This window comes from Melopsittacus undulatus, chromosome 4 (assembly GCF_012275295.1).
Source record: "Melopsittacus undulatus isolate bMelUnd1 chromosome 4, bMelUnd1.mat.Z, whole genome shotgun sequence".
NCBI lineage: Eukaryota > Metazoa > Chordata > Aves > Psittaciformes > Psittaculidae > Melopsittacus > Melopsittacus undulatus.
This window is the reverse complement of record NC_047530.1, coordinates 46,732,609-47,813,851: the sequence shown is the minus strand read 5'-3', so window position 1 is coordinate 47,813,851 and position 1,081,243 is coordinate 46,732,609. Positions and strand designations below refer to the sequence as shown.

The 1,081,243-nt window shown below is 41.6% G+C and overlaps 18 protein-coding genes and 1 long non-coding RNA gene across 33 annotated transcripts; 9 read left to right on the top strand and 10 right to left on the bottom strand.

The window, feature by feature from the left end:
* Positions 1–18,684: 18,684 nt before the first annotated feature.
* Positions 18,685–32,026, bottom strand: EXD2 (exonuclease 3'-5' domain containing 2). Of its 3 annotated transcripts, none has more exons than XM_005149244.3 (9): positions 31,949–32,026; positions 30,213–30,620; positions 29,055–29,311; positions 27,905–28,028; positions 26,786–27,111; positions 23,789–23,895; positions 23,444–23,579; positions 22,344–22,700; positions 18,685–21,196 (listed from the first exon to the last, which is right to left on the bottom strand). In XM_005149244.3, the coding sequence occupies exons 2-9, from the start codon at positions 30,549–30,551 to the stop codon at positions 20,980–20,982; spliced, it is 1,863 nt and encodes a 620-aa protein (XP_005149301.1). In that variant the 5' UTR covers positions 30,552–30,620; positions 31,949–32,026; the 3' UTR covers positions 18,685–20,979. The 3 variants fall into 3 exon arrangements, with proteins under 3 accessions (XP_005149301.1, XP_030904981.1, XP_030904982.1); XM_031049121.2 differs by having other exon boundaries at positions 22,494–22,700; XM_031049122.2 differs by lacking the exon at positions 31,949–32,026 and having other exon boundaries at positions 30,380–30,437.
* A 9,476-nt stretch (positions 32,027–41,502) lies between these two features.
* DCAF5 (DDB1 and CUL4 associated factor 5) lies at positions 41,503–115,215 on the top strand. The gene is made up of 9 exons (XM_005149246.3): positions 41,503–41,716; positions 51,872–52,015; positions 55,891–55,927; positions 57,493–57,632; positions 61,294–61,423; positions 81,492–81,705; positions 95,501–95,567; positions 106,538–106,665; positions 113,161–115,215. Exons 1-9 carry the CDS (start codon positions 41,503–41,505, stop codon positions 114,961–114,963), a joined length of 2,877 nt encoding a protein of 958 aa, XP_005149303.2. The 3' UTR covers positions 114,964–115,215.
* A 32,966-nt stretch (positions 115,216–148,181) lies between these two features.
* ACTN1 (actinin alpha 1) lies at positions 148,182–235,075 on the top strand. Of its 3 annotated transcripts, XM_005149248.4 has the most exons (22): positions 148,182–148,415; positions 189,467–189,581; positions 194,592–194,711; positions 202,014–202,100; positions 202,617–202,704; positions 203,643–203,721; positions 208,698–208,779; positions 210,410–210,495; positions 217,162–217,254; positions 218,447–218,677; positions 219,193–219,340; positions 219,909–220,059; positions 222,494–222,602; positions 223,086–223,226; positions 225,062–225,244; positions 225,833–225,967; positions 226,784–226,963; positions 227,879–228,025; positions 230,010–230,090; positions 230,637–230,702; positions 232,192–232,350; positions 234,186–235,075. In XM_005149248.4, exons 1-22 carry the CDS (start codon positions 148,311–148,313, stop codon positions 234,342–234,344), a joined length of 2,745 nt encoding a protein of 914 aa, XP_005149305.1. In that variant the 5' UTR covers positions 148,182–148,310; the 3' UTR covers positions 234,345–235,075. The 3 variants fall into 3 exon arrangements, with proteins under 3 accessions (XP_005149305.1, XP_005149306.1, XP_005149307.1); XM_005149249.4 differs by lacking the exon at positions 230,637–230,702 and having other exon boundaries at positions 148,183–148,415; positions 234,186–234,951; XM_005149250.4 differs by lacking the exon at positions 230,010–230,090 and having other exon boundaries at positions 148,280–148,415; positions 234,186–234,951.
* Positions 235,076–241,217: 6,142 nt separating this feature from the next.
* Positions 241,218–257,713, top strand: LOC101874357 (serine/arginine-rich splicing factor 5-like). The gene is made up of 8 exons (XM_005149252.3): positions 241,218–241,364; positions 243,616–243,754; positions 246,992–247,062; positions 247,830–247,916; positions 250,144–250,216; positions 253,867–253,940; positions 254,891–255,001; positions 256,181–257,713. The coding sequence occupies exons 2-8, from the start codon at positions 243,629–243,631 to the stop codon at positions 256,470–256,472; spliced, it is 834 nt and encodes a 277-aa protein (XP_005149309.1). The 5' UTR covers positions 241,218–241,364; positions 243,616–243,628; the 3' UTR covers positions 256,473–257,713.
* A 28,194-nt stretch (positions 257,714–285,907) lies between these two features.
* Positions 285,908–288,429, bottom strand: LOC117436037 (uncharacterized). The gene is made up of 2 exons (XR_004549537.1): positions 287,809–288,429; positions 285,908–286,801 (listed from the first exon to the last, which is right to left on the bottom strand). It is a non-coding gene; the product is annotated as an uncharacterized lncRNA (long non-coding RNA).
* On the top strand, positions 287,940–291,424 carry ZFP36L1 (ZFP36 ring finger protein like 1). The gene is made up of 2 exons (XM_005149253.4): positions 287,940–288,159; positions 288,861–291,424. Exons 1-2 carry the CDS (start codon positions 288,103–288,105, stop codon positions 289,809–289,811), a joined length of 1,008 nt encoding a protein of 335 aa, XP_005149310.1. The 5' UTR covers positions 287,940–288,102; the 3' UTR covers positions 289,812–291,424.
* A 10,790-nt stretch (positions 291,425–302,214) lies between these two features.
* Positions 302,215–768,717, bottom strand: RAD51B (RAD51 paralog B). 6 transcript variants are annotated; one of them, XR_004080584.2, is made up of 17 exons: positions 768,620–768,717; positions 727,389–727,482; positions 726,426–726,539; positions 723,109–723,225; positions 716,364–716,500; positions 711,746–711,865; positions 710,522–710,705; positions 558,950–559,046; positions 499,625–499,743; positions 473,066–473,144; positions 355,604–355,645; positions 344,114–345,228; positions 322,700–322,767; positions 322,114–322,317; positions 319,570–319,756; positions 316,253–316,469; positions 302,215–302,399 (listed from the first exon to the last, which is right to left on the bottom strand). XR_004080584.2 is itself a non-coding variant. In XM_031049033.2 (12 exons), the coding sequence occupies exons 2-12, from the start codon at positions 727,470–727,472 to the stop codon at positions 345,077–345,079; spliced, it is 1,245 nt and encodes a 414-aa protein (XP_030904893.1). In that variant the 5' UTR covers positions 727,473–727,482; positions 729,087–729,342; the 3' UTR covers positions 343,975–345,076. The 6 variants fall into 6 exon arrangements, 1 of the variants encoding a protein (XP_030904893.1); XR_004080583.2 differs by lacking the exon at positions 768,620–768,717 and adding an exon at positions 729,087–729,342; XR_004080585.2 differs by lacking the exons at positions 355,604–355,645; positions 768,620–768,717 and adding an exon at positions 729,087–729,342 and having other exon boundaries at positions 302,216–302,399.
* TMEM229B (transmembrane protein 229B) lies at positions 745,622–768,784 on the bottom strand. 2 transcript variants are annotated; one of them, XM_031049034.2, is made up of 3 exons: positions 768,620–768,640; positions 756,291–756,402; positions 745,622–749,313 (listed from the first exon to the last, which is right to left on the bottom strand). In XM_031049034.2, exon 3 carries the CDS (start codon positions 749,285–749,287, stop codon positions 748,784–748,786), a length of 504 nt encoding a protein of 167 aa, XP_030904894.1. In that variant the 5' UTR covers positions 749,288–749,313; positions 756,291–756,402; positions 768,620–768,640; the 3' UTR covers positions 745,622–748,783. The 2 variants fall into 2 exon arrangements, with proteins under 2 accessions (XP_030904894.1, XP_005149311.1); XM_005149254.3 differs by lacking the exon at positions 756,291–756,402 and having other exon boundaries at positions 768,620–768,784.
* Positions 768,785–810,051: 41,267 nt separating this feature from the next.
* On the top strand, positions 810,052–856,115 carry PLEKHH1 (pleckstrin homology, MyTH4 and FERM domain containing H1). Its single transcript, XM_031049062.2, has 28 exons — positions 810,052–810,192; positions 815,814–815,876; positions 819,199–819,348; positions 822,567–822,650; positions 824,352–824,433; positions 827,045–828,054; positions 829,875–829,953; positions 830,265–830,353; positions 830,899–831,049; positions 832,066–832,205; positions 832,968–833,078; positions 834,630–834,716; positions 836,475–836,636; positions 837,572–837,652; positions 837,993–838,172; positions 838,297–838,405; positions 839,307–839,419; positions 840,093–840,269; positions 840,977–841,074; positions 843,569–843,746; positions 844,157–844,312; positions 846,988–847,088; positions 849,473–849,614; positions 850,534–850,676; positions 851,762–851,891; positions 853,469–853,555; positions 854,097–854,243; positions 854,556–856,115. Exons 1-28 carry the CDS (start codon positions 810,052–810,054, stop codon positions 854,730–854,732), a joined length of 4,368 nt encoding a protein of 1,455 aa, XP_030904922.1. The 3' UTR covers positions 854,733–856,115.
* On the bottom strand, positions 856,069–864,920 carry PIGH (phosphatidylinositol glycan anchor biosynthesis class H). 2 transcript variants are annotated; one of them, XM_034061850.1, is made up of 4 exons: positions 864,548–864,920; positions 862,416–862,544; positions 861,702–861,785; positions 856,069–859,601 (listed from the first exon to the last, which is right to left on the bottom strand). In XM_034061850.1, exons 1-4 carry the CDS (start codon positions 864,722–864,724, stop codon positions 859,500–859,502), a joined length of 492 nt encoding a protein of 163 aa, XP_033917741.1. In that variant the 5' UTR covers positions 864,725–864,920; the 3' UTR covers positions 856,069–859,499. The 2 variants fall into 2 exon arrangements, with proteins under 2 accessions (XP_033917741.1, XP_033917740.1); XM_034061849.1 differs by having other exon boundaries at positions 862,416–862,625; positions 864,548–864,917.
* A 2,332-nt stretch (positions 864,921–867,252) lies between these two features.
* On the top strand, positions 867,253–890,379 carry ARG2 (arginase 2). The gene is made up of 8 exons (XM_005149258.3): positions 867,253–867,423; positions 867,556–867,628; positions 881,157–881,334; positions 882,215–882,374; positions 887,056–887,150; positions 887,271–887,375; positions 888,866–889,002; positions 889,952–890,379. Exons 1-8 carry the CDS (start codon positions 867,307–867,309, stop codon positions 890,155–890,157), a joined length of 1,071 nt encoding a protein of 356 aa, XP_005149315.1. The 5' UTR covers positions 867,253–867,306; the 3' UTR covers positions 890,158–890,379.
* On the bottom strand, positions 890,284–900,678 carry VTI1B (vesicle transport through interaction with t-SNAREs 1B). Of its 2 annotated transcripts, none has more exons than XM_034061436.1 (6): positions 900,302–900,678; positions 895,447–895,505; positions 894,044–894,235; positions 892,604–892,777; positions 891,702–891,763; positions 890,284–890,514 (listed from the first exon to the last, which is right to left on the bottom strand). In XM_034061436.1, the coding sequence occupies exons 1-6, from the start codon at positions 900,414–900,416 to the stop codon at positions 890,478–890,480; spliced, it is 639 nt and encodes a 212-aa protein (XP_033917327.1). In that variant the 5' UTR covers positions 900,417–900,678; the 3' UTR covers positions 890,284–890,477. The 2 variants fall into 2 exon arrangements, with proteins under 2 accessions (XP_033917327.1, XP_005149314.1); XM_005149257.2 differs by having other exon boundaries at positions 890,284–890,647; positions 900,302–900,676.
* A 1,026-nt stretch (positions 900,679–901,704) lies between these two features.
* On the top strand, positions 901,705–908,741 carry LOC101875550 (retinol dehydrogenase 12). Its single transcript, XM_005149259.3, has 7 exons — positions 901,705–901,825; positions 902,537–902,655; positions 903,467–903,622; positions 903,911–904,015; positions 904,421–904,630; positions 905,070–905,259; positions 907,159–908,741. The coding sequence occupies exons 1-7, from the start codon at positions 901,728–901,730 to the stop codon at positions 907,259–907,261; spliced, it is 981 nt and encodes a 326-aa protein (XP_005149316.1). The 5' UTR covers positions 901,705–901,727; the 3' UTR covers positions 907,262–908,741.
* Positions 908,742–909,502: 761 nt separating this feature from the next.
* On the bottom strand, positions 909,503–959,615 carry ZFYVE26 (zinc finger FYVE-type containing 26). Its single transcript, XM_031049012.2, has 42 exons — positions 959,515–959,615; positions 958,852–959,064; positions 957,363–957,441; positions 956,465–956,554; positions 954,018–954,570; positions 952,603–952,730; positions 951,585–951,749; positions 950,416–950,504; positions 949,965–950,138; positions 945,479–945,636; positions 944,234–944,887; positions 942,719–942,808; positions 941,908–941,976; positions 941,139–941,290; positions 939,444–939,642; positions 938,857–939,120; positions 938,555–938,674; positions 938,124–938,288; positions 937,482–937,709; positions 935,974–936,079; positions 934,450–935,189; positions 933,679–933,875; positions 932,853–932,957; positions 932,169–932,291; positions 931,283–931,459; positions 929,881–930,127; positions 928,716–928,814; positions 926,687–926,844; positions 925,646–925,798; positions 922,178–922,190; positions 921,879–922,012; positions 921,571–921,791; positions 920,777–920,924; positions 919,525–919,740; positions 918,509–918,724; positions 916,829–917,026; positions 916,318–916,520; positions 915,294–915,435; positions 914,689–914,748; positions 913,178–913,360; positions 912,749–912,793; positions 909,503–911,868 (listed from the first exon to the last, which is right to left on the bottom strand). The coding sequence occupies exons 2-42, from the start codon at positions 959,040–959,042 to the stop codon at positions 911,659–911,661; spliced, it is 7,662 nt and encodes a 2,553-aa protein (XP_030904872.2). The 5' UTR covers positions 959,043–959,064; positions 959,515–959,615; the 3' UTR covers positions 909,503–911,658.
* An 821-nt stretch (positions 959,616–960,436) lies between these two features.
* Positions 960,437–965,505, top strand: LOC101875723 (galectin-related protein A-like). The gene is made up of 4 exons (XM_005149260.4): positions 960,437–960,768; positions 963,167–963,255; positions 964,023–964,197; positions 964,538–965,505. The coding sequence occupies exons 1-4, from the start codon at positions 960,745–960,747 to the stop codon at positions 964,679–964,681; spliced, it is 432 nt and encodes a 143-aa protein (XP_005149317.1). The 5' UTR covers positions 960,437–960,744; the 3' UTR covers positions 964,682–965,505.
* PLEK2 (pleckstrin 2) lies at positions 964,377–977,613 on the bottom strand. Of its 2 annotated transcripts, XM_031049099.2 has the most exons (10): positions 977,404–977,613; positions 973,666–973,830; positions 972,320–972,501; positions 971,488–971,579; positions 970,969–971,156; positions 970,361–970,462; positions 969,264–969,347; positions 968,037–968,115; positions 966,831–967,003; positions 964,377–964,676 (listed from the first exon to the last, which is right to left on the bottom strand). In XM_031049099.2, exons 1-9 carry the CDS (start codon positions 977,521–977,523, stop codon positions 966,876–966,878), a joined length of 1,140 nt encoding a protein of 379 aa, XP_030904959.1. In that variant the 5' UTR covers positions 977,524–977,613; the 3' UTR covers positions 964,377–964,676; positions 966,831–966,875. The 2 variants fall into 2 exon arrangements, with proteins under 2 accessions (XP_030904959.1, XP_005149318.2); XM_005149261.3 differs by lacking the exon at positions 964,377–964,676 and having other exon boundaries at positions 965,782–967,003.
* A 5,617-nt stretch (positions 977,614–983,230) lies between these two features.
* Positions 983,231–994,300, bottom strand: EIF2S1 (eukaryotic translation initiation factor 2 subunit alpha). 2 transcript variants are annotated; one of them, XM_031049138.2, is made up of 9 exons: positions 994,150–994,275; positions 993,362–993,447; positions 991,084–991,325; positions 989,839–989,918; positions 989,217–989,368; positions 986,709–986,815; positions 985,467–985,564; positions 984,342–984,485; positions 983,526–984,054 (listed from the first exon to the last, which is right to left on the bottom strand). In XM_031049138.2, exons 3-9 carry the CDS (start codon positions 991,322–991,324, stop codon positions 983,929–983,931), a joined length of 948 nt encoding a protein of 315 aa, XP_030904998.1. In that variant the 5' UTR covers position 991,325; positions 993,362–993,447; positions 994,150–994,275; the 3' UTR covers positions 983,526–983,928. The 2 variants fall into 2 exon arrangements, with proteins under 2 accessions (XP_005149319.1, XP_030904998.1); XM_005149262.4 differs by lacking the exon at positions 993,362–993,447 and having other exon boundaries at positions 983,231–984,054; positions 994,150–994,300.
* Positions 994,301–994,538: 238 nt separating this feature from the next.
* Positions 994,539–1,003,614, top strand: ATP6V1D (ATPase H+ transporting V1 subunit D). The gene is made up of 9 exons (XM_005149263.3): positions 994,539–994,690; positions 997,220–997,337; positions 997,530–997,609; positions 998,884–998,951; positions 999,638–999,682; positions 1,000,148–1,000,251; positions 1,000,573–1,000,639; positions 1,002,159–1,002,237; positions 1,002,834–1,003,614. The coding sequence occupies exons 1-9, from the start codon at positions 994,650–994,652 to the stop codon at positions 1,002,973–1,002,975; spliced, it is 744 nt and encodes a 247-aa protein (XP_005149320.1). The 5' UTR covers positions 994,539–994,649; the 3' UTR covers positions 1,002,976–1,003,614.
* A 772-nt stretch (positions 1,003,615–1,004,386) lies between these two features.
* Positions 1,004,387–1,061,143, bottom strand: PALS1 (protein associated with LIN7 1, MAGUK p55 family member). Its single transcript, XM_034062278.1, has 15 exons — positions 1,061,002–1,061,143; positions 1,036,285–1,036,386; positions 1,029,620–1,030,125; positions 1,024,057–1,024,265; positions 1,017,754–1,017,831; positions 1,016,884–1,017,030; positions 1,016,034–1,016,195; positions 1,015,473–1,015,550; positions 1,013,467–1,013,650; positions 1,012,367–1,012,438; positions 1,011,844–1,011,915; positions 1,010,967–1,011,134; positions 1,010,047–1,010,249; positions 1,008,544–1,008,654; positions 1,004,387–1,007,493 (listed from the first exon to the last, which is right to left on the bottom strand). The coding sequence occupies exons 3-15, from the start codon at positions 1,029,984–1,029,986 to the stop codon at positions 1,007,317–1,007,319; spliced, it is 2,028 nt and encodes a 675-aa protein (XP_033918169.1). The 5' UTR covers positions 1,029,987–1,030,125; positions 1,036,285–1,036,386; positions 1,061,002–1,061,143; the 3' UTR covers positions 1,004,387–1,007,316.
* Positions 1,061,144–1,081,243: the final 20,100 nt, after the last annotated feature.

The following is a 1,081,243-nucleotide window of genomic DNA, read 5'->3' as shown; positions in this document are numbered from 1 at the left end:
TCTTCCTTGGCTGCCCTCCTGCTAATGCACCCTACAAGCTGCCATGCTGTCACCATTGCCTCCCTACCCCACACTTCATCACTTTCAATCATTCTGGTGGTGACGTTCACCCCACAAGTATCTCAGCTTCAGCCAAGTCTCTAACAGCTGAGAAGTCCCCTGCAAGGTGATCCCAGCATCAGCAGCTCAGCAGAAACCCAGCTCCTCAGATTTGCCAGGTACAGTGAAAGGGACTTTTCCCTTTCCACAGCAGACACCACCTTCAGGGCAGACACCTCACACTTTATTCCCTATGCAGGACAAGGGCTGGAGGAGCCCTCTATTTTCACAGCATCACCACTCCAGTTTTGCAAGCGCAGTCTAACATGTGCCATCTGCTAGTAAATCCCAGCATTTGCTACCACTACAGTACAGGCTCATACTCTTAGGGCCGACCCCAAGCCTCTGCTTGCCTGGAGCAGCCATCAACCCCAAAGCTAAGTGGGTGCAAAGCACTGCCATGTGAGCAAGGGAGCAGAGTGATCTGGTCCCGCTGTGCTTCAGAGCTGCAGTCACTGCCCAGGGGAACGTGTCAGCAGAGAGATGGGGTTGTGTTGCGCTTGACCTACACACGTGCAGGGAGCTGTACATGGCAGAGCTCAGCAGGCAGATACCTGCCCCAGCTGGCCCTCATTCCTGGAAGCACCTTACACTCAAACTTCGAAAGCTGACTGCATACTGGTGGGTGCTCTGTCATTAATGTGCTCATGGTCCTGGGGAAGAGGCTCCCAAGCTCTCAGCAGCACTTTCTTATGCCTGCAAAACATACTGCCAAAGCCCTTTTTGCTATTCTGTCCCCATCACATCCTGTTATTCCCAGAGGATTGCCAGTAGTTCAGAAAACAGCACAGAAAAAAAAAAAGAAAAAACCCACCAAAACTGAGTTTACTTGTACTACCTGGGTAATGTGGGCTGCTGACAGCTTAGGCAAGTGACAGGAACCTCCTTGTGCAGAATCACTGCTTTCCTTCAGTAACACAAGTCATTAATAACAAGAAAAATACAGCTGAGATCATTTAACCCTCTCATTTGAAGACCCCAAGTCCCTTTCAAGGGATGGCCTATGGGTGTCAGAAACAAGTGCAGAACTCTGCAGGCAAGCCTCAGCAGAGCCCCAAACAGAAGTCAGCTCTGATGTAGGAAGGACAAGCTGAAGTTCAAGGAGTCTTTCTCATAGGAGAAAGTTGCTGTTACTCTCTGCTCTTCCATGTTTCTGCATGCATTGTTCCTGCAGAAACACAGCCAGAGCAAGGGATGGTGAAGCTCAGGTGAAGCAGAGGCTCTAGTCGAGGACCCCAGTGAAGGGCACAGCAAAAGCACCGAGTTACTGACACTCAGAGCTGTTGACACAGCAGCTCACACTTGCCCACAGGTTCCCAGTTCAGCACAGGGAAGACACATTTGCAGAGACTCATTATTTATATTGCCTAAGCTTTGGGACCTGTTTGAGCTGGAAAGGGACAGGGAGTGCTGACGAAGCTCTAGCTGATCAGAAGGCGGCAGGACCTTCAGCACATCCACAGCAGGAAAGACAAGTATTTTGCAGCACTAAGCTTCCACATGCTTTGAAAGTGTCTCTACAGTGATGTTCCACCTTCAGGATCCAAATATCTCACCAGAAGATGACTAGCTCACAGGTCCAAACTATTGGTACCCAAGATCCCATGTTCTGCAGCTAGAATTTGCAATTATTTCACTTCTGACCACAGAGCTTTGCTCCAGAATCTCATCTTTCTTTTTAAAATATGATACACTTCTAGCCTTATGGTTTCTACAGGAATCTCTGACAATATAAATTGTTCAAGTACAGCTATACTGTAAGCTGTGATGTTGCGTACAGATATTAGAGCCAGACCCATTACAGGTAACAAAGAGTACCAGAAGCAGTCTGTCATGGACATCTCTACTCAACACAAACTGCAATGTAGACACACAATGAATATTAAGAGTGATATTACTTCACTGCTGACCTTTCCAAAAGCATCAGATAATTCCATAAATGCCCTAAGTGACCTGAGAACCATAATAAAATAAACTGGACAAATCAAGATCATACAAACCTCACAGCAGAATTATGGGGTCTTACCATCACCACCACACTTGCTCTGTGTTCAGTTTCCTTTACAGCTGTTCCATGTTAGAGCTACTAAGTATTTTCTTATTCTGTGATAAGCTTTGTACAGTGGAATAATATAAGGGACCCCTTGACAATCCAGGCAGCTGATTCTTTAACAGAAGCATAGGCTTAGTATTTGGTGAGTAATCTAGATATGGAATGGGGAGGGAGAAATATGGCTGGCTACATGGATGAAGTTTATGTAGGGTTTGAGAACCTTGTTTAATTCATAATCACTAAGGCCCTAGTCAGCATCACCTCCAAAGGAAAGAGATCTCCTGGGGCCATGAATATTGAACAGTGCTCTCGAGAAGCCATTTTAGTGTCTTTGGCTGAGAGCCTTGATAACAACATCTAGGATAACAGGTCTGGTGTCCAAAATTCCCCAGATAAAATTGAGACCATCTTTGTTTCAGGGGAAAAGACAAGCATCATCCAGACTTGTCATCAGAAAAAGTGAAGTGTGGCTGCTTTGCAGTTATGGTGAGACAGTGACTGTTTCTGCAGTCATCTGACAGAAAATGTAACTGAGCTTTCAACTATGAAACATCTGGAGAACACCAAAAAGTTTTTCTTAGCACTACTCTGATCTGAGAAATCAGGTCTGCTATATTTGTAGCCTCAAGGCACGGAAGTGCCATCTGAAACAGCAACATAAGATCTGTCTAGACCCTGGAAACAGTCTGAATGAAGTCATCCAGAGTTCAGCTAAGAACACTTAAAGAAAATAGCATTAGGATTCAGGGGCTGGAGCAGGTCATGCTTCAGAGAGAAATGAGAGTGGCACATTATCCTGCTGGGATGAGAGGACTTGCTCTTCTTGCCCACCGCCATTCTGAGCTCCACCTTGCATAAAGCACTGTGCACCCAGCTGGGCTTCTGCCTATTTTCTGCAAGTGCTACAGACAGAAGATCAAGAAAGTCATGTATTTTGAAGCCAAAAGGAACAAGGACATGAACACAGCTTAGCTCCCCATAGTCCTCCAGCCACAGAAGTGCCCTGTTTTAATGCTCACCCCAAAGCCTATCCACACACACACAGCTGAGACAGCTCTGTTACTTTTCTTAGCTAAGCTTCTGTGGTGGCTCCTAGGCAAGGTGTGCAAGGGAAGAGCAGCCTTGGTTCAGGCATATTCCACAAGAGACCACTCCTCAGGGAGCTCTTTCTGCATAGGCAGAGCAGGGTGCCTGGGAGAAGGTGAGACATTTCAGGGTGGTTTGCTCTGAACCAAGTGGCACCTTCCTCCTCCTCTGGGTCATCCCTGGTCTGGACACACCCTCCCTGGTGAAGCTCCTGGTCTTTTCCCAAGTAGTATCAATGATCTGCTTCCCGATCAGGAGTGGTGAGTAGGACTCAGTGAAAGCAATTTGCCTGTTGAAGGGAAAGGACTCAGAGCTCATCCATTATTTCAATTCAGGAAAACTCCAGGAAAATGAGGGAGAAGAGAAAATGTTTATCCGAATAGGCAGAAAGAGTTGAAGTCTTTTGCCCATAACAGATGAAAGGCCACTCTGGTGGTCTGGTCATAACACCTCACAATGTTCTTTATACAGACCCAAATCATACTCCTCTAGACCTCTGACACATACCATAATGCCGAGATGGCATTGGCATTCCCAAGGTGGGTCATGTCATCATCCTCCACCACATGGCTGTGGTAAGAAAAAGAAGCATTTTCTGCATTACTCATCTTCATGGTCCAAATTCCTAAGCTGCCTGAAATACTCCTTGGCTGAAGAAACTTTCTCATGCTGGTCAGAGGGCATGGGCATGTGTGTGGACTCCTGAAAATCCATGTGGCTGTGCCTCAGGTCATATATCACCCTCCACATCTTTGGCCTCAGTCACGACAGGGAAACTACAAGGTACACCAGAAGCCCAACAGCTTCTGTTGATCATGCTCTGCCTAGAGCTTGATACTGTACAGGTAATCTACAGCCCTTCACCACCAATGCCATAGCCACAGGCACTGTAGAAAGGCCAGACAGACAAATCCCTCCCCTGAGAGCAGCTCCATCCTTAACTTATCCTTGTGCCCAATCGGAATAGGCCAGTGTGTGAACACTGAAGTGGTGCAGGGGAGGAACTCAGGGGCAAGTTAAGGAAAACAGCTCATGGTGAACTGGGAACCAGGATTCTAGCTGCTTTTGGCTGTATAGTTAAACAACTTTGTCTTAAGTGCTGCTTAAGGTCACTGTAACCTTAACGTTATCTTCATGAGCATGTTTCTTAATGAAAATGAGAGCATAGAGAAGAATTCCCAATAAGCTGTAATTAACAGTTCCACACTGCACTCGTGCTCTTCAAGTACAAAGAAAAAAACATCTGCTGAAAGGCTAACAGTGCAAGATGAATCTCCTTTGATAGTGCAGAGGAGCCAGGAAAATCTTCAGAGATGGCTAGCAGGAATTCAGGACATCCCTTCTTCCCTCTGGGAGATGGTGCCATTAACCATCTCTGAGCCAGGTAACCTGCCTGTCTGTCACTGCAAGACCAGATGAAGGAGTGGCGTTATGGCAGAATCAGGCAGGAGCTATCAACAACACAGAAACAATTCATGGACCCAGTGTGCAATCTTTTAAAAACTCAGAAACAGAATAAATATTTAAGTAGCAATAATTGCATATTAATACAATTTCTTAACTAGAATATCCACTTATAATCAGCCTGATATAATTTTTCACTCTCTTTCCTACCACTTTTCTTACCTCCATTTGTCACCCCAAATCATTTGCTTCTCTTCCTTACTGCATCCTTTCCAGGACAAGGATTTATTTCCCATCTTTGTGGTAAAGCACGCAGCACTTTTTCTGGTGTTCAGAATTAATTAACAATAAAATCTTTTTATTATAATCTGACAACAATTTGCTCTCCTTTACTGGCAGCCCATCATAGCTCTGACTGTGACCTGAACTGCAATTTAATCCTCATAGAAATTCAAAGCTTTTACAGCTCAGTGTAGCTACCAGGTTAATGCTCATAACAGTCCTGTTGGCTGCAAAGCAGAAGCAGCTTGAAATGCTCATCCGGCAAATGATGAAAATCCTGTCTTTCACTACAGAGGAATTGCACATGAAAACATGCCAATCTGGAAAATAACCTGTGAAAAATATCCTACCCAGTTTCTCACACATCCCATAAAAGGGGCTTGCACCCTACAACAGGCTGCGTTTGAGCTGAGCACAATGAAAAACACTCAACTTTCCTAAAAGTCACAGCAATGTACTTTTTTTTGAAGCTTTAATGCTCAAAATAGCCTAGACAATTAATGGAAAACTTTCCAAAACATTCCAGCCCTGGCACTAAGTGTGAGAAACTCCAGGCTGAGGGGAGGCCAGAAATAGGAGCCATGAATCAGTCAACTCCAGAGGCACTGCAGTGCTCATGCAGCAGTCCTGATCCTAGAACCTCTGCCTGCAGGGATTGAGATCCATCTCCAGGTGGAAACTGAGGAATATAAAAAAAAACAGGGAAAAGACTAGAGTCCAGAGGACATCAGGCATCACCGTAACATTAGGTGCAAGATCCAGGCAGATGAACACTGTATTAAAGATTCATTAGTTTCTGCCTTTTCCATCTGCTTTATATTGGAACATCTTTACTCCAAGGGATGTGGGTGAAGGGGCTTCAAGGATGGCAAGAGTATTTATTGAATTTATAGCCCCAGGGGAACTGCAACCAATAGAAACTGCTGACCTGCAGCAGACCAGCAAGTGGTTATGTCAGTCTGGAAGACACCAGGGCACTCCATGGGGCAGCACACAGACAACTCCATCAATACAACACCATTTCAGATTGAAGAATAGGGTACACAGTATGAGCTGGCAGCATCCCTTTCAATTTCCTTCCCACTACTTCAACAATAATCCAGGTATCGCTAAGCTTCCACAAACATGCCACTTATTTTGAAGCTCTGTAGAAACAGAACTAGTGTCCTCTCATGATGTTATAAAGTCATCCACCATAGAAACCCCTTGCACTGGAATCATACAGGTCTGGTCATTTTGGATGAGAAACCCTCAGCAGTAACAGCTCTGCCTGGCAAGAGTTGGTGATTAAATCCCTGCACACCTCCAGTCCCCAGCCTCTGATAGCAGTGAGTCAGTCAGCTGCCTGTGTGTGACATCCCAACCCCTCTTTGCTCAGCCCATCTAATTTGTTTTGTTGGGGTTTCAGTATTAGCATTCAGTGTTTCTCTCCCACACTGGGGTTAAGTCTCGAGGCAGTGCAGGAGGACAGGAAAGCCAGGCTAACCCATGCCATATCACAACCCAGAATTAATGAAGCACAAAAAGTACACTGACAGTGAGGATGGCAAGAGAAGTGCTGGCAGAAACCACCTCCCTGAAGGCAGCTGGCATCTCAGCACAGGTACACATGGCTTGACTTTGATGCTGTAAGGTGTTGTGAGCACTTGGCTCCAGCTGAAGGTGACGACTGTTTGAGGACATTACTTTAGGGAACTGAGTTCACATTATCCCTGTTTGGTATCTCCACTCTTGCAGACCCTTTCCAGCCCTGAGTCCTGCAAGCAGGCACATGGGGATCCCTGATCTCCAGATTGGGTCCCACAGAATGGAAGGAGATTTGGAGATGCAAACCTGAGGACAGAGTTTTCCTCCAAATCTCACCAGTGCTCATGCTCAAGCTGACAGCCTCACCATGAGCACATCCAATACCAGTATGTTTTTTGACAGATAGCCAGTGAAGGACTGCCAGAAAATGTCATCTTCTTAACCTCTTAGTAGAGTCTTTTGCCACCAGCAAGGTCCAACATTTCACTACACATTGTGCAACAACACTATCTTTAATACGTTGTAAAAGAACCTTCTACTTGTGTCACCAGGTGCATTCTGGTCCTCCGACAGTGGTATTTGGTGCATGGCACTTCACCCATTCATCCATCCTCTATCCACTGACTCCATGATTTTTGCCCTATCAACCAGCCTTATCTTCCCCAAATGGAGACTTTTTGTCTCCCCTTGAAAAGCAAGGTACTTCCTCATTAGGAAGACATCTTTCTAACATGCACTGTATAATAAAAGAATGTAACAGAGTACATTTGTAATAATAATAGCGAAGGTCAGATTCATATTCTTCAAACATCCACATTTTAGGGCAAACATTTTTTTCTCCCTAAAGGTGAATGCTTTGGAAGGGCTGAACAAAGTTAATTCCAGCTCTATTGCATAGGAGTGGGATAGGAAATGTGAAGTAAGAAAAATCATGATTTAAAAAGTAACTCCTCATAATTGTCTCCAGTACCTGAATATAGGGCTTGGCAGTGAGGAGCTCCCACTGTGGGAGCACAGCATCCAGAAAAAGGAATGAGAAATGGCAGAAACTCCTTAAGCCACTGTGAGTAGAAGTGGTACTCCTTCATTTGAATGCTTGCATGCCTGCAGAGATGCTCAGCACATCACTGCAGCATTTTCAGATGCAGAGATATATCATCACATGCATGCACATGTGTTTCACAGTTTTAGATCCATTTCAAGTTTGCAGCAGACGCTCCATTCTCTGGTGCTGTCTGAAGAAGAGGAAAATACCTCTCACAGGATTTAAAAGCCATTGCAAGCTTGACCATTTCTGTGTGAAGGTCACAGGAAGATCAAAGAAATGTACTGTCTCTAACAAATATATAGCTGCTCACCCTTGTAATTCCTCTACAAATGCATCTGCTGCAATGTACCTTTCCTCACAGAAAGAAGGGATGAAAAAGGCTCTATGCAGCAATTATAATCATATTGCTGAAGTCTACTTACAGGTCGTTTTAGCACAGTAAACTCCATGTAGACAAAAATAACCATATCAATAGGGCCAAGTTTTAAAGCCCCATGTACAGCTGTGCACAATCTCAGCCTGCAGACAGTTATGCATCAAGATGATACTAGTCTTCCCTGCTCTGTAACCTGGCTTGTTCCTGCTACTAAGCAGCCCACTAGCCAGTTTCTGTCCCAGCTCCAGCACAGAGCAAGCCCAGGCCCCACCATCACAGCACCTCAAACATCCACTGGGCTCTTGCATGCCACATTCCTGCCCAGGCTGGGTAGCAACACCCACTATATCCTTGTCTTCAGGGATGTGGAAGCAGCTTTTCCCTACCTTATTCCTAACAGGGCAGCTGAGGGCAGCAGGCACGGAGGAAAAAAAACACCAGCTTTCCTTTATCATCAGACACAAGGAGGAGCTCAATAGGAGGACAGCTGTGTCTCATAGGGCCATTTGGTCCCTGCCAAGCTTTAAAGGAGATATTTGGTTTGACAGGTTTCCAGCCCTCAGGGACTTCTGCAACCTTCCCAGGATAATCCAGGACAAAACACATTTCAAGTAGATATTATCTATTTTATATTTTATGTTATCTCTCCTGCCTTCCAAACATCACATTCTCATTTGTCTCTGAAGGCTGTCATACAAGCAGTGTTTGGGATTTGCCCTGTTCGAAGATGGTGGCTGTGCCCTCCCAGCTCTGACCCACCCGAAGTCACTATTGTCACCCTTGTGAAATTCAGCTTTGAAGCCTAACTTAAAAATCCATCTCCCACGTCTAGCCTTTACAGAATCTCCCAGGGCATTTCTTTCCCTTCCAGCCTTCACAGTGTGACCAAGATCCAGATTTAAGATGGCTTATTGTTCAAGAGCAAAGATCCAATTTTATTAGATTGCACTCTAAGCAGGGGTGCCAAGGAGAAGAGCCACATTCCATACCTCTCAGATGAGACAGAGCTTGCTGCAGCTAATTATTTTCAAGGAATGGCCTGAGATTAAGCTCTTCTGGTATGTGCAAGGAAAATCCTACTTCTCATTCTTACAGCATATAAATAGCAATGCTTGTCAAACAGGAAAAATTTGTAAGACATGGAGAAAAGTGGAGTGAAAATTTCCAGTGGAGGCTCATTCTGTTTCTCACAAACTAACCTTGTAAATTGTCATTTTTGAGGTGCTTTACAACAAAAGCATCCGTAAATCAGAAAGCCAGTTACTCTCCCCTCCTTTACCAGCTCTTCTTTTTCTTGCAGAGCAGCTAATACACTAAAGCCAGGCCTGCCAGGTACAGACTTACTGTGGTGGTTTGGATTTGGGACTGGAGAGGGTAGGGTTTCACTCAATATAGAAGCAGGGTCAGATGTGAAGGCAAAACTGAGATTTCAGAGACAAAGTTTCCTCTGTGTGAGGGATGAGGAGAGATATGGTCAAAACCGAGGTGCTGGCATCATTGAGGACTCTGGTTTGGGAGTGTACCTACACCCTTCCCATGGACTTTAACTTACTGGAAAGGAGAAGCTTAGTCTGCTGTAGCCAGGGATACCTAGGCAGACCTATCCCTATATTTTAGCCCATTCAATACATCCCATACGCAAGTTCATTGTGAACCCTCCCAGGCCTGGGTCTGTATGTACCCAAATGGATGGAAAATGCTTGCACAATGACAAATCAGGGAAGGACTGTGATTACTTCAGTATAACACACAAAAGAGCTTGAAAACATATGCTTCATCCCTGGCCAGCCTCAGCCTCTCTTTTCACTGAGAGAAATCAGACCTCAAATAGGCAAGCATGCCTTAATGGCTTGTAAATAAGTAAAAGGACACTGCCAACCACTGGCAGGTGAAAGCTATCCAGTTAACACAGGCAGGCCCCTGAGAGCAGCCCAGGGGTTCTGCCACCACCACCTGGTGCTCTCCCCTCCATCAGAGGAAACCACGTCCCCAGGGTGGAGCAGGATGAGCCCAGGGCACAGAGCAGAGGGTCACTGTGAAGGACAAGGGTAGCAGTTCTCCCCCTGGCCTGGACCAGGATCCTTTCTCAGCAGCTCCCAGCCAGATTCATTTGCCAGGAGCATCCTCAAGTATTTTTCATGTGCTCCAGCGGCACTTCAGGAGGTGGCCCCTGCATGGTGCCCTGTCTTTAGCTGCCTTTGAGGACACATCACTGTAAATGGTGCACCAAGAGGAAAACCAGAGCTGGTGGGACACTGCAGGCAGCCTGGTGACAGCCGCCAGATGCCCCTTGTGCACAGCCAGTGACTTGGTCCAGCGTGGACGTGTCAGCTCCTGTGTGTCTGACTTTGCTCCTCCAGACCTGGCCTGAATGCCATTTTTATCACAGCAGCTTAAAGGGTAATTTAAATGAGTTCAAGCCTCTTGCTTTGAGCTGTGTCTTAAATTGATTTGAAAGCATCAGATAAGACCAGCTTAAAGGCTGCCTCATGACTGAAACGAGTACAGATTTGTGCAGCCATGATCTCACCATGGCCCTTGCAGCCTTCCCATTCACCTGAACCTGGAGGAGGTGTCCCTCATCAGCCTGTGACCAGCTCACACGTGGTAAAGTGCAGAATTATGTGATAGCTATGGGACAAATCCATCTGTGCATCCCCCTACAGAGCAGACTTGAGACATTGTCAGAAACACATGGGTTTTCTTCAGCAGGTTGTATGTGCACCAGAGCTAGGAGAGCAGTGAGGAGGAAGTGCAACACAGCAAGGGAAGATGGACTGAGTTAAAAAGAAACAGATGGAGAAGGATGGAGATTTACAGAAGATGGGGAACAATCACCACAGTCAGGAAAGGAAAAAACCACAATCCCTAATGGGCAAGGAGAAGCAAATGCTCCGTTTATTTCTATCTCCTCCCTTCTCCTGCCTTCTCTTCCTTCATAGGGCCTGGATCAAAAAAAAACAGAGCTAAGAAAAAGCAGAGTGTAATCAACAGTGAAGGAAGAGAAGCGTTTTCTACTCACTGGCAGAAAACTAGCCCTGTCATTAAATAACACAGGTTGACAACCTTCTATGATGTGAGGAAGTGGGAAATGAAAGGTCTGAATCAGTAAAGCTGAGAATGGCAAATGGGAATTACAATGAAATATGTCTGATGGATCTGGAAATTAAAGTCCAAACTCCCAGAGTCTCAGAGGGAGCCACAACAAGAGACTGCTCATCGGATGACTAATTTGGGGGAAAGCCAGGAATTCCTCAGCCAAGTGACCTATGCATTGTAAGGAAAAGCTGGGAGGATGTTCTTCTCATGGGCACACTCAACCCTGCCCTGGCTGCTTCAGACAAGCCTCCTGGGAAGAGAAAGAAGTCAAGTTACCAGGGCAAGTGAACACTAGGTGTATGGTAGGGAAGAAGGGGGAGAAGAGAAGATGGATTGCTGTTACTGAAGATGAGGCAGGACAAAACTGAGGGTTGGTGAATCTGGGCTACCAGGGGAGAGGAATAAGGATGATAGAAGATCTGGCTATTATCTGGTGTGCAACTAGCACCATATCCATCTAAATCTGAAGCTGTCTTAAATCATGTGCAACAGAAAAGATTTGTAATGGTATCAGACTGTTAAGACATTGCCCATTCATCATGAACTGGGGCACACCCAAATTTCCCTGCACAGTTAGGCCACCAGCCACTACAGTATAAATTACAAAACTTGCAGTTCATTTTTGGCTCAGATGCATTTCTTTCACTAATAAAACACTGGAACCAGTGACCTCATATTGCCTTCTATGAGCTGAATGGAGGCAGACTGTGCACTTTCATCCAGGTGCCCATTTTTTTGCTCTCAGACTGAGCAGAAGTCAATAAATGAGCTACAAGCAGCACACCAAGATTTGGAAGGGTTTGCAGGTACTTCTGATTTTGTGCTCCCACTGATATTGCCATTTCTTGACCTCAGCCCACGCATCATGCCTTGCTGTGGATTTATTGAAGTCAGGGCTTCACAGCTTTGAGTGAGACTCAGAATACAGTTTATGCATGCCAGGGAGGTCAGAAATGAAGAAGTGGGAAAGGCAGACATAACTTAAGGGAAGCATTTTCTTTCTCTATCTGGAAACCAACCAGCTGCGGCTCTGAAAATCCTGTGCAGCAGCTTGATCTCCTTAAACTGCCCCAAACTCTGTTTCTGTGCATTCCTTCTCCTCTTGCTGCATTTGGGAACTACCTTTTCTAGCAGTGTTACACCGTTTCTAGCTACACTGTTCTGGAGGTGCACTGCCCTGCCACTACCTCAGCTGCTGAAGCATGCACCTACTGGGACACCCGCAGCTACTTCTAGGGACTGGAGGTTTTAGAAATGACAAGAACAGTCTTCCCCATGGGAGCTGTCTGAGGGAGGAGCAGTGAGCCATTTACATTCATTGTGTATGTTTTGGGTCTCCTTGATGTGAAATGTACAGGAACAGAAGCACAAGGTGCAACTGTAAGGTCTGTAATGACTGCAGTGAGAAGCAAAGGAGCTCCATTCCCCAGGACCACCACTTACTCCTTTGCTCCCGAGGCAGGCTGGTCCCCTGTGCTGTGACAACCTCCCACATCAGTTCAGTGATGTTCCAGTGCCCAGTTCCTCAGCAGGCTCCTTTGTACAAGTCTGCTGGGTCACAGAGGGGTCCAGACTGCCAGCAGTACATAAATGCCCCTAACCAGGAGCCTGAGGCTGAGACGCGCAGATTTAATGCCTTTTATTCTCTGTTGCTAGAAAATATGTCATTTGCTCACTACATTTTCTCACTGTTAAAAGAAAGAGCGGCTTGTTGATTCACAACACTGCTTAAATACACTGACAGCATTAAATCAGTGCAGGTCCCTTAGGATGGACCAGCTGCCAGATCAGAGGTGTTTACAGCACTGCATTGCCAGGGGAATGAGCTATAACCACACAACAGGCCTCCGCACCTCCCTTGACAGCAGCAGATCAAATTCAATTAGATAAACAAAAGGACCATCAAAAAATCCACCACCAACCAAAATAATAATTAACACCATCTAAGTGAGGTCTAAATTTCCAGCTATCATGACAGAGACAGATGCATCCAGAGGGCAGAGGGACCTCTTCAGGCAGTCTGTAATAGCTTAGAAAACAGTTCACCTGATGCATCTCTGTGGGCATGCATTGGCATAGCTAGTAAGGACCACTGACATTTAAGTACCTCACTGTTGAAGGCACAGCATGGTGTTCTTCAAGCCTGAACAGATGATATCTGCTCCTCTGTCTTCTTGCCACTATTTTCCATCTCCCCAACTGGATCATCATGAAGTTCTCTTACAAACCAGCACACATAGAGCATAGAAGCCTTTAGGGTTAAAACACGCAAAATAGCTTGTGTAGCTTACCACCAAATCTGCCTGAACACCAGTGCTTCATTCCATAGACTCCCATTACTACCTTCACCATTAACTACCTGCATCTCTCATCCTTAAGAGAAATAAAGAGTCAGCTAGAGAACAGAGTACTTTGAAGATCAATCCACATGAAGACTTTGAAGTTTTTCCTTGTAAAATGCTGTTAACTGACAGGAGCCTTTCTGAAGCTAGCTGAAGTGGTGTTGTCTCAATCAGGGTCTTTTTCCTCCCTCTTCAACCCCTAAATGCACTTTGGGAATTCGTGTTGGTAGGAACATGTGTGGCCACTTTGACATTTTTCAGGCAGCCAACTCATTGAAAGTTTACTCACTGGCAGGTATTTAGAGAAAGGAAGGTGAAGTTAAATCCTGCTGACCACAGAGCTCATCCCCAGCAAGGCAGGCACATCTTGCTGATAGGATACTTGCTAGTAAAATTCTGCCTAGCTCTCCTCAAACTACCATAAGAAATATCAACCAGTTTTCACCCTGAAAATATGAAGTGTGAAAAACAAGCTATTGAGGGAGAATCATGCTCTCACTACTGACCACTAAAGTCAGAGAAATTGTCTTGAACTAGACTTTGCATTCAGTCCACTACAGCAACTGTTACATCCCCATCCTTGTCCTCGTGGACCATTTAGGGTATTTTTTTTGCAGTGTGCCTAAGACACAGCACCCCATAGCTTTTGAAATCACCTTCAAGTTGATTGCATTTTCCAGGCTTCCCCCTTCATCTTTGTTCAGGATAGAAGTATAGGAAGGACAGAAGTGAGATCATGCTGGTTTTACTGGCATGCATTTCCCATCTTAATTCCAGCACCATTTGTTTCTTTGTACAGCAGTTCCACTTCCTAGGAAAAAGAAATAACAACCAACCAAACAAAAAATTCTCCCCAGCAAACTCACAGGGATTTATAGAAAAAGAAGGCTGGTGAGGGTACTGACTCCATTGTCTCCTCTAAGTGAAGAATCCCCTCAGATTTTAAAACAATGAGTGTTTAACCAGCTAGAGAAAGTTTGTTCAGGTTGGGAGATCTGGTTTTGTATTTCTTCTTGAGGGAGCAGGGAATTTTGGAAAGCTACTAAGATACATTTTCCAAGAAAAAACTCATTTGGCTCATGTGTCCTTTTTTGAAACATTTGACAGGAAGAGCAAAGGGTGGCACGAACACATCGTGCGAGGAGCGAAGGGGGGGGAACACACGCCAAGGTCACCTCCCCAGCAGTAGCAATGGCAGCCTTCACAGCAGTGATATAAAACCTCCCTCTGATAATTGATACCACTCACAGCTACTTTTTAAGAGCTATAAAAATCGAGAGCAGGCACACACTAATTAAAGCAGTTCAGAGAGAAGCACTGCCTGTCAGTCTTGGCAGCAGGTGACTGAAGGGCACATAGCGCATATGGGAGCAGAATGTCCATGGACAGAGTTAGCTAAAATATTTCAGGTTTATCACCTTCAGGTTTGTCAGTGGGCAGCACAGATGGTTTGCGGCTGAGGAGCACAGCCACTGTGCTTGTAAGGAAGCGATGTGACCTGTGTCATGAAGCAGTGTATACCATAAGGAAGTGTTTCTTCATGACTAGCCCAAATCTCCTTTGTTGAGCTTTAAGTCCATAACCCCCTGTCATAGCTAGATTAGAAAACAGTCCACAAAAATCTCCCCCTCTTCATCACAATAGTTTTCTTATTTATCTCCTTGTCCCTCAGTTCTTTGTTTCCCCTGATCCAGACAAACTCAGTTCTTCTGGCCTCTACTCATGAGCCACATTTCCATGCTGGTGTTCTCAGCAGAGCACAGGACTCAGCTTCCACAGTGGCAGGTCCTGAGCAAAATAGGCAGCAAAGAGGATAAGGACCTACCTAGGCTTCCCCCAGGTCTTTTCCCTCCAGGCCTATGGCAGGGCAGGCTGAGAGACGGTTGAGGTTGTTACCCAAGTGCAAACCTGTAGCTATGGCAATTACTTTTTTTTGTCCCCTACTGCAACCCGTCATAAGAAAACAGCTTTTGCTATGAACCCACTGACTAGCTACAGCTGGCAGTGAAACATATCCAACTAAAAGGTGATAGCATAATCACCAGTTAAATCCAGAAGGACTTCCTGCTAGCCAAGTAGGTGAAATAAAGATAACCCACCTTATTTAGCCCTTATATTTATCTACCTGTATTTACCCCACCTCTTGGCTTCTTCATGCAAAGTTGGAGGAGGGGGGCTTCCACACCCCTGTAGCAAGAGCACCCTCTAATATTTCACTGTTACACCAGTAACATTCAGAGCAGAGCTGAAGGCACAGAGCTAGTGGAGAGTGGCATTAAGAGTCCTAACGCCCATTTATAAGGCAAAGGGAAAAAAATACTTGTGTATTCTTGAGGGTCTAATACTCAGCACCACTTCTGGCTGTCATGCACAGAACATGCACTTGAAGGCAGTTTTCCCTCCTGTAACCAATGTGTCAAGAGACAAGTAGTCTGGTCTGATTTTCCCACGGTTCCGTAAGTATTTCTTCTGTTCCAGTTTTACTGCTTGGACCAACTGTTCTTCTAATGTGGGGTAAATATCTGTAAAATAGAGCTGGTCTTTTAAGACATCAGCACAGTGCTTTGAGATGTGCAGCTGAACAACATCTAGCATCACTACCCATATTTCACTGGAGAAACAGAAGGGGACAGAAGACTGTGTAATGTTTTTAAAACATATGGAAAACATTATTCAAATAGCAAAAATCTGACATAAAATTATACACACCATACTTACAGCTCAGATTTGGACTCTGTAGCCTTTGCTAGAGAAGTAGGGATAAATATTTCTTTATTCATAGTGCATTGACAGGGGTTCCACTCTCCTTCACATGCCACCAGCTATCAGTCTCTCTGCTTTTATTTATGGCTAAAAGTCCTGGACAGGGCACAGAGGAAAAAGGGAAGAGCAACTGGCAGATCTCAGCTGTTGCAAAGTACTATTTGTCATTTTTCAAAGGACAATCAATTGTAAAAGACTTGCTGTTAATCAGTGTGAAAGAGATACATGCCAGATAGCCACAGAGCATACTACAGGGTGAAACAGCTCCTTAGAGCAGCAAGTTTTTGTGGAGGGAGTTTGGACAGGCAGTTTTTCTCTTAAGCCTGCATTTCTGAGAGCTGCCTAGTATCTTTTTCCCAGACTTGCCACATTTGTGCTGAGATATATAAATGTCTTATCTTTTTTGCTCCTTAGCCACTGCACAATCTTTCCTTTTTTTAAGCAAAGAAAGATAGAAGACATATTTTACATCATCTATAGCTGAAGCTGGAGTTTTTCCCTGCACAAGGAAATGGTTTCTTGTTATCTGAAGACAACACCTCTATTTTACAGTAAAAGTTTCCATCCATTCTTTTTTTTTCCCCAGTTCTCTTTACTCCCCCCATCTCAGAAACTGAACTTATCCAATAGCTTGCAAAGGAAAATAAGGGAAATGTGGTTTTGCTCTGTTTCCTGGCGACTAACACCGCTGAGACTCCGGCTAGTATCATGCTGGCTAATTCAAGACAGAAACAAGCACTGTGATAGTTCAGTGGGAAGATGCATCACTAACCTTGGATCAGAAAATCTCCGCCACAGGTGCCTGCTCTTCATGATGGAATTCACAGTGATAATCTGTTTTGAATATGTGAAATTATGTTCCTGCACATCTGTTTGGCTTTCTCTTGTTTTGGTTTGGGGTATTTTCCCCTTAATTAAGCTTAACCATGGTGGTTCTCTTGTATTACCTTCTCTATCTGTAAAAGCATTCAACAAAACTCCCTTGATGCTGGGCTAATACAAGAGGGCACACTGTGACTCCCTTGAAAGCTCACAGAGAAAGCTAGGATATGTTGCTTGCACTTAACTCAAACTGCCTCTCCCTTCCTCTAGAACAATGTACCCCTGAAGGTAGGGAAAGCCCTTATGTCACTAACACAGCACTATGCAGAAATGAGAGAAAGGCCTTGAAAATGGCCCTTATTCCCAGAGAACATTGAGGGGATGAGTTTGTGTCAGATTGTGGGAATGAAGTATATATACTGTGGAGTTCTGAAAGGAGATCAAGAAGCAGTGATGGGAACTGACCTACTGGTTCAGATTGGAGGTGCCCCTAAATCAGTACAAAACACTGAACACTGGCAATGGCTCCTGCTGATTCCTTATTTCAGAGGCTCCCTCTGCACATGCAAAAGGCCCAGCTCCTCAAAGCCATTTAGGCACAGGGCTGAGGCAATGAGGTACCCACTCAAGGCTAACCACATTGTCTTCACTGAAAAAAGACACCAAAACCATGTTACAGATAGTGTGGAGTTCAGATATTTCCTAGGAAGCCAGAGCAATTGAAATGCAACAGGAAGATAGCTGCCATTAGTGCATACCAAACAGTGAAAATGCAAGAAGCCCACAGGGGTATGTTGTCTTCAGTCCCATCAGTCATAGATGTGACAGCAGGGACCTTTAAAGACTGTCAAAGGAGGAAACCAAGGCACTCCAAATGCCAAGTCTGTCAGCAGCATAATTAACATGTCATAGATGGTCTGCTCAGAAATGCAGCACCAGCTTACTGCACCTCCAACTGCCAGACTATCAAAAATGCTGCTCAGCTGGTAATTCCTGCACCATCCAATAATATCAAAGTTACTACAAAGCAAAAAACAAAAAGGCAAACCACAGTGTTGGGAAGGCAGAAACCAAGTTTGTAGGCCATGGGGGAAGGCAAGCTAACCTACTACAGTACATCTTGGTAGTCCCACTACAAAGGAGTGCCTCTGGAAATACATACCCAGCCATATTCTTAGAAAAGCACATGTTTCACATGGGCAAAACACTGGGAAAAAAAAAAGGATAGAGGTAAGTGCTGCAGGGAATTCCTAATTTGGGCAAACTTAGATAAGTAACAGAAAGAAAAACTCCATGTTGTGAAAGCTAGTCCACACAAAGAGCCATGGCACTTCTCTCCCTCCGCAGACAGATGTGCATGGTTTAGGGCAGGAGGTAAGATAGCTGGGGCAACCTATGATTCTATTCTGTGAATGCTCAGGCTGAGCAAAATCTAAGTTTTTTATTTCAAAATTGTAGATCTGTAGTCATCATGACTGACCAGCATGACCAGGCCAGGCCAGCACCTGAATCCACTGAAAGCCTCAGAAACACAATTGAAACATATCTGAGCAAACTTGTTATCACATTGCTTAGAAGTACAGTATTGTTGTCAGCATGGGCTCTTCCACAGCTGACCTCTGACAGGCAGATCAGGGAAGGCACTGGAAAGAGAAACCCAGAGGGTGAAATCCAGGTGTTACTGTACGAAACAACGGACTCATAAGGACAGGGTGAGACACAGGAAAAGACGGGTATGTGAAGAAGAAAAAAAGAGCTTCAACCGTGGTAAGTCTGGTTAAAAGAACAAATTTTTACTGAATGCAATAATTAGTGATGAAGACATACAAGAAAGTTTTATCTATAGACCAGCAGAAAATTTTAAATCACAATCATATAAAAATAATCTATTCCTGCACAATAAATGTATCACTTCACCTCCTCTTCCAGGTTGACTTAAAATGATGCAAATTTAAGGATACCTTACAAAAAAAAAATAAACTTAGTTAACAAAATATTTATAAAGGAAGTTTTCCTTGCAAATTTCTATTAATTTCTAATTCTGAACAAGTGACTTGGAAAAAATAAACCACAAAACCCTAGAATGATACCACTGATTCCTTTAAATTTAGAGGACCTCTATTCCAATAATTGTCTCAACAAACAGAAAAAACAGCAGCCCTGTGGTCAGCCCATCACTTCCATTAAACAAGGACAGCTTTATCAGAAGTTTCGGCATTGGAGCAAAAAGAGAAAAACCAAGCAGAATGAAAAAGTGAGATGGACACTTTGTACCCTTGATTGTTGAAAAGGAGTTCTTCTGAGCCATGCAACAAGCTCCTACCACTGAAATGGCACTGAAGACAGGAGATAGCACTATCTGAACACTTCTCAAATTGCATTGGAGAGAAATAGTTTTATTCAAGCTGCTGTTGTAGACAGGAGGCTCTTGCTGAGATTATAATCAGCTGTCTGAATGAGCACAGAGACAGAACACATTCAGTTAGATCAGTTTTCGTTAAGAACTGCCAGTGGTACAGGAAAGGAATAAAATTGCCCTTATAATGAAAATGGTCTTATTTGCAGCTCTGTGATAAGTAGTACTTATCATGAATCTTTGATTCCTTGTGCTCAGGCTGCTACTGCAGCTCCTCTGGGATGGCATTAATGTACCGTTTCTTTACAGCTCCTACTTATCTCAAAAGGTCTCTGTTACAAACAGGTTTTTCACCTTGGCCTGTAAAATTTCTTGAATTATCTGATAAGGGAGAGTTTCAGCTACAATCACTGCAAGTCCAGGATTCTGCTCAAAATTATACTAAAATATGGATCAACTGTGCTATATGCAGTAGCATCAAGAATGACATGGGTTTTCCTGAAACTTCTTTAAAGAGACCTATAAAAGTTGAGCATAGCTTCATCAGTCAGGGAAGAACACTCACTGCATGCAATCAAAATCATCACAGAAAAGTGTATGTATTTTTTAAAAGTTATATATAATTAAAGTCTAGTACTATTTAAAAAACATGAGTATTTAAGAAAGTCAGACAACAGCACATTTTAAAAATTACAGTAATAATTAGCACACACTAGCTTATATTTTCAAAGCATTTTATAAAAACATTAACTCCTTAAGCCCCACAACAATCTTGTGAGATTGGTAAGTATTACTAGTCCCATTTTAGAGACAGGGAATCAGGCATGGAGAGCAGATGACTTGCTCACCACCACACACAGCAAACCCAGGAACAGAACACCAGATTCTCGAGTTTTCTGCCACACACGGTCTGACCTCTTAAAAGATGCTGGTATTTAAATGAAATTTGTTTCCTCACATCCTTTTTAAGACCCTTGACTTCAGTCTGATACGAAAAGGTACCCATCAAGACCCATTTGTGATAGACAAGTGGAATTAGGAAAGAACATTTTTTCTATACATTGTGTGTTGCTGGAAGCTATTTAAGAAAACACTTGATATGCGTGGTCGGAATGTCTCTTCTCATCAGGCACCTGTCACCACGAAACTCACTGAGGCCTATATCTGCAGTTCTGATACAGCTCAGAATGTGCAAAAAAAGGTAAAGTTTCTTTGCCACTTCCAAACAGGAACCTCTCTATGGCAGGTAGTCTCCTCCAATAACTCCTCATATGAGTACAACTGCACTGAAAGCAAAGAGAGGCTTTTAAATCAGGAGACTCTCAAGGTCTCAAGGGCTTCAAGGGAGCAGATATACCTGTCAGAAAACCTGGGAAATGTTCATATATTGTGTTCTGTGTCAGGAGAAATGGTCTGGAGGCATCAGATATCCTGGGGGCTAGAAAATAACTCTCCATAGTAACTTTGAGAAGACAAGTTCCCTTAAGCATATCATTCTTGCACTGAACTAGTCAGTGACAGACCAGGATTAAAAAAATCTCAGCCAGCTGAAAATTCAAGTCAATGGATTTAACTCTATAAGATATCAAATCTGGCAGGCATACTGCTGCCAGTTTGCAAACCCAGGCCCAGATGTTAGTGGAGACATAGAAATAAAAACAGTTCTTCCACCTTCAGTTACATATGTCCATTAGATACTATCTAGAGTCCATGAAGTTAGATTCATGACAGCTCAATCTGAAGATCCTCCCCATACTTTCGGATCAGCTTCATGTGGTTATGGTCCACTGACCACTGCTCTGGGAGGTGCTTGGGCTGCATGTTGTCCAAGAAGTGTTGCCGCCAGCGTCTCTCCAACTGGATAAGGGAGCGCAGGCCTCCTTTAGCAAAACACTGCACCACCTTCAGTCCATGTGGCATGTAGCTCTCATTGCAGATCCTGCCAGGACACAAGCAGAGTTTATTTTCATACAAAGCCCACTGTCAGACTCTAGACCTGTCTCCAGTGAACAGCAAGACACTGAAGATACTTTCAGCTGTGGAGTTTAATTACAGACACATGGTAAGCAAACCAAGGGGGAGAGTTTCAAGCTTTGCTTCAATGCCAGACTGCTTTCTGGAACACTGTTACATTGGGAAGCTGGCTTCTTTGAACTGAGAAAGCGTTCCTCTTTTATAGCAAAACTAAACAAAGCTCTTTAGGTCCATTACAAACTCCTCAGGAGACGGACTGCAAATTTCTCAAGTGAAGAACCATATGACACTCCAGAGCCCTGATTCCACCACTGAATTCCCTGACTGGATAGGTTCTGAGTTGCAACATTGGCACATTAAAAACAACAGTGAGCATAATGAAGAGAAAACACAGACTTCATGCAGAGACAAGGTACTAGTTAAGAAAACATATTTGGAGAGGCTTTGAGAAAGAGAGACTTCTCATATGACTGTCTTTCAGTTTCCCTCCCTGGTACCTGTGCTTCAGAAGAAGTAGAAACAGTGGAAGGGAAGATGGAGAGCAAGAATGCAAGGAGATAGCTGGAAGAGAAGGGGAAAGAGGAGAATAAACAAGAGCTGCAGTTCACAGACCATTGTTGGGTTGAGGAGAGAAGGGGGGAAAACAAATATATAGTAAGAAATGCAAAATGTTCTTGTTTGCTTAGAGCCTTAGGCTACAGCACAATTACCTTTTTCTTATCCTTGCTTTCTAGTTAAATGTATCAAAGTACTATAAATCCAGAAATAAAGTTATGCTTTTAAAGGTTCGTTTTTCATGTGCAGATAAAACTCCTACTAGTCTCAAATTCAGACACTCTATAAGCCGACACCATTATTTTAGGGAAGATATCCCAATACCAATATCCCAAGCAGACCAGCACTGGGTTTTATCCTGTTTTCATTAAAAAGCCTGGGGGAGAGGAAGGAAGTCAGCATGTGTGATCCTCAGCTCTGCACATCCTGCTGAATTTTCTTTTGTTTTGCTGCTAAGTAATATTTACCCAAGGCTCTGTATGTAGATAACTTCTTGTTGAACCTACATGCCAACATAAATGACTAATGTGTTACTTCTACTGATGGGCTTCTTGTACCTGGTTTCCAGACCGGCTGCTTCCTGGAGCATCTCTGGGGTGACTCTCTCTGTGTTAAAGAAGTCCTTGATGGTCTGCAAAAGTTCTGCCCTTCGGGGGTCAGGCAAGCTATCTGCATTCAGCAGGGCTCGGGCCCCGGAGCGTACTTGCCTGCGCAGAGGGTCCTCCATCAGACGCACACCTTCCTCAGAGCCAATGGGTGCACCAAACTCCTCAGCTAGCTGCTGCTTGAGATGGTTATCATAGTAATTGGAGATGGCATGGCAGGATGTGCAGAGAAGGAGCACGTCATGGGAGTTGTGGTCCTTCATCTGGATAGGGAAGTGTCTTCTGTATTCGTGAGGAACAATGTTCTTCCTAGGGAAGACAAACCAGCCAGTTCATCACATTTGCTTGGACCTGTTACTTCCCATCCTGGCCCACAACAGGTCAACTAATACTAGAAGTCTGGAAAACTAAGATCATCAGGGCCAGGACCCTCAGTGCAGCTCTGCAACTTCTTTTGATCTGCACTTTTCTCTACAAGTTTTCTGCACTTCTCTTTCTTTTTTGTTCCTCCAAAAATTCACCATTTTCAATTTTTTAAAAGATTCATACTGTAAAAAAATAAAATAAAGCAATGTTCTATAAGAAGCATACCTCCCACCTAAACAGCAGTAGCTGCAAAGACAAAATGTCACCCTTTGTGACCTCATGGGCTTCAGGTTCACCTAAACCTTTCAAAAGTTAAGGATTAAGTAGTGGAAGGAATACTACAGCTATTTTCAGAAGGGGATGCCATCAAAACAGTGGGTGTTGGCATACTGCTGCCCTCTATCATTCAGACTGCAGCATGTATATGTTCCATATACTCTGCTCTGTCCTGATACTGGAGAAGGACTGATACTTCCTGCCTCCATAAGAGGAAAGGTTGGCTTGTTCACCATCAAACTTACCCGGACACATACAACTAGAGAGCATTCAAGTAGCGATAGCCTATCCAGGATGTGTACAAGCATGATGTTTCAGGTGCTAATCAAGGTTCTGGGTGCCAAATGAGGTACAGACCTCAGTCCTGCTTTAAAAGATGCATTTTTTTCCTTTCCCACTAAACAACTCACCGGATATAGGATTCTCTCTTGCCGCATACAACACACAGGTTCTCTTTCACTGTCAGATAATAATCAACTTGAGACTCAGGACGCCCCGAAGGCTCAAACCGCAGCTTCACAATAAATGGGTCTGTGCTAACTAGCTCTGAAAGGGTAAAGGCAAACGTAGAATATTCAGACAAATTCATACTTAAGAGCTAAAATAAAGATGCTAAAACATAAGAGTCATCCTAGTGAATCCCCAGCAGTATTTCCAATAAGAAAGGATATAAAAAAATTATGCCCAGTTACCTAAGAAACAACAACAAGAAGCAGCTGTATTTCAAATACCAATGGGAAAACTGGTATGCCCACCTCCAATCCCCTTGTTCAGATACCACTGAGCCTTCTTGCGATCACAAGTGCAGAGGGGCTGTCCATCTGGTGCATGCAAGAAACAGTTGTCATACAGTGGAGATTTCCTATGAAACAAAAGCAGCATTACAGCAACTATAATAGCATGCCAAAAAAAACCACAGCTCTCTATAGCCATGTGTTCCACACTGCAATTCCTGCAGGTTTCTCCAAATCACAGGAGTGCCCCTAAACACACACTCAAGGCTGTTGAGCACCACACAGGTATGGCAGTATCCTCCCCACCAACCCATAACCATCAGTAGGAGATGTGGTGGCTGCATCCAGCTTATCCAGGACACTGGGAGATGGATGGCAACATGGTAGCCAAAGGCTGTCTGGATCAGTCACCCAGACCTCTTGCTGGTATGCAAATAAAGTCAATCCTCTTACTTTATAGTGGACAGCCCAGGGGCCTGGCAGCAGGCTGCACAACACCATCTCCCCTTGAGTAGGGATGCCCCTCAAGGTTACTCCCTGAGGTTGAGAGATTCCTTGCACCAGCAGATTCTCAGTAAGTGATGAATAGCATACTAAACTTGGAATTTTAGCTGTGATATAAAGGATTGATTGAACATGCATATCTTTTAGATGCAACCATGGATCAAGTCTGGGACTAGGACTGGATGCAGCCATCACATCTACATTCCTCTCTGAAAAAGAGTTTAGAAAGTAAAGGGATCCTTTTCAAACCTCATCACTCAATGAGGGCCTTGTTGCAGTTTTGTCTGACCCTGTCCTCTCTGCCAGAAATAATCAAGTGTACCTTGACGTTGAAACTTGTTAAATCACTGTTGCATTTACCACCGACCTTTGTTAGCTGTTTTATATCAATAATTGCTGCTTCTCTCTTTTGAGTCCAAAGCAGGACTCCATCCATGATAACAGGCTGCTGGTGAGGGAAGCAGAACACCTAAAAACTTACCTGGGGTTCACCAAATGACTGTGAGCTGCCTTTGCTCTCCTGCTAACAACAGAATTGCAACTCTGAATCCCAGTTTTCAAGAGCTGCCCTTAATAATGACAGCATTTAAAAGAAAAAAAAGGCAAAAAAACCCAACCAATCAACCAAAAAAAAGTACATTAGAAAACAAAACAGAATTGAAGTCAAGAAGGACAGTGACCTAACAGTGAGCTCAAACTATGTCAAATTATAGGCAAGGCAGTTTCAAGGATCAGCTGCCTTAGCCCATATTTAAATATTTCATTAAGATGACTTTTCCAAAACTTAGTGTGAACAGCAATTACTTCATCCAGGAGAAATGCTCCAAAAAGGCTCTTGCAGCACTGGAAACTCAAACACACATGTCCTTGCTAACAACTAAGCTGAGCTGAGGCCCTCTGAAACACATACGCCTATCGTTAGTGGTGAAAAGCCCTGCTTGGGCAGCCTCTGGTGATTTGTGGCAGTGTGTGGAAGGGTTACATTTTGCAGAAAGTATTTCCTTACTCTAGCAACCTCTTTCAAACAAAAATGGAATAGCGAGCTGGCTGGGCTCCGGGACCCCTGGGCGGAACTGTCCAGGGATACAGACAGGTCACAGCACACTGTGGAAGTTTCCTTTCTTCTCTTCAGCAACACTGTAGAAGTAACTACTCAGCAGTGCACCACCAGCTAAAAGGCTTGATTCACAAGCTATGTAATGAGACAAAAGGATTTCTTCTGAGGTCCATGGGGATAAAAAACCCAACAAAACAACAGTACAGGACATCTCCTTCCACTGAACATCAATCAGCTCAATCACCATGATAACTTAAGTATTTCCCAACTCAAAATGAAACATCATTAAAACTGAACAGGATTATAGACAGGAAGAGTGGAAAAGGACTTTTGAAATCACATCCAGTTGTACTACAGACCAGAGCCACACTGGTGGAGATGCTATAAAAACCAGTGAGTCTACAGATCTCTCATGAAGTCAAGCATGGTTAAAAACAATCAACAAGTAAACATGAGGAGATCTCAGTGCAGGCTGGAATGCAATTTTGTTTAAATTTTAATCCTCCCATGAAGTGCAGTCCTTCTGTTCTGTTTGACACAGGCTCCAACTTAAAAAATAAATAAATCTGGACAGACTTGCTGTATATAACACAATACCATTAATGACTGCTAATGAAAGCAATATTATTGACTGCATCAAAATGTCTCCATTGACAATCCAATAAACTGGAAAAGGAGAAAACAAATACTAAAATGATTGGTTTTCTTTCCAAATGGTAATTACAATTTTAGTTCCCACATCCAGTGATAAATTTTATTACAGACTGTATCCAAACAAAACCAAACATGGTAGCTCTCTGCATCTTCCACTACATTGAGCTTAAAGAGACTTCTCCAACTTGTTTTAATTTAATAGTGACTGAACTCATTACCAAAAGGCCATAAAAATTTAGGATTCGTTCCACAAAATTGCCTGCAGGCCAGGGATGCTGAATCCAGCAACAGCTGCCTCTGCAAGGCCAAAGTAATAGCTTTCCCTTCTCCATCTTCTTGGCCAACACAGCAATGCAATGGTTTTATATTGCCACAGACTGTTCCTTCCTGGGCCCCCTAGCACCTCAAGTAATGTGTCTCACTCCTCTTAACCTTAGCTTTCTCCCTGAAGGAGACAAGGTACAACTGTTTGGGCAGTAATTGCCACCCAGACTGCCAACCACCTCCTGCTGAGACTCTGCTCTCCAGCTACTGCCTCCATAGCAGAAGAAAGGGCAAAAGCTGAAGACAATCCTTCAACCTGCTCCTGATCTAGTACAGATCGAAGTCCTGCCTCCACCTTCAATACCACCTCTAGAGGGAAATGAGAAAAACAGAAACAGGATCTGGGTCCCATAACTGTTAGGTCCCGTGTTTGCTTTCCTAGCTGCTATTATCCACTTCTGTTTAACTAATAGAGCATGATACATCATTCAAAGTTTTCCATCTGCAGTGCAAAGAGTAAAATGAGGTCACACACTTACCGTGCAGAATATCCCACACCCAGAGGCTTTCTTTTCTGCCTTCGTGGATCTCTCACTTGCTGACTGCCAGCAGGTTGGCCATTCACAGCAGACTTCCGATTCTTTGTTTTCTGAGGGGAACATCCCTCTCCATTCTTCTCCTCTCCTGTGCTGACACTCTTTCTTCCTCTAAAAGGAATATCCACCAAGCCCCGGCATTTACTCACTGCTTTTTCCCAAGCAGCAAGACAGTTTTCACCTTGAGATATAGCAGGGAGGCTGGCAAATCCCAGCAAATGGAGGAACAGAGCCACTGAGATCTGAGCATCTCTAGCAGCATAGAGAACCTGCAGGAAAGTGTAGATATTAAGATACTGACTAACACCGAATGCTCCAAAACATTACCAGTCTTTAGCACTTAGTACAGAAAATCCAGAAGCTGGATTTATTTTCACACAAGTTCTAGCAGTTGAGTGACACTTTCATAACATCACCACAACCCACATTTTTAGGGTCAGTCAGACTTGAAGTACTCATGGGTGGCTCAAGAAACTGCAAAGGACTAATAAAAGTTAAGGTCAGCCACGCCTTATACACTCTCCCACTCCATCAAGCCCTTTCTAAAGAATAAAAAGCTCCCTTTTGACTTGCTGTCTAAGAATCATCAGTGTGGTTATTTATCCTGTCACTCCCTCTACCGGTCACTGATTTTGTACACATCTGCAACTTGACTGCAAAGAAAACTGGCGATCAGGGAAAGCATAACGGACTAGAAATGGTAAACAAGGTTTCCAGTCTCTGATATTGCACTGACTCCTATAGATCAAAGGAAAGAAAATAATAAAAAGGTGAGGTTTTGGGTGCTTGAACACTTCTTCAAGGGATCTTCCCTTATAGATCTTTCAGGACTAAAGGAAAACAAGGGTCAAGAATCACAAAACAGCAGAAAATTATCTTAATGGAAAAGGAGGAAAATGCAAAATGCAAGGCATAGTCTGGAATTTAACTTCAGACCATAGCCACACATAAGGTTTTGAGGCAGAACTTAAAGAAGGCTTGGATCTTCCCGTTGTAATGCCTCTTTTCTACTAAGAAGGTTGCTTTTTCTCCCAGAACACTCAGTTGAACTGGAAGACACACCTGATCTTGTGTCAGTTCTTCTGCCTCCCAGTTGCTGCAACGTACATGAGGAGACTTGTCAAGTGGACAGTTCAGGACTTCTTCAGCTAAAGACTTTAGGCTAAGGCAGTGAGGTAGATCCTTCCTTGAGTTTAACAAAGAAAGTGAAACACACATATTAAAACCAAAAATATACATCCATGCAAATGCACATTGCCTCATACACCCTCAACCTGCCAGAACACAATGCACATAACGCATGACTCCCACTGAAACAGCACACAGCTGGCTGTAAGATCCACAGGCCCTCTCTCTCCCCTCCATCCTTTCCTTTAGTAATTATCTACTGCTTGCTACATGCAAAATGGGCAAGGCTGGGAGTTAGTTGGTAACATTTAAGGCTGAAGTAGTTGTCTTTCAACTACCCACTTCTGAACTAAGGAGGTCTGATGTAGAGTGATGGACCACCTGCCCCAAGGATTCATAAGGAATGTAACTGCCAAGAAAAATTCAGAGGAATCCTGGCTGCTAGAGAAAGTCCATCCTCAGTGCTAAAAAGGCACCATCAGGTCAGCAAACCATGCCCCAGCACACCCAGGCATACATATACTGTATGTGAAGAATATTCCCAACTAAAATATTTTATTTAAGAAAGAATAAAGGATGAGAAAATGGCATCCTTATTATAATCTAGCAATGGAGACATTGTTACTAAGAGAAAATTTGAGCTGGTTTATTTAGCTATTTTTCAAGAAATCCTGTAATTGAGCAGTTACACCTACGTGCCCTGGCACATCTACCCCATACTTCCAGGCCATGTATTCAAACATTTGTTGACATGGTGATGACTCTCACTGTGCTACATCACTGCATCTGGTCTTCTTAAAAGCTGAAGCATGATACTCAGAAAGCCCATAAGGATATTCAATGAGAAGACTAACAGACACAATGAACATAAGAAATCTTTGTGAAGATTTCATTTCCATTAATACCATAGAACAGAACCATGACATGTTCTTGGGCTGCAGCTGTCAGTGTCCACTCTCTAAAACCACTCTGAGAACTCCAGACCTACCTGCCTGCTATCATCCAGCATACGCACATTTATTTACAAATATTTCCAACTCAGATGATGGCTCAAGAGGAGCTGCTTCTGTTTTCATTCACTCACCACTGTCTCATGGCTAAATAACGGAGATCCACGCTCCCTTTGACTGGAAGACCATAATCATGAAGTAACTTGCAAGCATCTTCCCAGCATCCTACTCCAACTTTCAACACAGCACTATCTGCCATGATGTCCAACAGGGTCTTTGGGATAGTCTGTCCACTGGCAACAAGCCTGGGCAATCGAACAAGAATGCAGAGGCCGCTGGAAGAAGCCATCTGCAGGAGGGATACAGGATTTGCTTTTCCCTCCACAGATACCTGAAATAAAGACGAAAATCAGGGTCTGGGCTACAGTATGATTAGCAATGTTGGAGCTGGAACAAATTGCAAAACAGGCCACTGAAGATGGGCAATACCTATCAGTTTATAGTCACGTGTTGTTACACACCTCTAAAATTTTACTGCAAATTATGTGATCTGTTTCACAGTATTATTGCTATCAAGGTACTTCTTGCCACACTCCTACAAAAGAAACTTTCCAACTTTCACCCTTCCCCCTCATAGCTGAGCTGGTAGGAGACATCAGACACATTTCTTAATCCACATCAGCACAAAGGCACCCACTACATAAATGTTTAATGGCAAACACATTGTTTAGCTGTGGCTTATACTTAATGACTGTGGGGTGAATAAATTTCCAGCCAAAATAATGGCAAAGTCAGGATTATAAATGACTGAGAGCCTGTTTTGAGAGTTCACACAGGCAAATGTACACGCAGAAGAGGAACTTTGCCTTCTGGCAGTCCCAGTGAGTTATACCTACATTTCAATATTATCCTCCTTTTTGGATTTATTACTCTTTAGAAATTGTTTCTTAAGTATATAGCTGAATTTAAAATAGTGTAAACCCAAGTCTCTCTAAAGAGATCTTATATAAAACACATAATGCCATACAATTATCACTATGTTTAGTAGTTAATTTATCACAGGAGCGCAGGAAAAGAATACAACTAGTGAATCAATAAATTGCAGCCAGCACACCTGAACGTAAGAACAATCAAAATCAGCAGCTACTTCACTGCTGTCATGATAGATCATCCCACAGGCAATTTCAACAGTTAGTCCTGCTGTATCCATTTAAGGAAAGGAATCACTCCACCCTCAATGATTTCCCATTGCAATTTGCAATCCAAAGGAGAGGCGATTCTTGATCACTCACCCACTCACAATCAATTCCAAGCACTGGCCACTTCTCCAGCTCCTTCTTCAGCAAAGGTTCAGCATGATCCCACTCCTCCTGCTCTGAAACTATCATTACGTCTGCACCAAGGATCCTCTCTACCCAGGAAAATGTGGAAGATCTGAAGAAGGAAAGCACCTCCTTACCCTCTGTCTTAATCAGTTTCTTGTCTCCTGAGTTTATAAATGCTTCCTCTCGCTGACTACTACAGCATGCTTTTCCTTTTCGACGCTGGGCTGCTTTCCACAAAACCAGCCCCCCCACAGCAACACCCAGCAGGGTTGCCAAAGTAATTGTCACTGCTGTTTGCTGGGGCATTTTCTTTAACCTCCTTTTGTCCCCTTCAGTTCAGCTACTCAAAGCGGCATTGTAGGATTTTATCACAGCCTGCAAAGAAAAATGAGAGAGGTGGAAATTAAAAACAACGTAATGTGTTTAGAGATACTAAACACACCTGCTGGTATCATAACGTTCTAGCCACAACTTGCAATCCTGACAGGAAAAGGACCTGGCCCCACATTGATAGACTGGGGGTAAGGAGACAGACTGCTGTGGCACTGGGTTGAGCAGTACCATGAGACTGAATGCTGCTGTTGATCACAGCTCCAACAACCTTCATAGGAATCTACTGATTTATACTGGTGCAACTGGATGCTTCCACAGATTGACATTCTGAAACTAAGCTAGCCAGAGATTTATCAACGTCTTTTAGCTCTGTTTGAGACCAGATCAACCTAAACATAAACCTGGCAAAATTACTGCAGCATAAGCATGTCCATTCATGCATTAGTAATAATAGGCATTGTCCATTGCATTCACATCCATACTAAGGTCAAATGGCTCTTCAGACATTGAAAAGCCCTCAAGAAGCAGCATCTATTTATAACATAGCTTTCCCTCTATCATACAGAAGCTTAGTTCCCCTTCAGTAAACTGGAATCAGTCCTGCCCCTGCATCCCCACCTTCCCAACCCACCACGTTATTTCTAAAGGTCTGCCCTTGCGTGCTGTTCGACAGAAACAGAAGCTGCGGTAACGATACTACTACAGCCCTGCACAACCACCATCAGCTTTCAGAGCATGGGCACAGACACCTGCCTGAATGCTCGCGAAGTGATGGGTAATTTACTCACTTCTCAAAGCGAGTGAAAAGACCGAAAGTAATGAAGCCCACCCGCACCTATGGCCGGCCTCCCCCTCCGCAGGTTCAACAACAGCTACTTCTTGGGAAAGGGGGGGAATGCAGGTGTAGACCGCGGCCCTACGACCGCCCGCTTACGCGGATCCCCCAGCCCGTCTCGCCAGGTGAAGCCTCTATATAACAACCCACTGGTTCCTGAGCCCCTGCGTGGGGTGCAGGCCGGGCTCAGGCCGCCAGCTGTGGGGATGGAGGGACGCGGCTCCGGAACCAGCGGCGTGCCGAGTACGAGATGCGGGGGACAGCCGGGGAGCAGGGCCGGAGCGCCCCCGGAACGAGCAAAGGGCTCCTCTGGTTGCGGGCAGGTGCGGGCGGGCCACAATTGCCCTCAGCACCGGGGCGAAGACACCCCCGTTCCAGCCGTAGCCGGGGCTTTACAGGAGAGAGGCCTCGGTGCGCTGCAAGCCGGCGGTAAGCCCTCCGGCCTGCTCGGCAGGGGCACCTGCCGGCACGACGCGCCCTCGGGATGCGCACAGCACCCTCTCCCCTCTCCGCCCGGCACCCGTCCGCCCGGTACCTGCGTGTGTGCGGAACGGCCGTCTCCGGCAGCAGGAACCTTTCGCGGGGCAGTCGCCGCGCCCACCGGGAGGCTTAGAGAAGCGGAAGCTTCCTCTTTCCCCGCGGTGCCACTGGGTATGGGCGCCGCCATGCTGTACGGCAACTGCGGGCCGGGTGGCGGAGGCGGGGCGGGGTACCTGTGCCGGCACGGTTCCGGTGCGGCGTGTCCCGCAGCACCAGAGCACCCCCCGGTGCCGAGCGGGCTGCAGCCTCGGTCACTGAGGGCCCGCGCTCACACCCGCGGGTTGAGGAGCTCTGTGAGCCACCAAGGCCCAGGGAGCACCGTCAGATAGATGGGCGAAGCGAAAGCTGCGGCGCCGGCGGGGGGCTGTCTGCCGCTGGAACCAGCACTGACCCCCCCAGGAGCGGGTCCGCAGTGCAGCCAGAGCCGGGAAGCACAGCCTGAGCCAGGGAAAAGGCAGCGAAGAACAAAGGCAGAGCAGAAAATGAAAAGCAAATCATATCCGTCTCTGAAGCAGCAAACTAGAAGGGAAAAAAAAGGGGGGGGGGGGAATCAAGTGGGAAAAACTAAGAGTTTAACAGAGGAATAAGAGTGGCAAAGCTCGTGTCGGGGTGGAAGAACCACGACACCACAACACATGGACCACGGGTATACAGCCAGCTGCCATCTTCAGGGTTATCATCACCAAGTCTTGGGGTCAAGATTGTTGTAAACCAAACAATTTCCATCCCAAATTCCATTGCAACTGAAAAGGATCTGAGCACCTAATTTCTTTCCAATTCCCATTATTTCCCAATGTTTGTGCTGTTAGAATCCTAGCTGGATGCATCTGATGAGACACTGAAACCACATGAAATACTGTTTTAAATTACTTTGACAATTCGACTGTCAGCATCAAATCTCATTTTGTTTTAACTTCACTGCTTGGAAGTAATCATCTCCCTAGCAGAGACTTGGCATTTAGCAGACAGATTGTCCAAGGGGTGCAACAAAGCAGCTAATGGCTGTCTTCAGGGAAAATCACTACAGCAGCAGTATTTTTTTTCTGTCTGTAGGTGAATGCTTTCTCTCCTCCCCCACCCTCTTTTTTTTTTTCTAAAAATCTGAGGAATGAGGTAGGGACGAATTGGTACCAAATAAGGAACACGGCTGGTTTTCAGAAAACTTAAGTTTTCTGGAATAAGAAAATAATACCTTCTCCCTGTCATAAATAAATTGACCAGGCCATTAAAGCTTAAACAGCTCCTTATTCTAAGGACCTGGTCTAAACCAGGTCTCACTGGTGGTGGGGAAAGCTTGTTTTCCATTGACTTGTGTGTGTACTTTGAATGTATAAGTGCTTTATACCTGAAAGTTACAGCTTTCAGGTAGTAAGTCTTTTTGCAAAGACCCTCAATCTTGCTGTACAATAAAGAAATTATTATCCATTTGTTTTATTTATCCCCTGGGGGTTATAAAGCATTACAATCTCACACAGTGCAGTAATCACATATCTCTGGTTCGTTCTCCGCAGGGGAGGTCTGCGTCTGCCTTATGGTCACAACTTGGCCACAGCATCTCCATCCATTCTCTAGATCCAATCCACCACAGACAGCTGATTAGCCGAAATGGACATCACTGAGCAGAAGCCAGTGCTACACCAAAGCTCATCACATGGCTCATGCTCTGAAGAAAAGTTTTTCACCTTCATTATCAGGAGAAAAAGCTGGAGGGGTCTGGCTATAAAATGAGTTCCCACAGTCAGATTGACATGTTCTTCCTTTCTTCCGTTCACCACTTCCCAACATATAATTCTTTGTTCTACAAGGTCATTGTAACCTAGCATAAGCCTGGATGGCCACTTGGAAGGGTAGTCCCATGTTTCTTGTTCAACCTGACTGACCACTCCCTGCTCTTTTGTTCCAGCATTTCTGTAATGACAGGGCCAGAGAATCAGGGAACTGATGCAGTTTACAACTAGTTTACAAACTGATGCAGCTGTAAACTAGTTCAAGGGGGGAAAAAATCAACATCCGTGGATATAACAGACATATTTCAAGGCCCAGGTGACTGGAAGCAGACCCAGGAAGCCAATATGACTGGGCCCCAGGATCCAGCTGCCATGTTCAGGGGTAGGCAAGACATTCTTACAAGAACTCTTATCAGAGCTCAAGATGAGCTCAGAATAGCAACCAAATCCAAACAAACCTGCAAAGTTTGTTCATAGCTGGATCCATTTGTAATAAACTGGCACCCACCAAGAAAAACAGGCCAGTGTTCCCTTTTACAACTTGTTTATTTTAGTTTCTAAGGTAATAGGAGCTTAAGTGTAAGGTTACAAGAGAGGAAAACAGTTAAATACTTAAGCATTTATTGCACAGTGAAAGTTTGATAGAGAAGATGCTATATAATGGAACCCCCAAGTTTAGCTTTTCTACAATAACAGGATTGCATACTTGGCTGCTTTAAACCCTTTATTTTTCATGGCATCACTGACAGAGTCCTTTGAACCACAAGTCTCTTTAACAGCTTGTCTTAGTACCTACATAGCAATTTATTCAAGTATAAAGGTTATATTAAAAATAAATTAAAGCAACTGATGTATGAGTGTACCCAAAGCCTCATGAGGACATTGCTAAAGATGAGAAGATAACCAAGTGAGTAAACAATAACTGGTGGTATAGCCTGACTTATGAGAAATCTGCTGCAGCAGGTTACTGGAAACCTTGATGTGGTAAACAGCAAGAATTACTTTTATTTCTGCCTCTGTAGCTTGATCTGAGATCTCTGCAGAGGCCTCTGTCAAAAGACTCATTTTTAGCCTGATTTCCCAAGGAAAAGCTTTTGCAATTATACTGTCTTTGTTGATGTTTCTGCCTGTGGGTCCCCTTTCTTCCCTTTCCTTGCCAAAAAAAAGCATGTTTAAGCCGTTGCCTAATTCCATCTAAATTTGTACAAAGGTAACTTCTGTGAAATGCAAAGCCAAATTGATGAAACAGATCCTAATAAAGCTGTCACAGATAAAGTGGCAAGCATGTGCAGACGCTGCTTAATATACATATGAGAATCTACACAGCAGTGCCACATCGGGACAAGTCCGTAGGAAACCAGGATTCACTTATTCTGCTGATCACAGAAAAGAAAAAAAAATATGTATAATCGCATTAGCTCATCCTTTAACAGGGAGAAGACCAGGGTAAATGACTTAGTGTTCAAAGGAAAATCAATGATCATAGAATATCAAAGGAAAGAGACTCCAGTCAAGACTCAAATTGCTGTTAGCAGACAATGAGCAGAGAGCTGCATGTAGTCCCTACTAGCTCATTAATAACCTTCTATTTGGGGCCCCATCCCAAGCTACAGAAGAAAGCCAAACTCACATTTCGAGTCCTAATGCGATTTATCATTCTTGTGTCTGCGCTAGGAACCCCATGACTACATATTCAAGCAAGTCATTCTGAGCAGGGTTTGTTTCAGCAGGGCTGATACCAGCAAGACAGTAGGACTGCTTCTTTCATCAAAAAGTCAGAATGAGATCAGTTTCAATCCACTGTGAAGCCACATCCTAAAGGTGGAATTTCATACTGCAACAAGGCAGATAGAAGATTCAACTCCCATTGAAAAGGCCATTCTGCTTCCTCCTTCTACCTGTAGGCGTTTTCCTACTGCCTTACTTCTGCAAACACTGGTGCCAGTTTGATTCAGGGAATTAAGCAAGCAGAAATCTAGCACAGCAAATAAATGGAGGCTTTTTTTTTATTATTATTTTAACTCCTTGAACTAGATCTCAGCGAAACTACATTCTAAACCAAAAGATGAATCAGCAGTAACTCATTGCGGGGACCTGCCAGAGTTTGCAGGTTTTGCAAAGAATCTGAAAAAACTGCTCAGAGGTTTGAGCTGCCAGACTGATCCCATGAAGATGAGTTGTATTAATACTGACCATCATCAACGTATTTCTTCATTAATTGACAACTCTTTCATTGGTGATGCTGGAATAGAGAGGGATTTCACAATTCCACTTCTTGAAAAGCTGCTTAATTTACCCTAGTGGTTCAGTTCCAAAATGCACACTAAGTAAGCCTCACAGTTCCTGGGCAGCTAAGAAGGTATATCCCCATTTCCCAAAACTCCACTCCCAGCTGGGCACTCCTGACTAGTCTGTGCTGATTTTGGCACTTGCTGGGACATTTCCATGAGCCAAATGAACTCAGAAAACCAGCAGACAAGCAAGTCCAAAGAATAGCAACTTCAGCACAAAGAAAGGGACAGAACAAGTAGCCACAAAGATAAAGCCACCCTTCAGTGCCCACAAGTCATTAGATGGGCTCAGCTGCATGTTAAAGCAACATCTTTGGCTGACCAGCTCCAAGGGAGGGCATTTGAGAGACCATTGCTTGTTCTTCTGCCACTTTCTGGTCCCTAAAAGTAGTAAGCAAAAAGAAGTAAGATCAGAAGCCATCTAATTTCCACTAGAGGCAAAAAATTCCACAAGAAAAATTCTTTTTAAAAAATTATATGGCTAAAATATGACAGTTTGTTGTGGTTTAAACCCAGCCAGTAACTCAGAACCACGTAGCCGCTCACTCGCTCCCCCACTTCCTCCTCCCATGCTCCCGGAGGGATGGGGTGATGGGGAGGAGAATCAAAAGACTGTAACTCCCACAGATTGAGATAAGAACAGTCCAGTAACTAAGGTATAACACAAACCACTACTGCTACCATCAATAATAATAATGATAAGGAAAATAACAAGGGACGAGAATACAAGCGCTCACCACCCGCTGACTGAAACCCAGCCCAACCCGAGCAGTGATCTAACACTTCCAGGTAACTGCCCCCAGTTTATATACTGGGCATGATGTGCTGTGGCATGGAATACCTCTTTGGTTAGTTTGGGTCAGGTGTCCTGTCTCTGTTTCCTCCTGGCTTCCCCTCCTCCCTGGCAGAGCATGAGACTCAGAAAGTCCTTGGTCAGAGTAAACATTACTGAGCAGCAACTAAAAACATCGGTGTTACCAGTGCTGTTCCCAGGCCGAAAGTCAAAACCACAGCACTGCACCAGCTACTAAGAAGGAGAAAAAATGACTGCTACTGCTGAACCCAGGATACAGTTGTCTTGGTTTACCCTGTTTACCCTCATTTTGTCTCCACTTCCTCTCAAAAAAAAAAAATAAATAAATGAATACCAGCCTTGACTCAGCCCCACTTTCCTAATAACTGTGCTCACTTTATCTTTCCTGGATTCACCCCACAGACATCAAACTATCAGTATCCAAACTTTCCCACTTCCACTACAGATTAACCAAAGCTATTCAGTGGTTCAACAGAGCTCCTCTCTGACCTAAGACAATCAACCATGCTTCACTTGATACCTTTTCTTTTTACTTATTTAAACCTTCCTTCCAAGTATTCTTTGACAAATTCTCAGAGGGCTGTATCCTTAGTCTTCTTTTATCCTCCCACATTATCTCTGAGTTATCTCATCTGAAATACAAATACAACTAACATCTCTGCAGATGATTTACAGATCTGTCTTTCCCCAGAGCTATCTCTGTCTATCCAAACTCAAATCACAGCCTTTTTCTCTCTTCTGTGGTTGATTAGCAGGAAGTTAAAGCTCAACAAAACTAGAACATGGTTCCTTCTCTTCCCTGAAAGCCCTCTTATTATCTGTTTTTTGTGTATCATCACCAGTCTACTTACCACTCAACCTTGTATGTCAACTGCCAGCTCTCACTGAAACCCCATTGTAGATCCTAGCACCCAGGGTACACCTAAATTTTAGGCTTCTTCTACATAGCTCTACATTTGTCTAAGACAAAGTACTTTGATCCATCCATGCAACTAAAACACCTTTACTTTGATCTCCTGCTTGCATACTTAGACTGCCCCAGTATCTCTCCCTCCATCATTAACCAACACAGCTTGTAACAAAACAGCCATCAACTACTGTAAATGCCATGATCTGACAACAGAGCAAGGTTGACTGTGGGCCTCCTACTAATGATCAAATACACCACAGCCATCCAATGGAAGCCACTAATGCAATTTAACTCATTCTGCCAATTCAAATTTGTTCAGAAAAAAATGTTGAAGGGATAATTTTTTACCCCAGCAGACATTAAAACCAGATCAGGTACTGTTAGTCCTTCCAGAGGCAAAACAACTCTGTACAGTGGGCAGAGGCTAATGTGAGAGCAATGTGACACCATGGCCATACCTGATCAAAATCAATTTAGTACTGCGGGGTGACTGGGCTATGCACAGCCTGAGAATTAGCAACTTATTTGGCAACTAGGAACCACAAGCCAAAATTGGTTACTCTGACCACATCACTTCTCTGTTTGAAGCATTCTGCTAGTTTCCTCTTCTGTGTTGCATCAAACATTATTTACTTAGCCTCTTTTCCAAGAGCATCTATAGAAAGTCACCACCCTGTTCATTATCTCCCATTTCCTTTATGGCTGACTTCTCTGCCCTACTGCCCACTTGTTAAAACTCCAGACAAAATATGTTTGTGCTTCTAAGCATCCTACAGAATTAAGCTGCTCAAGCAGTCCAAACAGACCCCAACTTCCTCTGCCCATTAAGTCTGGCCAGGCTCAATTCAATTTGGTTTGTGACATTCAGTCTCACTCCGGCACCCCATGTGCTATGTCAAACAGAACATAACTTGATGAAGTCCAACCTGTTTGGCTAAGTACTGTCTACACCTCAAGTCCACTCCAAGCTGCAGAAGGTTCCTATTAAAAACAGAAAAAGATACTCCACTGGTACTACTTCAGCATGACTCCGGCCAAGTGTGTGTGTTTTGAAGAGATTACAGCACTCTGGCATTATTAACACAGCAACACATCCTTTTCAAAGGAAAATGTTATCAGTATAGGTCATTATACTAATTTTCTTATATTCAAAATTAATTGAAACAAAAGAATCAGACACTGAAAAGAATAATTACCAACACTTTTAAAAAAAAAAAAAAAACAACCTGTATGGTCATGTGAGAAAATACTGCATTTAGCAGAACAGATTGGCAGCCTTCTATTATTTTTCCTTCAAATTCTGACAACATATCATCTTCTTTCTGACTGCTTACAAATGTGATTTTAAAAAACCCTCAGCTAAATCCTTCCAGAAAAAAAACCTAAGACTGGGGGTTTAGGAAATATTTTTATTTCTATTTGTCCACGTAAGTACACAGCTTTCCTAGAGATCGGATCTGGGACGTGGAAAAAAAGCACCAAAGATTTTATTGTGCTGCATTTCAAACGGAAGGCTCCTACACCTGTTTATTTCAACACAGAAACCAAAGTTCTCCAATATGAACAATACTTTAGGAAGGAAGAAAAAAAAAAAAAGAACCACATGTAATAAAAGTGACAGCCACAGTGTTCAAGGCCAGGTTGGATGGGGCTGTGAGCAACCTGGTCTAGTGGAAGGAGGAAGAGGGATTGGAACTAGATGATCTTTGAGGTTCTTCCCAACCCAAACCATTCTATGATTTTACAACTCTTAACGTATTTCTGGACAGTTCTTAAATCACATATGGTGATGTGTGCTGCATGAAAATGAAAGAAGAAAATGGAATGCAAAATTGATGGAGACAGTTCAGAGTCTACAGGTAGAAAAAGCAATGCCACTTACCTATGCTGGGAATTCAGAAGTGAGCAACAGTTTCAGTTATAATTGTAATGGTGCAGAATTTCATGGTATGAAAGCAGAAGAGCTATGTGATTTTATACCAATGCAATTTACCTGTGTCTGAAGCTAGGGTAATAAACACAAATCACGATGGACAGGGTCTTTGCCTCTCTATACTGAAGCTTGCTAGACGTGTTACATTGCAATATTTGGCCATCAGCAACTGCAACTAGAAAAAGAACATCATATAGCTCAGACACAGAAGAGATTTAACTGCTCTTTGTTTTCACTTTATTTAACATTGTTAATTATCATTCTAATAGAAAAGTTAATAGAGTGTGTCTGGATATTCCTCTCAAATTATTAGTATACCTGTAATTAAGTTCTGATATTTATACCTGTTAATATCACATAGAAAAGAGTTATATAAAAAATTTAAATGTAACAAGTGTTCTGTTTTTTTCCAATTTTCAATTGGAATTTAAATTAATGCAATTTTAATTGGAAAAGTTTATCATTTGTTGTTATTACATGCTGAAAGTTAGCATTGTAAACTAAAAAGCACGGTTTATAGGATTCCACTTTCGTTCTATAATCTTAACCAAGAAAAATCCCAAAGCACTTAACTGATTCTCTATAATGCAATGCCAATTTCTACTGAAAAACTGCCACTGGAACATGGCAACGGTCTAACAGTACTCAGTCATGTTGCTGCACCATGGTTCATGTCAGGGAGGTTTTTCTGCTTGTTTATTTTAAAGTTTGGAGATTCCTAATTCCCAGCAGGTGCAGTTTCACACACAGGTCAGGACTGTCAGGCTATTCCTCACTTTCCAAAAACTGTCTTCCCCAGGTACTGGTGCCAGTGGGGAAATACAGGCCTGAAAGTTTCAAGCTGCAGGTCGGGGACAATTCACCTTGTGTGCAGGGAGTATGCAGTTGGGCACTGCAAGGACTGCGGGCTCCAGGCTGCACCTAATGGATGCCACTCTTTGAGTGGCACTACATTTGTCTTTACATGGCATCTGATGTTACCTGTGAGGGACAGTGTCCTGTGAAAGACAAGAGACGATTTTCCACAGACACAGGTTATGGTGTGTTAAAGCAGTGAAGGACAACACAGATCAGTTCCACCTGTTTAGACGATTGCCTTTTCGGGTTTTGTGGATACTGCAGGGTAAGAGAGTAAAACTCATCTGTATTTCCAACAGTCTCCTGAAGCTGCAGAGAAGGGGCAGCTCCCCTGTTTTCAGTGTTAGTCGGGTGGGCGCAGACGAGAACAAGTAATAAAACCTTCACGAAAACTATCTTAAAAAGAAAAAAGAAAACATCTAAAGACCTAATTTTCGGAAGCCCCACACAAACCTCTCAGCATTTATGGCGGACAAACCACACGCACTTGAGGTGTTTCCCGTCCTCCCTCCGGTGAGCAGTGCGCAGGGCCCGTGGGAACCCCGCACTCCCGGCGGGCCGGCAGCGGCTCTGCAGAGTTCTGATCCCCTCCACCGGGGACGCCGCCCGCGGCAGCACCTGCCCTCCGGCCGCAGGGCCGTTAACGGCGGCGGGCCCCTCAGCCGGGGCACCCCCCCCCCCCAGGCAGGGGCGGTGGGAAGGGTCCTCCCGCGGGTCCTCGGGGCAGCAAATGTACCCGTCCCCCCCCGCGCCAACACAGGGGCGAGTTAAAAAGCGGCGGCGCCACGTTAGAGCCGGGCTAGCAGGCGCGGGCTGCAGCTGAGGATCAGCTGCTGAGGGGAGCGGGGAGGAGCCAGCGGGATCAGGAAGCGGCGGAGTGTCTAACACCTCTCTGCCATGGCTGGCTAAAGAAAAATCATCATAACCATAACAAGGGGGGAAGCGGGGGAGGGGAGGCGGCGGCAGGGGAAGGGGCGGCGGGGGAAGGAGCGGCGGGGAGCGGCGCAGGCGGCAGCATGAAGAGGAGAGGCGGCCGGGGGGGCAGCATGCGGTCGGTGGTGGGGTTCCTGTCCCAGCGGGGCTTGGAGGGGGACCCCCTGCTCACCCAGGACTTCCAGCGGAGACGCCTGCGGGGCTGCAGGAACCTCTACAAGAAGGACCTCCTGGGCCACTTCGGCTGTGTCAATGCCATTGAATTCTCCAACAATGGAGGCCAGTGGCTGGTCTCAGGTAAAGCGAACGCTTCCCGTCCTTCGCCCCCTCCCGCCATCCCTTCCCCAGAAAGAATCTTCCTCCTCTGCCGCCCCCCCGCTGCCCGGGGGGAGGGGAGCCGAGCCGCGGCGCAGCTCAGAGTCGTTCCTCAACCCCACCGGTGCCCGGGAATAGTATTTCCCAAGTAGGGATCTAAAATGGTTGACAGGTTTTAAATTCTACTGTTATTGGGAAGCCCTGGACAAAGTTTTTAGGAGAGTGTGTACAGGGCGCCAGGGGCGGGAGCCGGGGGTGCCCTTTTATTTGACGGCTCGCGTGTTTTGCCCCTTAGAAGGGAATTTTGTTATTCTGGGGGATACGACACAGCGACCGAAGGGATCAGCTCCGCGGCGGGCACTGTCGGTGGCGGGTGACATTTGTCCGCGCCGTGCCCCGGGCCTGCGCACCGGGGACTGGGAGGGTCAGCAGCGGCTGCCGGGGGGCGGGCGGCGGGACGGAGTTCACCCGGGGGAATGAGGGGGGGAAGGAAGGTGGGCTGCGGTCCCTCTCGGCGTCGGGCAGGGAACCGGATCCGGTTAACTGAGGGCCTGGTCACTTTGGGACCATCCCTGCGTCTTGTTCTGCGGGAGGGGAATAGGGGTTTGTTTTGTTCCTCCTTCCTTCCCTCGCAGGGCGCATTTGGAGAGGGGGGTACTTCCGTAGAGATGGTTTTGGGGTTCAGGTTCTCCCTGTTGCCTGCCCGGGGCTGAGGGAGTCATGGCAGGGGGATGCTGTCAGGTAGGAGGGAGGCGAGGGCTTGACATCAGCAGCGACACTGAAGACGGGGAAAGGCTCAGCATCCCTTCCAGCCGGGGAGGGGCTGTGGGGCCCGGTGGCCGGCTGCCTGCCTCCCCCCAGCCCGGCAGCGCTTGGCGCAGGTGCCTCTTCCTCCTTCCCCGCCTCCGGGCTTGGAGGGGTGGTGGGGGAAGGAGGCAACTTCAGGCCGCGGCCTGGCCGGGCGCTGCAGGCCGCGCTCTCCTCGGGCGGCTCTTAGCGACAGGCCGGGGAATCGAGGGCCTATCCCGCCCGCGGCGGGGCACAGCGCGGCGCCCCGGGCCCCGAGGGGCCGCGGCACTCCGCTCCCGCCCAGCTTGGGATCCCCGCGCTGCGCTGTGAGGGGCCTGAGCCCTTCGGGGCGGTGGGCAGGGGGCTGGCAGCCCGAGAGGGGCTGCCCCTGCCTAGCCGCCCCGGGGACTGCCAGGCCGCGGCGAGCCGTGCCCATTGCAGGCCGCGGGCGTGGGGGTCGCGTCCCTGCCGCCCCAGGCCCTCGGGGGAAGCGGGGTGGAGGGAACGGCCGCCTTTCCGCGGGCTGTCCCACGGGGCCGGGCTGCCGCGGAGCCGGCCCCCTCCGTGTCGGGTGGGCCCTCGGGGAAATCCAGAGCTCGTGGCAATAAGGCAGTGGCAGCTTTGTTGAGAGTGCTCTCTCCGCGTGCAGGAGGGTAATGACCTGCTTAGCAGCCAGGGCGTGGAGAGGGGCCGAGAGGGTCTCGAGTTTGCTTGGCCACCCTCTGTTGGGCTGTAAATAGCGACTGGGGCTACTGAGGAGATGATAGGGTACGGCTGAGTGGGTTGCTTATTTCTTTGCCATGGTGTCTGGGCAGAGGCGGGCTCTGTTGCACAAAACTATCTATTGTAACTCCAGAAATAATGGAATTCAATAAAAAGTTATTAAGGGTGTTTGATTGCCTTTAAGCAGGGGCAGAATAAAAACACCACATAAACATAGAGTGGAAGCTGATACACTGAGACCTTCCTAAATTTAACTTTCTTACCTGAAGAAGCATGAAAGTGTAAGTCCAGTGATTTCTAGAGTGTGTCCATGAGGGATCTTGGTATTACTGTCAGGGATTCTTTATATACACATGCAACTTTTGAGATGCACATCCATTTATCTTGTGAATGTACATATACATGCATATACACGTGTGTGGAAGAGAACACTGATTCATGTCTTCTAAAGTTCTCAGTTGTGCTAATGTTGGCATGCTGGTTTGTGCTGGTCCTTCTCCAGTAGTAAGCAGAGCTATATATTTCCACTTAAAAACTGCTACAGAGAGCTCAAGTACATCTGCTGTTGCTTTTTTATTTTCCATAAGTAATGGAAAAGCCATCAGTATTTTCTGTTCTTCTTGCTCAGGAATGCTCAGGAGACACTCCAGGCTTTGTTGTATCATTGACGGACTTATGTTGATGTCCATTCTATAGGTAGAAGCATCAGAAGTTGAGGGCTGGAACAGACTTTTAAGAATTAATTCTGTCCAGTCTGCCTGAGTCAGGTAGGTGCGGGAAATGGAGGCAGATGCCCCATCAAGTGCACATCTGAAGAAGCGTAGGTAAAAGGAAAGTTTTTCAACTATGTCCAGTTTTCAATTTAGTAACTTCTCATAAAGCTATAGAATGTTTAGGGGGTAAGCTTTTTTTCCCACATGTAGGAGATATGTGGTTCTAGAGTTCTATCGTCCTAAATGTTGTGAAATTATTAGGGAGCAAGTAAAAAAGAAAACAACGCAGCAGTGGGATAAGGATGCTTAAGTTACATGTGTTAACAGTGCACAAATTTGGGATAATTAAGAGCAAACTATCTTAAGTCTGACCTTGTGCTGATGCTGTTAGAAAAGGAAGAGCTGTAATTATGGTAACTGTTCTTAACAATGTTTTACATTATCTGTGACCATAAGATCTAGAATGCTTTCTGTGATAGCAGTAGCAGGCAGGTGCTTATTCAGTCAAGAATAAGAAAATGTGAAATGTTTATGGATGCTCTGTTAAATTTAATGTCATTATAAGCCTAGGTTTCATTAAATTACACTCCAACAACTTTTTTTTTTAGGTCATTCTTAATCCTGAAACTTTGAGAAATAGTAAAAGCAGGAAAAAAAACAGTGAAAAGGAGAGCTCAGGTGAAAGATACAGCAAGGGTCTAAATTGCTTCTAATCCGAAGTTTCCCGAAGAGTTGCTTCAGACTCTTCCAAATGCAGATAAAGCCTTAGAATAGATGGCATGTGGGTCTCTCCTCCCTCAAAATAGTCAGTGTGCTGAGGTAAGGATGAGATGTTAGATGCTTCCATCTGCGCTTGTAGCAGCTAAGCAAGTTAACAGGGATATTGGAGTGTGTGAAAAGGGAGAGTGCAAGCAGTCTTTCTCAGTTGTTCAGTCTTAAGTAATATGTATATTCTTAACCTAGAGAAGTCTGCTTCAGCTAATTGACTTGTTAACAACTTAGACCTTGTTAGAGCTCTTTTAAATACAGCTGATGCAGTGCATTTGGAGTGGCTATACTGATGCTGTTTAAATGCTAGCCTGCATTTCAACGTGCTAGTGCTGTTTTCATCAGTATTGGCAGAATGCTTTCCTTAGGTATGTGTCCCACTTTTTTTTTTTTTGGATGTGTCTTCCAGAAGCAGGTCTGTAAGACTAATGATTACTGTTTCAGTAAACATTTCAAACTGCTTAAACAGGGTTTATATTACAGTTCCAGATAGTCTTCCTGTTAGGATTTTGGAAAGCATTTCAGTATAGACAAGCCTCAGCAGGCCTTTTGAAATCATGTTTGAAACTTTTTACTATCTTCTTTAAATCTTGTATTGGAGAGCACACATTTAAGAGAGAGTCATTTTGCTTCTGACCATGTTTTCAAGTAAAAAGTTGAGGTCAATAGGTTGGGGGCCAGTTTGTAGACCAGTGTGGAACTCAGCAGTGTCACTTTGGAGAGGGGAGAAGAGACAGACAATATTTTGGGGCAGGAGTGCTGGAAGAAGGAACAGGAATATGGACAAGAATTAAAGAAAATTGAGAGAAATTAAAGGAGGAGGTGGGTACTTGGGAGAAGATGCAATGTGAGAAGCAGAGAAGACCAATCTATAGAATTGACACAGGGAAAGAGGAAAGCTTAACATACAAGAAATATGTAAGTGGGCTGAAATTAGTGAAAACCAGCTTCTGGATGGAGTTGAAAGATTTTGTTGTTTTTGTAGCACTGTATACTAGGTGATGCTATTTTCCTGTTAACAGTTTGAGAAACATGTGACTTTTCCTGACTGGAAATTAAATTCACCATGCAATGATATGCAACTGACTTCTTCCCTCAGATATGCCAAGCATCTCCTTTTGCAATTTAAATTCTTAAAAATCATCATTACTTAGTCTGTGTAACAGGCTTTCTCCCATCCTCAAGTTTGGTAGGTATGTTTTCCTATTTGTTTATCTGACTGTCACTGTTCATGCCTGCTATCTCTTACAAACATAAGTATCTTTATCAGAACCTCCCACTTTTTTTCCCCTACTTTAAACTGCGCTTTCAAGATAACTTCTGGGAAGTACCGTAATCTGAGACTTACTTAATCCATGCATATGTTTTTTCCCTCACCAGATAATGCCAAAATTAATAGCTCTTCTATGATCATAAATTTGTAGGGATGCAGCAAAGTACTGGAAATTCATCTGCCATTTGGTTGCCATGTAAATCTGAAGGAGTATGAGCTTAAAACAGGGGAATTTAGCAAAGGTGGTGGAATACTTACTTCTAAAGTAAAGGGATTGTGTATCAAGTGTTTTAAAGAGGGGCAGTCTTGATTTTGGTCTTTTTGTAGCAAGCAGAATTCTGTGTGAGGAGGGATCTTGGGTCCAGTTATTACACAATGTTTTCATTAGTGCCTGAGGAAATTATAATATCTAAAGGTGATACCAGGGTTTAAAGTTAACTAAGAAACATTATTTGGAAAAAAAAGTCATGTGATTTGCTAGGAACAAGTGCAAACTACAGCACATGAGTGAAAGTGGACGACTCTACACTTACACTATGGAGACTAGAGACCATAGTCATGTAGAAGAGTATTCAAATGTGATAGTAGATCACAATGTAAGTATCATCCAGTGTGATAAAATCTGGTTTATTTGGTGCTGTCAGGGCCTCAGATGGGGCATTGTGCTTGATTTTGGTCACTTTGAGAAAGATGTGGCCAAACTTGAGGAAGTTCAGAAGAGGGTATGATGGAATAGGGAGGGAGAGGTCCTTTGACAGTTGATTTTCTGTCAGGTCAGCTTCAACCTACTTGCCCGCTGGCTGCTTCACCACTGAATTCAGTGGGAGGAGAAGTAGCAGGAGCACATGGCAAGGGGGAGTGGGATTATATATAACATCAAACTGCACCTTCAGGCTACGTATTAGGCTAATCTGCCTATTGGAAAGGATAACAAAGCACTGAAATAGGCTGCCTAAGGAGAGTGTAGTGATTTCCTTTTTTAAAGAAGAACAGCTAGATACATACCTACTGGGAATAATTTGGCCACGGTGTGGCCTTTAGCCCGTGTCAGCTAAGTGATCAACATGTTGAAATACTGTCCAATCCCACTTTCTGTATTCTGTGCAACTTCTTGAAAAGATACAAGCAGCAAGATTAATCTTTTATGATACGATGTAGAAGTGTTGGCCACTTGCCATGTAGGTTCTTCAGTGACTGGGCCTCATATATGGGAGACAAAGAAGAGTAGTGGTCTTAGCATTTTCCATGATCAGCAAGGTTAATGCACTTTAAAACTGAGGTTTTAAAGTCCTGACTGGTATGACATTGAAGTGCTTCTGTTAGCACATAAGAGCTCAAGTGCATTTTGTGAGCTATGCAGACACTGTTTAGACTAGATTTGGTTTTGCAAGGGTATGTTCTGGCCCCCTTTGAATCATTTTAGGACTAATAAGGACAGTTCTTAACTACAGGTAGGGCACTGTTACTGTGAGGTAGACTCTTCTTCCAAATTAAATTGTTTGTAAATTTAGTAGTTACCTGTTTAGAAGGTACGCAGATCAGGAAACTTTTGTTGTTGTTTGTTTGTTTTTTGAAGAACTCATCCAAAACTGGGCAAAACTAGAATGCTTTAGTTCAGGAACTGTGGAGGCAGTGAACTATTTGTGCTGAAATATGCTATGCTGAGTCATTTGGGACCTTTTCAGTTTTCTAGAACAGGCACGTTCTACCTATAGTGTTTGTCTACACTCCTTTAAAACAAACAAAACCCCAAACAAAACAAAAGAAAGTATGGGGGGGGCAGCCTCCCCTTTTTTTTAACACGCTCTCCCCTTCCCACCCATGTTGGGGTATGCACAAACCATTCTGAAGTGGGCAAACCGTAAAGAAGATGAGGCATTTTATTTCTTCTGGGAGATCCACTTTGCGACCACGGGAGCTAGAAGGTTGTCAAGGGTGAACACAAAGTGTTTGTCTACTTAAGAATCTGTTTCAGGATAGCTATCCCAAGATTTGAAATGCAGGTTTTCTTTTTAGCTGTTATATATCTTCTGTGTAGAATTCCTTAATCTTCCTCTGTCTCTCATCAAAATTAGGCAGAAGACCCAAAGCATTAACAAAGTATTCCAGTAACATGGGGAAGGGAAGAAATGTATTTTTAAGTAATTTTGTCCATGTGCGCTTGTGAAAAAAAAAAAAACAAAAAAAAACCCCAAAAACAAGACCAAATCAAACAACAACCAAACCAAACAAAAAAACCCTCAAGCAAACAAAACCCAAACCAAACAAAACTCCCTACAAAATCAAACAGAGAATTGGAATAGTGCTCTTCTGTACGTACACCAAGAGCCACATGGGATTGTGATGGTGATAAAATTTCCAGCCTCTCTGACCACAGATACTTCTTTGGCCTAACTTCTTTTCCTGTCTAACTTTGATTTTGAACATAAAAGCAGGTTTGACCTGTAATGAGCACTGAAGTACTTGACTAATCTTATATAAAGTGTGGTTCTCTTCTGAAAAGTAACCAGAGAATGGCATTGTGTGATTCTTAGATGAGTCACACAAACTTTTGCTTTTCAAATTGTCAGAATCGGCAAAATTAGATGGAATGAAGCTGTTTCCACTTTGTAGATGTCAAATCTATTACTTCTGACACCATGAACTGCAAAATTACAAATTTAAGACTTTGTGGGGCTTCAATTTCTAGAAAACCCACATATGGAGCCTTGGTGGCTGAGGTATTTTCATATGAGGCCATAATTCTAGGTTTACCAGATGCATAGTAAACCTGTTGCTGTAAGTATATACTCTATCATGTCAGGAACATACCCTTACCGTACACAGTTATTCTCTTTTCAGGAGCATTGTGAAGTCATCACAAGTTTGTGCAGTGGGTATAGTGCTTTTTGAAAAGTATCAATTAGTTTCAGCTTCACATGTTGTAGCACAATAAATCCAGCATAAATTCAAAGCATCTTAAACTATGTTCACTGATCATCTGTACAAAACAAATACAAATAGGCCTAGAGTTTCCTATAATTCTCAGACTTGTAACTTACATTGCATAATGCGCATGCTCTTTGTGTCTGATGAGTCATGGTACCTTTTTACAGAGTGTAAAACCTCTGTATATTCACATTTTCGTTGCTGTCTCCCTGTGTACCTGTCCATACATGTCTGCCTCCTTTCTTTCTTCCTTCTTACTCCAAGAGTCAGGTTTTGGTAGGGGAAGGTGCATTTGCCTTTTTGCACCTCTCCTGGTTTCAATCACATAAGACTTGCCTTTTCTTAGGTATTATTTGCCTGTGACTTAACACTTCTTGTTCTCTTGTGTGAGGATGTAGAAGTGGTAGATTGTTTCCACCACAAATCCTCCTTTGTGACTGGACTCATTGGTAAGACTTCTTATTTCTTATGGATCTGGCCCTTAAGTCAAATATTTCTGGAGAAGCTGAATTGGAGTTAGAAGGGGACACACTACCATCCCTGTTAACATTAGAGTTTTATTAAACTTCTCTGTCTCAGTGGAGTATAAGAAGAAAACTAAGGCATGAAATGGGGGTGTAGAAGTTCCCAAAGACAAGTATGTGCGAGACAATACATAGATTGAGAAGGACAGAATTGTATAAGTGTGGGGAGCATTTAAAAGACCTAAAAAGGCAAGCATACTTCTCAGACTTCTGTAGTGTTGGGTATGCAATAGTGGGGCCCTTTCTACCAAAGTCTTATGGAGATCTACATGTCTGGGAAGAGAGGGACATATAGATTCAGCAGGAAGAGTTGCAAAACTTGATGCTATCAAAGGCTTTTCTGGACAGGTGGCAATTTGTCTTGTTCCTACCATACTGTATGTGTTCTGGAAGTTACAGTAATGTTTGTTGTCTTTGGATATCTTCATTATTTTTGTTCATATCTGGACTAGGTGGGTAGTGGAAGTGAGTAAGTTTGCTGTCAAAGTCAGACACCTAAATGGCTGTGCTATCAGGTAGGAGGTTGTGTAGACTTACTACATTGGTTTTGCAGATTGGTTTGATATGGTAATAAGTAACAACAGTATAATACTATGTTTTGCCCCGAAGTGTCTTTTACAGAAGTCTTGAAGAACAATAAATGTAGCCTGTAGCTGCATTGTTGGTGTTTGCCAGCCTTGAATGTTGCTTAAGTTGTTTGCCAGGTAATGGTAACTTTAAGACGTGGCTATTGACGGCTTTAGAAAGAAACTGCTTTAAGCATGACAATCCTTTCTTGATTTTAGCATGACAAACATGGCCGTATGTTTCAGCAGTCATGCATTTCCATGTCTTATTACTGCATTGCTGTGGTGCAAATACAGCTTCCCTGTTTCTGGACAGAAAGGAATCAAAGCTCCCATCAGTTTAATTGACTATAAATTACTGTGTGTTTTTCTGGATCCATCGCATTTGACTCTTAGTCCCAGCAGTTATCAAATGCATCACAAATCTTCTTATCATGTACTCTTGTTTGCTCTGTAAAGCACAAAATCAGGAGGAGGAATACACAATTTCATGGAGCATGGGTAGGCATAGCATGCAGCTGTACTGGCTATCAAAGTGATTGTCATAAAATCTGTTAGGAGACTTAAAGGCTGGGAAACTGTTAACTTTAAGGGTGTTTGACATAACTCAGTTCTATGGGAAAACTTCTTCATAGCATCACATGATGTGAAAAGTTTTAAGAAATCTGATTAACAGTAATTTTTTTTTTCTTTCTTATGCATTTACCTCTTCTTGAAGTAAACCTCAGAGCAATTAATTTCAGGTTCTTTTTGTCTCTGTTTCATGTCTCTTTTCCTTCTTGATAGCAGCTCGGAAGGTGCCGAGTTTATGCTTTCAGTTTTGCATAGAGCCAGTAAAATGTTTTCACTGAAATCAGTATGTTTCTAGTGACTCTTTCAACTTCTGATGCCACTCTCTTTAGTTTCTAATTAAACACAGATACAAAAAATATTTTGAGTCTGGCTTGAAGAAGCTTTACTCAGATTTTTATAGGCATCCAAATTGATGTTGAATGCTGTCCAGTACAATAGTATCTTGGTTTTTGTCTTTATAATAAAAAGTGCTTAATACAATTGAAGCATGAACAGAGTCTAATATTTATTTTATATCTGATTGTTTACCAGACATAATGAGGCATTTAAATATATTTGTGCATAGAGCTCTGAACTGAGAACTGTGCCTAGGCAAGCAACTAGAAGTAGTACAGCAAGTTGTAAAGCAAGAGAGAACTGAACTTCTTTTCAGTTATTTGCTTTGTTGGGAGTTCACCTCAGAAATGTCTGCCTTAACCTTTACAGATCTGGAAGTATGACAACTGCACACTGACAACTTCTGAATGCTTAAGTAAAATCTTTTTATGGCCACATGTCAGTCATGTAGCCAACATATGCTATGACGGCTTTGTAGATTGCTAGAGGAAATACAGTTGTCAGTGAGAGGGGGAGAAAAAGTTCCTGTTTTATGAGTAACATAGGAAATGCTGGCTACAACGATTTGGTGTAGAAGCATTTTGCCAACATGCATATGTTAATTTGGCGTGTAATTCATGTACAGCTTGCCACAGAATTGTACAGACCAGTAAAATATCCAGGTTGCTACAGGTTATCACTCTGTGTTGGCAAAAATGGCAACTGTTTAATCCAGACTTGGCCTGGCGATTCCTCTGTTTTGGTTAATATTAATTGAATACCTGACTGCATGGCACCTTGATGTAAATGCCCATCTGAATGCTCAAACCCTTGTGAGATGTAAATTTTTTAAATGCTAAGTAGGGTTTCAGCAAAGCCTTTTATGAATAATGGCAAAGTAGCTTGTCTGTCATCAATTTACACATGGTTCAGGCGGTAATGTGCATTTCCTTTCTTTCTTCTAGGAGGGGATGACCGCCGAGTCTTACTTTGGCATATGGAAGAAGCCATCCACTCAAGAGTCAAGCCAGTCCAGCTGAAAGGGGAGCATCACTCTAACATCTTCTGCCTGGCTTTCAACAGTGGCAATACAAAAGTGTTCTCTGGAGGTAAGGAAGAAAGAGCACCCTGATTTCAAAAGTGTTTGCATTTTGAATGCCCTAGAGTATAAGCTGTGAGCGAGATCCTGTCTCATGTGAAAGGTCCATAGTCCCCTAAGGATCTGGAAGGTGTCCTTAATCAGCAGCTGAAGGCTCTTTGGGAACAGAGAATTCTTTAGCTAGCACATTTGCAACTTTGTCATGCTTCCCTTTCCCAAACCCTGATGTAAGTGCCTCATGTCTTGAGTTATCATGAGAATATTGGGTCCAGTCTGCTCTTACTTGTGCTACAGACTGTGAAACATTGTCTTGAATATTCTGTCTTAGCTGTGCTGAGAACAGACCCTTGCATCCTTTCTGGCAATCAGGCATGATGCTTAAAAATCTCTGCTGCTTTAGCTGATTTTAATGCACCCATAGATGGCTAATGAAGGGCTGTTGCCATCTATTAGTAGATCGTTTTTTCTCAGACCTCATTTCAGTCCTCACTAGATAAGTGTCTGTCTTTTAGAACTTTTGGCACATTGAGCTGTGATTGGCCTTGTTATTTATCTTTTTAAATATAAACCCACTTTTTACCAGAAAACCTTATTCAGTTCATTTTGTTGCTTGATTTTCAGTGTTGTGTTAAAACTGTAACATCCCTTCGAAAAAAAGGCATGACAGCTTAAGATGGTGTCAGATTTTAAGGATTAAATGATAGAGATGCACTTCTCAAGTGGAGAAAACCCCAAAAATGTAAAATAGTGATGCCTATCATCTGATTTTACGGGTTGCTGTTCCTTTTATGAGAAAGACGGCAATCCACAGTTCTTCAGAATGAATGTATCTGCATGGGTGATTCCAATGAAATTTTGGCCTGGAGTCTGTTTTACTTTAGTTTGAATTCAGACAAATGGAACCTTACATGAATATTCAGAGAATGAACTGTGCCAAGTTTTGCTGCACCCACTGTAATGGTATTTTCTTATTTCTAACTTAACCCTCTAATATTGGGCTCTGCTATCAGTGGCTACTGTTTTCACAGGGAGGGCAGTAGTGTGGTTTGATTGTACCTTGCCACTGCAGTGAAAGATGTACATCATTGATTATGGTGGATTTTTGCTAACATGCCAGGTTAGATGAGCTGTGACAGCTGATGCACAGACAGACTGGCCGTTCTCATCTCTTCTTCCTCCTCCAGTCTGCATAAATACACTATGCCTCTGCCAGAAATTATTTCCACTGGAGGAGTCAGGAACTCTTTCAGCTGCTCCACCAAGATTCACAGAGCTCATCTACAAGGGCTGTGAGTCTGACTCTTGGATCCCATGTAAAGAGTCATTTTGCTGCATGGCCTAGATGTACCATCTGTTTTATCTCTGTCAGTAAAATGGGACTAACTATATTTATTCACTCAGCGGTGTTCTGGGAGATTCTTAAAAGGTCTGAAAGAATTGTGGGTCCTAAGATCTGCTGGTTGTCACTGCCACTCTGTATTGAAATTTGAGTTGTATTCGAATCATGGAAGTTAGAATACTTTAAAAAATCCCTGAGTGTTAAGAGTATGGAAAGTAGCACAAGGCAAACAGAACTCAATTAATTCTTTAAATAAAGCTGCCAACAACTAATGACAGGATCTGATGACCTTTCCCTAAAGCAGCTCTTGATAGCAGAGGAGAGAGGATTTTCCACTTCAGTACATATTGGATTGCATCCAAGGAATTTCAAAGCTCTTTGATTTGAAGGAACACATGTGTAGCATGTACCACATGTAGCCATTATGGAAACGAAAGGTACTGAGTGGATAATGCGTGTAATTTCTGGAGAAAAACCTGTCTCAAGATACCAAAGGACTTACCGTTCCTGAAGAACAGTGTTGCCCTTCTCTGTCTACACACAACTTACAGAGTAGGGCAGCATTTGAAATGAAAGATCTCTTCTATCCCCTCTTAGTAAACTTCATGGACTTTGTTCTTGTTTTTGCATTTAATGTTAAGTGTATGAAAAGCTGAAAGAAACCTACAGGGGACTGACTGTGTTTCTGTGGAGGCCTGATGAGACAGATAGAGGGTTTAGGCCACCTTAACTGTGTTCCTCTCCCTATGTTCTGTAGTATTTCATCCTCACAGATATAATAGAAGGGAATGACAGATAATTGTTCTTTCTGGTCATTGAAACTGCAGTTACAAAAACAAGAGAGATTATAAATGGAGTCACATGTACAATTACAGTTATTCTCAGTGAAGAATGCTCTCTCCTATGTTAAACACTGTTAAGTGGGAACCCTACTATGCTGAGGAGCAGTGACATTTTCTGCAAGGATAAATCCTTACCAGAAGCAACCAAGCAGTTTGTGGTTAGGTTTTTGCCACCACCTTCTCCCACACACAAAACAGAGAGAAGCAGTGGTTATTCCACACACCCCCTCCTTTCATTCTTTCTTTTCCATTTTGGAGGTTGCAATAGAAGGGAAGGTTGATCCCATGATGATGAGAGCCCTGAAGCCAGCCGTCAAGAATGATTCTTGTGTTCATACTGTATAGACAGTGAGGAACAGGAGTTCTTCACTCTCTATACAGTTTCCTCAGCTGGAGGAAATTTTGTCACTGAAGAAACTAGACTACATTTTTCCCTGGTGAAATATGTAGGCACTAGAGTAGTTTTACTAGGTATAAGCCTTGTCTGTAATGCATAATTGGCAGTTCCCATTGCAATTAATGATGAAAAGACACTTGCACATAAGTGACTTGTTTATTGCACCATGGAAAAGATGAGCTACTGCAGAAATATAAGGCTGACACAATTTAATTAGGACCCTGTGCAAAGAGCAAGTGTATGTAGAAGAATCTCACATCTCATTAGTCAAAGACAAACTTTCTCATGTTTTTTCTGTTGGGACAGAATATGGTTGAAATGTGTATGATATGCATGAAAACTGTGTCAACTGAGCACTTAAGAATCATAACATGAAATCTTGCTCTTTTTGAACCTCTGGTTTTGGTGTATGTTAAGGCTTCACGACTTGATATCACAACTACAAAGACATACTGAACATAAAAATACGATTTTGTGGCTTTCTGGTTTGTTTTTCTTTTTTTCCCTTCCGATTTAAATATAAATGTGTGTCTCCTTAAATATTTCTAAAGAGGAGGTGCCAAATCAGATAAATTAATATTCAGCACAGAGACTAAAAAAATATTGCTAAAGTTTGAAAAACACTGCATGAGCCAATAAAATTACTTTGTAGCTGTGACCTTCTTAGTCTACATGCATGTGGTTAATTTCCATTGAATTCAATGGATGTGATCAAAGAAAAGTGACATGATTGTCTAGTTACTTGGCTCGTTTTTTTGTTAGTATAAAAGAAATTATGTTGGCAGTCACGTTCGTGCCTTCTTAATGGTTGCAAAACCCTGAATGCTGACAGTGTGTATTGGTGGCATTTGCGCTTGGGAACCCAGTGCATTTTTCTTATTGCATCTCTTTTTGCCATTATCTTTTCATGGAGCATCCTCTGAGCAGGAAGAAAGATGTATTCACATGAAAGTTAAAGGTGTTCTGCTGCTTGATATGATACTCTATTTACTGTAAATGTCCCAAACCTCAAGCTCAAGCTGAACAAAGAATGGTCAGTAACACAGTTAAGCAGAATTATTTGTTGAGTAGTAGCAGATGTAATGAATTGGTGCATTTGATCATGACTGGAAGTGTCACATGGAGCCTTTCACATAACCGAGCAAAGGGGCTGACAGCTTGGCAAGTGAACTGGTCTTCTCTCTGCTTCAGTTTTGTTTTTTGAAATAGAAAATAACAAAAAGTATGCATTGTGTTTGTTTTGTTTTTAACTGTAATGCTTTTAACCATTGAAACATGATGTTAAGTGTTTATATTTCTGTTTTTAGGCAACGATGAGCAAGTTATACTCCATGATGTTGAAAGGTAAATACACAGTTTATATTTCCACTGCTTCAAGTGCTCTCTTAATGTCAACTCATTGGAGGCACTTCTTAAATTAATGTTCTGGGAGAGGAGCAGTGTTTTAATCCTGAAACATGCTTTTTATTTATCTGAATTTATATCTGGAATGAACTATTCCCTCTCACCCCTTTGTTGGTTTGGGTTTTTTTGTCAGCATTTGGTTTCTGCTTCATTTTGACCTCTGTATAGAGAATGGTTATTAAATACATATGCTCTCCTACAGGCATCATAGTAGCTTCTGAGTAGATACAGAGCCAAATTATTCTGGCACATGTGCAAGTATTGTGGCACATACGGGTTTTTTATTTTGTTTTTCAAAACACTCACATGACTTGTATTTAAGATTTGTATTGTTGGAGAAAATGATTTAGCCTGTGTAACTTTTAAAAGCTGCCTGATTCTCCATGCTATTGTGAAGCATATTTATTTTGATACTTTTTACTGAAACTAAAAAGCAGTTGGGAATTAGGCTTTGTGGTGCTACATCAAAATTAGGCTTTTAGTCAAAATGTAATTAATACAGTAGTGGTAATGTACTAGACTGGAGTTCTCTGGATATCATGTGTTTTGTGCTTACTGCTTTCGAAGTGGAAAAACTATAAAAAAATTTTGCTCTGTATTAGTAACTTCAACGTATTTAAGCAATGACCATTTAAATAACATGAACTCAACAAAATCCAGGATAAAGAAAAAGCGTGAAAGATGGAGGAAGAGCTATATGTAAGAACAGAGAAATATAAAGCCTGAGGTGTTTCTGAGTGGCCTGAATAATTACTTAACATAATTTAGATTAATTTATTGTTAAATTTGTGCAAAGCCTTTTGCATGGAATTGTGCGTACAGCGTACCATATGCCTTCCATCATAGCTTATATCTACTTGTATAAAGTGTACACGAAAGCTGAGAAAAGTAACTTCGTCTTAATCTTCTAATGCTTTCTTAGGAATATTATGTTTGGTTACTGCTGTGTCTTGCTTAGATGTTTTAACAAGTCTTTTTTATTTGTATGTATTTTTAATGTGCTTTTGTTATCAGGGTGGGGGGTTTTTTCAGTTGTGTTAAGTCCAGTTGTAATGCATACAGAATTCATTCCTCTAAGGCTCTATGTGTGATCTTCTGAAAGAAACCTTACTAGTCTGACATGCTGAATTCTGATTAATTTCTATGGAAGAAAGTTACTCTGAATTCTTGAATGATAACACTTGGTAAAGGAACTGGTTTTTCATACTTTTTAATGACTTTTTCTGTTAACTGCTTTTTTGGCCTTTCTGTTAGTTGGTCCATGAGACAGAAGTAGGTTTGTCACTAAGTACATCAGTTGCTGAATGAGGAAAACACTGATTTTAGGTAGAATGTCTTTGTAGAGTTTCCATGAGAAATTCTATACAAGATGTATTCTCAAGAAATAAAGCAATCCCAGAATCATCTGTCTTGGTATTACTGGGTAAATACAACTGTAAATACTTTGCTTTTTAAAACAACAGCAAAAGAAGGAAGAATTACAATATTGTGTGTCTCTTCTCCAGCACTGAGACCTTGGATGTGTTCGCCCATGAAGATGCAGTGTATGGTCTTTCAGTAAGCCCAGTAAATGATAACATCTTTGCTAGTTCATCAGATGATGGCCGGGTTCTTATCTGGGACATCCGAGAGTCTTCCCATGGAGGTGAGATATCTAGATGGAAAATATTACTGATTTAGGAAGAATTTGGGCAAAGGGAAAAGTTGATATTTTTCTGGGACAATCGAGATGGGGAGTGTTGGAGAAGAGTGAAAGTGAGGCATAATTCTTGTGGCCAGCTGTAAGCAAGCCCTGGTTTTTACAGTTTTGTGTTAAATGCGTTAACTGACTTCATGAAGTACCAGCATAGAACTAGCAGGCTAGCATAGAACTTGGTATAAATAAGTTTTAATTTGAATAAAGATGCAGTAGAGGATATGTTTCTTCAGAAAAAAAACATCTTGCTAACCTTGAATTATGAATGTGTATTTTTTTGTTTGTTTTGGCTATATATAGCTTGGGATAAAAAATTTTGGATGTTTAAAAAGAAGTTATTTTGATCTGAATAATTTTCCAAGGCTATTTATATACTTCCCTGTGACACTGAAATTGTTCTTATGTATGATTGGTTGTATGGAACTTGGAGCCCTTAGGTGATAACAGGGAAGTTGAATTATTTCTTCAATCTTTGTTTTCTAAACCAGAATAGAATACTGTTGATTTATATAACAAACCTGCAGCTTCTCAAAACACTGCAATCTGTTTTTACAGCTGCAGTTTTAAGGTTGAATAATCTTTATTTAGAATTGTAACTACATAAATTTGGACAGGAATACTTCTGTAATTGAATTTTAGTATATGAATACTTCAGTAACAGTTCAGAAAATGAAGTAGTGAGTTTACCCCATCCTAAAGAACACAAAGCTGAGAATTTAAAACTGAGCACTCTGCAGGAGTACAGAATTTGTTACCCTCATAGGTAAAATATTTCTGTTTGCTTGGGATTTTTGTTGTTGGGTTTTTTTTTTCCTTCTAAACTGATTAAATGCAATTGCCTCAACTCATAGTTTCTACTGGTCTTACAAGAAAATTGTTTACAGCACTGAAATCCAGTTTATGTATATTGTGGTAATTTGTACACATTTGTTGTTGGGTCAGAGTTGCTGTTTAACTGAATTAGCTTTTTCCATACCTCGTGAATTTCATAACTTTTCTAGGCTGTGATTCTTTCCCTTTTTGATTAGGAAATGAAAGCTGAAACAAGACATACTTTATAGTCTCACAAGAGTCTTTTAGACCCACTTGTATCATGAGGGCTTTATTGAATGTGAGTAACCAGAATTAGGTCTTTCTTGATAAGCCCCACCAGAATACTCTGGTAGATTGTTTACTGATGCCCTTCCTACACCAGGCATATTGCCTTTGTAAAACTAAAAATGAAATGCACTACCACTGCATTCAGTTTTCAGTAGTCTGGTTCTTAATCTGAGTCTGATTTTCTTGTGCAATTGTGATATCTCTTTCCTATCTGATAATTTTGTTAAATTTTGTTTCACAGTGTTGAAACATTCTGAAAAATAATGCGTATAGTACGTGTATATCACAGATTTTAATAAAAATATCTATAATGTCTCTTCCTTTGAGAAACTCATTAATAACCCCCTTCTTGCTCGGAAGTCACTAGCACAGTAAACTGTCATCTTCCCTTTGGCCAGTTTCTTACCCATGCAACTCTCTTTGCTAATCCCAACTGCTTGTAGCTAAACTTGATACTACACCAGATATGAATTTAGTCATCATTTGAATTACTACTTTTCCTCTGTATAAAAGGTTGGTTACTTTATCAGAGAATGTAGGGGTCCTGTGTCAGCATTTATATGTGAGCTCTGCCAGTGTTTACGACAGGGTAATGCTATCACTGGGGTAATCCTGTAGCCTGCAATGGTATTTTCATGGGAATAGGCATTATGCCTACTTGTGTGAGTATAGTTAGTTACCCTGACTGGCCAGCTCGTTAAAATCTTGCAAATAACCTCCTAGTTACTTTCAAAATAGTGCATTAAAAGAAGCTGGAAAAGGGAGGTTCTGTTCCCCTTCTGTTTCTCCCTGGCTTTCATTGCTGATTGGTTCTATGCAGTAATTTTTGTAAACTCATTTTTAATTTCTACTAGAGATGGTGTTGAGCTTCTCCATTGATAAACATTTTCATACTCTATAGAGCTATAATTGTGAATGAGCATAAAGAGCAATAAAAAAGTAATCCCAGTATCTTTCATTAAAGTGTCTGAGTGCCTCATTAGTTTAGCTCCTGTAATCTGTGTTTGACAAGCTGAATGGCAACTTTTGATATCTTAGAGGAAAACTGTGGTACCAGACCAGGCTATTTATACTAAAAGTGTGAAGGAAAACAGCGGTAATTAGTGACATTGATTTAACTAAACATAAATACACAAATTAAGTTTGTTTTAAAAACTAACTCCTTTATTTGGGATTCTGATGCTTGTCTTTCCACTCAGCTAATGCAGGCCATTGCTTCTCAGTGGGGGCTGCCATTTTAATAACACAGCCTTTAATGTACCAGCAGAGATTTGATTTGATGATGCAAATGTAGGTCAGTTTTGGTGCTAAACTCAATTTGGAACTGCTGGCAAACCAACAACGATCTTGAAGCCTTTGGCCAGGCTGGCAGAACAAAAGTTTACTCCTGTATTTTCTTGTACCTTTGCTTCCCGTGACAATTGAGAGCACAAGGGACCTTCAGCCCTGGTCAGACAACCTTTGTTTTGATCACTGTCAAATGAACACTAAAAAGCAAAAGTCCCTGTGTCAAAAAGCTGGTAATAGAGCATGAGAGGAGAGTACAGATAGGGCAGGACAAGTGAATGTTAATTCTGTCTCAGTTGCTTGATGGGCATAGTTTCAGAAGGGAATCTGTGAGGGTTGTCTGTTTTAATCATATTTATGTTTTAATAAGGGATACAAGGAAAGAAAATGAAGTACTAATGGAAGTGTTTGTGGGGCCAAAGGTGCCTGGGCACAGTGGCTCAAATAAGGGCAGTAAGAGTCTCCCAAACACTTGAGCAACACAGTGGTTGCATCAAAGCAAACTGAATTGAAAAGTCTGACCTAATCCCTGGCTCAAAGTAGGCATCAATTCTGGTTTCTTAGTTGAGTGAAAGGTAGTAGCACACCAAACGATATATACATAGCAAAGAGAATTAGACTGTGTCTAAAGCCTTAAAAATAGCAGAAAGATACAGAGAAGGATGATGGATTTGAGGCTTTTTTCCATTCTTTATGGAGTGTTTAAGAGGTGGCAGGCCTCTTTTACCCCAAGGTTAGCAGCTTGCTCTGAGCTGAGTTCCATACAAACTTGCTTACCTTTTTGTAAAACTTTTCTCCCATATAAGTGATTGCTGTTACATTTACAGTTTGGGTGATCATCGATGGCTGTGGAAGCTTCCAGACATACATATATTGCTAGGAAGCTGTCAAAACCCCCCATGTGCATAGTCCTTATTAGATGATCCTTAGTCATGAACCTTAAGAAGATTCAAATACTTAGTCTTTGAGTGGTTAGGTTTAAAATGGTTCTTGAAATACAGTGTATGTCCTTTTCTGTATTTAGACAAAGTTAATGTATGCAGGTGGATTTTAAAACCTCAGGTTTTATATTGCTTTGGATGTGTCAGCTTGAGAAATGGTTTGAACATGTCTCCATATCTTCAGATCTCATTACACTGTTTCCATATTAAGCTGCCAAACTCATTACATTGAACAGTTGTATCTATTCTTCATATGTATGAAATCTCAATTTTTTCAACAGAGCCCTTCTGCTTGGCACACTACCCGTCAGCGTTTCACAGTGTGATGTTTAATCCAGTAGAACCCAGATTACTGGCTACTGCAAACTCTAAGGAAGGTGTAGGACTCTGGGATATTCGTAAACCACAGAGGTATGATCTGGCTGTCTTTGTCTTATGCTGTTCTATTTCTTTCCCATGAGAGGTGATAGCATACTACTCTCTGTCTCTTTCTCTCTTTCTCTTTTTTATTTTTTTTTCTCCTTAAAGTCAGAACATGTGATGGTAAGAAAAGATGCAGACCAAAGTTAGCAGCAATGTTAGTAGAGCTGAATTGAATTACTTTGCATAATTAAGACTCTTTTTCATACATAAGCCCTAATTTCATTTAAAATGGGACTAGGTCTTCAATGTTAAGGTAAGTGAGTTTTTGGAAGCCTACCTGGCCTCACCACTCCAGATTAACTTGGATTGTTGTGTCAAGTTCTCATCATTATATTTAGCCGTGGCTTGCTGATACTGGAATAAACTGTGATGGGCACTGCCTGGTTTACAGTCTGTTTTTTTTTCTACCCAGCTCTGTTTTCAGTGGCTGATTTGAGATTGTGGTCAAGGCAGTTTTTTACTCAGTGCTTAAGGGTTTTATATGACTTCATATAACCTAGAAAATCAGTACAGCTGCATAATGTGCTTCCAGATTTGCACAGGTTTTTAAACAAATAAAAAGAAGAAAATAAGTTTGCTCGTGAAGTGTGATTTGACTGGGTCTAAAGTGGAAGTGTGCAATTTCTGATACCGGAGTTTGGCATGCATGAGAGATTGAGCTTCTGCTGAAGTATTTTTAGTCTCTCAGATTTTGGAAGTAATTTCGTTTTTTTTATTGTAATAATCAGAAAAAACAAATAGAGCACTTCAAGTAAATGTTCTGCCCCTGTCCCATCTCTCTGTCCTGTCCCCCTCCATTTGTGTTTATAAGTTTCTGGTTACAAGTCTAAGCATAGAAAGGATAATTTCAAAAAACTTAAGGGAAGATAGGTAGTACTTGTTTTACACTGCAGTAGCCTCTGCGATGTAAAAATCTTCCATAGCATAAGAAGCAGAGGAAACTGCTTCAGGTTGCACCAAGAGAGCTTGAGATTGGATATTAGAAAAGATTTCTTCACCAAAAAGATTGTCAAGCATTGGAATGGGCTGTCCAGGGAAGTGGTTGAATCACCATCCCCGGAGGTATTTCAGAGGTGTAAATGTGGTGCTTAGGGACATGCTTTAGTGGTGGGCTTGGCAATGCTCTGTTGAAGGTTGGATTCAATGATCTTAAGAGACTTTTCCAACCTAAACAATTCTATTATTCTATTCTAAGTATCACTAAGGATACAAGCATTAACACTGATAAATACAGGAGCAGATTACTTGACTAAGGAATTCTCCCCTTAAATTTTAACACAAGCTTTCTAATAGCATTTGCACCTTTTTTTAGTCCTTAAGACTTTGATCTCCAAAACTTTTACAGTTTATATGTAAAAACATTGATGAGCTATTGCTTGGGGTGGCAGGGTCATGGAAACTCAGAAGATCTCCAGCCTAAATGATATCCTGCCTTCTTCCCGAGTCTTAACCACATGGCAGAGTGCTTCCTGTGAGCTTGTTGAGCTGCTGCTATATGTGTATGGGATAATTGTGCTCACACGCTGAAGGACGCGCATTTTTAGCTGTATTGTGGAATTGTTTTTTCTAATGCCAAATACAAAATAGTTAGAACAGAATTGTAATGCCTCTTGGTAAGTAATTCATATTTCTCCAGGTTTAACACCAGTATGAAAGACATAGATTTAGATTAGATACTAGGAAACAATTCTTAACCATGAGGGTGGTGAGACAGCAGCACAGGTTGCCCAGAGAAGCTGTGCTTCCCCATCCCTGGCAGTGTTCAAGGCCAGGTTGGACAGGTCTTTGAGCAACCTGAACTAGTGGAAGATGTTGGATGGGGTTGGAACTGCATGACCTTTAAGGTCCCTTCCAACTGAAACAAATTTTTTTTTTTTTGGCTGGTGAGAGGAACAAGGGTTCCTTATGTTATAACCTCTGGGTTGTCTTGAAGGCCTTGAATAAATTAAATTGGTGGAAGCTTGTATACTTAGATCTGATGGACAAGTGTTACCTTTTTCGTGTCAAAGTAAATCTTTCCAGTTAAAAGGCTCAATGGCCATAGTCAAATACCATACCTTGCAACTATAGTGCTGAAATCCTAAGGGGGATAGGTCACACCCCTTTTCTCTGCTTAGGGGAGTGTGTGCAACACCCTTATTGTGCAGCTGGACTAACATGCAGCTATTCCCATAAGCACTGAATTTAAAGCATTTGCACCTACTAGGTGTGGTGCATTTCATAAAATAGGCACATGCTTCCTGCCTGCAGCCTGATTCTTCCAGAGCACTCAGAAAGAGGAAAGTGAATAGGAAGAGATAGGCTGCTCCTTGAGGAGTAAATGCTGTTGGCTGATGCTTGCAGCCTCAGATTTCGGCTGAGCAAGCTGTGACTTAAATGAATGCAGGTAGTAAGTCTAATTTCAGCTGCCATTTTTCTGGATTAGTCATCAGCTTTCCTTCTTTGCTTGATGAGAGAAGTGCCCAAAAACATGGTGAGAAGGGGGTGTTTGGCTGAGGGAAAGAAAATAGCTTGAAGTACTCTGCTGCCACTGCGGTTTGTTCCCAGGAAACAATCAGGGAAGAATGAGCTATGTCCTGCTAGTGAGCTGCCAAAGCCAGAGTCCCTCATATTTAAGTAAACTAGACTGGATTTTTAGTCTTTAATAAAGTAACAGGGCATTTGCCAAAACTGTTACTGGTCTCTGCAGATCTGGTTTGCTAATCTAGAAATACAGAACTTGATTTGTTAATGTATTTTGGGTGATTCACTTTGTCTTATGAGGAAACAATTTTATGAATTTGTAGATCAGTTAAAGTACAATCCTCACTGCAGTGAGGAACTGCAAGCCAGAATTTAGATTTTCATTTGTGGGTTTCAGTTTGTTAAAGTCTCTTCTGGGGAAAATGCAGTATGAACTTAGTTATCAGGGGAAGGAAGGGGGGAAGTGGGAGTTTTTTTAAGGATGAAGTAATCCACACGATGCTGAAGTAGTTGTGATAGACTTCACTTAGAACTGAAGTTGGTATGTGAGGGAGTTTGTGCATATTTTCTGTATCCTTATTAAAGGACACGAAGTGTAGTTGCAGGTAAGATGTGTGTCAAAACCATTTTGGCTGATCAATTTTATAGGCAGAATGGGATAAACAGCCTTGAAGCTCTCTATAGTCTTGGGATAAACAGGAAGCTGCCGGTGTAACTTGTGTGTCAGAACTGCTGTCACAGCAAAGAAGGGCTACTTCATCAGCTCTTTCCTCACTGTCAAAAACGTCTGCTAATGGTGGAAATCCTTCCTTCTCTACAGGTTTGTAGCTCTCTCTTATACTCTCATCAGTATCCAAGAAAATGTAACAGTACATGAGTTGTAGGAAGGATGAGGGGATCATAGAATCATAGAATATTTAGGGTTAGAAAGGACCTGACTATCATCTAGTTCCAACCCCTTGCCATGGGCAGGGACACCTCACACTAAAGCATGCCACACAAGGCTTAGTCCAACCTGGCCTTGAACACTGCCAGGGATGGAGCATTCACAACCTCCCTGGGCAACCCATTCCAGTGCCTCACTACCCTAACAGTAAAGAACTTCTTCCTTATATCCAATCTAAACCTCCCCTGTTTAAGTTTTAACCCGTTACCCCTTGTCCTGTCACTACAGTCCCTAATGAAGAGTCCCTCCCCAGCATCCCTGTAGGCCCCCTTCAGATACTGGAAGGCTGCTATGAGGTCTCCATGCAGCCTTCTCTTCTCCAGGCTGAACAGCTACAACTTTCTCACCCTCTCTTCATATGGGAGGTGCTCCAGTCCCTTGATCATCCTCGTGGCCCTTCTCTGGACTTGTTGTAACAGTTCCATGTCCCTCTTATGTTGAGGACACCAGAACTGCACACAATACTCCAATTGAGGTCTCACAATAGCAGAGTAGAGGGGCAGGATCACCACCTTTGAGCTGCTGGTCATGCTTCTTTTGTTGCAGCCCAGAATACAGTTGGCTTTCTGGGCTGCAAGTGCACACTGAAGCTGGCTCATGTTCATTTTCTCAGCAACCAACACCCCCAAGTCCTTCTCCACAGGGCTGCTCTGAATCTCTTCTCTGCCCAACCTGTAGCTGTGCCTGGGATTGCTCTGACCCAGGTGTAGGACCTTGCACTTGGCATGGTTAAACTTCATGAGTTTGGCATTAATCCACCTCACAAGCATGTCAAGGTCCCTCTGGATGGCATTCCTTCCCTCCAGCATATCAACCGAACCACACAGCTTAGTGTCATCGGCAAACTTGCTGAGGGCACACTCAATCCCACTGTCCATGTCATTGACAAAGATGTTGAACAAGACTGGTACCAACACCGATCCCTGAGGGACACCACTCGTTACTGGTCTCCAGCTGGACATTGAGCCATTGACCACAACTCTTTGCATGTGGCCATCCAGCCAGGTCTTTACCACCAAGTGGTCCACCTATCAAATTGATGTCTCTCCAATTTAGAGACAAGGATGTCATGTGGGACAGTGTTGAATGCTTTGCACAAGTCCGGTAGATTACATCAGCTGCTCCACCCCGTCTATCAGTTCCGCAGCCCCATCGTAGAAGGCCACCAAATTGGTCAGGCAGGATTTCCCCTTAGTGAAGCCATGCTGGCTGTCACCAAGCACCTTGTTGTTTTTCATGTGCCCTAGCATGCCTTCCAGGAGAATCTGCTCCCAGATTTTGCCAGGCACAGAGGTGAGACTGACTGGTCTGTAATTCCCTGGGTCATCCATTTTCCCCTTCTTGAAAATGGGGCTTGTATTTCTCTTTTTCCAGTTATTGGGAACTTCACCTGTCTGCCATGATTTTTCAAATACGATGGCCAGTGGCTTTACAACTTCATTTGCTTCTCCTTCAGGACCCATGAATGGATTTCATCAGGTCCCATGGACTTGTGCATGTTCAGGTTTTTAAGATGGTCTCGAACCAGATCCTTTCCTACAGTGGGCCCAAGGTCTAGATTTTCACAGTCCCTGCGTCTGCCTTCCAAGACTTGAGTGCTGCAGTCAGAGCCTTTGTCAATGAAGACTGAGGCAAATAAGTCATTCAGAACCTCAGACTTCTCCAAATCCTGTGTAGCCAGTTCTCCCGATAGCTTCCGGAGGTGGCCTGAGTTGTCCCTGCTCTGTTTTTTAGCCGCTACGTACCTATAGAATCCCTTCCTGTTATCCTTAATATCCCTAGCCAAGTTTAATTCTAACTGGGCCATAGCTTTCCTAACCTGGTCCCTAGATTCACAGACAACATCCCTGTATTCATCCCAGGCCACCTGTCCTTGCTTCCACCTTTTATAAGTCTCTTTTTTCCCCTCTAAGTTTTCTCAGCAGCTCCTTATCCATCTACACAGAGGCTTTTTGAGGTGATGGCATGAAGTACTAACTTGCTGGGATTGTTGAATAACACAATATGTAGTTATAGTGTAAAATTGCTGGTTCTGTCTGTTCCTTCCCTAATCTACTTTTTTTTTCCATTGCTGTACATTAATTTCACTTTTGAGGGACTTTATTTTATGCCATAAGCTGTCAAGAGACATTCCTCCTTTCCTTCAGTATTATATAATCCTTCACAATATTGTGGGCATCGTGGAAGTTTTTCACTTGTATCATTCCACCTGTGGTGCTAGCAGAAATTACTAGATCAGGTTAAATTTAGCTATTCCATCATGATGTGTGGTAGCAGAGTTTTGATGAGAGATTGAATGTCCATGAAAGAAGAATATGTGAATATTCTTCTATATGTGAATATATGAGAAGGAGAATAGATGCTTTTAGATGTTCGCTGTGGATCGCCAGAACAATAACTTCCAGTGGGTTAAGCACACTAAAGGGGTACAACACTCTTCCAATACGGGAAAGGTGAAATGGTTATATATAGTTAATACTTTGTGGCTAGTATAACACTTTATGTAAAACTCGTTCCAACTGTCCTGTTCTCTGTCAGCTCTCAGTGGAAGCAGAGTTAAACTGATGCAGCCATTACTTGGATTACTTCATAACTGGAGACTGTTCTGGTGAATCCTGCTGCTGCTTCCCTGCAAAATCCAGAAAGCAAATGAAAAGCCTGGAATTCTGAAGACTAGCCCAACAGCAGTAGTGTAGCTAGCAGTGCCTTCACATAACTTGTATTCTGGCCAGCAGCACTGGTACAGTATTTACAGCTGTATCTGTAAATAGTTTGATAGTTTGATAAGCCCCCAGTGTTGAGCTGGCTTTTATTCATTTGAAGGGCATCAGGCTTGATGCTGAATTCCTGGTTTTAATCAGTAGAGGTTCCTCAGGTGAGGTACAGTTTAACTTTGTTCAGCTTGGTGATGCGTTGTTAGAAAGTGGGTGATCTGCTGTTAACTTCTAAACTTGTCTAGCAGTGGAACATGGCTAACTGTGCAGTTTTAAAATAATTTCTCTAAATTTCCAAAATCTTGACTGGAGTTGTGATATCCTTGTGGATTAGGGAATTCAGATATAGATTTCATTGCTGGTGAGAAACAAATGAGCTGCATCTACTTACCTGGAAAATTTGAGGATTTTTACATGAGTGTTTTTTCTCCAAAATATATGGCTCTCCTCCAGTTGAGCCATAGGAGAATTTGTCTTTCAGCTTGCAGTTACGCACCTCCAGCCAGGAAAGTTGCTTTTATCTGCTGCTTTAGTCAGGCAACACTAAACACCTCTACAAATTAAAAATAAAATATTTCTAGGGTTTAAAAAAGGAGCCCTGATTATGAGTGAGTTTTATTCATATACTGTGAAATTGGTTAACTTTCTGATGGGAACCTGGGAGTGCTTTATGCTTGGCTACTACAGTGAAAAAGATAATTGAGAAAAACAGTGTTTCTTGGCATGCATGGGGAAATTTAGACACAGTTGCACAGTTCTGAATTGTGAAAAGTTTAGCTCACTTCAAATAGTCATAATTTGATTAGTCTTGCTGACTGAGTCAGGATACAGAGGCGGATTCATTTTGCTTTTCCCCAGAGTTCATTCACAGCTTGATATCTTTTCTGTCTCAGACTTGGTTCAGCAAAATTCCCTCGTTCTCCCCCAATGTACTAGTAAGATCTGAATATGGTATGTTGGGTCCTCTAAAATAGCATATGAAGCAGTGTTAAAATAGAACCAAGAAGTTGAGCATGACTGCAAGTTAACTAGTGATTTTGGAAGTCTTATTTTCGTTTTTTAGAACGTATGACTATTGCCATTCTTTCAGGTGGAAGTTAAACTGAAACCAACTGTATTGTTTCTTTTTGAAAACTGAATCGAAAAGCTTAAGTGTGGTCTTGATTAGTGAGGCTGTTGTAAGGCACTCACACCACTAGATGGGGCCTGGAAGCTGTGCCTATCTAAAGAAAATCAAGGCAAGTCTGTTCATCTTAAACTGTTTCAACAAAATATCTACTGTTAGGGAATTGCTGGGGGCAACTCAGCGGGTCGGTTTACACACATATTTCAAGCAACGACTGTATAACTCAAGCTATTTTTAGGAAGTCATGTTTTCCCTTTTCCACACAGCCCCATGCCAGTCTCCTTCTTTTTACTGAGATCAAAAGGCAACTTTTCCCTCTAAGAAAATAGGATAATTGTTCCCTTAATTATTTCTTTCTCTATGTTCTCCCTCTCTCACTCCACCTCCCTCCCCCTTCCACCCCTTTCATCAACTAATCTGGAAGCTTTTGAGATCAAAATGATTATTGGTTATTGGTCTGTCCTACTAATGACCATCACTGGTCATTTAAACTGCTTTTCACACTACTAATGAGCTGTTCACATAAGTGTTTTCTGCTTGCATGGGAGTACTGGGCCTGAGCTTTTTACATGATGGGATCCATTTGTGCATCCAGTTCAGCGGTTGAAATGCCAAGTCTTGGGTCAGTATCAGAAATGCATATCTCAGGCATTTTTGTGAGTCTGTGAGGACTTATCTAAAAGCTCCCAGGCCCTCATTCCTGCTGTGTCCATTGCACTAACTCTGTGATTGACCTGTTTTTTTGTGCCAACTCATGCTCAGAAGTTAGAAAACTAACCTAGAAAAGCTTTGTAGCTTTCTTACGGCCTAGCAAGCTGAACTGTGTTCATGGAGGATCCAGTGAATAATATAGGTGATGGAGAAGAGAGAGGGAGGACTATAATAAGACTGAGAATAGGAGATAAGGAGATGAGAAGGAAGCAAGTGAACTATTAGGTATGTTCAGATGTTTGTGTCATTACTGTTTTACTTGCTTCAGTTTTTTTTGCTACATTAACTTTTCCCTTTTTTGTGTTATCAGCATGTTCCTTACAAGCATTCCTGATAGGTTTTTATAAAGTAGAAGAGATGAAACATAACCAAAGTTGGGAGTGATTTACCTTCTAAGGCTGCCTGTCACATGAGAATAAATTATAAGCAGAGGGTGTTTCTACTTGACACTTGACTTTTTATGTTTCTGCAGTACAACACACTGTTCTAGGACACCAGTCTTGAGTGTTGAGTTCTGGGAGCACTTTTGTCCCCAGAATTCAAGGACTGCATTCAAGCTCTGAGTGAGGTAGAAATACTTATGTGCAATAGACCTTTTTAAGGGTCTGAAAGTTCAGGTGGCCTGAGCTGTCTGCATAGTCACAGGTCAGTGTACTCAAAAAGTCCAATGATGAATTAAAAACCAATACTTGACTACCCAGGCAAACCTGGTATCTCTTGGTGACCATAAACTTCATGGCATATTTTTAAAGCTAACTTGACCATACAAGTCATAAGCCCAAGCTGAAGGAGTGTTAATTTCAGTGTTTTCCATCAACATATTACGGACAAAGCCAAACAAGAACATTAATTCAACTTTTATGTCTTTATTTGTCTCGGCTGAGGAGTAACTGCAGTTCAGAGCCTTTTCAAGCAAACTTCTTTAGCTTACATTAAATGAATATTTGTTTCTCAAAAAAAACACCCATCAAGAAATTTGCCTCCTGCACTGAGAATTCAGGAAGCAAACTCCCAAGCTGTGGATGAGGAATACCTGTTGTTAGGTAGGTATCAGTGAATCACTAGTGAGTAGCTCATTAAATAATAAGCAAAATACAGAGATGGAAATTTTTTCCTTGTAACAGACTAATTAGATTCATGAGGATCTTGAGGGAGGACTTTTCAGTGCTTGTGAATGTCAGGGTAAGTTGATCTTGCTGGTATATGGAGGGCTTTGAAGGATGTGGCTGTACTGTGCTGCTGGCCTCCAGCTGGCTGTTCTCTAAAGTATTTGTCTTGAACAGAGCTTTTTCTGCCAAGTGCTAATTACTAGGTGTTCTGCTTAGTCATGTGCTGCAAGAAAACACAATCTAACTCTTAAAACAATGTACTGAATGCAAAACTTCTGGTCCAAATCTATTGGAAATCACAGTTACTTAGTGCTTCTGAAAATGCAGTTCTTGGCTCCTGATTGCCTTGCTTTATAGCTTCACTTATATCACTTAGTTTACAGCCTTTTAAAGAAAGACCTGTAAAGAAGCTAATACTTTGAGTATTACCTTCTTGTTTGTGGATCAGTGGTCTCTGATCGAAAGAGGAAAACACTTGTATGTATTACGTGGTTTACATGACTTCTTTCTATGGAGGGGTATGGAATATCTGTACTCAAAATAATCTAAGGATGTAGAAGTCTTACAGGGGCCTTATGTTAGATTGACATGATGATATGTAGCCGGAAAACCTAGGTTTCAGGTTCACAAGTCCTTTGTCGGTTTTGAGATAGAAGTGGTAGCTGTCACTACTACAGGCAATTTGAGAACAGCTCTTCACAGTTTAGTTAGTTAAAAGTTAAATTGACCACCTTTGCAAGAAAGGGCTAAGTATTACCTGTAAATAGAGGCAGGGTTTATTTTGTTTGGTTTGTTTTTTTTTTTTTTTTTTGTTACTGATTGATGAGAGTGCAAGAGAAAGGGAGGAAAGGAAGATGATGAGTATTTGCAGCTCTGTCTGTACCACAGGTGATATTTATAGCCTGTTGCATAGAGAGGACTTTAGAAAACCTGTGAAGTGATGCATAAGGTATTCTAAAGTCATAAAACCAGCATTATAACTAATGCCACAGATTTAAGTCTCCAGCTGTTACCGATTTTAGTTTCCCAGCTTGAATCTTCAAGGTATTTAATCCTTAAAGATCATACCAGAAGAACAGAGACAACATTTATTTTCTGAGAAATGCTCATGCACATGCTGAGTTTTATTCTTTCTAGCTTACCTTCCTGAGCTTCCTCTAAAAAGTAGTTGGCTGAAATACTGTGAAATACTGAGCTTCTGGAAGCACAACTGTGGGATCCAGTATTGATGATTGTTAGCAGGGGATATGAACTGGGGGGGATAACTACGCAGTTTGCTTCTTGACAGTGAGTTTAGTGAGGTTCAGAGCTCCTTAGAGGGTAGAACAGGTGCACTGGAAATTTTCTTCAAGTAGCATCTTTGGTTGTAATTGTCTTTTTATTTACGGGTTTTTAGTAAGATGTTATGTGATGGTGACAGGAGTGGGATGGAAGGAATAGTTTGTGGAGATTTAAGGTTTTTCTTCGACTGTTTTGCATTTTGACACTGCATGTAAAAGAAATAACCTTGTGATTCTAACCACTTCTAATGCTTGTGCTTTGAGGTTGCCAAAGCCCTTGCAAATGGAAGAGTCCTCTACATCACTGAATTAGCAACCAACTGTTCAAATTATTTCAGTGCAATAAAAGTATGCTGCCCTGCTCTGAGCAGAGCACTGTATTAATGAGCTCAGGAAAAATGTGTATCTTGGCAACCACTTTTTCATTGTCAAGCTTATCAGTTTGTTTTCTTTCCCTTCCCTTCCCAGTTGAACTGTTTGTTGTGAATTTTTACTAACTTTGTGCTCATTAAAGCAACTCATTTAGTTAGGTTAAAATATAACAAATTTTTAAGTGCTGTTTAGGCACTCACCAGTATGGGTCAGCCACACCACCTGAAATAGTCTATATAACTATTTGTCTTCTCTTGCGATTCAGGAAATACAACTCATCCCACACACGTACCATCCTCATCAGTTTTGCTTCCATGCTATTGAGGCAGCTCAACTGATCTGTGTCTCAACCTAGAATTTGAACCTTTCCTGACCTAGTCCAACTTGGCTTATTTGCCACAAATAACACAGAACCCAAACTTAGATATTCCCTCCCCACCACCACCGTTTGTTTCCCATTATTTTTTTGAAGTTCCCTTTAATGTCATAAAAAGGGAGCTTATTGTTGCTTGACTTACTCTTTTTTGGAAATCTTTGGGTTGTGTTGAAGGAACTTTTGAATGCTAATGGCATCTGGATGAGTGACAGTATTTTTTTTGTTTTCCTCATTGTAACCATAAATAAATCTCTAAACTGTTTGACACAGATTGAGCCAAAATCAAATTACTTTTTCAGTGTTAGAAACATCTGAGCCTAGTCCCCTCTGTGTCTCTAGTAGGGGGCCACTGAAGAAAAAAGGATGCATTCACAAAAAAACCTTTTTTACTTTGGGCAAAGAGAGATGGTGACAGTCATTAAGCCTTCAGTTATGCTGATGGCTTAAGTGTTACTTCTGCTGGGAAGAGCACTTTGCTGCATATGGCCTCCTTTTTTGTGGTTGCCACTTTGAACCAGTTGATGCTTTTTGCTTTTTTTTTTTCCTTTTTCCCTTGGAAAGACAGAAATGTTGTACCAAAGTTGCAAAAGATGTAAATCAGTGAATTAATTGCTAGATACTTTTTACTTTGAAGCAAGTGCTCTTTTCTGTTGCTGGTGTGAATACTAAGTGTGCAAGTCTGCTGAATACTACTTGGTATTAAGTGTGTGAAACAGGTGCTGTAGTCTCTTTTTCCCACCTTTATGTCTTATTACAGAATTAACTAAGATGGTATTGTAGGATGGGCATTCTCACTTCTCTTCTGTTTTAGATTTACACATTCCTTATCTCGTTTGCAGTCCTGCTTTATGCCTAACCTTTTCAGCCTCTCTTGGGATAGAGGGTTTAATTTAGCCTTTTTTATGCTTATGCCGGTATCCTTCCTGTAGGTAGAGTGTATTCAGGTTAATCTGGTGATGTGCAAACTAAAGATCTTTGAAATTGGGGTTTTTTTTTTTCAATGACAGAATGGAAGATTTTTTTTTTGTCTTTACTGCAGCATCCACAGATTTGTTGATCAGACACACAAATGAAATCTGGATTATTGAGGTTCAAGTTGTATAATGAAAATGGGTATTGTTAGCAGTTTAGCTTCTCATTCTTTTTTGTCCTCAAATAGGGCTATAGCGACTCTTCTGTTCAGCTTTTCCTGTCTTGATTTACTAATTTTCTCAGACCACTAGAAAAAAAATCACATTATCCATTGCAGATAGCCCTCCATCATATGCATGGGGACTTTCTGATTAGAAGATTAAACTTTTTCACACTTACCATCATGCCCAAACTAGCCTGGTTTGGTTCTGGACAGGCACTTTAAGCTAGGTACTGTCTCTTTGCTCTGTGGGATCTAGCTTGCTCCCAGAAGCAGCAGTGCTGTTCAGGTTTGCAGTTTTCAAGAACATAAGTAGCTTCATTTGCTACTGTCTAATTGCTGTAATGGCAGAAAAGCCTTAAATCATAGAAGGATAAAAATAATAGAGATGAGGGGAAGAGTTCAGTTTTTATGCCTTTGCTCTTGTGATGTTCTTCAAAATGCTGAAATTCTGTACTTTTTTTCCGCATGAATGAAGGCCTGGTTTTGTTTCACAGTGTTGGGTAGATCTATTGATTGACCTCTCTTGCCCTCATTTTTTTCCTGTATCAAGGAATGGGGTTACTTCCTACTTCAAAAGCCGTATGATGCTTAATCTTTTTGTTAGTTTTGAACTTCTTGAACACAGCAGTCTTTCTAAAGCAAGAATATGAAATGTAAAGTATTGGCCTTGCAGTGCAGATTTTATAAGTATCAAATATTAATCTGTCATTCAAAAGAAGCTCTGATTTAAGGTTTTTTGGTAGCCTGCTTTTCTGAGGAAATAGGCATGTGATCATACAAGCCTTATACAAATCACTTTTATGCTTCATTTCAATGAGAGGGGAATTAAAATGATAATTAAGAGAAGCCATTTTTTTCTTTTAAAAAGTAAAATAAATTATTGGTGACTGAATACAAGGGAGGCATCCTTTTAGTGTGTTTATGAGAGAACATGTGAAGTGTTACTTCAAGCGTTTTGTAAGACAAAGGAATTAGACTTTGAAACATCAGTCCATGGGAAACTGATGGAACCAACTTGATGAGACCAAAGTTGTGTGTACAGTTCCATTCAGTTAGCTTTATGTAATAATTTTTATTCATCTTGTACCTGTTAGAGGCAAAAACTTTATAGATTCAAGACTGGACTGTGCTTCTGCAGGAGCATCTTGGATCTTGCCACTTTCCCTGTCAAAAGAAAGGCCTACTTTCTTGTTGCTGCTCTTTAATTTCAGCCTTTATAGCTTTGTTAAATTAAAATTCTGTGCAGCTTTGCTGGGGGAGGGAAGGGTGGTGAGTGCATATATATTATTGAATGAAAGAACAAACCTGTGTCTGCCGTTACTCAGCTTTCCTAATGCAGTAGAAGAATCTCAACACAGAAGTGTGTGTAGGAGAAAATGCTTCATAGGATTGCAGTATTGATATGTAGCTGCTTTTGCAGAGACACTAAGGTGTGAATATAGATATACCTTTCAGGAGGAATTACCAACTTTCACACTCAGATTATTTTATTGAGGTAAGGTTCTCTGGTATCTTTGGTCTTTGTGCTTCGTTTTGGAAACAATTTCTGTTCCTTCAGTTGACGTAAAGGTCATCTTCTCATGCCATGTTTGGCTGTATTTGCATCTTCTCTGCTTATCTGATGGATGGAAGCTACTCCTTTGTGTTTTGCTGGATTCATCTGTGCAGTGTTCTATCACAGTCTGTACTCCATCCTACAAGGTACTATTTCTGAACAGGCTGAATAATGGGCTCCAGCTATAGAATTCAGATTAGAAAAGGAGGAAAATGATCAGGTGATTTTGCTAGGTTATTTGTGGTTGTTGGACAGTTGCTTTTTACTTCATATTCTCTACTTTTATTTTTTTCAACCTGGCTATTTTTTTTTCTTTTCCTGCAAAATTACTGTCTACAAGATCTCATTTATTACTCAGGTTACAGTAACACCTGGATGATTCAATCAGAGAGTGAGAACAGGACACTTGTGCCTGCTGACTCACAGATCTATAGTGAGGGCAAGCCTAGAACAGTGAGAATGTTTGGGAACAGGTCTGTAATAAGACCAAAACAAATGTTAAGACAGATCTGGAGGAGGATTTGAAACGTTCAAACAAATAAGGTGGTGTGTTTGTTGTCATTTGCTACTGTCTAATTGGTATAATGGTGGAAAAGCCTTAAGTCATAGAAGGATAGAAGTAATAGAGATGAGGGGGAGAATTTAGTTTACTTTATGTCTTTGCTCTTGTCATGTTCTTCAAAATGCTGAAATTCTGTACTTTTTTTCCCCATGAATGAAGGCAAAATAAAGGAAAATACAATGCTTTCTGGAGAGCTGCCTGAGATCAGTGGTGAAGCAACATTAGCATTCAGTGATTTAATTAGACCATAAGGGCCAAACCACGCAAGCCTTTGCTGTTACGTGGTCTGACTTCTCTGGGTACATAAATCTGGTGAAGTCTGACGTTCTTAAGGCACCAGATTCTGAAGTTATCAGATAAGAATCTTTCTTATAAAAAAAAAATAATAAATTATTGCCCTCCTGGTTTGGAGGGGAAAGTGAAGCTTCTGTTCACCTTAGAGCTTGCCATGCATGAAAATGTATTAATGATGGGGGATTCCTTTTTATACTAAGTTACATAGTCCTGACCCTAGCAGGAAAGAGCAGAAGGAATGACATCTAGATCATGCAGAACTTCACCCCATATTCCCTACTTTCCCAGTTTTGGTGCATGCAGTTGATTCTACTTGTATGTCCTCTTTGAAGGAAAGTTAAGGTGTTCAGTTAGGCTAACAATGCACAGCCTTTATTTTATTTTGTTATTCTTTGAAGTCCAGGCAAATATCCCCTACTTCCTGTTAAGGATTCTGGGGGATGTAGTTCTTGAATAGGTAGTGAAATGATCAGAAATACTGATGATATAATTGAAAATGAGCATGCTACTGAGAAATAAGAAAATCCTGAGCATGGTTTCTGTACCTTTTCAATCTTAAGAACACTGATGGACTTCCTTCGCATTTGTTAACACTTCTGAATATATATAGAGAAACTTCATACACTTTGACAGGATTTAGTTTCTTTGAAAAGCAGGTATCTTGAGATTTCTGTGAGAGTTGTAACCTACTTTTAAAAAACCCTCAAAACCAAAACCTTCCATGTTGATTTGATCCTGTGCTTGCTTGGTTAGTTTGTTAGTTGGTTATTTGGCTCTTTCTAAGTGTCTGCTCCAGACTAAGTAAGAATTGTGGGTTTTTTTTACACACAGAGATTACCTTTATTCCAAATAAAACCCAAACCTTTCTGCAGTTTTCTAGGCCAAGATTCTGTTTGCCAAGTTTCATTCCAGTTCTTTTTGCATAGTTTGAAGTTCCTCAATTTTGTGGTTACAGAAATGCTGACAAAAACAGTTGTATGCAATGATGTGTATTAGTTACAAACATTAAATTAATTTTTTCCTTTCAAGTTCATTCTTTCTTTAAGTTAGTTTCACACACTGCTATTTGATGCTAACACTTTCTCCCTTCCTTCCTTCCTTCTCCCTCTTAAATGGCACTCATATCCCAGGGACAGTTTCTGTGCTGCTTTTCGTTGTCAGATTTGTAGCTTATCAAGAGAAGCTATTCAATGGTTTTATTTAGTGGTTCTGTTTTATGCTGTCATTCATGCTGCTTTTATTTTATTTCTACCAAGACACTGATCTCGTGGTTTTAATGGCCACTGTCTGTTGCCAAGTTAACTTTTGAATAGCCTGGGTTACATTTGTGTTTACCAGTCAGGCAGTCAACTTTTCAAAAAAGGATGAAAAAGCTTTTTTGTTCAGAAAAGGGAAGAAAGGAGGAGAGAGAAACGCTTGTTTCAGGTATAGACTTTTCGTGCACATTCTGAGTGCAACAAGACTTACTTCTTCTCTCACCCCACTAGCTGCCAGTAGAAATGTGTTTATTTACATTAGTGGGGCTACTCTTGGATTCAAAGCCTTCCATTGTTTGCCTGAGCTGGTATTTAGTTAACACTTGAGTGCTGCCTGCTTGCAGCATATTCAACTACAGAAATGACCATAATGCACATAACTGCCCTTTCCCTCCCTCCTCAGCCTCCCTTCAGCTCCAGCATGTTTGGTTGGATTTTACTGTTCCTTCTCTGGACTTAATATTTCTCTTAATCATCCAAGATGACCTTTTTAAAAACTCAGAAGTGCACGTATCTCTCTGTATTGCCTCCAGAGCTAGTAGGCAATACCAGCATTCCACAGCTGGCTGGATGAGCCAAATTTGGAAGCAGACTAAATCCCAGAGTAATCTGGGTCTGGATTTTGGCAGGAGGGGCATCCATCTTGTTCATAGTTGTTCTTTTAAGATGGTCTTCAGATTTCTCACTAGCTGTCATGTCCTATGTCTTTGAGAGGAGAGTATTGCTCTTAGTCAGATGTATCAGTAAACTTTTTAGTAACTGCAAGAAGGTGTTGCCTCTGAAATTCCTTTGCTATAGCATGCAATAAGGAGCCGTTAGAAGCAACATGAGCAATGTATCCAAGCATGTCTACACTGTCCCACGTAATCCTGTGTGGAAAAAAATCCAAAGGTAGCACTGACTAAAGAAAGGTATAGAGCAGCACCATGATGCAACCAAGAAAGTGGAGGTAGTCATTTGAACATTGAACATGCTTAAACACAGCCCTCCCCTTCCTCTTCCCTCCCCACCCCCAAAAAAGGAAAAAGAGCAAAACTGGTTCTGATTTGTTTGCAGATCTTTAGAGCTTATTGATTCAGACATTCTCTTTAGTTCTAATGAGTAGTAGTACTGGTATACTACTGTACAAAGAATAACATCACTTCCCCCAGCTTCTTTCTTGGAGACAGCTGACTGCTTATGTCCGCTGTGAACTAAGTTCCCAGCTTTTCCACCAAGATGGAGCCATGAGCTGCACTCCCTCCTCTGCACTCCCTCCTCTAGGTCAGGAAATAAACTGGTGTCAGTTTGTCTCTCCTCACCCCCACCTGAGTACCTGCTGCCTCTTTCCATAGCTTGTTAAACACTGTGCAGTTAATTTAATAAACCCTTTCAAAGAGGCACCGAAGAAGCAAGCAGGACACAGCATGGTGGGGAAAACCACTCTCTTCTGATTTAGTGCAGCATTTTGCTGTACTTGTAGCTACAGAGTCTGATGAATGAGGAATGGCTATTTTAGTATTTCCTTTTCTAATACCCAAACTTAGCCCACTGCCTTTTTTTATTAGTTTGAGATTTGTTTGTCTCAGGATTTTTGTTTGGGTTTTTCCATTTGTTTGGTTAATTTGGTTTATTTCTTTTTCCTTTGTGCCAAATATTCAAGGAACTGTAGCATAAACTATATATTTCCATTACATGTGGGGCTGAGTCGTGTGAAGTGAGGGTATGAGGTAAGCAAAGCTGTTGGTCTTTTGAGGGGTCATAACTATGCAGCTCCTTAATTCTAGGCTTTTCATGTGTGTGTATGATCATAATTTCTGAAGTTTGAGCCTTCATTTAATTTCTGAAATAAAATATTCTTTTAAAGCTTTGCATTAAAGTTACTGAAACACGATATAGCATTCAACTCCAAGAGGTGTTTTCTTTGATAGCTTTGACTGGTACAGGAGTTGAATGAAAACATCTGTAAGCAGCATGGAAACTAGTTTGATACTACACCATTATTATTGCAAAATATAACCTCAGAATATTTCAGGCAGGGCATAGTAATAGTAACCATAGAAACTTTGCCTGAGGAGTGGAAAAGATGGGGCATCTGGTAGGCTCACTCACTTGTAGGAAGAAAAGAATTCTAGGTTGTGGTTTACATTGAGGAGGTGAACTGATACTAAGGAAAAGGGCTTTAATCTTGCTGCAGCAGTGACTGCACCTTAACATTAATTCTAGTTGATGCATATATGTTAAGGTATTCTTATTCATGATGGAAAACTTTTATATTTTTATATTAAAAAATTACCTTTCTTTTCTGCCTGTTTTTTTGGGGGGGGGGATTTTGGTTGGTTTGGGGGTTTGGGTTGGATTTTTTTGTTTATTTTTTATGTGGCTTTGGTTTGGGGTGGGCTGGGGGGAGGTGGTTTGATTTTTGTTTGGGTTTGGACTTTTTAATTTTTTGGGGTTTTTTTTGTTTGTTTGTTTGTTTTTTGGTGCCTGACTGTTTTGAGATGTCTTGAGTCCTTCCTGGATCTTGATTAACAGAAACTAGGGCTGATGAGGGGATCCTAAATCCTTGTCTCTAAGGCTACAGATTCTAGTATTAAATTTTCTCAGGGTTTTATTAAAAGCTGTGAGCACTATTAAGACGCTCAGCAGCTTTGCCTGGAAAAATGCACACACGGGTGAGAGACCAGGACTCTTCATAATGATAAGGCATTCATAAGTTGTGGTGCCCATCTCAAAGCTCTTACTAGATGGTTTTGTAGCTGTGACTTCTGATTTCTTTGCAGCACCTTGGCTTTGATTGATCAGGTCACAAAGTGTGTGTGTGTGAGAGCAGTGTATTTCTAGTGTGCTTGTTATGCAGAGTTTTCTATTTTATTTTTGGGTTTGTTTAACTCTGGCTTAGGAACAATAGTTTTTAACTTTACAGTATCGCATGCAGTGGATTCATGCTTCAACCTGCATGGAATGTGGCTTTACATCCATGCTGAGTGACTCATTTCTCACAAATGTTGGGACAGAGGGCTACATCAGAAAGTATAATGCATTAAAGTCCATGAATGAATGTATGTCCCTGTAGGATCTGCAAATTTTTGTGCCTTTCCTGATCCAGAAGGTGCATAAAAATCACAGCACTTAACAATATTTGATGTGGTTTGCTCAAAACCTGTTAACAAAAGGTCAAGCTCTGGTACTGCTCAAGGAGGTTTTATTGATTTTTCCCAACAAAAAAAGGGATAAAATGTCTTCTTCCTTCATTGTCTCCCTTTCCATACACACAGTTATTTCAGAATTAAGTCTTTGAAAAAAAACAGCCCACACAATGCAAGTTGAATTTCAGATATGCTTTGATTACCTTTAGGTACCTGGATGGAACAAATTCCATACTCTTTTATAGTTTTAAAGAGAAAGCCTGGAAATTTGTGACCCGTTGGTTTTGTCTTGTATATGTCAATAAGAGCTGATACAAATACTCTAGCTCTGATCATACAGCCTTATTCAAGCAAACTCAACTATGAGGGTTTTAGGTGTCAAATAGTCACATTGTCTTACTTACTTGGCAATATTTTTGATGAAGCAAGTTTGAGATTAGCTGGGTGACTTGGTTTAGCATTTCTTGCAATAACTTGTTAGCAAGATGGCCTTTTATTTGCAGCACCTGGAACTGATTGTAGAACTCAGACATCCTCTTATGCCTGTAGAAATGCAAATAGAAGCAGAAGTGATACAATGGTCAGAGTATCTGCAATCAGAGAAAATGCCATCTGGTGCCAGAGCAGGGGAAAAAAAGTTTGGGCTGGCTGGATTCAGGCACCAGATGGGTGCTGGTAGGGTCAGTCTCAAATGCAGACATCCCAGAAGTACAGGAACAGTCTTTTTAAGGCTAAGGTTACTCTGCAAAACTTTGCCCCTATGTGGGAAATGTAGTTGTTACTAACAGAACTACTCACAGTCTTTATATTTACTCTTCTGAAGACCTTATAGTGTTACTTTAGTGTTTTGATAGTTTGCAATTCAGGTTTTGAATAAACTTTGTTTGGGAATTGATGCCTTGAAGCAGAAATTAAATGCACACAAAGTAAGATTATAGTTTACTGGGCTTGTTTGAAATGACACAGTAAGGTTGGAGAGATTCTTTTGTCTTTAATGCCACCTCACTTGTTTCTGCTGTCTTTTCCCAGTTCACTGCTCCGCTACGGTGGAAACCTCTCCCTTCAGAGTGCCATGAGTGTCCGGTTCAACAGCAATGGAACCCAGCTGCTGGCACTGCGTCGGCGCCTTCCCCCAGTCCTCTACGACATTCACTGTCGGCTGCCTGTCTTCCAGTTTGACAACCAAGGGTACTTCAACTCATGTACTATGAAGAGCTGCTGTTTTGCAGGTGATCGTGATCAGGTAATAATCAAACAATGCTGTTCTCAGTCTCCAGAGTTTCCATTAGTGTTTGAAAACACCTGTAAGTTGCTTGGGAGATGAAACAGAAGGCAAGATACGTGTAGGCTTACCTCAGAACTGTTTGGCAATGTAGGCTCTGAAAGAAGGAAAACATACACCATAGCACGAGATAAATTTTACTTCTATTTGACATGATCCAGTACTTTCTTGGAAGGTGATGATCACAAGAAAAATATTTGCAGAGACTTTTTAGGTCAGATTAATGTGATTTTAGAAGGATGGGTAGACAATATTATCTACATACAACAAGCAAGCATCTTCCTTGCGTTTCATTACTGCTTAGTGCAGTAGAGGCAATCCCACAAAACATAGCTATTGTGGATTTATAGAGTTATTGATTCTTATTTCAAATTGTTAAATTTCTCTTTTAATACGATATTACTTGATCAGGTTACAGATCTTTATAGTTCAGTGTTTTGTAAGTGGTGATGGCAGGTGGTTAGGAAGGAATAGTTTGTTACTTGACTGAAGTGGGACTCTGTCTCTGCTACTTATCAGAAGTAAATAGGTCACATAAAGGGACTTAACAGCCTTCAGTATGATTCTAGAACTGGATATTGTCTTTGGACAGCTGTATTTAATAACAACTAAGTCTGTGTAAGGACAAAACAAAATATTTTTAAGCCATGATAGTATAGTTAAGATCTGAAAATTTATTAGCTGTTATCAGTAAAGTTTCTGCATTAGAATTTGGTCATTAATTCCATTGCTGCTGCTGCAGGAGGCAGAGTTGAGCTTCTTTCAGTTTGCAAGTAGGAAATATATTTACGTCACTGAACTTGAGAAGAGTTTCAGAGTTTTACATAGTTTTTGGCAGGAGGAATGTGAAAATGTAATAATAAAACTATCTTTAAAAAATAGAATGATTTACTATAAAGAATAGGCAAACACATGTCTTGTTTAAGAAGAAAGCTGCTGATGATTTGTGGTCCATTATTTAGCCTAAAGATGATACGCTTCTTTTGGAAGTCAGAGTAGGCCCCTTTACATTCTGACACATAGTTTAGCTTCTTATCTGTTGCTGAAGGTCAAGATAAAAGTGTCTGTTGTTGTGCTTTCTAGGCCATTTTCTTATGAGTATGGTGTTTTTTAATAGGAAGATTATGGCTGTTCTCTATTAGGTCGCTGTAGTGCTTCAGAAGACTGCATTTTTTTAAAATCCCCTTGATACTCTTTTGGCTTGATGGACTTTCTGTTTGGATAAGTATCAACACATAATGCTACTAGGCAGTTGGAGATCGGAAGAAAAGGCAAGCATTTATAAACCCTTATAAATGCTGTAAGAAGCTAATATGGAAGGTGAAGTTTAATACAGAATATTAGACATGATGGAAGTTGTCATTTAGATACTTGCTTGTACCTGTCATCTAACTCGAAAGGAAAAAGATAATGAAATAACAGAAAATGCCAACATGTGGCCCAGCTGTCTGCATCTGTAACTGTGCAGTGACACTCAAATTCAGCTAAGATTGTCAACACTGGGGATAGTAATTAGGGACTGTCTTTTACAGAGAATCAATTCCAGGTGTATCTAGAAAAGAAGGTTAGAGTTGGAACCTGCCGTAAGATACAGAAGATAAGTAAAAAAACCCTCAAAATATTATTTGAGTTGTACCCCTCTACACAACTAGAATACTTTTGCTTTTCGGTGAGTTTTGTGAGTGTGAAATAATGTATACAAGACTCCCCCTGCAAATCAGAATTCACCAGAAAAAGAAATAAATCTGGTTCCAATTTAATCTGGTTCTAGCCCCCTTTTACATTTAATAGTGCTGTCCTTTGCCTTAATAAAGAATATCTTTCATTTGAGATCCATGCAAGGTAAGTTTCATAGAATTCCTTGCTTGTATTTCCTTATAGGATCAAAACTTTGTGTGGGCTAAGGCTCATTTGGAGGGATCTAAAGATAAGGAAATTGTGTTCAGATTATGAGTGGCACTTGTGGTAGGAAGGCTTCTTCAGAAATTTTCCCTCGCTGTACCTCTGATTTTCTTCTGTCTTCAATTTTTCTTTTAATCTATATTAAAATGATGTCTCAGTGGTTTGTTTTTTTTCCCCTTTTAAACTGTCTTAAATAGTTAGGTTTTAATACTTCATACGGAGTATAGTAATTTAAAAGTGTGACTCTCTTGTGTTCAAAACCTATTATGTGTGGTATCACTGGTAGTTCATCTGATGAAGTTGGTTTCTATTCTATGTTTTAACCCTAACAAAAAAGGGATGTCCTTAATTTATCAATGCTTAGAAATCCTTAACTCATCAGTGCCTCAGAATGTAGTTGCATTGAGGAAGAATGTAGTTGCATTGAGGAAAAAAGTGAACTGCTGAAAGGGGGAGGCATTTCTCACTCATTAGAGGTGATGCAAGACCTTTCACTGATTCAACTTTCCAGCCTTGCAGAAGTATTTACTTCTTTTTCTGGTTTAATGACTTATATGATACTCAGAGGGTTCTCTCAAGTGTCTGAATGCAATAGAAGGAAGAGATCAGAGGGTGGGTGAGAGATCAAGAGATGGCTTTTCATTGCTGTGAGACTCAGCTCCTCACAACAACAGCCTTTGCTAATCTTTCCACAAAGTTTGTACAAGGAAAATGGTTTACTCACATGAAGTTTTCTGGTAAATCAAGACCATCAGGGTTTAAAAAACAATAGCCGTTAGTGTTTTAGTACTTGACTTTGGAAGTTTGCTGTAACATAGTGGTGAAAATTTACATAGAAGGTAAGTAACACCATGTTCCATATGGAGCTGCTGGATTTTCATATGGCAAAAACTAACAGATCACAAGCTGCAAGCACACAGCCTATGAGTTTTCTCACCCTCATATTTTAAGGAATTAAATATGTAAGTTCCCATAATGATCAGATGTGTTATTCTTACTTTGACAAAAGTATGTGTGTTAAATTAATACAATTTCTTTGCACAAATAAAACACAGACTACTAGTTGCAGAACACTTTGATTGGTTTGTCTGTGGATGGCAGTTAGGCTCCGTATACTAACGTTTTCTCAGTATTGTCTTTTTAGCACCCACGAATTGTGATAGGTACTCAACAGGATGTGTATCCAGAACTCCTCACTCTAGAGGGGAGCTTGCTACTTGCAGGTATGCAGTAATCTGCATAGCAGGTCATCTTATTGGAGTGTCTGTGATGCAAGTAGATTGAAACCTCTTAAGGAAAAATGAAATACCATTAATGCTTTAAGGAATAAAACTCAGAAAGATTCACCTGTTAAATTAAATTATTTTAACTTTTTTAAGTTTAAAAGAACACATTCTGAAATGCTTAGGTGGTTTGGAGTTGTTGCAGGTATTTTGGATGTGAGGGGTTGTAGCACAAGCTAAGTGACAGAAATATTGCAGGGATGAACACCTGCTATTATTTTCCTCTAGAACCATTATTGCCCTAGTCTGTGTGAAGCTGATATCAGTGAATAGTACATGCAAGAAATTTTCCTAGGAATGCCACAGTCAGACTTTTGCTGATTCTTAAAACTATTAAAGCTTGAGAGGCAATGTTTGGGTTTTCGTGTATTTGCGCCCATTTATGGTTACCTCCATTTGCTCCTCTCTTTTGCACATAGCTTGAGTTTAATGACCTCATTCACATGACACTGATTTTTCTTTTCTCTTAAAGAGAGCTCTGGTACTGGTGGATAAACATACTCAAAATTGTTTGCATTGTGCATTATCCAGGAGTTCACTTGAGTTATACAGCTGTGGAAGGGAAGGAAGGGTGAGATAGGTTAGATGAATCAAGCGTGACTCTCAGCTGCCCACTCCCTCCCTGTTGGCTGTAGAGGTTTATTTGAGAGCGTATTTTACCCATCCTTCTGGTACAAGGATCCAGGCCCAGAATTTTAAAGGCAGTTTATTTACACATCTGACTCCCACTGCCTTTACCCTTGTGTGCAAAAATGTTTGTTTACATACAAATCAAAATGTGTGAAAATCTTTAGTTGTGTCAGGGGACTGGGGGAGTTTCCATTCTTTTTGTCAGTGTTAGAATTTGGGAAATGTTATTTACATACTAAGGATTTTTAATTGCTAGACTTTTATGGAAAAATATCTTCTTGGATCTGAGGATACAGGAAGTATTGAAGGACCTCAGGTACCCACATGCATTTTTAAGTGTAGGAGCCTCAGAGGCCATGGTGATGGGCAGCAGCAAAAAAAAAACCCGCAAAAACCAACCACACCCCCCCCAAACTAAAATAGACCAAACGCTTTTCTTGCTGAAGAATTGTTGCCTGTGTTATGATGATGAATGTTAACAACTCATTCCTGTTTTTCACTGTGCAGATAATGTGAAGCTCTATAACTACTGTTGTAGCTGTAAAATCAACTTCCCATTGCCTCCTTGAAAAAAGGTGGGGGTGGGGAGAAATAACTTGTACCCTGTGAATCAAACAAAAAGTCTCTTGACTCTGGCATGCCCTCAGACATTACATCACCACTCAGCCTTTTCTGTTGACATTATGCTGGTATAGGAATGCACCGCTCTGCAGACTGCTCCATCTCCCTATAAAGTTACAGCCTTCATTATGTTGAAGTCTGTGTGCTAAATAGCCCCAGTTAGGGACAACCCAGTTTTTAGCGCGACAGACTTACTACATGAATGTAACCCTTCCCGCAACAGAATTAGCTGTGTAGGTACCAGGAGTTTTAAATGATTGTGATTGCATTTGTAAAGAAATGAAACTTCTGTGTTCTTAGGTTTTTGTCATCTAACTTAAAGGCCATTTATCTCAGTAAGCCGTACATATCCATGTCTAGCTTTAAAAACTAAACAGAAAAAAGTAAATTAGTCTTCTAAAGAATATATGGTGAGTTGCCTGTGCACAGAGAAGACTTTATGAATAGTAGCTTACTGCAGTCAGCATTTCTTAATAGATGAAAAGCACTTAGAGTAAAAATTTGTTGCTCTGCTTGGATAAAAAGGAAATCAATGTCTTACTTTGTCTTAAATTGGCTTCTTCTAAGAATTACTGATGAGGTTGTATTTTGCTTTTTTACTTTATCTAAATTGCACTTTAAATCCCAGCTATATGCATAACATTACATAGATCTAAAATATACATTCATGAGTAATTTCCCTGGCTATGAAATTTATTTATTTATTTATTTATTTATTCCCCATTACTTTTGTTAATTGGCATGGGAGGGTCATACTGAAAATGTCTCTTTGAAGTCAGGGTCTTGACAGAAGGGGCTGGGAGTTTTCTTTAACCCTTCTTAATTCTGGTTGCCTCTGCCCCCATTCCCTGGGACATCCTGCCAGCCCCATTTCCTGTCTCTTCTGCATTCCTGTAAGCCCTTGGGGGATGTTTTTAGACCTCTGGACAGTAATGCATTAGCCTGAAGGGTCCTATACTGCAGCTGAATTCTGCTGGAGTGAAACCCTGACTAAAAAGACTGAAGCTTGCAGGCTTTATGTTCCTCATAGTGTATCACAGGAGGTCTGCAGTTCAGTAGCATCCCTTGCACAACTGGGGAGAGGGAAGAGTGAGCAGGAATGCACTGCTGAAGATGACACACAAAGGTTCTGCACTTGACAGTGCTTCTTGTTGAGGTGTTAAAACTAGGCCTTGCCTAGATACTGAAAAAGGGCCTGAATTCTGAGGCATTTTAACTAAGGGAATATTTGATTTAATGTGTGTTTAAAAAAGTAAAATAACTTCTGGCTGAAGAAGACAAAAGAGAGCAATTGGGGTACATGAAGTTTCAGCCATGTACAGAAAAGTCTCCTTCATGCACTCAGCTAAACTTGTTGCTTTGTTTGGAACATAACAGGAATATTTTTCCTGCCATAGAAATCTGCAGTAATGGTTTCTAAGTTGCTTTTGTTCATGAATAAAGTTGCTGTTATGGCCTTTCTGACTGGCAATAAGGCAGCTGTAAAAATGTTGATGGATTGTTCCCGATGATGCTTCTGTAAGCATTTAAAACTGCCCCACACAGAGTTGGCTGCTTATGAGATTAGGGATTTAGGGAGTGGGAATACAGATTTTTGGCTTTGAATTTTATGTACTACAAGCAATTAGCATTTTTCCAGTCTGCTGTGTCACAGCTTTTCCCAGTTCATGAGATAGGCATGCTACTTAGTGAGGAGCAAAGTTTCTGTTATAAAAAGCTTTTGGACATACCTGCTTTATTCTCAGGCTGAGAAGGAAAACTTTTAAGTTCTTTTTTTATGCCAGTTTCAATCTCCCTGAATAACAGTCTCGAACAGTACAGGTCGCAAGCTGCTGTCCTGGCTAATATGAAAAAAGACATCTGTTTTCAAAGCAAACATTTTTTTTAATGCCACAGTGCTATGATCTCTAGTTGTAGATTATTCTTTGAATATGTTGAATACTGTACAAAACACACAATTTACAACCCAGAATTTATTAGAAAGCAGAGGATAAAAGAATATATAAGTATCCTTTCTTGTAGGCAAATGATTTTGTTAACCGTAAATTTTCCAAAACACATTTCAGAATTGGCTTTCTTGAGCTGTACTGGCACCCACCAGACTCCTATAGAAGGTGAAAGGTTGAAATACATAAACGAGAAGAAATATATTTAATGTCTGATTGCAGTTTGTATGGTATTTTACTGTTCTAGCTGCTGAACCAGACTGCCACTGTGTTTGTTTGCTTGTTGCTTTTTGAATAGGAAGAAGTCTTTACCTCCTCAACAGATGTGTCCTTACCTCATTTCACCTCTGGTCAGTGGTTCGACTTAACAATAGAAATTTGGTTTGGAAACAAATCTGTGGGGTTTCTACCTGTAGCCTTAACACTAAATTCTCATCAAATGGTAAATGAAATATTGGTCATTTTTAAAAATTGAGACTATAGCAAGGGAAATCTCATTTATAAGGAAGATGTGAAGATGTGTAGGGCGATTTTGGCATCACAAAAGGCTCAGAAGCAACTATAAAAAAAATATGGTTGTGTTCCATCAGACATTTTTCATGCAAAATATGTAATGTAAAGCAAGACCCTTGTTCACAATTGTAATATCATATACACACAAAGCATATATGTGTGTATGAGGTGGCCTTTCTTTTTGTTTTTATTTATTTATAGTTTCCTTTCTTATCCCCTTTGAAATAGCGTTATGAGAAGCAGATTGTGGTGATGCCATTGGGATTTTGTTGGATTCAAGGATGCCCAACAAAGTCCCAGTTGGGTTTCCTGGTATTTAGTAGGGGGTTGAAATAATAGTACTGCTTTGGTCTCAGTGCCTACTTACCAGGGTCTCTCTCTCTCCTCTGCATGGCTGCCTTTTGTAAAATTAGTATTTCTAGACAGCCTATAATTCTGGAACCCTCGGGTCCTCTATCAGATTTGAAATTGGCCCTTAGGCTTGAAAGTTCTGGGAGACAAATGCCACGAAGAACAGAATAGCATAAGCCCTGTTTCCTTAGGAAACCTTTCCTCTTTGGAAAAATGTTCAGTTTTTACATTCTTTGTGTAAATGGATTACTTCTCCAAAGTGCTGATTACTATGAATTTCAGTGTCCTTTGCACAAATAATCGATGTTTTCAGATTTCCTCGGTGCTTCAAGTCAAACTGTGGTTTCCTCAGTGCATATCCCACTACAGAGATGTGCAAGGCAGCTCTTCTCATGAGCTCAAGAGGAGCTAAGATTTCAACCTAGCACACTGCCACCAATCCAGATTCTTTATCTGTTGTCATAGAAAAAAGTAAAATCCTGCACCCCACCATTGAGCTACATTATATTACAAGCAATATATGGAGGGACTGTACATCCTGTCTCTTTAAGAAGCTGTGCAAAGTACCAGCAGAACTGTTCCAAAGTTAGATGCCTTTGAGCTTCTTCCCCAGCATATGGATTTTGCTTTACTTCAAGAAGCTAAGAGACAGCTTGCTAAAAGCCTGAGAAAGATTCTGTCTACTCTGATCTTTCTGCCCCAACTTTCATTGGCCCCTCTGAGGAAAGAACAGACATGCTCAAGTGAGTGGGAACTGAGATTTAGGTGTAGTCTCCTTCAGAGCTGACTTGTTAGTGAAGTGGTAAGCAGCATTGTGGAATTTGAGTCTCATTGTCCTGCTAGTAGCTTAGCAGCAATCAGTTTTCAAATGGTTATACCACCTCTGTACTGTTACCCTTGTCTCATTCATACATTTGTAATTATATGGTGATAAAACTTTTATGTTTCAGCTTTTAAGACAAATTCTCCTACATTCTTCTTCTCTCCTAAATTAGTAGGGCCGTTCAGAAGACTTTTGGAAAAATGATCCATATCTCCTGGTCCATTGTTTAGGGCCAAAAGCTTGAAAGGTCTCTGATATAGGTCATACACAAGAAGAAATTTTATGGAAACAGGAATTGTGGATGTTGGAAACTGTAAAATAAGGTTTGATTTGGATAGAATTTTATTGAAATACTCCATATTTAGTAGCATCTGAGGGAATACACCTTGTGAGATTTTGAAAGCTTTCAAACTAGTACTGGTAAGAACAAAAATAAAATCCCCAGTGGTAGTACTCTACAAAACACAATGCTAATGCTACTGTTACAAGCCTATAGCTGCAACAGATTAATCTCCATTTATTTATATCAACTGTTATAATTTCCTTGGTGAGAGAGAAATTGAGAAGAGTGGGGAGCAAAGTAAATCTGCCAGATTCCTGATGATAGTTCATTTTAAGCATTTTATGCGTACTTGAAGCTCAGACTGAATTTGTGTTTTCTCCAGCAGCAGACTAACCACGCCTGAGAGTTTTCTTCCTTCTAAGGCAAACTTCTGAATCAGCAGCTTGGAGTCATCTGGAAGCCTTTTCCTGTCATTGTTGCTAACAGCTAGACATAGAAGCTGATTTTTCCCTTCTAAAAATACTCCAATATTAATTATTTGCAACTGTTTTTCTGTCTAATCTGATGTTCATGTGAATATTATGAATGTTCATTTCCGAAGTTGTGGTCAGATACAGCAGCAAAAAATGCAGACAATGAAACAGGTGGTTTCAATATTGGTCTCTCTCCCCCTGGACATCTGAGCTCCTCACGCAGTGTCTGGCTTGATTTAGAGTTCAGCACTGTACTGGTTCTTGAGGTTATGTTCTGCTTGGGGTTTGTCTTTTGAGGGGGAGGGCAGGAGGAATGGAAGTACACACTGTCTTATCCATTTACTTGTCTCTCTGAATGTGCATGGTTTTGCCTCTTACTGGCTTGTCTCTGATTTCATTATCTGGGCTTTTGTTCTGAAAGTGAAATTCGTAGAAGGTATTCTTCTAGGAATTACATTTTTCACATCCAGTCAGGTCCAAAAATCCTTGGCCACAATTGGAGTGGAGTCTGAGCATAGGCAGTGTGACATTATTTCATTTGCCCTACCTGAACCCCTTCTTTTTTCTTTCCTTTCTGTTCCTTCCTTTTAAAAAGTCTACTTCACTACCTCAGGAATTCAGCCCTATTAACTAGGGTTTGGTGCACTTCATAACAATTACTTCTTTAAAATGTCCAGTAGTAAGGACTGACTTTTGTGTTTTCTTAATCCTTATTCTCCAGTTTCCAACTAATGTGGAAAACTGTTGGCTATTGTTATAGTAATAATACATCAAAGAAAAATTTAACAGATGGTCATGTAAATGTCCTAGTAATGTCAGTCCAGCTGTGCTCTCCAGAGGCCTTGGGTTCCCATTGTCTTGTGCAAAGAATACTAATTGGAATTGAGTTTCTTTTTCCAATGTCATGGAAGAGATGTTCCTGACTTCAGCAGTTTGGGTGTCTGCTCTTGAAGGTTCAGTGGGCACATTTTTTCTTGCAGTAGTTGCAGCCATGGAGTTGTGTTTCTGGCAGTCTCTTGGTCTGTCTGAAGAGCCATGTTCTACTTCTTAGACCCTATCACCTGATCTTACAGAAAAGGATCAAAGAAATGCATTTGGGGATTCAGTTCTTTATTGTGAGAACAGTAGCAAAATATGTACCCTAGGGGTATCCTGACAGGGAAAGAGTGGAACACAACTCTACTACAACAACAATAGTGGAATGGCAGGGTTACCAAATAGTGGATATTTTGTGCAGTGTGATCTATTTCTGATAATTATTGGCAGAGCTAACTATCAAAATAAAATTTAAATATATATTAAAAGTTTGCAGCTTGCAGCCCATTGCTTACAATATCAAACTTGTGTAGATGATTTTTATCAACTAATATTTGGTAAGTGCTTTTGGCACTTAGTGGTGGCTGTCTCAGTTACAAGATTAAACCCATAAGTACTTCTTCAGAACAGTTCAGATCCTGCACTGAGCTTGATTCCTTGACTAGACATAAATTGCAGTGTGGATGCTTTATTCATCGCTACTTACTTTCTCTTAATTCACTCCAGAATACATTGGCAGTGTATTTGATTGGTGCAGATGTCATTAGGCTAGAAAATGGTAATAAAGCAAAAGGACTTCATGGTGCTTTTAAGTAAGTAACAGCTCTCTCAATTTGAGATAGTTGGATTGAGTATCTCCACTATGGGAGATGTCAAAAAGTCATCTGGACATGGTGCTGGGCAGTTGGCTGTAGGTGACCCTGCTTGAGCAGGGTGGCTGAACCAGGTGACCTTTGGAGGTCCCTTCCAGGCTCAGCCATTCTATGATTCTGTGAACTACTTTAGGATACTTTGCTGATTTATTTCTTCAAATCACCCACATGTGACAACCTGAATTTAAGCAAGTCCATGTACTGAACTGCAGCTTATGCCTCTGTTTATGTGGCCTACGTCTGTCTTCCCATTGTAGTCTTCACGAAGCTCTGATGGGTGATGGAGTGTAAAGGTTTCGGATGGGTCTTTTCCTGACTCTTCCCACCTCTTCCTGTCCTGCCCCCCAGCCCCCAAAACAACCCCAATCCACGAAGACAATTATTTCCCTCTTTATTTTTATAATCTTTGGAAAAAATGTATCAGAAGAGAGATCTGTGCTCAGAGCACAGTGTCCTCAAAGTTCAGATCAGATTGCTTAGGGAATTGCCCAGGTGAATTTTGGATTTGTAATGGTGGATATTCCACCACCTTTCTGGGTCTAAGTTGCAGTGTTTGTTAATGCTTCTCCTGAACATGCTGTTCCTTTGTGTTCAGCTGGAATTTCCCTTGCTGTGACTTGTGACTTCCTGAGCATCCACTGCATGCTACTGACAAGAGTCTGTCCCAAGCTGCTCTGTATTCCTTCAGGCAGTAGAAGACTCTCGAGGTCTGTCCCTTGACTTTCTCTCTGGCTAAATAAGACCAGTTCCCTTAGCTTTTCCTCACAGGTCACATGCCTTCAGCCCAGCGGCTCTCCTCCACTCTCTCTTTGATTTATTAGTGTCTAGTTTATCAGGGGACCTAAACTGGAAACAGTATTCCTGATGTGGCCACAAAAAGCACCAGGTAAGGGGCATAACCACTTACCTTGACCCCCTGGTTGCGCTCTTGATAATACAGTCAAATTGCCATTAGTCCAGATCACTGTGATCTCCAAAGCAAGACAGAGTATACTCAGGTCAGTGGTCTTTGCAGGTATTATGTTCTAGTTCCATGGGCAGTGATATGCCAGGTTTCCTAGAGAATTGGCCATTGATTCTTTCAGGACACATTGTTTTTCTGCAGATGAGTCTGGAAGCTTGCAGACACTTTATTCCCTGCATGTACATAATGTGCTTTTTCTGTGTTCATGCCTGGTGCAGGATATCTGAAATCTGTTGCTTTAGGGCCTGTCATTGTTGGTAGGTTTGCTTGATTCATAATGTAAAGTGCTAAATGACTCATATCGAGGAGCTGTTAGAACTTTGTTAAAAAAGAGTGTTACGGGTATAATTCTAGATACTGAGCTTTTTAGGTAGTTTAGGAGTCTCCATTTTTTTCCCACATGTCCTAGGCAAATTAATTGCTGCTTCAGCCACACAATTTGGTAATAAATACTAACAATTAGCAACATCTGTATGGCTTTAAACAAGACCTTTTTCCATGTAACACTTCTTCTGTAACAAAACGTATTAGAGGTACGTTCTTTCTGATTGCTGGGAGGTTGCCTATATGAGCTTAAACCACGACAGAGCCCTAATCTGTGTAGTTTTGGCACAGGGGCTCAGCCTGCAGTGGACTAACTCTTATGAGCAGTAAAATGAAAAGGAAGCAGATATTCCTGGCACTGCCAGGTCAGTTTGGCAGAGGTAAATTGCCTGAGTGCTTGAACACGTTGGCTTGTAGAAATTACTTTCTGGCTGGAAAGGATGGGTCTGTGAGTGGTGCAGAGCTAGTGTGCACAAGTTTTTAAAGGAACTTTTGTTTGATCAGTGCTTCTTATCTGTCAGAAAATGAGCAGGAGTACATTCATAAGTGCTTGCTCATATCCTACATCCTTAAAAAAAAGAGAAAAAAGAATGGTTGGATTGTGATAGTAGGAAACCAGGGAAGCTATTTTAATGGTTGATTATTGCATTTTTGTGGCTGGAAAAATCCAAAACTACTGCAGTAATGTAATTAGCATTGCAAACAGAATATATGCAAATTTATAGCAATTTCCTCTGTGTTAGTGTATATTATTTTGTTTGCTTGCTTCTCAGTCCTGTATTATTCCAAGAATTGGCTCCTCACTGCTTTATGTTACTTTGCCTGATGAGTTTATGTATCCCCAGAGAATGAAAGACAGAAACCAGTTATATTTGAGCCAAACAAAAAAAAATCTGTCTCATATCAAAGGTTAGAAAGGAGCAAACTTGCTCTATTTATTTTTTTTCTTCTTCTCCCTTTCATCTACCCTAGTAATAAAATTATTGATTAAGCATAAACCTTAAGTCAGTTGAGGGCTAGAGATTTACACTATCTATAATTGGAATATAATTGGAATTGAAATCTGCCCTTGGTTCTGTAATGTATCATTTAATCTCTGATTTGAGAAAGAAATAAATGCCAGGGAGTAGAGTTTATTGGAGAAGAGATATTTGGAGACAAGGCGCAGTGTGTTTGTGTTGTAACTGAGAAGCGTAAACTTATGTCAAATGTCACCTGTCATTCTAGTGCATGTTTGTAGCATACTGGGCTACTTCAAATTGCATATTGCCTGAACTTCTGTACAGTAGATTGCTTATCATTCATGCACAGTTGAAAAAGGGCAGCCTTCCATCTTGGAAGAGTAACCATAACCAGGAAAAAAATGAATAGTATGATAAATGTGGGGTTTTTTTAAACCACTCGAGACTTGCTGCCAGTGAATGTTTAACTTTGGTTTTGTTCAGTGTTCAAGATTATCCTCAGTTACTGACTTCTGATGGACTTAGTAGACTGATGAACCAGATGTGCTTGTGCTTTTATAAATGGACATGGTAACTCCTAGGTATGTGTTTGATGGAGTTTTACTTGGTAGCTCAGGAGATGATAAAAAAGGATGAAGGACATCTACATTAAAAAAAGAGCGGAGTTGAAGGCTGCAAGATAGGAGAGTTTGATTTAGGCATGCTTGTATTAAAGCCAGCCAAAATCCATAGCCTTATTTAGCAAAGAGAACATTCACTTGGGGAAGTAGGCATTAAATACATGAAACATGCTTTTAAATTTTGGTCTGTTTGTATGAATGCAATGTTTTTGTGCTCATATGTCACCCCTACTTAAAGGGTAAGTTGTTCAGAAAGGTGCAAAGAATGTACAAATCATTTTCTTTTTCTCATTTTTGGTTTGGAGAAACTCAATCAGCAGTATGATCCAGGTGATGCTTTGTGGTAAACTGCTTTTATTTTTGTTCCTAACAGTATATCCTTTCGGGCTCTGATGACTTCAATTTGTATATGTGGAGGATTCCTCCAGATCCAGAAGCAGGTATGTTTTGTTGGTTTGGAATTTGGGGGAGATGGGGCAGGTGTCTGACAAATACTGGTTTGCTTTTTTGAAAAATACCTGGTTTTAGCTTCTGAATGCAGGGTAATTCTGAGGAAAAGTGGATGAAGAGTTTACAAATGTCTAATCCAGTCTCTGGATAACAGTGGCTGATGCCATTTGAATATTTTATTGTACTGATTATATTTCTTGTCTCATTAATGATCATTTAAGTCTTCTAGATGAGCTGATGAAGGGCAAGAGCTGTGGCTGGAGCAGGGTGTGTCTTTCTTACCTCATCTACCAGCTCTGCTGCTTCTAAGCTCATCTAAGCTAGTTCATCAAGGAACTTAGGACCTGTTGCTAAGAAATTTCATCTCATAATGAAGCTTGCAATGTAAAATGGTGCTGGTTTCACAGGTGAGCAACCTGTGAAACCTGCCTCTCTTCCCCTCTTTCTCTCCTCTTACACCAAACCTCTCCCACTGATTTCTAATGCAGAGCAGTTTTGCTATTTCTCTCTCTGGGTTGAAGAACACTATCAGCTGGTGGAAATCACCACTTTTGACTTCCAGCCCTTTCCAGTGCTGGGGCAGACATGCTAAGGAAATAGCACTAGCTCAGCTCTGTGTGAAACTGTAGGAGAGGATTGTTAAATAAAAGCACCAATGTGTGTGGGGTGTAATAGTAGTGTTGTAGATGGCACAGCTGGTCAGTGCCTAATTTTATATAGTTTAGTATTGTGTAGGTTTTGGCAGTATGACACTCCAAGCCACACAATGTCAGCAGATCTTTTCTGTTGAAACAAACCGCTGGGCTTTTTAGAAGGGAGTTGAATCTTGATTGAAAGACTTAAGACTTCAGGAAATGTACTACCGATTCTATTTTTAATGGCTCTGACAGTTTAAACTGTACATTTTAGAGGTATTAAGTACAGTTGAGTGCTATCCTGTGGTCTCAGGTGCTTTAGCAATAGTGAGAGCAAATTACAAGTTGTGTTAGAGGTAAAATGAAAATATTTTGTTTCATTTTCAAAGGCTGTTAATCATAGCTGTGTAATCCACAGCTGAGAGGATGACTGGCCTCTGAAAGGTTTGGTTAGTGGCAGGGTTTTGAGGAAAATGCCGTTATAATTTTGGATTGCTTATTTAACCAATATTTGATGTTACAGTCCAGAAGTCCTGGAGATGGTCATGCTAAGTATACCAGTACCTTGGCTTTTATTTTTGCATAGGGTCTACAGAGACTTCTCCCTGCTTCCCTTTTGAATTTGTATGATTCTCTTTTACAGTTGACACTGGTTTACTGCTACTTATGGATTTTCCTCTTAGTTAAAACAAAGGTTACAATACATTTAAATCAGTTATTTATGTTTAAGATTTTATGTGTGGACTGTGGGGTTATATTTTATGCATGTCTCTGTACTTGTCCTGACTCCATTTGTAAATTATGGATTTGAGATTTTGTGTTTATCTGGCTGTGGGGCACGTGAAAACTTGTTCCCCAGGCAGCTGCAGGTGACAAACTCTTTTATCTGGGACCCTCTCACAAAGAGTGGTAGCTAGAATTACCACAAAACAACATCATATGTGGTTTGGTCAGCTTTCTTGTTTCTGGTTCTGGTAACTTGAGGAAGGGTGTCAGCAAACTTGCAACATCTCAGTTACAAAACGAGTTACTTTTTGTCAAGTGCTCTCAGTGGTTGCTTAATGAGAGCAGAAGATCCTGTAGTAGGAACCTGTATGTCTTAGTCTCTTGTAATTTGACCAGTTCTCTTACTGAAACATTGTAGTGAAACTTAGCAAGATTTGTTTTGATAAACCTGAAGATTCAGCAAGTAACTCATTGGCCATCCAAGTCACCTGTGATAGGCTTATTGGAGCTCTTCTTCATTCACTTCTTGAAGGGTTGTGCCTGTTTTGGATGTGATGAAACTTACTTTCTTAAATCTCATCCTGTGGATCAGAATAGTTGTTCAGCTAGAGAGGTTGCTGTGCTTCCTTCTTGGAAAGTGTTTTTCTGTAGGGATGTGAAGACCTTGAAAAGCTTATGCTTCAATGGAACACTCCTTGTTCTCATGTTCCTGCTTAAAATAGGAGTGTCTTTGGGTATGTGATCCAAGGGGGTGGAATGTGGTCTTTCATTTAAAATACTGTACAAACTAGAGAGGATGATGTAATGTCCCGTACTGTTGGTTTGCATCTGAAGTAAAAATATCTGATTTTTACCTTCCAGTTGAATTCAGACATTTTGTTGCTATAAATATTTAAATTACATCAGCTGTTTGTAAATAGCAAATTTTTGCAAGCCTAAATCTCTTCACAGAGCTGCATCCTTAAAAATAACTCTGAACATAGTTTGCTTAAGTACAGGTACAGTAAGTACCTAGCTATCTAGTGGTAAGTAACATTACTACACAAAAGGTAAGTAAAGTGGGAAGAAACACCAGTCAGGCAATTGCAAACATCTTTCAAGCTGGAGGAATGTGGTTACTTACGTTGGTATTTTGGCAAGAAAACTAAAAAATCTGCCGGATTTTGGCAGGGATTTTTTGTGGGTTGGGTTTTTTTTTGTTTTGGTGGGGGTTTTGTTGGTGGTTTTGGGTTGGTTTGGTTTTGTTTTGTTTTTATGTTTTGGGTTTGGGGTTTTTTTCCCCCCTAAATAATATAGTAGAGGTGTCCTCCCAGTAGGTTGCCTTGAGTCACTCCTCTGCAGTTGGAAACTCTGCCAGTGTTATGGTTCAGTCCAGTTATTAAACAGGGTTTACTTCAGGAAGGTCTATGAAAAAGGGTATTTCCTAGATTGCTTAGGAAGCTATTCTGTTGAAGAGTTTCATTAGCTGTCTCCCTCCACAATCTTAGATTATTCTAAATAGGCCAGGATTTCCTATGCCAGAAGGATGGTTGCTCTTTTACCACCTTTTGTCTTTTTTTGAAGATGGAATAGTTTGATCATTTTTTCCACTTTCTTCTCCATCCAAGTACTACTACTCAATTTTCCACTGTGCTGCAGAAGTAATTACCAGTTGTTTGGTGAATTTGTTAGCCAGTTTCCTCTTTAAAGTGTATACATATACACACACAAAAATACGTATTTTTCTTCAGGGTTAGAATTTCTAGAAAAATTAATACATTATTCTGGCAGAGGCAGTCCTGAGTTTCCCCAGCTTTTACTTGACTCCAAGGAAAGCAAGAAGTGAGAAGAGAAATCAGCCCTACATGACCTGCCCAGCAAGACTGTTAATAATAAGCACTTCAGGTAGTATTTAAACCTAACTCCTATAAACAGAGTCTCTTAGCTGGTAAAGAATCCCTGTTCAAGACAGAACCTAACATGTCTTGTGGGGTAATAGAGGGCTTAGTAGGCCAAATGTTTTGCAAAATGGAATTTACATTCCTCACCCACAACTCTGAATCATCTTTGCAACTCAGAGCTTGACTCTTGCTTTTGAAATATTGCTCAAAGATGCTATGTGAGGGGTATGATACTTATTTGTGATTGAGAAGACAGTTGGGAATCCTTCAGTTTACGTTAGCAGGCTGTCGCCAAACTTAAGGAAAACTGCACGAAATCAGAACAGCAAAGTGCATTTCAGAGTCTCTTTAATTCTGGCTGTGACTATAGCTGCTAGCAAGAAAGGGCCTGTCATTGTGGTCTGGTTACTAAACTAATTGCACCAATTTTCAGCAGAACTGATGAAATTCTTCTTCCCTTTTTTAATTCTCATTGGTCATTGTAAATGTAGACACCTCTTTAGGCCTGAAGAATTCAGCAGCGGATTTTTTCATGACTTTTGAACAGGGTTATCTTACTGGAGGCAGCTGGTGGTTTAAGTTCTCAAAGTTCCAGACTGAGAGGTGAAGATGAATAATAGATGATTAAGTGTTTCTTAATGCCTTTAGCTATTTCTGAGGTTTTTATGTGTGGGCAGACATGTATATATATACATACCATTTAGGCTAGGGCAGGGAAGCCATCTGACTGAATGGAGAGCATTCTCTGGAAGGCTTGTATTTCTAAAAAAATTGATTTTTTTTCTGAGGTATGGACTTGGGATCTAAACTGGTTTACTTTCAGGACTGCAGTTTGTCTTTTCCTTCAGGTCAATGTAGTGTGCTATGAACAGTTGTTTGATTATCACAGCAAGTAAGTCATGGGACAGTGTAAAAGAGGTTTTTGTATTCAGTGGAATTCAGACTGGTTTCCATGCCATGTGGATTGAAATACCAGAATCCTGTGGAAATGTCCCAGCTAGATGGCGTCTGTTGGAAAACAAGTCAGTGTTGGGTGCTTTGAAGTGCTGTAGCCACATGGAAGCCACATTCAGCATCCAGGAGTTTCTCTCACTGCCTTAGTGTATTTAATATCTAATCTAGCTCTAGAAAGCTGAAGATAACACTGAGCACTGAGAGTGGCTGGAGAAGCCTTAGTCCCCAGCAACTAGCCACCTGATTGTACCAAAGCTCTTTTCTCTTATTGAACATGTTTGCAGCTACCAGTACAAAATAAATGCGCAGGCAAGTAATTTTCACACCTCCCTTAAAAAAATAAAAATTCTATCAGTTGTGTAGTAATTTCACATATTTATTCCCTTTCTGTTCAGAAAGCATAGCTGTTGGTGGTAATTTGCGTGGTTCCAATAACTATGTAGAAATCATTGTGACCTATACAATTAAACACAGTAGAAAAGTGATCTGTTCAGACCAGAAAAGAGGACAAAGAGGAAAGGGTGTGCCAAAGTTTATTTCTATAGTAATTTGTCTTAGCTTTTATATTGTTGTTCAGCTCTACTGCTGATAACAACAGTGGGAGAGTTGGTATAGATAAGTTGTAGATGGATATGGCAGATACTTAGCAGCAACAAAATAAGGGAGAAAATATACATCCAAAAATAGCTACTACCACTACAGCTTTCTGCATATTCTTTTGATGAGAATTTTTACTTTGGCTTTTGGAACCTGTTCAGAGGTATGAGACCACCACAGGGCTGCTTCTGGGCATAGTCTAGACGAAGTGGGTGATTGCCTGGAAAGGCAGGTTGCCTGAAGCAAATGCCAGCCCATTGCTCCCTATACTTTTGCTAAAGCTCTGCAGGGCCACACTGATGCTTTACCTTACCTGGGAGGTGGAAGGTGGGTTTGAAGGTGACAAAGGAAGCAGTCTGCAGGTGAGTTGGAGCTGCTTTCTTGTGGGGAGACACTACCTTTTTGCTTTCTCATGTAATAGAAGTACTAGGCTGGAGTCCCCTGCTGCCGCCTCCAAACTGTCTCCCCTTAGCATAGAATCATAGAATAGCTAGGATTGGAAAGGACCTTAGAAAAAATGTTGGCCAGCCCCTGTTGTTCTTGCTCCATATATGATGGAACCAAAGTCCGTTTTGCCTGTGCTGCTGAGAAGACCTGAAGTTGCTTTGACTGCTGCCAGAGCTGGAGTCAGATTTCTGATGTCACTAGAAGGGATGCTGCAGGGCTCTGGGCTCTCAGGCAAAAGTGCTTGTGTTTAAATCTAGTTTCTCTGCATATGGGTCTCTGAGGAGCAAAGCATCTGTATTGTACAAAACAAATACAGGTCTGTGAGTGACCAGAAAGAGACTTTTTAGGGAGTCTAAACATAATCTATTGCACTGAAAGCAGAGGTCCTATGTCCTGTGCATATTTGTTGCATTGTGTTGTGCATTTGCTTTCCAAAATATGGTACCTCTCTTCCGTTAGTGCGTCTTGACCTCATAGGATTCAAATGCAGGGCAATTGTCTACAGTCTAAATATGCCCTGGATTATTATTAATGAAAACCAAATTAATTCTAAATGAGCTTTCTACTGTAGTGCCAAGTACTACACTGGAATGGTATGCCATGGCACACTGGCAGCTGGTTCTTCTCAGGAGTTTTCAGCACTTTGACTAATTCACAAGGCTTGTGTGAAGTTATGCTTTAGTCTGTTGACCGTCTTTCTACCTTATATGAACAACCAGTGAGGCTTCTTCTTTTTCAGTGTCCTACTTAGAAAGGACTTCTTCTTAATGAGGTCATTTAATTCCTCTGTTACAGAGCCAGTAGAGGATTGTTCCTTATCCCAGCAGGTTCTCCAGTGCTTTGACAGTTTTTTAAATGTTTGGAATAATACTGCTTCTATTAGTTTGGAGACTGTTCTATATTCTCACAGGATTTTGCCTCTAAGGCTCTTTTCCTAATAATATATCACCTCCCTTTTTACCTTATCCTTCAAATAATTCATTCTTCTGGGTTTTTTTTAACACTACTACATGTTGTGGAGCTTGGGCACGGAAGTCAGATTGCTGTCCAAGGATCTCACTCTCCTTCGTTATGATTTACTAGTGTTTTATTAAAATGTATTGGTATGTACCATCCAGAATGTTCACAGTATGTGAAATGTCAAGTCATTTGCATAAATATTTACAAAACCATATAAGTAACAAGGGTTTCATTAGCATAATATTTAAAACATAAAGTAATAAAGCCAACTGAGAAGTAATCACTTTGACAACTTAGTGGGCATCTACTTTTGCTTCAAAGCATTGTATTATTTCTCCCTTCTGTTTGTGTTGGAGCCTGTATATAGGCCTCATGTTACCATGGTATTCTTGTCAAACACATGTAGGGGAGGTCTGTTTAAAAATGTACACTTCAGATTTAGGCTTTCATAAGTTATTTCTTCCATCTGGTCAGATATTGGAATACAATTTTATTTAAAGAAATTTTTGAGACTTTGTATTGCCCTCTTTGGAGCACTTATTGCAGGATGTAGAGGAAGAAGGATTTTCTTGACATGTCACTTTGTGTATCAAATAAAAGCAGACCAAACAAACTCTGATCAGCACAGCTGGAACACTAAACCACTACTTAGAACTGCCTCAAAGCACAGCAATTTTTGGAATGTATTGCAAAACCACCTAGTATACCTCCATTCCTTTGCTCCAGTAGTTAGAGGTTAGACAGACAAAACCCTTTTAAAATCAGCATAATCAGCCTCTGAAAACTTTAAGACTTAAAAAAGATATATATTATTAATAACATATATGTAAGCTAATGGCTTCTGTATAAACACTGCTTATACACATGGTAACTGTGTTAAGAACATAAAAGCTGCCAACTGAAACAGTTGTAGGACCTGTGCATGCCACTAAATTCAAAGGCAAACAAACAACACCCCCTCCCCATTCCCTAAATAAACCCTCCCAAACCTCAATAGCAAAATTTGAGTGTTGTTGGGATAGCAGGGGTCAATTCTGCTGAAACAATAGAAGAAAAATACCAGTTTAAGTGAAGACAGCAAAAAAGAAATAGAAATTATTGCATGCAGAAAAAGGAAGATGGCTTCAGGAATTTGAGCAGTTTATGGCCAACCTTCATTTAAGGTACAGATGCACTTTTTTTTGCCAGCAGACGTGAGGGAATTTAACTCACACTGTGAGATGGCTAGAAGCTCTATGGCTGCAACTAAGCCTCTGCTGAGAGACCAGGGGGATTCCAGACAAGTCTGGACACAGGCATATGTCTGCCATGCAGATACTCATATAATACTATTAATACCGACTTTGCTGGGCTACTATAAAATGAAGGGACCGCTGTCAGGATAATGATGTAGAAGGGTCTCTGTTAAGCACTTACTAGAGACACTGCTTAAGATCACAGGAGTTGGTAGACTAAAATTGAATCAGACAAGGGATTGTCCAAAAATGAGGTTCTGGGGCAGTCTATTATATTTGACACAAAGATTATCAGAGTATTGATGGAGTCAATACTCTTTGGCTTAAATGATTAAAACCTCACGTACTACTAGAAAAAGCTGACTGCTAAGATTTGTAATTTCAGTAATCTGCTTCTTAATTCTTTTCTTAATTGGGCAGTTAGATGTTTTAAGGGGCTTTGTAGGGAGGTTCAGCTTCACTCTAAGAAGAGAAGTATGTTCTACTACTATGCTCCCTCTGATTTTATTGTTAATAGCTTAAAAGGAATTTAGGGAACTTCAGTGTTAAAGTAGAAAGTTTTGGAGTTCCTCTATAGAATCAGAACAGTTAGGGTTGGAAGAGACCTTAAAGATCTTTGAGTCCACCACCCCTGTGAATTGCAGGGACACCTTCCACTAGATGAGGTTGCTGAAAGGGCCATCTAGCTTGGCCTTGAGCACTGTCAGGGATGAGGCATCAACAGTTTCTCTGGGCAACCCATTCCAGTGTCTCACCACTATTCCTTATATCCAGTATAAATCTGATATTTCAGCTTAAAACTGTTGGCCCCTTCTCCTCTCACTACAGGCTGTTGTAAAAGTCTCTCTGTGTATTTCTTACCATTTTCTTCTTTATTAAAAAGCTGTAGTAAGGTCTCCCTGGAGCCCTGTCTTCTGCAGGCTGAACAACCCCAATTCTCTCAGCCTTTCCTTGTAGGAGAGATGTTCCAGCCCTCTGATCATTCTTTTTGTGGCCCTCCTATGGACACTCTCCAATGGGTCCATGTCTTTCCGATCCTGGGGACTCCAAAGCTGTACTGCAGTACTGCAGGTGGGGTCTCACTAGAGCACAGCAGACGGGCAGAATCACCTCCCTTGACCTGCTGGCCAGGCTAGTTTGGATGCAGCCCAGGATTTGATTGGCTTTCTGGGCTTCAGACTCTGGCTGAATTTGACTGCATTCTAGGGACAGCTGCATTCTAGACATGGCATGCTCTGCACATTTTATCCAGTGCTCTTAGTGTATCAATAAATGCTTCAAGTTTAATGCCAGAAGACAGTTCTGGTATTAAATAACTGTTTTCATTGTTTTACTAGGTAAATGACCATGGGTTCATTCACCCTGGTAGCAGTACCACAAGAAGTCAATGACTGACTTGGAAATGCAGCCCAAGATATTGGTGCCCTAAATTTGTATTTAATTTTCCTTATAACTGTTTTTTTGCTCAGTGTCTAATTTCTGTCTCTTTTGTGTCTTGTACATAGGGCATATTTCTTGTTTTGTATTGGCAGCTAGAGTCCATGGACAGCTAAAACTTGGTTTAGGCATAACTTACAGACTTGGAAACATTCTCTAAGCAAATTGTCTTGTCATTCCTGAGGCCGTCTTTCCTGGAGCATTTGTCTGCTAGGTCAAGATAAATGTGTTGAGAGCTGGCCTTGATGTAACCGTCTACTGCTGACTTGGTAGATGCAATGAGATTGACAGCTGTGATTTGGCTGGAAGGAATGTTGTGGGAGTAAGGCAACTTGCCATCAGCCATAAATGTGGTCATGTATGTCTAGCAGGGTGAGCAGAATGAAAGGACATGAAGAGTTTCATAAAATGGAAATCAAAAGAGCCCAATTGACATATAATGATGTTGCTTTCCAGTCAGTACTTCTCGGTCTCAGCCAGTTCTTGGTCAAGTTTGCTTACACTGGTGAAATCTTGCTCCAGTTGTAGAACTTACCTCTGAACCTTTACAGAAAATACAAGTCTACCCAAGTAAGAGAGCTGTTCCAAGTAGCTCAGACACAGTGCAGCTTTGATGCACATATTTAGAACTTAACTGGAGTGATATTCTTCAAGTTTTCTTAATTTTAAATGAGACTTCATTCTGTATACGAAGTCTTTACAGTGGCCATGTTTTTGGTCTTTGGAGTTATTCACTGTCTCTTTTCTCTTCAGGCATGTTATCTTTCTGTCCCAAAGTGCCATGAGAGTGCAGTTTGGTCTGCAGAAATTGATTTGTGCAAACAGAACACTTTCCAGAAGCAGTAAGAATATCTGTCTGAGGCTTTTTAGGAGCTGGATGACTGACTTCTCATTTCTAAATGTTAATTGTGGCTTATACACCACATTACACTTCAGTCTGGTCTTCAGAGTGTACCTATAATGAGTGGAAGGGATAGAGTGCTTTTTCCTTTTTAAAGAGGTGAGGGGCTGAACACATGCTCACTAGTTGCCTAGAGAACATAAAGTGTACTTGTTTAGTGTTAAGATAATTGTAAGTAGCACAGAAGCTAATGAAATTATTTTAACTTTCTGTAAGGTGTGCTTATGACCTTTGAAGTTGTAAATAGAAATATTGTTTTTCTCTGAAGTGCTTTTCAGTTTTTACTTCCCCTGTTTTAAAAGTTTTGTGTTCTTTCACCAAAGATGTTAATTGTAACATCTTGAGTGACCCTTGTTCATTCAGATGCACAGGTGTGCTTTCTGGTGGTTTTAATAGTGAATCTATGAGTATAAAAAATTACTGTGGGAGTTTCTTGCTTTGGCAAGACCTAGTGAGAGTCAGTGACCAAGCAGAAGAGTTGTCTGGCTTGTTTTGGGTTTTACCATTAACACAAAAGCATTCCACTTCAGCTAATTCCCTGCCTTGTGAATGCTATAACCCTCTGGTCAGATATGTTGTTTCATGTCCCTCTCTAAGCTTGATTCACAGAAATAAGAGTCATTGTAGATCCTAGTCTAGGGAATGCTATGCTAAGTGTAGCTGTAATGTAGTGACTCGTGTTAGTAGCCTCGAAGATTGCCATCTTTAGATACCTACCTGCCAGACCAGAGTCAACTGTGACAGTAATGAATTGCAGATTAAAAAAAAAACCAAAAACCTAAACAAAAAAGGGTATAACTATTTTTAAAAGTCAAGCTCTTTATTTGTCTCTGCTTCAAATTTACAAATTGAGTAGTGTCATGCCTTAGGCACTATGGTTTCACTGGTGATTTCATTAAGTATGTATGTTGTTCTTATTCACATACTTGTCATATTAGGTCAAAAAACTTCATTGTTTGTTTAGATAGTTGAATCAAAGCTAGCCTCCAACCCGTAATTTGCAGGAAGGATGCTTTTCATAGAAGCATTGCTCATAAAATTGGAATTTTGCAGCCAGCACAGTCCTTAAAATATTGCAAAATAAAGCTGGAGTGCATTGTTAAATATAATATGGCTTTAAATGATTGTGAATGAAAGCAATATGAAGACTTAATAATTCGTTCCAATGTGTGCTTGTTTTTCCCCTAGGTGGCATTGGCAGGGTCGTCAATGGTGCTTTTATGGTATTGAAAGGTCATCGGTCAATTGTAAACCAAGTCCGGTTTAATCCTCACACTTACATGATCTGTTCTTCTGGTGTTGAAAAGATTATAAAGGTAAGATAAATTATGAGGAAATGTGTTCTTTTAGTATTTCAGGAAGAAATGCTTTGTTTTGCTCATCATCGTTCTTTTCCACATCCATCCTGTCTTCTCATCTTATCCTTTTGTCAAGTCTCACTTGATGGCTAAACTGATAAAAATTTTTAATTGAGCATTTCAACTTCAAACTCCATTTCAGGTTTAAGAGTTTTATAGCTAAGGATACCGTTAGAATTTCCTGGGTTTGTATTTTGAAAAATGAACTATTTTTATAATGTTTCATTCTGCACATAACTGAAGTATCATGTGAACAGTCTTTCTCAAGAGAGTTTGGTCACAGCTGTAACATGATCTCCTAAAACTTCTGGTACTTTGAGCTGAAATTTAATAAAAATCTCTCCAAAGAGTATTGTTGAGCCTTAGCCTAGCCTGACCTAGCTGAATTTAGCCTAATACTGCCTCAGAAGCCCTTCTAAAATTTTTATACATGCTTCTGCATTGAATCAATTCAACATACTTCTATGTGGCTTCCAGAGGAAACAGGACTCTTCATACCTTCCACAGTGTCTCATTTGTGGATCCTTTAACAATGTACTGTATTTCTAGAAAGTGTGTGCTTTCTTATGTGGAATGTAAAGAGATAACAAATGTGATTAGGTTCTGAAACTTTCTTTCCTTAAAGACAGCCAATATTGTGGAAGCAAGGCAAAAACTTTATTGTCATTTCTAATCACAAAGGTTGAGGATGGGGAGGGAGAGGATTATACTACTCTAATGCTCTTTGTATTCTGCTGCCATAGAAATTTTGCTATAATGTATGTCTATAAAAAAGTTGAAAGAAACCAGAACCATTTAATTTTTCAGTAGGATAATGAGAACCGATGCTGCATCTATTTTTTGAATGACTTCATAAAAATCTTACCTGCATGTGGCTATAAATAAGGTTATTTGAATATTAGTAAATGCTTCAGTTAGCTACAAGTTGACTGAATTAACTGGTTCTGCAAAGAACTATTTATTAGTCTGCAACTTACAGTCCAGCATTGGCCTAAAACTCTTGGACCATGGCCCAGTGACGTGCTGAATCACCTGCATTACAGCTGCTATCAGCATTTGGGTTCTGGCTGTAGCTGGGCTTTCCTTATCTTCTATGTTCTGGTGGTCCTTTAGTTTACTTTTCTACTTTTTTTTTCATCTGTGTCCCTCTTGACAGGTTTGAACAGAAGTGTACTGAGCAGTGTTAGCAGCTCACTGATTTTCTAATTTCCAAGCACTCAAACTGACACTGTTTAACAACAGTTTTGCCAGAGGCTATTTTTTTTTTCTTTGGGAACTTGGTTCACACAGCCTGAATTCTGCCTTTTGGATTTTAGATCTGCTGACCCTTCACCCTAAGAATCCTTCCTGCATGAGTGTGCTTAGACTGTTGGATTAGCATTGGTATAAACATCCCCTGTGTTGCTTTTGTGTACTTCTACTGGGATTTTGCTGGGGGTTTTTTTGCCTAGTGATTAAAAGGTTAGTTCGATTAAGGCTTCAGTCCCAGGTTGTGTAACTCTTCCAAAGACACCTCTGCTTGAGTGCTTCCTTAGAAGAGAATTCCTGTTGTGTCGCAGTATGTGCAATGGAACTTGTGTAGCTGCTTTGAAGGAACTGGATTCCACAAACATTGCAAACTAGAAATAAATTAACGGAAAGGTGCTTAATATATTAAATTTGTTAGCAAGCAAGAACTTCCTACCCTTTTGTGTTGTATGTCATTTTGCCTCAGCTTTTAATGTGCCTTCTTTGGGGATCAGGTTGTTTTAAGGCTCATACCTTGTCTGAACTTCATGACTTTGCTCTTTAAAGGTATTGTCTGAGTGAACAGTGGTTTGTGAGTGACCATACAATGGTGGTTTCTTCTTCATTCCAGCTACTCCTACAGATAAGCTGGGGGCTAGTAACTGCCACCAGCAGAAGGGCAAAACAGGAAACACAGCATCAGCCATTCTTAGGGACTATTTAACACATTAAAACCAGCTGGGAACACAAGTCATTCCCTTGCATGGCTACCTTTCTTTCCCCCATACTAATGCTTAATATGCTTGCTTGGAGAAGTGGAGATGACAAGAGGAAGAGGCATAAATAAAAAATATACTTAGGCTCTTCTATGATTTCCAGTTTTTGTTGAGTTTTGTTTGTTTTAATTAGTTCCTTAAGCAGTGGCCTTCCTTTTACTGTCCTTCAAGTGTCTCCAAAAAATCTTTCTGGAATTAAATCACCGAAGATGACTTCACTGTGGCTGGCTGGTATATTCCATTCCTTCAATCACAGAAACTCTGTGATGAATTAAAAATGTGGATGCTAGTAACTGTTTGTCTGAGCCTTGAATTTTTAGACTAACTGGCCTAAATTTAGTACTTCCAGAAGTGAAGAACTGATAGCACCAGCATCAAAGCATGATACAGACAAGCCATTCAGTATTTCCACGTGCTTCTGCCAACACACTTTCTATTTTAATGCTGATTGCAAATGAGATACAAATTCATCTCAGGCCTAGCCCTGCTGAAATGAATAGTGTTGACAAAAATTATTTTGACCTTTGTGGTTATGATTTCTTTTGCTTTAGTTTTATTTTGTTGTAAAGAACCTGCAGAAACATAATTCAGTAACTCAGTGGTTTAGGGTTTGATTTCTGCTAAGACTAAGAATACAGTGGATAAGATGAGGGTGTGTACATGAATATTCAAGTGAGGAGGTTTCAGAAACCTAAAGTAAGACTCAACAAGCTCATTAATAAAGAATACTCGAAGCCTTGACTCCAGATAGTGTGTGATGCAACCCACATGAATTGCTCATTGCCCTGCATTTCAGAAACCTGAACTTCAGTAAAACAGAAAAGCACAGCTGTGAACTAAAATTATCATTTGCAGTAAGCATTCACCATGAGGGCTAAAGCTATGTAAAACAGAAAAATAGCACTTTCCCCTCAGTTAACTGTGTGAGACATTGGGATGCGCTGGCAGGAAAACTAATTGCAGAAAAAATAAATGAGGCATTCCCTCTGATGTGTGGGGCTTACAGGAGGACCATGGAGAATTATGGAGTTAGAGGAAAGTTCCAGAAGAGATAGAGAAAAGTGCATAAGGATTTTCAGAAAGAAATAGTGATTTTAATTGGCAATGGAATACTGTGTATCTAGGCACCACTGTTGAAGGTCCTATTTGTTCAGAAACCATCATTGTATCAAAGACAGCAAAGTCTATTTGCCAGTGTTGCTATGGTGACAGATTAATGTCATTGTGGCTAACTGCCTCTTCCGAATCAGATCATCTAATATAGCTGGGTTTAATTATTCTCATGCTACAGGCATAACTACTTTTTTTGTTTTAAATTCTGGGGGGTTGCTACCATGGAATACAAGCAATTCAAGACACACTCTCTGAAGCGTCTCTGCTGAAGCAGAGAACCAGTTTTGTACTCCTCTGGTTTTGTTCCTACTTTTATATCCATATCCAGGGCATCAGTGAGTGATACCTAGCTCCTTAATCCTCTGACAGAGAAAGAACTTCTTGATAGTTTGTTGCTTCAGTGGGATGATTTGCCAACTTATTTTCTCCAGTTTGCTTGCATTCTTCCCCAACATGGTATCAGTCAGAGGATGATAAAAAGGTCAAGTCATTCCATTTACAAAGAAGCACCTTTCAGATGCTACAGTGTGCTGGACCAGCTACTGCCAGTTTAAAGGCAAGGACAGATTTTTAGCCTGATTTCTTTCTGGCAGGCCCTTGTACTCCTTCATAGCAAAATGTCTAAGAAGTAGGAATATCAATCTCCAGAGACATCTAATACTATACAAACTGAGTCATCCTGAATTCCCTTGACTTCTCTATTATTTACTCCTTCTCTGTGAACAAATCTGTCTTGGAAGGGAGAAGCCTCACTATGGACTCTTTGTAGCTATCTTCAAAATATAAAACACAGCTGTATTTTCTCTGATGCTTGCAGAGTGAGAAGATCTGGTAGGCTAGTAAGCATGTGGAATTTCTCTGTGCATACTTTATGTACCTTTGTAGATGACATTTCATTGAAAACCAGGCCTTTCTCAGAGGGACTTCAGAGCAGACTACCTCTCCTCCATTTATGTTGGCTTATACAGAATCTAAGAGTTTTCTAAGTCTCTTGCTTAAAATGAAAGTAGTTTTAAAACTTAATGAATCGATCTGATACTCCTGAGGCTCTTTGAGAAAGGGGCATGCCAGCCTGCTTGTCCAGGCATGCAGTATGAAGCATTTACAAAAAAGTATATGCTGCTTAAATGCAAAAAGATCTGATCCACTTGTTGACTGCTCAGTAGTGGAACAAAGAGGAGAAAAGAGCAAACATTTTGGGAGAAGGTACTGAACGTTTGCTAGTAAAATTGGCAAGAAAGCTGCAAGGCAGAATAGTCTGTTGGGCAAATAGAGTTCTTGTTTTTTCATTTAAAAACGTGGTATATTCCCAGATCAACAATCTCATGCATCCACTGAGAGAGGACTCTTTCCTATGTTGTCCTTAGGAAGTGGAGCATGGGAAATAATTAGAGAATAAGAAGAGATTCTTTCTGTTCTCTTGAATAATTCAAAAAAGTTAAGTATGGTTGATGAAACTATATATAGTGGGCTTAGGTTGGGTTTTGTTATCTTTATCTAAACTTTGTGCTTATCCCTTGAGCTATGTGTCTAGTAAGTGCAGTACTTAAACAAAGCAACAGAGACAGTCTGGTTTCAAGTATTAGATTAATGAACTCTACTAGAAGAAAATTTGCATGAGTATTGCAAATAAAAATAGCAATTAAGTACAAATAGCCAATATGCCGTGACATTAAAGCATGCTCCTAGGAGCAGACTAATGTACTGTAACACAATGTAAAATACTTTTGCCTTTGCTCTGAAAGGCAGCTTGATGGTTGCCATACAAGGATATATCTGCAGCCCACTTTAATTTTGGAATAGTGTCTCTTTTATCTACATAGCCAGATCATACACAGAAGCTCTGTTCACCATAAATTACAGAGGATGTAAAATAAAGGCATTCAAGTTTGGGAGAATTCCAGAATAAAGGTTACCTGTATATCTTAAATTTGGCTGTACTGAACATGTAGCTGCAAGACAATTTATTACATTTTACTTCCGATATTAAAGGTGTAAGATCTTACTGTACACTGCTGAAAATGTCTGTGAATTCAGAATTACTGTCATTCTCTTGAGTTCTTTTTATAGTGCTTGTCATGGTAGTATCAGATTATGCTGCATGTGTTAACTATGCATCTGTGAAATGAGTGCTGATTATGCCATTTACACAGGCAAAACACTTTTTGTTAGTGGTTTTGTCTACTTGGAACAAAATTTGACTAATTTATGTTGGGAAAAGAATTAGATGTTTTTGCCAAAGTCTATCCAAAAAGGCCAACCTGTTATAGACAGCTGGCATAGAGGTTTTTTTCCCTGAGCTTGTTAGCATGGTAAAACCAAAGCATGATTGAAATCAGATACTTTATAAGCAGAACACTAGGGAACTATGGTGGATAAGCTACATACTAGCTCTGCTTACATTAAGTGGTGTGCATCACATTAACCACCAAATAAAGAATAACATGGTAGTGGTTGTCCAGTGAATGCCTTAATTTTACTGCCCCCAAATCTGCGTGTAAAACTGAGAAGGGTAAGTAGATCCAACTGTTATATTTGCTATGGATTACCAGTTTCTTTGTGATATTGGTGTATCTTCTTTGGGCTTTTTTTATTTCCTTTTCCCTCCCACACCATTAAAAAGGAGGGAAGGCTAAATGGACAGCATGGTCAAGGCTGTTGCTATTGGCGAAATTGTTACACTTTGCAATGTTACTAACCTCTCTCTGCTTCAAAAGTAGCTTTCAGTAAAGCTCTTCTCTTTCACCTAAAATTGCTGCTGTATCCTGAGAGCAAGTTGGGTGCTTTCTTTCCTTCACAACTGTTCCCTAAAGGGAGTACTGCAGCGCTGCTTTTCACCTCCATACACCCAGCTCCCTGTGGGCTGATCAGGTGTGACTGATAATGAAGCTGGATGAAATGTTACTCTACATCACTGGCACAAGCAACTGTAGTTTCCTGGGAAACAAGTGCCTTCATTAGTGCCAAGACTGTATTGTAGGCAACAAACTATTCTTACTGTTAGTGAGTAAGCATGTCCTATTATATAAAAATAGAGCCCTGCAATTTCAGAGAAATTGCTACACAATGAAATATTGATGGATAATCTGCCGTGTGAGAGCTTTTAAATTCTGGATGTGTGAAGTAGATTCAGGAAAAACACATTTGTAAAAGTGGAATAAAAAAACCCACATCTCTGGAATACTTCGAAGTGTTGGTCTGAGGGGTTAAAAATAATAATAAAAACAATCTGCAACTTGCAGTTGTTTTGGATATTTATGCTTCTGTTCTATTTCAAGTGCTTATAATAGTTTATGAATTCAACATCACATGATTTTTCTTCTTCTTTCTGTTACAGATCTGGAGCCCTTACAAGCAGCCTGATTGCACAGGGGATCTGGATGGTAGAATTGAGGATGATTCACGTTGCCTCTACACTCATGAAGAGTATATCAGTCTTGTGTTGAACAGTGGTAGTGGTTTGTCCCATGATTATGCCAACCAGTCAGTCCAGGAAGATCCACGGATGATGGCCTTTTTTGACTCCCTGGTGCGCCGGGAGATTGAGGGCTGGAGTTCTGACTCAGACAGCGACCTCAGTGAGAGCACAATCCTGCAGCTCCATGCAGGAGTAAGTGAACGCTCTGCTTACAGTGAGTCGGAGTCCTCCGCCTCTTTGCATCACTCCCCACCACATGTGGCTGAAGAGTCTGATGAAACTGCCTATAACTTAAGGGCCTTAAGATCAACTGCATCCCCCTCAGCCAGAGAAGACATGGCTTCCCGTCAGCAGAGGCTCTCTGCACTAAGAAAGTATCAAGATAAACGTCTCCTGGCCCTTTCCAATGAGTCTGACTCTGATGACAACGGCTGTGAGGCAGAACTAGATACAGACCTTTTCCCACGGCCACGGTCCCCAAGTCCTGAGGAGAATGAATCCAGCAGTTCCAGCAGCAGCAGCAGTACAGAAGAGGAAGAGGAACTGAATGAACGACGTACATCTATGAGGCAACGTAATGCACTGAGGCGCCGACAGAAGGTGCAAAAGGAGGAAAGGACTAGCACTAACACAGAGAATGTGACCCCCTGTATAGGTGAGGACATCTATGATTACCCCCAGATCAAAGTAGATGATCTTTCTTCTTCCCCAGCTTCTTCACCAGAAAGGAGTTCAGCCAACAAAGAAGTTCTCAAAGAAAGGACATCACCTTGTTCAGACAGTGAGTCAGTAGAGAGAAAAATTTATAAAGCTTACAAATGGCTTCATTATTCTTATATATCATATTCAGCTAATAAAGATGGTGAATCCTCCCGAGGAGATGGAGAGAATGACGAAGGGAAACCAGGAACTAGTGGAAGGCACAGTGCAGCACACTTGCTAAGTAAGGAAGATGCTAGGAACTTGAGTTCGGTAGTTCCTCAGGGTTCCCCAGCTCTTTCTACTGGAAGCCACAACAGAGAAACTTTGAAAGAATGTGGCTTAATAGAAAACTCTAGTAATGGTCAAGCTCATGAACGCGACAATCAGCGATGGATGGAGGGTCAAGAAAACGCATCTGAAGACATAAGCAGTGGAGGTATAGAGCATACTTTTGAGACTAAAAAGCTCAATGGAAAAGCTAAATGTAAAGGGCTAAACAGTTGTACTGAAGAAATTCAGGCTGCAGGACTTGCAGAACAGAAAAATAGTCAGAACTGTCAACCAGCATCAAGCCATCACTCAGTGGTCCCTCCGTTCTCTGCTGTTGCCATCTGTAGTATGTCAGGTCACTGCCCCAGAAACCAGACTGATGACCATGAGGAGAGGAGCCTCGACACCTCCTGTGTTAACCACAGTAATGGCCACTTGCATCTTCACCCTTCATGCTTCAGCAATGGACAAAGTTTCGGAGAGCAGGAGGCTGTGACGCAAGGACTACAGGTGCACTCGAATGCTGATAATGGCAACCTTGTACAAGTAGGTGGGACCTTGCTCAAAGACTGCTGCCTGTCTGAAATGGACTCCAACAGCTACAGTGTGAGCACAAGAGAGGATACTGCTGACTTGCATCCTACAGGCAGTGAGAGCACTGAATCTCTCGGAGGACTGAAAAGACACAGAGCAGAGTTGGAAGATGCAGATTCAGAAAGTTCATCCTTAGAAAAGAAGTTAAAAACATGATAAATGCAAATGTCTGTCGTAGTGTGCACTCTCAAAAAAAAAAAAGGAAAAAGAAAGTATTAAAGGCACATAGAGCTTGGGTCTGAAACATTGCGTTTGATTCTCCATTCCATTCTGCAGTGGGTCTGTTTTAGATTGCCAGTGGTTCATGCTGTATAAAATTCCAACTTACTCCTTAATGAGACTGAGTCTAGTGTACCCATACAAGGTTCTGTTTAAAGTAAATTCTTATTAAGACGGTTGACTGACTTATTCTTGTGTGAACATGTGTCGTTTGTTCAGCCAGCCAACCAGGATGACTGCTTTAAGGTTTAAGTGTTCTTCTAAGAAGGAATTTTTCCTTAAGTACTGACACTTACTTCACATTTCAGGCTCAAGAGTGATTGAATTAAATCACACTGGTGGTAGCTGGAGTTGTGTTTCTCGTTGAGGAAAACAGGGAGGAAACTTTTCTGGGCCCTTTATTCTGCTTCAGAAACTAAAGAAATGCAGCCATTAGAGAGGATGTTTTCAGAACTGACTGGTGTCTTTAGAGATGATACTTCATGAAGTGCTTGCTTCTGATACAGCTCGGTGACATTATTTCTATGCCAACAGAAAAGCTGTAGGAAGTAAGCCTCTTTCCAAAAATCACCTTTAGACTGTTCCCATGGTGACATTCAGTTTTGTAGGTTTTTTGGTTTTTTAAGGAAAAGAGCTGAATAACACAGTGCCATCATGATATTAAAATGTGATTGTTTGATGAGAGGAAGGTATTATGCTGTAGGCCTCACTCTAACCATGGGCTGTTAAAAATCAGGCATTGAAACATGCCTTTCTGTGAACTTAATACATCATTACTGTTATCAGGAATATGGCTCTGAGTGTTGGGATCTTGACTGTGCCTTCCCCTTCCCCTGTGTGCTTACTTGGAGGAGGCAGGAGGCCAAATCGAAAAGAGCGGAAAGATGGATAATGTAACTGATGCATGTTAACAGCAACACTTGGTAAAGTCTGAAAATTGCTTTTTTAATGGTTTTCTTAGCCCAAAGCTCAAAAGCCTGTCATTGGAGACAGGATTGCTTTTACACCACTGCTGCAAATACTTAAAACTGCAGATGGGTAGGTAGATGGATTCTATAGAGTTGTGTGTGTAAGGGAGAGCTTCAGAGAAACATCCCCATGTGTTAGGACACCAGGACTCTCAAGTCTGGCAGTCAGAACCTAGCAAGAGTGTAACTCTGGCTGCCAGCTACTATGAACTGACATACTGTTCAGGTGGACAGAGTCCTTTCTGTCCTGGGCCCTGTTTTTTGTGGAGTATCTAGTGAGCCCTCAGAAGTGGTGGAATTGTACTTGCTTCCCTAGGAACAAGGTAAGAGGAATCTGTGCAAAGGGAAAAGAAACCACCTATAAAGGACACAAAACCTGTGTGTGCCTTGCAGTGCTGACAAGAGGCTTCTTTTGGCCCTAGTGATTGTCACAGGCTTTCAAGCACAGTGCTGAGGAAGGGCTAGATTGTTTTAAGGAACAGGAGATTCTTGCTTTCTATATGACTCTAGCAGTACACTGCTGTACAGCATTGATCTCAGAATAATAATTTCATGTGCTCATCTACCTGGTACCTGGGGAAGAAGGAAGATGCTCTGTTAAGACATGATGAAAGTAAGGAAGGGCTTCAGAAGGGATTCATGGGAAGGGGAATGAAGAACATAAGCTCAAAAATTTCCTTACAGCTGCTGTGTGCCATAGGCTCTTTGCTCATGCCTGGTCAGCCTTGCTATGTGAGAACTTGGGGTAAGCACATGACAGAGTATTTAAGAAGCAAATAAGATGGCTAAAAGGAAAAGGGATGTTTTCAAACAGGTGAAAGTGGCAGTAACAACAAGCTGATACATTGTTACCTTACTGAGAAGATTGTTCTGTACTGATTTTATTTTAGATCACTGCAATCAAGATCACTATGGAAGAGTTCTCCTTGGTTGTATAATCACCTTACTGTGAATGCTCATTTAGCCAAAAAATTGAGGTTGCCAAGTCAAAATACTTTCATTATCATTATTATTTGTTAAAGTTCTTTACATTGTGAAATATTCCCAGCTGTCACATCTGCCCTGCTCTGAAGAATGCCCAGATTGCAGGTGAGTGGCCATCTCCACTCTCCTGTGACACACTCATCTTTTCTCAGTTTTTCCTCAAGTGTCTTGTGGTCTCACTTTCTGGTTCTTCTTTTATTTTCAAAAGCAGAATAACAGCTCCTAGGTTTGGAGTTAATGCTCCTCTACAGGCTCTGGGCATAAAGGTTTGCCATGGTTTTCCCAGTGGCAGCCTCCCGTGCTGCCTGCGTGCTTGTTATATCAAGCAGGAGGAGGAAGGTTGGTTGTGATCTTAACCTTTCGTTCACAGGAAATTTCAGTGCACACAAGAACTGTAGCTTCCAAATCAGTGGTTTCACCTTCTCACATAAGTAACTTTTAGCAGCAGTAGGAAGCTGCATTATCTGGTAAAGACCAGGAAAAAAAGGCAAGCAAGCAGCAGCATGTCTGCTGCAGGTAGACAGCCATGAGAAGAGCCATGCTTTGTAGACTGCTCTGCTTCACTGTTGATCCTGTACATCTGCTTTCTTTTGTTAGCTGTGCTATGTGCTGGCAGCTTCCTTGGCTGCCAGATCTGAGTGTTGCTGTATGCTTGGGATTGTCACCCCTTGTTTCAGGGAAAGGAAATCATCTCTTCAGTGGGAAGTCTTACAAGTTTATATGACGAGATTTCCCCTTTCCTAATAATCTTTGCCATGTACTTAGATATGAAAAGGTTGTGTAAATACTCAACTACCTTGTTCATTAGCCTCTATTTACGTTTTCAGCTTGTTACAGCAGGAAATTTGCTAGGCCAGGTTGTACAGTGTATCTCCAGAAAACCATCAGTGGGAAAGGAAAATTCTGCCTTAACATGTCATCCTAACACTTCGGACAGAGAAAGATTGATCTTCAAAGACACTATTATATTCCTGCAAGCTCACAAGCTGTGTATTTGCTTATTTCAGCTGTCCCTGTGTAAAGCATTAATGTTAAACCAGCCTGAGTTTGTGAGATAGTCAAAGCTGACTCTTCACTGAAGCAGGGCAGAGTGAGGCTTTTCTGAGCCTGGGGTATTAACTGCTTTCAAATGTGCAGGAGGACATGAGATCTACCAGCCAAGGTTCTACTGTTTTCCTTCTAGCTTTCAAGTGATCCTCTTGCCAAAGCTGGTGAGTCTTCTCCAGGGTGAGTGGCTCAATGGTGATCATGCTTTGCTCTTGAAGAGCAGCTTGCTCTTGCAGGCAGAGCACATGCAGAAAGATTTAGCTGCCTTGAGAAGGAAAGAGCACAGAGCTTTGACCTTGGAAATACCAGTTGATTGACAGAAATCCAGCCTGTATTCTGGGCTGCAACAAAAGAAGCATGACCAGCAGGTCAAAGGAGGTGATCCTGCCCTTCTGCTCTACTCTCGTGAGACCTCACTTGGAGTATTGTGTGCAGTTCTGGTGTCCTCAACATAAGAGGGACATGGAACTGTTGGAACAAGTCCAGAGGAGGGCCACGAGGATGATCAGGGGACTGGAGCACCTCCTGTATGAAGACAGGCTGAGAAAGTTGGGGCTGTTCAGCCTGGAGAAGAGAAGGCTGCGTGGAGACCTCATAGCAGCCTTCCAGTATCTGCAGGGGGCCTATAGGGATGCTGGGAAGGGACTCTTCATTAGGGACTGTAGTGACAGGACAAGGGGTAACGGGTTAAAACTTAAACAGGGGAGGTTTAGATTGGCTATAAGGAAGAAATTCTTCACTGTTAGGGTGGTGAGGCACTGGAATGGGTTGCCCAGGGAGGTTGTGAATGCTCCATCCCTGGCAGTGTTCAAGGCCAGGTTGGATGAAGCCTTGGGTGATATGGTTTAGTGTGAGGTGTCCCTGCCCATGGCAGGGGGGTTGGAACTAGATGATCTTCAGGTCCTTTCCAATCCTAACTATTCTATGGTTCAAAGGACAACTTATTTTAGAACCTTTTCTTCAAAAGTGGATTGCAGTGGATTTTTTCCCCCATAAGTTTAATAGTAGAATAAGTGATTGAAACCTGTTCCTGTTTTAAGCCACGTCACTTGGTATGTAGAAAATGACTTCCTCAAATATTTAAATATCTGTTCAGTTAGGTCTGCTTCTGAGGTCTTGTACTTTCCTGTCTTAGCCCAGTGAACAGATGGAGGTCTCTTCCTCACTGTGGCCTTCAGAAGCTGATGTGGCTTGGGATGCTTTCATTTGTAGTTACAATTTATTTTGCTATTTGTGGACAAGAGCAGTATTTTTGTTACTGCTTTGTTGAATTAAAATGCCCCATGTTAGTGAGTCTTGATCTCTTTTTACAGTCACTGCTACTGAGAGAGGTACCTTATGCATCCAATGCTTTCTCTCATTTTCACCCACTCAGATTCTCCAAGTATCTACCAGACCTGGGAAACTCAGTGTGGTGCTGCTGCAGCATCTGCAGAGTACTAAAGAGTAATGCAAATAGCTGCAAGAACTGAATTGCTATGTGCATATGCACATAGTTCCTCAGGAATTCTTTAATCAGCTAATTCTAACACATACATAATTCATAAACCATAGTGCACTCCTGCAGCTGTGCTGGGGTGCGCTACTGAGCCTACCTAGTGCTCTGCTAATATGAACATGAGCTCTTTCAGACACCTACTGACAAAATGTCAGTTCTTGGTGGGGGGAAACACACCAAAACCTCAATGAAAAACAACCCCACTGGCTATGGCAGGTTCTAGGTTTGCCAAAGTTTACTTCAGTGGTTGTGCAGATCAAAAGCAGTGAAAGCTCAAGAGAGATGTCAGTGTTGTAGGAAATAAGCAATCTGAATTTGATGTTCATATTCTGCCTGACTCAAGCCAAGGATGTACAGTGAGCTGTCTGTTCTGGGATGTGACTGGCAGGCTCAGCTTTTGTCTCTCATGAGTCTTTTTCTGTTCAGATGTGGTCTCGAGTATTGGGAAGCAACTCTGGAGTTGCTGCACAGATGTAGGTTGGCATTGTCACTGCTTTTGGAGCTGATCAGAGCTGCCCCTTTGCTGAAGCTGCCGTTTGCACACTGGCTGTTTGGAAGTAGGTGGTGTGAATGAGTAAAAACATTTTATATGTTCCTAGAAACAGGCAAAACACTGCCTGAAGTTGAACTTTTGGTGAGGGACCAGGTACTTCGCAGCCAGATGATGCCTATGGCTATAGATGTAGTGCTCTTATGACCAGATGCTACAGGAATTCCTCATTCCCCTCCAGGACCACATTGCTATGAGCCAGTGGTCTGCAGCAGTTTACTCCACAAACCACAGCTGAAACCACCAGCTCCTACATACTTGCAGGGTTTGCAGTCTGGTCGTTTCAAAGAGGTCAAACTATGTGCTCTGTGTGAAAGTCTCATGTCTAAGTGTTCTGCTTCCAGAACAGACTACAAAAACTTGCTTCAAGGAAAACCTGATGCATATTTTCATTTTTTAGCTTGCCATTTAAGGTTAAATAATTGTGAGGTACATTTTGAACTCTTGAGAATGTGGATGTACGGCAGAAAGAGAAACAGTTGGAGCTTCAGAACTGAATTCTGTCAGGGAAGGGGAAAGGAGCTGAAACAAACCTTCCATACCCTACACACCAATTAGGTTCATCACCAGCTTCTAAATGTGGCCCCTAAAAGCCTAATCACTGAGTTAGTGACTTACCACACTGTAGCTTGGGCAGGGAAGGTCACTGATTTGTAAAGCCGAGAAATCCCTGGTCTCACAGCATGCTATGAACAGCCCAACCATGGATGTGTTACCCGTCAGGGATCACTTCTTCATCTGCAGCCTGCAGGGAACAACATAAAGGGCTGTCAGCAGCAAGATTGTCCCTGACTCCAACCAGCTGGTTCTTCCTTTTCTTTTGTACAGCTGTCTGGTTTAGCTTCATACTGTCTGTGATTGCTGAAGAAAGATCCCTAGAGGAAGGCATTTTGGTTTTAGTTCATGTTTGCCTTTGGACCTTGGAGGGAGGCTTTGGGGGTATGTTTCAGGGTGATCTTTATGCAGCCTATTAAAATGAGGAAAGAAAATGAATGGATCCTTGCAGGAGGAACAGAGCAGTACAAGGCAGGAGCCTCCTCGAACTCACTCCTCCTCTTTCTGAGGTTTCTAGGTCTCCTTGAGAAGCCCTGTACATTTTTCTACTCTCTAGGACCTAGAGAGACTTGCAGTATTGGGTGGCTAGAAAGCAACCATGAAACTGTCCCTAGCTGAGGGTGTCACAATGCTCCTTGCTTTAGTGACATTGCCAGTATGTGACGGCCAGATCTGGTGTTTCCTGGCTTGGATTATATCCTGAAATACAGTTTTCTCCAAAAGATGAGGAACATCTGCTTCTCACTTACCTAAGCTTTGGAGGGAGAGAAAGGAAAGACAATCTAGGCTTCAACAGTCTTGGAATGAGAGGAAGTATATGCTTCAAGCTGTTCATAAGTGCTCTTTAAACCCTCAGTACTCCCAGGTTTGCCTTTCACACACGCTAGCACTGCCATGCAATGCTCGCCTAAGAACAGGGATGGCAACAGCACCAGTCCCGATTTTCCTGTAACTTGGGGTGAGAACTGAGGTGATTCAGTATGTCCGATGAGGCAGATCTCTAGTTTTTCCATCAAGAGGCTTTTTTTAGCACATACATGTTTCTGATGATGTGGAAAACTTATTTTTAAGCTGGGAATGTCTGTAGCAATGTTTTGAATTCCTAAATGGCTGACCAGCTAGGATAATCTGAGGAACACTGGAGGCAATTTACAGCCTTAGATGGAGATTTTTATTTACTTACACATACTTTTAAAGTCAAAACTTTTGCCGTTTGTCATCCAACACCAGGGCTCCTTCACCTTTCATCTCCCCTCTACTTGGCCAGGCTGGGTCTACTTTCTCATTCCCTCCACTAATGATATAGATGCTAAAGATACAGATCTTTTGTACTCTGACATCCCAGCAGTTAATGAACATGTTGGGACAGTAGATCACCTTGCTAGAGACACACAAATTGCAGCAGACAGCAGGAGTAATGGCCCATTAATCACTTCCCTATGCTCTTAAATTGAAATTCTGCACAAACATTGGGAGTTTCAACCTGAGTGACACATCTTGAAGTCTCCTGCTGCCGAGCCTGAAATACCTTTGATGTTTCTACAGTTTTACACTGTAGTTTCCAAAGTCAGTGCTTGTTTCCAGCCCCAGGGCAAGTCTGCTTTACTTTTCCTCTTGCCAGATGAAAATTATTACAGAACTTGGAGTACTGCTTAGCTGATTACAGTTGTGAAGATTAAACCCAGTGAAATCCTCAGCTGATCATGCTAGACAACAATCATACTGCCCAAAAGGACGTGTTTCATCTGTGTGCAGGTGGGCGAAGAAATCCAAAGCAACATTTCCAACTGCAAACTCTGAGTAAGAAGGATGCTGATGGTTTCATGAGCAGCTGAGATCTGCGAGCATCAAACTGCTGCTTCAGGGAAACCTCTTGCCTGGGATGGAGGCAGGCAGTCCACACTGCTGGGAACTGGTTCAATTTCCAAAGCTGATGGAATGCTGTCAAGTTTCTCGTGGGTTAGTGTGCTTGTTCACTCACAAGGAGCAGCAGAGTGTGTGGTGGGAGCCAGGCTGGAACGGGGGTGCTCTGTCTCCTGTTATCTGGGGAAGTGGGGAGGCTCTTCCCGAACAGCGTTGCCTTATGGAGGAGTGGTTCCTTGAGGGGGGGAGTGGAAGGGAGCCAAGAGGACTCCATTTCCTTCCCTCACTGATACTGCTTGGTACGGCAGCCTTGCTTTTGGTTTCAGGATGTGAAAACCCCATTTCACTGCTGCTGGCAGCGGCATAATAATGCAGCTGTCAGGGCAGCTGTGGCTTCTTTCCCTCCAGCCCTGACTTGAAGTGATTTAAGGTACTTTCCTAGAAAGTCCAAAAGCCACACCAAGAGAGCTGGGTACTGGTGGTTTGTAAATGAGCTTGGGTTCAGGGATAGTAAATGCAGTAGTATAAGACATATTTATTGTTAGCAAACAGTGAAAAGGGGAAGTTCACTGCAATAGATACGAATTAGAAATGAGGAAATGTGGACAAATAATGAGCGGGTGAAAAAAGGTCTTAAGGAAAAACTTGCAGTGAAGGGAAGGAGAGGTGTTCAGTTAACCCAGGCCAGAAGGAACCTGTTGTTTGCCTAGGACGAAGTGGAAGTGGCGTTTGCAGTAACATTGCAAAAGGGTGGGCAGCAGAGCGCAGGGTCCCTCAGTGAGGTGCCCCCGCCACAGGGAAGCCGGCAGGCAGCAGCTGCCCTTGCTGTGTGTGGTTCGTTTTCAGCTAACCACATAGAGAGGTCTCTGAACTGCTAATACAGTGTGCGTGCAGGGGGAGGGATGTTATTAATAAGCCTTGGAGCTCAGAGGAGCTCTAGGGGACTGGGAAGTAGTTGTGGAAATGGGATGACCTAATTCTGGTCCCATTGGCTTGCTTTCAGCACTGGCAAAATGATAAAAGGCTTAATAGGGGACAAGAGCTAAAAAAGAAGCAGGAAAATATTATAATGGCTAATAGTGTGAACTGATAGGGAATGGCAAAAAATGGACTGTGTTGAGCTAAGCATATTGTACGAAATTTCAAGTTTGGCTGATAAATGTAGAGGTCACAGTCGTGCCTGGACTCCTGGAGAGTTTTTTAAGTGTTGAAAGGGCCAAGCATTATCTACTAAACTAGAGCAAACTAGTCTGTTCAGTGGATGCAGTATTAGCCAACATTAACCTCAAGCAGGGAATCATTAGAGACACTTTTAGTGGATAGCGGAGCCTGAAAGGGGTACTGATGTATCTGTTAATATCTTTATTAATAGGGAACACACACAAGCATAGCTATATCCTTTGCAGCCTGTAGCACAAGCAGGAAAGATACACAGTGAGGACAGGGCTCTGCAGCCTCTGTTGCATGGGTCACCCCAGCCCATCTTGACATGCATGGGTCTATATGAGAACTTGACAAAAGACCTGGGCATCTCTACATACTGCTTGGGCACAGATGTTAACAGCCCAAGAGCATCACGTGGGGTGGTGAACCAGTGCTGAACACCCAGAGATGCCATCAGCAACCAGGCTCAGCCTTGCAAAGCTTTGGTCTCATTAGTCCCAACCCTCAAGTGAAGCCACCACCACACATAGATCTCATGGTACCCCACAAGGCTGCCGGGGTGCCCCCTCCACCATCGTCCTCATGTCCAGGCTAGGTTTCAGGTCACTGCCAGGGCGCTGGGCTGGATGCTGAGAGCAGGGTGCAGGGACCAACTGTGCTTGAGGCATTGTGCCAGGAGTTGTGTCCTTGCTGAGGTCCTCCAGGACCATGCCTGTTTTGAGGGAACTGAAGACAATACAGGCTTCAGCTCTCTGGAAAGCAGGCACAAGTGGAAAGCCATTTTACTGGATTGGGGTGTTTTCATCTGCCTGTACATGTGTATATCTATGCAAATGTATAGTTGTATGTTTCCACACACATGCCACTCCGTTTAAACGCACTTACTGTGGCAGCATTGGTTAAAGCCCAAAGCTGCTGCCTGCTTACAGTGACAAGAACAGAGGTGTCTTCGCACTCGAAACTAAAGTGTATGGAAAAGCTTTATTGCTGTGCTTGCATGTTGTCCCATGGGATGCAGGAACCTGTATCTTTATATCCTAGACATGATAAAAGGAGCTGGTATTTGGAAGAACTTGGCCTGTCAAAGATTAAACAGCTGATTTATACAACATGGCAGTGACTCTTGAGGCAGCACAAACGGGAGCAGCCTCTTGGTGGATTGGGCAGGATGGAGGAAGGGAAGGCAGGGCTGATGCTGGTGAAGGAAAGTGTCTTTGGTGATGAAGAATCTGGATATTGTTTGTTACCAAGGACCACATAAGTGCTCATTTAGGCCAAACCTATGCCTATTTCTTAGGAAAAAGAATAGCAGTAGAGTAAAAGACAAATCACAAGGTTTTATGTCTTTGTGCTCACTTGTCTCTTGTGCTGGCTTCTTAACCAAGCCCTGGGATGGCCCTGGCTGCTGGGAACTGCTCATGGGAGCACCACACCTCAATTCAGCCCATTAAGACACGGGGGTTTCTCACACAGAGCAAAGTCAGCTTGTAGTGCTGTGGCTGAGTGGCTGCATGATGCTGACTCCCCTGTGGGTGTACCACAGAGACATTAGCAGTACAGGCATTCATCCCTGTACATCTTGTATTAAACAGCTCCATTTCCTGCTGCAGGTTAATGGTGCAGTGTATAATGCTCTGCAGAGGTGAGCCTCCCCGTGCCTGATGTACTGGAGAGGCAAGCAGAGGAGGAACTCCTGAAAAAGCATTTCAAATGTCATGTCAGGTAACTAGGCTGAGTGCATTCATCAGAAGCTACATTAAGTCCACAAAGCACCATTCCTAATGCACTGCAGCTGGCTGGTCCAGTTACCTGCTTTTTAGGTTACTGTGAAAGCCGCATTTACCTAGTGTACAAAGACAAAAGCTCCTTTCAGTGCATTTTCTCACTAAGGCAGGCTGTGATACTTCCTCTTTTACAGTTTCTTTTATGGTTTCCTTCACCCCTTGTGCTGTTCAGCCCATGCTCTGTGGGCAGCTGAGCCAGGTGGCAACAGGAGTTTCACCGGTGCTAAATGATGACCAGACAAGGAGGTAGGAAAGAACTGAGTAACAGTGTGAATTTGGTCGTAACATCATTGAAACCTGTCTCTGAGGGGCACTGCACTGAACCCATGCTGTTTCTTGTTAGTCCAGTCTTCAACTGGTGTTTTCAGATCTATGAACACAGACAGTTCCCTGGAGAACAACCCATGCTGGTGTCCGGTTCTACATGGTGGCAGACTAAGGAAGGATGGGATATGCAGGTATTTTGACTGTTCTGTTTTATACTTCCACTATAGCACTCAAACTCTTTGAGAAATAGTAAACTAATTCACTAAACTGTTCTGGTAATGTTTGCTAAGTTTGTTATGCACTGTTATGTGTTCATCTCTGAAATGCAGCAGCTTAAGGGTTTTCCTCCAAAAATGCGGATTTTGTTTAAGGTGGTGCTTGATTACCTGCTGCAAACCGAAGTGATTTAAGTCCCCTTCTCATGAAAATGAGATGGGGGAGTTGATTTAATCGCTCAGAGTTTCCAGTGTTGCATAAACAGAAGAACAGGCTGAATTAGCGTTAGTGAGAGATCTACAAATGTTCCTGGAGAAATGTTATTGCTTTAACTCCAAGAGCTGACTCTGGGGCTCGGCTTTTCCTCCTTTTCTCTGTAACATTTCCCAGCGGAGCTCTCTATGATGAATAATACCTCAGTTCTTATTTTCTTAAGTAAATCTAATTATTTTTTCCATGCAGGAAATGGAATCAAATTATAGGTATCATTCATTCATCCTTTTATAACTCATGTAATATTAACAAGACAATGACCTGCTGGTGCATGGCCCTGGGCAGTCAGTAGAAGAAGATGGCAGTGTCTGATGAAATTACTCAGCTTCCTGAAGAAATCTGTTTCAGATGATGATGATAATTGCACACTCTTTGCCTTGTTCTGTGCAGGTTGTTCCTAACCATGGAAAATCACAGTGGTGGTGAAGTGATGCTGAAAGGAAGGTGGGATATGGTTAGTGCTGAGGCAGTGAGCTGGGATAACCTGTCAAAGTAAATACTTGGTAATCTCATACATATCTTGGATTCTTCCAGAGGGCTTGAAGCATGTCATCACGTACATCTTAAATTATATATGAATAGCTGATTGGACACAGCATATCTGTGTAACCACAGTGTTATCCATCCTCCCAAGAGCTGTCAGCTCCACCAGATGGGAAATGTCTGCTCCTGCACAGCCCATCTGCAGTCTGTGTCTTCCTCCTGTGTCAGAGAGCCCAGTTGCTGCCAAACTGGGGTGGCCTCCATCCCAGCAGAGGAATTGGCCCTGCTGAAGGAGGAGGAAAAGCCTGGGTATGAGCATCCCACAGGGACAAAGGGCTCCTGTCCCTCCCATCTGCTCTGGCCAGCCTCCCCGTGTGTTCAGTAACACACTGGCCTTGGGGCAGGCATGCTCCCCAGAGCAGCAGGGAGCTGTGCCAGTGGGAACCACCAGAGATCTCCTCTACCTTTATTCTCTGTGAAAAGCTGCAGGTCCATGGGGTGCACATGCAGGACTAGGGCTGCCCAACCTACCTGTGGGCTGGTGCCCTCAGCCTTGAAGACCAACCCCAGCTCCACGTGGGGTGAGGCAGAGCACATTGCCAGCAGAGGAGCTCAGCACCCCTTCCCAAGCAGGGAGCTCTTCCTTTGTAGTGCCCAGCCCTTGGGAACTGATCCAGCCTGACCCCAGCTCTCTGTTCATTTCAGGTTTTATAGCTTTAGAATGATTCCTATCTAGATCTACTTCCACCCTACTGCTGTGTAGTAACATTCCACCAGCACTAAGCAGTATTTCATACAGAGACCAAACCTCCTGTCTGCGTTCAGAAGCTCCTCACCATTGTGGGTACAGTTATCTCAAAACCTCTCTCAAATACCTGTCTTCTGCTTTGTGTCCAAAAAATTTCATGGTATGGACTTGTTGGCACTAGAGAAGTGTGAAAGCCACTGCCTGTTTCCCTGGCCCTGTTTTCCATAGGGCACTAATCCCATTTCCCTGGCAGCTCTGGATAGTCTGAATGATGGTGATGAGATGACAGTGCTGAGGCTTTGTGAGTAAAGACATGCATGGAAACCAGCTAAAGGTAGCTCTACACATCTGCTAAGAAAAGGGAGGGAACTGAGCCCTGATGTGCTCTGGAGCCAGTTCCTGTGGTTGTTCCCATCTCCGACTGGTTATGGAGGTACTTCAGAGTTTCACCTCAGCCTCTGCTGGACATGTGTCTACTGGTCTGGGTTTTAGGAAGGATCTTGCCTGCAATGCGAGGGGAAAGAATGACAAGTCTGGGACTGGTAACCCTGGCAGGAAGGCTGAACACAACATAAGTCATGGTAGGTTGAGCTTCAGTGTTTGTGAGGCCAAAAGGCCAAGACTGACTTATTGGTACATGACAGTCCCATGATTGCCAGATCATACAGTTCTCCACTTCCCTCTGAACTGCCTTGCTGGGGCTGCTCCAGACAAGGTAGACCTCAGCTTCAATCAGCATGGCAATTCCCCTATCCCTTCTGCTAATTGTTTCCCACAGCCTCCTACCTCCCTGGCTGTCAGCCTCATCACAGAGGACAGGCTGGATAGGCTGCAAGAGCAGAGCTTTCCCTGGCTGCTGGTCTTGCCCACCTTTGGCTCCTCGGTGGGCTGATACAAATGAAGTCTGAACTTGGGCAGTTTCCCAGCTAAAGGGAAAATGCCTTTCTCCACAGCCAGCTCTGATATCTCTTGTCAGCAGCAATTCCAAATTCACCAGATTACAGCAAAAATCCCCCCCTCTCCTGAACTACATCCCTGTTTCATCTGCTCTGGTGCAGGGGTGCACCCCTGGGCATGGACCTGCTGCTGGGGTGGGTGCTGCTCCTGCAGGAATGCAGGCAGCCACATCCACTGTGCTGCCCCTGCCCCGGCCATGGGTGAGCTGCCAGCTGCTTCCTCCATCTCCTGCTGTGGGAAGGGAGCAAGGAAACCACAGAGGCTGTCTGTGACCTCTGCCTGAAAGAGTTTTCCCTATCTGATGTTGCCTCTAATAGGATTTGGCTGTTCGATACCAGCTGGTGTGCATGGGGTTAGAGCACTTTTAAATGGGTGTTGAAAACTCTTTTGTGGAGAATTCCCAGCCTGCTTATTGCTCCAGGTGGGAGAAGCCTGGAAGAGAGCCACATGCATGCAGCAGTCTAGACATGTTTGATTTCTTCTTGGAATTAAAGAACAGAAGTCTCATAATACCCTTTTCTTTTTTTTCCCCCCCAGCATTCATACAAGTAGCCAATATAAACAATTCTCTCACTGCCCTGAAATTTGGAGCTGTTCACAGGATGAAGCACTGACCTACTGAACCCCTGGGAAGAGTAACATTAGCCTATGTCTGGTCTGCTGCCTTCTTGGCTTGGGTCTGAGGACTGCAGCCCCTCTGTCCCAAGGACCAATGTGGGTGCTCTGGTGTAGTGAGTCTCCGGGGTGCTGCTGGGGCTGCTGCTCCCATAAAGGGACAGGAGATGCGCAGTGAGATCACTGAAGTCAAGGACCTCCCAGTGCATTTGGGCACCTCACAACCTGGTTCCCCAGCTCCTCTTCTGTCCACCCGGAGGACAAATCTACTGAGGACTAATCCTGGGATCTGTGACTGGCATTAGACCCAATGAAAACATTGACCACAGAGAACAGTCTTCCATCACACCCAAGAAATGTTGCTCAAGATGTATTTCAAAGTGCCTACAGACACATGTTCATGACAGCAAGCCTCCAGGCTGACTTGCAGGCAGGTGACTGAACCAAGGTCACTTCTGAGGTTGCCAGCACCCTCACTGCAGACTGATTTTCATGCACGAGTGATGCACTTTTCTGTCACACAATGGAATATTAAGATAAGTGTCAAGGAGGACAGACAAGTAATGCACTTGCTTTCAGGTGAGGATGGGGGCTGCTGATTCTTCTTGCACTGGTGCTGCTGCTCATTCAGACTTCCCTAAGCCTTCTGGCCACCACACCTGGGGTACTGCCTCTGTCAGTTTTCCAGCTTGCTTTGTACAATTGGATTTTTCTTTTCTGGGTTTTCTGTGCCTTAAGCCCTGGTGCTGTCTGCACACTGAGCCATGGTTGGGAGTGCATTGAAGAGGCACCCAACAAAGAACGACACGGACCAGCTGCCCCATGTCCTCTTGGTTTCAAGTGCAGTGGAGATGATTGCTGCCCAGGTTGGACTCCTGAGCATGGAAACGACTCCAAAAAGGCCAACAAACATATTGAGTGAAAAGATGTAGTCAGGAGTCAGCCTCCCTGACAGCACAGGGAGGAAGGCTGGAGGAAGGCTGAATACTGCTGGTTGTATAAGCAGTATAAGCCACACCATGCAATTAGGGGGCTTGTTCTTTATGATCAATTTCAACAACAAAGCATGAATTATCCATATCTTCCCTACAGTGGTAGAACAATTGTGGGGGATGTAAGGAACTCCTAAATGGAGTGAAAGGACTGTAGCTTTTCAGCTAACCTCTTGTCCTTGCCTCTTAGGACTTCAAGATAAAGAACAGGCCTTTGGATCTAATCAGAACTTAGAGAAGCAGCCAGGCTGATAACATGTTTCAAGGCTTTCAAACCCTCTAGATTCATTTTGGTCTAATGGTTGTGTAGTTAATTTTACTTTCCAAAGCCCTTTTGCAGGCTGTGTTGGAGGCTCTGTTCTTCCTCGTGTCCCAACTCAGGCATGCGTGGTGCTGGTGGGTAACCTTGCAGAGATGCTGCATCCCAGCACAAGCACCTGAGTCAATCGACTCCCCCATGTTCCATGGTCTCAGGAACTTAACTTGGAGTCCCCTGGCCCAAAAGTGCAACCCCAAAATGAGCAGTTACTGCTGTTATCATGGCTGAAAATTCCTCGGGTATCTCTAACTGAACTTCATTTCCTGCCTTGCTCTGGCAAAGCTCCTGGTTTCCATGGTGATGATTTATTCCTTTAAATAGTTCCCATTCAAGAACAATATCATGGGTCCTTCTCTGTTGTTGCCTTTATTAAAAATATCCTACTCTCCTCCTGACCTCTGTCTCAGCTGAAGCAGTTGGAGTCAGAGACTTGCCTACAGCCTCTCAAGTCCACCTTCATTCCCACACAAAGATGACCCCCTTGCCTCCCTACCACTTGGTGAAACCCTCAAGGTCTGTCCTTGGCCTACAGCCCCTACTGAGAAACCTACATGAGAAACATGGGTGGATCTGGAAGGAAAACACAGAGAGGAGGAAAGGAGGGACTGGCTGAGCTCTTGCAGAACAGCACCACATCCATCCAGCAGTGGAAGGGGAACCAGCTGCCCTCTGCGGCTCTGCCCTTGAGCTTTCCTTGTGATGAGTGGGGAGGCTTGTGAGAAATAGGAAACCTCGTGAGAACAGCATGGCCCATGATGAAACAGTCTACAGTGCCTCACTCATTGTTGCAGCCCGGATGTTCAAATAAGCTGCAAAGAGGGTGTCATTTCCCTCCTCCCCAGCCCTTGGCTTCCAAACACAGGTATTTTTAATTATGAGAGTCCATTTTATTGCATAGAAGCCTGAACAGGCAGCCTGCTCTACACACAACATAGACTGTTCTGTATTTCTTGGGAGACTTACTTCTTTCTTTGCATAAAGAGGGAGACAGAGCATCTGGTTTCTCTGCTTCATTTTAAATGCCAATGATTGTTTTGTTAATACACTTACATTCCAATTTTCTTCACACATAGTAAAGAAGGAACACTTTGGGGTTCTTCTAGATAGAAGCACATTAGTGTGCCTGGTCTTCAGGCACCAGTAGCAGACATGCGTTCAGAGCCTGGAATTCAAACATCACTGAGGAGAGCAGGCTTTGGGGAAAGTGAATTCCCATCTATGAAACAAATTCCCAATTCACTACAGAAATTTCCTGACGTGCTGCATAAACTGCTGCCAGCACTGGCTTCGGCTGGAAGAGGAACAAAAATCTACTTACAAGAAATAGAAGTATATGATATAGCCTTCCAAATGCTTTTTGCTCAGGCTCACAAAGCAGCATCCGAGGAATGCCAGGTTGCTGGCTAATCCCGAAGGGCGGATACCAGGTGTGTTTCCTTCTGCAATACTTGTGAAATCTTCTAAAGCACTTGCAGCACTTTTTGAATGAGCAGTGAAACTCGTCCTTATAAGGTGGGAGAGCTCCATGTTCTGCTGTTAGAGGGCTGGAATGTGAGCACAGCAAGGATTGCTTCACGTGAGCCCCTTATCTGTGAGACTGGCGATAAAACTGAGGTTCATGTGACGCAAGAAGGATTTCTCCCTTATCGGAAGGAAGCCGGAGATGTGCAAGGCAGCGGTACAACACACAGGATGAGTTATGAGGAGGAAATGGTGTAGAGGGGCCAGACAGTTTGGAAATCTGCCTGCTTGCTTGAGTGGGTCCTATTTGTGCTTTGGAGGATTGTATTGACATCAATACAACATCAATTTTAGGAGCACTTGACTGGAAGCTTGAATCTGCCGACTGGAGAACAAAGCAACACAATCCAAAGTCTTAAGGAATCTCAAAGTGTTCCAGCCCTATTTTTGACCTCTGTTTGACATTGAACTGGGAGATAACGAGGGAGGATTTTGACATAAGCCTTTCAATCTATCAGTTACTTAGCATTTCCCTCAGGCATTTTTCCCTGAAAGTATCAGCCTCCATGCCTCCTAAAATATAGTGGTGGAAGACACTGTGCTATTAAAATGGTTCTTACCAGACACCCACAAAATATGCCCAGAAGAGATTTTTCAATCATTAAAACCTTTGTTTTAAGATGGCTTATTTCCTTTACAAGCAAAGAGGAAAATGCTGCTTCTTGGTATAGAATACAGGTATACCTAGTATTAAATTCCAGCTACTTCCTCCAAACCCATTTCAAAGCCTGGCTAGAAACATCTTGCACAGTTGTAAGAAACCTGTATGGTCATCAGCTTCTCTTGGCATGTCACTTTAGGCAGTATCTCTCTGCATGTTTGCATGCTCTGAATGCTCCATGGTTATCCTTCCCATCAAAACTTTCCTGCTTCCATTCCTTGTACCACTGCGTCTGTGTATTTCTCATTTTACCTCTTTACCATGGTGCAATTGCCAGCCCCTTTCTCTGCCCAATCCACCAGCAGGACACATGGCCAGCAGTCTTGCACCAGTGGGAGATGTTGTCCACCTTTTGGGCATTCAGGGGAGAGACCCTGATCTTATCTGTGACACTGAGAGCAAGAAACTTCCCTTCAAAGCAGCAGATGTTTTCCACATAATCATAAGTTTCCATGGAGAAGGCAAGACTGGATTCCTAAAACCAGACAGACCCAAACACCACGAAGTTTCCTATTGGGTGCATGTGACCTGATGGCCCCAGTATGTTCTTCCTCCTTCCCTGTCTCTGGTTCTTTGCAGCTTCTCTTTCTCCACACATTCCCTTTTGCCTGGTTTCAGTGCTTGGCCCAGATGCTGTTAAACCTCACCCACCACTGCATGTTGGAAAGCCAGGCATCAGCTTCCCTTGCTCTGTCCATGGATTCCAGCAAAAGCAGCTACAATACACAGGACTCCTGGCAAAACCAGAGGGCTGTGATGGAGGACCTTGTCCCCAGGCAGCACAGACCAAGCACAGTCTGTGGACAGGAGATCCCCAAGACAAAGATCCACTCACTGGCAAGAAGATGTCCCAGGTACCACAAGCAGAAGTCACCAGCAATATTTTAGCTGTGGTGCTATGAGGCCATGCTATGTCTGATACTGTCTTTCAGATACAGTTTTTTGTCCAGTGACCTCGTCCTTCATGAGGAGCTCAGAGCATGTTTTTTAAAGAACAGCCCTGGGTTATTTTTATCAAAGACAATGTGGCCACTAGAAGTAGTATAATGGGGATCAGCACGACTTGCCTTTTCCCAGAACAATGACCATTGTGCTGCTGGAGCTGAGGATGGTTTGGGCTCTTACCAATTGCCAGTTTTATATAAACCAGGGGGAAAAATAAACTGGAACGTGTCTCTTTAACTGGGCAGAGTTGCAGTGGTTTCTGCTTTGCTGGCATGACTGAAATGTGGTAAAAACACCATCCAATCTCTCAAGACAGCAGATAGGATGAATAAGAAAGTGTTACTGGAATCACGCTTTTTTTGGCCTGAGTAACCTGATAAAAATTGGCCCTGCTCTGAGCTGCTTAGAGATGTCCCCTGGGGTCCCTTCCAACCTGGATTAACCTGTGCTACTCAAGAAGGACAGACTCCTACTGGTCTGCAGAAAAACTTGCCTGAACTTTCACAGATGGTAAACCAGAATGAGATTCAAGCTCCTTTTTCCATTGTAAGCCCGGGACTTGATGTGGTTTTCTGGGTCTGTTTCTAAGCAAAGCACGGGGAAGCACTCAGGGCCTCCCCTGGTGCACAGCTCCCCACCAGCCACCCCTCCCGGCCTTGCGGCTCAGCCAGTTCCTCCCACCCGCTGCCCGTGTATGTGCACATCCTCCCTGAGGGCAGCACCCTGCACTGGTAGCTCTTTACAAGCCTTCCTACTGGAGCTGGAAGGATGTGTCTCTAGCGCGGGATTGAAATGCAAGACCCGATTTTTTCCCAGCAGGAACAAGTGTGGAGTGAATGCTGCTCCTGCTCTTCCAGGGAAGGTGGAAGGCAGATACTGGCCTTGTTCCTTCTTCAGGGCATCCATCCCAGGCTTACCTGAAAATAGAGACCTATGCTAGGACCAGGTTGTTTGGAATGCTATCTTGTGCCTAATAAAAGGGGTGGTGCTAGCAAATGTGCATGGGGCTGTGCTCAGGGGACACCACAGTCCTTGTCTTGAAACATCCACATCTGTGATGGCCACTGAGCTATGGGGGTCTCTGGGGTGCTTGTGCAGGCTCATACCAGAGGGAAACAGACCTGCTGACTGGAGGAGTGAGTTTACTGCAAGGAAGTTGGTGCTTCTGCCAAAGCAGGCTGGGGAACAGTGGCAAGGATTTCTTAGCCATTTGCACCCTTCTTTAATTTCTCCCACCAACGCTCTGGCAGAGCTTAAGTCTATTGATGTTTAAGGAGCTCTTGGAGCTGGTTTCTTCTCTCAGGGTGTTCTAGAGGTATGCAGTATGCTGTGGCTATGCTCCCAGAAACCTGTTGGATGGGCTGAATTTTGTAAATACAAATGCTAAGTCACAGATAAGTGAACAAAGCAGATAAGCAGGTACAAGAGAAAATGCTATTGTAAATCCAAGGTGTGCCTCTTCTACAGCTTTACTTGGAAATCAGAAAGACGCCAGGGCTCAGTCCTGTTCAAGGTAATGGTAGGTTTGGTGCTGGGCACACACAGTTTGGACTGTGCCCAGACCCTCTTTCTCCTTCTCTCTTTGTTTAATTGCTCTCTTCATAATTACCACTATTGTTGTGTGCAGGCTTTTTTCCCTTGTGAATGTTTTCATTACTTGGGTGCAAACGCTGTGTTGCAAACGGGAGTCACTCCCAGAGAGTGCCCAAGGGCTGGGGTGCAGCTGCCCTGAGATAGGTTGTGCTGAGGAGGGTCAGGGGCCTCGTGGCAGACCAGCTGGCATCAGCAGGGGTAGTGTGCCATGGCTGCGCTGCAAAAGAAGCACTGCCACTGTCAGCCTTGGTCATAGAGAAGGTGGGCTGGGACTCGCCTCTCCTCTGTGGTGCTCATACAGAAGGGCTTGGGCTTTCTGTCCCTGGAGCTGTTTGAAGGATCTGGGCAAACAAGGAAACTGTCCCTGGAGAGGAAGCGCAGTAATTGCGCAGTGCTGACAAATGTCCAGAGACAACAAACCACAGAAGCATGGAGAAAACAGGGAGCCTTGTGTTCTCTGCTTTGTATTTCACTTGCAGGCATCTCAGGTGTCTGGAAAAAGAGACCAGACACCTGCAGACAACCCCATGACATTTACATTTAATTTTTAGGTAAAGCAATGTAACTTGTGGTGAATTTGCTGGTTTAAGAAAACAGGATCAGAGAAAGAGTGAGGTTATTTATACATTTCAGCAAGACCCACACAAGCCTGTTGCAGCAGCTTTACCCCAGCCTAAGCCCCTGCATGGAGGAGGTGTGCATGTAGATGCCACCACACTGGGAGCTGCGCTCAGCTCTACTATTAGCAGATGCTATTTAAGCATCGTATAAGTGATATTGCAATAACCTTAAGCCCATGTATTCTCTGCTTTCCTCTCAAGTCAAGCAGTGGTGCTGAACTGAACTTGGGACAAGGGGGACCTGGGTACATTTCAATATCCAAAATGGAGTCTGGCTTAGCTCAAGTCATAGGGAAGTATTTATATTTATTTTCTACCATGTCAAATGTGTACTTTTTTGCATTGTCTGTCATTCAAAGAAAGGCAATTGAGGAATCAAGGGGGATGGAGAGGAAGGTTTGGTTACTTTTTTGCCTTAGCAGAAAATCGTCCTTGAATAAAGAGTCTGGAAACATGATTAATCCCAAAGCTGTATGTTTCAGAAAGTATGAGTGTATGGCACAGAGTCTGTGCACAGAACTCTGATGGAAATTGTTTCCCAGTTTTGCCTGCTACGAATCACGGGGTGCCCCAACAAAATGCTGTCAGGACAGAACCTGAACAGAACTTTCCAGCAAAAACCCTTCACCAACCAAGTCCATATCTGGGCAGTGCTAAGGCTGCCTCTGGCACTGCTTTGCCAGCAGTTTGCAAATGGATAATTTGCATGTAAGATCCCTTAGGTTCATAGTCAAATATTCTCACTTTTTTGGGGTTTTGATTTCCATTATTCTTCAGAGTAGCAGGTACTTGAGGTACACTTACGGTACACTTGTGTCCAAAAGAAACAGAGGGAGGGCTTAAAATAGGGTTAATCCGCTGCGAGTGGAGGTCTATCAGCAGAGGATTAGAATTGTTTCTCAGAGAGCATATTTCTGGCTCTATATCTGGGATGTCTGTGAGCACTAGGAAGCACAGAACTGTGCACACTAGTAGTTGTAATGGCTTGTGGTAGAAAATAATATATTTCACTGTATTTCACAAACAAATATTGTCAATTAACTTTACACAACAGGCAGCCCTCTGGATTTTTTCACATTTTCCCCTTCAGAAACTACTTACCATTCAAAAGGAAAGGATTGTCTTTACAATCAGACAGGCAGACTATGCCACAAGGGTTTTTCTTTTATGTGGGTGTTACTATGGAGAAAGACAGATTATAATCTAGGGCTGTTGCCTGTGGTGTATCTTCAGAACCATCTAAATTCATCTACGATAGTGGAGGATCTGGAATGGGACCTCATAAGAAACAATCGGGATATTTCACAAAATCTCAGTATCTTGTCATTTCCAGTTCCTCTCTGCCAGACTGCGGCACTCTGAACAGTGTGTCCAGAGACATTGGGTGTCGGAAGAGTGTTCGGAAGAACAGGGTAGTGCCATAAACTCAGCCCCAGAGATGTTGAGTCTTACAGTAAGACCAGGTCACTTTTGTTTTGTGTTTCCAGGTACCTGCAAGCTGAGTTATCACAGGAATTACTGCAGTACAGATACACTGTGAAATGAGGTAATTAAAAAAAGAAAAGCTGGAGATGAGTGATAAGGAGAAAGAGGTCAGCACACTGACCTTGTGGCTCATTCTCTTCTTTCTCTTTTCCCTGGACTGGGGATGTCCTCACTTCTTGTCCAATGACTTTGAGTCAGTGGTGCCTGCTTGGGGTTAGCTTCTCAGAGCTGTGGGATAAGCAAGACATACCAGGCTGCATATTGCCAAAATGCTAAGATGGAGGAGGAGACCTTGGTAACAAGCATCTTGGCTGGAGAACTGACATAGAGCAGAAAAGCACTGTGGTCAAGCATCAGGATACACAACAGCCACAAGTCCATCTCTACATGTGAGGCTGGCTCTCTTCCAAATGGCAGGCGGCTGCCACATCTCTCTCTGTGAGGTTCATTCATAGAATCACAGACTGGTTTGTGTTGGAAGGGACCTCAGAGATCACCCAGCCCCCTGCCATGGGCAGGGACATTTTCAACTAGGCCCCATCCACCTTGGCCTTCCTTCATCTGGAAGACAGGATTCCCATGAGGCAGCACATTGCTGCTTGGGGGTAGGGAGATGACACTTTATCCTTTAGCCATTAGCCTTTCTCTAACAATTTTCATGGAAAAGGATTCCAGCTCTACTCTGGAGACTGAAGGAAGGCAAGTGTTTGCCACCCAGTGTGGGCTTGTATAGGCCAGATGAAATGGGGCCAGTGATTCAGTGACAGAGGAGATGTGCTAAGTATGTGCCAAGGCTGCAACAACCTCTTCCCAAGGCCCTCCCTTGCTCAGGGCGAGGCAGAAGTGGGTCTCACTGCATCAGCCCCAAGGCCTGAACCCTTCTACCTATGATGGGGCTCCCACTGCACCCCCAAAGCTGCCAAGCTCTCTTATAGCATGGCTCTCACTAAATATATAGGGTCAGAGACATGCTGCATTTGAACTCTGGCACACAGACAATAGAAGCCTGAGGTGCATTTCTTATGCTTAAAACCCTCTATTTCATAGTTATAACAGCATGAATGGCTATGAGTTTGCTGATGGCCATGGCAGGATTGTTTTTCCTCTCAAATGCTTATGTGCCTTCTGCTTCCCAGAGCCAGTGCTGTGACCCCAACAGGCTTCTTCCAGTCCATTGAAAGTGCAATTGTTGAAACCCCATTCATTTCTGCCCTGTGAAGAGAATAGGGTAGGGACGCTAGGGGTATTTTTGGCCAGGAATAGTTACGATGAGTTTGCTGTTGGCTATAACCCAAGAGAAAACCACATCTTCCTTTATATTAGCAAATAGCTCTCCCTTTTCAGCAGGGGAAGACTGAGGGGATCTGTAAGGACAACTTTGTATTTCCAGAGCGGAAAGCACCACCACTTTCTGCCTGTATGCTAGAGGGCACACAAAGCAGCACATCTTTACGTGGACAGTTACTTAAACAGCGCAGATGTCTGCAGCGGTCAGTCCACCCCGAGCTCCCCACTCAGTACTTCTTTCTCTTGCCCCCGGTTTTCGTTTAGCCCTCAGTTTCTCAGCTCTGGTCCTAGCAGCCTCCAGCGCTGCTCTGCTGCCCCCACACTCCATACAAGGCTGGAAGGTTTCCACCTTTCCTTCCCCCCTGCGGCCGTGCTGCGGGGGGGCCGGCCCGCGGGTGCCTGCCTTACCGTAGATGGCTGTGAACACAAACCTTCGGGCTGCCGGCCAGGAGCCCTGGGGCCAGGCTCAGCCCAGGGTGGGGAAACCCGGGGTAGGCAGGTAGCACGGCCCTCCAGGATGAGCAGGGGCATTTGGCTCTTGCCCCTATAGCAAGTACTGGCCATCATTGGAGCCAGGGAGAGAGGGAGTGGGTAACTGTGAGTTAATTACGTGGATCACGGGTAATACAGTGATCCAGCCTGTGTGCATCACTTATGCAGGGGGAACACAGTCAGGTCACTAGCTGCTCGGCTGGACAGCAATTGCACTAAGCCCCCATTTAAAGCTTCAAATGAAGTCATGTGAAAGCCTACAGTTTGATCCCCCTGCATCCCTCATGGGAGCACATCTGTCCTTCCCATGGCAGGAGCACAACTGCAGGGAAGGCCGCCAAAAAAAGGAAAAAGCCAAAGCAGCATTTTCTAGATTTTTCTACTCATCTCCTAAAGGTCAGGAAGGAAACGTGCCCATGGGGGTTGTGGTTGGCCCAACAAAAGAAATAGGAGAGTGTTGTCTTGACAGATGAACCTCAGGCTTAACGTGAGGTCTGCTCTACCACTTCATGTTATTTATGAGTTCTCAGCCCCTTCATCTCCCTCTCTGCTATTGGGGAAATAGCTGGAGCTTTCTCAGGGAGAAAAATAAAGAAGCAGAATATATAAATGGGGAGCAGGATGCCCTGGGATGAGCTTTTGGGGACAGGGAAGGACCTGCTCATGGGCTAAGCTCTCTAAACAGTGAAGAGACTTCTGAGCCCTGGCCACGACTCCTGGGCTGCAGCCACAAAGAGCGCAGGTGGGGTGTGCCTACAGTCAGCAGCTGGGATTCTCCTTGTCTTGGTCTGAAAGTGCCACTGTTTGCATTTCATAATCCTCTTTACTTGTGATATTTCAAAGCCGGTTTTATAGTAGGCTTAGGAGGGAAGGCACAATGAGTAGTTATAGTTCAGAAAAGCCAACAGAGGCACAAGACTACCAGAAAGCCTACAGCTTGCAATGCTGATTTAGAGGCTCCTCTTATGAGCAAAATCACAGGTGTACATTATGTGAGAAGATGGGGAGAAGGGGGAAATCCCACAAAAGAAGACATCAAAGGAAGCTGGGGAGAGCAGCTTATCTAGTTTGCTTTTCTGAGTGACTATCCCTGCTGTGTGCTGTTGGTGTGGCTCATTGGCATTTTGCTTGCTGTGCATCTTCTCCAAACACCATTTTACAGTCCTGGTTATATTGCTCCATAAATGTGACCTTCTGATGGTAGAGCAGCTGCAAAGTATAAAGGTATAAGGTTTGCTGCTGCTTCCCAAATAAGAAGTGTTCTGGTGTAGGAGGTAACTTTGCACTGTGTGTGGTTTGATTTGAGGTAGTTGTGCACAGTTGCTCCCACTGTATAGAGAAGAAACAGCAAGGAGAATGAGAGAGTTAGGAGACAAGCATAATGAGCATAAGATGATTTTGTGTGCAAAAGTATACATGACCCCTACCCATTGCTGTGCAGCAGTTTTTGCTTGTGGAGCACAGGAGCTTAACCTGCTCTCTGGATGCTAACAACCACCAGCTGCTCCCTGCACCCTTCAGAGAAGTGGAATGAAGGGGTTTCTTTAAGGGAAGCCCTCAGCCATCTGTCCTTGTACCATGGACAGCTTTAAGCTCTAGCAAGCTTACTTTGGGAAGGCAAGTGAATGGAGCTACAGCTTCAGGCTCAACGTGTGGGTCCTGCTCAGCTTCTGAGACAAGAGTGAATTTGGATCCCAGCTTTACTGACTCAGCATCATATTCACCACTCACTGATGGGCCACTATATGCTGGGAAAAATCTGGCATACCTCAAAGGCTGTTGGTGTGGTTTTCAGCCATAGCAACTACTATTCCGAAAGAAGTGAGCTCTTTCTCTGCAGCACACTATGCTGAGCTGTGCTACCTCTGCTGCTGGTGAAGGTGGGTGGCTTGGTGTGGTACAGCAGACACCAAAAACCTGCAGCTCAGCTGTTTCTCCCAGTGCAGCCTTCGGAGCACCAGATGATATTGCAGGAGCTTCGATTCATATCCTGACGACCACAGCTAACAGGTAAAAACTAACCCTAATTTTAAGAACACTCATATTCTGTTGGTGCACTAATGATGATAGTCAACCTCCCTTCAGCCACATGGATCTGTGTTTCCTTAGCCCTTCATGAACTCTGTGTCACTGTGGCCTCATATCCATGCATGGATCGTGAATATAGTTTACAGTCTCATGTCACTGTGACCTGTTTTGCTACTGATGTAAACAATCAATGCTAAAAGTGTGAGGACATGGAGAAGCCATGAGAGGCACATTTCAATGCTAAAACTAGGAGTGAAGCATCTCTTCTCAGCATTTGGAGTACTGATGGTGAATTTAGCTGGTAGTTGTAACACAAAAGAGAACTGCCACTTCTTTTATGAGAAAGCTGCAAGTGGATTTAAAGCAGTTTTTGTCCATGCAAGTGTACATAAAAGCATGGTTGTATTTTTTTCACACATTCCCTTTCACCATAGTCACCTCTCAGCTGAGTTAAGTTCCTGATGCAGTCAGGCTGCAATGTGCTTTGCACATGGGCATCTGATGGGACTGTCTAGGTCAGGTTCCATATGTCTGATTTTACATTTTTACATCCCTGAAGCTGTAAACTATTTTCTTCCATCTTTATTCTCTTTGCAATTGTGATTTTGCTTTGTAGTACTGTCTTACCCTCTGAAGCTGTGTTGCAAGGCTATGAAGCAGAGCTGGAGGGGATCCCAACTCTTCAGGGCTCAGGGTGGAATTAGTTGTCCTTGAAGTTTACCCTTTCTGATGCCTGTTCTGCTTGTTCTTTAAAGTCTCAAGCAGTGGAGATTCAGCAGCTTCTTTTGGTGGCCTCCTCAAGTGCTTTGCTATACTGGCTGTTCTCACATTCTCCGGTGGCTATGGCAAATGGCTGTACGGTCTTCTGCTTTACAGTACACTTTAACATACTTGAGGTCTGCTACTGTGTCTCACTTCAGTTTTTGCTCCACTAGACTAAACAAGCCTGCTTCTTTCAGTCTCCCCTCTAAGGTCAGGTTTGCTAGATCTCTGAGCCTTATTAGTTCTCCTTTGGACTCCAGCTGATGTGTATCTTTCTTAAAACCTGGCACACAGAGCCAGGCACAGAACTCTATCCATGGCCTTACAAATCCTGAGGGGAACAGAAGGCTTCATTCTCATGTCCTACAAATGACACCACTGTGTATGTGCACCTCTGGGCATGGATTTCCAGGGGAAGGCCTGAGAGCTGCAGCCCTGGCATTACATCAGCCTGCATAGCACATATCCCTTGCCATGCTGCAGCAGTCACACAGCGTTCCCTGGCCACTCACAGTACAGCCTGCTCTAGATCTTGATATCTGTTCCTTCTGTGTTTGCTCTGCCACATATAACTAACATAGCCTTAAAAGCAAAGCAATACAAACTTACACCATCTCACACCATGAACTCCTCCACCTAAATCAAAGACGGCAGTACCTGCCTGCTCTGCTCGTAACACATTTTGCTTTGTACCAGATTTCTACCACCCTTCGTCCTCTGTGGTTCCCCCTGTGGGATCATCCTGGGCCTACACGAAGGGGCAAATATTGCAAGTAAAGGAACTTCATGCACCACGAGGACTCACAGCAGCTCTCTGTATTCTCTGCATGCATACACAGCCTGCCAGGGGTGGAGAGGCTGTGTGACCCCAGCACTGAGCCCTCTGGTAATCCATTTCTGTGGTGTTATCCTTGGCAGGCCCAGTGTACAATGCAGCAGACCCATGGTTATTTCCCACAATCTGCAAATCTCCAACTAGGGATGCTTCTCTTGTGCAAAACTTGTACAATTATGGAGAGCATCAAAGTGAAGGGAAGGGGTTTTCAGTGAAGTTTTAAAGCTAAATAGTGACATGTATGAGAGTTCAGCAACTCTCTCAGAAAAGATTTTCTGTGAGTGCAAGGGTGGAGCTGGAAAGAGACCAACCCCTGTGCTTGCTTTCCTGCTACCATCTTGCTGCTGTTCCCTTTCCAGAAAGACTTCACAATACTTGCCTCCAAAGCTTGTCACACTTCCTCCATGGCCAGTCTTGGTGCCTGGGAAGTTTAATTTGAGGTAGCTATGCAAGAAGCGAGAGAAGCAACAAATGCTGTCTCTTGCTTCTGCAAGCCATAGGCACATTATCCAACAAGCTCTGCTCAGACAGAGAGTGAGAACAAGAGACTCAAATCTGAGCTTCCCCCTTGGTGGCACCAGGAATGAGCCAGCCTGGATTTCATCCACAGTCTCCAGAAAAAAAAAAAAAAAACAGGTTCTTCTGCTTTCTGTCACAGCTGCCTTGGCCATGTGGAAAGGCACAGGTTGGCTCTGCTCTGCAGAGCTCTGCTTGTGGAGGTGGGCACTGCTGCATCATGGCTTTCCCTGTGCCTCAGGGCAGCCCCTTCCCCTTCAGTTGCTTCCACAGAAGAATCTGCATTGAGCATGGCCTAGATTAAGCCTTTGTTTAGTACATGGATATATCAGTTGTCAGAGATTTGTGTGCTTATGGTCTCTGATTTGAAGTGTACCCTCTTCGGCCCTTTAATCCATTCCCTCTTTCTTGTACGAACATGCAAAATGCTGCTGGTTTTAGCATTACTGATCCCCAAGCCTCCTTATTGTTTGGGCCAGACAGAGGCTGACTATTTCACAGTGCCAGGGCTGTGAAATGGGGTGCCTTTTAAAGACAGACACAGGAAACTGAAAGGGATGAGAAAGCAAGCCCATAGAGACCTACCCATCAGTACAGGGCAACTAGTAGGCAAAACATGAAAATGAGAAGCCCTAACCATGGGTGACTGAAGGTATCTGTGCTCATGCCATAGAACAAGGATGTTAACCCCACTGAGACAGTAATTTCACTGTACAGTGTGTCTCATGGGCATCTAATGTGACAGTGTAGGTTAATAAAACCACTGGATGATTTTACCCTCTATGTGTATCTGCAGAATCAGCTCAGCAGCTGCCCAAGTTGAGCCTGCTTCACTTGCACATGATGCTCTTGTGCACTTCTGAGCAGCAAACACCTTGACCTTCAGGAGTGAAGGAGAAGCAAAGGGAAGTACATGGGCAATGTTGGTCAAGTGTTCAATTTGCCTTGCGGGATGAAAATAGGTACAATGGGTACGTGATAACAGGAATCTGGAACTGGAGGTATAACTCCAGATTTTATTGTTCAAGTGTTCAAGGGACAATGTTAAAGCAAAGGGAGCAATCTAGTCTGCTAGAAAAGTAAAATCAAGGTTTTTACAGGAGGAAAAAAAATACCTTTTTCTCAGAATGACACACTTCAAACAACATTAGCAAATGCTTACTGTGTTGCACCTTAAAACCTGTGCTCTGAACAAGCACAGCTGACCCCAGACAGCAGGAGGAGGAAATACCTTCTTTAGGTACTTGTGCAGTCCCAGAAGTTGTGTTACTGCCAGGGTGCAGGGCTGGGGAGTCACCTTTGGCAGTTCAGGTAAATGGGAGAGGAAATTAAGGGAAAGAGAAGTTAGGATGGTGAAGACACAGCAGAAGAGGGACACAGCTTAGGTGAAGAGGCTCTGAAAGAGAAATATATTTTGTAAGTGGGAGCTTCATTCAGGCCCCTTTCTCCTTTCCTCCAAACACAGCATCCCTGATTTGGTTGTTCCCTTTTTTGCCTCATTTTCAGCTACCCCTGGCGCCACTTAAAACCACAAGTTTTACCCAATCTCTGGGCATGAGCTGCTCCCCTCCCTAGTTTCCCATGAAGCATGGAATATACCCCATTGAACTCCACCAAAGTAACATCTGCACTTCAGAGGAACTGAGTTTTTACTGGTAATGTGTCCTGGACTGGGGAAATAAAAGCTATGAGAAAGACAGCAACTTGTTGAATTTTTTACAGTAGTAGCCCAACATACAGTTCAATACCAAGTGCTAAAGCTCAGAGCTACAAAGTTTTTGTGTATCTGCAGAATAGAAGTGCTGAAACTTGGCTGTGAGGCTTCCCAAAATAAAAGTCAAGGGCCACTTCAACACAGCCTTGTTCATTGTTGTACAATGACTGAACTCACCTGCTGGGCTTCATTACAGAAGCTTATGGATGTTCTTGGCAAGAAAACAGATATCTCCCCAGGGAACCTCATGACCTGTAGCTAATATGCTAAGCACAAAGAGAAAAAGCAGCAAACAGTAACCAGAAATATCCCAATGCCCTTGGGGTCCTTCCTCTTTTCATCTGTTACAGGCTGAAGAAGTAGGATGTACATCCAACTGTTCCCACAGTAATCTGCCCACTGCCCTAGAAAAAGCCCACTCTCCCTTCACTGGATTGGGAAGAACATACTAGCAACCCATGTGGTCCAGCAAGGTTTGACTAACAGCCCAAGGAAATCAGCAGTGATCTTGTACAGAGGAGAACTCTGGGAGACTAAATAAGGAAAACCAGAGTACTGCTATGGTTGTTCCTTTTTATCCTCATTTCCTGTTATCCCTAGATGAGCACGGGCATCTCTCATCAGCAGCATTGTCTTCTGTAGCTCCTGTCACTGCTGTGCCTCCTTCTTCTCCCATTGTGAGCTTGTCTTTTCCCCTTCATGGTACTGGTACAGTTCTTTGCAAGGGCAATGGTCAAGTGGATCCAGGAACTATCCCAAGTTTAGAAACAATTTTCCCACTGTTTGTCCCTCCACTATTGCCCATGAGTTCATGAAACTCTGGCCAAGGACAATCTCTCACTTTTGTAAAGGAGTCGATGGAAAGCTAAGAGCTGGGGTGGTGTTTGAAGAGAAAAACTAAGATATTTCCTAGAAATTTGGTCAGAATTTTGAGAAGCGGGAATCATGATGTTAAAAAGATAAATGTCAAGGACAATTAGGAGAGAGGCTCTAACACACTAGAAACCTCCCAGTTGTTCTTGATCTCATTGTGTTTTATTGCACTGATGTTGTACATTAAATCACCTAATCCATCCTCTGCTCTGTGCAGGAAGAAATACATCAATTAATGGGATATTGGCAATTAACAACATTATTATAGTACCGCCAGGCTCTGTTAAGAGAGATCACTAGATGTATTTTACGCAGCTAAAAATAATAACATTATAACTATGGGAACAGTTACTTCATAACTCAACTCCAAGGAACTAAATAGGCAGGGTCCTGAAGGTTCAGCCTCACAGAAGCCCACCCTATGTCTCAGGGCTTGGATCTCCATGGTGCTGAGCATCTCCTGGAAAATGCTGAAAATCCTCCCTTGCTGAGTGGCAGCTGAGACCTCTCCCCACATCTGCGGAGTTGTGAAAAGTGGCTTTCAACAGTGGGTTCTCAAAGTACAAGACTGGGGAAGCAGTAGGACCCCCTGCCTTAAAATACAAAGCTCAGGACTTCTGTCAGGGAATGTGTTTACTTCCTCCCTCCCTCTTTCCCCAGATCTTGCCAATTATTTTAGTCTTCTAGATTCCTCCAGCTGGAAGTGCCTTGATAAATAAGAAAAACTGGAAGATAGATAATAATTTTTTTAGATACATTTGTTGTCTCTGAGCTGTTACACGATCAGGCTGTAGCTGTTCGTCCATAATTTCTGTAACTGGGTGCTCATCAAATGATTGCAAGAAAGAAAATTGTCTGTTTCTCTTCAAACCCTAATGATTTACATGATTCCTTAATGTAAAGTCCTCCACTGTCCTTCTCAAAAAGCACCATCATCCACCCCTCTCTGCAGTGCAGAACAGTGGAAGAAGTTTCTTTAAAGTCCATTACAACCTCTCCAGAGTGACAGGACTATTGTATATTCCCCAACACTTCCTTATGAATGGCATCCAGGAGGATTTCCAAGGTGCCTGGTAGTCCTGGATTCCTTGCATCTGGCTGCCCTGAGCTGGGATGTCCTGAGCTGCCTGGTTTCCCAGATGATCTCAAAATGGAGACATCTTGCATTGCTTTTGAAAATCATGGCTATTACCGTACTTACATATCTAAATAATATTTCTACCCCAAGTGATGCATGGCAGGGTAAGTACAAGTCTCTGAAAGGTGCAGAACAACTCTGACAATTGTATTTGTGTTTATGATGTCTCAAAGTGTAGACAAGGAGCAGCATATGACACATTAAGACAGTACCATACAGAGCATCTGCCCATTATGGTCTGTGCAGTTATTTATGCCACAAAGTGAAAGAATACGTCCAATTTCACCTCCAGTGTTTGTACCAAGCAGGAAACAAACTCCTCTCTTTTGGAAGAGGAGCTCACTGGTGTAATTTGGGTCTAAATCCTGCCTCATGCTGAGCATTTCTGCACAACTTAACCCAATGCTTTGCAGCATTTTCCCACATTCATGGGCCACAGACTGTTTCCTCTGAATCTGGATGAACTGGGACACGAGCTCACTCTGCCCTGGATGGTGTTGTGGAGAGGCATTCCTTTGGGTTTCCCCTCACTTTTATAACTGATACAATCCTTCTTGTCTGTGAGACTGCAGGGGTAAACTAATAATGCCACTGGTAATCTTTTCAATCCCTTTACTCGCTTTAACTGACAGAAACCCATGTGAAGCAGTCGTGCATCTGTACACTCCTTCACGGTTTGTCTCTCCTGGGAGCCACCAGATGAGCCAACTTCACTGTCGTTTGACGTTCTCTTGTTAAACAGGGTCTCCTTGGGCAGAATGCACAGGCGGGCCTGGTCCAGGGAGGGTCTCATTGGGTGCCTGTGGCACTGCAGGGCTGTTGACTCCGGGTGTGAAGTCTCGGCTGGCAGTGCTGGCAATCCTGACTTTGACCCTCAGTTACCCGTCAAGAACAAGAGAAAGTAAGTTCATTTTTGGCACCCTAGGTGCGATCACACCCGTATGACCCTACGAGCAAGCTGTCTTCCGAGTGGGGTGGCTGCAGGACGGGAAGGCTGAGACCGAGAGGACGGGCCACCAGCTGCGCCACGTGAAAGCATCCTCACAGGGACACAATGCAGCCCTGACCAGCGCTGCTCAGCCGAAAGCGGCACTGAGGTTCCCGGCCCCGCCCGGCCCATCCCGGGGCCACGGCCCCACATCACTCAGCATCACCATCACTCAGCCTCAGCCACGGCTGCCGCCGCCGCGGCAGAGGTGTGGGGCGGGGCTGGAGGCGAGACGCAGCGAGCGCAGCCCGCCTATCACGAAGGCTGGGTGCCGTGACGGACGTCCTCGGTCACCAATCAGAGAGGCTCTGTGCCTGGGAGATGCAGCCGCTGTCGCGGGTGTCCTGCCAATGGGAGGCGCGGGGGCAAGGCCGCGGGCGGGGCTGTGCGTCCCGCCCCCGCCGTGCTGCGCGCGGCTGAGGCTGAGAGGTGGGAGCGGGCGCCGCCGCCGCCTGCTCGGGCTGAGCGGCCGCGGGGCCGGGCACAGAGGGCAGGCAGCGGGGCTGACGGACGGGACAGAGACGGGCCGCAGCATCAGCAGCCATGGATCACTACGACCCGCAGCAGACCAACGACTACATGCAGCCGGAGGAGGACTGGGACCGGGACCTGCTCCTCGACCCGGCCTGGGAGAAGCAGCAGAGGAAGGTGAGCGCGCCGCTCTCCTTTTCCTCACACACACGCACCGCAGGGCCGCCGGAACCCGGCCTCGCCACCCCCACCGGCTGCGGCGGGGCCGGTGCGCTCCTGGCCGAGGCTGGCGCTGCGGGGCGGGTGGGGTGGGCAAGGTGATGGCAGGGAGCGGAGCGGAGGGGAGGGAGGTGCGGCGGCCGGGCTCCCCGCAGCAACAGATGTCCGCCCTGTCACCGGCAGCAGGGCCCGCAGGTGCGCACGGGTGGTGCGGGGACCCTGGGGGTAGCGGGGAGCGGTGGCTGCCCCCCCCCCGCACCCCCTCCGTAGCCCTGTCGGCCGCCCGCTGCCCGCGCCCCGGCCCCGCCGTCCCGGCAGCGGGATGGTGACTGGCTTCTCGTTTGAATGGTGTGGTTTGGGGCAGGGCTTGCGAGGACTCATGTCCAAAAATGGTAACATTCGGCCCTTTTTTTGTAAGCCGAAAGGGTGGCGGCGGGGAGGGGAGCTCAGGAGCAGCGCCAGCCTCGCCGCTCGCTAGTTAGGTATTCTTTTTTCCCTCCCCCTTTAGACCCAAAAGCATCCTGTATTAGATCACTCGGGAATCCTAATCCCCGGAACATTTCCGTTTTAGTCACTTCATCGAGCAACAATAAGGCAGAATTTGAAGCAAACACTCATGCTAACATGGCAGGGGCACCTCGGAGTGCAGCGTCTCCCACTGCTTTCCCAGCCAGGCACTTGTTTGTTCTGGGCTCACGTTTTGGATCGTGCCTGGCTCTGCCTGAGCTGCGAGCAAGCAGGAGGATCCTCAAAGCTTCCGTGCTAGAGGGGAGGCTGTTGCTTATTTGTGCTTAGATGATACATTAGTATTTATAATGTAGCCCATGGTGTGGGGCTTCCTGTAAGAAGCTGGGAGTGACTGAGAAGGAGGGCACACCAGTGAGAAGACTCCTTTTCACCCCATCTCCTTTCCCACCTCCTCTACTTCCAGATGCAGGGTTTCGAGGTTCTCCTGTTTGCAACTCCCTGAAATGGTGCTGCTGAGAAGTCTTTGCCCTGGAGTCTGATGAGTTAGTTGAAGGCGGTAGCTATACAGCCACTCTCAGTGGTTTACTGTCTTTGAGGGACTTTGGTGGTGAGAGTAGACAGCAGGAGAATTAAAGCACACAAACCAGGGCATTTAATGGAGAAAGAGGTGATGGTGTGTGAGCTAACATTTCAACAAAGGAGAAAGAGAGGAATACAGTCTTGGTCTGGGGTGTGAGTACTTCATGGCTTATCAGAAAACTGGGTTCTACTCCTTTGAGGAGGGAAGTTTCCTCCTCTTCAGAAGATCTATTTGGCTGAGATCTGTATCTCCAGTTGCACGCCTGTATCTGGACCATACATCTAGAAACAGCCAGAGGGGCTCAGAGTGAGATGGGCAGTATTGCTCACAGGCTGTCAGGGAAAATGATTGTCATGCTGTGGGGGCGCAGGGTGAGGCAAATATTTTATATGTAGTGGGACACTGACTTGGTTGTCAGAAGGAGCTAAACCTTTGGATTAATAAGTAGTCTGAAGCACCGAGTTGTGGTATGTGCTGTAAAGGGCATATTTTAATATTCTTTTAATATTACCTCCTTCCAGGAGATTTTAAGTCCTCTTGGGCCTATCACAAGAGGGGGACAGAGAGCTACTCTGTTAACTTGGGTTACTTGTGCAGAGGAGGGGAGAATCTAAGAGGAAGTTTTAAGGAATTCACGTATCTACTTCAAAATAATCAAGCCAATTTCTTTTGATGGTCAACCAGCTGATTTGATGTGCTGGGTGTCTCTCTCCAGCTTGCTGGACAGGATGGCTCTACATAGTTTAAGTGTCCTTTGGTGGTGGGGTCACTTGGTTGTTTCTCTTCCTGCTGATGGACAGCTGAATCTGCTACCTTCTGCAGTGGGTGCAAGCTCATAGTTCTACGGTGATGCACCCCTCTGTTGTCTGTAGGTAGGAAGATCAGGTCTGGGAGAGATGGCTCTTCCCAGTTGAGCCTGTCAGGCTAATGTCCCCTCAGAGGGATCGATGTGGGCAGGCTCTGCAGGTATTGAGGGAGAATCTTGTTCCCCTCCTTGCAGCTGAATGTGTCCAAAAGCCCTGTTGGGGTCTTGGGCTTGCTTCCTTTGGAGGTGGGGAGATAAGTGTATCCACCAAGCATAAACCTCAGATGTGCAGTGTAGTAAAGCTGTCACCCCTTCTTACCTGTGAAATGAAATCATTATGATAGTATAAATATTCGTTACTGTACATATTAGTTAATAGCCTGCTGAGGTGAACAGGAAACATTTGTGCCTCCCAAATATTGCTGTAGACTCTCTTCAGGCTTAATCTTTCCTGGTTGACTCACATGTTTTAGGTTTTTCTTCACCTAAGGAACACCTAGAGAATTTCTGACAAAGAAAATCTGTCTGATTTAGTACTAAATCTGATTTAAGTACTACTGAATTATTGCCATTATTATTTATGGCGCTGAAGCCAGCCAGAGAGGCTGACTTGAAACTTCCATGCTCAGGCCCCCTCTAGGAGGGGAGACAGCATGTCTAAAGCAGTGGCGTGGCTGGTGAATTCACTCAACAAATGTCAGGGTGAGAAGTGGCCATGTCCTGCTGGCTGTTTCCAACCCAGCCCCTCGTGTTGTAGCTCAGTAAGGCCCTGCGGGCTAGCAATAGCTGTGCCTCAGTGCTGTCCTGTGCAGCTTTGTGCAGCTGGGAGTAATTGAGGCTTGGGAAGAAACAGTCTGGAGATGTTGCTCAAAGATGAATTGAATCCAGCTCCCCTTCTCCTGTCTGCACGGGCTCAGCAGAGCTCATGGCAGGCATCAGAAGCAGGAAGATCTGCCGGTTTTTTAGTAGTAGGCTCAACAGATGCACTGTAAGGGTAAGAAGCTTGCTGAGTTTTCAGGGGGTGGTTCACAGTTTTCCTACCTGTGCTGAGGCACAGATACACACAGCCTTTGCTGTCTTGCATGGTGCTTGAGATATGATCCCATGAGCTGCTTTCAGGTGGGTAAATAGGTGAGCTGCAGAGTGGAAACTCATATTTGGAGAGTGAAGCTTAGCCTCTTTTAGCATGATACAGAGAAGAGACACTGGTCTCGTGCCTCTTCCCACCTGCCCCTTCCTGGGAAGTTACTGTTTTAGAATGCAAGGATAAAGTGACAGTTCCTGGGAGGAAAGTGGCTTTCCATGGGAAGCCTACTTTTCATGTCTATCAAAAGAGATTATAAGAGGTTTTAAAGGACTTGTCATAGCATAGCTATTCATAAGTAGTAAAAAAAGACAGTGTGCAGAACAAGTTCATCTGCTTCTCACTTGATATAAGCCTGTGCACAGCCTTTTGTGTAGGAGCAGGGGGTCTCTTCTTGAGATTAAAAGACTTTCCCTTTTGCACTGCTGAATTCATCTCACTAATTTATTCTAATAGCAGTTTTTTTCCTCTCCCTTCTCTCTTCTTTTCTGTCTGGCGTCAGGAGAAGAATGCTGAAAGCCACTGCAACAGTCTGACCTAGCTTTTGAGATAGCTTGCCATGTAAAAAGCATGTACCTAGGCATTTACTGGCCAAGAGGTTGTTACTTGTGCCCACAAGGACATTCCTTCCTTCTGATGACAAATGGCCAGCTGCAGTGTTCAAACTTTTCCTGAGTCACCTGGGGGCTTTTGGTGAAGGAGCCAGATTTGGCATTGAGGGACTGGGGCGGGGGGGGGGGGGGGGGGGGGGGGGGGGGCTTGGCACTCAGCACACCTGACTCATCTTCACAGTTGAGAGGAAGAGTAATGGTGAGAAGGAAAACTTTCTGCCATGGCCTGCTGGGTGTGCCAGGGAGGACAAGAATGACGCTGTGGGGAAGCTGGTGCTGTTTGGGGTGTAGGTGTGTCCTCAGGCCCTGCCTGCAGCAGGATCTCCTCTTGGCCACTCTAGTTTCCTGAGCTGGTTGCTTAAGGTGCACCTCGTTCAGGGTTTGTTTTACAATCTGACCTGGAGCAGCTTGTCCCAGCTGTTGAGCTGGGGGGGTTGGAACTTTAAGTGCTGAATTGCTTTCTGACCTGACAGCTGCCATCTTGGCAATGTCATTAGGAAGCAGTGTTCCTTTGCAGCATGTAGAAGACAGCCACATACAAATTAAATGATGTAAGGATTTTTCTTTAAAACGTTTTTTCTTTAAAAACGTTTTTCTTTAAATAAAATAGTAATAATTAAAAAATCAAATCATTGAACTAAATGTGCCTTGTCTTTATCCAGTGCTGCTCTGCTTCACCAGATTGGCATTTCTGTGGCAATGTGGCAGTAAATGATATCACTGGCTGAGAGAATTTACAGTGCTGCTGAAGCAGTGATAATGCAGACTTTGGGAACACCTTTTCTGCCCTAAACAAGTACTTACAAAGTACAGTTATTCATGAACTTACAGAAATTCCCTGTTAGAAATGGCAGTCTCCTGTATCTGCTCTCATCACTCTGTGCCATGCCCTGCAAGTGAAGATACACATAAACACAGTGACCTAAAAAGCCATGTGTCTCATGGCTCTGCTATGTCTGCATCCAACAGATCTTGCTGCTCTCGTTTAGGATTTGAATTTTGTTGCTAAATGAAGCCCAGGTCCCTTATGGAAACACCCCACCTCCAAGCCTGCTTGGTAGCATGCTCGAATGGGGGGGGGGGGGGGGGGGGGGGGGGGGTATGAGTGTGACTAGCATCTCTGACAGTCACAGCTTCCTTTTCTCTCGGATTGAGTGTCCTCTTATCCAGACGGAGTCTATTTTGAGAAGGGTATCTAGATTTCCAGAAGGCTGAAGTGAACACATGCACAGGTGTGATACCACACCTAATCTGTAGTTTGCTAAAGTTTCTTTCAGTACCATCATAGATTCAGCAATGAGGTAAATGAACGTGTGTTGGTGAATGTATAGCATCATACTGGGTTCCTTTGCTCCCACTGTGAGTGGCACTGTGTAGTACTTGACTGGCCATAGAGAGGGATAGTCCTTGTGTGTCTTATTTTGCACCAACCAGTATCAATACAGAAGCAGAATGGTGAAATTTCATAAGACTGCTTGCTCAGCTGTTTTATTACAGTCAGGCAGGCAATATAGATCACCAGATATCTCTTTATCTTTCAGATCAAGCTTTTGTTGTTCAACATACGTAGCTTATTGCCAGATACTTGCTCTTCCAAACGTTAAACTCAAAACTTCAGAGCTGGGGCTCTGGAAATAACTGGCTTTGTAGATCAGTTATTTATCCTTGAATTTGGGAGCTACCTCATGCTCTCCTATGATCAGGTTTTGTCAGGAAGTGTGTGCTTGTGGGTTCTTGGCAAGAACATTATCATTCATTGTAACTTCTTGGTGATGAATGAAGCATGTGCGCTTTGCAGTGACATATCCAGCATCTTATTTAAGGGGGGAAACTAAGGAGAAAGCAGGCCTGGATTAAAAAGGAGAGTGCACATTTTTTGGTTTGGGTAGGGGGCTCTATAACAGACCCCAAGGATCAACTCAACAAGGGAAGAACATGATACTTACCAAACCATATTGAGCCGTTCCTTCTCCTAATCCTCTGGGGGAGGATGAAACACCTCAAAGGCATCCAGCTACAAGCCCAGCGATGTAAAGTGTGTCTGTCTGGGGAATTTCTTGTGGACTGCTTCAGGCAACCAGTCTAAATTCTTGTGCATGTGATTTGGTAATGACATTTTTTTTCTGTGCATAAGTGCAAAGGCTGGAGAGGATAATGTTGTTTTCCTCCCTGACTGCTTGCAGTGTTCTGTGCTATAGCTTGGGGTGTCTGGCATGCTATGTAGGGCATCTTTAAGCAGAAGCTCTTTGGAAGCTTCAGTTTTCTTGGCTGTCTGATGAGAACTTGTCCCTTTAGAAGGAAGCACATGCTTTTGTATGAGATGATGTTGTCTGGCTATGAAATTCAAGTGTAACTGGATAGTAGCTGTGAGAATGTAGGCTGGTAAACCTGTTCAGTAAAAGTGTTCATGAACTCAGGGATCACATTTTTAGAAGCCGTGTGTGTTACAGTGAAGACCCAGTGAATAGTACTTGCTCTTCCCAGCACTGAGGTGATCACCATGAATGGTAGTAGTATGTTTCCAGCTGCTCTTGCTGCAGGCTCTTCTCATGTGTGCTGTGTGAGCAGTGCAGATCTCATGCATTTTTAACTGGAGGAGAAGCAGGGTTCAGTTGGCCTCCCCAGACAGGTTATGACTGTGTGCTTTTCTGTGCTGTCTCAGTTAAGCTTTCAAGGTTGGCACAAGAAGCAGTGACAGAGGTGGTGAAAACTTGCATGGATGTGCTGGGAGGGACTGAGAGCATTTCCAGGTGCCTGTGGATTATCACTGTTGTGCCTGATGCTCAGGTTGCTCTCTGGGGTGCATGTACACTAGCACATGGCTGTGCTCTCTCTACAATGAGGTGCAGAAAGCAGTCACTGTAGAAAAGAGGCTGGAGAAGCTATCTGGGGAAACCTTGTGAAGCTGCTAAAATATGACACATACAGTGGACTGGTCTCACCTTAATGTGTTGTGTCTGCCCCAGGGGCTTGCTGGATGTATTACTGTGATTTTGTGCAGTCTAAGCAATAATGTTTGAGGATGGGGGATACATAAGAACCTGAAACTGTTTTGTTGACACTTGTGACTATTGGAAGTATGGTTACCCTAAGGAATGTTCTTACCGTGACTTCTACAAGTCTTGTGTAGCTGTGTAAAACCCTCTCATTCCCCAAAAGCCATCGGCGAACTCTGTGTGTAGGGGGAAAAACAAGTGGAGCATGCTTGGCAACTTAGTTGGGAGAAACGTGACATTATCAAGAAAGGCAGAGTCACAATTTCGTCATAGAGGCGTAAGATTTGCTCTGACCCTGGGACACTGGGGCTGAAGTATGTTACACAGAGCTTGGATCTGGTATAGAGTGGTGAGATAGGCTTGTCAGCAACAGGGCCTTCTGTCTGGTGCCAGTCATAGAATCATAGAGCTGTTAGGGTTGGAAAGGACCTTTAGATCATCTAGTTTCACCCCTCTGCCCTCCCCCCCCTCCCCCCCCCCCCACCTCTGTTTTATTGAGCTACCCACCACTTTGCTTTGTCCCTGGCACGTGAGACTGATGTACAGGTCTTCAGTCGAGTCACTGAGATCCCTGAGACTGAACTGAGGACTTCTTGGGCCAACCCGAAAGACACCTAAGTGAGCAAAACCAGTAGCATTAATATGATTAACCAGAAAAGCTTGCTTCCTGTTCCCCTCCCACTGTTGCATTCCCTGCTCTCATTCCCCCACTGCATGAGAGCAGAACTTGGTCATAGGATGTCTGTGGTGTGGCCTGGGGCCAGTTCAACCTCTTGGCTCCCTATTAGGTAGGAAAGCAGAACCGTTTTTTTCCTCATGTGGATTTCCTGTCGTTGTATCTTTCCCATTTAGCTGGCAATGTGTGTGTCTTATTTGGTAAGGGCTGGGTCAGGGTTTTGCAAGCCAACCCTTGTACCAGTACTGCAGCTGGCTCACCTTAGACTTTTACTTGCAGTTGTCCTTCCTTGTCCTTCCAAATTCATTGCTGCTTTTGGAGCATTACAACATGAACAAGGCTTTGCAGAGACATTCTCCATGCTCAGTGCACTGAAACAGCTCCCATTGGCAGGGGTGGGATATGCATGAATAAGTAGGGGCTTTTGGTGTCTCATCCAGATTGAATCTTTGATTTGTCGTTCCACTTATGTAGACCAAAAGTCTCCTGGAAATGTACTTGTCCCTGTGGTGTGGGAAAAGGCAGCAAAACTGGCCTTTCCATTGTATTGGAGCCAAGATGGAAGTGCTGGCAGGTGAAAAGGCTGTCTTGGCTATTAACACTCACAACTGCAGACACCACTTATATGGTTCTCCATATATCACCTGTCTGTGATAGATTGGAGTGGTTTCAAGTAGGTCTCTGAATACCATCAACCCAGGCTTCTGGGCAATCTTGCAGAAACACACCATTGGGGATAGCTGATAGGCAGACTTCTTAAGAAACAACTATTTCCACTTCTGCTTAGATGGCTTATGTGGTCATGGAGAGGCAGGGGTGACTTGATGCGTCAGCTGGTTGCTTCTTTAGCAGTCTGCTTGACTTTGCAGTGACCATGCATTACTGTAGTGTAGGGTGTGCCCTTCAGGATAGGACATGTGGGCTCTGCTCATACATCTTGGTGTGTGCTCCTCATTTGCAGAGTAACCCTTGTGACACTTTGCGTCTCTGTGCCACACAGCACAGTGTGGATGGGCAGCCTGCTTGCTCTGCGCCTTCTGTGAGCAGAGTGCAGGAGGCTGGAGAGGTTTCATGCAGAATTCAGTTCTTCCTTTCATGAGTCTGAGGACAACTCTCCCATCCTACACAGGTGCTGAACCAAGGCCAGTTGGCAGCAGAGGAAGGACTTGTGTTTTCCATAGCCTTTGGATCAGGCAGCCAGGGCACTTGCGATTCCTTGCTGCAGCATATGATGCTAAGCACATGAACTTCACTGCTGCTGTAAATGGAAGTTGTGCTGTTACATCTTTGCTCCAGCAGCTAGCCCATAAAGGCTTCTGAGAGATGAGGGAGAGCGAGAGAACCATGTATGGTCTCTGTATCTCAGCTGAGTGCTCTTTTCTTCATCATGGAAAGTGATGTGTACATCCCAGAACCCTGTTTCCTGGCCAGATTCCGTGGGTCCATAGCAGCTGAGTTTCTCTTGCTACCCAATGTGATTCCCTGAGTTTATTTAAATCTATCCTTCAGAGGATGAGTTAGTTCTGCTCTTAAATGTATTATCCACAAGAAAATGTTAAAATTTGGTTCCACAGATGAAGAAAAAAAAAAAGCCAAACCCAAAAAGGAGCAAGTTAACTTCTTAACTGCTAAACAATATCAAAGAAAGAACACTTTGTTTAAAGCTGTTTAGACTGTGTCTATGCCAGGGGTTATCACAACGGAAAATACTTAATTTCCTAAGGAAAACTTTGATTGCAGCCAAAAGCAGTTCCAGCTTTTTAACGTATTTATGCTTCCAGGTGAGTTTCTTACATGTCTCTTCTGGTTTGGGAGATGTGGAGATCTCCCACCCATGAGGGAGGGGAGGGCAGTAGCTCAGGTTCAAGGGTGTGGTGGGAAGAGGAGCATGGGGCTACCTTTGTTCAAGCCTCTGCTTCCCTGTAGCTGTGCTCCCGGTGCAGCTGTACAGGAGGAGCACATCCAGAGGAAGCGTCTATCTTGGCCACACCTGGCTCCACACACAAAGCAAGTCCTTGCACTTCATCAGCGCTTGCTCATCGAGCACCTCTTGGCAGTGGCACTTGCAGGCGGGCTGGGCTGTGCAGAGGAGGTTGGTAGGGGCGGTACATCCATGAGCACAGTCTTTCAAAATGGCTAACACGTGGAAACTTGCCGTTTCCCAAGGGTTTTGTTGGGCCGTTGGGGAACTCTGGCCAGGGATGAGACTATTTCCAGCTGTGGTGAGCCAAGTGTGAGCTCACTCTGGGCAAGGTGCCCAGCTCCATGGTTCTCTCCTGCCAGAAATCCTCACCCTCCAGCCAGCGATACCAAACTCAGTTTCTGCCAGCCGTCATCTGAAGCCCTCTGAAAGGAGAGGGGCACAAGGAGACCAAACACAGCAAGATGCTGCTGAGGAGTGAGGGGATTAATTGAAGAGCTTGTGCAGTAGGCACAATGGGTGTCACCACCAAGGTGTGGTGGTTGTGGGTGGTGGGGCGCAAGGGGCTGGCTTTCCTTGGTTGGGCACGGCTACCAACCCACAAGGGTGTACTGCTGGCAGTGCCATCAGGGTTGTCATCAGAGAATGAGTATTGTTCCCTTCATTGTGGTTTCAACACACTAGGGATTTCTTCTGTAAAACAGGACAGTCTTTTTCTTCTTTTGTGGAAGCTGCTGTGGGGCAGAAGATGCCCTTCATGGGAAGAAAGGCTGTGCCTCTGAGAGCTATTGCCCTCCAGAAAAGGCATGGCCACAAAACATTTCATCTTCCATAGCTGACAGTTTTTCTTGTTGCTGTTTTAGTGCATTAGGATAAGACTTTGTGCAGGGTTCCATCGGTCCACCTGATTTTCTCCAAAGATGGCTCTGCAGTCGGATGCAGAGGAAGGATAAGATGTGTGAGGATCCAGGACTCTCCCTGCATGTTCCTTTATGGACTTTTAGTAACTGGAAGGACTAAGGGATTAGAGCCAGAGACTGTGGTCCTTCCAGTGCTGGCACCAATTGGCAGTGAAAAGAAACTTCTGGCTTTCTGGTGAGCACCTTTGGCTCCTGATGCTGTGGGTGTTCGCATTTGACGGTTTGGTGGAGCTAGCAGGTCTGTTAAAATGTTTCTAAAACTCTTGTAGTTACACCTCCTTGCATGCTGAAACAAAGTCTCACAGCACCATACTGTTGTAGGTACCTTAGCATGCACACACCCGTCTGCAGCACAACTTCTGAGTCCAGTCATGCAGAGGTGTTGGAGCTGACAGAGCGGGCGTGTGAACACGGGATCTTCTGTTCCTGCAAGCACACCTCCTCCACCACTGATGATTTTAGTGTGCCAGCATATAATTTAGTGACACATTACACTGCTACTTGCAGCCTGTTGCAAACAGTCTGACCCAGCCAGCTATTGACAGCCTCCTACAGGGTGGACTGCTGAAAGCTGTTTCCATCCTAGACCCAAAGGAGTATTTCCCACCCCCTCCTATGATGTCTTGTTTCTTTAAAGCTGTTAACTGGCCATAATCCAATCATTACTACTGTAATTAGTGAACTGCTTACAGTTAACTGAAACACTTGAAGCATAATGTCCTCTGTTTTTGCAGAGCTTGGAACAGCTTTTGCTTGCAGTCCTGTGAGAGTTAATTGCTGCTGATGGTCTAGGGGTATGTATAGGGGATACAGGGCAAGGCTGGCACAGGCCATGCTGTCTCTCATGCCAAGCCCTGGCTGGTGCTACTTGGCCCTCCCACAGCCTGGAGAAGCTCAGAAGCCCATGGAGGTGAGCTCATGTGCCCAGGTTATGGTGATCTGCTGCCCCTTTTTCAGAAAGAAGCCTTCTTTTTTGCAAGCGGTGGTCGGAAGACACCAGTGTTGTGTGGAACTTGTAAGGCAGCTGATGGTATGAAGGTGTGATGTAGTAGCACTTGACATCTGTTTTATTACATGTCTCCTCTTGCTGTCAGAGTACCCTCTTGTCACTATGCACAATGTCTGTGCTGTCCTCCCACCAGCCAAATTACTAACTTTGTAGGCAAGGGTGAGAGATTTCAGCTCCAGATTAATTCTGCAGGACTAGGGGTTTCCAAATAGATGCATCCCTCTGCTGCATTCTTCTGCCACTTCTTTTGGGAGCAGATGAGGCTGCTTTCCTGACAGGAGGGCAGTATCAACGTGCTTTTTCTCCAGCCATTGTTCTGCTTCCTCATTTTTACCTCTTTATATGAAGCTTATTGTAACTCAGGCTCTTCCTTCTTGAGAAGGAAGAAGACAGTGGTGAGGAACAAGTATGAATACTTTTAAAGTGGAGAGATGTTCTCACCCCTCTGAATCTTGTGCGTGCTGTCAGCCTTTGCCACTGCTGTCTGTAACCTTGTTGCCCCAGAAATCTACTGCTATCACTGATTTGCATGAAAGATTGAAAATGCACTTGTTGCCATGTAGGTCAGAGTGGTCAGTAAGGTGAGGAAGTCTTAAGAGTTCCAGTGGCCAGAGACAGATGTGGTGGGCCTTGTGACATGCTACGTTCTCTGCCTGCTGTCCTGAGCAGAGTCTGCCTAGTGCCATGCACTCTGTCCTAGCAACTATTTGCATTTTCCTGTAGTCTCTTACAGTGCTCTGTGTATCACTCACATCCTGCAGGGTCACTGGGGCAAGGGACAGTGTTTCTGGCCTGTGTTTGTACACTGCCCTGCACCACAGAACTCTGATCTGTGAGCATGGCTCCCAGGTGGTGTAAAGCCACAAGCACTGAAGAGATGGTAGCATAAACAGTTATATTTAAAATCGGTTATCTTAAGACAAGTTATGCTGATTATAGCATGCAAAAGTTGCTTCCCTGTTTGTGGTACTTTCAGTCCACTTGACTCGATGAAAGTGTTTTCAATTCTGTATTCTGCATTAGCACCATGCATTTGATCTGCTGCTGGTTTCAGGTGCTGGCACAGCCACTATTGGCTCACCCTGCTTGAGTGCTTCCCAGTCTGTTCTCAGGATGAGATTTAGTAATAGACCACTTCAGAGTGGTGCTTCTATATTTCTGGCATCTTTAGCTTCAGATGTCTGCTTTCAGACTTCTTGCTACAAACTTGCAGGTACAGAGGACCCTTTCTTCACACCCTTCCAACTCTGTCAGTGTAATACAGCAGTATTTGATAGTAAGTTTCTGATGTGGGTGTAAACAAAGGGAATAAAATCATCAGCATGCTATTTTTTGTTAAATTTTGCTTTGAGTTGGAAGTCTCCCATGCTACTCCTTGATATCTTTTTCTCCTTACAGTTTCCTATCTGAAATTCTCCTTCCTCTCCTTCTCATCTTCCTTTCCTTGTCTCACCTTCATTAACAGGAACTAAGAAGGGAAATATGCGTTCTCATCTTACTCTGCCATTGAGTTCAGTGATCTTACATGCTTTGAAGATTGCTGTTTTGCTGAGGTGATTTACTGGCTTTCATGGTCTGATACATCAACAAAATGATGTGGTGCTGGAAAACGTGGTGCTTTTGAAACTTTTTGTTAGTAAGTTTTTAATAATTATCTTTAATCTCTTTCGTGTAGAGACTGCTTTGGTTGTGTTAATTGTGCCAGAACAAAACCCTCCTTTCCAATCTTGGTGGAAGAGAATAGAAATGCCTACTTCTATCTAACTGAGGCTTAATTTACCCTCCATTTGCTACTTGCTTTGCCTTCCCAGGAGGATATGAGTAGGTAAAATATTTTTACATATGTATACTGTAGGATAGCACACTCCAGAGCTCTTGATATAGTTTGCATAGCACTTGGCTGCTTTTTGAGTAGTGAACTTTGGTACTTCTGCAGCTATACTAAAGGGGTGAATAAATGTATTGTTTAATTGTAGTCTGTAAAGTGTATTCTAGACAGTTTGCCAGAGGGTGAGATAAAGCATATCCAAACTGGCAGTCCCTAATAATTCCAATGACCTGCCAAAATCTTGGGTTTTGCACCTAATTTATTTAACTTTTGCTTATGCAAGTGCCGAGTGTTCTCTCTTCATCCGTTTACTTGGGGCAAGACTCATTCCAGATGCAGTTTCACAAACTTCAGTCCAGTTTGACTGCACTTATCTGACACTCGTTCTCAGCTGGATGCACCTATGATCAGCAAAATGAGTTTTCAATCAGACAGCAGAATTGATCCTGCTGAGCCTAAGGTTAAGAGAAGGAGATGGCAGGGTGAGAGAAGTTGAAGGGTGAGTGCGGAGTGGGACTGCCCACTTTAACGGCAGCTTGTCAATAAAGTGGTCAACACCAGCTCTTAAGCTAGCCCCTCAGCAATATGGGTTTTGGAGCTGCTGCAAATGCAGACAGGATCTGGCTCCGGCAGCCAAAAGGAGCTTGAGGTTTGTGCTATGTTCCAGGCTTCTGAATACCTTTTATTAGGTTGGAAAGCAAAGCAATGCTTTCTCACTTTAAGTCCTGCCCAAATTCCTTGAATTTTTGCAGCTTGGACCAGGTGATAGTTCTAGTCTGCATGTGAAAAGAATAAACTGTCCGCCAACTCTCCATAGGTAGGAACAAAGCTCAAAACCACCTCTAGCCATGCAAGACATTTGAGATTATGGGGGAAGGGATTTGGAGTGGGAGAATGGAAATCTTCCTGCCACAAGTAAGTAATGTTGAAAGCAGCAAGACTATGTTTATGGCTTGATAAAGAGGGCTGCACTAGCAGTAGCTGCCTGAGAAGTAAGTATTCTCAGTGGCTCCTTCCCTCCCTTGCAAGGCACAGCCTCTGTATTGCTCCAACATAACTGCTTGTGGACATGAACTGTGAGTTATATGAAAGAACTGAATCGGGTTAAAATTAATGTACCAAAACTGTAAGAGGGAGAAGAGTTGGACATAGATAGTTCTGCACAGTGAGGGAGCAGCAAGAGAATGTGAAAGAGCTGGAGAGAGTCTAAGTTAAAAAAAAAACCCACATCTGAACTGTTTTTGCAGTGGAAATAAATATAGGTGGATCTGTGTTCTGAACATTGCATTGACTGGTTCCCCAGGCGCTGGCCCTGGACTTGGATCTGGCATCTGTCTCATTTTCAAGTCCAATGCAGTCTCCCGCCTTCTGGAAGTGAGTGCTTAATAGCTGGTCAAAGAACTGCTGTGCAGCAGCTGCTGAGCTGGGAAAGAAGCTGCTTCTGTTGCCTATGCAGGAACATTAGCCCCCTCCTCTTAGGTCCTGCAGAGATTGCCAGAACTCAGGGCAGTTCACACGAACCTAGTTACTGAAGCTTTGAGGAAACAAAGCTGCTCAGTAAGTGCAGTCTTTATCCCTCCAAGTCTGAAAGATCAAAACCTGAGGACTTTGCCATGCTGCTTTGCAGAATACCAGGCTTCTTCCATGAACAGGTACCAGTAGTCTGATCCCCATCTTTGAAGAGCAGCAAGGCTGCTGTAGGGAGTTTGGAGAGCAAAAGGCTGTGCTGTGGGTTGCCCCCTCACACGTGGGAGCTGGTGCTTCCCTGTTGGGATAATGTTGGGGGACTGGCTTCTGCTACAGTGAGCTGAGCAGGAATCCCCTGTCAGCAGGGAGATGCTCTGCTGCAGTGGTTCCACTGATGGGTGCCTGGCTCTTTATTCCCTGACAATGCATAGTGCTCTGGTCTGCTTTTGCTGCCTGGTCACTGTTGATATGGACCTGTGATTACTCTGCCAACTGTTGCTCAAGTGTACTTCAAAGTTTATAGCATGAACATATCAGGGCTCTGTGCTGAGTCTTCTTGGGTAGAGCTTAGCCTACAGCAGCCCTGAATAGAGAGAAACCACACAGAGCTGGAGACAGGCTCTAAATTATTAGGGCTGGGTTCTTAAGCATCAGGAAGTCAGGAGGAAAAAAAGTCCTAGAGAATAGCCTGCTCAGTAGTGCAAGAGGCTTAGTTGTTTTGGCAGCTGAGGAGGGAAGAAATAAATTCTAATTCACTTAACAATACTTTACCTGCATGCAGAAATGGGTTGGCTGGCTCATGGCATGGGAGGCTGTCTAACATGGAAATGACTAACTTCCTCTGGCAGCTGCCAGTGCAGTGCATAGGATGTAGGAGGTAGGATGTGTGGAGGTACTAGGCCACTAATAAGTGTAGCTAGGCTTGCTAAGTACCAGGTTGAACTTAACGCTGTGGAAAATCTACTTTTGGAGTTGGATTGCCTGATTTGTGCAGGAAGAAAACGTTTCCCTTACAAGCACAGTACTCTGTGGCCATCTGATGGCGCAAGAGGAAGGAAGAGTTCTGCAAAGGTTAGATCCTACATGCCTTGATGATAGGATATGTGATCCCATGGGAGGGAAGAGGATCCCATGGGAAAGAGGGGCTGTAATTCCTCTTCCCAAGCTGTGGTGGGTACTGGTGCAGGGTTGCGTGGTCATAACTGCACAACATTTGTGGCAGCAGTTAGAGTGGGAGCACAGCGTGTGAATGCCCTGTACTGGATGCTTGTGCAGCAGTTTCGGTGTCTCTGGGTGATGGCCAATACCTACTGTAGTTTGTAACAATCATGTGATTGCTTGCTGAGGAAAGGGTTGGGACAACTGTGCCCTTGCTCTTCAAGGCCACCCGCTGGTTATTCAGTGTGTTGGGAGTGGGATTATTTCTTTCTGGCCCACAGACAAGATTACTTTGAGCCTCCCACTGTGGGATCTTAATTACCCATACCCTTTTCTCTGTGAAGCTGCACATAGACTAGTGGTGTTGCTGGATGTAGCTGTTGCTGGTGCCTAGCCATATGCTTGGGTCAGAGTAGGGTAGATCACTGAATAAAGCAGACTTCCAGGGGACTGGTTATGGTGGAAATTGCATTCATCTTTCTTCAGCCTTCCATTGTGTGGTCATGGTTTTCCAGAGGAAGACAGCAGCAAGCACCAAGCTGAAGACAAAAGGCCAGTCAGCCTGTGGAGACACTGTTTTGCTGTTCCCATTGCAACTTTGTGCTGACATCCAGCTGCCAGCAGGAAGAGGGTTAAGCACACATATCACATGGCACAGTTCTGTTTACTTCTCATAATCGGGGCTGGCATCCAAATCCGGAAGAAGATTAGTACTTAACCAGAGACCCTGAAACAATGTGTTTCATGTTGGTATTCTCTTAAAGCTATGCAGTCTGCCATAAGCTCACTTGCAGAGACCTGCTCATCCCTGCAGCCCTCGGAGAGCTGTTGGGAGAACATAAAATACGCAGTTTTAGGAACAAAGACTGAATTTGGCTGAACTACACTTATTGTTGGCCTAAGTTTGAAGCCAGGGAAGTTTTGTCAGGAATTAATTTATTCCATAATAACTTGATCCCTACCAAAGTATGTCCTGGCTGAATGCTGGTTTGAGATTAGTGCATGAAGCTGTTCAGGCTCGATAGTAGCCAGTCTACAAAGTAGGACTATGCCCCTTGGCATGAGGGTTTGGATGGGTGTCACTCAGCAATTTGCCTGGTACTGAATGCAAGCAGTTGCGGTGCTGGACAGCCAAGTATAGTATTCAAATTAGATTTTGAGGTGTGGTTTTGGACAAGAGGGAAGGTGTAGTTTTGCAGCATGGTATATAGCTTACCATTGCTATCAGCGTGGGAGTAACTGTAGCAAGCTTCCAAGGGGCCAAAAGGCAGGGTGTGATTTACCTTCCTTCCACTCATCCTGTACAAGGCAGCTTCCTCTGTTTTTTCTCTCTAAAAAACTAATTTCTGCCCATATATACACATAGACACCATGGGCTTTTCCACTTCAGTACAGTACCAGTTCATTTGGGAAGACCTGCCTTGTCCTTAAAGCTTCAGCACGTGGTAGCAACCTGCATTGCTGCCTATTTCCAAAGCACTTTCTGAAGGCTCCTATTATCTTAGAAAGCTCTTGGTCTGAAGGGGAATAGGACAAGCACAAGTTTGAAATAAGCTTGTCCATCTGTCTTATTACTAATGTCAGAAGGACCCTCCTTTTTTTCTCAACAAAGTTGACTTTTGTTTACTCTTTCATACTTCAGCAGGAAAGGAGATGAGTTCCTGCTTCCTATTCTGCTGACTGCTATCTGTGACTGCAAACCTATGGTAGTTCCTTAGCCACACATATTATATACATTTCAGTTTGAATCTGTCTTGAATTAACCTTTTTATATTGGTCTTGCACTAAACAGAGTTGTTATAAGAAAAATGGAAAGCTAGTTGAACTTCCAGAAATTATCTCAGATTCCTTTAGTTAGAAGACTTGTGGTAGATGTCTTAAGGTGCTAGCAAGGTATTGGTTTCAGTAGATATTGACAGGTCTTGTATGGACATTGCTGGAATGAGGCTTTGGGGACTTCTGAAACAAGTGGCAATATATATTCCTTGTCTGTTTTGTACCAGCATAATTTGCCTTCTGCGTGGTAACCAACATTATCTATCATCTGAGTGTACCTTGCCTACTGAAACAAGTGGTAATAAATGTTCCCTGGCTGTTTCTGCCAGGGGTAATTTGACTTTTATGTGGTAACTAACACTGCTATCTGTCATCTGCACGCACCTTGCTTCACTTAGATCATTCCTTAGTAGAGAAAATGGATGATAAACAACACCGCAATAAGGACTTATAGACTGCATGCAAACTGCATGTCCTGCTGTTTGGGTTATGTTTCTTGTCAGTGATGGGGCTTTGGGGTTGGACTTTGTTTGTTTGGGTTTTGGGTTGTTTTGGGGTTTTTTTTCCCCTAAGGTATTATGATGCAGAAGCTGGAATCTGCTAATTTTATTATTCCTATTGTATCCATAGTGCATATATTGCAGTAGAAATGATTCAGGCATTCCTTAAGTAAAGAGTAAAATACCCTGAGATCACAAATCTGAAAAAAACCACAACCCAGGGTATGTCAAAGCATGAACTCAACAGCCATGCATGCTACTGTGTAACCACTAGGAACCACTTATCTGTTGTGATAAGTTGAATTGCAAATGTTTTGCTTAGCAACTGTTGCAAAGGAAAATTGTCAGGCAACACCAAATTGGGAATGGTGAGTATGAAAGGCATTGCTTAAGAGATGAGCTGTACTCTGACGTATTATCTGTGACTAAATGATTTGGCATTTTCTTACACAAACATGTAAGAATAGGAGCATTTATGAATATGCATTAGCACAAGTTCAATCTACTTCCCTAGCTTCACAAATGCTCTTGCTGGCTGGCTGTGTGCAGCAGTATCTCTAGGCAGCTTCCCAGGGCAGGGCAGCATGGTCAAAGAGGTTGATGTGATAGCAGCTTCTACAGCTAGTCCTTGAACAACCATGGTAACTCAAGAATGGTGGCTGGCTTAGTCATTCTTGGTCATGAAACCAGCCCCTTGCCCATAAAATGAATCATGTACCTGAGAGGACTGTGACTGGTACTGTGAGATTTTCCTCCTGTAGAACTGCAGCAAGGTTAGGTGTGGTGTAGCATGGGTGTGAATGAGGTACTGATGTGTCTGCTCTTAAGTACATAGGGAGAAAGGGCAAAATGAGTGACGATAGGTGAAGGGGGCTAATTCAGTGGGTATTGGGCCTGAAGTCTGAAATGAGAAGTTGATAATAAACTAAATGACTGCTTTAAGTGCTTATGTTAGGCAGTGTCAGCTTCCACATATCTCCCACCCTTGCTACTGTAACCTTAACAAGGAACTGTTGTAGGATAGGCATGTGAGTAGCAGGTGGGTATCAGAATACAAACACTGTCAGGGCAAGAGCACTTTCATTAGGTGTTACTTATTCATGGGAGAAATCATTAAATGCAAAAGAAACCTACCTTGAACTGGTACATGAGATGTACTTCAGAGTGTGCGGGAGCCTTTCTGTTGGGTTATCTGTAAGAGGGTGCTTAACTCATGTCTTAAGCACTTATTTTTAGTTGATTATTAAATTCTGTGGGAAAAAAATTGTTAGAAAGTAAGGGTCGGGGTACAGCTTAGTAGTGGTCTGCCCAGGCTTCTTGCCCAGTGTTGGAGTGAAGATTTTGGTTTTCCCTGTATTCCACCACCGCAGTGAGAGTTTACAGTGCTTTCATTGCTCTTCCACACCAGAGCTTAGCTGGTCCCAGGGCACTGTCTCCTAATTACAACCTTTTTTCCTTGTCTGTCCCAAATACATAGCATGTGGCAGGTGGGAATCAGTGTTTTGCTAGGATGACAACATAGCTCAAGTGGAAGCTCTCAGAGACGAGAGCCTCCATGTTTGAGCCAGAAGGGCCTGGCAAGAAAACCTTATCAGAAAGGTGTTATCTCTTTCTAAAACTGTCTTCCACCTGAGTCTGAGACATTTCTTCAAGTCCTGCCCCTTGCAGTGGAAGAACAGGAGAGGACATTCCTCACTGTGATGGGTCACAGCAGCTCTGGTATGAGCACTGGTATCACTTGCTGTGCTTTAGACTTGCAGTTCTGTCATTCTGGCTGCCCTGTATGGGTTTTGTGTCATTCTTTAGCAGGAATCCTCTTTGTTGCATGCCACATTAGCATGTAGTGTTCTAGCTCTTGTACTCTATCCCTTCTGCTTTTATAGTGTGCTGATGAGCACACTGAAATAGGCCCTGGGGATCCTCCACAGCTGCTGCAGGAGGCAGGTGCTGCTGGCAGATACCGGGGAAGCCTGGGCTGGTTTTATTGACTTGCTCTTCCTTGCAATTAATAGAGAAAAACTGTTAAAAAAAAAAAAGAAATGCTCTTTATATTCACCTTCTTTTCCAAAGGCTACATGGTTAGTGGAAAGTAAATGGTGTCTCCTGTCTTTCTTTCAGCTCTGGTCTGTGTGCTTGCCTGTTAGCCCAGCACAGGGTGCCCTTCTCAAGTGGGGTGTCCATCTTGGTCCCACTGCCCCAGTGGGGCAGTGCTGGGTGTTGGTCTGTCTGGAAGATTTGGGGATGGCCATGCTGCTGCTTTCCCTGTCAAGGAGAAGGCACTCTGCCTGGCTAGCAAGCCAGTCATGCCTGTACCCTGTGAATATATGGGCTTCCTCAGCCTAGCTTTGTCTCTGTCCACCGAGCTGGGAAACTTGGCAGGTATATCTGCTAATACAAGAAATCAGCTGATTTGTGTCAGGAAGCAGGGGCAAGAGTTGAGAGACCAGCTCTGGTAACTAAGGCATCCTTCTGTGTGTGCTTCAGGGGGGGCACTGAGTGACCACAGCTCACTCTGTGCTTGCTCAGAAACAGAAACAGTGCCTGAGTGTGCAGATACAGAGAGCACAACTTTGTGCTCTCTCATTTGTCATATCACACCAGTAAATTACTAAGGGTCCTTAAAGTGATTTTTCCAGGATTGGGAAAAATCACATGTAGCCTAAACTGAGGTTCTAGTTAAGGGTTTAAAAGCTTGTGGGATGATAGAAACCTGGAATGGTGCTCTGGTTCTGTGGGAACTCCTTTCCTATTGCTGATCTTGGGGAGCGTCTCTATGAGTTTAGCCTCAGTCTGTCGGTCCATTGCTTGGGGTCTATAGGCTTTTCCAAAATTGCCATAGGAAGCTCAACTGTCTGGAATTCTACCATGCTCCTGGGCTGAATAAGTCCTGTTCCATGTGCTAAAGAGACTGTCCCAGGGTAAAAAAAGTATTGTGCTGTGCTAGGGTCCCAGGGTGGGGACTTTTGTGGTAACTTGTGACCACTGCTGTAGAGCACCTCTGCATTCTTTTAATGGATGCCCCCTATTTTGAAAACCATAAAGTGCACAGGTTTATTGGCCACTAAGTTGTATAGCAGAGTGCTTCATGCAGCACAGAAAACAGGATGAGCCCATGTCCTGGGGAGTTTCAAGGTAAAATTAGTGGTTCCAGCTACCTGTGTGCAAGTATAAAACAATGGGCATATTTGTACTTTGTTCTTCCCGACAGACTAGACCACAGATTGTTTCCTGTGGTCAGGAGGCACATCTGAGAGTTTCAAGAGCAACACAAGCAAGTTGGGGATCTTGTAGCTAAAATAACATACATTTCAGGTGAGGTCAGAGCTTACGAGAAAGTATTAAATAGAAAAGCTAAGACGGATATGGGTTAGAGATATGGCTGTGTGCATACTCAGTTTAGGCAAATAATGTGTTGTGGTAGTTCACAGGTTTTTCAATGTTCTGTATTGTAGGGGGTGTTGAAGCATGGCTTTCTGAAGCAGCCCAGTTCTGTTATTCACCCAAAATTACAATATTTGTAAGACTTTCAAAACTTACAATACACAAGTTAAAAAGCATGCTATCCTTCAAATGGTTAAACTTCTGCCTATGAGAGAAGGACACCTCCCCATGCTACCCATAGAGCTGCTGTAGTCAGTGGCATTTTTCACTGGTAGTTAATATGCAACTACAACGTCCACAGAAAGTCTAGATTTGAACAATTATTTCTGTGCGTTGACAATGTCTTTTTCAGGAGTGGCAAGGGAGGGGCAGGAAATAGATTTACTTTGTATTGCCTTAAAGAAGCTTAAACAAACCAACTGTCAGCCACAGAGTATTGATTTGACCTTTACTGAAGTCAAACTCTACCTAAAATCTGCTGTAGATGTATGGAGCCATTGCTGCATAATTATGTTCTGCTTTTTCCTACAGAACTGTAAAGCAGAAGTAAATGGAACATCTCTGATGATTTAAAGTGTTTGCTTACAGAAACACTCTCTTGTTGTGCAGGACCCCACTGTGCTCTGCAGGCAGGCGTAGCACAGAGCACTGTGCTGGTATTGTAATGTCTGTAATTGTCCACCCTATTCATTCCTCACCTGTACCTGCAGTCTCATTTCTAGGGTATGGCTGTGCATTAAGCAGATGAGTTGGTGGGCAGTTCAGGGCTCTTTCCTGATTCCAATACAACTGAATCCTTGAGAATTTATCACCAGTGGCTTTTATTTGTCATTATGTTATTCACTTGCCTTTGACTAAATCTAGTTATTTGCAGCTAAGCTTTATAAACCAAAATATGATTTCAGCTTATTGATCATCTTATTTTTCTCTCATCACAAATAATTATATCAGGTAGTATTTGTGCTACACAACTAGATGTGTAGCTCTCCCCACCCACCACCAATCCCCTCTAAGTGCTCTCCATGGTAGAAACTGGCCACTTTTTGCTTTCATTTTCCATTGTCTAGGTAAGTTTGTATTCCAAAGGAGAACAACCCTCTTGCCTAATGACTGTTTACCTTTGAAGGGTCAGTGATGTTATAATAACAACAAAGTTAGAGAAGTCAGGCAATGAAGAAGAAAGGTGCAAACTGCATGCTCTTCTCTGGAGGTGTGGCAGGATGGGACAAGGCAAATAAGTTTGTTCTTTATTAGACACCAGTGAACACACACTGTGGCAGTGTAGGAAGCTGGCCTTAATTAGTACTGCTGCTTACTGAATGGCTTGTTACCGAATAATAACTAGGTTAATATTTCACTCTGGGGGCAAGGCATTGATTTGCAAGAAAAGCCAAAACCAATCAGGAATTTAATACAACAGTACGTAGGAAGGGGTGCACTACCATTATCTTGCATCTTTCAATGATGGCACATTGCCTGTTACATTACTTATGATTTGCTTGATCACCTGGTGTTTAGTGGTGCTAGGAGGCTAAGGCACCTTCCTGGAAATAAAGCCCTACTGATAACCAAAGCAGCTGTGGGCTTTGGTAGCCCAGGAAAGGGAAGGGAGGATGGAGACAAAGCCCCAGTGATGTTTGAACTTGATGCTGTTTTAATGGTTAGCCATGATCACTTAAAGCTTTCATTAGGAAAATGGTGTTGACTTAATGCTTGTGGCAGGTGCAGTCAGTTCAGCTGTATTATGGCAGCCAACCCGTTTGAGTATGATGGTGGTAATGAAGGTGGAGCCTGTTGTCTGGAGGGGCTGTACGCCTACGGTGTTGGCCTCAGCTGCCCTTTGTCATGAGATCTGTATGGCCTTGAGTAATGGATTTCCATTACTCTGCCTGGGAAGTGAGGCCTGTGATGGGATACTTATATGAAAATGCCACCTGGCACAGAAGGCTAGTGGATTGCCCTTGGCACCACAATTAAACTAACTTTGTGTTGATCAGGTCTAGTACAATTTTTGACAGTGAAGTGCAATTCTTTGTCATACATGAGGTGGGAATTCAGTTTCTGTGTCGAGTCTGCCACATCTCTCTTCAGGGGATAAAGAATTTGAACATGATATACTTCAAGGATTGAGAAACTTTTCTGGGGCTTATATCTGTTTTGAAAGAAGACTTTGGACCTAGAGGTGGAGCAGCTGTGGTTCAGGCACATGTTTCTCCTTGCTGCATCTCTTAGTGGACTAGCAACGTTCAGCAGTAGGGCAGGGTAGAATTGTCTTTGAAGCTGTGGCTGAGGTTTTTTAGAGACTACCCTCTTGTTAAGGATGGAAAAACAGCTTTTGGGAACATTGTTATCCAGTGTGCAATTATGCTGCTGCTTATGTGCTTATGCTGCACTGGATGGTGTGCAATTAGTCCTGTGTACTGCAGTGTTCAACAGCCCATCACATGTCAGCTTGCCTTTAATTCTTTTGCTCTTGTGGCTTAAGTCTGAGCCCAGGAATCCTCACATAAATTTAGATGTAGCCATGGCACAATGCCGAAATGTAATGATGTGTCCCCTTGTGGGAAGCATCTACTACAATATGACACACAACTTCCAAAGTGTATCTTGCATGGCATCTTTCCATTCTTTTGTCAGCTTGGAAGAGCCTGGGTGAATGGATGGCACTGCATTAATCCATTAGCATTTATGTGGCCAGAGCAACAAGCAGTGCTTTCATGCAATGATTTCACCTGCAAAATTCCCTTCATGCCCAGGTGAATGGGCAGAGGAGCTGTGAGGGCTCCTGGCACAGTAGTTAGAAAGCCAGCTCTCACTCACACTTCAAAACCATGTATTTTCTGGGGTGGTCGCTGTGCATGGAGGGCTGCCGAGGTCTCTGTTAAATTCAGACAAGGGGGATAGAGATGAATAGTGGCACACAGGCCCTTTAAGAACGAGTTGGCAAAAAAAGAGCTCAGTATTTAAATTTAGTGCAGACGAAGAGGGAAAAAAATTCCCCACAGCATCTGGTTTATATTACTGCTCTGCTTCAGTAGAGGGTGTGTTTACAGTGAAGCTCTCCAGTGTGTAGCAAGGGGGGTGCTCAAGCTGTTCATTTCTGGGGGACTCTGAGCTCAGGGTATGCCTTGCAGCTACCCCCATGTTCTCCCTTTGGCCTCTTTAACTAATCCTGTCTTGGCTGTTGAACCAGATGTGCTAGGAGGGTTACTCTGTTGGGCCTGAGGTGTCTGAGCACAGCACTTCATCTTCCAGGGCTACCCAAAGCTTGCTGTCCTGGCTGCTTTCCATTTTGCTCAACCTAGAAAAGGAGGCAAATAGTCCCCTGATTGTCAGTTTATGCAGACTTATGACCAGTGGCTACCTACAAAGACTATAGAACTGTTGATACATCTGTGTCCTGGCTGCTTTAATGCTTTGAACAGGGCTGGTCACTTCTGACTGGTTCTAAATGCAAGGTTGAAGCTCAGCGTGGGAGGTGGAAAGAGCAGAGGGATGGCTGAGTTTTAGTTGTGGTAGAATTTCTCTTCTCTGTGTGTGTGTTTTGTCTATTAAAGTGTGGTTTGTGGTCTCTGAGCAGTTTCTTCAGAGCCAAGCACCAAAAGGAAACCTGAACATAGTAGTATTAGTGGAGCAAGCTACTTGTCAGAAAGTAGTAGACCTTTGCACAAGTCTGTCGTAACCCATGCAAATACTCCCTTCCACCAGTACCTTGTGAATCTTGTAGTGTATTTCCTCGAGGACTGACTCTACCTCCAGTCACATATGCTGCAAAAGTTCAGTCGTTGGACTCTGCAGCAAGCTCCTGCGTTCTGTTTGGCAGGGAGGTTAAAAATTCTCCTGAGTTCAGTAATAATACAGTTGTATTGCAGGCTTTCTTCATGTTCAGGGATAAAATACAAAGTTTTTAGACACAGAGCTATGAAAAAATAATTCCTAGCCCACAGGGCTGGTGATTGTTTCAGTGTCTGCTGTTTGAAACTTCTGGGAATAGATGCCATATGCTTCCAGGCAGAAGGAAGAGGAATGGAAAATTCTGGATTTATGTTCATGTATAATACAGATTTTTCATATGGTCATTCTCTCCAGCTGCTGCTGGACCAAAGCCTGTTGCCACCACTGCCAGACTGAGATTAAAGTTCACAACACAAATAAGCTCTTCCCTAGCTATTTTTGCGATTTCCCTCATCCAAAAAAAAACCCACAGAATTCATCCCCACTTCCCCTTTTTTCTCCCTGTCCCAGAACAAGTCAGAAGTAATTCTCATCTTGCAATTTTCATCATCCCTTCTCTTTAGACAGCAGCAAAGGCAAATAATCATTAATCTTTGCCTGATCCCATTCAGATCAGTCCCCTCAACTACCAGTCGTCCTTTAGAGCTGAGTACATCTCCCTACAGATGAATTAAAAGTTAAACCCTACCCTTGCCTCTCTGCCATCCTCTTCCAACCAGCCATGGTCTATTGGATTGCTGTATTGAACAACTCTTTTCCCAGGGACTGCCCTCCTAGGGACAGCTTGCTAGCAGGGGGGGGAGAAAACACCTTTCCTACACTTGGGAACTGCAGGGTTGATGGCAAAACTGACAGCATGGTATGTATGCCTTGTTCTCTTGGTGATGCTTTGGGAGACACTGGTACCAAGGGGGGTGATGTTCAGCAATTACTGCAAAGGCCAGTCCTTCGCAAACTGTTAGAAAAGTTCTCTGGCTAAAAATGCGTATGATCTTAACTGTAGTATTACAGTGGGTTGAAAAGTGTGTTTTCCAAGGGGAAAAAGCAATACTGGGGTGATCTTGGTTTTGCTTTTTTGTGTGTTTAATTTTTTGGTGGTGGTTGTTTAGTTTTTTTTTATTATCATTATTATTATTTGGTGTTTTTTTGTTTAACAAAAAGTTCCAGATACTGGGAATGCAGAGATCCCAACATTTTGGCCAATTTCCTTTCCCTTGTGCAAAATATGTTTGGGTATGTGGCTGTAGTTCAGTTGTATCTGTGGTGTGGTTTCCAAAGGGAATGGCATCTTCCAGGATTTGCACCTGTCAGATTCCTGTGAAGTACCATTCCACTTGGTAGCTTATTGTGGTAGATGCCTTTAAATAAGTTCCTGCACAGAAGAAGAAAATGGGAGCATGAGGTATCTGAGCTACACTTGCTGAAAGACTCCACTGCTGAAGAAAAATCCTGCAACCCTTGACAAAGTACTTCTTATATATGCTCTTGCTGAAAGCAGGCCCTTTTCTATAGAGCAGAAAAAAAAGATGTCTGATTCACCCTATTCAACACCTCAGATTTCAAAGCTATCCTGAAATGTGCTCACTTTTCTAAAAACGGTGAAATTGCAACTATTGGTTGGACACACTATTCAATAAGCATGTAGTTGGGAATTTGGTTAGGGTTGAAATGGAGCTACAGAAAGGGAAAATCCTAATGACTTTAACGTAGAAATGTCTAAAAAAATTAACTTTGTTTCTGGTGGGATTTTACTGTTATTTCATCTTCTCTCTTTCCCAAAATAATATTTGCATTAATGCGTTGCATCTTGGGACATCTGGCATGACAAATGAGAAGTGTCCCAATGCTCTTTCTTCCATCATAATCTGCTAAAAAAAAAGGCAAAGGCTGGATAACTAGCTCTTTTTATTCAAAACAGCTAAGACACCATTAACCCAGAGGTGTACTCATTTTACTTGATGAAAATACATGATTTTTCATCTTGAATCTGTCTTCTAGTCCTCTGCTCAGCAAAGCTCCTGCTTAGATAGGGAAAACACTGGGGTATTTTTTCTCTCATCCCTTAACTGGGAGTGCTGAGCTTTGGAAACACTACTAACATTTTTATAACCAGTGTGATGCCTCCTCCTCTGGCCCACTGAAGAATACACCTTTTATACCAATGGCCTTTCCTATAAATGGAAAGGCTCTGGGTATGTGCAGAGTACAGTGAAAAAAAACCCAACCCTAGTGCTGGCACTCGCCATCCGGTTTACATCATCCATCCTCTCTTGTGGTGAGGTCTTTGACCTCATCTCCTAGAAATAAGCAACAGCAGGAATGTGAACGTGTCTGTGGGTAGGGCTTAAATCACACTCTGTCCTCAGCCGCTGGAGCTGCTACAGCTCCTGCCTTCAGATTATTCATACACTCACCACACATGCCAAGTTAATTCCCCAGCCAGATACAGTAGCATGGTGTTACGAATCTAGGTTACATCTGGGCTTGTCACGTCTTTCCAGAGGAGTAGAGTGTGACTTTTACAGGAGGTGATCCTGGGCTGGTCCCCAAGTCCTCCTCGCCAGTCAATGGGGATATCTGTTTGCACAGGGCATCGATGCTGGACTTGCTTCCCTGCCACTCTCTCATGCTCTGTTTCTCAGAGAACATTGTTTGAAGCCTCCAGCTCTTTGAGGTGGAAAAGTAGAAACAGCAAACACTTCCTGATGGGCTGAACTGGTTGGTAGTTGTGTTTTCCTTCCAGTTCTTTCTGCAGTGTTTCCCCTTATGTTCCCATAGGCTTTCCTGTCATCAGGATGGTGGAAATCTTGCTGCTAGGTTTAAAAAGAGATCAAATTTTTCCCATTAGTATCTGGCAAAGTGTTCTGTGTGTCTGCTTTTAAATAACCCAGCAGCTCTTTACGGCTCCTTTGGACTTGGTTGGAGTCACCAGACATTTTCTGTTGTTCTGCCACTGTCCCCTGCAGTGCAGGGTCTGATCCCAGCCCCCTGCAGTCAGTGGAAACGTTCTCCTTGGTAGCTCTTGGGTCAAGTCCAGAAAGTTTTCTGACTGTGTTTCCCAGGCTTTACCTAGAACAGCTATTCTAAGAGGCTCAATCCCCTCCCAGAGTATTGCAGTTCCCTAGTACACGTGTCTTTAACCCTCACTTCCTTTTTCCCTTTTCATAAAAGTTTTGGAAAATTAAAGTGTAAAATCATAGCACAAGCTTTTTAAATGATAAATGATACTAACAAACACTAGCTCAGAGCTACTGTGCTCCTTAGAACTGAAACTGCCTTTGCTAATGGTTCAAGTTGAATAAAAGATCAAAGGAAGAAAAAAAACCCACAAGCTTGAATGTTTCCCTTTCCTTTTTAATCCTTGATAATCAGTCCCACATCTGACTTATTTTAGGGTATCTTAGTTTGGTAGACTGCATAAACAGTTTCAAGACAAATAATTAAGGTGAAACCAGGTAAATATCTGAGGGTTTGGTAATGAGATCAAGGAAGTCCTTAAAGGCTGCATCCCCTTAAAGTTCGGCTGCATTCTGCTTAGATTACCAGTCTGGAGTCTCTGTGGTCATGGGCAGGGTAGAGTAGCATGAATTTGAAGCAAAGACAGCAAACTGGGGAAACAGAGAAGTGTTGTGCATAACCAGGTGTTATGTTGGGTGAGCCAGCATTGCCTCCATGTCAATGCAGTTGTTCTGTTGGAGTGCCTGAAACACTGAACCACAGCAGTCTGGAGCAAAGCTCCTGCTGTAATTACCCCTTATCATAATTTTTAATCTTCAACTGCATTTTTTAACTTGCTTTAAGATCTCCATCATGCTCAGAACAGATGCTGGCAAGACCTGACCTCCTCTGCTTCTTTGCTCCACTGCAGTACTGAGCCTCAGTTCCTACACTTGCTGTGTACTAATCTCTACTAATACCCTTCACCTCTGGTATGGCTCCTACATCAGATAACCCTTGCCAGGCTGTTCTTTCCTGCCAGTGCTCTTTCTGGTACCTTGGCTCAGGTACTCAGACACCTCTACTCTGGTTTTCACTGTCCTGTCCAGGTATACCCACAGACTTGGCACAGATCTGTCAAAGCCCACCTCAGGAGCAGTCATGGCTATATATGCTGCATGAAGGTATGAGATCCCACCACTTGCAGGGCATGTGGTGGTAAGGTAGTGTTAAACTTGCAGTGGCATGCAGATGCCTTAGGGCCCATGAGGATGCTCACTAATTAGACCACTCCTTGGGCTGTGATGCACACTGAGAAATAGCTTGCTACATAGTGCTAGTGTAGACAGTTTGAATCCTGTTTCATCCTAGCCCTGAGATGACACATTCATGCCTCTGCAAAGAATATGTCTTAAGATCCCAGAAAAGACCACCTTCATAATTGCACCACCCACAGTAGCTTTAGCACTTTTGGTACACAATTAAAAATAAGTCACAATAAATACCTTTCCCCACAACCACAGGACACACAGACACTGAGATATATATATATATTCATATATATTTATATTTATATATCTCATATATTCATATGTATGTATGAATTTGTATTGCTCTTGGATGTTTCATGTGCTGGGTATTTAAACTGTAAGTGAAAACTATTGAATCTATAGCTGTGCAAATGTGTCTGCCCACCTTAAAGTTGCAACCTGGGAGGAGAGATGCTTGTGGTCAGTTCCCAGTAATTCACTGAGGACCTGATCATCCTGACACTGCTTCTTTCTGCACTGCTGGAAGCCTGCCCATGCAATGGGACAGGTAGTGGATACATTGGCAAGTTTGTGCCAAAGTAGGGACCTACTTCATGCCTGAGAAGGTGCAGATCTCAGCACCATCCCAATTATCTGTGTTGGCTTCACAGAGGTGACAGCAGTAAAAAGTGACTACAACTGCTGCTCTGCTTGTGTAAGTGAAAGGAATATATCTTAGGAGCAGAGAAGTGGATCTACCTTTTCACTGTCTCACTGTTGGTCTGCATTGTAGGGGTAGAGGTGGAAGGGAGAAGGGGCACCATGGTGATCCCTGTTCAGTGTTCTCAAGGCTCAGTTCCATATTTTGCCTTCTAGAAGATGTTTACTGCTCATGTGGGTTACCGATGGGACATTTTTTTGCAGTGCCTTTATGTAAGCATTCAATATCTTGCCTATACCCAGCTCAGTTCAGTCCTTTCACCCAACAATAGATGTGACATTCCCTGCTCTGATCTGACATTTTGTTTCCCTCTAGAATGGCTGATGGATCTCCTATCCAGCTCCCACATGGGCTCTTAATTATCTTATGTCTGAATAGCAGCAACATCTTGTTTTTTCTGACTTCCATGAAGCAATCCAATCACACTCATCCAAACAGCTGCAGCAATAATTTTTGTCACCCATCCCTTACAAACATGCCCTTCAGTTCATGTCTCTCCAGTAGCACCCCTTTCTTCACCTTGTTAAATATAAGATACCTGCCTTTGTGTTCAAGGCCATATTTTGCCTCTCCCATTTTTGTTATCTCTGCAGTGTGATGTCAGCTCTCACCTCTACCAGCCCCTGATGCCAACTGGCTGTTCGTTACATTTTCAGACAAATGTTTTCTTGCTCTTGTTTGTACTGCCTCTTGCTTAGGAGTAATCTGCTGTAGACAACCACAGTTCTGTTGTTTTACCTCCAATTAGGCTGCCAGCACCAAATGCATGGATCAAGCTACAGCAAACTGCATCGTGGCAGCGTGATGTATCTTTTGGGAGCAAGGTGATGTCACCAAACACTGGAGAGCACAAGAGGATTGTTCCTGTGGTCTTGCATGGGAGGCTCCTGTTCAGAAGCAGCTATGTAGCTTGTGGGGATCATGAACTGTTTGTTGCTTGTTGCTTTGTTCAGGCAGGGCCAGTCTTTCTTTGGATGAAATCCTTCTTTAGTTAACTATGATCTTGGTAAAGAATGTGACAACAGGTAGGTTGTGGGTGTGCTGAGACCACTGCCAAGCAACCAGACTAACCCTGCCTTGTTCTGGAATGCAGTGTCTCCACTCTCGCCTCTTGAGTCTCATATTGAAAGTGCTTCAGAGCACAGAGCAGCTTTCCACCCTGTCTGTGTAGTCCCTAATACAGTAAGATCCCTACCCATCTTCAAGGGCCCTTATTTCTTTGGTACTACACACGCATCACATTCATCTTGTTCCAGGAGCTGTTCTCTTACTTTTGGAGAATCCAGTATCAAGTGAATGGTCTTAATAATTGCAGGCCTTGTTTACAAAGTGAAACTCTGGAGCTGGGAGTGATGCATTTCACAGCTGCAAATAAGCTTGAGGGCTCTGAGCACTGACAACATATGGAGTCAGAGACAGTGATAATGGCCAAGGGGACAAATGTATTCAAAAGTCTTATTTTCTTCCTGTGAATTATAGCTAAGAGCTTGTGTCACCAGTGATGGGAGTGAAGCCCAAATGTGTAGCACATGCGTGCCATGTAGCCTTCAGAAACCACTGGATACAGGTGCCTTTGTTCTTTGCTGGGGGCTTCATGCCAAGCACTGCTTTGGAGTCCCTTTCTCACTTGAAATGCATCTATAGGTTCTTTTAGCCAGGACACTTGCCAACATCCTTTAGAAAACCAGGTTATTTCAAGTTTTTTCTGCCTTCTAGTCCTGCAGCCTGAGAAGCCCAGAGCAACGCTTTATGCTGATCTTGTAGCATCATACAGAGCAGTGGGCAAATACATTAAGTTGTCTCAATTATCCAACCTGTTTATTTACCTCTGTATTTAGAAAGCTTTGATAAATTAAGGTGTAACTTCCTCTTCCTCCCTTCCTCTTCATCAACAAACTAAACAGCCAAAGAGCCACAGAAAAAGCAACACCTGTGAATCCTCCCAGGAAGCTGAAGGAAGCAGCCCCTTAGGACAGCATTATGCAAGATGGACACAAAGGCTTCTGGTAGTCCCAAATGTCTCTGAACCTATACAGCAAAAGGGCTTTCAGCCAGATCAGCTCCTGCGCTGCTGGCTTTGCGGACTTAGGATAGACTGATAGCCCCCTTCCCTCCGCCCTGCCCCTTGAGAGCAGAAGCACAAGACATCTTCAGCAGAGGAGTTGTGTTAATGCCTGCCTGTGAAGCAGTGTGAATCTGCTGGAGGGATGGCACTTCCCTGACCTGGTTCTGGTTGAAAGAAGTCCTGTGCTCTCAGATAAGCTAAGGCTGGAGCAGATCCACATGTCCTGGCCTGTGTTGCAGTTCCAGGTGTTCACTGTCTTCCCCTCCAACCTTTTCCTGGGACCCAGTGGGTGACACCTTACCATGAAATCAGTACCAGTCTGGATAAACCCTCTGAGAGTTTGACTGGGTGGTGAGAAGGAGCATACAGGCTTGCCATCAGGGGCATAAGGCTGCTCATGAAGATTTTCATCCTGGTGTCCTGGCCCAATCCTGCACAGAGCAGTTGGAGCTCAGCCTCCATGAATTGAACCACTTTCAGTGGTTTGCCACTTTACAGTCCATAAATACTTGTGTTCTAGTGCTCAGCAAAATTATTTCTTCCAGTATATCTTCAAATGCTATAAAGCATTTGGGAAGCTCAGCATATAAAGTGCAGACACAAGCTCTGTTTAATTTTTGTTATGAGAGAGCTTGAAGTAAGTTGACATTTATGAGCTGATTTCATAGGATAGAGAAGAGCATAATGAAGAGTCTCACTAGTCTGAGCTGCACAATGAGCTCTGAAAGACTATACTTCTAGCTGGTTAATCTACTTGTACAGGGTTTTTCTGCATGCTTTTTGCATGTCTGAAGACTTCTTGTAAGTTCCTAGCTATTAGTGCTCCCTGGTAACTGGGATAAAGAGAGCTTGCACTTTGCTGATCTGAAATGCCAGTTGACTCATTGATTTTATAGTCAATAGCTTTCAAATGCCAGAAGCAGATTCTTCCTGAAATGGTGCGGCTCTGTAGCAGAAATGGAGTTAAAGGCTCCAGAGGCACAAATGCAAAGAACAAATATTTACCATGTGTTGGACAGGAAGTATGCTGGATTGAGATTTCTGCCCTCACCACTTTAGCCCGTTGTTAGCTAATAAAAGAGATTGTTCTGACTCCAAAGCAGATATTACCACACCAGTGGAAAGCCAATGTGGAAGGGATTCTGGCTTTTTCTTTTCTGTCCTGTCTTCCAGGAGAGAAAAACTAAAAAGTGTGCAAGACAGTAAGAACTGTGTTCTACTGAACAAAAATGAAAACTCCTACACTGAATTTAGTTGTGATTCTTGTAAGTGATGTGCTGATTCACCGCTGTCATCTAAAAGGATGCATTGATTCTTAGGAGGATTTATTTTCCTTATGCAGCGGTTTCTAATTCCTGTGGACAAGGAGAGGCTTTGGAGGTGAACTTCGAATTCCCACTGGGATCCAGCCTGGATTATGCAGTTGCAACTAGGTGTGGGGCTGTTACTGCTATGGTGTTCTCATCCTCAACTGCAGAGATGGGTCATGGGAAGCGGTAAAGAAGCAGTGAGTGAGCTCTGTGTTTACAGGTTACAGGGGCTGTGCTCTGGAGTTGTGAAATGCAAGTAAACTTACAATTTTCCTTTTCACCTTCAGTAATTCCTTACACAGACACCAAATGGTTCTTTAGGTGGATGCTGATAACATGTAGTACAGTGTAATGATACCTCCCATTTTCAGGCTGCAGTGCTTCAGAAGCAGCGTGGGATATATTTTGTCTTTCAGCCATGCTTGGAACTCAACATCTGCAATTAAAACTAGAACAAGACATTAACACTGATGCTAGTGGTGCTAAGCTCCTTTTGTGCAGCTGGTGGAATAGTGCTGCTGTAAGTGTTTGTAACGATTCCTTCTGAATATCTGTTTAACTCCTTGGCCTTTCTAAGAGAACTGGACAACTCCATTAGAAATCAAAGCTTTTCATTCTGCAGCGCTGGTCTTGTTGACCATCACACCTGTAAATCTTTAGAGGTCAGCTGCTGACAGTATAACTTAAACACAGACCAAGTTCTTTGCACCACCCCCATGTCCTGGAGAATGGGCTTGGAGAGTAAATGCTGAGATGCTTTTCTTCTTTTCAAAATTGTTAGGTGGCCTCAAGTGCAAAGCAATGTGCAATTGAGGTATTTCAGGTCAGAAGATGAATTTGGAGGTTATGGCAAATGGTGGCTGATCTCTTAATTCACATTCAAACAAAAGACACTTTGGGTGGCTCCCTGGACTTGTGATGAGGACTGAGTAGAGGAACTCCAATCCCTAGAGTTCCTCTGTGGTGAAAGGACAGCTGTTTGTGAGGATTTTGGGGCATCCTAGCAGACATCCAAGTACACCAAGGAGTAATCCGAGAGGTGTAGTCTACAGAGGTGAGGGCTGTAGGGCTGCACTTCCCCCATCACAGCTGAAAACCACTAATATGTATGTGTATAAAGCTTCTGTCACTTGCAGCCTGTGGGCACAGAAACTATTCACTGGGCCAGGAGACCATGTTTTGGCTTATCTCATCACAATTGCACTTCATGAAGGGCCTTTTCAGCACCCTGCTTTCTTTCACTAGACTTGGTGTAATCTGTCTTGTCCAGCCATGGCCTTTCTTGTGCCAAGATGTTGACAGGATCCAGGATTACTTTGTAATTACTCCCTAATTAACTGAGAACCTCCTTGTCAGCTTCTAGCACAGCCTTGGACAGGAAAAGAAACTGCAGCCAAGCCTGTCTTTTGAGTCTGTGTTGAGTGTGGGGAGGGTGATGAGCAGCCTCCCAGGAGACCTCTGCAGTTCTTCCAAGTGCTTTAAGGTGTGAAAGGAAGATTTGGAGAAGGGGTGCCACAGAAACTGTCACCAGGAGGGGGAAAATCACATGAAATGCTGGGTTTTAGTGCTGGTAATGAATTAGTGCTGAGTGCAGGGAAACTTGGACTGGATGGTTGAGACTTGTTTCATGGCTTTCAGTCCAAAAACTTCTGATTAATAAACTAATGATGGCCTAGTCTGTTCAAGGAGCAAGAGAGGTTTGTGGTGGCTGTGGGTTAGCATCCTCCTTATTTGATACAGTATATTCAGCTCCCAGACTACTAAAGTGGAAAGGATCCCTCTTTGGGGCAGCTAGAACTGCTTTATTAGTAGTTCTGTTGCTTGAAAAAAGCCATGTGTGCAGCAGTTTTCTGTCTGCTCTTAATAAATTATTAGTTATTAGCTGAGTGCCTCAGTCGTTGTTCCAGATAATTTCATGTCAATAAAATCCCCTGCAGTATGGAATCGGGGGTAGAACTCAGGACTGTCTCAGCAGTCTTGTAATGTATGGCGATGTAGCAAGGAGGCGCTGCGGGGAGTTTGCTGTTGGCCATGCGGGGAGCTCAGCCTGGCCATGCAGTCGGAATGCCCAGGTGCAAGCCTCTGAACACACAGAAGAGCAGCACTTGCAGCTGGAAAAACTGATTTTGTTTTCCACCTGTGCATGATGTATTGTTTGAATATCCTGCTTTCTTTTCTGGTGGCTGGAAAGGGAGTCTTCCTGTCAGCTCCCCTACAACACTAGAAGAAGGCCTGGGCTGGCACCCATAGCTTTCAGCCTGTTCAAGACCTCACTTTACAGAGCACATGTGCAAACAACATAAAACTATGCTACTGGTCTGAGATTTGTGTGCTAGCAGCACCACCCCCTTCTTAGCAGGAGCCAGACCTTTGTGGACAGATCTGAACAGCAGAGCTGTGTTGAAATACTTGCTCAAAATTCATCTTTCACACAAGCAAGGAGAGTGCCTTGGTTGCTGTGGACACTGCCTCCCTTTGAGTGCCGTGGTGGTGGTTTGGACAGGCAGTGCTTCAGTAATTGTTTGGTTGCTTAAGCGCAAAGCTTTCTGCTCTCAGGAGGTAAGCAGAACTGCACTCTGTTACAGCTTCTTCAGGGCTGTTACACAAATATACCAGTCTTTTGGCTTGTGTCAGAAAGTTTGTACTCACCCATTGAAAGCAGGGCTGCATGGAAGAGTGATTTAGCAAGGAGGGAAGAGCATCTGGAAAGGTCGGATAAAGCAGAAATGTCACTGTCACAGCCACAAAGAGATAAAACTGCCCACCACCACCCCCTCTTTTATTTTTAATATCTGTCATTTATGTGGTTGTGGTAGCTTTGACATTTGCATTGCTAAAATTGCTCAGCAGCTGAAGTGTGTTATGACTGTTTTCATGAGGCAAAGAGCTCCCTAGACCCACCCTGAGTGGTGTTATGGCATTGCTGCTTTCCAGGCAGAAGCATTCTTTGAACTTAAAAATGTTGATGTATTATCTTGCTTCCCCAGGTTTCAGGAACATCGCCTGAGCCATTTTGGTACTAGCAGAAAGGTACTGAATTTGGAAAGGGCAGTGTGAAGGGGAAGGGTTATTGGCTTTCCGGAACAAAAGCAAAAGTCTGAAGAAGCAGGGGCTCCCCATGTCATGTCAGAGAAAGGGATGTGCATGCTAGTTAGAGTAGGTGTGCACGTAGGCTTGTAGAGGTTACCCCAGCAGTGAACCTGCCACATGCTGAGGCCACAGGACATTTAATCATATTTACTTGCTTTTAGTAATGTTTGTTACTCTTTTTCTCTGGCAGGTTATATTGTGGCATAATATGAAGGTCTACTGTTTGTACAGCAGCAGCACACAAATAGCAAGTGCTCATCTCAGTGCCAGGGATCTTGCTGATGAAGCTGGGGTGTAATAAAAAGAAGCTACAAATCATAGCAGGGGGTGCAGAGAGCAATTATGAGAAAGGTGTGCCTGTACACACAACTGCACACACACTCCTGCATTGTCATCCTCCATTGTGAGCACTGAATAAGAGGCAGACCTGCAGGGGTGTCCTGGCAGTCTGTTGTGTCCAAAAATGAAATTAAGTCTACAGTATATGGAAAGATACAGGGCCAAGAAACATTGCTCCATTTGCACCTGTTGTGAAGTTGCCATAGAAAATTTATGGTGTGAGACCTGTGTGAAGAAAATCCAGTTGATGGTATGATTTTGTGCTATTATTTAACAGTAAGTAGTTTTCCAGCTCTGTGAAATTTCCATAAGCCTCAAGATTAACAGAGCATTTGTTTCCTCCACTGTGGGACAGGGAGTTAGAGGTAAGCAGGGAAGTAATCTCTAGGCTTCTGTGTCTGCAGGCAGCAAGGAGCACATCTGCTGCCTCAGAGGAGTGGGTTGAGCTCATCGCTGAGTAGACAGTGCTTCCCACCTGGCAGTGCATTTGTGCCTTCCACATTGGGGTGCTCCTTACCCTCACCCCAGCAAATACAGGTGATTTGGTTTGGGTTTGGTTTTTCTTCGACCGCTCCAGGACCAGGCCTGCACCAGAAAGCCGGCAGCCCTCTTCACTTCCGAAAGCTTGTTTGCTGGTGACAGGCAGCACAGCACCCCAAGCCGACTGCCATTGCTAGCAGTGACTCAGGGCGTGGGGAGGAGCAGCTGTGTTGCCCAGAAGGTGGATGGGGCGAGTGGGTGGTTTCAGTAGGTTTCCTAGAATAACAAAAAGGATCCTGTGCAGATGCTGAAGCCAAGGCGGTAAAAATGGTTCTAAACAAGACTGCCAGCAGTGCAAGCCCAGCGGACAGCAAAAATTTAGCTCCCCCTTCTTCTGTTGATCCCCCTAACTTTTCTGCTGCACTTCTCCAGCATTCCCCAGTCTGTCTGTCAAATCTCCTTCTGATTTAGCACTTTGAAGTAAGAAGATAGTTTACTCCTGTGCAGTGTATGCAGCTAATGCGACATAAATATATTTTCTGATTATTACATTTTGATGGATGTTGTTCTGGATTGGTCTGTGAAGCATATAGCTTATGAATCCCACCACAGTTATTAAAAGCATTCATAATCCTGCTCTCTTGCATCCGCACTGGGTTGCTAGTTGTTGCTGTCCCCCTATGCTGTTGTGCTACTTAAGGTATTATGCTTATTGGAATTTATGTAGGACCTGAAGGGTGCCTTGAGAAAATTACTGCACACTGGGGAGTTGTCCAGTGGGAACAACATGTACTCTATGACTTAGCCCTTCATGGTCTTGAAGGAAGAGTCCTTGAGGAATCCTATTCTTGAGGAGCTGAGGTGTCAGCTCTGCCAATGGTGGTTAGTGGCAGTGTTTTGCAAAGTCATCTCACTTCAGCATGTCTGAGGCTGTCATGTGGTGAAGATGGCTTCAGCAGAGAAGTTGGAATGCTGGCTCTGGGACTTACTTTTCCACCAAGTCCTAGGTGACTCTTTTGGCAATAAGAGCCTGACTGATCTGGTTGTTCTGCCAGGCTTTATAATAATGCAGAGTTTAGAAGTTTGTGGTTAGCTTTTAATTTCATCTGTGTTTCTTAGAAATGTAGACCCAGTTGACCACTTCAACCCACAAAATGTGCAAAGAGATGCCGAGTTGAGCTGTATCAGCATTATTGATGATTTAAAGGAGAACTTCCTGATCTGTTTTGGGTTGATAAAATGTAAAACTGAAATGGCTTCAAAGAAGTTATACAAGAAATAAAAGTGAAGCCCATTGGCTTTTTTTCCTCAATTCAACACAGATTTCGTAATGTCACTCAGGGCCTGTCACTAGCTCTAGATCTCCTGCTTTGTCTGCTTTCCAAATATGAGAGGTTCATGGGCATTCACCACCTTCCTGACATAACTTGCTCTCATGCTTTGGTGTTTGCTGATGTAGCATTTGAAAGCATCTCTGCTCTCATATGGTACTCTGGAGGAGTGAAGGAGCCTGGCTGCAGAAAGAAGCCAAATAAGTGAACCTTTTCGCATATAGTACAGCACAGGCAGTGAAATGAAGAGAAGGATGTACTTCAGGATACAGGATGCAGTTTCCAATAAAACTGCTCTTTTTTGGAGGAAAAAAAAACCCAAAGCACAACCAAAAAAACATACCACTTTTATTTCTCAGGGGAATAACAATAAAAAGCAATAAATGGTGCTTAATGACTTACTCTTTTTTTAAAGCTTCCAAATCTGGAAGGAAACGGGGCCATCTTGAAAAAAGAGATCCCAGACTTTCACAATACATGTATCTGTCCAAAGAGCCATTGCCATGAAAGTGTTTACAGCTGCACTGTTATCCTGCTCCATCCCACAGCCCCAGTGGAGAGCGAGGCCAGAGCACAGCAGTGGGAAGCTCAGCAGCTGTTTAGCAGTGCTTTTTCCAAGGAAGGATTCTGCTACGCTATTTGTAGTCACGTAAGCACGAATGTGAGCAGGTTAATGGAAGCAGCCCAGTTTCCAGGCAAATAAGAAAAAGCCCTGATGCTCTTTGCCATTTGGGATGATCTCTTTTGGAATTCTGTGCATGGTGTAAGCAGTGGTGAAACATTTCTAAATTTATGGCATGTCATCCCTCAGTATCAGCTGAGTCCTTTGTGCTGTGGCTTTTAACAGCCCAAAATGGCATGGGTGCTGTGGTCTACTCCACCCTCCTGCTTAGCCCATGTATGCCAAATTCTCTTTTGCAGAGGCTTGTTAGACACTGCTGAACTGCCTCCATGCACTGCTGAGCAGAAGACTAACCTTATACAAAGAAAGTAAACAGTTCTTTGTTGGGTCAATGAGTTGAATTGGCTCTGGGAGCACAGCTGGGAGAGGAAAAAAGACCTCCTTTCCTTGTGGTAGCACTGAGCTTTTGAAGCTGCTCATTACTTGAGTAACCTCACCCTTCTACTGAAGAGTGATTGAGGGGTTATCAGTTTGTACAAAGAAAAGGGTTCACTTGGTATCCTGTTCAAACATTGTGAAACACATTCATTAGCACTTGGACAAACTTGTCTGCCTTAAAAGAACTATCTGCTACCATTTACCCTTCAAACAGTACTTTTGTGTCAAAGAGCTTCTGCGTCTCTAGGTTGGACTGATTCACGTGTTTAAGACCATGTCATGCAGTGCCATTTGCTTCTTGTATTTTGACTGTCGAGTGGTAGCATTTATTTTTCTCTTTCATACCTGTTCATGTGGTGCTCTTTTGAGACAATCCCTACTATCACATCTCTTGGATGAGATAGTCCCTTCCCTGTCAGTGCCCCACAATGACCATGGTTCTTAACATGGGCTGATGGAGTGCAACCACAAAAAATGTGTCTTGTCATCAGTTGTGATGAAATTAATTTCTCTTATATGAGAGATCCTCTTATCCTGACCACTTGAGGTCAGAGGGCGGTTCCAGAAAGAGTTTTGTTTGGCCTGAATGCCTCTGGCTGTATTGTAGTTTGAGCATCAGTCCCTCCTGCACTTCAGACTCATGTTATTATTGTGGTGGTGGTGCATAATATTGCTAATTACAGAGTGGCTGTGATTTCTGTTATTGAAGTGGCTGCCATGATTTTTTTGCCAGAGGCTCTCAAACAGTAGGAGTTTGGGACTGTACAGAGTGTAGTATCGCTAAGTAATGGTTTACTTACATGCTTTCTAGGACCTGGATTTCTGCTAAGATAGGTGATAGCACTGTTATCCAGAAAACATGAACTTCTCTACATGATGGGCACAGTCACAAAGGGAAAGAAGGTCTGCTTAGAAGTGAGTCAGTGAGAACAGAGGCTGCAGGACAGACCTTACTTGGGATGTAGTTTATGTGACTGAAGAGCTTGGTGCTCTGTCTCTCCGTGTCTAAGGGCTGCAGTGTTTGCTGGGGATGAAGTAGACCAGAGATGGCTGATCATAGAAGAATGGTCCTTTTTTGTTCAAGCACCCATCTAGGGATGAGTTCTGAGATGCTCTTTTCCTTTCTCCTTCATATTATGTTAATATGCATCATTTAGCACCACTGGAGTCCCTAGCAATCTGAGCACTTAGCATGCCTTAAAATCGGTTTCAAGGTATTCTAAACAAAACACAAAATGTAGGGACCTCTCCAGAAAATCAGACATGCTGGAGCCATGAAGTGACTGTGTCTCTCAGATTCCATCTGTCACAGGAGCACTCTGCAACTTCTTGGGATATTTAGGTACTAACACTTGTGCCCTACAAGGACAAGGGCTGGAAAGGTGACAACTGAGCGAGCATTTGAATCTGTGTCATGGTGCCTAGCAGCACTGCTTTGGTTGTGAACTGTTGTTTGGCTTCTGGGAAGATTACTGACTGCTTTTTTTTTTTGCCTCTTTCCTGTGTTTCAGACGTTTACAGCATGGTGTAATTCTCACCTCCGCAAGGCTGGGACACAGATTGAGAACATAGAGGAAGATTTCAGGGATGGTCTTAAACTCATGTTACTTCTGGAAGTCATTTCAGGTGAGAGAGGTTCTGTGTGGTGCTCCCAAGTGTCCTGAGCATCTCCATTCTGAAATCTGTCCTCCCTCTTTCCCGCAGAATGGGGACAGCAAGAGCTGTAATGGTGCAGGTTTCACTGGAATATAAAAACAGCTGCTTCCTGATTCAGAACAAATTTCTCCCTAACGAATATCTTGTCTCCAGCAGTGACCGTTAGTGTGCTTTTGGAATGTACTCCAAACCTCATGGCCTGTGCCAGCTGCCCACGGCATTCCTGCTCCTGCCTCTCGTCTTTCCTCTGCCCGTCAGGAATGCACAGCCTCCTGTGAAGGCTCAGGCAACGGCTCTTACTGCTTGGCAGGGCTGACAAAGCAACTCTGGGAAGTGTGGGAATGTTGCACTGGCAAATCATACCAAAGCCACATGACAGTGGGAACAGGATAGAAGTTATTGGAAGAGGAGAGTCAAACCAGTAAATCTTCTGTGTCATTCATTTCAGCTGTGACTCAAGTCTTCCTATTCTAGTTTCTGAGCTCAGTGCTCAAGCCTTCAGGGAAAAAAAATCCCAAAGAAAAGCACAATCCCACAAAACCCAGTCTGTAATAAAAACAAGGGCATGAATAAGTTAGGTCACATTTATTTTCACTTCCTATCACGAATGTCCCACTACTTGACAAATAGCTACAGGGATTATTTCATATAAGCAGTAATCCTTACTGATGTGACAATGAAATAAAGCGGGATGCCTCCGAGTTGGGAGGCATCGAGGGGGGATAAGAATGTATATATGAAACAGGGGTTGTGTGCTCACAGATCTCCTTTTGCTGGTTTTTGAGCTGGTAATGGCAACCCAGTAACTTGCATGCCTGACCTTCTTGGTACATTTTCCAATAACATTGCCATGATAGAAGCACTCAGACTGCCTTCCCTCTGCCCCTCCTTTCCTTTCATTCTCTTCCCTTTCCCTTTGCCAGCTCCTGCAATGATGCAGTCATTATATGTGTTTTTCAGAATTTGTGAACACAGGATAAAACCTCTGGGGGTTGCCCATACTGGTAGTTTGGAGGGATCAGAATTCAAAATGGTATCGGGGCTTTGCAGCACACGCACTGCATCTGCAGTGCTTGTGAGAAACAAGGTGCCAGAGTCCCAGTTCATTTCCTTGGCTTGGTCCTAAAGCAGGGGGTCTCGTATTTCACACTGCTTGATTTCCTTGCCTCATTTCCCACTTTTCCTCTCATATTGTCCATTTATGAGCCCACTGGCAGGGATTGCCCAGACCCCTCTCAGTCTGGGCAGAAGCTGATGGCTTCCAAGTTCACTGGTGGTGTGGACACAGCGTTCCCCCATCTGCTGCAGAGTGGCTCTATGCCTGCAGCCAGCAAACAGATGATCAGGGGGCAAAGGCATGGGAGCATTTGTGGGCTGCATCCCACCTGAGGCCATGGTCCTTCATGCACTAAGGGCTGAGCATCCTTTCCTTAGAGCCAGCAGAAACTAGAACCATAATTCTCCTTAGGTACAGTGGTGAAAGAGGAGAAATATTGCATAGTTGCTTTTTCTGCATTTCATATCCATAATTGGTCATTCCATTTCCACTTGTGAGCCCTGCTGCTCTTATGGATCCTTTTTCCAGCTGCTGGCCCTGTTAGTAGCCCTTTTGGCCATAACTGGGGAAGCAGCAGCCCAGTCTGGGAGCAGCATGGGGCTAAGGAGTCTCTTGTTGGTTGGCAAGGGCTCGCCTGTATGTTACTACTGTTCACCTGCCAAAAGGGTGATGTTAGTCCTCCAGTTCCAGCTTGTGGCCTTTCCTTTTAGCTCTTGGAAGCTCCACACCTTCCTCTTCCTGTATGCTAGGGGACTGCAGAGCTCCTTATGGGAATTTGGCATGTACAGGATTGGTCTATAGCAGGCTGATCCTTTCCTCTAGCAGAGAGGGTGATGGCCATAAGAGTCTTCAGCAGTGAAAGCACTGGGCCCGGCTAGCCGAGAGCCATGCCTGGCTCCTCCTCTTGGCTACTGGGGTGTGTGGGACTGAGGGAGTGCTGTCCTCCTCTGCCCCTCTCCAGCAGTGGCTGCTGCTGGAGGAAGGATGGAGCCTGCCCCAGGGGAGCTGCTGCAGACCCTGGGGTGTGAGATGGACTATGCCCTGAAACAGGTCTCCTACAGCCGCACATGTCCTTGGGGGCACATTGCTGCCAGGCAGCTAAGGCAGGTAGGAAGATGTTTTCCCCATCTGGTGTGACTTCCCTAAGTACAGGAAGCACCTATGTCCTGCAAGAGGAGAGTGCCTCAGTTTTACTCAGCTTGGCACCTTCCTGTGGTGAGCTGTGCTGCTGATGGCTCCCCTTCCAGCCCAGCCAGAGCCCCTCAGTCCCCCAGATGCTGTGTAGTGGAAAAAGCTCCTCAGACAGTCCTGGGACTTCCTCATTCCAAGACCACTCCTGTTGGCCTCCATGGTGGGAAGTAACAGGTGGGCCTCCCCTTAGAAACTGCCCTTTCATTTATTACCACGTGTTTCCTTCCCCTGACAGAGACATTTTAAAAATAATGTACAAGACATAAAAAGGCTAAGCCCATGTTTAGTCCTTCCAAAAGAAAGTTACAAGGCCCCCACCTCTCCCCCAAACAGAAGGAATGACTGATTGAAATTTTTCCTAAACAAATTAGCAGTAAACAACTTCTATGCCAATGTGTCCTTACATTGTTTGGCTTTTAAAGTGTAGCCTTGGGCTAGTACATGAGAACTGGATAATGGGAGTAGACCATTCTCATTGTCTTAGCTGGGAGAAGTACTAAGAAATGAAGCAATGATGCAAATAGCTGAAAATAGAACATGTTTCTAGCAGGCTTCCCTTTTAATAGCCTACATCATTAATAATGTATGGCATGGAAAATGATGATTTTTTTCTTTGGAAGTCTACATTTGTAACAAAGTCCAAGCCTGAAGGAAATAGCCACTGGGTTTTGGGACTGAGTTCTTCCAAAAAATACTCTAGAACAAATATCCTATTGTGGTTTTTGAGAGAAGGAGACTGCAGTTTTGCAATCACCATCAATTGCTCGAGGATTGCATTTGTCAGAGGGAGCAATCCTGCTCTCTTCAGCCCCAGGGAGAGCAGTTAGATGCTCTCCCTTCTGTTGGCCACGCGCATGTGGCCACAAGGTGAATTGAATCAGCTTGATGTTCCAGCCGAAACCTAATCTCTTGTCTTTTTCTTTTTACAAGGCTAGTTACAGTCACATGAGCTGAAGTAAATGGTTATTTTTTAGCTGGTTTGGCCCATTTGTTGATGTTTGGCAGCATAGTTCTGCTTACATCTATTGTGAAGCTGCATGTAAAGATGTCGTTATGACACTGTCACAGAAAATGCTTCCACTTTTATGTGGAATGACTAGCGTTATCCAAATGGAAGAAGAAAGCAATGTGCCATGACGTGTACTGGAGGCTCCATTAAAGCAAAGGAGATTTTTTTTAATCCTGGGGTGCTACTCGAGGTAGTACCATAAATAAATCTTTCTACTTAAATTGTCAGACATTAGTGTTTAATTTTGAAAGTGAATCTGGTTTTATCCTTAAGCTTGAGAGCTAATGACACCAGCCTACTCTGAAACACTTCGAAAGGATTTTCATTTCCAGACTTTTTTGTTTTGTTGGGGCATGGCTATGGAAATTATCTGGTTTTCTCCCCTTTACCTTTTCCTCACTCCTTTGTTGGAAAAAAACCATGTGATTTTAGTATGAAAAAGAGTTCTTTGAAAAGTACTTTTCTTTCTCACTCTTCGACCTCAAATAAAGGTTTTGAGTCAGGCCACACTGACTTAAATATTCAGGTTTGAGATAAAGCAGGAGACTTTTAGAACTGAATAGGTCAGGTGAGTAATTGCTTGCCTGGACTTGCCCATTTGATCTCTTTTTAATTATCTCATAACTTCTTTTCAAAGTGCAAAACCTGCTTGCATTTTGTGCTGGTCTTTTTGTATTGTGGAGCTTGTGAGCTGAAAGCAGCTGTTCTGTTCATATTTTGGTGTTGTGTCACACACAGGTGGTTCCTGATGTCCCCTCTGATTAGTTTCTAGTAGAGGTTCCTTTGAAAAGTCCATTTGTATGCCCAGGCTTTAATTTGCTTACTCTGCATATTTGTTTAGCATTAGTAAAAGCAGGTTGTGAGCATAATTGCTGGCAGCCTATTAGGAGGGGCACGACTATACTGAATGCAACTCTTTCCAATGAATAAGGTTAAGAAAGCTCTTTTCCAAATTGTCCAGCTTTGTTCATGTCAGGAGCTGGCATTTGCCCCAAGACTTATTTCTATCGGAGATTTACCTCAGAGCTAGGCTGCTTCCTTCTCTGCCTCATAAACATTTAAAATGCATACCACTGTGTAAGAGACCATTGCACAGAGTTAGAAATACATCAGATGTAATCGAAAGGAGTTGAGATGACAGCCCTTACAGTTATAAAGCCACTTGGCAAAGAAGTGATTTTATTTCCTGGTACAGGCAGTTGTGGCTATTTAGGGAAGAAACTGGAGGGAAGGGAGGTCTGTATCCTGGCTGGGAAAAAGAAGGAGCAAGATACAAGATCACTCTCATATTTATAGGGAGTTCCAAGGAGGGATTTGCTTTGTAAAATGCTGAGGGGAGCTCCTAATCTGTCTTTGGGGGGAGGGAAGTTTGTGTCTTTTCCAGTCACCTTATCTGTGGCTGATCATATGGAGGTTAGTTCCACTGTCTAGCTTAGTGTGGTTTTGAAGGACCTTTTCACCTCTGCTATAAACCTGGTGTGGAGAGGACTCAATACCAACAGTTCCTCTGTTATTAAGTTATCTGGGATGCAACAAAAAGATACTTTTCTGTCTGATTCTTTCTGGGGCTACTTAACAGTGAGGGCTGTCCTGCATCCACTGTTGGAGAAGGGTGCAGGGAGATCTGCCCTCTGCGTGGCTGACAGCAGGAGCTACCAGCATGGGGAAACAGGGAAGAAAGGATTTAGAATTGTTTTCTAATTTATATTTTTCCTCTTACTAGGTGAACGTTTGGCTAAGCCAGAAAGAGGCAAAATGCGAGTGCACAAAATATCCAATGTGAACAAGGCCTTGGATTTCATTGCCAGCAAAGGAGTCAAACTAGTATCCATTGGAGCAGAAGGTAAAGAAACCAGCTGATTTGTCTAGGCTCAAGCTGTGCTGAACTATTGCCTTTCTCTCACACCTGCATGTCATTTCCCTTTGCACCTCTCTAGCTTTACCACGTCCTTGTAGAATATGCTACAGAGGGAAATGTGGGATATATTATGCCTTTACTCTGAATTTAAACCTCACCTTCACACCAAACTGCCAAACCTGATTCCCACATGGGCTTGGTCAGGTCCTCCTGATTTTCTTCTGGTTTTCATGAGTTAAGGAAAACATTGAGCAGTGGCAGAAACAAATTGAGTGGTTTCTTTCTCAAATCAAGAAAAGTCTCATCTGAAGCATAGCACCTGCTTGTAGTCAGAGTGTTGGAGAGCTGTTGGGAAAGATCCCCTATTGTGGTAGGATATCCCATGGGTCAAAGCTAAGTGCAATCCCCAGCACAATTCAGGGTCTCCAGAGGCTTCAGTTTTCAGTGCTTCCAGGCTTCTTGTGCACCCCAGAAAGGTGGGTACTCTGTCTGGAAGCCTGGGTATCGTTGTGTAGAGACCACTGTGGGCAGCACCAGGGGTGCCCCCGAGGTGAACTTGTGGATCATGCAGACAGCAGGGAGTTGTGTAGGATTTTTGTCTTCTTAGCAAAGATGGTGTGTGTTTTGCAGATATGTCACCCAAAATCCAGAAAGGCTTGCAGGTTACTAAGATAGTTTGCTCTTTTATAAACCTTTACAACTTGTCATCTTATCTGGTTTGTGTTTTCATGACACTTGTTTTCCTCTGCTCTGGACCTGTGTGTGAGTCCTGCCTATGGATTCCTGTTGTCACTGTTGCTGTGGAGACACTCTGCTTCTGTGGTATTTCTAGGTTTGTCTTTACAGTGACCACAGAAAATGAGGGAGGTTTGTTATCTCCTTCTTACAGATGGAATTACGTGGTTTCTCCAGGGAAACTCATGTCAGAGCTAGTAAATAAGCCCATGATGCAGTTCTGGATGGGTACTTCTCCTCTGGGAGAGTCATGGGGCTGCAGGGCTGAGCTCTGCCTGTTCTTACCCCAGGAGGTCAGAGCAGTGTTGACTGTCCCTAGTTTTGGCCTTTCAGGCATGCTTTTGCAGACATCTCCAAGACATGTGCCCATTCTGTGATCCACTTGTTCTGTGTCAGATCAGGCAGAATACCTCAGTCACTGCAGGTGCTTATGTTTGCCTTACCAAGACCTTTACCTCAGCATACTGAGACATGGGAACAATTTCAAACTAGTGTGCAGGGATATTGCAGATGCGACTTTATTTGGTATTAAGAGCAAAATGCGAGAGGTGAGTGGCTCAATGATATTGACATTTTGCATGCAAAACTTTTCTTCAGTTTTCTCAGCTTTTCCCACAGGAGCAACCTGAGGGTGTTCCTGGCTTTGAATACTGTTTATGTAGCAAAAATGCACATCTAAGGTCATTTTGTGCCCTTACAGAAAAGACTGATGCAGTGTCTGATACTGTAGTCCCTATCTATATGGGACCCTTTTCAAATTGGATCTGTAGCCAGAGGCCTTCCGCTTTAGGAAAATTCCTGCTGTCATTTGGATCTTGGGCAGACATTTGGATTTTTCTGGGAGCCTAGAGCATGTGTAAGGTCTCTCTTGCCTGCTCTATTCCCTTTTTTATTTTCTGATTCTGCTCTCCCTGGCACTAATTTGCCTTTTCCTCTCCTTCCACTGGATTTTTGTTTTTTGCTCTCTGCTCCTGAATCAGCTGTGACTGTATCCTCACAGCACTTGGAAACCATTTACAAGTAAAATGGTTTGTGATCAAAGATCTCCCAGGCCCAGTTGTTCAGTATGTATTCATGGCAGTTACCCTGTTCAGAAAGAGGCTGAGGTGCCCTTTTGTGACAGAAACCATGATTTTTATCAGTCCAAAGAGTGAGCCCAATCTCCTCTGCCAAATGTTCCTGTCTTTCCTATGTCATTGTGCCCATGCAGCTACATAGTGAACTCAATGTGGGTTTCTTTATACTAGCAAAGGCAGTACAGCACTGAAGTTTGAACCAAGGTTAGCTTTGATTTTTATGCTGAGGCTATGCTGCGATGACAGCTCAGGCCATGTAGGTGTGATCACAGTAAGGGCTCCCCAACTCCAGCTTCTGCCTGTGCACCCAGACCAAGCCCAGGCCACTCTGGTTGTCACCAGGAAGCATAACATGCTGCAGAGGCTTCTGCCTGGTCCACCAAGGTGCTTAGTGTACAGTAAGCTACACGTCACCCATAAAAATGGAATTTTACTTTGGAGAGCACAGCAGTAACTCTGTCCATGGAGGGGATTATAAACTTCCTGGAGCATGAATTTTAAGAGCTTACTTTCAGACTGTAAGAAGACATCATGCAGCAGCAAAGTAGAAGATAAGAGCAAATGAGGCAGACATACACTGAGACACCAAGAAAATGAGCTGTAAATGTCTCAAGCATGTTGGACTGATCTAGGAGGTTTTCCAGGTGGCTTTTCCGCCAGGGAATAAAACCACCATCCAGCAGCAGTGTTTGTACTGGCTAAGGCAGCACACTCCTCGCCTCGAAGTGGCTTTCTCCATGCCTGGGTATCTGCTGGGAAGCAGGGTTCTGTGTGAAGGGTCTGCAGCTCAGTTGTAGTTCTCTGTGTGCGCTCCACAAGTGGCATTGGCCATCAATGTCCTGGGTTGTTTGGTTGGGATTTTTGTTAAAAAATTAGCTCCAGAAAGCATCCCAAGGAGACTCTCAGATTAGCTTAAGCCTTGTGCAACCTTGTGTTTAATCAGAGCTAAAGCCAGCAAAAAACTTTTCATGGCATTTATCTTGCATTTCATCAAATAAAAATCCTTCTCAGCTGTTTACAAGCCGAGCTCTTCAGATGTGTCCCAGTAAAAGAGAACCAGAGTTGAAAAGGACTCCCTACACACAGCATGAGTTCAGGACAAATTCCATGTCCACATTCAATGAAGGATGAACTAAGCAGACAGAATAAGAGCTGCTTTTACAGCCATCTTTGACTGTTAACAATTCAAGATGATTCTAAACATCTTTGTTAGCCAGAGTCCATAGGATCAAAGCAGTTGTGGCATACAGCAGATCTGTGTAAATCTGAATCAAGGAAGTCTCTTGGCTGTTGAGGCTTCCAAAACATTTTTCATATGCTTTTAAATCTCACTGTCATCTGACACCTCAGAAGGCTTCTTTTGCTGTAATAGATTCCATACTATGGTGTCAAAAGCTCCTGGGATTTAACAGATTGAATAGGTCAAGCATGTGACCCTAAGACTGTTTTATTTGCACCTCTAATTTACATAGAAGTTGTGGCTTTCTTAGACAGATGTGACTCAGTTCAGTATAAAGATAACTTTGAATTAACTGATCCCTATTTTCATCTTCACAAGTGAAAAGGAGGAATAAAGCTTAGAGATTTCAACAGTTACAGAAGTCCCATTTGAGCAAAGCATCTACTGAAGCACCAGGCAGAGCAAGCATACATTTATTTGACAGTGGAAAGAGGGGAAAATAAGGTCTCTCCATGTCAGTGAGTGAAGCGTAGCATGTTTGTCCCTATTGCCTGCCTGCTCACAATTAGGGAGCCAAGATGTACACTCCCATCAACAATGCCAGCCATCTGTCCTAAATCTGGTTGGACCATCATTACTGACAATGCTTTCTAAAGACAGGGGCTTATGGCCTATCCTATTTTATTTGGCTTTTGTTAAGATAAACAAAATGCAGACCAGCCTTTATTTTGTGTCTCCACTGTTGCTCTGTATCTTCGGTTCCCAGATCATAATGCTGTCCTGCCAGTTGACCATGGGGTAACCAGAGACTGTGCTCCCATGGGCAACTCAGAAGTTCGTAGGGAGAAAATAGTTTCCGTGGCACAATCAAGCAAGCTGGGTGGAAGCATGTTCACTGTAGCAAAAAATATCCTTCCAGTGGATGCAGATCCCTCATTAGCTTTAGCCAGCAAGTGATCCACCCCCAGGCTGAATGTAAATCACATTAATAACATGTACTTGCTGCTGCTGTTCAGCGAACAGCTGCTGGTGGTGGAGTAAGTGCAGACAAGACTTGCAGAGGTCCTGCCTAGAAAGATCATTTGGAAGGCACAGTTAGCCAGAAGATACTGTCTGAATATTAGCCTTTTAATATTTTAATTGCTCTCACATTATTGAGCCTTACTTATATCAGCAGGGAACAAACACAGTATCTTTAATTAAGCATTAGGTTCTTCTAGCTTTGCAGTGTTATGTTCAACTTTTTAGCAAGTCCTGTGGAGTCACTTTCTGTTCATCACCGGGAAGCAGAAAGCTTTATGCAAACCTGTTTTGTTACCATGTTCTTCACTTTTCCTTCTTGGCCATATTCCACTATATTAGAAAGAGACTGGCAGCAGCTGAAGGAATCCTGAAGGAAAATGAGGTTGGCTTTTCAGGGGTGGAAAACCGAGTGAGGGCCAAAGAACATATGTCCTTTCTGATCAGGCTGGCTGCCTTTGTAACTGGGTTGACAGAAGTTTTTTAGCTCTAGAAATGAAAAATGCTTACTCACTTCTAACAGATAACAACAGTTTCGTTAGCTATTTAAAAAGGGGGAAAAAAAGTAAGAAAAGGACTGGGGATGGTATGGCTCATTAAGTGTGCATCCTAGGATGGATCACTCACCAACCTCACTCACATCAGTATCTGCTGGGTAGGTGGTGGGTTTTCTCTATGTCAAGAAAAAATAAAATGGTATGTAGAAGTGAAGTGGTAGAAATATTCTGGGCTTCTTCCATAGCAGCTTTGCTTTGGTTCACTGCTAAGGAAGAATAAGAAATGGAAGCAGGGAGCACACATCTTCCTCTTTAAATGAATAATGTAGTGAAGAGGGCTGGGGGAGATGAGGTGCTTTCCACGTTAACTCCACCAGCTAACTTTATAAAACTTGAATTTGAGAACTTGAGCTGAGCACAGTGCTGAGTTCTAATGCCACATTAGCAACTTAACGCCATCTGTTTTTAAGTAAGCATCTTGACCTTTATTTCCAATTAAAATCTGTGGAACAGGAACATTAATTACCTGTTCCAGCTCAATGATTGATTTACTAGTGTTCATAAAGCACATTTCAACATTAAAGTATTGCCATCAGATCTTAATCTAGTCCATTAAAATAAAGAGCTCCATTTAGTTGTGGATCTTAAATACATCCTAGGGTCCTCCTGCCAATTGCTCTGGTTTTTACAAGCACTGGGGGTTTTTGCTTTTCTGAAATCCCCACAAAGGTATATCATGAACAGAGCAAACAAGCTGAAAATATGGATGCTTTCTTTTGTATTTTAGCTGCAGCATCTTGGGTATTTCTAACAATAGTTATAATTTTCCTGTAAGTTGATTACGGTGCTTTATTGAAGGGGTGAAGAATGACAAAAAGTGCAGAACCAAATATACTTGCCATCACATTATATTTTCTTGCATCAGCCTAGCAGATAACCCCAAAATACCTGTAAAAAATAATTTGTGAGAAAAACTGTCAACAGACAAGCACATTTTTTTCATGCCAGCAAAAATAGCTGTAGTTCTTTTGTACTGCAGTGAAAAGTTCTTGGCTATTTAATTCTGGGCAAACTGATGCCCCACGAAGATAAGTACAAGTGTGTACTCTTTAAGTGCTGAGTGGAGTGGACACAGCGGTTTACTGCAGTAGAGCAAGGTGGCATGTCTTATTTTCTGCCTTTTAAATCTGTAAATCCCTAATGCAAATGTATGTCAAAGCACAGCAGAGATTATCCTTCTAATCTACACTGGAAGTTACACCATATGTGTCACTAAATCAGAGGCTTTCTGGAGTTTGGACCAGATGGACACAGTTTCTGAACTGTTGTCTTTGGGGTGTGTGCTGCTTGTTGGCTTGAATACACCGGGGTTCACATCTTGAAAATTTTTAATAATACAAGAACCTTTTATTTCATGGATGAAAAGGTAGACTTTAAATATTGCTGCTTTTGTGACAGGATTCAGACAGGTGGCAGTTGCCTATACAGCAAATTTCTGCTTGCCCCCCAGCATGGTGCATTCCCGCTGGGCAGCTTTATGGAAGCAGCAGCACAGAGGTGTCTACAGGAGTACAAAAATGGCTTCTGGTAGCCTTGTTAGGACTTGAATTATTCTACCTCCAAACAGTAGGTTAACTCAAACCCTTTTCTTACTGAAAATACCCTAGTAACTTGTCAAGTTGTTTGTGAGAGATCCGTCTGCCATGCAGAAACCTGCCAGAGAATGAGTAGGAGAAGGCAGCTCAGCTAGTTTCATTACCCAGAAAAGTTAAGGTTGTAGATTCTGTAATGTGTATATATAGTCTGTGTGGAAGTTTTGTACATGCTGAGGATCAGCACTTGAGGCACAGCTGCTCCCTGTTTGGACTGCTTGGTGCTAATCCACACATGGTAGAAGCCCCTTCTGGGCCAGCATCTTCCCAACACCTCCCCTCAGAACCCTGATCCCTCATCTTAAACAGAGCGTCATCTCACACATGCAAGTGGTTGCTTTCTAAAGGCTATGAGTTGTTGACTCTTGCCTATTTACATTGCAGAGCCTACTGAGCAATAAAGCACAATCTGCTTAACATCTTAGTTTATGTTAACGGTCTGCTCAGGCGAGCCAGCATGGGTCTTTGCTTCCTTTCTAAGCAGGAAGCATGTATTTTGAGGAATGCTCTGTTGTGTCTTTCGGTAATTATATGACTGAAAGAATACAGGCAGTCTGGCATATGTTTGAAACAACATTTTGAAATCAAAATGTTGATGTTTCTTGTGGTTTTTGGTGATATCTTCTTCGCAGGACAGCATCAGCTGTCAGAGCTCATCTGCAGTGGGGAGTCTCAGTGGTTCTTCTGGGGCTCTTACATAGGTGACTTAGAGTAGGCATATCAGGGTAAGAGAGGAAGACTTTTCTTTTTCTGTTTGGCTTCTATGGCTTCAAAGTGATTGGAATTAAACCTGAACAAGGTGGTTTTAAGCCTCTGTAGGGAATTACACTAATCAAAGTTGGTCCTTATTCTTGGTCTTTTAGATCAACAGTGTCTGTTTTATGCTGGTATTATACAGCAAGAGAACCAGTCTGCTTACTGGGTACTGCTGGGCAAGACTGCTGTATCAGCAGAGCATCTAGGGAGGCAGGGAAGAATTGGAATTCAAGTTTTCAGCTGGAATTCCAGTTCTTCCATCTACAAAAGAGATGGAAAAAAAAAGCTTCCCAATATTCCTATTTCACTAGGATTTGCACTTGAAACTTGATGCCTTTTATTTATTCTCTTTCTACTTTTTTTTCCCATAGAAATCGTGGATGGCAATGTTAAAATGACTCTTGGAATGATTTGGACCATCATCCTTCGTTTTGCCATTCAGGATATCTCAGTTGAAGGTAAATCTTAGTTCTTTCCAGCCACTGTTCAACAGTGAATAACTGAGGTCACTAAATGGCTTTACCACTTAAAAGGCCTGGAATGTGCTCTTAGTTGAATCACTGGAAGATCCTAAGCAAGCTGCCCTGTCATTTCACTGGCATTTCTGGACAGGTTCAGGTATACCAGGAAGTTTTTCACATCCTCTTCTTGTAAGAGATTTGAAGAGCAGCTCAAAATTATGGCTAACCTCAGAGCCAACACTGATATTGGAATCTATCTCATTTCTTGCAGGTGGATTCAGGGACTACTACTGAAAATAGATGTATCTCTTACAAGTCCTACAAAACTCTCCTCTCTCATCCCAAAAAGTTGTCTGCTTACTACAGAACCTCATTAAGAAAGTAATAAAACTGTCCTAGTAGACTGTTCCAAACAAGGCATTGAGCTGGTCATGTTTTTCTAGCATATGCTCCAGGGAGTCCTGCTTTCTAAGAAAAAAATAGTTAATTGGTGCGTTTTACTTCTTTCTGCAGAGACATCTGCTAAAGAAGGACTTTTGTTATGGTGTCAGAGGAAGACAGCCCCCTACAAAAATGTAAACATCCAGAACTTCCATATCAGGTGAGTTACAAACAGGAACTTAGCTGTACAATTTGTGTTGTTTTCATATGCCTCTTGGTACATGACAATGTGTGCATAGCAATGTTCCTGACAGACTTCCCTAGGCAATGCAGACGGTCAGTAATTGTGTAGTTCAGAGAAACACCTAGGAAATCGAAGACTGAGGTTATAACCCAGAGAACTGACATGCCAGTTCCTCAATTCTGGTTACAATTGCTGCTTTCATAAAGTTCTTCAGAGCATGAAGTCCTCTGAAAGCAGCATATGTGCTACAGGTTAAGTAAGACAGCTTTTGCTCTATGAAAACATTTCAGGAGCAGTGAAATAAGGGCTCCACCAGAAACTATGTACTATGGCAGAGCTGGAAAGGGATGAGAGGTTTTCTTGCTCTGCTCTTGGTATTTTTGAATTGGCAGATGTTCTGGTGAAGGTTCTGCACAATACTGCTTTTTCCATCACAGCTTCGAGAGCTGTATGAACCATATAAATATAAAGTGCTTTTTCTGAGAGCTGAAGTGCCATCAACTCTAGTCAGTACTGTAGTGGAGCTAGCTATGAGGGTCTGCCTTATCCCTAAGGAATGAACTTGTTCCTCTTTTATGGTTTGTATCTACACCTTTTTTTCAACCCTGAACTCTACACTTGTCCTTCCATGGTCCACAGGACATGCACAAAGTTCAGCACAGAGAACTGGCAAAAAGGAGATGACAGTGCAAAGGGCATGTTCTAATCACAGTGGATTTTTGTAGGGATTGAAAGGAATTTTTATTGCAGTCTTATGCAGGTAGAAGACACTTACAGAGGCACTGTTATCTAGAAACTAAACCAGAATTAGTCTTCCTGCTATCTTGGTGCCTTCCCTCATGCTTATACCTGTTACTGTCTGTCTCCCTGGCTGAGCACACTGTTAATTGTCCTCTCTTCCATCTCTGTTGTAGTTGGAAGGATGGCCTTGGTTTCTGTGCTTTAATTCATAGACACCGTCCAGAGCTCATCGACTACGGGAAGCTACGAAAGGTATGCTCAATTTGTTTGTCAGACTGGATGCTTGGGTCCTTGAAAGTAAAGAGGGAGAAGAATTAGCTTGATAAACATCACTGGAGAACTTCAGCACGAGCTGAATTGGGAAGCAGGATTGGGGGAAGGAAGAAGGGATGAATCAGTACATTCAGGCTTCTTAGTGAAGCGTGAACTTAATGAGCTTCCTGCCTGACTTTCCCTGCTTTCAGGCTGCCTTATATGAGACACACATGCCCCAATCCCAGCTGATGAGCAAAAGCTGGCAAATTCAGTAATACCAAATGTGGGACTAGTTCTGTGCTAATGTCACAGACTAGTGAGTCAAATCAGACTTAACATTCCTGTGGAGAGTTGGGTAGAAATCAGATACCTTGTGTTCAAGTGCAAAAGCTCTTTGAGGGGCCTGTGTGCCCTCACTGGACACTTGTCGCATGCTTCCAGTTTAGCACTGAGCCACTTGCAGTACTGAGCTTCTCATAGCATGTAGGTATCATGCCAGAAAAGCATTTGCCATAACACACGATTTTACTTTTTGAAGTTGCCACTTGATACCATGATATCTAGCTGCTCCAAAGTTTGCTTCCTGCATGTCTTGAAAACAAGATTGCAAAGTGGATGATGCAAATAAGCTATTTGTGGTTTGTGCTGCCAGCAGTGTCTTGACCTAGCAGGAAGACCAAAGTGGGTTCTCATCCTGCTGGCATTCCTGCAGTTTGCTGAGATCTGGTTTCACTGTATCTGTGCACATTTGGAGTGAAATGTCACCAAGAGCATCATTCACGTGTTGTTACTGGGGGCATGAACATAAAAGCCCATCATTAATAGACTTGGCTTCTTGAACCATTGCGCAAATAGTATGTAAATGAGTTAATCGGATTATCTGCATCCTTGAAGCAATGAATTGTACAATGCCTGATCTGCTTTTCAGTAACCTTTTAGATCTTTACTGTCTTGCAGAGCAGTCAATTATATTATCTGATCAGTTTTAGTGTCTGGAGTCAGCATAAGATGGATATGCCTTTCAAAGGTAGCCAGTGTAGCATGTCTTCTTCCCAAAAGTTAGCAACTTCTTTTGTCAGCATGGTTTTGTCTTGAGTTTATGTTCCTAGTCTGGCTGTATTAGTGGAGCAAGTACAATTCTTTTCTGCCTACATGCATTGTCTAGCTGAAGTTGCTTGTACAGTCCAGGCCCCAGAATAAAAGGTGCAAGTCTACCCAGCTTAGTATTAGTGATTCCCTGACACCACAGCTACTTACTTGTTTAGATGGTTTCTGTTCACTGCAGATCTGTCTGCTATTGTTCAGCTCACTGTAGATAAGAGCTTAAGATTATTAGATCATAGTCTGCATGTGAGGGATATGCAGAAGATGGGGTTTCCCCTTCTCCTTTTACCCCAACTGTAGCTCAGCTGTGAGCCACATCTAAGATCTTCTTATCAAGTGCAATGGTTGACTGAACCACACCTCCTCATATACCGCAGTCCATACAGAAACATGGTCTGTGTGCTGCCATGTTGGGTGCATTTATTCCAGATATTCCTGAAAGTATGAATCTTGGATTTCTTTCCTAATGTCTTCAGCTCTGGCAGATACAGTAAGTGCTTGCTTTCTCTTGACTTTCCTCCCCCTCCATCTCCTTTCCTGATTGCTAGTTAATAGAAGGTATTTTTTATGTTAGAGTGCAATAATTGCCATGGCAACCTTGTGTGCTGCTAGGATTTGGGAATAGCTGGAGGAGTAGAGAAGATTCCCCATGTGAGTTAGGGTTGTGGTGAAAGAGGAGGAGCCACAGCAGTCTTTAGTCAGCAAAAGTGGAGAATGTGCCTGGTGGGCATCTGTTGAGGGCAGGTTTGCTCTCTGCCACCATTAAAACAATGTAATTCCTCCATGGATAGCTTTCCTTGCAGGTGGCCCAGCTGGATCGTGGCAAGTTACTGCTCCTTTTCATGTCTCTGCTGGTTCTATGTTCATATGAGCAGAGGGGGAACTGAGGCACCTCTGCAGAATGTCATCTGGGTCAGCACTCTTTTGGGATGTGTGTTTTAGCCTTGAAAGGAATCAGGGCACAGGTGATTTGGCTTTTGTTTGCTCTGCAGCCTTTGGGTTCCTAAAGCATGCCTGCAGCCATGGTGCTGCAGTGCAGCACTGCGAGACTTGTAGCTGCCAGACCAGTCTCTACTACTTTATCCCTTGTCATGGGAATTAACTGAAGCTGGTGACTTGAAATAATGATTAGCTGGTGTACGATGGGATGGAACTGAAAGTGATGGAGTTTGGAGGAATTTCACAGGGCTCAAGAAGCTGTTGTGATTTTGGACAAGACCCCAAGGAAACCACATCTTTTATACAAAGAAGCATCACCTTTGTGATGAGCAGTTTCACCGCCCATGAGGGGTGAAGCTTTTCCCACAGGGAACAGGTTTGGGTTTAGCTGTCTGCTCATCTCAGCTAGTCTAGGGCTGAGGTAGCTTGTTTTTAGTAGCACTGTGTTTAGCTTCATTCCCCAGGAGACTGTGTGATCACACATCTGTCTTACACATGAACTGGAAGTCTGCTGGCTTCATCTAGATGACTCTCCAGTTTCCTGCATGTTAAGACTTCCAGCCCTTCCTTTGGGAGTGCCCAAGCCCAGTAAGTTTTCCCATCAGGAAACCTCTCCCACCCTGCAGCTTAAAATTTCTTTTTAACCTTTGGCAACATTGCTCCTGGTGTTACTTGCAAACTGATAGGAAAGCTATCTGCAAGGAGTTTGCTCCTCCCTTTCCTTCAGGAGAGGCTGACAGATCATCAGGCAGCTCATTCACATGGGTCTGTGCTCAGGAAGGGCTTGTGTTAACACTATCCACTCTGCCAGGGCATTAGCAATGCCACGGTGTTCGTGGTCAGCATAGGTTGAAATTTGGTATGCAGTGGTGACGTTTCCACAGAAGTAGAAAGTGACACATGGGCTAGGGGAGGACTGGCAAGGGAGCTGCTACTTGAGGGAAAGAACAGGCACTTTCTTTCCTAAAGGGAGCTATGTCCCTGTTGATGCATTGTGAACAAGGTATGTTATGTAGCAGCTAGTCTCACCTCCTCAGATAAGGCTTTTTGGTTACACTTTGGATTCATAGAGGTTTCTCCACAGCAGGCACAGGACACAAGTCAGCTGAAGCTGAAATGGTATCAGCCTCTAGTTCCATGGCGTAAGGTAGTTCCTTGTGCCTGGAGGATAATAAAAATCCCCTGCCTGCACTGCTGCTAAATTCTGAAGAGGTGGATATAGATATACCTGATGCAGTTAGCATTGAAAGTGTATTATATAGGAATAAAGTACTATTTGACATTGAAATGGGTATCTGTTACCATCTGTGACAGCTGCTGGTTTCATCACAGTGTGCCAATGCAGCATTTCTTTGCTTAATATTGACTTGTCCCAGTGGACTAAATATGGATCACTGGTCATGACTGTTTTGATGGCAACTGCACGTGGTTTACTTTGGTAGGTGAAATATTAATGACTGCTAGGTACATTCAGCCAAAAGAATACGATGCTAATATGTGATGTCAACATAATGCATCCATTAATTCCTAGGGAAATGCTGCAGGAAATTACTTTTCAGAATAGCTCAGTTTCCTAGTTTCATGAAGGCTGTAATCCAAGGGCTACATAATGACCAGTACCAGAAAGGAACTTTTCTGCATGCCCATACCCTGGCTGCCCAAGCCTGCCTAGCTTCATCTTTCATGCTGGGTAGGCTCAAAGGAAACTGCATGTTGATTAGAGTTCAGGAACAGCTTAATCTTCCAAGCCAGTGCAATAAGCAAAAGCACATGATCTCAAAGAGAAAAGAAACAGAACATAGATGCCACTCTGGAAAGGAAGTGAAATAATTATACTCATTTTTTCCTAATTTTTAAGGTGGGTCCCAGTGTGAATAGCACAAGTGACAGTATGGAGTGCCACCCCAATCCTTCCTGTCTCCCAAAAGATATTTAGCAAACAGGGTGACTCAACACTAGCAGTTTATTCACAACCTTTCCTCCAGCACTTATCTCAACAGCAGGAATTGATAGTGCATATGTCATTTGTCATCCATGAAGTGGGTATACAGGAATACAGGAATCAGGCTTGTATAAGGGTCTCATACTAGTTGGTAGGTGTCTTGCTGCTGACCATTATGCTTGAATGCTGGAAGCAATTTGCAGAGGTCTTTCATTTCCAGGGACATCTGCATTTCATATTCTCTTGTATGGCTCTTTAAAATCTAGCTACCTTTATGATGTGACTCATGATGATAAGTCATATTTGACTTCAGTTAGGATTTGATTATTGTGTATTGATGTCTGTATGTGAAGTGCATTCTGTCACAGCAGAAGGTTTATACAGATAATAGATGTATACTAAGGAAATTACAAGTCCTGTGCAGTGCCTAGGAGGAAAAGCAATACTCAAGACAAAATGGGTACTTTTATATATATTTGTTTTTTAGAGATTTATTAAAACAGTTCTCTTACTCCTACTCAACTGGTGTTCAACAAACTGTACACTAGCTAAGGACAGCACCCACTGCAGATGTTGTTACTATTTTAGTGTTGCTTAGATGTTCTAACAGATCCACTGCTCTGCAGTTCTTTACAATGGAAGTTGCAAACCTAATATAAGCATGACATGTAAATGTGAGATATGGTCGTTTACTATCAGTATGACATGAAGCTAATTTTACTTTAAACTAGGTTCAAGACAAAAATGTATTATTCCTTCTTGTTGCAAGTGCATAGATTATACGTTAATTATCGTATCATGAGTCTCCAGGCTCTGCTTTCAAAGCGAAGCTAATTGTTTCATTCTGCTACGTGAGGATTCACACTTAGTTTTGTCTGGACTGCACAGTTACCTGAACCAAACCAAGAACAATAGCTCTGTTTTGAGAGAAATGCTGTGTACTTTGTTACAAGTTGATGCTGATACTCTGGCTCTGTCTCTTTCCCAGGATGATCCTCTCACTAATCTAAACACAGCTTTTGATGTGGCTGAGAAATATCTGGATATTCCCAAGATGCTGGATGCAGAAGGTAAAGTAGAACCCAGTGGGGTTTAAGTTGCTTTTTTCTCAAGAAATTTCCCACTTTTTCTAGGTGGACATGTACTGTACAAGAGTTCAGTAACCTCCAAATGCTGCCTCCATCACCACATAATAAATATGTAGGGGAAAAATTACAATGGAATAATAGATCACATGTTCGGCTCTCCTCTTCTTTCTGTGCCACCCAGCCTTCTGGATCTGGTGTGGAGATCTTAACCTGGGGTTAGAGCGCTAGGCAGAGATGGGTAACATCTGGCTATGTCCACTGCTGGCGGAAGTGTTCCCTTTCAGGTATCAGGCTTAATACTGAATTAAAATACGGTGTAGGACTGTGTTCTGTTTGCTCCAGAATTATTTATTCCTAGCTCTTTCTGACATTGCTGGCAATCTTCCTTCTGGGGGCATGACAGTAATATAAGCTGCTGCTTCTTGACTGTTCAGAAGTGTTGGGCATGAAGACCCTTCTCTGATGGAGTCTGGAGCCCAAGGCAGAGATCCAGGTTGTTCAAAGGTGCTTTTGCTACTGACTGACAGTGACTGCTTCTCTGAGGCCACTGGGACAGCAAGGATTACTTTTCAGAACCTTGTCAGGACCAGCTTGGCAATAGACTTTGAAGACTAACTCTGGAATACAAACAACAGCCTGATATAGTTGTTGGCTGTTTGCCTGAAGCCAGCTGTTTTCAATGGTAGAAGCTGTATTTCAGGCTTGGTTTGGACAACAGAAGCAGTTATAGGCTTTTGTTATATAAGGAAGTGAGGGGAACAAGGGGGAAAGGTGGAGACAGGACAGCTGAAACCAGTGAACCTGTTTTGGGGTAACTAAGATATTCATGTCCCTAGGTAGTATTTCCCATCCACAGGGATGAATCTTGCTTTCCCTGCCTTCATCATGCTGAAGTCACAAAAAATAATGAGGTTTCTGCAGTAGATGCAAATGCTTCCTGCCATTCTGTAGGAAATAAAGCCACCTCCAAATAAGCGGGTCTAGCTTCAGATCTCATCAAAGCTAGCAGTGATGAAGAGGGCCTGTTGCAGATGCTCCCATTGCTTTTTCCTGATCATTCTCCTCCCTCATGGAGTGGAGCTAATGTGCATTCCTCCACACCATCAATTCTGATTTCTGGAGATATTGAGTTACCCCTGAAACTAATGAAAGGGCCTTTTGGAATTCAAGCCATCATTGTGTGGAAATGGAGGATGAGGACATAGAAAGGAAGGCAGAAAGGATCTTTCCTGAAGAACTGCGTGGAGGGATTGCAGTATAATACATCTATAAAAGCCATGTCAACCTGCTACCAGTACGGACTGATTCAACCCACCATTCACAGTAATGTTCTCAGTATGGGGAGGTGCTGTGACATGAGACATGCTGACATACAGCTGCATTAGGCTGGCCAGTCCATGGAAGCAATATTGTCCTGAGGGAGGGAACCAGGAGGGTGATCCTGGCTTCTGAGAGAGACACATCTTCAGGGGAATGCTGGGAAGCTCCGTGGAATTGCTGTGACAAGCATATACCCCAGCAGGCCTCCTGGACAGTTGCGGTTCTCCCTCTCTCTCCTTTGCTTTCCTCCCATCAGTTGATTATGCTCTTAACGTGAGGTTTTTTTTGACAGACATTGTTGGAACTGCCCGTCCTGATGAGAAAGCCATCATGACCTATGTTTCTAGCTTCTACCACGCCTTCTCAGGAGCCCAGAAGGTATCGCAGGATCCCAAGCTCCCTCCACAGAGCACACCTGGTGCCGTTGCTAATGTCCAAACCTTTTTTTCTTTCTCTCTCTCCTCTCTAGCTACGAGCATCTTTATTATTATGTTCTTGGTAGAGTTGGCTGTTGGTTCAAAGTGGTGCCCCAGACATAATACCTGGGGCAAGGGAGCCAGGAGTCCATGTAGTCAGTGGTGCTTCCAGTGGCACCTACATATACCTGCACCTTGGCACACACAAATCTGAGGGACTAGGGAGCTCTGCCTTCTCCAGACTGCTGCCCTGACAGCTGAGGACCTGCACCCTCGGGTTCCTGGGAAGTCTGAGCTAGGATGCTTGGTCTCACAAAGGTGGAGGCCACCACATAGGTGCTCTGCTCATCAGGACACTGCATCCTGCTCCCACTGGAAACCATGGTGATTCCTATTCTTTTTCAAAGACAGGGAAGCAGAGCTGACTTAGTGGTTTTATGAAGGGTTCAATGAATGCCCAGAGCTTTATCTTTTACCTTACATATGCTGCAGGTTTCCACACCCTTGCTTTAAGGCTTGAACCTGCTGCTTTCTCAAGTTGAGCCACAAATTCAGCCCCAGCCACCCGGGGCTTACAAAGCATGTCTAACAAGTACATCCGTAATGATTTGGCACAGTGCATTGCTTATCATGTCTGAGAATGCCTGGTTTTGTTCATTTGGGTTTTTAATTCTTTTTTCTCACTCACCATGCTGGAAATGGGGCAGTTGAGTCCTTGCTGTGTCTGGCTTAGCCATTTTCCTGTTGGTAATGGAGTCATGTAAGGAAAACATTGTAAACATCTCTCTTCAAACCCAAGCAGCCGCCTGTCCTCCAGTGCTGTAGGAACAGGCGGTGTGTGTTGCAGCAGAGCAGATACTGTGTAGGAAGCACACTGTGTAGGAAGGCTCTGATCTCTGGCTCCTTGGCGTACAGAAAGGCCTTGAGCACAGGCGTTCAAACCTCCAAACAGCCCATTTGCATCCTTGGGCCAGGCCCCCAGAGCGCAGCTGTGCAGGTACAGAGCCCGGACTCGGGGGGTGGGTGGGAGGGGTGCCGCTTTGAGCCACAAGCCAACGCTGCTAGCCACCTTCTGATCCGAATTCCCAGCTCTCCGCATGGAAATCTGTTTGGCCTGTCCTGCAATGCATGATGGGAAGTTTTCTCCCCCTCTCTCACGCCACCCATGATTGTTTTGTTTTATCCTATGTGCTGCTTCTTACTTTATCCTTTCAACCTCTTTTCCTTCTCTGCACAGATATTATAGGCACGCTAAGGCCGGATGAGAAGGCCATAATGACCTATGTCTCATGTTACTACCACGCCTTCTCAGGGGCGCAGAAGGTGAGACTTTACCACTAACAACTCCCTCCCCTCTCCCTGCCCTGCCCACCACTCCTCTCCACTGAGGAATGGACCAGAGCCCCCATCTGCCCCAGGGCATTTGCAGGGAAGCCCAGTGCATCTAGTGATGTGCTTGGATGTGCCATCTGTAATCTTGCTGGAGAAGTGATGTAAATGTCCTTCTGACAGACTTGAGCTGCTCCTTCCTTCCAGTTCCACACCCCAGCAGTGGAGAAAACATTTGGTAAACGCAGCATCAAAAGATGAATGAGTACTTGCTCTGACAGTCAGTTCCATTTCACTGACCAGTGGGCCATCCTGGCCAGGCAATGCACCCAGTATTATCACAATCAGATCAGCCTACTCCAGGAAATCAGCCTGTCCTCCTTGAGCTGCCACCCTGCCTTCCACACTCAGCCCCCACTACATCAGTGGTCTTTTCCTAGGCTGAATCATCCGTGAGCTGGTCACATAGCACTTTTGTGCTCCAGCCACAAAATCCATTCCCGCCAGGCTTGAGCTTTCCCAGATTCACACACTTCTCCATTCCTTGTTTCTCACTGGTGTCCTGCAGTAGCAGTCATTTTTCTCCTTCTCAGCAGTTGGTGCTGGACATGTGGTAATTCCCTTCTGTTTTCCAGACTCCCTATATGTTTTAATTCTCTTTCCTCTGCTTTGACCATTCCCATAATTTCAGTCTTTCCTCTGCTTCCTCTTGACTCCAAAGTCTCTTTGCTGGCATCGGGACATTTGTCCTCAGAGGAACCAAAGTTACAGTTCACCTTTGGGCAAACTTTCTCCAAAACAGCAATGACCCTGCAATCCAAAGGTTCCTCTTTTCCTCCCATACCATAGCCTGGCTGGGCTGCAGCCTTTCTGTAAGATCACTGCTAATTTCAGGTTGTAGGCTTTGGAATAATAAAATCTGAAGTTCAGGACTTCATTCTTCGAGTTATGAACAGATGTAAAATCTCCCTGTTCTCCCAGCTACAACTTGTTTGTCTCACTAGGCCTTTTCTATTTGAGAGGCAGTCCACGTGTTGCCCAGCTTGAGAGCTAACTCAACCTCAGGAAGAGTCCATCTCTCTTGTACAAAACAGTGCTGATGGTTGCAGCCTTGAAGAAGATACTGTGCTGATGCCAGCTTTCAGAGGGCAAACGCAGGCAGGAGGTTCCAGGGAGCAGCCCTTTAGTTCAAGCTTTTTGTTCTCTGCCCTGTTCCATATAAATTACATGATACTGTCTTGTTTCCAAGGAACTGGGAACGTGTCCCACAGCAGTGCAGTAGACTTGCCTGTTTGTCATCATTTGTGTAGTCATGACTTTTCCACTAAGATCCTGCTTTGTGAATAGTTTGAAACCCTTCAGACCAGGCTGCAAGCTCCAGCCAGCTGATACTTGCTCAGGAAGACCGTTGTCTCAGAACTCATGCCAGCCTGGTGATAAGATCGGCTGTTTGCCAGGTGCCCCTGAGGGACTGCTCTATGATGTCTGCTTAATTTGAAGAACTCCAGATTGAGGAAATGGCCAACTACAGTACAAGGAGGGTTGTGGCCTGCTGCAGGAACAGCCCTCGCCAATCCCTTCCTCTTCTCTCTGCACCCATTCCATGACTTGGAAACCAGCTTAGCAGGTCACAAACTTTCATCAGCAGTTTAGGTGGATGCTAGGTTTCCTGGAATAACTGAAAACAACCTTTTACTGCCTCAGCACCTGAACCAAGTAGCTGGGGCAAGAACTAGAGACGGAGCTTCTTTGTCATGAAAGCTTCAATCCCACGTAGTCTAACTGGCTTACAGGGACAATTAAAGATTTAATAGTTTGTTCATTTTTTAGCAGTCCTGCTGGATCAGCAACTCAACTGTGCCCTGGCAGGAGGGGCACAGCTCCTTATTGGAGCTGCCCTGGCCATATGTTAGCCAGCTGCTGAGTGACACAGACTCAAATACCCAGGCACATGCAGTGATTACTGAGTACAAGCACCAGTCAGATTATAATGTATTGCTTCCTTGTGCATGGTTAGGTGACTTACTCTGATATCGCTCCATTTTTCATTCAGATTTTTCATTACTGCCACCAGTCCTGAAGGGGAAGTCCCATGAGCCGCTTTCTGCTTCTTTCACTCTCTTATACTGAGCCTTTGAAGGTACAGGGTCCCCAGCCTGACATGTGTGTGTAGATCGCTGCTTTTTCTTTATGCTATTTATATATATATATTTGTAGGTATACTTGCTTTGGTTGGTTTGCTTGTTTTCTAACCGCTTCTGACTTTCACACTAAATGCATGCAACTACTGGTTGGCTTGTCATTTTGTAAACTTTGATTTCTGGGTTGAAAATTTCTAACTAATGTTTTACCATTTTATTAAGAGATTGTTTGGCATACAGTATTCTGGAGTATAGCCTTCTGAGGCTAGAGGACAACAACTGGCTGGCATCTTCTTATGCAGCACACTGTGGGAATGCCTTTCCGCGTGATCCTTCTCATCAAAGAGACCTGAATCCATAAGCCAGAGAGACAGCTAATTCCACTTCCATCCTAAGCAGTCCAAGTCAGGCTTAAGAAGTACAGAAAAGACAAAAGGCAGAGAAATTACCATTACTTTGGCTATTCAGCTTTCCATTTTGAATACAACAAACAGCACATGCATATCACAGAGCAGTGTGGTAGCGAGCAGAGTGCCCTGGGCTTGCCCTCCTCTCAGTCTCAGTGCAAGCTGTATAATGTGCCAGCATAATGCTGCACTGAAGCTGATCAGCTCACACAGGTTCGCTGAGAATACAGGTATGCAGCTTCCAAACCCTGGGATGGTGCATCTTCTCTGTGCTCTTCATGCCTTGTGGGCAGCCTGGCTTTTTTGGAGCCAGCATGAGCATCCTAAATGTATTGTTGCCTTTAGCAGTGTGGGGAAGCCGAAATGACTTTTTCCACTCTACTAATGAAGGCGTGGGGGAGCTGCCTTGGCCTCATGTAAACATCTTCAGAGTGCTACTCTTCTTTTACCTGAAAGTGTTTCACTGAGGTTGCCATCACCACAGATCAGCTCATTAGCAGCAGTGTAAGAGGTATTTGTGGAGCTTACCTTGAAACCACGCGGATCCTTTTGTCCTACCTTCCTCAGATCAAGTCAATGTAACATGTTACTCATGACATTGAATATGCAGCAGCAGCATACTTGCATACAGCAGTCTGGTGTAGACAAGAACTGTCAGGAAGCAAGTATTGGTAGGGAGAGAAAGCCTCTACACTTCAGCCATTAGGTTAATACAAATAATGTCGTAATGCTGACATTCAGAGGCTTTTGTGTTTGGACAGATGTTCAACACGTATATACGCACACGCACACTTAAAAACTTGGGCAGCAGGAGGAAATCTGTTGTTGGATACATATAAAAATGCCTCCGTGAAATGGGGTCCCTCCTGCACAGCTGCCTGCAGTGAGCTCCTGGGGTGTAAAAAGAAGAAAGTTAAGGGTGTACAGGGAGCTCCTCTCCTGGGATGACTGAAATAAGCATTTGGTACTGTCAGTTCTCTCCAGTCACTAAACATATCATGGTGGGGCTCCAGCAGTGTCTTTTTGACATACTATTTGGTCCAATGTCTATAAAGTTTTCTCTGGATATCAAAAAGTGCTCCATTAAAGTACAAACTGTGGTTAAGAACAGAACAAGGTACAAGCTTTCTTAAATGTGAAATTTGTTTAGGCAAAATTGCTCTTTTCTCCTCTACAGATCCCTCTGATGTGTTTTACATTAGTTAATACCTGTGCATCTGCTAGCTGGCCCACTTTAGTGAAGGGACAGATGACTGAATATATGTTCTTACAGCTTCTTACAAATGAATAAGATTGCCAGATCCCCTGGGACCTTAGCAATCCATACATCACTGTATAGCCTATGATTTTATTGCTATTCTTGCTGTCTTGCATCAGCTGCAAAAATTAGAGGATTTTTCTTAAATGGCCTTGAGATTGAATAAGCAGATAATAAAAGGTCTTTTAAAAATAGAAAAAGGTTGAAACTTGCCAGCTATAAGCTCAGCAAAACTTCTTTTGGCATCAGTCCCACATGTAGTTTAAAGGCAGGACACAACATTCACAATTGGTCTGTTGTAGTGTTGGCATGTACCCTCTCCTCTTCATTTCCACTTAGCATCTGTAAGAAGGATTACTCCATAGGGGTCCTGTGGGTAGCACTAGCACCTTCCCCAGGCACCAGGGCCATAGCGGTACTGTGGCAGGACGGTGCTGAGCAATGCCCTGACATCCATCACAGGGACACATCCTCCGAGGATTTGTGGCATGGCACCCACCATGATAATGATAAAAGGAGTTGATATCCATAGATATATGCTGTACAAAGACCAGTCTGCTGTATGTTCCCCATGCCAAACACATGCGTGGCACTCGAGGGCAGAGTGTCTGCTCCTGAGTTCATAGCTGGGATTTTTCTGATCCTTACTTTGTTCCAAATTCATGTTTTAACATGTTCAGCTCCCTGCAGAGAACAAGGCTTAAGTTCCACAACAGAACAAAAAACCCCAACTAAATAGTAACAACAGGCTCTTTTTAGTGAGACTTGTTTTGGAAGAGTAAGCAGAAAGATTACACAGAAAGAGGAAAAGAAAATCCTCTTCTCAGCTGGATCATGAGACCCTGAATACGTTGTAGGTGTCATGCAGCAAGATCCTGGAGGAGGTAGCCCTGTAATGAGTGCCAGAAATACAGGGAAAGCTGGAAGGCAAGCTGGGCAGAATTTAAGGTTAAGAAGAGCATCTGCCACTGCATCTTCCATTAGAATTATGACACTTCCAAAGTCCAGTTTATGGATTAACTCTGCTTAGGTAGTTCTTTTGTCAGGTAAAAACATGTATGAAGTCTCACCAAGCCTGACACCACTCTGTTACTGGTGTTGCAGCTCTGAATGCTGTTGAGGGGAGTGGAGGGGGTGGCAGAAACCCCTTATCTTTGTAAAGAGGCAGCCAGGTTCCTTCCGGTAGGCTCTCTCCTAGAAGCAGCTTCAGCAAAGGCATAGAAATGTGGTTGTTCTCTAACACACAGGATGGGCTCAGAAGAGCTCAGTATCTCTGAAGGAATGTATTCACCTGAGAAGGGTAAGATAAATCAGGTCAGATGGAAAGCAAAGCGGTCAGAACAGATGTTTTGAAGCATGGACAGGTTGCTAGAGCCAAGGGTAGGAGGCTTTACCCACAGGTATGTAGCAAGAAGCTAAGCCACAAGCTTTGGTTTCATTTATTTTACTTTTTTCACACTTTTCCCTTCTTCTGTTTTATTTCCCTCCACCAGGCGGAGACGGCAGCAAATCGTATCTGTAAGGTGCTGGCAGTCAACCAAGAAAATGAACAGCTCATGGAAGACTACGAAAAACTGGCCAGTGATGTAGGTGTTGGTTTCTGGGCGGTGCTGTGTGGAAAGGAATGTCATTTAACCCTGATAACTAATCCCGGGGAATGCTACTGGCTGGTGTTTCCCTGGAAAATTGTTTTCCTCCTCTTCTAGCTTGAGAAAAAGTAAAGATTTAACTTACCTTAAAGGCAAGGGCAATCTACTTGAAAGCAGAAAGCCCCCATTGAGCAGCTTTGAGATTCTCGTTTTATTAAGAGCAGCCACAGAAATGCTAAAATTAAAGAAAAAAATCAAGCTGGTTTAACTTGCATTCCTCAGGACTATAAAACTTCATAACATCTTTCATGCAAATTGTATGCTAATACACTGCAAAAGTCAGAAACTGGATCGGAGAGAATGGAAGTTAGAGATAATTGAGAAAAGAAATGTGCATTTGCTGATAGTAGGAAAAAAATCTGTGTAAGTTACAAGCTAGAGAGGCTGCTTTGGTTAAATGACAAAGACAGCTGACAGACTGACAGCCATGGAGCTACAGAAGTGACCAACCATGGACTGGACTATGTTTATGGAAAGTAAGTAGGGAGAAGAAGATGGAGAGCAGAAAGGCAAGTGTAGCCCATGAGCCTGGTTTCAGCCTGGTCTGAAAAGCATAGGGCATTACTCCATTCCCACTATAGACTGCTCATTGCACTAGCATTTTGTCAGCTCCCCATGTAGCTTTGCTAAGGAGGGCTATTGAAATAGCAACACTGATTTCAAGGAATCTAGAGTGGGAAAAGCACAACTGGAGGCAAGAGTTACAGCATCCTTCAGTTATTCAACAGTCCAGCAAAAATCTAAGGCTTTAGTGTAAGCTGAGGACATGGGTGATATGGTTTAGTGTGAGGTGTCCCTGCCCATGGCAGGCGGGTTGGAACTAGATGATCTTAAGGTCCTTTCCAACCCTAACTATTCTGTGATTCTGTGACATAGCTTGGTCCTGATTGTGCAAAAGTTATGCCTTAAGCATGTTGGATTGGCAGTGCTGCAACAAACAGTACTATTTAGTGTGGTAGGGAATGGGCTGCTCATTAAAAAAGCTGGCAAACTTTTCTTTACAAGCCCTGCTGGTGGCAGAATCTTTCTGACAGCAAACAAAAGTAAATGGTCCCTAATGAGATCAAAGCAACACCTGTGGTTTAAACACAGTTTTTAGTTCAAGGCTTTTTGTTGTTGCTCTTTCCAGCTGCTGGAGTGGATCCGTCGCACCATCCCCTGGCTGGAGAACCGGGCCCCAGAGAACACCATGCAAGCCATGCAGCAGAAACTGGAGGACTTCCGGGACTACCGCCGCCTGCACAAGCCCCCCAAGGTCCAAGAGAAGTGCCAACTTGAGATCAACTTCAACACCTTGCAGACCAAGCTGCGGCTCAGCAACAGGCCAGCCTTCATGCCTTCAGAAGGGAAAATGGTCTCGGTGAGTGGGGGTAACCACTCATATATACCCCAGTTATGCTTAAAAATGGGAGTCCTTTTCTGCCTTTGGATGGGCAGAGCATGCCCACCTTCAGGGTGAGCTACTCTGCAGCAGGAACCCTGAAGAATACAGCTCACTGAGACCAGAATGAGAGATGATTGAGCAGTCATTGATTCCCTGTTCTAAACCAGACTCTGAGGCCCTTCACAAGCTGCATGCCTTGATGAGGAGATGTCTGGGTGTCTCTTATTCTTTCTGATTCATAAATGGTTGGGTTTTATTAAAGTTTCACATGTGTTCAGAGAGGGACTTCTGTGCAGACAGGTCCTGACACTGCTAGGCCTGTCTCTTAAATTGGCCTTTGTCTTCCTGGCCTGTCTGCACAACACTGTGAGATCAAAAGCCCACACTCACTCCCTCCAACCAATTGGAGGTAGCTCACTGAAGCTAGTGCTGATGAATACCTTCCCCCCCATCTTCTAACCTGCCTTTTCTTCTTATACCCCTGTCTCTAGGATATAAACAATGCCTGGGGTGGCCTAGAGCAGGCTGAGAAGGGCTATGAGGAGTGGCTGTTGAATGAGATCCGGAGGCTAGAGAGGCTGGATCACCTGGCAGAGAAGTTCCGGCAGAAGGCATCCATTCATGAGTCCTGGACAGATGGTAATGCCAACCAACACGCTTCCTATTGCCTGACATAGTGCTGTACCTCATGTAGGGAGGAAGAGATGGATTGTGCATGAGGTTTTCCTCTTGAGAAGGCTAGGTTTATTTATTTTATTGGAAAATAATGTATGAAAATTGGCTTGATCTCTGTTCTCCTACACAATGCACCCATGTCGGCATTCACTAACTGTGGCAAAGTGGGAACTTTGAGTAGAAGAGAGCTGCAGAGGAAAAGTTACTGTACAGTAATGCTACAGGTGGCCTTTACAGGACGAGCATAGCCCAGTTTGCCCACACAGGCCTATGAGACAAGACCAGTATAAACCCTGAGAGCACTGACTTGAGCTGCACTAGTGCCCTTCTCTGTTGTTAATGGCAAACTTGCACGCCGTGGTTTTAAAGTGAGGATTGTGCATCTCTAGGCCAGCACAAGTGAGGGCAAGCCTTGGGCAGGGTGTCTGGAGTAAGGCAAATGCTCTTTTGAGGGCTCCTGGGGCTGACTCGGTGGCAAGGAGCTGGTTTTAGGGCTGTTCTTTATTCTCCTGTCCTTTGGCTCCCTCCGCAGGTAAGGAAGCAATGCTGCAGCAGAAGGATTATGAAACTGCCACCCTCTCGGAGATAAAGGCCCTGCTGAAGAAACACGAGGCTTTTGAGAGTGACCTGGCTGCACACCAGGACCGCGTGGAACAGATTGCTGCTATTGCACAAGAGCTCAAGTACGGCACCCTAGCGCACATCCCATCCTTGGGGCCAGGCAGGCTTAATCAGCTTTGCCCTCTGCCCTCTGGAGAGCCATAAATCCATCCCCATACAAAAATGTTGGGAAGTCACAGTATTTCCAAACAGTATCTAGGATACTGCTCTCCAGTATCCGGATGCACCAGAAGAGCAGGCCAGAAAATGGATGAGTCGTGGGTGCTGATGAGGGGTCGGCATAATTACATTCCCAAGCCAAGTTTCCATCCTCTTCCAGCTTGTTATGTTGTTGTGAACCCTTTCCTAAAGAGTCTGACCTGCCACTGGCGCCTGTTAGGTTTCAGTTATAGCACTGTCGTACTTTTCCAGGAACAGAAGGAAATAGCAGAGGATAGCAGGTTCGCAGCTTGTTCTTTTTTATCCAAAAAAGTCCTCCTTATTCTAGCAGGAAAATATCTGCTGATGCTTGAGCCCATCACAGCCTCTGCTGCCACATCAGATACCCCAGGGATACTGTCCCAAATGCACTCTGGCTGGCACTTGCTCCAGGGCATCCTCATAGCAGCTCAGCTCCCTCTCTGCTTCTCCTGAGCTTGGAAACCTTCATCTCCACTCCTTTTCCTAGGGTGAGGACTGATGCAAGTTACCAGGAAAAGTGGAATCTCATCAGGGCAGGAGGTTGATGGCTAGGGGCAGCAGGCAGGTAAAAGCTGGCCTCTGCAGCACAGGGAGAGAGACTCTGAAACCCTGTGTGTTTCTTGGCAAAAGCAGCCTGAACAGCTTGGCTTTGACTGTGTTTCCTATTTTTAAAATAGTTATATATCATACTGGCCTGTCTCAAGTTAGTGTCTGGGCCAAGGTCACTGCTCTTGTCTGAAGGACTGTTTTCCTCTAAAAAATCAAGGTTATTGGATCAAGATCATTATCTCCTTTAACAGCAGAGATTTACAGAATTGCTCCCTTGTCCACTGGAGGATTGACCTTGGAACAGGAGGAGGGTTCAAGGCAATCCTCCATGTCAGTAAGATTAAAACCAAGGCTGGCTAGTCAGCAAGCATTAGCTGACCTGCCACTTCCAAAGCACATACTGCATGCCAGCCAGAGTAGCTACAGTTCTAAGAACAACAGGGAAGGCTGGGCCCTAAGCTGGGGGAGAGGTGATTTCTTCCAAAGTCTGAGAACAGAGAGCTCTGCCATCCTTCCAAAAGCCATCTTCCATCTCAGTGAAGAAGCCATGCCCTGAAAAACATGTCTGAGCTCTTTTTTCCCCCACAGACAGACTGCCAAGGAGAGGGAGAAAGTGTGGAGGAAGCTGCTGCAGCTGCCCATGCCAGCCATTTTTGGGAGCACAGCACGTTCCCTTCCTAGCAGCAGCGGTCCAGCATTGGTGCATTACAGGCCAAGCTTTCAGAAGCAGTTCTTTCATCTGCAATGCTGGCTCTGCAGCAAAGTAGATCAAGGAACTGATCTGGATTAAAGACCCAGCAAATAAGTTATTTTTAGCCCAAATCAGTTTCCTGACTAGGTTGTCATAAGGCTCCATCAACAGTTGTGACCACATGCCTCAGGAGGGCAATACAATAATGGGAAGAAACAGGGCTAGGGAAAGCAAGAGGAAACTGTTAAACCTACATTACTCTATAGAGAAATGCACATCAGATGGCCCATGGTCACTCAGTAGCTCAGTGAATTATTCTGCTTTCTCTTTTGACGCTCACACATCCCAGTTTGGCTGGTCTCCCTCTGCCTTCAGGTTTCTTCCTCTTTGACCATGAGCAAAACCAAGTGCACAAAACAATACAAGACCACAATTTTCATCCACCCGTGCTCTTCTTTCCCTAGCCATACTCTTACCAGCCTGCCTTCAATGAGTGCCAGCAAAACACTTCCTGTCAGGCATATAGGAGAGAAACCTACACTAATTCTGAATTGTCCTAAATAAATGAATGGCTTGTGTGATTTAGTTATTCTCTTGCTGCCGGTACTATACAACCCTCAGAACGATCTTAAACATTTCTTTGCAGTCATAATAAAATCTTTGCTGCCCATTCTGATGTACAAGGTGCAAGCAGTTAGGCTGCATGATGTTCTTAAGCAGAATACAGGGGCATATTGGTCTGCTCATAATCTGCTTATTCCCAGCTTGAAGAAGTCTGTACTCCCTTCCCCCAGTGCCCAAGTTATTCCCACCAGGCAGTCAGCACCAGTGTTTGTTGAGGCCTTGGGTGGTGGTTGTTTTTCTTCCTGTTCTGTGCTGTTTGATGTATCATAACATACAAGTGTCTCCAAAACAAGATACTGCTGCCTTCCTGGCTCGTTGTACTTGCAGAGACCATGAGCTCTTTGTTTGAGTCTGTCCTCAAAGCTGATAAAGATTTCTAATGGGTTTCTCATTCTTCCCCAAAATTTTCTTTATTTGATCTTTTGTCCTTTTTTCCCCTCCACCCTTTATAGTGAGCTGGACTATTACGACTCTCCCAGTGTCAATGCCAGGTGCCAGAAGATCTGTGATCAGTGGGATAATCTGGGTGCCCTAACCCAGAAACGCAGAGAAGCCTTGGAGGTAAGACATACTACAAATTAGACCTTTGGAATTACATGGGTGGGTCACTTCTGGGAAGCAAGCTGCAGTGGGCACAAGCAACTGATTTCAGTTCTTTTGTGCACTCCTAAAACATCCTTGACTGTAAAGGAGGGCAGCATTTAAGCATATTTAGCCTGCTTTTCCCTTTCCAGCCCAATTATGCTGCCATTTATTTCCTTGGACTATTGATTTTTTCTACTTTTGTGGTTTGTGATATTGTTCTGCTTGAACAGACTGTCCGTCTTTTGTTTTATTTCAAAGGACCTCAATTTTTTCCCTCAAAGGAAGAAATGCATCTTGTGCTTAATCTCTTAGCAGTAGAGAGACTTGTACTGTCGCACTGACCTGGGAGCACCAAGGAGATCTGAAAGGAAGGAGCAGCTCAGACAACCCATGTTTCCCTGTGATCATTCTTCTCTAACCATCTTTCCTGATTTTCTTTCTTTTTTTGTGCATGCCCAGAGGACAGAGAAGCTACTGGAAACGATTGACCAGCTGTACCTTGAATATGCCAAACGAGCTGCCCCTTTCAATAACTGGATGGAAGGGGCCATGGAGGACCTGCAGGACACATTCATTGTTCACACCATTGAGGAAATCCAGGTACAGAGCAGTCATTTGCATCAGTTAGTGTTAGAAAGAGAGAAGTCAGAGGTCTCCTAATTCTCCTAATTCCTAGCAGTGCCAAATTTCTAAGTCATATTTTGGTGCTTCTGCTCTAGTGAATGAAGGGTAGTAAAAAAAAAATAGGAGTATGTTTCCCCTTGATTTCCTCCAAAATCCTGGATCTGAGTAGTTATAAAGCATGCTCACACCATCATATCTGGACACAGAAGTCTGAAAGTGGATTTTTTCAGTGTAATTTGAAAATTGAATTAATGAAAACCTGAAAATGGAGAGAATCTTTCAGGGCCTTGTGTTGTTTTTTTTTAACCCACATGAGCAAAGCTTAGTGCTGCTCATGGGTTCTGCAGATCAGCTGTTCCATGTAGGACCAAATGGCCTGGACATGACATTGCACGATAGGATGTGCCATGAGGGCAGTTGTTGAGCTGCCAGCTGGGTTTCAGTGCTGCGCCAAAAAGAAAAAAGTCAGAATTGTCTGCTTTGGTGCTGGGTTACCATTTGAAGCAAAAGTCAACTTTCCTTGGTAGGGCAGATAGCAAGTATCTCAGTTTTGTCCCTTCTGAAAGGGTGTGTTACAAAAGCAGCTTTATAGGTGATTGTTCAGACCTCTGAGATGGGTAGTGCAGTAGCCCTAGCCTGGTATCAGCTCTGTTACTAAGCTGCTGTTTTTTTCTTCCACCCTTCCCTCTTGAAGAAAGGGGTTTATTAAGTCTTTCATAATGCAGAACAAATCTGAACAGCATTTAAACACTTCCCTGGTCCCTTTGTGACTGGAGTATCTTTCCCAGCCCCCAGACTTGCATTGTATTTCTATGGCCACTGCAGCAGCTGCAAAGTAATGAGTCACCATGTAAGGAAGCAATTTTGCAAAAGTAGTTAGAGTGTGTGAGTTGTAAGAGAGTGGTTCAATCATGTGGTTTACATTTTTCATTCCCTTTTCTATCCACACTGTTCCTTCAATTATCCCTGCACATGCCTCTCTGTCCCCCATTCTTTTTGCTGTCTCTTTCCCTGTGTTTGGTTCCCTAGTCTTGGTCTTCCAGGCTTCTGGGATGAAGTACCATAAAGGCCTGTAGAAGCAGTGCGAGATGAGCCAGGACCAGCTGGCTTGTCAGCTGTCCACAAACAACCAGCAAGCACGCCCCACCATCTGTCCTTGGAGCACTGTCTGGGCACTGCAGCAAGATGGGAGCAGAAAGGGCCTGTTGTGTTCATGTTCAGGGGGAAGGAGCTGGTTTTCCACAGCAGGCGCATATCCTGCCTGTGCAAGTTTGCTGCTGGCTGGAAGACCTTCACCTAGTTCTAACTGAATGTGGTCAGATTGAATCTGACTCTTATTATTCATCTGGAGTTATGCTAAGTGTGCAACTAGTGCATACCTAATGGGAGAACAAAAATACATTGCATTTACACTATTGAGACATGACTGCTTTATAGTAATGCTTGTAGTCAGATCACTTCCCAAAGGGGCTGACAGGCAGTCACTGAGCAGTGTTGGAGAAATAGTTCCCCCTAAATTATAAGCCAAAATTATTCCACCATTTTTCAGGGATGTGATCTCTGTCACTGGGCAACATGAGACAGAGGGACTCATACTGAACTTGGGGAAAATGAGAGTTCACATCATTTAACTACTTAAAATAGCCTCTTTAGTGATGCTGAGAGAACCTGGAAAGTGTGTTAGAGTAGCCTGCTTTGTGTCCTGGGAATACGTAAGCTTTTACAGTCACCTCTGCAGGAAATATTTGCTCAAGTGGCTACTCAGTAACTTATGTTCTCACCCTGTCTTTGCTGCCACCTTCTTTCTGCAGGGATTGACCACAGCTCATGAACAGTTCAAAGCCACTTTACCAGATGCCGACAAGGAGCGACAGGCCATCCTGGGAATCCACAATGAAGTTTCAAAGATTGTCCAGACGTACCATGTCAACATGGCAGGAACAAATCCTTACACTACGATCACTCCACACGAGATCAATGGCAAATGGGAACATGTGAGTTCTTTCCAGCCTTTCAAGTTAGTGTGGGAGGATGCTGCTGCTCAGTCACTGGGGGCCCCAGGAAGTGGATTATTTACTCTTCAGCTACCCTCGCATGCTCACTGCCGAGCTTTATTGATTTTTTTTTTGTCCTATGTTTTCAGCTCATTTGCCATACATCTGGAAAGTAGAAAAGATCTTTCTGATAGATGCCTATGGGGTGTCGGATCCATTTTACTTTATATTTTTATAATGAAAGATGCTACTCTCCATACCAGCTGTGGTGATGGTTCTTACTATCAAACAAGATAACCAGAATGATACCTGAACAGGGTCCTGCAATTCAGTTAATGTTAGCCACCAAAAACCTAAGTAGTGAATGGAAGCTTCTTCTGGTCTTCCACAGCCTGCGATGTGTTTGCATCACACACCCTACAGCAGATAGGATTCACATTCCATGAGCCTGCCCACTGTGTGCTAAACCATATAACTGCTTGTTTTTCATGCAAGCACCCACTCCTCCCTTCCTTCCAGCAATATCTACGTTTACTATTACGTGTGTCTTTATGTGTAAGCTGCACACTTTGTTACTCTTTGCTGTAGGTGCGGCAACTGGTTCCCAGAAGAGATCAAGCCCTGATGGAAGAACATGCTCGTCAGCAGCAAAATGAACGACTTCGTAAACAGTTTGGTGCACAGGCCAATGTCATTGGACCCTGGATCCAGACTAAGATGGAGGTAGTGCTTTGCTCCTTTTGAAACTCTCCGTTTTCCTCTTCAGTAATATTCTTATCCTTGGTCTTTCTTCACAACTGCCGTGGTCATTCTTCCTTCAGGTTGCAGCAAGAGACACTTACGTAGAAAATACAGAGAATCTCAAGTTGGATAACAGTTACTGAAGTGCTTGTACTTTTCTTCCCCTAACTCTTTAGTACAGAGATAAAAAACATGCCTGGCATTTTAATAGAGTTGTGTTTATATGCAGGAAGTTAAAACCCCTAGATCAGAGGCATGGTTTGTGTAACTTTTCACAGCAGTGGTCTTGATACACATAACAAAATAAATACAGCTAGCACATCAAACATCAGCAGAAGAGATGTATTTTTAAAGGAGATCTTCTCTCTTTAATTAAGGTTTGACTTAAAGTAATTGGAGCTGATGAAATGGAAAAATATGAAGCTATTACTGATGACAGGGGATGTAAAGAAGGAGCCATTACAGAAATACGTCTGTGTGAACGGACTAAGTTAGTGGATGACAGTACATCAGAAAAAGATTTGGCTTGGCACATTACTAGCTTATGGTCTGCAGTTTCCTTTTCTTTTGTATCCTTGTATTAGACACATCTCCTGTGACTCACCTCACTTGGAAAGTGTTCAGGGCTCTGCTAATGTTTTTGCTGACAATGTCTCGGCTCATTTAAAGTAACTGCTCCATGAGGTATTTTTTTTGAATCACCATCCTGTGTGAGTGTGAAATGGCTGCAATAAATGCAAAGCATGTTGAGGCTTGTCCTTCCAATGAGGTCTAACTCCTTTGGCTTTGCTAATGCAGGAGATTGGCCGCATTTCAATAGAGATGCATGGGACCCTGGAGGACCAGCTCAACCACTTGCGGCAATATGAGAAAAGCATTGTGAATTACAAACCAAAGATTGACCAGCTGGAAGGAGACCATCAACAGATCCAGGAAGCTCTTATCTTCGACAACAAGCACACCAACTACACCATGGAGGTAAACATTTTGGCAGCAGATCAGCCAGCCTCATCTGCTGTGGCCAGTTAGCATCAGCCACATCTAGCTCTGGCAATGTTTTGTGGTTCTCAGGAAAATGGAGAGATTGACAATGTGGCCAAGCATGCAACAACGTGTTGCTGAATTTCTTTTTTGCCTTGCTGTACTTCATGCCAACCTATCCCAATGTACTTCCAAATACAAACAATAGAAATAACCTGAATGAGATCAACAGCATTGCTTGAAAAATTGGCTGGTTTCATTTCTCCTGCCACCTGATTTTGGCAGCCTATTAGCTGCGATTAGAAAGACCAGGGGAGCACTGGTGATTTTGAGCTGCCACAGCCTGGCAGAAGAAAAAAAACTCAAACAAATGCTTTTTAAAATTGGAGTCTGGCTTTCTGTTACCAACGTGAGGTTTCTTGGAGGCAATCTGAGCTTGATATGAGTCCAGCAGAACACACGGAGGCTTTGAAACTTGTCATCTGGTTTCTGGCCAGCTCTCTATTAAGCAACAGAGGCAGTGGAGCACCAGTGTCTTCCAGAGACTATGGTTTGTTTATTTATTTTCTTGGTAAGGAAAGTTTTCTGCCCAACTAAGTCCTACAATCACTGGGTTTGATTCTCATTTGTGTTGAAGGCCCCCAGTATGTTGCTCTGACATGGCAAAGGACCTTTACAGTAGGACCAAGACTTTCTTCACATCACAAGTTGGCCTCTTCAGTTTCTTTTTTCAGTCAAAATTCAGATTTTAAACATCTGGTTGGCTCACACTCAGGTTTTCTGGGCAAATGACTTCACCTGCCTTGTCCACCAGCATTACTTAATTTGCAGCAAGTAGCACATTCCATCCACTGGCCTCAGAGGCAGGAAAGCTACTTTTTAATTTAAAAATCGTCCTGTCCTCTTTTCCAGCATATCCGAGTGGGCTGGGAGCAGTTACTAACAACAATTGCTAGAACCATCAATGAAGTGGAAAACCAGATTCTGACCCGCGACGCCAAAGGAATCAGCCAGGAACAGATGAATGAGTTCCGGGCTTCTTTCAACCATTTTGACAGGGTAAGTCAGTGCTGACTGCAGCTTGGTAAGCAGTGAGCTTCCATGTACACTGCATAGTGCAATAAAAAACAAAGATAAGTTTTATCACTAAGACAAAACTAGACCAGTGGAAGAGATTTCGTTCTTAATAATGCCACTCCTGTGGAACAGTCATTCCTGTGAGGACTCCTAAGTGTTCATTAGTCTGGGAGAAATATATCTTGAAAGGAAACTGCTACATTTCCTGATACAACTAAAGTATGAAAAATTTGAAGGCTTGTTTAGAAAATGAGACTTTCACCCCACCTTCTCCTGAAAGCAGGTTATCATCTTAATGCATAAATTTCTTTGGAGCAGCTGTCCTTCTCTCTGACATAGCATAGATCTGTATTAAAGAAACCAGTATTGCTCTTGTGTGGAGCAAACAGGAGAATCTATATGCACCAGGCATTGCATGACACAGATAAACCCTGATGTAAAACCTGCCATGCCTTACCATGGAAATACATGCCACCCACTAGTGGGTGCAGTCAGTAAGGAATTCCTCAAAGGAAATTCTCTTGCCCTCAATTTGCCAGCTTGTCTGCAGCTCTTCCTTCTACAACCCAAATCACAAAGGTGTCATGCAGGGAAGCAGAGACAGCAGCCAAAGCCTGAAAACAGCTCCATTATCAACCCCTTCCTTCAATGTTGTCTGGAAAACCAAGAGCAGCCTGCAAACATACTAAGTCAGTGATGCAAATAGAGGTTGCTCTCCACCACTTGCTGCACCAGCCAGGCTGTTAGAAAGGTCTTCAGAGAACAACGCTGAAGCTTGCCCTCAGAGATTGGCAACACTTTGAGACTGCTGAACGCTGGCTATTTCAGCCCTTCTCTAACTGCCAAAGAAAAACAAAACCATGGCTTCTTTTCTTAGAGAGGGACCCATAAAAGCCTTGTAGATTTTATACGTTATTGCCTGCCCTGCCTCCACAATAGCCTGACTGATCATGTAAAAAAAACATTGGTTTCCCATATTCAACTGTGTATTTAATTTATGGAGGCTTAATGCTGACTTTAAAAGCTGATTTTTTGAAGAAAATCACTTGGAACTAGCTCTGCCAACCTGTTTGCCTGTTTGTAGCTTCCTTGACCTGGCCAGAGATGGTGGTGGCACACAAGGACTTTTCAGTGCTTGAGAGCTGTCCTGAGCTAAAATCCTGCAGGGTGGATGGTGATTCTCAGCTCCTGTGGTAGCTTGTGTATAGTTTGATGGGGACATCCAAGCACAGGGAGAGTGTGGGATGAGCAAAGGGAGGAGCAGCTGCCAAGCCATGTTGTGCTGCACTGTACAGCAGTGCTGTTTGCAGAGCTGAGCACTTGAAATAGCTTTGTCAGTCAAAGCTCCACCTCACATGCAGGCCGCATAAATACAGCCGTAACACTGCTCCCCTAAGCTTCAGCTGGTTTTCCTTGGCTGTTCCTGGGATGCCCTGACAGCTAAGCTTCCTTGGGTGTGTTCCAAACATACTTGCCCTCACCTACTCCTTTAGTGGGACATGTGACTAGAAGATTAAGGCAATGCTTCCCCACTGCCTCTGCCTGCTTACCTGCACTCTGGGTTACTAGTGAAACACAGGGCTTCTGACACTATGGATAATGAGCAGTGATGCAAGTAACTCACTTGGGAGATGGAGATCTTGAGGCTTCTGAGCAACAACTGTTTTTGTCATTCAAATGCTCTCAAGATGTGATGAGCTCTCTGAGAAGGAGCTGTTCCAAGAGCATTTTTAGCGCATCCTGAAATGTCATTGTGATATCTAATGTTGTGCACTTTTTATTTTTCTTCCCTGTCTTTCTATCTGCATGTCATTCTTCCTCTCCCTCTCTCCTCACCCACTGCATGGTGCACCTCTTTGTTGTCCTTCCATCTCCCTTTGATTTCCTCTGTGTCTCCTTCCTTCTGCTCCACACCGTCACCGCACTGGCACTGCATGTCCTCCTGCCTGGCACACCGCATAACCAGGACCACTCCGGCACACTTGGCCCTGAGGAATTCAAAGCCTGTCTCATCAGCTTGGGTTACGATATTGGAAACGATGCACAGGTACTGAAAGCTAGTGGTGAACACAACCAGATATTAAACTGTGAAAAAATAACAGGTTTTTTCCTTTCTTTTCTTGTTTGTCTTAATCCATCTGTCATTGCTATTCTTGTGTCTGACTATATACACATCACTTCTCTGTACTGCTTCCTCTCTAACTGTGCTTTGGTATCTTTGCCTTCTTAATTCTCTAATTGTTTGTCTTGGGAGAATCCTTTCATGTCTTGTAACTATTCCATTTATTTGTGTCACTTAACATTCCTTTCCTTGTCTACCCCTCAATCTGTCTTGTTTTCTATTTTTATTCCTTTTTTTATCATCAATATGTTCCCTGTGTGTAAATATTCCATGTCCAAAACCACCTTTTTGCTTCTTCATGGTTCACAAACTACTTTTTCTCTGTTTTTTTTATTGTCCTGTAAATCCTTCTTTTCCATCTCCTCCCCCCTGAAACTCATTCTTTGTAATGTCTCATGTGGGTTCATTTCTCCCTGGACTGGTCTCCCTTTTCTTTCTCGGCTTTCTCCATCTTTGCATCATTCCCTGTAGAAGAAGACTGGTATGATGGATTGTGAAGATTTTCGAGCCTGCCTTATCTCCATGGGTTACAATATGGTAATGTAGAGCCCTCTGTCACTCCTGTTCAAAGTGATTCCTATAGGCACCTTCAAAAATAGAGAATGTGCAGTGAATCTAGGTAAATATACAGCTTTATCTTGCAGAACTATCAGCGATGTTGTATCTAGTATTAGTGATACATGTAAAATTCTTGTCTCAAAGCTGCAGCTGAAGTTAAAAAGATTAAAATCATTGTCTAGTTCCTGTGTATTTCAAATAATAATTATATTTATCAACCTGTGTAGCTACAAGTGGAAGAAACAATAAACTTCCTCGTATTGGTACCTGCACTCTGCACAGCACACACAACCTCCCCAGCATTAAGTATCAGTTGAACTCATCTGGAAGTACACATGACCTGATTTCTGAATACACTCAAATGCTGCTCCACCATTCATTCCTACCATTTATTTCACATCTCCCTATACATGTAAGTTCCAGTTCCAACCATCCTCCCTGTACCTTTTCCCTCACCAGAGTACCTGCATATTCAGGACAGTAACATGTGGCACCTTGAGGGTCACAATAACTAATACAAATAAGAAGAGTGATGCTCATCAAGGGGCAGAAGATCGTAGTGCAGAAATATTCACCTGTGCTCTTAGTGTCTTTGACCCTGATGTCAGGGTCAAAGTAAGATGTTTATACATCTTACTCATCAGCCCAGTAAAAATACACACCCTTCAATGTAGCATGCCAACTCACAGTAAGATTTGATTAGATACTGCAATTATTCTTGAAAGTATACAGTTCTAGATGTGTTAGAAGAGCCTGTTCCCAGAAGACTCAGCTCTGCTTTCCCCTTCTCCTTACATGAGGAAGGAGTCCCAGAGATAAGAACAGATAATATTTTGTTTATATGCAAAAAAAAAAGCCTCAAACTACACTGCAAGGTAATAGCTTCTGTAGCAAACATCTCTGTAGGAACTTTCCTATAATGGCCACTTCCCTGGGCCACTCCAGATAAGCAAGTCCTTCTTTCCAAAGCCTGTCTAGTTAATATGAATCAGATACTATTAAAGACCCCAGAGATGTGTTTTCTGATGGTTTCTGTTCTGGCAGATGAAGAGAACTGTAACAGTTATTTTAGCAATTGAAAGTAAAAGGATTTGAGGAATGCAAGTTCTTTCAATATTGCTACAGACATCTAGCATGACGTGTTACAGGGAAATTCGTGTCTTCCCTGAAGTCCGTGTGATTTTGATCCCTGATTAATAAGCATTGTCCTTGAGCAAGATGGAGCCTGGATGTTATCCTAGGGCATAGCTGAGAATATTTCATCCAAAGGACAAAATGAGTGGCAAGCAGCTGCACACAACAGCAAGTTAAAAAATAATATCCTGATAAAAAGAAGAACAAAACCTAAAAATCATTTCTGTTAGGTTTTGTTTCTCTAGCTGTGAAATGTGCTGCTGAACAGTTTCTGCCCACTTTCATAGCACTGCTGCCCAAATGTCCTGGCTTACATGAATGTGTTGTTCTTCAGGGGGAGGCAGAGTTTGCCCGCATCATGAGCATCGTCGACCCTAACCGTCTGGGTGTAGTGACGTTCCAGGCCTTCATCGACTTCATGTCACGGGAAACAGCAGATACAGACACTGCTGACCAGGTTATGGCTTCCTTCAAGATCCTGGCTGGAGATAAGGTCAGCCTCCACACCTTCCTTTCCTGCATCTGCATTGTTCCTGCTTCCCTTTTTCTCTCTTGTCACAGAGAGAAAGTGTCAAAGGAAGCACTGTGTAGCATGGAGGGTATTTTCACAGGAACACTGTGCAGTGCTGGAGGAGTGCAAGGCTAAGGTGTGGGTTAACCAGCAGCCTGCCAAAGCACTTGAAAGTCCTGTTCAGCTGTCAGTCAGAACTTTGCTGCCCACTCTTGCTTTATTTAATTGTTTGGTTGTGATTTGTTATTTTAAAATGTATGAACAAATCCAGCAAATGGGTCTTGATTAGTCTTGAAAAACTATTAATTACTGACAGTTGCAAACTTGAGATGACCTTTCTCAGATATACAGGTGTCACTACCAGTTGTTATACAAGCAGTAGTAGATTTTCACTGAAGAATTGCTGTATCTGCAAGAGCATCTTTTAATCATAGAAATAGGTCAAAAGCAAGAAAACTTACAGAATGATACTAAAGGTGTTAATTTCCTGAATTCGCATCATCAAATGGACCGAACCAATTGATAGAAAAATTATGTAACCTTTTTTTCTTATATAACAATCCCTACTTATTTTTTTATGTAATTGAACAATTAATATGTACATATGCTATTGACATATCTCTATATTTACTAATGATTTTATTCATCTCACTTAAAATGTCAGATAGCATTTCTCAGACAGTAACGAGTTACCCTTAAATCCAGTACTGGTTTCTATTTTCAATAATAACCTTTCATAATCTATAATGTTGAAACCCGTAATGACTGTCCTTTAGGCACCTACATGACTGAAGCCAGTCCTCTCCTCTTTCAAGACCTGAAAAATCCATATTATTCAGATAAGCAAATCACTGAATGTGTGGGTGCTTTTGGATAAAAAATATTAACTCCTTTACTCTGTACAGTATGTTAAATATACTTGTCAGTGTATGCTCTAGTGACTATAACATGAATCAGACAGTATTTTGTTATGAAGAAAAATACCTCTTACTCCAGTCATTAAGCTGAAAGGTGGGGGCTGGGGGGAAGGGGGCAGAATAAAGAGTTGCAAGAAAGAGAGATGGTGTGAAACCTGAACCACTGTTCAGACCCGCTGCAAATGCCCGTAAGTCAGTTAGCTGAAGACAATGTACTGGTTAGCAAACACGCAGCTACTGCTACCTACTGCATGGAGAGAAGCCAAGCTGCCTCACCTCAGTGAGTCTCCAGAAGCTGAATTTATAGTAGTTTCTCTTGCTTATTAAAAATGTCTGCTGTGAAAGGCAAGCATTGTTGAGGGAACTGTGGAAGCAATACAAAGTGTTCGCTTGTCTGCTGCCTGCATTGGTGCCACCAGCCAGAGCTAGTGGGGATGGCTCCTTTCCTTGCTCTCAAGAGAGGTAATGGCAACTCCAAAGCAACACAAGCAGCTGCTACCTCCTGCCAGCGAGGGACAAGATCCAAATGAAATTTCTGCTTCCTCCCATTTGCTTTCAGCAGGACCTCCACTGTCAGCAGGAAGCCACAGTCTTACACAGACAATTACCTTCCTTACCTCTAGGTCTTTTCCGTAGGTGTGCTGATACCGCTCCTGCAAAAGCGATCTTTCTCTCTGTTGTAAAAACCATTTTCTTGTCCAAACAGCAGGGAAGAACTGCACTTCCCCCCAGGGTGTACGTGCAGAGAGCTCCCTGCGTGGGTGTACAGTAGTAGTCTAGTTGTTGGGGCCCTGTCCATGACTGCTGTCTGCTGCCATGGTGGGGCAGGGGGTGGTTGTCCCTCTGAGAAAGGTCAGTTTTCTGAAGTAACCGTCTCCTTATCATTTGTCCTCACTGCAGAACTACATCACTGTGGAAGAACTACGTCGGGAACTGCCTCCTGATCAGGCTGAATACTGCATTGCTAGAATGGCACCCTACAATGGCCGTGATGCTGTACCCGGTGCCCTGGACTACATGTCCTTCTCCACAGCGCTCTACGGCGAAAGTGACCTTTAACTTTTTTCTGCCCCACCACACGCTCCCTCCCCCTCTCCCATCCAACACGCCCTTCTTTCTCTTTGCAAAGCAGCCTCTGCTCCGCTCTTTTTGTGTTTCCCTGTTTTGCTTCAGATAACAGATCACATTTTTAAGTGGGGGGGGAGGACATTGACATGGCGCAGCCTACCTTGCCCTTGAAATGACAGTTTACAAAATTATTTTGTGCAAAAAAAGTTACATTTTAAAAAGAACAGACATATTTTATTATAGAAAAAGGTATTTTTCTCCACCAGATTGAAACTTAAAAAGAAAATGTTAAAATATTGCACCAAATATTTTTTGTTGTGACATAGAAAGTCAAGCACAATGTTACATTCCATCCTTTCCAAAAAGAACCAACCAACAACAAAACACCACTTGTTCTGTTAACTTCTACATTTACGTATGTCTCTCTTATCACGTTTATCTTGGGAGGGGGGAAGGCACACAAGTGCATGTGTTTGCTGGTTCACTCATTTCATGAAAATATTTTATGATAAACTTTTGAAATTGCTGTGTTTTCTAGGGAAAAAATAATGTACACAGCTCGTTTTCATATTTAATTAAAAATACAATATGCCTCCTATGTTTATCAGTGCACAACTTTTTTTGTTGCTGAGAGTTGTCTGGTTTCAGAACATGAAGCTTGAGAGTTGGTAACTTTGATATTGCTTGTCACAAACCATATTAAAATTTTCTTGTGATAACAATTCTAGACTTTATTCATTTGTATAGTAAAATTGTTCATTCCTATTTAGTTAAAACAACAAACATGATGAAGAGAATCCAAAATGAATGGGTTTTTTTTTAAATAGAAATTACAATTCCTCCCTCCCTTTTATTCTCGTTGAGTGATGTTGGAATTTTCTGAGCTTTATGACCACTTTAAACTAGCATCTTTTATATATTTTTTAACTCTCCCTGATAGACCCACATCTCTAGGAACAATATTCTTGTTATTCCTTAAAAACAGCACAGAATTAGTTACTAGACCTGTGCAAACAAACAACTGCTGTGTCTTAAACCATTTACGAAAGATTCATCCTCTGTTCCATGCTCAGCATTAAATATTTCACTGCTTTTGATATCACATCTTTGACATTATAAATTCTTCCAGAGACCTCAAGATCATCTTTGTATTGACATTCTAAAGAAACCAGTCTTCAGAACAACTCCTTTGGGACCTCTAATGAGTCATGAAGTATATACACAGGCATGCATGCCTGGGAACCAGCTAATTCCTTCCCAGCCCTTGCAGGTACTACAGGTGCATTTCCTGCCCTCCCACAATATTTTTTAGGAAACATAGAGTTAGCAGAAAAAAACATCACTACTGCTTCATGATATGTTGCAAGTGTTTTTTTACCTATAACCACATACTGCTGTCTCTAGTTCTAAAGGCAGTTTTCACTTCGACGAAATGACTGCAGGAGTGGAGAATTCATGCACAGGTTCACATGGAGCTCCTGCAACTTGCAGTAGTGTTATCCTCTGTTCTCCAGTGCAGAGCTAAGTCCTGAGGAAGGCACTGTACATGGTGGGTTGGGGTTTGGCACAGACCTTGAGCAGGCCAATAAAAATCACAGCAGTGTGTTGTGATGTATCCCAACCTGGCAGTATCTCCATATTATATTTGCTTTAATAACCCTGTGTCCTCTTCCACAGTAGTTGCCCTGTCCTTGGTTTGCTGGATGTGGAAAAGGGCACTTGCACTGTCAAACAAATGGTTCTCTGTGGTTGTACTCATTCTTAAGAAAATGTAATTATACACTTTTTTATGCTTTTATTTTATTTAAACAGTAATACCATGGGTGAGGAGAATATCTGTTGGGGTATTAAATGACCACTCTCCGGAGAAAAAAAACATGTTATTTCACAATAGGGCTGGTAAAGGAGCAGAGGTGCACCCTAGCCATCATCTTGGCCCTAGGTCTGCTACACTCTGAGCATGGAGACAAATGAGTTTAAATGATCCTAGTGACAGTACTCTGCAAGTCCCTGTTTGGAGACTCCAGTGGTCTTTACAAAACTCTTTTACTGAGCTGTGGTAGTGTGCGCTCTATGACCAGGTTCCACACAAAACTTTTAGCTGGATGTAAGCATTCCTGGGTTTATGAGACAGAAAACAAGTGGCTTGTCCCTGCTCACACCACATACTGGTAGCAGTGTGTGGGCTCCAGCATTGCAAACACTGCTGTACTGGTGGTACTTATGCTTAGGTGGCATGGCCTTTGACGAACTGGCTAGAGCCTCCCTGACCTGGCCTTTCCCCCTAGGCTGTAGGTAAAACCTTCCCATTCTCACCCCACCTGAGGAGGAGGAGCACTAGGACCATATTTGCCTTCCTCATATGCAGCACAAGATGCATCTTGGGCTAATAGTCTCTGGTACTTAGGATGCTAAAATTTGAAAACAGCCTTTTGTCTCAGGCTTGTGTTTTTGCAGCTAACATGCTGTTCCTTAGCCAAGTCCTGACATCAGCCTTTGTAAAATTTGTCTCTGGAAGCAGCTGTTTGCAGTTCACTGACTGTTCCTTCCTCTGCCAAGAACAGAAGCAGAGAATCCACTTCAAGCTCACATCTCTTACTCAGGGGCAAACTGTTTTTGTCAGCCCACCATACTCACTGTTTCCAGGCACAGAAGTTGAAATAATGCTTTCCCAATATATTAACCATTTTCCTTTCATGGCTGCTGCTATCTTTGGCTGCTGAGATCTCGGTACCAGCCCCAGCCATGACTGACAATATAGGGGCAAAAAACACATCAGTGCTCAGACCGCATGGGTCTGTCTTGTCTGCCAGAATGTCAGCCACATTTCCGAAAGCCTCTCGAGTCTATCTTGTGACTGTTGCATGTCTTCAGTGCTGCCAGAATCTGGTTTTGGAGGGGAGGAGCAGAGGCAGGAGTCTCAGAAGACAATGAAAGGAAACTAGTCTGCAACCTTGAATGAACTTGGTTTCAAAGAAGTATTCATACATCTGTGGAGGATCTATCCAGATGAATCGGACTGGCTATATCAGGGAAATAATGGAAAGGGTGAGGACTAAAGAGAGGATGACTGTAACAGCTGGAGAAAAGGAACAGCTCAAACTGAAACTACTCATTAAGATATTGGAATGCAGGCATGATTTTCAGACCATAACAAGATTATTTGTATGAGATTACTTCCACTACAGCTGCTGGGGTAGGACAGATTTTTCTCCACCCTCTGGTAGCCAAATACTAAGAAAGCTTAATCCTGTTGAAATAATCAAAGTGCCAAGGTGACTGAAAGTGACTGACTACTGAAAGCTGCTACTGTGTAAACCCTTAAAATGCACTGCATCAGCTCTAAGCTGCTGGAAAGTCTCTGCATAATAAACCTAGATTAACAAAGTCTAGGGCACATCCTGAGACAAACAGGTAACTAGAACACTCCCCAGCACACACCAACAAAATGTGTTCAGTGCTACAGTCAGTAAGAAGTCAGCCATTGTGAAGGATAGAGCTGGATGATTAGATCTTGCACAGGGAAGGATGCTTATGAACCCAGATCCTCATGGTTTGGGAAATCAGTTTGCAGAAAGAATCCTGTCTTTCAGGTCCCCAACAGAAGCAGGTTTTAGGTATTTTCTATTAAACAAAGGGTAAAATACAGAACAAAGCTTTAGGGTGGGAAACAGGACCTAGAATGCCTCTCCCAGGAGCACAACTGCTAGGTCTGCCCTGATACTTGCTCTCCCTCAGTTGTCTGCTCCACAGTGGCACAGCTTGAGTAAGAGGAGCCTTCCTCCTCCACCACCACAGCCTCACACTGTGGTTAGAGCACTCTGTGGCAGATGGGAGCCTGAATCTTCACTGAGGAATACAGTGGACACATGACTCAAGAGCGACACATGTTTTAAACACCAGGCCATTTTATACAACATAGCTGTTGGTCTCAACATGTCTTCTGGCAGCTAAAGAAAAGAACAAGTCCTAGCTAGTCCTCACTAGAAACAGATGTTGGCACTTTTCTGTGAGCTGTGGATCCCAAATGGAACAAGGCTCTGGTTTCCCAGCCACAGGCAGGTGCATTCAGACTGAGCACAGGCAGAGCATTAAGACCTATGTCTCCCACCACTTCCTCCTAGCAGTTCCTCACTCACTCACTAGCACATGGGCATTTTTGGTCCCAAAATGTCTACCTTCCCCTGCATCCTGTCCGAATTCTGGCTTTAGGTCCTGGATTCCATCTGTGGTGCTGCAGTGAAGGCAACCAGTGGCAGAGCAGTGAACTGAGCCCAGCTCTGTCACATTCCAGTCTTAAGTGCCACAGTCATCCTGCAACTATCTCAAACCTCTTTCCAGACCCTGCCGGTTCCTCACTTGCTGCCATGGCTTTTAGTATGAACCCTGTAGCTTTTGTTGTACAGATTTGTAAACACAAGAATTACTTTAAACTGCGGAGCTAAGACAGCATTTAATGCCTTCTTTATTATTAAGCACATTTAAACAATAACACCATCACTTTAAAGAAGAATTTCTCTCCTGCTACTTCTCACTTGAATAGGGCACAATTTCTAACCTGTGGCACTGAATCATAGCATCCTGCTTTCTGCTATGGAGAAAATACGATATTTTCTTTGGGAAAGCAAGAAAGCAGTTCATTTACCCCAGCAATCAACATATTGCGTTTTTTCAGTATCCTGATTCCAGCTAAGTATTCATTTACATTTGTAGGTGTGCAGTCAGGATGCTAATAGTTCCCAGTGGGCTGTCAGATGGTCTTCTGAGGGACCAATCTTTCTGTGCAACCAAAATAATGAGCAAATTAAGCCACAGCTCTATTACAAAAGTTGATTTTGCACATGATAGCTTCCAGAAACACAACCCACATGCTAGAGGCAATGCTGCAGATTCTTCTAATGATATATTTCATGCCTTTTACCACCCATGCAGATTGTCCACAACCAAGAAAGGGAAAAAGGGACTCCAGCCCAGTTCAGGCACTGCCAGAGCAGCCGGAGCCACATTCCAGATGCACAACCGCATTCTTCCCCACTGACACCACCCCAGAGGCTGCAGAGATGCAGGATAAAACCAAAAAAGCTTTAATTTGGCTTCCAGCATGACTTATCTTCATTACTGCAAATAAATCCCTATTTCACCAATACCATTCCAAGACTGCCACCTAAAGAGTTTTCTTTTCTCCTTCTGAGCTTCTTGCACAGCAATTCAAGCATACAGTGACTCCAGTGCTACTCCTTCAGGAGTCCAGCTCTGCTTCTATGCAGAATTTGCACAGTAAGTCACAGGGTTGCCATTTTGAGCACCATGGATTCATTTTGAGCATTTTTATCTTTACAAATAAAGTAGTAAAACAATAGAACATTGTATTCTAAATGGTAAAACATGCTTGTTACAGCTGCCCACTTTCTTGCTTTTAACGACAGCTTTGTTAAGCTGTCACATCACTTCATTTTCTTACCCAAGTTGCCTCGCAGCCAAAGCAACAGAATGCTGGGCTGCGTAAGTTGTAAGGCTGCTGTGAGGCCAAGGCAGGTGACCCTGCCCCCCCAACACTGGTGAGGTCGTGCCTGAAACCTTGTGTCCTCCATTGGCCTCCCTGTATGAAAGAGCTATGGACTTACTGGAGCCAGGCCAGCACAGGGCCACAAAGATGGCTGTGGGACTGGAGCATCTCATAAAGGAGAGATGGTGGGACTGCTCAGCCTTTAGAAAGCTAAATGTGTGTAAATACCTGATGGAATGGAATGGAGAGGAGAAAGCCCGACTCTTCTCAGTATCATCCACTGACAATTAAACCCCATGAAATTTCATCTGAACACTTGTTTTTACTGTAAGGGTGGTAACACACTGGATTGGGCTGTCCAGAGAGGTTGTGGAGCTTCCATCTATGGATGTATTAAAAAGCTGACTGGACATGGTACTGGGCAACACTGGGGCTTGAACCAGAGGATCTCAAGGGGTCCCTTTCAACCTAAATGATTCCATTTATTATGGATACTGAATGTATAAGTTATCTCCATCCTGAAGAATAATCAGACAACAAGAAATTTTAATGATACAATGCTATAAACGTAACTTAGATTTTTGCTCCAAGTTAAATCAGGAAATCCAGACATAATGCTATCAGGTGAGGGGGGAAGTGGGCAAACAAACCTCAGCTGTATGTTAGGAATCTGGATGGTGAAATTTAACAAGCTATGCCATACTGAAGAGACAGCAATTTTAATCCTAATCATCATACAGTGAACTCTCTTGAACTACACTGTCAGAATTCCATGAGTCCATCTCGGGCACTGACAACCCATGGTAGTGTGCTGCCTGTATGTGCATGAAAAAACTGCTTCTGCCTAGTACTGCATACAGGCCTCTATGATCACTGTTCGCTTTTCCCCACCGAAGGTTTCCCCCTGGTGTCAGTCATAGCAGCAGTATTGCGGGTTTATCCAAAGGCCCGTAGTCCTGTGCTAAAGACATGAAGGTGGCAGGGACTTGTAGGTAGGTTAGGGGCTGGCCACAGCGAACTACAGTTGGCAGAACTGTGGTTGCTGAGCTACCGCGCACCACCGCGCTGGAACTCTCTGGCAGTGTCTTTGCTCCTCTACTTATTAACCAGCACAGACGGCCGAATTTTCCGCCATGTCTCGGTCAGAAGCCACGGGCAGTTGAGGACGCAGCACAATGGCCGGGGGATGGCAGGGATATTCCAGCAGGAACGGAGCGCAATCTACCTCAGGATGCCCCCCGCCAGCCGCTGCCCCGAGGCGCTGCCCACTCCCGCAGCCAGCTCACCCTGACATGGCCGAAGCCCCCCTCCTCCGCCCAGGGCGGGGGGCGGGAGCGGTGCCGCCGCGCTGCATGCTGGGAGTTGGAGTCGGGCGTTGGCAGTTGCGCACATCAGCCGGGGGCGCGCGGCTGGGCTGGTCTCTCTGAGGAGCACGGCAGCCATTGCGGCCTCGGCCCGAAGCGATCGGTTTCTTTCCGGCCCTCAGGACTCAGCGCTCGGCGACGGTGAATGTCCGCTTCTGCTTGGCTCGCTCGGTGGCGGGAGGGTCGGGGGACGGCTGGAAGCTAGGTTGCGAGCAGGGTTCTTGCAGCCGGACCCTATTGCGGGGCGGGGATGGGCCTAGCCTTCCTTGTGGAGGGAAGCTGTTCTCGAAGGCCTCGCTGGCGCCGCGCAGCGCCGCTAGGCCGCTGCCCGTTGGGCAACCGGGGCGCGGAGGCAGCGGGCCGCGGAGGACGGCGCGCTTCATCGCCGCGGAGGGGGAGGGCTGAGCCTGATGGTTTAGGTCGGAGGGATGGCTGGGAGCCTTCGGGGCTTGGAGGTTAGTGTAAAAGCTTTCGTGTCCGCCGGAGGGGCGATCGTCACGGGGAGGGCGGACGCTTCTGTGCGGGTGAACACAGGGAGGGTTTTTTCCGCCTTTGGAGGCGGCTGGGCCTGCACTATTAAAAAAGACGAGCGAGCAGCTGGTCTTTCGGTGCGGGCCCGTGTGCTTTTCTGCCCCTATGTGATATCTTGTGAGCCAGTGAGCAAACGCGGTTTCATTGTGTTAGGAGCAACGCGTGAGACTCTGCACCTTTCTTGTATCGGTACAGATCTCGAGATCTCGCATCCATTGTGCTCCCTGATGTTCGAGTGAATAATACATGAACAGATCGTTTGCACATTTTATACTGTATCTGTGACAATTTCTCAGGCAATTCCGTCCACCCCGTGTTTATTTCTTTCTGCGATTCTTGTTTTGCTAGAATTGACAGCTAAAAGTACTGAACAGCAGTTATGCAGTCATTTTATAATCTGTCAAACCTATATCGTTCCCAAAATGAGTGCATATTGATAAAGTGACTCTTCACACCGTGTTTTAAAGCACGTAGTTACGTAAGTCTGTCCTTCCTCTGCAAAGGCTTGTCCTGCCCTTAATACCCACTGCTAGTCTTGCCAGTGTTTGTGTGGTCAGGGTGCATCAGGGAAACAATATGTCGGAAGACTAGCTACTCTGTGAGGGAGCTGAATTAATCCTTTGAGTTGGTTTTCCATGTGGGCATAAAAATGCAAGTGAGCACAAAGGAATGGTTACAAAGGGCAGCATAGGCTTTTCTAATGCAAGAACAAAACTTCTCACCTGAAAACAGTTAAATAGCTATCACCTCAGGACGTGATTTGGGGACAGTTGCTACTCTAGGAGCTTGCTGACACACATTTACCCCTTGCCCTATAAGAAGGCCAGTACCATGTCTTCCAAAGTTCTGGCACATCTCTGATGGCACAGTAAACCCAAGTAAAGAATCTAATCGATAGAAGCCCAATGGGTGTTAACACGGAAGGGAAATCATACTAATTCAAAATACTGCATCCATATTGTCTTGAACTATTTTAACAGCTAACGTGACATGTCTGTTCACTCTGTCTGCTTTACAGCCCAGTATTATAATATAAGGTCATGCTGTATTTTTGCTCCTTAGGGCTTGGATTCTTTGTATGACAGCAAGCTCAGTGAGTGAGCCAAATTATTAATATTTTCCAGTTACAGAAACTAAAAAAAAAAAAAAAAAACAAAAAAAACCCCAAACAAAAAACCCTAAATCACATAAACTGAAAAAGTGACATACTCAAGGTAGACAGTGGAGCTTCCATAAAGCATCTCAAATTACGTATTCTGCATTGATAGATAGTTTTCATAATCTTAACATCCAAAACAGCCTTTGGCTTTATCGTTGTTGAAATCTTGTAATAATAAAATGTTTGTTATTCATAATTTGTTAAAGTAAGTTATTTTATGGTTAATGCAAATCAAAATAGTTTGATGGCTGCCTTTTATCTTTTGAATATATAACTTTAATTGCAGCAGTTCTTTCAGGTGAAAGCAAAAGTTTGGGAATGTTATACTAATCACTGTTAACTGCTGCTAGCCCTGTATGCTCATTGTGGAGCTTATTGAGTGGGGGGTTTTCATGCTCTGTAATACAAAAGTTTTATTAGTCTAAGAACAAACAAAACCATTATTTCAGCTACAAAAACCCTTAAATTTATATGACTAGAAAGGACAAAACAGAGTTCTGCATAGATTCTGCTAGAAGTCAGTAAGACAGGATTTTATGACTTCCCTGGCTATAGAGAACAGGGGATTTAATATATATACCTGGAGAACAATAAGGTTGAATCCTACTTAACTGAGATTTCTGAGATGTAAAGCATGATGTTAATCAACCTATTTTAAGTTTGTTAATCTGATAAACAGTACTGGGTGGTTTTTTTTTTTAGCATCAGCCTAAAGATGAGTGGCTGCCGTGTCTTTGTTGGACACTTAAGCTCACGTGCTCGCGAACGGGATGTGGAGAAATTCTTTAAAGGATATGGACGCATAAGAGAAATCCATCTAAAAAATGGATTTGGATTTGTGGTAAGTAATGCCTTGGTTTCCTTTCTCTTACTTGCAGGTACTAGCCTTGCTAGGTTCATGTCAAAGAAGAGAAGATGCTTAAGAGAATAGTATTTCCTGTGGGAAATGGAAGATATTAATACACATTTCAGGCTGCTTTTCAGATATTAGGATTACAGTTTTGCCTGATTCTGGCTGTTTTTTTTCTCAAAATTTTGGTAGTATTCTAGCTACATTAAGTACATTGTCTGATCATAATCTTCCATGGATTTTAATTTTACCTTTTATTTCAGAAGACAGTATAAATGTCCTGTTACGGCATTACAAAATTCAGCGAAGTCTTGACCCAGAGAAAAGTTTATACAGAATCACTTGTGTTCCTCTCTCTGTTCTAGTCTGCTTGGTTTTATCTCTAAGTAATGACCTGACAAAAGCAAGGTAGCTGGCTAAGGCAACAGGTGAACAGCTGTAATAGGTGCTTGCTGTTGGGTTTAACCAGCACAGCTTTTAACTCTTGTGTAGCTGAAGTAAGGCATATTCACCACCAGTACATGTTCACAGGGCATATGTGTCTGTCAAACTGTTAAATGATATACACAGTTCATTGGATCTTAGTTTCCTACCACTGCTTTCTAGAGCTTTATGCTTCTAAACTGTTGTCCAAATTTTTATAGCTTTACAGATTCCAGAGTTGACTCAGGCTCAGCCAGTTCCTTAACTATTGGCTCCTGAGAGCAGAGAATTAGTTGTTCTGCAGCACTGAGTTCTAACTGGAAGTGCAGCTACTGCCCTCACACTATGGCAAGCTTATATGCTGTTTGTTCTGCTGTGATCAGTCCCTTGGGTGAAGCTGTTGGGAAAGAATGAAACAGCAGGTTTTGCCTACTTCAGTGTCATGCAGGTATTGCTTCTTGTGCTGGTTCCTGATTGCCTTGCAGTATGAGCTGCTACTTGTTGACTGCCAATAGTGAAGTCCAGAGATAAAAGGCTGATCTAGATGTGAGCCTGAGTTTATTTAGAGTGTCATTTCCCATTGCTACTATTTCTTAATCACCTTCACTTGAGCATTCCTCTTTTCTTCTTGGGCAGGACTGTTGACTCATTCAGGGTGATCAGAACCTTCCTGACCTTTACGTATCATACTGTCACTGTGCATCCAGCTGAGTAAAGCCCTTCTATCACCTCTGTAACTGTGGTTTTGGAAGACTGAGTGGATCCCCTTTTAGCTGCCTTTTCTTCAGGCTGAACAAACACAGCCCTCTCAACCAGCCTTTCCTTGTTCTCAAATCTTGTGATCGGTTACAGTAGCCTAGCCCTCTGCTGGTCCTGCTCCAGTCTTTCTTGAGCTGGAGGGACCAGAACTGGCCACTGTTCCAGGTGTGGCATAAAAGTTGCCAAGGTGGAATAATCACATCCCTTGGTCTGCTGGCTGATGCAGCCCAGGCAGGACATAGTATGCTTTAGTTGCGGCAAAGCCACATTGCTGACTCGTGCTGAGCTGACTCTCCACAAGGAGAGTCTGGCTCTTCATGTCCTTAACAGCAGAGCTACACTCCAGCCACTTAGATCCTGGCCTGATTGTTCTCTTCCAGGTGCAGGACTTCACTGTTGTAATGTTTCGTTAAAACTTGCAGTTCTTATTGGCCTAATCTTTCAGCCTATCAGGTTGTCTCTGTGTAGTGTTTTTTCCTTCTGTTTTGTCTATTTCTCCTCCCACTGTAGTGTCAGCTGCAAAATTGGTGAGGGTGCACTAGATCTCATCATGTAGATCATTTATAAATACATTGAATAACATTATCCTTTGCAGTACCTCACTTATCATGGGCTGTCAGTTCATCTTTAGGTTTGGTTATTTAAAATGTGTATTCATAAAACCTCTTAAAAACCCAGGGATCTTAACATTTTGGTAGTGATAAAAGCATGTTTTGTTGTGCTTAGTTGAAATAATTGCTTGATCTTTGTAACCAATTACATTTACTCAGATTTTGTAAATATCAGCACAGAATGTTTTCAAACTTCAAACCATAAAACTAGTATGTGAAGCGAGATAGAATTGCAGACACTTGGTTTGTTAGAAACTAGCTGAAAAAATGGGAGTAGTAGGTGCTAGCTATTGATACTTTTAAATACTGGGCCTACATTAATTTTCTCAATATAATCTTTGCATCATCATGCAAGGATGCGTGATGTTTCACTTGGTAGTGAAGCAGATTCCACTGCAGAAGGGGAAAGATTGCTTAAGCCGGTATTGCTTCTGAAAGGCTGTTAATAGTTACGCAAATGCTTTCTTCAACTTGAGAAGCTGCTTCTCTGTGGTTTGTTGCTCTTATGCTGTGCTTCCATAATTTTCTTTCTCCATCCACATTTCTGGTTCAAACAGCTGCTTGTTCTCACTGCTTTTTCTTTCCTTTCTTCCTTTGCCTCACATGGAATTACCCCTGTTGTTCAGCCACATAACAAACCTACCTGGGAAGCTGATCTAGTAGAAAAATAACAGTCTTTTCCACCCCACCTACTGCACAAAGTGTGCTGTTTTTCATCTGGATAGGTTTCTTGACCTAGTTTCCTGCATAGCTGTACAAACAGCTTTGCCAAGAACCAGTGGGCTGAATAGTGGGCAGAGGCTACTCATGCTGACTAAAGTAGCATTGCTGCCAAAAGTGAAGTGACAGATTCCATTGCAGCAGTATATGGAATTGCATATTCTAGCTGATCCAGAGCCATAGGTGGCAAGTGCTGAAGAGGGGCTTATGTTTCTTATTCTTCTTGTGCAGACTAGTGAGCTGAATTAGCTCAGAGAAAAATCAGAAGGGTGTGTTTGATTGTTTGGGGGTTTGGTTTTTCTTTTCTGATTTACTCTGTCAATTCAGTAAGAATTGAATCAGCCTCAGAACTCTTCAGAAGATTTTGGGAGTGCATCAGTTCATGCCATTATATAGGATTTCCCTTGTATATAGGGCTTTGTTTTAAACTGTATGCCTTAAAGTAATCCCACACACACCTTTCTCCCAAAAAGTATTTTGGGTATTTTTGTAATAAGCCTGGTCATTTGATTAATTTATTTTGTATAGGTCCTGCAAGTAGCTATACTGAAACAGCTGAGGGAGGCAAAGGGCTTTGTGGGGTGGAGGGAGAAGAAATGGTCATGAATGGGAGCATCTTGGTTTTCAGTCATAAATATACTAAGTATCTGCTTCTTTTTTCAAAGTTCTGGCTGATACTATGCAGGGGAAAAAAATTATTCCTTATTTTTTCTAGGAATTTGAAGACCACAGGGATGCTGATGATGCAATTTATGAACTTAATGGTAAAGAGCTGTGTGATGAAAGGTAAGTGTGATACTATAATTCCCCTTTAGAACAGCAAAAGTGCTTTGCATACAAATACAGTGCATTAGCTTGTGCTCTGACACCAATTTCTTGTGGCTCTGTGGTGGGATACACCTTCCATAACTTCATCTAAAGAGATTCATTGGGATCCTGGCTATATATTGTCTTACATAAAGCAAAGATAGTTTGGGACTGGAGGAGAGATGGTTTGGAGTATGGCTGACTGTTTTCTCCACTTGTTTCTCCTGAAAAGCTAACTCAGGGTGTCGTCACTAGAAATATAAGTAAAAGTGAATTCCGTTTTTTGTTTAGCTGCCTGTTGATATCAGAAGATAAGTTGATAGCCTCTCATTTGAAATGTTGCTCTTCAGTTTGCAACGATGTGGGTTATAGTCATTGTTTGTTACAGTAATTTTAAGTTTGATTGTGGAAGCTGGGTTTAGGTCACTATGTTGCTATTGCTTCTTTTGGTACTCTGATTTTGGTACTCTGTGGTTACCCTTCAGCTCCATTTGAGCAAATTAAATTTTCAGTCTGAATTACAGACCTGTGACAATTTTCATGGAAATTAGAGGGAGATGAATAAGACAAGAGAATACTATTCTGGCTCTTTAAGAAACATCAGCGACTGTGTTATAAATCATTGCTTGCAAGGGCAAGATAATTCTTGCTTGTGCACATGTGCACAGTGTGCTTGTGAAAGATTTAAGTCAGTGTCCAATACCTAAAGTTTGTGTTTTGTTTGCTTGTTTTATTCCTCTCATAAGGGTTACAATTGAGCATGCTCGAGCCCGAAGAGGGAGGGGCAGATTCCCACAACGGTTCAGTTATTACCAGTCGCAGAGTGGATCTAGGTAGGTGGTCTGGACTCTGTTACCTACTAACACAGTAACTTAAGACCTGTACTGAAATACTGTTTCCTTCCTGTGGTTGGAGTTACAGATCAAACTCTATTTCCTTGTATAGCTTCACAAGAGGAGTTTCATGTTCTCAAATGTTGGAGGTCCGTTACTATTATTTACCTCCTCTGGCTGAGTAGAATCTGGATTTTAAAGCAACTTAACTGTCAGATTCACAAACCCAGTATGAAGTGTTCCCTCTCTATGTTGTAGGCAATACAATGGTCTTGTTTCCTGCTGTTGTGTAAATGATGTGAAGGAATAATGCTGCAGTTGGATTGGCTGTCCTTAACATGGAATCAAGAAAAATGCCAGAGCTTCTCTTTTGAGGCTTTTGTCGTTAAACTGAGCTTACAGGCTAAGTAGAGTAATTGTAGAGCAGTAGTTCAGGGTATTTACTGCCTAACCAAACGTTCATATTTCCACCTGTATGGTTATCAAAATGCTTACTTCAGCACAGCATACAAAAGGAACTGTATTTGAGAACGAGTGCTAGGACACAAGATGCCAGCATGCACAGAAGTGTTTGAATACCAGATGACTTAACTTTTCTGACTGAGCAGGTGCCTTGTGGAAGGAAAGTCTCTGTCGAGCAACGGAATCTGAAAATCAGGATGTAGCTCATATCTAGAATACCTGTAGTGGACATGTAGTAGTTGTCGAGTTACTCACATTTAGTGATTTGAGCCAGTGGTGAACTTTTCACTAGCTTGCAGCAGAGTTGGTGAAAGTCCTGCGGATTTGCATATATATTCCACCAAACAAGTACACGATACATCTCCGTACTTTATCTGTGAAGTAAATACATATGGAATGCTTTACTCTGTAGAAGCATTTCTAGCTGTGGCCTATGCAGAGTAGAGCTTGGAAGGAAGATGGAGACTTAACTGACATAAACCTCTGTTTGTTTCAAAGTGAGAATTGCTGCCAGTTACAAAGCAGTGTCTGGAGCATCTAATTTGCATATGCAAGTGTGCTAATTAGAATATTTTTTCTTTAGTGGCAGTAACCTTGATGCGGTATAATTGGTCTGAGGTCCAGGCTAAAAGTGGACTTTTAAAGTAGGAAGTGTGATTGGAGGTCCTGGGCATCTGACGTTGTAGTCATGTTCATGATGTCAGACTGCCAGTGCCAGACAGGAAGAGACTGCGGTTTGCAATAATGGAAAAATGAAACTCAACCTGCCAGTTTTGAGACTCTGGGACCTCTGTTTAAATGCCTGGAAGATCTGGATGTTCTGAAAAAAACTGAGACACTTTGAGGTATGCCCTGAAATGAAATTGCCTGTGCTTCAGTGTACAAATCAATACGCACAATTCAGGATTATGTTTCTATGGGAGGAAAAGGTGAGAATAATTTTCTCTCAGGTCAGTGTTCTTGATTCTTGATTTTTTTGGTAGTAATACAAAGTAGTGTCATTGTTAGAATCCCGCATTACTTATCAAAAGGCCGGCATACCTTTTCCCATAGTTCTCAGATTCCTTTGGATTCAGAATTATTAGGATTGGGAACAGAAATGACCTGCAAGGGCAGTATTTTTTCCAGGTGCCTTACTCTTCTGTATGAAATTTTCAAGACACATTTTTATTGTTGAGAGCATCTTTAATTTTTGGTTAAGTGAAAAACATGGGCTTTAATTTAGGAACTGAAAACTGCTACTGTTGTTTCAGGGCAACCAGCTCTCATTTTACTCAAATAACAATATTTCTGTCCACAGAAATACCTAATATAGGTCATGATAGCATTTATAAATATTAACAAGAATTCAGAAGCACGAGCTAACATGTGTTTAAATAGTGCCTCCATTCTCTCTGACGTGAAGCAGAATTAATCCTACCAACTAAAAAAAAAAAGATTAAAAATGGGCCAGATTAAGCTAATTCTCTCTACATTGTTTACATTCTACTAGGCACTTTACTTCAGTGTATGTAGAAAAAATGGTGGCTATATTGACTACGTTGGTATAAAGTTCTTCATTAAAATGCTCTTCAATCACTTTGTAGCATCTCTCGTAGTGGACTCTTAATTATATTCTTTACTAGGCAGAATCAGATCTGCAGTCCAGCAACAAGGAAAATAATTAAATCTCTTAACAAACTATAGAAGACATCAGACTTCCTAAGTTCTAAATTTGTTACACTGGAGACTTTTTCCTTTTTTGTTTCCCTCTGAACTCTTGCAGCCGGTATGGACCTCCTGTTCGTACTGAACACAGGATCATAGTTGAAAACCTTTCATCCCGTATCAGCTGGCAGGTGAGTTAACATGTTATCTTCTTTTTTTACACCTTATTTTCTTACCCTGTAAATAGACTGTTCTCAGCCCAATTTCTTAATAAAGCCATCATAAATATTTAACCTGAATTTTAAAATGTGCAAAAAAGCTCCAGTGATTGCTAAAAATTAGCATTTAAAACACTTTAAAAAGTCTTTTGTTTTACAGCTGTGCAGGTAGTTCTGTAATTATATTTTGTACTTGGGAACCAATTCTTGCTTACTTGTGTTTGCCAACTGATAAAACCTTTCCAAGACTCTAGATTGTTTCTAAACTATTGAAGCATAGCATCCATTCAAACTATGTCACCCTTTTGTACTGTTACACCTGGAAGTGCATGCCTTTGTTTTTGAGTGAAACTTACTGTCTTTTCTTATGCTTTGCAAAATATTTTGGTGATGTGATGCATGATTGAGAATCTGGTAATAATCAGTTCCTTTAGTTATGTTCTGAGTAGTATACAGTCTATAGAAAGCTTACTTTTTAAAGGCACAGCAACAGATGCTATTGACAGAAGGTGAATGAATAGTGGATATTAGTCTCATTCATTAACCTTTATATTCTTTGACTAAAAAGAGTTCAATTAGGTTACTGGAAGATGCAGTAGAACATGTTGAATGTTCAAAGCCTTGGTCTTGCAGCTACATCCACATGAGGAGGCTGTTTGGCTTGCCTGGAGCTTCACTGATGTGTTTCGTAAGAGCTTGGGTACAGTCCATGCAGATAAACGGTTGAACTAGGTTTGTTTATCTTCTGCATGACAGGTTCAAAAGGTTCATAATTGTACAGTTGGGTTAATTATTGAATAACTGGAGGAAAAAAAACCAACTTCTGAGTTTTGGTGTGATGAGCACTTTTGGTGTGGTGAGCAAGTGGATTTAATCTATGTACCTTCTGGGTGTGCTATACAGTGAAGTATATGAAGAGATTGTTATAAAACACAGGACTTGGAAACAACAGTAGGGACCGGAGAAGTAAGCCAGAATGGAGTGTTAAGGAGAACAAATCCTATAATGCTGTTTTGTGTTAAATTCATAACTTGGGGTGGGGGGAAATTAACATTTCTGTAACTTTCTTATGAATATTTATAATGGCTTTATGTGTACTTACTATTTTAGACTGAAGCCCACCCAATTCAGATTTCATACTGATGAATCTTTAGGATCCTAATGAAATGTTTTAATGACTCTTAAATATATGATCAGTTAGCATAAGAGACTTGACTTCTTGATACCTGCCTAAATAGAAATCATCTGAAGCTAACATCCATATGCAAATCGCACTTAGTTTTGAAGCTGCACTGCTTTGATACTGACTATAGTACTTTAACTTTTGTAACTATGCTACTGACACAACAGATTAAAATAGCTAACACATTAACAGTAGTGGCACTGTTCTTCCTTTCTAATTGCTGAGCTTCTAGCAAGCACAGTCGATACAGAATCTTGCTTAAAAACTTACAAGCATATTTCATCTTTGGTTCTCCCCATTCTTTGAGAACTTCTCTCTTTAAAGGTTATTGTGTTGGGATATTTAACAAACAAACCACAAACGAAATTTATATCCAGATTCATCAAATTGCTGTGTGTATTGTTATCAGATACTCTTACATCTGATTAGCAGACAAACTGTCAGAATTCTCCTTATTTTAGCAAACATACATTTCTGCATGTTTGGAGTTTTCCAACCACCCTCATTGGTTCTTCAGTATTTGTGAGTTTTCAAGCAGTTGGGAAAAGTAGACCTGTGTTACATCAAGATGTAATTTTTAATACGTGTTTCTTCTACTTATGGTTGTCCTACACCTTATTTTCCTTTGCTGCTAAGGACAGCAGCACATTCTGTGCTGTTTAAGGTGAACCACAACAGTAAACTTAGGATAAAAGTTGACTGTTCCCCTATTTAAGTAAAACTAGGTAACTTTCAAACATTCCTCTAATAATAGCAAAGAGTATGAGCTTTTATAGCACATGCAAACTTACTCTTTTTTGAGCAGTAATGTTGGTGTCTTAATCATGTTGACATTATTACTACAGGTGCTATTTCATTACTATGATCCTTAGGATTCAGTGTATAGTCTGGCAAGTCTGGGGAGGGCCCTCATTTTTAAAGCCTATTTATTGAATTAGGAAAAAATTACGTAGATTAACATTTTCTAAATTCCTTTTGACTTATCAGTCCTGGTCCAGTGAAGCTCTTGTTGACTTGAGCAGAGCCAAAATTTTGTTCTTCTTCTCTAAACAAATATATCAAGGTTGAAGTAATACTTTCAATGTTATTGTAGGGCCTATTTTCCATTTACTATTAAGGTTTCTTTTTGTTAAGCACATGTGAAACAAAGTATCTGCTAGTTTGCATATGCCAGTTTTTAAAATACATCTATTGAATTTTCATTTAAAAGAGTAGATAAAATTAAGTTTTCTTATATTCTGTAGCAAATGTTCTAAAGTTTTTCTTGGCTTTTTGTTTTGTAGTCTTCCTTAAGCATATTTCTAACCAAGTGCATTTTGAACCTCTTCTAACAACCTTGATTTGGTTAACCCTCAGTTTTCTGGTGTGGAGGAAAAAGAACCAAAGATTTGGGGGTTTTCTAGTCACTGAAATTCTAGGGTTTCGCCTGTTCTGAATTTTCCTTTTGGTTCCTATGACACTCCTGTTTTTTGGCGATCTAGATCTTGGTTTGCCTGGGTTTGATCTCGATTGGCTAGCACAGATCATCCTCGGGTTCTTTAGCCACTTCTGGAGACTATGTCCAGTGCTTTCAGGGCCTCTGGTACCTCCGTGAAGCGTATTGCTATGAGCCAGCACTCTGCCTTTCTCATGTAAGAGAGTTCCTCTTGGCCAGCTAGGTATTGGACAAGCAGCTCTTTGCTTAAGGTACCTTCTTATATCATCTGCCACTTGTGGTGTGTTGCGGTGAGTAGTCTGGGATTATAAAATACCAGATACTGTTTGGTAAAAGTACTGCTTTAATTTATACAAATGTTTAGCTTTTTAGTGACCTTTTACATTATTTGTTTGTACTTTATCCTATTGCTGAGCAAGTAATTTTACAGTGTCTGTGTGTTTAGCCTCTATTAATTTAAATACAAGGGTGTCTATTGACATAGTACTGTAGTGTGACCCATATTCAAGTGAAACATAAGAAAAATCCCCATTGGAAAATTATTAATTATATAGTAAGTAACTACACCTTTTTGCTTTGAATTTTTCTGTGATGTTGGGGGAGGTGACCATATAGAATTGAGTTTGTCTACATATGCTGGATTGTCCTTTAACTGGGGCGTTAGTAACAAAAAATCTGCATTTAATACTCATTTTTCCATCCAGTAGTTCTGATTTCAGTGCATATGTTGGTATTTTAAGTATTACGTGTTCAGAACAGCTGGTTGGGGATGTAGGACAATTTTAAAAGCAATGTTTTATTCACTGTATCTGTAAAAATAAGGGGTCCTTTTATGCAGCTGCTATTACATAGGTTGTTTCAAAAACTTCTAAATTATGCGTGTATTTGCATATATAATATAAGCACTAAGCTGGTTTAGAAGGGAAAGTTTTAGGGAGGTATTACTTGCTGCTAGCTGACTCGTTTGTGTCTTGTTTATGGCTAAAAAGTTAACTTTTGCTGCAGGACTTGAAAGATGTCATGAGAAAGGCAGGGGAGGTCACCTATGTGGATGCTCACAGAAACAACAGGAATGAAGGGTAAGTTCATTTTGTGTCTAAATCTGCATAACCAAAACTGTTAAAGGCAAGATTATTCTTGTAATATAAAAGGAACAAAACTTACATCTGTGATGTGGCTTAGATGCTGAAATTTCTCCCAGTTTAGAAATAAAGCATAGTCAGTAAATAGGAGTTCAGAAGTGGTATGGAACTCAGTCTCTACTCTACCATGAACACTGTGTCAAAGCAGAAAGGGAAATAATACAATTTCAGCAGCTGAGTTCTGCTGTCTTTAAGTTAGGGTTATTTATGTATAATTATTTATGATCTAACTCCTGAGGCTAAAGTACCTCCTGTGTGTGGCCACTTTGCACTGTTTCAGCAAAGTCATGGCAAATTAGTGTAACCAGTCTCTATACAGAATACCTACCTCCCTGCTCTCCATTCTTAGTTCTGCAGATTAAAGGTCCTGCATGACAAAGCAGGAAGGAGGAGGGAATTACAAGAGTGTTTGTGCTGGAAGAACAGTGCTCTAGAGCTACTACAAGCAAGTGCTACTTAGTTTTTGTTTGGGTTTTTGGTTGCTTGGTTGTTTTTTTTAAAACAAAAAGATTAAGGTATTTTTCTATTCACTGTTAAAAACCTGAAGAGGGCAGGAGAACCTGCAAGTGTATTTTGATTCTTGGACAGCTCTAGAGTGCAGTTTAGTGGAGGATTGAAAGGTATTTCATCAGCTGGTGCAGGTATGTGGAGCTTTCTGGATTTTCTCCCACCTCATTGCAGATGAGGGTTCTGGTAATGTTTAAGAAGATGTGAAAGGTATGGATGGCTAAGACTGGATCATATTTTCTTGTTAACCACATTAAAAATTACCTTTCAGAAGATAAAACATCAAGCTGTGAATCAACAGATTGAAAAAAGCCCAAACTTGTTCTTTCGGCTTTTTCAGTTTCTCTGAAACATCTTGTTTTTCTCTTGATGATATACAGGGTTGTGGAATTTGCATCTTACAGTGATATGAAGAGTGCACTGGAAAAACTGGATGGCACTGAGCTGAATGGACGCAGGATTAAATTGACTGAAGATCACAGAAGGCACAGGTATGTCGCCTGACCTGATAAAATTCTGCTGAGGACATGGATTTGGGAAGTACTAATGCCAGAGTTTTATAATCTTTCTGTGGCCCCAAACTAAATACCACTGCACAGGAGCACTTCCTAGCACTGTAAACAGGTTTAAATAAGAACAGATCTGCTGAAAACAGGATAAAGAGAATAGAGTTTGTTTTGTTTTTGTTTGTGGGGGTTTTTCGTTATTGTTTTGGGTTTTGGTTTGTTTTGGGTTGGTTTTGTTTTTTTTTTAGAGTCATGAAGTTGTAGAATGCTAGGGTTGGAAAGGACCTTAAGATCATCTAGTTCCAGCCCTCCCACCATGGGCAGGAACACCACCCAATAAACCATGTCACCCAAGACTGTCCAACCTGGCCTTGAACACTGGGAGGGATGGAGCATTCACAGCTTCCTCAGACAAGATTTTTAGATAAAACCTGGTATTTAAATGAAAAGAAAAGGTATTCAAAAGCCTTTTAATGGAAGCTGCTTCACAGTCCTGTGAAACATCTCTCAAAATTGTGAAAGCCAGCTTTCTCATGAGAGTAAAAGTGTGGTGAGCTTGCTTGCATTATTACCAAACTACTTCTGCCATTTAGTCGTTAAAAATCCATGTTAGCTGCAGCTCTTTCATTGTTTTAATTAAACATAAATTGATTTCTTCTGATGGAAAAAGGGATGCATAGCTAGAAGAGGTGTTAAACTCCCAGGCCTCAGTGTGCTGGTGTTCCATGCTTTAGAGACTTTTTTAGCATCTTGAAAGAAACCCTTACTAATTTACATGGGTGTTTCTACAGAGAACAAATACCATAGATTTGAATTTTCATTTTTGAGCTTTTCTTGACAAATGGCTAGAAGTTGCTCCCCTAGGGGTGATGGAAGGCATCTTTTATTAGGCAGTTCATACTTTGCCAAGCTAGCAGAGAATGTCAAGGCTAGCAGCTCCTGATAGCAGAGAATGTTAAGGCCAGCCTTGGTCTAAGAAGACACTAAGTTGTGATGGAGCATAACAGAAATCTAGCAGCACATTGAAATAACTGAACACTGTGCTTAGTGTGTTCAGATGCTCAGACGGATGTGCTGTGCATACAAAGTAGTTTGGAATTTAAACATAGAGTATTTTAAATTTAGTAGGAAGTGAGACTACAGCTTTCAATTGTGTTTCTTCAGAAGTAGATCACGATCAAGGAGTTACTCAAGATCTCGCAGCAGGTCCAGGTCTACAGGATCTTCTAGATCGGACAGCCGGTCCAGGTCCAGGTCAAGGTCCAGGTCCAGGTCCAGGTCTCGCTCTCGATCCCGGTCCCGATCTCGATCCCGGTCTCGTTCTCGCAGCCGTACACCTAAAAAGAGTTACTCCCAGAAAAGCCACCGCTCCAGCTTGCTAGCTTCTTCCCCATCTCCCTCTGCTTCTAAGAGAAAATCTCGTTCTAGGTCGAGCTCTGCTCATAGCCGTAGTTAACCTGCTTTTAGAGATGTCTTAATGCATTTAATTTGATTCAAGTTTCTTGAAGACTTGAGGCAAATTGTACATGAGAACTGGGAGGGGAAGAGTTAACATGATGAAAGGGTAACCTCCTCTTAACATTGCCAAAGTGCCTGTCATCAAATAGGCCATCTCTGTGAGGAGGGGCTCTCAGCTTTCTCCTTTCAGTGAAGTCTGGAGTGGGAAGTCGCCTTTATTTTTTTTTCCCTGCTATTAGTAAACATTTCTATCATAGATATATTACATACACATAATGCTGAGGTAATGGGATGAGACAATATGCTGCTTTCTCCCTTTCTTGTTCTCCACTTCCCCCCTCCACCTCCAAGGCCTTTGACTTCCAAAATATTATGTTAGCTTTTGTCCTTGGTATTAAGTCCGAGAACAGGAAGTATAGATTTTATTCCTTTAAGGTTCTGTGGCTACTTTTCTGTGTGAGAATGAATGGACCAGCTGAATTTAGTTTAGAGTTCACTTTTTTTCCCCTGTTGCTTGGCTTAACAGGCTGTTTAAGTTCCAACTTTTAAATGACCTTGATAATATGTTTAATTTGACAAAGACGTTCAGGAATACACATTGGTTAGTTGAATGTTGCTCATTTGGATAGTGAATCAATACAATGTTAAGCAGGAATGAAAGCTGGAATTTCCCATTAAAATGAGACATACCATCTGGATGTCAGGACTATTGGGAATCCATTATAATAATTTTCCAGTAATTCAGTAGTATGTGGTATTGTATGTAGAGGCCTTATTTGACAGGTGACTCCATAAAACTGCACAGAAATGTCAATATGCATGTCCATGTTTTTGATGTTTATAAAAGTGACATAGCTTTCATACCCAAAAGTATGATACTGAATAATGTGTGTATGACCAGCATTAGTCTTGATGGAAAGGAAGATTCCGTTAGTAATGACAGCAGCAAAAAAATCCCAGGAAAATTGTAGTCAGTTGTGACAGAAAAAGTGAATCGTGTTAAAGCATAAAGAGGGTCATTTCTTTACATCTCCTGAATGCAGAGTTCTGATTAATAGGAATTTCCACTGCAAATACTGTTTGTTCTTATAATTTGGAATTAGATAATTTTTTTTTTAGCTTCTGTATTGTTAAAGAAGGGAAACATTTTTGGAAAACTATGTAAATTAATCCCAAAGTCTTACGTGTGTTTAAATGTACCATTCCTAATAAAATAAAACCTTTTTCTGGCTTACTCTATTTTGTTCAGTAATGTTACTGTGGCTGTTGTTCACTTCATAAAATCTTGCAAGAATGTTGAGAAGAAAATTTATTTGAAAGTGTAGCCATGTGACAGCAAGCAAAATATAAACTAGAAACCAGTTATGACACAGAACAGATGCTGCCTAATAGGAGGACAGGATGGGATTTTACTGTCATGGCCGTCAGTGGCTGTTTGAATGGATGGCAAATTGTAGCCTTTCTGCACTCATTACAGACAGTTTTGTGCAATACCTTCTTGTTTACCAGTTCAGCAGAAGAGCCAACAGCTGGATGGCCATAGTTGTTGGAGTCTTTCTATAGGTAAAATCATTTGTCACTTTTGAAATATGGTTCCTGAGGTTCTTATCTTGCCCAAACTACTTCTGTTCATCCCTTTCTAGAGTAAATTAATGCTAATAATGTTCTTTCATGTTTGGTTTGATGGATCTAAATAGGCCAGCAATTCAGAAAGTACAGAAGGAATAGAACTCACTTTGCAGAGGACACTTGCTAGATATGACTGCTGGGAAAGCTGGCATATGCTCAGCTCTGTTAAATATCAGTGTTGCTTGCTTCGATATTTGTTACGTTATCAGAAAATCACAGAATGTCCACTGCCTCACCTAGTACCTTTGAGATTGGCAAAGGCACTATCAGAGACCTTGAATGCATTTGTCCACAGCATGCTTACCTTGCAACTTGTTTAAACACAGACCTAACGCAGATCTTGTGAACTGTATTTTTGATTCTTTCTTGTACAATGTCATTTCTCTTCCATAATTTTCTGTTGATTTAGTCAGCAGTAAGATGTATACCAAAGAACCAGCCTTCCCTTCCCCCCCATGTACCTTGAGGTTATAAGAAAGTTTATAATTGTTGTGATTGCAACTATAAATACAGCTTATTTCTGAACCTAAAGCCTGTTCTACCCATAGAGTTGTGTTGCTATTAATACTGGTTAGAAGTACAGGGGAGTAATTTATTTTAAATTGTATGATTGAACTGACAGTGGTTTAGTGTAGAAACACCCATTTTATTGTTTCTTATCTGTGCTGGTTTAGTAGTGGTTTAAATGTCTTTACCAGCACAGCTGCATCTAAGTTAACTGTAGTACTGATTTCTAAATGTAGTAACAGGTAACTAAGGACTGCAGATTGCAGGGTGGTGTTACCAACACAACACAATGGAAATAAGACTTCTCACACTTTTACAAGTTTTTCAAGGTGGCAAGCAGTGGCTCTTTGTTCTCCTAAGATACACAAAGGAGTTTAGGTGAGGAAAAGGTGAGCTATTCAAGTACTAAGAATATTTAATCTGATCTTTCTCTGCAGAAAGATTTGTTTATGATAGATGTGAACTTGGCAGCTTTCTCAATGTTCATTTGAAGGGCAAGGATAGGAACCTTTAAGAGCTAAACAGTTTTCTTAGAGGTTGAGTCTCTGGTTTCTAAGCTCTGAGTTGTTTGTTTTGGTATATTAATTTTGGTGCCAGGACAAGTAATGACTTCAAAGCCCAAATTTTTACTTATCGTGAACATGACTTGGTTTTGGTTTGGTGTTTTCTTTACCCCTGTGGCTTTTTCCATGTCAAAGAACCTTAAGTCTTTAAAATGTACTTGGGGGAGAAGGTGGAAGAGTGGTATCCCCTGCTCCCTGTTTCCTGCTGTGCCTCCACTCTCTTTTTCCTATGTTCTTCAAGAGGACAGACTGTCAATAGCAGGTTGGATTTTTTTTGCCTTTAGGAAAAAAAAACCCAAACAAAAACCCACAACAAAAACCTCAAGCCTAAACCTCAGGACTATCATACCAGGAATTCTTAACAATTTTGCTCAGTCTTCAGAGCAGCACAGCCCTGTTAACACACAGTAGAGATAGAAATGGAAACTACTGTTTTTATATGAGTTCAATGTTTTGACCTCACCTAATGTGCAAAATGAGCTACAACTGTGTACACTTAATTGCTTTGATGAAGGACAGCTCATGCCACTCTAAAGTTGGTCATGTCTGACTTCAGCTTGGATCAAACCCAGTCCAGATTTTGTAGTTTTAGGTCATTGTGAATTGGTGCAAGGAGGTTCAAAGGACGGTTCAGCAGCATGGATAAAATACTTGCTTGGTGGTCAGCAAGTGTAGAAAAGTCTTGAGAGGGAAGGAGAGGGACTGGGGCAAACAGAAGCTGTGAAGGGCAACAAAAAGGCCAAGAGGAGGGAGTCTGAGTTTTGACAGGTGTCAGTTTAAATGTCAAGGCTGGGACAGATAGACCACAGAAGGGAATACAGCCTTTATGCTCACAACAACAGTTGAAATCTAGAGCTTTCTTCCAGCACTTATCTTGAGATATACAAATGTGGGAGCACATGTACTTGCTTGTTTTCCTTAAGAGTGTTTGGTGTTCTGCTGAAGAGCAAAAGGTCTAAAGAAATCTAAAGCGTTCCTGTGAGAAAATGGCATCTACAAGTCTGGTAGGTGTCTGGCGTAGCAGATGTAGACTTGCTTGGTAGACTCTTCAGGGAGCATATTATCACTGAAATTTAGCTGAACTACTGTCATGGTTTAACTCCAGCCAGCAACAAAACACCACACAGCCACTTGCTCGTTCCCCTCCATGGGATGGGGAAGAGGATCAGAAGAGTAAAAGTGAGAAAACTTGTGAGTTGAAATAAAGACAGATTAATGGCACAGAAAAGGAAGAAAACAGAAAAATTAGCATATACATAACAAGCGATGCACTCACTGACTGATGCCCAGCAAGTTCCTGAGCAGCAGCAGCCTCCGGCCAGCTTTCCCCAGTTTGTAACAGTGAGCATGGCATCACAGTATGGAATATCCATGTGGCCAGCTGGAGTCAGCTGACATGCCTGAGTCCTTTTGCAGCTTCTTGTGCAGCTCCAGCTTTCTGGTAGGTCATGCAGAGCTGAAAGACTAAGGACTGTATAAACATTACTTAAAAACTCCTGAAACCATGGGTGTTACCAACATTATTGTCATACTAAATGCAGAATACAGCTCTGTACCAGCTAGTAGGAAGAAAATGAATTCTGTCTCAGCCAAAAGCAGGACAGCTACTAACGTTATTTCAGAAATCAGATTATTTTAGTAATAGAACACTTTTAGATTGCAGTGGAACAAATTATCTGTATCAGGTGCTTTAGTTCCAACTCTACCGAGCACAGGAATGCAAGTGCCTCTTTAAAATAACCATAAATAGACTTCTTTAATGTATTAAAGTCACATTTTTTACAGGCAGCATGTTCCAACATCTGACACTTCCCATGAGAAAGCTAGGAATCATCCTTTCCAACTGGCAGAAAGCTGCTGCTTCCAGCCCTGCAAAGCTGAAAGGAACAAAGCTCTGAAGTAATGATACATCTACAAGTAAATCTGTCATTACTCCCACCTTTGTTCTGCTAACTTGATCCTTGAAAAACAGTTCTCACAAGTTTCTCCTCAGCAAATGGAGGTGGCATAAGACAACACAAATGTCAAATTTATATGAGATTCAAAGGTTCCACTTGTACCTTAGGGGTGCAGTTGGGCAACATGGATGATAGAGCTGCTGTAGAGCAGCTCGCTGCTGGCAAGACAGGCTGCTATCTCTATGCCTGCCCCTTGTCTTGTGCTCATCCTGTCCTCCAGAAGCCAAATCAATTACATCGCAAAACTGGGTACTCTGGGTCCCTTACAATACTGCTTTTTCCAGTCCTCCCTGGGAGGGAGAAGCTGGAATTAGGACCTGGGGTATAACTCCCCTGTGATCCTTCTGTTCGCCTCCCTCAGAAACAGTGGGAATGCTGGTTTTCCTGACTTTATCCCCATTCTGTTCTCCAAGCAGTCAGTGAGTGGGGGATTATTTGCTGCGGGTGCAGAACGCACGTGAGTGCGGCAGGATGTGTCCGCACGGTCCCCACCGGCCAGGCCCGCGCCGTCTATCGGCTGTCGTTGCTGCCGCAGGTTGTGCAGCCACGAAACGTGCCCAGCCCGGGTTTGCTCCCGCTCAGGAGCAAAATAAAAGGTGTCTTCTGAAACTGAGGCGAGGCTGCAGCACGGTCCCGAAGAGGAAACAATGCCTCAGGAATCTGTACCCGCGGCGCCCTGCCACTGCTCTAGCAGAGGGTCCAGGACGGTGAGTTCTGAGGAGGGAAGCTCTCTGCTCTGCCCGCTCCTCCTGCTGCACCCCGATCTTAGAGCCGAGTGCTGTACAGTTTGGGAAGCGTGTAATTGCCAGTCTGTTCCTTCATTCCCCCTCCTTAGCCGTTTCTCGCAGTGATCTGTGCGTACAGTACCTGAGGGCACGTTTCCCATGCTGCCAGCCCTGCAGTCGGTTGACCTTCAACCCCCTCTCTTTGCAAACCTACAAGACAGTCGTTAGCACTCCCCCCTGGGGGTGATTTACTGGGACAAAAACGTTGATTAGCTGACAGTTACGCCTGAAGGAGGGATAAAGGTGGGGGAGCGGCACAAGCCGAGTGCTCTGTGTCTGTCCCCTTAAAGCGGGGGACAAGAAACGCTGACTTCACATAAGGGAGCCATTCAGGCCTTGGGTAGAGCCAGAACCAAGAGGAAAGTGCAAGGGTTAACAGGCTGGGGGGCTGGGTTAGAAACAAGGCCAAATTACAAGCTGTAGTGAAATACTAGCTAAAGGTAATTCTGTATGTCTGGGTAGGCTCAAGATGTTCAAAGGACAATCAGTGCTATTGATTTGCTGGGCCTAGGACCATGAGGGTGTGATGAGGGAAAGAAGAGTGCATGGTAAAACCTGCTCTTCAAGATTAACGAAGGGCTTAAAATAAAAGACAGAGTTTCATTGGTAATGAATGATACTTTTGTGTTGTGTGATGGCTTTTTCTTGTAACCAAGGATGAATGTCTTCTGCCGCTGCTCTCTCCTTTTCCACTCTAGAAAACCCTTGTGTTGTGTGGCCATTTAGCAGTGGTAGGTTGACCTGGAAAGGCACGGATGAAGATGCCTTAGAGTAGATGTTTCAGTTCTGACCAAGAATTGTGTGTATGTAGGTGTGATACATCACTGGACACCCCAACATCAGGTTCATCAGGACCCTAAGTGCACACTGAATGTGTTTAACCCAACAACCAGCTCTCTGGTGTCCTAAGGCAACTGATTTTTCCTTGTCTATCAAAGACCCACGGGTATTACTTTGTGGTTCATAGAAGTAAGATGTATCAGGACACTCTTAACAGAAGTGAGCACCCATTAGTAAAGCTAAAGAGCATTCACTTAAAAAGTGAAATGCTCCCACTGTAGAGCCTTGAAAGCAGAGGTATCCCAAACTGCAGATAAATTCGGGCCAGATTTTAGTTGATGGGTAGGGCAGCGGTGATGCAGTGTATGCTGGCTCTGCAATGCCTGGAAACAGATGTAAAGAAAAGATACACAGTGAAAGAAAGGAAACTGGGTGAAATCTTTGCATTTCACATCTACAACTGAAAGAATTATTCCTCAAACTCAGTGAGGCCCCACTCACCACTGTAACTTCTGGTTGGGATATCTCTAAGTGCCTCAGGATATGGGGAGTCCAGGCCAGCAGCATTCCAGAGGCCAGACAGAGCTCCCTGAAGCAGGCTGTGCCATGGCCTAGGCTTAGGCCATGGGCAGTCTGCCCTTCTGCTGGGGCTGACCACCAGAGAATCGGTATCTGGCTTCTCTAGGCAGCCTTGCCCTTCCATGCCTCTGGCCAAAGGTGGAATTTACCATAGCTGGAGTTAAGCACACCTAATGCTTCAGCCTGAAGTGCTAGTTTTGATTGCACTTGGCTTTGTTCCTTCTCTTTTTCCCAGTAAACTTTCAGATCACACTGGCTATTTAACAAAAAGTATAAGCAAGCAGCTCTGCAGTTTCTTAGACACACGGCCATTACCATGTTCTCTGCATCGCTGCCAGTTCCTGTAAATGCCTAACTGAAAAGCCTTGTGCTCAAAAATACAAGTTTTCTTCTTGCTTAAAAAGCTTCTGCGTTCTTTTCTTTCAAATTGTCACAGCCCATTTCTCGCACTGTGCAAGAACCACTACTGATCATACAGACAGCTCTTCCAGGTTTGCCAAAATGCTGGCTGCAAGCTTTCTGCCCACACCTGCCCTCCATTTTGTTTCAGTTTGCTTCACCTTTTCCCCGTTATGGCACTTGTATGGCCTAAAATCCACATTTTCTGCTCATTGTGCCTACTCTCCTGAAGTTCTTTTAGTCCAGTAGCTTGTACCTCTTATTCTCAGGCACCAAAATGATCAGACTGCAGTATTTCCCAGCCAGAGCGGATGATACTCAGGAACAAGAGATCCTCACAAACTATGAGCGAGCTGCTCAGCAGACCTCGCAACTCTGCACTGTGCACTTTCCTGCCCTACATTTGTCTATACTACCTGGTATGCGGAAAAGAGCGTGGTTGAGTGTTGTTTATGCTTGTACTCACGGCAAAGACGTTGTGATGTTACGTGGCAGCTGGTGCTGCATCCAGGGTGGGTCTAAAGCTGCCCCATGTGCTTCTTTACCCTGACAGTGCAGTTTACTAACAATGTGGTTAGTCCAGCCCATGAGCAAGTAGATCTGAGGGCACCTGCAGTGTGTCCCAGAGAGAAGTTTTATCGCCCTTTATTATCAGATGTTTCCCATGCAGCAAACGGGGCACTCACAGCATGGCTGCGTGCTCTGCTCTCACACCGTACACAGCCCTCCGAGAGCTCTTGCCCAGAGCCGCTCCGCCGTGAGCACGGGCGCAGCCGCCACCTCTGCTGCCTTGGCCGTGCCGCCCTCAGGGGGCGGGCACAGCCGCAGCAGGGTCCCGGCAGGGCTCGTCCCCGCCCTGCGGCCGCGCTGCCCCTGACGGCCGCCATTTGCGGCAGGGCTGCCGCCGCCATGGCGCAGGTGGGCAGGGCCAGCAGGTGGCGCTGTGGCACTGCCTCACGGACATGACCGCCAGTTCTAGAAGCAGCTTGCCACATCCGTTCTAAAATAGCCCCTTGTGATCCGAGCCATCGCAGGGGTGGAAACAAAGCGCGCACACACACACACACACACACAAAACCATAACACCACCCTGACTAGAGCACGGGAAACTCCGTCTTGCCTCCCTCGTGTGGTTTCTGCACGCTCATCTGCCAGGGGAGCGAAAGGAAAAGGGTGGTGAGGGGAGCTCAACAATCAAGTCGGGCTGAGGCACGTGCAGCTCTCTCAAAGGACCATGCAGGTACCGTGTATCCCATCCCTCCGACTCCCTGGCACTGCCTCAGGCCTCTGGAAGTCCCGCTGTCATGAGGGTCACCATGAGGACTGACCTGAAGGGCTGTGGACCAGCCACAGCCTCGGGGTAGCTCCCCAGATCCCACGACAGCTTCTGAAGGACCCAGAGGTACAGCTTCACCAAGGGCCAAAGCTGCTCACCGTTGTGAGTCTGGCGGAGTGAGAGAGGCAGATGGACAGGTTGAATTAAGATCCAGATACTAAACTGCAACGGTAAAAACCACAAACCAACCACCTAAGAAACCTACACAGACTGGTCTTGAGAGGAGAGTGGTTAGCAAGGCTTAGCAAGAACTTACAAATGCGCCTCTTCCCCACCAGACTGAGAAGTGTAAAACTGTGTGCTGAGGTGCCATGAACCCCTCCATCCTCCTCACCACACTTGTGTAGCCACAGGAACTGCCCAGGACTGGGCCTGCACCCTTCTCCTACCAGGGCCCTGTTTCTGGCACCAATGTTGCCACTCCCCCAAAGGAGTCTGGTAACAAAGTGGCTGCAGGAAATAGCTTTTGGCTTGGTCTGGAGAAAATTTCTTGCCATCTAGGTGTGACTTCAGAGCAGAATGTTTTTCTGCTGTGTTTTACCACCCAGAGCCCCGAAGCAACCTAACAGGGCTGTTATTCCCTGGAACCTGTCCTGGGGGCTGGCTGGGGGCTCTTCCCCCAGGTGTGCCTTTCCCTCGTTCACTTCAGAGAGGTCTGGCCTTTACCAAGCCAAACCCCCAAGGCAGCTTCTCCACTCTCCAGCCTTCTGCCAAACTCAGGGCTCCATCAAGGCTACCCCAGGACAGCATCCCCCAGCCCAGTGAAGGGTCCCAGGCTTTCCTCTGCAGCAGTCCTTTTACAGCAAGGGTGTTCAGCTGGCTTTCTTGGATCACCCCTGTTACCTGGGAGTAGAATCAGGTTCTGTGAAGTGTTTCTCATTTAAGATAAGATTCCTCTGCTTGAGAGCTTGAGGCTAGAAGAGCCAGACTCCAAACTCCTGGAGGAGCTCCCAGATTGCCTGGACCCCTGTAGTGTGGCAACAAGGTGGTGAGTTACTTAATTGTCTGTGGTCCAGAGAAGGCAGCAAATCTCTGGCCTTGGATTTCCCTGATCCAAGGGAAATTTCAAGAAATCCAGCATGTGCTGCCTTGTCCTCCTAGTACCTGCTGGACTGAAAAGCAGGGAATACAGAAGTGCTAATGAACTCCCAGTCAGCCCAAAATCCCAGGGGCATTACTTTCCCAGGGTTTGAAAAGCCTTGGGCAAACAGCAGAGAGTGTTTTCAACAGTCTCCATTTCATCTGGGTTAACAGACTGTTGGTTTCTCCTCAGTTTAACAGTGATGGTCACCCATTCTGAGCTCTCTTCTCATGGACATCACTGGCAGAACTGGCAGTGCTCTTTCTCCTCCTACAGTTCATTGCTAACACACCTCCATCATCTGACATCCACACTGGCCGGCTAACAGCCATCTCCCTGGCTCCAGGGGCAAAGGCATCTAAGCCTCAGACTACTCAGAAGAGTTCTCATTTGCATCCTCTCCTCTGCATTCTGGGTTCATTTGCTTTCTTTTTTCCTCAAGAAGCAGGTCCAGGCCATTTTCAGCTCCAAGTTTTCCAAGAATAAGCATGAAAATTGAAAGGTAGTGTTTGGGAATTTTCAGGGTATTCAGACAAACACTTCCCACAATTTAATTTACTGAGAAAACAGTCCACTGTAGAAAGCTTTTCTGGTCTTCAGTATCTCTGAGACTTCTAGTGTCTTCTGGCTTCTAGTGTCTTCTCAGGCCGAGCCCGTCAATGGGGGCCTGCCCCACTTCTCATTTGTGACTGAAGCACACGTAAAGAGGGCAGGGGAAGTGGCCACTTACACTGGGGTGGGAGGGAGCTGCCTGCACTTCAAAGCTCCTGAGGTTGTCCACAGCAGGAAGGGCTGCCCTGTGATGCTGGGGCGTGAGGCAAGCCCTCCACAAGGAAACAGTGAGGCCAATGGGATGTGAAAGCTGCGAGTGTGTCAAACGCAGGACGGAAGTGTTGTAGGGGGCAGCCCTATTTTTAGCCACTTCTTGCAGAACTTTGCTAGTACTTGCTGGAGTCAGTGGCTGCTTCCCCTTTCCTTGATGTAAGCAGCACTGACTGGGTTCAGATCTGTTTTTATTTAGCCACTCACACAACAGTATTGACTGAAAGGTCACTCCAGCTCCTTGGACTCAAAAACACCCATGGTTAGAGAGTCCTAGGTAAGGAGAACAGAAAGCATCTGACACTTCCCTGTCGCCATTTCAGGGCTGTGAGAGGTAGAAACTGAAGCTGAGGCTGCAGAGCGTGACTCTTAGTCACATCAATGGGGGATTTTGCAATACAGCTGGTGCAGGGCACAGGGCAGGCAGTGTGCAAGCAAAACTGAAGTGCTTTGCAAGGGCATTTGATTGGGGTTCTCCAGCTGCAAGGCCAGAGTATCACTGTGCAACCCTCACTTGTCTGCTCCACTTCAGCTTGCGCAGCTGCCTGAGGTGTGTGGATGTGGAAGGGACAGCAGTAGGTTGCCATGAATGTCCTCTGCATGGCTCCTTTTAACATTTGTCAGTATTAAATCACTCCTGCACCTGCCGTAGGGAAATGCATGGGGAAAGGCCATTCCTGAACCAGACTAGAGAGTTCAGGCAGCAAGGCAGAAGAGCAGCCGCTGGGATGGAGTGTGTGAGCTGAGGTATGACTCTCCTGTACAGGCTGTAACCACCAAGACAAGTTCCAGACTGGTTCCAGTTGTCAGGATTTTGGATCAGTTTGACTTGCAGTATTCAGTTCAGACAGGTTGGGAAGGACAGTGTCCAGGCCTTGGTAGCCAGAGCTTGCTGCTGGTCTCAGCAGACCTGGTCCCACTGCTTATTGGCAGAGAGGAATGAGATTGTTGCAGGGATGAGAGAAAAGCGCATTTGGAGCCAAAACAGATACAGTTCTAGGGCATAACCAGAGCAAACTCCTCCCAAGCCTGGCAGCTGTGTGAGCAGTAGCAATGGGATAAGCCTCTGAAAGTCATGCTCACTGTGGCTATAGAGCTTGACGTGACTAAAGAAGGCAATACAGAGCCCTGTCCCATACTCAAGTCTTCCTGCTATAACTCCTTCAAACCCAAACATTTAGTACCACTCCCAGAAGCCTAGAGCTCCCCAAAGGCCCTCAGATATCTCTGCAAGGCTCTGCTTTGTATCTCATGTTTCATACTGTCCTTCAGCCCTATGGTGGGCACATTCATTATATAGCCTGTTCTTAAGCTGGATTGTTTAAGGCAGAATACACAATTCTTGAATGAGAGATGTTGATTCAGGAATGAGAAATTCTTCACAAAGGGGTAATAAGGATAACAGGTTATTGCCAGTGCCATTGCTGTCCAAGGGAATGGGCTGGAAAGTCACTGTGGCCTCTAGGTGGCAGCGCTATTGCTCATGCACGACAGTGCTGAAAAATACAGAAATGCCTTACTTTTGAAAATGGAGCGTAAGTGTGAAACAGGCCTCACACTTCAATAGTTCAGACAAAACATATGGGCAGGTAATACTGACTTGAAACAAACTAGATTTGTTTGGGTTTGTTTGTTTGGGTTTTTTTTTCCCCTTTTTGTTTAAAATGAGGACTATGGATTTGATCCTCTCTGGACATTGCCTGTAATGGACCAGCAATTGTTTCCTGGGAGCTGACCCTGACATTTGTGAAGTTACATGGAAGTCAAAGCCAAGATGCCGTAGCTCCTTTAGGCCTCACACTTGCGCACATTTGGTGTGTGCTTTGCCTGATGTGCCAGCAGCTCTCTTGGGGTGAGAGCCAGCCCCTCCTCAGTGCTCAGAAGAGTCAAAGGCTTTGCTGCCATACTTGACTTTCTGGGATACAGGGCTGTAAACTTCGACAGAACCTAAACCCTACTTTGCCAAAGCTATTTGTACAGTAAATTGCTCTATTGTTTCGATAAAAAAAATGCAGCCAGGCATTTAATGACTCCCATTCATAGCCACTCTGTGTGATAGACTTTCCACTTTAAGCTTTGAATGCTTAGCTCCTTTTTTAAACATGGGGATAAAAAGGGAGAGTTAATATCCTTAATGTTGATAGCTATATCTCCATGCTCTTTCTATTTTAAATGAGATAAACTAGCCTTTTAAGGGAGAAGAGTCATAAATATTTATTTGTGAGAATGGAGATGCTGGCAGTGGGAATCATGGGAATCTATCAAAGCTGGTTATTAGCAGAAAGTGTTAATAGATTGTCTTTCTAACTGACTTAAAAGTTACTTAGTTGATCCCATTTCTGTATTTCCTGAGAACTCGGGCATTATTTCTTCCATCCTTGCAACACATTGAGAGCTAAGTAAGTGTCATAGTCTAAGAGGGAGCTCAGGCTGTCTACCAGACTTTAAAGTTGTTTGGTATCTAGGGATGGGAATAGTTACATGTCCAACCTGCACTGAAATCAAGTGGTGGCAGGAGGAATGCCCTTTTGTAATCCAATTAGGCACTCTGCCGGCATCTTAAAGTGCCTCGATACTTGTAATTCTCCTCCCTAGACAACTTGTGGGAAGTGTGTGTCACAACCCAGCATTAACAAAGTGCACACATAAATTAGATGACATCCACAGGGTACAGAAATGTGACATTTTTAAATTGATATTTGTGGAAATGACAATAAGATAGGAAGAACATTCCCTCCGTGTGTAAGTCTGTTATGCCAGTGCCCAGTACGAGTGATAAGCCTTGAAGTGGAGCAGAGCTGAGCTGGTTGTTGCTCAGGGCCAGCAAAATTGGAGTGCTCAGTAATGCACTTCCCATGTTACGGGCAGTTGTCAGATCATGGTCTTCTCAGAGGTGGGTTATAGTCTTCCCAGTGCCAGGAAGGAGCAGAAAGAATAAATATATGAGAAAAAAGGGAAACAATCTTAAACATATAGGGGTTTAGGTTGTGGGTTTATTTTTTTTCCCCCCTACTTTAATAAAGCAGAAGAAAATTTGCAATAAATTTATGGTCTGATTTGAATCCTACTAATGCTCATGGAAATCCCTTTAGTGAATTCTGGGCCAGGTCCAGGAAAAGCAGGTTATTATTCCCTTTACTTTTATTCATCCATAACTGTGCCCTTCTGCATTCAGTCTTGTTGTTTAGATCTTGCCAGTAGATTTAATGTGAACCTCATCAGCAGTGGACCCAAACAAGACACTCGGGTTAGCTCCTCTTAACTCTGAGGCAGTCTTCCCAGAATGGTGGTGGTAAAGGAGGATGCCCCTAACACAGCAGGTAGCTGTAGCCTTGGCCAGCGCATCCCAGTAGGATCTCCTATGCTAAGATCCAACTAATAGGTATGTGAGTTCTGTCTTGTAGTAAAGTGCTCTGCCAGATGGGTGAATTTAGCACAGCAAAATCAGAACAGCTCAATAAAATGTTTTCTGCGTGAACAGATCAATGAAAATATCTGTTTGGTTGTGATCAAAAATACAAATTAAAACCCCTTTGGGATAGACAGAGAATGGACCAGAAAATGGCCTTCTGGACCAGAACAAAGGACCAGAACAAAGCCAGACACCTGGAAGCAATCTCTCTCACAACCTGGGAGCCTGGAGATGAGAGGAAACAGGTTCCAGTTCTGGCTCTGCCAAAGAGTTTCTGGGTGCTTGTTTTAACGTTCTGTTCCTAAATCTGTGCATCTGCCACAGAAGAAGTCAATGAGAAAATTCGGCTCTTGTTTCAGCTCCCTAGGGACAGGGGAATGCGTTTGGGGAATTTTGCACTTGCATCACTCCACATCTGTGCTATCTTCGGTAAAAGGTTTTGGGTTTGCAAAGCCAAGAGTACTTGTGCTGCTGGTAAGGACAGAGTTTCTATATGGACCAGGCTCTTCTCTGCTGTTTGCAGAGCAGAACTGTGGTGTGAATACTTAGTGAGATCGGGCTTGAAGCTAAGCCTGAATCCTGAGTTACCTATATATAATCTATCAGTACTTGGGAATTCACATTGAAGGTTATACCTAAAATACATCCACCCATATTAAAAGCCTGGAAATACGATTTTGGGATAACTTGCTAGTCTTCCTTTCTTTCCCTGTCCTGCCTCTCTGCTCTGCAGCTACAACTAGGATATCCCAGGGTGTGTGGGCTCAGCCTAGACTGAATACATCCTTGGGGACGTAGTTCAGGGTTTTGAGTCACAGGGTACTTACAGCTGCTCCTGGTCAGGTGGAATTACCACTCACATAGGCCACCAGCTGGTTGTTGTTCTGTGATGTTGATGTGCTGTACAATGTATAGAGTGGGAGCTTGTGATGCATGAACACAGAGTTCCCATTGAGGCAAAAGGAAAGGAAGGTTGTGGTGTGCCCCAAGAAAAGGAAAGAGAAGTTGCACCTTCAGTCCTCTTGTGATATGAACAAAACCACGTCTCAGGTCCCAGGAAACTGAAAGCTGCTCCAGATCCACCCTTATGTGAAAGAAAAACACACCCTATGCCTCTGCCTGCGTGTGGCTGCAGGTTCCTTGCCGCAGCCTAAGCCAGCCCTGCCTGATGATGTGGCCCTTGGGTGGTGTGACACCATGCTTCTGGAAACAGTGCTGTCTGGGCTGGTGCTGGAGTGGGCTTCCTCAGCTTCCTTTTCTGCTGTGTGCTACCCCTGTGAAACAGCCTCCAGCCATCTGGAAATTCAGCATGGCTCTTCATCTGTTACACAGTTTTATATTTCTAATGATTACACAGCTCTGTTGTAAGCTTCCCAATACCTGCCTCAAGCAGATCATCTGGGTTATTCCTCCCATGCTAATCTCTGTGATCTGTGGCATGCATACAACATCGACACGGACGGGACCTCCCCTCTGCTGCACTGTATTTGCCAGAACAAGCATAACTCAAGATAACTGGATTTGAAACAATCAGAGCAGGAAGCAGCAATAACTGGCCTGGAGGGAAGGCAGGGAGTTGCCCATAGACAGTTTTTTAGGAGGATGCCCAGTTGGTGATATCTGATCTCTTTCCACTCTCCTTTAGCCTCATATACAAAGGCTTGTAGGATCATCCCTCACCTCCCTGGCTTGAGTGCTTGAGTTTAGATCTGCACCATCGTCTTTTTAGTTGCAGTGCTTTGTGTGTGGTGACACATATATTGACCTACATGTGCATGTGATGAAGACCTTTAGAGCTGCAGCTGATGCTGACACTGGTGTCATTGCCACTGATGCTACTTTGTGAGGATGGATAAGGTGGTGGATGTCCACGTTATTTTTATTCTGGAACACATGGACCCCAGGGATGGCTCTGGCACAGCTGATGCTTCCCATGACCTGTACCCCACAGTCTGTATACAGTGAACACGGTATCCGGCTGCCCAGTCAGGACTCTGTTGTGGGGGTCAGGACAGGCCAAGGCAGGCCTGCAAGCGCCCTTGCTGATGAGCGGATGGCTTAGTCACCAGAGCTCTCCACAGAGCCATGTAAACACTACCCACAGTTCCCTGCCTCAGCCCTTGCCACCGGGCTCTGCTGGAGCCCCGTCCTTGTGCTCCCTGTGCCAAGGGTCACGAGCTGGGACCAGCAGCTGGGTGCCAAATGCAGGCTGTAGCTTTGTGCAGCTGGTCTGCTAGAGGTCGTCACACGCCTCCTTAAGCAAACAGGGATCCACGCCAGTTGATAAATCATTTACGAGGAGAAGTCAGAAGCAAAGAACTAGATTAACCAGGTCACTGGGTGTCCTGGGGGAATGACGTGTCAGTGGAGCTGAAACAGCAGATCCCACAGTTGCAATCTCTTGCCTTCTTCTGTCCTGACAGCAATTCATGGAAATCCCTGGAACTAGACACCAGAGATGGAAAAACCCATTAGCTCATCCCAGTCAGCTCGCTAGTTAAAGCAGTCACTCCCATTGTACATTTTCTGGCAAAGTTAAAAATGTCTCAGGAGAGGGGATTTCCACCAGTTTCTCCTCAAGGGGAAACTATTCCACCTATCAGGAAGGCTGCCTCAAGCAGTGCTATTTTTGCAAACCAGAAGTAACTCCAGAACCTGAAAGAAAACCAAAAATGATTCTGTTGCAGGAACTGGGGCAATGATGTTTTTCTGCCTGAACAGATATTTGCCACGCAGGGCACAGCTCCAAATGGAAGCTCCATGTAGACACATGTGTTTACACACAGCCATGGAGGTGTGCTCATGTGTGCATATATACACCTGTGTCCTCTCTCTCCGTCCCAAGGATGGGATGACCTTGTGTCTTCAGGACAACCAATGCGTTATAGTGTGAGCTCACGCCTAGCCTGCACTTGTGTAATTCCACCAACATCAAGGCAAAGCACACTGCTGTGAGGTGGGAAGACACACATGGAAGATGGGAGGAATCAGCTGGTGGTGTTGCTCCAGCACCCACTTCCCCTATCAGCAGGGAGAAGTCACTTCTTGGTGTGCCTCCTCATGTCTCCTTGGCTGTGTTGGGGGGGAGAACTGCAACACCACCACTGCAGGGGGCTCTGTGGCTGAGCAGATTGATGGTTGAAAGCCCCTGGGGCCTGCACAAATAGGAAAGATGATGCAATACATAGAGCTGCGTCTCTGAGGTTGTCAGCAGAGGCTATGGAGATCTTGGCAGCTAAGCTTTTCAGCACCTGGGAAGCACTTTGGGAGAGCTGGGAAATAAATTAGCTATGTGATGGCATTTAAAACCTTATCATTTGTTTCAGAGTTAATTCTGCATTTAGATGAATGGGTGTAGCACACATCACAGAGCTGGAACCTGTAGAGATAGCAAGGATTGTTCCCTGTTCCAATTTAGAGAGCTTTTGGCCAGCAAAATAGTAACTTGCAGTGTTGTTGGCTTAGGTGTGAGAGCAGATACCTGTGACTAGGGTAAGCACAGTGGCAATCCCAGCAGCAAACAAGCCCCCAGGACTCTGATTACTAATGCCACAGGTGTTGGCTATACACCTCTTACGAGAAGAAGGCGGGGTGTTGCCTGGGCGTCTGCCCTGAATTTGTGACTCCTCCACTAGTTGTTTTATTTGTCTGTCACAGCTGGCACACTGTCTTCCCTGCTGGGGACTCGTGAAATTGAGGCACTGGGTTTTGCACTGTTCTAAGGATTTGACTTTCACTTCCCAGCCACGGATGCCAAGGCTGCCCTCACAAGCACCCTGTGCACCCCTGCATTGCTGCAGGACAGCTGATGAAGCCTGTACTGAACGTATCTAGCTTCAGCCTGGGCTTTCTTCTCTGCAGGGTTTTTACTTTGTTCTGTTTATCACAAAACACATTGAAGCATGCAAAAGGGCTATAAAAAAAATGACACGACTGTGGAAAAGGATCTAACCAAGGAGGCACAGGTCAAATTATCGGCCTTGACTGGGTCCCGTTAGCTGCTGTTAGCAGCTGCCAGTTGACCTACTGAGCCCATTGCCCCTTGCACTGTGGAAGGATAAGAGCAGGTAGAGCCCAGTAATATTTTAACTATGAGATTAACTCTCTGCCAGTTCAACAACAGGGGCTCTTCTGTTTGTGTGGATGAAAGGTGCTGACTCGAGGCTCTTCTACACAGCAGCCCATGCTCTCCTGCCACCCGTCACAGCACTGGCCACCCTGCCTTCCTTCACATCCTGAAAACTTCAGTCCTCAGTAAGGAAAGGAAATCTCAACTCCAGAGGCAATTGTCCAGAAAGGTGTCATGACTCTTTACAAGCCAGCACTGTTTGGCTGGCACTTAATCCCTTAAGGAGGGCCAGAGGAAGAAGAGCAAGCCATCCTCCTTCTAGATGCTCAAGAGATTCTTCTGCCTCTCCATTTCCCTACAACTGTAGAGTCCCAGCACACCCCAAAACCACTCACCATGGTAGAAGATATGTAGGGAGGCCTCTGAACAGTACAGGTACTCAAATGCATTCTCTTCCCACTCCAAAGTCCTTCGGAGACCCTAATCTCTGACACCTTGAAATTAGTGGGTGTTTTGCTGTTTCTCTCAAGAGGTGCAGTAGCAGCTCCTGAGAGATGAGTCCAAAGCTCACAGAAATCAAGGAGAATCTCTCTGCAAACTTCATTGTGGTGGTGGAAACAAGTTTTGCATGTGACAAGGCAAAAAGCAACACCAGCTTAATTGGAATGACATGTTACAAAAGTGATATTTAACAGAAGGAAATACCAAGCGATTTATTTAAAAATAAAAAGATTTGCACAGGGAAATCTAACCTCCCCTCTTGTAACGTGAGGTTGGTTGTGGCAGCATCCTGCAGGGCCTGAGCAGCAGACAGACAGACAGACCCATCTCAGAAAGTGGAACTGACTAATCTGAGTCATCTGGGATGAGCTGGACATGAGTGAAATCATGCCCCACGTAAACAGTGGGAAAAGCAAACAAAGATGACAAGGAGTGGGATATTTTTATTGTTTTTGTTCTTGATTCCATCTGAGAGAGTATCTTAAATAGCAAAATGGAGCAAACAGTGGCAGCATGTAGGCCTGGATGTTCGGCTGTGATGAGACACTGAAGGCTCGATTTCGTGAGTGCTTGTATTGAACCACCTTCAGGAGGAGGCTTAGTTTCCAGTAAGTGCTCAGCACTCAAAGACAACCATCCTCACTGGAGAACTGGGACCGTGATCTTTATTTACTGACCATATGCTTTGAGAGTGATTTCCACTGGAGAGGCAAACATTTTCCTTCCACTGCCTCACAGAGCCATCTTTCCTACTTCAGCTGTTTGCACCAGGACTGCATAGGGCAGAAATCAACCCAGGTTCCAACAAAGAAGGTGGGGAGCCCCTGCCCAGCATACAGATCATTTGCAGATCTTTGCAGTGTGGTGGGATCAACCAACACCCTGGTTTAGGGTGTGTGTGTGTTTGATGTGGTTGGAGAGCACATGGTCGCTCATTTCCAACTGCCTACCTCTGTTCTGCGTGTGTCCTTGCGTTAGTTTCAGGCATAATCACATCATGATATCATAATAATATATCGCACTGTGATGACACCATTGCATGGAGTAGGCCACAGCAATCTGATCTCATTCTGCAAACGTAAAGATGAGCATTAATGCTTCACAGGACAAGTGGGTGGCAGGTAGATGGAGCTGACACTACCTATATTGTCAGCCCTGGGTGGGAACGTGACCTTCTGGGTTAAATTAGGTGGCTAGGAGCTTAACACCTCAGCTCTAGATCTGCCTCAGTGGTTGTGGATGAGTCACCAAACCTATCTGCATTCACTTCTTCCATCTGTGAAATGGTGACAATAATATTTCCTCACCTGATGGGGGAAGTGAAGGGAGTGTGTGTGCAAGAATGAATAAATGTTTACAAAGCACCTTGTGAGCAGTGCACAGGCCAGCTCTGGCTGTGCTTAGGAGGAACCCACGTTGTTCCCTCTGCTCCAGGTTGCACCATACTGTGAGCACGTCATGAGCTGTAAACACTCCACTCAGAGTCAACAGTTTCAAATAAGAGCAAATGAGATAATTCCTCAGGAGAGAAACAGAGAGTTAAGACTTAATACGTTACTAGTTATTTCAATAAATTCCATTCAAGGCAAAGCAAAGTAACTTTTTAAAATGAAAGAAAGAATAAAGTAGAAAAACAAATGAGCTGTGACCATTTTTTTTTAGTGGTACTGTGATCTTAGGTTTCACTTCCCAAATGGGAAACAGAACAGAGAAGTGAATCCCCTTGAAATAAAAGTGAAGTGAATAATGGGACGCCTTTAGCTGCTTGCCACATCCTGTGTATGCTGATCATTCTGTTTATAGCTGGCAGGAGCCCTTCTAGACTCTTCTTCACCCACACTGACTCTTTGCTGAGCCAAACTGTGTTGTATAAGCAGTCAGGAAAAAGCTTTCTTGCATCTCCCCTCCAGCCGCGTGTGCTGTCCTGTACTGATGCTCACCTCCCCTCCCTTGCGCAGTGGTGCTTGTGTGCACACCACTGCTCCTCAGCCCTCCTGCCAGCACAGACCCACACTCCCCATGGGTGGCATAAGTGAGCACTCGCGCAGCCCTACGCACCCTTGTGTAACCTGCACCCATACCAGCACACACCATTTGTGCTGTAGCCTGGGATGCTCACATGCAGCTGCATGATGGCCACTCAGGTTCTTGTTCACATATTCACTAGCACTTGTTCTCATGCACACACACAATTCCTTAAGTGAGCACAAACATGCACGATCTCCCTAGCTTAGTACATGCACTCACCAATGCACACATCCACACAAACACCTATTTTTGCTTTTTCTGGTGTCAAAGAGATATGGAAAAGCATGCACTTCACATATGCAAACTGGTCATAACTACCAACAGCTCAGCTATGAAGTAGAGTTACCCCCCCCTCCATAACAATGTTATTGCAACAGTCTTTCCTCCTGGGAAGAGCTTTGTGGCTGAGGGTTCAACTGCTTCAGGAAACATGGTTTAGATTGGCATATTCATTCACCAGCACAGCTATCTTTATTGGCCTGGTTTAGCCTGGACCCAGCTTTTGGTGCATTACTGGCTTTTGCTACTGCTGTTTTATACTGCTGGAGGTGACCATGGGACCCTCCCTTCTCCAGCAGACTTGTTCTTTTCAACAGTTTCACCAAAGGAGCCTTTGCCATCCACCTCCTGCTCCCAGTTGGTCTTCATGAGTTCACTGGCACTTAGAAGTTCTGGTTTGTGTTTTGGAATAGCTGTATTTGCAATTCTATCGTATCTGCCACAGTCTGAATCTGTGGGGTTTTGATCCATCAACAAAGATGACTGGTCATCTTTGAGCTATGCATCTTGAACACATCTGGTAGGTCAGCCAAGTGCAGACATCAGTAACATCTAAACCTATAGGTCTGTGGCAGTTCTCACTCTCTTGTTTCTCTGCAAAGCTTTCTGTATGCAGGAAAAGTTGGAAACTCGGAAAGCAGCCTTCTGCTCTCAGCCTGACTGCCTTCCTGCATGGAGGGGTTGGATGCCTTTCCTCTGTGTCACCTCTCAGCCTCTGGTCCCCAAACTCCAGTCTCAGAACCCACGTGGTTCTTTACTGACTTCATAAAAATAAACAAAGGCCTGGTAGCATTTAGGTCATACTAGTAAATTATTTACACACACACACACCCCTTCTTACTGCACAGGTCTTAGTGTCACCACACCCTGCCCGAGACCACATTCGTGCCCACCGTGTGGTCCCCACTCCATGACAGGCAGACACTGATGCTGAGCAGGCTTTCAGTGCACAGGCTGGGCTTCGCCAGCTGCTGCCCAAGGCTGGATGCTGCCCACAAGGAGTTGCATCCAACCCCTGCAAAAAGGGGGTCTCAGCAATCCAGCCAGAGCAGGTACACTGCTACGGGTGGCTTGGCATGCAGAGCTGAGCTCAGGCCAGGTAGGAGCTTATCAGCAGATCACCACGTCCAGCGGGGAACAGTACCAGGAGGCAGACCATTGGCAAAGCACAAACTTCCCTTGCAACTATTTTTAAAAGCACCTTTATGTCTTTCTTTTCAACTAGCACAGCACAAATAAACCAAAAGCATTGGGTGGTTGTTACTTAAGGGAATGATTGTTTTGTAGCCCTCTGCTTCCCTGGTGCAAATGAAATAGTATTGTACTCCTCAACCCCCACTCATGAAAAAGAGTCCCCCACCCAGCTCTGCCTTTGATGTTGTTTCTATTCTTCCATGCTGCCTTTGGTGGACTTTTGATCTTGACTCAGCATGGTTCATCTTACAATGTTTCTTTAGGTCCTGCTTCAAAGTGGGCAAGCGGACATGGAGTGTGATGTGTGTGACCAGGTTATAGGATGACATATTTTTCATGCCGATCCTCAGTGCAGATCTTTCACATGCAATGCCTCAGTTGTTATTGCCTTGCCCACCACTGACCCCTACAAGCCAGCTTCTAATTCAGAGCAAGAGGTTTGCTCAATTTCTTCTGAAATGGCTTGCTTTGGCGTTTGTGTGCACTGAACTTTCTCCGTTATTGTGGTTTGGTTTCTGAGTTTAGTTAGAAGCTTCTGGAGTTCCTCCCAGCCCTGCTGAGCCTTGCTTGCAGTTAAAATACATAGTTCTGTCTTGGCAGCAAATGCTGGTGCCTTGTTATCCTTCCTCCATTTCTGTTTTTTGAAACAGTGCTCAGAGGGCCACTTTTGTCTCCTCCAAGCGTGGCCCCCCCTGCCCCTCTCCCACCTCAGTCAGCTTTTCTTCCCCTTCTAGAACAGTGGCCATTTACTTTTAATGGATTTTTCCTCCTTCTATCAGTTCTGACTTAATTTTCAATCCATAATGGTACTTTTTATCTGATGGCTGCCAAGTTTGTTTCATTCTTGGAAGGGGCTTTATCAAAAGACCTTTTGTAAGCATGTATTTACTATAGTCCCTATTAGTTCCTGATCAGATTTTTGAAAGCTCACAGAAGTCAGCTGACTAGTGGGGCATGATTTAACTTTGCAAAAAGGCACTCCATCAGTGCTCAGTATTCCGTCAGTGCTTCCTGCACTGGGTGCTGGTCTGTCAGTGCATGGCCCCCATTTTCCTAGAAGACTTGTGTTGTGCCCAGTCAGCCTTTTTGGCAAATGCAGCTGCTCCCTGGCATGGAGTTCCAGGGAGGACACTGCAGCTCTGCCCTTTGCGCTGTGAGGAGCAGCAGCAGGGCTGGTGATGGAGATGAGGGGTGCTGACTGTGGCTGTTCCACAATGCATTGTGTTTTTTCATTCAAAGCGTTGGTCCAGGTGCCACACAGAGCAAATCCATGGTACTGGCAGCTGTGCCGGGTATTGAGGAAGCTGCAGTGGGCGCCATCATCCATCCCTGTGTTTGGAGGCAGAGGCCAGCAGGAAACACCTCAGACTGGTGTGGGGCTGCCCAGGTCTTCCTGGGGAAAGCAAAGCACTGCAGTTGAAATGCCAGTTCCCCATGGACTGACCACATGGGAAAGCCATCCAAAAGCCCCTGGAGAAGCCCCCATGGTCCTTCCTCACCACCAGCTGAGCCTGGCTCTTCTCCTTTGATGTCCTGAGTCCTGGTGGCACGCCCTTGCCATGTCGGTTGGCATTGCTGCACAACACCACTGATGTCTTCCCAGGGCAGGGACACCCAAGTTTAAGCCCATGGGCAAGTATGAGCATGAGGCCGGGGAGCTGATGGGCACCTCCAGGACATCCTGTCCTCTGGCCTTTGCTGCTTTCCCCTGAGATAACACTGGAATAATGTGTGTAAAGAGACACATCCAGAAGCAGGACACGGAGCAGGAGGCTCAGAAGTGAAGGGGCTGGGGCACCTCAGGAATCAAGGCAGCCGGTGGGGCTGGTGCAATGCCTGAGCTAAGTGCCAGGTCCCACACATTTGGATCCAGATCTCAGATTACCAGTAGCTTAGCTTCCCAGTCTATCTGTGAAATGCTTCAGAGGGTGCTGAGAGTGTCTGCAAAGGGTGGTGGGAGCAACAGTGCCTGCTGAAGCTGGCAGAGAAGCTCCTGTGCTGCTGGGGCAGGCTGCAGTGGGAATTTTACCACTGATTCCCAGAGGAGCAGAGCTAGGCAAGTGCACAAAGCCTTCCCAATCCAAGCTCAAATGTATGAATTTACTATATCTAACGCCTCCCTGAAATTCAAACAGACTCGATTACATTCTCTCTCCGTAATGAATCAGTAATTATATTGAAGAACACTATTATTTGTTTGGCATGACCTATATAAACCCGACTTGGGGAGTGCATATTTGGTGCAGTGCCAGTGCTCTGTGCCCTGCGTATTATTGCCTTATAAACACAACCATTGTTTGAATTTCAGATCAAAACAAAATGAGCCACATCGCTTGTCAGTTATTAGATATCTTTTTCCCAAATGCTCACCCAGACCATATTACAATAACAATAATTATTATTACATACTTCCTTATTATATGTTTGTGCCGAGGTAGCACTTTTGCCTTTTTCCCACACGTTAGTAGCTTCTTCTGACTCTTATGATTCACTCCTGCTTGTTTCCCAATGTCCATGAGCTCTTTTTGTGTTCCTGGCTGCATTTCATCAAGACCTGCAGACTGGTGTAGGCACCCACAGTGCTGTACTGCACCAGTCCGCAAAGGGTTGCAACCGGCACGGGGGCTTCGCTCCTTGAGGGAACATACAGACACAAGAAAGACATGGACCCTGCCCCATGTGCTTTATAAATATTTAACCTAGTCTGATAATGTGATAAGGACTGATAATGTGATTTGGACAGACTAAGACCCAGCCTTGTTTGGGGAGGCCTGGAAGCAGACCTTCTGATGAAACGGGGGGACAGGCCCCAAGCTAGGGCATGGTAGTGCTGCTGCCACAGCCACTGCCACAGCTGGGGGTAGGATTCACCTTCGTAACCTGGGACATGTAAAGTTTAGTTGTCAAATCCTCAAGTTGTTGATCTACCTTTACAGTCACAGAAGAGAAGCTGTGCTTGGCTGTGGAGTGAGTCAGCCCTTCTCAAGATAAATGTGCAAGATAGGCGAGATGAATCACACACTGGAGGTGCCTATTTGTCTCCATTGACTATGCAAGAAGCCTGTCCAACTAAATAGGTTTAGACACCTAACTTTTAGGCACCTAAAGTCAGGTGAGAGGAATACCACCCTCATTGTTCTTCATTCTTCATTAGCACCTTGACAAAGGAGGCAGTGGGAGAGGCTTCCTGAAAATGCCCTCCCAGATTTGGACCTGGCTAAACCCCTCCATCCTCTGTGCATGGGAATCTGCAAAACCTCGCCTCCGTTCCTCCCCACACAGCTCCTACGAGCATGGGGCACTCCAGCTATGCCCAGCTGGCAGAGATTAAAATGTGTTCCCTGCTGTGGTCTGAATGAGACAACGGTCTTGTGGGAAAAGATAAAACAGTGGAACTGAAGTTGGACTGAAGTCTGTATCAGAATGTATTCAGAGATTCAGAGCAGGTGGGGGGGGAGGAGGGGGGGAAATAGAAAATAAGACTTGACCTTGGCTTCTTGCCTGGTCCTAAACATATGTTTTGATGGAATGGCATAGGCAGGAAAGCAATCTGTCTCCCCGATGCAAATATCTTGTGGAGACGTAAGATGTGTGGAGTGCAACCTCTGTGTTTGGAAATGGTGTTTTTTTTACAGAGGGTTATAGCCAGGCCTGTCAGAGGTGAGCTGCCACTAGCACAGCAAGCAGCACCTTTCTCACACCAGCACTGCCTCTCGTGTCAGACAAATGGCACAACCTGAGAGGCTCCCAAGTAGTTTTAGATGTTCTCTTTAAAATAAAGGAAAGAAAAGGAAAAGAAAGGAAAAAAAAGAGAAAAGATAAAATAAAAGAGAAAAAAAAAAAGAAGAAATAAAAGGAAAGAAAAAGAAAGGAAAAAAATAAAAGAGAAAAGGTGAAAGCATTTTAGTTGTAGCACATTCTCTCAGAGCATGTGGAAATCATGGAAACATTCCACTGGTTGACGTCTGAAGAATAAATCAGCAGCTAGGGCTGCTCTGGCTGGAAACATGCAGAGGCCAACAGAAATCACTGCTGCATTATCACCCTCCTGTGTACAGGCCTGGGAGCATGGAAGTTAAGATTTGGAAAAAAAAAGTGGTGTTTGTGCTGGGATCTGTTCCTTGCCATGTCCCCAGTCACTTCTGTGCCATGCACTAACCCCCCTAGTGATGCAAGGTCATTTGCTGTTTCGATGTGCAGCTTGCTTGTTTGTTTGTTTTTTTTTTTCTGGAAACTGCCAATAGTCTCTTTAAAGCTTCCCTTAAACTGAATGACGATTTATTTAGGTGAGAGATACCAGACTTTTCTCTGCCCTGGGAGGCACAGAGCCCTGTGCAGATCAGGCCAGGTTAAAGGTACCTATCTGAAGCTCTACTCTTGCTGTACACCATCATCAGCCCCTGAGTTTGGGCCCAGCAGGAATGCTGGGGACCTTGGGACCATCATGAGCCTGGCTGTGATCTGGAGAAAGAGCGTGCCAGCACCCAGCTGTGCAGGCTGTCCCATGCAGGTGGGCTTCCTGCGAAGAGAGGGACAGGGTACTGGGGACCCCCCGCAGGATGGCACACTGGTCTCCCTAGCAGCTGCTTCATGGCTCTCCTCTGCCAGTGGTGCACAACCTCTTGCTCCATCCCTCACCTTGCTGTAGCCAGGCTGGGGTGCTTTCTTGGCTCCCATTGCTACACCAGCAGGATGGAAATAATTTCTCCAGCTTCACGCAGTTGAGGTGTGCTCAGGGAGGAGAGATCAGATGAGATTTGCTCCTTGCCCTAAAGGGTTTGCAACTTCACTGAGAACAGGCAAACCCTGGTAAGAAGAGTGAGGTTTCTCTGCAGGAGGCAGTGAGCAGCAGGGAGCTCTGTCGTGCTATGGGAGGGAGCTGCTGGGCTTTCCACAACCATGCAGCAGCCAGTCCTGGTGATGCTCTTTTCCTCCAGCCCCTTGAACCTATTATTTTCTGCACTGGCTTGTGTCTCAGCTCAGCTCCCATCCCAACACAGGCTGCACATGTCTGGGTGCAGGTGGATGGATGCTGGGATGTGGCTGGGCCAGCTGCCTGACAAACACTAAACACTAGCATGGGCTTGTTGTCCTGTTGTGTGGAAATAGATTAATTGCATTAGTATTTCCACTGGAAATTATAACTTGGATACATTAAGTTCAGCCAATTTCCTTATCCTGCGTCTGCTGAAAGGATACCTCTGCTTTTTCCACTGCAGTATCTTGTCTGTGCCACCAGTGCCAAATCCATGACAGGCTAGTCACGCCCATGTGACACTTTCAGAAAAGGCCACATAATACCCCTACCTCCTGTCTCCTTCTCCCCTCAGTTTCCCCAGAGATATCCCCACATCTAAGAAACAGAAAACCCTCTTTATGAACAACCACATCAAATCCCAAACCCCATTACTAATTAGTAACGAGGTTCCATAATTTAGATCACCTTGAATGGTCTTTAGGTCGTTCACAGGTGCAAAGTCAGGAGGATTAAGGGCTTATAATATTTGTCTGGCAGTGTAACTACCAATTCCAGCAAAAATAATGGAGCTAGCTTCTTGGGTTTCCTGCCACCACAAAGTACACACATGCACACACTCTCTATTTTATGAATATTTACATACCCGAGCTGCCAGGAATCTTACTCCCGTTGCTTCCCACCACCTTAACACACTTTCCTGTATCTCTGCGAGTCTGTTTCCTCACCAAGCAGCCGGTAATATCCCTTTCGCTGGGGAGCAGGCGGAGGCCGGGCTTACCTCCGGTGCCAGAAAAGCCTGGCAGAGGGCGCACCTACAAGCTGTGGTTTCCATCCCGAGCCCTTCACACCTCCCAGTGGCTACCCAGAGATGTTCCATGGACGGAGCGCAAGGTCCAAATAAAAGGAAGGATTAAAAAGTTAGGGACAAGGCGGGGAATAGCCACATTGACATCCGCCTACCACCCCTGAAGGGACACAGCGTCTGAGGAGGTGCCTGGGTCGGAGGAAACTTCTACACCCGCTTGTGGAGACGAGCAGAAAGGCACTTCCATACCTCCACCTCCAGAGGCACAGCCAACAAAAATAGCACTGGACCCAAAGGATATAAATAGAATAGCGGCTGCAGAAAGCTTCGACTCACTTTACACTGCCAGCAGAAATAAAGGCAGGAGGTTTGTCCTTCCTCCAGCCCCAGCCCCTGTGCATCAGAATACCACTGCAGAAAAGGCATGTCTATTTATCTGAAGATTCCCATGGGAGCAGGGCAGCAAAATGCCTAACTCATCCGAAACTCACAGGAAAAAACGTTGCTCGTGGCAAAAGCACTTCCCTTTCCTAACTTGAAACTTTGGGAACTGGGTGGTAGGAAAGGGAACAAACCAAACCACCACCCTCCACCTTGTTTTCAACAACTGAGGCTTTTTTGCTCTCGTGTTCTTTGTTCAGTAACTCTGACACAAGCCTATTGCCGAACTGCTCCAGTCCAGGTGAAGACAAGTGGAGGTGTCTTAAGATAATAATCTCCTTCTGTTGCTATGGCAGCTTTAACATCACCAAATATATTTGTGGCGAGCTGGCACTTGGGTTCAGTTTATACCCTCTTCTCAAAGTAATCTTTTATTACCCTGACAGGGAGTTAAACTGCAGCCACCCCATGAGACTGCCTTTAGCAGAAGGCAGTGTGTGTGAACCCGTGCCCAGTGGGTAAGGGATGAGATGATGCTGATTTGTACTTCCCATCACTGACTTCCTCCTGCCTGGCCCAAACAATCTGATGTTGCACAGCTATTCCCAAACCAAATCTGTGAGGTGCACTTCCAAGCCCATCAGGGTTAGATGGAGTATAAAGCACAAAAGTAGACCCTAACTACGTAAAAATAACTGAACTGGGTCAGATCAAAGGTCTGTTGTGGCCTTCCTCTTACCTCCAAGAGCAGCTAATGCTTAAGAGTTAAAAACAGGGGAATGAGTGATACTTTTGCTGTGCATTGTCCAGCAACGTGCTGCGGAGGTCTGCCTTTGCCTTTAGTAAACCTCCAGGGACTTTTCCTCCATAAATTTGTTGAATTGCTTTTTTGACCCTGTTTATACTTTTGACCTCCACAGCATCATGTGCCAATGAGCCCACAGCTTTTATACACACACACAACTGGAAAAAATACTCCTGCCTTTATCATTTCATTAGCTGCCCCCTGGTTCTTCCCTGTTTTCCGGCCATTCCAGCCCACTGCAGCTCTCTTTTGGGAAAGTGGTTCTTAATTCCTCTGTTAAATGTGTGCACAGGTCTGATGAAGGATCTTACTCCCCTGTATTTTGACACAAGTTTAGCATCTGCTTGCACTGGAATCAGGGAAAAGAATGCTTCAGAAGCTGCTCCTGCACTGAGGACAGATTTGGGAAGGGCTTGGAAAGCCCCAGACACTTATTCCAGCTGTAGTATCCCAACTGAAATGTGCTGGGCCTGGACAGATTGACCCAAACGAGAAAACTAATGAGCATGGCACTACATTCATTCACGTTTTCAGTAATCTTCTTTAAGAATTTACTTTCATTTTATTCATTTATGTATCTTTGTTCAGTTGCATCTTTCAAAGTGTTGGCATGTCTCTGGCGGAAGGTGCAAGGCCCCGATTTTTTCATTCCTCTGCTCAGTGTGAATTCATGCCCACACAAATTCCCACTCTGGCCCGGAGGGCTCTGACTTTTAGCCACGAGGTGGGGCGAGTAGCTAAATTCCTGATCTGAGCATGTGCGCAGCCAATGCAAAGCAGACCACCATGGAGTCGGGGTTTGCCAAGCTAAATCACTGGAAAAAAATTCCTTCTCGGCTTCAGCTTTCGCTGCTTGATCCGTGGAAATGCGCAACTTTAAACCCCAAGTTTCCAAAACAAAGGCACACGGGAAAGCAAATAATGCAAAAGCGGTGGGGACTGTCCCGCACAGAGCCCTCTGCTCAGCCTTGCACCTTGATCGGCCAATGGAGAGGGACCGAGTTGAAAACCAGGCTGGGAGCGACTAAGGAGAGAAATAGTTATCTCAGCTGGCTTTCTCGGTAACTCTTGGAAAGTCCCTGAAATGACGTTTCTAACCTAACAATTAAAATGGGTTTAATTATAGAGAGGCTCGGAGCCCTGGGAACAAGCACCATCTACAGAATGAGTAAACAACTGCAGAAAATAATAGGCTGGTCTCTCTCCTGGTTACTTCTGGCCAAGCCAAGGAAAATAAAAGAAGAAACTAGAAAGAGAAGGAAATTCGAGGAACCTGCTTGCTCCTTAAAGTAAATAATAATATATCTATTAAAAAAAGTCAGAAATCTGGAATAGCTGGAGCCTGTGGGCGTTCCTCTCGGTTATTTTGGCTGTTCTTGAAGACCGAAGGAGGGGAAAAAGATCAGCCGCCAGCTCAAAGTCCAGGTCCTGCGACTCTAAAGCAAACATAAGAGGAAATGGATCATTTGTTTGAAGTTTTTCAGAGCGATGGCCGCTCGGGCCGGCATTGCGCTGCCCAAGGCAGGGGGCTCTTCCCTGCCGGCCAAGCCGTGCGTTGGGCCGGCAGAGCAGTGTGTGGTGCCGGGCAGCGGCAGGGCCCCCCTTCAAGCTGGCTGGGCGGGGAGGGAGAGGGCTGGGATGCCATTGCTCGGCCCTGGGTGAAACACTCTCTGAAGTTATGGTTAGGGCGAGCCTTGCTCGGCTGGGTGGGTTTGGGGGAAGCGGGTTTCACGCTGAGGCACTCTAGCACCGAGAAGCCTCCGGGCGCTTTGTTGTTTTAATGTTTTAACTTATTTTTACACACAAACTGCCGCCATGCTCCCCACTCCTCCCCGCCGTATCGATATACGCATGAATCATACTTTGCCTACTAAAATCTGGAACAGATTACTTGCTCAGAGACGCTATTTTGTTTCTTTTCTCTCAGTTTTACAATTCTGAGTTCTGGGGGCTGGAAGAGAACTATGCAGGGGAAAAAAAAGGCAGAACTCCTCAGACACCCTTTTGAAGTGCAAACCCGTATTTTAACTATTTAAACTAACGTGGACGGCAGCTATGTCCCCTCGCAGCGCTCCCAGCTCCCAATAAAACCTGGGAAAGAGGAGTACCCCCCCGTGTGTATGCACACAAAGCAGCCCTGAGCAGATCCACTCCAACCCCCGCCGCCCCCCTCCCCCGCCAACCGCCGTCGGTGCTCGCAGGGGCTCATGCGTACCGGACGAGCGCGAGGCCGCTTCGCGAACCGGCCCCCCCCGCGCGCCTGCCCCCGCCCTCCCCGCGCACACAACGGCCTCCTGAGGGGGGCGGGCAGCGCGGCGGCGGCGGGCGGGTTTTCCCCGCTCCTCTGCCTTCTTTTTAGTTCTTTTTAGTTCTTTTTCCCTTCCCCCCCTTTTTTCTCTTATTTTTTTCCTCCCCTCTCCCTCCCTGCCCCCTCCTTCCTCACCAAAGTTCCTCCGGCCCCGCCCGCCGGGGTGATTCAGTCGCGGTGTCAATCACCCTGCCCTTCTCCCCCCTCCTCCCCTTTCCTCCCGTCGCCGGCTCCTCCTCCCGGGGGTAAGTCCGAAACTTTATAAGTTGAGCTTTCCACCGAGCCCGCTGGAAGCGGCGGCGGGCTGGGAGCGGCGGTGGGGGGAGGCAGGCTGCGCGCCGGGCGCCCGAGGCTCTGCCTTACCCACGCCGCGACTCCTCGTGTCCGTGTGCCGCGGCCGCACCCGCGTCCCCCCCTCGCTGTCCGAAGATGTCCACAGCCCTGGTGTCGCCCACCATCTTCGACCTGAGCGAAGTTTTATGCAAGGTAAGCGCGCCGTCGGGAGCGGCTCCGGCGCTCTTCAGGTTCGAGTTTGGGCTTACCTCCCCCCCCCCCGGTTTTCTGGCCGGTACCGAGCTCGGCGTAGAACGGGGGCCGAGGAACCGGCTGTAGATCACCCGCTGCTGCTGCCCGCGCTTCCCTCCTCGGTCCCGCCGGCGGAGGGGAGGGGGTGGGCACCGCCCTGCGCTCCTTGGGGCTCAGTCGGGGGCCGGGTTGTTCCCCTGCCCCTGGGGCCGTCGCGCTGGAACACGCCCGGGCGGGCTCGCTCCCCGCGGGGCTCTGCCGCCCCTGTCCGGCCACGCCGCAGGGGGAGCGGGGCGGGGGGGAGGGGGTGTTGTTGGGGCGGGAGCCAGCGCTGCGCGCTGCCCTTCCCGCTCGCCGCCGTCCCCTGGGAGGCTCTCCCAGCAAAGAGCTCCGGCCTCAGCTCTCTCGCATGCAGCCAGCGGCTCCCCCGCGTCTGGCGCTTGGCTCGCTTCCTTACTTAGCTCTGCCAGGGCTTCGCGGGGGGACGGGGCGGGGCGGCTCTCGGGGGCTGGAGCAGATGTTGGCGAGGAGGGCTCCCCTGCTTGCCCGGCGGCCAGAGCCGGGGGCCGGCGGGGCGCCGTTCCGTGCCGCTGAGACTCGGGGCTGCGTGGGGACGCCGGAGGAGGCGGTGACAGTGACCGGCTATTGCTTTCTCCCCGCAGAGCAACAAGATGTTGAATTACAGTCCCTCGAGTGTCAGCGGGTGCCTGCTGGACAGGAAGGCGGTGGGCACCCCGGCCGGCGGGGGCTTCCCTAGGAGGCACTCTGTCACCCTGCCCAACTCCAAGTTCCACCAGAACCAGCTCCTTACCAGCCTGAAAGGGGAGCCGGCTCCCATGCTGGGCCCCCGGGAAAGCCGCTTCCGGGACCGCTCCTTCTCCGAGGGCGGCGAGCGCCTGCTGCAGCAGAAGCAGCCCGGGGGACAGGTCAACTCCAGCCGCTACAAGACGGAGCTGTGCCGCCCCTTCGAGGAGAACGGAGCCTGCAAGTACGGCGACAAGTGCCAGTTCGCCCACGGCATCCACGAGCTGCGGAGCCTCACCCGCCACCCCAAGTACAAGACCGAGCTCTGCCGCACTTTCCACACCATCGGCTTCTGCCCCTACGGGCCGCGCTGCCACTTCATTCACAACGCGGAGGAGCGCCGCGCTGTGGCGGGGAGCCGGGAGCCCGCCGTCACCGACAGACCCCGCCTGCAGCACAGCTTCAGCTTCGCCGGCTTCCCCAGCACTGCTGCCAGCGGGCTGCTGGACAGCCCCACTTCCATCACCCCGCCGCCCATGCTGAGCGCCGACGACCTACTGGGCTCCCCCACCCTGCCTGACTGCGCCAGCAACCCCTTCACCTTCTCCAGCCAGGAGCTGGTCAGTCTCTTTGCCCCCAGCATGGGGGTGCAGGTGCCCAGCGGGAACTCCCCCACCACCTTCTTGTTCAGGCCCATGTCCGAGTCCCCCAACATGTTTGACTCGCCGCCCAGTCCTCAGGACTCCCTCTCTGACCAGGAGGGCTATCTGAGCAGCTCCAGCAGCAGCCACAGCGGCTCAGATTCCCCTATCCTGGACACCTCAAGACGTCTTCCCATCTTCAGCAGACTCTCCATCTCTGACGACTAATCTGGGGTATCCTCTTGCTCCCCCTCCCCACCCCCCCACCTCTATTACAATGTTAAGCTGAACTCCCACCCCCATCCCCAGTAGTCTGAGCTGGATGTTAACATGTCCCCCTGCCTGCTGTAGACCCACTGGCTTAAACCTTAAGTGCCAAATTACGATGAAAAGCAATAACGTTTACAAAATTAGTGCCTTTTAACACTTTCACTGTGACTATTACCTCTCCAGCTGCAGAGGGCACCAGCAGCTCTGTGCACTTCCAGATGTGCAGGAAATGTCCGGATCCAGCTCCCTCCACTGGCCATGTACTGCATAACCCTCTCCCAGTCCCTTCCTGACTGGCCAGTTTCCGCTAGGCTGCAGGCATGCGGGCAAGTGTTAACATCCAGTCTTCTTTCTCACCTCCCCTTAAAGACTAGTCTTGCCTGGATCCGCTCAGGTCTGCGGGAAGAAAAAGCTGAGAACGGACAAAGATTGTAACAAGAGTGGGACTTTGACTGGGAGGAAGAAAACAAAACAACAACAGCAAAAAAGAAAACAAAAAGCAGATGGACTTAACGAGAGACTTGATTTTGGTGCTAAAAAGTTCCCCGTGTATTCATGTGACATCTTAAACAAATACAGAAATAGAGGGGGTGGGGCCAACAGAAGTCATTCCACACACACACACAAGTTCGTGTAAGCAAAGTTCCAGTAGACATAGCTTTAATGGTTTTGCTCTAGAGTACTTTAGACCTATCTTAGAGCACTCACGCCAAGCTTTCTATTTTTTTTTCTGGGTTTTTAATTTTGTATAACTTCAGAAATTGGAGAGCAGATTTTGCTTGTCACTGCACAACAATATAAAAAAGCTTATTTAACTTATCAAAACGTATTTATTGCCGAAACCTATGCTTTTTTTTGTTAATTTTGTTCATATTTATCGGGATGATGAATCCATAGAATATATTCTTTTATGTTTAAATTATGATCTTCCATATTAATCTTAAGATTGTGAAGTGTCTTTTTCCTTTTTTTCCCCACAGTTTAATATATTATACTACAATGACATTTTTTGTAACTTTACACTTTTTTGGTTATTTTATTTTAAAAAATGAAAAATTAATTTAAAAAAATGCAAAAAACTGTGTTTGGATTATTTATTTTAGAATTTCCCCTCTTTTTTGTTTTTGTGTTGGACTGCAAATTGAGTTAATGTGCTTCTTTGCCTTTCTTCTCCTCCTCTTCCCCTCCCCTGGGTCTTAACTACCTAGGGCTTTAGAATGTACATACCTGAGCTCTGTTGTGAGACAGTGTGGAAGGAAGACCTTAGTCTTCCTCTTTCTGTATAGATTCTTCAAGGAGAAAAGCCTTGGGCTCAAAGTGCCTATCTGAAGACATTCCAAATGCAGTTTGTCTTTGTGTTTCTGTATTCCAAGTTTGGAGTTTTCCTTGCCAAGGTGAATGGGACTGGCACAAAGAGAATGAATGTAATTAAACACCCCCTCTCCCCCCCCCCGTTACTGTTCACTACATTGCTTTTTCCTCCTCTTTGTGTGAGTTTTATTTAAAAGAGAATCTCTTTTGTAATGACTGTTTGCAGTTTAAATCAATAAACCCCAAGTTTTTTCAAGAAACTGACAGTGGAGCTGGTTTTCCTTGCACAGATTGAGGGTTTGGTTTATAGGCAGCCACTCAAATGCAGGTAGTTCCCTCTTGACCTAGAATACCCACCCTGTGCTTGGGCATCCCTCTGTTATTTGGCATGGATTCAGTGGGTCAGCCATACAAACCTGTGGATCAGAGATCAATGGCAGCAAATAACCAGTGTGACCTATCAGTGGCCTCTCACCCTCTCTCTCTTAGGGTGTCCTCCCATCTTGAGTCATTCAGTCTTCTCTAAACTTCTTTCTGATCAATGTACCTTAAACCTTAGATTGGCTTTTGTTCCTCTTGTGGCTTATGTTCCTATGCAGCTCCTTCCCCCTCATGAGAAGCCTATACATATTTTGAGCAAGGCTGAAGCGGGATGTTGAAGTGGCATGGATTTCCCAAGCCTCAGGCCTGGCTTCTTGTTGGTACTACTCCCTTTTGGTACAGAGTGGTGTTTTGTGTGGGAGAGGAACATGGACCCTCATAGAAGTCTTCACCCTGGTATTGCATTGAAGCCTGCATGCCCCTTTAAGTATCAGTTGGCAACCCCAGAAACTTCTGAACCCAGTGGTTTTATTCAGGGTTGCTTCTTTGTCAGTGCTGGTCATGGTGTAAATCTTGTGTTTCCACCTTTGAGCTCTGTGGAACAAGCTTGGCACTCCATCTGAAACTACCAGCTCTCTCCCAAATCCAGGGTGTAATATTGTTGCTGAAGCACCAATCTGTCATCTGTCTTGACATGCCTCACTGTTCAGAAGAAATGTTTCCTAATTCATGTTGGAAAAGTTCCTGGCAAACAAAACCTATAGGATACCTCAAGGCTTACACCAGCGTACCTTTGGTGGTGTTGGCTTTGAGTAACATGCTTGCTTGTGTGGTCTGACAATAAAGGTGAGCTAGGTGGAGGAAAGATGGTGGAAGAGGAGTGTGGCTGCTAGCAGCTGGTTCCCATGAACAGTGCAGAAGCTGTGTGGGGAGTTTGCCTGGGCGATGCTGATGTAACTAGCATGCTGTGCAGTCTGTGCTGATGCCTGAGAGAGGAGCCTCGGGCACAGCCCCAGTGCTGCTCAACAGGCCTCCAGAAACCTGCTGACCACAGCCTTGCCTCTGGGTGTGAAGGTGATGGGGCCCACATGAGAGATGGACTCCTTCCTGGAAAGCCTCCTGTGCCCAGGTGCAGCAAGCATCCAGGCCTGCCTCCTTGCTGACTGCTGGAAGCCATGCCATCGGCCCCTGCACAGCAAGCTGTATCTGATCTGGAGAGGATCCCAAGTTTATCTCAAGGTGTGCATATGGGGCTTGAAACTGCTCACCTCCTCCCTGGACTTTCTGTGCAGCTCTTCAAGCAAACAGTCTGCCCAATTAATAATTGATGAACAAAATAGCTGTATTGGTTGCATGGTGCTATTGATATGACAAACTACTGGGAAGTTGTGCTAAAACTAGGTCTTCTTTCCTGGTAGTTCTGTACTTCCCTCATCCTAGTGCACTGGTTCTGGGAAGCCAGCACTATTTTTCTCCTGTGGATTTGTTAATGAAAAATGCTTTATCGCTGGGTGTTTTGCTTTTTGAAACTAGCCTTGAGCTAGGTCACACAGGGCAGAGAGAAGAGCAGAACAGGCAGCATCAGAAGTTTACTTTCTGTAACCGTTTGTGAGAGAGTGAGGCAAGAGCCTCCAGCAACACAGGGATTTCCCTGATTTGATACCATTAGCATTCATTGTGACTTGGGTGTATGGCAGCAGCTAGTCTGGAGGGACTTCCCCTCCCTTGGGTTTACCGTGGGCGAGTTGTCCGTGCTGTTTCTTGTAGGGTTAGCATCTGTGTCCCCTAGCAGTTTGCCTTGGCTGGTAATAGCCTAGCCACGGCTCAGAAAGGTAAATAGCCTTTCCTGGCATGATGGTTTTGAGACATTCATTTGTTTTGGGGGCTCCTTCATGCTCTGGCTCACTGATTCTCATAGGAGTGTCACAGGACTCTCAAGAGTGGCCAAGAAGAAAGAGCTGGCTTGTGTATTGGCACGGTTACTTTTCTGATGTGCCTGGTGTGCCTGGGCAGAGAGAAGTACCCTCAAGAACAAGATACCTGTCGTCCCATGTGAGGTGGCATGGCAGAGTATGCCTTGGTGCACTTACAGCTCTTACTGTGGGGCAGGGGGACACCTATGGTGACTCTTACTGTTCCTCACATATTTTTGTTAGTCATGGGTATTTGCAGTGTGGGCTTCTTGTAAGAAGACTGGGTCCATGTCTGTGGGCTGCAGGTACTAGGTGTCACTTATTTTTCGGCTTCTAAGTCAGATGGTTAGTGCTGTCCACATCCAACATGCCTGGTTGTCTCTGGAAATTACAGCCAGTCTGTACTGCTGGCTGCGCCAGTTGCCCCTTGGTAAGGAGTAGCAGGACTGACTTTGATTTGCAGAGCTCCAGGTGGCTCAGATCCCACTCCAGTAGCTGCCTCCCTCTTTCCTAATCCCTACAATAGCTGTAAGTGTCCCCAGGACTGTACTGGCTACTCCCTTACTAAGGGCTAAATGTGGCTTTTGTACAGAAGCACCTTCAGTTCTGCAATCGGGGGCTGTAGAAACACAGGCCACCTCATTTCCTGAACTTCTCAGTAGATGAGGGCTGCAAAGTCAAATAGGGCTTCTTTGTTGTTGTTGCTGTTGTTGTTTTTAAAGGCAGTTGGGAACTTCACTACCTAGTTTTGGCTAACCTTTGTTTAGCATCACTTGAATTTAGGCATGGTGTGCCAGATTGCAAGTAACAAAAAATGCAATTTAAAAAGAAGTCTGAAATGCTCCAAGTTCCTGACAGAATGTGCCTCATCAGCATAGCCATGAAGTTTGGATGCAGAGTAGAAAGAAACTTGGAGAACCGGACAACAGTCGATACATGCCTGGAGGGGAGCATACAAGGGAGTTTTTGGGGAGGCGCAGGGAGGGCAGTGGTCTGCAAGTGGGACTTGGAGCTGCTGTTGCAAATCATGTGGGAAGACCAGGCTCTTGCACGGCAAAGGAGAGGTGGCAGCGGGGCAGGAAATGTTGGGTCACCATTAAAGATTGGGAACAAAGCAAGAGATAGAGATCAAGTTCACACAGCATGGGGGATAGCAGAGGTGAGAGAGAATCCATGCTGGTTTGAGTCTAAAGACTTCTTAACTAACAGTGTTTGGATGCATGAAGGCTAATGAACTGGTCTCCAGCAAGGCTCAGGAGCATCAGCATGGAGGGGAAGGTCTGGATAGTGTAGCCTGCTGGATACTATCTGATGACTATGCACAAGGATATGAATGAGTATGAAGATGCAGTAATACTCATGGGCAGCATGCCCTATACACTTGCTAATTGCTGCAATTTGTGTGGCCTGCACTGGGGAAAGCGAGCATGTTCTTGAGCCTGGAGAAAGAGGCTCTGGGAGAAGGTGCAGCGGTCAGTGTGTGTGAGCAAAGAGGCTCCTGGCTCCAGTACTGGATGTGTTGCATGGGCTGGAGGCTGCAGACATGCCCAGGGGTGGCAATGACACAAAAGAACAGCCCCAGTACCTTGCCCAGGAGGGAGTGAGGGGCTTGTGCTTGAGGGAGACTCCTCATGCCCTAGGAAACAACAGGCAAACATGAAGATGTATGGTCTTGTACCCAGCAGTGGGGCTGGGAAGGCAGTTTTGCTGTGGGGAGCTGGTGTGGGGAGTGACCAGGTGCTCTGGTGACAGCCTAAAGTGTGGGGAGTGCAGTGAAAAGAGGCAAAAAAAAAAGAAATGTGAAGAAGGGTGTCTTCATTACCAGGGCTGCACAGAGGAGGGGTCAGGAGGAGCCCATAGCAGAAGCAGTTTGAGGGGTATGAACCAGCTATAAACAAGAAGCAAACAGTAAAACTAGTGTTGGGAAGGAGTTCAGCTGGGAGGAAGGGGTGAAACCTGTCACAGAGGGTATCTCTGGGTCTGGGAATGCTGGGAGGTATGTCGAGACTGGCTCAGCAGGGATGCTGCAAGTGTCTGCTGGCAACTCACGGAACAGCCCTCGAGCTCTAGGCCGATTTAAGCCCAAAATGTTAGAAGATGATGTAAAATGTCCTTTGTTTGGAGACATTCTCACCCATTAAGCAATGCCTGTGCCTCACAAAGCCGGCACTTATTCCCTAGAATACTTCCAGCAAAAAGAGAAAAAAACAAGTTTCTCTAAGACACCCTAAACCAATACCTGCTGTGACTAAGCCCTGTGGGCAGCTCCACAGCTGATTTATATCCTCCTCCTCTTCCAAACCGAAGGGGTTAGAGTGGAAACAGACGCTGCGTTAAACATAGCCGAGGGCAGCGAGCAAGACAGCCCTACACTGAGGCGGGGAGGAAGCGGGGCTGCGGGGCGGCTGCTGCCAGGCGTGACGCCGGTTCGGGTTTCCTCGTAGGCAGAACAGAGCTCCTTTTGGCTGGTGCAGCTTTATGGGCTCGCCTGGGTTTATTACACTGCAAATGTTTTGAATTCCACGTCTTAATTTCCAGAGAGGCTTTGCTTCACGTTTGCTGCTTTTTTTATTTCACTACCACTGCCTTAACCTCTTCTTTTTGACCGGGTTTTGGTCAAAGCAGCCGTTTTCTGAGCAAACAGAGGACCAGAGTTCTCCCTGCCTGGGCTCCAGCTGCAAATTAATCTCTTTTCATAGCTTCATTTTATGTACGCCCACTATCCCCACACATTAACTTAGTCAACACATGGAAGTGAAATTTTTCCATGCAGGATCCTGCGGGCTGTAAGGCTGTGTGGAGCATGTGACTGCCAGCTACAGTTTTCTTGCACCTCTGGGTGGAAGGAAGTTTCCTCCTCATCCGCCCCCCAACACGTGAGCGGTTGTCGGTGCGATGTGAAAAGTTTTAACAACTGGAGTTGGTGTAAACATGTCAGGTTTCAGCATTTCTGTGTGTGTTTAAGGTCTACCACACCAGCTGGGCGGAGGCAAAGCCATAGGTATGGTATGTCTGCAGTACCTCTGGTCCTAGCAGACCACCGGTCAGCAAAAGAGCCGATGGAAGGTTTGTCAGTGGAGTCATTCTGTTTCTCTGGGGTTTATCTCCCACAGAGAGGACAGAAAGAGCAAGAGATGCTAATGCTGACAAAGATGGCTGGAGTCTGCTTGGCCTATGTAGCGATGCACTTTGTACTTCATTATGATGCCTTTCACCCATGGGCCTGGGAGAACTTTACAGGTATTTTGGGCACTTGGCAAATGTAACTGTACCTATTCCTTAGGTTTTAGAACCCTGTTAGATACATGACTGTTAAGTGTCTGGCAGTGGCACAGTATCACAGAAAGAGCTGCAAAAATAATTTAGGACTCCTGATACTTTTTCTCCTGTCTTAGTCTCCAGGCAACAGCAAATATTTCTCCTGAATACTCTGGATGAGCAGATGCCAATGTTGATTCACAGGAAAAGGATGTAGCCACGCAAGCCATAGAAATGTTGTTTGGGATGGTAGCCACAGCCCCTAAGGAGACATTAAGCAATATGGAACAAATGCCAATGAAGTTATTTCTTGAAGCTCTTGCTTTGTTTGCTATAAAGAAATTTCTTGAGCAGTCTTACGTGGAAGCCATCGTGATTACCTTGATTATAGCTACGCAAAGAGAATATGCTGTGTTTCCCAGCTCTGGAGATGGTGCAAGGGCTTTTGGACACTGGTATAGTCTGGGTTTACTAGGAAGTTACAGTCACAAGAAATGAGGAAAGGTTTTGTTGAAGGCCAACATCAGAGTGTAAAAGGTGCACTTTTGCCTGGAAAGAGGACAGGGCTGAAAATATACAAAGAGGCTCCTTGTTTATTTTCTCTCAGCCTCAGATCTTCTGTGCTGTGTTTACAAACAACCCCATTTTCCGCAGGATTAGACTTACAAGCTTATCATAGGATTGAAAACTGACAACAAACTTAATTCACCCCTTCTTGATGGTGCCCAGCCAAAAGAGCTAGGGGAGCTGCAGAAAATCATTTTCCTCTCAGTTTAGGTAATGTGGCTTTAGATTCACAGACTGAATCTGCTGACCGAGATATTTTCCTTCTCCTGGCACCCTTCTGACCAGAAAAACACTCTCAGCCTGGATGAAAACAGAACTGGAGATGTTTTCCAAACATCTGGCAGTTTGTTTGAAAAGCCAGCAAGAACTTGAGGGCAGGCAGCTGGGGGGAGGCCAGCGGTGTCACGGTGGAGACCAGAGACAGCGGCCCATGGGGTTATCAGTGTATCATCCAGGTTGGCAGGGACTTGTAGTGAGTCATCCAGACCTTCACTCTTAACTGTGGCAGGGCTGATCTCATTATCCACAAACCACCTCTCCTGCACGATGCTGTCTAGCAATAGCCAGAAACAAAGGTCTCCGGCACCGATGCGTCCATGGCATTCCCTTGTCAGGGAGTTTCAATGCTCAGGCTATTTTAACCTCTCAATATGTAGCCTAATACTTAACCTGAATGTCTCCTGTGGAGGTTTGTGGCCATTAACTTTGCATCCCATCCCCTTCAGTCCCTGCAGAATGGCATGTGTGGTTTCACCTTTCAGCTATCCTGCCAGTTATGCCCTTTCCCAGTCTGTTCCCAGAGGATTTGCTTTCCCAAACCTTTTTATTTCTCTCTTCCTATGCCTGCTCAAAAATAGGATGTCCTAAACCCATCCTGAACTTTAATTTTCAGTCTGGTTCTGCTCTCATTGTTGCTGTCCTGTCTCTGGTTCTTGTGGAGGCAAATTCAACCTTCCTGGCTTAATCTGTGATGAGGACAGGAAAAAAACACTATATCAAATTATATTGTTTCTGTTAGGAATACAATGGGATACAGAGTTTGACCTCTTGTCACAGTATTGTGCTGCCAAACAGGGCCCTGCCCTGTTACTCAGGGTTGTCCTGGCTCCCTTCACACAGACCAACAGTGATGGGTGTCTGGATCTTGGGACTTTATCCCCATTGGGTTGTATGTATGAATACGTATGTGTGCATAGTATCTAGCTCTGCTATTAGCCCTGTGCTTCATGGCACCCAGGACCCTTGGGAGCCTGCCAGTGTGCTCTGAGGACGCTTTGCTTCTGCCCTACAGTTTTCCTTCCTGAAGGAGAGACACTCATCCCTGTCCCTGGGGAACATAAGCTTTGAAACATGAGTTGATTTGTTTCTACTTACCATTATCTCGGTTTACATAAATTACAGTGCTTAACAGTGCTCATAAAATTATCCAGCCTTAAAAAAAAATCAACTGTTGAAATTGGCTCTGTGACCTCCCTGATCAGCTCATTTCCAATGGGCAAACATGCAGTGGGAAAAGAAACAGTCCTTTCTTGTTCATCACAAATGTTCATCTCCCTTTTGTATCAGCAGCCAGCTTCCCTGGTTTCCTAGTGTTGGTCGGTATAGAAAAGTACATCAAGCCTTTCACTGTATGCTGCTTCACCATTCTGAATAACTCTGACAAGTTATGTAACTCAACTAAATCATCCAGCATCCCCCATGAGCAGCCAACACATCTCTAATATTTGACAGTCAGGTTCTGCCCTGAAAAGGGGTTTTCTTGACAAAGCAGTGATAATTCTCTGTCAGGGATATTGGATCACCTCTGGGTGCACTGCAAGTGAAATATTTTCTCCAACATGTCTCATCTGGAAGCTGAAAGGCAGCCTGGCTGGTTTCATTAATTGCTCTTGACCTGTGTTAGGATTTAGGCATCGAATCTGTGCTCTGTTTGAAGAAAAAAAAAGCAATAAAATCTTATTTTAGTTGCTAATCAGAGAAACTATTAATCTAAATTCTCATAAGGAGTAGATGAGCTGAACAACCAGCAGTATCAGATAAACACTTTTCCATCAATGGTACCTGCACTGTATTTTTGCGAGCAAGTTGGACAGGATGGCACAGGTCCTTGGGTCCTTTTTACTCCTGACTCCAGGAGGGAGGGGTAACCTGTAACACTGTTGCCTATCATGTCTTTGTGTCTACTTTATTGTCCATAAAAAAACTTTGCTCTTTGGGTTATGCTATTTATTTCCTCTAACAGTTTTTATAAGAGGCCTTATCAAAATTGGTGTAAAAAGATGGCTGACCCACAGCATGTTTATTGGGTCTTTATCTGCTCTTCCCCTGTTTTTTTCCTTACTTGGTGTGTGCCTCTGTCATGACAATTATCAGTCAGAACCTCTGATAAGACCATAGTCCTGTGTCCCACAAGCAATTTAGCCCTGAGCACCCCAGGAAAGTCAGCAGACGGGTGCACGAGGTTTAGGTGGGCAAAGTCAGAGGGTGCGAGACAGCAGTTTTGGTTCTATTCAGATACCAAGTCCACTCAATGGTTTCTCTGAGCACTACAGGGAACAGGGAGCTTAAGAGGGCTTCAAAAGGTGAGACAGGCAGCAAGCAACCTGTCTGGAATGGGTTTGAGCTCTGGATTGCACAGTGCCTGTTGTGTGGGGCTGGCCCTTGGCCATTGGCTTCATGGGGTAGAGGAAAGGCTCTTTGCCCCTGCAGTGCCCATCACAATTCTGGCTGAGGAGAGCAGCCCACCATGGCCAACCTGCCACCAAGGGGGCTCTGGAAGTGGAGGTGACAGGGGCAGCCAGGGCAGAGTGAATGACCCCGTTCCCCCAGACAAGCCTAAGCAGTGTGTGGCATGAGCAGGCTGGTGGCAAATGGCAATCAGGTGCTCATTTCACTTCCTTGTGCTTCTTCCTCCTGCCTGCAGCCCTGCTCTCCACCCACCATGCTTAGCACCTGCTCTCTGAGCCGAGGGCTCTAACATTCTGCTCACTGTCTGGGGGTACCTCTGCCTGCACCTTCCTCCAAGAAGACGGGGGCAGCAGGATGTGTGCTGTCTCTCCCAGGGGCTAGACCAAAGGATTTAAACTTCCCCAATGTGTAGGCAAGTCACTTGCCTCCTGGCCCTGTAGGTTACCAGATCTACCAAGAAGCAGAAACCAGCAGGACCATGCCACAAGCTGGAAGACCACCAAGTTCCTGCAGTAGGCTGAAATGAGCTTTGCTGCTGCAGGGTGTCCTCTGGTTTTGCCTCACTTGTCCTTTGCAGGGCTAGGACCTCCTGTCCTTCATGTCCTAAAAAGCTTGTAATGAGCTACTCTCTAAAAGTCCTGAAGAAGTTCAAAGGGTGTGCTGAGTTCATCTCCTCTGGGGGATGGAAAAAACCCAACACCCATGCATTGCTGTAAGTACCAACCTACCCAACCTCGTCTCACTGCTAAGGCTGCAATAGGTCTCACACACAGCACAGATCATGCCTTTGCCAGGTCAGGTTTTTGCTGCTACAATAACACACAGGCACTGAACTTCCCCACTGGGTTCTAGAGGGTTTATTTAGGTAGTGAAATGGGCTCACTCGTCATTAAAAGCTGGTGGGCAGTGTGGTTCAAGATGGTAATTTGTATAATTAGGATTTTTTTAAAAGTACATTGTGCACCTTTTTCTGGTACATAGGGACTGACTGTGAAAAGGCCAGATGGTGGAAGTGTGGATTACTTCAATTTTTACATGTCTATTCTGTGTGGTCCCATTGGTAGGATTAGGACTGCCATGACTCTCCAATGGCTGCCAGCAAGGGGTGACTGGGAATCCAGCTTATTCCTCTGCTCCATCAAAGTGAAATACAAAAAGTAAACAAGGAACAGGAATGCAAAAAAGTAAAATCCAGTCTAACTCCTGCTAAAGGCAATGTACAAATTCCTTTTTAGTGGTCTTTGAGACACATAACTGGTCCTGAACTGTTATCATTTGGTCTGCTAGTAAAACAGATCATAATATTCAATATCAAGTAAACTAGGAAAAGAGGAAGAAGCCGCAATTCAGGACTGAGCATCTCAACAGTGTGGAAACAAGTTCTGGCAGGGGCTGGAGCCTTCAACTCCAGCCAAAGGCCCCTACCTTGAAGGCTGTGCTGGATTTCAGGTGCTTCCCCAGTGCAATGGGGGAGTACTAGGTGAGGAACTAGGAAAAAAAACTGATCCAAAAACTGGCTATACTTTGTCCAGCTCTGAACAGCTGTTTTGGGTCCTGCTCTACTCACTTTGTAAAAAGTTAAATTGAAAAGAAAGGTGAGGTGAGAGTGAAATTGAAATCAGGAAAAGAAACAAGAAGTCCCAAACATGTTTTTGATAGAGGAACTGGATTTTTGAACCGTGGCACTGTTCGGCCTTTCAGGTTGTCCTCAATCTGTTGCGTGCTGAACATTGAGGACAGCATGGTGGAAATACCTGTGAAGCAGCAAGAGCCTTATCAAGGCACTGTACCAGGAAATGCACCACTCTCTTGGCTACCTCATGCACGATACTATGGTTAAACCCAACAGCATGCCTCATCATAACATGTGCCTTATCGACCTCACTATCTGATGACAACAGCAGCCCTCAGGAGACCAGACTGACATCATCCAAAACCTCAGTAGTTGAGAGCAAAGGCTGAATTCTGTAGCTAGGCTACAAGCTGTGCTTGGCTCTGTTGATCTGTTTGTACTGAACTTGAAGGCACTTTGCTAGAGGAAGAAGAACATAAAAATCAAGTTCAAACAGCTGTTTCAGAATGTTTCTCACAGGCTACCATGCTATTTAGCAAATGAATGCAGCAAGAAGAGGAGGTTTATGTCCTAGGCAAGTGCAAAAGGTCTGCTCCACAGCTTTCTGTAGCTTTGAGAGGGGTGAAAAAAAGCCCAAACCAAAACACTGCCTGAAGGAGAGAAACTGCCACTGGTGATTTGGTGCAGAGTCCCATTCCCAGCTGACCCTGATGTAGTTGTGATTTTTGTTTATCCCATATCAGAAATGGGCCAGTTGTTGATCCCGCTGATCTTTGAATTTCCAGTTCCTAAGCTTTGTGTTAGCTGGTTCACAGTCACATTGCCAGTCTCCTTGTTTGGTTTCTGCTGGCTCACAGTGGCAAAGCATGCTGGCACTGGCCTCCTGGCCTCATTGCGCCCATTTGAGGGGAATTTCTGCAATCACAAGAACAAGAAACAGAAAATAGAGTAGGCTTTTCTTGTGTAATATTCACCAGGCTGCTCTGATTTAATTTGCTCTCTGTCCTGGGTTCTTCAAAACACCTTCTGTCATTTACGTCAGCATGGATTTACCACACCCCACTTATTTCAGACCTGGATAGCACCATGGAAAAAGTTTACCAGTCTTACGGAAATGCCACTTTATGTCTTGGACAAAAGACAACCACATGGGTCCATATTCATTCAGGAACTGCCTTTTTATTTGTACTGCACCCAGCACAAGTGAGCCTATTCCTGCTTGGAGTTTGCTGTACTACAAAACTGTTCTTAAAAAATCTGCTTTTAGTGTTTGGATTTTTTTCTAGTTGCAAAGCAAGCTTTCAGAGGTAAATGAAGCCGGATTTAAATGCTGAATGCATGCATAGCAACAAGAGGAAGGCCATCCAGCACATGGATGCTAAGTGTCCTTTTACAGCCCTCATTCAGACCCCAGTACCCACCTCCCCGGGGCTATGCATGGCATGGTGGGACACACTGCCCTGCTGTGACCCCAGGCAGGGGGATGACGCCTTCCCCACTTCCCGCTGTGCTGTGGCGCATTGTGAGATGTCTGCCAGTGTGGCATGGATTTGGGGAATGTGCATCCCTATTCATTAGGGACTGTAATGACACAACAAGGGTAACGGGTTAAAACTTAAACAGGGGAGGTTTAGATTGGATATAAGGAAGAAACTCTTTACTGTTTAGGGTGGTGAGGTGCTGGAATGGGTTGCCCAGGGAGGTTGTGAATGCTCCATCGCTGGCAGTGTTCAAGGCCAGGTTGGACAGAGCCTTGGGTGACATGTTTTATTGTGAGGTGTCCCTGCCCATGGCAGGGGGTTGGAACTAGAGGATCGTGAGGCCCTTTCCAACCCAAACTATTCTGTGATTCTAAAAGGCAAGCTGTAAAGGGGTGGTGGAAGTCTGGAGGTACCACAAAGGCCAAGTTCTCTGCTGATGACAAATCCCCTCTTCCAGCATGGGAAAGTGAGGTGGCACAGCAACTTTGGCCAACAGGACCTGCAGTGTACCCTCAGGTCCTCTCTCTATGTATCTGCCAGAACAAAGTGAATTCCCTGAGACAACAGCTGAGGAAACTGGTTCAAGCTGATGTGTTTAGTGGACTCTGGTTTGATATCCTGTCCAAGTGCTCAGATGGGACAGGTTCCTCAGGAGGCAGGACTGGTGCTGGTCTGAAGAGCTGCCCTGCCTGGGAGCCTCATGGGAGCTGGCTTACAAAAGAAGCCTCCGCCTTCCAGGACAGTACTTGGATCCTCACCATGCTCCCATAAACGGATGGTTTCTTACCCTCCCGTAACGCTTGCCTATCTCCAGCAGTGGTGGGGACAGGATGACTAACGAGCCAAACTATGAGTGTGAGCTGCTTCAGCAGTGTGTAAAGGTTTTGCTGTTGTCACAGTATGCAGTGTGCTGAGGCTACGTGCGTGTGCATGGGAATTACCTGCCATATGTCTGCTTTTTGTGTTCCTGATAAAAGTTTAAAAGACGTCTCCTAGCTCTCCCAAAAAGCAAAGCGGGAACTTTAAAGAAGAGATGCTGAATATTTGGCCCTTTAAACTGCTACAAACCTTTGCTGCTGCCAGAGGATTGAAAACTACCCAAAAAAAAGAAAAAAACCCAATCTTTTTACTAACTCAGTGAAGGCCTGGCTCAAGGGAAGGGCCTCTTGGAAAAGAGGTCTGGTGGAAATAAGGCTTGCCCCTTCAGATAGAGCATTAGATAAACCCAGCTCTGTTGTGGGACTGTGGGAAGCCTCCCGGAACAAGTGTAGAGAGCCTGAAGTGTTTTTTGAGGCATGCTGTTATTGTTTTGTTGAACATATTTCTTGGTCCTTAGGAACTTTAAGGAGCACAGAGAACACAGTGTGGCAGAGAGCGAAGGATTACAGAAAGTCTTCATTAGTAGATAGGAATAATTTGAAATGTCTGCTCCTACAATGCTTTTCTAAATACTCCTCTGAAGCACACTTGTTTTTCTCTTCCTGCTGTATACATCCCTGACCCCTACCTGGCCCTGCTATGTTATTCAGTTAGCAGTTTGGTTGATTTATTATTGCTGAAAATATTACCAAATACAGCTCTTAAATAAGCAACACAACAGAAGGTGGTTGAGATAGGGGGTTGGTAAGAAATAAAGAGGGAGTTTTTCAGGTTTAGAGTTTCTGGTCCTGCTTTCCTGAAAAGGAAGGGCCTTTGAATGGCTCTTGTGAAATATGCTGATGGCCCTGAGTACCCACATCACCACCTCCCCATGACAATTGCCACCAATCGACCACTTGCGGGCTGTCTCTGCAGCAGCCCAGGAATGGATGAGTCATGGAAACTGAATTCCCCTTCACCCTGGCCAAGGAGCTGCATTGACAACAGAGAAGGAAAGTCAGCCCTGCTTCTTTTCACGCTGTGAAGCATTGATCAAACAAAGCTCTTCTGCTCCCATGTACGTCAAAGCAGCGTTTTTCATGAGTGTTACCTGAATAATGTTGTACTAAGAAAACAACCTCAAGTAGTGCTGGGCACATTATTTTGTGCAGATAATTGATTCTGTGCTACTTCAGGCCAGCAAAACTGTATCACATTTGCAAATAGCTTTAGCAGAAGATGCTCAAAACCACTGCCATGCTTAAACACAGTGTCTAAATGCTGGGTTTCTTTTTAGAATGATTTTTTGAATTCTAGTTTGGTTACATTTTAATAATTTCTAAAGAAAACAACTCACTTGGGGAGAAATTAGCACCGGGTACTTTCCTGAATGGATAATTACTCGATCTGGGGGGAGGTGGGGGGTGGGAAGCAGGTTCCATTCATTGAAGAAACTCAATTCTTTTTATTTGAGATCTGCCTGGAACATTAATCAATTATTCACACAGCTCTGCTCCTGCAGCTCAGATATAAAACAGGATATGCGGCTCCCAAACAGGGAGGTATTCAGAATTTCCCTTGAGGTGTTCTCAAATGAAAAAAAAAAAAAAAAAAGGACTAAAAAACCCCCAAACCTGTTAGAAAGTGTGAGTTTAAAAGGTTTAAAGGATTTTTTTCTCAACACCAGTTGCATACTGGGAGGGAGAAGCACGAGTCCTGCATGAACACTGGCCCTTTCCCTTGAAAGGAGCTTTTCTGCTGTTGTTAGCTCTGCCCACGGGAGACAGCACATGTGGCCGTAAGTGCAGCTCTTCTGGCACAGGCAGCCTGGTAGCTGTGTGGGATCCACAGTGGTGAGTCACAGCTGCCCACAGCACCTGCTTCCTTCCCACCCTCCATGTCTTTCCCTGCCCATACCATCCATGCGTACCAGGGATCTTCCCTCTGAGATACTTGCCAGGATGTTTTCTGCAAAACATCCCTGTTGCTCAGAGTCACAATGGGTGGACATGGCTCCGACTGGGTGTAGTGCTCCAGTGCTGGAATTTGTCCCAGCTTTTGTGCTGTGACAGGATCTGGTGGTACCAGGAGCTGAAGTGCTGAGTTGTTGCTGGGCTGCTGCCTGTGACTCAGCACCAATTTGAGGTTTTTGGCTCCCATGCCTGTGATGTGAGGTTGCATTGGTACACTTAAATTAAACAAAGGGGCACAGAGAGATGCAATAGGAATTGTACCTTGCAGCAAAGCAGTAAGAGTTTGTTGGGAGCCCTCTGCACAGATACCTCCACTTCATCTCGGTCTGGTCCCGCTTTTAGGATGTCATGGCCTCTGCCAGTTTTCCCTTGTGGAAAACAAATTCCTAACCTGTATGATGGAGATCATTTTAGCTGCAGGTACTGGGAGAAGTGCCACCATAGCAGTGCCATGCGTACACCTGTCCGTAATGGGAGGGACTGGTGACACCTCAGTCATCACCCTGCGCTTGGGTTCTGGGAGCTGTGCCACTCCGTGCCCTGGAGCACAAGAAGTGCCTTTGCAAGCCCATCTTTCCTGACAGAGGTGTTGCAGATGGCTGGAAGCCACCGAGGTGGTGGCAGCCCCCTGGGACACCCCGAGAACAGAGTTGGGAAGGGAGAGGAGCATACTGTGCTGGGCCCAGCACCCAGTCACCCATCAGCAGCAGGAGGGCGGCTGGATGAGCTGGCTGTGTCTGTCAGGATGCTGCTCCTTGCATCAGTGGCAGGTGGTGCTGGCAGCAGGGGCAGGACACCCGCCTGCAGCAGCACGTCACCTCCCCACAGCCTGCACTCCCCATCCTGCCCCAGCGCCAGCCGGGCGGTCGGGAACACGGTGTCCTGGGTGTTCTCAACCACACTTCCTCTCACACTGCTGATTTTGTCTTGGTGCTGCAGCGAGGCTGTGGCTGCCGGGTGGGGAGGTGTTGCGGCACTGCTGGGGACACTGTGTCTTTTGGCTGGGTGAGAAGGCTGTGCTGCCTCAGCATCATGCACCCTCTGCCTTTCCGTTCCATTTCAAGCCAATGCTACCTGGGAGGAAAGTGGGGCTTCTGCCCCAGGTGGAGCCAAGGATGTACTGGATTAGGCCAAAAGGCCATCTAACCTGGGAATCCCTATCTGCCAGTGGCCAAGCGTGGGTGCTTCCCAAGAATGCTTTAAGACTCCCTGGAGGTGTGCAATGTTATCTCATGGAGAATGCTGGGAAAGCAGTGACTTAACCTAGGAGAGTGCAAGGAACAGTGATGCAAAGGTCTAGCAAATGATGCCGTGGGAAACTTTCTGATGGAAAGGGTTGTGCGATGCCATGGTTTTGCAATGCTGCCATTTGACAGGGTGTTATCCACAATTCCCAACCTGGCAGTTTCAGACTGCTGCAATGCTCCTTCCTGAGGTCACATCTTAAATCCTCTTGGAGATGGCAGCTACTGCAGAAGCACAACTATGCATTTGTTCAAGGGGTCATCTCCTTGGGAGCCCATCTCCATGACACCCATGACCCCCAGGATGTATTCTGATGGCTTACAAGTGCCTATAAAAATCTGAATGGCCCACAGCTGGCTTTAACGGGCATCTGACTCTCCCTCTCTGTACTGTCACAGCAGCTTGCAGCAGGAGCTGCCCTGGAGCCCCCTCGCTAGAAAACAGTTACTGTAGGGGCACCAGGACATGCTGGGATGCTGGAAACCCTTGCCTCTGCTAGGACTGGCTGGAATTTGCTGGTTTTCGAGGGTTACTCCTGAAGCCAAATTTTGGAGAGACTGAAGTTTTATGGGAGAAATGAGTCTGTTCCCCAGGGCTAGAGAAGCACTGAAAGGGATTTCTGACAGTGCCACCTGACTGGTGCTTTACTGAACTCAGTATTTTCTTATTGCAGAAATTGAAAGGATTTGATAATTGCATTTTGGGTTATCCAGAGCCTTGGGTGGGTTTTTCTTTACTCAAGAAAAAGTAAATAAATACAGTTCCTTTGCAGCATTGCCTATCTAAGCTGAGCTGAGTAAAGTTCCTAAGAATGTTGCTGTGAGCTGGTGATTACTGTAAGGGAGATGGGTTAAAGCCAGACTCTGCTCTACGCAATGGTGGGGACCAGTCCAAAATATGGATCAAATAATACCCAGCTCCTTAAAGCACTTTGGAAGCATGTTGTGGTTTTTAATGGGTCTGTAGCTCCCTGTGTGAGCCAACCTCACAGATAAACTTTAGAAACTGAAGGAGTATCTTTGAAGGCTACAAGAAAGTATTTTAGTACAAAATGGTACTCAAGTTCAAATGGGATCAAATTCTTGTTTTGTTGTAGGAATCATTAAAATTATGGAAGAAAAAAACCCCAAAACACAAAGAAAATAACCCTGTGACAGTAGTTTAAAAAATCCCAGAAGTAACAGAAAATGCTCTATTATATGTTATGAAAAAAAGCTCAGTTTTATTTCCAGATATCTAGATAAGAATTTATGAACACAGCTATTAACTCATGGGTAGATTTGTAACCTCTGCTGACAGTAACCACATTAACTGCACTTAAAGTAAACTGCAGAGCACCAGACCAGAGATGATGCACCACTTATTACGCCCTATCTATGCTTTATTTCAAGTGCAAGTGGTACTTGGCTAGTGGGTTGACCTTGGCGGCTGGACAGCAGAGGTGCAAATCTGCTTGCTGCACTGTTTTGCATTCAGCAGTTTGGAAGGCATTGAAGCTGATTAGAGCTGTCTGGCCTGCATGTGTGTAAGATGCCTGTTTGATGAGAGTACACATCTTGTTAAGATAGGCTAAAACTGAAAGCGTGTGGGGAAAATGAATTCGAGAGGGTTCCTGGCAGTGTTTCTGTGGCTGTTTGAATCAGCAGCTTGCGATGTTTAACGTAAACAAATTGCAAAATGCTCTTGACAAACATCATTGCTTTAAGGATTGAACAGGATACCTCAGGTAGGATGAAATGTTCAATAGCCTCCCATGTTGCACTGTATTTCTAGACTGACTTAGGCGACTGGGACAAAACATTGGTGCAAGTAGCCTGCACAGAGCATGTGCTTCATTTGGCATCTGCCACAACCAAGTGGCAGCACAGCCCTCATCTGCACCCAGAGCATCCCCTACAGCACTGATCTTTGCCCGCCTTGTCTCCACACCAGGAGAGGTCTCCTTTGCCTTCAGTACCCTGCTCTACTTGAGGCTGGAACCACAGAGCAGTGGTACAGGTCGTGGGAACCTTCCTGGCTCCAGAGTGTTCAAGTCCTGCCTCAGACCCATTCAGAAACTGTTAATCATCCTGAACAACTTACTGGTTTTGTGATCTTAAACAGGGCTTGAACTCGGCTTTCTAGAGGTGAAAGCACAATGTCTTACAGTAACTCATTTTACCAACCAATGCTATCCTGAACCTAACAATATTTTAATCACAAAATCCAACCTCAAAACCCACAGCATTTTCAGTTACTGTATTTCATCACCACACAGCTGAAAACAACTTATTTTTTCAACCACCCTTGTTTTTCTAAAGTGAATCACAAACCATGGAACTTAACAGACGGAAAAGACGCAGAGATGAATTCTCTCTCACTAACCCTGCTGTATATAAGGAATAATGTAATTACTGTAAAAAGCATTTCTCTACAGTCACAGTGGTATAACAGTTACTGAAGTCAGCTTCCCCTTTGCTAAGCCAGAAAGTCCATTTTAAGTCAAAAAGCACCATTGTCTACAAAATATTGGTGGTGGTGCCTATCAGCTAGTCCTTTTTTTTCAATTAGCCTATGGAATGGAGCTCTTACCTTTCCCACAGGAGGCAGTTTGACACTGTCATTGATTTTACCATTATGCTTTATGTCCTAGTAAGTAGTCTGCTGCTCACTCTGTGGCCATTCTTAGCTGTTCCCCCTTAAATCACACCAGGGAATAATTACCAATAAGGTAACTCTGGCTCTCAATGGGTTTGCCCACTAGAAAACTGTTAACCATCAAGAGTGCTCTGTGCAGCACCCATGAAGGGTGATCACCTCTTCCTGGAACAGCTGGTCTATATTAGTCATTCAGGTTCATTGGTGAGAAAACTGGGACATTTGCATTTAAAATCCCGTAGAAAGGCTACAGGATGGCCATGGGAGAAAGCCTGATCTTCAGGCTGTCATTCCCAAGCTATAGCCACCTTTCTTCCCATGGTGTTTACAGTCAGGAGAATCAATGGGCATTTCACAACCTGACAAGGTGTTTACAGTTCCCAGCCTCTGCCTACAGATGTGCTGGGATAATGGCTCCTGGTACGTGTTTGGTACTTGTGCTGATGAAGGGACTGGAAGGAAACCCTCAGGGCTGGGGGGCCTGATGTCAATGACCAAGTCTCACTGACAACAAAATCAATCTGAATTACTCCAGATTTAAAGTCATCTATCGAACAGCAGAAGTGTGGCCCTCAAGACCAGCCAGTGCCCAGGTAAACACGAGCATAAGTGCAGATGTGTCAGATCTGTATAAAAACTTGATCAGGGAAGTGCTGGAAAACATCCCAGGTGATCAGCAGCACCCAAGGTGAGGTCATGTATGGGTTGGCCCTTGCATTAGGCATTTCCCAAGGCTGGTACCAGAGCTTGTGGTGGCAGTGCCTGGGGCTACCCTGGTGGGGCCAATACAGAGCTTTCCCACCACCCTCTCTGGGGTCCCTGGAGGGCAGGACAGATCCAGCACAGGGCAAGTGGTGCAATAAGGCTTTCAATGGGAGCTGATTACCCTCCATCATGTCTGGAAGGGAGAGACAGCTTTGTGTCTTGATCAACTTCATGCATCTTCCTATATGGGGGGTTGCAAAATTAGAGTTCATAACCCCCCCCCACCCCCCGGCCCCTTTCCTGAAAGCTACACCCACATTTTTCTCATGGATGACTCACTGTTAAAACCAAATGTTTCTCCAGCTAGAGTTTTTCTGTGCTATATATTAGAAACAGCTGAACAACTGCCCTAATATCAGGCTTCTTGGGTGATGGTGAGAGCATTCCTGAGCATGCTGGTGTACATGAACTCGCATATGTGTACATATGGTTTGTCTATTTTTGAGTTTCTCTTTTGCCCTTTCCACTCCTTTTCTTCTCAGTTTCTTGTATTTGATTTTATATTTTATTTGACCCTCTCCCTCTGCATGTGTAAAATGTAGATCCAAAACCACTTGCATTCATCTTTCAAAATGATGTTATGAAGAGTAATATAGAATGACCTCAGCCATTCCTTCACGGATTAAGAGAAGACGATGATGGAGTTCTTTCATATGACACAAGAAAAAAGGAGTTAAACCAGATCAGTTTAAATTAAGCAAAGGAAAACATTAGATGAAATAACAGGAAAAGCATCCTCAGCCTGTCAGATTGAGGAATAATTCATTTCTCAAGGGCAGTGGCCGAACAGGGCAGTTTGCACATGATTTTTTTGGGAGCGATAATGTTGCTCTGTCCCCAGAGTGAGGTGTGTCTTCATCACTTTGATGTGTGCAACTCTAAAATCAGCAACACGGGAAGCCACGGGGGCAGAGATGTCAGAAATGGCAAGAGGTTTCCTGAGGTGATACAAGGCCACCTGTGAGGTTGTTGTGAAGGAAAATTCCAGTGACTGTGTGCAATATTTGGAAGAAACAAGCAAGAGAGTTGAGGTTAAGACACGTTCACACGTGAAGGTTGCTCACCTTTGGGTTGGCCCGCACTGGAGGGCCCTCTGTAGATCTGAGACATTAGTCCTCTTCTCAAGAATTACACTTTGGGGTTAAAATGAAGGACACAGAAGTGGGAAACAGTGCATGTATTTAGGCAAGTGTCCTGCAAGGAAAGCCAGATAGGTTGGGGAAGTGGTAAAGGTAAGGAGATCTGCTCTGGGGAGCTAACCCACAGCACAGCAGCTGTTTAGCCTGAAGGAACATGGCACTGGCCTTGCAACACAATGCTAAGGTGGCTCACATCTCCCTTCAACCCCTGCCATCCCCTGCCACTTGGGAAGGCAAGGCTTGGTGGGAACAGGGTGTACCGGACACTGCATCCCAGCCCCGACTGCCCAGCCACCGCTGCCCTGCTCTCCTGTATGCATCAGGGTGGGAAAACAGACATAACCAGCTCGCTGCGGCTGGGAGCGCTCCGGCTGCGGGCTGAGCAGGGCAGGAGCAGCCCTTCTGCAACTCCTGCTCAGCCGCCAGCAGCCACTGAGGGCGATTAACAACTCAACAGGCTGAACAGGTAGGGCGAGCGTGGTGGCAGAGCAAGTTCCCCTCACACTCCACCACCCACAGCACCCAGGCTGAAGTCTCTACTTGAATGAAAGTGTAAATGTTAGGTGTGGTGAATGAGTTATGCATGAAAAGTTTAATGCGTTCAAGGGTACAGCCTCAGCTAGTAGCTAACAGCAATGAATGAGCCTTCGGGCGAGCCCAAGCCAGCTTCCACTCATGTCAATAGAAGTATGGTCTTTTGGCTTCAGTGGGAACAGGATGAGGTCCTTCATGGCCAGCCAAGGACAGATTAGTCTAATGATGTAATGGTGCTTGTAACTGCCTGTTCAGCCTTAATTCAGCTCTTTTGTGAGCATGCATCATGGCACAGTCTATAATTATGTGATCACATACTACTTGCTCTGCAAGGCGCCTGCCTCATTCGAAGTGCAGGGTGGGAGTAAGGACAGAAGGGCTCTCTCCAGCCCCCAGGCATTGTCCTGCATCCCGGGGCTCCACTCTGCAACAGGCTTCCTGTGGGGTCTTGTGCAAGAAAGTGCTGCAACATGTGCATGGACTGAGTTAAGGTTTCACCAGCAACGTAAGCCTGGCTTTTTCTAAATATAGGAGCTTGGTTTTGCAATCTTACTGAGCTCTGAGCATAGCTTTATGTAACGGGTAGTCAACAGCAATGGTGGCTTTAGGTTTAAACTGCCTGTACAGCCTATCTGGATCCTCGCTGCAGGAGGTATGAAAATCCCTTGGCTTGCCTGCTGAGGCATGGTGGCACACCTATCTGCTGGCAGCAGTAGACCGGATTGCTGTTGGCAGCAGTATCAGTTGAAACAAAAGGTTTTATCTCCTTGATCTGACACCACAGACTTGCTCTGCTTCTGGCCATCTTTCCAATCTCACCTTCTACTTCATTTTATGTGCTCCAGAAACTGTGCCGGTCTGGCTTCCAGCATCCCCTAAACTGGTAGCTGAAAGGCTGGCTGAAGTTGCATTGCCTACTGACAAACGGGAGACTTGAGCGGATAAAGAGTATGGGAGGAAATTCTGAAACAGTGAAAAATGGAAGGTACGAGAACAGAGTGAGCTTAGAAGTAAAAGGACATGTGTGACCTTACTAGTGGCAGGAAGCACAGGGGGAGAGGCAAGGGAGTAAAGCAGCTGCAAAGGATCTAGGAGGTCATAAGGAAACAAAACATCCAGAGCAGAAAGAAAAGCTTAGGGCATGAGCATAACAAGCAGGAAAAACAGATGAAAGAAAACAAAACAAAGAAAACAAAACAAGACAAAAAATAGCACAATTAGGAGGCAAAAGCAAGAAAGACCGTACAACATAACACCAACAAGAAAGGCTTCGGATGCATTCCTCCTGTTCCATCTCCTGGGAGCTATATCCTGCTTATCTCTGGATCCCAGAAAGTCACCTCTGCTGGGTCTTGCCACTGTCCTGGGGACACTGACCAGGAAGGGACAAGGTGCGATGGCCGCATGGTGCTGCAGCCTGGGCTCCCGGCTGGGCTCCCTCGCTTCTCTGGCACCTCTTCTAACCCCAGCAGCTCTTAATCCAGTGCACTTGCACCAGTGTTTGTGTTACTTAGGTAGATCAGGCATTGTAACTCAGTCACTTGTTGACTGGGATCTCTTAGTAAGAGACACGGTAAACACACACACTGAGGGGCAGGTATTCTGGCTCGGTGCTGAGAGCTCCCAAAAGACATGTGGATGCATGTTTGATGTATAAAATGAATGAACATGTAGCAAAACCTTAGTTTGGTCTCCTGCAGTGGTGGCTGGGATAGGAAATGTGTCAAAAAAGCATCTTCCTCTGCACTGAATCTTCTTTGGGCCTGAGTGTTTTCTCATGCAGGGATGGAGTAATCCCACTGACGTCACTGTGCTGACGCCAGTGCAGAACTGGTGTGTGTGACTGGTGAAATAGGTCAGAGCTGTGCACTTGGAGGTGCAGCTGCTGAGTTCACTGAGAAAAAGGAGCTTTTGCAGCTACTTCCTCCCTTGAGCCCTGCAGAGCTCCCCAGCGTGCAGGGGGTGAGCTGTGCCCTGCTCCAGACACACTCGGGGCCGGGGCCGGTTTCCCTTAGCACCCCTCTCTGTCCTGTCCCATCCCAGCAAGCAGTTTCCATGGGTCTTGACACAAAAATGTCAGTTTGTTGACTTTCCACATTTCCTGTGGGTAAATACAAGATGAAGCACTGTGTTCCTGGTGCTATCAGGCCTGCATCAAAATAGTTTGTTGAATGGAATACAGCAGCTGAGGACTCAGTGTGGCAATAAACGTGACCACTGATCAGCAGCTTGATTTTACACCTGATTTTTTTATACTGAAGTGCAAAAGATCATTATTATTATTCCAGTCCCATGTGGGCACTTGATCTTTTACAAAAGCTTTCCATCAGAGAGGTGAAGTGCTGCTCTCAGAGCCACACTGATGCCCAAAGCTGGGTCTGCTCTGCCACTATGCAGAGGGTAATTCTGCGCAGTCATCATGCTGTTGGTGTCCAGCACGTTGCTTTGGGATTCCTGGAGTCATCCAAGCTGCTAATAAACAACCCATGTCTTTCCTACAGATGGATCCCTTTCCTTCACCCAGAGCAGTGCCGGTGCAATCCACCCCACACCCATCACACCTAATCCCTTCTTGGAAGAAATACTGAAAGAGAAAAAACATCAACCCCAACACAACCCATGAAATGAGGAAGAAAGAAAAGTGACGCCCAAGGAACTTGGCAGAGCCTCGCATCCCCCATGTGAGGAATCAGGCAGCTCACTTCCAGCATCCCAGGTGATGTAATGTTAGTTTAACGGCCGTACACACCTCTGTGTGCTGATGAGCTGAACAGGCAGGGGCAAGTAGCCGCACAGGCAGCTCTGAAAGCCTCTAGCAAAAAATGCACCTCGATGTGTGTGTGAAGCGATCGCCACACGCTCTCCATGCCCCTTTGATGCTGGGAAGGAATGCTCTGCTTTCTGAACCAAAAGCACTCCGGTTTGCCTGTGGGCTATGCGGAAATGGGAGAAGATGGAAGCAAGAAGCAGCTTGTTCTGCCAGGGAGAAAAAGCAGTCTGAAGTTCGCAGCTGTTATACTGCATGGTATAGCTTTTAAACAAGGTGGCCTGAGTGCTTGCAATGTTAAACCCCAACTTTCTCTCTGCAGGGTTGTTCATTGCCCTGGTGTGCTGGCCCATAGCAGTTAGATATTTTGCCTCCATCTGTTGTAGCAGATTGATGTGAGATATTTGGGCTCTTGTCTAAAATCCCATTTGTGAGGTAATGTGTTTCTCTCCAGCGTTCTCTCCAAGGCATGACCACGGAGGCTGTTCCTGTTTGTGTGTGTGTGACGGATGTAGCAGCCACTTTTACTGCACGTGAGGTGTAGGGTTTTATGTTCCTTCTTTCTCCAACACTTTCTGGGTAATGTTTTCCGTATTTGGTCTCAACCCACAGTCTTCTCAGAAAACAGAGTCACCCCAGCTATATTTCCGTGGGTGTGTGTGTGTTTATACACACATGTATGAGTTAAAAATATCCTGCCTTAATTCAGGTACTATTAGAATATTCCATTACCTGGGTATTAGTTTAGTTAAGCCAAGCAGCAGTTTAAAATGAGTCTTAATCATCTATGCATATGCCATCTGGAAGGGGCTTTTGTCCAGCTCTGGCTGGCAGGTCCTGGTGGTTTGGGGGGAACCAACCAAATGCATTCCCTCCAGAGGCACGGTGAGATGGCTGCTGCTGCTGCCTGCAGGTGGAGGAGATGCTGGCCCTCAGTGAGGGACCCTGAGACAGAGAGGACATTGACAACTGATTACTGCTCCGGGAGACAAATTTACACATAAAAGCAGAACGTGAGAGATAACCAAGAGATAAGCCTGCCCATTTTCCAGGTGCTGGAAAGCCTGCCTGCCTTCTTTATACAAACACAGGTTTAAATACTACTCACCTCGGGGGTGTGGATGAGTTTATCTTGGTTGGGAATCTGTGGAAATGACTTTTAACCCCTAGCATTGCAATAGGTTGCCCAATGCATCTGTACAAATATGATGCATATTTATAGTGTAATGGTCCCTAGGGTTCATTAAATACCATAACAAGGCCTTTTGGAAAGCAGCCTGCTCCTCCAAGCTATATTAAGAAAGGCTAAACTGTTAACAGCAAAATATTTTAAAGTTGTTATTTTGTTATTTATTTATTTTTAACTAACCTTGAATCATTCAGCATGTTCTCTAGGGGATTATTGTTTCATGTCCCTTCTCAGCATTTAAGATCTGAAGAGTTCCATGAAGCAGTCTCTGCAGGCAGCAGCCAGTTAACCCTTCTGTGTTTCCACTGGGGACCTGCAGCTCTGGAGCACTTCCTCCCTTCCCAGGCATCAGAACGTTGCAGGCAGTAGCAGATTTCAAGCACAGGTCTTTACAGCACTGAAAAACAATCACATACAAACACATATGGCAAGGTCCTGCAAAATTTAAGAGGGTGAAATCAACAGTGGGCCACACAAATTTAACTGAAGTCCATAGAGATTAACTCTGGAAAGCAGCACGCCTGAATGAAAAATAAAATACGCAAGTTTCATGAAGCTACAAGACACTCTATATGGCCTATGGTGTGTTAGCAAGGTTAGGGTTGAATCAGTATGCAGTAAAAACAAAGATAGAAATCACTTCTGGTGCTCAAGAAAGAAGAGATTGTGCAGTTAATTTGCATGGCTTGTCTGGGTTGGTGCTGCAGGGCTAAGAGAAATAAAAAGTAATAAAATCTGACTTTGTCTCTAATACCAGGAGATCCAAAGCTAAATATGCAAAGGCATGGCTCTGTTTTGTAAGATAGTACCGTTTTTTCATGGCTTTACTTGAAGAAAACCCTCTTTCAGACCGAGGCATGGGATTTCACAGTTCCTTTCTCGTGGCATTTGTTCCAGGAAAGTTCTCGGTGATTACAGTACATCTCTCGCCAGCAGCAGAGGTGGAGAAGAGCTATTTAGTCATCTAACCCTTCCCGGGCTAGTAACATGCTGTACCCTGCATTGCATCTCCTGGTGCTCAACACGGGACACGGCACATCCCAGGGGAGCGGCAGGGACCATGAACCCCCTCGCCTGCTCCATCCTCCTGCAACAATCCCACCACCATGGCCTTGCTGCCTGCTCCAGGCACCCCACATCAGGAGGGTGGAAACACATGTGGTGCCTCTATCTCCTTGGGACACAGCAGGCATTGGCATAGGCTGGGGATCCTGAACGGTGGGATGGCATTTCTTGTGTTTGATGGAAAATGAAGCTTTTGGGTTCCAGTTTGTCTCCCCTGGGGAGGTTTTGCTGGTCTGGGAAGGTGCTCTCTGCAGGAGGGTTTACAGGATTTGCTGAGTGAAATGGGGAACAGATCAGCACTGGAGACCAACTCAGCAGCCACACCACAGTGGGGCATCCCCTGTGGCCAGGCTTCCCCTTTTCTGTCTTCCTGGGACATAAGCAGGACCCCATCCCAGCTGCCTTACTGGAGCACATGCCAGGAAATGCCTGTTTGGTTTGGATAGGCCACCAAGCTGCAGGTTGTTAAAAACTCACCCAGTCTGGGTAAGCTTTATGGATTAGAGAAATGGGCTGGAGAATAGCTGTTGGTAATCATAATCATATATGGCTGTCATCAGATCTGGTGCTTCCTGCTGGGGCCAGAAACACCAGCCACCCTGCCCTGCTCGAGGGAATTTCAGCAGTTTCACTTCCATGCCCAGCCCAGGGCAAAACGTCCGTAAGCAGCAACCCCAAAAAATAACGGTTAAATACAGTGAGGAAGGAGACACACGCTGCAAGTATTTCATCATTCAGAAAAGATTTACCAGCAGAGGCCATGGCTGACTGAAAACAGACAGGCTCTGACCAGGGCTTGGTGTGAAGGGAGCCTGTGGCCTGGTGTTCAGGGGTACGGTCAGTAAAGGTGGGCTGCAGGAGGTTGCCAAGGATTGAAGGGGACAGGCTTGCCCATGTTTCATTGCAAACCCCTGGAGGGTCCAGCCTTTCTCCCTGCATGGGAGCCCTGCTTCTGCACGTGCACATCCCTTTATGAATGCAGCATCTGGACCTGATGCACAGGTCCCAGCCATCTGAGAGTGCTGCACACTAGGCAGGGTCAGCCGTGATTTGACTTCAGTTCGACCTGCATCAGACTTTGACTGCTGTCAGGCTTTCCCCATCCATACAAACTCCATACGTACACAAAGTCTTATTAGGATAGGATCGGTCTGAATGTTGACATGTTTTGGGGGAGGGAGACTTTCTTTTAGCTGAGCTCCTTCATCCACCTCTAGTGCCTCTTCTATCCCAAAGAAAGGGCCGTTCTCTTTCACTTCTTTCATTGCAGTTAATTAGTAAGTCCGAGCCAGCCCGTCCTCTGGAGCTGGTAGTTCCCTTAATCTCTGTGTTGCTAGGGCATGCCGACATGCTCCACTGGTACCAGTTCCAGCGTGATGTGGGGGATTGTGGAAAAAAAGGGGAAAGGGCTGATCAAACAGAGCCTGAGTTAAAGGAAAAGAAGTTGAAAAAAAGGGAAGAAAAGAAGCTCTTTTTGATGAGGCTGAGAAGTTCACAATGGGGGAAAGCACAGGGTGAACAATAAGGCTCCTTTAGGAGCTCATTAAATCGAAGCAAGCTGAGAAGAGTTGTCTTATTTCACTCACTTTTTCCTGCCACCCCCGTGATGGAGAGCTCTTTTATCAAAGTAGCGGTGGCAGCGTCGCTTCCTTGCAAAATGTTTGGTAGAAATAAATGTACAACTGTTTTCCTGAGAGTTTGTGTAAAACAGCCCTTTAAATATTTGTAAAGCAAGCTGGAGCCTCAGCCAAGGCTGCTACTTGGAAGTGAAGGCTGCAGGTGAGAGAGGTCCCATAGCCCATTACTGTGTCCTCTCAGCTCATCCAGCCTCTTGAGGAGTAGCAAGATAAAAGTTAAGTAAGACTCATGGACCTCGGGGACAATAGAGGTCAAATCTGAATGCAAACATGGAATGTTTGCCTTGGAAACGGTGTTGCTTACTTTGTTTGATCTGCACCAGCCTTTACAAAACCAGACCGAGCATATGATTCAGAGAGGTTCATGCATTGAAACAAAGTGCTGCCGAGCAAAACCTCACGCAGTTCTGTCCTTGGGATCCCTGGCAAGTGCCTTTCCTCTGACTGTGGCCAGCATTTGCTGCCTCAGGAGAGCAAGGAGACCCACCACAGCATGTCTCTGTGAGCACAGAAGAGCTAGAAGAAGACGAGAGGCTGCAGGTTGATAGGGAAGCCTCTCAGAAGGTCTGTGTTCAGCAGAAGAAACCAGCACAGGGTTTAATTCCTCATTGGCAACAAGGACAATGGCAGAGAGCAGAAACTGACAGTGCGTTCTCTCCTTCAATCTGAGAATTAGCCAGGTTGCTTGTCAGAGCTGTATTTTGAGAGTCTATATGAGTGATGGATCACAGACCAGAAGTGAGAGCCTGCCCCACACATCCTCTTGCTCATGAGAGCCATGAGATGAGCACTCACCTCAATATGAAGCTTTTCTTCTTGCGGGGCAGAGGGGGTGGACAGCTGTGCTCCTGCTGACCAGCACTGCTCTGGGCTGGGGAGGGGGCAGTGGTGGCAAACAGCACGTTTTCCCTGCAGAACTCTGACAGCCTCAGCTAGAACACAGATTCTTGCTGGTTTCACTTGATAGTTTCTTCCACAGCCCCTAAAGGAGACCATTTGGTTTTGGAAAGCCACCCCTCAGCTCTTATTAAACAGCAATCCATTATTGTAAATAATTATGTTAGCCTTCCTTGCCTGGAGGTCTTTCTCCCCACCTTAATACCTCCCTCTGGCCAAAATTCCCCTCTTGCTGTGCAGGTGAGGCCCATGAACTGCTCAGTTCTACTGCAAGGGATGAAGTTAGCTATTTCCAAAGATAAGGTCAGCCTTTAAATGTGCAAATATGTTTTTGTTAATCTCTCCCCCTACTTCTAGTCATATCCCCTCCCCTCCAGCTATAGGAGCTTATAGGGACCCTTGCTGCATGGAGAGTGATGGATTTTCCACATGGCAGCTCAGCCTGAGTGCAGCTTTATTGTTCTAATCTCTTTCAGGTATCAGCCCATCCTTCTGCAGGCTGTTGTAAGACAATGCTTTTCTTGTGGAGGGATTCCCTCTGAAGAGGAATCAGGTGTTTGGCATCTGGCACATCCTCCACTCTCATTTCTCCTTCCTCCAATCTTTCTATCACAGCTTTTGCCAGCAGGACTGTAGCCAAAGATATGTGATAAGGTGGGGTGGGGGGATGTCACAGTTGCCCCTTACTTTGCCTGGCTGAGCCATGCTAGCAAACACACTTGTTTTGCTAATATAACCTGAATCAGTAGATGCATTCCTTACATAAATATAGCTTTAGATAGTGGGATGTACTCTTAGGGAGAAACTTCAGATCATCCATTACCCTACACCACAATCTGGTTTAATGTAATATTGTACCCATTTTGTACCCATTTTACCACTGTATTAACAGTGGTAAAGTGCAGGACAGTCAAGAACTTGTCTGTTGTTTCACTGTTTGATGCCCCCTCCATCTCTTTCCCAGCTTAACAAGACATAACTCTCCCTTTTTCCAAGCACAGTGGGTTTTTTTAATTCTTTCTTGCCAAGTATTCTCCAATGATTCCTTATCAAAGCTGGAAATGTTCTTGCTCCTTTACTTTTTAAATGTGATACATTTTGTGCTTCTGTGCCATCAGGCTCCTTACACATGGGTCACACATGATTTATGCATGTTGACATGGGGAAGAAGTAAAAGACAAAACAAGATTCAGTGGCTGAAAGCACAACAAATTCAGACCAGAAGGCACGTGAAGAGTGGCTGATCAGGGGGTACTGTGCCATTGGTGCAATTTGTCCAGGCTGAGAAACAGAAGTATTTTTTCTACCATGGAAAATTGCCATGTTAAGGTTGGACAACGACTCTGTTAGAGGAGGCCAACACAGGCATTATGGTTTGCTCCTTCTAGTGTTAACCTCTAACAATCCATAAATACTGTGTAAGTTCCTATATACCACAGTTTATCAGCTGCATATTCTGTTACTTGATTTATGATTTTGGTCATTGCTTTGGTTTAACAGCAGCTAGCAGTAGTGAACATGTCCCAGCCTAGGGTCTAGGAGGGGCCTGGGATCTCACACTTAGCTAAAGCCCATGCAAGGCTGTCTTCTCCTGTCTGACAACTGGCTGACACTGCAAAACGCACAGGAACCCTAAAAACAAAAGCAGCAGAATGGGAAGGAAGGCGACTCACAGCTAGGCAAGGGGCCAGCTTTCTCTGCCTTTTCCTTTGTGCCTGTGCTTCTGGAAGTCCCTGCTTGTATGGCCTTACTATCAACTGATGTTTTAGCTGTTCATTTATGGTGAATCATAATTAAAGGGAACTGAAGCACTATCTGAAATTCACTTCCTCTTGGGCAACAGAAAGACTGCCTGAACTCCTTCCCCTTTTGGCTGCCTATGCTGCTCTTTTGAAAGAGCACCATTATAGCAGTGTAACAGTGCTGTATTTACAGCATTGCTGCTTCAGCTTCCTCAAGCAGCGAGCTCCTGAGTTACTGATGAGAAGGGTATGTGACGACAGAAGGTAAGCTGGAGTTTCTGTACAGGGAGGAGTTTAGGAGGATTACGTGACTAGTGAATTTTGAGTTTTTCATGCGTACACAAACACAAACATGTTCCCCACTTCCTCAGCCCGCTCTGGTCTGCCCTCATCATCAGCTGAGAGGGAAGCCACCAAAAAAAGTACCCAAATGAGAAACGGTGTATTTCTGATGAGCAGCTGAGGTGGATGCAAACATTTCCAACATTTGGGACTGTGTAAAGTTCAGGTCTGGGTCAGAACACGTTGTGATTTGCACCCATCTCTTACAATAAGGACACAAGGTTAAACCAAACTGACCAGCAGACACTGAATGATCCCAGGCACAGCCTTAAAGTTGGTAAGAGGTGGAAACAAAGGTCAGTCTTCTGACCCTTCGTGGACCAAGGTAAATTACAGTGATTCCATTAAAGCCACTTACTTGGTAATTAAAGGCATATCATTCTGACCCTTGGGCTAGGGAGAAGTTTTAATCATGTAGAAAGCACCTTGGAGAGAACAGCAACAAGCATCGGCTATCCAAAACCCAGAATCTTCATGGCAGATATGAGAGTAAATCAACTTGGGGAAATCATCAGCTCTTCTTTGGTCTCAGCCTCAGGGAAAAAAGCACGCAGAAGCTGGGCTAGATAAGTGAGGACAAAATCACAAAGGTCAAGCAGCAAAATGGAATCCAATTAGCCAGAAACTTTAAAATAACAAGTAGTTTTCCTATCACTACTTTAGGAGCAAGAGGGGGATCCAGGTAACTCCAGTGGGGAAGAAAGGCTATTGACAGGTCAGGGTTAAAGTCCCAGTGTGCTTCATACCTTTTGTGCATGTTATTGCTTCAGACAAATACTGCAATCAGTGTCAGTGACAGGGGGGTGAGATCACAAAACTATAACAAAGACTAGATCAGAAGATCCTTCAGATAGTGTTCAAGTCAGTTGGGCCAGATGAATCTAACCATAGGGTAATTGCTCCAGCCAGTTATTTAACCACAAAAGCTCTAGGCGTCACCTTACCTGGCTTCTGGGATGTTACAGAGCCCAGAAATCATACTTGGAAGTCTGGAAAAGTGCAGACGTAGTTCCTGATTTTAAAAGGGAAAAAAAAGGAGGAGCCAGGGATTACAGATTGTTCAGTTTAACTTCAATTCCCGGAAAAATACTGGAACAAACAATCAAACTTTGGTAAGCACCTAAAACAAAACAAAGAGATGAATAATGGCCAGCAGAGATTTGTCAAAAACAAATTGTGGAAAACGGGTCAAATTTCCTTTCATGACAGAATAAAAACAACTCCTTGATAAGGCAGAAGCAATAGTAGTGCTGTATTTTGACGGTGGTGAAGCTTTCGTCACAGTGCAACATGATACTCCTCAGCAAATTAAGGGAACCTGTAGTAGATGGAGCTGGTCTAGGCTGATGCAATACTGATTGGAGAACCACACAGAGAACAGCTATTTGTTATCCTAAAAAAGGGAAAGATGGATCAAGAAAAGGTGCTTGGGAGTCTACACTGCTTGGGTCAGTCTGATTTAAGGGGGTTACGACCAGCTTGTACAATTGAATAGAGAATATCATAATATGATCTTAAGGTCCCTTCCAACCCAAACCATTCTATGATTCTGTATCTGAAAATAGACTGATGCCATGAAAACCACTCCTTCCTTACTTATTTAACAGACTATGTCCACAGAGAATGAGGAACATAGGGTTACTGCTGTCAAATATGTGAAAGGTGGCCAGGAACAAAAGGGGATAATTGTTCTTATCCATGATGGAGAAGACAAGTAATGAGCTTAAATTACAAAAAAGGAGGCTGAGGTTGGGTGTTAGAAGGCAGCAAGCACTAAAGACAATGAGACACAGAAGTATCTGAGGAGGGTGTGGAATCACCATCCTATGTTTAGGAAGAGGTTAGACAATCATTTGCCAAGAGTGATGTAAGTATGAAGATGCTGCCTTGGGACATGAGTCCAGGCTAAGTGATCTTTTGAGACCCTTTTCAGCCATAAAAATCCCTGATTCTCTCCTGGCTGCTGGAGGAAGCAAGACCGATGTTGTGGGGCATTGCAGGTGCTCCATGTCTGTGGTTTATAATGCTCTCATTTGCGAGGGAGAGCCAAGAGCACTCCTGCAGGAGCTGTGTGCGCTGCTTTCTGGTTCCGAGGAACAAAGTTGCAGTAAAGTAACTGAAGACTGGGACATCCTAGGATTATGAGATTATAGTCCTGCGTGTGTTATCTTGCATTTAAATGTAGTCCTTACGTGAGGATGATATGTGACACTAACCTTGAAAGCATTGATCAGGATAAGACAGTCTGTGATACTGAAACTCTGTCACTATGACTATTGTGAGGATTGCCTGCTGATCGCAGCCTCCTACAGAGCCAAGGATGGAGCTGGATGTCCTCCTCTATATAATTTGAAACATCTTGCTTCCATTTTGGTGGGAAGCAGAGGCCAGCTCGGCCCGCAGCCCTGGCACCCGTGACACAGGCTGGCACTAGCAGCCCTAAAGCTGCCACAGTCGCTCACACGCTGGGGAACAGAAATGCGAGCAATTGTTTTTTATCTGGAGTCCCCATGGGCCATTAGGGACAGAGCTTGCTAAAGAGCATTTGCTGCAAGCACTTCCAAAAATGTGTGTTTCTCTAGGAATTCAGTGGAAGATAAGTGGAAAAGCATACAGGCAGGAAGGACAGAAATACTCTTTTCTCTTAGCTTTTTCAGTTTCTAAAGGCAGCTTTTACACATCAGTATATAAATAGGAAAAAAAAGAAGATATTTTAAAGAGGTGTCTAACCCTATGTCCCTTGGAAAAAAAAGCCATAGCAGAGAGCAAACACTGAAGGCCTTTAACTCTGTGTCACAATTTATAGCAGGCTTCCAATTGTGAAATCTCTCAGCAATGTGGGACAGAGGAAAATAAACAGACAACGGGATGGGAAATGCAGACAAGATGAAATGACACCGTGTTGTAATCCTCATGGGAAATCTCTATACACTTTATCAAAATCCTGTGCTGGTGAGCAGCTAGGGAGCCAGAAGAGCTATATAAACCGAGCCACTAGAGGTCTGTAACCATTCCATGCAGTTTCCATAGTGAGCATTAGCTTTGGGAGAGGACTGTTTCTGTCCACCATCTTCTAAATGATCCCTTTAATATTCTGTCCAGAGTTGTTTGCGTAAGAAATGCACACAAATGGAGTTTTTCCAGTGCTTGTTCCTGTTCCTATGGCAGTACATCAAAGGCAATAACAGTACAGAGTTAATTAATTTAGGAGAAGGAATTCCCATTTGCAGCAGTCTTAAACCAGCAGTAGAGGGAAGGTGTCAATCGTAAGAGCAAAGGTGCCCGAAGTGGCATGGATCTGTGGGTTGTTGGGCTTTTTTTCCCCTGCTAAGTTGTTCAGAAGGGGGGTTAAACCGTAAATGTCACCTGAGCTTCAGAAACCATAGGGGTTTATATATAACCAACAATTTATAAGTGTGCATGAACCATCCAGCTGCAAGAAACCTGAGCAAAAACTAGTCCTACAGCCCTGTGAAAAACAACCTCTCTGACAGAATCGTATTTCCCATCCAGGTCAAGGTTGTAGAACACCCGTTTCAGCCCTTCTCTGGGCGCCCACCCCCACAAAGACCAGCAATGTCCTCAAAGGCAGCAAAACCTGCCAAAGGAGAAGCTGGGGAGGATCTTGCCTCCACCTGCAGCCTTCCAGCTTTCTGTACATCACAGGAGCAGAGGGGACAAAGTGATTGGGAAGAACCAAGAATTACTGACTTACACATAGCGGAGTGCAGGCAAAAATCCTTGGACAGAGCTAACAAATAAAAGAGGCAAGGCCTTTTGGGAGCCAGCAAGGGGCTGGGCACCAGAGCACCTGGGCTTTCTAGAATGCCTTAAAGACCAGAAGGAAAGAAAAGAGAGGAAGCTGTTGATTTTGCTTGAGCTAGAAATCACTATGATAGTCAGTCTAGAATGGGAGATCTTAGAGAGGCCAGTGGAGAATAAAAAAGTACACTACTTGCCCATCAAAAAATGTATCATCCTTGAGTGGGAATAGAAAAAGAGAAAAGATGACACCTGAAGAGAAATATGATGGAATTCTGCTGAATCAGAAATTAAATGAACCGATTTTTTCAGATAATGTCTTCAAAAATACATTTTTTCCTCATACAAATATTTTAAAATAATGTTTCACTCATATCAATGGCAAAGCTCCTGATGCTGTCTCCTTCAACAACTGCAGAATATTAAAGGTGAAGTTATATTAAGCATCTGTTATGCTTTTTTCCAGTATGCCCTCAGTTTCTGTTTCATACACAGCTTCCCTAGCCTGGCCTGCATTTCTTTATCAACATGGGGGAACTGACCCACATGATCCTCTGTATAATTCCTGCAGGCATGCTCCCAACAGACAGCTCTGAGACAGCAGAGCTCTGCTGAAGCTGATCATAACATGTTGGACCCTGTGGCCAGTATGTCGTTCAATGTAAAGCGCCAGATACTTCCAGGGTTGAATCTGCCTACCTGAAACTGCAGTGAAGACATTTTTGCCTTGGACAAAACAGGGACATGGGGCTCATGCCCATCTAGGGCAAGGTGTTGGTTTGTTTACCGCTCTGTAAAATAGGCATTGATTAGAAAATCAGATGAAAAAAAGGACTCACTCCGATCTGAAGGCCTTGCCTGCTGCATCTGAATCGTATTCACAGAAATCCACTGCCCAAATTGGTTTAGAAATTGCTTCCTACCTGCAGCCTCTCTCATCTTTGAACTCCAGGTGACACCATCCCAACGGCACAGAACTTTAAGGCTCTGACACATGAGAAGGGATCTTTACATTATGACATCTTAGAGCCAGTCTTGTGGGTTTTAGCTGGAATCATGCATGCGCTTCCCAGCACCGCACATGGTAAACATTCTTACCTACACAGAGACCTCTGTGTGTCCATTTATTCAGACACACCATCTGTGCCCACACTGGGGCTCACACCAGCCCACGTGTGTGTGCATGTGGTTTCTCATCATATATGTTTTCACTGAAAGAGGAAGGTGAGGAAGAATAGGCCTTTTCATTTCTAGGAAGGCCCTGAACCATCATGTTGCATATAGATCTGGAAAACGGAAGTGCTGCCAGTTGGAGAACAGTTTAGGGGCTCTGAAAAGGGTGGCCTCCTCATCCTGGCATAATCCAATGTCTCTGTTTACTGGATACTGCCCCATTAAATCACTTGCAGCATGGCAAAAGACAAGCTATGTAAGGCCTAATTGCACTCCCTTATGAAACTTGGTAGGAAAACCCTTGACACCTTCAGACTTGTGTTTTGGGTTTCGTCATGGTCACACTAGAGCCAGTCTGTCACACAAAGCCAGCACGTGAGAGATCAGCACTAAAGCCATGATCAGGTAGGACCCGTGTGCTGTAACGGAGGGAATGGGGTAAGTCTCAGCACCAAGGCGCTTCCAGAAGGAGGTGAACTGATGCCTGCTGGGGACATTGCTTTTGAGCTAAGAGATCTTTAAATCTGTTACTTAAAAAGCTTAATTTTTAGTATCTTGTAGTCAGCATATTCTTTTGGCACAGCTGCCCCCCATCATTGCACTTCTGACGTTATCTGAGTTTGTCATTACAGTTCTAGGGAGAGTCTTTGGGCTATTTGCTTCATAGCTGGAGCTTAGAGCCAAAATACTTACCGTAACCTGAGCTTTAAAGGTTCTGCATGTTATTAAGAAAGCAAGCTGCAGCCTGCCCTCTTCCCTTCTTTCTTCAGGGTGGCTAAAGTACTGAAAACACAACACATGCACGCTGCCTTATAGCTGGCTTCACAAAAATGTATCTACAGTAGTGCAATTCCTACGTTAGTAACACACTTGAAAGAATGTGTGAAGCCTAGGAAAGTATGCAAAGACTCATAGTAGCTCTGCGTTTAATGATACTTGGATACAAGGCTGGCACACCACACAAGTGGTGTGCAACTTCTGGCTTTCCAAGCCAGCCTTTAAGAAAAGTGAAGAGCATTTGCCTTCTGTGTGCCATTTGTCTTGTCAGGAATGTGCTAAAACAATTCACTCGTATACTCATACTGAGGGCTGGAGTTGGCCCAGTCCCCATGTGAGCAAGATTAAGGCATTCTGCTTTTTGTGGTCCCTGATAAGGTGGAACTGTCTGTTATGGATGGTTGGGATTTTTCTCAGGGCATCACTGGAAAGGGCAGGCTGGTATCTACACTGTAAACTTCCATACCTTAAAACATCAGGAATTCTTTTGGTTTACCTTAAATTTGAGTTTTCTGGGGAGGAAAATGATCCTGATATATCGGATTTTATTTTTAATGCATAAGTACAGTGTTCCCAGAAATATTTTTACCTGTAAGACAGCAGTTGGCACTCTTGGGTAGATCCTCAACTTAGAGTATCTTTTCATCAGTGCTTTTCCTCTACCCTTACCATCCTCCTTTGCAACCCCAGAAAAGCTCAGGGTGGTACATTCCTGATGGCTGCTATAAAACAGTCATCCAGCAGTGGCCAGCTTATCTCAGCTGCATTAATGAACACCTCTAAACCACCAGTGCAGTGCAGTAGGTGCTTGTGTGAGCAATATTCAGCCATGTGTTTGTGCTCCAGATACTGGGTTGATTGTGAAGCAGGCAAGTCTCCAAAGCTGGTATAGCATTCCTGTTACCACTTTCCCATGCCAGCTGTCTCAAGGAGGTGTTACAAGAGGTGGCAATCAGGTGCTTGAGGAGAGCTTTTGCTCCCTGTTTCCCCTCACGACGCTCTGCACGTCTCTTCAAGTGAGGAAAACATTATTAGAGTATCAGACCATCTCGGTGCTTCCTTAACCTCCCCTTTCCTTGACCAATCCTCCAGCAGCTTGCTAGGCTGATTCCCAGGTCCCAGTGCACTGGGGTTACGGCTAAGTGTACAAAATAAAAGCAGAGAAATGAGTGGCTATATTGCAAAAGTGCATTCTGTTGACTGGACATTTTGTTTCGCAAGGCTGATGAGACAATCTGAATCATACTGTTCCTCCCACACAGAAATCCCCTTTTGCTATAGTTATGCTTTGCATACCTAATAGCTTAGTAATCAGCACAAAGCAACTTCTCTGCAAAGCTGGGGAAAACCGTATGTCCCAAGTGGCAGAAAGTGGCCAAATGCCACCCTTTTCAGCTCTGGCCCTATACTGACATCTCAGATACTGACACTGGATAATCATTATGAGAAGTGCCAATGGAAAATTATTGGATACAGAAAGTGCAGTTACCTCCCCCTTAGACAGCCAAGAATAACTGGAACATCCTGATAATATTTTGGTTACTCCACAGGCTTTCACAAGAACCTTGCTGTGAGGGTGGCAGGGACAGAGCAAAAGCAGAAGAGGTTGTGGGAACATTTAAACCCACCTGCTGCTCTCACAGGCTGGTTTGATCAGAAGGGCTGGAGAGGGAATCACCTTCATCTCTACTGTGGCTCATGCCTCATGTTCACATCTATCTTAGAAGGGGAGTGAGGGCTTTCTGAAGCAGCCCAGGCACTGGCAGGCTCACTGTCCTCATGCACTGCAGGGGTTCAAGGCATACAAAGCAAGCACAGTTTTGTTTACCACCTGATGGAGCCTTTCCAGTGTCCACCCACCATGGTCACACGTGAAACCCAGCCATGGGTCACCACTTTGCAAACAGGTGGATGGGAGTGGGACAGCAGGAGCTGAGGAGGAGGAGGTGGTATCTGATAGACAGGTGGCCAGGGGTTGCCAGCCAGTTTATCCGGCAGCTCCTAGCATGTGTTGCAGTGTGCAGCAGAAGTTTTGGATGCTGATCAGCAGTGCAATACTGGAAAAAGAAGAAAATTTCAGCAGCATGTGGGAGAAATTCAGGCTGTGAGGAGGTGGGAAGAGCTGTCTCGGGAAGATCTTATGTGTGCAAGTTACTACAGTGGGAACCTGCCACCCTTTCTCTTGAGTGTCTGGGAATATAGGGGCTGCAAGTCCTGTGGTTGAAGCTTACAGGTTTAAGTAACTGAATTCAGTGCATTTTCATAGGGTGAGTGTAGTCCAGCAACTTCCAGGGTAGTTTACCAGTGCTCAAAACACTCCTGCAGAACAGGAGTATTTCCAACAGCTTCCTGAAGGCAGGTAAAGAAGTGAAGCTGATGTGACCATGCTGGGGCTGTGTGGGGACTGGTGGGAAGGGTGGCTGGGGGGGGCACACCAGATAGGTCTGTTGGGGCTCTACAAATCTGCCTTGCCTTGCCCTGGTACTGGTTCTGTTGCACCATCACCACATCAGCCCACTCCTCCTGAGCTCCCAGCCAGGCCGGGCACCCACCAGCCCCGCTGCTTTCCCATCCTCATCCCACCATGAGAATACACATGCAGCACCCACCTCCCTGGTGCCCACCATTCCCAACAGCAGCCACATCCTTTATTTTGGAGCCCTGCACTAATCCCCTCTGCCCTCACACCCCTCAGTTTACAGAATCACGGCAGCTTTCAGCTTGCCATAGAGGAGTGGCCGCCGGGTGACCCTGCCTTAGTGTAAATATTTTGCTTTTGCTGGAAGGAAACGTGACATACATTTGGGGTGGAAGTTATGCAGAGGCTGCAGCCTTGGAGACAAAACACTGGGAAGCCATGGTGGTCTCAAGGTACAGTGCTGTCAAACACGTTGGACTTACCTCCCACTGTGCTCCAGTAGGTCTTCAAACTGGTTTGCCTCTCAGTGACAGAGGAAGTGCAGCTGGGGGTCAGTGCCCCAGCAGTGAGGAGCAAGGGTGCCCACACTTCCCAGGCACAGTGTGGCTCACGCGCCCTGGCACCCTCCTCATGGGTGGCTGAGCACTAGCTCAACAGCAGGTCTTAGTGGAGAGAGATGAGCACAGGCACTTTCCAAACTCCCATGTGATTCTGGAGCAAACGTGCATCAGAAAAAACCACTGCACAGTTATGTCTGTTTCTGAAGCCACATGTCTGTGTTAGCAGCTATGGGCAAGGCAGGCACTGCTGAGCTCCTGCTAACGGGCCTCACCTTCCACCAGGACCAGGCCAGCTCAAAGCCTGGATGGGTTTTAAAAGCTGGCCTCCAGCTGAAGGGTGTTTGCTGATGATGACACTTGGAATCACCTGCCTCAGTCTGCTTGTCTGTAGTGTGTGCTTAAAAAGGAATAGTGACACAACACTTAAGGCATGCTATGCAAAGTAGATAGCGTTGCATTTTATATCTGATAAATATTAATTAATGGTATTTCAAAGTACAAAAGGTGCTGGGATTTCATGCTCTTGCTGGAGAGAAATAGAATCTCCCAGATTTAACCATTATTTTGCTGAATTATGGATTTGACTTGGCAAGACTGGTTACCCTGGAGTGGTGTCTGCTCATTTGGCATTCCTCCCTCATGCACTGAGGTGCTGCAGCAGAGCCCAGCAACTTCCCCAGGGCTCAAAGAGCCAGATTATCCAGAACAGGCAAGCTGCACCAAGTAGAAGGTTTGCTTAAGGTAACTATCCAGAAATGAAAGCACTAACTGGTTGAGGTTTTAGGCCATGCCTAGGCCCCGTCCTGATAAACTGCTGTGAGCTTAATTATCAACCTTTGTTTCTCCAGACAGTCAAATTTGTTATGGAGAAGATGCATGTGTGTTGGATTCACTTGTGAAAGGCTCGTCAGTAGACAATTTAAAATCAAATTACAGTGACACAATCTGCCATTAAGCCAAAACCAGAAGGTTCTCTTTCACAGGACAATGCTCCCCATGCACTGAAATAAAAGCTGAACTGACTGTGCAGTGATGCTCAGCCAGTCCACAGAACTGTAGGGAGGCAAACTGACTTTTTAGGAAGATCCCCAGTGAATGTTAAACAAGCCCTGATGTTCTTAATGCCGCTGCCCGGAATCGCTGCTTTGCTCCCTGGTACGTGTGGAGACATTTAAACAGCTCTTGCAGCAGCCGCTGACACCATCATAGTGAATCCTGCCTGGAAGACCATAGAAATGACTCACGCGGAGGGTAATTAACCCGTTACTCGGAGCATGCTGCCAGGGCGCAGGCAAACGCAGCAGAAAAGGCAGGCAATGAAGTAAAAATCCACCAAATTGGAAATTTTCACTGGGGAAAGATGTCTCTGTTTAAAAATAGAAACATACACCTGCATATACGCATACAAACGTATACACACATGTGTACATGCACACCCTCTGTGGGCAGAGGAAGAAACAGTAAGCTGTTGCAATCAAAGCATGTGTCACACAGTCCTAAACGGGACGTTCTGTTCACAGAGGAACATAATGTAGGAAAAGAGATTAGGTAGGAGACTTCAGAAAACCCCGACGCCCTGAGCACACCATGGTGCTCCAGTGCCTGTAATCCCTCCCTGCTAGTACTGGTGTCTACATCTGATTCAGAGAAGGGAGGAATGGCTCTTGATGAGAGCTGTCCTGCTGCGTCCATCCAAGGTCTTCACCATACACAACCTTCTGGGCTGCCCACACAGAGCACTAATTCCCTACCTTTTGCTTTGTTCAAACTTGTGTAACCACATTTTGCTAAATAGAGCACTTCTCGTTTCCTACAGCCTATAGACCTATTTTTACTGCTGACCTCCCAGCCTGCCGCAGCTGTTTCAGGATGTTGTGTTCTCTCAGCTAGCAGGACTATGGGCTACTCACTGTTTCTAGCTGATATGCAGAGCTGCACTGTCATGCTGAGCAGTGAGGCTGTGGAAAGCATATCTGCGGGCAGTCATGGGGGCCCCACACCTTAGTATGGGGCAGGCTGCTCTGAGGTGTATATACTCAGACTTGTAAGTGGAAGTCTTGCTGAAGCTCTTGCTTCAGAACTGAAGCTGAGCTCCTAATTCTTTGAAATCACTACCAGCAGCAGGTTGCCCACTGCCAGTGCCCTGCGAGGCACCTCCATGCTGGTCTGAAGCACCTGGCACAGGAAAGTTATGGAGAGAGATTCTGTCCATGGCAGCCTTTGGCTGAGAGATGGCCAGTGCTGGGCCAGCAAGTTGTGTGAGCTCACTGCTGCCAGGGATATGAAGTGCTGGGAAAGGGCAAAGGAGCTCCCAGCCATTACAGACAGGCTCAGCTCCCTGCCCTGACGATGACAGACCTGTCTCCCACCACAGACTCTGTTTAACAACAGATTAACCAAATTCTTTAGAGCTTTTCTTGTGCTGAAAGGACATTGCCCAAAGCAGCTGAAAGGGCAGCCCACGCATCCAATACTAGCAGCTCTTTTTGATCTGCTTTTCCTTTGACGTTGTCTGGGGTGCCCTCCCCCCTTCAATGTAAATTCACTCCTTTTTAATGCAGTTGGTTTGGATTTGAGAGGAGGGTAAAGTGCCAGCCACCTAAAAGGCCATCCTGAAGAGTTGCCATCTAAAAGACCAGCCGGTGGAGGGGTGATTTTAACTGACAAAAGGAGGTGTTGAGAATAGTTTGATTATTTGGGGATGGTGTTAGTGTTGGCACAAACCAAGAGCTCTGGAAGCAGCAGAAACAGCTAATTTGGCCGAGTACCAAAACTGTTGCCAGCTCCAGATAAACTTTGCTGCTCTTCTTGCAGATTTCATCCAGACTTGTCCCAGTCAGCACCAGGAACTGCCGCCGGGCGCACCTCAGAAGTAAAAACACTCCCGGAGAGACTTGTGATGTGTTTGCTTCTAAGAAGGACGTATCTCACACCCCGAGTCCAGCTTTGCTGTGCCAGTTCCAAAACTTGGCTTGGGGTTTACACTGTCTTAAAGGAGAGCTGGGGCAGCAGTTGGAAGCCTCTCCCTTGTTCACAAGTGTTCATGTCTGGGGTTTGGGCTCTGAAAACTACAGATGGGGGGTGTGTGCTTGTGCGTGTGTGAATTGCAGCTCTGGATGCAGCTTTCAGTGGTCAGAGCCATCGCTATGTAAATACCTATGATGAAACACATGCTCGACTTTCTAAGCACAAAGCTCTCCTGTACCAAGATCTGCATTTCAAGAAGTAGTGAAGGGGAGATACATATGGCATGTGTTTCTGAGGTAGAAAACATGAAAAGTTAGGAACAGTGAGGAAGTATGGCACATTTACTGAGAGGATAGCTGGGAAAACTCTCTGCTTTCAATCTCTGTCTGTCAGCAGAAGAGATGCTTGAAGATTGCACCCATCATTTTCTTTTGCAGAATAATAAGTGAATAGGTTTTAGTCTGTTGCCTGCAGGGAAATGGTTTTGTAATGGAAGGAGCACCCTGCACTAAATCAACAAACAAGAGAATGGCTGTGTTTGTTTTTCCATGCACGGGAGGTGAAGGTGCAATCACACTGGGGTTTCTTTCACATCCTCTCCACTTGACACGGGGCAGGGGACAGGCACAGACACACACAGAGCTGCACATCTCCGTGGAGGGAGCCTGTAACTGGACAACAAAAGCTTCGGTCTCTGCCTGTTCCCCACCGGCACCGTGCCCCCCTGTCACTGCAGTGGGAGACACAGGACCCCTGGCACGCCTGGTGCTCCCCCTCACGCTGTGCTTTCAGGAATGCTTTAAGCCAGCACTTGCCACCACAGGGAGCTGCTGTGTTGTCTCATTGCCTGGGTACTTGCTTCTACCCCTCAGCTCTTGTGCAATCACACCGGAGTGCATTGCTGAAGGCAGCTGGACTGCAACCAACCGACGATTACAAAAAAGGAAGCTTCTTTTTAAGCCCAGCTCTGTTCCCTGCTCCAGTTCACTCTCTTGCACTGGGAGTGATCCTCATGTGCTTCTTTTGGCAGAGATGCCGGCTTACTCGGACAAAGTGTTCATGGCCCTCAGGCCTGGGGCAAGGGATGGCCTGGAGGCAGGGAGAGGGCCTACGGCGTGACCCTAGGACATCCCTGCCTCTCTGTGTGGGGGCCAGGAGGGGAGAGCAGCAAGCACAGCTGAATTAATCAATCAGGAACACTGATGCTGGTGGAGGTATCTAGTTTACATGCATTTATATACTCACAGAAATGAATATATTAAAAAAAGTGTGTACTTTTGCTTATTGGTTGCAAATACAGACCTACCAGTAAAATGTTTGTCTATGCTACATATGCTTTGGGGTGTGTCTCAAGGAGTGTGCTCAGCACAGGCACAGACTTGGCGCTGATTTGGAAAAGAAGAGTTATCTAGCCAGACAGACATAGCTTTTCCTCACTTCAGTTGCATTCCAGAGACAGTTGATTATTTGGAAGTATCTTGTGTGCTTAGTGCTCATGGAGCATTTGCAAAAGCAAGGGCAGGAAAGAGTTTATGTTTTAATCCTGTCTTATATATAAATATTCCACTTATCTACATACTCCTAGCATTTGAACCATTAGGTCAAAACCAAACCTGTGGCAGGAATGAATACTTTAAGAGGGCATACGCTACAGACAGGTATCCCTCTCCAAGGTGAGGACAGCTGATGCACAGGTGAACACCCATATGGGCTTATGTTTTTCATATATATCTTCTCTTGGCCCTCTTTGCTCCTAGGAGCTAAAGAGGGAGGTATTTATGTGTGCATCTGTGTGTGTTCATGTATGTGTCAGGACAGGTACTCCTGTGCCTATACAAGTACTTGTAGACACATGCAGATGTATATGTGCCCATACAGACCCACGTTGCTAGTCACGTTTACATCTATCTATATACATGCCTATCCTGCCATGCAATCAACATACACACAAGTTTGCTGCAACAAGCCAATTGTGTTTTTTTTTCCTCTCCTGAATTGCCAAATGCTGGAAGCCGCAGGCTAGCTATTGTGGTTACCCTGATTCCCAGGTTTCTTCTCCAGTTGGCGCGTAAGTGGTGCTGCAAGTTTCCTAACAACTGGGATGGAGTTTTGTGTAAATCACCTTCTAGGCATTAGACTTTTCCCAGCAAAGGAGGGGGGCGGGTGTTTAGAGGAGGGAGAGTTGCTCTCTTTGATGTGGGGATTAGTTCACATGTCAGTGTTATCCCCCCCCTTTTTTTTTAATATGCTGTGATTTATAGAAGGGTGGCTATGAGAGATAGCCAAGGGGGCACCCACGTGGGGCTTACTGACAGACACCACCTCCCACAGGATACCTAAGCAGCTGGCATCAACAGAAAGGCTCCAATTGAGGAAGGAAAAAAGGAAAGCATCACAAAAAACTCCCTGTTTTGCCTAACAAATGCTTTCTAAAAATTAGGATGTGCTTTAATGCTTATGGAGCAGGAGCTGATTTTCCCAGAAGCAGAGGGGGAGTCCTTTTGCACATCCATAATAAAGAAATTATAAATGCCTTTTTCCTGTAAAAAGGTGTTTGGTCTGTATTTTCCCCTTAGAGCACATATCACTAGTGAGAACAAGTGTAGCTACAAAAATGATTATGCTTGCTTGAAACATACTTAGCAATGCAACTGCTCCAGTCAGAGTTTGCATGCTCTCCTGCATGAAACTTTTATCAGTGCTTTAGAAAAACTTCACTTTTTGGTCAAAAGTTACGTGATTGTTCTGCAATCCAATCTTATGTCTGTTAGTGTTGGAGGAAACGTTCCTGATGCTTTTCATGGGAACTGGATAAGGCTCTGACTTATTAGGCTAGAAGCCATATTCAGAATAGCTTTGCTTAGCATATCTGAATTGTTTAGGCTTATTGCTTTGTGGAGTGGACGGCTGAGGGGCTGGCAAAGAAGACAGTGATGGATACAGTAAGAAAGATCTAACTAGCTTTTACTCTAAAACCATCTGTTTATCTGTTTTGGCCCTGGTCAGTTCCTCATATCTGCATTTGTCCAGTTCTCTCTGAATGCAGCTTTGAGACATTCTAGTAAAGCAAACCTGCTCTTTTTTTGTAAAAAACCCAGTTTAATTTCCAGTGAGATCAGCTCTTTGAGCTGATTTCTTCAGTGGCTGCACTGGTGTTGAAGGCAGTGGGGTGACAAGACTGTGGCAGCCAACTTCAGAGTGACCTGCTGTAAAACTCAGCACCTTAATATGCACTTTTATGATGTTGCTAGCACAGAGGCAGCATGGGGTCTTCCTTGGGTGTTTTCCCTAATTCTTCTCCCATCCAGATACCCAAACTCCCACATTCACCTTCGCTGCCACGGCACCTTACCTTGAGGGACATACAAAAGCCCAACCACTTCTTCGCTGCTACGTTTCCAGTGGCCTCCCGCAATTCCCCCGCTATTCTGCTACACATAAAGGGGTTATTGTGTCACCCCCAGGAACCCATGACTGCCACTGACAACCGAAGCGTGACGCACGACGGGACGCGCCCCACACAAGTAGGCTTTGTGCGCGGGGCAGTGCAGTGAAGTGGCCATATTCAAGTGTGGCCTCGCAGTGTGACTTCTCCCACCCCAGCCGGGGCTGCTCCATGTGCTCTGACCCAAATGCTAATCGCCCTTCTTAAACCCACCAGGAGAGCACAGACAAAAGCTCCTCTGGCATCTCCTCAAGCCGTGTGGCGCCCTGGCCCAGGGCTCCTCCGAAGGTACTTGTCGGCAGCACGCTAGCACAGCTGGGCATGGCTCTGCAGAGCAGGGCAGAGAGGAGCGTGGGTTTGGCTCTTACGTGCCTGCATAGCACTGCCTTGACTTGCTGCTTCTCTTTTGTGCCACTGTGACATGACTGCAAATACAATACTTCTCAGAAACATGCACAACATAATGTGTTAGGTGCACATGCATCCTCTCCCCTCTGACAGGTAACAGCAGAGCAATTCAGAATGTTATTTCCTTTCACCCCAGCTAGATGCAGGGCTGGGGATGGTGAGGTGTGTGTGCAGAGAGAGAAGGATGACTTAGTGGACTGGAAATGATAACCCTTTCCAGAGCTTGAGAAACATGCCACATATGTTTCTGGCAAGGAAGGGTATTTCAGATACATGGCACATGCTGCACTACTTACTCTTCTTCACAGATGGCTGACCAGGGTCAAAAATCAAAACCATTTTCTGCTTGTTTGTTCAAATGGTCAAAATATTTGAGTGAATGTCAAGCAGAATCCTGAAGACAGTACTTCATAGAAGGAAAGCCAATTCTGTGATCATCGGTCTCCCCCATTTCACTGCGCTTCAGAAATGGAAAATCCTTCTTGCATGTCTCCTGGCTGTCATGTGGCAGGGTGGGCAATGCCAGCTGATCACAGGCACAGACATCACTAACTTGTACTTCCTTCTACAAGCATGTTACAGTTTGTGTACTTAGACCCACCTCCATTCTCATAGGTAGTCTGAATCCCTCCTGAAGGGTTAAATCAGATTTTCCTTTAAGTAAACAGGCAGTACTGGCTGATTAAACCCCAGTATTTACACATGTGTTTTGTTAATGCTTTTCAGTGAGAAAAGTCATTGCTGTATTATTCAGGTATGCTCTCGTCTGGGAGAAGCAGGATTTCTCAAGTCTCCTGTTTGGAATGAGCTGGAAATACCCTATTTAAGCAAAGTACATTAAATGCCATATATACTTAAGAATTAGAAATGCCACTTTTCAGTAGTTACAGTTGAGTGTAGAGACTGACACTAGAACTCAGATTTTAAGATTTTGGAGGCTTACAAGTAAGAATTAAACGATGCAATAAAATACAAAGCAACAATTAGGCAGCCAGTCAGGCAGAACAGGCTTACACTTCTGAATGCTTGAGAAGAGAGAATTTGAAAAAGACTGCCAATTTTATTTAATTTTCAAAGTTATGTTGGTAATGATGGCACTGAAACCAGCACGGTATAAATGAACTTTCACTTAAACCCACAAAGATGCCTGTATAAGTTGGAGTTCATAACTGGCCTGCCCCCTCCCCTCCAAAAAAAAAAAGAACCAAAACTGAAACCAAATGCTCAGTTTGATTATCCAACTGTTTGGCTCAAAGGTGCAATTGGCACATCTTTCTGTGGGCCATGTGAAACCCAGATGAGCACTGGGCCCTGACAGCAGACACAACTCCCAGGCTCTCCAAAGCTGCAATTCATGACTCACACACTGTCACACACATGAAATCCTGTGTGGTGTCATCAGGTCAAGAACAAGAACTTTCTGCAGGAGATACCTACACTCCCTCATGTTGCAGTGATAGGCAAGGAAACGACTGTCACTGGCTATTAGAAACAGCTTTTGAACATTTCTGCTTTTCATCTGTATTTAATAAAAAATCACTTTCATTTGAGATTCTCCAAAAGCATGTGTTTTCCCTGATGTCTCACAGGTAGGAAGGATAATATCTTGTCACTTTCATTATTTGTGTGACGTATTAAATATCTGCACTGTCATTTAGAGTCTGGTGATAGAAGGCTCTAGGGAAAATACCTGTTTTCTTTCTGATTCCCTAGTAACAAACATATTGGCAATGTCCAGTGAAGGTTAAAATTATAATGGATTATAGCTGTGTGCCCTGAATATAGGCTTTAAGAGGTGAATTCCATACCCTGCTGAAGCAAGTAACCTTTAGTACGGTTGCTGGGCCAGAGAAACTGGGGCAATAGCAACACGCATTTGGTTGGAAAGCAGCAGTTCTTTTTTTTTCTTCAGGTCTAAATGGCAGCTTTGTCAGACCTTCACCTGGCTCCACTGCTTGTATTTACAGCTTAGGAGAAAGCTCAAATACTCTGGAAATGCTGCAGCTAAATAGCCACCTTTTTAGCACCCTGCCCAGTGCAAAGCTTTCCTGACACCTGATTAGGAAAACACTGCAGGGGATTCACGGGAAGAGGGGCTGGGGTCAAGAGAAAGCATTAAACCTTTGTATGTAACTTTTCATGTGACCAAGCTGGGGGTCCAGGGACCACGGGTTCCATTGGCAGGCAGTGGCTTGTGGAGACCTGGGAATTATTATATGGGATTGGGAGAGAATGCCAGCAATGCATACAGGGTTTGGGGGGAGGATGAAAGGCAAATGCCACTCAATGAATGAATTCAGAAATACTCATGCAATTTGTGAATGACTCCCTTTGCTGAACCTTCTCAAGAGTTCCTGCAGTCACCAGTGAAAGCCTTGTGATAGAGTCCCAAAGGTCGGTGCCGATTCCTTGGCTCTGCCAGCCCACCCCAGCTCCCACCGCCGCACGGCACAGGCCCCACGGTGTTCCAGGTGAAAGATGCTACCAGCAGCAAAGAGGAGCACTGTTCTGGCATGCTGTGCACGCAGCTCCTTGCCAAGGCACCAGTGAGCCTCCTAACTGCAGCTACCCCTGGGAGGAGACTGAGGTGTAGCTCTTCTGAATGCGGCAGCTCTCACTGGTGGTGGCAATGCCGTGGGGCCATACGCACCCATGGCTGAATGCAAGGGGGGAAAATTAAGGGATGGCTGATTTGGCAATCTGGACTAAGCAGTGCCAGAACAGACCACCTCAATTGCTGTCACAGTGGTGGGGGGGCTCACTTGCCTGGTGGCTGCCCTCTAAGGTGCCTGCTGCCATCAGAGGGGGGTGCGTGGGCACGTGCTTCAAAAGCACATGCAGGAGAGAAACTTGCTGGCTGCCCACGGCAAGTAATTTTGGAAAGACGGGAGCATTCACCAGCTAGAAATGGTGTCCCTGCAGCTCCTCACTTGGCACGGTAGAACCATCTTTTATTATCCTTCGGGGCTATGGCTGCAAACAAAAAATGCTTTCATTTCACTTTGGCGGCAGCTCAGGTTGTGTGTGCTCTGGCTGCTTCCTTAATTACAGTGGTTGTTGACAACTTCTTCTGATAGAGACCCTCTCTTTGAGCAGCCTTCTCACTCCCCCACTTTTTTTTGCAGTCTGAACACATAACAAACCAGGACAGCTTTCTGTAGAAATAAGCTCACTGTAATGCAGTGATTCCCGCACCACAGTTATGCTGTGTTCCTCTCTTCTGTCCTCTCAGTTTGTGCTGCTGCTGTTTATTTCCTCTTTCTGGCTGTAAGGCGTTTTATTTATTAGTGCTGGATTTCCTGTTGCCTGCAGCTGCCTGTACTTTACCAGCTCACTTTGCCATTGGAGTCAGCCCGTAGGTTTGTTACTCCAGTGACTCGAGGCGCTCTCAGCAAGTTTGGTTGGTGGTTCTATTAACACTTGACAGAGAGGGGAACTTGCACGGCAGCCTAGGCATACAAAAACCCTAAACAAACCAAAAGCTGATATGGGCAGCGTTCACAGGCATAGGAGGGGTCCTTTTTTTATGACTTACTGATGAAGAGATTATGCTTGTTTGTATGGCAGGAACACCTCTGGTTTTGTTTGCAAGCACTGCATCACAAGAGGAAGTCAGCTCTTCGAACTGCACATGATCTGCAGGTCTGACAGACAGGGGCTTAAAGGTTTGCAATTATTTATATTTCAGACTGTGGGCCACACCGTGGTAGAAACATCGTGCGGACTTTCCACACATGAAGTTCATGAATGACTTCCCTAACCTTTTGTGGACGTTCAGCATCCTCGTAGTAAACACAAAGATTGCTTACATGGAAAGTGAGATCATGAAGGTGAAAAAATGTTTTGCTGCTTTGAACATGATTTCTTTGCTGGAAGGAGGGAGCAGGCACAAACTCTTAATGCTCTGTGTATTTTACTGGCAAAGCCAGTTGGAAAAGCTCAGTCATCTGCACTGGGGAGAGAAGTGCTTCATCTAATTCTCTGTTGTCCAATACCAAATTGGTACTATTTTAAGTGGCAAAGAATGAGGTTAAAGCAGCACCTAATGGTAATATTCTCTCTCTTGTGTTTTATCTGTGATGGGCTGCCCTAATTATACCATCTTTTCTTTCTGTTAGGTGGGGATTTGGGGCCTCAAAACTGAGTAATGAGAGTTAAGGGTGAAGTGAATCTCAAGGCATGAAAGCAGCTGTGGCATGTTTTACTGTGATGCATCCGTAGTCCTGTCAGGATGTGATCCTTTCAGATGCTGTTCGTGGTGGGCATTTGCTGGTGGAGAAGCACTGCAGGTGCAGCACCATTAGACACTTTTTCCTTTGTGTCAGAAGTTCGAGAGCTGCCCAGGAACGTTAAATAGGGAACAGTTTTCTGACATCTTCCAGGTAAGATGGAAATGGGAGATCCTGAGCGTTTGAATGCTGAAAGATCCCAGTGTGTTACCTGCAAGTCAGTGTTTTAACACCAACATTCTGGCCAATTTCCAGCTCTGCTAATTACATCCTGCCTATGTGAAAATTCCCCTGCGTTTGTACACCACTTTCTTCCCTGCTTGTTCTCAGCAGCTGCATGGAGTTGCCAGGTGCGGCGAAGCGCTTGCCATGTTCCACCTCAGGCCTGGCTGCCTTTCAGCAGGGAATGAAATGAGCACTGTGCACAGCATTTGAAGTGAGTCTGGATCCTCTGCAGGGAAGGGTGCTATAGAAGAAGAACACACAAGGACCAGAGCTGGGGTCTTGTCATAGAAGGTAATGGCACAAAGAGGCCAAAGGCACCAATGTTGGGATACACCACAGGGGCATAGGAGAGACAAGACAGGGCTGCTGCACTATGATCTGATTTTTCTCTCAGCATCTCTCCCCTACAAGGGCTGGAATTGCTGGTATACACTGATCTGGTTTTGGCTGACTGACCTCAGGTCTGTTTGCACAGTGGGAGAAGCTCTCAGTCCCGCTTACGCCAGCCACTGCCAATACATTTCCAGCTTTTGCACATCTCGTTCTCAATTGCTGTGGACAAGGTAAGCTAAGGGAAAAGAAATAATTCAAAACCTTTAAATCTATAGATCAGTTTCCTTCTCTTCCACTTCATGACTCATGTGCACACTGGTTTTTGCACAGCCCTGTTGGGAACAACTCTTTTCAACTGACCATTAATCCCCCTAGAAAAAAACTGACTCATACCACTGGAGAGAAACTGGCTGATGGATTATCCCTCCCTTCTGAAGAGGTGAAAGAGATGGCTGCAGCAGTAGTTATAGGACTCTGATAAAAAGCAGCAGTAAGAAATGCAGGTTACGTACAAAAGGATAATGAAATCACATATATTCACTACAGGAGTGACTTACTGGCTCACCTGTCCAATTTCTTGTTGGCCAAGCTCTCTCTTTGATTATGGCATTTTTACCACAGTCCTGCCTGAATATTATATGGAAGCACATTCTGCCTGAATGTTATACGGAAGCATATTCTGCTTGAATATTATATGGAAGCACGTACAAAAATGTTTGAGGTTGCTCCTGATAGTACACTAACTTCACTGGCAGCAGTGGAGGTAGAACATGCCCAAAGGCAGACAGAGCTGTGACTTGCTTCTTCCCCATTCCCCTCACATCCCTCTCTGATCTTTTCAACATCTTAATCCCACGGGACAGCAGCTGTGAGTAGTCTCTCTGTTCCTAGGGGAAAAAACAAGGTTATCTCAAGGTGTGATGCCAGCATGTTTTCACTATATCCCAGAAGGGGAAGTACAGCAAGCCCTGAAGAGGGACAGAATGTGTGTTTGTGGTGTAAGGTCGAAAGCTTGGACGCAAAGACCCGGGCCCTTTTGCCACACTTTCTGTGTGACTTCAGGCAAGGCACAACCTTCCTAGTTTATTAGCCCTGTCTTTAAACTGTAATTAGTACTTGCTTCACAGGGTTGAGAAGAAGGGGATTAAGCTTTAATTCATTAATGTTTATAAAACATTTTAAAACTTGGATGGAAATTTCCCAGGTATGCAGAGAGCATTAAAAAGCTTATCTCCCTCTCCATCTGCAAATGGTCCTCCAATGTGAGAGAAATGAGTGAAAACAGTGCTTGCATTTTGGTATTTATGATATTAAAAAAACCCCTACCCTCCAGCTTCTCCTCTCTATCCTTGCATGTTTTTTAAAAAAGGGAGAGGCAGCAATGAGAAATTTTAGTCTAAACAGCGTGCAGTTGCTCCCTGGAGACTCAAATGCATCTCCGTGGAATTTTCCCTGCCTTTAGCCTTTTGTGCTTCTTAAAGTTCCTGGAACCAGGCATGTGACTCTAAGAGCAAGAAACACTTCTGTGTCTGAGTGCTCTACCAAATATTTACAAGATATCCACATAAAATAGCTACAAGCAAGTTCAGCAGGGTTTGACTGAATGGCCAGTAGGGCAGCACTGCCAAGAATAAAATCTAAACTTTAGTTAAAACAAAATTAAAATTATTTTTTTACAAAGGTCTCTTCAAAGCACAGAACTGGTAACACTGAAGCTGGAGAACTGCTCTTCCCCAAAGGTGAAATGTATTACCTTCTAAAAGTAGCTTATTGAAATGGAGTAGCTTCCTTGTTGTGATGGAAACTTTCTTGTTACAGGAGAGCCTGAAGCTGCATGAGCAGCCATGTAAGTAGGTAACTGCAGAGCAGCCTGCTCCATGCCATCCTGTTTGGTGGCTAGGAGTGACATGACATCAGCTGCTATATCCCATCAGCTTCTCAGCCTCTTGCACTGCCACAGTAATAGTATGCAGTACTTTTCAATAGGGGCCACGTGCTCCCCAGGAACTCTCTCATCACTCAAAGGCTGCCTACAGAACAGCAGATTGCAACCTGCTCACCTCACTGCTACAGGTGGACCCACTGCAACTGATTTTCTTGCTGGATTACCTCCATCCACTTCAGCAGTTCTCCAGACCTCCCATATTTCTGTACAGGTTACTCTGCTTTTCAAGAGTTTGCTCTGGGAGGCTTTCCCTGTGATTGCAGAGGACAGAACAAACCTCTCAGACCAATGTCAACTGTACACTGGCAGTCAGCACTAACTGAACCCATGGCTTTCCCTTAGGTGTGTGAGGCTTGAGAGCCTGGAACAACCTGAACCTGATCACAGCACAGCCAGTGATGCCTTCAGCAGCCTCGAGAGAGTCATATTCTCTAAGTCTGTAAGATGAGTAAATAGTTCTGTGGTTTGCTGTCATGTTGTGAATACATTAAAAGCACTTTGAAGACAGAGGAAGCTGAGCAGCTGCACTACACACCAATCTTCCTACCATTTGGATTGCTACCTGTTCTCCTTCCATTCTAAACTGTTAGAGCCTAGCTATTAGCAGGTCTGTTACATCATCTCTGATGATTTTCAAGTGAGTTACAGGAATAAGACCTCACTGAACTACTGCTTGTCAGTCAAGCCAGTGAGTGGGTTTATAATTTCTCTTGAAAAGCAGAAGCAAATATTTCACTATGTTATGGGCTGTGGACACCAAGCACTCTTATGTTTGACTGTTGGTTCCTCCAAATCGGTGAGGTAATGGGGTAAATTAGGAAGGCTCGTGTGGCCTATGCTTCTTCAGTAGCATGTGTGTTGTTCAGAGGCTTTTATTACCATGTCACTTAAATAAACTTGAACAAAATACAGGATTTTCCTAAGTTCAGAGTTAAGCATGGCCCCACACATACAAAGAACAGCACGTGCTTTTAACTAAGTCTTTAAAGAGACAAAAGAAGAATGTTTACTATATGCTTCACTGTATTTTTGAAAACCAATGTTGTCACTCATTCATTTCTTAATGAAGTTGTCCTTTCTATAGACAGGATGTATTGCTTGGAGTCTCACCAGTAGTGCTGGGTAAAGCAGCATCAAGAAAAGTATCTTTCAAGGTGGTGTTCCTCACTCGTATGGTCTGCAGGGCAGGATTGGTTCCTTCCCAGGTTAGATTTGTTTGATCCTTTCCATCTGAAACACAATACAGAAACCTCAATGCCGATGTGTCAGAATGATATTACAAAGTTACCGTTTCCTCCAGTGAACCACCACTTGGAAATCCTTTTAATCCACAAAACAAATCAAGGTAATTACTTCAGTATGAACTAATTCCACAGACTAGCTGAAAATGGATTGACTTACATGCAATGATCCTCTTTCTGGATATCCTTCTAGTTACCAATGTCCAGACTCTCCCCATTCTGGCTGGCAAAGTATCTGATGCCACTCTCGTGCTCTGGAGCCAAACCTTAGACCAGTCCAGGTCTCTCTACCATTCTATGGCAGAACTTTCCAAAGGCCATGATATAATTGCTGAGACCTTTGTATCACCCTAATTTTCCAGTAAAACTTTTTTTTCTAGTCGGTGCCTACTAACAGAGAATGGGATGTGCAAGAGGACTGATAGTCTCTTATTAGCTTATTTTCTACAGTTCAAATACATTTCCTAGAGTTAAGCAGGGACATCTTATACCTGTATATTTTCCAACTATTACCAAATAATTTGTATTCGTAGAAAAGACTGTGGTTCTACCCTATATGCTTTACTAATACCTAGGCTGAGAGCAGAGCCTGCTTCCTAACCAGTATGAGCTGCTCCTCTTCTAATGTTAGTCCCATCAGTGCCAGGTGTGTAAAGTGCTTTGGAATAACGTTTTCTATGTAAATAGAGGATATTATATAATTGTGATTGGACCCCTTATGTAGAAAATTGACTGTTATTTGTGAGGGAAGATAATAAAAAACAAAATTAAAGCCTTCCTGATCAGCCTGCAAGGTGATGAAAAGAACACAGACTGAAGAAATACGCAGTTATCAGGACTAAAATATCCAGGGTACCAGTGAATCATCTGTCAGATCATGTCATGTCCTTATGTTTGCTACTATTAGCTGCACTGCAAGGTGTCCCACGCCTATACAAATATGTAATTCTCCTTCTATCTCTACAGCTGACTCATTGAGACCAGCTCCATTATAACATAGGGAAACCGCAGCTGCCTGAAGGACTCTGCAAAGGAGCCAGTTCGTTCCTGGCATGATTCCTATTGTTCTCTACCAAAGCTTTGAAGAAAGTCAATAAAGCTGAAAGGAGAAGGGTGAAAGGCAGTTGCATTCCACTGCAACAGGCCATGACATTATTAATATTAACAGAGGTGATACTGTAGAAGAAACACAAGGCTTACACAGGTTGTCAAGGGAAGCTGCATCTCAGTTTTCCTCTCTAGCTCTATTTGTTAACTATATGAAAAGCAACTACACTAGAAAAGAGTTGCTCATACAGCTGTCCTGGTACCTATACTGACAACGATGATAACCCTAATGTAGGTAGAACAAACCCCACTTTTGCCAGTGTGCCTTTGATGAATTCCTCAAGGGAAATACGCTATACTGACAAAAGCACTTCTAAGACTGTTTAAAACAGATTCGGAATGTACTGCCAACTATAGTTAATTCTAGTGTAAAGTTGGCTTGACAATGCAGAAAATGTACAGGAAATCCTTTTTTTGAATTTTCTGGGAGAGCCTAAAGAATCAGTGCAGTTGTCTATGACCTGTCTAGTTTTGTGAGAGGGTTGGCAGAAAATGTGTATGAGAACTTGTTTCAATAGAAAGCTAGGAAAGGGAGTTGGTGAGCAAATTCTTTCCAAGGAAACAGCTCTTAGCAAGCCTTTGGAAACTTTATATTCCTATCCTACTGAAACAAGCAAACAAAACCCCCAAACTCCAAAAGCCCACTCTCTCTGCAAGGGAAAAGAAAATGTATGTCTTCAGGAAGAATTTAGGCATTCTGTAGTCATGATGTACTAGGTTTATAAACATTGTCATTCTTAGTGCATTAAAGATACTGTAAAAGGTTTTTGTAATGTCACGTTTCTGAGCCTGAGATAACCCAGTAAATATGCATTTTCAATATGCTATCCCTTTCTTGCTTGCTTATTTTCTTTTTATTAAATCATGATGTTTAAAAAAATCACAGGAACTTTGGAAGTCTGTTTAACACCACTGCTTTTTAAACAGCATCACTCAGGAATTCAGGCCATTTGAACCTCAGATTTTGTAAAGAAGCTGGCCATAGGTTTCAGTTACAAGATACTACAGCTTTTTTCTGGTTTTCACTAGGTCCATTTTCCACCGAACAGGGTTTGTATAAGGAAGCTTAGTTGAAACTGGTGGAACTGGCCTAAATGATCAAAGGCAAACACATATAACCTTTTCATGGGGCTAAAAGCCACTGCAAAGTTATTTGTAGTGTACATATGCAAATCAACTTCAGTTTGAGATAGTCTTGGAGAAGTTTGAGGGGGATTTCCCTGCTTTATGTAATCTATTGTTGCTTCTTAGCTTCCTCTCTTCACATGGCCAGGATGCATAACCATGACACTGCTGGTAATTTCTCAAACTCAATCTGAAAGCACAGACAGTGTGCTTAGTGATCTACAGCAGTCTTGCAGCTTTTGGCTCAATGATATCTGGAATAAAGCAGGCCTGAAAGAGCAGTGGGGGGAATAACACAGCTGGCAAGGGTTTCACTTACTGATATACTTAGAACATGGTCAGCAGCCAGGAAGATCTATGTGCTGTCCCTCAGATACAGTTCTAGCCTACACAGAGTTTTAATGTCACATTTCTCAATCCATGCAGAGTCTGGACCTCGCACACAATGGGTGGCTGTCAGTTCAGTATCTGATCAGTGCGGGGCAGTTACGAGACACCTGTGATCAGACTGCAAGCATATTGCTCTGGCTGCCTTCCCTGGTCATTCCCCTGGGGAGCAGAGGAACTAAATTTGTCTTACCATGTGCTCAGGTGGATCTAGTCCCAGTAAAGATATCCACCGAAATGAGAAGTTGGACAGGCAGAAGCTTTAGGGCAGGTAGGAGAAACCACCTGCCTGCTAGCAGCCCATGGAGGCCAGACTACTTCTGATACCCAGGTGAGCCTGTTCAGTGCTTGATCCCTCTCTCTTACCAAGTGCATCCTGTTGTACAGATTGCGGTGTGATTGTTCCAGATTGGAAGATTTATAATTCAGCAACTATCCAGATTCTCAGAAACACACTTACAAAAAACCACAGCTAAGGGAAATACGACAGGTGAAGCAAGCATGGTGGCACTGAGGAGGAAGGAAATCTCCCTGCAATGCACTGATAAGAATGTGCTAGATATAAATTGTGTTCAATCTGGACAATCTGCAACCAGGAAAACACATGCTTGCTGAAGGAAATTCAGCTTGGAGGCCCTAGGGACTGAATCAGTCTTCTAAAATGTTTTGTTGGTTTTATTTATCACTACTTAATTAGGATGCCTAACCAACACATCAGAAAGATAGTAACTTAAATATTCAACAAGCTGACCCTTCAGTTACAGTATGACAATGCTGAATAAAGCTCATGGAAAGCTTGTTCTTCCTAAGGACTCCAACAAAGCCAAGGGGAACTGACTGGGCCGAAAAGAAAAGAAGGAGTTAAAAAATAAAAGTAGGGCACTGTTATGGAGATCTGGTTAAAAATCCAAGTATTGCCATGTGCACATTGAATGATCCTGGGCAAGTTGTTTCCTGCCCTCATGCTTCATCTTTTCCCATCTGTAAAAAGAGTACAACAATGTTGACCTTCCTTGTAAACAGCTGAGATGAATGGCTAGAAAAGCAGTAATACATTATTAATTACTTATTATTATTTCTGAGGAAGAAAAAGCAAAGAGAAGAAGCCACCATCAATCTTTCAAGGTTTTCTTGACCCTCATGAAAAATAAAAAAGCATCACGTAATGTGGATTTCACACAACAGAACGTTTTGGTGAGCTGCCTTTAAGAAGAAATAGTGGGTAAACAATTAGAAGAAAGTTAAAAGCAGGCAGACACTCAGGAAAATGCTCCAGATGGTGGAACAAGTTAGGCTGCAGAGCAGGCTCCCACAGGAAGTGGTGAAACCCCCATTGTTTGAGACATTTGAAACGGAATACTTCAAAGTGCAGGTATATTTAATACAAGGAACCGCTGTGTGCTGCCTCGAAAGGCAGTGGCGCTGGGAGGACCTGTGAGAGCCACACCTGCCAGTTCTACGATCTTAAGATGATTCTTGTTGCTCTGACTGTGAAGAACTGTAGACTCTTTTTATCAATACAGCATCTGAGAAACATCTGCCGGGGAGCAACTACATTGTGTTTTTGTAGGAGATAGATCCAGCAACCCTCAACAGATCTTTCTCATTCTTCTGAACTTGGTACGTCCAAGATGGGAAAAAAGGCCCCTGTTCTCTGCTTAAGAATTATAGTGTGCATCCTACAGACAGACTGTTTATTTCCTGTATTACAATCTAATGAAAAACTGGGTGGCTTGATTTTTACAAGCAATGGTTTGCAGAAGAAATACCATGATTTTAATGGGAACCAAATGAGCGGTCATTATGTAAACAGCATTATGAGACACAGAACTGATGTTGAAATGTTAAATGCTCTGGGTCAAACTCACCAAAATGGGAACTGGCAGTGGCATGCTGGAACATTGGGGTTTCTCCACACTCAAATACTACTGCAAACATTTTCTGCCACTGCTAATGCTGGTTTAGCTCCTCTGGAGGTAGCTGTGGAGGGAGTCTGACTGCTTCTGTTGTTACTGGCATCTAAAATCTTAAGACCTTCTCTGAAACCCAAATTCAGAGCTTTGGGCCAATTTTATTGATAAAACTTGGTTTACTGGTTGGAGCAGGCAGAGGAAGAAAAGGTTTTAAAAGGAGCTTAGAATCACAGTTTCAATACCTTCACTTCCTCTTGGTCGCATAGCTGTTGATATACTAAAAAGATGCAAATTGTTTCAAATGGCATATGTGCACTAGTGACCCTGTCTTATTTATTCACTTGGCCATGGGGTGCTCCTGATCCCCTCTGGCAGGAGCACTGGGGCCAGGAGCAGTGAAACTGTGGACCCCAGCAGCCTCTTCTGCTGCTTCTGCACAGGCTGGCAGTGCCTGCACGCTGCCCCCGTCCCTGACCAGCCATGCAGCAATTTCCTCAGGAATGAAACATGAACAAAAAACCAAACAAGAGCTATTTAAGTTTTCTTCTCCCTCCCTGCAACTGTCCTGTCCAGTATCATATTCCTTACAGTTTATTCTTCAAGAATTTAGTCATCTAAGTTTTCAGTGACTCATGTGATGAACCTTCTACCCATTTCCTGGAAAGAGTCCTGCGCGGTCCTCTACACCTCCCTGCCATTTTCCTCGAGGGTCTCATTCTTGCTACACTTTCATATCATTCAGCTTTCCTCCATTTTTGGGGTGGAGGCAGGAGGAAAAAATATCTTGAGTACACCCACATTTGCAGTGTAACTGGAAAGCAGCGTGGCAAAAGAAACATCTGGAAAACAAAGACGGGCACTGAACCAGAGAGCCTTTTCTGGAAGTAGCTGCCTCTCTGGCTGAACACTGGTTAGAAGAAAAGCCGCTGCTGTAGGAAGGGCTGTGTGGTACAATACAGTAATGAATTTACTGGGCTGTACCCTGTAAAATGAAAAAGAGTTGAGAGCTTTCTCAGATGATTGCCTGGGTGGGTGTGACTCACCCTGGGCAAATGCCACTGGTGACAAGTACCCTGACACAAACTATTGAATGAATTGGGTTGGATGTGACCCAAAATAACCATTTTACATACTTGGGCCAATCTGAAAGACACATCTATGCAGAAAACAACTGCTTCCTTTTCCTGATTAAAAAGAAAGTTCAAAAGCAGCTCACAGGCAGCTTGAAGGATACTTCAGCAAACTGATCTAAGTGGGGTTGTACTATGCCCACAGCAGACAGCTGCCTGGACATCGGCAATGCCCAGACCATACTGAAGCACTACCTGTGCGTATTTATGTTACAGTTAAAATGTGGGCTGTCTAGTGTTATTCTTCAAATACTTAGAAATGTTTGTGAGTGTGAGCCCATCAACATAATTGCAGGAGTGTGAAATAGCTTAGCGACAGTGCCAGTGAATGCTTATAGACCTGTGCCTCCCATGCCTAAGTCAGCAGACTAAGCATCCTGGCTTATGCTAACTTTCAGTAGGCCTAGTTAAGGAATTTGCAGATCTGTCTGCTGGAGACAGGGCCGACATATCCAGCGTTCTTAGAGGATGATTTCAGTGCTCAGTTATACTGGTATAGCTGTCATGTATCCTGTTATGACACTCACACACATGCACACATACATATATACATGTCAGTATATCTATACCGACATGCACCACAACCCTGTTCCCTTTAAAGGGATATGGTGTCAGGTCAAAGTTGACCAAACATTCTTCTTACTAAAAACAAAACCAAAAAACCCCAACTTCTACAAACCCTGATTCCAACAGAAATGTTTCCAGGATTTATTTTAAGAAGGGAACATTCCCCCGCAGTGCTCACCGCAACCCAAACATTGCAGCACTGTGCAAGAGCATGAGAATCAGGGAGGAAACTGAAGAATCTATTTTCACTGCTCCAGAGGAGAAATAAAAAAGTAAACAAACAGCAAAGGCAGTGACAAATAAGTTTTATTTCAGTGGTGGCTGAAGTGTTATCTATAGTACGGCTAAGGAGAGGAGACTTGAACCATGCATGCTTTTCTAGTGATTTCTACAAGACGTGTGACTAAGTGTGAGATAGGGACTCTTGGGAGCCATCTACACTTCAAGGAAGAGATTTATTTTTCTTTGGTTGATCCTTCCTGCTCCTCACACCTTGCCATTCAGATTTGAGAAACTGAACCACAGATTAGAACAAATTGCCTTGCTGTTCTCAAAGCCTGAAAATAATCTGAAGCTTGGGCAAGCTATTCAAGGAACAAATTCCTTGTTTGTGGGAGAGCTCTTAATAGCTTGAAAGTAAAGGGAAGAGTCTTTTTCCTAAATATCTGGAGCCCTCTGTTCTACAGAAAGGGGAAAGTGCCTTCAGTGCTACTGCTTGTTTCATTGTCCAAGCAGCAAGCATTAGAAGCAAAAAAAGGGCATATGGAGACATAAAGAATACTGAGGAAGCACATACTTTCCTGCTGCAACTACTGACTGCATGCACACACAACACACAGATCCTTGCGCTGAAATGTCTGTGTACTGAAGAGAGAGGAAAAGAAGTCAGTGAAGCCTGCCCAAAAGGGACTGTAAGATTGATCTTGTGGCAGATCAGTGATTTCACCAGAAAGTTTTTGGAAGCCATAAACAGGAAATGGTTAAGTAAAAGCAGGTGGAGCATGCTGACTGCAGGAACAACGCAGGAAATAGCTGAGCGTCTGAATGGATGCAAAAAAAATGCTCTTCTGCTCCGTCCTTGGCAATCACAATACATTCACTCCTCCTCCTCGTCCTCCTTCACTACGCTTATCTCCCCAAGCTACAAAGTCTCGCAGTCTGCAAACACCTTTTGCTTGAGTAATCTGCTCTCCTTGAACCAGCATGGGAGAGCTGGGAGGTTCTGCCTGGGAGGCAACGGACAAGAGAGATTCACCTCCTGTGCAAAGGATGAGTCAGAAACACCCAGCAATACCCACTGCCTGCCAGGGGCTTCAGGTCTGAGAAGCAAGAACAGCATCACTGACTACTGCCTCAGGTGGTGCAGTCCCAAGTGTATTTAGCAAAAGTCAGAGAAACATTATTCCTATTGCCCCTTTCATTCTAGAGGGCTCCCAAAGCACTTAGTAGTAGGAATCATTCTCCATCTCTACTGAAACACAGTCCCTTCTGGGGCAGAGCACTGCAGCTGTTTAACAGCTCACAGCAACATCACACAAGCAGATGGAAAAGAAAGCGAAATGTGTAAGAAGTGTTCTTTCCACTTTCCTTATAACCCTTCCTTTCTCTCCTCTTTGTCTGCAGCAATTTGTGCCAGTTCCAGCCAACTCCAGATGTGTGTCTTTCCCACCAGTATCTGTAGAGACTTGGCTCTGGAGACTGGGATCTCCTTGCCAACATACTGCCTCTGGGTGCATTCAGCCCCAGGGGTCGAGTTTCCACTGCCACACTCATCCCTGGCTGTGCTGCCAGACATGCTGCAGGACGGAGGGCATACGTACTCGTAAGGAGCAATTCTGCTTTCTTCTAGATGAGTATAATGTTGATGTAAAATCATTTAACATAGACAAGACACTCTTGCCTTAAAGTATATGAAACAGTCGCATTAAAGCCCCGAGGAAAGTTAAGAAAGGAGCACATAGATTAGTTTGAATTATTTTGACTTTGCCTGCATTTTAAGTATTAGACAGTGAAGCTGTGTTGGCAAACTCTACTCTTAGGTATTTCTCTTCCTCTCCTAGATACAAATAATAATAAAAGCAAGCAAGCAAACAAACAAACAAAAAAACCCAAACCCCCCCACAAACCCAACCTGTTTTTTTCTTATATTCTGATAAAAGAAAACACTAATGGCAAATGGGCTTCTATGGAGTTACAACTGCACAAACAAAAAGGTTTTTTTCTGGTAGAGAAATCTTGGGAAGAAATCTTCCTCTTTTTTAACATTGTTACTTTGGCAAAACTACCAGGTGTTACTGGGAGCTCAAACTTACACTGCCTTTTCTACATCTTTTAAAGCAGAGAGTTACTATATGCAACTATATGTATATGTAACTGTATAGTTACTACTATAACACATTTAAAGTTCAAACTCTTAAATCCTGGTCTACACAGGGCCTTTGGGAGTAAGGCTCAAACTCACCCTGCCCAACCTCCAATATTGCACACTTTTGCCCCGGCCATACCTTCTCAAGGGTGTCCTGGGAACAGTTGTGATTGGGGTCCCCCACCCCACACCGCTGCTCCTATGGGAGGAGGGAGAGGGCACAGCCAGAGTATAGGTTGGTTTGGCATCTTCTGCAAGCACTCATCTAAGATGCCATGGGGCATAAGTGAACAGAGAGGATGTATCCTATCAGCTTCAGGTGAATGGCAGAACAGCTTCAGGGAGTTAAACCTTGGCACTGACCTTTAGGAAAAAAATAGTGTGCAATTCATATGAATCTAAGAAACTGAGAGAAAATAATTGGAATGAGCTGAGCAAAAATAAACAGGTATCTTTTCCCTGCTTCTTTCACAGTTTCTGCTTCCCTGCACCCTCACCCACATCTTTTTTTTGCACTTAAGTTGTTGAGAAAAATGGCAGGAATGAGGTTCCTGGTATAATTACAGTTTACTGAGAAAATCACAGCCTGCAGCAGTAATTCCTTTAGTGCTAGAGACAGATGCTGCTAAGGTCTAATCACAGTCTTCCCACTAACCAGGCCCTGAGTCTAATCTGTCATCAGCTGAGAGGCCACTGGCTCCCACTGCGTGTGTGAACCCAAGCTGCTTGGCTTGTTCCTCTCCCCTCATCCAGAGCCAGGCAGTGCCAGAGGGAGGGTATGTTTCCATGCACTCTTTGCCCTCAGCTACAGCGATACTACAACTTTAATGTGCTGCTTATCTCCCCTCCGTGCCTAGTATCAGGGCCACTCAAAGCCTCTCTGGAAAGGGCTCAAGTGGTTGTTTTCAACTTACAATGCCGCATAGTGACTGCAGTTCAAAAATACAATTTAAACTGATTTAAGTTGAAAGAGAGGCTTAATGAGAATGGCCTGTGGCTAATTCCTCCTTCCCGAATGTATGGTATTTTCTACTTATTAAGAGGACAAGGCTGCACTCAGTGAGGGATCATATAACATCCATATGTTAACAACAGTGACAAAACCCAAAAGAGTATGAGTGCGGATGAGCACAGAAGCAGGAAGAAGATGGAATAGCAGAACTGGGTATATTAAAAAAAGGACCTGGGAGAAAGCACACATGTAAGGAGAAACTGAACAAATCTACGTGTTACACACAGCTGCCATTGCCATCGAATGTTTTGTATCTGACATTCAAAGAGCATAAGGCCATCTTTGAACTCTGTGCCAGTGAAAGAAGCTCGAAAAACATCAGACCTCACCAGCTCAGGAGTGCCCCTGTGCATGCAAAAGTCACCATGCTACTGGACTAACATCTTTAGATTGGATTATGGCAATAGCAGGAAACTGGATGAAGAAGTCTATTTCAAAGGCATGTTACTGTAGCATGAGTGACCCAGTGAGAAAGTCCTTAAGTTGGTACCCACTTTACACCATTTGTAGAGTTAACAGGTGCCATGAAGTAGGGGGGGAGATGCTAGGCTTGAGAAAGTAGACTAAATGGCTGTGTTTTGCATAAGTAGCTCTTAAGAAAAGCGTAAAGGAACAGAGTAGGTCATCATTTCTGGTCAGAGGCAAAAGCATATTAAACTAGATGACTTTCTGTAGAAGCCTGTGGCCAGCTCAGTTTCTTTGTGTTCAGCTTTTTCCGAATCTGCAAATGGCAGTGGGGCACACACGATGATACTCACCAGATCTTTGCAGTAAAGGCGTGCACAGCAGCTTCTGACAGACTGAAGGGAACAGAAAGTATAGTACAGTGTCTCAGTGAGGGGGAAGGAGTGACTCATACAGGAAGAAAAACAAAGCAAAGATGAACTTTGAGCATAAGAGAAGAGGCAGCCTGCTAGCTGTAAATCAGTTTTCTCGCACTCAGAAGGGTGGGTATTATGGTGAGAGGAGTTGTACTTGACATTAATGGCAGTCCATGGAAGTCTGATTAAGTAGCAGCCACCGGCCAACATAGAAAAGAGGCTTTAAGGCAAAAATCAAAGACAGGAAATGACTAAGTAGGTCAGAAGCTGTGGGTAGTGAGCTGGACAGATTAAGTGGGACTTGGAGCAAGTAAGTTAGCTCTGCTAATGACAAGTGATAACAGTGTCACCAAGTGTAAAAAATCTGACTCTGAAATCATCTTCAAGACTTTGCTAGCAAATCAGAGATTGCTGAGTTCTAACAGTATCTACGCCAGAACAGATACTATATGCTTTAACTGAAGATTGGGTTTACAGCCACTTCTTGACCCTGCCAAGCTTCCCATAAATAGTGTGCTGTTTTGTCTGAACAGGATTTCTTTTTAAAGAGCCAGGAAAAATGAACTGACTAATAGAAACTGTGAGACTCTAAGAAGGGCCACTGCTGCAGGTTGAAAAGACAGATGCCATGGAGAAACTTCTTTCCACCACTAAATTCAATAAGTCTTTGATTCAACAGCTTTGTTCACATCCAGGGCAGCCGGAAGAGAACAGTCACCTTGTATTTTTGTACCTGATGAGAAAACCCCAGATTGTATGTGTGCACTGGGACAGTTCAATGTGTGTCTACTGCAACTTCAAAGAGGCTTTCAATGCTCTTTCAGATGCAGGGTGTGAGGAAGGGTGAGAACTGCTAAAGCTAGCCCCATCCTCATTAAATCTTTGCCCTCCCTGGAGCAAGCATGCAAGTGGAGAGAATAGAAGATATGCATGAGCAACTGAGCATCTGTGATCTCATGACCTTTGACTGTTGTATTATGGGAAATGTATTCTCTGGTTGCTATGCTTTTCCAATTCATTTGTATTTTCCTTCAGTGTGTCCCTTGTATTTGGTGCTCCTGTGTAATGGTTTCAAGGAATCACAGATATCTCCAACTTAAGCATGCATACAATAGCTATAATTAAATGTCTGTGAGTATCCCACAGTAATGCAAGGAAAAGGGAAAGCAAACAATTTTGTGCTCACTTGCACCTATCCTTTCTGAGCCCTAGCCTGGGTGGAGGCATCTTCACCACTGCCCTTTAAGTCCATTTCTAACCCTTTGTGAATGAAGACCATTGGGTTCTGCTGCCCTGCATGTAAGCTCTTCAGGTATTTCATTCCCATTAAAAAAGCTACAGATCACCTGTGAGAGGTAACTCTGAAACCTTACAGGCTAGGCTAGAAGAAATAACAAATCAATTAGGGTAGACATTTTTTACTCCACTTTGAAAAATTGGAGAATAAGGTTAAGGGTAAAAATACTCTCAACCATTTCTTAAAATACACTAAGATGCTACAGGGAGAGCAGCACAAAAGCAAAGGTTTTCTTCAATATTCTGAAGTTAATCTTTTCTGTTCTCTTTGCCATTGGCACAATCTCAGTCTTGGTGCTACCTATTTATTACTTTTAAAAATGGGGATCTTTGCTTCTTTTACAAGTAGTTAAGTACATCATTTAAATGTACAGAAGCTGAAGAAGACCTTTGTTTTCATTTCAGAGATTTAAAATACGTGAGGGAAATGAAATTTGGAAGGGGAACTTTCATCACGCAAAGATGGAGGAATAAGAAACAGGATGCAAAGGTCATCAGTTCTTTAAGTAAAACACAAGACAGCACAGAGAGTAGTGAGTTTATTTAGAGGAAGAATGTTTCCTGTATGACATGGCAGAGTTAGCAGTATCTGCAAGGATAACCATAAGGCCTAATAGTTGCCAATCCATCCAATACTTCCCAGTGACTCTCAGAGATAACATACATCAGAAAAGAATAACTGTAGGACTGGAAAGAAAAAACAAAGGCCAGTTTGATGAAAGAATAAAGAAACCATGCTTCTAACTTTGATCCTGGCTATTTCCCTGTGCTGAGACCAGAGGCATTGCCAGTTTTTACAGTATTACGTGCTGGATTTGGGCAGAGGTTGCGCTGAGCAGGGGCCTCGCTTTGCTGGAGCTTGAGCTCCTGTGACTTTCAGGAGGGAACAGAAAGCATGGGTTGTTTCCCTCACGTAGCTAGGCACAAATGACAGCAAGGTTGTCTGAAAAGACTGAGAACTGCTGACACTAGTAACAGGAAATGGCAGCTGTGAAGGAGAGTAGGAGTGGGATGAAAAGCAGCCTTACAAAGTGAAGGAGGAAAGGACAAGGCCGTGGAAGATCTAAAATTGGGAGCAGCTAACAAATGCTGACGGGGACTTCTTCTTTCCTCAAGGGCCTGATCCTGACCACATTTGGGACAACATAAAACCTCCCACAGGGATTTTTGAGATACTTGTAATGAGGATTTCTACTACTTGTCCCTCTCTTAATCTGCTGTCTGCATTTCCACTACATCTTCACATGATGATTCTTAAAAATACACCTCATTTTGGTGATGGCTGAGAGTCACAGAGGTATGTGAAGAGCTTGCATCTACATTTTACCCTCCTCCTCCACCTTTGGCATGTCTGCCTGATGCCTGCATTCCAGCTCATCAGTTTGGATGGTTCACTACAGCGGCTGTAGCATGGATACAGTGCAATGGTGCACAGAGGGCAAACAGCCCAGGCTTTTTCAGGTTTCCTGCTCTGATTATGGAGAGGTTCTATTTTTGTTCTTTGTTTTTTTGAATTATTTACTCAAGCTACCCTGAGTGCTCTACTCCATATAAACGAGAACTGGCATATACTCATGTTTGTAAGCTCAACGGCTCCATCAGTTTCATTGTTATTCACTGTCTCAGACTATTCAGAATGTCATTTATATTCTTTTGCTTAGGACTATTTGGACCTCACTTGTCAGTCTTCTAAATGAAATTATTAGCATATTGACCATCTTTGTTGCTTCTCTTTCTCCAACTAAACTGCAGTTGTGAAACCATGGCCTCAAAACCCAAGTTACCCTTTTGCTTCCCATCCTGTCTGGTACTCCATGAACTATTTTTGTCCTTCTCTAGTAGTGACAGCTGATTTGCATTACCAAGGCTAAGGCCAGGGAAATTGATGTCCAACTTTCTCCCAGGACGAGGTTTTATGGATGACAGTTAGTTAACTATTTTCACTATACAGGTACCAAAAATACCCAGCCCATCTCTGTGGCACTTAAGGCCCATGGGGATGATGGTGCAGTAATATTAGGCCTTTGGCCACCATAAGTGCATTTAGACTTCTCTGGCTTTTCATGTTCCACTTCCCTTTAATATGTCATAACTTCTTTTATTCTCCAAATACATAACGGGCTTGAAGCTAAAGCTCAAAGTTCAGTGCAACCCCTTGACCCTGGGACATAACAAGTGCAATTTACCATAAAATGTCCATATCCCAACTTTCCCTCAGCCCCCCATTTTTCTGCTTCCTTGGGATATGGAAGGAAAGTGAGAAAACAGTGATTAGTGATTTCTTTACAACATATTTTTACTAACTAGTTCTAAAGTGTGTGTGTGGGGTTGTTTGCTTGTTTGTTTTTAAAAAAATGTCCCATTCCTGACAGAAAAGCAGCCCCAAGCATAGCAGAGCTATCTGTGCACTGCAGCTGGAATGCTCATGCTGCCTGTCACCCTGTTGAGTCCCCAAACAGACTAGGAAATAAGAAGACAGAAAGGTTGAAAAATGAGAGTGTAAATGCTCTGTAGGGAGCTGGAAAGACAGCAAAGTCATGATGGTGGAAAGGAGAATGTCAAAAGTTAAACTCAGGCATAATATCTCGGAGGCCAGTTGCAAGTTGTAAGAGGTGTTGTTCATTTAATATGAACAATGTATTTATATTTCGCTCTCCCTCAGTGAACTTTAAGGTAGACCTTAGTCAGTGAATGCTGCATTCTCTGTGAATGCTTTGCCTGGCCTGTTGTTGCCTTTCCAAGTTTCTTCTTCAATAGCACATTTTTTCCTTGCTTTTAAATGCTTGCTGGAGTCTTAAGAGGAGGAGTTTTTAACCTAACAATAAAACACCTGCATTTTATTAAGACCTGGGAATTAAGTTTCACCTCCCTCAATTTTACTGAAGCGTTGCCATTACTCAGGTTAACCCTTTCATAGTCAGTTTTGCTCTGAAAGTGAAGTTGTATCTCTGCTGCCTAATTCCAGAGTCCTACACAGTATGTGAAGGAAAGGAAAACCGGCTCTAAGAAAGACCCAGAGGGCTCTGTCCAGTGCGGATTGGCAAGGGGTGCAGCAACCCTAAACCAGAACAGCAACATCTACACCCTCCCTAGCACAGCATCCCTGCATCAATATGTCCACTGGCAACATCAAATTTAAAACTATAATGTTCTTACCAGCCACTGTTGGTTTAAGAGTGAGATTTCTAATTTGTATCATAGAAATTTCATTCAACTAAATAGGAAAATTTATTATTCTCCTTGATCCTTCCCTTTACTATTCCATTTTCTTGTATGAGAAGTGGAGCAGCACTGTATGGTAATTTTTGTGTCTGGAACTCTGTGTGTGTTATTGTCCCTAAACTGGGGAAATGGCAGCTTGTGGTCATGAAGTAATTGCCCAAATACAGGCAGCAGTTTAGTAGAAGGGCTGGTACATTCATTTGTCAATGTACTAAACAACTGCCCTGTTCCCTACTTAATTTACCTTTTTATAAGCAATTATTTGCTGAGCCCTCTTCACGCACATTATAGAAGCATTGCACATCACAGAGCAACAATTGCTAGCTATTTTACCAAATATGATCAGTTCACTGAAGACAAGAGAGACTAACTTAATGTTCCCAGCCAGTGATTGAGGATCTGTACACCATGAGTTTTCTGATTCCATCTCTGTTGCTATCTATGTGTTTATGGACACGTAACTTTAGATCTTTATGACTCAGCTTCCCATCTATGCAAGAGATAAATTCTTCACAGCCACCAGATGAATCAAGAGGTCATAGACTTCTGAGGTTATTCTGGCTTAGTCATTCTCACCTTAGGACTTCAGTGGCACACCTAAACAGGGATAATTGTACTAATAGGCATCAGATCTGTGTGCAGAGAATAGGCACATCAAAGGTTCGAGGTTTGGAGACACTCAGATACCATGTCTACAGAACCATACAAATTCCTAGGATAACCAGGTAGGTAAATAGAGAAATACCAATTGCTACCCAAACACTTGTCAGGTATAATTCATTCTATCGGTGGTTATTATTTACTACACAGCCTGATGTATTTGATACTAGTGCGATTTATATTAATACATCCCTACAACACTAGTATAGGAAATATTATCATATACTGTGGTACTCATAAAAGGAAATGCGCGAAGTTTATCTTGTTCTTGTAAACAAATAATTTCCATTCAGTCATACATATCAGTATATGATTTTAAAAGTATGTAGATATCAATAACCATTAGAAATGGCCTTTATAATCCCACATCATGACTATTGCTATTGCACAGAATGTCGTATGATGTGGAGAACCAGTAGACTGGGACATGTAGAAGTGAAAGTCATCTGCTGTGAGAGTAACAGACAGTCCCTATGACTTAGTGCTAGCTCTGACCACAAACCAGGGAGCGTACACTTGTGTGCCTGTTGAGGAGCACACCTTGCCTCACCTGACATTTGGAAAGACAAAGGATGAACATAGCTTATAAAGATAAACTGAAGCAGAATTTTTCATACTTGAGTCATGACTCACAAGATTCTTACTTTTCATTCGATGTAAATATGCATAAACAATCATTTTGCATTACTTTAAAAAAATACATATAAAAAGCTTTTCAAAGTCTCTCTTAAACAAATTAGGGTAAATCTCATGTTGTTTGAGTTTACACCTTTTAACTAGCTTTAGGAAGCTGTGATTTACATTGCTGTGTAAATCACATCTGCTCATAAGCTGTGGTTTGAAAACATTGCACATCTGTGGTATCAAATGTGTGCAAATTAGAGAATTATATGACATTACCAGCTTCTATTGTATGACATTTTTATTATATGACATTACCATGCAAATGTAAGCTTTAATTTTGTGCAGGATTTGAAGTCATATTATTGTATAGCATAAACTACAATCATCTGCTCTCTACTTAGGTAGCGATCCAAACAGGGATTTGCAATCCCTTTGCAATCATTTTCACAGAGCCATATAGTCAGGTACCGAGTCAGGAATGTAAGTTACAAACTGTTATGTGCCCTGAAGCATGCCTAAGGCCATTCTTTATAGGTGGCCTGGTCACCACACTCCTTACTTTGAGTAAATAAAAGGTGGGAGGTTGTATTTTGGAGTTGTGTTTGTTGATGAAAGAGGTATATTTTTGCAGCAATCTGCAAAAACAGAGGTTTTTCAGCTTTACTTTCATCATGTATCTGTGGCTTCCTTTTGAAGTTGGTACCAGATTGACCAGAGCCAGCATCTTGCAATGCAAGATCTAGAAGCAGGGAGGTGGTATAGTCAATCACTCACATGGTCTCTTCCAACATTACAACAGGGATTCTTCCCTCTGACAGGTTTGCTGTATTTTTATTCAGCTGAGTGTCTCAAGAGAGAGTATCATCAAGATTTTCCTTCTTATATTTCATAGTCTTCCTTCAATTTTCACCTCTTTGTATACAAGTTCTTTTAAAATCTATTAATAAAAAGTTCTGCTTTAAATTACCAGGGTTTTTTTTTTCCAGTCTTGACAGTATTTTCCTTTAGACAAATACTTCCACAAAGCTTTCATCAGAAGACCAACCATTATTTATAGTCACCATTAATGAACCCTGACAAAACAATTATGCAGAAGCTATTACCATCTTTACTTTTTATAATAAATTGCAGATAAATTAATACATGACTCCATCAAGGTTGTGCAGTGAATTAATGGTAGCAGATGGAAGCATAGCCTAGAAACTTTGACACCCACACTCCTGCTGAAATTATATGCCCTGAAAACACCAGCACTGTCTCAGACCCACTCTGCACTACCAACATTCCTCTCATATGACTGAAGTGTTTTTAGGCTATGAAAATTAAAGAAAAGGAAAAATAATGTAAATCACTGTCTGATTCTGCATTGCTTCCCCCTCTGAGGCTAAAAGATTTTTTTTTCTTGTTTTAATTTTTCCTTACAGTAGATACTGGCAGACTGAAAGTTGAAATGAAATAGGAAAAAATAACAAGAATATTTTGAGTGATTACTCAACTGGGGTCCTTTGTGACAGGAAATGCAGCTGCGTGACTAATGGGCCTGACTTTCTCTTGGCTTCCTTCCCCCTTCAAAGATCTTGTTTACTGCCCCAGCCAAGTTTTGTTTTTTTTTTTTTTTTTTTTTTTTTAAATTGCTAGAAGCTAGCAATTTTCCAGGAAAAAAAAAATCTTTGCAAGAAGCAAAGGCAGTAAATCTTACAAAGATCAAGGGCTGCAGAGCTCCCCCCCATCTATTCCTTTTAGCCTTCCAGGCTCTTGAGTCACGTCATACCTTCCCCCGCTCTGCTCTGAACATGTGTCTAGCAGATCTTTCTGCTTTGGTGAGGGGAGGGAGTATGTGAATCGCATTTACAGCATCTAACCCTGGAATTCATAAAGGAAGGACTAATTCCATTAAGGAAATCCAGGGGCCTCCTAAACCTCTTGCATTTTGTCTTTTTTATTATTTTTCCTTGCTGTCTGTTTTTTTAACAGCAGTTGTGTGCCCATACTCCATAATGACATGGCTGTTAAGTGTGAGCTATTGAGATTTGACACAGCATAGTCACATTAGTAAGGGGCCATGGAGCTTTAAATGTTGTTTGCATTTGCCTGCTTTGTAAGTCTGCTTTGTTGAGCTTCCTAGGTAACAGCAGATAGGCCAGAACCTGAACCTCCCCTGAACTGGAAGAGAACAGAAACCAAGATTCAAGGCAGGTCCTTGTCTTTACAATTCAGTGCAATGAAACCTTGAGTCCCCTCTCAGTAAAGGGGGGTGTTGGGAATATGCTTGGATGGAGTCCCTAAACAAGCAGGGTCTTGTCATCCTTTGGAAGGTGTCAACACGAGATACAATACCCTGAAGGACAGTGGTACTTAGCCCTGAGGAGGGGCATAGCGGGCTGATGGAGGTGTCTGAGATCTGAAGGGACCTCAAGACTATGTCCTCTATAAAGCAAACATGACGTTTACTGGCCTGAAGGTGGAGACTGGTGCAGGAGTATGGGTGCTGTTAGCAGCTGTGCCACCACCAGCCACGCTACACGGGAAACAGGTAAAACTCAGGACTAATAGTGGTGGGTTTATTCCTGCAAGGGGCTTACAAACTCAGCCAGAGAGGTAAACAATAACCTCGAAAATCATAATCTAAGAGAAGTGGGGAGCCATTCTGCAGCCAGGCCCTTCTCTTTGGAAGGCTGGGGGATCAAGTCATCGAAAAAGGGTTTGAGGGCTGCTCAACATCTACAATGCTGGCATGGTTCCCTGTACCCTGTAGCAGAGGCTAAAAAAGGAGGTGAATATATTCATTACCATAAACTGCACAGAGTAACCATCAGAATGGGTATGCTAAAAAAAGAGATGAAACCTTTGCTTATGAGTAGACCTAAAAGAATTGAATACATGTGTACGGAGGGATCATTTTCCACTACCTATAAGAGGAAAAATCTCTGGGGAAGTGGCTGATGCCAAATATTTTCTTACGCTTCATGTGTCAGCAGGGTCTGGCAGAAACCCTTAGAAAACAGAGCACGCATTTTGTGCAAATTGAGAATCACAATTTCTGGTGATTTGGATTGCTTCACCAAACTTGAGACATTTCTCCAAAAATACAGCAGATGTCTGATGGTGTACCAAGTTTTCAGCGTTTACACAGATCAGATGATGTTAGATCAGCAGAAAAAAAAAAAAAAAAACCAACAGAATAACACAGTAAAAGGCTTCAGAACTGTCCTGAAAGAAAACCCAAACCCTAAGCCGGGCTAGACAAAAATGTTAACTTCCCACAACAGCTATACAGTGCTGGGGAGACACATTGACATAGCAAAGATCACAAAGGAGCTGAACTGGGTGCTGAAGTGGTGGGCAGAAGTCAGTGGAATGGGAGCTCTGTGTACACATTACCTGGCTGCATGACCTGCCAGCCCCAGGGCACTGCTATAAAAAGACTTTAACTACAAAACTTAACAATTCCAGAGACTGAAGAAGGCTGTTAAAGGGGATGTGGCCCTGTGATATCTTAACACTACACATGAGACAGTGCTGTCCCCAGAATCATCTTGCAGCTAGCTATACAGTCAAAACTGGAGTTCAGTAAATTCTGTGCAATGAATACTGACAAAAGCTGAGTGTCAGCGCATTCAGTTAGAGAGGAAGGATTTGGCGCTTGTCCATGAATGCAGCAAGTTCCCTATCTTTTTGTTTGTTCTTTTTGTTTGTTTGTTTGGGGTTTTTTTTGTAATGAGAAGCCTGCATTAGAAAACTGACCATAACCCACTTACTGCCATAGCCAAAATGGCCTGGCAAAACCCCCTTGCCTCATGAATACCAGGGTTTGGGATTGTTTGGTCAGTTATGAATTTCTGATTTGAAGACTGGGAGGGATTTGATAGGTTCAAACTTAATCCCTAGAGCATTTGATGAAAAAGCAATGATGTAAAGTCCAGAGCTAGACTTTGTATGTGATGATTTGCTTAAAAATTTTGCTTATCATGGGGATAAGACCCAGGACAAAGTCTATGAGCCCATCACTGAGAATATTCTTGTTGCTGACTTCAGGGGAAGTATGGATAGTATATCCTGTCTAGGAAAAATGATACAACCTTTCTTGTAATTTCTACTTCCCTGAGGTAAGTTTACTTGAGGTAGTACAGCTAAACAGGTGACAGGGTATATCAAGCTTATCATTACTACACATCCAGTACCTGCTAAGGTAAACAAGGTCTGACAGTGCAGCAGGAATAAGTGTAAGATGTCTTCAGTAAAATACTGCTCTACCACTCTAATCAACAGGTTGTTAGGAAATAATGCCAAAACAGATTGGTTGCTACTCAGAAAAAGTGTGAAATTGGGGTATGATCTCGTTTTACACCTGTTATTTCCAGGTGGAATCCACAAATGAAGTGAACTACTGACATTCGCTTGACAAAAAAAAAAAGAATAATTTTAATTCTTGCAGTCTTTCAATTCCCTGCCACCTTCAAGGGTGTCATCAGAATTATGGGGGCCTTCAAGAAGTCTAATGAAACAGAGTCAAGACATGGAAACCTCAGAATAACATGACCTGCTACCAGAGCAAGCGTGGTTGTGATGTTCCAGAGACATAAGCAACACTGTCCCGTTCTCAGGATTCACTGAGCACAGTTTATGTGATGTTGGTTCTGATCATCTGCAATCGTGTATTAGCGCAATTTTCCTTGATTTTGTCTTGGAAAGTTCAGTGACTTTAGGATGTCTGGCATTAACAACTGCCCTTTCCAATATGAGAATCTGAACGAGGTACTGCACAGTTCTCATTTTATTATGAACAGCTGGATGAGAACAGATGCATAATAAAGCAAATCTTTCAAAAGCAGCCTAAGCACTGGATGCACAATGAAGACAACTGCATTTCAGCCCAAAGGTGGCTGCATTTGAGCCACATAGAAGCCATTTATAAAGAAACCACTCAAGCACTTTGAGATGAAAACACTATACAGAATCTGCTTAATTCACTCATGTGACAAACTCTCATTTCATATTGTTTGCCTGGTTTTGCTATGCCAGTCACACTGCAATTCCAAATGTCCTCGTTCTGTGCTGGAACAGCAGCTCACCACATTCAATAAAGCCAGCAGAATAAAAACACTTGTGATGGAAATAGTTCTCGTGTGTGCAGCCTGCCCATGCTCAGAGACTGTTCATGTTCCATTTCTCTCTGTCTCATTAACAAATGGCTACCAGGAATCTGATGTCATTACTGTGGGTTTGAATTCTGGGTGTACTTTACTCATTAGTAGCATGTCCTAGGCTCTGTGTTCTGTTGCATGACGGTTGCCTTGCATTCAGGCTCCTGGCTGCCTTGGTTGTTTTGACCTTGTTCCACTCCAAAGAAGCCCTGCAATTCTTCCATCCTCTGCTGTTGAAAGAGAGCTCTTCTCTTGCAGTTTTTATATTAACTAACTAAATTTTACAAGGCAGTTTCATGGGCTAACCTCCCTTACAGCTTTTTGCAGTTACAGAGTGGGGGAAGATGGACATTTAGACAGCAAATAACAACTTTGCAAACAAGTAACAACTTTGCAAATGAAAGTGAAGGGAATTGCCCACCAAAGTTTTCCATATATAACTCTCCCTGCCCGTGTTCTCAAGATCAGCTCTGTTTGTGACAGCTCCCCTTTCACACTGTGTATAGTACAGAACAGCTCACATTCATAAAGTATCAGCAGGCATGAAAAGCACACACACACAAACATTAGGTGCCCAAGGTCATTCACTTTCCTGCTCTGCAGCAATGATTCAGTTTGGTGATGGCATTGTGACCTTGAGGCAGGAGGACTGAGATATTCCTTGAGGAGCAAGGACTCACAATGAGGGCAAGGTACATCATCAGACAGTGCTCTGCATCTAGGGGGCCTGTGGGAAGCTGGGGAGCCTCACTGGCTGCTGCAGCCAAAACTGGAGTCTGAGCTTTGCTGGAGGTGTGAGCTTGTCACACGCTCTGTCCTTCATCTGTCCCTTTGAAAGTTATGCTTAGCCTACACATTATAGCTGCTTGGAGAGACAGTGGTCCCCTTCAACATACTAGCTCTCAGATAGAACTGAGATTATTGCAGTGGTTTGGAGAAGAAAGAAATTATATATCGCCAGGCTGGATAAAATCTTAAGGTTGATGCAGGTAGAGCTCCTGCCAGATGAAGCATTTGCACCTGGAAATCCACAGGGCAGATGATTGGCGCTGAAGCATTTGTGTTGCCATCAGCAGGGCAGCAGCTTGCCCGCACGTACTCAGACTCCCAAGAGGCCAGGGCTCCAGGCTCCTCAAGAGGTCAGTTTTTTATATAGTAAAGCAAACAGTTTAGCTAATCAAGGATTTTTTTTTCCTTTTCTTTTCTGAGGCTCTTGGCACCCAGCCCTGTTACTTGCAATCTTTAATTTGTACTGCGGCTTCCTTTTCCCTGCTGCCTTCTCACTCACTCCAATTTTCCCACACACTTATTTCCTAACTCTACCTCTTACAGAGGTCTTCATTTATTTCAGACCCAAATTTATCTCAATCTTACACAAAGCTGCTGTTACCTCACCATTTATTCCTGTAAGTGACTGTCATCAGAAATTCACAAGCTTAAAAAGTTTGGGAAAAAAAGGTGCTATTTTTTGTGTTGTAGAAAATAGGTGGTGATAACTCACGTACATACAAAGTCACTTTATTCATATGTGCTTGTGGAAATTGACTGTGGATTCACTTAGACCTTCTTTTTGGTTATATAGCTGCCTGGGCATCATCAGGGTTTTAACTGTGTGTTTTTAAAGGATCTGTGTATGTCTTTGGTAGGGGTGGGCTGCAAGCTACACACACTACGCAGAAGCTGGCCATGAAAAAGCCTTTTATCATACAAGTTCCACTATCAGGGAGCAGATTCTGATGAAACAAAGTCACATTTTGCCAGATTCTCCTTCCCACTTCCATGCTGCTAAGAAAAAATGGAAGAGAGAAAGGCATTTTTTTCTGGTGAGCACAACTACACAGTCCATTGTACTTACTCTGTGTAATATGTGTAGAGAAACCAATGAAGGCAACATGCAAACAAACATCTCGATTAAAACCACAGCAAAAGCCCAGTAAAAATATACAGGTACCTATTTACCACTTGCCAATGCTGCAGAGGCTGGCTTGCTCAAAGGCTGATAAGAACATGGGCGGGAAGTGACCCACCTGGTCACCAGGTTCTGTCTCATGAAATCACTTTTAAATGGTCTTTTCTGAAAAGCTGCACAAAACACGAAGTGTTCCTTCAGTCTGCATGTGTTGTAGGTGCCACAAAACACCACCATCCTGTAACATATGCACAGCCTCCACTGCACATGTAGATCCACCTGATCTCATCTCATTTCAGGTAAATACTTCTCCTCCTTCCCCGTGGTTATTTCTAAGCCCATTTCTACAAAACTCCTCTGCCTCTGAATGGAGCCCAAGTTGGCAGGGCAGCACTTTCCAAACCACAAAGCAATCTGTGAACAGCTAACAAAGCCTGACATACATTCCACATATTTTCATACGAGGAACTATTCCTCATAGCCACTTAGATGGAGGCCCAGAAGGGTTTTAACTAATTGCAGTGAGAAGGGAGCTAAAAGCATGGTGACACACTCAGCTAGCAGGCAGTGGGTGGCCCGTGTGAAGGCCTTCTGCAAGGTGGCAGATCACAGCCCAGGTCCAGCACACAGGACGCAACAGGCTGCCACAAAGAAATCCCTCAGATTGAACAGAAGTGGATTTAACAGGATGACCAGAACCTTAGGAAATGGGTCCCGCCAAGACACGTGCTGTACAAGCTCTGTGAGGCAGTCAGTCCACTATTTCCCATTAATTTCAGAATACACCACTGAAGAAAACACAGCTCTTTATAGGGTGGGACATGTTTTAAAAGAACAGTTGGTGCAGATTCAACTGGTATAAAGCTGCATAGCTCTAGTAAATACCAGGGGGTGTTGCTGATTTATACCAGCTGAGAAGTTGGCTAATATTCTTCTGGAGTCACCACCTCTCCCATTTGTAATTGCCAGTAGAAATGCTGGGAAAGGCAAGAAGCAATGAAAAATGGAGCACATTCATGCGAAAAAGCTTCGATGCGAAACAAATGTCTGCTCACTGCGCAAAAGCTGAAATAATACAGCCGTTATTGGAACTGTGCTACAACAGAACAAGCTGGATGAGTCAACCAGCAGTGCATCTAATCTCCACTGGCTGCCTTTCCGGTCCCCAAGCTCCCCATCTATTTTTATCTTTTCTTTTTTTAATATACTTTTAGGTTTACAAGCAGTAAATCTACAGCTCTTTGGTCCCCTGTGTGCACTCTTGCCGGCAAGCCAATCAGCATGTAGGATGTTACCCAGACAGTTTTGGCTATTAGGCCACAGAACATGGAGGCTAGGATACAGATTTAAGAGACTGTGGCCCAGAGAGCCCAGCAGAGGCTACTGAGAGCACATGATGCAACAAGTTGTCTGGACTGAAGGCAAGTAGGCACCACACAGGAACTGTCTGGTGCACTCAGCAGGTGGCCAGAGACTAGGTGTGAAAGTTAACAAGCTCTGGGGCCCCTAAGACAAGAGGGATGTGGACCTGTCTGAGCAAGTCCAGAGGAGGGCTGTGAAGATGATCAGAAGACTGGAGCACCTTTCCTATTGAGGCAGGCTGAAAGAGTTGGGCTTGTTCAGCCTGGAGAAGAAAAGGCTCAGAGGAAATCTTTTAACAGTCTTCTGATATGTAAACAGGGCCTACAGGAAACCTATAAAGGGTCTTTTTATAAGGGTATGTAGTGACAGGACAAGGGAGAATGGCTTTAAGCTGACAGGGGAGATTTAGAATAGACATTTGGAAAAAATTGTTTGCTGTGAGGGTGGTGAGGCACTGGCACAGGTTGTCCAGAGAAGCTGTGGATGCCACATCCCTGGCAGTGCTCAAAGCCAGGTTGGACAGGGCTTGGAAAAAGCTGGCCTAGTGTGAGGTGTCCTGGTCAATGGCAGGGTGTTGGACTAGACAGTCTTTAAGATCCCTTCCAACCCAAACCATTCTATGATTCTATGAAGTGGGGCAAGGGCTGCAGCTGCAAGACTGTGGGATAACCGAGGGAGCCCAGCCATGCCATTGCCATTTGCTGGGATTCAGCAAAACATGCCTGATGTGCATCACAGCAGGTGTCTGAGGAACTCTGGGATGGGCTTGCTTCCGAACGTGAGGTAACACACAGTTGTGGGCAAATGCTCTGTCCAAGCTCCATGCTGCAGAGTAGGACAAATGCAAAGAAAATAATGTCTGATGAGCCTACTGGTCATGCAATAACTAGTGGAAGAGCTAACACTAAAATGGCACTGGCAGTCAGAATCTGCTGCTGTGCCTATACAAAAACAACGCCATTCCTTTTCTCCATGGGCAGGGAGATCTTTAATTAAGCTAAATGCATTTGGTTCACCTTAGGACCTTATATGTTACCCATTACAGACTGCAATATTTGGAAAGTGAGAAAGAGACAACCTGGATTTCAGAATCACTGGGCAGGTGATGGGAACGGCTTTCATGGTGCGAGGCTTCACCACTGTTTGTTGGCTGGGTGTGGTAGCACTCTCTTGAGAAAAGTGTGGGTGAAATTTCAAACTCACAGTACTCCTGCTTCATTTTTCTCTGGTAACCAAATTAAGATCCTAGCAATGGAGCCATTATTTTTCTAATTTCTCTCTGTTCTCTTTAATGGTTTCATCACAACCGCATACAACCAGTCACCTCGCGCTCATACATGCCGGGAAACATCTGTTAATTGAATATTAAGATAGCCAGAGTGCTGTAATGGATAGAAACTACTGGGATACGATGCTAGCCCACAGCCTTCCCTTTCATTCCAAGAGTACGTGCTTCAGGGAGTAAGGGAGAAGAGTGTATGAGTTTAATTTCAGACATTCACTTTTTAGGTGCCCCTCAGGGACGTACCCATTTCCTATATAAGGTTTGGTCTGTTTGCAATTAAGCTCTCTTCTTTGCATATTTCCGGATAGATTAAAAATAGCAAAATCAGCTTATTCTTGGACTTCTGGAGATAAACAAAGCCATTGCTTCCAGCGGTTTTAAAGCACTGATCAAGCTTACAGATCTTGAAGGCAGAATCTGTCCATGAACTTTTTATGCTGGATAAACAAGAATTTCTAAAGATAAGAGGAAAGGTAGGAGCACGTTTCTAAACACTGGAGACCTTCTAAAGCAACTAACTTTCACAGCCTTCATTTTAAAATAAAACTAAACATTGATAAGAAGTTGAATGCTCATTACACAGAAATCTCAAGACCACTTCAAACTTCTCCCACCCTTCTCACAACCAATGGATCAGTTCCAAAACTGAGGCTTACTAAGATCCCATCACAATTCTCCTCGTATTCTTCTGTTGGGATTACCATCATCAATCCATATAATCCAAAATGTAAAGCTGCTTTTTGTGATGCAGCCATCCATTCTCAAGGACCTTAACAGAAACAGCACATTTGTAATGATGCCTAAATTGCTATCAGATGGGAATGATTCCCATACAACCCTAACAGCCTGAGTTTGGGGACACGGTAGAGATCTGCACCTGATCATTTCTTCCCTGCTGTTGAGGTTTCTACTAGTTTGCAGAAATTACCTGGAGCAGGGGCCATTTTCCAAAGGACTGCCTGATCACTATGTTGTTAATGTAAGTCTCCCAACAGTGTTTTTGCTGTTTTCATTTATCTTTAGCAGACTGCTTAGAAGTCAGTAGACCCTGATGGATCCATGGACAACGGGATGGAAATAACTGATATAGTGGTTTTAAAGTTATTCACACTCTCTTATGCTGAAAGAAGAACGGTGATTTAACCAAATATAACAAAAATTATTAGTTAGTTTTCCTAAACTCCAGAAAACCTTTAAAACTACATTCAGCTCAGCAGTGGAAAGAATTCCCACTAGCTCCCTAGGGATTATGCTAATTTCTCCTAGATCTCAATTTTACTAGTAGGCGAGATTAAGGACTCAGATCAGCATTGAACTCTTAATCTTGAAAATTCAACCATGGCATACAAGTACCTCATGATTTCTAATTCTGGTTGTGTTTGAGATTCCTTATAAAAAAATCCAATAATCTGATTGCTTAACTATACGGAATCTTCATGCACTTTTAGTGCTTTTTACTTTGAGAACAGACATGGGTAAAAACCATGGGTTTTTTTGTAGTCCTAACTTTCAGCCCATTTAGCTCCCTGAACTATGCTATTCCAGGGTCAGATACACACACGCTACTGCTTGTGTTGAGGAAACACAGAAGCATGGCTGGGCAATAGCAGCCCTGATTTAGGTTGGCTGGAATGGATGTGGATCTGTGCTCTACCTACAACTATCTGCAGGCAATGTTTGTTAAAAAACATATGGGGATGACTTACAAAAAGCTGCTTTGAGCATCAGTTCTTTAAAGACTCAATTTCCAAAGTGGAAGTTCCAAACCAGTAATCAGTACAAGTCATTGTGAAATTTGTATTTATGGGCATTTTTAGAGCCTCAGGTAAGGGGTTGACTGATGAAAGATTTGACAGTCTGGCACAGCAAATTGCATGGATATTCTGGCAGACTTTTAGGGCTAGAAACAAGGACTAGGCTCCAGAAGATTCAGGAGAGAGTGCGGACTGGGTACCAGCTTGACAGAACACAAGAACTGGAATAAAAACTGCAAGCTGGGACCAGTGTGCATTAATAGTAGAGCTGAAGAACCCCAGACTTCTAGAAGAGTAAGACTACCTAGGTCTGAGATGAACTGGTGGAATTACACTGTGAATGCTACATAGAGCCTGTCCATACAATGTCTGGCTCTTACATGCCTGCTGGCCCTCTTTTTCAGAGTGCTGCATTGCCCCAACAAAAACGTAGAATGATCCTGAAACTGATGATTCAGGAGGGAGAGAAGATTACATCACCACAATATCCATGCGAACAAGTGGACACATTTACTGTTGAGTAGTACATCCCTTGGAAAATCAACAGGGACAACAGTAGAGGGGAGGAAAAATATACAGTTAAGCAAGATACAAATGCAGGGACGTACACCACCAGGCTGCACTTTGTCCCTCTGCTGTGCAGAACACTATAATGGCATAAGACAGACTGGTGGCCCATTCCGTATCACCTGTGACAGCAGGAGGATTCTTCCTCACTATGCTTGATTCATAGGGCTGTACAAGGAGCAGCACCCAATGCCGTAAGCCTTACAGATGCAAGTAGCTTTGAAGAAGTCAACAGGACTGTTCAGCAGGGCTCTTTGTAAGAGCTCAAAACCAGCCTCTTATTTTGGTAGAGAAGCATAGTAACAAGTCCTACTGCTGCAGCAATACATACACTATTGCTGAGGACCTGATAAAGGATACATTGTGCGATAGGAGTTGTAAACAGATCTCAAAAAATAATAACGACTTTTGTAAAAGCAGGATAAAAAAGTGTGAAGCTTGGTTTGCTTTTTTTAAAAAAATATTCTTTGAACTGAAAGTGCTCTTGGTTCTCTTTGGCTCTCAGCAATGTGATGGACACAGGAATTTTTCTGGCACCATGGTCTCTGAAGAGTCAGCTCTCTGAGCTCCAAAGTGTGCTCCTGCACATTTACAGGGCATTTGCTGGGAAAAAAAAACCAAACCCAAACAGCAGAATAACCTCCTGTCCATCAAACAAGATTTCACAACTACAGTACCAGGCACAGAGAACTCTGCCTGCCTGGCCCACAGCCACACCACGGGCGGCAAACTTTCTAGCTCTCACAAACTAATCAGGTTCAGGTCAGGTATGTGACTGAGAAAACTCCAGCGAGGGGGGAGGGTGAAGCAGGAAGTGGTACTGGTGATTCAACCAGGGAACATCTTTAAAGCATTTCTTAAGTTGTTCCTTTAGAAAGAAGTTCTGGATGTCAAGAGAAGTTAACTTATTCCTAAGAGTACAGAAAGGGTAGAAAAATAACAGTGGAAAAGACTCATTATTTACAAAGTAGAAAAGCAACTTATTCATTCATCACAGATTTTATGATGACAGTTTATAGTGTCTAACAGTGGAGTGGGACAGGTGACAAGAAAGCAAAACCTCTTCCAGTTGCTATTATCGCCCCTCAAGACAATCTTTCTTTCTAGTAAGAAACTACAGCTGCAAGAGAAATAATTCTGAAGTTTCAGCACAGCTTCCTGCACACAAAAAGACAGCACCAGGGTGACTTCTATCAATGTCTGCACATGCAATCACAGGAATGAGAAAGACTCATTCATTGCTGGGTTTTGTATTAGATACTGCAAACAGTTAGTAGTACACCCCTAGGGCTACACAGTGGTGTTTGTGCCACTCTGTACTGTAAGGAGCAACTAGAATTTAACACCTTTCCCCCAAAGCCATAAAATTACAAGCTAAGGTTCACAGCAGCCACAAGCAGTATGAGTTCTGTCCCATCCCAACACTGCTTCCAGCTCCTCAGAAAGGTTGCTGCCAAATTAAAGTAACATAATGCCAAAGTACTCTCATAGTCTCCATTTCTTGGTATCTTCAAATCACAGCTTCATGGGGATTCCTTTATAGCCACAAGTAAGGCTTTATTCCTAAGGCAGCATGACCAGAGAAGAGCCTGTGGTCAGTGTCATACAGATCATCCTTGGTTCTGTAGCGGGTCTTTTGGATAATGTGACTCTACAGTCAGCAGATGCAAAAAATGGCCAAGTGAGCAAGCTACTATTTGGATAGCACTCATCAGCTTTCAGATCCAGCTTTCAGTTGCCTGTTCCACAGCTCTGTTTGCTATGTGACACGTAGCTGTAATGTAGAAGCAACAACAGAAGCAACATGGCAGAGCTGTGACGGTGAGAGACAGATGTGAACTTCAGGGGATCAGGTATGTCTCATTACACCTGTGTGTCTTTCAGATATGTCAGTATAAGTGTGTAGGATCTCCTGTTTAGGTTTGCATTGAACATTGGGAAAAAGCTTTTCATTGTGAGAGTAGTACAGTACTGGAATGGGTTACCTAGAGAGGTTGTGCAATCTCCATCCTTGAATGTTTTCACAACTTGGCTAGACAAAGTCACAGCTGACCTGTTAAGTGCTGGCAACAGCTCTGCTTTGAGCAGGATGTTGGACTAGAGACCTCCAGAGGTCCCTTCTGAACAGTATTTCTATGTTGCTATGTGTCTCTCAGATCCCAGAGTTGAGCTGACAAGCCATGTTTTGGAAGGGCTCTGTAGGGCGAGAAGATATTGCTGGTAACACCTACCAAGCCTGGAATGGTTGGAATGGTTTATGCTTAGCAAACTAAGCATGTGAGTGAGGACTCCCACACATAGGTAACACCTTCTCTTGAATGGCAGAGATACTGCAAAATACTGCTTATAAGGTAGCAGTATTTATGGAATGCTGATGCTGCTCTATCCCCTCATGCAACCATGGCTTCAGCAAAGAAAAGGTGTTAGCTTCCTGCAGGGCTCTGTGACACTCTTTTGTAGCAGTGGTGAGAGCAACAGCATTAGTGTCTGTTACCAGCATGCTGAAGCATCGATTAGAGGGCAGGCTCATGGCTGAGTTACAGGCTGGCATATAACTTAACATTTTGTTTCTTGGTTTTAAGACAATTATATTTAGCTGCTTCCTACATTTAAAGGCCCAGAAGGATTGCATTTTTACCACCATAGAGAGAAACAGATTTCTGACTGGACTGTTCTGGCTGCAGGAACATGCTGGAGTCATGCAAAAGCTGATAGTTCAGTGGGGACAATTCTATTGAGGCTGACAGACACAGCAGAAGTATGCACAGAACAGACAAAATCCTTTCTACAGAAACACCCTTTGCACAGTTCTGCCACACTTCATTCATCCATAGCTCTTTGTTGGTTCATTCCTGGCACATCTGTTTCTCACCCCCATATGGAGCCAGCCTGCACACTGCCATAACACACTCATGTCTGCTATTCTTTTAATCACTCTCATAACCCCAGTATGTTCCCCTCTTTCAGTACAGAGATGTCAAGCAGAGATGATGGTACCCGAGACACGTATGTTAGTGCACTAGTTAGACACAGAGAGAGCTAGGAGAGTGCTGGCCTCAGGTGAGAACTCCTTCATTAGCAAATGCAAGATAAGATGTGAACATGTATTTGAAGAAATCATGTTCTCTAGAAACTGTCAGGAATATGACACAGTGAACAAATGGAGCTCAAGGTTATAACCACAGTTTATCACTTGGAGCTACCAATGTGCTATAGAAAATCTTTTCCTTCAACAGAGCCCTAACCATGGCGTACGGCAGTGTGACCTGTACTGATATGGACTTCCAAATGACTACAAACAACATTTCAGAGATTATTTACTCTTGTTTATTAGCTTGAATAAATACTGAGCAGCTGAGAATGCTTTGGTGAGAGTCTGAATCTTAACATGATACCTTACATGGCACAGAAAAATATGAAAAGAATGAGATAATTTTGGAAAATGCTGTGCTGCTTTTAACAGGAGCTGTTTCTCAGGAACTTTTTGCTGACAAAAACCTAGTACCAGGACTACCAACGCTTCCTGGGACCCCCATGAAATGTGAACCAACTTCACCATGCCCTAAGCTGTCAAGGATTTTTAAGAGTATTTAGGGTAGTAGATCTTGTGCTCAGCTATACACAAACATATGTCTGATAACCATAAATGCATTAATCTTCACATTCTCCATAGAGAAGCCTACATTTATTAGAGCAATAAGCAACGAAAGTATGATGGCAGTTAAATCGTAACCACACAAACCAGCAGGACCTATGCTCAAAAGGATTCTTCATGTCGACTCAACAGAGTAAAAGCTTCTCACAGCCTACAAATACAAATAAAGATCTTTATCTACTTCCTAATGACATTAGGATAAACTCTGTCCAGTCTTGCATATATGTGTGTAAGAAACCTTATCTTGATACAGCTCCTATGCAAGGGACTAGTTTCAGCTACTGTCTTATGCACTCCTGTTTTGCTTCATCCAAAATTGTCCATTCCATATTAATGCCTGGCTGCCAAATCACATTAATTCCATAGTTGTATCCCTGTCATAAGTCATTAGTTCCACACTCTTGCCACACATAATACATACATTCCACATTCTTTTCCTTAATATGCAAATCTTTCCAACCATGGTCCCCTTTGTTTCGGTGCCTCTCAACCCACCAGCATATGCAGGAGGGCTCACAAACTGATCCTCTGGGATATACTCAAATATGACCAATATGTTCTTTGTGATTTGTATGTGACGATAGGCGAGATTTTGAGGTTCCCTCCCAAGCCTCAGACTGCTTAAGTAGTGCTCAGATTCCTGATCCCTTTCATCTGTACCAGGTGGTTTACACTGATCATTATGAACTTCCTTTCAAGGCTCCTAAACAAGAACTGACTTTGTTTACAGTGAAAACTTTTCCACTGGCCCAAAGAAGTATTCTGAAACAACAGAGAGGCTTAGGTGAACAACCACATCACTGCCACCGTCTCCTGCTGTCAGAATCTCATCAGGATCTTACTGGACTCATGGCTATGCCTTGCATTCAATCAGCAGCAACAGCTAGAAATACTTGTCCTAGAAAGAGCATCACCTTCTTTGACAGTTGTCAGGTTCCTGACAACAATGGTTCCTGCCATCCTTTCTTTAAATCATTTCCCTTCAAAATCAGCAGCTGCAACCTACTTCACAGTTATTTGGATATTTTATTTGGTCTAAAATGTAGCAGAACAGATGAAGTGACATTGTGCCCCCACAAAGTCACTTGCTCCAGAAAAAAGCCTCTTATTATGAGGTTGTGGTACTCAAGACCCATACTCTGATTCATTGATACAACTGTAGTCTAATAGACAGCTGGGAGCAGCTCTTGTGCATTTCTGAAAGGCAGACTACAGTCGAGCGGCTGGAGCTGTAATTCTCCACCCTGATCTCTCCCGGTCCCAACTACCGTGCCTCCCCCGTGCCCCGACATTCTTTGCTGCTTTGTTTATGCTGTCGAAAACATCTGTGAGGGTATACGGCCAAGGTGAAAGATTCTGGCAAACAGTTATTTTTCATAGCTCAGCTTAAAGGGAAAATATGAAGACTGCCCCTCCTCCTCCTCACAGAAAGGGAAGGGTGGGGTTGAGAAATGAGATCCGACTGCAGCCTGGCCAAATAGCAGGCTGGCTGTCCCACTACCCCCTTTAAAGGAAAAGGGAGTTATTTTTTCAGTAGAATGAACCATGTTGTGGAAGAGAAAAGGTCTGACTGAGAGAAACTGGATCAATTTTTAGAGGAACCATTTAGATAACTGTATCAGGAAAACCTTCAAGATGTTGGAATGTGTTAAGCTGAGCATAGTATTTCAAGAGAATGCATAAATCATGCTGCAGAGATTGTTTTAAACCAGGCTGACATAACAATAAAAATCTGTAATAAGAGAACACCCCCACACTACTAAGACATGGACTCAATTACACTGCAGGTCTTTTTCAATGTTTAACTTCTATGACTCCTTATAGAATTGGGGCCCTGTAAGGGGAAGGAGAAAAACGTTGGCTTGTTACCTTTGTTGATTAACAGAGTGACTTTCTCTAGCATTAAAATACTTTATAGGCCTACAAAGTATAGGCCATAGGTAGGGAACTGCAGATTTCCCTGAGAAGCTGTAGTTTATTACTGGTGTTCTGCAGAGGAGCAGAGAAGCTGATGGCAGCACATGCCACTCACAGCTGCCTTCCTCAGATCAGCTCTGGAAGAAAGGGGAGATGAAAATTCCTGATGGGATGTGAATGTCAAGGAGATTCCAGATTTGCTTTAAAGACCTGCAAACAGGCAGGGACCACTTCATTCCTCCCTGAATTGCAGCCGGCCCTACGTGAAACAGCAAAACTATTTACAAAACACAGGGAAGCTTAGGATAGGAGGTGAGGAATGGTGTGCTATTGTTTAACAGGAAATTGGAACAAAAAAGTCAGGAATCACTCAGAAGTACTGTGCTGCAAAGATAAATGAGAAGGTCTGCCCGGAACTGAAAGCCAGCTCAGTTCGCAGTTGCACTCGGGACCTTCCCCTTCCTTGCCTTGAAGCCAGTCGCTGCTCACATACAAGGAAGCCCAGCTACTGCCAGAGACACCCCCCTGGGATGTAGCAGCTACATAACCCCCAGGTTGGAAACAAACAAAGCTATTGTAAAGCTCTGAGCTGAGCAAAGACACAGGCTGAGTACGCAGGATCCATCTATGATCTGTCATGATCAGTTGCATATAGCTGACCAGCGAAAGAGGGCACTGCTGGCAGGGGCACACAACTGCCTTTTCCACCCTCCTTCCCCTGTGTCTGCCCTTCACCTAGATCTAGATAGGCTTCAAATTAATTTTACTACCTGGAATGCTGCTAACATGTTCAAATTATGAAAGAAAAGCTCATTGTGAGAGAAAGCAAAAATCAGCTCCCTTCTCTGTCTCACAGCTGTCCCTTCCTCCTCACCATGTGTTCCCAAAACCTGGGGCTGTTCCAAGTGCTAAATGCACTGGAAAGCATATCCTTGGGCCAGCTGTGATCTGATCATGGCACACTGGCTGCGGGTGAATCAGAAACCAACCGATAGCCCCAAGAACAATGTGGCCCCTTGTTACGCCCCAAGAATGGTCACTTCCTTCACCCCCCCGCCCCTTCCCTACTCAGCCTTCAGGAGAGGAGGATGCCAGGAGAACTTCTGTAACATGCCCTGCGTGATCCTTTCCCGCTAACCCTGTGCTGAACTACAGCTATTTTCTGTTTTGAATGACTCGCTCCTTGTATTGCAAGAGACTCTGGGTGGGGGTTGCTGCAGCCTCTTTGGAAGTGAATGCACAGAAAGCCATGGGCTGATACTAACATTTACGTACAAGCTGCTATGGGGCAGCTCTGGCAGCACCGCCTGGGACCATAGTCCCTCTGGAATATCAAGGGCTGGAAACCTCCCGGGAAGCTGCTTCTCATCAGCCCCACAGAATACTCTGTGCATTGCACAGATCTGTCCCAGAACCAGATTTTATCCGGCCTCACAACTTTGCTGATGTTCTGTAGGCTTTGTAGGTTTATGACTTTAAGTAAGCATTATGGAAATTAAGTAATGGCACAGAGCCAGAGTCCTCTGTTTTTTCCATCTCATCTCACAGCCTGCTAGGCTGCTGCAATTCTCAGGAGCAGATGCTGCAGGAAAGGGGTTAGTGGTGGGACAGGGCTTGGTCTTCTCCCAGGCAATATTCTGAAGAGGAACAGTGCTGTCCAGAGGGAGAAGAGGCCATGGCCAACACAGATTTGAAGCAGTTTACAAAAGATTGCAGAGAAATTTAATCCTGGTGCATTAACCAAGTCTAAAACCTAATAGTTCTTTGAATTTGTATTAAAATAATGTGCCAGAGCCCCAATCAGGATTACCCACTGTGTTTGGCAGTACAGCCCCATCTTCAGGGTAAATATGTTCTGCCAATCAATTACCACTGCAGTTTTGATTAAACACAATATTTTCCTTGCTTCCTGCCCTAAACAGCTGCCACACTGTACCACAGCTGCATTTCAGTAGTGGGTAAAGGGTCCAAATACATTGGTTCTCGCAAATTTCAGCATAAACATGGATCTTAAATTGGGATCCTTCCTATTAAAAAATACTGCACTGGTGTGAGGCACTGCTAATTGTTGATAAATGAAAACTACAGATTTGTTCTGTGCCTTTTGCTAGTCCAAATTGCTTTATAAGCTAGGGATATTACATACACCTATAAAGGAACTGCTTGATCCTTACCAAAATAGTCACTTGCCTGGTGGGCAGCTCTTATGAGGATACCAGCACCAGCTCACAAAAAAAAATGGAGCAGAAAGTTAATTTTCCTGAAAATTAGTGTTGATTCTGATAGCTGTAGTAAGTTTCTAATCATGTTCAAACTGACTCTGCAGCTGTGGCTCAAACATGTATATACTTTTCTGCTATACTGTCTTTTGCTGTGGGACTTCCACATTTTGAGCTAAAACATCCTTGAAGCTGGCCTAACATTCCAGTGTACTCCAGTGGGACTAGAAATGAAATTTACCTGGCTAGATCAGGCTGTAAAACCTGAGATCTAAATAGCTAAAACACGCTGTGAGATGTGTGCAGAGATGAAAGCTTTTACAGAATATTTAAGTCAGCAAGAACCATATATTGGGCCCTCACAACAATGAATACAGGGTACAGTAATTGAGCACAAAGCTGGCAAACATTTAACATAAGTAAGTTTTAGTAAAACTTACTCTCCATTCTACGAAGAGAACTATCAAGATTTTCTTGACACACTGAACTCAATAAATTTGCGTTGAATAGTTGTATGTGTGTGACAGAGAGAGAGAGAATTAGGCAGGAATGCTATAAGGATGTAAGCCAAGCTCTCAGCATCTGGAAAGCAGAAAGCAGAACTATATTTAGTGCACAATGACTTGCAATAATTCGCGGAGGGGGAGGGGGGAAAGAAAGGAACAAAAAAGAGGGAAAAAATGAACAAAACTTAACTTGCCAGTGTTAGGCAATGAAGTGAATTATAAAGAAAAAAGAACAAGCAGGCTGCGAGAAGGATAAATGAAACCCTGGGCTATATGTTATTATAAGAGCTTCTATAAGCAGAAATGCTGTGTAGAGTTAGCACACACATATATAAACAGGGTACAGATAATGCATAGTTCAGTATAAATACCACTTCAAAGAATTTCTGGCACAGAACAGTTAGGGCACTGACCTTTTTCTGTACATTAATTTCCTTTATGTGGCTGAAATGGACTAAATATGTTCCTTCGTTAGCATGGAAAACTTTTTCCCTAAGGCAACTTGCATCTGCAAGGGTACTCCCTGGTGTAACTGTACTCAGTTATGAATGTGTTACAAATTCTTTGCAAAGCATTGTAGGTTACCATGTGTTCTCCTACACCTACGTGTAAACAGAACAAGCACCAAGTAAGTCTACCTTTTATAGATGCAGTAGATTCAAAATGAAAATGGTGTAACACTTTCTATATTCCTCACTACAGTCATAAAAGCAGGGTGTTGAACAATCAAGTTCCCTTTCCATCACTTACACACACAGTTTTTGTTCTGCCCTTCATTTGATATAAACATTTCATCAGCTCTTCAGTGTCACTCTTGTTTCCAGGCAGTTTCTCAGATCTAAGATCCCACAATCCCAGAGCCTCCATCTTCATCACTTTGAAGGACATCTCAAATAACAAACAAAACCTATTTTCATTAAAGCTGATGCTCTGAACTCAGGCACACTGAGGCTATTTAAAGGATAACTGAGATGAAAGTAAATACTATCACTGACAAAACAGCAGAAAGATAGTCAGATCCACAAATGCCAAAGTATTTCCTGGTATTCAAATTAATCTAGCTTGCAGCTTCTAGGCAGTGGTTTGCTGCCAAGAGAAAAAAAAACTGAGCAGAAAGCATTACCTATGCACAGGCACCAAGTCCTTAAACTTGGTGAAAAATAGCAGAGACCTGGGGGCTGTGAGGTGGGAGGAGAAGCTGGGTCCTGCCTGCAGTGCCAGGTGAAAAGCAGCCCATCGCCTTCAAAGCACAGACCAGAGCAGCAGCCATTTTGAAAAGCAGGGAGTTCTCAGATTTGGCTGCTTTAGCCGTCAGTCTTTACTATGCTTGTATTTACAAATAACAGACCAAAAAAAAGGGACATCTTTCTGAAACAGGTCGTTTGGGAGGAAGTTAAAAACAAACATCCATTTTTGATCCAGCTTCAAGATCAGCTAAGAATTGTAGGGACCTGTATGTCCTTTTATTTATAAACTTCAAGTTGTGGCTCTCGAAATTAGTGCTGTCATGTGCCTTGTGCACAGGTAAAGGCTGCTTTTGAGATAGATTCAAAAGCAGCCTTTCTATGTAATTAGACAGCTGCATTACTCATATGTACTACATGCCTGTCCCTAAGGGCGAAAGGAGAGATCTTGTTCCTTGTTGTATTAAATACATAGTTTCTAGGCTAGACTCTGCCAAGTAATGTACCAGCGTTTGTGATATACATGTATATGAACTGGAGCAAGACCAAACCTACTCACAGAAGCTGCAAAAGTACCTATTTTGCAGTATGCTCACATGCTCTTCACCAGTATTAGAATAAATGTGCATGATTTAAAACAATGAATGGTTTTTCAATGCAGAACGAGGAATGACAGAAGCATTTTATCTCTTTTTAGAGCCATACCTATCCAGCAACAGAAAGGATAGGAAGGAGGTACCTTTGCTACCCTGAGAGCTGAGCAGAAAGAAGGCAACATACGGGATTCAAACAACAGTGAGATGAAGATGCCAACAAAATGAGGCAGAGATTGACATAAGAGCTATAGAGACTTAACAAACAATGACAAAACTTTAGCAATGCCTATGCTGCAGTGTGCAAGGGCAAAGTTAGAAACAGTCATGTAAATCATTGTATCAATACTTAGGCTGATATAAGGATTAGGAAAACAAGGACACTTATTAAACAAAGTACAGAGGCTTGAGCAGAGCTGTGTGGCAGGATCTGACTTGGTGAGATCGAAGTGCCAAAGACAAAAGACAAGATGATGTTGCTCTCACTAACGGTGACATAGAGCTTTTTCTTCCTCACACTCCCCTCAAGCAGAGCACTCACACATGTCCTGTTTTTGAGGAAAAATTTATCGGTTTGAGGTACTATAAATGAAAGCTGTTACAACTGAGTGGATTTAGATACGTATTTTACATTCTTCGCTCTCTGAGGTTCGAATCAGAACTGCTGACTGCAAACACCCTCCTGAAGTCTGCAGAAGATGAGGGTTTACTGTAATCACTACAGCACTGGGCAGTGAGGTAGGCTCGTTCCTGAACTGTTTCCTAAGAGATATTAACAGCCTCAGCTGGGTGCTCTTTGTAGTTCTGGCAGAGGTCAGCTCTGTCTCTAAGCACAAATCAGAAAAGTAAATCTAGTCTAAACAATTCTTTGTACTGTTCCAGAAGCAATTAAAGGCACTTGGCTTTGTGTATTTCCCCCAGGTGTGAGCAGACATTTCCCACAGACAGTATGCACAGAAGAGCTCAGAAAGCAGAGGAAAAGGCAAAAAACCTGTTGCTTTGGGCATGTAAGATTGAACTGGCCAAAACACTGCAGGGTCAGCTTATCCAGGCATTGACTACAACCTGTACTTAGAGAAAAACAGAGGTAAAACATTTCCAGTTTAACTCATCTAACTCCATCAGGTGCTTTATTAGCAAGTTAATACCAACAGATTACATATCACTTTAGATTAAATATTATTTAGCTAGGAATAAAAACTTAATGTGCTCCATCAACATGTCACCTAAATTCCTGACAGAGATATTGGCATGCAGGAAGCTGAAAGCATCCCTCATACATGAGCAGTACCTTTGTAAACCAGTGATGATATGAAAAGATAGAGAGACTAAGAAGTGAACTCTCACACATTTTAAAACAATTACCTTTGTTAAAGAGCATTTGATTGTTTCCTTGTTCATAGTTCTCCAAAAATGGAATAATAAATACCATTACTTACAAGTATTCCTATAATATTAGGTATACTTCCTATACCTGAAAACTCCCACTGGTTTTGCTAAGAGGCAGCAAAAGTCCTGGGAATTCAGCACATGTCCATGGATCTCCAGTGTATTAGTACTGGCATGTTATTAATCTTTTTAAGCCAGAAATCTACCTTTGCAACTAGCACTGATGACAGAGGGGATGAAATGTGACTAGCTCAGAAAATGAAGACTTTTTACATTTGTTCTTCTATATGGCCTTTTTCTGGATCAAAATCGACACATTCCTTCATAGTGCACCTCCCTACCCTTGGTTGTAGCACAACTTCTTACACAGCTGTTGCACTAGCTGAATAAAGGAAACAAACTGATTTAGGGATAGTCTGGTTGGACAAAAACCATCCAAAACCTTAATATTCCCTGTTGTGGTTCACTTCACAATGACAGATGTATGGTCACAGCTTACATATCAACATGCACAGGCAGAGGAATAAGCAGGACAACAATAACTTCCCACTGTTGAAAATATATCCTGGCCTTAGTGTGTGGCTACAAATTGTAGTCCCTGGCTTTATTGACATGCTTTATTTTATTCTAACTGCAAGATATTCCCAGAAACAAACTCCCAAAGCATCTACTTTTCAATATAGTATTGATAATGACTAGCAGAAAAGCAGGACTGGACTGCCCTTCCTTGGCACAGCCAAGACCTTCTGCACGCTAGGAAGCATACCCACTATTGCCATAGGATGCCAATAGCACATCCTACTGCCAGACATGATTTTGCTGCAGCCTTGCAGCTTTCTGTGCCTGGTTTCTGAGTAGTGCCAATCACAGCTTGTCCCAGTCTGCCCTTGAACGGAAAGCCTTTTCACCAGAGGCTTATCTACACCCATTTTTACTCTCCATCAGTAGCAGCCAGCAATTTTCCTAATACGGAGAAGGTGTGGATGCATAAAAAAAAAGATGGCATTTTTATGTTTGCAGAGGTAAGACATTTTTTTACAGTACTGTGACTCCAATGGTCATTACCAGCCCCAAAGAGCCCTGTTTCATAGAATCATAGAGTGGTTTGGGTTGCAAGGGACCCTGAAGATCATGCAGTTCCAACCCCCCTGCCTCGAGCAGGAACACCTTGCACTAGACGAGGTTTTTCCGAGCCCCATCCAACCTGGCCTTGAACACTGCCAGGGATGGGGCATCCACAGCTTCTCTGGACAATCTGACAGTGGATCACAACTTACAGCAAAAAGGAGAAACAGATTTTCACATGTTGTTGCACCAAGCAGTTTGCATGAATCACTCCACCTTTTGAGTAAATCCCCACATAAATATCTATCACAATGCATAGGAAGAGGCAAAGCACAGTCAGGGGTCTGGACTTGGTGAGGCTGCGGAGGAGCTCTGACTGCAGGTTATATTCAGAAAGCTGGAGATACCAATCTAGAATGCTTCTAAAAAGCAAACCAGAACTTTCTTCCTCTATCTCTGTTCCCTATGTAAACACCAGATGACCCTCACCTCCACCATCATGTGGGTTTATTATTTACCATTAGACTACCTTTATTTAGCATGGGAAACTGAGTGCACACACGTTTTTACTCTGTGCAAACAATCTGCTCTGGGCAGACTGGAACCTGGAAGAAAGGTGTCACCCTGAGTGCTATGCAAGGAATTTTTGGCACATGAATCCAGACAGTGATCAGATTCTGTAAAACAGAATCCATCCTACAGCCCAAATTCCTCCCTGTGGATTTAAGGCTGAGAGAACGGGTTTTTCAGCCTAGAGAAAAGAAGGCTCAGGGGAGACCTTATCACCATGTTCCAGTATTTAAAGGGTGGCTACAAAGAAGACAGAGATCCCCTTTTTACAGTCACATGGAAAAGACGAGGGATAATGGGCTCAAGTTATTCTTGCAGAGATTCTGACTTGACACAAGGAAGATTTTTCACAATGAGAACAAGCATGCACCAGAATAATCTCCTCAGGGAAGTGGTGGATTTCCCCAATGTTGGATACTTTAAAGATTCGACTGGACAAAGTGCTAGGACATCTAGTCTAGGACATGCTTGTCTAGAAAGGTTGGGCCAGATGATCAGTGTAGTCCCTTCTTCACTGGTATTCTAAGATTCTGTGATGATTATATCAGTGAAGAAGGGGGTTCCAAGATTTCTATGATAGCATAAAATCAGCTTCTGGGTCTGGGTGAACCCAGCATGAGCTCTGTGCTAACGCAAATGATTCAAACTTTTTTAATACTGTAAAAATTGTTTCTCTGCTCTCTGACAGCATCTTGCAGAAGAGGTTAGGGCACGGGGAGAAGCTAGTTGCAAATATTTGGCGCTGAGATGCCAAGCTCTCATTTGTAACAGGACTACCCTGAAGAATCAATTCAGCAGAAGATAGAGAACACTGAGATTTATTTAAAATTGTTTTCTTATACGTATCTACAAGGGAGGGAATTGGAAGCTGGTTGTTCTCATCAATGAAATGCTAAGCAGGAGGAATTCTCTACTGGGTGGCTGACTGCTCTAAGGCCATTTTATGCTTTCACATAGCTTAACAGAACAGAGAATCAGAATTGTTGGGGTTTATTCAGCTAACAAATATTAAGTATTCTGATTTCATTAATAGTATCCTTTTGAACCTCTGAAGAGTCATTTAATGACTTACATATTCACTTATGTCCAAGATCCCAGCTGAAAGTCAAAAAGATCATGCCAGCCTTCAGCTGCTATCATAAAATCATTACAGAACATTGTATAATTAAGCCCTATTTGCAGCTGCATTTTAAAACACATCCTGGCCTGGCTGCTCTTGACTGAACTTGAGATGATTTGGCAGCATTGTGCGGGAATACACACTGAAATTAGCCAAACGTGTGCAGGCCAGGCTGGAGGTGCTTTGGTTTTGCTATTCAGGATCAAATGTGCAGGCCAGGAGCCATGGCTTTGTTGTGAAATAGCAGGAACAGAGCTGTGAGAAGGAAGTTTGCAGAGTACCTGGGTGTGCTGTGGCTGCTTAGAGCTGGCACTCCCAGTCTTTTACTTTCCTGCCCACCAGACTATGTCTACATATCTTGAGAAAAACAAGAAGCAAAACAATAGGTGACTATAGTGTGAATAATAAAAGCCTGGCTTCCCTCTTGGAACCTGACTGCTGCTCTTAAACTGACCCAGCTGCGCTCTCACGGTCCAGGATGTCAGCACAACTGCTCCAGTGAATTAATACCTTGTGTTCACCCTGGGGACGTCTACAGCACCCTTTTATAGACTGTATTGTAAGACTGGGGTGGGCTTCTGGATCAGAAATCAGCATTACCTTTCTACTCCAGAAAGGCAGATTCTGTATAATGCTATTCCAGCAACAGCAAAAACAAACAAAAAGGTTGACAATAATGCCATGTGTGGGATGTACTGAGTTGCCAGCAGTACAGTGCTTTGTTCCTAGCAGGAACAGGTACAGCAGACATTAAAAATACTCACTGACAGATCCTGAGGGATCTCTGGTAGAGCAAAAAGTCTTCAAAATACATAACAGACTGTGTGACTGTACAAGCTGACTCGAAGGCAAGGGCCAAATTAGTCCTGACTGAAACTCCATGGATATTAGGCAGCTCCCTATAAAGAATCTGTCCTACAACAGAGTGCAGTTATTCTTTCAACACTGGAAGCCCTCATGTGTCCAAATCATTCCAAGCCAGTATCGGACTTTGCTTACTGTGTGTTTTGATTCTTCAGCATTACCGAAAGAAGATGAAAAAAGATATACAACCATCTTAAGCAGTCCTTTTTCATAAGTGCAGTCAATTCTTCAAAGGCTGGTGTGCTGTCCTGCTGCCAAGTACAACAGCACTGTCTTTCCCTTACTCCTCAGTGACAGAAGAGCAAACCATAAGCCAGGCCTGCTCCAGACTGTGTCTCAGTGGGTACCAGCCATCTGAAAAGGAATGTCCTTCCCTCCATGTCAGAGCAGCCTGCATTCCCATGGTTTCTACTCATCTTGGTTTTAGAATAGAAGAGTGAAATCATCAGGGCTGTCACACCACTACTTTTCATCAAGTTCAAATCTTGATGCCTTAAAATGGGCACAAAAGGGGAAAAATATATACTTATTACTGATTTATCTATCTATTAATACTGGAGAGCAGTTGTATCACTTATGTTTTGGAGAAGGATCAGACACGTTCATAGCCAAACAGCACCATCCAACATATGGCAGTAGATGAAGGTGGCCTTTTGCCTCTCACATTCACTCTGAATCCTTCTAAACCATCCCTGCCAACACAATATGATCTTTGAGGATTATTAACATTTGTCAGAAGAGTGAATCTCTCACTTATGTAATAGGTTAGGTTGCACCAAACAGCAAGTATTATAAGTTCCCTGGGGGAAGACACCTGCAGAGTCTGTTCCTTGACCTTCAGCTTTGCTGCTCCTACAGATGGATGCTGTTTGACTCAGCACAGCATTAGCAGTACACAGGCAGAGTATGTCTCAGGAACAAAACATTAGCTCTTCTGAAAAAGAGCAGCCTTATAGGTTCATTTGCCAAGTGATGTTTACTTCCAGTTGATCAATTGAAAGGCATCCCTGTTTAACATAAGAAACAATTGAATGCATTCCCCACTTACTCTTTTAGTGAATATTTACACCTCAGAGAGCAAAACATTTAAACAGAGATTGCTGTTGGAAGAGTTATACTGTTAAGAGCCCCTCAAACCACTAAAACACATGTTAAATATTCTACTAATGAGCTGAGGTCCCCTTAGTGCAGCCTGGAGCACACTGTAACTCACATGTCACTGGTAGAGGTAAAACTCTGTTTCTTCTGACTGCAGCAGGTAATCTAACTCAATGTATTCCATCTAAATGTAAATTGATTCAATACAAAACTTCCACCAACATTCTTACACCTAAATTTCTCTCTGATTTTCCAAGCAAATACAGACAGGATTTCCCATGGAAGAATATCCAGATGGACTTCTCCATCTATAGATATGGGGATTTAGTTGTTCTTTAAACACAAGTAAAAAGGTAGAAGCGGATGAAGAGTTCTAGTATTTATCAGGTCAAATGTTTACATGCTACAGAAGGAAAAAGTATGCTATTGATCCCAGTATAGTAGCTTTCCTCACATCCTTCAAGGCTCATCTGCTCAGTGTATCAGACACTACTGTTATCCTGGGAGATAGTGGCTGACTTGCCAACAAAGTGGAGAAAGGCCACTTGAAATCTTTTTCTTCCACAGGGTTGTATGGTCATACTCTCAGTCAAAACACATCTTCACACAGTACATCTTACTAACACCACCCACATACTAGCAAGCATTTATTTTACACTGGAAAAAAGGAAAGGATCTTGCCACTTCAAATGGTCATGTGAATTTTTTCTTCTGCAGGCAGCTAGGGCTCTTGGTTGGGATTGCACTGAAGTGCCCTTCCATTACATGAACATATTGGGAATCTTTGATTAATTTGCTCTTTCTCCAATCCAGAGTTCAACTTCCACGACTTTATAAAAGATCTGCACTCCCTTGGTGTTTGGAGAAAAGGCAAAAGAAAGCCTGGCTGTGCTCATGCTATGTAATGACTGATTTACGTGGGAAGTCATGGAACTGAAGAATTGGTCCCAAAGATTTGGTAGTTCACAGGAAAGCCAAAGAAACTAAGTGCCAGAAAGTTTGGAAGCTGAGATATGTAGTTACAAGAGCATCTGCCACTGTGACAGATAAAGTTTGAAAGCAAAGAGGGAGGGTATGGTTTGGAAGGAAGCAGATGACACTACACAATCAGCATGGTGCTGGACAGATACAGCTGGATTTCATCTGGATGGCATCCTCCTGAGAATGGCAACAAGAAGCTGCAGACACAACCAAATCAGAGAGGAAAGGAAATCTACATGACATTTAACCTGCCTGACAGAAAATGGAACCTGCACATTTGCTGTGGGACACAAGAGAACAGAGTCCTCACTAGCAGTAAAAAGAGAACTTCTGCATGAAGTGATCACCCCTTGCTCAGCTCAAATCACCATGAATCACAAATCCTTCTTGACCTTCCTGGTTGCTCTGGGCTGCACACTTCATTGCTAAACTCCCTACTCTTGAGTTAAGATCCAGAAGTACTTTGTGAGTGAGCAAATCTATTTAATTTCTCCCAAATGTTTAACCTCAAAGTAATGGCATAATACCTGGCTCATTCTTTCAGCTCCACTAAACAATGCCAGGAAAACAGCTTACAATTACTTTAGTCATTCCTAACAAAATATAGTTAGCTCTTTAGCACTTCTCTTTACTCAGGCTAACTCCTTTTTTTTTTTTTGGTGCACATCTTTTTAGATACCCTTGGTTTATGCCTGCCCCTGGAGAGCAACTTGCTTTTTATGAGAAACAAATCATTTTATGTGTGGTGCATTTTACAGCTGGAGCATTTCCTGAGCCCTTTCACTTCTGACTCTACCGTTTTTCCTGGCAGTCTGCACTAAAGGACACAGGCACCCACCTGCAAGGCAAGGTATTGGTCGTAGCTGTGTCTCTCAAAAGGCTGACTTTCTGTAATCTCTTCTGGTGACTGATAAAGCTGGAAGAGCAATGTGCTAGGATGGTTGAAGGTGCCATGTAAGTACACTTAAAACCACCAAACAACAGTAAATGAGAGTTCTTACGTTCCCCCCAGAATCACGGATCCCTCTGCTAGAGCACCGCTATGCAAATAGCTAGGTGAGCACCAACTGTAGTCAAAGGGTTTGAAGCAGGAGGCTGAGAGGAAGCAGTTAGTGGTATGTAAAGGTGGGGAAAGAAGATTCTTTTTTCAGGATTTTCCAGAAAATCCTGAAAAATTAATCTGTTGCATAAAGGAAGAGATTTCTCTAGTGTCAGTCCCTTTTGGAACTCTTGCTCATTCATGTGTGGTGAACTAAGCAAAACCAACAAGACACCCATAGACCACCTCTGCAGGGTGACATTGAAGATGCAGGGCAAGCAAAAGAAGCAGGAATCTCTTGTATCATAAAAAGGTTAACTGATTCCCCTTTGGGAAAATACTAGTCATTAAACTGGCTTTCACCAGACTCTGGGAGAACATTAAAAATGCCCCATGGTATTTTCTTCTTTTTTAAAAGGGACCTGTGCACTGTTCATAGACCCTGTTACAGTGTTAAAAAGTGAGATACCCACTTGCTGGTCACTCTAATGGGACAGGGTCTTGTTTGTGAACTTTCCTGGGATTCTGTATGTGACGGGAGGTACTATACAAAATGAGAGCCAATAGTTTAATGAATAAGGCATTGAAAAGGATCATACAACATATGATTTCAATTTCTGACTCTGGTACAAACTTCTATACAACACTAAAAGAGTCCCTTCAACTCTTTCTCTATATCCTTTCTGAGTAAAATGACAGTAACACCTCCTCACCATGTATTAATACTTCACCACAGAGGAATTCATGGCTATTTGTACTCAGTCCTGTTCTAGGCAAGCAAACACAGCAAAGACAAGAGTGCCTGCACTTGCATAACCTAAGCAGCTACTGTAAGTCCCCTGAAGGATTTTGACATACAATCAATTATACAATGTATACATTGAATGCGATTATTTAAGTCAAAGAGCTTTAGTGGCAAATACGGCCTTGCGCAAGTTTCTGCAGTGCTGTAAATCTTGGTTTCAATGATTTTAGCTTTCATGGATTTTAAATGATTAAGCAAAAGTGTTACAATGCACCTTCAAGTGGCCATTAATAAATGGGTTTTACTTTAGAAAGGGTTTCTGACTGAGTCTACCAAGAAATATTTGCATGTGAAATGAAGAAATTTGAAAGAAAACAGGTTTGTTTATTTTAGAAGGCACTGCAGCCACCCACTACCCGACTGAGTTTCCAGCACACCAATACTGGATGCCAAGGAGCTTCAGGAAGGGAAACATAAACCAGAATTGGTAACTGAGCAGCTTAGCTTCTTTTCACATTAATCATCAAAAGTGGGCAGCACCATTGAAATAAAATTGCATAAAATCTTCTCTTAATTCAGAAAGCTCTACTGCTTATTTCCTGCCACAGTGTCTACATACAGAAGTCCCAGAACATTGCAGGAAACAACAGCAATTGTGTTTATCTAGAAAAACAGAAGTATTCTTCATGAACAGAATTAGTAGCTTTAGGGCCATGAAGAAGATGTCATATTATTATTATACATCTTCAGGTACTCAAGCCACAGTTTTTTCCTGGAATAAAAAAACATCTCTTCTGCAGAATGAGCGTAAGCATAGCAGGTGAGGCAAAACCACGTAAGTGCCGTGTATAGAAAGCTAGAACATCACCTTTCTAACTAAAATATAGGTAGAAGTCATATGAAAAAGAATCCTTGACAAACAGAAGGAGATGAGCCCCTGGTTTAGCAACTCATCTGAGAGAGGCTGAGATGTACTCTGCTGTGTTAATATCCTTCCAGGGAAGTACTTTAATTTCAAATCTAGAAGGAACATCACCATCTCCTGAGTCATAAGCATCATTTCCTGCCTTTCTGTGTACATGTTCCTAGGAAATCTTTCATCTGATTTTTTTCAAAGCTCAATCCCACTTGGCTAGCAAGCTCAGGCAAGATCCAGCCAACAACAGTATAGGCACAACAAGTTTCAACAAAAATATTTGTTGCAAGAACACTCTTTGATTCATTTGCCCTTCCTTGGCTGAACCTTGACTACACCCATCCTGATGTACACTTGTGGAGTGCCGTTGCCACGTCAGGATCCAAATTCAATTTCTGCTCTCCCAAGTTACTCCTTTTGGCTTTGAACATTATCCAGGTGGCTGCACAAGGGGCTACAGAAATTACAGGGAGATGGCAGAGCTGGTGAGAGGACCTGCCTGAGAAGCAAAGAAAGAGGAGATACCCACACTCTGCCAGCCCATCCCCATCTGATCTGCCCACAATGTGCTGTTGTAAAGAGTTTGCAGTGAAGCTGGGGATTTGGCACTGACATGGTGTGGAACAGTCATCAGATATTTAAAACAGAGCTGAGAGAACAAAGAAGGGCTTTGTAGTACAAGGCAGCACTGAAAACCCTGAGCCTCTGCCAGCCAGCTTGCATGGAGTGTTTGCTAATGTACACTATGGAGTGCATTCCTCTCATTTGATTACATGACAATTTTATATACCAGGTATACGCAGAGGGTTTTTCTTAACCCTTTCAGTCCTCTGCCATTCATAAATCTTACAGTGGTTTCATTTCTGCCATCTTGTACATGCATGCAACTTCAGTCATGAAAGGCTAAGTGAGCATGTGCTGTGGGCAAGTAGATGTGGAAGTGTATGTTAAAAGTGCTCTTAAATATGTTGTTAGAAACACCAGAAGTGATTACACACAAAAGAATTAGAAAACCTTCCCTCCTTACTCATGTACAGTTTTCTGCATCTCTTGAATTAAGCAGAGAGTATAAGAGGCTAGTTTAAAGGACCACTATCATTTGCAATCTGTATTGTAAAATAAAGGATGTGAAGACTGTCATTACAGCTCCCACTTGTCAGACTGGGCGGAAGGGAGCCAGGAACCACTGGGTAGCTAATGCCATATTCTACCATATACTGTATTACACGGTTTCTAATGTCAGATTATGATAGTCCTACATGCCTTTCTTGGTGAAGTTCTTTGAGATCTGTGGCTAAAACCTGATGTCTGTAACCAGGCAATGCTCTATGCATTCATGCAAAAGAATCTTTCATTTGTACGATGTGAGGCACACAAACGGACTAAGGCTGAAATTGCAAGGGTTTGGGTGCTTTAGGGCCAAATAGTTGAGAAGGGCAAAGTATACTTATTTTCCTGTTCTGCTAATACACAAAGTAAATTTTTTCAGCTGTAATTATAATAATACACAGTTACATTTTTTCCAGAAGATCTGCTGTGGTGTCTTTCATAAACTCTAAGCTGTAAAACTATTAAGTTATAAAGTTAGAAGATAAACTCCTGTTAATTAAGTTAAAAGAATAAAAGAGACTGAAAGAGATGTTTGTGGTTGAATGCCTCAGCACCCATACTGTGCCTGTATTTTTAATGCTGGTAGCTCACAGACCAACATCTAATTAAGCTCACAGAACCTCTGCAAAGCATTTAACTAGGTAGGAATTATCTTCCTACTTAGCCACCCAGGGAAACAATCAGGAGATGAAAGTTAGTGTCTTGCCCAACATTTGGGTGTCAGAGGTAGCATTACAATTCATGAGGTTCCTACTCCCATACTTAAAAGTACTTAACAAAGCAGGGTTTGCCTTGTAGACAGAGAGGAAGTATTTGGGGCTGGTGTCTTGAATCAGATTGACAGAGAGAAACAAGGTAAAGGAAGTGGAAGGGTATAGCAACAGAGTACACATAGGCAAAGAAAGCTGGTGCAAGATGTGTGAGTGCCACAATAAAGGCAAACCAAGCCACCAACTTAAGCCTCTGTAAGTCACTCAAGAAGTTCTTACCACAATGAGAGTGATTTCAAAATTGATCCCAAAACATATGGGTGTACATAAAGGACTTAGGAGAACAGCAATGGGAGTACTTCTGCATTTTTGTACACATGAGCAGGTAGACACTTGCTGGAATATTTGTATGGGCTTGAGCTTGTAAAGAAGGAGAATAATTTCCCAAACCAGAAATTGCATGATTAGATACCACAAGCAGGTTAACCAAAAGACACAGACAAGAAGCAGCAGATGTCCGGTTTCTGAGCTAACAGTATTTTCAGTAAAGAATGACAGAAAACGTGACATATTGGCAGAACTAACTTACAAAAGGAAAGCACTTTTTGAAGTTTCCACTTAAACACTGCAAGGTGTTTAAAACAATTATTAGCAGTGAGATCCTTCTTTGGATGATAAGAAACTGTTACATTTCTAATGGTATAAAAGAACTAGAAGCACCACAGAAGTTCTTACAGGAAAGTCAGATGTTTCATAAAGATGATACATTTGGACAAGTACCTGCATCCTGTTTTTTGGAACTGTGTTTTATTCTTAATTACTTTTTCCTACTGTTAGATTGTATAACTTGGAAATAATGTGACACTTCTGAAAGAGAAATATTTTCTATTTGGGAAATTTATTTTGTACTATGAGGAAAAGGTCAGGAAGTACTCAGATAACATTTCTCAACAGGCTTTAGCTCTAATGATCTCAAAATGCTGCTGCCTCAATTTAACATTCTGTTCTATGTGAATGTAAAAGACCAAGACTCATCTCACATTACCCTAAGGGGTCATGATAGACAGAGATGCTTCTGCAACTACAGAGACCCACATTATTGCTATCTTCCCCATACCATTAGACATGTATAAAGTGTGAGACAGAGCACCCTTGAATGCCAGGAGAGCATTTATGACGCCTAATTATATACTGCCTTCAGTTCACAAACTGATAGCACTGTTTCCTGACCATTTGAATTCCTCAGTTCAAATAAAAGCCAAAGAAAAACCCTGCTGCTTAGTCAAACACAGAAAAAAATTGAAGGGATGCTGGCAGAGGAGGAGAAATTTAAGATATGCTAGAAATTATACTGAATTGAAAGAATACAACTGCTGTCACAGTGGCAGAGCATTAAGGTTTGCCTGTCTCCCTGATGTAGGATACACAAACAACTATGACAGCCAAAAAAAGCTGATCTAGATGGTGACTCTTAAGGAACACAGCACCATTGTGATGTCCAAGGCCAGGGACACATGAGCATCCAACTGTGAGGACTAGGATCATACTGTGATGTGCATCTTTATGGCATCAAGCTTTACTTTCACTAGTTGCTGCACTTGGGATAATTTGAAGAGGTTTGAGTTCACTTTCCATGAAGTGTCTTCCTTCCTAAATAACAAGCAACGTCCCCCAGCACAAGTGACTGCACAAATTACATTGTTCAGTTTAGGGCCTTCAGATCTTTTCAGGGAGATAAATATAAGAATTTTGACATGTGAAAGGGGTGAATCTTCAGAACTCTGTTAGAAAAAGGGCTAACAGTGGCCATAAATTTCAGTGTCTTCAGGAAACTCCTTTGTAATCCTGTACAGTGTTTTTTAAACAATAATTAACCTTGAAAACAGGGAGCTGTACACACTGTTATCTCAAAGGAGAAAACAGAAATTTGAATGAGAAATCAAGCTGATTGTTAAAACAATCAGTGTGCTTTATAGTGAGGCCAGAAAGACAGATAAAACAGAGAAAAATGACACTTGTTTAACATAATGTTACTTTATCAAGTTCACAAGACCTTAACAAGGGAATATAGTGATTTCTCAAACAAGCAAATATTAAATCTCCACACCCATCCTGTGAATGGCTGCAATTAACATATATAGCAGCTTTCCCTTAACATAATGTGGCTTACACAACATTGAATCCTGCCAAAACATCCCTGGTTGAGCATCAATAAAGTAATGAATGCACAGCTCTGGGAATGGTATTGGTTAAGCTCTACATGGGAATCAGTAGGGGGAACACGTAACACTGTGGCTTTTTTGAGTTCTACGAAATAATGGAAATGGCATTTCTCCCCCGCCTTCCCCCCCAGTGGAGTAATGGAACAGTAGATAAACTGTGCAAAACCACAGCTAAATATTTAGAACCCACAAGGAAAAAGTCCTTTGAACAAATCAAGCCATTTCATTTACAGGCTGGGAAGGAAAAGAGAGACAGAGGGTTTGTTATTGTTATTTCTATTTTTAAATACATATGAGATGGTCAGATACTATGCTCATAGGGGTTACATAAGCACTGAAAGAAAGAAGGTTAGGATTTTTTCCATGAGATTTTTACTCCTTTATAGTGGTGATCTGGGCTTCAAACTTTAGCAGCACCTTTTCTAATCAAGACATCTGGAAATGTCTCAAAACTATTTTAAAAAACAATAGAAATACTGCAATATAAAACACAGCCTTCAGGCCATCTGGAGATACAATGGGTATTTGGAATTTCCAAAGATTTCCTCCAAAATTACCACGTTCCCTGTCTGCTCCTTGCCCACCATCACACAGTTAATGTTTTTCAGTTAAAGAATGCTCAAAGAAGTACAAAATACAGGCTGACAAGGAAAGGTACTTAAAAGTTCGGAGATGTTTTAAAATTCATTAAATAATTACATTATTTAATACTTTGTGCCACAGTTTTCCCACATATAAAAGATTTTATTGTTAAAAGACATTTACTTACCTAGAAAGATTACTATAAGGCTAATGAATTTTTTAAAAATATTTGAAGAAGGATGAAGAAAATTGTGACTTGAAACACAAATTAAAAGGGAAAATGGAAAACATACAGGGAAGGAATTGAAGGTTATCTCCACATAACAGGACAGAGGCTGACAATGTAGGATATACACAGATCTTGGATCCTCACACTTCTATTCTTCATCCTGCTCTTAAATAAAACCCACACAGACTGAGTGCACCTATGGTGAGAATGAGCGCTTTAATTTCCCTCTTGATTTCATGCTGATCAAATCAATTCTGTAAGAAATTTAGTGTCCAACTCCCAAGAAAAAGAGAAAATGTGTTTCTTAAAGTTCCCAGGAGTTAAAGCAGTGATCCAAATCACAGAAAAAGAATGAAAAAAAAGCCCTTAGAAAGAAGCAAAGAGAAATGAACTCAGACATAAACCAAGATAGATTTTCCCATTTCAGAGACTATGAGGACTTGACAGGTGTCTTCATGCCTCAACCACTACTAGTCTGTCAACCACTGAACTTGGGTTTGCAGCTGAAAAATCATAAAATATTTTCTAAATATTAATTCAATTACATTTCACAGTCTACCAATAGGATGTAACCAGTACGTTCTGCACAAGAACTTGCATTGCTGACTACCCCTAGTCACATCTCGCTGCTAATGCCTATGTGATGAGGCAAGGCACCTTGAACTGGAAGTCTTAATTCATTTTGGATCCAACTTACTGTCCAGAACATATGTTACATTTCTGCAAAAGATGAAGAACAGAAATAAAAAAAAATGAAGCACATTTTCAAGGTACCTGCTGCTGCATCTGAAGGCAGCTTTGCTTGGAAATCGAGTCTGAGACAGTCCCACCACTTTGCATTTCAGTGTCTTTAACTGCAAGATCTTTTTTACTCACATCAACTAACTGAGCTTTTAAACAACATTTGGGATTGTATCTCTGATCCTGTTTCATGCCCAGATACATTCAGACAGAATGTACACCAAGTTAATTGATTTTTTTAGGTTACATAAATCACCACAGAGTGAAGCCATCATTCAGTGATCCGGGGCTAGCTTAGCTTGTCTGGCCCAGTAATAATGAAAGGAAGAAAGGATTTTTCACGAGGAATTTGGAGTATTTTTTCATTATAGCCAACCAGCATGACCAGGAAGAGAGCCCTGATGCAACTCATGGGCCTAGTTCTCATTCCCCTGCTAGCAGGGCAGGAAAAGGCTGCTGGGGCCATAGGCTCCACTCCTCTGGGAGAGGGGAAGGAGAACATGCAAGACCAGATCCTGTCCATCAGGTCTGGTATCCTGCCCTCAGCATGGCCCAGAGCTTCACGGTTCAGGGAAAAACAAACAAACAAAATCTCCCCCCTGCTTCCCCCTTCCAGCACCAGTGGCCTTGTCCCATTACCTGCAACCAACCTTTCAAGCAGATGAGAACGGGACAAGGATAGACTCCAGCAAAAATCCCACCTCCAAGCTTGCTGCTTGGGCCAAAACCAGAAAATAGGGCAGGATGGGCATGATTTGCTTACAGAGACAGAGACGGGACCCTCCAGGCTAGAAACAGGGCAGCTGAGTGTGCTGTGGGGGGAAGATGGCAGCCTGGGGGAGGTTAGTGCACGGAGGGTTAATGTGTTTTTCCACTGCGCTTCAGCAGGGTGCCCCAGGTATTGATTACTGCCCTCCACAAAAGCAAGTCATCAGAAGGGGTTTTCTTCTTTCCTCTCACAGTCACTCTTGACACTAAAGCAGCAGCCGAGGGGCCTTCTCCTGGAGAAGGCACAGCAGGAATAATCCCACAAGGTCAGGAGGAGAGGGCAGAGGCCGAAGGGCAGGGAAGGTCAGTGCTAGGCAGGCACGATGGTGAGCTCCAGAGCAGGCAGAAGGTCTGCTTCTGGGTCCTCCAAGCCCTCCTGCCAGAAACTTAAGATGCACTTTGGGAGACCCAGGGACGGGGCTCACGGTAACCTGGAGGAATGGACAGCTGACGGCTGCCCACAGAGTGGGGGGAGCAGAGGGCTCCCTGCTTCACACCAGCTGATGCGACAGCGTTGTTCTGCTTGCAGCAGCGCGGCCTCCACGTGCTTGTGGTTTCTTGTGCAAGGAGAAGCTGAGCTCGGAGAGGAGACGCCAGCTGAAGCAGTGCAAGGGAAGTGAAACCACTGACAAGATGTTTTGCTTGCTGCAACACGTGTGCACCTTTTCCAGTACAAATGAAAGAAACATTGCAAAGACACAGCACAGTTGTGCCAGACTATCAGAAGTCCTCAGCTGTGTGCTCTGCTCCACCACAGACTTATGCAGTTTAATTCCTCTTTCACACATAATCACAAGTCAGAGTGGATCTTCTACAAGTAATGGGGTTGCACCCCTATACAACAGTCACAAGAAACAACCAGACCCAGCACGTGATTCCAGGTTTTGGTCTTGCTGTTGCTGTAGTGTGGATAAAGACTACCACATATGTCTGCTTAGGCTGAAGTGGGCATACGTGGTGGCAATCCTTCAGGCTTGCTGTGACTCTGAGAAGGTGCTGGTGAAGGCTGGGGGACAGAGGGGTTCATAACACCCCATACACATACCAAGGCCTCAGATAGGAGTCACCTACATATTCCTTTCAATTCCAGTCTGATTATGTGAGTTTTCACAGGCCAAACACATAGTAGGTTCATTCTCCCTCTCCTCTGCCATCTACTCCTTCCATCAGGTCGTTGTTTGGCCTTGTTGTATACCCTGTCACACAGTCTGCTTTCTACAACTGCATGAGACTTTGGCCATGCTGAGACTCAAGGCCTTCCTAGCAGCTCCTATGCAAGCTCCTACATTGCTAGCAACTGAGCAAAAGACAGCAAAGACAAGCAGCATTTTACCTGAAAGCTATGTCTGATCTGCTCAGAAGAGGCCAGGCAGATGGGAACACAGACTTTTCATACCAGACCATGGCAGTACCCTGCTTCCAGCAAAAGTCAACTCTTTTGGAAGAAAGCAGATATTAGTGTACCTAGCCAGTTGTAAAGTGGGAGTAGGTAGAAATATTCCTCTCTTTCATTCCTTGACAAGGCAGCCACAGATACACTGTTACACTGAGAAATTTTCTGCCATAAATTCAGGCCTCCTTTTTTCCCCGTCTGATCTCATTTATCTCACCATGGTTTCTGGCTAGCAGCAGGGAAACAATTTAATTTAGATATGATGTTTGGATCTGGAAGCAAGCTTTCTTAGAACACAGGGATGTTTGGTTTTGTGTGTGTTTTGATTTAACCCATTATTATGCTACTTGAACCCAGTTAAAAATCTGAATACGTATCTGACTGTCCCAAAAGAGCTCTGAATCTGTTGTTTCATCTTTTGCAGAAAGAGAAACAGAAACAAAATAACAACAAGAAGAAGGGAATAAAAAAAGGAAATTTACAGAAGACCTTTCCGAGGGCAGCTGCTAAATTTCACAAGAATATGCTATCCACAGTTTTGGAGTATCACCTCTCCACTTAAGATATTACAGGTCCTGGTTATGAAAGTGCTGATATCCAGGATGCAAAGCTGGCACACAACAATTTCACTCCCAATACAGCCAAACACACTGTGATTTTTCCTTATCATTTTTATCATCCAGAGACAGAGAACTTCTCTTTTTCCCTGAAATTAACCCTTTGCCTCTGATGAGGAAGTCCAAAGAAGCAAGTTGGCTGCACAGCACTTGGAGGCTGCACAAGGTGAAAGAAGAAAACATGAAGCACTACCTTTTTCTCCAAATGTGCACAGGCACTGCTTATTTTGGGCACAAGTGACAGGATTTGAAGATATTTGCTGGCATGTATTTAATTGCCATGCTTTTTAATTACTTCTGCACATGATGGATGAGTTTTTTGTCAAAATGAGGTTACAGTGTTTTACCTTTTCTTCCCATGCTGGGACTATTTGCTCTGTCAATTTGTGTAGCTTATAAAAATATATGCACATCCTCTGGGCTGGGACCTGGCATCATAAAGCAAGCCAATTTTGGATCCATCCTCTTGGCAGTTAGTGAAATTTGGGAGTCTTTGAGTGCAGGCTGTGATGGTGCACAGAGTACCCTCTGCCATGATGGGAGGAATCACTGCAGGCACCTCTCCCCAGCCACAGGGGACATGGGGCAACTTCACTTTGAAACTATACAAGGTAATGACATGCCACACCGGGACCCATCTCCCCATCCTTGCATAGCCACCCTACATGGAGGGTAAGAGGGATTCTGGGCTCATCTCTCCTATGCAATTGCAGGGAGAGATAAGGGTTCTGGCCCTCTGCTCTTTGGCAGCACCATGTGACAAGCCTACCACCCTTGTCATTTCTGTCATTCCAGCCACACCCTGTGGAGTAGCCCTGGATGTGTACTCAAAGCTGGACTTCTTGACCTCCTCTTTCTTTTCAGGTCTCCTCATCCTCTGCACAAGTAACTCAATTCTTTTAATAGCAGTTCACATAAAACTAAGAATTTCAAGAGAGGGAGGACACTGTTGATATGTACCCAGCCCAAAAAGTATATGCCAAGCTCAAGAGCCTTAAGCTAATTGACCTGGGCTAGGTGGAGAGGGAAAGAGTGCTATGCCAATGCACTGCCCAAATCTGATTTGAGAGAAAAAAAGCCTTTAACGTGATACACACAGGACACTACCTCCCATTTCCACACAACCAATGTCTCTGCCCAGCTTTGATCACTGCCTCTGCTGGAATGTGCAAGGTTCAGTGCATGGTCAGACTTCAGTCAATCAGACCTGGAAGAAAAGGGAAAATCAGACACATCCATTTGCTGCTTTCCTCAGTCTGATCGAGACAACCATTCATGTCCTTCCCCAAAGATGGTCTGCTCTCTTGTCCCTGACTTTGCTGTAAATTCCAGCATTATTGTTTCCTCCATTACAACCTCCTGAGTCTGATCTGTTGCCCTCTGAAGCCTGGTGCTGGCTAAGAATGCACCAAGCACCACTGAGTGAGGGTTATATGCCAGAGACCCAAAACTCATCAAGCCTCTTAAAGCCAGGACAAGGTATGGAGACAAGCAGGACTGCTGCAGTAACAACACTGTTCAGAGCCCTAACCTCTATGGCTCCACAGTATCAATATGGTGAAGACATCTGACAAAAAAAGTGTGGCTTTGGTAAAATATCTCCTGTCCTTGCCAAGCATTAATCTCAGTCCCTTTGGAAGGCTCTCCCTGAAGTCCATAGTCATACAATGTTATGCAGGGTATTCCACAGAGTGGGCTCTCTGTGCCTGTGCCCCAGCCCAGGGAATTAAAGCCTGGAGAGGTCAGAAGCTCCAATCACACCAAATGAAGCCATTGCAGGCATCCTAAATTATTAATGTCTTCAAATACTAAGTGCACTCAGGAAACAATACAGCCTGCAGCACACAGGCTGTGCATCAACAGGGTCCCAAAGGGGTTGCAGAAAAAATTTCACTAAGGATTGTGAAGTAGTAATTCTGTTTGCACGGACATATTTGTCTCTCCCATGGACACAACATACACATGGTCACGAATCACTGCATCTGTCAGCGTATCAACTCTTCCTGTTTCAGTCACTCGTCGTCCCTGGGAGAGACATAGCTCTCCAAACAAACAGCTCCATTTTATTCACATCTAAGAAGGCAATCTTGCAACCCTGGAGAAGACTGACACTTTTCAGTCATATGTCAAGAGCATCAAAACTCCACACCTACAATCTGACTTCAGTCCGATTCTGTCACTGCAATTCATTAACATAGCCCTGCTATGCACACTTTGATATTTATCTCTAACCACATCCCTTTAAAACTAACCTTACTGACAGCTTACTTCTGTAAGCTTCCATTTTGCTATACATTCAGTTTTATCCCCCTATTATTGCGGTAGCTCCTACCTCTGGCTCATCACCATTGGCACAACTGGCCTGCAGATAACAACTCTGACTTGCATGCTGTGTGAACAATTTGCTGGTTTCAAGCAGGTTTAATTTTGTTTCAAGAGGAACTGATGCTGATTTTTGCTCCTGTTTCAACATTTGGCAGAAGCATGAAATTCCTCTTCCCTGTAGGAAACAGGAAGAAAGTTTTAACTTCATCTTTTTAGGATGTACATGCACAAACAACATACTCGAAGTGCAAACTCCTCCTGTTTATCTCCTCCACACCTCAGATTTTCTGGTCTCTTTCTCTGCTCTTCTGGGAATATATTTCTTTCACTTCTGCTCATCTCCCTCCCACATGCATAGGCATGCACTGATTTGTTATTGCTAGGTCACTTGTGATTACAGGTCTGGTTATGCTCGTTTATTGCAGGGGTGTCCCTGGCTTGATAGGCTGTTTGCTGTTATGTTATTACAGTGCTTAAGCCTCATTCTTCCAGTTTGCTCTCTTTTACACACACACACAAACCACCACAACATATTTATTTTGGAATAGCAAATGCAAAAACCGATTTGGGCTTTGCAAACAATTTGAAAGGGAATAAGGGAAATTATGGGGCCTGGAAATGCCAACCTCCCTGCCCCACCTGGCTTCACTGAGTGTGTGCCATTTTTCTGTGGTTCTGGAATATAAAGCTTCAAGTGCCACAAAAGCTGCATGTCTGTTTGCTTTGCTTGGCTCCAGAAGCCCAGGCACAGCATATTCATCTGGGAAGCTGCTAGCTGGGGTCGGGGAAAACCGCTGGTCCTTTTTGGCTGTACAGACACTGGCAATAGCTGTTACAAGTTAGATTTGGCTCCCCAGAGCAACAGGCAACAAATGGGAAGAAATGAAAACCTCTAAAAACTACAAGTGATATATTTACACTTATCAAATATAACAGCAACCCCACCCCCTGAAACATGTTTCAGGCCCCTTCCAAAAAGAGAAGGGTTTCAAACACAAACCTATACCTATCCTCACAGCAGACAGAATTTCCTTTTTATTTTGAAAAGTCCTGTGTGTACCCCCACTGCATTCCTCCTCTTCCCATCCCACCAAAAAAACAAAAAAGGCAAACTTCTGGGCATAGCTTAAAAGCCACAGAACTTCCTGCATGTGTGTATTCTCCAGCTCCACTGCAGATATTTGGAGTTACATAAAACTGGGCAGTTAGTGATTCTGGCAGCTGAGAAATTACAAAGTTCAGGGGCTGTGGAGGGCGTGGGCCAAGCTGAAGTTTTCCAGTGCGCTGTACCAGATAGATCTGAGGAAAAACACTTCTCTCTCGAGGCTCAGGAAGTGGAGTTAGAAGCTCTGAACCTGAAACAGACTTCAGAAAATGTTCTCCATTCCCTGTTCCCTGTGAGCATGGGTATTGGCAGTGCTGGTTATCAAGGATGGTTTGGATCCTAAAAGAAATGAATGTGCCGTCCTGTATGCAGCAATGCAATGATTTTACAGTGACATGGCAGAGACTGACATGCTCGAATTACCCATTAGTCAGAGCTGTGTGAGCTCCCTTATGAACCAGCAGTTTCCATTTCCATCTGGATGGTTGATGCATAAGGATGAGATCAAAGTGCATCATGTAATAAACTAGCCTAGCTACCAAACTTGCTCCAAGTCAGCACATTCACACTAGAAGGTGGTTTTGTGTTAGAACATCTGTTTACTGGGATGATGCTGAATTTAACTGTTACATTTAAAATTATGTCTGAAAGCAGCTAACTCCTAAGATCCAGACTTAAAACCGTCTAGGTAGGAACAGTCACCCTTCTTACCTATTCTGAGTGCCCTACAGCATTTAGTTAGCACATGTTGCAAGATGCTGGAATTTTTCAGTGTAAGTCCCAAGTGGCTAGTCGAGCTTAATTTTCTAGCTCTGGCTTTCAATTGTGACTAGCTGTGATCACACTAAAGGACCAAGTAGCCTTTAGCCATGTGTTACTTAACAAATACTGGAATATTGTATATGGTCTTACTGCACACAGTGCAAGAAAGACATTGGCAATCTGAAGTGAAGTCCAGTGAAAGGAGACTAAAATGGTTAGGGGTAGGAGCAAGCAGCACATGAAGAGAGGCTGGGAGAACATAAATTCTTCAGCCTAGAGAATGTTAAGGCAGGAGACTTTGTACAAGAAGACAGAATACTTGTGTTTGATTACTTAAATGAAAATGCTGATAAAGAAGCCAAATCTAGAGGATTTACAGAAGATTATTTGTCCATGAGGATCTGTTATAACTCACTGCACATGAGCGAAAACCAACCATTTGATTTTTGATTCTCATCACTATCTGAAATGGAAACAGTCCCCAATGACCTAGAGAGGAGACACTATGTATCACAGTACAAACTACTACAAGCAACTGATACACTTAGTATTGTATTAAGAATGGAAATTTGCTTTAAAGACTGAATTTTATGCATTGTGTCATCAGTTCTCAATCAAATAGGCAGAGCAAGGTTGACTTTGTTTACCTATTTATTTTGAACACACAATAGGCAAACTTTTGTAACTCAGTACGGAATCAGTCATCTAACTAAATAAAGTAACTGCTTATGCCCTATGTGGTCTTGGTCAAGTCACTCAAAAGCTTACCACTTGAGATTATGGTTCTGCAGCAGTCTAAATTAAACTAACAGTTGGCTTATGCGGTCCAGCTCTAGCTATGCATTCCCATTCCTCCCTTACTCCCAACACTTTGCTTATTACACCATTCACCAAGCTGTTTCCCCAGTCTAGGTCACCTAACATTAAGCAACATATATTTTTTACAAACCAGGATCACAGTAATAGCTAAAGCTATAGGTAAGAAGTAAAATGTAACTTCACTTTCTATTTTATTTTAGATAGCTGCAACTTTCCTCAGGTTTGGGGGTCCTTTTTGGTTTCTTCTCTTTTATTTTTTTGAGAGGGGAAAGGAAAGTTTTGGAAAATTCAATAAAGTGCTTATTCTCATATGCAAAATATAATGTCAACATGCTTTTTCTGTACTGTCAGCTCACATACCTCAGGAAAAAGATGAAGTGAAAATTAATGAAATCCAGTGAATGCTTGCTGGAAAATGTTTGCTTTATAATGAAAACATAGGCATGCCTTGACAACAGTTAGAATGGAAGGCAGAAAGCATTTCAGATACTTTTTGTATCTTAAAGAACATTATGCAATTTGTTACTTAGATCTCATTAAGCTATATTAAAAAAAAAAAAAGGACCAGACATACCAAATAAAGATTATGAAAATGACCCTTTTTTCCCCTGTAGTACAGCCTGTAGGATCCAGGGTTCTGACCCCAGTAACACCCTCAGCCTGGCAAGCAACTCTGGGACATGAGGTTGGAAGCTCCAGCTGCCCCAAAGCTCTCTCCCTCTGTGCCGGAGCCCCCTTGCACACTGCCCTGATCTGCACAAACCACTTTTCTTTTTTCTCTGTCTGGGATCTGGCAATGACCTCCTGCAACCTAACTGCTCCTCGCAGCAGCCTTTTCTCCAGGCTCTGTGTTGACCTGGCAAATGCTTCTAGCTGTAAGGAGATTAAAAGAAGGTAAGGAAAAAATGGGGGGGGAGGGGGGGAAGGGAAACAAGCCCTGCAGATGAAAGTCTGAGGCAGTGTTTTCCTTTCCAAAGTGCTGCTACATTCCCATAAGCTTGTGGTTTCCTGCATTCTTCTGGAGGGCTTTTTTTCTTTCTTTTTTTTTTTTTAAATCCTTCTGGTGATATCTGAAGAGGGAAAATGTCCAGCACTAACAGGAGGCCTTTTGTTCTATTCGTTTCTAAGTGGACTTTAACCCAGTTACTACAGACTGAGTCACTGTAGAAACAAATAAAATAAAAGCTCTCTGTTTTGTCCCTCTGGACAGGTCAGGGACATGTTAAGTTCTGTTCTCCCTCTCCTGCTTTCTGGAAGCAGTACTAGACCTAGTATTAAATTGCAATAATAATTAACATAGTTTATGGCTGTTCTTTTTTATATGTCCTGGCAACCCCTACAGAGTTGATATTCCAATAGAGACGGCATTTCATTAACAAAATAAATGCACAAGGGGCGTATCTTTGGGTAATGAGATGAAATTAAACTGGAGAAAGGCTGGCTACCAGGGACCAGTAAGATGTGGGTAAGTGTGACACATATAGGTGCACGTCTGAGCTATTTTGGTACCTTCTCAGATATCAGATATTTTAATGACTCACAGCAAACAGTTTGTCTCTGAATATGACCGTAAGATTCCCTTGATCTCAGGCTGAATTTTAGGCTGAATCTGAGGGTTGAATTTCGGTCATTTCTTGCAGCTCTGTTTGCTATGACAAGCTATAACTCATCACCATACATCAATTTTAGTGTAAATCATATGTATTTAGACCCCAAACATCTAAATTAAACTGGAATTAAAATAAAAGCATCCTATGCATGGGCCTGTGGTTCCCTGGGGCTTACTGATCTCTGGAGGCTCTGGAAAGTCTGTGCACAAGAGGATTGCTCCTCCTCTCTGCCCCCCTTCTCTCAGCAGTCCAACTTCCCTGAAAACCTTTTTAACTCTTTAGTGCTCCTTTACTTCTGAGCTCTCAGCACTGGTGAAACAGCTGTCTGTTTTGGCTGGTCCCCCTTTTGTACCCTCCCCTAGAGCTGGTTACTTGCTTGCTTGCCTAAAGCCATTATGTTGCTATCCCACAGTCATCTTCCTGGTCCAAGGTACTCCAGCTCATTTTTTAAGTGGGGAAGTTCTATATTGGGAAGAAATTAGTAGTAGGTGGGCCAGAAATACAGTTTTCAGCTGGCGAGTGGGCATGCATGTGACACTAGAACAGTGATAGTGACACTTAGCAGTGAGGATTTTGCACAAGAACATGACCATGCTGTGCTGCATGGAGAACTAAACACAGGCAAAGCCAAGACTGTTCCAGGCCATGAGTGTGAGTCAGAAGGAGTTTCACATGTGTTTGGTATTGTGCTAGGCATGAGAGGGCAGAAAGCATAGAGCCAGAACTATACCAATGCCAGAGCTGGTGTGCAGAGTCAAGACTGAGCTTAGCACCATGCCAGGCCTCCTGCTACTCCCTCTTCTTTCTCCTATTTCCTAGCAAAATTGGCATGTACTCACACACCTGCTCTGAAATCTGTGGAAAGACTGTCCGAGCTACTAAGGTTTGCTGGAGAACAGAAGTACTTTGGCTGTGCCTTCTTCTCCCAGTTCAGTTTCTTCTGCCAGTCTTGGTATTCCTCAACAACAAAACAGTCCAGAAACAGCTGGTTGACCCTTTTTGCTCTTTCAGAACATCTAAAGACTAAAGGGCTTGCACAGCAATTGAAAAGTGAATACAAACTGTTACTCTATTGATTTCTTAACACTCTGTATTCTGTCTGCAGGAGCCTCTCAGTCCATACAAGCTGCAGCATGAGTTATTAAAAAGCACATCAACTAGTCAGCAAAGGCTCTGTGATCTTGGTGCTACCTAGAATCGTTATTCTTGCCATTTTCTTATGGCAACAGCCATAAGAGACCAAAATATGGTCCAGGTTTAGCGTAATTTGGGAGTGTAGATGGCTTCATTACTCTTTCCTGGTTATAGTAGCAGCAAGGGACATACAAACAGCCTCTTCCCTTACCTTATTCCTTGTTATTACAGTATCAGGGTTTCACTTGGATGGTCCTCACATCACTTGGGCCAATAGAAAAAATTAAAAAGAAATTCCACCCCAACTAGAGATCTGGATGAGTTTCAGAGCCTGTCAAGAGCAAGTAAAGCTGCAAAACATCCTGAAGTTCAGATGTCAGATTCTTTGGGACAGTTTCCAAGCAAATTTATGTTCATTTTTTGGCTGAATCCAATTTTAACAGAAATTAGAATGGTGAACATGGCGAGAAGTTTGTGACCGGCAGAAGCAAAACATCTGTTTTTTCACCAGAGACAACTGAACTCCAGATGTTGTCAACATCATATAATTCTAAAAGTGCCAATTTCTTTGCGGGTTGCCCTGAGAAAGGTCATGTCACTGAACTCTTGGTGACTGAATGGCTTTTGCACTGGAAAATCCAATCCCAGATGTGCAGTGTATGATGGAGTTTGTTGCAATTACTTTGCTATCAGATTAGGCAGAGGGGAGCACAAGGAGATATTCTGCTTCATGAGAGCAAGCTGGTCTTACAGATCCTGTATGAGTTGTGCTCATGCTCATTCCTCTTGAAACCCACTGAACATGTTTGCTGCTGCAGGATGCTGCCTGAAGCTATCAAGATAATCCAGTACCTTTACCTCAGCCTTGTTAGTTTATAGGAATGGCACTCATCAATATAGACATGGTTTACAGATCAGAATCAATGCCAACACTGACTTTATGTTCTTCTAGAGGACATCATACAAATTTCTCTGGAAGACATCATGCTCATGAGAGAACTACTTATTTAAGTTCATGCTAGAGCACTCCATGCCAGCAAACAGTGTAGACAGAAGGAAAACATTTGCATCTCCTTTCAGTACAGGCTTCTTTCTCAGTTTTGGACAGTAACAACTGGGCTCCTTACCTCCAATACCAATTCTTTTGCCTTTTAACCTTTGAGTCCCTCACACCAATAAAATGCTGACCATGAGTTTTAGAAACACTATAACCCTCACATCATGTGTCATCTATTTCCCTTCTCTGTTTCACACATAGAGCCTGTAGGCTGTGTTTGTGCACGTAACAAGAGGCAGAGGAAATAGATGACACATGATCTGAGGGATACGGGTGAGACTACGTGCATCTACATAGGGGCATAATGGCATGGCACAAACAACTGCAGTGTGTTTGCATGACATGGAGGCACATGACTGTGCATACCACTGGGCAGCTCTGTGAAGATGTCAGTGGAACTGATTTTCTGTGGTAAAAGCTGTTTTCCCTGCCAGAATTTGGGGGTTTTTTTTTGGTCACAACTCTACTATTACTTTGCAACATGAAAGGATTCTCAGTGAAATCGTTGTTTTGATACTGTAGATACTAGGAAAGCTTAAGAATTTACTGTGTACCATCTGATGTGGGTCAAAGTGTGCAGCAGTGATATGCAGTACACATTAGATATGAAATTTATGAGAAAATGGGTTTAAGCAATAGAATAATATAACTTGCGTCCATTTGCCATTCAAGAAGGGATGCACAAAAGACTGTCATTTAATTCAGTAGGGTGATCACTGGCTCTGCCTGGCAACCCACTTACTGACAAAAGGGCACATGGCTTTAAAGCTTGCTGGAGTGAAGCAGGCTTAAGTATGAGTGTGCATATGAATTGTTCTACTTCGTAAGTTGAAAGTTGCTCTTTCTGATATGCTCCACCCTCCAGTAACTCTTTGCTCAGAAATTAACCTAATAAACACACAAACTGAGCTTCTCTGCTTCATCGTTATCACCAACGTCTGTTTTCTGCTTATTTGGACCAAACACAGAACTTCAGTTACTTTTATATTTTTATAACTACTCAAGTCAGTTTATGATGAGCCTTACCAATTGCTTACATCAGGCTGCACTGCCTACATTTAATACATGGTACAGTGAGGTACAAAGTCTAAAAAGATTTTGCGTTAACAAACAAACGCTATAAAAATCCAGAAAGCAATTTGAGCAGAGGGCTGAATTTCTTCTAAGACCTTTGACAGTAAATTCATTGGCTTCCAGCTGATCAGACAGACTTTCAGCTTTTTGCTGGCTTTATTCTCGTGTGATCTGAAGGCATTTGGATAGTGCGTTTTAAACCGATTGGTTGTTTTCTCAGAGTCTACATAGGAGTCGGGGGAGAAAGGGGAGTATCTTTCTTGCTAATGTTAGCCAGACAATGGCAGCTTAACTGTAAAGCCCCCTAAAAGAGAATAAGCCTATTGTGTCCCCAGTGTGTTTCCCACATTTCAAAGGCCTCTAAGTAGCACCAGCATCTTTGCCTCTGGGTTACTGAGAAGACAGAGCCTTATGCTTATTAAATGACGGCTTTCCCTAATGATTTGAAACAAAAAAGGCACACACGTACAAAGCCAGAGATGTGCACATTTAAGGCTTCTCCTGCCACAAGGTCAAACACATGAAAAGGCACAACAAAAAGTTTGGCCCCAAGATACCAGAGTAGACCCACTTGCCCATCTCTCCCACACTGGTCCTTACTCGCTTTTCTACTGCGAGAGCCTCCGATTCCTGCACAATTAAGCGCGGCACCAATGGCATTTCTGCCGCGGCTCCTTCCACTTGGCTTCACCGCTGAGAAAGGAGCTTGTTCGGCGGGGAGGCGGGCACTGCTGCCTGAATAGTCTCTGAAGCATTCATTATCTCCCGCCTAATTACATGGCCGGCATACTGTTGTTGTGGGAACATTGCATCACATTAATCAGCAAGGGGATGTGCCAAGATGAAAGGGGCCCCTTGTGTCTGCTCTCTGCTGTGGAAAATGGGCAGGAGGGTGGGGGAAGGAGCGGGGTATTTATCAAGTGTCGAGGGAGGGAGGGCACAGCGGGTGCACCCGAGTGCAGCCTGGCCAAGGCGCCATCTTCCCAGGCAGAAGCAAACACGCGTTGCAAACACACTTTCCAGTGTTCAGGCATGCTGATGGACTGACAGCTCGAGTCTGAAACCCTTTACCACAGCACAGGTATGAGCAAGAGCGGTGAGGCAAAACACCATTCAGCTACTTCTCCATAGCCTAACCTGCCCTCAGCCCTCTTTGATCAGAACTGGGACCACCTCTTTGAACAGGGTGGGGCTTAGCTGCAACCTGGACACCAGGCTTCACAGAAAGTCATTGTCCCTCAAAACACTCTCCAAACATGCTCTCCTACAACAGTCTCCGAGTCAGATGTTGAATAGTAGCTGTAATGGGCCTCCTGGATGTAAAGCTAGTACCCAAAAGCGTAAGTTTAATTTCCTAAACCCTGCAAAGAGAGAATCCCAGTTCATCCACACCATACAATTTTTAAATGGACTCTTGAAATCTGAGAAGAGATCTCATTTTCTCCTATCTTTGTCCCAGTTGCAGGGTGTTTGAAAGGCTTTGTAAGACTGCATAGATGCTTCTCTGTGTTAGGGTTGGGAGGAGGGTTGAGGCATCTACACTGTGGCTGTTTGGCACCCTGCAAGGTCAGACTGGAATACCAAATGCCAGTCCTTGGCTGAGCTGCTTATTGCTGTGAGATGCAATAGCAGCGCTGAAGAGAGAATAAGGAAAGGTAATGGTAAAATGAAAACATTACAAATGCAGGTCTCTGTATCAGTTAGGCTCTCCCAATCACTTTTGATTCAATAAATTCAGATCAGGCCCCTTTAAAACCCTCCAGGGACTGGCAGCAGCTCATGCTCAACTGGCTTCCCGTTTCTGTGCATCAGTTTTCCTGCACTTGAGCTGTGCTGGAGGTTGACTTCACTGAAGTGCCTTGCCTCTGAACCTCACTGTTTTGCAATGCCTGTGGCTTCTTAATGCAGCCTATTAAAGCCACTTTGAAAGCAGATTTACTGAGATCAGATAAGTTTATCTGCCACGTTCCTCCTGCAGTGATTGGTACCAAGTACTCCCACTGTCATCCCATGTTGTTTTGTGGACAATTGGGGCAGTCTGCTTGTTTGTGTGCCACCTGTTGTGCTGGAGTCACCCTGACCCAGTGCCACCTCTCTATTCAAATACTATAGGAGTCAGGTGGTATTCTTTGGGTTTCAACACACAGGGAGCATTCCTTTTACTTATGTGGCGCTGGATGGTTCTGTACAAATTGATTTGAATTCATTGCCCTCTGGTGAGAGGAGTATATACAACAAGGCCTCTCAAAGTTTTCTTTTTTGGTGATGAGAGACCGAATGGAATGTGCCAAGGTTACAAGTGGCATCCAAACTGAGGAAGGACAAGCTTCCAGTTAACCTTGCTGCATATGACATAAACTAACTGTATAGAGGAGGAGGGAACATTTAATACAAGCTTAACTCCAGATATCATCTCTTCATGCTGCCTTGAACACAGACCCCTTGGTACTTGATTGACCTTTCCCTCAAACCATCAGGAACAACAGCGGTGATCTACCCATCTCCATCCCAACAGAGGCCCAGGAGTTCCATAAGATGGAGAACACTTTGCCTGGCCCACACTCACTAAAGACTGGGAAAAGCTCATGGGACTGGAATACGAACCCAAAGACAAAGCAAGGTTTTATGCCCAGGGGTATTAAGGTTACTATCTGAACAATAACTAGCTGTGCTTTTCATCTCACACTTGCCCAACAAAAGGAAGGTACCAACCTTGTATGACTGCAATATATTCTGTGCTAAAACTGGCCAGTTTACATTGGAGGAAAAAAGCTTGAGAGATAACATAGTGAAAAAACTCACTAACCTACCAGATTGATAAAAAGCCAGAAGCATGAGGAAGACATTCTATAGCATGATGCACGGGAGATAATGACAGGGAAATGTGTCAGACTTCCTAATTATTGCTAATGAGGTTAATCTAAGGGCAACTAATCCTGTGGGAGAATACGGTGGCTCTGTGATCAAGGCCTTTTCTGAAATACAGGAGTATTTTTGCAGCCCTCAATCCCTAATGCCTCTCCCCTTCTGGGTCATTCACTGCCCCCCAGCACAGGAATGTCTCCTTTTCTCACAGAGCCACCCCAGCAGAGTGAAGTCGGACATTCCTACACTCACAAAGGCAGTGGCTTATCTGCTGGCAGCCTGCATCCCAAGCAAAGGACAGGTTTGCCTCCTGCTTGTACTAGGTCCTCACCCCAGGGGCACAAGCTTGCATTGCGCACTGCAGTTTGTTTTGGAAAGTACCTTTTGAATTGTGTTTTACCACCACTGCCAGTTATTCCATGACTTGAGCTTCATTTTGGCTCATAAGTCAAGTCATTGGGAGGACGAAATACAGATGTGGAAAATGAAGAGCTCTAGGAAAAAGCCTAGAGTAGAAATCAGTTCAGTTCCCATCTCCTCTTTATCATGTGCCCCTCTCACTGCCACAGTTATGGCGGCTATGCAAGACACTCCTGCAGCAACCTTTGTCTAGTAAACACTGTGCAAATCATAGTTTTTGGGAATATTACTTTGAAAACATTTCTTTTTTTCCTCAGAGACTGCAGAAATGCGATGGTACAAAACAATAATGGGAATTTCTTGGGTTTGTGCAGAATTTCATTGCTCCTAAAGAGGAAAAACATTGCAAACTTTCCTCTTCCCAGTAGAAGGAAGGAGAATGGGGCAAGTGGCTCCACCTAAAGGCCTCCAGCCCTGAAATGGAAGCATCTCCAAAGGTCTGTGTGCTGCGGAGGCACATCTGCAAAGCCCACAACAAATCCCAAGCACAGATAGGTTCTCTTTCAGAGTTTCACCCTCACTCTTCATGTGACAGCTTTCTTTAAAATCCCACAGTATCTCCTTCTCACTTGGAACATCATCTCTGTTTTTTCTTTCTCCTTGTCTTGGTCTCTGCTTTCCAAAGGACTCTTAACTTGAGGACCTCTTTTCCCTCTTGTCTCTACGCTTCTGTTAACCCTGCTTTACATGTGCTATTATGAAAAATAAAATAAAACTTCAACTGCAAGAAGAAAGGACTCAAGCCATTTGACAGCACCTGCAGCATTCGTGCCTCTCTCTCACTGGTGCCAAAGGTGAGAGGAATTTTAGTAATTCAATAGACAGATAAGATATGGGAGGTTACTGGATTTAGTATTTGGCTGTACCATGTTTCTGAAATACAGTGCAGCTAAAAAAATTGCTAAAGGTCACATGATATGCTTTCGGTAAATGAAATAACTTTTTCTGAAGTGATATGCTCATTCCAGGTGCAATTACCATATTTTTAACTCTTTACTGTAAGTCCTCCTTTAAAGGAAACTTATGCAAAAGCCCAGTGACAATTTTTAAGTAAGTCATTTCCCACCCTCCACAGCCCCACACTAACACCAACAGGGCTCACAGGGAAATCCCAACAGGCAGACTGTTATTCAGTCCATTTCTGCATTTCTAAGGCTCATCGACCTTTCTTTTGTCAGATAAAAGCTCCCCATCTCTTTAAGCCCTTCATTCTTGCAATAGTCCCACAGAAAAGTTGACATCCTTGGCAAGGAGAGTGAAAAGCAGTTTGTCCACCCTTCCCAATAGGCAAGGCTGGGGTTGCTTTAGCCTGTTTAAATCTCTCCCCTATTTATATGCTAATGTTCTGCTATCAGCAGAAAAGTATAAACAGTGTTGTTTACAGCTCCCTATAGTCTCTGAGCACCAAGCTGCCAGGAGAATACTGTGTTCTGGGCAAAGAGATGTATTTATTGACAATAAAAATAGCCACTTCTAAGACTGTAAGAAACAAAACTGAACTGTAGAAATGCAGTGTCAGACAACAGTATACCATATAAAACAGGGCTGGCAAAAAGCCATTAGCCAGGGGATCAGTCATGGGCCCTGGGGAGTGACAAGATTTTGTATTTAACAGGGAGAGATCTGGGGAGACCTTCAGCACAGAGACCTCTGAGAAAAGTGAGCATCAAGTTCCTTGGCAAGGCAGCTTACATGCTCCATTTGCTATTATTGCAGATTTTTGTTAGTGAATAATGGTTCATAGCTTGGCTCTTAGCTCTCCTGGATCCCGAAATGAATTAAACTCTCCTAAGAAAAACAGCACAGTCTAATGGAGCAAGCACAGGAATTCATGAGTTCAGATCTCTGCTCTCCATCTTGTTATGTGACTCTCTTCACCAGTAAAGCATTAGGTTTTAAAAATAACAGTAACAGCAAGACCAGGCAGCAGTGAGGATGTTCATCAAAGATGTTTGTGCAGTGTCAAACTCTCTGAAGATATTAGGGCACAGAGCCCTAGTCTCTGTCTTTACATAAGTCAACAAAATGTTGACAACTGCAATGGCACTCCCTGTTCAAAACGGGAAATACCTGCTCACATCAGTAATGCCTTATCTTCCAGTAAATAAATACTGAAAAGCCTTAAAGAATCCCTGTCTACCATAGTGCCTACTATATGCACTTCTCTCACAAATGCAGGTACTGGCAAAAGATGCTGGACCAGCTGACCAAGCAATCCTTATAGTATGGTTTTCTACTCTAAGACAGAAAAAGGCTAGGACAATTAAAATTTAATTGATACTCTCCTACTGTATATATGTTTCAGCTTTCATTATGTGAGATTCATCACACTACTTCCACGATGGAAAGTACAGGGGACTTCAGTGGGGGCTGAACCCTCTTGTGAGTCCAGGCCACCCAGGCCAGCTGAGCCACATCCCGTGCCTGCACTGACAATACCACACTCTGCTCTCTCTGGAGCGGGACTCCAGTGGCCAGATGACCAGTCCAGTTTGTCCTCAGTGATCCAAAGCCACATCACACCCACCAGTACTGCTGCACTCTTGCTCGACAGTCTCAGATAAGATGCCAAGAAAGGACTCTTTCCCTAGCCCTCACAGCCTTGCAAAACCAGTGCAGAGGCACCTGGGTAGAACAATGTGAACTTGCTTGGCTGTTACTGGAGAACTATACATATACTGTAAATAAAAGGAACTAATCTACACAGTAACTTTATATCAGCACTAAATTCATGAAAGGGTAAAATGCCAAGAAGACCACTTGCAATAACACTGTGCCTTGTCAGAGCAGCACAGTCACGAAAAGAGTTTGAGGTGGTGAACAATGAGAGCATTATATTGGCAAAGATGTGCTTTTCTTCCAGTGGGAATTCAGTTGCTAAGTGCATCAAGAGGCTTTACAGCAACCCTTTGCTGCAGTGACTAGACATAGGCCTGCATGAAAATCCCACATTTGGCTGTGGCACACTGGCTAAGACTACTCTGTTTCCCTCTAGTAGTGCGTTCCCAAAGAAGGAAACAGCTTATTTCTGCTATTACAGTACGTCTGAAATCAAGTAATAGTGGTCCAGGGGTGCCATGCCAAATTTTCCAATGCAGAAAGTTTCTCTGTCTCCCGAGTTAAACTAATCTGCATGTGGTCTTGCTCTTACTATTTACATCATCTTTTTTAAGAAACTTAATCTAGCTAGTTTTGACCTTTGAGTTTTTGCTGTACAGTGTAAAGGGTTAAGTCTACCCAGGCTGCACCAGGTGCCCTGCACACATTACACCACGTATTTTGTGGGATTACAAGTGCTTATCAGCAGTGCAAATAAACCAGCCCAGTGCTTTTATTCTACTCAAGACTGTCTGAAACTTGTTCCTTTCTAATAACTGTCAGCTAAACCACTAAGCCAGGTGGAGATGATGCTTGTTGGAGCCGTTTTGAACTCTAGCAGCAGTTTCTAAATCTCCTTCCATTACTTATTATTAATTACTATTTGTTAAGCACCAGAAGTAAGAGGCAGCAGCTCTGTAGCAAAGAGTTAACCTTTAAGCAGAAGGCATATTGATTAAGACCACACCATGAACAGTGAGACACATGTTGAATCTGAAGCCAGGAGCTGGGATTCTATTGTTTGTATGTATCTGCAAGAGAGTGAAAAGACAAATTTTTTTAAGGGTAGGTGGGTGTCTTGGTCAAAGAAAAAGCCAGCACACCTAAAACTATGAGAGAGAGATGTAGATGTATTTCTTAGAGATGCATCCACAGAAACATTAATAAAGAAAAGGCTAGAATGTAGTCTTACATAATTCATTGCTGCTGGGACACAGGCCGGGAGGGAAGAATGGAAAAAACAGTCCATAAAGATGCCAATAGTTTCTAAGCAGAAACATCTGTTGAAGTCTTAAAAACGGTCAGGCCTGCAGCAAGCTCAGCAACAGGAAAGCCTGCAGTTGATCACTCCTACCCTCATCAGCCCCATGAGTTCTTACCCCTGGGACTCGCGTGGAGCTTGGAAGATAACTGACACCATGAATCAAACACAGCTCCTTTCTTAAAGGGGAAAAGGGGAGGAACAGAGAGCCAGGATAAGTGTCTGGAGAAGACAAATCATTATTTGGAATGGAGGTATTCAGGAAGAGTTACAAAAGAGTAAGGGAACATGCAAAGGGAGACCCAGTGGCTTATCCACTTTGTCCCAAGGGAGCCCATATGCTGAATTTCCATTGCACAGTCCAGTCTAATTTTAAATGTCTCAAGCAAAAGGCCTTGCTCCCCTCGGGAGGCTATTGCAAAATCTCACAAATCATCTTTGCCTTTTACATGACTGTCTCTTCCTTTGTGATACTTCATTTAATTTTGTTTTCTCTTGATATTCAGCAGTGCCCCTAGACACATCAGTTCCAAACAGCAATTTCTTTTTCCTGAAAGCATTTGTTTCCCTCTGCTGTCTTCTCCCAGTGAAGGAGTTTCCTTAAAAATATCTGTGGAAGTTTTGTTTTGTTCATCTCTGCAGGATCTGCTTCTGTCAGCAGGAAGAGAGCACGGTTCTGCTGGATCTTACAAGGATCAATGACTGCTGGGGGCCTCAGTATAAAGAAGTATAAATTGTCAAAAGTCCCTCTAAAGCAGGGCTTGGAACTTTCCCTTCCCCATCTCCAATGCTTTCAAGTGCCAATTTTGACTAATTGTTCATGTTAAAGTTTCTTAAGTATGTAGACCTTTATCCACCAAGAAAGCCAAACTTCAATCAATGACAATAAAAATTCTAACTACTAGTCCATGGGTGGAGATTCCATTTTTGTTTCAAATCCAGAACTTTAGCAGCCTGCATTATCCATGGGAATGGGCAGCAACCTAGCACTGAATTTCTTGGTTTATGAAGGATTCTATTTTAGAGTTAGTGGTGACTGAAATACTATGATACTGTATTTAATTTTTCAAAAAGGGTAATATTTGAGTGCTTGGGACTTAAAAAGTATTTACTCTGCACTTTAGAAAATCTTGAAAAGCAAAATCCTGCCCCTCCCTTAAACTAATCACTAACATTTTCCTAGCAATAGTTCTTCTATATAAAGTTAGACTTAAGGGTCAACATATGGCTGATATTGGAACTCTTGCTGTGAAATTATCCATGCAGTCCACAACCAGCACCTTTGTAACAATAACAGAAGTGAGCAGACTAGTGGTTAAAGTGATCAGATGTTCAAAAACAAACACTGCAGTTTTGAGTATTCATCAGTTTTCAGATTCTGACCTGCTCTAGGTCTGCACTCCAAAATGGCATGTAGTGATTTGCTTCCTAGTGCAAATGCTCTCCCAGTCCTCAGCACTGAACATCAAAGAAAGCTTGCTGCTTGAGTGGATCTCTTCTAGCCTGCCCGGCTCCCTGCTCTTCTTCCCCATCTCTTCCTTTTTTTCATTATATGAATGACTTTGAACAGGAAACTATGGCACTATCTGAAGCTCCAAAGAACCATTTATCAATCTTTGTGAGATCTTTTCCACCTTCACATTTGATTTCTGGCCACCTCTATAAACACTGTAGCAGGGAAGGACACTTTGATAGTGAACTTGTTCATGTGGGGAGCCTTATAACAGCCTTCCAGTACCTGGAAGGGGGTCTACAAGATAGATGGAGATGGACTTTATACAAGAGCATGTAGTGATAAGACAAGGGGTAATTGCTTTTAGCTGAAAGAGGAGAGATTTAGATGAGATAATAGGAAAAAACTCTACTACAAGTGTGGTGAGGCACTGGCACAGGCTGTGGATGCCCTATCTCTGGCGGTTTTCAAGGCTGGACGGGCTTTGAGCAAGCTAGCATAGTGGAAGGCATCCCTGCCTGTGGCAGGGGGTTGGAACTGGATGATCTTCCAACCCAAACACAAGTCTATGTTTCTAGCTGTAGAATCAGCTGTCCTTTCTTAACATTGATAGTGGAACAAATATCATTACTAGAAGTAGTGGTACTAGACTTAGCTTTTTCATGTCATGCAGTGCAAAATGACTGACCAAAAGGCCTTATCAGTAGCTTGGTTTTCCTTTCAGGTGTGGAGCAAAGTTTTCACATCACATGTGAGACACTGGATGACTTCAAAGACTGAGAAACACAGAAAGGCTTAGGAAGCTTCTTGCATCCCACTATTCCTCCTGCAGATTTCTAACCAATCTCAACCAGCTGCCTATATATACAATCTGGGCTCAAGAAGCCCCAGTTCCCTGCATGTCCTCCAGCAGCACACAAGAAGGGAATGGTCTCCAACAATGCAGGAGTAAAGGGAACTTTTACTCAATGTTAAGCCTCTTAAAAAATGAGCTCAGGTTCCTCTGAGATTTCATTAAATCTGCCAGTCTGTGAAATACTGTCCTGTGGATCAAAGACACAATGCACCCTTTCTTAGCTTGTGTTGAGCTCTTCATGGATCTCCAAAGGGGTGTAGGGCCACAGTATCTCGTTAGGTCAGTCGTTAAATAGAAGGAACCCAAAACCTCACCAGGGACCAAGAGTCAGGTTGGGACTCTGCCACCCCTTCAGGAGCACAAAATCTGACCTTTCTAATTCATCGTCACTCCCTTCTCCCCCCAGTACCCTGAGAACCACTCACTGCTGCCGATGTATAAAACCCTGCCGCAACAACTACTAAAAAGGGCAGCTCCATGCTGGCATTGATCCTGCCTTCATCTCACTGCAGTCATTGTCTAAGAGAACAGAGGCAGGATTAGAAGGGGGTTTAGAGTGCAACCAGGCAGTAAGATTAATAACTGCTTTTAGCTTCATTCATGATCAATTGAGTGTGTGTGAATCTGCAGAGGACCTTCTCCAAACAATCAGTAGGGATAGTAGTGGCAGTTGTGGAACCAGAAATCCAGCAAAACAAACTTCAGTTACACAGCATTTCTTGTAGAGAAAAAGTAAATGTTTTGCTATCTCCTAATGAGCAAATATCACTCTGCTTGCGTAGATCTGCTAGTACTCACCCCCAAATCCTATCTTACTCCCTAGAAAGTCTGCTGACTCCAGCGGGTACTCAGACAAGCCTTATATGAAGGAAATTTTGCTATCAGGAATGCTTTCAGTTGCACACTTGAAATGTGTCAGCTACTTTTTAAACAAATCAAACATCTTGAAGCCTACAGGATGTGTTTCACCGGATTTATCCCAACTTTATCTCCACATGTAAATGTAGATAAATCACACGGTCTGGCTCCTTCTTCCTGCAGGTGTAGCACTTCCTTTATCAATTCCTGGATATGTGAATACAAGATATAGTATGCATAGAGGTTACAGAGGTGAACATCAAATGGGTTTGCTATTGACCAGCATGTTTGTAAGATCTGACTGGCCAAAATTCAGTAGTTGCCAGTGTAAAAGTGAAAAATGCAGACGCATGTGGATGAAAACTGGCCATGTTTTACATTCATCACCCAATTCTGCCAATGTCACAAACCAAAGTATTTTTGTAGCCCTTTGGTTACTCACAAAGACATGCAATACAAGGAGTGATTTCAGTGGGCATGCGCACTTTTGGAACACCATTTTGGTGGGAGCAAAACCATGTAGGAAAGGCACATGCTGGGTTTTGACTTCAGACTACAGAACATCAGATGATGTTAATTTCCAGAGATGCCCCTATTTTGCATCTGCACCTCACTTTTTATTCTAGAAGATATAAAAGTAAAGAAGGAAAGTACACAAAGTAATGCCTACATCTATGACTGAAATGGAGCCAGGGGCAGCAGCTGGCCACCCTGGACAGTATTACACAACAGCTTAGCAAAAAGGTGAAGAAGTTTCCCTTTATATTGGTCAACAGCACCTTGCAGGCACATCTGTACAGCCTTGGAATGCCTAGAGCCAGGCTTCAAAAATGTGGAGCCCTCCAGGCATTTTGCTTGGCCTGACAAAGGACAGGAGAAAGGGCATGTGGTTGCTTTGGCATTATCACACTCCCTAACTGTGTCCTGTAACATGTCCTGCAGGACCAGAATTCTTACTTCAGCTCATGGAGTGTTACCTGAAAAGTAGTGGCACAGATTGTGCACAGCAGCTGGCTGTATTTGCAAGCATTTAGAAACTGGCCATCCCTATTTAATTGAAACAGCAGGAGAACTTATGGAAGCAAAATTGAATTCCCCTGATAATTGAAAGATTAACTTCTGGAGGGAATGCCTTGAGATTTATAATGATCACACACAATCAGGACTGTGGTTTAATAACTATGTAATACTGACTAAAACAATGGTTATGGTAGAAAAAAGAAGAAAAAGGGAAAAAAAAGAAAATATGGGCTTCTGCCATCTGAAATATGGTGTAAAGAGGTTGCTACAGCAGCCCCACAAATCTGACTGCTTGAGGAATTTCTTATTGATGAACAATTCATACTGGCATCAGTGAGAAAGAGTCCAGGAAAAACAGAGCTGCTCCAGTGTGTTTTAAGACAAAATAAAACAAAATATCCCACAAAATTCCCACAAGCTCTTATTTTCATTAAGCCAAGTACCACTGGCTTCTGCAAACCTCAGCCAAGACTGTTAATGGTCGAACTTGGGCTACCTTTATGGGACCACCATATGAGACTCACATTCACTCTTCACAGCAATTTAAAACTCTGTTTCCAATTCATACTAACCTCCTCATTCCCCAAAAGCATTCATGAAAAATAAACACTGGCATTAAAGGGAGACTACAGTCCTTCACATCCAACATGATATACTGGGGCAAGGGATGAAGGAAACTTAAAAGTGAGCAGTGCAGTGAGGCACCGCTTCTGCGCATTCCCCTGTGCAATCCAAAGGCCCAAGGTAGCTCTGTAAATTCAAAGTGTTGGTTTTTCATGACAGGGCTGTATGACTTGACTGGATTATTTTGAATTAGACCTTGTTAAATGATGCCCTTTTGCCAGTTTTGGTATTTTTGGTATTAAAGGACTTTGCTTTACGATTGAGGCACAATAAAAGCAATAAGGAGAAGATGGAGCAAGCAGCAAAACATCAGTCTTCAAGGCTGTCATATCAACATTAACTTAAAATAACAACTGAGAGACAGACAGTAAGGTATCTAAGAATGCTGATACTTCTGAGAAGGGGAGCAAGACACGGGTCATTTGTAAAAATAGCAGAAATCCTGTCTGTAACTTCAGCAACGTTCAATTTCTGTATTTAAAAGGGTCCTCCGAGGCTGCAGCTTTCATGCACATAGCCCGGCTTTCACCGGGAGCATGGGAAAATAAGCTCATTGTGTCGGAAGGCCTTGAAAGGGAAAGGAGGCTTGCAGCAGGACAGGAGGAGGGGAAGAGCTACAGCCCAGCTTGAAAACGCATGGGGAGAAATTGAAAACAAACACGTACCTACCTACCCCCAACGTGCACATACACACATGCAAGCCCTAAACTCTGACTGAACTCCAAAATCAGAGACAGAGCAGGGTTGGGAGCCACTGCTCACTTCTTTTTTATTCCTATTTTTAAGTTTGCTGTTTTGTTTTCAGTTACCTCCTCCTTTATAAGAAAGCAAAGAAAATCAGCAGTCATGTGTGTACACGTGTGTGTGCGTGTGCATGTGTGTGTGTGTGTCTCCAGGCAGCTCGGGAAGGGCGAGTTGTAAAAAACCCAGCCCCACATATGGCTTTCTTGTTTCTGGTGAGGATTTTACAAATATTTGGGAGGCTGCATGGGGCAGGGGGTGGGAGGGATGCAGGAGGGAGGCTAGATAACTTTTGGGCCCACACAGCGCAGGAGTCTTGAAAATCTGCTTTTCATTAGCATTGCCTAGCAACGAACTCATCTGCTGCAAATCTCATCACGCCCCAGCAAAGCATCCACGGCATGCTAATCTTTTCATTTAATAGAAAAGCTGCTGTAATCTTTCTTCCTTTTCCTTTCTAAAAGAGCAGACAATAATAATAATAACGATAAAAAAAGAATCCAGCTCTGCTCCTCCTGCAGCTCTGCACATCCCCTGCCCCCCTCCCCCAGTCCTCTTGTTGATCCAGCACTTTGCCGAGTTCCCATGGATGACCTACATGTGTGTGTTCTGGCTGATAAGTCCCAGCTGCAAAGGCAAGCTTGGGTTGGTTTTTGCTTTTTGTGCTGTGCGTGCTGGAAAGGGAGGGAGGCGAGGGGGAGGATTTTTCTGGCTGCATGCTGGGAGAGGAAGGAGGCAGGCAGGGCTACAGGGCTCAGAGCCCGAATGGCTTAAACGAAACCTCTGGCTTCAGAGATTGCAACTGAAGCCTCCCCAGCAGACAGGAGAGAACTGGTTTGTTCTGGTGTTTGTGCATGCATGCATGTGCATGTTTCTGTGTGTGTGTGCACAAGTCCAAGCTCTTGCTGTATCTGCAAGAGAAGAGCGAGTCTTGCTTTGTTGCTGATGAATTCCATGTCCAGCCAGCTGCAAAACAAGCTGTGCTCTGGAATCTCCCCAGGCTTTGCCCATCCTTTCACTCTGAAAATATCACGCCTAAGGGTAGGGGAAGTGGTTTGGACAAAATAAGACTTGACCGGAGCATCTGCCCACAACTGAAACCAAATGTCTGTCTCCCTGATTTTTTTGGCTTTTGATAAAGCTCAGATAATTTCTCTTGCCACCTGCCCATCTTCAAGCATGTCTGCACTTTAAAGTTCCACATGGAAACACTAATCTATCATGAAACAGGCCATGCATGCAGCTCCCGAGCTGGTAAGAAACAGGAATCTGAAAACCTGCAGAAAAGCACATTTTCAGATATCCAGCCCCATTTTTACAGACATCCATCCCAATGAGCAAAGTCTGCGCTACCTTCCCTTTGCTCTTTCCTCAGACTCCTTCCCTTCTTTCTAGTCCCTATGTTTCTTCTGCCTTTTTCATACTTTTTAAGTTCTACTGAGGATGTCTTCTCCTCCCCACTCAAAAAGAAGTCAAATCCTCCAAAGCACAATCCTGGGGGCTTTCACATTCTGCAAAACACCCTATCCTATTTCCTGCTCCTTGAACCTGTGAACCTTGAACACAGCACACCTCACTCCTACCCACACGTGATGATTAAAAGCAGACTCTTTTACAAAGATGTTTCCTTTCCCCTCTCCAGCATAATGCTGGAAGCATTCCCAGTAGTGAGGTGCTATAAAGATGACTGCAAGATCACAAGGCCATAAAGCAATGTTATCATACCTAAGGAAATGACAATGGGGCCATTGTGTAACAGATCAGGTAGAGATATGATTTTCCTAAAAAAATCTAGATTAAAACTGGAGCAGTATGAAGCCTGGGAAGCACTAAATGCTATGTAAAGTTGGAAAGGATACTGCGATTGTAGGAGATGTTTCAATGCCACACTGCTTTGCAATATCATGGTCAAGAATTAATTTTCAGGCTTACCCCTACAAAGTCCTAGTGGATAGCCCTGATAACAACACTTTTGACAGCCCAGCTGAAGGAATGGCTATAGGGCCAGGGAAAAGGACTCCAAGGAAGTTCAACCAATCTCAGCTACATCCTCTGGCAACCACTTCAAAAGGTTTCATGGAGCAGAGTACCCACAAGCAGACGAAATGAGATTCTTCATGCGCCATTTACTTCACTTGACAGGGAAGAATTGCCAGGTTTTGAAAAACACATCCACCTCCTCTCTCTTCTAAACAGCTTCAGTGCCACCAGCTTCAGTACTCTGTGCTGCAAAAGCTTTCAGAGTCATCAATCAGGTGAAAACCCTATTCCCCATGCACACACTGGGCTTGAAACCATTATGGGCTGGCTCTGCTCCCATAGCCAGCTGGAGACAGAGGTGCTTCAAATGCATTCAACGGGAAAGGAAATACAAACCCCACCTTTGCTGGTTTTTAATTAAAAAAAAAATCTCAAGCCTCATTGGTTCTCAGGCAAACATAGAATTGGCTCATGTTTAAAGTGAGAGTGTGGAAATAAAATTAGTATTTTAACAAATTCCCTTCCCTATGTTGCTGAGAGCTCTAACAAAAGGGCTGTTCACCATGAAAATAAGACTTTCTGGTCCCTGGAAGGCAGGTATTTTGGACTCAGAAGAAGACTGAATTCAGCTATGATCTGCCCCCTCTTGCAAGGAACTTGCACCTATCTTTTCACAAACCTGCATTTCTTTGAGATCAGTTTTAGGGCATTCCAGGGACAGTCAGCTCTGTTAGGCTGGATAAGAAGTAACAGACAGCAAAGCTATTGCGCCAGATGGCAGAGACCAGCAAGCGAGGAACTGAATACCACTTACCCACATGGCAGATCATTTGCTGTGAACTACCATCACTGTAGAGATAGAAAGGATATATCCTCGTGAGGGGAAAATAAACTGGAATGGAGACATGATTCCTTAGTTGGAGTGCAAACTGTGATTATCATAATTTTCCTGTAGTGTCCCAGTGAATAGGAATTAAATACATGATAAATCTCAGTCCTCTGTAGTCCTTGGTGAACTCCTATGCAGGTTTCAAATACCCTAGCTAAATTGCATTCTCATTAGCAGAATGAGCTGAGAAGCCAAAACCTGAATGAACACCCCTGAGGCCTTCAGAAAAGGGGAAAAGACTTTCCCATCTTTAAGGCTGTAAAACATACCGCTTTTCACTTTTGCCAACATAAAGGTACTGAAACATAACTGCAAGCTCCTCTTGTTAACATCGAATTCAAGTCTATGGATAAAGGTTCCTCACAGCCTCTACTGGTGAAAAAATTCTTAATCAAAGAGCAGTACCTAATTATCTGTAATGATCCATGCCTGGGAAAGGCTCAGGGCTAAGCAAACAATGGATCCTTACAGGCATTAAACTTTTTCCCCCTAGCAAGCTGTAACAGCTTCCCTGTAAGATTTATTCTTGTTTGATAGTTTTCAAGTTCTTATAGTATTAGTAAAATGGCAGCTCTCAGTGAACAACGTGTAGAAGACATTCACAGTACTGGACAAGGCTGAGAAATGCCAGCTTTCATGATGTTCTGCAGTTCAAAGAGAGGAAAGTTTGCCACATTGGCAGAATATTAGCTGAGGGAAAGAAAAATGTGTGAAAGCAGTTAAATAAGGTTACACAGGTGCTGCTACTTCAGACTGTGGAAAAAAATAAATTATAATACATGTGAAAGAAAATAATCTTTGTAACATTTGAGTCTTCTTACTGCAAGGATAAAACCACAAGCCTGCTTTAGGAGTGCTGCCCTCCTTTAACCAGCCAAACATCACACTGACATTCTTTAGTCACTTGTGGTTTGGAGAGACAGCCATATGCAAACCTCAGGTCTACGCACTTCTTAGAACTAGAAAATATTTGTGTATGTTCTGGTAAACTCTGAGATGTAATCAAGTAAAAAAAAAAATAAAAGTTACATGCCAATAGATCTCCATCTCGTGATAAATTCTGTAGTCTCCTAAGATGATTTTATCATTTTAGGCCACTCTCTAACCCTCACAAATAGAGTTAATTCCCAGTTTTAGGGGAAAGATGAGAAAGATTTAAATGCTGCCAGTATCAAACCAGAACATTTCAGAATAGGCAGCATTTGAAGCAAATTCTGTGATTGCTAGAGACAGTGAAACTCAAAGGACACACGAGTACTCCAAAAGTTTAAAGAAATTTAAAGAAAGAAATAAATATAGTTATTACCAAAGCAAAAAGATGTCCTTACCATGAATTCATGTACTGAAAAAGTAGATTGTACCAACGGATCTTTAAAATTAAGTTGTTATGTAGGTAGAATTCTTGTCTTACAATTCACCGAAGTCCCTCTTTCTCTGGATTGAACTACTGAACTGCTTTTGCAGAGGATTCATAAATGAGATGCCCTTAATGTTTCCACAGAATGGGCCCATGGAAAACCCTACAGTCAAAATGACAGGTTTTGGTTCAGAGTTGTCAAAACTCTATAAATTTAAAATGACAAACTGCATTACCCCCAACATTCCATCACAGAAAAATGCTGGTATTTTTAGGGTTTCAATGGCTTTAGATCTAAGATGTAAACTTTTAACTTCTAGCACAAATAGGAGCCATGCTGCTCTTTCTGAAGGCAAGAAGGGAATGAAGCAAATATCTTGTCAGCCAATTGCTACATAACAGTAAAATAGTGAGGGTCAAAAACCTCAGCATACGTTTAAGGCCTGGAGATGAGTCCCTTTAAGCTATATGTTCCTATGGAGATCTCCTCATCCCACCCCAATCTTAAAGCTTATTGTGGCTGTCATGCCCACATTCTTCTGCTTCAGCAGTTCCCCAGCCCATCACTGTTGTGGTTCTACTTGCTACTTCCCATTCCTGTTCCTTCAAGATGCCTAGAGGAGTACTGTGAACCAAGGCACATGCAACTTAACTTTCCATTCCCTATTACTGCTTTCCAGTGATCCGAGAGTTCCTAAAGGTTAGAAAAAGGAATCTAAAAAGAAAATAGACTCAACTTTGTGCTGAAGCATGCTCACAGTATCACTGTCTGCATAAACTTCCATGTGAAAAGAAAAGTCCTTCCCCTTTTTTTCTCCTAACATCCCATTCATCCATCAGTCACGTGCAATTTGTACTCAAAAATGGAAGCTGTAGAGCTTCTTAACTAAAGAGCTGCTTTCAATCACTGGCAAGACAAACACTTTTTTCCTAACTCAATACAAGCTTTTGGAAGAAACTTTCCACTAAAACCACTCAGCAGTCCCTTATATAAGCATTTTTGACTCAAATGCAGTGGTAAATTGTAATTAGATGAAACCAAGATTTTATAATGGAAAGTATAAGACAACTGCTGACTAGCTCTGCCTGTCCATCAGCAATAACTTGACAGCAATTCCAAATGCCTAAATGACCAAACACATCCAAAAGAACCTTAAAGTCCCTAACAGATGAGTTAGCTCACTTCAATGTACCCAGATGCTCCCTGCTCCCTGGTTAACAGGGGCAATTATCTGCACTGGTCTTAACCTGTCAGCTTCCTCTGGAAATCACTGCCTGGGCTTTCATGTGCCTAAATGCCATAGTTGTAGATGCTTTCTGGTACTGCAGGTGTAGTAGTGATACATGCTTTTGTGCTTACAAACAGAGCCACCCACTAACTCCTTATCACCCTCCTTTTGCCAGGGATTACTCAAAAACAAACCAAGATTGCCTGATCAAAGCTCTCTCATTCTGTTTTGCCTGCAAATCAGATTAGTGTTGCTAAAAAGCCCTAAGGATGCTCGGATCAGGAGCTCTCTAACTAAAAAAACCACACATGACTGATGAGCAGCAGTACAAGCTTCCCCACCATTTGCCAGTGCACAGCCACTGAATCAGGCAGAGGAAGGCTAAGGAGAGGGATGCTGTAGGGACTATGACCATTCAGTTTGGGACCTCTCTGCTGACACCAGTGACAAAGCTTTCAGGCCTGACAGTGGTTTTTCCCAATCAACCCCAAGGAGGACCACTGAGTCTTACCAGAAAGACTAAAGATGAGAAGCAGGAGTAAAGTTCTAAGGTCTCCTCTTGTATGTCAACATGGAGTGAGGATCCTTCATGGAGAAGCAATCAAGGCAACCAACAGCTCTCTGCTGGGAGGGGAAAGAAATGGACTACAGGAAACAGAGCTCTAAACCCTGCTCTTGCAATACATTCCTGAAAGGTAAATGCCTTCAGATTTTTAGTTTACTGTTACTAACTGCTGGAGACAAAGTAGCCCAGTCTTACAGAGCAAAATACCTAATACAAGCCTGAAAGCTTGTACTATCCCACTGAAATTGAACTGCTCACTGATGTTAAACAGCCTATTTAGCAATTAACTTAGGACACTCGTTAGAGTGCTATTAAAAATGTATACTGCTTTACCTGTACAGAAGGTTCTAGCTGCATAGAGAACTGCATTTGTGAGTTAGCTATGAAACACAGGCCACTGAATTCAGAAACTGTCCTGGAAACAGCATCAGCCAGCATCCCCTTATGTAACGGGAAAGCTTAGAGGAACCAATGGACGATTATCTGAAGATGCGGTTCCATGGCACCTTCACCCACTCTCAGCTGAGCGGCCTAAAAAAAATCCCCCAGGGTTGTTTTTCAGCCAGTTTGAGCCAGTTCATGCAACTACTGAGGTCAGGAAGGTGCCAGTGCAAGAGAAGGAGCAGGGAACACACAGCTGGGAGCTGAATGAGTAGAAGCACAGCAGACTGAGCAATTTAAACTGCTATGGAGCATTTCCCTGGGGAAATGCAGAAAGAAACTATTTAATCCACTTTTCAGTTCCTACTGAATGCAGCCCATAAGCAGGTTTGCTCCTTCATGCTAAAGTGCTTTTTCAGATATTCATAAAATAACTTCCCTGGTCAAGACAAAGGCGAGTGGATGCTGCCCCACTTCCATGAAGGCAATGGAATGAAAACAGGCTGGTTTTGGTCAGCAGTGACAAAGTAAAACAAAACAAAGACTGAAACTGAAAGGTAGCTGTGCAAAGGCATTCCAGTTAGAATTATAGACAGTAAACCACTCTGAAGAGAAATTTCAAGTGGAGACCCTTGGTATTGGGAACTGAAACCTGCTCTCTTGAATATTCTGCACTAACTGGGAAATGGAAATGATTTACAGTATACAAATCTCATGACCTGTGACAGATTAATACTGGCACAGTAGGGGATAGAAGTTGACGCACCTTGACTTGTAAATGAAATGAATTCTGAATTCTTTAGTAAGAGGTGAAGTGTGAATAAACTGGTTGAAGGGAACCTAGCATGTGTTCAAGTTAAGCAATGGGCAGATGCTCACTCTGCAACAGCTGTCCTAGTCTGAGATACTGCTGCCCTCCAGCTGCCCCCAACTGCCACCCTGCTCAGGGCTGCTGTCTGCCCTGCAAAGCTGCCACTGTAAGTACTCCCTAAGACACTTCAGGCAGGACTTGTCACATCAGTTTAAACGAGTGGTTTGAACTAATGTGCCTTTACCATCCACCACGAAACATATTCAGGAGTGCACACACAAACCCCATCCATGCCTGAGTGGTTGGAAGTGGCTGACAGGACTGTGTAAGTAACTGAGCTCAGTGACGCCTTCCAGCTGGGTCCAGAGGAAGGGGGTTGTCCATAGATTTTTACTTTGTTTATGTAGGAAAATTGCACTGATTTAAGTAGATGTACAGTTTATACCTAATTTACTTAAACTGTTGCAAACCCTTATGTAAGCACTTACTAAAATATAGCTTAAACAGAGTAGGAACACGGGTGTGGCATGAGTTTCAGTAAATCTGTTAAACTCATTTAAATTAAACTGGTGGGATTTCCGTGTGTTAACAAATCCTTTGCAACTTCATAAGGGCAAATTCTCCCATTATGTCCATACTGATGCAGGAGTAAACATGTACACAGTAGGACTAAATCACTTCAAAATTTGGCTCTGCACTAAGCCCAGACCAAATTTTTAACTGTAACTCATCCAAAGCAGCAAATCACAGCAAACCTTATATTCCTTTACTATTACTCCCAGGGCAAACACACCACCTGAAATGCAAGGAATTTGAAGCTTTCCACACTCATGAGCCTTGTACCTATTTTCCTCAGGCTTTAGAAAGAAATGTGAAAGAACCATGGTCTCCCAGTACTTCAAAGGGTAGACGTCTTGTAAATCTCAATATCCTGCCCGTCCCAAAGAATGAAGCAGAGCTGGCTTTGGTTATGGGGGAGGAGAAAGGAAGCCTGAATACAACCAGCACATACAGTAGGTCTAATTCTTGTCCTATCAGCCTTGACGCAATGTGTCCTTTTCCTTCAACTACTTTAGATAAACAGGAAAGGAAAAAAAAAAAATCAGTGCTGGAAAAAATACAAGCGAGTTCGGAAAGAAAACGTTATTGTCAAGTGTTCTAATGGCGATTTCAAACAATAGTGAGTACAGTATGTCATATGAAAACCAGGGCTAGATAGACGGTCATACCCCAACTAGAAAAAAAAGAGACTTAAATAAAAATCATACTACAATAAGAATAGCTAGTGTTTCAGAGCATTAATTCTTTGCAAACAACTTATGAGTAACAAAGCATGCAAAGTGGTAGTATTCTTGCACCAATTTTTCTGACAGGGAAGGTACTTTATAGATAGTTAAAGTGGTTTGCCCTGGTTTGCAAACAGTCCCTGAATGTACCTAAGCTACTGCCTAGCATAGTCTTGAATTGTATTACCTTCCTCTAACCATGAAACCATTCCAAGAAGTATTCTTTCATTAATGGCTTTGTACACAAAAGCAGGTGAAAACTGGTTACACAGTAGGAGTAATCTGTTTTGGCATTCAATAGCACTTGCAGAAGCCAAGTAAACTTTCTGGTGTGAATGTAGGAGAGTTAATACCACTGAAAAGGCTCATTCTGCAACTGAAGACTATAAAATACACCCTTTCAAAATTATATTTGTACCTCTGATAAAGAAATCCCTAGTGAAAATAGACAAAGGTTATGACAGCAAACTCTCAGCTGATAAATTTAGTACTTATAAATTTTGTTTATAAATCAGTTGGACATAGGAAGCCAATGAAGGGCATAGCTTCATATAAATCAGTGCAACTTAGTGATACGATGAGAAAATTTTATTCAATCAATTCAATCTTTTACATGTGGGCTTTTACCATTTGTAGCATGGACATGAGGGGATCTGGAGGCACATTCCTCTGTTTAGTTAATTTAACAGATCACTTTTACACCATGCAGTATGATGCACTATCACAAATTAGCAGAAATATAGAAACTGATATCTTCCAAACATTTTTCAGATGCTAATTGTCCCACACATTTTCACAAAGTACTTCAATATTATTATCCAGTAGCTGAAAGTGTTTCCCCATGTTATCCACTGTCACTCAAGTCCAGAGCTGAGTGAGCATTAGAACAAAGGAACTCCTAGTTTCCAACCAGTATCATCTACCCATTAGAATGTGCTGCTCGTTCTCATTGTAGGGGAGTTAACTGTGAGTAGGAATAGATTACTATTTTAATCTGAGTTACCCATTAAAACCTCCTTTATTCAGTGAACTGTACTGAATGGGCTTTCATTCAAATTCTTAGAGAAATACTCTCCTTTGACCCCATTCTAGTTCTTCTACAGAAGGGACTGTAACTCATTATTGAAGCAAGGAGAAGAAAGATCCTCTGGGAGACATCCTGGAGGATGTAGACTTGCTGATGCAGAGTATGGCCTGGTCAGGTGATGTGGTCCCAGTTCTCTACTCACACAGTCCCTCTACTCCCAGTGCTGCTGTACTTGCCTCATCATGCTCTGCCATTGCCTGGGGTTTGTTGGTTATCTGTCTGTTCAAAAATCAAGAGTCAATCAACACTTTCACCTTTATGCTCCACAGACAGTAGGACTTTTGCTTGACTTCATGGCTCTCTCCATATAGTAGGGCATGCTAGTTGAATTTCTCTACTTGCTGCCTCCTGCTGACATTTTTCTCTTGTACCTGTCCCCCGCTCCTGCTTTCTTTCCCTTTCTTTCCTTAAACCAGGTTGACAGCACTACCATTTTGGGCAGTGGTTTTTGGCTGCAAAAGGTAGTGGACCCCGTTCCCAAGAGGAAGCCTCATGCCCTAAAATGCAGGTCAAGTAAGTTAGCACTTCTGTGAACTAAGTATTCTCTTTTTAAGAAAGAGAACTTGTTCACCAAAGAACAAAAGACCAGAAAGGTTTATAACTCTTAACAGAAAACATCTGCTTGAACATAAAGCTGGGAATGTATTGGTATTTTCAATTCAGGCTCAGGAGAGCCAAGAGCCAGAATACCAGCCTGCAGGCTGTTGCTCAGACTTATCTTTCTGTTAATGAAACAGTTTTTGCAAGAGAAGTGTTATCACATCATTAAAAAAACCAATAAAATACTCCCAGAAAACCCCAGTATACTCTTTTATGAAGCTGAACATTTCCCTCTCCCACTCCAGACACAGCAAAATGATAGGCTGCAACTCCACACAAAATATTGCTTGCCATTATAAATCAACCAGAGGGAAGGGCAGTGAAGAACTGATTCTGTAGTTGTTCTTTATTAATAATTTTAAACTGAAGCTATATATTAAAATATCCAACACTGATTTTCTGAAACAAAACCCCACCAAACCCCAAACCTGTGAATTTTGACCATTATGGGATTTTTTTGCTTCTCTCTTGAAAATAACATGACCCATGGCCCATTTTTCAAGCCAGATTTCAATCCTCTCCAGCCAGCTGTCAGGAAACCACAGAAGGTGCTTGAAAGAGCACAAGAAATGGCTGGTTCTAATCTGAAGGGAAAAAAAAAAGCTGAGGAACAAGGCAGCTACTTGTGGCAGAATGTTATTTTTTCTTCAGTCTCTGCCTGCATATTTTCACAACATGTGTACTCTGTTACCCTGTCACTTCCCTCTTTGCCTTGGGTAAATATCTCTGCTTTGGAATAAAAGAAGGCCCAGGGGTGCTACTTGTAAGGACTGCACTCGCCTTGATATGTTGTTTTTGAACTGAGCACATACAATGAACACATTTCAAACTTGGGCCTTTGCCATCATAGATGTTGCTTTTAGCTTAACCTTCTCAGATGATGGGGGAAGGCTGGAGGTAAGGAAGAGGCTGGGCGTGGGGTCATACACTCTATCCTTTACCAGATGTGGGATCTCATGGGAGCCGAGTGTGATGGCCCACACAAACCCCTCTAAGCACACAACATAATGGAGAGACAGAATACAAACTGACCCTCTCAAAGTCACGAGTGTTTGCAAAATCAAATATAAACCCCAGGGAGAAACAATGACTAGGCCACAGCTTTGCCATCAAGCTGCTTAGATGAAAAAAGGTGGCATGATTAATACTTCATTTTTTAGAGAAATAATCTGTTTACAAGTTTTTTTGTGATCAAGGGAACCAATTGACAGATTTTTTCCCCATCTCTGCCCTGTAAATTGCATGCCCTGTTAAATGTACAGTTTTGTTTATGTTGCCATTTGCAACCTAAAAGATGGACTAGACTAGGTTAAACATTTGTTTTATGGAAGAATTAGATACAGAACTGGACCTATGAAATTCTGGATTAAACTGGTTCAAATACTAACCCATGCTAAGGACACTGTAAAATATGCTTGCCAATGTCATTCTCATGCATCAAATGGCAATACAGCAACAGATAGGGAAAGGACAAAAGCTGGCAATGGGCTCACCCTCTGAAGTTATGTGTCAGGTTACGTCCAAGTGACATGTGAATAAAGCCTGAAGTCCTGAAAACTGCCATGTGTACCAAGCAACTCAGAGCTGGGAAGAGCTGCCAGTGGGGCAGAGGGTAATACTTAAGTAAAATAAATTTGGGACTAAAACAAAGTACTGAGCACTTCCTGAAAGGTTCTAGGGAGGTCAGGAAGAGTTGAGAATTCTCTGAACTACACAGGATTGAGGCCAGCTCAGCGAAGTGTTTTTGAACACATATTTTACCTGCATATGCTTGCTTAAATTGATAATATATCCAGCCTCATTTGATCTCAAACCTGGCAACAAATCACCTCCACAGTCATACTTAAAAACTTGGTCCTTACTAACTATCTCTTCCTCCCTGATCTTCCTGATTACCCTAATCCAATTCACTTCTCCTTTTTCCAAAAATAATACAGATACTAAGGTATTACCTTCCCCATCATTACACTGTAGTTTTTTTTTTCCAGAATGTCCCCTTTTTATTTATTCTTTTCTCCTTAATATGCCTTACACCCTTCTCTAGCCCCACACATCTTTGCCCTCCCTCCTTATTCACCTACCATGGGGCTATCCTGTCCTCAGCTCTACAGCTCTGAGGAGTTAACCAACCACTTGCACAGAGCACAGCTAAATTACAAACCTTATGGCTGCACACATGAGTATCCTTCCCTTTCTCCTGGCAAATCCCACCCAAAGGACCATTTCTCCCTCAAAACCAGCAAATAATTTACCAGCACAAAATGGACAAAATTGGGCATATGATACTTAATTACCTATTTACATCTTACAGGTGTGCTTCCTTAATAACCTTAGTATTAGATAGCTGTAACTTTGATAATCACTAGAGCTCCTTGAAAACTATGTTGTCACACTGTGATGCTCATGTCACACGTTATGCTCCTTTTCCCAACAGCGTACCTCATCTAGAATGATAGACAGTCAAGGGAGAAGGTGCTGTTAAAGAAATGCTATAAATGGGCATATACTGGAGCAACCACTTAGCATGTTACATGTACAGAGATTGAGCTGGTCCCTTCGATGCTTCTGAGACAAGGGGAATTAAAATCATCTTTATCATTCACTTTTTGCTGTGTAGAGGGATTTAGCAGACATATTCTAAATCTAGTTTTTGTGTATCAAAACAGATGTAAAAATAGAAAACTCCGTCACTTTCAGTTGTTCCAGAAAGCAGTGTTTTTCTTGCTGCTCTCTCAGAAAAGATACAGTAATGAAAATAGCCTGTAGTTGGGAACCTATCAAGCTCTAGGACATTTCACAGCCCAGAACCCTGGAAGTCCCAAATAGCTCCTCAATAGACCATATTTTCCAGAAGTTGTGGATTCATTTAGGCACATAGACCTATCTGTGAAAACTCAAAAAATGGTCCAGGAATACAATAAACTTAAATTTCTGTGGCTCCTTGACTGACTGAACTAACTATATTATTGAGGTTGGTGTAAGGTTGATACCTGCTACTAAGGTGTGAATAGCTCTGGAGTAAAACACAGCAGTACTTTGTAGGAGTCAATGTGCTGTGCAGTGCTGCAATGTGCTGCAGTACTACGCAGTGGCAAAAAACACATAAAAAATCTAGTAACATGACAGGAGGAGAATTTAGGTGCCATGTAAGGTAAATGAACATTAGATATACTTTTTTTACAGGGTTTTCACCTATGTGCTATGTTCCCACGTACCCAGTGCTACAGGAGCCAGCTGTGTGCTGTGATATATGGATTCTTTTCTCAGTCTAGTGCAGAAGTCCTCTGCACTAGAGTTCCACTGGGTACTCTCACAAAAAGAAAAGAGCTGCTATGGGAAGGCACAGAAAGCCACCCGGAGTCAGTACCCCTGGCACAGTTGGCATTCTCCGGCACACGCAGGACAACTTATCAGGTGAAGTGATAGCAAGACCAAGGCTGCATTTCAGATGCTGCTGCCACTCAGCACAGAAGCTGGGTAGCAGACCTTTCACCGGGCTAACTCTGCAGTAGGAAACTTCACTTAAGAGGATATGTAAGAAATCAAAAGGTGTAAGACCTGTCAAATCATAAAACCTTGTAACAGGATACTAGCAATGGCATGTGTGCAAGAAAACACAGCAACAGCACAGACAGCTAAAAAATACTGTTGCCATGACCTGATAATTTTAGATAAAACAACACAGGCCTTGCTGCTGCATGGCCCCATGTAGAAAAAGGGGGCTCATATATGCAACTCTTCACTACCTCCTTTCTGTCTTTTTCAGTGTCTCAATTTCAACTTGAGTAATAACACCCTGTAAAGTAGCAGAACTCCAGCGTCATCTAAGGAACCTCTGAAATCCACTGCTGCTTACCAGGAGGCCAACGTTTCAACAATAAAAGACAAAATAATTCCCAGCAGGCCTCGTACAAACATTTTAATGTGCCTGTACCAAGCGGTATTTTCACACCATTCCCTTCCTCTCTCCTTTGACTGCATAAAGAACTAAAAGGAAAAAAAGTACCTATGAATACCGATGTGCAGGGAACCCTCATAAATTCACTTCCCGTCAGTCCAACAAATGAGCCCCTCCTGGGAAACCGTGAGAGAGAGCCTTCTCACAACAGCTTGATTATCAAAAGTCTGTTCTCTTGTGAAATACTCTAACCTCACAGGGATAAGTATCTTAGTAATATGAAAGTATCATGATAGCTTGAGCACTGTAAATTACTTTTGTAACCTGGGACGTGTGGGGCACATTTCCAGCAGGCCCATTCCCAGTGATGCTGTTTCCATCTCTGTATTACTTGAGAATTACCCTGAGCCTGAAAGACTTGTGCTATACAAATTCAATTTCTGAATAGAAATGTGATTCTCTAGACATCAGATTTCAGGCACTTGCTGAATCACCATAATTTTAACAAACTGTTTTTATCACTGCCCTACTCTCCTCAGAAATACAATGCGTGTTACCTGCTACAGTCCTACCCACTATTTCTAAAATTTTCTAGAAATAAGCTGCTCATTGATTTTTTGTTTTTTTCCTTGTTCAGGGATTGCTGTAAGTCCCCTAAGTTCTTCAGTACTGATGGCATTTCTGTTAAATTCCAGATTTGCCTTTCACAGTTCTCTGTCCTGGATCTTTTCCATTTTTGCAGTTTTCAGAAACATCCACATTTTGCAGCTATCCTTTTCTGAAGGCATCCTCCATAATAATCTGAGGAGGCACCTCCTCTCCTGCTCATGTTTTATTTCTTTCCAGTCTCACTAGAGTTTCTGGGCAGCCTTTTTGCACGTCAGTACACAAAGCTAACCTCACATTTATCTCTCTCCTAACCCTAAAAAAGAAATGGCCATTAAAACCATGTCTCATTTCAGCTGTATCTTTAAAACCCCAAACTCAGTGAAACTAGAATGAACTAGTGTAAATCAAACAGTGCTTTTACCACTTAGACCCGCCCTGCAACCCTTTCCAATCAGGGAATCTAAAATTACCATATTTACAGCATCTGCAGCAGAGCCAAGTACAAAACAAGATGAATAGCTGTGACGCACAAGGCAGAGTGTGGAAGTATGCAGCTGGGCCTGCAAACAATATAAGCACTCGGCGCTGAAGTCCATCTAATGCTTTTCACAGACCAGAGTGACTAAAAGGGGAAGGGGGGAGGGAGGGAGAAGAGAAATTCCAGGAAGATGAGTGAAAACACAGCAGAAATCCCAGGCTGCTTCACTAATGGGTAATTGAAATGACTCACAAAAGGTCTAGTAGGGAATTCAATTAATTAGGGACGTGACTGTGCAGAGAGGAGGAGGGAAAGAAAAGAATGCCGGCGATACAGGAAAATCACTCTGCTCCATTCACTTAAAAAGGGTCTAGAAGAAAACCTCAAGGGAAGAAAAAGCCAAGTTTTTCAAGGCAGGGCCTCTACCCCTTCTTATGCACAGAAAAAGGCCACAGTTGAACCACTCTGGCTTCATGGGACATGAAAAGGACAAATCAGCATATCCATATTGCCTCTTCTCTTTCTCCCAGCTTTCTAATGAAAAGGAAGGAAAAGAATAAAATTTGATATATTAAGCATGTCACCGTTAAGGCAACTGGTAACAAACCATGAGGACAAGGCTGAGGAATGATGAAGAAGAGATTAATACAATGCTGCTAATGGCATCCCCCTCTTCATAACACTGCTGCTTGTTCCATGTGACAAGGAGGGAAGGGCAATAGGAAGCAGCAGGAAGGTGAATAAATGAAAAAACTGTAGGGACCAAAGAAGGGAAAAACGTAATGCAAGAAAGGGAGAGTAGCAGGAATGGGGACATGCAGGAGGACTGGAACTGATAATAGGAGGGGGAAAAAATTGAAAAAGGAGTGGATGGAGAGAAGGTGAAGGGAAATGGGGAAGGGAATGGGTGAGAGAAATGGGAGGGGGAAAAGCTGAAAAGGAGAAGGGCAGAAGGGGGAATGGTCAGGGAGAGAACAAGAAGTTTCACAATCAGTCAGCAGTTAGAACTTGCTGTGATGGGTACATGGGAACTGCAGTGTTGATTCAGCAACCATCTATTGACAAATACTGCTTCTGAAGAAGCCCCAGAGTCTACATTTGCACTAGTGCTAGCTTAGAAATCTCAAAGAATATGCGACCTAAACTTGTAGGCCCACAGCTGGTCACTCCTGGTAGTGGAAAAGCAAGGAGAGATACAACGACCAGGGGCAAGTACTCACTCATGGGATGGAAAATGGGATCTGCAGCCTTTCAGGATAAAGGTACTGCAGCTTGAAATGTAGCTCTTGTTAATTCTGACTGGGAGCTGTTATTGCCAGGCTGGCTGTTCAATTGCTTTACACAAAAGAAAGCCACAGTTGTTGTTTACCTTGGTGAATCATGATGAGACCTAACAAAAAGTACTTCTTAGGCCCTATCAGATTCAGCACTGAATGCCCTCTGAAGGCTTAGATATGCTCTCACACTTAAGGATCAAGATACTATCGCTGTGAAAGGTTGGCAAAGTTTGCAATATGCTGTATGTTTGGGCAATTAGCTGAGTATTTCTGTTCCCAGAGCTGTCGATCTGACACTGTAGCAAGAAAACATATAAATCAAACCATATTCCTCTGCCAATAAACTGACCATTAATGTCAGCTCCACTGTCAAATGACTTTCAGAAGAGCAAAAGATTTTTTATAAGATTTATATTTACTGTAAAAGGGTAAAGAACCCATACTGCCCAAGAGAACAATTCTTTGGTAGTTGAGACACACTGTATGAGAAGGAAAAATACAATATTTAGACAACAAGAACCAGTATGATACAAATATCTTTATATTAGTGTAAATACACTAGCATTTAGACACAGAAATTACACTACCATAACTACATCTAGGCTTTCATAAAGTTTTAACTTAAATTCATGCAAAAACGAGTATACAGAAATCCACGGCTAATTCTGAATGGACTTTCCAATACAACCTTAAGGAGCGCTTATGCTGCTGCAGGAGTAATTTTTCAGAAGAGGTATGAAGTTGACAACCAAATTCCTATGGGCTGGTTTTAGAAAACAGCCCCTACAAATTTTGCAAGGACATTATTGTTGGTGGTCTGGATAAACGGAAATGTATTTTAGTTTCAACCAGCTAGGCTGGCAGTTTCTATGGACATGAGCCACAGACTGTGGCCATTCAGTGCCCAGGTACCTATGTAACAACGTGATTGTTGTACAACAATTACAATACTTCTATAAAACATCAGTTAAGTTAGGCAGCCCCAATAGCAAATTCAAGCTGGGCAGCCAAAGCACCACTTGACACAGTACTTTATTCACTTCAAAGCTTCATTCTTTTCAAATTCTCTAACATGTCTAATGAAACAGACAGTGCAATGTGCTCAAAGGTCATCAGTTTCTAACCGGAGTGCCTCCAAAATTTAACAGGGCCTTGTTTTCATTGCCAGTATAATTTTGTCTTTTTTACTGGGTCTTCATCAAGTTATACTCATGAGAACTGCAGGCTAGGTCGGCATGTACCTCTAAGCTATCTGGATTCTGTTAAGCCAGGCTCACACTTTTTGTCCTGACCCTCCTCTCTCCCTCTTACAAAACAGCAGAAAATAAAAAAGAAATCCCTGTCTTCTACAAAATCAAAATAATTAAAATAAATTCCTTTTATCTCTCTAATTAAGTACCATCCTGTATTTAGCCAGTCGACAGCACCAAAGAATGATTTTTCTGTATTCCACAATGTCATCCCTCCTCCCTGGGCCTATTCAAAGCTTCTTGTACATATTTAATCACTCCTAGCCAGGCCTGGCTAATGACATGCAGGGCCCTGCCCTGCCCTGACCTTGCTATTTCTATTTTGGCTCAGCACATCCTCTGCTAGCTGGTTAAAAAAAAAAAAAAAAGAAAGAAAAAGTTGTTTCTCTGTCTCTCTCTTGGACTTAAAGGTCCTGTTGCTGGCAGGGGGTATGGTCAAGGACACTGCTGAATACAGAATGAATGCCTGTGAACATTGCTTTGCAAAACTACTGTGAGTCCAACAAGGATCATAGCAACTGAAGTGCAAAGTTCTTTTTCCCCCTTTTCTCTTTGGCTGGCAAAGACTGGTGGGCACTCTTCATCTACTGGGAACAGCTCATGGCTGGCAATTCTGTAAGAAAAATGGACTGCTCAGATTGTGTGCAGCACTCTTTCACAGAGCACTGGTATTTGTTCTATGGTTTTAGGCACTTACTTTAACCAAGTATATTGCTCTTGGTTTTCCCTATCTGTTCTTCCTGTTTGCCAACAGAGCAATTTGAAAATGCATTTTCCCTTTCTGAGAGTTCGTAAATAACTGTGATCCCATTTATGAACACTTAGGAAACACTGGATGTCGGGTTAGCCCTTTTGTCATATGACATTGGTTATAGGAGTTTATCAACATGCCAATCAGAAATCAGAAATGTTTTGAGTGTACAACAGGACAACATTTACATGGTGATCCATATGGTCCTTTTAAGCTGAGTTTGTTTCCAAATGGTTTATGATTTTGTTGCCCAGGAGTTTTGATGTTCAGTTTGACATACTGAGTTGCTGTATGAAGCATAAACCATATCTGAAGTCAGCAAGGGCAAGGGACATCTTTTTATTCTTTGTGTGTACATAGTGCCTTATATTGTGGAGCTCTGCATACTGAATAGGGGTCACAGATGTTATTGCAAAAAAACCAGCAACAGTACAAGAACCTTTAGGTACTCAGACTGTCAGAAAAATTAGGCTAACCAGCTCAATTCACCATTGTTCACCCAATTATCTCTCAATGGAGGCATACCAGAGAAAATGGTGCTGAATAAGATAAAGATGCCTTCAGCTAGTGGCCCAAAACTAACATCCTACATCCCATGGAGCACTGTGATCTTGAAAAGCTGACTAAGGACCCATGATACAGACCATATTTCTAACAGCCAGAATCAGTTTACCAGGTCCTTATTAGCTCTTCTGCATGAGCTGGAACTCACACAAAAGGAATCAGATCAGCATTTATGAGTCCAGTCTTTTCTCAGCTCAACTAAAACAAGGAGGTTCAAGTTGTAACATTCTGTTGAACAAAAGCAGTAGGACATTAGACATTGCTTGGAAGAAGAAATTATAAAATTGTGTTTGCAATCACTGAAGTTCAAAAATACAGTTGTGTCATTTTCCTTCTAATACTGTTTATTGGATTCTTTTTAGTCTGTTTTTTTGTTTTTTTTTTTTTTTTACACAGACAACACTTTTGCAATCACATTCTGTATCTCAATGTATAACTTTTTCAACCAAGTCTGACAAAGGTAGAGGTACTCAAACATATGTGCGGTTACAGAAATTCAGTGAGACAACCAAGTAGAGCAGAGAGCTCCCCTAAATGTCCCTGGTTGGCTTGCGAAGCTACCCATGAAGACTAAGTATGGCAATTGCAGGAAAAACTTGTAGGTACAGTGAACAAACCACAAGGTACAGATCTGTACCAAACCACATTTTATTAGTTTACTACACTCACAGGTTTGTCAGAGCTTCAAGAAAACCCACCTGAAGTTGTTTGTTTCATAGGAAAAAGTGGAAACACACAACTTTTGTTCATATTGTGCTAGCAGTCTTTTCCACCACTGTAACCCTGGTGGCTGAGGGCATGGTACCCTGAAACAAGTAGCTTCACTGCCTCACATGGTTTGACATTGGACACAAGTGGCTGTAACTGTGCATGACTAGCAAAATCATGGTCCTTTGCTGTCCTCTACTTCTCTTTCATTCAGCCCTGCCTATTCCCTTGTGCTCATCTTACTCCACAAGCCATCAATTCAGGAAGTGAAAGTGGCAAAAAGCTAACCCATGAGTACTAAGTGAATGGATTTCTGAGGAGTTTGATGAGCACCAGAACTGATGCAGAAGATGGCCTTTGGTTTGCCACCTGCTGGTGACTGTGATTTGAGAGATGAGTGTTTCTACAGCCTGAACCGTGGCTATGGTCTTACGTGGCCAGAGTCAAACATCTGCACCTTGTGATCCTCACCCAGCAGAATGGCTCCTAGGGAAGACACATCATGCAGCACCATTTAGGCCCACTCCCAGTGAGTAACTAGCCTCATGAAACCAGACAAAGGCAATATTCATTCATTCTCCAAGCAGGTCTCTGATCCACCTTGAGCCTCAGCCTCACGGCAGTTGTACATAATGGAGCCAAACGCATGGCATGCTTCTGTGGAACAAGCACACTCACACTAACTGCCTTTGTCCTTTGTGTTGCTGTCTGCTGCAGACATTTTTGTCATGATTTTACACTACAGACATCAAGACCATTGAGTGCTGAATCTTCCTTGTTTACGCTGTTCCTGGTGTTTGGCAGAGCTGGAGAATGCTACCTCAGGGTGCTCCTTCCCTGGGAATTCTGGCGGGATGCTGCACTTCAGCCACATCCACACAGATAAAACCACAGAATTTAAAAACAGCTGTGAAATCCAACTGGATCTGATCTGCTCCGGTGTTTGGCTGGCCTCTGTGGGGCCAAATTCTTTTGACTCAAAGTAAAAATATGATTTAGCACAATTCACCAGACCGGGCAAAAGCATTTCTGGAAGGTTTTTTCCAACCCACTTGTAACAAACAAATTTGGGCCACCACCTATACAAGCCAGAAAAAATGTTTATCTTGCTTAGCCAGAATTGAGCAAAATAGATTTTCTGGCAGCCTGGACAAAGCTTTAGGCTTGTCTCTTTTTTTTTTAAGGTCCCCTCTTAATTCCAGTTTTCCATTTCCACCCTTCAGAGCTTCTCAGATGATTCCCTTTCCCCAGCGGCTTTTAAGTTTGGGTACTGTCCTTCAATTTTTTTTTTTTCACCCTTATGGTTCTTTTCTTTCCTATAGTCTTTTTGCACTGGCTTTCTTTCTATCATGTCTCATGGAAACCTATTAAAAGACCTCCTATCTCTACTATTCCTACCATTCATTTGCCAAAATATTTTCCCTTGGCCAAAGGTATTATTTGATACCCTTAGATTAAACTTCCAATGTATTAAATGAGTGGGAAACCTGTTAAGATTCCTGATCTTAACAGCCACCTAAGATCACTATTCCAAAACATGCAAGGATTTCTTTTTATTTACATGTGTCATACTCATATATATATAGATATGGACTGATAATGTACCCTAATACTCTTGCCAATTCCTCAAAATTAGCACAGACAAGATACAGATAAGGAGAAATGCACCAAAGTGGAACTTTTGAGCAAGACAACTTCAGAAAGAGAGAAAAACAGACAAATTCAATAGCTGAACAGGGAAAATTGGAGTCTATGATTTCCAGACACATTAGTTTTCCTTCTGATACTACAGACTTCCTATGTTTCCAATGCAATGGGCTCAAAACTCCTATTCATTTAGCATTAACAGCATGAAGCATTTATAAGACAGCTCACGGTCTAAAAAGTCAACAGGCAAATTTCCAGGTTCCAGCTCAAATTTTCTGAAATTTTATTTGAATTGTTTAAATTCAAAGTCAGACTGAGTCTCACACTGTTCACAGTAAACACTGTACATTTTGGTGTGCATTTCCAAGGCCAATTAGACTAACCTATGTAAAGGCCTGTGCGCAATTTATTTTCTGCTGAATATGTTTCTTAAAAATTGTCTCACTATCTCCTGAGATTTTAAATCATAGTGGTAACCAGTTGTCTGGGGGATGACAAGAAGCAATTCTGCACAGGCAGTTGTTCAAGAGAGCCTCCCCATTGAATTATTCTGAGAGTTCATATCAGCATGTTTTAAAAACAGCCTCCAACCATTGCCTCAGACTCACTTTTCGGAATATATGAGCACTTGAAATTGGTTCATGATAAACTTGTCAAGGGCTCATTTTATCACTTTTTAATTGAAAGCAGGTCACTAAAAAATTTGTCCATGTTGAGAATGCAAAAGCATTTGGGAGGGATATGACACACCATTCAAGCAACACTGAGTGTTCAAATGACGCTTAACAGCTCAATACATAATGCTGCCCAGGAGAAACTCTGCTTAGGCAACCTCACAGTCAGATCCCAAATACAAACTATGTGCATATACCATGCCAGTAACTGATCAATGGCTATTGTTACACATCCCAGGCTTAGAAAAAATAATGAAAAGCTAGATTACATCTAAAATCTGTGAACTATCGTGGTAAATTTATCAACAATCAAAGAAAGAAGGTTTTGTTTTGTTGTCCCATTGGAAACACTGATGCCATCTTTAGCAAATGCATCACTATTGCTCTGACGTGTTCCCATAGTGGCTCTCAGCAGGTTCAGACAAGAAATGAGAAGGCTGAGATCACTTTCTCGAGTTATAAGTTACTGTGAGATCCAAGTCCTTGCTGGGTCAGAAATCACATGGTGTATTAAGGGCTTAAGATTAATTCCGGAAATTTAAACTCCTGTTTTAACCATAAACCATGATGGAAATGGGCTACAGAAAAAATAAATTTGACGAACCTGGGCCATGGAGTAATAGAAGTTCATAATCAAGGCAAAAAGAGTGAGTTAATTGAAGTGATATATGTGCTTTTAGCATCCTGCCAAGCAGCTTGCACCACTACGTTGTTTTGAGACTCCAATGAGAAATGACAACATTAGGTATTTTATATTAGAGGAGAGTTTTTGCAGGGTTCCATGTAACTCCATTCATGTTATTTAATTTTTATGTTAAAAGGCAAGGAATAACCTGCTCCACTGAACAATGGAATGAAATCCAGTCTTCAGGCTGGTTAGCAAAGACCCTTTTTCTTCTTTCTGATATAGCCCAGATTTAAATGTAAACTGACTATTAGGCGGAACTCTGTTGTCCATTACCAATTCCTGAAAACTTCAACATGGTTTCATCTCCTTATAGCCAACACCAACATGTTTTCCTACTGGGGATAAAAAGTAGTAAAAGCAAAAGTAATATTCAAGCCAATCCCCTGCCTTCAGAAGCCTACACAACATGAAGATGACATCTTATACTCAGGTGATATATTTCACAAGATGATAGATGAAGAAAGATTTCATATGATACGTAGGGATGTAATATTAACATCAAATACATTCCAACTCCCTTATCTAATCTAATGAGCCATTTACCAGTTGATCTATCAGGTCAAGTCTTTGAATCAGTTGTGTGCCATAGGAGTAAAAGACGCCTAATATTTAAATAATAATCTTTTTGACAAAGGTGAACTTGATCAGTAATAAAGATTGTTTCCAATCAGTGATCTTCAAAAGGTCTCTTCTGTTTCTTTCCAGATGACTACACAAAACATCACAGTACATAAAATACCTCAGTCTAATCCACTGCCACTTACTTTCCTCTTTGGTATTATTTCTTGACCTTTATGATGTACTTTTGTAACTGTTGTAGGCCTAGAGAAGGTATGCTTTTGCTTGCATATGGAAACTGTAAGCACTTTCATCCTTCCACTGTCAGAACACACACACACAAACTGGCACATTCTTCTAATCACAAAAGTAAAAAAAAAAAAAAGGGAAAAAAACCCCCACAGCTGCAGTATTAATAGCAAATATATTCTGGTTCATGTCTGGTTACACTCAGGTGAACACTGATAAGTCATGTGTGAGGTTCTCATACACAGTTCTGCCTCTGCAACACCAATCCTAACATGCCTCTGCCTCTTTTTAACACTGATGCAGCTCAGTCCTGTACAGCTTCTTGCTGATCCACCCCTCTCCAGTATTACTAATAGACATGATTTATTATAGTTTGCCATATCTGGTAGTTGTGTTTTACAGAAAACTAAATATATGGGCCTTCAACTATCCTCCCCTCCCTCCCCCAAATCTGAGACTTCAGTAAAGATAGGCAAGTATGCTAAATTTTGCAGTAATGGTTCCTCCAAATGATAACTCTAAAATGTCATTTCTGGATATTTGCAAAACACATGATGAAAAAAATCTGTCCTAGTTAAGCTGTTTTGTGTGTCTTTCTAAATCATGCACAAGTGGTTCCAACAATATATATGAAAAGTTGCATTAAAGTATCGTATTAAACAAAACTGTCTTCATTGTGCAACTGTGCCCCAAATTAAAGTATATGCCCTGTAAGGACCATCTTGGCCATCTTAGGAGGTACATACCCTACCTCATTTTTGGCTGATCTGTATTGCATTTACAGCATGGGGAAACTGGAAGCAACTCAAGCACTATTTTTCAAGAACAAACTAAGGTTAGACCTTAAAGCAAGAATGCTGAGGCAAATCACAATACCTTCCCTCCCAGCAGTCCCAGTATGGCAGTTCTTCACTACTTGCTACACTCAGGCAGTGTTTATGGAAAGTCACTAAGAACCTTAAAGAAGTAAGTCTCTGACTTACCCACAGCATTTGCCTCCAAGTGCAGAGTTTTCCTAGCACAAAATTAAACACTAGAGACTAGCATGCCATGGCATTCACAGCAGGGCTTCACAGCACGCTCAGTTATGATATGTTGAACACAACAACATACTGAAAACAAAACACTTCAGCAAGAAAACTGAGCAAATGGCATGGTATCTTTGGGCCATCACCAAAGCACCAGGTCTTCATAAAATAATGTCATATGCAAAAATAAAGCTTAACATAAATAGTAGGAATAGGAAAGCGTTGCTAGACATTAAAGAAATGCTAACTTTCCTAGCTTGGGAAAATTCATTCATCACCACAAAGTCATTGCTTCGCAGCTTGATTCAACAGCATAGAAGGATGCATAAAGAATTCCTTATAGGTAGTTAAGAATTTTATATGTTCTTTATTAAAAGAAAATTAAATTTTAAACATACCAGATTCAAATCTAATATGCAATCCTACGAATGTCTAATCCGTTTTGCTTTCTTCCTCTTCCCACTTTCAAATTCTGGTCTCCTACACAGCCACATAGCAGCAGAAGAAATTTCCAGGAGTTCTGGACATTTCTGCAATTACTTAACTTGTTTTAGATGATCTTTTGAGGTCCCTTCCAATCCTTGGGATTCTGTGATTCTGTGAAATGACTTTATGACAGTAGGTGTTATTATGTGTAATAATCAGCTACAGGGAAAACGCTTTGACCTAAATGATCAATATTCTTTCAAAAATAACAATGAAGATTGCTGCCTCAAAATGCCATCACTGCACAGATCTGTTTCAACTTTCCCCTCTGTAGCTTGGAACAGACTACTGGAGATAAAGGGTCACAGCAGAGTGAAGCTGTGCTCTGAGCTCTTGTTCTTCCTTTGGTGTAATTAGGCTGCACCATGGTCTGTAATTGAATTTCTGCACTCACAGCTTACAAGAGAAATGCTCAAAAGACAGCAGTGGGAACATTATGCTATGCAACTCCTGATTTGTAAGTCAAATTGAATTATATAGATTGAATTGCAAACACTCAAGAGCCCCCCTAACCTGGGGTTTGCTCTTCTGGCAGTACCACATCAATGTCTTTAAGGAAAGCAGCTGCCTTTCCACATGCCACTGTAGGGATAAGATGTGTGTCCCAGTGTGAGCAACCAGACTGCAGGACTTCGCTGCTGTTCCAGGCCCCTTTAATGTGAGCAAGCTAAAGGGGATGGTGCACCACGCTGGATGCTGCACTCGAAATGCCAGGCCTCTCCTTCTGGCACAGAGAACCCTACTGTTCCTTTTTAAAAATCCCCTGCTCTTAGCAAGGTTTGTTTTCCTAACTGGTTCCCAGAAACCTCTTGGGGGTTCCAAGCCCAGAAAAGTAATTGCTGCGTTACTTTGGCCACAGACACAATATCAACCTTGTTAGACTTGGCATGTGGAGACAGCCAAACACCTGCTGCTGCAACATTTATTTGATAAGCTTCATGGTTCGCTGACATAAACCTGATCCCGCTGACCTGCAGGAGGATGAAAAGTTGCTGGGGGGAAAGGGTGGAGCAGGTAGGCAACCTCATGGCCCTCTGGCCACCAGCTTACAGCCCTCTCTCCCAGCAAGCTCCCATTTCTCTTTGCTTTCTTGTTCCCTGGTGAGAGCTTCAGAGAACTGGTTTTCCCCCTGCAGTTATGCAGGCAGATGTGGAAGGGGCTAGGATTCCCATGCCTTATGACAGATTAACTGACAAGTGCGGGATCAATACGGGAATTGTTCTAGCTCTGGCTGCATCTGTAGCCTTCCAAAGCAGACAGAATAGCTGCACACACTCTCATTGGCATGGTGGTGTGTGCACTGAAAGGCTGGCTTAATACCAAAGTCCATTAGTTAACAGCAAGGGGGGAAGGAAGAGCTGCAAATCAGTCAAATCAACAGATAAAAGGTTGGGAGGAAAGCAGATGTAGAAATAGAAACTTGATTTTTTTTTTATTCCTCAAACAATGCAGTTTTCTTGTCTAGTGTCAAAAAAAAAGAAAAAAAGAAAAGAAAATAGGGTAAAGGGAAATAAATAAGGTTTTGTCCCAAACAGGACAGTGATACTGCCAAGCAGTATTTGTGGAAAAAACAGAGGTGCCAGGGGACTTAGCAGGAAGGAAAAAATCATCTTCCCAACTATGGTGCTCAGCATCAGGGAACAAACTTCTGACAGGCAAGCTTGCATTCTTCTCAGCCTCACCTTTTTCTAGACAGGGGGAATCAAAACTGGACTATCCAGAAAACCAGGAAAGGATCTGTCCATGTATCTGCTACCTGTCACTTACATGGAAAGGGCTTGATCTCAGGACAGTACGTTTTCAAGTGTACCTATCCCTATGTATGTTGACAGTGCATCTTGGAGATATACAGCCTGATTCACCCACTTGGGAGACAGTGAGAAGCAGATGAATCACTTTGGATGACATCAGAGCCAGACCAAACTTGTATGTAAAACTTGGCAAACATCTGAAGACTAAACCTCTGAACGTGTATGAAATTGTCTACATGAGCATCTTCTACCTTATTTCACTTTCTTCTGCTGGCTCAGAACCTCAGGATCTTTAATTCCTGAAGGAGAACAAGCTGCAAAAATTCAAATAACACACCACAGGACATTTTCCAGATAGATCCAACCCAAATCAAAGCAAAAACCTCAAAAGAAAACTTCTCTTGTGGAATCTCAAGCCCAGTTCTGCAGGTATGTGAAATCCAGATTATGAATGATAAACATCTGAAATTTTGGACTAGTATCAACATTCTACTTTTGTATTCAACCCTTCAACGTACAGGACTCACAGCATCAAAGTGAAACACTAAGTACACTCAGAAAACCAGCAGGACTGGATTCTCAGAGCTCTACTAACACAATCAACTGTTCTTCAATTTCTGCCTTTATTGAGTAGCCTGATTCTCTCCGAACGGTACGAGACAGATTTGTTAGAACTAGTAATTAAGAAAGAGAAACAAATAACCCAATACTGTTAGCAGACTCTTGTGGAAAATGCTGCAAGCAAAAAGAGAGTGTAAGTGGATTTGACGCACACTGGAAAGCCTATACTGCTTGGAAGCCTGTGAGTACAAAAGAAAAATGATGTCCAGCTCGCAGAAAGCACACCAGACTGAGCCATCGTAGTTTCCTTGAAAACTGCTGATGACTGAAGCCAGTAACTTCATTCTTCCTCCACCATTTTGCTTCAGGCTCTACGCCTGTGTTCACTGACAGGCTAAAAGCAAAATAACTCCACAGGCATTACTTACACACCAGGCAGTGGAGATAAGGAAGAACTCATGGCCTGTTCCCCTACGGTTGCTAGAGAGACCAGCAGCAAAACTCCCAGGCTAAGGACAATTTTCCTGCTTGGAGGTTTCTAAATAATAATGCCATTTCATTAAGTATTAAGCACCATTACAAAGTGACTATAAAGATCCTCCTAACGGGATTTCTGTAAAAAACCCTATCATATTATAGGGTGCTTGTCTGTATTATTCTGTCTTTTATTCTTAAACCTAGTTTCAGACTGTGAACAAATGTACACCTTGTACAGCAGCTTCCACCCATAATTTCCCCAGAGCATCATACATGCAGAAGCTCCCTGGAGGATATATGTTTCATGGTAAAATACTGTTAAGACTGTTACTCTAGTAGGAATAGTTTGAAATAAATTTCAACAGCCAGGGTGAACTACCGCTGATTACCATCTGAGAAGTGGCACCCAAGCAGCTTGGGCTAACAGATCAGCAGAGCACTCTGAAACCACACTAGGTTTGGAGCACAGCAAGGCAAATGAGAAGCAATGATGGCCATACAGCTCACTCACAGCATCCCCAAGAGAGCAGTCGTATGCTGACAATGAACACTGCAGCCGAAACAAACCAAAATTGTACAACAGCTACTTAAAATAAATCCTCCCAACAGGCCTTGCTTCCTGTTCTGTTAACAGTCACCAGACCAGAGGAGTGGAACTTACTCTGAGTCACGTAAATGCATGTGTGCTCAAAAGCACTAAGCTCTGGGTGCCTAGGCATGTGTGGCTGCATACACCTTTGTGTGGCCAGCTACAGGATGACAAGAATAACACAAATGCAGAAAGTCTCCCTCTCCATTTTCTTGCTCTCTGCAGAGAACTTTATGTATTAGAAATTGAAAAATTGTGAGGTTCTTTTTGTGTCTCCAGGTAAAATATGAGCAAGTGTTGCAGGCACATGGATAACTAGAGCTCAGCCAGGTACAGGTACTCAGAGGTAACACATCACCTCCACTGTACCACACCCCTGGGAATCTCCAGGACCAAGACCTTACTGCTACACCATTTTGCATGACAGGAAAGGATCAAATTGGACAGGTTAAGGGTAGAACATCAAGATAAAAGATTTTTTTTTCACAGCAACTGAATAGTGTGCCTTCAAATCTTTCCTTTTCAAAAACGTATTTCTAACCTTGTAGTACTGAAGAACAACTTTTACTTTGTGAACCGAGTAAGCAATATAGTAATTTGCCCAAGTCTGCAGACACACTAAACCAGGTTTCTCAAAAATAACTTCCACGTCATAGCTTGATGCCTTAAAATGACTGTCTGAAGCCCATCCTTCTCCCCAGAGTTTTTTGTTTGAACATATCTAGTATTCTTCAGGTTCGAATCAATGGAAGAAAAAGACTGCAGTTTTTTTGTCATGTCTTGGGTTAAAATCTATCAAAACTGGTAGATCTAACACTACATTGCCTTTCAAACTAAATAAGGCTACAGTTAAATTCCTCTTTGTTTAGTAATTGCTAAAACCAAAAGACTGCAAAAAAGCCAACACAGGCTGCACAGTGTCTGAACCTCACAAGACAAACAGAATCATGGGAACAGGTTCCCCAGATGTGGAGATTAAGGCAATGAGTAGCACAGCTCTGCTCCTAAAAGTTATTCATTCCTAACTGGGGATGAATATGGTATCTTTGTCAACATATGAAACAGATCCTGACATGTGAGTTTTCCTATAGCCAATACTAAGTACTTAAATTTTACTGCATCAAACTAATGTAATTATTTCTTCGACATTTTGCTAGCTGTCACTCAACATGCGTGGAATAGTAAAAGCATAAAACTGTCTATTTTGAGTGTGTGTATGTGTAAAGAATACCAAGAACAGGTTTCCTCTTAAAGGAAGCCATCTAAAGCCAACCAAAATAAATTTACTCTCTCAGAATGCTGACATTACTTTGAGCCTTAAAATAAATCTCTAAAATCCATCAAGCAGGTGAAAAGTGCTTCAGTTTCATCCTTTAGCCACACCTTATCCTTAGCCAAGTTGTAGATGGCTAATCACCTCCAGTTATTTCTGAACAAAGTTTTAACTACCTCTGTTGGAGTCGAGAGTACCTAACATAGGTTGGGGAGAGAGGAGGAAGTGATCTGTCTGAGCGTTAGACAAACGATAGACTTGCTGACAGAATAAAAGCAAAAGAACAAAATAAAGCAACTGAAAAGGACAAAAGACCTATTCACTCATAGCAGCATCTGAGGAAGGCCTAGGAGAAAGTGGGACACCTAACAATATCTAAAAGCCTTTGGGTCTCTTTATTTCAGCTGTATCAGGCCCTAAGTTTTGGCAAGAAGAAATACGGGCAGGAAATGCCAAGAAGATTTCCAGCCCTTCACCTTGATATCCAGATAATCTTTCTCACAGCACCAGTCTGTCAAATCAAACTTCATTTTTCCTTTAAAAAACCCCAGTCTAATTCCCAAAAGCTCTACAGCATCTCTGGCCTGTTTTCAGAGCACTGTGGCACACAGGAGGTGGACTGGGTACTGAGGGGGAGGTACAGCATGCGTTCAGGAGGAGGAAATGCTACATGAAAATCCCTCGGAAAAACCATGTCCTGCTCAACCTACTCTCCAGAGAACCTGTTATAAAATGTGAGAAATTACTTTAATCAAGCAAAGTGTAAGAGATTACATGTGTACATTTGCCTGAATTGACTCATAAAGTTGGCAGGCCATGAAAATGCAAAACTCACTTTGAAAAAATATGACCAGAGAAGGATATATAAAGCTTTCTAGGTGACTGTGCAATACCTGGCTTATCTGTGTATGTATATATGGCCTTTAACACAGTAGGAATGGAGTATCCTATGCATAATGATGAAAAAGATTAAAAACCAGGACATGGATAAATTCTTTTGTCCACTATCACACAAAACTGGCAAAAATTAGCATCTGAACTCAGATATCTTCAGATCTTATTCTTAAAAACCATATTTCATTTGATACTATTCATTCCTCGGGCACATTTAAAAGAACAGTGAACCGCTGGTGCTGATTGTTGTGGTTCATTAGCCAGTCAGCAAAAGATATGCGTCCTGCACATACTCACTTACCGTAACAAATATTTGCACATGGGATTGAAGCACTGGGAAACCATACACCCACAGATATTGTCTCAGTCAACCCTTCCTTTCACAGCTTGGTTCCACTCCCTCCTCCATCTCAGTCCCTCCACTAATCTCCCCATTTGCCTTTTAGTTTTGCTTAGACTGCAAGTCATCGTCACTAAGTACATGAAAACTGTAACCAAAGACTGTCTTTGCCTAACATAATCTCTCAAATAATTTCCAGTTAATGATTTACTGTTTGTTTCACTTCTCCACCCACTGTCTGGCTTTTTTAGGGCAAAGACATTATTTCTTGCATGTTGCTAGAAGACTACATGTACCACTGGGGCTAGGATTGCAATAAAAAAGATTTAATGACAAAGTGGATGAATAGAACATTTGAATATTTTCCCTTCATCAGAAAACAGTATGTTGCTACTTCAGTGGCAAAGGCTTTTATGCCAGAAGTAGCTAAGAAATGCCTTCTGAGAGTGCCACACCAGTGGAAGTACTTTTGGCTCAACATGTCCAAGTGTCTGCTGATCTGATTCATCAATGAGACAATTCACTGCCTGTTTCTGGGGAGAGAATGAATGGAGGAGTTAGATCAATTATCTGAGAGTCTTCAGGATACACTCTGACAGATGATGAAAGGACTCTAATATGTAATTGAAATACCCTGTACCAAAATACTCACATTAAACCTCGGCTGATTACACACAGGTCTGAGCTATCTCAGACCTTCAGAACAGGAATTGAGTTGTTTATCAGTGAAAGCCAAACTTCTAAAAAGCTGGCTGCCCACTACAGAGCCTTTGTGTTGGGTAAATTAGCTTCAGGAAGAGAATCAAAATGAATTAAAACCACATGGAGATCCTCTCCCTTTACCCCCCTTTTCCCCCTTCCTTTTGCTATATGAATCCCCTCACCAGGAGAGAGAGGCCAGTTCAGTCTAATTTAGTCCAGTGTTTTTGTTTCCTAAAGTCTCAGTCTTGGGCTGAGTCCATTAATAGGCTGCAGCTGATTTTAATCTAGATGAACTCAAGACTTCTCTCTTCTTTGGTTTTAAAAAGATTACAATTTGTGTGTTATATAAATAGAGGGAAAAGGGGAAAAAAGAACCAGAACGAGTAAAAAATCTGCTCTCCATTAGCTGACCTGCTGAACAAGCCTGTGATTCAAATAAAGATGAGAAATGGGAGTTGTGGGGGGAAAAATACACAGCTAAAAGCTCTTGTGATACTGCATCCAGACACACTGGTAAGAGGAGATGCAGTAATGTCTGATAGCTACCATTACCATCGTAATGACAGAGAAGAGATATTAAGGAGACTCCAAAAGTGGCAAACCAGGTGCCTCAAAGACTGTTCGGCTAGTTTGCAGCACCCTTTCCCGGTTAAACTTAAAACTACTTTGATTAGCAACTATGAACTTTTTGTATCTCATGTCTGTCTGGTAGCTAAAGTGGAGTAAGTTGGTCTTAGACTAGCTCCTTGTAGATACTTGTGAACATAAAATAATACTTCGATATCCACATGGACTGATTAGAGTTTGATCTCAAAAAAGGGGGGCTGAACCTACGAAGAGTTGCCTTAGATCAGTGCTGATGTACCTTGGGAGAACAAGTCATAAAGAAGGTGTATGGGTATGTTGTCCTCCAGCTCTGGGTTCCTCAGGGGAAGTGAAAGAAGAAACAAAGCTCATGTCAATCTAATGAAAAAGTATTTCTCCTTTTGTTTGGAAAAACTATTCTAGATTACCTCTAAAAGTACAAAAAAGTATAAAACTGGTCTGCCACAAAAGGTAAATGGGAGCATTATTTTTGGCATGATACAAGAGCTCAGCAGCTCTAACACAAGTCTTCTTGCCATGGTAAAAGATGACAGAAGAAAATCACTTCCACGTAGTGTTGTTTCTTGTGATCACAGTTGTAGATGACTGTCAACAAGGCTGTCAGTACTCACATATACCAGTATTAACATGAGTATGGTCAAAACACTTGTCTTACTGGTATCAAACCACTCTGTGGAGATATCTTTGTTTCTTCTCTTGTCACACAGAAGGAAGGAGAGCTGAATAGTGTAACCCTCCTCCATCTCAGAAAGGGCAGTCTCTTCATCAACTTGCTGAACTATCTAGACACTTCTTAGCACAGCATGTTTTAGTGTACTGTATCCTAAACTAACGCTATGTGTGCTCTCTGACCCAGATCTTCTAGCATCAGTTTTCTCTATTAATTTCCCTGTGTGCTGATTTTTCACAGTAACACATTAAAAATCTTAAAGAATGCTATCAGACGATACATCCAAGGATCTGCAAATTGTGAATGCCAGTGCTAAACTATTTTAATTTTGAATGGGAAGGGACTGGGTGCTGCCTTTTTTTTTTAATACCAGCTTGAATTCTCTGGCTGCTTTACGTCACTCTGGAACTCTGTACACAGAGGACACGGGATGGCTCAAGACTGGATGGATATATTGCTTTTAAAAGTAATCGCAATAAGCTGCAAATGTCACACTCATTCTTCTTGATGCTCAACCTCAGTGCTGATAGAATCATAGAATAGTTAGGGTTGGAAAGGACCTCAAGATCATCTAATTCCGACCCCCCTGCCATGGGCAGGGACACCTCACACTAAACCATGCCACCCAAGGCTCTGTCCAACCTGGCCTTGAACACCACCAGGGATGAAGCACTCACAACTTGCCTGGGCAACCCGTTCCAGTACCTCACCACCTTTACAGTAAAGAACTTGTTCCTTATATCCAATCTAAACTTCCCCTGTTTAATGCACCCCTGATGCATTAGAAGTTTCCCTTTAGAGGAATCTCCTCAACAGCTCATACATGTCTGCTCTATTTAAAAATAGCTGCTGCTGCCACCAAGGAGCAAAGCTGAACATGAAGGGACTATGAACGCAAATGAGTACAGCATAGCACCCTGCAGAGTACTACTCGTAGCAACCTGCAGTCAAAATTCTAGTGGAGAGCAGCAGAATGGCAGACATTTGGAAGAATGAGAGTTTTGTTCTTTGACTCCAGGTGAAAAATACAGATAAAACACTGCTTTCAATCCACAAGGAAAACAAGGTTTTTAATAACCTATGAGCAAGATTTTAAGTGAGCTGTACTCACAAACAAAAGATCCCAAGAAGCTGGAGTCCTGATGTCATTATGACTTAAAAAACTCAAAATAGCATTTGGCTCCTCAGAGAATCCATTTCCAAAGTCCAGAAATGTTTTTCTCTACTTGCTAATGCTGTCATTTTGGGAATTAAACGTCTGTTTTACACAAGAGGGTAAATACCTGCATCAAGTAAAAATCATATCTTTGCCATAAGAAGGAAATCCAACAGACGAAGTAACAGTGCTAGTAATCAATAATAAACAGTAGATACTCAGAGAAACAGATGGACAGGCAGACATGAGTAAGAGGAATTACACAATCCTATCAGCTTTACCTGAATACAGTCCCTTGTAGTGTCAACTGCAATGATAAACATGCCTGGATTAAATCCAGGAATTTTTCATTCCTTGCTAATGGGGCAAATGTAACTTGGAAGGGGTCTGTATGCAATCACTGGAGGTTTTATTTGTATAACTTTCCTGGAGTTTGACCATGACTATATTTGATTGCATTGTGGGTGGCTGTGGGATGGGCGGACAGCTGGGTGAAAAGCTATGACAAAAGGAATCTTGTCCCATTTCCTGCCTGCGCTTCGTTCACTAATGAGCGCTGCTCTGGGTCATTCTCAAGATTTCTTCATCTGTTGTTGTCTCGTCTGCAAAAGGGGCACCCCAGCAGTGGAGCTGTTGTCAGCTTGTCTTGAGAGTTTACTCTGCTGCCTCTCACCCTTGGCAGCTGTGTGGAACTGTAAGTGCCTGGCTGTAAACAACTCCGTATTTTGTGCTTCTCTTTGGATGATTTGAAGACCAGTCTGAGGCCAGATGTGTTTGCTGGTGTAATCTGTTTCCCATTTCTTGTTATAAATGTGTATCTCAACAACTAATATTAAAGTGAAATCAGGATTTATCTGTTGTCTTCTTCAGTGTGATTTGTGCTGGAAAGAGAATGTTAATAAAAAAGTCCTCAGTCTCTTCTTTCTTCCCGGAGTGCTTGAAATGTGCGGTGAATGCACCCTTACAAGGAAACAGCCAGGCTGGTGAACCTGATGGCTCTAGACTCCTGCTGTAGCAACCAATATCCCTCTTGCTAGCTTGTGAAAACAGTTATTTTGCTTTTCTAAGAAATACTGTTTTGCAGTAACACTGACCCATTTATTCTTTTGTCAAATCGCTTGAAAAAGTTTTCTCCTGGTAACAGGTTTCACCTTTTTGCTAGTATTCTTTTATAAAAGGCTTTGACCTTCTGCAGGCAGGTTCCAGCTATCTCCCACAGCAAATTATTCTGTTATCAAGTCCAGTCCCTTGATTAGAAACCCCACTACACAAAGACTGCATCCGTCTCCCTGTGCCCAGGGTAGCTCTCTGTCAGTTCCAGTAAGCCTCTATTCATGGAAAAGGGGTAAATCACACCCAGTTTCATTATATCAAAGAGATTACTTTTGATGTGTATTGTAAAATGGTATTGAAATAGCTTTACCCTTCCAAGCAGACAGAAAGGTGAGGCAGTGAGAAGAGGAAAGCTGCTAATGGCCCACAAGACATGTGCTGCTGTAGTGCAACACACAGGTGTGCTCCCCGATTCTCCTTCCCCTCTTTCCAGTTATGGCCATGCCCCACCACAGAGAGAGATATGCTCATAGAAACACCTTCCATAAAGAAAATAATAATGTTGTCATTTCCCCAAGAAGCCTTTCAGAGAAATGCTCTAAAGTTTCATCCCAGTGGAAGTTTTTGCAAAACCCTCTAGCACTGGGAGGGAAAGGAAATTCCTTCCACAGTGCCAGGCAGCTCTAATCACAGATGCACCAAATCAGCACCTATTTAAGATCATTGTCCCCTGGCAGTAGTCAGAAGCTCATCTATTGTCTTCAATTGCAGTAATGAATGTTAGTTACTCAGGCAACCTTGCTAGTTCTGTTCAACAAATAGGCCACAAAACCCCTAAGTAAATTGTATTTCTTCTGTGCCCCTTCAGTTTTAACACCCAAATACAAAAACTGCAACTGCATACATAAACCCCCATGACTGGCATAGACAGACATAGTTGAAGACAACTGTTTAGCTGGCACAAAAGATTCAATTTATTCCATTAAAACCACTCATGACAATATGTGAGAAGGAAAGAAGCCCTTTTAGCTTTTAGGAAACAAATAATTTCTGGGGTTAGCAATTAGGAAAACATAGCAAACCCAAAACATTTGTATTTGTAAACTGAGTACACTTGCACTTGCTGTGGCTTGACTAAAATGTGCTAAGCCCAGTGTTGGATCTTTTTTCTTTGAAGAATCACCACACTTTAAGATGCTAATAATGTAAAAAACCTAAGCATGGGCAGAGTTATTCCCCCCCCTTCCATCCATGTTTTCAGCATTTTACTCTGCTTTCGCATCTACTACGTGAAGTAAAGATCTATCTGCTTCCGGAAGGCTACTTTGGTGGGTGGTCAGAGTTCCTTCTATTTCTTAATTTTATTTTCCAGTACAGTCAGATTTTTCTTTCCATTTACTGTGTTGAGCTTAATGGTTTTACAGAGCCAAAGTACTGATAACATAATATGAAGTATTTGCTTTATTTCATGCTCTATCCAGCATGGTTTCACACACAAGCTGATCACCTCCAGAACCACAAGAAGCATATCTAATTTGAACTTGGCCCTAATTCTCCTGCCTTCATCAGTTTTGTATACAGTTTATATACAATGAACCCTTGAAGAAAATTCCTTACGCTTAACCCTTTCAGTAGTTTCATGGGATTGTCCCCATTTTTTTTGTATTCTTATCAAATGGTTTCACTCTATCAAATCAACATGCCCTCAGAACAATTGCGTTAAACAAAACAAGGCTGTTTTCTCTAATTAAAGTCCTTACTCTGCCTATAGTAATGTCAGTAGAGCCTTCACAAAACATGCAATCTATGAAGCCACTGTATTATAAAATGTTTGCAAGCAGTCTTTTGAAACTTGTGTTTTACTCGCTTTCTGAGCTAACCAGTAAAGTTGTGACCACAACTTTTCAGAGTCTGGAATTATGGAAATAGACTCTGCCACAAATGTGTGAAAGTGCACATCATGCACCATGGTAACCTGAGTTAACAAGAAATCAATACAGGGTGCACCTTGAATGTGCAGACAAAACTGCTAAGTATTTGTGAGCTGCTTCCATTTTGTATCCAGAAATTTCAAAGCATTATATACAAGGAATGAACTCTTTATATCAGAATCAAAACATGCACAAACTTTTTTCAAACTCCCCAGTAACACAGCATTGTCTCTAACAGGGTATAAATCCATTTCTCCAGTGGTTCTTGATACATAGAGATGGCATATGGACTAGGCAAAGATAGAGTAAGACTAAAGCATAGGCAGGCTAAGCAAATTTTCGTGATTGAAAGGAGTATCTTTAAATCATAACCCAAGCTTAGCTGATGACACAACCATTGTCTGAGTCATCTGAAAATCTGAAACAACGGCTCTGAGCATGGTAAACTTTGTCATTAATCCGATAGTGTGTCAGCCTCATGACTTGACGGACAGGGAGAGGGGGAGCAGGGATTCTGCCACTTCAGCAGACAGCTCTATGGGTGGAGCAGGAGCAGAAAAGTACAGTAAGCCTGACTCAGTCTCCAGCAGATACATTCCTGATGCTTCAGCAACATAACTGAACTTTACACTCAGGACACCCAGTGCCTGTCACACTCAATAAGGAAATGGCATCTCTCACTGTTGCTGATGGTGAGCAACAATGCAGAGGAGGAATTACATGGCAAAGAAGAAGCAAAGCAGAGGAACCAGAGTTTAAAACCTCACATGACCTAAATAAATACTAGCACTGACATACCTAATTTGGGGCTGTCATGCAAGGGAAGCCTAGTCTTTAGATAAACAGAGTGTCCGCCCTTAAACGTCCTGAACTATCAATTTTCTGCGTCTAATACTGCAGAAAGGTTACGCTGCAGTGCCCTGTGCTTCCTCACATTTAAAGTTAGGGTAGCCAAGGGCAACAAAGACTCCTTCCTCTCTAGTCTGATAGCAGAGTTCTTCCTTCCTTTTGTTCACATGAAGAACAATCACTGAGTTGAACAATAACAGTGGATGCTTCATTATGATGCCCTTCTGGGCACCCAGCCCTCGTTAGCATTATCTTACCACTTGGTTTTGTTTTGAAGGAAACCATGAATGGTCCTTTCAATTGCTGGTGTTTCAAGATCAACATAACCTCTACTTCCTCTGTTTTAAAGTCTCCTTATTTTACTAACAATATGTGCACTATTAAAAAAAAATATGACACAGAACCAATGAACTGAGAAAACTGCCAGTCTAAGAGGCATGCAGGAACAGAAGGCCATTTAAAGTAGCTTTCTCTGAACCAGTTGAGCTATTGATTCCGAGCATCAGAGTTAAAAAAACCCAAACAAACCACAAAACCAAAGAAAGCCAAAACAACTTAATCTTCAGCAACTATTGAAGGAAGTGCACAGGAGGAACACAGTTAAAACTCAGAATATAGTTAATTTGAAAACATCAAGGGATCTGATCACACTTCCTGACATCACCATCAGCAGCAGATCCCTCCCTGTCTCATCTCCCTCCTACTTTATGGACAAAAAGGCCTTTAGTCATTCAACAAAATCCACACCCTCTGATACGTAACAGCCAGGTGGCAAATGCAGTTACCACAAACTTATCACTTGTGCACTCCTGCAGTTTTACTCTTCTTGGCCAAGTAATTGTTTTGGACAAGTCACTAAACTACCACTCACTTTTCACACTATGGGAAGGACAGGTGAACAAATTTAATGACAGTTGTGCAGTCCTCTCTGCACTACGAAACCAGGCACAGACAAGAAGCTACACTGAAAACAGCTGTTGGTGGATGCAGCTGTTACAGTGGTGACTGAGAAGGGGAACAAACATAGGCAGACAGCTTCATCCTCAGTCAAGGTACCTTTTCTGCAAAGACCCGTCCACAAAAGACACATTCTTGAGCTGACTGTGAGGTGAGCTGGCCTCAGTCAGTGCCACACAGCCCTCAGGTGGGCCAGCTCATTTACTCCTCTGCCAGAAGAGGACCATGAGTTTGTATATTCAGTCTGTGTGCTGAAGTTTCCTGTGCCCTTGAGTGATGCAGCAGTATGCAGTGTCCTTCCTGAGCCCAGATAGCTGGGACCAGTGAGGGGGATGCCTTTCTCTCCTCATGTTCAGATGTGACAGTGGAATTTAGTTCATTCTACACTGGAGAAATCTGGACTTGCTTTGACTTTTGGCCACTGCTTAGGAACCTTTGTTAGGGCATGACAGATCTTCCATATGAAAATCAAACATTGCTTTGGGTGGCTGCTTGCCCTTGCTGCTGCTACAGTAGGTGGGAAGTTATGGGTCAGTTATGTGACCACTCACTCCCTAGTTCAGCCTAATGCACATTCAAGAGAAAAAGGGGGAGCAAACCTGTTTCTCATGGAAAAGCAAGTATTCTGGATGAATAAAAGTCGGCCCTGTTAAACTCCAAGAGTCCAATTCAGTATTACTCAATTGGAAGGACTGTAATGATGAAGCAAGGCCACAAAGCTGTAGGGGAAGGAGGGCTGAAAGGCAAAGAAGAAACAACATACCTTTAAGCTCTAGTGTGCACAGCATGAGGCCCTGCCTCTGTATCAAATATGAAGGTGGCTGGGATCACATTACAGAACTATCAGAGTTACACTTTAACCATCCTAATTTGGTGGTTTTGGCTTTTGCTTGCAGATTAGGATACATTGGCTTGATTTTCAAAGGTAACAAGCACCTACAGCTCCCACTGACTTTGGTGACAGCTGCAGCTCTAAAAATCAATTTAACATAGTTTGCATATTGAGAAGAACTGAGGGAAAATAAAAAGCCTATTATGTGGATACGAAGAGTTTAAACAGTGCTGATGGGTGGTATATGAGTCCCTTCCCTTTTCAAATGAATTTCACTTCATGTTTTGTTTGGTTTTCCTGTTGATGCATCCTGCACCCTCCAGTGCTAGGCTGGTGGGATCCCACATACTTTTCCTGGCATGTGGTGTTTAAAATAAGAGACCTCAGCAATCGGATATCCTCACATTTCCAGCTATTGAACACAATTCATGAGTACTGTGATCCAATTTCAGAGCAGAAAAGAAAAGACACATAGGAATATTCTCCTGGTGCTGATACAGGGCAGACAAAGAAAACTGAGCAAACAGGATGTTCTGCCCCTCTGTGAACTTCAGCAAATGGCCATAGCAGACAGGATACAGTCTGCAAACTCACAGCTGCAATGTATGTGCCTGGCTACCCAATACCTTGTTCTGAGTAATTCACTTGTAGCACAAACAGGGCATGAAGAAAGTATAAGATCTAGAATGCAGCTCCCACCTGATACGCCTCAAGACTGAAGTCCTTCATCAAACACACACTGCCTGAAGGAGGAATGTGATGTTTTCTGCATGCTAGTAAGCAAAAGTCTCACTCTAAACTCACTCAGAACATCTTCATGAGTACAATGCTTGCTGTTCATGACCCAGGACATCAGCCTGCCTATCTAAAATAATTAACTGAGTAGTAAGGCACATTCCAGCTTAAGTCTCCACAAGAACACACAGCACTGAGAAATCACACTATTGCAGACTGCTTCATAGCACTCTAATAGTCCCACAACATTTTCCAGGAACTTTTCAAGTCTCTGCTGCTGCTTCTGGAGATCACACCTTCACAGGACTTTGGACTATATGGGAAATTGTTCTGTAATGGAAAAGCTAGGAAGTTTAAATAAAAATGAGATTCAGCAGACAGTAAAATCTTTTCAACAATCTTTGTTGAAAATCTTTTGTTGAACTTCAATCTTCAAAAATCTTTTGTTGAACTGTTAATTGTAGCATCATCTGCCTGTGCTTCCTCTTCATCCATGCAGCCATGCATGTACTGCTTTGCCTCAGTTAAGCCCTAAAGCGGACCCTCTAGGGTTTTTCAGGTGGAAAACCAGGGAATAGCCAGGGCCGATACACCATGCTCTAACAAACTGCTGACTCCACTTGATGCCTCTCTCGGTAACTCCTGGCTAACTCAATCTGGCCCTGAAATTTAGTATCACAAAGTTTTCAGGAGTCTTCACAGAAATGAATGACAGAGGACCAGACTCTGGTTTCACTACAACAGAAATTATGAGAAGAGCTGCAACAATCATTAATACCATGTTAAAAGTTCAAATGAACATACAGAAAATACCGTAACAGCCCCATGTTATTAGTTTTAAGGAATGACTGTAATGAGAAAAACCTTTTGAAGTAAAACCCTGTTGGGAGGGTTCATCACATGTGTGTCTGTTTCTATGAAGGTGCTATATATTCCTGTTCCATCTTATCAAGCCAGATTTAAGCTTATAGGATAAGATCATTTAAATTTGTGGTTAGTCTAGCTTTAAAGACAGGGCAAGTCTACACATCAGATGCTGAAATACCTGAGGTTATTCTAGGTGTGTTAACTCTGGAAACATAGAGAAAGTTTCAAAGAAAAAAAGTACTGGGGCCAAAGCAGCAGGAAGCCCATTTGCAAGGCGTTACCCCTGTGCTAGTAATCCCCTGCTCAGGCAAAGTTTTCTAGTTTAGATGAAGTGCTATTCCAATGTGCCTATCTACACAGGATTACGCTCTGGAGACTTCCACGTTTAGACTGCAGCTAACTTCTGGATCTCCACACCATTCTCCCCTCCCCAGAACAGGGAACAATAAAGTGTCCAGCATTTCCCTTTGGCAACCAGGATGTATGCTCAGAGATTTTACAAGATTTTAACATGGAGAATACATAAAGTCCTACTGCTAAAGAAAAGTGGTGTGTACTACCAAGATTAATCACTTGGGTCACAGTCCTCTATTGCTATCATTTTATAAAAGAAAATCACAGCAGTAATGGCTTCATCAAGCATCAAACTTTCAGGACAGCAAAAGAAATGTAGTTGTGCCTACGTGAGAAAGGGATAAATCACAGTGAGACTTAACTGCCTTTTACTTTCACTATGGCTGAAAACATGGGTTTGGACAGACTTTCTTTGGTTTTCTAAAGCCAAAATGAACTCATGACTGCGTTCACTTAAGAATCTAAGTCCATTTTAGGTACATTTTACCTTATCTTACAAATGTGTGGCCTGAATGATGTAGTATCTTCTACATTAAATCCAGGCAATTACTAGTAAGACTCTTGATCTTCTCCTACAACATTCAGTTCCCAGAACAATATACTGTCACAAATCACAGATACTACCTCTAATCAACAGACAGCTTCACTCCATATGTTAAAAGCCTTTTGGAAAAAAAGGCCATTTGCTTTAGCACTGTGCTGAAAACATAGGGGAGCAGCTTACTTTGATCAGGAATTCATTACAGAGAGACTGGTAAGGAAGAGATTTCTCTGAAGTAAGACCATTTTGTCCCAGGAAGCCTATGCCAGGCTTGAAAAGAGGGGGATGTCTTTGCAAATACAGACTCAAACTCTTCAGCTCATTGTTTCAACAACAGCGGATTAAAATAATTTGGACTCATACTCATGTAAATGAGAACAGATTTGGCATACTGTTTGTACTAACATTTTTTTTTCATATTACATTTAGTAAAACTTAAATGTTGGCACTTCAGTTGCCATTTAGCAAAGCATTTGGGGGCAAGTTTGGCTTCAAGGCAAGAAAGCAATACTGTATCATCAGTATCTTTACATATGTGTTCAGAAATAAGTAAGTAATTAAATACTTCATGCTAAACTGGATTTATCCAGCATAATATCATCCCAAAAGTTAAGCTCACAGAAAAAAAGTATGTTGAGAAACCTTACAGAGCTGTTGTCTATCTACTCTTTCACTAGAAAGATCATGTTCACAGACAGAAACATTTAATCTTATCGCAATGACAGAATTTAGATACCGTTTCTACCGTATTTAAACCCAAGATGCCTCTAGTCTTCCTTCGCAATTAAAATATGTTCCCCCCACCTCTCTTCATTACCACTTTTAGCTGGTTTCGCATCTGTGCTTTGTTCCTCTGGACTTCTTCATTTGACAGCCATGGAATTCAGCTACTCCAGTGAGGCTTTGTGGACACTACTGCAGAGCAGTAGAGCATTTTCCACAAAGCCACCTAGTGAGGACATCCTCACCCGAGCAAATGCCATTTCTGGATCAGGTTTAGTAAGCCATTCCCCAGAATGGCATGAACCAGCCAAAGGAAAGGACATTTACATTGAAGTCAGCTACATCTGTAGGAGTGATTTTGCTGGCATTGGGATGATGGGAGTCTTAATTTTTTTACATTCCTTACTGCCAGGATAAACCTAGCCTACTAACCAATCGTGGTCTTGTTTTCTCTCATTGTTACAAACCTGTTAGAAATAGCACAAGATTTCGGTGTCCTGGGGAGAATACACCCCACCGAGACCCTAACAATCCCCAGATCATCTTTATCCCTCCAATAGGACAGGAAATCACCAGTGGCACTGCAAATCTGTTACCATCTCAATAGCAATGCACAACTTTATTCCCATTAATCTGTCTTCCATCCATTCACACATCAAGTACAACCCTGCTACATTTTACAGATTATATCCATGTTACTCCAGACAAAGGTCACTTTATAGTTACAGTTCTTTAATTGAATAGAAGCTTTTGATGCAGTAAATCATTGTCTCTCGCTGTTCAAACTCACACAATACAATACAAATAATGCTGCCCTTTCTTTCAGAATTTCCTTTCTACCTCACTACTCTTTTCTTTACAAAATAAAATGAGGCACTTTTCACTTGCTTCAGCCATATAAATTAGTTATAGCATTTGGAGACAGTTTGCCACACTGCACTACAAACCCAGACCCTATGCTATTTTGAGATCAAAATGAGTCTCCTTCCTTACATTAGTGACAAATGCAAAACAATGTACCAAGGTTTCCCCAGATGTAGCTGTTCCCAGATCTCTCCCCTCTTAGTACTGTGAAACTTAAAACCTAAGACACTCTCTTCCAAGTGCCACATATTTTTTGTTCCTACTTATGAGAAGTTACCTGCTTCAATAAGCCATTACAGGCAAGGTGAGCATGGCTGTGTGCACATAGACACATGAGCAGTGGAAAAGAGGGCAGGAAAAAGGGTGGATTAATCAACTAATTATCCAGTCCTCATGACACAAGATGCTAACTCTTCCCTTTAGCAATGCTAAGTATTCTGTCTTTACTTTGAGTAGTGATGGGAGCCGGTGAGCATGAGACACAGATGTTTTGAGGTTAAGTTTCCTGGTAGTTGTAGCTTTCTTTCAAAAGAAAGAATAAAAGAGGATAAATCTTAATGTCAAGTACACTCATGCAAAATGGCAACCATTTCACAGCAACAGTGCTTTACTTAGCACTGAAGGTCATGACAAGAACTGAGGCCAAAATCTGAGGCAGACAAATTCTAATCTGAAATACAGAACAAGTATTTAGCAGCAAGGTAGCTAAAACCTGATAGCACTGTCAAGACAAACCAGGAACTTGTATTTCTTGATGTCTTCAAATAAAAGTGAATGCCTTTCTAGAAGACATGATTCAGTGTAACAAGACATCACATATCTGAAGGAAACATGCATGATATATGGGAGGTCAGTTTGGATGAACAGCTGATTCCACCCATCTTTAAACCCTATGAAACTGAAAAGAAATCATTACTCAAAAGCAAGCCCTAGCTCACTAGCATTATTTGCCTTACATTTTTGGTGCCTCTGAGCTCTTTCAGTGAAGAGCAATGTTAATCAGTTGGTTAAAGCATTTAGCGAAAAGACTTTCCAGCTGGCAATCAGCCACCATGTTCCCTGTCCTCTTTTGCAGCACCATCCTCTTGGTAACAGAGGGCATTTACTTAGGTGAGATGGAATGAGACTTATGTCCACAAACAGCCAAGCTATCAGTTGCTAATAGCTAGGCTCTGTTGTTTGCTATTTATATCCTAGAATGCTGCTGTTTCTAAAGTTAGACTCGGATGATTGCCCACCAAACACAGCTTAAAACTGACGTCAGTTTAGTCAGCCTATCTTCTTTTTTGCATATGTGCTTGCATGGCTAAGTGGCATCTTCAAATTCAGCTGCCCTAACCCAGTATGTGTGACATACAGCATCAATGAAACTACAAGGGGAGAACAGACCAGAATCTGTTCTGACGGATACACCAGAAACAGAATAACCAGCTAGTGATTTCCAATCCAGACCACAAATTATATCACTGCCAATGAGAAAAATCATCTTGGTGACTTGCACCCTTAATCAGTCAGGTCTGGAGCTTTTTGGCTGTTATTCTTTTTAACAGCATCATTTAATTTACTTTACCTAGTGTACTGAATTAGGGAAGCAACAGCAAGTCCTTAAACAGAACACACAAGCAGACAGCAAAACTTCCAATATTTTGAAGTGCTCAGGTCCATGCTCCTGCCTTCCTGTTTATGATCTCTAAAAAACAGATTTTGCATTCTCAATTCAGGCTCATACAGAGTCACACTGTACAGCATGCAGTACATTACATGACATTGTATTGCAATATAAGGCAATTAAGACTTTTTTTTGGTTTGCACTCCACCCCCTCCACAGCACAGTGCATACTGCAGCAATGAAAGCAGGATAATGAAGGCTGACTTCCCTTGCTAAATCTCTGACTAGCCAATCTTGCTTTCCAACCATCAAATTTCATTTCTCTAGTCTGCAAATGGGAATAAAAGAATGAGTGAATAAATGGATTCTTTTCATCCTTAAACACTTCAAGTTTATAAAAGCAAAGAAGTTTTCTCTGTGGCACCCTTGGGCAACCTGGAGCAATCCTCTGACAATAAAAGAGAAGCAGTTCTGCCTTCACTAGGGTCTCCTCCAAACACTCTGTTCTTGCACTGAGGCCATGAGATGCAAAGATACCAGGGAAACAGAGCAGCGATTTACATTGACAAAGAGGATTTTGATACACTCCTCCAAATGGGGCAGCATTACCATCTTAATAGCCTTTTGCTCTCAGCCCTCTTCCTGAGGACGCTGGAGATTTTTGCGAATGGAGAACAGTTCCGCTTCCCATTTTAAGTGCAACAATAGCAGAAGGGCTCCTTAAACTGCATCAAATAGCAGCCTGTGAAATCCCTAACTAGCTGCACTGCCTCTCCTGCCGTTTTATTATCCTCCAGCCCACAGAACAAAAAGGGGGGGAGCTCCTCCTCATTTTTAGCCTATTCCACAGATCCTAATCCCTCAGAGGTGACAATGGAAATTGCTTATGGAACTGTTAAATCACACGTTCACTTTGTCTTTCATTCCCCATTCACCCTCTCTAATCAAGGAGCTTCCAGCCACATTTTCCGATATCAGTTTGTTTATGGCCTGTTGGAAAATGGTCCCAGGATGGGACCCCCTGAGTAAAAAGAAGGAATCCTGGGCACTTCAGCCAGCTGCTGTTTCTCACCAGTTCCCACACCCATCCACTTGTTCTCATCAGCCACCCTGAATGTGATCACCTCCTGACACCAACTGAATTCAACAACAAAGCCTGAATGGGAAAGCTGCCTTTGCAATCAGTCTACGGAACAGATTCCACTTGTTAGCGCAATCCAGTGTCCCTCAAGCAGCAACGCAGGGACACTCCCTCACTGGCTGACCCATGGCCAGTCAACTTATTGATATCTTACCTTGTGTCCAGCTTCCCTTTGGAAAGAAGCACCAGCTACAACTCTCATAAAAAACCCAGCCACTCTTGCATGAAGCAGCCCTGTGCCCGTTTCTTCGTCTTATCTGAAATAGCCATTTCCAGGTGATTTGCTCACTTACCTTTCCATAGAAATAATGATCATTGAAATGTGGGATGAGAACATGCAATATTTACTCTGAAAAACTCAGATGGCTTGTGTGTAAGTGCTTGCAAATCTCCGTAAAATAGTCTGGGACAGACTATCAGGGGAACCATGCCTGTCCTTAATACCGATCATGGAGAAAAATATCTAAACTGGAAACATAATGGTGTAGAAAAGAGGAGCTTCAAGCTGCCTTCCAAAATGTACAAAGAATGCTTGATATAGAGACAGCATTTACTTTGAGAAATACAAAATGGTATCTCCCCTGATTTTAGAAAAACAGTGAATGATGGTTTAAATGTGCAGCCCAGAAACATGGATACAGGTAAGAGAGCAATACTCATACTCCTAATATAGTGCTACAATTCTATCAGAGTCCTGCTTCACCATCATTATGTGTTACCAGGCCCATTTGTTTGTTAAAGGTAAGGTTCAGTCCTTGGAAAGCTATAGTCCTGTCTCACAGAAAAGAACTGAAACAAAGATCCTCTCTGAACAAATGCTTCCCATTTCTGAAATTGGAAATCTTTCTTTCCCAAAGTTTCACTTACATCAGTGCCTGAGGACAGAGAAGGAAATTGTAGGCCTTTTTATAATGATAAGAAACATCTCTGTAACTCAGAAAATATTCAACATAGAAAAGTAGCTTGTCTTCTGCCCTATACTGAACCAAAATACATCTAGACCAACTCTAGCAAGCCATCTCAGTTTAAAGTAATAAAAATTGTTTGTAGTTCCTGTAGCCTTTTTAAAATTACTGGTAACAAATAAACCAGATCAAATTCCCAAAATGCCATCTAAGAATACACTGGGTATAGTACCTAAATTCTTAGGAAACACTGGATGGACAACCCCCCCCCCCCCCATTATCATTATGTAGATGTATCAAATGGAAGCAAAAATGCAGCATAAAAATATTTTTGATTCTTCTGTTTTCCTATGTTATGTATCACCAGAGATGTAAGCATATTTAGTCACTAGTAAAAGTAAACATGTTGCTGGTCTGGTACAGCCTGTTTGAAGGTGAGAAATGGGCAATCAGAAGGAACTGTCTGCATAACTTAAAAATGTTTGAAGTGCTTTATGGGATCAGTGACCTCAGAAACAGCAATACTCACTTTTTTTTAATGCCATGGCTGCATATCAGGGCATATCCTTGGAACAAAACGTGACAGACTAGTTTTATTTAGTCTGTTGAACTGATGCAGCGATCAGGAGCCAGGCTGCATATCAACAGACAGCAACTCAACAAAACTAATCTATGAATGTCTATCAAAAAGTAGGGGCATTAAAGGGAGACTTATTGGGACAGATGGGTTAAAAAGGGGAAGGGCTGAACTTCCCTTTTGCTGTGGTCTAAAAGTACATGGCTTAGGACATGGCCACATGGAACCCTAGTTCCCTGACATCATGGTAGTAATATACAGCTTTTCAGTACACTAGCTCATATCCCAGAGAATCTGAGCCATGGGGTATTAGCATTAAAATGCTAATCACAAAAACAGAGAACAAATATTAATTTCCTGTATTTTTACTGATGTCCAGCCATTTGCTAAAGAATAACCATTTATTAGAGCAGGTTATTAATGGTAGATAGGTATGTTTCTCCTGGAGAAATCTATCCAATGGCAATGTTGCCAGAACCATTCTACTTTACCTTGCAGGAAAACAGTGAGCCTTGAATAATAATTTCAGGGCCCATTCTTACATCCACCGGAATATGGAACAACTGATTTAGTATAATCCAAGACAAAACAGTGAGTGTATCAGAGGGCTGCCCTTGTTAGCCAGACTGTTAAATGTGGGAGTTTTTAATCAGGTATAAACAGCTCCATTTTCAGCCATAGGTGCTGTTACCTACATTTCAGCCTGCTTAAAATACTAACTGAAAAGGCAAAACAATCAATGCTCTGGTCTTACCTTGAAGAACCAAGCCCGATTTCTCAATGGTGTAGAAAAATGCAGAGAATGGAGCAACAGGAGATTTAGCAACCAGGAGCTGCAAAGCAAACAAGTAATATATAAGTACATATCTTTGTAACATAATGATCAGAGCTCAAGTCTGTTGAATAATCTCACTGGATTTAACTTTCCGAAGTAGTAAAGCATACTGCAGAAACAACAAGGTAGTCATTGATCTAGCCCTGTCACTTCTAAGTAATTGAGGTCTTCTTACATGTATGTACAGACCATGCCGTGATTTTAAAAGGATTCACAGGTCCTAGAAAACCACCATCAAAAAAGCAGCACATTTTGCCTGTCTTACTGGCATCCTGTTAAGCTTAATCATTCCTGCTGGTTCAAGTAGTTGTACTCGGACGCAAATTTGAGCAAAACTGCAACTGCCCTTGGGGAACACTATGTAACACTAATTGTCCTCAGCTGTTCTACTGATGCGCCCCTCACCTTCTCCATGAACTCCACCTGGAACTGAAGAACAAGAACTCCTCCTGCCCCTGGAAGCAGCATGGACCACCTGTGGGTCATCACACCAGGGACAGCAAATATCTGGATGTTCTCTTTTGCAAAAGGGGTAATGACTAAGTCAAGCTTTATTCAAGGATCTTAACCTTTGTGTATCAAAACAGGAATTGGAATACCCTTGGGGTGTACAGCACAATTGAATTTAGCTCAGCTTTTGTGTGTGTTGATCCTTCATGGTCAGGCCAGAAACATCCCAAGCTCTCTGGCTCCTATGGAGTGTGAAAGATGAGCTGCAGCAGAGCTCTGGAGACAAAGAAATGGGTTTGCTGGCAGGGCAGGCGATGTGGAACTTGCAGTGGCAAACTCACACAAACGTGCTAGGCTTTATTGCTTGGCTGTTTGATTTTTGCTCATTGCTGAGCACTGCTCCCTCACAGCTTGCCTAAAATACCCCCCATTCTGTCACCTGCATGAAAGTCACATTTTAATGAAAAATTTAATAAGCTCTGCCCACAGCGTGATCAGCATAAACACTGATCTAATAGTCCCCATGTGGGCCTGCAGAAGACATGGACAACAGTGGCTGAAGCAGACAGCATGCTGCTCCTCTGCCTTTGGCACAGAGCTGCTCATGAAAGCTGAAGCACGTTTCTCTGCTCACCTTTTCAACAGATAGAAGAAAAGGCCAGGAACTGAAACCAGCACTCCTAGCCACGCCTGTGCACCCTGGAAAAGCCTTCCCACCTTCCTGGCCCCTGAGGACATGGTTTGGGCAGGCAGCTCCTCCTCAGCCCATGCTGATCCCCTGCAGGGATCTGCTCTGAGTAGAACAGTATTGCAGAGCCCAAGCCACGACTGCTTGGGGCTCAGAGTAGGCCTGATGACTTCTCCTTCAGTGCACTGGTTTCATGTAACCCATCCATGAGGCCTGCCCAGCTGCATGTTGTGGAACCTTCATACTCTTCTGGGCTTACTTTTCCAAAGCCCCGTCAGATATTACACCCTCTCAGCCCAAGAGAGGCAGCCGTCTCCCAGATACATCCAAGTACAGACTTCCTAGAACTACAGACTGGAGCAATCTAATTTTTAGAGGTGCGGGACGCAACAGGTCCTGATTTCAAATGGAGTAGCCCTCTCCCCCCAGTTATTTCCAATGGTCATGCCCTAATTCTGCAAAGCATTCAAGCACTTGTAAGGGTCACTGCGTACGAATTTCAGTTGGTGGTGCCTAATGACCAGCAGGGAAACAGTGAACAGGTTTTATAAAAGCCAAGAGAGACTACATAAAAGCAAGAAAGTTCATGCTCACCAAAACTGCTCACATTTCACTGGAAAGTCAGCCAGTATTGAACCACTTCACAGATATACAGGACTAGGCCATTTACTTATAAGTGTAAGATTAACAATATCAAGCACCAGAAGTTTGAGCTCTGCAGAGTCCTTACGTAACCATGGGATTTGATAGCAAATTCCACAGCAGAATCAAGGCTTGTGTCTGTTCTGTAGCACTTTAAATGCAAAGGGTGTCTGTATAGTAGGCTGGTTTCATTTGTCTGCAGACATGACTATGCTTAGATGTCTTGCAATTTTTTCTCATTTGATTCTGACAGAGGCTGAAGAAATGAAATCCTCAGATATCTGGTTCTTCAAATCTAACCATTATTACCCACAGCTAGCAAACTTTTCTATGGTTTTCAGAATTTAAACCAAACATAGCTTACTTTCTTCTTCAGACAGTAAAAAAGGCAGGCACATAAAGACCACAGTACAGCCAGAGAACATCAGACCAGTCCAAATGTCAATGTTTTCTTTTCAGTCACATGAAGCTGGCAAAGCCACCTCAGGATGCAATACAACCTTTGTGAACTACTCCAAGTAGGAAAACTGCTGTGGTAGCACTTTCCCCTCTTCCACGTTAATTATCGTTCTCTCTGGAGTGAACTTCTGGAGGAAGGAGGGGCATGTTACACCCCTTGTCCCTGGCGCACCTTGACAAAACCCAGGCTTCCCTGCCTGCCATTATCTCCAGAGCCAGCACTGATGCCCCAAGAGGGGACTCTGCCAGGAGGACAGCAGAGTGCTTCCTGGTACTTCACACACCCCTCAGCACTGAGAACATGAGGAAGAGGATGGGGTGGAAAACCTGTGCAAATGCTCAGCTACAGGGTCTCCCACAGCAGCTGGACGTTTAATCAGAAAGGCCCAAAGTGAAACGGTTACAAATCTTATGCTAAGGTCAACCTTTTGGCATTCTGTGCTGGTCTATGCACATAAATACTAACCTATATATGCACGTGCACTAGGCACAGTTGTACGTGCAAACGGACAGACATTCAAATAACCTTATGTACATTCTGTTACTGCATTTTTATGCAGTTACAGTGTGTGTATAACTAAGTATAGCAATGAAAAAAATATAATAAATCACATCCTTTCAGCAGCACATCAACTGGGCCCCTCTGAAGGGCTGTTGCTTCTTCTGAGTTACATCTCAGGCTCAGAATTAGCTTCCTTCCTAGTGAAACGAGAACAGCTCAGAACTTTCAAAGGTATTGCTTTATTTTGAATGTTTGCTTACTGAGAAAAATAATCTTTAAAGTTATGAATGCTCCATCCCTGGCAGTGTTCAAGGCCAGGATGGACAGAGCCTTGGGTGACATGGTTTAGTGTGAGGTGTCCCTGCCCATGGCAGGGGGGTTGGAACTTGATGATCTTAAGGTGTTTTCCAACCCTATTCTATGATTCTATGATTGCATATTTCACAACCAGATAGAGCATATGGAATTCTTTCTTATAACACCATTATCTGCATTAACCTAACTGAAAAAAAAGTAAATACGTACTTAGATTTCTGTTTCAACCAAAGAGAAAAAAAACCCAACAAAGGTAAAAGGTCATTGCAAACCATCCTCTGGTTAGAATAGCCAACACAGAGTAGGTTCTTATGTATACAGAAAGAAGTTATCAAACATACAAGGAAATACATACAAAAAACCAAAAAAATTATGTCTTGGAGGCCAAAAAATGGAAGTATAAAAAACTCCCAAAAAATAAAGGTAATGTTGACCCTGCAAAAATTATTAAGAGTACCAAAAATGAAATAAAAATTGGAGGTATAATGAAAAGATATTGGCATAGTGATAACAGTGATAATTATATTCTAGATATGAGTGAAGAAATAATCAGTCTTCTACAAGCAGGACAATGCTGAAAAAGAGTAAAAAGCAGATAATGGGAATTACCTGTATCATATAAATATAGAAATAACAACTGAGTGGGAAGAAAACTCCAGGAGTTTAGTGCATTCAGTAAAACAGAGATAATCTCTATTGAAAAAACACTGTAAGAGTCAGCATGTGAAATTCGGTCTGATAAATAGCGTTTGTCATACATCTATGAAATTGAAGCTGATGCAACATAACCGAGAAGCAACAAACAGTCCACAGAGGGAAGATTAAAAATAAAGGTAAACTGGTGAGCTGAGGCCTGCAATGTGATTTCATTATCATGCAGAAATTTTGAAAAGAAGAATAAGTAAAGACTTGGAAAATAGGATAAAACAAAACACGGATGTCATTCCAGACATACCTGACATCCTCCTTTGAACTTTTTAGGAATCTGAAATAAATTAGACCTTATCTATTTGGATCTCTGTAAAGCTTTTAACACTGCTAAATGGGAACTGAAAATGAAGAAAGCAAGGACAAGCACAGAAGCTGTGAGGCAAAAGGGAAAACAGTTATTGAAAAGAAAACACTTTCCAGTTATATTAGTACCTCACAAGATCACTGACCCATAAGGTGATGTAACCAGGACAACAGCAGATCCCATCATACAGTGCACCAACATATACACCTAGCAAACCCAGGGATATCTTGGTGTTTCTTTACAAGCCATTATCAAGGTTTAATCTGGAATACCATGTACAGCACAGGCCACCCATGAACTCGAACTGCAAGGGATGGGCTATATGCTGGTGAGGAGAATGGAGCACCCATCTGAGAGGCCACTAGAAAAAAATAGTTCAGTGGATCTAGCATTAATGAAGGCTGACTGTTGTCTATGTGTGTAAGTGAATGGGGAGAGGGGAAATGAGAACGGAGCAGGAAGAAAGAGAAGAACTTCTGAAACTGACAACCCTGGCACAAGAACAAATGAAACCATTTTGGCTGAAGATCTTAAAATTTATAGCCATTAGCAAAGTTTGATTCTGGAAGAGCCTTCAACTGGAAGAAGCAATTATATATATAAAAAAATCTTTGTTTTTAGGATTCAGATTAAAATTTTATTAAAGGGATACAAAGCAGTGCCTGGGATGCACTCCATGACCTACGAATTCTCTTCAAGTCCTATGGGCATCCTGAGAAGCCCCGAAGCCCTGCCAACTCATTTTTTATGCTGATAGAACTGACAGAGTTGGAACAATACATTCTAACAATGTCCCTTGATGTTTCATATGCAAGTAAGGATCTTTGTGGTCAATAAACCAAGAAAGAGTTGCTCATTTTCAAATACAGAATTTATAATTTAAAGTCTTCTCATATATATCTTCTGGTGAACATCTGCTCCTCTCCCTGAGACTCTAATCAGCCACGTGAGGATGTAGAGAAGACAAGGGGTCTTCCAGGATAACTCAGAAGCAGACAGGTCAAGGAGAACAGGAATATCTATAATTCATTTACATTTAACTTTATCTCTTGTTCCAATTCTAAATCAGTCCTGGCTAAAAACTGGAGAGAGTACAGAAAGGTTTATTATCTGAACTTGGATCTGAATCAGATTTTTTTTTTAACAAGCTGAAACAGAAACTTCGTTCCACAATCTCACTTTCCCAAAGTTAAGATTAAGAACCTAAATTTTCAGTCTAACATAAAAGATTTCCTCTTTTTCACTTCAGAAGAGAAAAGAAAATACAACTCCACTAATGCCTGCAACATATGTAAAGGAATTTATTTCAGATAAGCAAAATACACAGCTTTTATAAGTGCTATTTAATCAAGGAATCAAAGATGAAATTCAGGCCTAATCAGAATATTTTAATCTTAACACAAAGTTGCACTAAAAGGAGTACAAACTTTGGGATGCATAAATTGTAATGGTAAATAATAGTCTAGAAAAGTTAACAGGTATTTAGATTACAAAAATTATTTTTTAAATTATGAAATGAATAGAAAATAGACACAGAAAAAATGATAAAATGGTACTGAGTCTTATCCATGACACTTCTGGAATGCTACCCATGATCTATCCATAAGCTTTTGGAATGGAATATAAAATCCAGAAGCAGTTATTATTCTGCTGTCCTGCTAAAGCGTGAATGATAGAAGAAAAAAAATCAAAACTATTTTAAGTTTTGCAGAGTCCTAACCATACAAAATGGTCAAACCTTGGTTTCTTTCCTTTCTAGCATCACATTTCCCTGTCAGGAGGTTTGTAATAGTTATTTATTATTTGCCAAAAATGTAGAATAAACATAAAACAACTGAAAACTGATTTCTGCCATGAGGCATGTTAATAACACAAAGGTAGTATGGAAAAGGAAATATATCACCTTGATGAAAAGTGAATAGAAACTGGATAGATGCCATTAGATTAGATAAAGGAAGATAAATGGGAGACAGGCAGAGTTGAGAAAGAAAAGGCTTAGAGAGAATTGATGATGACAGCAGAAAACCTGTAAATTAAAGTTTGTTTTTTTAATTAGGGAATGTATTTTTCATAATAAAGTTTGCTGTTTATACGATTTATGGAAGAAATGAATCACAGAAATTGATTGCAGAAGCCCAGCATATAATAGTAATTATTGCTGGAACAACATCCCCTGTCAATAGCAAGGAAAGTGATGAATTGGAAAACGTATTGGATGGACTTTTGTAAGTAGTCTGATAACCAGAAATCAAGCCAGTGTCCTGCCAAAAAAAGTAAGGATGACAAAGGGGACAGAATCCTATATCAAATTAGTTCTCAAAATGCCAGAATGATAAACTACCAAATAGTGAAACAATAAGATGATTTTGACTGAGCCATGAGCTCGCACATGGTAAAAAAAAATATTATTTCATAATGGAAAACTAATGATTTTAACAAAAGTAATGGACTAAGATGTTTCAATGAAATATTTGACAAAATCAGCTGTATTAACCTTTAATACATCATTTCTGTTTAGACTGGAAGGACACCCAGTTTCTTCACCATTTTTTTACTGAGACTATTACAACAAATATGTTCTTAGCAATGTCTGAGAAATACAAATGAAACCATGTGAAGCCTCTTCTAAAGTATGTCAGCTTTTTAGCAGTGAGCATACTCTTTTTTTTGTTCTAAGTTTTTCCTTAGATTTCCTTTTTTGCTAGAATTACCTTATCTTTTGTACTGATAAAATGTGTGTATGTGCACTAAGGACTGAATGAATAACAAAACCACATTTACAGCCAATATATATTTTGGAATTTAGATCTACTGACCATATACATGAGATCTGTGCAAGGAGTCTGGCTCTCACTACCCTTGCTGCCCTTGATGAAACAATACTGGCTTGCCAGGGTTTTCCTAGTTCATATTGTTGTCCTATTGCAGTAAACAACCCCTGCTAATAGTTGGTGCGTTTCAGGAGAATTCTCCAGTTACACCACATTTACTTGGAAGAGCATAGCTGAGAACTGAGAAGGAAAACTACACCATCAACAGTGTCATTCAACAGGGAAAAGACTATCTCAAAGGTTCAGTTAGACTCATGTACTAATAAAATCAGTGCTAAGCTAAACAAATCTTTCCCTTAATTGTGCCAAATTGTCGGGGTGGACAATCTTCAAGCCAGAATTTCCCTTCTTATTGTAGATTAGAAGGGTTGTTTTTTCAGCTGCAACAGAGCCCAGGAAAGAGCCAGTAAGAAAAACAACAAAGCTGACTTTGCATCAGATATCCTAGCAGAGCTCATAACTGTTTTTACTGCCTTCCCTTCTGGTACTTCTTGGGCCCTGTGTGCAGGAATTTGATATATTCTAGAAACAAAAGTGGCAGTCCTTATTCTGTAGGTAATTTATTTCTGAGTAGGAGCTACAACCCAGTTCCCAGGGCCAGCTCTCTTCCCAGTCCCACAGGTCATGCTGCCTCTAGCCCACTGGAAAGGTGCCCAAGGAGAGAACCAAGACCTCCTTAACAGGCACTAACACTGCAGTGTTAAGGCTTCACACAGTAGTATACCAGCTGTCCCCTGCTACCTCTTCACACTGAAACATCCTTCAGGGCAATGCTAAAGCATTTTACAAGGTAGGAGGAAAAATGATTGTGCTTTCTGCCAAGCCTCACCACACACCCATGCTTGTTAGACCTTGGAGCAATCACTCTCACAACAGGTTGATTTACCCTGGGAGATAACTGTGCCTTGTTGCAGAAGCAAAAAGTGATCCTAGAAAGTTTCCAGTGCTCTGGTGAAAAAATGTAGTTTAGGTATCCTGCAGTCATTTACTAAGCTCATAGGATATGCCTATAAACAATTTACTGATCTCCCACCGCAAATGATTCTTGGGATAACAACATTTTACTTGTATGTGGTACTTAAATCTGCCAGTTTTAAAAACACTTTACAAGAGTGAGGAAAAAGCAACTCCATTATGCATAAGGGTAAATTAAAGTTCAGAAATTAAATACATTCCTAAAGACTTTATAGGTGATATCAGTACCAAAATATGAATAAAATGTTATTAAATCATATTGCCTTCACAAGCAAATCACTGTAGAGTTTGTCTTTATCAGGGACTTCTGTTTTCTTACGGAAATGATTACCCCTGCTTTGTATCTTCCTCCATACCTTGTTGCAAGGGAAAGTTCTCTATGGACAGATTTTCCCCTTTCAAGCAGAAGAAAGCTCAGCCACCCCAGAAGTACTATATGTACCTGCATGCTTGTCAGTAGAAAAGGCTACAGCAGAAATTGGGTAACAATTGGGAATAAAAAGGAAAACCTGACAGGTTGAGGGAGAAGAGATACATGCAGTCATCCTTCAGCTTTCCTAGGCACCTAGATCCCACACATACTTTCTCCCTAGTGAAAACAAACTCAATGGATTGACACAGGGAAATCTTGAGATGTCTTGAGCACTAGTGAACAATGAGAAGTGGGGATACAAATGTGTCCCAGTACTGGCAATAGATGTGGAGTCCCCACCACTTAAGCAAAAAACATGAAAACCAAACCAAACCAAAAAACCTACAAAAGAGAAAAACCCACTAAAAAAAAAATAATTGCAATTAAGATTAAAATAATTTCTTAGGAAAAGATCATTTCATTTGTACTATGCACAGGACCTGACTGATGTGATTCCCTGAAGTCCAGCTGTTTGAAAAGGCTTTCATCAAGGCCAGGTTAAGGGTCCACAGCTCAATAAAACTCTTTATAGAGCAATTTAAATTGATTGTGTCTCTCCTTCCCCCATAAGAAAATCCTGTCCAGAGGAAACTCTTTAGGAACGGGTTTCCTTTCTACTACTTTATAGAAAAGCCACAATGGCAGCTAGAGACACTTTATGAGCAGCATTCCATAAATCCAAACCAATTAGTGCAAGAAAATAGGCAAGCAGAGTTTGTGTGTACATCCTAAAAATGTCCATTAGCGCACATCTGGAAACAACAGCAAATGAACACACAAAAGGCAGCTGACCATCCTGCTGTTGTCGTGCACTCCAAAATAGATGTAGCAGCACATCTGTTTATTTTCTGTTAGTGCAATGCATACAAATTCCACGTATTAAAAAACATTGCTAAGACTGCAAAGGCACAAAGTCCCTGTCTTTCATCTTAATAAAAGTAAGGGAGAAATGCAGATGGATACATTTAAGGCAGTTTTTCAGGGAAACACCAACAGCCGATACTGATATGAGTAAGAAAGTTAATGAAGAGAAAGCCTTGAAAAGCTCAAAGGAAAACCTGAGCATAGGATAACTCAAAGAAATCTTTATACTGAAATATCAGCATCACAAATACTAAATGTAAATTAATAACAACAAATAAACCCTTCTCAGTCAAATCCTGACAGAGTACCTTTGATTTTAAGAGTCAGTGCTAAATAAAGTGTGAATATAACTAAGGAAATAGGGCTGTTGATCTAGTGTCAACAATAGAAATGCAAGTGAGGTAAAAGCGATTTACACTACTTTTGACTAGCCTTTTCTGAATCAGTCACTTCATCCCAGGCAGATGTTCTGCGGGGTGCACTGGCTGTACCCTTCATTATCAGTATACTATATATATATATATATATATATATATATATATATATATATAACAGTAGTCTGTGACTGCACTAGCTCTGTGCAACCACAAATTCTTCCCCAAGCAGAGGCCAACTGAGTTGCCTTGGTAGCAGAGAGGTGGACAGATGGTTGAAAAGCTGACCTGAAGAGACAACATGTAAGGAAGCTGAGATAAGCTAAGATTCTGCTTTGCAACACCAGGCACAAGAGGACATTGAGGAGGCAGTACCAGCACCCGTGCTCCAAACTCTCAATGTTTTAATGATAGCAGTAGATACTCTTAGTGGCTACGGACAAAACAGGACGTTTTACAACAGGGAAGAAAAAAGAAAAAGCAAGCTCTCAGAAGTTTGTTAGTGCAGCTCTTCCTATAGTAATGAATAACAGTCACAGGCAACAACTCCAATAAAAATAAACCATCACTGCACGCACATGTGGCTAGGCTTACTCCCAGAGGAGTGTTCAATACTTGCAAAGGAAAGAAATGGAAAGAAAACAAACAAAAGGAGGAGACAGAAAAGAAAACCAAGAATCTTTTAAGAATAGAGGAGAAACAGGACAAATCCAGGCAAGAGGACACTCTCCAAATTTCAGGTCCCGCAATACCTGTCTGGCTTCAGACTTTGCTTTGAAAGAGTAATACATGTATAAAGGACTTTTTCACAGTGTATAATGCCAGGACCAGGGAATCACAATTCATGAGTCTTCTTCCTAACTTTATTAACTTGCCACTGTTTTATTAAGTTATATGAAAATTATGCAGCATTTCTTTGCTTCAGTCCAAAATCAGGCATGGAGATAGACATCTGTAGCAATCTCACTGTATTAATTTTCTACCAGGTAGGCACAGCTCCAGAGATACCCCACTTTCCCCTACCCAGAGGATACAGCAAAAGACTCAATAAGCAACAGCTCTGCTATCTGTTTTCTCAAATATTCAGTGGGGTCAATTCCTTCCCCTCTCATAAAACCAGAACAAAGGCATCTGTTCTGGCTATCCCTATCCTGCCAGTTGCTAGCAACAGATGACAAGCCTGCAAATTGTTTCAGTCCTTGCAGAGTGCCAAACATTGGATTTTAAGTGAGAGACATGCACACGTACTGCCATTCAGACATGGGTTTAGCTTCAGGCACTATAACAAGGAGCTCTGACTATCCTTAGACTGAGTAAACATAACTTCAGTGGAAGGAAACCATCAAAACCCAAATGAGTATCAAAGACAATCACAGACAACAGAAGCAGAATTTTCCAAGGTGAACTGCCCTAATGTGCTCTAGAGCAACGACCGTCCTGAGTACCATAGGTCAAATCTAACAAAATGCTGCTTTTGCTCAGCTGTCCTCTCCCAGACTAGAAGCAAACCCTTGAACCCTTTAACCCAGAGTGCCTTTTCCTGTCACTTAACAATAACTTCAGTGGCAGAGAACTGCACTGTCCAGGCAAACACTCGGCAACTTCAAGTTTTAATTGGAAAAGAAAATGCAATCCCAGCTGTTTATCCAATTTGTGTCTGAACTGCAGCAACCTGGCCAGGGAACTGCACAAAAACAGGCTGTTTCCAGTACACCTCCACTTAAACCAGATTTCTGGTGGAAGTTCCCCAGCATGAAATATAGGGTATGAAGGGCCAGTCAGCTCATGTGACACCAAACCCTGCGAAATTCCTCTTCCCAAAAGCACATTCTCTCTCTCTGCTACACGCCTTATTCCCTAGTTTGTAAAATTAATTTTGTCGTCGTTTCTGTTTCTGAGTCTCTCCTAATTTTCCCAGTGGAGAGTCCTCTAGAGGCCAGGAAACTTCACAAGAGTTTGGCTATGATGATTTCTTATGCTATAATACTTCTGAAGCCCAAAGCCCTGGTAATAGTGCAATGTGGAGGGTAACTCAGGAGAAAATGCTTGTAGCTTTAACTAACCAGGAAAGTAGTCAGCAAGCCAGCATGTCCTGATTACCACAATGAAACAGTAACAAGAAAAGGGGCCTGAGGATGGTGCTGCAGCTGGACAAAGTGTTTGGGGAGCATAAACACAGCCTTCAAGGGGAATTCTCCCGTGTCACAGCTTGTGTTTACTCATCAGACTTACAGCACACTGGTAGTGAGAAGAACCAAAAATAAAAGTTTATGTAGCTTTTCAGAGCCTTCCATACTGTTCTGTTTGACTTTGGTTCTGGAAATCAGAAAAGGGCCAAATGATACAATTCTTATTTACAACACTGCCTTATCCCTGGGATAATGCATCCCAAATTGGAAAGGACTCCTAAGGGTACAATATCACCACAGCAGTTCCTCTCAGAATAATACTTCCACCCAGGCTGCCAGCCTTGCCTGGGAGAGACCTCACCAACAGGGAGAACAGCATGGGAGCCCAGCAGCTGCTCACTTTCTCCTCCACAGAGCCATATGCTCAGAGACGCCACTGGCTCCTCTGGCTGCAGAGGTAGGGATCCAAACAGCATCCAGCCCTCATCACTGCACAGAGGAGATCCGCTTGGTGTAATTCACCAGCACAACATAAGGAATGTACATCCTTAAGTATGTAATTAACATATGCATTGCTATCATGATATAGTTATTCAGATCTCTATGAACCTTCTTAATGATAGTTTTAGCAACATATTTATCTTCTACAGATAAAAAAGTATCCACTGCAAATTCAACCCCAATGCTTGGTTCTAAAGTGTATCAAGTCTTTATTTCTCCAATGCTCATTCCTTCTTTCACTTTCTTTTGGCTTTCCAAATGGTGAAAAAGCTCAACATTATTATTTACAATTGAAAGAAAATTAATCTATTGTAGAAGAGCACCACAAGTGTGGTCTCACTTGGGCCAAAAAGACTAGGATTCAACCAAGTCCTAGATCACTGCACAAATATTTTTCACCCACATTAGTGGCTGCAAAATGCTTTTGACATGAAATAAACAAAAACCCTTTCCAATTTTTTTTTTTGCGTGTTCACTTAGTTTGTCTCTGGGGTCTTTACATTTAGGAACAGAACAAAGACAACACTGCTAAATTCACATGTGAGAGACAGCAGTATTATCTTATGCAAAGCCTCACTAGAGTGTATTTTGGAATCCACTGGGCATCACATAACAAGGACAAGGAAAAAAATGCTAACAGATCTGTGAGCTAATACATACAGATGCAATGTGTGTGCTTTCAGAGTACTGTCTTGTTTTATGGGTATTGAGAAAGGGCAACAGATTTAAACATTTTTCCTACAACACTCAAATTATCTTTAGCAAGAACGTTACTGGGAGAAATTTTACCAAGGAAGTGGAAAACAATGCATTCAAAGCAAGCTTAATGGCCTTATAAACATCATCTGTATTGCTAAATGTACAGCTGTTAAATAACAGAGTCCCAGAAAAACTTTCCCATAACATGACATGTTTCAGGAGACTTCATTTACGCTTCCAGAGGGTAGAGCATCCCCACCAATTCCCACCAGGTGAAGGCAAACATGCTTATTCCAGTGGATGGCAGAGATGCTGTAAAGGCTGGACAGCCCTCTAGGACCTGAAACATTGCTTTATAACCTATCAGATCTGAAATTTTTGATGACAGTGTGCCTCAAATGACAAAGGTTAAAAAACCTTTTTGTTTTGGATAAGCAAAGATCAGACATAATGGTCATTCTTTTCACAGAATTACTGGGAGTAGCATTTACAGCTCTTAGATGTTCTCTTGCATGGGGATTATGCTTGAGAAATTCAGATTGGTCTGTGTGCATTAACTGTGTGTGAACTTTCGGAAGTTATTTTGTCATGCTCAAAGGACAAAAATGTAGCTCTAGCAAAAAAATGCACAACAGTAAGGAAAAAATGATGAAAAAAATCTCTCAACCTCTACTTCCCTGCTACAGCACTCAAATGGCCACCCCCCTCACACTGCTTACAGGAAGTTCTTAGCTTTTTTTTCTTCCTGATTTAATTCCAGTTAATTTAGATGAGTAAGAAACTCCTCATTTTTTTTTGTGCTAATTTACACTTTTATTTTCTTTTTTCAGCCTGCTTTCTAATGAAGACTGAGATGGCCATTATAAGATCATACATGAGAAGTAAAACTCTGTTATGAAAACAGGAGAAAAAAGTAGTTTTCTCTTGGGTTTGGTAGATTACCACATCCAGCTGGAAACATCAACACAAGCTAAGAGGGGATTAGATGACTCTCTGCAGCTTGAAATGACTATGGGTACAGAGTTTTATTATTAGATAGATAAATAAATAGTGATAATAAGAGAAATAACAGTGAAGAATACATGAACAATTTGGATCAGAAAAATTGATTTGCTGAGTAAAACAGAAGTGCTGGCTCAGACCTGATAAGGCTTTATTAGCTCAGACTCTAAGCCAAACTGCCTGGACCACTGTGAGCTCTGCATAAGGCCAGATCAGGTGTCTTTGCAACCTAAACTGCCTAGCCTAAAGTGCAGTGCTGTGGAGCACGTGAACACACCCTGAACTGCCAGGACATCTGCACAGCCAAATAGCAGAAGTCAAATGGCAGAAGCAGCCAAGGCTGACTGTTCACACACGACTAGTGCAAGAACGTCTGCCAGAGACTCATGGCTCACTTGTAGGAAATAACTGATAAGGGAGACCACATAATGCACATGTAAAAGGCCCTTGCAAACCCAAGATAAATCAAATGAGCTCTTTCCAGTGGAGAACCTCACTAGTGCCTCAAGTGCTATATTACAATCTAGGTCTGCCACCTTTTTGATGACACTGGGGCATTTATGGACAAGTGACCTGGTTAGTTCTTTCCAATTTAGTATTGTTCCGGTATGAAAAGTCAAGGAAGAAGTCATGCCATTCATTAACTGAGTTGCACTTCACAGTACTTCCTACCAGCATCTGGAAAGTTGAAGTGATCCATGAATCATGTCTATCAGAAACTCTGAACTTCAACATGGATTGAGAAATTTACTGTTTTCTGTTAATATGTACCCCTAATCAAAGTACAGTGTAAGTACTACCTGTGAGAGTTGGAATCAGGATGGCTCAGGTAGCTATTTATACTGCCTTTTACTTTTTAGTCACAAGCATTTTCCAGTGTTTCTGCAATATGGGTACAATGCACCACCATCTCCTGTACTCATCCTTTCCACTCCTGATTGAGCAGATGTCCTAAAATCCCATCGTAATTTTCCAACAGTCACAATGATCAGTCCAGGGGAAGGTAGTATTGTGAAAATACTGTATTTTATTATATTATTGACGCAATATGATGCACAAACCTGATAAAGTTAGTCAGGCAGCTCTCAGGAGGTCACCAACACTGGAGACCATCAAAGTAACCGCTTTAAGGGACAGTCTGTCTCAGACAGTGGTATGTCAAAACTGTATTCCTTAAAGTAGGCCAGTAGCCTTTATTCACTGTCTTTTTTACAGCCTGTTTTCAGATCACAGCTAAGGAGACTGATACCACAGACAGGAACTGCAGAGTCAAAGATCAAAAAGTCCGTGTGGAGCAAATCCCTCTAGATTAATTGATCCTACCCAGGGTAGATACACTCTTAAGGCTGAATCAAAGAATACAGTTTTCTCTACAAGAGATTCTGAATGCCGCTCACTGGCTGTCATTCTCCTGGGTTGTTGATCTACAACAGTTCAACGACCTTTGATTCATACAGGCAAAAATGTAAGTTCAAAGTATAATATCCTAGATATACAAGACCCTAAGATGATTCTCCCTTAAAATGTTTAGAGCATCATAAAGGTTGCAGTGCCTGAACATGAGGATCATGTGTGATCCGTTACTTTGCTCAGAAGATGCAATGAACTTTGCCCACTGAAGTCAGTATGTCAAAGTTTGTCTGGTTTTAGAACTTTGTCTGAGGTTTATTTTTATTACCAGTGACAGCTCAAACTTGTTGATATGTCAAGAAATATATTCTCTGTAGGACTTACCCTTACCTAGGAAGATAGTAAGTAGAAGAAAGAAAAACATAGTAGCTTGAACACAAATGTCCAGGCCAAATACATTATTCCAGAGATGTCCCCAGTGCTTTTCCACAATGTCATGGTTTGAGCATGTTTTGAGGGTGTTTTTGTTCAAGGTTTTTTCCAGCCAGGGGGAGTCTGGGAGGAAGGAGAGACAGGACACCTGACCCAGGCTAGCCAATGAGGTATTCCATACCATAGCACGTGATGCCCAGGATGCATACTGGGAAAGAGAAGGCTGGAGGGGAGGGCTCTGGAGAAAAATGGAGGAGGGAGCACATGGTGCTCGGCCGGGCAGGGTGGAGTGAGTTATGGGTCAGTGGCTGGTGGGGTGTTTTATTCTTTTCACTTGCTGTTTGCTGTATCATTATTATTTGTAGTAGTGAATGGCAGTAGGGGTTTTGTGTTATGCCTTAGCAATTAAACCGTTCTTATCTCAATCCGTGGGGGCTACATTCTTTGGATTCTCCTTCCTAACTCTCCAGGAGTTGGGGGACTTGATTTAAACCACGACACACAACAGTACAAGCACTTTTCTCTTTCCTTTGAAAACACCTTGCCTAAACTATTCTAGGATAGCACAGACCCTTTTCATAATTACATTACACTGTGAAATTAGTTTTCCTGTGATAAACTAAACCACTCCACTATCAGCCTCACTGTGAGCTTGTGATCTCTTTATATTATACAGAAGCTCATCTGTAATGCCCAATATAATTTTACAGATTATTTCTATTATAATCTTATATTCCACTATATTTTTACTACTTAAGATTGTCCAGTTCTTTTATAATGATATTCTGACCTTTTTCACTATTATGAATGCCTGCAAGCTTTAAGTATACTATATTCCAAGACTTAGCAGAACTTTTCTGGATCATAAACACTTAAATTTGATATAGGCATTTTAGTTTGCTTGTTTTCAAATAAAAAAAAAAAGCAAAACAAAACAACAACCAACCAAACAAAAAACTGCAACACACAGTCCCCGCCCCCCCAAACAAACAAACAAACCAAAACTAAGCAAACCAAACTGAAACAAAAAAATGCCAAGGCATTGCAAGGATAAACAACTTTGGTTGCTGCCACTCTGATGTTAGGAGCAATGACTCTTCAGATACTGAGAAGAAAATCTGCCCTAGGTTAGTTCCATTCTGTTTTCAGGGGAAAACTCAGACTGAAGTCCAATCAAAACCAGAAAAATGATTCTGTATAAATAGGATGGGAATTTGTGTTCATTCCCTCTCCGCGAAGGGACTTAAGCTTACAAACAGAGCATTCTTCAGGCAATTCAGACCACAGCCTGAAAGTCATATCTGAAAGTCATATTTCGTATTTTTAAGCTGTTTTAGTAAACTGTAAATACAGTGTTTGTAAATGGTGCTGGGTTAACAGCGTCAGAGAGTGAAGTTCTCTGTTTATATTCAGAACATATTTTGTTACAGTAATCCTACCCCTCCTATCTTGACCTTTAAGTAGCTCCCAATAAAGAACGGGAGACATAACCCTGATTTCTAAGAATTTCTATCTGATTAATAACATGAATCATAGAACAGTTTGAGTTGGAAGGGACCTTAAAGATCATATAGTTCCTTCACCCCCTGCCAAGGGCAGGGACACCTTCCACTAGACCAGGTTGCTCAAAGCCCCACCCAAGTTGGGCTTGAAAGACTACCAGGGATGGGGCAGCCACAGCTTCTCGGGGCATCCACAGCTTCTCTGGGCATCCACAGCTTCTCTGGGCACCCTGTGCCAGCGCCTTACCACACTCATGTTGAAGAGTTTTCTTCCTATTATCTCATCTAAATCTCTCCTCTTTCAGTTTAAAGCCACTCCCCGTGTCCTGTCACTACCTGTCCTTGTGAAAAGTCCCTCACCAGCTTTCTTGTAGGCCCCATTTAAGTATTGGAGGACTGTTACAAGGTCTCCCCTTGAGCCTTCTCTTCTCCAGGCTGAACAAGCCCAACTCTCTTCAGCCTGTCTCCATCCCTCTGATCATCTTCATGGTTCTCCTCTGGACTCACTCAAGCAGGTCCACATTCTTCTTATGGATCACTATGCTTGCGTAGTAATTAAAAAAATATATATAACATGAGATGGTTAACTTGTAACTGGTGTAGGTTAGCAGCAACCGAAAAGGAGTCTCCTCTGAGGGCTGACTGGCCTATCAGTCAAAGATACCCATGGCTGCCCCCAGCCTCGGTAGGAAGACACAGTGTAACTTCATGACTGGATTTGCCTCTCTGCCTCACAGCTGTTCCTGCTTCTCTGTTTAGGATGCTCTGAACTACAGATCTGTGAGACTGAAGTTTGCACAGCTGCTGCTATATTTTGTCAATCTGACATTAAAATAATCTTCATTAAGAAAACTTGCTGTGCTTATTAAAAAACTGTCAGAGAAAAGGATGAATTAAAGGTTTTCTTCTGTCCTTTTCTATTTTATCTAGTGTTCTTTTATTTCTATTTAGATTCTTAGATAAACTGATAAGTGCTACAAAAGCACCAGAGTAAATGAATTCTTGTGCAAGAATGATGGAAATATTTTTCTTTATATAAAAGTGTCCTGTTAAGAGAAGAGGGACATAAATCCAGTTCTATTTAATGTAGACAGGGCTGTAGTGATGTTTATATTGTGTGACCATGCCCATAAGTTTATTAAGAAGGAAGCTTACTGCAAACAGAGACATGAACAAACACACGAGCCAAAAAGCAGGTGACCTAGTGGACCTTCTCTATTTTTATGGCACCCTTTCATTTGGCACTTCTGATGGATTTAGTCAGTATCATACTGTGTCAATAATCATCTGTTTATTCTGCAGTTGTGCATTGTGTCCAGTTTCATCCTGTTCACATGCAACTCAAGTTCATATTGCTTACACTTGGATACGATCTATGGATGAGAAAAAGATTTCTGTCATAAGAGCTATCAGTCTAGTCTAGAATCTATTCAACCAAAAAAAAAACCCTTAAGTTTCTCATTTATGTATTTTAAAGGATGTGGTTTGTACACATGCATGGAAATTTGAGGTCATAGCAACCTTTGATTGTGTCTCAGTTCAAAATATCCAAACAATAGCAGTGGTGAGGCAGAAGTCTCTGAAGTAAACTGTGTATCCTAGGAAAAACCCATTTATTTAAATGGAAAGACTGGCAGAATTCAAATACATGCTCCTGCAGTCTTTCCACAGCTATTTCTTCAAAAGCAGCATACTCTGTAATGGAGAACCATAAAAAACTAATCTCACCTTAAAAAAATTCTATTTTCCTGCAAAATTTCCCATCCCTGGTATGACTCCAAACCTGCATGCTCACCTTAAATAAAAAAAATAAAATTTATTTTTATGTTTTCACAGTGCTGATTTTCCAGATATTTATCACATTATATAATAGGATGGCTTAGAACACTCTTTACACCACTTCTATTTTAAACCAACCCAATAGCCACATCCCTTTTCCATGACTGCTTACTGGACCTCATTATCCACCAGCATCTGCAGATTTTCTCACATCTAAACACTTGAAAAAAACCGGTATTGTACTGTGCAAATGATCTGCATGATCGTACAACACACACGATTCATCTACTGCATAGAGACAGGCTTTCCTAACATGGCTCACAGCTGCTGAATGGCGCTTCACTTGTCTTACTACTTTTGCTAAAAACTCACACATAGAGCTTTCATCTTACTTCTTTAGGGTACTGGGACTTCTTTTTTGAGTATCCCTAGCTTCTAGATCAGTAGAAGACAATACTTCTTGCCTCACACAGAACAATAGGCAACCTTCACACATCCCTAGTCACCTCAGACCAAACACTGATTTCATTGCCCAGTTCTCTATGGGCTCTTTCTTGGCCCATGGTGTGAAAGACTGAACTACCTTCTCCTCTGCTCCCACTGAAGCAGTTAAAAAAATTTCTGTCTGCATTTCTCAATGCTAGTGGCCATCTCCGTCTTCCCCATCTAACTCCAAAGCGATGTTTAATTCTATTAAAATATCTTTTTTTTTCCTCCAGTACATTTTCTTCTCTATTTACTTTAGTAGGTAGCTATAACTGCTACAAAGCTAATAGAAGAAAACACATCTGTGCTGTTTGCATTTTATTTCTATCAGACCTTCCCATATCAGAGAGATTTTAGTACACAGAATCATAGAATAGTCTGGTTGGAAGGCACCCTTACAGATCATCTAGTCCAACCCCTACCATGTTCTGTCTGATTACATTTCATTGCTTCTTTCTCCCCAGCAAATATTACCATCTCACCAAAGTAATTAGAACTTTTTATAGTAAGTATAAGGCTACGATCTCCTTTTCTGTTTTGACACAAAAAAGTTGGATGCCATTTCCAAACTATATTACTATACTTGCTATCCTTCAGATTGTTAAGGCAAAATTTAGGAAGTGTTAACCCCAGATAGTAGTACCTGGTGTATGTCTCTTCTCCACAACCTACATACTTTGATTGAAATTGTTTTATTTACTGTAATTTATTTGCTTTCCTTTTTTATGGATGAAAACCTCACTTGATGTTATCTTTAAAATGGGACAGCTACCCAACAGCCAGAAAGTCCACATAATAACTACTTTCAGTGTTTTATGGGGAGAGATAAATCTGGTCTCACTTACGCTCTGAAACCATCACAACTGCAACAAGTTACATTTTTTCTATTTTCAATATATTTTCATAACAACTGGTAGAGTTACAGCCAAACATCTGTACAATTTCAAAGAACTGCTTCACTAAAAATACAACAAATTTAAGGTAAAGAATCATGGCAGTTGGCCTTAGGAGGTCACATAAATGTCAAACTTCATCCCCATCCCCCTTGGCTCTCTCCCAGCCTTTCTCTTCTCCAGGAAGTACCATGGTTACTTCACCATTGCAATTTTGGAATGCTTATTCAGGGCTTATTCATATGATAGTAAGCAGAGTGAGACAAAACAGCTGGTCTGTAACCAAGGAGAGTACAAAAGTTATGTCTGGCAGTAATCTGAATGAGAGAAGGGTTTTTGTTTACTTTTGTTTTTTAAGAATGAGTCAACATATACTTATGCATTTGAATCATTTTACCTGAAGCAGGAAAATTGCTGCACAGCAGCTCACCTGGTACAGCTTGAAAGCTTCAGCCCATATTTTAATAATAAGATTAGTTGTTCTGTGGTATCCAGCCCCCTGAGCTGAAAAACAGGGATGGGGATCTGAGAGAAGCTGCCATAATCCAAGGGGAAATGGTTAGCAACTTAACACCACTTAGACACACATCAGTCTGTGGGGCTGGATGCGATCTACCCAAGGGTACTAAGGGTTCTGGCAGAAGTGCTCACCAAGCCACTTTCCATCATTTAGTAGGTAGCTATAACTGCCACAAAACTAACAGAAGAAAACACATCTATGCTGTTTGTATTTTATTTCTATTTCAGCAGTCCTGGCTAACCGTGGAGGTTCTAGTGGACTGGAAGTTAGCAAACGCGATGCCTGTCTACAGGAAGTGCAAGAAGGAGAATCCAGGGAACTACAGACCTGTCAGTCTGACCTCAGTGCCAGGGAAGGTTATGGAATAGATCATCTTGAGTGCCATCACGCAACACATATAGGACAACCAGGTGATCAGGGACAGTCAGCATAGGTTAATGAAAGGCAGGTCCCGCTTGATTGACCTGATCTTCTTCTGTGACAAGGTGACCTGCTTAGTGTGTGTCCACACAAGGCTGTGGATCTTATCTGGGTTTTACTAAAGCCTTTGACACTGTTTCCCACAGCATCCTCCCGGGGAAACTCACTGCTCATGGCTTGGACAAGCATACTCTTCACTAGGTAAAAAACAAGCTGGATGTCTGGACCCAAAGAATAGTGGTGAATGGAACTGTTGGTCAGTCACAAGTGGTGTTCCTCATGGCTCAGTACTAGGGTCAGTTCTGTTTAACTTCTTTATCAATGAGGATGAGGGGATTGAGTGCACCCTCAGTAAGTTTGCAGATGACACCAAGTTGGGTGGGAGTGTTGATCTGCTGGAGGTTAAGAAGGCTCTGCAGAGGGATCTGGACTGGCTGCATCAATGGGCTGCTACCAATGCTATGATGTTCAACAAGGCAAAGTGCTGGGTCCTGCACTTGGGTCACAACAACTTCATGCAAAGCTATGGGTTTGGGGAAGAGTGACTGGAAATATGCTTGATGGAAAGGAACCTGACCAAACATAAGCCAGCTTATGCTCAGGCAAATAAGAAGGTCAACTGCATCCTGGCCTGTATCAGATATAGTGTAGCCAGCAGGACCAGGGCAGTGGCCATCCCCCTGTACTCAGCACTGGTGAGGCCACACCTTGAACACTGTTTTCAGTTCTGGATCCCTCACTACAAAAAAGACATTGAGGTGTTGGAGCAGGTCCAGAGAAAGGAACTGAAACTGGTGAAGGGTCTGGAGTGCAAGTCTTATGAGGAATGGGTGAGAGAACTGGGGTTGTTTAGCCTGGAGAAAAGGAGGCTCAGAGGAGACCTTACCACTCTCTACAACTACCTGAAATGAAGATGGAGTGAGGTGGGTGTTGGTCTCTTGCCAAGTAACAAGTGACAGGACAAGAGGAAACAGCTTCAAGTTGTACCAGAGGAGGTTTAGACTGGATTTAAGGAAAGATTTCTTCATTTAAAGTATTGCCAAGCATTGGAACAGGCTGTCCAAAGGAGTGGTTGAGTCACCATCCCTGGAGGTATTTAAAAGATGTGTAGATGTGGTGCTTAGGGACGTGGTTTAGTGGTGGGCTTGGCAGTGCTCAGTAAATGGTTGGACTCAATGATCTTAAAGGTCTTTTCCAAACTAAATTATTCTATGATTCTAAATGCTCTTTCTTGAAAATAGCATAGGAGAACACTGATTTGTTATAAAATAACAGATCTATGTGCACTTTCCATCTGAGAATTTCAAAACACATTACAGACATTAACATAATACTATGAGTCTCACAAATCCCATGAAAACTATCAAATAAACCAGGCCCATAGAAGTTGCCATACCAGATCTGGCCAGTGTCTTACCTAATCCAGCACCCTGTCTCCAACAGAGAAGAACAAAACATTAAACATAGCATGTCAATGTATAAAACCCTACCATGCTGTTCCCCAAAGACAGCTGAGCACACAGGAACACAGTAACCTTGGAGCCTGCTGACTCCAGCTCAGGAAAGAAGAATAATTATACATGTAAGTGTAACTGAAGAGGCTGATAGTTTCTAGTGTTTTAGTGCAGCCCCATCGGTTTTAGCTGATACTCGAAGAGTCTGCATGTTTATGTACAGTTTTCAGGAAAACAAATGTTATGGTCAACTACTAATAAGAGTGCTTAGGGACAACAAAGTATCAATATCCATAAAGATAATAATAAACTCCCTTCATAAACCCACTTATGCAAAGAGATTAAATTTTCTCATGTTCTCCCAACCTTTTATGCCACTGTGGAACATGTGCAGCTCAGTCTCAGCAGTTAAAAGACTCCTACTGTTGTCCATACTTGTGGGTTTTGATGGCATAAGGAATTTAAATGAAGACTGTAAACCTCTTTCTGCCCTCCCCTTGTTGCATTCTGCTCTGGAGGAAACAAAAACCAGAACACTGGCTTCTAGAAGTGGGCAAAAAGAGGAAAGTTCATGTGTTTGTTCAGAAACCTGCTCCCATCCAAGCAATAAAGGAAACCCAACTGATTTTAAAGCAGGCAGGATGTCCCAGAAATACCATTATTTTGCTGAATTGGCTGCTGTCTTATTAATGTTCAGCAGACATACAGAGGGTGGGGTGGAAAAAGGGATAGCTGGCTGAAGTGGCTGAAAAAATGTCTGCTGGACAACCAAAATAAAGGGATCTTTTACTTATTATATTAAAAAAAAATCTGGTGTAGGAATTCTATGCTTACCTTCCCTAGATTTATTGCATACTCGTTCTGCCACCCGCAGCCCTGGCATTCCCCAAAGTTTCAGAAACAGGGACTACACCCCAATGCTTTCCCAGAAAGGAAAACCTGCATGATTAGTAGCCCAGTGGCCTCTTCTGTCCAGAAAATACTATAGCTCTGGAAAACTGCTTCGCTGAATCCTCCTTAACAATTACAATATCACTTCATGTTTTGAAGAATACCACCCTTGGGTCTCATAGCCCCATGCATCTCAAGAGGTCCTTTCAATGGATAGGATTTCCCAACACGGATTAGCGCACTGGTTCTACTACCACAGAAGCTGGATGCTCAGACTGTCACCACTGCCCCAGCACCTCCAGGGAAAGAGGGAAAGTAGAGCCAGAAAGACCATCTTCAGGAGTGACCAAAGAAAGAATGAATTTTGGCTTTTGAAAGAAAAAAGTGTGTCCACTGTGTCAGTCAGAACAAAACACAGGTTATTCCTTACACTATATTGATTCTGCAGGTTTACAAACCATGAAAGGCAGGGAAAACCTGGTTTTGCACTACTTTTCACCCAAATCTCTAGAACAACTGTGTGCTTTCAGTAATTTCCTGGGGCAGAATTTCACTTTAAAACCAAGACTACACAGATAATCACAGGCTTCCTTTTTTTTTTTTTTAATACAGTAATATGAGAATTTGTAGAAGTGATTACTGACTTGAGAAGTTTTGGACCTCCAGGTTAAGCTTCCTTAAAAAGTGCTGAGTTTCAAAGCACTGATATCCAATACCTCCTGGCAGAACCACCTTATGATGACTGAAATGGCATCTTGAGAACTGAGGTACCTTTATTCAAAATTCATTTCTGAAAGTGGCTATAAAGCAATTATAAAAGAACTTATGTGTGTAAAACTACAGTAATTTGATCAATACAGGGCTGCTACAGGTACTGTAATTCTAGATGCCTTCCTCTAACTGGAAACTGCATGTCTAGCTGAAAGATTTCTACAGTTCTAAGAAAAGAGAATTTATCTAAAAAAATAAGGACACAACTATCAGCAACAGGAAAATATTTACAGGACACCATGGATAAATCCCATTTCATTAATGGGTTTCACAGACATATCACTATTTATATCACACTTCTGTTTCAAATTACTTTGTTTTTAATAACATATATTAATGTTTACTTTGGGATTGTTTTTCCTCACTGTACATTCTGTTCTTTTGCTCAACTAAAACAGAATGAGCCTGTGGCTTCACATGCAAGCAAGGTGGTGCACCCAATAAACCCAGTTAAGAACAGAGTAAAACTCTGGGTGTTTTTTTAAGCGGACCAAAGTATATATTTTATAATGCAATTTTAAAAGACTGAAAACAACATTTCATACACTTGCAATCTATTCTCAAACAAAATCAGGAAAAACTACATCTAATGTTCTTTAGGAAAACTGCTCCATCTTTCCACCACCAGAGGAATGTTCTTAATCCTTTTTAGCTGACTTTAAGCATCATGAATTAGCACAGAGCCCAGTTTCTGCCCTTTTCCCTTTGCCAGCTTCACCTCTCACGTACTCCAAAGTGATCCAGGAAATTTGTGAACAGCTTTGTATTTTGTACACACATGTAGAAAAAGAGAACTCATTACAGACCAGAACATAGAGACCTTAGCAACAGCAGTTTCAATCCAACTGTGCACAGTCTTTAGAACAGAGTCTAGAAGACGCCTTTCCTTGCATTTGACACACTTAACCTGCTATCAGTGTCCAGGGGACCACCACTGCTTCACAGTGCCTACTTGCAGGAACAGAAGTGCCATGATTATAGTTTTACTTCTAATGAGCAGAATGAAATGGGATGGCTTGCTCTCCTCAGGCTCCTCAGTCTTCAGAGCTCTCAGGTTCTAAAGACTGAAACCTAAAAGTGAGAAACCTCGTGTTGTGACAGTAAAACCAGGAGCAATAATTTGAACGTACGTGGGCAGTAATGCTATAGGTGAAGGATGGCACAAATCTCATGGAGAAATTTTTCTGACAAGTCTCTGCTTCAACAGGCAGAAAATCAATAACATTAAGACTGAGGGTCACAGCCTTTGGAAAGAGTTACATCAATGCAAAAACAGAATAGACAAAGCCAAAAGAGATTATAACCGCAGATATCCCAAGGGAGAGATGAAATCATGGGTTATAGTGTTTTTAAAAACAGAAAAAAGTTATTCCATCAACCAAACCCCCAATGCCTTGCTTCCTATTTTTTCACAGTTTTTTTTAATTAAGAGGTGAAGACTACAGTCTAAAATGCTATTCCATTTCACTCAAAAACATGAAGTCTCTTAATGAAAAGGGTAAGTATTCTTCTTTTTGCAGGCATACTTCTGGAAAATTGGTACCACACTTACTGCTCAAAGTTGAGCTTGCTGGGGCAGGCATCAAGCTTAACTTGCAAGCAGTAGCTGCAGAAGACAGAGTGCTCCCTGTCCTAACAGTCACTGCTGAAGTTTAGCACAAAGAGTGGAAATGATGACAGCAAAAAAATCATGTCAATGAAAGCACTACCCTCCTACTCCTGCCCCAAAAACTCTGTGCAGGAATTACTTTAAGGATCACCCTTCATCTCCACAACATTAAATGCACTAAAACTTCAAGGAGTTTGTATGTCTGTGCCACTAGGCCAACACTAGGTCCTGTGACTAAGATAAGCCCATTCTAACACAGGGAGATACTGGAGCATTTGCCATCCCTGAAAAACAAAGGACACTGGCTAGCCCCCACACCAAATAAACTATCGGCTGTAGAGCACCAGGTTCTCAACACATATATAATCACAGATGCTGAAGGACACAGCCCATCTGACTGAGCATTGCTGTGAGTTTGGAAGCAATACTGTAGTGAGATGACAAAGTCATCTCATGGTCTATTGGAGCTTCTGAAAGATTCAGCTTTATTCAAACTCTCTTTTTTGTTCTCACCTGTCTTGTCAGCAAGTCATGATATTGTAGTATGAGCCTGGTATTGACGCTGTGACTCCATGTGTTGCCAAGGGCTGCTGTCACACAACCAGATTTCCTTTTCCCACTTCCAGAAGCTCCTGGAATCAAATATGAAAGAAATGGCATCAGGCCTGTGGTACAGAGAATTATACAGCATGGAAACTCTAATTGGTCATCTTGGATCATTTCTTAAGCTAGGTAATTACAACTGGTATTTAATAGACGGCACTACCACATGAATGTCCTACCTTTCTGATTTATTTATACAACTGCAATGTGAGTTCTCTATCTCACTCTCTGATACCTAGACAAAATGCCAAGAATTAAGGATATGCTGCAAAGCAGTACCTACTTTCTTGGAGAGACTGGTGCACAGAGGACACTTGCCTTTTCCTCTTTAGATAAGTCTATCCACAGCAAACCAGCTTTCTACACCACAGAGTGCAGGCCAGTAGAGTGACAGAGTATATTGATATAACAAAAAGGAGAGGTAAAGGCGCAGAATGTGGTGCCACAATACCCCAACCTAAAATAGGATGCCAATAGGCATGTGATAAATTTCCTAAGATTTGCAAAGAAGAAAGCCCCTTAGCTGTAAATACCATCCTGGTGTCTCTGAAATCATATGAACTTTATATAACCCTGAAGGAAAATGCACATTGCTGCAATCAGCAATGACAACATACAGAAGTGTTTCAAATAATGGCCCAGCTTGCTGAACTTCCATTGCACCTGAGCTTTCTCTTACTAAAACCAGAGACTCATACATATACACACACACATATGTGCAGGCAGGTAGGTGCCTGACACCTTCATCTTTGCCCCCCCACATTCTGTGTAAGATGAACAGATAGAGGAGTGGCTTGTTTGTACCTCAAATGACACTTCAGACAAAAGAAAGAAATGCAGAAATAAAATTCCAGTAGTTATGTGGGTATAAATGATCATGTGCAAGTTGAAAATTAGACCATTTGAAGCAGACAGTCCATACTTTAAAAAAGCTACAAGTGACAGAAAGTTAGATTTAAAGTCGGGAAACTTCCTGTCATCTATCAGGCAACAAATGAAATTGCTTCCCCAGGATAGTCATGAAATCCTGCTCAACTAAAGTTAGTCCAAACACTTACTCTGCAATGCAAGCTTCAGAGCACCTTATGTTTCTGTCAAAATCATCAGTAGTGCAACAGCTAATGTTGAAACCTAAATTATAAATACTGGGTTTGGAAGCAATACTGTAGTGAGATGACAAAGTCATCTCATGGTCTACTGGAGCTTCTGAAAGATTCAGGTTTAAAACTCTTCATTGCTTTTACATTTGCAAGATTGTGGGGTTTTTACTTCTTCTCCTCTCAAGTATATAGAGCAGAAACATAATTACTTCAGTTACTAAAGCTGTTATTTTGGACAAATAGTCAGTAAAGTATAATACCAAAAGTGTTGGCATGCAATAATAATAATTTGCATCACTGTTGGTAGCTTGCAAGCAATGAGGACATAGTGTGCATTAGGCAGAGGAGAGCAGCAGGCTGAAGAAAAGGGACTGGAATGACTGTAGCATGCTACAGGATTCAGCTAAATACTTCAACAAACCCCAATCCCACCAAGTAATACAAGGTTCAGTTATCACCAAGTGGATTTGGATTAGGCCTTCAAGTGTTTAACACCTACAGAAGAAATGAGTCAAGCACCTGGTTCAAGCTAATAGTTTGAAAAAAGTCTGGATTCTGTACTTGCCTGAATTACTACCCACACCATGGGAACTCACTGTGACATGGACAATACTCTCCTCTCCAGAACATCTAGTTTAGTGTGAAAACAGGCTAGGAGGGCTGCTTTTCTTTCTTCTAAACAAAGGTATTAATATCTTGATAAGCATCAAACTTCCACCTCAATAACTCACCACAGATGCACCTAAATGGAAGTTTCAGTATTAAGAAAGCTATTCAGTTAACTAACCTAACCTATCTCTATTGGGAAGGTGGATGTGCTAACCATAACTCCATTTATGTTCTATGATGGGGCTACAGAACTGATGGACAGGCAGTTGACATCATCTACCTGGACTTGTGCAAAGTGTCTGACACTGTCCCACACAACATCCTTGTCTTTAAGTTGGAGTGTCATCAATTTGATAGGTGGACCACTCGGTGGATAAAGAACTGGCTGGATAGCCACACACAAAGAGTTGTGGTCAATGGCTCAATGTCCAGCTGGAGACCAGTAATGAGTGGTGTCCCTCAGGGACTGGTGTTGGGACCGGTCTTGTTCAACATCTTTGTCAGTGACATGGACAGTGGGATTGAGTGTGCCCTCAGCAAGTTTGCCGATGACACCAAGCTGTGTGGTTCGGTTGATATGCTGGAGGGAAGGAATGCCATCCAGAGGGACCTTGACACACTTGTGAGGTGGGCTGATGCCAACCTCATGAAGTTTAACCATGCCAAGTGCAAGGTCCTACACCTGGGTCGGAGCAATCCCAGGCACAACTACAGGTTGGGCAGAGAAGAGATTCAGTGCAGCCCTCCAGAGAAGGACATGGGGGCGTTGGTCGATGAGAAAATGAACATGAACCGGCTTCAGTGTGTGCTCGCAGCCCAGAAAGCCAACCATATTCTGGGCTGCATCAAGAGGAGCATGACCAGCAGGTTGAAGAAGGTGATCCTGCCCCTCTAGTCTACTCTCATGGGACCTCACTTGGAGTATTGTGTGCAGTTCTGATGTCCTCAATACAAAAAGGACATGGAACTGTTGGAACAAATCCAGAGGAAGGCCACGAGGATGATCAGGGGACTGGAGCACCTCTCATATGAAGACAGGCTGAGAAAGTTGGGGCTGTTCAGCCTGGAGAAGAGAAGGCTGCACGGAGACCTCATAGCAGCCTTCCAGTATCTGAAGGTGGCCTATAGGGATGCTGGTGAGGGACTCTTCATTAGGGACTGTAGTGACAGGACAAGGGGTAATGGGTTGAAACTTAAACAGGGGAGGTTTAGTTTTGATATAAGGAAGAAATTCCTTACTGTGAGGGTGGTGAGGTGCTGGAATGGGTTGCCCAGGGAGGTTGTGAATGCTCCCTCCCTGGTAGTGTTCAAGGCCAGGTTGGATGAAACCTTGGGTGATACGGTTTAGTGTGAGGTGCTCCTGTCCATGGCAGGGGGGTTGGAACTAGATGATCCTAAGGTCCTTTCCAGTCCTAACTATTCTATGATTCTATGTTTTGGATTTAATTTTCCAGCTGGAGGAGGGAAGTTCAAGTGTTAAAGCAGGTTGCTGGGAGCTCTGAATTTCTTTCCCTTAAAATGACTTAAAGCAAGTTTAAAACATTTAAGTTTTAAAAACTTTGGGTTTTGTGCTAACACCATGGAAGTACACATACTGTACAAACAGGCTAAAGTAAAACTAAAGACAGTGAAGCAGCTTTAAAGTTTTGCAGTCCTCTCTTTGTCACATGGAATAAGCTGCAAGCTCCTCCTGTAGTCAACATCTGCTAGAAGTGGGTAGGAACCACAAAGGTCGAGGCAGCTAAGTGTGATTTCTCATGGGTGTGGAGGTGCCCCCCCGCAGCTGTGTAACTGCACCCCTGTACACAGCTGGAAGCCCCTGCTCCACACCGAGAAGCAATTCACCTGCCACAGTTCAGGGGCCTCTAAATACAGACAGGAAGCCCAGACATATCTTGGCATAAGAGAGCCACAAAATTCACATCCAAAATTCCCTCAAATTATGTGTCTCTGCTATTACCCAACAGGAGTAACATCTTGGTGTTGCAACCCTGAGCCAGGCATTTAAGCAGTTAATTGTCTAGAGTCTGCTGATATTACAAAGATATCGTTCCATAGCAATTCCTAGTTCTGCATTCCTTCCAGGCCTAAAACCTGTTCCAAAGTGAACAGAAGTGCTAGAAGTGCAAGGCTTGCGGCAGAACAAACAAGCTAATTGCTGTCATTTATTTTACTATAGAGGAGAAAGCCCACCGTACCACACTGTGTCAGCCCCTGTCTGAAGAGGGCTGTTTGTGTGACCCACTTTCAGGCAAATCCTCTTCTGTGAAGTTACTCAAATTTATGACTCTGGTGTAAAGTGGTTAGTAAGACTGGAGCAAATTTACAGCAAAGACTTTTTACAGGGTAGAAAGGAATGCCTCACAGGAAAGGTTTCCATTTTATAAAGTATCCTCCTGCAAGCTGATGCATTAGGCAGACAGAAATGCAAACCAACAAGAAGTGAAATGAAACAAGGGGGAAGAAGTGCCAACATTGCAAAGAAGTTCAAGGGCAGTTACAGCACATGCTTTATTCCTTCTCCTTGCTCTAAATAAAAAAAGATAGTAAATGTCTCAGAGGAAGGAAAGATGATATGTTAAGAAAACAGATTTATACTCAAACATGGCCTTAAAAAAACCTTGGACTTATCTTTCCTGTTATTTCAACTACTACTTAGTCATTTAAGTACTGGACAAAGAGAGAGTGTTCTTTTACAGCACACGCTGTGTTGTTCTTACAAATCCTGACATTTTCAAACTTAGAGATAGGAGAATCAGACCAACCTTAGCCCAAAAAAGAACCAGGCTCATAAGTGGCTGTGGTCTCTGCTCAGAGATCCCCAAACTCTCCAACCTGAACCACATCAGAGTGGTATGGAGCAACAGCTCCCAGATGTGACATGAAGGCACTTATCCATGCTGTGGGGATGACAGGTAGCACTTCCCATCTCTCCAGCCTTCTTGGAGCACAGCTCTCACTGCAGTCACTGCTGGCATTATGATTTCTGCTCAGGACATGTATGACACAGGGAGAACAAAGACTAGGGTGAGTAACAAAACAGGGCCGACAGATGAAAGGTGACAGATCTCAGTGTATGGATACAGTATGCGGGAAAGGGAGTGGGTGTCCAGAAGCAGAGATGAAATCCTAGCATAGGGAAGTTAAAACACATGCTAGAAGGGTGGGAGAAGACCACTGAACAATCCCCTGCTTTATATATTCAGATCTAGCTCAAGTAAAATAAAATTGTGACTTCAATTCCTGTACAAATTTCTTCCTTCCTCACACAAAAAGAACTGGCATTAAACTGCTCTTCAAAGGGCACATCAGCAGACAGGCCAAGGACTGCATGAGGTTCCTGTTCTACAGTCTCCTGTGAAATTGAGCTCTTCAGGTCCCCAGCAGAGATACCAGCAGAGACTGTATCTGTTCTGGATCACAAGCATAAAGGAGGAACTGGCTGCTTCACTCTCACTGAACAGCTGTCACAAGTGAAAATAAAGCTGCTTGTGGTCTGAGTCAAATACAATGTAAATGCCTCTCCACAACAAGGGGAAAAAACAAACTGAAGAAGAAAGGGTGATTCTTCAACTGAGGCCTGCAGTGCTGCTTCCAAGCAGAAGAGCCTCACACTGGGCTCCACTGCTCTGGAAAGACCTGTCAGTAGAACTGGGCAAGAACACTTGGCCCATTTTATACACAAGGGCCAGATTAATTTTGTTTGTTTCCTCCATCAATGCAACAGAAAAAAAACCTTCAGTAAGTACCTTCTGTAACATTGAGGTGAATGCCACATGTAGGCAGGACTGGGGAAGGTGGGTTTTGTCCACCTTCCATTTTTCACTGGCGGTAACAGTAGGATTGAAATTATTCAGTTCAATAGCTGAATTTAGTGTGAGGTGTCCCTGTTCATGGCAGGGGGGTTGGAACTAGATGATCTTAAGGTCCTTTCCAACCCTAACTATTCTATGATTCTAATACTAATTTTGTGATTATTCTGTTCTGTCCAACCAGAGAATTACAAGCACAGACATGGTCTCAAACACCTTCTCATCCTCTGCATATAAGGAGGTATTGTTTTAAAGACTAAATCCTCATGTAACCAAGTCCCAGTTGTAGCATATATTGTTGAAGGGGATGAAAATAGGATGGAGAAAATCCTGTCTCTTTCATAGGGTCCTATTAAAATCAGGAGAACTAGACCAATGTCTTGAATCAAATGAAACAGGCTTCTTAAAACATTTTAAATGCAAGGAGTTCTTGGAGGCAGAATGTGATTGTACTCTTAATTAAAAAAAAATTACCTGCTCCTTTCCATCCTCTCCACATTCTCATATAGATTTTTGTTTTGCCAGATGAAAGAGTCGTTGCCTAGCAGGTTCATCCCCACCACTGGGCCCCTTTGCAATCTATATCAATTTGGTAGTTCAAAAATCTTTTATCAAATGCAAAAAACTTACTGATACACAATATGACAGTGAAATAACAAAACCGAGAAGCTACCAGTCCCCAAATTTTTCAAATCTTCATATCAAGCCATCTTGATCAACCTCTGATTTATCAAAAAGGATTAAAAAAACCCACTCCAAAAGTACAGAAAAAATATTTATGTGGAATTGAAATACTGAGCTCATCATGCAATAAGAATGAAAGTACTTTCCCTCCTGCTCAGGCTTTGCAGCTTTCTAGTTCACTGGCAGAGCTCATAAAGTTCACTGCTTTTCACCTGCATTGCATTTAGGTTATATTTTTGGTGCAGGTCTCTAACAATGACACCAGAGAGGAGAGGTGAGGAGAGGAAAAAGAAAAGAAACCTCAACTCTCAATTTATTTTTCCACCTTCACCTACTCAGAAAGTACAAGTATAAAAATATCTGAAGGTGGAAAAACCCATCGCACAGTAAAAAACAACCCACAGGACAAACTCATCTGTGAAGTAACTAACCACAGCGCCTTTCAAACTCCCCCGAATGGACTTCTACAATTTTCAGCCCTTCTCTGCAGCTTATTCTTTAAGCAAAAGATGATTCTGATTCTCTTGTCCATCAGTGGTGTCTGTCTCTCTCTTTGCACTGGTCAGCCAGGATACTTCCCAAGCTCTTCCTGTCATATACTCTATCTTCACAAAACAAAAAAAAAGAAGCGAGGATGAAAAAAATGGGTCCTTTACATTAAAACCATGGGCCTAGCAGGAGACAGCTACTTAGACCACCATCTGATACCACCTGCTTGAGACAAAGCACAGACCAAAGCATGTATATAGCTAAATGTAGGTAGTTATCAAACACAAAATGCTGATTTGTATGAACAGACACTAAAGCAAATGTTGCTCCCTGTTCTACCTGTACAGATCAGTGAATGGGCTACACAGGCATATAAACGGCAGAGTCTGGTTCATCTTAGGAGGAGAGAATAAAACTTACTTCCTAGAGGACAGTACTGCCTTCATAAAGTCTTTCATTATTTAGGACATATGGCAGGAAAACCAGTTGCTGCTGTAGGAGACTAAGCTTGGCCATAAAACTAGCCATGTAAAAATTCTAACTTCTAAAAGGCTTATTCTCCTTCTTTTATTAAGAGAGGGACTCTAGCAACTCTGCTCCCCAAAACCACCTATTTCTAAATCTGTGCACCCTCCCACGCCATATTATTCCAGCTTACTTCAATTTTTAATTAAAATAAGTAAATATATTTTAGCTGGAAGCAGAAATTGTTTAATAATCAGTGATACGTCATTTACTTTTAAAAACAGTATAATCATCAAAATATACTTTGCAAACAAAGCAATTAAGAGCAAACCCCTACTAATCCCTAGGTTTTTTTAAAAAAAGTTTCAAAGGAAATTCTTTTGACCAGTAGCTATGCTACTGCTGCAGTGCTGAAGTGTCTACTAGAGATTACACTAAAAAGACTGTTCTGATTCAGTTGTCATCAACAGACTGAAATGCCACTTAAAAGTCTCCAGCTGCAAAGTTCTGATGGCAATGTGACCGAAAGGGAATGAGCCCACTTCTCATTTTGCGCAACACAGGTTTTATATCTCATATGGCCCAAACAGGTGAGTTTTCATGTTTTTTTTTTGGTTTTCATTATATCCATGTGTATCTGTGTACAGATTCTGGGTGATTTTTACAATGCTAATCTGGTATTAGATCAAGAATAAGGTCCTTTCTTCTGTCTTTTTTCCATCCATTCATTATTTCTATTGTGACAACTCTTAGAGCTCTCATCTGCAATATGCAAAGCACTCTTCAAAGAGAGAACAAAAAGAGAGTTCCTGACCTAAAGACCTTCTTTTCATGAGAACTGCAGTTTAAAACTCTCTTAGCTGCTGATGATTATTTCCCACTTACAAGGAATCTTCCCTAAGAGATGCGGGAAAATAAACCCATATATGTGACAGGACAGGAGAACTGCACATAAATAAGGACTTTCAGTGTTCTCCATGAAACATTAGAAGAAGCAATATTAACCACTATTCTAGCCCCCAAAAAACAGCTGGGACCTCTATTCAGGTGAAGAGGTAGGAAGCATCCTCCAGAGAATCAGACAAATGCTGGTTTGCTTTTAATCCCTCAACCAGGATACCTACTGTTAACAGTGTGTTTCGCACTAGAGGATCTCATTCCCTGACACTGGTGAGCTCATGTTGATTCTGTTTTGAGTTGAGAAAGAGACAGACAGACAGACAAAGAAGCACACATATGCTAGTACTGAAACTCCTGTCTGCTGACCTAAAAAAGGAACTGACATTAAGAAATGAGAAAATCCAGCTGGTGTGATTTCTTGCCAGACAATCTACCAGCCATGACCAAAATGGTCAGGTCTCCTGAGATCTGTGGAGGTGGGAAGACAGCTGGAGGTTTACAGCACCTGAAACAGGGCCCAAGCCAGAGAATTGTGGGGATGAGATCCTTGGGAAGAGATATTTATTTTTTACGGGTACAAATCTTCTGCCTCTGTGGCCTGACAACACACCACAAAACAATGAGTTTCTGGTAGTATCATTGACACACTGCTAGTGTGAATGATTGAATGAGTAGTGTGTTGGTGGGATGGATGGTGAAGACCAAGTAGAAGACAGTGGTTAACTCGATTCCTTTCTGTAATCAAGGATAAATATAACTGTACTAATTTACATCATTCTCCTAGTATTCAGAGTTCTTTCCTGCATTGTTCACCATGAAAACTTAAAGCAGTTTCTTCCATCTAACCTCTCCTATGCTGTCAGTTCTTCCTGTCTCTTCAAGACAAGGAAATAAAACCCCAAACCAAAGGTGTAAAGAAATCCCCAAATAACCCAAATCTGGAATTTTGCCTGCCTGCACATAGGATACATAGGTTGAAAAACAAAGCTTGCCCAGTCATGGCATCTGGCAATGCTAGGGCCCTGTGAACCAGAAAATGCTTTCAATTATCACCTCACCAATCACACTACTAGTTATTGCTGTGTATTTTTTTGTTAAGTTCCCTCAGGGATTAAACAGATCATGATATTAATCAGAAGGCATGTAGGAGGGAGGGGGCAAAATGCTAGAATTACACATGTGTAGGTCCCTTAAGGCTTGAATAAAGAACAGAGATGTAGGATCCCACTGTCAGAGCAACTGAAGCCTTACATGCTGCAAGCCTCATCCCTTTGACCTAGACAGCGATAGCATTGTTACATCTGATTATCCCAGGATGGTTAATGTCAGCTGCTAAACTTCATCAGTCTCTGCTAGTGTTTACCCATCATCTGGATTTGCCACTTCCGAACTTTACAGGCTAGAACCAAATGAGCCAGCTGTCACACTCCTCCCTTACAGGGACAAAAAAAAACCCCAACATAACAGTCTGAGGTCTGGAAGCCTAAATAGCTCAACCCCAGAAAGGCAGAACAAAAATAATACATATGGAGGGAGGGGAGGGAGATGTAGTTTCTGAAACTGCAGTGAGCCTCAGAACGTAGCTCCCAGCAGCATGCTCATGTTAGGACGCTGTGGTCCGAGACAAAGACTGTATTCCCATACTGTACATTTTCTTCCATAAAATATGTTCTGGTAAAGAAACAGTGTTTTGGCAGCTTAGCTCTTGTACCCAGAAAGCTGCCACAGTGCAGGCAACAGCAGCAGTACTCCAGACAAAGTACGATCCAGTCTGCAAATGAACTTTAAATTAGCTTTGAGGGTCAGGGTGTGGAAGAGTGACAGGGGTAGCAGAGAGTCAAGTTTCTGTTGCACACTGAGTTCTCCATCAAAGTGCTCAATAAAAGAACCAATTAGTGCTAATACACCGAGGGTGTTTCTGACATGGCCGTTCATTTCCTGGGGAGCAGGCTGTTGGTATGCCCACATGGCAGACAGAAAAGGACAGTAAGTGTATGCAAGCTAGTTTTAAAGGAGCACTAAGGTTTTCCTTGGTAAATACATTCTGCTAAGAAGCCACAGAGATCTTTGTGATCTCTGTGATCTTTGTGACCAGTTCACTGCCAGCACCTGAGTTTGCCTAATTAACACTGACATTCAGCATACAACGTGGTGGACCTTTCTCAATACATTCATCATAAAAAGCCTTAAGAAATAACTGTTTCTGATCACAGCCTAGTTCTGTGGATTTGAATTAGTGAATTAAATTAATTGTCCTTTTCACTCCTGAGCACGGGAGTACTTCAGTAGTGGTCCCCTTTCTGGATCATTTTCAAATTTAGCGAGTGACAATTTCTTGATACAGAGTGTTGAACCATGCAATAATTCCGAGTCCAGGGTGAGCCTGTTAACCACAGGGACTATGTAAAATAACCAATGCTAAAGCGTACATCATCATTTCTTTGAAAATTCCGACTTGAGTATTCTTAACACTGATCCTATAGACCAGTTACAACAGTTCTCTCCAGGTGTAAGAACAATCTTAAGAGCTATAAAGCTTGGATAATGAGCCAGTTATCAAAACTGGAATTCCAGGATGAAACAATTCTCTTTCAGCCTGCAACATGGAAACAGAGGTCAGCCAAACATATGGGGGCTAGAGATGACTGTCTGCAAATTACAGCTGTTCACATCTGGAGTTCAGATTTGGCCAAACTCTTAATGCTATCCATCACAGAAACTAAACTGAAAGAATGTTTTGGTTGTATGATTAGGAATATAAAAGTTAGGAAACATTAAATGTAAAAAATGCTATGTGCCACTTTAACTCTGCCTCTCAAATGGAGAACAAGGACTCAGTTATTTCTCACAATGAGTATCACCAGGGTTGACTGTGACATTTCTTAACTGGCATTTAACCACCAGTTTGCATTTGCCAATATAGGTCCCACTGGCTGTATCTGTTTCTCAGAGCACTGGGGCCCAAGACACAAGCTGAGGGATGCAACCTCTTCTCTGAAGAAGTGTCTTTTGGGCTGGCCTGGCAAGCCCTACCCATACACCTGAGTGCTTGGAGTACCTTCAAAATCACAGCTTGGAGTGCCTTCACATCATATGTTAATCGGGCACTTTCAAATTTTCTTTTAATTGCACAGCCAATATACCCACATATATAAAATGTTTTTCCTCTCATTATAAGATGAATGAAAAACAATTTAGTACATATAGACACCACAGTGGTTCCCTGTTCAGAACAGACTCATTAACAACGCTGAAAATAAATACGAGTTTATATACTTAGGCACACACACACAAACACAGAGGCAATATATAACATGGAGGATGTTAAAATGACTGAGGATTACAGGGGTCTGGCTTCACTCCATGACTGACAGACCTTCCAGGAGGCTCTCAGCAAGTCAGTCCTCCTCTTCACAGTGCAGTGGCCTATCCTGGAGTGCAGGAGGTATATGCTTTTTTCTCCAACACATTCCCAAAAAGAAATGACTCACTTTATCTGAAACCAAGCAAATAAATTCAATTTTGGACAACAACCAAGACTGGAAAATTTCATCCTGATAAGCTTTTCTGACTGAAGACAGAGGGTTAGAAAGGAAACAGTTATACAGCCTTAACTATAGGAGGGTCCTTCCGTTCCTGCTAAAATGCAAAATATTCCAAGATGTGCCAAATTTTCACTGTCGTCTGCATCAGGAAGCAACAGGACAACGAAGTGCTCTGTAAAGAGTAATGCATAAATCTAAAATGATCTTTTGACTGCAGTGACTCTTCCCTCCTGAGATGTATTACATTTTTTAAAGTCAGTGAAAAATAAAAAATTGCAAAATACCACTTTTAATCCTTGGACTACAGAATGGTTGAATTCTCTAGAGGACAGTCAGGGCCAGAAACAACTTTTTTTTCCATTTTCCCAGATTTGGGGGGGGGGGAAGAAGAGGGAGGGGGACAGGGAGGAGGGCAAGGGGAAAGGGAGAGAGCAAAGAGTGGTTGGTTTCAAATAGCAACATTGTCCAAAAGGGTGAAAGGGAACAGATGGCCATGGAGAATGCAGCCTCAAAGCCCTAAAGAAAAGGGCTATTTTGACAGATCTTGCTGTTTCCTATTCAAGCATGAACACTCTGGCATGGAGAGTTAAGACGATACAAGGAACAGCCCCTGTTCCCAGCAACTGACTATGGGCAACTGGCCTCTGAAGCTCTCTGAGAAAAACAACATGAGACAGACAGACAAACAGATATGGCAGCAAGCCCAGATCTCAGCCATCAGGAAAGGAGGGGAACGAGGGAAGAGGAAAAAAAAAAAGGCAGAAAGGCTAGAAACAGCTGCCTTTTCCTGGCTCCAGCGCAGAGCATTAGAAAGAGCCTGTCCAGTCTTTCTCATCTTCCTTTTCAGTGAAACTTCTTGAAGGGGTCACCCTCAAGCTGTTGGTCTTTGCCCTTAGGGGAGGTGAAAAAGAGGACAGAGCAGAGTTAGTCTGGCTCAATGAAACCTGCTTCCTTTAATCACAAAGACCTCCCTCCAGCTAATGAAGAGGAACTCTAAATGTTAAAAAGCATAATTAATGCTGGATTTTTGCATGCAAAAAGGCTGAGAAATTTAAAGTTGTGGCTCCCACAGTACGTGTAATTTGTTTGCATAGTATACAGCAGTGAGCCATTATATCCGAGGGCAGGGAGAATTGTACTCGCTGTGGGAAACACTGCTAATGTGTGCTCTGACTTTTTCTATCGGTCCTAATCAAGGGAGTGCATCAACAGCTGCTTCATTCACCGACCATGGGCACGTACTATCAAACAGAGATTTCAGTTTTGAAGGGCAGCCTCACACCCATACCCAAAATTTAGAGAGAGACCTAAGGCATTGAGTGTAACCAAGCTTCACTGTTTCCATAGAGCAAGGGATGAATCTGAGTTTCTGAATTTCTTTCTGATTTATGTAGCAGTTTCAGTTTGTAAGGCACAGCCTGATGTACTGTTTCCCAGCCAACACTTGCCTGTGGGCAGAAGCACTGAGCTCTGTAACCTGGACCGAAGCAATGGCAGTTTCACACAACAGTTCCAGGGCAGAAAGGAGGGGGCAACTGGTATAAATATTAACTATGTTCACAATCCTTCCCTGAGGCGGGGAAGTAGCTATCATCTCAATTTTAATATCCTGCTTTGGAAAAATCATTGAAGGAAAAAGATAATAAAGAATCATGGGTGCTCACATGCCAGAACTCCAAACGAAGAAATGCAAATGCTACATACTGATCCTATCTGCACCTTTGTTCCCTCATCTGTGAAGCAGCATTTGTTAACTTTAGTCAATAAATAGTAAACACGCAGAAAAACAGACACCAGCAACAAATCACCTCCACATCCTGTCTCAAAACCTGGGTTTTCTACAATATGCAAATAGTTTGGGATTTGTTTTGTTTTGTTTTCACAAAGGATAACCAACGTAGTCATTACTAGCTGTAATTCTTAATTTGTAACTAAATAGATAGGATCTGACTAGTTGTAAACAATAAATAAAATGCCTTATTTTAGGTTAAATCAGATAAAATTGGTTCCTTTTCTTCTTAACCATAAGCTTCCTGAGACTGAGTAACTGCTCCAGGCTACACTTATTAAGGGAATCTCAAACATGGGCTATTGGCTAAGTATTAATAAGCAATGAACTTGTTGATTTGCCTTTTTTCCCTGTGCTTCCTTGAGTAAAGTCAACCTAGTATAGTTACACCATAGTTTTCATTCTGCTCTAGTTGTAGTTAACAGCTCCTCGTGTTCACTGCCAGAGTGAGGAACAGTGCTCACAAACCAATGCTGCCTTTCGTGTTGCAGGACAGGTGGTCCCTCAGCATATTCCCACACATTCCAAATATTTTAAGTGTTCCACATCTGTTGTCCAAAACATTTTTAGTTACCCGCAAGAACAGTAGGAGATGAAAACAGAAAGTTATATATAACATAGGAACTGACCTTTTATGCCACTTGAGCTCTCTGTCATTTCAACAAGATGATAAATTTCAAGTAAGAGCTTAACCTTCATTTGTTATACTATATCACTATTAACAATTCTTGCAGGGAAGATAACTTGAGAATTAAGACAGCTGCAAATAGCCCAGATGATAAAACAGAGTGTTTGTGCTTTTTTTCTACAGTATCTGCTGATCTATAGCAAATTTAAAATAATTAGAAGAATTAAGGTGATTTACACATTTCCTAAACATACAAACCACTATCTGCTTAAAAAACCCAAACCACAAAACATCTCTGATGTATACATATAAAATCTGGGTGGGATTTTTATAAGTGCTCATTGTTGGCCTAAACAGCAGATAGGGAAACTCTAAATACTCTTCTTCCCCCAGGAACGAGCCTGATCAGATGTACTTAAAAAACATATGACTATAAGTATTCTTCTCACTGATGAAACAGAGCCACTGGTCAATATCTGAAGCCAGACAATTAAAAGCGCTAATTGCATCTCAACTACTAAGCTACTCTGAGGAGGCAGAAAATTACTGCCTGGCCTGTAGCTGGGATAGGTGGTGAGGGTTAGCGTTTCTGCTCTCACTAAAAGAATTGCGAGATGGCAGCAACTACCAGCAGTTGGGAATCTGGCTTGGATCTCAGTGCAGAACCTGGCATTTGTTGCTTTACCAGCACTGTGGCTCCACTGGGTACCTGTCTTGTTACGGACTGTGACAGGAGACCATCCCCTGCTGCATGACCAATGTCATTTCCAACAACATAATAGCATTCTTTCAAGTACTTTGCCAGCATGACACCACACATCAGCTAGGAGAGCTGACACCTCCTCATATGAGACACTAGCAGTATAAAAGCACTCTCCATAGCTATGTCATATTAACAAACACACAGTCCTTTTTTTTGTTCTCACAGTTGTTTTATTTGATTTTTAAATGAAAAAGAAACCTTCTGTTCTGAGCTACAGAGAAATGGTACAGTGGATCTCTATGTGACAGACCCAAGATGATGCCTCAGGGCACAAAGCACTACTAGAACATGCAGCAAATATCTTGGTACCTCCCATGGGGCCAGGACTGAAACTTAGGCATTTAAGCAAACTTAACTCAATTAATTTTGGAAGACAGCCAACTTTGTCCAGCCCAAACCTAATTCTGATTGCAAGGCAGAATATCTCATTAATGCATAATGGCGACACAATGCTGGATATGAATGACGATGTAGACACCTTAATGGAAAACACAATTGGATATATTGAGGAACAGACTCACAGAGAGGAGGATTTTAGCTTTCTTTTTAATCAAGCAAAACTCCCACATGATCATCATAAACTCCAGGAGGCCTCTGACATCCTGGTACCACAAGGTACAAGACAAGAGACAGGAAAGGTGAGCCACAGTGATGAGCATCAGCTGGTGCCACGGCAGGAGAGATGAGAATTGTGGGAGCTTCACTTGACTTTAAATCCTACCTTTCAAAAAACAGTTCTGAAGCACAGATGTTAGCATGCTTAACCTTGCAAAGCGAGAAGCTGCCAAAGGCTGGAAGATCATTGAAAAGTTAGAAGAAAAATTACTTTCAATTATGTACAAAGATTTATTTCTCATTTCTGTTGTGGAAAGTACTTCGCCAGCCAAAAGGATAATTTCAGAAGAACATTCAGTATGTCCAAAGGAACTTACACAGTGGATTTCAGTGAAATGCCTGCTACAGGGCCTTGTACTTGTGAATGCATTTCTAATATTTTAAACTATACTTAGTTCTTCTAAAGAAAAAAAAAATCAAGTAAAGGTTAATATATTTTCACTGATATTACAGGAGAGAAAACATACTTCTGGATATTGTTCTCTCCAGAAGCTAGAAAGGCCTGTACTATATTCTAGTATGCACATAAAGCATTAACTTGTCAGTGGATGACTTCACACAAATAGAAAAGCTTCAGAGCCCCTCAAACTGACCTAAGGTCCTTTCCAACCCTAACTCTTCTATGATTCTATGATTCCATTCTCTCTGCAGTCCATATGAAAATTTACTTTTGTAGATCTCTAGACTGTGCTTCAGACAGTCTAATGAACACTTCGGCACAAAGCACTTGGATGCAATTACATGATTACTGTAAACCTGGGATATTCTCTAACGAACAGTGTGGTGTTTTGCAGGTAAACTCGAGCTGGCTTCAGAGCATGGGGAATTTGCCTGACACCAATAAATCATTTCTGATACCTGAGAGATCAGCTGGGCTCCCTCACAAAGCTCTGGATGCTATCACCATCTGGCTAGGGTTTCACCAGCTCTTGCTTATTCAGCCAGTTATATTTTTCACTTTCACAGCAAACTGCTGAAAAGCCCACTGGTGCAGAGAGCAGTAGCGGTTACAGTCAAGGAACAGTCTTCCCTTAGAAAACTAGGTTTGATCCTCTTTCTTTGCATGATGCTGCCACAGTGATGTTATTTCATAAGAAATAAAAGAAAATATTTTTAAGTCACTGATTATCCCATAGCAACATCAAGATTGTTAAACTGGAATTTGAACAGTGGGGGGAGATGCAGAAGGAACAGGGCAGGGTCTGCCTCTCAGATTTTGTTTGCAGTCCTGGCAATCTCTAGGACTTGCCAAAGAAATTATATGAGAAAATATCCAAGCTGTACAAATACAGTTCAAAACATCACACACTCTCAATACTCAACCACACCTTGCAATATTTGGTGTTTCTAAAACCTCATTTTCTGGAATAAAGTGATTATGGAAAAACCCCATGGTTTCCTACACAGCCTTCTCCACTCTCCTGCACTTAGCCTATATCCATTTCTCTGTTATGACACATTTGAGAGGCTTGGAGAGTTTGATTCAATCCCCAAAGCTTAGGGGTCAAGAAGCAAATAAAAAGATCTCCCAAATATGGATCTTTAAAATCTCATTTTTCTGAGCTTAATGTCAAAGGTGAATCCTAGTATTTCAGGCAATATTGATGCAAGTTATAGCAACTTCAGGTATTGCACTGTTTTGCTATTTCAATTTAATATGCCTGATATGAATGTTGCATTAATTGGCATATGACTATAATAGCCACCATGAGGTTGCTCTGTATTTGGAATCTGCTTAGCTGCAGCATGATAGACAAATTTTCTTTATCTGCAATGAATTCCTCTAAATCTTGTAAGGTTTTTTCTGTACCTTTCAGCTGAGACCAGGTAATGCAGCAGATATCAACAGGCACGGCACTTTATTACTTTTGCCTTATTTCCTATGCTAGAAACCTTCACAGTTTTTAAAATGTATTTTTGTATTCTAGAATACACTTTCTAGTGGACGGTGTCCCTGCCCATCACAGGGAGGTTGCTACTAAATGTTCTTTAAGGTCCCTTCCAACCCAAACCATTCTGATTCTATCAAGACAGACAATAAACAGCTGTAAAAATAGCCAAGTCATCAATTCTCCAACCTCCCGCAGCAACAGGATGAGTGGCCAACTTTCTGATAATTTTCATTTCTATAAGGTTCCTCAAAACTGAAGGCAGACAACATCTCTGTATAATTTACTAAGTTCTCTCCTGACTCTATCTCCAGAAAGATAAATGGCATCTATAAATACTAAGGATCATTTCTCCATTATTTTTGTAGCATATGAACATATTATTCTTTGAGTAAGATGGTTTGGTCTGGAGTCTACAGTACCTTCAACCAACTTTGTTTAACACTCTACTCTGTCCCTTCAACCAGGCCCTTAAAGAAAATGTTAAGCAGTATTGGCCCCAGTAGTGACCACCAAGGAAGACCACCAGCTGCCAGGTGGAGCTTGAATGACTAACAGCTATTCTTTGAGCTCGGAGGTCCTGATGATTTTCCACTACCTTGTAGCTTGTCCTTCCATTCTACTCTCTAGCTTCACTCTGAGGACACTAGAGCAGAATATGTCAAAATACTTGCTAAATGGAAGATTAAACCACATCAGCTGCTCTGCCCACATCCACTAAGCCAGTCATCTCATCATACAAGACAACTGGAGTGGGGTATGATTTGCCTTTGGTAAATCCAGGCTGGCAGTTTCCAATCATCATCTAACCTCCATGTGCCTGGAAACCATAGATAAGATTACCTGTCGGTGTATTAATTCCGAAAGAATTCTGTGGTTTTGGTGTCTTATCACAGAATTAAAGAAAAAACCTGCCTTATGCTAGCTAAACTTAAACATCTGTTTAAAATGCTGATAGGTTTGATAGATGCTTAACTAAATAATGTCAATCTTCTACCTTTCAAGCACAAATTGGCAACATTTGCAAGTAAACCAGCAGGACACAGGATTTTTTTAAAAAAAAAGGAAATAAGAAGACAAGTCAACAGTTCACTATGAGTGAGTTTACTTCAAAACTGAGAATATGATGAGGGTGTTTAGGATAGATAAAGATTAGTGGATTTAACAGACTGTCCATACTGCCACTAAAGGGAAAATTTTCCTTCAGCCTAATTCATATGATTATTCTTCTTCAGCAATCCTCTTGAGATATTAATGTACTTGCCATGGGAACTACCTGTATAACCATATTCATCCCTTTCTCTGTGAACAGTGTACTTTAAAAAAAAAAACTATTTTGGAAGTATAGTAAGATTGAGAGTGATGCTCAGGTGTGTGAATTTCTGCATTCTCATGTGCCGGAAAATTGGCTCTGCACTGAGACACTAACTACTTTTGGTAGATGGGTAGATGTTAAACAGACAGCTCTGATGCAGGTTTCCTTTTGCTCATCCTGCCAAGGATTTTGTAGCCTCTGAACACATTCAGGAGCTGTGATAGGATTGAGTTTCCATTCTTATGTCAGTTCCTGGCACTGGCAGATGCAACAAACGATGTGACAAACTGTATATGATGTTTTGGTGAGGATTTAGACTTTCAGTTTATACCTAATAATATGGTCTGCAATGCTCAAAATCTCCTACATTTCACTAAAGACCTCTCCTTTTAAGAAAAAGCATGGAGAGGAGTCACAGAAGCCCAAAGCTATAGCAATTATTTTTAAGTTTCCAACCCCATGTAAAAATCCAACAATGTTTGTAGTGAGCAAAAAGGATTAAGTCTTCCCACCATCACTCAGAATAACACAGAGGAGATTGGCTTTTCTTATAAAAGGATAGTAGTCTAAAATGCTATTTTAACAATTTACACTATGTCCTCTGAGTTTCAATAGCATTCTCATTCGCCCATTTCTTGTGACAGCATCTACAGGACAGCAGCAAGGGACCTTTGAGATACACTTGATTCCAGAGAGGAAGGGTGGTAGTCAGCAAGTCCTGCCACTATCAGAGCACGTTTCCCAGTATGGATGTTATTGCCAGTGATCCACTAAAGTGTATCCTGGAGTTGAAATTCCACCTCCATAACTATGGCAGCTTTCCCATATAGATCTTTGCAGACTGAGGAAGAAGACTTCACTAAATTAATTCCATAACAGAAGTTCAGATGATCACACAATTCTGAGCTGGAGGTACCTTTGTCTGCAGCATTTCTGTCCTAACTCTACTAAGCAGGATTTATGCTTCCCTTTGTGTTTTCCACAGGTTAGGAATGCATTTTAGATTTCACTGCTGCTCAGCTTCCAAAAGCAGGCTCCACATATACTACTTTCACCATTTCTACTGAGCTCAGTTCCACAAGAGATTGGAGTATTTGTCTTTGCCACTTGCTGTTTTTCTGTCTCTTCTGGAGCTACCTATCCTATCTTAGGCATAAAATCCAGGATGTTATTACATTACACTTTGAAGTGATTCAAATTTCTTCACACTTGGATTAGGATATGTAAAACAAATAACTTCAGCACTATGATAGAGTACAGTCATTGGGAATTCCACATGTGCTTCTCAAGCAGAACTTGTACCAAGGTTCCAAGCCTTTGACTTTGGAAAGCAAATGCACAGGAACACTATTTAAAAATTAGAACAATTATATTAAGTTTGTTACCAAATAATAACTTGACTAAAGATAATATCAACGTGACATACATAAGAAAGGACTAAATATGGACTAAGTAGTGCCCTAGTGAATGTGGCTATACAACTCGTTTTTCTTCTGTGAAACCAGTTTTGTCCTAACATAAGCTATCAGAAAAGCTCTACCCTGTTCAAAAGTTTCTGTAACATAAAGGCTGCCAAGTGGCTTGCATGAGCTGAATATGGGATTCAGAGCTAACCCACAGCAGCACAGAGCCATCTCACAGAAACTTTCATCCAATCTCATGCATGAAGTAGTGTCAACAAAATGTTGAAGGCCTGAATAATGTGGAAAGATGAATTTCCCCTGTAAAACAGGGTCTGGGAAAGTGGAAAGTTATATGTATTACCCTCACATTTTCAGCCAGGAGAAAAACATAAAGGTATACACAGAATTGCCTTTGAAGATGCTGCATGAAGAAATACAACTAACCTGCTACCAAGCCCCAGGAGACCCAGGAAAGCACACAGAGGCAATGACACTGCATGGAGGTTCTGAAATCAATAGACAAAAGAAAGCAAGCATTTTTCCTATGGGCAATGCTGTGACCATTTTACAGATGCTGGATCTCAGGTTAATGATAGTTCAAGTAGGCTGTTTTGGTATCATTCACATATAAAATGAACATCCTCTACATATCTGTTTCCCATATATAATATATCTCCTATAATTCTAAATTAAGCAACATCATTTCATTATCATGCTACAAACATGAGAAAATTGTTTAGGAAGTAGTAGTTAGGAAAGTGCCTCCTGGATACTGTTGATCATTACAACATTCCATACTGTCCAATATTGTCAATGGGGGTGCACATCATAAGAAGCATCTTGTATGTACTTTGACAAAAAACCTTTCACACACAAATAAGGAATATCCAGCTATCTGGTACCCAGTGGAGGTACCTTTCCAAGACAGCTGAACACAATTTGTTGCCAAAGAAACAGCTCATGCACCAAAAGCCAGAAAATGAAAGGATTCTCTTGTACTTGCTCAGTTTACAAAAATGGGGTATTTGAATTCAAAGCTTTGCTGGTAACTGCAGATCTGTATCACAACGTTCTAATTTCCACCTGTTTCTAATTTTCCAGCTGTTCCAGCAGGCAGAAGGACATCTTTGGTGGCAGACTTGGGCCTAGTCACTTAAATAGTTCACATCTGTAGTTTTTAGCTATTACTGGTGAACAGAAGTGTACTAACATCTTGCAGCACTGGCTAACCTACACTGATACCCACTGAATCAAATGAACAACTTGGATACTCTACACTCCCAACACTGGCTAGGCTGTTAATATTTCTTAACGAAAGCCAGTTAAAAAAACCCCAACAACAACCTCCCTCCTCATCTCCCCCCCAGAAAAAAAATCAAACCAAAAAAACCCACAAAAAAGCCAAACAAACAAGCAAACAAAGAAAAACCCCAACCCAACCCCAAAAACCTGATTTTTAAAACTGATCTGCTAAAGACTAAATGTTTTGTGAAAACATGTCATGCCAGTAAATCTTCTGACAGACATTGGCCACATTGATACCTGCCAAGCAGATTTCCTGTAGAACCATGCTGTCCTCCAGCCCACCCAGGACTTCCAAGGAACAGCTTAGGAGGTGTAAGAACGGGGGACAGTATTCACGTTCACATTTTTTCAAGCAATATGTTGCAACTCTGAGAAGACACATTTTTGTCTTTCCATTCCAATTAGAAAGGTTTTCTGAAAACTCAGGAATTATTGCACAACAGAAATATAATTTACCAGCCACTCCCATTACAAACAACCACAGGCTTAATCCTTTACTGGAAAGCAGATGAACTGCCTCTCAGCTGTACTTCCCTTTTTCCTTCCTTCTCCCCACAATAAAATTTTCATTCTTACCTGCAGATATACCATAACCTTTAGTTTGGGAAACTATCACATAGCTGTCTTCCAGGACATCTGACCAGTCTCCCTACTCTGACATCTGATGACTATTAGCTGGGAGAGTGTACAAAGGCCTCTAATACTATAACCTTCTTCAAGAAGGAAGAGGCAATCTGCAAGACCGATTTACAGTATCAAAGGTCTGACAGAAATTTGGGAACAAGGGCACTGTATGTCTGACAAATTTATCAACTCTTACCTTTGCTTACGTACAGACCTAGCATACCTCTAGAGTACCTCAGAAAGAACTGGCACTTATTAATATTCTCATGGTACTTGACCATAAATGTGAACATTTTGTACATGCAATAAAGGGATAGCTATGGCTCAAACACACAGCTGCCATTCAAAGCTTATGTGGCAAAGACAACATAATGCTTAGGAAGGGCTGCCCAAATTATGCAGGGATACTAATAAACTTTACCACATCTAGAACTTTTCCTGGGATCTCACCAGGTAAGGTTAATATAATCCTTATTTTAAAGGCAAGCACTGCCAAAGAAAAAATTGATTACTTTACCTATGCCAAAATAAAGGCTGGGCTTGTATAACCAGGTTTTTTAATTCAGTCAAGACATGTTATATCACACCTCTGCTGAGAAGTATCACAGGAATTCCAATGAGTTCAAATAGTGAAAACAAAAGACCTAGGCTTCATGTGAAAGACAGCATTTCAACAAAACCAGTGCTTCTTTATGTCACTTCTAGTGACTGTCTCACTGCTAGCCTAGCAGGAAATAAGATGCTTACAGAATAACTAAAACTTTTGTTAGAATAGCATATCATGCTGGTTTCAGACCAATCCTACTTTATTTACAAGATACAACAAGATTAGAGCCACAGGCACCATAGTCATTTGTCACACATGCAAGAACACACTCATGAAAACTTAGCTATTCTCCTTTAGCTTCTCTAGAATTTCTCTTCAGATGTAGTGACTTATTTAAGGAATAAACATTGCAATTTTGCTAAAATTACAGAAGTTACAGAAACAGTTTTTGAATTACTGTAATACATTTAATTGCATTAGTATGCTCTTCAAAGACATTACTATGGGGTTAAACCTACAATAATACAACAGATGTTGCTGGATTTATCTTTTAAAGTTATAGATGCAAAAACATCCCGGAAAACCTAAACCAAAGTTCTTTTGAAAAATACAGTTTCATTCAAATAGAATCACAACCAAATAAAGCCATAAACTCAGAGACTGGTCCAAATACACTGTAACAAGCCCTCAGATTAACTCAGTTTGGAATGAATTCTAACACAAATAAATTCTGTGTACCTTTTGGGTTTTCTGGCAAAAACATTGCACAGTCTTGGTTAATACCCATAGGGGAGTTTCACCACATTAATGGAATCAACATGCTGCTTTTCGTTTGCTAGCATGAGTTCTAAATGATCTTAAAGGTTCTGGTATCTCAGTTCTGCTTTCTATGTTAAAGCTGATATATCTAGCAGCAGTGGCTCACTGTGGAGGACACACACCTTTCCAGTATTGGCTCAGATGAATGCGTTGCTTGGGATGTACAAGTTCTTCATCTAAGGAAACCATTAAAATAAATATCTCTGAAATAAATATTTATCAACTCAGCTATAACTATTTCCCTTTCATACTGAATAGTGCTGCACAACAGACAGGAATGTTACTGACTTGACTATTCATTCTTTTTATATGCCTCATTTAATTGATTAATATTACATCAAATATACATGTGTGGGACTTGTAAGTCCCACCTGCTTCAGTACACTAGGGAAATCTGTTGCATGTGTTAGATTTCCCAGCAGAAAACTATATCCCACTCTTTCTGCAAGGTAAAGAGCTATGTTTCTTTCAAAACCGACAATTTAAATTCTTCTTAGGTAGCTGGTTCTCAGGTAAAGAAACTGCAGTCTCAAGGCATCTGAAGTGTGACTGAATTTTCAGACATGTGTAGTAGCACCTTCACTTTCCTCCTACAGCTCTCCCACTCCCACCCAGGACAAGACTACTTTTTGTTGGTTTCAGTGAAGTTCCATGCCAAAGTAAGACTTCCCAGCATCTACTGTATCTGCCACATTGTCCAAACTAGCTTCTAATAAATTGACCATTACCCAATGGCAAAAATTCTCTATGACACAGAAAGTAATAACTTGGTAGATGTTCTCCTTAAAAGATTTGATCAGTGATGTAATTTCCTAGTACAAAACTGCTTCATGCATTGGGGTGGGGAGGGAAGTGGGAGATAAATTGTCTGAGATCAGCACCAAACGTTGCCTCATCTCCCAAGAGTGATGAAACATGCACCCTGCTCAGAATAAACATATCCTCTGTGAAGGGGACTGTTGGATGGATTAGATGGAAAACACCCTAAGGGGAGGGTTTTGTTTGTCTGTAGATGCCAGCCCAATGCATAAAGAGAAAAAAGAAATTAAGTCGCTGGTCTGTGATTAAGTTGCTGTCCCAAGTATATCTCAAGCTCTCTCACTAAAAACAGGTTCGTTTTTTTCCCCTTTGTAATCAAGTTTTTAAAGTATTCAGACTACCAATTGTCTTTGCACTGTGAACATCTCATTGCTCTCATGGTACACCTAATAGCCAGCTATTACCTAGGAAGGCATATTTTGCACAGACATCCACTTACTTTATTTTTGGATGGCTTAACAAAGAAGATACACCAATAGTGAGAGTAGGGAAGAGAAAAATTTGGAGAGGGAAGCCAAGACTGAAAATGGGGTCAGTGGCAGGAAATGGAGTGGGGTGGGGAGAGCTGAGCTCCTCAACAGCAGGCAACAGCAAACGGGCTGGAGCTGACAAAGCTCGTGAGGTGGAGACACGGCAGCATAGAGCAATGAGCATCTGCACTCTGTGTTGTGTAAGTAAGCCACACTATAGATTTCATAGTGCATTAAACTAGTGCATTTTAGATATCTGAAAATTAGACTGGGATAGAATAGTAATATTGCAAAAAAAAAAATGAACCAAGTACAGATGCACAAGGCACTGCATCTCTTACCTCTCATCTGCTCAAAGGAAAGTCCAAAAGTCTCTCAGGTGAGACTACATAATCTATAGACAGCTCTAAGCAACTCTTATGGTTTCCTCCTGAGGAAAAAGATGCTAGCATGCCAGCTGAAAAGCATAAGAGATAAAGATCCCCTGAAACTCCACACAGCAAAGAACGGTGATGTGTCTGGGGACTGCACATGTACTCCTTAACCTACACTGTTTTATAAGTTTCTGTTTTACACTGATTTGATCATGTTCTATAAAATCTACTGTCAAAATTTTGTAGTCCTCCTTTATCAGCTCTGCACCATGGAAAATGACCTTTTTGTGTTTTAACAGGGCTGCAGATATCAACGGGAAACCATGGTACATCATCACTAAATACCTATTCATAAGGACAAATGTTTTCACAGGAGATCCTCAAGTTTCAAGACTACTTCCTCACTTCACCTTAAAATCAAATAGTAACCTGTCTTCTCAGATGGAGTGCTTGTTTTTCTGGCAAAATAATTAAAAACCTTTCCACAGGGCTAGTTCATCTATCACATAATAAAGCAGTAAAGAGAATTTGAAAACAAAATACAAGTAATCTTTTCCCAGTTCTGGCCTACCAGTTCACAGAAGCACTTCACATCTTCACAATATGGACTTCACCCAAATACCCATGGAATCAGCCTGGACACCAGAGACAGCCAGTGAAAAGGCCAATTTCAAATTGTACCTCTGCTTGCAAATTCTATGACAGGACAGTGGTTTGCTTTGCCATGGTGGTTGTTCTCATAGAGCTCTCCTGACACACTTAGTCAGCAGCCCCCAGAGCCTATGTTTGGCAGAGGAGAGCTAAAGATAGCTGCCCCCCCTCCACCCCTTGCTTTCTGAGCTTGGTCCTTCTGCCAACTAATGTTGACCAGAAGGGCCATGGATTTTAACAGTTAAGTGAAAAGGAGAAGGGACGTCTCCTGATATGATTGTGCTGAACAGAAAATCCACCTCAGGCTGGAACATGCCAAGAGTTATCCATTTGAAAAACAAAACAAAAAACCTGGAGGCTTTACATCAATGGAAGCTGCATAGTGGTTCACACTGGAACTGTGCATGCACACACAACAGGCTTCACAGTGCAAGTGAAGGGGCTTATTAGAGATGAAAGAAGGCTTCACATTGCCCCTTGTAAGGGACCATTGTCTCCTTTTTTGCTACAGTGGTCTGTGAAGCTGTGGGAAACAAATGACCTCCGAGCCACAGTGCTGTGTGCAACTGCAAAAGAAAAGGAAGGGGGAGGGAGAAGCTGTTTCGTGGGAGGGCCAGCATCCTTGCTGTCCAGTCTTACAACGACATCCCCACCATGCCATTCCTCTGTGCAGCATGGAGAAGTTTCTCATGCCTCCAGCTCCTGCCGCAGCCCAGTCAGCCACAAAACTGCAGTCTCAGCAGAGAGAGCAAGACTCCCTTTCCCCACCAGCTCAAGGGGGTTTCCCACCTGGCTGCCTGGCTGGTTATTCCAGCTTAATGGTTGAAGGAATGTTCCAGACCTCTTGTTTTTGATATGTACTTTTTGTACCATTAATAAGGAATAAAAAAATCCTGCTTTACTTGGAAGAAAGACAAGGATCAAACAACAGAGAAACCAACAGGAAGTAAATTAAGCACTGAGGAAAAGAGAGAGAAAGAAGGATGGGTGTAGCACAAAAAGAAAAAAGTATCTATAGCTGATTCTTATACTATGTCTGTTACTGAGTTTCTGGTTATGAGGAATGCTGGGAGGAGCAAAGGTGAGTTAAACAGTACCCAAGCACATGCAATCCCGGAAGTCTACTGAGCTACTCTGAATACAAACCACCCTCAATTATTCTTTCTAGTCCTCTCTTCTCATCATTACCTTCTTTCCAGTCATTTGATCAATCACAGAAGACCATCTTCTCTTATATTCAACACTGCTCTGGAGAGCAAGACTGGTATTTGTGGCCTCCAGGCTAAATTACTGATTCTACCAAGAAGTGAAGCCTAGCATTTTTGTGAAGTCCATTGGTTCAGGAATGTAAATTTCTCTTAACACATTAACACAAAACCGTGTTTTCACATCTGGTTCAAGATTTCTGTCTTGATATTTGGAGATCATCAACACTATGTCAGTAATCTCTCTACAGGGCCTACAGTTAGACAAGGCTGCCAGAGCTGAAGAAGATGCTCCTGGCTGCACCCAGAAGGGAGCTATCTCCTGGACTGAAAGAGAATAGCACTGCTATAACTACATTCATAATTATAGGCAACATTCAACTTAGCTTTCCCTGAACTTCTTCAAAACCTTTAATCACACCACCGGAAAGTTCATGCAGTAAACAACCTTTGAACTATGTTCTTTAGTAGCTGCAAAAGAGGAGAATACTATCACTACAATTATTTCTGTATTTAAATATTTAGGAGATGCTTACACACTTTGGTACTGCATGGAGATAATCACATATGCAGTGTAAGAGGCTTTTTTCCTTAGATACCTCTAAAATACTAGATTTTTTTAAATTTGAAAGTATATAGCTGTATTACTAACAGCAATACTAATTGTAACATGAAAGTTTTCAAAAGTTAATATACTTTTCCATAATAAATTCTCTTTGGTTATTTTGTTTAATACATCTTGGGCTGGAGCCAGGCTTTTAAGCCCAGCACTACACTGTCTGACTTGCAAACACATTCAGGAAATACCCAGAGCTAAACAAAAACTGTTCTCAATTATTTTAAGTTCATAAAAACAGCTCAGGATAGGTTCTGAATCTTTTTTAGTTAACAGAAATACCCATACAGCTGGAACCCAGACTACAGCTCTAGCCACCTCTCTCCAATGTCAACAAAATTTTCCGCTTCTGTCACAAGATTTTGACAGTTCTTACAACATCAGTGAATCAAGTCTTGTGGTCTCTCCAGCAAAGCTGCATTATCCCCAGTGCACATAAAAGGAGAATCAGCAGAAAAACAGCTTTGGGGTAGTTATAACCCACAGGTTACTCTGCAAAGTGAAAAATGGAGATGGAAAGAGAAGCATTGCCCGTATAGCTAAACACATTCAAGTCAACAAAACTTGGATTAAAAGTAGTAAAATGCTCCCCAGGACACAAGAGTCAAGTAGCAAGGAAGGTGAAAAGCTGGAAGAGCCCTCAACAGCCCTAACACTTACAACCCATCAGGGGTGAGCAGAATCCAGAACACAGTACAGATTTGTACTGATGTGATATTCCGCAGAACAGGATTATGTACTGTCCAATGTATTTGTGTAAAAAAACAACTTCCCAACTTTGCTTAAAGTCCTTCAGGAAGTTGATGGCAAAGCCATGTACAGAAGCCAGGTCTGTAGATGCTTAGTCCTCTTATTTTAGAATACTTCTGAAAAGACTTGTGTGTATATGTAAGCAATATCTATATATAAATAGATACATAAGTGTCACTACTGACATGGACTGTGTCTAAAAGCTTAGGAACCCAACCACAGTAAAGAGGTCCGAGTTATAATCTGAGAAATGGGAAGTTAAACTTCTATAATAAAACATAGCTTTACATACTGCTTTTCGTATTCTTGAAAACAGTTTTTGAACTGTTTTTAGTAAACAATAATTACATAACTAGTTTTCACTGTCCCTTCAGCATGAAATGAAAAACAAACCACATGAACAGAAAACAGTGAACAAGTAAACGGGACTGTTCACAAGCTTTTGGTTTCTGTAGTCTCAGGTAAGGAATTGCTGAGTATTTTCTATTTATCTTAATGATGGTCCTTTCAATAAGAACCTACAAATGACAAAGTTAATTAAAATGACTGGACAAACTATGAAACAGTATTTGCTAAGGACAGTAGCTACACAGTGACATGGGAAAGACAGTCCACAATCTTCAGAATACCAAGATGCAAAGAACAATAAAATAGATTAGATATAAACACTGAAACCCAGGAAACCACATCCCTGAGCACAGTTATACACTGCTTATGTACTCTGCAGGTAGAAAAGCATTACCATGAAAATCAACAAAACCAGTTGAAGGATAATCACTTCAGTGCAGTAAGGCCAGCCCAGGGACCCCATCACCATGCCTTCTCTCCTTCCCCAGAGAAGTCACTGTGAAGCAAAAATTAGGCAGTGTTGACTGATCCTGTGAGGTTGTTCTGTTTGGTTGTATTTTCAAGTCCCTGTAAATATCATTACCTGAAGCAAGCTTAGTACTTTTGTCCTGCTCTAAGACCACAGGATGAGCCTGCGTTAAAAATAATCAAGGCAGAACAAAGGTGAGCTAAATACACTCACATTTCATTCTGCATTTATTAACATCCATCTCAAATTATCTTCCCAAAGATAGCTAGCGAGTTGTTTAAAACAATGTCCTGCAGCAGAAGTACCAATCTGGCTCTCATTTCTGTGTGGTTTCAGAAAGCAGCTGTTTGTGTTTACAGTCACCAGCAAACAACTCAGCTTTTTAATCAAACAAGAGCTGCTTGGGTGCCTTTGCCCATGGCTATGGGAATCAAATCACTTTGGAAAACAGACCTTTTACAACAATACTAAGAGGCCCTCAGCGGATGCAGCGGATTAGGGAGGCATGCTTTTTGAGAAACCAGGTTTATAGTCTGTGGCCCTCTCCATCCTGCGTCAATATACTGGGCTCTGTAGCAAACTTCAAACTCTCAAAAGGGCCTGGGTCAATTTTTTTCCGTCTTCTCTCTCCAAATCCTATTCTTTCTGCTTCATGTGGCTACATCCTCTTTCTTTTTTCCCCACTGCATTTGCAGAAACACAGTAACATGCTCAGATCTACTATAAAACAAAGTTAGGCAATCTAAGAGAGGATGATGATTTTTTTTTTTTTAGCAATAGACTACTGCTCGACCCCCAACAGACTACCTTGTTTAGAAATAGAGCAATGTATAAACACTTAAGTGATAGCACTTGCTTAGAGGTCAAACAGATTGTATGAGCTCTTCCCTGTATTTCACTTTAGCTTTGTAGAGACCTTTCCCTACTGCTGGCCTGCTTGGAGCTGTTGCTGACAATTACGAGATGTGTAAGGTATAATAATACATGCAAATGTTAGTTTGTCACAAGAGTAAGACCAGCTGTTCACTTCTCTAGATTAAACACAGAAATGTCAATGGTGTGCCTCATAAGGAGTCAAACTGAAATGTATAATGGCCAAGATTTCTGTCTTCTTGTACTGATAAGTACATCAGCTAGCAAAGGAGGAGCAGGTGAGCTTGAATGCTGCAGCTCTGTAGACTTGAAAAGCAAAAAAGTGTATCCCAACGAGAAGCAAATGTCTAGTTTCTCCTCTTTCTGATAACAGTTTAGGAATGACTAATCTCACCTGTTGTAGTTTGAAACATGGACCTCTGGGCCATTCTTTTGGCTTCTTTCCTTTCTGGAAAGATACATTAATAATACACTTTGCCATGTTTGCCATTCCTGTCCATAAGGCTTCCATAAGAAATGGCAACCTGAGCTATGAAAACAAGATTATCCGTGTTTTTTCTCTTCTAGAAAAGAAACACAGAGCTTCAAAGAGCTAATACACTAGAAAAATCTACTAGAAGTGATGCAGCAGCTGCCACGGGAGGTTTTAACTTGTCTTGAAAGGAGAACAGTCTTTTCTTGCAGCCAGGTGACATGAGACAGTTTAGTTAATAGTGTCTTCCTCATTCCAGCAGGAATTCCAGGACAGATTTGAAGACTTATGTCTTCAGAAAAACTTGAGATAGTCACACAGATATAGTTACTTCTTTTTTTATTCTTTTGTTTTACTTTTTAGTTACTAAAGTAACAAAAAGCTGATGAAGGCCACAAAGGGAAAATAAACACTCAATTAAGCTGGTCTACAGACTGATGGAGGACATCAATCCAGCAAATAACAAAATAATGGTATCACCATCAACAGTGGGGGCCAGACTCAAAAATTCATTACAATTGTCTCACTAACTGAAACATGTTCTGTCATTGCGAGTGGTGCCACAGACATGAAGAGCCACTAAAAATTTGTTTTTCCACAAGGTTGCTTCAGGCAGATCACTGCTAAAAGACTCAGTGAATGGCAACCTGGAGACACTGTGTTTTGATTTTATATGATATCTGCTTCCTCTGGGATTCCCTAGCCAAGGTAGCACATAATCCTTTTCAATAAAGCAACACTGTTCAGGCAATTCCCAAGCCAGCAGCTAAAGGAAAAAATAATAACCCTTAGCAAAGAATACACAAACAACTACAATCTACAATCTAAAAGAAAATCCACTTAGATACAAACTAAACAGGAAACTGAAGTGTCCTGAGTTTAAATGAGGGGAAGCTGCAGATGAGTTCTGGCTCTCTAGAGAATAAAAGCATTTCAGCCTTATGGTCACTGGCAGCAAAGATCTTTTTTATCCTGTCTCGTCAAAACCTGAAGTCTGTGATCTCTATCAAGTGAGCATGAAGGAAGATTAATCCCTTCTTCATTAACTTCTTGAGACTTTTACCTTGAACACAAGTTCAGAAACACACGCAGCATCCCTATACAAAAAACAGCCCCTAGGTTTCATGATCTAGGTTATCATTCTCTGGCAAATGTACATTTGCCACTCATTACACAGAGGAATGCCAGAAGTCAAAGTTTATACAGACACACCACACTATTTGTATTGGATTGATTAAAAAAACAGCAAACAAAAACAATGACTCTAAAGAAAAGAATCTAAGAAGAGAGTGTTCTTTTTGTAATTTCAGTTCCTAAAAAGACACACTCTCAGGAGTTGAGTATGTAATTTTTTCCAAAACTTACAAATAAGCAGTAATGAGTAAAGGCAAATGGGCTAAATATTCTTTTCCAGCTGAATTTTCTGTACAGTTTCTATTTCATTTTAAACCCCTATCTTTCATGAGTTTTTAGAATTTCTTTTACAAGAAAACATCACAGTTGATACTGACTTGTGTATTTTGTATATTCCAACTCAGAAAGGTTTAATATATAATTTCCAAACTCTTAAAAGAAGCCCATTTCTGTTGAAGTGAATGATACAATTCTTACTGATATAGCATGAGGTCCTCCTGACCAGGCCTCAGTAGATTCAACACTGAACTTTTCTGTCAAAATTGCCTTTGCCTTCAAAAAAGGAAGAAATTTGAACAATACAAAGTAAATTTTATCATGCTGTGATTATAAAAGTAAATGAAATTAACAAAAAGAAAATGGATTAATAAAACAACACAGAAGCAAATAGTTCCCCATTTGTTTGTTAGTTACAGAATCATAGAATAGTTTGGGTTAGAAGGGACCTTCAAAGGTCATCTATGCAATGAAGATGCAATGAGCTTGCAATGAACAGGGACACCTTCAACTAGAGCAGGTTACCCAGAACCGTGTCCATCCTGGCCTTGCATGTATTCAGGGATAGTGCCTCCATCACCTCTCTGGGCAACCTGTGCCAGTGTTTTACCACCCTCATAGTGAAGAATTTTTTCCTCACATCCAGCCTGAATCTCCCCTCTTTTAGATTAAAACCATCACTCCTTGTCCAATTGCACAGGCCCTGCTAAGAAATCTATCCTGTCTTTCTTATAGGTGCTTTTTAAGAACTGAAAGGCCACAATAAGGACTACCCAATGCATATTCTTCAAGAATTTTGCTCAAAGTGAATTAAAATCTACAAACAAGAAACACAAATGTAGTATAACTGAGATAATCAATGTCAGCCCTCCTCTTGACTGTTGTTGAAAGGATATGCACAAAATTAGAAGGTTTAAAACACAGAATGTATATAAAATACAGGTCTGTGAGTATTTACAGATATTTTAATGAAAAGTATGCATCTTACGACATGAAGGCCTAGATAATATCTTCATAGTGCATAGTGGGTTTTCCCATTGGGAAAGGAATGAAGGAATGGTAATTCATAGCTAAAATAAGCCAATGTTACACCATTACATGATCATGCTTTTGCTAAAGCATAGAAGAAGAAATTGAAACTTCAGCTTAGCAATGTGCCTTCAACCCTCGGTGCTATCTGTGGCTACTCCTCAAGCACAGCTTACAACTTGAACTTACAATTACCCAAAATAAGATGATGCTAGGTCTAGAATTACAAAACCCCTACAATCCATGTTTTCTCAAAGGCTGGCTAGCAAGAGCTCCTAACCTTGAAACCTAAAATTATATTGTCATCAGATGAACCTTTAAAAACTCAGCCTTCCTAAAGTGAAGCCAGATGCACATCTGTGATTATCAGCACAATCCTGATTTGGCTACACTGTAAAATTATGCTAGAGATGGCTACAACATGAAACTGCCCCATTCCTTATTCTGGAGCTCAGAGAATAGTTTGGGTTGGAAGGGACCTCCCAAAGACCATCTAGTCCAACCTCCCTGCAAAGAGCAGGGAAATATCAGCATGCAATTTGTTGGACAGATTCTATAATCCACAGATGAAGGTAGTTGTAGGTTTTGAGTTTATCCAGCATTAACAGCCCCTAATAGCCTAGTTCAGTGCAGACATAACAAATGGAAATGGCTTTAAATTATCCTTCCCCTGGGACATAATTTCATAAGAGAACAAACTCTATATGCACAAAGAGAGATTTCCAATGTAAACATGTGGTAGAAGCTAAAAGCTGCAGTCAGATTTAGGGCAAAGCAAGGGATACTATTACAAAGGCACCGATTTCTTTCCAGTTCACAATACATATATTATTTTCTGGTGACTTTTCTGCCCTTTGTGCTCAGAAGACGATGTATATTAGAAAAGTCACTTTTAAACTTTTTGGGACTTAAATGGGCTTTGTCTCATTTTTCCTCTAGCACAACAACCCTTGGATGCAGAATCTACAATCATTATGATGGATTAATTGTAAGCATCTGACTGTCAGCATTTTAAATTATCCTTTATATTTTCAGAAGATGAACTTCAGAAATTTGACCTATTAGCTAATTTGAAATTCTTAAATTGTGAGGAAAAAAGGAAAAGATAAGGTGTAATAACTCCAGTATGGAAGATTGTTTTTTTCTTTCTCAGGATTGATACAATATCAGGCCTGATTTTGTGTTTGAGGAGATGCCAAGCAGAGTCAGAGAGAAAAGTGTTTTACAGAGAGAAAACCAATGCCAGTGTTAGCAAAACCTGTATTTATGAACTCTAATATTTTTACCCTCTGCCTTCTTAGTCCTCTGACAAATACACCTATGAAGGCATTATATATCACATCCATTAATATTTGGACATTTGACCTCATCACCTCTCCTGAAAACACAACACCAGACCTAAGTTTAACAGAAAAATTCCAGCTGTTTTGCAGAACACAATATTGACTTGCGTTTCAAAACTGAAGTTTAGATCCCTAAAGGTTAGTTGCTTTTGTTGGTTTGTCACTGTTTTGAAACATTGCTAACATTCACTGCTGAGTCAGCACCCTAAAAGAATAGCTGAATTATCCATTTGAAGATGACACTGTATTTTCTGTGATTGGACACATTGAGTCTGTTATACTAGTAAAGAACAAAAATCTTTTCCATCAGCTGAGGTCTGTGATTTCAGACCGCCACGTTTAAATAGAAACAGTCTAGATTTAAATACTCTCCATAATGAACAGCTAAAGAATGATTCAGCTAATGAACAACCGACAACACCTGAAATTTCCGTTGCCAGCACTCACATAATCAAAAATTTGCACCCATATTCTCTGAACTATGACTGGTGTCTCTACCGTCAAATTCTACCTTGTGCAAATGCACCTAAAGCTATTGGTACCCAGCTTTCAGCTTTAAAGACAAGGGGTTTTGGGGGGGAGTGGAGGGGTGAGGGTTGGTTAGTTGGTTTTGTTTTTTTCAATCACTTCTGTGATGAACAGTTGACCAAAGACTAGTCTGCAATTTCCTAAAGTATTTCACTCTTAGATGGAAAAAGATCTGATAATCATAACAATTCCAAAGATAACATAAAGGGAATGACCATCCAAGTTGCCCTGATAGATCAATTGTAAGACTTCTGAGTATGCAGTTACCAACAAATCCATCTACATGTATACACGTATACACATAGATATGTATTTCTTCTACTATAATTGTCTTCATTTTTATTTAGGTGAGGTAGGTGGAATGTGAAAGGTGCAGCTGTTTCAGACATTTGTCTCCTGGAAAATACGTATTCTGAAAGAAAACTGTACATTAGAACTTGATACTCCTAGTCTTTTGAAGAAACTTAACTTCAGCAAGTATGGAAATGGGATTTAAAATGTTTTTAGATGAGCCACAGCAACTATGTAGACAGGTTTTACAAATGTAAGCTGAGAGTTTGCTTTGATTTTACCAAAAAACTTCCTTATTTTTTTTTCCTTTCCATTCTTCAACACCTACAAAAAATCCTATTTGAACAAACCACCTATACTAAGGATGTTCTCCAATAGTATATATGTATAGCATTCTGTGTGGTGCATGGCTTTGTCCTCAGCAACTTTTACCTGCTTGAGCTCTTGACAAGATTCCCCAGAATGATGGTGTGTTTCTATACGGAATTTTTTACAGCATGATCAGGTATAAACAGTGATGAAATAACAATAGAACTGGTCAGCACTTGCATTGAACGCAGTCCTTAACACGGTCATGTTAGCAATTGAACGTTTGAAACTATTCTCCCAGACATGGAGGAGACCATTACATGTACTGAGAAATAAATCAACTTTCGTAATTTCAGTAATAAAAGACTATGAAGATGAGCAGGGAGAGCAGCAATCACAAAGAACAGAAAGATCCATTATACTTCGAGTTGGAACTCAGTCAAAAGGAAGTTGAAACTACCACTTCACCATGAGATACTCAGGAGAGACAGTTATTTCTGGAGGAACTGAAGTTACGCAATAGAGTTTTGGCCAATAACAGGAAACCAAATACAAAAATTAGATGCTAATTCACAGTAAGACACAAGCAACAGCCACTGTTTGCCGACTCTCATGCCTTCTTGCCAGATGTAGCAAGAACATGCCATTTGCAAGACAGATTACTTCTTCCTTCTGAAGGCATAAAAATTACAGGGAAAGGTAACTTTAAATCTGAATTGAATCTAATTCACAAACATCGCGGGGCTTGGGCATTTTGGGAAAGAAGTGGTAAGGAAGAAGGACCCAGCTCCTCTTGAGTGGACAGAGGGGGATCCCTTCATCCCTTCTCATCTGTGATCCTTTACTTCCTCCTGGTGGGTAAGCTTGATGGGTCTTCTATTATGAAGTACTTACTGGGAATAAAACCCCACAATACAGTAACACTCGACGAATAAGAAACTTGCCTTCCCAAAACAGACATCTTAATTCACATTCATGCAACGTTTTAAAGGTTAACAACACTGTAGCTGGTATTTAACGTTGATTCAGAAAGGAAAAAGAATTCTTCAAGCAGAAAGCTGCTCTTACACAAATTAGAAAGCATAAACACTTGTGCAGAGACCATAAGGACTGCACTGTGCTTTCTCAGAGTGAACTAGGGGAAGCAAGTTCAAAAATTTCCTCTCCTTTTTAGTACCTTCCCTTAGGCTCCATCTTCTTAATCCAAAACACATAAAATCTGGTCACCCAAAGGGAAAACAAATCCAGAGGGTCCCTCCTGTGGCTTATACTTTTGTTTTAATCATTTCAGTGCTTCATTTGAAAAGGGTCCACTTCTGTAAATAGTCTTACCAAAAGTGATGCATCACCAAGTGAGATCCTGATGGGGTATTTCTGCAGCTCACAAGCAGGATTCAAGGTTCATTTCTGTTACTTTTAATGGTAGTTTCACAGTAAAAACATTCCTTGTGCTATCGTGACATGACATAATATGGGAGAATACAGAGATTTTTATTATACACCTGCAAATTCTGTCAAATGTCTTCATCCAGAAAGCAACATAATATTCTACTTTCAAATAACCAGAGCCAACTCTTAAATGGAGATTTCAAGGAATATGCCAATTTGTGAATTGTATTACAAAATTATCATCTATAGGTGTACACCAGAGTTTACCTGTTCTAAAAGATGTTTGTGCATTTAGGCTTTGGCTAGAAGGTCTTCATGTAGTCCTAAAGCTCTTAACCTGAATAAGATGGGAACCTACTCTTTTGAGTACATACAATCCCAGCTGCTGTCACTTATTTACACATTTATACTATAGTTAACTCTGTAGCCCATTGAGAGAGTTTAACCTGCACAGGTATTTCCAAAATCACTGTTCCTGTCTCATAAACATGTCTTTATTATATCCTCTGTCCATCAGAAGCAGGATGTATTAAAGACACTGTGTTAAAGACAAATCCTTCTTTTACCCTGAAGATCACCTTCCAGGCTGCCAGCCCAGTCCTGCTGGTTCTAGGCTGCCAGTCAACCTAGTAAGGGCATCAGGGCACTCACATATTGGTAAATCATAGAACCATCGAATGGTTTGGGTTGGAAAGGACCTTAAGATCATCTAGTTCCAACCCCCCTGCCATGGGCAGGGATGCCTCACACCAGACCATGTCGTCCAAGGCTCTGTCCAGCCTGGCCTTGAACACTGTCAGGAATGGAGCATTTACCACTTCTCTGGGCAGTCTGTTCCAGTGCCTCACCACCCTCACAGTAAAGAACATCTTCCTTTTATCTAACCTGAACTTCCTCTGTTTGAGTTTGAACCCATTATCCCTTGTCCTACTGCTACAGTCCCTGATGAAGTGTAAATATTTCAAAAGCCATGGGTACAGCAACAGATTTCACCACCAGTGTTTTTATTGTCAAGGTATTTACAGCAGCCACAATTTCTTCAAAGGACTTGTACAGGAAAACCCAGGTCACCCATTCTTCGTCCTCCTCCTCCTGTAACTGCTCAGGCTCTTGAGACTGATGAGAGATGTTGGCCCACGCTTGTTATTCACATAGTATTTACTGATGCATGCAGAAAGTTTATTCCATCTCAATTATGCCTCTGCTTAAAAGATACCTGAACTTGGTCCTCAAAAAAGTGACTTTTTATAACATACAGGTAGTCAAATAACAAGAAAGGAATAAAATCCCACTTTATGTAAGTGGCTAAACTCATCAGGACCTTGTCTTGTATCAGATCAGTGTTTTTCACACCAATGAGCTAAATCCACTAAACCATACAGAACCACAGCGCAGTGTTTAACACTTTTACTGATTGCTGTAGAAGTCACTAATTGCCTCAGTACTATGCAGAAATCCCTCTTGATTTGGAAGCAGGTATTACTTTGGACATATTTTTGATGTCTGTATATCACAAGTGAACAACTTGCATAATGACACTGACAGCAATCAACAACTCTAATAGAATAGGGCAGCAGTTATACCTTACCCCATGTCTTTCAAAACTGACCCACAGACTTCATCTGAGCACTTTGCATCCAGCAAAATGGCAAATATGCAGAGCTTCCTGAGCCATCCAGCGTCTCAGTGAATGTTTGTGGGGGTTTTTTTGTAAATATGACTGGACACAGCTCAAAGGAGATTTTCTATGCTTTTGATCTCCACTACAAACACAAAGGACTGAGCAGCATGTGTCCAGGAAAAGCTGTGTCCAGTGAGAGGCTATGAAAACTTCTGCCTGTAGAGTCAGTAAAAAAGGAAGGTAAGCTTTTCCACAACACAGTACAAAACTATTTTAATGAGAATCCAGCTTCATATATTTGGAAACTGTAACTTGCATTCATCCATTCCTGTTCTCAAAATCCTGTAAATTCCGTGAGGGCACATTTCAAAAAGAAGGCATAGATACACAAGACTTTTGCACACCTCACCAAGCTTACATGTCACTGCATGCAGAAGCTAACAGTACTCTAACATGCTAAGAGTGAGCATGAATAAATTATTCCTTAGGCATAATGCCTAGAAAAATGAAAGAAGAGTTTTCCAAGAAAACTTCTAGAAAAACTCATATAAATATTGTTAGTGAAGTGCAGAGTTCTAAGTATGCACTTTCTCTCATGCCTTAGGATGACTTCAGATCTTAATTTCTTCCACAGATGAATTTCTTTGCCAGGTTCTGACAAGGCTATTCATAAACCCAAAGATTACAGTGCAGAAAAGGTTTGTGCCTTCCTCTATAAAACATATCAAATGCCCTGCATTTAGTTGGCCTTTCATTTTCCAGTCCCATTTTCCTTCACAGTAAAATCGTGGCAGTAGAAACAAGCAGAACAGTTTCTGGTGTGCATCTAGACTGGCCTGCACCTCAAGAAGCTGAGTTATAGATTGTTTCTATACAGATGTTTTATGTGGTCTTAAATATATTAGTAACTAGTGTACCGGCTTCACAGATGCGTCACCCCAAAACTGTCATGTATGCTGCCAGTAAGTTGTACCTGCTAAGGATAAAGTTTACCACTTCTTTGGGTCACTGCACACTCTTACATGTTTGCCCACACAACTAAGAAGACTGAACTGACAAATAGCAATTCCAAGCATAAGTACTTCTGCAATCTTGCATTTTCACCAAACTCCTGAAGCCTTACATAGAAAGAGCCTTTCTACAACATGGAGTGGTTTTTGTGGTCCTTTTCTGAACTCTCCCCCAGTATTATTTCCATGTTCTCCCCAAACTCTGAGAATCAGAATTGGACACAAATTCCAGCATAAGTTTACCAGTCCTGGCTACAGTAATAAACAGCATTCCTCCTTTCTACTTGGCAATCCTGCTAAAGCATATCAGGATCCCATCGAGAGGCTCTTTGCCAGAACTGATGAGCAAGACAGCTTCTGCTGAGGAAGTTTCAACTACTTTCCCACCCCATGATAATCTCTGGATCACTGTTTAAGTCTGCTTCTTATGCTGTATGCACAAACTTGCATTCTTTCCTCTCATTTACATTGCTTTTGTTTGGTTGGAGTAGAACTACACAGAAGTATGGATAATCTTTATAAAGGATATAAAAACAGACAAGGAGATAAATTGAATAATCCATGCAGCCATGAAGATATCCCATAAAAGTTGCAGGAGAGTATGCTCTTGAGTCAGAAAGTGGAAAGCCTTCAGTGCTGCTGTCCATCTTGGGAACTGCCTGGGAAACCACCACAGCAATGGAACAGAACTGGCACCATTCCACAGCACTAAATTCAGAAGTGACAACTAATCTTTGAAAAAGTTATTAGCTGCTGCTGGTATTTAGAAAGAAAGTGTTCCTTCATCCTAGTATCCCAGCATTCTTGAATGCACTCATAGCTGAACCAATTCAGACTTCTTGGGGAATCTATACACCCATTTTATTAATTGCTTTTAATCACAAGTATTTACTGTCACCTTCAGTACTGATTGGAACTTTCATTCTAAGGGAACAGACTGTACCTTGGAAATGAAAACACAGTCAGGAGGAGTGTAACACATGGACTTACCCTGTCCAGCTAAGGTCCATCAGATATTTATCTGTAAAAGCCAAAGGCCAAACTAAAAACTACATTATATTATCTTTTCATTTGCTCCTTTTTGCAATGTTGGTTGCACAAGCATGAAAATATAAACAGCATGATTCTCCCTTATCAGTGACCTGTCTCCAAGATTTATTCAGAGGCCAGAACCAGGTTTCCCAGGATCATCTCTGACTAACTTTACAGACACTGGATTACCCTATAAGCAATGCTGCTGGGAGAACAGTCTGGATGAGAGCAAAAGCCTTTGTTTACACACACATTCCTTCTTCACTAACAAGGAAATTAATATAAGAAACAAAATAGCTTGGTATAAACACATCCATGCGCATATGCATACGTGCATAATACACAGGGCTTTAAGTCCAGAATCACAAAGAACCTACAGGTGGGAACTATTAGAACGAGATGATCAGAAAATTAGGACTATTTGCCAGCTTCTGGCTGCAACTTCTTCCAGCAGTTTCTGCCTAAGTGCATTAAAGCTCAAAAACTTGAGGTCTACCAACTATAGGTGCTTGGAGTCTGACTCAGTCTTTGGCCATGCAGTAAGATACAGTTTCCACTGCTTGGTCACTAGTTTGGCCCAAGTCAAGAAACTGACTGGCTCTTGGAGAAAGTACATTTCACCCTTAGGTCACTGTTTTAGATTGAGTACAGGTCAGTACTAGCTTGAGGTCATCATCATCAGACAGTTGCTACAGTCTGATGAAAAATGAATCTGCCAACTTACCAGTTTCACTACAAACTGCAGTATCTGCATAATCAATGATCTTCACAACAGCTTTAGAAATTCAGCAAAGGACTAAATAGGAGCCTGAGTTTCCATGCTTATTGACTGGATGTGGAGTCTCCAGATCAAAGCTGAAATACACTGATAAGCCAGCAGAACAGCTTGTGCCACTGCTGTTTGTGCTTGATGGTCAAGGACAAGAGAAATGAGACCATGAATTGCCAAGCTTTCAGCTTGCTGCCTTACAGTAACACTAAAATCTATTTAAAAAGTACAGTCTGTTATTAGCAAATATTTTCCTAACTACAGATGTAAGTAGAAGGCACAGTTGTTTGTGTCAATATCCTGAAAGCACCAAAATTCTTTTCATCTAGTCTATATTAGGTGTTAGGGAAACGTTAATGTTGACCATGAGGTGGGATTTAAAACACTCTCTTTAAACACACCTTGGTACATCTGGGTAGTTACAGTAAGTTCATCACTGACGGTACAGCCAGTTACTTTTTCAAGGAATGTCAGCATTTGAGGGCTATGACTTACTGGTAGTTCAATGTTGTCCTGGGATTAATATGAGAGGGGAAAAGAGGACATAGAGTTATGAGGGGATGTGTACTGTAAGAGATTTAGCAGGCCAAGGTTCTCATTAGGCCAAAATTCACAATGTCCTAGGTCTGGATGTATGCTATTAATCACTAGCTGAAGCATACCAACAAAAGTAGTTTTTCCATTAAAAAAGCCATTGCTCATCTCTAGAGGAGCAGAATTATCCTACGTGCAGACTTCAGAATTTTGAAAGAAAAAACAAGAAACCAAACAAAAAAACAACCAACAAGAAAAGTCCAAAACAGTTTCTTCAAATTCTGTTCAAAATAATCTAAAATCAGCCAGAGGGCTCCAGAATAGAAAATATTTTTCTCCTCCTGTCTTCAGGCATTTCTATTCCACCTCAAAATTTGTTCATTATTTACAAACCTGAGCTGGCAGAAAGGATAATCTTCAAACCATCAGCACATTTAACAGCAACAAAATAAGCAGATTTATAGTTAAGGAATTAGCTACTAAGAGAGTAAGATCCCTGTCTTTCAAAAGAGCCCCTAGTTAATATCTCAAATACATATTAGAGATTCATCAAAATGTGTAACCATGTATATAGATCAATAAATAGGAATAACAAACGTGGCATAACAAAGAAGAGAATATTCAGAAAATGATAGTAAGAAAGAAGAAGTACAAAACAGACCAAAAAAGCAGCATCATAGGCTCAGAGGATACTTCAAGTTGGAAGAAACCTCAGGAGGTCTCTAGCTGCACCTCCTACCCAAGCTGGGACAGCTGTAATGTCACTGAGCAGGTTACTCAGGTATTTGTCCTCCCAGGTTTTGAAAACTGCTAATAATATAGACAGCACAACTGCTCTGAGCAACCTGTAGTCAGAGTGTGGATGAAAAGAAAGAAACAGACAAGCGGAAAAATGCAGAAGGAAACATAAAAGAACATGGAAGTGATACTAATGACTGTCATAGAAAGAAAAAGGCAAGCAAGTAAAATTCCATTTAAAAGAAGACAAATGTTTTTTAGTACTTGAGTTTATCCAGGATCCTAATGGCAAAGGCCTGATTCCTAAAGGCTTGATTTTCTAAAACAAAAAAATGACCAAAACCCAAAACAAAACAGAAAAACTATGGTCTTTAGGCTATCTCAACATAGACTCCAGAACCTGAGTAACCAAATCACCAGCTGCTTTTCAATAGGTAGGCTGCAGCCAAGCCTGCTGAGCAGTATTTGACGTATTTCTGCTAAAATTTTGAGGATAAACAGTGAATGACATTGTAGTTCTGTCAGATTAGAAACTGACTGAGAGCCCTCCAACTAAACACATCTACCATATGTCTGCTTTAATGCTTCCTTTTGCAAGGATTTGGGAAATGGCAGGAAAGCATGGCATAGGCATTTTTAGTGGCTGGTGGATTAAGAGCTTTGAATAAACATTTTATGTTTTGTTTCCTTGACTGTTTGCTCTGCTACAATCATTCTGACTCCAGAACTTGTGAGAACAGGATGACACCAAGCTGTGTGGTTCGGTTGATACGCTGGAGGGAAGGAATGCCATCCAGAGGGACCTTGACACGCTTGTGAGGTGGGCTGATGCCAACCTCATGAAGTTTAACCATGCCAAGTGCAAGGTCTTACACCTGGGTCGAAGCAATCCCAGGCACAGCTACAGGTTGGGCAGAGAAGAGATTCAGTGCAGCCTTCCGGAGAAGGACTTGGGGGTATTGATCGATGAGAAAATGAACATGAACCGGCTTCAGTGTGTGCTTACAGCCCAGAAAGCCAACCATATTCTGGGCTGCATCAAAAGGAGCATGACCAGCAGGTTGAAGAAGGTGATCCTGCCCCTCTACTCTACTCTCATGGGACCTCACTTGGAGTATTGTGTGCAGTTCTGATGTCCTCAATACAAAAAGGACATGGAACTGTTGGAACAAATCCAGAGGAAGGCCACGAGGATGATCAGGGGACTGGAGCACCTCTCATATGAAGACAGGCTGAGAAAGTTGGGGCTGTTCAGCCTGGAGAAGAGAAGGCTGCACTGAGACCTCATAGCAGCCTTCCAGTATCTGAAGGTGGCCTATAGGGATGCTGGTGAGGGACTCTTCATTAGGGACTGTAGTGACAGGACAAGGGGTAACGGGTTGAAACTTAAACAGCAGAAGTTTAGATTGGATATAAGGAAGAAATTCTTTACTGTGAAGGTGGTGAGGTACTGGAATGGGTTGCCCAGGGAAGTTGTGAATGCTCCATCCCTGGCAGTGTTCAAGACCTGGTTGGGCGAAGCCTTCGGTAAGATGGTTTTTTAGTGTGAGGTGTTCCTGCCCATGGCAGGGGGGTTGGAACTAGACGATCTTAAGGTCCTTTCCAACCCTAACTATTCCATGATTCTATGATTCTATCTCTAGTGTCACTTGGAGACAGGCCAGATTGGATAGGATATTGTATTAATAATATTAATAGGATATTATTACTATCTTATATTAATTAATAAACAGGATAATATTAATAGGATTATAATACTGTTAGGATATTGTATTAATAACCCCTCTGTTGCCACTACCTGGTCAAGTGAGATGAAGATAAAAATGGCCAAAGAAAATTACCATCCTTTACTCTATTCCTAATAGTAATCAGACACTCAGGGCTATAAAACCTTAGAGAGTAAAGGCGTAATCCCTGGCCTGAAGAGTTTATACTGTCCAGCACCAGCCAGGGCACTGCATGATTCTGTAAGACTAAGGGCTAAATAAGATTTTTCCTTTTGGGCCTTCCAGTCTTTTTTAACTGACACGAGTTGGGATATCTAGGCCCTGATTTAGTATTTGAAAGGCCTATGTGTCAACAACAGCATGATTGCATGTATGGAATTGTGGTTCTGGAAATGGACAGAAAACAGGAAGGGCAGTAGAAGCAATCTAGAGTTTCTTCTGAGGTTAACTATGATGTACCATGCCACATAATATTTTGATCATCACCGTGCTCACTCCACAACAGAAAGCACACAGAGATAACACTGAAATCTATGCCTGTCATCTTCTTAAGACAACAATACTGAAGTTAGCAAGACCATTTTTGCATTGAAAACAAGTAATCAGGTGATGACAGGAAGCCACATCTGAGCATCTGAACTAAGAAAACCCCACAGAGCTTCAAGTGCCCATGACGCAGTCTTTTCCAATCGAGTGTAAATAGGACATGTCATCTCACCCAACACCCCAGACCACAATGTTTTGAAGCTACCAAAGGAGGAAACCACACTGCAAAGAGGAAGCGACAAATTCAGTTTTAAAAAGCTTGCAGGTTTAAATCAACTTTATCGTAACCAGAAACAGCTATTAAATTCTGAAGCAATAACACATCATTAGCAATTAAGCTGCTGAAACTGGGCAGCAAGCTCTCAAACATTTTCAATGGCACCATTGAGCATAGGGATTGCTCACCACTACGTGCAAGGCAACCACTGGCAGGCAATTGTTTATGGTAGTGATTTAGAATATGGCATGCCACTACCACAGGTACTGGTGCAAAATGCAAGACAAACACCACATAATTTCATACGTAGCTAAGAAGCAGGGCCAACAGGTAAACAGTTTTATTTTTGTTTTAATTCTTCTCTGGTTTAGCAAAAGGAAAACCTTGCAAAACATTTTTTTGGGTGGGAGGGTACAAGAATGGTGAGAGAGAGAAAAAAAAAAGAAACACACAGACAATAACCTTGATATTTTGTGTAGCATGTATCTAGTTTTGATTAACCTCAGCCTCATCATCTCTCTTGTCTTGAGGATTTTTATTTTATCAGCACAAACACATCTCCACAGAACACGTCACTTCTGATAAAATGCGTTTTTTGTTAAAACCACGGTTGTCACAAAAATTTTCAGCACAATCAAAATAAGAAAAACATTATCATGTTGAAGTGCACTGAAAATCCATAGCTTTAGAGGCACGGCAAGTTATATTCATTTATTTATTTGAAATGCATACAATTCAAAACTTCACTACATCAAACTGCAGGTGAATTTCTACCACTTTAAATATGGATGTAAAAGTAGAACAACCAAATCCTGGGCTGAATTCAAAACTGCCCTAAATGGCACGGGCTGAGCTGCCCCATTATGTGCCATTTGACTTGCTCATGATTACTGTTCAGCCAGCTAGACACAAATACTTTCTCATAACGAGTGAGGAAAGCAAGGTATCCCTACCTAAGGGAAACCCACAGCTCATTAAAGTAAGTTTTCCTAGTCTTCTACACAGTCAGAATGGTATGAAGGTGATACAGCCTCCTCTCATCCATAGGATCATTCAACCCAGACAGGTTCACTTCAGGAAATATCTATGCCATGCATGGTAAATACTAGAAATATTACTCTGTGCTGACCTCTCTGCCTCTGTGACTCATCTGCTGCTGGAAACCTCTGGATCCCAACAGCTCATTTCACGCTAGCTCACATGACCATCACGGGGGTGACTAAGCAGCAGATGCACCCTCAGGAAATGGAGAACTGGGCAGCTGTTGACCGTAAACCAAGACAATGAACTCTAGGGATGTCAAGCACTTGACACATTGATCCCATGTGGTTCAGTTACCTCATGCTAACTTGGAGAATAATCATGTGACCAGCCTTCACTAGTTCGTGTTATTGCAGTTGAACAGTCATCAGAACAAACTAGAAGCTCTAAGGATCATGAGGTTTTTGGCATTTAAGCTGAATCCGCTATGAACTTTTCCTCTTGAGATTAAGATCTGTCCACTGACAGGCTCAATATTAGCTTGAAGGCACTGAAGTTTATCCTAAACTTCATTCCTACTGAACACTAACAGGAAAAGGTTTACAGACTTTTATAACTTAAAAAAAAAAAAAATTCAGATCTATCTTCTTAATCTCTTGTCTTTCAGTGGGTACCAGTTTCCAGTGGGTACCAATTTAACAGCATTCACTAACTCTCAAACACAACAGCCCCTGTTTCAACTCTTAAAATAGAACATCACCAGTTTATAGTTAAAAACAGGGGGAACATCAAGGAGGAAGTGAGTTGTATGGGACTTATGAAAGACCATTCAGCAGCAGATGACTGGACCCAGGAATTTTGTACTCAGCTCATATCTCACTGCAGCTGTGACTAGAGGCCAAGGGCAGGCAGAATGTCCTATTTCCTAGCATAAACAACAGTAACTGAAAAACATGGCAGCTCAGGCTTCAGTACAAATCCTGCCAACTAGACCATCCTGCTGAAATGCGTGCTGTCATTTCTTGTCATCAAGCATTACCTGAGCTCAGTAACCACAAGTTACCACAGTCAGTTCCTACAAAAGGTCTCTAGTTGGTGCACATTAAAACCCCTCCACATAAAGAGCAAACATGCAGCAACTGGAGATCACTGCAGACTTTCTTCAAAATCTCGATGAAAACACCACTGCAGATGCAGGCCAAGAGATACTTGAGACACAGAATGAATCTTACTGGATGGATCTGGTAAAATGTGAGAATTTATGTAGCTCTACTTTCAGTATATTTGAAAAAACAGCAGTCAACTCCTATGTAGTATACATTTCCAGAATGCCCTAGAGCCAAAAGCTCCAACCAATTAAAATACAATTTTGGATTCAGATTGGTTATCAGTAATTTTAGTTAAGAACCACCCTGCATCTTTTACAGCTCTTCCTTAGACCCAGATGACAAAATCCAGCCCACTGCTTTGCTAAGCAAAACAAACAAACAATGAAATTTGATAAGAAGTTGAAAACCTACCATCTAAAAAAAGGAATTAATATGAAAAGATAAGCAAGGGAAGTGAAAAAAATTGGATGAAATCAGATATTTTAAGAACTCAAGAATGCATTTATTTTGTTTGTAAGACACTAAGATTTGTTTCCCTTCCTTCAAAGCTAGAGGGGCATAGCTGTTGAAGCCTGAAATCATAGTTCCATACCCTTTTGCTTTTAAGTTAAACAAATGATCTCACGAGTTTTGGCATGGTTTTTGACTCCAGGGAAACTATGCCATTAAAAGAGTGCCAGAAACATATTTAATTGATGCATGTCCCAAGAACAGCTCAAAAGAGTGCAGACATACCACATATAGATTTCAAGGAAATTACTGAAAAGCTACAGAGCTGCAACAGAACGTGATATGTGAGACATGGCATATGAAAGACTCAGTATCAAAAAGGTAAATTCAGTTCAGGAGATACTAATCTGATTACCTAAGAGGTATTATGAATCGGATATGCTCCTTTGTGCACCATACCCAACCTGGACAGATGGAGGAGACTTTATGCTCCATTTTCTGACATGTAATTAGTGTTTAAGGGATGATCGAGTTACAGATACAAAAGTTCAAACAATTTTTTTCATTTAGAAGTGATATGTACAGCAAGCAACCTAAACCATACGATTTTCTGACTTCATTTTATTGCATGGCTTACACGCTCCACAACTTGCCTTCGATGTTCTCATCCCCAGATGAATGTTTTCTGTGCATCTGCCTGACAGAAAACCAGCTCAGCAACATCTCTAAATAAAACACTCCACATACAGCCCTGAAACAAGTCTTGCACAGGCTGAATTCAGGCTAATTTTATACAATACAGTTTTTTTTATCCAAATGATAAGCAACTGTCATATTTTTATGCACAATCTCCTTCTCTCTCCTTCCTACCGCCACTGGCAATTTTCAGGATCTATTGACAAAGAAGAAGAAAAAAAAGATCATCTGTTGCAGGCTCTTCCCCTTGTCAGATTCATGTAGTGATGCCACAGTCCAAATTCCATGACTATAAATTATGAAGTCAATGGCTTTGGACTAGTAAATCAGTTAGCTATTAAAATGTTACTATTTTACATTTTGACAATTAATGCTTTCAAAAAACCAAATTTGAAATCTATTTTTGTTATTGTTTATAAACTCTATTTAAGATTGCAGCAGAGCAAAGCTTAAAAATCTGACCTCTAATTAGGACAAATGTAATGGCATTTTATATTTAAAAGGCTGTCTGCATGCCTATCAAAGACCCTAGGCTTTGCAGACCACAGCAGCAATCATATGAGGCCACCTTTTCTTTATTTCTCCATCAGCATCCCACGTCTGTAAGATTGTTCTCTTATCTATGAGAATTAGTTTTATAAAATACAGGGGAAGACTTATCCCACCTCCCCTAGCACTGTCCTACACAGCTTTTAGTTACTTTGAATCTAACCTTTAATTATTTCAGCGGAGACAGACAGTTATCAATCCCTGCGTTAAGGCAAGCAGAGTTCAGGCAGAACCGTTTTGGAAAGGGTGGCCAGGGAGAAGCAGCAAGATGGAGAGGCAGAGAGGCAGAAGTTGCAGCTGGTACATATCCAGCAGTGGCCAAACCAGCTGCACCTTGAGGGAGCTGGGGCTTGGTGCCAGCCAACTGACAGGGAATTAAGACGAAGAGTCCATGAAGAAAGGCTGAGGCAGCGTGGGAGGACTATGACCTTTTGATCTCCAAGATGTTCCTGATGTACCAAAGTGACATGTCAGCTCTAAAAGGCTGCACTCTCAAACTGGTGGCAGGGGCCTACAAATTACTGTGGGATCTGAAGGCATTTGTTGTGATGATCCTGGCCTGGATGGGGCATATCAGCGCTTCCCCAGCAGAACTATCTGACGTCTATCCCACTGATTCCCAAAGCAGGGGTTGTAACCTCCAGCAGGGTCACAGCCTCACAGAATGGGGTCACAGGCCTGACAGAGATGTGATTGTTTATGTTAGTATTTAGGGTCGTAGGCTTGGCTGGGGTGAGCTCACCACCAGAAACAGCAGCACAAACAGAAACCATTTGGGAACAGCTGGTCTAACAGATTTCATGTTCAGAAACAACTTCTTGATATTCAGCTAAAGTGTGCCCAAACTACTCCCTTAGAGATCCATGTGCCAGCCTCAAACAGCTCCCCTGCCTGGTATCATACTGGTGCAAATCACTCCCAAAGAATCAGGGCTGCTTACCCAGTAGTAGCATCTGCTTTGGGGTTTGCTTTGTCCTGACAAATTTTCCATTGTTAACGGTGGAGCTATTCGTATTTGAGCCACTGTCTTTTATACCCTTCCCCAGAAGAGAGATATACCTAGTTAAGCACCAGCTCAGGGAGCAATCTTCTGTAGACTGCAGATTGCATGGGATACTGGAGCAACAGCAAAACATTTTAGTAGAGTAGAAATTAATATAAACAAAGCCTCCCTTTAGTTTTAAGCTCCAGGCATTTGCTCTTTCTACCATTTCATCATCCATTTTTCTGTACTGCACTTTGACCACTTGGGTTACTCTCCTCTGAATGCTCTTTCATTTTTCAGCATAAGCGCTCTTATGAGATGACAAGCAGAATCTAGATTAGATGAATTTTGCCCATCTGGAGCATGCAAAATCTGCTCATACTCAAGCTGCCTATTTTCATTAAATTAAGTAATAACACACCAACCATATACTGTCTTTTTATTATCATGTTATGTTTGGTTTTGAATGTAACATTTTAGGAGCAGACCATCACCAGGAAGAAGCTCATTCACATGCCAGAGCAGCAAGCTTCAACCTCCAAAGAAGGCTAATAGGTTATAAGGCTTCCATCGTTTAAGATAATAAATCATTATAAAAATAATAAAGCAGGAAATACACACAAACGGAGCAGAAACACCAATGTGCTCTTTTTACAATTAAAGGGGAATCATCAATCATAGAGGCTGCCTGAGATTAACAAGGAGTCACTTTTTCAAACATCCTGCAGTAAACCCAGAGGAAACCCAGCTGGAACTGCAACTAGAACATAAGCATCAGACTCTGAAATCATCCTCCTTCCTCTTGGCCTTGCTTTCCCTTTTGCCATAACAACTGCACCTATGGTCATTCCTAACTGGTTCAAATTCTGCAGGTGACCCATATGCTTCGTGTAATGCCACAAGCCAAATATAATTCCACTCTGACATTTTCCCATGTATAGAAATCTTTCTGATCCCTCCCAGTAGCAAGAGAGATCCACCACTGGTACTCTAAACTCCAGAAGAAACGGGACCGAATGCTGCTGAATGACAAAGATTCTATTAATATTTTTTCCTCAGCCTTATTTCCTCAATCTGTTTGTACAGATTTAAAAATAATCCACAGTAAGTTAAGGCACAATTTAACTGGTCACTGTGCATGGGGACAAATGGTGATAGGCTCTGAAGTCCTTCTGCAGCCCTACATTGTACCATGGTGTTGGTGAAACTGCTCCAAACTAGCTTCTTTCAAATTGCAAATATAAAAAATTAATTCAGGAGTAGTAAAGAGCTAAACTATGTCTCATGTTTTCAATTTAAACTATGGATTTGCAGAACCACAGTAAAAATGCAGGCTGAGTTTTTCTGTTCTCCACAGGCTGAGAAGCAAGGGCAAAGGAGAAGAAATTACTATGATTCTTTAATTTATTATTTAACAAGGTCTCTTATAGAATCATAGAATCATAGAATAGTTAAGGTTGGAAAGGACCTTAAGATCATCTAGTTCCAACCCCCCTGCCATGGGCAGGAACACCTCACACTAAACCGTATCACCCAAGGCTTCATCCAACCTGGCCTTGAACACTACCAGGGAGGGAGCATTCACAACCTCCCTGGGCAACCCATTCCAGCACCTCACCAGCCTCACAGTAAGGAATTTCTTCCTTATATCAAAACTAAACCTCCCCTGTTTCAGTTTCAACCCGTTACTCCTTGTCCTATCACTACAGTCCCTAATGAAGAGTCCCTCTCCAGCATCCCTATAGGCCACCTTCAGATACTGGAAGGCTGCTATGAGGTCTCCGTGCAGCCTTCTCTTCTCCAGGCTGAACAACCCCAATTTTCTCAGCCCATCTTTATATGTAAGGTGCTCCTTACATATAGGTAAGGTATCCTCGTGGCCCTCCTCTAGACTTCTTCCAACAGTTCCATGTCCTTTTTACGTTGAGGACACCAGAACTGCACACAATACTCCCGGTGATGTCCCATGAGAGCAGAGTAGAGGGGCAGGATCACCTCCTTCGCCCTCCTTCTCTTAATACTACTTTTATGGTAAACAAAAGCCTAAATTCCAATATATAAGACAATATAGTCTCTACCCACACTGAAATATGAGTTAATCTTATTTTTAAACATTTTGGGGCATAAAGAGATGACCAGTTGCAATACTGTTACAATGCTTTACAGCCATATGCCATTGACTGAAATCCGGTGATTGCCCCATGCATACTCTCAGCTTATGCAGTTAAAGGAAAACAGGAATAAATCAGTGTGGATAGCAGGATTCATGCAAACCCATTTTACTTTGCACTGGAAAGTGCAACACATACCTTGTTGCACTTTTTCTCAGCTGAAGGAAGTTACCAGCTGAGAGGTAGTAACTCCTCACCACTCAACTATGACTGTAAGCACTTCTGTTATCATGCCTATGATTATATAGATGAGCAATTCCCAGCAAATGTACCTGAAGGGTTTTTGGATTACAAATTGTTGATTAATGATTGTAAGTCATATCACATCTTCAGAAAGAAACCACAACAAAGCAGTAAAACTTTGTATTCTATCATCATGGCAATTAGAAAATGAGGAATGGGGATCCTCTTAAACTGATACATAGAGGCCTTTGAATGCTTCTGTTGACAGTTTTCAACCCTTTCATAGTTTAGATCAAGTTATTATGCATATGTCATTCAGCCTAAAACTCCCATAGACATGTACAGTCTCTGTAACACTTTCACTGAGAGATTTACCATTTGATTAAAAAGCCGTTAAAATTTGGCTGGAGGTTATTATGTCACTACTTCCCACTTGTTGAAATATAGCATCAAAATTAGTACAGGCTGACATGACCCTGTTATCATGAAATCTAACTGCTCCATACACCACCGCAACCCTGCATCATGCAGAAACAATCACAGTATCATTTCCCCTAATGGTTAATATCGTTTGTTCCAGGCCCTGAAATGATGGTGCACTTCCTTCAGGCTTTCTCAACAGTCAGAAGGGGTTTTTTATCTTCAACTGATTACTGGGGTGCAGCCTTCACTACTCGTAGGAGGACAAAGTTATCAGAAACATGAATACAGTGTAAGCACAAGAAAAAAAGCATATTCTGAAGAGCGTCCTTTCCCCCTCCACCATGTACTGATGAGTTTTATCATGGTTTTATCTCCCTCTGGTGAGACCCTACTTGGAGTACTGCATCCAGCTCTGGAGTCCTCAGTACATGGTCCAGAGGAGGGCCGCAAAAATAGAGGGCTGAAGCACATCTCCTGCAAGGAAAGGCTGAGAAAGTTGGGGTTGTTCAGCCTGAAGAAGAGAGGGCTCTGGAAAAACATTACTGCAGCCTTCCAGTTCTTAAATGGGGCCTACAAGAAAGATGGAGACAGACTTTTTAGCCAGTTGCAATAGGATGGGGAGTAATGGTTTTTAACTAAAAGGCTGGGCAGGAGGAAAACAGTTTTTACGAGTGGGGTAAAACACTGGCACAGGTTGCCCAGAGAGGTGGTGGATGCACCATCCCTGGAGACATTCACGGCCAGGTTGGACATGGCTCTGGGCAAACTGATCTAGTTGAAGATGTTCCTGCTCATTGCAGAGGGACTGCACTAGATGACCTTTGCAGGTTCCTGCCAACCTGAATTACTCTATGATTCTATCCTGAAGATGTGATACATACTATCCTGACTTCTAGGTTAAGGAAGATTAACTCTTTTCTCACCTTTCAGTGTATGTGGACCTAACTATCTTTTTCATGAAGGGTCTGAAGCTGAAGAAGTAACTCAAAGACAGAACAGACTGAAAAAAGTTGGCCTTGGGTCTGAGTGGCAACCAAACTGCCAGGTGAGAAGTAGCAATTCACATCAAAGTAAAAACAGAAGCAAATCTCACTAACACTTTCGGATATCATCATATATGTATGACATATATGCATACACATGACTGTAGAGGGCAAAAGATGTATTTTAGCAGTTCATTATCTTGGTAAGTCATTAAAACAAGAAGGGAACCCATTAACTTTTCAGCGATGTTTTCTAGTTTTCAGGGCTCACACCTGCACACCAGTCTCAGTTGGGAAATTCATTCTTTAGTATGCACAGGCATGGACTTGTTGGAATTCACCTTTCAAATACTCTGGCAATACCACTAGTGTTATTTGTAATGCTTGCCTTTTGGCACATCTAAAATTCACTAACCTTCACAGGATCTACATAATGGGTCACAGTCAAATGATCTTTCTTAAACCATACCATAGTTCTTGAGTTTCATAAACAGGCCTAATAATCTCCATAGAGATTATTCCGTAATCGTAACAAAAAAAAAAGGGGGGGGAGGGAAGTTATTAGTAATGATTCCCAAATATTTGGGCCTCAGAGTCAGAGTGGATTCATATTAAAAAGATAGGATATGATTTTATGAATTGTCCTGTTAAAAACCCTATTATAATTAAATAAAAGCACAACCGTTTCAATGATCCAAGACAATCTTCTATTTCAAGCAAACTTGTGTAGGTTTACAGAGCATTCAGATAAAATGCTAAAGGCCTAAAACATGCCAAAGTGTCATGATACTTCCTAATCTATTTGAATTCGTATCATGCTGGAGCACTTTCACTAGGACATGCATTATTCTGCATTAGCTTTAAAACTACAAGGAGGAAGTATTTTTAAAACTTGTTTAACAGCTGCTTCATTCATAAGTTCACAGTTCCTGAAAAACAGGTATGTGTGAGTTCTCACAGAATATTCTATTTTTAAGTTACCTGCAGGCCCAACCTTAAGCATAACTATATACAGAAGTCAATAAATAAACAAACCAAAACCAACCAACAGCCTCTGATCTCTGGGGGCCCCTCAATTCTCTTGATAATTCCTTTAGTGTTTTCTCTCCATTCAGCACCAATACTGGAAAAAGGAATTTAAAGGGAGAGAAGTAATAAACTACAGAACTGGTCTTACTCTGGAGTGAACAGCAGGTCAATTCATTATTTTCCCCTTAGGAATAGCTTGAAATATTAACAAAGAAAACATTTAACATGGGGATATTAAAATAAAAATATATTCCCATGTTAAAAAACCTGCTAAACTGAGGCTTGAGGAATAAAATTATTTAACCACAATCTGACAGCCGATAAGAGCAAAGCAGAGAAGAGAAGCCTAAGATTCCAGCTTCGAATCTCCTGCTCCTAAACTAGAGTAGGAAAATCTTGTGGGTGGGAGATATTATAGTAGCTTAGTTTTTCCAGTCTCTGCTTCTGCTCAACAGCTTAAAAGAATTCACGATCATAGCAACAAAGATGAAAAGGTCAGACTAAACCCATTGCTCACACTATGCACTAGAAATATACAAGGCTCTGACAAACAGCTTGATGAACACGAATGCAGAAGATTGAATGCTGCCCTCCCCACAGCCAGTGCAAGTTTACAGACAATTTTAAACACTGAATAATTCTGACTTTTCCAAACAAATAACTGAAAACACCAGCTGAGACTGAAGAAGCCTGAGACAGCAGGTTTTTTTTTTCTGCTAGTCATGCTGTGCATGCTGGGAGGGAGATGCTCTTCTTGTTCATACCAACATGCTCCTGAGTTTCTTCCAAGAAAAGATGGAATCTGGCTTTGATGCTTGCAACAGAAAGTTAGAGCTTGCAGCTGGCACATCTATGAATAGAACAAGCACTGGTGGGCTAGAAGGGACCGCAAGTAGGTCATGCTGTTCAAGCTCTTTACAGCACACAATTGAAATAAATACACAAATTTCACTGTTCAGCAGCATTCAAACACACAGGCTTAGAATTAATTTCTCACAACTCTTCATATCAGGTAAAATCCAGTCATGTGACCTTCGCAAAAATAACAAAAACAGTACAGTCATAGCCACAGACAACTTGTTTAAAAACATCCATGACATTCATACAAAATATTTTGCTGTGGCCATTCCTACTCCATTTGCACTCCATTTCTACTGTTCACTTTATTAAATTAATAATTTTTAATAAATGAGAAATAGTTTTAAGCTGCATTAGCAGGGGTAATGGCTCCCTTTTGCACGTTTAAATAATAAAGCGCTAATTCTTCAGGCCAAATTTTCAAGCTTAGTGATAGTCGTGGGCTTGTCTGACCATTTATGTGATCTAAAGTACCTTTAAGGCATCTCAAATTTGTCTTTGACTGGAAGAGCTCAACAGAGGCTATTCCACAAAGCAAGAATAAAGTGAAACTGCAGTATTCATATCATCTTCCAGTCTATCCCCTCTGATGACAGGGTTTGTGAGATGGCTATATACAAAGGTCAGCTGCAAGTAAAAACTCAGTTTGGTTCCTAGGGAAGAACTGACAGCCTAATGTGCCTGAGCATTTTAGAGCTGCAGAAAAATATTATTAGTCTAGCATACTCCTTCAGACGACAATCTGGCAAGTATTTAAAGGCCAAATAAATGCAAGGACTCTGCCCACAGGTACAGAAACTTTTGCATTGTATTCATCACTTTAATTTGTAGCAAACTAATGTTTTTTTCTCTCTTCCCCCCACCCTCCTGCCTTGAAGCAGAAGTGTACACACAGAGCTAGGAGTTCAGCTGGACACACACATTTCCCATAAGAAATACCAACAAACAAAAATTCAAGAATTCTTACACTGCTACATAAGTGGTTGGATTTTACAGCCAGTGCTGCTTTTATATAGCTTTTAATGTTCTCATAAAAATCTAACATAATTTTAGGACAGAACATTTCATGCACTAGATTAAAATTCTGCAGAAGACAAGCTTTGAGCCTGAAACAGCTTGACAATGTCCTTTCAGCTTGTTCATCAAATTAACTTTCTGTCACACATCAGACGAACAGCTTCCTTGGTTTCTTGCCTAATCTAACACATAACCCAAGCAATTCCCTTCTAAAGCACAATCAGAAGCAAAATCAAAAACAACTGTAATACTCCACTTCTTTCTAATAGCACATTCAGTTTGAAATTTTCATTTCTGCCTCTGTCTAAGAAAGATTACCCTTTTAGCAAACCATTTACAGTGATGGGACTCTGATTTCAGATAGGATTAAAACAACATACTAGACATACACAAACCAAGGGTCTGAGTTGCTTACAGGACTAATAATGTGTTATGGGTCCTTTCACATCTAGGTCATTGGTTCAAATTCAGCTTTAGCTGGTGATGAGTGAAAAGGAAGAATGAGGTAAGAACCACCCAGTCATGAATCTGGCCTCTATTCCTGCCTCTGCAACTTTGTGCACTAGGGCTACCCACCTAACTACTCTTTCCTGCAAATTCAATGGTTGTAAAATAGCACTATTATGAATATCACACTAATCCTAGAAAACTAACTCATTTAGGATTCTTAAAGCACCCAAGATGGTCAGAAGATTGAAGTATTGCTGCTTTCAGGCTTTTCAATAGCCAAATTGAAATAAATTAGGGGGGAACTTTCTCAGGACTGGTCAACACCTCAATGTAAAAAAAGAAAAGCCCTGGCCACACCTGTATCTTTGTGACAGCAAAATAAACATGGAAATCAAATGCTGAATGGGACTGAAATTCCACTTTTCCCCAACAGGTAAACAGCATGGTAAAATTGAAGCAAACTGGAGATTCAAAGCAGCCATATTATGGATAAGAAAGACAGGAGAAAACCATATAGTGGGGAGATGCACTATCCTCTTCCATTACACAACACCACATGTAAATACTGTGCGAATGTTAGTTGACAGAAGAGGAAAAGTAGAGAAGGAAAAAAGTTTCTCACCCCTGCATCCCCTGATAAAACTTGAATTAACTGCTGCTGTTTGTACTGTTCTTGTTCTGAGGCTACACAAAGGTTTCCACTTTCAACAATTATCATGCTGGCACATTTTACCACTTCAGACCCTTTAATTAAAAACAATGAGAGAAACAAAAACCCAAACACACACAAAAAGCACCAACACATTTTAAGTCATTCTCGGGTTAAAAGGTGATAACTAACAGAAGCAGAGAGTTTAGACACAACATGATTGCTTCACTAATAAGCAGTAACTCCTACAAAAATCATAATGCTATTTCTTTCATAGCCCTGATTTCAGAATACTATTGAACCATGGCTCACACACAGCACTGAGAATCTTTCTTGCTTGCAGGATTATTCAGAAAGATTAGAACTATTCTGTACTTTTTCCACTTTTCAAGTATTTTAACCACAAGGGAAAAAAGAGAGTATTACTGAAAGTATATTTTGTTATTACTTCCACTTCAGAGTCAGCTATGCTTTTTTTTCAGAGGTGGCTCATACAGAGCAATTTTAAAGACCAAAGAAAAGCACAAGTACTGTGATCAAGAGCATTTAATGAGACAATGTGCCGTATCTTCCTGCCAGGAAGGAAATAATAAAGATGAAAAATTATGCCATCCTCTTCCAAACCTAGTTACCAAATTTCAATTCTTTGTGACAGAGGTAGGGAGGGATTTTCAAGCAATAAACTTCTCAGATACTTTGGCAAGGGATGGAGCCAAAAAAAGCCACAAGCACAATTCCAAAATGATTTAATGGCCTGCTTTGCTCAAGCTCCTCTTGACAAAATTACGAAGTAAACACATCAATCAGTGTTAAGGCATTACACTGAAGTTACGTGCTGCTCTTCAACATTCTGTTTAATCTACCATCAACCCCTTTCTTATGTTCATTGAAATGCATTGCAGAAATAATGTCAAGATTTTTAACCACTCCTTAGTTGTTGATTTTGCCACCAAGCTCTTCCTGTGTTAAGTCAGACCAGCTTGAGAAGGCTGTCTGTGATCAGCCAGAGCAAAGATCAGCTGACCAGAAGCATGTGAAAGTGCAACAAGAAAGAGGGGAAATACTCATATTATAGGAAGTGGGAATTCTTCATGCTATTATCATGCCTTTGCAGGAAAGATGAGCATTGCCTTGTATCAGACATTTGAGTCTATGTGTGAACTGAACTCTAAATAGAAAATTTCTCCACATCTGTCCCTGGCTGAGGGTACTCTGACCTTTCTTTTCAAGTTGGGAAAGCTCAAATTATATTACTTTGCAAACCTTCATTCAGAATTACCATTTTTTGTTAGCACATTAAGTCCTTACTATAACCCCAAAATGTGTGCTTCCCTCTAATTCTGTGCAGAAAAAGGAAACATGAAGATGTAAAATACTATATAGCATTACACAAACCCTCATGTTACATTCACACAACTTTGAGAGCTGCAGTTTGAGGCACTGTATTTAAAACCAGACAAGCATAATGCAAGGGACAGAACTATTCGCTGTCCTTCATTTGCGACCTCCTGTTTTGCTCTGGAATCACTCATAATCATTAGATAACTTCGAATTTGTAGCCTAGCCTGTGTTATAACTCTAGCAGCAGCTTCAAAAGACAGAAAATAATGCTCTAAATGCATGTGAATGAAAGTACAATGCCTAGAAATATTATAAAACTGACATGGATCGAAAATTCATCCCCAGCCCTTAGAAAATGTAAGATCTTTTAGTTAATACACTTAATTTCTTTTTATTTATAAATGGATTTTCAGAGAAACTGAAAAATCATTTTGTTCCCAGACATCACCAGAACACTGCAAGTAACAATGTGGATTTGTGTCAGTGTAGAGTTTCAGTTCTGATAGAAGGGATCTCTTACCTTCAGACAGGGACAAATCATCAGCTGGAGACACCAGGTCTGCCTGTATCGCAAGGCCATTGCTCAACGATGTGGTAATCTGATTCGTCAAGATAACCTGCAAACAGACAGGGAGAGGGGGAAGGGAAATGAGTTTTATAGCTAGTGGAGGTTAGAGACCAGCCCAGGCGAGGACTAGGATCCTCCAGGCACAGCATCCACACAACTCTTTACTCTGATCTTCAGCAACTTCAGCACTCAGAAAGCCCTTATCTATGTGCAGAAAATGAAAGAGATAATTGCAAGGAGTGCAGGAAAAGGGATATAAAAACAAAATACTAAACGACAGTATGTTGTTACATACAGTTGCCTAAAATGAAACTACTGTTCAGAAGAGCTTCATTCTTCAACGAACAATTTGACACTCCCTTACAAAAAGCATCATTTTCTTCATAGGCAAATAGGAAATCTACTTTCCTACTAATTTCTACACAACTTATCCACTTCCTTCCTTTGGCTGAAACACAGCGCCATGGATAAAAGTGCTGCAGGGGTACATCCCCACTGAGCTGAAGCACAAGAGTTCTAAATTTCACAGGGCTATCTACACAAGATTTTAAAGTGTTTTTCAGGATCTCAGTATTATGATAAATGACAGACTGTGGCACCCACTCTGACAGCATAAGCAGTGGTTTTACTTGCAAGAGATGAACGGTTTATTACACCTTTGAACTTATACTAATTTCTAGTAACAGAAAGCATTAAGGCAAACACTGTGAACACCACAGAAAGAACAGCACAGGTATAAACAAAATTATCTTCTAATGCTTTGGCTCTCTGAGCAGCTGCAATTACAATTGGTCACCATTTTTCAGACTGACAAAAACATTGTGGGTTTGGTTTTTTTTTTTCCTTAGAAGAACCAACATTATCCTTCTGCTTCTACCAAGAACGGACTCCACTCCAAACACTCTTTGAAATTAATGGCCTGTCTTCAGCTCTGTTTGACACAGGAGGCAGGAAGAAAGGAATCTTACACAGTACTCTGTGGAGGGGGATTCATGATGCTACTGGAATAAATGAACAGTTTGCCATTGCTAAAATGAAGAGGAATTTCTCTGCTCTTTACTCCACTGCTCCTCCCTCCCTCTGATCATGAATTCCTCCTGCTTTCAGTAGTACAGTATGACACACTCTCTATTTTGTTTTTCAAGATCCCATATAAGCTGTATCAGATCAGAGTTGTAATCACAGTGGCAGTGCCGTGGAGCACTGCACCTTCTTCAGGCAACGTGATGTGAGCTACCAACAATGTGGTGGAATATGTAACCTTTAGCAAGACCACTTTTCCCCCTTGCTCGTATCATCCCACCCAACTCTGTGCTTGTAAACAGGCACAGTGGTGCCCAAAAGTTTTACAGACTGTCTCAACAGGACTAAACTGAAGTCTGTAAACCAAATCTTCATCTATTCAACAAGAGTCTGACACCTTCCGAGCTCCATAGCAATGTCCCTTGTGCTCTTCCATTAATGACTGCAAGCGCTGGACAATCTGCTGACTATCACCACCCTGCCCAGCTTTTGGGACCAGGCATTTATGACCACTGCAGTGACTACAGACATGGTAGATAACATGGTAGATAACAGCCATGTTTGGTCTTACATCTAGGCTAAGGCTCTTAAAGTACAACTTGTGATACTGACAACACACAAGAAACACATCATGCACTCTGCTGTTACCCCCAGAGCTGCTGCGTGCATCAATACGCACCAAAAAGCAGACAGGAAAGGGCATGGCACGCACAGCCCCCTGCAGGCACTGATGGTTGTCCTGTTGATCAGATTACAAGGTAAAATGATTTAATTTACTAACAAATAAGGGGGGGGGGGGGGAAATGTTGCTTTTTCCTTTCTTCTTGCCAAGACACTTCTCTTCCATTTTAGTGAAAGGGTTCTTCCTTGTGATAGGATGAACATCACAACTAGTTCAAAGCAAATGAAAGGAGTAGGCAGCCAACAGTGAGGAGAGATAAGGAATGGGATGTGAGAATTTTCCTTCTCAACACTGTTTTCACTTCTTTTTCACTGTGTCACAAAACCAACAGCCTTGCTTATCCACAGAGGCTACTCTGGCAACCCAGCTTAAGATACACCAACAAATATGGTACAACACCAAATATTTACCTCAATCTGGTACTAGAAGATGTGATGAAATAGAAAATGCTAACAAACTTAAACACACACACGTTCTAGTGAGGTATGAAGTTTTCATTGGCACACTTTTGCAACGATCATCTTATTCACAAATGTCAAAAGCCATGTAAGCAATTCAGTCATCCCAGACCTGTGCCAAGATAATCTTTGGACCATGCCATAACATATTTTATTATTTATGCACCCACCACATTTTAAAGAAAAGCTACTGTGCTCAAGGATGTTTTTTTTAAGAGAAAAAGAGACCTAAGCACACCACATTTCATATTGCTCTCGTTTTCAAAGGAAACTAACTTCAAAGCCTTCAAAAATCAAAAGAAAAAATAACAAGAATAATGCAAGTGCATTTTTAAAAAATCTGTTAGATTTTTTGGCTCCCTTTGCAGTCAGGAACTCCACAGCACTGTTAGCTGTAGGACTGAAAGTCTTCACCATTTATGTTTAATGCAAGCTCCACCTAAGAACTTAGATTTCCATTTCTGATGTGTCCTTCAATTACTCTTCAACACTGACAAAACCCTTGACACCCTGTTACACTGTTTAAAAAAATAGTCTTACCCTCTGGCTTGCTCTGAGGATGGGAATTGAGTGTATTCTTATTCCATGACTTCACTGATAGTTAAACGTTTGCTTAAATAAATGCTTAAATACTATCTTTCTGAAGCACACTTCCTCTGAGATGAAGCCATACGCATGTACAAAATGCTTACTTTGGAATTAACTGAAAATTATTTTTCATTTCTGCAAGCCTGCAGAGCCAACACAGAGATTCAGTTCTCCCGTAAGTATAAGCCAAGAGGCTATTAGCTAACCACTAAATTTGGCTTCAAAATTCCTGTCACACTTCTGCAGGCCTGCTTACTGCAGAATTCTTCCATCGTTATTGGTACCATTATCAAAAACCAATATCCATCTTTGTGCAACTACCCTAATACAGTTTGAACTTCACTCTACAGGTGTGCAGAGTACTTCATAGAATCATAGAATAGTTAGGACTGGAAAGGACCTTAAGATCATCTAGTTCCAACCCCCTTGCCATGGGCAGGAACACCTCACACTAAACCGTATCACCCAAGGCTTCATCCAACCTCGCCTTGAACACTGCCAGGGATGGAGCATTCACTACCTTCCTGGGCAACCCATTCCAGTACCTCACCACCCTCACAGTAAAGAATTTATTCCTTATACACAGTCTAAACCTCTGCTGTTTAAGTCTGAACCCATTACCCCTTGTCCTATCACTACAGTCCCTAATGAACAGTCCCTCTCCAGCACCCCTATAGGCCACCTTCAGATACTGGAAGGCTGCTATGAGGTCTCCACACAGCCCTCTCTTCTCCAGGCTGAACAGCCCCAACTTTCTCAGCCTGTCTTCATATGAGAGGTGCTCCAGTCCCCTGATCATCCTTGTGGCCCTCCTCTGGACTTGTTCCAACAGTTCCATGTCCTTTCTATGTTGAGGACACCAGAACTGCACACAATACTCCAAGTGAGGTCCCATGAGAGCAGAGTAGAGGTGCAAGATCACCTCCTTTGACCTCCTGGTCACGCTCCTTTTGATGCAGCCCAGAATACGGTTGGCTTTCTGGGCTGCCAGCATACACTGAAGCCGGCTCATGGTCATTTTCTCATCGACCAACACCCCCAAGTCCTTCTCTGGAGGGCTGCACTGAATTTCCTTTTTGTCCAACCTGTAGCTGTGCCTGGGATTGCTCTCACTGGCTCAAAAAAGCTACAGGTCACTAACAAGAGGAAGAAAGCTGGCCCTTACCCAGATCCACTTACAAAGAAAAATATTAAGGCACTTGGATTTAGGGAAGTCCTCTGATTACATACATCTATCTTCAAAAATTCAATGGCATGCCCTTACTAGGAGTGCTAAGTTTTCATTTATTTTTCCCAGAGTAAAATTCTGGTCATGAATACTTTGGCAGCGAATGGTGCCTTTCAAACAAGGCCCAGAATTTTCAGGAGTCTCCAATCCTACAAATATTCAACTTGAAGTCCTGAATGTTGATACCACATGATTCCAGTGTCACATCTAAATAATGCAGTAATATTTCCCCTGAAAGACATGCTTACACTCCATTCTGCTACCTTTTGAAATGGCTCAACATATTCAGAGAGCTGTAAATAGGTGTTCTGAGGGAACAGTTAAGCCTGAGTGGGATATGGAGAGAACATACAGGCAGACAAAGGAGATCTGGAGTAAAACAGCTGTGGGACTTTCTGATGAGTAATCAGATTTGTGCATGGACAGAATCAGCTGAGTCTCACACGTTGCTTCAGATGTGTGTGCACAGAATATAATGCCAGTTCTGATTTTAATGATGACATATCTTACAGATCACTAACAAGAAGGTTTGAATACCTCCCTTTGTCTGTTGGTGCCACAGTTGAAAGAAACCACCTCTCACCGCTAAACAGTGCCTAGGAACAGTCTGGGGTCACAAGTCCAAGCAGGCTTGCTAGAAAGAGTGCCTTGCACTGAATTAGCAATAGCACTTCCTCAACTTTTCATTGGAGATCTGCCATTAACATGCAGATCAGATTTACCCTGTTTAGTACAGGAGACCTGCCAAGTCCTCAGTCTAAGTAGGTAAGGAAAAGTTGCCTCTCTTGTGGTTCCTTCTAACAGATACTGGACATCATTACCAGCCAAGCATAGTTTCTGCTTAAGAGATTCAATGCCAGTCATGAATTTATTACCTTCCAGCAGAACACTCAGCAGTGAGAATACTGCTAAGTGATATTTTAATGTTATCATATTGAAATACATAGCATTTTAAAGTACATTGTATTTTATAAAATACCCAGTATTTTAAGGGGAACTTCCATTTCCAACACCAACTAAAAGAACAAAATATTTTCATTGCCAGAGGTACTTTCATTACCATTACCATTTACATTCATTTAGTGCCAAGGCACTAAAACTCATGAAAAATTTTACATCTCTCCACACACAACTGTGTCCTGACATGTGCAACAGGTAGAGAGGTTGTGCGATTGCCTTCTGTTTCTACTGTCTGATGAACAAAGAGTGTAGGGCTTCTTCAGCCAGTGACTGTGCATGAGTGGAAAACAGCCTCCACTGCTAAAAGAGGAGGGGAAAGAAAAGACAAAAAGGTCAGCTAGACAGCTCAGTAACACTGGAAACTTGCCTCACACAGTCTCCTATGGAGTTCAATGAACCACTGCCTTTAACCTTTCAGTCTATTCACTTGCAACTGGTTAAGCTAGCTATTCAACAAGTGAAAATTTACAGTCCTCAGCCTTCCGATTCTGACAGAACTACAAATACTGTAGAAATTCACCCAGATTCAAATCTGAAAATAATTTCTGGGAAAAAGCCTAGTACTTAAAATACCATACAGTTGACTGACCACACAATTTCCCAATCTTATAAAGATTTTTACTTCAGCATAGCAACCTAGGATTGTAAAATAACAACCCCTTCTAACCATTAAAAACGTTACGACAGAATCTTCTTCCTTACAGTTACGAAACCTGGAGATAAACACAAGGAGACAGTGGGAACACATTTGTGTTGTGGAAAAAAAAATAAAATAAAAAGGAAACAAGAAGGAACTTCTCAAGGAAAACAGCATTCATGTTCTAGACAGGCTTTTACTTCTTCTAAGATTAATCCAGAAGTCAACACTGCTGTTTATACTCTCTTGAAATCTTTACATGTTCTGAAAATAGAATCTTCTTCCACTGATGTGACTTTAGCAGATGTCAGTTTTCTGGAAGCACATTATAAAAGTAAAAATACTTATTTAAGGTGCCTAAACTCCCAGCGCTGCCATTTGTTGGGAATAGCAGAATTCCTATGTATGCTGAAAGCCCCTGCAGGTCCTGGGAGAGGATTGGCCTAAGAACTGAAATATGACTCCTTTACACAGGAGAATAAGCAAACTATTTTTTGTTTGGCTATTTATACAGTACAGTTTTTCAAGCACTCCTTCTGCCCTTCCTAGGACCACACTGAAACTACTAAATCTGACTTTGTCATCCTTGTAAATTCAGTTGAGTAAATAAGTCATTTTCTGTAAACTTGTGGTCTCAGCCTCCTTGTTAGTTTATTGCAAAATTAAAGGGAGCTCAGCACAAAACTATCAATCAGTAACCAGCAAAGGTATGAGGTCTTCTGGAATGTACCAAGAGGCAAAAAAAATCCCACTCGTTCATGAAATGGCTGTTTGTTAAAATAATGGAGCAGAATCCACTATTTCGCATGCATCACTATGTAGGCAAACTCTTATTAGAGGCTTCCTATTGAGCTGGGAAAGCAAGCACAAGGACACTTACAATAACCCTGTATCACTCCACCCTTATTAGCCCATGTGTTTTGTGGTTTTCACTGTACTCAAGCAGTGTCACCAGAGAGCACCAAGTACAAGTGACAATCAGGGGGACTGGAATGCTGACTCAGCACACTGGAGGAGGAGGAAGAAAAGTTTTACTGATCCCCAGGCCTTCTTCATCTGGGTCCTTGAGAAAGCACCTCTCGTTTTCCCTGAGGCACAGGGCTTTTAAAGAGGCATCCAAGCAGTCAGTAATGTGGCAAAACAATGGTGACTATTGTTGAGGCACCAGCAAAAGGAAAGTGCACCAAGCAAGACCACAAAGCCAGATGGGGCAGGCAGCAATCCTGAAAACAGAAAAAGAGAATTGAGAAAACTAGGGTGAAGCAGCATGCTTCAAACAGCTGTGAGAACCGCAGCCTTCTCCTTGGAAACTTGTTACAGTTCCTCAAGACTGGCATCAGTTTGCTCAAGAAAGAACCCAAAATTACTACCATCTGTCATAGAAACAGGGTATTTGTGATCTTCACCTAAGCTACACACTGAATTATTTTTTTCAACTCCCATTTCTTCATGGAGACTTTCTTCAGCATCAGTTGCCATTTACCATGAAAGTTGACCTCAGCAGGCCTTGCACCTCATGTTCATGGGGAAGAAATCTTCCTTAAAAACTGAGCATTTTCAGTGAAGTCAGGAAGTTACAGACAGAAAAAGGCGAGGTCTAAACTGCAATACTGAGAGCTCCTAAACAAAATAACAGTTTTAAGGAGAGAGTTTCAAGTGCCCACAGCTACCAGTCACTCAAAGCTGGCAACTGCAGCAATGCTCTCCAGGGGCTCACCTCACAGGAGTGAGGCCTTCACTGGTGAAAAGCCCCTGCACAATCAAGACTTTTCTGGGCACCAGGACCAAACCAAACATATTTATGTCACAACTATTACCATGACAGAATACTAAATATACACACACACATCTTCATTCTTAGAAAATGTAAACTATTTTGGCTCATACAACCCACATAAAGATGAGAAAACTCCACGGTTTGTCATCTCGAATGCAAGCAAATCACCACACCACCCAGTACTCGTCACAGGAGGTGCCCTGTGCTCCCAACCTGAGCAGCATCTTATTTTTCTGCAGAGAAGGATGAAAATCATGTCAAGGACTCTACAGACCCCAGCCATCACAAGCAAAAAGCCTTACAAGAAATTAAATTCCCTTGTTCAAAGTCAAACACCATTTCTGGTGTTTAATGAAGGCCTAACTAAGAAAGATTCTCCAGAAGTCATTGTACATGTTGCATTAAAATGGCTGAAGCTAACGAAGAAAACATGAAGGTCCTTCACTGTAGGTGTAAGCAATAGACAAGTGCCCACATTTAACAACTGCATCTAATCCAAATTAGTTGAAAGAAAAAGTACCTGCTACGCCATCTTGCTTCTGCATGACAAAGGTGTAGGCTGTAACAGTTATGCTCATGTTAGAGGGAAGTAGATGACACACAAAGGCATAGCAGCTACCCTGACTGAAGGCAAAGAAGAGACCCTGTGCCAGGAGCTGTCAGAATTCACATCTCAACCACTGTCACCAGAATTTGGTACAATTCCCTGAATAACATGTTTACACACAAACCACTGGAAACCTATTGAGAAACACTTCCTCATCCTATAAGCAATCTAGAAACAAGCATTGGCCTTGCCTCAGAGGAATTTCAGCTGTACCTATTTATGTCACATCCAGAAAACAAAAAGGTGGTGAGGTGGGGGAGTGAGGAGGGGGTGCAATTAAAACAAACTAATAGCACAGAAACAAGAATGCAAGAATGTAATAACTTTCTGGAGGGCACACAAGCACCATTTACAAGATTTAAAAGAGAGCTGTTGCTCAGGATACATTGCTACTAGCTGCAACCTTATTAGAGCTCTTAGGATAGGACTTCCAGCTCCTGCTTTGCCACAGTATCTCTACACAAGCTTTTCTTTCCTCCCTCAGTCAGGCAATTCATGGCAGCAGAGGTAACTTTATAGTCACTGGATTTACTGGGTATAAAAAGGAGTCGGAAGAAACCATGGAATCTTTCAGAGACTGGCTATTTACATCCAATTTATTCTACTTTGCATAGGAAAAGTACAAAGTTATGCAATTCTATTCCATAAGCCTTCTGGAGAAGTAAAGCATCTATTCACATCTCTGCCAACTGCTTAAACATAATCACAATGAATTAATAAAACTTCCACCAGAAGAGGAAAAAAAAGAAACAAAACAAAACAAAAGCATGCTGTTCTCAGGCAGCTACACGTCTTCAAATTGAAATAGCTACCACCCAGCAATAGCCTGAGGTCTTTAGCCTTTCCTCCTCTGTGAACAAGGAACTCAGCCAACACAAACGTAGCCTTCAAAATCCATGCTGCAGCTCCCTTGTGCTCTGCTGCTCGGCAAGAAAGGTTTGTGTGCCTGGAAGGCCTTTGCATCCAGCAGCCTGCACAGACCTGTTTTGCAGTGACGTGGGTAAGACAGCTCCCCAAAGGGATTGCCACCTGCCTTAGTACTCTGCCAGTTGCTTAGAGCACTGGGTTGGTTTCCAGCAGACCTTCCCTCTCCTCCACCCTCCCCTCCAGCCTCTTCATAAGGATGGCTTCTTGAATTGAGCTTACTCCTGTGTGTGGCTAGCAATGTCCCACAGTAAGAGACTGGTCTGATGCTGGCTGAGCCAACACAGAGTACCTCACAGGAAATCACTGATCCACAGGCAACTTTTGCAGCCAAAACCTGCTGCATTCTCAAAGTGGCAAACACCACTGTTTAAAATGAAGTTATCTGATGAATGCAAAATTGTCTTGTAAAAGAATAAATAAAGTAAAATTATGAATTCACAGTTCACTCTTAGCAACAGGGCTTTTAGTTTGTTTAATTTGTTTGGTTTTGAAGATGGGGAAGAAACTGGGTTATCTGGAACCTCAGCAAAGCAGTCCAGAACTTCAGTTCTGCTCCAGCATGCTCCAGGCAGAGAGGAGAGCTGAGTACATCTCCTACTCTTTAACAGGATTACAAGGAAGTCAGAATTTATGCTTACCTTTTTCTCAATGAAAACCTACTTTAGTTTATTGGTACTTGTTAACTTTCATCAGCAGACCAAAAAGCAGACTGAAGGCTTCTTCCTATCGCTCACCAAGTTCAAACCTTCTGCCATGCACCTAACCTGCCTTGCATAAACACTTCAAATTCCATGACATTAAATCTCACTGCCTTCTGATAGAATGAATGTATTACTACACATACTGTAGAGACAGATGCTAAGACACCAAGAAAACTGAATAAAGGTACCACAAATCTTTACTACCACTCCTAAACCCTGATATAAAAAACCAGGCTGGGAGGGCTGAGCACCCTAGGATACCTCAGAACAATCTAATATCTACCCAACAAATTCAATATTTATAATTCTTTCTATACTTGGCGTTTATTTTATTTGGTTTTTCTACACCTGTCTGGATTTTTTAATTTTTTTCCTAGCAACTAAATAGGAATATGAACTAAACTAATGAAATATACCTAACAAAGGCCTGTTCAAGGCTCATGGACTATTTCAAGCTGATAATTAGCATACCAGCATTTTTATTTCATTTTGATGTTTTGACAAGCCAATCAGAAAAACTGTTTATAGTAATATACACATGCAAGTCTGGAGAGGTATAACATATAAGGCACAACTTAATCTCAGTATCGTTAATTCCATTAATTCTTCAGATTCCTTCCAATTAATTCCTTTAAGCCTTCAAGGCTGCGGGTCACAGGAGACTTGCTGGGTCTTGGATGCAAACTGGAACAGCTCAATGGGCTACTGTAATTTACAGCTTTGCTGAACAGTTTGTAAAACACTCTCCTAGTTCTGCTTTATCCCACATCATGACCCTATGCCAACATTTTTAGAGGGAGGGCAGTGTTAGTTCAGACTGCTCTTCAGTGCCTTGTGGAAGCAGCAGAAAGCAGTTTTAGGATGTGCTAGAAATCGCATCAACGCTTCGGTGTCAGTTCCTCTGCAAACCATATTTCCTTGCCTGCCCTGCAGCACTGGAGCCTTTCTGTTTACTTTTTAGGCAGCAAGAGAGGACTACAGGAATATTTGCTCCCCCTTGTCTATTCATTTAACCTCTACAGGAGGGTAACTGCTAACACCATCACCAGACGGCATCACCACCACCAGACAGCATCACATGGCTTAAGTTATTTTATATGCAACATACTTTATCAGCATCATAAAAGCAGAGCAAATAATTTCTAGTCTACAGTGATGTTAAAGATCACAGCAATCAAACCAATATACCAATAATTTTCACAAAATGAGGAGAAGGCTATTGAGAAAGCAGGAACAAACTAGGCACTGAGAGCATTATTCAGTGGAACTAAGGCCCATTTAAAGAACACCATGCCTCTGGTGATTTCAAAGTACTCCCATGAACAAAATTCAGTTACCATCCTCTATAGCTGCAATGGCTGTAAAAATAGAGTAGAAATAGTCCCATGAAACAAAAAGCCAGCTGCTGAAACAAACAGCCTCTCAAGTCACCATCAGTTTTACTTCCCTGTGCCCCAGGCCTCAGACGATGCATGAAAAAAGTGGGAAGAAACAGCTGTGAATGATATGTACTACATCCTATAGGTACACATTCACATTACATTTTAGGCATTTTCATATACTGCATTTGCACCCTTTTAAGTTTAACTTGCAATTTAGCCAACAATCTATTTCTACCAGGTATATTTATATTTCAAAATCATCAGTAGCTTCAGCCTTCCTTAAAATGCTTTCTTCTTATTATGCAAAGGAAAATTGCTTGGGTGTACTTTGTCTGTCTCCTAAACTTGCAAAGTTAGGTGATAAGAGCTTTAAATTTTAACATCTTTCCACTTACACTGCTCAATACGTGTTTATAAACTAAGATATTCTGAATGAATTTTCTCTTAAAAAAACACCACAAACCCACAAAACAAACCAAAATACCACACAAAAACAACCCCCAAAAAAGCAATCTGTACAAAATGCAGGATTAAGCCTTGCTGCTCAGTAGTTTGATTATCCTAAGTGCTTCTTCCACAAAAGCACATTACAAAATTTGTCAGTCCATGTATAAGTCCGCCATAAAACAGAAAAAAAAAACCCTACATGTAGGTTCACGATTGTTTTCCAAATATGTCTGATCTGATTTTATCCAGAAGAAAATAGAGTGCTGGTGACATAAATCAGCCAAATTTCTTCTCTTGAACATTTTTTGGAAAAAAAAAATGTTGCAGCTCAAGATATCCTGGAATTTCAGGGGCATTGTCTCAGCCTCTGTATCTTATTTCTTCTAAATCCTTTCACTAGGAAATAAAGTTAGTCAGTATTTCCCCAATAAATTTGGCATTTATGTCACATTTTAAAATGACAAATTTCTATTTGCCTACCTAACTCACTTAAATTGGAGTGTACTTTCCTTGGATATATGAATCATTAGAACCTCTTTGAAAGTTAGGACTCAAGATGGAAAATGAACTGAGAAAAATGCAAGGAGTTGTTTTTGCGCTGAGACCACAGCATGACACATCCTCCTTTGGATTTGCCTAATACAGAAAAATAGTATTTGAGATTGTCAAAACAAAATCATGGACCCATGAAAATATATTCTAACTAATTTCTCACCTCTTGGTTAGAAAGGTCAAGGTCACCACTGAAGTATGTGCACAAGGCAGCATTGTAGAAGCATGTTACCTCTTTTGTGTTGCAGGGAGAATTAGTCCAGGAGGGTTGTTTTGGCAAACCCTTTCTCAATACTAAAACAAATCAAACTAATAGGCTGATAGCAGTGAAATCCCTGCAAAAGCAAATAAATTCAAACTGAAAGGTTTAAAATCTGGTACCAATTTGTTTGCGAAGTTGATGATCACTAAGAATAGCTCCACCGGTTCCACTGGAAATGACATCAGGTCTGCCAGCATTACTGTTCTTGGTTTATATAAATATATATCTTAAAATAAGTAAGAAGTAGTACTTATTTATTCAACTATTTAGGTACACCACTCTATTACAACTTTTACTAGAACTACAGAAATGTTGAGAATTGGTGTCAGGTGAATAAAAATGGCCTGTGGCATCTTTCAGTGATTTTAAACTTGAGGAAAACCTTGTGAATGGTAAAAGAATTCAGATATTTCACAATTAGAAAGCATCTGCTCTTAAAGAACTAAACTTAAGAGCTAAATAATTTTGGACTGCATTCACATTAACCCAAGTGAACAGAGTCGAGTCAAATATTGATATTTGCTGCATATCCTAAAAACTACATAGGCAAGAGAAAGAAAGAGTTCATGTCTTCTGGACAATCAACTGAAATTTTGCAGCAGCTCTAGACTAACTGTTCACTGCAGCTAGCATTTTTTTTACATCATTTCCTACACTTGCTATTAAAATTCACAGGATCATGCATTTTCCTTGGAGTTTATCATAGCTGTTTCATCCAAAATCTTTCTTGACAAACCACAACCAAGTCTCCACTGTGGAGTTCAGTATTAAATTGCAAAGGTAGTAATGTCAGGAATTAATCTAACTAATTCAATTCAGAGAAAAACTAAAGAAGAGCAGATTATGCATTAGTCAGGAGGAAGTGTATGCCAGTAAACTTCCTGCAGGACCATGGTGAGAATAGCTGCTTCCAGTGGGGAGTGAGATACATGGGGCAAACAAATGGGAAACCAGGTCCAGTTCAGAAAAATGTTTCCATATAGAATTGAGCTGTGTGAGCAAACATTATGAGAAATCAGGAGCGAAAAAGCTGTAAACTGGTTCAAGTAAGATTGGAAATGTATCTTCAGATCTAGGCATGGGGCAAGAGGATAGGAGCTGTTGGATACTACATGCCAGGACTGACGTGCTGCAGGTAGAACAGCGGCCCAGAAGACTTTCTCAGGGAAGTATAGGATGTAATTCCAAGATTCCTCTAACAAAGATATAAAAAAAATCAGAGCAAGATGCTTGGACTTCAAGGCAAGGTGCAGTAGCAGAGCAGGCTGTGTGACAGATTCAAGATAATTGCCTGATTATATCTGAAACTCTGTAAAAACTCATATTTAGAGGGATGCTAATTTGCAAAATGCCCTGTGCAGTGTGGAGATGTATAGCTTCTGCAGGCAGAATGGCAGTTATGACATATACCCCTTTAGTTATGTTGTCTGATCCCTGCAATCATCAAATCATGTATCAACTAGAAACATGTTTTCAGCAGTAGTGCTATTAACTCAATTCTTTTGCCATTGGCTATTCCTTCAGTCTAATTAAGGATAGCTGACAGGGGCTTGTTTTACAATAAGTTCCTCCTTGAAAATGGTACTTTTTAAAATTATTTTTATAATCCTTATCTGCTGTACCACACCCTAAAATTCCAGGTATGAAATGAATATCATGTAATAGGTGGCTTATACTTCAGCTGCCTGTTAGGCTTGTCTCCTCCTCCAGAACATTAGATATCCACTTCAGTGTAGAAAGCAGCCCGAGAAGCCAAGTTCTGATTTTAAATTTTATTACTATCATTCAGTTTTTATTCCAGGCTGAGCAAGATTTAGTGCAGGTCTGGTTTTACTGACTCTAAAGGAGTTACATCAAAATGAAACATGATTATGGACTTATCTCTTCCCACCTTCATCCTTTTGTCCCTAAATACATTTGCAGAGAAACACCCAGCTCAAAGCTTTCCTTTTACCATTAACTCTTCACCTCAGTTCATTCCCAAGAGAGAACAGGAGCAAGCAGAAGTCCAGACTCACCTGTTTTAATCCTGGTTCTGACACTAAGTAGCTGTAAGTACTTACTGGTAAAATAAATTCTTTGTGCCCTTTTTCCAAAGCAGGCATAATGCCTACCCCTAGGAGTGTTGTGGGATTCAGTATTTTGCTTTCTGAATGCTTTGAACTCACTGAATTAAGAGTATTAAAACCACCAAGTGTTTTCAGAGTCTTCCAACAGTACAGCTAGGCAATGTCTAGATACAACTAAACAGTAGTAGTTGACCACTATTCATTCTATGTATGGGCTTGTAAGTGTTGCAGAAAAACTCTTAAATCCATGCAGAAAAACCATGGACTCTTTCTTTTCTTTTTGCATTTTTTTTAAACTCCTTCCCCTTTGCCTGCGTGGGTAATGGACTAACAGCATCACTGGTTAGCACAAGTTTGGGAAGTGTAAATCTGAAAAATTACTCATGGCTCAAGTTTTGCTATGTTGTAGAACATTCTGTAAAGTATTAGCACTGCATTTAAACCACAAGGAAATACACAGTTAAATGCCAGTTTATTATTTAAATGTGAGCTGGGACTTTGTCCTTATGAACACCTTTTGGTCTCTGGAGCTTACTAAGGGTGGTTTAAAGAGCTATTTTATAGAGCAGGGAGTGTTGAATAGTTCCAGAGCAGTGAAAACAACAAAATAACGGCAACTCGGCATAGCTATACATCAGGCCTCTATTTATTTATTTTCTGAACTGGATAACTTAATTTTTCTTGTGTCAGTAAAAGGCTATTAACAGATATTCTTCAGGGTGATACAAGACCAACCAACAGATACAGACTTCAAACTACTATTAAAATACAAAGCTCAATGAGGAGCTGGATACATCGGTGTAGGCAGCATGAAAACATATTCCATGCTTCTGCAGAAGCACAGGAAAAGAGACACACAGACCAAACATAAGGGCAGGTGAGCACTGAAATAAAAAACTCCATCTCAGATGTAAAACCTAGCCTTTTCACCAGGCTGAAGGAAACATCAGAGATTACCCAGATTTCAGTCCAAGTACCATCTCAACAGTTCTTTAGGCTTCTGAGCAAGGAAGGAATTGTTACTGAGGGAAACTGTGACCTGCAACAGCTTAACCAACAGCTAAGCATGCACTGCAGCACTACACTTTCAAACAGAAAGAGGAAGAGGCAGGAATAACTACAGAGAAAGTATGATTTACAAATAATGAATACAAAACTTCCTGTAGGAATGCAAACCACCAGAATACCAACAGTAAATACAAATGGGCATGTATAGAACGTGTCAGTCCATAGATAGTACTAAACCACAAGCTTTTGTGAAGCACATTCTGTGGGGATGGCACAAGATTCAGGTCATAAAAAGAGAATCTAGACACAGATAATTGCCAATTCCACCTTGCTGGCAGACAGCATTACTTTTTTTTGCTGACCAGAAGACCAGAAAGAAATTTTAGGCAAATGAGCAAGGCCAAGCAATGTCCATTCTTCTTCTTAGATCTCACAGCACTTTGAGGATATAAAGAAAAGGTTAAAGATTGTATAGAACTATACCCTTATTTGCTTTCTGGTTTGTGCTATAAGTATAGTATGTGATAGGACAAGTAGCGATAGGACAAGGGGTAACGGGTTGAAACTTAAACAGCAGAAGTTTAGACTGGATATAAGGAAGTAATTCTTTACTGTTAGGGTGGTGAGATACTGGAATGGGGTTGCCCAAGGAGGTTGTGAATGCTCCATTCCTGGCAGTGTTCAAGACCAGGCTGGATGAAGCCTTGGGTGATATGGTTTAGTGTGAGGTGTCCCCGGCCACGGCAGGGGGGTTGGAACTAGATGATCTTAAGGTCCTTTCCAACAGTAACTATTCTATGATTCTATTCAAATTCTCTCCAGCCTTGGAGATTAAAATTTCTTCTTAAGCTATGATAATGCTGAAATCACTACAGTAACAAGAGTGCATGAAAAACCTCAGAGAAGCACTACTGTTGTTTAAATGAAACCTTTGAGAACTTGTAACACAAAGTAGGAAAAAGTTATCTAATGATGATGGGTCTGTTTGCACTACAAATCAAATTACCAAGAAATCTAGCCATGACACAGTTCAATTTTGAAGCCTGTGACCATACTTACACATATACACTTATACACACAGTATGCTCAGGCTCAGTGCTCTCTGCCCCAGATCTGGATCGTGTCACAAGGCTTGTCCAGGCATGCTACGTCAGATTGTTCCCTTCTCACCTCTTCTGTCCCAGGGTCAAGCCAGAACTAAAAAAACCTGTTTTGCAGTATGACAGTTTAGGTTGGATAAGGGCAGTACAACTCAGCTCCATGCTAGCGCAACTGTTCTTCCATCTTCCCCCTCAAACCTGGAGCATGACATTCACAGGCAGAAATATGCAACAGAGTTATGTTTGTCCATTAGTGGAAATGTTTTGTTAACCCTATCACTTGGCCTTCCTGAACAGCTGCTTTCTTTGCCTGCATCTAAAACTGGCAAAGTACTAACTGAAGCAGGAATTACCTTCAGACTGAATAAGCACTAAATAATAGTAACATCCTTCTATCTTTCAGTAATGAAAGATAGTATGTTACTTACTAGTATGTTGTTATTGCATAAACTCTCCATGCTATACTTACGGAACAGTTCACTTTTCCATAATAAAATCAATTTTCTATAGGTTTATAACTCAGTTTACATTTCACAAGGCTGCTGCCTGGCATGTGAATTTCAGTTCAAGTCCTACTGTGCCCAAGGAAGCTGTGAATGCTCCATCCCTGGCAGTGTTCAAAGCCAAGTTGGAAAGAGCCTTGGGTGACACGGTTTAGTGTGAGGTGTCCCTGCCCACGGCAGGAGGGTTGGAACCAAATGATCTTAAGGTCCTTTCCAACCCTAATCAGTCTATGATTCTAATGCAGGATGGTAATAATTAAATGTAAGCTATGTATTCATACAAGCAATTATTCAAGTCATATATATAGATCTGAGACACAAAACACACACAAACATACATATGATAGCTTCTCAAAACAAAAAATTAAAAATGAAGACAATGAAAAAGTGCCCTTGTATGGTATTTTTTAGAAGATGCTCTCAAAACAGTACAGGCATATCCTGAATCTCAAAAAGGATAGACAGGAATTATTCCTATTCTATTATGCATTTTACAGAGCAGAAATGGAAACAGGATTCTGGAAGACCTTGCCAGCATTAACAGGCATCGGTATCTGACAGGTCTTTATAAATGGCAATAAGAAGGCAGCAAACTTTAGGAACTGAAGAATGGTTAAAGGGAACAAATGCAAGGATACACTGATATTGATGGGGAAATTTTACAGGGAACCAAGCTATGCCATTTCTTAATGACGATGCACCTACCTCCACTCTGCAAAATGCCTCACAAAATGGAAGGAGACTCTTATCTGTCTCCCAGAACGCAAGGCAGAAGACAGAAGCACATCACCTCAAGAAGTTGTAGTGGATTGAAGTTTAAAGTGTTAAAGAGTTTGGAGGACCTGCACACATAACCAAACCAGGCCAAAACCTTTATTTCAGCATGGCACAAAAGAAAACCTCTTAGAGCTCTGCCTAGGCTTTCCAATAAGCTTTCTGATTCTATTTGAATGTGGAACTCAAAAATTTAAAGAAAGAGAATTTTCAGAGGAAAGAGTTCAGAGACAGAGTGACCTAAACTGTTCTGACGAAAGAATGACTTCTACCAATTTATGATTTTGTTTATCCATCACTCACTGATAGCCTACAAGGAATTTTGTAGCTAAGTAATCTCTGAAATAATTCTGTATCAGAGGCAATGTGACAATACTCAGTATCAAACAGCTTTAAAAAAAGCAACTGCAGGCTGGCAAAAACCCAAGTAGGTATATATATACCATTACACTCTACACCATCTACGTCAGTATTTCACAAAGAGAGGTCAGTTATGATTCACCTTTTTTTGTTCATTATTGCAGCTGCAGGAACACTGAGTGGCAATTCATATAACCCAAATGGGTAATAACAAGGGTATTAATACCACAGAAATACCTTACAGATACCTTGAAATTATAGTGGCACAGGTCTATCTTACCACTTTCAGCTGCCCAAGGAAAACAGTGGATATAGGACTGAACAGAGAGGAAACAATACCACCAGAGGCAGACAATGGACCTACAAATCATCCTTAATAGACAAAAAGTACAAATATGTGCTCTACAGTGTAGAAACAGCAAATCTGACACATCTAGGACATTGGGCATGCACTACAAAGTCTAGCATACACAGTGCCTATTTATTTGGAAGTGAGGAAGCTAAGACACTTAGCCATCCTGCATGTCCCAGTTTCACTCTTTCCTTCACAGTTAACAGGTTTCAAGCCAGAAAAAGAGGTCATGTTGGGGTAAATGTAGATAAATCAGAGCCCTACAGAAATTCTGCTCATCTTCACTCCCACCTGCATTGCATCTACCACAGACAGGACATTGAAGACACTGAAACAAGCTGACAGGCAAAACTAGAAATTTATTATTTTTCACATGTATTCATGTATCTTCAGATCAAAACAAGTTTAAGTTAAATACTGCCAGGATAACCATTGATCAGGGCATAGTAATGAATACTCCAAGAGCTATATTCCAAAAAGGATGTACTTGTCTTCCTTCCCTTCTCCTCCTCCCAGTTAACAACACAGTTTTGGCATGCGTATGTGCTGCCACTGTCATTGCCCTTATGGACTTTCGTTTCCCATTGATCATTCTTTTGACTACATGTACTTTCAGAAACATTACTGGAACAAAGACAAACATTTCCGAACACGCAACCAGGAATGGAAGCATTCTTTTAACATAGGTTTAATTACAACTGGTCAGTAAATTATTTGCACATTACCGTAAACAATAACCAGAGAGAGTACCTCCCTTCAAAAACATCAGGACAGTTGTTCAGTTTTGAATGAGAAGATCACAATGCATCCTAAAATCAGCAGACAACTCTAAAGAAAGTGTCTAACAACAAACTTTTATAAAATTTCTTCCCAGTTCAAGATGGTAAAAAGTGTCAGGCCCAGAAACAGTTAATGGTACATTATTCACATGTATTTGTGAAAAGAAACATCAGAAGGAAGAGAGAGGAAACCAAAGATCAATCTGAAAAAGTTTTCCTACTCAAGGCAGCACTTAAGCATGTAGTCAATTTTAAGTATATACTTAAAACACCAATTAAAATATGTTTAAGTGCTTTCTTGAGTTGAGGCCAAAGAATTCAGTCAGATGCTAATGGAAAAAAATTGGCAGTATTCATAGTGTTCTACTTAATATTGCAATGCAAAAGGTTATTAAAAGATAAAATGCTGTATGAAGCAGAGGTTGCATGTTCTTCTAAGTGTAAATTGCAACTAGCTTGGCTACTGCACTGCCAAATTGCAGTCAGAAAAATGAATACTTCAAGAGGAAAAGAGAATTGTGGCTTAACTGGACAGGTTGAGATAACAGAAACAACATGTTTTCAAGCAAGTTTCAAACAAGCAAGTATTTTAAATATGCACATTTTAAAAATAAATATAAATGTACCATAGCAATATTAAGTGCTTAAAGGAAATGGTGTCAAACTACTGGATGTAGTAACAGAACAGGATTTAGTCAAACTAGATATGCTGAAGAAAGGTCACTGAACAAAAATCAGTATATGGTGACAGGAGGAACTAGGTTTTAGGTAGATCAAAGTAATGTTACATAGAGAGCATAGCAGAGAAAGTACTACATATTGTTGAATCTTCATGAATACAAACCCAAGCCATTAGAATATAATGAGGTTACACCTAAAGCTATATTTCTCTTTCACACTTCAGGAGAAGGACAATGAGCATACAAATTTGAGACTAATAATAGCAATACTACTACTAATAGTAAAAGTACTAATATGCTTTTTTACTTGCTTCATTTACAAACTGCTACATTTACTCAAGGGGCAGCACTGCGCATTTCTTAGATACCTAGCATATCTAGGAAATATTACAAGTGCATAGCTATCTGGCACTAGTGCCCATGATTTGAAAACTTCAGAAGCTAGACTAGTGTTCCTAAGTTCAGGAAAGAGAGGTGACGTTAAAAGCATTTCAGCTCAAAAGTAAATTTAAAAGCCTGAAGTTTTTACAAAAGGCCTACATCTCAGAAATCACAGGCAGCCCTAATAACAGAGTGAAAGATTCAAACGTGATTTTCAATATACAATTAGATCTTAGAAAATGAACAGACTAATACAGCTGGTGGAGAGGAAAATAAATCACAGCCAGTCAATATATAAGAATCAAATCTAGAGAGCTAGGATGGGATTGGAAAAGGAAATAAACAAAGACAAACCCAAACAAATTCCTGAAGCATGTCTAAAGCAAGTAAACAAAGAATCTGCTGGGAAGGAAGAAGAGAAAGGGGATAAGGACCACTTGGAAAAACAATGATTGTGTTAAAGAAGTTCTCAATGAAAAAAAAAAACAACAGAAACTTACACAAACAGCTGATCCTACAGCTATTTTCAAGTAACAGAGATGAAGCACTGCCAGGAACTGGGGGGTCAAAAAGATACTGAAGTGGCAAGTTAAATAGAAATACATTGGCAGGCTTGCCTGAAATACACCTTAAGATTTCTGGCAAAGCTCACATTCAAGTGTAAGAACTCATTAAAAAAACCTGTAAGACAGCTGTATCACAACACACAAACCCAAGTTCCTCTTCTCAGGCACCATATTTTTACCCACCTGTACATTTACTGTCTGTACCATTACTGTTTTTCATGGTGCAAAAAACCCAATCCCTAATATGCATTGGTATAAAAAACCCATCTACAACTCCCCTGCTCTCGGGCCTTGCAAACTCACTATCTGATCCACCAAATGTACAATGTGATATCATTCAGGCCTACATATCAGAACCAAGCATATGGGAGGGAACTGTTCTACTTCGTAATTTGTATAGCATATTATTACATGCGAAAATCTTGCATTTAAATATATGCACTGTATGCTAAAGACTTCGTGTAAGCTTGAGATGGCTGTATTAATCCTTGAGGTTTTGCCATTTGTGTATGTAGGCCATTTTCAGCCACTGCAGATAACATTAAATGCAATCTGAATAGGAAGTCATTTTTTCCATAAAACCATTTTAGACACATTTCAAAAATAAGAAAACACACTATTGGCACAGCTGCTGTTCCTGTGCTCCCTTGGGGACATCTTTATAGGCATTCATCATGGAAAAAGAACCCCACAACTCTAATCTTTATCATTTCTGGTTTCTTCTCTACACAGAACAACCTATGTATGAGACTGTAGTTTCACATATGTTTTTAGTGGTGTAAGACAACACTGAAATGAAAAGCACTGAAATTAAAAGCAGCTACCCTGCCCACCCCTGTCTCTCATTTTCATCACTGAACTGTTGCCTGTTCCACACAGAAAAGCGTGTGTGTGTCTCATAAACCACACTGGACTGAAAAACTGATGCAGTTCCTTGGTCTGCACGCTGTGTTACTTGTATGTGCAATCTTTGCAGAACTACAGGGTAAAAGAGTCTGCTGTAATGCAGAGGTCATGTCAGGACCAAAACTAAGAGGATAATATCCCACCACTACTATGATCTCAGACCTTCTTTACAGAAGAAGGAAAAAAAAAAAGTAATTGCCCTTATGTTAGGCTTTTTTCCATTGCTACAATGAGGGAAAATACCATTACATTACATCCTTGTTTTTGGTCCTGGTAGTTCTCAAAATTGTAGATCAGCCAGCCATGACTGAAGAATTGGCTATAGCCCAATGTATACCTCAAACTATCATACTGTTTGAGAAAGGTGAAGGAAGCCATGACCTAATAGGTTGTCTATTTGTTCTATTTATTTTAAATGGTATTGTTTGGAGCTTCTCATGATTTTGAATGCTGTAACTTTTCCCAGGGAGATGCAGAGGAGACAGCCAAGGAGTTCCTAAACAGACCATGAGACATCAGATGCAGTTCACAGCTGCACTCTCACCATTCCCTAACCCACAAGATACAGTCATTAGTTTTTGATTGTTAAAGAATCCTGGTCAAGATTTACTAGTAATTCCCCAGGGAGCTTATTTTTTCAAAGATGGCAGCAAGACTGCTCTTCAGAACAATAGATTTCATGGCAGTATGTTTACACAAATGCTCTTCCCTGAAAGGAAAGATTTATATGTACATAGTATTTACAGAGATATACTTCCTCAAAAATACCATTTGCTTCACTTCAGCTGATGACTAACACACGTGCCTGCTCTGCAACAGCAAGGCACCACGTGCAAACTCTTCAGAACCCTTCTTAATGAGCATTTAACTGTTCTACAGAAGTTAAAAACAATCACATTAGAAACTGAAGAAAACTTTGCAGCGTGTTTGGGAATTGCCTGTTACATTAACATTGCCTGTTAAGACAACTATCTAGAGTAGCAACTGGTTCCATCTCACATAGATGCATCTAAGTTTACCGAAAAAAGCTAAGCACGCCAAGAGACCAACTTCCAGTGAAGTTATTCTGCCACCTGCTGTTGCTTTTATAGATATACTAGATATTTTAATGCAAATCTTTTCAATTTAAAAAAAAATCTAGTAATAAAAGGGGATCCTTATGGGAGAAAAAAAAATCTTATTATTAACTGTATATCACTAATAAATTACAAGATTTTTCTCCTGTTGACTTCTCAAGTGTATAACCCAAAAGATGTTTACCACCAAGTTGGAGTGGGGCAGGGGTGAGGAGGAAAGCCTGGTGCAAGGAAAGGCCTGGTGGTTTTAAAAAAATAAAATAAAAAATTACAAAACCTTATAAAACAAAGTACTTCCATGAAGCTCCTAAAATTCACACAGGTAAAACTGTCTAAAAGCCTTTCAATCCACAAAATTGTGATCCCAAACACTGCTGGATTACAGTATCAAAACAAACAGGTTAAAAGAAATACTGAACCAGTTTGCATTCACTGAGTGGATGAAAGAGAAAATACAAGAGGCATTGAAAAGGTGACTCCTTTCACACTTTCACTTCTAGCAGGAATACAGATTAGGATTTAGCAAATTTGATAAAGTCATTTTCCAACACAATGAGGACAATAAGGTGGCCAACCCAAGCCCTGCTGCTGCCCTCTATGCCAGTGGGCAGCACCCACCACTTAGTTTCAGGACTCCAATGACAAGTGTCACCCCCAGCACCTCAAGCCACACACAACAACCTGCTCATGGAGCTCAAGTGGCTATAGTGGACATTGTCCCTTTGCTGCTCATCACTTTCCACACTCTTAAATGCTTGTCTCCAGCATGGGCAGGTGGCAGTAGTATCAGAACTGTTTAGAGAAAAGACTGAAAAAGAATGGGGCACCCAGTAAAACTGCACAGGGAAGCTGGGGGCAGGAGAGTGACGTTGAAAGCTGATCCACTCACTTGAAAAATGCCTTCAGATATGTAATTATTGTAATTCACAAGAAATATCATTCTAAATGTTACCCAAGCTACAGTACAGAAATAGCTCTTCCAGAAGGAAACCCTTCCTGACTTTGCAAAATGAACATCCATGCAACAGTTTGCTCCACCACCTATCCTGTTCTACAAAGGTTTCCTCATATTAAGAGTCCAGAAGAGCCATGTGTGGCCTCTCATCCAAACAGTATTGGACTAAACTTGCTTTGCTCACGAGACCAGAGGGGGATCACAAGACAAGACAGCACAGTTAACCACTCCCTGCATTTAACAGACATCTCTGTCTACTATTTAGAGCACTACTAAAAGCTTGTTCCACCTTGCAAAGTTTGGCAGCTGTCCACTGCCATTTAGCATGAATATTCAGTTGTCTCCTCAGGCTCTTCAGCCCTTTGATATCCTATTGCCTGTTACATATGAGACAGGCCTACACCCCTTTTTTCATGCTGCACACGCATGGAGCATCACACTCTTTCAAATGAAGCCTCCTAGCAATTTTTGGTTTCCCCCTTCAACAAGTACAGAGGTTAGTTTTCAAGACAACAGCTCTGCACCCCACTCTCAATGCTTCTCAGGACAATGCTCCAGCAGCTACCCAGTGAAAGAGCATCTCACCAACCGCAGGGAGCCACACATTAGCTGCATCCCTCTGCCAAGGTGGGAAATGGGAGAAGGATCTGTTGGCTGTGTTAGATGAACTCAGCAGTATTTTAGCCTCTTGCTTCCTTGATTTCTAGTAGATCTGTCTTAGTGCCGAGCCCACTGAGCAGACCTGAAATGTTAATTACCGCTTTTAATTTCAAAATCAAATTCTATTTCTAATTTGCATACCATAGCAAGGAAATTTTGACTAGATCTTAAGGCATTTATATATACCCATTAACTCTGGCCTCCATCTGTATCAAATAATTTATACGTGCTAAGTATTATTAACCCTGTATTTTGACGCAAAACAGCAAAAGTGGTTAAAAGACAGGCAAAATCTCTAGCAAAGCTAGAGGCTAATACAGATTTTGGCCTGTCTTTCCCTTGTAATCAATACTAAATAAACCTGCAAAAAAAAAAAAAAGCACATGCATGCATAAAAATCAATTTTTAAATAAGTGTTTTTACTAGATCTGGTTTCAGAGTTCTGTTTTCTGTACTAAAATGGAAGGTCATCCTGTACAAACTCAATATTTTTTCTGCTCCTGAATTTTGTTATCCTTTGCTTCATGTGTATATGCAGTTGCTACATTAAGAATTTATGCAGATGTTTTAGTTTTTACAGTAAGCTCATTTCCTTGTCTGTGCAATAGATGGAAGCCAACTAACATTTCTTCCAGCCTGTCTTGCTGCATTCTAACATGATGAATTTGGGGTTTTTTCCCCCCATAAGGTATTTTCCCACAGGAATTCCCATAAGGAATGTTATTCCTTGCAGTACCCTGTTCATATATATCTTAGCCCTTTTCAACAGGGCAGATAATTAGACACTTTCCCCCTGAAGCCAGATCATCTATTGATAAAACAAGATGTGCTACCAAAGCCACACCCTATGATTTGATTAATTTGTTCTCTGACCTGTTTTTACTCACATTTGGGATTTCAGTTTTAAAAGGAAACACACCTGGACAGCGTAAAAAAAGAGGCCAAGCAGATGCCATCTAAGATCTGTATTGTGGCTGGACTGCTCACACAGTCTCCTCCTCCTCCCTCCTGTGATTTAAAATGTTCATTATCTTGCATTTGATAGTGACAGAAGTTATCTGTGACAGACTCTTATAAAAGAGCAATGGCATTTTTGACAGTTCTTATTCAACTGAGTGTTAACGAAAGGCTGACAGAAGCAAACCAAAAGGAAATCCTAGCTAACTGTCCCTTTCTGAGTCCAGTAAAATAATCCATAACACAACCCCATGGGAAGAAAATCACAGTTCCTCCCCCTCCCCTTTGATTTGGCCATGCTGGATCTACCAGCTTCTAAGTCCACAAGAAACACTTAATAACTCTTATCCATTAGTTTATTAATTTTTTAGAGATCTTAATGAAGATGGATCTATGCTAATGTCCAGTCCATTCAAATGCAACAAAGAATATATAAAATCTATTGTATAATTTCTTGTACACTGACAAATTGCATTATGTCATATCAACTACTGCACACTGTCAAGAAATTATTTATACCGTTGCTGAACTCCATGCATCACTGTGACTAAGAATGAGCTGTTAAACAACAATGCAGTGCAATAGATAAGAAGGGGAAAGCAAAAATCCTGACAAGCCAAATTTGAGGGCTGTTTTACAGAAGAAAAGAGAGGTGTTCTTTCAGAATTCACTGGAACACCTTGTTCTCCAGGCAAAAAACACTGAGTGCTTCAGAGAGCACAAGGTGTTGAAACCATGGGTTTGCATCTCATTGATCAGATACCCTTTCCAGCAGTAATCTCTTACTCCAGGATATGGGCTCAGACCTAACTCAGATGGAAGAATGCCTCTAACCAAACTGCCAGCAACAGCTCCTGGAGCACAGGCCTGCTATGCACACAGCCACCCTTCCCAAGGGAGCAGTTGCCCATCCATTTACTGGCCAGACCCAGCCTTACTTAATTTGTGAATTGTGACAAAAATCACAGCCTGAGGTGGTGGAGCTATGTAACTTGTAAATTATGCATCTTTCATTAATGAAAGAGTAAATGGAGTAACCTATTAATGAATACATCTTGCAGGGGCTGAAAAATGTGAAAACAAACAAACATTTCATAATATATATAAAAAGGCTTTTCAATTAACATCCTGTTTTGAATACATGGCTGATCCACAGCAGCCCCTGGCAACACTCTGCCAACATCTCAGCCCAGCATGCTCAGACACTTCTGGCAGTGCTTCCATTCCTCTACACATCAACAACAAGCCTATTTATTATCCAACTTGCCTGATCTATAGTGCAATACAGCCAGAACCTGAAGCTATTTCCTTAAGATCGAATGAGTCAGGACATGAAAATGATTAACCAACATGAAGAGGTTTAAGAGCTGCAAGAAAACTGCTCTAAGTAAAGCAATGATTGCAGCATTAGGAAAGTGGGGGCTTTCCATGGTCTGATAGTACTGGGATGCATTGCTGTGTCTCTCTCAACATTGTGATGAGAGTGGTAGACAGATAGACAATGGCTATTTGTCTCTGATGCTACACTCAGTTGAAGAGATCTATAGGGTACAGCTATAAAACTTTCTGAAGGCAAATACAATCTTGCTGTGCCTGTCGTCCAAGCAGAATGGACATGTTAGTGCAATGCCAAGACAAAGCTAACACACAACGCATCTTGTCAAAGTAGAAGCAAAGCAAATCTATATCTGCCTACAAGCCACTGTCAATACCAACATGGTCCCAAGGAAAAAAACATGTAAAGGAGACAGATTTACTTTTGTTACAATAGAGGGGTACCTTGCACCAGCCTCCGCTGCCCGGCTGAAAAGAAATACAAGCAGATATGGAAGCTGACTCCCATGCTCTCTGAAGCCTGAAGGTAATTGAAGCGGAGAGTTAGCCAGTATCAGAAAAAAAGGATGCAGGTCATCATTGTAGTGTGCATCCTTGCAAATCACATGGCAGTATTGTAAGCAGTAATGAAGTAAAATATGCCTGGCAATGAAGTGACAGTAGATCTTAGTTAGTTTCTGTCTCTTAAAACACAGAGGTGCTAGGGAGCATCGCATTATTTAAGGGGAAGAGAAGGAGTTTGGAGAGCTGGCTTTCAGCTCCCCTACAATGAAATATGGATGAAACAAAGCAACACACTTACATACGAGTAAATACAACTCAAGAGTATTTGTCCCAGTTGAAAAACTTTTCCTTTGCTGCAATAAGTTTGCAGTGGTGAGAGCTCTTACCTAAAATCTCCCTCACTATTTGCTGCATATTTATCTATTTTGTAATATGCACGTTAATCTTAAAAAATATTTATATATATGTATTTACACTTCATGTATGGAATTCCTTCCATATATCTTTTTAAGCAGAGGTATTGTTTCCAAATGCTGCCATTGTTATATATAGCCTTAGTCATCAAGAGCATCACCAGAGATTAACTACAGCAAGGACAGGGCAAAATAATCTTTTCCATGCTACCTTATCACAGAGCTGCTACACCACCTCTGGCAGAGTTCCTTGTCTCTGAACATTAAATCTTTAAGTGCTGAATAAATTATGGCATTTATAACTTTTGCGAAGCTAGTAAGGTCCGAGATCTCCAACACATTTCACACTAATATGAAAGAACAGGTAGATGACAGTAATTTCTGCACCCATCACCTGGCAATAACCAGTGATCCAGTATAGTTTACTATGGTTTGGCTGAGTGAACGGTCACTGATAAGATTAGATTCTTAATTTAAACTTAGGAAAATTAAATGTTTTCCTTGCCCTCTCTTTCTTTGCTTCCTCCTTGCATCTTTCATATTAGCTAAATGGAGCTAACAGTAGCCCTGTTTACTCAACAAATCTCTTTACAATTATGTTTGAAATGGCAAGGGCTCATAATCTTGAACAGATTCGAAATCGTACCTCCTACAAACTTTGCAGTCTCCCTTTTTATAGCTCACAAAAGGTGGAGAAACTCAGACTCAAAAGCAGATTGGGAAAATCCATATAGTGTTTTGGAATATGGGACCTACCATCCATAACACTAGTCACTGTGGTCACTCTTAAACAAAGGGATACTCAGGACTCACGACCAGTGGGGGAGGTGGGGTGTGAAAATCAGTGAGAAACCAGTAGTGATGGTTTTACTTAAAACTGGGCCTATATCCTTCTCTTTAACAGCTAACCCTGATGAAAGAGTCTCCTTAGAGACTTTAAGGAAGGCTGAATTTATAATGTAAGAGCTCCAGGCAGTTTTCATCACCTCAAATTGCGAAGTGATTTCGATCACTGCAGAGGACCAGGAAGGATGAATTCTGCACTTTTTTATTGTCTCCTATTTCCCTCACAAGCTGCTTATACAGAACCACAGTGGGAAATCTCTCTTCCAAGATGAGCTTAAATTCAGCAAAATGCTACCTCATATCCTCCTCCCATTAGTGCTTGGATACAAGTACACACACATACACGGCTGTATTTGTGAAAGCCTTGTGATATGACTCCCTGTGGTCCCTTTCAGACTTAACCTCTGTGAAGACACACAAAATCCATAGTAGAAGCTGCAAGGTGTCCTGCAATGCCTTGCATCTTCTGTTGAGTATCATGCAATCCTTCCAGACACAAAGAAAGCCAGCTTTAGATCATGATCTTAACAAAGGGAACACATACAAGAAGAAACAGCTAGCCAAAAGGCTGATTTCACCTTTTACTGAAGGTTTCTCCCTTCAAATCAGTAGAGAGGATTGCTTCGCAGCTTGGCTGGATTCAACACCTATTCCAGGTTTATCAACTGCAACAGTACTCTCAGCTGATTAAAGGCAATTTTTACTGTAACTATTCCTACCAGGAAAAGATGTTCCAACATTTATCCGCATTTTAAACACCTCCAGGGGATATCACTCAAGTTCTTTCTATTTTAGAACCAAAGGTGAGACTTATACAGCAACTATCATTAACAAATGGCCTGTTGGTAAGGTAAGCAAGACCAGAAAAACTTCACTACATGAATGTGCTACGCGCCCCACTTCCTCCTCTGTGGAGGATTTCAAAGCTTTGCTTTGAAGTCCATAATACTCTACATGACCACCAAGACACAGGCATCCACACAGTGTTACAAATTATGAAGCTGCAATATCGGTAAGGAAAAAGGACACAATATTCTTTGCAGAGGGCCTCTGGACACGTATCTCGCATCAGTGTGAGCTTATCACACACAGCTCTCATACTTCCAGCAAACTGAAATCCCTCAGTTAAAATAGTTATGACAAAATAGTAGAAAACAAGATTCTTCAGAAAAAGTTCAGAATTTCCCTTCTTTTCTTTTTAGTTATTTTTGGCAAGTATAAGAGATCATAGAAACATACTCAACTCTTCTCTAACAAATATGAATTGCAAAAATTAGAGTGTTTGAAATGTATTAAGTTTATAATGCAGCAATTCTGTGATACTTTTGCTTCTCTACATTTTTTAGATGTGAAGCAAAAATACTACCATCTTGCCAGAAAGTATAATCAAAAAAGAGCTGAAGCACAGACTTGGACCATATGTTAAGGCTGACTGAATTCAAAGTGTGAGTCTTCCGGGATCAGGATCCTAGACAACCGAAAAGATCTTACCCAGCATATTGAAGTTTCCAGTTTAACTTAGATTTCAGCCTTAACTGCAATGAAATATTTCTTTTCACTTGAGGCCAGCAAAGTTGGGTTTTGTTTTGGAGGGGGATGGTCTTGAGTATTTTTATTTGCTACAACTCAGCCTGGGACAAAATTATAATGCAGTGTTCCTTTAGGAAAAGAGATGATTAACTGTAACCAAAACCAACACCATATTTATGCAAACTCAGATAAGGACAACAAAATCTCATACCTCAGAATATAAACAGTTGCCAAAGTCATCAAGGGAGTATTTCTCCACTCGCCTCACCACTGCAATGACAGGGTATGGCAGGGGAGGAGGTGGTGCCTTATTCTGGACTAAACAGAATGCAGAAGACAGACAGACAGATCTGCTGTAGTAATGTTCCTTAGTCTTTGCCATCTGGCAAGTGGTCTGTGGCTCATGTGAAACAAGTGGGTGGCCATGGTCCGGTTTGTACAAGACATTTTTCAGGATCACAGGAAAACAAACCAAAACATTGCCACTGGCACAAGCCGGTGCTCTTGTTAGTGGCTTTAAACAGGCAAAGGCCCAAACAAAACTGAAAACTAAACCTCTCCCTCCTATAGAACTGGTCACAGTTTGAGGAGATAAAAGCAAGCTTGCATAATAGAGGGAAAGTTTACAATGCCTCTGGCTCTGTCATTCTGTTTGGGATACAGAAAGCAGAGATTTCACCCCTAAGTACAACCAGTGACTCTACCTTCCTCTCTGTGATAATTCACCCTTACATGAGTATCAACTTCAGAAGTCTGAAAGGGACATGAAATTTACAACTCTGATCTCTTTTTCTGGGTAGATTTAATCTAAAATCTTAATCTGTCATTATATAAGGTTATTATCTTGGGGGAAATAAAAAGTAAACATTTCTGTCCTAGCACAATAGGCTGAACAGTGATGAGTAAACAACTACACACAGGACACAAGCCTGGGCATTGTCACCCGACTTAAATCTGCTTTAATAACAGCTGTGGAAAGTGAAAGCTCTTTCATAAAACTCCACTTATAGCTGAGCAACAATGCTTTAACAGCAGGTTTTCTACATTACGGAATTATGTTTCAAAGGTTATCCTGCTGAAAAGGAGCCAAGCACTACAGCATTTATGTTGTTTCAAATTTAATACATTGCAGACTTTTTAAGCACAAATACCTTTAAAGGAAACCATATGGTAAAGGTAGACTTGCTCTTCCTTAAAAACCTGGAATGCTTTCATTCTGAACTTCAAGTTAAAAAGGGTTCAGGACTGGATATGTACAACATTCCTTTTATTTCGAAGACGAACACCCATTTAGCGTACGGTCATAGTGTGAAACAGCAGCATTAGATATTTTTAATTCGCTGTACCAACTCACTGAACAACTTTAAATCATACTTCAGCTGTGACTGAATAACAAAGCAAACCCTAACTCCTCTTTGCTCAAAGAGCAGCTACAAAAAGGCAAGCTGGATTGTACTCTGTTTCCAGCATCAGGGAACAAATGTTGAAATATTTATTTACTTATTTTTAAGGATTTGCTCAGTAGAATCTAATTTTGAAATAAAGAATTTAAACAAAGAATCTTGTGAGTTCTCAACGCTTGCCTTTCACAAAGCAAAACAGGAACACTGTTGAAGTACTCAGACAAAACTACTAATCTGACTGAATCTGTAAGATTAATAGAAGAAAGAAAAGCCTTTTTTTCTATAACCTCTTTATTATTTTTATCTCTGATATTATTTGCAGTAACTGCGGAATAAACATTTACAGACCAAAGTTAGGATTTTCTTTATTGTGCCCCTCCATTTTCCCAGGTTTCACGGATACACCTGGGCTTCTCAGGATCCCAGGGGGAGCTTGTAATACCAGCAGAAAAAAAGAGCATTTTCAGACTTGCTGACTACACCTATTTGACACAGAAGGTCATGTGTACTGGAGATGATGAGGTTTTGTGATTACTTTTCAGTATATAACTACATATTTGAAGTAAATGTGTACTGAAGAATTCTAGGTGTGGTCAAGAAGTTACTGGTACATCAGAGCAGTTAAATCTATACAGAAATGTAATGTACAAATACACACTTGACTATGATGAAAAATTAGCAAAGCAAAGATGCATTAAGGTAAAATTACTGTCTTTTCGTTTGCTACGCTTTCTTTTGTTTTGGCATAGCAGTACCCAGCCTTGAATCAACAGAAAACCTCTTTCATCCATTTGATGATACATATCAACAATAAAGCCTTTCACAGGACATGCTATATTTCTAGGTGCTTAAAATATATTGACATTTTAACAATACATTTTCTTAACCTATGTTAGTCTAGCAATAGCAGACAGCTAGCAAAGCTGGTCAAAGCCTGTCTAGGCTTGACCAGCAGTGAGAAGACCCTAACTTATTTACATTTCCCCTCAAGTCCTTTTTAGAAATGCACTTCCCAAAGAAAACCAAGGAATAACAGGCATACATATATAATGATGTATACAACAGGTATACATGGTTAAACGCTAAAGCTGCATCTTCACTGCAATGAGATTGCAGCACAATGTGAGGCAGAGGCTAGAGGGCACGCTGCTCAGGCTTACTGGGAACACTGGGTACTTAGGCAAGTTGCTGGTTCACCTATGCCCACACACACTGTAACTATGCCTGCAGCAGTATTGTAGACATACCATAAATACTGATCAGGAAATCCATCTGTTAGGCTCACATATTTCAAAAGCAGCAGTTTTTACTTTGAAGCTATTAATTTGAAAGAAGAGATGAAAAATATATTGGTAATATATTGATGAGAGATAGCATTTATCTGAATTTAATAATGAAAAAAAACAGCATTTACATTTGCATGGTATTTTTTCCTACTTACAAAAATAATTTCTCCAAATCTCATTGTATTAGATTAGAAGATTTCATGACTGACTGGTCAATCATGACCCTAAATATTTTTTTTAAAAAACAATGAAATTTACAATGGAAAACTCAATTTATTATAACACATACAGCTTTTCTGTGAAAGAAGGGTATAGCAAGGTCACTGAACTCCTCTCTGCTGTCTACTCTGTTCTGTGGGGCTTGTTCTTCCCTTATATCACATAAAATGAAGGATGGATATTTCTCAGCTTTAACAACCACCCATATTACCAGTGGTTGTTCCAATGGTGTAAGCCATTCTAACCATTGTCACCAGCTGAAGAAAACACACTTTCAAAAACAATTTTAATATCTAGAGTTGCTCATGTAGTAGTTAACAAAATTGCTTTGGATGAAAACAGTGGTCTAACAGAGTAGAATCAGACTTTTTACTGTTCTCTCCCAGGTCTCAGGAACTATGCCTTACGCCTGCAGCAGACCCTACTCCTGCCACACTGGCTCTTACAAGAGTCCAGTATCTAGAACTATAGATCACCATTATCATTTGCATTACATTAACATCCATAAATTCTATTCACAGATCAAGATCCTGCACTGTACAACCACAGATTAATACACTGACATCACACTAAACCCACCTATCCTGCTGCAAAAGGCCTTCAGTGAACAATTATGCACATAACTCCAATGCAACTGTGCCTACTGCACACAGTGGACATGGAAACAGTCTCTCTTCACAGCTGGGTCAGATCAGTGGTTTATCTACTCCAGTACCCTGACTCTGATCCTGACAACAGGAGAGCACATTGTATTTAAGAAAGTGTCTGAGCTACTCCTCTTGAACTTCCTTAGCAACTAAAATCATTAAACTAGGGATGTTAGAGGACATCTCTCTAGCTATTCCCTTTAGAATCTGTTTATGACATATGTTAATGAATTTGCCTGGTCTCATTTGCATCTCCCCATTTCTGTATGGGTTCTTCTAAGGCATTTTTTGTTTTCAATAATGGAAAGAAAAAGCTGATTTAAAAATCTTCCGACAGTTGCTTCAGAAAGTAACAAACACACACTTCAACCATCACTAACACAATTCTTCCTCTACTTGCAGACTCCTCTATTTGCAGATTTCCAAGCTACTCTTGGGTAAGACACCATTTGTCCAATTCTTGTATTTAACACAGACTTGCTTGTAGAAACTCCATCTTTAAAACAATAAAGAAGCTACTGAATGCCAGATTGAAGGCATTCCTTGCATGACTTCAGTTTTTACAGAGTTGGATGCCAGGATGAATACAGCAAAGTCAGAAAAGCTGATATGGGACAAGTCAGCCCTAAGGCTCAGCTGCTGTATCTTACTGTAGCTTTAGAACTTGCTTAATGCAACAAAATCAGAAGTGGATCTACATAACAAAGTGTCATAATCTCCAAAGGAGAAACCAAAACCCAAAGCACTGCTTAGTACACAGACTTTGATACATAGTGTCTTGTTTCCACATCAGTGACCAGAACTATGGACACCACCTTCTGCAGCAGCAATAAGAGGTCTGTAGTCCTATCAGTCATCTTGGTGAATCTATGGCTCAAACACGTTTGATATGCACAGCTAATACATGTTCATATTTTTGCATGTCTGCCTTCTCAAGACAGACCCATTATTCATCATTCTTAGAACTACATAAATGCCACCCAGCTTAAGTAATCAGCCATCTATTCCTACACAGTTATAAAACATTACTACCCCCTTGTAGATAGAGACTAAAATATGGGAATGGTAAAGTTCAGATTTACCTTATCTAAGTAGTTAAGTGAATGCTGTAGGTTTGGGATCTTTCAATTCTCAGAATTCCTTTAGAGTTATGGAAAAACAGATACAAGGAAACATTATTTCTTGGGGGCAACAGAGACACAAGGGGCTAACGCATATGTATGTGCTATGCAATGCATGTGAAGTTTGACATAAAAAGGATGTGCCACATAGGCCTCAAGCTGGCAGGTAAATCAGCTGCAGATCAGACTGTGTGTGATACCATGGTCTGTAGACACAGAATCAGTGCCTTGCTCTAATTTTTAATCAGATCAAAGAAGGGCCCTACAGCTTACTGTTGCTCCAAGACTCATGGAGTTTCTCTAAGACATGAAGTCAAACACTTATTAATTTCGCTTATGACAGAAAATTGCCATTGCTTGATAAAGTACTCCAGTGGCTACCAAAGTGGGTTGTATTTGAAATGGCAAACTACAGGTGAAGCCCATGTAGTCCCTAAGTAGCTTTCTGATTCATCCACTCTTTCTCCTTTGGTCTTGAAAAAGGAAACAGAGACTATAACACAAACGTACTTGTTAATGTTTACACCGCTCAAAGCCTCAATGACACTGCTCATTTTCTCACCCACACTAGCAGTACATATTGGTTTCATGAACAAGAGAAGTGCCACAAAAGAAATTAGAAACAACTGGAAGATGATTACTGCTCTGTGACTCCTGCCCAGAAGCTTGAAACTTGAGTAGAATTCATTTTATGTTCTTTAATGAATTCTTCTGCTTCTCTCATGCAGCTAATTCAACACATTTCCTCCTGGTCTGACTACTAAAAAGGCAAAGCAGCTACTATAAACATCAAAGAGCTGCATTATTGCCTTCTGTGGCACAGGCATATTTTCCAAAGCTATAGGTAAAAGATGACCAGCAAACTTTCTGATCCATTGGTAGGATGGGCATACAAAACTTGACATAATGCAATCACTACACAAAAGGCATTATTTACATGCAAGTGAGGTTTGGAGAGCTGGGACTTAGTCTGTCTCAGCAACAGGAGAGAAGTACAACAGATCCAGACCACCCTTCATGGGGGCACAGGGCTGCCCCTGCCTCAGTGCTGAAAACATCAACTCAGAACATTTTTTCCTTTACCTTCTAGCCCTTTGTAACCATACTTACACAGGCACATATATTATAAATCCACCCTACTTAAAGTTAATTCATGCTACTTCAAATAATAATGAAGGTGTTCAATCAGTTTCACCTTTGTTTCTGGTACAGCACAGACTTCAGTGAGACACACGGTCTCTCAACAACTCCAAATAACACCAAGTTATTTAAAAATAAAAAATAGTTGTGAACTATTCTAGTACTCATGTTACTTGTCCACTTCCTTATAGGTCAAGGCAAATGTTAGCAGTATCAACTGATCCTGTATTATTTCTGTTTGACAAAAGTAGAAAGACTTATTTGAACACTTATTCTTACACAAAACCCTCAAAAATACAAAACTGGACTGAGACTTAAAATCTCAGCTATTGTCTTGGAAATGTTTTCCTAGGCTAGCACAACAGAAAATTTAAGTGGTCAACAGATCAGACCTTGAATTCCTTTCCTTCTAAAACATTTAATTTAATGCTATCAAGCAAAAGAAAGTAGCTTTAACCACAGGATAAACTTCCCAGGAGATTTAATTGGACTCAATCAGTTTCTGCATCACCAAAGCCTCAAGACTTGTATCTGCCATTTCTAACAGTGAGGGACTGCAAATGAAGAGAACACCCCTCTAACTTCAGAGACAAACAAAACCATGGGATCCCCAACATCTCACCACAAACACCATGTGTGTAAGCACAGACTTCTGTGTCTGGCCCCTCAGCAAACTCACAGACCGAGGGTCCTTAAGCACAAACATCCACATGCATGGTTTAGTGGGAGGTGTCCCTGCCCATGGCAGGAGGGTTGAAACTAGATGATCTTAAGGTCCTTTCCAACCCTAACTATTCTATGATTCTATGCTCCAGACATCACCCTGAGTGAACCACAATTGTGTTCACCATTTTCATGCATCTGACCCAAACCTACTGAAATCCTTTCTGTAGACGAGGTCAGGCTCCCAGTTCCTCTAGCTTGTAGATACTATCTCTGCCACACTTGCTGCAGGAGGATGCCCCAGAAACTCAAAATGGAGAGGAGCAGGTTATGAATGTGCAGGTAAAAAAGTCACAGTCATAACCCTGTGGTGTAGTATTTTAAAACGGTTTTGTTGTACCTTGCACACTTGTGCTGATAGACACTGCTGACCTGGGTAACGAGCAGAGCTGTGCCCAGCTGATGGCCGACTGGAGCAGAAGGCATTTCAGTTGAAATTTAACCTGTGTACACAAGACGTGTCGCAGTGCTGGAAAACCAGTGATGTTGCAAGTGTGGGAAAGCCCCATGCCATTGGCTTGTGTGAAAGTCAGTCTGCAGTCCACAGCCGAGAAACAACAACATTATCTAGCCAACGGCAAAAGGCAGTCATCTATTGCTCAAGTGCTCTCACGGCTGCAGAGCCAAAGACTGGAGTTACACAATCAAGATAACTTCTCTACTCCGCCCTACTGGGCAAATGCCTGCAAGTTTTCATCTGGAATTGGGAAAAAATAATAATAAAAAAATCAATATTTTCTTAACTACACCCTTGGAGTTTCACTCTGCATTTAACAAGAGAAACTAAATAAGGAAATGTTGATTGCCATTTTCATTGGCATGAGACTGAAGGCTTCAGTCATGCTGCAGGGCACATCCAGCAAAATCAGGAAATCGAAGGCAAATTAAAATAACTATCATTTACAACTTCATCAGCTGCACACAGAGAGGCCTATAGGAATGCCCAGCCTGTTTTCCTACCAATAAAGCACTGTCTTCTCTGTAGTATATTTTCCAGCATATCAACCTCGTCTGGTTTTAAAAGTTCCAAGTATGGGAACTTTTGCCAGCTCCAAGGAAAATTTACCACATCCTTTCACTGGTACTTGGATCTTCAGCCAGTTACAGTCACATGTACAGAACTGAGCCAAAAAGTTTTATGCTACTTATGCTTCATCAGTACAAATCATTTCTAGATCTAATGCCATAAAGCCATTCAAAATCTCCAAGTTTGAAGAGAATATTCAAGGGAAATTATTTCCATATACAAACATCTTTCTAAGGATATCTAAGTCAATCTTTATTGACTTCAAATAAAAATGGAAATCAGGAGATATTAAGGTAGCTCTATGTCTTTATTTCAGAGATTATGAAATCTGCAGAGAGACTGACCATTGTCATTGCTTAAGACTATACAGAAAACATAGAGCAAAGCCAGGAACAGAGCCAAACCTGCACTGTACCCTAATCAACCGATTACACTGTGGATTTTCAAGCTCAAAGGTGACAAGGAGGTTTCAAAGCTCCATGACCATCCTTTCTTCATGATATATCAAGTATGAAGTCAGAACTTTACCTTCTTTAAGAAAGGAACACCATATGGAAAAATCCAAGAACACCATTCTATTAAACCATATCTGGATGAAGTGGTAAATAGCTTGAAGATGCTTCCAATGAAGATCAAATGAATCACTGTCCATTTAAGTAAAAAAGTAATGCTATAAAGGCATTACACTGGTACTGGTTTCATGCTTGGAGATGCTTCCCAGAACAAGGAGGTTTTCTTGGTGACTTTTTTAATTGTCCTTACTGGAAGCTTCTTGCAGAAAAGAGAGAGAAGGCATGAAAGTACAAATGGAATTGATAAGTCTGCCCTTCTCTTTGCTGTCAGCAGTTTAGAAAAACATAAGAAGAAAAAGGCAGCTTTTTCTTTTAGAAGTCACATCTGTAAAAAGCTTTTGAGTCAACATAACTGTACAGCTGTGCAGCATGAACTGGGTTTTAAGGACTCTATCAATAAAATTACTGTGAATCACCTTTGAAGTCAACTGAGCCAAAATTCTGCTTTTTGTGCATACTTAAACAGTATTATGCTTTCAAAAACTGAAGTCTTACTTCTTTCCTTAAAGATTTGCCTACCTCCCCCCTTTTAAAAGGGTTGATGATCTTCCTTCCCACCCAGTAACCAGGGATGTGATGGAAGTCAGAATATGTCTTCCAGCACAGAACTCTATTTCAAAGTTTTCAGTCTTTACCACAAGTCTTTTAGTTGTGGTAAAGCCACAAGTGTTTTACCAGATCTAGCAATAGTGAAAACAACTCAATGGATATAAATATCATCACACATTTGCAGACACTGGGCAGAACCCACAAATCTTTCCTTCTGGACAGCAGCCAGTGGGAGATTCAGAGCCTGTAAAGCTTTGCAAAAGGAAACAATTCAGCCTCCTATAACAAATGTGCTGTCCCTAAAGAATGGTGTCGTGGAAATCAGAGCACATAGGAACAGGATTTTTAAAAACTTACATGCTGCACTGCTAACCAGCTTTCCAAACAACCCCATAAAGGTAATTTTATATTGGGCAGTTATATTAAATGTATAGAATTATAATAAATCCTCTCTTCAAATCTTTAAGTAAAGTAGGTGTGCTTCTCAGAATTTAAATACTACTTCTTGGGAAAAGTGGCTAATTCTTCCCCTCTGGAACCTAGCTGTATCTTAAAACTACTGTTTCTACCAGAAAACTGAATGGCTAAATGACATGAGGAGGCTCTTGCTTTTTATATTTGGTGATTCTTGCCTAACATACTCAGTTTCCAAACCCATGTGGTCATGTGGCTTTTCTAAATACTGCCAGGCTGTAGATCCTACAGAGAGTCATATACTCAACATCAGACCAGTCACAAAACAATTTTACAACTCAAAATTAAAAGTTAATTCATGCAAGAGAACACAATCATGCTTTATTGTTTTCTTAAAGTTGTGCATGTCCTCCTGAACCCATCTACAAGAAAACTCAGTTAAAGTAATATAAGATATACTCATGCATATCTATGCATATCTGATTTCCAACCTGGTATATGCTGGAAAGTTTACCGAGTATCAGTTTTAGAGTTTTCTGACCAAACCAACACTTATTTAATTCCTGTCCAGGAAAAGAAAGAAGGGGGGGGGGGGGAGAGAGAGAGGAATTTTTGCTGTTATTTTTGTTGTTAGATGAGAAAGACTAGTATTAAATATTTCTAACACAGTTCCTATTCATGTTGCACCCATACATATCAGTTAAAATTTAACTCATCTATTGCCCACATTCGCTCTGGCACACACATTCACTAAAACTGAAGGAGCATTACAGACGAAAAAGAACAAGCCAAAGTGCCATCCGCCCCTCTAGCTCCATACAGAGCAGCTGGTATAGGACAAGCAAAGACATCAAATCCATTTACTGGCTAGCCATGCTCATCCACTGCTAGCATTTACAGGCACAAGTCTGTGACCCGTATGATTCCTCTTTTAAAACACCAAAGGATCCAACTCAACCATCTCGAGGAGTATTTTGCATGCTGACTAGTTTCATTACATACAAGTTTATGGAGAGTACCCACGATCAGTTTTTACACTTGAGTAAGAACATGGAAGGGGCAAAATCAGACTCCAAGTAAGTGTCCTGGTTTGAGCAGTAGCAGTCATTTTTATGTTAGTAGCAGTCATTTAGTTATAAATACTAATAGGTGAGGAAGAAATAATTCATTTCCTGTGAATTATTTAATTTTGCAGGTTTGCAGCAGGTTCAGACCAGTTTATCTGGATAAAACTGGACTTCGCCATTTTCTAGTTCAACTTCTATTTTATGCAACAACTTCAAATAACTTCAATAATACATGAATAGCCTATAAATATTGTTGTAACATTCCCTTCCGTAACACAAACACCTGCTTTCTGTCCTGTCCACATTTCCATTCATGCACTGTATATACAAAGAGGGTGTTTGTGTCACTGAGTGAATGGGCCCACTGAAACCAAACCAAACGGTAACCCCCAAAATTCCATAGAGGTTTCTATTCCTAGCGTAAAGGCAAGGAGTCCTTTCTAGCTAACTCTACACATACATCTTAGTACTGAATTGCAAAATAACAGTTATTCACAAATGATTACCTCCCCCAGTATGAAAATTCTACCACCTTAAGGCAAGCAAGGCTGAACAGATGGACTGCATTAAAGAGATCTGCTATATGAGAAGCAAGACACAGAATTTCACCAAGCAGCCTACTGCAGCCTCTCTCCTCCCAGTGCTCTCTTATTTAACACTCTCGATACACAGTACAATGTTCTTTAATATTAATCACAATTATACCTCAAAAAAGCAGAAGATAAAGCCAGAACTTTTATTTCTACACATAAAGCTTTTATCCTTACTATCTCCTACACTAAATGTTGTGTTTGATTTGCTTACAGAAGAGTCAATGGCAACTTCTTATAATCCACATTACTACACTTTAATGCAGATTCCCTTTCCATAAATACCCACTCCACCCTGCAAATACATTTTGCCACTGGACTGTGTGAAAGGACGTTAGGAGCTTCTGCCCCAGTGCTATCCACAGCCGACTGGCTGGCTGGCACTGTGGTCCCTCAGGCCCTGCTGAGCAGAAAGGTTCACTTACACAGTGATATCTTCCATCCTGATGTGCTCCCACAGTGAGGGAGAGAATAGTCCCATTACAAGGAATTGTAAGCTCAGGAAAGTTATCTAAAGTAAGCAAAGCTGTTCAAGTAACTTATTCCCTTTCAGAGACGATGAAATTTAGGTCAGAGTATCACAAACCTCTAGAAGAAAACAAGAAGCTGTAAGCTACTAAGAAGGTACCAGTGAATTCCTTAAGCTCTTATTTGCTGCCAAAACAGAAAACAAAACTAGTAACCCCCCAAATACACACACTTTGCAAAGTCAAAACAGCCTCACTAGAATTACTGTAATTCACAAGTACCAGCTCTCCTTTCTGCTTCTAAAAGAAAACAAGTTCTCATTCATAGCCTAATGGGTGACAGTAAGGGAAGGCATTAACAGCTTTTTCACCAGCAAGTAAGTTTTGTAATTGTGCAATTTATGGGTTTGATCATAAATGCAAGAATAGACAATCAGGAAAGAATTTATTTGCTTCCAGCATCTCTCTTGCCTCTTAAGTATTTATTTGACTATTGCCAGAAACTGCTGATTTTGTCAGACTGACTACACTATGGCTTACATTAATATGAGTTCACAGATTTTGGTAAGTATGAAAAGCACTGCTCTCAGACATTTCTTGAAGGATCATGTTAATAACTTCCTTCAATTTAAATACATTGTTTGGGGGGTTTCACATAAATGCAGCCTAACCTTCTCAACGTAACACTGCATAGAATATTTCAACGCCTTCATTTTTCTTTTTGTCTGCATCTACCACTCTAAAAAAAGCTTTAAGATTAAAACCACAGTCAAGCTCTGCCTACGTGCCACAGGAGAAAAGCAACATGGCCACCTGATCAAGATTAGAAAGATTACACACATGAAAGTAGTTAGAGTGGTTAATCTGCTACTGCACCTATAGTAACTGGGTGTAGCTGTGCCTTTTCTAACAATGTCAAGGTTGTACTCATTTAGCCATCCAGGACACACGAAAAGACAAACAATTTCTGGGACTGAAACATATCTCAGTCTACTTAGAGCACGTGGGTTCTCAACAATGATTCAAAGCAGCAGGCTGAGGTCACTCCTCGGCCAGACATGATGACTTAGGACAAAGATATTTTAACTCCCTGTGCGTTAGCTTGGTTTTGTTTTGAAGTAGTGCCTCTGGCAAGCAGAAAGTGGCAACTGATTTACTGTAGCAGAGAATAATTTGATTTCTAACCTTAGCAGACCTTCCTCTACCAGAGACAGTTAGAACAAATGCACAGCACAGCTGATTCAGTTGGGCCTGGAATAGCTCAGCTTCTAGTGGCTTAAGATATTTTTAATTACTATTTCAATTAAAGGACATAATTTGCAATTTACTTATTCATAGATGTCTCTAAAAATTAATCTGGATGAAAGCAATTTTGGTTTCTATATTTACTCACACAGAAGCATGCAAGAGAGCAACTGCAAAAGCTTCTACATTCACCACCCCAGCATGTGCTTATTTAACTTAGATACAGAAGGAGCTGATATGGGAGTGGAAAGCAATGGATAAGACAATACAATTTACAATTAATATTAAATTAACATTTCCATTTTATGCATCAACTATGTACTGCACATTCAAATATAGAAATGAAGTGTTAAGTGTAGGTATTTGGTGACATACACTAAGAAATTAGATGTACACAAAACATTAATACTTATTACATGGAAAATACTAGAAAACAGCAATAATGACAGGTTATAAGCAGTTCATGAAATTCTGATGCACAACTTTATCCTATTCCTAGACTATTAATTTTTACTAAAGTCTATAGTTAGAGATATGAACAGCTCTATTAAACAGAAAATTGAAGCTTTACTCAGTATTGCATTTCTCCTGTACTCTATTTTTACCTGGTACTGCACTGCTGAACAGCTGCATTTTGCATGTCAGCAACCCTGAGAGAAAAAAAAAGTAAAGGCTCTCAAAGCATGCTTTGGTTTCTTCATGATGTAACAGCCTACAGACAAACCATTAATAACTTCCAGAGTAATATGTTGAGTCAATCTTTATTTTAGATAAACATCAATCCATAGAAATGGTCATGAAGCAAGGCTGAAACTGACGCTCTGCATATTTACAGTCACGAACACCACAGCACAGACTGGGGCAGAAATTAAAAATGCTAGAAACACATGAAACTCTGAGCAAATGCAGCAGCATTGCACACCAAGACATGGATAGCAGACAACTAACACCCATTCACAAGAGAAATTATATATTTATTGAGTACAGAATTTGGACAAAGTAATTACAGCACTTAAAGGAACATGATTTTTTACTAAAGAAAACCCAAACCCAACAATTAGGTAATTACTTTTATGATAGGTAAGAAGAGTTTTAAGCGAAAATCTGTTTTTCCACCCTAACAATTGAAGTACTTGAATTCCAATTGAAACCAGGATGCTTTACACATTGGCTGTCTTCTCATTTCTGATCTATAAAGTTCAGTGCTCATTTTTTTGTGTGTCCAGTACACACAGTCTAAAGTCAAGCGAATGTCTGTACTGAATGGGGTTGTAAAATATTACAGCCTGAGCTGTGCATTACAAATTAAGAGGTGGTTTGTTGGATGCTTTGCGGTTACTCTGTGTGTCCACATCATCCTGCTTAAACATTCTCATGCAGGGAGCTTATGTTAAAACTCCCAACTCTTAAGTAAAACTGGGTGTATGGCATTTTGGCTGCCAGAAAATCTTCCTTTGCATATTACCTGCACAAATACAGTCAAATACACCATTTTTTCACATGCTTTCAATAGCTGAAAGTTTTAACGTGCACTTCCAGCAATGTAGGACCTTTACTGAACACCCCCACTAGATCAGGCAGTGCTTCCACAGATGCTCCTCCGTACAGCTGTGACAATCTGAGCAGCTCACATCAGTACTATTTCTGCAGCACCACATGTCAAGCTTTGGGATTAGTCAAAATTTAAACAATCCCCACCTTTTTACCTTTTCAAACAGGCTTTTTAAATGTTGATGTTTCTTGACCCAGTTCACAGATGGTCTCCAAAAGAATTGTATCAATGTACATATGTATGTATTGTGCTGAGATACCCTGCAGTCAGGTCACCTGCTTCCATCTCAAATCAACACCAAGAATGTGAGTCTTCAATTTGATACAGGATTCATTTCAGGAATTTCAGAAGCAAAATAATCCACTTGCTGGGGAAGATAACATAAATAATATGAAGTAATACTAAGACAAGTACAGAGGCAAAAAAAAAAGATAATTAGATGGACTAAAATCACATTGATACTATCTTTTCTGCAGTAGAATAATTTAGGTAGATCTATTAATCTTGAAAGATACTGCTACAAACCATCCAGATCCTCTGACAGTGTCTGAAAAATGTCAGCAATAATGAAATTAAAATAGTATTATGCAAGACATCAATGAGATACCATCTAGAGTAATACGCATTTCAAAACAGGATAGGAGTGTTTGACTGCAGTTTCAGTAAGTGCACTAAGTTCACATAGGAAAATTAAATCTCAGAATAACATCTTTGATAGCAGCATCAAGAAGCACACCAAGAATCAATTTCAACTTTCAGGGCACCTTGAATGCTGGACATCTTCTTCCCATCATCCCTACTCAAGTGCTTTCCCTTGCTCATATGAACTCCACTGCTTCCTGAGCCAGGCCCTCAGCCATTTCAGCTGCTAGCCCGACAGAAATGTAACCACTTGTTTTGTTGCATGGGCTTTCTTCTCTTAGTGCGCATAATGGCTCAGCAGAAGACCAGATAAGCACTGAAGCCAGTGTAAAGGGAGAAGATTAGCAAAGTATCCGAGGATATTAGGATTTTTTATTTGCTGGGTACAGTGAACACAAAAACTAAAGCAAAGTATGTCACAACAGCAAAGTGTTGGGTGAACAGCTGGTACATCAGCTCACTTTGCTCCTTGAAACTGCAGCCTAAGAACATCTGACTTCTCTTGAAACATGTGTATGAGAAATTACAGAAAAGTAATTCACTGCTGAACATGCAGCAGTGGATAAGAACTTGATTGTATAGGAAAGTCAATCTGGAGTGCTTCAACAAAGATCCAAGCCTGGCTTCTGATACAGTCCCCAAGGCAAAGTAAGCCAAAAAAAAAAAGAAAAAGAGTATTCTTGTGTACACAAGAGTCAGCCATGTAGGACATTCCACTTAAAAATAAATATTTTTTGCTTTAAATCACAAAGTTCAAGCCTCACTCCCAGACTCTTAAGTAAGTACCCCTCTCAGCTCCTATTTAGTACCTGCTAAGCAGGCATCAATGTTTTGCCAAGCACTTTGTGTACACAGAGAAGACATACAAAGCAAGAGGCCTGAGTTAAAAAGTCACCTTGGAAAAGACACTCTTTTCAATAGGGACCAAAATAACTGGGAGCATTCAAGATGATGGCTTTCACTATTTTGTGTCAGGGAGCACACCAGTTAAACAGGCTGTCATTCTTGGGTGATTTGCCCTGACATGTTGGTATTGGTAAGGGGAGATTCCAGTTACGTTTTTTTGCAGGGCTTAAGCACATCTGACACAAAGAAAAGATCAATTCAGGCATCCCTCCTCACCCTGCTGAGGACAAGAATGTTATCGGTCTGGAAAACACAATTAGGGGCTTCTCAAGCAGGCCCACGGTAAGAAATACTATACAAAACCTGTTTACTATGTCTCCACTCTATTATCGCTGCCACTGAGCTCCACCTTCCCCTACACATGTTTATACAGGTTAACTGCCAAGGAAATAAAGAAAACCTTCCCCTGCACCTGAGCCTCACGGTTTAATTCTTCACTTGCTCAGATTCATAAAAACCTAATAACATACCAAAAAGAATTTCCTTAGAAGTGAGCAAACAAAGGATAATAAATGCATGACAAAGAGGCAGCAAACCAGGCTATGTGAGTTAATTATTGCCAAGGTTTAGTGTCTAATTTCTGTTTCACAATACAGGTCTGGCTACCTGTGAACACACCCAGGTAAGCTTGAAGGACCAGACACTGCTGAAAGGAAATGACACAATGAGAAAAGAATTCAGGAGGCATCCATGAGGTCTCAAACCTCCCAAACCCTTCTTCTTAGCCTGAGGCCAGCTCTACAGAAGGGCAGGTATGAATGTACGTGTTGTTTTGCTCACCTTCTCTCAATCTCATCCATCTTTTTGAGAGCATTTAACTATGAACAGGAAAGTTTCAGGTGCAAATCTAACCCAACCTGCAAAGCATCATGAATTTCCTAGAAGAGGCTTGAGAGAGAAGCAGCAGGGCTGGAGGGATGAAAAAGCTCTTCTAGTGGATTCTGAAATCACAACCTGGGGGGAGGGGGGAAAGCCCCTCAGGAGCATTCACCGATGGCAGTGCAGGAGGTGACTATCTTTGACTTCCACTGGGTTTCTGTCAAAGGATTCAACTTCATTCCAAAAGAGAACAAATGCAATGGGTGTTTCGGAGCCCTCCTGAAGCCTGCAGAAACAGATCAGCTCACCTGCATATAGCAAAGTCACTAATTACATAGTGAAGTCTTACAGCTGTCAAATCTGCAAGAAAGTGGCAGCACCCAGGTCAGCAGAGCAGTAGGGGGCTGATGCATCTGGCTATCTAACACTTATGACCTTCAATTACACAGAATCCCCCTCTAGGTCAGATGCCCCAAGGACAGTATTTGTGTTCTTATTTCCGTATTATGGACTTAAGCTCACTATCTTTCTAACATTTTTTAAATCACTCTCTATAGCACTGCTTCCCAAACCATGGTCTGGAAATGAACAGCATTTGGTAACCAGTGCCAGGAACCACCATTAAGAGAAAATGCCAAGTTTGTTTCTTTTGTATGGCCTACAAGAACATCTGAGAGTTCACAGTGTTCTTGTGGTAGAAACCACTGCTTTTGGTATTGTTTAGTACTCATTAAAACAAACTATCACAGGAAATGATCAACTGCCGGTACACAAAGTCTGTGGTTTATCTCTGGCTATCTTAAAAGCTGCCTGACTACAATGCAGACTTCTTTCATTTATGTGCTTTATTGCAATTATATTGCCTATACTACTAACAAGGTTGCAGCTGGAGTTGCCAGTTCAGCTGGTGAATGATCACTCCTCAGACGTAAACCAAACATTCTCTAATTTATTGTTTCTCAACTGACCAGGAATTATGCCTGCAATCTTAGGCACTGTCTGCTATAAAGCAGCAAATCTCCAGCAGACAGCTCCAGTAAGCCTAAATGCAAGGGTGAAAGTACTGCACACTATATAAACTCTATCTACTGAAAGGTACTAGAGAAAGAAGTCCATAGCTCAAATCAAAAGCCTGTGTCTTTCACAGTGCCAAATTATCCAGTCAGGGAATGGGAGAGAGCACTGTAATGCTTAAGTTATATATCAGTACTTTTCCTTTTACCTCCATAGAAGCAGCTTGTTTGACTGAAAGTTTGTTCAACTGTAAGTGGTTTTGTTTGGGTGTAGTTTCTAAGTTCACATAAGCTGACTAGAGCACACCACAGCCAGTAGGCACAGCTCCTTCCTTTTCCTGCCATTTGCATTACCTGGTCACCTTTTGTGTCAGGTGTCAGGTAGCTGACCAGTGATGTGGATGACAAATAACACTACTACAAAGAGATATACATCAAATGGCAGGCTGAAAAATCCTTTCCAATAAAAGGCTTCAATTCCAAAGATCTGTAAAATCTCTACAACCAAAGACAGTGATACATTGCCTATCTTCTGTTAAATCAACCTAAGTAAATTTGGGAAAGTGCATCAAAAGACTGCTCAAGTGGCTGTGATAACTCAAAAATAAGTTCTGAAAACTCTTGTGATTATTACAATTACAGCTTCTATTATTGTGCGTCTGTTGAAGAGCCCAGTGTAAAGACTGTGTAAATAAAAAGCATACAGCACTCACTAATAACAGATCTGGCCAGCATCATTCTATTTACAGCTTACTATCTGGATGATGCAGTAAATATGGGGTTGGAATAGATGATCTCAAGCAGTCTTTTCCAGCCTAAACAATTCTGCATCAAGAGTTTGAAAATGAATGCTGTTTAATGCGAATTCCTCTGCTGATATGTAGCAATGTTCCATTCAATCCCCAGTAGCCAATCTAGGAAAGGGAATCTAAACTTGAAATATGCTTGTTCTGGGCTTTAAAAAGAAGCAAGAACCATGAGAAATTAAAACCTGCTGCTTTGCATCATCTAAATTCCAACTTCCAAACAGAACACTGAAGACAGCATGAACAAGCTCAGGAGCTCAAACAAAAACAGATGCATACCAAAATTTGACATGTAAAGCAGTGACAACTTTTGGCTTTCTTGACTGACTGATGTTCTTCATAACCTTCATTGCCACAGCAACAGGATAACCCAGGCCATTGACCACCTAATCTGTGATCTTGCTCCTACTGATGACCAGCACCTGAACCTTCAGAGGAAGAACAGAAAGTTTGAAGTAACCTATGGTCTCTTTCACAGTGTTGCATGAACAGACATTGAGTTTGGCAGTCTTATGCTCAGTACTTCGGAACATGCTGGGTGATGAGAGTTCTCAAACAGTTACCTTCATTCATAGCAGTCAAATGAAGAAACAGGCCACCCCTCCCTTACCCAAAGAACACAACACAATATTGTAATTTAAACCATTCTGCTACAGGTAGTCAGTGTAAATCAGGCATTTTGAGTAGCAGTTGCCTCCATTAATTCATTATGTACAAGATCTCACACAGTTTCAGTAATAACCTTTCAGAAGATACTGGTACTTATCTTAAGCATTGGTCTTTTCTCCATTTGAGACAATACTTCCCTTCAATAACCGTGATACAGATTTAGGGATATTTCTGTATGTGTTCCTAAATCTACTAAATACTCTTTAGACAAAACCTCACCAGATATTTAATCCAGATACAAGAACATTCGCTCGTTCATGTTAAACTCAAAAAACGTTATTTAGAGAACTTATGGTGTTGGAAGTCTAAAGCAATCTCATAACAATTATCCAATGCTTTATAAAGCACTGAGGCAGTGCTTCTGCCTGTAGTCATGATCACAACTGTCATTATAACATCCTGACTGCCAGTAAGCAAGACATAAATAGCCCCTGCAATAGGGAAGAACGACACACCTGCTTATTACTACTGTGCATAGAAGTTAATTCAAGTGACAAAACAAGTATGCGTCTCAGTGTAACCTGGCCGTCCAAGTGACAAAACAAGTATGCGTCTCGGTGTAACGTGGCCCATCGCATAATGCTGTGAGAGCAAATTGTCATGCAACAACGTGAGCCTTTTATTAAGCTGCCAGAGGTGCATAAACCAGGCTTGCAGACAGGGCACTTCGACCTCTGTCTGACCTAACATAAATTTAAGAGAAACATCCCAGTGATAAACATCAAAGACTTTATGGGAGTATGCGGAAGGCACCTGCATGAGTCAGGGAAACTAAGATGAAACAGAGCAAGGTATTATCTTCACTTGCACTGTGCTTTACAGCAGACCCCTAAAATCATACACACACACACAAACACACACACTTCTCAGGGGGGAGAACACAGTAGTACAGCCAGCTACAGCTTCAGCTTTCTACATGCTTTGGATTATAGTAGATCTACTTGATTGCTGTTGACTTCTATTTAGTAGTGTACACTGTGTTATTAGAAGAGGACATTCAATGCTTGATCTGAAAAGCAAGTGAGATGTTTTGGATTTTATACTCTGGGAAGCAGCAGAAATTTATTTTGTTGTGCTTTCTAGATATACATTGAATGATGTGGACCACTACTAAAGCTGTAGTTTCTCTGAGCTTTTTACTTTTATTTTGGAATTATATATGAGAAAACCTCATGAGCTGCACTATCCCTAAAATAGTGCAGCTATCTAAAAAAATTAGAAATAACATTCAGAGCCTCACTTAAAACAGATATAGTCTACAGGAGAGCTTGATTAACTTTTTAAAAAAACCCAACCACTTGGCTAAAAAAAAGCCAAATATTTCTGTATACACCTATGTTTCATTCTATATGAAGATTTTCGACAACTAAGTTGAGAGGGTGACATGCAAATCCTTATCTCAGTTACAGATAGCACTTCACTTCCTAAAAGATATATTAATAGTGACCATTTCAGCAGAAGTCACTAACTGCTCAGGAATTTAGAACTATCATCAGTGGGGTGAAGGCACAGTACCATTTCTCTTCGGTACATATCACTGTCATCTCCATGTTTATGACACCAGCTTTGGCTTTTGACTTGCGGCAGACTTGAAAGTACCTTTTAGCTCTGAAAGGCTCTGTGAAAACCACTGCTCCTCCTCACAGTGCCAGTATGCCAATGTAGAACTTCCTGTTGTAAGACAGTAATTGCCTCCACAATATTCATTATAAAATTTTTGTGACCAGAAACAATTTAAGTCTGACCAGTCTTCTTCATAAATTGCTACAGGTCATATGCCTGATATACAAAGGCTATTTCCTACAAGGTAAGAGGAGTATGTACACTCAGTCTTGGCAAAAGCTGATAACTGCAATAGCAACCTCACAACTTTTTACCCATAGCTGGTCCCTATAGCACTAGCCAGTGTAGAAGTGCCAAAGAGCAAGATGAAAATTTTCACCTGCATTGTAAGATGTCATGCTCATGTACACACGCACTCTCTGTAAATGCTGGTGGTACTTTACAAATAACCATTTTGCTCCAGAAATTCACTGGAAAGAAAGCTGCCACCAAAACTGCTGGAGCAACTTGAGAAGCATCTTAACTCAACAAATAAGTTTACCTTATAGAAATTGCTTAACATAACATGTAACTCATTCAGGTATTGCAGTATTAATCCAACACTTAATCAGAGTGTTTATGATCTACCAGTTTTGTTTACTTCATTTGATTTACCTAAGACAAACACATTAGGCGTCTGAGATACTGTATCTGGCCCTGGGCAAGTAAATCTAAAGCAGTGTTACATTTTTTTTTTTTTTATTTATTGGAAATATGGAAACAGACATAATTCTGACAAAAAGAACATGTGACCTTTGGTAGGTGTTTACCAGTAATAAAATTACACTGGCTGGAAGGTACTTAACAGATCTGCAACTACCACATCAGAAACCTGTTCTTAAAAATACTACGCAAAACCTGTCATCAGCCATTACTGTCACCTTCAGATTGTGCTCAGGATGCAATCTGGATTGTGAAATATATATCCAAAGCTCCATTCAGCCTAAAATGACAGGACCATAAGCTCATTGACTCTTGGGATGTTTGAAGTTTGGATCTTACTCAAAATCTTATGACTTGATCTTATCTCTCATTTTATACTGACTAACAGATGATGCATGGTCCAATTTTCTTCTGTGTTGAAAGTATACAGTGTGTGAGAAGGCCATTCAGATCACTCATTACTAAAGTCAGCATCACCACTGCATGAGCTCAGTTGTATCCCCCACTTAGGCATCATTTGTCCATTATCTGTCTACTGTTTGCGAAGTTACTCATAGTTTTATAGGTATTCCACTATTCCATAGTTTTATAGGTATTCCATAGGTATTCCACTGATCTTTAAGCAATATGCTACAGGGATGAATACCATCATCCCTTTCCTTTCCGCCTCTCTGTAGACCATGCATGTGGACTACACTAGAGGTTCCTTGTATCCTACCCCAAATCTAGTTCTGCACATTATGTTTACTTTTATCTATTATTTTTATCACCACAATAACGAGAACTCCTGTTTATGGTCCAGAATACTACTATGTTAAGTGCTACACAAACACCTGCCAAAGCCAGAGCTAACCCAACAGTGCTTCAATTCTTAAGGAGAAGACAGGAGACCACAAAGAAAGTAGCAGAAACATGGTCAAAACACACCTATCTACAGTTGGACTGTACTATGCAGTGAACCAGTGTCATGGCAAAGTAGCTCTTTAGGCAGGAGTTTTTTTTCTTGGCGGTCTTTATGATTAACTGTGCAGAAAAAATAACTGCAAGATGCACATGTGTCCAAGATAATGAGTATTTGTAAAAAAGTCTCCAGCAAAGGTGCAGCTAGGCCCAAACAACAAGAGCAATGGTTTTGTCCACAGCAGCTAAAGACAGATGGATGACTGAAGATGGAAAAGGTAGGGAGTCTTTTGAACTTTTTAACCCAGAGTTTAACCTGCAAAATATCAGCAAGAAAAGCTGAGGCTTCACTCTGGATAATGAAGATAAGTCTTAGGAAAAGTGGAAGATCTTGCATTGTCTGTATAGAAACAGAAACTGAAGAAAGATTATCCACAGAAGAGAAAGGATTCAAGGCTCAAGCTGTCAGAACTTCTCCCAAAGTGCTAGAGAAAGTAAGGAGAAAAGTACTCCAAGTGACATGCTAAAAAACCCCAAAGAATGAAGAGGGAAAAGGACAACTACAAGAGACTGGAAATACAGAAGCCCAGAAAGGACAAGATTTCAAAGATTTCATTTCAGTTGAAAGCAAGTAACATACCAGAAAACGGAGATGAAGTACTGAGATTTTGGCAAACACACTTACAGGTAAGAAACAGGGCAAAGTTGGAAGTGACCTACACTGGAATAAGAAAAGAAATACTTCAGACAGCAACAGGAAAACTGCCAGTTACATATCCACTGCCAGAAATCTAAGCTCAAATTCTGCGGAATTGTCTGTTTCTTCATGGATAAATTTAGCCAAAAGAGACCAGGAAACCAGAAAAGACTGTGAAAGCATGTCCCTCTGTTTCAGGCATCTGTGAAACCACCTTGAACTCTAAACTCCCTGTGTCTTTGATCTAACTTAATTAGGAAAGTCATTAGCTGAGACAAATCTGAAAACCAGTAGCAAACATGCAACAATTTGATCATATATTTTAATATATTTTAAACCATCAATCTTAGTAGTACATCAAAGTTTATCTTAATTATTTTCAACAAAAGATTTTGCCTGGGCTTCACATGGATGCCAGCCCATTAACCAAACAGTACTTGTTCAAAACTTCTGTTTCTTTCTGTAGTCACCTATAGCCTCAGATCTTGTACTGACTACAATTTAAAGGCATCATTTCGTTTGAAGCTCCCATAATCCATATGATTTATCCTGATTATAGATAGCATGAACTATAGGGAGTTGAGCAGAGGTACTTTGCCTTGGGTTATCTGCAAAAAATTAATGATGTTGTAGTTCTGAAAAGAGAAAACAAAAGAAACCCAGGAAAAATATCACTGTTCCTTGAGATACAGCTCAAGAAAGAAATATTTATAATATAAGAAATATTTGTAATGAGTAAATTGAAATTTATTAATTCTACATTTTACCTGCATTTAGTAAGCAGTATAAGAGAAAACTGTATGGCATGTAACTGTACACACAGTTACAAGCTGAAAGATGTCAGTGAGAACACCTTCATTTAGTCATGTTCCCTCTTGTGTTCATTATCAGAATTGTTAAAATATTTACACTGAAGAAGGAACACCCAATCATAATAGAATAAACTGACTTCTCTTCTACTTCCACTTCTCCTTAAGAGCTCTTCATGGAACTGTTCTTTTTTTGAAGGAGATGTGAGGCTGTCAGTCTCTTACTGAGGTTTGGGGTGGGGTTTTTTGCACTGGGTGTTAACAAACTGTATTTTGACTTATTTTGACTGCTAAATATAAATATTTTAACAATTAAATACCTGCATTTTATTCGAAATTCACCAAAAGAAAATTCACATGGTGTTATTTGCTGTATTTTCTGGCCCTACCATTTTCTAAAACAATGTTTATTTCAGATAATATTTAGGAAGCAGAAAGCTTCCTACATAAAGGGGAGTACGAGGAAAATTTGGGATAATTGCTGTCAATCCTAGTTCCAAATACATTGGCTGGCTGGGAAGTAACTGAAAACCTCAAATTAGAGATCTGTATGTTTTACTTGCTATTCTGCCATGATTTACACAGTCTATTAACTGCTTTCTCAAAAGTGTGACTGGAGAAGATAAGGCCAGTACAATTTGTTAGTGTCTATTCAGCAGGACCACAGAGCAAAAAGCAATACCCAGCAGAATTAAAACAGGAATATGCTGCTTAGTGAGTATGTCAAACACTAAATGGGAAAAAAAAAAAAGTCAAAGATTTCTGAAAGGAGAGGTGGAAAAAAATGCTGGAATTAGAGAAAATAGAAATGCTACACATTTATTAGAAAATATTAACAAAGTATGGTCATGTATGAACACTTGTAAGGAGCTGGAACACCGTATCATTAAGAAAAGAAGTCATTCAGCTTACAAATTATCCTGCCAGTTCTTCTAATTTAATCTTGAATCTTTGACACCTGACATTTTTCTTGATATTTAAATCCTCTTTGAATTACAACACCAATAACACAAGGACTGTAATTTTCAGCATTTTTTACCTCAAATGCAGAAGTAGAAGATGGAAAGCCTGAACACCTAAAACCCCACAAAAAGGTGGCAATATAAAAAACCTGAGACTAAAGTAGAGGTTTTAAATTTTTTTTTAAGCAATTATTGCTTTTTAAGGTTTCTGTCTCAGCTTCTGAATGCTTAAGGCTTGCAGTCATATGATACTTACAAGTCTAGCAAGGACCTAAGAGAAGATTTACAGTGAAGGGCAATAGAACAGCATTTGTCTTCCCAAGTAACCATTACATGTGATGAAGCCCTGCTTTCCTGGAGATGGCTGAACACCTGCCTGCCCATGGGAAGTAGTGAATGAATTCCTTGGTTTGCTTTGCTTGTGTGCAGCTCTTTTTTTACCTGTTAAAAGTAATTATATCTGTTTTATCTCAACCCACAAGTTCTCACTCCTACCTTTCTGACTCTCTTCCCCATCCCACTGGGGAGAGGGGAGCAAGTGAGTATATGTGTGGTGCTTAGTTGCCGGCTGAGGTTAAACTGACAAAACCCCACAGCAATTTATTATCTTTAAGGAGTACACATTATTGAGCGAGACACAAATAAAGGAAAACAAACTGCTCAAACTTCAGGCTCACCCCAGTTACTTTGCCTCTGGATACTCTGTCTGAAAAAACTCCCATTCTTTGCCAGCAGCAGTCCCTCAGCTCCTCACAGAAGGACAAGAGAAAATTTCACAGATTTGGTAGAATGCGGAGGAAATGAGAAACACACATGCGAAATATTCTCACAAGACTTCTGCCATACTTTGGTTCTGCATAGCAAACAAAGGATAGTCTTTAAAATTGTATTTTAGAACCAGCTCAGCTCCATCTGAAGTTAGGGGGTGGGGATATTCATGCCCTTAACAGGGAAAACAGACATTTTGTCAGCAGTTATGTTTCGGGAAGGTGACAAGGGAATTGTACTGCAGTTGATGATCTGTCTTTGCATCTCTTTACAGTAACCTTTAAAACGTGTGTGCTTTCCAATAGGAGTGCAGGCTGGCAAGATTACACAGAGGAATCCTTCCCTGCTCAGAAAAAGACAGGGAAACAGTGCCCTGGGAGAACATAGCCCCAGCACACCCGCACAACATGCCCCTTCACCACTACAAATTTTACTGAATGAATTTCACTGAAGGCAACAAGTTATTTCATTGAGGAAGCTTGAGGAAAATGAAGTCAGGAGAGCTGAGCCAATTTTCACCAGCACCATTCTAAATGCTGCTCGCTTGAAGGCATTCTCAAACCCTTCATACTTAAAGAGACGTGCCTTTGTCACAACTCCTGTGTCTCTAAAGGAAGAGTTTCAGGGGCTTTTGTAAGCTTTATAGCCATTGGTAACTAACTTCAACAGATGAAAAGGTAGTCCTTCACAGGTATGTAAACAAGCAAAAATAGTAAGGATACAATACCCAGGAAGTCCCAAAAGCTGCCTGAAAAGTGTCTGAACAGAAAAACAAAAAATTACAAGTAGTGAAACTATAGTTCCTAACTACCAGAGTTAAGATAAAGAGAAACCCAAGTGCTAACTGATAGTACCCAAGCCAGCTTTTGAAAGTCAAGCTGACCCTTACGTTTTCTCCTGGACTCCCTTTTCTCCTTCCCCCTCCAGCCATTCTTAAGATAACCAGAAGATATAAACTGCATTTCTCTCTCTCTCTTCCAGACCATAACGTAGACTTAACATTTGTCTCTGATCCAAAACTGAATCTAACACTGACCTCAGAACAGCGCAAGAGGGAGAGGTCAGCATACTGCCGAATCTACAACAATAAAGAAAAAAAAACAGCAATTCATTTGATGTTTTAATTATGCAAAGAAACACTGCTAGTTGAAACACATGTGGTTTTGCATTTACTTACAGAATTTCACTGTCCTGCTTGCAGGCTACTTAAAAGTATTAGTCCTGTTTCCAATATTTATAACTTTAAAACCACCTGAACAGCTAGGATCTAAACCAAGTCAAATCTGCCAAAAATAGCTTCCCCATCCTCCTTTCCCTGCCTGTAAACATAAATACTTTCTTAATTTCAAAAATGGTTGTGTTTTAAATTCCAGCAGGGTAAGCAGGGGAAATGATGCGCTTATAAAGTGTGAGAATACAAAGTAGTGACAAAAAACCCCCCAAAGGTAGAGAATGGATTCCTTCATGTTCTGATTAGTCACAACTGAAACCAGACATTTTAATTAGTCACAACCAGAAACAACTTTTTTAATTCTAACAAAAAGAGGAGGCTCACAGCTCTGCTGTGGAATGTAGAACGTTTTCTTAAAAGATAGTGGGTAGACTCAAGTACCGGATCACTAAATCAGTAGTATTTTGACTGTTGCTCACCGAGCACTAATTAGCTTTCATGATTTTGCTGGATAAATGTTGGTAAACATATTGATAATGTAAATCAGCTTAAGGTATCAGTGGATGCATGACAACACGTTGATTTATACTACCTCAGAGAGGGACATCTGAGTGGAAACCAAGAAACTCACAGGGAACTACAGAAAAAAATTATCCTCAATGCTTCTAATATTCCACAGAAGCGTTCAAGCCCTATGTGCAGTGACTGTATATTTTCCAAATGTTTCAGCTGGTTTTTTTTTTATTTTTTTTAGCCTATTGTTCCTGCTTCCAAAGCCCAGTTTACAGTTATCTTAGGAGATATCAAATCTATGCCAAATTAAGTTTTCAAAGTATGCAGTAACAAAATTTGTCCTATACCACTGTTACCATACAGGAAGTTGGTTTAGGTCCTCATTTAAGGCCAAGGAAAGCATGGTTTAAAGAGATGTCAGCAAAAACATATGAGTTCTATCCTGCCAAAAGTATTTTTAAATGCCAACAGTATTATAGATTGTTATGTCCCTTTTAGAAGCACAAAGCAACTGACAGCCACATCAAGATTTAAGCCAAAGAATACCAAATGTATAACAGCTAATGGACAACCCAGTCAGAAAATATGTATGAAGAACTATGTTGGTGCTCTCAGAAAGAAAACACATCTCTGTATGTTAGACTGTTCAATCTTCTCTTCATACTACTGTCTGCTTAAAAACCCAAGTAAAGCTTTATGTTGCAAGGTCAAAGTGGTGGAGCTTTCACAGGTGTGGTACCTGTATTTCTATCAACAGAGCCACACAAATCACATAAAGGAATGAATGTCCTTTGAATGACAAACCTCTACATTGTCTTGGAAGTCATAAACAATCCTATGAAAGCAAAACAGTATGCACAGCTTGAAGCTGAGAATGGACCCTTTTAAAAAACAAACCCCTGAACTGTACAGTTCCACATTTCCGCAAAACTCCACTAGAAAAAAAAATCAGTTCACTCATTTAATTAGAGGGAAAATATAGCTTGGAAAGAAACTGTGTTTTGCAAATCATGAAAATTACAGTGCTATTTCCCCTGTAACTAACATACCTTCACTGATTTCTGATGTGAAAGACCGTAAAACTGTTAGGTGGTGGAAAGAACTGTAAATTCTGGGTATTGGAAGATTTAAGCAGAACTATTTCTGGTTTTATTAGGCATATCAAAATCATGGCTAAGCCCCAGCAGCAGGCTGGTGCTTTCAGGAAAACTCTAGTTAAATCAGTAAAAGGTTGTATTTCTTGGCACAAAGGCACCATCCTAACAAGCCTCTTTAAAATCAAGCATCTTGGTGGAGGTTAACATTTACTGTTTACTATTCTTCTGGTTGTTAGGGGTTACCACAAAGGTCCTGTTTTTCCATGACATCAGCTGCATTCCAACAGAAATGTGTGTCCAGGAGTTTCAGCAATGACTATAGTCTACAAGCACTGAAACTTTGGCCAAAATCCTCTACACCTGCAGACCAGCTGAGTAAAACAAAACAGAATAAAACCAAAAAAAAAGCAACCAACAAACCATGCAGAATTTAATGGGAATTTCCAACTTGGTTCCTGGTAAACAGCAAATTACAATTTTTGTTCCTCAAATCTGTTGTTGAAAGTTGTCTGGATCAAACTTTAAGTATCTGCTAATAGTTGCTCCTCATCCAACTAATTGCCTGACTCAAGACGCCACAGTTCAGTTTGGCAGAAGCATAAATACACTACACCCCAAATCAAATCAAACAGGTCAAAGGAAATTCAAAACAGGGTGCACATATCTTCCAAAATTAGCATGTCTTACCTGCTTTACATGTGTCTCAGTTGTTTCTTTTTCTAAAATGCTGATGAAAATATCCTATTCCCATTAAGATACCATGAAAAAACACCTGTTTGTGAAACATACAGTTCCTATAGTCTTGAGTAAAATCCCATGAAGACACGAATAGTCTTCAGAGAAGGCATCATACTGTTTGTAGGAAGTAAAGTATGGAACTACACCCTGAACACGGAGGAAAAACTATAACACTATAGCAGTGGTAGATGTTATCCTCTGTGGACAGCGTTAAAGCCTGTAAATGATAGCCATGGAACCATTTAGTGAAGTGTAGCTACCAACAGCAGCAGAGTAGTAGAAGAGTTCCAGACTTCAAGTTCTGTGTATGCTACAGATCTTATTAATTAGCTGTGTGACCATGGGTAGCCCCTGGGCTCTACTCAGTAGAGACGCTGCCCCTGCAGCCTGCCCCAGCTACCAAAACCTTGCCACATAAAACCAACACACCCAGGCAACCACCAGTATCTGAAGTGGGTTCATCTGAACCTAAGGCCCAAACCAAGAAACATCATAATGATACCAGACTGAAGAGTACAATAAAAAAGAAAGGGTTCAGACTCAATACAGAGAAATAAAAACCCCGACTTTCCTTTTTTCTTTATTAATCCTAGATATCACATTTTCATGAATACCATGTCATCACACTACTAGTGCAGGTAACTCCTACTGCAAAGAAAGAAGCCAGTATTAGAGAAAAAGTGTGCAAATGTTTGCACTGTAACATGCAACAGTTCCTGTCACTACATTCTAGGGTTACTTCAAGTTGTTTATTAAGAAGCACCACAAAAGAAAAAACTTTCCTACAGGTTAACTCAGTAGAGAATTTCAGTATTTTTTACCTTAGGATTATTATTTTTATCACTCTTCAAAGAGTTTAATACTTCCAATACCTAAAGGAGAGCCTATGAGAAAGCTGGAGAGGGACTTTTCACAAGTGCATGTAATGATAGGACAAAGGGGTACGGTTTTAACTGAAAGAGGGTAGATTTAGATTAGACATTAGGAAAAGGTTCGTCACTCTAAGGGTTGTGAGACACTGGCACAGAATGCCCAGAGAAGTTGTGACTGCCCCAATCCCTGGCAGTGTTCAGGGCAAGGCTGGACTGGCCTTTGAGAAACCTGGTCTAGCAGAAGGTGTCCCTTCACATGGCACGGGAGATGGAACTAATGATTTTTAAGGTCCTTTCCAGGCCAAACCACTCTGATTCTATGATTATTATTTTGTCATAATGGGGACAGAATTTGAAATCAATCAACTCGGCTCTATTTACACAGGAACGTCCATACAGTGAGAATTGCTACACCAAAACCTCAGTTTACTGAGTTCTCTTTTTGTTGGTAGAAGCCTACTACAACTAATAACATGCAAAGCATAGAAAGAAAAACCCAAAGACCTAGACTGTACTCTCTATAGAGAAGAAGGTTAATTTGGGGCACAAAAAGCCTTATTGACAAAACAATTTATAATAGACACTCATTAAAGAATTGTGCTACATACTTACTAATTTAAATCAGTATTCTCCATTCAGAAATGACTCTCTCACTGACAACACACTCACCTGTTACGTTCCTCTGATTTTGGTTTTCAGTCAGCATATGCTCTACACAGAATGTTCTCTATGGTTTTATTTCCTTCAATGTTAGAATGGGTGAAGGACAGAGCATATTTTTGTAATAGTTATCAAACAGCTGAGTTTATGCAATCTTTATCTGTGTGACCAGGACATGGTAGTTCTGCAAAACTACACTTCCTGGAAGGCAAGCAAGAAGGGGAGTACTCAGTCATCAGTACTGACCATACAGGCTCTGAGAACTGTTATATGGAAAACTAGCAAATGTGTGTAATCCAGTGATTTCCTCACTACTCCCAAAAGTGCACTCAGTCTTTGTCAATGTCCATCACTTGGGTTTTGAAGAGTCAGTAACTTCCCTTTTGAGTTAATTTCCTCTTTTATTTTGGAATGTCATCTTTTTAACACCAGGTGTCTTTACCTTCCTAATGTTATTGACCCTTATCCCTTAGGTAAGACATCTATGCATTAGTTTTGCCCAACTCAGCCAAAACAGCAGCTAAGCCACAGGTCCTACATCTGTATTATGGACTCCTGGAGCATCTGTCTGAAAGGACAGAATATACTGACAACCTTTGGACAGCATTAAAACCCAGAAAGTGATACTGTTGCAGCCAGATAATTGTCAGTAAGCAAGAGAGGAAGAGACAGGACTGCATCTGCACTGCCCAGAAGTTTAGAGAAGTGTATTGAGTGTGGGATAAATCCTGACTCACAGACATGAACCTGCCAACATCTCCAGCAGAACTGGAAGGAATGCAAGCCAGCTGTGAAAAGGAAGGGTGCAGGATGCCAGGACAGCACAGACTCCAGTTTGTGCTACAGGAAACTTACTGGCAAATCCCAACCCAGTCTCTTCTTCCAATCCGGGGATCTTGTTTTATAATATGGAGGACAACAACGAAGATAAAGGAACAATATATACATTCGTTGGCCAACTTTTTACGAAATGAAAATGCCAGATATGAACTATCAAATCCATGTCTTCAGAGCAGGCTTTTTGAATTCCTCTCTCCCAGTAAGGTACTTAATGTGAATTACAGTTATGTAGTCCAAATATTTGGGGAAGATCTTAACCATTAAATATTGAGGCACATATATTACAATACATATTTCCTACGTACTGCCATCATTACTCTTTCAATCTTTGTGCAATTGAGACAAAGTTAGGGTTGGTTTTTTATATTCTCTATTAAAAAATTATATTAAAGTCCATGAAGAGTGAAATATGCTAGAGTACTGCTTTTGCTGCAGTCATACGCTCTTAATAGACCTTACCTTATGGAATCAGGTAGTGATTGTTTTGTTGTTGTTTTTTAAAAAGAAGTTTAGTCTTTACCACTAAAAATTGCCATCATCTTCATTTTATGCTTTTGCACACAGTTCTGTCTCCAGAACCTTAGGTGAAGCAGCACTTATTTCCTAAAGGAAATACACTCACTCCAACCAAAATACTATGAATGTGGAAACTGTAAATGGTTCCAATTTTGCCAGTTAGCACATCAGACAGAACAACAATTACATTTAAGACCTATCATTTTGCATTATGTGCTTAAGGTCTGCCAGACTGGCATTAATAGAAAGCAAGTTGTACCTACTAGTTCAAGAGGACATCTGAGGAAGCCAGACGGATTTTTTCTTCACCTTAATTAACTACTAAGGATAAGAGCTGCTTTACCTATATAAAACAAAGGGCTTAGAGGCATCAACAATCTGTTACCTTCTGTCCAGTTCCACTGCTGCACTCATTTGTGCTGCTCAAACTAAATTTAATTGAACTCTGCAGGGTAGGTGCCCCTATATGAACTAAAGATAATGAACCACCCTCCGCAAAGGTATGCTCCAGATTCCCGCACCACTACACATAGAGCTTTACACTGCAGCCATCAGGGATGATGAAAACTATCTGTGACCATGAATTCTCAGTAAATTCAGGTTTGTGAAAGGAAAGAATACTGGTGATTAAACTTACACCCTTTTGCAAGTCAATGTACGGGAGAGAAATGAAAAAGGTGCATCACTGTGCACAAAGACTTCCATGAACTTCTGGCAGGAACAGAAGTGTTTTCACCTTCTGTGTTAAATTCCAGGGATATTTGACCGCAGCTTTTCTCAAGTGCTTGTGAAGCTTTAACCGTAGGAGGGATATTTGATGTTAGACATCCCACAGGCTTATGCAGTGCTGCTCTGATCTCTTAAATGGCAGCTTTACTGCCTCCAGCAACCAGCTGCATAGCAGCAGCAAACAGAATTCACTTTGTTGCAACGCTTGCTGTGATGAGAATGTCCTAGTGCTTTACACTGTAATGCACACTCCTAACTGTAAACATAACAGCAGTAAAGTCCAGAACATCTGTGTAGTTCCGTATAGAAGCCTAATAAGACACTTACAAAGACTAATCACTATTAAATTACTCATTTTATACTTAAGATCTAAAGCCAATATTAATTCTGACACCTTTCACACTCTTTTATATTAATTTGTTACATTTAATGGCATTTCTATGACAAAAATGCAAATCCATTTAAAGTCCTGTTGTGTTTCTATCATTTTTCACATACTATAACCTATGCACAGTTCAGTTTTCATAGCCATACAGTCTCTTCATAAATCTCTAACACTGAAAAACAACTGGAAACAAAACTAGTCTTATGACTACACCTTTATGCTTTCATCAGCCTCACCTATCCAGAATAAAAAGAAAGAGAAAAAAACAGGAACCAAAATGTAGGCATTAGTTTCTCAACATTTAAAGTGTATTTCTGATTTCAGATCTGAACTTTACAACTCTCTCAGACATCCAGTCCATTTCCAGTTCATCTGAAAGGGAATCATTTCCCCGTAGTTTGAGGAAATTCAGATTTCTATCCCATTCCAGATCCAACCTAGGCAATTTCAACCTCGTACTTGAACTAACATCCAATAAATGTGACTTTGCCTTTTTTGATCCTCTCCTCCCTTTTTCTCTCTTCTTCTCCCCTCCACATTACACACTAGCTGGCTACAGCCCAGAAACCCCCCCCCCTTTTTCTTTTTGAGAACAGGGTCAAACAGTGATAAATTCAGAAGAGCTTCCAGTATCACAATAGTTCAGTGCATTATTTCTTTTACAGCCATGCAGAATAAAAATATAAACTGAATCGACACAAGCTTAGTATTTATAGACATCCTTCATTGTACATTAGAGTTCTGAAGATTAGAAAGAAAATAAGCACAGTAATGTTATGGGAAAAAGAGGAAGGGAGCCTAAACCAAACTAAAGCTGAGCTGGTGCCTCTTTGCACAGTTAAGACAGAAGCTGTCAAGTCCAGCTGAACAAACACCTAACAGACAGAAATTCTGAATCGCAGCAGCAGTTAAAAAGCTTATTTTAAAATATAACACATTCATTTCAATCCCCACGGAAAAGGTAATCACCAATTGGCTTGGAACAGCATCAGGACTAGTTCAGCAGAACCATTTCCTTCAATAAACACATGGCTTGCTCTCAAAGCAGAGGAGGACAGAACAGCACACAGTTCATTTGCTATTGCTCTGCTCCCTCCACCTTCAAATATTTGTGTTTAGGGTAATGCTGACCAGTGGGACACATGTTCCTATGCCTCAGTAGTGTTGAGGTCAAACTATAGCCTTATACTGCTCTACTTCCCTAAAGAGAAATTAATTATACAGAGGGTGAAAGTAAGAATAGCAACTTTTGTTTCTGCCATACCTTTCACGTCCAATGATCTGAAAACACACACTAAGTACCTCTGGATTTGAACACACAAAGTCTTCTGCAGCTCACAGTAACAGCACACAACAGTCTGGGTAAAAAGTGAAAAATAATGTATCTATGTGCAACTTCTCACTCATCCTATAGTTATGATAACTCAACGTACAGCCTCTGGCGGTTTTTCCCCATTCATTTCCGCACTCCCTGACTGAGACCTTAGGAAAATCCCATTCTTAAATCTTGCCAGAATTCATAAACCTCAGGGCTGGAGGAATACAAACCTTGCAGTAGTTCAGAATGATACTAAACAAAGCAGAAATGGGTCACAATACAAGTAAAATAAAGTAGAATTCAGCAGAACATGGGGAGAAAAGAGTGGATTCAGAACAGTTCTAGCAAAACATGAATTGCTGGTGTATGCACACAATACGTCTACTTGAAAGTACCACTTCTAAAGTGGACATGCACGGAAGTAGGAGAGGAACATACAAAATAGTAACTGAATCCCAGATATAAAATTACTGAAAGCCAAAATCACACACTCAGCTACAATAAGGGCCTGAAAATTTCACCAAAAACTGTCATGTACATGTGCTCTGTACTATAAACAACCATATCAGTTGACAGGGAAAAACTGTTATAATGTTCTGCTATTAAAAGCCAAAACCATAATATAATACTCCCAAGAGAACACTTCTGGAAAAGAGAATGTGAAGCCTAGACATGGCCAGCAGGTAATTATTTATTATGTCAATTTTTCCCTAACTCTTGCAAGGAAAGAAATAAAGAAAATACTTTGTGAAGGTTCCCTGACAGACAAAATGCTTGTGAATCACCTTGTGAAGCACAACTTGTTGTTGCACTGTGGCGGTCAAACATGGGCCTTTTCAGGAGCAACATGTAACAACTCTAAGTATGGGCCTGAACTATATTTTTAGCGTGTCTTCCAGAAAAGTATCGTCATGGTTGGCAGTAAACCCCTTTAGAAATTAAATATATGTCGAATCTCATATGGGAAGCAGTGGCTAAAGACAACCAAGAGCAACATCATATTCAAGAGCAGGCAGATCTCCAGACATACTGGTCAGAGCCGCTCTGCAGCCCTGGACTTCTAATCGAAAATGACAAAGGTTAACTCTTCTGTAGATATTTAGTTTCCCAGATTCGTTCAGGTCTCTTGGAGATGTCACATCAGCACAGCCATAATGCTGGGAAGGAGGCAGGTCAAGATTCTCAAGGATTTCAACACTGAACTGAGTCTAAGTTGTGGTACAAGGTCCAGAAAGTTTCAGATTCCAGATAAAATAGCACATGACAGACATAAAATCCGTCAGCCTGGAGACAGCAGTTAAATTCAAAGGGGAAGATATCACAGGGCCACAAAACGAACAGCGGAAAGGGTAGAGCCTTGAAGGACATGAGTATGCAATACAAGAAAGTAGAACCAAAGATAACACCCCCAGCAAAAAAAAACCAAAAAAATAGAGTGAGAACCTTTCAACCCCACTCATACAAAATACAGCAATTTAAATGTGAAAGGAGAATGTTGTTAACAAGTACTACAAAGGGAGGATGGAGAAAAGTTCTTGAAAGAGTTCTGCAGCAGGACTCATGCAGACGGTCTTTACTGCCCCTAACAGTAACATCCAACCCAAGTATCTTTTCAATATATTGAAGGAACCCAAAACACAAAGCTAAGACTGAGTGCTCAAAATCCCTCAAACTTTAGCTTCCTTGTAGCATAGGTTCTAACAGGTTTTTTTGCTTAGGTTTTTTTTTTTGTGTTTTGTTTGGTTTTTTTTTTTTTTACCAGCTAAGAAATGACCACTGTGCTTTTCATTCCATTGCATCCTTTCTTCCAAGTGAAACAAATTCTGCAAGCTAATAACCACCATTTGGCTACCCTTTCAGCATGAGAAAGGATAGCTGGCAAGGACAAGGAAGAAAAAGAAAAGGGTAAAAGCAGCAATGAGCAGTTATTATTGCTGAGCCACTGCTCAGCGCACAAGTGTGGAAAATAATTTGCATTCTACAAACTGCAGTTTTATTTTGACACTTCAGAACAAACAGTCACAGAAAAAACTTTGCTATCAAATTATATTGTAACATATAGCCTCATCATTAATTTGAGAGAACAAAGTGCACCACACAATGTATCAAAGGATAAAGCAAGTGGCAATAAAAAAAATTAATCCTTTTTATTTCCCTACAGGTTGTCAAATCCATCAGTTAAATGGGATGGAAGACATTGTGTGAATACTCCAAACAACTACAGCAGCAGCTCTGTGAACAGCAATCACTAACATTACCTGGCACAGTAACGCTTGTCCTGAGCAACAGGCTGAGGTCATCCCGTGAAATCTTTGGTTTACACCCAAATTCTCCCCAGATCAGATCATAGTTTAACTTCAGCTGCATAAGCAATAATACTTATTCCAGATACCTAAAACCAAACAAACTGTGCCCTTTAAATAATAATAATTCATTAAAACACTGTCTGTAATTAAAAATATAACATTGCTTTCAATACTCCGGATATTTGGGAATTATTTCTACACTATTTTATGATGAACTGAGTTTCCAGCAACTGGAAAAAAATCTTCCCCTTTATAAAATGGGCACACTTCAACAGGGTACAGAGAAGCAAATCACAGCAGAATTAGTTTTCACTGTTCACAAGTCCGAAAGAGCTCGGGAGGCACAGGTCAGTGTTAGATTAGGACAAAGACAAATCCTGCCTTTTAGGAAAAGGAAAGCAGTTTAACCTCTGTCAGTGGCTGTTACATCTCTACAGCTGATTCAGTGGATCAGGTGATTTAAGTGCTCTGCATCTGCTTCAGTGCAAACTCTCATATATTAGACATTTAAGCCAACCCAGGTGACCTTCTGATGAAAAACTTCTTCAGTATGAGGATTGTCAGGCACTGGCAGAGGCTGCCCAAAAAAAACTGTGGCTGCCAACATCCCTGGAACTGTTCAAGGCCAGGCTGGATGGGGCTTTGAGCAAGCTGGTCTAGCTGCCCATGGCAGGGGAGTTGGAACCAGATGATATTTAAGGTTCCTTCCAACACAAACCATTCTATGAATATTCCAAAGGGTATTTATGCCACCTGTTTGCCATCTTGGTGATAAAGACAAGCACTGGGGATAATTTCTTGTACTGTTCCAGCCAAATATGCAGCAACAGTCTGCCTATGACATCAACATCTCTCAGAAGCAAATATAAGGCAAGGCAAACACTGACTAAAAGTGTTCACAAGATGAAAGGCTTCTCAGGATGGGATCTGAGTAACAGCAGCTTACACCCAAACCTTTTTGATAATACTTCCAGAAAGCATAAAAAAAATGCAGAGCTAGAGTCTGCTGCAATTCAGCTCCTCAGAAAAGCAGGCAAGTGGAGAACTACTCATGGGCTACATAAAAGAGAAGCAGCCAGGGGGACTCTGCTGCTGTGAACCATCCCAACAAAGCATTGTTGGACCACTGCCCCAACCCTATAAAAATCCAACCTGCTTCTGTGAAATGTTTGTCATATTGAGTTCATCATACTTTATTATCCATCATTGTACAGCATCCTGAAAGCTTTAAAGTAAAAAGATGACCAAAGATTTCTAGTGCAACCACTCCAGTTTCCCTCCTAAGTAGTTTTCAGCAGGGAAAAAAGTTTGCATTGACATTGCACAACGTTTGCAACTTAAGCAAACCAGAACACTACGTGATAAAACCACCTCTTCCCCTACTGGGGGGGGGGGGTGGTGTGCACCAGGTTCCTCTCCCACAAGGGCAGGATTATTGCAGGTTATGCTCAGCAATGTTCACAGATAGCGGAAGTTGCTCTTCCTTAGTTTTATATCCACTGTTTTCAAAATTTTTCAAGATCTAGTAAAACTTTATAGCAAATTCACAAAGCAACTTGCTATAATTATTATTTCAACACCTGTGATAATGGGTCTCACACGTTTAAAAAAGATGTTGAAGCCAGTGAAAGAAAAACATTACCTTGACTGGAATATTTTTATTTCTCCACTAGATTATTTGACATATCACAGCTTAAAGTGGGTTTTTTGAAAAATAATCTTTCTTTTTAATTACTATGATTCATTTGCACCTAAAGAAAAAAGCCACTGCTGTCTCTGGGATACTATGTCTTCTAGTTTGTGAATATTAGGAGGAAAAAACTCTTCACAAATAACTATCTAGGGGCTTCTTTGATGTTTTTAAACAGCAATGAAAAGATAATATCCATAAGGTATCAAAATCACTACAGTGGACAGAGAATTATCTGTATTTATTTCTCTTTTCTGAACCTTTTTCTTTCTAGCTCTGTCAAACTGGACTCAAGAATCCCTTTTCCTGAATTAACACCCTGAAAAAAATACTCTAGTGCTGATCTATTTCCTAGCTTGCTTCAAATGTTTGTTAAATGTTTTCCGGCTTCAACTGCTTATTAAACCCATCCCTGCTTTTAAGCCCATCCCTGCTTTTAAACAAAGTAATGGACCGTCTCATACTATTAAGCCGTATGCTTAATAGTAAACAAAATAGATATTTTCTACAGAACAGTGTCTGTCATGCCAGTTCTGCAGAGAAGGCTGGAATACTCAATTTTAGTCTCAATCCCCATAGCACTGTTTCGAAATCACTCCAGCCCACCCCCAGTCTCTGACCACTTTGGAATTTAGGCTATATCAACTTTAAAAATTGTGTAACGTTGCCAACACCAAACAATCTGCTAGTTATCCATTTCTACTCACCCACACATAAACATTTTAATTATCTTTTAAACTGAATCGGTGCTGAACCAAAGAATTAAGCTATGCAAAGAGACAGCTTAGACATAGTCCTAACTTTCCAACATAGCATAAAAGTAATATAAAAATAACAGCAACATCAGCTATACCCTGATAAAAACTCCAGTGTGACAAGGCCTTTAATGAGTAAAAGCAGCTGCTTTAATTATATTAGGCTGTTATACATGCGGCTTTGCCATTTTTCCACCTTGTCTACCATGACTACTGAAACTATTTTCTTTTAAGGTGACAGGTCATTCATTGCAAATGCAAAAATAAAGTACTTTCAGAGAACAAATAGCAGCAGTGTCTTCTCATGTGATAAGAAGGAATGATCACTTAAGAACTGGCTTCCTGACTGACCTTTTGACTTTTGAAAGTAGAACCTTACACTCCATTTGTTACACGTTAATAACAAAAGACAGTTTTGGAGGCCTTGGTCTTTGTTCAGACAAAATTTAAAACTGAACTGGAACTTCGGTCATCTGAAAAGCAAAATGCAATACCTACATTACATGAGCAAAAGGACTTGACAAGGAACAAGACTGCTTTATGCTGTTATCTAAACATCTATATAAACAAGGAGTCATCCACAATGAGTTTACAGCCTAATTAGAAATGAAACACAATAAATAATCGTAACAGACAACAAGCAGCAAGGTGAAAAAGTAGGATAAAGTATGCTGCCAAGACTACATGAATAATTCCTTAGTGCATCAAGGATTTTACCTACAGAAATGCTGCAGTACCCAATGAGCACACATAAATATTGCCAATATTTGTGCTGACTGACTTGACCATCACATGCTTTTCCCAAAGCTCCAGTGAAATCATGACAAACTTCCAGAAACTATCCTTTTACTCCACAAGAGCTGTGGAGTAGGTTTGTTTAGATCTAAACAAATTTAAGGAATTTTCCACCTTCTGACTGGGAATCCGTGATATTGCAGTTGTTTCCATTAAGCTTCACACATAAGCTGCTTATTTATCTGCTTTGCATCAGAGTACATAGTTTGGTGGTTTAGAAAATAATTCTGCCTTCTTAACAGACCCTGATAATTTTCTTCTCGAGGGCAACAGCTGGAGAATGTTCTCCAACATATTCATTAAAATCCCAACACAACAAGATGTATTCTTTCAGGTCAGACAGGCTGCTCCTGCTTTTCAGCTAACCTATCATGAAATATGCATAAGCCTTCAAAAGGAGAAACAGAAATAAATGGCAAAAGGCTCAAAGAAACATAGCATCCATCAACTATTAGTCTGGAGTTTAAGGGCTATACAAGAACTCCAGTATTAGTTTGTCACTAATGGACTGTCACAAGACTGGATTCTATACTTGGTAGACTCAGGCTAAGTTGCCAGACTCTTCAGTACAGGCTTTTTTGAGGTTACAGACATTGCACTACTTGATAACAGAGCTATAAATGGTTGAAGAATTAAAAAGTGGCTGAGGTATTTAATTTGCAACATCTCACTGACTTAAAAGTTTTAGGATTTCCAACCCAAATCACTTTTTAAAATTACATATAGGCCATGCTATCATAAATCAGAGCACCCAACTACCTTAAAAAAATCTGCAGCCATCCCTTCTAGTATTTTTCCACAGCATGCAGGGAGTCTCCCACCCAAGCATGCCTTTTGCCTCCACCCAAACACAGTTAGTCCAGCTGGCACTAACCTTTCAACTGTAACTATTTTGTTTCACTTCTGAAACCCAACTTTTGTTGAAAGTTTTCCAAACCAGTTACAAAGTTAGATAGGATTCCACTACAATTTGTATAAATGTCTGATGGATAAATTGGTTTGCAGAACAACTTTGGGAGTAATCTTCAACAGGCTGGGATTGGAATGCAAAAACGTAGAACTAAATCTGAGTCTTGTAGCCTTTTTCTATCTCTAAAGTCTATGTTTTCACATGTTTCTATGAAAGCACAAACTTTATTATGCCAGTATGTACACTCTGTAGAGAAGGCCCTGTGTATGCACTTTAATTCTTCAGTTTGATGGGCACAACCCCCTCCATCGATTTTCTAATCACTAATTCCATCATCTGCGTGGTATTCAAAAGACAGTTTATAAAGAAGAACAGGCATGGCATTGCTCACAGACACAAACCAATGCTATTCTCTTGCAGTAACACAGCTGTTACTAAAATATGTATGTATATAAAGAAAAAAATTCCCCAGTAAAAAAATTATCAACACAAAGCTAAATCTCAGGTTTTGTTGAAATAAATAAACTAGAATTCAGCATGATGTTGTCTATAAGATAATTTGTCTTTTAGGCAGGAAATCATGAACATGAAAAAGACAAACAGGTCAATCACAAATCTAACTCCAAAGATGGGACTGCCCTAATGCTTTGTTTGCTTGAGACTAGAAATGTTGATCAGAAAAAACATCGTTACGAGTTATTAAATATGAAACACATGTTACAGAAGAACACTAGGACTTACACAGAAAAAAAGCCAACTGTGAGTTCCTTAAGATTAATTGTAGCAATTCAAGGTACAAATTACAGAGGAAAAAAAAAAAGCAACAATTTCCTCAAAAATGATGCAACAGTTCTCAAGAAAGGCGGTTTCATGTCCTGTGGAAACAGATTATACTCTGTAAAAAGTCTCTTTGGCTTAATATTTTGTTATTAAACCATGCAAGTTTCAACATTTTTCTGTGTTAGCAGGCATGAGATGGGAGTGTTTAATGAGGCAATGAAAGGGGTAACTTCAGCTTTACCACTTTTTTTCCCACCCATTAGCACCACTGCTGAGGCAACTTGCAACTTCCAGCAAGACAGAGCAGAAGCAGCAATTCAGCTGCCAAGACTCCCAGTCATGCTATTAATGTCCATGCTCCTGTAGACATTATTGATCAACCTCACTCAAAGTTCAAAGTTGCTAAAGTGTCACCCATACACTTCCTACTTATGTGGTTCGCTTGTAACCTGAAAGCTCTTGCCTATGCTGTTGCTCCTGGACTTCACAGGCAGCATTTCTGTTAAAGCACTGTGCTCACATAATGCAGCAGCACATCAGTGAAAGATGGCACTAGAAGATGACTAGATTATCACCTTTCACTGATTCAATATTCTGCAGTTTCGATGACAAATTACAGGATACCAAGAAGAAACATGAGTTGCACATTCATCAGCCAGTTTTGCAAAGTTGAGCCACTGTGCTCACTCTCTTTCAGGAGTACTCACTCCCATGTGAGAGCAGCCCAAAGGAATGCCATCCTTATTTTCTCTAGGAAACAAATTCTTTTGCACTGGAGAGATCAGACAGAAAACTGAGAAACAGCAGTTCAGTATCATCAGCTCACAAGTACTTCAGTTCATAACTCTGAGAATAAACATCTCATACTTTCCCCCCCAAATACCCAAACCACAACTCTTCGTACAATTATCAAAGGGAGAGATATTTCAATTGCACCATGTGCAAGAATTCATATTTGAGTGGTAGACTGAGAGGACATGACCACTGGTTGTTTGGTGGTTTGGCTTTTTTTTTGTTGTTCAGTTTTTGGTTTTTCTCCCAGTTAAAACACAAATACATGCTGAGAAATCTCTAGGCAACCTAAATAAGAATTCAGCAAACCAAACCAGAGAATATTAGAAAACTTAGCATCCAAATAATTACAGCCTACAGGACACTGCATTAATATGAGTAGTTCCTGAATCAATGGGCAACTTGTGAAAAACATTATTTCTATGAAGATCAAATACATCTACACAGAAAGAAAAATTCAGTTTTAGAAGCCCAAACTGTCAGTGATTACCAGCTTTCATCTGCAGAGCTTGTGCATTCTGTGTTTTTACAGAGCCATTGGTTACAGCTCCAACTTTCAGCTTTGCTTATTTTTATTTTTTTTAAGCACAATCTGTTTCATTCAGGACTCTGCATTAAGGGTATATAAGCATGCACTTATGTGTCTCAAACAGCAAAGAACTTAATTCATACCTAAGGAATAGGGTTTCTGGCTTTAGCAATTAATGACCTGATACTGTCCTTTTAGAAAAATCACAGCCTAGTAAAACTTTTTAAAACTGTTTTCTATATATCAGATATATAACAGGTTTTAATAAGGCATAACAGGGAAGTCACTGAATGTATCCTGAACGTGGTTTATGTCAGGGAACTGACCTCTTTAGTAACCTCTGATTCACCCTACACAAAAGTCTGGCATGAACTAATAGCTGAACTTTTACATATTCAGCACAGCCAAATGCACATACATGTGTTTGTGTGTTCAGTCACAATCTTTCCATCTATTTACTGAGCCTTCTTTTCCTGTTTTATTTATTTAGGTTCCAGAGACACATGGCAAATAATTCACAGGGCAACCAGATAAGGCAACTTCACCAGCTCAGCAATGATGGAAAAAATTGCAAAGCTGCTGCTGCTTCTCCAGTCTATTTTTTTAATGGAGTGCAGCTGAAATGCAGCTGGAACACAGCTGTCAGCTTTTATTTCCCAAATCTGCACTAAAATAACAACTACAGCTTGATCATATGATAATTACCTCTGAATTACAGCCCTGGTTTTCAGACATTACACGCAATTAGAAATTAGCCAAGAGCCCGAGGATGACAATAAACACAAGGCTGAAAAGCTTGGGGTTTTGGACATATTCCTCTTCAGCATTTGTTAGATCAGTGCATTCTTCCATAAGGTAAACATCTCAGGAACAATATTCAATGCCTTGCTCTTCCTCAGTGCTTTCAAAATACTGACCTCAAACAAAACTTTGCAAATACCAGAACACTTCAATGTGAAGTAGGTATCTACATGAAAAGTGATAATCTGAAGCTGAAGGGAGTCTTAAACTTCATTTTGAAAGGTAGTGAAGCTCAGTTTCTAGGGCTAGTTGTTTTACTTTTCAAGTTTCTCAAGTAACTTATGAACAGAAAGCAGCTAACATCCCTCCCTTCTGCTACCTAATAAATACACTGCCTTAATGTATAACATAAAAAATACATTGAGATGGAGAAATAAAGGTTTACCTTAGAGTACTTAAAAAAAACCCAACCAACCAAAAAACAACCTATCCCCTCCAAAAAAAAACCCAAAAAACAAAAAAACCCCACCCCAAAGAACAGATATATTGATTTTATACAATCTTACTGCTCAGAGGTGTGTATTTATCAGACTCAGAAGATCAAATGAATTTTCATATAACCCCAACTTCTTTCAGTGAACTGTTTCGCAAGAGATGAATTTGGTCAATACATAGAAGCTGACCATAGCAAAAGCATATCTGCACCTATCTCAAAAGGAAGAAGTGAGATCTGTAGCTCATTCTACAATTTGAACTTTTCTTCACGTTCTTCACAATCTTTTCCCTGTAATCATATATCATCTAGCGTTACTTGCTACAAATTTACAACCTGTAAACATGAATATAACTCTAGAAATGAGAGACAAGAAAAAATATTACAGCACAAAACCCCACTCTTCACTGACCCAGTCTGACCATGAAATCCATTAAACATCCCCAGCAAGTAATTTTTAACTACCCTATCACAAGTAAGCACAGCAGAAACGAGGTGACAATGACAAATTCTACATATGTTAATGTAAACCACCACTTCATAGGAGAAAATAATTCAGAAAAAATATTCTGAGATGAAACATGGTTTTGGCAGATTTAAGATCTGAGCAGAATGAACTTCACATTGATACGCAAAGGAGCAAGAAAAGCTTGATGACCTTCTAGCAAATGCACTATCGCATTACAGAGTATGCTGAGCTAATAGCTATTTAATAGCATAGGGCTTTTTAAAGAGGACGCCAGTGTCCCATTTTACCCAAGACAAGAAGGAGCCTCAAAGTAACAGTTTTGCTCATGGTCCCTAAGCCTGTAAACAAAACTTCTGAGGGAGAGTTTAAGCTCAAGGATCTGAGCTACTATGATCTTCGTGTGGCAGTCAGTCATTAATCAAATAACCAACATGCCAACATACTGCTTTTAAAATACCAGAACACGTAAAAGATCACTACAATAATCCTGGATGTTCAACCTTTAAAATAGGCGAGCTTAAAAGGCCAAAAGAGAATTCAAGAGTTTGGGAGGAACAGGGCATTGTTTACAAAAAAAGTTATTTATTTTTCACATAAGAAACTTAAATATATTAGTATTCTGTGAGTTTCAATGACACCAATGCTAATTTTCAGTTTCATTATTTCCTATTGTTAAAAAAAAAACAAAACAACCCAAACTTATTTCAGAATACCTCTGTTTAATTTTGACAATTTCTCTTTAACATTCATATCCACTGATGTTATTCCAGTGTTGAAACACTTAAACATCACACTTGTTCCCACCCAGCATAACATCCGAATTATTAATGCCAGCCTCCAGCCAGCTCTTCTCCAGCAGCTGTGCTGCACTTCATTGTTATGTAACTCTCGAAATCACTTCAAGTTCTCCCTGGGAGAATGACTGTGAATATGACTGTGAATAACTAATTTTCTCCAGCTTTAGAGGTACATGCAAGATTTAATACAAGCATGTCAAGTTTTTCACACCAATCTCCCAAGCAAAAAATAAACAAGCAAAATGCTAGTTGAACAAAGAGAGATAATTTACAGCACCGCTTTGAATTTACAATGAAGAACAAAGTCCAGGGGAGAAACTAAGAATACAGGGCCAGCAGAATTTTTTCCAGAATGGAGAATGTGCCTATAAGCAATCAGTGCAATAAAATCAAAATTATTACCCTAACACCTTTTGTACATTTTCCAAGAAATACAAAGGCAAAGCCTATTCATGAACATGCACCTGGAATGCAAGGCTCTAGCAGAAGAAAAACAGGATTCTGTGTGGGGTTTCTCCATGCAGATATGGGACAAAGTTCTTCAGTGAATCAGTTCATGACTTGGAAATCTCATGAACAAGTATCTCCAGCAAAGTTCTGAAATACGCTGCAAAAGCAGTGTAAGCAAGAGTACACTGAAAAACAAATGAGATAATAAAAGTCCTTGAATTTGTTTCCTTTGCTTAGACGTAAAATAAATGCAAAGTGCAAAACCATACCCTAGCAAAAGGAGTTTGACACAGTGCAAGAGGAAGTGTAATGTGTGGCTGACGATGAAAAATACAGCAATTCAGATGATCAAAACAAAGTCAAAGTGCCTGCTAAGCAGCATTTATAAAATATATAGTTACTAGCTTAAAAGGCTGCAAAATGACACAAACTAAGATTATTGACCTAAATTCTTTCAAGGTGTATGCTTTTATGCTCATGAGATTCAGCAGTTTAGACTGCAACAGCAAGTTCTGCTGAAACCTGTCCCCCTGACTCCCCAGTAACAGATGTGGAACAGCAGGGGACCTGGAAAACACCAAACCATCTGCATTGCCTTCGACACCCCAGGTCCATGACTCAAATTAGCACCCAGAACACAGAATGCAGATCTAAAGTGTGAATGTGACCATTATTTCTCCCAGAGGGACTCATTCTTTAGACTCCAATAAACACTACTGTTCCCTAACTATAATGGGACAAAGGCAGGAAATGGTCATAGCATTGTTTTTTTTGTGTAAAGTAACAACTTAGACTGAAGGAATACATTTTTCTGAAGAGAGATGGACTCTCACTGACAGTTGTGCAGGCTGACTGCAGAGTCAGGCCAGCAGAGCAGCCAAAACTCCTCATGTGGGTTGTATGCATTTTAAGAACATTCTGCAGAGCGCCTACATGACTTTTCTTTACATGAGGCCAGGTATCTCTGAAGAACAGTATGTCAACCTGCAATCTGTCCAGCCTAAGAATTAGGTGCAGGGAAAGGAAGCCATACTAATTTATTCCACATATGAACTCTAGGTTTTGATTGAAATGTGGGAAATGTTTCTTCCTTGAAAGAGAATATAAGTGAAATAGAATCATAGAATCACAGAATAGTTAGGGTTGGAAAGGACCTTAAGATCATCTAGTTCCAACCCCCCTGCCATGGGCAGGGACACCTCACACTAGACCATGTCACCCAAGGCTTCATCCAACCTGGTCTTGAACACTGCCAGGGATGGAGCATTCCCTACCTCCCTGGGCAACCCATATGTATACATAAGACTCGAGTAATCCAGTACAAACCAAAATACAGTCCTGGTTAGGGCCCTACAAAGTTCATTTCACATGAGTAATCTCAAACTAGTTAAAAAAGATAAGATTAGTGGGCCTTAATTCACTATTTGTTTTCAATGCTCTCTCTCTCTCTCATTTTGTATACATAAATATAAAAACCAACAACTATTTATTAAGCAGCAAGTTTAAAAGCAAATAGTTTAATGATCCTTAATGATCACTAGAGACAGCTGGTGCTGCAGGACCACCTCTAGGTTTACTCTTTCTAAAGGCATACCTCATACGTTTTCTCTGGGCCTTTGGATATATTCTTGAGATACATATGTTTTGTGTAACAGCAAGCCTCAAAAATGTAGACTGAGCCTCAAGTTCACATCTCTGGAGGGTCTTGATACCTCTGGTGGCAACTTTTCCCTGCCTGATGAACAGCATGGGACTCTGCTTCTTATCATCATAAAAATGGCAGTTTCCCACTTTTACACAGCTGTTCAATTCATAGGGCAGATCTTGAAATGTTTTTGAACACTACAGTGAAGTTTCCTTAACTTCTGTGTTCTAATTAAGTATGTTTTTCTGCAGGCATCAAAAACCATGGCTAAAAGTCAGAGCAATTTTCCTCAACAAACATGCTCAAGAGCTATTGCTTCCCATTGCACAAGGCCAAGGGCCAGACATGCAGTTCCATTACAAGCACCCTACAGAAACATATAAAAAACACTCATAAAAATGCATTTGCTTATATGGCAAAGAGAGATGAATGAATTAATACTCTACACAGAAACTACCACAATATTATTAGAGTTTATTCAACCTGCAAGAATTTTATCGAATCTTAAATCATGTCCCCTTCCTTCTTTCCTCCCCACATGCATCAATGGACTCTTGTGTTTTGGTTTGCAAATATTTAAAGTGGTGTGTCAAGTCCTGCTGCAGAAGCCTGATGGTCATGCCATGCTATGAATAACAGACTGAAAGCAGGGAAAACAGTTCCTAAATCAAATTACGACTCTTGGGGATAAACACATTTCCAAATGATGTAATTATAACAATATGTCACACTCTGGTGAAGACCTCATATAACATTAAAATAAAGAATGAGTGGGTAGGAAATATAAGCAAAGGATGACATAATATTGTTCCGTGCCAGTTTCTGCCTGTTTTCAATCAGGCCAGACGTCAGAAAGTGACCTGGGAGGAAGAAAAAAAAAAATCTCACTAACAATCAAGGGAATTTCTGTTTAAGTCGGAGGCCTGTGCACCAAGATCACATTTGACCTTGTAATATAAATAAAGTAACCCTAATGAAGTGTGTTCAGAGCCTGGGAAAGACAAGCTCCCCTGCCTACCCCCTCGTACCCAGTCCCAAATAAACACACTAATATGACTTAAGACATGCTTGTAGAAAAGTTTATTATTTCATTTTCACTTCTTTATATATTCCATGCCAGTAAAAACTGCTGCATCACAAGCTCTTAATTTAGTCCCTTTTAGACACAAGAGGACCTTGGATGGTTGATCCTAAACATGCCTGCACTAAATTCATAAATGAGCTGACAGAAAACACGTATCTCAAATGCAGTTAAATGCTTTGTATGTGCAAGTGAGATGAGTTGAATCTGGTTTAGACCTGAATCCTTGGTATGGTAAATCACATTAACAGCCTACCGAGTGAAGTCACTTGATTCTATCAAAACTGAATAAACTCCATTGTGGCTTTGCTATAATCCCCTTATGAGAACAGTGTGCATCATTATTTACCCAACTGTTATGTGGGTGGAAACAGGAGACATTCACCTCTGGCAAGTATGTGTGCAACTTTTCTCAAGCCAATACAGTTGCACCTGCTTATACCAGCAATGAAGCTTGTCTCTGATGTCAAGAGTGATATTATCTACAGATGAAACAATTCCTGTTTTGTCTGAAAAATTAAATACTCCAAAATATGTCAAGTCACTTGCAAATCCTGCCCATAAAGTCAAGAGGAAAAGCTTTAGAATTACTTCCATAAAACAAGTAGTTTTCGGGGCAAGAAATCCTGAAGATACTCACACCTGCCCTGCACTCCACTCCTGCTAAGAATCCTCCATGACAGCCCTGGAGCCTGCCAAGCTGTAGTTCTTGCTTAGACAATAACAGCATCCTTACTGGGAGCCCAGAAAACCTCAGTGCTGAAGATAACTGTCAGGCAAAAAGTAGGTACCTTTCTGCCTACTTACCAGCATCTTTCCAGGTGCTGTGAGTGACCAATGAAAATGAAGGAAAACCACTGCTGACTAGAAAAGGAAGAGGAAAAGGGAGGGAAAGTGATGACAAACCAACCAAGCACATTTCCTCTGCTAGTCCTCCCCACAGAATCAGCCATTCATACAGTCCTCTTCCCACAAACTTCTTTCTTCATCTCTCTCACTCCTAGCCTCATTTAAAATTCCTTTTTCTTTCATCAGTATGCTTGAAGTTACTCCTTACTCTGGCTATTCTCATATAAAAAAAAAAAAAACAACACCAAACCCAAGAAAAATCCACAATCAAAATCCCAAACCCAAGGAAACCATAAAACCTGTTCACTTCATGCAGTTATCTACTTATCAAGTTGGTTTGGTTTTTTTTTTTTCCACTATCATCATACTCACTACACATTGATATTTCCTCTACCTTTCACATATCTTCAGTTATTTTTCATAGTAAGGGCTTCAAAACACTTAGTGCATTTAGGGTACCAGAGTTATAACTATAAAGCAGCCATAAAAACAAGTTTTCTTTGAGTGAAATTCCCTCCTTTCAACCAGTTTATCACAGGAATACAGCTGGTCCAAAGCTCCCACTGTCTACTACTAAAGACTGCTGTTCCACCAGAATTTCCAACCATACAGAAATAGAAGCTACCCTTTAAATGGGACCTGGCAAGAAATACTGAACTTCTGCACTCCCTGACCGTACACTCACCAACTAAAAATTGTAGGGACTCATTCAACTGACATCATTGGCTTGTGTTTCTGGGACTTGCCCCAGTTCTAATGAACTGGCTGCCCAATGAGGACATGATGGACCAGGTAGCCTGCAAGCCTTGCCCAACTCATTCTGCTTTGATACAGGTTGGGTGAGGAATCTGTTCTGTAGTGCAGGCAGCAAAAAAAGGGGCACACAGTGAAATGTGCAATTAACATTTCTAGAAATAGATGATGATTATTAGTTTTACATTCTAAATTATAGTGCTCACTTTCCCTATTTGAGACACACTGCATCTGCAGAGAATTACAGCCATATCACAACAAACAATATATGACTACTAAGGGAGAAAGGTACGCAGCAGAGTTTAATTAGTTGCTGATATTGCAGCACAGATATTTGGGGATAATCAGTAACATTACTGAAACTTTGCCAAGATTGTGTTCATCCTTCCTCTCTCTCCACAGAATACAAATTCACCGAATCCTAAGAAATTAAGCATAAGCACAGAAACCAACTCCTTGAAGATTAGTGACTGACTGGGAGGAGCCAATTAACTCCATCTGGTCCTTAATCCTCAGGAAATTTGCTCCAGTCAAGTGAATGCTGTTACAAAACTGACAATCAATTTAGATTATAAAATTTATATCTGGTTTTTTGCTCTTCCTACACTATATCTAGTTAGTATACAAAAAAGTACTGAAACTTTATTATAGCTGTATTTAATATCAGCCAAGCACTTGTTTCTTAACAGTGTAAACCAAACAATGCTACCTACCCTTAGTTCCATAATGTTTCTCATGCCAATGCATCCCACAGTTGTCTGCAAGAAGTTCTACCCTGTACTGTACTGTACAGGGTAGAATTAGATGTTTCACAGTACATCTAATTAAATTGAAGAAGGAATATGAGCTAAAACTTGTACTATGTACCAAGATTTTAAACCTCACTGATTTTACATAAATATTCCCAAGTTCCTTTATTTACTTTTAAATGGTAAAAATTTCACACCTGCCATAGAAGTAAACAGAAACATGTTTAAAAATTGTGCTAGTGTGATTTAAACAGGAAGTATTTAATATTACCCAACTGTAGCAAATCTCCAAAATCTACAAACTGGTCTATGTGAATTCCTACCATCTAAATTTAAGTAGTAATTCCTCCTCCCACTCCCCCGTTTTCATTAACACCATTTCCTTTTTTTGCTTGTTTTGCTTTAATTCCCCACCCCCAAAATTAAACTCAATTAAAATAACTGGATGACACAAGTCACTCTAACAGTTCTAAGAAACCCGAATTTTAAAATGCAGTTCAATGTCAAGGTATTTTGTCACTCAAGCCAACCAAAGCTGCTAATTCCTCTGACCTGTAAGGGAATCAAGCCATGTATTTCCTACCCAGCCTACATGCAAGTAAAACGAAGAGCAAGAAGTTTCTGGAATAGGATTAAATTTCAGTTTTGTGAAAGGCATGTGATACAAGCTAACTGGTCTTCCTGTCAATAACCTAAGTAAAATGTTGTATTGCCTCATGCAATACAATCAAAAGATCATTAGTGAAATAATCTTTTAAAAGATATAGGCTTTTGTCTATGTATATAAAATCTACCAAGTCAAAACTGATGTTTCCCACTTGAGATTTACATTCCAGAAATCTCCCCTGCAAAGGACATTCATTTCTATTTCACTGCTTCAAATGCTTGTTGAGTAAGCTGTCACACTTGGATTAAATCAGTTCTTCTCATTTGTTTGGCAGCTAGTCATGCAAGAAACCAAAAACTCTTCCAGTTGATTGAGTTCCCTCAATAGGAAGGCTGGCATTTCCTCACACAACTCCATTTAAGTGGAACAATAACAATATCAGGTTCCCTTCTAACAATAGCTCCAGTGTTATTTAGAGTTGCTGTCAAATATCTCAAGATGAAGACAAACTTGAGAATTCATGGAGATCTCCTAAGACTGTTTTCTTATTCAGAAAAAAAATAGCCAAGAATAACAACACAGTGCTTTTTTTTAATTATTGGTATTCCAAAGGATCCTAACTTTAGCATTACTACCTTTCTACTACCACACACTTCAGAATTCTGTGTTATCAACAGTATCATTTCATAGTTGAGGATACTGAAACTGAAAGGATAAGTATTCCAGTCAGGTCTGAATAATGACTAAACTACAAGACCTTGAGAATCTTAGTTTTCAGAGCCTTGCTGCTGCATAGACTATGCCAGAAGTTAATCCCAGCTTAATCCAAGAATTTTGTCCGATTTCAGCTCCTGGACTGAATAGCCTACAATGTCTGAGCAATGCTTGAACCCTACTGACCATCAGTATGTACTCACACACCTGTTACTGTTAATTCCGAAGTAAAGCAGCCTCACAGTCAATAACAGCACACAGATGTACTAGGGCTGGCCACGATGGAGCTTGTTGTCTTCACAGCAGCTCATATTGTGCTGTGTTTCAGACTGGTGACCAAAACACTGCTGCTGACACACCAGTCTTTTAGCCACTGCTGAACACTGCTTACACAACATCAAGGTCTTCTATGCTCCTCACTCTGTCACACTTGTTGAGTTTGGAGAGGACACAGCTGGGGCAGCTGACTTGAATTAAGCTATCCCATATCATCACTCTTACCCATAAAATGGGGCTGTGGAGTTTTTCCAAAGTTCAAACACTAGCTGGGCATCTGTCTTCTGGCGGTGACTGCCCTTGAATCACTGTTGGGGAGGAGGTTGTGGGAGTGTGTTTGTCATGGTGTTCCCCCCTCCACTTAAGCTGTCTATCTTGACCCACACTTTCTTTCTCACCTTTGCCCTCCCAGTTCTCTCCCCCATCTCCCTACAGAGGGAGTGACAGAGCTACCAGCTGGGGTCAATTGTAAAATCATAGAATCAAGTAGGTTGGAAAACATCTTTAAGATCATCAAGTCCAACCTTTATCCCAGGACTAACAAGTCCATCACAAAAACATGTCACTGAGGGCCTCATCTACATGGTTTTTTGAACATTTCCAGGGACGGTCATTCCACCATTTCCTTGGGCAGCCTGTTTCAATGCCTGACTACCCTTCTGGGGAAGAAATTTTTCATAATAGCCACTCTAAACCTCCCCTGGCACAGCTTGAGGCCATTATCTCTTGTCATTTGTTACTTGGGAAAAGAGGCTAGCCACCTCCGGGCTCCATCCTCCTTTCAGGTAGCTGTAGAGAACAATCAGGTCCCCCCTGAGCCTTCTCTTCTCCAGACTAAACAATTAGCTTTCAAGGGTACTTTCTCTCCCCAAAATGAGTATGCAAAAACTACTACTGGGGGTGTCCTGGTGGACAAGCACCTTTATAAATCTTGAAGCAGTACTGCAGTTCTGTAAATCCCACCTTCAACCAGGACAGTGCCATGCACAATCCCAACACACAACTGGGTCTGTACACACGTTCTACAATAAGCTTCAATCCCTATTCTTTGCCAGCCTCGCACTGGACAGTTTGACCACATAGACCTTCCCTAGGCTTGCCAAGCAGTAACAGCAACAGGAGAACAGCTAGCATAGATTACAGCTCCATAGCTCTACATTGCACACAAAATGGTAGAAGGAACTAGTACTGCTTACAATGATTTGGTAAATGGCACTAACATCTACATGATCTATCCTAAAAAATGAAAGCTGAAGCAGAGCTTCAGCTCTGGAGTCTGCAGATAATACTGGGAAGGATAGAAGACTCCTGATGTAGCAAAATTAATCTGCTGTCTTTGGGCAAAATATTGTTCTGCCATCAAACATGTTCTAACACACAGCAAGTACAAATGAGATTATCTCAAAAATACACACTTCTGCATTATGAATAGGATTACACAGAATCATAGAACGGTTTGGGTTGGAAGGACCTTAAGAGCACCTAGTTCCAGCCCTCCTGCCAATCATCAATTGCACATTCAAAACACCAAAGCAGTACAAGCTAAAAGGCAGTGCTGCTATAGCAATGTCCAATTTATGGCTTCTGCTAGCAACATTTTAAAGCCTAACTTGATAGATGTCCTGGTTTAAGCATTAAACATTATTCTCAGACTAAGCCGAAACTATGGCACTGTACCAGCTACTTTGAGGAAAATTAACTCTATCTCAGCTAAAACCAAGAAAATAGACTTGCACTTCTCTTTTCAACAGTTCCCTTGGTTAGCCCAAATACATTTGAATGCCTTGCCAGAGGGAGAATCACTTCCAACTGAACCACCAGGGAGAAGGATTCTCAGGGCTCTGTGAGAAAACCTTGCAGTAAACACTGCTTACTATGCCTACTACAACTGTTAGCCTCACGAACTCAGTTTTCAATGTAAAACAAAGTATTTCCAGACAGTTGACAGCAAACGTTGCCACAAGCCTCTCAATGTAACAGAATCTGCCATCCTACAAGCTAAAGACAGTGGCCAAGTGGGAGGCCATATTCCAAGTGCTGAAGTAACCATTTTATGCTGTAGGAAAAATGGAGAGGTGAGACCTCATTAAAATGAACCTGCATCAACAATCCTGTAGACTGTTCTTGAACCTGTAAGTATTTAGCATCACTAGGATTAACCAGTTAATGAGAGTACTGCCAATGCTTCCAGAGGCATCAGGACAAGGACTGAATGTTCCTATATAGGGAGAGACAGAATTTATTTTAGCTCCTCACTCTTCATTCTTAGCTTTCTAGAAGCAGTTGAGAAGAAACAGAAGGCACAGGTTTAAAGGGCAAGGGTGATTTCTAGCTGGCAAGGCCATCAAAGCAGCTATCACCTGGAAAGGTTCTGCTGTACAAAAAAGTAGTGACAATCTGGCTGGATTTCACTATCAGGGTGTTATTGCCTTCTTATACTGAAGGGGAAGCTGAGAGGAGATGAAGTGTATTGTCAGTGACCTGGGAAGATCCTCTTTGAGCATCACAATCACCTTTGGGTAAAGGCCAAAGACTGCTGCAATATCACACATTGAGGAAACAAATAAAAACTCTAAAAACAGCCCAAGGCAACATAAAGGCATCTGCAAACCACCCTCCCCATAAATCCTTCTCCTCTTCTGAACTGAACGCATTCTCACTGTAGGCTCTGGACTCAGGTGGAAAACTGAGGTACTGCCTTTTGTTAAATTATGATGAATACTTAAATTTCTATGGTTCTTCCAAACCACTGAAAAAGGCAAACAAAAGACTGTTTTATTCTACTTATCCCACAAAGTTCCTCACAACCACAGATATTTCTATTGACTCTTCACAACTGAAAGCTTTGTGAAAATTTATTAAAGTGATTTTTCACTCCTTAACAGTTCAATTAGTAACTACATAAACTGGAATCTCAACAGAAACCATTTGCTACAAACTTTTCAGCATTGGATCTACTGTTGAGGTTGGCTATCACAGTAAGAAAAAAGTCTGTTTCTGCATGTTGTTATTCCTTTCCTTATAAATGCTAAACTAGATGCTTAAATATTACCTTTCTCTCTCACAATGAAATCTTTTGTTGTCTAAACCAAACACATTAGAAAAAAAATAAGGTCTGAAACTTTAGCAGTTGTTACGCAGCATTGCTCCACTTCCTTCAAACAAGTTACACTGATTTATACTAAGATACCAACAGAGGAGGTAGAAAAATTATGCACAAACAAAGCTGTTAGAAAACAGATCATAGCCTGTATTTAACTTGTGCTGAACCCCATTTCTAAAGTTAGAACTAGACAAGATCTATGAGTGCTTTGTAAGATCAATAGCAAAAAGCTTAGCTCAAAATGACTGAATAATATGACAGGCTGCTTATGCCAGAGTTCATTGCTCTTTACACACCTATATGCTTCACAAATGTTGAAGGAGAAAATATCTCTGTTACCCAAATTACATGCTTTGAGGTTGAGGAACATCAGCCAAAAGCCAAGTTTTTGAATAAAGATTAGCAGCATGGCTTCTTGTAAAAGAAAAAAACCTAAATACCACGCTGGCTCAGATGCAACTCTCCAGACATGTGACTTTCTAATAAAGTATGTTATCCAGGCACTGCTAGACAGCAGATGTTTCAAACAGTTGCTACTTGAAACAAGAAAACAACACTGATGGATGTTTGTTATTTTAAACTCCTACCAGGCACCCCAAGCTTTAAAAAAATGGAGCAACGTGTTATTTTTCATATTTCTGTAATTTGTTAATCTGGCTGTTTCTGCAGAAACAGGTAACTTATCAACATAGTCCAAAGAATGTAGGAAAAAAAAAACAACAAAAAAAGAAAAAGGCATAGGAAGCAAACTTCCAGCAATTTACTAACACTGTGTAAAGGTACCCGAAAAGATTTGCTCCATCAAGAGGCTGTTTGAAGCCTTGTTAATCACTTTATCTGTTAATCTGTAAGAAAGTTTTAAACCTTCAATGCAAGGAAGGAGGCCGGGTAAAAATAGGTAATGGCACCTCCCAGAAGGTGCCAGCCTTCAAACCAGGCCATTATAAAAACGGAGAACTAAACCAAAACACATGAAAGGCTCAAGAGGGATCCCTCTTCCTCCCCCCAGCCTAGCAGGAGCAAAGGCTCTCGGAAAGATTCTAATGAGTCATAAAAGATGAGCTGGGAACAGCACTCTGAGTTACATGTTCCAGCAGGCATCAAATGTACAACCAACACTGCCATGTTTTGAGCACTATTTTGTCTTCACTTCCTAACCAATAAAAAGAGCAAAGCAAAGCAGCACTGAAGCACTGAATAAAACAGACACTGGGTAGGAAACTTTGTAAAAGCCAAACCAAGGAATTTCAATAAATATTTCATAAAAATCTCTAATACCAAAAATGTTACAAAGCAACAAAAAAAGCAAAGAGAAAAGCGACACTAACATGGATACCTCCCCCATTTTCCTATTTTTAAACTAGAAACAACAAAAAGCCAGCTGCCAATAGTCAAATGGTTCATGACTTTAGTTCCCCCAAAGGCTTGTGCTGCTGCATATGTAGAGCAGGCAAGGCTCAGTTCCAAGGAAATTAAAGCGGCTCAGACACTGAAAAAAAAATTATATTAGATGAAAGTTCAAGAAGTGCCACCTTGCAAACAGTTTATTGGCATAACTGACAGCAGCAGATGCAGCAACATGAGAACGCTTTCAAAACACAAGGAAGAAAAAAAGTTGGAAACTTTGGGTGAGAAAAAAAGCCTTTTTCTAGCTGCAGTACTTTGGATTGAAGGGGGTCTGAGACAATAAAACAAATACTCGTTTTCCTTCACCCTGGAAATCCAGAGTTCAAATGAAATACAAACAGGGCTGAAATGGCACTTTGCACTTCTTTTGCAACCTTCTTTCTTTAGAGAGGGTAGCAAACTTATGCTGTTGTTAAGTAGGTAGGTATAATCCCTATTTCACAGCAGAGACATGCTGTGACTTGTCTATATTAAGAACTAAATCTAGGACAAAGGCAGGAGCAGATTACAGACCTCTTAGACTGTCACTACAAGGCTACCTCTACTTACTGCAAATAAAGCTATTACCTGTGGAATCCCTTCCAAACTGTTGTTCTAGGATGATACCTAAGTTTACCTCTAATCAAAGATTTGGGCAACCGTGACAGGCTTCACAGGGTGCTTGTTTGTAGGAGACGCATAGGCAGGAAACATGAATAGTCTTATAGAAAGGCTTCAGCAAGCTACATTCCACCATTTGTCCAGTAAAAAAGCAAGGAACAATCATCCCTAACTGGGTGCCAACAGGACAGCCACCACAGGAAGAAGAAACATTGCACTGCTGACATGCACAATTAACACTACGTTGTTCATTCCTGTTCTGTAGTACTTGAACAAACCTGTGACTTGTCTGGGCTTTTTGAAGGAAGCTTTTAATACATGCACAAGGGGTAATTTCATATGCTTATGTTTATAAACACATACATAAATCTTAAATAATGACCCTAAGTTTAAAATGTTAAGTTTAAATACTCACCCCAAAAGATTATTTATCATGCTTTCTTATTTGCGTAAATGCTTACTGAGAAGCACGTAACTGGAGTATGGAAGTCCTAGATACTTGGACAAAAAAGAAAACCAGTAATGTGGTAATTAAAAACATGGTCACAGCAGCAGGGCTACAATCCAGTATAATGCAGGCGTGGTGCTTGAACTATAAAGGCAGAGGACAGGACCATTTTTGAAACCTTAAAAGGGCAATACACAATTTCTTGCCTGTCCACAGACAATTAGAAGGTCAGTAAAAAGCAGACTCTCTTGATCCTTTTGTATCTTGCCTTGGGAAAAAAAAGATAAAGCTAAGCCTGGCACCATGAGCTCAAGTACTTTTCTGACCCACTGCGAATACAATCAACAGCACTGAGAGCACCTGTTATTCAGATCACTGAAAAACAGCAAGCCTCTGAGGCTTTCTGCACTTTTTACTTCCAGTTCAAGAGCTTTAGGATAAATACAATCTACTGAACAGTCTATTTAAAATTATTCTAGGCATATGTGTTTTTTTTCTGAAAGCATAAAAAGTCTGTGCCTGCAGATGATGAAAGAATTTTGGAACACATAAGGAGACAGACATTGCATATTTCTTCAACAGAATTACAGCACATACAGCAGAACTTTGCTATTTCTTCCAGTCCAGGAAGGACTGCTGCCTGCATGCTCATGTATTCAGAAGGAGCCTTCTGGAAGTTGGTAACCTCAATGAACTTACCAAGGGATCACATGAACATCAGAACAAGGGAGGGAGGAAAAAAAAAAAGCAAGAGGACTACTCCCAGCAGCAACAAAACGCTAATTTGGGTTGGATGTCTTCAAATCTGATCTTTAATCACTTACAATCAGAGAGCCAAATGTTAACTTTTATAATGAGTTATTATGATATGAATATATCTTGTTACCTAAAAGGATTCCATCCTGTATCAGAACTCAGCTAGATATTCTTGCAATAGTATTGGTTCTGTCAATGTGAGAAGAAAGCCACATATTTGCTACCTGCAATCCTTACTCATGTCAAACAACTTTCTTCTGCAAGTAGTACCAGTGAAGCTAATAGAGTTGTTTTCAGAACATGGCATCATGTTAAGGAAAGGTAGTACAATCTGGTCTCCCTACAAAACACAGATTCAACAATCACCTCTCTTTAATACAGCTGCTATTTAATCTTTAGGTAACTCACAAAATTGTCAAATCATAGTGTCTCCATATAGAGAGTACACAGCAGGCAGAAAAGCTACTTGGTAATCTGTAGCTATTATGTGTCATTTTTCTTACAGTGTCTGTAACTTCACTATAATCTATTTGTCTCCAGGATAAATTAATTTATTATTGTTCTTCACAGTTCATGTTGCCCCATCACTGATTTTCGTTAACAACATTATTTAAATTAATGCCCTGATTTGCTGCATACTTTCATGAACTTTTCCCATGAGAAATTGATTTGCCTTTCTACATGTACCTTAAGAGCAAAGTGATAAGAAGTAATTCTTGCCAAGTAACGTTTATGCTTATGTATGCAGAACATATAACTCCTATTAATTAAAAAAATAAAAATCAATGTTGCAGTATGATTCAGAGAGTCTTTCTCATGCTCTTATTCCTTCAGGGAAAGGGAGAAAACATACAAAAAGGTGCATTGTTATTCAGAGACAGAACTTGTATGGTTATTCCTGGCATAATGAGATCACTGTGCAAAAAATATTATGCTCACAAACATCAACATTAGGAATTCCCAGTTTGTTTTATGAAAAATGCTATCCTTTTTTTGTGTGACCCCTGTAATATGAAACCATTAATTCTGCCCTTCCATAAGGACCCAGACTCCCTGATTTCTGAACAGAAGTGTACTCAGTCTCCTAAACACACCATCCCCACCTCCCCCAAACATTCAAAGAAACTGGATACAATTTCACAGGCTAGAAGCCTCTTTCTGAACTCCAAAAACCTCCTGTTTCCAGGGTAACTGGAGAGAGCCTGTCAGCCCTGCTCACTGTATGTGGGTACTGCCAGAGTACATGCATTAAAACAGACGTCTCAGGATGTGGGCAAAAACCTTTTGTTTTAAGCCTTTAAAAGGTTCATTTCAAATATAACCAAAGATACTCAAAGATACCTACTGCTTTTGAGTGTTACTACACATTCCAGCCCACCACTAAGTTCCGCACAGTCAGTAGCATGCTTTTCACAATGGAATTTCTGACGCAAGAGCTATAGGCACCCTAATTCATTACTCGTGAAGCACCTGAGCCCTCCTTAGCTCACAAATTACATGCATACAGTTCTAGAGGGGTACATCAGTCTTCACTAGAGACAGCATAAGCAGAAGGTTATCAGTATAATCAATACTCCAAAATTAACAGTTTAGATCTGGGTTCATAAGAGGACTCTCAGAGCAACCAAAAAGGGTACTCTCCTGACAAAATACCAGTCCATTCTTTCACCAAGGAATTACGCTACCAACACTGGCAGGAAAAAAACCCAACAAAAACAGCAAGACAAAACAACCAGCACAACAAACCTAAAATTTCAGGATAAATGTGACCTTCAATTTAAACCAAAAAGAACCAACCCCAAAACAAAACCTAAACAACCAAAGAAACTCAACCACTACAAAAAACAACCAACAAACAAAACCCAACAAAATGCGTTCAAGTAGGTGCAATGCCTCAAACAAAGCAACCCTTCGTGTTAGGGGAACATCAAACTACTGTTTATTTAACCTAGAGACTGTTCCCAAAGTAGGACTCAGTTTAACAAAGCCAAAGCTTCCACCTTGTTATAGGAATATACCAGCATTCCCCACACTTTTGCCATAGCCTGCCTTTTTAAATGAGCATTACTTAATCCTGCAAAGTAGCAGCTCTGCTCTTCTTCCGCAACAACCCTGAAACACTGTGCAATGAAGTACAAGCTGCAACAGAGATCTGAAAATTCAAGCCTGGTGCAAATACATCTGAGATGCAACATCAGGAGCTACATCATCATCAGCTGTGTGCTGATGGCAGGCAGTTGGGAGCCAGGTTTCCCAGGTTTCATTTTAGGTGGCTTTTGATTTCTTATGTGATACCAGGCAAGTCACTTGCCATTATTTATTTATAAGTTACATCTAATTATCTAGAGGGCATAATTAGCTCATCTAGAAAGTGATTTGAAATGCACAGATGAAAGATACAGTCTATTTCTCAACTCTTGTCATCTGTGCCAATAAAATACTTATTTCACAACAATTAGATCTAATTGTATTTTTGATAGCTGCTGCCTCATCCCTAGAAATTCCAGCTCTGGAAGTTACAAATAGAAAGACTCATTGGGATACAATGTTAATGAAGTGGTATGTGAAACATCTATAGATAAGGTTAATATACTAAAGCCCTTTTTGCAGTGACTCAGTATCTAATGAAACTTTTTTTCCCAGTTGGGTTTCCATTCAAATGGAAACTTGAAAGATTTATTTTTAAACTGACTCCCATCCCTATCACAGTATTAGTTCCCAGCTCTGCTTAAGCTTGCCCAAGAAAAACTGGCCTAAGAAACTAAATCTAATCTTAAGAATGACCAAAATATTTTAGGAAGCTTTAGTAATTATGTCTTATTACTTCATGTAGAACCCTATATTCACTTTCTGAATATTTGCAAAACACTAATAGGACCCTCAGATCAGACAGGAAGCTTGACCTTAGGACAAGGTCTTGACAGAACAGGCTGAAGTAAAATGGAGACTCAGGGCAGGCAGGCTTGAGCGCTATGAGGGTTACACTTTCCAAGCTGTAAGTCATCAGGCAGCCCGAAGAAGGGACTTAACAGACCCTGAACAGAAGAAAGGCTTACTAAACCAAACTACTATCTCCAACTGAGCCTAGTGTCCTGTCTCTACAAATGGCTGGTACTGGATGTTTCAGCCAAAACCTTAAGAAATTATGCAGGAAACAGCTATGGACTAATCAATTCAGCATGCAAATCTCTTGCTAAAGAAAGAGAAGTTCAGAACACATGTCCTGAAACACATATACCCATCTGTTAAGGCTTTCTACATTCTAATCCTGACTATTTTTAACCAAGTTTTTTTAGCTTCTCTTGTATGAACTGGGATTTCAAAACAAGCCCACATGTCAATGCTCATTTGGATGGTAAGCATTCTGTGGCCCAAATTACCTCATCTGGTGCATATGTACTGGACACATGTTAGCCTAATCGGTTCCTGACTTTAGTCACATTCTACCATCCTATATACACCTGGAGTAAAGAATTCTAAACATAAAATGAAGTACAGTCAACTTTGCATGACTGATTTTTTTAAAGCCAAATTATTTTCGAACACGCATTTTAAATAACACCAAACACACTATTCTAAGGGAGAAAACAGTACAACTTTTAATACTGCATGACCAAGACAAAGTCATATGGTTTACAAGTTCCTCTGGATGAGATCCCATCTCAACACTTCATTCACTTATTCAGACAAAAGCAAATAAAATAAAATATCTTGGTTCACGTTCCTCTGTCCCCAGTTGCTGCTGGTAAACAGATCTGCTGTCAGCTTCCTGGAAGATGATCTCCCACAGAATCAGGGAGGTGCTGCTGTTGAACAGGGAGGTGGCTGCTGCTGCAAACAACTCTCAAAGCAGCAGAGAAATCTGGCTCCATCAGCAAGTGAACAGGGTGAGGCAGGGGAACCTATGACTGGCTTGATTGCACAAATGATTACAGACATGGTCAAACCAGCTAACCTTTTTTGCACCTTTCTTCCCTATACTTGCCCATACTCCTGTTGCTTATGTTTCCCATCATGTTACCCCAGAGAAGAAAAAGGAAATTAGATTTTTTTGTTGTTGTTGGATACAATCCAAGTGGAAAATACATAATTATTCCCTCCCCTGCTAGATTCTGGGGTCCCCCATTCCCTCATTTCAACTACATCCATGTTTTCTCACAAAGTCACATGGTGGGAAGAATGCTCCTGCTATTCAAATAGTTGGTTCTATCATAGCTTAATAAATACAATATTGACTCAGAACATGGGTTTAGCAAGATGAATAATTGTCCTCATTATTGTTCCTCTTCTTTTGTAACAAAACAAAAATAAGAACAGCTTTCATAAAATCACTGCACACACCTGCCCACTACAGCATAACTCTGTGTATTATACTGCTGAGTGATGAGTGATCAGTATTTCTTTCAAACACAAGTATTATGGTGACAGTACTCTGTTCTATGAATTTCTCAGAATATGTGGCAAGAACCAGTTACAGCCAAAGAAAATGAAAATTAAATGTGAGAATTTGCATGAGAATTTCTGTACAGAAGGGACACAGAGTGGGGACAAGGGCATTAAAACGAATTTGCAAACTCTGGTACACCTCTGGGGTCCTACTTGGTGTGCTTGCTCCCCAACTCCATCAGCTACATTCTCTTTCTATCTTGTTGTACCACAAGATTCAGCTTCGGTTCACAACTCGTCACAACCTCCAAATATCAGAGGCACATCCAACATTTACAGAAGTGATGCAAATTCAATAGAGCCCTTCACTTTCAAACCAACAAAATCACAAATGGGAGAAATAAGGAGTTGAAAATATATCTGACACTGAATAGTGATTATATCTGAGTACCTGAAGTTATGTGCATGAATAAATAGCGTGTAAGTTGTAAAGCAGAGAGGAGGAGAAGGGAGAATCTTCAAAACACTTGGTGCTTCTTAACTGCAGGACCAATGAACACAGTACATAAGACACAGTATGTAACTCATGCTTCCATCTCCCTAGCACAGAGAGGTAGTACCAGTGCTACTGTCACACTAACATGATGCTCAGCCACCTAAGTAGTCAGGGAAATAAGGCCACCAGACCATTCCATGTCCCTAACTGACATGCAAACCTACTAGGAGTATGTACACATTTTCTTCTTCCTCTTTCATGCTGTAGTATATGCCTGAATGTTACAAACTGATACACGTGTACAAAAAGAAAAAAATCTGGATGCTTTTGTATCTGATACCTGAATACCTACCAACAAAGAGCATTTTCAAGGAAAGATTTCTGTCTTCGCCATCCTATCTGCCACGTTAGATCTCAGCCAAAGGGCAAAAGTAGAATATGGTATGATGTGCACGATGTATGAGTAAAGTTTAACCCTGCAGTATTAGCAATCTAAATATCAGAGGTGATAGCCTGAAAGCAAAGCCTGCTAAAAACTACTAACATACTTCCACTGACCAAATTGAGAAGACTGCAAGAAAGTACTATGCTAATAAAATTCTTTTAAATAATTAGATATTATTTAATTGGTTGTAAGTGGTTACCAAGCAGCAGCAGAAAACCAATGTTTTGTCAAAAATATATTATTTTTACCTACCATCTCACAAAATAACAAGAAGACAGACTTTATGCTTTTAGCTTACCAGTGGCATCATATACACTGCTGGGCCTGAATGTGTATGTGCAGTAACAAGAGTAGAAAAATTATTTAAGAAACCTGAATGGGTTGTAAATGGTTCTGTATTATTTCTCTCATGACTGTGGCACCCCTTTAGCCTGGGCTGAACACAAGGGAGCCTGTCATTCTTCACTGCTGCAATACCAAACAAATATTCTTCTTTCTGCATTTTTTATTATTGCCTCAAGTGAGAATAAACCAGTCGGATTACAATCACCAAATGGACATTGAGTAAATAGATAAAGAATACATTTTTGCTTTTTGTAAATCTAGGAAAACTCTTCAAATTTTTTCTTCCTCTCTCATACCACAATATAATTATTTGTAATTAGCAACTTCTCTGAAACTGTAAAAAATGGGAAAAGATCACTAAGTGACCTTTTTCACAAAAGTCAATTAAAAGGTGCATCACCTGCAAAGCACTTTGCTACACTACTTAATGATGACAAAACTAATTCTAATTTCTACAATAAGTATAAGTTACTTCTCAACTTAGCTACTACATTTTTGCAACATCAGACAAGTTCATCTTATACTTCATCTCTTCTGCCCAGGGAAAACCCCTATGTTCATTCCTATCACCCTCCATACAAAGACAGGCTGAGAAAGCTGAGGCTGTTCAGCCTGGAGAAGAGAACATTGCTTGAAGACCTCATAGCAGCCTCACAGTATCTGAAGGGGGTCTAAAAGGATGCTGGAGAGGGACTCTTCATCCAGAATTGTAGCTACTGGATAAGGGGGAATGGGTTCAAACTTAAATAGGGGAAGTTCAGGTTAGGTATAAGGAAGTTCCTTATCATGAGGGTGATGAGGCATTGTAACAGCTTGCCCAAAGAAGTGTTAAATGCTCCATTCCTGGCAGTGTTCACAGCCAGGTTGGACAGAGCCTTGGGCAACATGGTCTAGTGTGAGGCACCACTGCCCATGGCAGGGGGATTGGAACTGGATGATCTTAAGGTTCTTTCCAAACTTAACCAGTCTGTGATTTTATGATTCTATCCCTTCCTATCTGTAACTTGGTACAGTAAACAAGCAAAGGTATTTGAAGCTCCTAAACACCAAGAAAGCTTTGGTATTCTTGACAATAGTTGTAGTTCCTCTTTAAAATAATTTCTTCTTGATATCTTTTAAACACTGTTGATTTCCCACTAAACTGTACACAAAGTCTCAAGAGTCTGTTATGAGACTGCATTCAGACTTCTGCTTATCTCTAAGATGCACCTCTTCTAAAATCACATTTTCATTTTACCCATGGAGGTCTCAGTCCTCTCCAAGAGACAAGCCTACACAACACTATTTTGCCTGTTTCCAAATGATGACCCACCACTGCTTACCAAACTAAACTTTTGTTATCAGGATGTAAGTGCACAACCTTGTGCTGTCTATGATGCTGTTTAATAACATTTTCTACTGAGCTATCTTCAAGAACATTCAACTCCTTTAGCACATTTTAATCCTCCTCTGTCTGGACATCTGAAAATAAAAGAATCTGCACAGTGCTGGATCCTTAACTCACTCCAAGCCAAACATGTATAGAACTGCATTCTCATGATAGATTTAAACTTTTTGCATTTTAGTCTTTGGTGCATAAGAAGGTGATTATTTTTAAAAAGAAAACAATTGCTTACCTAGCATAATCTCCCACATATTTATTAAGATATATATATTTTAGAGTGCAAAGCCCAAGATGAGCTTGAAATATGCTTGGCATTTTATGTTTCTCAGATTGAAAAAGGCAAGACTCCTAAATTGTTATGTCCCCATTCCCACAAGTACTTATTCAGGTATTTAAGCATGAAAGCAGTGCAGGCATTAAAACACCTGCAGAAGTGTTTGCTGGATCTAAGCCTAAAGCAGAAAACTGGTATTAAGGATTCCTGAGGTTTTATTCCTGGCTCTTAATAAGAGTTCCCTTTGTCATGTTTTGTGCTGGACTTAGCTATCTCTCTCCCATCTGTAAACAAGGAATATAATCAACCTATAATAGAGGGACATTTTAAAGCTTAATTCAATGGTATTAAAAGTGCTTTGAAATCTTTAGATGAAAGGTATTACATAACAGTGAAAAGGCAATAATGCTATTTTCATTTTGCAAGTGGATTTTCATAGTAAATATTTCTTTCAGCCTCATGCCCTTTATATACTACAGATCTGTCTCAGCAAGAACCATATACAGCTACAGGTTGGACTAAGGATATGCTAAAACCCTTAGCCAGTTCAGACAGACTTTACTGTATTTGAAATGTTATTTTTTCTTTTATCAATCCTATCAACAGATGAGCCAGCCTAGAGCAATCTATAACCTACCTTCATTTGGAAGGCCACATTAGCACCTTTTGGACACTTATAAATATTAAGCAATATCTGATGATTTCATTAATAGTCAAGAGTTCTGACCAGATTTGTACTCTTCCAAAATTGCTAGAGAGAAGCACCTTGACCTTTACCAAGAAGCATCCAAAGAGTATTATAACCCTCAGTGTTCATATATGCTGTTATACAGCTTTCCAGACAGTGACAAGCACAAAATATCTCTTTTTCTAGTTAAGCTTGCCCAACCTGGCAGCAGAAGCAAGCAGGTGAAAAAGCAAAACCAAATGCATGGCCAGGAGGTTCATCTCCAACTTATATCTATACACCGACATGTGGGTGACTTGGGCAACAACTGCTGCCCACATGCAAGAATCAGCATGGGTTGCAAGCACAGCATTGATATGTGTGGTCCTTTCTTCCTCAAGGAAAGACAGCAGGATACAAAGTGTCCCATGGATCTAGCCCATGAACAACCAGCTGGAACACATAAATGCAAGCGTTTGAAGAAAAAAAACCACCCCTCAAAATGCCAAAATAATAAGAAAAAGACGACAAAGAAAAAAAAAAACACAAAAAAAGGCACCATACCCAAAACAAGTAACAGCTTGCATCAAATCTGTTTCATCCCAATAAACCTATGGAAACAGAACATGACTGATTTTTTAACCACTGTGAATAAAAACAAGATGCAACAATTTTCTAGACTCACTAACATCAAAGGAACTCTTTTATGGTCTCTTTCTATATTTGATCAATATTCCTCCATTAATTGCAAAGACTCCAGTTATTCCACAGTTCCTTTTTTTCCTGTAGCATAAAATCAGTTCTTCAACCAGAACTCGTAATTGTTCTTCCAAAGGTTTTAAAGTCAGAATACTACACTCAAAGTATTTTGCTTGTTTGTTCACAATAGGTTAAGAACTTTGAGGACTTGCTGAATCCTCTCTTATGGTTAGGGCCACCTACAGTTTTTGTTTGCCCTCTTAAGCTGCTCACCTACTTTCATCACATTTATAAGAAAAATTACTATTTTTTTTTAATCTTCTGTCAAATGCAGCTGAAACTGGACAGAAGCTGAAAGGCAATTTTGCTCACATATTCACGAGCACATGCACATACATATATGTGATCCTATGTCTTTGATTACAGGAACATGAGTTAAGCTATGAAGTCTAAGTTTGGCAAATGTAACTCTTGGACAACAAAAAGGTATCAAAAATAGTGAAAACCCTTCCACCCATTCTGACACTTTTGTTTTTCACCTCTAGATACCTGACACACAGCTTTCACTTCAGTTACCATCATCCTATTCACACTTTAGATACAAGAGAAACATACAACACCAGTAAATGGCAGAGTGATCTACTGAAGAACCCCTAGAATCAGTTTTCAGCAAGCCAGTCATGAAACCAAACCAATTTTGCAAACAGACATCTATCTACAGGTGTCCCTTTCATGTGCTTGGGTTCACTCATTTCTTATTCTCCTTTTCTGATTAGCTCTCAGTATTGGTAGAAGATTAATTTCCAATTAATTCCAGTTTTTAAAATCTTGTGCTAATTGCTAAGCCAGTGTATTCAAAATGTTCTGATAGCACTTGCAAGGCTAAAGAGATTAAATTCACCACTCAGATCACATGCATGTTTTTAAGTATTATTGACTGGCTGATCTGCAGAAGTATATTTACAGACACTACAGAATAATCATTCCAGGCTTTTGGTCACGGGAAACATGCCAAAATACTAGTCATGTCCCAAAGCATAAGCCCCCATCAGTTGCAGTGTGTGATTAAACATTTAGAGGACGCTGCCTGCCATTCAGAATGGCTCTCCAAGATCAGCCAGTCATTCTTTACATTCATAGATATGAAAGCACTACTGCACACTGAGAACTTGGCTTTTGTCACAATTTAAAGAAAAAACACACAATCAAAATAATAGAGCAGTTAATCCCTGGAAGGCCTTGTGATCACATTCCTTGACATGTTTGATAAATATGGAAATAATGAAAACGTTCTGACTTGTTAAACTTGCAGTCTCTTTAGTGCATTCCTTGGCCCCAGCATGCACAGACTGCTGACTTGGCACACTCAGAGGACCTTTGTTCACCTTTCTCAATAGACCCATGCTGATAAGTCTGAGTTTCCCCAAGAGCAGAACAAAGTCATGCTTATTAAAATGTTTACTCAATTCATTAAGTAGAGCAGCACTCTCATGAAAATAAATGTCAGAGCAAGAGAAAAATCTCCATAGGCACATGTACACAACCATAGATGATAAAAGAAATTAAACTGGAATTTGAATGACTCTCATTCCTTAAAAAAAAATTAGACTAAAATATCTTTACATTTTACAGAACACCAGCCTCTAAAGAATATCACCTGCTTATGCACACTGATGAAAAATATTGTGTTAACATAAAGAAGCCAACTGTATAAAATTAAACTCTGTTACCATTTTAACCTTACTGTGTAATTCACTAGCCATGGGTTCATATAATAATGAACAAAGCATGCGTCCAGGTAGCTTAGAACATTACATATCATTGATTTTGCATAAACATATTTATCAGTTTTTAGATTATTACAGTATGCATGAGTTCTGCAAGATATTTTACCTTGCCACACCCCATTTACATTTCACATTCAGCACAATAGATTGCTTTAGCTGCGTCAATAAAAGACAGTCATATAAAAGGTGTCAGAGAGAAAATTCCACTGCCTACGTACTACTGCCTACTAATGATTTTGAAAAAAGAAGCAAACAACCAGAGATGAAGGCAAGTTGTACAAACTAAGCTGTTTTTCACAGGAGCTGTCAAGATGGTTGATTGTGTCAGCCTAGCTTTCAGCTGTTCTATTTGAAAAAACTAACCACATTTTTGACACTTACAGATGATGTGCCTTTGAAAGGTATACAACACATTCACAGCACTTACAAATGGAAAATTGTTTCTGTGAGACAAGGTAATGTTAGTCAAAGGATTACATACACTCTAGTCATATCTCCAGTCAATGTCTGAAAAATAATCTTTTAGCAAACTGAATTTGTACAGCTGTGTGTTTTCTCACTAATAAATGAGAAAACCCATTCTGCACATCATCCCAGAACCTACGTTACCTGTCAATCATTAAAGCCAATACTGTGTGAGTTCATAAATTGTAACATAATAACATACTTAGAATACAGAGAATATTTACAATATGAATTATGTCCTTAGACAAGTGGCAGTGGGGTGTGAAACCAGCCAAACTCTACTTCAACCACCTTGTCAAGATACCCCAATTTAGCCTGACATTCAGCCTCCCTTTCCCAGAAGTCCAAATTTCTTTCTTATTCAGCACCTTAGAAAAAACAACAACAAAACAAACCCATAAGTATATAACAACTTTTTATCTGAAGTATTAATGCAGTTATCACAGAATCCCAGAATCCCAAGGGTTGGAAGGGACCTCGAAAGATCATCTAGTCCAACCCCCCTGCAAGAGCAGAGTAACCTAGAGTACATCACACAGGAACTTGTCCAGTTATGCCAATTAACTACATGCTACTGGCACACAATTTGTAATAAAATAATAATTTATATTAGAAAATATTCACAACAGAAATTAAAGATGGTCAAGTACTTTTTCAAATGCTCCACAGTATTCCTGGAAAATCTTTGTTTCTAACTACAAATTTTCAGGGATAACCAAAGCTACAAAACAACAAACAAGCAGGCAAACTATTGAGCCTACAGAACTGCTTAAATTTATGAGTTTTTTTTTACATGTAAAAGTATGATTAAACGAGACTGAATAACACACTATAGTTATATAGTATTAGATTGACAGGAAACCATTTAAAATACATTTGCAATAAGAGCAAGATGAAAGGACTTCAAAGTTCAAGTTTATTCTCATTAATAATAGATGGTCACAATCGCTCCTGTGAAAATGACAAATAGAAGGGTGCCTTCGTTATTTTTAACGTTAATGTTTGGTTTTAATTTTGTGACCTTACATACAACAGCAAAGCTATAACAAAGCAAAGTTACAGGAATCTGACTACAAAGAAAATGGAACAGGTCATTCTATTTTCATTACTCAAGCCAAATTAAAAGCAAGATGAAACAAAGGCAGGCATGCAGATGGTTGTACACTTAAAAATGAATGTTTTACCCATAGAAACACTAGTTTTTTAGCCACACTAGAAAGATTATCCCTACTGTGCAAAACCACTACTGTTTAAATGTAAACAGCAGCAGAAAAAGAAGAAAAAAAAACCTCAGAAAAGTAGGGACAGGAAGATGAGGTAGTAACATGATCACAGAGACAACCTGATGAGCAGAAACATTTGAAGATCCTTAGTATAATCTATTCTTGTTTGCCTAAGCACCACAGAAGCAGTAACTCTAAATTTAAAGACCTAAATCAGAGGTGATTCTTTGTATTTATAATCCAGGCTCTTTGAAATGGACATAAGCTTCAGAAACACAGCCTGTACTCACATTTTTATGACAACCACTTATATACAACTGCTTCATCCAAATAGACTACTGTTTTCTGGGAAAAAATGAGAAGTCAAGTAATTTAAACCAACCTGTCTTCTTTTCATGAAAATATTCAAAATAATATAACAAAAATATCTACCTGTGAATATTTTAAGGTTTTCGTTTCCATATGAAAACGTCCAGAGAATGAAAAGATAAAAGATGTTTATACTTTCAACTATGAAAAAATTCCTACTCTAATTCTGAATAAAGGTGGTAGTGTCCAAGCATGTGAGCAGGAACATACATCAAAATTACTCCCCTCTGATTTCAGCCTATCTCCCCCTTCTGCTGTCTTTCTCATAGTTCTGAGCACCAGCAGTGAGCAGCACACTTCCAGTTCTTGCCCTTTCCGAGCACTATTACACTGACAACATTTTGCACTGTGAACCTATTATGGATACAACACTGCGTTAGCAGTGCCTGAATGTTATCACAATGTCACAAGGTGTCACAGCTTCTAAGACTTACTATAGATTGCAAAGAATGATTACCTATTTCAGAAGAAGGGAACTATACCTACTCTCCTCCTTCTTTTACAGCTGTTAGCATTACTTGTAGAAAGAAAAATCACTAAATGTAATAAACAAAATAAAAATGTGACCCAAAGAAGATTCGCTTTACATTAGTCCCATGTCTTCTCTAGGTATTTTTGTACTTGTCTACACTACACTTTCACCACCATTATTATATATCAGATCATGTACTAGGATTACATTAAAAAGACCATACACGGCTTCAAGTTGAACATTACTTTTTTTTTTGTCATAAGAGACAATTCAGATGTCTGACCTTCCTGGAGATGAATTTCTATGTAGACAGGGTCTGGTACAACGAAGGCAATTTCATTAAAGCTACTCAACCTTGCCCTCTCTGTCTCCATATTCCCCAAGAGAATCATCTTTACAGAGTCAAGGAAATAAGTGTTCAGATTATATAGTGAAATAAATTTCTACTTATTTTCTGATCTCCCAAAGCTATCAATGAAGGTGTCAATGATTGCTGACTGTACCAGACTTGTTTGACAGAACTGTGTGGTATAAACTTGAGACAGACCCACATGCTGTGAAACAGCTTGTAACGTTAAGAGATCCAACTTTAAAGGCAGATTTATACTCTCCCTCTTCTTTGACTCTAACTCAGAGTGGCAAGAACCCGCTGCAGACAATTAAAGGAAAAAAAAAAAAAGACAAAAGACCACAGCCTGGTCTGGTTTATAGATTTTAGAAGAGTCAGCACTGTATTTGCACAATTTTGCATCATTACCAACACAAATTTTAGGACACCCTAAGTAATCATTCAAACATAGACAGCATCAGAAGACAAGCCATACATTTCATGTAAATTCTGGAGAGCAACTACTAGATTGCAAATATTCAATCAAAGCATTACTCATCTACAAACAGGGTAAAAAGTAAAAGGAATGCACATATTGTGAGGCTTTTTCAACTATAAGTAAATCTGCTGGTTAATTTGAAAGAAGTTCATGGAGCTATTTAAACTTTAAGTTGGCTGCACAGGGACAAGTAAAAGCAGAGTAAACACAAAATTTGCCCTGTATTTGGCGATAGGTGGTACGTAAGCCCAATGCAAGTGCAATGCATTCCATGTTAGTGGAGAGAAAGAGAGAATGAGAGCTTTGAATTAACAGAGAAAATCTTGGTTATTGTTACATTCCTAGAAGTATATTCTAGATATGGAACCAGATGAATCTGATTATACCATTAACTTAAATACTAACAGAAAGGTATGTGAACAGATCTTCAGCAATGCACACCACATGATTACAAAGGCATTCCTACCTCAACCAGCAGGACATAAATAAATGCAAACACAAACAAAAGTCTCAGAGATGAGAACAAATATTCACAAAAAGCATTTACAGTCTACATGCAAATACAAAACAAAGATACATCCAACTGAAAAACAGAACTAAAAGAAAATGAAGTAGAAGGAAAATATGGAGCATGGAAGGATAAAATTTATTTTGACTGAGCTATACAGACCACCAAAAGAAAAAAATTGCTATAAGGAAAGTGAAAGCTGTTGCCAGGTATTATTATGAAAGAATTATTTCTTGAGGACAGAGACAAGGTGGCTGCAAGAAGACACATTCCCTACAAGGCCTACCTAAATTAGACAAGAACATTTGTAAGAATTTAACAAATGCAGGTACACATGGAGGCTCTGAAGCAGTACAAAAAAATCTCTGCTTTACCTCCTCTCAGAAGTCTTTCTACAAGTTGAGAGCCAATTCTGCAAGTGAAACATGTCATCACAGAACAAACCTTCTGAAGGATGAAAAACGTATGGAGGAAAACAGCTGAAAGATTTGAATTCTGTAGTGACATCAAGAGTATTAACATTTATTCAGCAAAAGGTTCTGTACTTTCTATAGAGGCTTCAAATTAAGCACTGAAAGCTCTTCAGATACAAAGTTATGAGACTGAATTGCAATCTGAAGGGTTTCCTACAAGAGCTCTCAGACTGACTGAAAAAGTGTACACATAAGTTTAAAAAACAGAGGCTATAAATACACTGGTATTTTTTTCTTAATCTTATCTATAACTTCAAAGCATAAGCACCATCAACAATGTCCAGAGCACAGTCTCCAACACTGTCACCAAAGAAACAAACAGCTCTATCAAGAAGACCACCTCGTGAAGTCAAAGCCTTACAGTTTGGTGGATGACACAAGACTGCAACTGTATGATCCATATTCCTAATAAAGCCATTGGTTGCCTTGGAAAGAGTAACAGTCCAGAAGAAATAACACTTATCTATTGTCAGGGTATAGCAGCTCCATGAACATTAGCAGCATTAAGACCAAGACGAAGTGTAATAGTGGAAAACAACTCATGAATGATATCTGAAATTATTAACTGGCATTAAGACCATAGTTTACTTAAAGAAAAAAAAAACAAACCAACCTAAAAGCTGTGAACTTTGGTAAAGGGTACACCGCAGACCAAAATGTACATACTTACAAGAAATGGCACCTCATTCATATTCCAGAGTATAGAATGGAGTTTAGTAATTAGCTGTAATATCTCGAGAAGGTATCTGAGAAAATGTGCAATAAAGAAAGAAGCAGCTACAAGGAAAACAAACAAACAAAACAGGATAAAAGTTTTAGTATCATCACCTAGTTAATGTTTTCCTAGGTAGCAGAATTTCATATCTTAATTTTGTTAACAAGTCAGTCACAAGTAGAGAGGCCTTTTGTTAGGGGAGTAGCAACAAGTTTCAACCTCTCCCAGTTTTGAAAGTTAGGCAAGTTGAAATCTTTCCATGCCCTGACTGCCTAAACCAACAATAACATCACCAAAACAAGAGATCTACAGATCATGTTCAAATCACTCAACCTTATTACCCTGAAAATCTTAATAGACAGTAAACACAGTTATTATACTGCAATAACCAAGTAATTATAATTCCCTTTGGTGGCCTGGTAACTTCACAGTTGGTTAAGACACACAACACAGAGGAAGAACACAGGTGTACACAGAGGAAAAAAAAAAGCAACTTCTTCCTCTGCTGTGATACAGAACATTAAGTTTTTCTCCCTTTAGAACAAAACATGATCTTCCATCGCTTGACATATTCTCTGGAATAACAAGATGGGGAGGGGAACAAGGAGTGCAACTTGCCGGAACACACAAAAAGCCTTTGTGAAAAGTCCAAATGACCTTGTGATGTAGTAAAGCAGAATGGAGAAGGAGAGAGAAAAAGAGTAGATGAATTGCTAAGTATTCTGCAAAATAGACTGAGTTAGATTAACAGAATCAAAACTAGGTGTTTCAGCGGGTACTTAATACTGACAGAGAGAAGGCGCACAATCCAGCACCTGCAACCTCAGGTTGACTTTTCTCCATGTAGCTCACATGCCTCTGGTGCAAAGATGCTCAAATCAATTCAACAATGTAATGCTACCCTATGCCCTCAGAGCGAAAGAACAAGAATGCAGATGGTATATGATCCCACTTCCTGTGACACTACACTGATTGGTTTTATTGTGAAGTCTATTTATACAGCTGATTATGAATTCCTAGTGTACTTCGATTACTGCAATAGCAGCTGGACTATTTCCTTTCTCTTAGCATTTAACTGTGTTCTTGATTAGTGAGTGGTGTTTGAAAGCTTGTGAAACAAGTACAGGAAGATCAAACAAAAGCAATGATTTCCTCTTAGACCACTACATTACATTTAACCTGCCAATACAAGACCAGTTAGTCTCTGACCTGCAGCAGCTGGGAGTAGCTGGATTCCAGATGGCCCTAGGAAGCTGCTTTTGTACAGCGCTTGTCTTTTCTGTACCAACCTGACATGGAAAAAAAAATATCTGAGCAAGCTGGTTGGGCAGCTCCATGATAGACGACATCTCTAAACACAGAAAATTTACAGTATCTATATGATGTGGTCCCACCACTCAATGTGTGAGATTTATCAGATTCATCCCTATAGGAATACCATAATCATTTAATCTTGAATCTACTTCCACTACACTAAAATGTACACACAGAAACACTGCATGCCATGGGCATCTCAAGATAACAAACCATTACAAAATACTCTTTTATATTTCCTATCCCAAATCCTCAACTTTCCAAAATAATTATTTCAGAAAAAAGAGAGGATTCAGGCCAGAAGCAAGCACACAACTGAGTATTTCTATTTACAAACTTGGCATATTGGTGAAGTTCTGTGTAAGGCTTAGAATGGACTGCAGTGTTTCCCCCCTGCCACCTCCATTATACTGCATAACAATTCACAGAACAAATCAGGTCTGAAAACTTGAGTTCTTTTCTGCAAAATCCCCTTGTAATATATGAAGTAAATGCAGGAGTTAGTGTGACACTGCATTTGGCCTTGGATGCTAAATAAACAGCTCAACCCACCTTCTGTCACAAAGTTTATTACATGCATAAGATTTTCAGAATGGAGAAAGCTTACTTCAATTCCTTTTCTTGGCACTCAAGCAAGACACCAGAATTACAGGACTGCTTTATGCCACAAAGCTTCTGCTTAGGAAAATGCTGTCTCCGTGACAGTATGTATTATATCTGTAAGTTATCACAGATGGGGGTGCCAGCCCCCTTTACTATCAAGCACTTCCTGCAAGAACTCATTTTCAGTCCCATAAACTATTACTAAACTTGGCCTGTTTGCTTTAATTTTCCAGGATCAGATTTAAAACAAGGCTATGAAAAAACAATTACATGTGTGCAGGATGGCTCTCAACAAGAAATTATTAGTTTTGTATTCTCTTCATTCTGAAACTTGTAATCCAAGCTCTCACTTACCACACACTGTTAAAGTTCTGTTCTGAATACCAAATTACTCTTTTCTTTAAAACATACATTCAGTGCTTCACAGCTGCTTTGGCTTCAGATTACCTCTGAGAAATGGATTAACCCCATTTACAGACAGGGAATGAAGCCACAGACAGAGAGTTCTGGGTGTTTGCTTTGGGCCACGCAGGACTTGATTGTTCTGTTTAATATGGCATGCTGTAGCATTTCATTTGTTACAAGAACAGCCTTTACTAAATGTAATTGTAGGAGTGAGCACTTCACTTTTAATCTCACAGAGCAAGTATCCAGAAAATGAGATGTACGATTAAGGACCAGCTGTGAAAAATCTGCTTTACGATTTAGTCATCCTTCAGTATACTTATACGTGTTTATATAACCAAAGGCACATCTGATTCTCCAAGGAAGAATTCGGCTGTCTTGATTAGGTCTTACTCATTTCAGAAAATGAACTTTTGCAACCAATGAGGCAATAATCTTGCAGACAGACTCCCTCACTGCACACAGATCCATTCCCTGAACAGATTGAGGCAGAGATATAATGTAAAATACACACCAGTGAAATTATAGTATTTCATAATATCAAAACGAAAAAATTGAAGTTGCACAGAAAAATTTAATCTCCAATACTCGAATTCTTGACCCTCCGTCAAAATACCCTAAATAACATGTTGATATTTTCTAATGCTGTTTCATATTTATTTTCACATGGTTCTAATAAGATTATCCATTATTCTGAAGTATGAATAGCTGACTTTCAAGGGAAAAGCTCAAAATTCCATAACCAGCAACTGAACATGGCTCTAGTCTAGGGACTCTTTTCATAGTGTAAATACGGTGCTCTTCATATTGATTTTCTTTAAAAAAATTAAAATCTGTCAAACAATATATATTATTTGCATCACTTACATTATCCTTTGCTTTAAAAAAAAGCCTTTTTGTTATATAAATATACTGTCCTGTAACAAAAGAAAGATGTATATGCATCTACTAAAAGATACTAGAATAAAACACAAGAAAGGAAATGTGTTCCTCATGAAGCACATTTATTCCTTCTATAATCCTGGAGCGTTTGCTTTCTCACACACCAAATAACAGAAATTCCATCTGTAGCTCATAATGAAGAATACTTACATAAAAACTACATTTGTTTGACATTTACTTCAACATTTTATTACCTCTGCTCCAGTATAGCCTTACTCTTTATAAATATGGACATAATTAATTAGTAACAAATAATTCAGTAGGTTCTTGAGAATACTGCACTTTTTTAAAGCTTAAATATATATATAAATATATATAACCACACCTTGCGCATTAGAAACTTTATAAAAAAAAATTGTTTCAATTCATACTATTGTACTTGAGAGAATTTTTCCTGCAGGCTGATTTATGAGTCCGGAGTGGCAAATTCAGCAGTTAACTTCACTCATGAGCACTGCAAACACTTTGGGCTATTAAAGCAGATTATGAAGCTTCTAGCAGCAATTCAAGAAAGTTTCATGTATTTGTCTTTAAATCAAAAAATAATGATACATGAGTACAGACACTTATGCACATGTGAAAAAGCTGGCCTCATTTTAAACATTATACATTTGACACTACCCCTCCATATATTGTATTTGGTCTCACTGCTAACCTGAGATTCAAATCTTCTGACATTCCCAACTATTTCTTTAATACGGGGTCAACAGCAGACTGAGAAACTTTTGACGTAGTTGTGTATATTCTCCATGCTTTAGTTACTTACCTGTGGATTGATTTCTTTTATATTAAACAGATTTTCAGAGGAATGTTTATTTGCAGTGTGCTCTGAGACTGCAGGATAAACAATCTTAAGCTTTTAGAATGTTTAAAGTCTTGCCTGACAAGGTCAGGACTCATCTACGCTCTTCCTGTCCAAGTGAGGTGCAAGTATTATTATCCCTAAGTTCCATTAAACTCTGCAAGGAACAAAAATTAGGCCAGACTGTCCTGTAACTTCCTTGTGCATCTCAGCAGATGATGCAAACAAACTTTGCTGTGGCCACACGAGGATCCAAGAATGTGGTCCTCAAGGGCTAAGTGTATCTCCAGGTGTCTGCATGGATACGTATGTTTGTTTACTGATATTCAAGGCAACACAAAATGATTGATAAAACATTTAGCATTTAGAACATCCAGTGTCAAAACTCTGCAAGAAATTTTGTATTGTTCTTGGCAAGAAACTGTGGAGACTGGTAAGAAAATAGTCAGGATATCATTGTATGTCAGTGAACTGGTATTTTTCACAGAACAGTCTCTCCTGTAAATTTGTCTGCACATAGTTTAATCAACAAAATTTGAAGCTGTTAACAGGTTGTGTTTCTATATGCTACTCCATACAAATACATTTCTTAATCAAGACAGAAGCTGGTTCAGAGTCCAATTGTTTTAATTGGACTCAGTACAAAAAAAGCATTAAAAAAATGAAGTTAAGCACCAAAAGAAGTACTATCAAGTGTAGGTTACAGGAAAACTGCTTTCCTCTGACTTAAGACTCTGTAAGCACAAGTACAGAGGAGGTTGCTCAGCTCTGCTCCCATGCACAGCATAGGCAACAGCTGCAGTTCAAGCTTCCTGATCTCAGGAGAAATACACTTCCCCTCATTTAGGACCAACTGACTGGGCTTAAGGCAGGTGAAACACATTTAAGATACTTCTGTCAAAAGTTGAGCTATTACTGTAACCTAACTGAAATACACTGCATAGTCATAGTACACAAAACATCTTTATAAAGGATGTTATTTCAGCAAGTTGCTTTGGATTACTCCAGAGGCTTCACTTTCTGTTACTTGTATTTCTCATTGCTTGCAATATCCACCCCACCTTCAAAAAAAAAAAAAAAAATCCCCCAAAAAAACTTACAAAAAAAACCCAAAACAAACCCCAAACTTTTCAGGAAGGTCTTTTTGCTTGAGGTCTGAATCATGTGTCCAGTTAGTTTCACTTTGTCATTTCAGACTAATTCGATACAGGACAGATGCATGGGAAGGTACTTTGGGTTACTGCTCACATTCTACACTGCATTCCCCATTTCACATTAACTAGAATGATTAACAATCTGGTGCAAAAAAATACAAACATCTGGAGTTTACCAGAATCTGGGATTAAAAATGGAAGCTTATATAATCTTTAAAAAAAAAAAACGCTTCCAAAGCTTTTTCCTTCAAAGCCCTGAATTGAAAAAAAAAAAAAAGCCATCCTCGTATCAGCAAGAACTTTAACATTTTTAGCAGGGACTTGAAAAGGTTTTTGATTGACAGTGGCAACACCATCAGCACTAACTATACTGCTGAAAAGTGACTTCATCTGCATGGAAAAAAAAATATATTTTTAAACAAACAAACAAAAAATAACCCACTCAAACCCCAAACAACTCCAAATAGCTAGCAATTTCCATTTCAGTAGAAAACAGAAGCAGAAGAAAGCCTTGGGCCTACTAATCGATCAACACAATACAATCAACCTGGGTTTTTACTACAGATCATGTATTAGCAGGTACAAAGCCACTAATTTTCTACAGCCAGGCATAGAATTTGAATGGCTAGATCTTGCTTCCAAGGGGGAGGAAAAAAAGTGAAAGAGCACATTCAAATTAAGTGAAGCCTAGAAGTATTTGAGGATTTTAATATGCAGCGCAAAGGAATAACAAGACAAACAATTCCAAGAAAAAGGGAGCCATATTTACAAAGTCATCCACAGTAAATAGGAAGCAAGTGCTATGTAACTATTCATTCACAGATCATTCCCCTTGACACTTCCATGACCAGGAATTATGATACCTTCTGTCACTACTACTGTGCTTTCACATGCATATCATTATTTATAACAGACAGCAGACAAGGAAATCTCAAGTCTTCTTATGACACAGCCAAAACTAACCCTCAAGAAGATAAGGACATTTGAATAAGAATCAACTGGAGAGTTTAAAAACCAAGGAGGAGAAAAGAACAAAAGGTTTCCGATTGCTAGCAATTGTTAACCAAACTAGAGCATACTGCAGAAACTCTTGAATTAAAATTTGAATATTGAATTAAGGAAGTTAAAATGAGCTGGGGAGTGTGAAAATTGGCTGCCCTTAAGTCACCCATGCAAATCAAAAGAGATAAAGAACATGAACACTGCCTAGGTGAGAAAAGTTTCCAAGCTTAAACTGTTGATGGACAGGTTTACTCAGAAGCAGACAATCCACATACACAACCAGCTACATAATTTATAATTTACAAAAGAGCCTCAATCCTGTCATCACCACACTGTATTATCAATGTGCCAGGATAGGAAATAGTAGTTACAAAACTTACTTAAAATGCATACGGTCTTCCTTTAAAGACAAACAATGTTTATGTGGAGTATTTTCATCACTTCCGATACTTTTTCTTTTTTTTTTTCCCCAGGAAAGGTATCAGCAGAGATCTAGAGTAATAAATTTAAATTGTTTATGCAACACTGGTGGCATAGTTTATCTTTAAGCAGGTCTTAAAGAACTTTCAGGAAACTTAAGACAGAACCATCTATTAACTGAACTTGTGCAGATAAAATACTTTTCATCAGAGAGCTACTGATTTCTCTGATACATCATTTCTCTTCTTCCAACTCTTCTGAAGAAAAAAAAAATCAGAGGCTTTTGTGCTAGAAAATAGAGGTTTGTAGTCAAACACTAATCCATTTCCCCTTAATTAAAAATTACCTTCTTAGGCTGGCACACACATAGCAATACCACCTTACAAATGTGAAACTCCTGATGTAAGCATTCAGGTAAGCGTCCTAATCTTCAGAGCTTCTACTCTGATCAGTGGGACTTCCTGGTGCATAAAACTCCTGACAACACATTAATTTTAGTACCATGGAGCCACTGTTCTAGGCTGTCAAGTTTGAAAACTTTGACTATAATTGTGGCTACAGACACATAGCTGTTCAAAGTTGTTACCAGACTGGTTTCCAGAGCAAATCGACAAATAAGTGCCCTCTCTCTTCTCAAGCATTGTCTTTACAGATCAGTTTTGCTTTTCACCCCCCTCCTTACCTTTTAGCTTTTCTCCTCTTCTCCTTCCTGCACAGAAACCCACTGACCAGCACTTGCAGTCATTTATTGACACAAAGATTTTTTTAAAAGTTTGTGTTTTCATTATTTTTGCCCAATTCTTTATTCTATAAAAAGTGCAGTTGCTTCATAGTTCTGGGGAGGAGGGAAGGCCTTTAGCACTATCACATTTAAGAAATATTTTGCAGAAGTAGTTCTCTACACCAGCCTTGCATGTGCTCATTTAACAATGAGACTAATTTTAAAATCAATTCCTTGGAAGAAGAAACAAGACTACACACCTGAGAAAGAGAGCTTTTAGACTCCTTGTAGTGTCAGTTTAAGCTTACTAAGGTATCCTCTGAATACACTACGAGGATGTAACATAATTTGTGCTTGACAATGCATCTACAATTTCTTCCAGTATCTCAGTGCTGAAGGGTTCTCAAACTACTGTTTCAAAATTATGCAAAACTGTATGCTACACAATTTCTTTGGAGAACTGAGGCACTTTACAGAGATCAACTCATCAGATTATACCCATGTACATCAGTTTTTTTCTGCAGACCAAGGATAAATCTCTCAAAACGCCTGCACCTCTCCAAACTCAAGATAAGCTTGCACTCAGCAGAGTGTCACCAGTAAAAGATCTTTCCACAAGAACCCTTGATGGGCTACAGCAATTACCTCAATTTCTGATGCTTTTATTTTTTTAACGTCTTTAATGTACAATAAAAACCACCACTGAGGCAACAGATATTTGTCTCCTACTTACAGCTTCAAAGGACATCACAAATATGCTGAGTTTATTCCAACCTATAGAAACAGCAGTTCTGAGACAATGCTACAACCATCAGACACAAAATGGCCATACCAGTAGGCACTGCAACTGAAAAAAATCTGAAAACCAAAAAGGACAGGCCTTTATGTTAGTTGCAAGTTAAACAGTGATGGAGTACAGTTAAATAAAAAGTGAGCAACCACAAACTTGTCAATACAAAGATGTTAACAGCTGGATCGGTGACAGCTTAACAGTAAAACCCAGGCCTCTCTGACACCATTCACTTAATTATTTTCTTTATTGTAAATCTTTATACTTTAAAACGGCTTGAACGTGGGGGAGCTCCTGTTTTCTGTCACTTGGCAACTCATAACCTATTGGGCTGTTTCATTTAGAATAAAATGTTAAAATAGTGATCAACAGTAAATCACTGCACTGTGCACTTAAAAGTCCCATAAAGTGAAGAGTTGGAAAGGAGAGAGGATTCATGTAAAACAGGGGAGGAGATGATTTGCTGCTTATGGCACAGGACTGTAAGTTAATACATCTGGGTTCCATTCCATGTACTAAATGGGAATACCACCATGTCCCTCACAGAAGTGAAGGGAGGTTTTATTCATCAGCATTTGTAAAATATTTTTAGATCCCAAGATAAAATATTTTAGCAAAGCAGAAATTACTGTTAGGGTGTTACTCTACTTCACAAAATATTTTATGGACCAAAACAACAGTACAGTAAAATAGAGCACCCTACTCCCTTGAAGTAGGGAAAACTGGCTAGATTTTTTTTATGTCAATGTTAAAAATCAGGTTACCAAAAAATTGCACTAGATACACAAATATCAGCATCTTGACTTTCTGAGACCTCACACATTTTAAGTCATGCACTGAAGCAGTCTCTTAATTCAACATCTGATATTAAATATTTGGCTTTTAAATTGCCAGTCTTAAATGCCTTTTAAATTCAAGACTGACACTTCTAACTAATGTTTGCAAAATCAAAACATAACCTTCAGATAGGTGTCCCACTAACACACCTAAGATGAAACCTGAAATACCCAAAGGAAATCAACTTTGCTTCAGCTGATCAGCAAGTTTTTCCCTCTTAATATAAGCTGAAAAACTTCTGAATGATAGCCACAAAGAAACCAGTCTGAAATTTACCCAAAATATTGTTGTTATGACTCAACACTCAAACAGCAAAACACCTTCACCTTTCTACCTATCAGTTCTGGTTTTCAATTAATGGCCTTGTAAATCCCTCTGCATTTCACCCGTTCAGCTTTAGCAGTTGAGTCCTGTCCTGATACTCTTTCTTCAAACTTCCGTACAGATAAAAATTAAAGCTTGACAGTACAGTAGTGCCATCAAAACAAGGAGATGCCTCAGACACCACAGCTCAGCCTGACTGACCTTAGCTCTTGTTATTTGCACACACTACTACCAGAGAAGAGAGGTATCCTTCCTAACACCCCAGCAAGATCATTCATGTACTGGGTCTGGCTGCTTGCATGCTGCCTGGGCAGTGGTCAGCTGAGGAGAGCTGATGGTGAGTGACTGCCCTTGCACCCCTTTCCCACCCCCACCTCCGTTTTTTTCTCCTTCCTTCACTTTAACTGTCTTCATATTCATTTGCCAATAGTTGTTTTGAACAGGTATGTATATGTATTCATGTGGAAGAAAACAGTAGATAGAAAGAAATAGGAAAAGAAGGTTCAGAGAGAGTCCGAAACTGCTAGAGAAAGAATTCTTGGGTTAAGTATTGTCTCACAGTAGTTCCGAAGTATTAGCAGAGAAACTACTTGCCTGTCTGGTTTTCCTGGCACTGAAACAAGAAAAACTTTGTACACCACATAAATAAGCAGGTGAACATCAAAAAAGCCCATGTCTCAGTTTCTCCTTGTGTGTATCAATCTGCAAGAATCCATGTTTTTGGCTGAAAAATAGTATTTTTGTCTGTAAATTTAAACTGAATTTGCACACTTATTTTAATTCCCTGTTTTCCAAGGATTTAACCTACTATCAGACAAGGTCAGGCAGTGTTGCCTATCTGTGACCTAGAAACTGCTTCTCAAATTAATAGAAATATGAGCTTTATAGATCATTAATAAGAATACAAAGAATTTGATAAACAACATTTAAATGCATCAGTATTTTAAATGGAACTTGACAACTAGCCAACATACATAAGACCAAGACTTAACAGAGAACCAGCAATCAAGATGAATCCTCCTAGAAAAAGCATCTGGAGATACAGTCTGTCATCCAAAAAATTAGCCCTAGACTCCTGCAGAGATGTCAATGGAACTATGAATAGGCACAAAAAAAAAACCCAACAAATAACAAAAATCAAGAAACAAAAAAACAAACAACAAACAAAAACTCCAAACCAAACAAAATTACAATTTTTATTTCCTACATAATTTCTACAGTCCTGTTAAATATTTAGTTATTCTGGATACTGTATGCAAAATATCACATTTCAGTGTTTTAATAAACAGCACTGAAATAAAAAATAAGCCCATTATAACACCTTGCTGTGTATCACATTTACTTTCAACACTGAGATTTTTCTGTAGTCCAGAAAACTTAATGACAAGCAAATCCAAGATACTATATATATCCAGACTGAAGGAGATAAACCCAGTAAACTCCAGACCTCACCTCCGTCTTATGAGGTGCACCAAGTCCATCCACCCATCGCTCCCTCCCTCTTCCCACCCCATTTGGCGGACTAAAGGCCCTTTCTTCTTCTTCTAGTACATATTAAGACTTTGCTCTGTACCAAGAGCTAACTTACCAGCATTCCCAAATCAACACTAGTATTATGCTAATAATCTCCTTTCCCTCTATCATGTACTTCTATCTAGCAAGAGTCACTCCAGGAATTCTTCAGTTTTAGAAATGCCTGATCCAAGACACCTTCCCTTTCCTGCTTCTTGTGGTTTTCTTATGGAACACTTGGGGAAATAGAAGACAGGGTCCCAAGGGAGAAGATGTGGTTACTATGCATGAACATGAACCATAGCCAACTGTGATAGACCAAAATCCAGTCTTCTAAGATAGTGCCCCAACAAGCTTTCAGATCCATTTTAACAGGCCAGCACCTAAGATGTCAGATATACTCAGATTAAGCAGTTTCTTGGGGACCAAATATTTCCCTTCAGAGTCCTTTCCAACTATCTGGCAAACAACAGCCACTGTTTTTTGTTACATAAATGGCCAAATATCATATTTATTTAAGAAGCCAAAACATTTCATTTCCTGAGTACAAGGTAGTATTTTAAAGACCTCTCATAACTTCCCCCACACACCCTTTATGAAAAATAAAACTTAAGTCAAACAAGCTACATTTGATTAATGTTAAGGTTTTGAAACAAACTGTCCAGAAAATCTGGAGTCCTAAAGAAGTAGCTTCACCCCAAATCACTATTTTTTTAGTACTTAATGTTTTTTTCCAGTCAAAGGAATTAGGAGATGCCATTAAAAAACAACAAAAACCTACACATAAGCTTATTAAAGCATACAACTCTGAACAGTCCACAAAAAAAAGCAGTAGGCAAAAGGACAGAGAGGAATATTACAACTGCAAACTGTACAGTAACATTTAAAAGAGCAAGACCAAAGGTGTGTTGAACAAAGCCAGATACAGACATTTCAATACGTACTGAAGGCTGACTCTGACCATGCGATGCCATTCATCACATTAGGTACTCTCAGATAAATTTACTGTTGATTAAAAAGATCCTCTACGCACTATTTTGAATTGTAAGAAACTCAGCACAAAGTCCCTCACAAACAGGCAATTTGTTCATGGGAGTGCCACGATTTGGTTTTGGAATGAGGTACCCAAAGGATTCACATATGCCTTGTCTGTCTTTATGACAAGGGAGAGGACATAGGTTTCTACTCTATACATGGCTAGGCAAAAGAGAGAGATTACATTTAGGATTGGATACATGGCACCACATTTCAAAGAAACGTTATTTTCTCCTCCAAGTTATTGTCTGTGTCACACGTACCTCTGTGAGAGGCTCTGAGGTAGCTATTACTTCATTTGGAATTGGACATAAAAGGTCTCAAAAGAATAAACTGAAAGCATTTTCTGGAGGCCCCAGAAATTGCATAATGCTCCCCTGGGAGGACGCAAGTTGTTCCAGACAGAGGTGTTACAGATGTTCAGGATATTGCCACTGTTTGAACTTTGTGTGCGGGCAGGGGAGGAGGGGTATAGAGAGAAGCACCTTAATAGGAACACATACATGCAACATAGTAGCAAAACACGGCTGTGTCTTAATTCACACTTGTGCCATCGCAGACTGGTTCAGAAAGCTTTTGATAAGGTACTATCAGAGCCTTCCCTCCACTCACTGTACCTGTGACAAGCCAAGACAGATATGTTAATTATTCAGCCACTTAGAAGACAAAGAAAGAACAGAACACGCCTTCAGCAAGGACATGTGAAACCCCAGGTGAATGAAGTTTTGCTTAAGATGAAAAGATTTGTTTCTCAGAAATTCCATTGCTGCATTTGAGACACCAGGAGCTTATCACTAAGCATATATTTTCAAGATGGAACATGCCTAAAGGAGGTCTGCTATCAGAACCTTCCCACTCCTCTTGCATGCAGCGACAACAAAGGTATACTCACTGATGATAGCAGAAGGGAGCACATTGTGACATCAACTGAAGAAACTAGCCATGAGTTAACAAGGCGTTAAGACTCCAGGCAAATATCCCATCTTATGCTACTATAAATATATTGTAATTGGACTAATTTCTCAAAGCCATAAAGATCAGAGGGCCAAGACAAAGTAGAAATTGCAGAGAACCTCCTGAAAGGGGTGCCTTTCCCCTAAACTTTCTCCTGGCTTTTACTGTGAACAGCATTTTATTCCATGATTTTGTTGGCACTAAATATCTGATAGAATGAGCGCACCTGCTTCTTTTGGGAAATCAGGGGATGCATTAAGCAGGGTTCTTAACACATTTCATAGATTAAGAACTTGCAAACATCTTCCTCTGATGTTAAGTTATCCAATGCAGGAGGAGATCCAAGAGTCTTGTAATTTCCTGAACCAGTTTTAGCATTTGTGAGGTAATAGTTGAATCCCACTGAACCTGAAACACTATTTTAGGACAAAGAATGTCTTTCAGGCAAGCTGCTAGCATGAAACGTAACAAGCAAACTGTACTGGATCGAGTCAACATATGTCTATATAACCTTTTGTAGGCAAATGACAAAGCTGTGCCCCTAACAGGCACAAAGCTTGTTCTATCCACAACCCAAGCTGATCACAACATGGCACCAAGTCCAAGCTAACAAATGCTCCTAAGTTTCCTAAAACCTAAATAAATCAAATATTCTTCCTAGAATATTTTCTTTTGCCTGAAAATCCAAGCACAAGAAGTAGCAAATTTTCTTTTCCTACAGCTATATCATGCAGCATTTTTGCCAAATAATCATTTTTCCCAAGAAAGACCAACAAATATTTAATATATTTAACCATCAGGTTTTATTTCAATTTAAATAAATGAAACCTGTAAAATGCTTAACTTCAGACTCAGATGAAAATAAAGCATAGCTTACTTGACATAGTTGTTGGGTTACCTATAAAAAGAAGGCTTTTATTAACCTATTTGTTACAGTTTCTCATTATTTTTCCCTCATTAGATTCTTCACTGATCTCTAAAATGTTAAAGTCTTTCAGAGCTGCTTCTCTGTCCTCTAAACGAAGCATATCACTATCTGAAATTTGTTTTTTCTTTTTAGTAACTTCCAGAACAGAAATATTCTACCTTAATTCTACACTGTAAACACTGAACATTTTCCTGAAACTGTAGGCAGGTATCAAGCTCTGTATCTTTTTGGTAACCTCTCTGATTTACATTTAAATATAACATAACAGCCAAGATCCAAGTAATTCCTGAAAAGAATCTCTCATTTCTGATACCTGATACTCTAAGAAAATACGACAACCAGGGTTAACAAAGCTCCAAAATCTGATGGATTTCTCAACATTACTAACCAGGAATCTGAAAAGTTTGGATGCCTTTTGATAAAAAGATTGTGTTCTGTTATTAATTTGGCATTGCACAGCACATCCTCTCGCAGAGCATCACCAGAATTTTCAAGCCAATATGAATCTCAAGTAAATTCCCAGCACCCTTAAGAAGAACAAACAGCACCATATCTACAAAACATGATCAGATGATGCTGCACTGGTGTGACAAATGTCTGTTTTTAAATGACTCCATACATTTTTATTTTAAACTCTTGATTCATTATTTCCAGATTTATTCTTTTTTTTTTGCCTTTTAGTTTCCATTTCAATGGAAAGTGAATGATTCTCTTATGTTTTATATAGTCTTGTGGTTTCGATTTAAAAAAACAATATGGATTGTGAATTAGTGTAAAATACTTGCATTGCCTTATTAGATGTCCTCCAAGTTTAAGACGAAAACAAACATGAAGAAATATCATTACTTAAAAATTGCATCTCATATAAATAACTGTCTGCTGCCATGTTCAATCTTATCCTCTTTTTTCCAATAGATACAAATTCAAAATCATATTGCATAGAACCAATGCCTCACCAATGAGGTGAGGTGTGCCTGCCTAAGATACTCCACAACTCAGGCAGACTAGAGATCAATAACCATCATCTTATCCTGACTGCATCCTTTTAACAAGAGATAACCAGGAGACCAAAATACATCTACCTCAGAAAAACACAAAGATGGAAAGAGCAACAGAATATATTTTAAATTCTTCTTTAATATAAGATAGCTTAGTTTTGGGTAAGTGACACTTGAGGCATGCTTGGCCACAAAAGCTGAGCATTTGTCTGTTCAACAGCACAAGCTTTAAGTACACCAAATAAACCAGGCAGGAAGCACAAGACATCTTTTATTTTTCCTTCCTTGGAGCCTTTGCTCTTCAGCAAAGATTCTGACATCTGCCCTTATGTTTCTAGGAAGTTAACGGATGATCCATCTAAGAAAAATACCACGAAATTCGTGATAATGTCTTCTAGCAGAATGTCTCAAGAACTTAAAGGAGACTTGTATTCACCAACACTTTTTGTAGAGAATAATCAAAAGAACTACTACTCATTACCTAAAGAAAGTGAATAAAGATTACATCAAAACCCCAAAACTTCAAGTTACTAATACAACAGAAATCATAACCTGGTCCCATATGTGTATATATATATGTGTGTGTGTGTGTATATGTGTGTGCTTTCCAGAAAAAAAACCCAGCACAACTGCTTAGTAACATATGCAGCTCATGAATAGAAAATTACATAACTTCTAAAAGTTAAAATTGTGAGAACTCTTGTGGAATGTATCACCCAGTGTTTGTTTCCAAAATGACAGTTAATTAAAACTGTTTTTCATTTATACATAACAAAGATGTTGAACCACATGAAGATTTGAGGTCTGTTAAACTCCTCACCTATCTAAAATATAGACATATTGTCTATACCCTTCAACTTTTGCCAAACTGGCTACAAGCATAACTCTGCAGCTCATTATTTAATACCTGCCCTGCTCTGGGACCCTCTGACACTTTCTTCTTTCTGAGCTACAGGCTTAGAGCCAGTCCTGCAAACTTGCTGGAAGGAACACTTCTGGAATAAATCATTTCACATGGCACTACTCCTCACCGAGACAATAAAATACAGCTCCCATATTTCCTCTGGGGGCTAAGTTCATCCTTACTTATGATCATGGAGAAAGTGCACATCTGTAAGAGTTTAATATTACATACACTTCATTTACCTGAAGACTTTTTAACAAGGTGGTTTTAAATGCTTCATTTACTGGTGTGTAACATTTTCCTTTTACCAGGTCACTATCATCTTCTTACTTAAATATCTGTTTGAGTTAACTACAAAAGTTCTAGCAAGTATGAGGTTTTATAGCAATGAAAAGGACAAGAGTAACTTAACTGAGACATTAATTTGACGTACTTTGGGTCAGTGAAGCCAAAAACCAAATGTAGTTAAGTTTCTGCACCAGCCAAGACAAACAGAAACATATTTTATCACATTTCTTACCAAAGAAGCTGGAAACCTGCTTTTTTAAGAGATGCACAATTATATGTACTTGTTTAATAAAAACAGAGCATTCAACATGCCTGTCATCTATCAAAACAACAAAACATGTGAAGTTTTCCAGCAAACACAAAATTGTGGTAGACAATTTCTCTGCCAAAACATGGAGAGTTAAGAAATATCTTTCTCTCAATGGACATTGACTATGGAAAAAATAAGCACCCAAACAGCTACATTTACACCACAGTCAGAGCAGGTTGAATCACAGTGCTGCAGCAGGCCAAAACACAGCTCTTTTTTCAGTGTCATACTTGAGAAGAGCAAGTATTTTTCTCCCATACACAGCATTAAGCTGGTTATTAGTTTTCTTCTCACAAGTTTCTTTAACATTTAGGAATTATACTTAAGACCTGCAGACACTTCCATGTACAAACACACACAACACACACAAAATGATCATTTACCAATGCCAGTTTGAAATCCATCCACACTACACACACTCTCCCTCACCCCTTTCAGCAAGAGGCTTATGCCAATCTTACAGACAAAGGATAATTTTCCAAACAATTACTGCTTGTTGTACTTTATGAAGTGTTTGCTCAATATTCATGCTATGGAATAAGCTTAAAACAAAACAAACAAACAAACAAAAAAAAGACAGAAAACCAAGTACCACCATTACATTCCAAAACATGCACAAATTGGCAACACTTTCATTAGAACCATCACTAAAATTCTAACATGCTTCTTTTTAGACAATACAGAATATGAAGCTGGTTAGCAGTTACGATATTAAAAGCAAACTCCAAATGCCATCTTGATCATGTTTATCCAAATCATACTTATTTACATAACCTGTATGTAGCATGCAAATGCCAGAACAGCAACATAATTCATGTTGGTTTCCATGGCACCACATTCATAAGCATTATGTATTCTGAAATAAATAAGATAGCCTGTTGATTTAAAAAGGTCATAAATATTTTAATCCAGAAACTAGAAGAAGGTTATCCTGCATCCATTTCCAGATATTGACATGTTATAGAGTGGTAGAGAAGTATTTCAAAGCAGGGAGGAGGTGGTGGTGCAGAAATCGCACGCTACAACAGAATGGAGCAGGAGTGGGGGGCAAAGCAGGGAGATTTTACAGAAAAAAAAAAGAAACACTAGAAGATTTCTAACAGGGCAGAGTGAAAGAACACCAGGTCCCCCTAGCACCATCAAAACATTTGTTACCTGAACTTTAATTTTCCTCCTTTGAAAATAAATCCAAAATAAGTAAAGCTAGATGCAAACAAATGATGCTGAAAGCCTTGAGACAAAAGTGAAAAGGTGTCATTTTGGGGGAAAAAGAAAGTTTTGTTTTTGAAAAACGAAATTCAATAATTGTGAGCAAAAGCAAGCCAGGCAGGGTGGCCTCGTACTTGCAGCAAACAGGTATAAACCCTGTAGCAGCTCCTAACTTTATATTACTGAATAATAAAGGCCAGAGACATACTAGTTATGTAAAAGTGAAGGAGCAATTTGGAACAAAAAAATCTGTACAGGAGTAGTTATTAAAAATTTCCATTAAAAAAAACAATGACTTCGTGTAAGAACTGGCTGGATGGCTGCACACAAAGAGTTGTGGTCAATGACTCAGTGTCCAGTTGGAAAACAGTAACGAGAGGTATCCCTCAGGGATCGGTGTTGGGACCGGTCTTGTTTAACATCTCTGTCGGTGACATGGACAGTGGGATTGAGTGTGCCCTCAGCAAGTTTGCTGATGACACCAAGCTGTGTGATTCAGTTGATATGCTGGAGGGAAGGAATGCCATCCAGAGGGACCCTGACACACTTATAAGGTGGGTCAAACGCCAATCTCATGAAGCTCAACAAAGCAAAGTGCAAGGTCCTACACCTGCGTCAGAGCAATCCCAGGCACACTTATAGGTGGGGCAGACAAGAGAGTCACAGCAACCCTGTGGGGAAGGACTTGGGGGTGGTGGTTGATGAGAAAATGAACATGAGCCAGCTTCAGTGTGTGCTCACAGCCCAGAAAGCCAACTGTATCCTGGGCTGCATCAAAAGGAGCGTGACCAGCAGGTTGAAGAAGGTGATCCTGCCCCTCTACTCTGCTCTTCTGAGACCTCACCTGGAGTATTGCGTGCAGTTCTGGTGTCCTCAACATAAAAAGGACATGGAACTGTTGGAACAAGTCCAGAGGAGGGCCACCAGGATGATCAGGGGACTGGAGCACCTACCATATGAAGACAGGCTGAGAAACTTGGGGCTGTTCATCCTGGAGAAGAGAAGGCTGCGTGGAGACCTCATAGCAACCTTCCAGTGTCTGAAGGAGGTCTACAGGGATCCTGGAGAGGGAGTATTCATTAGGGACTGTAGTGATAGGACAAGAGGTAATGGGTTAAAACTTAAACAGGGGAAGTTCAGGTGAGACAGAAGGAAGAAATTCTTTACTGTTAAGGTGGTGAGGCACTGGAATGGGTTGCCCAGGGAAGTTTTGAATGCTGGCAGTGTTCAAGGCCAGGTTGGACAGGAGTCTTGGATGGCATGGTTTAGTGTGAGGTGTCTCTGTCCGTGGCAGGGGTGTTGGAACTAGATGATCTTAAGGTCCTTTCCAACTTTAACTGTTCTGATTACATGATTCTATGATAAGATACTGACTTAGAAGCCTCTTTAACATTGTTCAAATCAAGAAGCCAGATTCTGCCCTCTGCATCTTTCAGCATGCTTGGGTTTTGCTTCTTTATCATAGCTTCTTATACAAGAAGTAATTTGTATAAAAGTACTGCTAAGTTGGTGAGCTGCTATTAGCATTTGAAAATTTAGTCCTTTCTCAAATTGTATCAGTTTCTAACTATGTTAATGTGATTATTCTGAGAAATAAAACTACTGGTATCTTGTGTACAATTTCAGACTTTTATAGGAATACACAGTTTTGATGAAATAGTTAAGTAATGACTTACGTGATCTTAATGCATAATAAAAAAATAGGGACAATATCTTGACAGCAAATAATACAGAGGTGGAAAGACTTTTAACATTTGATGGGAACTTAGAGAACAGCATACTAGTAAGAAGAAGAAGTCAGACTTTCACTGCCAGATGGGCCTGTTCATGTAACTCTAGCGCTACTCAACAACGACATGTCAAGCTTTTCACTTCCATTTATTCCTCCACAGACTGCAAACAGACTACAAACTGGAGAATTGTTGCTGTTTAACTTAATTATAACCAAGACCCCTTCTGCAGCTAGTCTCATTCATTTATCTAACTATGTTTATGGAGGAATTTAATGCATATCATTAATTTTCATTCTGCTGATCTAAACCAAGGCATTCACCAGCCTACTTTAGTCCTTATGTCCATGTATATTGAGCACACATAAATCAAAATCAGAGGGAGTTCCTGGTGAACCAACATCCCTACAAAACCCCTGAAATATATTAAACATTGTATGCCATTTTTATCTGTATGAAGCAGGATGATAACAATCCACTGAGATAGGAACTAGAAACCAAATTCACAGTTTGTAAAGATAGTTCAGGTTCTCGGATGAAAACTACAGTAACTGGTTTGCATATTTCCAGCATTTTGCATGGAAGAGTCATGAGAAAAATATTAGTATCATAGTAAGGTAGTGCATTGTACTGATCTGTTGATTCCTAGCTAAAGACTATGGTATAGTTCCTATTAACACCACTATACCTGTTTCACTAACACACAGCATGTCAAGCCAATGGTACCTTCAAATAGAAACCAGCCAGACTCTGAAATCAAGGAAATGCCTTCCCTTCAGTACAGGTACACACAACTACTGGTATATACAGCATATCACGTCCTACACAGCATACACACAGAAAATGCCCAAGGGATAAGAGTGTTGCAGAGCACTACATAATCATTTTGTTGCTTCAAGTCCTAAACAAGCCCAGCAAGTTCTGTGCAGCTACTTAAATTCTCAACTGTAGCAGAGGTGTGTGCATAAACCATGCAAAGTTTGCTTTAAGAGCCATTCTTAAGAGTAAAATCTAGCAAACTAGGCATGCAGTAAAATACTCACACCGTCTTTCTGGTCCTCTCATTCTACTTCTTCGGTTGCCTGTGCTGCTTTAAGATTTCTGCAGAAATAGTCTAAAAGGAATTAACTTTTCTAATTCTCCACCACCTTACCCTAACTTGAAATGTCACTAATCCCATTGAGTCCCTGACAAAGAACTACCCCAATCTCCTTCATAAACTATATGCAGTACATACAGTCACAGAAGGATGAAACAGCCACTCATCACAACCATGCTTCAGTGGAGTTTAAAACAAGGTATCCAAACTGGCAAAACTCAGCACAACCTGGGTCAAGCAAAACACTGCCCTAACAGAAGGGTTCTCTGTGATACTGTTGCTTTAGCTGACAGGCTGACTTTCTTTTTAAGGGAAGAGAAACGTTTTGACAAAAGATTCACAGGCATAACTACACCACTTTCACAGATGGATCAGAAGTAACAAACATTTGGAGCTTACTTAGAATACTGTCAGGCCTTGAATCTAAAGTGCCGAGGGATCAAGACATTTCTTATCTTTATAATCTCAAAATTTATGTGTACCTTCTAACCAGACTACCCACATTAGATTTATGAGTTTAAAAATAGCCTGTACTTCAGCATCCATAAAATATACCAATGGCAGTTAAATATATGCTTGCTGCAATAAATAAAAACCTCAAACAGATTACAATCAACCAAGTATTTCAATGTAAAGTACAACCACTATAACCTAATCTTCAGGGTCAAGTTATCAGGTGATGCTATTTTAGTAAAGAAGTAATTCTCAACAATCAGATGGTAAGCTAAAAGATCTGGTACCAACTACAGCAAAATCTTAAGTCTTACTCATCAGCTTTGCTGATGAAAGGTGCAAAGTGTTGACAAGAAATTACATTGCTCTGTAATTTCAGGGCTGGTCACAATACTTAAGCCCTCTCCTCCACCCCAAACTCCTTCAGCAGTCATTTTATTTCTGAATAACCTACCTTTATATAAACTAAAGGCCATACATTTGACTTGCACAAATTCTTTTTTCCACATTCCTACAATTTTTATTTTTTAATTTAAAAAAATAAACAGCAACCATCTTTGTGGGCTCTCTTAAACAGAGCAATATTTTTAAGAGATTAAATACTGATGCTAAGCATTCAAACACACATAAATATTAAAGTGACTTGACTTTCTCACATGATGAGCACTTACAACCTTCTTGTAATTTACATGGCTGACATGCAGTTCTGTTAAAAAGAGTATCTCTCTGGACAGACCACTGTTTTACTCAGTGTTATTCTCTAGGAATCCATCCTGCTCTTTGAAATTCTCAAACTCGCAACACCCACTAGTCAAACATAGCAAAATACCACTTAAACATTCAGGAAACCACTGATGTTTACTTTGAGGTTCACCTTCAAATCAATACAGAATCCATATACCGTTTATTCTGGTTATCTTTGTTATGAAACATTCTCAGGGTTTAGTCCCCTGTCCATGTTGAAGCAATGAATCATCTTCAGCTATACAAAAAAAAGCCCCAAACAACTCATTCAGATTCAAATGCCTACAGGGAAACCAGCATCTACTGAAAACAGCACAACTTTTTGTACATTCCTTTAGGTTTTAATCCTTGGCTGATTCTGCTTTAATATCTGTAAATGCCACATTTTTGACAAGTAAATAAATACACCCCTTTGCTTCCCACCCCTTTACCTATCCTTCCCAAACCTTCCACTCAGCCAGTCTTTATGGCATGAATATAAAAGGCTTGGGGCACTTGAAAATAATACCAAAAGATTCACTTTGTAGTGGAAAAGGTGGCAGGGTGAGAAGGAAATAAACTGCCTTTTTGTTATTGTTCTTAAATCTCCCTTCATCGTTTGCATTTCAAAACATGAGTATATGATACTTCAAAATGAAAACAGCATTTGCATTGTCTTTCATTCCTTCTCCATTTACTAGCTGATATCTAACTAGATTTACAAGCAAAATGTTGTAATTCCATTAAATGCTACATAGAATGACCTGCAACTCTCTGCCTCAGGTTTCAAATACTTAGACTCTCTGGAACCACAGCTTCAATCTGCAGCAGGACAAAGATGAAAGCAAGTTTGCCATCTGAAGAGCTTTCAGATGAGACTTTAAAAACTTCAGTTTCCTCTACTGACTGGAGAATAATCTCATAGGATTTCTAATCAAGCCAACAGATGTGGCCAAATCATTGGTCATTTTTGTGCGCATTATTTGACTGCTGTCTCATCTTAAGAGATATGATTGCACTATCGTAACTGTATAGTCTGTGTATAAGCTGACCCATACATTTGAAACTAAGATAAAAGCGTGGAGAAAATCCACGTATTTTGCCATTGAACTTCAAGTTAATTACATTCATAACCTAAGTGAAGACAAGCACCTAATGTTCCTCTTTTAATGACACTTAATAAGGTACCTAAGCTAGGCTTGACAAAGCCAGCATGACAGAAACAAGCATGATATTGTTGACACAGCCCGTATTTCTACTGTTGTAGCACAGTACAAATCCAGTCAAAGACACTATGAACTTTAAAGGGAAAAAGCAGGAAAAACCTAGTAATTTCCATGAATACTACACTTCTAAAAACTCATAGACAACCAGTTCCCCACCAAAACACTAATAATACATATCACCTTACAGAGCAAAAGTGTATTGCAGAACCTAAGCTAATGAATTTTCTTTAACAGCACAGGATTCATTTCAGAGTGGCCAGACCCAGCAAAAGCAAGGATAGGAAGGTGTGCTAACAACATGGACTATCAAAAAGAACCAGGGCTGGAAAAGAGCACAAGGGTTAAGAAGAAAACAAACAAAAAAAACCCCACCACCAAGCAAAAACCCAACCAAACAAAACTCCAAAACAACCACACCAAACATCATGGCTTTGCTGACACGAAAAGGGAACCACTGAGCAATTCCTGTTTCATCAGATAGACTCTCCCAAAATTTTTGCCAAAGAGGCTCTCCTTTAAACCCCTTCAATCTTAAAATTATTTATCTTACATGGTTTTAAACCTCTGTTTAAGGTTTTGCTCATCTTAATTCCAATTATCTCCTCCTTTCCACCCCCTATATCCATTATATCCTATAATGTGTCCTCCATCAATTAAACAAGCTTTGCACTTAATTTGCATGGAGCTAATAAAAGCTATGGAAGCTAAACTCAGTCACTGGTTCCAAACCAGGATTCTTTAAAAGCTATTGATCTCATATGAGAAGTAACACACGAGTATGGTTCTGAGCCAGAAACCCTAACCCAGAAAAGGCAGGCTTTGTCTTCAACAGATTATTTTTTTAACAAAAAAAATTTAATATTTTTGCAAATAAATCTTCAAAATTCAATGTTATTAAAAATTATCATGTCTTTTTTCTTTAAACTGTTCTTGCCTGTGGAATCCTATACTGCAGGATATTCATGAAGGAAGCTAATAGCTCTCCAAGATTCAATAAAAATAGACAAGTTACTGAGGAAACAGCTTGTTCATTAAATAATGAGTTTATATTTTATTATTTCCTTCTAATTTACTCCACAATGAATCCAGAAGTGGGAACATAGAGATTTAGATATGTCATGCCAATGTGCTGATATAATTAATCTTATTTACAGGATTGTGGAGTTTTTGCTTTGCTTTTAATGTTTGGAATATGGAACCGTGCACCCAATAAAAGACCTTACAAAATCAAACAGTCAAAAAGAGTTTTGTATTTGTGTCTTTGTGAAAATAATTCTTTGTTTAAACATTCTTATTTCATCCAGAAATTAAAGTTTTTGATGAAGTTCCTTTTAAGTCCCCACATTCTGCCTGCAAGCCTCTTATTTTATTGTTTTCTTCTAGAAAGCTTTTAAGACAGTCAAAACCACACACAAAGAAAACAGGTCATTCATGTACTTGAGGTCAACCCTATGGCTGACCGCAAGATCAAAAATGAAACTGTGAATGGAATTCCTACAGACTACAAAGTATTTTTAGTAATATGCCTAATAAACTCACATTACTACAGGGGTGAGTAACTAATAATCAAGAGCTGTAGCAATGGATTGGTGAACAACTTGAAAACAATCCTCTGGATGCTTTTTATTTTCTTTTGAGTTCCTGCTGTGATGGAATGGACAACACTACAAAATATTTACTCCTTTATGAGGACTGAACCTACTCACCTGAGTATTATCTTTAATTCTTGATTTCAATTTAAAAATAGAGCAAACAATCTGGCATAATTTATCCCCTTTTTCAGCATTGGCCTAAGGGGATGCATTTCTATGCGTTTGAGAAAGGCTGTCACACCTGTATTTCATCTAATTAGCTTTTATTCAAAAGATAAGATATAAGGCAAGGCAGAATAGAAACTTCCTGCCCATGAAAAACTAGGAGGACTCCCACTTTTATTTTCTGCCTTTCTTAAGCCTTACCATACTCAATTCTCAGACACTATCACGTGTGACCAGCTACTCACTACTCACACCATCAACTATTTCAAATTACCAAAGCAAAAAGGAAAATCTCAGCCCAGTAAGATTTAGTTACTTCCCTCCAAGTTCTCCTACAACCTGCAGGACTGAATTTCTTTAAAAGCAGTAGCAAAGCATTACTTGCATTACTATGTAGAGATTATGAGATTCCTTGAGCAAGCAACAGTCTGAAATACTCTGTGACAGACCAACAGCATTTCTGCATGTGGAACAATGCAATTTTACACTTACTAGCTTTTCAAACATGATTTTATTTGATTTGGAACCACATTCAAAAATTTTACCTCGGCGTCGAGTGTTGGGAGTCACTACCATAAGAATAGCTTTGATGTTAATGACAAATCCCAGCTTAAGCAGTTAAGAGTAATCATCAGAACTGCTGAAATAAATATATACATTTTGTTTAGTAGAAATCGGAAACAACTGTTTAATGGAAAAATCTGCTGTGGCCTAGCATCTGTGAAAAATACAAGAGTATGAAATCTAAAAATGCCAAGCCAGTATTACCACTTGTTTCATTGCTGCTCTTCAAAATCCCAAGGAAAGTTAGTTCCGCCACTGAAAAATGTTACAAAGATTCCATTACACTCCAGAAGAATTCAGGACACAACCCCTTTCTGTTTTGTTAATTCAAAATGTAACTGATGCAACCAGGTAACAAAACTACTTTAAAGAAGCCCACAAAACTAATATCAACCTTGCAAATAGTGCTATTAAAGTAAATAGCAGCTACCTAAAATTCATAGATAAGGCAAAGCACTAGATGAGGTCTCCTCCCATCCACCTACTAGCAATTCTGCTGGCCACAGGGCAACTGTACTGTTGATTCTCAGGGATGTAACAGAACAGGAAATACGAAGGACAGAACACTTAAAGCTAGCAGGTCTATACACATTGCAGGAGTAAGAAAAACAGTAGCTGTATCATTGATCAGGCAAATCATCATGGAAAAATCCACAGCACAGCCTCCTTTACTTGAAAGGAGGGGGAAAACGAAAACAAGCAACAAACCACAAAAAACCTGGTCTGCTTGCCAAAAAGAAATCCCAACTACAGCATATATCCATAAGCATTTTTATGCACTGAACTGTATCAGAAGCTCCAAACATTTTCTGCTTATTTAGAAAATATAAAAGGGCACATGTCTACTCAGAGATAACAGAAATTTAATATTCACATAGCTTAGATTAATTCTAAAATATCAAATTCCTAGAAGCAAAGTTCAAAACTTGGTAATGTCAATATGAAGTTTTATTTATCCAAAGCAGATAGACCAGGTCCCTATGCCATTTGCCATATTTGCCCAGCAATTTTTTGGCAGGAAACTATTTTTTGGGATAAGACTTCAAAAATCTAAAGTCTTATTTGTTTTATGTTGATATTAATATTTTCTTGACTTTTCTTCAAGAAATCAAAGTTGGCCTGATGCCTCTGGCTTAAATTGCCGTTCTCTTTCTAAAGCTGGTAGTTTCTTTCCATCAAGGTGGAACTGCACAACAACCATAAACCATATTTATCCAAACCTGACAGAAAAACAACGAATATTAAATCATTAATATGATTATAGTAGACTTCAGCATGTTTCAACATCCAAATTGCAGATACAGTGTTTGTGAAAATACTCTTGTGCTGTATTACAAAAGCAAGATGATGTTGAACTGAGATACAGAACAGATTAACACAGAGAAGGGGAATTCAGATGCCAAGGTAGAAATAAAAAAAATAAAATCAAATAAAAGCTAAAATTAGCTGTTCACCCAGCAAGACAGAGAAGTGCAGGAAGCTTATTCCAACCGGCAACAGCAACAAAGCCAGCTCTTCCAATAAATGAGAAGTTGCGTAGATGAACTGGGGCTGATTCATAGTGAAAGAAGACAATGTACAAAGATGCCTGAGGCAGATTACTAAAAGTTACAATGATTCTCAATTACGTCCTAAAATGAATGGAAAGTTGGTGAAGATGTTTGAGGATAAAGTAGATGGGGAGGGGAGAATGGATGAAAAGAGACGACTGGAGACATGGAAAGAATCCCAAGAGAAAAAGAGGAAACAGGAGTGACAGCCAAAACCTTCCCCAACAAATACAAAACAGAAAGCATAAACAGTATTCTACATCTTCTCTACAGGCTGAGAAGGAGACGAATTAAGCAATATACTGTGGCAGGTTGTTGATTCAAATCTAAAAATTTAAATTGAGTGACTAGATCAAAGGAAGACTAATTAAAACAAAAATCAAGTACAGGGTGTGCAATTCCTCTCCTTAATTACTCCAACTGTAAACCCCAGGGCTTCACTAAGTACTTCACTTTCAAATTTCCAGATTAGCTCATTTCTTCCACAGCTGAGCTGTTCCAAAGGCAGCAGCAAAGGGATGGTTGCCTGGAACTAAAATGAAATGCCTGTGAGTTCCAGTATAGCCTTTGTAAGTGGATGTGGTCTTTCTCCAACTGGCAAAGCAAAAAGGTACCTCCTGCTGGGGAGTCTCAATCAAAGGAAAAAGCTGGCTTGTTGGGAGGAAAAAAACATTCACAAAACTGACTAGCTGCTAAAAGGATTTAATTACTTTATAACCTGAAAGGAGTATCCTGAATTAGGGACAGATGAAGATGATTTGTCCTAATCATGAGATGAAGAGACCATGCTAGTAGGCAGCTATTATAATTTACATCCTCAAAGAAAATTCCTTACACTTTTCTCTCAGTTTTTAATGTTTCTGTCTAGCACATATCCATATAACCAGTCAGAAAGAGCTGTACAGAGAGATGCAACTCACTGGCAAATACTCCAAACAAACCAAGGGGTAAGCTCCCTGCAAAGTCAAACTGGTCAAACTCACTGCCAGGTAACACCTGTTTAACATGCAGCACTTTTTCCCCAAATGTAGTAACAATCACATGAAAGTTAGTAAAGCATACATATCTCTACCTATGGTTAAACAAAATGAAAGACAGTTACAACTCTGTCCTCAAATAAAAAAGGATACTTTTTCCCTTCAAACATTTTTATGAGCTCTAAAACCTGGAATTGGCAGAGTGATAAAGCAACATAGGAAGAACATAAATGAATCTAGCTCCTGGGTACAAGTCCAATTATCATCCTCATTAAAATAAGTATTATAAGAGCATCAGCAGAAAGGCCAAAGAATGAATCATGAACTACATATGACTACACCTTCTTAGCAATAAGTATTAGCTGCTGAATCATAGTGACAGAGTATTATTGGGGAAGTCTGTATTGCTACTTCAGCTTTTAGGACTGTCAACCCACCACCAATGCTATTATTTAAAATGTTAAGAATAAACACATGACTAAACAGTACTGTCCAAGGGTACCTCACCAGACGCAGGGTAAGGTAACCACTTTGGAGTACCGCAAATCAAATGTTTACATTTTGATTAGCAGAACTACCAGCATACTCTTAGCCTTGGTTGTCACTCAGGAAGGAACGTAGTATTCAAACTGTTCCAACAATAAGATGATATTGTTGGAAATCCACTTTGTTAGCAGATTTTTATCCTTCACCTCCCATCAGAGGTCACATCACAAATGGTCTGATGGAATAAGCAAGAGGAGAAAAGAATAAATGAAGAAACTCTATTAGTGAGTATGCTGTAAACAGCAGATTACAGAACCAAACACCGGCAACATGTTTAAAGGGAATCTGGAACTATGTATTTATGAGTCAGGCTGATAATGTTCTGCACATTTGTCTTTTTAAAAATTCAATAAACTCAAGGACTCAGAGAAGACCTGCTTTACTAAAAAAGAATTTGTGCACTTATCCTTTACATTCTTCTAGGAGGATTAACTGAAAGCAAGAGCTTTGAAGCTGCTCTTTCAGTAAAATGTGTCTATTGCTACAAACAGCTAACTCCACGGCTGAGTTTGGCTTTCTTTCCTATATCATAAAATTAATGACTCAAGTGCCATCTACTGTGTCTGCACTTAAGTGCAGTATTTCTGCAGAAAACAAATGGAAGATGGTGCCAAAAACATCACACAGAAATAGCTCATCAATTTTACAACAAATTTGATACTGTACCTTCAGGTATTATCTTCCATGCAGATTAACACACAGGCTATGCTCAGAAGACTAGAGAGTCACCTTCGAGGTACAGACTCCAATGATCTAAATTCAAGTAGATCTTTATATTTTTAATTAAATTAAAAAAAGAACAAAAACAAACAAACAAAAACAACTAAAAAAACAAGCACAGCAAAGTATTTTCTTCTCATCTAGATTATGCTCTTATCATAACATCCTGTTTTCTTTCACAAGATCAAGGAAATCTGATATAGGAAAAAAATCAAAACCCAACTTACAGCAAATACCAGAAAAAGAGTATTTGCCAAGAGCCACCAGATAACTGCCATGAAATAACACTACATTTTGCTACACAGAGGTTTGGAATAGAAAACACATGGTATCTCAAAAATGTCTGGATTATTAAATCTTGTCTTTAAGTTCACTGCCTAATTAGGGGAGAGTTCCAACACTTCTCTTGAAGGAAAGCTGATAGAGTAACACAAGTAGAATATTGTAGGAAAAATACTGCTTGAAGTTATTCACACAACACAGTTTTCACTCTCATATAGAATCTGCAATTTCATGGCATACAGAACTTTGCATAAAAATTGCTACACCTCAGCAATCAAAATACTGAAGATTGTGTCCTTGCAATGCTGCACCAAAGTTTGCTGGTGGATTTGGTTCAGCCTTCTGTTACATCCTTTTCCATCACATTCTATTAAAGAGGGCTCACTGAAATTCACCCCCTTTATCTCCCCAGGCCCCTAAGCACTCAAAGATAAGATTTGAGCTAGAATTACCACCCCATTCATTATTAATTGCAGACTATGGGAGCAGTTTTGCTAGGATGTTAGGGGTAGGGGACAGTTTGCAAGGAACAGCAGACCAGGTTCTAACACTTGCTTATTCTGCTGTAAATGCAGACATGTGGGAAGAAAATGAAACAAGGCCAGGGAGCCATAACTGCCCTCTGCAAACACAGCTCCCTTCATTAGTAAGGGATGGAATATACAAACAGGAAAAGCCTCTCCTTGAACGTGAATGTTGCTCTTTCCAAAAGAACTCCCTCTCCAGCTCCACTGGCACATAAAGAGAAATGATACACCATCCTTCAAAAACAAAATAGCCACTCTATCACTATCATCACAGTGAACCACAAACATCAAAGAGTTTAGGTGTCCAACAGAACCAAAGGCAGAGTGCATGAGAGGCCATATTCAAGTACCATCCATGTCTCAGCATTCCTTTGCATATCAATTTTTCTAGCTTGAACTCATACACGGTTATCAAGTAACAAGGAGAATTCATCCAGACTAATAAAAAAGCTTGCCTCCTATTTATTGGTTCCAAAATAAACACCACAAGCAGCATGTGTGATTAAATTAAACTTTGTTTCCAAACTAAACACTGTGTCATGCACACAATGCAGGGTTTAAAATACCACAAATATTCTGAAAGGGTCGCAATGTACATAAAGGCAAACATAAGAGCAATTTACAGCAGGAAATTTGGCAGAAAGGTATAAGGGGGTGGGGTGGTGTCAAGGCTTGCTGCTCTGGAGGAAAACTAGTACAATATGGTGCACACCTGGTTCTCCTTCAGCACTAATTGCCACTGTATCTGCAAGTACACATAGCTAGGAGGAGGTTCCTGTACAAATCTCAAAATCAAATTATTTTGATGTATTCCAATGTCTGTTTGTAAAAGCACTATGCTATGAATTGGATTTCATGCTTATTGCCAGAGGGTTCACAGCTGGGAATTACATACAGGTCATGTGAAAAACTCTATCGTACTTCTGTTCTCAGGCCTTATTCTGCAATGGAGGGTAATATTTCAAAATGCTTTCCAACTGTCTCATCTTCAACCCAATTCACCTTACAAAGATAAACTATGATGTAACTAAAAGAGAATTGCCAATGCTATGCTGGTTCCCCTTCACCCATCCTGCAAACTGCACAGCACTTGCTAAAGCTCTTCCCATTCTTACACTTTCAGGCTTCTGCCCAGTTCCACCAAGGTGGCCTGTGCCTGACATAAAAGTTGTGGCAATACTAGGTCTGATTTCACAGGACGCTCTGGCAGGATACATCTTCCATAGCCTGCACAACTTTGATATTCCAGAGCCAATCTTTTCATGATTCTGCCAACATGGCCCAGTTTTGATTTCCAAGCCACTACCTTTCTCTTCTAGTTCTGAACTTTTGAGCATCACAGCCAGTTTTCAACCACGAAGACTGGAAAGAACAGAGAATGACAGTGTTCACTTTATATTCAGGGAGAAAAACTATACTCTCACCTCAGTATCCGAGCTTCCCATTTCTGCCAGGCAACAGGCCAAAAGCCAACTCGAACTTTGTGAAGTCCCTTTCTCTTTTGGGTGATGAAAAGGCACCACCTTGTGGATGCTGCTTTAAGAGAAAGGCTTCACCAACTGGCAGAATTTCAGTACAGCCAATTCCCAGTTCTGTCAACAAAGTGTCGTTTGCAGAATGAAAAAAGTACCACTAAATAACAAATATCAGTGCATGCTTCAGTTAATAAAGCATTCTGAATAACTTAAGTGGTTAATTGGCTTTGTTATATTTATCTCAAAATACTAAAGTTCTTAAGCTAAACCAACCATGCAAAACCTTAACAAGGGAAGGAATTTAACTTGTAACATGCAAGAGTAAGCCTCTCCATTATCCCACCCATGTTATTTTTCTAGTAAGCACTGATTAAACACTTACTGCAAGGATCTAAATTAAAATATTTGATTTGCATGTAGAAATAATACCGTTTTTCAATAAGCAGTAGCCAAAAAGCAGTTACAGTCAAGAGCAAATTAATCAGGCAGTGTGCAAAAACCAAAGCCACTACTTTTGTGTGAAATAAAATACACCAAATTGCTATAGGACAGTATACTGGAAGTTAGAATAAGAATATTGTACTTAACTGAGCTGATAAACAAACAATATTTGCCACAAATAGACTCTTTCATCCACAGGCCTTTTCCTTAAAGCTTCTTTTTGCATGTTAAACATGTGCCAGTGGAGATACTGGACAACACAGCTGAGAACATAATCCCTTATCCTGTCACTACATGTCCTTGTAAAATGTCCCTCAGATTTATTACGTATGACAGGAGTAGCTTTCAAAAAGGTCTCAAGAGACTAAAGAAACACTTGCAAAAATTAAGGAAAATCAAATAAAAAGGGGGGGGTACACACAGATACAATTCAAGAAAGCACAAACTCCCACAAGGATAACTAAGTTTAGAAATAAAGACCAGCTAGCAACAGAAGTCTTTACGCGTGTGCTCTTTACAGAATGATGTAAGGACTCTACTGAAATACAAGTGAACAAGTCAAAATGTAAGGATATTGCTGTTAGGTGAAAAGTTACTCAGGAAAAAGCCCTGCAAGACCACTTTTCAGCTGGATCAGTTCCCCATTCCAGTTCACTATGTGGCTCCACAAATGCTTCTGTACGAACAAAAAACATAACGCAGGATAACATATATATTTGTGTGTATATAAATACATATATTTACACATATATAAAAGTCCACCACACTGTCAGAAGTTACCAGTGAAATTTCCTCTTTAGACTAATATTTTATATTTGTGACTAAGTCTGATGAGTACAGACTGCATCTGTCTGAGGTTTTTTGCACATCAGTATCTCTACAGAATCTAAACTAGATGAGGGAACATTTACAGGTAGAAATATTTCTTACTAGACAAACTGACAGGCAGGTTTTCCCAAGCCCCTCCTCAGGTTTCCAGGGAAAAGCCCTCCCTTCTCCTAACTGTATCAACTGACCTAATAAAAAACTTTCACAGCACTCCCTATCAATCTTTCTTCACTTAATCCTTACCTCATCAGTTACAACTATGGCCTAGGAAGGAGATTTACTGAAGCTGAGAAAAAAAGCTGAAGTAATTAAAAGATTCTGATGTCATAAACTGTGTTGGCACACGGATTATTGAAAATCCTTAGCATTGATAAAAAAAAAGAATCCTGTTATTCCATTTATAGTTTCTGACAGAAGCACACGACAATAATTGAGTTTGTGTACTTCTAGAGCTCAGGAATGTAACCTACATATAATTCATCATTGATACCACAGCACCATGAACCAGGCACCTTCGCCTGCTACCACAGAAATTTTATTTTCCTGAAGTTTTTCTCTCCACATGCAGCAGAATTGGTGGAACAAATCTAAGCTGTATCTTGCCTAAAAAAATGCCAATCACTTATATGATTTCTTAAACAGCAGAACATTAAGTGTAGGGTATTCAACTACTAGAAAGTAGTCAATGTTGTCTCTCCTTCAGATGAACTTGGGTAACATGATTCTAAACACCTAGCATTTCTTTGGACATTCTCATTATCTGAGGAACATTACAGTTACAAAAACCTAAACTTATATAAATACTGAAGTCACACTTTATACAACCAATTACAGTGTCTACATGATATGCATGTGCTTTGGGCCTGGCTACAAGTTCTTATGTTTTCTACTCAAAACTCCAGGAGGCTCTACAACTGTACTAGGGGCAGTTTCATATTTTTAAGCAGGACCTAGCATTTAGGCTGCAACATTAATTCCAACCAAATTGGTGAAATACACAGAGATACAGTAGTTTACTGTACTCCTGTAACAAATGGAGTTGTGTAAATGGTACTGCTATACAAGCTCTCGTTTCTTGGCTATTCATAGATCTCCTCTGTTTAGTATCTCCTTACATCTGGGAGGCTCTATGAAAAAAGCAGCAGCTATGTCATTATACCAACAATTCATGAGACATTCATTAGTATGCAAACCTTACCTCTAGCATCCAGAAAAAGAACTCAATTGCTGTGACCAAAAAGAAACAGTAAAGGCTGTACAAATTGTCTTTGAGAGGAGAAACACATCACTATTATTGCTAGTCAATTATTTCTTCAGAACGAACTGCAAAGCCAGCTTCAAACAATACTAAAAATTCCACTGTTAAAGACCAAATGGAGAAGTAAAAATAAGTATTAAAATAACCAAATAAAAGACAAATACTCTTTCAATCTAACCCCACAGAGGAACACTCCAACATCTGAAAAAAACCAAGCAAACAAGACATTAAGGCAACTGAAATACAAGCCTAGTAACAGACCAGCCTACTACCACTCTATAATGTCTGGTAAGAGCTGGCTCTTGGCATAAAAATAACAGCTTTAAGGTTTTGGAAATGAATGGAAACATAACTTGTTGGTAGGTATTTCAGCAGCCACTGTATTAAACTGGTGAGAGGTTTGACATATTAGTGGTCCAGCCAGAGGTGAATGACTGGACTGAACACATGTGGAGCATTTAAGTATGCAAAATGCAGTTTATTCCCTGGCACTGGGTTTTGTAATATGACAAGTATTTCATTGCATCCTATCAGCATAAATTATGTTATTCTAGGAGGCAAAACCTTGTAAATATACACAAATATTACTTTATCATTTAGAATTTTCATATTTATGTTAACATATTTTATCTGGCACCAAAAATGGGAGAAAAGCAGGCATCTATCATGATTTAGAAATTGTGACCTTTGGAATTTTACAGTATTGGAATTTTAAAAAGCACACACACACAGAGGTATTGGACCACACAAATACTTCTAGAAACTTTGTGTCTCCAAGTAACTAGTGTGAAACTGGTTTGATTAAGGAATAATCTTAACTCTTACTTTCCAGTAACTGTTCAATATCATGCACAAAGTAGTTTGGCAGTCTACATACATACTACTTTCGACACTGATAGCTATCTTTTCTGCAAACAATATTCATCTTTATCCACATTTTAATGGAGTCAAAGCAAAACAAAAAGCAAAACACATGCTACATACAGACCCATTCATCTCAAAACAGACCCCTTTAAGGGCTCTCTCTTCAGATTAATTCACCAACTATGATTTGCACAAAGTTCTCTTAAAAATAGAACTACGAAAACACATGATTACAACAACTATGTGCAGAACTTCTAATAAGATTAAACAAACCACTATTATTTGAAACTGCTGCACCCAATGTAGTCTGAACAAACGAAGTAACAGCAAAAGTACCACAGGCCAAGTAAGTTAAATCAAGATCATAGACGTTCACCTAGAACTGAACTTATAGTCTTGGGCAATTTATTAAGCTCTCTGTAAAATTTCCTCTTACTAGTAGACAAAAAACAGAAGCTGGAGATAACTACATTCTACAGACTTGTTAAGCAGCAGCTGCAAAAACTTGGCTAATGGTTTAGCCATAGCATGCTGACAGATGGATATGAAACTATTAATAATGAAGGAATGCAAGCATGTTATGAACTGTACCAGCTATTTTATGGATTGTTATACATTTCATTCTGAATTTTAGCATAGGAAGAAATACTGTGGTTTGAAAATCTACTATTCAGCATAGTTTCTGACCCCAGCTATAATTCATTATGCATGGATACATTACAACTCCAAATACAGCATATTATGATGCATTTTAAAACCAGAGCATGCAAACTAAAACCTGGACACTGACCTAATGATGCACAAAAGCCCTCAGCAACATAAGATTAGCTGTATTCAGCCAAGCATTTGCTCACCTTTACTCAAAGTGCAAAGAATTGTAATAATGGTATCTAAGAGAATCCTTCCTAGAGCTGTTAAAAGTTTAAAGGATCTTCCAAGCACCTAATATTCACTTTATTTGCTTGTTCTGAGTAATAACATGGTTAGAATGTTTACCCATACTCATTTTTACTGAAGATGCAGTTTTACTTTCAAAACCTGTGCTGCTGCCAAAAACCACATACCTGCCTCTCCTCTCTATCTACATTAGTATCTGTTCAGCTGCACATCCATTCTGCTGTTTTCCTGGGTTACTTTTCAGCTGGTTTACACCCTTGCATCAGCAAGCATGAACCAGTTGCAAACTTTTTACTGAAATGAAATACAAGGCAAGTAGGAAGGAAGAAAGCATGTACTGTCTTGTTGCTGTTTAATCTCTGACATTGGTTGAATACCTCTTGATTTTAGACTAATCAATTTTTCTGTAATGCAGCCTCAATTAACCTGCTACCCGTGCGCCACTTGTGATTTGCACAGATCATTTATTCCGCCTTCATCTGGTGGCCTCCTTTCCTAGGGATGACTTCAGAATGGGCAGCAGCTTCACCCCTCTACTAGTTCCTGTCTTCTGTGTCTCCCTTAAGGCAACTGAAAATGGAAGCACAACAGTAAGAATTGCTGCCAACCCCAAAAACGGTATCTCTAGCCAATAACAATCTCCTTCTATCACCAATCTGCTCCTTGAAAATACAACAATCAGGAGCAGGCTTCGCAAATTGTTTCAGCAGCATCTGTGTGCTCCATTTTAGGGGCATCATGAAGCAGAGTAAAGCATATCTGTTTTAATACACAGTATACTAAGTTCTGTGCATACGCTCTGTACACAGGCCTCCTCAGAAATTTGGTACTCACTGTCCAGGCATGAGTCTTTCCATTACACTGCTAGGAAGGGCTGTGACACAGTGCAATTCCATGCAACCAGAGAAAGTTATACAAGCCCAGCTCATGCCAGCCTTAGCCAACTGGTTGTATATACCCCCAGGAAATGTTATAATGCTGTATATTCAGGAAATTTTTCAGGTTAATAATTTTCTCCACAATTTTTGACACAAGCAAACCTTGAATGCTTTATCAGTCAACTCCTCTTCCAAACAAGCTCTTCACTACCTAGCTAGAAAATGATACCAAAAACGACATACCACTAAAAAGGTGAGCAGCAAGATCCTGTACTGTTCCTAGAGAACTGAGAGAATTTCCTAAAGATATAAGGGAACAGTTCTCTAAGAATGTCATTCTAAACCTCCCTGGGCAGACCTGAGATTTGTCAGAGTAAGACACTAAGAAAATCAGCAAAAACTACATAAGGCAAGGATTTGAATTAAAAAAGTTATCTTAGTGTTTCCTACCTAGCTTAACTTTTGCAGCATCTTCTCTCATGACTGCTGAAAACCAAAAAGACTTAGCATACATTTGGTCATGCACATTTCTCTGATAAAAACACACAGCTCTAAACCAAACTTTCAGTTATCAAGTTGTAGTTCGCTAGAATTCTTCATAGGCTTCACAGGCAAATAACTCCAGTTAGGTATTTTAAAGACTGCCAACACCTGAAGCCAGTTTGCTTAAATGAATATTCTGAGAAGAAACGTACGCAGAGCACTGGTATGTGCCTACAGCCTTAAGCAGGCTGTTCTTTTCTGTAGGGGGAACCTTTATGAAGTTACAAAAAGCATCTATGCAGTAAGAACTTTTAAAGCAATTTTTTTTCTACAAGAACTAAGCATTTCAGTTGCATGAAAAAGCAGTGTTTAGTTCATGTATTAGAGGAGATTTTGCTAACCAACATGTCGTGAAAAATTTAACACCGCAGCCTGCGAAGAATCCAGTCAAGACTTCAGATATCACTGAAAAGCAACACACTCTCTACCCCAGGCCAAAAGTATGAGAGATGATAAATGCAAAAGCAAAGCATGGAAAACACTGGAATCTAAAGACAAATATAATTCTTTTTATTCTGAGGTGAGCTATGCAGCTCATCCAAATCTGAGCAGCAAAAATGTTAACAGAGTATTGGGAGGGAGAGATACTGCTGTCTTATGGATATTCAGGTGGAGACTCACCAACAACAAACAGCATCTCATTCCTGTCTAATTGAGTTTCCGCAGATGACTGCTCAGGCCTATTTAATAAAAAACCTCTAATTTTGTTTACTCAGAATATTACAACAGAGGTACTATATTCTCAAATGAGATATAGCTATGCATTTTAGTGTGACACAACATGACAGTTTTGATGAGGTTACCAAAATCATGTAGATTCTCACTGGAATCCATATTCAGAATGAGTCTTTCTCCCTCAGTTTGATTATACTAAACCTCTGCCAAATAAATTAAAATGCCTGCTGTTAAAATGATGGGCTTCCTTCTTTAAATAGAAAACTGGGGTGAATAAGTCAAAATAGATAGCTCCAAATTCAATGACCAATGATACAAAACATACATGTTCTCAATAAAGAAGATGGAATCTTCTTGTAGAAAAACCACGATGAAGTTGCTCAGGAGACCCCACATTATAGCTCACAGATTCCAGTTCCAAGCAAAACAGAGGAGAGAAACCAGAGCAAACCCCCCAACTCTTCTAATGCACAAAAGCCTTAACAGTAAAAGAAAAGTGCAGACTGAAAAGCCTGTCCTGTAAGCCTAGATACTCCTATTTCAAGGCAGCACAGGATCAAACATCTAGCTGCGATGGTTTGTTATTACCATCCACCCATGTCTGGCAGGAGAGGAAATTTTGCAGACTGAAAAAGGCAGGTTCTCTAGTTAACAGCAACAAGCAGACTGCATCAAGAAGCTTTCACAGTATACTTCATGAAAAAGCAGCCCTAGCAGTGCACCTGGCTCCACACAAATGTAATATTCTCACAAAGCAGTCCTGAAGACACAAAGAGGGAAGCAATACAATTATCTCTACTACTACCAGTTTCCAAGCAAAGTTTACTTTTGATCTCTGGGCACATTTGTATGGTAACAGACACATGCATTACCCAATCTTAATTTCCTTTTATTTCTATCCCTTTATGCCTCAGGGGGCTGGTACAATATTAGTTAGGAGTAACAATTGCAGAGCAAGTCCTCCTTATTCCCAGAAGCCCTGGGGTCAAGTAGCCATAAAGCAAACAAACTGTAGAGAACATGGAAATCAAACCACTAAATAGTCTATGCTGAGGACATGAGTAAGATTTTTCAAACAACTTGTATTCTGGGTCAACTCTTCTTTGTATTTCTAACCTGTCTAGAGTCCAGAAACACTTCCAGTTACACAATATGCAAATGCAGATGTATTTCTAGAGAATCTACAGTTTAAATAAAATCAAACGGACAAGGAAGCCCAAGAAAACATGCGAAAAAGGACTGAATATTCAAAACAAATTCTTCTCTGCAGAGGCACAAACAGATTATTGGCCTAAAGATTCAGGCAATTTTTCACACAGTCGAAACAGTACACCTTGCCAAACCCTGGATTCCCAATAAATGCCATAAAAGCCCTTCAGTACAATTACTGTTGTTTCCTACAGCTCGTTCATGGTAACAACAGGGGAAGAAAAAAGAAAACCAAATACTGTATTTTTATTGTAGCAGCAGAATATCTTATATAAGTCTGTTACTTAAAGTAGAAAAGTACAACATAGATGATTTTATTACAAGTTAGATGCAAAGCTTACTGGAAAATGACACAGCAGTTACCAGTGTTTAAAGGTCTCTCCTCAACAAAATGGTATAGCCTGCTTGAAGTCTGGTTCTACCCAATAGTTATACAAAGAATCTGCAACAGAAAGAATGACCATTTTCCTTGCAAAAACAGAAAAACAGGGAGGACCCTGCAAATACACTAGAATGTAAGATTAGAATTCAAAACTATCTTGACGAGTCAGGAAAAACAACACATTAGAAGGAGCAACTAGCTAAGTAACTAAGTCAGCAAATGTAGATCCAGGATTCTAGTGAATGACACGTAAACAACACCAGGCTGTTGCAAAGCAAGCAGTGTATTATGATGCATACACAAAAGGATGTCCTGTAATGCATGAGAAGAAATCCTTCTTCGTACCTAAAGACTCATAGAGATTCATCTGGAATACTGTCCAGTTTTGGGCACCTCACTTTTAAGATAATGTGAATCAGTTGAAGGGAACCCAGAGAAGTGTAACTAGAATGAAGGTTAGAAAATACAAGAAACTGCTCATTTGTTTTGGATAAAGTCTTTCAGAAATTCAAGTCAAGGTAGGTATTGGGGAAAGGGTCTGCCTTCCTTTATAGCAAGCATTGTGCACAATCATACAACAGATCAAAACCAAATCTGGTAATAAAATCTTATTCGTCTCAACTCCCTGTCCTATATATTAATACTGGTGCCTTCCTTCTACATAATTTCATATGTGCAATTGTGCAGAATGATGTGTTTTGGCAAAGTCACTTGCACTGTAAAATGGAAAAAGCAATGGAGGGAATACTTGAAAAGAAAAAGAAAACTGAATTCCAGTATCATGTAACTTTAAACTATGTCCTTTTCTATACTTCACCACCACAAGAAAATAGGAAACATTGCCTACCATTTCTCATTCCTTTTCCTCAGCAGTATTAAACATTTTATGAGCACAGACAGTCCAAAAGGAACACGGTGTTGGGCCATAAACTGCAGAAACATATATTCCCCAGACACATATAAAAAAAGTACACAGATGGTAGCAGTACTGAAGATAGTTATTACATTTGAACCAGTCATTTTAAACTACAACCAAGTTGTGCCTTCCGAGAATAATTTTTAACAGCCACACGAGAAGACAAAACCATCCAACTTTACCATTGTAACAACACTTAGCAGTTGAATTAAAGCCCTTTTATCAAAATTATGTTTCACTCAGTACTGTGGAGCAGAGGGATAATTGAAACATAAACAAGCTGCCAACAAAAAACGGGTCTATGAAGTTTTAGCGAGGGCAAAGAGAGAAATCTGGTCTGTAAGTCCCCTTTCAGCATTTTGTTTTCCCAATTAAATGATACCTCAAATTAAAATTAGTTCCAAACCACACTTCACAAACACCATGTTCACATATATATGAAAATCTGACACTTGTTTTTCAACAGATTTTTGTAAGAAAACAAAGGGTTACACTAGAATATTTAATTAAAACCAAACTACAGACTCACTTCTGGACACAAAAATGCTTCTAAGTATAACATGGGAGGAAATCCTAACATGAAATATTTTGTTTCACAGGCTATTTGTTACTCAAACTGATGAAGCACACTGAACAAAGTTAGATTAATTCCTCTTTGCACCAAAAGAAAACAAAAGTTCTCATATAGCCAGCACAAGCAAAATTTTCTAATGCTGCTCAGTTCATCATTTAATTAGGACAAAAACTAATTGAATTTTGGTTCAGGGGAAGTGAAACATCTTGAAGAGAAGAATTTTTCTTTACTAGAAGAAGGAAGTTAGTTTTTGAAGTAATTTTCCTGATTTAGGAAACAACTACTGTTTTCCATGACTCAAAGTTCGGGCTAGTCAATGTTTCTTCATTTCATACAGAACAAAAAAGTCAACTTCTGAAATATCTAAATTATTCTAAATATTTATGTTTCTGTGGTAACATTCACAGTATGATTAGCATAAGACACTACTATCTTTTCATCCTATTGAGCTCACAGAAGGACTCACTTCCTCCAAAAAGTTGGTGAATTATCTTAATAAAATTCTGCAGGTTTAGAAGCACTAATCTGCATCTTCTAAGCAAAGTCTCAAACCATTTTAGCTTTCATGCTGCTCTCTAAAGAAAAATATAGACTCCATGAAAAAAGCACCAAAGCTACTCACATGGATGGGGAGACAGAAAGAGAGATAGAGAGGATAATATATTATTAGGTAATTCTCAGCTCTTGCAGGAGTTCAGTTTGATTATGTATAAAGATCCTTCTATTAGCAGTTGGGAAGGGTATTCAAGTTCACATACAAACACAAATATGCTTAAAACTTGAGTGACAAGACATTTTACTGAAATATCATCAGCTCAACAGAAAAGAACCCATACTTTCCACTGAATTCTCACCACTTGAAACTGTTTGAACCACATCTGGCATAAATATGGCTAGTGCATTTCTGGTAACTTTGTTCTAAAATGCTTTCTTCTGTTAAGGTTAGCTCCTTATTAAACACATGTTTCAGTGTGGTATAACATATATATTCTCTTTTTAGAAAACTTCAAAATTACACCAGTTCTCTTAAGTTTTGGAAGCAAAATGTTGTTCTTATTCTGGTTTTAAACAACTTGCAAAGATAATTCAATTACTGTTTATGTAGCACTGGCACTAAAAATACTTTTTAATGGCAAAGTATAAAAACAAAGTTTGCATTTCAGCAGCTTACACTAGAGATACAGACAAATTCACCTGGAAGTCTCATGTATCTCAATTGTTTTGGAAAAGCCAGCATGCACTGTTGTTACATACTGTAACAACAATTGAACTACCCGTTTTTTCCCAAGCTTTCTACAAATTTATTATCAATTCAAAGGGAACTGGCATTAAAACAACTCTTCTTCAGAAATCTTCCATTTTGGAATTTGTTTAGCTCTCAATACATACTATTTTCAAATATCAGAACAGCAAAGGTGCAGAGGAGCTAAAAAGCAACCATCCATGCAGAAGCAGAATTAAACAGAAGCAAGGATGAGGCCAAATGGGAATATTTGCTTATAAAGAAAGAGAGAATTAATAGTTTGAATATTTTCTCTTTGCCAACAGAAACACTTCAATCATGAAACACTTTACTATAGGAAAACAATGATACGATTAAACACACTTAACCAAAGACAGACAAAAAGGCACTGCATGTCAAGTAATCTGCACATATAAATTGATTTTGAGAAGAAAAAAAACTTTATATATATATATATATATATATATAAACTACTTGTCTTCCCAAAGCAAATTAAAACCTTGGGTCTAAAGCTTGCAGGGCAGAATGCATGAGTGTGAAGCACTGAAACAAAAATGTGAGAACAGTGTGAAATAAAAACTGACAACAGCTTTAATTGCTGTCATATTATCAACACTGATAAAGTTATTTTTTAGGATTTAAATGAAGCAGGTTGCATTTAAAGGGGAAAAAATATTACCTGTGGAAATTATGGATTCTTGGACCACTGCTAGCTTACTTAATATAGGAAACAAAAACATTAGAGAATAGTTACATAGGTTTGTCTTTCATGTGCACTATAAATCACAAGTGAGAAATGATCTCTCCTCCTAAGCTATTTCATAATCTCAGAAAGAGCAACTGAAAAAAAAAAAACAACCAAAAAACCTATTATACATCTGCTGGTAGTAATGATACCCAACATGCTGATCACAAGTAATGAAGGTTCACTTCACAGATCTAAGAACACAACCCAGACAGAAGTATAAAGGACAGACAGTGTTGTAAATTGATTAGACTTATGGATTTAGAATGCAAGATGCATCTTCAGTCCCAATTTGACACTTAAATGAATGCTTAAAGCAGTTTGGTTTTGCAACTGCCACTTTAGAGTGCTTTTCCACAGACATACAGCTAGCTTCACACATTTTATCAAATAGCAACAACTGTCAGGTTCTATAAATAACCAGGTTCTATAAATAACACTTTTTATAATCTAAACAGTTAAATCTCAAGACAATTCTAGTCATATTAGAGTTTAACTAATCACTCAAATGGAGACATCATTGGAGCAAGTCCAGAGGAGGGCCACGAGGATGATCAGAGGGCTGGAGCACCTCCTGAATGAAGACAAGCTGAGAAAGTTGGGGCTGTTCAGCCTGCAGAAGAGAAGGCTGTGTGGAGACCTCATAGCAGCCTTCCAGTATCTGAAGGGGGCCTACAAGGATGCCTGAAAGGGATCTTCATTAGGGACTGTAGTGACAGGACAAGGAGTAACAGGTTAAAACTTAAACAGGGGAAATTTAGATTGGATATAAGGAAGAAGCTCTTTACTGTGAGGGTGGTGATAGGCTGCCCAAAGAATTGGTAAATGCTTCATCCCTAGCAGGGTTCAAGGCCAGGCTGGACAGAGTCCAACATGATCTAGGGTGAGTCATCCCTACCTATGGCAGGGGGATTTGGAACTAGATGATCTTAAGGTCCTTTCCAGCCCTAATGATTCCATGATTCTATGATCATTTGCCTCTCAACTAGCATGAGCACTAAACTGTTTTTACTGAATACGACTTTATTATTAATAAAATTTCCTACTAATAGGAAAAGAGAGAAGAAAAAATCTGAAGTTTATTTTGTTTTCTATTCTTTTAAGGCACATAAGGAAGTCAGGAAACTAGACAGGAAACATACAGGACTGATTACTGCTGCTTAAATACAAAAGCTGGAAGACAGCATCAAACACACTGTAACAGAACACATTCAGATGCAAATATTCTCAAGTACCAAACGCTTTAAAACAGAAAAATAATAATTTTTCGTGTAGCTTTACATATTCACTTGATTTAAAAAAAAAGTTTTTTATTTAATTTTTAGTCATACTGTTTTTCTCAGTTTCTAGGTAGAGCTTTAGATCTGACTGACTGGTTTCAACAAAACCTGGCAGAAAAAATTAGTTTTGGTCACACCTATGTGTAGGGAAAGGGAAAAAAAAGGACACTGCTACAATTGCACACTATGGAGGAAAAAGCTTCAGTGATTGTTCAGTCATCAGTACAGCTCCCAGGTTGCCCACCAAAAGGTTGCCCACCAAAAGACAAGAAACCATCCAAACCATGTGCTGCCTCTTGCCCTGGCATCATTTAAGGAGCATAGGGTGGAACTAGGCTTACTGCTAAGTTAGGTAGAAAAAGAGATCAGAAATGGAAATCAGGCATTTTTATTTCACTTCTTGAGAAATAAAACCTTTTACTAATGTGCAAACATTTAAAAAAAGACATTGTTTCTTTGTACTTTACAAGCAAAAGAATTCAAAACCCATTATGTGAAGCAGGTATCTAAATCGCACAACACTCACTTGCTTCATTCAGTAGCTAAGCTGGTGCTTTCCAATTAGTATGTTTAGTTAATTTTTCTAACCTCAAAATGGATTAAAGTTTCATTTACTGAATTATTTAATTCAGTAAAATTAAAAAAATAAAATTTTAAATTAAAATTTAAAATTAAATTAAAACTAAAAAACAAAAATTAAATTCGAATTATTTACATTTTACACAGAAGATGGCAAGTGTTACTTTCCAATGAGCATCTATACAATGTTCATGGACACAATAGGAGTGCTTTCTCAACAGGAATGACCCCATCCTCACAGCATCCTCACAACTAACAGCTCTGCTATTCCTATTTTCACAAACCAAAAATAGAAGTGCAAAGAGGTTACTGAACAATGACCATCGGTTTCCAGATAGCTAAAGTCAGCTTTTGTCCCTGAATACTTGATACTATTATATGGGTACTTAGAACTTCCTTGGAGTTCTGTAAAAGCTATGAATGCTAGTCACTTGTGCTCATCAAGCTCGATATCCTGACACCATAAACACCCAATTAAAAAGAGCTAGAGACTACATTAAACTCATCTGAACTCTGGCATTACATGGTAGTACAGGGTTTCCCCAAATTTAATGCTGTTTGAACTCATTTCCTTTCTAAAAATTAAGAAAAAAAACTATTTAGAAATATTCTGTGACAAGCAGCTATTTATGTTCAGTAATGCATTCCAATGGTTAATTAGTCCAGTAAGAACACACCCCTTATTTAAAGTCTGAACTTGCTTAATTCTGCTTCCAACCACAGAACTGTGGTATACCTTTGTCAGCTTTTATCAAATACTTCTTCCTCAAGCAGGTACATACTGACTAATGAAGAAACCCTTAACATTTCCTTAGCTAAGCTAAACAAAGTAAGCACCTTCCATCTTAATTACTAAGACTGCTGTCCCTTCTCCCAGTCATTTTCAGGGCTATTCTCTGGAAGCTAATTTTCTACCACCCTCCCTGGACTATTAACATCAGATGTGTTGCTCCAGTAATGGTTATAGCTAAGTAAATTATACATAACCTCCTTATTTCTGATTCCCTTGCCCAACTACTTTAAAGTTTTTCACCAGACATTTTAGCTACAGCCTAAAAGGATTAACTTCAAGTGCAACACATATCAGTCATCAACTCCAAATCTTTCAGTCTCAGATTGAGTCCCCCTACTAGTTGTCCAACTCAATATTCAGTGGCACTGATTCAGCCATGAAGTAAGTGTTACATTATTTTTCAGGTGTCCGTTTCATTAGTGATCTAAATCGCTCTGCAACCTTATTAATGTTCTTTTACTCCCAAATTTATATTTATGATTTTCTAGGTAAGTAAAAACATCTGAAATAATTCTAACACAGTTATTTACAATGAGAGCCTTGAATACTGTGTAACCTTAAATAGCAGAGGTTAATGCAATATATGCAACAGCAGTCTTACCTCTAGCATGCACTAGCAATTGCATAACACCACCCCCTGTTAGGTTTTACATGTTACTCATACACAGCCTTGAGTAGACGCATGTTTGCAAGAAACCAAATGTCTAGCCACAGCCCTCCTAGAATTCTTAACTAACATGAGTTACTACAGTTTATTTTGTGAGGTAAAATTTAACTAATCTTTAAAATATGCCAGAAACAACCCACAAGCAATGTGTGTTAGAGATAGTAATAAATGAAAATACAGTTAATTTCCATTGAATAAATTGATGGAAACTTTTAACTGTTCAAGCTTTATTTTCTTCTTATGTAGAATGAATTAGGATCACAATCTTAGACTACTTTGTATCATCTAACTGTAAGACTTCTGTATCAACATTGTCCCTCTGACTAAGGAGGGCAGCAGCCCAAACTGTCAGAGGCTCCAATCCAGCTCAGCTTCATCATTTAAATGAAGAGGAAAAGGGGAGCAGGGGGTGTCTAAAGGAAAATAGAGAAATAGAAAAATAGTATCTTCCCTTACAGCTTCTCCCTTTTTTCAAGAGGCTACATAATATTTTCCCAAAATATGAGTGCACATACTTACAAATCATTTTCTCGTGTCTTTTTAAAGCACTATGGGATACACTAAGTAGGACAATGTCTTTTGTACCTGAACTTTAAAGGCAAAGGGGTTTAATCTTCTCCATCAAAAGTGTTTAGAAATTAAATGGCAGAAAGAAATCCATGCTTCTTAAGTCAGCCAGTTCCACATCTCTGATGTGCACACTTTTGGTATAACAGATGCTGTGACCTCAGGAATGCCAGTGGAAAAAGGCCTCACCAGCCTTACTTAAGTTTCTCTCTTCAATTTGAATGATGAGTAGGTAGATTACCCATAGTAGGAAAATAATTCCAATAGCTGAGTCTCAATGACATCTTTTGAGTTGATATGATCCTCTGTGGATCATATAACGAAGGCACACATACATACTTAACGCAGCTTACATCTTCTAAAGCACTTTTCAATCAGTTCTACCCAGTCCCTACCTGGAGTGATTGTCTCTTCCTTTTTATCTTATGGGCAAGTCCACAGACAAGGATTTAATGTGCTGTTACTGCCCTTTCACCATTAATTAGCATACATTATCAGGCACAAAAGGAATTCAGGCTGCTCATAAGCTTTTTGCTGTATTTTCTACAAACTTAAGTGGAAGAGCCAGAGGCAGAAAAAGATCTTGACCTAGTCAGATAAGCACTAGTTAGAGCAAGCATTGCATTAGAAGGGAACCATCAGACAGAGCAGTATTTAATGGCACAAAACAAAGAAGGGAGGGAGGGAGGGAGGGAGGAAGGAAAACAAAGCACTGGAGACTCTTGTAAACCCTTTTTTGAGGACCTAAATAAAAAATAAAATAAATAAACCCCCCCAGAACAAAACAAAAAAAACCCCACCACCAAGCAGAATAGCTACTGTTCCCCTGTTCCCTATTTTCCAGTTGGTACCTACTTGAAGATTCCTGCTAGAATCTTTTTCTGGTTTTCATCTTCCTGTCATTACCATTCTTCCCAGATTCTATTAATTGATACTGTAAGGCAAAAATTTAAGAAAGAAGGAAGAACTTACTGGTATTGAGAACTCTTCCGCCAAATACTTCAACACTGATGCTCCTCTAGCCAAAAAGTTACTTCTCTCTATCAGGTTGCCTTGGAGTTTTGTATCAAATTCCTTTCTGACAACTGAAGCAATAGAGTCAACTATTATGAGTTTAACTTTCTTTGAAATAATTTCTTCTTCCAAAGACGTAATCCTGAAAAGAAAAAAAAAAACAAAAAAAAACCAAACAACATAAAAAACCACAGTCATTGATAATACTATTTACACAACAGAGCTATTTTATACCCTGATGTTGTTTAAAAAGGTTTATTTTAATAAGCTGGAAGTCAGCCCCTCTTTTTCCCCCCTCATACAAAACCTCCACTAACATCTGCATATGTTAAGAGATTCTGAAGCTCAGTAGGCCACAGAACCAAAACCAGGACCTCCCCAAAAGAGTTTTGGAAGAGCCTCTGGTTAGCAACACTATGCAGTACAACCCCTGAATGGCAGACAGGAAGTTAAGCGGCCACTGAAAGTATGCCTTTTTGCTCACATTGCCAACACCAGAATCCCTGGTGTCTACGTATGCATAAAGACAAATCTGTTTCCAAAGACAGTATGCCAAACCTAATCCAATTATAGTACATTATTAGCTGTTCTCTAATAATGCTTCACTAGAAGTTACTCTTAGAATAATTCTCCCACTAACATAAAATACACAAGATGATGCTAAAATATAACGTAATTCATTCTCATTGCAAAATGTGTTCACAAATTAACATAAGGTAATAACATGACTGCCAACAACAGCATTCAGGCTGACAACTGTTAAACGATTCCTCCCTCCCACTGCTGGAGGGGTCCCAGTCCCCTGGAAGTAAACTGTGCTTTGGAGGAGCAAACACCTATTTCAGGAAAACATAACTGCACAGTCCGAGACTCGACAATACCTGTCATATGAACACTCCTCTTTAAAGGCTTACAGAGATCAGATCATACAGAAATTGTCCATCCAAAATTAGGAAACATCAACTTGATTAGTCATATGGCATGAAATGAGAAGAGCCAATGTCAGTCTTTCCATAGCAATTTTACTTTGGAGACTGTGCTCTTATCAACATGAAAATGCCTCCAAAAATATAAGTTACTCTTCACAAAACTTTGATATCAAATATTGTTATAAACAATCCAGTCAAAAATAGTCCTTTTTTAAAAAAAAAAAAAAAAAAAAAAAACTCTGGAAAAGAATACCTCTTCAGTACACTACCACAGGTCAGCTCTCGATACAGGTGGATGCTACAGGTCATGCAGAACAGCTTTTCTTCCGAATCAAAATAAGTAGGGAATCTGTTTCCTGCTATCTCAATCAACCTATCAGAAAAACAGAAGACATAACACTGCAAAAGGAACAATGTGGGATAACAAGCATTAAGTATTCACAAAGCAAACCAAGTATGCCTCTGAATGATGAGCAGATACCAAGTAACACTGGAAATCTTTTTCAAAAGAGAAGCATACTTTTGCAGTCAAAATTAAATACTGGAAGTCAGAACACCTATATTCTGTTCCTAGTGATGCTAAGAGTCTGTATACAAAGAAACAACCCATCTCATATAGAAGGAACTGCAAAATTTATAGTTACTGAATGCAAAGTTCTTTTGAGTTTTGTACAAGAGGCTCCACGCAATAGCCAAGCATTCTCCTATTTTAATTATTATATGTAACTATTGTTTTCATTTAAGCAGGAGTAATTTAAACCATCTTCCCTTCCACCTTTATCTTGCAGTGAAATAGAGTGGACCTTGTGTCACCACAGAAATTTAACAAGCCAACAAACAGAAGATTGGTTACAAGATCCAGCCAATATGGAAGTCGGACTGCAAAGAACTGAGCCCACGTCAACTGCAAGTACTTATACAAGCAGTACATGCATGGAAAGTACACCTGCAAAAGTGAAAATCTTTTCACAGATAATCTCTCTTTAAAAACAAAACCAAGGTCATTTGGATGGGAGATTTTCATTGAAACTATTTCCATTGTGCCAGTTACCTATTTGTAAAAAGGGCTCATAAAATCTTTAAAAATAACATACTTTTCTAGAACATAGCTAAAAAAAAACCAAAAAAACAACCAAATAAACAAACAAACAAAAAAAAACAACCAAAAAAATCAGCATTGTGTCACAAAGTGACTGAGGCTCCAGCTGCTAGGCAGCTACAACTGAACATCCATCCATTCAGATAGAACAGATACAACTGGTATGACTTGATATAATGACAGGACTGAACAGTTTAAGTGGCTGCTTCACTGACAGAAATGAATGTGGGGTTCCATGATTAAATGTTCTCTATTACCTTATTAGCAAATTCATGACCCTCCTAAACCATGAATTACAATTGTTAAGCACACTACTATTTATTATGAGAGTAGACTAGGGAAGCATATCAGATAACTCATGATAACACCAAAAGAAGTCAGAAGAATTTGGGTATTTTTATTTGTTGTCAAAATGCTTTTATATTCAGAAACTAGGCTTTGCAAAAGAACTCTCACATAGATATAAAACTAAACAATTTACTGATGAGACACCAACATTTTCAGTTAAGTGAGATTTTACACATAAAATCGAGGACATTAAATGGTATATAACATTTCAGAACTGCTGACTGCCTGCTCACCCTTTGGAAGGTTCCACCCCTTTGAATACAACGCAATTTTATCCTGGTCCTTAAATAAATGGTACAAGAATTTAACTTCGAAACCCACAGTCACAATCTGAGCACTGTATTCTTCCAAAATGAAGATTTTATTTTGTAATGACAAAATACTTAATTGTTTGTACTTTAAACGGACATAGCCAATTGCCTCTAGCTTGAGAAGAGTGGCATCTAGTGGATGATATATGTGGGCACAACTTACTGGTTATTTTGATGTTTTTATTTAAGCATCTTTCATTAAAACCCAAAATGTTAAAGCTATTTTAGAAACACGATTTAAAATCAGTTTTATGTAGTTTAAAAATTAGAAACACTAAGCTTGAATGTTAACATACCTACCCTGAGCAAGCAAATTTGTTACAATAGTCTGAATCTCATTCATTAGATAAATTACTACATCTAAATTTGTCCCACAGAACTTTCAGGGACAGAACCTTGTTGTTCCATTTCCACAATTAATCATGCACAGAACATGTTTTCTGAAATTAGGGTAGAGGCCCATGGGGTGGAAAAATCCCATTTGTTCTCAGCTTTGATTCACAGAAATTTGTACCTAGTGTTTCTTTTTACAAGCAGGAAGTATGGCTAGAGAGAAAAGCAAAACCAACAAATTATTTTCAGACCTTCTAAATAAGTCTGGTGTGTTTTCAGTTAATAGCTGGCTAGAGTTGAACTGAATTGCTGCAAAACTGATGACAACAATTTTGATTTCCAGACTTACTACGGCCATTCCATCTACCTGCCCTAGTGTCAATGTTCTGACAAAGCTGAATGACAGATGCTGTCTGCACTACTACAGCTTTCTCCTACATCCAAGTAAAACAAATACAAATTGCAGAAACCAGTGGCATATGTTAGAAGACCAGCCTCAATCCTGACCACTCTGCTCAGCATTTCTGTTAGATTGAAGTAAACTGTCACGTTAGAGAATAAGACTATGAAAGTTTGTGGAAGCAAAAAGCTCCTGCACTGAAGTAAGACCTGCCAAGCAGAATGAGAGACGAAAAGTGCCTTTCAGCAAAGGAAATAAAATATCTGGCTTTATACAGTATCTTTCTAGAAGCAGAGGAGCATTCTAGGCAGTATGACAGCTACAATTTTGCTAGTCTCAGCCCTAAAGAGCAGCAGGGATACAAACCCTTCTCAGGTTTTCTGTAAAGGCTTTTGCATTTTACATTAAAATAGTGCCAGATAAACATCTCTCTCCATCAACCCCCTTAAAATAAGTTGCCATGAAATGAGTATTTGCCCTCTTAACCCCAGTGTTTAGAACAACAACAAAACCAAAACCTCTTCTACTCGCCATCTATTAATAACACAGGATTACAGAATTGTAAGAAAATTCAGGTTAGGAAGAGAACTCAGGAAACCTCCATGGTAACATCCTGTTCAAAGGAGTGTCAACTATGAAGTCAGAAGAAGGCGCTTGAGGTCCCTAAGGACGGAAGCAGCACAACTTCTCTAGGCAACATTTTCCAGTTCCTGACTGTTTTTCTGGTAAAAAAAAAAAAAAAAAAAAAGCTGTTCCATATATCAGCACAGAAATTGATTTCAATATATATCTCAGTCTCTCTGCAAAGGGCAAGTGTTCTAGCCCCAATCACTTTGGTAGACCTCTGATGAATTCCCTGCAGTTTGTCATGTCTTTCTTGTACTGAAAGCCTAAAACTGGACACAGGATCTACATAAAGTCTAACAGGTACCAAACAGAAAGGGACAAGCACTTCCCTCACTCTGCTGGTGCTGCTCCTTAGGGGTTACAACACATTATGTATAGCTGTCATTTGCCACTAAGCAATACTAAATGTTCTTTAATACATAAACATTCTCATCCTTAGCAATAATGTTACTTTTACCACATGTATTTTTTATATCCTACTCTATTTTTGGCAGTTTCATTTTCACATTCACCTGTTTTCTATTGGTTAGCATTCACTTTTAAGCAACAAGTCTTAACCATTGGGTCCTTAACTGTTTATCTTTGCAGATAAAGACTTTGCAGAGCCATTGCTTGAATTGATTTTTTTTTCTTCACTATATTACAATTCATGTTAAAGTAATTAAGACTTTTGTGAAATTAAGTTAACAAAAAACAGGATTAGAAACCCCACCTTCTCATCCATGATAACTTCGAATGATTAAACAATGCAAATACATTTGCTTTGATACTCTGAATTCAGGCCATGGGTATAACTACTAAGTCATTTGAAATACATAAATTATTTCAATGAATCTTCTACTGCCCATTTTGCTACACAAAGATGAAAGTATGGAACTACTTGTCCTCCTCTACATCATTAATAACTTTTGAAAGAATTCCAAATAGTGAACACACATCTCAAAAACATTGAATCCTCATGGTTTAGAAAAGTTGGTAACTGAGTAAACTAAATTAGAGCCACCTTTAATGAAATACTGCAGAATTATTTCAACAGTTAACCAGTCACCAACACATGCATTCATATGTAACTCTCAAGCAGATACAGCATACAGCATCTCCTGCCCATTCAGCAGTAAGAAGATACTGTAAGTGTACACATGAGCAGTTTTGGTCACACAGGAAAAGCAGGAGATACCAGAAGAACCAGAGATGTTATAGAGGCATCAAAATATAGTACTGCATGACCACTAAGGATGTAGGGGAGATGATAATGCAGAAGGAAATCAGAAGTGCAGAAGGGCAGGGGGCCACACTTAGCAGAAATAGGATAGCAATCTGTAGGAAAAGTGGCTATGTCAGTCCTACTGTTCAGACAAAAACCTCAATTTCCTTTGTATTCAAAGTGTTGGGCCTTACATCCTCAAAGCCTTCCTGGTAACTCCACAAACTAAACTGGAAAGAAAGATTTCAGGTAGAGGGCTGTTAAGATCATTTATAAATTGGAGAGTGTGCCAAGCACCTCATAATTCCACAATTGGAATCTGCTTCCTAATTATTCTTAATCATATAAATTAGGAAGTTGAGCAAACCATTCTAGTAAATTACTTTTGTCACCTACAGAATAACTGCACACATCAGATGAATGCTTAATAATTACCATATGTACTTACTTTAAAAATGCTTAACTATTGCTCAGAAAATAACTGAAGGCTCCAAGATAAAAGGTGCTAAAGAAGTTGGAAGCATGTGTTTTCAGAATTTTGCACCTTACCTCTCAGCACTGAATGCAGACTCTGTGTCAATATATATAACGGCCCCATCTAGTCCTCCCATGCTTACAGGCAGTGTAGCCAGAACACTTGCCATAATACAAAACTGAGTTTTGCCACAACCTGGTGGGCCAGTTATCTGGAAATAAAAAAAAAGATCAGTAACATAAACAAGAGACATCACATTCATTTTGAATTCTACTTTTAGATAAGATTCATCAGCCAAGTTTGCTCTACCTGCTACCAAAGGAGGGCACAGCCACAAAGAGAATGCAGCCCACAAAGAGCAACTTGCAGTTACTCTTGGATCTGTGCCTTGCAGTCAAACTCATCACTGAAGAATAAGCAGTTCTTGAGACACATTATGTTTGTGTTCATTTCTCTGACATCCTTTATTATATAACTCTCATATTTGAGGCTCCCTATTCCCATCCTCCTTTTACAGGATATTCGCCAGAGCCACAACTAGTTCTCTTCCATCTCCTTCTCAGTGCTACCTTCTAAAATAAAGCAGAATTGGAATATTCACAGTTGACATTCACATGATGTCAATGGCCTTTAAAGCTGAAAAAGTCCAGAGCTAACAAGATCACAGCTGTAAATGACTGCTTCAAAATCATCATTACCTTGGTTACAACCAGGTCTCCCTTGGAAATCACAAGTGTCATCACTTATCTTGCAAAGACTGAATGTTCAGTATGAACCTCATTTATATGCAAGACAAACTTTATCTGCCCAGAGACTACACTCTGCTATGTAGCATGTGCTTTGTCATTGGCATTAGCTCCCTAGTACCATATTTCAAGAATGAACACCATTTAAGGTTCAGACTAGCTTGCCAATTTTAAGCTTCCACCTGTGCTGACTGAAAGCTTACTGTGGTTAAGCACATGCAAATACACCACACTCAACTTGTGTGAAAAGGTTCCAGTATGATCCAAGAGAAAAGCCACAGGGATCAAAAGAACACATTGTTTGAAGTGATCACAGTTTCAGAGAGCAAGAGTTTTCTACTAGAGATTGCAGCATGCTGCTCTTTATCCACTGCAGATCTTGCAGAGATTGTAAATGAATGCTGGGCTCTGTGTTCAGATAATCACATGTTCATCACTACTACAGTGGGTCTTTAAATACTGCATCACATTGTCACTGCTTCTGGGAAGGGAGACAATGATATCTTAAATACTAAGGAGGCTGAAAAATCAGCAAATGCAAACTTGAAGTGACTTTAAAATCAGAGTGGTGAGTTCATTTTGACTCTAATAGGGACTAGATAATAATGTGCTATAAAAGTAAGCCACCCCAAGGAAGTTAAACTGCAAAACACAGGATACCTCCTCAAAACAGTGCTGCCAAAAAAGAAGGGCTTAAAAACAGAGCTATTCTTTTAAATTAAAAAAGAAACCTTTCAACAGACACTCAAAATCAAACTGATTTTTGATCCTAAATGCACAATAGTTTAAGTACAAACACCCTTTCACCACAAGATACTACAGTATATTTATAGTTTTGTTTTAAGCAGCAGCAGCATGACTTGGAGCTCAGAAAATTTACAGGAAAACAGTGAAGAACTGTATTAGCTACAGTTATACATTAGCTACTGTTAACAGTTGGTTAAAATCTCTTTAATCACTTTTGTCTTTACACAAGGTCTGAAAACCAAGCCATATCAGTCAACCTACTCCAAACTTTAATGTAAGAGAAGCATTAGATGATTTTTGTTTAGAAGCACACACTGCATTTAACAAATTACAGAACAGGAATCAGTCAATAATAATTTATGCAATTATCTGTCCTCCATCCAAGGTACTTAAATTACAAAATATATCAACAATAGCAGCCACATTTTAATATTAACTCAGAGCATATATAAAAATTGCAGAGGCAAAACATATCCCTTAGCCTGCAATAGCCAAGCAATCTTACCAGCTGTTCCTAGTTAAAAAGAAGATTTGAAATGAATGAGGGAAGGGCATCAATCCAGTTGCTAAATTAAAATGTTCAGACAACTGTGCAGAGACCTCATAAAACATTTGTAGTTTCAGCCTTGCCTGAGAGATGCATTGGAAACAACATTTATTTCGGTGACTGATGCAGGAGCTAATTCAGAAGAGATGCTGTAAAAATATTCAAGAATACAAGCATCCTACCATAGAAAGACAGGGAATTTTACAGTATGAGGTAGAATAAGGAAGCAAGCCAATGAAGAGAGAGAAAATTTGTATTCCCAAAGACAACAATACTTCATCTTTCAACAGCATTCCTTTAAAGGGCGTCAAAATAGGTTTTTAAATAATCCACAGTAAACAATGTTAAACAACTACCACATTTAATTGTAGTTAATGCTGGTTCAGCAAGTGTTCTGAACACTACAATCTTCATTTAAAATAACAAGCTGAAATTCTTCTACCATAATTTAAACTGAATGTCTGCAAAAAGACTGCTTAGTTTGTTTTATTCTAAATATGCTCTGGAAGAGAAAAAAAAAATTCAAGTCTACTCAGATAGAAATGTGAAGACTGCAACCATTTTTCATTTATCTCTGCTAATAAAATATACTTTTATTTTTCATTAAGCTATATATTATTTTCTCTGGCACATCTGTAGGGTTTGGGCAAAATCACATGGAGCTAATTCTTCTTCAGCTACCAGGGGATTAAACTCTTCAATATTGACAAAGTCATTACTTTAATTTTTCCTCAGAGGAGTTGGCCAAAAGCTGACAGCTGACCACAAAATTTCAGCTATGATTTAATTTCCAACTCAAAACCTAATAGTGGTTTGGGAAAAAAATGGTCTGAGACAGTGTAATACAAATCAAATCCCTCTGACACTCAAAAAGCAAGCAGCTTTGGCTGTAGAAGATACCCCCACAAGTCTTAACCCTGTCGCTCATGTACTCAAATTCCAAGTTTCCAACCACCCTCACTGCTGGGTAAAGTAACAGGAAGACAACGATTTAGCCACACCAGTCAGGAAGTGACTGCTGCATGCAACATGTTTTTGAAAACAACTTCTTTCAGAATACCTGTCTAATAACAAAAAAGGGTAATCTGCTGGCCAGCTATGCTTCAGTAAGTTGCAAAAGAGCAAAGTAAATTATTAAGTTCCAAAAATCACTCAAATCCAAAAAGAATGCAACCTGGAAGTTTTCACAAGCTGCTGTACAGCATCAAAGCAGCAGCATCAGACACTTGACAGCTTTCTACTGAAATTCCATCTAGCTATCATGCTAAAGAACACTTGCAGTGCTGCCAACTACTTCAGATCTCATGATGCTTGCAGCCATGCTTTTAAGTATCTCCATAACCAGGCTTTAAATGAGAAACTCAGTTTCTGCAGAGTTAACTGTTCTCTGTCTTTACATTTGCTGAGAAACACCCAACATATGCCCTAATCACACATTTAACACCTAAAAGGCTGCTAAACAAAAGTAGCAAACATTTTTTTTTAAGATATCTTTAATCTCTTACATTAGTCATCTAATTCCTGGAGTCTACCTAGTTCTCCCTGTAACATTTCTAATTAAACAGTTATTATGCATCAGTATTGTCAAACTGGTATGAGGCTGCAACCAAGACCAAGCTACCGGTACGAAGACGCAGAGCCTGCAGTTCTGCGCTCATCCACCAGATGTCTTGTACAGACTTCAACATCTCAGACAGTGAGATCACCTAGTGAAGGCAACCGCGTTAGGCAGGTCTCTATTTCTAACTGAAATATGTTAGAATACAAAAAACAAAAGAAAAAAAAAGTTTGGTTTGTTTGGGTTTTTTTTTTTTTGGGGGGGGGGGGTTGGGGGGGGGGGCGGGCCAGAAGAAAATTTACAATGGAACACCTTTCCTGTTGCAGTGCTTTTCACTTATAGTTAGACAAAAGTTCAGCCTATCATTGAATATATTCACTTCCCCAACTACCTTTAAATACATTGATACATACGGAGTACGACCATTCTGAAAATAGTAGTTAGCAACATTTTCTCAGACTTTTTATATCTCAAACGTTTTAAAAAACATTTATATGTTTTAAGAAAACATTGGGGAAAAAAAGCAAAATTGAGTGTTGTGATAATGAACCACGCTGAGAGGTATTACAAATTACAGAGCTCTAGAAAACTTAGCATTTGCATTTACTTCCTAAAGAGTGGTATTTTATGCCATCTCGGGAAAATTACATTGGACATCAATGTTTTGAGGTCAACTGCTTGCAGAACTTGCTTTCAAATAAAACAGTAAGTAAATAAATAAATAAAGCTACATCAAACCAAAACCTAGAACTCAATGGTTAGCTAAACTCCAGTAAAACTCCCAGCATGTCAACCAGTTCTTTTCCTGGATGGCCCTTGGAGCAATGCCATGTACATGGCAATTAGCAAGCTTAAGACTCTCAGTGTTCCAGAGCCATTCTACCTGGTCTTCAAGCAAGAACAGGTCAGACAGACTGCACTGCTAACTGAGTGATAGCTAGGCTTAGGACTAAGAAAACAGACAAATATTCATGACATACAGCAACCTTGTAAGTTAACTGCATGGGTCTTCCGACTTAAAAGGATCACATCCACTTTTTTTTTTTTAATTAGGTAAAAAATATTCCAGCATCCTTTAAAGCAAGCTTCTATACTCTGGACATCTTAGTCAAAATTGCCAAGCCACACAAAGGAAGGCAAAATAGACTGGGTTAACCTACAGACGACTGACATCCTTGTTTTGAGCACCACTCATGAGCCATTCACGGGCTCAAGGACAAGTAAGTACATCACAAAAAAGGCACATCTCTGCTCTACTTCTTTCTCCTACCTATGCAGCAGTGGCTCTACATTTCAACTAAAGAAGCACAACTTGGAAGTTTAAGCAACCTAAACAAGTGAACAACCATTCTCTGCCTCCACTGAGGAATAGTGGACCAGATGGAAATTTCAGAAAGCCAGATACCAGCTGCAAGTGAACACCATTTCTTTCCAAACACATGCTGCACTATTTCATCAGCCGACTGCATGATCCAAAATGAAAGGAGTCAAACTACACCTAGTGCAGCCATTGCTTTATTGATAAAAATATTTTTAGGCACTAAAACCTAACCTCCTGCTGAAAGACTCTATCCTCAACCGCAGTACAGTTATAATCTCAGGATCCTACATATCCTACTGCTACATATAAGAACAGCTTGCTGTTCTTCAATGAAAAGGAATTTAGCCAGTCTTTTCTCCCAGAATTTAAGGACTTGTATTATTCATTTTAAGATTAAATTCTTCCAATCTGATTTGCATTCAGTAAATTGGTAACAAAGCTAGGCCTAAATAGGAAGAAAATGACTGTGACAGATCAATGTAAGTTCATGGATGCTTTCTTAATCATTTTTATGAAGACCTGAATGGTGTATTTTTCTGTACATCTTAAAAAAAAATACTTAGAATCTTTAAAAAGCAATATTCCCCCATTACCTATGAGTTTACTAGAGCAGAAGCTGTTACAGTCTAAACTCAGCGTTGCTTAAACACTAATATGCTTTAAGTCACTACACATTCCGTAAGTGTTTTCTGAGATAAAAACTAACCTAGTTTTGATTATAGGGTGTGGAAAAAAATATTTTCCTCAGAGCAAGATCTTTGTAATTTCTCACTTCCACTCCGGTAATTTGCCACAGTAGACAAAGAAAAGCACTTGGTAGGGACAGCTAATATGTTCACGGCAAAAGATGGTTTCAATTTATCTAAATTCAGAACATGAGGCACACAAGACATTTCAAGCGCACAGCTGAGTTCAGAACTCTAAGGCAGCAAATATAGCTCACTGCATAAAAACAATATCCACTGAGTTATGGATTCTGTCTCTACTAAGGACCTACAATGGATGGCAAGGAGAATAACATCAGAATAGGGCACACATTTATTGATACTCACTCCAATATACACATTTCTCCACTTCCATTGGTAGTTTAGCAAATTCCTAAGCCAGATATTACATCTTCGTGTTTTTATAATACTCAGTGACTCCTACGAACACCTATGCAAACCCTGTCTTTCCAGATTATAGCAACTATGCAAGTTACTATCACTTTCTGCAAGGCCACAGAGAAATCTGGGCACTAGAAGATGAAGTTTTCTAGTCTAAGAAGTCCGTTGGTCTTGAAAGAAAATTCCAAGCAAAAAAGTAGTATTGCATCTGAAGTCCAGAGAGTGAGTTATAGACGCATATGTAGTTTGCAGTGTTGCAATGTATGTGCATATAATAGAGCTTTAATTCCAGTCTTTCTTAACAAAGACTGTATTATATATTTATTGCATAAATTAGTTATATATTACAGCTCTGTAAAGTCATTTTCATGACTATATGTGTCACACTTTTGTCCTGATTGCTTATGGTACCTTCATAAAAACTAGTGACTTAGTAAAGTCAGAATAAGTCAGTATTAAAAGGGCAAGCTCCTGATTCAACACCTTGTGCTCTGACCACTGCAACTCTCCCACTGTAAAATCCAGCCAACAATTCTCCCAAATTCCCTGCATAATTTTACGCTTTTTTAAAGGAAAATAAGGTCACCAAATTTTTTAATTCCTCCATTTTCCCACTTACCTGACATCCTGGGAGGAGGGCTTGGGGGCGAAACAGACATCAAAAAAGTACAGCCTCCACCAAACAAAAGGAAAAAGCCATTCTCCTTGAAAAATGTTGTGTATATTGTGTATAAGGCACCCGTGACAAGACAGGTATAAGGTGCAACTGTAGAAAAATACATTAAACAAGTTACCTCTGTGAGGGATCCACAGGGCACTCCACCATGCAAGACTTCATCCAAACTATGCAGCGTGGTAGATAAAAAGGCTGAAGAGGGATTGACAGACTTCCTCAGTTTCATTTCATAAGCCTACAAGACGAGGGGGGAAAAGGCAAAAGAAAGCAAACACACAAATCAGAATTTTTTTTATGGAAATCATAGAATCACAATCAACTAGGTTGGAAAAGACCTTGAAGATCATCAAGTCCAACCAAATAGCAAACTTCTTGCATTTGCTTTCATCAACCTAGAACGACTTAACACTTGCCAATGAGCAATCTCTTACTATATTCAGCGGTATTCCTCCCTTACCTCACAATCCTTCATGTTTATATCCCATTTATAGGTCACAGAGTAGACATAAAAGTTTATCGTGTCTTCCTCATCACAGTATTAAATAATAAGCCCTTAATAATGATGTGTCAAAGCATTTCTGTGCTTCTATTCAACAAGGCTTCCTTTCAACCTTTTAAAAAATTAAACACTATACATGTCACTAGTGACTAACACAAAACACTACATGAAACCCCAAACCAAGAACTTCCTGGCCAATATTCATTATCAATTTGAAACTACCTGCATTGAAAGAAAGGTTTGCTAAAGATTCCAAGTCTCTGACCAAGCCTGGAGTGATCCCAAAGCCATTCATAATTTTCCACTTTTGTAAGGAAGGCTGGTCAAGAAGACAAGACAGGTATAGAACTGAAAATAGTTGGGACTGGACTAAGATCAGAATTCTAGTTCATAAGTATTATTTTCATTCAGGAGATCAATTTAAACCAGAAAAAGAAGAAATAAAAAAAATGCAATGCTGACCTGGAAACACCAGAACATGAGGTTTCCAAAAGAAACCAGTCTTGCTTACATCTTGCAGACATATGCCAAAACTGATGCCAAAACTGACACATTCTTCAACCACTGAGCATCCTGAACATCAGAAGTTTGACTTGATCTAAATCTTCTTGTTGTAGTTACAGTTAAGAGCTCCCAAAGGTTTCAGATTCCTGTGCCCAATAACAGAGATTCTCAAAGCTCTGTCACAGTGTACTCCCATAGCCTGCCATGACTGACCACTCCAGAACACCTGAGAAATCTCTATGCCCTAGAGAAATGCAGGCATCAGATTTACCCCAGTCTTAAGATAGTCCGCTGGGAATATAGTGTACCATGGATAGGATTCAACAATAGCTAGGTAAATAAGCAAACTATTGAATCCTATATGGTTTAGTCCATACTTGTTGGGCCAGCAAGTGAGCATTTTTACTCAAGCTGATCAGAAAAGCTTCAACTAATTTTACCAGCCAGCTGAGGGACAATAGCTTGTACCTTCCCTTTTTTATAGTTCTTCCCTATGTTATGACAGGTAGCATATTAGAGTAATATTTGAATTTCATTCAGACCTTCTCTGTTCTTCAGTTCTACCAAGGAGAAATAAACTTGAAAAACAGTTTTCAAGACACAGAACATGCCGATACAAAAAACAGTGAATTTTACCTCACTCAAAAGGATCAGAGTTTATGTTCAGGTTCACTTTAAGAGTGAATACTGTACTAATGAAGAAGTATTTGCAACATAGTTCTATAATTATTTTGTTCAATCTCTGACAGGACTTAAACCCCACAGACTGGGGAAAAAAAAAAACAACCCACAGAGCATGGAAACAATATTCTAGTCTACCTTTCCTGCCTGACACAAACTCTAAAATTTTGCCCTGTGATTTCCATATTTAACCCAGAAAATGAGGGTTGAACCAGACTGTCTTTCAGTAAAAAAATAAAGTAAAATTCAACAGTTAAATCACAAGTCCAAGTGAATGAAAAATTACCACATCCTCAGATGATCTTTTAAAATGGCAACTCATGTCAGTTTCTAAGGATTTTCTCATTACTTCTCATTTCAGGGATTTATTTTTTAATTTATCTTCCAGTCACTGGATCCTGTTCAGCTTTTTGTTCAGCTGGACTCTAGAGACATCTAATATAATTATTTTTTCCTACTCAGCATATCATGTGATCAAGTCACCCCTTCACTAACTTCCCCTTATTTATAACTCCTATTATCTATTTTTTTATTCAAAGACATTCTCAAACATTTTTGCTGTATCAGTCATGATGTTAGATCACTCACTCTCACTTGAAGTCCATCTGAAATCCTGTGTTTGCAGAGATTCAATGCACATCCCTTAAAAATAGCCAACATCACGTGTTCTGGAACTAAAGTTCTGTATTTTATGCATGTACACAGTTGATTGTAGCTGGAAGTGTTCAGAAACTGTGCAGATGAGGCCCTCAGAGATACAGCTTAGTGGTGGTCTTAGCAGTCCTGACGTAATCGCTGGACTTGATGATCTTAAAAGTCTTTTCCAACCTAGTTGATTCTATGATTCTATCAGATAGCTCTGTATTAACAGTCCCTGACAACTGCTGTCTGAGAAGCTTCAGTATCTGTCCAGCTTCTTGGCAAAGAAATTTGATTGAATGGTGATGTGTAATTAACTTGCTTTTAATCCATTCAGTGCAAGTCATATTAATTCTGCATATTGCTAACTTTAACGCAGCATGTTTGTGAATTTAAAGTTTTACAAAGTTACTATGCCAAATACACATCGCAAACTTTAACAGGGTTTTTTATTTTTTAAGAAAAAACAAACAGGCTGCATTGACACAGATCAGAACTGTCCATGTGCTCTCTATTCTAAAAAGACCCCATTTCTGACATCTTTTCATTCAAATTCAAAAGAAAAAATCCTGCCCCTACATTGCACCTAACATCTGTTTCCTTCTTGCACTCGACCCAGTTAGGCTACCTGTAGCCTAAAACCACACTAGAGCTCACTTACATGGATGGAAAAAACCCTCAAGTTACCTTCAAGATCATTACACTTCTTGACACCCATTTTATGTCTAAAACCAATTTATCCTGATGTTCTTATTCTCTGCTTGTTTTTTAACAATGCTTTTGTGGTTTGGTTTTTTTGTGGGGTTTTTTTTTGCAGGGTCCAAACCAGAAATAATTTTTAGATGCTGGATTGCAAGAGAGAATGGCATATTGCCCTATTGCACTCAGATTCTGCAAGCCTGAGCAATCTCTTGAGGCTATAAAGCTTAATAAAAGTCACTGCATCAAACTAAAGTGCTTCAGAGATCTATGTTTAAAAATAGAAGTATTATTTTACTGTGCAACTAAACTGAGACATTGCAAACCTCCCATGTAAAAAGATGAGTGAGACTGTTCAGCTTTTTCCCAGAAATTGCATCAAAACCAGATGCAATCAACACACACACACTTACTGTCTGCATTTTGGGAGCACAAGCTCGGCTGACTTTACAAAGAAGCTTCCGTACATCGTAGTAGCTCTGTCCCGTCACTTTCATTAGCTCCAAGAAGGAAAGACGTAAAAAGTCCTGAAAAATAGCAGAACAGATCAGAGATCACAACCTAGAAATCAAGACTGAGGACTAAACTGATGTAATATACAGAACTAGATGGTAAACCCAGGGAATGTATACTGTGCTACGTCACAGTATGCTATATTGCTATACCTCTCCTAACTTTCTCTAGTATCAGTAGGTTAAAATAAATTGTATTTATATTTTAAAGAACACAGAGTCAAAGGATCAAACATTCAAGAGCTGTGTAATAAAATTGCAATAGCACCTTTTTGCCCACAGAAGTCTCTATCTACCTAAAAATAACATTTAAAATACAGTATGCCTTCTAGATCGCAGTCCTAGGCCTAGATCCTGTGATGCACACTATTGAAATATATATGGCCTCTTGGCTCTCTTTAGGTGAGCACATTTGTAACAGCAACTTCAGAACCTGCTGCTGAATTAACCCATAACTAACAGTGTAACTTCACAGCACGTTCACACACTAGGTTATACAGCATACACGTGTTTGTGAAGTGTTCACAAATTAATGTCTTACCCAACACAAGTAGTAGCTGCACACCCCTACTAAAGTAAAGCAACTCTGGGCTCTTCAGAAGTGAAGGTAGTAAGTACATTGAACCTTAAATGTTTTAGTTGGGCATCTATCATTTTAAAGCTGTATTTTTACGAGGCAGCACGCCAGACGGAGTGTGCAATGCCACTATTTTATAGAAAGTATAGCTCCCTGTAAATTAAACCTCAAAAAAAGCAAACAGCACCTGCATGAAAACACACACAGGAATAAAAACCAAACCTGGACAAATAAATAACCAACCCCTCCGAAACCTCTGCCCCACAAGTATAAAATAAGCCTTTTACCTGACAGGTAGTGATCTGATGGCGACTCAGCCTTTCACACAGCTCCTGGGACAACATTGCTCTTCTGAGTTTCTTAGCAGCCATAATATCCAATCTACAAGGCAAATAAAACAAAACTTTGAAAGATGCTTAGAATATGATTATGTGGACAATTACACCCACTCCTGCTAAAGAATAGGAAAGTTGGCGCACTTGCATGTGTGTGTGTATATACGTGTTCATACAAAAACTAATGTGAAACATGTAAGTCTATGTTACATGACATTATCACTCTGAAAGCACTTATGTTAAATTATATCCCCTCATATCTGACCATGTGTGAGATCATGCCAGTGGAGCCAGCAATGTTTACAGGACAGGTGGTTTTGGGACATAAGAAAGCTGGAATTTACTCAGTGGTAAACTGAACAAGAACTCCTCATGCTATACTGCACTGGAAAGAAATAAGGTTCTCTTTGGATGCCTTAACACAAATAATAAACACAGTAAGTACTCAGCCCTACACCATATACTGCTAGAACACAACACTCTGATCTGGTGACCTGGGATTAGTGACAGATGTTAAAAGAACAGGAAGAACCTGCAAAGGAGACAGCAGAAAGACTGAAGGGCTGGAAACATACTTCAGCATGACTCAACATGGTCAAACTAGTCAAACACATATCATTCTATGTGACAATTTATGAAACAAACACAGCTAACAAAGAGTTATTTATTTTAGCCAACAGTGTAAAAGACACCAAAGGCCAAAGCTAAGCATATAACAATGAGAACTACAATGTAAATATTATTTTAAAATGGAACAAAAGTATCACTAATCCAAGGCAGCATGAACTGTGGAACATCCACTCACTCAAAACTGTAGAATCATAGAATGGGTTGGGTTGGAAAGGACCTTAAAATCATCTAGCTCCAACCCCCCTGCCATGGGCAGGGACACCTCACACTAGACCACGTCACCCAAGGTACCACCCAACCTGGCCTTGAACACCACCAGGGTGTTAAATTGTATTTATTGAGAATCCTGCTTAAAGCATACCTGCTTATTTCAGATAAGCCTTAAGGCTTATTTTATGTAGCAGGTAAGATTGCACTGCCATTAGGAATCCTTCTCCCCTTGGCCCTCAGCCATTTGCACTGGTTCCTGTTTTTTCTTATGAATTCCACACTACAGAACAAAACTCCACAGGACAGTATTCAGCTCAGTATGACCTCGAGCACACGCTTTCCTAACCTACATGTATGTTCAAGCATATAAGACTGTTTCACGTGTATTTTTTAGGCAATATTCCTGGTATTTAAGTAGCCCTAAGCTTAGGGGGGAAAAAAAGCCTTTAAATAATGCCAAATCACTACAACTTCTGCAGATGCACAGGCTTCACATCTTTGCAAAATAGAAACTTCATTGTGCCCTCTACAAAACCCTCTTTAGACAGCAGGTAAATCAAAGTTTGGAGAGTTCTGTGCCCTTCAAGTTGCCAGCTGCATTAACAACCTGCACGCTTCCTCGCACATGATGGGGATTCCCGGTTTTGCACATACACCACACACTGCTGTGGCACAGCCTCAGTCAACAGACTGAGGCGATCACAGTGCTCCCCTAGGGGCACTGCCCGTACCTTCGGCGGCCCCGGGACCGGCGGGTAGACAAGGACACCTGTGAGGGGGTAAACTGCACATATATCGGCAAGGACTTACAGCAAGTGCTGCGGGGGAGCTTGGCATTAGCACTTCGCCTGGAAGGAGAAAACACTCTTACGGCCCCAACCCCTGAAGGCGAGCACCGGCGGACCCCGTCTCACGGCGCAGCCCTGGAAGCTCAGGCGCTCGCGTGCCCCATGGCTGCGGGACCCGGAGGTGCCAGCACAGCTGGCACTGGCGCCCGGCCCCGGCAGGGCCGCAGACACCTGGAGTCCCTCTCCCACCGCAGCTGCGGGATCTCCGCGGGCCGGGTCGGGTCCGAGGCGGGAGGAGCACCGGGTACCTCAGAGCTTTCAAACCTTCCCGGCGGCGCGCGCGGGGGGGCGGTGCCCTGCGCAAGGCCCTCACTCGCGATTGGCTGCTCTTCCCGCCAGTCCCACGAGTGCCGGCGGGGCGCAGGGCATGCTGGGAGCAGTGCGTCCCGGGCTCGGGAGGGCGGGAGCGGGAGGTTCCCATACACACCTGCGCCTGTAGTGAGTGCTGTGTGCGCTGTACACCAGAGTTCTACACGTAAAGCACCTACCAAAGTCTCCTGCATGGACAGTGGTATGCATACGTTCATTTATAGTAGAGCATTGGAATGCTGAGTCTTCGAGTTGAGGGCTTACAGACATCAGGTCTGCCGTCAGGTGAGGGAGAAATGCCTTCTGACTGAAGAAGTGATCACCCTGTAGTGTGAATGTGACAGAGCACCAGTCAACAAACATGACTGACATGACTTTACTAATGTCTGCAGGATGAGTTTTCCAAGTCGCTCTACCTTATACTAGAAAGCACCAAGTACTGTATGTATGTTGTCTGCATAATCTTTACAGTTCCAGAAATAAACCTAACTGAAGGAAAAAATGGACCAGTGTTAGCTGGGACGTTTACTGAAGGCCCGTGCATTAACAACCACACGGCTGTAGCTTTGTACTGAAAAAGAAAGGCTCACACTGAACCTGTGACATACAGAACACGTCAGCTGCTTTTCCAAATGTAGCAAGGAGCTATCATGAAATGCCAAACAACAGTAGTATCAAAAAGGCTCAGTGGAATCAGTGTTTCCTTCATACGCTGAAGTGAGGGAGCTTACATGCCCAAAGGAGTACAGAGGGTTTAAGAAGCTGCAGAAGGAGTAAGCAGCCCACACGAAAGCAACTCGGAGCTTTACTGGATAGCCGGCTGAACGGGGAGAGATGACATGGAGAAAGAGCTCCTCCTAGTGTAGTTGGCCTTTAAAAGTTCACTTGAAAACACGGAAATCACAACCGAGAAAAGCTGTCTAAGGGAAGTAAAGGATGTCTCTTGCTATGGGTTAGTTTCAGTGGAAACAAGAGGGCATGACCATAGTATAACTCTGTCACAGACCAATACTTCCTGCTTGCTAGATGGGTAGCAGTAGCCCTACCTTCCTACCAGAATTGCAGGAAAAAGTAACATTGCTGTGCTTTTGTCCCCCCCACAAATGAGCAGGGCTTCCCCTTCACCTCCAAGCCAAGAGGCTTCCTCCCCATCTTCTACAGAAACAGAATGCCTGTATTAAACCAGAGAACTGTTTTGGGAGTTTGTTGAGCGAGGAAAGCAAATCTTACCTACCAAGTTGTGCAGAAGATTTGAGACCAAAACCAGTATTCCCTGGTGCCTCTCCTGCAAGATCTATACACATTCTCAGTGGAGTCATGACTGTTCCGCTCTCTACTTCTCAGATACACAGATATGCCTTTAAACCTACTGACAAATAATCATACACCATCTTCTCTATGTAACTTGAGAAAGTTACTGTTATATATCCAGAGGATAATCAGGGGAGTGTTCACATTTGCTTAGGCACTTCACTGTTCGCAAGCAGCAACAGAAGGCAGCTCCACAGCTTCTGTATGTTTGCCGAGGACAGTAATCACTAGAGAATCAGGGCTCTCTGCAAACAGCTCTGCTCTGTGACCTCGGTCAAGCCCTGTAATGATAAGGTATCTGCTTTCCTCCTCAGTTTTGGTTTTACCTATTTAGACTGTAAAAAAGTAGTACTGGCCCAATAGTCAGACATGATGCAGCAGAGAGCTGCTCTGGTCTAAGCTTTTAGCTGCCCCTGGAACTTTAAATAAAAAGAGATTAATAAAGCTAAGAGATGATTATAAGAACTGAGCTTCACCACATTAATTTAAGAAGGTCCTTTAAACCAGTAACACTGGAGCAAGACTTACAGAAAGGCAAAGCGTAACAGCAACAAAGTCTCACAAAGACTCACAGAAGGAGAGTGCTCTCACATCAGACACACCAATTAGAATAAAAAGGGGAATGGTGATTAGCTTCCTAAGGGGCAAGCTGAAAGGGACAGTCTAATTTGAAGGGCACAGAATGAAACTTATCAGTTCTGATCCAAATAAATATTCAGCAGTTAAGTAATTCTGCAAGCCTCCAGAACTGAAAAGATAATGGCAATTTTTTTCCATTCTGGAACAGAATCCACAGAAAAGTTTCTTCCTCAAACCCAAGACAGCCTTTTGTGAGCATATTTAGATAATAGTTTTGCATTCCGGAACATTTCAGATCATTCACTTAATTACTAAAACAGCATTAGCTCACTGATACTGACTGCAGTCCTTGGGTTTATTACTATTTACCAACCATTAATTCTTGCCTTAAAATTAGCAGTGTTACCCACCCCCTGTGAAAGGAAAATGTCTCCCCAAAAGAGTTTAATCTATGAGAACACAGCAACAACTCTGACTCACAAGTGTAATTCAGATATTCAGAGCAATTCCCCACTTTCTGCTTGCTGACTAATGTCTGATTAGTCAAATATATTCTTACTCCATTGGGTTATCTATTTGATCCCTACCACATTCTTAAAATCCCACAACCAAACACTCATGTGCTTCCAAGACTAGAAAGCAATTATAGATCAGCCCATGCTTTCCTGGGATTAGGGTCCCAATGGTTCCTCAATAACGGCACACAAACAAAACCTCCAATGAATTATTCTCTCTGTTGCTGTCTCCCCAAAGGAGATGCAGATTTACTTCCAACCCTTTGAGGTTCCTGCATCTCAAAAAAAAATGCAAATTCAACGATCTCACAGGGAGAACTGCACCCTGGTTAAAAATGCATTATTTTCCACACTGCTCATACCAGCACAGTTTTAGCAAAACTACTTCACTTGAGACTTTCTCAGCTGCATCTGCTCCAGGGCTGGGCAGAGGGAAGGGAAACCATTTTTCTGTGTTTTTACAAGCTGCTCAGCACAACCTCACTGTTATTATTGGCTGTAATAAACAGATCAAGAAAAACAGACCTGTGAAAAATTAGCTCATCTTCTCATTCTGACTGATTCTCCCCTCCCTCAATCCTCTGGACTGTCTGTGGATCAGATAAATGGTTCTCCCCAGGCAATTAACCTTTTTCCTCCGGCTCAGGAAGGATTAAGCCAAATTATAATGAATCCTCCTCAGGTATTACTGAGGACCTGTGTAACCACACACATTTACAACCAGGAAAAAGCAGCTTTTTTCTCAGGACAGACAGAAGGCATTTCTCCATTTTCTACCCCTCCACATGCTCCACTGGGTATTCAGAATTACCCATCACCCCCAAAACCATTTCAGAAATGTTCAGCAGCAGTGTAGAGTTTTTGAAAGAGAGCATCTGGACCTCCTACCCTTTTTACAGAAAAGCAGACTAGCCACCTTCACTGCTATTACAGGCAGGGCAGACCCACCTGCGTATTACAGCTTTGGCAAATTCAGCTGTATTTGCTTTCTGCCCAAACTACAGCAAACAAAATGAGAGACCTCAGGGATTATTCCACTTTTAGCCTGCACTCATCTAAGCAGATTACCTTCCAAGATCAGCTTCCTACTTCATTTAGCTTTTTCTGGTTAAAGGAACAGCAGGAATCATTCGAGTCTTTGGCCTTGTCATGTTTCCATGTTAAGTTTCTGTTAGACAAGAAGGCCATAAACTGATAGAATGGCAGCATAATAATCGATGTGGAGTTGCTGGTACCAGAGGAGATCTTTACCCATATCTGCTAAACCAAATTTACCCTACATAAAACCCCCCTCACCTCCTCCTGCTTTTCACCTGTGCCCTACCAGCACCCCTTCTTTACTGCCTTGTCTTGTTTACTGAGGTGTTGGGGTTGGCCCAGTAGTGATGTCTGCAATCGCAAGATCTTGCCACTCCTGCCACAGATTTTCCTGCAGCTTTCCCTGGGATGCTGAGGTAAACCAAGAAATGACAAATATCAGAGCAGTAGGCTTTTAGTAGCATTGCACAAAAGCAGATAGTATCTAACTGAAGTGATCTTTAGGTATTCGCTGCAGCTTTTTGTTGCTAAAGCATGGAAAAACTACCATATACCCTGTTACTCAGAAACTTGAGCTATATTTAGACTTCGGTCCTGTGAAACACATCTGTTTAAAACAAATAAAACTCAGTAGTTCAGTGGTTCCCCTTTGATCAGCTTGGTTCTCTGGGGACGTGTGCATCCAGCATGTCACCCTGTGATCCGTCACAGCAGCCAGCCTCTATTGAGAAGCCACAATTAGACTAGAAAATTCCAAGCACCTCACAGCAACCAGCAGAGAAAGTGCATTGTGTACCCCTTGTCATCACACACAGTCAGACACCATGAAATTAGTACTGATGGTGTCTAGGTTTAGCAGTCATGGTAGGACATCTGTTGCTTTCAGGTACAGCCCTCGCTCCATCTGCAGCGTTCTTCAGTGGAGAAAAGAGACAATGGAAGCTGTTGGACTTTACTGGGAGAGGAACGTTTTTGCTTGGACAACACCAGCAGAGAACAGTAGATCCCAGACCCACTGTACAGTTGCAAGAAATGGGGGTGCCCCTGGAAAAAAGACTCATTCAGGTACAATGTCACAAAAACCCTATAAACCCTGACGTGAATATTTTTGTTCATCTCCCCACCTGAGGAGGCATGTTCCAAATCAGTAAAACTGACTGGTTTTTTTGAAAAGAAGTCTTCACTTTATTACGTTACAGATTCATGGCTCTGATAACCCAGCAACTGAACTGAGCCCAATAGCTCTCATTTCAAACAACAAACACATAAACCAGCAAACAAACAAAGCCTGGAACATTTCATTCCATGAATCGTTTCAGTCTGGAGCCTTTGGCTCTTGCATGCTTTTCATTCTACTTCTTTTTAAAGCAGTGAATGAGATCCCTATGGCTGGGACTACAAAGGAAACTTGCCTCAGATGTCCTTACCATCCTCCCCAGAAGACAGTTGCTGAACTGGTTCCAAAGGTGGCTGAGTGGCATGAAAGGGAGAAAAAAACACCAAACCTGGGCAGAGAAAGCAGAGGATGGTCTCCACTCATGCACTGTTTGTGCCTTGCAGTTTTCTGCCTGGCCATGAAAGAATGAGACATCTTCATGCCCTGCAAGCGAATGTTACTCACTCTCACACACCACCTACAACGAACTTCACAGACTCAAACAAAATCAAACCAGAGACCCAGAATCCCATGTGTTAGTAGTGTTGGCAAACAGATGCAAAAAATCTTAGTGTATAATTATAGAAGAATTTACCCAGAGAGGAAAGAAGACATCAAGTTAATTCCATGGTGATTATTTTTTACCTTGAAGCACAGTGCTGCTTTCCTATTTTACTGGGATGAGCACACATCAATAACATATTCAAATATTGCCCCAGAACTTCTCTACCACAAACTCAATTATTATAGAGAGTATTCATGCAAGCATATTTGCCATTCACTGTTTGGGCATGATGCCATAGCTATGATCACATTATCCTCATTGACTGCCCATGACAAATAGATTTTACAGAGTCATAGCTACTTTTTAAATCATCACAGAAAATTATAATCAATGAACTAAGCAGCAAATTAAGCCTGTGCTTAATTGAAGTAAAATAGGACATTTGTACAGTGAGAAGCTGAATGCATGATTAGCTGTTTAGCTGAAGCAGGGTGCTATTGATTGTCTGATAACCAAACTTTTATTTCAGTGGTCTTTAGCATATAGGTTTGTAAATCTTCAACAAGCATCACAGTTCAATCCAATCCAATTCAAACCAGTCACTGAATGCATATTTTCCCAAACCTCAGGAGTTTTCACACTCAAGAGTCATGAAACGAGCCACTGTCAGCTTTGAAAAATAAAGTGCACCATAAAGAAAGGTGCCTCTGAGCTGACAGAAGATAAAACCATTCTGCATACACCACTGACTTTCACCATAGGTATGCTGTCATGGCATCAGAGGGGAAAGGTGTTTCCTGGGCTCTGTGACTCCACTCCCTTACTGTAACAAAATCTTAATTCAACCAGCTCACATTCAGCTTTCACTGGGAGCTGCATGTATCCGTCACCTCTCAGCAGGGTCTTACCAACTCATATACGCAGGCCAAATGGTTTTTAAAAGCCTCTGATTTGAGCTGGTTTGATTTTAGGGCTTACAACTTGAAACACTTTTAGCCCCAGGGGGTGCACAGCTGCCATACTTTTAACAGGAGCCATCTGAAAAAAATCAGGATAGAGATGACCCAGACTGGTAAAACTTGAGTCAATCTAAATCTCTGGTCACTTTCAAATATCTGGGCTTGAATGATAAGATCAGGAATTTAGACCAAGTCATTGGGGCTGGGAAGTGGGCAGATGAGGTTGAGATTCGTTTGTCTTAACTGTCAATGTTGTTTTTAAAACAAATACTCTTTCAATATACCACCTGAATTCCTTCTTACATTGATGAGGATCCACAATGAGGTCAGTGAAATTAATAAAGTTACACAAAGCAAGACTAACAAAATAATCAGGGTTTTGGGTATTAAAAATACAGATCATAAACACACAGGTTTGGCTCTTTCTTTTTCTCTGCCTTTAATCTGACAGAGAAAAAAAAAGAAACTGAGAGTATGAATGAATGTCAGATGTGAAGAAAATCTTTGAGCTTTCAGTTTCCTATTATAAACCAGAATAGTAAAAAAGCAGCAGAGGTCAGGAATGAGATACAGTGAAAAAAAAAAGGCAGTGTGCACACTCTTTATTCTAGGGATAATGGTCTCAATCTGCTGTGTTTGAAAAGCGACGCTGGGAGAGAAAAGCCAGAAATAGCAGAAGGTTTTACAGGGCAAGGGAGGGACACTGTTATTTGTACTAGATCTACATACGGTTCAGTTTGAGGTTTTGTAGGTGAAATTCTGAGAGCCTGGGCATCTGCACCCTATGCCACAGTCTCTTACCTAGACCACAGAGCGAGGGCACATGCCCTGCTTTGTCATCTCGGAGGAGACAGAAGATAAAGAACAATTCTGGAGCCACCCAGGAAGGCAAGACCTCTGTCTCCATCCCAGAGAGCCCGAGAAGGGCAGATGTTTGGTTTCTGTTGGATTAAGCTTTTGGCTGGAGATTAAGCTTTGTTGTGGGTTAGCTGCTGATCTTAGCTGGATAGCTTTCCTTTGTATCTGCCAAAATGCCTAGAGTAACACATGGGCTCTTTTCATGCAGTCTGTCAACAACCAAAGTCAACACATAACATCAAAACTACATATTTGAAAAGAAATGGAAAAAATAGCTTGGGATGGGCATGAATTCCCTCAGTCTCTCCTTCCCACTGCTAACTATCCTTACTTACCAGTGCCTCAGTTTCTCCTTCAGCCTGTTCAAAACATGGAGAAAAAAGGAAATTGCTGCCACCACTGCAGCCACAAAACTGTGGATATTGAAGGAAACCAAGAAGAGCAACACTTTGTTCATAAACACCAAGGCCAGAGGACTGATGAGTAAAATGAAATTTATTGTCATGTTGCTTCTGAATAGCTGTGCTCCAGGTATACCCCTCAGAAACTAATTTACTCCTAAACCCAAACAGGTTAGATATGGATCCAAACATCATGGCCAAGTATGGTGCTTCTATCTGATTTGCTGACTGGGGAAGCTTGGAGAATTATGACAGACTCCCCTGTTCCTCTAGGAGATACGACAGGGATGTCCTCACCCCCAGTCCTCCAAGGCTGCCTACTGCAGTGATGCTGATCCCTAGCAAGAGGGTGGGCTAGGTGCCAGGAAAGCACATTCTGACAGGCATTCTGAACCATCCTTTGTCCATTGTCAATTCTACTACATCTCCTGCAAGGGGACAAAAGCACATGGCAGCCGTTTGCAGGGCAAAGAGAGAAATCAGGGCTATTTGTGATGTTCATTTAAGGGCTCTTTAATATGTATTCAGCCTCTCTTGTGGTCACTGTTTTATCCAACCATAGTTTCAACATTCCACAGCAGAAATGCTTCCTGACATTTACCATTTCTGGCACCATTAAACTCCATGCCTGACAGTGGGCGAACATGATGGGTCAGTTCATATTTGAAGGCCAGCCACACTGCAGAGATGAACTGATGCCCCATGTGGCTCTACAGGCTTTGGAGGGTACCTGCTAAGACCATTTCCTCTCCCTTGTGTGGATTGTAGCACTTGAGGTAAATCCTTATTTCCTTGGTTAAATTTTGCTCGTCCCTTAGGAAAACTTTCATGGAAATTCAAAGCAGCTTTGTGTGATGTAGAATTTAGTAATAAGTGAATTGTGTGTTCCCCTTGGTTCTCATCCAGTGCCGTTACTTATTTCAGCATCCAGTGTATCACTGTGGCTCTGAGCTGGCACCCTGGAGTGCTTGTGTCTGTACTTGAATTTTACTGATAGCTATTGATATTTTCAGGGCTGGGTTTGAGAGGTGCTGATGTCAAGGTTTGGATTCCTAAATCTTGTGGAACTGGAAAGTCCCATTCTAGGTGTGCTTGCTTAGCCTTAACCCTTCAATATATAAAGCAGATAAATCAATGGTTGTGCATGATCAGGAGTAGGAGGATGCAGCTTCTTTGTAAAACCTCACTAAAACTTAGATCATCTCTGCCTTGCCGGTGTGTACAGCGGGGACCCTGTGAGAGCCTTCCTTGCATTTTTGGACATAACTGTCTCCCTTGCAAGGTCTTCTGTCCTGGCCAGTTGATGATTGCCTTGGCCAAGCTGTCTGCATTTCAAAAACATCATACTGTTACAGAGTGCCCGTTTCTGCCTGCCTTTACAGAGGCAGACAGTTTTCCCCACCATGAATAACCTTCTTACAGCCCAATGAGTAAGTGCTGCTCCTCTGCTCAGGCTCAGCCCTGATACTCAGGCTACAGGGTGTTGCAGCACTGGGGGCTATTTGATCTACTGCTATTATTATAATAAAAGCTATCCCTGACAGGGCCCTAGGTAAAATCTCTCTTGGGAGCAGCATTTCCTGCTGACTCTATACAGAAGGCTTGGCAGAACGCCCTGTGCTTTACAGATACACTTTGCTGGAAACAGAAAAATCCTCCTGCAAGGCCGCAGAGCCAGCCCCCTACAGCCCTTGACCCTGAATATGCAATCTCCCTGGAGACCTGATGTACACTAAGAAATATAATCTTGAAGCATCTGCTGTCTGCACTGTGTTAAAAATATGACTGGGATGCAACTGTCAGATCTCCATCTCACTCATTGCAGAATCCTTTATAAGGCAATAAAAAACCCCAGCCCAATCTGAAAGTAGCTCTTGCACACAAAAGGATCTCTCTATTGCTTTAAGGATGGTTATTTTACCATGGCTGCAGCCAGAGAGGGTTTTGTGGCATCCAACAGACATTTCACCTGCTTTTGTGTTCTGAGAAAGTAACAGCATACAGCAGATGGGAAACAGAGCCAGGTTTCAGGAGGTCACTGGAACGTCATCACATGCAAACCTTTTGCCCGCTGGGACCTGCGCAGCACATGAGCTGTGCTGGGGAAGCCGGAAAGAGCTTCCCTGCTCCAATGGAGCGTTGGCAAAGAGGCCTGGGAGGGCTGTCCTCGCACATGGATTATCCTGACAGATCAGCTTTCCCACTGGAGTGGAAGAGAAGGAGAGGTGTCTGTTATCACAAGGCACAGGGAAGAGGGGTCTGCTGCTTTTTGAACTTCTTTATGCATATTTTTAGCCAGTTGAAGGATTTAGTCTCTGCTCTGAAGACATAGGTGTTGGGAGCAGCAAGAAGTGAGACCAAATGCAGAACTATCAAAGCAGGAGCACTGATGCGGATTGTCAGCGATGCTCTGATCTGCTGTTATTTCAGTTATCTGCATTTTTTTACAACACTGCAAGCTCACCTCCTTGACATCTGTCCTGCCCTTGCTCTTGGTCCCCCTTCCTCCACTTCTCCCTTTAATGCTGGTGTCCTCATTTCCCCTTCTGTACATATGACCCTTTCACTATGCAGGGATTAGTACCTCACTCATAAATATGTGAAACAGATACGCAGATGATTTAATTTGCTGGGGTTTTTAGGACCAGCAAGAGAGACTGGCATGGGGAGAAGGGTATATTCTAGCAGTTCAGCTGAAGAAAACATCCTGTGTACAGGATGAGTAATAGGAAACAAGCATGTGGGACACCAGAACCAAACTGGCAGGGAGACCTCAGGGCATGAGGACAAAGTGGTAAGACATAAAAGCCAGGCAAATAAGGAAGAGCAGCAGAAAAGGTCAGAGATGTTTCTGCCTCCCCTATTATGTGTCTACCAGAGAGAACAGACAAGTGGGGAATATGAGAAGCAAAAAGGGAGCAGAAATATGCTCTGGATATGGGCGTTTTGAGTTGCTGGTAACTCATTTGGGAAGAGGTTCCAGAGGAGACAAGAAAAATGTGGGTGTAGGGATACGGTGGTGAGCTAGGAGGGAGGCAGAGGTTCTGAGATGTGAACTGGAGAGAACAGTGAAAGCTGTGTAACTGGATGGGGACACCCAGATAGGGCACACAGCTGAGCTGAGCAGAGATTGCCGTGGAGGAGGAGAGACAACAGAGAGGCTATGAGAAGGTGACAATGAAGATCTGGAAATGACAGTGCCGTGGAGTGCAAAACCAAGGAAAAGTTGGCAAGTGGCAAGGATTAAGTCATTGGATCCAAATCAGGAAATTGAGATGAACACCAAAGCCCTAACAGACAGTAAGACCTTTCCAGAAGGCAGTTGGTGAGGCAGAGGAAGGACAGGATTGGGGCAATGAAAGATGAAGCAGAGAAATAGCGTTTAATGGCCCATACATGGCAGCAGTGAAGGACAGGTTTCTGCTTGCTTTACAGGCAGATAGAAGGTCATGGAAACTTAAACAGCAGAGGTTTAGACTTGATATAAGGAAGAAATTCTTTACTGTTATGGTGGTGAGGTACTGGAATGGGTTGCCCAGGGAGGTTGTGAATGCTCCATCCCTGGCAGTGTTCAAGACCAGGTTGGATGAAGCCTTGGGTGATATGGTTTAGTGTGAGGTGTCCCTGCCCATGGCAGGGGGGTTGGAACTAGATGATCTTGAGGTCCTTTCCAATCCTAACTATTCTATGATTCTATGACAGACTTGCTGCGACACACTGTAGTGGCAACAGCGCTTTCACCATCAGTGTCATGCTTGGTGCATGCCTAGCTCTCGCCCAGACAACAGTGGCCAGGGTAACTGTAGCTTATGCTGGTGTTTGGAGATGCTCATGCTGCTTTCAGCAGTCACACAGCACAAAGCCCTGCCATAAGCATGCTATGGTGACCATGCTGTGCTCACTGCAAGATCAAAAAGCAACTGTGCCTTGTCATCACATTTATCAACCAAAATACAATTGCCACGCTAACTCCAGCCAGCCCTGCTGAGGAGCCAGATGACTGTACAGTGCTGTTAAAAATCTATTTTGCTAGAACATCCCAGCACCTGCCTAATGTGGACACTGTGTGTCATCTGCAAGAGTCCAACAAAAGAGGCTTATTGTGTGCCATCAGCTCTGCCCCCCTCCACTGGCACCACTGGCACATTCAGGTCATCAGCAGGGATTTGCCTTCCAGTGTGACACTGGGGGATAAGGCTGGATGGAAAGGGGCAACAGAGATACCTTGTGGATATTTTGGCCAAGTTGTCCCATTAGTGGAAGAGGGCTGGGGTGTTTCATCCTTAAAAACTTCAACAGCCTTTATTTAATGCTTACTATGAGATCATAGCCCTTACAGATCCTGTTGGGGAGAGGCTCACATCAATGCTACAAAAAAAAAAGACAAGTCCTGGCCTGGAGAATTTGCAACATGACTGAGATTAGAGATGGAAGATAGACACTAATGGCCAACAGATGGAGCAGCATCAGAACAGAAGGACACCTGGGATCAGCACAGCAGCCTGGGTTGGAGGGAGCAGTTTTGGTTGATGCCTTAGCTGGGGAAGAGTGGATTGGTCTGACTCAGGCTGGGCCCACACTGCTGTCATTAGCAGTAACAAAATGCACACAGAGGGGAAGACAAACACTAGCAAAGACATCAGAAGGTCCCCAGGGTGAAAACTCCCATGTTTTATTGAAGATGGAGCAGGAAAGTATGGCCTTAGACATTAATCTGATGTTAAAACCTTATGTAAAACATGTTTGAAAACGATGGACCTAACCCCACTCTGTGAGCTGAGCGCTCCTCAGTAAGAGGCTTTAACCCCCTCTCAGATCAAACAGGCCTTCCTGTGTACCAAAGCAAGCAGACACACAGCTTGCAAGGTCAAGAGCAGTCAGTTCAGATCTTGACCTGCTTCATGTGTATGCAGAGCTTTGTTTTGGATCTTCTCTGGATTACATATGCTCAGGAAAGTGGCAGTGAGTGGGCCCGGACTGCTGTTGGCAGCTCAGCTGGTGGTGGCTCTTCTTTGCCAAGCAGAAGTTAGGATGCAGTCAGTGGTGCAGCATGGAGGCCATCTGCTATGATTATGGATCTAAATATGCACACTCACAATGTGTATATGCATTTATATGAAGGATCAGTTGAAATTATGTATTATTCCACATACGCTGAAACTCAAAGACTGACCAGAAGCTTTTTGTTGATCTTAGCCCTGAAAGCCTATTATGTGCCATTGTGAGGGTGTTACAGCAGAGGCACTGAACAACAATTGTGAATGTGCTGCTATACTTGTGCTTGAAGGCAAGCATGTCAAACATTTTCTGCCTTCCAAAGCATTGACAACTGCAGCTGTTGTGGGCCTTAATGGAAACTACAGCCCATCAGCTATCAGTACATTTGGTTCGATTGATAAAGGTGGGGTGCAGACAGGAGACTTAGGGTATCTATGACAGCAGCATGGACTTGCAGTGGAGGTAAGGCACAGAAAGGGACAGGTTACAAAAGGAACTGATGGAGAAATGGGAGCAATAGGAAGAGCTGTGGTGTCAGATGAGTGGTCTGACAATAGAAACAGCAATATAGATAAGCTCTGTAGTAACTGCAACAACATGAGCTGATAGAGCAGATGGTCACCTCAGTTTAGCCTCTATCATGGCTTGTTGCCCCTAGCAGTATCTACCCAAAAGTATTCTACTGATGGAGATGGGATTATATAGCAAATAGAGGGATATCAGTCTTATTCTGCACAAGATAAAACCATGTTGCCTATCAGCTCTGACAGTCCCTTCATGTGCCGGCTTTGACTTGGGCAGACAAAGTGATGTGATGGTATCCAAAACCATTTCTGGGATAGATTCAGATGGTGGAAACCAGGTAGCACTTTCCCAGGTCCTCAACTTTCTTGGAACTTTATTAACTCACTCCTCCAATCTGGAAAGTTGGTGAATGGGTAAAATGTTAAACTCCCTTTCCCAGTTCTGAAATGACCTTCTGGGAGCTGCCAGGGCATTTTCATCAGCTCCTGATCAATGCTATTTGGGGCTAATTCTGACCTACTTCAAGGCCTGAAAATTATTTCACTAGTTTGTGAAAAGCACTTAGGGATCCTTCAGTGAAAACTGTAAAGGGAAGGCAAACACTGTTACTTGCATCCCCAAAATGCTAGGTATAGAACCATACTGAAGCAGCTATGCAGATACATTGCAAAGGGGATTAACCACAAAGGAAAAATTTCTGCACTGGAAAGCATCCCATATTTGAAAGGCCAGAGATTTACAGTACTATGCATATCTCAGCTCACATATTTAATAAATATTGTCTCAACTGCAAATGTTTATTTATTTTTATTAAAGAGCAAATTGCTTCTATTTCCTTCTTCTTCATTATAGTGTCAAAGGACAGCATGCCACATAACAGTGTAAACAAACAGCATGAAAAAACCCACCAGATACTTAGGGGTCTTTAGCTCCTAAACTGACTAAAGCATAAATACAAACTGAGTGTTTGGGATTACCATTTAAAACTTGCTATTTTCTGAGATACTGTGAGGCCATTACAAAAGGAGAGGTGAGCTGCCCGGACTCCCATGTAAGGTGCCCAGGAAATGGTCTGCTTCCCTTAGAACAGAAAACCTGCCAGTTTGTTTAGACCTACGAGAAGTCCCAAATACAGAGAACATGGAAAAGCTGCTTCCAACCTGTCCAGCTTTTGAAGATTTGTGAATGTAGATGTCACCACCAGTCCTCTCTCTGCCACCATCAGGACTTGTGTTGCCCCCTGCACTCATCACAGCCCTTGCATGGTGGAAGCTCATCCTGGCTATGCACTGGAGCTGCACAGACTCCACGTGCAGTGCAGTCTGCAGTTGTGTGATGGCAGGGACCTGCTCCAAGGCTGTGACAAGTCACCTTCCACATTTGGTCTTTAGAGTCTCAGTTAAGTAGCTAAAACTTTAAATTAGATGTTCTCAAGTAAAATTATAAGTAGTGATGAAGCTTATATGGGATCTCAGTCTTCTCCCTCTTAAGCATGACAAACATTTTCCACTGGAACTCAGGGAATTAAGAATACATTTTAGAATGCAAAATGCATTCCTGAATAGCTGTTTGTACTGTTCAGGTCCTGAAGTGGTATAGCCACATGGCAGCATGTTCTGTGGGACAAGGTATTCTGCTTCTCAGCATGATTAACTTAGCAGGATGGCACATAGAACTGTATGGCTTTTAGTACCTATAGTGCTTAATAAGCACTAGCTTGCATAACTCTAGGTGTATTTTTCCGCTAAGATGTAGTCAGGAATCTCCTACAAGAAAAGAGGGCTAGAGATTTTAAACATCCCTTCCACTTCAGAGTAAGTTTAGGCATCATACTTTGGGGTAAGCAGACAACTTTTGTATTGCTGCAGGTAGTAAAGACCCCGGTAGAAAAACATAGCTTTGTATTCTAAGTTGTGCCTTTGGACACAAACTAACCAGTACATCCCCAGCCCTCACTAGCACTTCTCTCAAGACAGCACGTTTTCCCTTGGCATCTGTGCAAGCTGCCCAGGGACCAAAAGCAGAGCAGGGGTACTGTGGGCACCTCCTGCTTCTGTACCCTCCCTCTTGTTCACAAAGCAGTAAACCAAGTTGCAAACCCTTGATGGAGCAAACCCCTGCCATCCTAGAAGAAATAAGCTGTTCTACTTGGTACAAATTCATAGTCATGCCTGTGGATGACTCGCTGGTAATAAGCCTGAAGCCCAGATCCTTACCAGCCCTTAAAATAAAAGTTCACCTGCCCAAGTGTAGACTGACCTTGTCAGCCTAAAACCTTGAGTGGTGCTGAGGTCCCTGGGCAGCAGCAGAGCTTGTCCATTCACTGGGGTGGGAGGTGGAAGGAAGGTGGCTCAGGACACTCTGAGGGGAGCAAGGGAAGACAGGTACAAGTGGAGGCGATATGCCAAACAGGCACCACGTTCTTGAGGTCTCACCAGCTCTTTGACCTGGCTGTTCAGGGTCAAAGCAGTGGGGCAAGGGGACGCATGGTGGGAACAGCTTCTGGTTTAGCAGGGACTGCGCCATAAGACATTTCCTTCTACAACAGGAGACAGATCACAGAGGGGTTTGGCAGCTGCTGTTGTCCAGGAAGGAAGGGTAAGAGAGTACTCTTCTTCCCAGGTGGTTCAGCTGCAGTTTGCAGGCAGAACTGAAGCTAAAAACTCTGGTTAATACACTCTGAGGGTCCAGGATAAACTAAACCAGAAAACATTTGGTTTCAGTTCACATCTTAGTGGTGGCTCATGTTTTATTCATAGTACAGGAAGGGCAGAAGCTCCCGTGAACAAAGAATTCACTTTTCTTCCTGTGCAGGTTTCAGAAAACCAGTCAGCAGTGCAAGGCTATTGAACTGAGGAGGACTCCAGTCACCCACTTCCTAATTCTCACAGCAGTTAAAGCCCTGCAGTCTTTTTTTACCTTTCACAGTCACAGGACTAGTCAAGCAAAGCTTTGATAGGATTATTCTGCTTTAATTACAAAATGCACTCAGACCAAAGGCGCAATAATACCTAGTACATATGTACACATTTCTCTCAATCGTAACACCAAAGATGAAGAATGCAGTCTGGCCCTGCTGTATATCAACCATTTCCCTCTGGCAAGATCTTTGGAGTATGAACAGACATCACAGTAATGCTTGAACTACTTCTTGTGCACAGGACACCAGACTCTGTATTTCATCATGTACTTTGAGATCCTGTAGGGTGGACCATACAAGAGATAAGTAAGAGAAGTGAAACAAACTGGAATCTTGGGGTGACCAGAGACCATATCCCACCACCCCCAAGAAAAGAAAAGCAGCGACTGGCCACTGTCCTTGCTGCAGTTAGGACAAGGTAGATAAATCACAAGGGTTTTTTATTGCTGGTGAACTCAAAACAGGCAACTTTAATCTACCAAGGAAGACACACAAACAAACAAATGTTAGGCCTTGTGCGTTTTTTCTCGATGTAAATGTCTCTACAACTTCAGTTCAGCCCCCGAGCTCTTGCCGAGCTGCCACTGAGACCCTGGTAATGTGCTCTGGGCACCTCTGTAAGATGTTGTAAGAAGCATCACATGTATTAAAAAGGGAGATTTTGCGGAAAAGACAAAGCTCTGACTGCAGCCACGTTGCTTAGAAAGGAGAAGTCTGGCTAATGCTGCTGCATTAGGTACATGGTATTATGTATAATTATTTTATTTACGAATTTGCAGGGTCCCTTTCTGTTTCTGGTGTGCAAGCTGCAAGTAAAGTGCACTTCTGGATGTAAATTACCACTCTATGAGGATGCAATAGCTGGGTGGTACACATCAGACATCAGTGGAAAGCAGACTACAATCACTGTTAACAATGGCACAGGCAATAAGGATAATGGAGTATGATACCAGATGCTGCTGGAAAACCTCTCCGTAGTTTGAGCATGTAAATATTACATCACTGAGCAAAACCAGTGTCATTTAGCAAGTACCTTCTAAAGACACATGACTGTTATCATGCACCAGGTTAGCTTTGTGGACAGCCACTTCTCCTTCCCCAGCCCTAGCTGCAGCTGAGTCACCAAACCCTGTTGCCAACTCCTTTTAATCATTTAAAAAGAGTTTTGCAACAGCTAAGGAGAAAGCAGGGATCTCGAGGATGTTTTACAAAGCTGAGGGTTTCAGATGATGCAGGGGTGGTGTAGGAGGCAGCATGACACCACACTTCAACTATGTTGTGAGAGGACAACCCAGCTTTATTTAGACACTGCTTAGTGACCCTGACAGACCCAGGGCCAAAATGGGGAGATCCTAACTCTCACCTGCACCCTCCACTTCTTGGTGTGGTCCAGCAGAGCTCATCTGCATTGTCCCACGTACAAATCTCATCTCCTTTTTTCCCCATGTACAGTGTCAGGTGACTATTTTGCTGGGTCTACCCACCCAAAACCATCAAAACTCCACCCTGTTCCTCTGATCTTGTAATACTGGCATCACAGCATGGACAAAAAAAAACAACTATTCAGTGTTTGTTCTCTTTTAAATTAATGAACTATAAAAAGGGAACTCTAAATACCCACCTAAGTATTCTGGATGCCTTAGGAGACATTGCATACCCCACAGCAGATCTGACTAACCAGTGTTTTTGTATGTCCATTGCCAGCAATGGATGCCATGTGAGAAGGATGGGGTAAGGGGTAAAATAACTGTGCCATGTGATACAATAAAGGATTAACACTGCCTTCCTAAGAGCAGAACTAACAAACAATCCTCCTTGCTTTTGCCCTCAGGAATGAGTACCCCAGGGGAAGGAGCAGGTTCACAGCAGGGCACTCCCTACCAGAGACAGACACCAGCACAGAAATAGCCCAGCCATTTCCAATGCAGGAGTGGAATCCTACAACACAATTACATTTTAAGCCAAACTGACCCCTGCTGCAGCTCTGTTGACCATGATGGAAGAACACTTCAAATTAATCTGGCCCTGCAGGGCAACTACAGCAAACCTTCCCCATAAACCAGTTAGGGGCAAGATACATGGGGCAGCTGGAAGCTCTGTATTTGTTGCTGATTTCAAAAGCCAGGACTTGCCAGAGCAAATGAATGAACCTGTGGCTGCCACTGTCAAGCACCTTCCCTGCACCACAGCTTTCCCTGTACTCCTCAAATGGCCCCAACAGGTTAAATTTCAGACTGTCCCTGGTGCAGGTACATTGGAGCCACTGCACTCCTTCCTGCTCCACCTCCCTGCTGCTGCTCTCACATCCTAACTCAACACCTCCCTCAGGCAGAGCATGCAGAATTGCTCTTCAGAGAGGGTTGTTTTACTTTTGGGTGGGTTTTTTTAATAACACATCAGGCAGCATGGCACAGCTCTTGCTGACTCCAACTATTGTCATAACTGTATGGCTGTGGTTATTTAAAGCAGAATTTGGGAAGAAAAAGTACATTATTTTGATACACTGAGAATACTGGCCAGAATTGAGCAGAATACATCTGTCAGTGCTGAAGAAAGGCAAGAACCAGTATCAGAGGCCCAAATCCTGGATGCCATGTCAGCCACATGAAGGTTTTGACCTTCAAATACAATGGGTTGCAGCCAGACTAAGTCATCGACATCACCAGAAACAAAGGAATCCCTGGGAAGGAGACAGAAAACCTCTGTGGCCTCTACAGTCTCTGCAAGGTTTGCACAGCTAAGATGGGGGCTGGAATCTGCAGCAGACTCTCAGGCGAGGTCTGCTTTGGGGGGACAGAGAAGATGGGAAGACTTACACTATTTCTTGTGCCTTTTGCCAAGATTCAGATTGCACAGATTACAGTAAAATTCACTTGGCAAAAAAGGCCTTTATTAAAAAAAGAAAAAAAGAAAAAAGAAAAAATTTCTAGTGAGAAATCAGGACTGAGATTTCAAAAAGTACAAGATCTGTATAAATTCAGCAAGATGTCCAGCACCAGACTTTTTCATGGTGCAAGAAAGAACCTGGGGAGAGGCTCCCCTCATGAGGGGAACACCATCTACCTCCCCAGCAGACTGCCAGTCTTAGGTTCTTCTCAAGAGCAGATGGATCTTCCTTGTTCCTGCAGCATCTCAGGTCCCACGGGAGGTATTGGTTGCAAGCAAGCACCTGAATATTGCCTAATGGAATAAGCCAATCACTAACTTAGCTGGCGTGTCCATGCCCGTCCACTTAATAGGGGTGTTTTTCTTTTTGGATGTATTTCCACCGTAGCATTTCTTTTTCTTCTGTCTCCACATAGAAGTGTAAGCAAAAGGACTGCTTTCATCTGTAATAAGTTAAAATCAGAAATTACCTAACTAACAAGTAACTGATACTGGTCCTTGGAGCCCAAAGAGTAAAATCCATAGAAAATTCATTGGTTCCATTTTTTGTCTGGTACATCCCATGCACGCCCCCATTAGAAAAATGGGGTTTATGAATCTTATCATACAGCGAGGAGCAGTACGTCAGAGCCAGAGCTGAGCGTCTGTGGCAGAGGTCTGGGCTCTCTCAGATTGCTAAGTGTTGCTCCAAGTCACTGCTCAATCAGTCTTCACATGGCCATTGGCCAAGGCAACAGGGACAGTGGGGGCCCCCGGCTCCGCAGTCTCATCAAACCGTAAGCGCAAGGTGTTTCTGATCACCAGCTGCTCCATGATGAAAGAAGCACAAAACCATGGGATGGCGTACTCCAGGGTGATCAGGCCCATGAAATCAAAATCAAACTGGGAATAGTCCCATGGGCAGGCATTGAACTGGCGCAGGATGAGGCCGGTGGTGAACTCCCAGAGGTATGTCCAAAGTGTGTAAATGAGACAGCGCACTAAAATGTTACACTTGTCTTTGAGATACAGATACATCTTCTCCACAATGAGGATGGAGGTGCCATATATGAAGAGCGCCCAGACACTGGTAACACCTGGGAACTTCCAGTTAAAGTTGACCACAAACTCCCAGGCAGCTGTGAACATCACCTCACAGAAATAGCCGTGAATGGCATAGAGGTACCATCGGGAGAAAGCAGTCAGGGGTTCTGCTGCAGCCATTCTTGTGACACACCCCAGCAGGCACCCTGAAATGAGAAGAGAGAGAGAAAGAGAGAGAGAAAGAGAGAGAGGAGTCAACAAAGAAGTCACAAGCCCTCACAATGGCACCACGCACAAACGTCCACAAAGGACAAATCTGAGAAAGAAGTTAATTTTAAATTGCTTAATTTTTACCACAGCAAATTTTAAGTCATAGAATCATAGAATGTTTGGGTTGGAAAGGACCTTAAAGCTCATCCAGTTCCAACCCCTGCCACAGGCAGGGACATCTCACACTAGACCAGATTGCTCCAAGCCCCGTCTAACCTAGCCTTGAACACTGCCAGGGATGGGGAAGCCACAGCTTCTCTGGGCAGCCTGTGCCAGTGCCTCAGCACCCTCACAGGGAAGAATTTCTTTCTAATGTCTATTCTAAATCTACCCTCTTTCAGTTTAAAACCATTCCCCTATCATTACATTGTTCTGTCATTACATGCCCCTGTAAAAAGTCTCTCTCCAGATTTCTTGTAGGCCCCTTTAGGTATTGGAAGACAAGAGTCTTACTGTATTATGCCATAAGGTCTCCCCTGAGCCTTCTCCAGGCTGAACAAGGTCTGGGGAAAGGTGGCACCTTACCAGGCTCCGAGTCTCAGAATGGGCCTGGACAACATATCCTGCTCTGCCTGAGAAGTGAGATGCAGCTGGTATTGCACTGGTGATAAGGAGGGACTCGACGTACAAGGGCTTTGCCACGGGTGAGGCTGGCAAAGAACTTACTGGTTGCAAGTCAGCAGAAAAATACAGTCATCTTGGAACTAGATGATCTTAGGGTCCTTTCTAACCCTAACCATTCCATGGTGTCACAAGGAGCACACATCACCTTTTTGCTCTTTGCAAGAAACAGCACTGTCCCCTACTTTTCTGATTCTAATATGGAATAGATTAGACAAACACACCATTGAAAACCTGAGCCCTTTCAGCTGTCACCTGCCGTCTTTATATCCAAAATGTTTACTGTAGTGAAAAGCTAAACTTTGATGTGAGCTACAGAAAGGGAACTGGAGGAGAAAATGTCAGTGGTTTTACACTTTCAGACACTGCGCCTTGCACCCATTATTCAGCTGAACTGTTAATTCTTCTGTTGAAGAACTCATGCATGACATGGCTGGGATTTGTAAAATAATTTTCTTATGGTCTCAGACTGCCTGATACCAAGTCAAAAAGCACAAGAGAACCATTGAAATCCATTCACATTTGGCATCAGGACAGCACAAAGGAGGAGAATAAAAAGGAACAGCTGAGCATAGAGAGAGGTGGTTAGTCATGATAAATAGGAAATGAGAACAAACTCTAACTGTCTCCACAGGAAGAAACTTGGGGAAGAGGTTTTGAAAAGGCACAATTTGCTTATCACTGAACTGTTTCAGCACAATTTGGTTTTGCACTTCTTGTATAGATTTACAGGTCCTAAGCATTGCTCTGCCATGCTACAGTCACTGTCCCAGTCACTGATTTTAAGCATAACTTCAGTGAAGCCTTGCAGATTTACACCACATGGTGTATTTGACCTCTTTCATTCTTAGAAAGTTGCTCTTTCAAGTTGGGTTTCTCTTGAGTCATTATCAGGCCCTATTTAACTTTTTTGTTCTGCACTTGTCAGTTCTGTGGCACAAAGTGCTAGGAAAGGACTACACCAACTTTACATACAGACATTCCAATGCCATCTGGAAAGAGAATGTTCATGCCCTGTTTTGTGAACAAGTGCCTCTCTGAACAAAGTATTAACATGCAGTATAACTGAAATTCTGATGCAAGGTGAGAGAAGAGAAATTTTATAAGGAAAAAGGATATATAATAATGAACATGCTGATATGCAAAATATCACAGGGGAATATTGATGCTGAAAAGGACATGCCCTGTTCACTCCTCTCTTAAATGGACACCCAAACAGTCTTGGCACTTCATATGGTGTGGGTCCTTGAACAAAAACCCATTTCCTAACAGCACAATTCATTTTACACAGGACACCGAACAGTTGCTACAGATCAGGTCAACAGTATATTGTCAGCTTGTAGGTAAAAGACCAAAAAGTCACCAAGAATTCTAACAGTTCAGTCCCAAGAGACCCTGCATGACAGCAGTGGAAGTAGCACATGAGAAATATGCAGGGGGTGTACATCCACACTGTCCACAAGAAGCTGATACGTAAGGAAGGGCACTGCAAACTTTCTCTCTGAGGAGAGTAACAGTTTGCCAATGTAAAGCTACTTGGTTAGTTTCAGCCAGCACAGCTGATGAGCTTAGAACTTTGAATCCTCATATCATTCCTCCATTCTCACATAATTTCAACAATGTCCTGGTTTCAGCTGGGATAGAGTTAATTTCCTTCCTAGTAGCTGGTGCAGTGCTGTGTTTGGCTTTAGTCTGAGAACAATGGTGGTAACACACCAATGTTTTAGTTATTACTAAAGTAATGCTTACCCTGATCAAGGACTTTTCAGTCTCTCATGCTCTGCCAGTGAGGAAGGGCACAAGAAGTCAGGAGGAAGAAGAAACAGGATACCTGTCCCAAACTAGCCAAAGGGATATTCCATACCACAGCATGTCATGCCCATTATAGAAACAGGGGGAAATTAGCCAGGAAGGGCTGACTGCTGTTTGGGGATGGGCTGGGCATCAGTCAGTGGGTGGTCAGCAACTGTATTGTGCATCACTGTTGGTTGGTTGGGTTGTGGGGTTTTTCATTTTTTCTCTCTCTTTGTTATCTCCCTTTTCATTATTATTAGTACTATATTTTACTTTAACTATTTTTATCTCTTTTTAACTGTTTTTATCTCAACCCACATGTTTTACGTTGTCTCTGATTCCCCTCCCCTTCCCACTGGCAGGGGGTGAGCGAGTGGCTGCACGCTACTCAGTTGCTGGCTGGGGTTAAACCACTACAAAGAACAAATTAATAGTCAGAGGTACAGACGTAAGGGAAAGCAGTAAGAAGGAAATGGGCTGTAGGCATCTTTTGTCAGAATGGGGATATATGGCTGCAGCAGGGAGAAATATTTTGTATCTGAGGAGACAGCAAAAGATGAAGAGTCCTTAAGAAGTCATCTCTATTGCTAGTAAGGCACTGAGGAAATACAGACTGTCACTATCCAGGGAAGAAAATTATTCTAAAGGTTTTACTAAGCTGCCAGGGATTGTATGGGGTTTTTCTCTTTTCAATAAGCCTTTCTAAGCTTTTCTATTTGTGGCCCTTAGTCTTTGCATTTCCCTCTACAGCTTTACATGAAATGTATTTGAACTGTTAGCTAGGAGCAACCACAGCACACAGTACTTCTGTAAGCTGTTCCTTGTCATTTGAAAATCTGTTCACAAAGTCAGGTCAAATGCACAGACGATCCCCCCCTTCTTATTCAAAGGATTCCCTCAACAGCTACTTCCATTGTCTTACACCAGCCCACTAAAGCTGAAGACTCACAGGAACATATCCAACAAGCTATGTCCTGTTCTACCCCACATCATTTCCTCTGTGCAATGAAGATTTCACTTCCCTGGTTCTATATCACATAATTGTTATCTATTTATTCCCTATTTATTTTTTAAACTTTGCAAAATATCTAGTCATTACACTAAAAGTCTAATAACTGAATCTAGACCATGTCTGCAACACAAGTTAAGCCACTGCAAAGACCACTGTTGACTTCTTTTGAATCCTGAGCCTTTCACCAGAACTGCCAGCATCAACATGCTCAATATTTGTCTTCTACTGTCACATGCCCAGTCAGCCCAAACTCTATGGGAGTTTCCTTCTTACCATATGCTGTCTGTTGATTTAAGAGCATCCCAAGGCAGGACAGATGCTGAACTGTGGTAGCCCAAATATAAACTGGGCCCACTGTGCTAAGCACTAAGCAAATCCATAAATCACAGGTCCTTATGTAACACATTTTATTCAAAATAATCCAAGAAGTACACAGTAAGACATAGAAGGGAATGGAGGATACCCAGGGAGACTGCAACAAGCTACAACACCTCATTGCGCAAGCTGGAGACTGTAAAATATAATGGTTACAAGTCACTGGAGCATTTACAAAAATTAAAATTGCAGCTGTTCCCAAGCATCTGATTCCCCAGCCATACTGAGCTGTCTGGTGCCTGGTAGGCAGTACAGCACAAGAAGTTCCCAAGAGGGAAATGAAGGAGAAAAGTACTGTTTTATTGGGCAGCTATTCACAATATCAAGCTGAAAAGTAGTTGCAGAACATTAGTGCGAGAAACATCCAAACACAAAGCCAACAGTGGATTCAACAGGAGATGCAGATTTGTGAAAAGCCTCAAGTAGATAATTGAACTTGGTGATGCAAGACTTTTAATGGAGCCACAGTAATACAGACCAAAAAGCTCTTGAATGTATGATATCTATTCAGTCTCCTGAGGAAAACAGAAGACATTCATCACTGAGGCAGTTATAGTGGGATGGGCAGTGGCTTCCTAAAAACCAGAAACTGCCATCTATGCAATTGTCTCATCAGAGAGCAAACGAGTCATGGATACTGCATGTGGCCAGCCATGTTTGTACTGAGGCTGCTCACACTGTGGTGTTTCGTGGAAAACAGGGATCTTCTAAATTCAAAGCTATGGAAATGCTTTCCATCATCAGCAAATTAGATTTCAAGCGGCTAACATAGAAATAGTTCCTCTAAAACACTCTGGCTGGCTTGCTTCTCCCAGGGATGGTAGAATACAGCTCCACCAGTCAACATCCTCCTCAGATTCCCTTCCACTCCTTAGCCATTCTACCTCTTAACCATAGCTCTGCCGCCATGCAGAGCAAACTCATCAGCCTGGTCACATCTTGCACAGCCACCATCTAACATCACCGACAGGCTCTGCCACTCATTACAGCCAGATGTCTGGACATGTTTTTGAAGGACCTCTGTCTGCATCTGGCCCAGAGGGGACTTTGTTTAATCTGCCTTCTGCCAAGAGGATGCCACCCTTGAGCACCTTTGTGATGACCACTGTCTGACCTTACTTCTTATGCTTGCCAGGCTTCTGGACCCTCCCTGCTCACCCTGCCTGTGCCAACTGCCTTGCCATACCCTGTTTGTCCTCTCCTGATCACCATGCTCCCCAAAGGGAGCGTTCTGTTTGTGCAGGGTGTGGTGTCATCACTCCTGGCACCACTGTTTTATAGAACACTGGTTCTGGATTTGGCTCCAAGACATTAGTTCATCAGTGTTTAAAGATTTATGAGTAAAGTCTTAGTGGTATTTATGTGCTGAAGTCATAACTCTGAGGAGATATTCATCCTTCAGGTAACCAAGAGCCTCAATTAACTGTGGCTCAGAAAATAGAATTTCGACTGCAATGAAGTGTGGAATAGTTCCAGCAGATTGATTAATCAAGCCCTGCAATGAAGCTAAAAGCATGCCACAGACCTATGTCTCCAAATACAGACTTGATGTCCATTCTCTACTCTTAGCGCTTTCAGGACGGATCTGGAGCCTTGGGATTTTGGTTAGTTCTGAATGTATTAATCATTTGTGCTGCTTTTCTCTCTGGACTCCATCTCCATCAGGATGCTTGTTGTCTCTCTTCCTCTGAGTTCCACCCACACCGCCACATATTGCAAGAAACAAAGCACAGCTCATTTCCAATCTGTATTTCCCCCTCATTTTCAACTCTAGCTCCTTTCCCTTAGAAGACGCATTGTTTCCCTGCCACTCCTCATTCACTTGCCCAGTTCCCTCTGTACCTGCTGGCAGTCTCTGATCCCTGCCTATCTTTCAAATCTGTTCCAGAGAGAATTGGGATACAGTAAAAGAGAATGACGACAAAAGGAGATTAAATGAATCCAATTACGAGACTAAGCCAAAGGGATGGAGAAGTGTAGTTCTTACCGGTAATGCCTGTGTGTGGGCTGCCCAGAAGGCACCATTTCACAATAGGAAGGAGAGAGGTAGGGTTTTCTTGGCAGGGAGCATAGAGGGGACTTTGCAGAGGACAGAGAAAACACAGAATCATAGAATGAAGACATAGTTTAAACAATAGTTTTCTGGCTATTGCGATCTCATTAATGGCAGCAGAAGTGCAGAAAGGTGAGACCTTCTATGCCCTGCCTCACACATAGCATCATCTTAACTCAAACACACCTTAACCCACAGTGACCATTCCTTTTAATAAAGGCAGCAGCTCTTTACTTACAGTGACCAAGAGGGGCCATGTATGCTCCTGACAGAAGATGAAAGCCCTCAAGAGTCAAGCAAGCCACCAGACTTGCAAGACAAATCTGTGAAAAAATTACAGGGTCCGAACTTGGCATCTAGAAGTAGTATCCCCAAATCTTCCTAGCATCTCTTTCAGGTAAGGTCATATCCTTCTCCAAGCCTGTTGCTAGACTCCTGAGCCTCACCTGCTGCCCTCTTCTATATGGAAAAGCTGACCCAAGTCCCCAGCATATGCTGATACTCCCAAGCAACCAAGTGAACAGGAAGGTCCCAGGTGTCCCTGAAATGGCCCCAACACAAAGCAGGAACTTTGAAGCCAGAGCCCCACTGTTGGAGCAGGCAGACCTTCCCACCAACACTGCAGAGGAGGAAGCCAGCACTGTGGAAGATCTGCCCCAAGGAGATGGCATGCCCAGGGGAGCACAACCTGCCCTGACAATCTTTATCAGCCTTCCTTCAGTTCTGGGTGCTCAGTTGCTGGATTTACCTTTATTTTAACCTGGACAGTAAGTCCAGGCTGATTTCATTCTCTGCAATGAGAGCAGAACTGAGTTTCTAGAACCCGTTTTTGGTTTGCTCCAAGTTTGCAGCCCATGACTGCAGGCCTAGGTCCCCCAATGGACAACTGCCTGACTTGTAAGCAGCTGGGAGCTGGACCTCTTCATTTCTAACCATGCATTCAAGCACAGTGCCAATCAATATTCATGTCTGGTTTTGAAAGCTTGAGCTTAATACGTCGCATTAGGTGACTGAAGCAAATCTGACATTCAAAGAACATAATGCACATCATGGCTTACCAGCAAAAGGCAACCCGAAACAGTGATGAATGGAGAGGGAGAGAGAATTTATCCCGAGAACATGCTGAGAGTTCACAAGATTTTTCTGCAGCCAATATCCTTTCCACTGTCACTAGAGAGCCAATAGATATAAAGAAGAGACAACATTAAGGTCAAGACATTATGTGTCACCCATCTTTCATGGTTTCTAAAGCTGATGGAAATCCAGACAGTTCTTTTTTGAAAACGGCTTTTTTTTTCTTTGTTTGTTTTTTTCCTTTCTTTTCTTTTAGCAAATGCTCCATCTTCTTTCCAAAGGAAAATGAAAAGCAAACACACCAGTTCACTCCAACACTATAAAATAACAAATTGACTTGGACAACTCAGAGGTCAGTATCCGTAACAACTAAATATGCTTAGACCAGCTTCTCTGAACAATCTGCAGAAACGAGCCAGAATCAGCATGCAGTGGAGGAAAGCCAGGTTTGAGGGAGGAAAATAAAAAGAGAAGAGACAAAAAGTCCAAACTTATTCCACATTGAAAATGAAGCTTGGCAGAGAAAAATATGATCAAGGCAGTGAAGTCAGAGTATCTAAAATCCTAGCCTGCTAATGCCCTGACACAATCCAAGTCACTTACATCTGTAACAGCAGTGTGTATAAAAAGAAATAAATACATAAAAACAAAACCCGAAAGAAAAACCTTAGAACTATTGACAGATCCAAGGCAGTCTCTCCTCTTTTGCTGCAGGTAACACTCAAAGCAGCATTTCAGACAGTGAGCTGCTTCTTTTACTGGAAAATTTGTGCAACATACACACAGCTGTAAAGAATCCTTTCCCTCTCCTTATATTACCCTTCACCAGCACACAAGCCTTTACAAACTCCCAGCATTCAACTGATAGTAGGTAACTGGATAGTGTGGATAGTGTAAACACCTGCAGCTAGCAACTACAGTCACTCTTCACCTAGGAGAAAGAACCGCTGCAGATCATAATGAAACCTAACATCTTGGTCTAAGCAGATTTAGGTTTATACCTTGCAAGCAGAAGGCACTGCATAAAGACAGGTGAAACAGGAGAGCGTACTCTTTAAAGCACCTTCAGAAACACAGGCCAAAACTGTCAAAAAGTTTTCTTCTCCCTTTCCCCTTTCAGAGTTCTCTTGATAGCATTTCTGCAGAAAATCCTTTTCCCTCCTGAAGATATATTTTTTTTCCTTTCCAACATTAAACTTCTGCAAAGATGTGAAAGAACCAGTTATGCTATCTGCTGTTCACCAGACTATGATTCGTCAAGTTTCTTCCTAACAACTCCCATGGAGAATCTTTAGCAGATTGTTAAATGATTCCTTTTCACCAAAGGAATCCTTGTGGAACCTCTTCTTCTTAATTTCAAGTTCACACAGGTCCTCAGAGTTAGAAACATCCTGGAAACGAAGGGTAGAAGAGGATAAATCTCAACCCTACTGACCACGTCTGACAGATCCTCAAGTACGCAACTGTGCCTACAACCGGGAAAGGCACCTTCTCTGAACAGTTTCCCAGAGTTCCTCTGACTGATGCCCATCAATTAGCATAGGGATTAATCATGTCACCACTGGCTTGCAAAGTGTGTAATCAGCACTGGAAATATATTGTATGTGCAAATAAACTAGTGGTGAGTTTTGCACTCTGTTGTTCAGGTTTAGTTCAATTCAGAAAACAAGCAGCAGCCTGTAAGTGCATCACTCGGGTAAATTTGTCTTTGTAGACCAGTCAAATTTTTCTCTCCTGAATAACAAGCCAACAAGAACTTAGGTTTCAGGGCCTAGTTCTACACAGCAGACATACTCCTCCTCTGTGCTGGGTACTTTGTTGCTATTTACATCTTTGCAAAAGAAGGCTTTCATTTTTAGTGCTGTAGTGCTGTTACTTCCTCAAGGTATCTGGAAACTGCCTTCAGGTTACAACCACAAACACACCATCTTTGTGGCTTATGTAGACAGGCTTTTGTGTATCATCTCCAGCAGTCACAGCCCTGTAGGAGCACCCATCACTGGCGGGAGGTTCCAAATGCATACGTCTGTCCCAGATGGTAGCACTATAGACAAAATTGAACATCCCACCTTTCAAAAGTATAAGTTTAAGACAGCTGAACTTCTTGCATCTTCAGTTGTGTCAGAATACCTCACTGTAAGACATATATTCCCTTAATATTACTACCAGCAGGAGTGGCTAGGTGTTAGTAAATCAAGGTACCATAGGTCTGCACAAACACACATGGAAACACAGTCTGTGCCTCAAAGATCATACCATGTCATCCTTCTTATTTACTGCTGCTGTAGGACTACAAACTGGAATCCCATTTATTCTGGTTTTCAGGCTTTAAACAGAAAATGTTTCAAAACACAGCTCTTTTCTCATAAATATTTAATTCCCAATGATTGATAAAGCATTCTCACAATCCAAACACAGGCACCAATTGGCCCAGGTCCCCAGAGAGGTCAGACACCAGTTGACTCTGGATCCTTTCACTTGGCTCTGGAAGCTGCTCATTCCAGAACAGATAACTCATGTTGATGCACAATACAGAAAGTTCATGTTTTCACTGTCAGAGCTTCTCTTTCATTTACAAAAGCATGTATGTCCCTCTGGACAGTCCAGATAGTACTTTTCACCAACTCTGAATTCCCCTCACAAAAGTGTTTGTGGTGGTAAGACATAGGCCCCAGGAACATGTGGGGACACAAGTGCAAAGGAGCAGGAGTTTGTGGCCCAGTGGCTCTGTCCACCTGGGGATGTGATGCATATAGTTCTTCCCCAGTGCTGGGCTCCAGAAGCAAAATACTCATAGCAGGGAGAATTAGCTACTGCAGACCCAGACTATGTTTTCAGTAGCTTTGATCCTACTACTTTGGGCTTGAAGCTGTTTGAAACTGAGTATCGGGTTTGTCTCTGATCTGACCAAAGGTGGCCTGAGTATCTGAAACTTACTGCCCCCTTTAACCCATCCACAATATCAGTTGACCCAGCAAAATGCATTATTTCTCCTTCGAAAACCATGTTGCACTTGATTTTGATAAGAAGGGAATACTGAGCTGAGCATACTTTCCACAGCTCCCAGAAAAAGACTTATTTGTGAATAGTCTCATGGCAGCCTAGTGGCCAAATACTGTGAAACACAGAACACTCTCAGCTGAAACCCTGGAAGAGATGCTGTCCCCTCCCTCCGACAAGAATGTGTAGGAGGAAGTGGTAAGACCATGGCTTCCCATCTGTGAAGTTCAGTTCACCTTTAACACCTCCCATAATTAGTTTCTCTTTCTGTCAAGTACCAAGCCTTCACTCCTGTTTGTCGACTTGTTAAGAGGAAGCTTACTGCAGTCTGCACCTGGTCAAAGGACTCAGTTCCTCACAGGCCTAGTAAGCACAACCAGAAAACAACCACAGCTGTGCCATCCTCTGCAGCATGAAGGCAAGCCTGCCATCCTGGAGTCTCATTCAAAAGCAGGCAAGGCCTTTTAATGGAAGGGTTATTCTACTGGCTTCTTTCCATTGAACTGTAACCTTAGCCTCTACCCAACTACCATGTAATTGTCCTTTTGTACTTAGACAGAATGGCCTTACCCAGGGGGGACAAGAGTGTCCTGTCCCATTAATGAATGAAAGAGCTCTCAAGCAGAGCAGGGCTTTCCCAGGGTCATACTAAGTTCTGGCAGGAACTTTCATTTGTGGTGCCCTTAACTCCTCTTTTCAGCTTTTATTTTGCCATCCCCTGAAGATAAAAGATTAAAGATATGCTCCAAACAATTGCTTGTTATTTTAGGAGACACAATTTTTAAGTTACCTGGCAAAAAGCTGATCCCTCCTTTTTGTAGTCACTGAGATCTCACTGACTGAAACACACCTCTGACAGCGACTTACTTCTTTGAGATTCAGCCTCCAGTAATCTGCCTTACACTGTTACTGCACCATGATACCATTCTAGCAAATTAATTATTTGCATGACCCAGTTTTACTAGCTTTTGAATTTCATACAAACGTCTGACACACACACAAAGGACTAAATTCATTCATGAATTTCAGGCACTTAAAAAGGTACTTTCATGTGCAAGCTTTATCTCCATGAGCTCCCATCTGTAGTTACTAAAGCCTGTGAAGATAGCTAGAGATGGAGACAAAACTGGAGTTTGAGCATTCCTGATACTTCAATTCCTGCATCTCTCCAGTACCTACTCAGAGGTGCTTAAAGCATGTGCAGCACTCATTTATCCACTTCAGTGAAATACCTGAGGTTACATAGGGCAATTTCAGGTCTTATCAAACAAGACTTTTATTCTTTATCTTGTTTTCCTTCAGGGCAACAATAGGTACTTCATGCCTCTGGGCAAAGAGCCAGCTGAACAAAGATGCCAGTTCTCATCTGTGTGCTGGGAACTGAGCTGTCTTATAAGACTAGAAAAGAATTCCTCAGTTTTATCTAAAACTGTTTGATACTGCTCACACTGGCCACCAAAAAAAAGGCCTTTCCAAAACCCTCAAGCCCTAAATTCTTTGTAAACCATCTTTAAAATCTGCTCAACAAACAAGCATCAGATGACCCATAACAAATGGAACCAGAGAGGCACCATATGTTACCCTGTCCCTGCTTATGTAAAATGCTTAAAAGCTGTCATTTTCATGCCCAAATATGCATCTACTATTGACAATCCCAGAGGAACACATGCCATTCTAGAGTCTGTCCATTTCTTTCTAGAGGTACACAAACCTGCAGCATGTAAGGTCTTTTATGACAATCACTCAGGCAATAAACTGTTGGTAGGATGAGTAAGAATTTCAGTTTTTATCTTCCACCATGCGTAAAGCAACCTAAATATGCTTCCATTATATAACTAGTCTCAATACATGCAACAGACCCGCCACATTACACATACGCTAAACAGCACAACATCCACTGCTTTGTGTAACGCTTCATAACAATGCCAAGGCGTTCAAAATAAAACACCTTGACATTTTCCAACCATGCTCTTTGTGCACGGGCTTCTACTAACTGAGAACCCAGAATAAGCACTGCAGCTAATCAACTTACTTCAATCTGTCTTAATTGTCTCAGAGTTTCCACAGCTAAAGACATGCAAAGTTAACTTGAATGCTACATATGCACAGTCAACTTTTAAATGAATGTGCCTCAGCCAAAGCAGTTGTGCATGTGTAGAGCACAGATACTTCTAACAGTGCACATCCATTTTTGAAAAGAACTGGAGTGTGACTTTTGCTAACTCATGCTGATAATAATTTTCTCAAGTATTTCTTATACTCAAGTCACTCTTCAGTCACCCACACTTAGACACTTTGGCACCACAAGTACAAAGTATGAAGTTTTACACCCCATTCACAACACTGACAGACCTTCACCCCTTCTCCAATGAGGTCTACAACGATCTGTATATAAGCACAGGGAACATCATCTAATGCCTGGAAATGGCCCCCATTCAGCAGCCTTCTGTCACCATCTTCCCTGGTAGAGCTGTGGTGTGTAAAGAATTCCAAGAGTCTGGCTAACAGCAGACTCAGGAATTGGACATCAGAGGATGCTGCCATAAAGCAAACCTCTTTTGCAGAGCTGCACAAAGGCTCAGCAATCAAAAAGTAGGGGACACTGGAGACCCACTCAACACCTCTTATGCTGGAAGTACTAAAACTAAAATATCATCTAGAATCCAGTAGCACTCACAGAGCAATTATAAAATGCACTGACATTTCTACCACAAAGCATGAAAAAGATAAGCAAGTAGCAACCAGGACTTGATGGAGAAGCAGTCCTCACCACTTCAGTCTTCACTGTCAAATGCTCTGACCACACCACCCAAGCCCTAGAAGGCAGACACAGAGACTGTGAGAATGAAGACCTTGGGCCCACTGCAGGAGAGGATCTGGTTCAAGACCATCTTAAGAACTTGACCATGCACAAGTCCATGGGACCTGATGAAATCCATCCGCAGGTCCTGAAGGAGCTGGCAAATGAAGTTGCTAAGCCACTGGCAATCATATTTGAAAAATCATGGCAGTCAGGTGAAGTTCCTGATGACTGGAAAAAGGGAAATACAAGCCCCATTTTAAAGAAGGGGAAAATGGATGACCCGGGGGACTACAGACCAGTCAGTCTCACCTCTGTGCCTGGCAAAATCTGGGAGCAGATTCTCCTGGAAGGCATGCTAGGGCACATGAAAAACAACAAGGTGCTTGGTGACAGCCAGCATGGCTTCACTAAGGGGAAATCCTGCCTGACCAATTTGGTGGCCTTCTATGACGGGGCTACAGAAATGATGGACAGGGGTGGAGCAGTTGAAGTCATCTACCTGGACTTGTGCAAAGTGTTCGACACTGTCCCACATTACATCCTTGTCTCTAAATTGGAGAGACATCAATTTGACAGGTGGACCACTCGGTGGATAAAGAACTGGCTGGATGGTCGCACTCAAAGAGTTGTGGTCAACAGTTCAATGTTCAGCTGGAGACCACCAGAGACCCTGAGGTGTCCCTCAGGGATCGGTGTTGGTACCGGTCTTTTCCAACATCTTTGTCAGTGACATGGACAGTGGGATTGAGTGTGCCCTCAGCAAGTTTGTAGATGAAACCAACCTGTGTGGTTCGGTTGATACGCTGGAGGGAAGGAATGCCATCCAGAGGGACCTTGTCATGCTTATGAGGTGGGCTGATGCCAACCTCATGAAGTTTAACCATGACAAGTGCAAAGTCCTACACCTGGGTCGGAGCAATCCCAGGCACAGCTACAGGTTGGGCAGAGAAGAGATTCAGAGCAGCCCTGCGGAGAAGGACTGGGGGGTGGTGGTCGATGAGAAAATGAACATGAGCCAGCTTCAGTGTGCGCTCACAGCCCAGAAAGCCAACCATATCCTGGGCTGCATCAAAAGGATTGTGACCAGCAGGTTGAAGTAGGTGATCCTGCCCCTCTACTCTGCTCTTGTGAGACCTCACTTGGAGTATTGTATATAGTTCTGGTGTCCTCAACATAAAAAGGACATGGAACTGTTGGAACAAGTTCAGAGGACAGCTATGAGGATGATCAGGAGACTGGAGAAGCTCCCATATGAAGATAGACTGAGAAAGTTGGGGCTGTTCAGCCTGGAGAAGGCTGCATGGAGACCTCATAGCAGCTTTTCAGTATCTGAAGGGGGGCTATAAGGATGCTGGGGAGGGACTCTTCTTTAGGGACTGTAGTGATAAGACAAGGGGTAACAGGTTAAAACTTTAACAGGGGAAGTTTAGATTGGATATAAGGAAGAAATTCTTTACTGTTAGGGTGGTGAGGCACTGGAACATGTTTCCCAAAGAAGTGGTAAATGCTCCATCCCTGGTGGTGTTCAAGGCCAGGATGAACAGAGCCTTGGATGACAAGGTTTAGTGTGAAGTGTTCCTGCCCATGGCAGGGGGGTTGCAACTAGATGATCCTGAAGTCCTTTCCAACCCTAACTATTCTGTGATTCTATGATTCTAAACAGAAAGACCTTCCTAAAGTGGATACATGGATGGGGTTGTTGAGAATCTGTGCTGTCTCACAAAGCAATACACAAATTGATGCAAGTCTTAGGGTCAGCATAGCTTACTATAAGAGAGGTCCAAAGGGCCAAATAGTGCAGCACCCTTACACAGGACTGACGACACTTCTGCTTTACTACCAGGTTTGCCCTGATCTGCAACATGACTTTGGATGAGTCACTCCACTGTGCCTCTGGCTGCCATCTGGCTAAGTAGACTAAACTATTTGGTGTGAGGGCTGCACATAACTATAGTTTAGTTTGGCAGGTAGCACAATTGGTTACCGATACTGCCAAAAGCTGTCAACCAAAACTGGAATACAGAGAGCAACTGCAGCCAGTCACTTGCAGAAGCATCGTAATCAGATGGAGTCAAAAAGGCTGCACATGAGGTGGCTCTCATGATCAGACTCATTTGCTCACTCATCTGTGTCACATGGATTCCCAAGTTTGCCAAAGCGTTTCTTTCAGGGAGTCTGAAGGTGCATCTCTACACCAGATACAAGCATTTATATTTAACAGCATATTCAATAAGCTTCTCTGTACAGCACTTAAGAGTGAGTAATTAAAGGAAACATTACTGCAGTAGAGCTTCTCATTAGCAACCTAATTAGCTTTCTGAAAATAAATAACATTCCTTTCTATAAAGGGAAGAGATGACCCATTACATCCATCAGACAAGCAAAACAAATGCTGAAGGTAGGGGAAGATTTGTTCAGGGAAACAACAAGAGAAGCATCCAGCAGCAGTATGATTAAAAAGGAAGATGAACAAATGACAGTGACTCATGAAGACTGGACTATACAAGTGGATGTGCAGGACTGGTACATGCCTATCTGTGGGTGCATCCAGCATTCATCACACTGAGCATTTTCCTTTTTCTACCTCTATGACCCACTGATAAGCCATCAGCTGGGATGCTGAAAAATTCCATACTCCAACTTGTTTTGAAAGCCAGCTTTAACAGCTCTCAAGTTCAACCACTCAGAGTGACAAACAGCTCTCTCTACAGGCAAAAATTCCCCCAAGGTCATATGTTCTGACTATTAAAATAATCTCAAAATGACCATTAAAATAAACAATGATTTAATGTCACATGCAGCCCATTTCAGTGGCCCATGGAACAAGGGAAGCAATGGTTATGAAGTATACATGAAGATATATACATGAGGTATACCTCTCCAAGCTTCAGAGAATGGAGCTCTAATAAGTTACCATGCCCTGAAAGAGTTAAGCTTGTGTTTCTTGATAAGTGTGTGTTTGGTATCAGTGTGAGTGAGCAGAGTCACAGGCATCAGTGTTGTGCAGTGTGTATGTATGTACAGATGAGAGAAAACAAAGGATACAAGTCAACACATCCAGCAAGAACTCTGGTATTACAACAGTTTGATGAGCCATTTCATTGCAGAGCAATGGACAAAGGAGAAATAAGCCACAATGGCGATGAGCATCCTAACATCCACAACCTCAGGTAGCAGCAAATATATCAAATCATGAGCATGCAGTTGCATTTTCAGCCATTTCCATGTTTGATGTATATTTACATTTCCCTAGCAGGAAAGCTGAATACTCACAGCTTTCAAGAGTGATTGCAGCAAGGGCAGAGCTCAGCCGTGCAAAAGATTTCACAGCTATATCACTATGGAAACCACAAATCCACAGCCTGCTCATCTACTTCTTTTGCTGATTAAAAAAAAAAAAAAGCCAATAACATAAGGCAAAGGTTTCTTCCAGTTTATCATCATCTCACTTCTGTCACGACCACAGGAAGACAAACGTGTTTTACCTGCTTCAGGACCAACCCCTACTTCCTGGAGATCCTTCACGAAACCTACTCCACCTCTCACCCAGCTGGAGAATCTTCCCCCCCCCACAGGAAGCTTCCACCACTTCTTTCAGTGAGGATTCTTCAAACACGGTCTGGGATTTTAATCTTAGCCTCCAGAGCTTCACTCAGCTTTCAGACCAGGACAACTCCAAAGGCAGCTCAGTGTACAGCAAATCCAGCTAGCAGGCATAATGAGAAGCTGAAAACTGCTCTGGACACAAGTTGTAGTGTCTTGTTTTGACTGAAGTACCATTCACTTTGTTTCCTCAAAGTTCTTTAAGAACATTTGAAGTGCTCTCAAATGGGGTAGGGCACATTACAAGACAGCTATAAACGTAAGAGTTAAACTTTTGCTTTAAGAAGCCCATAATTCCTACAGCAGTTGCTAGTTACAAGTAGGTTTTCCCACACTAAAAATCTGAACACCCCTCACCAAAAGCCTAATAGCCAAGTGCCCTGAGTTCAGCAGTAGCAGTCATTTTTTCTCCTTCTTAGTAGCTGGAAACAGCGCTGATAACACCAATGAAATTCTGGAAGATGCAGAAAGAAAATGTGGAAATGCTCAAAAGTCTGCAACACAGCATGCATGGTGTAGCCTGGGTGTGTGAAATGGCTGAAGGAATCTTCATACCAACAGCAGGAGAGAAAAAGAAAGAAAAAAAAAAAGTAAAACCCCTCTGCATCTAAGTATGTGCATTTTATGCTGAGGAACAGCCTCTGAACAATACTTCAGCAACACCTTACCAGAGCTTAGAGCAGTTCATGGAAGAATCAGAGGAGAATTCAGTCTCTGAAGCTCCATAAGTCCTCAGTGCCTTTCAAACTCAGCTGCTAATTGACAACCACTACATAGACAAAAGCCCATTAGTAAACAAGTTGGGGAAAACATTTTTCACAGATGCTCCCAAACAGCCATTTAAATACATTCCTCTCCATGGGGAGAAAAATCCTGTCTGTGCTCAGGGAACTTCTAGACACTTTGGCTTCTCTACAAGACAGAGCCAGGACCAAACTGACAGTACAAGTTCTCTTACCAAACCCAAAGCCATTCTACATAAAAGTTGCAGCCGCACTACCTCCCTTTTGCAAAAGAGGCCAGAGTAGTCAGTGCTCCCATCTTGGTCCTAACTCATTGCCTTCACCTCACAGCCAATTCCAGGCTGGCAATACCAGACACAGCCCAGTTTCACTGATGTCACAAGAGTTCCTACCACAGCCCACAGGAAGACCAAAGGTTACTTCTGTGTCCTTTTGGATGTCACAACCACACATAAGGCAGTCTCATGGAGGACAAGCTGAGTGGAGTGGTGATCATAACCTACAGGGTCGTGCCCCCATGGCTTTGGAAGGAGATCTGTCTGCATCTCCAGCAGACAGCATCCTAAACAGCCTGAGCGGATGGAACATACAGGAGGCATTGGAGGAGTGAATAATTCATAGTCTTGTTCTGCTGCCAATGGATCTATGTTTTCCTGTGCCCATACAGTGCTCAGTTTTTGTTTTAACAGTAATAGGAAACGTCTGTGCTTCCTTTGACGGTTCTTGAGGGCATGCGATCAGCAGCATTTGCTCTGCTCACAGCAATAGTACCATACACCAGAGCACTTGTCAGACACAGCCTTCTACAGAAGTACTCATAAGTGCATAATTGACAAACTGGCTGGACTCATCCCAAGACTCAGCCATCACCAGTAGCCTCCTCAGGAAGCTGCTGACACTTGCTTTGTCATAACCTTGCAGCACTGGCCTGGACTTTACTGCTCAGTAGATGACACTTTTTGACCAACTGAAACTCTGTATTCAGCTACACAATGGGCATCAAGATCACAGCTGGAGCTTGAGGCAGCAGCTGACCCTGCCTATTCACACTGTTAGCACTGCCACAATTAAGTCTACTGCTTTTTTTCAGCAGCTGACTGGATCTGCTCCCCAGTCTGAGAGGGACAGGGGTCTATCAGAGCAAGAATGTTGTTCCACAAGAGTGGGACAACAGAATAGCCTAGCACAGGGTCTCTTGGGTACTGCCATAGAGGATAATGAGCCCCTTGATAGAGGATAGGCTGAGGGAGGAAAGTGTTACATCAATCTAAGTTCTATATATGTAGCACCTACATATTCAAAGCGAGCTCCCAGTTAAAGTACTGTGCACGACCTACCCATGAAACCTTATCCACAGCAAGGAAAACAATACTGTAGCCTGACCCACTGCAAGCCTATCAGAGCACCTACGCTTAACCTCCTGTGAGGGCACACCACCACACACTGCAGACACACAGAGTGCTCTGAAACCCCTACAGGGTTTGAAGATTGCCATTCTATTCCCACAATGTCCAGCCCATCTACCAGGATCAATATAAAGTGTCGCTTTGAGATAAAAATCACCCTTTCAATCTGATAGCATTTTACATCCACTCTGTGGAAGCATAACAGACAAGAGACTGGCAAAACAAGTCTAAGAAGACTAGCAGAACAACACACTAGTGAATCAGGTGCAGAGACTGCACTGCTTGTTAGGGCCAGGAATAGATTCCTCATCATCCAACTCACACCTGTGCTCCTCTGCTTGTATTACTGGGGAGAGCAATCCTCTGCTCTTTACCTACTGCTCTGATTTAGCTCAAAGATGCTGCTCCACTGTCCTAATTGTTTTAAATGCCTAAGGCTATTTGAATGTGAGGTTTTAAAGAAACAATAACACTGGAATAAGTCTGGCAATATAAACTGCAACCAATCGGAATGATGTGGCTCAAAGCAGACAGAAATCAAGAGCAGTATGCAAATGACGATCTTACACTTCCAGAAAGCAACCTGAGGTTTGAACCGATGGAAATAACTTCACGTTATTTGCCATCCTTAATACATCCTACAGATCTAAATTTCCAAAGGTCCCATTTGACAATGCAGTCAGCTCTGTACTCAGAGAACTGCTCTGGTTTTCTGGTTTATGAGTGCACCCCCACCAGTTCTACCCTCCAGCCCTTACCTTTTCCAGGGAGGAATCCCGGAGCTCTCCCGCTTCTTGGTCAGGTCCTGGTTCACAGCATTCGCAGGTCAACTGGGTTGCCTCCAGCAAGTCCAAGCTGTTTCAGATGCCAGCTGTTTTTGGACCAGGTGCGTGTGACCAACAGCTAATACACCAACCAGACAGCCTTCCTAAACCAAAGAAGTACAGTTTAATCTTAAATGAAATACAGTGCAAGAGCAGCTTTAAACACTGAAAGAGCTATGTGTATGGAAAACTTAGCTTGAGCACATTGGGCCCTGGCAAACCTTACTTCTTCAGAGCACCAGAGGGGAACCTGTACCAGCCCCCCTACCCGGAACAGCTCCTGGCAGCCACCACTCCTCTGGTAAAACTGAGTCTTTCTACTCCCACTGTCCTGGATCTGAGCCACAGTAAACACACTGAGCAATTTCACTGGAGCCACTGACCAAAGGTTCCTCATTGCTACTATCTCAGTCAAGGTCTTGGTTAACCCTTGAAGTGTCTACCAGAAAGTGCTTTATCTCTATTTTCCCAGATGTCTCCCAATATGCGAAATAAGCCCATCAGCTGGGGCTGTACTACTTCTCAAGTGCTGACATTTAGGATGCCACACTCCCAGCTTTCACAAAAGTCGTGCCTCAGGGTGCCAGCTCCAACACAAGTATCTAACATCATACTCCTGTCAGATCTCACACTCCATGGGCATGTCTGTGCACAGCATTTTTATGGATTAACTGCATGTAAAAACGTTAGAGCAAGGACATTTATGTGGCAGACTGTAGCAAACGGGATCTTGACAATATCCTAATGAATGTCAGAGTTTTTGAGCAGCAAAGTCCAACAGGAATTCAAGAGAATCATTTTCCTTAAAAAAATTATATATAAAACCCCACACAAATTACACTTTTTATTTAGATAATACTGGACTACAAAACCACCCCAATTAAAAATACAGATTTAATAACTAATCCTCCCCCAACAAAGTCTTCCCACCAAGATTAATGGAGTGATGAACAACATAAACCCCCTAGTTACATCAATGTAACACAGGTATTCTAGAGTCACCTTCTTGTCTAAGCACTGAGGCTTGCATCTACTTTGGAGACTCTCTTATAATGAGAAATAGTTGCTGTTTCAACAGCTAGGTATTTTTGCAAGAAATCAGGAAAGAACTTGGTTGTTAGCTAGTTCTGGTATAAATTGTTCTAAAGCTGATGTTTCCAGAAATGATTAGCACACGTTCTATTTTCATTATGTGCATTTTGTCAAAGCTGGATATAGGTTTCCACTGAACTATTCATCAGACACATGCAAACAACATTTTTTAGAAGTGTTTCCCTGGAATCACAAGAACATTGAGAATGGTTTTTACAGTCAACCTACTTGTCTATGTGATTTCTGTAAAAGACTAAAAAAATCATACAAAATAAGCAACTGCAACACACTCCCAACTCCTTTGGTGCAGAAATATGAACACTCCAAAAGGCTTCAAGCCAACCTAACTTCAGGACAATGCAGTCCTGCTCAGTCAGCCCCTACCCTGGCACCAGCGCTCAGGCCACCCACGGGGCTTCACCAAGAGCCAGACCAAGGAACTCGTCAGCCATTAAATGCTACCCCCATGCTATCCTAACACCTGTTCTCAGCTGTAACACCTGTCAGATCTGCCTCACAGGCCACAGTCCAGCAGGGATAAGTTCCTTCTTCACCAAAAAACCTTCAGTTCTATGAATGCAAAGTGCTGGGAAAACCACACCTTTAATTATGCATGTATCTACACTTGAAAGAAAATAGTAATTCAAGAAATTCTTCATTAGCAAGGACCATGTTGTAACACTTGTGAGCAGAAAGGTAGAGCTTAAGATTGAACTTTGTCTTCAAAACCTGTAATGTCTGTAGTAGGGAAAACAAAGCAAGCAAGCAAGCAAACAACAGTGGTGTGACCATTGAATTACATGTACAGAAATAGTTAAAATCTAAAATCCGTTAGCAGGACAGACTCAGGCTTCCCAAAACAGCACTTGCTCATGCCCTGTTTCTCTGACACAGACACCAACATTCCTGGTGTCAGCAGGCTGGGGACCGCACATTAGCATAAAGCAGCAGTAGTGCACATCAAACTAGAATACAAAAAACAAGCAAACAAAACAGAAAGCAAACTCCTGGAAAGTAGTTTCTTGTGTGTTCCTTCAATTGCCTATTTCAGTATTTACATTTCATTATTCCCAAAGCGCTCCAAAAAAGAAAGCTCAGGTCCAAGCAGCTACCCAGTGATAAACTGACAGAGAAACCAAGTCACAGCACTGCTCCGTGACTTATCTGGGATTGTCCTGGGAAGAAAGTGCAAACGTGGAAATAGAAAGTGAGCATCTGCCTCCTCAGAAACCTGCTCTGGCAGGACTTACACAAAGGGTGATGTAGATTTCTCTTTCAACTGAAGTCCCAACACACCTACTGATGAGGACTTTTGAACCTGCACAAAGATCAGCTGAGATATTAACATCTCTGAAAGTAGACTGGTAGACAAGAGCACAACACAAGGAAGATTAGGCTGAATTTCCTTCCTTTAAGGACTGAATTACCTCAGACACCAAGGGCGTGCACTGCTACACAGTCCCCACCTCCTGAAAAGGAAATGTCTCTCTTCTGGAACAACAACGACAAAATAATTGGAAAATAGCTCTGTAAAGCAACAACTTGCAGTTACCAGATGAAAACAAGTGACTTCCAAGATTAGGAGCATCCTTTCCCAGATACCTCCAAGTGATAACGTCCCTTATCTCTACTGAAAACTGGCAAAGCCTTGAGAAGCACATTAGTCTTTCAGAGTTTCAGATTTCTTTTAAAAGCCACCCTGCCCCGCAGTAGCTGAAGAGGCTTGGGCAGATGCCTGCACCCACACACACAACTACAGTATCTGCAAATGCTTCTGTGGCTATTTATTGCTAAAAGCAGAAATGTGTTTAGAATAACTGCCAATAGTCTTTAGTTTTTGTTGTTGTTATGCTGCAATCTGTTTAAAAAAAAGGAAAAAATCCCGAAACTTGCATTTAAAAAAAACAAAACAAACACAATCAAACTCCCTTGTGCTGCTAGATCTGTCTTACATTATTAGACTCTCACTTTTTCCTCTTTATAAACTCATCCCTGCTTATGCTCCTTCAATGCTGTTACTGCTAAGGCAATGCCAATGAACCAGCTAGGTTCACATTCGAGTTTTCATGCATTACCACAGCTTGCAAGATAAGATTTCTCACAGATTTCCACATAGCCCTGCCACCTACCTTCTAACATAAATCTCTCATCATTTTCTTATTTTTCATGGTCCCAAGGATGAGTTATGGACTAATTTCCATAAGCCCCTGAACCATCAAAGACCCACAGACACATGGGAGGGAATGGTCAGTTACTTATATACACTTAATTATCTTTAAGAGCTCATTTAACATTTTTTTCTGTTGATTTCAGGCTCTGTGAACACTGGGGTCAAATCTGGCCTCACAATATGGCAGGATAAGCAGGAGGTGAGTTAAAAAGGAGCAACTCTTACAAAACTCCACCTACACTTGCTTTATGAAGAAGTACAGAACACATGTCACATTGGGAAAGCAAACTCACTGGCTTTTTGGTAATTGAGAGCAGGGTACCGTTGCTTAGCAACTTATCTGATTACCATTTTTTCAAGTATCACATGCACACTTAGATATGTTGCATAATAATGTCTCACTTTTATGCTGCCTGACCCAATGGCAAAAAAAGGGAGGGGGAGCTACGGAAATTAATGCCTTCAGTCTCTTTCCTGGCAAAAGAGAAAGTACAAGAGAGTAGCTCAAAATCAGGTTGAAACATTGTTATTTCCAAATTTTATCCCTGCCTTTTTCTGGCTTGCTGAATGTGCTTATACAAGCATTTTATTTTATTTACTTCTCTGCAAAATGACACTAATAATACCAGCCTTGCAGAGACACACTGAAAATTCATTAAGAATAGAGAGATTCTCAGATGAAAGACGCTGTGGAAGTGCTGGTGTTAGCACTTACAACTTTGTAGTACTCTAAATGTTTCCGAGCCCTGGTCCAAAGCATAGCAAATTTTAATCATTGTCATGACATTGTCTAGCCCTTGTTTCTCAAAAATGTATCTCAAATCATGAAAACTTCATTTCTCTCATCAGAATGTGACACTCAAAAGAAAAAGGAAAACACAACCTACTCCCACTGCCCCCCCACAAGGTAGCATACCCCAACTTGGAGTACTAAGCATTATCGCAGCTCTTGAAGCTCATGTCATAAAAATCAGAGGTGAATCAGCATATGTGCATATGTGACATTTTTAGAAATCGACATGCTCTACTAATTGATCTCATCTTTGAAAAACTGATTACATTCTAGCTAATCCATAAAGAATGAAGCATTTAGCTGCCTCTATGGTGAGCAGTAATACCTCACAATACAAGCACCAAATTGAAGCACTGTTTCCGAAAGGATATAATCCTCTAACAGGAGGAGTTGGAGTCTAGAAGTCAGTTTTTTGCACAACCACAAATTATATGGCGATATAACATAACGTAAGAAACTGCCTACTTTATATATGCACCAGAGTCTTCTGTTGCACAAAATAGGAATGGCTTAAAGCTGCCCGGAGCACTCCTGATCCGATGCTACCCTCTGTTAACTCAAGTGACTGAAGCTGATGTTTTGGAAACTCAGTATCTCATCTCCATGGTAAAGTATTAAGCAGCAAAGGAAAACCAAAAGCCAAGCTCTATATGACTAAGGAATCAAAGAATTATTACATTACCTTCACAGTGGCTCCTCTCTTCTGAGTAGATATGCAAGCATTTTTATAAACTGTGCCCTACATCCTGCAGCTCTTGTGCCAGTCCACTTCCAATTAAAAGCTTAATTGCGAGATCTGCCTTGGAAAGAACTGCTGGATCAAAATAAACCAGATCACATGGTCTCTATCATGCCACTAAGGGAAACTATATACACATCTTGAAAACACGAGAGATGACAAAAAGAAGTAACTCTTCCTCCAAAACTTACTGGAAGCATCCCTACATTAAAACTTCACTGACACAAAATGCATGAGCCAAAGTGTCCCACGGGTTAAGCAAGCCCAGCTTTGCTAAGCTGGCTAGCAGAAGAGAAAACTGCCAAACATACCACAGTCATCAAGCACTGCAAGCAGCAAGGCACTACTCTAGGTTACCTGGAGTTCCACATAGACACAGCCCCAAGCAAGAATTCTCAGCCCAGATTAAGCTGGTGGAGCCAAATAGGCTTGACTATCTTCTGTGCACCTATTCTTGGTGAAAAAGTCAAAACAAAACAGACTCCTCATCCCCAAAAGGCACATAGCAGTACACACAGCATTATGGCACAGCTTGCCATGCTAAAGAGCTTCCTCCTTCAGAAATACTTGTCTCCTTCATGCTCCTGGCAGAGTCAAGGAGAATGAGACAGAAAGGTGCTCCACAGATGTTCTTCATGTAGGCTGCCTTCAATATATGGCACACCTGAGAGCAGAGATCCAGCAAGGAAGGAGTCGAACAGTAGCTTCACTACTCTATGCTACTAACACGTATCTAATGACTACCAATGCTTGGATCTTACGCAATGAAAGCAAGACAGCACACATTTGTGCTAGGGAAGATTCACTCAGTTGTTTAATCCAGCTTTGATGGAAGCCTGCGAAGGCGGGGGAGTTTTGAAATAAGGTTGCGGTGAACTCTTGTGCACTGACACTAATAAAAATCCAGAACAAAAGAAACAGTAACATAAAATACCTCTCTTATATGCAATGATTAGACACCTCTGAACTAGTAACTGATAGGTGTTCTTACTCAAGATGTCTTCGAACAGATCTCTAATCTAGCTTTTATTTAGCCTCTAAGGACATGTTAAAGAGCAGCATGCACCTGCAGAGTCTTCCATACTTGTTTCAGCTGGACTGTGAGGTGCAAAGGCTCTGGCTCTGGCTCATGCTAGACGTTATTGGGTGTATCATTTACAATCAGGAATGTAGCACTCTAACTAACCAGAAAGAGCACGTTGTTCCCAATTGGCATAGATGCTGGTAATCTGTTCCTGCAGAGCCAAAGCCTTTGCCCAGTCTGGCTTTCTTTCAGGATTCTTTCTGGTTGCCTGCACAACCACCTTACCTAGGAGCTCAGAAACCATCTTGCCTCATGTGCCATCACAGAAATGTGAAAAGCAGAACAGTTTATTTCTGACATACAAGTCAAACCAGCCCTCTGTTCCCTGACCTGGTCTGCACTGAGCCTGCATAGCTAAAGGCAAGCAACATGGTCAAATAGTCACCAGAGAATACGAAAATGCATACAGGAAGCAGATCTGAAAAGAAAAAGGGTATCATTTACAAACCCATACCAATCAAACTACAAGCAGATAATACCTTTCATGTTGGAAAACATTAACTACCTAGATGATCAATCTTCTTTGAAAGGTAAGGAAAAGTACCATACTTCACTTTTTACAATAGCCGGGTTTTATTTTGAAAGAGAACTCCCATTTGTATTGTTCAGCTCCATGTCTTTCCTCCAGATCCAACCCAAGAACACCTTTGTTGGACACTGCTTTCCTTGCAGCTATATAGGAACACACAACAGAAAGAACCACATACAAGCCTGTTCAGGTGCCATTTCCCCATCTGCAGCACATTGCTCTGGCATGTGAAAGCTTACCAAGGTATTGCAACTGCCTATAGAGGTGGGCAGTGCATCCCACAAAAGGAAGGTGAGGAGTGGGAGCAGAGGCTTTGCCTTCTGCTGGCAAACAATTTCTCTAAGTAATTGACCCATTTTCTGCAGAATAATTAGCCCTAGGGAATGAAGCACTGCTGCCCTTTAATTAGTCATGTTGTTACCTCGCTTGTTTTACCATGTAATAGCAGGCTGCCTGAGCGAAAAAAAAAAGAAACAAAACACAACAACTTAATTTCATTTTCTTAAGCATGGCATTTGTTAAAGGTAATCCAGAAACAAAGAACCCTAAAGGTAGGATTGGCAACAATAAAGTTTCCCATTACTGCTGTGATTTCATCATCAGAGCAAACAGCTCTCCCTCATGCCACTACTAAGACTCCTAAATACATTAGGCTTCTTTTTTTAGAAGCTTTCTGGGGATACTTTCTCTTCACCTTCCATGAGTAAAAACTTCTTTCCACTGTCAGAAAGTTTAAGAACAGTACGGACTGTTTGCCCAAAAGCTAGGCAACCTCATGCATTTCACAGTTTATTAAAATTTCATGCAGTTTCTTGCAACAGAGCTCAGTAACTTGCATAAGGAACACAAGTCCTTTAGTTTAAGGAGATTTTCATACCATGAACACAAAAAAAAAAAACCAGGCACAAAAAACCATGCCAACAGCCAGCATGGTAACTCCAAAACTGGAAAAGGACCGTTCAAATGAGTCTAACACGGATGACTGTTAGTAACTGACCCCATGCTGCAAAGGAAAGAGAATACCTACAAAGACTGTGGCAAGTACAATTTTGAGGATACAAACAAGACTTGCCATCAAAGCATGCGATGCAGCAAAAAGATGTGTTTTTTTCTTCCCCTGGTAAAAGCAGAGTCTTCCCTCCCTCTTCCACACTCCCCCCGACCTTCTCCTCCTGGCATGCTCAGACCCCAATTGCAGCTCATTTCTAATGCTTCAGAGGAAGGCAAAAACTAAATTAATCTGGCTAATTACACTATGAGAGGAAACACCCTTCCTGGACACAATGCAGTGACTGTCGGCATCCCTGAAACATCCAAGCTGAATATGGTTGACCAAATGGACAGGTACTACCAAGACACCCCAAATCAACTCCTCCTCTCCAGAGCCCATGATGTGTGGGAGTAAGTAGGCCCTCAAATTACAAAGTCAAAGGGATCCCTACATCTTCACTCCTTAGGACCTTCTGCATCTTCTTTCAAGGTTAAATTTGCCTTTCACTGCTTGGCACCAAGTCACATTATGACACTGTCCACAAAACTGTGGAGTTTCCACTCTCAGGTATCATTTCCACATATATGCAGAGATAGAGGTTACTCTCAACCCACATGTCAATAAGCTAGCCATAACTCCTGTTCCATTTCTGTAAAATGCCATAAGAACTTCCCACAAGAATGCCAAGGTCTAGACTCCCAACAAAGCAGCTTATCTTCTGCCTCCACCATCATCCCACAGCAGAGTGGGAACAGCAGTCCTGAGGAAGGCTACACACTACAGATGTGCTGCCAGAGCTTCAGCAAGGGGATATTATGCTGTCACAAGCAGTTCTACCTCGACACCTGCTTGCCCCTCCATTTCCCTTCTACCAGATGGTAACTACTTCCTTTTTCAGTATGCTTGCGACCAGAAGATCTCAAAATGTTTCACAGACATTGAATAAGCTGCGTGTAACACTACTGACCTTTGTTTAGGAAGCTGCTACACCTACTAGTTAAACAATTCGGAGTTAACCTTGTGTTTCAATTTGACATCTACTTGTGAAACATCACACTCCTGTCCCTCAGTTTCCCCTTTTACAAACAGGGGGACACCCATGTTCTCCAGTGGGAACCTCAACAAAGAACTATGAAATTTGCAGACATAGGCACAAAGCTCTTCAGGGGGAAAATACCTACTTTCAGTTTAAGTGGACAATCTTAATTTGTCCACAGCAGTCACCACACACAGAAGAACTGACATCCCTACATGGAAGAGGTCATACCTGCTCACTGGGACCAGATGCTGGAATAGATCTTCAGGATGCGCCGTGAACAGAGTATCTTACAGGCTTTCCACAGGGTCTTAGTGTTGGTCATAAGTGGCTACAGGCATTTATAATTCCATGTCAGTAACTCTTCCTTTCCTGTTTCCTAATAATATTATGGTAATTTTTATTTTCAGGACTTCCTCTTTACCACCAAACAGTAGCGAGCCCCATCTTTAACTGATGCAGTACATATAATAATACATTTGCATTCCTGGAAGCCACAGAACAAAGCTTTCGGGGCTATCTGTTCTTACAAACCCCCAAGGCACACAGCTCTGGCAGTCATGGAGCATTTACCACCTTGCCTGTGAAAAAATTCAGCTCCTTCAAGGAGTGCTTTTTTTCTCAGAATCAAGAGGGAAACAGGGCAAACCTGTCAAATAAATGATGTCAGAGAACAATATGAAGTATTTCATGTGACACATTTCACTGCTTCTGCTGCGTAATTAGGAGGCTTAACCAGTTTGTGGTTCCTTGGCAGTTTTGGACCAAGCACTGTCTAGGAAGTGCCAGTGTAAGGCTGAAGCTCAAGCCGAGCAGGACGGGCCAGCCTCCCAGTATCCCTGCTCCTAAGCACCTCAGAGATGATTTTCAAACCCCCAGCACAAGGACTGGGGTTAGGAAGGAATCAAGCTTTTTCATTTTGCTAGAATTCAGGTATTTCAAATACTTCTCCATGCCAAAACCAAGCATTTTGAGACTAAATTTAAAAAGAAAAAAAAAGAAAGAAAAAGAATTTAAAAAAAGGAAAAGAAAACAAAAGAAAAAAAAGGAAAACCTCTCATTTTCAGCTGATTGCAATGCCCGGGTCCCTGACCTCCGGGCTTTACACACCCCAGTAATTCGCAAGGTTACAGAAAAGTCACTGAGAGGACACAGGACCACAGCCAGCCACCACCTCCCAGTCCTGTTCTGCAAACGCTGGGCTGCTTCAGATCTCTCTCTCCTTTCCTGGTATAAAGTTTTACTGAAATCAGTACAAAAAGAGGTTTCAAACCACTTCATTTTTGCCAGAAAAGGGGCACTTTCCAGTGAAAAGCAGCTCCAATTCAACAACTCTTCCACACTGCTCCCCATAGCCCCGAACACCTCATAGCCGGGCTAGCGGCTCCCAATGGAAACCCCCCGCCTGCACACCGCGGGGCCGGGCCGCGGGGGACACCGCTGCCACAGGCCGCACTGCCCGGCCCCGCTGCCCGGGAGGGGGCGACACCCTGTGCCCAGGCCCCGGGCCCCGCCGCACCGCCCCGGGGCCCCCTGCGGGTCTCGCCGCTGGGCGGGGAGGCGGCTGTCGGCCGCCCGTCTTTGTCTAGCTCGGGCCGGCGGCCGCCGGGCGGGAAGCACGGCCGCAGCCGGGCAGAGGCGGCACGGCCCTCCTGCTGCCACAAAGCGAAAGCAACGGCGCCGGGCGGCAGCCCCTGCCTTCCGCTCCAGGCACCGCATCTCCCACCGCTGCCCGGCTGCGGGGAGGCCGCCGCGGGAGCCGTGCACCTACCGGCGGGGCGGGCGTGGGGAAGGGCTGCGGGCAGGTGCCGGTGCCGCGGCTCAGCGCTAGCCCCCCGCGACCGCTCCGCGGTTCATCGCCTCACCGGTGTCCATGGGTGCCCTGCGGCCGGCGGCGGGAGGTGAAGTGTGCCAGTGACACTCGCCCGTAGTATGGATGCGGTTGCAGTCTGCACATGCTCGCTTCCGACAGCCGGCCTGCCCCGCCACCTTCCCTTAACTCTTTCCGTACTGCCCCGCACTGCCCCCCCAGCGGCTGGGCGGCGGCAGCGGCCCGGCCCCAGCCGGCCTCCCTCCGGGGCGCCGGCCCGCACCCTCCCGCGGACCTGCGGCCGGTTCGCCTGGGGCGCAGCCGGGGAGCCCCTGCCCGGTGGTTCTGCCGAGGCTCTGCGGGACCAGTGCGGGGGGCAGAGAGAGCCTAGACCCGGCCAGGGGAGCCCACGGGAGGGAACTGCACCCCGGAGAAGCGGATCGTGCCGGTGCGCAGGTGTTCGGCGAGAACACCCTGCTAGGAGAGCTCCGCAAATCCTGTAGTGGTTGCTCCGGCTGGGCACACGGCATGTGTGACAGCGCTTCCCCTTCTTTACCCTCTAAAGGAATCTGTAAAAACAAACACAAACCCGGAGCAGCCAAGGGATATAACCTCTGTGTGCCTGCCGTTGAATCTGGATGCTGACAGGACATCCCTGCAGTGCAGGAAATGAACCACAATTATCAAAGGAAATACATGTCTGCAGCTTCACTGTTAAAATAGTGAAACATAATCTCTACAATAAGCGTTTTTCCACCCAGAATGATCTCTTCAGATTCAGAAAATTACCCAAGGAAGAGGAGTAAGAAAATAAATTTAATGCACAGGTAGTGAAATAAATTACAGTCCTTTCTCTTGCTACATTAAGTCTTCAGCAGCATGAGAACACAGGAAAAAAATGCCTTTCTCTAGGATTAGCGATCAGAAGACTGCAATCCTGAACCAGAGTTCACGAGCAAACATATGACCCCTATGTACTCTGGCTTCCCCATGAAAAAGGGAGGTAAATAGCCCCTCTCGGCAGTGAGGATTAGCCAGCCAATGCCTCTGAAGTGCTTCAGACACAAGTGGGGAGATTTTTAGTTTTGTTCTTTTACAGAGAGAAAAAACAATATTGGGGGGTGAAATGGTAACTTGAGGTGACACAGGCTCAGAAAAGGCAGTTGATCCTGAGCTCACGGACTTGTCTTTATGCAACACCCTGCCTTTCCCAATTAGCTACTGGCTGGGCTCTTGTCTGGTTTTCCCAGGCCTATGATGCAGTCCACATTTTCTTTCTCACAGGCACTAGGCTTCCTGGTCCCTCCTGCCTTCTGTAGTACCAGAAATGATGAGCTAATGTTTTTAGCAGAATAAGGAGCTTTCTATGACCTCTGTTTAATGACTCAGCATTTCTGATATCAATAATAGATGGTACCAATGATGAGGCAATATCAGATCTGTGCAGGCCCTGAGGCAATTATAATGAAGGATTCTCAGGATGTCTGGCCACAGTGACTCTCTCAAAGACAGGTATTCTCTTGAGAGGCTGCTCCTTCAGCCCCAAAAGCTGCAGAGCCAGCAGATGCTGCATACTCAGAAAATGCCATGGCTTTGCCTTGCTCTGTGTACTACAGCAGTGCCTGGGTGACTGGCTGGCATGCCCACCAGTGTTCACCTGCAGAGCTCTGTGTACAAACTGCTGTGGCTGCTCGGAGACTGGAGGATGCCACAATGCAGCAAAGCAGCCTGTCACCGCGTCACCTGATTGCACAATCTCACTGCGAGAGCAGGAGTATCAGAAAGATGGAGCATTTTAAAGGGGAAATGCAGAAAAATGCCCAGCTAACCTTACCTCAGCAACCAAGCTGCTCAGGTGAGGACAGCGCTGCATGTGCTGGTGACCTCAAGCTGGATTAAAAAAACCCAGCTGTTTTATATATATACCACAACAGTCAAGAAGAAAAATGCTAAGATAGCTAAGGCATTTTTTATGTTCTAAGAAACACCTTTAAAATACCATATACAATTAGGCAGCTGCAGAGGACAGCAGTATGAATGCAAAGCTTATGTATTTATTGTGAAATAACATCATTTAGAAAGCACTGAAGACTGTGCTAGAGAGAGTAGTTGAGAGAGCATAAGAGAGATCATTTCACAGTATGAGACAGCATGAACATTTCACAGCATGAGAGGAGAGAATGCCTCACAAAGAGGAGAGGAAAGGTCAAAGAGAAAGGAAGAAGAGCTCTAAGAGATACTCACCTACAAGAAGGAGAAATCAACTGCCAGAGATGGATTAGGAAAAATAAGAAGCACATGTAGGGAATACATAAATCTGTATTCTCCTGTCTAGTCACAGCAAGCAGAGAAAGGAGGAGGTGAGGAGAAAGGAGAGTCTCCCAGAATGAGAAGGGAGGAAGAAGGAGACAGTGAGGCAGGGGTGAGGGGAATGAAGACAAATGCTGCACTGTGCTGAGGGGACAAGCAGGAGGGAGAAATGTCAGGGCGAGCACCTTGCAGTGGTGCTGTACACCTGACAGCTTATTCTGCTCTCTCCATCTGCATTAGCTGCTCCAGAAAAGCAAAAAAATTTTCTGTCCAGCCTTGTTTTTTTTCAGCCTGATCTAGTAATGGAAGAGAAAAAGAACAGTAGAGTTGAGATTATAATATGGTGGAAGTGGGAGTAGATGAAACTCGTGGACAAAGAAGAGAGGTTTTCTAGAAGCCCCTTTTGTTAGGCATTTATTCACCAGAAGGGTTGAGCTCCCCATGGCCTGGTGCCGGCAGTGAGCACTGTTCTTTGCAGAGCATTCAGTCTTGTATGCAGGAATCTTGCTGCAAGATGAGAATGGTTTGCATTGACCTAAGTATGCTCTAGCCCTTCTGCAGCAGCTTGTCAACAGGCACAGGAGATGTAACTGATCTTGTTAATGATCTCATAATCCTATCATGTGTGCGTTGCCTTAATCTGAAATAACGCAGATCATATATAACACCTGATCTCATTCCTTTATATGTGTGTCCAAAGCCAGCTCAGATGTCTCTGTACCATCCTGTCTGGTTCTGGAAGGATTTATTCGAGTGCAGCATCACACCTAACTGTATGGAAGCATCTTAGAAAGTAGCATAATCATATTTGCTTGCTACTGTACTCTTATATGTGGACACACTCAAGAGTGCAGTGCAGTAATACCTGAGCTGGTTCCTCACTCACCCATTTTGTGTCTGGCAGATCTTATTCCCTCAACGTAATTTGTGTTTTCTTTATTATACAATTGTTACACTGAAGAGAGAATGACTTACTTCTTCAGGAACTCTTTAATGTGGTCTCTGGTATCTGAGTGCATCACAAACATTTCTTCCAGTGTAGTCATTCCCAGTGAGGTAAAGATCTCACTTTGCACATTGGGGTTTAAAGATCAGACATGTTGCAGTTAAAATGAATCATAAATCTGAGATTCATAGCATCTCCCCACCCCCCCCCCCCCCCCCAATTTACTTTTATATGGCTTCTTATTTATATTCCAGTTGTGCATGCTCATCCCTTCTGTAAATCCAGCCCCACTCTAGAAAAAGGAGCACCTGGAAAATCAGGAACGTCCATTAATCTTATGGATATAGTCTAAGTGACTTGTCTGATACTGCTTAGGAACCAATGAGGAATGGGATCCAGCTTTCCAGAACAGGGTTTAACCACCTGGCTCATTACATCACCCTTACTCTAATTTCCTGCCTCACTCTACATTCTAACGGATTCTGCAACAAATGAAATGGGAACCTTACCTTGTAACACTCCCCATTCTCTACCTAGTCCTGGTTCAGCCTGACTCCAGCCAGCCAGTACTTTGAAAGAGACACCTATCATGCAAAACTTCAGCACAATTGTTTAAAACCTCTCAGGCTGAAATCAGAGTTTTCCCCTCCTTGGGGAGGTTTGGCTTTTTCTCTCCTGTTTTCCTGAGGAGGTCCCACAATTGGGAATTGGGAATTTCACCTCCTTGGCTGTATAGGTATATAGAAAAGAGAGGATCTGCTCTGTGTTTACTGAATAGACATCTCACAGATGTATGTCTAAAGCACAGGCTTCTCTGTCAGGAAATTGAGGAACAAAAAGCAATCTTGATGCCTGAAAAAAACCCCACAACTATTCTTTTCCCCCAGAGGGGGCTCCCAGTCACTGTGGTGACAAATGTACTTCAAATCCTTAAAGCAGGAAGTGCATTTTGAAGAATAACAAATCACATGCTGCCTCAGATCAGTATGCATTGTCATCCATGGAACAACATGGAAGTTGCTTCCTTTATCTCTTTTTGGTGAGGGTAGAAAGAATACAAGCCATGGATTTTCACTGTCTTCACTCATTGGTGAATTTATTGAAGGAAATGTGAAGGAAATTTTCAAAACGATTTCACCAAGCTGGAGGAATCTCCCTGGTCTGATGGGTTCCTCTCTTCTTTCTTTTGGTTGTAGCGGGGATTTTTTTCCTCCCCTATAGGCTGTATCAAAATACACTAGGTTCTTTTATAGTTTCAAACACTGACGCCGTATTTGTCACTCCTGAAAAAGTACACAATTCACAAAGGAACTGAGGCAGGAGTTAGGTCCATGCAGGTTCTTACTACATCTCTGCCAAAAGTTAAGCCCTCTCAGCATTTGTTCATGTGCCAGTCTCTGCCATTAAGGTGCTGTCCTTGGGATCAGCCTCAACTCTTAAAGGCTGGGCAGCAATCCCCAGGGTACCCAAAGCTGTTTCTGAAAAATCTGGTCTTTCTTTCTGTGATTGCTGAAATAATTTTCTTACTCAGAGCATGTTCTTTCCTCTTGGTATGAATTATAATAGCGAAGTCTGATTTAATCTTCAAGATATTTTTCTGTAATAGATATCTGCTATACCTTATGGCTTGGTGAGAGCTTGGCTCTGAAACTATACACAGTGGATAGGAAACTTATTCCTTAGAGATGCTACCGAAGTGCCACGCAAGAAAGCATCCCTTACTGTCAGGATAGCCTGTTTAGGAAAGCCCTGTTGTGTGAAGGAGGTGTTCCTATTGAAGGTATCCATGGGAATGACACTTTCACAGACTTTCAAAGCTTTCGGGTTTTCTCTGGGATGTTGTTCAGGGATCATCTCTTTGAACTGATAGATAAATTGCTCAGCAGAGCGCTAGCATCCTCCACTATCTCCTGCCACTTTTGCCTTCATGTGGATTAGATGCCAGACAGGTTCTTCAGAACAAAGCAGCCTTCAACTTCTACAACAAGCAGCAGGCAAGGTTTACCAGAGGTGTGACTGATGTCTAACTAAGTAAGCCTGTATTTGCTTGAATATTTGATAAAAATAAAAGAAACCTTCATGTTTTCTATTGTGGAAACTCAGGGGCAGAAGGAGAGCAAATTACAGATCCTGGAGGCTTTGGGGACAACTCTGTTTTCTGTTATTTTGCCAGGTTTAACAAAATGCAAACGTTATTCTGGGGAGAGGCAAGCCACTCTACCAACCAGGACATGTGTAGCTGAACTTGATCCAATGATCTATGTTGTGGAGAATTGCTGCCTTTCGAGAATGCCAGGAGGCTAGAGCCTTAGAGACTTGGGTTGTGTTCACAGACATGCTTCTGACATTCTCAGTGCATCAAATTCACCTCTCTATTTTTTTGTTTCCCCATCTGTATGAGGGAACACATTTCCTTCACTAGAATGCTTTGAGACATACCAGTAAATAGCAGGATAAGCAAAGAGCTGTTACATTAGAAAGGTTTCTAGAATGCCAAAAACCCCAATGCTAGCACTTCCCTGACACATCATGTAACTCTAAGCTAGCTATAAAACTGAGACAGAGAAGACAGAAGGCACACAATTTGCCTAAAATGCTTTTGAATGTCAGTGTGAGAGATGGGATAAATTTAATAAATAATTCTGTTTCATATAGTGTCTCTGGTACACATTAGATTGTAGAATATAGTTGAGATACTAAATATTTCTGAGCTGTAATTTTTATTTATACAACTTGACATGTCTGCAAAGTACTCTGCACAGAGCTAAACTGACAAGTGTCTGCTTGGAATCACTTACAATAAAATTCTCAAATATTAGTCACATAGTGATAATAAGTGAAGGAGAGAAGGAGAATGGATGAGGGAAAGTATGGAAAAGACGGGTTACAATATAAAAAGAGATAAATGAAGAAGGTTGGGAGCAATGGAGAAGGGCAGGGTAGATAACTTGTATTTATGTAGACAGCTTATCTGACAGATTTAGTCACTTCTCTTGCTGTTTCAGCACTGTTTGTGAACAGCTTTTGTTCATCTCAGATGTTTTTGTTATTCAAAAAGCTCTTGGCCTGTGGAATATTCTCGAGCAGCTCATTGTGAACATTTGATACACAGAAGCAGAGAGTCAAACCATGATTTTTAGCTCTGAATAGCTTTTATATATTCCTTTGACTCATCCATTTTCCACATAATTTCAAATCTCAGAGGAACACTTTTTCAATTTCATTCATACAATTTAATTGCCTTCTTCATCTATCTTTTTTTTATATTGTAACCCTTGTCTTTTCCATCATTTCCCCTCTTGCATTAATTCCCTGAATTTCTCCTGAAGTTGCATTAGTGATGAAATTCTTCAGTTTCTTTCTTAAACTGTTATTTTGAAAGGCTGTGCTCTATCAGTGGCACCCATGCTCTGCCCTAGAGCCATGGAAGTCTCCAAAGTACTTTGGGATTATATAGAATGAAAGTTCTCTGAGGCCCGACACTTAAAAGCATTTAGCCACCCAGATATCCTCAACATCAAATTAACAGCAATTCATGTGTATTTGTTTTGGTGGTATGAACATCAGATATCATTTTGGCAAAGGAGGCTCCTGTATTCAAGGATCAAAATAATATTAAAAACATTGCCTATTATGGCAGTGTTGTGGGTTTGTTGTTTGTTTGGGTTTTTTTTTTTTTTTACTTTTCTGGGTAAGAACTTATTTTTGGCATCTTCACTTCCATTCATTTCTTCCAAAAATACTTTGGCTGGTTTTGCTAATATGACATGCGTGTGAGGCCAGGTCACTTACTTACCATAGGCACATGTCAGACAAATAAAGAAGTTTCTAGTCAGAGGAACAAAAAAAGCAAAAGAAAGTCACCAAGCAACTTGTATTTCCCCTGTATTATGCCAGTCCAACTGGTAAAGTGATCAGCTACTTGAATATCTAAAAAGGGAAAATTGATCATGGACTTTTACAGTCCTCCAGTTTCTCTCATTAGTTATCTTGACAACCTTAATTCATCTTGTTATCATTAAATAGCAGCACTTAAAGGGCAGAACAGAGGGAAAGTTGCATGTTTAGCTACTGCTTATTGACATCATCATAATAATTAATAACTATATCTCTCTCCTACAGTACAATGGGTCTCAGAGATCACTATCACCTAGAATGACCTCTTTGATACCATAGACCATTAATTTTCATGGATAGATTCCAGTATTAAGTGCTATAACTCATGCTTGACAATTTGTAGTTGGCTGTAGGCCAATAAGAAATGTGTCTAGTCTGATATGAAGACATAAGGAGATGAATTCAGTACATTAGCTTGTTCTAGTGGTTAATCATTTTCTATGTCTCATTCTTCACTTGAATTTGTCTGGCTTTATAATTTGTGCACTCAGTCCTCAGTAAAACTTAGTCTGCTCATAGCCCTTTCCTGCTCGTGTTTTATGCCTCCAACAGCACCAATTCATTAATCAAGTCATAAATCAAGTCATCTCATTTTCAGTAAATCAGACAGCTTTAGCACTGTAAGTCCTCTACAATAAGGGATTTTCTTTAGATCTTGAATAATTACCAAGCTTCTTTTGCACCTTCCCCAGCTTTTCAGCAACCTTTGAAAATAAATATCCTGCATATGATTAGTCTCATGAGCACCACAAAGGGAAGAAAAGCAACCTGGTACTTCTGCTCACTATTCCTATGTTTATGCATTCAAGGATTGATTTCATCCTTTCTGCCACAGTATCTCTCTGGAGTGAAACTACTCCATGCTCTGACAACCCTGATCCATTTCAGAGCGCTGTTTTCCAGGGTAGAGTTTCTGATTACACATCTCCTAATCTCCTATCTGGGTCCCACATGCATAACTTTGCATTTGGCTGTAGTAAAAGGCTTTTTACTTGAATGTATCTGATCTGCTAAGTGATCCATATAGCCTGCTCTATATAAAAGCTTTCCCCTCATCATTGCCATTCCACCAGGCATCCTAATACCTGCATATTTTATCAGCAGTGAGTTTATATTTACATCTACAGCAATGATTAAAATGTTGATTAGCACTGAATCTAAAATTCATATTAATACGGCTTCCTACTACTGGCTTTTGCAAAAGCCCAGGTGATATGGCTTTATTCTGTTCTGATTTATGAAAGAAAGCCAAGGAGAATTCACCCCCTGTACATACATTCACTCCTGTCCAGGGAGGATTCTGTTGATAACCATGTTATCTCTTCATGGAGCCACAGAAGTTAGGGCTAGAAAGTACTTTTGGAATATCTCTAGTGTCTTTCTGCTCATGACAAGGATGCTTCGATTATTCTTGATTTTTTTTTTCCAGGATTATTTTGATGCTGGAAAATACATCCCTAGATTATCTTATTCTTTGTCAAAGGATTCTCTATCAGTTAATATGTTTAAGCCTGAGCTGCTGTTACCCTTGCTGGTGCATATCTATTGAGATTATTGACTTTGCCATTTTTTAATATTGGCATAGGACAGACACTCCTCTACTCTTCTGGTATTTCCCCACTGCTACAGGATTTATGAAATATCAGTATCAGCAGGCTAGATTTCAGTTAAATAAGTTCTATTAGTATTCCCATGCAAGCTATCCAGGCCTGCTGATTTTAAAATATTTACGCCCAGCACATATTTTACATTCCTCCTAGTCTCTAATGGAGTGGAAAATTTTTCATCAGCACATGTGATATAAGTGCATCATCTTTCTTCTTTCCAAATGCAGAACAGAAATATTTCTGGAATATTTGTCATTTCTGCAATATTATAATTTCATCATCTGCATCAAGCAGCAGCATGTACCCTTATTAAGACTTCTGCTGTTAATATACTCTTAACTGATTTTATTGTCTTCAAGCCTGCCAGCCAATGATTTTCCTGTTGTCTTTTTGTTGTTGTTGTCTATTTTTACATTGTATAACTTCTAATTTATATTGATTGCTATATATTTCCCATTTTATCCTTTTGCCATGTAAGCTTTTTATTTTCTGATTATGCCTTCACATCATACATTGACCCAGGATGACATTTTAAACAACATTGTTCTTTATTATCCTTATGAAATGGAGACTTTTTTTTAATCCCATGACTCTTATCTTCCAGTTATTGTCCATATTTTTTTGTCTGAGCTTCTCTTCCTCAGTTTTGCCGTGTTTTGTCCTGCTCTGTAATCTGATTCAGTGGTCTCTCAGACTCTTCTTCCCTGGTGGTATCTTATGCTTGTTGTTATTTAGTACATCAAGACATTATTTTTTAAAGCACCTGTGGATCTGACTTACTAATAATTCTGGAATACTTAGTGGTTATCCTTAAGAAAGAGCATATCCTCCTTATGTTATCTCCTTCTTGTCTCTTTTACTCACTGTCTCATTGGAGACAGACTAAAACAAGATATTTTACTGTATAAATTATTGCAGCAGGTTTCAGAATGCTGGCTAAATTGATTTTCTTGTTAACAACAAATATCTCTTCTTTTGTACTGCTACCTCCACTCTTAGCAGCAGTATATAAACAGCTGAAGAATTCCTCCTTTCTTTAACTTTTGTGACATTGGTTCAGCTTGTCCATAAGGCTGAGTTACACAGCAGTTCCATTAGAAACAGGGTCCGTTTGCATTGTTCATTGAACACAGTCACTGATATTTCACTGTTATCTTAGTTTTGTTATGTCACTTTTCATTACATATGAATATTTCTCTCATTCAAGTGGACAGCCTCAGGCATGGAGACGTTTATCACACAGAACTGACAATAATACCCAAAAGCCTGGACAAGCAGCTATCTAACCTCATCATCTATTCCAGCAGGCATATACATGCATATGATGAACATATCAAAGTGATATACAAGGAGTCTACTGCACTTTTTAAAAAGCAGCTTTTACATTTTCTTCCTTTCCTTTCAGATCTTATCACTGTCCTGGTAGCTGTTTCACAACAAAGACATGACCCCAACAAATGTCAGCTGCTCAGGTGGCATAGGACCCAAATGGTCCCAAATATTTTTGATGACTAAGAAAAGTCACATGAAAAAGGCTGTCTATCTCTACAGATGCAGTAAATAAATAACTACATCATCAAATATTCATCTGTATCTTATACAGCAAATCTCCCCATCAGTAGGCATCACCGCAGCATAGACTGCATAGGCATGGCCATGATATTGACTAAAGACAATAGTTTTCATTTTAGAAAGTTATTAAGGAGATATTTTGTGAAGAATTTCGTGGGACTAAGTAAGAACACAGCCCTGAAGAATGTTTTTGTGAAGACTTTTTTGTGAAGAGTTTAATAGGATTAAGTAAGAACGTAGCCCTGAAGAATGTTTAGTTAGTGACTTACTGGATATGACTTTTTGTCATACTGTGATCTATGATTATCAGATATTTTACATTCACTACAAATGCCAGCTTAAAAATTTCCAGCCCAGTGAACTTTAAAACCATAATTTCTATCACTTTCTAGTCTAGAAGAGATCAGAAATTATGCTCCAGATATCAAATAATCCCAAGCATCCTGCAAATCTCCCAGCTACAACTAGTATAACTGATGCTGGTAATGAGAAAACAGCCTCAGAAATACAAGCACAAAAACAGATTGAGAGGAAACTTGAGCAAAGGTCCTGATGCACCTTTCAACTCCTCAGCTGTGAAAGTCATCTGCACAATTAGCTGTGACTCTTCATCTATGGACTGATCCAGTTCTTGACAGTGCTGCAAACATTGTCCGAATTTCTTGATGTGATATACTTGCATCTGTGTGGAGGCCTCATAGCAGCCTTCCAGTATCTGAAGGGGGCCTACAGGGTTGCTGGGAAGGGACTCTTCATTAGGGACTGTAGTGACAGGACAAGGGGTAATGGGTTAAAACTTAAACAGTGGAGGTTTAGATTGGATATAAGGAAGAAATTCTTTACTGTTAGGGTGATGAGGCACTGGAATGGGTTGCCCAGGGAGGTTGTGAATGCTCCATCCCTGGCAATGTTCAAGGCCAGGTTGGATGAAGCCTTGGGTGATATGGTTTAGTGTGAGGTGTCCCTGCCCATGGCAGGGGGGTTGGAACTAGATGATCTTAAGGTCCTTTCCAACCCTAACTATTCTATGATTCTATGATTCTGTATTAGCTAGTCTCTGTCTACAAGGATATTGTGATTCTTTGCTTTCCATTTGCTCTAATTCTGTATTTACACAGTTGTGAGAGGTGGACACTTCTGGATGATTATGCACTCCATCCTAAGGAGATGGAACTGCCTCCACTTCTGATAGTTCAAGCCTGTTTCTTGGTTTCTGGGTAGCTGAAGTCAGGCAAAATAATCCCAGGCTGACACTCAAACTAGGTGCTGTTTCATAACACCCTAACTACAAGGCAGACCTTGAAATGGTAACATGAGTGTCAGAAAAAAAGCCCAAATTAGGCTCTTATGCATAAGTAAATCTCACTTCTTTCATAATTTGACCACTATCACACCTATGCCATCAAATGCTTTCAGAAGGCTTTTTTTTTATATATAATTGCCTTTGCAGATGTGAACAAAATTCCATCTTTTATCTTTCCAAAGGAAAAATGAAAATTAATACAAGGTGAATTTGAGAGTAAAAAGGCTAGTACTGACATTTGCTTCTTCATTAAAAAAAAAAGACAGTTGCTTTTTGATTCAAAACCATTTTAAATCTTGTTGTAATGTTAGGCGTGCTATTACGAAGAAATATTCTGTCATAGTTTAACACAACCAAAGATGGTATCAGCTTATAAAATTCTTTTGGAGTCAGCTACATTTTCTGCAGGCTTTTTTCTTAAGGCATATCCATACTAATACAAGCAATTAAGGGTTCTTTATTAGCCAGTCTCAAAGGTACAGACTTAGCCATCAATCAATGTTCTTCTCAACACCCTAATAAGATCAGAGGACAAAGAAATAATACATCTTCCCCAGATAAGCTGCTTCTGTAGCATGATCCCAGTCATGAGCAACTACTAGTTATATTACTCTGACTATAAAACATTCGCGTGCTCATAATTCTTTGAACATTTAGCTGTTACTTACCTGCAAACATCACTGCAGCACAAATAAAACTTGGATAAACTAGGAATTTACAAGCCCTGCTTCCTGCTATAGGGGATTATATTGTCCCTTACTTCTCCCTTAAACTACATCAGATCCACTATCTTTCTCTCCCAGTTGTTATGTTCCCTGTATTCTCAATGCCCTTGCCCCATGATCAGGATAAAGAAAATTGATCAAAATTAATTACCAGGTGGGCAGCTCAGCAGTAAAGTTAGCACTTTCTAGCAGAGCAACTGGACTAGACTTATGCTAATAATCTTTTTTTAGGGCATTTTTGGTATAGCGGAATGACTTCTGGATGTCCCAAGAAGCTATGTCTACAGAGGTAACCTTTAGAAACATCTAGAACTGATAAGCTAACAACTAGGGAAAAGTCGCAGGTAAATGAGTCCATGTCTTTGCCTGCTGGCAACAGTCCTGTAACCTCAGCTCAAGTACTAGGTGGAGACATTCCTGGGCATTTGTGTCTCTTTGTTGTGATCCATGAATATTGACGCTGTGACACCCAATTCCTTTCTTTCCAAGAGAGTAAAAAATGGTGCTGTCATGTTCCCCAAGGCTGGTGGATAGCCATATAAAAATTAGGGAAACTGGGTATGCCCTGAGGAGTTGTGCACAAGCGAATAGGACATCCCAGGGGAACAACCCACCTGTGATAATCTCCTACCTGCTGGATGACAAAGAGAGAGAAAATAATCTGCTGAAGGTTTTTACAGTGTCAGAACAGTTCCTCTGTGACTTTTGTCCATGCTGATATCTGGGTATCAGCAAGGTAATAATTTGATGGTAATAATTTGAAAAAAAGTACATATTAACAGGCTGAATGACAAATCCAAACTCTACCACTGATGGGAGCTAATACAGGTTTCGCTATGGTACTGAATAAATTCCAACAATCTTACCTTCAAGCAACCTCCACCACATAGCCCCTAGTCAGACCCCAGTGCTGGCTAAGAACATGGTCTCTCAGCTCCATCATCTGAAGCAGATGTAGTAGCTTTGCAGAGCTGTCACCCACACAGAGGAAGAGGTCAATGGGTGCACTGGTGTATACTTCATATCTGCACCCAGTATGCCATTGAGTTTGAAAGACCAGAACATGCTAGAATTAACAAATTGCAGCCCCTGCCTTCAGGGCTTTGTGGGCACTGGGATCTGAAAATTTAAGCTTTGCTGGATATTACATTTCAGGACCAAGACCAATCCAAATTACAGTGGCTCCAATATCCACTCAAACTTGCAGCCTTGGGTTTATCTCAGCAGCTTTTTGAGCAAGAGTTTTTCTTTTTTTCAGATTGCTTTATACTTAACTACCGTAGTTGGAATGTGTCATGATAATGGAGTTTTTCCTTTAAAACAAGCACCAAACCCATTTCAGGAAGGGGTTCTTTTGTTCACTTTAAAAGCTATAAAGACTTCTTTTAAAGAATGCGAACACATTGGTTGCAAAAATTCACAATGTACAGAAAATAATGTAATTCTGTACCACAAAATATTAGAACCCAAAGCAAATAGATGTATGTGGGGTCATCATACAGTCATTGTTTTGAATAATGTCTAAGAGAGTAGATTTATGGGATGGAAATTAGGTCAAAGTTTCAAGGATAGCAAGTAAAACAGACTGCATAAAGATTTTGTGAAAGGCTGAAAAGAAAAAACAGCTTGGCATTGTCACTCTCTCTGTCTTCAGATTGCTCCAGATAATAAACTGTCCTTGAATTGAGGGACTTTCCTGTAAGGTGAGGAAAACATTTATAGCAGCGCAAAAAAAAGGACCAAATGAAAAAAACTGTATGTGTGAATGATCATCATTACCCATTGGCATTTGTGGTGGGTAGAGCTGCATCTTGTTTGTTTGTTACTGTAGGGAGGTCCATGGGAGTCTATGCTTTCTGCAGGTGTTGGGAGTGTTGATGCAAATACAGAAGATGGCTTAGTTGCTGTATTTTATATGTGCTCGTTGACTCCCCAGTGAGTAAATGATACATGGTTTGCTCTCCAGCTGAGTGTCAAATTGGAATGAATTATACCACCTGACCACTTACACAACAAGTTTTATGTTTAGCATGCACCCTTTATGTTGAATTTATGACACTGCTGAATTTTCCAGAACTTCTTACAGCAGTTTTGTGTGCTTATGCTGGGCTATGTTCAGTTAACAGTCTTTAATTTCCTGAGTGTGACTTTTACTCATGCAGAGTGGCTCAGGTTTAACATACAGGACTACTTCACACTTCGGGGAAAAAAACTGCATTTCACAGAAAGACTCTTGAACTGTGTTAAGCTTCATATGAAATGCTCCCTTCCTCTGTAGCCCCAGAATAGAAGGAGCTTGGCATTCTGAGAGTGGTACAAAGTGGTATTGTTGAACAGAAGCTAATTAGGATGGGATTTCATGTTGCTAAGAGCTAAGTCTTCGGTATGCAACAGACCCAAACAGCAAGGGCAAAGTGTAACTATTTAAGGCTGAAGTTTGCTATTTGAAGGAAAATGGTCATCCTTGCCCAAAAGTTAGCTGCAGCCAGGAAAGTGTTTCTGTACCAACAAGATGATGGGCTGTCATGATTCCACCCAGTCAGTCCAGATCAAATATGCTCAGGATATAAGCCAAGAGAATATTTTTTCCAACCTGCCAGCATCAAAAGCACCATCTGTGATTGATTTTTGGATAATGGAGTAAATAGCTACTGGAAATTCAGGACAGTTCCCAGAAATCTTGGTTAATGGGAGGAATGAATATGAGCTTGTAGGAGTACCAAAGCTGCTGGATCCAAAACATGCTGTTTCTTCTGCAGAGGCTGAAAGACATGACCCAGTCACAAACCCATGTGACCATAACCTCTTGCAAGCAGGGGGATTTTGCCTGATCCTGGCATAATCCTTGCGTGGTGGAAGAGGTCCTGAATCTTCTCTCCCTTTATGCCTGCATGACGTCAGGCTTACTTTAAATATAAATCTAGTCAATCTAAGCCCAGATAGTATCAGATGGGCACTGATTTCAGACAAGAATATAGAAATCTGGAACCAGTATTCTGCATTTCTGTATGGCTGCAGAGTGCTTTGCAGAGGGAATGTAAAGCTAGCAGTACAGGCCCAAAAGCTCTTCTAGATTTAAAAGCAAAAGCAACCCTTTCTTGCGGTAATGGTAGAATTATTTTTGCTCATTAGAAGAATAACATTACAATTTTGATCCATCATAAAACCATTTTGTTAAAGTTCTTAATTTATAAAAGGTTTAATCTAAGGGGGTTTATTTCTGTGATGTCTTCTGAGAAGCTAAATAACTTTGGGGCAAACAAATGGTGCATTCTTCCTTATATGAAGAAATGAAGGCTGAGAGGAGACAAGTGTCTTGTACAGAAATATCAGGCTTGAGTTTTGACCTGTTGTAAGGGTGGGTCCAGCTTTAACAAAAATTAGAAAATAGTCTTAAGGTTTTTTGTGGGTTTGCACCAAAGAAAAAACTGGTTCTTTGAACTTACACCTGAACTGAACATCCTTTCTTCTGCAACCATTGCCCTAGGATTACCTTCTCTAGGAACACCTTCTCCTACTCTCCTGCACAGTTCCATATGTTTATATGGTGAAACAATCCAATGCTTATCTGCTTCTTAGGAATAATTGCCCAGGTATGACTTAGACAGGATTATATGATAGCATGTGCATCCAGTGTCTCAGAGACATGGTTTGGTGCTGACCCTTAGCACCCCTCAAGCAGAGAGCCCACAGCAAATCCACAGCCATAAGTACTCCATCTCCCCTCAGATGCCTCAGAGCTGTACCACCACCATGCTCCCTAGGAACAGCCTGATTGTAGCTCATATTTGTCTGATCCAAGATTTCTATGTATTTCAGCTGAAAAGAAATCTCAGTTAGCTGTAATTATCGGAGGGCCTAAATGGTGCAGATGCACGGTTGTGTTCATGTCTGTCAGAGGACAATGACTGTCCCACCGGGAGGCTTTTTCCCTGGTAAGACAAAACTTGCTAAACTGTAGAGACAAACTGAGAGCACTAACTGTTAGGCCAGTGGCTGAACGCAATGCCAAGAAGGCACAAAGCCTCACACCTCGTGTTTCCCTCCCTGTGTAAGCCATTTCAGGTTGCACAGCCTGTGAGGACACTTTGTTGCATGCAATTCAGTGTTGTGCAGTTGAACCTTTCTGTTTAAAACGAGGCCTCCAAAGAACTTCATGCTGTGAAATCTTTCTGAAAATATTACCAGGTAAATCTTTGATGCTTGTAGGCATTTGAAAACCAATTTAAAAGAGCGTGAGTTAGTGGTGTTATGTTTTAGCAGAATGGCAGAGGGCTTTACGGGTGCAGGTATTCACGGCCGAGACAGCCAGAAGATGTGTCCCACTGACTCTGCACCCAACTGTCCATTGGGAAATGCAGCCCATTTCCCCATCGGCAAACGTTCACAGATCAAAGTTAAACCGGACGAAGGCGTTGCCCGTTCTCGGGACACCCGTTTTTGTTGGATTCCCTCGATACATCAACGCCTGGGATAGAACTCCCTCAGGAGAAACCTGCCCGCCGCACCGCCGCTATCCACCAGGTGGCGCCAGAGCACAGGCGGCGGGGAGGGGCGCAGCCATTCCCACGGCCGGGACAGCGGGTCCGCCTCAGGCGGCGCAGGCATCGCGGGCTACGCGGTTTGGTGCTCCGGCCATAACGACTATCGAGCTGGATCATGTTGTGATTTATATAACACATTTACTACTATAACATACTAGACTTTATGCACTTATAATTCGTGTATGTATGCATGCATTACTGCATATCTACACGTATAATATTATCAGTGTGTTTTATAATAACTACAAATGTAAAGACACCTCTGATCAAAATAGAATACCAAAAGGAAAGACTGGATTGAAGCGCCCCAATTTAAGTATCTGGAGAAGGCCCCTGGTGATGGGACAGCTCTGCCCATGCCTGGCTAGTGGTGGTGCAAGCAGGAGGTGTGCTGAAATCTCTCCAGTGCAGAGGGGGCCCAGGAGCCCACTCACCCCTTAGTGTCACAGAATTACAGAGTGGTTTGAGTTGGAAGGAACCTTAAAGATCACCTGGTTCCAACCCTCTGCCATGGACAGGGACACCTTCCACTAGACCAGGTTGCTGAAAGCCCCATCGAACCTGGCCTTGAACACTGACAGGGATGGGATAGCCACAGCTTCCCTGGGCAACCTGTGCCAGTGCCTCAGCACCCTCATAGTGAAGAACTTCTTGATATCTAATCTAAATCTATCCTCTTTCAATATAAAACCATTCCTCCTTGTCCTATCATTACATGCCCTTGTAAAAAGTCCCTCTCCAGATTTCTTGTAGCCCCTCTTTAGGTACTGAAAGGCCACAATAAAGTCTCTCCAGATCCTTCTCTTCTGCAGGTTGAACAGCCCTAACTCTCATGACCTGTCTCCACAGGTGATCAGGTGCTCTGAGCATCTTTGTGGCCCTCCTCTGGACTTGCTCAAGCAGGTTCACAACCCTCTTGTGTTGAGGGCCCCCGAGCTGGAAGCAGTACTGCAGGTGGAGTCTCACCAGAGCAGAGTAGAGGGGCAGAATCACCTCCCTTGACCTGCTGGCCAGGCTCCTTTTGATGCAGCCCACCTTCTCATACTTCCTCTCCTCCTCCTCCTCCCTCTACAGAAAAAATCCCCAGAGTATCATTGATGAGCAAATGCCCCTCCTTCTGTTCCTCAATCAGGGTTTCCAGCATGGCTGGAGAACCTGAGCATCCCAGCCAACTGAGCATTTGCAGGCTGAGTTCTGACCTCCTACTGTGTGCAATTAACACTGATTAAACAAACAATTAAAAATTACCCATGACATTCTTTGCAGAAGGCCATAACTCAGTTTTGTGTTGGAGCTACTTGAGCAGTTTTAATTAGCTGTCCGTCTATGTGTCCAAGATGTGCTGCATCTTGGCATGGGCTTCTGTGGGAACAGAGAAACTCTGCATCTCTACACCAGCACTGCGGTTGCTGGGCAGGAGAGGCAGTCACTGACAAAGGGAGAGGCCAGGTAGTGACCGCAACTTCAGTCTCCTTTGCAGGCTCACAGGACTCTGGGCAAGGGAGCACTGCATTAGGAAATGGGTGGAAGTGCCATATCACAACAATCAGCACAATGATACCCAAGCGCCACTGAAATCTACAGCCAAGGTGATGGATTTCTATTACATGGGTTGCTGTTTCAGGCAGTGCATAGAGTGAAATACAATCAATCTCTGAGCCTCCTAGGGAGTGCTTATTGATAACAAATGACAAAATAAAAAAATAAAATTAGGATGACATGTTCAAAATCGGCACCTTTTTCTGGTCACCCTGTTGCAGGCATCCTGAGACTGGTTTTGAGAGACACCCAACCCTTGAATTTCCCAGTACTTTTGAAACTGAGCCAAGACTATTTTGCCCAGAGGCAGAGGCACACACAAAATTAGGTTTTCCTTTTTAAGGTGCTTGTTGGCTGTGTTTGAAAGCCATCTTATCCTCTATCAGTTTTACCTCTCCCCTCCTGCAGAATTTTCTGGAAATCTTAAACTGCCTCACAAAAATTATGCAGATGAATAAAACCAGCCCTCCACCCATTCCCGCCATGTCCTTTCATCCTGGCAGCTGTACTGTTTGGCAATTGTTGCTGTGTGCAAGCAGGTGGGTGGGTATCAGGTAGGCACCTCCAGACTGCATGGGGAAGAGCGTGCTAAATAACACTTCATGCTTCTGCAATGAAGAGGGTTGGGCAAGACCTTCAGGGCAGTGGGTGAAGTCTTAGTGACATGATACTGTAATGGCAAGACTGTGAATTCGTTCCTTGCACATGGAAGTTTCTCTCTATGACCAAGGTGAAAGGTATGAAATTTGGTTCATATGCTTTCAGATGTGACAGAAGAGAGAGCAGCATGCACATTTTCTCTGTATGTCATATCTCTGTGTGTACACTTGCATGCTGGGCCACATAGTGGCATATCCCGGACTCCTCACCAGTGCTTCCCACTAACCCCATCCAGTCAAAGTACTATCAAACACTGCTTATTGAGGCTGCCTGCTGACAGCATTTGCCAGTGCTGTCCATTAAAATTAATTTGCAATATCATTTGAACCTGTCTCTGTCAGCTTGTAATACCTACAAGCTTGAGTTACTGCTGCTGGCCGTTTGGGAGTGGTACATGTTTTCCTCGCCAACTCCTGGCAGGCAAACCCCAGGACTAACCCCAGAACTTAGTTAACAGCCTAAAAGTGGGCTTGTCCCCCCCTCCCCAGCCACAGGCACTATCACATCATATTACTTGTCTTCCAAAAGAGGTCAGTGCTTTCCTGCTGTTTTTGTGGATCCCCATGGAAACCAGCAGAAACAGTCGTGCCAGGGAAGCTCAGCAACTGCTGCTCCCAAGTACTTTGCATGGGGATCTCATCTGCAGAGAGACGGAGCTCTCTCCAAGGCAGCTTACCTGCAGGTGATGCCTCCTGGGAGATGCAGGCAGAGGGATCTCCATGGGGGCTTTTGACATTTCCACCCCCCATGTGGGAGTGAAAGGATTTCTCCCTTTACACAGTGTATTGACAAGCCTGAAAGATCCCAGAGCAGAGATCACAGACAACTGGGAGCTGTGTGCCTGGCTCTCGTGTGAGACCAGGAAAGGAGCCAAAATCCTCTCCAGCTAACAATGCCTCCCTCCTTCACTACCATGGAGCACAGGCTGCCTGCTGGTTCTAGCAATGGAGGCTCTGCAAGTAGCAGTCCTATGGCAGGGATCTGTGTTCTTTTCCACACCCCATCCCTACATCTGGTAGCTGTAGGCATGACTTCCATGCAAGACTGGGAAAGCAGCCAAAACCCTTCCCAGAGACTAGCCCCATCTCCTACTAGTGTCTTCTCTTTGCCGCTCACAGCCAGTACAGGCCACCCTACCTGTGGAGAGACAAGGATCTTCCACCAGAGCATGGTATTTTGTGCAGTCTCTCCTGTGCTGACCACAGATCTACTCCAGGTGCCCGTGCTGAAGTTCTCAGATCAGCATCCAAACAGAACACAAGCTGAGAACTACATTACTCTTCATTCTGCATTCATTAAAAGATTCTGGAAATGGAATTTCTCCTCAGCTCTGCCATAGGGGTACAGCTACTTCTCCTGGCTGCCAAAACCTCTCCCATCCAAAAATTCTGTTTACAGTTCTAGTGGGGATCAGGCAGGAGTTCACTCCCCATGATCCCTTGTCGTCTGAGGGGTTTTTTTTTGCTGAGAAACTGTTTACAGTGATGGCTGGATGCATGACTATAATCTTCAACAGCAGTAGTAAGGGTCTGTGTTATACTGTGGAGCTCCTCTGGCAACCTGCAGCACACACTCAATGCTCACTCCTACTGAACTTGTCCCTCAGACAGCTGATGCTTAAGAACAGGGCTGAGATGACCAGTCTGTCCATACCAGTAATCTTTAATCTGTTTCTTACTCCTGACATGGTTGAGTTCCTTTAGCTAGTGCAGCTTTTTGCACTGTGCTTCCAGAACCAGCTCTGTAAATGGGTATTTCCCTGGCATTTCACAGGAAACCTGGGGAAGCAAAATGACCATATGCCTCTGCTACTTTGCCTGAGCTATGCTCCTGGGAGGCCAGACCTGCTGCTGCTGTTCAAGGAGGGGTTGAGGGATATGGGCTCTTGCCTGCAGCAGCAGAACTGTGACCATCTCTCACATCACTGAGACTGCAGGAGCAGCAGGCCCAGCTCTCCAGGGCTCTCCCTAATTCCTTCCAATACCTTCTCCCAGCTCCATGCCCCCTTTTTCTATGTCTCCATTTCCTCTGTGGGAGCAGCCAGCTCTTCCCTCATTCTTAGGGCAGCAACATTTAGTTTTTCAAGTACTGTTGAGCCAGCTCTGCATAGTTGTAGCATCTGGGTTTGATACAGTTTACCTGTGAGATTCATTATGTATGGCATCAATTGCACAGCACTTTATGCTGTAACCTGTGGACTCTGAAAAGATTCAAAGCGTACTGTGGTATGTGTGAACCGTATGGGCTGCATACCAGCCAATGCCAGACACAAAAGATCACATAAAACAAATGCACTTGCAAGGACTGTTTTCTTCCACCTTAGCCTGAAGACTCCCATACATTGTCCTTCTTTCTTCTCCCCTCTGGAGCAGGAGTTTAACAGGCACACACAAGCATACTGATAACAACCCCAAATTTACTTTTTAAGCTCCAGTTGTCTATGGTGTAGATAAACCTATGAGAATACAAGCATTAGAAAACATTAATTATTGTGAGAGATGTTAAATCTGTGTATGTTATAGAAGAGAAAGTAACATTTTTTGTCACAGGCTAATTATAGTTGATGGCTTCTTAATCTAGCAGAGAAAGACCTAATGCAATTTGGTATATGGAGGCTGAAACTGGAGAAGGACAGAGATGAAACAAGCTGTGAGTTATTAAGACTGAGTAGTACTGGAGTTACCGGTGGACGATGCCCTAAGGAAAATGGAAATTCTCCACTGTTTTGCTCTGTGCCAGTCAAGGCTGTATGTATAAAACATATGCTCTCACTTAAGTTCTTGGTACACACAAGTGTCTTTATATCCTTTATGTGTGTGAAGTGTAATGAGATTGCCATAACACAACCAAAACCAGCTGACAAAGTATCCAAGGGCAATGGTTTCCTGGCCCTCCCACTGGGTCCTCCCACAAGCAACTGGTTTATGCAGTGAGGTGATCCACAGCTGCCAGTCTTACTTTCTGCTGCATGAACTTGTCATTGCTGATTAGAAGAGAAACAAGCAGGGTTTTGCAGGTCTGTGTCAGATCTGTCAGCACACTGCAAGCCCAGGAGGAACAAAGTAAGGGAACTAGGCACAAAGGCCATTTTCAATATCTTTAAGCCTCTAACACAGGTGGAATTCAGAGAACTACAATATGAAGCCTAAGTTCCCTGCGGAGAGAAAGAAGTACCTCAAACAGGTGTTTCAAGGTACTGTCTTGTTTTTATGCAAGTTTTTTTCCCACATTAGACTGAGCTCTGACACATGGATTTGGTCTGGCTGGTGTCCTTGCCCCTTTGGTAAGTTTTCATCAGTGCCATGACTGGAACGTAATGTTCTTTCCCACCTGCAGAACTATGACAACTTTGCTTGCTAGACAAAGAGTTTCTTCTACTCTTATCTTCTGACACCTTGTTCTCATTTATCTTTTTGTCCTTCTGTTTAGGTATTTTGGATATAGTGCTCTTAACAAAGCAGCCTGTGCTTGTGTTGTGATAACAATAGTCTAACAATGCCAAGCTAGTTTTCTTGCATCTGCCAGAGAGTTTGTTTTGTCAATATTTGCTGTTTATAGTAAATGTTATTTTTTGCTGAATGATTTGTCTGCAAATTGTAAAAAACTGACATAAAGTGCTTGAGCAGACATATTAAAGATAACTACCAAGGTAAATCACTTGAGAACTGTGAGATACTCCTGGCTGTTCTTGTAACCTTCTCCTTTTATAGTGAAAACTGTTCTTCTATTTGCATTATTTAATGAAAGCCATATTTATTATATTTTTATAATAATTTTGTTAAATCATTTAACATACAGCATAAGGAGGCACAGCTCTGTGAAATAATTCCATTAAAGAAATGGTAACACATGGCTGTGTGAGTGCTGATGTGGTTCTGGGCCTCCAAGGGTTAAAGCAAGGTGTGTGCAGGCAATTCTTGTGGAGGTACTTTGTATAAAGTTCAGTGGCTGAGGAATGTCCTGGCAGTCAAGCTTCATTGCCTGGGAAAAACACAAAGCCAGATTGACATTTTAGTTAGTGACACAATCCTGTTGGCTTTGCTGATGCGAATGAGAGAACTTGACCAGTGCCTTTAAAAGAAGACTAAGGATATTTCATAAAATTCAGATTATGAAATAACTATAGTTGTATGCTGTGACTGAAAGGAGTCAGGAATAGGTTGGGGAGCATGAAGGGAATAGCTTCTTTTCCCACTTTGGTCAACCTCAGTTCAGGAGGGGATTCTGTAAAGCATGAAGCTGCCTAGGTCACTGGGAGTAGGGATTAATACAGGCTCACACACAATACATGATCTGTAGCCAACTGGAGTCCCTTCCACTAGGAACCGCTTGAGAAGTCTATTTAGGTGACACTATCTCAGCAACCAGCTCCATTTCTGCCCTGGTGGGCTGGCCAAATGGGAGAGCGCTTTGCCAGATGCCTGTTTCTTCTCAGTTCTTTGCCTGTCTCCACTTGGCTCTCTGGCCATCTCTGCCTACTGCTATCCTGCTCTCTGCCTGAACCGGCTGTGTAATGTATGCTTTGTCTTTCAGCTAGAAAGGAACAGGCAGTGTCATTTAGCCAAATTCCCATGAAACTGGTAATAGATGAGAAATCTAAAGCAAAACAATCTTCAGGGAACTGCAAGGTCCACAGAGTCTTTGGAAATGTTAATACTTCTTTGAATAACAAAGTATAGATCTTAGCATTTGCCTTTAACCACTCCTATATCCAAATCTTAGCATTATGTTTTTAGTTATATTTCTATATTTTAGCCACTTAATCACATCAGACTTTTTATTTGTGCATAGTAAGTGATTTGCTATTCACTGTTTCTGTGATGAGACACCAGTGAAAGCACACTATCGATGTGAGGAAAGATTTTACAACACAAGTTTATTAACCAGCAGATCTCAGACCAGACAATATCTGTGAGCCAGATTACCACACTTAAGATCTTGTTTAACATGCGTAGTGAAGAGTGTTGCATACAGTACTAGGAGACAATTTTGTTCAGTTCTCCTGCCTGCTTCTTCCATAGGCTGTTGCAAGCCTGTTTAATTCAGACAACTCTGTTATACGTGGGCAGTCTCAACAGGAGCCAAAGCACAGTTTCAGAGCATTCATGGATCTCTCATTATCACTCAGGACATCACCTTTTTGGTGCATCCCTTCCCAACAAGCCACACTTACTTTCTTGAGCAGATGAGACCACCTTGCATGGTGGCAAAGCAGGCCATATGAAGGGCACATGTAAATTGGCCAGGGAGATAGATGTCAGCATGACTGTTGTTATCCCCAGTGAGGACAACCTCATAGGAAAATTCTTAAAGTATCTTTGATGGAAGTAACATGCCTGATGATGGAGAAAGTAATAAGTAGTTGCTAAACCTGAGCCAGAATGAATGATCTTTTGCTTTGAAACATGCTGGTCTGAGGCCCAAAGCCCTGGGGTCCTGCAGCCCCCCTCTGTCTCCAGTCCCTTTGGTTCCCATGTGCCCATCCTGGTCTGTTGGATATTAAGAGACAGAGTGCAGGTGCAGCCAGCCCAGGGATGGCAGTGACTGGCCTGGGACAGAGGGCAGCAGCAGGCTGCACCCTCAGTCTCAGTGGCCAGCCTCTCCAGGCAGTGACACTGCCAGCTCCATTTGAGTAACACAGGTAATACATATTATTAAGTAAATTTATATTCATGTAGGAGATTGCTACACATAAAGTAGGTCATAAGTGGTATCCCTATCCTTGAATAAAGTAAGATGTGTGCTGGCAGCTATCTTTAGAAATGTGTGAAAACTCAGACCAGTTTGAGCTATCTTGTGTGAGATGGCCTAAGCATGTGCGAGTATGATGGTGTCCTCTCATCAAGAGAGCCATCATCACACTAATTTGGTTTTCGTGTCCAACATGGCACCAACCCCATGAGCTGGGGGCTGCCTACAACCAGTGAAGGGCCCTCCATCAGCTCCTCCAGGCTGTGATGGTGGTGAGGGCAGCACTGCTCTGTGGATGCCAGCTCCCTGCCTGGCTGCTCCATGGGAAACACACTTGTGCTTTGAGGCACATCGATTCTGAAGGCTGGGAGATGACCGCAAGAGGGATCTCAGGAGACAAGGACCCTGTCTGAGAGACCCGAGGTAGCAGCTTAGAGCCGCCAGCTGCTCTACCCACGGGGACCTCCAACACCGTTCGGCTTTTGACCTGAGGCGCTGGGCAGAACAAGATGGCTGCCCGGTGCAGACAGCAGGAGCGCTCCCACTGGAGGGGGCAGCTAGCAAGCGCACCGGGGAGCATAGCCAGGGATGCCTTCTCAGCACCGGCCCGTTCTCCGCACCCCAGCCTCAGCGGAAGCCCCTGAACGTACAAGGTAGGCGGGGAGGGGGATTGGTCCAACAGCGGCAGAAGGCGACTTCGGCTCCATTCCCCCCGGCCCAGCCCACACCCGCCTCTGGGTGCTGCTGCCCCACCTGCCTCGTCGCCGAGCCCGAAAAGGGGTTAAAAACCTGGGGCGGGTGATGTCAGTTCCTGCGCTCCTCGGGAGGGCTGGCTCTGATATTTGAGACGGGTTCCCCCGCTCTGAGGAAAACGGAGCGGGGATGGTAAAGTGCTGAATGGGACAGTAAGCCGCGCCGGGCACCTGCCAGCTCCCCAACACCGCGCAGCCGCCCGAAGCCAGGGCCGGCACTGCCGGTTTCCCTGCGGCCGCGCCGGCTCTGGAACCCGCGGATACTGCCGGCTGTTCCTGTCACCGTTCCGCCGGGGCGAGACCCCCGCGCCGGCCAAGGTGAGCGCGGGCGGGCAGGCGGCCCGCTGCCCCTCCTAGCCGCCGGCAGAGGCGGCTGAGGGCCCGCGGGTGGGAGAGGGGGGTGGGCGCTTGAGGGCCGGTGTGTGCGGGGCTGGCTGTCATAGCTCTTCTTCTCCACTCTATTCTTTCTTCAAAGTGACTGCAAGGGGTTGATTGGAGCCTTCTGGGGTGATGTTATGTCATCTCTGTTAATCGAGGTTTGCTGCTTCAAATAAATAGGCTTGCCTCCGGGTGTGGGACTTTGGTCACTGAGGCAGCATGGAGGAGGTGGGTGGAGGAACGGCCAGACGGGGGGGAAAAATGCAGCCCAAGATTAAGTCCTGCAGTCTCTTCTGCCTCTCTGGTGTGTGGGCAGACCTCTGGAGGCAGAATGACAAAATCAAGTGCCGTCTTCCTGCCTCCTGGCACTTCTGCTAGTCAAGTCACCTGCACTGATGTAGAGGAATTCTTATTTAATTTTCTCCCTTACCCGCCCTTTCCCACAACTTATCACGTTATTTTTCCCCATGTCTTGCACATCCCAGGTAGCACTTATGAGCTGCAAGTGATCGAGTGGCTGAACAATTCCAGTGATCTCAGGGTTAAAAAGCTGGGTGTTAAAGTGGTTATGAAGTGGAAAATGAGGTGACTGTGGGGAGGGAGTTCATTAATAGTATGGTATTTCCGCACTGAGTTTTGTCCATCACCCGTACTGCTGACCCTCTTGGTGGTGATACAGTGGCATGGGAGGAAATCTCTGTCCTTTCACATGCTACATTTATTGCACTTGTAGTTATTCCTTTTGTAGTAAGATGGTAGCTGAAAGTTAGATTCAGCTCTGGTGTTCAGACAGGGTCTGGTGCATTTTACTGGCAGGTGCACTTCTGTGCTGATTGAATCTCTGTAACAGCCTGGGTAAACTGATTCCTGAGCTGAGGAGAAACTGGCATTTGAAATACAGAAATACTGGTTCATTTGCCTGCATTGTTTGCACTGAATGAACAAAACTGCAAACATTTTGCTTGCATTTGTGCCAGCACCAGAAAGTCTTCATGTTGATTAACTGCTTTTTGTTTTCAGAAGGCTTTTCAGGTGGAAGTATGCAAAGTTTCTGAAGTGTTCTGAATTTTAGTCAGGATCCACCAACATCTGGGACATTAGCTGACTCAGTTCTAAAATCCTGAAAAAAAAAAACAAACAAAACCCCAAACCCCAATGGTGACATTCTGGTATAAATGTACTTTCATCAGAATTACAGCTGGGACTCCAAGTAAATATATTCATATTTATTTTGACTATAGCATTTGGTGTCAGAACTGTCTGTTGATTTCAACTTCTAGATAGTCAAAAGTGCAAGTCTCATGTCTGCATTTTGTAGTTGGTTCGGTCATTTAGCCCCGCTCCGAAGTTCTAAGGACTTTGTAGCTTCCATTATCTTCCCTGGAAGTTGGTTGACACTTGAAAATCAAGCTGTTCTTTAGAAGGGAATCTGTGCATTTAAGAATGAAGTATTGGATATCTCTGTTTGTTTGAACAAAGTGGCTGCCTCCTATTTTCCAAGTTCCTAAAGTAAGAATACATACAGTATTCTGAAAGTGTCCAATTCTCAGCTTCTTTATATGCCAAAGGGGGGAAAAAAAGAACCAGTTTTGTATAATCGTATAAATATGGTGTATGTAACCATATAAATATCTGATACAAAAGGACCAATTTGGTGTGGGGATCAAGTAATTTAGTGTATTAAGATGGTTAAGAATTGCAAAAAAGGGCATATTGAAATGATAGATCCAGTAGCGAGAGTTTAAAGTTAATCTGTCAAAACAAAGTTGATACTGTAATTCATAAAGTACAGTTGTTCAGAAGAATGAGTGAGAATAAATGATGCATTTAACAGTAAATGAAAATTTAAAATAAATTTTAAATTGTAAATAAAGTGGTCAGGGGTAAATATGAGCCATTGTGATAAAATATCCTCTCTGAAAAAGGGTGAAGTTTTGCTAGAGAAAGGAAAAGCTATAATTGTAATCTCTGGCCTTCAGAAATCAACTGATATAATTACACACAGGGAAGTTATTAGCTTAAGTGGAAGAGCTGGGAATTAATAGAAGAATAATAAGGTAGACAAATTACAAAAAATGTGACAACACTGTGCTGAAGGGTGGGGGAGGAGTCTGTTGTAAGGTAGGTATTTTCAATAGGTAGGTATTTTACAATCAGCTGTTGGAATAATCTCAACAGGGAAGTGATGGACCCTTTTAAGATTTGCATGCATAGATGCTGGGCCATCTAGTCTAGATCATGCTTTGCAAGAAAAGTTGAACTGGATGATCCCTGAGGCTCTTCCAACCTGATATTCTATGATTTTTTTTCTGGAAAAGTTGACTGATCTGCAGAATTAGTAATGATTAGTATTGACACAAAGTAAAATCACACCTTTGAAATAGTAACAAAGTGGGCACAAGCTGGAAGAACACTAGTTAGGAACAGCAGTGGAGGAAAAGATGCAGATATGCTAATCGATTTCAGGGCAACCATGGGCATACTAAATTTTGCAGTGGCCTGTAGTACAGATATTCTTAATCTTGTGCAGATGTGGCACACACCTGTGCTTTATTAATCTGTTCCAGTACCATTGTAATAGGCCCCCTGCACTTCCATGTCTGGCATTTGCAAAGATAAAGCCTGTGTTGGCTTGTCTGTGAATGTCAACTGTAAGTGTAATGTAGTTATAAGAAAGGCAAATGCAGTCAGGTGGGATATTCCCTAGGAGAGTGAGAAGTAGTAAATGCCTTTACACAGGGTTTTGATGAAGCTGCGTCCTGCCTTTCAGATGAAGTTGTGGTCACCCATCTCTATGGATGAGAGGGAAAAAGATAGGATCCAACTTTTCTAAGCTGGAACAGGTGCAAAGGGAGAGTAGTGAGCCCCTTATCTCTAGCCTTGCAAAATAAGGTTTTTAAAGAGAAGCTTTTGATATTTGTAAATATATCAAGGGGTAAATAGGAGGGAGGGGGGAGAAAACTAGTTAAGGTGAAGGGCAGTAATCTACAAGAATGAACAGATACAAGCTGGTTGTTATTATATTTATGCTGGTTGTTAGGAGATAGCTTATTAGAGGGGTGAGGTTGTAGAAAAACAGGAGTAGTGGGAGCAAAAATGCCTGCATGGTTCTGGGGAATGCTGTGTTCATTTATGAAAGGTATTATGAGATGCAGTTATCTACAGTGAGAAGGGAGAAGACTTAATGGTTCTGGTTATCTATCACAGTCTTAGATTTCCTATTCAGAACAGGGTATTTTAGTTCAACCAGAAGTTATAGACTATCTGAGGAAATTACTTTTGCTCTGGCATAAGCTGTGTGGTAAATCAGATTAATTTTTCTTTGTGCAATTAGAGTTTATCCCAATTGTTCATATGTCCTCTTTGGACTTAAACTATGAATAAAGACTAAAGTATCTTTATACCTGTGTGAAAGAGAACAGAATTTAATTTGAGAGCTGAATTATGATGTCTGGAACAGGGTTAACTATAAGCAAACTTAAGGTGTTGTAGGATCATGGCTTAGTACACTCTTTTGGCTTGGAAAAGGACTGATCGTACTACCTTAGAGGGAAACCCTACAGTGTTATTGTGAAGTGTGCCTGTCAATGCCTGGCAAGGAGCTAGGGCTAGAGTTCAGATCAATGTGCTGGACTAGGCTGTTGTAAATGTTGGTCCATGTGTTTCTGTAAAGCATTAAGTGTGCTGCTTGTGTAATACCAGTCTTCCTTGCCATCTCGGAGTGTATTCAGCACAGACATGAGTGTGCCTTTTCCTTTTTTTACTTAAACCTACTTTCTGACCTGGAAAAGTATTTCACACATCATTGGAAGGGCAGGCAACTTGTTGCCTGGAAGACTTTCTATTACTGAACAAAAAAAACCTGTATATAAAATAACTTGCAGGTAGTGTTTGTAGCTAAAGGATACAACACGTCTTCCTTAATTCAGAACATCAGGGGTATATCTGCTTAGAGTGGCTTGCTGTGTTAGTTATACTTACACTTAAGTGTGTTATACTAAGGGTAATTTGAATATCTGGTCTCTTAGGCAAAATATGAGCCAGTTATCCTGGCAAGTGGGTACAACTAGAGGAACATCTTAAGCTTTTCTGCCCTTCAAAGGCAGATGTAAAAACAATGAGGCAGAGTGATTTCAATACCCTTTTCCAAGTCTTAGTCTATTGCTTTGGTCCCAGTTCAGGAAAGCCCCAGGTTTGCTGTGAGTGGGTGAGAATTTCCTTTAATAAGTATAGATATCAGTGTTTTGATGAAGGTAATGAACTAATAACTTCTGTTTTTGTAAACGTTTGTTGTGGTAGGATAATACAGCTGGCTGCTGGACTGCACACACTGGGTTGATATTATATACCTTCTTGTGAGTGTTCACAAATTCTGGAATTTGATTAAGGACACCTACTACCTTGATGTCACATACTTTGTGCTCATAGCAAGTTATCTGAAATGTCTACACAATTACTAAGTAAGACAATGAAATAACTTCAAAAAAAGAACACAGCTTTTTCCACTTTGTGGAGTTGTGTGTATCTCTTGATGTCTACAAGGACTTCAGTAGACCTGCATGTCTTGTTCAGCCCTAGCTTTCATTCCTGGCTGGGATCTCCTTATTTTTTAACAGAACAATTGTTTAAATAGTGTGGTAAGCTACTCTTATTGTGGACAGACTGTATGAAGTAGTTAGGGATTGGAAACACTGTTGCTTCATACATCACATCCTCTTAATAGTCTGTGTGAGATAAGACACTGGTGCTCCAAGTTAATAATTGGTTTAGTGACCTGAATTATATTTAAGAAGTTTTAGTGACTTGAGAGCTTGTAGCCATACTGGTACAAAGGAGGCAAGAGTAAAAATAGTCCTAGTCTAAAGGTAGATGCTGAGCAAGGCTGTAAGGGTGATAATAAGGCTGTTTGTGGAATATACAGCATGAGTAAATTCTCACTTTAAGGAGGAAAACTTACTTGAATGTTTATCTTCTATCCATTAAAAGAGTGAGCTCTGATAGAAGGCAGTGTCAGTAACTTGGGATTGTACCATTTCATCTTCTGCTTGCAGAGGAAATGGCCTTTCTTACCACTCCTGTAAGATGGAAAAAGGAATACAATGCACAAGGAGTGAAAAGTTTGCCTGTCTGAAAAACCACTACCCCTCATCCCCTTTTCTTCTCTAGGATTTTTAGAGCACCTCAGACATCTCAAATGTATGATTAACTTCACAATGGCAGAACTCGCAGTGGAGAATGGCAGCTGTGTGGACTGGCAAAAGCGATGCCTTGTATTGGAGTCCCAGCTCTTCAAATTCCGCTTGCAGGCAAGCAAGATCCGAGACCTGCTAGCTGAGAAGGTGAGGCAGTGATGGCTTCTTCTAGTTCGCACTGAGTTATGGCATGAAAGCAAAAAAAATCTATGAATGCTGAGCTATCCAATAAAACTGTTACTTGCAGTGAGGATCCCTTTGTTGATTACACTGTGCCATTGAACTCTACTTATCACTTGAGATAAAGAAATGTGCCTGTCGGGGGTGGTGGTAAAGTGGCACTGGTGGAAATAAGAATTTGGCCTTGTTTACTGGAATATCATATATTTTGTCTCTGCTGGAAAAGAGTGTACCAGAAAGACTCTGGATATCTAAAATTACTTGAGGCAGCTGCAAAGGTGAATATTTTGGATAAGAACAGCAGGATCAGGACTTGGCTGGCAATGGAGAAGCTTACATTAGTGCAAATTATTCTGTAACGCTGAAAGGCTGGACAGGAGTACGTGTACTGTCATAGTGTTAGAATAACATTGCATATCCATACAAAACACTCTGGGAATGCTGAAAAGCAGGACTGAGATATTGAGATCTGGATGTTGGGAAATTTAATGGCATCTGTGGTTTTGTAGGCATCTCCTACTAATCTCTTTCAAGTGTGCTAATTGAACTGATCTGCAGTTCTAGGGGAGAGGACTGCCAAAGATTTGAGAGGGGTTTGTTGGGTAGGTTTAGTTTGGTGGGGTTTTGTGGTGGGGTTTTTTTTTTCATCATTATTGTATTTTTGGTGAGGTTTTTTCTTTACTTTAAATTCAGTTATTTTTTCAACTTAAATTAAAGCTTTTTTTATTAACCTCTAATTTGCACAGAACCCGATTTTTTTTAGGTTGCTGTGGGGTTCCTTCTTTCAAAATTTGGCTTAAATTATCACAGTCAGTCCAAGGCTGCTCAGATACTCAATTACTGTTGGGAAGTGAGAACTTTCCAACACTAAGACTGAAAGAGTTTCTTTCAGTCACAGTTTGCTAATGAAGTTGAAATCTTTACAACCGACTGCGGTTTACTCCAAATGCTTTTAATCTGTACCTGATGAAAGGTGTGTTCTAAACTCACTTCTGCTCCATTTTGTATTATGTAACTTTTATGTATATATTGTTGTTGGTTGATTTTGGATGTAAAAACATCCAAACTGTATCTGCTTCACAGTGGAGCAATCTTCATCCTTGCTTTCACTGTTATGTTTCCAATAATGCCCTTATACTGCATCAGACATACATTGCACTATTCATATTTTAAGAAATGCAATTCTAAGAACATTTTTTCAGGGTAGCTTCTGAGATGAGCCTTAGTGATTACTTACCTTGGGAAGCACTGAAAGTGGTTGTGAAGTATATTTAGATAAACGTACATTAAAAAATCATGTGTAGATGTGGCACAGCTCTAGTGAAGATGACCAGTACTTATGTGCAATACTCTGCTTGTGCTTTATTGACTTCTGCATTGAGAAACTTTCTGACTGCCTCCACATAAAACAAAGCCACCTACCAAACTTTCTTTTTGGAAAGAAAAAAATCTTCTTTTTCTTTTGAAAGATCTTTTGACTGTCTCTTTCGGAAGGTTTGTGGATGATGGTAGAGAATGAAATTTTCAACTGCTTCAGGGGTCTTCTCAAGGAATGACCTGACTGCTGTTAATCCAGCCTTTCATTCATTCAGCAAAGCGATGTTCCCTTCATTAAGATTAAGGAGCAGCTTGGTTTGGTGATCAGATAACTCTGTAACTACTTGTTCACCACTGTCCTAGGCTTTCTCAAAGGATAAAGAGCTAGCAGGTTTGAAGTTCCCTACTCTAAATGTCATGTGGGAAGGGGAGAGCCGTGGGGACTGTGGGGCAGCTCTGGCAGGCTCTCCTGAGGCACCAGAGCACACAATGCTTGTGCTGAACACTACAGTTGAAGTGTCCTGTGCTTCATATTCCTGACTGGTGTGCAATGACTTGTTCACAGACCCTCCTTCACTTGTCCTCGGTCATCACTAGACTCCCCAGCAGTCTCAGCAACTGGGACTCTGGCCCACACTGCATCCTGCTCCCTCTCAGATGGGCAGTGGTGCTGACCTGAAGGAGATGCATGTGATCTGCATAGTGATGTCAACTCCAGCAATTTCTATCATAGATTTTATAGCAACTGCGGGGTTTTTTTTTCCAGTTTTTTTCTTACAGTTCTAGCTGTGAGAATGAAGATATTTGGCCTTATTTGAAAGAGTACTGCAGAGGTTATTTGATTGGGCAGGGATAAAGATTGTGAAAAATGTGAAGTGGGCACTGTTTGAAGCTGTGTTGCCAACCTGTGGTGAGCGTTGCCCCCGAGATCCTCTGATATTGTTTGCAGCAACAGGAAAATAATAAAATAATAACAATAATAAATTAATAATAGTAATAAATAATAAAAAAGTGGTTTTGCTAGTGAAAGTGAAGAGCAATGGCAGCAGTGGTGTGATACTTGCTCACCAGCATAGTTGTCTCTGGGGTCTGGAAGCTACTGGTTGACAAATCTGCAAACCTGATCCCCTACATTATTTTAAAGTTGTCTTTATAACTGATTTTATGATTTAAAAAGTATATTTTACTATTTTAACTCACAAAATACCCTAAACACTGATGCCTGGCATTGGTATTACAGTATGTGCTAACAGTTTAAATACTTCAGATTTTTAAAATCCGTTTAAATTGAATAATCTAGATCACTCTTCAGAACATGAGGAATTTAAAACCTAATGGTTTAACTGCCAGTGCCCTAATTCACATGGTGTGAACTTCCATGGCAGTAGCCTAGTTTCAGCTGTCAAGCAGTGCTGCCCAACCTGTGCAGAGGCCTGACTGCAGGTCGATGCAGCAGAGGGACCCCAGCCCCTGGCCTCCAGGACAAAGCTCTGCCATCCTGCTGAGCCCCTGTGGGGTATGAGACACCTGGGTGTTGCCTTGTTGTGGACATCAGCAGGGATCTGGTCTCTTTGGAAACATGCAGTTGTTTCTATTCTGACTTTCTTGTACACACACACAAAGAAAAGGATACTCCTCTGCTGGTGAGCAACATAGCAGACTGTTGCCTTGGCAGCAAGTTGACCTGGTTAGAAGTGAGCTCTGGAAGGAAACAACAGAATGAAAATAAGGCTGAGATATGCAGGAACTTTTTTCACTCAGTTTTATTCAGCATATTCTGAGCCATCAAGAGAGGTAAAGCCTCTGTGAATGATTGATAGGAGGATCTTTGCAGCTTTTAGAAGGACCCTCTGAGTAGCTTTTAACCTGTTTCTGTCTTACTTCAATAATAAACAATGAATATTTGGAAAAAGCCTCCTTTGTCTCATGCAAGTATTGCTATACAACTGGGTCTGTTTCTCTCTACACAAGCTCTCTGGGCTAATGTTTGGGAGAAGAGTTACTAGAAGTTGGCTTGGTCACTAAGTTTTGTGTGACCTGGATCTTGGTAGCATTTGTCAAATTATAAAGCATTTTCAATTAAAGGACCCATGTAAATACCAAGCATCATTATTAATTCATTGAGGGATTTGAAAGAGCTTTACAACCATGGATGTATTAAATCTGAATGCGCTCCACTGAGAATGCTGACACCAGGGATAGGTCAAGTAATCATTTTGTGCACGTAAGAAACACAGCAGTTATTTAACAGCTCATAGCAGGGCAACCCAACAATGTAGTACAGGAAGTTAAGAAACGTGCAAGTTCATTTAAGGCTACAGAGGGATCATGGTGACAAAAGTAATTGATTTGACTGGAACTTAGTCAGGTCACCCTTCTTGCACAAGAAATTTCATAACTTCTAAGTGATCAGAAATGGTCCCAACATGCATTCTTTGTCCGGATCAGGGTCTAGGACTGCTAGCAATGCAAAGCAGACTGTTGTGAGGCTGGGACAACAAGGCGTTTTTCAGTCAGAAAAGTGTTGCCTTCTTAAAATAACCTGAGTCTTTCATGGAGATCACCCACCTTGTGGAGGATTAGATTATTAGTCTAAGAGGATAGTCTTTGGGCTTCATGTAGCGTCTGTCTTTCACCGATGTATTTGGCTGCTACTTGTCTATAGTGATGACTGTCTAGAGACTAATAGATAAATGCATGGGTAGATCTCTGTTCCTAATGGACACAGACTGGTGTCATAACCCAGATCACTGCTGCTGGTGTTAGATTGCCTTGAGTTCAGTCTCTACCAAGACTCAGAAACTCTCAGGCCTTAGGTCAGAGTAGCTTTGACTGGCTGTGCAATATTCTGTGGAATCTCTTTGTTCCTCTGCCAAAGAAATGTCCTTAATATTAAGCTCCATAGACTGTGGTGTCCTTGATTACTTCACTGAGAAAACAAACCCTTGGAGGTATCATGCTAAGTGTGGCACTTTCTTGTCTTCATGGTTTGAATTTGTTATAGCATGGCCTTTTTAGTTATATGACCATTGAGCTGTCTACATATTTGTACCTTCCTGATATGTTTGTTGATAGGTGTCAGTCTGCTGTTATGATCAACGTGTATGTATGAAAAGGAGGGTTGTCTTGTTGCCATCTGATAGCAGCCTTCCAGTATCTGAAGGGGGCCTACAAGGATGCCAGAGCTGAGCTTTTCATTAAGGACTGTAGTGATAGGATAAGGGCTAATGGGTTCAAAATTTAACAGGGGGAGTTTAGATTGGCTATAAAGAAGAAGTTCATTACTGTGAGGGTGGTGAGGCACTGAACAGGCTGCCCAGGGAAGTTGTGAATGCTCCATCCCTGATGGTGTTCAAGGCCAGGTTGGACAGAGCCTTGGGCGACATGGTTTAGTGTCCCTGCCCATAGCAGGGGGGTTGGAACTAGATGATTTTAAGATCTTTTCCAACACTAACTGTTCTATGATTCTATGGTTTGTTTTCTGCTTGCAGCATGATTCTTTAATCTTCTGAAGCTGATTCTATGTCATTCCTTCATTAGAAAAAAACCACAAGTAAATGCTGGAAAATTTTTGGAGCATTCCTTAGATGTTGCACATTAGTGGACGAAAGTTAGTGTTACTGGTTTTGTAGTACTGGACTTAAATCCGAGTCCCATTGAAGCAGGGCAAGTGGTGGACTTCAATAACATCAGTAGAGAATCACAGAATTGTCAGTTTGCAAAGCTCTTTAAAATTAAAAGAAGCATAGGAAAATTAAGATTATTACATATCTTGTCAGTTATGAACCTGTGGTGTTTTGAAGCCAAAGGGAAGTATTCATTGGTTATAATGTGGCATCATAGGGAACCTGCAGTGAGCTTTCTAAGATGTATTAATTCTTATTTACCATTGTGAATGAATCCTAGCTGAAATAAACCCAAGAAAGGATGGTATGCTGTAGACAGGCTTCTAGAAGGGACTCATGGTGTGTAAATTGTAGAGATGAGGTCAAGACTGTTCCTCTGACCCATGTAATGAATGATGAGGCTCACTAATGAGAAAACAGTTCTGATAAATTCAAAGTAGGGCAGAAGGGTAGAAAAGGTCAAAGGAATTTACTGGGATTTTTTTATTCCCCCTTGTCAAAGCTGTCCATTTAACCCAAAAGACACCAAAGATCTGTAGACCTGCACAAGAAATGGAAGATTCCTGAGTAAAACAGGTGAATTTCCAGGTGATGTTAATTCATTTTCTTTCTTGGCACCTTTCCCCTCCTCTTCTGGCTCTGAAGATGCAGGAATTGGAACAGAGAGTGGTAGAAGCAGAACAAAGAGCTGAGGATGCAGAGAAACAGGTAAGAGATTCTTTTATGGTTGCTTTGGTACAAGCCCAGCAGTAGCTTACTCTAAATTCTCTCCAGTCTAGCATACCGACAGCACTCTGCAGTGCTGTGTCCTGCTAGGAAAACACTGATTTACAATGGCGAATGGATTTTTCTGGTCTCCTTCACAGTTTTTAAGCTTGAGCTATTAACAGGTGCCTAAATATGTTCAACCCTAAGTAAAAACTAGCAGCTTGTATCTGCCTCTCAACAGCGCTTAGCCCTGTTATCCATTATAGACATGCTCAGTTATGGTAAAGCAAGGGAAAGTTGGACCTCAGGATTAAAGCACAGGGGTAGAGCTGCCTGGCAGGTCCTCCAAAAAAAAAAAACGTAAAGAGTACTGGTAAGGACTTGTCTACAAGTGGAGAAGGTTCTGTGAAAGGGAGTATCTGCAAAGCCTAGCAGTTGTTTTGTACTTTTTTGTAATTACTGCTCTGGCTTCAGGACCCTAATGGAGAAAGGCGGTAAGAGCTGGATATAATGCATATTACTGTAACCATCTAAAAATAGTTATATTGTCTAAGATAGTCCTTTTATGCTTCTTGAATAATGGACAAGGGGGGAGAGATAGAGACTTCAGCTTGTGAACAGGCTGTAAGGAATAACAGGCCTTTGGGAAAGTTACAGCCTGTACTGTGAGGAGAATTATAAAAACAAAAGAGCCGGGAGGGACAGGACAAGGGGTAACGGGTTAAAACTTAAAAAAAGGAAGTTAGATTGGATATAAGGAAGAAATTCTTTACTGTTAGGGTGGTGAGGCACTGGAATGGGTTGCCCAGGGAGGTTGTGAATGCTCCATCCCTGACAGTGTTCAAGGCCAGGTTGGACAAAGCCTTGGGTGGCATGGTTTAGTGTGAGGTGTCCCTGCCCATGGCAGGGGGATTGGAACTAGGTGATCTTAAGGTCCTTTCCAACCCTAACTATTCTATGATTCTATGAGTCTCTGTTTTAAGCTCCTGGACCACTGCAGACCACTGCTGAAGGGAAGGTTTGAGATGAACCTTCAAAGGTTTGAGATGAGCTGGGCAAGAGCTTCAGGACTGAGCACTGAGTCACAGATTTCAGTGCAGAAGTAAAAGCCATGCAAGATGGCCAAGAATGGCTGTCAAAGATTACTTCAGTACTGAAGGACTGAATAGGCAGTGTTATAAGCACAGGGAATCATACTGCCTAGGAACCAAGAACTTGAAGTACCTGGTAAGGTATTCTGTCTTCAGAATGCACTATTCAATGCCAGTTTCATATTGACATCAAGATTTTTTTTCTGACCAGCTTAAACATAGGAAAGTTGCTAGGCACTCTGTTGTTGATCCCTATGCTAGATCAGCAACTGCCAGTCAAGAACATAAGTTGTTATTGAGAGTGATATCACTAAGTCCACACGCAGCCAGGACAGGCAAAGGTAACATTGTCATTGTGACACCATCGTCAGGAAATATAGGTATTGCCACAGACCAATGAAGAAGGTTTCATACTAGCAGATGTCTCACTGACAGGAGTAGGCTATCCATGACATAATAAGATGCAATGACAAGAGGGAGCAGATGCAGAGCAAGGCAAATTCAGGTCTAAGAATGGGCAAGAAAAGGAGAACTTTGCTGGGAAGATGCAGGAGAAATGAGGGTTGCTTTCACTCACCTGCCACCAGCAGAAGTGAGGGTTGCCTTCACTAATCTGCCACCAGCAGTTCTGCAGCCATGTGTTGGCAAGTTCTAAAGACTAGCAGCCCTCAAAGTTTGCCTTTCCAGCAGCCTTATCCACATCTGGAGATAAGTGCTCCTAGAGAAATACTTCATTGCTGTCTGACAGCCTGAAGAAGTGACAGCATAGGAATAGGACTATTCCCTTCCCCTAGAAGTATATTCACCATGAATGAGAAGCAGCAGACAAATGAGAAGGCTCCACATCAAGTGCAAAATCCCTTTTTATCTTTCTCTCCAGGAGCCTGGGGAATTGGATTTGTTAATTCAATGGGCTCCCTGTAGCTGCCAACCTCAATTAAGGAAATCACATGTTTGCAGTCTCCTCTCTGAGCCTCTAGTACAGAGTCAGCATTTGAGCATCAGACAGAAAGGAGGGGCCATTTCTTTTTACTATAATCACCCTAAACTCCAATGAAAACATATCCGACTCAGCAGGCTTAGTTTTCTGGCTTGGATACTGGGCGCCTACCTTTCTGGTTCAGTATGAGGAAGAGGCAGTTTGCTTCTCTGCCTAATGCAGGCAGACAGCAGGACAAAACACAGCTTCTGCAAGTATGAAGTGTAGGCTGCTCAACAAAGCATGAGTAACTCTTGCACAGACTGTGAAGTGTTCAGATCATTGCCTGCATTCTGACTTCCTGGTTCTAAACTCATGCCAAATTAGTGGTATCTGGAGTTGGTTTCTTTACTAGTTTAGTCTCTCTGGGATCTCTTGGAACCAGATATTTTGCCATCATCAAATGCTGCAATTAGCAGTTTTGAGTTAAGTTGATGGAATTCCATTAATCCGTAGAAACAAAGTCTTATAATCCATTGCAATAGGATGAGGTAATGATAAAACACTGACATATCAAGAGACACAGGTTTTGAAGAAAGCAGAGGTTTTACAAGATCTGCTAAAAACCCAAAAAGCATTAGCAGCAGCTAGATTTTAGTGCACTGAAACTTTGTCTACAATGAAGGAGCATTACACTGGTGATTCTCCAGATGAGATGAACAAGCATTGGCAGTAGTAAGAGCTCAAAGACAGGCAAAGCTTCCAAAAAATCTGGCATGGTAACTCCATAGCAGGTCTTGAGAAAACGCCTCTCAGAAAGCCAGGAGTTGCCAAATTATTTTCTAAGCTGGAAAAAGGAGGAGGAAGGCACTCCGTAGCATACTTTGCTATAAAAATCTTGATCTGAGGCAAATGGCTGGGGTTTTGTGGTGTATACCTCGGTAATGAATGTGGCAAAAAGCTGATTGCTGTATTGCAAAGGAGGAAAATGTAGTGTTCCTTGCACATATGTCTGTGTAGACTATAGTGCCTGTATTTAACTAATAGCATGTAAATATTTCACAATCCACAACGTGGTTACCTGTTCGTGGTTCAGTTTGCATGTTAGTGCTTCAGCATTACTTATGAATGGACAATGTTCTTTTCACAAATATGACTATAAACTGTGACCTAAAGGGTTTCCTTTTTCTTCCTTTCCCAACTCCAAGAATATCAAACCCACAAATGCTCTTAGCATCTTACCACTAAACAAGTAGCTCTTTCATTTGCATTGTTCTGGTGTTTTTTTATCTCCCTCTGATTGTCATCACAGGTCAGAGTTATGGAACAGAATATAAAACTAGCTAATTTGAAGACCGGAGAATCAGACAGCTCTTTGCACAGGAAATACCAGGAGCTGATGGGCACAGTGCAAGGAAAGGAAGATCAGATCAACAGATTGGAGACACAGCTAGCAAAACAGGTAAAGTTTCTTTCTACAGGGAGACCTGTAGCTTTCATGAGTTGGAGGGACTCTGTAATGTATGTCTCAAAGGTATGGATTATGTCTTCATTACATATTAGCCTCTCAGTTGCCTTCAGATCAGCTGTAAAATTATGCCCTGTTCAGTGCAAGATTCTCTTATTCCTTGCTCTTTCTAGACAAAAACATGCATTCAGCCTCAGTAGCCCTTTTCATTATATTAGGTTGGTCTGTGTCCTTAAAGAATTTCCTTATGTTGGTGTTGAGTCAGTGTTGAGACTCTGACTGGAGTAGTGCTGGAGTCTGGTCACAGTATTTCTCTGACTTCCTAGCATATAGATTGTTCTGCAAAATCATTATGTAGCCCATCTCTGACTCCATATATGCTACTTTCTGGGAGGAGATTTTTCCCAGTCTTAAGCAGTCCTTTAGTGCAGTTCATCTCTTGTCAGATGTCCTCACTATAAAAGAGCAGCTGGTTTCCAGTATGAATAAATCTTAGTCCCTTCCATTCTCAATTAGTGGAAAGAAGGAGCTACACCTACAGCAGGGCTTGTATTTTGGCTCTAGTAAAGGTCTTGCTCTGTGGTCTGAGGAATGTGGCATTCTTGCATGTTGTTAAGTGAATCACTTTTAAATGGAAATAGCTTGTTAAGATTATACACAAAAAGTACTTTGCTATTTGAGTACGTTTTACATTTCACTAATTGTCACCCGTTTCAAGGGCAAAATAGATTAGTAAGCTGTCTGAACTTACTCAGACCAAGTGTAGTGTGGAGGTCTTGCATCAAGTCTGTAGTACTCTAGGCTTCATGTCAGTTCCCCAGAGCAGCTTGCTCAGGCAGAATGTAGATGAAGCTTCTGCATTTTGGAGGAGAAAGAAGGGGTTTAGAACAAGCTACAATGGAAGCAGCTCTTGCAATCAAATTTGAAGAAATTCTGATTGACCCAAAAATGCAAGGTGTGATTTGATTAAAATCAACAAACACGAGTGTGGAAAATGTTCTGCTTGTAGAAATCTTATTTTAGGAACAAGAGGCAAAATAGGAAATGAAAACTGAAGTTTGAAAATTTCAGAGAAGAAACAGTGTATCGGGGTCATTGGTTTAGTTTCAGAATGGGATAGGATGGTGGCAGTGCTGGAAAGTCAGTAAGGATCCTTGTAGGCATCCTATTTGTTTTCAGTGGGATGGGGAGAGCTATGGAGTTCCGAGTGTTAAGAAGGGAACACTGAGGTCATGTCTAGACCACGCAATACCATGGGACACAAATCTCTTAACTTCTTCAGGACCTTAAAGCACAATAACTGCATCTACAGATGCTGTGCCCAAATGAATTGGTTCTGCTTAGAGACAGAGCTTGCTAAACTCTGTGACAATGCTGTTGTCATGTCACTATTCTACTTTAGGACCCTAAATAAAATGTTGGCATTGTACTTCACTGTGTAGCATAGCAATATTATGAATCCTTTTACCTTTTGGTCTTTGATCTGAGAGAAGTCCAGGTCATTAGGGATTCAAAGGCATTACCCATGTGGTGGATATTGCGCGGGCTATGATACATACATTACATGTTCCAGTTTATGTCAGACCATAGTAAGCACATCTAATATTCTAATAGTAGACACAGCTAATATTCTGACTCCAGCAAAGGCTGGTACCTGATGATTAGGAACACAGACATATTCAAGGATGAAAGCTAAGTAAGTCCTCCTTTTGAAGCATCAGATTTGATTACTTTTATTTTATTATGCTCAACTAAAAATGTTACTGCTATCCATAATGTTGTCAATATCTATTTTAAAGTCAGCAAACGTATTTGAATAGGTGTTTTTAAATGTACATTTGTGGTGAATAGCATGTGGTGATTAAGAGTTGTGAAGATGTGGAGAATTTCCTGCTGACTGTTGTGTATTTATATGGTATTCTTTAAGTCAACTTACACTCCTCAGTTTGGAAAGCTTAAATGCGGGAGGTGGGAGAGTTGGGAGGTGGAGTGGAAGCAGTGACATTTTTATTGTCATAATTACTGATAACTTGTTCACATCACATTTTTAGCAGGGAAACTCTCAACTGCTATCAGAACTGCTATCAGAAGGTATTAAGAAGAATTAATCAGAAGAATTAAAGAAACTAGGGTTGAATGTGCCATACAGAGTATATCTGCCTTCCTTCCCTCCATCCTGGGACTGATTTATCCTTGTAGTTGTTTAAACCATTTTGTAGACAGACCTTTAATGACATTGCTTATGATGAATCCACAAAGCAGATGAACAGAAGGCTTCAGGTGGCTGAGGTATCAATCCAGCATCTTTCAAAGGAAATTCCCAGAAAAGGAAGACAATGCAGCTGAGAAAACACAGCTGCAAAAATTATGTTGTAGCAATATTGGCCAAGCAGATACTCGGGGGGTGGGGGGAAATACTCATTGTGCAAACCAAGAGTATTCCCATAACACTTTTGTGTGAACTAGAACCTGTTTTCATGAATATGTAAACACACAACCACTTACACCATCTCAAAACCTCCCAGCAGGTGTTAGTGTTTCAAGGTCAAGTTTTGTACCTTTTTTTAATTCTAAGTCGCTATTTTTATTTTTGGTGTTTTTTGTTTTTGGTTTGTTTTTTTTTTTATTTCTCAATGAGAATACTGTGTGTGCATTGTCTGTACATTGTCGATACATTGTCGATATTGGTTTTCATCTCCCCCACCTTTAAATTCTACACTCTACACCTGTGCTTTCAGTGATTGAATCCTTTTTGCTTGAGATTGCTTGGGATTTTGCTTGGGATTATCACAGTGTTTTATAAATCACTCACAGACCCTTCTTAATAACTTCAGCCAACCATGTGTGTATGTGTAGGCTGAGGGAACACTACAGACACTCAACAGCAACATTCCAAATGTACCTAAAACACTTAGGAAAAGTTGCAGACTGTATTCAAAAGAAACTGTGGCAGGTGGGCAATCATTACCTGAGCTGTATTTTGCTATTCTACAACAAACTCTTTAAACAATCCTCTGAATTTTACTCCAGGAACCATGTAAGACAACTTAGAGATTCATTTTTTTCAGAGGCCAGCTAAGTAATAGTATCCAAGTAACAGTCTTAATTCTTACATCTGGAATGGAAGCTTCAATATTTAAGTCACTCCTGATGCAGTAACTTATTGAGAACAGTTGTATGCTCCTGATATATCTAATCTTTTTTTGGCACAGAAACAATTGAGAACTGAGGAAGCCAAAATTGTTCAAGAGAAAGCTGCCAAGATCAAAGAATGGGTAACATTTAAGCTTGGAGAGGTGAGTCTTTAGCTTGCTGTGAGGTTTGCCAATGAGTAGGTAGGTTCAGTGGCTGCACTGCCAGTGGGCTTCTATGTGGGACAGTAGTTTGGGGACAGCCAATCTGCCACAGAGGCTTTCTGCTTGTTTTGCCCTACACACTTGCAGAACTAGGGTAGTTGTCCCTCTTACTGAGGGCTATTTACTGCTATGGGCAAACTATAAATGACAGTAAAGTCACTAATGTGCAAAAGCAGTCTCTGAAGAAGATTTACTGGTCACAGGTAGCTTTCACCTAGCTTTCCTCTGCCTCTCCTTTTTTTCTCTGGGTGTAGTTTCTGTTTCTTTCTGACAAAACAGCTGTGACAGAGAAACATCCTTTGCTCTTCCTTAATTTGCCATCTCTCACTAACGTTGTTTTCTTACTTGCAGCATTTTCTCACGTCTAACCTCTCCCTCCCATGCATCTCATGGACCTTTGTGTCTATCTGGGCCTAATTCAGTATGCTCTAGAAAAACAGAGATAGCAATAGGTCAGCACACAGTTTTAAAGACACATAGTTTACAACTAGGAGTAGGCCTGTCTGGTCTTTTGTTCCAAGTTAAAGCCGTAGATTTCCTAGTTTGTGCCAGAAAGGGAATTTGTTGGAGTTGGAAGAAGCAGTCTTTGTGGGCAGTAATTGTATTATGATGTGACTTTGTAACCTCATTAGACTGCCTAGATAATTCACCAAGCTGCTGTGCTGCTTCTCTTTTCCTATGTGAGATAACTTAAGGTGCAGCTACTTTACTGACTGATGCAGCACAAAAGAGGAAACACAAGGGCTGACTTGGTGTGACCTGCTGTGAATCCAAGACTATACATTCACACTGTGTCTTTGCTGACAACAAAGGTCGTACCAGATCCTGATTTTAGGAGCAGACCGTGCACAAGGGGACCACTGCCAACTGAAAGACTTTGCACTTCTGTGTTGCAAATGGATTGCTCTAGACAGCACCATGGGTGCAGTTTCAACTTTTATTTTGTCAGGAGAAAAACCTCTTTGGGTGTACCACTGCTGCATTTAAGAATGTACGCTGAGATCCTTCAAGCAAAGATGTAAGGCAAATTTGGAAAGAATCAGTTGTGCAGTAATTGCAAATGTAAATGCAACCTTAATGTTTTGGTGTTTGTTTCTTTTTTCTTTGGTCCGCTGGATCCAGGGGATCTCCTTTTACCACATACAGGCTGAGAGGGTGAAAAATGCTCCTCCAGGGGAATAGTTTTTTGATTCTCTTTCATGACAGTTATTTCTGGAACAGGAGGTAATGATAAACAGCAGCAGGCAAATAAATTTAAAAATGTATTTGAGAAGTGTTAGTAGTATATACAAAGACTGTTTGAGAAAGCACAGCAAAGAGTTTAAGTGGGTTGTCTAGTGGAGCTGCTGAATGGGATTTTAAGATGGCGATGTTCAAGGCTGGGTTGGACAGAGCCTTGGATGACATGGTTTAGTGTGAGGTGTCCCTGCCCATGGCAAGGGGATTGGAACTTGGTGATCTTAAGGTGCTTTCCAGCCCCCATTATTCTATGATTCTGTGATTCTATGACTGGTAGACTCACCCATCCTTTATTCCTTTTCCTGTTAAGACACTTGAATGTAATAAAGATGAAGATCTGTATAGTGGAACACACACACAGTTTTGCATTATTTTTCAATTTTTATTATTGTTGTTTCATAGCTTGAGCTAGAAAATTACCACCTGAGAAACTGTAATCAGAGGCTGACAGAGCAAATTGAAGCCCTTCAGGATACATTGCAAGGTAAATGTGTTCACCTGGCATTGTAGCCTAGTAACCACCATGAGAGTGGAAATTAACATTTGTGGGTTGTATTCTTAACTTTGTCAGAAATTTGCACTTGTGACAGTAAGTAGTTGAAGTGCTCTGTTCCTTAGTGGGTCCATTTTTAAGATGGGAATATCATTGCTTACCTGCCCTAAACTCTTACCTCTTAGCAGCAATTAACACAGGTCCCTGTTTTTCTGAGTCTGCTTTTGCTGGTAAAGTAGGCCACTGAGCTTGTGAATTAGAAGTGCTCTTGAAATAGATAGCAAAACTCTCAATTCACTTCAGCAGTAGAAGTCCCTGAGGTACTTCACTTTACCTCTGCATACAGATTATCATCATCCCCACAGAACCTTTGTTGGCATGTGAGCTGAGTAACTGAGAAATGAATGGGCCGAGGCAGCAGCTGCCTGGTCTTGCCTTTAGAAGCTGGGTCCTTCCATGCTATTAGGTTGGGTTGGAGAAAGCTGTGTACAGTGCTTATGCGTTTGTGGTTGTTGCTTGGTGAATAGATGGAGAATCTAGGTCTCCAGGGCTTAAAATCAGCACCTTTCATTGCAACACATTTTGAGGAAGAAATCCTCTTAACCATTTCCTTCCTGGTTTGTGGGGCTTTTAATGTATTTTGGGGGTTCTTTTTTTGTGGGGGGAGGGGAGGGTGATGTGTTGTTTTGTTTGATTGAGTTTTGGGAGGAGTTGTTTGTTTTTTAAATTAACTTGGTTTGGTCTCAGTAAGATGAGCTAGTTTCCAGAACTTCACTGGTCATGCAGGAAGGGGTATTTCTTTCCTGCAGAAGTCTTTCTGGCATTCCTATCACTCAACAGCAAGGGAATAGGGCAAAATTCCTTCTAAATCCCATCACGTTTCCAGCAAAATACTTTATGACTGGCTTTTTCCTCATCCCCTCTGGCTCTGGCTGTTTGCAAAAAAAGAATGGCTGGTAAGCTGCGTTAATAATCTGGTATTAAGTGTTCCCTGGATCCCAACTCTGGGCAGTAAACAGATCTGCTCTCTCCTCTTATCCCTTGCTAGTCTCACTGTGCCAGGCTGAATTCAGAAGCCCCTGCAGAGAGACAAATCTCTTCTTGCTTGCCATGCTAATAGTAACAGCTTCCTCTGCTTAATCGCCTGTCCCATCTAGGAAGCTGCAAAAATACCAATAATATTTAAATTGAATAGCCTCTTTTCAGTCCACACTAATGACTTACCTCAAGGCAGGGGAAAATGTGTGCCAGGATTGTGTATGTCAGCACTGTATGTTAGGAATAGCTTTGTTAACATTCAGTTCCTTGTGGCTCACATGCTACAGTCAGGCTCTCATGGTTAACTTTCTCAACTCTGTTTCCAAGAGCAGGTTTATCCTCTCTGCATTCAGCAGTGATTTATTCTGCTATTTGTCCTTCCCTGTTTTACTTTGTGTCTTCAGTTTGTCTCTACTTCCTTGTAAATCCCATTAGTGTTTAAGCAACGCCTGTAGAGTCTGACATTCCGGCAGCATTATCAGCAATAGCTGTGTAGAGTCACACTTGCCCCATCTGTGCAATTTCCAAAGCATCTTGTGGCTTGGTTCTTTTCAGTCAGGCAATTTATAAATGCCAGAGTCAATCAAAATCATAAAGTGAAGTAACATCCTCTGCCAGTCAGAGTTTTATCTGCACTTTCTTATACTCTATAGGTGCTATTCAGCAGAACCTGTAGAACTGAGGTAGTATTTAAATTTAGTAATTACAGAAAGGAAGAAAGTAGAATTATGAAGTGTAGGTTCTGAATAGACCAAAAATCATGGAGACAATCTAGGATCCATCTTTTTTTTTTGTCATCTGCTAATATAGCAACTGAAGGCACAGACTAAAAAATAAAAAGTATTTACAGCAAAAACATGTAAGTAACTTATAAAACTTGTTGACAAAATCAGTGCTTGAGTCATAGCACAAAAGGATAGCAAAAAACTCTAGGGAAATTCTTGAAAAGAGAGTAACCTCACTGTTTGGTGATGGTTAAGAAGTTCTCCATATGTATGCTGGAAGCTTCATCCAGCTTCTTTGAATGGGAGGAGCCATGCCAGCGTATTTGATGGCATAAATCACTGTAGGTCTATTGGAGTCAAAAGCCACACTAAGTAATGTTCTGGCCACGTAGATGATTTTTGACAAAGTAGGGTGTGGGTAGATGTACTTTCTTCTCATGGCTATTATAAGAGAAGAGATATAATCCTGGGTTGGTGAGAGTAAAAACTGCTATATTGAGTTAGACTGAAATCTTGCATAGGCCGGCATCCTGTCTCCTGGTTGGCTGTGGATGTTTCATGAAAGAGTGTAGAAATTTTTGCAAGTAGACCTTCTCTCTGTGTACCCTTCTAGCTTCTGCTGTCAAATTTTAGGAAGCTCCTAGACCAGAACTTCTGTCTAAACTATTATTTGTACCACTGATGAATTACTTTTGCCCAGCCGTCTCCTTTCCGTTCTTACAGTCCTAACCAGGCCTGGGTGCTATTCAGATACAACTGACACGATCAACTTACATGACCAAGTGTACTTTTAGACAGTAAAACATTTAAATGCCCTAACCATGTGTTCTCTATTGTAGATATGACCAGCATTCCTCCCTTTGAGTCTCTTTGGAGCTGTAATCCTCTGAAGTCCAGAGCATCACAGACCTCTCTTGCTGAAAAGATAGACGAGAAAACTGTGCTCCTTACACCTGGTTTCAGACAGATGTGTCAGACAGGACATAGCAAACATGTCCTCTCTACAGCAAATATAGTCCTTACTGATGACACCTTTACTGGGGATGGGGAGGATAAATCTCTGCTTTCCCAGAGCACGCTGAAACTCATGCCAGACCCATTAAGCTGGAATCTCTCCACAGAAAAAGATGTATTCACAGCTGTACGTTCTGAACACAGGTTAGGGTGCTCTGATCCCACATTTCTGGGCTCTCCAGATGAGGCCACAAGAATCCTTGAGGCTTTGACTTACCAGTCATCTTTGGAAGGAAACTGTAGTGCTGTGAGCGCCTTGCAACAAGTGGCTTTGGACAGCACACACTTCCCTGATGATCTGAGTGCCAGGTTCCGCTCCCACCGGCTGGACTCCTCTTCCTCAGGAGAAATAATGAGCATGCTTGAGGGCCATCTCCAAAATGCTGAGCCACCTCTGGTTGTGTCAACATCAGCTGTTACAGCACATTCCCTCTGTCCAGCGAGGGAATGCAACCTTGGCAGTAGTATGACCTTTCCAAAAGTACGAACTCCTCCAAGAGATAGTATCCAACTAGCCAAAAGACATTACAGCCAGCCACAGCCAGGGACCAATTCTTTAAATCACATAATGAGCTTAGAGGCCAGCACCTTCCAGCCCATCATAAACTCTCCAGCCTGCCATGGGCAAGTGAAGGAGACAGACATTGATAATGATGATGATGGGGTACTGGAGAAAATGGAGACAGAACGTGGCCCAGTGAGGGAAGAAGCTGGACTGGGTGAGGAAATGAACCACTTATCTGCAGGGCAAAGAAAAGCTGTGAATTCTGAGGCTGGCATACTTGACCCAGGAGGCAAACCTCCCACACCACCACTGCACAGATTCCCATCATGGGTAAGAAATGCAAGGACAACAATCTGAGAAGTGCTGCTTATCTTTGAGTCATGTCTAGTAGTTACGCTACAACAGCTCTTGGTCTCAAGCAATTCTTTCATGTGGACATCAGTCATATTTCTGACCCACCTAGTTTGATAGTTCCAGATCACGGGGCATGCTGGTACCACTGACAGTTGTGGGGTTTTTTTGCGGGTTTTTTTTTGTGTTTTTTGTGGGGTTTTATTTATTTTTTTAATTCTTTTTTCCCCCCTCTTTATAAAGAAGGGGGAGGAAAGGGTGGGAAATCTGTGAAAGAAAATAATATGATACACAGGAATAAAAATGAAAGTCAGGAGGTGCTGCATTGTGGTTTATCTTTATGGGTTATCAAAAGTTAATGTGTAGTTCTGTTGTCAGGTGTTTAAGACAAGTGGATCATAAATGCAAGTGAATGGACTAGACCAGATAGTTTCAGTGTCAAAGTAAGATGTGAATACTAGAACAAATTAGATTCTAGCATTCCTATTTCAGAGATTGGCTACTATTCCTTTTTTGATATAAATTTCCTGTGTAAGGTTCTTCTAGTCCTTTAAGATAAATTTTTCACAGGTGGCTTCAGCTCCACACACACTCCTAAATGTCTAACTTGAGTTTGACAAGTAAATTTAATTAGAGAAGTGATGAACTTTTCTGCTGCAACTATATTCAGTTTTAATTACAAAGAATGTTATACAATGCTAAATTAGCAAGAAGTCGGACCTTGGACATCTTGAAATGGGTACTCCCAAGGTATTGGGTACTTCAGAGAACATATGTGAGAACACCCATCAATGTCCCTCCTGGGGGTTTTTGTAAAATGTTTTATTAATATTTATAAGTAGTGCAGTATTGTAGTCAGGAACACCACGTGAAAAATCTGTTCTTTTGTCTTCAGACCACAGTCAAATTAATGTATCTGAGTATATCAATTTCTAAAGCATGAATAGCATATTAAATAGCTTAATCAGTAAGAAATGTATATTATGTGCCCTGAATAAGAAGTGTCTCAGGAAAAAAGAAAGGCATGTAATATTTCATTCTAAATCACCATGTATATACATACAGAAAATACCAATTCTGTATTGTACTTTTTTTGGTGTACTTTACCTTGCAGTCTTAGAGACTTTCATGTATATGTATTATGTATGTTAACTGATGGTGATTGCTAGTATGCTTTAAGGAGCAGCAAGAGGATTCCTAGCTTTGATTTTTATCCATTTTAGACTGGTTGATGTCTTGGTCATAACATTGCATTTAGTTGCAGGTTTGGGTTCCCTCCTTGGAATTTTTATCTATTTGTGAAGCACTCAGAGATCCTTTAAAGTGAAAGCTCCATATATTATAACTGAGGCATAGGCTTATTAAGTTTACTCCAGGCATTTCTTTCATTCCACTGTCAGAGAACAAGAATCCTTTTCAGGTGGTGACTCAATAAATTGTCCTGGTTTTGGGGATTTCTTGGTTCATTTTAATGCATTGTTTAATAAAGTGAAAAGAAACAGCTTTTCCAAGCTGTGATATAATAATTTATTGATAATTACATGTAGGTGTTTAAGTATGTGGATATAATCTCTGTAGCATTTATAAGACAAACCTGTTGTGATTCAGGGAATCACACACAGATGCATATTTTTACTAATGTCATTCACACATCATCCGGTGGAATAGAGCAATCTTTCTTAGAGGGTCCCTCCTTCCTGACCAAAGGTGTGATTATAATATGATTCTGTGACATGAGCATTTCTTTCTGCAGGAATCATATTTTTGTCTGACCATTGCTCTTCATGGTATTGTTCTAGGAGAGTCGAATCTATGCTGTGGCCAAGTCTGGCATGAGGTTGTCTGAAGTGGCCATGGTGAATGATACTTCCACCTGCTGTAAGTTCTAGACAAGATCCATTCTTAGAGGGAGTTTGTAGTGACAGTATGGGACTTGAGTTTCCGGCTGTTCAGATTTCTTCATTTTCTTGCCTGTTTTCAAGCTAAATTTGATTTTGTAGATAGACACAATAAAGAAATGAAGGGATGAGGATACATCTGATCTGACTGTCCAGGGTGGCAGTTCTCCATTATTTGATGTTCCAAGAGGCTACATAAATTTTTTCACACATGCAGGTATCTCTTCATTAAAACTTTCTCCTTTTCACCAGCTTGTATTATTTGCTCTCTTGCTCTCTGAATTTTCCCAGTTTCCAGTTTCTCTTGTTCAGCTTCTGGGCCATTTACCTGTCTCATCTACAGAAATGTCACAGTGCCAGTCTACACTACGCTGAAAGGGGTAAGGAGTTACCTCACTTTTCCTGTTGTGAAAACCATGGTCCAAGGCTGCTAGTGATTTGAGAAAGAATGGGATGAAGCTGTGCAATGAGGGAAAGGAAATTAGAGAATGTGAGGAAGTTCTGGATACCAAAATAATGAAGAATTAGTAGCAGATGATAAATGTATTTAGGAATACAGAACACTGCAGCAAGTTTTAGTCCAGGAAGCTGCTGTGTGCAATGTGAGGCAGTAAAAGCTAGGGGTGATAATGGGTGTAGTCTAAACAATGAAATGAAAGAGGGCTCTTGAGACTTTATGGGGAAGCACGGGGCTTGTGGAAGAGCAAGAGGATGTAACCTCAGGACACCTAAACAGATCAGACTAGAGAGTCCAGTTTGGAAGTTCTCAGACTAGGATGGGAGGAAATTAGGAGCCCTTGGACAGTAGTGGGCAAGGCATTGTGAAATGAAGGGTGTGTACTGATTGTTCGGTCTCCTTACTGAGCAAGTATTGTCCTGGGGAAACTATTCCCTCACACACTGACCATACAGTTCTGTTTTCCAGAAAGCTGTGCAGATCAGCAATGTGCCTTTCTTAGATGAGTCTTCAGGTTCTGATGATGACTGTGGTTCCCATGCCAGCTTCAGGACTTCTGCTGCTGGGTCCGAGAACAGGAGAGCTAGCGTGCCGGGCAGCCCTCGAGCAGTGAAGAGAGGTAAAGTCAGAGTATTGCTACTGAGCAGCAACTGAGCAGAGCTCTGTCCTCACGGGTAAGACAGGATGTTCTGAAGAGCATCATCAGTGACAGGCAAATGCTTAGCCTTGGTGATGCTAACAAGGAGTTCTCCCAGAATGTGTGCAGGCATCAACAGCTACTCGGTAGAAACCTGTCCTCTTAGCTGGGCTTTTAGTGCTCATAGTTTTTAATCCAAGCACTTGGTAAACTCAGATTGTGGGAAGGATTGATCTCCCAAATTCATCACATATCTAGTAAAGCCATCCGTACTTTTACTGTGACTTGACCTTGTAAGCAAGTTAGTACTGATACCTTAAAGGAAATGTTTTTTGTCTCTGTCCCTGACTGATAACTTCATGATCAGTAAGCAAATATATCCTATCTTTGAGTGGCATCAGGTGATTTGGGTCCTGGCTAGGCCAGTCATTCCTGACTGCAGGAAAGGTTAAGCTGGATCCGTGAATGGAATTTTCAATACAATTGGTAGTCAGTAAAATAGAATTCCATTTCATCTGGTCTTAACTTTTGTTGTGATGCATTGGCTGTGATGTATCTGCACACTGCCATGTGGTGGAAGATTCACAGAAAGCAAAGCCTCATTGTTGGTCATTGAGAATGAATTTACTTAGAATGAGAGGGGCATGATGCTTTATAGTGGATGTTTGCAAGCTGAAAACGGCATGTCTGTGCTTGGGATAACAAGTCTGTTGATTTATAGATACATGTGTACACATACATATGCGTAAGTGTGTAATACATATTCTTTGTTTATTCAGCAGAAATTTCTGTACACTGTCAGTATCCAAAACTCACTCCCACTACTTGTCTTCCTAAGGAAAAAAATGGTCTCAGAAGTTTGGTTATTGGGATTTGAATTTCCAAAGTCTGATCTGATTTGTTCTTCATGAACAAAAACGCCTTAATGGTGAACTCGGTTTTCAGTGTGCAGTATTCTGTCTAGCCATTATTCTCATTATTTCCTTAATTTTGAACAGGTGTATCTGTGTCCTCACTGAGCTCTGAAAGTGATTATGCCATTCCTCCTGATGCCTACTCCTTGGATGGTGACTATTCAGAGCCAGAACACAAGCTACAGCGAACATCTTCCTATTCCACTGATGGTGGAATCTGCACTGTAAGTCTTGCTACCTCACAGCTGTGTAGGGATGCAAACAGAGCCTTGTTCTTGAAAAAGAAAAAGCATAGCTACAATATATTATCTCCTGCAAAGTGATGCTCTAACAGACTGGGCTGTTAGTCCAGCTGGTATCAAAACATACTATCTGATGCTGCAGAAAAAGGTGCAATTTCTGTTACGTAGTTAGATAAAAGTGTAAGCATCAAGGGCTGTATTCTTTCCTGATGACCTGTACTGGTTTCCTGTAGTCATATTCAACTTTAATGATGGTCTTCCACTTTTGTGACAAAACAAGTTTGAAAATTCAGATGAAAGAGGAGAAAGCATAGAATATTTTGGTCTAAAAAAAACCAACCTCAAGCATGGGCAGCATTAAATTTTGTAGTCTTGATTTAAGTGAACAAGCAGACAAGGAACAAGAGTCTAATGACTTAGAGCCAGCCTTCATTTTTATTTGGAAGATCACTGTTATGGCAGGAAGACAAGTTTTCAGTACCTGAAACAATCAATGAAATTATCTTTAGATATCCTCTTTTCTAAAACACCACAATGTGGTATTTGCAGCTGCACATATATTCTAGGACTCTTTCATGTTTAGCAGAGAACATTCACTTTGGATTGCTGCTACTCCCATCAAGCAGAGTAAAGTAGAAAAGGATGGACATGCAGCAAATGTCTGAGCTTGATTTCAGCATTCTTTCATTTGTATTTTGAGTAATGCAAGATAACATCCTCTGCCCTTTGCTGTTTGCCCTCCAGGAACCCATGGAGAAATCTGGTTACTTGCTGAAAATGGGCAGCCAGGTGAAGATGTGGAAGAGAAGATGGTTTGTTCTGAGAAACAGGCAAATCATGTACTACAAGTCTCCGGTGAGTCAGATTTACTCCTGTGTGGAGGCACAGGGAAGGCTGACTGCAGAAACAGTTCCAGGCTGGTACCACTGGCAGAGTGGACCCAAAATGTCCTGCCAGAGAGCTTTATGTCTGACCCACAGGTTCAACTGTGGGTCTCTGCTTAGGCAAGGAAGGTCCTTGTAGTGGCAGTTTCCAGGACATGGAAGGTTGGTCAGGAGGACAGAAGCTTGGTACCTACCAGTTAACTTTGTACTGATGATAAAAAGCAGAAGGTATGCCATGGCCCAGCTTTAGTCATGTTTAAGATGAAAATAAATGAAAAGTACATTACAACGTGAGGAGGGTGCAGATACATAGCATAGGGGTCTTGGAGCAAAACTAGAGCTTTCAGGGGGAAGAAAGCTGGATTATTTCATTTTCATCCTCTTACATGGACATGGAAGTATTAGAAAACAAGGATAAAACTGAAAATAAACTTTCATGCAAAATGCTGTCTTACACTGATAAATGAAACAATATTGATAGAACATGTTTTTACATTCAGACCATTTCAAATAACCTTTATAACTCACAATGTTTCAAATGAAGTTACATTATTTTAAAAATCCTAACATTATGCATTCAAAATTTATATATTCAATAAAATGCATTTCTTGTTGGCCTTTATTATTCGGCTGCACTTAGCTACATTACAGAGAATTATATTTAGGGATATTCACCTTCCATACTTTTTTCTTCTGGTCACAGCAATTTCCTCCAATACCTGCATAAATTACACAGTATTTCTGTGTATGTACACATCTTTGCTTACAAGTCAGGAATATTGAGAAGACTTATTTTCAACTTCTTTATTTTTTCAGCTGTCATATTCTGACAAGGCAAAAATACACCCTAGGGCACAATGCATCTTTATTTCTGATAGTAGGTTTATCCACTAGAATTCACAAGCAAATTACACATACATGATATATACATAGAATCATAGAATAGTTTGGAAAGGACCTTAAGATCATCTAGTTCCAACCCCCTGCCATGGGCAGGGACACCTCACACTAAACTATATCACCCAAGGCTTAATCCAACGTATATAAAAAATAATTTCATAAAAATGCAGAATTTAGATTGTTGGTTGGGAGGGACGAGTCCGACTGATGCATTGAGGAGGGACTGTCACTAGCTGTAGATCAAACTAACTGTAGCTTTGTCCAGCTGAATCTTGAAAACTTCCACAGGTGGAAATTCAGCCACTTTCTTGGTACCTGTTTGGTGTTGTATTGCCTTCCAAGTGACAAAGGTTTGGTTGTTTTGTTGGGTTTTTCTCTGATGTCCAGTCTGGACCTCATAAGATAGATCTTGTCATCATTACCTCATTATATTGTCTGCTGCTACTGAGAAAACTTTTCCTTCATCATTGCAATAGGATCATACTGTCTCATATTCAACTTGGCAAAAGCTGTCCTTTCCAGCTCATTAATGCAGACTCCAGCGTGCACATTATGTTGTATTTAAGTACTCTACGACCTATCTGATGTGTTTTGAAAAAGTTGTTTGCTTTTCTTTCCTCAGAGTGACGTTATTCGCAAACCACAAGGGCAGATGGAGCTGAATTCCTCGTGCCAAATTGTCAGAGGTGAAGGGTCCCAAACATTTCAGGTAAGTATTGCTTTTTCATCCTGCAGATAACCACTCACTCAGTGGCTGGATGAGAGAGCATTTATTTCAGGCTGGATGGTACTGCATGTACCAATTGATACCAGTATTAATTGATATCAACTTCTATCTGACCCCTGTGTTTCCTGGCACAAGCCAGGCAGTTAGTTAAATAGATAATGGGGAAAGAGCTAAAATGTCACCCAAATAGAGTTTTTTGAAATTGAAAGAATTTCACCTTTATTTTTGTTTTATTTTACACCATACCACTTTTCTTTTTTGCGTTTAGGACTGAGAGCTTGAAATTTGTGGGAGAAAGTGATTTTTGTAACAAATAAAACAAGGTAGCACCTAGGATCTCCTCTTTCTGAATGATTCCTCTCACAAGATTGCTAGCCTGACTTTACATGTCATAGAATCATAGAATAGTTAGGGTTGGAAAGGACCTTAAGATCATTGAGTTCCAACCCCCTGCCATGGGCAGGGACACCTCACACTAAACCATGCCACCCAAGGCTTCATCCAACCTGGCCTTGAACACTGCCAGGGATGGAGCATTCACAGCCTCACTGGGCAACCCATTCCAGTACCTCACCACCCTCACAGTAAAGAATTTATTCCTTATATCCAATCTAAGCCTCCGCTGTTTAAGTTTCAACCCGTTACCCCTTGTCCTGTCACTACAGTCCCTAATGAATAGTCCATCCCCAGCATCCCTGTAGGCCCTCTTCAGATACTGGAAGGCTGCTATGAGGTCTTCATGCAGCCTTCTCTTCTCCAGGTTGAACAGCCCCAATTTTCTTGGCCTGTCTTCATATGGAAGGTGCTTCAGTCCCCTGATCATCCTCATGGCCCTCTTCTGGACTTGTTCCAACAGTTCCATGTCCTTTTTACGTTGAGGGCACCAGAACTGCACACAATACTCCAAGTGAGGTCTCACAAGAGCAGAGTAGAGGGGCAGGATCACCTCCTTTGACCTGCTGGTCACGCTTCTTCTGATGCAGCCCAGAATACAGTTGGCTTTCTGGGCTGCAAGCACACACTGAAGCTGGCTCATGTTCATTTTCTCATTGACCAACACCCCCAAGTCCTTCTCCGCAGGGCTGCTCTGAATCTCTTCTCTGCCCAACCCATACGTGTGCCTGGGATTGCTTCAACCCAGGTGTAGGACCTTGCACATGTCTGGAGGATCTGAAGAAGCATCTGAAGTCTTGAATTCCTATTAGAATTCAACTTCTGAAGTATTAGAAGTTAGCTCATCACTGGGTTCAGTTTTAAGTAATTTTTGTAGAGGATTCCATTATAAAGGTAGCATTAAAGTTTTTTTCATTTTCTGACCTGTGATCTACCTTCTGCCCTTATGGAACTGAAGTTGCTAAGGCTTAATACTATTAAATACATAGCATCTTTCCTCTCAGAGTCACAAGCCATTGAAGGCAGAATGCAATATAAAGCAAAGGCAGCAAAAAATAACCACTTATGTAGTCACCTTTAAAATGAAAAATTAGCAGCACTGAAAAACAAGAAAAGATAAGAGAGGAGACAAGGCCACACTATCCAACAGAAACAGCAGGACAGCTCATGAGAATTTGATTCTTCTGGGTTTCTTTCACTTTTTTCTCATCCCCTTTCCAAAATGCCTCATGAACCACCAAAAAAAAAAAAAAGAAGAAAAATCTGTATGGAACAATGAAACTCAGCAGCTGAAGAAAAGCTATGTAGGTGTGCATATTTACACTGGCTCATTCCTTTTCCTTCCAGCTCATGACAGAAAAGAGAACCTACTTCCTGACAGCAGACTCTCCCAATATCCTGGAGGAATGGATTCATGTCCTACAGAGTATCCTCAGAGTTCAAGTGACCAGTCCTGTTGGTGTTCCTCATGGTGATGCTAAACCCACTGTGAAAGGTTGGCTCACCAAGGTAAAATACTGCTTAATTTATTCAGTTTAGTTCAGTATTGACAGCATACCAGCTTCTTGGTTTGCACAGTAAATGTCGGTAAGAAATCAGTATTTTAATACTGGGGGAAAAAAGTGGGGAAAGAAAGAGAATGGTAGTAGATTTCTATATTTCAGAGGCGGGAAAACTAATATAAATGATAAGGAATGAGACAAACAAGGCTACTGAGAGATACTGACTTTGTCAAATAGTAATATCAAATATCTAGGTTATGTGTGCTTTTCTTCAACAGAACCCACAGCATGTCCCAGGAAAAAAAGAAACAAACAAAAAAACAATGAATGATCAGGAAATCCTGTTAAATGTCACATTTCATTGATCTCAACTTGGTGTTACAGGATAGTTTCAAAGAAACAGGCTTGTATGGTTATAGATTAGCATTTATTTCCATCAAAATGGACTGCATGCACTTTAGTACTAACAAAGTACAATGGCATAGCAAGTTACTATGAATTTTTAAATGTAATTCTGGTCAGCATCTAAAGATGGCTAAAGACAGCCTGCATCTGAAGCTGATTCATCTGCAATAGGAATCAGTTCCCTAGACTACATGTTGATAAGTCACTTCCTGCTGAGATGAAATTATTTGGTTTTATAATCTCAAAAAGGTCATTCTTAATATTGTATTTCAGGATACAGACATGACAGATTGTGATGAATTGATAAAATACTTCACAAAATCTTAGATCCATTTCCATAAGCATTTATTTCCCATCAAATTATTATCTGCTTTTGGAAGTGGTGCCCTGTATATTTTGAGAGGAGCTCATATTAGCATAGAACAAATAATATATGCAAGGTTTTAAGGGGAAGTTGAATTAAAATTCAAATGCTAAACAATCATTCCAGCAACACTGCTGATGTTAAAAACATGTATTTCTTTGTTCTCCTGACAGGTCAAGCATGGTCACTCTAAGCTGGTCTGGTGTGCACTGATTGGAAAAACTTTTTATTACTATCGAAATCATGAAGACAAGGTAATTCCTTTCCCCAAGGAAAAGACCCTGCAAAATATAATGAGAAGAAAATAGTACCTTATGGGAAAGGCCACCTCTTTATTTGCATATTCTCATTCTGACCTCTAGATGGTCTCCCAAGAAAAATAATAGAAATAGTAACATAGCTTATAAGTACTTTAGTTGATGAAAGAGATCCTATAGAAATGCAAGATTATATAATTACATTAGTTAAACACTGAATTATAGTTTATTCCTTACATTTTACAGCACTGCTAACATTTTGACCTGGATTTTCTTTCCCAGTGTTTCCTGTCCAGGAGATTAGCTGCACTTTTCTAACTGCTTTTCCTCCTTACAGTGTCCCCTAGGACATCTGCTTATGCGTGAGTCCAAAGTGGAAGAAGTAGACCGTTCCTGTGACTCTGATGAAGACTATGAAGCCACTGGTGGAGGACTTCTCTCATCTCACTGTACGTTGGTGATTCACCCACAGGACCAGAGTCCCACATACTTACTCATTCGCACCAAACAGGAGAAGGTATAAAAGGCAGTCTGTTTGGAGAGAGAAACTTTTTGGTATCAGTGAACAAATGGGGTGTACAGACTGAACCTCCTTATAGGAAACAGGAATTGACCCGTATTGTTTTCATCTTTATGCTTAGAATACCTGGCTGTATCATCTGACTGTAGCAGCTGGTAGCAGTAATGCCACAGTGGGCACATCATATGAACAACTCATTGGAAAACTATTGGATGCAGAGGGAGACCCTAGTAAGTAGAAACCACAAACTCTTTTTTCCATGGTAGCAAAGCGTAAGGAAAGGTAACTTTAATTCCCGGTTTTAATCCAGCCAAAGGTGAAAGAATATTTGCAGTAAACCAGCATGTGATCTAGTGTCCTCTCATAGTTCCACAATAACATCTCCAGAGAGGATTCAGGTATTGTAGTGAAACTAGATTAAGTCCATCACATTGTCACATGATGTATCAAAGCATCTGAAATGTCTGTAACATTAATTCAAATTAAATTAAAGAACTGGGGTTTTAATTTTTCCTGTTATTGTCAGTGCTGATTTTCCGTTCCTGGGAATCTTGACCATACAAACACATGCTCTCTTCTCTAAATATACTCATACACACATCTGTTCCTCTGCACATGTAAGCCCTCACACCTGCATCCATGCTCATCTGTTCCTCATTATCTTTGGTACTTTCTCATTCATATATGTTTATGCACCATGTTCTTAAATGTGTATTAACATATGCATTTGTACTTCATACTCTTTTCCTGCACACTCATATTCCTAGAGCTGTATGTGACCCTTGCTTACTATTGAATAGTGACTTGCACTAACAAAGATCCCCATTACAGGCAGCTGCTCTGGCAGAGTTTGTCTCTTGATTGAATGCAGAGCTCACTAGAATCCAGCTGATGAGAAGCTCTGACATAACAGGATTGAAAATGGCAATACTTCTGATGGCTATTACTGCTGGTGACTCCCTGTTCATGGCAGGCTTTGCTGAAGTCAGTGAAGTGGCACCAAAGATAAATGTGGCCTATCTCAGTACTACTTTCTTGGGTGCTTTGCCATTTCATCAGGGCTCCTTTTCAACATGGACACTGTTACCTGCTCTTTCTGACCCAGCATTTTTTGCCCATCTGCTACCTCAGATTGTCCTCTGTGGAAACATCCTATGTTGTGCTACAGTAAAGACGGGTTGCAGACATCCCTCACCACTCTGCCTTCAGAAGCTCTACAGACTGAAGCTCTGAAGCTTTTTAAGGTATTTAAACAGACATTGATGGGTTTCAATTATTTTGCTCCGTTCTGACAGCAACATTATTTGCTCCTGTTGTTTCTCACAACAGTTACTGCCACCATTGGTTGATTTAGACAAGCCTGCTGGGTCATTTAGTTATAATAGGACCGTTAGGTATTAGGTGTCATTGATCCTCTGGAGGTTTAACTTTTACTTGTATGGAACCTAGGTTTAGAAGCAATATCCCCCATAGGCTTTACACTTCAAAGTTAGCTGTATCTTCCCCTTTCCTCTCTAATAGTTGGATTGAAGGAAACAAACAATTTACTAGCAAACTCAGTTGTGTCAGTAAGATCAATGGTGAAGCCATTGGAGATGTGATTTTTGCATTCTGTAAGTGTAAGATCAACAGTAAGACTGGACAATCTTAGCAAGGTAAAGCACAGGCATGGAAGACAGGAAGCACGCTTTCCCCTCAAGTCTCTTGCTGACTTGTGAACTCCTCAGGCTGGGGGAGGTTGAATGAATTTTCTAGTTGCCGCAACTAAAAGAGAAGGATGGGAATGAAGTGCTTATTCTCCTCCCTCCTCTTAAGGTTATTTAGAAGATTTAATTGTAATACATCTGGAGAACCTGGTCTGGAAAGTACCAGAGGAGAATGGCTGTATTCTGTTGACTAATTTCCACTCTTTTACAGTCCTGTCAGCTGTTCATCAATGTCCCTGTGGAGGCACCCTCTATTGATTACCATGTGTCACTCGCCCAGACAGCACTGCAGGTCTGCTTGACACATACTGAGCTGCAGAATGAAATTTACTGTCAGCTTGTTAAACAGACCAGCTGCCGACAACCCCAGAACCACTCAATCATTCAGGTCAGTTTCCCTTTTGTCACTTCCACTCTATAAATGCTTTTTATTTAATAACCAGCCATGAGACTTGTTCTCATAAAACTGTGCTAAAGGTGTGTTGGAGGAAAGAGAATCTCGGCACTGATGTGTGAAGAAAAACATAGCAATTGTAACCTACTTGCAAAATAAATTTTAGTTCGAATTTAACAATTTACCAGTTGCAAATGATCTATTTGGACCATATTCAGAATCAAAATTCATAGGTCATGTTGGCTAGCTGTAATTGTCACATGTTATTAATTTTTTTTTCTATTTTAATTAATCATCAGCATGCAAATCATTAATACTACTATTAATCATGAAATCTGATTTTTTCACTATAATTATTGGGTAAATCAGTAAGTTGCAGCATGAATGTACATACTTGATTATAATATTCCCAATTCAAATGAGAAAATAAAATCTGGCTGAACAATAATGGGTCTAATTTAAATAAAAATTCACCAGTGTATTCTTTGCTATGTTCTGCAGTTACAAATAGGGAAAAAATAATTAAAAAGAACAGTCTGTCCTCTGACCATCACTTCCCTTTGAAGCATTTTGAACCACATGTCTAAAATGGTTGCTCCCAAAAGTGCTAGACACCATCCAACATTTTGGTTGCAGTATTCTGTGAAAGACAACAGGCAAGAAGTACAGAACAAGAATGATGTCCAGTTTTATGTTCACAGTGCTGGCAACTCCTGGCTTTGTGCGCTCCTCTATTCCTGCCTCAACATCACTTCCTCTGGTACGTCAAACAGCACTTGCAGCGACATGCTGACCCCAGGTAAAGACTGTAAGAGCATTTTCTTCTGCTAAGCTGATTGCCTTTTGTGTTCACTGTGGATAAAGATAGAAGCAATTTTGTAACACACACATGCAGCAGTAAGTTGAGGGAGGCAAGAGAAGCTTCCAGATTGTATGGTGCCCTTTCAATCATTCACGTTATTTTGTTGTTTATGTTAATCCAGTTCACAAAACTGTGCAGCTTACACTAGCAAAAGAACTTTCTGCAGATATAAGTAGAGCTATGTAGGGAGGTTTTTTTGCTGATGCAGATTCTTTCTTTTATTAACAGAAAAACCAAAGTAATTATTTAGAATTAACTATTAGAATTTCAGGTAATTACACTCTGCTGCCAGGTTATTAGGCATACTGACAGAAGTGAGGCAGAGAACATTATAAAAAGTAGGAAAGATTAACAAACCTGAAATACATGCTAGTACTGTTTTCTGTTAGCTCTTTGGCATCTAACACTTTCCTTGTAAGAAAACAGTCCAAGATCTACTGCAAGGCAGAAGTTGTTTCTCCGTGTTCATGCTGTGCTCTTTGTTTCTATGGTGATCTGGTCTTCAGCAAGTCTCCCTGTGCCCTTGGCTGGGAGGTCACAGCTGGAGATGTCTAATTGTCTGTTGTAACAATATACTGTTGCTAAGATATAGGTAAAAGAGTGGTTTATTTCAAACAAATATTTCTATTCAATTAGCAGTCTTCCTTGGAACTCAGTTGAAAGTCAGGTATTACGAAGGAAATCTCTGTACTCCTATCAAGTTTTTTCTATTTTCTTATATGCTGCCTCACATTTGCTATGTTGTCTCAGATGCAAAAATACAAATATCAGGTACTCCTTGATGTTCAGGCTCTCTCTCCACTGGTTAAGGCAACATGTTGGGGGTCTTTTGGCTAGTATAGAAACCAGCTCTTAAAACTTGTTCATTACCAGCTCTTCAAAGGAGCCCATTCTCACAAACTCAGCAGTGGAGCTACTCTACTGTTAGGGACTATTAAATTTCATAAGGATGAGCTGGGGTCTGTGAAATTGGTTTACATCAGTTTCAGGCAGAACTTGGTCTGCCAGGTTCTTAGCCTCAGAGTACCTTTATAATAAATTAAGTAGAAGAGAAGAGGAAATGTATGTATACAATCCAGCTATGAAACAATATTAGGGCTAGGAAAAAAAAACCACACCAAAGCATACAAAATATCAGCAAACTGTGCTTATATTCATCAGTTTAGGTTATATTTAGAGCAGTTGCTAAATAGGACTTAGGTCCTTCTACTTAGCTTTAGACTTGTGTCTCTTTAGGTGGAGCGTATGGCTGTTTCTTGACCAGTTAAATAGACAGGCTTCCACTGTTTCAATACAGCAAACAGTACACTAGAATGTTTACACTGCGTAATGCCTGTGGTCTAGATTTACACTAGATCTTCATTCTAGCTATTGTTTGTCAGGAAAGGTGACCTTAGAGTATACACCTGGTCTCTAAGACAGGAAGAACAGTGGGGTACAGTTCTAGGTTAGAAGACACAAGGCTCAGGAGCATTTGGAAGCCAGACACAACAGCTTCTCATCAAAGCAAGATTTTCAATTTGAAAATTGTGTAAATGAATTACTGGGGAGGTGAGCAATGTGTAAAATATATAAAAAGCTAGAGCTCCTGACTTCCATATTGCTTGGAGGGATTTAACTGGAGATTTAATCATGTACTGAGCTTCTGAAGGCATCTTGAATGAAATGAATTTCCCCTGCAGAGTGATAGCACAGTTATAAATTCATATTAAGTCCTTCAATTTCAGAACTTACTCAGTATATTCATTCTAAACATTTTTGCAAAAGGTGTAGGTGCCTGGCTTTAGAGACACTTACATCCTTTTGGTGCTGTTCATTGCAGCTCTTTTGGCAGTAGACGGTAAACTGATTATATTGGCGACTATCCCTATGCTGTGTTGCACTACCAACAAACCTGAGCCTGCTTTGAATCTCTGAGTCTCTTGATTGGCAGATAAGATCAATACATGGAAACTTAGAATTTTTATAACTATGTAAGTTGATAAACACAATTTATATCCTGTGAGACCAATGCATTACAACTTATTATTAATACTTACCAGGACTTAACATGATAGTAACTAAGTTCTGCTGGTATGATGACGAGTTGGAGGGTAAACTGATCTTGGTTTAATGGATACTATGATGGCAACAGGGTACAGAAGAGGGTATTCCTATACTATGTCCAGTCCATCCAGGAGCAGGGAATGCTCTTGCACTTCCTAGGGAGTCCACTGTCTACCTTAATTTTACAGATCCTTGGAGTTGGGGTTTGTTTTGTAGCTTTTCACTTGAACTGTTAGTCTGTTGAGATGAATGAGGATGTCTGCATAGAGATGTATCTTTGCTTGAGCAAAAGCCTGAGGGAAGAATGCTTTGTCATGGCATGGGAAATGGAAGAGGACATGGCATTTAAAGCATGTTTGTGGCTTTTTTCCACATCTTCACCTAGGAGTGAAATAGGCAAGTATGCCATCTACTGCCAGAGATCAGTAGACCGCACTGTGCAGACTGGTGAGCGGGAAGCCAAACCCTCCCGGATGGAGATCGTGTCCATCCTGCTGAGAAATCCCTACCACCACTCACTCCCCTTCAGCATCCCAGTGCACTTCATGAACGGAACCTACCAGGTGAGCCACCACAGCTGCCTTTCTTCTGGGCACTAGAGGCCTGTATCATAACCTGCCTCCTTCATGCGGGTGGCACTGTGGTGTTGCATGTATCAGATGTTGGGAGATAGATGCTATTTTTCCTTCTTGCCATTTTAGCCATTTTTTTCCTGAGAAAATGAAGGGAATCCAGCCTCAGCTTTACAGGTCATAGAAAGAAGAGGTAGCTGGGGAAAAGGGAGAGATGTCACGAGTTTCACAGTATGAGAAAGAATGCAATGTGAGAGGAGACAATATGCAAGTGCTGTCACTGGAGCTGACAGTCAATCCTCAGACACCATTCTGTAGGAAACCAGGCTTCAGTAGTTGTGATATCCATCAATGTCATGTTTCTTGAAAGCTATCATCAACCGACTCCTCTTTCATTGCAGGTTGTAGGTTTTGATGGTTCCTCAACAGTTGATGAATTCATCCAGCGACTGAACCAGGAGACAGGAATGAGGAAACCATCCCACATGGGATTTTCTCTGTTCACAGATGATCCTTCTGGCAGAAATTTGGAACATTGTCTGCAGGGTAACATGAAGGTAATTTTTTTTCCCCTCTGCTACATCCTGCATACATCTTTGAAGAGCTGCTAAATGGCTAATACATTTTTCTTAATGCAGCATGAGCAAATACACTTTGGTATTGTCTATCTAGATTAGTGTTCAAAGATGAGATATTAATTATGCACTTAAGCCACAGCAACCCATGCAATGCTACAGGCTTGGGGAAGAGTGGCTAGAGAGCTGCCTGGCAGAAAAATATCGGGGAGGGGGGGAGAGGTACTGTTTGACAGCTGGTTGAACAGGAGCCACTTGTGTCCAGGCAGCCAAGAAGGCCAACAGCATCATCCTGGCCTGTATCAGAAACTCTGGCCAGCAGGGCCAGGGCAGTGATCATCCCCCTGTACTCAGCCCTGGTGAGGCGGCACCTCAAATACTGAGGTCAGTTCTGGGCCCTTCACCGCGAGAAATGCATTGAGGTGCTGGAGCACGTCCAGAAGAGGGCGATAAAGCTGGTGAACGGTTTACATACAGCACAAGTTCTACATGGGAGAGTTGGAGGAACTGGGGTTGTTTAGCCTGAAGAAGAGGAGGCTCAAGGGAGACCTTAAGTGCTTACTTATAACTACCTGAAAGGAGGTTGTAGTGAGATGGGTGTTGGTCTCTTTTCCCAAGTAACAAGTGATAGGACAAGAGGATATGACCTCAAGTTTCAACAGAGGAGGTTTAGTCTGGATATTAGGAAAAAAATTTTTCAGTGAAAGTGTTGTTAAGCATTGGAACAGGCTGTCTAGGGAAGTGGTTGAGTCACCATTCCTGGAGGTATTTAAAAGATATGTAGATGTGGTGCTTAGGGACATGGTTTAGTGGTGGACTTGGCAGTACTCAGTTAACACTTGGACTCAATGATCTTAAAGGTCTTTTCCAACCTAAATGATTCTGTGATTCTGTAATTATATGTCTAGTCTGATATACTAGTTAAGATGAAGTATATTCTGTTTAGTAGGTGATAAATTAGTCATTTTTTGAAAAGTCAGATTTTAGCACAAATACAAGTTTTCATTTGTCTTGACTACAAAATTAAAACATAACTGAGCTAGCTAACATGGCCAGATATTACAACTAACATCAAATGTGACACTCCTAATTGAGACAAATTTATGTTAGGCTGTGAGTCTCTTGGCATGTCTATATGGATCCCATATGTTGTATTTATGAAGTATCTCCTTGCTATCTCGGGATAAATAAAGCTTTCATTGTCAATGGGTGTACTTAGGGAAGAAAGCTCTTTACTGATTAAGCCTTCACTTTAAAAAAACAGAGGAGTGGCTCACATCAAGAGAAAAGGAAAGCAGATAGAGAATTAACATCTGTCTTTCATATGGAGATTTTTACCCACACTGTGGACAGATGACTGCCTTAAGTGAGCAGGCTAGCCAGGAATGAAACACATCAGATTTTGGAACAAATCTGGGAGAATGATTTGTCATACGGGTGTCATACGGATAATGTTTGTTGTCACATTCAAACTGACAACTTTGAAGAGTCCCTGATACCTGGTGAGGAACATCGTTTTACCCAGTACAAAATTTCACATTGGGCAACAGAGGGAGAAGATACCAGTAACTTTTAATTAGATGGTTGGAAGAGGACACTACCACAGGGGGTGCCAAATAATATATTTCTCTTTCATGGCCTGATACAGATCAGATAATCTGGAGCTTTTCTGGTAGCTGAACAACTGTTTGGAGAGAGTAGATTTAGAGTAAATGAAGGAGTTGAGATTATCAAAGGCATCCCTTTTACAGGATATTAACTGGTTATTATTTACTTGCAAAGGCAACCTCAGTAGCTTCTTAAGAGAGGATTAGCTTATCTGATTATATATTTCATGTGGCTTATTATGTTAACATTCCTTATATCGAGATGCTATCAAAAGAGAAGTTGAGGCCTTTATTAGGCAACATGTAAAAGGAATGGAATAATCAGTAGGAGCTGAATGAAACCAAAGAAATCAACCATGCTATTACTAAAAATATATCTGAGTTACAAAGTTGGAATCTAGGACCAAATGTTCCCAAAGTTTGGGCATTCACATCCAAAGGTGTTTGGTTTAGCCATGCATGTCAGCAGTTGCTATGCAGAAGATACATTAGTCCTTTAGTTTGGCTCAGGGGGACACTCTGAAGCAAACCTACCAATCATTCCTGTTAACCATGATTTGATTCACATCAAGGAGCAACTTCAGAAAGCATGAAATGGATTCTTTTCACATGAAGCATGAACTGGAAGATGTGATCCAACATAGGAAGCTTTCAGGCCATTTTGTCAGACTGATACTATTCCAAAGGAAAACACTTTGAAACTCATACACTCCGGCATAGAGTCTTAGGTGTTTCACCGTGCAGATCTCCTCCTGGGGTTTGCTGCATGCTAACATAGACATAACCACGGGATTGCTATGAGACCAGAATTCATTTACACGTGGTTCCCTGCAGATTAGAGCTGGAGTTTTCAATTGGAATGTTTTAATTATTACATACTGTGTAACGGAAAAAGGAATTGCTTGTCACTTTTGGTTGTTTATACTGATCCAGTCTGTTTGTTTATCTACTGTGTTCCACAACACCTTTTTTACGTACTTTCCCCTCAAACCTTGACTATACATTTCACCTCAGTTTATCTCTCCTTTCTCCATAATATTTTATTTAAAGATCTGTGATGTCATTTCTAAATGGGAACAAGCTTTAAAAGAATTGCATCCCGGGAAATATGAAGGTGGCACAAGAATTGTGAAGTTGACCTATAAGAACAGGTACTGTGCTTTGTTGGTTGTCCTCACTACTGTTGTTAATCAAACATTTCTAGACTGCATATATCTCTGTATATGTCCAGTAATTTATAGTACTGTTAGTACCAAAACTATTTTAGTTAAGATGGGTTCAAATCCTACATGAGATGTGATGACTTTTGTGTGTAGTACATGTATGAAAGAAGGCATGTGGCCTGAAAGTAAAACCAAAGCCACTTTGCAATAGCAGAAGAGACTTAAAATAGTTAACAAGTAGCTGTAGCACAATAAGACATACTTGGCACAATTTAATTTGCCTAGATCCTAAAGTGTAATTAAATAATGTGTGTTAGGTGAGAGGAGGAGAGACCTGAGGGAAAAATCACCAGTGACAACAAATATGCTGAAACTTGCAATTCAGTGAAGAATCACAAAGATGAAAAAGATATAAGAACAATACTCTTAATAGCTTGAGCTGTAGAAGAGACATGTAGTAGCAGTGCCCAGACTTTATAAAGAAAGGAATGTTACAAGTTAGGTGATGAGAGATGGTACAGAAGGGAAGTACGGGACAAAGATCTAAACCAAAAATTGGAACAAGTTCATAGTTTCTAACACAGACATGAATTCTGAATTGTAGTGAATGGAGAACTGTATACAAGAACAAGAAATGGCTTTCTGCATGTGAATTCTCTTTTCAGGTGAAACAAAGACCACCCAAAAATCAAAAAGAGATAAAGTTCTGTATTGAATATATGTCATGGTTTAAGCCCAGCTGGCAACCCAGAACAACGCAGCCACTCGCTCACTCCCCACCTTTCCTCCTCCCCACTCCCAAAATAATATAACTCCCACAGGCTGAGATAAGAACAGTCCAGTAACTAAGGTATAATACAAACCCACTACTGCCACCACCAATAATAATAATGATAAAGGAAATAACAAGGGAAGAGAATACAACTGCTCACCACCTCTTGACTGATACCCAGCCCGACCCGAGCAGTGATCTAACCCTTCCAAGTAACTGCCCCCAGTTTATATACTGGGCATGATGTGCTGTGGTTTGGAATACCTATTTGGCTGGGTTGGGTTAGGTGTCCTGTCTCTGCTTCCTCCTGGCTTCCCCTCCTCCCTGGCAGAGCATGAGACTCAAAAAGTCCTTGGTCAGAGTAAACATTACTGAGCAACAACTAAAAACATTGATGTTATCAGTGCTGCTCCCAGGCTGAAAGTCAAAAACACAGCACTGCACCAGCTACTAAGAAGGAGAAAAATGACTGCTACTGCTGAACCCAGGACAACGTATGAAGATCTTGTTGACTGTAATGGTGGAAAGAGATTTCTGTCACCTTTGGTATAACAGAGGTGGAAGCAGAAGTTAATTGCTTTTGGCCTAGAAGGCAGTATTTGTTTCAGGGATGAAACTTTGTGGTATTTTGTTGGACTGGAACATGCCTAGACTGGACACAAGGATGTTTTAATAAGGTCTTTCCAAGGTTGGGCTGTTCTAACACCAGGGACTCTGAGGAGACATGTGTAAGGTCAATATGGTCCTAATGGTGGTGTCAGTCTTAAAATGAAAACAAACTGACCAACTGGAATGATTATATTGTGTTATATTGTGGAATATATATAGTAGTATATTGTGGAGTATATGTAGTATTGTGGAATAGAAAGATGCAGCTTTAAACTGGTACTTGAATTAGATGATGTGGCCTGTAAATAGGCATGCGTGAGGTTCTGAGAAGCATTCCCCAGGTTGGTGTCTTCAATCTCCACTAGTCTTCTTGCTATACTGGGTCAAACAATTGCAAGTGTGAAGGGAATAAAAACAGTTGGAAGCTTTCACTTACAAGAATGATTCTTCATTTTTTGAAATAAAGGCTGCTAATTGGGTCATCTTCTTCCTGCTGAAGCAAACTGAAGACTTTTTAAAATAAGAATAGCGGTGTAAGTGGTCAAACCAAAGCTGGTAAAAATTACAAGTCTACAAGACCTCTATGTAGAAGTTTATACATGTAAAGCAGAGGTAGCTCTGTATTCTGTGATAAGCAGAGAAGACCATATTTTAAATATTGCCTGTCTATGCTTGAAGGGGATGAATCAACACCAATTTACCTGTGTTTAATAAGCCTTCCCTATCTTGAAGTGATTGGCTTACAGAATTCAAATGGCTTCTAAAGATAGAAAGCATGTTTGAGTCTCCTTGCCCAGATCTTGTTCATTAGGGAAGCACCTCAGCTTCCAAATCTCTGTTCCAGTACCCCTGAAATACCCAAAGTTTACTCTGGAGAAAGAGGGCAAAAAAAATCACTCCGGTCTTATTTTTACTCACGTTGATTGAAGTTTCCATGTCTACTTTCAGTTCACAATATCTTTCTATCTTCACAATCCTCTCTATATTTTAGGCTATATTTTCGGAGCCAGGCCAAAGGTGAGACAGACCGTGAGCGGTTGCTGCTGGCCTTCCAAGTCAGCAATGAAATAGCCAATGGAAGGTTTCCTGTTAATAAGGAATTAGCTCTGGAAATGGTAGCTCTGATGGCTCAGGTGAGTATGGTTATGGGCAGAAATCCTCTCTTTTGTCCTCCAGGAACTTCAGCTGTGCACTGAATGTCTTTGACTAAGCAGCTATCTTTTACATCAAAAGTGTTTGTTGTTTTGGGGTTTTTTTTTACCAAACATAGTCTGAGAGGTACCATGCCAAACACATTATACCTGCATACATATGTTGCTAGAACACCTCTTGCTGTAGAGAAATGTGCTATAGGAGTGTCTCTCCTTTCTTTCTGAAGACAAATATTGAAAAAGAATCAGTGAGGCTGGAGTATCCCCAGTACTGCTCCAATTAGTAGTGCCTTAGTAGACATATGGAAATGGTATCACTACTAAAATTCTATTAATAGTAAAATTTTTTCTTGTTACATTGCCTCTTAGAGCATTGTGTAGGATCCTCCATTAGATCTCCAGGCTTGCGTTAGCACTTCATCAGATAAAAAACACAGTATGGGTTGTGGGCATGATAAGCAGGATAATAGTTTCCTACTTTGCTGAAACTGGTTGTGGCATTTATTAAAACAGTGTAAATTAAGATGAAGAAACTGAGAATGTTGTCCAAACTACAAATACACTGTTGTTCTAATTGGCCAATTGAAAATAACCCCAAAAGTTTAGCAGTTATACAGAAGTGTCTCCCTACAGTAAGTAGCTGAAACAAGATCTTGCTTTATTGTCTTAGATCAGTAAAGAATTCCCTGGGCAGTCATGTCTCAGTAGTTGCTCTGTTGTATACATTTACTCTGGTAAATGCTGTAGACAAAATTCCCCAGGCTAGTGGTGTCTTTTGGCATGACTAATAGACACAAGAGTTATCAGTATGGGAATTCATGGAATGTTCTACTGCACTGCCCCCTCCTGTGCTCCCGGCCCCCATAGTTCTGTTACACTATAAACTATAACATTGTCTTAGGTGGAATATGGCGACTTGGATCGACCAGGGTCTTCAAGTCCTGGGGGAACATCACAGTCGAAAATGCAGCACCTTCTCCACCAGGTCTTAGATAAGTTCTACCCCAAACGCTACAAGCAAAACATTACTTCGGAACAGCTCAGGTAAACTGTTGGTTCTTCTATACTTTGCACTGAAAACAAATTTTATTTGCAAAATTCTGTCTTTAAGAAGTTTGAAGGAACCCTATGAAGATTATTTGATATAGAAATTTAAAGAAAACCACCAAGTGTCAGGAAAAGGTTCCTTTAAAAGAAAATAGCAGTTAACTGTTATAAAAAGAGCCTAATCACCAACTAATTTTCCCTTAGACAAGAAGTTTAAGCCTTTCACTCCGAAGTTGGGCATCTCAGTTCCAACAAACCCTATCCTAAGCGTAAGATGAATTCTGTTTCTGAATTTTTGTTTTACCCTTCCCCCAAGTATCAGTTGAATCCAGATGCCTAACATTTGCAACCAGCCACAAAGCCAGCACATATGGGCTGCTTCAGGCCATGCAGTAATTCTGGTAGAACATACTCTGGCTGGGCTTTTTGATGTTCTGTCTTGGGAATTCTCACACACAATGAAAAGACCTCCAGTACTCAAGTACATAATTCAGATGCTGCCATGGATCTCAGCTAACTGTTTTAAAGAGAGAAAACAGTCATCTTACAGATCCAAAACTACTTAGGGATGCAGTGGTGGAACTAACATGATTCCCTCCTCTTGGAAGCAATTCCATTTGTATGTAGCAAGATAGCTGCCAAACCATCCCTATTGAGCCAAATCAAGACTGCATTAATATATTGCCACTCCACGTAGAGCATACTACAGACAAGATAGGATGTTAAAGTGAGAGTATAATTGAATGTGAAGGTAATCTGTACAGGATTTTACTATAACAGCTGCCTGAGTGTTTGTAGCTACAGTTCTTTAATATATACACCAGTGAGCAATCCATATGTGACTTGGATTCCTGGGTATTACAGTATACTTGTAGTAAAATAATGATGGAAGTAGAGAAAATGCTAAAATAAACTGAGGTTGTGCAACCCTCATAACTGTCAGTGCTAAAAGCCCTGTCCTTAGTGCTGTGTAGAATGGCCTTTTTGGAATAAGAGGTACATTTATCAACTATTATGTTTGACTCACCTTTCCTTGGAAGACATTAGTAAATAATGCTATCATGTGTCTTGGCTTCTGTAAGGCAATTGGCTGACAAGTTGGCAACAAAGTGGATGGTGCTGCAGGGATGCTCTCCACCAGAATGCATTCGAATTTATTTGACAGTGGCCCGGAAATGGCCTTTCTTTGGAACCAAAATATTTGCTGCTAAGGTAACTGGAACATGCTTTTTTCTGTTCCTGAGAGTGAACTGAGCAGAGCTGTATCTGTGATATCTGTTTACAACAGTTAAAAGTGCTTCTACTTCTGGAAGGAGAAAAAAAATAACAATACTGTGTTCTGAATGAGCAGGTCTGGTACCACATACCAGAAAGAAGGTGCCACTTTAGAAAGAGAAATATATTCTAAACACTAGGATTTGCTAGTATTCAGTAAATAAATACTGAAGGTTCCCTGACTGCATCAGTTGATCATTATACAGAGTACTAGCTCTCCTTATAAACCTTGCCAAAGCTGGAATTTCCCTAGTCATCAAGGCTGCAGTGATAGTTTAAAAAATACTATTTACATACCACTAGGGGAGTGGAAGTGAAGAGTCCCCTATAAACCACACCCAGCAGCTGATGCTAGCTAAAAGGAGAATGGGTACTTTCAGTCCTGTTCTCTACTTGACACAGAGCACTAGTGTGGCTTTCCTTGCCACACTAGTCAAGCACTGCTAATGTCCTGTTGCAGAAAGAAAACCAAGCATGTATTGGGTACGCTGCCAGCCCACAGGCATCAGCAGGAGAGCTAAGGACAGCTGGAAGGCATGCTTCTCCCAGTAGCTTGTTCCATCCCTCAGCCCATCACAGGCTAAGGATCTGTACCTAATGCCCTTGCCTGAACTGATGTTTTAGTACGTAGTGACTCTCTGAAAAATTGTTTGGGCATCAACTGTCTTCCCAACCAAGCAGAAACCTCCTGTGTTGAAAGCTTGAGATAAGTCTTGTTCATAGTTACATGTCTCTTGCTTTGAAGTCAAAGCCACTATCATTATGGAATAAAGTCTAAGGATGAAAGGGACCTCTTGAATAAATATACACGAAGTTTTAAAAAAGACATTTATTTCCACTGTCAGGAGTAAAAGCAGAAGGTGTTACTTGTCCTTGAGGTTACCACAGAAGAACTGGAATATAGAATAGTTCCACATAGAGTTTAATTAATGTTGATATTTCTGGTGATTGACATATTTTATAACTTTTCAATAGCTGAATGGCAAAGACTATAGCTTTAGCCCAAGTAATAGCACTTTCCCAGGGAAGACTGGTGGCATTGGCCATAGCACATAGCTCATCTTTTAGCAGAAAATTGATGCATATTTGTCAAAATCTGTAAGACAGAAGACTGCTTTGATGTGATGGTACCGGGTGTACTGGTATTACAGAAACCAACAGGCTTCACTGCCCGCCTGCCTGATGAAAGCAGTGTAAGAATCAGGGCAGAGCAAAACTGCTGTTTTGTTGCTCTGTCCTAGCACTTGCTTCAGCTTTAACTACACTGGTGGAATTTAATTAATCTCAAGCCATCATTGTCATTGCACCTCGTGCCAGTAGTCCCAAAATTCTATGTAAATCTGAAAGTTATTCCCATTTTTTAGAGAAATCCTCTTAAAAATTAAACCAGGTCAGACCAGTAAGCCTATGGGATTCTCTCTGATCTTCACTTTATCATTAACACCAAGATTTATGTCAGAAACATACTTGTGTGGTGGTAAAAAAATATCTAAACTCATTTTCTTTCTCTCTAGCCTATTTTGCCTTCCTCATTAGAAGACTCTCCAGTCTGGATAGCTGTGAACGAAGATGGTATCAGCATACTGGATTATAACACTATGGTATGGGTGAGGAACACTGAAGCAAAATAACTTGCCTCCCACAGAAAAACAGTCCCTTGAGTCCACTTAAAGTCACTGAAAGTTTGTCTTTAACTTCAAGTGGATCCAGAAGTTAATTTGTAGAAGTCAGAGATGAGGGAAGTCAGTACTATGTTTGGACGCTACATAAACAGAGGAAAATTACAGCTACAGTGCAAGGTAGGGTTTCATGGAACAGCTAACTGCCTCATTGATGAGCAGTAAACACACTCAGACATCTTGCAAAATCTCAGTGGTGCGTGCTTTACTAACACCATCTGAGATACAAGAAAGTTAGGACTGTTGCTCTGAAGCAGGGAGGCATTGAGCAAGCTAGGAGAAAACTAGAAATGCAGTTCTCACTTGAGCTTCCCCTACCAGCTATTTCCTATAGCTCATTATTTGTGCTGCCTATTGCTGCTGAAGATCTGGTGTTCTTGCAAGATGTAGCAAAGGTTAGTTTAAGGTGGCCATTTTTTCTTTTACAGAACTATGACTCTTTCAAACTTTCTGTTGTCTACAGCACTTGAAGGTTTCTTACTCATATTCCTCTGTGCTGACCTTTGGAGGCTGTCGGGATGACTTCATGATTGTAGTCAGTCAAACGAAAGAAAGGTGTTCTGGAAAAAACAGCACTGAAAAACTGCTTTTCACAATGGCAATTCCAAAGGTAATTACAACATGAACAGTACTGTTCTTTCTAGATGGCAGCATCACAGCTGGGCAATTTGTGTAAGCCCTGAGGACTGGTACGTGTGGCTGCCATACTAGCTATATGCATTCAAATAAGTCCCTGTAAGCTGGAACCTTTAATCAGGAGATTTTTTTCTACCTAATTCTTAGACATACTGTTGTTTCAAAATGAAATAATTGCATGTGAGGAAGCCATTTGCAAAAGTTATGCAGTCAATAGGTTCTAAAAAAATCAAAGGGCAGTCTTACCTCTAATTGACTTACAGTTAATCATTCTCTGTTTTCCTAGATTGTTGAAGCAACACTTCTTATTGCCAGCTATATTAACTGCTGCTCGACACCTTCATTCCTATCTTCTACACAGCCCTCCGGAAGCAAAACGCCTGCCAACAAGCTCTGCGAGACTGAAAATAAGTGCTTTCTTCCTTCCATGCCCCGAAACACCAAGGGGCCCACCCTGCTCTGAGGGCTGATTCCAAATTACTTTGGGTCTCTTTTGTTAGTTTGGATTTCTGTTTTGTTCTTTCCCACTGCTGTGTACCAAACAGCAGACTGCTACAATTTTGCTGGTTACACCCAATAATTTAATGTGGGCTCTAATTCTTTTTGCATAATAATAGACAAAGTTCCTTGGTGTGAGTAGAGAGAGTGTCTTCTTAAAAAAATACTGAATGAGGGGACTGTGCAGGAGTTTCCTTTCCATGCCACACTCCATCCAAAATACCATGCCTCAGGTAGTTTGCCTGCACAGTGCTCCTGTCACTTCCTTGCATCCATTCTTCTTCTGTCTCCTGATCTTACTGCTTTGCTTACAAGCACATAATTGTGCACTTTAATGACTGTCATTTTCAGCTTTTAGAGGACAGAAACTTTCCAATTCCTTGCTCCAGATGTGAAAGGAAGAAAGAAAGAAAGAGAGAAAGAACAAAGACACTGTTGAGAAGAGGAACTAAGCTGACAATAATTATGATGCAAGTCAAGGGTAATTTTAGACCTGACGTAGAGATATAAAGTAAGAGTCCAGTGGTACTCAAGAATTTCTTTTCAACTTTAAATAAAGGTGGAAAGCTACTGGTTTTGCATGTTGAGGACTCAGACTGACTGGAACTGGAACACTGTCAGACGATACCCTATCTCCTATAGGACTGATGCGTTTTGGGAGTTGATGCTGTTCTACACAGTAGATGAACATTAGATCTCTGCTGCAATGTGTCACATGTTCCACCATCAGACAAGGATTTTCAGAGACTTTTTCTGTAATCACTGCTATAGATATTTCAGAGTGTTTGAAACTGCACATCATCTCAAAGACAAAGGAAGACAAGGCAAGCAAATTTTGTACTTTTTCTGTCTTTCAGTAACTGGAACAGATCTTTCCAGATCAGCTCTGCCATTCTGACTTGACAGAAGCTGCTCCTTTCAAACTCCTGCTTCCTTCATGCTACCATAGCAAGGAGGAAGTAGTCAGCAAATGTGTACTCAAGTATTGTTCTTCTGCCTTTCCTGAAGACTTTTTTTTTCAATTCTTCTTGAAAACAAATCTATATCTGCCTGGCTTGAGTTCAGCTATTTTGATAAGCATTCTAAAATAACTGCACTTTCAAAAGGAACATGTTTGCAACTTCATGGTAATTGTGCATTCATGGGCAACTTTCCCAAATTAAACCAGTGTGAATCCAACCATTAGAAAGAATTCAGCAATAGCAAACTAAAGCTATTCACAAATGAACCAACCAACCATACCAGCTTTTTCACTCCCTTGTACCTGCCTTGAAACATCCAACTAATGCACATAGCAGGGCTGATACTTCATGAAGATTTTATTTCATGCCTATGATGGGTGCAAAGCTACAAATTAAAAGAGAAGAACGTTGGACAGACAAAAGCAATTCTAAACCATCCCTTATCAGCATCTTTGTAACATAAAAAAAAAAACCACCAAAACCAAACCCACACAAAAAAAACCCAAACCACCCCATGGTGGGTTCTGGAAACAATATGGCAAGAAAGGATTGTATGAACACAAACCTGATTTACACATACTTTACACATACTGTCATGTATCCACTTGTTATGAATTTGAGCATCCCTTGAAGATCTGGAAAAGGGTAGAAGCTTTCTGAGCCAAAAACAATGTTGAGAAGGTATTTAGTCTTTTTTTTCCCCTTTGATACTTTTAAGTGACTGTATATCCTGATAGACTGTGTACATATTTTCTCTCCTGCACACACACATCAGTTTGAATACAGAGAGCATTATTCCTCCTCCCTCAGTCACCTGTGCCTGACAACCTCTCCTCTACCTGAAGGTCTGTTGGCAGCCTGCTGCTTGTATCCCACCAGTAACAAAGCTGTGTCAACATAAGCTGCGCTGCCATCAGTGCTGAGGATGTTCAAGGCATAAATGTTTCCAGCTCACAGTTCAGAGGGGTCAACATAAGCTGCGCTGCCATCAATGCTGGGGATGCTCAAGGCATAAACGTCTCCAGCTCACAGTTCAGAGGCTGTACTTGCCCTACAGTGCTAACACTACTGTCCTTAGAGACTTGCACAGGGGCCAACAAAGTGTTGAATAAGCAAGAGCTGTCATGAAGCTCAGTATTCTCTGCCATAAATGCACTTTAAATAGATAAGTGTGACATACAGAACTTTTCTTCACCAATACTTGAGTCTTTCAGGGACTACCCCACTCAGATGGATGCACATACAGCCCTGACTATTCTATGATTTATAGCTCAACTGATTTCAACTAACCAGTCCTCTATAGATATCTATTTTGTATGATTCTTTGGTAGAGAAAACTATTTTGATTTTAATCAATGCTTCTGGCAATGACTGTTGCTGCAGCGTAGAATGAGATGACAAAAGTCTTTGTTTTCCTAACTGCTGTGTGTATGTAAAAGGCTGGGAGATACTGTGAGATTTCCATTTGTCCTTAATAAAATGCAGTTATCATGAATTCAACTGTATTATTCTCAGAATGAAGAAACGACTTTAAAACCCAAAACAGGCTCAATGTAAACAAAAATGGATAGCGATTGTGTCTGGTATCCAGGCTCATACCTGATGGAAACCTGCTCTAGTCTTACTCTTGTTTCGGATAACTAAAGCGCACTCCCATGGGCACAAGATGGTCACTTCTTCACAAGATATCTAAAATCTTCAGGCTTCCTCCTGTACATAGCTACTTGGTCATTTCTGCAGTCCACATTCTCAGGACTTCATGGGACTTTTACAGTATAGTCAATGTTCCCAACACACTTGAGCCCAAAACTCTGACCACTTTGCTGAGACATAATTTGTTTCTAACATGTTCTCCCTATGGCTCAGTGAATCTTCCTGCTGCCATACTGCAAGCATACTTGCCTGCTGCCATCAAGGGCCTTGACCATGTCTCGTCATCCTGAAGCAGAACAACCTGATCAAACCATGTTCTGAGCCATATGCAGCTCAGGTGTACCACACAGCCCTTTACACAGTCACACTCCCAAGGCCTGCTGCCTCTGTTAATGGCTGATTTCTGCCCTTGCCCCAGCACCCTTCCTTTGCAGTTCTGCCTGGACTTGCAACCAAACACAGTTTGCATCAGGGTGCAGCTCCACTAAGTCCAGAGAGACCTACCAACGTACATTACGGTGGCACTGGAATTAAAAATCTGGCCAAACCCGAACATTTGACGTATTTATGAGAAAGAAAACCATAAAAAATGAAGTAACCTAGACAACGTTACCTCAAAGCCAGTGGCACACCCTGAAGCTGCTGCCTTTCACTTGGATCACCAGGATGCTTCCTGTGCCATGAGCTAACCTGTGTCTTGCAAGCTTCATGGTACCGTGAGGAAGAAAAAATAACCTTCTCTCTCCCACATTGCATGACAGAATGTGGCACAGTTTAATTACAGCGGATGTAGACAAGCATAGTACAGCACTGTCTGCAAATTAAGCATGACACCAGACTCCTGCCAATGTGCTGGTTTAGCTCTTGTTTTGAAATTTCAATTCTCAGCTACATTAGTAAGGAGTCATGAAAAAAAATAGGAAACTCCCAGCTAAAGATGACAGTAACTTTCAGCTCATCAACAAAGAATTTCCCAACCTTACCCCTGTGAGAGCACAGACCAATGAAACTTCATTCACATAGTCATTACCATTATTTTCACCAATGCATTTTCCTCATATTCTCAGAGCAATTGATGTGGTGCTTTTAATGCCACTTCTGTTCCATGTCCTGTGTCACCATACCCCTGCCCCATTCAGCAATGGGTCTACTTCTGTACTTAGAGAAGTCCATCTTGTTGCCTTTGACATCCCTCAGATTCAAATCCAGATGGGCTTTGGCTTTCCTAACTGCATCATGGGCAGTGTTGCTGTATTCCTCCAAGGTTATCTGTTATCTGTCCCTGCTTCCACCAGGGAAGAAGCTTCCAAGCTTCTGTATGGTGCCTTTTTGTGTCCGGAGTTTCAGCAGGAGCAACCTGTTCATCCTTGCAGGCTTCCTGGAATTTCTGTTTGACTTCCTGCTCAGGAGGATGGACTGTCCTTGAGCTTACAGGTGGTGATCCTTGACTATGATCAGCTTTGTTTGACCCCTCTTGCCTCCAGAGCCCCATCCCATGGGACTCTTTCAAGCAAATCCCTAGAGAGCAAAGTCTGCCCTCCTATGTTTATTTCATTAAACATAATATAGTGCAACAGCATATTTTAATTTTCTGGGGGGGGGGTTTCTGAAATTCTCCTGTGGATCAGGAAGTTACTATCCCAGCCCAAACATCAATTTTGGTATTTAGAGTGGTACATGCTTTTTTCAAACAAAGGGTTAAATAGAAACAAACAAAAAAGCCCATTTTTGGTAGTATGGCAAGGGTTAAATTATTATTTAAGCATAATTTTCAGATCCACAAAAGACTAAACATCTGACACATATTCTTGCCTCCCTTTGCCTTATTTCCCCATAACTCTTTCCTGGAGAGGCAAGAAAAAAATGCTTCTGTATGAGTCTAAAAAGTTCTGATCACCTGTTTTCAGAGCAGAGGATTTCAAGGTTTGTTCCTGTGCTGAGCTGCCATCTTCTGTAACAATTCTGTGAGTCTGCAGGCCTTTGGCCTTAACGTCACTGTACTTATGCACCACTCATGTAAATATAAAAAGCCACAGGGCAGTTTTGTGGTTACTTTTCCATGTATTTCTCTGAGTCCTGCTCCAAGTTTGCTGCCTTGATGTTTTAAATTATTTTTACTATTTTATTCCATTTGATGGTGGAGTTGTCTTCCTCTGCTCCAGGATTTCTTGACAACTTTTGTACACTTCTATCAAGCAGTCCAGACGTGGCTTGGAGCTCTAGAATTTAAGTGACACAACAAAGAATCAGGCTCTGAACTGGCTGTAAAAGAGCTAGAAAGCTTTAACTAGTGAGACTCTCAGGCAGAGAAAGGAATGTGGAGATGGCTGACGTAAAGCTATCAGAATATGTATATGTATGCATGCATAAAGAATGCAACAGCAAGATATCTGTAGCTGATTAGCTTTCTCACATTAAGTCAATGTCAAAGAATAGATTTCTGTTTTACATGTTTGTTGAGAAATAATCCATCAAACTCCAAGAGGTATTCGGTGGAACTGCTGATACAGCAATGCAAAGCCATTCCATAAGCCACATTTGCTCTGTGACTGGAAATGCCTGTCCCTGAAACTGTCAGGACAAAACAGGCAGCACCATTCTGCAGTTAGCCTGACTCTGTCACCAAACCAGAAATCCTCCCCTTGCACAGCTCACTGCTCACAGTAACAGCATGGAAGAATATCCACACCTCCCAGCCCATCAACCCATGTATTGGGCCATACTCCCTCTAGACCTATTAAACAGCAGATTTCCATACATCAATCCACCCTCCTAGAAGATCTTCACCCTGAAAAATCTACCTTAAGGACAGCGAATTTAGACACCTGGCCCTTGGCCTCTGCTAGTACTGTCAAAAGGACACTGGAAGGTTAACTAGAAATATCATTTCACACAAACAACCAATGGTGGTCAAAGTATAATGATTTTCTATCACTTCTAACCTGGACCACACTAAAACCAGCAAGAAGGTGAAAGTTTCCCAGTCCCACAGTCCCTATAATCCCCTGACTTTTGAGCTCCCGAAACAGCAGTACTGTGTAAAGTCCATCAAACACCTCTCCTTGCAAGTGTTGCTTAAGAGAACGATAGGTCAGTTCAGCACAGAAGTGCTCCTGGGCTCAGTGACAGGGTAAATTTTATTTACTTAGAGGAACTCAGTCAAGGAGATGCAGTAAAGTTACTAATTACTGCTCCTTCAAAACTAAGTAACATACTAACTTGCACACTGAAGTGAGAATTACCAGTGCAAACTCACACAGTTTGTTCTGTACCTCTGCTGCTGGTGGAGTCAACTCTACCAATGCCAAGATACTTCCATGAAAATAAAACTGTTCAGCACTGAGCTATAAAGAAATGAGAAACTACACAAATGCCAGGTAGTCTCTCTGAAGCTGGAAAGGCGCATGTATAACTAAAACCAGCTTCCTGATTGCAGCTCTCTGGAGTTCATTACTTGCTGGTTTCCAGCAAGTCCATTTTTCCCCCTTGACTAAATGTGAAATAATTTATATTACTGTTAGTAAACATCTTTACAATTGTGGGACTGAGTTAGCAGCAAGTATAAATGTAATAGTCTATTTATATCTGTAAGTATTTAGCTGGAGACTAATTGTATCTAGTCATAAACTGGATGTGGACCACAAAATGACAGCCACCAGCAGTAGGTGAAGGACAGAGAGGGCCATAAACTTCAGCAGTCCAAGATGTGAGGTACCTCTGTGCTACTTACCACCACTCCAGGATCAGGGCATTGTCGTGTTAGGTATGTACATGCTAAAAGAAAATCCATCCCAAAAATGGGATTCGGAACAGTCAGAACAAGTTAGCAGGATATGAGAAAGGGGAGACAGGGTAATGGTAAATCAAACAAGTTATTATACATTAAGCGAATTGTTTACAAGCTTGTACTGTGATCTTTGTCAATGGGCGAAACGGGACAGTCATTCTAATGCCAATAAGGTTTTATAACCACTTTTGGCATGCTAAGCCAAGAGAAAATCAACTGCAGCACAGTGTCATAGTTATGGTGGTAACACTCAGCATAAGACTACATATTGAACTGTGAGCCAAAGACTCCTAGTTCATGTAAGCTTGTGGGTGGGTCCAGACTGACACAACTCTCTGCCCTCCAAATGGAGAGAAGATGCAAAAAAAATTCTGGTATGAAGTTCTATGAGACTTCTAACACCACCCACCATGAAGGCCCAGGTGGGGAAAGGCAACCATAATCAGCTACCTGTAGTGGATTAAAGATAAGCTTCAATAGGCGTGCACACAGAAAACAGATCTGGATTTCTGCACCATTCAGCCAAACTCACCTGAAAAAGTGGCACAACCTCAGACACTCCCTGAGGATCTCCAGGGTCCTGGAGGAGGATGCACAAGTAGTAGATAACTTTTTGCTACAGGACAAAAAAGACAAAGTCACTGGAGTTTAAAGATGTTATCAAAGTGCCTGGTGTTATCACAGAAAGATGTGTTTCAACTCCGTGCACTGAAGGCAAATCAACCCAGGCCACAGTCAAGTCTACAGGTTTGTATCTATACCTTTCCTCCCTTCAATCAATAAACAAAAATTGTACCTGTGTTCTTTCCTATTAAATGTTTAACCTGAAAACAACACACACGCTGGAAGGGTAAAGTTTGCTTTTCTACAGGAGCTTCGCAGAAAACCCCAGCAACAGGAAAATAATCTCCTGTGTTGTCTATCTTATCTCCATCTTGACGACTTGTGGAGTTTGGCACCAGGATTTGTAAAAGCAGTATAACACAAAGAACTAAAACTACTAGCTCAGTGTCAGTGGCATTATCTAAGGGATGGATTTGACTTTTTGAGGTTATTTGTTTGACCTCAGTTCTCTTTAAAGGGTGAGAGAACAGATAAGAGAACCAAATGAGAAATCTGAAGCAAAGCTTCAGGTCAGTAAAGCTATGGGTAGTGCTGTGTTTCACTGTTCTGGTTAATCATGCTCATGAAAATACACTGGATGTGTGTCCACAGATACACATGAAGAAAAACTGTGTATGATTACCATATGGATAGCTTCATTTATAACCACATCCTTCACACGACTCATCTCAATGAAGGTTGTGCTCTCCTTCCCTGATGCATAGGATGAAGTCACCTGAATGCCGAGTGAGCCGATGACCAACAGGGATTCCTGGTCAATTTTCACAAAATGCAGGTATATGATCAGGCCAATCAGTGTGATGAAAATAGCAGCAGAAAGCACCATACTATTCTGTAACATAAGCCAAGCAAAGACAGAGCTCTGGTATCACAATTAACACAGCTTTAGAGGAAGTAATATTGCAATAGTAAATTATAACACCAAAGCTTCAGTGACAAGGTAAATTGAGCCCTTTTATGCACCTGGCTGGCTGATACATGTGTAATAAGATTTAAATCAGTCTTCACAGTACAGTCTGAAATAATAGAAAGCTGAAACTGAAAATGGTGACCAAATTCTACTGCCTTGTAAATTTAGTGCAGAAATCTCAAACAAAACCAGCTAGTTACATCCACGACAGTGTATGACACATGTGTCTACAAAGATGATGTCACTGACAGAGAAGGGCTGTGAGATGCTAACTAGTACTGAGGGTGAAGGCTCAGAGGGTAACAAAAATCTTAGAAAAAAATACTGCCCTAGCGGCTTTCTTCTTATGAACTGCAAGTCTAAACTTGTTCAAACCTCATCTCTCTTCCTGCTTTAAACATCAATCTGAAGAACATTTGCCTTCTCCTGTGCTTCATCTGAAGACATACATCTTGTGTATGCTCAGTCTTGGGACTACTGTTACATAAAATAATATAGAACTGCTGAAATTACAGACAACAGTGAGTCATTTTAAGATGTGATAATAAATGCTAAAGGTCTGCAACTACAACCTATTTCTGGGACACGTTTTTAGAGAGCTCAAGGCCACGTACCCACAAATCAAAGTTAGAACTGGTACTTCCTAAAGGACCAGAAGAACTGCATGGCCCTACCACTCAAGCTGGGCCTCTACCACCATGTGAGATAAAGAAGCCATGGCCCCATTCAAACACAAGGATAAAGGACTTCTCTGAAAGTCTGTCAATGAAAACAAAATAGTCATGAATTACAGACAGTGAAATCCACAGACAGAGACTTTCCTGGCAGAAAGGAAGGACTGCGGTCACTTGCATACAAGCCACATGAGCACATGTAAAACCATACAGGAGGGCAGTGGGTGGTAACTACTGGCTGGGGTATATATTCTTGTAACAGATAAAACTTGAGCCCAGCTTCCCTTCCAACCAGAGAAATGTGAACCACCTTTCTGTATCGGAAGCCTGCCAGCTGACTCACACTGCAATCTCTGCTTTCATTCCTTGGGAAAGAGTATTGAAAAAACTGAAGTGAAACAGTCATAGCGCTGGTCACAGTGAGCAGCTTCTCTGGTCAAGCTACTGACTTCAATCTAGAGGTAACTGGTCTGAGTCTAACAAGCTGGTCATTCTCTGCAAGTATGGGCCACAGATCAGGAATCTAAACTAATGCTTTTGGATTTATCAGCAGCTTTTGAAATCTGCACTGCCAAGGTCTTACTGCCCCAGCTGTGAAACATGGGCAAGATGACACAGCACAGTGCTCCCTCAGTCACGCAGAAAAATCCCTTTGGCAATTAACAGTCACCTTCTTCAATATATCCTTTATCCCCGATTCCCACGGCTCATCTCTCCAAGTAGGCATCAGAACTCACAAGAATGTGCCAGGCATCACTTAATACCCATACCTACATCTACCCTGTCTGGACAGAGGCTACAAACCAACAGAGGCATCTGAGAAGCCACCAAATTCAACCAGGGCACAGCCTGTGGGCCCTCAGACTCCAGCTGGCACAGCTCTCTTTTTCACATGCTCACCACGATCTACCACTTCGAGGCACAGAGGAGTCCCCGCATACGCAGAGATCACCTTTCCACCGGCTCTGGCTACCCTCGTTGCCATGAGCAGCTCGGCGGAGGCGGGGTGGCTCCCTTCAGGCAGGCGGGCTCTGGGACACACGCTGCCACCAGCCTCTCGAATGCCCCAGCTACTTCAGCGGGACACGGGCTCAGGTGCGCGGCCTGAGCCGCAGAGAGGTCCGAAAGGCGGCGGGACGGGGCAAGCCCGGCCCGGGGAGCGGTCGGTACCTGGCTGAGCACGAAGAGCCCGTAGGCCGCCAGCCAGACGGCGGAGGTGACGGCGCTGAGCGAGCGGAGCTGCAGGCGGGGGCAGCGCACCGCCAGCTCCCGGCAGGAGGCGCTGTGCTGGCGAGCCCTCAGCGCGATGGGTCCCCCGGACGCCGAGCGGTACCTCCGCTCCTCCATGCCGGCCCACCGGAACCGCCTAGAGCGGCTCGCCTGGCTCCGGGGTACGGCTCCGACACACGCTTCCGGCTGCGGGAAGGGACGGCTCTGCGGAGCGGCGGGTGATTGCCTCGCCTCCGCTCCAGCCGCGGGGGCGGAGCTGCCTGTACTAGGCCTCCGGGGCCCGTGGGCCGGGGATTGGCAGTGCGGCAGTCGGCTCTGCTCTGCCCGGCCGGAGCGGGGGGCCCAGCTGCGGGCAGGCGGCGGAGTTACCACAGCCGTGCGGGAGCGGCTGTGGCTGAGGTGAGCTCAGGGAAGCTCTTACGGCCTGTCTCACTCCCGGCAAATGGCGCCTCCCCGGCAGCAGGCGTGCAACCTTGTGCTGCCTTGTCCCCGGTGCCGTTTCACTTGGCTACAGCTGGCCACGCGCCTTTCCGTAACCGTGGTCGGCATCGGGAGCTTCTGTGGCTTGCGAGTGTTGCTAATTCACTGCTCGCTTCCTCAGGGTTTTAATAGCGCTTTTAAACGACACAGGCTTTAGTGTTGATATGTACGTCTCTTGCCACGATGAAGAGATGGGTTTTCTTCCCCATTTGCCTTCACCAGTTCCTTATACATACATTTACCTTTTTACCTGTACCATCTTTTTTGCTCTTTTGCTTTTGCTTCCATACTATCTTTTTCCAAAGTTTAAAGCAGTATTTTCATGTTCCTTGATGTCTTAGTACATAATAAATTGGAGAGTTGGCCTTGTGTACAGAGACTTAATGAGTCTTTGGACTGTGTTTTCATTAATACTTTCCAGTTATTTCTTTGCATGGCTTGCCTGGCAGTCACATAAAGCTGTGATTTACAAACCATCAGACAAACTCCTTTGCCCCTTTGGTTTGTTCCCTCTCTCACATAGTCCTCGAGTGTGACTATTAGCTTCAATTGCAGATGCTGTCTTTTCTAGGAGCAGTATCTTCAGAGCACTTGGGTGGATACTGCATGTATAAACCTGTTCACTTGTTCTTGTGAGGACAGTGAGGGAATCTTTAAGGGATGTGAGAAACCGAGGGACATTGAAGAATCCCTGCTTGGCCTGGAGGAGCTGGTGATGGTTTGCACTAGCAGAGGACTCATGCAGTAAGTCCAGGATCTCATTGTAACATAAAAGCCAAGGTGAGGAATGGGCTGAAGTTCTGTAAAGGTGAGCTGGCCGGGAGAGAAAAAAGCAATAGCAGATGATGAACTGCAGAAACAGAAAAGAGAAGATATTGAAGTTAAAAGGAGAGTAAAAGAATTGTATAGATGGAGTGAAAGCAGAAAGAACCAGTAAATTGAAAACGGAGTTTCAGGGCTTTTATAAAGGGAAGAAATGTTTGTAGTGATGTAAAGTCTGAAGTAAATGGGAGCTCTGGTAAGACAGGCCAGGAGATGGGGACAGGGAGAAGAGAAAGATGAATGGGAGTAGGGAGTAGAAGAAGAAAAAGCAATGTAAAGACCTAGAAGGTGAGTGACAGGAGAGAACAAGTGTGAGCTCCTGGAGGAGTGGTTTCCATTATCGAGACATTATTGAGGTCCAGAGGGGAGGAGAAGATGTGGAAATCTTAAGAGGAAATAGCAAACCCGTGTGTTTTGGGTTTTTTTTTCGTGTCACTGGCACGTCCCAGTTTAACCATGTCTGCACCCTGTCATCTCATGGACGCTGCCAGCCTCTCTTTCAAACGTGTGTGTGTGGTTGGGCATTTGACAGTAGGAGTCACCTCACAGAATGGGAAGATGGGGCAATTACTAGTTTTTAAATCCCTTCTTTATCTGTAATCCTTCAAATACGCTGTGAGTAGAAACAGTGACAGCTTTCAGAACGTGTATTTCCTCTCGGGCCAAAACAGCCTGAGGTCAGGTACTGGCGGCAGGTGCTGTAGAGGTGGCTTTTGAAATGCTTTATCAAGGTTATCAGATGCAGAGCATCGCCTCAGGTTTTATTCATAAAGCCAGGGAGTGGTGCTCCTGCGAGGCGGCTCGGGGTGGCCAGCCGGGCAGCTCTGCTGGGCTGCGCTTTTGCCCCCACCGACAGTTCCAGGTTCCACCATTTCACACCGAGATGCTGCTCGGTGTCCCATAGCCGCCGAAGGGTGAGTACTGAGAGAAGGGGCAGTCCCCGAGACCCAGCCTGGCCTCTCGGCAGGGCGAGGAGTGCCGGCGCCTTACCTGCCGCAGGGGACTACGTGCGGGAGTCCCTGGGGGGCCGGCAGTGGAAAAACCCGGCGTGGAGCAGGGAAGGGCCCTGAGCGGCGTGAGGAGAGTGGGGGAGGGACGGAGGGGGCCGGACCGAGGCGTTGGCCATTGCGGAGGCGCCGTTGGCCGCTGCGCAGGAGCCGGGACACCCGCACGCCCCCGGCCCGCCCCCGAGCCGGGCAGTGGGCGCTGTGCCGCGTGCGCCGCGTGGGGCGGGACACACCTCCGGGCGTGCGCGCTGCCATTGGCCTGGCGCCGCTGGGGTGTGAGGGGCGGGAGGCGGGGCCCGGCCGCGGGACGCGCTGTGTGGGGCTGCAGCTCGTTAAAAGGAGCGGGGCGGAGGCACCCGTCATCCCTCGGCGGCTCCGCGGCTGTCCATTATGGCACTGTGCCGTAGCTTCGCCCGGCTCCTCTGCAAGCAGGCGGACGCGGGGCTGCAGCTGACCAAGCAGGCGCACTCCGTGGCGTTAGTGGGAGCCCCGCTTTCCCGGGGGCAGGTGGGCAGCGCAGCAGGGGGAGGAGGTTCCGTTCACAAGCGGTGCCGCAGCCGCTCGTCTTCCCGCGGAGGGGTCGGGCACCTGGCGGTCGGCAGCGCTGGCTAACGCATCCCCTTTCTCTTTGTCTCGCAGAAACGACGGGGAGTGGATCACGGCCCCGCGACTCTCCGCGCCGCGGGGCTGGTGGAGCGGTTGGCTGGGCTCGGTGAGGCGCTGTGGCGGGGGTGGGATGAGGTGTCGGGGGGGATGCGGGTCCGTCCCATCTCCCCATCTCCTGGCTGAGCATCCCTTTAACAGCTCAATTGGGTGAAACGTGACTCAGCCGCTTGCCGCGAGCTTGGGGGGTGAGGGGGTGGGAACGGTCCCTTGCAGTGAATGCATGCGGACACCCCGGGTGCCCTGAGACACCAGTGCCCGGGGGAGGCGGTGCCCGCCGCGCTCTGCGGCACCGGGGGACCGGGAATTGCGCGTGCGGCTGAGCCGCTGCCGGCGGCTCCCGAACAAAGAGTGGCGCCGTGTCCGGCGCACCGCCCGCCGCGTTCCCCGGCTTCCCTGGGGGGGGCATGTACCGCCCGTGTTGGCACGGGGAGCGCCCCACTGCGTGTGGGCCGTGTGCTGGTGCCGTGTTGGCTTAGGAACAGCTAGAGGAACGTGAGGTTGTGTAAAACCTCATGTGCGCTTCGTGCACCCAGCTAAATAGTAGCCTTGACTGTGTTCTTCTACTGCATACATCGTGCATGTGTGTTGTTTTACCATATTCATTACCAGCTACGTAGTTTGTTCCTAAAAATACTTGCATGTTTTTGAGTGACAAAATTCAGAACTTTCCAGAGCAACCCCTAGATTTGCGTATGAGGTCTGGTCTGAAGTTTTGCTTTGGAAACACTTGCAAGTAGCACTGCGGGAATGGAAAGTTTCCGGTCTTCTCGCTGTTAATACTAGAGCTATTCAAGCACATCCACGTGTCTGTGTTGCAGCTTCTCACATCTGTTCCTTCTACAAGCTGAGACCTGCAGAAAACTATCACAGAAAGAGGACATAAGAGACATAAACCTGTAAAGCTGAACTCTCTCTTGTAGAGCCTTTAATATAAACAGCGTTACTGAAAATTGTATGACGGGGATGGATTGCAGGGGTGCACCACAGAACTGTTACCTGCTCTGTGTGTGATTAGTGTTAGTGGATGCGTGCAGAGATGATTGCCTAATAGCCCTGCAGCGAATTTCTTGTGTATTATGAGAACTCTTTACAAAAGGAGCTTTTGTTTCTGTGCAGCCCTGTAGGCTTACCCTACATATCTTATGAATCACAAGCTGAAAAGTCCCAGTTCACAATCAAATGAGTAGACATTATTTTGTCTTTTTTTGTGCAGAGTTAAGATGTATGCCATCCTTGACAATACTTGAATTCCAGTGAGCATGATCTATAATCTCTACAAACATAGAAGAAAGTGTATAAAAGAGGTCTTGCGTACTGATATAAAAGCAGGTCTGGATGTTACTGAGCTTAGAGTTTACTTAAAACTATTAAGTTACTAGGCTTGAAAGGATGGTGTTATTGTAGACAAAACTGTAGACAGCAGTTTATTTTTATATTTATTACAAAATTTTCTATTGGAAGGCCTGGGGTTCTCTTTCTCGTAGTTCAGATTTAATAATGCCCTCATACTGAGAGTTTGCTTGGGGTTTTTTTGTTTTTTTTTTTTTTTTAAAAAAACCCAACAAACAAATCAGAAAACACCAACCTCCCCTTCCCCCTCCCCTCCCCCAGACCCACAAACTCATTTGCATGACACAAGCTCACTTCAATGGGAGCTTCGAGAAGGTAGAATGAAGGGAGAATACAAGCGCTTTCTGGATTCCAGTAATAAGAAGTTGTAGGTATAGAAATGAAGCAAGCTAACCTAAAAAGTAGAAAGTGAGAAAACCTTTCACTGTTTAGTTGTGTATGGACTGTTTAGTCATTAATCATTAATGCATGTGTAGATATTTTCTTGCTGTTGCCTTATAATTTTTAAAGGCTCTGGGATTCCTTCCTCCTTTTAATTTCCTGTTGCTCTCATGCCCTTCCACTGGGGAAGGGTTTGTTTTGTTGGGGGCTTTTTTTGTGTGTTGTTTGTTTGTTGGGTTTGTTTCTCCAGTCAGTGCTGATGTTTATTACCACTTAAATCTCTGCATCTCAATATGATATTGACAGATTCAGATGGCACATGTATTGTAACAGGTTCTGTGGTGAGAGTCCATCCTAAACAAGGACAGTTGCCACCACAGACAGAGGAGTCGTTTATCTTGCAGAGGCAGTCTGCTTGAGGGTAGGGTGGTAGATTGAGGAGGATGCTGCCATGGATGTAGCCGTTTGTATTGTGCACATCTGTTGTTCATGGAAACTTCACAAATTATTTTCTGTGTGGGCTGTTTATTTTTCTTCCCTGTGCTGGCAGCCTAGCTTTGCCTGGAGTACTGTGATAGTAGTGCCATTGCTTGGACTCCTGCCATACACTGGATCGGTAGTGAAACTTTAGCTGCTTTCTTTGTTTTTTCTAACATTATGCATTTTCTTGTCATGCACTGAAGGGAATAGAGACAGTATTGTTCTCGTTATTAACTTGGATATTCTATTTACCTGTTATGTTAAAAGAATTAATAATTTTTAATGGGATCTTGTTGCTTATTTTCCTGGAGCAGGTAAATAATACTGCAGCAGACCAGGTTTCTCCTTTGGAAAGAAAGACATTTATCTAAGATGTAGTAGGGCTTCTGTTCTCCCACCTATATTGGCTACTCCAGAAGCATTTGTGACTGTGGGGGTGTGTGTGTGAGTGGTTCTTTTTGTTGTTGCATGCTCATGTTCTCCGCTGAGATGTGAGGGATATATAAACATGATTTTCCTTGGCATGAGGTCAGCTGTCAAGTAAAGATTCCCTGTAGAGGAGCAAGGGTGGATTCTGGGCAATCTGAGGAAGGATAGATTGGAGGTAAAGAGGCAGTGTTCCCGTAGTCATAGAATAGTTAGGGTTGGAAAGGACCTTAAGATCATCTAGTTCAAACCCCCCTGCCATGGACAGGGACACCTCACACTAAACCATGTCACCCAAGGCTCTGTCCAACCTGGCTTTGAACACTGCCAGGAATGGAGCATTTACCACGTCTTTGGGCAACCTGTTCCAGTGTCACAGTAAAGAACTTCCTTATATCTAACCTGAACTTCCCCTGTTAAAGTTTGAATCCATTACCCCTTGTGTATTCAAATTCACTTCAGCCTGCATGAAATGAAGGTGCTCTGAAGTCTTCTCTAAAATGTAGCATTTGGGTAGTAGGATACATGAATGTTTTAATTGCAGGTGTACATGTTACTTTGAATGTTAAGCAACCACATGGCTTTTCATACATTTATATGCCTGATTGGCTTCCATTGATTGTGTTTGAGCTACATCAGATAGAGTGAGAACAACAGGCCTTTGTTTCCTTCTTTTTGCACTGCTTTACATTTTGCTTTCACTGGCTAGTATTTTTAGGAGGGAATTTTATCATTTCCTTCACCCTATCCTAGTTTCTGTTCCTCCATAGTCCTAATGCAGTATCATGAGCTGCTACTCTATCTTCTATTTTTTGGGGGATCCCTCCCTTGAAAGAGATTGACTATACCTACATGGTATGATAAATTCTTTGCTGCCTAAAATGATGACTGTCTATGAACTTGTTTCTGCTTAGGCTGAAATATGAGGAGGGAGCTCAGAGGCAGATGGTATTGCCAGTAAAGACTTGCTACACTTGCTAGAAGCAGAGAGAGAACACTGTTATGCATTGGTAGTAGCTTGAGGTGTACTCAGGAGGAGACTTAATGTAGCAGAAATCCAGCTCCCAAGGCAAAACCAGACAATGTGCAGCAGGGATAATTTAAAATACAACTGATTAAGCCTGTGGGGCTTTTTGCTTACCTTGGTGATGTTTGTCCTTTGGCTGCTTTTCATAAGGGAGATTAAAATATTAACACCTTAAAGGACTCTTCTGTACTGCAAAAGAAGTGCTATGAGAAAATGGAGACTTGTAACTCCCTGGTACAGGGCAGGAAAGGGTACAAAGCCTGCAGGGCTGTGCATTGTTCTGGCAGTAAAAAGAAATGGGTGTTATATATGGAAATTCTTAGACTTTCAGTGGGAAGTGGTGGGGAAGATAAGTGAGAGATGCACTTCACCTCAACTATAGAAGACACAAATTATGAAGCTCTTTAAAGTGAGAGTTTTTTTGACCTCCTCTGTTTACCTCAGATTAAGCGAAGAATCCTATCAAATGTAAATCCTGTGTTGCCTTGTCCTCTTACTTGAAGGAAAGACTATTATCTGATGTTTTCTACAAGTAGTGGATAGCTGTTATGTTAGTTACCATAGCTCGTGGGGTGACTTGGAGCACCTCTGCTGTTGCTGACAATGGAACAACTTTAGTATAAAATTAAGTATAAAACTTTGATATAAATTATATAAAGTATAACTATAATTATCATCATTCCTCCCCATTTTCTTTATTTAGAGCTGAACGTGGCTGGGTCAAACTAGGGTTTGGATTATGCTAGAACTGAAAGTTTGGATATGCATTGCTGGTTTGACAAGTTAGCTACATATCTCTGCAGGCTACACACAGAAGCAGAGTTAGACTTGTCAAAGAGAGTGAGCATCTTATTACTAGTCTTTTGTTTGACTGGAGGAAAAACAAGTTCTTCATTAATAGGATTCAGGAGGTCAGTGCAATGACTCTGAAAGGAGTAACCTCCATTAGTAGAGGAGTGGAGCTGCCAAATCCCATGTGACTGGAGATACACTCCTGCTTTGCCTAAAACGATTGGACTGGTATGGTTAGTTTCAGTCTTAACAATAGATTACGAAGCAGCTTCTTCACATATCTCCTCTTTTTCCACCCAAATCTTTGTGGGTGAAGAGTTTTAAGAGAAAGATAAATAATCTTTCAATTATACACAAAGGTAAGTGCAAAGAAATACTTGTGCTGGGGTTCAGCACATGCTACTACAGCTGCAGTACTGCAAAAATAGTTTTCATCAGTCCATCCAGTAAATGTGTTTAAGGAGTTGCCCCGCAGGCTTTGATTAAACCATGCTGTTCTGCTTGCCCTGTGTTTGAATTGAGATAGTGCTTACAGACCATGCTTTGACAAAGATCCATTCATGTTAAGAACAAGATCTGTCAGAAATGCAGTATTGGGTTAGAATCCAATAAAGTCTAAATTTACTTGATAACATTGAGATCTGCTTTTTTAGCCTCTTTCCTCACCTTTTCTCCTGTTGATGAAATGGGAATTGGAATGTTAAAAACCTGCTGGCATTTTAAGCAGTATGTTGTTTAGTTAAATCTCTGTATTGCTAAGAGAGAAATGCTACTGTTCACAAGCTTTTTCTGATCACATCTGCTGTGAATGCTGTCAAAGCTGAGTCTATTAATTTGCTAGGAACATTATCAGGAAAAAATCAGTTAGGATATAGATGTCAGCAGCAGCTAGGTCTTCTGCCCTACAAAGCAGAAATGGGAATGCCCCTTTTTCATCTAAGCACTCCCCCCACTTTTTTTTCTTTACCTTTCCCTGAAGCATAACAGGTAAAAGGCAGCCCCCTTTTTCCTTTCTTTCCCTTAGGCATAAGTATGCACAAACACTTCTAGTAGTATCAGTAAAATGTTCTTATGCAGTACTGCAGCTTATTTCCAGAACTATAATAAATAATCTATTTATACAGAGATAGAGATCAAAGAGACACTTATTCGTATTTACCTCTCAAATGTTGATTAGCCATGATTGGTTAGCTTCAAAGCCCAATGGTTAGGCAAAACTCACAGCATGATCAAATGGATTGGCATTTGCAGAGAGCCTTTGAAATTGCCAGTTGTCAGAATACATCAAGGGCAGGTGCTTCTCTGCTCTGTGAGGAAAGGCAGTTAGGAGCTCATGCTGACAACCAGGCAAGCAGAATGAGCCCTGCTGAGGGTTTGGAGGAGAGCTGTTTAGGAGAGGCCTCCAGTGAGGCTATTTCTAGGTTGCTTCTTCACAGCAGACCTGATCAGCTAGCTCTTATTGAACATGGGAAGCTAAACTGCTAGAAGTGAAGGAGTGAGCTCTGACAACAGTTAGGGTTTATGCTTTTGAATGTTGTGCCTTTTGATAGTTGCATGATTACAGGTAGCCTCAGATGTTACTAGGAGAATGCTGACAGCAAAAGTACATGGTGTTGGAGCATTCCTTGCAGTAGATCAGTTCTGATTCTCTTCCTTTTCCTGTGCTGATAGAGGACACAATCTGCTTGGTTTTGCTTTGGAGTGAAAAACTTTGTGCCAGTCATCAGTTTGATGTTTGTTAGGCTTTTTGTTTTTTCCCTTCCCATTTGTGTGCTGCATATTCTAGGTTGTGTATTATCCATGCCTTTGGCTTTAAAATAAACTTTAATTTGGGGTTAAGTTCACTTGTGCTCTAGTTGTAATTATTCTTCATATCAGTTTAGTTTAAATCTAAAATATCAAGCTATGCTGATGCAGATCAGGCAACCTGAATTGATAATTTATTCCTCATCTTTCAATAAAGGGAGATTAGATTCAAGGACCAAAGAACAGACTGGGGTGGGTGGGGGGTGGTATATGTGTTGTATTTGGTTTTATGTTGATGACCTTCATCATTAATATTTCTGTATTACAAAATTAGTTTTAACACATGAGTTGGCTGAATTTCTGCACCCATTAAATTGCCTCTGGATTTGAGATAGATGCTGTTTTGTTCTGTTAGGGTTTTTTCTACCATGAGTGGTGTTGAACAAGAGGAGTTACTGGGGAGGGGTACAAAGGGAGATGACAAGAGGGGAAAATTTAGGTTAAAAGTTGGCTTGTGATCTGCTTTATGGTGCACAGAATCTGTTACTACCTTCTCATTTGAAGCTTGTTGTGGACTAATAAGACCAAGCTATGTACGGCAGGTATGTGACTATGTGAGTATGGCAGAGGATTATGTTTGGATGGAAGGTGGAAGTTTCTGTTGTAAAACTACCTGGTGAAAAGTGGGAAATGAGGCACTGAAGTGAAAAAATAAATGAGATCTTTCATTTGAATCTGAGCTGAGCTGGCCTGGTGTTAGTTTCTTGCAGCTGATGAGAGGGAGAGAACTTCAGTTGTCTCTGATGTATACTGCTCTCCCTCTGAAGTGTTGCTTATCTGAGTGAAATAATATGATAACTACTTCTGTAACAATCAAAAATGCAAGGTGCTTGTTGAAGAGAGGTGTTTTGGAATTATAACTTTCTATGGCTGTAAGTGCTTACGTGTGCTCTTGCTATCTGGAGCTGTTTCTGGGTTAAGCCTGTTTAAAGGGAATTAGAGCTTGAGCAAGGTTTGGTGAGTGACAGACTGCAATAGCTGCACCCTTGTCTCCTCTCTGATGTAAGCCATAGTGCAAATGTTTCCCAACACCTGATACTGACGTTTTTGGAGACCTCTTCAGGTCAAGCACACTCTATTTCATAAGAGATTAAGGTTATAAATTATTATCAAAGGGAAATGGGGTGGCTGCTCAATTTATAGTCAGAAAAAGTATTTGTTTCATTTTACACAAGGGACAACTTGAGACTACAGACTTGGTGGAGCAGTTGGAATTGGGTTTGCTTATTGATGTTGAATGAGCTGAAGCTTCTTCAGTAGGTACAGATACAGAAACTTTTGTCTTAAACCAGACCTTTCAAAATTCCAAAAGGCAGGATGGAAACTACTCAGATGTGAACTTGCCTTTTAGGTAGTGAAATTTTAGAGCTGGCAGAAACCTTTGAGGCATCAAATATTCGTATCTAATAGACTCCTTCCAGCAGGTAGATATTTAAAGAGATTTGGACACTGTGTATTGAACTTTCAAGGAAGGAGGTTAAACTAGACTGAAGTCTGTTTTGTAGTGGGAATCTTGCTAGCCTAATTTCATATTCATGTAGAACAAAAATATGCACTTTGAGTAGCTTTTACAATTCACTGAGTAATTCTGGAGGGTTAAAACTGTCTTAAAATAGTCTTCAGAATGCCGTGGTCATAATGAATTGAATCATTTGTTTGCTGTTGTGCAACATTTTGACAGCGTCTTTGAGAAGGGATTACAAAGTCCGTAGCATAAACCAATGAGCTTATACTGAAAAGAAGAATGGTAACAGCTTGTAGACCTCTGTTTTGTTCACAGGGAAGAAAATGTTAAGTATGTCTATAAACATTGTTCATAATACTTCTGGCTTCCTGAAAAGCCATTCTGTGTGTAGTAATTCACTGGATGGGCTGTAACGTGAGGAAACAGTGACTGGCTTTATAGAACACTTAGTACGAGGTAAGATCTAATAACTGGGATTTCCAGATTCCTTTGAAAGCTGTTCAGCAGGGTTTAGAAACCCGGAAGAGGAAAGACTTAATCTTCTCATTAATCTAGAATTGATTTCTTTTTGCCCCTCTGGATCACAGATAGCCAGTGTAAACAGGCAGTAGTACTATGAGATCTTTATTTTGTATTCCACATTTGTTTGTTCCCGTTCCTCTTTGCTGTCTAGGACAGCTGTTACAGTTGTTACAGTAGTGTGTCAGTGGGCCCTGTCAGCAAATAGACTTGATTTGGAAAGCTGAAACCTGCTGCTATCAGATTGCTGCTCCTGCTCTAGTACAGTATGATAGTAAAGGAGGATGGGAGGGAGGCTTTCCCTGCTGCTTGTTGCCCAGATGTTTTTTACAGTTAAATGTTCCCAGACTTAAGACTCTCCTGCTTTTACAGAAGAAAACCTTCTCTAAATCTGTGCAAGAAAGTGATTTACTATAGTAGCTGCTGCCTACTGTGGGTACTAAATAAACACTGTATTTTGCTTAAGAAGATAGGAAGTGAACATGACCATTGTCATAAACTTGCTAAAGGGCATCTTATGTCCCAGTTAGAAGCATTTTTGGGTTGAGCCTGAATCTCTTAAATATGTTCTTAATTTGTATTTCTCCCCCACCCCACCCCCCCCAAGTGAGGCTCTTAACCATGGAAAATGTTGGTTTACCAAAAATAGGAAAATTCAGATTCTGGATGTGCAGGCTGAAAAACGAACTGCCCTCCATTTTGTGGTCTGCTGGTTGAATACCTATGGGACCTTACCCTAACCTGATCTGGTCAAAAGAAGTTGACCTAGGAAAGATCTACTGTACAACCTGTTTTTGGGCCAATTTCTTTATTTTTTTTGGCTGAAATGTGCCTGCAAGCAGCTCTGATAAAACTGTCAGAGGGGGGTACTTGAACCACTGAGGATTGCACTCCTAATCTGTAGAAGAGATTTTTGCACCCTCATAGAATCATAGAATAGTTAGGTTTGGAAAGGACCTTAAGATCATCAAGTTCCAACCCCCCTGCCATGGGCAGGGACACCTCACACTAAACCATGCCACCCAAGGCTTCATCCAACCTGGTCTTGAACACTGCCAGAGATGGAGCATTCACAACCTCACTGGGCAACCCATTCCAGTACCTCACCACCCTAACAGTAAAGAATTTCTTCCTTATATCCAGTCTAAACCTCTGCTGTTTAAGTTTCAACCCTTTACCCATGTCCTATCAGTACAGTACCTAATGAATAGTCCCTCCCCAGCATCCCTGTAGGCCCCCTTCAGATACTGGAAGGCTGCCTTGAGGTCTCCATGCAGCCTTCTCTTCTCCAGGCAAAACAGCCCCAAACTTTCTCAGCCTGTCTTCATATGGGAGGTGCTCCAGTCCCCTGATCATCCTCATGGCCCTTCTCTGGACTTGTTCCAACAGTTCCGTGTCCTTTTTATGTTGAGGACACCAGAACTGAACACAATATTCCAAGTGAGGTCTCACGAGAGCAGAGTAGAGGGGCAGGATCACATCCTTTGACCTGCTGGTCACGATCCTTTTGATGCAGCCCCAGGATATGGTTGGCTTTCTGGGCTGTGAGTGCACACTGTCGACAACTCAAGTTTCTCATCAGTCAACACCCCCAAGTCCTTCTCCACAGGGCTGCTCTGAATCTCTTCTCTGCCCAACCTGTAGCTGTGCCTGGGATTGCTCCAACCCAGATGTAGGGCCTTGCACTTGACATGGTTAAACTTCATGAGGTTGGCATCAGCCCACCTCACAAGTGTGTCAGGGTCCCTCTGGATGGCATTCCTTCCCTTCAGCGTATCAACCGAACCACACAGCTTGGTGTCATCAGCAAACTTGCTGAGGGCACACTCAATTCCATTGTCCATGTCAGCGACAAATATATAATATATTAAACAAGACCGGTCCCAACACCGATCCCTGAGGGACACCACTCGTTACTGGTCTCCAGCTGGATATTGAACCATTGACCACAACTCTTTGAGTGCGACCATCCATCATTCACACTGAAAGGAGGACTGCTGTGCATACGTGCATCTTATACTACACGATATATACTGGGGTGGGGATGCTGTGCTTGCTAACCAATGTAAGCTGCTTTCCCTATCTGCCCACATATTTTTCTAGTTTTCAGAACCTGGATCTACTGTCTCTTAAAAGGCCCATATATAGTCTTTATATTAATTTTCTATGCTGGTTTAAAAAGCTGTTTGTTTATAAGTATTCGTACCTTAAAATAAAGTGCCCCAGCTACCAAAGAAAGCAAGTGCATGTTGTTTGGTGTGGTAGATTATCTAAATCTTTCACTACTGGCCAAACAACCAAAAGATCCACCAGATTGATCTGCACTACAGCATGTCTATCCATTGGGCAGTTTCTATCTTGGGCAAAATAATGTAGTTGAGAGATTTAGCTTTCTAATTTCTTTAAATCACAATGATGTGCAAGCAGGCAGATGAAATTGAAAACTGTTCAGGTCTCTGTTAGACTAGGATCTAAGAAGCTAAATAAAAACCACGCGAATATATCAATAATTACTTTAACAATTGAACATAAATTAGTTTTCTTTGCTATTAGTAAGCGCTGAGACAAATATAAATGTTGATTTAATCTCTAATATCTGGTCTGTCCAAATAAATATGTGCACACAAGCACGTACACATTTTTATTCACTTCAGGATACAGTTTATCTGCATACTGTGAATTTTCTTGTGTGTACTTTTACTCACTGTGTTTTCGCTTTTCCTTAAGGTCATTTAATCATAGCTTCCACAGCTCAAGATGTGTCTTACAAAAATTAAAGACATTAATAGGAAGGTTGGATTTGTGCATACTTCTGCAATTAGCTGTAGCTTACTCAGCCACTGGTTAGCTGGCTGAAAACATTCTTATCACCCTGGGAAGCTTGAGCTATCTGTCTACAAGTACATTAGAACAGTGGGCCTAAATAAGAGGGAAGCACAAGGCTGTGAAAAGCTGCTTCAAGGTTTATGAACTCTTATCTGAACAACAATAAACTTTTGAAGATGTTAACAAAAACTGAAGGTCTCTACTGTGTTTAACAAACATTAGGTTTTTCTATAAAAAAAAGTAACTAGAGAGAGGGATCTTAATGTAGGAGATAGGAGAGGGCCATTTGTCCAAAATACAAACAGGATGCCAGAATTCTGGACCCCAGATGTGTGTCTGCCCATCCATGTCTACCATACCCACACTGTAAGCTGCATGAACCTGATGTGACTGTGGCATTTTTATTCAGAAGCTGAGCCAAGTCTTTTTGCCTTTCCCTAACCCCATTTGTAAAGAAAACTTCTCAAAGACAAGTGATAAGTCTCTAAACATACTTCCTAGGATCTGCCATGTTTGACCTGCCTTAAGCATAACCTTAAGAATCCAAATCAGTTCCTTAAAGAACTATGAAAGGTGTCATGGTTGGTTCTCAGTTTTACACTGATCTAAAGATGGAGCTTCATGATGCAATTTCCTTTCATTCTTTTTCATCCTTTAATGGGTAAAAATACTGTGATGTTCATATATGTCCTGTAAGGGAGAGCAAAACATAAGTGGCAGTCCTTTCTTCCATTATGTTGTGTAATGTGGTGTCTTGCAATGTGTAAGTCACTGAACACCGCTCCCAAATGCAGATTTACTTCCCGCACATGTCGGAGGTATTAGATCAAAGGTATTATTAACTTGAACAGCATCTCCAACAGCTCTTGATACTTACTGAATGATGCAATGCATTTGAAGCCTTGCTTCTACAACTTCTCTCCTGGTCACACTCATGTACTTTCATCAAACCTGGCAATACTGTAATGCACAGCAGTGTGCATGTGTGTGAGCAGCAGCCTTGCAGGAAGACGCACATTAAAAAAGGATTCTCGACCTTTGTTGAACATCTGTCAGAACTTGCAAGTCTTCTGATTCTGCACAGCAGCAGAATGAAACAGAGGATAAAAAAACGTAGTGGTCACATTGAGATCAGATAACACATCCAAATCTGACTAAAATTCCAGAGCCTTCATCCTGCTGGCTCATTAGGTATTGCCTAAGGGAGGAAAAAGACTGCTGTTGTGTGCCTGTGTTGCCTTTTGAAAACCAGGGAGTGGTATGTCATGGGCCTGCTTACTGCTTCAAGTCTGTGTAGGTAATGTTTTTTCTCACAGTTGTTGAGACTACATTTAATTAATCTTTTGTCAGTTAGCTGTGTTCTGCTGATATATCCTGTTCTAGGAAATACCTTGACATATGCCCATCTATGCCCCTGCTCTAAAAGTATGTTTGCCTGTTTCCGAGGCATCTGATTCTCCCAGTGACTGACTAGGGGAGTGATTCTGAAGAACAAATGGGACAGGTCTGACAGGTATTCAGGGTGGTCTTATGAAGCAGCTATTGGTGTAGCTGTAAATACCTTGGTGTGTTCACAGTCCTCATCAGTGCTTCAGCAGCAGGTCTATCTGAAACTGAGAGGCTCTGGCCTCTTAGAAATTTTGGTATCTAAATGTTAAAGTGCATGGTATTAGACAGCAGAGCTAATGTATTCAAAGGGTAATCTATAACATGTGTGAACAAGAATTAAACTTTAAATGCAGCCAGTTAATAAATATGCTCCCTAGTTTCCTCATCTGTGAAGTGGTGCCCTTTCAAGGTAAGTAGACAAAAATACACCTTAGGAAAGGCTGAGTCTTAGACCCAAAATGTTGACAGGCTTCAACAGCCAATTAAGTTGTAGCTGGCAATGATAGGATCTTAAAGAGGGTTGGGATCAAAGCCTCAGAATTAAAGTGCCTTGTAGAAGATCTTGCATTGAGAAAATGGACAAGTTGTCTTACAGAGCACTAGCACATCCTCCATGGAGGTGTGTGGAAGTGCTGTAAGGCAATTTCCATTATTGGTAACTTGGCACTTCTGTGCTTGGATCCTTATGGGGTTTGAAAATGGAAACTAACTGTTAACATTCAGGTAGATAATAAAATGCGTAGTCCTGGGCATCTATGGACAGCTGAGCTCATTTAAGGCTGTATATAATCTGTCTAGTTGGGAAGGAAGATGGCAATACAAACTGTGCTTTTTCATATTAAAATTGCTAAGAAATAATTTAAAACCCCCAAGCTCCTTTTCTATGGTCATTGTATCTCATCACTAAACTGAGAAACAATACTGTTTTAAGCTTTCTAATCTGTAAAGCTGGAACAGGGCTGTTTGTAAGAACATGCAAATCGTCAAATGAATCTGTTCCCTTCCAGTTGCTCCTTCCTACATGGCCAACTGATTTGCCGAGGGGACCATATTTTGAACATTTCCCTGGGCACTGAAATAATTAGCTTTCTTTTTCTGCTGCTGTGTTTCCAGGATGCCAAGTGTATGACTTTGGAGATCTGAATTTCACTCAAGTTCCCAACGATGAACTGTACAACAACCTGATTCTATACCCGCGGTCAGTGGGTTTAGCCAGCCAGGTGCTGGCTGATACTGTGAGCAGAGCAGTAGCTGCTGGGCACAGCTGTGTGACTCTAGGAGGTGATCACAGGTGAGCTGAACTGGAAACAATCTATGGTGCATGCTGCAGGTTGACACTTGGAGTATAAGAATTTAATTAAACAAGGGGATAGTGAGAACAACTTGGGGTCATTTCCTGGCAATAGCGTAGGTAGCAGTGTTTGGATTTTCCTGCTGGGGCTTTTAGGGTGGAACATAGAAGACAGATACAAAAATCTGACTTCCCAAGACAGTAGTGCTTAGTCCAGACTTCTGTGATCTGCAGATATACTAATGAATGATGTTTTCCTGTTTGGGAGAGATTGTGTGATCAGTTCCCTTTAGGAACTGTTGTTTCTTTATTGCTGAATATTTAGTGATGTGTCTCTTTTCAACTCTCAGGATGTCTGTCAACTCATAGGATGGGTTCGTAATGCCTATACACAGACCATTTTGTAATAGATCTTACAACACATGAACCTTTTTGTCTCTTTCACTAACTTTTGGTCTGAGAATTGGTTGAAGAAGGTAGAGCATGTAAGAATGAACTGTGTGGGAAGGTGTCATGACTGGAATAAAAAATGGGTGAAGAGCAGAACTGATGAGTGAGCACAATCTATTTTCTAACAGATCATCTGGAGCTAGAACAGGTGAAGATTAGGGTGTAGGAAGGGTGGCAATGGAGAGAGAAAAGAGCTCTTTCTCTTCTGTCAGTACTAGTCCAGTCCCGTAGTTAGTCTCTTGGAATCATGACAGTGACATGCAGTTTGCATGGGATGTGCCCTTTATTGTCACAGATGTCTGATGTGTTGAAACGTGACACTGTTGATTTGCATAATTTTGCAAGTCTCTTATTGCAGAGACTTCCCATTGTCCTTGTAGTTGTTCTGAAGGAGAAATGGTGACTAAAAATTTTGCCACTGTACTTCCAGCTTGGCACTTGGTTCTGTCAGTGGCCATGCACGCCAGTGCCCACACCTTGGTGTGATCTGGGTGGATGCACATGCTGATATTAACACCCCTCTTACAACTCAGTCTGGAAGCCTCCATGGACAACCTCTCTCTTTTCTCTTGAGAGAGCTTCAAGATAAAGTAAGTACCTTGCTTACACATTTAGCTTACATTGTAATCCTCAGAGCATTTTACTTTTTCTGGTATGAGGTACTTTCTTACCTGCTGAAAATACAGACCTTGTTTATGTTTGTACAAGCAAAAATGTGTATAATTTGTTTGTATTCATCCACATGTATATACACATGTACACACATACACACAAATAGACACACATGTATGTGGACACAAATATACATACACACACACCTAGAGAGAATGAGAAAAGGGTTTTTCTTTGTGTTAGCACCCCTGTACAGTAAGCAAGAGTTCACACCAGCTGTATACAGAAGCTGGCCAGGATGCTGTTCCCTTGTAGAGTGGAGCTGGTGCTCAAGGTGTGCAATGGCAGCAATTCTACCAGCTGAGCAAAAGAGGTACCCTCTCCCCAGCTGTGCCTGAGAGCAATGCTAAGCTCACCTCCAGTAACAGCTGGTTCCTGCATACCTTGCACCCTGCTTCTGCTTAGCTTGGCACTTGCATGTTTTGGCAATCTTGGGGCCTGACAAGGGCTCTTTCTGCATGATTTTGCCTAACTGGCTGCTCTGGTGTTGGCTCCACTGGCAAATACAAATCAGAAGAGCTGTACCTGTTTACCTGGTGCTTGTAAAGAGAGTATCTTTGCCTTGGAAAGAGGTCAAATTACCAAAAAAGAGCTGTTTACTGGGGCACAGGGAATGTGCATGGCCAGTTTTGCTACTGTCAAGATGGTAAACACCAGGTTAAGGCCTACATGTCCTTTTTGGCTGTAACATATACAGGGACATTAGTGTGGCAGCCAGTGCATTAATAGCCAGGGCCTTTACAGCTGGAACTTGGATATGGCAGTCTGCTTCTACTGAAGCTTAGGCTGGAAAGTGGGAGCAGGATCAACAACTGCATGCTGAGGCTGGATGCTGGAGCTGCAGAAAACCTGATTCTATTTTATTCTGGCACTTTGCCCTTGTAGTTATTTCTCTTAGGTTTCTTTTTCTCTCTGGTACATTTTGGGAGTGCTGTATTAATGGAAGCATGCCTCTTCCAAGTAAGACCAAACATGCTTATCGTCTTTATGGCTATTGAAGATACTATTGCATTACTATCTGTTGGCACAGCAAGACTGCTGTCATCTGGTGAAGCTCTTCTGCGTTTGTCCTGCAAATTCTTTTGAGTAAATTCTATCCACAAGTCGAGTCATTTGGTGATTCTACATACTTTTTTTCTTTCTGGTAATCCTTATATTCTCTACAAACTTGCCAGTATTCCCAAAGTAAGGCAAAATGAATGGGGCTTCTTTACATTAACCCCAGGACATGAGAAGGTTAATATAAAAGGCTAGTTTCTTTCCCATAAGTTAACAGGTGTGATACTCTTTCTTCTTTTTGGCAACTGTACTCACTTCTGCAGGAGAGAGAAGAGAACATCTTGTGAATTTTAGAGCTTACCTAAGGTGAACAGTTTATGCCTTGGTAAGAACAAGACCAAGCCAAGTTCTTTAATAGCTAAGGAAAGAGGAGAAAGGCAGAACAAGATATGCTGCTTTCCTCTTTTGTCAGTAGGACAGAAGCATTGAATCGGCTTCCTGCGTATACATTGTTGATTTCTGCTCTGCTGGGCTCTGGTTCTTGAGCAGCATAGAAAAGCAGGATTTTTTTTATAGTTTTAGAGCTACTAAAAGAGCATTGTGGGCTCTCTGAGGTCAGTCGGGGAGTAGCCCTCTTGCCAGCAGCCAGCCAGCCAGCTGCAGTGAATAAAGAGTAAGATGAGGCAATGCTTAGAGGTGAGTTAGTCAGGTGTGGTGCTGTTGAGATCTTGTCTCAAGCCCACCTAAGCCCAAGCTGTCAGAAAGCCTATGCAGAACATTTGACACAAGCCCCTCAACCTGTATTTGCAACTATACAGCAGGGGTGTACATGTTTAGAGGGTTTTCGTATCCTACTGTATTCCTGTTTAGAGGGAGGAAAACCAACATCTGTCCTGCTGGTATCAGGCAGCTTCTACAATAGTATAAATCTTTAACAGCTGTTTAACAGTAGTAGAATGTGCTTTTGACAGTAGGTCATCTGGCTCATGTCTGGCTCACGGGAGGGAACCTTACTGTGAGAACAGGGCATGTGGCTGGTCCTCTTGCTCTCATCCAGTAGAGCAGATGGGTTGATAATGAGGCAAAAAAATTTATTTTCCTTTCTTGACAGCTTTGCAAGGATTATTTTTAAATCCTGAAACTGTCACCAGCACAAAGGCTATGGTAGTCTGTATGCAGAGCTAAGCGTAACTTTTTCTCAACACAATAGACAAGCCAACCAGCTGCACTTTGCCTCTTGAAGAGGTTTCTATCTTGTCAAAGGGTACGTAGCATAGCAGTGTGAGAGGACAATGGAGATTTTGCAGTGATCCCTGTATCTCCTTCCTTGCTTTCACTCATGCTGTGAAGGGGTTTTTGAGCAAACCCTCCCCACCATGACACACATGCATGTGTATGCTTCTCTTTGGTGGGCTTCTGTAATTCAACCAAACTGTCTGGGTCTGAGGATTTGCTCATCAACCTAATAGTCTCAGGAAGGCCATTTAGTACTTGGCTCCCTTGTCTACACAACAGCTCCTTTGAGGACACAGAGAGCAAAACAGGCTGCATGATTACATATTATCTTTCTGGATCACTGCCCTTCTCTGATACTGCTCTTCCAGCATCTCCAGGCCACTTGTTCTTTATTCCCTACCAAGAGGACATGAGACAGAGATAGTTGTATGACATAGGTCTCTCTTGGTGGCACAATATGTTCTTGACCCCATGCCAGCAGCTGTGTAGCTGCTGTAACCTTCTGTGGGATTGCGTGAGAACTGACTCAGAGGCACTGCCTCTTTGCTTGGTTAGTTTTTGAGTGACATCAAGTCCTAGCCCCTTGTTCACAGCATCACCTACAAACAGCTGCCCTGGCGCAGGGTAACAGCAGGAACTGACATGGCAGCAACTACTTAAATTAGCACAACTGCCAGGAATGCTCCAGGGCTGCTTCAAGTCCCTCAGTTTAGGTTATTGCACCTGTTTTCAGAATCCCTTATGTATACAAGGTTAAGGAGCTTGGTCAATGCTCCATTGAATTCCATGACCCTACAAAGGAAACAACATCAGTTATGGCTATGAAATAAAGCATTTGGCAGGTCGGTGTAGAACAAACCCTGGTGTTGCTGGCACAGTCTCTTCACAGGCTGACAGCTGCTACTTGTTTGTCCAGGCTGCTTCACAGGAGCACTGCTTGCTGAGGTGGCACTTCAGGGTTTTTAAAAAATGTTTAATTTTTCTGTTTTAAAGGAAAATATTGATGAACATAATGCCTTGGCTGGTGCTCCCTAAACCAAGCATTAGTGGCAGGGCTCCTGGAACGATTCAAACTGAACTCAAACTGCTATTAATAACTTATGTGAGAATGCCTGCACCTTTTTCTGATACCTGTTTGGCTTTGCTGGGGGTAACTCCTTTTCTATTGCAACAAACTCAAAACAGAGCCTACCAGAGGAAGTTAAGGCATTCCATTTTCTTTATTTAAAGAGGAAGAGGTAGAATTAAGAATGGCAGGATTAAATCAGCTAAATCATTAATACTGACAATATTATCAGTACTGTGCTCATCTTACGGTATGGTGATAGGTTTTCCAGATACACCTTCATTTCTGAGACCTCAATTATTTTTCCTAGAGGTCTCCAATTCATTTATCCCTCTTCTGAATTCATGACTGCAGAAGAGTTTCAGGTCATTGTCCCAGAGTAACAAATACTTTTATAATATGTGCTTATTTAATCCCAATGTAATTACATATAGCTATGGGTGTGTTAGCCTTTAAAACCAAATCTAAATGTTGTAACTACAATGTTTCCCTTTTATACTTAATTACTAATTACAGCCTTCTTGATGCTTTACAGCTGTGTTGGCGGTAGCCATTTTCAGAGTTGGGAGAGGAAGAAGAGAAATCTGAGTTAATTTAAAGCACTCCTAAAATGAGTGGCTAGCACTAACTGAAGGATTCTTGTAATTGCATCTCATGACTACTTAATTACCAAGCTGAAAATGATGAAATGACCTCATCATCTTCCATTTGCTGTCCTAGACCTGCTCTCTTCAGCTCTACACTAAAAACCAGTTATAATGTAGCCCAGTGTGGAGGCCCAATGTCCTGTCATGCTCTTCCCATTCTGTGTCCCCAACTTCTTTGTTACAAAACCAGTGTTAAAGATGGATAAATTCAAAGTTTGCATGATTTTTGATGATTCTCCTAAAAATATGGAAGCACCTTGATTTTATTCTTCCACTTCAGTACTATGTACTGCAAGTTTTATAGCATTACCATTAAATGCACTGTACAAAGTATCTACATCTGGGTAACTAGTTTATCACCATTCCCCCTTACATTCACTGCTGCTAATTACCTACTACTTGTGACTTTGGGCTTTTTATTCTTCTTTAAACTGGAAAACGTAGAAGAGATAAAATCTTCATCCATTAACATTGATCTAAGGTAAAATGGTACGACAAAGGTAAGGACTGATTAAATCAAGAAGCCAGCCTCTCAAGTGATGAAGTTTCTCTGTTCAGAGAACAGATGCTATAAAGTTTCAGGGGAAGCATTAAATACAATTTTGGTTTATATGTTATTAAACTAACCTAATACTAAACCTTTGCTTGCAGGTACCACAACTTCCTGGCTTTTCCTGGCTAAAGCCCTGCCTTTCAGCTTCTGATATTGTGTACATTGGTTTGAGGGATGTGGATCCTGCTGAATAGTAAGTTTTGTTAAAGAATCTTTGTTCAGGATGAAATCATGAGCTTCTTTCCACATGTGGCTGTTCACAAGGGCTGCCAGGCTTAAGCTTAGGCCAGTAATGATTTTATTATTTTAACAGCTATATTTTGAAGAACTATGACATCCAGTATTTTTCCATGAGGGACATTGATCGTCTTGGAATTCAGAAAGTTATGGAAAGAACATTTGAACAACTTATGGGCAGGTAACAAACTAATCGGATTTAAACTACTCTTATCATTCATTGTTGAATATGTACTTTCCTGAAAGTTAAGGCCTTACTCCTGATGTAAGGTGGCCTAACAGAACTGTGACTGTGTCCAGTAAATAGTGAGATCTTAGCACTGACTTTAGTCTTCGGTTTCCACATCTTGAACTAGAACCATTTCATGGTGTTTGGCAAAAAGCTATGAGATGGGTTACACTACAGTTATGGCTCTGCTTTATGTAGCTTGTCCTCTTTCTTGAGGAATTCTGCATTCTGCTGCAGTTTGACAAGATGTTTGAATCAACTCAGAGCCCAGGCTATACATCATACTTTTAAAATTAGGTCTGTAGCATCTTGACAATGACCTGAATACAACTGATAGTACAGCTAACTACATGACGTAGTTCTACACAAGGTAGAAGCATTTCGTAACTTCCTCCCTAGACTGTGCTCATATGTGCTGTCTTGATGACAACTGCCACTTTCAGTTCAGCTTGTGAGGTTCACTGTAACCACTTCCTTATTTAAGTTCAGTTCCCAAGTCTTTGCAAACCTTGTTGAAGTTAAATCAAGGAATCAGATCAGGGAGCAAATCCTGTTCATCTAGGGACACATGGAGAGGATCAGAGGTGTAGAGAGGGTAAACTTCCCACAGCGTAGAACAAGGGCCATGTGTTTGTGCTGCACACTTTTGTATCTAAAGGGGTGCTCACCCTTCCTAGCTGTAGCTCTGCCAAGCTGCTAATTCAGCTGCTTCTCCCTACTAATCATCTGCACCAAGTTGGAAGTACACAGTCTACCACTTAAATTGACAAGCAATGTCCAATTTATTATAGTCATCAGTTGCCAGACTTCATGTAGTCAGTAACTGACATTTTAGGTTTGAGATTATCCTTCACTTTTTCATCAGCTAGGCTGACATGGTTGAGTTTCGAGGCAGCCTTCAACTATTGACTTGAAAACTGCAGAGTGCCCCAGCTATCCTGATGAGCTAGGAAAATTTATTCTGACAGTGTAGGAAACCCTCATGCTTAGCGCTTCCTCCATTCTAGATACCATGAGAATTGCTGTTTCAGCCTTTCACCTTGGCTTTCTGTATAGAAGGAGAAAGGTTGCATTATACCAGGTATTTCTCTACATTTTTGCAACTAATGAGACAAATACCAAATAAGATGCTTAAAACTAAACTATTTGTCTCCAGCCAAATTACACCTGAGTGCATGCTCAGTGAAACTAGAAAGACAAACTTCTGTTTTCCCAATGTGTACTGGGGAAGGGTCTGAGCTAACAGGTGTTGCAGAGTCCAAATATACTAAAAACCACCCCAATCTTTCGCAAATACGTATAAGATGTGGTACAGGACCTGGGTGGGGGGGACACCTTCAGCATCATGGAGCACGATGCTACTTTGCTGACCAGCCTGGACAGTAAAAAATAGGAAACATTTAAGGTTCTGAGGTTGTATTTCTTGTTTTATTCTGTCTCAGGAGACAGAGGCCAATTCACCTGAGTTTTGACATTGATGCTTTTGATCCCTCACTGGCTCCAGCAACTGGGACTCCTGTCTTAGGTGGATTAACTTACAGAGAAGGCATGTACCTCACGGAGGAAATACACAACACAGGTAGGAGCTGATTAGCAGTACTGGACTAAGCAAGGACAGGACAAACTGCATAGAGCTCATTCATGTTGGTTATGTTTTTCCTGTGTCAGTAGACAGTGAGATAAATGCAGTGACAGCCAGGGTGCCTACGAAGTCAATTCAGCCTTCAGTCAGGGAAGCAGTAATCCTAGGGTTGGGCAGTGCCCTGGGTGGTGGAAGCAGCTTAATCATCATCAACTTCACCTTACCAAAAGGAAATAAAATACATAATATATTAACTAATGTAAAAATGTCAGTCGTATTGTACAATACTGTCACCTAAATACATGAGGTGAGATGTTAAAGTGGGCATATGGAATACAAAAATGAATGCACATGATTTTAAACAGTTCAAAGCTCCATTGTAGGAACTGAGACTGACAAATCAAGCTTTTAATACATATGCTGCAGTTGACTCAATATATTAAGTGCTTTCCTTCTTGCGCCATGGAGGTTTTATTTCATGTGTTTAAATAGTAAGTTATTTGTAATAAAAGGTGTGTGTGAGGGAAGGCAACCAGGAAATAAAGCTGCCCAGACAACAGTCAACAGAATCATGAATAGGGTGATAAATGAATACCAGGTAAGACTATTCTATATCCCCTAATTTTCATACTGGGAGAAAAAAAGATTAAAACCCATTCCTCTCCAAAGTGTATATAGAACATCAAGCTTGTTTTTCCTGAATGCTAAAAGCATGAATGAGTGAGGTAGTGACGATGCAAGGAAGAACCAAATTAAACTCACAAACTTGCATTTCAGAATGATAACCTCATTGCTAACTCAAGGGCCAATTTTACTGCTCTACGGGGTAGATTAGGTCACAAGCTTGAGTATCAGACTTGCTGCAATGACTGAAAGGCTCATAAAGAAACCCTACAACAGATTTTACCCTTTTCCACAGTAACAAAGGTGTAAATCATTCTTGCAGGGATGCTTTCAGCTGTAGACATGGTTGAAGTCAATCCACTGCTTGGAGCTTCTCCAGAGGAAGTGAATGCAACTGCTAGTCTGGCAGTTGATGTGATAGCAACGTGCTTTGGCCAGACAAGGGAAGGAGCACACACAGCTTTTGATGAACTCCCAACACCCAGTTCTCCAGATGAATCTGACAGTGAAGAGCAAGTGAGGATTTAAGAACCCAAAGCATTGGGTACAGTGGACATTACAGAGCTCTGCTGAGGCACGGGAATGGATAGATTGTCAACACTTGGCACATACTGTTAACTTCTCAATTTTCAAATAAACTAGCTTTTCCACTGGTTGGTGGCTACTTTATTACATACCAAGATTTATTCATTTAGTTAAGTATATGCAAATTGAGACAATAAAATATTTATTACCTTCTTATTGGTCTTACCAGTAGTTTGAGTCTGTCTCTGCTTTTTACTCCCATTCTCTGTCTTTCTAGTGTCAGTACAGTTTCAGTTGAACAAGTTCACGAGACAGTTCAGTCCTCAGACAGCCAAAGGGAACAGACAGCACAGCTGGTTCCTTAATGGAGGAAGAGCTCATCTCAGTCATGAAGATTCATTTGCTACGAAAGAACTTGTAGTAGACCAGCCCGCCCAAGATGGCCAGCTCCAGGATGATGATGATGGACAGCAACAACTTATTAGTGGCTATTCTAGAGTTAAAAAAATAAAAATACAGAAATCCAAGATAGCTGTTTTACCCTTGGTTGCGGAAGCAGATTATAGATCATTTATCATCACCTTCCCTGGTTCAGCTAGACCACAAAGTGCTATGTGGATAGCTCTTAACAAGCAGACAGGGACAAACTGAGTAGCTTCTTACTCACGTTTTCCCTGGAAATTTTGCTTAAAAGTCTTCAACAGCAGCAGTTCTGTTCCTCTTGCCCCCCTCCCCACATAAACCAGACCATTCTGCTCTGCCTGTGCCTACTCATTCACCTAAGCAAAGAGGAAACCATCAGTTGAATTCCTGTGCTAAAAGCTGCGCTGTAGTGCTTTTACTTGGAACTGTGTAGCTGAAGTAAAATAAAATCTCAAAATAATGTACTTCTATTGAAAAGTATACAGTTGTCAGAACTTTAGCAATGGGTATGAGGGAAAGAGTGGGTTTTTTGGTGATATTTCCAATGGACTGGAAATATCTACTGGAAATACAGTCCAAGAACTGGTTTATGAGGATAATTAAACCATGTAGTTAAGGAACTGTAAATGCACTTAAGTAGCCAAGGCTTTAGTCATCAAAATAGTACATGGTCAGGCTCAGTTTCCTATGAGCTAGTTGAGCTACTCTAGGGCATTCCTATGGGCTAAAGAGATTTGCCTGTGTCATCATTCACTCCCTTACTGCTGCAGTGATTTATGGCACAGCTTTTCTAACCTGAGTAATAAGGATCTAAAGTTACCATTAGCAATTCCCTGTAACTTGCTTGTGGCCTCACTGCAGTTTATCATGTGGATGGTTTAAAGACCTCATATTATCCCAAACAAGCAGCATAAATTCAGCAGCACTCCACTACCTGCACTCCTTTATGTAATTGACACAAAGAAAACAACACAAATGAGCATCTGCCCCTGGGCATACATTCTGTTTGCACACTCCCCACAACATGCCTGCTGTTCCAGCTGACTGTTCTCTATTTTTTACCCAAAAGCGGCAGGCAGCAATGCCACAGCCAAGTGCTGCTCTAAGTCAGCCACAGAACTCACCTCCTGGACATGGAACGTAGAATCTTGCGGCTCTTGCTCAAATTCTCACTTGTATTCACCAACTAAAAATAAACAAAAGTTACCTGTCAAGTGCACAGCAACTGTAAATCTGCACCTGGAAGTAGTTGGTGCTGAAATGTTGCCATTAATAATGGGACCAAAGCTAACCAGACATTCTCAAAATTCAGACAACACTGTTCTCTCTACAATACAAGCTGGTAGCATTGTCTCCTTTTTCAGGGGGAAATAAAGACTTTCATGCATACTTTCCCTTAGATGCATACAGAAACAGACATGCAATTTAGGGTCACTTTCTGCCCTTTTAAGTAAGTTCATCTACAAACACCAGGAAGTTGGCTGGAAAGCTGCTTTCATTGGATTTCATTAAATTATTCTAGTTGTTGACATCAGGAGAAAACAATACTAAGGTGCTCTCCCCTGTATGTATCTGGAACCTTCTGAAACACTGTTCAATTTCTAGCAAAGAACAAACCACCTTGTCTAAGACCTAGCAGCTATGAGCTCTGAACTGTAACTAATCCATTTCAGCTTTGTAATGTTCAGAAATGACCTGTCAGGTATTTCTCAGTCAGCTATTAAGAAGGACATAACCAAGTAAGGTTACAGACAACTAATAAAGCCATTGTCTCACAGAGAGTCTGGATTCATGAGGCATGGCCCCTGGAGGTCTCCAGGTAAGATTTCACTATGGCCACCATTGTGTTTTGGGCCCTTCTACAGTGATAATTTTTCTTTTATGAGCACAGCACAGAAAGGTGGCAGACAGATTTGGTCTGTAGAAACAACAGTTGGATTACCACTGGTATGCAGGTCTTTGATGACTGACACATGGTTCCCACTAGATGAACATTGGATACAAAGCCCATAGTTTCTCTGCTTACTCTGCTCCTGGTACGTTCCAGTTGCTCCCGCTGCTCCCCAAGTTCTTCGATTATATCAGTGCCAATCTGATCCGTTTCAGCAGCAATTCGGTGTGAGCGCTCAATGCTCTGACTGGCCCTGTTCAGGCTGTCCGTTCCCTGGAGCAGCAGCACTCTCTGTGACTGCAGATTAGTCTGAAAAACAACATATGCTTAACTTGAGTGCAAAGACAGAGGCAATAAGCTTCTGACATATTAAGAAGTTAGGATGTCACTCCTTAGGCCATCCATTTGTGTTAGCTATGTGTGCTTCTGATGTTAACTCGAGTAGCCCAGTTGATTTTGAAAGAGTTCTTGTTCATGTTCTAAGATTATGGTAAATTTGGTAAACCTCAAAAAATTGCCTTTGCAACTATTTACTTTTCCATCAAAGAACACTTACAAGAAAATAGTATCTTGGCTTTCCAGATGTTAACTTTTCTTCCATTCATATCTACATTCAGCCTTATTTGTGACTGACTGAGTTGGTTGCCCAGGAGATCATTAAGAGTTCACAGTCAAAAGGATTAGGAACAAACAGTATTAACAGATGGACTGCTAAGTAACAAAGATCCTCTTCTCGTGCCAGCAGCCTTAGCTAGAGCATAAGAAATGTTTGCCAACCTCAGGGCCAAAAGGTAGCTCAAAATAAAGCATTTTCTTAAGCTTCAGAAAGTCTAAACTACCGCTCTGCCCTCAGGTTTAAGAGGAACTAAACCCCAAGGTACTGCAGAACAAGGTACCAAGGAGAGAACTTTCCTCAAGCCTTCCTTATCTAAGGCATGCAAAAAAGATGCCCACCTTCATGAACTTGCTGCACAGGTGAGACCACTCTGATGATAAAAGTCAATTCAGTCTCACTAGCTCAGACATATCTAAGCATACCTGGTACACAAATAAACTGGTTTATTTCTTGCACTGTAGCAACATATCCATAGGGAAAAAAGTGCATGACTTCTTATATGTTCTTGGAATTATTTACACTGAGATTGCTTAAAAGAGAAATCTACCAGAGAACCCGTACAGTGCATGATTCACACACTTTGATAGCTTTGGAGACTAAAAGTAGATCAGTTCAACTTTCTTCTGAGTCCGTGGCAGCACTTCCCACTATTCTAGGGAATGATTAAATGAAGCATTTCAGTACACAATATTATGTAAGTTACTAATCACGTGGCGTTCAAGGAGCTCCATTTTGATTCTACTCCTATCTTTGTTTTAGAACAGAAAATCTCTCCTTTTGAATTCCAGGTGTTCTTTCTCCTCCCCGAGATATTCATGTTATGTGCAGAGATTTATGCAGGGAGTTATACAAGCACAGAAACTAAATAGACTGAAGCAGAAACACTCTAAATGATATATCTGTAATATTTGTTTTTACAAGCACAGCAATATTAAGTAAAATTTATATGTAATTCTCACACTCTGTTCGTTCTCTGTGGAGAAGATTCCATATCTCATATCGCCTTGACTTCCAGAGCCCAGTCCCAAATCTGTGCTTCTCATCTCTCTCTGGAACATGGAAAGGTCTCTCCTGTATGCCCGGATTTTGCTCATCATTTGGTTGCGGAATGGCAGAGGAGCAAACTTCAGCTCTTCCTCCATTTCTCGCAGCTTTAACAGAAGAAAATGTGTTTAGTTTTTAAAGCATCAAAACTATTCTTCACAGCAGCGATCCTCAAAACTCACCATCAGGTGAAGGGTTTCACATGTTTTTATGTGATTGGTCAAGGGGGATTAACCCAAAACCCGTATATACCCTTCATCTAGTATCGAGTACACCAGTGTCACTGTTCAGCACCCATGGATTTTCCAATGCACAATGCTTCAAATTTAAAAAAAAAAAAAATTGATTGCCAGGCTCAAATGTGTGATTTCTACCTGAAAAGTCACTCTATAATTTCAGAATTTCCAGTTCTCACTTTCAGATAGTTTATGCATCTATAGAATGGGTATTAGTTTCTCACTGTATCTATGCAGTAGAGATCTATTACTGCAGGGGCAGGCATGGCACTTAATTCACACTCAACCTCTGGCCTGGCAATGGGAGTTGGGATTTGTAAACCCTGGGATTCTGGATGTGTGAATTTTCACATCACCTTTTAATGACAGTTAAGTCAAAAGTCACAGTGGTTAAAGCTGCCCACGCATAGCAGCCCTCACACAGTATGAGCTCAGCATCTTGCACATCACCTATACAGACACCTGTCAACAAAACCCAGTAAGTTAGAGCAATAGAGCATCATGTTCAGCTGTGACTCAAAAACATAAAAACATGCTAACATGAAAACAAAGCTTAAACCACAAAGTCTTGCTTAAAAAGACAAGTCAATGTTGGGTTTTTTTTGTGCTGTTCCATGTCTCTTGTGGCCCAGAAAGTCGATATTAGAGAGATTTTAAATATTGAAAGTCCCTGATCTTAACTATCAGACTATTATAAGAGATCAAATAGGATTATACCAACATGAAGAAAGACAGAAGGGAAAAAAAAAGGCAGCAGATTCTCTACATGCCCCCTTCCAATCTCTATCAATTTTAATTCCACCTCTGTTACTCTCCTTTGTTCAACAAAGGGAAGGTGATATCCAAACAGAGCACTGAAAGAAAGGCATGTAAGAATATTTGTATCTATCAATATACAGATATAGACAACTGCCTTGACAAACACAGACACACCTATAAGATCAATTAATCAAGCATTTAAAAAATACATCTGCCTGTCATAATATGATGCATAAAGAAAGTAAAATCTGGAAGTTGTGCTCATTGTAAGGAGGCAACATTTCAGGTGGTCAGGAAGGGCAGGAGCCTCAGCTGGTGTTTACCGTTTCATTTGCTTCACGCTGTTTCTCATCAAACTCTCGAACCAATTTTTTCTTCTCCTCTGCAAAGGAAAAAGTAGCATATCAGAGCAATGGCAACAGAGCTCCAACTCAATCCACTGCAGACAAGAAAGCTGCCACAGAACGCTGATTACAGAGACCTCAGGTCAAAATTTACCTCAAACAGGAACAGCCTGTTCTTATGACAACTTTCCAGCAGGGACTGGGGGGAGAAAGCAGAAACCTCTCTTCCAAACACTGGCTACTATCTCTGGTACACAAAAGAAGTCATTTTTCAAACCTGAAATATTTTCTTGAGCTATTACCCTCCAACCTCCACTGGCAGAACTGCAGGTTGAAAAACATGAAAACATTGTTGCAGTAAAAACCCAACCTGACAATACCCTTTTGTAAATATGTCCTCTGCAAAAAGAAAAAACAAAACAGTTCTTAAACCACTGAGCTCCCAGTGGAGAACAGAGAAAGAACCTGACATGATCAAAAACATTTTTACACAGCTCCTCTCTCATCCAAGACATGCTGTAGCTTTCCTATTCAGTTCCAATTCTTAAGAAGCCCCAGAATTTGAACTGGGAACTTAAGGCAGAATTAACAATAAGCTATGCTCTCCAGGAGTCCACAGAACTGTTGCAGACTAAACTACATTCTGACTGTCAGTATATCACACACTAACTGGTGTCAGGAAATGCAGTTTCACGTCTCAGTCTGTTTCTAAAAACACTCTCCTCAACTTCTCCCATGATTTGTCATACACCTGTGCCAACACAATTACTTTTGTAGCTGGGTTGCAAGTGAAATCATGGACCTGAACTGCAGGAAAACAGCCTTCAGAAGTCAGTAGTTTGTTTCACACAGGTAATTTCACTAACCCGATTTAAGTAGTGCCCTCTCAAAACTGCTGCTTCAAACTAATTGAAACCCGGGCCAGGAGTGAAAAAGCAGCATTTTACCTCCTCTGTGTCCCCCAGGCGGCTTAAGAACACAGTGCACTCACCAGCCAAAGAAACGGTAGTTGGCAAAGGTCAAGTGGCAATGGCTTGAGACATTTTTGTCTATACGATGACAACAAGAGATCAGGCAAGGTGGCTTGAAGCATTACACTGCGTCTGGCCTAACAGAAATGCCCGAAACTATTGAGCAGCTTAATTCATATCAATACAGATTAAACTGTGACTCGAAGTACATCAAGAGAACTTCTTTAATGCAGTAGGAGTAAAAGGTACCTAAACCACAATAACATTACCCACATGCTCACCAACATTCAACTGATTTATTTCCATTCAATTAGAAACAGTTAGAAACAACTGAAAAATATGGCTAAATGAATTAACTTAGAGGAAATGAAGAATGTTTCTAGAGCAAGGATTTTTTTAATCTTGTTTATATGGAGCAAAAGAGCATTTCCAAATCTCTGTCCCTCAAAGATGCCTCAAGGTCTACAGCAGATTCTGTCTCCTCTCAAGTCTGGAAGAGTGCAAATCACCTTAAAAGAGCATGCAAAGTATCTTTTATTACCTCCTGAAGTTTTCAGTATTAGGTAACTTGAAAAATTAATCCTTCCCCATAAGTACAAGCAGCAAACAAAGCAAATCAGGCGAGTGTAACACCTCCACCAGAGGTGGATTCCTGACAGATTCCTGACTTACCCTGAACTATCCTAAAAATACTTTCAAAAAATACCAGATTTTTGTGACAACAAATTTAAAGACCAGAATGATCATGTTAAAATGTCACAGCATGTCTGAAAAGTCAGTTTGGAATTATTTGTCATGTTAGGAAAACAAAATACAGACTCTTAGAATCATAGAATAGCTAGGGTTGGAAAGGACCTTAAGATCATCAAGGTCCAATCCCCCTGCCATGGGTAAGGACACCTCACACTAAACCATATCACCCAAGGCTCTGTCCAACCAGCCCTGAACACCACCAGGGATGGAGCATTCACAACTTCCTTGGGCAAGCCGTAATAGTGCCTCACCACCCTCACAGTAAAGAACTTCTTCCTTATATCTAATCTGAACTTCCCCTGTTTTAAATTTTAACCTGTTACCCTTGCCCTATCACTATAATCCCTAATGAAGAGTCCCTCACCAGCATGCTTATAGGCCCCCTTCAGATACTGGAAAGCCAGCACCCTCCACACAGCTCCATGCAGCCTTTTCTCCAGGCTTTCTCAGCCTATCTTCATACAGGAGATGCTCCAGCCCCCTGATCATCCTCGTGCCCCTCCTCGTGCCCCTCCTCTGGACTTGTTCCAACAGTTCCATGGCCTTTTTATGTTGAGGACACCAGAACTGCACACAATACTCCAAGTGAGGTCTCACAATAGCAGAGTAGAGGGGCAGGATCACCTCCTTTGACCTGCTGGTCATGCTCCTTTTGATGCAGCCCAGGATATGGTTGGCTTTCTGGGCTGTGAGTGCACACTGTCGACAGCTCATGTTAAGTTTCTCATCAATCAACACCCCCAAGTCCTTCTCCGCAGGGCTGCTCTGAATCTCTTCTCTGCCCAACCTGTAGCTGTGCCTGGGATTGCTCCAACCCAGGTGTAGGACCTTTCACTTGTCATGGTTAAAGTTCATGAGGTTGGCATCAGCCCACCTCACAAGCGTGTCAAGGTCCCTCTGAATGGCATTCCTTCCCTCCAGAGTGTCAACTGAACCACACAGCTTGGTGTCATCAGCAAACTTGCTGAGGGCACACTCAATACCACTGTCCATGTCACTGACATAGATGTTGAACAAGACCGGTCCCAACACCGATCCCTGAGGGTCACCACTCGTTACTGGTCTCCATCTGGACATTGAGCCACTGACGTGCTGCCATCCAGCCAGTTCTTTATCCACTGAGTGGTCTATCTATCAAACTGATGTCTCTTAAATTTAGAGACAAGAATGTTGTGTGGGACAGTGTCGAATGCTTTGCATAAGTCCAGGTAGATGATGTCAACTGCTCTACCCCTGCCCATCAGTTCCATAGCCCCATCGTAGAAGGCCACCAAATTGGTCAGGCAGGATTTCCCCTTAGTGAAGCCATGCTGGCTGTCACCAAGCACCTTGTTGTTTTTCATGTGCCCTAGCATGCCTTCCAGGAGAATCTGCTCCCAGATTTTGCCAGGCACAGAGGTGAGACTGACTGGTCTGTAGTTCCCTGGGTCATCCATTTTCCCCTTCTTGAAAACTGGGGTTATATTACTCTTTTTCCAGTCATCAGGAACTTCACCTGACTGCCATGTTTAAATACCTACAGGCATTAAAATATCAAAGCATTAAAATATCTACAAGCATTGCAAAAATTGCAATTTAAGCCCATTTAAGCCTATTGCTCAGAATTCATTGCTCAAGACTTTGCAGCTCCATGGAGACCTGACAAAACTTTCCTTCACTAAGAAACTGACCACTCTCCACTCTGCAAGGAAACGAGTATTACCTACAAGAAAGGGTATTTCTTCTCTTACGCTTTTTATTCCTGCTGACTGCCTGTGAAAGCTTTCAAAGTTGTCCTTTGCACATTTGAACATCTTTCTTGTACCAAGCTTTCCAGACATGCTGATGAAGTAAGCTATGATCCAGAATGTCACTCATTATTAACTGGAAAGCCAGGTAAGAAACAGAGCATTAAGCTTTTTAAAGCCTGTGTTATCTGCCACAGGCCAGCATACCCTGAACAAGACATTTCTATTTTACACCTAAACACATAACATTGATCAGTTATGGAAGAATGACAAGACAAGGTTCAGAAGGTGCTGAGAACCCCTAGTCATTCTTTCAGTCCAAGCCCCAAGCTTAGCTACAGTGGCTCACGATAACAGTGTATCATTTTTCTCATATGAAGGAAGTAGATCTGGTGACATTGGTAAAATTCTCCTTGCCAGATGACTTCCCTTTCCGTTTCTCAGAATACTGCCAATATCAAGAACTTAATTGGAAGCATGATGCCAAATCCTACAGATAAGTGTTCTGTCACTGTTTTATCTGCTGCATGGTATAAAGAATACCTGTAAAATCAGGCTTTGCTTCTAATATAACTGTGCGTACCTTGACAGATAGTTTCCTAATCTGTGAGTAGGTAGTGCACAAACCAGACTTTTAAAATGGCAATTTAAAATACAAATCTTATCCAGCGAGTCTACAATTGGTTGTGCCGATAAAAACTGCTTTTAATTCTGCTGCTAAGATCTTAAAGAAGAGTAAAACAGCGACCAACCAAAGCACTGCAATTTAGGCAGCTCGCCTAGAAACAGCATGAAGTGGCAGCCAAATAACAACTCCTCCTCAGAGCTAAAGGCTGAAGCTGAACATCCAGCACTGAAATTTGCCAATTAAGAGGAGCAGCTCCAGGGAAGTAAAGCAGCACACCTGCCTCTCTACTTTCCTACTCGGGGCTTTGCATGACCATACCTAACACTCAAGAGCAAAGCTACCAGAATCTAACATCAGTTGAAAAATAACACACAAGGAACCCAGCCCCAGCAAAGCCGCCTGCCGCTGCCAAAGAGGTGTCCAAAGACACACAATTCCTGCAACTGCCTTGGCAAACTCACCCCCGCTCCCACATTTCTTACAGGGACTTTGCCCTCTCGGCTGTAAAACCGAGATTACCGATGGGGAAGCATCCTAAACGCTCCTCCACCGGCCTTGCCACCAGCCCCAGCTACCCGTGGGGCAGCCCGCGGGGAAGTGCCAGCCAGGGAGCAAACAGAGGAAGCGCTGCCAGACCCTGCCGCGGCCGGACCCTGCGACTGGGAGGGAGACAGCGGCTGGTCCGGTCCCCGCGCCACCGCATCCGGCAGAGCCCAACCCGCCGCATGAACGAACCCCTTCTCCCCCTGCCTCACCGGCCGCGCTGCCCCGCAGCCGCTCGGGGACGCCCCGCAGGTCTCCATGCAGCCCCCGGAAGATCTCGTGCAGCCGCTCCAGGTGCTCCGAGGAGCCGGGGCCGCGGCCCGCCATAGCCGACAGCCGCCTCCCGCCTTGCTACCGCTGCCACCACCCCCTGCCCCTTCGCATCGCAGCTCCCTCCCGAGGCACTTCCGCCATCGGCGGCAGCGGGTGCCTCCCCGTGGGCGCCCAGAACGCCGCCCGACCGCACAACCGCCGGGCGACGCCGTAGGAAGGTTCACAGCCCACGGCGGCCTCCTCTCCCCGGGAGCCGGGAGCTGCGGCACGGCTGCTAGCGACAATGATCGCCGGCTCCCGGGCACGCCAGGCGCGGGCGAGGCCTGCCGCAAGGAAGGGACCTCGGGCGCGCACTGCCTGCTGGGAGTTGTAGTCTCCCCTGGGAGGCGGCGGAGAGCAGGGAGCAGCCCCGCTCAGCACCCCCGGCCTCCTCCTTCTGGTGTTCTCTGGTGACGGTGGGAGCGAGCACGGCTGAGCCCACCGCGTGTCCCTGACCCTCAGTGCGTACTAACGTGTGCATCGGTTCATGCATTTTGTTAGGGTGTCACAAACCCCGGCGAGAGGTTATGCAAACCTATGTGGGATGTCCCCCCAGGCCGCCGCCCCCACGCTTTCTCTTCAAATACTTCTCCGCCTTTGAACTGGGCAGCGCAATTACAGCGGCACTCTCGGGTTGTCCCAAGGGTCCTGCGCTGCCCGGGGAAAAAAAGCAGCAGGTTCCCGGCGTTGAATCATAGAATAGTCACGGTTGGAAAGAAACTTAACATCATCTAGTTTCAATCCCCCTGCCATGGGCAGGGACACCTCACACCAAATCATGTCACCCAAGGCTCTGTCCAGCCTGGCCTTCAACACCACCAGGGATGGAGCATTTACAGTCTCCATGGGCAACCTGTTCCAGTGCCTCACCACCCTCACAGTAAAGAACTTCTTCCTTACATCCAATCTAAACTTCCCCTCTTTACGTCTGAACACGTTACTCCTTGTCCTGTCACTACAGTCCCTAATGTATAGTCCCTTCTCAGCATCCGTATAAGCCCCCTTCAGATACTGGAAGGCCAGCAGTCTCTACGCAGCCTTCTCTTCTCCAGGCTGAACAGCCCCAGCTTTCTCAGCCTGTCCTGTAGAACCGTCCGCGCTCCTCCTCCCGGCAGCAGCAGCGAGAGCCTCGGGGTGTCCGGTGCGAGAAGAGCCCTGAGCAGCTGCACCGCCGAGTCAAACAACAGGACACGTCGGGGCCAAGAGGGGCCGCTGCGGAACTGCTCTGAAGGGCGGCCTGCTGCTGGCGGGGCGGGCACAAAGGAACAGGGGCGTGGCCGAGGGGACTGGGCGGGCCCGGGGCTGCCGCCAGCCGCAGCAGTGAGCATGGAGCGGGCGGCGGGGATGCTTACCTGCTGGGGAGCGGCGCTGGGGGCTGCCGTCTCCGTCCCCGTCCTCTTCCTCGTGGCAGCGCCCTACATCAGGTTTGTTTTACAGAGCGCGGCCCTAGCCCTTCAAACTTGTGCGGGTAGCCGCGGGCATCCCGCCGCACCGCACGGCTGTCAGGTCTACCTGCGTGCTTGTGTGACGGGAGTACTAACACGGGACTAACGGAGATCCCGTTTCTGTAGCCCGCGCTGCGGCAGGCGCTATTCACGCGTCCGCAGCTCCAGCGCCTCAGTAGCACTAACGCGCTCGTGGCAGGAGCCGGGGCTCGGCTCAGCCCTGCCGCCGGCGGTGCCTGCTTCGGCGGCTTCCATGGCCTCCGAGCTGCCCGGAGCTCACTCTGGGGCCTGCCTCGGCCGGCGGTCCCGGCCGGGTGCGGTAAGAACCGGCCAGGGTGCCGGGGACCCCCGGGGGGTGGAGCCTGCCTTCTGCTCATCGCGGCGCGGCGGAGCCCATTGGGCACAGGCTCCGGAGTCGGTGGCGGCAACCAATGGGAGCCGTGGCCCCACTTGTCGCCAGGGCGGGGCCGGGCCTCGTCACGCCGGTGGTTGTAAAGCGGGGAGGGGGTAAGGGGGCTAGATGGCGGTAGCCCGGGCACGACACGGTCGGGATCGGCCGTTTAGGTAACGACGCCTGTGGCTTCCAGGTTAATCCTACCTTTGGGGTGAAGCGTGGGACTCTGGGTGCTAATCATTGACCCACATCCCCTGGTCCCCTCGTCGAGGGGGTGCTGCCGCCCTCTATTGCAGGAGGTATGTCGCCGGAGGACAGTGTAAGTCAACAGCTAAGCTGGATGGGAAGGTGGTGGTAATCACAGGAGCCAACACAGGCATCGGGAAGGAGACTGCCAGAGACCTCGCACGAAGAGGCAAGTCACCAATTACCAAACAGGCATCCCTGTGCAGCTCACGCCCATGTGCCTGGGTGTTACTAGTGCCTCTTCCAGATCTAAGGAATTTTTGTGATCTAAGGTGTTTTGTACTAACATTGGAGTGAATTGGAGTCCAGAGTTACTTCAGACAAGCCCAAGTGTTGCTCCTCCAGAAGTTGTGACCACCAAGGTGCAAGTCGCCAGTTCCTTGGCTGCTTTCATTGCTTGATCTCCAAAAATATTCCTTGTGACATGAAAATGCTCTGCACTGCAGATGTTCTGAGAGGACTGGGGAAGATGCCAGTAACACTGTCTTCTGTTTGCATGAGGCTGGGAAATGCCCTAGGTCCATTGCTGTGTGCTTTAGTTATTCATGTTTCAAGCTATTTTTGTATACATGCTTTCTGGGTAAGGAGATTAAACTTGCTGTTCATAATCTGTTTAGAAATTACTCTGGCTGGAATCCAAGTATCTTCTTGTGCTCCTAGCTTGGCATTCCTGTTCTAGGGGCAGATACTACCATATCATACCAGTGTGGTGGTACATGCTCCTGATTTTGAGTGCCTGGGCAGAGGCACTTCAGATCTGCATTTTCCTGTTCTGAAAACAGCTTTGGGGTGGGTGGAAGCAAATAGCGTAGTAGAAAAGGCTTTGTCCCTCCCTGCTGCTCCCTTGACTGATGCCAATGCCCTAAATAAACAACACATTGCTTGTAAGCACTGTGCATAGCCAGTTTATCTTAGCCTCAATCTTCCAGTGTGCTCCAGTGATGTCAGCTTCTGTTCCTGTTTTTTTACCCACCTTGCAGGAGCGAGGGTGATTGTCGCTTGCAGAGACATACAGAAGGCAGAAGCTGCAGCCAGTGAAATCCGAGCTGAGACAGGGAACCAGGATGTCATTGTGAAAAAACTGGACTTGGCTGATACAAAATCCATCCGGGAGTTTGCTGAGAAATTTCTAGCAGGTACAGTCTCTAGAGCCTTCTTTTCAGTGAGACTATTTTACCAAGGACTGCTGTCTGCTCTTCTAACACATGCCAAGTCCCTGACCTTCATATCTCTGTACTGCTTTGGGTACCGCAGTTCACAGCAGGGGCTTGACAGAGACTATGAGCTAGTTTGTGGTAGGAGATTTATCATTTTATTGCAGTGCTGTGGCTGCAACTCAAGACAGTTTTTTGGCTGACTCGTGTCATCCTCTTGTCTGTCTCTGGTCTCTGTTTCCCTGTTTAAGAATGTCTTGTTTCTTGCAGAGGAGAAGGAGCTCCATATTCTCATTAACAATGCTGGGGTAATGTTATGCCCTTATTCCAAGACTGCTGATGGCTTTGAGATGCACCTGGGAGTCAATCATCTTGGTAAGGCCAGTGGAGTCATGTTTGCATTCAAGGTCTGTGGCAGAATACCAGAGGAAATTCTGCTTTTACATTTTCTCTTCCTCAGCCTTCCTTCTTGGGAAAGGATGGAAGTCTGGAGTCAGAGTTCTGGAGATGCAGTGCAATGTATTTGCATGCACCCAGCTTAAGTATCTACACATTACCTGGGACATTTGAAATGTATGACTGCACCAGCTTTTGGAAGCTGAGGAGCAGAACTTAATGGCCCCAAAAAAGTTCAGCTGTTGATTCAGGGGGGTTGTCTTTTCCCTGGACTTGAAATGAGGGCAGCAGTAAGATATAACATGAAAATAATATGTTGTGAGTACTTTGAAATTCCAGCAGGAGAAACCTTTAGAGAAGGATGACATTTCCTCTCACCCATAGGTCATTTTCTCTTGACCTTCCTACTGCTGGAGCGTCTGAAGCAGTCTGCCCCAGCCCGCATAGTGAACGTGTCCTCACTGGCTCATCATGGCGGCCGAATCCGCTTCCATGATCTCCAGGGTGAGAAGTGCTACAACCGCGGCCTTGCCTATTGTCACAGCAAACTGGCCAACGTGCTCTTCACCCGGGAACTGGCAAGGCGGCTGCAAGGCAAGTCCCAGAGGAGAGCAGAGTGTACCTTTGTTTCATGATAAATGAGTGGCTTAAGCCCAGGACAATGAGTCTTGGAAAATCCCTGCTCTATTCATGTGTTAATCCCATGATGGGTGTTCCAAGTTCATATGCCTCGATGCTCACTGTGTCACTGTCTCTTCATGGATTTCCTAGGGGAGTTCTTGGCTTGGCTACAACTCAGGCCGTTACTTCCTTTGGAGCCTGTACAAAACTACCACTGGTTTGGTTAAGGGGTCAAATGCATCCATCACATCTACCAAGTAGTAACTACAGAGGACTTTACCTACTCTCTCTGTATCCATGCCTTCAGGTTATCTGCAGGTGGAATTGAGGAATATATTACCTTTTCATACATATATTTTTAAAGTAATTTGATAGATGCAGATTTGTTCTGGACTACTTTCTTTTGCCACAGGCACTAAAGTCACAGCAAATGCTCTCCATCCTGGTTCTGTCTATTCTGAGCTGGTACGGCACTCATTTGTAATGACATGGCTGTGGAAGATATTCTCATTCTTCTTGAAGACACCTTGGGAAGGAGCTCAGACCAGTATCTACTGTGCAGTAGCAGAGGAGCTAGACTCTGTGACAGGACAGTATTTCAGGTGAGTGCAAGCTGATGGAGTGATATATTCTGGAAGGCAACCTTATTTGCTGGGGAAAATGAGACTTCATTAAGGAGAGACTGGGTAAGAGGATGGCTAATAAGATTGAGGGTGACAAATACTAGAGCATTACCCTTTCCTGGCCTGGAATCCCTGACTATATGCAGCTCTACACAACAGCAAGTCCTTTAGTGGTGGTAATATCACTAAACTCAGACTGCAGGAATGGCTGTCACATGCTCAGGGCTTTAATCCTGATCTGCCTGAGATTTGGGCAAATCACTTTCAGGAGAGCTGTCTAGTTAATGAGGTCACTTGAGTCAATCCTGGGAAAACTGCTTTGGTTCTGTCTGCAGTTGTACCCCACAGGAGCAGAAGGGGCCTGTGCTGCTGGGGCACTGGCCGGCTGGTGGTGCTGCAGAGCTAAGAGGTGAGATTTTCAGGACTGGCATGTGACAAAATAACTTGATTCTCCAGTGTGACAGATCCATCAGCTGGGAGGAGCTCCTGCTGGGACACACGCTCTGTCCTGCAAACTTTCTTATGTAGCTCCCACTACAAACCCTGACTTCCTTGACTTGCTCCAGGACCCTGCATAGTCATGTGTTTTCCCCTCACCAAAACTACTGCCCAGAGCAGTTCCAAGCCATCATCACCCTAGATTTGAAGACTGCCATTTGAACAGATTTATGTCAGCTTCCCACTGGGTGTACAGCAGTGTAACAGTACTGGTTTTGGGGAAATTAATATGAAAAATTATCTTTTTTTCCCCACATGGAGACTGTTGGAACCTTTGTGTCTGCAGAGTTTTCCTCTTGTGATATGTGACCAGATTAGTCTTTGTAATGGCTTTGTCTGATCTTCACTTGGGAGTTTGTACCATCTTAATCAGACTTGAATATATAAATAGATGTCTTAAGCTTTCCTGATGATTGTCTGTCCCAGGATATAAATGGATTATTTATGTGCTGGAATACAGAAAGCTTTGGTGGATTTTAAACTCATAAAAGAAAGGAGTTCTGGGCTTGGTGGGAAATGGATACCTTCAACAGTAATTCACAATTCACATTGGACTACCCTAAAATCCTCTTCACTTTCCAGGCAATAGAATATAAAGCACAAGTATAGAAAAGAATTTGCATGCCACAGCAATACAAGTGAAGTCCACCAGAGTACTTTCAGGAACATCAGAGAATATGCACTTGGAGCTTTAAAAGCTCTAGGCTGGATACAGAGTTTAGAAGTTCCCTTAAAACTCCCATGTTATTGCAGCATTTAGCATTACAGAGGAGAACACATGATCAGTGTTCCAGAGAGAATGCTGTCTGACTGCAGGAGCTGAAAAGAAAGGAGCCCCAGTTCAGAGGATAGTGGAAAAGGGAATAACCATACATGGTTACTGCAGTATGGCTGTTCTGGGGCAGCTTTGCACTTCATGCCACAGCAATATAGTGGGAAAAATAGTTTAGAATGAAGGGCTGTTTGAGTGGGGTGGGTTTTGGGTTTTTTTTTGTAGTGTCGGCTGGAATTGGTGTTCCTGAGAAGGTTGGTTAGCATTATAGGCCTTCTTAGTGGTATTAATGAGAATGTACACTGAAGAGTATATAGTAAAGCATATACAGGTTTCTTTAAGAGTTGGGACAACAGACAGTATACTTGCCTACCAATTCTTGGTGCCATTAGGAGAGACTTTTCCTTAGCCAATTGAAAAGAAAGCTTTCTCAAAGATGGCTTAGCCACCAACCCTTGCTCATTTGCTGGACAGCCTCCCACGCTTTCTTCCAGTTTTGAAATTAAGCTGGTAGAAAGCAACTGCCTTATCTTAACACAGACATTTCAGTGTGCTAACATGAATGAAGACCTTTAACTTAATACAAATAAAACATGTACCTCTTGCAGTGATTGCCAGCCAGCATACGTATCTCCATGGGGTCGGGATGATGAAACAGCAAAGAAGCTTTGGAATGTGAGCTGCCAGCTTCTCGGCATCCACTGGGACTGAGCAGCGCAGACCTCAAGTGTGCACATGGCTGAGGCTGGGTCCAGCCATACTTCTCCTGGGAAGAGCACTGCTGAGAGACCACAAGACTAAAACTCCAATACTTCTGCTGCCCTAATGATGGTTGTACGGACACAATCTAATGTGAATTTTTGGAGTATTACACTTCAGGATTGAGATTTATAAGCAACCAGTCCTCTTCCTAGCTGGAGAATTAGAGCACTGACACAGGGAGCAACCTTTGATCAGTATTTCACACACCAGGCAGAGGCTATTGTCCTCTGGCTTTAGAACAGAAATGGAGGTTTGCAGTCTTAGGTTTAGATTATCAGGTAAACAATTACCTTTATCTCCCCTCCCAATACTAGTAAATTTGTAGGACTCCCAATTTACTATCTATGAGGTTATTTTCAGTTCCTACTAGTTGACCTGTCAGAGTGAAAGTACTTTAAGGCATTAGATTTTCTGGCAATTCCATGCAATACAGATATTCTCAAGCATACAGAAATAAGTGCTGGCCTTTTTGGGCCAAGCATTAGGTAAAGTTTGTAAGTGGGATCAATTGTTTTTCTCAATATTCTCTACTGGACCCCAGCCACTGAAGTATCTTGGCCCCAACTGCACACCAATGGCAGTAAGGTAACAGAGGGTTGGCATATCTTTTGAGAACCCAGGTCTCAGTGCAGGTGACTTGGAGGTTAAAAGCTGCAGGAGTGCTGCAATTGTGCGTAGGCAAGTTATCATACTAAAAGAGATTAACACCTCTCATGTGAAGCATGTGAGATGTAAGTAAAGATGGTGTAAAAGTTGTCACAATAAACCCCCCAGCTGCACTTTAGATGACTTTAGAACCTATAAAAGCAGAATAAGTAACATCTCACCTGTGTTAAAAATACTGAAACTACTTCAGCTGAGACTTTAGTTTTACATGACAGTAAACTACCTAGAGTTGAATAGTTGAAGCAGAGGTCAAGACTGTCTTGATAGAGGTCAAGTTAGCTACAGGTCAGGAAAATAAGACTTGCACAGAAATCCTTACATCTGTCTAACCAGCCATTACTGGCCGTGACTGGCCAAGGGTGTCAGTCAGGCCCTGCAGTACTGTGCAGCTTGCACTTCCAAAAGGTAGCTGTCAATCCATGCAGTAATGGGACTGCTCCCTTGAAACTCTAGTGCTACTTTAATGCTAGAGTGTGATCCATCATCAGTTTGTTTCTGAAAGAATTAAACAGAAAACAAGTGCCACAGCTCATAGGAGTATCTTCTGCTTCTGGGAAAAAAAAGGACAAAACCAAAAAACCCAGCTTCGAAGTGTTTGGACTTGCACATGCGCATGTCACTGTGACCAACTGCCAATTTTGGGGAACAAATGCTAATTTTACGATTAATTCTTTCTGTCTGGATGCCATCTATGCAGAACAGTCCTGTGCTACCTCTGAGCAATACTAAATAAAGCCGTTTTCCTTTTACAATAGAAAACTCATCCTTCCTTCAGAAATGTTACCTGGTGTTGCTGTTAACTGTGCCTGCCTTACTAATGTAGAGAACTCTATTTAGGCAACGTTTTAAAGTCTCTGTGTTTCTCTCTGTCACTCTACTTTTTGTCCTCTCTTTTTAGGCTTAATCTCCAATATGAAGCTAAATCCACAACTAAAGTGCAGCAGTAGAATGCTACGCAGCATTGCAGGCTTGGTGTGTTTTCTCTGCGTCTATGATCTTCAAAGTGGCTTTCAGGAGCAGTAGACACCATTATAAAAAAAACCAGAAAGGCTCTAGGCTGAAATATTTTGCCCTTGCGGGTCAATGCTCTTCTCAAAGAAGTCTGACTGTGGATTTTATATAAGGCACATAATTACACATTTCCAGAGACACACCCCCCCTCCTTTTGACCTTGGGCAAGTCACTTATACTTCTAAGCTGATCTGCAAAATGGGGGAATTAAAGCTCATTTAGCTGTCTCAAATGGAGGCTTGCAGGTGAGAGTTTGATTAACTTTAAAAGCTTTCTGAAGAGGATTATTGGTTTGTGAGAGTACACATATGGGGCCAGTCTAGCTACTGGGAGGGCTTCTAAAGAGGTGGTATTCCAATTGATCTAAATGTTGAGAACACTGAGGAAAGAGATTTTGCATGACAGAACAATTCTTCCCCTTCAAATTACTCTGCTAAGCACAGCCAAAACAAAATACAGATCTAGAAAAGAAACCCACAGGTTATGCCGAGATAAAAAAAAACAAACAGCAGATATGTGAACAGTCATAATACTTTATTCTTTTTTTCCATTGTAAACAAACCTTGGTCATTAATAGAGAAGTTATTAACTGGCAGTACTCAATCCCTTTTTGCTGCTCAAAAATTCAAAGCCCCTTGTTAATTGCATGAGTCGTGACACAAGGCAGTTAGTCAGGATCAACCAGTTCTGCTGGCAAGAGAAAGATTTCCAGATTCCAAGTTAGGAAAATCACATTACAACAAATGCTATATAAAGTGCATGAGGTACAGTGCAAAGAGGTCAGGAGGAAAGGCAGGTACAGAACTGACTGGTCTGCATGACAAACCCCACTCTCTGTGCTCTACAGAGCTGAAGGAACATTTCAGAACACTAGGCATTACAGCAATGCTGATCTGAATACCATAAACAGTAAAACCTCTGCATAATTAGAGATTTGGAAATGACTGAAGACACGGATAGTGCCAGGCTTTAGGAATAGCCTAATGACTGTAATCTGAAGGAAAGCTAGGTCAGCCTGGTCAAGAAACAAAAGCTTTCATTAGTACTGCTCACTAATGAGATAACGCAAATCTGTGGTCAGGAGATTCTGAATGTTAACTGTGGTCATTTCCAAATGCTTTGCTCAGAGACATTTCTAGCCCTGCTCTAGTGAGCAGAGCACCTCCAAGAGAGGTGTTTGCATCAGTGGGGTGCTGCTCATGAAACACTAAAACAGGTGCCGGCCAAGTGCCTTTCTGAACACATGGAAGTGCGTTCTGTCACTACAGTGAGCTTGGGAATAGTGCAAAACTTTATTTGACAGTTATGTATTTATTTGACAGTTTATGTACTAAAACTATTTATAGTTATATTACACGTCAGAAAACCTGTTTCTTCTTTTGTTAAAAAGTTTAGTTTACTTCCAAAGTGAACTAGTTTTCCTACTTCTTGTGCTTAAGTATATGTAAACAACAAGAACAAACTCTTGTTGAGTACCTTGCTTTGTTCCATTTCTTTCGGAAGGTCCCACTACTGTCTACCATTCTCATGTCCCAGTCACAGGTGCTTTTTTCAGCATCCTTGAACACAGCCATTACACAAAGATTTCTGCTTTTTCATAAATATGAGTTAACCTAACACTTCCAGAGCAAAGCCTGTCAATATAGTCTATATAGTATGTCAAGTTAATACAAATTCAGTCTGGTGTTTAATCGTACCTGACAGTGACAGTTTTCTGATAAGAAACAAATAAATCCCTGTGTGACAGGGATATAGACAGCCTGTTGAATTCTACCACAGTTTGCTTTATCCGTATTTTCTCCTATACCTGATGAAAAACTGTGGAAGTTTACTGTTTAGTGATAAAGCTGCACTGCAACAGTTTATTTGATATTACCACAGCAAAGAAAGAGGTGCATGATTTTTCAACTATTTTAAAGTAGTATTTTCCCTTTGTACTCCCATTACAGGATACACCCTTTATAACTTCATTCATCTAGTAAGGGCTCAAGTACCATATGTATGGCATACATCAGACAATGTGACTGGTAAGTAGGAACCCACCATGGAGAATCACTTCGTACCTTTTCAAGAGAACTAAAGAAACTGGGCATGCTGTACTAGTGGGAGGGGAGAGGAAAACCCAGGGAAGAAGAAGAAAAAGAAGAAAGGACTAGCAATGGTTTGTAGAAAGGCTTAAACAAAATCTCTGCATTTCAGTCTTTGTAAGAGGACAACTCCAATCTCAAAAAACCTTACAGGAAACCCATAATCATAGAAGTTTTATACTCCAGGCTACACTGAGTTGATGAGATTTTACTGTCCTCTCTATTTAGGATTTCTGGATTAAAAAAAAAAAAATAGGCCCAAACCCCAACAATACCTCCTCCCTCCCAACCCAGAAAGAGAAGTACTCACCTAAATTCTTGCTTGTTCACTTTAAAACTGTCCCCTTATCCCCCCCCAAAAGATAGCCAAAAAACACCCTGAGGTAGTGACTGTTTGTCAAAATACAGGACTGGCACTTGTAATTTAGCTCCCTTCCTTCCACCAGAGGCACATTAGCAGCATCCATTTGCCACCAACATCAGCCAAGAGATTTCCATGTTACGAAGAGACTGCTGAGCCACATGCCTTTAAGCCATCTTGAAGCCTTGCCTCTCTGTATGGTGGCGAACATCAATTACTCATTACTTCCTAGTGCTCTGGGGAAGCCGATTTCTGGTTTTGGGCTGGTGTGCCAGGAGCCACTGGGTACAGATGGCCTTCACAATGTCATCTCTGCTGCTCTCAGCTAGCTGTCGCACATGCTGCACTAGCTGCACTGCTCTGGTCTTTTCCTGTCTCACCGAGACAAGGTAGGCAGAACGCAACTTGTTGCACATCACATAGGCCTGGATCTGAAGCAGAGGAGGCAATCAGAACTTGGTTAGAAAACTGTAGTAAACTAACAGCATAAGGTTCAACAACATTCACTGGAAATACATAGTTCAAAAGCATGTTGTACAAGATACTAGCAGCTTATGGAATATGGCACAGATCAGATCCCAGTGTAAAAGACGGATAGACAGCTGTATTTTATTGTTGTAGAAACCCCTTTTACTGTATCACCATGTAACTAGAACCAGGGAACCTATTTTGTGCATGAATTAACACGCCCTCATAGTGAGACTGTCAACTGGAGCAGGCCAGAGGACAGTCACAAATCTCAAGATTTTATTCCCATCTAGGCCACACAGGATCTACAGCAAGCCACAAACACTGAGCCACAGCCTCTTCCTCTATAAACATACACCTGCAGTTCACACATTTATCTGTGACTCTCCAGAGACTTGTCTGGCTGGTATGAAAGCTAACAAAGAAACAAAGTAGTTTAACCCGTGCTTCCTCTAAGAAAAGAAGCATATCAGAATTTGAGAAGTTTTATTATTTAACTCTTGATCACAATAGAAATAGAATACTCCTGAAACAGTAAGCCGAAATGGTTATCTTGGAGGTGTGTTGATCCTTGTTAGCTGTCTGCCATTACTAGAAACTTACACTGGCATCTGAGACATCTGGATAACAAAACAACAAACTTTCATCTCACAGCTCTACAATCATAAACACCACAGCCCTGAGGAATTCACTGTGGTTTTTACAATCTAGGAAGTGACCTTCAAATCTTTGGCTTGAATGAGGATGAGAAAGAAGATGGGAAAAGAGAACACGTAGGCTACAGACCAAGACTGGGCTGTTTAGCCCTTGCTAAAGGAGCTCCTCTGTTGTACTTTTACTTACCTTGTTTTCATCACTGTCCATATCCTGAATCAGATTATCAAGATCCTGTAATCCAAAGAAGGGAAAAGGTGTTCACATTTAGAGTGACTATGATTTCCAAATCTTCTACCCATCAAGCACCAAAACCCTGCATAAAGGAAGGGCAAGTTGAGATCACAGCTAGATGGTTATGGTGTCCCAGCTGTGAGGGCTGCAGATGTCAAAAATGCAGACAAAGTCTAATTCCTCCCTTTACTATAGGCATGGCATAACTTGCATAAGGCAAATCACACGCTCCCACTTTCAAACAATGCACGTAGTACAGAGCCAGGAGATAAGAAGGACTCAGTAATAGAGCAGCACTGGATGGTTTCCCTGTAGCCTTTATTGTAGTGTAGCCTCCACTGTACCCATTTTATTTCACAAGGGACACAATGCATGGAGAATTACCTCAGCAGGAATGTTCTTGAACTCATTTAGACAGTTCAGGATAATGTTATCCCCATCATTTTTTGCTGCAACTCCAGACTCATTGACACACTTGAGGAGCTGCCGAATCTCACTGTACTTCTGCTGCTTCACCAGCTGCGTGGCCACTTTGCTGTACACTTCCATAGCCTCCAACTGGAAGTCCTAGGGGTAGTTGGAACATCAAAGCAACACATTAAATGTTTTCAGCAAGTTTTTGCACAGTGCACCTGTACAGATGAGACAATCTCTCTTAAAGACAGTATCACACCATGCTACAGAATACCAAAGCTGTTCTGGGGGCCTCTGATTTGAAAGCAACCCTTGCTCAGGGCTGCCTTAAAGGTTACCTGTAATCAGACTGGTAACACTCAGTTTTGCTCAAGAACAAGAGCACTGTTCTCACCTCCTTTCCAGGGGTGGAAAATAATTTTTTTTTTATTTACCTCTGGCAAAAGATCTTTCCTAGGTCCCTCCCCACCTCTCCCTCACTTCGCAAGCTCCCACTATATTCTTCCAGCCACTCCAACAGCAGCCCACCCTTCATGTGCCCTTAGAAACAGAAGGCAACTGACCATCGTACACCTCCCATATGAAGGAAGAGATGATAAAGCTGTCAACTGAACCTGACATGAATCAGGCAAGAAAATAAAGATAAAGAAAAAAAAAAAGAAAGAAGCAGAAGCAATGCCAGGCAGCTGGATGTGCTGCTCCAGTTTTAATGGGGGGCAGTGGCTGTCGTTGCTGCCAAGTGATATTTTTCTAAGTCTCTCCATCTCACTACAAACAGGCAGGCTGCCTTGTACATTCTGACCCAAAAATGGGAGCAGAACCTGCCACATCCATAAATACTCTTTCAGTGCGCCACCTCTGTCCAGAAGTGGCCCTGCTATACCCTCTGTTCCAGCTAACAGCACTGCTTGAAGCAGTATCTTTTAGCAGCTCCTAACATGGATGAGAAACACAGAGAAAAGTTTGGAGCCTCATGAGCTGTGATTACTAATGGGCACCTCAACTTCTATTCAGACAAGAGGAAGGAGAGAACCCCTAAGAGACTTTCCAGTTAATTAGTTTTGCTGTCAGCCAGGAGAATACAGTACATAGACAGCCCTGGACTTATTTTATTGTGTCACTGCATAGCTATCATGAACTGTAGAGAGCTACCAAGTCAGAGCTCTCCATTCACAGCAGTGATTGTGGTTTGCCAGAGTTAAGTCACTGAACAAGGTATACAGCAATGGAAAACATATATTAAGTTCCAATGTAGGACACAATTAGTTCACAAATGTCCCACTGAAGCAGCATTTTAATTTCCTTACCAAGCTTCCAAATACATAGGTATTTAAGACCTGAACTGGTGACTTTTCTCACAAGAAGTCTTTCTTTTGGGGGATTAAACAGACATTATGCAAAAAATCTTTTGCTTAAGCAATTTTTGCTTGCAGGAGCTCTGTTTATAGTAGTAGCGCTTGTTATATCAAGTTTTTCCATACCTGAAGGACTCTAAATGCAATCCCAAAACCTTCTTCAATGTTCTTGCCTTCCAACATGACCTGAAAAGAGAGGCAGAGACAATTTTGGGGATGCACACTCCTTTTTCATTATACAGTTAAATAATAATGCATTTCCAGATTCTGCCCAAGACAAAGGACAGAAGACAATGCAATACTTCAGAGAACAGCACCACCCCAATAAGTAGAGCAAATATAGGGTCTACTGTCACACAGTGATTTCCTGTGGGACACTGGGAAAGTTACAGATGGAGCCGAGATAAAGTCAAGAAGGGTTAGAATAAACAGCAGTATTGGCCTTGCTTCAAAACACAGTAAGTTGCATAATCATAAGGCATGTTACTGACAGTATTTGGGATCATATCTGCCTCTGAAAATTTGAATTTTGAGGAGAGGAGCTCCAAGTTCTCATGTGTTCTCTGCTACTTTGAGGAAAACCATGAATTTTTCATAAATGGTAGGTTGCATACATGCACAAGTAACCTACCCAACGAAAAAACTGAAGGGCTGCTCCAATGTTTCAATGTGTATATCAAGTTAGTATTGTTGATGAAAAATAGAGCTGTGTTTGAAATAGCAGAAAGTACCTTGCAAGCAACATCCATTTTCATGTTATTGTTTCCAAAGAGTGTGGGCAAGGAGGAACCTGTCATTTGAGAGGTTCCTGAGCTCTCACATCGATGCAGGAACTTTGTTACTTCCATCTGCAGATCAACTGTATTGATGTGCCTAGACAGAGGAAAAATTCAGACTTTATTTTGAAATAGAACTAAGTTCACACAAATAGTAACTGACACCTTCTCTTTCTTGAACACATTTCAAAATCAGACATCTTCCCAACGAATTATTATTTTAGTTACTTTTTGACTTTGTCTTTAGTGTAGCCAAGTCTGCAGCACTGAGATACTTTCAGATTTGTGCACTTATCATGCACCACAAGCTGAAGGTGAGCACTTGTTCACATTATTTCAAAGTAAGCCAGAGAATCTGGATTCCAAGTAAGTATCTACTCCCTCTTTTTCACCTCATCAATGCATACTTCCCCCACTTCTAAGTTAGGGTTTAGCCTAAAAAAAAGGAAACAAACAAGCCCCTAAGAAAAACAGGGTACAGAACCCCAAGTACAAGAGGTATCTGGCTAAATTTACACTTCAAGTTTTGAATACAGGGATTTAGTTATGTCTGGCACCTATAACTTATACACGGTTGAATGCTGTGAGTTAACCCTGGTAAGCAGGTAAGCGTCAAGAGACTGCTTGCATTGTGGAGGGTTTGTTTGGGTTTTTTTTTGTTGTTGTTTTTGTTGCTTTTTTATTAAAGGAAAGCAAATGATGCACAGACTGATATTTTTAGTAGAAACAATTGCTCATCTCCTGGGCTGTTGGGGGAAAAGGTAACAGGAATCCTGTAACTGCAACTACATAAAAGTTAGATTTGGGTTAAGCACAGCTAGCATGTGTTGGCTAAATCCAACTTAAACACAAACACTAAAACAAAAAGCAAACAAACAAAAACCAACACCCCCTAAATAAAAAAATTCATTTCCTAAACCCCCCCCACAAAAGCCTGAATTTCCCCTTTAATGTGACTTAGCTTCTTGTTTACTGATACCTTGACACATCTGTAGCAGACATTTTCTTCCGAAAAGTGCATGCCATTTTTTTCCTTCCTGAATTTCTTGAGACCTCCTGCAGATAGACTTTGAGATGGTCCTTGATCTTTAGAAGCCACGTCTGTTTGCCTCCCAGTTCAGTGTAAGACTTTGCTCCATGAGTGAAAAATCTAATGCAGGTCATGGCAGCACGAACATGATCCTAGAAGGAATATACTGAACAGTAAGGTGGACCAAAGTACACCACCATCACTAATCGCTGTCTGTACTTAAGTGCTCAAACAAAGCAGGTTTTCATTAAAACAGCAGTTAAAGCAACTGCAATGCTCCAGATCCATGAGAAGTGCAGAGCAGACAGGCTTCCGTCAGGCTCAGGCCTTCCTATCTGTTTCTTAGGACTGAAAAGTAGCAAAAATATACCTGTCCATCATGCAGCTTTACACCAAAGTTAATAACAAAATATAACATCCAACATTTCACTGAAAGAGATGGCACTGACCCTCATCTTACCTTCATGAACTGTTGCAGCTCATACAGAATATGGTAGTAGTTCTTTCTCTGCAAGTATTTGCAGGCTGCAATCAAGTAGACTCCCCAGCTCTCCAACCCTGGATCAATGGTTTCCAGCAAGTTCTCCAACATATGCAGTTTTCCACTTTCATAACTTGGAATAAAGATCCCTTCAATGAACACTTCTGATGGGGATTCCTACACATCAGAAACATAGCCTAAAGCAAAGCCACTGGTGGCTTGTTGATTTTCCTTACATAACATAAAGCAGTGGTAAGTGACAGAGATCATAAAATTACTAAATAATTTGGTTTGGCAGGGATCTCCAGAGGTCATTTGGTTCAAACCCCCACTCAAATGGCTTCCAAGTTAGACATGCTGCTCTGGGCCCATCAAGTTCTGCACATGATAATACTGCAATTTAGTAGCCTCTCTGTTACCCTTTTACTATGTCTTACCCTTTTACTGTGCACATCTGAGATAAGCCTGGATCTATCTTCGGTATAATCACACACTTGGAAGCTAAAACCAGCACAAAGGTCTTCTTTTGCCTTCTTCAACCTGGAAAAAACTAGCTCTATCACTCTCCTCAGATATCATGTGCCTCAGGCCCCTAACTGCTTTGGTGGCCTTAGACTTGCCTCCACTCTTGACAATGTCTAGTTTGTACTAGGGAACCCAAAACTGGGTACAGCAGTTCAGATGAAACCTCATAAGTACTGAGCTGACGGAGGTATTTACTATGGTCTACAAATGCAGGCTCACACATTGCAGTTACTATAGAAAGAAGCATGTTTCACAACATGTCTTTAAAATGTTTATGCAGGCCATAATATGGGTTATTTTTTAAAAAAATCTAAGCATAAGATACAAGCTACAAAGCCTGTGTGCATAAAATGTTTCCAGACATCTAACCACAAAATGTTTCATCAGAATCCCAGCAGCTTACTGCTTTAAGGTAACAAATCTTCCTCTCTAGTTTGCATGACCACTACCAGTCTCCTTGTCCAAAAGAAGCACACTTAATTAATGAGAACCTTGTCAGAATAATTTCTAGGTTTAATTGTAACGGAACTGTTGTATCCAGAGGTTCTTAAGCCCTTCTATATTATGCAGTTTTCTTAAGGGAGAACTGGAAACCACTTCTTGGCTTCCTGTCTTCTGGGACATGACTCTCTATTCCCTTATAGTCCTACTAGTTACAGAAATGCAAACATGGGTGTCTGATTCAACAAACAATACCAAGAGACAGAACCACTGTGACAGAGTGTTTAGTGTTATCAGCATGCTGGAATTCAAAGCTTTCCTCCTCTTTTCTGAACTGTATGACAATAATCCCAGGTTTTCAGCTTTGCAGAGAAAAAGACCAAGAACTGCTGATGCGTACCTTTGTAATAAAACCTCACAATAAACCCCAAATGAAGCAAACACTTGCTCCTCTGTAGAAGCCACTGAGAGAGAAATTAAACATAAGATGTTCAGACCAAAGTTAATTTTTCATGTCACTGAATTCTTGTCAGTCCCTGGATAGTACATATAACATTTAGGACCCCCAAAAACTCCTGTGCAGAGAACCACCCAGAATGCTGCACAGTGCTCATTACTGTCTTCGACTGGCCTTCAAACCTTCTTAGCTACTTTCAAATTTCAATTTAGGTGATAGCAAATCAGATTACCCACCTTATTTAGCAAGTGAAGCAGTGCTTCTCTCATACAGTCATGCCTCATGTAAAAGCTTATTATTGCCAGATTAGTGCCGTAACTATGTAAATAGAACAAGCACTCTTGATAGTAGCTGTTGTGCTGAATCTTCCCCTCACACATCATCTCCAGAGACAGACTTCTTGTCCTCAGTGTTGCTTCAAGTTCCCTCAATGTGGCAAAGTAATCATCATCCTGCCATTAAAGCACAGAATCAATGACAGTTAATGAGTAAAACTTTCTTTTCAATTACATCTTGTCACTTGGCCTTGAAGCATCCTGTTATTTTTGTTTTTAAAATAGGTATTGCTTTAGAAGGGCGAAAAATCCAGTAAATGCTTTTTATAAACACTAGATTGGATCTCTGCTACCAATAGAGGTGCTGTGTGTACCTAGCATGGCTAGCTATCCACGGGACAGACAGGAGGCTTATTTAAACACAATTCCACTGTCAACAGCTACTTCAATAAATAGTTCAATCAGGCTTTTATATTCTCCTAAAATATATACTACTAAGAGGTCTTTCATGATTATGATTTTGCAGTTACTTAGTACTAAAAGTAATTTTTGGTACCTAATTAGAACTTCCAGAACTAACTCCAAAACACATAATAAACAGTGTTTAAGAACAGTTGGAAAGCATTTGTAATTTCTCCCCGAATTCCTGCAAAGCTGTCAGAGTTCCAGTACAAAAATGGCATCACCACAGTATCACAACATATTGTTGGAATTGAGTTTATTTTCCTCAAGATTGTAGTAATAACACATGAACCAGCATAGCTTCTTTCCCCTCCACCAAGCATGATCTGGTTCTCAGCCACCAATTTACTGTGATGAAACAGCTAAAAAATTTATCAACAGTATTCAGTTTGCATTCTGTAGTCATGACAAAAGAAGGACAAAAACATAACACACCTGATACACATTGTTTTAAGATGTGTATTAAACATCATCACTTGGCTTTGGTGTAGCTCTTCAGAGCAGACAGAACAGACTCTTACCGCAATGAGTATGGGTTTCACTGTGGACTCCAGGTACTGTATCACATCCTGGACAAGCCTTGAACCATGGTTCAGCTGGTTTAGATCCATAGGTGGTTTTAAACATCGGTTAAACTTCTCCCTGGCTGAACTTAAATTTCCAGCTTTAAGGCAAGCCATGCCCCAGGCATGCCATGCTCCACCTGGATCCAACCCAGATTTTGTAGAAACCTAAATTAAAAATTGTTATTATTGCAAAACAGTACCAGCACAGAAAACAGGAAAACTGGCTTATCACACAGTCTGTGATTGTGACCTTTAAATCCCTAGATTTACGTCCCATTAAAACCCAAACAAAACACAAAAAAACCCGTGCTGATTATTTCTGTATTACTGACACAAAATGCCAACTACCAAAACACCTGTGATCTCCAAATGTAGAAATACTTCTTATTGTACAAATTGAAGCAATGATTTATATAGGAAATTTCAGTTCAGCATTTTTAAAACTCGAGACATTTTCACATCTGCTTTTCTAAAGCAGATTTTTACAGAGCAGAATTCATCAGGTTTGTAGTTTAAGAAAAAAAAAAAAAGCAACAGAAGATGCTTCATGAACTGGCAGCAAATTTTTTATTTCAGGTAACTCTGCTGATCAGATTTATTCCCGATTTTCTTTAGTGGACCAGCTGCCTTCAAGCATGACCTGTTCGTATTCAAATGGGTCATCTATTCCTATTGTTTATTACCCCTTATAAATCCTAATCCAGTTTGCAGTATCATAATCCTGTGTTTAACAAACTGCAAAGCAATAAAACAGAGGCTTACAAAATCCTAGGAACAGGAGGAAAACAGAAGATGATAGGAACACAAGATGAACTCCAACAGACACATTTGCTACCATCGCTGATTTCAAAGTAAACGCTTGGGCAAGCTGCCTTACTATTGTCTCAGCCCTTCTACTGGATGCAAGATTCCTCTATCTAATAACTTCCTTGCAGTTACTCCATTCCAGTTTTAATTGTCCTGGGAAACAAGGTCCCTACTCCTCCTTTCAGCAGCCTATTCCACAGCAGAAGACTCTTCTCAGTACTTTTTTTCCAGTGCTCATAAAATAATTTCTTCCTTGTTTAAAAACTTAATCCCATTTTGTAACTCTTTAGATATTGTCCATTTCACACATCACATCCATCTGAACTCAAGAGGGAGAAAAGTGAAAGCCACTACAGAAGCATTATTAACACTAACATCACCCCACTGTCATTACCTCTATAGCTAGTTGATAGTACTCTGCTTCCAGAAGCTGATTTCTTAATCTTGTTACTGCTGCAGGGAGAAGAATCTGATCTAAAGATGGTATTGGATGGTAGGCAGCAGCAACCAAAATATTCAACACATCCACTTTGCTGATGTAGCTAGGAGAAAACAAAGAGATTAAGCAAATACATATGCTGTCACTATTATCATACACTTAAAGAACTTTATGTCAAAGACAACTCTTAAAGCAGTGGTTCTTAGTCACCAGTATAGCAGATTTCTCTATCCATCACACTATCCTATTCAGACTGGTTTTAACCTTTTTTTGTTTTGTTATTGCCATATTCAGTAGAACACTGGCAGAGGCTGATAGCAGACACCAACTGTGTTACCAAATCAAACTAGTACGTGTGAAATGTATGTATTACAACCACCACCTCAAGCTCTGTAGGACACAACATGAGGGAAGGGTAAAATGCTCATTCTCAAGATGCACAGATTTAAAATCCTATATTCAAATAAAAATTGAAAGCAGACATAAAATATCAGAAGTAAAATATCCCAATTTTTGCAGATTGCTTCTACCTACTCTGATAATTTTCTCAGTAAATATTGTGTAGTCATATTACTTGAATTTCTACTATTTTAACTCTTACATTATTCTTAAATTATGAACTTCTCTTCTTGTTGAAAACATCCATAGTACAATTACAAAACAAGCCTCCCACCCTCCAACTCCCCAGTAAAAAGGATAATGGTCTTGACAATACCTCAATACACTCTAGTGAACATCTGATAAATCACCTGTCACAGAGAGCTAGGTCCTGGCTCCTTCCAGCTTTTACAAACATCATTTTGGCACTGAAAAGCAACTGTTTCATGATGTCCATAAGCAGACCAGCATCCACCTCAGGGTTAGTGAGCCCCTGGGACAACTTGCAGCAGTGATCTATCAGCTGGTGGCCACAAACTATGCTGTCACTGTGCAGACTAAGGATGGCAATACACAAGGAAGAGCTGGGAGCCTGATAATTCAAGGAAAGACAGACAAACGTGGGTACTGAGGTAGTTCACAATGAAAGTGCTTATATTCAACTTTTTCCAGACCTCACCTGTTCATAATAAAATTCACTGCGTACAATTTCATTCTCCTCTTCATTCAGTGAAAAAATCCATTCAAGCTCAGTTGCTTTGGGTATTCGCACCACTGTGGAATAGTCATTATTAGAAGTTTCTACAGCCAACCCTCCCCTCCTCTCCCCCCCCAGCAGAATCATCATACAATGAGACTGGCTAAAGACACATAATGCAGAGTATTTCTATACTCTTGTAAAACAATCGTGTAATCCTCTCACTGTGCCATTTTCTGCCAGTATCACACATCCAACATACAGATTACAGAAACATTTACATTCCTCAGAAGGCTGCCAAATTGTACTTAAACTCATTCTCACTGTTATCAACACCCTGTCATGAAAAACTGGCTCCAGTAATGTATCTTCAAATGATTATTCAACTCTTATCCTACAGGACATCAAGTACAGCAACCTTCCCTCTTTAGCCTTCCCTCAGGCAAGTTATTAAGTATTTCTGAGCAGGAGGGAAGTAGAAATTTGAGAGCTGTGGGTTACAGCTAAAAAAGAACCTGAAGAACGAGATGTAAAAGAAAAGGTATACTGATTTCGCTGCCTGTATCTTCTTTTCAAAATCTGGGGCTATTTCAACACATGGTCTAGCAGCTTTAAGACAAAAGATTGTGAGAAGATGAGTTAACCCTTTCTGGGTATTTTTTTCACATAAAATAGTATTGAAGACAATTGGAGTTTGGAGCAAATGATTCAAGAAATTTAATTTGTATGAAAAGTCTTTTTCTTTCCTCCAAACTAAGGAAATTTGTGTTCTGAAATTAGTAACACAGAATAGCTACAGATCAAATAATGTCTGTCATTTGAGTGCAGCTGAGAATGCACAAGTACTCTGATGCTTGAGTTTGATTGTGGTTCCTAGCAGAAAAACAATGGCCAATATCACAATGCTAAGAAATTGAGGATAATGCTAATTTGCTACTCTTCCCCTGATGAACTCCTCCTTCTTCTTGGAAAAACTTAAAAAGTCTCAAAATTCACTGTTACAGATTTCACAGAAGGACTGTCAGAGTCTTGAATAACTCTAAAACTGCAGGGTAAACAACAAAAAATAAATTAAAATGCTGGCTTTAACTGGAAACTGGAATAAACTAGAATAAAGCAGGCTTGGAAACATTCGATACTCTTGCTTCACAGTGTCATCAGAAAAACCAGAAAAGCAGAATAAAATACTTTCCTTCTTAAATCTGAGGATTTTGATACTGTTCATATTAACTCCTACTGAATGAATCATATGGGCAGAGTGATGCACAGCAATGCTGCAGGCAGAAAGATCTAACCAGAAGCAGCAGCTCAGAAGCTGCATTTCAGCTGTTTCAGTCCTGTAACAAAGGTAGCAGTAAAGCAAACTTCTGTCAACAGTAGAGGAAAAAAACCCAACTCAAACAGCCCATCATACTTAAAAAGGAACAAGTAAGGAAAAAATACTTGTTTGCTTTGCAGCACAAATGCATATTTTGCACCATATTTCACATTACTGCTATAAGCACTTCCAATAACCGGAATTTCTGTCAGAATTTCATGTCAGTGTACAAAAATTTTGCAGAATCATCTCAAACACCAGACTGAAAACAAACAGTAAATACTTTCTAGGGAAAAATGGCAAAGAAAATGTCAACTAAATTTTATTTTTATTCCTGAAGATACTAGATATGGAAATTGAGGCACTGAAGTGAAATTATTAGTCCATAACCAACAAAGGAGATGAACTCAGGACACCACCAGACCCACAAGAGGGGCCTCATCCTATGCTACCCTGAGCCACCATGGGGTATGGGGTACCACCCCAGCACACTGCAGTGGTACTGAGTTGCACTATCATGGTTTGTAAAAAGAGGATCACTCAGCACAGCTCTGTAGTGGGTTAATTCCTACTCACACCACAACCTCTCACTGGCTGTTTGTAGTATGCAAAGTGCATTCTCCAACTGTTGTTGTTTTCAGTTCCTTCCTTTAATTCCCATTCAGCACATTCAATATTGGCTCAGACATTTTTCCTAAATCTCGATTTCCATTCACAGAAGTTTGGAATGCTCAGTTTCAGCCAGCCTGCTCATACAAAGAACATTACTGGTATTTTGTAACTGAGGTTCTTATCACCCTTCAGCTGCAACTAGATGCATCAACTTCCTATCTCCTATGTTCCACCCCAGCAGTGTTCAAGGCCAGGTTGGAGAGAACCTTGGGCAACATATTCTAGTTTGAAGTGTTGGAAACAGTTTGCGTGGGAAACAAATGATCTTAAGGACCTTTCCAACCCAACCCATTCTATGATTCTGTGATTCTATGATCTCCGTCTCCAGTTTCCTATCTCTAACTCTGCTGCTCATCAGGCACTTTAAAAAAAAAAAAAAAATTAAGTTTAATGTTACCCCACTCCTTACCTTCTACTTGGTCCTGATCTTCTTTTCTGCTGTAATAAAATGACAGAAAAAAACATTATGCCTACTCCAGCACACTGAGGAAACGATTTTAAGAGACATGAATATGACTACCCTTCTCAGAACACTGTCTTGTAAAAATCTCATCTCTCTCTCTCCCTGCCCTGACTCATTACCCTGCCCCTAACCCCTACTATCTGGAAACACCCTGCCTCTGCTTTGTTGTATTTCAACTATACTAAGTAACTAGTCCTTAAAACCTTCATTAGGAATAGTACTGTTGCACACATCATTAAAAAGCAGACACCAAGAACAAGAGCTTCCCAGTATCAATATTTCAGAAGAAAAATTAAGGTTTTGGTATCCAGATCTCCATCTTTCAGATTTAATTGGTTTTGATATACAAACCCAGACACTTAAACAATAAAAACATGACAAATGGCCTTCAAACTTACTGGTAGGCTCTGCTGATCTAATCTGGCAGAGTAAGCAACCATTCTGACACAAACTGCTTTAACTAGAGGTGACTGATTTTTTTTCAGAGGTTCCTTCTCAGATCTGCACAGTATTGCTCTTTTCATAGCAAGCCTGCCAGTACTACCATAGTGGAATACTGTGATCTGCAGGCTTGCTAGGAAAAGAGGAAATGCAGCTGAAAGTGCAGCTGAAACAGTTTTACACTTTGTGACCAGACAGCAGTATCAGCAGGCTTAACAGGGTCACAGAGTAACAGTCACTCTTTCCAGCTGCACTTTTCACCAGCTGGTTTAACATACACACAGTGAATTTCAGCTTAAAGCAACCACATAATGAAAATGTCATCACGGCTGTCCCTTTTATTAAAGGCAGTTTCAAAGCCAATCTAATAATGAACTTATATTTGAATCCACAAAGGTTCAAGAAGTCATAATCAAAGGATTATGGAATAACATTAAACACTGATAAATTCAACACAGTCAACATGTAATGTTAATCCAGGAGCCAAGTAAACTGCAAGAAAATTTGTCACACTGTAGTAGTTTGTGTTGAGTGTGTTTTGCATCAAAGCATTCCATTCTCAGGCTAATGTTCAATTGATGCTTAAAGAATTAAAGACTTTGTTGCCTGGCTCCCCAGTGTTCTACCTAACGTGAAAAGTAAGCTGAGTCATAATGAACATCCCCACACCTATCAAACCCTAAAATCCCAGTAGCTGGAGGCCAAAAAGTTAAAGTAACTTACTAAAGTGATGTTATTATATTTTGCAGATAAACCCACATGCTTATTTCTCTCTCATTCCATTCACATACTCTGCTGTGTACATGAAATTGTGAAGAACCAGAATGGAAGGACTTACATGCTTGTGTCTTTTACCAAGCCAGGCAGATGGTCTCTGTTGTAGTAGCTATAGCATTGATCGCATACACGAGACAGATTTTCTCTGCAAGCTTCTACTGCCATTTTCTTGGTGGAGCAAGAGCTGCACACCAGCCTGCCACAGCGCCTGCAGTGATGGCGCCTGTTAAACTAGGCAAAAGAGGTCATGGATGAGCAACAGAAAGAATTTACTGAAGTCCTCTCCTATGTCTGCCTCCACTCCTGAGTAAACGTACTCCTTTTGAAGAGAAGAAACAGTGAACACGATAAGGCTTTTCAGAACTATACAATAATGGAGTCTCACTGTCACATTTCTTTCCCGGAGAGGGTATGGCAAACTAAAAAAAAAAAACCCAGAAGAAACCAAACCCAAAAGTCAGGGTCAGGTATTTAAAACACATTTGCTGCTGTCTTCGGCTTTCCATTTTTAAATTGTCCCAGTTTTGACCACTGTGATAGTTAGGTCATCTCTTGGAAAAGTTAAAAGCTGTAGACTGTCTGACACCATCTTAGTAATTTCCAAATTAAAAATCAACAGATACTTTGGAAAACAGTACTCGAAGCAACAGAAGATAACAGACTGCCAAAACAGCTGCAAAACTTTAAATTATTCTTCTCCCTTACAGCACCAATGCAGTTGCTCAAGTAGTCAACGCATCAAAAGGTCTTAGCAAAGTGTAACCAACAACACGTATACATTTTCATCCGAATACGATGCTCACATTATTTCTTGCCAGCACAGTCAACTAGACAGCTTTCTGAAAGATTAATACTGCTATTATTATATGTTTTTTAGATCTTATAGTTTTCTCCTCTCTGACGATCAGATTTCCTATTGTGCCTCAGGATTCTGAGGAGCTAACTATCTCCACAACTCACTGAATAGAAACTAATGATTAAATATCAAAGGACTGGCAATCTTGTCAGGCCTACACTGATGAAGACAAACTTTCTGAAGTAGCTAGTGTCTGTTAGGCCAGGCTATGAGCAAGTTTTTGTATTAAGGTCACATGTCTGTACTTAGTTTTTGCTCCTTACCATAGTGAAACGTTCAGTTTTGCAAACCATACATATTGTTTCAGTGTCGTCAGGTATCCATTGCTGCTTTGGTGGTGGCTTCTCAGGAGGCACAAATTCTTGAGGGCACGAATTCTGCTGCAGAATTCTGTCTCTGGGACTTGCAGATATGGTGACACCTTAAAAAGAGCCAGGCCAATAAAAACACAGAATGAGATTTAAGCTCTTTAATGCACTGTTGAATAGCAGAAAACACTACATATTTACTGAGGCTGTAAGATCTGTCTCACAAGATGATTAGCATTACCTTCAACCATGCATGGCAAAATAACATTGCTTAAGGAATATGTATACTTTAAGATAAAACTGTAAGATTATAAACTTGTAGCATTTCAATACTGATAAGTAATAGTACATACTTACTAACAGACCTTGACCATAATCATTAGAGAGGCATAAACCAACTTGTCAACATCTGTTCTTTTATCATATGCAGACACTTAGATGAGGAAGAAATAAATACCCCACTATATGTATATGTTTATATATATATATATACATACATATACCCCAGTATATGGATACCAAAGAGTGATATAGCATAAAGCATAATCTTAAGGATACCCAGTGTTGACATTCATGAAAACTGGGACTTTTTTAATCATAGGAAAAGTATGGTATTGCTAGCAACAGCATATCCCTCCCTGTTCTAGTCCCCTTTACAATCTAATGTGCAGAAATCGGTTGCCAGAGGCAGTAGTTTAAACCTTTGTCTTTTGGGGTGTCCTGACCTTGCCAGTGAAATACTCATTGAATCAAGTTTACAGTATTACACTGGCTTTTAGTTTATATGCTGTAAAGCTAATTATAAAGTTCAACATGTCACTGCAGCCCTGCAAGCCACCTTCTGTGCACATGAATGCTAAACTAAAAAAAAAAAGGAAAAAAAATCTCCATTCCATAAACCTAGCTCATGCTCATCCAGTAAATACTGGATTGTAAAGGAACATTCGAGGGCAATACATTCAAGTTTTGTAACAACAGACAAACATTAAGCTGACTATTTTAGGAGAAAAACTGATGAGCTACACAGCCCAAACAAAAGACACTGCTGTTGCTTAATGTAGACAGAGGAAGAGTCTTCAGTTCACAATAGAGAAACAGAGGACAGTTCAGATAACCTAAACTGCAGATCAGGATACCATTGTGCAGCTTTAGTTCAGGACACCAGCTGCTGAGAACCAACAGCCTTGGTGGTTGGAAGATATCCTTTGCTACTCATTCCCTGAGAGCACACACTGTGCATCTCTCACAATATAAATCCTCCAAAGACTGCATTTCTTGCATTAGAAGATGAATGGAACCTATAGAAGTGATTGATTTTAAGCCATAAGCATTATTCAGTTGTTTTGGCTTAAATTATTTTTGTTTCTATTTATCTGTGTTTGAGGACTGTGAGTGGAGCCTCTCAGACAACACAAGGTCATATTCTCTCAGGTCACAAGAGGAATCCTATTAAAAACAAATTCAAAGACCAAATGAATTATGAAAAAATACAACAAATGAGATTTCTGTTGTAAAGCAAAAAAGTTAAGAGCCAGAAATAAAAAAAGTTACTGAGCAAAGAATAGGAAAACAGGGAGAAGTACCACAATGATGGGCTTCCAGACAAGCTCTGCCTATATACCCAGACTGAGAAGTCAAGACACAGAAAGATTAATCTGCAGCACTGGTAATCCACTGCAGATGTAGTCCACCTTCCTATGGCCTGTTCAGGCTTGGGTTCTTTTGTGCTGCCTGGAACAGAAAGCCTTTGTGTTGATTTCTCAGACATATTGTAGATACCTACCAAAACTCAAAACAGAGCTGTAAACTTCTTGTTCCCTTTTAAGTTTTCTTTTAATTGGACCCAAAGCACCCAACTGCAGAGATCTACTAACCTGCATTAAATGCAGCCCAAGTTACTATTAAGCAGCAGGACTGACATACACTGGAGATAAAACAAATATGAGCAGGTTCAAAGAAAATGGCACCAATGACTTAACCTTACCAGTAAAGCTGACAGGAGATAGCTCTGATGATCCCGATTTAGACATTGTTTCAGACTCCAATACCTGATTGAGGCTTTCTTGGATACGTATGAGAGAATCTAAAACAAAGGGAAAGGGGAAAAAGAAAAATGTGGAGAACAATCCTGGCCATACATCTACCTGTTTTTACAAAGGTAAGAGGAATCCATTCACAGGGGTATGTAAGAATGAAAGAACAAAACAGGACTAGCTATGTAATTACAAATTACCATGTGATCATGAAAATTAGGCCACAACTGTTAATGCAAAACTATATATTCAATGATCTAAGACACAGAAAAGGATCCTTATCAAAGCTATGGCCTACTGACAGGCACAAGGATAATAAAGCTGAGAGTAAGTATCAGATGTGAAAAGCCTTAGTTGATGCAAGATGCTCAGGGCAAATATTAAATGTTTCACATCACAGTGGAAGGAACATTCTTGCAAAACTATATGTCATTTGGCATGAAAAGATAGATAAGTGTTGCTTTTTTGATAGCAAGAGCTGCATCTTTAAACTGTGAAATGAAGTCAACATTTGGAACTGGCATAAAGCAAATTGGTCCCATATAGGTAAGTAGAAATAGATAGGTACACACACCATGCACCTTAATACAATGAAACAAAAAGCACTAGACTTGATCTGCAGCACCCTCTGCTGTTCCAGTTCTAAAACCCCTGAGCGCACCAAATACAGGAAAAAATCAGACAACACAGCCAAGAAAGGACTGAAAAAGCAGAAAGGTGAACTGGGCTGAGAATGTTAAAAAGAGTTACAGGTTTAAACGTCTTTTATATGATAAAAGGAATAGGACTCTGGTAGAAGGCAGGTTTTAAAACTCCTTAAGACATCAGTGACTTTGTGTTAAACAGGAATGAAATAAAATTGAAGTTTAGAAGAAAAGAGACCCCAAAAATGAGCAAAGTACGGGAAACTTTTGAACCTGTTGGTCCTTGAGAATATCTATTTACAAGACAGGCAAAGATTTTAAGAACACTTGGGCTTTAAGACTTTAAGAACCTTCTCAGCTAGAGGGAGACTGGAGGCACACATCTGAAAATGTTTTGCCAGTTACTGAGATTATTCTGGGTGGAAATTGGCCCTTTCCCACGTGAAAAAACAGCATTCTCACAGGCAGTCACCTGATCTCTTTTCTTTTAATGAAAAAGGGAAGTTGAGAGCTTTTTCTGCATACTTGGAGAGCAAATTGTCAATGTCTTCTACAGTAAAGCCAACTTCCTGCCCAGCTAAGAGCTGGTGCAGTGTCTGCACAGCAACAGCTAACCAGTCCACCTTCATATTCATGAGAAGCTGTTCCAGCATGAGCAGCGGCCTGGAGGACAGGTGGAAGTAGTTAACACGGGAGAGCTCAGGCAGAGTCAGCAGCACCTGGGACACAAGGAAAAAAAGCCTATTAAAATTATATACCTTCAAATCTGTGTTTCTGTAAAACTAAAGACGAGAAACTAGCACAGTAGCTTATGAAGATAATGGAATAACATACAGGGGCCAAAAAATGGAGGTGGGACTTCTCAGACCTATTCCTACTTCTGTTATGGAATTATTGAGGGGATTGCAGAAATTACTCAGCTTCCACTTTCCCATTCCATAGAGCACCATCTCATTTCAAAGTTGAAGAGTGGAAAGCATTGTGACCCCATGGCAAATATTAAGGTAGAGCATGTTCTCTTAATAAAATAATAAAAGAGTATTAGCCCAATCATTATCCTTACATCACTTGAGGAAACATTAGGAGAATTGCTCTTATTCCTCTTCTCAAAGACAGTTAATATGGACACTTCTCAAATCAAATTATCTCTTCAGAAGAGACAAGTAAGGAAACAGCAAGCCTGACAAAATACTGCTGTGGCACACACTGGAGCAAACTGTTATTTGTACTCCTACAATAAAACAGACATTACCAAAAGCACTGCACTTTATTTACATATAATGCATTTGACTAAGATAATCTGCTGGTTAATGAATGCATCTATTCCCAGGCTGAGCACAGAACCTGTACAATTTCTGTAAAGGCAATGACCTTCCAAAAAGAGTAGTGATATTGTCTACCTCTGGAAGGCAGTTGGGCAAAAACATGCCTTGTAAGTGTCAGACCACCATACAGGCAGGCATATGTAGGACACCTGGTGTTTCTGACCCAGAGAGTAAGTTTGAGGATGCTTTCTTTTTCACACGGGACAAAGACAGCAACTCTTCTGATAAACACTACAATTCTATTTTAATCTGCCCCTACCCTCTTTTAGCCTATGCATTTCTCCACTCCCTACAACTCAAACACAAGACTGCTCTGTTCACATTGGGAGCTACAACTACCTCATAATACAGGAACTGCAAAGATGGACAAGGGAAGAGAAGTTTTAAGCCATCTCTAAACTTTGCTTTGGATCTCAAGACTGAGGATCTTAGACCTGATGTGGTGAGAATGCTCTCATAAAAGGTACAGACTTTACATATTATGTATTATAAAATTACTTATATAATTATATTTTGCCATAAATCCCACAATACAGGAATTTTACTCACCTTTGATCCCATATAGAGTGCCTGGATTTCATTACGGCGTGCTGTTGTCAGATTTGCATAGAAGTGAGCTGTGAGGTAATCAGCCAATAAGTGAGAGGCTGCCAAGTTTGGATGCTGGTCAAGGGACTGTTCACTGATGGCAAGGCAAATGCCAGGGTCTTCAATCCTTTGTAAAAGCTATAAAAGCAAACAAAGTACAGTGAATCCCTGCTACATTCCTGGGGAGTAGCCTTTATAACTGTCAGTCCACAAAAGATTATTGCGTCAAGCAAATTAACTTGCACAAATGTCTTACATATATAAGAATGATTTAGATGATCCATTTATAGACTACTCATTGCCTATCTGTTCCATTTATTAATCAAAATACTTTAAAAATTAAATTAAGCAAAAAATTAAAGAAGGAATTGGTCAGAAGGTGTCGCGGTCAGAAGTCTTCCCTTTGCTTCCACACTACTTTCAAAGCTATGTCTGAAAGAGCCTGCACTTTATCTTATGCTCTGTTATTAGCAAGAGTTCTATAATTATTAAAACTGGAAGAATTCACACTTCACTAATTTGGGAACTGAAGCACAACTGACCAATTCCTCTTAATAGTTTCACTCCTGTTCTTCTGTTTAAGCAGCACAGAAATGCTTCATTATCATTTTTCAAGTATAATGGGCCTTTTATTTCCATGTAAGTGACATTTCCAACAACTAGATTGCCAAACTGGATTTTCACTTAAGTGGAACAGGGGAGAGAGGGGATTCTGAAAGCATATCTAAGCAAACAGCGTTTCTTAAGGAAGAAACCAAAAACATCATGAAAATACACATGAAGAAAAGAAAATGTTTCTCAACTTATTTGACCTATGGATGCAAGTCTGAAAGAGTGTTGCTATTACCTGCAATGCTTTTTCCACGTCTCCTATCTCCAGTAAGTGAAGAAGGTGCTCACGGTGAAGGTTGATCAGCTCTTCTCTTGGGACAGGATACAAGTGCTCCCATTCCTCACACAACTCATAATCCTAAAGAATAAAAAAGAAATAAAAATAAAACAATAAAAGGACAAACTCTACCCTTTCTGATACAGCTGTTTCTCCCAAAGTTTTCCTCAACTTCTCAAGAAATTCTGTAGTTTAGACTACAGAATGTCAGTGTAAATAATTACATTAGATGATTAATTACTTAGATAATGATAGTCAAGTTTGTCAGACTCACTGCCTGCATTGAGAATACTTTTTCATCTCACAGTAAAGCTAGCCAGATCTAGAGTATTAGTACTTATATAATAATCAAGCCTGTATTATTCCAAACATCATGCTATTAGTCTTCAACATTCTAAGAGAAAAGAACAAGTTGTATCTCAGAGTAAGAGTTATAACAAACATACAGATTATTAACTACAGGTAAATCTTGACATTAAACACAGATCTGTGTGTGTTTCTGAAGCACAGAACTGAGCAAAGCAATCCTTCTACCCAAGGTAATCTCCGTTGATCAATGTTTTCAGATGCTACTTCAATAAATTTTTCTATTCAAAGTTGAATGCATTCCAATTCAACAAAATTCACAACAGGATGCCTGACCTTTGCCTTCAGAATTATATTCATGACAGCCTGCGGGTCTTCAGTGCAGGTTTTTTTCAGCTCCTGCCAGTCATTCCACAATGGTTCATTTTGCACATTCAGAATCTGAAAGGAAGTTAGTATTAGGATAGCACAAATTATAAAAGCTTTATCTACAACAATAAAGTCTATGGGAACAGCTGGGCTGATCACATCAAGAACTGCTTCATAAAAAGAAAAAAGTCAAAACAGAGACTCACATTTATGTCTACTCCTTTTCTAGGATGTTGTAATGCACTTGCACTACAAAAATGACCACACAAGTTTCTCAAATGTATGAGTCTACAAAGCACACTTATAATGGAAGGGTTTTGCAAGATTAGATGTTTGGTATCTGACTGAACTTGGGTATGTCCACTAATCTGCAGCTGGAACTGACTACAATACAAACACACTTATTGGACCACTAGTCTTGTACACCATGCCTAGGTATATCTGCACCTCTCAAGCTCATAAAAGGATGAATCAGCACAGAAAGCTTTGAGAGACTCCAGCATTTGTATAGAATGGAAAAACAAATATTTTGCAAAAAAAGCAGCCTCATACAAATGTTAATGTCTATTCATGTTTGCAGACCTGGATGCTAATATGAGAGTTACGAGCAATGGGAGCAGAATGTTAATTGGATATTGCAGCACTGAAAACACATTAATTGTTTTGGATGAAACACTTGAAAAGCTATTATAATGAAAAAAGAACCAAGAGCTACAACTTTTTCAAAGGGGAAGTGTATTTGCTCCCTGCTACCTATTTCATCTCACTGGTTACTTGAAGAATAACTTTGTACCTTCTGATAAACCTGAAGTTCTTTCTTCCTGCTCTGCAGAATGGCTTTCAGTTCATCAGCTATGCCCAAATCAGAAATGCAATAAGCTAGGATTTCCAAGCAGGCATCAAGAGGCCATTTGTCCAGACAGCGCAGAGCCAACCTACTTCTCAATGTTGCATTTTTCACTGGGAATAAGTACTGCCAACCATCCTTATCTGTACAAGAAACAAAGCACTAGTTTGAAACTCAGTTTCTGTATTTTGGCAAATAAAAAAAATCCTCATTCTCACTGGATCAAATCACCAAAAGAAACAGTACAGTGCTGAAAAATCTATGCAAGATGCATAGATCATTCCAAGCATCAGATTCTCAGAGGAAGTAACCCAAGTTAGCACAGACATTTACTACCTCTAAACTCCAAAAGGCACCTGCTTTCACACAATACATCATCCATGTATGACAATAACACTGCTGTAAGAGATGCTCCATTAACAGTACTATTATCAGTGTCTACTCATGTATTCAGCGCTCCACATAAAAATACCACCACAGATGCATTCCAGTTTTCTTGTGCTAAATTGGTCAGGATTTGCACATTTGCAAAACTGAAACTACACTATCAGAGAAAGCAAATTTAGAATGAAGGGAAGTGATCTGCTTCTGTCTTTGGGTTTGCCCAAGGACCACTACTTCAGTTTCACCTCTCGATCCAGGCTGTATTCTTCACAAATATATAAAAAAAACAACAAAAAACAACTAAAGAGAAAAAAGCCTGACAATCTTTCTTACCTTCAGCAGTTGCACAGCTCAGCACAGCATCCTTCACACTGACCAGCTCCTCCATGTCCTGACTGTACAGATCTAAGACCTTCAGAGCTCTGTCCCAGTTCTTTGCAGCAAGAGCTTGTTGAAAGACTCCCATTAATACCTTAACGGCTGTGGTGGAATGCAGTCCTAGGAGAACCAGAGATATGTATGTCTTGCCAGAGAAGATGGCAGCCAAACTGCAACCTTCCTCTTGCTGATTCTGAAGTGGCTCAAACATAGTAAGAAGAAATCGTTCCAATATTGGAAACTCCTTCAACAATGTCTCACACTCCCTGGAAATTTGCTCCAAACCTAAGGGCACCTCCCTTTTGCCCCGAAATTCCATCCAAGATAAACTCGATTTGGGAATTTTCTGTATATTAGATGCACTTAGACATGCCACTGTAGCCATCAGCTTTGATTGAGACTTTAGGAAGTCTAGGGAGGAGGCAGTGAGTGTGTGCTGGCTCAAGTCATTCACAGGGGATGGGGCCTGAATGGAGATATCCTCAGAGATCACTGCAGAATGGAGAACAGGTATTTCAACATCTGGTAGGCAGTGGCAGGCACACTGATGTGCTAAGTTGTTGATGTCTGCCAGAAGAGACTTTGCCTGGCTGTTTTGCCTTGCACTGCATAATGACAGTGGTTCACAGCAACAGTTAACAATAACTTGCTGCACATTCAAGTTCAACTCTTCTTTAGCCAAGAGAGATGAAACCCTGCAGGATTGAAAACGGAAACATCTTACTCAGAACACATAAAAGGTACTTTACAATTACATATTTTCATAAATCTTCCAAATACTTTGTAAGAACAAGCTCCCTAATATTCTTCACTGTGGGAGAGTACATATCCTGTATGTTTACTCAGTATAAAAAAAAAAAATGCGTACAGCACAATACTGGTAATTCAGAGCTTATGCTGCCATACTATTAATGATAATGAACCCATTCCTCAAACATTCACTTTTACCTAAATGTACCACACTAAAGTTCACAGTTAGTGCTCATCTTTTTAAGAGCTTCTTTGTCAAATCAGACACTTCCCATGCCAGCCTAATTTAGTAATTTGTGATGGAAATACCTTAGATTATCCAGTTTACTTACTGACTAGGCAAGAGCCATGCACTGCTGTATTCATAAGAAGCTGGTCTATTGTATCTATTATATCTGTGTAAGCTCTACTGGCCTATTACATCTTATAACACTGCAAAGTTTCAAGTCCATTGCTCTGAACTGTCACACATTCAGTTAAAAAAAAAAATCCACATAAATGCACTCTCTTTTCACAACAGAGAACAGCTCTTAAAAATACAATGGAGAAACCACTGACGAACCTCCTCCCTATACCACAACCCTTGCAGCATTAAGTGATTAGCTGGTGGGACATAGCTGGCTATATAACCTGTGCTAAGCAGTCAGAGAAGAATTTAATCCTGGCTGAGGTCTTAAGTCACCAACGCCAAAATAACCTAGAGAAGCATATAATCTTTAAAGCACCAACCTGTCAGGTTGAACCTGTTTCTCAAACACAAGCTGGGAGAGCAGCTGAGATGGACTCTGCTGTAACAGTATGAAAGGGTTCGCTACTTTCACTTCTGTAGATGTATCTTAAAAAATAAAAATCAGAACATTTATCATAATACAAACATGTTAACAGAATATATTAAACAAGTCTTATTTTATGAACACAAATTTTAAGAGCCTGGTTCTGAAGCCTCTTTGACTAAATTCACAGAGGTCCACATTCACACCAGTGGTAAAATCCTGAGTAAATTGCAATGCATTTGTAATTATCACAGGCCCTTAAACTTGGCACCACTAGGTCACATTTTACTAGACCTATTACTAAATCAGGTAGAGTGGAGACTGTTTCGCCTTTAAGCGAGATCTAGGTTCACAGTTTAGCCAACTCTATTTCAAACTTTCACCAAAACATGTATTTGTGGTAAGAGGCATAAAATATGCAATATATTGGTTTCTAAGGAGACTCTGGATGTAGATTAGTGAGTCCATGCTCTGTCAAGTCAAAGTGAAAAAAGGCAGAGGGAACTCACAGATGTTCAGCTACTTCTACAAAAGGAGTGAAACCCTGGCCAGTATTGCTGGAAAGCTTTTGTACCCACTACTGAGTTATGTCAAGTACCTCTGAACAGATTCTAGTAAGTTTACCTTTTCCCTTTATCTTCCAGTATAATGAAATTTCCCCAAAACTCACTTAGCCCTCAAATACTGTGCTTTTTTTTTTCTTGTTTTTGCTATGGCAGTCAGTCAACAAGGACTGAACCATATCCATACAAAAGTTACAGTTGTTATCATAGTGATCTGAGCTGAACCAGCATGTCTGAAAACAGATCTTTGCCCTTTTCTCCTAGGAATGTATTCTCTGAATTCAGTACTGTGGTATTTTACATCAGAGCAGCTCAATTAATGTCAACTTTAAAACCTAGGCCAGTGGTTTCTCTCCTAGCACACTCAATTTTCTGTTTTTCTGATAGCTTTATGTGCCAGTTGTGCCTTTCTATCATGGATCACCATCATCTGCTGATTATCTGAAAAAAGATCTGCCTAATTATCTCTGCATAGCCTTCTACGCAATCTTTTCTTATCCCTGTGGAGCAGCAGGGCACTGTTTCTCTCTGAGCTGAAAAGTGCTGATCCACTAGATGCAAGAATCAATCTTGCCTTGCAGAATAGTGATCAGAATATTTGGAGGTCAAGACTTTGTTTTGTCTAACTGAAATACAGAATCTGAGCAGTAGTTAACATTTCTGTTCTCATTTTCCTATTGCCACCACCTATTTTTGTCTTAGCTGTGACTGGCCTAGGTGTTAAGAAATAAAATTGAAAACAGTGCAATAATCAGTCAGAATGAAAAGATGTGACCATGCACAGGTAGTAGGCATGTTTGGCAAGGAACCATTTTTGTACAGTTACTTTCCAGAATCAGGCCAGACTACAGTGTCTGGGTATCTTCACCTAGGCTCAGACCTTCCAGCAAAAATCTCTTACCTAGCTCTGCATTCAGGCTTTGTAATAAAACAGCAGCCAGTCTAGTGATGTAGTCAAAGAAGGCCTTCACAAAGTCTGTCTGTATGTTGCTCTCTGGTGTGATTTGGACAATTTGGGCCAGAGTTCTCAGCAGGAGCTGTGATTGATTCCAAACCACGTGCTTCTCCAGCTCCACAGGTTTGAGAGAGGCCTGCTCCACCAAGGTGCCAAGCAGGCTGCCTTTAGAGTCTGGTTTAAGAGAACAGACACACATCCAAGATTCAAGTAAGTATTAAATGCCAAAAAGGAAGACTGAGAAGAAAATAAAAGAAAAAGGCAGCAGTAAATTATCTATAAGCTGTCAGGTTAAAATACTCTGTAAGAACTCCTTGTTAGGACTGAAGAAAAACAGGACAAATAATAGCCTCAATTGTATTCATTAATATTGTCCTTTCATCTCTGTTAAGTTCACCATTTTAGCTCTGAAAACAAGTGCTCAGAATATAAGAATTACAGACAAAATTTACACTTTGCATTTATGATTTGAAAAAAAATTACTTATGCATGTGTCAAAGAGCATTACAACTAGATTTAGAGTTGCTTGGGCAGGCAAAAAAAGTTTAGATCCATTTGTCAGTCTTCATGATCACACAAATAACTCACCTACAGAACGTTCAACATGTGTCAATGCTTTTAGGATTTGATCCAGATTTTGTGATAAAACTATTTCATTAGTAATACTTTCTTCAGTCAAGGCAGGATAGCAAGCTTGCAGAAGGTTAACAATACTGCATCGAAAATGACTCCCTATTTTCTCATCTGAGACCTCTACAAAGAGAGAAAGAAAGAGCAACTATAACAAAGACAGAAATACTTTTGCACAGAAAAAGCCCCACAGAATTGTTTTATAATACAATTAGTTTGCAAAATTCAAAATGTTTCCTTTTATTCAGAATTGAGCTTGGGTCTTGCCCCCCCCACTCTTTTTTTGTTTTAAGCTAAAAACCTGAAGGTTCAAGTTTCCATTGCAACAGAGGACAAGAACTGGACTTGAACACATTTCAACAGAGTATCTTGTCAGCAAAGCATACTACCTGGCTTGGACTGCCCTTGAGATGCACAGGAATAGTTGAGGATTTTACTTATTTGCTGGAGAACTGCTGGAAAACCCTTTACACCTTCAGAGTACAGTGAAACAAAGTCAGGGTGGTGGCCTGGAAAAGTTATTGTGCAAAAGGGGACAAAATAAAAGTTAGGAGTGGGAAAAGGAGAAACTAACAGAAAAACTACAAAATTAAATTTAGTTAAGACTCAGGCATTAGCACAAACGACATTCACAGATAGGCATTTTCTGCTCCCAGGCCCAAGTTAATAAACACAAAAATCAAAAGCCTACCCCGAGTTTCAAGGCTGTTGTATAGTCTTCTTTCTGCTGTTTCCAAAAGCTGTTTGCATGTCTTCCAAAGACGGCACTGAGTACAAGCCAGGTCAAATGCTGCCATTGCTGAAGGACTGAGGTCTTCCAGGACTTCCCGCAGAGGATCAGTATGCTCCAGCTGGATGTTGTTGATCCAGAAGTTTTCTTGGAGAGTAGGGGCAAGACTTCCAGAAGTTGCAAGTAATTTATCAGTAACATCCGAGATGGAATAAAATACCATACCTACATGCATCAGTAAAACACAAAATCACTGACTAAATATGCTGTGTGTCTCAGATCCTGTCATAGATGATTATTCTCTTAATCCTTTCAGAAAATAATTCAACAGGTGGCCTGCATCATGGACCAATTACTGCAGAATGGATAAAACTGGGCATCAAAAGCAAATTTCAGCATTCAGTCTTCACAATGCAAAGAACCACCATGTACTCTTCTGAAGAACTGCTGCACCCATTATGACAATCTTCAAATTGCTTTCTCCTATTTTCTACTTCTCCTTCTCCCTTGCCTTTTATGATAAAAAACTCAAACCCCCTAGTCCTTACCAGCTGCTGCTGCATTCCCAATAGCCTGCAGGGTTGAACGGCCACTGCCAGGTTTCCTGATGCCTCCAGTGCCATCTGACGCTTGATTCTCAATGTTGTGCTCCACTCTTGCCATTTCTTGTACCGCCTCTTGGTAGCGCTCCATGAAAACCAATTCACCATAGCAAGGTGAAGTATCCAGATTAAACATCAAAGCCACCTTTCAGAAACAGCAACAGATGTAATTACAGAGCAGGTCAACTGAAATTTTCAAAGGTCAAAGAACTTTGGGGGCTTTTGGAAGAGATAAAGGAATAAAATAAAACACATACTTCAATGGAAAAAAAAAAACAAAATCCAGACACAGCAGGCTGAAATTGCTGTTTTTTTCTAGAGTTTTAAGTGCCTGACAAACAGGACCTTAGAGAAATTTTGCAACTATTTTTATAAAGCTCAGCTATTATGTATTGTGTGCAATTCTGGTGTCCTCAACATTACAAATGACATGGTGATATGGTTTAGTGTGAGGTGTCCCTGACCATGGCAGGGTGATTGGAACTAGATGATCTTAAGGTCCATTCCAACCCTAACTATTCTATGATTCTATTTGTTGCAAGGCTAGTGCTGAATTAATCTTCTTAAACCATGTCTTGCAGAATAACCTTTCATGATTTCAACAGACAACAACAAAAAAACCTCAACCAAAACAAACAAAAACCCTATCAAGTTGGGCCTCCAAAGTAAACATTTTAAACAAATTCTTATTCAGAAAGGAATTAAGCAAGAAATTTAACACAGAATAGATAAGCACAGCTGTGCAAGCTCATATTATCAAAACAACAACAGAACACAAACCAAGCTTGAATTCATCATCAGTGATACTGAAATTCAAAGTAACAAAGCAAAACAAAATTCTTCTTTTGGCCCTGTAAGCAGAGATTAAGTGGCATGCTTGATGTCAAACAGAACTAATGGGTTGAACAGTAACCTGCTGCTACTGCAATGCCTAAATTATACTAATTGCTCTGATACCACTCTCAAACTCAGCCAGGTCACTGGTTTTTGCAGAGGATCAAACCACTGGTGTACCTCAACATATTTTTTCAGAGCATCAGCCCAAAAGTCTCTTTAAGAAAAGCATGCATGGCTGTGAGGGAGCAAAGAACTATGAACCTGCGGACTGTCAACTTCAAGTTTTTCTGCCTGTTTTCAGTACCATTAATTCAGCCTCAAAACATACCTCCTTCAAATAAATTTAATTACCACTTTGGCTCTGCTTTGGGTAAGGAATCCCTTTCCATGTTCCTCACAAGCTTAAAACTGGCAGCATCATGGGTTTTATTCACTGACTAAAGTAAGCAGTTCAGATGCTGCTTCCTCATGAGACTTCACATGAGCTCTTTATGATCTTCACTCCGCTGAAACACTAAGCGTGACCAGCTCTCAAACATTTTCATACTTTGAGAACCCAGGCTTAGAGATAACATTTTTATATAACAAGGAAAAAAAAACCACCCCAGAATTCTTGGGATCTTGGGTTTGAATATTTTTGTTCTTTCACTTTACTTCTGAAATGACCCTTTCACTTGGAATGCAGACGTTTCAGCCCTATGCTACCTAATACAAAAGAAGCAGGAATTTCGTCAGCTATCACAACCACAAACATCAACAGCAAATTACATTTTTAATTGCACAAAATACATGCAACTCCTTTACCTGATGGGCTTCTACGAAGTTTCCTCTCAAAACACAAGACACTAACAGTGATTCTGGTGGGGAAAGCATCATAGGAATTAGGGGGTTTTGCTGCTGTGGTCTCACTCTGCTTTCCAAATCACTTGAGCCAGACACATTACTGGTGCTTCCCTCTGCAAGACAACAGAAGTAATCAGTATACTATTATGAAAAAAAGCATTTCACCAGATAACAGCCAAATATCAGATACTTCATATATTTAACACAAAGATATATGAGCAGAGTTGCAAGAAGCTTTAGGGTAGAGATCAACATAAATATCTTGTTATAAATTCTTGCAATATTTCACTATTTGGTCAGAACTTTCAATCTGGATCTCATTCAAATATAACACTGTTTAGCAGCTACATAATATGCATACAATGCTAGGGCACTGGTTCAATATGGATGAAGGGGGAAGTCTTAACAACTGGACTTAAATCAATTTAACATGGCTAAGAATGTTTTAGATTACATGACTAACAGTCTGTTAGCTTTTTTGACTGTTGCATCTCACTGCATTACATACTGTTTCCTGCAAGCCAAAAATATCTAGAAAAATCTAATTTGCTTATTCCAGAAAACATATATTAATTTAATTAAAAAAAAGTCAGCCCAAAAATGGGAGCTCTGAGAAGTGAAGAGTTCTAATCCTGTTCTACATAAGCAGTAATTCACATCAACTAATCAAGCAAATACTTCATCATGCACATTGACAAGACAAAAAAATACTACTTTTGTGGCTTAATACCTGAAGTACTGGTGCTTAGGTCACTACTTGTACTTTCTAAGGATGGACTGGAAGTTCCTTCTTTCCCATCTAAAATAGAAACAAATAAAAACCGGTATATTAAAGGCACTTTTTCTAGACAAGGTAATTAAAACTTACTGCAAATAACAGGTCAGACAACCAGAAGAGACCTTCAAGAGTGTCTCACAATGAGCCATCACTGATGTCTATGACAAATGCAAAACCTCCTGATTTGAAAAAAGTATTAGGCAACAAACTGTTAGGGTGACCTATCAGTGACTCATGAGATACTTTAAAGTTTCTTATTTTGGAACATCCCAGTCCAAAACCAGATGTACCTTTTAAAGGCTAAATTGAAAAAGAGTAAGGAACCCAACCTCCTCCTGAGGCTGTCAATTTAAGCCACAGATTTCTGTAGATTCACATCCTAGATTCTACTGTGATAGGGATGAAAATATACCAAACAGTCATTGGATACAAGGGAGAAAGGGAAGAATCATCCTGTGGTTGCAAAGTTCTCCCCTGCCCTCAAATCAGACTACGTATGAAATAAATTATTTTCTAACCTGATTTTAAAATTAATTATCTTTTAGTTGTGTAGGTGAACTTTAGGAAAACAACCTCAATCCAAGTGGAACTTGACTGAGACATTTCAAATTGGTTCGAAAACTAAAGGAAATAAATCTAGTTCTCTACCCTTAGTTATTAAATATAATTGTATTCAACCCATGAGCTCAGCAAATTTTGCATGAGCTTAGCAAAATTACACACATTTCAGAGAGGCCTCCTCCAAGTCACTTTTTCAACCCACCTGTCTTGTACCTTTGAGATCTACTTCGTTTCTTAAAGCTGGAGCACCTGATTAAAGAACAGTATCTCCTGGAAGCTGCAAGGTGATGTTCTGTGAGACATTTAAGCAAAACATTACCAAATAGCTGGACAGGCAATCACCAGTTATTTGTCTAAATTACAGAATCAATTAGCAAATTTACAAAGGTAGAGCTATGATGGCAAATCTCCAAAGGGAACACAGTTAATCTCAGCTAAGAGCTCTTTTGCAATGAAGTTTAAACTAGCACCTTAAAGTAATTTTGATGCAATTCAGTTTTCACCTCCACATCCAACATTGCTTGGAATGTATTATACCTTCTACACATCCCTGATGAGTACTAAGGGTTTTTTCCAACCTAAATTATTCTGTGATTCTAACTATACAGAAAAATAGGTATATCCCAAGTACACAAGTGGCTAGAAACAGGATAAAATGAATAAGAATTAAAATAGTAAAAGAGAGTTTGATTTGTCATTAAGGTTTTGATGAAATAACTGGGTTTTTTTTTTAATACATGGTGGAGTGAACCCTGACTCAGTCAATAGTTCTGGAAGTAGGCAAGTAATGGAGGTGTCAGCACTTGAAACAAAAAAAAATCCAAGAGATATGCAGTGTCAATAAAAGCCACTGGTCCCTGAAAGATGTTCACCAGATAATTGTCATCATTTGCCAAAAGTAAGGACTCAAATGTACAGAATCCCACTGAAAGCTGCTGCCTGTCCGATAGAAATACTGAGGGCTGCCTACTCAAATAGAAGTCCCAGCACATCCCCTCCTTTACAGGGGGGGACTTGAGAAATAGTTGAACACAAGTTTGGAAATTTGAAACATTCAAGGTCCATACTGCCCAGCCTTTCTTGGGACACAGACTTTGCATGGTCCAAGATACACAATAAGCACCAGCAGAAATCTGATAGCCATAGGGCTGACAATAAGCAAGAAGGTGGGAAATAGGCTCCTGAGTGTATTGTTCTAGCTACTCCTGAGGAGTGGTCTGCATCCCAGAATAATCCAGCTTCCTCTTAACATGCTTCCAGACTAGGCTAAATCAACACTTCACAATTGAAATGGGTCTATCTGGCTTGCATTTTATCACACACACCACCATGTCCCCTCATATCACTGCACTGTCAATACAACTTGTAACAAAGGAACAGGAGAAAGACAAACTGAAGCAGTGTGTCCACAAAGGGGAGGCAGAAAAGAAAACCCAAAATCTCTGATTAGAATAGAGATTACTCCCACCATAGAATGGTGCAAGAAGGAGGTAATCTCCAACTAGATCACTCTCCTTATACCTGCCAAACTGTGCTCAGGGAATTTCATCCAGACTACTGCCTGGGCAGCTGTAACAATGTCCTGGTTTCAGCTGGGATTTTCTTCCTAGTGGCTAGTACAGAGTGAGCAGCTGTGTGGTACTTAGTTGCCATCTGGGGTTAAATCAGGACACTAAACAGTGTGGATGTATCAGCAAGTGTTAAATATGAAGCCTACCTGCATTTCTGTTACTCATTACCACCTTGTATCGCCAATGAGCTTCAGAAAGATATTTGGAAAACTGTAACACACGACTTCCAAAGGCATCTCTGGTTGCAGAAAGATTCAAGCATTCTACAAGCTCCAGCTCTTCCTGAAGTACATTACTAGAGTCCCATGGGAGAGAACTCTGAATTTCTTCCAGATGGCTGAGAAGCAATGTGAGGAAGGCATCCATGGCCACATCATCCACTAAAAATCCAGTTGCACCACTGGCGAAGTGTTTCAGATCCAGGTAACTCAGCCTAGAGGTTTCACAGCTTTGGCCATCTAACATGAAGTCACGAAGATCTTGGGGGCCTGTGTGAACTGTCTGAGCTGCCAGCAGACGCCTCTCTGATTTCTTTTCAGCCTCTATTAGGCGCTGTGGACTTTCAGAGGTGGAAGAATGCCGACTAGCACTGCCTTCTACACTCATAGTAGTACTCTTTTTCTCAATATCATCATCTTCTGCATAGTCTTCAGGTAAAAGAGTATCAGTATGGAGATCACTGTAGGAAACAAAAAGCAAGGAGAAAATGTTCTCCAAAACCTCCAGGCGCAGAGGAGCAGGAACACTCCTTAAGAACTGCTGACACTTCTCAAGGTACTGAGGAAATACTGAAGAGCAATCTGTAAAATTGAAAACAAAAATAAGGAACATTTACAACATTTTTCAGCCGTTCCTGCCTCCAGCCTCTGCCCTTTAAGAAAATCCTTGCTCCAGGCAATCATTGCTCCACAGATTAAGTAAATACATGGCCTACATTTTACATTTTAAATTGTAGTGTGCTTCTTCCCTTTTAGGAATGCCAATTATATCATCCTGCAACAATGTCCAAACCCAGATTACACCCATTTTAGTAAGTAAATCTGTTTTAGCTCTGGGAAATCATAACCTGTTACAAAATCACCCCTGCTACTACCATCCTATATCTAATATCACCTTCTTGCACTGTATTTTTAATAGAGTTATCTAGAATATTTTGGAAGAAGGCAAGGAGCTTATTTGTATCTATTATTATTACAAGTAACAGCATCTGAAAAAAATGCCATTATACCTGTTTGCAAAGCACTCACAGCCCATTGAATAAAAACACTGTATGTACATAGGATGCAGTATTATCCCAATAATAATAATAATAATAATAATAATAATAATAATTCAGAGTCCAGCAAATGTTAAAGCACAAGCTACTGAACTTGAGAAAGGAGGCCAATCACCTGCTGGTTCTCCAGAAGTTTTGTCCTCAGGGATATCACCAAGGTGGCTGCGTACACAATCTTTGCACTTGGAATGCTTATGTGAATTCACACAGAGAGCGTAAACAGCATACTTCATGGCACAAAATGCTCGAAAGAGTGCCAGATTGCGTTGCTGACTCAGGGTGTTAGGGAATGTTGCTGCTGTGGAGGGAAAGGTGGTGAGGGGTTAGCAGGTAGACAAGAAAACAAGTTAATTTTCTTCTGCAGTTCCCACACAGTGATATTGATATATCCAGTCTTCCTTCCCCTATGGCACCTCCATCCCAGCTTTGCCCTCTCTCACCATTACCTCACAACATTTGAAACATAACACAACAGATAGATAGGCACAGAAAAGTCAGGTCTGGAACTTTTTCTGAAAGGGAAATTTTCTGTGAATTTGGGTTACAGGAGCTGGAGAGCTGGATATAGCACAGAATGATCAAATTCTGCTCATGATGAGTCTCATTAGAGGTACATATTAAGCTACACTGATATATTTACAATACAGGGACAGATTCTGTCTCCAGAATCTTAAGAATTTTTTGTTCTATCACACAGTAGATCAGTAGGGAAGATAGTGCAGACTGGCTTACTGACCACAGTGAGCACAGAATACCACCAACTCTATGGACTTCTACTAATAAATAGTCATGGTTGATTCTACGCGCAATGGCTGGCCATTGATTAAACAAAAAGCACCGTCCCACAGTTTCCTTCACACACTTATGATAAAGGCAACTTAGAGAAGTATTATACACCCTCCTTTCCCCTTTTTTTTGAGGAAAGAAGGTATCACATGCCAGAGACATGATCCCCTTTCAGTACAACAGAACATCAGAGCTGCAAATTACATACAAGTCACGTGATCATCACCCTCACCCAGGAAGGCAATGTAGAGTCACATATTCTATTATGCTGAGTTTAACTGAATTATCTAACTACTATACAAAGGTTAAAACCCCCCAACAAACAACAAACGAAGCTAAACAGAAACCCCAATGTTAAATTAGGTTGCTTGAATCCACTATCCTATATTCTTGTACAAGAGGGGGACTGTCCCTCTGCCTACTGTCATGCAAGGGAAGCAGCAGCCAAGTTTTTTTAAACCAAGCACTGGTTTGATGTACTGATAACATCCCCACCCAAACTCTGGGACTGAACGTTATTACCTAGGAAGTCTTTCAGCATTGTACTCCACAAGGTGTGAGCTTGATTTCAAAGAAAAGCACCAGCCTGAACTGTTCTAAAAACTACAGAGCAGCCAAGACTATAGTCTTGAGAGCACAAACAGTTTGAAACCAATTATTCCCTCTCACTGCAATTCTAAACAAAGACAGTGGTGGAAACTATTCTGTAGACAGCACAGAACTGAAGAAACATTTAAGTATCCTGGGCTGCATACCGTATCCTGGGCTGCATCAAAAGAAACGTGACCAGCAGGTCAAAGGAGGTGATCCTGCCCCTCTACTCTGTTCTCATGAGACCTCACCTGGAGTATTGTGTGCAGTTGTGGTGCCCTCAACATAAAAAGGACATGGAACTGTTGGAACAAGTCCAGAGGAGGCCACGAGGATGATCAGGGGACTGGAGCACCTCCCATATGAAGACAGGATGAGAAAGTTGGGGTTGTTCAGCCTGGAGAAGAGAAAGCTGCATGGAGACCTCATAGCAGCCTTCCAGTATCTGCAGGGGGCCTATAGGGATGCTGGGGAGGGACTATTCATTAGGGACTGTAGTGACAGGCCAAGGGGTAATGGGTTAAAACTTAAACAGTGGAGGTTTAGATTGGACATAAGGAAGAAATTCTTTACTGTTAGGGTGATGAGGCACTGGAATGGGTTGCCCGAGGAAGCTGTGAATGCTCCATCTCTGCCAGTGTGCAAGGCCAGGTTGGACAAAGCCTTGTGTGGCATGCTTTAGTGTGAGGTGTCCCTGCCCATTGCCGGGGGGTTTGGAACTAGATGATCTTAAGGTCTTTCCAACCCTAACTATTCTGTGATTCTACAGATCTTTTGCAGAACCCACATGGGCACAGAAATGCCACAATTCATCAGCAGCTTTACACTAATACATAGCACTCAAAAAGCTCTCAATACCAGTGTCTTAAGAGGCTTTCAGGTATGTGAAGCCAGAGATCAAATAAATACAGTCCTCTTAAAAAGACAAATAGCTAACTAGAGACATTATAAGATACACATAGGTAATCTAATGCAAGTTTAATACACTTTTGCCTCCCATGGGGAAAGACTTGGATGCAATGAATCTGTGCAAGTACCCACGTCTAAACCATCCCTTTTCCCTTTACCAATAATGAAGAGATATCCTTCAACTACAAGCACTCCTTTTCCTATGCCAGAAATATTAATACCTTATTCTTGAATTCTATCCATCATGAAGAAATTTCTGCCCATCAGTTCTTTCATTAGCGTGGGTGATCAACACTAATGTTACACACTGAGCTGAAGGATGCCTGAACACAACTGTCTACAATACCACTACAGTTTCACTACTGCAGCTGTCAAATATGTCAGAGAGAAAGGGAAGAAGAGGAAGTAGTTAGGGTGAATGGACAAAAAGGTCTGTTAACACTACCAAGTCAGACAAACAAAAATTTCACGACTCCTTCCCTTAAGATTCAAATTAGATTATTTTAAAGAAGATTCTATTAATCTGTGTTTATAAAATTATCTAAATTTTACAATAATCACTGGACTGAAAAGAAAGGGAGGACTTGTCTTCCATTAACTAGTTCCGTAAATTAAAGTGATATGAAAATAGAAAAGAAACCACAGCTAGAGTTCTTTTGCTATAGTCATGCAGCTCCCAGAAGATATGATGGGACTGCCTCTTCCTGTTTTTGAAAGAGTCTTGACAGAACATAAGCAGAAAATAATTAAAATGTAAGAACTAATTAAAAAAACCTCATCAGCAGCAACAATAAAACAATTAATTTCAGAAAGCAGGACAGTGGTCTGTCCTGAGATGTATATAGAATATCAATCATTACATCTTTTAAGCCTGTTCAAGACAACTGTCATGATAATTTTAACAACAAAACTTGTAAAATAGGACTGGAAGCCAACATCTTAACACCATGCTCTCGTGAGACCTCATCCGGAATATTGTGTTCAGTTCTGGTGTCCTCAACATAAAAAAGACATGGAACTGTTAGAACAAGTCCAGAGGAGGGCCACAAGGATGATCAGGGGACTGGAGCACCTCCCATATGAAGACAGGCTGAGAAAGTAGGGGCTGTTCAGCCTGGAGAAGGCTGCGTGGAGACCTCATAGCAGCCTTCCAGTATCTGAAGGGGGCCTTTAGTGATGCTGGGGAGGAACTCCTCATTAGGGACTGTAGTGACAGGCCAAGGGATAATGGGTTAAAACTTAAACAGGGGAGGTTTAGATTCGATATAAGGAAGAAATTCTTTACTGTAAGGGTGATGAGGCACTGGAATGGGTTGCCCAGGGAAGTCGTGAATGCTCCATTCCTGCCAGTGTTCAAGGCCAGGTTGGACAAAGCCTTTCATGGCATGCTTTAGTGTGAGGTGTCTCCTCTCATGGGAGGGAGGGTTGCAACTAGATGATCTTAAGGCCCATTCCAACCCTAACTATTCTATGATTCTGTGATTACTGGAGGGAGAAAAAGTGCTTTTCACGGGAATATCTGTGTAAGATCCATCCCTGAGAGCTTTCCACACAACTCGTGTTGAAATTACCCAGGTACAAATTCCCATCCATAGAAGGAATAAGGCACAAAAAAATTGCAGCTTCTTAGGTTCTAACACATACAGGAAGACTGAGTTTCTGTATCATTATTAAGAGGCTATCAGAAAACAGCATTAAAATAGCAGCTGTACCTGGTCATCAGCTGCAATCAAAAGAGTGTACAAAGGAATCACTTCTAAGTGAACTAACATGTTTAGTAAACTCAGGTATTCTAGGCACCAAACTGGAACAGACAGATAAGTGAGGCAACAAGGATGCAAATACAGCCTGTAGGCAAGCCTGATGATTTTAATATTAAAGTAAATTTGGTAAAACTTAATATTACTATTAGCATTAATATTAGCTATTGTATAAGATATTGCCAATTTAATTTGGCTTTACCCTTTGATTTTAAAATAAGGGCACAGATAGCTAAGGGTATTATGAAGTATGTAAGTTACAATGAGTAGCACATACGAGCATGTGCAAAATCTTGTTACCACTACGAAAAATCTCTTTCAAGAGATCTGTCCTTGTGAGATTAAAAAGATCTCACAATTCCTTCTTGGAAGACAATTTACTCCACAAAAGGATTCCAAAATGATTTCCACATACTGTCTAGTATTCTTCCACAAAACAGCTGATAAGCAATACCATCCTTATTTACAGAAGTAGGACAAAAGAACAGATTCTTCCCGGCGTAAACAGTAAGCAGCACATACTTGATGGATCATGTGGTTTTGTGTTCTCATGACCCTACACATTTACCCTCCATCTGTTGGTCTCTAGCAGGAACTTTCTGAAGCAGCTCAATAACATCGTCTTCATTCAGTGCCAGAAGATTAGTGAGATGATGAAGAGAGTATATTGCGGTGTGGCAATCTAGACTGTGCAAGTGTTGCAAAAGAATTTTCCTTGGGATAGTAATACTGCAAGAGAGAACAAACAAAAAAGTGGCATAAACAGATTAAGGTCTCTCAGATATGTTTAGAAACGTATCTCCCACTCTACTTCCCATTCAACCAAACTACTGTGATCAAAAAGAAAAACAATCAGCATTGCCCATGAAGCAGTTTCAAGAGCTTGTCATATACAATCACGAGGAGACAATCAGCCAAGGTTCACAGAAAAAAAACACAGTTTCTACTAGCATACATAAATTAACTAATAGGCAGATTTGGCAAGACAGTTTGTCAGAAGTCCTACCTGTTTTGCTGTATGCACCATTCAAAAACTTCCACCTGGGACCACAGCCCATCACAGAAGTCCTTCAGTACCAAATCACTGCACAGATCCTACATGGAAAGACAAATAAAAGAATCCCTTTACAACAAATCCCCTTTACAGCAGAACCAACCTGTATTGCATACAGCATGTTCATAAGTCTTCTTTATCCAGATGGTAACTTTCAAGTACAGAAAACTGACAGTTTTATTACAAAGCCAGCAAGGAAGGGCTATTCTGAAGCATCAGAAACAGTCAGCCTCCATGTGACACACATACAGACCATGGAAAGGTGGCCGCACCCCTTTTCCAGGTTAGCTTTCAAAATGCAAATTAATGCTTGCTAGTAACAGTGTAAGACACTAACCTCTAGAACTAAGCATGCATTAAACCAGATAATAGTAGCAAAACAGTTATTCTCCTTTACCACGTGTGTTTCTACCACAGATACCTGCCCGTTAAATCAGATCTAAGACTTTCACTTTGCAGAAACTATTCAATAGATCTTCAGTCTATTACCAATAGATGGTAATTCCCTTAGGCAATCCCAGCCTAGATGTGTCCCAATGACCCAGCAGCGCAGAGCTTTCTGTATTCCCACCTCTGTTCTCCGTGCCACTTGCTTGCAGGCAGACATCATTGGAGTTAGAATTCTCTCTCTTCTTCAAAGATGAAAACTCCCCCCAGACAAGGCAGATCTTGCAGTCACAGCTCTTGTCATTTATCATATAATTGGATGTGGGAAATTCAGCTACCCTGCTGCTGAACTCAGGCTAGCTGTGACCAGAGTTAGTCACTATCCAGGGATGATTCACTGGATGAAATGTCCCTCAGCTCTTTTCAAAACCAATCAACAACCACGGCTGTCTTTCTCATGTTAACAGCAAAGGGTGAAAAGCTTATGCAAGATAAACTTTCAGAATCTCTTGGGCAATCATAATCCCTTCAAAGCTGAGGAGTAAGAACAAAGGCAAGCATTCAATAATGTTACCTCCACTCAACTGTAACACCTTGGCTTTTTTAATTCCATTTGGACAAAGATTAACATTCTCACTGGAAACTCTCTCGTTTTAATTATTTTCATATTTGCAAGCAAATTGAATTATCTGGACTCAGACTTCAATACCGCTACTTGCTTTCTGCTGATTTACCCGAGTTTTGTGAAGAGTCCACAGCAATGCTTTTGCTGATTCCACACTCTGACAGTGTGTCCATCCTAGCAATACCAACAGGCGACTAAGGGGGTTGAATTCTCTCCTCAGTAAGTTGTTCAGGCCTGAGTAGTCTTCTCTTTTTAGTAAAGTTAATGCAGTCACCTACAAAACAAAATGAAGTAGCATTTATCTTTCCAAAATGCAGAGGCCCATAATGCCTGTCAGGTTATGTAAGCCAGCAGCCATTTCAGTATTATTTCACTTCACTAAAATAGTGAAGTTCCACATCTGGAATGTCCCTAAACTTGTATTTTCCATGCAATCTGTTTACACTTCAGTAAAACTCTCACAAGGAAAAAAAAATAATTTCAAATGCTTACTACAGAGCCAACTCATACTCCCTCAGTACATTACCTTTACATTCTCTATACTGATCATGTCTCTGTCAAGAGCATTACATAATAAACTTGAATGAGCATGTTACTTAGAAGTGGAAATACATTCAGCCTTAAAAACTTGAACTTTAACAGCTACCACCTACCTGTATTCATTTTCTTTTATCCATGAAAATACATTCAAATAATTTATTTCATACACGAGTATTTTTCACCAGGTTTTCAAGCTCTTTAAAACATAAATTTCACCATGCAAACTAGTCTCACTTGCCCAAGTCTACCAGAATAAGAAAAGCAATGAGTTCAAGGTCATGGGGTAAATCAAGTGGCATATCCAACAAAATTATAAGCAGAACACAGCACTTATCAAAGCCTGAAGATCCAATCTTCAGTCTGCATGTAGATAAGCTTTTCTAAAAATCTTACTGAGTATTTTGAGTTCATCACACAGCTAAAAGCAGGGGAGTTATCACCAGTTAACCTTCTTGTTCCTGTAAGTTATGACCCCTAGTAAACACTATTTGAATACAAAATGTTTCTGTGCACCACCAAGATATACTCAATACAGAGACTGGCTTTAGCCACCCTGATTTTCCCACTTAATGATTTTATGGCCATACCAGAATCTGTTCCAGAAAGTGCTTGTTGCTGCTCAAGCAGTAGAAATAGGCTGTCTTCCAAGAAGTCTCTTCAGGATCTGAGAACAAACTCATCACGGCTCTTTCTGTATCCAGCTGCTCAGATAAACCTACAAACCATCACAACAACATTTCCTTCTAGTACAGAGGAAGGCCTTTGAAAGCAGCATAACTGCCGTTAAATTAAACTGGGAAACACTCAACATTTTCTCCAATGTTTACCAGCTGTTACATGTTAACAGTTAAAAGACTCTCAGATATTATAGTGAGCCAGAGAAATCTCACAGAAACTAAACAAGTCAGGTAGGAAACTAGGAAAATGTACGCAGTCATTAACACAGCAAGAGCCTACTCAGCACACAGGAGGTTTGCATTAGTTCAGGTCATACTGCCTTTCTTTCTCTAGTTGTATGCTTCTTACCTGTTGCATGAATTGTCACTTGCGCTCTGAGACACTATGCTGCTATGCAGGGCCTTAGCAAAGACTTGCTCAGCACAGGAATTTCTCAGATCTATGCAAAGTCAGAAGTGATCTACACTCGGTGAGTGTGAAAGTATCCATACCTCCATTTTTCTTCCCTCATGTGGAAGCACTAACTGTTGTTATCATGAGAAATGCCAGTCTGCCACACCACACTAGCCTGAACTTCCCTTCAGCAATGCCTGAGTGAAGGGAACAAAGAGGACACAAACCCCACTGGTTTACACCTCATTGTAGGGGGTAGGCAGTCTAGCTTTTCCCTCCTTGCATGCTCACCTGCCACTTTCCTGACAAGAGCATGGGCATCACCTGTCATTCAGCTTCAACTGAGATCCTCAAGTAAATATACCAGACATAGGGAGCTAGACAGAAGCTGTGACGTTATAGCTGATACAAAAACAACAGTTGGGCTCTGGCAAGTGAGCAGGTAATCAAAATGCATCTTCTTTCCAGCTGGGCTATTAGGCCACTCTATATATCCTCATACTTTTAGAAGTTTCGTTTTCCATTACTAAGGGGTTTGAACATTTGGGGTTTACTGAGGTAACTGAACTGTTATTGACTTGCAATAGAACATCTTCCAACACAGATAACCTCTTTATATAAAGAGTCAACTTTCTAGCTACAAGCAACATCTTCAGCAGGAGAAATACTGAGCAGATTAAATTAAAATAAAGCAGAAGAAAGGGTGGTAAAAGAAGTCCTCACAAAATAAAGCAGCATTGACTGCAGAAATATAGGGAGAGCCCTGGGGCTTCTATGCCAATTCTTTGCTTTAAATCATTTTATCATCACCTTTTACATGACTCTATTAAGACACCTTAAGCAAGAACACTGCCTGATTTCTTTACAACTTGCTTGTTTAATGTCTCAAATGCTTTGTTAAGCAGAAATTAAAGCAAAAAGACAAACAAACCTTTTTGCATTGACTTTGACACCAAATATTTTTCTCTTATTCTTTCTATGAGAATACTGCTATACAGACTTAACACGCCATAGTTCTGTTTCCTCAGCATACAGCTTAGTAGCTTCTCCTCCCTCAGTGGGCTTCCCTCGGCCCAGCACACATCCAGGAGCTCCATGAATAGGTGTTGTACTTCATCTGCCTGTTGCTCCACCTCAAAAGTCACTATATTAAGAGCAGCATAAATTGTATCTACTAGTTCTCTTTGATCTAGTTCTGCTGACATCTCAGAACTGCACGGAAGCCTCTGCAGAGATTTCAAGGAATCATGAAGAAACTCAACAAAGATGTTTTGTAGAGAGCAATACTGCTGGAGCGAGGAGCTCTGTGTGCTTCCTTCCTCCTGAAAGAACTCCAGCAGGGCTTTTGCCCTCTGGGGAGCCCGCAGCAAAAGCTTCCGGAGAGCTGACACAACATCCAAACTGAATCTGTGAGAACAACCATCTCTTCTTTTCCCATCTGTGATGTGCTTGTTCTGGGTGCACTCAAATGCTTCAAACAGTTCCTGGTAGGGAAATAATAAATGAGTAAGCCTTTCAGACGCCATTAAAAATATTAATTAAATTATTTAAAAAATAGGAGAAACTTGAAAGTGAGAAGGTAAATCAATTTGGAAATATCATATAACTGAGGAAATCCACCTTATCTAATATCTTTCCTAGAAGAATGGATATGTCTGAATACATAACAAAATATAAAGAATTCTAAAATATACAACTTCAGTATATGGACCATGTGCTCATAAGCAAGTCCCCTTAGATCACAGGCAGCTTCTACAGGCTAAAGCACTACCATATTCTACCTCTTAGCAGTGTTATCGATGTGACTGTATCTTCACAATTTTCTTGATTAGTGTCCAGTCTTTTCTTTTTTTTTTTTAATCCTTCTTTTACAGATTCACACCATCTATCAACTGCCTCATCTTCAACAATGATATTTTTTCAAACTTGGTTAAAACAGATTCAGAAGCAATCTCACAGACTTCTTTGCTAAGCAACAATCAGTCTTCTTGCTAACAGAAACAAATCTACAATTCCAAAACTAGGAATGGGAAAACAAACAACAACAAAAAACCCTATTAGCTCTCACAGCAAGGGGTGGGAACATGAGGGACAACCCAGTTTGAGCAGCAATTAAAGAGCAGTTGTGGCACTTCTAGAACTATCTAAGTGCTGTTCTTGGCTGGAACAGACAACTCTGGCAATATGGAGGGGAGATGTGATTGGTGTACGCAAAAAATTACAATATTAGCAGTAGAAGACAAGTCCACAACATCATTTTCTGTATTTGCTGGATCAAAACATAGCACTACCTACTAACACGCTTCTGACAGTAATTGTGACAAAGATAAGAGGTTGCTGAATCTCCTGTTTCTGTGCAACAATAGCGGAATCTTTCATGACCTTAGAGGTTAGATGGTAACATACACATACTTCAGCAGTCATGAACAGACTTCAAGCAGATTTATTTCAATCAATTATCAAGTTCACTTTGCTTGCTTTCAGCCTGTAATTGTTAATTCTGTATCCTTAAGAGAAACATTGAACACCTTTTCCTCATTTGTATCTAAAAGCTGCAAATAGTGTCTGGACATAATAAGTTTTCATTTTCAACTTCAAAAAGGCAAACAAAAAAAATTATTTTAAAAGTTAGAACCTATAAGACTAGAAGCAACATCTGAGGGTGTTCCACATACCATGTCACATCTAATTCTGTTGTAACTGATGCCAAATTAGGACAGTTCGGCAGTTAGTAACTTTCTTGATTTTCTGCTCTATACTTGCTTTTGATATTAATCCATCTTTGTGTATTTCCATGTATTTCTCAAATAAATCAGTCTGCGTGTATTAATGAATTACAGAAAAACTGGTCCTTGATGTCAAAGTATATATCACACCGATTACCACATGATGTCAGTAGTAACACTACAGCACCCAAAAAACTTCCAAGAATGGGAGAAAGGAGTGCATAGAAGCTGGACATTAAGATCTCAGAAGGAAGAAGAAGAAAATAGACATACATGTAAAATGTGCTTGCTGATTATGGTTTATTTTGGCTCACAGTGGGTTTTAACTTAATGATTACTAAAGATGCCTATAGATAAAAGTCTGTGGCAAAGAGCTGCAGTAAGGACTGAAGTATGCTAGAAAGATCACACAGAAAAGCTTGTTCCTTGCCTGCCTACAGCCTTCTCTCTAGCCAGAGAGAGCATTTGCAGGCACATTGGATTAACTTCAGAAAGAGATCTGAATTAGTCTCTTTCAGCTGCCTAGAAGGTAACACATAACCACCCCAGGCACTTAAGTTAGCAGAAAGCAATAACTTTGATCCCCAAACCTGACAAAGTTGGATATTCTGTGTAAATAACAACAAGAAGTAGTGCATACTAAGTAGCTCACCTTTAGGACTTCCTCAGAGACATCTTTCTGTAGTTCTTCCAAAAACAATAAAAATTCTGTTTCTCTCTGAAGAACAACTGGAACAGTTTTCTGAAATAGTGTAAGAGAAAGGAAATACATTAATCAATAAAACTTTTATTTATTTACACTACATATAAACCCAATCTATTTTCATTAACATTTTGAATTATCTCTCCAGAGATACCTAATTCTCAGTTACAAGCTATTGTACAATTATGTTATGCTCCTGCACCAATGGATTCCATTTATCTATACATTTGCAAACAGAGATGAGTGTCACTTTGTCAGGAATTGCAATATCATCAATTTGAGGATCTTTCCTCAGAAGGAAAAGAAAAAAATGCAAGTCTAAGCAGTGACAAGCACAACTGAATAAAAAAAAGTATGATCACACATCCTGTGTACCAATTAAAAAAAGAAAAAGGAAGATAGATGAACTTCTCCTTTACTCATGAAACCTACTGCACTTGTCTGAAAATGGCAATACAAACAGCACATCCCTCACCACCTAAACCTTATAAAGATCTGTCTGATGCCTGAGCTCTTTAACCTTTAGCGTAAGAAAGGTGGTGTGCAAATGTAAGCATGAGTGTATTCATTCACTCATGCTTTCCACTTAGAGAAATGCTCAATACTAAAAAGCCAGCTTTTGTTACCTAAGCAAAAAACGAAAATTCAATTTTTTCTCTCCAGCGTGGAAAAGGTTAACCGTTGTTTCTTAACAAGTCTGTTAAAAGGAAAAGCAGTGTGCCTCTCCAGCTACCTTGATTTTGTTAAACGTGGAAAGCCTATAGCTTAAATAAGCAACTAGGAAGGCATTTTCCCCATGGAAGTCAGCTATAATTTCCACTTGGAAGTCAGCTAGATATTTCTGTACCTGATTCCTGGCAAGCCATTTTTCCAGCACAAGAAGCCAAAGCCATGCAGTTCTCCATGGGCTAGAATTCTGTTCCCATCTACAAAAGCAGTAAGGACATACACTGGATTATACAAATTCATTCCCATTTCTAACATCCAGGAAAACAGTCAGAGGTCATTTGGACTTTTATATTTATGCAAAGAAACCAGAACAGTGGTACTACTTACACATTAACTACATGATATCTGCTGTGGAACTAACTGCTTTCAGATCTGAAAGATACCAAACACTACGGCCATAGTTCCTTGCTTCAAAGCTATGGCATTTATTTCTGGTCTAAAGTTCAGTCTGTGTAGCTCTCTTTGAGAAGATTTCTTTGAAATCCAAACCCTTGCCAAATACTGATACTTCCTGTACTGTTTAGTTCTACCGGAAAAAAAGAAACTCTGTCTCAGGTCAAAGCAGCACAAGTGCACCTCTATGTCCAGACTAAAAGTGAAGTAATGACTAACTAAACAAAGAATATTTCTAATTTCCATCAACTTTTCATGTGCTCCAGTACTTCTACACACATTCCAAAACCTACACATACACATTAGTTAGGGAACATACTTACTACTGTCAGAGGGCCTATGAAAAGGGAAAAGTGCAAGATAGTTTATGGGCCTTTAAAAATCTCAGCACTACTAACAAAAGTCCTTAGATGGGATAGCCCAACTATCAAAGATAAAAAGACCAAAACCGCTTATTTAGCGAATTTCTCTAACCATGTGCACACCTCCCTCCAGACTCACTTAATTGCTGTCAGCCTCAACTGTTTTTTAGAACTTTACCAAAATGTTACACAAATGTTAATGAACATCTGCTTGGAGAATGGGAATATCAATGTTCCTTGAAGTGCTAGTAAGTCACCCTTCACATACACCTACCTTAAAAGCAGAGATCAAAACTAACCAGGATTGAGTAAAAGCAATGCCATTTCAAACACAGAGCATGAGAGAAATACACACAAAAAAATAAAATTAATAGCATAATTTTATTTTTTTTTTTAGAATTTAAGTTTTTAGAAATTGCAAGGTCTTTCAAGTGCTGGAAACAAGAGAACAATTTAAATAACGCAGGGCTGATCTTGCTGGTTTCATTTCTAAATTAAGTGAAGCTGCCAAATTAATGCAATTTCAGGAGATGTTCCTTCTCCTTCTTATCCTTCAGTAAAATCAAACAAAATCGGTTCTGAAATGGTAACAAATAGCTTTAAAGTTTTAACAATCACCATGTCAACTGTATATATAAACACAGCTCATTATCCCAGTGGGCTGGGCAGCCTGCTGAGTGCTTGGGCAATGCTAAAATGTCAATGTTCAGATTACAGCACAACTAAACACATCCAAGACACCTCAGCAGGGAAGCAAGTGCTGCTTCCCAGAGTCTACCTGTCCCCCCCAGTCACCACTTAACTGCTTGCTCCTCCTCATTTCACGCTTGAGCTACTGAATCAAAACAGTACCTTACTCCCATGGGACAAGCTACCAGAGCCAGAAGAATTGCTTCCACCTTCCCGGGGCCATCCCCCTGCCACTGGCTCAGCTGGGGCACACAGGCCTGCGCAAGCTCCCAGTCTCCATGCCGTACACACTCGCAGAAGAACGCAAACAGCTGCTCCTGAGACACTGCTTCTTCATTTCCGAAAGAGTGCATCTTCCCAGGCCGGGCTGGTGACCTGGGGCAGGGTGATACACGCAAGGGTGGGTCGGTAGGTGAGGGAGCGCTGGGGCACTAGCCCGATTTCTTCTTCGCACTGACAGCGGCGCGCCCGGGGAAGGGACAGGCAGAGAGCCAACGCCATGCCTCAGGGGGATTCCTCCCACAGGGTAGCCGTGGTGCCAACAAGCACCGCGGGCTGACAACGCGGCTGCCGCTCAGCCATGACCGCCCGGCCGGGGGAGCTCAGCGGCCCGCGGGATGCTCTCATCGCTCCGCACCACCGCCCGAATCCCGGGCCGCCGACCCCGGCAGCCTGGGACGGTCTTTGGGGTGGTGGCGGCCACTCGCCCCGGGCCGCGCACTCTGCTGAGCACCCGATTACTGCCTCGCCCTCCTCCGCAAGTTCCGTTCCGGCTCGGCTCGGCTCGGCTGGCCACAGGGCCCGTCCTGGCGCGGTCCGCATTACCTGTGGGGCAGGACGCAGCCACCCTCTCAGCGCTGAGCTCTACTGCACCGAGCCGGCAACACCACCCCTCGCCGCCGCCATCTTGCGCACCGCCTCAGCTGACCGCGCCGCCGGGCGGGCACGCGGACAGGCGTCCGCCCATTGGCCGAGCTGGGGCGGAATGTAAATAAACCGCCATCTTCCTTGGGGAAGCCTGACCCCGCCCCAGGCAGCCAAGCCCCGCCTTCTCATCTGACCACGCCCCGGCCTCGGGCCTCTCGTGGTTCTGATTGGCTGTCAGCCGAAGCTGTGCCTCCTGGCGCGCAGTCGGACCGCCCCGCTGCGGCGCAGCTCCGCGCGGAGGGGTATTGTGGGGTGGAGGGGTGTGAGTCGTCATTGGGGGGGTGGGGGGGCTGTTTATAGGGGTATTATAGAGAGTTATCATTTACCCTATATGTATACTTCACTTTATATAGGTCTGTATAGGGACATAAGTTATATATATTTACTTATACATATATATAACATATCCCTATATATATTATATATTCCCTATATATATATTTATTTACATATATACTATTACTTCTATATATACAAGTGTAATATTTTACTCAAAACATATACTATTTGTATGTAATACACTTACACTCAAAATACATTCATACATATATACATATATACTTCTATACACATAATATTCAAAACATATACACTATTCAAAACACATACTATTAATTATGTATATGTAAGTAAATATATACGGGGAATATACGTATGCATATATGTTATATATATTCTGTCTTCTTTTAGAGAGGACAGAAATGTTATACAAGTAAATAAATGACATGTTGCTTATATGAATTACACATACAAATACAAAATGCTATGCACACACACACATAATTTTAAATTCATAAACGTGTAGTTATAGATACATCTGTAGCTGCAGACATGGGCTTGCCAGGCACTCCCGTGTGGGGTGACGGGGCCCTGCCCACCCTTGCTGTCCCCCAGCCCTCTCACTGTCACCAGCCATGTTATTTGTGAGCTCTTGCAGTGGGACAAGGCACAGAGGACCATGACTCAGCTGCTTGGCTGGGTGGTGTCCAGCCAGTGTTTGGCAGAGATAAGCTACCCCCAACATCCTCCCTTTATTCTGGGCTTTTTGTTTGCTTTTGTCCTGACACACAAAACAAAACTCCTCCAGGGACTGCTGCGGCTGGGGCAAGTGTAAGAGGCAGAGCGGTGATGACAGAGGAGAGGTGTCCCAAAGTAAGTGACCTAGTGAGTCCTCAGGGCTCCTGAATGGAAAATATGGGAAGGGGACTATGTCTGTGTGCACCTGCTCAGAGACCCACCAATACACTGTGTAAGATGCTGCAGGAGTTTGTACCATTACCTCCTACAGCATCCTGAGTATTTTTCACCTGTACTGTCAAGTCAGTATTGGCAGAGAAAGGGCTGTAGGTAGTCATGCCTCTGAACTTACTTCAGCGGTGCTAGATGAGCTTTAAGTGTTGAAACCATATGGTTATTGCGTGTTTGATCTATTCTGATTCCCTGTGGCTTTAATCATAGACTCATAAAATGGTTTGAGTTGGAAGGTACTTTAAAGGTGATTTAGTTCCAACCACATTGCCATGGGTAGGTTAATGATGGTGCTTATTATGGTGCAATGCTGCGCAAACAATTCCTCAAAGTGCACTTTCAATTTGGGGTATTCTTTTATATCTTGTCTCATGTAGGCAAGGAAAGAGCTTTAGTAGGACACAGGACCTGTGGAGGATGAAGTTCACTTAGCCTGGGATCTTTTATGCTTATTACCCACTCTGTAATTGCTTTATCCAGTTTAAAGTATCTCCTTACAGTCAGACTCTTTACTTGAGGAGCTGCACCCTCAGCAAAGACATCTCTGGTGGTTGTCCTTTTTCTTTTGCTACAAAGTTTAAAATATACCTGCCCACTTCTGCAAGGCCAAATGTGCTTTATCAACAATCAGCAGTAGTGCTGTCATTTTTTAAGGTACTTTTAAATTATTTTCTTCTAGTATTGCCCTTGTTAGGAATTAGATGTTTATTAACATATCTATGAATCTTTAAAGGCTGCTAGATGGTAATATCAAGGTGGAAAAATAAATTGTTTAAGATCATCTTAGCAGAAAACATAACTAGTATATTGAAATTAAGAAATGGAGTGTAGGCAAAATATTTTAAGTCTTGGATTTGTTTCTGGTAAGTAAGGTTGCATTCAATAATGTAAAAATCTAACATTGTTTATTTTTTCAGCATTCAAAAATGGGTATGAGATACCCACAGCAACTTACACTGGAATAGAAGGCCATTTACTATGAGCAGACTTCTATGGGTTTCCATGCTGATGTAGTGCTTCTCATAGTCAAAATACTAAACCATGCATGTATTGTGCAGGTCTTCTAGCAAAAAATGTCTGAATTTTTACCTTGGAACACTGGAATGGTAACACACTTTTTATCTACAATAGGGTCTGCTGTGCATCGCCTTAAAATATTATCAGTGCTAAACAAATTGTTAATAACGCTTAGTGTTTTATAGCAGCTTCTTTCTAAGTGAATCTGCATAGGGAGTGATTACATGCCACAGCGTACTACTCTGGCATTTACATTTTAAAGCCATTTCTGAAACTGAAGTCTCAGATCGTCCCTAACATTATTTTCCGAGATCTCTCTTTTATTTTTCCATGTCAGTCATCTGTATTAATTTCTCCACCAGCCAATTCCCTGTTAGGGAAGGACTTGGAAAGTAAATACAGCTCTAATCTCTGTGTGGAGTTTGCATCTACAGGTCTCTGAACAGGACAAAAATAGATCCACCAAGAAGCCATTTTCTGGCTTTGATATAAACGGATGGGGAGAGGTATGATTGGGATCATCTGTGAGGACACAGTTGTGTTTCTGTCAACATGCAGGGGCTCAGCAGCATCTGTGCTGGCTTCATGCTCTTACAGTGGAGAACAGAGGCTACCTGGCCTGGTGTAAAGCCTGCTGGTGTCACGTTAGCCTACTGAAATCTGTTAACAAATTTGTGCTGGCAGAGTTAGTTCAGAGGGAACCTGCCCTCTGCATCATGCTGCCGCAAAGCCTTTGATGTGCCGCATGGAGCGCTGCAACCAGATCTATTGTATCATTATAGCATAGCAGCCATCACTGGTTCATCCCAGATGTGTCAGCTATCTGGGTACTGGTACTCTGTGTGGGTTACTGCAGCACTTGCTGTACCTGTTCTAGTCTTGGGGAGTGGCATCAGTCACCTAAAGTCAGTGGTGGCTGTTCCCAGAGCCACCTGAGTCATGCTGTCACCTATCAGTCAGGCAGAGCTCCAGCAGCGGCCACGCTTTTTACTGACAGCAGTTTTGGTCAGAAACTGCCCAACCAGAGCTGTTTGTCTTGTCCTGACAGTCAATGCCTCATTAACAGTCATTCATTCACTTATGGCAGCCTTCTTGCTTCACTCAGATACCAGAACTGACAGAACTTATACTGAAAGTGCCAGAAATACTTTAGGCCAGAAATATTTTTGAATTCTTCTGTACATGTAAAAATAAAATCAAATTATATGAGGTGACCCAAGCAACCGTTAAGGCTGGTTTACCCACAGCATCACCTACTGCAGCACACTATCACTGTTCCCTGCAGGTGGAGCATTATGTTGGTGAAATTAAAGGCGGCCTGAGACCAGCCATGAAACTCACAGTCATAGGAATGGTGCACTCCAACCCCAAGAGGTAGGTAAAGGGGCTGGTGGGAGGTTCACCCTGCTACGCATGCTCCTACCTGTCTTCCAAATTCAAAAGATTCCTTGAGGGTCTGTGCTCTTTGGAGGAAGAAAATCAAACAGATTCATAATTTATAGCTTTAATTTTCCTACTCTTAGACTAAGATTAAAAGGGCAAGAAATAATTCACTGTTCAGCCTTTCTGACTGCCCTGTCAGGATTTTCTACTTCTCGTGCTTACCTAATGCAAAATGGAGGGGCGCACAAGTGGCATTTCTCCTCCAAGAAGAGGTGCAGTCTTGAACCTGAGTCTTGGTCATCTGCTGGGGGCTGGAATCATCACCATTTAAAAACTCGTGGGTTTTGGCACAGGAGGTGCAGGTTCATTGCTATGTTTAATGAGGATGATAGCAACTATGCTTATCATTACACTTTCTTGCAGCTACCGTAATCAACTCCAGTGCTTCCACTAGTAAATACTTTGCTGTAACCTCTTTCAAGACACAACTTCGAATTGGCTCATGCACAAATGTTGATTTCAGTCACAAAAGAGAGAAAGCAACATCAGAAGTCACTAGCATCCTACTGAAAATTGGAAGAAAAACAAAGACTAGACTGTTCTCATACCTTTCTGCAGCTTCTAAGCCTGTAAAAGCCCTGTGTTTCAGTGTGACAAGAAATCAAGGGCTGTCTCTAGTCTTTACAGGCATCTGCTGTGTTTATCATGTCATTTCATCCTTCTGAAAGACCCTGTTGCTTCACTGGTATTTTTTTCAGCTTTTCAGTGACACTGCTCTGTGATCCAGTGGATGCAAACAAAGATGTTGGGCTGTTATTCACAGTTAACTTTAGTGACAAATCCATCACCCGAAATGCAAGAATTGCTGGGAAGTGGGGAAGAGAAGAGAAGACTATTCCATATTTCCCATTTACAGCAGGCGACACATTTAAGGTAATTTTTGGGCTACTATGAATAGAATGGAGAAAAGGAGGAGAAAAAGGCTGAAGGCTACATATATGACCACAAATAGCTAACTATTGACACTGATGGGTTAAGTGGTCTAGTATGACACAGAGAGCAACTCTTTAGGCCTTCCTCTAAACTTAGAGAGAGAACTCACTATAAGGAGCTTTACAGAATCACCTCAGCAGAGGGTAGTTTATTTATTAGGGGCATTTTAGAAAAATGGGTAAACTTTGTGCTTCACTATCCCCATCACATGGGGTTCTAAGTCCATGATGGTGAAGTCAACTCTGATGCTAACACTCTCCCCCATCCTTTTCCATTGCAGATGGAGCTCTTATGTGAACATCAGCAAATACGAGTCTTGCTTGATGGACGACAGCTCTGTAACTTCACTCACCGCATTCAGCCCCTGAACTTGGTGAAAGCTTTGCAGATCTCAGGGGACATCAAACTTACCAAAGTGGCTTGAAAAAAAAATGAGACCACAATATCACCAGGGGACAGAGGCAAATGTATTTTTTTTCTGTCTGAGAAATGTTTTATCTTTCCCCCCTCGCTGATTCTGGAGAGTGGGAACCATATCTTTTTAATTTGCTGATGTGTTTGAAATATACACATTTTTTTCTCATACACACTCAGCAGTTGCAGAGTTGTGGCTGGTCCTGATTTACTTTCCTGGTAAATCAGAGAGCCTTTGCTGAGATACTTTTTTGGCCTCACAAACTGCAAGATTTATGATGCTATGCAGAATCTCACATCCCCTAACCCCTCTGGCATGTCAGCCAGAGGAGCTCAGTCCTCTGAAGTGGGGTGGCTGGTACCCTAAGACTAGAACTGGGCAGTGTGCAGATGGTGGGTCTAAGAAAAAAGAAGCAGGAGATTTTCATATATGTGAATAATGGAGCCTGATGGGCCCCAGCAGGGTTCACATTATCAGGAGGAATTGGTTTTCCTGGGAGCTCTGCTCAATCAGCATAAAGCCATCTGTGCTTCCCAGTACAGAACAATAAATGCCTTACCAGCATCCCCATCTCTTTCAGGTAGCATGAATTGTAAGTTTTCAACAGCTGTGGATTTCAGTCTTCTCTGGACTAGCCCTAGGAAATGGTATCTGTAGCTCAAACTGCATTACACATTCTTATACCTAATTAAAACTGCATCTTTGCTGGCAAACTTCTTTACCAGGTCTGTTAAATATTTGAATGCACGAGTGTTGTGCTGTTATTTCATTGCTGTATATTTAGAAAAAAAAAGTCCTAAATACATGGCTATTTTAATACATGTAGAAGCATATGTTATAGCTGCTGTCTTTGGCTCTGTTATGATTGTTTGGTTATAACACATGAAGGAAAAGATTTTAAATGAAGAGGCTTTCTGGTTTTGGTACATAACTTAGAGAACAAAAATCTGTGAAGAGGTGGTTCTGTAGATAGAGGGCTATCAAATTCCTCCGTGACTTCAGGGAAGGTGTATCGCATGCTGTCTTCAGAGTGATTTTGCAGTCTCTGCAGAGTCTGGCTGTCAGATATGGGTAATTCAGATAACATGAGGAATTTTATGAAAATAGTGTATCAGCAGGCTGGTTGGGTGTTTTAATCATCTTATACATTCCATTAGACCCCCTGGTGTTGTGGAAAATGTCTCCATTTCTATAAAAATCTGAATTTACAATGTATGAAACCATCATTTTCATATATTCAAACTGCCTTCTGAGAAAAATCATGTTTAAAGAGCACAGGAGATTAAAATGCACTGATCTTTTTAAAAAAATTTAATGATACCAATGTCAAGATTAGTAGACAAATAATGGAAGATTTAATGACTTAAAATAGAAAAAGCAATAGTCATAACTGCTATGGGAGCTCTTAGTCCCAATGGTGTTCCACATAAATGGATTTACTGTCATAATCAGGAGGAAAGGTCTCATTTCTATGGCTGGGTGGTTTTATCCAAAATCTCCTGCAAAGGCATTTGTCTGGAGTAACTGCCACTGGTCTGATTTGATACTCAGGATCCTGCACTGCTGTGGGCCATTACCAGCACAACAATAATTTATGTACTGGAGAGGAAGATCCTTTGGTCTTTTCCAACCTAACAGAGAACCAAATGGTAGAGCAGACAGACAAACAGACACTTTGTATGTTTTGCATTAGTGATTATCCTAGCAGCTGGATTGTGGCTTATCACAAGACTCTTGTGTATACCAAGAAAGGCAGCCTTAGACACCAGGACCTTTCATGACTTTGATTCTGTCAGTCTTAACTAATTAAGTTTATAAACCCCTTTATAAAGGGGAAAAGAACAAGGCATTTCTGCTTTAGGATAAAGCACAACATGAATCTGTCAAATATAGACTGAATACTTGTAGAAAAGTAATTATTTTCTTCCACCTTGGAATATTGTATTTCATTGTTTCTTTGTAAAGCCCTGTTGCCTGTGTCCACTTGTCTTTTGTTAGATGGTTAAGTTCTTGGTGGGGAATTATTCTGGATCTACATGACTCCTAGGCACCTAAGATGCTGGTCTGTCAGGAATTGCTGGGTGCTATGGAGATACAAATAACAAGAATAGACTATCTAAAAGCAAAACAACAGTCACAAACAATAAGAGCAGGACACCTGGTCACAGATGTGGCTCATCATTTGGCATGGAGTCCAGCTTCCTCATGTCAGTGGTTTGATTGCCTCAATCCACTGTGCTCGCTCTGCCTTGGAGCTGGCCTGGATATAATAATGAATGTCATTTTTTGTGATGATTTTGAAGAGATTGCCTTGCACATTGCCCTTCACTCCTGCAGAGAAAAAAATATGGCAGATCAGGAAGCTGCACAGAGAAATGCTTTCTGGTGAATGTGAAGCTTCATAAGGAAGACTTTTAATTTAGTAAATTAGAATATCAGACCTTTCCATTTCATTATAGATAGCTCTTGTGTCTTTGATTTCCCTTCTGCAAAATTAAGATACAGTACAGACACCCCTCACATAGACTGTATGAACTACTGTTCACTATGCATCATATATAAAATAGCCACTGTTTAAATGGAGAATCTTACTTGAGTTATACAATGGAGGGATGAAGTCCTGACCAGTTTGTGCAGTAAATTAGATTTGCTTATGCCCAGCTTCTGATTCCTCTTAGCAATGCGCTCTGTTGCTCTTGTCCCCTTTCCCCCTGCACCTCATATTTTTCAGACTCTGTCTTTTGTCTTTAGAAAGATGTTTCCTAATTAAGATCCACACATTGTACTTACTGTCATAAAATAAATTGCTTTAGCAGCAGGAGCTCTTATCTGTGAGGGTGAAGTTCTGGACAAATGCCTAAGCTAAGCATATTTACTAGCAAAACTGGTTTTTGTATTGCTGTTTTTAGATTTCTCTTACATTTGGGTTCTAGCAGATCAAAAAGGAAAAGGTAGTAGCATAAGTAGAGAGAACACACAGAAAAGGGATGACAGAACACACAGATCAGGGGATGACTCACAACTGAGTTAAACAACATCCAAAAAGAAACTGTTTCCTCTTCGTCTGTTAATTCTGGAATTTTAATGAGTGTTTTAGACTGTCTCAAAGGTCATCTGACTGAGAAAAGCCCTTAAGAAGGGGAACACCCAAGATAAGTGGAAATAACCCTAAGAAAATCCCTCCTGGTGTGGACAGCCCAGCAGTATGGGGATTTTTTATGATGTGCCTCTTCACCTGCTTGCAAAGGGGAAGGTGAGGCTGGGCCACTTGCGCATACAGACAGCCACACACAAACCCACACCTAAACACTGCATTGATATGACATAAATATATATGTATGAACATTTAGAGGCGTGTGCTTACCTGCTGGAACTCCATTATCCTCCAGAGCTGAGACAAGACAGCCACGAAGAGAAAATCCACCTACTGGCCTGTTTTCTTCCTGCAAAGAAAAAGGGAATGAGGCTTATTGGGAAAATATCACCATTAGAATTATTTCCAAGAGCACATAAATTAATTTTATGAAGATGGAGATGTAATACCAGTCTTTCCAGGTACAAATATCCATGTTATAAGAAAAGTCAATTAGGACATGTAATTAAATGCATTAATATGTTGTTTCAGTCTTAGATGTTTGCCTGATGTATCTGGGAATGGTGGAGAGCAATTAAACACATGGGTAGGATAACAATAACATTCTGAACTTATGTATAGTCTTATCAATAACAATCCATATTAAAATATATATTTCTGCTGCTTTTCACTGAGAACATAGGGGGAAACATATGGGAAAAAACATGGGAAAAATTTGACTGTTTTCACTAGGAGGCTGGTGCCCTTGTCTGATCTTCAGATTTTGCAGCTTGAATTTATGACATTACAAGGGCGAGTTGCAGTGCAAAAAAAACAAAACAAACCCAAAAAAACCCACAAAGAAACAGGCAACAGAAAATGAACCAGCTCCATAAGCTCTTTTCACTGTTATGGTGTTTGTGTTTTCTCTATGAAGTCATATAAAGCATTTCTATACATGTTCTTTTAGCAACATAAGGCCTTTGGGATACCCTATACACCTGGGGTGGATGGATCTGTATGCCATTCTGGGTTGCTAACATTGATTACTACATTCATTAAGATAAATCCTACTTTTCTCTGAGCAAGTTTAAAACTGAGTAGCTTTAATGCCTATTGATACTTTGGCATCAAGAAGACTCTCCCCAGTGTTGGAATAAAATGAAAAATCCCAGTAGCAGTATGACCCTCAAGTGGTGGGATGTCAGCCCAGGAAGAATCCCTGCAGGAGCGTGGTCCCAGACTGTGTGGGTACAGCAGAAGACAAATCCCAAGAAGACTTGGCTAAGGAAAAGGAATCTCCCTGGGGAAAGACAGGAGGAAAGATATAGGGATAGAAAATCCTACAAGGACAGTCTCCCAGGCTAAGGCAAGAGAGATCTTAATCCTGAGGAAATGGATACAGGAACCCAGAACAAGATTTGAGTAAGAGAAACATCTACAGCATGATTGTATTTTCATTATAATGTTCAGGTCTGTAAGAGGATTTCTGGGGGTAGCAAATTCCCAATCACGTACCTTAGTGGGGTCATAGTAGTGCAAAAAAGCAGGATCAGCTCTCAAAACAAATCTCCTCACCTTCCAGTTTTTCCTCTTGTGCCCCTGCAAAACAGAAGAATTAAAGTTACCAACAGTAAATGTCCCCTGAAATGACCATTTCCCTGCAGGCTGTAGGGGACACCTAAGTAGGTACTGAAAACAACAGGTTTTGGAGCCAACAGAGAAAAATCTTTTCTGACATCTTAGTAACTCCTAGGATTTTCTGCTTAATATTATTCTTCATACATTGATAATTCCTTCCTCTCTCCCTTCCTTGCGCTAAGAACCAAGAAAACAGAGTGACATGACCCAGTGATTATATCCCCGATTCCTTCTCTTCATTTCAGATTAAATACGTCTGATAATCCAGTTTTCACAACACTAAAATCACAGCTCATGGTACAAAGCTCCAGAGTAGTGGAGCATGTAGGGTTCTCTCTGCAGGTGGCTGCGTTATGCTTTGAAACAGCACGACTGATCCTCGTCTTGTTCATAGCAAGGGTTGAAATCAAGTCTTGCAGCCTAGAGGTGGGATCTTGTAAAGAGGACTTCCTTGTCCTCTTGGCCAAAGAAAATAGGTCCTGCTACTACCAGAGCATCCATGTGTACAAGAGTGACTGTACACAGGTAAATGTCCACTTCATGTAAAAGTCAATCTACTTAGCTTTGAAATTTGTCTATAACCAGCAGAATTCCATAGCTGCTCACATGACCTGCAGGGAACAGGTTTGACCAGAAGAACAGAGCTTCTGCTTGGAAGTGTGTATAACGCCTCCGGTGGCGTTTGGACTTTGTGTGGGACTTTTGCTTTTGATACTATTCTATAGTTTTTAGTATAGACCCAATATATACAGAATATCCAATTAATTCTGCTTGAGCAGCAAGTTCCGTAGCTCATTCCTTTACAACTAGACATTTTTCATCACATGAGCTGTGATAGTATTACTCATAGGCAAATTAGCTCTGCTGGCCACAACTCTCCAGCCATGCTTGTATAAATCACGTTTATTCTCTAGGAAGCCCTAAGAGCTGTCATTTTTCTTGTTTCACAGTGAAAGTTCAAAGATGGTATTTACCTGTTTCACTAAGAATCCTTGCTTCACAATGGTGCCGCTTAATTCAGAGATATTAAATTGTAGCTCTTCCTTGGAACTGATATTTTTCTTACTGCTCTCGGCCTGCAAAATAGGGAAAAGATGTTTCTACTTCTCTGTTGAATCTAAACACACTTTTAAGTACAAAGTTCTGCATTTTATTTTCTTTGACCTGCTTTTAGCTTATATATCCTCAGTAAATTCTACACCATAGCCCTGCTGCTCAGCTTTGTAGCTCCATGATTTACAAGCAACAAATTACAGCTGTAAAGCCTACACATGCACTGTGGCCTTGAGCGTTAGCATAACTACAGCCTCTGTTAAATGCAGACTCAGCATGGCGCTCAAGGGACACAACCCTTTTAATGCCCATTATGTAATCTGTAGATCCCTCCATACCCATGAAGCTATTTGTCTCCATCAAAAGTGCAAGTGTTGGTGCTCCTAAAGGCCTAGAACTGCTCCTTCTCTGTTTGCTTTCACAGCCTGCATATTTTGCCTTTGTTTGCACACTGTGTGTGTCCCCTTTACCGCTGCCCAAGTCAAGCATGTGATGAAGAGGTGCTTCTGTGTGCAGCTGCATCACTTACAAACATGTACAGTGCTGTAGAGTCATCAAGAAACTGCTCAGAGAGGTCGCTGAAGCGTGTGGCCTCAGTGCTGCGCGCTCCCACGGGCTTGATGAAGTTCTCCTCCATCAGCATGGATGCCAAGGTGATGGCCTCGAATCGTGACACAGCAAAGCTATTGGAGATGAGCCAGTCCACGAGAGCAGAACCTGTAGGAAGAAAGGCAGTTCTCATACCAAGGCAGTGTACTCTTCCAAGATGAGACAACTGGCCTACTGCTACACAGGTCTTCATTTGCTGAAACATTTTGGCACTATCACAAAGACTGACAATGAAGTGCGAGGTTGACCAAAAGTGTGGGGTCCTGTGTGATTCCATATATCCAAAAAGCATGAGAGAAAGGTGTTGGAAAACTTGGTTGTACCACCAGTTTCCATTGGACCACAACTGATTCCACTATGCAGGCAGTACAGTAGCTCCCTTGTCTCCACAATGTAGTGTGTTAGATGTGAGGAAGCTCTTTGCCTGCAGTAAGTGTACCTGTGAAAGTCTCTTTGTATCTGTTGCCTTGTTGCAAATTGCGGGTTAGCTTAATTCCAGTACTGCTGTCACACATTCTCTCCACTATGTGGCTGCAAAGGAGAGCAAAAGACAAAGTTAGTAGAATAAGAAAAAAACAGACAGAAATTGCCACATACTTCTGTCAGTGCCTGGGATGTCCTCCCAGTTACCAACACAAAGATGGGAAACAGCCTAGGTATACACCCAGAAGTTTTGTCCTAAGTACAGTATAGGAAAAATTTATTCTCCCAATAGCAGCACTAAACAAGATGCCTCATGAAGTAACTTTCAATTTAAAGCATTTCAAACTGAACTATAGTCAACCTCTATTTACCTTTTCAACACAAACCAAATTTGTGTCATCTTTCTATTTCTTAATCAGTTCTCTGTTTCCTCTTGTTTAACATAATGCACCCTAAAAATCCTAGTCTGGATTCCAGCTACCAGCTTTGAAAGCTCATCAGCTTGGCATGAACAGTGTCATTGTTCATTCTTTCACTGGTATTACATCCTCTGAGGTAATACATCTCCCCAGTGAGAACCTTTGCAGCTGACTACGAAGGTCTTCAAGCCAGCAGTGAGATGTCTGTGCAGAAGCCAAATAGTCCCAAAAGTAATGGTTGGGAAAAGTGCATTCCCATGCTTTGGCAAGAGTATATGCAAACCTAGGGCAGTGCAACCAGTTTAGAGGCTCCTGGCTGCACGGGAGCAAATCTGTGCAGAGAGGAGCTTTCCTTGACCCTCTCCATACGTTGGCATGGGTGTTTTGCAAACTGCAGCAACAGCAGAAGAATAAACCATATACACTTACTGGAGGCTGATATTCTCTAGTAGTTTAAAAGAGTTCTTCATTCTGTGAAGCTCTTGTACCTGTACTGGGTGACCAGCATGAATAGCTCCTGTGATGTCCAAAGCCCAAGAGTCTCGCTCCTCCCTGGAGCAACATTCAAGGAAATAGTCTGTATTGGTTTTTGTCTTTAACTTGATGAGCAGCTGTGGAGAAAGAAGTGCAAAGCAATAACATCATTTAGCTATTGTCCTCCACGTGCATTAAGTGACACAAGTAGGTCTGATATACCATCCCATCTGAACAGTAGAGAGCAGCTCTTGGCCACAAGGATGGTGAGCACAACTCTTTTTTTTTTTGCTTCTCCCCTCCTCAGATTCCTGTGTTTTCAGTTCCAAGCATAGTTTGCATGCGTGGAGCTTGTGGTACTTACAAGAGTACAGATCACCCAGTTGCTGGATTACACAGGAATGTGCTGTTGACTATGGAGCTTTTCACATCCAGATCTCTAGTTTCTCAACAACTGCAAACTCTCACTAGGCTGTTTCTGCTATGAGAAGTACTGAAATAGCCAGCAACTTCCAGAGCCATTTCCCTTCTATCCTCAGAGGAAGGCTGCATTGCTGCTACCTACAGGTGAGCGGAGCAGCTCAGGAGGAGCTTCCCTTCTGGGACCCTCTTGCTGGAAACTCCACAGCAGCAGTGTCCCATTGGTGAAGGAAAAAGCAGGCTGTTCTGGATGCCTGGGAGCATCCACAGGCAGAGCCGAGGTTTAAGGCAACCACCATAGATTAAATATTTCCCTCTCACACAAAAATCCCTTTTTTCCCATCCTCCTCAGATTTTATTGACCTGTCCATGTCCTCTCTCCACATACTGCTGGGCTGATGGGTTTGCATTTATTCTTACCACTATGTGTGTGTGGGGTGTGGGTTTGTTTTTTTGTTAATGTCTATGACTCAGGTTTGGGCACAGAGAGCAGCAAAGACACAACAGGGGAATTCATTGCTTGTCCTGGTTACATTGCTAACAGCAGCTTGCTTTTGGCTGGGCTTAATTCTAGAAACTCCCCAGTGATATAGTTGCAATAATCAAAGAAGTCAGAATCCCAGAATTCCAAGGGTTGGAAGGGACCTTGAAAGATCATCTAGTCCAACCCCCCTTCAAGAGCAGGGTAACCTAGAGTACATCACACAGGAACTTGTCCAGGCAGGCCTTGAATATCTCCAATGTAGGAGACTCCACAACCCCCCTGGGCAACCTGTTCCAGTGCTCTGTCACTCTCACAGTAAAGAAGTTCTTCCTGAAAAGTCTAGGGAGAAGTTAGAAAGTGAGTGCCACTGAGAAGGGATACATTTTTCCACTCCTACCGGTCTGTTTTCATATTCCAGGCATGGACAAGTAATAGTGCAGCCATCTAAAAGGATCCTGCCCTTTGGAGAAGGTTCCTTCTTGCCTCCTTCGATTTTGTAATACAGCAGCTTATCCTGAAGCAGAACGAACCATCTGACTTTCCAGTTACGAACAATGTGTCCCTAGAGGGGAAGAATCACATAGCTAACTTTAACACAAGCATTGAGAAATTATTATATTTCCTTTTTTGGGGAGGTGAAAATATCATAAAAAGTAGGAAACTGTATGAAAGGAAACAAGAAATCATTATGAGTCCTGTTCTCCCTGAAATAAATACACATTCTTAGTAACAAAGCAGCACAGCTCCATCACTATAAAATCATGGAGCAATAAAAAGATGCTTTGCTCTTTGTCCAACAAGAACATTTTCTTTTCTGGCAAGAGTTGTTTCTTGCTGAAGCTCACATGAATCATTCCAAAGAGCTGTTATTCAGGAGCATGCGTGCCTGCTGACAGCACCAGGCAGGAATAGAGTAAATCTGAAAAGTGTGAGGGCTTTTGGAGACAAACTCCTCCTCTCCAGAGACCCTGGGCGGTGCTTGCTGTGTTTTGTTTTCTGTCATTGTGATGTGGCTGTAGGTGCCAGGTGGTTTTGAGGGCACCTTCCTGGGTGAATTTGCTTTTCCTTACATCCCCTCTTACTGCTAATAAGTGATTTATTTCTATCCTACCTGCCTCCAGTCTCCAGGGCTAGACTATTCCCTGTGTTACCGTTTCCTGTAAAGAAGATGTGCTTTTCAATGACAAAAGACTGAATGAAGGCTGCTGGCAGATGCCTCCTGGGTTATGTCAGAATACAGGCAAGATCCCTTCTTTCCCCTCTGCAAACAGCCCCTGGCACTCTTTAGTTTGCCAGTACAGGAGAGCAAACCCAGAGAGGGCTGACACCAACAGGCTCAGTCCTGTCTGGAAGTGTCAGGTCCAGCTTCCTGGGGAGAGAGGCTGTCTTGTGTTTCTAAAGGCTGTGGAGCACTGCAGCCAGCAAGCGAACCGCTGGGTAGAGGAAACTCAGACCTGAGAGAGGGTGGGCATAGCTAGAAGACAGGAACATGCAAAGTCCAGTTGTGGCAGGAGTCAAAGCTCATTAATTCTCTATGAGTAAAGGGGAAACCCAACAATTTTTAAGAGAAGGTGGGGTAAAGAGCCTCTAAAACCCAGGGTGCTTTCTGTCTGATGCCTTTTAGTCTATACTAAGTACAATTTATCTAACTTGGATTTGTTCTCCCCTTCACTTTGCATTCTTCAGTGGTTTGGGTTTTTTGTTTTCCACCTATTGTAAAGTCCCATGGCCATTTTTCCTGAGAGTATGTTCTTTGCTATGGCTTTTTGATTTCCTTTTTGGAGACCTCCTTTTTTTCCGGAGGTTGCCTTACCTTTTTTCCTTTACCTTTACCTGACTTCCACAAGTTTAATTTGTAATACATTACAATACATAATTCAGACATTTATAATGCATTTAGATAATCTCCTTGCTTCTGCTCTCTTCTTAAGATATCTCTGTTTTCCTTTACCTGATCCCACCCCTTCCTCATTTTTTTTTTCTCAGGATCTCTTGTCCCCTTCCTCCCCAGTTCTCTTTTGTCATCTTCTCTGTGGTCTCTTTTCTATCAGCCTGTGTGTCTCGGTAATGTTGTACAGCCTGTGGGCAGTTACAGCTCAGTGTGCTGCCAATAACCTATTCCTCTCACACACTTGGTGCTTGGCTTCCCATCCTGAATTCAGGAGTCACTTAAGAGCTGCAAAATACAGCCATGGCCCAGAGAAGAGACTGGGAGCTGGGACTGCTCTGTCCTCACTGCACAGGGTTGATGAGGAATAGCTCGCGCTGTGCAGCCCTTCTCTGCATATAGCATGTCTTCACGTGGCTGGTGGCTGGCCAGCCCTGCCAGAAGGGTTCCTGACCAGGATTACCTTCATGTCAGCACCAGAAGCACTGCCACGTACCATAGAAAAGCATTTCCCGAGGTGTGGCAAAGCTTTGAACTAATCACATTTTTGGTGTGCAATCAAGGACCATATTAGTTGTTGAAACAGGTTCTTGGTACTAAAAGCAACTTGTGCTGCTTGTTAAATTGCCTTCTTGTGTCCCAGCTATGACTGAGTTGGTCCTGCAGGAAGAAGCATTGGAAAGTCTGAAACGTGTGACACCATCTTGCATGGGATAAACACATAAATGTATTGGCTTTCTCAAATAATATGCGTGGTTATGTGGATATAACTATACAAGTTTATAGTAACAAAAACAAAGCTCAATAAAGACACAAGATGAGCAAAACGGAGTCGCATAGTAGAAGAATCTGTAAAGGTAAAGAGAAGGGGGGGGGTTTGCATGCTTGATATAACAAAAGCTAGTGCCTATAAAATATAGAGTTTAAGTACTTTTTAGCTTAACTTAGGTTGTAGAAAGAGAACAATGTTTATGTTGTTAGCCTGTGGAATTTAGTGGCCCCACTAAATGTGAGTTAATTGTTTCACACTAGTCCTCTAAAGTATCTTTAGTTTTAAAGAACAGTGTTTGTGTTGTAAGTCTGTGGTGAGATAACAAGATTTAGTGACCCCACTAAACATGAATGAGTTATTTCACACCATCCTTCTACTTATCAGTTAGTTTAGAGACAGAGCCTCCCAAACATCTGCTAGCTTGGGATACATCTTGTCTGCCCATCCTGTTATAATTTTTGCAGGAAGGTCACACTGTTTTAAGTCTTTGCTAGTTATCAGAATAATTACAGATATGTCTGGTTTTAGCGAGTTGTGTGGTTCCTGGGGCGTCCAACTGTGCCAAAGGTGAGAAGTACACTGTGAGGAAGACTGCTTACTTCATCCTGAAGACCCCTGCCCACAATCGTTGAAGAGCAGTGCGCAGATGCCAAGAGGAGGAGACTTATGATAATAAATTACTGGACTTAGTTATAATGTTCCCTGCCTATACGCAGGAATTATGAATATGTATGTGACTAATGGAATTGTGAAAGTATATAAAACTGTAACAAATACTAATCATTTGCGCCTCTGGCTACAGTCATGCGCCCAGTGCTGTTTGCTTTTGCTTTATGGACTTTGTCCCTCAATAAAACCTTGTTATCTTGTTTAGAGGTGTGAATTCATATTTCACATCGCAGCTCCTTTCTCCACACTTTGGCTAAAATTTCCTTACAGTGCAGTTTGAGGGGTGTGGTAAGAAGAAGTTATTTCAAACCCACTTCTATGTTTCCATTGCTCTGATCCCCTTCAGACAGAATAGCCTGCTCACTGTCTCCTCACACAAAACGAGAAACACAGCTCAGCTGGGTCGCTAAAGAAGGCACAAACACCTTCCCTCTCTCCATCCTCCCGTGGCCACTTCCACTGCTGCCACGTAGCCGTTTGCTGGCAGTTTGTTGTGTGCCCCTTGCAGACGCACAGACACAATGGCATTCTGATACCTGAGTAATGCTGATGGCTAATTCACTTTTCCCGGAGTAAATACAGGGCCAATACAAGGAAACTCGAGGGAAGTCAGTGAGCACCTGCAGTTCGAGCAGCTCCCCCAGCAGGCACCTGCACAGACCTGAAGGATCTCCTTTCCCAGAAGCAGGCAGGAGCCCCTCTTACCCAGTGCCCAGTGGCTGCGTTGCCACGAGCCCTGGCTCAATCCAGTTCCTGCTCAGGGGCTGCTGGAGCAGATCTCCACGGAAGGGGACGGATACACTCACCCGTTTGACGAGGAATCCTTCCTTCAGCACTCCTGCTGCTTCCTGCATCGCGGCCGGCAGGGAAGAGAGCCGAGCCCCTGCCGAGAAGTGCCCAAGCCCTGGCAACGTGTCGCTCTGCATGCGATTTGTTTAAGAAAGCTCATTTTTCTTTGCTACCCTCCTCCTCCAATGTGACGCAGTCTCCCTTCCCCGTTTTTTTCTCCCTCTCTTCCTACCTATGAGACATCAGTTAAACAGTGAGCTGGCTCTGATACATTACCTGCCCTCTGGGGAGTGGAACAAAGGAAAGTCTAAAAAGGATCTCAGAATTTCACAGACTTCAGTATAGCAAAACCCACCACCGAGTGAGTTGGCCATATAAGTAGCCACATGATGACAAGCCAGGTATGCATGGGAAGGAGAAACAGAATCATAAAATCACATGCCTCAAAACTTCAGACTAATCAAGTCTACTGCTTAAAATTTCTCATCTTATAAATTTATCCTCATAGGGTCCTACAGAGCACCTTAAATGTAACACATGACTATTATGATTACAGGGAGACTTTCACAAACCTTTTTTTTTTTTTTTTTTTTTTTTTTTTTTTTTGCTAGAAATTCATTTTACAAAAGAAGTTCTAAAGCACCACTCTGCTTCCAGTGACCTCTGGGCACAAACCCTAAGATTCCCAAGTTCACACCTTAAATCCATACGTAAGCAACTATTCAGGCTCTTTGTAAAGCAGTCTGATTAATGAACACCATGCAGTGACCTCTTGCAGCTCCTGGGCACCTCTGAATCAGAGAGCCTTTTGTTTGTCTGAATACAGGTGTAGATATTTATTGCATTTTTGGAGACTCTGGCCATGATAAACCTGTTTGACAGATCTAGCAGATCTTGTCCTGATGAAATAAGCCAGTATTGGTATTTCAAGAAATCGATACCAACTGTGCAGAAGTAATTGCCTTCACTGTAATGCTAGCATTCCCTGACTTGTATCAAAATCTAGGTGATAGATGTGGGCAGAGCTAGCTGCTGTGATAAGAAACATGATGTAGATGGTAACAAATAAACAAAAGCAGTCGTTGCTATGCAAAAAGTGTTCAGAGTTCAGCAAGATAAAGTGACTCAAATATCTCTCAGTCTTTGCACCCCAGATCTAATTACTGCTTTCATGTACCAAGGAAAGGAACAAACTAATAATTTATTTTTGTATTTTTTATCACTTTTAGTAAGGAAGAACAAAGCACTGAAGAATCCAAACCTGACAATGTACTGGAGACAACCCAGAGAATGGTCCTGCAGAGACCACGAGAAAGACAGTGGGTGACTGAACACTACTTGAAGTTAGAGAAATCAACTGCTGTGTAAAGAGAAAGCAGCTGTCCCATATGGAAGTTACCTGTGTAGCTCCCACTGTACTCCCTTCTCTGCTTTGGAGAAAGCAGGCAGCCGCAAGACAACCGGCTGCATAAGTCATATCCCAGTTGTTTGTTCTTCAGTCCAGCTAGTGTAAGTACAGTAAGTTTAACAGAACACCTAAGAGGAGTATTTTTTTGCAGTAGGTACATGGTATTTTCAATGATACAAATTTTCCATTTATATTTTTTATATATTATAGTGGCCTTAAAGCAGAAAAAGAACTGAGTGTATTTCTTTCAATTTAAAAAATAATCTCTGCCCTGGTGCAAATACATAAATATACATATAAATAAAAAGCTGTACTTAGAAGCAGAGTCTTGGGAAAAAACCCACTGCAGTCAGCAGGAAAAAAGAATATTAATTTCAGCTCAGTGTTCTCTACATCGGAATTTAACTTGAAAAATAAAAGCAGAAAACCTGAGGTACACAGGAGACATTATTGCTACATGCACTGGACATGCACTCTTTATATAGCCAGCTCCAGGAATACAGTGTTCCCCCGTTTGGTATTTGAGGTTTGAATTCACATTGTTCAAGCTTGTTACTGCAGGCAATTTATAACAAGGTGGGTGAGATAATTTCGTGCTAGTGAGGACAGGTAGAAGCTTGCAGGGTGCTCTCGCACAGACAGTGATCTCAGCATTGCACCACAACCAGTCCTCACCCAAGATCCTAGTGAGCTTTTTTCTCCAGCATGCAGACCACCCGCAACCCTGCAGACGGATCTTGGGAAAATTACCATTAACAACAAAGAGTTTTATTGTCAAACTGCTGGTGAATGGTGAAGCAAATGCTGCTTTTTGCTCATTAAGCAAAAAGTTTTGTGTCAACTACTTCTTATAATCTAGAGTCTTCACTTGCTTCAATACCTCAAAGTATTCCTTCAATTCTTTGGATATTTACCATACACCCCCCGCCCCCTTTCCCTTGTCTCATTCTGTACTTAATCATGGCTAACAAAATGCCCCTGTTCTGCTCCCCTGAGCCTGAGTAAATACAGATCTTTCAGGGTCATATAGTGAAAAATGAGTCAGCAGATCTGGGCTGGGATGTGCTGGGAAGGCAAGTTCAGGTACTGAAGTTTTCTGGTGGAAAAAGACATGTTTCCATCTCTATAAGCCTAGGAGATCTGTATCAAGTCTTCTGTGGGACTGGAAACTCACTAAAGGGAATATCCGGTTCATCAGATCTGTTTTAGAATGCTTCTCACACATCAGTGCAGTGTTTTAATAAAAGAGCACAGCTGAGTGCTTGACGTTTTCTTCCATCCAAAGTGTCCCCAAAATACAATATATACTTTAGGATCTTAGACTTTTAGGGATGGCCTGGAAGAGACAGCTGCAGGCTTCAGCACCGCAGGACAGTATTCACAGTTAGAGTGAAGGGCAGGAGTAGCCAGCTCCAAGTGCACTATTTCAGCTGGGTGACCTGACAGACATTGCTGGTACCTCCAGGTCCAGGGACTCCTCAGGAAGCCATGAACAGCTGATGAAGAGAACCTGCCCACAGGACAACCATATCTGTGCTCTGCAAAGCCCATAATGTATCATTGTGTCACATGGGCGATTACATATACTCAGCTTTTTCAAAGAAGTTTCTTAAGATTTTTCCCTCTGGTGTAGGATTAGGGATGAAAAATATGAAAAGAAACCACACCAAAATGAGGAATGACAAAATATTTCCAGATAAAAATGAAAGATGACCACTGTTCAAAAGAATTCTGATGTAACAGCAAGACAGGTAGAAAGGTGGCACTGTTTGAAAACAGTTGTTTAACTGTCTATCTACACTGGAACAAGATGCTATCACAAATTCAATACTGAAGTGCAGATTCCTCTATAAAGAACATGCCAGCTCCACTACATCTGAAAAACCACCTAAGAGCCAGAATTGGAAAGAAAACAGCAAGGAATTGTCACTGGATTAAAAGCATCACAACAGCCCCAAGAAAGCAGGGCACCCTTTTTTAGCAGCCCTCATCAGGAACAGACTACAGGGCTGTGTGTTACCAGACTGTGTGCCTGACCTGAGCTGGTACCCATGGTTGGTTGGAGTTTTTTTTGTATTAATGAGCTTTTATCAGATGTTATAAGTAAAACTGTTTCCAAGCTGGCAATCTTGCAAAATTCATTTGGGATATGAAAATCACACTGAGATCCTTTCTATCAATGCATCAGGCCAAGCCCTGTCCACAGTTACACCTCTACCTTTCCCTTCCATTGACTACATGAGTGCTAGTGGAGATTTTGTCCTTGCAATCACAGTTGGGTAAACAGCACAGTTTCTAATCAACAGTAGGAATATACTACCTCGCTTCAGCAAAGGCATTCATGCAAAATCCACAACCCTTATTTTAAGCAACTGGTAAGCAAATGCAGTTCCACACACACCAAATAGACTGGTTGAGATAGAAGGTATCATCTCAGAAACTTCTGAAGATCCTTAAGTCATGGGCAACAGATGCAGCACAGCTGAGGCCCAGCATGAGCTTCACAAATCCAGTGCTCCCTTACACCTCCTTGAAAGCAGCCACCTTAGACCTCCTCCTTCCACTTATGGCAACTCATGAGGAATATCCACTAAGTTGCCCTGTATTGTTTGAGCTTCTTGGTTAAAATGTGTTCAGGTAACAGGAGAGCCTGATTTTATCTGCCAAGGTAATGAGTGACTGACATGCATTTATCTTCAGCTGCTTTGTTACCATCCTCACCATTTTGGTCATTTTTTGAGGCACTCAAAATTGACACAGAGCCATGTTCAGCAGCATGCTGAGCTCCAATTAAAAAAGCTTCTGAAACCACTGTTCAGCAAACTTTCAAAAAAGTTCAGCAAACCTTGTCCAAAGTTACTGACAGAAACAACTCTCACCTGGTAACACACCAAAACAGCTGTGTAACACAACATCTGTGGAGATTATACTAATATACACCTTGATAGCACTTCCAGGGGAACAGCAGGTGTGGCTCATTTTTCAGTGCTTACCTTTACAGCATTACTTTGGCATAGAGATCACATGGTGACTAAGTTTTCAAACCCTTTGTTCTTCAGTCTGAGTATTCACATACTGTATTTAATGAGTTCAAAACACTTCTAGTGAATGGGCAGAGGTGGAAGAGCTGTTCAAACAGGAAACTGACATCACAACTTCAAGCCATGACAAGACTGTCATAAGTAGCTTGTGAAAAGGCAACACTTTGAGAAAATAACAATAAAGTATATAATTTCTTCATTTTGTTGTGACACATCTGTATATTTTCTTACATTCTGTAAAGAAGTTATTTAACCTTCTTGGCTTTGCATTACCATCAGAGTTTACATGTAGCTGTCCTGGGTTCAGCAGTAGCAGTCATTTTTCTCCTTAGTAGCTGGTGCAGTGCTGTGGTTTTGATTTTCAGCTTGGGAACAACACTGATAACATCAATGTTTTTAGTTGCTGCTCAGTAATGTTTACTCTGACCAAGGACTTTCTGAGTCTCATGCTCTGCCAGAGAGGAGGCGAAGCTGCAAGGAAGCAGAGACAGGACACCTGACCCAAACTAGCCAAAGAGGTATTCCATACCACAGCACATCATGCCCAGTATATAAACTGGGGGCAGTTACCTGGAAGGGCTAGATCACTGCTCCGGTCAGGCTGGGTATGAGTCAGCAGGTGGTGAGTGGTTGTATTCTCTTTCCTTGTTATTTCCCTTATCATTATTATTATTGGTGGTAGCAGCAGTAGTTTGTGTTATACCTTATTTACTGGACTGTTCTTCTCTCAACCTATGGGAATTACATTCTTTCAATTCTACCCATCCCTCTGGGAACTGTGGGGGGGAAGGGTGAGCTAACAGCTGCATGATTCTGGATTGCTGGCTGAGCTTAACCCACGACAGTAGCCAACCCTAATAATCAAGCATGAATTGCGATGCATATACCCTTTATGAATGCCTTTTGTGGCAATGCCATATAGCAATGATACTGTTTGTACTGTGGTAGTATTAAGGATTACTAGTTAAGGCTCAAAGCTTCATTTTCCATGCATTTTTCCTTTAGCAGCACAAAATACTAAGAAAAATGGGATGGGAGATGTGCAACACAATAAAAAAAGATGTATTTAAAAATGTGGCAATTGGAAAGGTTCCTTTTTAGTTTACAAAAACAACCTCCTTCCACCTGCCTGTTCTCACAGACAAGGAAACAGGATTTTTAATTTTGTTTCATACTCCAACATGGAAAGCACATCTTGTTTCCCATCTTCAGAGAAGATAAACAGGTTGCTTCTAGAGTAAATAGCTCAGCCCACTGTAAAGCAGACTTCGGGTGGGCAGAAATTAAGGTCATTCAGCAGTGAGCTTACAGGGCAGTACAGCTTTTTTTGAAGTATAAGCAAGTTCATTAAAACACCTGCTGTATTCACCTATAGGAGAAAAGTACAACTTTATGTAAGTTTTCATTTATCGGATATGTTTATTGGAATGGTAACAAGTTATTTTTAAAGATTTCAAGTTCACAGTCCTTAACTGCAGATGATAAAGAAAGGAAATGCTCTTTTAAACAAGTCTGCATCAACAAACTTGCAAGAGAAACATTCCATTCCACTCATTCCTGGCTTCATTTAAAGCAAACAAAAGAAAGCCCTTTGACTGTTATAGGGGAATCACCTGCTAGTCATACCCTTCCAGGTTTTACATTAACACCACTCTAAGCCATGTGACAAAGGAGGGGGGAAAAATAATTATTGGAGTTACATAGCCCAGATTTATTGAATATTTGCTCAAACACATTCTGTACAGAACTGTTCAGCTCACTTGGTTTTGGTGCTCCCAGGAAACAGATGCACTGAGCTGTAGTCACCAGTTAGGAACTGTGATGTACGAAAATGTTAAGCATGTGGTGGGAACCTCCTTTTGGCCAGATCTGTGTCTTGAATTTGACTAGGCACCTCCCTTTCAAAAGATTCAATTTCTGTAAGTTGCTGCACCACATGTTAGTTAGCCTTTTACATTTTGGTCTTTTTAAAACAGAAAACACTTCAAGTATTTGCATTTGAAGTTTTCAATACTGGAAACATTAAGTCCAGAGTGTTTGCAATAGGGTCTCTAATTTGTCATATGGTCTCTCTTCTGAATATCCCAGAACATTTAGTCTTCAGTTTTAGCTTCCATTTCCTCAGCATCATCATCTCCATCCACTTCAGCATTTTCCCTCTCCAGTCTTTCTAACTGTCTTGCAAGCTCAGTCTCATCTGTGTCAGTAACCACCTTAGGCTGAAAAAAACCAAAAACAAACCAGAACACATGGTAAACTCTCATAAAGAAAACCTCATTTATATCTGTAGACTCTGATTCTACATAAGGAGCAAGAGGTAAAACATATACTAAAGTCACACAATAAAACCAGGAAAATGAGATTTTTTTTTGTTTGCCATTCATTTAAAGAACACAAAGTTCAGGGGTTTTTCAAACCTTTCTGCTAAAATTTCTCCTAGCAGTACTGGTCTTGCTCTACTTCAAAAGCGCTAAAAATAACACCTTAGAACGTAAAGTGTTCTTACCTCCATCTGCACATTAAACACTCCTCTCTTCTCCTCAATTTTTTCTTTAATTACAGCCATGGCTTGATTCAGAACAGACAGTCCTTCAGTTCTCTCCAGTGTTGTAGTGGTCATCACATAACGAGGAGGGGCTATCAGATTAATCTATCACATTGTATGGATTTGGGAGAGAGGAATTATAGTGCAAATTCAGTAATAGAACCAGAGAAAAACACCGAAAAGAAAGCAAGCAACACTTTTCTGAATGTACAATTCACAGAAGAAAAAACATTTTCCTACTGGAAAAGCTTTTCTAGAAGCATAAACACCATGGAGTGAAATAGCAGACAAGGAAATCAGTACAGCCTGCCTGATTTCCAATATCAGCATCAGGTATTTCTACATGGTGTGTTTATTTAGACAAATATTGTTAAGCGGAAAGAATATCCACTTTGCAGGTCAGTAAAACAGCCTATAACAATTTTTCAATTGCAACCAGTACTTTTTTAAAAAAAGATGACTGAATAAGGAAACTTTTCCTTTTGTTACAAGAAACCAATATAAGAAATAATTTTCAAAGAAGGAAGTTCTTTCAAGTTTTTTTGAAAACACTTATTGAGTAATACAATCAGTATCCTGAAATTGTTGGGGAAGAAGAATTAGGCCAGGGTGCGGCAGCCATTCTATCAACAGTCAAACATATGAGAGTTGTCATATGTTTCTTCTTTTCTTACATAATCTTGTACCTGAAAATAAAATCTATTGCTCCCTACCTAAGGCTGCACTAGGGAACAGTAGGTATGCAGAGTGCAAATACTAGGCTTGAATAAATTCAACTAATACATTGACAAGGGGCTTAGACTACATGATCTTCAGAGGTCCCTTTCAACCTTAATGATTCTGTGATTCTGCGAACAGAATAAATATAGCTTCTTGAACTTGGAAAGTCACAGCACAGCCACAGGAACAACTGTCAGCACATAGCTGATAGGAAGTACATTACAGACCTGCTAGAGAAGAATCAAGAAGCAAGTACATGGCTTCTCAGTCTCAGCTATGTGATTGTGACAATGGCAACTGCATGCTACTGGTACCCGAAGGCACTGGAAAACAGCTTTTGATTTCACTGCTAAAACAAACACTTACCTTAATGGGCATATTCTCCGTGGAACAGTTTAATCCTGCTCTCAAAGCTTCTTTTACTGCATCTATGCCTTCATAACCATAACAGGCCACCTCAATATCTAGGACAGATGAATACAAATAATAAAACTTAATAAATACGTAAAACTAATAATAAAAAGTTATCAGAAGCTATAGAATCTTTAAAGTTTTTTAACATAAGCTTCGATAAAGCTTTTTAGCATCCAGTGTTTGTTCACAATGAGAGCCTCAGTAGCTCCGAAAGTTGAGAAAGGTATTTCACTTTCTTGACTTGCAAGTTGAGGTGAAAAGACTTCATACATTTTTTTGACATACTACATTTTACATTGTGCTTGGAAAAGCCAAGATATGGAATTATATGCCTACCTTCACTTACCTCTCACCCAATCAATTAATCTGGAATAATTATGTATTTCACATAGAGAGATGAAGATATAAAAGCAATAAATACCAGAGAAAAATTAAAGATAAGGAAAAATTAACCTTGAAAAAGAGTACATCCACAAATTCACATAATTCTGTCAGCAATTAAAACAGAGACATAGGGTCAGCACATGAGGAGCACTGGATTTTTAATTTTTTAAGGTAAATTATATTAATATATAATTAAAACATTAGTAATTAGTAATATTATTTACTTTTTTTGTAGATACATTTCGTAGATCATTTTGTAGGTGTTTGGAAATTAAAGCACAGGCTAAAGCTGGCCATATCTGTAATACCATGATTAGTTTATAGACAAAGATTTATTTACACATGTAACAATGGTGCAAGACTAAGCTACACATAGATCACTGTGTAGACTATTTTCACATGTTCATGGACAAGTGGCTATGACAGATGTCGTAGCCATGCTGACAGAAATCAATCATTCTGTTAGAAGATCAACAAATTTAAGACTTTGAATAATGAAAAAGAATATTGTGGATGCAGTAATAACTATAAAACATCTAAATTCATTGTGTGCCAGTGCAAGATGATAAACTGTATTATATATCAGGACAACTACTTTGTCTACCAAAGAATCTGCAGTTAAGGGGGGGGGGGGGAAATAAAGTCAAACCACCTTGCACTTTGGGACAGAACACGGACATTTTGCAAGCAATCCTTGATTAAGATGTCTTAATTCTGAGCAGTTCCACTCAAATATCAGCATTACAAACCACTATGTGGTTTGGCTTAAGGATCAATATGTGTTCAATTAACATCTGGAAAAAAACTCACCAGCTCGGATTTTGACTGCTTGAGGTGTCAGACGTCTGTTAATATTGTCAATCAATACACGTCTCTCTTCATCTGTCAGATCTAGGCTATCCAGGATTGCAGGGTCTCTGAGCCAAGCAAAGCAAGGTTACAGAAGTCATACTGAAGTGGAATGCAACACAACATTAACTTTTGGTACTACTTCTATACTGGAAGCATTTAACAAAGCAGGTAAGTAGTTTACTCAATCTGTTCCTGGAAGAAGAGATCTGAAAGATATATTTTAGTTTTTTTATTTAATCAAGAGGAATGACATCTATATACGATGCACAGAATGAGACAAATACCTAGTTGCCTTGTATTTATGTTCCCTCCAATGTGAAGATAAACCTCTACCACATGAAAAAGAATCTGTTATAAATCTGAGGTTTTTGAACAGTTTCAGCATTTCATTCAAATGCAAGATTTTTGCCATTCTGCAAAATAACCTGCTGGATCACAGACACTCACCTGCTGCCTAAATTCGTGGCTAAAGAAAGGATAAAGGTTTTTTAAATCACAAGCTAATAGTTTAAAATCCAGAGATTGCAAGGGGCAAATGCCTCTGCTGCTTACCAATATAAATTAGTAGCTCCTGTTTGGAGAAGTGGGGTCTATTTTCTACTACTGTATTAATTTTAACCAAACTATATCTGAAACATAACCACAGAGCTCCTCACAAAAACTTTTCTTGTGTTTTCAGAAAAAAAAGCTGCAGTTCTCTGAAAAATAATACCAGACCACCTATACTTCTACTAGCAGGCAAAATGCCCCAAAAACCAGAGGCAATATTGGAGCTTGATCTCTGCTGCTAATAAAACATTATCTTTCATGATTTTATACACCAAATATAGATAGCAGAAGGGCCAAAAATAAGCAAAGAGAACCCAGAAATATGACAGGTTTTACACATCAAAATATGAACCTGCATAGCAGAAGTGATTTATTGAACATGTAAATTCTACTTCTTCATTTACAATCTATCCTGTTAAATCTTCGAGTTACTTTTGTGAGCATTATATAGCTTGTGTATAGGAGCATGAGAACAAATAAAAGTTGCAGTCCATTGTCAGAAATCTTAAGGCATTACTGGTGGAAACAAGTTTGTGCTCCAACCTGAACAGCAGATGAGCAACAAATATCATGTGTGTTCAGGAATTTTTTCAAGTTAGAGAGAAGCTTAAACAGCCAGTGTAACTACAGGTTTTGTTCTTCTATTATGCAGGTGTTTAACTAAGTATTTAACAGTTACAGAATGATCAGGAATTCCTTCTGCAGCAGCATGCCCAGATTTGCCTTTTACCAGTAAATTTGCTATCAAATAATTATTATTCTGTAAAACAGAACACATTCAGTCTAAATGAAGGTTCAAGCTGCCTCTTTCCCAAACCCACAAGCCTGTCAAAATGCTACCAAGTGTCCTGCTTCTTGAAGTCTTGAGAGGTCGTAAAAATTTACTACTGCCATCTAGTGTTCACTCCAATTCATCACTCAGGTTTACGTGCCATTAAGGGTAGAAGAGTGCAAAAATGTATTTTTGGATCACCAGTTTCACAATAGATTCGTAGAATATCAGGTTGGAAGGGATCTCAAGGATCACCTGCTCCAGCCTTTCTTAGCAAACGTGACCTAGACTAGATCTCCTAGCATGCTAGGAATCTTTGGAGGGAAATTAAATGGGTTAATTCTGAAAGCAAACTAAAATATCAGACTCCATAAAAAAAAACAAACAAGCCACATATCTCAGTGTGTATTCTGTTAGCATCACAATTTCATCATAATAATAATGTCCATAATTCCATTTCTGAATTCATGATCCCATTCTTTAAGTTTGGAAGTGCAGAGAAGTAAACAAGCCAGCCTGTCACATTTAAAAAAAAGTAACTCTTCCTGTGCAGTGGAAGAGTGACAGCTTGCATTGAAATATCTTCAGACACAGCAAAATATTTTTGTTAGTATCTACCTGGGACTAAAAATAGCCATATTCTGACAGCCAGTCAAGTTCAGTGCTACTTCTTCTAGAAATGCCACAGACTCATGTGTAGCAATTGAAATGGCTCCAGTATTTGTAATCACATTTCTTTTATGCTTAAAACATATTATTCACCAATGCCTCAGTGTTTCACCACAACACATTCATTTACTGTTTTTAAAAAACTTGACATGCAAAGTGGCGGACTCAAAGACTAATAAAACCAAATCAACTTTCAGCCTTCTTTCTCAAGAGCACTGGGAACTTGAAGAAAGCAGTAAGACAGAAAACCTATACACTAAGCAACTGGAAGATTGATGTCATGATTTACTAGGTCACTTGACCACTATGTTTTACATACTGACTCCAGAAAAAAACAACAAACCCAAACAAACAACAAACCAAACCACAAACAACACCACAAAAACAAACCTCAAAAGCAAAATGATGAATCTATTCCAAGAAATATTTATCTGCAATTTGAAATAAGCCCCCAGAAGTAGAATAGATATCCTTACGAGACTGCATGCTTGAATGCATCATAAGCACCGTATCCTGGTCTTTTGTACTTGTCATCAAATACCCAGGCAGTTCTCTGGAACAGACTCTCAAGCTGCTCATCCTTAGTGTATTCTAAGACTTCAGCAACATGGCGAAGAATGCTGTAAACCTGGAACACAAAAGGAATGTTAAAAAAAACAAAACAAATACCAAAACCAGGCAAAAATTTAGAATGAAAAGTAGAATTTAAATGACAAGACTTCTACTTGGAAGTGTAAGACACTAGTAAAGGTGGCAATCAGTACTTCTAGCTACCTGCATGACTTTTCACTAAAAGATGTCCCTCTATGCTAAACCAGCATATACTTTGGATTTCTGATTATTTAAATACATCCTTTACATCACAAATTTTTAACTACTGTCTTACTTGACCTATTCATTAATGAAGCAGCAGTTTACCAGAGCACTCATGGAGAGATGAACTGGTTAAATACATTTGCATGGGTAAACGAAAATAAGAGTATGCCCAACACATGAGAACAATACTTTTATTTTCATCTCATCTTACATCTGTGCATTTTGACTGCTCAGGAAAGAAGCTGGAAATACACAGTGCCTGAATATAGCAAAGCAACTTACAGTCTTTGATTTTGTGAATTTGTCTTCACATTTGATTGCCTCCTCTGGAGAAACTCTTCTTTTTGATAAGTCAATATAACCTATTGGGGAAAACCATTTTAAAAGTGTCAGGCATTGTGCAAACTAAGTTTAACTGCTTCAAGAAAAATGCATTAAAGGACAAACACTCTGGCTCAGGATTTGTCCCTTCCCTACCTTATCTCTTTATGTTGCTACAGAAAGTAACAAAATGAAGCCTTAGTTTGATCAAATTATGATCCAAATTAGGATATTAAGTTCACTGAAGCATCTCTTAGCAAATTTGAAAAGGCCTCCACCCACTTCTCACAAACTACAAGCTCCCACAAGACTACTATATGAATTCCAGATGTGTTTTTCTGCTAATATAAGAACTAGATTAACTTGTAAGAGGAATTATTCTTTCACTAGAGATGCTGAGAAACTTCCTTCACTTCAGATCTGAAAAAACTTTGTCTTTCTTTGCTCTTTGTTTTTTTTTATCCTGCCATCACTTAATCTCAGAGTTAACTGCAGTTTCTGAAATATTCTAGAAAAGCATATCAGTTGAGAAACATCATACCAACAGTCAAGTTTCTAGATGTGCTCAGTGTTCATTTTTATTATTTCTTTAGACGTTGTTATAGTTTTAAAGACTTCATTGAACAGTATTAGCAAAATCCAAAAAGTTCTAAATAGAAAACATATTAAAAAAACCTTTAAAGATTCAAGCATTCAGAAGACAGACAATGACACAGTTGCCCGTGCAATCGCAATTTGTAACCTACACAATTCATGTGGTACAATTACATATATGTCATCAATGCATTTATAGCCAAGATTAAAGACTTGTGAATGAATAGGATGGACTGTGATTTTCACCTATTTTAGATGAAATTAGATTTTCATCTCTGTATCAGATAATCCCTCTCTTCAGTTAAGACTTAGAAAATCTACATAGATATTACAAAAAATTCCCACTCAACTATGGTTTGTTGATCAAACATTGAGCTGGTGAGGACACACACAGGCAAATCTTTATTGATACAACTGACCTTCATTAACCCAATTACCAAGGGATACAGAGAAATGGAAGAACGATCAGATTGCACAATGATGATCCATTTTGCTTAAGCACCTTAAAAACCAGAATCCCTCACAAAACCAAAGATCACCTAAGCTGCCTAGTTTATCTGCACTTTTCCCTATTAATTCAATTTTGATACTGCCCAAAATACCCCCAAATACCTTTCTCTTTGTCAACTCTTATGACCACGACACATTCATTCCTTCCGATGCGGATGAGTTTGTTTATGGAACGAATGCGTCTTCTGGAAAGCTCACTGAGAAGGATCATGCCCTCAATGTTGTTGTACTCCAGCAGGCTGACGTAGGCTCCCATTTCAGCAATGGACCGAACATTGACCATCACTACATCTTCCACCTCTGGAAATTTATGTTGGTAGAATCTACAGCTTAGTCCCGGCATTCTGGAATTTGAGAAGAAACAAAGATTTTATTTCACAGTACAACATCGCCTTTTCCTACAAACATGGTAAAAAAAATCAGCATGGTAAGGACAGAGAGGAACACTGGCATAAAATATTGCAAATTACAATCAGGCTTGTGCAATTCAAACTTTGGTTTTAACAGACATTAATCATAAAATGGTTTGGGTTGGAAAGGACCTTAAGATTATCCAGTTCCAAACCTGCTGCTATGGGCAGGGATGCCTCACACTAGACCATGCTGTCCAAGGCCCTGTCCAGCCTGGCCTTGGACACTGCCAGGGATGGAGCATTCACCACTTCTTTGGGCAACCTGTTCCAGTGCCTCACTACCCTCATAGTAAGAAGCTTCTCTCTTATATCTAACTCGAACTTCCCCTGTTTAAACCCATTACCCCTTGTCCTATTGCTACAGTCCCTATTGAAGAGTCCCTCTCTGGCATTAGGCCTCCTTCAGATACTGGAAGGCTGCTATGAGGTCTCCATGCAACCCTCTCTTCTCCAGGCTGAACATCCCCAACTTTCTCAGCCTGTCTTCATACGGGAGGTGCTCCAGGCCCCCCATCATCCTTGTGGCCTCCTCTGGACTTGTTCCAACAGTTCCATGTCCATTTTATGTTGAGGACACCAGAACTGTACACAATACTCCCAGTGAGGTCTCACAGGAGCAGAGGGGCAGAGTCACCTCCCTTGACCTGCTGGTCATGCTCCTTTTGATGCACCCCAGGATATGGTTGGTTTTCTGGACTGGGAGCACACACTGAAGCTGGCTCATGTTCAGCTTCCTGTCAACCAACATCCCTAAGTCCTTCTCCACAGGGCTGGCTTTGAATAACTTCTCCATCCAGCCTGTAGCTGTGCCAGGGATGGACCCAACCCAGATGCAGGACCTTGCACTTTGCTTTACTGAACTTCATAAACAATAAATTAACTACTATTTTAATATTACTATGAACATTTGGTAAGATGCTATTTTTTTGCACTGGAAGTAGAACTTGCTACCCAGAGTTTATCGACTTCAACTGTTGTACTACCTACACATAGCACGCTGTAGCACAGAGGCTTCAAGTGGTGAAAAGGTGGCACTGCGTATCTTGCATTCATTAAATTCACGAGGCTGTGCAAATTTTTAAATCAGATTCTAACAACAAGAGAACATGGAAGAGAAGAAGCCTGCAGTGCTCCCAAACTTATTTGGTAGCCATGGGTGCCCCATCACTGGTAGTGTTCACAGCCAAGCTGGATGGGGTTTGAGCATCCTGATGTAGTGGAAGGTGTCCCTGCCTGTGGCAGGGGTTTGGAACTAGATAATCTTAAGGTCCCTTCCAACACAGACCATTCTAGGATGCTTTAATAGGAGAGCATGCAAGAGGCAGAGAAAATAATGAGGTAGAGTGAAGCTTCTGTAGTACTGAGAAGGAGCAGACTCTAAAGATGACTTTCTAAATTCAACACAAGATTTTTTAGAACAATCCTGCAAGACCTGCTCCAGAGGCTATCTGTCAGCAAAGAAGCAAAGGCAATAATCAGAACAGAAGACATATCTGTCCTGAAATGTCTGAAGCACTGAAAAATAAAAAGGCACCCCCCAACATATTGCTAGTCAGGAAGAAAAAACCACACCTGAAAACCAAAACATGATTAATTCATATACATTTTAAAAGTACAAAACAGATGCTTCATAATCACAGTGATAGGAATAAATGCTTAAATAGCTTAATTTTCCTGATGATGGATCCAGATACTCGTCACTGCTAACCAGGTTAGACTGATTCCTTTTGTCTGTGCCTAGAAGTTTCCTACAGTTTCCTACTGAAGCAGGAGTCTCAGATGCCAAGTCAAATGTGTCACTCCTTCAGCAGACTTGTTTTATGCACCAGCTTGAAGTTTTATTCTTGCTTTTAACAGCACTCCTAATGCTTTCTAGATATAAAATAACTGAAAAAGAGTAAGATGGTAATGCCAAGTGCTATGCACGCAATTCTAAAGACTGTGTCCACCCTTATTTCCATTCTTACCTTTCAGAGAAGAGTAATACCAGCTGGTAAAGGATTATAAAAAGTCCTCTAAAGTTTCATGTAACTTGAAGCTGAACAAAGAACTCCTAAGGTTAAAAATAAAAACTTTTACTGTTAAAAAGTTTTTCTAGTCCACTTCATACAGTTCAGCTCAATCCTACCTGTCTACTTACGAGATAGTCTGCAAAGCAACAAGCCACAGAGACAACAAGTGTGAATGGACAACCACCGTTCCTTACACACAACATTTTACTCCTCTCTTCACACACACAGTTTTTTGTCTTTCTGTGGAAGACTCTCGGGAGCAACACATGGTGCCCACAGCGCCGTGCTGGAAATCCTCTTTCCAAGACGCTAAAACGCCTCAGCAAAGGTTTACATCCCCGCTGCTGCACTGGTCCCTGCGGAAACTGACGAACATGGAGGAACTTCTGACCAGCGATTCATATTCCCGGCCACTGGGACGCCGCTGACACAGGCAATGCCCAGCCACGGGTGCAGAGCGGCGCGCCGGTCCCCAGGGCAGCCCACAGCCGCTGGCGGGCCGGGAACAGCCTACCTCTCCCATAGCGAGAGCGCCGACTATCCCCTCAACCTCCCGGCAGGGCGGTCACGCCAGCTGGAAACCTCCCTCCCGCCCCGCCCGGGCCCAAGCGCTGGGGCCCAGCGCCGAGTGCCCCTGACACCGCGGGCCCTGCCGAACGGAGGCGAGGCTAAGCGGGATCAGGCCGGCGAGGCCCGGCCCGGCCCGGCCCGGCGCTATGGGACAGCGGGAGCGCAGCCACTACCTGGTAAAGGCCTAGAGGTCCCGCTCTGCGCTCGCGGCCCGGGGTCTCACGCTGATTCCGCTCCTGCCTCAGCGTGCACTTGGCCACTGCCACCACTGCCTCACTGCGCAAGCGTCAGCCCACCCTGCTCCCGCGCCTCCGCACGCGATAGGCCAGCACTGCTGCTCCCAGCGACCATAGAGTCTCAAAGGCAAGGCAAAGAGCGGCCCTGTGCTAGAGCGCCCCCCAAGGGCCGGCCGCTGAGAGCGGCGCAGGCAAAGTCGGAGACCTCCGGGTGCCACAGACAGGCCCGGGAGCCAATTGCGCCTCTTCCTGCCCCTCCCCGGGGGCACGTGACCGGCAAGCAACTTGTGGGCGGGGCGAGGGGGAAACTGCTCCGGCATCCGGGTGCTCCATCTGCCGCGCGGGGGCGGAGCCAGCGGTGCCGCGTCACGTGACGGCGGTGGCGGCGGTGACACCGGTGACACCGGGAGCGGGCCCCGCCGTCCCACGCTGCCACCATGTCGGGCAAGGACCGCATCGAGATCTTCCCGTCCCGGATGTGAGTGTCCGCCGGGAGGGTGGGCTGAGGGGGTGAGGGTCCCGGTGCGGGTCCTCGGGCACAGCGCTGCTGTGGGACTGCTCGGGGCGGCCCTGGGGGCTCCTTGTCCCAGCTGGGGCCCAGCGCTGGGAATCCATCGCTGGGTGCTGGTCTGTCCTCGCCGCCCCCGAGGGGGTCTCCCTCCGTGTCTGGGTGTTGTGCAAAGGCCGCAGGTAGGTGTGCTCGGTCAGTCGTCAGAGCGCCATGGCAGGGTACAGTGGTAGGACACAAGCAGCTTCCAGTGGTGGTGGTGTTGGGGCTATTTGAAATGATGCAATTACAAAAACCTTTATTTTTAAAGGAAGAATTTGTATAATATATGTATAAGGAAAAAATTGCGCAAATCGAACCATAGCTTTTTATTAGACAATACTGCTGTACATAAAGTTGGCCATAAAGTGTTAAAAGAGAAGAAGGAAGTAAAATGTGTAATGGGCAGTGGATAGAGAAGTAATTTTCCAGCTCCTAACAGCAAACTATTTGTCATGCAGTCAGATGTCTCCTGTCAAGGCTTCAAGGCCACAAAAGTTGGAATGAACACAAACAAGTGAAACAGACCTACTTATAAAATTCCTGTTTTGATGCTATTCAGTTTCTTTTCAGAACCCTCCAAGATAGAAAGACTTTGCCTTAAGGTGACAGGCTGTTTCAGATCTTCTTGCATAAAACTGGGTTGATGCCTGCGTGTAGCCTTCATAAAAAGGTGCCTTGCAGGACAGAAATAATTGAATGTAAAATAATAATTATTCCCCCATGTATGCACGCAGGACATATGAAATAAGAGTTTATATGGAAATATTAACACATTACATGGTAAAGGTTCTGCTTGGAAATTTAGTTCAGAAATAAATCACATACATATACTAATCTGATCTGACTCCTGCTCTTTTGGTAGTGCTTTTTCCATTCAGTTTACATGTCCAGGGAGGAAGCAGATCACTTTTAAAAGGTATCTGGTTTTGTGGGATGATATGTCACTGTGGCAAGAACACAGTGATGTACAAAGGCTTAATATTTATAAGCTTTGTTTCAGATGATGTAGTAGACCAATAGTGTGGCTGATGTTTTGATAGGAATGTAAGGATGATAAAATAAGGATGGTCTGCCTCCATAACAGTTATTTTTTTTAACTGACAGGACAGAATTTCACAGAATTCTTGTTTTGTGGGTTTTTTTTTGTGTGTTGTTTGGGGTTTTTTTAATCTTAATGAATTGGCTTGCAGGCATGGGCCTCTTCTGTGCTGGATGTCAGCAATTACAGAAGCCGTTCAATGTCCTTAACAGAAAACAAGACTTTGTTCACTCTCAGAGCCTGTAAAATCTTGCTTGAACTAGAAAGTCAGCCAGTCTCTGGCAGGTGGTGAACAGAGTGAACAAGTTACTTCAAGGTGGTGACAGGGACCTGCCTGTTGTGGAGGCAAAGCTGCCTTTTTACTCTTGACTTTGTGGTGTTTTTTAAATGGTAAACCTTTAGAAAGTATTTGTGCTTTTCAGTTATAAGTGTTTGGTAGATACTAAGGGAGCTATTCTCATCACAGGCTGGTAAATGTGGAAAGTAATGGATTCCATTCTGTAGGTAGAATCTTAATTATATTTACTTCTTCAAGGTCAGAGAGGAAGCTTATAGGGCTTCTCTTCACATAGAGGTGACTTGAGTATTGTCCGTCGTGTGCAGTGGCTGTATGGACAAAGGGATAGCTTAAGTCTGCACACCTTGTGCTTCTTGTTGTTTAGTTCCCACTATTCTACTTAACTTAAAGCAAAAAGATTCTTCAAATTAAAATACACTCCACAGTAGAGAGGGAAACATGGTTTGGATTCTTCTTCAGATCCTAATTCTGTACAAGAAACTCGTAAGTATGCTATTGGAAGTAGAGGATATACAACATTACAACTAGCTTACTAATGACCTCTTCAACTGATGCTACTTCTGATGGTCTTAAATAGCTTGTACATCTCCTGTGTGGCACCTTAAGCTATGCAATCTTTGTGCTTTCTGACTTTAAACCAGAATGTACGGCTGCTGTACCATGCTGCATTGTGAAATCCGAACACAGCATCAATAGCTGTGATCCCATAGATGAAGAATTTGCTGTTTTCTGATTTTGAGAAGATGACATAGCAGTAAAAGAGCTAAAAAGCAACACCACTGTCACACTGACAGTGGGTAGTTGAATTTCTGGTACTTGTAAGTCATCAAAAAATGAGAACTATTCTCCTGTTGTGGAAGCACTGAAAAATGACTTGTCAATTTTCCATGATCTTTGATGGAGTCCAATTTTCATTGCTGATGGAGATAAATACAATAAAGTCTTGATTTTAGATGGGAATATTAAATTCTATCTTGAAGTGGCCATCCTGGTTTTACTGTATTGATATTTCTTGGTTGCTTCATAATTTTACCTATATCCATGTGAGCAAACTTTGTGGAAGTTTTTTCCTAATCCCTTCAGATGATGCAGGACATGTGTATTTATTCTTGTTTAACAGGGCTCAGACCATCATGAAAGCTCGTTTGAAAGGAGCTCAGACTGGTCGTAATCTCCTGAAGAAAAAATCTGATGCTTTGACACTTCGATTTAGGCAGATCCTTAAGAAAATTATTGAGGTAGGTACATGAGAATTTTTCTCTGTTTGACACAGTTTATTTGGAACTTGTCTGTTCTGTCATGTGTGCATTCCTGTTCTACTAACAGGAATTTCTTACTCAAATTCCTTATTCTTCTTTACGCTGTTAATTATTTATCCTGGTAAAGGAATGGTGGTTTGCCTTGTATTTGCTGCACTTTTTTTTTAACAGACTAAGATGCTGATGGGTGAGGTGATGCGAGAAGCTGCCTTTTCACTTGCTGAGGCGAAGTTTACAGCAGGAGATTTCAGGTGAGGATTGCTGATCTTGTAGGTGTCCAACCCATGGGAAAATTCTTAAATTCACTTTGAAAAGAAAAGGATAGGACAGGATGAACTGAATTCTGTTAGGTAAACATGGGAGATGTCACTGCAGGAGAGAGATAACATATGATGAAAATGCATACTCCATTTGGAAGCTAAACAAAGTAGAATAACAGAATTTACTTACAAATCTTTGAGGTGTTGCTTTTTGCAGCTTGGAATCTAAAATGTAGGGAAACAAGGATCTGTAGTAGAGTATTGAACTATTTATTATTTTGATTTTTCTTGTGAAATTGAAGGCCGGATGTAATGATGTGTGTTATTTTCTCCCAGTAAGTCATAAAGTAATTTTACTCAGTGTTCTAACCTCCTCTTAATTGCCCTCTTGTCTCACTAGGCCTAGTGAGGGCTGTATCTGAGAGGGGAAACAAATATTTTTCTTCCAGGAGGGTGTTTTTAAATTGTATTTTAATAAATCACAGTTTTAACTACAGTGTTTGTGTGATTCATTCAAGTATGTGAAGATCTTGTGGAATAAAGTTGGGGAAGTGTTAATGATTCAGCTGATGGTACTACTGGTTAATGGGGAAGAATTAAATGATCAGACGCAGCTGTAATCTGTGTGCTACTGGAGAAGTCTTTTTGCCCTTTCACTTGAATATGGTGCTGTTTCCTGTCCTAACCAGTCACAGTGTTTAGCTGTAAACAATAGTCAGATTCCACCCTGTAAGCAAACTGTACTTTAGTAGAAGATTTAGCTACAGTGACCTGTTCTTGGAAGATCTTAAGATAATTTAGAATTCTTCATGATGAATGGTTGTAGAAGCTTAAGTTTGTTAATATGTTAATAGTGGATAAACAAACTCATAGATGTTCTGAAAGAACAAGAACATACAAACTCAAGCAAACAAAATGTTGTGGCCTTGGTCTCACAGGTGAATTAGACTCAATGTTACTAAAATATTTAAAAGTAATTTGCCAGAAAACTGGCTAATTTTTAGTTATGTTTTGTATACTTCTCTAAGACATTTCTAAAGTTACATTTGAACAAACTGTTTTTTACATTTACAAACATTGCTGGAAACCTGTTTCTTTCAAAGCTTCTGCATTAGCTTCAAAGTCTGTGCAATGAATTGCATAGAGAACTTTGCTGAGGACAATTTCCAGATGTTTACAGCTGTTTGATAACTACTTCCTCTTGTATATAGTGATGACTTAATGAACCATTTTCCTGATTAAGATATGTTTTTTCTTCCTTACAGTACCACTGTGATCCAAAATGTGAACAAAGCTCAAGCCAAGATCAGAGCTAAAAAAGACAATGTAGCAGGTGACTCTCTCAGACAATGAGTATTTTGACTCTTAAGGGAGTTGTGGGAGGAGACTGTGAAATATGCAGGAATGTATCCTATCACCTTCTCTTCTTCTTTCTTTCTTATAATCATCTAATGGGGAACACCTGTTTTTTTGCTGTTTTTTTTTCACAAACAGGATATTTTTATTTTTTTCCCCTCATAAAATTAAATGGGTGTGTAAGCTGCAGTCCAATTCCTCAATCTTCAGACAAAGCATGATTTCCATACAGCTTTAAAGAAAAATAGATCAGGAGTTAAGAATCTAAGAATCAAAAATTAAATAAGTTTCAGGAAATTAAATATCAATAATTGAGAAGAAGAAAAGAAAGCTAAATCAGGACTGAATGCTTGAAATATTCATTAAGCATAGGGAATACATTTCTAAAGAGAAACACAAAACTAAACACTGAATAAACCTGAATGCTTCTCTGAATTTTTCATGTACTGATATCACAGAGATGTAGACACAATTACAAATCCATCTTAAGATGTCAGAACCAGCATGCCTTTATCATTCCTAGCTATATAGGAAGATTTTGGAAAAGATTCTGCACTCACATAATGCATTAAAAGCAAATCAGGTAAAAGTGAGTTACGCTTAATAAATCTATAACCCTGTCTATAACTGTCTCTTACACAAATTCTTGTTCACTTTTATCAGGTGTAACCCTGCCAGTTTTTGAGCACTACCAGGAAGGAGGAGACAGTAAGTACAAAACAATTGTTTTCTACCTTACATGTACTTACAGCTATTGTATGCTAACACAAAAGTACTTGTCATGTCCTGCTGGTAAGTCAGTTTACATCATAGGCATAGGTGTACTTACTTCTGCTTACTGATATTTTGCTCTGTTCCTGTGACATGGAGACATTATTAAAAGACTATAGTGGATTTTAATTTCCTAAATGAGTGAGTTTTTTCAGGTGAGGAAGAAGGCTCGTCTTGAACTATCAGGTTTTGAGACTGGTAGGTCTTACTGTAGACATGCACAAGAGTGATCTGTAGTAACATAAACCACTATAAAGACAAGGGCTTTAGCTTGTCACACTTGCTGAGCTATCTGTATCACTGCAGTTCATAAGGCACTAATTTTTATCTAGTAAGAAAACATAGTAACAATAGTAACAAGTATTATTTGATATTTTGATATTTGATATTTGTTTTCCTCAGGCTATGAATTGACTGGCTTGGCCAGAGGTGGAGAACAGCTGGCTAAGCTGAAGAGGAACTATGCCAAAGCTGTGGAGCTGCTTGTGGAACTGGCCTCCTTACAGGTTGGTGGGAGTTAAAAAAAAAGGAAGGGGATTACTGGTTTCTCACTGTTCCAAAATGGAAGTAGTGTCAGTACTTTGAACTGTACTATACTCCTTTAGGCTTAATGCTGTACAAAGAAACTTTTGGGGAGTTGGTATTTGTAACTCCTCATATGTGCAGTATTCAGTGTGCTTCTGACGTAAGTAGAAAAAAATTCTGCTTCTATCAAAAATTGAGTCTGTATGTAAAGCTGTGTTACAGACTTGGCTTCAGCTTTCGAGTGCTATTTTGTTTTGTGTATAGAATTGATGGAAATGCGGAATTTGTTTTGTCTTCCATAGACATCCTTCCTTACTTTGGATGATGCCATTAAAATAACAAACAGACGTGTGAATGCAATTGAACACGGTGAGTATTTTTCCTTTTGAGATGTGTATTATTTTTCTGCCTCCATGCAAGATGAGGAACAGAGTCATCATGGAAGTACCTCTTGTTTTGACTGCTTTCTTGTTTGTAAGATTTCTATCCAGTTCAAAAACTTTTCAGAAATCATTAGATATGAAGCATATTGCAAATAAGAACAAAAATGAAAAGCCTGGTAGAATGGACTGGAGTACATATTGATAAATGAATATGCAAATATGAGAAAGTAATCAGGAAGCTGTGTGAACCTACAAAGCAGAGATTTCACAAACACTGTGGAGTCTTCGCTAGTGACTCACTTGGTCAAGTCTGTTGTATAGAAACAAAAGAAAGGATGCTTTTATGTGTTCAGATGTTCTAAGAGCTAGCATAATAGCTTTTAAAACTGTAGTGATGGTGTACAGTGAAGAGCTGGTAACTTATTTGATTGGTTTTGGATGGTATCGCAGACCGGGCATTGAGAGAAAGCTTGGGAATCTCTTCAGGTTTGTGTTTGTTAGAGGAAATGGAAAAGTCCTAATGTAAATACTCTGGTATTTTTCTTTCATCTGAATTCCTTATTTCTTGTTTGTAAATTTGTTTTTTGCAATTTTTTAAATACAGCCTATGTACAGTATTGATGTGATTCCTTTTGCTCCAGTATTCAGGGTGCTTTGATTATTTCAAGTTCCTAAGTTGTTGATAGGTCATACTTAACGTATGACCTGTATGCATGCATCTTTGCATGTATGCAATAACTTATTTCAGTACATGAATCTGAACTGCCCCTTTTTAGTCTTGTTTCCCATAGACTTGTTCCCTTGATGGTGCAAGGCCTTATCTGCAGCTCATCAAATTTAACTGTAGAAGAGGTTTCCTCTGCAGCCTTCAAGATAACTTTGGTAGTGCTGATAACAGCTTTCTCCTTTCAAAAAGTGATTCTAACACACAGCTCACCCGGTTGGGTGTTAAAGCTTTGTTAAATGTCTTACCTCTTCCCTCATGATTGTGTTACCTTTGAATACTTGTTTTCACTATGGCTTTTTTAAACCAAGATCATAACTCTGTGAATAAAGCACTACATTGAGCAGAAGTTTCTGAAAGAATGTGATGGAAGAACATAATTTTAATTCAGATTTTGGCCATCTCTTGCAGGATATTTTTTTATTTGTTGGGATTTTTTTGTTTGTTTTGGTTTTGGTTTTTTTGCAGTTCATGGGGAATAAGGACCTTACAAGCAATCAGGGATCAGTGCTTAGTGATTCCATTGCATCATTCAAAAGGACATGCTATGGGAGATTCTGTGATGTTCAAAGTCCTAGTTTACTCCTGGGCTTACTGAAGAAAACAATTTTGTGTACTTGTCTATAATGAAAGAGCATGCCTTTCCATGAAAGACATGTAAATTTCCTCTAGCCAAAAGAATTACTAGATTCATCTTCAACAACCATCTGTGGACAACATTAGGTAACTTCCTGGCTAATGTAACAGCAGTCAAACAACTTCCTTGTTTATATATTTTTAGTGATTATTCCCAGGATCGAGCGTACTCTTTCTTATATCATCACAGAGCTGGATGAACGAGAACGAGAGGAATTCTACAGGTAAATGTCCAAACCAAGATAAGACTGGCCTCTTTCTCAAATAGACCATTCCTCAAGAAGGGTCTTAAGAGAACTATTAACCTGGCAGTAAGCACTGTTAAACATGACCTGGTTTTTCCTGCACATTGAGTTTCCGTAGCTGGGAACTTGGAGATACATGACAGTTTACAGATGAATCCCTACCACTAGGTTGTACACAGAGGTCATTGCATTTTTTTCAGAGGGAATGCTGATATAGTATACTGAGCTGAGGTGTTCTGCTTTAAGGACACCTCTGCCATAGAGGTGAGTGTTTTGGGCTGCTTGAAACAAAAATGTCAAACCTGGAATGAATTAAAGGAGAAGTAACTTCATTAAAGACAAGCAGAACATATAATGCAGTGTTTAAGCAGAAGAATATAATTTATAGTTTGGATGAAATTTTTCAATGGCAGCAGCTAGAGATAAAAGCCTTTTGCCACTTGTTATAGGACTTTGGGTTCCTAGAGAACATCTCCATGCACCTTTACCATATGCAAGTTTTATGGCATCCTTGCTGCTAGCCTGTTTTATGAAAATGTGTTTGTTTCACAGATAAACCACGTTCCTCTTCACAGGTTGAAGAAGATCCAGGAGAAGAAGAAAGTATTGAAAGAAAAATCTGAGAAAGAACGGGCGCTGCGAAGGGCTGATGGTGGGGAGTCTGAACCAGCCAATCTGTTAGTAGAAGAGAAGGATGAGGACCTTCTCTTTGAGTAACCCAGCACAGTTGTTGGATATGGAACAGGGGACCCAGAATAAAGAATATCCAATTGAAATATAATTCAGGACATGTTGCCTCAATGATACTTACGTGGCTTCTCAGTTGGTGTGTAAGTCTTGAGTTGAATGGATTGTGGATTTCTCCTGGGAGATTAGAAATCTGTGAACTTAATGGCAACATAAGAGGAAAAGGAGAGATGAGGTGCTTTACTATCAGGAAAGCTGCCTATTATGTGTTCAACCTGTTCCTTCACTTAGTAGGAACGACTGTACATAGCTGTGTTTTTTGCAGGATGACTCTGGATTTGTCTAATCAAGATTCCTCTATAGTTATTACTCCCCTTCCTAGTGCATGCTAGGAAAATGTTATTTAAGAAGGGAGATGCATGTAATGTTCTTTACTGCAGAACTATTAATGTTCATGTTGATTAAAGCAGGTATTGGCACGCTTAAGTCAAACATCAGTAAAGACAACACTAGTTTTCTGCCCTGTTGACAAAATCCACAGTCCTCTCTGACTTTTGTTGCACGATTGTTACCATTGATCTAAGACCTAAAGATCTTGGTTTTAATTAGAGGCTCTGCCAACTTGTGTACTGTCTGTGCTAGAAACAAGTAAAAATTTTAAATGTTAAATACCTGGTGTCTGGCTCAAACTGCTGGAAGATGGTGCTCTTAAAAGCTTGTCATGTTGATTTGAAAATAAAACCTTCACTTCATCCGTTACCCCAGTTTAGAATTTGCACCGGGCACATCTTTCAGTCTGTGTCTGCATTCACTTCTTAGTTATTAACCTAAAGTAATAAAGGTTAAGTGGCTCCTTCCTACCACAGACACAGAGAAACTCAGCTATCCAGCTACATGTTACTCCAGATCTTCATTGCAACCAGTAGTTTGGCAAGCAGAGCAAGGTTGAAGGTGAGGTAGTTCATCCTTGCTGTTTCTTCATGTCCTCAGCTATGCAGTTTGAAGGACTGTTTTCCCAAAGACACTGTTTTGCAGCCAGCAAACTGAACACATGCTATAGGTGTTAACACTAGCATATTGGCTCTAGTACTACTAGTCTCTTCAAGGTAAGCACCTTGTTTTAAACCTGATCCAGCACTTAACTGCAGGTGTGGGGTAAGTGCAAGGAAATTCTGTGAACTTCCAAAAGTAATTCTACAGTTGCATGAAGCTTTCAAAGCTGAAGGCAGCACAGCTGAATAGTAAGTCCACACTGTTTAAAGATGCAGTTGTAGATTGAAAAGAAAAACCTGTAGATTTGAGAGCACTTGTTACCTCTACCCCTGGGATGCATGGTGTTGGAAGGAACAGAGAACATCCTTTAGGGCATTGACAGGTCACAGCATCTTCCCACATTCAGCAAAATGGCAGAAAGAAGACTCCCAAGATGCACTACAAGAAGTAAAATTGTACAATGATTTATTTTAAATCTAGGAATATTTTACATTTTTACATTACTGTGCAGTTCATGATGTCCCAAAATACAGAGTGCAGATACATGTATAAAAGTACAATGTGGGGCTAACCACAGGTCTCAGTAAAGTTACCTTAATTACTTAAGGCATTAAACCCACCCATCCAATTTTTAAAAGTTTCATAAAATTAAATTCAAAAATTCTGTTACACAATTCAGCTAATATTTCTTTTAATTAAATCTGGACTGGTAAAAATGCAGATACCCTCATTTCATTCTGATACAGCTCACTACAATGCCTGTGATAAGGTTGGAGAGTTTCACTGGTGAAGTCTGCATATTCTCTTTTACTCTCATGGAATTTAACACACAGTCTTCATTAAAGAAGGCCAAATAATTTCTTACAGAAGGTAGTTCCTGGTCCAGGCTGGCAACAGATGGACAGCCACATACATTTCTCAGTGCTGCTGAAGCCTTTCAGGAGACAAAGCTAACACAGGTTATAAACTATCGTAGCACCTCTCCACATGGATGTCAGCAAGTACTGTGTGCCTTGGGAATTAAGATAGTAGAGCTGAACTTCAGGCAACATTCTTTTAGTCCACATTCAAAAACTTATTTGTATAAAAACAGCTTCTGTGTAATTTCAGATAAACTGGGTAGACAAACTTGGTTAAACTGATTAATGGCATGATTTAATGTGACTGACACTGCCTGTGAACACTGAATGCCTAAGGGGATTCAGCAACCATCTGACTGTGACTGCAGAAATTTGTACAGAGCCTATGTAGCTGAGCTAGGTTACACTTAACATTTTACTGCTTTCCACTTTGTCCAGCTATGAAACTGCCAATACCAAAAAACCCTAATACATCTACAATCATATTTCTTAAAAAAGGGTAAAATTGATCCAATATTTTGTCATCTATGAAACACTGACTATCCAATATACCTGAACATCGTAGCTGTCAAACTATGGATTAAACTGAGAACATGCCTGCAATGTGAGGCAAAAGCCATTACTTTGAATATCCAGCCCTTGGGCCAATAGCTAGTACATCATTGTTTCTAACACTGAATTGAACTAAAGACATAAGTTTCCAACCCCTTCTCTTTCTGAGGGGTCATTACTTATCCCCACTAATTGCTTAATTGCTTTTTATCCCTAAATACTAATTAAACCAGCAATAATTTTGCTTTCTAACAAGACATGAATGCACTTATACTTCCATTTTTCAATACAAAAATGTACTGAATGTTGGTTCAGTAAGTAGGACAGTAACCTCACTATTTCTTTATATCTGCTGTATACTTTGAGCTCTCTTTAACCGTGGGTCTGAATTTGTTCCACCAACTTTTGAGGAAAGAATATATGCATGACAAAATGGAAAAAAATCAACTATTTTTTCATCCTTCAACATTAGACAGGAGTGAACTACACATTGACATAACTCCAGTGTTTTACATGTAGGAACTAAGAAACACTATGGCTAAAATTAGGAGATATTCACAGTCAAGGTTCTTTGTGCTATGCAAAACCAAAACAGCAGAGATACTATTCAGTTAGCTTCAGGGATGGAACAGCCCTACTGCAGGTACACAGACTTAGTAGCTAAACCTTCACAGCTCAGAATCAACTGATGATGCAAAGGTGTTCTGATCTGCTTTGCAGAACACACTAGAATACAGACAGACCTTGCCTTTTGTTCCCTTGTTTCAAGTTTTTTTGTTTTAACCATTAATAATATTCCCCTTTTGTGTGACTTCTCAGTCAGTTACCAGTGTTTTGCACATACTTTCACTGCAGTACTGAGCAAACGCAGGATATGTTTGCTTGTGAATTATAACAGTAATTTATAACACAGTAGCTACATTCAGCTATTTTAATTCCAGTTAGTCATCCATTAGACCAACAGCCACAAAACAAACCACTTGCAGAGATTAAAAACCCCCACTATCTTCTGATGTTCAGCATATCAGTCTATTTTAGTCAGTATTCTGTTATAAAACATGAGAACTTAAGTTGACTTTTAAGAAGCATGTCTTATAACTATATAAATTTCACAAAAATATAACCTTTGCCTTTCTAAATATCTCTATGTGTTGAAAACAACAGCTCCAATCAGTCAATATGTTTTAAAGATAATTCCTTAAAAATATCACATCTAAAAGATCAACATAATATTAATCTTTGGACCTAAAATTATTGTGCAGTCAAATCTGATTTACAAAGTCTGACTAAAAAGACAGAGATTGAAGTATTTACATTATACACATTTGCCTATTACAGTGCTATGAGAAAGTGGAATGTTTGATAACTATAGTATTAACTAAAGCCTCACAAGGCAGCTCCAGACCAGAGCAGCATTTTTATTCTGTGTATTTTATGAACAGGAGAGATTTCTCATGAATATTAGTGTTTTTCTTGTGTACATTATTCCTCTGCCCAATGATCTGTGGAATTACGCTCCTGAACTACCATCATGTCCCACAAAGTCATTAAGTTAAGTGTTAAATAACATTCATATTTATAACTATGTGACAGCATGGACTGTATATACACACACACACTTAAAACCTTTGATTTCATAACAGTGATTCTAGGTAAAAAAGGTAGATTTATGTATAAAAGTAGTTGCTAGAAAATATCTATCTAAAGCTTTAGAATTTAGTACTGTCAAGGTCTCCATTTCTAGACCACAGAGAAAGAAAACTTGGACAATCTTTAGAGCAGCTAAACCAGCTCACAAGCTGATTAGCATATTTTTTTCCAGTAATATGCAATTTCACTGGCAAAGGATGCAGCTACTGAGGTCCAGAGCTCACACACGTGTACACCAGGAATTGGACATGCCTACACATCATCTCCTTGGAAAAATTACTGAGCTGAAGTCTGTTTGTCCCTTGGAATTGTTCTCTCATCGTAGCCAGGTAGAGGGCACCCACTGTGGTTCTGTGTCAAGTTTGTTTATTAACCGAAGTAACTCTTGATATGCCTTATCAAGATCAGAATTCACAATTGCTGTATCAAAGTAGTGCCCATTGTTCTGTTCCATCTCCCTCGTCTTCTCTATGATTTCTCTTAGCTCTTCGGGCTGCAATCAAAAATGGAGAATTAGCATACGTGAGTAAGCATCTACCCAACAACAACAGAGTAGGAAAAGGTAACAGCTCAGGAAACACTTTTACACAAATTTTCATGGTATTGCTATCAGCTATTGCAAAGTTTACAACAACACTGAACCATGATACATATTTGCATCCATGCAATACATCACCCTTGCATCAAACAAGAACAAAACAACATAGCCATAGAACACGATTCCTGACCAACAGCCACATCAGGAATCCTTTGGAGTTAGGCTGGAAAGAGTGTTCTTCCTCAGTATGAACTGCATTATATTCAACTAGTACTTTGAATACACTATGGAGGCAAAGTGCTCCCACCAATCACTGCAGAGTAGATTTCAGGTAAAAAGCTGAAGATCAATATATCTCATTATCCTAGCAATAAGCACTTTATATCTCACAAGCTGGATAAGGACCTTTTGAGCTTCAGACTTTCTGGTTTAACCTGTGGGTTTCAATCCCATTCCACAGAACTAACTCCTCAACTAAATTATCTGAACTGGTTGAGATGGCTCTGGCTGAAACATGAAAAATGATTCCACCAAATCAAGCATTAAAATATAACTTAATCTGAGAAGTTTTGGAGTATGTTTTCAAGTAACTGCTTGTTTAAGTGCATGCAAGTTTTTAAAATAAAAAGAATAATCATTTGCTCCCTAGAATACTCTCAGGTTTACTTGAGGACAAAGTTGAGGTTTCCACAGTTTTAAAATAACGGGTTGTATTTTTGTACCCAAATACAGAGACCTCAGCTGAGACACTGTGCCCCAGGATGACTGAATTAGCAACGGATTCCCTTGCCTCATACCTCTTATTTCATTAGGCAAAAGCATCAGTCAGCCCTTCCCTTAGTATGGTCTGTCTACTATGGACAGCAATGGATTTCACCTACATTGCTTCCCCACACATTTTCAGTACCGCTACCATCTCCCAGTTTCAAAGAAAGAGTATAAGAATTTATCAAAACCATCTGTAAACAAAAAACCAACATGATTTCAGAAATGTAGACACCTTACCTTTGGATTTTTCCCTTCTTTGGCCAATAAAGCACGTAATCTCTCTTGTGAAGGTGGTGCAACAAATATAATGTATGGCTTCAAGTCAGAATTACGTAGTGTCTTCAGTGACTGCAGAAATAGAATTTATTAAATATTTAACAGTTCCATCCATGAAAAGGTCATTTAATGATGCATTATTCACATGCTATAATTGATAATATACTCTTCAAACACAATGACAATTGTACAATATATTAACAGCAGTATAATTAACCATAACAATATTACCATCACCACTCAAGAGTTCATTCACCATTTCCTACAAAATTGATATTCCAATATTTTTCAGCTTCGTGGAACCCAAACGTTTACTTTTGCTCATGAATATTCTCCAAAACTAAACTGAAGGAACATGTCTTTTGGTATCCAAAGGAAAAAGTCACCTACATTGAAGTAAGTTTCCTTACAATGCTAAGGAAGGGTACCAGCTTTGAACAGAGAGAAGAGTCTTTAATTACTACAGTTTAGTATTTTCTGTTTTGAAAATTAAAAGACAAGGTATCAGATACACTATTACTATATGCTTAGCGTGTTGTTTTTTTTTTTTGCAGGTTGCATTGACATTAAGGGACAGCAAATAAAGAACCCAACTGTAGTTTGATTTTTTCAAAAGGTTCATTTTATATGCCTCTGGACAAACAACTTGTCTTTAAGACAGATTTTTGTAACCACATTATTAGATCCATTTTCAAAAGGTGCTCTGAATTACATGCTTTCCAATACCTATGAGCCATGCTGGTAAAGTATCACACGGGCCCAACTGGTGATGGCTAATTATGACTTCAGTACTAGCAGACCTTACTGGTGTGTCTAAGTTTTAGGTCTTCTTTTGCAGCATCTACAACAGTAGTAGACCTTATACATACTGTATGCATTAGAAAATGGGCAGTGCTCCAGGACTTTGCCTCTTCCCACATTTGACTAAATTTCCAAGTTGAAGTCTGTATACATAGTTTCTCTCTTCTTTCTCCATAGTCAACTGGTCATAGCTAAAGAGCTTTTCAATACTGCTGATGCGATGTACATTAATCCTCTGTGTTATGGAACTGCATAAACATTCCCCAAATGTGGTTTCCAAGTATAATCCCAAATAACTTCCTCTCCATCTTCAAAAGCCTCAGAGCTCACAGAATAACTGGAACACTGAGTTCCAGTTAATCAAATCCTATTTTAAGTAATTTTTCAATTCAGATAGCTCTTACCAGCTTTCAGTACCTTGACATCAAGGTCCCTATTACCTTCATCACAGACAAGATAATGCATTAATTTTCAAACAAGGAACAAGAAGAGTGTATCCATAACACTCTGAATAGTCAACTGAACACCACTTAAAGAAATTTTAGAATAAAAGTGAAAATGGACCTTGAGAAGACACTAATTTCATATAAATCAAATACAGCTTTCTAGATTCTCACAGTAGCTTTTACAATGAAAATACAACAGGCAACAGCTTTGCCATACCTGCGTATGAAGATTTAAAAGGCATATCTTGCCAGAATTGATGACCTGCCGCACGGAGTCTATGCTAGTACCATAGAGGTTCTTTTCAAACTCTCCGTATTCAATGAACTTCCCTGCAGCTATGTCACTTTCAAATGCTTGTCGGGAAACAAAATGGTACTCCCTGCCAGCTGCTTCAGTCTCTCTCCTGCTCCGAGTAGTATCTGCAAATAAGAGTGACAAAAAAGAAATCAGAAATACACCTGTAGAATTGGAGAAATAAGTGGTCCTCTTAGGAGACATACTGTTAACAATAAAAAAAAAAGCATACAAAATATCTAAGAAATAAAAGTATTTTCTACAATAAATATCCCTGGACAGATTAAGTTGCCAAAGTCTAAACCTGCATTTACAGGTCTTGTTTATATTATCTAATGGGAAAAAACAGACAACTAGGGAAGGAAGAATGCAGTTGCACTCCAAATATGGAAACAGATAAAAGTTGTTTTTAACAAATTACATTGCTAAGCTGTTTGTAAACCTAAGGGTACATTAGACATTAAAAATATAAAATTTGCTGAAGTGTCAGTCATTTGGGAATGCACTAAAACCACCTAAGTTTAAATTTACGCAGGAGATGTGGGTTAAAAGTTCTTTGACCAATTCAGCAGTTTCTTTTTTAAACTTCTCTAATTCACTCAAATTTTATTTAAATTGAAATATACACATATTTTACAAAGCCTCTATAACACTGTGCTGGGACACCAGATATGCACTGACTTGCCAAAGCTACTTTTTGCCACACAAGATAAAACTTTATTATTTGTCCCTTATCCAAGAGCTGTTCAAACCCCCACCCCCCAATTACTATTTTCAACAGAAGAGGATGTGCCTGCAGACAATGTTTAGAATAAGCAATCATATCTGCCCATCAAACTTACGCGGAACCGCAGAGGCAAAGCGATCCACTTCATTATTCATAAGTCTCTGTCGCAATTCATTCTGGCCACAGTTCTGTGGGCCAATCAGAACAATAGGCCGCTTCCTATTTGCTGGTTGATGATACAGTGACATTTCCTCATAGGTCAAAATTTCCTCATTGTCATAATCTTGAGAGAGAACCAATAAAATAGTCACAACATACTTTACTGATAATTGCATGTATTGCCTGTTATGTAGTATCAAGTTTCAGGCAGCTCTTGACACTCTGCCCAGCATCTGTGAGTCCCCAGAGTAAAAGAACCCCAAAAGATCACTTGCCCAGTAAGATGAGGCTTTTCAACGGCTCCCCACCCTTTCTTGAGAAAGAAAATGTGTTTCCATTTACTACTGACATAAGTAGTAGCACAAACTTGGGAAACAACTTTCTTGCCAAGGAGTTAAGTTTCTACTACAAGAATAATGCTTGACGCCCAACAAGATCAAAAATCATCATCCCAATCCCAAAGTACTGTTATAAGAACATAGTATAAGCAGCCTGCAAACTCTCCATGGAAGCTTCCATTTCCTAAACTTAATTATGCCGAGTGAGATGATTACAAAACCACACTAATGGTTGATCAGTATAAAATTATGAGGGCTTCCATGCCTAAAAAGCTGTTTTCTTTTGTTCACCTAGTCTTTATGAAAGACTAAATGACCTTACAAAACCTGCCACCTCTTACATCTTTCACTAAATGCTATTACAAACCCGCACAGAACACAATCAGGCAGTATTTCTAACATATTCTGAAATTCAGCATTCTTTTCACAAGGCTATTTGTAGACTCTTTTATAGTTGTTTTTAGGTATGAACACTGTGCAAAAGATGTTACTTACCATCATTTTTATTTGCATTGTATAAAACCTTTTTCCGTTTCTTTTTGTTTTTCTTCGCACACCAGAGTTTTCCTAACCAAAATAAAAATCATCACAATCCAATACCTGTACAGTACAAAGCTTCCTATCGCACCCACTATCTGGATCTTTAAAATGAAGTTTCAGAAAGGCATTACATTCTTTGGCTCATTACAGCAGTTTGGTGTGTATTCAGCAAATGTTACATACCAAGGACTTCAAGTGAGTCATGGCAGATAAAATTCTTCAAGAAAAAAAGGGGCTTTCCAAATTCCCCTGCATCATCCTAATTACATCACACATAGTTATGAGAAATACATGTGATTTATACAGCAAAGCGCTAAATTCAGACCTGTATTTACATGATGCATTTCAAAGAATCATCACACTTGTATTACAAAAAATTGAAGAATTTTCTACAAATCCATAATGACAAGGTTCTACCTATCACTAATTAGCACCTCCAGATTTATTTATTTTTTTCCTTAGAAAGCATATATCCAACCTGATTTTTCTGGCTCCTTGTCTTCTTCTATGGTTTGCTTCATAGCTTCTCTTTGCTGCTGAAAACTTTTTCCTTAACACATTAAAAGTACAAAAGCCATTAACATTTAGAAACCATTTCCATACTTTTTCATAATGACTTATTCATTCTTCCTAAGTTTTTACATAAGAAAAATTTTAAAAGAAATTAGAATTTAAAAAGAAACTATAATTGCTGCAAAGCTTGTTTATTGCTATGAAAATATATTAACACAGACTTGCAGAACATTAGCATCATTCTGGCCAGTTTTACCTGGAAAATTTAAACTACTGGAAAGACTACATTTCACACTATGATGGCATGGTCTAATTATCTTTGTATGTGTTCTATTTATACTAAGTCTTTGAACTTCAGCTTGAAAAAGATTAGCCTATATTTAAATCTGTGTTCCTCTCAGCTTACTTGTCATAAAGTAACAGTGTGATATTCTACAGAATTTTAAAAGTCTTCTGCTCACTGTGTTTAACAGATCAGCAGATCTTTAATGGACTATAATACTGTATATATTTCCATGCAAAAACAATATAATGAGTTCAGTGTCTGAAAACCCCGAGAGTTAGAAAGGAAAAAAGATTGTCACATGTAACTGAAGCACTTTTCTAAGTGAAAACACGCAGAAAAGTTACAAAAAAAACCAAACAAACCCAACAACAACAAACCACACATTTTTCAAATAGACTACATGATCTATCAAGAAATCTAATGTCTGCTCTTATCTCCAGAGAACAAGACAGGCTAAAATAACACGTTTCTGCCGTAGCCAGCAGGGGGAACTCTGAACCCACAGAGTCCCCAGGGTGAAGGAGTAAAGGAAGAAAGTAGCTCTGGAAAGGTGAACTGCAAAGGAAGTGCTGGCTTTACTCTGCATTTAGCATCTATACATACAGATGCCTTAAAAGGTCAACCTTTTAAGTAAGTGAATTACATAACCAACAGTAGGCTCTGTTGCAAAAGGTTCAGTCACAGATATTTAAGGGTATGCAAGTCTTTGAAAAACAGAATGTTGCTCCTGTGGCTATGGGGACAACTGGCTGTCAAACTTTTTCTAGAGATTTATTTACCAGGGATAAGGCCTGCCAATGGCTGGTTATCTTCATCACCATCTCTGTAAGCCTGCCACCAATTCGGGTCTTCTTGGCTGATCACATGGAGGATATCTCCTTTCTGAAAAGACAGTCCTAACTCTCGGCAAGGGACGTAGGGGTCATCAGAGGGATCATAGTCAAAATGTGCTTTCACATGTATCTGTAAGAGACCAAATGTAAAAAAAAAACCAACCAAAAAAACAAAACACAACACCCTGTGACTTCTGAAGAGTTACACCGCATCTTCCTGTGATGCAGTACAGCTCTGATGTACAAAAACTCCAACATTCTGTAAAATGGACGCTTCATCTGGGGCACATGAGATACTGGAATGAAATCACTAACTGGGTTAGCAATGGAAAAAGACACAGCTGTGCTAGGTTGGAGTTGAGGCCTGAATTTAACTCTTGTCAGTCCTATCGTCAATTCTAGAGTAAATTTTCTCACCACCTTAGGAGATGAAATCCACTCATTTAAGTTCTCTGCATTTCAGAAACATGAGAGGTATTTTGATTTGTTTAAATATCTAATAAATACACAGATGGAAACCCTGCTGGGCTTCAGGTGAAGTTTCACTTGTACAATAATTTATTTTGTCACCAACTATTAGTGTTTTGTTTGGCTGTGATATAAATGGGTAGGTTTTTTCTTCAAACTGTTAATGCTGTCTCAAGCAAAGTACGTTAGCAAAAAAAATAATGAACAAAGTTTACAGTATACAAACTTTCCCTCCCAAAGCATATTTGCAAGTTCCAACAACCCTTTTTTATACACATGAAAATAGAGAAATTGGGAATTTTGAAACAGAATTTCAGAAGCACAGATAGTAAGAAATTATAAAAGTAGAACTATTTTAGAAACCGAGTAAATACCATATTAACAGTTTCACCTTACAATCTGTCGTGGATTAAGCCCAGCCAGTAACTGAGTACCACACAGCCGCTCGCTCACTCCACCCCCTTTTTCCTCCTCCTGCTTCCAGAGGGATGGGGAGGAGAACTGAAAGAATGTAACTCCCACAGGCTGAGATAAGAACAGTCCAGTAACTAAGGTATAACACAAGCTACTGCTGCTACCACCAATAAGAATAATGATAAGGGAAATAACAAGGGAAGAGAATACAACCACTCACCACCCACTGACTCATACCCAGCCTGACCGGAGCAGTGATCTAGCCCTTCCGGGTAACTGCCCCCAGTTTATATACTGGGCATGATGTGTTGTGGTATGAAATACCCCTTTGGTAAGTCTGGGTCAGGTATCCTGTCTCTGCTTCCTCCTGGCTTCCCTTCCTTCCTGGCAGAGCACGAGACTCAAAGTCCTTGGTCAGAGTAAACATTACTGAGCAGCAACTAAAAACATTGGTGTTATCAGCACTGTTTCACAGAATCACAGAATAGTTAGGGTTAGAAAGGACTTTAAGATCATCCAGTTCCAACCCCCCTGCCATGGGCAGGGACACCTCACACTAAACCATGGTGTGTCCAAGGCTTCATCCAACCTGGCCTTGAACACTGCCAGGGATGGAGCATTCACAACCTCCCTGGGCAACCCATTCCAGTGCCTCACCACCCTTACAGTAAAGAATTTCTTCCTTATACCCAATCTAAACCTCTGCTGTTTAAGTTTGAACCCATTACCCCTTGTCCTATCCCTGCAGTCCCTAATGAATAGTCCCTCACCAGCATCCCTGTAGGCCCCCTTCAGATACTGGAAGGCTGTTCTGAGGTTCCAAGCTGAAAGTCAAAACACAGCACTGCACCAGCTACTAAGAAGGAGGAAAATGACTGTTACTGCTGAACTCAGGACCATCAATCACTTTCAACACTTAATTCAAGTATTAGTCTGGTAAAAATTAAACCAATTTAAACAATTAATTTTAGTTTTGTTCCACAATGTAAATTACTTAGAGAAGAACTTTGTCCACATTACTGGTAAAACAAGGTATCATCAAGCTCAAGAACTTATGCAGAGCTACTTACAACTGTCTCCTTTGCAGGTGGTGGCTTGCTCTGCTGACTGGGAATCAGTACAAAGGTCAGAGTACCATGCATGTCAGCCTGAGACAAAAAAAATAAAACAAGCAACAAAACTCTTCATATACAGTATCAAAATACGGCTTAGGGTTAAGAATTAATAATATATTTTAGTGAATGCTTAAAAAAATCCCTAAAAAGGCAGCTCCTAACAGCATCTCATCTACCCCTTAACTGGTTTAAAAGACAAAAGTACAGTTACAGATGAAGTGAATCAATGACAGGCTAAAGAGCCAAATGTTGATATTCAGATTTTCAAAGCCTAGCATTCTTGATAATACCTGCAGGTTTCATTTCTGCACATAACTGCCATCATTCTTCTTAATATCACATTATGCATCAGAAAGGAAACTTGAAATGGCCCTTTACATATAAACACTAGCTATCAGAATTAAAACACTTTTAAACTAATGCTAAATGTGAGTATAAATGACAAGTAGATCCAGCAGGCTTCAGTCTTATGAAAGCAGTATTTTTTGCAGGGAGAACAAGAAGCGTACAACTCACCAACAAGTCAAAAACTTCATTAACATCTTTTCCACGAATCTCAATGCCATTAATCTCCAGAACTTCATCCCCTTCATGTAACAGCCCACTCTTCTCTGCAGCACCTCCTTTCACTATTCGACTAATGATAACAGAATCCATTTCATTGCGAACAGTAGCGCCCTGTGTAGTAGCAACACATTCTGAATTTATTACACATATGAAACTCAAAGCCATCTATTGTATATATTCCAAGCCAGGGGAGTAAAGAAACTGTGTTCAAAGTGAATTCAAGTAAAAGCTCAGATACATACACTCAATGCTCCAACTAAAAACAATACCACTTTATTTCTTCAAGCTGCACTAGAGATTGAAAAGTTGAATTACTCCACTGCACAAGATTCATGATTTTTAAAAAACGTATTCCTAAGTAAACACTTATTTGAAAAATGCAAAATAGAAGATGAGTTGCTTAAAAACCTCAAACAACAATAACAAAAAACCTCAAACACAAAAAAAACCCCAAAGCAATGACAAAAAAAACCCACAAAACAAAACAAAACCCAACCATGGTTGTCACAAATGTATAAGCTAAAGTTTGAAACAGTGACTTCTGTCAAAGGGTCCTTTCCAAACCCAAGTTGACATAAGTTTACAAGCTGACAGATTTTAAATGGCAGCATGGCTACTGTTGTATGAAGATACACACAAGTTTACCATCTGTTGACTATTTCTCATTTTGGAGGAGGGGGAGTGTTTACAAGTTAATCATCACCTCCACATTCAAATTCCAAAGCTTTCACAGCAATCTGCAAAGGACAAAAAGCTTATTACCTTTTTTACATATAACAGAGTGAGTACCAGTACTTACCAAAGGAATATCCCGAGCTTTCTCAATGCGAACTATTTTAACCGTCTCCCCTCCATACACACCAACATTCTCATAAATTTTTTCATCTGTCACAGGGTCTGGTTGCATTTCTTGTTCTGCAACCTTATCATGAGCCAGTAAAAGTGCCTAGTGTTAAACAAAATCAGCTCAGTTAAAGAAAATTTCACACCTCACACAAAATTAAAAATTCAAACTTAATACAAAATAGTAGAGTTTGATGAAATTCTGCAATTTGAATAGTCTGCAGGTTACAGAACACTGCAAATGGACTTAAACAATAAAAAAAGGAAAAAAAAAAATCTATGTAGTACTTAATGCTTTCCAAAACTTTCAAATTGGAAAAGAATAAAAAAATACCCCAACCAACCAATTGAATACACAATTACGTACTTAAAGCTTACTCTGTGTGTGAATTAGGATACAGACATAAGAAGTTACTGCAGTGAAAACTACTCATGGATTTACACCATCATCACAAGACAAAACTCCCTTTACACACCCTATGCTGAGCATGAAACTGTTGTCAAAACCTCCAAGAAATAAGCAAGGCAGCTCATGTGTTGCTCTGACCTTACTGATCTACTGCTACATCATTTATGTGCAAATTACCCTGTTATACATGAGAATGTAGCAAGGGATGAATACATTCATGCACTATACTTGATTAGAAGTTTCCACTACTTGCTGGGAACTGGAAGCTTCTCCTCTTAGTATTGGGATCTGCAGAGCTGAAGAATAGAACTCCATCCTTGCCCAGTCAGCACAAAACATTTGCAAAACCAAAAAAGTTATACTGAAAACCACATAAAGAAATACTTCCACTAGATCAGAAATTTCATTTTGTTTTACCTGCACATGAGGGGCATTCAGCAAAGCATTAAGTTCCTGCCCATCTTTATGGTGACTGGGTTTCAAAACACTCTGTACCTAAAAAGAAATCAAGTAATAAAGCTCTTAATCTTCCCAATGATTTATCAATCCTTCCTCCCCAACTCAAGCACAAACCCAAATGCAATTATTCTTTTCACTCAAAGTAAAGTATATCCATGTAGTAGTTACACTGGCTGACCAAACTTCATCTGCTACACATTAGGGAAACATGTGATGAGACCACAGGACAACTGCAGCACATTCTGCCTCGGTAATTATCTACCAAATCTAAACTGGTATCCAGTGCATCAGGCGTATTTGTCAATACCAGAAACTGACAATAAGCTCAGCAAACACAAAAAGATGCACACACACTTTTATAAAAAAATAAACTCTAGTAAGGAACACAATAATGAAATCAGTCATGATGAAGTCTATTAAGTGAATATGCCTCATCTTTTAAATGGACTAATTTCTCATTAACGTGATTATTCTTCCTTTTCCTTAAAAGCAAGTTGCTTATTTTTACCCAAGCTATTTCCATCAACAGGAAGACCATAGATCCCAAGACAGATTTGCAATGCATCCTGAAGTCCCTGCCTCAAAGTATACAAGTCAAAACTTTAAAAGATCCCAGAAAATCAGGTTTCTTTGGCTCGTTCCAAAATAATCCCCATTAACAGAAGGGCAGGTTTTTTTTCTCAAGCAGCCTCAGTTGTCAAAAAAGGTTTGCTTTCTTACACAGTTATCAATCATCCCTTGCTATCACCTCTTGCAAGCAGACTGATGCGCTTACAGAGAATCCCAGGAGCAGTGAAGTCCCTCTTAGCTAAAGTTGAGGCCGAAGAAGATTCTTCCATTAGTCATTATCTGGTCTACTCTGACCAAAGGCACGCAAATCCAAAGGCACAGATGAATCCAGAGACATCAAGAGTAAATTATACATACCAAAGCAGCAGCTTCCAGTGGTATGGAAAAGACTTTTTCCAAGAGCTGTTTACTCTTCAGAATGAGATAATGTGACATCAAAGAATCAAGAAAACACATATTCCAAAGTGAAAATAATTCAGGGTTTTTTTTGTGTGTTCTAATAATACCTACAGGTCTGAAGAGCCTCTATCTTAGGAGGAATTATCTACAGAAATGCTAACAACTCTTGGAAGCTACCAGGTAAAAGTAATGAAAGCCATAAAGATAATTTTAAATCCTAGCAGAAGCCACTAAGTTAACTGTTCCCATGGAGCAAGACCCTTATGCTGCCAAGAAAACAGTGTCACGTGGAAGAAGTTCCTGTGCTTGCTAATAAACCTGGCATAATCTCCAAAAGCCTTCCTTTTGACATCCCTAGAACATCCCTCCTGGTGAACAAATCTCGTATAGCTTACAACAGTCAAACAAGAAGCCAGATTTATTTATTTCTTTAAAACTGATTTCTTAGCCATAGAGAACAGAAAATTCAGCTTCTTAGAGGCCTGACTTTCAGTCATACCTCTGAATTGGTCAGGAAGCTATTATCCCTGGCTCAGCCTGAGTTTTGCCATAGAGCAAACAGAGCACTGTAAAGGGTACATTTCACTAACAAATATTCCACTGTGTTGAAAGAAGAGATTTTTATATGCAAAAGACTCTAATAAAGCTTTATTTTCAGTCTCTGACTTTAAAGTGACTTTCATTTCTTGAAGAAGCTACAAGATTTTAAATCCTTATTTATTCCATCTGAATGACTCTTTTACAAGAAAGTCTATTTAGAAAGCAACTTAGAAGTCCTGCAAGCAAGACACCTCTTGAATGCAAGGTCAAATACTGGGGATTTGATAGAGGAAAAGAAAGCAACCATGCCCAACCAGTCATTCTGCGTGCAGTGAATATCATTTAATCAAGTTGAATTTCTGCTTTCAATAATTTGATTATTCCAAACTTTAATCACATCCTCCCTCCCCTAAGAGAAAGATGCATTTAGTATTTGTTTATTTAATGAAGCTCTAGGAAAGCATCAGGTTGCTATATACATCACTTACTACACCAGTATTGCTGCATGTCAGATTCCTTCGTAATTTGTGTTAATGAATTCCACAGTTTTATCAGACAAAGAAATTTGAATATAGGCTGTCATTCCAGCAGTGACACACTACAGGTAGCATAGCAATCCATACTAAATACGTAGCAATAATAGTATTTTCTTAACTCTTCAGCCTAGATCTTATTGTTAATTTTGTTAACTTCAGTTCAAGCAGCTTCCCAAAAGCTACCAATTTGGTTTCACTATACATACCACAATTTGGAGGCACATATTGAAATGATACTAAATACTGAGAATTTAACCACACCTGCAAAATCATTTGTTGTTTACTCTCAGGTGAGAAGATCTGTCAGAGGGAATATACAAGCACATTCTAATGCATTTATATCAGAAGTGGCAGGCTTCCAGTGCATCCTCTCAAAGTACTGATGTAGTTTAATTGCCTGCACTTGCTGAAGTGAACAGTAGCAAGTCTGAAACCTTCAGAAACATAGTCTATATACTTTCAGCCTATTAAATATATTTAACAGCAAGAATATCTTTAAGGTATTTGATACGTGCTGTTACAGGCCAAAAATTACAAACTGTCTTGAATGATGCATCCAATCACAGAATCATAGAATGGTTTGGGTTGGAAAAGACCTTAAGATCATCTAGTTCAAAACCTCCTGCCATGGGCAGGGATGCCTCACACTAGATCAGGTTGCTTAAGGCCCTGTCCAGCCTGGCCTTGAACACTAGGAGTGTAAACACTAGGATGGAGCTTTCAGAACTTCTCTAGGCAACCAGTTTCAGTGCCTCACCATCATCGCAGTAAGGAATTTCATCCTTGTATTTAACCTAAATCTCCCCTGTTTAAGTCTTACAAGGTCAAGATTCAGACCATGGTCCCATAATCCTTTCCCCCATCTTGGTCTATTTTAAATGGACTTAAAAATCAATTTAATTACACTTGATGTTTCCTGGCTATTTTTATTTTAGATTTGGAGTACACCACATTACATAAGGATTAGCTCTCTAAAATAAATTCCTTAAGCTCAGGTGCTTCATTCTACCTTTTAAAGTCAATTAAAGTTTCTTTTCAAAAGAAAGAAAAATCTTCAGCTGTTGGTGCCTGGTTATCAGACTTCCTGGGAAAAGTTAACTGCGCCAGTACACTACTAGTTTTAATAATTTTCTAAGGGAGACTAGAAAATAAAAATGCACCATTCTGCTCTCATGACTGTTAATGGTTAAAAAATCCAAAATCAAAAAGTTTTCACAACACACTGTTGATAAGACATTACATTTTAAAAAAGTGATTAAAGAGTAAAAGAAAACATTTTTTAAATTAACTTCATTGCAAACGATAACTCTCCCCAAACACACTTCCACAACTGCAGTTTAATTAAATATTAATATTTACCTTTTTTTTCTAAAAAAAAAAAGGATGTTCCATGTTGCAATATGAAATTATGTTGCAAACTGTCTTTTCCTGTTAGAGCTACAGAAGCATGTGCTCTAGAACAGGTTCTCTTCCACATCATAAGACCTCAAACAAAATGTCTGTAACTTTATATGAGGACATGCATTCCAAAACAGTTTGAATTAAACACTGTCACTGATGACCTGTGCACTGAAATATGCACACTAGATTACTTGCCATTTAAAATTAATGTTATGCATGTATCTGCTATTTTTCCTTGTAATGCCTTGCAGCTTTTATCATCAAGATGTTACCAGTATCTCAAACCCAGGCATTTGCAATTCTTTTCAAAAACACCCTGAAGTTAATAAACAATAAGTAAACTGTTTTCTGAGGGAGCTTCTCATGCCTATGTTTAGGCATGGAAAAGAGACATAACCAAAAATCAAAGTACAAGAAAAAACCTGGGTATCAAGACAGGCATTTTGACAGACTGAAAAAAAAATAACCAACAAACCCAACTTTTCCTAAAGCAGAAATTATTTCTTCCCAAATGGCTAGCATAACAAATACAGTAACCTTTCCAAAAGGAGTATAGGATCTCAAAAAAACAAGCATAAGCACAAGCATCTTGTATTCAGGATGTACCAGGAAGTACAGAGTGAATGGAGGCTTCAAAGTGTTCTTCGTCAGACACTTCTGTCAGTCAGAAATATTTGTCCTGAATTTCTGGCTCAGTTGCTTCAGGATGCTATTTAACATATTGCAAAATACAGATCACTTAAATACACCCAAAGATGACTCACTGAGAAAGTAGATTACATCTGAAAATGGAAACAGACATATGCAATATATTGGCTTTTCAGGAATTTCAAGACTGGACAAGGATGGGAGATGAAGAATCAAAACGAATGTCTCTCTTCTGGGTGATAAGAAAATGATCTTCAGAGTAAAGAAATATTTTCTTTATGGATTGTTCAGAGACATGAGAATGGCTTTACAGCACTCTAATTTTAGTATTTAGCAAAACACCTGGAAAAGAAAGAGGAATGTGTTGGGAAGGTGAGGGGTAGGGAAGATGGGGAGGAATATGAAGATCTGAAAACAAATGTAGATTTTTGCTAGGCATATTTTCTTGGAAATTTGTATTAAGCAGCGAATAAAAGTATTTCATATTTATGAAGAGGAAAAAACAGCTTTCTTAAGAAATATATCTGTAACTTTCTATATTATAAATGAAGATTCAAAACCCTTGGCTTGTATCGGAATGAAATCCCAAGCTAGGCTTGTGTCAAGTGGATGTTTGGGGAAGTATTTTACAATCAGAAGTTAGATGAAAAGGTTCCTTCAGGCTCACAGACATCAAAGCAGCCTACTGAGGATCCTATAGCACCCTACAGCCTGATAAAAAGCCAGAGGAAAGCTCCTATGTAAAATACTCCCACCTGGTTTTGGCACAGTCTTGCTGACAGACCTAAACAGGAAAATCCTGAGCTGCAATTTAGTCAGCACACTGCACCTTTAGATAGTATTTAAGTTACATCCCTCAAGAATCAGTAATTTCTTCTGCAAAAGAAGTTCAAACTTGCTACAATGCTGTCTTCCTTGACTTACAAGGCTAAAGACTAGAAAAAGGAAGGAGAGTGGAAAGAACTGTTAAAAAAAATTACTTCAGGCAGAAAGAAAACCAGACAATCCCCTCCCCCCCCCCCAAAAAAAAACCCCAAAACAAACAAACAAAAAAACAAAAAGAAAACCAACTTGCTGGCATACTGAAATTGGAGTGATGTACCTTTGAGTAACTGAAGAACAGCTATGTACTGGTGGAGGTACTCCAACTGGTGCACCAGAGCCTGTTTTTGAATGGCTAAGTTTGGTTCATGGGGTGCTAAATGCAGGAACATTTACTCAGCCTCCAAATCTGGCTTTGCTTGCACTGATACTGGTATTCAAGCTCAAAATTTAAACTTTAAGCATATTAACAAATGTATACCCATATAAGGTGTAGCCACACTTCAATATATACCTGCACCCGGCCATAGAAAATGAAGATAAAGTTGTTGAGCAACCCTTCAGAGTGCCTTGGCTGTATCCAGCCACATGCAGAAACTCATTCTGTTCACAGCAGAGTTTTCTCTAAATTACTAGTTTTCTCTAAATTACTAGTAATGCTTATAAAAGTAGGTATACAGGTATTGCCCATCTATACTAAAGTAAGTATCGAAGAAAGTAGTGAACCTGGCTGAACCTGTAAAAGATTAAAGTTAAAAATCTTGCTCAAGTAAATTTCTAACACAATACTTTAATACTTTCTAAAAGATGCATCAGATCTTATAAGAAGCTATAATCTGTCAGACAAAATTTACGTGCAATCTGACCAGCACAGCAGTAATTTTAACATTGAAAGAAAGTATCAAGGGGTCTGTTGCTCACTTTAAAGCAATACTGCTCGTTTCAAGTACGGCTGTGTTTCCAGAGATGCCTCTCAATTTAAGAATCATGGCTCAGCTCAGAGGAAAATCAGTAACAAAAAGCTGCAATTCAATTCCTGACTACTTAGAATAAAGAATACTAAAGGTAAGGAGTTAGATTTTCATAACCACTCCCTTTCCCTATGTTTAAACATAGTACCATTTCTGTTGCATATCTATCCATGCTAAAAAGGGAGTTTGTATCTCAAAATATTATTCTGGTTACAGTTTGGAAATCTGGAAAAACTGGATACAGCAATCAGTGACTATTATAAACCCTTTCATATTCACATTCAGTAAGTCAGACAAGCTTGACAGGTACATATTTCAACAACAGCTATGATTATAGGTTTTACATATATCACAGAGAAGCATACTGTACATACCTCTTGTGCTAGTTCTTGTGCGTTGGAGATGAGAGGATATGGAGGGCTGGCTTTGTTCATATGCACTGTAACAGCATTGTGTATCTTAAAAGCATTCTGAAAATCAGTATTTTGAACAAGCTGTAAAACGAGAGAGATATCCTCTTGGCTCTGAGGGTCTACCAAAACATGCTGGATATGCTTAAGGGAAGTTAACAGTTCTTCCACTTCTAGGTAGGAAATAACAAAATACAAATAAGATACGAGTTAACAAGATTCATAGTTAAGCAATGTTTATATAAAGATTTTTATAAAAAGTTTTTTTGCTGTTACTGTTTTTAACCAGCAATGACATATGCAAGTTTACTCTGACTTTTAGTAGCAGAACATACCTGAATAAAAAAAAAATCAAAGTTGGTAAAAGGAGATATAAAAAAAAGCTGATACTGTTTAAATATAAATTCCTATTTGCAGGAACAGGTCTTCTCTAAAAGAAATCATAAAAAATCCAATAACTGCAGTTCATGTATAGCTAAATGTCAAAGAGGGACAATTTTGCCACATGAAAATAACTCCTTTGCTAAACTAATCTTAATCACAGAACATTCAGTTATATTCATAGAATTATAGAATATGTGGGTCGGAAGGGCCCTTCAGAGGTCATCGAGTGCAAAGTGCTATTCTGATACATCATTCCATGTATATCTGCCATGGTAGATAACTAAGTATTGCTTAGTTATAGCATGGGTGATAAGTAAACTACACCCAATTTTTGAATGTAAAATTGCGCTCAGTCTTGGCGCATTAAAATAAAAAGGTATGAATGAAAAAAAGTCAACTGTCAAGAGTTCTGAAAGTCATCTGCACCTGAAGAGAGTCTTCATCTTTTACCTACAAGATTATAAGTTCTATTTAGACTATAAAATATTTTAATGAATTTTAATAATCAGTTTCTACATATTTGCAGAATACTACACATGTACTAAGTTACTGAGCTTCAAGAACTACTCTAATACTTTATAGATGCTTTTTAAAGACTGTCAAATTAACATGTTTTTGAACCAATCAGAATTTTTGCAAACTATGTCAGTTTCCACTGAGAAGCTACCTAAAACAAGGAATATGTATACCACCTATAATGTGAATCAACTCAGGTAAGAAATCCTCAAGCAGACAAAAAAAAACAGTAAATGTTTTGAGCCTGAAATAATATATGCATTCTCACACATTATCTGACAAAAATATTTTCAGCCACAAGAGGCCAGTCAACTATCTTCTGTTCTAATAAATTCAAGTAAGCTAGAATTTTGAATCCTGATAGTTTCAAAAAATGAACAACAAAGAAAATCCCACATTTTACAACTTTGACTTGATAGTGAGGTCAATCTCCCTTACTGGTGTCAAAATATCAGCTAAAGTTCAGGAACCTTCATTTATTCGTTACGAGCTAACTGAATGACATTAAAATAGGAATGCTATCAAGACATCATCTAAGTTGCACTTTTTACATGAAAATTCACAGAGGATTACTAGACACCAACTACTAACCTAGCTATATTCTGTGAGGAATTTCCTTTACCCAGTTTTAACCTCAAATTCACCAGTACTCTGAACACAATGCTAGACTCAAACTTGAGCACAAGATTAAAACAGTTGATAACTGGGCACATGAAAACTATAATTCCGAATAAATTACACATTTGAAATGAGTTTAATGATTTTCATTTTGGACAAAGAATACCTACACGTTTTCAATTCTGAGTTTGCAAGTCAGTCTTCTGTATAATAAAAGGAAACAAACAATACAGAGCTACTACTCTCATTCTGTACTGTCTGCAGGACAACGAACAGACCAAACCCAACCCTTCCAGAACCATTCCACACATGCCAAAAACATCCTACCCACAAAAGGTCAAAGGCTTCTTCCTGTAACCACCAAGGAAGCTAAGTGCAGTAGTACAAAAGCTGCATGGAAAGCTTAGATTCTGGCTGTGCAGGATATTCCACAGGTGAAATCCAGTACAGCTCATAACACTAATTAAGGCAGACACTGTCTCACTAGAGACTTGTATACACAATAGACTGCTTACCACACAGAGGGAAATGCCATTTGGAGAGAAGGCTAAAGAACATTCTACAAGCAAGAATATTTGCTAAATAGGACACTGTCAGCTGCCAAAATTCTGATTGAGTGCAGTATGCACATTATCAAAGCACCTCAGCAACTGATACTCCCAAGTCAGAGGAAGTGCACTATTTTCAAGCATTTAATAAAAAGTGTAAACCAGACAGGTGTTACTGTAAAGTTCCTACTTATATCTGCCCAGTTAAACACACCAACCCAAAATTCTACCAGTTGTTACTGTTACCAGATTCAAAAAACAGTGAGGCATTACAGAACCTCACCTCTTCTAACTCTCCCTATGCATAAACTATTTTATTCCATTATTTTTTAATTGTGTATCCCCCCTTATATATCAGAGGATCCAAATGCATAATACCCATATGTACACACACAATTCTAAAACATATTCCATAAGATAAATACAGACATCTTATTCTGCATAAAAAGATGTCTTATTCCTAGATGCCTCTACATATTCTTGTTTCAGCACTTTACTATTTCCTTCTGTGGCACCCTTTCTGTCAGACTACCACAGTACTCTCTCCTCCCTGTATAATTCCTTTCTATACTGAATCCTTCTTTGTGCTGGATGCAAAAGCCCTATACTAACATATGCCCCCCCCAGAGAAAAAAAAAATACACTTCCCCCCTCCCCCCATATCTAAAAGAGAAATAATGCTTGAAAGAAGTGAAATGGAACATTCCCCAAAAGCTAGCAATCCATTGCCTAGTCACTTGTTTAATAGAAGTAACTCACATACACATTTGGCTAGCTCTCTCTAGGTTCCTGCTTCTGAATTCTAAACCAGAGATTAGATTTTGTTGCACGTTTTTTGTTTCGGTAGTCTTAGAAAAAATCCAAGCAACAAAGACTCCATCTCTAGACATATCCTACTGCAAGGGTTGTCTGGAGATAAAAAGATCAGTAAAAGACTAACATCTGCATTTACTCACAGAAAAAAATCAGGGTTCTTTGGCAGAACAAGTCCACTTTTTAATCGCAGATCAATTACCAATCAAGTACCTTTTTAAAGAGTCTTCTTTTACAAGTAGTGTTGCAGTCTTTTTTCCATTAGGCTATGAAATGGCTGGAATGTGACCGAGCACTGTGCGATATGCACATTAATCAAAAGACTGCAGGGCAAAAGTATGCAACTGCAGGGGAGGACCCATGGTCACAGCCTAACATGTTAGATTAGAAAAAGAAAATAGCTGCTGTTTATCACCTCAAAGAAAAAATTATGAACAGCAAACTTAAGATACGACTGGATTTATTATATGTCAGCACTAAGATCTTAATTCCCAAGCTTTTTACAGATCCCTAAAGTAACTCTATGTGCTGGTATTAGTACACTAATACTCCACATATTACTTGAATCACAGGGCTAAATATTGTTTTATCCATAACTATTTCTGAAATTTTATTTATAACATATTTATAAATAAGTATTAAAAAAAAAAACACCAAACCCACCCCAAAGCCAAACAAATAGGCACATTTTCCTCTAAAACCCCCAGTTCACTTTAGCCAAAAAGGTTCAAAGTGTCAGTTACTCATTTAACTAAATTATCTGAATGGACTGTAGCAAGCAAAAACTTCTCTGCATTTTACAGAAGTAAACTGCTATGAAAAAGTCAGATACTTACATCCACATGTTCTAGATGCACATCAAATTATTTCCATTAAGACAGCTGTCTAAATCATATACTGTTTTAATAACAAACATGCTCTTTAAAATTGTTTTGACTGTGTCCTGTTTTATCAATACAATCCAATCTCCTTAATCTAGTCTGCCTTTTAACATGAAAAGATTAAGGACTCGGCAGAGATCTGCCACATTTAACGCCGGAACTTATGAAACATTTGCAAAACTAAAAAAACAGACAATCAGGTCAATATTCTTATTTTAAACATACATTCTGAGAAGCTCTACTGATTAACTAACACACACACACACAAACCCTAACCATAAAAAAAGCAAAACTAAAAATCAGTATTTTAAGACTGAATAATGGTAGGTTTTGGACAAAGTCAGGGGCTAGCAAGTTTCTCAGAGACCAGAAAGTTGTATATGTAAATTTACAAAAAATTAGGCCTCTCCAGTTCAGGTATCCAATAAAAAAGCAAAAGAGATAATGAACTCAAATCCTCTCTATGAGCCCATATTATTCTGTGAGTGTGCATGTGTGTATATATGTTTGTAAGGCAACATCCCTGGCCCTGATATTAATCAGTGACAGCTTTCAGAATTAAAAAAAAAAAAAAAATTCTTCTCAAATGTCAGATGTCAGTATGATTAATCAGGAAACTGGAAAAAGGGTGTGCTTAAAAGTGGAGGAAGATTTTGGAAGAGGCAAAGTTACTGCAGAAGAACTTTGCTAGATTTAAAATTATGACTCAGTTTTTGACAGCACTGATGACCAAACAGAAATTTTTTATGGATTATGTAAGTTAAGAGATTCACAGCATTTCATTTACGACATGTTTTTTAAGTTTGCAACTCAACATCACAGTTGAGTATAACCAAACCATCACTCCTAACAGAAGTTCTTAACTATTATAAATCCTCCTCCCGAATCTTAAGTCTACTTGATCCAAATTGTTAGTATGACTATGTCCAGCAAGGAAATAGCAGTAGTATGTTCTCGTGCCTGCCAATATTATGTCATGACTTCTCTGGTTGAAATAGATGCCTATGAAGCCCTAATTCAGCTCCCTGGTCATATACAGATCTATCATGATATAGCCTAACTACATTTCCTAAAACTCTTCGCCTTTCACTTCTAATGTTTTACATCAATCTTTGCATCTTCTGTTTCGTGTTCCTTCTAAGAAAAGAATCTAAGAAAAGAAAGAAGCTGTCATCTAACAATGGCAGCTATGAAGCAAACAACTTCAAAACCACTCTCTTTAAAAATTACTAACATTACATTTTCATCAATGTCCAAGTGTTAAGGTAAGCAGATTTTCACTATCAACACCTTAAGAGTGTAAATTATATAAGGTGAAAAACTGATAATGCAAGACAGTCAGAAGAAATCCCCAGAGTGTTTCTCTGAAATATTAAAAACTTGTGCTTTGATTTTAAATTACAATAAGTGTTTATTAATTGCTTATCCTGGTCTGTGCTTCATCAAACATAATAAAATTGGGTATTATTTGCATGGTTTTCCCCAGCATAAAGACAATGGAGACATCACTGAATTCATTAGTTATCTACAGGGCATTTGACTGGTCCCCCAATGAATCAGTTTTGAAAAGCTATTTGCTGAAGCACACAGGCTGATGCTTGACTAAATAAATACATAAACCCTCAAATCACCCCAAATCCAAAGAACCAGAAGACATTAAACCTGCATACGAATTAGCTAAATTGGGTTTCCACTGGCCTAAAAGAACATTAGTATCATATCAACTAATTATTTTCCCTATTAGTCCATTCATTACATTTTACCTACCTAGTGTCTTCACAGTATAATGAGGACTCTCCAAAACAATTCCTTCTTCTGTGTCAAATATAGGATTATCTATTCCAGTTTTAGGAGGAATTTGTGCCAGTTTTTTTAGCCTCATAGAAGCAGTAAGGTCCAGTTCTTGTTTCTTTCCCTCTTCTTCCCGTCTGCGCCTTATGTCCTCCTGTTGCTGTCGAATTCGCTCAAGTTGAGCACTCCGCCGCATGGGCATCATCCTGGAGCCCAAATCGCCAGGGCAATCAACCCCCATTTCTCTGTGCTTCTGAGGTTCCTCAGGAGATCCAAGATGTACATTTTTTACTTCAATGTCAGAATCTTCTGTGATATGTCCATTCATATGAGAAGTGGTCATGACTGGTTTTAATTCTTCTCTTCAAATAGAAATGCTGTTATTAGGCCAGTTTTCGCTATGACACTGCGTAAAATCCATTATAACTTCAAAAATATTTCCCTTCCATCACAAGACACTTGAAGAAACATCCAGGAGGACTCTAATGAAAGATATTAGAAAGAAGTTAGTGAATAACTGCATTAATGAGAGAACACCAAAGACAATTCTCCAGGTCACAGAATTATAGAATAATTGGGGTTGCAAAGGACCTAAAGATCATCAAGTTCCAACCCCCCTGCCATGGGCAGGGACATCTCACACTAAACCATGTCACCCAAGGCTTTGTGCAACCTGGCTTTGAACACTGCCAAAGATAGAGTATTCACAACTTCCTCAGGCAACTCATTCCAGTGCCTCACCACCCTCACAGTAAAGAACTTCCTCCTTATATCTAATCTAAACCTTTGCTGTTTAAGTTTTAACCCATTACCCCTTGTCCTATCACTACAGTCCCTAATGAAGAGTCCCTCACCAGCATCCTTACAGACCCCTTCAGATACTGGAAGGCTGCCATGACATCTCCACACAGCCTTCTCTTCTCCAGGCTGAACAGCCCCAACTTTCTCAGCCTGCCTTCATATGGGAGGTGCTCCAGTCCCCTGATCATCCTCATGGCCCTCCTCTGGACTTATTGCAACAGTTCCATGGCCCTTTTATGTTGAGGGCACCAGAACTGCACACAATACTCCAAGTGAGGTCTCACGAGAACAGAGTAGAGGGGCAGGATCACCTCCTTCAACCTGCTGGTCATGCTCCTTTTGATGCAGCCCAGGATATGGTTGGTTTTCTGGGCTGCAAGCGCACACTGAAGCTGGCTCATGTTCTTTTTCTCATCGACCAACATCTCTTGGATTTCCTTATCAAAGCAGTGGAGTTTCTACATTTAATACACACATTTACAAATGAGTGGTTTTCTGAAAGTTCTCACTCAGTTTTAGTTTAGCCTTTCGTTCTTAAAAAGTCCAACAGAAACCATACTTATGATCCTACAAGCACTAAATAGGAATAATTTATTATTAACAAGAAGCTAACATGAAGTTTAGTAAGTTAAATGCAAGTAAAGCTATTTGCATTTGTTATTCATAAATTGAGGCATATTTATGTAGACGTCACTTCCCAGGTTCAGAGACAAATTAGGCATAGAGTTCTTCCAATGATATTCTATAAAGCAGTCTGGGGCTTCATTTACACAATTCCAAGTAGGGATAAAGTCCTAGGATAAGGGCTGGACAGTTCTGATTAGCCTCTAACTCTTAGTAATTCCTATAGGTATGTACTAAAGCAGAAAGAATTAAATATAATAGTAGAAATCCTTGTGTGGGTGTGCAGAAGTGTAGATTTGACAGAGAACAATAATTTCCACAGTCAGGTAGTGACACTCCACTACACTCCTTACACCTTATTTGTTTTCGCATTCTTGATGATTCAGACTCAAGAACTTAAGTGTCCTGATAAATGTAACAACTCAGCTCTTACTTATACATAACAATGTGTCCTACACCACATTGCCTTTCTATATCAAAGCCAGTGATACATTATCCTCAGGAAGTCCAATTAAAATGTAATAAAATCAATAAATACTAGTGCACAGCATTACCAACACTTAATTTTTCAAGTGTCTTTTTATAATCTACTGAAAAGAAATACTACAAAATACATTGAAGTTTTATTATATACTTGAAGCACCAAGACCAAAAAAATACCTCACAACCAACTTTCTTAAACCCAATATTTGTGTTTGGAGGAGGAAAGGAAAGATGTTTATGTTGTAATTAAGCTGAAAATTAAATATCAATAGTTCTGTTTTGGAGGAGCACCAACAGAGACTCCTACACAAGTTTCTGCCAGCCTGCAATTTTAAAGAAGTACAGCTTTTCATTTTCATGAGGAGCAGTATACAGCCACCTAGGGCAACAGCTTCCTTTATTTCCTGTCCAGCTACTACTAGCAGTTATCACCAAAAACTTCAAAGTAGTAAATATTAAAGCATTTCAGTGGTAGTAAAAATTATTTTTTGCCTTTAAAAGACACTTAATTGCACTGCACTGATACGTGAGAGTTGTTTCAATGCTCAACATTCCCATACTGAGAAAAAAAAAATAAAAATCAGCCAACAAAAAAGCCCATCAAAAGCTGCACAGTAGTGGGGCTACCACTGCAAGTAATACATAATTATTTGGCACCTCTAAAACTTTCAGTTAGTGCCCAACTTAAAAAGAACAGCTTTTCAAATAATAAAATCACACAAAGTTAGCATTCAGACTGGCTTATATAAAGCACTGTATCAAAAAATGGTCTCAAATTCAGAGAACGACTTAACAATTTAGTGAAATGACCCTCAGAAAGCTACATTTCCCCTTCTGTAAAGGCAACTTCACTGTACAGAAATACCAGGCCCAAAGAAGAAAATCTTACCGGGTACAGGAAAACTGCAAAGAGCACTAATTTAACTGAGGGTGGAGGGTAAAACAAATTCTATCATCCACATTGTACTGGCCACAGCTTGCCTGAGGACTGAGCCTTCGGAAACTTACATTCATCTTTTTTTCAACTCTGGCAAACTGGAAGAAAATTCACACTCCTCAGTCCATAGGGTACAACTAACAGGTGTCAAAACAATTTTGAAGGGATGAATATCCATTTACTCAGCACTAAAGAAGTCAAACATACTACAGTAAAACCAACTTTAAAGATACCATTGTAACAGTCAATCATGTGTAAGCTAAGTACTGTGTCAGTAACGAAGAATCTACACATCAGAAAATGAAGTTGATAGCCAGTATTTACTAACTGATCAAAAATATTTAAGGTGGGATTAGCTACATTTCCTCCATCAAATTTAAAAATCCTAGCTACCTGAGACAGAGTCAGAAAAAGGGCACAAGAAAAAATGATGTATCTGTATATAGAATGAGAAGGGTTTGAATCTCTTTAGCAGTAAGTACTATAGACCAGAGAAACAAAAAAATGGTCTGAGGTGAACATTAGTAATAGGCAACCACCGGTAACACTGCTTACATTTTCAATACAAGTTCCATGCAAGATTCAAAGAGCATAAGATTTCTTGGAACAGAGTAACCAAGACATTCAAGTAGCCTATAACAGCAGCTGTTCACTTTCAGTATTTAAGATCTAAATCAGTTAAGAAACAAACAAAAGTTACAGAAAACATAGAGCTGTCCTGCAGTTGCACTTTTTAACAAAAATATTCAGAAAACTGCCATCAAAATTTAAGTTTTAGGAGAACTTTAAATAGAAAATATTTTGATATCCCAGACAGTTAGGTTTCTCTGAAGCAGCCAATAAACAGTACAGGCAAAGTAATCACACTTAGATAATACAAAAGATAACACAAAATACCACTTACCAGGCAGCCTAAAACTTGACATTACTAAAATACCAAACCAACTCCACAAAAAATCTGCTCTTCTCCCCACCCCAGCTCCATTCCTGATATAACTAGTTGGTAATCCATAAAAGCATAGACATGCTGCAAGTCTGGAATGCTGGAACAAATCTCTTTGATTAAAGATCTTCTGATAATGGTTGACCCCTTCCAAACTTAAGGCTACTGCCCAATGCAACACACATCATTCATCATATTAACCCCTAATCATGTCAGGCTTCTAACACTTTTTAACCACTCCAAATACACTAAACAAAGCACATACCCCCAAATAATAAATATAGGTAAGCACAATAATCTTGGTGTGTGAGAGATGCCAGTACAACATACATACTGATAGGGACAGAAACAGAAGTGCTGTAAAGTGGTTTAAGTTTTTACTTGCTTCCTGTGGACTGTGGCTGGTGTGCATAGCAATCCTAATCGCTTTAACAACCAAATTCTGTACAGTAAAATTAATTTTTTTTTTCTTCAGCAACTTCCAAAGAGCAAAAATGACATTTTCTGGAGGCTGGGGCTTTGTGGTACATTTTGGTGTTGCTTAAAATTATTTCAGTGCTGGAAGTATGATTAGTCTTGATAAGTTTCCTTTTTAAAATTCATTAAGACTGCAAATTCTGAATGACTGCAAGGGAGTTCAGTGCCCACCTGCGATCAAATTTCATTAGTTTTGGCATAGTTGAGAGCATAAAAGCCCAACCTACATCTGTAATTATATTATAAACACAAGAAATAAGTATTTAACATCAGCTGCAGTGCAAAGGATTTATGATCAGCTGAAAGCCATACAGTATGACAGACATGGTATATTAAAATAGTCATTAAAACACCTGGAAGAAGAATTCTAGGTTGCTGGCATGAATTAAAAATTAGATTAAAATCACTTACAAGATGGTTCCAGATATCTGAATTACTAACAAAATATGAGCATATATATTATGCTAGAGAACACAACTATGTATTATTAACAGCTGACATAATGGTGGGTTTCCTGGTGATTTCACTCAGTGTTTCAGATTTCTAAGCAAGCAAGACCCAAGTCATAAAAACTGCACAATAAAACACTTTAGTAATTCCCAAAATGGGAGCTCAGTATAGGAAAAAAATTATCTCATCTTTCCCTGCATCATCTCTCAAGCATCATTTGTTTCTTCAACAGCATTTCAGTGAATCTGCAAGACTGAGAGACTTAGAAGCCAATTGCAGAAAGGAAAACACAATACAAACCATGTTGTGCAACATGAAATTCACCACTACTTGATGAAACTTAAACACTGGAATTTATGGTAGAAAATACTTCACAGGTATCTCCTATGGAGCTTAAGAGTACATGAAATGCCTGGTACAGACTGAAGCAGTATGACCTCTTTCAAAAGCAAGTAAAAGTTACAAAACCTATTACTGCTTGATACTATTGTTCTTAATATAAAAAACTGTGTAACAGAAAAGAGAATTCTATTTACACTAGCTTTGCAACACATTCAAGACTGACTTCTGGTATGGTTGATTTGGTTTTTTTAGTCTACAATATTTTACATGATTTTCTCTAGTTAGATGTTCTAGCACAATCTTGATATTGGAAGAGAACTCTTCCTCTAATATCCAGCTGACTAATTTCTAGTAATTTCAAAGTAGAGTTCATTATAAAATCTGTCAAGCAGAGTAACTCAGTTCATATGTATTTCATAGGGCTTTCAGACATGCCAAGAGGTTTTAACATTCCATGCTCACTTAAACAGGCAAGATATGTGGATAAACAGCAAAAGGGCTAAACCCTCAAAAGTAAAGTAATTTTCATTGTTAGTGCTTTGTAAGTTACATATGCACCAGAACAATAACAATGGTAAACTGCAACATTTAAGCACACAGAAACTGATGAAAAATTCAGATCCTAAGGTTAGATTCCAGTTTTATAAATTGTATAAACAAACTGCTTGAATGGCAAACCTGGGAAACTGTAAGCACTTCTTTGAATCTCATCAGTATCACATTTAAAAACATTTAGTTTATGACACATTTAATTTTATTAGGCTTGCCTATCTGTTGATGCAGTAGCAACAATCAAGAAAGTCACAGCTCAAGAACTGGCCAGTTTACACTATCAACTTCCAAAGATATACCACTGTTACCTACAGAACTGATAGAACAAAGCATTCCCCATGAAAAACATGAACCAATAAAAGTAAATCATGTAAATCAACAGCCACATCCCCATGTCTTCTCCATCAACTTCACATTTGCAGTAAAAAATATGCAAGATACCTTTGCAATTTCTGTGCACAAATTATATGAAATTATAACACACAGAGACAATTTCATTGTATATTTGCACATGACAAACAAGAGAGTGGATTTTAACCTGTTTCACTGCAGAAGCATAAATTCCTTTTTAAGGTACATCCAAAGGCTGTTTTCTATAAATATTCAGTGTAATAGAACAGATTATTTCTGTTTCAGTCACTGTTGTAACTTTTAGTCACATAAGACTACCACATATATTTCTAAAAGAGCTCATGTTAAACCATCCAGTGACACAGACAATGGAGTTCAAATACACAACTTTTGCTGCTTCAAAATTAGAAGCAGAAATGCAAGACTTGTGTTTGTTATCACTAAGCAGAGCTTCATTGCCAAATGTCCAAACTTGCAGCTAGTCCTCATCTGGCCATGGGAGGTAACCATAGAATAGTTAGGATTGGAAAGGACCTTATGCCCCTCCAGTCTCTCTGGTGCCAGGGCACCCCTGGGCAGCAGCTGCACCCCCATTTGCAGGGTTAGCCCTGCATTCCCTTGCTGGCCCCAGAGCACTGGAGGTTCCCATGGCCACAGCTCTGCCAGATCCACAGGACTTACATCATGCGCCAGCCATGCAACGCTGCTCTTCGACTCGCTCTGCTGCTCCTCCTCTGCTGCTCCTCCGCAGGTTTTGAGACCGTGGCAGCTCGTCTTCCAGCCCTGTTAGAAATCGAGACAATTACTCGAATCCAGAGGATCAAAAGAAACCTTTTGTGAGTTCTATCAAGCTTGGTCAGCAGATGGCTAAAATCTCTCAACACACAGCAACAGTGAGGCCAAGAAAATCTCTGCCATACAGCACTTCCACTGTTCTATTTACAGTAGTCATTAGAAAAATCACAGAATAAATGATTCAGGTGAGTGAAATCAGTTGAAAAGCTATGTTGGATAAACTACAATAGATTACTGCTGATAATATATTTTAGCTCTTTTAGGTCTAAAGAAATTAATGCCACTTCAAATAAGCATGATCAAAGCTTTAAAGAACTGAACAGGCTGATTTTTAGAAAACTGAACACTTAAATCTTACTTAAATTCTTACCAATTTCTGTGAAAAACACATGCTGCATGCTCTACTAGCAGCAATCTTTCTTAATATCTCAGTAGTGAGTTCCTTTAATCAGTAAAAATGATAGCACAGGTCAAGCAGAACCACTGCACAAGAAGCTTTCTTTAGGCCTAACAAATCTGACTTTCCACTGCAGTATGTAAATGCTTTTTTCTTGGTTACACAAATAGTTACAATGCTTCCAAAGTTAATCAAGATTGAAAAAAACCTGTTGAAAACTATAAGGATAAAAATCTTTCTTACATGCCACAATTCCCTTAGTTTAAAAGACAAACTACCACTTAAACATCATTGCTTAATTCCTGCTTTTTAGACCTAATGAAAAATAGACACAAGGGGGAATAAAGTTTCAGCTGAGGTGACTACAGATGTACTGCAGAGTGGGAATGATGACAGAAACAAATCAGAACAGGCTTTCAAGAGGCTTACTGCTGAGAAATCACATCTCCATAAAAAAATCTAAGACTTTTGCCAAGGTCCTTTAAGCATACTTTTAAATTCAATAATATAATATTTAGCTTCTGTTTATATTTTGCCATTTGTATTACCAGTAAAGCTCTGATGTAGTTTAACACCATTTAACACTTTGAGCAACTCCTCGTGCACACAAGACCCGAGCTCTGCTTTCGGTGAGGAGCACAGCAGAGGGCAGTGCTCTCTACACCAACCCATGAAAACCTGGGGGGGGAGGGGGGGAAGAAAAAAAGAAGAAAAAAAGAAAAAGAAAAGAAACACGCTCGGTTTCAAAAAGTAGCTCACAGAAAGAACAGACACTGCAGCTCATTAACCGATCTGACACCCACAGTACCCCAAACCAGCACACAGATTTATTACCCTGGCATCCCACTATGGCTCACATTAATAGGCTACAACTATGCATACATCTGAATACCCAGCTCTGATCCAAGTCTTTAACACCAAAAATCCCTGTCAGAAGAAATATTTTAAATATGAGTAGATAATAGGGATGTCTATGGGCTGCAATGAAAAGATTAGAGTGAAAAAAAAAGAAAAAAAAAAGAATTATCTTAATTTAGCAGTTACTCCAAATGCTTAGAAAGCTTCCAGCATAACAAATGAAGGGTAAAGAGATTCCTGGAATTCCAAGGATTGTTAACAGATCTCACAGGGCAGCCAGAAGCATGATAACAAGACAGTCATTTCTTATCACCTATTCACAGACAGTTAAGACTTCAGATTTCATTGTCTTAAAAGTAAACATGTCCATCCTTGTTTGAAACAGTGGCCGTATTCACTATGAAATTGAAAATACGCTGCTATTTTAGTTATCTCATGAGGTTCCCTCACCCCCTTCAAATTGTATCCGTTTTGGCTTGGGCTCTTGCATCCTGGTCTCATGTTAATCCCTGTACATTTTAGCCTGGTATTTTTTACGTCAATACTTGCCACTGCTTCACTACATAAAACATATTACTAATAGTAAACATTCATGATTATTAATACGTAAATGCCCCTTTCACTTCAGAAACGTGACTGAAGCAAAATTATATTAATAATCCCAAATTAAACTGAAGAAATAATGTTCCAAAATTTACATCTCATCTGACATTTAAACACAAAACAGCATTAGCTTAGTCCTGTACAACAAGCTCTTAAGCCGTATTTACGGTATTCTGGGGAAGGAGAAATTTCTTCCTTACTTACATTTTAATATTCCAATACCTGCTGAAACACATTTAGAAATACCTTCTAAAGAAAAGGGGAGGAAAAGAGATAGTCCTCACAAACTTTCATTCAAAAATGCTGAAACATTACTTATTTATTTCCACAATCTTCAGAGAGGCATCTAGCCTGTAGGGACTTAAGACAGTCTTTCAAATTTATGACTGAGCTATCAGCTTTGCAAGTTCGAAAAGCAAAGTCTCACAACATCATGTAACAAAGATACATGTGCCAGCCTTTTTCTCTAGCATTCTTCCATGGGCTCTCTTTCAACTCTTTTTTGCAATATTATCTGAATGGGTGACAAAGTGATTTTTAGTATTACTGCCCTTAATGATTTAACCTGATTAGCTCCATCACTATATTACTTGTATGTATGGGGGGGGGGAGGGAGGAGGGTAAGGGTCTTCTGACATTTCTTTGGACCACAAAAATGAGTTGAGACGTCTTAAGACTGAAATTCTGAAAAACAGAACACAAACCACAAAACTGCGTGATTGATAATCTCTGCCCTTCACAGAACTCAGTCACTTACACAACAAACCCAGAACAACCACATTTCATTTGAGTTTTTCTCTAGTTATTTAGGAGGGGGGTACGGTGAGAGGGAGGGGGGAACAAATCCAAACTATTTTAGATACTCATGTCTGACATACTCTGACATCACAAGTTTATCATTCCTAAACTCATCTGAGATCGTGGTGACTGTTCTGTACCAGCCATGCAGTGTATGTCAATTTTTTTCTACAACACCCATTTCAAGATTATGACTGTGGTGAGGTGCGCTGTTAAAAAGGACAGAAACCTTGACAGTACTGAAGAAAGAAACCATCCTCAACCAGGATAAATGCAATGTAGAGCTAAGGCAAATATATCCCTAAAGAAATAATTGGTGACAGCTGGAGTCTGTAAAGAAGAATTACGCTAAAGTGAATTCATGTCCATGAAATCTGCTGGAACATTTCTCGCTCCTGAGAAATAGAAGACAAGTAGCAGTGTCAGAACTCAAGTTTGCAAATGGAAAGAACTGATCAGATTTTGCAAAAATGTTCTAGTTCCTTCACAGTGTGTCAGCCACGTCACTTAGTATCTGCAGGACATTTCAGTAATTTCTTAAGGGAAATCACACAATTTATATGCTTGTGCACGGCTAACTCACTAACTACTAGTACAAAACAAAGCCAACTAGGCTTTCATGTGTGCCCTACTTTTGGACTCTTCCAAACAGAGATCACATAGTTCATAGACGTATGACAAGAACCAGAAAAGGAGACTGACTGTCAACATGATTCCTTGAACTGGTAACGGGACTAGTTTGCTGCTGTCAAAGACTGCAGTCTCACAACTCTCTCTTGGCAATACCTCCTCTGGTAACTATTAAACTTGTCAAATCTGTCATTTAGTCACCTTAATTTAGCAAAATTACAGAATGTTACAAAATATTTTTGGTTGTTTGGTTTTGGTCAAAGTAGCATGCTGAACCAGCTCACAATATCTGAAAGTTGAGAGCATTGGCACAAAGGGCAGGAACAAGTGGTTGAGACCTGGAAGGTAAAGAGGTGAGAACCGAGACAAGTAGAAACTTGTGTCCAGCAGCAGAGAGACAACTTAAATGAAAATTCACCTCATGAAACCATATTCTGTGAATTCACCCACTTTCTCTCACCTCTCAGAAATACAATAATAATTAAAAAAATAATCTCAACAGCTACTGGTTTTGAAAGAGCTTTTCATCCTAAAAAAAACCCAAAACAAACTCTACAAAAAAAGCCCTAACCCAACAAAACCATACCACAAAAAAGCAACCACACACACCTATAACCACTTGCACCTCTTCATGAGGATGCAAATAGTGCAGTTAAAATCACAGAATCATAGAACAGTTACGGCTGGAAAGGACCTTAAGATCATCTAGTTACAACCCTCCTGCCATGGGCAGGGACACCTCACACTAAACCCAAAAGCTCTGTCCAACCTGGCCTTGAACACCACCAGTGATGGAGAATTCACAACTTCCTCAGGCAACTCATTCCAGTGCCTCACCACCCTCACAGTAAAAAGTTTCCTCATATCCAGTCTAAACTTCCCCTGTTTTAATCTGTTACCCCTTGTCCTATCACTACAGTCCCTAGTGAATAGTCCCTCCCCAGCATCCCTATAGGCCCCCTTCAGATACTGGAAGGCTGCTATGAGGTCTCCATGCATCCTTCTCTTCTCCAGGCTGAACAGCCCCAACTTTCTCAGCCTGTCTTCATATAGGAGGTGATCCAGCCCCCACATCATCCTTGTGGCCTCCTCTGGACTTGTTCCAACAGTTCCATGTCCTTTTTATGTTGAGGACACCAGAACTGTACACAATACTCCAAGTGAGGTCTCAGGAGAGCAGAGGGGCAGGATCACCTCCTTCAACCTTCTGGTCATGCTCCTTTTGATGCAGCCCAGGATATGGTTGGCTCTTTGGGCTGCAAGTGCACACTGAAGCTGGCTCACATTCATTTTCTTATCGACCAACACCCCCAAGTCCTTCTCCGCAGGGCTGCTCTGAATCTCTTCTCTGTCCAACCTGTAGCTGTGCCTAGGATTGCTCTGACCCAGGTGTAGGACCTGGGTTGGAGCAATCTTTTTTTGAGAAAAAAACCCTTTTTTTCTCAAAAGGCATAACGTGAGACACCACAGGTGTAAAGGACCACAAAATGTGCATACATCTTATTTCCTCTGAAATAAAAATGGTAAATTGAACACCCATGTCTTGAGAGCACTAAAGGAGATCCTACTGAGAAGTCTGAACATCTCTGCACATTCATTACTTGAAGATACTCAAGCAGCAGTCTCAACCTGTTATCTCTGCAAATAGTATAAATACACTGCATGAGAATCCAGGGGTTTTTTTGGGTGGTGGGTTTTTTTTTTGTTGTTGCTGTTGCTTTTATACACCATGGACAACAGTAACAGATAAATCTTAATTTCCTGAGCATTTACAGCAGAAGGCATACAATGGTACATTTACTTATCAAACACTAATGGAAATAAAGGCACTACTATCACAGCCATACATACAACTATACAATGGAATTCACATATGGGTAACCAGTTGGAAATGGTCAAAATCACCCTTTATAGCTTCATAAAATTTATCACAATGATCTGTTAAACTTGTGGGAACAATGCCAACCACGATTGAAAAAACTGATGGTAATTCCTTGATCATACTGTAAACAAAGACTGCTGAGCAAACTTATACCACCTAGTAACTTAAAACACAGGTCATGATGAAAACCTGTAGAAAAATACCTCATGCAAAGTATTACCAAAATTTCACTACAGGATGCGAAAATTCGATTGCTTTGTAAGTAACCTGCACTACTAGACTTCATAATAAAAATGCATAAGAAGGCTTCACAAAGGTTATAAAGACATAACATTAGAAACCTTGTGTGCCTCATAAAAACAGTCTCTCTTGCCTATTAAATATAATTGGACTCTTGGGCGTACTGTTAGTGATCAGTTACACAAATTAAGATAAAACCCTGACAGGCACATATTCACTTCTTTCTGCAAACTGAACTCAAGAACATAAGCACTGTGGCTGTAGAGCTCTTTCAGCTTTTTCACAGTTCAACTCTTTCACCAAATCAAAGAAAGTACATTCAGTCTGGAGACCCTGTTAAAGCAAGTGCTCTTTTTATTAAGAAAACATTAGAAAATTCTGATAAAATCACAGGAATTTAAGACTCCCTTCTACATGAAGACAAACCTTTTTCATATATATTATAGAATCACAGAATCACAGAATCCCAAGGGTTGGAAGGGACCTCAAAAGATCATCCAGTCCAACCCCCCTGCAAGAGCAGGGTAACCTAGAGTACATCACACAGGAATTTGTCCAGGCGGGCCTTGAATATCTCCAATGTAGGAGACTCCACAACCTCCCTGGGCAACCTGTTCCAGTGCTCTGTCACTCTTATAGTAAAGAAGTTCTTCCTGATGTTAATGTGGAACCTCCTATGCTCCAGTTTACACCCATTGTCCCTTGTCCTACCACTGGATATCACTGAAAAAAAAAAAAAAAACAACCTATCTCCATCATCCTGACACCCACCCTTTACGTATTTGTAAACACTGATGAGGTCACCCCTCAGTCTCCCTTCTCCAAGCTAAAGAGATGCAGCTCCCTCAGCCTCTCCTCATAAGGGAGGTGTTCCACTCCCTTCATCATCTTTGTGGCTCTGCGCTGGACTCTTTCAAGCAATTCCCTGTCCTTCTTGAACTGAGGGGCCCAGAATTGGACACAATATTCCAGATGTGGCCTCACCAAGGCAGAGTAGAGAGGGAGGAGAACCTCTCTTGCTCTACTAACCACACCCTTTCTAATGCACCCTAAGATGCCATTTGCTTTCTTGGCCACAAGGGCACATTGCTGGCTCATGGTCATCCTCCTGTCCACCAGGACCCCCAGGTCCCTTTCCCCTTCACTACTTTCCAGCAGGTCAACCCCCAACCTGTACTGGTACATGGGGTTGTTCTTCCCCAGATGCAAGACTGTACACTTGCCCTATGTTGAATTTCATCAAGTTTCTCCCCACCCAACTCTCCAGCCTGTCCAGGTCTCGCTGAATGGCAACACAGCCTTCTGGTGTGTCAGCCACTCCTCCCAGTTTAGTGTCATCAGCGAACTTGCTGAGGGTACGCTCAGTTCCCTCATCCAGGTCATTGATGAAAATATTAAACAGCACTGGTCCCAGCACCGACCCCTGAGGGACTCCACTAGTCAGAGACCTCCAGCTAGATTCTGGGATGCTGGGGAGGGACTATTCATTAGGGACTGTTGTGATAGGACAAGGGGTAATGGGTTGAAACTTAAACAGCAGGGCTTTAGACTGGATATAAGGAAGAAATTCTTTACTGTTAGTGTGGTGAGGTACTGGAATGGGTTGCCCAGTGAGGTTGTGAATGCTCCATCCCTGTCAGTGTTCAAGACCACGCTGGATGAAGCCTTGAGTGATATAGTTTAGTGTGAGGTGTCCCTACCCATGGCAGGGGGGTTGGAACTAGATGATCTTGAGGTCCTTTCCAATCCTAACTATTCTATGATTCTATGATTCTGCACCATTGACCACAACTCTCTGCCTTCTTCCTTTCAACCAGTTCTCGATCCACCTCACTACCTGATCGTCAAGCCCACACTTCCTTAGCTTATCTATGAGAATGCTGTGGGAGACAGTATCAAATGCTTTACTGAAATCAAGAAAAACCTCATCTACCGCTCTACCATCATCCCTCCACCTAGACACTTCCTCATAGAAGGCTATAAGGTGGGTCAAACATGACTTCCCCTCATAAAACCATGCTGGCTGTTCTTAATAACCTCCTCATCATATTGGTGCAATAATCCTGCCCATAAAATCATATCATCACTGTTGAAAGATATTAAACATCACTATGCAAGTCAGGGAAAAAAACACTGGTAAGCTAAGTGGTGTAAGTTCCTCCACAGAACTCTCAGATCATACTATGGAACAAAGATTTAATGTCTAGAAAGGCAGAATTCAGCAGAAACCTCTCTTTGCCTAAGATCATGGAGTGAATTTTAGTAAAATGAACTTCTAACACAGCATCTGAAGTATTTCCTCTCAATTCTTAAACTAACCAAGCTGATGATGACTCTTCAAACAGTAGTGTTAAAAACTTTGTTTAAAACCAACCTTTTCTTTCTTTGGTAGCATCTTTAAATCCTTCCCTCCCCTAAATGTCAAAGTTGAAAGCTGAATACTTAAGTTTTGGTTTATTAAAAAAAAAAACTCAATCATCATTAATATTCTGTGCCAGTGAAGTGGATAAACAGTGAAATCAGTGAAATGCATACTAACCTCTAATTTACACTTTGCTTAACTAGTAATTACTCTTTCAATAACCAACAAGAAAAAAAAACACCAAAAAAACAAATAAAAAACCCCATACACAAACCACCCCAAACACCAACTCTGACACAAATTTTGCTCCATAACTAGAACCTTCTTCAGTGTCTGACAGCTAAAATTAGTTCCACAAACTCATATTACTTACTACTACCCACTGCAATACAGAAAATTGGTAACTGCAAGAGAAAATGGAAATCACAATATAGGAACAGACATTCTTCCTAGTGTTCTGTACACATTCAAAATTTCCTGATTTGTATGACTTTTATAACACCTGAAATAAGTTTCTCAACAGAAAAGTAGAAAAGAGATAAAATATCTGGACATCACTTCTACCTGAAATGGGTGTGCATTAAAGTTAAGTTAAATCAAATTCTAATCAATGCAAGATAATGAAACTTCTCTAAACCAAAGCTTTCCTCCTGGGAATGATGTCAGATCTCAGCAATGCAGGTATTTCATAATGGGGAAACAGGAAGAGCGGTAGAACACCTTCAACTGATGAATGCAGGATATCTTTGAATTTTAACACTCATTGAAGCACAGTGATTAGGTATTACACAAAAGGGCACTAAATACTAAAAATACATTCAAAAAAGTTATTGAACAATACTTAGAAAACTCAATCACAACCCTAACCCCTTAAAAATACTTAAAGATTAAGTTCTACATACCAGTGATGCAAATCATGTTTATATGCATTACACCAACATAAGTGATAAATCTCTGTAAAGAAAATATCACAACACTTTCTTGCCCAAATATTCAGAACTCAGTCATCAAGTACTTCTGAGCCAGAAAGTGAGAAACTGTTCCAAAATAATCGCAAAGACATAAACTATAAACAGTATCATTTCTAGCCACTGTAGCTAGCAGTACCTTCACTAATAATTGTTAAGTTTCACTCCAAAAGAACCATAATATTGACTCCTTTGGAGCAAACTTACCAAAAATTTGAGCTTCATAAGAACACACTGATGCCACCCAACTGAACACAAACTGCTATTAAATTCAAAACCCTAGAGCCAAATTTCCCATCATTAAGCTTATCTAAGAATATAAGCTGCATATTTGGCAGTTTTGCTTTGGGTTAAAGAATAAAGCCTTCAGTAAATTACTCTTTAACAAGTTTTACTTTACTAATCTTTTGAATAAAATAAAAAACAAAACAATACTCTGGGCACAAGGTATTCTTTCTTAAATTCACATTTACATAACTATAAGAATACAGTCTTCTGAGTGGAAGTATTACTCTGTAAATCCTTCAGCAAAATAATGATCCTGGTTGCTGCCCCCTTATGCTGAAACCACACAGAATGGCATTTTCTTCTAGAGGTAAGTAAACTAACAAGTTTTACCTACAAGACTGTACTGGTAACACTCCATGATACTGAAATATTCCAGAAAATAGTGTTACAATTATGAAGTTATCCCAAACTAAACTGATAACTGAACTGTGCCACAAATACTGGCATTCACCAGCAATGATGACAGGACAGCTTGAAATATTCTCAGTGCTTCTGCCCCAAAACTGGCAGCCTTGCCCTACTGCAAAACCAGGTGTCAAGACTTCAGTTGCTGCTCTACAGACCACCACAAGTTGTGTACTGTAGAATGATAGTGAGAACGGATCTTTGTTTTCCCTGAGAAATGCCACAGAAGATAATGAGAATGTAGAGGACAAAAAGGGAGGAATAAAAGGGGAGAGTCTAAAACCAAATAATATGGAGATATGCTCATAATTTGAGAAACTGGAGTAATTTTTTCATTCAAACAAAAATCAAAAGAATAGCAAAGTCAAATTATTCTAAATTCCCTGATTGAATAAAAAGCAGAATTCAGTGTCAAAGGGCATGACTAAGATGACAGAACAGACAGCAAGACCACTAACTGGATATGGGGCTTGGTGCCAATATAAGCACTTTCATATGCTGCCTGGGAAGCTGCTGCTGTCTGTATATGAAATTTTTCATATCAAAGAGGTCAGCCAAATGGTAACAGTAGAGTGAAAGCTGTGGTCCACTGGAAGAGATAAACTTGTTTCCTGTGTGACGGGGTAGAAGTAAAGAAAGTGTATTTTCTCTGATTCAGGTACAGGAAATGTGGTGAAAATTACAATGAAAAGGTTACGTACATAGAAAATAAATCAATCTAGTCTGATACATCTACCTTGTATGCAACATAAAAAGGCAGCAAATTTTGCAGACAAAACTCTGAATACCACTGTGAGGCACCAAAGCCATACCAGCAGCAGAACACACATCTTCACTGAAGTCTCCCCATAACAGCCAGCTTTATACAAGGGGTTTCAGTTGCTAAACTTCATCCAGAGCATAGCTACGCACATCCCTAGGATCTCACAAGCAGCAAGAACTTCAGTAACTGTATGTTGAAGTTTGGTCACTGCAAAGATTGAAAATACTTGGGCCTTCTCTTGCCTGGCAATTTGAGAAGATCTGACCAGCTGAAGTGGAAAACTAGTTTTTCTAAACATAATTTCTCAAGATTATGTTTAGGAAAAATGCATTATAGCAGTACAGCTAAAGAACTTCAGGATGCAACAATCCACACCACACATACCTCAAAAGACATATATCCGTGTTTTGAAGCAATTGTGAATTACAGCCTCTAATTCTTGCTACTAGCTTTCCCACCTGTTTTCCCACTTGAATTTAGGATAAGATTCTGCAAGATGGAGACACCCTTTACTTTATTCTAAATCCCTTTCCTCACTTATTTTACTGTGGTTTTGGCATCACTAGAGCCTGCCATGAGCCACCTTACTGGAATGAAATGGCAGAAAAACCAAGAAGAAAGATGCTTCCCAGTCGCAGTAGTGAAAAACTCTAATGTGAGGTTATCTGCACATGCAACAGTAGCCTCTTTCCATCATGAAAACAATTACAATTTTTGACCAGTTACAGACTTTTAAAAGCAAAACTGTTACCAACTGTTACTGGGTATAGAAGAGGCACTTTATACCTAAGAAAAAATAAAATAAATAAATCAGACAAAATGTGCACACGAAAATTGCACGTGCTCACGTATTTAAGTGAAAGAACAAGTAAGATCCAAACCCACTCCAGAGCAGTGCTGTGTGATCAGTAACAAATGATTCAGGATCAGAGAAGTACCCAAAGGCAATGGAGAAAGAGAGGCATACCTGCCCTGAATCTCAGATAAAATCCAAGACGGCAATGATGCTATATGCTTTTTCAATTTCAGAACTTTACAAACACGGATTAGGATTTTTGGGTCCCACTTACAAATGCAAGCTTCTGGCTCTGACAAAAATAAGAATTATAGAATCAATTAGAATGCAATCCAGTAATATTACCCAGTGCAAACAAAACTATTATTTAAGCAGTATTATCTTGATGTCTACCTAAATCACTGCAGGGTCTGAAGATCAGCAGCATCAATAAGAAACACAACAAAATCTACACATGAAAAAGAGAAATACACAAAAGGACATGCAGTTAAGGCACAGCCTACAAAAGTTAAATAATGCATTATTAATTACAACAACAACAGGACTAGTCAACAAAAATTAGAGAAAAAAATGGTTTGCTTACAAAAATAAACAGCTTATAAAAGTCATTAAGATTTTATGGAGGACAGTGCACAAAAGGATCCAAATTTAGCTGCATAAACTGAAAAAGATCCAAATACAACGATATAATTTTAGCCAACCCATCGCACAGCTATAGCAGCTAAATAGTACCGTTAGGACAGTGCTGCAGACTCCCTCCATTCCCCAGCTCAAGGGGAGGATTGTCAGGATCTCAAAGTGTCTCAATAACTTTGTTCAACCAGTAACTTTTCACCAAAGGACTGAGTGAGGATAATCATGAAGCCTGACATGACTGTAGGTCAATTATAAACAGTCTCCTAGCACAATTTTCTAAGTATCTCCCAGTATAATGCCTGAAACAACATACATTTTAAATCTGTAATAAAAATACTTCAGTCAATATTTCCAGTGAGCTGGAATAGACTGGGAAACTTTGCTTAACAACAAAGCCCACAGCTATGAGTTCAGAAGACTAAAATGAAGTGACACTCAAGTCCCAGGGTCTGGCGCAACTGGCAGTGGCCTGAAATTAATAAACCATGCTGAATTTAATTTCTGTGCTATGCTAACTAGACTACCCAAATTCTTGACGACTTATTAGCTCAGGCACATGCATTTTAATTGCAAATAAAGCGAATGAGGCTCTTAGACAACAGCTTGCCCCCTCCCTGATACTCCAGTGCATTTCATCCCACAGTATGGCTGGCTCTTGCAGTGTCCTGGCCAGGTGGTAGGCTAGTGTCTGGGCACCAACTTTAACTCCTTTACTCACTAGAATGTGCAACTGTTGTTCCTACAGATACCACATAGGCTCATTATGAAGCCATTTAATATAGTCCTTCAGGCAAATTTGAATAGACTGAAAATACTACTAATACAGAATTTTAACTGATAATTGAAATATTACACATTTCACCACCAAAATCAGTTCTGGTAATACTTCAATTTTGTCATAGTAAGAAAGTTCAAAAAGTAAAGCAGATGCTGCAGTCCTGTATTTTTCATTTATCAGATGAACAAGTCTTTGTGGCTTAAGAGTTCCTCTAAGACTAGAGATCAAGACAGCGTAGCAGACATATGAAGCAGTATTAGATTTCTAAAAAGCCCAAAAGTTTAGCCCAACTTCTACCCAGCAGGTACACTGTGAACACCACTGGTACCTTACTTGAAAGCAGATCCTCAGACAACTGTACAGAGGTGTTTCATTAGCAGCTCCACACATTACTTCCTTTTCCACCACCCCTCTGAGCACTCGTTACATGCACTCTTTGTGATGGTAAGAAAAACCCCCAAAGTTTCAAGATTATGCTTTCTAATTCTGCAGAGTGAGAATGCTGCAATACTGTTCACATGCCAATTACTCGGAGCAATCAAGTGGCAATTCTGGTCATTGGGTTTAATCTTAAGCGCCAAATCAACCAACTATGTTAATAAGGTAAATCAAAGCAGGTTTATCTGATTTTCTGGGAGCCTTGACAGGAGTTCTAAATTTTTATCATTACTTTTTACCATCAGCTACTTGGGAAACAAATTCTGGGATGTAGGTTATCTATTGTCCATTATTTCTGTTTTGTCACTGCAGACTGAATTATTACAATGCAATTTAGGTCAGGTTATACCTTAAATCCATTTTAAAATAATCAATGCAGTAGCCATTAGTGATTCTAAGTGGAAACAACAGATTAATCATACAGGAATCCTAATACTTCCAATAATGCATTCAATCTTCCAAGTCAAGTCTACAATCTTTGCTTTAAAGCTGCAGAAATTTACAACTTCTGAAATCTAAGCAACCATTTTATCCTTCTGACATACCTGTTTACCAGAGACACTCTATTAAAGTAAAACACTTTTATCCCACTCAATTTAAAGAAAGCATTTGGGAGGAGTTTTAATTCTCTCCAGTCCTCAAAGACTGCAAATCATCTTGGCAATGCAGGCACAGAATTTTGTTTCAGCACTATCAAGGCTACAATGCCTGCAATCCAAAATAATACAGCAAAAATAGGAAGGCTTATGTATGCCACAGTCAGATTTCATTCAACACTCCAGAAGTTTTGGAACTTGAACCAAAAGCTTCGCATGTCGTTTTCCAACTGACCAATTGGTTGGAAGATACTTGTGCATCTGGGATGTATCCTCAACTTGAGCTCAGCTGACATTCTATATTAGAAAACTATTTACTCATATTTATCTAGAGAAGAATATCCACCAGAATTAGCATTCATAACCTTTTTGCTCTTGATGAATTCTACATTTACGAAGAGATAAAACTAATTCCAGATAAACGGTCAGCATTCACAGGTTACAAAAAAAATTTATGCTGAATTCCAAGGGGGGTTGGGGAGAGAAGGATAATTAAAAAAAAAAAACAAAACAACCCACTACCCCACCCCCCCTCCCAAAACCCCCAAAACAAATCATCTAACAAATTCTGTATTGAAATCAGAATCTATTATTTTAGGTCAGTGAGATTTATGAGTAGTTTTACGCTCCACAAACTCAAATCATTCTAAGTATGTACCTATACTCTATTAAGACCAGTTCTGGAATTCTGAATACAAACAAGGGGTATTTATTACAGAACTTTCAATTTTAACAAGCTAAAACCATTAACATACTTCTCATGTTTTCTTATTTCTCTAAACTTTAAGCATGCATCCTAATAGCTCCCATGCACAATACTTCAGTTTTACTTTGAGCAATAGGTTTTACCATTTTTTAACTATGTCTGTATTTTACTTTTGGTTCTGCATGAACTGTGGTTGTGTATATTAAACTGATGCAGTGCATTTCTGGATGGCTCTACACTGCAACTCTGCAAACCAAAGCCAGTGCAAATTTTATCTGCTAAATAAATTTTTTCAGAAATATAACTGTAAGATCTTATTAATACATTGGTATATGAATCCTTGATATCTATATGCTTGATTGTTTAGGGGCTTCTCAAAGTACAACTCAGAAGTTAGACATGGAATTTGTTGCAAAGAGATCATAAAATGAGGCAAATTTTTATTTCTCCTCATGTTACTCTTCTCAAATAAGGCTGCATAGGAAGCTGAGTTGAAAAGACAGCAAGTTTAAACTAAAGATGATAAATAAGCTCTAGCAAATCTTGTTGTAGCAGATTAAGTTACTATCCTCAGCTGTAGACTATTCTCCCATCAGAAGTCAATGATCCCAAAAGCAGAGTTGGCAAAAGGGAATGTGTGCTGACACCTCAGTCACTTCAACATTAAGACCAGCACCTTAATTTGAGTCAGATATTGCACTATGAACTGTAAGGACAGAGGAGTAAGCAGCTATGAACTATAGCAGAGGAGCTAAGCAGGGAAAGGTAAAAAAGAGGCATCACCAAATTTGGCAAAATTTCCCAGAGCTGTAATGACAATGTAAATTTCTTCTAAAGTAGATGAATCAGATGTTCCACTTGTCACAAATCCACCAAAAAATAAAAAACTCTCGCCAAAAAGTTTCAGAAGCACAATATGAACTGTTAAAACAGTTAGGCACTCATTAGTCACCTTAGGTATCTTAAAGGCTGGATACTCTATTTCAAATCAGCTTTAACAAATAAAGAACTGAAGTTCTGCATGGAATTTTAATCATCACATGAAGCTGCAACTACAGGAGTTACAAGGAGCACTAACGCACGTAATACCAAGAGAACAGTGTTAAATATCTTCTAAGATTTGACAAGAGTGTGCACTTAAGAGGGAACACAAACTAGCCTACATTTACTACTCAGCCACTTAGGTATGCAGCTGAATTCATTAAATATTTGTGTAGAAAAGACTTAAAAATATTAACAGGAGGAAAACCTGTATGAAGTTCTCACCAACAAAAGTCAGAAACTGGCTTCGGTGACAACGCATATAAAAATTCAAACCTGCAACTCAAGCTGTTGAATTAAGAACCCCATATATGCAAGTATTTAATACTTCACAACTACAAAAGTGGTATTTCAGTGTACAACCTATTAAGAAAAGTTCTTGAAATCTGTACCATACAGTTATCACCCTAATACTTTTCTTTAGGATTAAACACATACAATGCTTTATATAAGGTTTATAAATTATGAACCACCACTGATCAGCCATGAAAATCACACTGAAGGGTTCAAAAACCTTACATAACAAGCAGGCCTAACTGGTCACTTCTGCAGATTGTCTCCTTCCACTAACCTTTATCTGATATTTTTAGCTTCCAAGATTCCTTTGCTTCTCCTAATATCAGGCAAATTCCAAGGTCAGTATCACGCAGATACATTTATAACAGAGAGCCCTACCCAGCTTTGCACATTGTCCACTGACCAAAACTATGCCATTAACACAGAATCCCAAATGAGGCAAATATGACTTTTTTGTAGACAGGAGCTCACAATTATTGCATTATTATATTGCTGATCTATTCTGATAATCTCTTGAGGTTTTCCAGCTCTTCAGTTCCCCCCTTTTTAAAAAACAAACCAACCTCCAAAACCCCCAGCCTGTTACATGCTTGTATCCCAGTGCAACACAGTATCTGCTCAGATAGGCTACCACATTTTTACCCAACAAATTTCAGGAAGGTGTATACAAGACAGCTTCTGACTGTTTAGGATAACATAGAAATGCCCTAAGGAGTCAGACCAACGATCCATCAAGCCCAGAACTCTTCCATCTGGCAGTGGCAACCACAAATGCTGCTCAGGGATAATTTATGCACCCAAAAGTTTGACTGTTGAAGGACATCAGATGGTACATTCCTATTCAATTATGAGCCGTTAAATGTATCTGTCAATGGATCAGCTGCCTGCAAATCTGTATAAACTCTTGTTTGAAGATGCCAGTATTGGCTGGCTCCAGAAACTCCTGTGGCAATAAAAGCCAGTAGTTCACCACCCAGAATGTGAAGAAACAGCTTCTTTTATCTGCTTCAAACCCATCATTTGAATCAACTGCATAGTGCATTTGTAAAGTCCACTGCCTCCATGGGCTTCCCCCCAAAATTTCCATCATATCAGCTTCCAACTGAAAGGTCTTGCAAGTCTCTTCTTGAAAGGCTCCATCCCTCCATTTTTTTGTGCCCTCCCCCCTTTTTTTGTGCTCTGTCTACTACCTGAACTATAAACAATAATGAAGACAGCAGGGTTTTGCAGAGCTGCAATATGATGTCTCCTGTCATGTTAACACCTTTTCTGATATATTCAGCATTTTGTTGGCTTTCTGGCTGACACACTACATAAAGCAAAGCAAACAGACACTATGGCTAAAGATGTTTCTCAACAGTTCTACAGAAACTGAGTCTGGTCCAATTTTACTACACTTCACAGACCCGCCACACACTTGCTAAAAATTATTTCATGAGCTCCTGGCACTGAACTACTCTGTTTTGCACAGTACTAGGTAACAGCCATCATTATGTACCGTAAAAAGCAATATTCCTGCTTAACTTCACTCTTATTGCAGAAAAACTTTGCACTGAAATAGGAGTAACTTTAAGCATATCAAAGCTGTCAAGATAACACAAGCACCAGAAGATCTGAAGAACCAGGACGGTACTGCAACATGAAAGAAATGCTAAGTATAGGAACTGTTTTACATGCAAATCCAATCTTAAGACACAAGGCAATAACATAACAGGAAGAGAAAGCAAAAGGTTGTAAGACAACAGGATAGGAATGGTGTGATCCAGCACACAGAACCTTTTTTTTCTTCCCAATATTGTACATCTTTCCTACCTAAACAGACTGGAGACTAAGTAAGACCTTCATGTTTGAAGGTCTGCTGAAGGAAAGGATGCAAGAAAATTAGCAACAGAAAAGTTACCAAACAAAAAATAAGTAGTCCATATTAAACCAGGAAAGATCAAAGGAAAACCAATACATCATGACTGTTCAAAACTGATCATAGGACTATTTCCTAATAGCAGTAAGCTTACTAGTCTAAACAAGACACTGACAGCAAAAGAGGAATGTTTAACCTAAAAATTACTTCATAAGCAATAAGTCAAAATAACTGCTGCTTCAAAAGATCATGTAATTAGATGCAGAGTTCTCTTTTTCAGTCAAGAAGAGACAGCTCTTCTCTGCACCTCATTCTGACCTCTCCTTACTTGAAAACTGGCAAAAGCTTAAAGAAAGTAATGACATACAAAATATGTCAAAATAACTGGTCTTTAACAGCTTTTAGCCTCTGTTATCTTAAAACCATCCTCAGGATCTTTTTCTTTTGAGAGGAAAGACAAGTGACATTTACTTTTAAAATTCTTGGCATTCCTTGGGATGTACTTTAAGTCCTTAATCTTTACATTTTGCTTGATGAGCCAGTGAAGAAAGAAAAAATTAAGTAGGCTAAAAAGTAGAAAAGTGTCTACCCTACTGCGGAATCCTCAGGTTGCCACGTTCCTTTTCTTTTGAAAGAAGTCAAGTAACTTGCCTCTTCAGAGTTGTAGCTAGCCCTCATCACACCAGCTTGAAGCAGGATGCTTTGTCAGGAAGCAGTAGTTAACAAAGTCTTGAGAGGATTGTAACACAACTAGATACATATTCTATGAACAGGCAATAATCAAACTGATAATTCAATGGAAGAAGTCTGCAAATCTAATAACAACTTATGCTCCAACTGATTTTTAGTGCTGTTTAGACTCTCAAAAAATAAAGATGTGAAACAGACAAAATCAAAAGCAGTACTCCTGGGCTCATAAGTCATTTAGTCAGTCAGCACAACATGACAATGCTGAGCTGATCAGCTTTTATCTCACTTTAAGACACTGTGCTAATTCCTCCCTGTAAGTAATTAGGTTACTAATTTAGAACACATCTTCATTATTGGGGAAAAAAAGAAAAAGAATAAGAAATGGTAAGAGCTTGCATTGTGCTTATTTTAATTATCTTACAATAGTAATCACCACCTTTAAAGACATATATCCAGCTCCACTTCAATGCACTTCTCTCCTGCATTCACCTTTCAAACAAAATGCTTAGTGCTGCTATGCAGTGGCATTTACAATTCCATCACCACTTGATCCTACAGGAACTGATTCTGCAGAAAGCACGTGATGTCCACTAATGCTATATTCTCTGACTAACCCAGGACCAAGTTTATCTACTGACATCATATGCCCTTTCAGACATCAGGAAGAGATTTGCTCTCTGAAAACAAGGATATACATACCTAAGAAATATAATCAATATAATATAAGCCAAAATAATCCAAACCCTCACCTGTTTGAAATCTCAGTGCTTAACCTGAAGGCATGAGTTTTACCTTCAGAGGTGAGACACTAGAAAATAGGTCATATCAGAGGAATTAGTAACATGTTCTCTTAGCTAGTACACGTAAGTAATTTCTATAGTGCACAATGCAACTTTTCTTTATTGCAGTTTTTCTACAAAAGCAACTGGGATTTTCTTAGCCAAGGTGCACTGCATTAATCCATGATTAAGCAATCTCAAATTTCACTAGCAGTAACTGACAAATCAATGAACTTGATAAAATGAGACAAACAGGATGACAAGTTCTCAACCATGACACTGCAGGAACACTGCACGATCCAATATTAAGGTCAAGCCTTAGCTTTATGCACAGTGGTACCTAAAGAAAAAGTTGCCATGATATTTTTGCTGTGCTGAAGAATTTAACTTAGTACTGCAACCACCACACAGAATAACATTTTTTCTTCCCTAGATTTTTCCCCTGCCACACTAAAACTAGCTTTTAAATAAGTTATTAATACAGAAGTCATTACTGAAGCATATTATCTTCATTGACCTTAATCACGAAGATCGCTCCAGTTAAAGAAATGCTTAGATTTACAAGGCCAGGCTGGACAGAGCCTTGGGTGACATGGTTTAATGTGAGGTGTCCCTGCCCATGGCAGGGGAGTTGGAACTAGATGATCTTAAGGTCCTTTCCAACTTTAACTATACTATGATTCTACATCTGAATATTCATTTGAGGGCCAACTTTGCTCTTTCTGCCACCCAAACCAAGATCGAGATTTGCCTCCAGGGAAATGGAAAGGCGATGGCAAACATCAAAAGTGAAGTAATTTCTCTCAAGTCTTTTTACTAAGACAACGTACCAGTTGCATATCACCTGCCTTCAGCCTTGAACCCAGTGAACTTTTTTTTTAGAGCTTCAGCATTCTTTCGTAAACACCTCATTAACCACAAGTCACTCTATGCCATCACACTGCTAACAACAGCTTATACATATATCACTGTAAATCTCCTTATACTGTCAAAATGAGAAGTGACTCTTTTAGGCACCAATATACATTGTTCTCCTCTGATCTCACAGAACACCACTCAACACCACTGGTACCTAAATGAATACTTTTCCAGCCCCTCCCTCCTGACTTTAAAAATACATGCTTATCGTGGAAACAGACTTGGAATGCATACAGACACCTCCTAGCACCATTACCAGGTCAAAGAGCAGCTGCTATGGTGGCACTGGCACTTTCTGGTTATCAAAGGCTTTTAGTTTTCCCTAATTCAGCTTTCTAGAGAGTTTGAAAATACAACTTCTCACCACAGAAATAGGGAAATTCACACCAAGTACTCAGATAATGGTTGGTGTGGATACATAGGTATGTGCTTTAGATGCTGACATACTATTGGGTTTCTTTACAAAAGTAGTATTTGACCTTCCTATCACTTACCAGGAATCTAAACTACTCCCCAACCAAAAAAGAAAACCAAACCCCAAACATATTTGAGAGTCTTCTGAATCTGTTATGGCCAAATAATCAAGTATGACCTTCCAACAGTTTCCCCACAAGATGAATACAAGACAAGAATGAAACTTCAGGTTTGGTTTCTATCTTATTTTTCTTAAGAAAAATCTTTTTTTACAGAATTTGTATCTATTATATCGTCGATTGTTGAGTTAGAGCTTTGCAGGATTTAAGGAGTTTATTTTCTATGCTGATACAGTAAATGCAGCCAATTCAGATACTGTTTATGACTAGCAACCATGAGCTTCACTGTCACATGTATCAACTGTTAAGCCTTTTCTCCAATTCTAGGAAAGGCATTTAAAAATGAGATATACTAGAGGCATACCCAAGTATTAAGAACGTTAACATTAAATCACATAAACTATTTCTTACTCATTATTTTTCTTTATAAGACAATTATGGCCAACCAGAACAAAGACCTGTTGCAACAAGGCAAATCACTTAAGGAAACACAAGGTACTGAGGTGATCTTTATATAAAAGGTAATAACTACAGGTATGTTGAAACAATTACATTTTTATATCTAATTATTTGGCATCTTATAAGAAAGCAGAATTAGATCCACAAGCAATCTAAACACCATGCCACCTACTAGACTCCACAACTCACAGAGATAAGCAACCAAGTGTCACTCTGCAATGAAAAGGGTACATATTACTGGTGCTGTTCAAATATCTTATACTTGACATGAGTAGGAATTGCCCAAGTCAGCCAAGAATAAACATAAAGAGAATGATCAGAGATTTAAGTCTACAGAATTTCACACCATGCTAGGGGATGGGGGGGGGAGGAATTAAATAAAACCCCTTTCATCTACTCTTTTAATCCTTTGCCTCTAACAAGGAGACCTGGGTTCTATCACAGATTTCTACTTGATCATGCTTCTTGCCAGCCAGGCCCTGGGATACATACCCCACTCACTTCATTCCCAAGTGAATACTGCTCCTCAAGAATAAAACTGGTGTCTGGAAGCACCTCACACCTAAACACCCATGGCCTGGAAGTTCAGGCACTCCCTTTGGGAACTGACAGATGGCAGCAGTTCAAATTCCCCCAAAGAATAGCAGGATTTGAACCCAAATCTCAACATACTGGGCAGGTACTCAAACCACTTACCCATCTGTAAAGAAATGCAACATCACATCCTTTTTTTCTAGAATACAAAACAAACAAAAAATTATGCAAGATTTCTGTGTTTCCTGCTTCACAGTATAGAAGCATTCCTTACACAATTGTGCTAATGGTACCTTTGCTTGCTTTCTAATTTTCTAATTTAACTGATGCAAGCTTTAAGAGTTACGGCATTTTTTTCTTCCCACACAGCTATGTATTAGTATGCAATTAGACAGCCTCACAGTACAAACCAAGTCTTTACTAATACACATACACAATTTATCAGCTCTATTAAAAACAAAACCCAAACAAAAAAGCCACAAACAAACAAACAAAAGGAAAACAACACGCAAACCACAAAAACTCAAAGCTTTCTTTAAAATAGCCTGGTATATAAACTAGCCATAATTTCCTCTTTTTGCTCAGAGTTCTTCTTCACACTTTAGCATGAGTTACACTTAAAATTTTTTGTCATATAAGTACACTGGGAGTGCAGGAAGGAGGATGTGTCCATAAAATGTGTTTTTTGTCAGAATAGTTGTACTGAAGAAAACACCACAGTAGATAACTACAGTAGAAAAAAATCATTTTGTCAACTGATTTTAAACCACAGTATAAACTGTTCCCACTGAGTTTTCTATAACAGACACTGCAGCAAACCTTTTCAAACATACAAATGCCTCTTTGCCCATTAATAAAAGGAAAACAATAGAGCAGTATTTAATTAATATTTACAAGAAGTCTTGAGGTTTTCCGATGACCAAAGCAGTAATTAACGTTCCAAATACCGTAATGTCAAGCCACTCTGCAGCACTACTTGTAACACTGCAGAAGTACTTAAAAAAAAACCTAGCTGCTAGAACATTTAAGATTTTTAACATGACATATGAATACAAATCCAAATCCTGTTACCTAAGAAGCGCCAGACTGCCTGAAATAGCCTTCAGCATTCTAAAACCCCAACACTGCAAAAGGAAGGCACTTAAGAGTGCAAACTGGAAAAAATAAGATTGGTAGCTGAACAAGTAGTTACAACTGTTAGCATCTGAAGCTAAGATCCAGTCTTTGAGACAGAATCTGCATATAAAAATGCCACAGGATTTTTAAGACCCCACAATTTCAAACTGTAGCAAGGGATTTTAATTAAAACCCAGCAAATGGAAGTATTAGGAAAATATAATAATTATTTACATGGGAAAATATGTGGACACATATGAACTTCAGACTACATTAAGTTCTCTGCATCCATAACCCTTGGTATGAATGCGACCCTATACATCATATTTTTACAGCTTTTACATCACATATTGCTGTGCTAATGAAACATGCCTGACACCCCTCAATAATTAGCTCCTGTAGATTCCTAAGGCAGTTGAATCAGTCTGGTAAAGAAACATCTTGATTTAAATTTCTCAGTTATTTTGAAAAGAAACTTAATAAAAGTTAAGTAAATTCATTATCTTTAACACTAGCAAAAGCTACTACCCACTGCTATTCCATACATTGCAAGCCAACATGACATACACTGGAAAGATGTAAAATCAGAAAGAACTACTTTGAAAAGTGTTAAATGATCAGATATTAACATTTAACTGTATTAATTTATTAATGGTTAATTAAATGTAACATTCTAGCACACTGGTTCACAACATCCCACAATATATTTGATGCCTTATTAAACCATCTACAATATTAACCATTGGTTAGGCTTTTAGTATGTGAAATACTGAATTTGTTTGGACCACAGTATGTTGGAAAACAGTTCACATGTGTATAAACCAGCCAAATTCTAAAGTGACATCTAGATTTGCAATAACAGCTCTAAGAGTAAGAAAAAAAATGTACTACATGTGAAAACTCGGAGGACAGAACAAAACCATGACTGTAGGGTTCGACGCCTAATTAAAGGCAATACAAAATTCCCCTGGTTTTGACAAATTCAGGGAAAACACCTCAATCCTCCAAAAAGCCAGAAAAGTCCCTTTAAAGATAGGAATCTGTGCACTGAAGCAGCAGACATTTAGGAAAAGACCGCCACCAGTCTCGAGAAGTTTGATTGCAGTCACTGATCATCACTTACCTAAACTATAAGTATTTTGTTCTAGTAAATGAGCTGTGGAACTAGTTTATGATCAAATAATTCCATTATAGAGGCTCTAAGAATTACCTTTTAAAGGAAAAACCCTCACAGCAGGGGCTGATATTTACCCTTTTAAATATATCTCGTTCTTTTTAGGGATCTGTCGCACGTGAGACATTTAGGAACATTATTACTTTAGAGAGATTTTTTAAATATAAATGTTTTCCTAAAAAGCCAAGTTAATTTAATTTTCTTGTGCAGTCCATCTCATCAGGCTCAAAGTCACGGCACACTTTGTTGCTTGCCTGCAGAGCCTCTATCACAACACGGCTACAGCGCCTGTCCCTCAGCCAGGGAAACACCACCACCGCCAAATACCGCCAGTACAGGCTTTCTGAAAGCGAAGCCGTGCCAAGCCAGGGCATACATTAACCACTGAAGACTATAAAATACACTGGAAGTTGCTCCTATCTAGTCTACTCTAACTGAACCCTGCAAAGCTTCATAAATCAACACGAAGCGATCTCTTTACAGCAGCACCATTCCCAAACACAGAACTACCAAAAGGTCTGAACTTCGGAGCGGGGAAGCCGCAAGTTTCTCCCCTGATTAAGCCATAAACACACACCCCTACAATCAAGCAGGGAAAGCACACAACCAAACACGGGAGGGTTTTCTTACAACTCCGGGCCTAGGCTCGCCGCGCCTGCCCGGGGGGCGCCCCAGGGGAGTGCGGCCGCAGGACTGGCTCTCAGGAGGCCGCCCAGGCCACCACATTCACCCCCCCACGCTCCCGCAACGGCACCGACCCCGGGCGCCCAGCGACGCAGGCACCTGTAGCCGCAGCACCCAGGGCCGCCGCTCCCGGCCGGGGCACAACCCAGCCCACCGCCCCGCCCGGCGGGGGACGACGCGGTGCCCCGAAAGCCGTCGAGCTCTGGCCCGGCCACACCGGCAAGCCCGACCACGGCCCGACCGGACCCCCAGGCCTTTGCGGGCGCAGTGGCAGTGGGGTATGCTTCCCGATAAGCCGAAACTGGCGGCTCCGCATCTGGACCTGTTGCTCTCACTCCAGACGCGAGAACGCGGACTGCGCTCACTGTCCTCTCACCGTCGCTAGCACGTTCCAGCCTGGCCGCCGACTGGAAATCAGGATCGTCCACACCCCGCAGCACCTCTGGACCGACTGACCACAGAGCCAACCGGCCACAACCCCCTGCGCAGCTGCGCAGCCGCCGCCCAGCTCAGCCAAGCCCAACACGACCCGGCCCGGCCCTGCCCCCCGAGCCCGCTCCAGCGCCGGCCCCCAGGCCCGGCCCTGCCCAGCCCAGCCGCGCAGGCGCGGAGCCACCCCGCAGCCTTCGCCGGGGCCGCGCCGGTAGCTGACTGGGCAGGGGTGAGACTGGGCGTGCTAAGTGCGCGCCCCCTGCCGGCCTGGGGCTGTGCAGCCTGAACGGTCGCAGCCGTGCTCACGGTTGGAGGGTTAGGGTTTACCTCACGCTCGCTGAGGGGCTGGGGAGAGCACAGATGTGGCACTGCTCCAGTGTCTACATCTTCCCTCAGCGATGTTCCATCTTTCTACCACAGTGCTCTCTGCAACCGGGAGAGGCACCACCACAGGAGCCCCTGTGCCCTGGACTGAGGTGGTTTGCCTGCGGGCTTCTCCTTTCTCCTCTCCTGCCTCCAGCTGCTTCCTCCTGCCCACTGTGCTTGCTGCCTGCTGCAGCTGGCCTGTGTCCTGGTTGTACCATGCCTCTGCAGTCTGTTTCTCCTCCACCCTCCTTGTCAATCCCTCCATTCTCCTTGTAGTTCTGCTGAAGCCACAACCCAAGACCGAGTGCCTCCACCAGTTGTGGGAAGAAAAATGTGTTTACTCTTATCTGAGAGTCCAGTCCACCTTTGGGAGACAGGAGGGAGGCTGAGGCAAGAAGGCACCCAGAACACAATGTGTGGAACCACAGGACAAGTACAAGTAGTTTTACTCGGTTTTTTTGTATCCATGGCTGTTCTACAGGACCAAGGAAACATATCTTCAGTGCTGCAGTTTAGTTTGCCTTTGAGCTGAAAGCTTTGAGCATTCCCATCCCGGTTTTTCAGGCTAGCCTGCCTAGATCATTGCCTGAGGCACCAGAAGAAATGTTCCACATAACAAGGCTAGAAAAAAAGGCTTTCTGAGATCACAAAAAAGTCCTAAAGATATTCCTGTATTAGTCCCTCCTTAATTCAGTTTAACCTTTTATATTTATCTGTCATTTAACTTTGTATCGTTCTCCATAATGAACTCCAGATAGACTTTGAATGTCCTCTAATTTTACCCTATACCATGTTTTTTTTTTTTTGATCCTGTCTAAAGATAGACACAGTTCAAAAAACAACAACTAGATTCCAGGGTTTTCTTTCCTTGCCATGTGGAAAGGCCAGCTGACCTGATACATCCTGCCCAGCTACCTGCAGAGGAAACTGAAAGTGTTGCGCTCCTTCACTCTGTGACTCAAACTCCTTGGGATGTCTCTTGTTTTCTGTGTTCAGGGCAGCAATGCATTGTATCTGTGTTTAACCAGTTATTTCTGTTCTGACCAATAAAAAGGGTCTTTGTATCAAGTGAGCAAAACTGCAGGGCTGCAGAGAATACAATTGTTGTTAGAGTGCAGAATTGTGTACTTGAAAAATAAAAAAGGAGGGAAAACATGACATTTGTAATTCATGTCTGAGTAGCACTGTGTATGGCTCTTTTCACCTTAATATGAAAATGATGAAAATTCACGAGCCCTTTTTTACAAACCACTTAGGCAAAGAACCTGAGAATCAGAAAAGAACTTTTTCAAAATATGATACTTGCCTTGAAGATATAATGGCTGCAAAAAAACTAGCTACTTGGTAGTTCATCAGTTGGCTGTTGACTGTTGTCATCTTCATCCAAACTGATTGCTAGTTTACTGTTTTTTCTGCAAGATTGGGATGATCTAACAAAAACTCGGATTACAGTTTCCCTCCGCTGATGGCATTTCTCCTTCCCCTCACAGAAAATCTCATTGCCTCCAGTGTGTATGTTGACCAGTAGCCAGTTTTTAAACCAGGGTAAGGGAATTGTGTTTAATTGTTGTTCAGCTTACTGTAGAGCAGAGAATGATTCACATCAGTTTCTATTTCTCTCCTTTACTCTCTTCTATCTGTAGCTGGTTTTAATCTTTTGTCAGAAAGGGTTTAGCAGAACAGGTTAAGGCTGAGCTTGGGATATCCTTGTGTATATCTGCTTAAAGATCTGTTTGTTTCTTTGGTAACCAATCTCCTCCCTTGGGCTTTCACAAACCCTAATATTAGCCATGGCCAGCTGGCAAATCCATTCATAAGATATTTGAATGAGGTGTGCTTGGCTAATTGTATCCACAGATTAAAATATTCTGTTAAGCAAAGAAACTGTCATACCTGAAAATATTTCACAATAGCCCGCAGGATCAGCAGTGTTACTTGTGAAGACATAGACAAACTTTCTTTTTTGTATCATTGTGTTACCAATTTAAATGGACAGATTTGATGGTTCATTTTGCCTTGTGGGTGCTATTTGGTGATATGCTGAGGATACAAAAATGGCTGTGAGAAAATAATTTTGTCTTGAATTTAACAAAATATGAAAATAAAAAAAGATACAGAGAAAAAGGCAAATGGGAGATGAAGGAGGAAAACAGAAAGATGATCCCTCAGGGGTCGGTGTTGGGACCAGTCTTGTTTAACATCTTTGTCGATGACATGGACAGTGGGATTGAGTGCACCCTCAGCAAGTTTGCTGATGACTCCAAGCTGTGTGGTTCTGTTCATACACTGGAGGGAAGGAATGCCATTCAGCGGGACCTTGACACGCTTGTGAGGTGGGCTGATGCCAACCTCATGAAGTTTAACCATGACAAGTGCAAGGTCCTACACCTGGGTTGGAGCAATCCCAGGTACAGGTAGTTTGGGCAGAGAAGAGAAGGACTTGGGGGTGTTGGTCAATAAGAAAATGAACATGAACCAGCTTCAATGTGCACTTGCAGCCCAGAAAGCCAACCGTATCCTGGGCTGCATCAAAAGAAGCGTGACCAGTAGATCAAAGGAGGTGATCCTGCCCCTCTGCTCTTGTGAGACCTCACTTGGAGTATTATGTGCAGTTGTGGTGCCCTCAGCATAAAAAGGACATGGAACTGTTGGAGCAAGTCCGGAGGAGGACCACGAGTATGATCAGGGGACTGGAGCACCTCCCACATGAAGACAGGCTGAGAAAGTTGGGGCTGTTCAGCCTGGAGAAGAGAAGGCTGCGTGGAGACCTCATAGCAGCCTTCCAGTATCTGAAGGGGGCCTACAGGGATGCTGGGGAGGGACTATTCACTAGGGACTGTAGTGATAGGACAAGGGGTAATGGGTTAAAATTTAAACAGCAGAGGTTTAGATTGGATATAAGGAGGAAATTCTTTACTGTGAGGGCAGTGAGGTACTGGAATGGGTTGCCCAGGGAGATTGTGAATGCTCCATCCCTGGCAGTGCTCAAGGCCAGGCTGGACGAAGCCTTGGGTGGCTTGGTTTAGTGTGAGGTATCCCTGCCCATGGCAAGGGGGTTGTAACTAGATGATCTTAAGGTCCTTTCCAACCATAACTATTCTATGATTGGGAAAACCAAAACTTTTTGGTCTTACTTTGTTTCATCTTATCTAATTAATTTTTTTATGTAGTATCCACTAAGAGCTCTTGAAGGAAATGAGAAAATGATTTACCAAAGCACTACAAACCTTACTGTTCCATCTCTTGTTCAAAGTTGTCAATTAGGATTTTTAAGCAGAAAGGAGCTGAAAAGAAATATCCAAGTGATACCTTTTGTGACCTTAGATCTTAGAACATTTTCATTTTAAAGATGATTTTTCTCTGATTTTACTATCAGGGATTATGAGATTACGGGAACATTGAAGCATGCTTGCAGCCACAGAATCAATGTATTTAGGCTACTTAATTTATTAGTGAAGAACCTTATTTTTTAGACTGGTACATTCATTCCACAGACAAATATTTTTTAACAAAGAAAATGTTCATCTTTGATAAATTGAATTTGAATTACTGTCAGTGTCTGCCAGAGAGCTGCAGATATAACTTTTGATCAGTCTAAATCTGGCTAATTGTTATCGACTGAAAACAAAAATCTGTCTCAAACTGAGTCATCAACCTAACATAGACCAAAATGTTTTCTTTGAAACCATTGCCCTCTGGAGGGCGAATGAAAAATCACGGAAGGGCAAAAATTCCCTTTTATGTCACTGCTTAACTGAATTTATGCTTTAAAGCCCATGAGTGGCTCTGTAGACTGACACAAAAAGGAATTCTGTCAGAAGAGCCACAGTGCTTATGTCAGTGAAGGCTGGGGAATTAATCCCCATCTGTCTGTCCCATCACTCTCCTCCCCTTTATCTCTAAACTCTTTATCTCTAAACTCACTGAAAAACCATTCTACAGCAGATGTACTTTCTCTTCCAACTTCATCTTGGATCCCTTCCAAGCTGGTGTCATCCCTCTATTAGCCAAAACATTTTCCGAAATATTTTTTTTATGCAATCCCTAAAGAATTCTTGCCTGCTTGATGTCAAACTCCGTTATTTGATTCTCTTTCTTGACCTGTCTGCTGGGTTTGTATTTTGGGGGTGTTTCCTTGTTTTGTTTGGTTTGGGTTTGGTTTTTTTTTCTTTGTGTGTGGTTTATGTTCATTTCTTTTATTTTAAATTATCTTGATTACCCTTTCCTTCTTGATCTTTCATTCTAGCCAGGTTTTTAGAAATCGTGTTCTCTTTATCTCTGCTTTCATGTCTGGCATCTATTTAAATAGACTCTTTTCCTCCTGTCTCTGAGAACTTCACAGGGATTTTTCCCTTGGCCTTTATGTATTGATAGCTTATATCTTGGATAATCACATTTAAATGTCACCTTTAACTAAATATGAAGGAAAGGAAGTTCCTTTCTGCTCACACTTTACCTGTATATTCTCCCTGTGTTGCAGAGGAAGTGACAGTATCTCTCACAATGGTCTTTCCAGTTTGATTATAGCAATCTGATGCTCCTGATTACGAACCTGGTGATTGTTTTAACTCTAAGTAGGACACATACACCAACAGTATGAAAGAATATAATAGCAGCACTAGTCCACCTGTAAGCCTACTGTGTTTAGTACCTAATGTTTCAAAGAAGAGTGCAGCACACAACAGTCCAGAAGCTAAATGGACTATTAAGCAAGGGAAAAACCAAACATCTCTTGGCCTCTACAATCCAGTAACAGAAACCCTGAATTTTGAAATTAATACAGCAGTCCAATTTAATTTCAGCCTTCCTTTAACTAAGAAAAGAAATACCAAGGATTCAAATACGGTCATGTTTTTCTCTTTGAAAGCACTAGAACTACTTCTTACTTCCTATCCATAACAACATTTTGCACTCATGTTCCTCTAAGTGACTGAAACATCTTCCTCACTGTCTTCTGAAGGGGGCCTATAGGGATGCTGGTGAGGGACTATTCATTAGGGACTGTAGTGATAGGACAAGGAGTAATGGGTTGAAACTTAAACAGCAGAGGTTTAGACTGGATATAAGGAAGAAATTCTTTACTGTTAGGGTGGTGAGGTACTGGAATGGGTTGCCCAGGGAGTTGTGAATGCTCCACCCCCGGCAGTCTTCAAGGCCAGGTTGGATGAAGCCTTGGGTGATATGGTTTAGTGTGAGGTGTCCCTGCCCATGGCAGGGGGGGGTGCAACTAGATGATCTTGAGGTCCTTTCCAACCCTAACTATTCTATGATTCCAGTATCCTTTGCCACTTCTTAATCTTTCAGATCTAAAATTGCACAACTTCAAGTAAGGTCACAGTATTTACAAATAGGATCATAAATCCAACAGAAGTTCAGCTGTAGAAAAAGATTAATCTCCATATGAGAGGTCTCAAGCCTGGAAGTACTACTCAATCTCTCAGTGAAAGGTCTTAAACCCAGAAATAGGAATCATTCCCAGAAGATGGGTGACCTAAATTAAACCTGGAAGTGAGGTTGTTAATGTAACTGGTTGGGACACTATTTCTAATCCAGAAAAATAAGGGACAATAAAAATTTTCTTGCCACTGTTTTCCCTTCCCCTTTTAAGTTATACTCAAATTCTGATTACCTTATCTGTCTTTTTATATGTTTGCTGCTTCTTGTTCTTCCTTCAGTAGTTTCTCCTTGGTTTTGTATGTTACTCTCTTTATGTTTCTCTACCTGTGTATCTTTTTGATATTGTTGCAGTCATCTGTGTGCCTTCCTTTGCACAACTCTCCATCTTTTGTTTGATCTTGAATACATCTGAAAAGATCTGAAGGACATATTTAAGTCTTTCTGGAAAAGAAATCCTGCTCTGCTATTTATAAAAATTACTAATTTGTACCATGATGCACTCTGTTCTTCCCTGACTTGCCATTTACAAGCTGGATGTATCCTAAAGCCCAAAGTCAAGACAAGTTTATGTTTGGATTTTACTGATAACATCATTTGCTGTCAACTTGCATATACTTTTTTTTTACTGGGTTTACCTGACCGTTTGATTACTTCGTTTTAATCTGTAAATACAGGGCAAAAGACAGTTTTTATTGCTACTCTTTTTACCTTTTTCTTATTCTCAGCTTCTTTTCTTATTCTCGTACACATACATAAATAAAAAGAAATAAAACCCTGTAACTCACAGATCTGTGAGAAAAAAGGGGAAGAACCAACAAAAAAGACAACAGAAGTTTTAGCAGTTGATACCACCTAAGGAAAATACTTAGGAGGTAAATCCTATGACATTTTTTGATTTAGATTCTCCCCAGGTGCAATTGTCTTTCCCAAAAGGCACCTTAGTAGTGGTAATTATGACAAAATACTCGTATCTCATAATGCTGCAGTATAAAGCTTAAGCTTTGTATATTTGTCAATCAAATGTACGACACTACAGTATACTGCACATATTTTATGAATGTGAAATGTATAAATCTTTCTCTTGAAAACAAACTAGATGTACAGTAAGATAGCTGTAAGATATAGTAAAACATAAACATCCCTGTTCTCTTTCTTGTTCCCTTTTTCTAAATCTTCACTGAAATAATCTTGCATGTTATGCTTTATTTAGCAGTCTTGTTTGGTGCAGGTTTTCAGTTTGTGCATCCCTATTGCACTTTAATTATTGATACAGATAGATTTGTGGCCATGCTGTAAGGTACCTTTAACAATATGGATGTCTGAATATGACATAAGGCAGAATCACTTCCAATATCATTCTTCTTAAAATTGTTTGAATGTTCCTCTAGTTTTTGAATTTGCTTTCAGCAGATTATAAACAACATCTGGGGCAGTTAACTGCCAGCCAGCATGTCTGTTGTTCTCCAGCATTTAAAGTAATGTTTAAAATCTGCTTTATTCAAATCCATAACTGCATACATTTTATTGGAAATATTCTGAAACTAAGAGACATTTTTCTTTGAGAAACATGCTCAGAAAATCCTTCATATGTTATTTCATCATATGCATAAATCTGGAGAGTCATGGCACTAAAAAAATTGGGTATGGCACCCAGTCCCTTTGCAGAAGTCCATGCTGATCCCAGCATAATGTCTTCCCTACAGACATAAGATGCCACTAGATTTCCATTAGCACGTTTTGAGTAATGAAGGCATAGCTGCTTGATTTGTGAAAATTAATTATGAAAGCTAACACCAAAATACACTTGTCCTATGTTGCCATAAGCAAAACTGGTATACTTACCTTTCCTAGGAAAATGATAGCAGCTACACAATTATCTTTAAGGAAGAAAGAAGTTATTTTGATACTAACAGAATAATAATTTCCACATAGCTATGTGGAGCTATACAGGTGGTCTTCATTTATCGTTAGACAAACTGCCATGACAGTTCTATGCCATTCTCACGAATCTGCACCTGAACAGAAAGTTGCAAAACCTGTTCTGGAATATATATAGCATGAAGACTGCTCTATTTTGCAATATTTCCTAAAAAGTGTAGTTAAACACATTATACTTTGTCACTCTACTGCTTGCAGGATCTTCAATGACTGTCATTCTCTCAGCAGTAATTTTTCTTTCAGAGGAGCTGATAGACTGTACTGGCTCACTGAGCCAACACTGCATACCAGTCTACTGAATCAGCTCAGTATAAGACTATAAGTATGTAACCCATCAAGCGTCCTTGCTAAGTTATTTTTCTTTGCTCTGGGCATAGCAATTAGGAGGCACTTTTTGCTGCATTTGCAATGCAGGCAATTCAGCCTTCTTCCCAATGTTGTAATCTGGGAAACACGATACTCTGAAGTCACTCATTCTTTGCAGCGGTGACTGAGAGTATTTTAGACTGGATTCCAGTGAACTGAGGCTAATATTTCCATTTGCATGGTGCAGCCATTCTTTGTCCCACACACCCTGTCTCTGCAACAGCTGTCAGTGTGACTTTTTGGCACTACAATATATGCTCAGACTGGCCCAGATTTCTGCAGGTAAAGGACTATATCTACCTTTCCAGTAAGTGAAGAGAAACACAGTGTTCAAGAGTTGTAATTATTCTAGTATCACATTGCCGTATTAATGACTTTAGAGCAAGTGTCCTGAGCTTAGCAGGAACCTTTGTCCCATTTACCACAGCATAAAGTCTTTAAGGAAGTATTTTGTTCTTTCTTCACCTGCCTCATTAGCTTGTCTTGTGTTATGACAAATGCATGTAACTGGGGCAAATACATTTACTTAACACAGTTCAGCTCTAATAATTGAAAAGAATGTGTCTCATTAATGTTGTTTCTCATCTCAAAATCACTTCTCAAAACATGCTTGAATATCCAATCCCTTTGTTTTGATGGTTTTTAACTTTTCCCGTAGGACTGAGTTATGTCTGATGCCTTATCCATTGGCAGGTTGTTTGGATAAAAACTGTATTTCTGTTTACTAGTGTGTAGTGTAGGTAGCGTGCAACTCTTCTCCAGACATGGCATTTAGCTTATAAGGGTGGTTTTCCTAATTAAATATTTAACTCATTGCATTCCATTCTATGTTACTTAGTCTGGGCAGTATATTTTGATATGAAATCAGTCATAGTTATTACCTCTGTGCTAGCAAAACAACAATTTCCAATTAATTCAAACAGCTTTTGAATGCAGTGTACTCAGGATTATTCAAAATTTGTACCATTGATTTCCCAGTGTTACAATTTTAATTTCATCTTCATTTCTAGTGTGCAAGTTTAGTGTGAAGTCACTGATGGTAAGTGTCTTCAGTCAGTCTATGTGTAGATGATAGTGAAGAAACTGTTACTGATTCTTATTTGCAGTGATACTTGTTTGTTCTTGTAGTGGACAGCAGCACTTCATAAATGGTATATCATTCAAGCACTTACTGTCCCTTCAGCAGAAAATATGCTGTACAACCATTTTCTCAGGGAACACCTGAAAGTTTCTTACTTGTCAGTAATTGCAACTTTGCTCTTTTGTTAAACAGAATCTAGAAACTTGGTTTTCAGCATGGAAAATAATGTTGCAATTTCCAGTTATATTGAATGATATTTCACGCTTGTTCATGTTTTGGGTGATACCCAGAATTTGAATTTGCCAGCCCTTTGTAGACTGGAATCTGATTACACATGGGCTGTTCTCAAAGAGTATTGAGTTGTTTTATATTCTTAAGGAACAATAGATTGGAAATTGTGTATTATGTAATCTCTCTGTGCTCATTTGAAGGAAAGCACACAGACAGCATTCATCTCCCATACTTAGCTATGCTTGAGCAGAATTTTTGCTTCAAAACTTCAGAAAATACTGCACATGTTGTAAACTACCCAGGAATGCCTCACCAACAGGTAGCAAGAACAGCAGCAGCAGATGCCTAGTTTGCTTAGCGCAAAATGCTTTGTAGTGCAGCAAGTACATTCTCAGTATTCCAACAGGGTAACAATGTTTATAGTGCCTGCATAAGAATAACAACAGTAACAATACCAAATTCTTATACAATGGTTCTCAATAGTACATTGCATGTTGATTTTCATAAGAGGTCTGGCTATTCTCATTCTACAAATGAAGAAGCTGATGAACAGAAAGTAAAAGTGATTTGCCAATACTAGGTTAGAAATTCACTGACAGAAATAAAACCAGCGTTAATGTGATTTTGTTCCCACTACCTGGTATTACTCTGCCACTTATCCCCCTGAAATGTTCTGAAAGTTGCTTGCATGAGAAACTCTCCTGCTCTATATAAAAGTATAAGCCATAGTCAGGGATTATAAAGTTAATTCAGGTGTCTATTTCTTTGCCTTCTGTTGCAAACTACAAATCTCCCTGAAAAAACAGTTTCAGAAAAATGTAGATTGCACTGCCAGGGATCAAAATTTATTTGTTGTTGCTAGTTGTGAATACAGGGAAATGCAGAGTTCGCATTTCAGTAATAATTAATTGCAATAGTAAGAGGTTATTAATGGAATTGAAGTATGCAGGGGAATCTTTTCTTCTGTGTACACATCTTTTTGTTGTTCCAACTACATCTGATGTCCAGGATGCTTTGCTTTATTTTCTTTCATTTCTACTTAGTGAAAAATGGCCGAGGTATTCCTTGAAGCAGCCTACTTGACTTATTGTCACTCTTTAAATTTTCTGTAAAGAAATATGATGAGCATGAGGAAGACAGCACATAAAAGTAGAGAATGAAAAAGAAGCACAAGGGATCAAAAGAGCAAAGGATGGAGAAGATAAGCATGCATCAAGAGCCACAAAGAAATAACTGATTTCCCAGAGGGAATTGATTTGCCTTTGTAGTTTATTAGAATTTGTGCTCTGTATTCCAAACTGGCCTTTCCCAGTATCTCCCATGCTATTCTTCCTCAGCCACTCCTACAAGGAGTCTCATCTACTCACCCTCACAGCAGAAATCATCTTTAGTCCTTGCAGAACCTTTGAGAGGTATAAAAAAACCCCTGTGCCTAGCTGGTGTCTGTTGACATTATATTGTCACACTTCTCAGCTGCCTGGTGGTTGTGTGAAGATAATTTCTATTCTGGAGACAGACCAGTAGTTGAGAAGAAGACGAGAGACTGATGGTCTAAGGAAGCCCATGAACAGCACACGCTGCATTTGCTTCAATATGGCAAATTTGGGAATTGATAGTAGGATGTAGACTGAGAAAAGCATGATCAGAAAAGGAAGGAAAAGAGAAAAAGAGCAGACACAGTTACACAGGAAGAATAAATCTTTGTAAGAAGGTGCCACTTAAAAAGAAGAAGAGGCACAGAGTAGAGTTGAAAGAACATAGAACGTGAGAAAAAGAATAATCTAGAGCTAGAAAAGGTGAACAGGAAAGCTCATTAGAGGGAAAGCTGAAAAGTAAATGACTGGGAAAAAGGAGCAGGTAGAGAAAGAAGCAAAGATGATAACAGAAAGAAAACAATGCGAAATAACAGATATTTTTTCTTCCCTATAGAAAATACACTGCAAATATATGACTACAAAGTTAATCTATATAAAAAAAGTTTATATAGAGTACAAAACGGGCACTAAACTCTAGGGTGGAAATGATGGGAATAAACAGGCAGGTCCCATTCCCTCAATGCAACAAATCTGAATGCTGGATTTGGCAAGACAGGCTTTTTTTTTTTTTTTTCCCTGAATTATATTGTGATTGTATGTGCATAATAGGAAAACATATCAAGCATTTCTGTTCTGATTGCTTCACTATTTCTCCATTATTACAGTTTTCACAACACAATCACAAGAAACACAATACTCTAGCACTAAGGCCAAGTAAAATATAATTTAGGTGTTTGGCACTGTATGTATGTCACAGACAATTTAAAAATGCAGGAAATGAATTTGAAATTAAGAGTATAATAATCTAGGACTTTGCACAAATTTGTTACTACCAGCTAAATAATGTGTCATTATTTGTCTCCCTTTCATGTGGGGTGCTGAAATAAATTATTTGAGCATGTACTAATTTATATCACCTCATAACCCACTGCTTTTTCTGTACCTCCAATTCAAAATAAATGGCTATTAAAAGTGAAAAAGAACATAACAATGAGATATTAAAAATTATTAATGTGCCAAACTGTATGTAGAGAGAGATGCAACAAGATTTTCAGTCAGATAAATGTGTTTTAGTGGAGACATGTGCACACAAAGAGAGGATATAATAAACTAAAATACTTATTCTTCCAGGTCATGGAGATCACTTTAAGACCACCAACTGGCAATTAGGGCAGTGAACTGTGTGCAGCCCACCAGCCAGCTACAAGAAACACACAGGAGAATCATGTTCATAAAAAATGTTGATTGAACAAAAGCTTGTTCAAACTTTTGTGACTTAGTAAAATGGAGAAGTATGCAGAGGAAGACCATAACAGCTTTTGTTTAAGGGACTGATTAATTCACACACATAATGATTATGTGTATAAATGTAAAGTAAGTGGCATTAATAAGCTAAGGGGCTTCAGTTTTTGTCATTCCATGGCAGGAATAGATAGATAGTAGTGTTTAATCACTGACAAGAAATGGAGACATATAAAAAAGGGGAACTGTGAACGTTAAGAAAAACTGTCTTTAGGTGCTTACTTGTTCTAGTTAGATATTCTGTAGAGATTTTGCAGCAATGCAGGACATCAGAAAGGATGCTAATGGTAATCACAGCATAACATTGTGGAGAGTGCTCCGAAACATGCCCACATTCTGCTTGAAATGCAAGTCCAGACCTCATGCTAGAGGACACTGCAGACATACTTCATGCTCAGACATGGGTTTTGGGGAAGCCTTACAACACACCACCAGAGAAGATGTGGGCCAGCATTATAACTTTGAACTGTTCTAGGCCTGCAGCTTTCTTACCCTTTCCACCATCTTGTGTTTTATCTGATTTTGCAGTGAAGTTGCAATGGCTGCCATCAGGCAAAGGCCTTTCTAGAAGAAACCTGATGCTGAAGCCAGGAAGGTGAGATGTGATCACAGCAGGAAAAGAGCAAAGTATACCTTCTAATCATATGAGAAGTGCTGATCTGTTGGCACATATTCCTATTTGTGGATATAGGAATATTTGTTCTAAGAAACTCCCAGCTCATGAGGTTTTGGCTTCTCTCATCTATAACTGAATTAGGAATAGCAATGGGGCAATGGGGAAGCAAGTTGGTATTGGAAAAACCACCATACCTGGAGTTTGTGTTTTCTTCTCCCTTTTGCTCTTTGTTGTACTTGTCCTGAAAAAAAAAAAAAAACACAAAAAAAAGTTAAGAAAAAAACGCAAACAAAAACCTGCAATGCCATTGCCAAGAAACTCGGGAAAAAGTCTAAGCCTAGTAATATTATTATGTACAAGGATCAGTATTAAATAGGTGCTATAATGATACAGTAAACCTTGTTTTGAAGTGCAAGCACTGTAATACAGAGCTACTTGAATGGTATAGACTGTGCTTATGTATAACCGCACTGAATCACTGAACATTCATGTGCTTTTCTTTGGTTGCTGTCTGCATGGACCCAGTGTGTGGAAGGGTGGGCAGGGGACTATCAAAAGCCCCTAAACATCTGAGAAACCAAAATCTAGATACTTGGAACCCCCATCCTGTATTCTTCAGTTTCCTAATCCATTAAAGCATTAGGAAAATCACAGTAATCCTGAAAAAGTGTTGCAATAATATATTTTCTGAAGACAAAAAACATGACACATTCTACTTTTCAAAGTCAGCAGCAGAAATCAAGTATATTAGATTCATTTTCCAAGCATACCTACCTAGCTTTCCTCTTTTCTGAGCTTTTGCTCTTGTTTACATCCTGAGAAAGACTCATGTCATTTGATTGCATGGTGATTTCCTGCCTTGCTGGTTCCAGGTTGTTGTAGATTTCTTCTTTTATTCCACTCTCTTCTGTGGGTTCCACTGTATCTGAGAGAGGAACTTGGCTGGAAGAGATTTGCTCAACAACTTCCTCCTCTGCTTTGAGGTTCGGCACATCTTGTGGGTCATCACTCTTAAAGGAAAAAAGAAAGATTAACAGATATGAGCAACTGACATTAAAAAAAAACAAAACAAAACAAAAAGCTGTGCACAGGGCTGATGAGCACAGCTGGAACTTTGTGTTAATTTCCTATAGTCCCTTATATAATGAATATTCTGCTATAAAGGGGTGTCAGACAGACCACCCAAAGGAAATGTGACATATTTATCTAGAAGAGACTCGTGTTTCTCCTACATTATCGGTTTGTTGGTGATTATTGGCCTAGAGCTTTGCCTAGAGGTGACTATGCAGTCCACCATGGGAATAACAGGTCCAAAGCTTAACCTCTGAGGTTTGTTTGTGCCTTCACCTCCAAGTTCTCTGCTTCTGATTCGTGTCCAGAATAATTTTGTATCCAGAGTACTCTCCTCTTTTTGCTCATATTCAGATGCTGAGAAAAGATCTTTGCTTTCTGTTCTGTCCAGATTTTGAGATTGTTCCTTATGAAAAATCTTTCTAAGCATCCTGTCTCTAAGTAGCTGAGGCAGAAATACTTGTCTCTGTTTAGCTAGAGAACTGTCTGCATATGAGAAAGAGAGAAGGGACCATGTAACAATCCACACTAAAAAACTATCAGTAGAAAAGTCAATAGTGAGTGACAGCCAACACCTCAAGGTGTTGAAACACTGATGAATGTGACTGGGAACATGAGACATCCATTCTGCAAAGAAAAATTGAGATTCCAGGTCTGAGCCATGACGTTTGTATACTGAATCACTAGTAATACCTGCTGTACATGCAGGAACTGACATTCATATCAGGCCAGTTTATATCCAGAAGTTGGAACAAGGGTCTAGTCTGACATCAGGTAAGAGAGAAAGAAGAAAACTCAGAAGAAAGGTGGCTATGTATGGATAATTGAAGCAGGAAAATATAAATAAAGAAATTTGATAAATCCTATACTTACTTTCTTACAATCTATGCATTCTTGACATAACCAGTATGACTAAGTCTGTGTGGTTTCAGCAAATCTAATCTGAATATGCTAGTTTTCCCCTAGATTGTTTTCAGTCATCTGTTTACTTCATCACTGATTTTTTTCTTGAAAGAATCATCTCTCACAGTTTTCTCCTCTCTCAAAATGATATTTTTCTAATTCCCTTGTAATTTTTCTGCTGCACATACACAGAGCTGCTCTTTGTCTCGATACATGCAGCATTAAGCACTGGCCCTGTGATTTTGTTTTTCTCTTCTCCATGGCTGTGCTTGGCTGAGAGGTGAGCTGGCTTGAACGGAAACTGAAGACTCACTGATACCTCTGCTGACAAAATATTTGCTTGAAACATAGGGGAAATAGTGTTAGGTAATGTTGAGTAACATCATTAACTGTCCAATTGCTCCTAAGTGTGATTTAAAAGTAAACGGGTCCCTTCTGTACTATAGTTAAATTTCTGTATGCGATATTCTGTTTAGGACCTGAAGCATTTTTGCTGACCCTCACTGTTCTCCTTGTTTCTCTCTTAACTACAGCGAGCAGCTGCTTTCTGTCTGCTGTAGCATTTCCCTCAAGAACTTTCTCTTTCTGTCCTTTGAATTGATCAAATGACTTTATTCTCTTTGCTTAATTAGTTATCAATCCCTGCAGGGGTCTCAGCTGTGCTGCCTCTTTCCTTCCCTGCTTTTTTCAGTGGGTTGTAGAATTCAGTCAAAAAGAACTACTTAAAAACATATCCCCAGCTATGAGGGAAAGCTGAATACCAAACCATAAGTAGTATGATATTTACTGATTCGCAAAAATTTAGGAGGGCTGTGGTGCACCTAGCATCCTCACTCCCATTGCCCTGAAATTCCACAGGGAGTTTAAAAGCCAGCTATTTTGATAAACAGAACTGTAGCTCCTTCGAAGCACTCAAAAAATTAGACTTGAGAGATAGTTCAGAGTATGAGCACAAGCAATACTTTCTGATTGGTCAGCTTGAAATTTTGATATCTGTTTGCTGGAGGCTGACCTTTTCTGAGGGCTCATTTGAGCTGGGAACTTTCTTGGGACATGTGTCAAAATCCTTGGATTTTACATTTACTTCAGTATTGCTGGTGTCTTCAAGGGGTTTTAGGAGAGAGATGAGCTGCAGCCACAGGTGGAATAGGTGTTGTTGCTGGTCTGGTGGGGCACAGAGCTCTAGATAATAGGAGCGGCCATTTACTAATTTCAGCATGAGATGATGATTAACTATGCTGTGGACAGAGAGTTCCACAAGCTCCAAGGGGAAGAGCCTGTAAAAGAAGGGGGAAACCCATCATTAAACACAACTGGAAATTTCTCTCAAAGATATTGCATCTGTCAGACCTACAGGTAGAGTAAGACTGAAAGTGATAAATCAGAAAAGAAATCATCTGCTGAGTGGATTTGGACACTCTTCTTCCAAATGCCCCTAGCTAATTGTGGAGGAAAACCTGGGCAGCAGTGTGCAGAATGGAGGTAATGGAAGTTGGCATCTCTACAATGTCTTTATTCCACTGCCTTATTCCATTGCAAAGCTGTACCCCTAGTCCTCCTACCATCTTTCAGCTTCTGATATATTTAGAAAATATTAAGTATTTGTAATCATCAAGCTATCTATACACATGTGGGTAGCATTGGCCTAGAATTATGACTGGAGTGGAGCCTGAATATTTGTACTTAAGAGTTTCTCCTAGCTTTATAGTGTTAATGCTGGAACAAAGCCAGTGCAAGTACGATGTCTGTTAATAAGCTGACCTTTAAAAGGGAAATGGGAAATATATTCATATTTCTTATTCATTCTTCAAAGAAATACTTAACCCTTCTCAGTGCTAACTCACCTGGTAAGAGCTAGCTGTTTCACGGGGAATGGCGGCTCCTGTGGGAGCATGGACACCTCACATGCTACCAAAATTGCCTCAGGCATTAGTGAAACGGGATTGGCAGAACAGATGCCGATGATCACGAAGCTGGGTTGGTTATGAATGGAAATTGGTTCCCCTCTTCGGTTAACCTGAACAACAACAACAAAAAAGCCCCATCAACACTGACATTTGCTGTATGATCTCTCAGAGAATATGCTATCAACACATTTAATGGTGTTTTGGCTTGGGGGCCCTAGAGCATATGTATTGGATTGGTGAGGATAGAGGAGAAATTGGAATAATGAAACAGGAATGCCTGTGAATGAAAACAAAGGAAAAGTTGAAAAATTATAAAGGAGGACTGGAAATCACTGGCTTTTATGTAGTCCAAATAATTTGGAATCTGATTGCTGTGGTCAGAAACCTCTTGAGTACCATTATCTGTTACTGTACACATGATGGAAGAAGCATTCTGTTCTGATGACTCAGTCTTTGTCAGCAATACTGTGGTATTAATGAGACCTGGTTATGAACAAGGGTCCTGCTAAGCTCTGTACAAACACAGGAAGGAAAGTGATCCCAGGTAATTTACATGTAAGACTTGAGATTACAAAACGAAAAATGAGAAAATACAAGGAAATAAGAATAAGTTGATAAATGTGATCAGATCACATTTGATATACCATTGTCAGGATCTAGTTTTGATAGCCAGAGAAAAAATGTGTCCTGAAAAGAAATCAGCAGGAGGATAGTGCATTAAATTAGTGGATCTCTGGTAGAATCTCCTCCCATGTGTGAGAGACAATAAGTAAAAATGATCAAAGGCTTTTTTTTTCCCTTCCATTTTAATGTAAATGAGTCAGCGATAGAGCCATTTTCTTGAGTTGGTTGGTTAGGGCAACTGCTTCCTTGATAATGAATGAGTTTTGATAAATAAGGAAGGGATAAATCATAAAGTACCTTAAAAATGAGTACTCATAACTGATTAATATTCTGTATGTGTATCAACAATGCAAGAGTGAAGTAATGAAACCCTATGAAATCAGAGCTGAGCTATATCATGTAAATAGAATGCAGGTATTTTAGACTCACTGTGAATGCAGTATTGTAGGAGTATAGACTGTTGCCACATTCTTGCAGGGTTCTTTGGCCAGTGCTTAGGGTAAGAGACAGGCAGGATAGTGATATTATAAGATTCAGTTGAGGGGGGATTACCTGGGAAAGGTTAGCTGCCATGTAGGTTAGGTTGAACTGATGTTGGTAGCTGAAAACATTGAGATAGATAGCATAGAAGCAGGAATTTGCTAGAACAGTTCTAGCTGCTGCTATAGGAAGGAGTGAACTGCTGACAAGGAAGGGTGGAAACATCATTGTCTTCCTTCTCTAATGTGCAGCATTGCTGTCAATAGGTTTCTGGACTATTGCCTTTAAAGTATAAGCAGAATGAGTCCCTAGGAGAGGGGAAACATATCCATGCATGTGTAGTAGACAAAAAGTAAGGATAGTGAGAACAAATGAATGAGGAGTATCTCTTGGGCTGAGAGAGGGGGAAAAAAGGTAATAATTGCGAGCAATTTTATCTTGAGCATGCCAAATAATTTAATTTGTATGACTTTTTACCTGGACAAACTTGCTTTCTAAGATGGGAGCAGAGATAAAAGGAGCATATTCTCCTTGGCTAAGAAGTTTCTGGAGGTCACCTGTAATGGATGCCTGACTTAAACTGATGGTCTTTAAATCAAACTTGCTGTTCATTTTGCCTCTCTACAAAACAAAAATAAAATTACAAGTTTAAGGTAATAGAGATCAAAAGGCTTAATTGTCACACCCTCCCCCTCAGTAACTATGAAAACAAACATAATCCTTTCATAAACCCCCTCAAACCATACATTTTTAAGAACATGCAATCTTAAGTGCAAAAGGGAATTTAGTAATGCTTTCTCACAGCTCTTGGCTCTTTCGCTATTTAAGGACAAATGGCCAGTGACTATAAACACCAGCTTACACATGTATCATGGTTTAAACACAGTCAGCCACACAGTATCTCCCTCATTCCCCCCCCCCCCCCACCTCTTTCCTTCCAACACCTCCCCCCCACTCCCAGAGGAATGGGGAGGAGAACCAAAAGAATGTAACTCCCACATGCTGAGATAAGAACAGTCCAGTGACTAAGGTATAACACAAATCACTACTGCTACCACCAATAATAATAATAATAGTAATAATAATAAGGGAAATAACAAGGGAAGAGAATACGATACCACCCGCCGAAATAAGTCTGACCCAGAAAAGAGTGTGCCCTTCTGGGTAACTCCCAGTTACCTCCCGGGCATGATGTGCTGTGGACCTCTTTGGCTAGCTTGGGTCAGGTGTCCTGTCTCTGCTTCCTCCCAACCTCCCCTCCTCCCTGGCAGATCATGAGACTCAGAAAGTCCTTGGTCAGAGTAAACATTACTGAGCAACAACTAAAAACTTCGGTGTTATCAGCTCTGTTCCCAGGCTGAAAGTCAAAACCACAGCACTGCACCAGCTACTAAGAAGGAGAAAAATTGACTGCTACTGCTAAACCCAGGACAACATGCTATTCTATACTTCATTATATACTGCTTGTTTACAAGTAATTTTATATATTTTTGTCACTGTTAAGATAACTTTTTCATTTGCAAATAACAGTAGAAACCCTCAAGCTGTTCTCAGTGCTAGATTGTGATGTCTGTATTTGCACCTCTTGCATCACATGTTTTTGACAGGAGTCAAGAAGAGGGCAGAACTTGAGAGGTGTTCTGAAGTAGAAATTCTCCAGCAGCTGACCAGGCTGACTTTAACACAAAAGCTGGAGAATAAGTAACATAATATTGATTGACCCATTGAGGGGAAAAAACAATATTCGAGGCTACTCATTAAATTTTGTACCTCTTCACTAAACAGCTGATTTCTATTAACCTACGTAGATACAAAAGTCAGATTATTTGCTTAGTAAGTGGCAGAATGGCAAGAATAGAAATACCCTGCTACCAGGCTTTTTAAAAAAATAGATGTAGTAGACTTTTGCTTCCAATAGTAGACTTTCGCTTCCAATTCTTTTCACTTGTTACTTTTTACCTTATTTTACTTAGATCAATCCATTTTTTACACAGACGAGTACGTCTAAGAAAAGAGAGGGCACTAGTCCCTTCTGCAGGGCCTGATGGAATTTTCCCAGCACTAGAAATGAATGATTGGCAGCAGCATTATGCACAGGTTTGATGATATTTTTTACCTGCTTGAGTTTCTTTAAGAAGTAACGACATGAAGAGAAATAGTATGTGAATCTGTGCACATGAGCAAGCAAGTGCTGTTGTTACAGACAGGCATTGTAGTTCGGAAGAACTTGGCCCCATCACTGCTGACATCACAATACATCACCTGGCTGAGCTCTCATCAGTCCTGGCAGCAATTTCATTTCTTGGTTGCATCAGGGCATAGGGATAACAGGTAGCACAGATTCATCTGTAAGAGAAGAACATCAAGGG

Bases quoted from the DNA above. Each gene is read 5' to 3' on its own strand.
- EXD2 (XM_005149244.3), bottom strand. From the start codon at position 30,551: ATGCCCCAGCAAACAGCAGTGACAATTACTTTGGCAACCCTGCTGGGT. The intron at 23,896-26,785 runs GTAAGTGTGTGA...TTTGTTTCATAG, and splicing joins GGTGTGGGATATTCTGCACG to GAAATCTCCACTGTATGACA. The intron at 22,701-23,443 runs GTGAGTTGTTTA...TGTCTTCCCTAG, and splicing joins AAGAGAGAATCCTATATCCG to GAAGAACATTGTTCCTCACG.
- PIGH (XM_034061849.1), bottom strand. From the start codon at position 864,724: ATGGAGGAGCGGAGGTACCGCTCGGCGTCCGGGGGACCCATCGCGCTG. The intron at 862,626-864,547 runs GTACCGACCGCT...CTTATGTTACAG, and splicing joins GGCTCTTCGTGCTCAGCCAG to AATAGTATGGTGCTTTCTGC. The intron at 861,786-862,415 runs GTAATCATACAC...TTTGTCCTGTAG, and splicing joins TAAATGAAGCTATCCATATG to CAAAAAGTTATCTACTACTT.
- RAD51B (XM_031049033.2), bottom strand. From the start codon at position 727,472: ATGGCTGCTAAGAAACTCAGAAGAGCAATGTTGTCCCAGGAGCTGTGT. The intron at 710,706-711,745 runs GTATTCTTTTCC...TTTTCTTTTCAG, and splicing joins TGTGGTAGTGTACTGAAGAG to GATTACGTCTTTGGAAGAAG. The intron at 345,229-355,603 runs GTGAGTATCATC...ATTGTGTTTCAG, and splicing joins GCCTTTACTGCAAAGATCTG to ATGGAAAGGATCAAACAAAT.
- PLEKHH1 (XM_031049062.2), top strand. From the start codon at position 810,052: ATGATTAACTTCACAATGGCAGAACTCGCAGTGGAGAATGGCAGCTGT. The intron at 810,193-815,813 runs GTGAGGCAGTGA...CTGGCTCTGAAG, and splicing joins GAGACCTGCTAGCTGAGAAG to ATGCAGGAATTGGAACAGAG. The intron at 847,089-849,472 runs GTACTGTGCTTT...TCTATATTTTAG, and splicing joins AAGTTGACCTATAAGAACAG to GCTATATTTTCGGAGCCAGG.
- ZFP36L1 (XM_005149253.4), top strand. From the start codon at position 288,103: ATGTCCACAGCCCTGGTGTCGCCCACCATCTTCGACCTGAGCGAAGTT. The intron at 288,160-288,860 runs GTAAGCGCGCCG...TTCTCCCCGCAG, and splicing joins TGAGCGAAGTTTTATGCAAG to AGCAACAAGATGTTGAATTA.
- LOC101875550 (XM_005149259.3), top strand. From the start codon at position 901,728: ATGGAGCGGGCGGCGGGGATGCTTACCTGCTGGGGAGCGGCGCTGGGG. The intron at 904,016-904,420 runs GTAAGGCCAGTG...TCTCACCCATAG, and splicing joins CCTGGGAGTCAATCATCTTG to GTCATTTTCTCTTGACCTTC. The intron at 904,631-905,069 runs GCAAGTCCCAGA...CTTTTGCCACAG, and splicing joins ACTGGCAAGGCGGCTGCAAG to GCACTAAAGTCACAGCAAAT.
- ARG2 (XM_005149258.3), top strand. From the start codon at position 867,307: ATGGCACTGTGCCGTAGCTTCGCCCGGCTCCTCTGCAAGCAGGCGGAC. The intron at 882,375-887,055 runs GTAAGTACCTTG...CTTTGCTTGCAG, and splicing joins TGAGAGAGCTTCAAGATAAA to GTACCACAACTTCCTGGCTT. The intron at 887,151-887,270 runs GTAAGTTTTGTT...TTATTTTAACAG, and splicing joins GATGTGGATCCTGCTGAATA to CTATATTTTGAAGAACTATG.
- ATP6V1D (XM_005149263.3), top strand. From the start codon at position 994,650: ATGTCGGGCAAGGACCGCATCGAGATCTTCCCGTCCCGGAT. The intron at 997,338-997,529 runs GTAGGTACATGA...TTTTTTTAACAG, and splicing joins TCCTTAAGAAAATTATTGAG to ACTAAGATGCTGATGGGTGA. The intron at 997,610-998,883 runs GTGAGGATTGCT...TCTTCCTTACAG, and splicing joins TTTACAGCAGGAGATTTCAG to TACCACTGTGATCCAAAATG.
- ZFYVE26 (XM_031049012.2), bottom strand. From the start codon at position 959,042: ATGCACTCTTTCGGAAATGAAGAAGCAGTGTCTCAGGAGCAGCTGTTT. The intron at 933,876-934,449 runs GTAAGAAAGATT...TTTCTTGTACAG, and splicing joins GAGCTGTGCAACTGCTGAAG to ATAAGGATGGTTGGCAGTAC. The intron at 918,725-919,524 runs GTCTGTTCTGTC...CTTTAATGGCAG, and splicing joins CCATACTCATTGCGGTAAGA to GATGATGATTACTTTGCCAC.
- TMEM229B (XM_005149254.3), bottom strand. From the start codon at position 749,287: ATGGCTGCAGCAGAACCCCTGACTGCTTTCTCCCGATGGTACCTCTAT.
- PLEK2 (XM_031049099.2), bottom strand. From the start codon at position 977,523: ATGCAGAGCGACACGTTGCCAGGGCTTGGGCACTTCTCGGCAGGGGCT. The intron at 972,502-973,665 runs GTAGGAGTGGAA...CTTTCTCCACAG, and splicing joins TGGAATATGAAAACAGACCG to CTGCTCATCAAGTTAAAGAC. The intron at 970,463-970,968 runs GTAAGTGATGCA...CCTATTTTGCAG, and splicing joins CTACAGCACTGTACATGTTT to GCCGAGAGCAGTAAGAAAAA.
- EIF2S1 (XM_005149262.4), bottom strand. From the start codon at position 991,324: ATGCCGGGACTAAGCTGTAGATTCTACCAACATAAATTTCCAGAGGTG. The intron at 986,816-989,216 runs GTAAGGATATCT...TGCTTGGCTCAG, and splicing joins GCATTCAAGCATGCAGTCTC to AGACCCTGCAATCCTGGATA. The intron at 984,055-984,341 runs GTAAGAACACTT...GGTTTTTTTCAG, and splicing joins TGTTTAATGTGCAGATGGAG to CCTAAGGTGGTTACTGACAC.
- LOC101875723 (XM_005149260.4), top strand. From the start codon at position 960,745: ATGACAGAGGAGAGGTGTCCCAAA. The intron at 963,256-964,022 runs GTAGGTAAAGGG...TATTTTTTTCAG, and splicing joins GTGCACTCCAACCCCAAGAG to CTTTTCAGTGACACTGCTCT. The intron at 964,198-964,537 runs GTAATTTTTGGG...TTTCCATTGCAG, and splicing joins CAGCAGGCGACACATTTAAG to ATGGAGCTCTTATGTGAACA.
- LOC101874357 (XM_005149252.3), top strand. From the start codon at position 243,629: ATGAGTGGCTGCCGTGTCTTTGTTGGACACTTAAGCTCACGTGCTCGC. The intron at 247,063-247,829 runs GTAAGTGTGATA...TCCTCTCATAAG, and splicing joins AAAGAGCTGTGTGATGAAAG to GGTTACAATTGAGCATGCTC. The intron at 253,941-254,890 runs GTAAGTTCATTT...GATGATATACAG, and splicing joins AGAAACAACAGGAATGAAGG to GGTTGTGGAATTTGCATCTT.
- PALS1 (XM_034062278.1), bottom strand. From the start codon at position 1,029,986: ATGACCACTTCTCATATGAATGGACATATCACAGAAGATTCTGACATT. The intron at 1,017,832-1,024,056 runs GTATGTACAGTA...ATTTCTTTTTAG, and splicing joins CACAAGAACTAGCACAAGAG to GTACAGAGTGTTTTGAAACC. The intron at 1,011,135-1,011,843 runs GTAAGTAACATC...TTCTCTCTCAAG, and splicing joins CAATGCAAATAAAAATGATG to ATTATGACAATGAGGAAATT.
- ACTN1 (XM_005149248.4), top strand. From the start codon at position 148,311: ATGGATCACTACGACCCGCAGCAGACCAACGACTACATGCAGCCGGAG. The intron at 203,722-208,697 runs GTATGCTCAATT...TCTCTTTCCCAG, and splicing joins ACTACGGGAAGCTACGAAAG to GATGATCCTCTCACTAATCT. The intron at 220,060-222,493 runs GTACGGCACCCT...CACCCTTTATAG, and splicing joins GCTATTGCACAAGAGCTCAA to TGAGCTGGACTATTACGACT.
- VTI1B (XM_005149257.2), bottom strand. From the start codon at position 900,416: ATGGCGGGCCGCGGCCCCGGCTCCTCGGAGCACCTGGAGCGGCTGCAC. The intron at 891,764-892,603 runs GTAAGCAGAGAA...GTTTATTTTTAG, and splicing joins TGGAACGTACCAGGAGCAGA to TTGGTGAATACAAGTGAGAA. The intron at 890,648-891,701 runs GTGAGTTCTGTG...TTTTAACTCTAG, and splicing joins CTACGTTCCATGTCCAGGAG to AATAGCCACTAATAAGTTGT.
- DCAF5 (XM_005149246.3), top strand. From the start codon at position 41,503: ATGAAGAGGAGAGGCGGCCGGGGGGGCAGCATGCGGTCGGTGGTGGGG. The intron at 55,928-57,492 runs GTAAATACACAG...TCTCTTCTCCAG, and splicing joins ATACTCCATGATGTTGAAAG to CACTGAGACCTTGGATGTGT. The intron at 61,424-81,491 runs GTATGATCTGGC...GTCTTTTCCCAG, and splicing joins GATATTCGTAAACCACAGAG to TTCACTGCTCCGCTACGGTG.